This window comes from Madurella fahalii, assembly GCF_045866475.1.
Source record: "Madurella fahalii IFM 68171 DNA, scaffold_2, whole genome shotgun sequence".
Lineage (NCBI taxonomy): Eukaryota > Fungi > Ascomycota > Sordariomycetes > Sordariales > Madurella > Madurella fahalii.
Window position 1 is genome coordinate 1,700,137 of NW_027263972.1, and position 951,896 is coordinate 2,652,032.

The 951,896-nt window shown below is 56.2% G+C and overlaps 284 protein-coding genes and 4 non-coding genes across 288 annotated transcripts; 144 read left to right on the plus strand and 144 right to left on the minus strand.

Moving 5' to 3' along the window:
• Positions 1-765: 765 nt before the first annotated feature.
• RAV1_1 (regulator of (H+)-ATPase in vacuolar membrane) lies at positions 766-3,612 on the plus strand (the record flags this gene model as incomplete). The annotated part of the gene is made up of 3 exons (XM_071058667.1): positions 766-1,552; positions 1,680-2,642; positions 2,753-3,612. The coding sequence occupies 3 exons, from the start codon at positions 766-768 to the stop codon at positions 3,610-3,612; spliced, it is 2,610 nt and encodes an 869-aa protein (XP_070914768.1).
• Positions 3,613-4,400: 788 nt separating this feature from the next.
• On the plus strand, positions 4,401-5,326 carry MFIFM68171_03247 (uncharacterized protein; the record flags this gene model as incomplete). Its single annotated transcript, XM_071058668.1, has 3 exons — positions 4,401-4,520; positions 4,580-5,047; positions 5,150-5,326. 3 exons carry the CDS (start codon positions 4,401-4,403, stop codon positions 5,324-5,326), a joined length of 765 nt encoding a protein of 254 aa, XP_070914769.1.
• A 629-nt stretch (positions 5,327-5,955) lies between these two features.
• On the minus strand, positions 5,956-8,531 carry NdufS1 (ndufs1 NADH-ubiquinone oxidoreductase subunit; the record flags this gene model as incomplete). Its single annotated transcript, XM_071058669.1, has 6 exons — positions 5,956-6,073; positions 6,177-8,081; positions 8,150-8,164; positions 8,225-8,276; positions 8,330-8,353; positions 8,414-8,531. 6 exons carry the CDS (start codon positions 8,529-8,531, stop codon positions 5,956-5,958), a joined length of 2,232 nt encoding a protein of 743 aa, XP_070914770.1.
• Positions 8,532-9,125: 594 nt separating this feature from the next.
• MFIFM68171_03249 (Transcriptional regulatory protein RXT2 N-terminal domain-containing protein) lies at positions 9,126-9,725 on the minus strand (the record flags this gene model as incomplete). Its single annotated transcript, XM_071058670.1, has 1 exon — positions 9,126-9,725. The coding sequence occupies one exon, from the start codon at positions 9,723-9,725 to the stop codon at positions 9,126-9,128; it is 600 nt and encodes a 199-aa protein (XP_070914771.1).
• A 1,720-nt stretch (positions 9,726-11,445) lies between these two features.
• Positions 11,446-12,441, minus strand: MFIFM68171_03250 (Autophagy-related protein 37; the record flags this gene model as incomplete). The annotated part of the gene is made up of 1 exon (XM_071058671.1): positions 11,446-12,441. The coding sequence occupies one exon, from the start codon at positions 12,439-12,441 to the stop codon at positions 11,446-11,448; it is 996 nt and encodes a 331-aa protein (XP_070914772.1).
• A 1,293-nt stretch (positions 12,442-13,734) lies between these two features.
• On the minus strand, positions 13,735-14,706 carry MFIFM68171_03251 (ribonuclease III; the record flags this gene model as incomplete). Its single annotated transcript, XM_071058672.1, has 1 exon — positions 13,735-14,706. One exon carries the CDS (start codon positions 14,704-14,706, stop codon positions 13,735-13,737), a length of 972 nt encoding a protein of 323 aa, XP_070914773.1.
• A 335-nt stretch (positions 14,707-15,041) lies between these two features.
• Positions 15,042-15,516, plus strand: RSM27 (mitochondrial 37S ribosomal protein mS33; the record flags this gene model as incomplete). Its single annotated transcript, XM_071058673.1, has 4 exons — positions 15,042-15,080; positions 15,130-15,338; positions 15,392-15,441; positions 15,500-15,516. The coding sequence occupies 4 exons, from the start codon at positions 15,042-15,044 to the stop codon at positions 15,514-15,516; spliced, it is 315 nt and encodes a 104-aa protein (XP_070914774.1).
• A 1,311-nt stretch (positions 15,517-16,827) lies between these two features.
• MFIFM68171_03253 (Pumilio-family RNA binding repeat protein) lies at positions 16,828-19,504 on the plus strand (the record flags this gene model as incomplete). The annotated part of the gene is made up of 5 exons (XM_071058674.1): positions 16,828-16,947; positions 17,083-17,163; positions 17,211-18,233; positions 18,297-18,926; positions 18,980-19,504. The coding sequence occupies 5 exons, from the start codon at positions 16,828-16,830 to the stop codon at positions 19,502-19,504; spliced, it is 2,379 nt and encodes a 792-aa protein (XP_070914775.1).
• A 916-nt stretch (positions 19,505-20,420) lies between these two features.
• Positions 20,421-22,493, minus strand: MFIFM68171_03254 (Selenoprotein O; the record flags this gene model as incomplete). Its single annotated transcript, XM_071058675.1, has 1 exon — positions 20,421-22,493. The coding sequence occupies one exon, from the start codon at positions 22,491-22,493 to the stop codon at positions 20,421-20,423; it is 2,073 nt and encodes a 690-aa protein (XP_070914776.1).
• Positions 22,494-23,392: 899 nt separating this feature from the next.
• On the plus strand, positions 23,393-24,482 carry MFIFM68171_03255 (Alpha-keto ester reductase; the record flags this gene model as incomplete). Its single annotated transcript, XM_071058676.1, has 3 exons — positions 23,393-23,500; positions 23,558-23,681; positions 23,767-24,482. The coding sequence occupies 3 exons, from the start codon at positions 23,393-23,395 to the stop codon at positions 24,480-24,482; spliced, it is 948 nt and encodes a 315-aa protein (XP_070914777.1).
• Positions 24,483-24,700: 218 nt separating this feature from the next.
• On the minus strand, positions 24,701-25,964 carry MFIFM68171_03256 (Mitotic apparatus protein p62; the record flags this gene model as incomplete). Its single annotated transcript, XM_071058677.1, has 3 exons — positions 24,701-25,486; positions 25,540-25,724; positions 25,823-25,964. The coding sequence occupies 3 exons, from the start codon at positions 25,962-25,964 to the stop codon at positions 24,701-24,703; spliced, it is 1,113 nt and encodes a 370-aa protein (XP_070914778.1).
• A 1,822-nt stretch (positions 25,965-27,786) lies between these two features.
• Positions 27,787-30,836, plus strand: MFIFM68171_03257 (Cytokinesis regulator; the record flags this gene model as incomplete). The annotated part of the gene is made up of 2 exons (XM_071058678.1): positions 27,787-30,214; positions 30,265-30,836. The coding sequence occupies 2 exons, from the start codon at positions 27,787-27,789 to the stop codon at positions 30,834-30,836; spliced, it is 3,000 nt and encodes a 999-aa protein (XP_070914779.1).
• Positions 30,837-31,812: 976 nt separating this feature from the next.
• MFIFM68171_03258 (Cell-cycle control medial ring component) lies at positions 31,813-32,673 on the plus strand (the record flags this gene model as incomplete). The annotated part of the gene is made up of 2 exons (XM_071058679.1): positions 31,813-31,926; positions 32,065-32,673. The coding sequence occupies 2 exons, from the start codon at positions 31,813-31,815 to the stop codon at positions 32,671-32,673; spliced, it is 723 nt and encodes a 240-aa protein (XP_070914780.1).
• Positions 32,674-33,104: 431 nt separating this feature from the next.
• Positions 33,105-34,011, minus strand: COF1 (cofilin; the record flags this gene model as incomplete). Its single annotated transcript, XM_071058680.1, has 6 exons — positions 33,105-33,248; positions 33,315-33,363; positions 33,417-33,490; positions 33,580-33,766; positions 33,922-33,932; positions 34,009-34,011. The coding sequence occupies 6 exons, from the start codon at positions 34,009-34,011 to the stop codon at positions 33,105-33,107; spliced, it is 468 nt and encodes a 155-aa protein (XP_070914781.1).
• Positions 34,012-35,005: 994 nt separating this feature from the next.
• Positions 35,006-36,855, minus strand: HSP60 (chaperonin; the record flags this gene model as incomplete). Its single annotated transcript, XM_071058681.1, has 3 exons — positions 35,006-36,510; positions 36,564-36,705; positions 36,766-36,855. The coding sequence occupies 3 exons, from the start codon at positions 36,853-36,855 to the stop codon at positions 35,006-35,008; spliced, it is 1,737 nt and encodes a 578-aa protein (XP_070914782.1).
• A 3,121-nt stretch (positions 36,856-39,976) lies between these two features.
• On the minus strand, positions 39,977-40,846 carry MFIFM68171_03261 (uncharacterized protein; the record flags this gene model as incomplete). Its single annotated transcript, XM_071058682.1, has 4 exons — positions 39,977-39,999; positions 40,287-40,600; positions 40,664-40,716; positions 40,775-40,846. The coding sequence occupies 4 exons, from the start codon at positions 40,844-40,846 to the stop codon at positions 39,977-39,979; spliced, it is 462 nt and encodes a 153-aa protein (XP_070914783.1).
• Positions 40,847-43,116: 2,270 nt separating this feature from the next.
• MFIFM68171_03262 (uncharacterized protein) lies at positions 43,117-43,891 on the plus strand (the record flags this gene model as incomplete). The annotated part of the gene is made up of 2 exons (XM_071058683.1): positions 43,117-43,309; positions 43,419-43,891. The coding sequence occupies 2 exons, from the start codon at positions 43,117-43,119 to the stop codon at positions 43,889-43,891; spliced, it is 666 nt and encodes a 221-aa protein (XP_070914784.1).
• A 3,665-nt stretch (positions 43,892-47,556) lies between these two features.
• MFIFM68171_03263 (uncharacterized protein) lies at positions 47,557-48,245 on the minus strand (the record flags this gene model as incomplete). Its single annotated transcript, XM_071058684.1, has 3 exons — positions 47,557-47,602; positions 47,678-47,953; positions 48,097-48,245. The coding sequence occupies 3 exons, from the start codon at positions 48,243-48,245 to the stop codon at positions 47,557-47,559; spliced, it is 471 nt and encodes a 156-aa protein (XP_070914785.1).
• A 240-nt stretch (positions 48,246-48,485) lies between these two features.
• Positions 48,486-49,317, minus strand: MFIFM68171_03264 (uncharacterized protein; the record flags this gene model as incomplete). Its single annotated transcript, XM_071058685.1, has 3 exons — positions 48,486-48,666; positions 48,868-49,026; positions 49,178-49,317. 3 exons carry the CDS (start codon positions 49,315-49,317, stop codon positions 48,486-48,488), a joined length of 480 nt encoding a protein of 159 aa, XP_070914786.1.
• Positions 49,318-51,018: 1,701 nt separating this feature from the next.
• MFIFM68171_03265 (Myb-like domain-containing protein) lies at positions 51,019-52,254 on the minus strand (the record flags this gene model as incomplete). Its single annotated transcript, XM_071058686.1, has 3 exons — positions 51,019-51,040; positions 51,107-51,781; positions 52,103-52,254. 3 exons carry the CDS (start codon positions 52,252-52,254, stop codon positions 51,019-51,021), a joined length of 849 nt encoding a protein of 282 aa, XP_070914787.1.
• Positions 52,255-54,156: 1,902 nt separating this feature from the next.
• Positions 54,157-55,419, plus strand: MFIFM68171_03266 (uncharacterized protein; the record flags this gene model as incomplete). Its single annotated transcript, XM_071058687.1, has 2 exons — positions 54,157-54,225; positions 54,283-55,419. 2 exons carry the CDS (start codon positions 54,157-54,159, stop codon positions 55,417-55,419), a joined length of 1,206 nt encoding a protein of 401 aa, XP_070914788.1.
• A 2,090-nt stretch (positions 55,420-57,509) lies between these two features.
• Positions 57,510-58,684, plus strand: MFIFM68171_03267 (uncharacterized protein; the record flags this gene model as incomplete). The annotated part of the gene is made up of 2 exons (XM_071058688.1): positions 57,510-57,677; positions 57,734-58,684. 2 exons carry the CDS (start codon positions 57,510-57,512, stop codon positions 58,682-58,684), a joined length of 1,119 nt encoding a protein of 372 aa, XP_070914789.1.
• Positions 58,685-60,286: 1,602 nt separating this feature from the next.
• On the minus strand, positions 60,287-62,722 carry MFIFM68171_03268 (uncharacterized protein; the record flags this gene model as incomplete). Its single annotated transcript, XM_071058689.1, has 2 exons — positions 60,287-62,174; positions 62,235-62,722. The coding sequence occupies 2 exons, from the start codon at positions 62,720-62,722 to the stop codon at positions 60,287-60,289; spliced, it is 2,376 nt and encodes a 791-aa protein (XP_070914790.1).
• A 1,826-nt stretch (positions 62,723-64,548) lies between these two features.
• On the minus strand, positions 64,549-66,784 carry MFIFM68171_03269 (Paramyosin; the record flags this gene model as incomplete). The annotated part of the gene is made up of 2 exons (XM_071058690.1): positions 64,549-66,446; positions 66,520-66,784. 2 exons carry the CDS (start codon positions 66,782-66,784, stop codon positions 64,549-64,551), a joined length of 2,163 nt encoding a protein of 720 aa, XP_070914791.1.
• A 1,321-nt stretch (positions 66,785-68,105) lies between these two features.
• On the plus strand, positions 68,106-69,585 carry RVB2 (RuvB-like protein 2; the record flags this gene model as incomplete). Its single annotated transcript, XM_071058691.1, has 2 exons — positions 68,106-68,338; positions 68,409-69,585. The coding sequence occupies 2 exons, from the start codon at positions 68,106-68,108 to the stop codon at positions 69,583-69,585; spliced, it is 1,410 nt and encodes a 469-aa protein (XP_070914792.1).
• Positions 69,586-69,787: 202 nt separating this feature from the next.
• MFIFM68171_03271 (GYF domain-containing protein) lies at positions 69,788-71,239 on the minus strand (the record flags this gene model as incomplete). Its single annotated transcript, XM_071058692.1, has 1 exon — positions 69,788-71,239. The coding sequence occupies one exon, from the start codon at positions 71,237-71,239 to the stop codon at positions 69,788-69,790; it is 1,452 nt and encodes a 483-aa protein (XP_070914793.1).
• A 563-nt stretch (positions 71,240-71,802) lies between these two features.
• UFD1 (ubiquitin fusion degradation protein) lies at positions 71,803-73,087 on the plus strand (the record flags this gene model as incomplete). Its single annotated transcript, XM_071058693.1, has 3 exons — positions 71,803-71,805; positions 71,876-72,175; positions 72,239-73,087. 3 exons carry the CDS (start codon positions 71,803-71,805, stop codon positions 73,085-73,087), a joined length of 1,152 nt encoding a protein of 383 aa, XP_070914794.1.
• Positions 73,088-73,874: 787 nt separating this feature from the next.
• MFIFM68171_03273 (F-box protein At-B) lies at positions 73,875-76,196 on the plus strand (the record flags this gene model as incomplete). The annotated part of the gene is made up of 1 exon (XM_071058694.1): positions 73,875-76,196. The coding sequence occupies one exon, from the start codon at positions 73,875-73,877 to the stop codon at positions 76,194-76,196; it is 2,322 nt and encodes a 773-aa protein (XP_070914795.1).
• A 2,999-nt stretch (positions 76,197-79,195) lies between these two features.
• MFIFM68171_03274 (Polycomb protein VEFS-Box domain-containing protein) lies at positions 79,196-81,487 on the plus strand (the record flags this gene model as incomplete). The annotated part of the gene is made up of 3 exons (XM_071058695.1): positions 79,196-80,728; positions 80,791-81,327; positions 81,392-81,487. 3 exons carry the CDS (start codon positions 79,196-79,198, stop codon positions 81,485-81,487), a joined length of 2,166 nt encoding a protein of 721 aa, XP_070914796.1.
• Positions 81,488-82,573: 1,086 nt separating this feature from the next.
• On the minus strand, positions 82,574-84,553 carry MFIFM68171_03275 (Spliceosome associated; the record flags this gene model as incomplete). Its single annotated transcript, XM_071058696.1, has 2 exons — positions 82,574-84,415; positions 84,479-84,553. 2 exons carry the CDS (start codon positions 84,551-84,553, stop codon positions 82,574-82,576), a joined length of 1,917 nt encoding a protein of 638 aa, XP_070914797.1.
• Positions 84,554-85,193: 640 nt separating this feature from the next.
• MFIFM68171_03276 (ER to Golgi transporter) lies at positions 85,194-87,031 on the plus strand (the record flags this gene model as incomplete). Its single annotated transcript, XM_071058697.1, has 2 exons — positions 85,194-85,622; positions 85,688-87,031. 2 exons carry the CDS (start codon positions 85,194-85,196, stop codon positions 87,029-87,031), a joined length of 1,773 nt encoding a protein of 590 aa, XP_070914798.1.
• Positions 87,032-87,402: 371 nt separating this feature from the next.
• Positions 87,403-88,993, minus strand: MFIFM68171_03277 (Origin recognition complex subunit 5; the record flags this gene model as incomplete). The annotated part of the gene is made up of 3 exons (XM_071058698.1): positions 87,403-88,383; positions 88,439-88,828; positions 88,886-88,993. 3 exons carry the CDS (start codon positions 88,991-88,993, stop codon positions 87,403-87,405), a joined length of 1,479 nt encoding a protein of 492 aa, XP_070914799.1.
• Positions 88,994-89,676: 683 nt separating this feature from the next.
• MFIFM68171_03278 (Sterol regulatory element-binding protein ECM22-like protein 2) lies at positions 89,677-91,074 on the plus strand (the record flags this gene model as incomplete). The annotated part of the gene is made up of 1 exon (XM_071058699.1): positions 89,677-91,074. One exon carries the CDS (start codon positions 89,677-89,679, stop codon positions 91,072-91,074), a length of 1,398 nt encoding a protein of 465 aa, XP_070914800.1.
• Positions 91,075-91,310: 236 nt separating this feature from the next.
• MFIFM68171_03279 (Carboxylic ester hydrolase) lies at positions 91,311-92,431 on the minus strand (the record flags this gene model as incomplete). Its single annotated transcript, XM_071058700.1, has 3 exons — positions 91,311-91,605; positions 91,682-92,161; positions 92,310-92,431. The coding sequence occupies 3 exons, from the start codon at positions 92,429-92,431 to the stop codon at positions 91,311-91,313; spliced, it is 897 nt and encodes a 298-aa protein (XP_070914801.1).
• Positions 92,432-93,111: 680 nt separating this feature from the next.
• On the minus strand, positions 93,112-95,211 carry ATP2 (atp2, beta subunit of the F1 sector of mitochondrial F1F0 ATP synthase; the record flags this gene model as incomplete). The annotated part of the gene is made up of 9 exons (XM_071058701.1): positions 93,112-93,806; positions 93,863-94,356; positions 94,430-94,451; positions 94,507-94,545; positions 94,602-94,644; positions 94,704-94,789; positions 94,862-94,876; positions 94,948-95,102; positions 95,201-95,211. 9 exons carry the CDS (start codon positions 95,209-95,211, stop codon positions 93,112-93,114), a joined length of 1,560 nt encoding a protein of 519 aa, XP_070914802.1.
• A 770-nt stretch (positions 95,212-95,981) lies between these two features.
• GLC3 (alpha-1,4-glucan branching enzyme) lies at positions 95,982-98,471 on the minus strand (the record flags this gene model as incomplete). The annotated part of the gene is made up of 8 exons (XM_071058702.1): positions 95,982-96,017; positions 96,069-96,699; positions 96,748-97,083; positions 97,142-97,833; positions 97,887-98,002; positions 98,060-98,159; positions 98,210-98,334; positions 98,387-98,471. 8 exons carry the CDS (start codon positions 98,469-98,471, stop codon positions 95,982-95,984), a joined length of 2,121 nt encoding a protein of 706 aa, XP_070914803.1.
• A 944-nt stretch (positions 98,472-99,415) lies between these two features.
• Positions 99,416-101,280, plus strand: MCX1 (ATP-binding protein; the record flags this gene model as incomplete). The annotated part of the gene is made up of 2 exons (XM_071058703.1): positions 99,416-100,125; positions 100,185-101,280. 2 exons carry the CDS (start codon positions 99,416-99,418, stop codon positions 101,278-101,280), a joined length of 1,806 nt encoding a protein of 601 aa, XP_070914804.1.
• Positions 101,281-102,024: 744 nt separating this feature from the next.
• On the plus strand, positions 102,025-103,401 carry CIA1 (Cytosolic iron-sulfur protein assembly protein; the record flags this gene model as incomplete). Its single annotated transcript, XM_071058704.1, has 1 exon — positions 102,025-103,401. One exon carries the CDS (start codon positions 102,025-102,027, stop codon positions 103,399-103,401), a length of 1,377 nt encoding a protein of 458 aa, XP_070914805.1.
• Positions 103,402-103,585: 184 nt separating this feature from the next.
• Positions 103,586-103,701, plus strand: MP_IFM68171_r7. The gene has a single exon (XR_011606016.1). It is a non-coding gene; the product is annotated as a 5S ribosomal RNA (ribosomal RNA).
• Positions 103,702-104,106: 405 nt separating this feature from the next.
• KGD1 (2-oxoglutarate dehydrogenase E1 component) lies at positions 104,107-107,306 on the minus strand (the record flags this gene model as incomplete). The annotated part of the gene is made up of 2 exons (XM_071058705.1): positions 104,107-104,648; positions 104,723-107,306. 2 exons carry the CDS (start codon positions 107,304-107,306, stop codon positions 104,107-104,109), a joined length of 3,126 nt encoding a protein of 1,041 aa, XP_070914806.1.
• Positions 107,307-108,377: 1,071 nt separating this feature from the next.
• Positions 108,378-110,321, plus strand: TFB1 (RNA polymerase II transcription factor B subunit 1; the record flags this gene model as incomplete). The annotated part of the gene is made up of 1 exon (XM_071058706.1): positions 108,378-110,321. One exon carries the CDS (start codon positions 108,378-108,380, stop codon positions 110,319-110,321), a length of 1,944 nt encoding a protein of 647 aa, XP_070914807.1.
• A 403-nt stretch (positions 110,322-110,724) lies between these two features.
• Positions 110,725-113,823, minus strand: MFIFM68171_03286 (Mus7/MMS22 family protein (ATPase); the record flags this gene model as incomplete). Its single annotated transcript, XM_071058707.1, has 1 exon — positions 110,725-113,823. One exon carries the CDS (start codon positions 113,821-113,823, stop codon positions 110,725-110,727), a length of 3,099 nt encoding a protein of 1,032 aa, XP_070914808.1.
• Positions 113,824-114,342: 519 nt separating this feature from the next.
• Positions 114,343-121,138, minus strand: MFIFM68171_03287 (Mus7/MMS22 family-domain-containing protein; the record flags this gene model as incomplete). The annotated part of the gene is made up of 4 exons (XM_071058708.1): positions 114,343-116,004; positions 116,057-116,224; positions 116,276-116,460; positions 116,509-121,138. 4 exons carry the CDS (start codon positions 121,136-121,138, stop codon positions 114,343-114,345), a joined length of 6,645 nt encoding a protein of 2,214 aa, XP_070914809.1.
• A 1,544-nt stretch (positions 121,139-122,682) lies between these two features.
• cox5 (Cytochrome c oxidase subunit 5B, mitochondrial) lies at positions 122,683-123,506 on the plus strand (the record flags this gene model as incomplete). Its single annotated transcript, XM_071058709.1, has 3 exons — positions 122,683-122,911; positions 123,159-123,352; positions 123,420-123,506. 3 exons carry the CDS (start codon positions 122,683-122,685, stop codon positions 123,504-123,506), a joined length of 510 nt encoding a protein of 169 aa, XP_070914810.1.
• Positions 123,507-125,349: 1,843 nt separating this feature from the next.
• On the plus strand, positions 125,350-127,456 carry GUT2 (mitochondrial glycerol-3-phosphate dehydrogenase; the record flags this gene model as incomplete). The annotated part of the gene is made up of 2 exons (XM_071058710.1): positions 125,350-127,240; positions 127,308-127,456. The coding sequence occupies 2 exons, from the start codon at positions 125,350-125,352 to the stop codon at positions 127,454-127,456; spliced, it is 2,040 nt and encodes a 679-aa protein (XP_070914811.1).
• A 2,895-nt stretch (positions 127,457-130,351) lies between these two features.
• MFIFM68171_03290 (uncharacterized protein) lies at positions 130,352-133,978 on the plus strand (the record flags this gene model as incomplete). Its single annotated transcript, XM_071058711.1, has 1 exon — positions 130,352-133,978. One exon carries the CDS (start codon positions 130,352-130,354, stop codon positions 133,976-133,978), a length of 3,627 nt encoding a protein of 1,208 aa, XP_070914812.1.
• Positions 133,979-143,771: 9,793 nt separating this feature from the next.
• On the plus strand, positions 143,772-144,704 carry MFIFM68171_03291 (uncharacterized protein; the record flags this gene model as incomplete). The annotated part of the gene is made up of 1 exon (XM_071058712.1): positions 143,772-144,704. The coding sequence occupies one exon, from the start codon at positions 143,772-143,774 to the stop codon at positions 144,702-144,704; it is 933 nt and encodes a 310-aa protein (XP_070914813.1).
• Positions 144,705-146,727: 2,023 nt separating this feature from the next.
• On the minus strand, positions 146,728-147,162 carry MFIFM68171_03292 (uncharacterized protein; the record flags this gene model as incomplete). The annotated part of the gene is made up of 2 exons (XM_071058713.1): positions 146,728-146,891; positions 146,949-147,162. 2 exons carry the CDS (start codon positions 147,160-147,162, stop codon positions 146,728-146,730), a joined length of 378 nt encoding a protein of 125 aa, XP_070914814.1.
• A 464-nt stretch (positions 147,163-147,626) lies between these two features.
• MFIFM68171_03293 (uncharacterized protein) lies at positions 147,627-147,857 on the plus strand (the record flags this gene model as incomplete). The annotated part of the gene is made up of 1 exon (XM_071058714.1): positions 147,627-147,857. One exon carries the CDS (start codon positions 147,627-147,629, stop codon positions 147,855-147,857), a length of 231 nt encoding a protein of 76 aa, XP_070914815.1.
• A 3,334-nt stretch (positions 147,858-151,191) lies between these two features.
• PPM2 (tRNA methyltransferase ppm2) lies at positions 151,192-154,683 on the plus strand (the record flags this gene model as incomplete). Its single annotated transcript, XM_071058715.1, has 7 exons — positions 151,192-151,281; positions 151,365-151,591; positions 151,649-152,019; positions 152,071-153,107; positions 153,161-153,820; positions 153,876-154,166; positions 154,231-154,683. The coding sequence occupies 7 exons, from the start codon at positions 151,192-151,194 to the stop codon at positions 154,681-154,683; spliced, it is 3,129 nt and encodes a 1,042-aa protein (XP_070914816.1).
• Positions 154,684-155,468: 785 nt separating this feature from the next.
• MIR1 (mitochondrial phosphate carrier protein) lies at positions 155,469-156,600 on the plus strand (the record flags this gene model as incomplete). Its single annotated transcript, XM_071058716.1, has 3 exons — positions 155,469-155,620; positions 155,732-156,151; positions 156,216-156,600. The coding sequence occupies 3 exons, from the start codon at positions 155,469-155,471 to the stop codon at positions 156,598-156,600; spliced, it is 957 nt and encodes a 318-aa protein (XP_070914817.1).
• A 960-nt stretch (positions 156,601-157,560) lies between these two features.
• On the minus strand, positions 157,561-158,337 carry MFIFM68171_03296 (uncharacterized protein; the record flags this gene model as incomplete). The annotated part of the gene is made up of 1 exon (XM_071058717.1): positions 157,561-158,337. The coding sequence occupies one exon, from the start codon at positions 158,335-158,337 to the stop codon at positions 157,561-157,563; it is 777 nt and encodes a 258-aa protein (XP_070914818.1).
• A 1,282-nt stretch (positions 158,338-159,619) lies between these two features.
• Positions 159,620-160,506, minus strand: MFIFM68171_03297 (uncharacterized protein; the record flags this gene model as incomplete). The annotated part of the gene is made up of 2 exons (XM_071058718.1): positions 159,620-160,300; positions 160,348-160,506. 2 exons carry the CDS (start codon positions 160,504-160,506, stop codon positions 159,620-159,622), a joined length of 840 nt encoding a protein of 279 aa, XP_070914819.1.
• A 2,630-nt stretch (positions 160,507-163,136) lies between these two features.
• On the minus strand, positions 163,137-164,228 carry MFIFM68171_03298 (uncharacterized protein; the record flags this gene model as incomplete). Its single annotated transcript, XM_071058719.1, has 1 exon — positions 163,137-164,228. The coding sequence occupies one exon, from the start codon at positions 164,226-164,228 to the stop codon at positions 163,137-163,139; it is 1,092 nt and encodes a 363-aa protein (XP_070914820.1).
• A 387-nt stretch (positions 164,229-164,615) lies between these two features.
• On the minus strand, positions 164,616-166,490 carry MCH1 (Putative monocarboxylate transporter mch1; the record flags this gene model as incomplete). The annotated part of the gene is made up of 1 exon (XM_071058720.1): positions 164,616-166,490. One exon carries the CDS (start codon positions 166,488-166,490, stop codon positions 164,616-164,618), a length of 1,875 nt encoding a protein of 624 aa, XP_070914821.1.
• Positions 166,491-167,077: 587 nt separating this feature from the next.
• Positions 167,078-168,420, minus strand: MFIFM68171_03300 (uncharacterized protein; the record flags this gene model as incomplete). The annotated part of the gene is made up of 2 exons (XM_071058721.1): positions 167,078-167,951; positions 168,008-168,420. 2 exons carry the CDS (start codon positions 168,418-168,420, stop codon positions 167,078-167,080), a joined length of 1,287 nt encoding a protein of 428 aa, XP_070914822.1.
• A 3,534-nt stretch (positions 168,421-171,954) lies between these two features.
• On the plus strand, positions 171,955-173,526 carry MFIFM68171_03301 (Bypass of stop codon protein 6; the record flags this gene model as incomplete). The annotated part of the gene is made up of 3 exons (XM_071058722.1): positions 171,955-172,206; positions 172,266-172,280; positions 172,342-173,526. 3 exons carry the CDS (start codon positions 171,955-171,957, stop codon positions 173,524-173,526), a joined length of 1,452 nt encoding a protein of 483 aa, XP_070914823.1.
• Positions 173,527-175,907: 2,381 nt separating this feature from the next.
• MFIFM68171_03302 (uncharacterized protein) lies at positions 175,908-177,084 on the plus strand (the record flags this gene model as incomplete). Its single annotated transcript, XM_071058723.1, has 3 exons — positions 175,908-176,173; positions 176,242-176,488; positions 176,545-177,084. The coding sequence occupies 3 exons, from the start codon at positions 175,908-175,910 to the stop codon at positions 177,082-177,084; spliced, it is 1,053 nt and encodes a 350-aa protein (XP_070914824.1).
• A 1,027-nt stretch (positions 177,085-178,111) lies between these two features.
• MFIFM68171_03303 (Sm protein F) lies at positions 178,112-178,587 on the plus strand (the record flags this gene model as incomplete). The annotated part of the gene is made up of 3 exons (XM_071058724.1): positions 178,112-178,219; positions 178,319-178,410; positions 178,518-178,587. The coding sequence occupies 3 exons, from the start codon at positions 178,112-178,114 to the stop codon at positions 178,585-178,587; spliced, it is 270 nt and encodes an 89-aa protein (XP_070914825.1).
• A 295-nt stretch (positions 178,588-178,882) lies between these two features.
• MFIFM68171_03304 (Protein arginine N-methyltransferase) lies at positions 178,883-181,433 on the minus strand (the record flags this gene model as incomplete). Its single annotated transcript, XM_071058725.1, has 4 exons — positions 178,883-179,062; positions 179,119-180,557; positions 180,631-181,246; positions 181,299-181,433. 4 exons carry the CDS (start codon positions 181,431-181,433, stop codon positions 178,883-178,885), a joined length of 2,370 nt encoding a protein of 789 aa, XP_070914826.1.
• Positions 181,434-182,444: 1,011 nt separating this feature from the next.
• PRP43 (DEAH-box ATP-dependent RNA helicase prp43) lies at positions 182,445-184,853 on the plus strand (the record flags this gene model as incomplete). Its single annotated transcript, XM_071058726.1, has 2 exons — positions 182,445-184,616; positions 184,737-184,853. The coding sequence occupies 2 exons, from the start codon at positions 182,445-182,447 to the stop codon at positions 184,851-184,853; spliced, it is 2,289 nt and encodes a 762-aa protein (XP_070914827.1).
• Positions 184,854-189,052: 4,199 nt separating this feature from the next.
• MFIFM68171_03306 (uncharacterized protein) lies at positions 189,053-189,632 on the plus strand (the record flags this gene model as incomplete). Its single annotated transcript, XM_071058727.1, has 2 exons — positions 189,053-189,157; positions 189,273-189,632. 2 exons carry the CDS (start codon positions 189,053-189,055, stop codon positions 189,630-189,632), a joined length of 465 nt encoding a protein of 154 aa, XP_070914828.1.
• A 3,064-nt stretch (positions 189,633-192,696) lies between these two features.
• MFIFM68171_03307 (Zeta toxin domain-containing protein) lies at positions 192,697-193,362 on the minus strand (the record flags this gene model as incomplete). Its single annotated transcript, XM_071058728.1, has 1 exon — positions 192,697-193,362. The coding sequence occupies one exon, from the start codon at positions 193,360-193,362 to the stop codon at positions 192,697-192,699; it is 666 nt and encodes a 221-aa protein (XP_070914829.1).
• A 2,473-nt stretch (positions 193,363-195,835) lies between these two features.
• Positions 195,836-198,667, plus strand: MFIFM68171_03308 (Protein required for cell viability; the record flags this gene model as incomplete). Its single annotated transcript, XM_071058729.1, has 3 exons — positions 195,836-195,978; positions 196,034-196,446; positions 196,497-198,667. 3 exons carry the CDS (start codon positions 195,836-195,838, stop codon positions 198,665-198,667), a joined length of 2,727 nt encoding a protein of 908 aa, XP_070914830.1.
• A 387-nt stretch (positions 198,668-199,054) lies between these two features.
• On the plus strand, positions 199,055-201,088 carry MFIFM68171_03309 (AT hook domain-containing protein; the record flags this gene model as incomplete). Its single annotated transcript, XM_071058730.1, has 2 exons — positions 199,055-200,110; positions 200,162-201,088. 2 exons carry the CDS (start codon positions 199,055-199,057, stop codon positions 201,086-201,088), a joined length of 1,983 nt encoding a protein of 660 aa, XP_070914831.1.
• Positions 201,089-201,530: 442 nt separating this feature from the next.
• On the minus strand, positions 201,531-203,267 carry MFIFM68171_03310 (uncharacterized protein; the record flags this gene model as incomplete). The annotated part of the gene is made up of 1 exon (XM_071058731.1): positions 201,531-203,267. The coding sequence occupies one exon, from the start codon at positions 203,265-203,267 to the stop codon at positions 201,531-201,533; it is 1,737 nt and encodes a 578-aa protein (XP_070914832.1).
• A 1,398-nt stretch (positions 203,268-204,665) lies between these two features.
• On the plus strand, positions 204,666-205,938 carry MFIFM68171_03311 (uncharacterized protein; the record flags this gene model as incomplete). The annotated part of the gene is made up of 2 exons (XM_071058732.1): positions 204,666-204,836; positions 204,889-205,938. The coding sequence occupies 2 exons, from the start codon at positions 204,666-204,668 to the stop codon at positions 205,936-205,938; spliced, it is 1,221 nt and encodes a 406-aa protein (XP_070914833.1).
• Positions 205,939-206,687: 749 nt separating this feature from the next.
• MFIFM68171_03312 (uncharacterized protein) lies at positions 206,688-209,765 on the plus strand (the record flags this gene model as incomplete). The annotated part of the gene is made up of 2 exons (XM_071058733.1): positions 206,688-207,814; positions 207,869-209,765. 2 exons carry the CDS (start codon positions 206,688-206,690, stop codon positions 209,763-209,765), a joined length of 3,024 nt encoding a protein of 1,007 aa, XP_070914834.1.
• An 8,387-nt stretch (positions 209,766-218,152) lies between these two features.
• Positions 218,153-219,501, minus strand: MFIFM68171_03313 (uncharacterized protein; the record flags this gene model as incomplete). Its single annotated transcript, XM_071058734.1, has 2 exons — positions 218,153-218,414; positions 218,477-219,501. The coding sequence occupies 2 exons, from the start codon at positions 219,499-219,501 to the stop codon at positions 218,153-218,155; spliced, it is 1,287 nt and encodes a 428-aa protein (XP_070914835.1).
• A 9,691-nt stretch (positions 219,502-229,192) lies between these two features.
• On the plus strand, positions 229,193-232,136 carry RAD3 (TFIIH/NER complex ATP-dependent 5'-3' DNA helicase subunit; the record flags this gene model as incomplete). The annotated part of the gene is made up of 9 exons (XM_071058735.1): positions 229,193-229,209; positions 229,266-229,310; positions 229,432-229,451; positions 229,521-229,652; positions 229,712-229,965; positions 230,030-230,146; positions 230,205-230,535; positions 230,591-230,688; positions 230,748-232,136. 9 exons carry the CDS (start codon positions 229,193-229,195, stop codon positions 232,134-232,136), a joined length of 2,403 nt encoding a protein of 800 aa, XP_070914836.1.
• Positions 232,137-232,639: 503 nt separating this feature from the next.
• On the minus strand, positions 232,640-234,106 carry prp3 (U4/U5/U6 small nuclear ribonucleoprotein prp3; the record flags this gene model as incomplete). The annotated part of the gene is made up of 1 exon (XM_071058736.1): positions 232,640-234,106. The coding sequence occupies one exon, from the start codon at positions 234,104-234,106 to the stop codon at positions 232,640-232,642; it is 1,467 nt and encodes a 488-aa protein (XP_070914837.1).
• A 544-nt stretch (positions 234,107-234,650) lies between these two features.
• On the plus strand, positions 234,651-240,233 carry MFIFM68171_03316 (uncharacterized protein; the record flags this gene model as incomplete). Its single annotated transcript, XM_071058737.1, has 7 exons — positions 234,651-234,832; positions 234,888-235,899; positions 235,962-236,413; positions 236,519-236,541; positions 236,603-239,852; positions 239,917-239,990; positions 240,070-240,233. The coding sequence occupies 7 exons, from the start codon at positions 234,651-234,653 to the stop codon at positions 240,231-240,233; spliced, it is 5,157 nt and encodes a 1,718-aa protein (XP_070914838.1).
• Positions 240,234-240,864: 631 nt separating this feature from the next.
• MFIFM68171_03317 (uncharacterized protein) lies at positions 240,865-242,153 on the plus strand (the record flags this gene model as incomplete). The annotated part of the gene is made up of 5 exons (XM_071058738.1): positions 240,865-240,939; positions 241,007-241,075; positions 241,146-241,176; positions 241,338-241,613; positions 241,924-242,153. The coding sequence occupies 5 exons, from the start codon at positions 240,865-240,867 to the stop codon at positions 242,151-242,153; spliced, it is 681 nt and encodes a 226-aa protein (XP_070914839.1).
• Positions 242,154-242,656: 503 nt separating this feature from the next.
• HHT1 (histone H3.1) lies at positions 242,657-243,270 on the minus strand (the record flags this gene model as incomplete). Its single annotated transcript, XM_071058739.1, has 3 exons — positions 242,657-242,701; positions 242,768-242,920; positions 243,058-243,270. The coding sequence occupies 3 exons, from the start codon at positions 243,268-243,270 to the stop codon at positions 242,657-242,659; spliced, it is 411 nt and encodes a 136-aa protein (XP_070914840.1).
• A 1,685-nt stretch (positions 243,271-244,955) lies between these two features.
• HHF1_1 (Histone H4) lies at positions 244,956-245,376 on the plus strand (the record flags this gene model as incomplete). Its single annotated transcript, XM_071058740.1, has 3 exons — positions 244,956-244,965; positions 245,025-245,162; positions 245,213-245,376. The coding sequence occupies 3 exons, from the start codon at positions 244,956-244,958 to the stop codon at positions 245,374-245,376; spliced, it is 312 nt and encodes a 103-aa protein (XP_070914841.1).
• A 1,194-nt stretch (positions 245,377-246,570) lies between these two features.
• MFIFM68171_03320 (uncharacterized protein) lies at positions 246,571-247,314 on the minus strand (the record flags this gene model as incomplete). Its single annotated transcript, XM_071058741.1, has 1 exon — positions 246,571-247,314. One exon carries the CDS (start codon positions 247,312-247,314, stop codon positions 246,571-246,573), a length of 744 nt encoding a protein of 247 aa, XP_070914842.1.
• A 3,542-nt stretch (positions 247,315-250,856) lies between these two features.
• Positions 250,857-252,481, minus strand: HXT5_2 (hexose transporter hxt5; the record flags this gene model as incomplete). The annotated part of the gene is made up of 2 exons (XM_071058742.1): positions 250,857-252,324; positions 252,381-252,481. The coding sequence occupies 2 exons, from the start codon at positions 252,479-252,481 to the stop codon at positions 250,857-250,859; spliced, it is 1,569 nt and encodes a 522-aa protein (XP_070914843.1).
• Positions 252,482-256,296: 3,815 nt separating this feature from the next.
• Positions 256,297-258,018, plus strand: LYP1 (lysine permease; the record flags this gene model as incomplete). Its single annotated transcript, XM_071058743.1, has 2 exons — positions 256,297-256,732; positions 256,814-258,018. 2 exons carry the CDS (start codon positions 256,297-256,299, stop codon positions 258,016-258,018), a joined length of 1,641 nt encoding a protein of 546 aa, XP_070914844.1.
• Positions 258,019-258,266: 248 nt separating this feature from the next.
• Positions 258,267-261,175, minus strand: MFIFM68171_03323 (uncharacterized protein; the record flags this gene model as incomplete). The annotated part of the gene is made up of 4 exons (XM_071058744.1): positions 258,267-258,889; positions 258,959-259,698; positions 259,756-260,752; positions 260,812-261,175. The coding sequence occupies 4 exons, from the start codon at positions 261,173-261,175 to the stop codon at positions 258,267-258,269; spliced, it is 2,724 nt and encodes a 907-aa protein (XP_070914845.1).
• A 708-nt stretch (positions 261,176-261,883) lies between these two features.
• MFIFM68171_03324 (uncharacterized protein) lies at positions 261,884-262,811 on the plus strand (the record flags this gene model as incomplete). The annotated part of the gene is made up of 3 exons (XM_071058745.1): positions 261,884-261,972; positions 262,415-262,434; positions 262,657-262,811. The coding sequence occupies 3 exons, from the start codon at positions 261,884-261,886 to the stop codon at positions 262,809-262,811; spliced, it is 264 nt and encodes an 87-aa protein (XP_070914846.1).
• Positions 262,812-264,087: 1,276 nt separating this feature from the next.
• Positions 264,088-268,917, plus strand: ARO1 (3-dehydroquinate dehydratase (3-dehydroquinase); the record flags this gene model as incomplete). The annotated part of the gene is made up of 2 exons (XM_071058746.1): positions 264,088-268,752; positions 268,843-268,917. The coding sequence occupies 2 exons, from the start codon at positions 264,088-264,090 to the stop codon at positions 268,915-268,917; spliced, it is 4,740 nt and encodes a 1,579-aa protein (XP_070914847.1).
• Positions 268,918-271,787: 2,870 nt separating this feature from the next.
• MFIFM68171_03326 (uncharacterized protein) lies at positions 271,788-273,878 on the minus strand (the record flags this gene model as incomplete). Its single annotated transcript, XM_071058747.1, has 1 exon — positions 271,788-273,878. One exon carries the CDS (start codon positions 273,876-273,878, stop codon positions 271,788-271,790), a length of 2,091 nt encoding a protein of 696 aa, XP_070914848.1.
• A 5,808-nt stretch (positions 273,879-279,686) lies between these two features.
• On the minus strand, positions 279,687-287,954 carry IRA2 (Ras GTPase activating protein ira2; the record flags this gene model as incomplete). The annotated part of the gene is made up of 7 exons (XM_071058748.1): positions 279,687-279,701; positions 279,820-280,075; positions 280,157-283,614; positions 283,683-283,972; positions 284,027-286,220; positions 286,298-287,815; positions 287,901-287,954. 7 exons carry the CDS (start codon positions 287,952-287,954, stop codon positions 279,687-279,689), a joined length of 7,785 nt encoding a protein of 2,594 aa, XP_070914849.1.
• Positions 287,955-289,040: 1,086 nt separating this feature from the next.
• RAT1 (5'-3' exoribonuclease 2) lies at positions 289,041-292,222 on the minus strand (the record flags this gene model as incomplete). The annotated part of the gene is made up of 3 exons (XM_071058749.1): positions 289,041-289,653; positions 289,709-291,848; positions 291,913-292,222. 3 exons carry the CDS (start codon positions 292,220-292,222, stop codon positions 289,041-289,043), a joined length of 3,063 nt encoding a protein of 1,020 aa, XP_070914850.1.
• A 1,147-nt stretch (positions 292,223-293,369) lies between these two features.
• Positions 293,370-296,383, plus strand: USO1 (Vesicle-mediated ER to Golgi transport protein; the record flags this gene model as incomplete). The annotated part of the gene is made up of 2 exons (XM_071058750.1): positions 293,370-296,240; positions 296,297-296,383. 2 exons carry the CDS (start codon positions 293,370-293,372, stop codon positions 296,381-296,383), a joined length of 2,958 nt encoding a protein of 985 aa, XP_070914851.1.
• Positions 296,384-296,953: 570 nt separating this feature from the next.
• On the plus strand, positions 296,954-298,775 carry rmt3 (Ribosomal protein arginine N-methyltransferase rmt3; the record flags this gene model as incomplete). Its single annotated transcript, XM_071058751.1, has 3 exons — positions 296,954-297,221; positions 297,285-297,716; positions 297,772-298,775. The coding sequence occupies 3 exons, from the start codon at positions 296,954-296,956 to the stop codon at positions 298,773-298,775; spliced, it is 1,704 nt and encodes a 567-aa protein (XP_070914852.1).
• Positions 298,776-298,972: 197 nt separating this feature from the next.
• OPT8 (OPT super) lies at positions 298,973-301,555 on the minus strand (the record flags this gene model as incomplete). Its single annotated transcript, XM_071058752.1, has 6 exons — positions 298,973-299,047; positions 299,108-299,435; positions 299,520-299,665; positions 299,723-299,731; positions 299,800-300,898; positions 301,026-301,555. 6 exons carry the CDS (start codon positions 301,553-301,555, stop codon positions 298,973-298,975), a joined length of 2,187 nt encoding a protein of 728 aa, XP_070914853.1.
• Positions 301,556-303,598: 2,043 nt separating this feature from the next.
• Positions 303,599-305,801, plus strand: MFIFM68171_03332 (uncharacterized protein; the record flags this gene model as incomplete). Its single annotated transcript, XM_071058753.1, has 7 exons — positions 303,599-303,730; positions 303,797-304,213; positions 304,271-304,382; positions 304,437-304,471; positions 304,535-304,725; positions 304,783-305,462; positions 305,548-305,801. 7 exons carry the CDS (start codon positions 303,599-303,601, stop codon positions 305,799-305,801), a joined length of 1,821 nt encoding a protein of 606 aa, XP_070914854.1.
• An 816-nt stretch (positions 305,802-306,617) lies between these two features.
• Positions 306,618-308,525, plus strand: MFIFM68171_03333 (uncharacterized protein; the record flags this gene model as incomplete). Its single annotated transcript, XM_071058754.1, has 5 exons — positions 306,618-306,822; positions 306,893-307,226; positions 307,393-308,071; positions 308,130-308,267; positions 308,337-308,525. The coding sequence occupies 5 exons, from the start codon at positions 306,618-306,620 to the stop codon at positions 308,523-308,525; spliced, it is 1,545 nt and encodes a 514-aa protein (XP_070914855.1).
• A 759-nt stretch (positions 308,526-309,284) lies between these two features.
• Positions 309,285-313,751, minus strand: RAV1_2 (regulator of (H+)-ATPase in vacuolar membrane; the record flags this gene model as incomplete). Its single annotated transcript, XM_071058755.1, has 7 exons — positions 309,285-309,541; positions 309,596-309,824; positions 309,930-310,180; positions 310,239-310,485; positions 310,547-310,987; positions 311,054-313,603; positions 313,671-313,751. The coding sequence occupies 7 exons, from the start codon at positions 313,749-313,751 to the stop codon at positions 309,285-309,287; spliced, it is 4,056 nt and encodes a 1,351-aa protein (XP_070914856.1).
• A 3,470-nt stretch (positions 313,752-317,221) lies between these two features.
• Positions 317,222-319,086, plus strand: PTC5 ([Pyruvate dehydrogenase [acetyl-transferring]]-phosphatase 1, mitochondrial; the record flags this gene model as incomplete). Its single annotated transcript, XM_071058756.1, has 2 exons — positions 317,222-317,913; positions 317,973-319,086. The coding sequence occupies 2 exons, from the start codon at positions 317,222-317,224 to the stop codon at positions 319,084-319,086; spliced, it is 1,806 nt and encodes a 601-aa protein (XP_070914857.1).
• Positions 319,087-320,041: 955 nt separating this feature from the next.
• On the plus strand, positions 320,042-323,690 carry MFIFM68171_03336 (uncharacterized protein; the record flags this gene model as incomplete). Its single annotated transcript, XM_071058757.1, has 8 exons — positions 320,042-320,165; positions 320,224-320,262; positions 320,340-320,457; positions 320,512-320,608; positions 320,729-321,356; positions 321,414-321,873; positions 321,928-323,172; positions 323,237-323,690. The coding sequence occupies 8 exons, from the start codon at positions 320,042-320,044 to the stop codon at positions 323,688-323,690; spliced, it is 3,165 nt and encodes a 1,054-aa protein (XP_070914858.1).
• Positions 323,691-323,951: 261 nt separating this feature from the next.
• On the plus strand, positions 323,952-324,022 carry MFIFM68171_t34. Its single transcript has one exon. It is a non-coding gene; the product is annotated as a tRNA-Gly (tRNA).
• A 613-nt stretch (positions 324,023-324,635) lies between these two features.
• Positions 324,636-325,624, minus strand: ATP5 (ATP synthase F0 subcomplex subunit OSCP atp5; the record flags this gene model as incomplete). The annotated part of the gene is made up of 4 exons (XM_071058758.1): positions 324,636-324,749; positions 324,810-324,902; positions 324,994-325,305; positions 325,466-325,624. 4 exons carry the CDS (start codon positions 325,622-325,624, stop codon positions 324,636-324,638), a joined length of 678 nt encoding a protein of 225 aa, XP_070914859.1.
• Positions 325,625-326,148: 524 nt separating this feature from the next.
• Positions 326,149-327,163, minus strand: MOB1 (Mitotic exit network component; the record flags this gene model as incomplete). Its single annotated transcript, XM_071058759.1, has 5 exons — positions 326,149-326,390; positions 326,442-326,575; positions 326,625-326,718; positions 326,779-326,948; positions 327,141-327,163. The coding sequence occupies 5 exons, from the start codon at positions 327,161-327,163 to the stop codon at positions 326,149-326,151; spliced, it is 663 nt and encodes a 220-aa protein (XP_070914860.1).
• Positions 327,164-328,423: 1,260 nt separating this feature from the next.
• Positions 328,424-330,581, plus strand: MFIFM68171_03339 (uncharacterized protein; the record flags this gene model as incomplete). The annotated part of the gene is made up of 2 exons (XM_071058760.1): positions 328,424-328,685; positions 328,738-330,581. The coding sequence occupies 2 exons, from the start codon at positions 328,424-328,426 to the stop codon at positions 330,579-330,581; spliced, it is 2,106 nt and encodes a 701-aa protein (XP_070914861.1).
• Positions 330,582-330,871: 290 nt separating this feature from the next.
• Positions 330,872-331,538, minus strand: MFIFM68171_03340 (uncharacterized protein; the record flags this gene model as incomplete). The annotated part of the gene is made up of 3 exons (XM_071058761.1): positions 330,872-331,188; positions 331,250-331,318; positions 331,376-331,538. The coding sequence occupies 3 exons, from the start codon at positions 331,536-331,538 to the stop codon at positions 330,872-330,874; spliced, it is 549 nt and encodes a 182-aa protein (XP_070914862.1).
• A 690-nt stretch (positions 331,539-332,228) lies between these two features.
• Positions 332,229-333,977, plus strand: MFIFM68171_03341 (uncharacterized protein; the record flags this gene model as incomplete). Its single annotated transcript, XM_071058762.1, has 2 exons — positions 332,229-332,642; positions 332,703-333,977. The coding sequence occupies 2 exons, from the start codon at positions 332,229-332,231 to the stop codon at positions 333,975-333,977; spliced, it is 1,689 nt and encodes a 562-aa protein (XP_070914863.1).
• Positions 333,978-334,290: 313 nt separating this feature from the next.
• Positions 334,291-335,344, minus strand: MFIFM68171_03342 (uncharacterized protein; the record flags this gene model as incomplete). Its single annotated transcript, XM_071058763.1, has 2 exons — positions 334,291-334,799; positions 334,996-335,344. The coding sequence occupies 2 exons, from the start codon at positions 335,342-335,344 to the stop codon at positions 334,291-334,293; spliced, it is 858 nt and encodes a 285-aa protein (XP_070914864.1).
• Positions 335,345-336,109: 765 nt separating this feature from the next.
• MFIFM68171_03343 (uncharacterized protein) lies at positions 336,110-340,453 on the plus strand (the record flags this gene model as incomplete). Its single annotated transcript, XM_071058764.1, has 1 exon — positions 336,110-340,453. One exon carries the CDS (start codon positions 336,110-336,112, stop codon positions 340,451-340,453), a length of 4,344 nt encoding a protein of 1,447 aa, XP_070914865.1.
• A 381-nt stretch (positions 340,454-340,834) lies between these two features.
• Positions 340,835-342,221, minus strand: RPN6 (26S proteasome regulatory subunit rpn6; the record flags this gene model as incomplete). The annotated part of the gene is made up of 3 exons (XM_071058765.1): positions 340,835-341,841; positions 341,903-341,985; positions 342,040-342,221. The coding sequence occupies 3 exons, from the start codon at positions 342,219-342,221 to the stop codon at positions 340,835-340,837; spliced, it is 1,272 nt and encodes a 423-aa protein (XP_070914866.1).
• Positions 342,222-342,716: 495 nt separating this feature from the next.
• On the plus strand, positions 342,717-344,630 carry sof1 (the record flags this gene model as incomplete). Its single annotated transcript, XM_071058766.1, has 11 exons — positions 342,717-342,722; positions 342,820-342,932; positions 342,986-343,012; positions 343,063-343,138; positions 343,191-343,291; positions 343,347-343,711; positions 343,775-343,864; positions 343,918-343,927; positions 343,979-344,096; positions 344,145-344,276; positions 344,331-344,630. 11 exons carry the CDS (start codon positions 342,717-342,719, stop codon positions 344,628-344,630), a joined length of 1,338 nt encoding a protein of 445 aa, XP_070914867.1.
• A 2,506-nt stretch (positions 344,631-347,136) lies between these two features.
• Positions 347,137-348,823, plus strand: MFIFM68171_03346 (uncharacterized protein; the record flags this gene model as incomplete). The annotated part of the gene is made up of 3 exons (XM_071058767.1): positions 347,137-347,244; positions 347,303-347,699; positions 347,835-348,823. The coding sequence occupies 3 exons, from the start codon at positions 347,137-347,139 to the stop codon at positions 348,821-348,823; spliced, it is 1,494 nt and encodes a 497-aa protein (XP_070914868.1).
• A 596-nt stretch (positions 348,824-349,419) lies between these two features.
• Positions 349,420-350,149, minus strand: MFIFM68171_03347 (uncharacterized protein; the record flags this gene model as incomplete). Its single annotated transcript, XM_071058768.1, has 4 exons — positions 349,420-349,695; positions 349,750-349,874; positions 349,934-349,957; positions 350,011-350,149. The coding sequence occupies 4 exons, from the start codon at positions 350,147-350,149 to the stop codon at positions 349,420-349,422; spliced, it is 564 nt and encodes a 187-aa protein (XP_070914869.1).
• Positions 350,150-351,813: 1,664 nt separating this feature from the next.
• MFIFM68171_03348 (uncharacterized protein) lies at positions 351,814-353,619 on the minus strand (the record flags this gene model as incomplete). The annotated part of the gene is made up of 1 exon (XM_071058769.1): positions 351,814-353,619. The coding sequence occupies one exon, from the start codon at positions 353,617-353,619 to the stop codon at positions 351,814-351,816; it is 1,806 nt and encodes a 601-aa protein (XP_070914870.1).
• Positions 353,620-355,865: 2,246 nt separating this feature from the next.
• MFIFM68171_03349 (uncharacterized protein) lies at positions 355,866-357,027 on the minus strand (the record flags this gene model as incomplete). The annotated part of the gene is made up of 2 exons (XM_071058770.1): positions 355,866-356,486; positions 356,557-357,027. 2 exons carry the CDS (start codon positions 357,025-357,027, stop codon positions 355,866-355,868), a joined length of 1,092 nt encoding a protein of 363 aa, XP_070914871.1.
• A 638-nt stretch (positions 357,028-357,665) lies between these two features.
• Positions 357,666-359,401, plus strand: MFIFM68171_03350 (Myo-inositol transporter 1; the record flags this gene model as incomplete). Its single annotated transcript, XM_071058771.1, has 3 exons — positions 357,666-357,843; positions 357,930-358,744; positions 358,799-359,401. 3 exons carry the CDS (start codon positions 357,666-357,668, stop codon positions 359,399-359,401), a joined length of 1,596 nt encoding a protein of 531 aa, XP_070914872.1.
• A 1,462-nt stretch (positions 359,402-360,863) lies between these two features.
• Positions 360,864-362,799, plus strand: MFIFM68171_03351 (Fluconazole resistance protein; the record flags this gene model as incomplete). Its single annotated transcript, XM_071058772.1, has 2 exons — positions 360,864-361,261; positions 361,329-362,799. 2 exons carry the CDS (start codon positions 360,864-360,866, stop codon positions 362,797-362,799), a joined length of 1,869 nt encoding a protein of 622 aa, XP_070914873.1.
• Positions 362,800-363,924: 1,125 nt separating this feature from the next.
• Positions 363,925-365,945, minus strand: MFIFM68171_03352 (F-box-like/WD repeat-containing protein TBL1Y; the record flags this gene model as incomplete). The annotated part of the gene is made up of 4 exons (XM_071058773.1): positions 363,925-363,948; positions 364,006-364,434; positions 364,494-365,603; positions 365,763-365,945. 4 exons carry the CDS (start codon positions 365,943-365,945, stop codon positions 363,925-363,927), a joined length of 1,746 nt encoding a protein of 581 aa, XP_070914874.1.
• A 3,087-nt stretch (positions 365,946-369,032) lies between these two features.
• Positions 369,033-370,241, plus strand: MFIFM68171_03353 (Eukaryotic integral membrane protein-domain-containing protein; the record flags this gene model as incomplete). Its single annotated transcript, XM_071058774.1, has 2 exons — positions 369,033-369,409; positions 369,482-370,241. 2 exons carry the CDS (start codon positions 369,033-369,035, stop codon positions 370,239-370,241), a joined length of 1,137 nt encoding a protein of 378 aa, XP_070914875.1.
• A 7,174-nt stretch (positions 370,242-377,415) lies between these two features.
• SSN6 (glucose repression mediator protein) lies at positions 377,416-380,526 on the plus strand (the record flags this gene model as incomplete). The annotated part of the gene is made up of 8 exons (XM_071058775.1): positions 377,416-377,575; positions 377,649-377,852; positions 377,908-377,990; positions 378,044-378,223; positions 378,277-378,369; positions 378,423-378,579; positions 378,652-378,896; positions 378,964-380,526. The coding sequence occupies 8 exons, from the start codon at positions 377,416-377,418 to the stop codon at positions 380,524-380,526; spliced, it is 2,685 nt and encodes an 894-aa protein (XP_070914876.1).
• Positions 380,527-381,512: 986 nt separating this feature from the next.
• On the plus strand, positions 381,513-383,113 carry RPL3 (60S ribosomal protein uL3; the record flags this gene model as incomplete). Its single annotated transcript, XM_071058776.1, has 6 exons — positions 381,513-381,525; positions 381,682-381,760; positions 381,852-382,008; positions 382,067-382,090; positions 382,150-382,799; positions 382,858-383,113. The coding sequence occupies 6 exons, from the start codon at positions 381,513-381,515 to the stop codon at positions 383,111-383,113; spliced, it is 1,179 nt and encodes a 392-aa protein (XP_070914877.1).
• A 385-nt stretch (positions 383,114-383,498) lies between these two features.
• Positions 383,499-384,520, plus strand: MFIFM68171_03356 (uncharacterized protein; the record flags this gene model as incomplete). Its single annotated transcript, XM_071058777.1, has 2 exons — positions 383,499-384,153; positions 384,264-384,520. 2 exons carry the CDS (start codon positions 383,499-383,501, stop codon positions 384,518-384,520), a joined length of 912 nt encoding a protein of 303 aa, XP_070914878.1.
• A 1,074-nt stretch (positions 384,521-385,594) lies between these two features.
• On the plus strand, positions 385,595-386,356 carry MFIFM68171_03357 (uncharacterized protein; the record flags this gene model as incomplete). Its single annotated transcript, XM_071058778.1, has 3 exons — positions 385,595-385,848; positions 385,990-386,092; positions 386,171-386,356. The coding sequence occupies 3 exons, from the start codon at positions 385,595-385,597 to the stop codon at positions 386,354-386,356; spliced, it is 543 nt and encodes a 180-aa protein (XP_070914879.1).
• A 1,073-nt stretch (positions 386,357-387,429) lies between these two features.
• Positions 387,430-389,909, minus strand: MFIFM68171_03358 (ADAM family of metalloprotease-like protein ADM-B; the record flags this gene model as incomplete). Its single annotated transcript, XM_071058779.1, has 2 exons — positions 387,430-389,780; positions 389,843-389,909. The coding sequence occupies 2 exons, from the start codon at positions 389,907-389,909 to the stop codon at positions 387,430-387,432; spliced, it is 2,418 nt and encodes an 805-aa protein (XP_070914880.1).
• Positions 389,910-392,451: 2,542 nt separating this feature from the next.
• Positions 392,452-394,960, minus strand: ACS2 (acetyl-coenzyme A synthetase 2; the record flags this gene model as incomplete). Its single annotated transcript, XM_071058780.1, has 7 exons — positions 392,452-392,514; positions 392,574-392,978; positions 393,038-393,298; positions 393,369-394,531; positions 394,676-394,702; positions 394,793-394,816; positions 394,900-394,960. The coding sequence occupies 7 exons, from the start codon at positions 394,958-394,960 to the stop codon at positions 392,452-392,454; spliced, it is 2,004 nt and encodes a 667-aa protein (XP_070914881.1).
• A 3,722-nt stretch (positions 394,961-398,682) lies between these two features.
• MFIFM68171_03360 (Kinesin motor domain-containing protein) lies at positions 398,683-404,200 on the minus strand (the record flags this gene model as incomplete). Its single annotated transcript, XM_071058781.1, has 4 exons — positions 398,683-399,270; positions 399,325-403,523; positions 403,588-403,911; positions 404,038-404,200. The coding sequence occupies 4 exons, from the start codon at positions 404,198-404,200 to the stop codon at positions 398,683-398,685; spliced, it is 5,274 nt and encodes a 1,757-aa protein (XP_070914882.1).
• Positions 404,201-406,864: 2,664 nt separating this feature from the next.
• MFIFM68171_03361 (ERCC4 domain-containing protein) lies at positions 406,865-409,069 on the plus strand (the record flags this gene model as incomplete). The annotated part of the gene is made up of 1 exon (XM_071058782.1): positions 406,865-409,069. The coding sequence occupies one exon, from the start codon at positions 406,865-406,867 to the stop codon at positions 409,067-409,069; it is 2,205 nt and encodes a 734-aa protein (XP_070914883.1).
• A 336-nt stretch (positions 409,070-409,405) lies between these two features.
• SHE4 (SWI5-dependent HO expression protein 4) lies at positions 409,406-411,588 on the minus strand (the record flags this gene model as incomplete). Its single annotated transcript, XM_071058783.1, has 2 exons — positions 409,406-410,758; positions 410,842-411,588. 2 exons carry the CDS (start codon positions 411,586-411,588, stop codon positions 409,406-409,408), a joined length of 2,100 nt encoding a protein of 699 aa, XP_070914884.1.
• Positions 411,589-412,321: 733 nt separating this feature from the next.
• Positions 412,322-413,596, plus strand: TFB4 (RNA polymerase II transcription factor B subunit 4; the record flags this gene model as incomplete). Its single annotated transcript, XM_071058784.1, has 1 exon — positions 412,322-413,596. One exon carries the CDS (start codon positions 412,322-412,324, stop codon positions 413,594-413,596), a length of 1,275 nt encoding a protein of 424 aa, XP_070914885.1.
• Positions 413,597-414,321: 725 nt separating this feature from the next.
• On the minus strand, positions 414,322-416,087 carry MFIFM68171_03364 (Threonine aspartase; the record flags this gene model as incomplete). The annotated part of the gene is made up of 3 exons (XM_071058785.1): positions 414,322-415,607; positions 415,667-415,866; positions 415,921-416,087. 3 exons carry the CDS (start codon positions 416,085-416,087, stop codon positions 414,322-414,324), a joined length of 1,653 nt encoding a protein of 550 aa, XP_070914886.1.
• Positions 416,088-417,219: 1,132 nt separating this feature from the next.
• ARP3 (Actin-related protein 3) lies at positions 417,220-418,915 on the plus strand (the record flags this gene model as incomplete). Its single annotated transcript, XM_071058786.1, has 7 exons — positions 417,220-417,254; positions 417,342-417,364; positions 417,430-417,657; positions 417,708-417,754; positions 417,814-417,900; positions 417,953-418,786; positions 418,850-418,915. The coding sequence occupies 7 exons, from the start codon at positions 417,220-417,222 to the stop codon at positions 418,913-418,915; spliced, it is 1,320 nt and encodes a 439-aa protein (XP_070914887.1).
• Positions 418,916-420,917: 2,002 nt separating this feature from the next.
• On the plus strand, positions 420,918-422,039 carry ADH1 (Alcohol dehydrogenase; the record flags this gene model as incomplete). The annotated part of the gene is made up of 2 exons (XM_071058787.1): positions 420,918-420,978; positions 421,039-422,039. The coding sequence occupies 2 exons, from the start codon at positions 420,918-420,920 to the stop codon at positions 422,037-422,039; spliced, it is 1,062 nt and encodes a 353-aa protein (XP_070914888.1).
• Positions 422,040-422,351: 312 nt separating this feature from the next.
• On the minus strand, positions 422,352-424,447 carry MFIFM68171_03367 (Glutathione hydrolase; the record flags this gene model as incomplete). Its single annotated transcript, XM_071058788.1, has 6 exons — positions 422,352-422,856; positions 422,967-423,504; positions 423,559-423,614; positions 423,669-423,717; positions 423,780-424,382; positions 424,444-424,447. 6 exons carry the CDS (start codon positions 424,445-424,447, stop codon positions 422,352-422,354), a joined length of 1,755 nt encoding a protein of 584 aa, XP_070914889.1.
• Positions 424,448-427,302: 2,855 nt separating this feature from the next.
• On the plus strand, positions 427,303-428,760 carry MFIFM68171_03368 (Lustrin A; the record flags this gene model as incomplete). The annotated part of the gene is made up of 1 exon (XM_071058789.1): positions 427,303-428,760. The coding sequence occupies one exon, from the start codon at positions 427,303-427,305 to the stop codon at positions 428,758-428,760; it is 1,458 nt and encodes a 485-aa protein (XP_070914890.1).
• A 1,035-nt stretch (positions 428,761-429,795) lies between these two features.
• On the minus strand, positions 429,796-432,152 carry PXA2 (ATP-binding cassette long-chain fatty acid transporter pxa2; the record flags this gene model as incomplete). Its single annotated transcript, XM_071058790.1, has 4 exons — positions 429,796-430,522; positions 430,601-431,274; positions 431,330-431,545; positions 431,610-432,152. 4 exons carry the CDS (start codon positions 432,150-432,152, stop codon positions 429,796-429,798), a joined length of 2,160 nt encoding a protein of 719 aa, XP_070914891.1.
• Positions 432,153-432,813: 661 nt separating this feature from the next.
• MFIFM68171_03370 (GPI transamidase component PIG-T) lies at positions 432,814-433,628 on the plus strand (the record flags this gene model as incomplete). The annotated part of the gene is made up of 2 exons (XM_071058791.1): positions 432,814-433,107; positions 433,203-433,628. The coding sequence occupies 2 exons, from the start codon at positions 432,814-432,816 to the stop codon at positions 433,626-433,628; spliced, it is 720 nt and encodes a 239-aa protein (XP_070914892.1).
• Positions 433,629-435,661: 2,033 nt separating this feature from the next.
• MFIFM68171_03371 (WW domain-containing protein) lies at positions 435,662-437,233 on the minus strand (the record flags this gene model as incomplete). The annotated part of the gene is made up of 3 exons (XM_071058792.1): positions 435,662-436,174; positions 436,231-436,716; positions 436,859-437,233. The coding sequence occupies 3 exons, from the start codon at positions 437,231-437,233 to the stop codon at positions 435,662-435,664; spliced, it is 1,374 nt and encodes a 457-aa protein (XP_070914893.1).
• Positions 437,234-438,570: 1,337 nt separating this feature from the next.
• GDE1 (Glycerophosphocholine phosphodiesterase) lies at positions 438,571-442,393 on the minus strand (the record flags this gene model as incomplete). Its single annotated transcript, XM_071058793.1, has 4 exons — positions 438,571-438,762; positions 438,887-442,095; positions 442,160-442,278; positions 442,377-442,393. 4 exons carry the CDS (start codon positions 442,391-442,393, stop codon positions 438,571-438,573), a joined length of 3,537 nt encoding a protein of 1,178 aa, XP_070914894.1.
• A 1,775-nt stretch (positions 442,394-444,168) lies between these two features.
• Positions 444,169-446,520, minus strand: MFIFM68171_03373 (Pentatricopeptide repeat domain-containing protein; the record flags this gene model as incomplete). Its single annotated transcript, XM_071058794.1, has 1 exon — positions 444,169-446,520. One exon carries the CDS (start codon positions 446,518-446,520, stop codon positions 444,169-444,171), a length of 2,352 nt encoding a protein of 783 aa, XP_070914895.1.
• Positions 446,521-446,944: 424 nt separating this feature from the next.
• On the plus strand, positions 446,945-447,674 carry MFIFM68171_03374 (DUF866-domain-containing protein; the record flags this gene model as incomplete). The annotated part of the gene is made up of 5 exons (XM_071058795.1): positions 446,945-446,979; positions 447,047-447,161; positions 447,218-447,283; positions 447,346-447,468; positions 447,531-447,674. 5 exons carry the CDS (start codon positions 446,945-446,947, stop codon positions 447,672-447,674), a joined length of 483 nt encoding a protein of 160 aa, XP_070914896.1.
• Positions 447,675-448,824: 1,150 nt separating this feature from the next.
• ZPR1 (nucleolar zinc-finger protein) lies at positions 448,825-450,298 on the plus strand (the record flags this gene model as incomplete). Its single annotated transcript, XM_071058796.1, has 2 exons — positions 448,825-448,962; positions 449,033-450,298. 2 exons carry the CDS (start codon positions 448,825-448,827, stop codon positions 450,296-450,298), a joined length of 1,404 nt encoding a protein of 467 aa, XP_070914897.1.
• A 675-nt stretch (positions 450,299-450,973) lies between these two features.
• Positions 450,974-453,982, minus strand: MFIFM68171_03376 (tRNA splicing endonuclease subunit; the record flags this gene model as incomplete). The annotated part of the gene is made up of 2 exons (XM_071058797.1): positions 450,974-452,948; positions 453,873-453,982. 2 exons carry the CDS (start codon positions 453,980-453,982, stop codon positions 450,974-450,976), a joined length of 2,085 nt encoding a protein of 694 aa, XP_070914898.1.
• A 2,703-nt stretch (positions 453,983-456,685) lies between these two features.
• SEN54 (tRNA-splicing endonuclease subunit sen54) lies at positions 456,686-458,209 on the minus strand (the record flags this gene model as incomplete). Its single annotated transcript, XM_071058798.1, has 1 exon — positions 456,686-458,209. One exon carries the CDS (start codon positions 458,207-458,209, stop codon positions 456,686-456,688), a length of 1,524 nt encoding a protein of 507 aa, XP_070914899.1.
• Positions 458,210-458,863: 654 nt separating this feature from the next.
• On the minus strand, positions 458,864-458,958 carry MFIFM68171_t66. The gene is given in 2 exon segments: positions 458,864-458,905; positions 458,922-458,958. It is a non-coding gene; the product is annotated as a tRNA-Leu (tRNA).
• A 1,858-nt stretch (positions 458,959-460,816) lies between these two features.
• Positions 460,817-462,236, minus strand: MFIFM68171_03378 (Arrestin C-terminal-like domain-containing protein; the record flags this gene model as incomplete). The annotated part of the gene is made up of 3 exons (XM_071058799.1): positions 460,817-461,068; positions 461,118-462,002; positions 462,144-462,236. The coding sequence occupies 3 exons, from the start codon at positions 462,234-462,236 to the stop codon at positions 460,817-460,819; spliced, it is 1,230 nt and encodes a 409-aa protein (XP_070914900.1).
• Positions 462,237-464,164: 1,928 nt separating this feature from the next.
• Positions 464,165-464,742, plus strand: CYP10 (Peptidyl-prolyl cis-trans isomerase cyp10; the record flags this gene model as incomplete). The annotated part of the gene is made up of 2 exons (XM_071058800.1): positions 464,165-464,242; positions 464,317-464,742. 2 exons carry the CDS (start codon positions 464,165-464,167, stop codon positions 464,740-464,742), a joined length of 504 nt encoding a protein of 167 aa, XP_070914901.1.
• Positions 464,743-465,775: 1,033 nt separating this feature from the next.
• Positions 465,776-468,199, minus strand: CTA8 (Heat shock transcription factor; the record flags this gene model as incomplete). Its single annotated transcript, XM_071058801.1, has 2 exons — positions 465,776-467,672; positions 467,733-468,199. 2 exons carry the CDS (start codon positions 468,197-468,199, stop codon positions 465,776-465,778), a joined length of 2,364 nt encoding a protein of 787 aa, XP_070914902.1.
• Positions 468,200-470,044: 1,845 nt separating this feature from the next.
• Positions 470,045-471,679, minus strand: CWC27 (Peptidyl-prolyl isomerase cwc27; the record flags this gene model as incomplete). Its single annotated transcript, XM_071058802.1, has 1 exon — positions 470,045-471,679. One exon carries the CDS (start codon positions 471,677-471,679, stop codon positions 470,045-470,047), a length of 1,635 nt encoding a protein of 544 aa, XP_070914903.1.
• A 648-nt stretch (positions 471,680-472,327) lies between these two features.
• VMA2 (Vacuolar ATP synthase subunit B) lies at positions 472,328-474,191 on the plus strand (the record flags this gene model as incomplete). The annotated part of the gene is made up of 7 exons (XM_071058803.1): positions 472,328-472,426; positions 472,483-472,567; positions 472,626-472,645; positions 472,708-472,743; positions 472,797-472,958; positions 473,009-473,334; positions 473,387-474,191. 7 exons carry the CDS (start codon positions 472,328-472,330, stop codon positions 474,189-474,191), a joined length of 1,533 nt encoding a protein of 510 aa, XP_070914904.1.
• A 1,352-nt stretch (positions 474,192-475,543) lies between these two features.
• On the plus strand, positions 475,544-476,819 carry MFIFM68171_03383 (Aldose 1-epimerase; the record flags this gene model as incomplete). The annotated part of the gene is made up of 2 exons (XM_071058804.1): positions 475,544-476,384; positions 476,443-476,819. The coding sequence occupies 2 exons, from the start codon at positions 475,544-475,546 to the stop codon at positions 476,817-476,819; spliced, it is 1,218 nt and encodes a 405-aa protein (XP_070914905.1).
• A 684-nt stretch (positions 476,820-477,503) lies between these two features.
• Positions 477,504-477,998, plus strand: MFIFM68171_03384 (Sister chromatid cohesion protein Ctf8; the record flags this gene model as incomplete). Its single annotated transcript, XM_071058805.1, has 1 exon — positions 477,504-477,998. The coding sequence occupies one exon, from the start codon at positions 477,504-477,506 to the stop codon at positions 477,996-477,998; it is 495 nt and encodes a 164-aa protein (XP_070914906.1).
• A 314-nt stretch (positions 477,999-478,312) lies between these two features.
• On the minus strand, positions 478,313-479,705 carry DPH1 (Diphthamide biosynthesis protein 1; the record flags this gene model as incomplete). Its single annotated transcript, XM_071058806.1, has 2 exons — positions 478,313-479,472; positions 479,528-479,705. 2 exons carry the CDS (start codon positions 479,703-479,705, stop codon positions 478,313-478,315), a joined length of 1,338 nt encoding a protein of 445 aa, XP_070914907.1.
• A 502-nt stretch (positions 479,706-480,207) lies between these two features.
• Positions 480,208-481,327, plus strand: RPS6 (40S ribosomal protein eS6; the record flags this gene model as incomplete). The annotated part of the gene is made up of 6 exons (XM_071058807.1): positions 480,208-480,213; positions 480,322-480,401; positions 480,457-480,463; positions 480,516-480,878; positions 481,009-481,176; positions 481,232-481,327. 6 exons carry the CDS (start codon positions 480,208-480,210, stop codon positions 481,325-481,327), a joined length of 720 nt encoding a protein of 239 aa, XP_070914908.1.
• A 1,834-nt stretch (positions 481,328-483,161) lies between these two features.
• Positions 483,162-495,802, plus strand: TOM1 (E3 ubiquitin-protein ligase tom1; the record flags this gene model as incomplete). Its single annotated transcript, XM_071058808.1, has 8 exons — positions 483,162-483,209; positions 483,266-490,436; positions 490,490-491,044; positions 491,094-491,153; positions 491,209-491,358; positions 491,506-495,237; positions 495,301-495,645; positions 495,708-495,802. 8 exons carry the CDS (start codon positions 483,162-483,164, stop codon positions 495,800-495,802), a joined length of 12,156 nt encoding a protein of 4,051 aa, XP_070914909.1.
• Positions 495,803-496,863: 1,061 nt separating this feature from the next.
• On the plus strand, positions 496,864-497,807 carry RPS8A (40S ribosomal eS8 domain-containing protein; the record flags this gene model as incomplete). The annotated part of the gene is made up of 4 exons (XM_071058809.1): positions 496,864-496,995; positions 497,055-497,091; positions 497,209-497,391; positions 497,446-497,807. 4 exons carry the CDS (start codon positions 496,864-496,866, stop codon positions 497,805-497,807), a joined length of 714 nt encoding a protein of 237 aa, XP_070914910.1.
• Positions 497,808-498,745: 938 nt separating this feature from the next.
• MFIFM68171_03389 (GTPase-activating protein GYP5) lies at positions 498,746-501,615 on the minus strand (the record flags this gene model as incomplete). Its single annotated transcript, XM_071058810.1, has 5 exons — positions 498,746-498,808; positions 498,893-499,834; positions 499,898-501,096; positions 501,151-501,424; positions 501,502-501,615. 5 exons carry the CDS (start codon positions 501,613-501,615, stop codon positions 498,746-498,748), a joined length of 2,592 nt encoding a protein of 863 aa, XP_070914911.1.
• A 2,247-nt stretch (positions 501,616-503,862) lies between these two features.
• MFIFM68171_03390 (uncharacterized protein) lies at positions 503,863-505,638 on the minus strand (the record flags this gene model as incomplete). Its single annotated transcript, XM_071058811.1, has 2 exons — positions 503,863-505,060; positions 505,115-505,638. 2 exons carry the CDS (start codon positions 505,636-505,638, stop codon positions 503,863-503,865), a joined length of 1,722 nt encoding a protein of 573 aa, XP_070914912.1.
• Positions 505,639-507,373: 1,735 nt separating this feature from the next.
• Positions 507,374-509,244, minus strand: MFIFM68171_03391 (uncharacterized protein; the record flags this gene model as incomplete). The annotated part of the gene is made up of 3 exons (XM_071058812.1): positions 507,374-508,479; positions 508,559-508,769; positions 508,843-509,244. The coding sequence occupies 3 exons, from the start codon at positions 509,242-509,244 to the stop codon at positions 507,374-507,376; spliced, it is 1,719 nt and encodes a 572-aa protein (XP_070914913.1).
• A 522-nt stretch (positions 509,245-509,766) lies between these two features.
• MFIFM68171_03392 (AAA+ ATPase domain-containing protein) lies at positions 509,767-512,532 on the plus strand (the record flags this gene model as incomplete). Its single annotated transcript, XM_071058813.1, has 5 exons — positions 509,767-509,799; positions 509,860-511,642; positions 511,722-511,890; positions 511,958-512,037; positions 512,096-512,532. The coding sequence occupies 5 exons, from the start codon at positions 509,767-509,769 to the stop codon at positions 512,530-512,532; spliced, it is 2,502 nt and encodes an 833-aa protein (XP_070914914.1).
• Positions 512,533-513,928: 1,396 nt separating this feature from the next.
• MFIFM68171_03393 (Isotrichodermin C-15 hydroxylase (Cytochrome P-450 monooxygenase CYP65A1)) lies at positions 513,929-515,733 on the minus strand (the record flags this gene model as incomplete). The annotated part of the gene is made up of 3 exons (XM_071058814.1): positions 513,929-514,556; positions 514,628-515,439; positions 515,512-515,733. 3 exons carry the CDS (start codon positions 515,731-515,733, stop codon positions 513,929-513,931), a joined length of 1,662 nt encoding a protein of 553 aa, XP_070914915.1.
• Positions 515,734-516,684: 951 nt separating this feature from the next.
• MFIFM68171_03394 (Sterol uptake control 2) lies at positions 516,685-518,568 on the minus strand (the record flags this gene model as incomplete). The annotated part of the gene is made up of 3 exons (XM_071058815.1): positions 516,685-517,593; positions 517,690-518,451; positions 518,509-518,568. 3 exons carry the CDS (start codon positions 518,566-518,568, stop codon positions 516,685-516,687), a joined length of 1,731 nt encoding a protein of 576 aa, XP_070914916.1.
• Positions 518,569-519,131: 563 nt separating this feature from the next.
• MFIFM68171_03395 (A retinal short-chain dehydrogenase/reductase) lies at positions 519,132-520,220 on the plus strand (the record flags this gene model as incomplete). The annotated part of the gene is made up of 1 exon (XM_071058816.1): positions 519,132-520,220. The coding sequence occupies one exon, from the start codon at positions 519,132-519,134 to the stop codon at positions 520,218-520,220; it is 1,089 nt and encodes a 362-aa protein (XP_070914917.1).
• A 527-nt stretch (positions 520,221-520,747) lies between these two features.
• MFIFM68171_03396 (Moproductrpene epsilon-lactone hydrolase-like protein) lies at positions 520,748-521,929 on the plus strand (the record flags this gene model as incomplete). The annotated part of the gene is made up of 1 exon (XM_071058817.1): positions 520,748-521,929. One exon carries the CDS (start codon positions 520,748-520,750, stop codon positions 521,927-521,929), a length of 1,182 nt encoding a protein of 393 aa, XP_070914918.1.
• A 1,243-nt stretch (positions 521,930-523,172) lies between these two features.
• Positions 523,173-524,651, plus strand: MFIFM68171_03397 (FAD-containing monooxygenase EthA; the record flags this gene model as incomplete). The annotated part of the gene is made up of 1 exon (XM_071058818.1): positions 523,173-524,651. One exon carries the CDS (start codon positions 523,173-523,175, stop codon positions 524,649-524,651), a length of 1,479 nt encoding a protein of 492 aa, XP_070914919.1.
• A 722-nt stretch (positions 524,652-525,373) lies between these two features.
• On the plus strand, positions 525,374-526,637 carry MFIFM68171_03398 (CSR1-phosphatidylinositol transfer; the record flags this gene model as incomplete). The annotated part of the gene is made up of 2 exons (XM_071058819.1): positions 525,374-526,103; positions 526,198-526,637. The coding sequence occupies 2 exons, from the start codon at positions 525,374-525,376 to the stop codon at positions 526,635-526,637; spliced, it is 1,170 nt and encodes a 389-aa protein (XP_070914920.1).
• Positions 526,638-527,529: 892 nt separating this feature from the next.
• On the plus strand, positions 527,530-529,736 carry MFIFM68171_03399 (Aggrecan core protein; the record flags this gene model as incomplete). Its single annotated transcript, XM_071058820.1, has 2 exons — positions 527,530-529,593; positions 529,674-529,736. 2 exons carry the CDS (start codon positions 527,530-527,532, stop codon positions 529,734-529,736), a joined length of 2,127 nt encoding a protein of 708 aa, XP_070914921.1.
• Positions 529,737-530,807: 1,071 nt separating this feature from the next.
• MFIFM68171_03400 (DUF748 domain-containing protein) lies at positions 530,808-532,235 on the plus strand (the record flags this gene model as incomplete). Its single annotated transcript, XM_071058821.1, has 3 exons — positions 530,808-531,034; positions 531,096-532,101; positions 532,152-532,235. 3 exons carry the CDS (start codon positions 530,808-530,810, stop codon positions 532,233-532,235), a joined length of 1,317 nt encoding a protein of 438 aa, XP_070914922.1.
• Positions 532,236-534,918: 2,683 nt separating this feature from the next.
• MFIFM68171_03401 (Heterokaryon incompatibility domain-containing protein) lies at positions 534,919-536,088 on the plus strand (the record flags this gene model as incomplete). The annotated part of the gene is made up of 1 exon (XM_071058822.1): positions 534,919-536,088. The coding sequence occupies one exon, from the start codon at positions 534,919-534,921 to the stop codon at positions 536,086-536,088; it is 1,170 nt and encodes a 389-aa protein (XP_070914923.1).
• Positions 536,089-536,343: 255 nt separating this feature from the next.
• On the plus strand, positions 536,344-538,185 carry MFIFM68171_03402 (NACHT-NTPase sigma domain-containing protein; the record flags this gene model as incomplete). Its single annotated transcript, XM_071058823.1, has 3 exons — positions 536,344-537,235; positions 537,334-538,040; positions 538,156-538,185. 3 exons carry the CDS (start codon positions 536,344-536,346, stop codon positions 538,183-538,185), a joined length of 1,629 nt encoding a protein of 542 aa, XP_070914924.1.
• An 812-nt stretch (positions 538,186-538,997) lies between these two features.
• On the minus strand, positions 538,998-541,679 carry MFIFM68171_03403 (Potassium transport protein; the record flags this gene model as incomplete). The annotated part of the gene is made up of 10 exons (XM_071058824.1): positions 538,998-539,244; positions 539,308-539,351; positions 539,418-540,138; positions 540,197-540,311; positions 540,376-540,690; positions 540,751-540,798; positions 540,856-541,191; positions 541,245-541,381; positions 541,439-541,559; positions 541,643-541,679. The coding sequence occupies 10 exons, from the start codon at positions 541,677-541,679 to the stop codon at positions 538,998-539,000; spliced, it is 2,121 nt and encodes a 706-aa protein (XP_070914925.1).
• Positions 541,680-542,617: 938 nt separating this feature from the next.
• Positions 542,618-544,244, minus strand: MFIFM68171_03404 (uncharacterized protein; the record flags this gene model as incomplete). Its single annotated transcript, XM_071058825.1, has 4 exons — positions 542,618-543,310; positions 543,365-543,420; positions 543,589-544,123; positions 544,185-544,244. The coding sequence occupies 4 exons, from the start codon at positions 544,242-544,244 to the stop codon at positions 542,618-542,620; spliced, it is 1,344 nt and encodes a 447-aa protein (XP_070914926.1).
• A 720-nt stretch (positions 544,245-544,964) lies between these two features.
• On the plus strand, positions 544,965-545,567 carry MFIFM68171_03405 (SGNH hydrolase-type esterase domain-containing protein; the record flags this gene model as incomplete). The annotated part of the gene is made up of 1 exon (XM_071058826.1): positions 544,965-545,567. The coding sequence occupies one exon, from the start codon at positions 544,965-544,967 to the stop codon at positions 545,565-545,567; it is 603 nt and encodes a 200-aa protein (XP_070914927.1).
• A 6,289-nt stretch (positions 545,568-551,856) lies between these two features.
• LSC2 (succinate--CoA ligase beta chain) lies at positions 551,857-553,443 on the minus strand (the record flags this gene model as incomplete). The annotated part of the gene is made up of 4 exons (XM_071058827.1): positions 551,857-551,900; positions 551,988-553,137; positions 553,232-553,321; positions 553,390-553,443. The coding sequence occupies 4 exons, from the start codon at positions 553,441-553,443 to the stop codon at positions 551,857-551,859; spliced, it is 1,338 nt and encodes a 445-aa protein (XP_070914928.1).
• Positions 553,444-554,405: 962 nt separating this feature from the next.
• MFIFM68171_03407 (Prion-inhibition and propagation HeLo domain-containing protein) lies at positions 554,406-556,342 on the minus strand (the record flags this gene model as incomplete). Its single annotated transcript, XM_071058828.1, has 2 exons — positions 554,406-555,213; positions 555,273-556,342. The coding sequence occupies 2 exons, from the start codon at positions 556,340-556,342 to the stop codon at positions 554,406-554,408; spliced, it is 1,878 nt and encodes a 625-aa protein (XP_070914929.1).
• Positions 556,343-556,709: 367 nt separating this feature from the next.
• Positions 556,710-559,964, plus strand: MFIFM68171_03408 (Ankyrin repeat protein; the record flags this gene model as incomplete). Its single annotated transcript, XM_071058829.1, has 4 exons — positions 556,710-556,808; positions 556,866-557,049; positions 557,134-559,800; positions 559,858-559,964. The coding sequence occupies 4 exons, from the start codon at positions 556,710-556,712 to the stop codon at positions 559,962-559,964; spliced, it is 3,057 nt and encodes a 1,018-aa protein (XP_070914930.1).
• A 1,072-nt stretch (positions 559,965-561,036) lies between these two features.
• Positions 561,037-561,157, plus strand: MFIFM68171_t35. The gene is made up of 2 exons: positions 561,037-561,072; positions 561,122-561,157. It is a non-coding gene; the product is annotated as a tRNA-Tyr (tRNA).
• A 2,065-nt stretch (positions 561,158-563,222) lies between these two features.
• Positions 563,223-563,690, minus strand: MFIFM68171_03409 (HET-domain-containing protein (Fragment); the record flags this gene model as incomplete). Its single annotated transcript, XM_071058830.1, has 1 exon — positions 563,223-563,690. One exon carries the CDS (start codon positions 563,688-563,690, stop codon positions 563,223-563,225), a length of 468 nt encoding a protein of 155 aa, XP_070914931.1.
• A 733-nt stretch (positions 563,691-564,423) lies between these two features.
• On the plus strand, positions 564,424-564,930 carry MFIFM68171_03410 (Membrane-associated proteins in eicosanoid and glutathione metabolism; the record flags this gene model as incomplete). The annotated part of the gene is made up of 1 exon (XM_071058831.1): positions 564,424-564,930. The coding sequence occupies one exon, from the start codon at positions 564,424-564,426 to the stop codon at positions 564,928-564,930; it is 507 nt and encodes a 168-aa protein (XP_070914932.1).
• Positions 564,931-565,382: 452 nt separating this feature from the next.
• MFIFM68171_03411 (uncharacterized protein) lies at positions 565,383-565,943 on the plus strand (the record flags this gene model as incomplete). Its single annotated transcript, XM_071058832.1, has 1 exon — positions 565,383-565,943. The coding sequence occupies one exon, from the start codon at positions 565,383-565,385 to the stop codon at positions 565,941-565,943; it is 561 nt and encodes a 186-aa protein (XP_070914933.1).
• A 1,196-nt stretch (positions 565,944-567,139) lies between these two features.
• Positions 567,140-570,466, minus strand: MFIFM68171_03412 (Adenylate-forming reductase stbB; the record flags this gene model as incomplete). Its single annotated transcript, XM_071058833.1, has 4 exons — positions 567,140-569,328; positions 569,390-569,622; positions 569,694-570,025; positions 570,098-570,466. 4 exons carry the CDS (start codon positions 570,464-570,466, stop codon positions 567,140-567,142), a joined length of 3,123 nt encoding a protein of 1,040 aa, XP_070914934.1.
• Positions 570,467-570,831: 365 nt separating this feature from the next.
• Positions 570,832-571,890, plus strand: MFIFM68171_03413 (uncharacterized protein; the record flags this gene model as incomplete). Its single annotated transcript, XM_071058834.1, has 1 exon — positions 570,832-571,890. One exon carries the CDS (start codon positions 570,832-570,834, stop codon positions 571,888-571,890), a length of 1,059 nt encoding a protein of 352 aa, XP_070914935.1.
• A 5,101-nt stretch (positions 571,891-576,991) lies between these two features.
• On the plus strand, positions 576,992-579,124 carry MFIFM68171_03414 (uncharacterized protein; the record flags this gene model as incomplete). The annotated part of the gene is made up of 2 exons (XM_071058835.1): positions 576,992-577,651; positions 577,709-579,124. The coding sequence occupies 2 exons, from the start codon at positions 576,992-576,994 to the stop codon at positions 579,122-579,124; spliced, it is 2,076 nt and encodes a 691-aa protein (XP_070914936.1).
• An 80-nt stretch (positions 579,125-579,204) lies between these two features.
• Positions 579,205-580,497, plus strand: MFIFM68171_03415 (uncharacterized protein; the record flags this gene model as incomplete). Its single annotated transcript, XM_071058836.1, has 1 exon — positions 579,205-580,497. One exon carries the CDS (start codon positions 579,205-579,207, stop codon positions 580,495-580,497), a length of 1,293 nt encoding a protein of 430 aa, XP_070914937.1.
• Positions 580,498-581,130: 633 nt separating this feature from the next.
• Positions 581,131-583,819, plus strand: MFIFM68171_03416 (uncharacterized protein; the record flags this gene model as incomplete). The annotated part of the gene is made up of 5 exons (XM_071058837.1): positions 581,131-581,982; positions 582,252-582,931; positions 582,999-583,084; positions 583,210-583,289; positions 583,367-583,819. 5 exons carry the CDS (start codon positions 581,131-581,133, stop codon positions 583,817-583,819), a joined length of 2,151 nt encoding a protein of 716 aa, XP_070914938.1.
• A 115-nt stretch (positions 583,820-583,934) lies between these two features.
• Positions 583,935-585,792, minus strand: MFIFM68171_03417 (Tryptophan 2-halogenase; the record flags this gene model as incomplete). The annotated part of the gene is made up of 2 exons (XM_071058838.1): positions 583,935-585,591; positions 585,659-585,792. The coding sequence occupies 2 exons, from the start codon at positions 585,790-585,792 to the stop codon at positions 583,935-583,937; spliced, it is 1,791 nt and encodes a 596-aa protein (XP_070914939.1).
• Positions 585,793-588,724: 2,932 nt separating this feature from the next.
• On the minus strand, positions 588,725-589,810 carry MFIFM68171_03418 (F-box domain-containing protein; the record flags this gene model as incomplete). The annotated part of the gene is made up of 1 exon (XM_071058839.1): positions 588,725-589,810. The coding sequence occupies one exon, from the start codon at positions 589,808-589,810 to the stop codon at positions 588,725-588,727; it is 1,086 nt and encodes a 361-aa protein (XP_070914940.1).
• A 200-nt stretch (positions 589,811-590,010) lies between these two features.
• Positions 590,011-591,048, plus strand: MFIFM68171_03419 (uncharacterized protein; the record flags this gene model as incomplete). The annotated part of the gene is made up of 3 exons (XM_071058840.1): positions 590,011-590,013; positions 590,211-590,587; positions 590,655-591,048. The coding sequence occupies 3 exons, from the start codon at positions 590,011-590,013 to the stop codon at positions 591,046-591,048; spliced, it is 774 nt and encodes a 257-aa protein (XP_070914941.1).
• Positions 591,049-591,739: 691 nt separating this feature from the next.
• Positions 591,740-593,559, plus strand: MFIFM68171_03420 (Cytochrome P450 alkane hydroxylase; the record flags this gene model as incomplete). The annotated part of the gene is made up of 5 exons (XM_071058841.1): positions 591,740-591,899; positions 591,956-592,433; positions 592,492-592,560; positions 592,641-593,356; positions 593,417-593,559. The coding sequence occupies 5 exons, from the start codon at positions 591,740-591,742 to the stop codon at positions 593,557-593,559; spliced, it is 1,566 nt and encodes a 521-aa protein (XP_070914942.1).
• A 603-nt stretch (positions 593,560-594,162) lies between these two features.
• Positions 594,163-595,185, plus strand: MFIFM68171_03421 (uncharacterized protein; the record flags this gene model as incomplete). The annotated part of the gene is made up of 1 exon (XM_071058842.1): positions 594,163-595,185. The coding sequence occupies one exon, from the start codon at positions 594,163-594,165 to the stop codon at positions 595,183-595,185; it is 1,023 nt and encodes a 340-aa protein (XP_070914943.1).
• A 1,138-nt stretch (positions 595,186-596,323) lies between these two features.
• Positions 596,324-598,384, minus strand: SFL1 (Flocculation suppression protein; the record flags this gene model as incomplete). Its single annotated transcript, XM_071058843.1, has 5 exons — positions 596,324-597,132; positions 597,204-597,623; positions 597,679-597,746; positions 597,848-597,946; positions 598,002-598,384. The coding sequence occupies 5 exons, from the start codon at positions 598,382-598,384 to the stop codon at positions 596,324-596,326; spliced, it is 1,779 nt and encodes a 592-aa protein (XP_070914944.1).
• Positions 598,385-603,306: 4,922 nt separating this feature from the next.
• Positions 603,307-605,922, minus strand: mcl1 (DNA polymerase alpha accessory factor Mcl1; the record flags this gene model as incomplete). Its single annotated transcript, XM_071058844.1, has 1 exon — positions 603,307-605,922. The coding sequence occupies one exon, from the start codon at positions 605,920-605,922 to the stop codon at positions 603,307-603,309; it is 2,616 nt and encodes an 871-aa protein (XP_070914945.1).
• A 419-nt stretch (positions 605,923-606,341) lies between these two features.
• On the plus strand, positions 606,342-607,647 carry MFIFM68171_03424 (WD repeat-containing; the record flags this gene model as incomplete). The annotated part of the gene is made up of 3 exons (XM_071058845.1): positions 606,342-606,379; positions 606,439-606,607; positions 606,667-607,647. 3 exons carry the CDS (start codon positions 606,342-606,344, stop codon positions 607,645-607,647), a joined length of 1,188 nt encoding a protein of 395 aa, XP_070914946.1.
• A 2,221-nt stretch (positions 607,648-609,868) lies between these two features.
• Positions 609,869-612,887, plus strand: MFIFM68171_03425 (uncharacterized protein; the record flags this gene model as incomplete). The annotated part of the gene is made up of 2 exons (XM_071058846.1): positions 609,869-611,745; positions 611,801-612,887. 2 exons carry the CDS (start codon positions 609,869-609,871, stop codon positions 612,885-612,887), a joined length of 2,964 nt encoding a protein of 987 aa, XP_070914947.1.
• A 1,057-nt stretch (positions 612,888-613,944) lies between these two features.
• ypt1 (ras GTPase) lies at positions 613,945-615,523 on the minus strand (the record flags this gene model as incomplete). The annotated part of the gene is made up of 3 exons (XM_071058847.1): positions 613,945-614,145; positions 615,218-615,233; positions 615,489-615,523. 3 exons carry the CDS (start codon positions 615,521-615,523, stop codon positions 613,945-613,947), a joined length of 252 nt encoding a protein of 83 aa, XP_070914948.1.
• A 447-nt stretch (positions 615,524-615,970) lies between these two features.
• Positions 615,971-617,327, plus strand: MFIFM68171_03427 (uncharacterized protein; the record flags this gene model as incomplete). Its single annotated transcript, XM_071058848.1, has 4 exons — positions 615,971-616,318; positions 616,392-616,494; positions 616,576-616,916; positions 616,992-617,327. 4 exons carry the CDS (start codon positions 615,971-615,973, stop codon positions 617,325-617,327), a joined length of 1,128 nt encoding a protein of 375 aa, XP_070914949.1.
• Positions 617,328-617,657: 330 nt separating this feature from the next.
• MFIFM68171_03428 (Post-SET domain-containing protein) lies at positions 617,658-618,694 on the minus strand (the record flags this gene model as incomplete). The annotated part of the gene is made up of 3 exons (XM_071058849.1): positions 617,658-618,233; positions 618,297-618,365; positions 618,437-618,694. 3 exons carry the CDS (start codon positions 618,692-618,694, stop codon positions 617,658-617,660), a joined length of 903 nt encoding a protein of 300 aa, XP_070914950.1.
• Positions 618,695-624,038: 5,344 nt separating this feature from the next.
• Positions 624,039-624,863, minus strand: MFIFM68171_03429 (2EXR domain-containing protein; the record flags this gene model as incomplete). The annotated part of the gene is made up of 1 exon (XM_071058850.1): positions 624,039-624,863. The coding sequence occupies one exon, from the start codon at positions 624,861-624,863 to the stop codon at positions 624,039-624,041; it is 825 nt and encodes a 274-aa protein (XP_070914951.1).
• A 3,508-nt stretch (positions 624,864-628,371) lies between these two features.
• Positions 628,372-631,246, plus strand: YAT1 (carnitine O-acetyltransferase yat1; the record flags this gene model as incomplete). Its single annotated transcript, XM_071058851.1, has 3 exons — positions 628,372-628,792; positions 628,852-631,020; positions 631,098-631,246. 3 exons carry the CDS (start codon positions 628,372-628,374, stop codon positions 631,244-631,246), a joined length of 2,739 nt encoding a protein of 912 aa, XP_070914952.1.
• A 570-nt stretch (positions 631,247-631,816) lies between these two features.
• Positions 631,817-633,624, minus strand: MFIFM68171_03431 (uncharacterized protein; the record flags this gene model as incomplete). Its single annotated transcript, XM_071058852.1, has 3 exons — positions 631,817-633,092; positions 633,151-633,337; positions 633,393-633,624. 3 exons carry the CDS (start codon positions 633,622-633,624, stop codon positions 631,817-631,819), a joined length of 1,695 nt encoding a protein of 564 aa, XP_070914953.1.
• Positions 633,625-634,449: 825 nt separating this feature from the next.
• Positions 634,450-636,063, plus strand: rhp57 (DNA repair protein rhp57; the record flags this gene model as incomplete). Its single annotated transcript, XM_071058853.1, has 1 exon — positions 634,450-636,063. The coding sequence occupies one exon, from the start codon at positions 634,450-634,452 to the stop codon at positions 636,061-636,063; it is 1,614 nt and encodes a 537-aa protein (XP_070914954.1).
• Positions 636,064-636,569: 506 nt separating this feature from the next.
• On the minus strand, positions 636,570-640,133 carry rpc2 (DNA-directed RNA polymerase III complex subunit Rpc2; the record flags this gene model as incomplete). Its single annotated transcript, XM_071058854.1, has 2 exons — positions 636,570-639,910; positions 639,998-640,133. The coding sequence occupies 2 exons, from the start codon at positions 640,131-640,133 to the stop codon at positions 636,570-636,572; spliced, it is 3,477 nt and encodes a 1,158-aa protein (XP_070914955.1).
• Positions 640,134-644,196: 4,063 nt separating this feature from the next.
• On the plus strand, positions 644,197-648,742 carry MFIFM68171_03434 (Pumilio domain-containing protein; the record flags this gene model as incomplete). The annotated part of the gene is made up of 6 exons (XM_071058855.1): positions 644,197-644,388; positions 644,475-644,495; positions 644,705-645,150; positions 645,847-646,202; positions 646,559-647,377; positions 647,442-648,742. 6 exons carry the CDS (start codon positions 644,197-644,199, stop codon positions 648,740-648,742), a joined length of 3,135 nt encoding a protein of 1,044 aa, XP_070914956.1.
• Positions 648,743-651,491: 2,749 nt separating this feature from the next.
• rpl15 (60S ribosomal protein eL15) lies at positions 651,492-652,351 on the minus strand (the record flags this gene model as incomplete). Its single annotated transcript, XM_071058856.1, has 3 exons — positions 651,492-651,859; positions 651,938-652,094; positions 652,265-652,351. 3 exons carry the CDS (start codon positions 652,349-652,351, stop codon positions 651,492-651,494), a joined length of 612 nt encoding a protein of 203 aa, XP_070914957.1.
• Positions 652,352-652,949: 598 nt separating this feature from the next.
• MFIFM68171_03436 (Ribosome assembly protein 3) lies at positions 652,950-654,063 on the minus strand (the record flags this gene model as incomplete). The annotated part of the gene is made up of 3 exons (XM_071058857.1): positions 652,950-653,505; positions 653,617-653,763; positions 653,843-654,063. 3 exons carry the CDS (start codon positions 654,061-654,063, stop codon positions 652,950-652,952), a joined length of 924 nt encoding a protein of 307 aa, XP_070914958.1.
• Positions 654,064-655,292: 1,229 nt separating this feature from the next.
• On the minus strand, positions 655,293-658,036 carry MFIFM68171_03437 (PSP1 C-terminal domain-containing protein; the record flags this gene model as incomplete). Its single annotated transcript, XM_071058858.1, has 3 exons — positions 655,293-655,857; positions 655,929-656,610; positions 656,662-658,036. The coding sequence occupies 3 exons, from the start codon at positions 658,034-658,036 to the stop codon at positions 655,293-655,295; spliced, it is 2,622 nt and encodes an 873-aa protein (XP_070914959.1).
• Positions 658,037-662,852: 4,816 nt separating this feature from the next.
• On the minus strand, positions 662,853-663,915 carry MFIFM68171_03438 (HIRA-interacting protein 5; the record flags this gene model as incomplete). Its single annotated transcript, XM_071058859.1, has 2 exons — positions 662,853-663,008; positions 663,097-663,915. 2 exons carry the CDS (start codon positions 663,913-663,915, stop codon positions 662,853-662,855), a joined length of 975 nt encoding a protein of 324 aa, XP_070914960.1.
• A 537-nt stretch (positions 663,916-664,452) lies between these two features.
• Positions 664,453-665,283, plus strand: MFIFM68171_03439 (HIT-type domain-containing protein; the record flags this gene model as incomplete). Its single annotated transcript, XM_071058860.1, has 2 exons — positions 664,453-664,697; positions 664,758-665,283. The coding sequence occupies 2 exons, from the start codon at positions 664,453-664,455 to the stop codon at positions 665,281-665,283; spliced, it is 771 nt and encodes a 256-aa protein (XP_070914961.1).
• A 311-nt stretch (positions 665,284-665,594) lies between these two features.
• On the minus strand, positions 665,595-666,815 carry MFIFM68171_03440 (uncharacterized protein; the record flags this gene model as incomplete). Its single annotated transcript, XM_071058861.1, has 1 exon — positions 665,595-666,815. One exon carries the CDS (start codon positions 666,813-666,815, stop codon positions 665,595-665,597), a length of 1,221 nt encoding a protein of 406 aa, XP_070914962.1.
• A 2,956-nt stretch (positions 666,816-669,771) lies between these two features.
• On the plus strand, positions 669,772-673,037 carry MFIFM68171_03441 (Ras guanine nucleotide exchange factor A; the record flags this gene model as incomplete). The annotated part of the gene is made up of 5 exons (XM_071058862.1): positions 669,772-670,206; positions 670,321-670,648; positions 670,710-670,913; positions 671,061-672,856; positions 672,951-673,037. The coding sequence occupies 5 exons, from the start codon at positions 669,772-669,774 to the stop codon at positions 673,035-673,037; spliced, it is 2,850 nt and encodes a 949-aa protein (XP_070914963.1).
• A 727-nt stretch (positions 673,038-673,764) lies between these two features.
• Positions 673,765-675,938, minus strand: MFIFM68171_03442 (Voltage-dependent anion channel-domain-containing protein; the record flags this gene model as incomplete). Its single annotated transcript, XM_071058863.1, has 9 exons — positions 673,765-673,789; positions 673,949-674,088; positions 674,159-674,394; positions 674,496-674,797; positions 674,876-675,025; positions 675,087-675,094; positions 675,159-675,328; positions 675,396-675,429; positions 675,570-675,938. The coding sequence occupies 9 exons, from the start codon at positions 675,936-675,938 to the stop codon at positions 673,765-673,767; spliced, it is 1,434 nt and encodes a 477-aa protein (XP_070914964.1).
• A 1,543-nt stretch (positions 675,939-677,481) lies between these two features.
• PRS5_1 (ribose-phosphate pyrophosphokinase) lies at positions 677,482-679,157 on the minus strand (the record flags this gene model as incomplete). The annotated part of the gene is made up of 4 exons (XM_071058864.1): positions 677,482-677,865; positions 677,917-678,098; positions 678,276-678,305; positions 678,467-679,157. The coding sequence occupies 4 exons, from the start codon at positions 679,155-679,157 to the stop codon at positions 677,482-677,484; spliced, it is 1,287 nt and encodes a 428-aa protein (XP_070914965.1).
• Positions 679,158-680,250: 1,093 nt separating this feature from the next.
• Positions 680,251-680,786, plus strand: MFIFM68171_03444 (DNA-directed RNA polymerase III subunit RPC9; the record flags this gene model as incomplete). Its single annotated transcript, XM_071058865.1, has 2 exons — positions 680,251-680,385; positions 680,445-680,786. 2 exons carry the CDS (start codon positions 680,251-680,253, stop codon positions 680,784-680,786), a joined length of 477 nt encoding a protein of 158 aa, XP_070914966.1.
• Positions 680,787-680,837: 51 nt separating this feature from the next.
• Positions 680,838-681,533, minus strand: MFIFM68171_03445 (GTP-binding protein rho1 like; the record flags this gene model as incomplete). Its single annotated transcript, XM_071058866.1, has 3 exons — positions 680,838-681,119; positions 681,183-681,408; positions 681,466-681,533. 3 exons carry the CDS (start codon positions 681,531-681,533, stop codon positions 680,838-680,840), a joined length of 576 nt encoding a protein of 191 aa, XP_070914967.1.
• A 453-nt stretch (positions 681,534-681,986) lies between these two features.
• Positions 681,987-683,708, plus strand: DEG1 (pseudouridine synthase deg1; the record flags this gene model as incomplete). Its single annotated transcript, XM_071058867.1, has 1 exon — positions 681,987-683,708. One exon carries the CDS (start codon positions 681,987-681,989, stop codon positions 683,706-683,708), a length of 1,722 nt encoding a protein of 573 aa, XP_070914968.1.
• Positions 683,709-683,852: 144 nt separating this feature from the next.
• MFIFM68171_03447 (GPI-GlcNAc transferase complex PIG-H component conserved domain-containing protein) lies at positions 683,853-684,605 on the minus strand (the record flags this gene model as incomplete). The annotated part of the gene is made up of 1 exon (XM_071058868.1): positions 683,853-684,605. One exon carries the CDS (start codon positions 684,603-684,605, stop codon positions 683,853-683,855), a length of 753 nt encoding a protein of 250 aa, XP_070914969.1.
• A 1,795-nt stretch (positions 684,606-686,400) lies between these two features.
• MFIFM68171_03448 (IDC1 protein involved in sexual reproduction encoded by the IDC1 protein) lies at positions 686,401-691,785 on the minus strand (the record flags this gene model as incomplete). Its single annotated transcript, XM_071058869.1, has 5 exons — positions 686,401-689,404; positions 689,479-690,717; positions 690,804-691,115; positions 691,171-691,297; positions 691,356-691,785. The coding sequence occupies 5 exons, from the start codon at positions 691,783-691,785 to the stop codon at positions 686,401-686,403; spliced, it is 5,112 nt and encodes a 1,703-aa protein (XP_070914970.1).
• A 10,144-nt stretch (positions 691,786-701,929) lies between these two features.
• MFIFM68171_03449 (REJ domain-containing protein) lies at positions 701,930-702,433 on the minus strand (the record flags this gene model as incomplete). The annotated part of the gene is made up of 1 exon (XM_071058870.1): positions 701,930-702,433. One exon carries the CDS (start codon positions 702,431-702,433, stop codon positions 701,930-701,932), a length of 504 nt encoding a protein of 167 aa, XP_070914971.1.
• Positions 702,434-710,491: 8,058 nt separating this feature from the next.
• VPS24_1 (Vacuolar protein-sorting-associated protein 24) lies at positions 710,492-711,259 on the minus strand (the record flags this gene model as incomplete). The annotated part of the gene is made up of 2 exons (XM_071058871.1): positions 710,492-711,154; positions 711,212-711,259. The coding sequence occupies 2 exons, from the start codon at positions 711,257-711,259 to the stop codon at positions 710,492-710,494; spliced, it is 711 nt and encodes a 236-aa protein (XP_070914972.1).
• A 1,105-nt stretch (positions 711,260-712,364) lies between these two features.
• wos2 (p23 chaperone protein wos2) lies at positions 712,365-713,501 on the plus strand (the record flags this gene model as incomplete). The annotated part of the gene is made up of 4 exons (XM_071058872.1): positions 712,365-712,392; positions 712,637-713,032; positions 713,153-713,170; positions 713,320-713,501. 4 exons carry the CDS (start codon positions 712,365-712,367, stop codon positions 713,499-713,501), a joined length of 624 nt encoding a protein of 207 aa, XP_070914973.1.
• A 743-nt stretch (positions 713,502-714,244) lies between these two features.
• On the plus strand, positions 714,245-714,499 carry MFIFM68171_03452 (uncharacterized protein; the record flags this gene model as incomplete). Its single annotated transcript, XM_071058873.1, has 1 exon — positions 714,245-714,499. The coding sequence occupies one exon, from the start codon at positions 714,245-714,247 to the stop codon at positions 714,497-714,499; it is 255 nt and encodes an 84-aa protein (XP_070914974.1).
• A 936-nt stretch (positions 714,500-715,435) lies between these two features.
• YRA1 (RNA-binding RNA annealing protein) lies at positions 715,436-717,166 on the minus strand (the record flags this gene model as incomplete). Its single annotated transcript, XM_071058874.1, has 4 exons — positions 715,436-715,759; positions 715,820-715,984; positions 716,843-716,872; positions 716,936-717,166. 4 exons carry the CDS (start codon positions 717,164-717,166, stop codon positions 715,436-715,438), a joined length of 750 nt encoding a protein of 249 aa, XP_070914975.1.
• Positions 717,167-718,468: 1,302 nt separating this feature from the next.
• MFIFM68171_03454 (uncharacterized protein) lies at positions 718,469-718,651 on the minus strand (the record flags this gene model as incomplete). Its single annotated transcript, XM_071058875.1, has 1 exon — positions 718,469-718,651. The coding sequence occupies one exon, from the start codon at positions 718,649-718,651 to the stop codon at positions 718,469-718,471; it is 183 nt and encodes a 60-aa protein (XP_070914976.1).
• A 561-nt stretch (positions 718,652-719,212) lies between these two features.
• TMA46 (Translation machinery-associated protein 46) lies at positions 719,213-720,365 on the plus strand (the record flags this gene model as incomplete). Its single annotated transcript, XM_071058876.1, has 2 exons — positions 719,213-719,841; positions 719,897-720,365. The coding sequence occupies 2 exons, from the start codon at positions 719,213-719,215 to the stop codon at positions 720,363-720,365; spliced, it is 1,098 nt and encodes a 365-aa protein (XP_070914977.1).
• A 375-nt stretch (positions 720,366-720,740) lies between these two features.
• MFIFM68171_03456 (uncharacterized protein) lies at positions 720,741-721,744 on the minus strand (the record flags this gene model as incomplete). Its single annotated transcript, XM_071058877.1, has 4 exons — positions 720,741-720,830; positions 720,935-721,241; positions 721,329-721,410; positions 721,480-721,744. 4 exons carry the CDS (start codon positions 721,742-721,744, stop codon positions 720,741-720,743), a joined length of 744 nt encoding a protein of 247 aa, XP_070914978.1.
• An 873-nt stretch (positions 721,745-722,617) lies between these two features.
• On the plus strand, positions 722,618-723,934 carry MFIFM68171_03457 (uncharacterized protein; the record flags this gene model as incomplete). Its single annotated transcript, XM_071058878.1, has 1 exon — positions 722,618-723,934. The coding sequence occupies one exon, from the start codon at positions 722,618-722,620 to the stop codon at positions 723,932-723,934; it is 1,317 nt and encodes a 438-aa protein (XP_070914979.1).
• Positions 723,935-725,311: 1,377 nt separating this feature from the next.
• On the plus strand, positions 725,312-727,459 carry NRC2 (serine/threonine protein kinase, AGC; the record flags this gene model as incomplete). The annotated part of the gene is made up of 5 exons (XM_071058879.1): positions 725,312-726,101; positions 726,159-726,458; positions 726,522-726,903; positions 726,979-727,216; positions 727,259-727,459. 5 exons carry the CDS (start codon positions 725,312-725,314, stop codon positions 727,457-727,459), a joined length of 1,911 nt encoding a protein of 636 aa, XP_070914980.1.
• A 1,444-nt stretch (positions 727,460-728,903) lies between these two features.
• Positions 728,904-730,703, plus strand: MFIFM68171_03459 (uncharacterized protein; the record flags this gene model as incomplete). Its single annotated transcript, XM_071058880.1, has 1 exon — positions 728,904-730,703. One exon carries the CDS (start codon positions 728,904-728,906, stop codon positions 730,701-730,703), a length of 1,800 nt encoding a protein of 599 aa, XP_070914981.1.
• A 665-nt stretch (positions 730,704-731,368) lies between these two features.
• On the plus strand, positions 731,369-731,794 carry MFIFM68171_03460 (DASH complex subunit DAD3; the record flags this gene model as incomplete). The annotated part of the gene is made up of 2 exons (XM_071058881.1): positions 731,369-731,482; positions 731,579-731,794. The coding sequence occupies 2 exons, from the start codon at positions 731,369-731,371 to the stop codon at positions 731,792-731,794; spliced, it is 330 nt and encodes a 109-aa protein (XP_070914982.1).
• A 336-nt stretch (positions 731,795-732,130) lies between these two features.
• MRPS5 (mitochondrial 37S ribosomal protein uS5m) lies at positions 732,131-733,629 on the minus strand (the record flags this gene model as incomplete). Its single annotated transcript, XM_071058882.1, has 2 exons — positions 732,131-732,351; positions 732,420-733,629. The coding sequence occupies 2 exons, from the start codon at positions 733,627-733,629 to the stop codon at positions 732,131-732,133; spliced, it is 1,431 nt and encodes a 476-aa protein (XP_070914983.1).
• Positions 733,630-734,651: 1,022 nt separating this feature from the next.
• Positions 734,652-734,870, plus strand: MFIFM68171_03462 (uncharacterized protein; the record flags this gene model as incomplete). The annotated part of the gene is made up of 1 exon (XM_071058883.1): positions 734,652-734,870. The coding sequence occupies one exon, from the start codon at positions 734,652-734,654 to the stop codon at positions 734,868-734,870; it is 219 nt and encodes a 72-aa protein (XP_070914984.1).
• Positions 734,871-735,330: 460 nt separating this feature from the next.
• Positions 735,331-737,004, minus strand: MFIFM68171_03463 (uncharacterized protein; the record flags this gene model as incomplete). The annotated part of the gene is made up of 3 exons (XM_071058884.1): positions 735,331-736,065; positions 736,120-736,665; positions 736,717-737,004. The coding sequence occupies 3 exons, from the start codon at positions 737,002-737,004 to the stop codon at positions 735,331-735,333; spliced, it is 1,569 nt and encodes a 522-aa protein (XP_070914985.1).
• A 1,304-nt stretch (positions 737,005-738,308) lies between these two features.
• On the minus strand, positions 738,309-738,973 carry MFIFM68171_03464 (Diphosphoinositol polyphosphate phosphohydrolase aps1; the record flags this gene model as incomplete). The annotated part of the gene is made up of 2 exons (XM_071058885.1): positions 738,309-738,748; positions 738,916-738,973. 2 exons carry the CDS (start codon positions 738,971-738,973, stop codon positions 738,309-738,311), a joined length of 498 nt encoding a protein of 165 aa, XP_070914986.1.
• A 3,102-nt stretch (positions 738,974-742,075) lies between these two features.
• ATE1 (Arginyl-tRNA--protein transferase 1) lies at positions 742,076-744,273 on the plus strand (the record flags this gene model as incomplete). The annotated part of the gene is made up of 3 exons (XM_071058886.1): positions 742,076-742,142; positions 742,611-742,673; positions 742,925-744,273. 3 exons carry the CDS (start codon positions 742,076-742,078, stop codon positions 744,271-744,273), a joined length of 1,479 nt encoding a protein of 492 aa, XP_070914987.1.
• Positions 744,274-746,070: 1,797 nt separating this feature from the next.
• On the minus strand, positions 746,071-747,288 carry MFIFM68171_03466 (Laminin subunit beta-4; the record flags this gene model as incomplete). The annotated part of the gene is made up of 1 exon (XM_071058887.1): positions 746,071-747,288. The coding sequence occupies one exon, from the start codon at positions 747,286-747,288 to the stop codon at positions 746,071-746,073; it is 1,218 nt and encodes a 405-aa protein (XP_070914988.1).
• Positions 747,289-748,478: 1,190 nt separating this feature from the next.
• On the plus strand, positions 748,479-752,249 carry MFIFM68171_03467 (UBC core domain-containing protein; the record flags this gene model as incomplete). The annotated part of the gene is made up of 3 exons (XM_071058888.1): positions 748,479-750,221; positions 750,320-751,512; positions 751,568-752,249. 3 exons carry the CDS (start codon positions 748,479-748,481, stop codon positions 752,247-752,249), a joined length of 3,618 nt encoding a protein of 1,205 aa, XP_070914989.1.
• Positions 752,250-752,915: 666 nt separating this feature from the next.
• On the plus strand, positions 752,916-754,193 carry RRP42 (Exosome complex component rrp42; the record flags this gene model as incomplete). Its single annotated transcript, XM_071058889.1, has 2 exons — positions 752,916-753,419; positions 753,498-754,193. 2 exons carry the CDS (start codon positions 752,916-752,918, stop codon positions 754,191-754,193), a joined length of 1,200 nt encoding a protein of 399 aa, XP_070914990.1.
• A 185-nt stretch (positions 754,194-754,378) lies between these two features.
• Positions 754,379-755,276, minus strand: MFIFM68171_03469 (Major facilitator superfamily protein; the record flags this gene model as incomplete). The annotated part of the gene is made up of 2 exons (XM_071058890.1): positions 754,379-754,840; positions 754,923-755,276. The coding sequence occupies 2 exons, from the start codon at positions 755,274-755,276 to the stop codon at positions 754,379-754,381; spliced, it is 816 nt and encodes a 271-aa protein (XP_070914991.1).
• Positions 755,277-755,973: 697 nt separating this feature from the next.
• CYC1 (iso-1-cytochrome c) lies at positions 755,974-756,746 on the plus strand (the record flags this gene model as incomplete). The annotated part of the gene is made up of 3 exons (XM_071058891.1): positions 755,974-755,989; positions 756,361-756,646; positions 756,722-756,746. The coding sequence occupies 3 exons, from the start codon at positions 755,974-755,976 to the stop codon at positions 756,744-756,746; spliced, it is 327 nt and encodes a 108-aa protein (XP_070914992.1).
• A 621-nt stretch (positions 756,747-757,367) lies between these two features.
• RIX7 (Ribosome bioproteinsis ATPase rix7) lies at positions 757,368-759,767 on the minus strand (the record flags this gene model as incomplete). Its single annotated transcript, XM_071058892.1, has 1 exon — positions 757,368-759,767. The coding sequence occupies one exon, from the start codon at positions 759,765-759,767 to the stop codon at positions 757,368-757,370; it is 2,400 nt and encodes a 799-aa protein (XP_070914993.1).
• A 2,300-nt stretch (positions 759,768-762,067) lies between these two features.
• Positions 762,068-763,731, minus strand: MFIFM68171_03472 (uncharacterized protein; the record flags this gene model as incomplete). The annotated part of the gene is made up of 5 exons (XM_071058893.1): positions 762,068-762,318; positions 762,409-762,561; positions 762,624-762,812; positions 762,913-763,131; positions 763,200-763,731. The coding sequence occupies 5 exons, from the start codon at positions 763,729-763,731 to the stop codon at positions 762,068-762,070; spliced, it is 1,344 nt and encodes a 447-aa protein (XP_070914994.1).
• A 1,598-nt stretch (positions 763,732-765,329) lies between these two features.
• Positions 765,330-765,829, minus strand: MFIFM68171_03473 (uncharacterized protein; the record flags this gene model as incomplete). Its single annotated transcript, XM_071058894.1, has 2 exons — positions 765,330-765,420; positions 765,498-765,829. 2 exons carry the CDS (start codon positions 765,827-765,829, stop codon positions 765,330-765,332), a joined length of 423 nt encoding a protein of 140 aa, XP_070914995.1.
• A 670-nt stretch (positions 765,830-766,499) lies between these two features.
• On the minus strand, positions 766,500-769,271 carry HGT3 (Ribulose bisphosphate carboxylase large chain; the record flags this gene model as incomplete). Its single annotated transcript, XM_071058895.1, has 6 exons — positions 766,500-766,939; positions 767,012-767,724; positions 767,792-768,274; positions 768,331-768,408; positions 768,466-768,993; positions 769,219-769,271. The coding sequence occupies 6 exons, from the start codon at positions 769,269-769,271 to the stop codon at positions 766,500-766,502; spliced, it is 2,295 nt and encodes a 764-aa protein (XP_070914996.1).
• Positions 769,272-772,326: 3,055 nt separating this feature from the next.
• Positions 772,327-773,525, plus strand: MFIFM68171_03475 (uncharacterized protein; the record flags this gene model as incomplete). Its single annotated transcript, XM_071058896.1, has 6 exons — positions 772,327-772,356; positions 772,423-772,458; positions 772,541-772,634; positions 772,688-772,775; positions 772,829-772,922; positions 772,980-773,525. 6 exons carry the CDS (start codon positions 772,327-772,329, stop codon positions 773,523-773,525), a joined length of 888 nt encoding a protein of 295 aa, XP_070914997.1.
• Positions 773,526-774,467: 942 nt separating this feature from the next.
• Positions 774,468-775,286, minus strand: MFIFM68171_03476 (uncharacterized protein; the record flags this gene model as incomplete). Its single annotated transcript, XM_071058897.1, has 2 exons — positions 774,468-775,081; positions 775,151-775,286. 2 exons carry the CDS (start codon positions 775,284-775,286, stop codon positions 774,468-774,470), a joined length of 750 nt encoding a protein of 249 aa, XP_070914998.1.
• Positions 775,287-776,105: 819 nt separating this feature from the next.
• On the plus strand, positions 776,106-777,238 carry DAL2 (Allantoicase; the record flags this gene model as incomplete). The annotated part of the gene is made up of 2 exons (XM_071058898.1): positions 776,106-776,196; positions 776,265-777,238. 2 exons carry the CDS (start codon positions 776,106-776,108, stop codon positions 777,236-777,238), a joined length of 1,065 nt encoding a protein of 354 aa, XP_070914999.1.
• A 673-nt stretch (positions 777,239-777,911) lies between these two features.
• On the plus strand, positions 777,912-780,534 carry MFIFM68171_03478 (uncharacterized protein; the record flags this gene model as incomplete). Its single annotated transcript, XM_071058899.1, has 4 exons — positions 777,912-778,071; positions 778,147-778,523; positions 778,576-778,971; positions 779,023-780,534. 4 exons carry the CDS (start codon positions 777,912-777,914, stop codon positions 780,532-780,534), a joined length of 2,445 nt encoding a protein of 814 aa, XP_070915000.1.
• Positions 780,535-783,542: 3,008 nt separating this feature from the next.
• MFIFM68171_03479 (uncharacterized protein) lies at positions 783,543-786,734 on the plus strand (the record flags this gene model as incomplete). The annotated part of the gene is made up of 3 exons (XM_071058900.1): positions 783,543-784,900; positions 784,978-786,172; positions 786,246-786,734. The coding sequence occupies 3 exons, from the start codon at positions 783,543-783,545 to the stop codon at positions 786,732-786,734; spliced, it is 3,042 nt and encodes a 1,013-aa protein (XP_070915001.1).
• Positions 786,735-794,792: 8,058 nt separating this feature from the next.
• MFIFM68171_03480 (uncharacterized protein) lies at positions 794,793-796,506 on the minus strand (the record flags this gene model as incomplete). Its single annotated transcript, XM_071058901.1, has 2 exons — positions 794,793-795,406; positions 795,471-796,506. 2 exons carry the CDS (start codon positions 796,504-796,506, stop codon positions 794,793-794,795), a joined length of 1,650 nt encoding a protein of 549 aa, XP_070915002.1.
• Positions 796,507-806,492: 9,986 nt separating this feature from the next.
• CHK1 (Chk1 protein kinase) lies at positions 806,493-813,608 on the minus strand (the record flags this gene model as incomplete). Its single annotated transcript, XM_071058902.1, has 1 exon — positions 806,493-813,608. The coding sequence occupies one exon, from the start codon at positions 813,606-813,608 to the stop codon at positions 806,493-806,495; it is 7,116 nt and encodes a 2,371-aa protein (XP_070915003.1).
• Positions 813,609-815,527: 1,919 nt separating this feature from the next.
• On the minus strand, positions 815,528-817,363 carry MFIFM68171_03482 (uncharacterized protein; the record flags this gene model as incomplete). Its single annotated transcript, XM_071058903.1, has 6 exons — positions 815,528-816,139; positions 816,193-816,624; positions 816,668-817,018; positions 817,081-817,161; positions 817,220-817,289; positions 817,353-817,363. 6 exons carry the CDS (start codon positions 817,361-817,363, stop codon positions 815,528-815,530), a joined length of 1,557 nt encoding a protein of 518 aa, XP_070915004.1.
• Positions 817,364-820,848: 3,485 nt separating this feature from the next.
• MFIFM68171_03483 (uncharacterized protein) lies at positions 820,849-822,311 on the plus strand (the record flags this gene model as incomplete). Its single annotated transcript, XM_071058904.1, has 5 exons — positions 820,849-820,985; positions 821,056-821,123; positions 821,183-821,406; positions 821,466-821,873; positions 821,937-822,311. 5 exons carry the CDS (start codon positions 820,849-820,851, stop codon positions 822,309-822,311), a joined length of 1,212 nt encoding a protein of 403 aa, XP_070915005.1.
• A 1,423-nt stretch (positions 822,312-823,734) lies between these two features.
• On the minus strand, positions 823,735-824,442 carry RPL27B (60S ribosomal protein eL27; the record flags this gene model as incomplete). Its single annotated transcript, XM_071058905.1, has 3 exons — positions 823,735-823,742; positions 823,804-824,140; positions 824,380-824,442. The coding sequence occupies 3 exons, from the start codon at positions 824,440-824,442 to the stop codon at positions 823,735-823,737; spliced, it is 408 nt and encodes a 135-aa protein (XP_070915006.1).
• An 848-nt stretch (positions 824,443-825,290) lies between these two features.
• Positions 825,291-826,088, minus strand: MFIFM68171_03485 (uncharacterized protein; the record flags this gene model as incomplete). Its single annotated transcript, XM_071058906.1, has 1 exon — positions 825,291-826,088. One exon carries the CDS (start codon positions 826,086-826,088, stop codon positions 825,291-825,293), a length of 798 nt encoding a protein of 265 aa, XP_070915007.1.
• A 1,001-nt stretch (positions 826,089-827,089) lies between these two features.
• On the plus strand, positions 827,090-828,346 carry MFIFM68171_03486 (uncharacterized protein; the record flags this gene model as incomplete). The annotated part of the gene is made up of 1 exon (XM_071058907.1): positions 827,090-828,346. One exon carries the CDS (start codon positions 827,090-827,092, stop codon positions 828,344-828,346), a length of 1,257 nt encoding a protein of 418 aa, XP_070915008.1.
• A 350-nt stretch (positions 828,347-828,696) lies between these two features.
• Positions 828,697-830,299, minus strand: MFIFM68171_03487 (uncharacterized protein; the record flags this gene model as incomplete). The annotated part of the gene is made up of 2 exons (XM_071058908.1): positions 828,697-829,624; positions 829,689-830,299. The coding sequence occupies 2 exons, from the start codon at positions 830,297-830,299 to the stop codon at positions 828,697-828,699; spliced, it is 1,539 nt and encodes a 512-aa protein (XP_070915009.1).
• Positions 830,300-833,672: 3,373 nt separating this feature from the next.
• On the plus strand, positions 833,673-839,835 carry MFIFM68171_03488 (uncharacterized protein; the record flags this gene model as incomplete). The annotated part of the gene is made up of 2 exons (XM_071058909.1): positions 833,673-839,525; positions 839,617-839,835. The coding sequence occupies 2 exons, from the start codon at positions 833,673-833,675 to the stop codon at positions 839,833-839,835; spliced, it is 6,072 nt and encodes a 2,023-aa protein (XP_070915010.1).
• Positions 839,836-840,994: 1,159 nt separating this feature from the next.
• MFIFM68171_03489 (uncharacterized protein) lies at positions 840,995-842,108 on the minus strand (the record flags this gene model as incomplete). Its single annotated transcript, XM_071058910.1, has 2 exons — positions 840,995-841,890; positions 841,958-842,108. The coding sequence occupies 2 exons, from the start codon at positions 842,106-842,108 to the stop codon at positions 840,995-840,997; spliced, it is 1,047 nt and encodes a 348-aa protein (XP_070915011.1).
• Positions 842,109-842,643: 535 nt separating this feature from the next.
• Positions 842,644-846,517, minus strand: SEC31 (protein transport protein S31; the record flags this gene model as incomplete). Its single annotated transcript, XM_071058911.1, has 3 exons — positions 842,644-842,688; positions 842,745-846,258; positions 846,312-846,517. The coding sequence occupies 3 exons, from the start codon at positions 846,515-846,517 to the stop codon at positions 842,644-842,646; spliced, it is 3,765 nt and encodes a 1,254-aa protein (XP_070915012.1).
• Positions 846,518-847,396: 879 nt separating this feature from the next.
• On the plus strand, positions 847,397-847,911 carry MFIFM68171_03491 (uncharacterized protein; the record flags this gene model as incomplete). Its single annotated transcript, XM_071058912.1, has 2 exons — positions 847,397-847,723; positions 847,780-847,911. 2 exons carry the CDS (start codon positions 847,397-847,399, stop codon positions 847,909-847,911), a joined length of 459 nt encoding a protein of 152 aa, XP_070915013.1.
• Positions 847,912-848,194: 283 nt separating this feature from the next.
• MFIFM68171_03492 (uncharacterized protein) lies at positions 848,195-848,705 on the minus strand (the record flags this gene model as incomplete). The annotated part of the gene is made up of 4 exons (XM_071058913.1): positions 848,195-848,328; positions 848,393-848,455; positions 848,562-848,577; positions 848,643-848,705. The coding sequence occupies 4 exons, from the start codon at positions 848,703-848,705 to the stop codon at positions 848,195-848,197; spliced, it is 276 nt and encodes a 91-aa protein (XP_070915014.1).
• Positions 848,706-849,145: 440 nt separating this feature from the next.
• On the plus strand, positions 849,146-849,812 carry COX12 (Cytochrome c oxidase subunit 6B; the record flags this gene model as incomplete). Its single annotated transcript, XM_071058914.1, has 4 exons — positions 849,146-849,191; positions 849,462-849,574; positions 849,663-849,726; positions 849,781-849,812. The coding sequence occupies 4 exons, from the start codon at positions 849,146-849,148 to the stop codon at positions 849,810-849,812; spliced, it is 255 nt and encodes an 84-aa protein (XP_070915015.1).
• Positions 849,813-850,142: 330 nt separating this feature from the next.
• Positions 850,143-851,195, minus strand: MFIFM68171_03494 (uncharacterized protein; the record flags this gene model as incomplete). Its single annotated transcript, XM_071058915.1, has 1 exon — positions 850,143-851,195. One exon carries the CDS (start codon positions 851,193-851,195, stop codon positions 850,143-850,145), a length of 1,053 nt encoding a protein of 350 aa, XP_070915016.1.
• A 523-nt stretch (positions 851,196-851,718) lies between these two features.
• On the plus strand, positions 851,719-852,574 carry MFIFM68171_03495 (40S ribosomal protein eS10; the record flags this gene model as incomplete). The annotated part of the gene is made up of 4 exons (XM_071058916.1): positions 851,719-851,757; positions 851,871-851,908; positions 852,066-852,431; positions 852,520-852,574. The coding sequence occupies 4 exons, from the start codon at positions 851,719-851,721 to the stop codon at positions 852,572-852,574; spliced, it is 498 nt and encodes a 165-aa protein (XP_070915017.1).
• Positions 852,575-853,401: 827 nt separating this feature from the next.
• MFIFM68171_03496 (uncharacterized protein) lies at positions 853,402-854,900 on the plus strand (the record flags this gene model as incomplete). The annotated part of the gene is made up of 6 exons (XM_071058917.1): positions 853,402-853,439; positions 853,556-853,631; positions 853,792-854,184; positions 854,248-854,513; positions 854,584-854,681; positions 854,749-854,900. The coding sequence occupies 6 exons, from the start codon at positions 853,402-853,404 to the stop codon at positions 854,898-854,900; spliced, it is 1,023 nt and encodes a 340-aa protein (XP_070915018.1).
• An 871-nt stretch (positions 854,901-855,771) lies between these two features.
• On the minus strand, positions 855,772-858,312 carry MFIFM68171_03497 (uncharacterized protein; the record flags this gene model as incomplete). The annotated part of the gene is made up of 3 exons (XM_071058918.1): positions 855,772-856,015; positions 856,096-858,030; positions 858,089-858,312. 3 exons carry the CDS (start codon positions 858,310-858,312, stop codon positions 855,772-855,774), a joined length of 2,403 nt encoding a protein of 800 aa, XP_070915019.1.
• Positions 858,313-860,301: 1,989 nt separating this feature from the next.
• MFIFM68171_03498 (uncharacterized protein) lies at positions 860,302-862,365 on the minus strand (the record flags this gene model as incomplete). The annotated part of the gene is made up of 2 exons (XM_071058919.1): positions 860,302-862,083; positions 862,144-862,365. The coding sequence occupies 2 exons, from the start codon at positions 862,363-862,365 to the stop codon at positions 860,302-860,304; spliced, it is 2,004 nt and encodes a 667-aa protein (XP_070915020.1).
• Positions 862,366-863,214: 849 nt separating this feature from the next.
• MFIFM68171_03499 (uncharacterized protein) lies at positions 863,215-866,189 on the plus strand (the record flags this gene model as incomplete). The annotated part of the gene is made up of 6 exons (XM_071058920.1): positions 863,215-863,430; positions 863,482-863,601; positions 863,657-863,920; positions 864,006-864,944; positions 865,866-865,966; positions 866,021-866,189. 6 exons carry the CDS (start codon positions 863,215-863,217, stop codon positions 866,187-866,189), a joined length of 1,809 nt encoding a protein of 602 aa, XP_070915021.1.
• A 493-nt stretch (positions 866,190-866,682) lies between these two features.
• On the minus strand, positions 866,683-867,489 carry VPS20 (Vacuolar protein sorting-associated protein 20; the record flags this gene model as incomplete). The annotated part of the gene is made up of 3 exons (XM_071058921.1): positions 866,683-866,916; positions 867,007-867,370; positions 867,452-867,489. The coding sequence occupies 3 exons, from the start codon at positions 867,487-867,489 to the stop codon at positions 866,683-866,685; spliced, it is 636 nt and encodes a 211-aa protein (XP_070915022.1).
• A 622-nt stretch (positions 867,490-868,111) lies between these two features.
• CUE5 (ubiquitin-binding protein cue5) lies at positions 868,112-869,580 on the plus strand (the record flags this gene model as incomplete). The annotated part of the gene is made up of 3 exons (XM_071058922.1): positions 868,112-868,132; positions 868,238-869,096; positions 869,165-869,580. The coding sequence occupies 3 exons, from the start codon at positions 868,112-868,114 to the stop codon at positions 869,578-869,580; spliced, it is 1,296 nt and encodes a 431-aa protein (XP_070915023.1).
• A 1,753-nt stretch (positions 869,581-871,333) lies between these two features.
• Positions 871,334-874,893, plus strand: PHO81 (phosphate system positive regulatory protein pho81; the record flags this gene model as incomplete). Its single annotated transcript, XM_071058923.1, has 7 exons — positions 871,334-871,356; positions 871,464-871,551; positions 871,613-871,741; positions 871,791-871,841; positions 871,895-872,699; positions 872,753-874,593; positions 874,690-874,893. 7 exons carry the CDS (start codon positions 871,334-871,336, stop codon positions 874,891-874,893), a joined length of 3,141 nt encoding a protein of 1,046 aa, XP_070915024.1.
• Positions 874,894-875,110: 217 nt separating this feature from the next.
• MFIFM68171_03503 (uncharacterized protein) lies at positions 875,111-875,970 on the minus strand (the record flags this gene model as incomplete). Its single annotated transcript, XM_071058924.1, has 2 exons — positions 875,111-875,736; positions 875,862-875,970. The coding sequence occupies 2 exons, from the start codon at positions 875,968-875,970 to the stop codon at positions 875,111-875,113; spliced, it is 735 nt and encodes a 244-aa protein (XP_070915025.1).
• A 465-nt stretch (positions 875,971-876,435) lies between these two features.
• Positions 876,436-877,224, minus strand: MFIFM68171_03504 (uncharacterized protein; the record flags this gene model as incomplete). The annotated part of the gene is made up of 2 exons (XM_071058925.1): positions 876,436-876,873; positions 876,931-877,224. 2 exons carry the CDS (start codon positions 877,222-877,224, stop codon positions 876,436-876,438), a joined length of 732 nt encoding a protein of 243 aa, XP_070915026.1.
• Positions 877,225-877,960: 736 nt separating this feature from the next.
• Positions 877,961-878,694, plus strand: COA1 (cytochrome oxidase assembly protein 1; the record flags this gene model as incomplete). The annotated part of the gene is made up of 2 exons (XM_071058926.1): positions 877,961-878,165; positions 878,222-878,694. 2 exons carry the CDS (start codon positions 877,961-877,963, stop codon positions 878,692-878,694), a joined length of 678 nt encoding a protein of 225 aa, XP_070915027.1.
• A 116-nt stretch (positions 878,695-878,810) lies between these two features.
• On the minus strand, positions 878,811-879,989 carry MRPL9 (mitochondrial 54S ribosomal protein uL3m; the record flags this gene model as incomplete). The annotated part of the gene is made up of 1 exon (XM_071058927.1): positions 878,811-879,989. The coding sequence occupies one exon, from the start codon at positions 879,987-879,989 to the stop codon at positions 878,811-878,813; it is 1,179 nt and encodes a 392-aa protein (XP_070915028.1).
• Positions 879,990-880,610: 621 nt separating this feature from the next.
• On the plus strand, positions 880,611-881,605 carry CCDC25 (Coiled-coil domain-containing protein 25; the record flags this gene model as incomplete). The annotated part of the gene is made up of 6 exons (XM_071058928.1): positions 880,611-880,683; positions 880,750-880,784; positions 880,901-881,027; positions 881,081-881,184; positions 881,248-881,397; positions 881,459-881,605. The coding sequence occupies 6 exons, from the start codon at positions 880,611-880,613 to the stop codon at positions 881,603-881,605; spliced, it is 636 nt and encodes a 211-aa protein (XP_070915029.1).
• Positions 881,606-881,642: 37 nt separating this feature from the next.
• On the minus strand, positions 881,643-882,467 carry MFIFM68171_03508 (PITH domain-containing protein; the record flags this gene model as incomplete). Its single annotated transcript, XM_071058929.1, has 3 exons — positions 881,643-881,885; positions 881,958-882,138; positions 882,214-882,467. 3 exons carry the CDS (start codon positions 882,465-882,467, stop codon positions 881,643-881,645), a joined length of 678 nt encoding a protein of 225 aa, XP_070915030.1.
• Positions 882,468-882,810: 343 nt separating this feature from the next.
• On the minus strand, positions 882,811-886,244 carry MFIFM68171_03509 (RRN6 beta-propeller domain-containing protein; the record flags this gene model as incomplete). Its single annotated transcript, XM_071058930.1, has 3 exons — positions 882,811-884,017; positions 884,069-886,040; positions 886,094-886,244. 3 exons carry the CDS (start codon positions 886,242-886,244, stop codon positions 882,811-882,813), a joined length of 3,330 nt encoding a protein of 1,109 aa, XP_070915031.1.
• Positions 886,245-886,786: 542 nt separating this feature from the next.
• On the plus strand, positions 886,787-887,617 carry SPC25 (kinetochore-associated Ndc80 complex subunit spc25; the record flags this gene model as incomplete). The annotated part of the gene is made up of 2 exons (XM_071058931.1): positions 886,787-887,003; positions 887,070-887,617. 2 exons carry the CDS (start codon positions 886,787-886,789, stop codon positions 887,615-887,617), a joined length of 765 nt encoding a protein of 254 aa, XP_070915032.1.
• A 355-nt stretch (positions 887,618-887,972) lies between these two features.
• On the plus strand, positions 887,973-888,430 carry MFIFM68171_03511 (Mitotic-spindle organizing protein 1; the record flags this gene model as incomplete). Its single annotated transcript, XM_071058932.1, has 3 exons — positions 887,973-888,053; positions 888,129-888,206; positions 888,335-888,430. 3 exons carry the CDS (start codon positions 887,973-887,975, stop codon positions 888,428-888,430), a joined length of 255 nt encoding a protein of 84 aa, XP_070915033.1.
• Positions 888,431-889,078: 648 nt separating this feature from the next.
• On the minus strand, positions 889,079-891,232 carry MFIFM68171_03512 (RING finger and CHY zinc finger domain-containing protein 1; the record flags this gene model as incomplete). The annotated part of the gene is made up of 2 exons (XM_071058933.1): positions 889,079-889,957; positions 890,087-891,232. The coding sequence occupies 2 exons, from the start codon at positions 891,230-891,232 to the stop codon at positions 889,079-889,081; spliced, it is 2,025 nt and encodes a 674-aa protein (XP_070915034.1).
• Positions 891,233-892,113: 881 nt separating this feature from the next.
• MFIFM68171_03513 (uncharacterized protein) lies at positions 892,114-893,219 on the minus strand (the record flags this gene model as incomplete). Its single annotated transcript, XM_071058934.1, has 2 exons — positions 892,114-892,757; positions 892,838-893,219. The coding sequence occupies 2 exons, from the start codon at positions 893,217-893,219 to the stop codon at positions 892,114-892,116; spliced, it is 1,026 nt and encodes a 341-aa protein (XP_070915035.1).
• A 1,191-nt stretch (positions 893,220-894,410) lies between these two features.
• MFIFM68171_03514 (Trans-enoyl reductase fsdC) lies at positions 894,411-895,502 on the minus strand (the record flags this gene model as incomplete). The annotated part of the gene is made up of 1 exon (XM_071058935.1): positions 894,411-895,502. One exon carries the CDS (start codon positions 895,500-895,502, stop codon positions 894,411-894,413), a length of 1,092 nt encoding a protein of 363 aa, XP_070915036.1.
• Positions 895,503-896,234: 732 nt separating this feature from the next.
• MFIFM68171_03515 (Glucooligosaccharide oxidase) lies at positions 896,235-897,876 on the minus strand (the record flags this gene model as incomplete). Its single annotated transcript, XM_071058936.1, has 3 exons — positions 896,235-896,714; positions 896,791-897,328; positions 897,410-897,876. 3 exons carry the CDS (start codon positions 897,874-897,876, stop codon positions 896,235-896,237), a joined length of 1,485 nt encoding a protein of 494 aa, XP_070915037.1.
• A 1,488-nt stretch (positions 897,877-899,364) lies between these two features.
• Positions 899,365-900,201, minus strand: MFIFM68171_03516 (uncharacterized protein; the record flags this gene model as incomplete). Its single annotated transcript, XM_071058937.1, has 1 exon — positions 899,365-900,201. One exon carries the CDS (start codon positions 900,199-900,201, stop codon positions 899,365-899,367), a length of 837 nt encoding a protein of 278 aa, XP_070915038.1.
• A 2,390-nt stretch (positions 900,202-902,591) lies between these two features.
• MFIFM68171_03517 (uncharacterized protein) lies at positions 902,592-903,080 on the plus strand (the record flags this gene model as incomplete). The annotated part of the gene is made up of 1 exon (XM_071058938.1): positions 902,592-903,080. The coding sequence occupies one exon, from the start codon at positions 902,592-902,594 to the stop codon at positions 903,078-903,080; it is 489 nt and encodes a 162-aa protein (XP_070915039.1).
• Positions 903,081-905,017: 1,937 nt separating this feature from the next.
• Positions 905,018-907,653, plus strand: MFIFM68171_03518 (uncharacterized protein; the record flags this gene model as incomplete). The annotated part of the gene is made up of 5 exons (XM_071058939.1): positions 905,018-905,075; positions 905,137-905,212; positions 905,313-906,094; positions 906,633-907,037; positions 907,094-907,653. 5 exons carry the CDS (start codon positions 905,018-905,020, stop codon positions 907,651-907,653), a joined length of 1,881 nt encoding a protein of 626 aa, XP_070915040.1.
• A 1,324-nt stretch (positions 907,654-908,977) lies between these two features.
• MFIFM68171_03519 (uncharacterized protein) lies at positions 908,978-909,286 on the minus strand (the record flags this gene model as incomplete). Its single annotated transcript, XM_071058940.1, has 1 exon — positions 908,978-909,286. One exon carries the CDS (start codon positions 909,284-909,286, stop codon positions 908,978-908,980), a length of 309 nt encoding a protein of 102 aa, XP_070915041.1.
• Positions 909,287-909,766: 480 nt separating this feature from the next.
• MFIFM68171_03520 (Endo-1,4-beta-xylanase) lies at positions 909,767-910,884 on the minus strand (the record flags this gene model as incomplete). The annotated part of the gene is made up of 6 exons (XM_071058941.1): positions 909,767-909,932; positions 909,986-910,020; positions 910,071-910,127; positions 910,250-910,354; positions 910,426-910,436; positions 910,497-910,884. 6 exons carry the CDS (start codon positions 910,882-910,884, stop codon positions 909,767-909,769), a joined length of 762 nt encoding a protein of 253 aa, XP_070915042.1.
• A 2,054-nt stretch (positions 910,885-912,938) lies between these two features.
• MFIFM68171_03521 (uncharacterized protein) lies at positions 912,939-913,905 on the plus strand (the record flags this gene model as incomplete). Its single annotated transcript, XM_071058942.1, has 3 exons — positions 912,939-912,970; positions 913,060-913,387; positions 913,432-913,905. 3 exons carry the CDS (start codon positions 912,939-912,941, stop codon positions 913,903-913,905), a joined length of 834 nt encoding a protein of 277 aa, XP_070915043.1.
• An 84-nt stretch (positions 913,906-913,989) lies between these two features.
• On the plus strand, positions 913,990-914,268 carry MFIFM68171_03522 (uncharacterized protein; the record flags this gene model as incomplete). The annotated part of the gene is made up of 1 exon (XM_071058943.1): positions 913,990-914,268. The coding sequence occupies one exon, from the start codon at positions 913,990-913,992 to the stop codon at positions 914,266-914,268; it is 279 nt and encodes a 92-aa protein (XP_070915044.1).
• A 35-nt stretch (positions 914,269-914,303) lies between these two features.
• MFIFM68171_03523 (uncharacterized protein) lies at positions 914,304-916,155 on the minus strand (the record flags this gene model as incomplete). The annotated part of the gene is made up of 4 exons (XM_071058944.1): positions 914,304-915,361; positions 915,433-915,533; positions 915,594-916,041; positions 916,083-916,155. 4 exons carry the CDS (start codon positions 916,153-916,155, stop codon positions 914,304-914,306), a joined length of 1,680 nt encoding a protein of 559 aa, XP_070915045.1.
• Positions 916,156-917,182: 1,027 nt separating this feature from the next.
• MFIFM68171_03524 (Methyltransferase) lies at positions 917,183-919,075 on the minus strand (the record flags this gene model as incomplete). The annotated part of the gene is made up of 11 exons (XM_071058945.1): positions 917,183-917,367; positions 917,435-917,697; positions 917,748-917,885; positions 917,958-917,995; positions 918,060-918,082; positions 918,148-918,276; positions 918,353-918,371; positions 918,480-918,502; positions 918,603-918,693; positions 918,897-918,959; positions 919,034-919,075. The coding sequence occupies 11 exons, from the start codon at positions 919,073-919,075 to the stop codon at positions 917,183-917,185; spliced, it is 1,014 nt and encodes a 337-aa protein (XP_070915046.1).
• Positions 919,076-919,862: 787 nt separating this feature from the next.
• Positions 919,863-921,524, plus strand: MFIFM68171_03525 (Pisatin demethylase; the record flags this gene model as incomplete). Its single annotated transcript, XM_071058946.1, has 3 exons — positions 919,863-920,079; positions 920,147-921,312; positions 921,390-921,524. The coding sequence occupies 3 exons, from the start codon at positions 919,863-919,865 to the stop codon at positions 921,522-921,524; spliced, it is 1,518 nt and encodes a 505-aa protein (XP_070915047.1).
• A 10,197-nt stretch (positions 921,525-931,721) lies between these two features.
• Positions 931,722-932,150, minus strand: MFIFM68171_03526 (Life-span regulatory factor domain-containing protein; the record flags this gene model as incomplete). The annotated part of the gene is made up of 1 exon (XM_071058947.1): positions 931,722-932,150. The coding sequence occupies one exon, from the start codon at positions 932,148-932,150 to the stop codon at positions 931,722-931,724; it is 429 nt and encodes a 142-aa protein (XP_070915048.1).
• Positions 932,151-945,103: 12,953 nt separating this feature from the next.
• Positions 945,104-947,027, minus strand: MFIFM68171_03527 (Broad-range acid phosphatase productT1; the record flags this gene model as incomplete). Its single annotated transcript, XM_071058948.1, has 3 exons — positions 945,104-946,371; positions 946,440-946,895; positions 946,973-947,027. 3 exons carry the CDS (start codon positions 947,025-947,027, stop codon positions 945,104-945,106), a joined length of 1,779 nt encoding a protein of 592 aa, XP_070915049.1.
• Positions 947,028-948,479: 1,452 nt separating this feature from the next.
• On the plus strand, positions 948,480-949,217 carry MFIFM68171_03528 (uncharacterized protein; the record flags this gene model as incomplete). The annotated part of the gene is made up of 1 exon (XM_071058949.1): positions 948,480-949,217. The coding sequence occupies one exon, from the start codon at positions 948,480-948,482 to the stop codon at positions 949,215-949,217; it is 738 nt and encodes a 245-aa protein (XP_070915050.1).
• A 244-nt stretch (positions 949,218-949,461) lies between these two features.
• Positions 949,462-951,393, minus strand: CCT3 (T-complex protein 1 subunit gamma; the record flags this gene model as incomplete). Its single annotated transcript, XM_071058950.1, has 6 exons — positions 949,462-949,551; positions 949,620-950,257; positions 950,317-950,907; positions 950,968-951,176; positions 951,242-951,308; positions 951,369-951,393. 6 exons carry the CDS (start codon positions 951,391-951,393, stop codon positions 949,462-949,464), a joined length of 1,620 nt encoding a protein of 539 aa, XP_070915051.1.
• Between the last annotated feature and the right edge of the window lie 503 nt (positions 951,394-951,896).

Sequence of the window (951,896 nt, forward strand, 5' to 3'; positions counted from 1 at the left end):
CACCTTGATGGCTGGGCGAAATGGGCTACTGATACCCCCGGCCCCTTGCACCTAGGATTCTTGGTCAAATGGGTTTCTATGAGAGCTCGAGTTGACCGCAAACCTAGCGGCATACACTCGGGTACAGTAGTTAGCGACTCACCCAGCTACGCTACAGTTCTTGTCCCAGCAGCCCGTTTCCCGTTGATAGCAAGCTGTCTTTCTTTCCAGCGGGCCGCCTGAATCGGAGCGACCCTGTTACTGGGATCTGGCGCTGTAAGCTGATAAATTAGCGATGAATGATTGGTGGGTTCCGACCAAATCTGGGGTTGGCCGCCGTCATCGCAGAGTGTTCCTGGCCCGGACGCCCTGCCAGCAGACGCCTCTTTTCCCAGCCAATGAGCGCCGTCCCCAAGGCGGTAGCCGCCACAGCGGGAGCGTGGCCCTGTTCCAGCCCTGTTGTTTCGGGACGACCAGGGCACTTGAGGTGGGCTGAGGCGGTTGATGAGGCGACATGCTTCCTAACAACCTTACCTTACATCAATCAACCATCGTCATCGCAGCTAACAGGTTTGGGCAGCGCCTTCAACCGCTTCTTTGATTCTTGGCAATCATCTTTGCTCATACCAGCTCTACCATCGTTTTTCAGGAATAACTTCCCGTCCGCAACTCTGGTCATGTCCTAAGCCAAGGACGATTGCATCATCCTGGCTCCGGCTGTGCACTCCAGGGCAGCTAACCCAAATCCCATTTCCATCTCCGACGCCGATTGCGAGAACGCCCAAGATGTCAGAATCGGAGAGATCTCCACTCCTCTCCACGTGTGGCAGTTTCAAAACTGCCGCCGACAACCGTCCAGACGAAGAGCCGCTAGAGTCGACTCCGTTATTATCGAGTTCATCCGCGACACCACGCTATGACGGCGAACAAGATGAGGACCATGGAGCTGATGCCGCTTCCGTTGCTTCGCGTGCTACGGGCACAGCTTCCGTCAAGTCCTCCAAAGCGAAATCAATACGATGGCCGTCCGTCATTGCCATGATTGTCTTGGCGCTCCTTGCGCTCGCCGTCATGATCGTCGCCTTCTTTGTCCCCGCCGCCGTCGAGGAATACGCAAAACAAGCCACTGTCATCGAACCCACCAATTTATCACTCGTGTCTATCACATCCAATGGGGTCCGCGCGCGGATCCAGGCAAATTTCCGGCTAGACGCGCAGCGCGTAGGAAACGAACATGTCAGACGAGTAGGCAAGGCAGCCACCTGGCTAGTCGGGGAGTTAGGGACGGAGGAGACCAAGATCAATGTGTATTTGCCCGAATATGACGACACCTTACTCGGCACTGCCAGTGTGCCTCCCCTGAAAGTCCGTATCGCGGACGGTAGCAACAACGCAGTGGACTTTGTGGCCGACCTGATACCAGGCGATGCTGAGGGCATCCGCGCCATCGCCAATGAGTGGCTGGAAGGGAAGCTGGATATTGTTAGAATTCGGGGCCAAGCCGACATCCAGCTGAGGGCGGGAATCATACCGCTAGGGACGCACTCTGTCGTGGAGTCTCTGACGCTTGAAGGTCAATCTCTCTACCGCTCATTCGCGTCACTGTACTTTGGAGAGAAGTCTCTCTTTTGAGATGCTGACAGCAATATCTATCATCTTGTCTCTATTGATTTTGGGCCGTTTACTGATGAGCTGTGCAGCCAACAAGTTGCCTCGCTTGCCTGAGTACAACATCACGCGACTGAACTTCAAAGAAAAGCCCGTCCCCGGCGGCGAGAGAAAAGCAATGGCGGCCGAAGTCTCGATTACGGTTTTCAACAGCCATCCTGTATCTGCTGATATACCCAAGTTCGGATTCGACATTCTGGTCCCCGGTTGCAGCCCCATCGACCCATCCATTCTCGTCGCCTCGGCCACAACCAGCCCCATAGCCGTGCGACCACATGCAAACGTTGTTGTGGACGCCCATGGCCTCGTAACTGAGATGCCTGAATCTCTTACTAACGTCTGTCCCAACTCGGACTCGTCGCCGCTAGACATGCTCTTCAAAAAGTACCTCGGCGGGGAATCAGCAACCATGCTCGTGCGAGGTCAGAAGGAGCAAGCCGGAGACACGCCGGGCTGGCTTGCACAGATCCTATCCAGCGTCACCGTACCCGTGCCATTCCCAGGACGCTCGTTTGATAACTTGCTTCGCAGCTTCAACCTGACCGATGTACACTTTCAGCTGCCGGACCCTTCGGCAGAACCTGACGACCCTAGCTCCAACCCGAGGGTATCGGGGACCATCCTGGTGCTTGCAGGGCTCCCATCCGAGATGAACTTCTCGCTAAATGTTACCAGCGTCCGCGCAAATGCAGACGTCTTCTACCAGGGCGACAAGCTGGGAGAACTCAACCTGAACGAGTGGCAGAAGGCAAACTCAACTCAGCTTCCAGCGACCGAGGGCCACGAAGCCACGCTGCAGATCCAGTCGCGCATCAACGATGCGCCGTTGAACGTGACTGATGCCGACGTCTTGACGGATGTCATCCAGGCGCTCATCTTTGGTAGCAAGCAAATCGTCTTGGGCATTAAAGCTCTGGTGGACGTCAAGGTGCGAACAGTACTCGGCGAGCTCGTCGTCAAAGGCGTCCCTGCGGCGGGGAAAATACCAGTAAAACGTCTGTCTCTTTTCTGATCGTACCGTTACTCGCCCCGGTCTATGGCTTAGCTGCTCTTACTGGCGACCTCGGATCAGCTTCAATCGGCAAACTAACACCACCTCTCGTAGCTCTTGGAAAGGATGTCGTGGGCTCCGCTCAGCCCAAGGTTGGAAACATCGAAATCACCGACACAACGTCTACTTCAATCTCATTCCAAGCATTAGTAAATATTACCAACCCTACGCCGTACTCAGCACACATCCCATTTATCAGTATACACGTTCAAAGCAACGGAACAACCGTCGGCGAGGCGCGAGCGGAGAACCTGGCTATTATCCCAGGCAACAACACAGGCCTGGCAGTATCGGCAACTTGGAATCCACTAATAGTGGGTGGAGAGAAAGGCGCCCAACACGGCCGCGATCTCTTGTCGCAGTATCTATCCGGGTATAACACCACCGTCACGGTCCGCACCCACCGCGGGACCATCCCGTCGCTTCCGCGCATCGGCGAGGCCCTTTCCAGACTGAACCTCACCCTCTCGGCACCAAGACTCAGACTACCGCCACCCCCCGGAAGAGGTGGCGGCGGCGGCGGCGGCGGCGGCGACGAAGAAGACGAGAGACGCTTTATCCGAGACGCCACGTTCCACATCCTCTCGTCGACGGCCACGTTTACGCTCGTGTCGCCGCTCACTACGAATACCCTGTATATCGATGCCGTGAATGCCACGGCGTTTTATAACCATACGGAGCCGATCGGCAGGATCGAGTATAACCTGCCGTTCGCGGCACCGCCGGGGAGCTCGCAGACGCCGAGGCTGCCAGTGGAGTGGTCGGTGGACTCGGTGGGGTACGGCAAGCTCAGGGAGGCGCTCGGCGGGAGGATGAAGTTGGATGCCAGGGCTGTGGTGTGGGTTCGGTTGGGGAGGTGGACGGAGAGGGTCTGGTATGTGGGGAGGGGGATTGGGGCGGGAGTCAGGTTATGAGTTGGTGTCGTGTGAGATTCTCTTTGTTCGGCTGGTTGGTGTTTCCTCTGGTTCGGAGTTTGGGATGGGAGGGTAAGCGAATGGTACATAGGGCTTTGGATGGCTATGGGTTATCGTATGGTACTGTATAGGACAAGTTTACTAGAGGATACAGACTGCTCAAGGATGCAGGGCAGTTGTTGGGATGGGATCTATAGATGAGTCGCCGGTGTATAAACTTATTCTCATTTTTGTTCCTGCCACCGCCCCGGACCTGTGTGAGATGGCACCAACTGCTTGTTTTGGCTTTGGCCTCGATTCTGCTGTGAGGTAATGCTTTGGTGTCGGGCACTTTTCCTCCTTTTTCTTTCGAATACTCTATGCCTACTACTACCCTGTGTGGAACCTGAACTATACTAATACTGTACTACACGCACATAGACCACACACAGTGCAGACCAATGTTGCATTTACACGGCGACGCGGCCAGGGCGTCTGCAATCAAGCCCCCTTGCCGTTGAGGGTGGAGACGCTTCCCAGGGTTCCCCGGCTTTCACATGCGGCCGGCACTCCTAACCCTCACAAGATGGAAAACACCGGCATTGCAACGGCGATTGAGCGGACCCTCAGCAGCCGGCCAAGTCGTGATCTTCTCATGAAGCGTGTAACACAGTTCACACAGCCGTAGTCAGATATCTTCCTCCCTTTACGCTGTCGATCCTCTCGTCTGTAACCCCCACCACGAGCTGCTCCCACAACCCCCACCTTACCAATCGGCCACCGCATCAAACAGCCCTCTCCTATTTCCAATGGACGCAACCGCCAGCCATGATCAAGGTGTCGTTCCGCCTCAACAATCGATGGGCGGCCCTAATGCCGAATTTAAGAAGTTTGACACCTACCCCTGGGTGCGGGACCGCTCATTTCTTGTAAATATTTCTAGTCCCTTATCTCATTCAACAAGGCATGCGGCTAACACTGCCACTAGCAAGGCCTGATGGCAACCTTGGGACCCTCGCTGGCCAGCAAAAGTGACGGATTCATACGCCAAAAGGCCCTAAACACGACACTCCAAGCCCGCATCTGGTGGTATAAATCCCGCTTCAACGTCGAGATCGACCGTGCAGCCTACGACGACTATACCACCTCCCACCAATCGTCTAACCCGGATTCGGCCATCCTCACCAAGCTCGAGGAGATCCAGCAGCGCATGGGCACTGCGCCGGCCCTGTCATCTGCCGGAGACCAAAACCAAAACCAAGCCATCCCCGCCTGGCAGCTTAATGCCCCCAAGGTGGACCTCAGCAAGAAGGCCGAGGACGCGGGCACTCACACCAACACCAGCTCGGGCGGTACGCCGTACCCGGATAATTTCCAAGCTCTTATCGAGGCTGTGACGATGGGGAAGCCGATCCCGGGTATCAAGGAGATCCCGAACACGGTCGTGAGGCCGCCGGTTAGCCCCCACCCCCCTTTTTCTCTCAAATCCCCTCCCCCTTCCTTTGCCGATACCGCACCCAATCTTGCTTTAGCTAAACCTCCATTCACCGCCATCTAGGGTGTCACCCCCGTCGGCAAGATGAAAGCGCCGCGCAAGCCGTGGGAGAAGGACCTCCCCTCCGATGCCCTGACACAAACTAGCGCGCTGGGGGACGTGATCGACAAGGAGTTTCCGCCGCTGCCGGACGACGGCGCTGCCACAACCGCCACAGAACCCGAGAAGACATCGACATAGCGAGGTAAAGCTTGCTCGGAGAGAAAATCCCTATGTGGAAAGCCAGCTTTCTTCGTTCCGCCCTCATCGCCTCCATTTCATTTTCCGTGAAATGGCAAGCACCATCACCCCCAATGAGAGACGTCTATTTGATACCATAAATCGATTGCAGTTTAGTCGGGGAGAATAGAGCTGCAGAAACATAGCAAGGATCAAGCGCGTTCCAATGCCCTACCTTGGCCCAACCCCCGACCCGCCGAAACTCCGTCCCGTCAAGAACAGACTCCATCGCAGAACGTGGCATAGATATCGACAATATCCTCTCAGATCTCAATCAGGATGCGCCATATCTACAGATCTTGAGGCAACACAAGACGTAAAGTTGATGACTATATACTTATCCCCACTACTACCTAGCCTAATCAACTAACTCATCTCCCGAACCTCTCCTCTCCCCCTGTGACTCCCATGTATGTACAACAATAGAAACGGCCAAACAAAAGAAAACCAGGGAGCTTGTTCGGAAGGTTGCTGCTCACCAAGACTCGCCAGTAGAGCGAGAAGCTATAGACACGTGGTATTCTATTGCCTTCTTACAACAACAACAACATCACATCTCTAGATCTTTTGTTTTTTTTTTTTTTTTTTCTCTACGCCCCATACGCGACTTGGCCCATCGGTCGGTCCTCCTCCATGCCAGGCGCCATGAAGTTGGTCCGCGGGTCGCCCGTTTCCTTAGCCGCCGAGCAGCGTGCCATTGTCGGGGAGCTGTATTGTGAGCATGTCAGCTCAGCTCAGAGATCAGGAATGAGGAACAGAAACAAATTGTAAAAAAGAAAGTTTAATCGGAAACGGAAAGGGGGACACTGACCTTCGCGAGATGACGTCCGTGAAATAAAAGTTGTCAATAACCTTCGTCAGCGGCCTACCAGTCGACTTGGCACCCTTGTTCTGGTCCACCAACTGCACCTTGCTCAGCTGGGGAAGCGCCACCGGCTCGACGACATCGTACGCGGCCAGGGCCGGGCTGATCTCGACCATCCGGTCCCTGAGCTGCGCCACGTCGTCGTAGGGCAGGGGTGCGCCGAGGAACTCGCTCACCGCCCGGATGATCTTCCAATCGGTGCGGGCGGCGCCGGGTAGACCAGTCGCTGCGCGCGTCATCTGGACGCGGCCCTCGGTGTTGATGTACGTGCCAGCCTTCTCAGTGTAGGCAGCGCCGGGCAGGACAATGTCCGCAATCTGCGCGCCCCGGTCGCCGTGGTGGCCCTGGTAGACGATGAAGGCGTCCTTGGGAATGTCGCCCTCGCTGAACTCGTCGGCGCCGAGAAGCCAGACGAACTTGGGCTTGGCCTCGTTGACCTCTTGCGAGGGTGCGACGAAGCCGACCTCGAACGCACCAGCCCGCGAAGCAGCCCGCTGGAGGACGTTGTAGCCGTTCCATTCCTCGGTCAAGAAGTTGGCCGCATTCTTGTCGACGAAACCGCCGACAAGCTCGTAGAAGGCCTTGGCGTCAGCGTGCTCGGTGACACCGGAGCCCACGATGATCATGGGCCGCTTAGCCGCCTGGAGCTTCTTGCCGAACGGGCCAGACAGCGCGTTCTTGAGGGCCGCCAGGTCCGTACCTAGGTGCTCGAACTCAAAGGTAGACTCCCAGGTCTCGCCCACGACGCCAATCTCAAGGTCTGACCGCAGCCACTGCTTCCTGATGCGCGCGTTCAGGACGGCAGCCTCATGCCTCGGGTTGGTGCCGACTAGTAGGATGCAGTCGGCCGACTCGATGCCCCAAATCTTGGAGTTGAAGAGGTAGTTGGACCGCACGTCGATACCGTGAGCCATCGGCTGGCTCCCGTTGGGCATGTCCAGAGTAAGATTCTCCGAACCCAGCTTGTTCGCGAGATCCTTCATGGCGACCAGGGACTCGACCTCGGTCAGCTGGCCGGCGATGACCTTGAACTGGTTGCCCTTGGGCGATAGGGTTTGGTACGCGTGCGAGATCTCGGTGAGAGCCTGCTCCCATGACGCGGGCTCGAACTTTCCTTCCCGGCGCACCAAGGGGATCGTAAGTCTCTGGGTCTTGAGGCCGTCGCAAGCGAACCGCGTCTTGTCGTTGATCCATTCCTCGTTGACGTCGTCATTGAGCCGGGGGAGGATGCGCATGACCTCCAGGCCGCGTGAATCCACGCGGATGTTGGAGCCAAGGCCATCCAGAACATCGATCGATTCGGTGCGCTTTAGCTCCCAGGGCCGGGCGCGGAACGCGTAGGGCTTCGAGGTCAGGGCTCCGACGGGGCAGAGGTCGATGACGTTACCCGAGAGCTCGGAGTCGAGGTTCTTCTCAAGATAGGTGCCGATCTGCAGGTCGTTGCCGCGGCCAGTCGAACCTAGCTCGGGAGCACCGGCGATGTCGTTGGCGAATCGGACACACCTTGTGCAGTGGATACACCTGTTCATGGATGTCTTGATGAGGGGTCCGATGTTCTTGTCTTCAACCGCACGCTTGCCCCCAATCTCGTGGAACCGGCCACGGTCGGCGCCGTACCGCATCGACTGGTCCTGGAGATCGCACTCGCCGCCCTGGTCACAGATGGGGCAGTCTAGCGGGTGGTTCGCCAGGAGGAACTCCATCACGCCTTCGCGCGCCTTGTGTGTCAGCGGAGAGTTGGTCTTGACGACCATTCCGGGTTGTACGGGCCATGCGCACGACGCAACGGGCTTGGGCGACCGCTCGACTTCGACTAGGCACATGCGGCAGTTTCCAGCGATCATGAGCTTCCTGTCGAGGCATTTCGTTAGCGAGGACGCGGGGAGCGGGCAGTATCGATGCGATGGCGAACGACGTACTCATGGTAGCAGTATCTGGCACACAAGGTTAGCACAGGTGCTTAGCAGTAGCTGGGCGTAGGTGGTGGGCCGTACCTCGGGATGGTGACGCCGGCCTTCTCGCAAGCTTGGATCAAGGCGGACCCGGCTACATTCCAAATCAGCGGACAGACATCAATCAGCACCACGGAGTCTCCCTACCCTCAATCGAAACCTTTTTCCCATCTAGCGACAGTCAGCAACGACGCGGCAGGCCAATTGTACAAAGGGGCCCGAGCTGCTCACCAATTGTGAGCTCGACCTCAGCAGGTCTCTGAACTGTTGCCGAAAAGGCTCGGCTGGCCGCACTGGCCGGGTGCTTGCCAGTCCGCCAAGCCGAGCGAGCCAATGTTTGCCTCAACATGGTGCCGTCTCGACGGAGGGTATGGAGGGGAGGACGGGGGTGGAGGGGTTCGTATCTCCAGCGGAGGTGGCCGCAGTCGTGAGCTTTTGTCCAGACAAGCGACGTTTGGCACCGGGCGAGCAAAGTGACGGCCGCCCGGAAGAAGAGCGAGCTCGCCAGTCGCTTAGCCAGCCAATCAAAACCCGCAATTTGTAAGCTCCGCTGCCTTTTTAAACTCCCCACTCTCTCTGCCGCTCTCTTGTTTTTGAACTTTTTCTCCTCCATTGTACTTTTGGGCACTTATTGTAGGAGAATTTTGTTTGCACACGGGCGCGCTTTTGTGCCCAGGTGCTCTACCACCGAGTCCTCCTCTATCCTGTGCTCTAGATTGAGTATTACGGCTCCGATTTTGGATGCATGTGAGAGAACTCGTTTGATCTCGATGAGCAATGGTTCTTACCGCCGGTAGCCACATTTCTTCACGCAACGCTGACGCCGTCTTCGACAAATCCAAGTCTAGATTAGTGTGTTGGGGCTGCCCCGGCAGCTATCTACCTTGCCGACGAAGTGTGCCTTCATTCTGCTGCGAGGCCAATGTCCCGTCCTCATGACTGTCTAAATTCCTTGACCCCGTTCCTCGGGCCGCCTGCCCACCTCGTCGATCCTGGCCAGTTCGCGCTCGAGACAGTCGAGGTAGTACTTCTGGATGTCCGCCATGTGCTTCTTATACCCATTTAGCTGCACCAGTCCGTTCTCGACGATATGGAGCAATTCTACGACGGTCCGATCCCGGAGCGACGCATCGGGCGGGATGGGGAGCCTGAGGTCTAGTTGCGGCATGTCCCGGATATTGTAGTCGACTCCGGGTTGGGCCGGCGCCTCCATGTTGCGGATGATCTCGTCGACTTCGTCCTGGGGTAAGCCTGGCCTGGTCTTGGGCGGGCCCAGTGTCTGCTCCGTCTCGGCCGCCTGCATCATGATACGCTTCTTCTCCCGTTCGAACATGTACATCAGGTTTTCCTTAACTCCCTCGCGCTGGTAGTCGACGGTTTTCAGAATCTTCTTAAGCCGTTCGACGCGGTCCCGTGGTAATTCTGCCTTGAGGATGTCCTCTTGGAGCGGCACGAAGATACTGGGGGCGATGTTCCGCAACGGTGGGATCTTCTCGGAAGCTATTGGCCCTGGGCCTGCTGGCGACTGAGCGGGTTCCGGCATTGTTCCACACCGAATTTCAAGACGCTGCTCGGGAACTAAAGCAAGTTAAATTAACCTGGGAGTCTCGCTGAAATTTGGTGGATGAAGTCAGGTCTGCTGTGAGGATGCTAGGCAGAGGTGTACTTTATTACATGCAATTCGCAGATGCCGGCCAAGACTCGGTCTGCCATATGAGGTTTTCCAAACCCGGGAAGGCGTGGTTTTTCAACAGAGCGCTACGGGAAAAGTGGGCCTCACAATTGGAACAGGCTTACACTCGACGCTAATTTTCATCACTCTATCTTCAAACAGTTCGTCTGATCAGAAACAATTCTTGTCCTATCTTCTAGCGTTAAGCTTCAAACTTAAGTCTTTCCCCCTCGGCACTCTCGGCCTAGCTCAATAATCTAAGCTCTCGGGCCCTGTAACACATCTTTTCCTTCGTGGCTGTTCCTTGTAGTATACTGCGACTGCCGTAGACTCGTAAGATCTAGATGTCTTTAAACTCTAGAGAGTTTCAAGTTAAGCCTCTTCAGGTGCAAGTTCGACTCAACCATTGACCCCCGATCCCGACGCGTGCAGTGGCACCCTATCTTTTACCCGCCCAGCAGAGCTACTAACGATTACACCGTACGATAGCATTGCATAACACAATGCATCAGAGTGATACGGCCGGCCAATACTGTTTCTGGGCTGCCATGGCTGCTAGGAATGCTCTCTTAACAATTTTCCACATCGTCGTTATATTCCCGTCTTTGAAGACTTACCCAACTTCTGCTGTGCGAACCCCCCGGCACTATGGCTACGCATGCTCCTGTAATGGCCCAATCTCACGTTGCGATGCTCCATCTATCACGGTTACGGAAGGGTAGCCCAGGGGCCACGTGAAAGCCATATGCACCAAACTCGGGTACAGCTAGTTATCAATGACAAAGGGAACATTACATTCGGTTGGTCTAAATGAGTTATATAGGCACCTTACTAGGTAAGGTCTCTTTAGCAATCATTGTGCTGCTTCTAACAGGAGCTCGGTCCCAGCGGACCCAGACCGGGCCAGGAGCCTCCAAATACCCTTCAGCGCTTCCAGCTGAGGTCGGAGCTCACGCCGAAGACAAATGCTCAGCGCACGCCCAGTTGGCAGAATACATGTTCGCCTCGGCGTGCCAGTGATAAATGAGCGATTGCCCCCATCATATACAGCCATAGCTTCCCTCTTCTCTGGCCGCTTCTCAGCCAGACGCTTCCTTGAAACGGCAGTATCCTCTCCGACACTTCTATCCCGGACCATTGGCTTCTCGATGTTTCGAGAGTCCGGATCATATGGTTGGATTTCCAACCTAAAAGATGAGGTTGCCGATTCTCGTGGCGGTAAATGACTGCACGTGCACGTAGAGACTTCCCCGGCGGGATGCCATCATTCATCATCGCGCGGTTGGTTGAGGGGATGGTTGGAGTTATAATGGCCCCTAGTCCTCGTGGTCATGTGACAGATGCTTCGCCGACCTCATCTTTCGTGTAAAGCCTGCTAGAATAGGAGGTCGCCCGCGCTGATGTCCAATGTTGCAGTCAAACACACGCTCATCCCCTGTCTGCGTGATCGCAATTTAAACATGGCCCATAATGGATATGGCTACCAGCCTTACGTGGTCTAACGCGTGTCGACGGGGGATAAAGGTGTTGGTATGTTGGCCCTATCGGTGTCACCAGTAGCCTCGGACCGACATTGCGTATGGCGGCGGCTTCACCGAGACGGCAAGATATTTCTGATGTACTCCCGACCGAGCCTCAGGATTCCGCGTACGTGGTCCTCAAACCGTCTGTCTCTCCGCTTTCGCATCCAAAGGAGCAGCAGGAACAGGATGATCATGTCAACCGTGACATGTTTTGTGACGGCCCAAAACGCCCAACCAATCCAGGCGATCACGCTTCGCTCCTTGCGAGACTTCCACTCACGACCGGTAGCGATCTGCTCCCGCAACGCCGCGATTTCGGCCGAGAGCCTGACGATAGCTCGCTCCATCCGCTTCGACCGCTTGTCGTTCCGTCTTGCGTACTCGCCCGGATCGTCCTCTCCTTGCTCTGCCAACTCAGCCAGGCGCCGTTCCGACTCATCCTCCTCGCTCATAGGGCTGAGCACCTTCATCGGCCCGTCGGTGCCGCTCATCGGCGACTGGAAGCGGCGAACCATGCTGCTCGCAATGCTGACGCCGAGGCCGCCACTTCTTTCTGCCCCTCCGGCACCACTCTGCCCTGACGATGACTCGGCTGAGCTAGGGCTGTTGCTCTTGACCTGGTTCCAGACAAACTCAAGCTCGGCAACCAGCTCCAGGGCGTTGGGAGTGTTTGCGTATTTGTGCATGGTCTCGATCAGCGCTTCAACGTAGCGACGTTTTGCTTCGGTGCGGCTCAGGCCCTTCTGCGAGTTCCAAGCGTCCCATTTGTCCTGTTCGCGCACAATGTCTTCACTGCTACTCCCCGCCCCTGTGGCCGATGTCGCAGAGGGTCGCTCCATCACACCGTCCACGTCGCCTTCCATTGCCTGCTTGTAGAGTCCGTAGAGGCGCATTCGATCCGAAGGCGGGGGCCGGGCGGCCCCGGTCTTGGGGATCTTCTTCACTGTGTTGAGCGCATGGACGAAGACTCGATCTGTGTCGACGCAGCACAAGACTGCATTAGCCCGTGCCCATTTGGTACCTTGCATTATCAGAGCAATGTTCCTACCAATTGAATCCGACATTGTCACTTAAACCTTCACCCCGCCTCGGCGCGGAACGGCGAATTCGAACACCAGTATTCCAAAGGCGTTGTGGTTCGCAGGCTCTGTCTTGCTCGAGTCCCCAAGATTGGGCGCATTCAGAGGGGCAGCTGAAGAATGCTTCGAGTTTCTCGGCAGCAGCTTGGAGCGAACAACAAACGACGCCACACGGCCAATCTAAGCTCTAAAAAACAAGAGATTGGTCGCCCTCAAGTATATGGTTTTATTTATGTGTTCATCTCGGCCAAGGGGTATATTCGTCGCGTCATGTATTGCAGGTGATGAATTGGCACCCCACCGCGGTGCAAAATAATGGCTAGGTACAGTACCGAACGGGTTTTGCCTCGGCACGCGCGAGTCCCTGGCGGTCCACCCTCCCTGTCTTCAAACCCTCTGGCGCGCTCGCCCCAGGCCGGGGGAATACGACGCGAGACCCGCTTTTAATTACGGATTGTACTGCACTAAACCGGGCCCCTTCTTTCGACACGTGAAATCGGCTGGGATATGTGGTAGTAGCTGTTTACTATCGTCATTGATCGCAGACGCTTTCATAAACCGAACCCATCCATACCATCTGCTGCACCAGAGGGTGCCCTACTGCCAGAGCTCATCTCAGAGGTCACGCAGCTTTCCACCTGCCGATGGCCTGGTTTAACACAATCAGTTCAATGACTTGCGAGCTTCAATCTTCCAAGTCTCGGGACTGTCGCTGCATGCCAAAAGGGGTTGGGTTAAGCTACTAGGAACGGTCGCAGGACGGAACTACGGATTATGAAATCGGTGGCCTCAATCAAGCAGGCACTTCCATAAGTGCAATATTCATGCGCGAAGCGCCGAGGTACAGGGCGCTGTCCTGCTAGCCACTTGGACATTCAAGACCAACACATGTCAATGCCACCTAACTACGGATATCAGAGAATCCGGGCATCTGCGCCTTGCCAAGAAGCCTCACTTCGAGAAATCCCACCTGAGATGTCTACGTGTAGAGTGATTCGTACTATAAAAACCATCTTTCCTGGGTTGTGGCTCCACACCCAGTTTCCGTGATTTTCATTACCCGTTGCCGCTCACGATCTTCTTTCCCAATTCTTTTTCTGGCTCCCATTCTTCTTCTCTCGCGTTTTCCTCTTCATCATTCCTAACAAGGCTGGGGTTAGGACTCTACGGAGAAGTAGGAAACACTCCAGCTTGAAGTACTCCCCTCGTAACAGTCCGAAATGACGTCTCTCGTTGTATTTAGTGGTGTTCAGCACCTAGCAGCGCCGGCCCGCCTCACTAGGTTTGCGTATCCGCAGGTGCCTGTGCAGCTCGCGCGGCCATAAACGCCTTCTTTTTGTCCACGTACTTTTTTATCAGCTTCTTATTATCCAGCGCCATCTGCGCAGCCTTCTGCCCAGCTTCCTTCTTGCCAAGCGCGTTTCCATAGCCCAGCTGCAACCCCGTCTCGCCCCAACCGTGGAGGAAGCACCCAACAAAATACAGCTGCTGCTTCGTATCGCGGTCCTTCTTCCCATTAGATGGCAGGTCCCTGTACTCTAACTTGACGCCCGGCACGCAAACCATCTGCTCAAGCCGCGTCTTGGCGCTGATCTCCTTGTCCTTGACGTTGCCTGCGTTCCTCTCCTGCTCGAGGATTTGCCTCTCTAGCACCGGGCCCCAGAGGGCCTTTAGCCACTCAGACGCTCGGTTGAAACCGTTTTCCGGGTCAGAACGGACGACGGCGCCCACATATGCCTCAAAAATGTCGCCCAGTGCTTTTGCCCTTTGCTTCTCCGTAGCCTTGGTTCCATTGGGACGCCCTCCGAGGCCAAACTCGGCAGGGAAGTTAGCTCGCTTGTCCAGGCCGTAGTGGATGGAGAATTTCCCAAGCGTAGAGTTTCGGATAAGCATTTCGCGGTACTGTGAGCATCTGCCTTCTTCTAGAGTCGTGAAGGTGTTGAAGATGAGCTCCGAGGCAATGAGCTCGAGATATGCATCCCCTATCCACTCCAGCCGTTCGTAACTTGGGTCCCAAGGATTCTTACGCATGCCCGAGTGCGTCAAGGCCGCTGTTTCCATTGCCGGATCTAGCACTTCTGGCAGTGGTGGGAATGACTCGGCAATTGAGGAAGACGTCCATTTTGAGATCGAGGTGACAGGAGAGAACTGTGGTGGTTTTGGTTCGGCGCTGGTTGCTTCAGCTTTTGGGCGCTTGGGAGCTGGCTCGGCTTCCACCACGGCCGACTGGCTATGGGCGCGTTTTGACATTTTGGATTAGCGAGTTGATTCGACTCGTTTTATTTTTTTGGGCGGGTCGGAGATCTTTGAAGGGAAAGTACGATGTCCCACATCCGACTGCAGTTGCTTCTCATAGATAACCCTAACCCCAGCTTTGCCCGTAAGACTGCTCGGCTTCTCTTTGGGCTTCGAAGCCCAGCAAGATGCGGGTCCGGTTCACTTGCAAGGGATTTAGTGTTGACCCACTCTTCGGGCTAACCCGATTGGAGCCGCAGAAAACCACACCAGAGATGTCCTGAACGTCAAGCATCGCGCGATCCGGAAGTCGCACTCATATACGGCCGTTTATTCCATATAGCGGCAAGATGTCGGTTCCCCGCGCGCGGCTGCTGGATCTGATGAAGGTACTCCAACTGGCCCAAGTTGCTGGATATGTAGCGCTGACGTGTGCAGGCTCGATGTGAGCTCTTCTCGACCACCTTCAACCCGGAGGGCATCCGGACCGGCAACAAGATCCTGCGACAGAAACTCAAGGGTCCTGCCCTTGCATCCTACTATCCCCGAAAACTCATGACGTTCCGTGACTTCCAGAAGGAGTTCGAACCCCTCGGGTTGGAGATTGAGAACGAGCGGGAACTGGACCGGCTCGAGCATATCGCGGGGTGCGTACGCCCTCTTACATTGCCTGCTGCCGCCCATGTCTAACTTGCTACAGTCTCAAATCTCGCGGGAAGGGCGCACCAAAGAAGAAGAAGTCAGCTGCGGGTACGTTTGGAAAACCTGCGTCTGTGTCGGCTGCCTCAGCGATACTAACAGTCAACAGACGCCAGGAAGAGATGAGCGGGAGGGCATACCAGCAATACACTCGACACGACCTGTACTACTACTGTATAGAGGAGAACCAAATATACCCGGCCGCTTCGGATCTCATAGCAAGCTTCCCTACTATCGGGCCTAATCTGATTTAGTCCAATGCTGCAGACTTTTTCCTGAACTTCTGGGTCGAACTCTCGGGGTGATCACAAATCGGGCCGGGCGGAGGAACTGTGTGCTTGCTGATCCATTAACACCAGGTCGGCATCTGGGATGCCACGATTAGAGTCCATGGCAATATATCACGCTCCGCGGCAGCTCAATTCAAAAGCAACCGTATAACACAGCCATAGTCAGGTACCCCATATCCCCTCGAACTTGAACGTGAACGGGTTATCAAAGCCGTCCCCGTAAGTGAACCCAGGCCAAGCCCGAAACATTCCAACAATTGCTTCGTCCAAACGCTGCATGTGACAATCCACCACCCAGTCTGGCAAGTGTATCTCATCATGGTGTAGCGTCATCCACAGGCCTGGGAAAAAGTGATGTGTAGGCCACGGGAGCCAGCAGGTTGTGATTTTGCGAATGCGGGAGAGTGTACCGCCATGGGCTCAACTGATGCAATTCACCAGGCTTAACCCCGAAATTCAGTCTCAGGAAATCCAAACGCGGAAACAGCACCCCATCGCCTACTTGCAAGGCAGGGGAATCAGCCCCGGCTGCCGCATTTCTGCTTCATTGCGGCGATTCCCCGAACCAGCTTACCCTCGTCCTTCCTGGGCGAGTAACTTCCTTCACACCCTTAGTCAAGGCCGAAGCCTGCACAGCACCCCTGACCTTATATTGGATTCCAGCCTGCGACGGAGCACATCTCCTGTTTCTCCTTCTACGTGCCCTGCTCTCTTCATCCCGTGCGCCTCCTTCCCGCCAACTACCCGACGGCTTCCAGTTACCACTCCTCCCTTCTCGACTTACCACCGAGTTCAGAGATTTGACGACACCAGAGCTGGAAGGTAGGGATCCCAGCTGCTTCGTGCCAACGTCACTTCAATAATTTTGCACCTAACCCCGCGGTCCCATCTTCCCCTCGGCGAGACCCGGGCTCCTTCCCTCCTCGTCCCTTCCCTTCCTTCCACTTCTTGCTCGCAACCCGTCCATTTTCACTGCTCTACTCTGTTCGACCATTTTCCGCAAAAGTTTTAGTTCTCGAACTCTAAACACGCCATCTACTTCTTTGCTAAAAAAACATCTGGATCATTTTCTCACCTTGTCAGACAACCATCAACGCAAATCATTTCACTCTTCAGCCCGACCGTTGACCTCACGGCGGGGACGACCATGCCCGTCACCGCAACGCTGATCGGATCGCCCAACGAGGGTCGAGCCACAACCTCAAGGAGTTCCTCGCGGGAAGAAAACCCGAAGCATTCTGATGAGCTCTCCGCCCAGAACTGCAAGGTAAGCTGCTCGATTCAGCCTCGTTGCTGTAGAGGTTGGGGGTTTTCTTCCCCGTCGCAACTGCTGCTCATTTGCAGATCAGATCTTCTCCGCGGCGTCTCCCACATAGTACGTACTGACCGACAGGTTCTGCAGGAAGCCGCTGGGATTCTCTCCCTTAAGAAGACGGTAGGAGCTCTTTCGACCTCGAAGATGGCAAACCAGAGCTGTCCGAAGGTAGTTGTACCCACTGTCTCGAACAAGGTTTGGACTGATCATGACAGAAGTTAAAGACCACGCACGAACCACTCGCGGTCACAGACTCGTACCCCATGGACAAGCTCTATGCCAAACTTTCCGAGCAGCATGCAATTCTGCAGCAGCAGAACGAGGCCAAATCATCGGACGACGAGGTTGGATTTAATCGAGGCCTGGACTGCCATTCGTCCTCCAGCTCCCTGCCCATGACCCCCGCAGTCGATGCCTTTTCTGCACCGACTGCCCCTACCACCCGGTCCGCCAGTGCTACGCCCAACGAGAACCAGGTCAGCAGCGAGGAGATTTTGCGGCTCAAGCTTGAGCTTGCGCAAGCTCAGAACAAGATTTCGCGTCTGGATCAGGAGCTGGCGCAGACGCGTCTGGTCAACCAGGAGAGTGGACGACTAACCCCTCTCCTCTCAGAGTCGGATTTCCCGTCGACCGTGGCTCCCCCGACCTCTCCGGTCGCCTCTAGGGTTCACAGTATCGCGACACTCATCGGCCTCGGCAAAGCGCCCTTCGGCCGTGAGAACAACTGGATGGTTCAGGACGACACTCGTTCCGACGTTAGTGATTCTCTGCCGGCTGGTGGCTTCAATCGTGCTCGGGGCATTTGGAACAACCACAAGTTTCCTTTCGGAAACTACGTGCCTCAGACCCAAGGAATTGGGGACGGTTCGCAGCCTGTGTCCTGGGCCAATAGCCGTTCCACCGATCCCGGCTACGAGCCCAGTCCTCCACCCCCGGGCATGGATGTGTATCGGCAAGACCGAATACCCCCCGAGCAGGAGGTAATTAGACCCTTGGGCCGCCGCGGAAACAGGTACGACACTCGCTTTGGGCCGTCCAACAACTTCAGTGGCGGATTCGGCGTATACAACATGAGTGCTGGCCAGTATGAACCGGGATATGCCGCCGGCCCCCAGGGCGCAATGACGGGCGGCATGGGAATGGGTTTATGTCCTCCTTACCAGCAGCAACTGGTCGGGACCACACTCTCTCCCCATGCCACTGAATTTACATCCACCGGAGCACCATGGAAGACTGAGGTGAGTTAAAAATCTCTTGATCTTCCAAGAAGCATTACTGATATGGGCTTACCCGCACCGAAGTCCCTGGCATCGGAGGGCCAGACCTACGTATCGGCCACCACAGAGCCCCTCAACTACCGTCGTCTCCTTGATCGCAACGTCACCTGCGATTGGAAGTATATCGTGGACAAGATCGTTTGCAACAATGATCAGCAAGCGTCCATCTTCCTGCAGCAGAAGCTCAAGGTTGGGACTCCTGAGCAAAAGTACGATATCGTCGAGGCAATCGTGGCACAGGCCTACCCTCTGATGGTCAATCGTTTCGGAAACTTCCTTGTCCAGCGCTGCTTCGAGCACGGCACTCCCGAGCAAGTCATCAAGATTGCCGAGGCGATTCGTGGCAATACACTCAACCTCTCGATGGACCCATTCGGCTGCCATGTGGTGCAGAAGGCGTTCGACTCGGTCCCTGAGGATTACAAAGCAATTATGGTTCATGAGCTGCTGCGGCGCATTCCCGAGACGGTTATTCACCGCTACGCTTGCCATGTCTGGCAGAAGCTCTTTGAGCTTCGGTGGACTGAGTCACCACCCCAGATCATGAAGTATGTAAACGAAGCCCTGCGTGGCATGTGGCACGAGGTTGCCTTGGGCGAGACTGGCAGCTTGGTTGTGCAGAATATTTTCGAGAACTGTCTGGAAGAGGACAAGGTAAGTTCGTCATCGGCGCTCGGGCTATCGAGGAGCTGACGGGTGAGCCTTAGCGCCCATGCATTGAGGAAGTTCTGGCGAACATCGACATCGTCGCCCATGGTCAATTCGGCAATTGGTGTATTCAACACATCTGCGAGCATGGCGCTCCGGCAGATCGCAGCCGGGCTATTGACCATGTGATCCGCTATGCCGCTGAGTATAGCATGGACCAGTTCGCCTCCAAGGTCGTTGAGAAGTGTTTGAAGATCGGCGGCCCAGAGTTTCTGGGACGGTATCTCGACCGTGTCTGCGAGGGACGAGTAGACCGGCCGCGGATCCCGCTCATCGACATTGCTAGCGACCAATACGGCAACTATCTCATCCAGTACATCCTGACTCATGCCAACCCTCAGCATCGCGAGATCGTTGCCGCCCATATCCGTAAGCACATGGTTTCTCTCCGCGGATCCAAATTTGGCTCCAGAGTCGGCATGCTTTGCACCAATCACGCGGTTGCCACTCGGCCCGGCCCAGGAGTCGGACCGGCGATGGGAGGTCGAATGGGTAGCGCGCGTTATGGCGGCGCCTATCGTTAAGTCGCGATTCACCATATTCGGAAGGGCTATAGTGCTTTCTTCACCGAAAGCGCACGCTGCTGTTAACTTTTTCTTTTCCCATTCACCCTACGATGATTTTCGCTATCGGCTCTCACCACAACCATATGAGACTCGGTTTTACGAACATCTTCGTCAGCAGCTAATTTCAAATCACCCGACATCCTACGCTCGGGAGGCTACTGCCCGTTCGAGTGCTTTGGACACATCATGATTATGGATTTTGCAATATCGACCGGCTGCGGCCCCAGCCTGCTGCGGAGGAGGGCTTAATCTGTCATGTCCAGATCTAATGGGGACAGCGACCAAACCTCCTCCTCCAGGCGGGGTGCCCTGACAATCAATCCATTCCGACCCTAATATAGCTGTGAGGTATCAATTTTGGCGACATCACCGTGGAGAGCTGTCGCTGGGAAGGAGACGGGGCTTATCCAGACTGCCGTTGTTTTTTGTGCTATGCAATGAAAGGGGGGACGGGTTGATGGTGGAGATGCATGGCCTGCAATGGATTACTCGGCCTTGTCCATGTACTCAGATAGTTACGAGCCTATAGTCACTCGTTTAACCACAATAGATTCTTACTTCTGGGCATCTATCTACTGGCCTCCTCCTACCTGTCAGATCAAGAGGTTGATCAAGTCCCAACTAGCAGCGGGTAATCATGCCACAACGAGACTACCAGGGGTGAAATTATCGTCCAGGGTAGCAACGATACTTTCGTTAAACCGTAGGGCTAGGAGGTCTCTAAGTATAAGGAGGATGCGAATTACGCACGAGACAGATGTCTAGACGGGCACGATTCAACGAGAAGGAGAATCGCAACGAGCGGCCAAAGGATTCGAACCACATTTCCCACCCTTCTCCCAACCACCGCTACAGACAACGACCACCGGCGACTTCAAGAACTACAACTACACTGCAGCGCCCGTACCGTCCTGGGAACGTCGCCCGTCCACCGCTCCTCCTCCTCCTTGTCCCCCTCGTACAACACCCCGTCGAACTCGCGCCCCGCCCAGCTGTCCTCGAAGGGGTGCAGGGCGAGGTGCGTCACGCGCTTCAGGACGTCGCGCTCGCCGCCCTTTTCCACGCGGCGGATCACCTCGTCCAGGATCCACCCGCGCGGGACGAAGTTGGGGTTGACCTTCTTCATGGCCGCGACGCGCTGCTCCTCTGCAGCGTCCGAGACGGCGCCGCTGCCGCCGCTGTTGGAGTTGGCGTCGGGGTTAGTGTTGCTGCCCCACTGCTCGAGGGTGCCCCAGTCGTGGACGATGCGCTCGCGCCACACGGCGAGCCAGTCAGCGATGCGCTTGCGCGCCGAGTCCGGGTCTGCGCTAATGGTAGGGGACGCCTCTTCGTAGAAAAAGCGGGAGGCGGCGGCGAGGCGGGCGGGTTCGTCGGTGATGGCGCCCACGCGGAGGGTGGAGAGGCGCCGGAAGAAGAGGTGGAAGTCGAGCTCGAGCGCCTCGAGCGTGTCGAGCAGAGGGGAGAAGAGGGTGTCGAAGTCGGTGGGGGACTGGGTCTTGAGCCCCAGGCGCGCGGTCATAAGGCGTTTGTATTCGGCGAGGAAGACAGATTTGTACTCCTCGCCGGTCTGGTTGATGAGCTTTTCGGCGCGCGCGACGAGGGGTGGGGCGGTTTCCTCTGTGACGCCTTGCGAGATGAAGGTTGGGTCGTCAACGGTTGCGCCTGCCCCTATGAGCTCGCCGAGGGCTTCGCCGAGGCGGACGAGATTCCACCAGATGATTGTGGGCTGATTGCGGTAGCTGTAGCGGAGGAGGAAGTCGTCGTGGTTCGGGGTGTACTTGGGGTCGAAGTTATCCATGAAGGCGAAGGGGCCAAAGTCGATGGAGAGGCCGAAGATGGAGGTGTTGTCCGTGTTGAGCACGCCGTTCATGAAGCCATAAGCTTGCCACTTGGCGACGGTGAGGGCGTTGCGGCGGACGATCTCGCGGTATAGGCGCATGTAGCGGTTCTCTTCGGCACCCGAAGGGCCTTGGACGGTGTCTTTGGGGATGTCGCGGGCTGGGTCGGGTGTCTGAGAGGGATCGTCCGGGTTGGCAAGCCGGCCGGGGAGCTTGTCCCATCCGCCGAAGACGTCTTCGGCGATGTAGTCCGCTAGTCTCCGGATTAGGTCTCGCTCCCCGCGGGCGCGGAGGATGTCAAAGTTGCCGAAACGCAGCCACGACTGGGCGAAACGAACAACGATGGCGCCGGGCTCGATCCGCTCCCGGCGGACCTTGCTGTGGGGTAGCAGGCTAATGGCGAGCGCTCTTGTGCTCGGGATTCCTAGTGCGTTCAGTGCCTCACTGACGACAAACTCGCGGATGCTGCTGCGCAGGACGGCCTTGCCGTCAGCGAACCGGCTGTACGGGGTTAGACCGGCCCCCTTGAGCTGGACTTCGTATCTCACTCCCGTGCGCGGGTTTGTGGATTCGAACAAGCTGATGGCTCGCCCATCTCCTAGCTGACCTGCCCAGTCGCCGAACTGGAATCCGCCATAGCACTGCGCCCAGGGGTAGCCCGGGCCGGACAGCGTCTCCGAGTCCCAGCCCTGGATCATATTCCCGACCACGGTCTGCTTGAACTCCTCTGTCTCGGCCTCGGATAAAGCCAGCCCTAGATCGCGCATTGCTGCCGGCGAGACAGCGAGGAGCTCAGGGTCCTTCTGGATCTCCGGCCGCACCCAGGTAAACAGCGCACCGCGGACCTGGCGCGGGCCAATCTGGTCGCGCGGTGTCTTGTGGCTGTCGGCCGGGGTGGGAAAGAGCGGGTCTGCGGGAAGCGACGAGGTGAAGTGCCATGACTTGGGAAGGGCCGCGAGCGTCACACCTTCATCAGGAGCGGCCTGCGATGAGGAGCTGTTGGCGGCGGCCATGGCGGCGGGGTTTGTGAAAGCCGAGAAGGATCTAGTCAGAGGGTACCGGAGGTGCTGTGCGAGGGCCAGGCAGCGGGCTGCCGGCTGAAAGCGCATGAGGCTGATGATCTAGATGTTATCGCCGCCGTCCCGGTCGCAATGTGGGTGACAGTTCGTGGGGCTCGGCTTGCGGCGGAGGGGTGCTGAACCTGGATTGGCGTTCTGTATCAAGGACGGCAATGTGCGGGTGATAGCAAGCCCTGATACGTTTGATGACAATTTTCAATGATTCGAAGACTATCTGTCTCTCGAATGTCTCTCGGATGCGCTCTGATATAGCGCAATGCCGTCGCCGAAGAAGACGCTCAGGGTGGCGATTCGCGGCGGCAGATGTCGGACGTCACCGGCAGATGTGCAGGGTGGTATTCTCGGCGTAAGCACCAATGCAAAGCCGTGACGGGAGTGATGGGCACCTCAACCGTTGTGTTGGGTGGCAAGGGTCCGGAAGTTTCCCTCCCATGAGAACCGGAGATCTATCCTATGTATGTACGTGTACATTGTCCATTGAACACCCACTCGATGACGGGTAGCCCCCACCGCGGCCGGAAGCCGCAGCTGTATTGTCAAGGGACCTCCAGAGCTTCGCCAGCTACCCCACTGTACACTGTACATACATCGTTGCGGGGACCTAAACTAGCGAGGTTACAGCGCTATCCATGCCTTTGGATCTTGCGTCATCCTGTCCCACCGCGGGGCCGTCCCGATTGCCGGCGCCGAAGGCCGGGGCCACGCCGCCATGCGCAACATCAATCTAGCCAAACTTGAAATCCCACTCATATCGGAGCAATTCGGCTCCTACAGGTTATTCCCGAACTCCGCTGGCAGAAACCGTTGGATAAAACACCCCGCTTAGGAAAGAATTCGGGACGTGCACGCCGTATCAGGAGCACCCTGACCATTTGACAATCTCCAAATCGAGGTGCTACTCGATATCCACCAAGCATTGAGCAGCAACAATGAACTCTGAAACCTCCGGATTCAAGCCCGATGCTTCGGGCACCGCCCCCAAGCAACTCGAGTACATCCCCAACCTCAAGCTGAGCGACGGGAATGAGATTCCTATGGTTTGTCTCGGAAGCATAATCTCGATCTGCCCCAACCCTCCACTAACACCTGAGAAGCTGGGCTACGGCCTTGGAACCGCCAACTTCAAGACCAGAAACAAGGACAAGTTCGACGAAAATGTTGTCAACAACGCCCTCACGGCCATCAAAGCCGGCTACTACCATCTCGACTGCGCCGAATGTACGTTCCTCTCATCCCCCCGGGGACCCCACCCAAAAGACCCTTCTCCCATGATAGCCTCCACACTAACCACCGTCCCAAACAGCCTACGGCAACGAAGCCGAACTGGGCGCCGCCATCGCCCAATGCGGGGTCCCGCGGTCCAAGCTCTTCATCACGACCAAAACCAGCTGCCGCGCCGGCGAGTCCATCGAGACGGCCTTCTCGCGCTCCCTCGACAAGCTCGGAGTCGACTACGTCGACCTGTACCTGATACACTCGCCCTTCTTCGCGAAGCAGCTGCCAGAGGACCTGCAGCAGACGTGGGCCGAGATGGAGGCGCTCAAGGACTCGGGCCGCGCCCGCTCCATCGGCGTCTCCAACTTCCTCCGGGAGCACCTCGAGGCCGTGCTCGCCACCGCCCGCCACCCCCCCGCCGTCAACCAGATCGAGTACCACCCGTACCTGCAGCACACGGGCGGGCTGATCGAGTTCCACCGGGAGAAGGGGATCGCCGTGGCGGCCTACTCGCCGTTGGCCGCCATCGTCAGGGCAGCGCCGGGCCCCGTGGATGGGGTGTACGAGCGGTTGGCGGGGAAGTATGGGGTCGGCAAGGGGGAGGTGGCGCTGAGGTGGTGTCTGGATCAGGGGATTGTGGCGATCACTACGAGTGGGAGTGATGAGAGGCTGAAGAACTACCTGGCCAAGGTGCCGAGGTTCAAGTTGACGCCCAAGGAAGTGGAGGAGATTGCGGAGAGGGGAAGGGAGAAGCATTACAGGGCTTTCTGGAGTGGTAAGTTTGCCCCGGACGATAGGCGTTAGGTGGCCGGGGCTGTTCTCTGTTACGGGGACGGAGTGGGCACAAGTTGACGTTGGGAACAAAATGGTGTCTCCTTATCCGATGCTGGGTGGCCAGCGACATTAGTTGGTTAGATTCACAGTCCGGGTATCTTCAACCAGAATGTGTGCGCGGAGAGCACAGATAGCCCATGACTAAATCTTACTACTCTCTCTCTCTCACAAGAGACAGACGTGCCAGCTTACAACTCGTCGTCTGATTCGGTCTCGCTCCCACCTGCTGGTGGAGGGCTGGCTGGCTTTGGCGTCGTCTTCCTAAGATTCCGCTTCGGTGGGTGTATCGCGACGTCCTTGCCTTTCGCCGTCTGGCTAGCCCGTGTTGCGCGCCCTTTTGGCGCTGGCTCCCGCTGCTGCCGAGATTTGGGCGGTGGCGACGGCGGAAGCGCTTCCTCTTCGTCAGGCTCGCTACCGGTCGCATTATCGTCAGTAGTCTGGCGATCTTCAGACTCGCTGCTTCCCTTGGGTTCTTCCGCAGGCTCTGCCTTTTGATCGATGTCCATCTTGTCGGCAGCTGTCTTCTCGAAACCGTCATCCGAATCGGATGAGGACCCGCCGCCTGATGCGTCCTCGAGGGCCTTGCGCTTTGTACGCCGGGAAGCGGCGGGCTTATGGACCTCCTCCCTCTTCGGTTGTGCGGCCTGAGCGGCCCGAGCCGCGGCTATCCGCGACGGGTCAACCTGGGCGGTGCTGAGCAGGCGCTGCTGCTCGCGGATCTTGACCTTCTTCTCGTTCAAGAGGCCGCAGAACTTCTCCAACATCTCAGACTCTCTCTCCTTCTTAGACCGCGTGAGCTCATCCAGCTGGTTTCTCAGCTCGGCGACGCGGAATTCTAGGTCTGATACTTTGGCCGTTTCCTGAGCTAGGGTCTCCTGGAACTTCTCCCGTTCCAGGGCTGCGGCGCCACACCAATCAAAGAGTTGAATGGCTTCATCGGCCTTGTGATTCAGTGTGAGGGCGCCAAGGCGTTGCTAGGCAGGGATTTAGTTTCGATGTTGCCGTCGACGACAGGCTCGGGGCTTACATTGATGCCGGCGATGCGTCGTCTGATGGTGATGGTGATCGACTTGCCCACATTGGCTTCGGCGCCAGCCTCGATGCCATCAACCGGCTCACCCCGCAATAGGAGAGCCTTCAGGATGCTCTCCCATTCCTCAGGCGAACAGGGGCTACTGCTCGCTCTCAACTCACCAATGCGGTCGTGCCTTACTACGGCGCAGACAAGACGCAGTTAGTCCGACACCTCCGAAACCGTGGAGTTACGGGCCGAAGAAGTTCCGCTAGTTCGGACAGAGGATCTTACTCACACTTGACCACGTATGGTTCCTCGCCCTCGGTCGCCACAAACTTGACGTTGAGCGGCTTCGATCCCGAGGGTGTGACCTCGCCTAATACGTAAGCGCCTTCCTCATCCGTCCGAGGGACGCGAATGATGTGAGAGGATGCCATGAGGGCCGGTAGAACAAGATCCAGAGGGGCGGGCGGGACGGAGATGACCGTTCTGGAATAGAATGTTTGATTGCAAAGCTTCTGGTTTGGTTTGTCCGACTGGACGGGCGCCGCTGAGGTGAAACGAGCCGTGAGATTGAAGGAGTGGTACGTTAAGAGTTGGAGGTAATAAGCCGGCCCTCGCCCGCAACGGCTTTAACTTCCAAGACCAACGGCGCCGGTAGGAAGGGAGGACCTTGACTAAGGGCGGCCCGGCACCAGCAAACCGGCAGGGTGTGGGGAAGCGGGAACTCAGGCAACCCGTCTTGAGGCCAATCCAGGGCTTCTATTTTCGTTCGATCCGTACTTTGGGAGCTGGATGCCTCCCTCTCGTCATCAAAGCGGAGGCGGGCAGCCGGGATCGAAAGGAGATTGCGCAAACTGGATTTTTGCTGGAGGGGTAAGAGTGAGACGGCCTTATAGAAGTTGGACTAAGAAGGCGCAGGCAGCAGCGGGCGCCCAGGTTACATGTAGGCAGCGCTGCTATCAACGTCAAAGAACAGCAATGACAAAACACATCAAGATCCAAAGGCCAGCGGCGACAACCTGAGCCACAGTGCCAAAGGTGCGATGCGAGGAAGTAAAAAGTGATGAGGTCAGATGTTGGCCCTCCTCCACAATGTGGCGCATCTCTATGGTCTCACGATATTATTATTGCGCTCGACAGCCTGCCGGCTACAACTAGGCCGACCGATCTACTTGCGACGCTTGATGCTTAATAGAGCCCTTTGAGCATTAACTTGGCCGTTGGGAGTGCGCCTTGATTTGAAATTGTCGTGGATGGCCGGAAGAAGCACAAGTTAAGACAAGGTGCTGGCTTATTCCAAAGGCGGGGGGAGGCGCGTTTTCGCGTCATGAACGCGACTCGTCGCCCGAATGGGACAAGCAGGCCCGGATGGCTAAACAGACCAGGGAACGCTGTCCTGGCCTGTTCCTCAACGTTCCACGTACATGGGCTTGCCCTTCTCAAGAAAGCTCGTGGTCGATAGGGAAAGGCGGATTGGGGCCAATTCCGACACAGTTACTGAACGAACCAACGCTGCTTGTCAACCTGCCAAGTCGTGGACTCCTGTTGTTTTTGCCGTGTTGAAGAGTGCCAAATGTGCATCCGTGCGAAGATTCAAGAGCCAGGTGGGTCCTGGGGGAGTCGGGTGTTGGGGCCGCCCCGCCAACTGTCCTCGCTGTCTTAGCCCAACCCCGGTCAGGCGTATGCGTCTTGGCCGTCCGCCCTCGTTCTCCCCCAACTTTTCCAGCCACAGCTTTCGATTCGACAGACCCGCCATTTCAATTTCGCTGTATCCGTCGTCGTGGTCATCCTTCCAGAACACACGACAGCAGAGATTTCCTGCATTTCTTCCAATTATCCTACCCGCCACCCCCTGGGCTAAAGTTCGAAGACGTTTAGTCACACTATCCGCCGTCTCCCCCGACTTCGATGCAAACCCTCTGCACGGCACGCCTCACCTCCGCCTGTTCGTGCCATCAAGCCGAAGTCGCGGCATTGGATCAAACTTAACCACCCGCACTGCCTGCTCGGAACCACGTCTCCGGTCCGCATCTCGATCCCGAAAAACCGCTCTGCAATTTGTCGCCCGCTCGAGGAGAATAGATCACGCCGCGTTGCCAGTGATCGGTAGCCCGGAGGCTTGGGTGTTGTCGACTATGAATCCTCAGCACTGACCTGATCGCTGCCGTCGCTACACGTCGCAATTGTTTGCGACCAGACGCAGTCATTCATTACTATTCGACATCTAGACCCGCAACCTTACCCGGAGCCTTAACCATGGAGTCTACCTTGCGTCTGAAGGCCCGCCCACCGGTAGAGGATGAAATCGAGAACTGGGACGATGACGACTTTCTGATTGAAGGCGACGACCTCGCCTTCCAAAGCCATTCCAATCCCGCCAACGTGTCCTCGAATCGCCGTGATTCCCAGTCGTCATTTCGTTCGGATTTCGAGTCTATTCATGGAGAGGAGGAAAAACAAGTGCATTTGCCCGGAAATGACGAGAAGTCGACTCTAGACGCGATTGCTGCTGCGGCAAAGGCTGGCATCCCGCTCCCCAAGAACGTGCCGCCGTCGGCCTTGATGGGAGGCACGATAAAGCGGCTTGGCGGCAGAAAGATTAAAAAGATTATCCAGGAGGATTGGGTTGACGACCTCGAGTTCCCCGATGCTGGCCAGGCGTTGCAGATCAAGACCCAGGACGGTACCCAGTTTCCAGATGTCCTGCGTCAAGTTAGCAACTCGGCACAGCCTAGCCCGTTGAAGCCGCTAAGAGAGTCGTTCATGATCGTCCGGGAGGAACACAAGGAGCCTAAGTCGGCTAGCTCGTCTGGCTTCATCGACTTGGAACGATTCCGCGACGCCGACGACGACGACGACTTTTTCGGAGACGGCGCCGAAACTATCAAGGTTTCCAAGAGACGCAAGGCGCCAAAGCCCCTCTCTCTGATCACGCCCCCGACTCCACAGAAACCTGCTGGCGGCGATGACGACTTTGAGAAAGATTTTGAGCTCCCGGTAGACGGCAAGCTAAAGCTTTCGGCTCGAAGAGACGTGCCAAAGACGCCAACCTTTAGCACGCTGCTAGATGATTTAGACTGGGCCGAAGGCAGTCTTGGTACCAGATTCGGTGGAACTCGACGGGATGTGCAATCGAACCGGAGTTCATCTGTCTCGGCGTTTAGCCCCAGCATCTCAAGCTCGATAACTGCCGAGAGCGAGGATGAGGCATTCGATGGTCTTATCCTACCCAGCGGGCCTCTTGACTTGGGGGAACGCCTTAAGCGTCGACGGCAGAGTCGTTCTCCTGTACGGATCATCAGGGAACGCATCCCGGAAGAACCCATCAAAGAGGAGCCCATCAAGGAAAAAGAGGAGGAGAAGGAGGATTTCCTTGCCGGACTGGACATTGGCGACGGTGATGTTTTCGACTCAAAGAAGTTAACGCTGCACCGCAACATTCAAGTGAAAGAAACGAGACCTATCAGCCCTTCTCGACCCAAAGCTACCGTCGCCCTCAAGTTCACCAATAAACCCGTCACTGCTTCCCGCCTCCCGCGGCCTATGGGGTCGATGGCGAGCCACGAGCGAACGCATACACAATCGTCGCTAGAACCTGTTTCTGAAAGCGGCGACCCAATACCCAAAACGCACACAAGGCGCTCATTGTCGCGTATGGGCGGGCATTCTGCACAATCTTCTGTGACCAGCGTCAGCAGCTTCACGTCTCCTTCAACCCCCTCGTCGACGCAGACCATGACCCCCTCGACGCCGCGTAGAAGAGAGCTTAGCCAAAAGACATCTGCGATGACCCTAAGAGCCGAGCCGACTACCACAAGCGCGCAGCTCCTCCGACTTAAGCGGTCGTTGCCTGCAATGCGGGCGCCGCAGTCGCCGGCGAGGCCCCCGGTTTCCCGAGGATATGAGCGACCTCCATCTCGAACTGAACACTCCAGTCGACCTCAGCCAACAATGCGGCCCAAGACTCCTGTAGAGCGGATGCGGTCTTCGGAGAGTGCTGCAGCTCTGGCCCGCAAGGCGCCCGTGCCGTTCTTGCCCGCCGGCGCTTCGGTGTCGCAATCACACCACATCAACGCCAGGACTCGGACTTTCCGTCGCCACGACTCGGAAACCAGTATTGAATACCGCCCCAATTCACGAGCGGTGTCCCGGTCGACGATACGATCGCCTAGTCCGCGCAGGTCCCGGGCAATAGAGAAGGTCACTCCGGACGGTTGGAGCAAGCTCAGCATGCCGCGACGTGTGCGGAATTTTGGCGACGGCCATGAACTGGATGCCTTCGACGACCTGCCGACGTCGAGCCAGGCGGAAGCGAAGTTCTTGAAGCAGCCCGTCAGCGCCGGTTCCAAATCGCAGGGCAGAAACAGGGGATATCAGAGCATTCTGCCGGACCGGACCGTTACGCCATCCCCTAGCACACCGTACTATTCCCGAGTGGACAATGTACCCAGTTTTGCTCGCGATACTGCTGCAAGCCGCATTGCCCGGGAAACTAGTCTTGCGCAGCGCAACCCATCAGGTCCGCTCGCTCCACTCACCGCCTCGCGCGTCGCGCAACTCTCGGCACGAAACAATCTTAGCTCCCAACCTTCCCTAGCAACAATCAGAGCGAAAAAGTCGCGGAAGACGCCGCAATCCAAGCCGCACCTGATATCCAATCTTAATCCCCCAAGAGACCCAAAAAGTTAGTGTCCCTCTCTGTCCATCCGTTCTCCTCGTCTAACGCACTAGCAGTGGTAAAGGGCATGTGGTACAACCCCGAGACATTCCGATGGGAGGGTAACGACAACGCGCTGAGCGCGTTTGACGTTCCGGCTTCCTCCCCTTCTACCGCATCCGTGCCTCAACACATCATCCGCGACCGAGAGAACGCCACGCCGCGCCCGGCATTGATCACCAATATTGGCGCGACCAAGGGCGTCCAGGTCGTCGGCGGTATGGTCTTTGATCCGCAGAACATGTGCTGGCTCAAGATGGCCCCACAGACGAGCAAAACTGAACAAGACGACCCGCTGGATGGGTTCAACGCCATGGACGACGAAGAGGACGTGTTCAAGGACATTCCTGACCTCGAGGAGCGCACCATGGCGTCGAGCGATGGCGGCAACGGTCGTTCCAGCGACATCAAAGACGACTGGCTGGTGGGCGAAGAATTCGACGTCGGGCCCGAGTTTGTTCGCCGGCAGCGCGAGGAAGAGGAGCGGTGGAGGAAGAAGTGCAGTCTCTGGATCAACAACTACGTGGACCGTGGCGACGCCTGGAAGTGGGCGATCCGCGATATTGTCAACCAGAGCCTGGCTGACTGAACCTGCGGGTTGGCTATCACACAGGCAGGAACGGCTGGTGTTCACATGCATACGTGGGATCGGGCATCTAAAAGTACGACATATATATTTGACCGAAACTGCCTAGCGCACGGCTAGGTCTGGATACGATTTGGGAATGGCGATGCATTGCCTGCTCCCTGAGACGTCACAGGCCCTTGTGGTCTTGTCTCCGGATTACCACAACGGACCGAGTCATGGATGTTGACTTTGTCTGGCAATATCTGATCAGTGGTGCCGGCGATGACGACCAGCAGGAAGCAGGCAAGCCGCCGTAGGAAATGATGATGACTGACGACCATAGACGACGATAGATGAGTTACGACGATACTAGACAGTCAAGCCAGTTGCTTGATACTTTGTTTTTGGCTTGGGAAATACTGGCTTTAATGATATTGCTTTCTAGCCGGTAGTCTTGTATTAGTTTTACGAATAGGGAATTGATTCTTAGTGCTGCAGAACACAACTCTTCAAATTTTCAAGCCAGCAGGTGAAATCTGAGGTATGACTGCGTGGTGCTCTGCGATAAGATAACGTGCCAGATAAATCGACCCCATGCTTCGTGGATATTGTGACGTATCAAGCAGCATGCCACTTAGTTAACGATGGAAAAGAGGAAGTAAAAAAAAGAAGTCATGGTAGACTTATCCTTTTTTAAAGTAGGCAAGCTGTACAGATCAGTCGAGCGAAGTCGATCGAATACTCTGGAGTTGGATACGACCGATCATTTATCTTTATTCCAAGACAACGGACCAGCTTCCCCGACCCCACTCGGCTGCCCCGCGAACGCTCTGACATCGGGAGACAGCTGTTTCGCGACTCAACTTCCACTCTGCTAATCCATCACCAGGCCAAAGTCACGACCCAACTTGAACGCCTTCGCTCCTAAAGAGACAGACAAACAACAGCAACCCGGCACTCAAGGAACCACCGGAACCGTCCCAACTAAAAAAGAACCATGGCGACCGAACTCGCCTTCGCCAAATCCTTCCTCACCCTCCTCGACTCCAAGCTCCCCAAGATCACAGCCGACCACGTCGAGGACCCGCGCAACTACCCGGCGAGCACACCCGTATGTTTTGCTTTTACTTTCCCCCTTCCCCCCTTCCCCCTTCCCACAACCCCTCTCCAGCCCATCTCTGACCCCTAACCCATACCCACTCTCTGCTAACCCCGCGCGAACCTGGTGCGGTTCGCATACGAAATCCAGTACACCCTACCCCGCCACGCGTCGCAGAAGCCCTTCTCCAAACCATCCGCCTCCTCGGCCGGTAGCGCCGGTGGTGGGCGGAATGCAGCGCGGAACCCCGGTGCGGAGCGGGCGGTGACGGTGACGGTGCGGTCGCTGCGGGCGGCGGGCGGGGGCGGGCAGCCGCTGGAGCTGAGGTTCGCGGCGCCGGGGGGCTTGGGCGCGTCGGTGCTGGAGCTCAAGGAGCACGTGGCGCGGGAGACGGGCCTGCCCGTGGACAAGGTCAAGCTGCTGTTTGCCAAGAAGCCGGTCGGGGACAGCAAGATCCTGAAGGAGATTGTTCCTCCTTCTACATCTTCGTCGTCGTCGGGAGAAGAGACGGTGGAGTTCTCTCTCATGGTTTTGGGGGGCGCGGTGCCGACTTTGCGTGCGAAGAATAAAGAGGAGGAGGAGGAGAAGAACGAGGGTTCAGGAGTGGGCGCGGTCGCCCAGGGATTGAGTGGGAAGGCGGTGCTGGAGACGGACGAGTTTTGGGGGGACTTGGGCGGCTTCTTACAGCAGCGGATACGGGACGAGAGGGTCGCCGGGGAGGTGACCGAGGTGTTTAAGGAGGCTTGGAAGGAGAGGTGATGGGGGATAAAAGGACGAGAGAAGCGAGCCTGTTACTGAACGAGCTGCCTCCACGGCATCAATTTATCATGCATCTCCCTTTGCTGCCGCTACCGTGGTCTCTGATGCTTCCCCTACAGAGGCTAAATTCCTTCTTCGTCTTTCCCCCCTTCCCCTCCGACGATACGAGACAAGGTGAAGTAAAAGATCGCTGCACGAAGAGTTCCCGAGGGCCGGGCCGGCACAGCCCAATGCCCAGTTGCTTTTCTTGTTCTTTTTTTTTTTTTTTTTTTTTTTTTTTTTTTGGTAAACCTAGTTTCCATCTCAGAGCAACACGGCTAGATATGCCTTGCCTCTCCCCCCACCAATATCACACGCAAGACCGCGCCACATCTGGAATAACGCTCGCCGACAAAGCCAACAGAACGCAACGACAAACACGTAACCCGCACTTATACAGCGGCGGTGCCCTTGCTGACCGTCTTGACCAACGTCTCGTACTCGATGTCGTCGGAGTCGTTGGCCTGCACCTCGTTGGCAATGCCCGGGAGCGCCCGCTTCAGCGCCTCCTTAGAGGAGGCGTAGACCATCTTAGCCTGGAGGAGTGGTTGTTAGCGCACGCCCACGGCAGAGGCGCAGAGATTGTGTGGGTCAGAGCGCACCATGATGCCAGCGTCATCCGGGGACCAGGCAATGAATGTGATCTTGTTCCTGCTGCCATGTCAGCGGTGCTTCTGGGTTGCGGAGTGCTATCACAACCATACCGGGTGCCCTCGCCAGACGAAAGCTGGTACTCAAAGTCGTAGACGGCGTATCGCGGACCCTTGCCCACAGCACCCTGGAAGCCCGATGATCAGTCACCATTGCCGGACACGGCCCCGCATTTCAAAAAGAAAAAAGCCCGGGCAGAGCTTCGGTCAAACGTACGGTCTTGCTCTTCGACTTGGCGTTCATCAGCTTCTCGCGGAAATCGTCAAACTCGGGACCATCTTCGCTAGTGCTGTCGACCACAATCTCCTTGTTGTCGTCCGACAGCTTGAAGATGACGTATTTGTACTTCTTGTTAAGCTTCAGATCGTTGTAAGCTGTTATGCACTGCTCGTTGACGGTCGCTCTGTTGGGGTGGGGTGTTAGCGCGCCGTGATAGTCCAGCCGCGAGCCCCGCCAACCACTGAAATGCCCCCTTGCTCGCTCGCTCGCTCGCTTGCCCGCGTATCGATCGATCGCGCGAGAGACTCGGTGGGGGTGGTCCAAGAGGAGACTACTAACCCGGATTGAGACTTGCAAAATAATCACACAACGTCAGCAAACCCGCAGCGTGGACAGACTGGATGCGCAGAGTCAAACGCTACTCACCATGGTGTCAGCTGTTTCAGGCTTTAGCCGTTGGATTTTTGGCGAGGCTTAGCAAGACTGGAGAAGCCGGGTGGGATGGGAGTCACGTCGAGGAGGCTACACAAAAACAGAGGCGGTCAGCGAAAAAGTCGGCGGAGGTGTCGCAAGGTAGATAGGCGGGCCTGCGGTTGCGCTAAGAAGGAGGGAGAAAGAGGGGTTTAACAAAATCAGTCCCCAACACATGAGGATACAACTGGGAACTTACAATACGGCGGGGTGGGCTGGTTTATTAACTTTCTTGAGGGAAAAGGCTCAAGGGGAAAAAAAAAAAAAAAAAAAAAAGGTGTACCTCAGTAGGCTGCAATCTACCCGTCGAAATAAGGGGAAGAGGGAGCAAGACAAATGCGAGGTCAACACACTGCGGAGGTGGATTGTTCGATAATGAAACGGGGATGGAGGGGGAGGGGGGCAGGGCAGCCTTGAAAAACAACACCCATCAGCTTGCTTTGGTGGGGTCGTGTTGTCGGCGGTGACGGGGTGTGGCAGCTTACGTTATATTAGCGCGGGGTGTCCCACAATCAAAACCAGCTGCCCCATGCATGGAGGACCCTGCTTCCTCAGTGTTTTTTGTCCCCGCCTCTGCTCAGAACGGGGAGCTTCCCCATGGTTGGGTCTTCAGGGTCGCACAGATCAGGTTGCAACTCAAGCTGCTTGCGCGTGCGACGCCGTCACCCCCTTTATAACCGGCAGGCCACAGAATTTCTGCCTGGTGTTTACGTGTCTTGACCATAAACTACATGTCCATTGATTTGTTTTCCTCTACTCTAACCCAGTGTGATCGTAATATACAATGCCGCCACCGCCGCCTTCAAATATATGCAGCTATGAACACAGAGAGGAAGGGTAGAGAGGAGATTTACATGGCACATTGTACAATCCGATAACACCGAAGCCAAATGCCCCCAACCGAGTCGCCGTAAACCTAAGACCGGATTCATCGCCCAATACACTTTTCTTTTTACATCATGCCACCCATGCCGCCCATGCCGCCCATGCCACCAGGCATGCCGCCGGGGCCCTTCTCCTCCGGCGCCTCAACAATGGCCACCTCGGTCGTGCCCAGGAGCGAGGCGACACCGCTGGCGTCAATGAGGCCAGTCCGCACCACCTTGAGGGGGTCGAGGATACCGGCCGAGATCATGTCGACGTACTCGCCCTTGGCGCTGTTGAAGCCCTTGTTGAAGTCCGAGGCATACTCGTCGCTGAGCTTGCCAATGACGACGGAGCCCTCGAGACCGGCGTTCTCAACAATCGTCCGCGCGGGCCGCGTGATGGCGTTCTTGATGATGCTCACACCAAGCTGCTGATCAAAGTTGGCCGTCTTCAGATCGTTGAGAGCATTGCACGACGCCTTGATGAGGGCGGTGCCGCCGCCAGGGAGAATACCCTCCTCTACGGCCGCGCGGGTGGCGTTGAGCGCATCGACGAAGCGGTCCTTCTTCTCGCCCACCTCAACCTCGGAGGAGCCGCCGACCTTGATGACGGCAACGCCGCCAGAGAGCTTGGCAAGACGCTCCTGGAGCTTCTCCTTCTCGTACTCAGACGTCGTGGGGTCGGCCATGACGCCGCGGATCTGCTCGCACCGCTGAGCGATGGCGTCCTTGCTGCCCTCGCCGTTCAGGATGATGGTGTCCTCCTTGGTGATGGTGATGGAGCCGGTCGAGCCGAGCATGTCGGGAGTCACCTTCTCAAGCTTGACGTCGAGCTCGTTGGTGAAGACGGTGCCGTTGGTCAGGACAGCGAGGTCACCCAGGATGGACTTGCGGTTGTCACCGAAGCCGGGAGCCTTGACGGCAGCAACCTCAAGCTGGCCACGGAGCTTGTTGAGAATGCAAACGGCAAGAGCCTCGCCCTCAAAGTCCTCGGCAATGATGACGAGGGGACGGCGAAGCTTGTTAGAGATCTCAAGGGCGGGGATGATATCCATGGCGGCCGAGATCTTCTGCTCCGAAAGAAGGATCAGGGGCTTTTCAAACTCCACCTTCTGAGCCTTGGTGTCCGTGATGAAGTAGGGCGAGACGAAGCCGCGGTCGAAGCGCATACCCTCGGTAACCTCGAGCTCGTCCTGCATAGTCTTGCCCTCCTTGACGGTGATGACACCCTCCTTGCCGACCTTCTCCATGGCGTTGGCGATCAGCTTGCCAATGTGCTCATCGCCGTTGGCGCTGATGGTGGCGACCTGGGCAATCTCCTCGCTGGTGGTGATGTCCCGCTTGTGCTGCTGGAGATACTCGACGACCGAGTCGACAGCGGCCTGGATACCGCGGCGGAGGTCCATGGGGTTGCAGCCAGCAGCCACGTTCTTGACCGTCTCGGAGAAGATGGCACGAGCGAGCACAGTGGCCGTCGTGGTACCGTCACCGGCAACCTCGTTTGTCTTGGAGGCGACGTCGGCCAGGAGCTTGGCACCGAGGTTCTCGAACTTGTCCTTCAGCGAGATAGCCTTGGCAACCGTGACACCATCTATTCCACGGTTAGCCTCCCCGTATGCGTCGTGTTGCCAGAGCATAACCAACCCTTGGTGATCTTAGGCGAGCCGAAGCTTGACTCGATGAGGACATTGCGACCCTTGGGACCGAGAGTGGTAGCCACTGCCTTGGAGAGCGTCTCGACGCCGGCCAGCAAAGCCGCGCGGCCCTCAACACCGAACTTGAGCTCCTGTGGAAAGGGAAGTGTCAGCAGCAGGTATTAAATTTTACAACATAGCTAATAATGTACCTTGTGAGCGAAGCGGAGCTGCTGTGTGGACCGGATGCGGGAGGCCGCGAGCGGCGACGTGACCGACGCTCTTGTCAATGCGCGCTGCATTGTTCTGGTGGATTAAAAGGATGCCGTAAAAGAGAATATAAGAGAGGATTCGGCAGGGTATCACGGTCGACTTCCTGAGGACGCGTGGCAGAGAGGAGGTTGGAGATGGGAATGGAGGAGGAAGAAGTTCGCTGTCGGCGACGGCGAGCGAGCCGAAAAAAATTCCCCAAGATTCACCAATTCGGTGGCCCGAGCTCCCATATCGCTAGGCGAAATTAGTACTAGCGTTGTCACTTATCACCAAGAGTCGATTCTGGAATCATCCGAGCTCCACATCCTCCAATCCCGTTCTGCGGTAGCGTGTAGAAGACGACAGAGCAGAACGCATTGACGGCCGAGGTTCTTGCAGGCCGCTGCCGATGCAGGTCACAGGTTAGTTGCGGGTTGAGCAGAGCCGAGTCGCTTGAGTTCTGTCTGTCAACGTCAATGGCAATGGCAGCATCGCTTCCATTGTGCGCATTCGGCTCCCCAATCTTGGCGAACGGCAAGTGGGGACGAGAGCCGGCTTGCAGCGGCCCGCAACATGGATGAAGTGCTCGTTTTGACCGCCGAGTCCAAGCAACAACCAAGCCGAGTTTACCTCTCTAGCTTAGTTCGCAGTTACACGGGAATGTCTTCACAACAGGCAGGACGGTGGCTTGGGGGCGGATGTTATCTACGCCCCAAGATACACGAGTAAATCTCGGTGCCCAGCATCTGAATGATTTTATTTTTCATTAGTTAAATGTCAGCCTCGAAATCGGCTTCCTGGTCCAACGCGTTCCAGACCCGACCAATGCCATGGTATTCAGTACATAGAGTTCGTTTTGACAGGATGCTAGTGTTACTGCCGATGACCGTCACGCGCCTCTGGCAGAACAGACCGAGAGGCTTGCCGAAATCGTCGGCTGCCGTGTTGAGATGCTGGAGCGGACTTGTGGACCGTATTCTCCGGCCTGAATCCAATAAACCATGTCGATAGGAGGCCACTGAACCCCAATTCTGAGTATTCTGAGTATTCCGAGAGAGATAATTCGCAACTGCAAAATGACTGCCGCTTAAGCCATGCTAGCTAAGCGTTGTCGAGTAAATTGACGACTGGGGGAAGCCGAGATTAAGGTACCTTGGATTCGCTTTGAGGATGAGGTTGATATTTGCCAATTTTCCATGACTTTCTATTTCAACAACCTGAATGCTATGGTCGTCACCGATCGCGCGACTCAACAACTGTAAAAGTCAGGACAGCAAAGTCCCTGCCCCAGGTTGGGCCTCAGAACCCAAGTCTGGGAGCCAGGAACTTCAATGCTCCCAGCTCATCATGGGGCCATGACCACCAATGGCTGCTTCCCTCGCGCCATCAAGGTTCTCAGCTTTGCAGAGCATCACCGGGCGCACCTTATCCCGCCGCTGCTAACGGGGATATAAGTTACTTTTCCCCGCCATGTTCTCAACACCCCGGCCCCCCCGCCGGCGTGGCCTAACGGTCACGGGGCCGGGGCTAAATCAAAGTCCCTACCACCCATCAGGGCCAGGAGGTTCGAGTTCGACTCCTGACTGATTCGCCAGTTTCCCGCGTGCCACACCGACCGCTCAAAGCAAAACCCCCGGGTGGGGGGGTTTTCGTAGCCACCGACCTCCCTTGCAACAAAGCCGACGGGGGGCTCGGTGGTGAGCTTTTTGCCCTGCTCTCAAACTGAGCGCCGCGAGTGTTTTGATGTAAAATCCATCGTCGTCAGATCCTTTGTCCAACGTTTCTCTCTGTGGGTTCTAATGGGCTGATCAAGGTAATCAAATCAGTTCAGCTGAGTCTGCTAGGCTCCCGGTTCTGTATCGGCAGACACACCCTAATTTCTTCCTGATCCCATGTCATCTTGAACCGGGACTTCCCAACCCCCCCAGATGACAGTTGAATGTCAGTTGGGGCGGGAGTCGCTGGGATTCTTCGACAGAGAACTGCCCTGCTTAAGCTGCTCCCACCTTGGAGCACATCATGCGCAGATCGTTCCTGTCCCATTCGCAATCCAGCCGTCAGGGATCATCATCGACGTGATTCGCCAAATCAGACAACGGAACATTTCTCTCCGGGTGCTCGGGCCCGGCTACTGACTGGATTGACGCTGAATCTCAGAGGCAGGTAAATTAGCCACGACTGAACATATCGCTTTGCAGAGCGCTTGTTACTGTGTTCGGGTCGCCCCCATCTTGCCCTCTCGGCGTCGCGATTTCTACCCCGATTAGTTTGTGGGAGAAGGAGGGAAAGGACTTCCGCCTTTGCGTCGGGGTTTATGGCCGGAAGGTTTGGCTGAAGCCATCATATGCTGGTCAATATCCCATTCTTCCGAATAACCCACTGCTTGAGGGAAACCCACAAATCAAAGAGGCGACGTTAGATGGATCCGTGGACTATTCAGTGATAACTGGCGGGACGGATTGGCGCTAGTGGATGTGGCTTCAATCGGATCAAATTGGCACGACATGAAAAGGCGGTGGCTACTAGTAGCGAGTCTTCAGAGGTCAACGCTGGCAGCAGCAATAGAAAAAGAAACAAGGAGATGTTGATTCCATGTATCGCTAATATGTTGAGGTGATTTTACGACTGGGCAAACTGCTGGTGGCCGCTGCTATGACTGAATGCGTGTCGTGCCCGGGAACGGATGGAGCGAGGTGGGAATACCAGAGACAGAGCGACAAACACGAGTACTTAGATGTCGTGTACTCAAGAAAGGCATAGTGGCCTGCCCGATAGACATTGCGGACAAAGCCACAAACGGGCGTCAGTAGAGAGGAGTGTTAGGAAGCATTGATTGTGATTATCAAGTCTGTTAACCTCTGCCAGCTAGCTCAACCCAACCGACTGAAGCAAAATCTCTCCTCCCAACTCCAAAATTAACCACAACGTGGAAGCAGACACGCCATCATCCGGCCACAGCGAATCCCTCTGTGGTTGTTAAAGCTGCGCTGGCGTTAGCGGTTGAAGGAGTCTGGATGAATGATACCGCTTACCTCTACTGGCGAGCGCTGATGGCCGCCTTGGAAAACCTCTGACGGTGGCGCTGAGCCGTGGGAAATGATGCTCCAACTCCTGGAATCAATGGAAGAATGCCGCGTGGTGGGGGCGCCATCGTTGCTGAGCCCCGAGGAATTACTCCGAGATGTAGTCAACGACTGTTGCGTAAAACCAAAGTTAGCTCCCTGACAGTAAGCAGCGGCATGATGTCCGCGATCCGACGTCGATAGCGCCCCGCGTCCGTGGCCATGTCCGAAAGGAAAAGGTAAGAGGTACGCAGCCGGGACAGACACCGGCCGCTCGCCCACGACGACGCAGAAATCGTCATCGCCATCCCCCGCGGGAACATCGACAGGCTGGTCGCTCCGACTCGGTCGTGGAAAGACCTCGGGTATGGCGTGCAAGTCACAGCGGTGAGGGTCACAAGCATCATGTTTCAACGAACCGTTCGCAGCAGCCGCCTCCTTCTTGACTTTGACGTCGCCCGAGGTGTCTTCCTCCTTCTTGACACTCTTCTCCTTCTTCACGGTGCCTCTCTCTTTCTTGACAGGAGTCTCATCCTCATCCTCGTCGTCCTTGACAGCCGCGGAAGCCTGGCCCCGCTTGCGCTTCTTGCTGGCGGGCGTCTTGACACCCTTTGTCTCGCCATCATTCTCGTTGTCGTGATTGTCTTTTCCAGAGGTAGCGCCCTTGCCGGGCTTGCGCGGCGTGGAAACGGTAATGTCATGCGACTTCAGTAGTCGCTCATAGCGCTTGGCGCTAGGGATTTGTTAATACTCGGAGAGATGATGAGGTTGCGTGGTTGAGAGAAAAGACACTTACGCAGCTGCCTTGGAGATAATGCCCAGCTCACTGGCCACCTCGTTGAAATTGACCTGAGATGGTACATAAGTGAGTGGTCAACTGAGACCGATGGAATGGCGCTGGGGTTACCTTGCCAGCGGTGGAGTGCTTGATGCAGCAAAGCAGAAATTTGAACTGCGCCTCGGTGTCGAGAGTAGGCATTTTGGCGATGTGCACGATGTGCTATTGTGACTGAGGTTTAGATGTCAGTGGGACCCTTGATATGGCAATCTGGAGCTCCGGAAATGCGAAACAACCGAAGGACCAGATGACAGCAACTCGGGAAGTTGGTGTTTGGTGTGCTTGAAGTTCCAGCACCTGGAGAAGCCGGCAAGCGATAAATTCGAAAGCTGGATGAGACAAGAAAGGAAAATATGTGCGTAAGGAAATGTAGAGAGGTTGTAGGCAGTCGAAGTGTGGTAGAATGAAGCGTAGATGGGTGAGGTCGAAGGACGGGAACGTAGAGGTGAAGGGAAGGTAAAAACTACCAACACAGAGACGCGTAGAGCCACCCGAGTCGGCAGGCGATTGCAGAAAAAAAAAATCCAGGTGTCGGCATCGAGGGTACAGGAATGAAAGGACTCAAACAGTGACAAGAGCAGATGGTACTTACCAGGTCTTTGCAATGTGCTCAGTGTGTCGGTATTGCGACGATGATAGGATCACGTCTTGGCTGAGGCTTTGTTAGTAGGAGAGGGAAGAAGATAGTATGATGATGTTCATGGATGGAGGGAATTTGTTTTGCAAGAAGGCGCGTGCAGGTCAAGATTGGCCACTCAAGCCATAAAACGGCCACCCACGACGTGTGACAAGCGCGTTCCCCCCAAACCAAAAACTCGGGTGAATTGCGGATGCCTAGAAGTCAAGGAACAGGAACTTACCGCAGCAGCACGGATGGCCTCTGAGGACTGAACTAATGCGATTGTGGTGTAGTGTGGTTGGTAGAGGAATTGGGGAAAGACGAAGTGGCAGGGAAGAAGAGAGAGGAGGGAGCTGGGGAGGAACGTCAAGTGGTTTTTCTCTTGGGGATTCAACTTGGTCGCTGGGTAGGCAAAACGAACAGTTTTGTCCGACCTTGGACAATGGTTGGGGAAGGAACAGCCTTTTCTTGCCTTCCTATGGCCCGTCTGAGGCTCGAAAGTCACCAAGGCAGTGCAGGCTATTCAGGTCGGGTAGACACAGCAAGTTGTTTGGGCGTGTGGGAGTTTGACGCTCAGAAGGCTTGGTTTCTGGACAGGTTGATATACCAGCAGTGGTGGATGTTCACCCTTTGCTGCTGTCTTTGTGCCTTCTGCATGCGATAATTTACCTTCCCGCTTGATTACTACTTTGTATATCTGGCTTTGCTTGAGATTGGATAATCTAGACATTACATATCCAAAGGTAGAGACATGGTTGTCTCTCTTTCAGGAGGAGGGTTAGGGTCTTCCCCAGCCCCTGAATGACATAAAACAACCTACAACATACCTACTTGCTTTCAATTAAGGAATGATTAGAATCACGGTACCCATCACGTCAAGAACAAGCTACTATACATACAGTATTGTTATGTGTATATTCCTGAGGAATGTTAGCTGTGTCCGGCCTGGCGCGGAGCTTTACCCCTGAGTCAACCCTCGTGAAAGAACCCCCCCTAAGAGTGGCCAAGATGGCTAGCACCAAGAGCTAAAGCCATTGTCTTGCAGCTGGCTTACTTTGAACTCACTGTCTATCAGATAACTGTTATTGTCACAAATGCCGGGGAGGTGCACGCGGGTCCACGGCAGCTTTCGGCCTGTGCCATCCCCGTCATGCGAGGATCTCAACTCTCCGCTTTTCTCGCAGTTATTGTCGCCCTATTTGGCGGCATGTGAGAAGCTTGCCATCTTTTACTGGATTATTCCGGTCTGTTCCTTCCACCTCCATGTTTAAATTCGGGTCTTTCTCCCCCTCTGCCACCTCTTTCTCCTTCCACTTCTTTCAACCACCATCTCGAGCCATCCTCGACCACCACCACGGCTCCGAGGACTCACGATCGCAATTCAAGCCAAGGTAAGCTTCATGTGTTTCTTTTCTTCTGATGATGTTCTTGCCGCTGTCCTGTCATCGCCGACTGAAGTCGTCGGTGTTCTCGATGCCACGATCTTCTCCCCGAGGTCAAGAACACGGTCGAAATGGCAAACGAGGCCATCGAGCGACTTCTTTACTTTCCATAGAAGCAATAAAACTGACGGTTGTTTTCAGTTTCCAATCAACAAGCAAACCATTCTATTTTCTCCAATTCCAGTAAGTACAGATGGATCTTCGCTCGCAGCCCCATCCTCCTTTCTTCTCTCTCATGGGTGCGAGAATTCTCAGTCGCCTTCGAGTTACACCCGTTTTTAGATGGAACCTGCATTTTAATCCCAAGGCCCATACTGACCAGGCCACCGTCCAGAAAGTTGCATCACATCATGGCGCAGACCCCCAAGAAGAATGCTGCTGCCCCGGCTGGCGAGGACTCGGCCGGCGGCCAGGCCACCATCAACGGCCACGTTCCCTCCGCTTTGGAGGCCAATTTCGTTTTTGCCCTCATCGGAAACTTCAAGTCTAAGCCCGAGTTCGATTGGGACAAGATCGCCGCCGCTGCTGGCCTCACCAAGAAGAGTAAGTTGAAGTCTCGTTCGCTGTGTCTAGTCCCAAGCACCCTCGCTCTTTCCTTGACGACGAGGACATCATACAAGCCCAACGCCACTAACACTTATCCACAAAACAGGCGCCCAAGAGCGCTGGCGCCTCTTCCGCATCAAGTACGGCATCACCATGCCCGAGGGTCCCGCAAGCACCCCGGGCCGCAAGAACAAGACCAGCATTATCCCATTCTTGTCTCCGTCTGTCCCGTCCGGTCGGGATGACCAGGACGACAACAAGAAGAATGAGGACGCAGCCGCCGGCCCGTCCACCGTGACCCCCAAGAAGAAGGCCACCCCTGCCCGCAAGACGCCCGTCAAGGGCAAAAAGGCTGCTGCTGCCGCCGCCGCCGCCGCAACTCCGACCAAGAAGCGCGGCGCTACAGAGGCCGTTGCCGGTGGTTCTGACAACGAGAAGGAGGAGCCCGTCAAGAAGAAGGGCAAGGGAAAGGAGGCCGCCAAGCCTGCTGCCGCTGAGGCTGAGGATGAAGATGTCCCCATGGACACCTCTTCGGAGCTGTCCCCCGTCCCTTCCAACTTGAGCGACGAGGAGATGTAGACTCGCGGTGCGGACCTGCCTACCCCAGTTTTAGATTGAGGTTTTCTTATGAGTTTCTGGAGGACATGGAATGGGGGTGGATTCCGGAATGACTACGAGGTGGGATATGAGTTGGGCTCGTTGGGTGAGCAGCGAGGTTCGACATGGGAAGTTCAAATGAATTGAAGTTCCAACCTAGTCTCCCGTCCGCGGTTGCCTCTATGTGCGTGACATGATGTATGGTTCCTCCGTCAACATGAGTTGAGGCTATGGCAGAGGGTTGCCCGTTTGATTTTGTAGCAGAAACAAACATGCCACAGGGACCGGGAAGCCGGGGGGTTTCTGTGAAATTCACCGTACTCTTTGTTGTAGGCGGTGTGGTCCTTGGTATTTGCTGCCCGGCGTTGGTAATAGAAAACATTAGGTTATGGCACCTAGTTTTTATATCTTATTTGGTGCCAGGGGAGGTTGCAATTCCAACGCGGGTCAGAGAGCCATTTCCTCTGTACCTCACCTCCTTACCGGACACGCTATGCGCCTGTTTGCGACTTCGGGCATTGAAAGTGACAGTAGATTGAAGATCCGCCATAGAGTGGTACGACGGTGGTTGTAATTACTACCTCCTGCTTTGTTACGAACGGTAGCTTGCATGCATCCAGACATGTATCCTAGACATACAAGAACTTTCTCTTTTCGAGAGGGGAGCTTGAGAATTCTTCTCATTGTCAAACAAAACACGCGGAATATGCAACGAGTGCACCTTTGCAGAAGAAAGGACGTGGGTTCCGTGCCAAAAATGAGTGGATGAACTAGATTTGAAGGACTCTCCTACGAGTCTTCCCTTGACTCTGAATACTCTCCTGTGGTTCTCTGCTGTCCTTGCCTTTCTTCTTCGGCTATTTCCGTACTTACTCATTCTTCCAGTAAAGTTGAACTTGGAGCGCTAGATATTGGCGGGCTTCTTGCCGAGCTCGATGCGGTTCCTCGGGCTTGGCGGAGGGAGGAAAAGGAGCGACGCGTTGATGTCAGCAATCGGGTCTGTATCGGCGACAGTTGTCGTGTCGCTAACAACTAACACACCGCTGCTTATTTGAGGGCGTCTCCAGGATAGTGGGCGGACCTACGGGTATGAATGCAAAGACGACGCCATTCCCTCCCTCGTACCGCACATCGACACTGGCGAACAGAACGGATCATATTTTCCAGTCTTCCCTCCTTTTCACACCCAACATTATCACTTTCTTGTGACGCATAATACCACCAATTCACGACCCTCCCACGCATTCCGTCCGTAGGATATTATGACCTAGTAGACAAGGGGATGTAGCTAATGTGTCGTTCTCCCGGTTGTTTGCCGACGAGCCATCGACGGCTCTCGTTTGCTGTTGCTGTGGCGAGAAACGTGCCAATGCCGATGACTAAACCAGAAGGCTCGACAATGCCCAACTGAGATTCTCCGTTGAAATTACCACAAAACGCGTAGTTAAAAGAAACAGTCCACAGATCTTGAATGTTTCGACTTCGTGAAGACCCGCAACTGCCGCCGAAGCGTCTGATCCGTGACAGTGACACACCTCCCAACATTGAGGTTGAGTACTCGGCTATCCTAACTCAAATCACTCTTACATCCCCGCTGGCGGCGCTACTCCGTCCGTTCCCGCTATCGTCAACCCGGCCATGGAAAGCGGGCTTTTTACAACGCTCTCTCATACCGTAGGGGCTCCTGCGGCCGGGTCTGCTTTCCTGCTGGTTTTGCCTCGTGTCCGACCGGCTGGACCTGCTCCTAGAATAGCACACGCGTCGCAGGCAAGCCAGACAAATCACGACTTTGAAGTTGCAATTCTACTAGATGCTAAGAAACTCTCGGCCTGACGGAGTCATTGCCGAAATATCTCAGCTAGAAGATTTCATCAGAGTGCTCAACAGCATCAGTGGAAATCTTTCAACTCGTGGTCCGCTGGTTGCTGCAGCTCAGCCGGCATCTGGCTGGACTGTTCAAACAGGCGATATCCTCCGCATTGATATAGGCAGAGCACAAATCCAAAACTTGAACTTCGCTTCTCATTCGTCAGGGCAAATAAGGCCCTGTCGGATTCCCCTACATCGTTATTGGTGGTACTGATACTGACATTGCCTCCTCTTCCCGGAGTCTCAACAAGAGAGCGTCTCTTCAGGCTCAAAACCGGCCTCCGGCGACAATGGCCTGCGCAGTGGTAGATGGCTCGGGTCATTCCGCGCGGATCTCGCAAGGCCCAGGGCAATTGCTACTGGCTGGGCACGTTGCCGAGCAACGAAGGCTTGGCAACCCCTTTTTTCCACAAATTGTAAGGTTGGCGACTACTGAAATCCCTGTATACAAATTAAGATGAACGAAGCTCCCGGTGTTATATTAACAGACGGATTGCCCCTGTTTGCCAACCCTTTAAGGATCCACCCATGAGCTCCGATAACATGATCATTCTTGCTCTGCAGTGTGGTAAGCAAGTACCTGGACAATTAGCAACTGCTAATTGATCAGGACAGCTAGATTAAAATATGTAACGAGCATTCTGTGGGCGATTGGGAGTCGAGGGTATCTATTTTTGCCTCGTGAGAATGATATAGAGGCCGGGGTGGTCTTGAGATACGACGCCTCGAGGGATGTCTTACGTTGAATGCCCTGCTGGTGGATTGGGGCACCGGAATCATCTCATTAGCAGGCATCCGTTCTACAGTGCGGTGGCTGATACTTGACGTTTACTAACTGGGAGAACACAGCATCACCGAGCCTCTGCTCAGCGTAGGCGGCCGGTATCAACCCGCGCCGTTGCTTATCATCGTCAGCTCCGGCCGCCGGTACAGCCACCAGAGAATACTATCCCTCCAAGGTCGACGCAGCCAGCTTAACTTGAGGCCTTGCTACCACCTGTCAAGCAACATATCAACCCCACATATCAAATTCAGTGCAGACCAGGAGCAATGTAATAAAAGACGTCCCATTTATCAGCGGTCAAACTAAGTACCCACCCCCGCAAACCCTAATCTAGAGTCCCAAGAACCGAGTGCCAAACCATCATGACCGTGGCCAAGTAAACCCGAGAAGACGAGGCAAGACCCCCAACGCAATGAACCCTTCCTCCGAAAGCCTAGAACCGATCAAGCCGTTTGACCCCCCTGCCGAAGAAGCAAGAGCCGAACGCTCAACCCAAAATTCCGGTGTGCTCCCGTAGTGGAAAACGCAATCCATTCGCCATGAACGCCCCTCATCGTCCAAGCCACAAGCCAATCCGTGTTCGAGCTCATGATCCTCCAAGAGGGAAGTTTCCGTGCCAGAAGAAGAAATAAAATATAATAAAATGAAGAATCCGCAGTGGTGACGTCAACTCTGCGCAGATGATAGCCCGAAGAGAAGATCCCGGATCTCTCAACACAAAAGATTGCTCAGGCCGAATTGTGTCGCAATATGAAGACGATCGCTACTTTACCAGGCCTCACGAGTCTATCCCAGCGTAAAACGGAGGGCATAAGAAGGCAAAGAAAGGGACCAGAACTCCAAATTCGAAGCCCAGTATCTTGCACCGAATCCCCAAGCCAGGATATTCCATTTTCTGTATCGAAAGTAGAGCAAGAGCACAGAAGTTGTCAATCCCCATGAGGCGGGCAGAGAAGTCGAGTGTTGCGATAGTGGCCGTGAGCGGACTCTTCCTCTAGGCGGCATAGGCAGCGACATCGTTGTCGATGCCGTAGCCAGCACTGCGGTAAGCATCAAGCCCCCGTGTCAGCTAATTGCGAATCCAAGTGAAAACAATCATGAGTTCTACTACTCACGCGTCACTCTCCTCCTTCTTGACGCCCTTCTGCTTCTTGACGCGGGGCTTCACGTCCTCTTCATCATCGTCGTCGATTTGGACAGGGTCGGCAGCAGAAGCGGCAGCGGTGGCCTTGCGCTTGGTGCCGCTACCGGGCTCTTTTTTGACGGCGGGAGCGCGCTTGCGAGGAGTCTTGGGAGTGGTCGCAGCAGAGGCCTGGGTAGAGCTGCCGGCGCCGTCATTGCCGGAGCCAGGGTTGTTGCCCTCCTTGCGGCGGAGCTTCTGGAGATGCTGTCTGTGGCGGGAGAGGAAGAACGTCAGCGACCCGTATTACTCTGGCAAATGCGTCGAATTGAAATGTAATGAAACTGAAATGCATCGAATGGAAAATGAGGAAAGGGAGGGAGGGAGGAGCAATGTAATGGGGAAGATTAGTACGAGACAGCTTTGACGGTGCAGTTGTAGCCCTCCTCGTGCATGTGCCCAGTGATGGCACGGAGAACATCCTGAGACGGCTGCACTTCTTTGATGAAGGCTCTGAGCAGAGCATGGTCTGCTGTGTGATCCCAGGTCATGCGTTCTCCCATCTTGAATGCTTGGGACGAGTGGTGTTCTTTGATGAGAATGGGTCCGGTGCTCGTCTGAAACTCTTGTTCAAAGATGGGACGGTCGTTTGACTGATGGCTGAAATGGAGGGGAAACAGAGGTAGAGGAGCAGAGGGTGAGGGCCTGTGAAGGAAAGGGCAGAAGAAACGGCGCTGCGGGCAGCGGGCAGCGGGAATCCGAAGAGCTGCAGAGTGCAAAGGGAGAAGAAAGTGAAGGGGAAATTACATCGCGGCGCTTGCCGTGTATTTGTAGCCTTTCTGGGCTACCCGGTCCAAGATCTTATCCCACTGCGCGGGAGTTGGAGGTGCCTCGGCCATGGTGGCCTGGAGCAGCGCAAGATGCGCATCGTGATCCCACACAGTAGGCTGTTTATTGGACATGTCGGTGGATGTGGAATAAGGTCTGTTGTTGCTAGGTGTATGTTCAAGGGTGGATGATGGTAGAAATGTAGAACGCCGGGAGGTTTCACCACGAGTTTTGCGGGTTGCGCAGCGCGCAAGGCTGGGAAATGAAGGCAGCGAGGAAGGAATGAGGGAGGGAACAGGGAAAAGCTCGAGACCAAAAAACCAGAGCGAACAGCTGACCAGTGGCCACGAAACGTACGTGAGAGCTCCCTCGCTGAATCCGTAACCCTTTCCTCGCAGAAGAGCCACCACACCGGTCCAGTCGGCACCGGTAGGCTTCATCTGCTCGACCAGGGCCAGCAGCACAGCTTGATGGGTATCCGCATCCCAATGCTGGAGGGTACGTCGTCCCGGCATTCTGTTTTGTAGTTGCGTAGCGGCTGAAGTTTTCTGGAGTATCCAGATGCCTGCAAATGACAAGGCGGGAGGGGATGGAGGGTGAAACGAGAATGACTGGAATAGTCGAGGAAAGCGCAAAGAAAGGTGGAGCAGACGGCAATGAACTGTACCTAATCGCGTTCCAAACCATGTCATGGCCTCGCTCATTCATGATCCGTTCCACTTCGGCTTGCTGATCCTTTGACAGCGGCGGCTGGACCTGGATCACAGCCTCGAACAAGTCGTCCCGGATCTCCTCCCACTTGGGCATTTTTCGTGTTTTTGTGACGTGTCGTGGATAGCCGGTCTTTGAAAACGCAACGAGGGGCAAAAATTCGGTCAGGATTGAGGAGGATGGGTGATGTGATCGTTCGTGGGTCGGTGTTAGGTCGATTGGCAAGGGAGGAGGAAAAACTACAAGCAAAGAACAACACCGGCCAGAATTGGTCTTGCAGCTGCACTTGCAGCTGAGCGCTTGCCAGCGCCACAAGAGCCAAACAACCAAAGGGGGGTCACGTGAACCTCACTTGACCCACGCTCGACCCTCTGCTAAGAAAGAGAAGACATACGCAAAGCATACTGGACCAGGCATACCGGAGGAGATCCCAGCTGACATGATGGCCACGATTAGCCATCTCGGCCACAATCGCTCTCTGGACGTCGGGATCCATCGAGGACTGGAGCACCGAGTAGATGCTGATCATGAGATCAATGTTGGCCTTCTCGTCCCAACGCGCGACAGGCATCTTGGGTGTTGATATGCTGGTAGGGAGGTAAATTGAGGTATTGAAGAGGAAGCAAAAGACGATAAACCCGTCGCCAAGTGTGGCTGGCGTGATGGAAGTGAAAGAGGTTTGGGATCGAAAAGAAGAATTCGACGGAGGGGAAAGGAATCCCGTGGGGATTTCGGACGGGGATTCTCGATACGAGACCCGCATAATATGCGTGTATAAGAGTCGCGGCAAAGGGGCGTTAAGGCAACAAGACCCAACTGTCCACTTACCGAATGGCATCCCACGAATACATGTGACCGCGAGCCTTCATGCCCTTCTCAATTTTCTCGCCGTGAGGGGAGACACCGCCGGCAGCGGCAGCCAAGGCATTAGCAAGGCTGAGGCAGAGAGCTTCATGAGCCTCGTTGGTCCATTTTCCATCCCTTCCCTCGAGATTGGAAGCCATGGTGAGTGGGTGTTTGTCCGGACGCGTCGGACAATTCGTGGTGGTGATTGGTTTAGACGATTGATAATGGCTGGCGGGTGTGGTGTCAGCTTCGCGGAGAGAACTGCGGTTTGTTCTTGGGGTAGAAAAAGAATGAACAAGGCCACTCTCGCAGAACCAGAAAATATGTGCTATTACGGGCCAAGCCAGCCACGTGCCACTCTCGAAATAGTGGACAAAGCTCTATCTGTTGTTTAGGCAGTACAACTTGTATGTAGGACCTAGCTCAGCACGTCTACACACGCCATTGTAGCGTACAAGGTTGGCAGGCCATTACGCGGCGCCGTCCCGGGCGTTAAGCGTTAACAAGAACAACAACAGCCTGCCGCAGGCCTCAGCCGCGAGGGTTCGTCTGTTGCGGCCAGGAAGTTCACGCTGGCTCCATTCAATTGAACGCAGGACGACATCGTCAGTCAAAGGCGGCACAAACACCAGACGAGGAATCTTTCAGCGTTATGGTTCACCGTCGGAAGATCACAGTAGGTATCATTTCCCAGGGGGAAAGCGGGCAGCAATTAACCAGAAGGGAAATGATAGCAAAACTTGACTGGAAGCGATGTCGATTCTCTCTAGTCCCTTGATCTGACTCAAAATGTGTAATTACCTAGATGACAAGAAAAAAAAAAAAAAAAAAAAACCAAGAAACTCCGAATCCGCGCCAGGAAACCGCCATCGTACAATCTACCGTCAAGCTCGATTAGCCGCAACAGGCAGGACTGAACACCAGAGAAGTCTTAGTAGTAAACTTAGAGGACTAAGCATCGCCGTAGGTGTATCTACAATCGCCTTAGTGCCGGGAAATGGCGGGCTAACAGGGCGGATATAGGGTGTCAGATACTCACTCTGTCGTATATTCTCCTGGTGTCGGATTATTGTGGACCGCAAGGGCATTCAATACGGCCTCGTCTTCGATGGAAGAATCCTGGCTCTCGTTTAACCTGGGTCGCTTTGCCGCATGCTCCTCCGGATCTTCCTCTAAGCTAGGGTCAACGGCAAGATCATCCGGGCCGGCCATCTGCGCCTGGGGTGCAACACCGGGATTGGAAGGTTGGACAAGATGAGCAGGAAGAGCAGGATGTGGTGATGGCCGAGGCTGGACTTGACCGGTTGGAAGCACCTGGGTAGAGGGAGCGCTTGGAACGGAAGGAGTACCGGATGCCCCGACGCCAGGAGGGCCAGCAGGGTCAGCAGGTCCAGCAGAAACAGTGGAAACAGGAGGCATGCCGGACATGGGGGGTCCCGCGGGGCCTCCAGGCACGCCGGCAACTGCCGGAGGTGCTCCAGGAACAAGCGGCGGGGCAGCGGGGGCACCAGGAGCCGTACCGGCAGGACCTGCAGAACCTGCAGGACCTGCGGCCGCAGCGGGCTGGGCGGGCTGCTTCCTCGGCCGTCCTCGACCGGGCCCGGGTCTCCGGGTGATGGGATTTAGCGTGGGGTCAATCTTCCTAGGGTTGTCGCCAGGGACACCGTTGGTCTCGGCCTTGTTCTGGGCCCGGCGCAAACCCTGGAAATGCTGGCTAATTGTGGGAGTCAGCGCGAAGTCACGAGGTGGAAGGGTACATTGGACATTGAGTCGAGTTGAGTTGAGTCGCAATATATATTAGGCACATCGGGGCAAAGGTCAACAAGAAGGGGCTTGTGCATCATTCAACAAAGGTCAACAATCCAGCTCAACTTGTGCACACTCGATGCACAATGCCCAGATGCCTCGGTAATCGATAACAGAGAGTGTGATAATAGCTGTGATGATCCGAGCGACACACTCGGGATTTAAATCGGGGCGAGGCCGCGCGAAAGCGCAAGACACGGAGCGGGCAACACGGGGCAACAGCACTTACCGACATCCTTCATTGGTGAAGCCGTAGCCCAGCGACCGCATGTGGTTGCCTATCGTGATCCATTCCGACCCGCTGATGACGCCAATGTTCTTGACCGACAGGATGGTGAAGAAGAGGTCTTTGTCCGCGCGGTCATTCCAGTTCTTATTCATCGTGGGCAAAAGCAAAGCGGCAGCGCGTCTAACCTCGTCTTAGTTGGATGCTGTTTAGGTCTGGTGGATAAGACTCGACAAAATTGCTAAGGTCTGCTAAGGAGAGATGGATTTGCGGCTTGCGGGGACGAGCAGCTCAAACAGAAGGACCACGGCCTGATCATTCAGCCGGCACCGATAAGTTGCAGCGAACACTCGCCTGTGTGCCAATGAGAAGCGCAGAGGTTATGGCCTGCCTGTCGCTGCCTGAGGCTTCTAAAGAATTGCTGCCTGCTCGGACCTTTGGCTAGCCTTCGTCGCCGGTGCGGGTGGGGCTCCTTAAATGAGGTCAGATGATCTGGCGCAAATATCGCGACGGGAGGCACACAGTGCCGATTACGACGCGCTGCCGGCTTGCGTGGTTCTTCGCCGTCCAACCTCTTCTTTTTCAGGCTGGCACAGCGTCCCACCAAGAAAATGCCGCTGCAAACAAGCTAAGCTGTCAATTGTCTAATAAAGATGCCCTTTGTATGTGGACACCTGCGCTTATCTCATGTTGTAGCCCGTACAATGCTCTGCAAAGCGTCGTGTCAGTTTGGCTTTGCCGTCCGCTTGCGGGACATGAAGGGAATGGATCCGCTCGGACCGCTGTCGTTCTCTTCGGCAAGGCAGCCAAAGGCAATAGTAGTAGGGAATGAAAGATCACTCGCACAAGGCGTAGTCGGACTGGCTGGCCTCTTGTTGGTCCTGCGCACTTGTGGCCATCTCGGTCAATGCGACGAAGACTTGCCGTACCGTAAAGGCTCAGGCCGCGGAGCCCTATTCCCGGGCCAGCATCACCAAGGACACGGCGACGAGACCAAACGTGTTCCTTTCAGATCCAACCAACTGCATTCCTCGATTCGGATCGAGTGACTCATCAGCATGGCGGCACCTGCGTGGATTCCAATCCAGGTTCCTCGAGTTGCGTCGCTGTCAAGGGGAAGAGTGCCATTCTCCGACCGACCAATCAGTCGTCCCACCAAGATGTCGGTTCGGTCTTGCAGCTAGCTGGCCCGGTCAATCAGGCAAGAAACTCGCCACTTCCGGCGAATGCTCAGTGCAAATGGCAGGGTGGATAAACTGGAGGTGTCACCTCGACGGCAGGGCTCAGGGATCTGTGTGTCTTGGAAACGAAACCACTTTACGCGGAAGTGCCGCGGAGGCGCGTCACCTTGCCGCTCCAGCCCACCCTCCATCACCGAGTCGGTTCCCTTTTGTTGAGTTTCCCCCACATGCAGCGGTAATGACCAGGCAACCATTACCCTAGCAGCGGCTCAATTGGGGATTAACCAAAAAACAAGAATGAAATGAGAGCGAAAAAAAAAAAAAAGAGGAAATAAAAATGCAAAGAAAAAGGAGGGCATCTCCCTGACGGGTCTTTCGGGCTGCTCATGCAGCCTTCTCCCTTTTTGGACAATGGTGCTCTTTGAACTGATTGATATGAATGGACACCGCTGGTCAGCTAATCGTAATCCCACCTCGCCTTGCTTTCTACGGCCAAGGAGCTGTGCTCAAAAAATGCTGGTTGAGTTTTTCTGCCCGCTTCCGATGCTTGCTTCCCCCCCCTCTCCCCCAAAGCCAGCCCTGGTCCACCACAGCAAGCCCAAGGGCGACCTTTTTTCTGGTGAAACAGACATATAATCCGCCAGCCTCACCACTCAGCAAGTGACTCACTTCTCCACAATCGAGCAGCGGATTTGGGCCACTGTGATCCTTGCCACAGGCCCTCCTCGTAGCGGTCAAGCCAGCGGTTCAGGTTCATATTAAGCCGCTATCTCCCTTCACACCCGTTCCCGCTCTCCCCCCTTCTTTTGGCAGCGTCGGCTGGCTCTCGACCGCTATCTCCCTCCATCCGATCGGGCAAGGCCGTCAACCGCCATCATGTCGAACAACGACAATACCATGGCCCGTTTCCTGTTCGCCATTCTGCAACAAAAATGTCTCAAGGATGTAAGTTTGTTTCGATCTGGGGGGTCCTTGGGGGTCAGCTAAACCCTCGGGAACTAGATCGACTGGAATAAGGTAGCCCGTAATCCGATCCTGTCCCAGGAGATCACCAACGGCCATGCCGCCCGCATGCGTTACTCTCGGTTCCGCGCCGCCATGCTCGGCCTGGAGCCGCAGCGACGAAACCGCACCAACCCGAGCAAGTCACGCGTGTCCAAGAGGAAGAGAGATGATGGGCCCAAGCCCAAAAAAGAAGAAAACGGCGGCAACAGTGATGCCGTCAAGACCGAAGACGCGACCAATTCCACCGCAGCCGTCAAATCCGAACGACGAAGCATCACGCAACAATCGCCGACTTCATCCCAACCTTCAATGATGCCGACGGCGGTGGTGAAGAGTGAGGCCGGACTAACCCATCCCAGCTACACGCGCGGCCATCAGCGCCATCATCCGTCGGTCCTCTCCGTCCCTTCCCCAAAGACCAAGCAGGAAACGATCCCGACAGCTGCTGCAATCATCACCCCCACAACCCCCATGCCAGAGCCCTACCCGTTCGGCATCGCCACCGCCGCCCCGACGACGACATCGACGGCTGCATCGGCACCAGTACCATTCACCGACATCCATTCCAACCATCCCACCCAAATGCGTCTCCTCACCCCTAGCAGCGATTCCGACATCCTGCAAGGCTCCGCGCACAATCACAACCCCAACCACAATCACAGTTTTATCCCTCCCAGCCCCGTCCAGACCGGAACCGACCTGCTCCACCACCACCACTCTCCCGCAGCCTCCGCGCCCTCCCCATACGACTTCACCAGTTACGACGCGGCCGCGTCGCCCTGGCATTCCCAGCACCACCACGCCCACCAGTACCACGGCTACCACAGCCCGGCATCGGTGTACTCAGCCGGCTTTGTCAACGCGTCCGCTGCTGCTACAACTACTGGTGCTGGTGCTGCTGGTGGTGCTTACACTCTTGATACGGGATACGGGGCATTTTGCGGCGAGCATCATCCTCATCACCTTTCTGAAGGGGAGGGGTTGGGATCGGTGCATCCCGGGAGCATCTTCCGGGAGAGAGAGCTGGAGATGGGGATGGGGATTGGGATGGGCATGGATGGCGCTGCTGCGGCTCGGGAGACTGAGGGACAGGGAATGAACCTCAAGCACGAGTGGGAGGCGGGCGAATACTAATTTCACTGGGGAGCAGTCGATGGCTTGCGTGGGGGAGCGGTCTTAATAACCCTTTTGATTGACTGGACATTGTGTAGGTGGTTTTGGATGAATACTTGGAGCCAAAAAGTTGGATTGCTTGATGTATTGGACTAGATTGGATTGGACTTTCATTGCTGTGGCCACTGGCAGAAGGGTTGCGTTTGCTTCTTCCTCCTCCTTCCATGGTTGTGCTGTTTTAGAGTCTGCGGGCATCTCATATCCGGCTCGTGCTCTATGCCGCACTTAGGGAGGAGGATCTCGCGTCGTTGTCGTTGTCGTGGGCGCGGCGCGGCGCGGCACGGCGTTGTAACAATAAATAATGAATACTATTACGATGATGATGACGATGTGCGGATAACGAGTCTAGGCGGTGCCATGTCCTGGCAGAGCAGCAGCTCCAGTCTTCTCGCTGCTGGAGGATAGGGGCATTGTTTGATTCCATAGGCGTGGATGTTGGCCTCTCCTTCTTGTAACATCCCTTTCGGAGGACTAAGACGTGTTTAGCTACGCTGACATGACCCCCCACCGCTCGCAGCACTGGACATTATGTTGACATGCTGTTGCCCAAACTAGATGCCATGGTGTTATTAACATAACATTGGGAAGCTATGGGTGTCAAGTCAGTAACAAACAATTCCTTCTACCGTCGTGTGTGTTGGTATGGAACTGTGAACCGAATAATACTTAGGGTAATTCTCGTGTATTGAAGCAGCCGTTGATGGCTGGGATGCTCACCCGTTTTTAGCTTAGATCATATCTTGATGTCGTGGGGATGTTAGCCGGCAAGCTAAGGAACGGCCGGGGCTGCTTCGAAAATACCTTAGTTAGTTAGATCGATGATCACAATAATTAGCTTTACGGAAAGGAGCGCCTTCTCAGAGAATAGGAGCCGTCTTACCGGAAAGTTGCCTATACAGAGACCGAACTCACCGACCTCGCAGTAGCCTACTAGCTTGGTTCGTTTTCCTTGAAGATAATTTGGACTGCTTGCTTTGCTGGTATCTATTTTGCTGTTATTATCCTACCCAGCTATCAAGGACAGTTACTTTTCGGAGAGACAGTTCCTATAGCCCCGGAAAGATGGCCCCATGAGAGAGGGGTTCAGAGAGGGAAGAGGTGAGTTGACCGGGCACGACCTCAGCTTGCCCAACCTAATGGAAGCGAATTGTTTTTACTTTCTTCTAGGTATGTATGTGGTTTTTGCTCAATGTCGTTCTGAAATCAGCGCCCTCCTTCCCTAGAAATTTCTCGGTGTGTGGTGAGGTCCGGCGCCCTCAGGTTTCCGCATCCTGGTTGCCCTCGAGGCGTGCCCTTCACCTAGCAGCCGGCCCCGTGTTCGAGTGGTTCATGTCTATTCACCATGGTCCTCCGATAAGCTGAGTAGCTCGCATCTAATCCTCCACTTCACCCTGCCACTCACGTGCCGGTCAACCTTTGCTTCCTCACACCCGCCCTTCTTCGATTTCGGCTCTGACCTCAACAAACTCCAGCCACTTTTCTTCTCCCACTTTGCAAATTATTCCACCGCATTGCAATTAAGCTGCCCCCGTTTGCCCTCGAGTTGCGATAGTAGCTTGCGCGTGGAGGTAAGTTGACCGATTTCAAACCCAAGCCGCGTTGGATGAGATTCGTGGTTGCTGGCCTTTTTCCTATCGCCGCCCAAGTAGGCAGGATGTCCTTTCCTCCCTCATCTTCTTCCTCCAATTCCCTCTGCTGCCTACTCTCCCTGGTTCGGCTGCACGCCCTCATCCAGCGCGTCATACGCGGCTTGAGAATACCTCACCTATCATCACTGGAGCCAAACAGATGGAAAGAGCGGTCTCATCAGCCATTGAGTGATGGCATTTGCACAAAAGGCTTCAGTTTCTTCGATCCATACTCCCTTGACGTCACAACTACTTCTCCCATCCGGCCTCTATTCCCTCGGCCAATGTAGCCGACACCGCCATCGGCGAACCACCACGAACATACACTGATGCGATAATCTAATAGACCTTCGTAGAGCAAACAACGCTTCACCTTCACATTCTCTTTGACAGGATAACCTGTTCGCAGCTACGACCGAAAAGATGCCGCCCAAGGCAGCCGCCGGCGCTGATGGGATCGAGCGGAAGCAGCCCACCGCCCAGGAAGCCTATTTGTTCTTCACCATCATCAAGAACATGAAAGGCAAACCCGAGGTTGACTGGAATGCTGTGGCCGCCGACAACGGCTTCAAAAATGCAGAGACTGCGAAGGTATGGTCTTCTTGATTCAATCCAAGGCACATGATGCTGACAACTTCCCTCCGAAGGTCCGTTACGGCCAAATCAAGCGCAAGCTTGGAGTGGACAACTGGGCGGCCAACAATTCCAAAGCGAAGGAGGATGATGCAGGCGGTGATGCAGGACCTGCCATCCCATCCACTCCTACTCCAAGTCGTGGAAAGAAGGCCGCAGCGGGACCATCCACCCCTACTGCCGGCACTGGTGCTGGTGTTAAAAAGCGGACCAGCGCCTCCGCCAAACGTGCCACTAATGGCAGCGGCCGCGGCCGCAAGGCCAAGGTTCAGCTCAAGGAAGAAGAGGATGAGGAAGATGCGAACATGATGGATCATGACAACTCTATCTCCCCAAAGAACGGAAACGAATCGGAAAGCCCCATCAAAATAGAGGCTAACAGCAACACCAACAACCACCTCGCTCCCGAGTTCATCGACTTCCCCGCCCAGCTGGACGCCCGAGTGCTTGAACGCCGGGCTGTGCTCGTAAAGTGCGGCGGCGCATGGATGGTTACGCCGGTCATGCCAGAGATCCACGCTCAGTGGCTAGCCCGCCTGCCGGCTCAGCTCCAGTCGCAATTCTACATTCAAGCTGAATATCACTCCCAGAGCAAGAACAATAGTGGGAAGAGCGATTCCGCTGGCATCCATCAGCAGATCATGCGCGAGAGTTTTGAGGCCGCGGGTCCAGTCAATACCCAGGCTGCGGTTGCTCGTAACGGGGGCGTGCGGCCTATGTCTGGCACTAACATCCACATACCCATGGATACGGCCATCCAGACGGGGTATATGCCCCGTGATGCCGCCGCTGGAAGCAGTGGCAACAACGAGAATAGTGGTAATGGCTATCAGCAGGAACACATCGACTTGAATTCGATTCCCATGCACCCTGCTTATCTCGAGCAGCTGCAGCGGGAGCAAGAGCTGAGGGATCAACAGGAGCTGTTCGGTAACGATGGTTCGGCCTTTGATGCCTGGCATTAAACTACCATTCACTGCCCACTTACGATGCTGCTGCCTCGGCATTGATGCATCGCTGGCGTTCTCTATTTGACTCAGCTTAAGTTTGCTATTGGGACCCACAGCCAGGAGGTGGCCAAGCACAGAGAGAGAGAGAGAGAGAGAGAGAGAGAGAGAGAGAGAGAGAGAGAGAGAGAGAGAGAGAGAGAGAGAGAAGGGCTTGGCCTCGCACATCCGTCCCCCGGATATTCGTTCAACTTCAACTTGCTGGTTCTCCCGATAGGAACACACCCCCGGCTTGATTCTCCTTCCGATTTGTCTTGTCTTTCATTGGGATCTGCGGCTGGATAAGGGGCATAGTGAACGGACTTACCAGAACGGCTTGTCATGACCTGGCGTTGCACAGCATTTGCATAGCATGGGAAGGCAGGGGCATGGGCAGGGCATGTGCATGGCGTTGCGTTAATGGGAGAGACATTCGGGTTCGCTACGGGATATATATTATCCACGTACCATAGCACCACAGCAGCAGATCCGACATCAGGTAGGAGATATGAGTAGCAATGGCACATTTTCACCGTCCCAGCGCCCTCATTGAAGTGTAGTCAATAATTTCCTGACGGCAGGTGGCCGGGGCCACATTGATAAGATTCAGCATCCATTAATTGATCCATAGAGATAATCCGTCTTACAAAATACCCCTGGCGCTCGCGTCTCCCGATCGTGAGACACGGTCTCTTACAGTGTATCCAGAGGCAACCGGATGAACCCAAGGACACATCCCATCACCACCCACCAAGCCATCTGTGCCCCTCTCTTTCCTCGCCTTCCTCCAAGCCTCCATCAAAAGCGAAGCAAAAAAAAAATAAAAATAAAAATAAAAATAAAAAATAAAAAATAAAAATAAAAAAAAAATAACAAGGGTAAAATCCACATTAGGAACCGAAACGGCAGCACCACAGCCCATTCCGTCAGAGCGTTGTACCACGCCATGGGGATATCATTGAACAGAACAGAACAGCGCAAAACAAATCAAACGGGAAGCCAAGATCAAGGACGGAAAAAAGCATACCACAACCTTGTACAATAAACTTTGTACACATTCGTTCAATAGATAGTACGGTACCGCATAAGGTACTGTAAGTAAAGACACGCAGAAAACACAGAAACCGGCTTTCACCAGGCCCAACACCAAAAACCAATCCCATTTCTTTCCTTTTTCTAGGAAGAGAAATAATCCATATAGCCCGGCCCGGCCCCGTTCATCCGTAAACCCCGAATTGCATGAGAAACCCCAATCAACTTCGCTGCTGGCTCCAGGACGGAATAACAAGAAAAGACAAAAACAACTTCGTAGTAGAGGTATCGTCGTTCGTACCACAAAACGCCTGCCTGCGCCATCAAGGTTCCCATAGTCCTTTCCTCATGCCGGAAAACAAAAATGGAGTAAAAGACAACGCTATCATAGTACATGTATGCATGCGTGATGGGGTGTGGTATGGTATGCACCGTAGTGTAATGGAAACCCGTCGCCGGCGGCTGTTGGTGATGGTGATGGTGGGGTTATCGAGAGAAAGGGGGGGGGTAAGGGACGAGGATGTAGTTCGTTGTCGGAACATTGGTTGATCAGGCCCGCCCATTAAGAGGCCGTGCCCTATCCCGGTCCCTATCCCGGTCGCGGTCTTTATCCCTCTCCCGGTAATCCCTATCCCTCTCCCGGTGGTCCCTCTCCTTATCTCTCAGACTAATCTCCGGCACCCACCTCACCCCCTCGCGCTCGGCCCACCTTCTCATGATCCCCAACGCCGCCCCGACGCCCTCCTCGACCGACATCCACGGCCCCACAACAGTCCTCATCCTCGCTTCCTCCACCCTCTCGCACAGCGCCGCCGCCTCGGCCCACATGGCCGCCCGGTTCCGGTTGTGCTTCGCCAGCCGGACGAACAGGTTCGCCCCGGACGCCTCCCCCATCATCATCGAGAACGCGTTGATGATCTGCTCCAGGCACAGCACGTGCATCTGCACCGCGAGCGCCTTGAGCGCCCGGTTGGCCCCAACCCTGGTGCGCAGCTCGGCCAGGTGCGGCAGCAGCGACTCCCACGCCGCCACGTCCGACACCTTCCTCTCGAGCGCCCGCGCCTGGTTGAGCGAGTGGAACGCCACCATGTACGCCAGCACCATCTCAAAGTGCAGCGCCATGGCGCGCCGCTCGTCCTGCGGCGAGAGCGTCGATGCCGTCGCCGTCGTCGTTGACGACGACGAGGCCCGGTGCTGGTCCCGGCAGAGATCGTCGCGCGCGTGCTTGAGCTTGCTGCCTAGACGCTGGTACTCGGCGTGCCGCTCCTTATAAGCCTCGGCCTGGGCGAGCGTCTTAGGGTCGACGGGCTCGGAACGTGTGGGGGGGCGGTCCACGGTGCTCGGCGTAAGGCCCGTCGTGGTGCCCGGGGTGTTACCCTGGCCTTGACCCTGGGATTGGCTCGATGTGACGCGGGACATGGCTGTGGCTGCTGGTTTTAGGGGAGTAGTTGGGCGTGCGGCTGACTTGGCCGATATTATTACGTCTGCTGCCGTCGCCGTTGTAGTAGAAGTTATGGTAGCAGTAGTTGTTGCTGCCCTGGCTCGTTTTGCCGTTGGGGGATCTGGGAGGATCTCATCTGCTGGCCGCGGACGCTTTTTAGGAGCCGGGGGAGGGGTTGCCTCTGCGCTTGTTGAGCGCTCCTTCCTCAGGGTGTCCTTTTCTGCCTTTGACGGCAGGCTCAAGAGCTCTTTAGCCCTCTTCGCAGTTGCTTTCTTTAATTTCAAGGTGACGATCAGCGACGGCCGGTTGGGTTTCTCCTCTTCCAACAAAACGGGCGGCGCAGCCACGATGGTCTTCCTTGCGCTGCTCTGCGAGTCTGAGGCCTGGCTGGATACGGTTTTCGAAGGGGCCTGTTTCCGGTCCCTAAGAGCGAGCGCTTCCTCGACGATCGGGGGCAGGGTTGGCGAGAGCAGTGCAGGTATCTTCGCCTTCTTCGCTTTCTTTGTAGGTGATGGGCCCTCCGACTTCTGCGGCTTCGACATCTTCTCCGCTGGCTTTTTCCTGGGCTTCCCCTGCTTCTCCGGCTCCTTGTTGAATAGCGAGGGGTGGAGTGGTGACAATATTTCTGGGAGGGATGGCTTCACCGTCTCTGGCTTCCGCGGTGTCGAAGTATTGCTGTCTGACCGAACTCTTGACCCGTTCACCTGGATTGTCGATCTGGGAGATGCAGTATTCTCCCGATCCCTCTCCGCCGATGAGGATGCTAGCCCGTTGGTGGCTGGATGTAATATATCGTTCCTTACATCCTTCGGTGGCCTTCCGTTCGCCCCCTCCCGACCTCGTGGTGATTCTAGCTTGCGGGAGCGAGCCTGCTCTGTCTTGGAGGTGGATGGCTCGGCCTTGGTACGTTTCTGTGGCGGCTGGTTTGTGTCCGTGTCCGCGGCCCGCTTACGGCTCTCGGTCTCGGGTTGTGGTTTCGCCTGAGGAGCCTTACTCCTACTGATGTTGTCAGTGCTCTGCGGTGCATATCCCAACCCAGACCTCGCCCCCACATACCTCTCCCCATTTGGCTCCGGCCGTGGTTTCTCTGGCCGCGAATCGGCGGGGCGTGGCGCATGCGTTTTGTCGGCCGTTTTCACATCCACCTTCTTCGCCTCTTCCTTTGGCGGCAGCGGCTTTGCATGCACCGTACCGTTCGCCCGGCTCTCCGCCTTGGCCGAGAGCTCCCTCTCGATGGGCGACGCCGACTTCTTCTTGTTTTGATAATCCATCAGGGAGAGCTTCTTCTTCACCTCGCCCTTGGCGAGAACTTTGGCCGCCATCTGGGGCGGCTCTTCGCAAATGTTGAAGACTGCCCGCGTCAATAGCACGCCGCGCTGCGCGTCAGAAATGTATGTCATGTATTGCAGGGGACCGCTAGCGCCACTAAACCACCAGCCCTCCGGTTTGGGAAATCGTCGGTCGAGAGACAAGGAAAGATGGTGCGGGCGATCCGGGAGTATGCGCTGGGCCACTTTGTCTGCATTTTTCGCCGCTCCATCCATCGTTCCTTTCAATACTGGGACATCGGATTCGTCAAAGAAAATAGAGTCTCGCGTTCACACCGCCGTTATAGATGCACGTCCGTGGCCGGGAAAAAGGGATCGTGAGGCGGAAAGTCGGCGCAAAGTCGGCGCAAAGAACGACCTCGAAAGTTTGAGATGGGTAGCGGCACACCGTCAGAGGCCCCCGACGACGCTAGATGCCCTACTGGAGTCAGTTGCGGTAAGCACACGGCCGGAGGGCACAACAAGTCGAATGCACCGCCGATACTGGCGCCGGGGCGCGCGATTGTCTGTCAAGTCGCGCGGTTAGCATCTCGCCCCGATAATTCCCCCAACTGTCGCTGTCGCGACCCAGCCGTCAAACAAGGCAGCGCCTAGCCACTGTTCTCGGGGCAATTGGATCTGGCCACAAATCACGACCGCAACAAAATAGCCTGGGCCGGCGAGGTGCACGTCACGTACCCGAATCGAGGGCGCCGGCCACAAATATTGTCGTTGGGTCGCAGCGCACAGCCAAAGTGGCTGGGGAGCCCCTTATTGAACCGCCTCGCGATGCTGGAATTCGCCCGTCTCCCGCCTCCTTGCTTATCCCGACCTCCTGGCAGCGACCTTGTCTTCGCGGGAGAGACGCGAGCACATCTCTCGGGCGGAAAGACGAGGGTGGGTGCCCGCATGCGACAGCGATAGTCAATCGGGCAGAGGAAAAAAAGGGTTCGGGTCCCGGGGCCGAGGTGCGATGCTGTCACGAGCCGGCTCGACGCTTTGCTACTGGAACGCGCGGGTTCGGAGGGCGGTGATGTTACAGGCCGGGATGTGGTGTGTGTGCAGGAAGCCGAGGTGGGATTGCCCGGGGGCGCGAACAGTGGAGAGCGAGCAGGGTCGGGTGCAGGTGGTGTGGTCTCCCGGAAGGAGGATTCCCTGCCAGGTGCCTGTGCTCGGTGGGTCTGCGGTGCCGTGGCAGATTTCCTTGGCCGAACCAACCTGGCAGCCGGCTTGATTAGGTGATGTCCCGTTGGAGCTGGCCGACGACTTGGCAACGCCAGTGAACCTTTACTACTGTCGTATGGCACACTTGAGAGATGCCCTGCAACTGCAACTCGATCTCTCGCCGACTGTTTAGCGTCAAGCGATTGCACCCGCGCGGCGTCCAGTCCTATTTAGCGCCAGACCATCGGTACGCCTGTAAGCGAGAGGTACCTGAACTTGCAGCACAGCAGAAACTTTGATGAAAGCACCGGCGCTCAGGCACCTCACATCACGCGCAGCAACCCTGTTCCCTAACAACGCACTTATGTTTTACCCGCTGGCAGCCCTGAGTTGCCCGTCGAGACACTCTGTGATGTTTTTGCCCAAAATATATTCTCGACCCCGCGGATCGCCGCACTCGGATGCGACATTCTCCACGAGTCCACCCCTGGGATCGGATGCAAGATACCTTACCTGCCAAGGGCAGGGTAACCTTGCTACAGCCCAAGGTACGGCACCAGTAATCACATTTGCAGCCCCATGTTTCTCAGCATATCATAGAAACCAACGTCCCCATTAAAAGCTAATGTACTGAACATGACTAAGACGCCTGACCAATTTTATTCTATGGTGGACACAGAACATTAGAAAACATGTACAGGACTCGCGTCATCTTTCTTGACCACTTAGTCCTTTTTCGCACAGCTTGTACCGCAAAGCTTTTCCCCGCCATATATGTAGTGAGGGATGTGCATGCACTCCACTCCAGCCAAATGAGAAAACTCCGCAGAGCCCAACCGGCTAACCCGAACAGTACCAGAAACCATCCCAAAGAGCGCCCGGTCTCTATATCCGACTAGCTAACCAGCCCCGTTAGATATTGGGTGCTCTGGGCCGCTTGGACTCGAGTCTATCCTCCGCCGTTTATTGCTAATCCCATTGCCCGGAAACTCCGCAGTCCTACGGAGGTTCTCTCTGCATCCAGGCAGGGATGTCCCATTCACGCCGCCGAAGCCGTCGAGCTTCCCCTTGTAGTCGCGGAGCTCGTCTTCCAGTTCCTTAACCCGACCGATCAGTCCATCAACTGTTGTTCTCAAGTAGCTAACATCAGCTACCAACTCTCGCGAAGCCGGGTACACGAGTTCCAACTGCCCGATAATGTGCTCCGCAAGCGACTTGGTTGACAGGTTACTGAATTGAGAGTCGAGTACGGTGATGGAGAATCTCAGCATCTCGATCTGGCTGTTCAGATCTTTGTTGTTGCGCGCCATGTCCTGGTTGACTTGGTTGATCTGCGCAGACAAGCCAGCATGGTCTTGAGTGAGTCTGTCCACCACGGCCTTGGTCGAATCAACATCAGTCTTGATTGATGCAACCTCGGCCTTCATCGTGTCGGCCGCGACCTTCGCCGGGTGAACTTCTGGGGTACTCAAGCCATTGCTGCTCCCGGATGCCCCTTCCAGCGCTTTGATGCGCGCACCGTAACCCGCAGTCTCACGCCGTACTTCGTCCACCAATTGCCCGACGAATTCTGCAATCTTCGTCGAGAACTGATGAACCTTTGTCGATAGGTCGTTATGCTTGGTTTCGGCTTCCTGCGCCAGCTTGTCCATGCTTGATTGGAAGTCGTCGAATTTCCGTCGTAGGTTGGGAAATTCAAACGACATGGTCTCGGCTACCCCCTCGAGGGCATCGAAATCAATCTTTGAGAGCTTGGCTTCGTGTTCTTCGACTTTCTGGACTTGGCCGTCTAGCCGTTGATTGTGCGCCGCTACACACTCTCTCAGGTTAGCCGTGTCCAAGGTTTGCTGAGTCAACTGCGCCGTGAGCTCATCCACACGTTTCAGACAGTCATCCATGCTAGTCCGCAGTACCGAGCTTCCCTGTTGTATCAGGGCGGAGACTTGTGCGCTTGAGACATTGTCGGTGCCGTTCCTGTCCTCCCATAATTGCTGCTTGATCAATCTCTTCAGTTCCATCTCCTGTTTTTGAAATCGGGATTGCATGCTGTTTTGCTGCGATTTCTTCTGCTCGAGTTGCCATTGCTCGAATTCTTCGCGCAACGTACCGAGTTGCTTGTCGATGTCCTCGTTGACTTCCTGCTTGGCTCCCCTCATTTCCGCTTTCAGTTCCTTGATCTCCCTCTTCATTTCGTTCTTCATGTCCTCCATTTCCTCCTTCATGCGCTTGAAGTTGTCTTGCTCCTTTGTGTCTCTCTTCATGCCGTTCCTCATTTCCTCAACCTCCTCCTTCATCCGCTTGAACTCTTCCTGCTCCTTGCAACGCTGGGCTTTCATTTGGCATAGCTGCGCCTTTAGATTGTTTATCTCAGCCTGTTGCTTGCTGAGGGTTTCATGGCCCTCTGAAGAGTCTGTCGTAGCCAACGACTGGGTGTCCTGTTGCCTGCTCTGGACCCAGGCGAGACTGGAAATGATGGATGCAAATGCCTCGGTTGTTTTATCTACTTCGTTGAGAGCTCCCTGTAGCTGGCGATCCAACACCTGTACCTGGTCTGCATACTTACGCCTGTGCATGTTCTGCAATTCAGGAACAGAAGGATAATCTGCATGTTTGACCATCGACTTCTCGTATTCCGCCTGTCTCGCCCTCAATACTCTCTCGAGAGGGTCGCGCTCGGCCCTGAGTTTGGCCACTTCGGCAATGGCCTCGGCCTGTTTTTTCCACAGCTTGACGAGTCTTTCGCGCACGTTACTTCTGTCGAGGCCCGGGCTATCGGCTAGAGACTGAGGCGTCGGCACTAAGACATCTAGTTAGCTTCGGGGCGCCTTGGGTAGCGAAATAGATTGCATATGTGGGGCGCTTAAACTCACATGCTCTGGTGCCCAGCTCAGACCTAGTAGGATTAATGGCCGAGTCAGACCTCGTCCGCGTTGGCGGTGGAGGGCCACGCGGCGAATCGGATGAATAGCGGCTGTCTTTCGGAGAGCTGTCTGTGTCTCTACGAAACCGGTCGTCTTTGTAGAGGTCGGATCCTCTCCTCGCGTATGTCTCGCGACGTCGATCACGTGGATCCGAACCACGACGGTCATCCTCGGCGGGACGCCGCGAGTAGGCGTCTGATGATCTCTGGAACATGGCGAACGGTGTCCTGGTTCGAAATAGGAGCTAGGTATCAACTAGGTACGAAGCTCCCGAGCATGTGACGATAGAGCCAAGCCGTCATGGGATAGTCAGCCAACGGCGCCAACGGCCCGTATTAGATGGCTCGTTTGGAAACCAGGAACCGACTATCGATGCAATAGCGCATAAGGCAACCCAGTTATCCGGCCGACTTTGGATAGACGAAAACGTTTAGCTACCCCCGGTCTTGAGAAGGAGGGAAGCGTGTAAAAGCACGGGCAAGCGAAATAGTCCGGTTCAACGTAGCTGTTAGGTTCCACCGCGGTCGAAAAGAGTGGACTGACTTAGGTCGAGGCCGAGGTGAACAGTTCCGATCGTTGAAAGCCAAGAGAACTTGACTTACGCTACTGCAGTGCGGTAGGAAAAACAGGATGAAGAATTGAGCAGAAGGACTCTCCGTTTGCGAGAACTGAGTGGGCAGTTGGCGTGTTTTGCCTGCCCAAACTACCGGGACAAAACAATCCCAAGCTTATCGATTACGCTAGTTGACCGATAAGGGTGGAGTGGGGGCGTTGGGCGCTCGCTTAAGACTGCACTGGCCAATGGGCTCGCGGTGAATTACGTGAAAGCGTGCAACGTTTCTGCAACTTGCCGGGACTTGCTCTGCTCAAGACCAACCTAGAAGCTGCCAAGAGCAGCCACCCCCCTTCTGTTGTAATTTCTCAGAAAAAGTCACTTCCCAATACGGATTGGCATTCATACACGTAGGCTATCGTAGGCTATAAGCCCGAGCTATCAACTGCTGAGGAAGTTTTACACATGCAGCGAGGCGTCCTTATCCCGGAGGTTGAACGAACCATTCTGTATCTCACGTCCAGACTCGAACGGGCAGAGCTGGGGGTTCGCGCCAGATCACGGAAGCGAGTCTCGTTGGCCACTATGTACACGTGCTGCGACGGTTCTGGCGACGTTGTCTCGGTCGTTGAGGTACCAAAAGCAACTCCGGGCCACCCCTTTGCATATCAGCGCCAAGAGTGGTTAGAGCAGATGCAGTGATACCTGACCGGGGACGCTTCCCTGTGGAGCTTGGCGTGCGGGTAGCCGACACCAGCCACAGATGCCCCGTTTCCGGTGTGGCCGTGGAAATCTCGCGACCAGCCACAGAATATCGATAACCTTGTGTCTTGTCAGCCTCGCGAAACTGATCCGCGCTCAACACCACAAAACCACGAATACCCGGCGTGACGGATCCCCGGCAATAGCACGCACAAAATGGCCGCCGTAAGCATTATCCCCCAAGACCATCACGGTCTAGATAAAAGCTGACGCCCCCGCGATGCAGCCCGTTGTAACAGTCTCGGAGAGCAAAGATCTCCGCGGTCTCAATCTCATTGCGGCGCACTCGCACGTCCGTGGGTTGGGCGTGGATGCGGATACGCTGGAGCCCAGGGCTTCATCACAGGGGCTTGTCGGCCAGGAAAAGGCGCGTAAGGCAGCCGCCGTCGTGCTGGAGATGATCAAGCAGGGCAAGATTGCGGGACGCGCTGTACTGATCGCCGGCCCCCCGAGGTTCGTCGCAACGGAAACGCGACCATGTAAACTTGGGAACATCAGGTGCTGACCTCGCCCTGCTCTGCAGTACAGGGAAGACAGCGATTGCGATGGGCATGGCCCAATCCCTCGGCTCAGACGTCCCGTTCACCACGCTTGCCGCCTCTGAGATCTTCTCGCTCGAGATGTCCAAGACGGAGGCCCTGACACAGGCCTTCCGCAAGTCTATCGGCGTGAGAATCAAGGAGGAGAGCGAGATAATGGAGGGCGAGGTGGTCGAGATCCAAATCGACCGGAGCGTCACAGGCGGGGCCAAGCAGGGCAAGCTCACCATCAAGACGACCGACATGGAGGCCATCTACGATATGGGTAGTAAGATGATCGACGCTATGACAAAGGAGCGTGTGATGGCGGGCGACATTATCTCGATCGACAAGTCATCCGGCAAGATTACGAAACTGGGGAGGTCGTACGCTCGGTCACGCGACTACGATGCTATGGGCGTCGACACCAAGTTCTTGCAGTGCCCTGACGGCGAGCTACAGAAGCGGAAGGAGGTCGTACATACAGTGTCCCTGCACGAGATCGATGTCATCAACTCTCGGACCCAGGGCTTCCTGGCGCTATTCTCCGGCGACACCGGCGAGATCCGAAGCGAGATCCGTGACCAGATCAACACCAAGGTCGGGGAGTGGAAGGAGGAAGGCAAGGCGGAGATCGTACCCGGTGTCTTGTTCATTGACGAGGTCCACATGCTCGACATCGAGTGCTTCTCTTACATCAATCGCGCACTAGAGTCGGACCTGGCTCCCATCGTCATCATGGCGAGCAACAGAGGGCATTCCCGTATTCGGGGAACTGATTACAAAAGCCCTCACGGACTGCCCCTCGATTTCCTCGACCGCGTCGCCATCATCAACACCCATGCTTACAACGCAGACGAGCTTCGACAGATTCTCTCCATCCGTGCTCAGGAGGAGGAAGTCGATCTCACCCCGGATGCCCTTGCGCTCCTCACAAAAATCGGCCAGGAGGCGGGGCTTCGCTATGCCAGCAACCTCATCACCACTTCTCAGCTAGTCTGCGCAAAGCGGCGCGCTAAGCAAGTTGGTGTGGAGGACGTTCAGCGGAGCTTCAAGTTGTTTTACGACCCGACCAGAAGTGTTAAATTTGTCGCCGAGTCAGAAAAGCGGCTGATTGGAAACGACGGCGCCGTTGATTTCACAATCAACGGCAGCACCACTGAGACGATGGACACGAGTTAGAGTGTGGGCGGGGACATATAACTGCAGGCGTTGGGGGCTGGTAAAACTGCTTAGCTGAACGGGACTGGCGGGCTTCATATATCCTGTAATAAAATGACTTAGATGCGGAAAGATACTTATGCCTGACGAAGTGGAGCCGGCCTACGCTTTGCTGTGTGCTGCATTTCAGGGTACAGGTGTAGGACTTGGCCATCCGCAGCTGTCATACAAACCCGGCTATCCTGGTCCACCCAGCTTCGTCCCCAGCTGGCCGGAACTCAACGCCCTCGCCAAAGTAACCGGCGTCCTGCCATGCTTTCATAGTCGCGCCGTCAAACGGCCCCTGGGTTTGGCCATCGTCACGCCCATCTATCCATCGAAATTCCCACATCTTAGCCTCTGCTTCGCCGCCACCCGCCTCGTCCTCATCCGGCTCGGGCGGCTCAACCCAGTCCTCACCAGTTTCGTTGCGGTATTCTCTTATGAGACGTTCTCTTTCCGTATCGTAAATATTGGCATAATCCCGCTGCATGAGCTTGTCTGCAGCATCGGCAATAGCATCGATCGCCTCCTTGATCTTGACCTGCTTGGGATCTTCAGGCTCCTTTTTCGTATCAACATCCATCGCATCCCCTCCGCCGTCACCAGTTTTTGTCCGTTTCTGCTTCCACTTAGGAACCTTTTTGGGCTTGGTCTGGCCTCTCCTCAGCCGGGCAAGCGCATCCAGCGCTGTCTCGCCCAGCTCCAGTCGGAGGATGAGGGATTTGAGCAGGTCGGCCGTCAAGATACTGTCGCTCTCCCGCTGCCGCCGGCGCTGCTCGGCGTCGCGTCTCTCGTGTGCCGCGGCCGCCTTCTTCATTTCCTTCTTGCTGACGCCCTCGAGCCAGCGGTCGTGCACGGCGTCAGCGTCGACCGCTTTGCGGATATAGTTGCCCGCCTCGTCGAACGCGCCCTCCTCCTGCTCCTGCCGCATGTTGAACGCGTCAATCTTGGGCGCATGCTTTTTGAGGCCGCCCGCGCCAACCTCCTCGTCTACGGCTTCTTCTGCGATGGCCGCTGCGATGGCCGCCTCATCGTCGTCATCGTCATCGTCATCGTCATCGTCGCTTTCGTTCTTGTCGTCTAGCCGTACCCTGCCGCCGCTTTTACTAGTGCTCTCTTCGCCTTCAATGTCGTCCTTGGCGAGGAATCGGACTTCCTTGTGCTTCTTGCCTGTTTTACCACTGCCCGCAGGTTTACTCTTCTCTGCATCCGAGTCCCCAAACATGTCCACTTCTTCATCATCCCCCCCAACGCCGTCTACAGTGGGCTTAGAGCCGTAGTTATCCATTGCATCCGCAAAGTCGACATCCTCTGCCTCCTTGCCCTTCTTGACCCTTGCCTCGGCCCTCGCATTGAAGTTCTCATTCTCGGAATCTGAGTCGTAGCCGTCGATATTCACCGCGCCACGCTTCGTTGCTCTTCCAGACGTGCCAATGACATCTGCGGCAAGGACGTCGTCGTTTTCATCATCCTCGTCCTGGGCGCTTGGCGCCAGGGCCGATGGATTCCGGACATCGAACTTGACTTTCTTACTGGACGCGGGGCCCTCGTCGTCGCGGTCCTCGCCGTGATGCGCTCGCGCAAACGCCTCCCCAGCCCGCTTGGGGCGCGCTGCTGAATATCTGGAAGCCATGTTGTCGTGACAGTGGTTATAGAAATTGGTCCGTCGCGAGAACGCAGGCGCAGGCTGCGCAGACGAAATCCAAGGTTACCAGAGATTTGGGAAGGAGCTTTGACGTCAACTTAGATAGTGAGGCTGTGGCTGGTGATGGTGAACATAAAAGTCGGCCGCGCTCACGATGCTATGATGGCCGGTCACCAAGGGCCAGACATGCTCAGGATCACCCTCGCTCTAGAGAGAGAATGGACAGGGGGATATGGAACGAGGAAGCCAATGCAATCGACATGCCGTGTTGAGAGCTTTCGGAGCTCGCGCCACAACGCCACCGACCCAGGCCCCGCACTGTACAGTACCGCAATAGCTTATTAGGCGGCAGGCCAGCAACTGAATGCCGTTACGTATGTCATCCAACTGCTGCCTTTGACGGCTTTAAGCCCGCCCAGACACCGAGTTTATCGCCCTGGACGAACTTTCTTCTGTAGCTCTACACTGACTTCACACTCTTCTCGAAGCCGTGCCAACGTTTCCCAAAAAAACACACTTCCGCACCTCCCCAAAACCTACGCACCGCGGAGATGGTGAGCCCCGCGCCCGACAACCTCCTCTTACGACTCTCCCACAACCGACTTGCTAATGTCCCGAGCGCAGTTCAACCCGTGGAATCCTGGCGGCGCCGATTATCGCGGGAGCCTTCGGGCTCCCCGAGCACAGCGTTTCGATGAGTATTATCGCTGCTACCCGTTGATCATGGCGCCCGGCGCGGAGCGGCCGGAGCTCAATTACGGGTCCAAGATTTTCCTACCGCCTTCTGCCTTGGACAAGGTGTCAAGACTGCACGTTCAATGGCCGATAATGTTGGAGCTTATCAACGGAGCAACGGGGAAGCACACCCATGCCGGTGTGCTAGAGTTCGTCGCTGAAGAGGGTAGAGCATACATTCCACAATGGGTAAGTTGGTGTGGATGTTACCATCAAGTCTTGGTTGGCCTCGACAGTACTAACTCGTTGCAGATGATGCAAACGCTGCAGCTAGATGTGGGGGACATGATCCAGGTCAAGACAACATCTCTCGAGCTTGCCAAGCTGGTCAAGCTACAGCCGCAATCAGTCAACTTTCTCGAGATTACCGATCCGCGAGCCGTACTCGAGAAGGCGTTCCGCAACTTTGCAGCCCTGACCAAGGGGGACGTGTTCAATTTTGAGTACAACGACGAGATATACGACATGGCCGTTCTGGATGTCAAGCCCGAGACGGATAAGATGGGTGTGAGCATGATCGAGACGGATGTCAGCGTCGACTTTGCCCCGCCAGTCGGTTACGTCGAGCCCGAGCGGGTACCACGGGGCAGCGGCACCAGCACACCCCGCAGCACACGAGGCGTAGGGGGTCTGCCCCCGGGCGGGCTGTTGTACAATCAGGGTACCATGGCACAGGCAATCAACTACGACGCCATCGCGCCGAGCGCGGCGGCGGCCTCGGCAGGGAACTTCCTAGGAGAGGGGCAGCGGTTGAGCTCCAAGAAGGGCAGCAAAGCACCTACGCCGAAACCCGCAACGCCCGTGGCGGGCACATCAACCAGCGCCAAGGAAGCTGCGCTACCCAGACGGCGGAATAACGGCCCCGCACCGCTGCGCCTGCCGCCAAACAAGTTGTTCCTGGGCTACGAGATTAAGCCAGTCAAAACAGCAGAAGACAAGGAGCGGGAGGCGGCGAACGCAAGGCAACCCCACTTTGCCGGCCAGGGCCAGACATTGAGAGGAACCGTGAAGAGGAAGGGAGAGGGCGACGACAAGGCCTCGGATAAGGACAAGAAACCCGAGGAGAGCAAGGGCAGGAGGCTGGATGGTAGGAAAGTCTAGGCGCTGCAGTCGGTCGGCGTGGTCGATTTCACAAAGTCTGATTGCTTTGGTGCCAGGGGAACGGCTTAGGGAACCATATAGCGCTGCAGTTGATCGGCGTGGTCGATTCCACAAAGTCTGGTTGCTTTGGCGCCAAGGGGAACGGCTTAGGGGACCATATGGAGCCTTTTAGCGACGTTCGTTCTGCGGTGACGAAATCTGGCTAGGTTCTGGCGCTCCGGAGATCAAGCGCCATGACGGGATCTCTCTTACTTGGTCTGTTTACATGGATTAGAACTGCGTAACGGGCTAACAAACCCCGGGGAAAAAAAGACCCCACACTCATGGTATCTAGAGAACTAAGGTAGTGCTCGTTTCCGCAATTCGCTCGGGGCTCTCTAGTGTCTGGTGCTGGCACTAACTTCAGCAATCAAGGTTTGCACAGGCTTCAGGAAAGTTTCTGGTTCTGCAATGCGATAAGAAATTGGGGAGCTATTGGAAGCTTTGCTCAATGGTGATACCCGTGCTTTGTGCGGGTGCAACAATGCAGGAAGGCCGGAGCCTTTTTATGTGGGTCCAACGGCTGAAACTCGGTCACCCATCCTTGTCAAAGTTTGAATAGCGATTATCCATTCCCGCCTCTGGGGTTTTGCTGCGGCTGGTCGACTTCGCCATCACCCTTCATTCCCCCCTCCCCCAAAAGACTTTGCACTTTCTTTGTCACCTCGGTATAAAAAATTCGCCAAAATCCCCTTCTATTTTGGTATTGTGATTGTGGTATTTATGATTCGGCAATCGCATTGGCATGATGGCTCGCAGGGGTGGTGCGACGGGTCCTGTACTCGCTGCATCGCCAGCAACTCGCCGTGTATTGCGGCCGCGCCAAGCGCCGGGGGCTCGGGGGCTTCCGGCAGGTACTACTTTGCCCAGCGCCGCTCCGAGAACTGGCGGCCGGGTCACGAGAAGCTCGGCTGCGCTCACCCAGACCAATCCGAGCAGCAGCAACGACTCGCAGCTGGCAGCCCGCACCTCTAGACAGTCACGGTCGCACAAGCGCTCCCTGTCGCCCGGCGCCACCGTGGCAAGTCCCCGGCGAAAGCGGGCCCGGCGCCGGCCGGGGTCTTACAGAGAAGATAGCGATCCCCAGACATCCGATGTGGAGAACGCAACCAGCCCCCGTCAAAGCAGAGCCCGCAGAACGCCAAAAAAGCAAAGTCCCGCTCGGGCAGCAAAGCGGCGCCGGCTTGGAAGCCTTGCAGCCGAGACATCTGCTCTGTCGTTGGACAGCAAGCCAGTAATCGAGAATACCGTCATTCCGGACTGGGCCAGCCTACCTTGGCACATCCTGGTCCCCATCTTCCAATATGCTGCAGCAGATCTTGAAGACTCGGAGCGCGCCAAGTGGCTGTCGGCGACCAGCCGTGTCTGCCGGGCATTCGCCGAACACGCGCTGACGGCGCTCTACAAGGCGCCGCCATTGCTAAGCAGGGCGGCAGCGCACAATCTGGTGTCGTTGCTGTCCAAGGACCCGTCTTCCACCCTATTCGATTACAAGCAGAAAGTGGAAGCTCTCTACATTGATGTTCAGGAGATTGCCTCCAAGACCTACAAGGGCAAATCACTGGATCTCAAGACGCTGATCTGCAGCCTGCCGCGTCTCAAGGTCATCCAGTTCTCTCATTGGAAAGATGAACCTCCCTATCGTAAGCTGGACGATTCCCTGCGATGGCACTACCCCGCTGCCCTTTTCAAGGCCTTGGGCGGCATGCATGGTCGTCCAGCCGGCGAGGCCAGCGGGACCCATCACCCGAGACTTATCGGATGGCAGTGGAATCGGCGCCTAATGGGTCCAGGTCTCGACCTCGCTGGCATAAGCGCACTCCATCAGACCCCTTCATTTTCCAGTCTGAAAAAGGTCTCCTTCGTCAACTACCAAGTGCCTTCGCTTCGCGCGAAACAATATTCCGACGACGCAGGGCTGGATGCACTGGACCGAGCCTTTGTCCAGGGCATGGCAGATGCAATCAGCGCGCTTCCCAACTTGGAGTTCCTCTCCGTCGAGTCGTCGACTGCAATTAATGATCAGCTTCTTCCGCTTCTCCCGAAGAGACTCACGACTCTTGAGCTAGTCAATTGCTGGGAAGTAAATGCCGATGACTTTGCTAACTACCTGCTCTCCAACGGGCAGAAGCTCCGACATCTGGCTCTCCATCACAACATATCGCTCAGCTTGGCATTCGTCACCGTCCTCGGGACGGCCTGCCCGAACCTACAGTCTCTCAGCATGGATTTCAAAACCTTCAGACACCATGAATTCTGGAACGACTCGGAGCCAAACTATAGCGACCTGCTTACCGCCGGCCAGATTCCAGACTGGCCCGAGAGCCTGGAGATGTTGGAGCTAAAGAACATGAGGAAGTGGACTGCCGAGGCAGCGGAGACGCTCTTCCAGTCGCTAGTCGACAGTGCGCCCAGACTCCTCAAACTCCGTCAGCTCGATCTGAAAGCCATGCTGGACATCCCATACCGCCAGCGCTCCGAGATCCGCGACAAGTGGGAGGCCAAGCTGAAGAAGGTCTTTTTGCGGAAATCGGGCGACCCGCGCCCGTTATTTTCCCTACGGCAGCCACCCGCGGGATTCTCACAGACCGGCAACGGGGCCGCTAAGGGCAGCTCCTCCCGCAAGTCTGCCGAGGCGGCCGCGATGGCGACTAAGAGCCCCTCGCGGCGGAGCAATCGGATCGCGTCGCAGCTGTCGAACCCTTCTTCGCGCGCTAGCAGCGTGGGGAGGGATCTGAGGAACGGGCTCGGACGGCCATCGTATGCGGAGCCGGATACGGACGAGGACGAGGACGAGGACGAGGATGAGGAGGGAGAGGATGAGCTGGATCCGGCGTCTGGCGGGTCCGAGGCGAGCCAGGTCGCGGGTTCTCCGGCGACTGAGATGGCCGAGACGGCACCCTTCCGCCATGGCATGTGTGAGAAGGTTGTGATTCAGCTGGATAATCAGAAGCCGGCTGAGAAGACGTGGAGAATGGAGGATTTTATGGATCATGAGGAGGACGATCATTGGGATGCAGACTGGGACGGGCAGGATGAGGTGTTTGATGATGGTCGGTATGCTTGGTGAGGTTCTTCATTGGGGGAGGATTGCTTACTTAGGCTGGGGAGTTTATTGCCATCCAAATGCTTTGCTCTATTAGGCCTAACATACGGCGCTGAAGCTCGGGTGGCGGGCATTGGTGAGAGGCGTCTGGCTAAAGGTTTGCTTTGCTTGCGATTGCTTCAAGGTGGGTTTGATCCAACGGGTGGCGGGCATCGGGATGGGTCAGCCATGGATTGCACTTCCTCTCGAATGTGACAGCTTTGTTTCTGGGATCGAGCAGTTTGAGGAATTCGAGATCTTCGGGGGCTAGCAGGGCTGGTAGGCGCAGCCCTTTGGGCACCTGGGGTTTTGGAGAGTGAATTGTATCTACCGCGGCGGGTTGGCCCGGCTGTCAAAAGCTATTAGGGCCTGCCTAGCTTGTCCGAAATGGCGCCAGCCGGGCAGCCGCCACACAGTGACATCCCGCTGAGATATAAAGAATAATTAAGTATCGGGACCATTTTTTCGGTCCGTAGGAACTGTTTTAACGTACCGTGGCCTCCTTGCTCTACATATAATTAAAACCTAACCTCCATCAAGAATAATCATATCAAAGATATAGAAGGTAACGGAAGAGAGGGAAGAAGGAAAAACGGAAAGAGAAGGAGGAAAAGAAGAGCCAGAGAAACGGGGAGAAAAAAAAAGGAATAAAAAGTTATATTTCGTGAAAAAGTTGAATTAAGACACTTACGTATTACTGACAGAACATGCGGACGTTCCTGGCGGTCCGAAGAGACGCTCTTCGGAAGCTACCTGCCCTCTATGCCTCGTAGTTTTCCTGGAGTTCATCTGCAACCCGAATGATAATGAAGGTCGATCTAGGCAGCATACGTCGTCCCCCACAGACAACAATTGCTGGTGCTGTGGCGCCGTCCGACACTTACTAGCTGCTGGACGCACCCTTGTTGACGCTCACTTGATAAGAATCAGGGACCGAGTCTCTCGCAACGGAAATTGTTTCGGTGCTGATGTGCTACGTAATCCTTCGTACCCAAGTCTTGTTTGGTAAAAACAATCCGCCAAACTTCAACCACGCCCTATTGAGCCTGCGGTTATCCTAATGTGCCCAAAGCACTGCTTTGATGAACTTGGAACAACGTGCATTACGTGACTCGATCTGATCACTCGATAGCTAAGATATTGACCCGAGGTGGCCAAACCGAAAATCTCTACGACTGAGTCGTACGAGTGGGCCATTGGCATTCTATGCCGCTTTAACAGCGAGACGCTGGCTCCGTATATTCAAGGTCACCTTATAGAGTAGGAAATTTGAAGAATCGGATTTAATATCAGCGGTAAACTCTGCGTTGGAACTACTGGTCCGTCATATAAGAAGAACGGGGAGCACAATCAAATTGTCACCCCGGGGTTCACCATGGATCCCTACGGGACCCTCGGGCGCTCTAGATACCGCATCACATTTAGACCGTGGGTAGCATGTCGCCCTGACTTTTACGAATGGCGCGGACGGAAAAGACGGGATACAGGTCGGAAACCCTTCGTCATATTCGTGGTTGTCTCATGTACTAACTGGGGCGGTACGATTTGAATAAAAACCGGCAACATCTCCGCGGCAAAGTCCTTTCGGTCACTATTTCATGAATCTGTAAATGCAAGAGCTAGATAGTCTAGAAATCCAGCAGGCTTCCTAGCGTCTGTCACGCGATTTGGGTTTGTTTGATGCTTGGTATGGCCGTCACCTTCGGGTCAAACTGGTTGCTGGAGAATTGGAGGCACATTCGGGTGAGACAGAGCAGGCACTCGGGTCCTCCCCGTGTACGCTCTCTGAGTCTCAGCCATCACTGCCTGAGGCGAATTCTCACGAAACAAACCATCACAATGTCTATGTCTTCATGTTCTTCCCACACTCTCTGCCACTTAGGTTGCGACCTGGTTGGTGCATTTAGCTTCCCGAGAACAGGAAATTGTGGTATTCTGTTCGTGGCCCCACACACACACACACACACGCGCCTGAGTCTCAGACTCGGTGAATAAACAGACCCCGCATTATGCTCGCTGGCTACATTCCGGATCGGCAATGCGCTGCTCAATCAACCCTCTGAAGGATGGCTTTGCTTTTGGCTGGATCAGCTCTTGGGTGTCAGCCATGGCCACAGGGGTTGTAATTGGTTGATGACGTTAGGGAGATACCACCCTGATACGCTTATTTTTTGCAGCAAATGATGTGCCGTGCTACCGCGACATGCCGCTAACCGTTCAGAGTTGAAGCAAGGTGTCGAGCCCCACGGCGGCCGGGGGTGGTGAGTGGCACGAAGCAACAGAAATCGCGATACAATCTCTCCGTTGTCGTCTTGGGTACGGTACGCGTCTTTTCCTTCTCCCTTTACCACCCCCCTATGCCGATGCATCTGTAGACGTCACACGCTGTATTCCACCACCAGTCTTGTGTCTGCACTCTATTGATTTTAACAAGCGTCATACCCTTTGCGCTCTGTCTCTAGCTGTCTGCTTTCCGACACCCCGGTTGCGTGGACTCGCGGTCGCGGGAACCCATCTCGCAATCAAACCGCTCCTTGGCTCTATTCACACTTGAGCCGGCATTCCCATCTCACACGACATCGATGAGATCCTGCTGCTGATAGATCTCCCCTGGCAGCCACTGCTTCGGTCTCTCTGGCCCTGCACCTGCCTTGACATCTCTGCGCACTATCTCTCTATCTCTCTAGCTGTGTCACACACACACTCTTCACCTTTTCGTCCTGATTATTCACTGCAGACTTTTTTTATCAATTTCCCAGTTCCTCTCTAGTCATACTGCGCATCTTCACAGCATATCTTTCTTGTCTTTCCGATCCTTCCACAGCCCCACTTGGTCAGCCTCGTCTGTACCAACTTCCCCCTTCACGGTCGGCCTGGACAATGCCGCCTTTTCTTTCTCACACATCACATTGACCTTTGCCCAGCCATTCACGCGTCTTTGTCTCGCGACTATAGGTTCCAGGCGCTGATGTCTTGATCCAGCGATGACGGCTCCTAACCAGCGGAACCGTGGCCTGCCCTTCCTGCATCGGAACTGGCTCAAGGCCACTAACCACTGGAACTCAAGGATGGGCAATAAGGCTTCCTCGCAGTCTCGCGACACCGGCGACGGGTTCGCCGACAATGAGGAGAACGCCCGGCGCCCTGCGAAGCGCCGCCGCGTCGACAGCGAATACGATGGCTTCCCGCTGTTCGAGAATCACGGAACAGCCCAGCGCGCCCTTCGCATCGAGGTCCTCAAGATCAGCCACAAGGACTCACCCCGGGTCAAGAACGGCATCTTGAATGGGCTCGTCGCGCCCAACGTCCGGGATATCGTCCAGATCAAAGCCCGGTGCAAGCTCACCATTTGTGGCCACAAGGGCGGCGAGCAAGTCGTGTTGCACGTTGACAGCCAGGTCTGTGACATACGCGTCTTCAAGAACCCTGCCGGCTCCGCTCCCATGGCACGCTTCTCCTCCATCAGGCCGTTCCACATCCCCGAGGAGAAGATCTTTCTCGAACGAGACGACGACTCCATCTTCGGCTTAGCCAAGTGCTACTCGGTGCTGGTCGAGCTCGAGTCTGCCGGCGACGCAAACTGGCCCCCAGTTGACCTCGTCCCTGTCAACGACGAGGACACGTTCTACAATCGTAGCCTCCCGTCACGCCAGTGGGTGCTCACTGCCAGTATCCCCGACATCTTCAACAGCCGCAACCGCAAATCAGTCCGCCTAAGAGTGAAGAAGCAGCCGCGCAATGATATTGCCACCAACTTCCTCATGGACATGGACGTCCGCTGGATGACAGCCATATCCACGCAGCGGGCTCTGAAGGAGCACACCAAGGATGTTCAGGCCTCCATCATGGTGTTTGACCCAAGCGAGCCCGCCGCGCCGCTAGCCAACGGCGGCGTTAACGGTGTTGACGGGGTCAACGGCATCAACCTGCATCGTCATGAACTCCAACTCAATGGCCATGGAACGAAGGGCGCGAACGGCCAGACGAATGGTGTTGTCGCTGATGGTCTTGACGAGCTGGCCGAGGGTGAGCTTACCCCCGGCCGATCACGGCGGGCCAGGCAGGACATCAACTACAACGTCAAGCAGATGTGGAACAATGCGGTGGGGAAGGAGACGAGAAAGCGGCGGAAGGGTGACGAGCAGAACCAGCTGGACGAGAACGCAATCACCTATCTGCTCCCCGCTGAGCAGGTTCAGACGGACAGATTCGCGTGTTTGCTGTGCGGAGCTGAGAACGAACGGCTCAGCCAGCTGCGTGCCCACTACTTGAGCCACCCGCAGTATGATTTTCACTTTGAATTCAGGCCTAAGGCGGGGTACTGCGTCGCTGTGAAACGAAACGCTAGTAGCCACGGTTCTCCACTGAGACCGAGGGTGTACCAGCTCGGTCTGCCGGTAAAGCCCTTAGACCTGGATAAGTACGTCAACGGAGACGACTCGTGGGTTACTTCACGCCTCGGCCCGGATAATGGCCGTGAACTTTTCCAAGAGAGCGCTCCAGCAGGGGCCCGGACTGTAAGCTCACGTGCCGCAAGCCATATATATAGTACACACCTGATGAAACTAACATCCAGCAGAAGCTCGCCGCTAAGCGCACCCGAAAGAGGGTCCTGGTGCCCAAGACAAAGCAGCCTCTCTTCGACCCGCTGAGCAAAGTGCAGCTCGTGCCCGGCACTCCGGTGCCCCAGCACCCCATAGACGATGGATGGCTGTTACTCAAGCATCGCGACAACCTCCAAGACTTCATCGACCTGAACCCAGAAGAAAAGGAGTACCTGCAAGAGTGGGATGCCTTCATCCTCAGAAAGCACATTTCCTCGGAGCAGTACCTGCCTCGCAACTTCCTCCGCTTTGTGAGGGAGAAGGCGGCCTGGATCGTGGCGAAGCAGTACCGCGCTGAGGAATTCAGCAAACACGTCGCGACGCTGCTGGCGCAGCGCGTCCTCCCTGACTCTGCCATCTTTGAGGCCACGCAGATTCTGAACGATGCGAGGATCCACAAGACGGGTGAGGAGGAGCCGGTCCAGCAGAGCAAGAAGAAGGTCTCTGGCGAGTGCTGCAATGCTTGTGGTGAGCCTGTGCCCGTGCCGGCGATGCTGGTGTGCGCGAACAAGGTATGCTTTTACTGGTTCTCGCTCTTCTTTCTGCAGGTTTGATAGACTGCTAACAGTTGACAAGGAATGCAAGAATCGTCTTTACCATGACACTTGCGTAGAGAATTCGGAAGAGGCGGTGGCAAAAGGGAGGCACTGGAAATGCAAGGCTTGCTCTTAACAGGGACTCGGCCAGCGAGTACGACAGGCAGCATGAAGAGGATAGCATTGGGCGCTGGAAGTAATGGGGATGCGGGGGACGAACCGGAGTGGTTCTTGAGACGCGTTGCAGCTCGTCGTCAGCCGCGTCAATGCTTTTCTATCTTGGGGCTCTAAGCGCCGAGACTAAGGCGGCTGCGAACGATGGCGAGGCAACGCTGTGAACTAATGGTATATATGTAGATTAAATGGCATCGGCCGTCCCGAGACACAAAACAACGATGCTCGGAGGAGGTTAATAGGCATAGAAAACTCCGAGAGGTGGACTGAAGGATGGTGCTTTGTGACTTGGGACCTAACAGAGATTTGACGCTCTCCCTAACATTATCGCTTCTGTACTAGAGCCGTGACCTGAAGCCGATTGAGGAAGCCCAGCAAAAGATGAGGTACTCGCGTACTTCGTTGATACGACCAGGCCAAGTAATCTTGTAAAATGCGTGATGACTGTGTCATGCTCTTGAGATATGTATCTCGTATTTTTGCATTCATATCTGCTCAACAAATTACAAATTGACATGCTCGGATCATACATGCATAAGAAGACACAGCCGTTTCCGAAATCTCATATTACCTGCTCTTTATAGCTGTTCTCTTGCTTATATTGGCTTGTTAGGAGCAAGTCGACTCTTGTATCCGTTTGATACAAGAGTCTACTTTAACTATCAACATCCGTTGGGCAGAGGCAAGAGCAATTGTGCACATGTTGAGATTTCTCATTCGTGACGACACTTCCGCAGGTTGACTGTGTGGTTTTGAATCGTGGGAGAATTTCCGCGTTCATTACCAACCTCGCACGCGAACAACACACCGCCCAAGTCAACGCTACGATGTGGCACGCAAGTAACCTCTTCTATCGCCGGTTAAACAATTTATTTCTACACGCACAAGGCACAGCATGGATGTGATTACAAACCCCATTTCCTCCCTCCCAATCCCAGCACACCCAAACGCCCTGTTCTCACGCTTCTTCAGCTGTCGAAAACTCCATCCCCATCCTCATCCCCGATCCCGATCCTCATCCTCAACTTTACCCTCCTACCGAAATGTCCTACCGATACCTCCCCCCACCCCTCTCCCGCTCGCCGCGCCGCTCCTCCTCCCTCCTCTGCCTCTTCCTGCTCTCCTGCGCAATCATATCGCTGAGGTCCTCCTCGTAGGCGGCGCGGTTCCACTGCGCGCCGACGCCTTCCTCCCTGCGCCCGGCCTCGTACTTCTTCCTCACGTCCTCCTTGCTGATCATGCCGTCGCGCGCCAGCAGCGCGTCCGGGTCGATGGCGATGTCCACGTCGCCGGGCTTCTTGCGCTTGCGCGAGTCCTCCTCCTGGCCCAGGACGGGGACCGGCCCGCCGGGGCCGGCGCCACGCCCCTTGGACAAGTCGTACGTCTTGTCGCTGCCGAAGAAGCCCTCCACGCGCGCCTGCCGCTCGGGGATGACGGTGTATGCTTGCCGCGGGGCGCTGCCGTACGACGATTCCTCCGTCTCGAAGCCGCGCCGCGTCTTGCGCAGGTCGAACTCGCCCGCCATGCTGGTCTCCACGCCCGAGGGGTGGTCGCCCGGATGGACGGTGCTGGCGTAGCCGCCGGGGGTGTCCAGGCCGCTGGTGGTGTCGATGCCGCCGGCGGGGGGCAGGTCGCCTGCTTCGGAGCCCGCCTCGTCTTCTTCGTCTTCCTCTTCCTCCGATTCTTCCTCTTCGGATTCTTCGGCTGGCGGTTGGAGCTCGCCCCACAGGGTGCGCTCGATGGGCTCGCCGACCGGGATGGCGGCCGCGGCTTGGGCTTGGTGGAGCTGGGCTGGTTGCGGTTGCGGTTGGTAGGGGACGCCAGGCTGGCCGGGCTGTTGGCCGGGAGCCATGATGCCGAAGATGTCGCCGCCGTAGAGCGGGCGGTTGTATTCGTCGAGCGGTGGCTTGCCCCATTGGCCCGGCTGGAACCCCCACGCTGCGCCTGGCGGGAGGGGCGCGTTGAGGCCGGGGATCTTGAGGGTAGGGTAAGATGGGGGCGGGCCGACGCGCTGTTGCTGGAGGAGCCAGGGAGGGGGGAAGCCCGGCTGCATGCCCAGGGCCTCACGCAGCGCGTCGCTGATCTCGCCCGGCTTGAAGACCTTGTAGTCTGCCTCCCATTCTTTGCCTTCGTAATAGACGTCGCCGAAGCGGGTGAGATCGGGCTTGGTCTGGTGGCGGAAGAAGGCGTCGTAAAGCTTTTGGTAGTCGATGTCGAGCTTGCCCATCTTGGGCTGGACGCGCTCGCGCTGCTTCTGCTTGAGCGTTTGTTCGGCTTGCTTTTCGAGGACGGCATCGCGCATCTCGGTGATGCCCGTCTCGGCGATGAACTTGGGCAGCTTGAACGGGGGCTTTTCGATACCCCGCTTGCTGGAGAGGTACTCTCGTTTTAACGACCAGTGGCCCGGGACCGGGACGATGTTGCGCTGCGCCTTGATTTGGACCAGCAGGCGAGGGTCTGATGACGAGACATCGTGCCATTCGACGACCTCGGGGTTCCGCACCAGCGCCTTCAGCTCGGCGATGGAGAGCTTGTTTAGCTTCTTGCGCTTCTTCTTGGACAACTTTTGCTGGGACTCCTCGTCCTCGCTGGGGATCTCGTCATCCTGGTCGAAGAATACCTCGCCCTTGTTCCCCGCGTTCGCCTCCCTCGCGATTTCGTCGTCCTCAAGGCTCATGCCGAATCTCTCGAAGATGCTCTTGTACGCCGCAAATGCGGGATCGTCCTCGGGCAGGGGGACATCGACGAGGCCGTCGACTGGCCCGTCGGCATCGATCTTATCGGAGGCATCGGGGTCCTTCTTGACCTCGAGATCGGAGGGTTTGCTCTCGTCGGCTGGGGTCTCTTCCTTAGGAGGCTCATCCTTGGCGTCGGGGGTCTTGGAGCCGTTCTGCGATAACAAAGTCAATGTGCTGGGAGGCGACAGAGACGATGGTGGAAATGTAAAACTAACCTCGACCTGGGCCTTCTTCTGCTCCTTCTTCTTGGCCCGGCGCAGCTGGTTCTTGGTCATCTTTGGTGCCGCCATCTTGGACCGCTATGAGCCGATGGCTCCTGGTCTGGTGCAAAACCCAAGGTTGTAAAGCATTCAGGACAGGCTGTGTTCCAAGGCGGCCCCGGGCTGGAGATACTTGTCAGGCTGCCGCTGGGATGGCGATACTCGGTGGAGTTGCACGCGGGCAAAAGTCGGCTGCGGTTAGCTTATATCGAGGTTGAGCGACGCCATGCGCTGCGCGTGCCGGGTCCCAAAAGTTTTAGGCGACCAAGGTCACAGTGTGGCTGATCCGCCCAAGGAAATGCGGCGGTGGTCAGCCCCGGTTGTGGCCGTGCACATCCACAGCATCTCTCTCCAATCCCTGCAATGCCGAGTAAACGCGTGCTTCGTCTGGCACAACGGATTGGAGGCGCCAAGAGAGCTTATTTCGCCCAGATAAGCCGACCTAAAACATCTGGACAATTCGCTCCCCTCCTGAGACCGGCGGCACCCGGGAAACCGCCAATTGCTCGTAACACTCGCAAGTGTCTTCCCTTTGGTTCTGACGAGACACGGAGGACCGGCCATGATCACGTAGCCAAAGTAGCAGCAGCGCGATTGCCTATCGACTCGCTCGTTTTCCGCCATCATTTCCCGCTGGCCCGACCCCGGCCCATGCGTCTCGAAGCGCGCGATGCCGCATTCCACATCGCACTCGAGCGGTTCCCACATGCGGGCTGCATCTCAAACCCGCCCGTCAACAAGCACTACTAGAACGTTTCCCGAAACCGACGACAGCTCGGCTCACGCCGAGACCGAGAAGTTCCCCGACTTTGACGTTGGACACGCCGCCGTGAATGGGCAGAGCACGAACCAACGCTGGCAGCAAAACGGTTTCGCATACGGCAACGGCAGCGCTAAGCACTCTTCCGACCGTTGGCACGCCCGCCGCGATAGCCGGGTGAGATGGGCCCCTCGAGATCCCCCGTCGTCGGGCTCCGCTGGCCACGCCAGGGGAAATAGTATCGGCAACGCCTTTCACCGGATGCGCTCTGGAAGCATGAGCCAGAATGCCCACGAGATCGCAGATGCGCTTCGTGCGCCAGTATCGTGGAAGCTCATCGTATGTCCGCCTGGATTTCCCCAGACGCCACAATTCAATACTAACCCGTGTCCCTCCCCCCGCAGGCGCTCTGCATCATGTGGTACTCATCGTCCGCCTTGACCAACACTTCCTCCAAGACGATCCTGACAGCATTCGACAAGCCCGCGACCTTGACGCTCGTTCAGTTCGGCTTCGTCTCCTCGTACTGCATGCTGTTCTCGTGGCTGGCGTCTACCTTTCCCTGGCTGAGGACTGCCATCCCAGCGCTCAAGCACCCCATTCGATACCCCTCGCGGGACGTGATCAAGACGACGCTGCCTCTAGCAGCCTTCCAGATAGGGGGCCATTTATTGAGCTCCAACGCCACCTCCAAGATCCCAGTCTCGCTTGTCCACACCATCAAAGGGCTCTCACCCCTCTTTACCGTTCTCGCCTACCGCTTCATCTTTGACATCCGCTACCCTAGGGCGACCTATCTCTCCCTCATCCCCCTTACGGTTGGCGTCTTTCTCGCCTGCTCCGGCAACCGCACCTTTGGTGGGCAATTCCTAGGCATCCTCTATGCTCTCTTCGCCGCCATGATCTTTGTCACCCAAAACATCTTTTCCAAGCGTCTCTTCAACGAGGCCGCGCGCGCCGAGCAGGAAGGGCCGGGCGGGCAGTCACGTAAGCTCGACAAGCTCAACCTGCTATGCTACTCGTCAGGCATGGCGTTCCTGCTCACGGGGCCCATCTGGTTCTGGTCCGAAGGCATCGATATCCTAGGCGACTTTCTCTGGGACGGCAGCGTCGACCTCATCCAGAGCCCCAACTCGCTCGACCACGGGCCCTTGGTGCTGGAATACATTTTCAACGGCACCTTCCATTTCGGCCAAAACATCCTCGCGTTCGTCCTGCTCTCGATGGTCTCACCAGTCACCTACTCGGTCGCAAGCCTCATCAAGCGTGTCTTTGTCATCATCATCGCCATCCTCTGGTTCCGGAGTCCAACCACAAAGGTCCAGGCCGCCGGCATCGGGCTCACTTTCCTGGGCCTCTACCTCTACGACCGCAGCAACGCCAAGAACAAGGCCGACCAGCGTGCGCGGTCCATGACCGAGACACGGAGAGAGCAGATGCTCCTACCGCTGAGCACGAAGCACGGGGCTTCTCTCGCGATTCCTGCAGGGCAGGGCAACAGCGGCCAGAACGGCACAACCATGTTTGAGAGCCCCGTCGCCATGTCCGTGGCCGAGTCGGGGAGCGGACATGTCTACACGCAGTCGTTGTACTCGTCCAATGCGATTATGAACGATCCCAAGAAGTCGGACGATGTAGGCAGGGTCGGCGGGGCTCGCGGTGCGGGCAATGCCGCGTGGCTGCCGCCGGGGACGAGGCAGGAAGATACATGGCGTGCTGGTGACAATAATGCGGTAGCCGCGAGGTGATTGAAGCGCAAAAAAAAATTTCATGGGAAGAGATGTGTTATGAGAGCACGCGTCGGCTGGGTTAATGATGGGGCTCGACTTTGGATGGGATAGGTTGGGATTGGCTGTTTTCCGGGCTCAGCATCACCTTTTTACGTGTATTTGGTATTGCTGTCTAGAGAGATCAGGGTTCATTCACCTATATTGGCGGTGGGCGGCGAGGGGTGGGTTAGAGGGCGTTTACATATTTTTTGTACGGGTTGGTCATTGGGAGAGAGAAAAAAAAAAGACGGGCTGTTGTATGATAACATGCATTGACTAGAGTAACATCTCACCCATTATACCACCACACCTCCATCTCTCTCCCACGCCATCCAAACAACACATTACATCTACTCAATCAACCACTCCTCCACCTCAACCCCCATACTCCTCCCCAACCCTCTCACCACCTCCCACCCCACATTCACCCTCCACTTGCCCCCGCAGTCCATCAGGTCCCCCCCGGTTCCCCCAACCCTCACGAGAAGCCTGAGACTCGCCAGCGTGGCGATCGCCATCCCGATATCCGCGTCCCCGTGCCCCATCCCTTCCTCCTTCTCCTCCCGTACATAGTGGCTCCTGGCCTCCCACTCCTCCCGAACGGCCGCGAAGATGGCGAGCATCCGCTCCAGCACGAACACGTGCGCCCCGAGGAGCTTGCGTGCGATCTTTTTGTGCTTGCTGCGCCCGGCAATGTCGCCGCCACCCCCGCGCCGCCGCCGCCGGCCGTGGTGGTGCGTCGAGAAGAGCACCAGGTCGTGCCGCGTCGCGTTGTGCGAGGCCAGATAGGACGCGAGGAGGAGGAGGCGTGGGGTCGGGGGGAGGAGGGTTGCTAGGTCGGTTTTTGCTGCTGCTACTGCAGCAGTTGCGGTTGCGGTTGCTGTTGCTGTTGCGGCCGTGGCGGGTTTGCCTGGCTGGTGGTGTTGGGGATTCCGGGCGGCTACCACGACGCCCGGGTCGAGCAGCCTCTCGTCTTGGAAGTGCATGCGTGCGGCCACGAGCAGCTTGGAGAACTCGCGGGCGCTGTGGGTGCCCGCGTGGATGGGCGCCGTGAAGCGCGGCCAGAGGGCCGTGCAGGCGTGCTGGAGGGACGGGAGGGTGCGCGAGGCGGCGCGGACGAGGGCATCGTGGACGGCCGAGGCGAAGCGGGACCAGAGGTCGGCGGTTTCTTGTGCGGTCGTGTTGGGCAGCGGAGGAGGGGGGGAGGTGGAGAGGATGGAGATGAACTCAGGCTTGGTGTAGGTTGGGAAGTGTAGGTGGGGGACGAAGGAGGTGCGGAGGAAGTTGGGTGCTGGAGAGGTCACGATGAAAACTGCCGTCAGGGACGGGATCTGTTGGAGGTTGTTAGCGGCTGGTGGACAGAGTTCTTGGGTATGGGTTACGTACAATCTCGGATAGCCGAGCAAGAGCTGGGAGGAGAGTATGGGGGGCGTCTCGCTGGCGATCGATGCCGTCCAAGATGAGCACGAATCGGAAGTTGTCTGGCCGCGGCGTGTACCTGAGCATCTTGGATAGCTCGACCGTCAACTGGGAAGCCGTCTCGCAGCGTGACGGCGCGGCATCCCATTCTAGGGCATCGGCGACCTTGCCGACAACTGTCTCGTAGAGGTGGCGGGCCGTGATGCATTCCACCGAGTTGACAATGGCATATCGGAGACTGGGCCCGCCGTCTCCGGACTGGCCAGCAAGCCGGGGCAGCAGTGCCGCCGTGATGGCGCTCTTCCCTGTGGCTTCAGTGCCGTAGATTACAAGGTTGCGACATGGCGCAGCGATGGGCTGCTTGTGAGTCAGTATTGCAAAGGCCTTCTGGGGTTAAAAGTGGCGTCAACCTACGTAAAGGAGCGTCGCCAGAGACCGAATCTGTGTTTCTCGGCAGGGGAAGCGCTGGGCAAGCGTGGTGATGATTAGCTCGTCCGGGAGCTGGAACAGAGAGGCGCTCATTGTTGAGGGACCATTATCAGCGTGCAATAATATGCGCAGAGTTGGCCGTCCTTGGTTGTGAGACGCTCACTTGATACTGGCCACTGGATGCGGTTGCTCGCATACCTGCACAGAAACAGTTCTGACCTGAGCATCAATTCCGTAAGGTATGTAGATACGGATAACTTACAGCGGGTATGTAATTACAGAACTGAAAGTCGCGGTAGTTACGCAGCGTGTCAGTGCGCGCTCGCTCCAGCCCGCGTCTCCACTCGTTATGCGCTCAGTGGGTAGCACGAGCGCCGCACATTAAAACTATCTCCATACGCCGTACAATAGTACACCACAATTCCGACGGCAGTTCCGCGCTAAACCCGTCTTTGGCATTGGCCTCGAGATGGAAGGATTATTTGATCCGGGGCTCAACAAGCCACAAAAGGGCCAGGTCTCTCGCTTGAGAAAGTGTTTCCGAGCTGGTCTCGTCCTGATTGATGAACTCGTCGACCCATCGGATGGATGATGCAAGTTAAATCGCCGCAGCTACTGAACCCCAACCCCTCCCCCCCCCCCCCCCCAGGCGCAACCCACCTCGTCGGCATCCGTTAGTCCTCTTTCTTGGCCCGGCGGGAGCAGCAGTCGGATGGTAGCCCCACCACCACCATCGCCAGTACCCCTCTGCAGCGGCTCTGGGTGCGAGGTGCCAGATGGACAAGTATAGCCTGGTCGTGACGACGGTCCGGATAGTGGCCGAGAAGCCCTATCATCCCAAACGGCCACACCGCAAGACCAGGACGGGATGTAGCAACTGCAAGGCGCGCAAAGTCAAGTGTGACGAGGTCCGTCCGGCCTGCCGCGCCTGCGTAGCGAGGAACAAGACGTGCATCTACGCGACTCCACTGAAGCGTGTAAAGGAGCAGCCTGCTGCCCTCACCTTGCCCACCAAGCGCGCCATACTGGCCAAGCCGCCGCTTGTGGAAGAGCCTCTGTTCATACCTACGGGACGCGATGACATCGACATGCGACTCCTCTGGTTCTACACGGCCAATACCTGGGTCTCCTACTCGTCTGGAGCGCTGCCATTCCGCAATGTCGACGAAATCCTCACCGTGAATGTCGTCCAGCACGCCTTTGCGAACCACTTCCTGATGAACAGTCTCCTCGCCCTCTCGGCCATGCACCTCAGTCACTGCGGAATCCCCAACATGGGCGTCTCGCGCTCACGAGAATTCTTCTACCGATCAAAGGCCTTCGAGACATACCGGAAGGCCGTTGAAGCTGCCGATCCGCCCACCTTTCCAGCTCTGGTTGCCTGCTCCTTGCTACTCTGCGGGCTCTCAACCGACGGCTTCCGCGGCGAGGACGCAAAGCCGCTCTATATCCTGGACTGGATGGTTCTCTGGCGGGGTATCAACACCATCGTCATGGTTACAGGGCTCCCAACACTATTTCAGGCGGGCGTGGCCGGGCTCATTTACCGGCCAGAAGTTGACTTGAATGCGTCGGCTCATCACGTCCCGCCCCATCTCCTCTCCACGGTTGCGTCGATCGAGCAAGACGACCCTGAATTCCTCTATGTTCAGCACTACCACCTCACCTTGAAATACCTCGGCTCGCTCTACCTTGAGCTCTCAAACGGTCTAAGCCAAATGCTCCTGTTGCGCATAATGACCTTCTTCACCTACTTGCCCAGCGAATTTGTCGATGCTGCCCGCGAACGGCATCCCCGCGCGCTCATCATCCTCGCCCACTACCTCGTCTTTGCAAAGTACAGTCCATCTCACTGTTGGTGGATGCAGGATGTCAGCAACCACGAAATCCCGAGCATCTGCAACTTCCTGGGATCCAAATGGGCACACATGCTCCGCGTTCCCACCTCTGCTGTTCCGCTCACCGACCACGTCGAGATTGCCAGGCTATTGCTGGGCGATCCTCGCTGGGAACCACCCCTAGAGGTGGGCGAGGGCACATTCATGGCTCCGGCCCCAGATCAAGACCTCGTGGTTCGATCTGCGGCAGAGGGCGAAGAAATGAGCGAGGATGTGCGGGCCTACCAGGAACGAAAAGTTCAATATGGGGTAGGCGTTTTCCGGCAGAGCTTATGAACGAGGGCTCGCCTCTACGGCTGTTTAGCTCTTAATAAATATCGGTTTCCGTTCCAGATACGGACGCATTGTTCTCGCTCGGGCCAGAAACGATAGTTCGCTTTTTTTTTTTTTTTTTTTTTATTGACGAGGCTAGACTCGAGAGCATATTGCATATACGCGGATTGTCCGGTCAAGGCATCGTCGATACCTTATCCTCCGCTTCCGTCCTCTTACGGTCCGCTCTTGCTTTCTCTTTACAGCCCAAACCACTCCTCGCTTGCCGTCAGGTTCGACGGCACGCTATGTCCGACACCCGTCGCATAGATGCCCTGCACAAACTCGCCATAGTTATCCGTCTGGTAGTTGCGGGCCGGGTAATTCTTGATGCTGCTCGTCGGCGTCTGGCTGACGCCAAACACATTCGTCCACTGCTTGATCGTCTCCTGGTAGTTCGCCGGTGCGAGCGTGCCGTCGGCGCTCCCATGCCAGATCTGCATCTTGGGCCGTGGCCCGTCGTACCCGGGGTACATGTTGCGCACCACATTACCCCTGTTTCACCTCTCATCAGTCTCCCAAATCCCCGGGAAGCATGGGAACGAGCGACGGAAGAACGCCAAACACGTACCACTGCTCAGCACTCGCCCGGCTCTGCCCGCCGCTGCACGTATTATTCCACTGCGCCACGCCCCCCGAGCTGCTCATGAAGCACCCCGCCGGCACGCCGGAATACAGGCTCACCGCGGCGATCAGCTCGGGGTACGTCGCCGCCAGCACGTTGCTCATCATGCCGCCCGAGCTGCCGCCCGTGACATAGACCCTGCTCCGGTCGGCGCCGTACCGCTCCACCGCGTACAGGATCATGTTCGCAATCGCCTGGCTGTCCCCGCCGCCGTTGTGGCTCAGCGTCCGCCGGCTCGACACGTCCCAGCACGTGCCGCTGTGCGGCGACGACGGCCACACCGTGATGTACCCCTTGCCGTCGGACCCCTGGCGCCACGGGATCTTGGAGTTCTGGAAGTACGACTGGGCCGACGACTGGCACGAGTGGATGACCACGACCAGCGGCGGGTTGGGCGAGATGACGCGGTCGGGGACGTAGACGTACCTTTTTTTTTTTTTTTTTTAATGATTGTTTAGTTTTGTCTTGTTATCTAGTGATAAGGGAGAGAAGGGGTGGGGTGTTGTTAAAGCAAATAAGAAAACGAAAAAAGGAGGAAACAGCATCTAAGAAAACAAAAAGGGGAAAAACAAACATTTGCGGCTTAGAGGTGGCATTGTTGGGGTAATCGACCCGCGTGAGCTGCGCGGCCAGTGAGAGCTGACCCCCGGCAAGGAGGGCCGCTGCTGCGCCGAGAAAGGAGGTGAACGTGACCATCGTGATGCTCGTCTTCTCCCCTTGCCTATCAGCGTTACAGTAAGGGTTACCAAGGAACACTAGCGAAGACCAAGTCGGAGAATAAACCAGAGATAACCTTACTTTTCTAGGTGCACATAAGCCATGTGCCATGCGGCCAAGACCTGGGTATAAATATATATTCCATCCATTATCGTGGCGCCGAGAGATCTCCGCTCGTGATACCACGGCGTCTGCCCTTCCCCCGGATTTCCTGTGTGGTTTGACACTTCCCCGCAACTCAATCATAGCCGCACGATCAACACTTGATAAATTCCACGAGTGAGAATCGTTGATTGCCGCGGTATATACAAGACAAGGGTAGGCGGCTAAAAGACTGAATATCTCGGAGGTTAATCATCTTCTATCATACTCTGCCCCATACATCCAATTGGACATTGGCTACGGATCCCCTGATGCCCGTTGTTAAAACTAGGGACCCGGTCGCCAATTGCAAACACATCTGGTGCCGAGAGATCAACGCACCTAATACTGGGACGCAGGCAGGTCGCATAGGGCGTGCGCAGACATAGACAGAGGAAAAGACTTGATTGATACACAGCTCACAAATGAAAGCTTGACTGAGCTTGGGAACTCGCCGGAAACCGCTTCGCTTCTATACACTGGTCGCCGATTCTTTCCCGATTTTACAGACCCCTAGATTAAGAGCTCTTCTCGAGCTCAGCCAGAATCTTCTCACCCTTCTCCCGCGCCGACGCAAAGTCACCAACCATGTAGAAGGCACCCTCGGGCATGTCGTCACCCTCACCGTTCAGGATGGCCTTGAACGAAGCAATGGTATCCTTAAGGTCGACGAGCTTGCCCTCGATACCAGTGAAGACCTGGGCGACAGTGAAGGGCTGGCTCAGGAAACGCTGGATCTTACGGGCACGCTCGACGGTAAGCTTGTCGGCTTCCGACAGTTCGTCCATACCGAGAATGGCAATGATATCCTGGAGGGACTTGTACTCCTGGAGGATCTGCTGGACACGGGTGGCAGTCTCGTAGTGCTCCTGGCCGACAATGCGGGGGTCGAGCATACGGGACTTGGAGTCGAGAGGGTCGACGGCGGGGTAGATACCCAACTCCGAGATACCACGAGACAAGACAGTGGTGGCGTCCAAGTGAGCGAAGGTGGTGGCCGGGGCGGGGTCCGTCAGATCGTCAGCGGGCACGTAGACAGCCTGGACGGAGGTAATCGAGCCCTTCTTGGTGGTGGTGATACGCTCCTGCATACCACCCATGTCGACGGCGAGAGTGGGTTGGTAACCGACGGCAGAGGGGATACGACCCAGAAGGGCCGACACCTCGGAACCGGCCTGTGTGAAACGGAAGATGTTGTCGATGAAGAGAAGCACTGAGAAACCTGTCAGCATGCGCCGGACATCATCTAGGGGCCGAGCGAACACGCACCGTCCTGGCCTTCCTCGTCACGGAAGTACTCAGCGACAGTCAAACCGGTAAGGGCGACACGGGCACGGGCTCCGGGGGGCTCGTTCATCTGGCCGAAGACAAGTGCGACCTTGGACTCGCCATCAAGCTGAATGACGGAGGTCTCCTGCATTTCGTGGTACAGATCGTTACCCTCACGAGTACGCTCGCCGACACCGGTGAAGACGGAGTAACCACCGTGGGCCTTGGCGATGTTGTTGATGAGCTCCTGAATGAAGACAGTCTTGCCGACACCGGCACCACCGAACAGACCGATCTTGCCACCACGAGCGTAGGGGGCGAGCAGATCCACAACCTTGATACCGGTAACCAGAATCTCAGCAGTCGTCGACTGGTCAGTGAACTCGGGCGCCTCAGCGTGAATGGGAAGCCGCTTGTCAGACTTGATGGGTCCCCGCTCGTCGATCGGGTCGCCGGTGACGTTCATAATACGGCCGAGAGTGGCAGGGCCGACACTAGTTGTGTCACGCGTCAGCCGATGGGCCTTCATCATGCCATGTTTTACTCTCAGGTAGAGCTTGAACTTACGGAATGGTGATGGGAGCACCGGCTGTGCAGACATGTTAGCATCCTGCGGCCAATTGGAAAATGTAGTGGACACTTACTATCGACAGCCTTGGCACCACGCACCAGACCCTCGGTACCTGGACGCTGCTGTCAGAATGACATTTCAATGCCGCCGGATGACGTGGGAACCAACCGTCCATGGCAATACATCTCACGACGTTCTCGCCAAGATGTTGCTGCCGCCGAGTTAGCACGCTGCGGGGGGTCGATATGCGCCGGAGAGGGCTTGGCATACCGCGACCTCGAGCACGAGCTTCTGGCCATTGTTGTTGGTCTCAAGGGCGTTGAGAATGGGAGGGAGCTTGTCGGTATCGAACTTGACTATCGGCTGCGTCAGCTGGTTGACAACAAGAACCGCGGGGCGCGACTTGTTGAGGCCAGAGAGGAACTAACCATCGACGACGGCACCTGTGTTTTTGGACAGTGTGGTTAGCCAAGCGAACAATTTTCCGGAACCCCAACCACCGCGCCCGGCTTACCGATGACCTGGTAGATCTTGCCGTCACCGACACCCGCAGTGCTGGCGAATCTCTTGAAGGCCGGGGTCCTGATGTTCAAGCTGGCCGGGCGAACGGCGCGACGGGTCGCCGCCGCGAAGGAAGGACGGGCTGTCCGGGCGAAGGCGGAAATGCCGCTGCAGCGAGAGCGGAAAAAAAGGTTTGCATCAGTCTCAATTGATCTCAATTGGCGTAATTGGCGGCTCAAAAATTCGGCATTTCGGCGGCAACTCACCTCTTGAACATCTTGACGATGATTAAGGCGGACTTTTGACGGTGGATGGACAATGAGGAGAGATGGCTTGGGAGGAGGAAGAAAACGGGTTCGAAAATCTCTCGACGAGCTTTCGGCTAGAAGCTGCGGAGCTCCATGCTGCCACGTGACTGCCAGTTCAGGAAAAATGTGGGGCTCCACCAGCCATTTTTTGCGAAACTGCGACTTCAATGTGTCCCCTGTGCCGCAGGGGTGGCCTTTCCGTCGCTGTTGCGAACCTTTCGTCATGGTTCTCCAGTGTTCGCGCACTCCCCCTCCTCGCTACACTGTTTCTTGCGAAAATCAGTCACCTATGGTTCATATTCGTTTCTCTTCCTCTCGAAGAGGCCTTGCAGACGCACAATTGCTCCAAAGCTTTTCCGCACCCAGTTCGGTCTTCCGGAGGCCGTAGCACTTGGCCCGTTGCTATTGAGACGGTCCGCCGGGACGACCCGGGATGGGGTCCCTGTGCCAGCTCAGACCTGCAAAACATGGCAGCCCGGGAAGGCGAGAACTTCCGCCGTGGTGAGCTCCGAACAGTCTCCAAACACCACACACTGTAGTAAAGCATTTTACACATAATACGTTGTCCGTAATTTGGCTACTCTATATCACCCCTACAGCCCTTCATGAAGAACGCAAGTTCTGTTCGGAGCCTTTTTTTTCTCTCCTAAAACTTCCTTTTCCTTTTTCCCTCGCCGACCTGATTGGTAAAACTCACGCCAAGGAATCGACAACTCTAGCTCTCGTGGCTACCAAACACTCACTTCTGTGAGATCGACGATTCAAGCGCCAGAACCTACACCAATGTCAGAGCATGCCGATGAAAACGGACGAAGAGCCGACTTACCAAAGCAGTCCTGCACGGAATATAAATATGTGTGCAGTTTTTCCGGCCGTTCCACTCGAGCTTCTCGGTGAAGAAGCGCGTGTTCTGGTCAACGCGGCTGTGGCCGCCGTGCTCCTTGGTGTCCGTGTTGAGAACGATCCGGTATGTCCCAGCAACCTCGATGCCGATCCGGTAATCGGTGAAGCTCTGGCTGGGGTGGAAGTTGAACACAAATACCACACCACCTCGCTCAAAGACAATCACCTTGTCGCCTTCGTGCTTCAGCGAGATGTAAGCCTGCGGGGCATGCAGCCAGCCGTACTTGGCCTCGCAGAGGTTCATGGAGCGGTCAAAGTTGTTGAGGAACTGATACCGCAGGAGATGATCCTCGGTCAGGTTCAGCTGGCGGCGGGCGTACCAAAACGAGTTCTGGTTGCCCTCGCGCGGGAAGTCTAGCCATTCCGGGTGCCCAAACTCGTTGCCCTCAAAGTTGAGCCATCCCTCGCCACCCAGGCCGTGCGTCAGCAGACGGATCATCTTGTGCAGCGCAATGCCGCGGTCGATCACCGGAGTGAGCGGCCCAAGGACCGACATGTTGGTGTAGAGCTCCGCGTCGCAAAGATGCATCATGAGCGTCTTGTCACCGACCAACCTGCATATGATGTCAGCAAGTTCTGAGGCCAACAAAGGAGGAACTTACGCTTGATCGTGGCTCTCAGCATACGCGATGGTCTTCTCCCCGTGGCGGCGGTTGGTCAGGGTCCAGCAGATGTTGCCAATATCCCAGTCTTCGTCTTTCTTCTCCTTCAGAATCTTGATCCACATGTCGGGGATGGCCATGGCAAGCCTGTAGTCAAACCCAACGCCTCCCAGTGAGAGCGGGAGGCAAAGCGCTGGCATTCCCGAGACATCTTCGGCGACCGTGATGACCTCCGGGTACAACTGGTGAAGCAGCTCGTTAGCCAACATGAGGTAGACGACCGCCTCCTCATCGACGCTGGCGCCAAAATACTCATGGTAGCCACCAGAGAAGCCACTGGTAAAGGTTAGTTTGTCGCAAACAACGGGGGGGGGAAGACTAGCATAAAACTCACGTTCCGATGCCGTGATGGAGATAGAGCATGCTTGTCACGCCGTCAAATCGGAACCCGTCAAACTGGTATTCATCCATCCAGAAGCGCAGGTTGCTCAGCAGAAACCGCATGACCTCATGGTGGCCATAGTTGAAGAGCCTGCTGTCCCAGAGCTCATGTCTTCCCCTGCCACCCTCGTGGAAGTACTGATGGTCAGTGCCATCAAAGTGGTTCAGACCGTCGAGCACATTCTTGGAGGCGTGGCTGTGCACAACATCCAGCAGCACGACGAGGCCCAAGCTGTGGGCCACGTCCACCAGTTCCTTCAGGTCCTCCGGCGGACCATACCGGCTACTAGCGGCAAAGAAGTTGTTCACCTGGTAGCCGAAGCTGGCATAATATGCGTGCTCCATGATGGCCATGAGCTGGATGGCGTTGTAACCTAGGCTCTTGATACGCGGGAGCATATCCTTGGTGAACTCCTTGTACGTGGCGACTCTCAGCTCGGGCGAGGAAATGCCGACGTGCGCCTCGTAGATGCGCAGGCTCTCCGGCTTCTTGGGCCGCGCATGCTTAGGAACATAGCGTTCTGCGGCCGGGGGGTTCCAAAACCGGGCCTCGTACGCGGGCGAGATGGAGAGGTCTTGTGTGACATACTTGATCCAGGCTGGGACCCTGTCAACCCATTCTTCTGTTGGCAATTCGAGGGATATCTAAGCAGGTTGTTAGACCGGGTGAGCCCCGGGGATCACTGGCCGTGTCGTACCTTGATTTTGGAATTGTGCGGAATTGCTGGCTTCCCGTCGGCAGTTGGGGGTACGGTGATCTCAAACACACCAAACTCGTTCTTCTTCATAGGGTGCGCGTTCCGGTCCCAGTTGTCTGTGGTCTATGTGAGACGAATACCCCCAGAGTGCATTTGGCTCATGTGAAGCTTACTGAAATCGCCGATGAGGGAAGCCTTGACGGCACCGGGCGCCCACTCTCTGTAGACGATGCTGTTGTCGTCTTTCGCCTGCAGTCCAAAGATCTCGGTTCCCTAAAATGGTCAACGGGTGTATAGAAAGGGCTGGGGACGAGTTGGATTACCCTGCTAAACTTCTCCAAGCCGCCTTCGGTCTCGTCGATCCGCTTGATCCATTCCTGAGCCTTGGCATAGCGCCGCTTCAACGAGTCCGCGAAGGGCGAAAGCCATGGGTCCAGCTTGAGCACTCCTGGTCTTCCGGTCAGTTAGGCACTGGGAATAGATACGTGAAGCAACCGCACCAGTGCCGTCCTTGGGGATATCATCTTCGGCCACCGTCCCTCCATCCACCAACGTGTTTGACGAATTCACAGCGATAGGGTCCATTCTCTCAACAAATTGAGGCTACGACGAGCTCTCAGTTCTCGACGAATGTCGCAAATGCTTGTGACGCTGAATTTTGGTATCCGCCTAGAGGAAGCGCGGCCCGCACAAGCTCGGCAACTTATCTCGACCAAGTCAGCTAGACCCAAACGATGGAAAACAACGGCTGTCTATTGAAAATGGGGGGAATGTGGCAGCTAGAAGCGGGGTGACGGAAATGACGGGTCACACTCGTGCTGCTGTACTTGGGGAGACAGGTTGTGTTATCTGAGAAGCAGGTGGTTCTGAGTTGAGCCTTGGAGGGCATGTAAATCAACGCTGCATTACATCATTGGGAACCTGTTTGCGGTCCAACCCAATTCCATCGAAGGAGCAAAACGGCTCCACGCCGGACTATCGCGGCTACCTGCTCGCATTGCCTCCTGTGCCGCCGCCCGTTGGCTGACCCAACCTCATGCGCCGGACCCTCCTAGGGTCTACTCAAACCGCTGCACCACCTTATCGCATTGCTGTGGATGGAGAACGAGACAGTCGCAAACAGACTCCTCATCTTCTACCTCCGAGTCCGTCTGGTGGGGTCTTGTTCGTCAGACAAACAGGCCCCTTGCTGTTGATTTGTCCAGAGCTAGCTAGGGTGCGCCACAGGGAGGGGAAGCTGCTGTCAGGGAAGGGTAAGCTTGCAGCGGTGGCCGGTGCTGATGCCCCGCACTGCCTCCAGGGGAGGTCTCACCAACCACAGCCAAGTCCATCCCATTGTCCAATGTCTCGCACGACGCACCATGTGGCGTCGCAGCTATCCGCCTCTCGGTTCCCCCAGGATTCCGAGACAAATCCACCAGGGAAGCTTCGCCTCTCATTAAGCCTGCATCCGATAAGGGGCTCTTGAGAGACCCGATCTGATTTCGGACCGCTCCCCTGCTGAGCATGAGTGTCGTCCGAGTGCGACAATGTCGGTCCTAGTGCGCGCTCGAGCGCCAACGCGGGCGGCGACGCAGCGCCTCGCCCGGCTTCGGCACCCCGCCTACTCGACGTCAAGCGTCCTTCTTTCGGCCGCTCGCCGGTCGCAGGATTTTAATTCGGGCTACACCTCGAGCTACGATCCCACCCAGGAGACAGGCCGTGGCCCCATCTTTTCCAAAGCCGCCTTCGGCGTCCCGCAGTTCTATCCGCGGGACCTAAAACGACGGGTAGATGACTACGTTGTGGGCCAGGACCGTGCGAAGAAAACGATATGCTCGGTGATATTCAACCATTACCAGGGGTTACGGCGCCGGCAGCACCACGAGGTCCAGGACCAGCGGCTGCGGGAGAAGCTCCAGAGGCAGAAATACGCACAAGACCGGGACACGTTTGAGCATGCGGGCTACAACAGTAGCCCCGCGCATCCTGTGGAAGGTGGGCGGTGGCCCTCGCGTCGTGCTGCATTTGCTTTCGGAGCTCGGCGGCAGGCTGATGACAATCCCGCTCCTCAAGATGAATTTCCCGGGCATCACGAGTCTGTCCGGGCCACACACCCACTTCCGGAGAGCATGTTTGAGCCGCCGCCAGATGACTTCTATATTCCAGAAGACTTCGCGGCGCCTCAGCACGTGAAGATAGACAAGAGCAATCTGCTTTTGATCGGACCGACCGGTGTTGGCAAGACGTATATTCTCGAGTGAGTCGGCCGGTACCCGAGACACCACGTCGACCGGTCATGCTCACACTGTGATCCAGGACGCTTAGCAAGAAGCTCAACGTGCCATTTACAATAAGCGACTGCAACTCGTTTACACAAGCCGGATATATCGGCCAGGATGTTGAGACCTGCATAGAGCGGCTGCTCATCGAGGCCAACTACGACATCAAGGCCGCCGAACATGGAATCGTCGTGCTGGATGAGTTTGACAAGATTGCAAAGCGCGAGACGGTCAATGGTAGAGACGTGGGAGGCGAGGGTGTCCAGCAGGCCCTCCTGAAGCTTGTGGAGGGAACCAAGGTCACCGTCAATATCAAGGACCACAGATCTTCGCGGACGACAAACAACCCGCCTGGCGGATACGGGCCGTCAAGCCCGCAGTCAACTCCCCCATCGGGCAAAGTAGACCAGTACACGGTCGACACGACAAACATCCTCTTCGTCTTCTGCGGCGCCTTTGTCGGGCTAGACAAAACAGTCCTCAGAAGAGTGTCCAAGCCGTCGATTGGCTTCGGTTCCGAGATTCGCGGAGGACGCGGTTCCTCCATGTCGAGCCTCAAGGACATTCTGCCTCCGGAGATGTACAGCCATCTCCCACACCAGCCGGTCTTTACCGACGGACCGTCGAGCAGCGGGTTCACCCCGCTAGATCTGACCACGCCGGCCGATCTGCAGGCCTTTGGGTTCATCCCCGAGCTGATCGGACGGCTGCATAACATCTGCGCTCTCACGCCGCTCTCGCTCGACGAGCTCTACCGCATCCTGACGGAGCCGCGGAACAGCCTGGTGGCGCAGTACACGGCGCTGTTTGAGACGTACCCCAGCAGGCTGTTCTTCACGCGCCGGGCGCTGTATGCCATCGCGGAGCGGGCGGCTAAGAACGAGACGGGCGCGCGGGGTCTCAAGATGGAGATGGAGCGGGTGCTGGCCGAGCCCATGTTCGATGCCCCAACTCCGTACGTGCTCATCACGGAAGGGTGCGTCAATGGCACGGAGAAGGCGAGTTACTGGGGCAAGGATGGCAGGATGGAGCTGGAAAGGAGGATACGGGAGGAGGATGAGAAGATGGCGGGGCCGGGGGAACCCGATGTTACTTTTGAGCAATTCCGCGAGGCGGGCCTCAGCGGGGCCTGAGGTCTTGGGATTGTGATGACTTAACGCGGGTTGAGAGACCATGATTAGGGCGTTTTTGGTTTGGGTATTGGGTTTCTGGGGCCTGAGTTTGGATCTTCGGGGTGGGAATCTGGCGGCTGGGATTGGTTGCAACCTGAACTACATTCAGACTGGTTGTCTATGGTTTTATACGTGGGTTCAACATGGTGGGTGGCGTCGTCAGATACATATAGCATCCGAGACAGCCAGGACGTTTATTGATTCCTCCAGGCATCTTCAATTCGCTATCTTGATAAACCCGTTATGGCATCTGATGGTACAACGTGTCTAACTAATATTCGACCTGTCAATTCGTGAGAAAGAGTGTAACAAGTGAACCTGATATCTTTGATAACATCCAATTGCTGGTCGAGGTGGGGCAGTGGCGGCATCGGAGCTGCGAGCTTTCGCGGGAAAAAAAAAAAATGAGGGGCACAAAATCTCCAACTGCCCCTCGTTGATGGTAAACTTCACGTGTTGATGAGTTGTGCACTTCACACCTCCTTATCTTTCCGCGGCTCTCACCCTGAATCCGGGCAATCCTGACTAGCAGCAAAGGCCTACGTGCAACAGACCCTGGCGCTGCAACCCATGTCACCCCGCGACGGCGACTAGAAAGCCCTCCTCTTTCCGCTATAGCCCCTCACCTACCCTACCAGTTCATTGATCCAACTACCTAACCTACCGATCTACCTCCCTACGCTGCCTGCCTCGGCACCCGCCAACATGACGGCAGCAGCGCAGAAGCCAGAAACAGCCACTATCTCCCCGCTCCGCCCGTTCCAACCCGACCTCTACCAGCGCGCCTGGTGCTCCGTGCCCCACCCCACCCTCCCGCTCCTGGCGACGACCCACGCCAAGTCGACCACCATCTTCTCGCTCGCGACCTTCACCAAGCACAGCGCGCTCACGGGGGGCCACGCGCGCTCGGTGCGCGCCGCGGCGTGGCAGCCGGCGTCGGGCAGGAACGCCAACAGGCTCCGGCTGGCGACGGGCAGCTTCGATGCCACGGCCGGCATGTGGAGTTATGGGGACGAGCAGCGAGAAGGGGACGAGGGGGGAAGGGGGGAGGGGGGGGTGTTGGAGAGGGAGATCACGATGGGGAGGCGGGGGAGCGGAGGGGGTGATGGGGGTGATGGCGATAGCGATGGCGACGCGGGAGAAGAGAAGGAGTGGGAGTTCAACCTCGTGCTGGAGGGCCACGAGAACGAAGTCAAAGGCCTCGCCTTCTCCCCCGGCGGCCAGTTCCTCGCGACGTGCAGCCGGGACAAGTCGGTCTGGATCTGGGAGGACGTCAGCAACGACGACGACGAGGACGAGTGGGAGACGGTGGCGGTCCTGAGTGAGCATGAGGGCGATGTCAAGGCGATTGCGTGGTGTCCCGACGTGCCCGGGGCGAAGGCCAAGAGACATCATTTTAGCAATTATGTGCTAGCGAGCGCGAGCTACGATGATACGGTGCGGATATGGCGGGAGGATGCGGACGGGGAGTGGGTGTGTGTTGCCGTGCTGGAGGGGCACGGGGGTACTGTCTGGGGCTTGCAGTGGGAGGGGAGGGAGAGAAAGGGGGGTGGGTTCCCGAGGTTGTTGACTTTCTCGGCGGACGGTGAGATACGGATTTGGACCTTAAAGGAGGAACCCGAGGAGGAAGAAGGGGAAGGGAAGGAGGACGAGACAAATCCGTTTAGGTCTGGATTTTCAGGGATCCCGAATACCATGCGCCGCTCGCTCAGGGAGGAGTGGGATTGCACGGCCGTGTTGCCAAAGGTGCACACGAGGGATGTTTACTCGGCGTCGTGGAGCACACAGACGGGGTTAGTGGCTAGTACCGGGAGTGACGGGGTTATTGCGGTTTATGCTGAGAACGATGCTATACCGGGAGATGATGTGGTCATGTCTCAGGCTGCAAACGGTGCTTCCGAGGCGTCGGGCAACTGGCGGGTACTGGGCACTGTCACGAACGCCCATGGCCCTTACGAGGTCAATCACATCACATGGTGTAAGCGATTTGATCGGGGGACGGACCGCAAGGGAGAAGAGGAGATGCTAGTCACCACCGGTGACGATGGTGTTGTCCGGCCGTGGCAGGTCAAGATATCATAGATGTACACTAGGTGTTGAAGCGAATGGTGTACTAAACCCGGTGGCTCCACCGTGGAGCATAATTTGATGCTTGTTTTCATGTAATTTTACGGGACTTGGGAGATGACTAGACGAGCTACCTTCGCTTGTCCTGCCCGCTCCTCATTATGATATTATAACCTCCTTTACCATGTCCTCATGGTACATACGACCATACGCCCTGGAGAATTCGGGATCCCGTCCGCTCTCCCCTAGACAAACCAGCGACGGCCAGACTAGTAGTTGGGTCGGTGACGACCAGCGAATCCCTGGTGTTGTATGTTTTTTTTTTTTTTCCCTTCATTCATCATTTTTAAGGGCTACTTATCTATGTGTTCTTACCGAGAGATTTGCGGCAATATCCCCATCCCCGAACCAGGGGTCCCGACAACCCTGCCCACCACACCTCGACCGATGACTAAGTAATTTCATTCCATGTCATTCAAACAACACACGGCTATGGTTTCTTGTATATACAGACAATACCTCTCCATCCAAATGAGACACCATCGCGTAGCCTAGAGGCAGCTACCTTTGACAGGGCATGAAAGACACCGCATGAATTACAACAAAGAAAAAGACACCCTCAAGTAGTGTCCCCTACCCATGACGTCTATTACTCAAGCATTGATGTAGATAATGATGATACACGAGAAATGACTTGTAACGTCACCCCCATTCAGCTTTTTACTCGCCCTTCAGCTTGTCCTGCTTGACAGTAAACGCCATCTCGAGCAGATCAGCCTCCTCCTTGGTATGTGAGGCCTTCAGGCCCGTCGCCACCGACGCGCTAGGATTGCGGCCAGCGTACATGACGTGCTTGCGGTCGTGGTGCTTGGTCTGGTTGAGGAGCGTCTCGATGCGCGGCTGCGCGTAGCTCCAGGCGCCCGCGTTGAGCGGCTCCTCCTGCGCCCACACGATCGTCTTGGCGTTGGGGTACATGTCGAGGTTCTCGCGCAGCTGCTCCCATGGGAAGGGGTGCAATTGCTCGATGCGCGTGAAGGCGACATTGTCAATCTTGTTCTCGGCGCGGTACTTGTGCAGCGCCGCATACACCTGACCCGAGCACAAGATGACCCGCTCAATCTCCTCGGGCGACTTGATCGCGCCCGACTCGTGCGCCGGGTCGGGGATAATCCACTTGAACTGTGAGTCGCCGATGAACTCCTCAATGTCGGAGCGGGCGAGCGGGTGGCGCAGCAGGGACTTGGAGAAGAAGAGGATGAGAGCTGTATTTGACGTCGGAATTAGCAAAGGATTCCCCATGAAGCACTCGAAGCGGCTTATATAGGGCAAAACTTACGCTTCCGGAATTGCCGGTTCATCTGGCGCCGGAGAATGTGGAACAGGTTCGAGGGAGTGGTCATGTAGGCCACCTGAACGTTGCAGTCCTGGTGCTGGCGCTGAAGCTTGTCGGCCGAGGGGAACTCGCGAGGATCCTCGTTGCAGAGCTGGAGGAAGCGCTCCAGACGACCAGACGAGTGTTCGGGGCCCTGGCCGTCGTAGCCGTGGGGCAGAGACATGACGAGGCCGGTGCGTTGCATCCACTTCTGCTCGCCAGAAGCGATGAACTGATCAATGATGCATTGGGCATTGTTGGCAAAGTCGCCGAATTGGGCCTCCCACATGACAAAACCGTTGGGGTCAGTCAAGGAGTAGCCATACTCGAAACCGAGCGCGCCAAACTCGCTGAGCGACGAGTTGGAGATGACAAACTTGCCCTGGTCCTTGCTGATATTCTGCAGAGGTGTGTAGGTGTCCTCGGTCTCCTGGTCGTGGAAGACGGCGTGACGCTGCGAGAAGGTGCCACGCTCGACATCCTGGCCCGAGACACGGACGTGGCGTCCCTCGGTCACCAGGGAGCCGAAGGCCAACGCCTCGGCCGTCGACCAGTCGATACCCTTACCCTCAAGGACCGACTTGGTCCGGTTGGTGAGGATACGCTTCAGGTTGCGGTGAACGTTGAAGCCCTCGGGCGCGGTGCCAATGACCTCGCCGATGTGCTCCAGGGTCTTTCTATCGACGCCGGTGGGGTTGTGCGGCAGCACCTCGGTGGCCAGCTCCTTGGGCGACTTGAAGCCGTTCCAGGCGCTGGTGGTCCACTCCTTGGAGGTAGGCTGGTAGTCCTTGGACTTGGAGAAACTCTCCTCCAGCATGCCCCACACCCACTGCTTGTGCTCCTCAATGTCCTCCTTGGTGAAGGTGCCCTCCTTCAGGAGCTGGTCCACGTAGATGTCGATCTGAGGGTGCTTCTCCTGGATGCGCTTGTACATCAGGGGTTGGGTGAAGGACGGCTGGTCCGTCTCGTTGTGACCGTGCTTCCGGTAGCAGACCATGTCGATGATGACATCCTGCTTGAACTCGGCGCGCCAGTCAGCAGCCAGCTGGCAAACGAAGTTGACGGCCTCGACATCATCGGCGTTAACGTGGAAGACGGGCGCATCAATGGCCTTGGCAATGTCAGTGCAATAGGCAGTCGACCGGGCGAAGCGGGGGTCCGTCGTGAAGCCGATCTGGTTGTTGACCACCAGGTGGATCGTGCCACCGGTCGAGAAGGCCGGGAGCGAGTGGAAGCCGAGACATTCGTAGACAACACCCTGGGCAGCGAAGGCGGCGTCACCATGGAGCAGGACAGCCATGGCGCTGCGGTGGGTGGCCTCGTCGTTGTTGTAGTGCTGGATGGCGCGGACCTTGCCGAGGACCACGGGGTCCTCGGCCTCGAGATGCGACGGGTTGGCCACCAGGGACAACTGCACGCGCTTTCCGGACGGGGTAGGCCGCTCAAAGTTCATGCCCAAGTGGTACTTGACGTCACCGGAACCCTCGTCCTCAGCACCGGCGGTGCCGGCGAACTCGCTGAAGATGGACTCGTTAGGCTTGCGGACGACGTTGCTCAGCACGTTGAGACGACCACGGTGAGGCATGCCGATAACAATGTCCTTGACACCGTAGTCGACGCTGCGGTCGATGAGGGCCTTCATGCCGGGCACCAGGGTCTCGCAGCCCTCGAGGCCGAATCTCTTGTCGTTGGGGTACTTTGTGGCCAGGAAGGCCTCGAAGCTAGAGCTCCAGATGAGGCGGTCGAGGATCCTGCGCTTCTCGTCGATCGAGTACTTGAAGGGCTGGGGCACCTCGAGGCGCTCGCGCAGCCAATCGCACTTCTCCCTGTCGGGGATGTGGATGAACTCGACGCCGTACGAGCCGCAGTAGATCTTCTCGCAGGCGGCAACGATCTCGCGCAGCGTCATCTTCTCGCGGCCGTCGCGCTTGAAGCGGGGCAGGATACCGGGGCCGAGCGTGTACTCGGTATCCAAGTCCTTCTCGGTGAATTGGTAGTAGTCGAGCTCGAGCTCCTTGGGCTTGATATTGCCGAAGCCCTTGGAGGCATTGCGGATGCCCAGGGGGTCGATCCTCGACTTGTGGTGGCCGCGGGCCTGGTACGCGCGCACGAGCAGCTGGACCTTGAGGTGGTTGTTGATGTCAGCGCCCTCGCCAATGCCGACACCAGCGCCGGCGGCGAGGCCCACGACGGCCTGGGTGCTGGGCACCAGCGACGGCGGCGGCGTGAAGGCCTGCGAGATGGGCATGTCGCCGCTCTCCATGTTCTTGAAGTAGACCTGCCATGACACGTGCACGCTCTTGGGGTCCTGCTTCCACTGCAGATACATCTCGTCGATGTAATTGGCCGTGTTGCCCGAGAGGAAGTTGTCGTTGGCATCCGGCGGGTTGTGGAGGGCGCTCTCGAATCGCTTTTGGGCGGCGACGGCAAGGGGACGGCGGCTGGCGGCGAGCTTGTAGCTGGCGCGCGCCGAGACGGTGGCTGTCGAGAGGCATCGTGACGACGACGATGCGGCGCCTTGTAGCGCCCGGATAGAGGTGCGCAGCATCTCGGCCGGATATTACGGGACTGATGGGAGGGTGCGGGATATGTTGGCCCTGATGACCTCGGTGAGAAAACTCGGCGGGCAGGAAGGGGAACAGGAAGCCCTCGTGTATGCACCCGACGTTATCGTACAGACCCAAAAGGAGCGGCGGAGTAAGTCGTGGGTGGGATGTGACACGAAAAGGAAAAGAGGTCGAGAGATTTATATCGTCAAAGGACGAACAGTCGAAACCGGGGACATTTGTTTGTATCCGTCCAACAAGGCGGAAGAGCAGAAGGCGGTTTGTTTTTTGCCTCGATGCAAAAATGGGCCTGGGCCTGGAAAAAGGACTCATGGACGCTGAACCGTTCGGAGGACGATGACGGCAATTTTCAGAGAGTTAGGCCAAGCAAGGGGGGGAAGAGAGCTGCGGGTAGCCCCTGTCGGTTTCCGATGCAGCCAACCAGAGGCCGCTCTCTTAGCCGTGCCATGATTTGCTAGGCGGCCAAGCCACGGTTAGACGGAAGCAGCCTTGAGTGGTCGCAGCACCCGTATTTTTGGGTCACAGGGCTCCCTCTACACTAACAGCAGAGTACAGTGCATGGCGTCACAGAGAAGTGCCCGGGAGTAGCCGAGCACGCCTTTCTCAATTGGCTTCTTTGTCGATTTGACAATTCAGAAACTTGGCATACCGGTAGCCTATTCCATTCGACGCAGAGAGAAACCGTGATTCCATCCTCCCCCCCGCTACCGCAAGTGCCTCCCGTAAATCACCTGCACTTTGATTAGTGTCTGCATATCATACCCCATCACGAGAATCAGCAAAATCAGCAGAATCAGAGTGAAGCCTCCGCGTGACCTCGCGTTCCATTGGACCCGGTTCTTCCACGCCGGTCCAGCCCCGGAACTAACAAGGACAAGCGGAGCACGGCGCATGGAGTGATTATAATTAGTCTGCTTGGCATTTCACGACTGACATCTATCTGCTTTGGGAGAACGTTGGCGGCTGGGGCAGCACCGCGCCACGCGACAACGCCGCCGCAACCCATCTCAGGTCGTTTGTGAGCCTGCATCGCGGACACCATCAACGCCGAGATGGCGCTCCCGCGCGGCAGGGCCACGTACAAGAAAAAGGATGGCGTCCTTACCCTGACTGATGACCGCAAGGCGCTGATATGGACGCCGCTGCCCGCCACGGGCCCGCCCACCGTGTCCCTGGCGCTGGACAACATCATGAACCTCCAGCAGACGCCCGACACGTCGCCAAAGGTCATCCTGAAGATCATCGAGAAGCCCAAGCCGAACGCCGGCGAGGGCACGGGCCCCCCGCAGTTCCTCTTCCAGTTCACCTCGCCCACCGATGCCCGCGCTGAAGCAAACGCCATCAGGGACCTTCTCTCTCAGATTCTGGCCGCTGCGCGCGAGAATGACCCCAGCGTGCCGAAGCCGGTCGCGGCGGCCCAGCCCGGACCTAACGGGGCCGGTGCATCGGCGGCCATGTCGTTCGCCAGCACCGTGAACGCCAAGGCGCCTTCGGTGCGGTGGTTCGACGACAGCACGCTCAAGGCCGATGTTGATCTGCAAAAGTCCCTCATGAAGAAAGACCTGGACCTGGCCCAGACGTACAACGAGGCCCTCGCCGTGAAGCCCGACTCTCTCCCTATCGCCGCCTTCAACACCCAGTTCTGGTCCACCCGCGTCAGCCTCCTTCGTGCTCACGCCATTGAGCTGAACCAAAAGAAGGGCGCGTACAATGTCCTCTCGACCATCAAGCCGCGCACCGAGGACGGCCAGTTCAAGCTCAGCATCACGTCTGAGCAAATATCCATGATCCTGCAGCAGCATCCCCTCGTCAGGAGGATATACAACGAGAACGTTCCCAAACTCTCTGAGGGCGACTTTTGGTCTCGCTTCTTCCTTAGCAAGCTGTTCAAGAAATTGCGAGGCGAGCGTGTGACGGACAATGATAATGCCGATGTCCTTTTCGACAAGTACCTAGATGCTGACAACTCGTTCGGCTTCGCGAGCAAGATTATGGCGGCCCAGCAGGTCCCGCACATCATCGACTTGGAAGGAAACGAGGAGAACCAGGGCGGCTTCAAGGGCGGAAACCGCAAGGATGTCGAGATGCGGCCCCGCGCCAACGTTCCCATCATCAAGACGCTCAACAGCCTCAGCGAGAAGATCATGGCCAATGTCGCGCCCACAGACCTTGACCCAGCCTCGACAGACGGGCTCGTCGATGACGGGCGTACCTTCAGCGAGCTCAGCTTGCGGGATCTCCGCGGCGATGCCGAGGCCGCCCGCATTGTGCTCAACGTGAAGGAGCAGAACAGTTTCTTCTCCAAGCAAGACGACCAGTCGGAGGAAGCCAAGGTCTACGAAAAACAAGTCCCCTCCGAAGTCATCTTCGAAGTGCAGGCCGACCTAGAGACACTAGACGACGACGGCTCAGGCGGCATAGATCTCCGCAAGGGCATCGGCGTCGACGACGACAGCGACAGCGACGCGGAGACCAAGAGGACGCCACACGTCGGCTCACGGAGTGCGAGGAAGCACGCGCAGGACCAAATCCTCGAAGGGATGCGCAAGAAGCGCGCTGAGACGTACGGCACCTGGGGCGGGGGCGACGACGACTCGTCGCCCATGGGCATCCCGCCGGAGATTGCTGAGCGGTGCTTTCTGACCAACGCCACGACGACCGAGTTCATCAAGCAGTTCTGGAACGCCTTCCTGTCGGGCGACCCGGCGCGGAGGCAGGAGCTCGCCTACCACGCCGAGTCGCTGCGGCGGTCGGCCGAGCGCATCGACGCGCTCGCGGCCGAGGCGGAAGTGATCAGGAAGCAGCTGACTGAGAAGCGGATGCGCGAGATCAAAGAGCACTACGCGCGGACGCGGAAGAAGATCAAGTGGCAGCCACCAAAGGGCGGCAGGGACTCGGTCATGGCGCTATTTGAGGCGACGCTGACGAGTCTCAATGCAGCCCAGGCCATGTATAATTCGGCGTTTGGGGAGGCAAATGGTAGAATAAAGGGATAGATTGGGGGCGCCGGAGGTAAAAAGAAAACAAGCGACAACAGGATAAGGGCCGGATAGCCCCACAAGCTGAACGACAGATATGATACCATGGTCACTTAAGTTGTACTTTGTATAGGCAAAGCGAGAACCCAAAAAGAGAGAATGATAAAATGGAAACCAGTAATTTTTTTCTTTTTGAAACCGACCTGGCCGTCCGTATCTAGCTACCGAGAGCAGGTAAGTACAATACCTATATACAGTACATTGTATACGTACTTGTCGTATGTACGTCTATGACACGCCGTCCAAACCAAACACCCCCTTGACCCCCGGAATACCGTAGAGATACATACTGTTACAACTTTCAAAAACAGCCCCCAAAAAAGTAAAAGAAGAAGAAGAGAAAAAAAGAGGCCCATTCATTTTATGCAACACCAACTTGCCTCACTCTCGCCTCCTCTGTCCCCACCTTCCCGGGGACGACCTCGAACCCCATAGTCCTCTTCCCCCTTCTCCTCCTCCCGGCGTCGCCGTACTGCTCATCAAACTTCCGAATGGCCTTCAAGCTATCCATGTCCTCACTGATGCTGGCGCTGATCTCCCTCAGGCCCTTGTCGAAATGGCGCTTCTGCAGCACCCTCCGCTCGGGGAACTGGTACTCGCCCTCGCCGGCGTACTCGTCCTTCTGCCGCACCTCCTCGCGGACGGCCTCCATGGCGGCGCTCACGCAGAGGTTCTTGAGGTCGGACCCCGAGTACAGCTCCGTCTCGGCCGCGAGGCCGGCCAAGTCCACCTCGGCGGCGAGCGTCTCGTCCTTGAGCATGACGCGCAGGATGGCCTCGCGCTCGGCCCGGAGCGGCAGGTCGACGAGGATCTTGCGGGGCAGGCGGCGCAGGACGGCCTCGTCCAGGTCGAAGGGGCGGTTGGTGGCGACCATGATGAAGGCGCGCATGTCCGAGAGGCCGTCCCACTCGCGCAGGAACTGCGTGATGGTCTCGCGGTGGCCCGAGCGGCCGGGGGCGTTGTGCCGCGCGCCGAGGAGGGCGTCGGCCTCGTCCAAAAAGATGACCATGGGCGCCAGCTTGCGCGCCAGGCTGAAGAGGGCCCGCACGTTCTTCTCCGACTGGCCGAGCCACATGTCGTTTATCGACGCGGCGGATACCTCGAGCATGTTGGCACCCGACTCTTTGGCGACGGCTTTGGCGAGGAGCGTCTTGCCTGTCCCCGGTGGGCCGTAGAGCAGACAGCCAGGAATGCGTTCCGTCTTGAGGACGCCGTAGGAGAAGGCTTCGGGCCGGATGAGCGAGAGCGAGGTGAGCCCGATGAGGGAGTCTTTGGTTTCTTGGGGGACGATGATGTCCGCAAAAGTGGTGTGGATGTCTCGGGCATTGATTAGGCCCGAGAGGAGCTTCTTTTCGTGCTGATCGTATTCTTTGGAGGTGGGAGAGGAGGAGTTGGAGGAAGATGGCGGCATGCCCCATTCGTCTGGGGAGGACGAGGAGAAGATAGATGAGATGGAGCTGGAGCTGCTCCGCGAGGTAAATAAGGGAGAGAAGTAAGGGGGTCGGACGCCGGGGTAGATGGCGGACCAGTGCTTGTCCCGATCCGACATAAAATCGAGCGCGTACTGTAGGTGGCCGAGACCAAAGTTCTGGAAGCGGGGGGTGCGGCTGCCGACCATCAGTGATGCGAGGCGGTATACCCATTGAACGTCGTAGAGGTGGCTGGAGAGCGTCTCGACTAGGTTGTCGTACTTGCCGTCTACGAGAATGCGTCCGTCCTCGAACCGGACCTGTCGGCCAAAGCCGATATCTGCTCGGTTCCCGAGCATGGCTTGGAGCATGTCCTCAATATTGCTGATGTTGTCGCGGAAGTTGTCGTAGTTCTCCATCCACTCGCTTGTTTCGGACGCGTGGAACGGGATGACATGGCAGCCATCTCGGCCGATGTCGATTAGCTGGTCGCGCCACTGCGCTGACCTGCTCATGTCGCCGGACGAGGAGCCGACTAGGACGACCCTTCGTCCGCCCACCCACATGCGGTCGACAATAGCCCGGAGCTTGGTTACAATGGTGCGATGTAGAGTGTTTAACTCCACGTAGTCGTGGACATGGATGATGAGGTTCTGTTCTGGCCCGGCCGGGTTGCCGCGCGTGATGCTGCGTTTGGCATCGGCAGCGGCAATGATCGCCTCCAAGGCCCCGCTGATCTTCAGGTCTTCCCAGCGGCCATCGGATGAGATTCCGGTCAAGTTGTCTCTTGGCGAGAGGAAGGACCGCAACCGCGACGGGATCGTGACGGCAACCATGCCGATCTCGTGCTCCGAATCGGCGTCGGGCCGCGGCGCAAGCCTCCCATTCATTTCGGCGGCGGCATAGCCGAGCATGGAGAGGGAGCCTCGCGCGCAGTACAGATTCTGGCCGAGGTGCTTCCCCACCAGGTTCGCGATGGTGTGAGCGTCCAGGTGTATGACATCAGCTTTCAGGTCGGTAGCCACATCTTTGATGACCGACTCGGCCACGCTCCGCCCCTTGCGGTTGAGCACCGAAAGAACAGCCACAGGACGCCGTGGTTCTTGCCGGACAGGGCTAGTCGTCTCAAGCTGGGATCGCACGGCAGCGAGAAGCTCCATGCAGACGGGGTACTCCGGATCAGGCCTGCTTGCCAGTGGACTGCCGTGTAGCGCTCCGGAACCGGGCACCGAGTCAGACCGGAAGTTGGAAAGCCAGCGCTGGGCGTCTCCCGACAGGTTCTCATCCGACCACCACGACAGCCTCATGATATCGTCCTCCCTATCAGAGTGGTGCTGGCGCAGCCTCTCGATATGCTCTGGGTTCGCCGAAGGGTGATGCACAAGCGCCAGGGCTTGCAGGAAGGCAGCATTGTGCACCGCGCGGAACCGCCTCACGAGCTTCTCGAGTGTCTCGGCGCTCGTCCCTGAGCGGCGCAACCTGTCCTTCCACGCTTCGACGTCTGCCTCAGCCACAGAAGCCCGCTCGAGGTGTGAATCTAGAAGGGCCAGCACATCTTCACGGTCACGCTGGTCCAGCGGAAACATGAGCGTGCGTGGACTGCCGATGGGACGCGACTCGTACAGCGAGACGTGGTCGTTCACAAACCAAGAAGGAAGGTGGATGGCCATCAAGTCATCGCTGCGGTTATTATTCCGGTTGGCACGGGCCCGAGCTGAGCCATAGCCCTGATTTCTCAACTTCTCCTTCTTAGCCTCGCTCGCTGTCGTCTCGGCTGACGGGTCATTTTCTGTGGCGCCATTGTTCTTTGGGTCGGCAGGAGGCTCTTCGGCGTTCGGATCGTCGGCGCGGCTCCGGGCGGGCGAGGACGTGTGGAAGCTCCGGGTGGCTACCGGGGCCTCGCGTGGGCGCCGGGAAGGGGCACGGCGATGCGGCAGCGCACCGAGGACGGCACCAGCATTACTTGCATTCGCGTGGACGGCGGCGACGCGGGGCAGTCGGCACGGAGGCTTTGCCGACAGCAGGGCTCGAGCCCCGGCGGCCGCAGGCATCTGGACGACTCAATTCGGAGGTCAGGGATTGCATGCGACTCGAATTGGCCGTTGGGTGCCCGAATAGATCGAGTGGTGTGTCGCGTGGCTTGTTGCTGTCCTGGTGTCGGAGTTGAGCCGAAGTCAAATAAAGACGGGAATGCTTCTTGGCCTTCGTCAAATTTGGCCGCCGTCATCCGAGATCTTGGCATGTGGCCCGCTAAGAGAGCCCTGCAAGCGCAGTCCCCCACAATTACAGCTGACTGTAGTTAAGGTACAGTCCTGTACTATAGCTCCAGGTGTCCACAGGGCTTACAGTTACGTACGGGGCAGGCCGCTCAGTGGCCGAGAGTCTTCATTAATTCTACCATCAGCCCATTGATTATTCATCCAAGTATCCGATCCAGATCCAAGTACATAGCATACTTCATAAGAAGGAAGGCATTCAATATCCAAAACCAAGCACCCTCTACGGATATCATTATCGGCATCGTAATCTTCGTGTCTCGTAACCTCTATGCTTAACCCCCGAGCAGCCCTCTAGAACAGAAGCTCATCCCCGTCCACCGGGCCCCGTCTGGCCCTCCTCTTCGAGTTCGCTCCCCTAACCACAACATCACCGGGGCCAGCACGCAACGTCCACTTCCCGACCTCAACCCACAACCTTCGCAACACCTCCCCCTTCGTCCACGGCGCATACCTCGTCCCTTGAAGGGCCTGAGAAGACGAAGCAGCAGCCTGCGTACTGGCCAGTGCCGGAATCCCACTTCCACCCGCACCTGTACCGCCTCTCCCAGCCGAGCCTGCCATCCTCACCATGACGCAGTCCACCGAGACCACCCAGTTCCTACGCACATCTAACACGACCGTTTTGGCGAAATCTTGCACGCGTGCGTTTCTCCCAGCCGCCCCAGAACCAGAGCCGATTCCCATAGTAGCGGGTGACCAGCCCCCCAGAAGATCCATCACCCGCACCCCCGCCCCCTCGTCAGAAGGTGGTTCATCCGTACCTAAGCGGCTTATCAACTCCGCCAAGTGAGAACGCATCTCCACAAAGAGCGCGGCCAACCTGTCGATCGCATCGAGTCCGGGAACCGCCGAGTCAGGTTCATTTGACAGATAGCTCGCCAGACTGGGCTGCAGCGCGTGGGCGACTGACGCGAGAAGCGTCATGACATGCAGTTGTTGTAGCGAGACGGCCGATTCTGATCCGCCGCCGCCGAGAGCATCGAACCACGCCAACAGCCCGTTCAACACGCCCGCGGCATGTTCCACATCCTCACCCGCCAGCTCCCTAGGGATGCAAGCCGTATCAAGCAACAAGTCCCCCAGCGCGACGGCGTACACCTCCAACAGTGCCCAGCAATCCACCGTCTGCGCTGACGCCTGCACCACCGCCGGCAACATAAACTGCAGCACAAAGGTCGCTACATGGGCGTTCTCCGCCATCGCCCTGCCCAGAATCCGGCATTCCTGCTCCATCTTGTCGTTGCCGAGCGCAATCTTGAAGTTGTTATAGAGGTAATGAAACAGCTGCGGGACGGCCGTGACGTCTCTCTCGCTCAACCTCACACCGTAGGCAACAATACCCGCGGCATGCAGCTGCGGGTCTTGCATCGGCGGGGAGTAGTCCGGACTCGGCTGGGTGAAGAAGGGGTCGACCACGCAGATGCCGACGCCGTGCGACTTGATCAGCGAGATGACCTGTCGGACAAAGTCCATGTACGACCCGTGCTCGGCGGCGTGCGGCCGCAAGAGGGCCAGGTCCTCCTTCATCTTTTGCATAGTCAGCTGCAGGATCTTGCCAAACTCGTCTCGCTGCTGCTTGGGTTGTGCGGACGATAACCCGCGCTCGCGGAGGGTCCTGCGCATGTAATGGATGGCGCAGGCGAAGAAGTCGATGTTGGAGTTGTAGTCTGGCGGTATGCCGACTGCGACTGTGGCCCTATCTAAGAACGGCAAACGCTCGTGTTGGAGTACCTCGGCCAGATAGTTCTCGTAACCAAGAAACCGAAGGGGTTTTGTAATCGATAGGATCCAGAGTCCCAGAGCGTTGGTGCCGATGTCTTTAAAGTCAAAAACGTGGTTCTTAGCCAGAACCGCAACGAAAAGAGGAAGAAATTTCCTTTCCGAGGTACTGAGGTTCTTTGGAAGGTCAGAAAACAGGCCATATTTGCCGCTCGCGAAGTAGGGTGACAATTGCTACCAAAGGTCAGCGCGCTTTCAAGGTAATGATGATTAGGGGACGACCAACCGTGACCCTATTCTTATAAAATCGAGCGGCAATCTTGGCAGCTAAGGTGACCGTCTTCTCGGCGCAGGCAGTTTGTTGAGCGTGCGGCCCCTGAGACTTCTCCACAGAGATGGCGAGGATCGTGCGGCTCATCCAGAAGAAGTCTTTGGCCAGGTGCTCGTTGACCAGCTGAATCAAACGTTAACTTGACGCTGCCAGTACTGCAAGGTAGGAACATACCAGGACGGCCTCTTCGAGTTGGTGAGGATCATTGTTGTCAGAAAACCCACTCGAGTATTGCTCCTCGGAGGCGTCCTCGATCCGTGCTAGGAAGTGGTCTAGCGTGTCAAGCGCCACACGGAGAACGCTCCAGTCGAACCCCGGCGAGTGGAAGTCGAGGCCAGTAAACACTTTTTGTAGTTGGGCTGCTGAAGGTTAGGATCCCACTCAGACATTAATAGGAGTTGACTCACTTGTGTTGAGCCCCCCAAGAGCGGTCTCCAGTGTCGGGGCACGCTGCAGAACGTCCAGAGATGCCTTAACTGAGAAATGAAGGATATCTAGAGCTGTCGCCTTGTTCTTGGCTATCATCTCATCCCGCATATCCTTACTGATTCCTGGCAATTCGCTCGCCAGAGCGTGGAACTGCTGCTCAATGTCGGAGGCGGCAGAGAGATACTGATCCAAGACCTGATTGAAGACGTTGTTTCTCCAGGCAGAGAAGGGCTTGAACGCGGCAGGGCCCTCACCCTGGGACATCACAAATCGAGCAAGCTGATTCCAGGCTCTAACGTTGATCAGGCATGCTTCCTTGTGCGCGCTGCCGGGAACCACTAGCTTCTCCATCAGATGAACCGCCGGTCGTAGGTCGGGCGGTGAAACCCAGAAAAGGGTGCAGAGAAGGTCGTGGTGGTTCCTCAGAGCCGCCAAATCGTGCTGATGGACGGTGTCTTCCTTGAGATATTGTCGGTTGTGGTTAGGGAGGGTTCTGGCCACCAAATTTTTGATATCGTTATTGCGTCCCGCTTGTTTCAGACGCTGGATTGCCAGGGCAAGCAGCTTGACGAAGATGTGAAAACATCGGTCCTCGGGCTCGATGGATAAGGACGGGCTGCCATCTAGTTCCTCAAGAAATTGAGGCGACTTGTACACCTCCTCGTTCCTTAGATGCGCAAGGTTCTGCGAGCCGAAGAAGTCGAAAATGGTGCCAATAATGCCAGTGCATTTATACCAACCCCATTGCTGGACGAGGTAATGGCAACGAGCTACCAGGGCTCGGCAGTAGTCGTTGAAACCAGGCGGCTGTCGGGGGTTTGATTTGTACAACTCAAAGACAGGCTTCAACAGCTGTTGTGGCAGCGTCCACCCTTCCATGGGATCAGCGTCCCTCAATCCAGGAACAAGGACTCCAGAGTCATCAATCTCGCAAAGAGGCAATAAAGTGAACATATCTTGCCAAAGCCGCTCAAATGTTTGGGCGTCCGAGCCAGAACCGACCCCACGGCTCAGCATGACGGAGTGGGTGACGTCCCAGAAGGAGCCTCGCGGGATGGCAGCACTTCTCAGGGCTCTCATCATGACTACCCAACAGTTTGCGAGGACCCGATCCGAACGTATCCCTCGCTCTCTGAAAGAAGAACGCTGCAAGTCACCGTAGAGCGCCCGCAGTTGGTCGGTACCAGCATCCAGGAGACGCCCTATGGTGATCGAAGCTAATTTCTTGAGCAGCTCCTCCATCTTCATGTTTTGCATGGGATGACCGCCCGATGTAAGACTTAACCGGTGCACTGCCAAGATTGCCACGGTAAATCGAGCAGCGACCTCAAGTTGCGTTCTCTTTCTGCCTTCGGAAGCCGTGGTCCAGTCAAGTGACTCGAATCGGCTGGTGAAGCCCGGGAATACCTCCAAACACCTGGAGAAGAAGGCCTTTTCCTCGAGGTCGTTATGGACACTTAGGGAGCCTAGTATGTATTCAAGGACGAAGTCGGCTGCGTCGATTGCTTTCCGGCTCGTGGTGGCTTCTGTCGTTGCATCCGAGCCGAGCTGCTCGACAACCCAGTCAACGAGTATGCCAAACTCTGAGGACGTGGTATCACCCCAGGCTCCCCATCTCAGCGCCTGCCCGTCGAAAGAAAAGGAAACGGGTGGCCGTTGCTGGCGGATCCGGTCAGACAATCCCCTCTCCATCGCATCACGCACAGCCCCACGACCTATAACGGTGCTCTCGTGGAAAAAAGTGCCCCTGTCAAGTGGAAAGATTTCAAAGTGTTGAGTGTAATGCGTCCCATACGGGCCTAACCCCGCGAGCTTGTCTTGCGAGCGGTGCGCCTGAACATCAATGACAGAGACCTCGGCCGGCAAAGGATCATTTGCGCGAGCGTATTGGGGAGCCTCTAGGTCTAGGTACCGCGGACGAAGCCTCTTGCGAAATCTGGACTTGGTTTCTCCTATTCTGTCTTTCCCCGTAACCAGTGGTTCTTCTGCGTCATTGAACACGTATTGTGAACGGCTTCCCGGTTCTTGTAGAGTGAAGTTCTTGTCGAGGGGTTCCTGCTCCAATACATCATCCGTTGACTGCCCTAGCGCTCTCCGAGTCCGCCTGTAAAAGGCATCCAATGTCCGCTTGCGAGAATTGAGTTGCCGCCGTCTGTCCTCACGTTCGTCCGCTTCCAGCTGTGCTGGCCGCAACGCTGGAATGCGATCTTCTATCGGTTTCTGAAGTCGGGACCCTGGAGTAGAAGGCGGCCGCGGAACCCGGGACTCTTCGTTGTTGTCCACCGTGACGAAACCATCAAGGCTGGTTTGCCTTGTTAACTTCCTAGGGAATGAGGAGGTCGACCTTGATCGAGTCGGCGGGGGGTTCAGTGCCAGGTTTGTGGTTATCTCCCAGAGCGCCGGTCTGCTCTTTGATTTCTCCGTCTGCCGTGGCGGCGGGGCTGCGATTCTAGGTCTAGTCTTCCCAGATTTCCAGTCCCGGAGAGCAGAGAGGGCGTCGACGTTGTCACTTCGGGTAGCAAAGCTAATGAGCTTTTTTGAGGGGCTAGCTTTGCCCAGGTTCGCCTTCCTCTTGACCGCACGTGCCGCGATCTTGACGAATCTCGGTGCGTCGGGCTCCACAACATCCAAGATGCTCAGAAGCGGCGGTGCGGTAGCCCTCTTCCTAGATCTGCGCTTTGCCGAAGAGCCATCGCGTGTCCGGCGTGGATGGTCAGTTGGGTTTCTCTTTGCCGACGTCGAAGCGCCTGCATGCTTTGACCGGCTGAGAACCTGGGTTATCTTGGGTTGACGAGAGAATTGGCCAGAGTTGCCTTTGAAGAAGGACTGGGTCCTGCTCTTCTTTTGCTTTTTCACCCTGCGGGATGTGCTGAGGGAGCCGGACCGCTTCCTCGTAGGAAGCATCCAATCAATAGCATCATCTTCCATCGCGGAATCTCCGTCGTATTCGCCTATGACGGCGGGCGTTGGCGTGGTGCGGACAGGATTCTCTTCTTCATTTTGTCTTCGCCTTGATGTATCGTCCGACTCGTCAGAGTCTTCAAATAACAAGAGCGGGGCTGTAATGGATGGCCTCGGAGATCCTTGCCTTGGTAAAGCCACACCACGCCTGGTACCACGGTTTGGGGACGGCTCTGGACTTCTCCTAACGCTCCGGGCAGCGGGTTTCTCCTTCGTTTGGTCTAACCTAAGCCAGGAAGCCGGCAGCACTCCACGAATCCTGCGGCTGTTTTGACGGATTACATCTGAGTCACTATCAGAGCTGTGGAAAGAAGCAGTCAGGTTTGACTCGCTGAGCTCGCCCTCACTATCCTCATTGATCACAATGGGAGTATCCACTGTCCCATTTCCGAGCGGGTCGGCAGTTGACGTCGGTCTTCGGAAAGATGCGGGTGGCGTATGGGGGCGCTCCTGTACTGGTGACTCGGCCATGTTCCCAAGTTCCTGCGACGGCTCGTACAGTGCCTGCGGTCCTAGCGGCGAAGATGACAAATCCCATACGCTCGGAGGTGGAGCGGAAGTTGGACGGGGGGACGACCCTTGAGATGAACCTGGCACGGACCTGGGTCGTTTCCGTTGCGTCGCAGGCAGTAACTGAGCGCCCTGACGTTTGAGAATCCTCCGCTTCTTCCCAGATACCGGCAAAAGCCTTTCTAGCGGGGGAAGCTCATCATCATCCGAGACGCTTGTGGCATCCGTCTGATTTGCACTAGTCTGCTGGCTGCTAGCCCTCAAATGACCAGGAGAAGATGTTTTGGGCAGCGAAGGGGACAATGCTAGTTCGTCCTCATCGTCATCAAAGGGAATGGGAGCGCTCTCTTCTGTGCTACCCGTCGGGCCCTCTCCATTCGGATCTTGGCTCTCCTCAGCCTGGTACTCTTGTTCCTGCGAATCCTCCTCTTCGGCAGTCTTCCGTGCTGGCTGGGTCTCTGGGATGACTCTGATGGGTTTCACGCCATGTGACTTCATGAAGGTCGTATACTGTGCGTTCTCAAGGAGGTATGGATGCTGTTGGATGGGTTTCCGCGGCCGTAATGAGCGCTCCAGTCGAACAGCCACCTGCCTCGAAATGTCTTCGCTCTCCCCCGGCGTTCCCCATGCCCTCGAGGGGCTAGGGCGGGTTTGCCGATATGGAGATCCCGGAGGTGTAGGGGTCCTCGAGAGAAGACTCGCAGGCGAGGATGCTGCCGAGCCGGATGTAGTAAATCGGCCATAGGCAGTTGGTATTTCATCCTCTAGGATTGGATTCTCAGTGATATCCGGGTGCGTCTTCGAGGGGGTTGCGGGCCCATCATCGACTGCGGTAGCGGGGAGACTCCCCGGGCCATGTTCTTCTCCTACTGATCGTGCAGACGGAGCCGGCTCGCCTGACTTCGGCGTTGTTTGTTTCCGAGCCGTAAGGGGCTCAGGCGAGGCGTGTCTGGGCGAGGAACTAGGGATACTCCATATATCCGTCTTGGCCGGCGTTGTGGGCACAGCCCTGACCTGCGGTTCCCCAACGTCGTTTTCAGAAAATCGGTCGCATTGTCCGTTGTCGTACAATTCCGTATAATCGACGCTTTCGTCGTCCGAATCTGGAACCTCTCCCAATTCCCTCCAAGTCTTCATGGCTCCGTGTTATCATATCCGTGAAATCGTTTGGATCATGGTCTCAGTGTGCCAAAAGGACTATCGCCGGATACCAACATCAAAAGGTGACGAGAACAGCAGGGTACAGAGTACCTCTAATGATACGCATCCAAACGCGTAAATTGAGTGGGACGCGACTTGAAAGCTCTGGTGGGGCTGGCGCGGCGTTCCGCTGCAGCGTTTGCCTACCAGGACGGGAACTGCAGCAACGCCCGGGTTTTACCGGAGGCTCCGTGCCTTGTACCGTATGAATGCCGTTTCTTTTTTTTTTTTTTTGAGCAAACGTCTGCTCCGTTACACAGGCCCTTGGTCAAACTCTCACAAACCGATAGTTGTTGTTCTCCTGACAAATACAAGCAGACGCCTCATTCTGTTAGCATTGCCCCTATCAACCAAAATGAGCACTCAATCCAAGCTTCTAACAGTCGGCTTGATTTTGGCTTTCGGGATTGGTAATGGTATGCAAAATTCCAACTCTGCATGTGGCCAGCCACACGCTGACCTTTCGCGCAGCTTATTACGCCTTCAACCCTAGTTTGAAGGAGTTAAAGGAACAAAGAGAAAGTGCAAATACGAGGTCAGTTAGGTTCTTGCAAAGCAGTGTCGCATGTCGAGACTTATATCCGAGCAGCAGAACACTCCAAAATCAGAAAGCCTCTAGGCCGCGGCAGCAACACGACCAGCAACAAGAGTCAGGATAAAACAGCAACTGCTGGTCTACACAGTGTAATTCTCGCACCACGGCCGTTTCCAGCTTCAGGTCGCATCGTGACCCTGGAATTGTTTGCACCCAAAGTAGGCTGTTATCTAGAAGCGCTCTGGGATATGACACGCAGGAGAGACCGTTGACTCGACCGTTCCATTCACAAAACGAATGCCAGACGAGCAGCGTAGCCCCGCGAGCATTACGTCCACTGATCTGATTGAAAGGAGCATGGACCCTTTTGATATCAGCAGTATGAGATACCAATCGCAATGGTGTTCGGTCTTGGGAAGGTTGATAATGCTGAGGGTGGAAAAACAAGGCTAGAGGTCAAAGAACTTATCCCGGGGAATGCTCTCCAACCACGGTTGTGGGAGGGTACAATGTAACTTTATAGCTCGGCTGTATTGATCTTTTGTATAAGAGCCCTTACTAAATCGTTCGGTAGAAAAGAGGTCTTCAATAGGTATGGCGGATGCCGAATCCAACTTTTAACACAAGGCCCATAAGGCGCGGCGCAACAGAAACGCCCAGGCCACCGTTACACCATGACGCTATGCGGGGCTCTGGAGTCGCTCCGCATTTGCAATTAAGCGGGAAGAACAGGACCAGGATCCCCAATCAGACCACCTCGAATTCCGAGCTGGCCATCTGCCCGAAAAAAAAGCTCGTCTGTGCATGACTTCAACACCTCACACAAAACAACCTCGACGAACGAGCTCGAGGCCGCCAGCCGCGCCGGCAACTCAATTGGACCCATCTCCCTTCTCCATTCCGTGTTGAGCGATACCGAACGACGAGTTCCCAAATATCCGCAACCATGTCGCCCGTACTTCGCAACGCCCTGGTGCGCGCCTCCCGACCGTCGGCAACGGCTGCCCTCGGCTACCGCGCCGCCTCGACGCACGCCATCTCCAACCCGACGCTGGCCAACATTGAGAAGAGGTGGGAGGGCATGCCGATGCAAGAGCAGGCCGAGCTCTGGATGGCCCTGCGTGACCGGATGAAGGAGAGCTGGACTGAGCTTACCCTTCAGGAGAAGAAGGCCGGTAAGTTGTGAATGCCAAGACCTTCCACGGCGATCCGTCAATACCTACCCGATGCAACGGCGTGCAATTCTGAGCTCTGTGCAAGCTCGAGCAATTGCACTTTGATGGATTGCGATGGTTTCGGGAACGCCAATTGATGGAAGGAGAGCTGAAGGAGCTTCCCTGGATGCCGACGTCACCATCCATCCCCCATTGGCCTGGATACAGATATCACCAGCGGATGCTAACCCAACCTCAACCAATGCAGCCTACTGGATCGCCTTTGGTCCCCACGGTCCCCGTGCCCTTCCCCCTCCGGGCGAGAACAAGAAGGTCGCTCTCTATACCGCCATCGGTCTCGGCATCAGCTTCATCGTCTTCGCTGCTCTGCGGTCATTCGCCAAGCCGGCACCGCACACCATGACCAAGGAATGGCAGGAGGCGACAAACGAGTATCTCAAGGTACGTGCATTTCTTTGCTTTGTGATATTTATTCTATCGATGATGGCTAACACGAACACGCTCACAGGGCCAAAACTCGGACCCGTTGACCGGTATCTCGTCAGAAGGTTACAGTGGCAAGGGCCATGTGCAATCTCCTCCGTCAAAGGCATAAATCAGTCGCGCTTTCCTTTGTCAATAGATGCAGCTTTTCATACAGGAAATCGCCTGTATAACACGAGTCTGGAGAGGAACCTCTTGGTGGACGGAGTATTGGGGCTTACAGGGGCTGATATCGGGTGGTGTAAATATTGTACAACCCTGACAATGCGACATCGTTTCCTTGACATTCATTTGCTGTGGGACGGCTAGCCGTCGATCGGTTCTCCTTGTTGCTGCCATCCTTGAGCACCGATGAACGAGAAGAAGCAGGGGTCAATATCAGGGCTTGAAGGCCATGACGACACTCGGCCTGCAAGAAAGTTTCTTCGTTAAGAACTTGACGCCCGAGTATTGTTGCATGTACATGCCCACCGGACAAGAAATCGTGCGTACCGTGTATCATCCTCTCGAGTCCCAGTGGGACAACAGGTAATGTGCACCCACAAACACTGACAAGGCGCATACGTTGTACTGTGTCCCGTTGGGGTTCCAGCAAAACACAGAAGCAATATCTTTTCCAATCTTCGTTACGGTGTACGACGTTTAGTATCACATGTCAGGGAAAGCTCGAGGTCCGGCAATGTCAACTGATAAGGGAAGACAGTAGTGCACAGAATAAGATTCTGCTTAATTTCTGATCGCTATTTTGTAGGCTTCTTGTTTTCAACCATTAACGTAAGACGAAGGAAAATGCAGGACATCATCACTTCAGAGTTGCTCGTCTTAAGTCTATTCCATGCCCAAACAGTGCAAGAGAGGCTCAGTGTTAGCTTGTTGTATAATACGCTTCTGCGGGTATATCCTGTCCTTTGCTTTACTCTTGTTTAAGGTGAATTGCAATCAGCAGTGTCGTACAGAGTCTCAGTCCCCTAGTTCAGTCTAATCTAGCTATTATACTCTGCTAAGTGTTCTCTACATTGGATGTTAATGCCTTTACTGTAGTGGATAGCCCGACTCCGAGCCAGGTACTGTGGATCGCGTCCCTACCTATCGCCGCAAATACCGCAAATTGAGGGGAGCTGCAGGACCGACGGCAAGGCGTCGTCGAGTTGCCGTGCGGCTCGATTACCGGCTGATTAGAGAGCCTTAATAGCTGAAGCTTCCAAGCAGCATTGGCTTGCAGCTCCCCCAGATCATGAAGCTCGGGCTCGCTCTCATTGGCGGAAAATCAATCGGTGTTACGCTGTTCTCAGCGTCCCCGGCTCGACCACAGCGGGGCATCGTGCGTCGATTTTGCCGGCGCATTGGCTGCTGGGAGCCGGGGGATGCGCGGGGGTTGTCCAGGGCCGCGGATCTCTCTCTTTTTTTTTTAAACGTCCGGCCGGTATCCAGCTCTAAGACTCGGCTTCATAAAAAAACATTTTACCATGTCTTCAGCAATCCACGCCATCACTGCTGGTATCTTCCTTTCTTCTGCGAGAAAGCGGAGGAAGGACACCATCCTACACACGCAACGGCGGGTTTCGGACTAGGAAAGCCCTGCGACAAGTTGTTCCGAGCTTGCTCTCAGAGCTGGTGCCCGCTGATCTGCGATCGGGTTACCGTGGGGGTGATCTTATCACCTCAAGCGACTGGATTCGCTTTGTTGCATCGGCGCGAGGAGGGAGCTGCCACGCCCTTCGAAGGTACCCATATTCAGTATTGCTATACCCAGACGTCTCGTCTCCTGGTGAGTTTTAGCTAACCGGCAAGTTTAAGGGTTTGGCGCCGGCAACTTCAAGTGCATAGTTCTAGGTTGCGTCATTGGTGGAGCGCCGACATCCACCGCGAATCCCTCGGGTTTCCTATAGATTCTTCCGCGTCCGCTACGCCCCTCTCCCGAACTTCACCTCTTACTCTTCCTCATATCACCGGCAATGTCGAGGTTCGCACGAGTCAGGCGACTGCTACCCTCTCTCGCCATCGCCGGCGCGGCAGGCGGCGCGCTCTACTACACATACCGTCCCCGAAACATCCCCGGATACGAAGGCCCCGTGGTACCGCCCCCAATCTTTGGTGCCGACGGAACCTTCAAGCTTCCCCGTTTCCCGCGCGTGAAGTCGCGTCTCGAGCAGATCGCCGATCTCAAAAAGAGTAATAGCGGGAGCAAAGAAGACGAGTATGATATCCTAGTTGTTGGTGCTGGAGCGACTGGGGCCGGGGTGGCTCTCGATGCCGCAACGCGCGGGCTCAAGGTCGCTGTGGTCGAGCGCGGTGACTTCAGCTGTGGGACCAGCAGCAAAAGCACCAAGCTCGTCCATGGCGGAGTGCGCTATCTCGAGAAGGCCGTCTGGAACCTGGATTACAGCCAGTATCAGCTCGTGAAGGAGGCGCTGAAAGAGCGCACCTACTTCTTGCAGACTGCCCCACACTTGAGCATGTGGCTACCCATCATGCTGCCCCTCGACAAGTGGTGGAAGGTCCCATACTATTGGGCGGGTACCAAGTTCTACGACTTCCTTGCCGGGAGCGAGGGCATCGAGAGCTCGTACTTCCTGACCAAGAGCAAGGCCATCGATGCGTTCCCCATGCTCAAGCAGGCCGGCCTCGTCGGCGCGCTGGTGTACTACGATGGGGCGCACAACGACTCGAGGATGAATGTTTCGATCGGCATGACCGCAGCCCTGTATGGCGCCACAGTGGTGAATCACATGGAGGTCACCGGCCTTTTGAAAGACGAGAACGGCAAACTCTGCGGAGCCACGGTCAAGGACAGGATCCCTGAGAGGGACGGTAAGAAGACAAACAGTTTCAACGTCAAAGCCAAGTGTGTCATCAATTGTACTGGCCCCTTCACCGACGGCATCAGGAAGATGGACGACCCGAAATGCAAGGAAATAGTGGCGCCGGCATCGGGAGTGCATATCATCCTTCCCGGTTACTACAGCCCGGCCAAGATGGGCCTGATTGATCCTTCGACATCTGACGGGAGAGTCATCTTCTTCTTGCCTTGGCAAGGCAACACGATCGCTGGTACCACGGACGAACCGGCCGCCATCTCCACCAACCCTCTCCCCGACGAGAAGTCGATCCAGTGGATCCTAAACGAAGTCAGCCACTACCTCTCCCCAGACATCAACGTCCGTCGGGGTGACGTCCTGGCAGCTTGGTCGGGCCTCCGTCCTCTCGTCAAGGACCCCAAAGCCAAAAACACCGAGTCCCTCGTCCGGAGCCACCTGATTGACATCTCAGAATCCGGCCTCCTCACGTGCGCGGGCGGCAAGTGGACCACCTACCGGCAAATGGCCGAGGAGTGCGTCGACGCTGCGATAAAAGAGTTCGGTTTGCAGACCCGGCCGGTCACCAACGCGCCCCGCGTGAGCGGCACCGAGGCGGTCGACGACGGCGCCAGCCTCGACGGCTCGTGCCAGACGCACCGTGTGCGTCTCATTGGCGCCCACGGTTTCAGCCGCACCCTGTTCATCCACCTCATCCAACACTTTGGCGTCGAGACCGAGGTCGCCAAACACCTGACGGAGAGCTACGGCGACCGCGCCTGGACGGTGGCGGCCCTGTGCCGCCCGACCGACAAGCGCTTCCCTGCACGGGGCGAGCGTATCTCGCAGCTGTATCCGTTCGTGGACGGCGAAGTGAGGTACGCGGTCAGGCATGAGTACGCCCAGACGGCGGTGGATGTACTTGCGCGGAGGACGAGGCTGGCTTTCCTGAACGCCCAGGCGGCGTTGGAGGCGCTGCCAAAGATTATTGACATCATGGGTGAGGAGCTCGGCTGGGATCGGAAGAGGCAGGATGTTGAGTGGCGGGAGAGTAAGTTCTATTGGCACTGAACAGAGTTGTTGCTTGGAGAGCGTTGTTGCTGACAGAATTGGTCTAGCTGTGTCTTTCCTCGAATCGATGGGCTTGCCCCAGCCTATGCTCTCGGCGACGCGGAAACAAGTCGAGCAGGGCAAGATCGACTTCAAGTCGTCGCTCGAGTATCGCATGTACTCGAGACATGATAAGCCCGTTGAGGAGGAGGCCTAGGGGCCTCGGGTCTCGCCGTGGCCCGACTCGTGCGGTATACATCACGATTGGCATAAGTAAGGGGGAATGGTGTTGGATGGGTTCATGTTACTGCTTGGCATGCAAACTAGGCGGCGTTCTTGTGCTAGACGGATGCATAGTCGGCTGCATTTTGTTTTGGATCAGGATGCTGTTTACTTCCGTTGCTCAGTTTGGTTGACAGAGTATTGGTAGTAGTGTAATTCGCATACTCTTGCATCTTGAAAATGTCCCTCTGCTGTCAGGGAGGTAATCAGCGAGGCAACGCGAGGTAGTGGTTGCAGTGAACTGCCAATTGTGCCGCTAATATAGTATAATACAACTTGAAGAGGAACAAATAACTCGATGCCGGCCATACTGGCTTGAAATGAATGTGTAACTCCAGAGACCCAGTCCTTCGGTACTCGAGATGAAGAAATTCATCTATTGATAATAACACATTTGCCGGGCCGGGCAGAAGCAAAATCTTCCATTAAAAGTTCAATCCTTCAATTTCCAGAACCGATCCGCAAGACTATTGCAGGGCATCAGGAACCAGATCACTCAAAAATGAGACTTAATTACCTGATAGTTAAAACACCTCGTCTCGCTATATAAGGCCTGTACTGACTAGCTTGTTATACTCGTTACTTGCTAGAGATAATGTAATTATAAGAAAGAATGATTTTCTTTTTCCTTTTTTACTTAATTAATTTTTCCCTTCTTTTCCTATTTTCCTCTTTTCTTTTCCTCTTTTCTTCTCTCCTTCGTTTTTTCTTTTTTTCCTTTTTTCTTTCTTTCTTTCTTTCTTTCTTTCTTTCTTTCTTTCTTTCTTTCTTTCTTTCTTTCTTTCTTTCTTTCTTTCTTTCTTTCTTTCTTTTTTTTTTTTTTTTTGGTAAAGAGATAGACATACTAACGGATCCAATATAGTAGGATTGCTATTCTGTAGTTATGAATAGTCTAAATTCTTCCCGCCATCACCAGTCATTCAAATCCATTATACGATCAGATCAATCTAGAGAACAAACCACAATATCGACTGCAGTTTACGTCTCAATACTTCATGAAATGTCCGTTTCCCTCATAAAGGCACCCTCCTATATCGCTACCCGGCGCTATGTTGCTCTACTGTGCAACCGGCACGATAGCTGGTGGGACAACCAGACCCAGGCCAGCTACGCCGAAGAGCTTGCCGGGAAGGGCAAAGGTTAACAAGCCGGCCATACCCGAAACCGGGGGTTATGCCAGGCTGGAAACCAATTGAAGAATGCCGTGTAGCAGGAAGAGCGGGGCATGGAATCTCCGAGGTTCAAGCAGACGACCAGGGGCGTGCCGTGCAACCCTCCACTGCTACTCTATCCCAGAACAGGCCTGAATGACTAACGGTTCCCTCTGCTTCCTAGTGCATCGATGACAGCATTACGTGTTATTGGCGAAGTATATATGCTGAGTGTACTCCAGGAGAGACTCTAGTGCTGTGGTGCGCCAGGTCCTGTTTGAAATGGGGGTCAATGGATGAGTCAGACGAACGGATGTTTCGCGGGACAGAGATCTAGATATGCAGTGGGTAATTGGTGATAGAAAGAGAACAGTCACTTATCCGAGGAGATGCAGTTAGAGATTAGAGATAGAAAACGGACATTCGCCGAGCCGGACAAGCTTCGTGATCGAAAGAGTCCCTAGCTCTTCCGAGACCGCGTGTATCTTTACCCTCTAAAACCTGTCGTGCTCAACAGTGTGGCAAATGCCGTGGGTGGTGGACGGTGTCTGCTTGCAGCTATCCGCGGCGCCATATAAGTGATCGTGCATAGTTCTTGCCTTTCGCTCTCTTTCCCCGTTTCAATAGGCGTTCCTATCTCTTATTTACAGTCACTTAAGTTCCTGGCCCAACCCGGAGCTTACTACGTTCGACTAAGCATTGCGTGGAGACGGCTATTAGCAACGGTTCTATAGGTACTTTAAGATGAACTAGGATCTTGATATATACGTTTGTACCTGCCGAGCACCGACCAAAGGGATCTTGAAACAACCTGCAAGGCGGCTTGGCGAGCAAGACCCTGTCAGCGGCAGCTCCCTAGCTCACCTTACCCAACTCGGCCTATTAAGCGAGGCGGCGCGCCGCAACGTGGGATTGCCCCGAGCTCCAAGCTCTGTCTGCAATGCGCCGGAGCCTCAACACCACGTCAAATGCTGTTCGCGATTGCGGGGCAGCATTGTTTGTGCCTTTCATCCCATCACTGTCGCCATCGAAGCCGGAAGCTTTGGCCATTTGACTCCCGGCCCCGCGCCGGTTGCTGCGATAACGAACGATGCGATCGCGATCGCTAGCTTATGGCTCCACTCACGCACTAGCCACCGCCCACCGCCCGACCGCGACCAGACAGGGTCGATTCTTTCTCGCGATCGAAGCTTGCCCGATCCCGACTCCCGTCCGCACCCCACAGAATATCGCTGTCTGAAGCCGATTCTGGGAGGAACCTCTGAGGCATTGTTGTCTGTTTGGTCTATCGGGTAAAGACCCTTTCGACATTTTCTACTCTTCTTTTTTCTCTCACTCTCTCTCTCTGATCCGTCATCGCGAGCGACTGCGTGGAATCAAGCAACCCGCTCTTTGTGCCCGCCCATGCCGCATTGTCGCTTATTGACAGTGCGCTCTTGCCATTGTGTCCCAACGCGCTCAACAAGGCTGTCGCTCTGAGAATCCTCATGGGCAACTTCCTCGTTCTCGCGCAGCTTCCGTCCTCCCTCCACCTCTCTCTTTTTCTGTTTTCTCTTCTCCTCCTCGGCTGCGTCTTCCTCTGCTGCGACCCCGCCAAAGCAGGGCCGTCGCGGCACGACCGTGGCCTTCTCAGCTCGCAATCCCGCATCCGCATAGGCAGGAAAGCACCACTGACAGCGATGCCGAACCAAGCCTCGACCCCGCGCACTACGCGCAACAGCCGCGGTCTTCGCCAGAGCCCCATCGTCTCGAGTTCTGCCAGAGTCTCAGGAAGCCGAAGGAGTAGCGGCACCCCTTCCCGCGCCCGCATCGTCAATGCCCTTGCGCGTTTCGCCGACGCCCAACCGCAGACACCGACCCCCCATGCCCGGTTCACACAACCAAACCCCCAACCCACCCCGACTCCAGCCCTTCAGACAATACAAGAGGAGCAAGCTCAGCCTGGTACGCCAACCCCAGGCTCCCTTCTCGCAGCCGCTCGACGGTCCATTTTCCCTCCGCCAGTCGCTCTTCCTCCTTTCACCCCGAACCTCTCTGCTCCGCAACCAAGGACACCCTCGCCTCTCGAGCATCCCCGAGTCTCGTCAATCAAGAGGACTCCGAGATCCAGTGCCCGGAAGTCTTTCCCCTGGACTCCGGTTCGATATCCAACCCGGTATCGCATCAGGTACATCGACGCAACTCCCCTGAAAACTCCGCCTCCCGAGTCGCCTGCTCTTGAGACTCGCCGATTCAGACAACGCCGGGTCGAGGAAGGCGACGAAAACTTTGCGCGAGAGCTGTGGCTAGCCATTCGCAACGACCATTACATGAGAGGCTGTTGGTGTGGGCCGCCAAGCATCTATAACTCCAGAGTAGAGGCCGAAGCAGCAGTCGGCCATTTGCGCTTCTACATCGAGGGTCCCGGATCCAAGAACTTGCGCGTCATTCAGAGGAAAGACGACTTTGGCTGGCACTGCTGCTGTGGCAATTCCGAGTACCCCGCAGTGTACAAAGACCTAATTAACTCCAACGGAAAGCGCCCGGCGGAGGACTCAGAAATCGATTTGATTACACAGAACGAAGGCGCAAAAGGCGCTGAGAGTGTTGAACGATTCTTACCTGGGCTCCGTGAACCAACCGCGGACCGACCAGAGGAGGCCCAGACACGGGAACTGGCACCGGTCCAATCCATGTGGGCGCAGGCGCGCGACATCATCAACCGTGCCGTTGCGACGATGGGGGGTTCCGTAGCAATCCTGGTCGGCAAGCTCCGCGAGCAATTCCGTGGAGATGCCTACGAAACAGTCGACACCCGCCGCAAGGATGCCCACCAAGACATCATCGTCGTCAAGAGGCTCAAACGTCAGGCTCGTGTGCCAGCGATGGAAGAATCGTCCTCTGACGACGGCGATGATGGTTTTGAAGACCTCGTATGGGCCGACGATCCCACGAAGCGCATCGGCTTCGAGCACATCCAAAACCTCGCGAACAACTTCGCGAGCCAGCTACAATCCATCAAGACGGGCAATCTTGTCGGCGGCACGTCCATCGCCGACATCCGGATGCAGATCCAACCCGGCCAGGACCTTGGCGCCAGCATCGCGGTCCACAAGTACCAGGAACAAAAATACGGACCAATGCTACCCGAAGAACCTGACCATGAGAAGGCTGACAAGCTCCTCAAGGCCTTGGTATCCTACCAAAAGTGCCTAGTCATGGGAATCAACTTCATGCAGGCGACTTACGATCCCGGGCTGTTTGAGGAGCTCAAAAAGAAGCACAAGACACTGCCGCGCCGCTTGGCGCTGGGGGGCGTCGAATTCAGACAGGGCGCCAAAACGGTGGGCGAGTTCCTCTGCTTTCTCCAGTCGCTGAAAAGTGTGTGCAGCATGGACCCTGATGCGCTGGAGGCCATCTGCAAGATGATTGTGGATGCTAATGCCATCCACAAGAGAGAGATGGTGCCCAGCTTTGTCGAACTAAAGCGCAGTCTGATGGAGGACATGCCTGGATTCTTCCCCGAGGAGCGGGCCTCTATCATGGAGGAGATTCCCGCAGACGAACTCTACATTGAGCCCCTCTACGATTTCAAGTACCCGTCGCCGGAACCCTCCGACTGGGAGGACTCGCAGGGCAAGCCCGGAGAATACAGATTGGTTTCCAAGCCAAAGGGTATCCTGAAGCCGCCAACCGAGTGGGCGGATACTCCAGCCTCACCCAGATACGTCCCAACACCTGAGAAGAAGCGGAGGCTCGCCTTTGAGAGCCCCATATCTAAGTTCACGGCGCCGGCCCACATCCCCGCCAAGGTCATGACTCCAGGGGAAGCGGACCGGCTCCGAAATGCAAAGCTCAAGGCGGAGGTCCTGGGCGACGAACGGTCGATACGGATGTACGAAGCCGCGCGAAAAGTCTCGAGAAAAAACAACAACTCCTATCTTGATTCCGAGGACAAGTGGAGCCGCGAGGCTGTTGACAGGGATGATGAAGAGATGGGCTTAGCATACCATGCCAGGAAATATGGTGGCTTTCTCAACGACCTCCAGAGCGATATGCAAGCGCGGGAGGAGGAGAAACAAAACGAGAGACCCAAGTACAAGCCCAGTCCGCACATCGTACGGATCCCTCTCCCACGCTTGCCGTCGAATTCCACTCTGCGCCGGCGGACCGCCCACATGCTAGAGAGCCCTGGCACCAAGAGCCCCGATACTGAGAGCCCTGCAGCCCCATCTCCAAGACCCAACCCCCTGCTTGCGAAGGCCGCGGAGGAGGAGCCGCCCAAGGTGAAGAAGCCGCAGCCCGTCTATTCAACCCTCGAGGAGTTCTTTGCGGCCGATAAAGATGACCTAGAGATCTCCACAGCCAAGCTTGAGCAGCTTGAAATCGACCGTCAAGTTCGCGGCGAGTTCGAAGACGGCCTACGGCGGCAAGTTGAGGAGAAGCGCCAGCGAGAGATCGAGGAGGAGCGGCGCCGGATTGAAGAAGAGCGGCGACGGAAGGAGGAAGAGCGGCGTCGCGAAGAAGAAGCCCGCAGGCGGAAAGAGGCAGAAGAGTTGGCTGCCCTGACGGGGCTGAGACGTCCCATCCGGCCTCTGATCACTCCAATGTCGGATGAATGGGATCTCAAAGTTATCAATGCCGCAAGAGCGAACCCGGCGACCGAGCTAGTCAAGACTCTAGAGGGCCAACCGCTCACGCGGCGCGACTTCGAGGAGAAGCTCCTACCCCCCACGGCATGGCTGAACGACAATGTCATCATCGGGTCGATCCTGCACATTTCCGACTACGTCAACACATCCAAGGGCGCGACGAACCAGGAACCCAAGTGCGCCGCCTTCACCTCGTACTTTTGGCCGCGCCTCCTTTCCCACGGCGCCAGCAACTGCGGCCGCCTCCTGCGCAGGGCCGGCGTGCGCAAGGCGAACTTCTTCGACATTGACTCGATCCTCATTCCCATCTGCGAGCATTCCCACTGGACCCTGGCTGTGATCCGCCCCGGCAGGCGGACGGTCGCGCACCTCGACTCGATGAAGGCGGGCCGCGGCCACGAGAACGTCAAGGCCAAGCTGCTCGAGCTGGTGCGGTTCGTACTGGAGGACCAGTTCGTCGAGGCCGAGTGGCAAGCCGTGGACTACGAGGCGCCGAGGCAGACGAACGGGTGGGACTGTGGCGTGTTTACCATCACAAACGCCATGTGCGTGGCGCTGGGGCTGGATCCGAAGCAGAGCTATTCCGAGCGGCAGCTGACGCTGCAGCGGAGGAGGGTTGCGGCTGTCTTATTGAATGAAGGATTCAAGGGGGAGTTTTCGCTAGATGGGCTTTGAAAAAGACAAATGATGCTCTCTCTTGGAGTATACGGCCGGATGTTGTCAGGAAGGAAGAGGATACTCCGTCACGAGCATTAATTCGTGTACGTGTGCGTTCGACTTTTCTCTTTTTACAAGGGGTGGTTTTGGTGCTTGGCGCTCTACGGTCTTCCTCTGGTACTGCCACAGCATGGTATGCCCGCAGATATGGTACAACGGCACATACGGGTCCAAAAAGGAAAAGGGGGGGTTAATTGGCTAGCATTTGAGGGAAATGAAAGCCGCTCAGACGGGTTGGAGTTGTTGCATTTTTGGTCTTTTATCTCTTGGTGAGGGGGCTAGTTGTTTTCTCTTGCTTTGCTTCTGTCGGGGTGGATCGGTGGATGAGGGATGATACCTGTGTTGTTTACAGACAAGGAGGGAAGAGGGTGCATCGTCACGGGTTCTTGGAGGGGGAGTTCGTCACCTGGCTTGTGGAGTTGGCGCGTTTTCTTCTCTTTTCTGGGCCGAGCTGGCTGATACCCCCATGGCGAAACCAAGTTTATGCTTTTTGTTTTCTGGTCTAAACATCTCGGATGTAAATTGGGTGGAAGGGCCGGGCTTTACCGAGCTTGTGTCTTGGTAATTGAATACACCCCAACGGCTTGGGTGGTGCCTACGTGCCTCACTCATGGTATGTTTGTCATACGTTTTTGGGTGCTCGGTATCTTCTAGGCCTGGTGATTACGGTTCGTGTGGTGGTGGAGAGTGGATGTCACGGTTAATGCAGCTGCCTGCTGCCGACTGTCGACTGCTGATACCTGCTCTCCAGTCCAGCGAGCGCGCTTGGGTATCCGGAAACGGATGCCTAGTTTTGAGGACGCATATCCGTATTAGCATGCGAGCGAGGGTAAAAAGGGACCACCTCCACTGCTTACATCTCGCTGTTGAGAATCCTGTTTCGGACATGGGGTAAGCGGCTTATCCTGCTGCCTTCTCTGTGAGTGCTTCGCCTTTCAGTCGCCCAACATTCGCCCCGTAATCGACGGAGAGAAGGACTTTCCCAAAGGGCGGCATGGCAACTACGCAACGGTTAGGAGGGAGCCGACCGTTAATGCATGTCGCCCACCTGTGAGTACGACGGGGTGAATTCGTGGCCATCACAAGGCCCCCCTCCCCCTTTCCTTTCTTTCTCATTCGCTCACACGGCCAGACAGCCAGTCACATCCATCTATAACTAGCATGGATACATCCCGCTTACCCAACTATCTACCTACCTACTTACGACTAGCGCCGGCATTCATCTCTCCGGGGGAACTCATGTGGCACGTCATCACGGTATACACTACTGCTCCTAATCCCTCCCCGGCTTCCCCCCCGCAACCCCTCCCTTAAACCGCAAACGACACAGCACGTGGCCGCACTGATGGGGCGGGTAAGATAAGGTTAGAAGAAAGGGATTAGTGACCGACGATCACCGGTTTCATCCATCCGTCTTCGACATGCCGATCCCGCTGAGTGGAGTCACTTTTACAACGCGGGGGTTCCTGGGGGGAGGCGGGGTCAAGTCGTTCGAATGGTTGCCGAGTGAGCGAAGGAACGGAGGAGACAAGCGGGACACACCGGACTGTACCGTATTATATTGTCCAGTGTATGGAGTACTGGGTCGAGAGGTAGGGTCGGAGTGGTGATACCGTGGTACTACTACGACTACTACGACTACTACCACCACCACCACCACCACCACCACCACCACCGCTATTACTACTACCACTTGGGGATATATACGGTTGAAGTGCCCTATGTGAAGGCAGGCAGAGAGTGCCCGGCCGGGTTAGGAGGTTGGCGCTCCAAACCCTTAGTTGGGAACTTGTTTCTTGCACCGTTCAGTTTTTCTTCTCTTCTACCTTCGTCCCGCTCTATCCTATTGCTGCATTCCACCCTTTCTGCCCTCTTGCTTTCCCATTGCTACTTAGTATGCATCTCCCGAATACTTGTTCTGCTTTGTTGTAGGTAGGGTACGCTTGCAAAACCTGCTAGAGACGAGTGATCCAAACATCAGAGCATGGCGAGGGAGATGGACCAGATCCTGACGTACTGCATCGCGTCGCATGCAGCTCTGCAACGACGCAGTGTTATGGACCAACCGAGGTCTGGCAGCCATCTACTACCCTACAACCCTACGTGAGATGTCGATGCTACCGGGCGGGGTATGATGATCCTGACGATGAACACTCAGCATTGGCTGAGGACTGAGGGGTGCCGCTTAGAGCCATACACAAGCCGGAGTGGGGAGGACGGTAGAGAACAGATGCGCGCTCTCGCCGCTACGCCATATTTACCTTCCCTTCAGGGCAGGCGCCTTCATCGCGTGGGAACGAAGGCAACCGCCAGAAGCCTCTACCGAGGCAGCCAATCCCGTCCGGGCCCGTCGCAGTAGGAAAGGATAATCTGATGCTCCGAGGACAGCGAACCCGACGTGGCTGGGGCCCGGTCGGGTGTGTCTGCCTGATTCGGCTCGCCTGGGGGATGAAGCTGCGTAGATAGATCGGCCATTCAACCACTAATTCCACGTTTCCTGAGAAGCTTCGCCGATCACAAAGCCCGATGCACGGAGGAGAGAAACATGCGCAACAAGCAGGGCACCATGTGCATCTCTCACGCCATTGCCAGAATATGGGCATCCCCATCGTCCCCAGGAGGCAAGACTTGTTGAAGGCCGCAGGGCATAGGGAGTAAAAGGAAGTCAGTATCTAGTCTCTTAAGGACTAGAGCATGACCGGAGCGAAACATCATTCTCCTAGAGAGCGTGTTTCTAGAGCATACGCCGGGTAGCTAAGGAGTACTTGCTCCGTTTGCTTCGGAGGGTTTCGATCTAGCCGGCACCGTCAAGAGGCTGAGTCTCAACTTCTCGACGTGGGCATACAGGAGAGACTACATCATCCTGTATTTGAGGAGTTGATGACTGTCTAACGAGAGGCGGACAAGAAAGAACAACCCGAGCAGAGTTGATGCCACAGCCCATGTAAGCCTGCCAGATACTATTTCCTTAAAAAGGAAGTGAAGGGCCCCTGTCTCACTTTCGATTTAAGGTCCGAAAACTGTCCGCTTGTAACCTACATGGCAAGCCGCCACGCATTCCATCACCGACCCATTCGCCGCGTGGCCACGAAGGTGCATGCAGCGGGCATAAACGCATGCAAGCCCACAAGCAATGCCACCACCCCCGTCCGACGCCGATCATGACAGCGCATCCTCTGATCGTTCGAGGCAGTTAATGCGGCACCGGCCGCTTCCAATGTCACCGCCAAGAGCCGCCTGACGGCGAATCATCGGCGTACCACCCGCCGGCGCTCCCGTTCGAAGATCCGGCATAGCCTCCTTCCCAGTTGAGCAGCTTCGAACCAGCGGTCGGCGAGCGGGACTGGGCGGCTGAGTTTCGGGCCGAGGAAGAGATGGCTTATTGTGAGACTATCTTACTTGTCCGGTGCGGTCGAGGAGCCAACAACACATGATGTCATTCAAGTGCTTTCTATCACCAGCATCATAATCATCCGTACGCGACATCCTCGTGGGACAGAGATGGGACTAGACCAGTGGTGGAGTGAGTATGACCTGGTAGGTTGTAAGCGCGCGAACCACGCAACGAAGGGGATTTGAGAAGTCATCTGAGTGGTATTCGTGGCAGCAGTTTGTCAATCTAGTAGTACGACGGCAGGTGGATGACTGCCCAAGGGAGCCACACAGCGTCCGGAGTTGGCCACGGCTGCGTCCGACCGTGACGGCAGAAAGCTAATAGCGATCCCTAGGAAGGTTCCATCAAGATTCTGGTAAAACTACGAGGATGGGCGACACTCTTGTTTAGATGCCCTGCACTGCCTGTTCGGGAAGCTCGTAAACTCATGCGGAGGTTCCTATTGGATGCGACAGACACGCGAATGGAACCCAAACCAGAAAACAACCTTGATCGCGGTCTCATCCGGGGACCGGGACGCAACATTATTCCATATGCAGTGGGGGGGCCGATGAGCCTTGTCGTTTCCTGGAGGGCAACAAGATCGCGGCGGTGTATTTGAGAGTGGTTAGTCGTTGGCTCGTCAAAAGCGCCTCTGAGACAGGAGATACTGTCGGCTCTTTGTTTGTTAATAGAGGACTATTTAGAGGACTATTGAGGGGAAAAGTCATTTCAAGGGGTGCGGTAACTCACGGCCAAAACGCGACCGCCTGCCTTGAATAACCGCATCCGGTCCGGGGAAAAAAAAAATTGGAACACAAGCTAGATCGCCTATTCGGCGATGACGGACAGCGAAAGGAAAAGGCGTTTTGGCTTGCCGAACCTGCAGATAATGCATCCAAGGGGCGGGTCGCGGTGCGACGGTGTTGGCCAACGTGCCGCCGGCTGCAGTCCACGTGTGATGAGGCTCAAGACGTGGCCAAGCTGGAAAAAGAAAATGGAAAAAGGAGAAAAAGGAATGTGGCCAAACAGGGCTGGCAATCGACCGTACCGCAAGATCCGAATCTTCCATCTGCGCCGAAAAGGAGGGGGCGCACACGGGATCTCCGTGAATCTCGGCTTGAACCGAGGGCCCTTGCACCAGCGACCAAAGGAATCCTCCACTCAGGGCCAAGAGCAGCGACAAAAACTTTTCCTGTCACCCACGCTTGGGGCCCAGAACAAACCTTGTCAGTTGCCAAGTCAGCTGTTTCCCTAGCGTACCAACAGCCTTGCTCTTTCGGATGTTGCCTCCTGGGCTCCTGGCAGAAAGTGGATAAATTAAGTCAGCTATTGGTAAGAAAGGTGACATTTCTCCCGGGCTCGTGGGGCGGGCGAGGAGATGGAAGGGCTAGCGGCAAGCGCGCCGAGCTTGGCAGTGGAGTTTGACAGATCATTGAATTTGGGAGCGGAAAAGATTTACGGATGCCGGCAAGCAACGGATCCCACGATGGAGAAGTGTGTGCGCTGGCATCAACAGCGGGCGAGGGTGTCCCGCGGATGCAATCCGCAACGACAGGACGTTATGGAGGGTGAGGATGGGGGTATTGTGTGAAAGGTTGCTGGTGACGGGATGGCGTGGGTCGTGTGTGGCGGCTTCTTTTCCCTGTCTGTCCTTCGGCGCGGCGTCTCCGTCACCGAACCACACCACTACCCACAGCTACACTACAGTACGGAACCTCCCATACACATGCACAGGCACCAAGGTCGTGGCTTGCTGCATTCTGCGGGCTGGGTGACACTGGCTCAACCGGTTGGCTGCAGAACGACACAACGTGTGACTCTTCACTGGCAGGCGCCGCCGAGCATGGAAATATTCTAGAAGGCTTCCATGGCGCGGCTTCTGCCTCCTTCCTTCGCATTGCCACATTAGGATGGTCACACTTCCGCATGACGTGCATGATATGAGGAAGCACAGGAAATCGGAAGGACTGAACATTGCGCATGGTGGATCGACGAACTAAGTGAGACTTGCCTTTCTGGAATCCTTCCGTCGTCCAGCAGCTCCCAGAGAACTCGGGTCTCGCGGCATACGGAACGATAGATTACCTACTACAACCCTCCATCGCAGTCGGGCCATCGCCGGGATCAATGGAATGTTCTCTGCAGATGCCCGATCAGGCTGACGACTTTGTCATCCACCAGTGTTCAACGTGAGATTCCGCTCCGTCCCCGTCCTTACGAGACGGACGTCAACGAAGACCTGAGTCGCTGTCGGACAGGGACCAACTCAGTTTGGCCCTGCCCAGCTGGCCTCGACACCTCGCCGGGTAATCCTTCTGTTTCCACCTTGCTCGACCCTGGGCCGCTGCGGTGATCGCCGCTGTGCCATGCTCACTTCGGGAAGGATCTCTGTCGGCTGACGTCGCACAGCGTTCACTTTCTGAACTTCCACCGAAAAATGTCCCCGCTCCGGCAACGGCCGAGTCACCTCGATCATCAAAGGAGGCTGCCGAGAAATTGATGATGTATGTGCCACCAACTGGGCCTCGGATTGCATCAGTCTTTGTTTCGATCCGTGTCGTTTTTTGCTTGCGCGAAATGACGCGAGACAGTAAACGGCCAGCAATTTCCACGTCGACGGGTTAGGTAGCTTCGTCGTGTCGAGTGCAGGGACGGAGACTGCCTCGGCCTACCACTTCGCGCGGGGCCCGACGTGACGACACACTTCGACAGAACGAGACAGCCGAATACATCCGAATGTGGGTGATAGAATTGAACTCTTCAGCTGAGATTCGGGTGGCAAGAGCGTGCTTTATTAACCTGTCATCAGTGTAGCAGCCTCCCGGACTGTTGGATGGACGGCGAGGCATGACGTTTTCTAAACGCTGCAAGACGCTGTCGGAAAGCAACTAGACCCGTGCTATTCCCGTAGGGACCCTGCAGGCCATGGTCGCCGTGGCGTTATGCGAAACGCCCAAAGAGAGCAAAACGAGGGCCAAAAACGTGATTAGCTTCAACCACCGAAACCTTTCGGGGGGGAAGGCTGGTACAACATCCTGATCATCCAATCCACACTTTACTGAGACCCGTCCGGCCGGAAGTCGGAACACTCGGTGCGCTTCGGTGGGCCTGATCCGGCGCACATCACGCGGGATCGCTTCCTTGCATTGTTCTCGAACCTCGGAACCAACTTCATAGGCTCGTGGTGAGAAGGAAACGCGGGATGGGACGGAATTAGGCGAGGGGCGACGCAGCAGAGCGAGCGAGCGATGGCTTTGTTACACCAGGGCAGGGCGTCTGTGGAAACATCGAACGATGCTCCGTTCCGTTCGGTCGGAAAAGGTGTCTGGCGCAGGTTGGACAGGACCAGTCCGTCTGTTGCCAAGGGTTCTTTTTATTGGGCACCCAAACTCGCAGCCAAAACTACCGAGCTTCACAGTGACATGGGGGGAAAACGAGAGAGCGGTGGCCAATGCGTCGGCGCGAAGGTACACTATGTGTACGCTACTGTCTAGCACAATACAGTACCATGGTCGCCCGGTTCCAGCTCTTCGCCAGTCCCGTCCAACCAATACCGGGCAAACACAACTCTGGGCGAGCTACGACAGCGTGATACAAAGGAGACTTGACGGGAAATCGCTGTCTTAGCTCTTTCTCGCGCTGGGCTTGCTTTTGGGGGTTTTCCACCGCCGGCTGACCGTAGACCTGCGCGACTCATGCGCGAGGGCCACCTTCGGAAAGTTTGACCGCTGGATGTGTGGAGAAGGTGGAGCTGATTCCTGCTGGCTTGGTTCCTGCCAAGGGGTCTGAGCGATCAAGCCATGTGGGCCACGCCATCCGTCAACTGGTGACCAGTTCGGACAAGTAGTGAAGATCGTGTTCGGTTTGTGGGAACCGAGACTTGCGTCGACGGAACGGTGTTGCCCGCTGACCATCTTGAACAATGGCGCAACACGCTAAAGTTATGGGCCAGCACGTGGATGGATGCACACTACAGTGTAATCCGTTTTTGGTCTGTGCAGTCCGTCGCCTGCCCTGGCCGCTCCGGGCTGCCCATAACGGGATGACCAAGCGAGGGATCAAAGACATGGCGGAGGATGGTGGAGCGGATCCGAAAGCCCGTTGACAGGCTGACAGGTCAATGAGAGTTAACCCAGACCGTCGCTTGCCCGGGTGACGCAGCACGGAACACATGCCGTCGGGTGCCTGTGTCATGCCATGTCCACGCCATTTCAACTGGCGTGGGGATTTGGATGCAATATCGTAGAACGAGATCATATTGGGTAAGAATGCATCGAACACGGAGATGGTGAAAAGAGGACATGCTTCAGCAACAAACCGGACTGATCCACGCGTCACATCGCACCGCATAGCTGGGCTGGGCTGGGTTGCGCTGTCGGGCAGCTTGCAGCGACGCCAATCAAACCGCAACAACCTCGGGGGGACCTTGGGAGGGGGGTCTTTTTATTTTTTTTATCTTCCCTGCTGCAACATACTGGGAAGCCTGCGGGAAGGAATGATGGAGGCTACATCGGAATTTGTGATTGGGCACAGGGCACACAGCGCGTTTCGCCCCCCTGAAGAAGCCTTCTAGAAGCATGCCACAGGACGACCCACCCCAAGGTCCCCGTCCTGTGTTCTTCTGCAATCTGCACTGCTTCATTCCATTCCCATGCCTTCGCCGTCAAGAGGACTGGGATATCCGTCGAAGCGGGTTGCTGTGCGGCATGGTCTGCCCCGCGAGGCGCCGGCGGCTGCTGCAGTTCCCAGTCCGCCGTGGCATGACGGGGTCGGGTACAAAATAGAACCTGGCAAGGGCGCCGTCGGCTCTTGTCCCTGGTCCGTTTGTGGAGACGGCAGACTAGGAGTGCCCACCGCCCTCCCCCAGAATGAGAAGCGCCCAGAGCGCCGAGAAGTCTCCGTGCCACCAGCGACGCGGCGACCGACTCTCTCTCTAGGTACCGATTGGGAATGGCGAGGCAATAGGCAGGCCGTAGGCAGCTAGGGCAGCGCCATGCTCGCGCAAGAATGTACCTGCCTCGTCCCGTAGCCTGGCGTTCGGAACGTTGGATTGTGCCGTTTACCTCGTGGCAGGTTTTTTGGGCGTGGTAATAATAACAACCGCCGCTGGGCTTCTACGCAGTAGGGAAGCTACCGGCAGGCTCAGTTTACACTAAGCTGCTTCCTTCCGGTCCCCTGCCCTCCTCACCCCCTCCCCCGGTCCCAATTGCACAGGTCCTTCCCGAAGTCTCATTAAAGGCTGGCTCCTGCAGAAGCCGTCTTTGTCGGCTTTCCCTTTTGATCCCCTTCTCCCGCGCGCCTCAAAACCAACTGCGCTCGCCCTTCCCGCTCCTCGCCTTCGGCCCATACCAAGCAGCCGGGTCCGCACCTCCTTTGAAGGGGACAACCCCGACGGCGCGCCTTTCGCCATCCAGAGCATCATCGGCCCTATTGTTGTTTGTTGCTGGTCTTTGAACATCGTGGCGCGTGGCCCTCCCACTCCGTCACCCTGCCCCGGTGCCAAAGCCCCGGTTCTGCCTCATCGTCCGCCGCCTCGCGCTTCGGCCCAGGGCGTTGTGTGTTTCTTTCCCTTTCTCGTGTGACAGGACATCGAGAAGAGCCTTCTCCTCCCACCACCTCCCACCACCTCCCTCCAACTCTTTACAACTTCGTCAACCAGATATCAGATAGGCTCAACACCTCTTCTTCGATTGCCGCCAACCTATCCGCTGTGTGAGGTCTGCGATTGTTGGCCCCACGAAAATCGATATCCCGGTCTTGGCCTCGTCGAAGCCGCCCCAACCGACCTTTTCTGGAGTTGCGACCTAAAAAAGCGTGCGGCAGACCTGCTGTGCGGCCACACAACTTCACCCTCTGTGTGTCGTCACTAGAGCCTCCCGGCGGCTACTTGCTTGTAGATCTGTCCGTTGAAGCTCGTTCGCGCTCTCCATCGGCGGGCCGCAGGTTGCCTCGAGTGACGCCCACAGCCTGGCACACGATTCCCAACCGCGCGGCGGCTGGATTCCTGGGCGGGATAGCCTGACTCCCCCCCTGCAGTGTCCCGGAAAGAGGCAGCGGTTGCCCGCATTGTACGGCAAACCAGGCGGCAACTCACTTCAAACGGGCTTGGTGGTCATGCGAGAGCGGGAGTGATGAAGAAAAGGAAGATTGGGTCATTTCCGACTGCACGAGATTTCGTTTGCCATCGTGGCAGCTAGGCCGTCTCGTTTTTTTTTTTTATCCCCGTGCGTCACTGGCCGGAGAACTTCCGCGTCAATGATGCCAAGGTCGCGGCAGCGACCGCAATCGCCAACGCTGATAACGCCTCCAACATTCCAGAGGGAACCCTCCTCACGGCCGTCATCAGCTCTTGACGACGGTGACGGTGACTCCATCATGTCAACATCACGGCCATCGAGCCTGGCCCTCATGCCTCCGGCCTCGGCGCCCACGAGCCCAGCGTCACCTCCATCGCTCAGGCAGATTCTTACCAACACGGCACTGCCGCCTTACACACTTGGTGCCTTCATGGCCTTTTTGTCTCAAAACCACTGCCTGGAGACTCTCGAATTCACAATGGACGCTGAGCGCTACAGAACAGCGTATGCCGATTTCGTTGCCCAGCAGACGGCCGGGGCAGGGGACGGCAGCGAGCACGTATGCTCCCTGTGGCAGAAGCTTATGCATGCTTACATATTACCCTGCGGCTCCCGCGAGGTGAACCTCCCAGCACATGTTCGGGACCATTTGTTGTCATTACCGGCTACAGACGTGCCTCCCGACCCGTCCGAGCTGGATGGGGCAACCAGGATAGTATACGAGCTCATGAACGACTCGGTATTAGGCCCCTTCCTCGCGTCAGTGGCACCTCCCGTTGATGAGGCTACCGGCACCGAAGTACCCGACCCCAGGCACGGGCGATCTCGACTCCGGCTCCATAGAGAATCCTCATCCACCTCCGAAGACTCGAGCCGATCTCCGAAATCGGGCTTTTTGCCCATGCTCAATATTGCTTGGGCGGGCGAACCCAAGAGCTCCGCCTCGTCGTCCAGCGACCCTGCTGAGCGTGAAGACGGACTGACGGATGACAACGCGAACACGCCATCTCCGACCGGAGGACACGAGCCGATGACACCGCCCACCACACCACCAACCTCAGATTGGGCGTTCAGCACTTCTCCCGGAAGCTTCCAACGGGCCATCACCGCCCACAACAACAGCTGGAAGAAGATGGGTGCGAAACTGGGCCTAGGCAGGAAGGCCCGCAGCAAAAGTAGTTCCGACGCGTCCACGAGTGACGCTAGCCAGAGTAGAAGCAATCCTTTATAGGGATTGCAGGTCATGCCGATTCCTGAGAACCCCACTACGACTTCGTCAGCAACAGCAGCAGCAGCAGCAGCAGCAGCAAACAGCGAAGGTACCGACGAAGAAGTCGCGCAGTCATCGAGGCCGACTCCGCGTACATCGAGCGAGTGGGAGGAGCCACACCCTGGTCAGCGTTACTCGTACAATGTAGCGGTAAACGCGCGCCCGGGTGCTGTCAACTCCCTTCCCGTCTGCAACGGGGTCAACAGGTTCGGCATGGCCGCAAAAGCGTATACGCAATTCCCCAACCGGGCTTGGCCGCCGGTGGGGAGCCGGCGGTTTTCCCGGCCCAGATTGAGGACATCGTCACTCAGGCCCCCCAAGACCCCGGCCGGCGCCGCACAGCAGGCCGGGACAATAAGGACGGTGTCAATCAACAGCAACACTTCTAGCACGGCACCCACCATTGCACGCCCAACAAGCTCCCACGCACCGGCAACGGAGTGTGCCTCAAATTCCCAGGCCGTCGGTCCCATGTACGGCTACCAGCCGGGTCGCAACCTCTTGCGGCCGCCCGCCGATCCCGCCACCGAGGCGCGGTCGTCGTCGGAGCGCTCTTCGATACGTCTCTCGATGACGGACTTTTCCGGGTTCCTCAGGGCCGATGAAAAAGGGACCGAGAATCCGGGCCTCACCGGTCTCTGCATCATGGCGGATGATTCGGACGGCAGCTCGTACATGTCTCTCGACGCAGACTCGTCGGCGTCGTTCCCGCGCGTCTCGCCTGACGAGGTGGACCCCTACGGGTGGGAGGCGGAGCTGGAGAAGAAGCTCGAGTCTGCCGACAGTTGCTGTCCTGTCGTCACCATTCAGTATCGCAGGACGGGCGCGACGAAGAGGACCCTGCTGCAGAGAGTGCTGAGTTTGGGGCCGAGGGAGGTGGTGCGGAAGGGGGGGTTGTCTTGATATTTAGTCCACCTCCCCTCTCATCTTTTGCTCTTCTCTCCTCTCCTTTGTTCCGTTTTCTTTTCGTTCATACTCTTTTATTCGATTGCCGGAAATACCCACCTTGGTTTGTTGTCGACTTAGATTTGGCGAGAACCTGGCTCGCTGGATGCTCGCGCATGGGACCATGATTCGTTTTTGCTTGTTTCTCTCTTCTATTGCTCATTTTCGCTCTTCAGCAATACGTGGCTAACGTGGCATGAGATGGCGGTTTTGTACTTTTTTCATTTTTCATATCTCTTATGTCTTGGATGTCACAAAAAGAAAAGCAAGCGGGCGTTAATGGTGTGTTGGGGTTCTAAGCCGGGTTGAGAATTTTCTAGCATTACTAAACAGACAGGCATTCATGGATGGCTCATCAACAAGGAAGACATGATACCGGTGATAGGGGTTTTGGAGGGTGGGGTTGAATCCGGCGGGGGCGGTGTGGCGAGGAGTTTTGGCTATAATTAGCATGAGAATATCTAATATGAGTATGAGCAGGGGAAGCTGTATGTGAATGTATTGCTCTTGATCTCGTCCGCAGTTATCTTCTTCGTCTACTGAAGGAACCGCGTAAAAGCAGTGCAAAAATCAAATACAAAGCGAAGTTCTAGGTCTACAGCCCCCGCCTCCTCCCCCTTTTTTTCCCTTTTTTTTTCTCTTTTTTTCTTTCTTTCCCTTCCCTTTCTCTTATTCCCCTTCTTTTTTCTCCTTTTTCCCCCCTCCCTTCTTTTTTCTTCCTCTCAGTAACTTCTTTACTAAGCCATTAGCCGGGATCCCCCGGACTTTAACATCTAGAGCGAACTGTGAAGCGGTAGATAAAGGAGAGGTTTCAGAATGTCAACGAAGACGGGGAATCGATTTAGGTTTAATAAGCCCATAATTTATCTGTGTCTGAGAAAGACCCGTTTAATTAATCTCTCTTCCCATCATGAAACTTTCATTTAACCACGTCCAAAGTATATCAAGTCTCCGATATCCCCTCTGTCGGTGAAGCCTTGTGTTGCGCGGAACCACACATCCCATTCACTGCGCCTCCCAGCGTCTCGAATCCCGCTTCTCAAGCCGTTAGTGTCTCCTGGTCGGCCTTGTCGGCCTTGTCGGCCTCGTCGACTTCGTCGACGAAGTCGAAAACCTGCAAAAGTTGATCGAGATTGTATGTACGCTCCTCAGCCTGTTTGGCAATCCGCTCGCGTCGGCGTCTCTCTCGCGTTTCGGTCGCGGCTTGAGGATGTCAGTCAGTGCAACCAAAATGGAGATAGGAGACAAAGGCGGTCATACCAGCAATCTCAGCTGGATCTTTCAGCTTCAAGAATGGATGGTCGGGGTCTACCGCTCGGACATAGGCCCGAAAATCTTCGTCGAGGCCGTAGACATTCTCGGGCGTGACCTCCTCGTCAAGCGACAGAAGGAACTTCAGCTTGGCGTGCAAGCGACGAGCGGCGCCGGTTGCGCGAGGGGGGTTTATGCCTTGGTCAACGGAATTTCGGTTCATCGGGTTTGAAGAACAGTCAAAGAGCTGTCGTTGACTTCGTTCCTAGCCTCTTCGACGGAAAGACCCTGCCTGCTTCTTCAGGCCTTTGCGGCCCGGTTTGCTTGAAGGAGCGTCCACAGCAGCCATAAGCTGCACCACGCTGTTCCTGAGATTTGCGAGCTCAACATTCGGCCAGTCAACGGGGCCCGACGCCATTTCGACGTGCTTGAATTTATTTTAGAGTAGAATCGTTTGAACGCTGGCTTGGCGACTTGCCGGATAATTTGCGATGTTGTGATGGGATTGGGGGAGAAAGGTGCGAGCTCGGTAGGTTTTTGGGAGGGCGGATGGTGAGAGGCCAGAAAATAATGGAAGCGGAAAGTTAGGTCGGAAATTCAACAGTGCGGGAGCTTGGACGATCGTCTGGAAGTCATTGAAGATGAAAAGATGAAAAGATGAAAGGAGCTGCGCAGGTTCTCTTTCTAATGAGCCTTCCTCTCACTATCCTCCTTCTCAAAATTACCTTTGCCAACGCCTATATTGTCATGCTCCTGTGCGTTGTTGTCCTCCTCGAATCCATCCTCGTCGTCCTCTTCAAGACCATCCTCCTCCTCATCAAGCCCGCTCTCTTCATCCTCGAGATCGCCCTCCTCAAGTTCGCTATCTTCGTCCTCGAGGTCCTATTCGCGAATGTCATTTGGATGGACAGTGTCTAAGCCAGTTTGGTCCTAGAGTTTTGTATTGGATACTTAGAAACAATCTAAGAAGAGAGCAAAGTGCATCTTTCTATACCTTCCACTCTTGCTCTACTCTAGCTTCCTGTGTCAATGTTAGCTATTGCTCATACTTCAATAAAGGATAATTACTTATAAGCCGAAGAAAACGCCTGCTTTGCACGGTTCTCTGTCTTCAAAGAAAACGCCCTGCTAACATGGCTACGCCACATACGTTGATCTTGCCCCGATGGCGGGTCATAGATTCCTTCCGTTTCCTTGGTAGGAAATGTTTCCGGTTTTCCATTACTTTCGGCCTCTTCCGTCATCGGGAATGCCGGGGAAACTGTATTTTGGGATAATCGTAGGGAAGAGAAGAGTTTGTAAGAGAGTAATTATTGAAAAACTGATATCCGGCATAGACGTGTGTGGGGCAGTCCTCACACCGAGGGGCGACGATGGGGGAGGATTGGGAATTGGGGTCCGAGATTTTGCGAAACTGATGGGAAAGGCGGCATCTGTGATGGTTGCATCGCCAGGAAACGATGTATAAGGAAAGGACGATGATAGTTCAAATAACCCAGAATTGCTGGCTTAACCTCAGATTGGAAGCTGCGTTAGACAGGAACAACTCAGCCTGGAAGGAGCGAGGCACTAAACTAGGATGATCCAAAAAGAGTTGTGGACGTCTGAGCATCTGCTGCTTCGATCTTGACTCAATTTCCCTCTGCATACAGATGGTTTGAGGACAATATCGGACGCTGTCGAAACATACCGAGCTTGTCAGCCTCCCATAATTCAAAAACATGTAAGGCTCTGTTTTAATTTCGGATGTATAATAGCCCAAATTTGTCACATTTACTATGTAGGGGAAAGGGGGGTATCTGTCTCGATGCTCTTTTTTTGGGGACTTGCTGGCATATTGAGACATGGTGCTGTCCAGGTAGGCTCCAGCATAGTGCTTGAGTACGCCTTCAACCTACTGTGTCTTGGTGGTATTATGGCAATTTAAACACGAAACTGGGGACCATCTTGCTGTTACGCGCTGCTCAGATTGCCTTGGTGTTTTGAAAAGACATCGACGTATTTGCCACACCCGTTGCTCGCAGTGGTGTGGATGACAGGCGCCTATTTTTAGTCCTTCGTGCATGCCAGACTGTATGTACCATGAAAGTGCCGTCGGTATTCAGCGTAACCTACTGGCGTGTTTGCTCTATGGCGTCGCGGCCATTGCCCGTCATCGCACCGCGTATTCCACCATTAATGGGAGGATATGCCGGCAACTAGAGCGCTCGTCGCTATAACGGCCATTGCCCATCATCGTGTATTATGCGGCGTGATGGCATAATTTTCCGGCTGGCCCGTTGAATCGTGCGTTCCGCCATTGCCAGGGAGATACGCTGGCCGCCTGAAGCTTCAACGCGGCGGGCTAATTTTGCCCGCGGTGTGCCTGCGTCGCCCAGTTCCTTCATGTCCACGGTGCTGTACCGTCTTCTTGGTGCCAAGACTAGCTTAAATGCGCTGACCGCTTTATTCCCAATGACAGTTTGTCGTTGATGGCTAACTTTGTGGTTGTTTTTCGCGATGTTATACCATTGCGATCTGGGTTATCCAACCAAGTCAACAGACTCAACCTAGGGTTCCAACTGTTAGCACACGGCTTCATGTTGTTACTTAGGGTTATACCAGTTATTGCATCGTGCAAGGTTTTTCTAGCTGTCATACCTGATTTTCTTGAAGTTTATTGGTGTAATGTCAATTCACTAAGACTATATCAACGTTATATCCTAATGCGACTGAAAACTCAAGTTGGCTTAGAAGTAGAGCGTGTTTGGAGATGTTGGAGGATGCGTTGATCTGGTGGCAGCGAAAACCTTATGGGGAGTGACCTCACGGATGTTAGGCATGTGGCGAAACTGGGTCCCGTTCGCCAAGCCGCTTTGTTTCAAGATTCCTCCATCATGGCGCGCGGCAGGTACAAAGTTTTATAAACAGAAATACTGCTGCAGCCTCACAATTACGTTTGTATGTCGAATGTACACAGATTGAGCGCCGCACTGTATATAATGACACGTGCCAACACTCCTAATGCGCCAAACCCCCAACCACCGTATATCGTCTATGATCACCATTTATGCACCAGACCAAGGCCATCCCAATGAAGTTATTTGCCAATTTCTACCGAGCCTACGGCCCCAAGTGCCTTCTTTACATCGCCATCCTTCCTACCCAAACCTTCCGAACTTTCACCTTTCCATCCCAATCCCACCATAAACATCGCAAATGGTCCGGCAGGTTGCCAAACCAGCATTCACATGAAATATTAAAAATCCGATCCGACCCTGAAAATTCAGGGTGAAGGAAGTAGTGAATTTGAACGCTGGGCGAAAAGAGAACCGAAGTCAGGATGGAGAAGAATAAGAGAGGCTGATAACGGTGGGGAAGTCGACCAAGCTTCCCGGGAAAAAGAAACTCGGTGCTACTTAGTTGCTAGGAGAAGCGACAGCAATCATGTGAAGTATTCCGAAGTGGCCTTGAAGGTGTGCACCTTTGGGATTTGTAAACCTTGTTGAGATTTCTAGGATCGACAGGAAAGCATGAGACTACTCTTTCAAGGAAGGCGAATCGGGTCCTGGAGTGAGCACAGATTTAAACCAACCTAGGTAATAATGCCGCAGCGGCTACCCCACGCGCATTGAATAGGTAGTAATTGTTTCCGTTTACTTGACGGTATAGAAGGTAAACCTGGTACGGCAAATTGGGCCAGAACTCTCGTTCTATATAGCCACTGAAGTCAAAAAACGCCAGTATTTTTGCCGCCTTAAAATACACAGAGGTAGAAAGGGATCATGGCAACGGCCATGCAGGTAATTCTATGGCATTCGTGATGTTTTCGCTGTTAGATGGTTCATTGAGTCGGCCCGGATAAGATAAGGAAGTCCAACTTGGAGCCCCTCTTTTATCTATGCATCGCATCCCACATGGTTCAAGATTTCAGTATCACTTACGTGAGGTAGGTTACCTAGATTTCGATCTAGAAGCCAGAACCGACAGTGAGACTCGCCGACAGTGCAAACAGCGTATTTGAACTTGCCTGAGGAGAAGGCGTAACGTGCTGGTTTTCTTTGCTGCCTCTCCCAGGCGATCCCCCGCAGAGTGTACTTATTGGGTGTTCGAGCCCTCCGGAAACGGTGGGTCTGGTTTCATTTTCAGGTACTTGCTGTGGAATTCCGGGTGCTGTCGCTTTCACAACCGCGGCCCTCGCAGTTTGGACAGATCACTCGGCAATTTCCACACTCTTGTTCCCCGGGCAGAGTGCCACAGCCCCCGCAGCAAAATGGCTGGAAAACGGAGACTCCCGGGTGACGATACGGCCGCTCCTGCTAAATCGGCCCAGGCCAGAGCCCAAGATGGCCAAGTCATGGCGGTGCGCAACTCCCCGCCCTCAGTCCTCTCTCCCTGTCCGGGTTGAGGATTCGTGAGGAACTCAACTCACACTTCAACATGTAGACGAACAGCAGCAGCATTGTCTCAAAACGCAGTGTGGAAAAGCTCTACTACCCGAACGAACCGCATTTTTTCCGCCATTTTGTCAAAAAATTTCAGCGCCGGGCTCCTCTCATCAACAGGGGTTACTGGCTCCGTCTGCGGGTGATTGATGTGTTGGTGAGGAACTTCTTGAAGGACGTTCGGTCGAGGGGAAAGAAAGGTGTGGTGGTCAATCTGGGGTGTGGGAGGTGAGTTACATTCGGCATGGCACGAGGAACTGGTGTTCGGATTAACAAAATACCTAGTGATGTCCTCCCCTGGCAGTGCCTCACTCGCTACCCGGATGACTGCAGCAATGTCAAGTTTGTAGACGTCGATTTTCCGGACCTGATCGAGAGGAAGAGACAGACTGTGCTGAGCACGCCTGAGCTGTTGAGCGCGTTTACCGGGTTGCGGGAGGCCGAGAAGCTAGTTAAGCCCGTTATCTTCGAGAGTGACCAGTATGTGCAGATTGGATGTGATCTACGGGAGCTGAAGATGCTTCAGCAAGGGCTGGTCAGCACGGTCGGAGACTTTGCAGAGTGCGAGTTCATCTTCGTGGCTGAGGTGTCGATCACGTATATGGAAACCGAGGGAGCTGATGAGGTGATACGATGGGCCGCGACGGTTGGAGACGGTGAGCCCTCTTCCCCCTCTTCTCACTTTACGGAGAAGCTAATATGTGAAGCCGAGTTTGTCCTCTTGGAGCAAATCCTCCCTGATGGAAAGGACCACCCTTTCGCCTCGACTATGCTAAGCCATTTTCGCAGGCTCAATACGCCCCTGAAGTCGGTCCACACTTACCCGACTGTGCTTGATCAACATACACGCTTTTCTTCCAGGGGCTGGGACTCGGTTCAAGTCTGGACGCTCTGGCAAGCGTGGGCCGACAAGACCTTTTTGGACAAGTCGGATCGGAGACTACTGGATGAGATAGAGCCGTTTGACGAGTGGGAAGAGTTTGCTCTCTTTGCCAGTCACTACTGCGTGGTGCACGCAAAGGCTGGAAGCAACTCGGTTTCGACAACAGCTCCATCTTTGCCTGGCAGTCTGGGAATTGCCGCTCAGTCGGCAGCACTGTGTTTCGACGAATGTCCGGGGCAGAGAGGGCAGCGGCGATTTGCAGCAGCGGTGTGTCTCTCCTCGGAGGGAGCAGAGCCGCTAGTGCTGAGCGCGCTGGGTTTGGGGACCAAAAGCCGATTGCAGTCGTGTGACATCTTCAGCCTGGATGTTTCGGGGAATGAAGGTCCAGGGACTTCGCTCTCCTTCCGCGAAGGGGGCCCGGCGACCAGAATGTGCCACTCTCTGACAGACCTTGGAAGCAACGGTGTCCTCCTGGCGGGTGGGCGTGGCTCGCCGTTGGGTCCCCTCAAAGACTGTTGGCTCTTTGACAAGAATCTGAAAGCTTGGAGGCGGGCACAGGATCTCCCTACTCCGTTATACCGACATGCCGTCACTGCATTGGGGGATTCAGGTCTGGCCATACTCTTTGGCGGCAGAGGGGAGACCGCACCGTTTGACCGCAGCCTTTTATACCATCCTAGCGAAGGGTGGATAAACTGCGAGGTTGCCGGTGACAAGCCAACTGGTGTATATGGTGCGGTGCTCTCGTGCGGAAGTGCCTGTAGTCCAGCCAGCTTTAGCGGGATATATGCCGGCGGTCTAGAAGATGGGCTTATTTCCGACCAAATATTATTGTGGGAGGCGGATGTCTCGAATATCAAGGTCAGTCGTTACATGACCCACCTTGAGAAGTGCATGAGTCTGACACACTGAAGAGAGCCAAGATCCGATTTACAAGAATCGGGGAGGGGGACTCACCATCTCACAGGCTATTGGCAAGGTTCGGAGCGAGTTGTCTTCGGCACGGTAGTGAGTTCTTGATATTGGGCGGCGTGGCTGCAGACCATCTTCTAAACCAACAGGACGAGATTCTGCTGTGCTCCATGTCATCAAGCGAGCTCACCATTACTCGCCGTCTGATCGGCAGCAGTCCTCAGGGTGATCAACCGCCACCACGACCCCTTCTTGTTGAGCACTCAGCGGTTTCGATGCCAGACGGCAGCATTGTGGTGGTCGGAGGCGGCGCTACGTGCTTCTCCATGGGAACATTTTGGAATAAAGGGGTGTACTCATTACACATTCCCACGGTCGACGGCCAGGAGTTGTGCATACCGTCTACTTCTCGTTGGGTGCACGAAAAGAGTGTCGACATCATTCCCGGTGAGCCCAGTCCTTCAGCCAACACAAAACCTCAGGATGGCGCTGGGAGTGCCCACATCACACCCATCAGCCGGGTTAGGCTGGAGACCGAAGATGACTTTCTTAATTTGGTGCATGGAGGCCGGCCGGCAGTGCTGGAAGGCCTAAACCTAGGCAGCTGCGTCTCCGCGTGGACAACCAAGTACCTCGTAGAGAAGGTCGGGAGCGATCGCAAGGTAACAGAACCCGCCAGCTCGCACCGTCCCGGTTTGTGTTTGCTGATAATAGTAGGTCGTCATTCACGAGGCCGCAACGCCGACCATGGAATTTACCACGAAGAATTTCCGCTATGTCACGACCGGATTTGGCGAGTTTGCCCGGAGAGTGGAACTGGGGGACATGCTGTACCTGAGGGCGCTGTCACACGAGAAGCCAAGCAAGAAGCCGGCTGTGCTAGCAGAAGACTTTCCGGGACTTGGACCTGACTTTGTGCTTCCCCCACAATTGTCTCTAGTGACGGAAAACCTCTTTAGTTCGGTATTGAGGATGTCCGGGCCAGTGAATATGTGGTTGCACTACGATGTGAGTCGGCTTTAAGAACGGCTCAGAAGGCATCCGGGAGCAAGTGTTGACGATGAGTTCGCAGGTCATGGCGAACGTCTATTGCCAGATTGGCGGGTCGAAACGACTCATCCTCTTTCCTCCATCAGACGTTGAGCACTTGTCCTTTGCCCCAGGAGCGTCCAGTTCCAGCATAGACGTCTTTTCATCCCTCGACTCGCCCGAGTTAGCGCAAACTCACCCTTACGAGGCCGTGCTGATGCCGGGGGAAGTGCTGTTTTTGCCCCCATTGTGGTTGCATACAGCCACCCCAATCTCGGACCAAAGCATCGCGGTCAATGTCTTCTTCCGGGATCTGGATGGTGGTCACTATGCGGCCGGGCGGGACGTGTATGGCAACCGGGATCTGGCGGCGTACGAAAAAGGGAGGCAGGATGTTGCTCGCATTGCCAATAGCTTCCAGAAGTTGCCGGCGGAGGCGAGGGAGTTTTATCTCTTGAGGCTGGCGGATGAGCTACGCCGCAAGGCGCGGTGCTAATGTGGCCGCTCACCAGTGTCGACAGACTCGATCGCGAGGGTGCTGATTCAGCTCAAAAGACTTGATTGAGCCGGCTTACCCAGATTCTCGCATGTGATGGGGCCACCGTCCTACCAGAGGGCGATGCAGGGCTGTTAGCCAAGATGCTCAAGACCCAGATGCCGTGCGCCAATGACGAAGGATGCTTCAGATCGAGTCAGCCAGACACATGCACCAAGGGCCGCCCCCGACAGGTCCGCCAAGCCGCGGCGCCAAGTGGACGGCGTGGCCAACTCAAAACAGCATAAAGCGACAAAGCCATCCTCGCGACCAAGAATAGAAGCAGACGAAGACGAGAGGCTTTCCTGTATTGATTGAACTCGGATTCACGACATGCACCCCTGATGATTGTCTTTGTTGAGCCTTTTGAGGCGGCTTTTGAATTGTGATTTCTGTGCTTCTGTAACTTAGTTTCTGATCGGCGACCAAATCAAGATCGCTGTTATCTCGCGCTTCGGGCCTTGCTCTGCCAAGCGCGCCAAGCAATCGCATCAATTTGTGGCCCGTGCATCGCCCGCACCTCCGTCTATCCGGGATTTACCGGACTAATTTTTTCTTAGGGACCCTTTTTCCGCAAGTCACCCTCCGACCTCACTTTTTCCAAAAAGGCTCATTGCCCAAAACAAACGTCCGGAAACCTCTCGTCAGGTCCCAATTGACTCCTTCTCTTGCCCTCGCGCCCTCGGAGTGCCAAAGACCAAAACTCCACTCACTCTCTTTTTTTGTTTTCCATTCACACAGACACAATGGCTAGCTCGACGACACAAACCAAGGTCGACGCCGTCGTCCAGAAGGCTGCTGCCCCCCAGCTGAGCGGCGCTCAGCTCTACTCCAGATTCGCCATTGCCGGTGCCATCTGCTGCTCTGTCACCCACGGCGCCCTGACGCCCGTTGATGTGTACGTGCCCGTCCTCTGCCACCCGTTTTCTCGCACCATGTTGCCGCGCGCACACATCGACTGGCGGGCATTCCCGAAGCCATTGACTGCTAACAAACGAACTTGGTACAGCGTCAAGACCCGTATCCAGCTCGACCCTGTCACCTACAACAATGGCATGATTGGTGGTTTCCGCAAGGTCATCCAGAACGAGGGCGCCGGCGCGCTGCTCACTGGTGTTGGCCCTACCTTCGCCGGCTATTTCCTGCAGGGCGCCTTCAAGTTCGGTGGCTACGAGTTCTTCAAGCAGCAATTCATCAACTACCTCGGCTACGAGAACGCCTCCAAGTACAGGACAGGCGTTTATCTCGCCTCGTCCGCCGCCGCCGAGTTCTTCGCCGACATTGCCCTATGCCCTCTCGAGGCCACCCGTATCCGTCTCGTCTCTGAGCCGACCTTCGCCAGCGGCCTGGTCAGCGGCTTCGGCAAGATGCTGAAGCAGGAAGGCGTGGGCGCCTTCTACGCCGGTTTCGGCCCTATCCTGTTCAAGCAGTAAGTTCACGAGCCGGGCCTCTCCTTCTCCCCCCTCTGTACGCATACTCACGCACGCCCCTAGGATTCCCTACACCATGGCCAAGTTCGTCGTCTACGAGAAGGTCGCCGAGGCCGTTTACCGCGTCTTCCCGAAGAAGAACATGTCGGACGGCCTGCAGACTACTGTCAACCTTGGTAGCGGTCTGATTGCTGGTTTCGCCGCTGCCATCGTCTCCCAGCCTGCCGACACCATGCTTAGCAAGATCAACAAGACCAAGGGTCTCCCCGGCGAGGGCACCACCACCCGCCTGATCAAGATCGCCAAGGAGCTCGGCTTCAAGGGTTCCTACACCGGTATCGGTGCCCGTCTCTTCATGGTCGGTACTCTTACCGCCTTCCAGTTCGCCATCTATGGCGATGTGAAGAAGGCTTTGGGAGCGCGGGGGGGCGTAGAAATTAGCAAATAAACGTTGAGAAAAAGAAAATGGTGAGTCGGCATGGATGGGAATCAGGGACGAGAGGGAGGGTTGGGGGATGTAATGGCGGGATGGGCCGAATAGACGACAGACTCTGCAGGCTTTTTCTTTTCTGGCTTGCGCATAAAAGCGGGGTTGTCTTGGGGATTCTGCATCTTTGCTCGGGTTTCCCGTCTCGTTCGCATTTATATTTGGCCGCCGGTTGGATGGCCGCCTGGAATGATCCTTTTTCTTATGTTGCGAACTCTGGGTCGGGATCTGGTTCTGTGTCTCAGCTAGATGCTTTTATATAGAGCATAGAGCGCTTAGACAAAAGGCGCGTCCTGCCAGGGATCGACTGTACAATAGTCTAAATTCATCACATTGAGTACCCCTACGATTTGCATGGCTGCATTCCAGGGGTGTTGTGAAACTGCGGTTTTGTTGCGATCTGGAAGGGTTTAGCGCTGCCAAGAGTTAGAGTGCAGTTAGCTGCAGGGGATCTCTTTTGTATATATACCGCTCAAAGTCTCCCACATATTGGGATCAGAACAAGGCACACTTTCTCTTCTTTTCTCCTACCAACGCTCTATTCCTGAGTTGCCTTTTCGCTCCATGCAGTGTCACAGGTTTACAATATATCAACAAGCAAAGCTAGGTCTCCACCCCACCTGATGGTTTTTATCCCGCCGTAGGGCGACCTTTGCGAGGGCTTCATTAAATGAATACTCGACAGCGGCTCATGTACGAAGATTATGACCGCCGTAGTCCTATCCGAACTCTGACTGGCTCCAATTTATGCCTGTTAGGGTATCGATGTGGGTTTTAAGCTTATAGCGGTGGAATCTAACGTCACAGGGGTCATTCGTATGCTAAGGCCGCGATGTCCGTTTCCGGCAATTTACACAAGACCGTCTCCAACATCGGGTATCTTGTCAGAATGAGCCCTGCATTTATATCAGTATCAATTGCTTATCCGACGGTTGGCTTCCTTGCTACCACTACCGCCAAATTAGGATCTTTGAGGAAATCAGCCCAGAAGTCGGGGTCACTCTTGACCACTTCTGTCGCCTCCGGAGGGATCACTTCAAAGTCCACCAGCCCAAGCTCTCTCCGGACATCATCCTCGAGCGTGTATGTCGACCTCATGGACGTACAGCCAAACTCAAAAGGCGGTTGCGTAAGACACCCGCACACATACTTCAGCCCGCCAGGGATCTCCTCCACATCCCGGAACGTAGCCCCGTACTTCCCATCCTTCATATACTCGGCCCCGATGCTCCGCACCCTCACGCCCAGGAACCTCCCCCCAGGCTTCAGATTCGCGACCACGTTCTCCCACATGGCCCGTAGATCCTCCGGCGACGTGGCGTGGTCAAACAGCCAGTTCGCCATGACCACGTCGTAGCCCCCGCCCCCGCCCGCGAGGTCCCGCGGCAGCGCTTTGCGGGAGGCGTCGCCCTCCAGCCACCGGATGCGGCCCTGCCGGCCCAGCCGCGCCTCGATGTCCTGGCCCACCCGGAGCATCTCGCGGGAGATGTCGACCACGTCGACGGTGGCGGCGCCGGCGTCGATGGCGCGCCGCGCGTGCAGGCCGCTGCCGCCGCCCAGGTCGAGCACCGCGGCGCCCGTGCAGTCGCCGAGCGCTGTGCGGATGAGCTCGGCTTCGAGCTTGGCGCAGGGGAGATCTTCAACCGCGGTGTAGTTTGTGGCGACCGTGTCGTATTGTTTCTTGTCGACGGTGGTCATGGTGGTTGGTTGCTGCCTGTACTAATCGTAGATGCTTGGTGGGTTGGGGTTCGACAAGCTGAGATTGCTCCATCACGAGTATGGTGAGATGGAGTTCCCGTTCATGATACCCCGCTCGTGGATAGCGGCTCTTGGAGGGGTAGCAAGCAAGGCAGAAACGAATCGGGGCTAGTCTGGCAGAACAGCGGCGAGTCTCTTGACGCCCCACCAAGATAGTTTTGGTAAAGAGGATGCTTGGGTTTCTCATGAATTGGCCGTTGGCACGCCATCTCATGGCTTTGCAGTCAGTTAGATTCTCAGTAATCAGTTACAAAGATTGCGTGTTTACCTACTTAGACTTTTCCCTTGCCCTATAAGGAGGTCAGTGCTCAGATACCACCAAATCAACGGATGAGGGCCTACCACGGCAATATCAAGTAGCCGGGTGCTAAGTATTGTACCATTCAAGCAGAAACACTGATTAATTTCTCATTGGCAGGATTGCGGAGCAGCTGATGCAAAACGAAATTTTCGTGCTTTCAACACCATTGTACTACTGTTTACTTTAGACGAAGGAAGAGCAGGTTTTCTTCATACCATCCATGAATCTCTTTCGTCAAGGCGCCTGTCTTTTTTTGATTATACTAGCTTCCCGGGTTATAGTCAACATAGAAACCAGTCTATCCGTTTTGCATGAATCTAGGCGAGAGGAGCATTCCGCTAGCTTTACTAAATGATCCTTCTGCCGCTAGGACGAGACTCTGCTGGAAATACTGTGGTGCGACTGGCGCTCTTCATGCCGACGTCCTAACCAGCACGGGGTTGATGAGGCCACTATGTCCGATGGTCCCAAGGAGAGTAAGCAAACATTACCTTTAAGCGGCTGCAAGCCCAACTACTTAACCCGTTCGTAGTTGGCTAGACTCTAACTAAGGATTATAAGCGAGCGGTAACTTGGTGACTCTCTCATTTCCTCATAATACCTAAAGTCACCATTGCATGCTGTGATATACTGTATACATAAAACGCTGCCTAGCGCCTGCTGCGGAAAGCGTTTAAGGTGCGAGCTTACCAAACCATGATGTCACTGGCGAGCTTTGATTGTAAGCGAACCTCTGAAGGGCCACAACATAGGAGCAACAAGTCCCAAGTCGTATCTCGATTCTCGAGGGCAGCAGTCTAACAGAGTAATAGTCTGGAACAAACTTCTATTGCCGATATCGTCTCTATGTCTTGGCGCGTCCATCCTTCCCCATTAGCGATGGCAAATAATCATAGAAAGTGCGTCTATAGCCTACAGCCATCATGCCGCCTCTAAAAGACCTTCCATGCGGAAATATTTCCTTCGGCATCGATACCTCCAGATCAACTCTTCGATATGGTTCTTCGTTAATATATTTTCGTCATCCTCCCGCGGGTCAAAAGATACCCTCTCGAAATCGAGCGCCTTGAGGCGCTTCTTGCCATGCTCTACGACGACCTGGTAGTTCCCAAGCTGTGGGTCATCCTGTTGAACGTTGACGGTCTGCAGCCTCTGGTAAACAGCCTGTAATAGGTCGGCCAGTTCGTCTAAATCGAAAAGCATGTTTTCGACGGATGCGAGCGAGCTGCCGCCGAGATGCTCGAGGAGTAGCGCCCTTTGTCCATTATACTGGACACGGCCGTAGCAGATTGGCACGTCTAGTCCCTGCAGAGGCTTGAGTCTATTGTACGCCTCGACCTCGGTGTCGAACAGGCTGCGTGCGACAAGCTCCTCTATGTCTTCATGTCGCTTCTGAGACTTGAGGATGATACGGTCTGGAAGGAACCACTCAGGAAAGGCAATGCGCGCCGCGGACTGAAGGAAAGAGGGCAGTAACGCGCAAAAAGAACTGACCACGCGCGAGACTGCCGAATGTTGGATGGAGAGTTGAAGAATGTCCGGATGACAGCTGTCAAGAATTGTGCCTTCAGCGACGACGTAGCGGGTGCGGAACCAGAAACTCTGAAGTTGGCCAGTCTCGGCTGGAGTGCGGAAGGAGTAACACTTACGATAGGTATTTGTGCGGTACCTGAGAACGGACGCTCAATGCGAGCGCTTCTTAGGCGATAACGGTCTGGCTCACCCGGGATCCTGAATCTGGGTATTTGTATCGGGAGGCTTCTCGGCGGTGGGATTTTGTCAACCGAGTCATCGGAGTTGCCGTCCATTTTGCTTTGGCGCGATGGCCGCCAAGGTAGAAAATGGGGTTGGCCTGTCGCCCGAGACTAGCTGTCGAAACACGCGACTGCATTCACGTGCCACGTGTTGCCCACGTGACCGCCGTCTCATGCGCCGAGGTACGAGAATGTCGAGGAGCGGCGTGTGACTTGGCCTGCCAAGTCCTGCCCAACAGCACTATGGCCGACTCTCCTCCTCAGTTGGCACCATCATCCATTTCTTCCCCGCATTTCCCGTTCCTTTGCATCAGATAGCCATGGATTCGGCAAGGGACCTGATCTTCCAACACCCGACCAACGAAGTATACAATCCCAACTATGTTTCGTATACAGACAAGACCTGGGCGCAAGCCTATCCCCCCCTCACCAACTTCATCGTCCCACAGCACAGTCGACCACGAAGCTATTTTCCACGCAGAATTCGATTCGGCCTTTCTGCCACTGTATGCTGATGAAGACGAACGCCTCAACGAGCCCGCACGGTCGCCGAACAAGCGGTCGTGGAGGCTAGAGACTGAAGCCGATATAGAACATTGGTGGCATACTGAGGTTTCGGACGTCGTTCTATCCGCGTGGGCCAGGTACCCGGCCATCACCCAAACATGCCACACAAAGCCGCTCAGCCAAGTGAATATCCCTGAGAATGTCGACTCTACCTATGCGATGTATCTTGGTAACATGCGGGTTCCTATTGCAATCGGCGAGATGAAAAGAAACCTTATCGCGATTCGGGATTGGCAGACAGGCGCCCTAAATGAGTCTCAGAAGAAACTGTCTCGTGAACTGCGTGGGTAAGCTAAGCCGTTACCGATATCTGGAGGCGGTAATAGCCAAGTTTATAAGTGGGCTAATGCGCGTTAGGTACGCCGATAAATATCAGTGTCCTCAAATCTTTTGCTGGGATGGCCAGACCCTTCTAGTCCTCCAATTTCGGGCAGGCAGGTTGGAGGATATACATGATGCGAATTGCCCAGTTGATTGTTGGGTCGTCCCGTCCGGGTTAAGCGCCTGCACTCTCCGCTTTGCGCTTTACAGGCTGCTTGTTCAAGGATTTCGAAGGTGCCAGGCCGCAGCTGCAGGGCAAATCGTTGTTGGGAACTATACACAGTACGGTCGTGAGTTCAATACGGGACGGCCTCTGTGGAGGGTCAACGACAGCTGCCAAACTGATCATTCCGAGGGGTATCAGCGAGCAGTGGATGCAGCTACTGGGGCTCTGTATTGGGCGCATGAGCAGGACCAGACTGTCATCTGGGAGACGGGTGCGTTCTGGGAATGAATCGTAGAGAAGCGCGATAAACACGCTTAAAGAGCGATGCTGTTGAGCGTATTATTTCAGACGGTAGAAAGCGTTTTGGTACACCGTCGCCTAGTACTTGCTCCAAATATTGACCCGGAAGTTGATTTCTATGAAGAAAAAGAGAAAGGGAGAAGAAAAAGTGTAACAGAAAAGAAGAAAGAAGAAAGAAGAAGGAGAAAAAGAAAAAAGAAAAAAAGAAAAGAGAAAAGAAAGGAAAAAAGAAGAGAAAAGAAGAGAAAAGAAGGAAAGACGGAAAGACGGAAAAAAAGAAAAGAAAAGAAAAATAAAGGGTTTTAGGAGGGGGAGGGAGGGAAAAGAAAATAGGAAAAAGATAGCAAAAGAGGTTATCAATCCCCTATATATAAATTCCGTTTCCAAGGACTAGACATAGCCATTCTAGAACAAAGGCCTCCAACTCATCGTCCGCATGGTGATCAGCGTACGTTATCCTTATAATCCCTGTCTATAACTATCGACTCGCTAGAGCCGACTGCAGCTAAATAACATTCGATTGTCGTATCCGGGATCCGCTACTATATCTCGCATCTCGCATCCTACCGCTATCGACACAAGGACGATGGCCTTGGTGAAGGGCTTGAACCCTTCGTCTGCTACCACTCTCTCTCCTTTATAACCTCCTAGCTTAGTAAAATCCCATTAGTGTCGTACTAAAACGAGGGAATACGATTGAAACATAATTTATGCGAACGAGCACTTTTTGCCCCGGCCGGAGTAGTGGCAGTTCATATATGCATCGTGGCAATGGTCCTTGGCCAGGGGATGACATTTATGGGCCAGCAACGGGCTACGATCTTTGCTGTATTAGGTGCAGCTCACGCTCTTGTTGCGCTGTTTGGTGAAATGAACACGACGATTGCGAAAGTATACTCGGGTCGATTCTAGTCCTACTCGGCCCCGACCTTCTTGGTCTTCTTGTAATATATGCCGGACTCCTAGAGATTGACGATATTCTATGAATGGATTAGAAAATGATTCTATGCTATTGCGCTCGATCGAGCTATACTCACATTGTTCGTGGCCAGCAGCTCCTGGACATAGTTCTGCGGTATGGCATGGAGCTCGTCGACAATGTTGATGGTGTCATCGAGTGCACGCGTCAAATTCTCCTCGAGTATATACTGGGAGGAGAAGAGAGAGATATGGAAAAAAGGAGACACATGTCAGAATTCTTGGTAGAGGTATGAACTAGGAACTTCACGTATGCTACTGTACGGAACGACGCTCAACAGTCTGAAGAAGTGCCCTGTTTTGACCACAGCTAACATATCATCAAGCGAACCTAGCCCTCAACTACAATCCTTTACACCTCCTTCACCCTGACAACAACCTTGCCAAAGTGCGAACCGCTAAACAGATACTTGATGGCCTCGGCGGCTTCTTCAAAACTAAACACACGATCCACCACGGGGCGAATTTGATGCTCTTCGTAAAACCGACACATCTCCTCGAACCTGTCGCGCGGGCCGTTGATGATGCCCTTGAGCGTGACATTGCGCCGCAGCGCGAGCAGGTTGAAGTTTGGCCGGCTCCCCTCGTCTTCCTTACCGGACACGTAGCCGATGCACGAGATGAGGCCTCCAAAAGCAACACAGTCGAGAGACTTGTAAAGGGTCTGAGCGCCGCCCGTCTCGAGGATCACGTCGGCGCCGGCCTTGTCAGTGAGCTTGAGGACCTCGTCCTGCCACTCAGGGTTGGTACGGTAGTTGATGACGTGATCCGGGGCGAGAGACAGAGACTTGGCCTTTTGCAGCTTCTCGTCCGACGACGACGTGATGATCGCTTTGGCGCCGCTGGCTTTGGCAATCTGGAGCCCGCTGATGCTGACACCGCCCGTTCCCTGCAACAGGACCGTCTCTCCCTTCCCTCCGGGATGGCCAATGGGCCGCATGCCGTTGATCGCCATCCATGCTGTGACGGCCGCAATGGGCAGGCAGCTTGCTTCTTCGTCGGTGAGATATGCCGGTGCCCGAACGAGGCCGTAGCTTGGGAAGACGCGGTACGTCTGCAGGACTCCGGGAAGGGGCTTTCCCATGCCATGCGCCATGTCGGCTTCCTTGATCTGGCCGCTGAGGTGTGTTTGGATAAAGGTCGAGAGGACGCGGTCTCCGACTTCCCAGGGGACCGTGTGTGGTCCATCGCCAACCTCCACGATGGTGCCGCACATGTCAGAGCAGGGGACAAGGGGCTTCTCGGCCTCATGTCCGAGAGTCTTGTGGTGGTTGTAGAGACCCATGACGACCTCGGTATCGCGATAGTTCAGAGACACTGCTTTGATCTCAACCAGAACTTCGTCCTTCCCGGGTTTTGGCATCGGCGCCGAACTCCTTTTCAGGTTGTCCAGGCCATCCTGTTGGGTGAGCCACTGCTGTACCTGCGCCTGCTTTTCGGCCATGGTTGCTGAAAGAATGAACGAGGGTGCGCACTCTGCTTGGAATCACCAACAGTCTAAAAGGGACGACTTTATATCTTCGGCCAAGTACCGGAACCGATGATGTAATCAGATCATCGCAGGCTTCATTCGTAAGCAGAGCGGAACATATATCACGGCCAAGTCCAAATTGCGGGGTACGAGAGGGAAATCCATTGCCCGAGTCCGTTCCCTTCATCTGGTGAGGATTCCCGTCTACACTCTAGTACCAGACGCACGCCACACCCAGCCTCCCAATATTACCAATAACCCTGAAAAAGCAAAAACGAAATACCAGTATAATGTAGTGAAACTACCCAAGGAACGCCGACTATGCAAATTGTATATAAGAATCCGCCCTGAAAAACTCAACTACACCACAATGCCCCGCTGTACCCAGCCATTCTTGCCCTTCCAGGCCCACAAGACAAGCCCACAGGCGACCCATACACTCGCCGCCATCGCCCAAAACGCGGGCGCGTAGCACTCTGCCCCGTAACAGAGGTTGTCCTGGCCTTCACCTCCGCCAGACGAGTCCGACTTGTCCGCGCCCGCCTGGTACACAGCCGAGTACACGAGCCCCCAGAAGGTGGCCCCGAGCGCCGGGAACATGGCCACGATGCCCCAGTTGGTCGCGAAGTTCTCGACTCCCCAGATGACCGTGATGATGATGGGCGTGAGGCTGAACACGGCTCCGTAACCGGCCCCGACCAGACCTGAGACGATCCAGAACCGCTCTCCGTGGGTCTGCATCAAGCCCGACGCCAGGCCCGCCAGGCCCAGGGAGAGCACCACGGCGAAGAAGAGGAGGAACGTAACCCGCGAGATGGAGAACCCTCTGCCCCCGAGAATCTGCCGGGTCGACGCAACCTGAAGATGCCGCGTCTGCGGGCTCGGTGCGAGTAGGTCCGTCAGCGTGCCCGTGAGCAGGCGCACAGCAGTGCTGGTAATGCCAACGATCGAGACGTGGGTGGCTGCCGAGGTGGGAGCGCCTTCGAAGTGCATCGTCGGCGGATACAGCGTTTTGATGACGGTGCCCATGTTATTGATGAATGCCTCGCCCGGTCCAATCATGAAGAAGAATCCCAGTGCAAAGCACCACATGGTATGATCCGTCAGGAACCTCTTCGTCTCGGCATTCAACACCCACTGCTTCTTCAACCTTGCCTCCTCCTCCTCCTCGGGGCGCTTCCCTCCCGCATCCCCGCCGTCAATCTCATTAAAGGGATCCCCCCTCTCCACCACACCGCCATACCCATTCTCGCTCCTCCCCGGCGTAAACATGGCACTCCCATCCAGAATCCCACTTCTCTCCAACTCCTCCACCGCCTCTTCGATCAGATCCCTCTCGTCCACAATCTTCAGCCCAAACATCCCAATCACGCCCACCACGAATAACAGCCCCGCCAGAAACACGAAAAACCTAAACACATCCACCTCCCCCTCCTCATCACCAGCAAACAGCCGACTCCCCACCTGACTCAACCACATCCCGCTCAGCCCAAACGCCGCGATCGGCCCGGCGACCGCGAGACCCCTGAACCTGCCTCTCCCAAAGTTCTTGGCGCAGGTCGCCACAGCCGCCATGTACATGCTGCAGGTGCCGACGCCGATCGCCACGAACGCGGCCACCATGACGGCGTACCACATCCCCCGGGCGCCATCCCCGCCGAGCCCGGCATCAGCCGCAGCAGCCACTGCAGCAGCAGCAGCGCGCACGTACCCCCCGGCAGCAGCCGCATACCCCCCGCCGAACATGACCGCCGCCAGCAGCGAGAGCGGCGCGGGGCCCGTCCGGTCGCACACGTACCCCAGCAGCGGCACGGGCACGTACATGGCGACCGAGGCGGCCGAGGCGAGGCCGTTGACCTGGAACTGGGAGTAGCGCAGGCGCGACTGGAAGATGTGGCCGTAGAGGGAGAAGATGGTGATGGAGCCGGCGCAGAGGGCCGAGGCGAGGGCGGTGAGCAGGGAGGCGGTGCGCGTCGTTGCCTTGGCGGACGGGGTGGAATTGGGAAGGGACAGGATGGAGCTTGACGAGGACGAGGAGGCGGAGGGGCTGCTGTTGCTGTTGCTGCGGCTGCGGCTGCTGCTCCTGGAGATGCTGCCCGGGGGGTCGAGGGGGGACGCGCTATCGGATTGTTCCTCTCCCTGCTGGTCGTCGTATTGTTCGCGTTGTTGGAGCAGCGGAGTGGTCTCTCCCCGCCCAGAGCGAGGAGGGGCGGGACAGGAGGCTACGTAGGCCATTTCTTGTTTCCGATGGCGGCCGTTCGTAGTGATAGTGGTGGGAGGTTCTCGGCCACAAGCAACGGACGGCTGTGGGGACGAGGAGGCAGGTCAAAAGGCGGACGGGCTGGCCCGACAAGGCCGTTTGGGGGATTCAAATCCGCGTCGAAACGGATCGCATCTTTGGATGGACGACCTGAGCTGAGATCGACCCAATATTGGATCAGGTTGAATGAAAACCGAAGCGCGGCAGATCAGCTATCGTTCTGCAAGCCGATTCTGGATGTGGAGAGCAGTCAGAGTCGGGGGCTCGGAGCTGCCTGTGGATGTTGTCAAGCGGCAGATGACCTCAGCGGTTGTCTGTGCGTCCCTGGTGAGAGTGGGTCCCGGATGCAGCTCACACGGTGGCCGTATACTGTGCAACCACTGTGCTTCGTTGTGACAAACGCACACTACGGCAACGTACCCCCTACTGAGCAGCCTGAACATTGGAAACATTTCATGATGTTTAAATCCATGACTGATCAATAGTCTCTACTCAGTAACCAATACTCTACTTTCCATGCGCGATGTCAAACGAATACCTCCCACGAATGGCTGAGCCTACGTCAGCAGAGAGTGAGGATGAGGATGATTGCCACAATGATCACAACTACCGCAGCACCGCCTAACGCCACAGCAACGGCCCCGTCTTTGTCATCGCAAAAGTCAGCGTTGCTCTCGCACTTCCTGCACCACTCCTCGGCGTTGTCGACGCCGAAGCGCTGCACCGTGGAATTGAAGTCCTCGAATCGCATTGTGAACGACCAGCCGCCAAAGGGGCACTCGAGGCTGTGGTAGATGAAGCGCACCCAGAGATCACAGTCGGACAAATACGTGTTGCCGCCGCCGTAGGATGGATCGAGTTTGCAGTTGTCATAGGGCTCATAGGAAAACAGTTCAAAGGTAATTGCCGTGCCTGGTTGAGGGAGGTCGAGGGATACGTGGCCGCCGTCCTGGTGCATGAACTGGCTCTTCGCGACGGCAGAGAAGGCGATAAACGGGTCGTGCGATGTAAAAATGAGGTTGAGCTTGTTCCGCCTACCGCAGGAGACGATGTTCTCTGTGAAAAGGGCGACAGCACCAGATGCCACAGTGAGTCCAGCCACGCCACGGATCATGTCGCCCTCCATCTTCCCGGAGACGGTGAGGTTCGCGTTTCTGATCCACTGCTCCGCTGACGCGTGCTGGTGGAGGCGAGAAAGGTCGTCATCGGTTATGAGGCACTTCGTGTCATCATTGTAGGCCCAGTTGTAAGAGGCGCATTCATACAGGTTGTAGGCATTGGAGAAGTCGGCTTGCTCAAGGGAAAATGAATCTCCGAATGTTCCCTTCGACCAGAGGTCGCGGTAGAACTGACGACTGCTGCTGGAGTAACCCGAGAAGACGTCGTCGGTTGACAGCGACGTGGCATGCTTGTTGCAGTACGAGACGCCATGGACCCTGCGATTGGAAGTTGTCAGCGACGCCGCCCTCACACTATCCCATGACACCCATACATTATGGACTCTGGATCGTGCCCGAGTTGAACGGTCGTGATGTTTGGGTACTGATAGCCATCGGGAGGAGATTCCGCCCACGAGCCGCTGACAGGCCAGTCCGCCTCGGGGCAGTCGGATATCGCTTGTGCCGACGGCGAATAAAGGCCTTGCATGAACACTATAGCGCTGGCCACTGTGTGGTTGTGCGAAAGCGACAGGACGGTGAGGTGAGAGTTGTCAATGGCGTCGGGCTCGATACCGTCGATGGGCGCAGAGCCGTGACAGCCACTTGCAGCATCCCGGCTGTGGCGATATGCAGGCCTCAAGTATCGCCCGCGGAACGCAGCTCCTTGACTGTACATTTGCTGGGCCCCAAGGGGAGTGAGGGTGGCCGGGGCCGACACAGAGGGAGGTGTATGTTCGCCGTGCATGACCTATGATGCTGACGACCACACATGCCAGTTGGAGGGCCCGGCCAAGCTGGCTGGGACCAGTAGTGACAGGACAGTTGCCAGAGCAGCCATGGTTCTTTGCGGGGATAGATCAATGTTGGTGGTGATACAGAAACTGAGAAGATGCGGCCAATGTTGAAATGAAATCAAGCGGGACGGACCACAACTGAATGCTGAGGAGGAGGACGAGGCGTTGGAATCCCGGCCACGCTGCGAAATCAGAAAGGCAATGGAATTCAGCGCTTTGTCCCTGTTGTACTTTCGCAGTTTAATCACGTCCCGGGCGTCGTATTGCGCCTTCCGTTCACAAGAGGAAGGGATGATATAGGCCCAACCGACGTGCCGCGGAAGGAGGGGTAGGGGGTAGGGGGGGGGGGGGGGGGGGGTGGGGGGGGGGGGGGGGTTTTTTGTATCCCGTCGTGTCTGTGGTCCCTTGTCGACTCTAGCATGGGAAGGGGCCTCTCCGAACCGCTCAACACTCTCCGAGACTTCTCGCACAAGCCGTCAAGGCTGAAATTGGCCTTTCCATTTCCTCTGTCGAATGGTCAGTTTGCAGCGCAATGCACCTCCCTGAAATCTCAATGCCGGTGGCCAATCAACTGCAGGACCCAGAGGCCAGCGCTTGCCGAGACAGCGCAAGAGTCCAAAGGTTGCAACATCTGAGGTGACAATTCCCGAACGTGCTAGCCGATTTTTCCAGTTTGTGATACAAGAACCCACCGAACATCCGACGCACATAAGATATGGGGAATGATTACGTACCTTAGCCACCACAGGGACCGCAGTACGGGACAAATGCAAGGCCGGGCTGCAGCTTACATTCGGCAGGTGGCGACTTCGGTCAGCAGCATACACTGATCAGAGGATGCAGCCCTGTCTGACATGATTGGTCCATAGACGCGGGAGCCGGAGGGAAACGAAGCCCAAGGTCAGCACCCCAAGCGTGACCGTAACTGCCCGGAAAAAGAACGGGGCATCCAAAGCTAGAAATAGCACTGAGGGAACCTGACGGTACTGCATAGTATATCCTTGGAAACAGAGATACAACACAACGTGCGTCATGGCTGAGGGACTCCAGCCTCCAATGTCCTCGTCAGCATCTGATACCTTGGCACGCCAGGCGCCTAATAGTGGAATGTGGCCGGCTAGACGCGATATACCGCGCCAAGCAGCGCTTGGTTGCCTTAACCAGCTCTTGACCCCTGGCCCTGGATGTTGTGAATTCTACCATGAGCGATCTCCGGATGCTGTTACATGCGTTGCCAACAGCCCTGCAAACGTTGTATGTACCAAGCCGGTTTGTATAACCATCATTTATCTACAAGGATGCATGCCTGCATGAGAGCTCACCTAGGAAACGCACGAACCTGGCGCTTGTTTAGCAGCTGGCTCGTTGATATATTGGTTAACTTGCCGCGAGGCTGCATCCGGCAACACCTTCGAGATCCGGATGCTCCCGCTGTGCCACTACGCTAAGTAAGCCCGGCCCGTAGAACGGCCTGGGTGGCTCCTCGGCGGGTGATGCCGAGAAGGGTTGAAAGCAGGCATATGTGGTAAGCTGTGTGTGCGTGCGCGCGATCAGATTCTTGCCAAATCACGAATGCCGTGAGGCGTACCTAAGAGCATGAGAATGAGGAAACACCCCGTTGTCCGTCAAGCCTTCTTTGCACCCTGGGGCCAGATGCAACCCTGCCCTCGCTGTACGTGGTTCTTGTTGAGTTGGACCGGCCGCCTTCCACGCAAACACAGGTTGATGATATAAAGTCCCTAAGCTGGCTCCTCAAACTGGCTCGCCTCTTGACGTCGCCATGAACTAGAGCAAACCTGCCGCTAGCCTCCCCTTCCCTAGCCCAAGTTAAACAACACCCAACCATTGCATTCTTTCGTAGCTTCAACCCAAGTTCACTCGCCCCCAATGCCTCAAAGTTGCCAGTGAGTGGACTCCGCGCGCCTTGCGCCACGCCAAGCCCTTCGTATAGGATCATCACTTAACGATGCAGCTCATCATACTCCCACCACCAAGCCGGGGAAGAGCGGGAAGCCCGCGAAGCGCGCTTGAGGGCATACCAGGCTGAGCCGGTTCGTGACGGGAACATCCTCGTGCAAGTGCCATACCAAACACGGAATCCCTCTGCTAGTCGAAGATCGATGGATAGAAAGATGGACCAAATCATGCAGTCCCTTGGCCGGAGGAGATAGGGGTTTCTGGGAGAGTGAGAATAGAGATCAGACTGGAAGGAAATAAGGCCCGGTCTGACATAGAGGGTGAGCGCGGTATGGCGCGGCGGATGGGTAATACAGAGGGGAGATTGTTCTGGATACAATGTCTTAGGGGGGGCGCTGGTGGAAGCCACGTCAGAAAGCAGAACACGATCGACGGAAGGAAATGTAGCTCGCTCACTTGCCCAAGATTTCCTCCTAGGAGGAAAACAACAGATGCCTCGAAAGAATTACGGATAATGGCAAAGAAATTCGTGGCTTCGACAAACCGATGAAGAGTCCAAAGCAGCATCGGCAGTCTATCAAATGGGAGCAGGGGGAACAGCGGAGTTTCCAAACTTAGACGGGAGTCAGACCCAACACCGTGGAGAGCAGGCTCTGATTGACTGTCCCCTCGCACCCTCCAAATGCCGGGTCAGGAAGCTGAGTCAATCCCACACGGCCATGCGGGCCGGAGCTGATGGCTGGGAGTATGCCTTGGAGGCTCGGCTCGTGAGGAGAGTGCAATGTGTGACCCTGAGCTCTTTGGAGATATGTAGCGGCTCGCCAAAACCTCGGCTGAACATCGCGTGTCCCATCCGATCAAGACCAAAAGTTATCAGGGTGTTTGATGGGCTTGCTGTGGGAACTCTGAGGATGACAACGTCATGTGGCATCGGTAAAGCGACGGATGCAAGGGGGAGAGGGGAAGTTGGTGGGGCATTTTTCTCCGAAGCGCCGTTCACGGAGCGGCTCCCCCGGGCCGATGGCTAAACTCCGGCAGACAAGGCGGATCTAGATCAAGCCTTCCCCCTTGCCCCCTGCTTCAGCGGAGCACCCGTTCTCGGCAGCTGGCGTTGCTCCGGGAATAACGACCCACCGTCTCCCGTGAAGAGCGGATGGGGTTGGACGAGCGAGAAGAGAGATGCAGACCGCAGATGTCGTCAAGCTTTGCTCTTGGGAACCCCCACTCCATTCTCGCTTCTTCCTTCGGATTTGCGGATCTGCGCTCTTCCCCGACAGGACAGAGCGTCGTGCGGACATGCCCAGTTTAGCCACCCGGCGGTGCGGTGTGACACCGTGTTGACTAGCAATTGCTTCAACAGATGCATGCCGAGTGGGCACACTATTCCGGCGGGTTGAATCTGGCAGGTGGCTGCATTGCCAGAGTCTGGTCCATGAACTGGCTGGGCTCATTGAGCGAGTCTATAAAGCATCTACCCTCATGAATCCAACGTGACCACTACTTCCCGTCATCGATGGCCAAGACGTTGAAACTTTGGAGCCTAGAATTTGTCAAACTCTCAGCCCGACATGGCTGCCGCTGCCACTGAAATTGCTAGCAAGGGCGAACGTGAAAGCTCAACCAATAACGCCACCGATGGCCGCATAGAAGATCCTGAAAAGACGGAGGCGACCGAGGATGCCACAGACGAAGATGCAGTAACGCCTCCAACCCAGACGCAGGTCCTGCAACGATGGAACGAATCCCCCGTGAACATACTTCGGTTCCTCGGGACCAACTATTCCTTCATCCTGATGGGTATGACGGATGCTGCTGTCGGGGTATGTGTACCAGCATTTCGAAGGGGATTAGCTGTCGGTTGCTAAGTCTCAAATCACAGGCGCTCCTCCCATATGTATGGCCTCCACGATACCGTCCAAACCCAGCGTCTCAGGCTAACAAGACCCCTCTCCAAGATCGAAAGGTACTACTCCATCAACTACACCGTTGTCTCCCTCCTATTCCTCTCCCCTTTCGTAGGCTACATCCTCGCTGCCCTCCTCAACAACCTCATCCACCATCACTTCGGGCAGCTGGGCGTCGCTGTCCTGGGGCCCTTCTCCCGCCTGGTCGGCATGATCCCGCTCGTCTTCCACCCGCCCTACCCGGCGCTGCCCGTCGTGCTGCTCTTCGTGGGCTTCGGCAACGGCATCCAGGACAGCGCCTGGAACGCCTGGATCGGCAACATGCACCGCGCCAACGAGCTCCTCGGCTTCCTGCATGGCGCCTACGGCCTGGGTGCCACCATCGGGCCGCTGATCGCCACCGCCATGGTCACGCGCGGCGGTCTGCAGTGGTACACCTTCTACTTCGTCATGATCGGCCTCGACGGGTTAGCCCTCTTCCTGCTCGCCGGCGCCTTCTGGCGCGCCACCGCAAAGGTCCACCGCGCGCAGCACGCGGCCGCCAACGACGGGAAGCGGACGACCACCCGGACGGTGCTCCGCTCGCCCGTGGTCTGGCTCCTCGCGCTGTTCCTGCTGGGGTACGTCGGCGCCGAGGTGTCGCTGGGCGGGTGGATCGTGACCTTCATGCTGAGGGTGCGAAACGCCGAGCCGTTCATCGCGGGGCTGATCGTCACCTTCTTCTGGCTAGGCTTGACGGTGGGGCGGGTCGTGCTGGGCTTCGTGACGGGCAGGATCGGGGAGAAGCTGGCCATCACTCTGTACCTGCTACTCTCGGTCGCCCTGCAGTTGCTGTATTGGCTGGTGCCCAACTTCGCCGCGTCAGCCGTGTTTGTTACGTTTCTGGGCTTCTTCCTCGGCCCGCTGTTCCCCGCGGCCATCGTGGCGGCGACGAAGCTGCTACCGAGCGATTACCACGTCTCGGCTATCGGGTTTGCCGCGGCGTTCGGCGGTGGCGGCGCCGCGCTGTTTCCGTTCGCTATCGGGGCGATTGCAGAGAGCGAGGGCGTCGAGGTGCTCCAGCCGGTTTGTTTGGCCATTTTGGTCTTCATCTTGCTGATGTGGTTGTTTTTGCCGGGCGGCCTAAGGATGGGGGGCCTAGAGAAGGCGAGAGATAACGGCGAGAAGATCGGAGACGACTTCCGGAAGAGTGCCAGGTGGCTGAAGGGTAGAGCAAGAGCGGTGAGGTTTGCGTGACCTTCACGAACGCCTTTTGAAGCCTAGTTTTTCGGGTATTCTGGGTTTTACGGGATGAGCGCCACGGCTTTGTCATCTAATTGTCAATAAGACAGGTGGCTCGTCGGCCATGGCCAAGTGCTGTCAGAGCGGTCCATATTTTAAACAGGCTAGCATATAAAAACCGTGATGTTCTAGGTGCTCGGAACCGGGCCTACCCTTGAACAACCACGTCGATCGCAGCCCATCTGAGCCCAGTGCCCGCAATAATCCCCGTGCCAGACTTACACGCCGCTGCTCTGCCTTCACCATGTGCCGGTGGGTCCACGAAGTCCATCCGGTTTGCGGCCATGACTTAGTCATGCCAATCTACTTGGACCGTTGCAAGGAAGGGCTTCCCTCAAACAATCACCCCGACGGCTGCGAAAAAGTCCAAGGCAGCCGCATAGACCCAGTTTGTGTCCCAGTCTCGGCGGCCGTCAAGCACCCCTGTGCTAGACCGACATGCTCATTTAACCAGAAGGGTCCCAGGTGGGAGTGCTGCCAGTGCAAGGCGATGAATGACTGGGTGGCCGCCTGTGCGGGGTGTTCGAGCGAAGTTTGCGATAATTGTACGAAGATGGAGGGAGGAGAGAAGGCTCCCGAGTGTCTTGCGTAGCTTGATCAATTTGCGTTCTCAGCTTCCCGAGGATGCAAGAGGTGATACTAAGCGAGCGACTCTGACGATATAAGGTTCGTCGTGAAGGTATGACGGCTACATAAAAAACTGGGTTTGGTTTGGCCAACTCGTAACACCCCTCCCGCCAGTTTGGTTTCGTATCCTCCATCTTCTCTCAATTCGGTTGCCGCCGTTGGTATTCCTTAGTTGAGTGTCATGGCTTACCTTCCAAATTGGGGCCCTTCTCTGGAAGAACTTGAGTACCTAGGGTCTCGGACACTAAACCACCCTATGTAGTCGATGTTGTTGATAGAGTCCGCCTACTTTTGGAACTATATGTAGATACCCCCGATTCATGTTTTGCCGTCGATGTCGTCATCCCGTTCTCCGCAAGAGGAAAGTCGTCAGTTGCAAACATGACAAAACGAGACGAGGGAGCTCCTCAGTGGCCTGCCAAGGTTACCCAGCCGTTTCGAGATGACAGGGGTTGAACATCTGCTTTCTGCTTCGAGCGGACACAGTATGCCATGTGGGATCTATGGCGTGCCGCAACCGATCCTGTTTCTCGTTTTAGATGATTACAAGAGCAACGCCGCTGCTGTAGTGTAGCTCCCCGCCGTGCGTTCGAATTCACGCCCGGGTCTGCAGTGAAATGAGAGCAAAGTTGACATGCTCCATTGCTGGGATCCAATGAAGAGGCCCCACTCGACACGGCGATCGACAGGGCCTCGATCTGTCGGGCCCTTGCAAGGCTGCAAGGGCAGGGCCCTTCGTTTCTTCACATTGGTGGGTCAGACTGCTACCATTCTGGATTTGCAGGACCTGGCCAGCTTCGGTCAGCGTACCTCCACGTACCCGTGCGGGAGCGATTCGACCACGACTCCTGTGTTTCCAAGAAACAACCACAACAGTGGTTCGACTTCAGCCCGAGGCAGGCAAGCGGCAAAGCCGCATCCCTCATGCCTTGCCCCTCTCTGCACATGCTGCAGCTACAACAGTTGGGCTCCCCACGGTTTAGATCCGTCACGTTTTACGTATACTACATGGGGTTTGCAGCACAGCCCGCGTGCCAGCTCCACCCAAGCAGGAACACGCCGGCGGGATCTGAGGTCAGCACATTCAATAAACTGCATGCCTCGCCACGAGGCGTTGCCATTAGCGGCCCCATCCCAAGACGTTGGATGAGCGACGAGATTCCGGAAGGCTCAACTGGTTACGCAAATCTCGCCGCGTCGCCATTGGTGCGATTACCGCTCAAACACCCAAATGCGATCGAAGCGCCAGCGCGAGAGGACAGGCGAAATCGCTGGAGGTCCTTAATCTCGTAACGGACGCAGCAAGCGTGCCCTGGATTTGGAGTCCTCTCCATACTAGACCAAACCACCATGAGTAAGGTACCTAGTTTTCGCGCGCTGTGCTGCAGAACTTTCGAGACGCCGCGTCACCGCCGGCGGACCCCAACCTGAGGTGGAGGGGGTGGTTGCTCCCCGTGCAAGCAACAGCAAGTGAGCGGCGTGAATGTTTCTCTGAGTGGTAGACCCCTGGTGCCCAGCGACCTCGTCCCCTGCGGAAATTGCGCTGCTGGTCAGTGTCTTGCACCCAAAACCTCGCTCTTCCCGGATTTCGTTCCTTCGTCTCGTCCCATACCGAAAGCGCGGTCCCGTATTCCCGTTCAGGTCAATCGCCGTCGGATCGTGATGGTTTGACAACAACGTTAAACACCAATGCGCAGGCCGGCTCAATCATGACGGCCGTCGGTCCTTTGACAACCACATTTCATGCCCCGCCGAGTTGCACACCACAGTTGTACCAAGTCTTTTCCGGAAGCGAGTCGAGCTACATCCAGGGACCTCTCTTCAACTCGGACTCCAACTGCTTCCCTAGTAGCTATGATCCCGCGCCGACGAACTACTATTCGCCCGGCTTTTGTCCGCATGGATACACCGTCGCCTGTTCAAGTCTCGCTTCGGGGAGCACCGACACGGAGACGGCTGTCGCATGTTGCCCGACGTAGGTTGGATCTGATCAACAGCCGAGTAACTATGAGATAAGCCAGCTAAACGTCTACTCTGACACAGTGAAATCAGCTACACTTGCCTAGCGCCAATATCCACTTCGCCGGGCTCATCTCAGCAGCCCCTGTTGGGATGCACGACGACATGGACGTCGGCATTGGCCAATTTGGAAGGCGTGGTCCTCATTGCCGACGGTACAACCGCTGGCACAACGACGACGTATGAGGCGGCAGGTGGGATCACGGCGTACGCCGTCCGAATCCGCTTCAGATCCGGCGATCCGACGCCGGCGCCGCAATTCGGCGGTTCTGTAAGTGAAATATCCCAGTCAATCACAAGGAACTGTCCAATTGACTCACTTCAAAGGATACTATATCCGTCATCCATCGAACATCGGCACCCACAGTATCCATCCCCACTCAACTCCTCATTCCCCAGCCAACATCTCCCCCGTCTGGCGGGGTCAGCACCGCGGCAGCAATTGGCATCGGCGTCGGGTCAGCCGCAGCAGCCCTCCTTGCCGCGGGTATAGTAGGCCTGTGCTTTTACTTGCGCAGGCGGAGGAAAAGGAGAATGGAGTCGTCTTTACCGCCTCCGGTACCGCCCAAGGAATTGGCGGCTACACCTATATCCTACCGCGCCATTCCCCCGCCGTATGAACTCTCCGAGGACGCGTCGCCGCGGCGGCCTTCGATGTCTGCGTCCAAGAGGCATTTGTCGGCGGCGTCGTCTTCGAGAAGGTCTCCGTTGAGAGCAGGACGGGAGAGCGGGGCACTAGGCTACAACCCGGTCGAATTGGACGCCAGCGAGGCGTCATTAAGGGACAGGGCGTCACCCGAGTCGGAGAACAGCGGGTGGACGGACAGGCAGGCTCGCGGGGCCGCCATGCCGATGCCCTGGATTTAAAAGGAGGCGGTTTTTGGATTCAACATGGCCCCTGATAACGGGGCCAGCTCGCTTGTCCACATGACCGACACGTGGTGGCAAGCGTTTCATGCTCCTCCGGGCCGGACCGGTGAGTTGGTTCGCGACCTAGAATACGGCTACGAAGTGTGGAGTATCTACATCTACACCTCGCATTTTATTTATTTATTTTGTTTTATTGGCGGGACGGGGGTTATTGAACAGGCCAGATGAGATGGAATGGCATGGCATGGCATTGGGTAGCGACAGGGCCCGGGTTTGCTTTGGTTTGATACCTTATTTGCATCATATGCGTTTGTGCGTTTGCATAATTACTTATACCAACCGCGGAACCGGTTAATGAGTTGGGAATCGAACATGGCGAGCGAGAGGGATTGTCCTGATATTTCGGGTTGGGGTCCTCTGGACTGTATCTACTCCGTTGGAAATTCTCTTTTGAGAGGCAGACTGATTGGGAAGGAGTTGGCGGCTAACTTGAGGGCTTGATCCCTTCAATTTAAGGGATATGTCTCGTGTAAAGATGTTCCTAGGATATCCTTGTGCTGTACAATATGAGACTTTAAACAAGCAATAAGAAGCCATAAACATCTACTTACGAGTTATTCGGTTATTGAGTCGATTCGAGAAACTTGGGGCTGCCTGAACCCCCAATCACTATCACCTGCCAACAGCTGCGCTCCCAAAGCAGCAAACCGCCCAGCCTTGCCCGCCAGCCCACTCTGCCAAGCCAAAAATTCCCCAGCCTGCCGAACTGCACCTCCCATCCATCACCACGCGTATCACGACTCGACGTTCGCCCGCAGAACCGACCCAAGACGACGGGGCAAACAACCGACCGACGAAAATAATCTATCTTCACGCCGCGGCAATACATTAAGCAGGGGAGGTACCAAAGCGGAATACCACTCCCAACTCGACCGGCCGAAACCTAACCTACACTCCCCGCGTCCTCGCCATCCCATCACATATCCCCAGCTAGCTAGCCCGCTACGGCAAGCGAAGGGGAAAGATGAGCTTCGTCCCCGTCAACCCGCGGCCCTTTCTCCAGGACCTGGTCAACAAGGACGTGATTGTGCGTCTGAAGTGGGGCGAGACCGAGTATAAAGGGAGGCTGGTGGTACGTATTTCTTTCTTTCTTTCTTGCTTTCTTTCTTGTTTCTTCCGTATGCCCGAGAGTTTAGAATACTGATGGAAATGTGTGCGTGTGTGTCTGCAGAGCATCGACAGCTACATGAACATCCAGCTGAGCAACACGGAGGAGTTTATCGATCGCAAGTTTACGGGGGCGCTAGGGCAGGTTTTGATACGGTTCGTTTGCCTTATTCTCGCCTTTTTTTTTTTTTTTTTTTTTTTTTTTTCCCTTTTTTCCCTTGGAATGATATGGTGAGATCGGGCCGCGCTGACGGGGAGCACAGGTGCAATAATGTGCTTTATGTGAGGGCTGCTGAAGGAGAAGGGGATAGGGATACCAAGATGGAAGGGTAGGTCGGCTGGGGTGGTCATGGGGAGGATGGAGAATTCGGGGAAAAAAAAGGACTCCGTGCTTGCAAGGTGTCTCACTCTTGCCGGGGAAAAATGACAATATTGCATGGCATGCACTGGCATCACGCTGCGAACAACAGCCACAGAAGAGAAATGTCAGATGAGAGAAAACGGCGTCATGGGTTACGCTCTGATACGTAGGCGGGGAGAGGGGTTTGCCGTCCCCTTGTTGCCGGCGAGACGTGTAGAACCATCATCACCGGCCCCGTCTGAGTTTGGCCGACCCTTAATTCAGGCCCTACATCAAACAAGCTACCTTGCGGCTGCTGTGGAGGTCCGACGCGCCGACCTTGATACGCGATTTGGGTCCAACCCAGGCATACACTTCCACCAACCACTCGTACCACACCTTTGTGTCGTCTGTTTGCCGCCACATGCTGACCTCGAGCTCCGTGTCCTGGGGGAAGTAGAGCGGTTTCTAGGGATTGTTAGCACCGGCATCCGCGACAGTTGAGGACCGAGAGGAAAGGTTACCTTGAGCGGAAAGAAGATGGGAAACCACGAAATCATATCCTTGCTCTTGCGGTCGATCTGCTCAGGGAGGATGCTAATCTCTACGGGTTCCTTCCCGGCGCCGGTCGGCGATGCATACAGAACGGACTCGAAGAACCCAGCCAGGCCGTGAATGACGCCACGCGTACGGCAGACAAACGTCAAGTGGCAATGCCGGGCGTTGTGCTCGTTGGTGCCGCTCGACCCGGACATGCTGCCTACACCACCGGTGACGTGCCTGGCAGCCTTGCCGTGCTTGGCGGCAAACTCGTCGGCGCGGTTGACCTCGACGGGGTGGACAAATTCCCAAGCCTGCTGGAACCGGGGGTGTCCGGGTGCCTTTTGCGATACGTAGTCGATGGCGAAAAGTCGAACGACCCAGGGCGTCTCAAACGCGTTCGGATCTCCAACCACCCGAGAGCTGATGTCGGCAAAGAGCCGAGGTGTTGAGATCGGGCTGAGATGGGCGGTATAGGAATGAGGGATGGAGATACCGTGGGGACGGGCAATGTGGTGCTGGATCCCATCGAGGCACTCCGGTGAGAGTTCATTGTCGCCAAACGAGCCTAGCAGTTCCGTAACCAGGATGTCCACCTTGGTGATGGTATCCTCCTTGCCGTTGAGCCGCGGGCCCTCCCACCCACGCATGTCAGTCTTGACGAGAGTGACCTTGTTGCCCCACTCGCGCTGATTTTTCCTTAGCAGGTAGACGTAGGCGTCCTGGTTCTTTTCGAGCGCCCACAGCTGTATCGGCGTCCCGGTGTGCTTGGCAGCACGCAAAACCCGTGTCACCAGCGGCCCGCGACCGGCACCTGCGACCGTGACAATCAGCTCGGGGTTTGAGGGATTCTCGTGTGTTGCTGACGATGTGGGCTTTTTGAGTTCCTTCCATTCTGCCATAGCCTCCGTGATGGCCTTCTCGTACTGGTCGTACTTAACCGGGTCTCCCTCAAAAACCTCGTACGTTGCCGACTCGAGGTTATCCGCTAGCGGTTGTAGAGGCGGTTGAAGCCAGTCTTGGAAACTCGTGAGCGCAGGTGTCTCCATTGCCGAGAATGGGGGCTGCTGGCGCTCGAGATACCGCATGTACCCGACATGCGCGTTAATGGGCAGCATATGTGGCTTTCGGTTCTCTTTAAGAGCCTGGTTGGCCTCGGCCAGAGATGGAAACTCGGCGCTCATCTCATCTGGAAGGGCCGCGAGCTCTTCCGGCCGGGGCCCGACGTCGCAGAGGATGAGCCAAGGTACGTTTCTCAACCTCATGTAGCGATTGATCATGTCCTGGTGGTGCCTGCTGAGCGACGGATGTCCAGCACGGTTTAGCTGGAAGACAGCTTGGTCTATCGTCAAGAAATGCAGCGGCTCCGCGAACCACCTCTCCTGCAAGTCCTTTTCAGGGACACGGCGAGGAATTCGAAGAGCTACGGATGTGTCAGTATTCCGATCTAGCTCAGGTTCTCGAGGAAGCAAAAGCGAGGACTGTAATCGACGTACCAACAAATAACCTCATCGAGTAATTGCACACAGATCTGATGGTATTCCAAGAATCCCACGCGCTGAAGAGGTCAATCTCCGTTTTAACGCCTGGTTCCGGTCGATTCTCATGACCAAAGATGTCGGAAAGCGTTTCCGCCTTCTCCTCTAGCCCGGGCTCCCGGTACATGGGCATGTGGATGATGATGTTGGCCCGGTTTGCCACCCGCATGATCTCCCCAATCGCGCGGGCATATTGGGCAATACCGCGGCCGCTCTCGTCTTGCCTGGGTCCAGGAACAACGATGGTTCTGGCGCCGCAGAAGTTTGCGTACGCAGCTTCGAGATTCAGCACCTGGCGTGAGATGTTCGAAATGTGCGGATCAGGCGAGCACAGATCGATCCAGGGGCTGGCGTAAGTAACGAGGGAGCCGATATAGTGGCTGGGGGCAAGTGAGGTGTCCTTGTCAGTCAAGGTCGGGACGACGGGTCCCGGCAGGGACGGGTTGGCGCTCCGGTCGTCTGCGGCCTCCCCTCCTTGGCCCCACAGCTCCCGTTCCTTGAGGTAATCCCTATATAAATCCACAACGCGTTGCAAGAAGTGCTGGTTGGTGATGGGCGCTGTGACAAAGCGGAACTGGTTTCGGTCAGCGACAGGGCCCGACGGTGGCTGTAGTTAGCTGACATACTCCACTGTTAAGAACTTGTGTGTACATCTCCTCGGTCAGCGGCTCGGAACGGGTGGAATCATGTTGGCCGATATAGAAGGTCGGCCGACTCTCAAAGCTATCCGACTCGGGATTGAGCCCCCCGCCTGAGGCCATTGCGACAACTGTCTTCTAAGGATACGTAAGAGAGGAGGTGTATACAGAGTGCTTCACTGAAAAATGACACCAGCTTGCAAGGCGGGGCAGTCTGGTACCGGTTCGTGGGGCTCACAAGGGGAAGCACAAGAAGCACAACAGCGAACCGGAAAGTCGACCAAGCATGGAAAATTGAGTTAAAGAATTTTAAATCGGCCTAAACACATGGTGGATACGCAAAATGAAGGCGTGCTCTCGCTAAACAACCACACATTGGAACCCCAGTGTTTGCTGGTTCTGTCTAGAAACCCAACATCAGGACCAGGACACACAATTTCTTCTCAAGTGGCGGCCCGACTGCAGGTGTCGTTTGGGGAAAATTTGGGGCCACAGGCGCGGCTTGGGCTGTGGAGGGGCGGGGTCCCCGATAATTGAATATATATGCATTGTCTCAAGAGAGAGATGTGCTGCTATATAAGGTATATATGGGTATGGTAGGTATGTGGAAAAGCGCAAAGTAAGCCTATAAAGGGTTCTATTGTCCCTCGGAGGTGTCTCTTATGCCCCAAAAGGTATGAAGCAAGGGAGCAGAGACCCAAACGTTGAGGCCACAGCGACTGTTGGAGACGCCGTATACAAGCATGCCGGCGTATATATGCAACTAAGCGTGGTACTCTCTTCCCAGCAACAGCTGCCACGCTTCACATAAAAGAGGTCTAAGACGAAAAAAAGCATTTAAAAGCCGTCTCGCGACGTGATTCTACCGAGGACACCCATTCTCATGCCCCAATGACTCTGTGGCCCAGCAGAGCGCTTGCACATCGCATAAGTGCCTATCGCTGGACCAACCCCACCATCCCCCCAAAATTCACGGCGATTCGGCGTCTCGGAGCCTTGACGCTTTCGCGGACCCAGAAAAAAAGTTGCAGCCTCGCGGACCGCCAACAGCAAGCAGTGGCCACCGACGAAAACCGGCCAGCAGCCTCTCGTCACCGCAAACGCCGTATCCTCGAAAGCAAACCTCCAGTCGCAATGGCCGACCCGACAAAAGGCGTCAAGCGATCGAGCGTGGAAAGCGACAATCAGGATCCCAAGAGGATCAAGACGAACGGCGACGGGGACACTAAGATGAACCCGTACCTTGCCCATCTCAACGAGGGGTCTCGAAATGGCTTCCAGTCGCCCCTGGACGAACTCGAGCGGCACAAGACAACAGCGCTGCAGGCTGCCAGGGCAGAGGACTCCGATATCAATCCGTGGACGGGCAATCTTCACTCGCAACAATACTTCAAGATCCTCAAGACGCGCCGCGACCTGCCCGTGCACAAGCAGCGGCAAGAGTTCCTCGACGCATACCACAACAACCAGATCCTCGTCTTCGTCGGTGAGACGGGCTCCGGCAAGACGACCCAGATCCCGCAGTACGTCCTCTACGACGAGCTGCCATACCGGACCAGCAAGCTCATTGCTTGCACGCAGCCTCGTAGAGTGGCGGCCATGTCGGTCGCCCAGCGCGTCGCAAACGAGCTCGACGTCGAGCTGGGCGAGGAGGTCGGCTACAGTATCCGTTTCGAGAACAAAACGGGCCCCAAGACGTTGCTCAAGTACATGACGGACGGTCAGCTATTGCGCGAAGCGATGCACGACCACGAAATGTCGCGCTACGGCTGCATCATTCTGGACGAGGCCCACGAGCGCACGCTGGCTACGGATATTCTCATGGCGCTTCTCAAACAGATTTCCGAGCGGAGGAAAGACCTAAAGATCATCGTCATGTCTGCCACTCTCGACGCGCAAAAGTTCCAAAGTTACTTCTTTGACGCTCCCCTGCTCGCGGTGCCCGGCCGGACGCACCCGGTGGAGATCTTTTACACCCCCGAGCCGGAGAGGGACTACGTCGAGGCTGCGGTCAGGACGGTGCTCCAGATTCACGCCAGCGAACCAGAGGGTGATATCCTGCTCTTCCTGACGGGCGAGGAAGAGATCGAAGACGCCTGCCGTCGGATCGGCCTCGAGGTGGACGACATGATTCGGGAGTCCGATGCCGGGCCTATGTCGGTCTATCCGCTCTACGGTACCTTACCACCACACCAGCAGCAGCGCATCTTCGACAAAGCCCCCGAACCCTTCCGCAAGGGTGGTCGGCCGGGCCGGAAATGCATTGTTGCGACCAACATTGCCGAGACCAGTTTGACAATCGACGGCATCGTGTACGTCGTGGACCCGGGCTTTAGCAAGCAAAAGATCTACAACCCTCGCACTAGGGTAGAGTCGCTGCTCGTATCCCCCATCTCCAAGGCCTCTGCGCAACAGCGTGCTGGTCGTGCCGGTCGTACACGGCCAGGCAAATGCTTCCGGCTGTACACGGAAAAGGCCTTCAAGAAGGAGCTCATCGAGCAGACATACCCCGAAATCCTGCGGTCCAATCTGGCCAACACAGTCCTGGAGCTCAAGAAACTCGGCATCCAAGATCTGGTCCACTTCGACTTGATGGACCCCCCGGCACCCGAGACCATGATGCGCGCGCTTGAAGAGCTCAATTACCTCGCCTGCCTCGATGACGACGGCGAGCTGACGCGGCTGGGTAGTTTGGCGTCGGAGTTCCCGCTTGACCCTGCCCTCGCCGTCATGCTCATCTCGTCGCCCGAATTCTACTGCTCCAACGAGATCCTCTCCATCACCTCGCTCCTGTCGGTGCCGCAGATATGGGTCCGCCCCAACAACGCGCGCAAGCGCGCCGACGAGATGAAGGCACAGTTTGCCCACCCGGACGGGGACCACCTCACGCTGCTCAACGCCTACCACGCGTTCAAGAGCGCCGAGCAGGCGGGCGAGGACACGAAGAAGTGGTGCCACGAGCACTTCCTCTCGTACCGGCACCTGTCGAGCGCCGACAACGTGCGCACGCAGCTCAAGCGCATCATGGAGACGCACGAGATCGAGCTCGTCAGCACGCCCTTCCAGGACAAGAACTACTACACCAACATCCGCCGCGCCTTATTGGCCGGCTTCTTCATGCAAGTCGCCATGCGCGAGAGCAGCAACAGCAAGGTGTACAAGACGGTCAAGGACGATCAGCTTGTCATGATCCACCCCAGCACTGTTGTCACGAGCCCCTACGACTGGGTCGTCTATAACGAGTTTGTGCTCACAACCAAGCAATACGTGAGGACCGTGACGAATATCAGGCCCGAGTGGCTTCTTGTGAGTTTTTCCTTTCCTTTCCTTTTCTTTTTTTTTTTTTTTTTTTTTTTCCCTCTCTCCCTACCACCTCCCCATTCGTCACGCACTTCGCTATAGATGTGCTAACAGTCGAAACAACAGGAAATCGCACCTATCTACTACGATCTCGACACGTTTGAAAAGGGCGAGATCAAATCGGCGCTGACGCGCATCACTGAGAAGGTCCGCCGTCGCCAGGCCATGAAGGGTGGGCGTTGAGACTCTGCTTCTTGTCCCTTTGCTCAGCAATCGACGATCGGCGGTAGAAAAAATTGTCAAGAGAAAAGACAGAAGGATTGGCGTTCAAAGAGATATGATATGTTACGTCGCTCGTCCGTTTGTCCAAATGGCAGCCTTGTATTTGCCTATTAGACTCTGTGTTAGCTAGAATGCCGCCGCCTGGTCGTGTGATGCGGTTTGCAATGCAGGTTTTGGCACGACAACGGCAAATTTTGCCGAATCGAGGCCTACTACCGCTAAATTCATCCTACTTAGCTTTCGGTTTGTATCCGCCGGCGAGACGACGTGTCATAGGTTAGGCTAGCTCAGTCAGGTATCGAGGGGTAAAGCATTTCAAAATATTCGTTGGCCCCCCGACGGGAGGAGGGGAACCAAGCCGTATCACACAGAACCAAACGGACTGTTCCCCAGGGTCGTGGGAAATCCGGTACCCACATGGCAGGGGCAATGTACCAAGTGAACGCCTCCCATAGACTTTTGTGGCTTGCCGAAGGCCGGTTGTCGTAGACTCGAGATACCGATTTGTTGTGTCGCCTTGTCCTAGTGAAAGCCGTTGCTACACATCATATCTCGGGATGATGCGGCCAACCAGCCGTCGGGATCGCGGGCGAGAGCTGCGAGTTGGGTCACGGATACTTAATCATGCTCCTGCTCTCTTCTTTGCGGTGTTGTGTTAGGTAACGACGGGTTACACTACTGTACGCTTCAGTTCTGCACGTTTGTGATAACTGCGCGGCGTGTGGCACACATCACACGCCCGAGGCAAGGCTATCATTGGAAGAAGGCTACGGCGCCCGATCATGTACCGTGGTTGGTGCGGGAATATCCGTCCGGAAGCCCAAGGGTGTAGGCGAGACTCGGTGGCTTTTGTCCTAGCGTCCGCTTCGTCCAATGCTGCTGCCCGTCGGGAAGGACCGCCATGTGTGCCAGGTACCGGAGGAGATTTCCGCATTCGGCCACCTAACGCAAACGCACAACTTCGCCTCCGGTTGCGGACCATTCCTGGCGGCCACGATATCCGCCGCGGTATCTATATGTGACCAAGGATCTGGCCGAATAGCTCAAGATATACCTTTACCAGATGCGGCAGCTGCTCCGGCAGCGGGAGTTTTGGGGATGCCCGCCTGGAAGGCCGTAACCCCAATAAACTGCAACCGGCGTCGCATGTAAAGATGGTACGGCATTAGGGACGGGAGGTGTGGGGATCCCCTACGTGCCAGTTGAATTCCGCGAATCCAAGGTAGGGGAAATCCAGGACTTTGCTACACAAGCCACATCGCGAGTGATAACATGATGAGACCACGACCTCTAACCTCGTGATGCTTCGTCGATCCTTAGGGCGTGGCTGAGGAGCTTGGGTGAGTCCAGGAAAAACTCAAGGTAGCCTCCATTCCCGCATGTGATGATCGGTTTGTCATGGTTCCAGCATGTTGTTGGGCGGCGGCAACTTCCTAGGTTCTTGACTGCCTGTGTCGCTGTGATGCTGTAGCCATGGCCGAAAAGGGTGGGGGGATTGTCCAGTAGTATTTTGTTAGAGGGCCGATGTTCCAGTTCCTAGGATCATCCCACCAGCACTCCACAAGTCCTTCGGTTTAAAGCTCCAAGGCATGACAGGGCGTTGGGAGGCACACAGCAAACCTGCCCTGTGTGAAGGCGAGCCAGAATGCGGCTTGGAGCAACATGAGCCAAGTCTCTCTTGCATTGCCCAGATTTGGCAATGTGACAACGGCTCGATCAATCAGCCATCAAGACCAGAAATCAGCGCCATGGAAATCAATAGGTCAAGGATGGAAACGGCACGCGCTAAGATAGCTCGATCAACAAAGCCCCCCCGAGGGCATTAGCGAACGCGCGCGTTATCGGGCTGCGTAAAGCGAAGGCGAATGTAAAGCCAAGTTTGCAGTTCCGGCCGTAGACTGCGTGGAGCAGAAGGTATCGTGTGGATGGCCTGGTACTGTACCATCTACCTGGATTCTGAACAGTGTCGTGCTGTGGAGGAAGGGCTAGGCTTGGCAGTGGCAGCGGCGGCCCGAGACATTGAAACGGGGACCCTGCGTGCGTTGATTGGTTTTTCCGCGCTTGATAAAAAAGCATTCCTAGATCAAAGCTGCACCTATGAGGTCGACAAGACGGTGCTGCTTTGTGAATGGGTGGAGGAGGCTGGAAGCTCATTCGCTCCTGGGTTCCGCAGGAGGGGTCTGGAGCTGCAGGAACACAGACAGAGGATATCCCCAACAAGCTTCACAGACCGGCAGATATGAAAAAGAATCGGAAAGTGGAGTGCCGAAGATTCTGAGACTCAAATTGGCGGACTGTTGATGCCGCTGCAAGTCGGCCCAGGATGGAACGCTGTTAAGCAAAGGAGAGCGAGGAGGAATTAGAGGTTAAAGGAGCGGAGCATTGACACGGAACAAAATGCGCCTGAGCAGATTTCCATACTACAATAACGGCAAAGTAGAACCCGGTTCGTGTTGGTGTAGGTTCAGCAAAACAGGAGACCTCGTCGAACCGCACCGAGAACGATGGGTATTGGTGCGACATCATGCCTACCCTCTGCATTTGGCAATCGGAACTGCGAATGGGATCAAACCCAGGAGTGATACCCGGTTGCTAGCGAAAACAATTCGTCATCAGACGGCCAGGATTGGACGTTTGGTCTTAGAAAACCAGACATGTGAAGTTGAAGTTTTGGAGATGAACAAGGATGAGGACGGATTCTGTTGGATGAGACCGTTGAGGCCCACAGCAGCCCGAAACTGGACCTTTATCTCACAGTGCGGTTTCTGCACGGTAGCGCTCAGCGCTCGCGCCATCAAACGCCCGCTCGTCCGTGGTGGGGCCACTGAACGTACAAGGCCTGTGCGACAACGGTCCAGTCTCACTAGGCAGGCAGCCATCGTGACTGAAACCCGGCGCAAAGGGAGCCGTTGACTGCTACACTAAGGTTTCCTTTGCGAATCAGAAAGCCTTTTTTTTTTTTTCTTTCTTTCAGCCTCAAGCGCCGAATTAGCAACCCTGGACGGCCTGTCAGCAGATTGTACGACGCTCGGCTGCCGACTAGCTTACGCGGGCCGTCTGATGCGCAGCGACCACCTAATAAGTAAGGTGGATGTCCAACGTCGCACAGCGGGAGGGGAGCGGTGCCCGGCCGGCGTCAACAGAGCTATGTAGTAGTTTCTGCAGCGGGGGTGCAGTGGAGAAACACGCCGAGCAACCCTACTCGACGCCCACCGGCCCTTGACGTCGCCGGGAATTGGGACAGCGTGTCGAGGCGTAAGAAAAATTGTCAGACGATATGCCCTACCGCATTGTCAGATATTACTTTACAGGTCTGGTTCGCCGGTCTCCATTCTCCCAGCTCATCCCGGCTTCCCGCCTAGGGTCCGCTGTACCCACGCCAGTGCTGCTGACAAGATGGCGATCCTCCACAATTGCTTCGAGAAGACGGAACGAATCTTGGCATCACTAGTGGTAGTCCTCACTGCCGTTCTCCGGAGAACACATGCCGTACACAGTACATGTACTCACGCACACACTAATAAGTCCGATTCTTCAGCTTTGGCAGGGGGGCCGTTGGTGCTCCCGGTCTCAAAGAGCCCATTGTATAGACAGTCTTTCCACTCGAGAATGACCAATCCTCAGCCGCCGATAGTGGTTCCGTGATGAAGGCATATGCGCTCCAAATACTCCGAAAATATGGCATGCGGCTCGATTGGAAAGAGCAGGCCACTTCGAACCGAATCCTGGCAAGGAGTGCCAACCGGCCACATACCCGGTTTGGCGTTGACAGCCACCCGGCATGTCTCCCATGAGCTTGGCCCTGTCTGGACCGGGGGCTCTCTGCAGTTAGATGTACGCCACACATCCCAAGTCATGGCCCCATGTCATGTATAAAGCACATCTCGCCACTCGACCTAGTTGCGCTTTCTCCCCCGACTTACACGCTCGCGCATACGTGTAATCGTATGAACACCCCCCTACAACAGGTTGGACAAGAAAACGTCCTTTTGATCTGCCAAGCTGTATAAGGGCCGCCCCTTTCCAACAACCTTTCTTCTTCAAGTCGCTTGACTGTCAGCGGGCAGTCGACAACTCACATCTCAACAAACCTTATTCAGACCTCAAGCAACAGTCCTGAACCCCCACACAACCCACACAACCACCATCACACTCTCACCATGTCTGGCAGCGGCGGTTTTTACAAGTACCGCTGCAAGTACTTTTACACGTACAACTGCCCCAACTGGGTCTATGCCAATGGCCACGCATGTCCCATGTGTCTTGTAAGTAGACACTGCGCCAGTCACCATTTTACACCCCCTTTCCTACTCCCTCCTTTCCGCTGCCCCTTGTCCCTCTTACCTATCATGCAGCTACTAACCCTATCAAAACCGACAGGCCGAAGGCCGTGAAGCAGCCGACACCCCGGCAATGGCGGCTTCTTCTTCTTCCGCAACGGCAAACCCCTGGCGCCAGTACCAGCACCACCACCACCATCCGCACCAGCAGACCGAGATCTGCGTGCCCCAGGCGTCGCACGGGACCCTCCGGTATACGGTCATGGAAGTGATCCCCACGGACGAGGGCAGCGGGCGGGCGTACTGGATTCTCCGCCAAAAGGTCATGGAACCCCCGCGGACCGTCATGATCAGCAGCTCCATGACGACGAGCGACACACCCAGGCCGGTCATGGCGCCGGCCACGGGGGTCTCGGGGATGGCCGGGATGGCTGGGATGGGGGTGCAGGTCGCCTACTAATTCTAATCTAAACCGATTTATGCGAGCTGATGGGGATTGTGGGGAGTTACGACCCTGGAATGCAGCGCTGCTTCTCTGTTTTCTGTCTGAGTTACGGTCCGGTACGGCTTTTCCTTTTCCTTTTGCTTTCTTCGCCCTTTTTTCTCCTTTTATTTTTTTATTTTCTAGATATACTCGGAACCACCCCTTCGCGATTTATACGAGATTGTGGGAGGCGCAGACAGGCACGGACAACCCAAAAATTCCGGTGGAAGGAAAAGATTGATACCAAACTTCTTTTGCAGCGCGTACCTGTTTGTTTCCCTTTCATGCGCGTCCTTTCGTGGTGGGGTGGTATTCTGCAATTCTGATGGACATGGGGAATTCTGCGGTTGCATGGGTGGCACGGGTAGGCATTGCAACCTGCTAGCTCGCGGCGCAGCGTGGTTCGCTGAGGAGGATTAGATTATCCTGGCTAGATTGCTATCACTGTCACTCTTGATTTGGTTGAGGTTTATTACGCAGGATCCCCCGAGTTGAGCGGGTATTCCTGGCCCGCCAAGTACTTCCATTGCTAATGCAGAGATGATGTGCGAATACGGTAGTACTGGGGCAGCGCTGACGGGTACGATTGCGAATGAGAATGAGAAGGTTGTTTCAAACATTGTTTGACATGGTCTGCGCCAGCAAGTCCTCTAAGCGAAGAGATGCTCAATACGGGCCACATGGCTCTCACCGGAGCTGACTACAAGTTGATATTGCGGGCTCGATACTGGCTGCTTTTTGGATGGATCGCGGCGCGAAGAGGAATTCATTTCGGCGAAGCAGATGCAGGACGTCTTGTCAAGTGTTTCAACACTCGAAGGCCGGCTATGGTCTTGCCATGGACGTAGGGAAGGCCCGGAACCGGAATCCTTGCCGCCGCGGACCACCTTCGGCATTTTACTCGATGACTCGAAGCACCGTGGTCGATTGGATTTGTAAAGAAAAGAAAAAAAAGGTCCGCGAATCATACAGTGGCCGGCTTCGTTCCACAGCTTCGTTCGCGTAGCTGGGAATTGGTGAGACAACCCCTCTTCAGGCCGATCTGGACGTCGCTCCCACATTTATATAAGACGGTCCCCGCTGGGCTACCCCATGGGTGAGAAAATAGGATCGGAGCTGGCGCGGGATTTATATGAAGTGATGCAATTTGCCCATGAGAAGCTGGTGGGATGGTCTTAGCTGCTGGACGACACACCATCAAGCCGTAATATTTCGCACATCGCACGTTGTCTGCAAGGTTGCTTCCGAGGACCACCTGGGAAACTGCTTAGTTTATCGGACTTTGCGGGCACGGGAAATATTACCTGCGACTTTCGAGAGCGAACATGGAAGCAAGGCACTAAGTCTTTAACCGGATTTAGCTTTCAAGGTCCTTAGGTACCTCGGGGCAAGCGATGGGCCCCCCATCCAGGACTTCTGCTGAAAAGGAGGAACCAGTCGTGGTTAATAAGGGCAAGTATACTATTGCAAACGAAAAATAACGATCCACCCTGAATCCGTCAAACTTGCTCAGGATGCGAGGCGGAGGTGGTGGGTGGGTGGGCAGATGGGGGGAGGGGTCAGAAGCGTATAATGCACAGTCCTCGAATGTTGGTCTCCGCAGGGGCATATTGACTGCCTTCTTTCGCTCATTCTAGCACAGTTAGCCGTGAGAAGCTCCAATGGCATCATGCATCGATCCTCTAATATTACTGGGCCTGCCTGCATGGCGCGATGAAAGGGGCAATGTTTCTGCATCTTGGGGAACTAGTGAGGTGACAACAAGCTCAGGCCATGCTGTTTCCACTTCGGGTACCCACCCGGAGCTGGCAGGGTTCGGCAACACCCGCCCCACACCTGGACTGTTTGAACTCTAACTACGTACTGCGCGCTAAGGCAGCGAACGACAAACGTTAGCCTAACGGCCGGCCGAGACCCGCCCCAGCTCACCTCAGGGCTGACCATAGCCGAGATAAACCTGGCTGATACGAACCCCAGGTCAACACAGACGGCGGCGGTGAATGAGTTTGACAGCCCAGCAAGGAATCGAGAGCCAGGGACATCGTATCCTACTATGGTACCATACGTGCATCCATAGCCTGTTTCTCTCTCGCGACCATTCCGGACAATGATTGAATCCATTCCAATGCAACACAACGACACGACTGCGCAATCCGCGTGGAGTGGGGCCTTCAAAAACAGAAGCCTTCCATGCTCCTTCTTGAATTCGAATGCTACGCTGATCCACGAGGAGGGAAAACAGAACCGACAAACCGAACAGATGCGCATACGTAACTGATGGACAATTGCAAACGAAACGAAACCAAACCAAACCAGTGCTAGCCTGCTGCGGCCCGGGTATGAACACCAGGGGAAAGAAACGCCAAACAGAATACACAAGAAGCCGCAATCGGCTTGCCCGCCGAGACAGCTTGCTTATTGCGCTTCTTTCCGCCTCCGCAGGCTGATCAGTATCCACCAATTCGTCTTGGCTCTCCTCGCTCGGGCCCTTTCATTAGCGAGAAACGGTTTAAACCGTTGCAAGGACATGCCCCCAAAGTAGTCAATTCATGGAACAAAAAACCACGTGGTTTCTCGGCGAACGGTTAATGATACGATCATCGGGGGAGGTGGGGAAGGGCGGGTGAGAGAAACAGACAGGGGGCCTGATGTTTCGGTTCCCACGATGCGCTGCACTGCACTGCACTGCATTGCACGGTTCGATTTCTTATGCACTGTGCGGGAGATCACGAACTGCAGACTCGAGTCGGGACCCCTCGCGCAACCCTACCGGCATGACTCGGTCAGCCGTGCATGCACAGTCCTTATTCATCTCCCCGTTCGGCAGAGGTCCGGGTCCTATGCTACCGGCTAGGTGTTCGCTGCGGGCAAGTGCGCGTTCCGGAGCGACGGAAAGGGAGTCCTGCCACACCCACACTGCCGTGCTGCCATGGTCGAATGATGATGACAGCCTCAAGCTGGAAACGAGATAGGGTAGGTGATCAGGCAATGGCGAGCTCCGAAACTTCAAGCATCTGATCCTGCCTCCCTTGCCAAGCCATCATGGAAATGACGGTGACGAGTTCAGCAAACGCATCCTCTCGAGCACGCAGTCTCTCCGTTCCATGGGGCTTGCCGTCGAGTCCACGGCGACAACATAGACACTGGCTTCCCCATCAGGACGGCAAGGGTTCTCAATCCACCTCCTAAACAACTCTCTCGAATCTTCGCCAGCGCGACTGCCGGCCCCGTCATCTACCACATTTACGTCCACCGGGGCCAGGTCAACGCCCGCACGCTGACTCCTCAGCGGCACTCTGCCGCGAAGCCGTTCGTCCAGCATGACCATGTCACTGACCCTGACCCTGCACTCGATGTACCAGTACTCATGGCCGTACAGCCCGGCGAGCTTGGTTCCCTGGTCTAGGATCTCTTTGAAGTTGCAGGTGCTATCAATGATGACGCTCCAGCCCTGTTTCATCGTGGCCTCAGCGAGCGCCCAGTCGAGACGGTAGGCCGACTTGGCGGCTTGCTCGAATGAGATGCCGCTATCGTCGTCAAGGAGGGTGGATTTGATGATGTCGTGGTCAATGACAACCGCGTGAAGGGCTTGCCCGAGCAGTTCAGCTGTCGTGGATTTTCCGGAGCCGGGGGCTCCTGACATTTGAATGAACAATCTCCTACGCGGTAGATGGGGACCCGACTCCAAGATATTATCGCAGCTCATCGTATCGGCAGAGGTTACGAGGGTTCACTGGGATGATATTGGTTTGGTCTTGGGAGTGAAAGGTGGCGTTTAAGTGCCCAACTTCGGTACACTCGTGGATCGCCCACCGCTTATCTGCAGCAACCAACGAGACGGGTTCTTGCACTAGCATCATGTATGCACTATGCAAATAGAAGGGTACGCTACATCATTAAAGCTCACTTAGCTGCTGTTCCGTCCCGCTACGCCGTTTGTCCTTCCCTCTCATGTTTGCGGGTTAGCATTAGGTACAGTAATCGGATAGGAAGGGGAGCACTTATCCTCGAAAAAGAGGGGCTGCCCTCCCGCCATTTCTGGAGAGAAGGCAACCAGGACCGCCCCCCGAATGGCTCGTCCATGTCCAACAGGTTGGCCTCGAACAGCAAAGCCCTCCGTGGAAACCCCGGAATCCGGACAAACGGGAGAGAGGCCACCCAGCGCCAGACAAGCCCGAAGCTTTGACTCCAACTCGAGATGGGTCCCGACCCTGGGCTCTCCCAACCCGCCGCCCTCAGCAAGGGTAACCATTTCGAAGCATTGGTTCTCAAACAGCCAACCGGATTCCAAACCGGTCAACCCCCGCAAGGTGCCACGGTCCTCTGCAACGGCAAACCCTCCAGTGGAAGCCCACCGTCGTTGATGCAGCCCCCTGTCAAAATCGGCAGCCAGAGGGACAACCTCGGATGTTGATGCGCCAACCCAGCCAGACCTTTCCGTGTGTTCGCACTGCCATCTGGGACTAGTTTTTGTTTCCTCTCCACTGCGAGCATCAAGAGACGTCTGCGCAAGGAGGGCGTTTCCGCACGGACAAAAGACATCCTCAAAAACCGCGCTGTCATCTCCAGCCAGTGCCTTGTTCAGGCCCAGCGGAGGGAGGGTGTGTCACGGAGACACGGGGCTTTTGGCGTCTCGTCGGACGTAGGACATAACCTACGAGGACGAGTTAATGCGCCTGGTCGGATCTCATGGTTTCATGACACGCGGGCATCTTAGGTAGCCACAACGCGGCACTGGGAGTTGGCTGAGTCGTGGGTGGCTCGATACGCATGCTAGAGAGGCGGAGCTCGAGGGTACCGAGAGCGTTTCAACACGGCGTGATAGTTATCATCCTCGACATCTCCGTGCGCGGCCTAGCAGCCCTCGCTCGCCGAGGCGATTCCTGCGAGGCAAGCCGCAGGCAGACGAGTGAAATGTGTCGGATGACCGTATGGGGCCGGAATTGCGCTCTCCCTCTCGCTCCGAAGCTGTTCCTGCATGGAGATAACAGCGGAAGGGAGCATGCAAGCAGGCAAGCTGCTCAGAATGTATCCGCCTAGCCCAGTGGTCGGACCAACATCGCCAGCACAATCCATCTTGACCAGAGTACCAGTTCCAGTGTCTCAATCCTGACGAGCGGCCTCGGGCCAGAGGCTCTTACCGTGTGGACTCATAGGAAGGACGGTCGCCCACCGTGATGGTGACTGGACCTCGTCCCACCGGTCCGCCCTCGCCGTCGCCGGATCAGCCAGTACCACTTTTCAGCGGCCAGCAGAGCTGCTCGTTTGATGACGGGGGCATAGAAAGCGGTCCGAATGACTATGAGCGCAAAACTTGATGAACCAAGGAATACTTAGGGTTAAGTTCCGAGACCAATTCACCCTGTGGGACTGGCTTGTCGAGCCGACAAGAAAATACCACAGCGATCCAAACGCGGCAAGCTTGAGTGGTTCCCGATACGGGATCGAAGCTGCGACGCACTGTGGTTTCCAATCCCAATGGGGCGGTCAGGACGACATTCCTTTCGGAAAATTGGAATCGGAGAACTGTGGGGAAGGCGTCATGCGTGGTGATGCGAAAGAAGCTGGCTAGGAAGACGCGTCGACACCGTGTTTGGGGCTTCAAGCTGTGTATCACGATATGGATTGACAGACGGCGTATCTCGAGCGGGCTTCCTAGGATGAGCGTGTATCGGGCCAAGGCGATTCCTGTCGGACATTACGAGGGCAGATTGGCGATTTGGAAAGTTGGGTAAAGTTGAAGGTGAGAGTAGGGGAAGCAGCGCGTGAGAGAAGTCGAGGACCGCGTCGGTGGCTTCTGTAGCCCGTGCGCACACCCCATTGGACCCACATCCTACCACTTCCGGATGAGAAGCTTCGCGAAGTCACGAGTTCGTCTTTCAACACCTTCTGTTCATTGACCTTTGGAGCACGTTAGTCGCGCTGGATTGGGGCAGGATATTTATTCGGTTAAACTTAGTATTGAAGGCTATTTCTTATACCAGGCTGGCTCACAAACTGATAAGGGCTCGAGGTCTCTCTGACATCACCCGGGCCCAACCCCATTTCTTCGAGCCCCTCTTACCAAATCCAGCCACAGGCAAATCTCGATTCAGCCATTCATCACTCATCACTCATCACTCATCACTCATCACTCATCACTCATCATTGCCGCCCCAGTCCCACAGGACCTCGGGATCATGGAGCAAAAGGCGCACGAAAAGAGCAGCCGCCAAAAGTTGATGGAGTCCATCATCGACCTTGGTGGCAAAGCATTTAGCCCCGAGAGGATCGAGGACTCGAAGCAACAGGCGAAATCTGAATTCGATGGCCTGATCCAGAAGTACGCAAGTTTATCGCACCACTGGCGTGCCATCTAGGTCTGACGGGACTCCCAGGACAAAGACGCTCAATCTTTTGGCAGCTCTCAACATCCTAGTTAGGCCAGGTCACGCCCCGCCATGGCTGCGCACCAAACTCATGGAGACGCTGACGCTTGTCCCTCTCCGCCCAGATGGCGTCAGGGCAACGTTAGAATTTGTCTTTGCGGTTCATCCGTCTAGCACCGTAAGAGTGTCCGAGGCTGCGGTTCCGCAGAAGAGAGGGGCAAATATTACTCACGAGTCCCTTAATGTCGCTAGTAGCCTGCTCTCTGCACCTCCAGCATCTGTGGCGCCCGAGACGTGGTATTCCGGCATCTCGCCACAGCTCCTGGTGCTACTTGATGGGGACGAGGGGCCAGAATTAATGAAAGCAGCCTCTTACATAATTGGATTTGGTATCTTGGGTCGGAAGGCATCAGGAGCTCCGGGTAGGCGGTGTCTTCCTTGCCCTTGGTCGCCGTGCTAACTCGCTCTCAAGGCACAGCCGGTTGGAAGCTCCTGGCAGACCCGATGTTAGACCACGTCAAGCCACACCCTGGGTCCCTGAACGAGGTAGGCACTGAGTCGGACGACGTTGTGGATCTAAGTAGAGACAAGATACTTGTCCATCATGGCGACCTGTCCACAGCGCTTCGTCGGCTACGTTCGCTGATCGTCTCACACCCGAACCCAGGGCTGTGCAAGCGGCTGCTCTCCCCTTTACTACTCCCTCTTTGGGCTCTGTCATCCTGGCATGATGCCCAGCCATCCGTCGCGGAGAACGTCTGCGCACCGGCACTGGAGCTTCTGAAAATCCATCTTAAATTGGTGTCCTCGCCCGAGGTATTCTTACTTCTAGTCAGGAACTTGGGCTACCGCGGGGGCTGTGACAAGCACAATCCTGAATGGGTTTACAAAACGATGGACCAAGGTCAGATTGCGATTGTGGATGCTCGGCAACCCATGAAGAACATTAGCGAGTCTGCGTACAAATTCACATTACAAGACTTCGACGTTAAGATCCCCAAGCTTCTGGACCTTGCCACATCATCTCTTTCTGACGCTGATATCTCGGCTGCCTTTCTGGAACTCCTCAAGAGGTGGATTAAGTCGTCCCGTAATCTCAAGGGACAGGATATTATAGTCAAACAGGATGAAGAAGCAGAAGACCCCCTAGTCCAGCTAGCAGAGATCAAAACCCTCCAAGCCATGATGGAGAAATTCCCGGACAAGCTCGCCGACCAGCCCAAACACATACTCGACCTCGTTAGCCAGATTCTCGCTGGCTTGGGGGATGGCTTTGACGACGAAGAGGTCATCGGGGTGGCTCTTAGCCTCCTAAACATGATCATCACCACCCCTGGCTTCCAAAAAACAAGAGTCGCCGCAGGCACCCTCTCCCTCATCGAGACCTCCTTAGGCCGACTCTCCGAGCAAACCGTCTCCACAGACGTGTCGCAAACGGCCAACAATCTCCGCCTCCTTCTTCTATACCGCGACCAAGTCGAAGACACCACCACGGCTACCAGCTCGCCCACCTCACGCCAGATCGAAGACCGTAAAACCTACAACCTCGCCATATCCTACATCTCCCAACCGGACTCCCCTCCCCCCGTCCGCTCCGAAGGCCTCAACCTCATAGCCACCCTCATCACCTCGCAGTCCCCCATCCTCGACATCCCGGGCATCCTCATCCTCCTCTCGTCCCTAATCATCGACTCGGACGAGTACATCTACCTTCGCATCATCAAGCTCTACACCCTCCTCGCCGACAAGCACCCGCGCGCGGTGACCACGGAGCTGGTCGACCACTTCCTCGACGCGAAGGAGACCTACCCCGTCGACTCGCGCCTCCGGTTCGGGGAGGCCCTGCTGCAGGTGATTCAGCGAATGGGGGAGACGTTCACGGGCACTGTGGCGGAGCATGTCGGGAACGCGCTGCTCTCGGTAGCGGGGAGACGGGGCCGCCGGCCCAAGACGGAGGCGAGGCAGGAGCGGGAGAGGCGTGCGCAGGAGAGGATGAACCGCGAGGCCGACGAGGTCTGGGGCGGTAAGGTGCCCGATTTCAGTGACCCGCTATCTAAAGAGGAGAGGGTGAGGAACGAGGTGCTGGAGAGGATCGTGGAAGGGTGGGAGAGCAAGCGGGGCAGTGAAGATGTGCGGGTTAGGGCGTCGGCACTGTCGGTCTTGGGCGCTGCTGTGGAGAGTCATGTCGCTGGGTTAGGCCAGGGGGTTGTCACGGCCGGGTTGGACTTGTGTGTGGCTGTGTTGCAGCTGGAGAGGGAGGTTGAGAAGGGAATACTAAGGCGCGCGGCGGTGTTGTATGTGATGAGCTTTGTGAGAGCGCTGGAGGGGGCGAGGAGGAGTGGGAGGAGGTTGGGGTTCGGGTTTGGGAGGGAGGCGCAGGAGGATGTGATGCGGACGCTGAGGTATGTGGCCGAGACTGATGAGGATGGCCTGGTGGTGCAGCATGCGAGAGATGTGGTGGAGAGTTTGGAGAATTGGCAGGTTGTGAGGCTGCTACCGGAGGACGGCGAAAGTAGAGCGCACGGCGTGCTGGGTGCTGATGGGGGATTGACGAAACTGGCTGGGCTGCAGGTTGATCCCGGGAGCTCTACTCCTCTTCGAAGTGGTCAAAGACCGAGGCCGAAGATTGAGGAGATCGAGTAGTTGGTTAGCTTCGAACAGGCCACCGGCAAGTTGCTTTGGATGAGACGATCCGGCGCAATCAGTCCATTTTTGGGATTTGCCTTCTTCTGCCATTGTTGACATTCCAGCGGCTTCAAGTTATAGGGGAGACCTAAATATAACATAAGTGGTGTCGGTAGCTGCAGGGACCCTCGATGTCTGCTGCATACTTGGTATTCTGTGGTGCTTCTCAGGGGCCGCCAAGGGGTGATTGACAGGGGTAGGGTACAAGCTTTGATGGTCGTCGCGGTAGGCCCGTGACAGCGCGTTAACTACTTTAATGGCACCTGTCAGAACACGCCTACCCCAACCTCCGCGTCCACCGCGACCTCACCAACCCCTACACCAATTGAGGAAGAGATTGTGACAATGGCTCCTCGGAGGGAGGTACTCGACTCCGACGACGATGGCAGCGACTTTGGCGAGGGCGCCGACTTTGTAGATGCCAACTCAGATCATGCGGACGAATTACCCCGCGACAAGCCCCACGACGCGTCTCTCAACACCAGCACAGACTCGACCGATCCATCCTTCTTCCAGCGCCTCTACGACCAACAGCAAGCCGCTGCCACTATCGACTCTGCTGACGGACAAGAAACTATTCCCGATACGGCACCGCCCGAGGCCACTGCCTCAACATGGACCAACGTATCTTCAGCTCCCCCTGCCGGACAAAAGCCTCCGGCCGAGGATCTCTCGTCGCTCACCTGCGTCACCGATCCGGCCCTGACAAGTCGCAAGTTAAAGAGATCCCATGGAGACCGCCAGTTGGAGGTGATCGACTTGACGGATATCACTACACCGAGGAAAGAAGCCGCAAGCAGGAAGAGCGATGTGTGGGATTTGCCGAGCACGACCAGGTCACAAACAACCACGAGGATGCATGGGAAGCGGAAGAGCACCGGACAGCAGCCTAGTCCGCAACAGGAAGAAACATCTGGTATGCCGCCGACCCAAGACCCGTATGACTTTCCCGATTCGACACCACAAACCAGGAAAAAGGCCAAACGTGGCACCCCACCCACCTCCGAAAGCCCCGTGATGCTCATACCATCGGAGGAGGCAATCAGTTCAGACGGCCGGACGCGGAGAGGTCGAGGGAGGAATGGCGGCTCCAGCCTTGGCTCTAGCATACCGGACACCGCTCCACAACTGTATATCGCCCCGAGCACCTTGACGGCGAGCCAAAAGCAGGAGTACAGGATGGTCAGTCTGTCGTCTGACGCTGTGCCGGAAACTTTTGAGCAGTCATTACCTACCCAGCCATTCACAGCTGGAGAGGTGTACAAGTCCAGTGGGGTTACGACAGTTGCTTATCCCACACCCAGCCGCATTGGTTCGTCGAGGCGGCCACCCGGGTCGATCGATGGTCTATGCGATGATGTTGTCGCTACGGCGCCCACGGGTCAAGACACAGAGCACCAGGTTAGTTTATTCACTAACACTTGGCCGTAAGATTCACTGACGACGTGATAGCAGTCGTCGCCAGACATTTTAACCGATATGTCGACCACCGCCAACGTGAAGGCCAAGAAGGGGAGGACAAAGGTCGTCTCGTCTATAAACCTGGGCTCCTCCGAGATAGACCCTCCCATCTCAACACGCAAGACAAGGAAGCGAAGAATTGTTGATGAAGAGGACGAATTATGGAAGATAGGCCCATTAGGAAGTGAAAAGGGAGATGATACCTCCCCGCCGCAAGCCCCCAATGACGGAAATTCGGCAACATACCCAGAGTCGGCGGCAAACGATCAGACATATACTCTCGACGTCCAGCCAAGCACTCCAGCACCTGCCGCCGCAACCCAGAAGAAAAGAGGCCGCAAGAAGAAAGCCACCCAAACCCAGGAACCTCCCCTTAATCCCCTTGACCCGACACCCCAAGCGGCGGAAGTCTGTTCTGAGCCTGCCCCTGAGCCGGTCCGGCCGCCAGCCAAGCGAAAGCGCGGCCGGCCACGTAAGCCAGAGCCCACCCCCAAAGTAACAGCAGCATCAGCATCTCCCCTAGCACATTCTCCCCAAGAACAACCGTACCCAGAGCCCGAAGCTTCAGGAGAACAACAGCCATTGTCCGAACTTCCCCACAATTCTCAACCGCAGCCAGGATCACAGTCCCTTGACCTCATGAGGGACAACGGCGGTGACGACGACGAGAGCAAAGAGAACACCCCGCCTGCAGCGCCCGAAATGAATATCAAGCACGTTGTCGATAACCAGGACAAGGGGAATGTGAAGGAAGAGAAGGAGGAACAGAAACATGAGGAGCCTATCAGTACCAAACCAGGCGTTGTTGGCACTGCAAAGCAAGATCAGAAAAGGCCTCCTCAGAAGGTCCAATATCGCGTGGGACTAAGCAAACGGTCGCGAATCGCGCCGCTCTTAAAGTCGCTGAAGAAACCATGAGGCAATGGCGGGATGGAATAAGAGATGCGAATTCTGTGCTTCTTTTGGTGTTGACGGACGGATTGAGACTTGCATTGGCTGGCGGGATGGCGGCTGTGGTTGACTTTGCTTTGCTGGTGCGCGGATACCCGGCGTGGCTTGCTTGCTTCACATTGGGTGGCTTTCCTTTTTGATTGCATGGGTGAACATTTATTTCGTCTTGCCAATTGTGAGGTTTCAAGAGTGAGGGGGGAGGGGCCTCGCTTGAGGTAAGGGTTGTGATTTGACTAGGCAACGGAGCATATTATTACGGCAGAGAGCAAGATTTGCTTAGACGACGCAAGCAATGATGCATCACCAATCCTCGTTACCCAGACAAGGTGCCCCTTTATTTTATGTATGGCCGGGACCACTATGTATCTCCGCTGCTTCGGCCTTTCCCGCTTTCGCCATCTACACCCCGTCACCCATCCGGCTCAGTAATCCCCAGCCCAACCAACACAATTGTCGCCACATCCATCACCACCACCAACAGCCAGAGCAACCACGCGATCCCCGCAGTCAGCCAATGGTTCTTCATATCCACCGTACCCGTCGCCGCTCCGTCCTCAGCGGGTACACCCATATACTTCGACCGCCCCGTATAGTAAATCAACGGGAACGTGATCGAAACCAGCGCGATCGCCAGCAGGTAGTTACAGGCCACCAGGGCGCGGGACAAGCCGTCTTTCCCGACCGCGAGCGCGATGACCAGGGCGGGGACGATGGCGACGCACCGCGTGAGCAGGCGGCGCAGGAACGGCGACAGGCGGAGGTCGAGCGCGCCCTCCATGACGATCTGGCCCGCGATGGTCGAGACGACGCCGGCGCTGACGCCCGAGAAGAGCAGCGAGACGGCGAAGAGCACGGCCGCGGCGGGCGCGACGGCCGTGCGGAAGAGGTCGTACAGGTCGTACAGGTCGTCGCTCACTTCCTGCTCCACGCCGCCGCCGCCGCCGTCCGCGTCGTAGAAGGCCGTGCCCGCGATGATGACCAGCGCCGAGTTGACGAAGACGGCCACCACGAAGAGGGTCACGCAGAGCTCGGCGATCGAGTACCCCAGGCAGGAGCGGATGGCGCGCAAGGAGGGGCGGTACGGGCGGAGGCTAGAGGCGGAGCTGGCGGCGGAGTTGTCGTGGGGGTTGGCGGCGGTGGTGTTGCTGCTGGGGGCTAGGATGGCGCTGTGTTTGGCGTCGTAGTCGTAGAGGCGCGAGCGCGGCAGGGCGGTGCCGACGTACAGTGCGTGGGGCATCAGCGTGCCGCCGAGGATGGCGCACATCTCGTAGAGGCCCGTGTCGACGAAGACTTCGCGTGAGGGGACGAAGCCGCGGAAGACTTGGCCGACGGGGGCCGTCACCATGGAGAGGGCTACGCAGAGAGTGATGAAGACGGCTGCGACGAGGATGGAAACGAAGATCTCGAAGGCGCGGATCCGGCGGAGCTCGCCGGTCGGGGTGTAGAAGAGGAGGATGAGGAGCGTGTCGACGACGGATAGCACGCATGCTGCTGGGAGCGGGAGGCCGGGGATGAGAATGTTGAGGGCGATGGCTTGGCCGATGACTTGACCCAGATCGGTGGCTATGATGCTAGCTTCGGCGATCACGTAGATGATCAACTCGAACCATCTGGGAAGATAGTGGTGGTTGAGCTGGGCAAGGTCGAGGCCCGTGACAGTGCCCAGCTTAACACAGAGTGACTGGCAGTTTCTTATTAGCCTCTCCAGGGGTCTGCTGGGACACTGGTAGTACCTGACGTAGATGGCAATGACGTTCGAGACCAGGATCATGAAAAGCAACCTATACTGGAACGAACTGCCAGACGCAATCGCCGTCTGATAGTTGTCTGGGTCAACATAGGCGACGCTGATGATAGCGCCCGGGCCAAGGAATTTGAAGAATGTCCATATCTTGGACCCAACCGAGTCCGCGTCGGCCGGTGGAGGGGGGGAACGGTGCCGGTAGACAGGAGGCCGATGTCCGCTCTCCGGCCCTAGTCCGATCCAACCCCTAAGGTCGGCAACCCACCGTTGCTGGGCGGGTTCGCTGTGGACTGAGGGCGACACCTCTGCGTGCATAACCTCCTTCTTGCCCACGTCAATATCGCGTGCCGCTGATGGGTGAGGCGTAGCCTCCCCGATGACAGGGTACACAGGGCTAGCCATGTCTCTGATCCGACACGCGCCCGTGGTCCGGTTTCTCCGATCTTCATAGGTCGATACTCTCTCGACACTAGACTGACGAGGAGTTCCTGAGCGGTTACAGATGCAAGCCAACACAAAGCACACAATCAGCGGGTTCAGGCCAGTTGCGGGGTATCGGGAACGGCCCGCCAATATATGAAGCAGTGGGAACCGTATGGTCCTGTGCCCATGGGGGGCGGCCGGCAGAGAGAAGATAGCGCATGGTGCTTCCATCCGATAGCCATGGCGGCCACATGTCGCGGGCGGAGGTGACCTCCTAGGAGAGCAATTCCGGCTGCCGCGTCTGGCGCGAGCGATATACCCTTGCGATTACAACCTCTATCACGAACGGGATGCTGCCGGCCCCGCGTCGAGCGGGGAGACGCCGGAGGCGGGGAATACATGGGCGAGCCCCGGGCTAAGGGGTGCCATCTCCGTGATCAGGCCGGGACAGGACTGAAGTACTGCATGCGTAAAGAGTCAGCAAAGGAGAATGGCCGGGGCTGGTAACCAGTCACAAGTAACGAACCTAGCCAAACGTGATCGGAATTATTGAGTGGTCAGCTCAGCACGACTGGCCGCCTGCGAGCTTCGATGCATTGGTCGTAGCTTGCAGATGCATTGACCGACGATGCAACCTTCCTGGGTATGCTGATGGCAGATGGTCTGCAATTCCCTGTCAGAATGCTAATTCCTTAAAATCGAGGGAGATCACAATGTTGCAAGTTTATTTTCCCGGATTTTGGGGGAGCAGAGGACCGAGGATAGGCGGGCTTGCAACTCGAGATAACTTAAAAAGACTTTGAAGCCTCATAAACCTTCCCTGACAGCGCTAATCGACACCCACAAACCCCCACGCGCTAAGCAACGTAGTGAATTCTTTCGGTTGTCCCCGCGTACCACCAGCTGGTACGTACCTTGGTACTGTTACATGCCCGAACTCCGAAAAGGTGTCTATATCTTACAACCCTCGGGCTGAAACTCCTTTCTCGATTCTAGTCCGCCTGTCGAGTTTCTTTATTCAGGTAAAAATGAAAATGGAAAACAAGAAAAGAAAGGAAAATAGTCTGTGCAATCGTGTATTACGGGACCAGGATTCGTACCAACTCTCGGTGCAGCACACCGAACAAGGGGCCTGCAGCTTCCTGATGCTAGTGGCGCCCTTATGCACCACATAAGCGTAAACCGCCTGTCCTGTCAGTTTTGGCGGTCAACTTGACTTTGATACTCGTCATCCGACTTTCCGATCAAAAGCTGAATCCACCGATTGGCAATGCTTGCCAATAGATAGCCCGATCTGAGACAGCCCGAGTCCAGAGTGTGGCGGCCTTGGTTTTACAACCGTGGAGTTGTGGAACAAGACATTCAGAGTCGCCCACCATGCCGAGTGCCGACATCCTTGTGTTTAACATCGCGTCTTTCATTGCTGGTCTGTTTCTCCTCGAATATGGCGCCGACAAGTTCGTGGATCACACAGCCATTGTCGCAAAGCGCCTCAATGTTTCGCCAACGCTCATTGGACTGCTCACTTGCGGTGCTGAGTGGGAGGAGGTATGTGATGTCTACTGCGTTGAACTTCAGATAGGGTCGCTAACTGCGTTAGCTTATCGTGATTATCGTCGCCTTGAGCCAGAAGAACTCGAACCTGGCTCTTGGGAGCCTGGTTGGCTCGTCAATAGCCAACATCCTTTCCTCGTTCTCATTAGGCCTCCTGTTCATCAAAAAAACCGAGTTCGACCGCAGCTCCAAGATTTACAGCAGCGTCCTCCTCGTAGTTACCTCGTTGTACCTGACTCTCCTCGCCACCTTCAAGTCGATTCCGATGTGGGTCGCAGGTTCGCTGCTGGTAGCGGCCTTTGTCATTTACATTGCATCCGTGGCATCCCTCATCTACCGGGGCACTCTCACAGCTCCCGAGAGCGATTCAGATAGCGACAGTGATAGCGGGAGCGAGAGCGAGAGCGAGAGCGATGATTATGACAACGACACCGGCGGTGACAGCGACAGCGATAGGGATATGAGTAACCCTGGCCACTCAGGGACCCGGAACTCTCTAGCGGACGAAGAAAGAGGCCATCAGCTCGGCCTGCTCAAGAAATCCAAGCCCAAGGAGAAGCAAGCCGTCAGAGTCAGAATGTCCAGCAAACCAAAGGTCATGCAACCAAAACGGAGCGTCCGCCTGGCGAAGCCAATGCACCGCCACCTCCTCCACCTGACAGTCGGCGTCATCGCCCTGATACTGTCTAGCTACATTATCGCCCATAGCGCATCCACGATCGGCGCGGAGCTATCGCTGTCCGGGACTGTGGTCGGTACCACCATCGTGTCATTGGCGACTACCATCCCCGAGAAATTTGTTGCCGTCTTAGGAGGTGTCAGGCATCAGCCGGAGATCCTGGTGGCTAATACCGTCGGGTCCAACATCTTTCTGTTTACGCTCTGTGGAGGGATTCTGTTTCTCTGTGGGGATGCCAGCGAGTTGGAACTCGACCTCAGTTTGTTTGAGATGTTGGTGACGTGGCTAGCCGCAGCGGTTATCCTTGGTATCGTTTTAGTAGGGGGGAGGAGGTGGATGGGTGGTGTGATGATTGCTCTTTATCTTGGGTTTTTGGTTACCGAGTTCGTGAACGGTCGTACGGTTGACGAGGACTGAAAGTCCGCATAGGGCACGCAGTCGACACTTAGAAATTTGCGAAGTTACTGCTCTATCATCTTGGAGGAACTCTGCTGTAAGCGATGGCGCGGTTAAGGTTGTCTGCATTAGAAGCTTGGTTTGGGCCATATTATTTACATGATCAGAGAAGATGGGATAACAGATTTATGTGGCATCCTGGAGTGACTGCACAACCTATGCCAAGGCGTGCCGACACCAAAACTCCACCGCCAAACGGCACCTGACCACGGCTGTATTAGCGCGTTTTAGCGCCGAGTCAACCTTAAGAGCAGGGCAACCAATGGAATGACCAAGCGCAGTCACCTAAGGCTGGGGCATTCCGCGGCAGGCATCCGCTGCCGGCTTGGGCTAACCACGTCATCAATCGGCCACGGCAAGGCTTCCCTCGACACATGCATTTGGTTTCCTTCTCGCCATGCCTTGGGCCAAACCTCGATACTCTGTCCTGCTCTTACGCCTCTGTCTGCTGCGGCCTCGGATGGATTTGGCCATCGCCGGCGTTCCCTATGCAGCGCCATAATCAAGCCTTGAGACGAACGGTAAGCAGTTGCCGTGGCCTTTGACGCTAGGCAACAACCGCCCTCCTCAACAAATTCAGCCAACATTTCTCTTCACCATCGCAACCCTTCGTGGACGTTCGGGTGGATCCCACATCTCTCCTTTCATCTCGACCCCTCCGGCCTTCGTCAGTCACACTCTCCATCTCGTCCTGCCAACAACTACCAATCATGACCTCCACCACCCCCCCGTCGTCCCCCGAAGCGCAGCACACATTCACGTCCCCGGCCTGTCGCCTTGCTCCCGTTACGGAACCGCAGCCCATTAAAGGCCTTGAAGGCATCCCCCCGATCCGCGCCCAATTCTTTTACGCCTCCCCGATCCCCATCGACGATCCCCTCGCGGCAGCTACCATAGGTGGCTCGGGCGACTCCAAGACCTCCAAACTCCCCCTCCGGCCCTTCTCCCCCGGAGACAACATTGCCCTGGAGAAGACATGGCTCGGGTTCGCCTCGGAGAGGGACAGGCGGAACCACACACACGCGAGCCGGAACCGGAGTCCCAGCCCGGGGCTGTCAAAGGAAAACGCGGAGAAACTGGGGGCAATTGTGAATTTGTTGGCCGCGAAGCACAGGGAGAAGCATGATCGGGAAGGGGTTTCGCCGGCGGTGTTGGGTACGGCTGCATCGCCCGAGAATGGCGGCGTGCCGGTTTGCTGCGCCGAGCTGGCGATCGATGCGTCTGCGGAGCTGAGGAAGGAGTTTTGTGCGGTAACGAGGAGGAGGCAGCAGAGTTTGGACCATGACCGGGTGTTGGAGGGAGTCATGGCGCAGCTGGCGCGGTTGAGGGTGGAGGCGGAAGGGCCGAGGCCGGGGTCTGCAGCGGGGATAGCGTTGCCGTCGCCCTTGCCGTTGTCGCTGGGGACAAGCCCGGTGCCTGTGACGGGAAGTTTGGGCTCACGGCCGCCGCCAGTGTCTGCTACCGATGGGGGACCAACAGGAGGGCTTGCGTCCAGTCTTCCTGTCGGGGGTTTTATTCCGGCAAGGCCCCCGGTGCTGGATGATGGGATCTCTGGGAAGCCTTTTGTGCGGGTTGAACCGACGCCGAGGTCGAATAGGTCGTCTGGGGTGGCAACGCCGGACGATAAGGGGCCAATGGCCGCGCTGAGGGGGAGGGCTAGAGCTGACAGTCGGGCATCTGCACGAGCGCCTGCCGAACGGCTGGAGGATTCAGTCGAGGTGCCTGTGGGTATCTCGAGGTTGCACATGGTCTCGCTGCCAGTGCTTCAGATGAAGCCCATTTACTGGTCACCAGTGAATGACATCTCGACTGTGTTGAGGGCTACATGGTTTTATAGGTGAGCATCTTTCTGGAACAGACCGAGAAAGCTATGGCTGACAATACTCTGTAGGGATACCATGGTACCTGTGGATCCCCTGATTGCGAACCAGTTGGAGGCAGGCTATCGAGAACTGCGACCATGGACAGAAACTTGGGGTGATGAACTCCGGTCTGCCCTAGATGTGGGGCCGCTTGGGGAGGAGAAGATATCACACCGTCTGTGGCCCGAAGTTACAGACAAGCGGCCCAAACACAAAAACGGGTTACCCCCAGAACCACCAATATCCACAGATCCGTTCTGCGCTGCAAGATGTTTCCGCGGAGAGGCCGCTGCCGAAGGGACACTAGAGCCCGTCCATTCCGAACAAGATACCGCACTGCCCCCGCCCGACTCCAGGACCTATTCCACCTACCACGTCATTTACAAGGATGGTTCCACTGCGTTTCTGCTAAAGCCCAGCCAGAAACCGTCGGCCTACTATGGAAGGAGACCGCTTTCGAAGATTATGAAGGGTATAACGGTGGGAATACCGGTCGTACGCGGATTTGACCGGGCTGCGTGGGAACGGGTGCACGACAAGCGTGCCGCTTCGCGCACCAAAACCCCTGGTATCGGGGTTCAACCAGCAGAGTTGCGTGAGACGGCCGAACGCGGTGGCTGCCCTGGTTGCCAGCTCGACAAGGACCGCGGACAAGTTACCGATCTCATCCTGATTGCCCACGGTATTGGCCAGAAATTTGCCGAGCGCGTCGAGAGCTTCCACTTCACCCACGCAGTTAATGCCTTCCGGAGAGCTGTCAATGTCGAGCTCGAGAGCCCAGTCGTCAAGGCAGTGCTCCGGCCGGATCAAAACGGCATTATGGTTCTGCCCGTGAACTGGCGTCATCTCCTGAGTTTCGAAGACGGAGGCCCTACTAGCGAAGAGAACAATGCTGAAAATGCGCACGAGAGTTTCACTCTGAAGGACATTGAGCCCAGCACAATACCTGCGGTGCGGAGCATGATCTCGGACGTCATGTTTGACATCCCCTTTTACATGTCTCATCACAAACCCAAGATGATAGCCGCCCTAGTCGGCGAAGCTAACCGCGTCTATCGGCTGTGGTGCCGGAACAACCCAGGCTTCGCCGAGAAAGGACGCGTACATCTGATCGGCCACTCTCTCGGCAGCGCTATGGCGATCGAAGTCCTCTCGAAGCAGCCGACGCGCGTCGAGCGTCTGGACCTCTCCAGACCCCTTCCGGGCACAAGCTTCTTCGAGTTTGACACCACCAACCTCTTCCTGCTCGGCAGCCCAGCAGGTTTCTTCCTCCTCCTTGAGCGGGGCAGCCTTATCCCGCGCCGCGGGAGACACAAACCCGACGCGGACCCTGCGGATACGGTGGCGAAGGACATAGTTGGCGAAGTAGGCACGTTTGGCTGTCTCGCCGTCGACAACATCTACAATATCCTTGCCAAAGAGGATCCCATCGCCTACTTGTTGAATGGCACCATCGACCCCGTGTACGCGGCAAGTTTGAAGACGGCTTACGTCCCCAGTATCAGCACCTCCTTTCTTAAATCCGTCGGTGACGCAATGCGAAGTATGGCTGGCGTCGGGCCCGCGCCGGCAAATCCTGCCTCGCTTACCATGGGTCATCATGCAGCGAAGAAACCGTCTGTTATCCGCCTACCATCGCAGCTTGAACTAGAGGTACATGATTTCACAAGGGAAGAGGTGGCGGAGAAGAAGGCGTTCTTGTTGAACGACAATGGGCAGATTGATTATTTCCTCAGGTCCGGGGGCGGTCCGCTAGAGATTCAATATCTGAATATGCTCAGCGCACATTCTAGTTACTGGACAAACCTGGATTTGATTCGGTTCTTGTGTGTCGAGGTGGGGAGAGTCCCCGGCAGACATCATACGCTTGCCTCGATGAGGGCTGTGAAGGCGAAGGGACGATTCGTGGGGCATGTTGGGAGGTAGTGCTCCACATCGGGAGCTTTACACAGGGTTTGGGATGGGGTTTGGATCAGCACGGCGTTTGTTAGGATCTGGGTCTGGCGATGTCTACAAGCATGGTGCTTTTCTACAAGGACTGGCTTTTGAGATCTTACTGCTGCATATGGTGTTGGCATTCTAGATGGTGAGTCTGAGAAAATCATGGACAGATACCCGTTGGGACAGATGGAGCAGCGATTAGGAGCTGGCAGTGCAGCATTATCCTGTGTGGGCTGGCTCGAGCTTAACGCAGCGGCATGGAGAGACAGAGTCTCTCTGTAGGTCGGTCGTTACAGGCCACCGCGCAGCAGCACGCTACAGACAGCCCGCCTACGACCCGGGAAGCCTTGGTGGCAAATTACCGACAGTCGAGTCCGCCTTGTCTCACGCGAGCTGCGACCTCGCTGCTCCTTGGCTCACTCTTCATGAAACATTCTAGGCAGTGTCTGTTCTGATGCGTCCTTCCTTCTTCGGCGAGGATACTTTGGATTGGAGCATGGGTCACAGATTCGAGGTTTGTAGGCAAGCGGAACGTCGACTAGGCACGACAGAGGGGGGAAAGAAGTGGCAAAACAAGGATTGTACGCGTCCCGGCCGGTAACTCTTGAGCAATCCTTCCGGGACTTGGCTGTCTTGTTCACTCGACTCTGTGGCAGACTGAAGTTGCTTGGAGTGCTCCCCTCCAACTTTGTCCCTTGCCCCGTAAACCTGCTGATACAGTGGTGTTTAGATAGGGGTCTAGACACGGCAGGGGCAGGCAGTTCTCCGGGCGATATTGGAAGCACGGTTCATTTGGCTGTCTCCTAGACTGATACCGTGCCGCACACCCATCTCTGTCACGTTTGCGCTTCACACTCTCCGTGCCTGCCTGGATACCGGGAAGCACACCCCTCTCTGCAACCCTTCGGCGTTCTGATCCTCACGGATGCCGAGCACATCGCGTTACTAATCCCACTTCCTCAGCCAAGTAAGCATGACCGCACCCACTCCGCTTGGCTCTGCGTGGGAAGTAGTGCCTGGGGCACACCCAAGCCTTTCCACCTTCCCCCTCCGGCTCGAAACCAAGCCACATATCAGTACCGGCCACTAAGCGCAGCCGCCACAGCGGTGCGCTAGAGGTCAAGGAAAAGGATACTATAGCATGCCAGAAGAATTAATCGACCAAGGAGGCTTCCTTACCAACCAGGAACCCATCCCTGCGGCCGGTAATACGCTGGAGAGACAACCCGAAGCACGATGAAGAAACTGGCACCCTACCTCCACAGAGGGAGTGAAAATAAACAACACGATCATTAGGGAAACAACGTACTGGAACGGTGAGCCGCCCTCCCTCTACCTTGGTGTCTATGGTGGGATGTAGTGTAACAAACTAAATGCTCCTTCCCTTCGCCCCCGTCCATCACCTCCGGCGGCGGACCGGTAACCCCACGGGGAACAGGCGTCGTCGATTCCAGCGTAACATGGCATATCGTAACAGGATGGAATAAGCCGTCCAGCGAATGAGAACCCGGTGCGGAAAGAGCTCATTTACCCCTTGAGAACGGGGCGAGTAAGAGGAGTATAGGTGCTGTACCATGTAATAACTATTACATTCACGACCAGCCCAGCCATTCTCGTACACGTTCACGTGGCCTCGACCGTTCGAACGGGGCACGCCGTCACCATACGCTCAATTAAATACGGATAGCTACCTCAGACGGGAAACGATATGGATAGAAGAAGCAAAGGTTAACGAGACGGAGCGTACTCGTACGTTCTAGAACACGCCGAGGGCAACCTCACCCCGGGCTGGACGGCCAGACACCCGGATTCCAGGCCCGGAGTGGCGGAAGGAATATCCCGTGTGACATCCTGTGCGAGAACCGAGACCAGAGCTTCATCCGCGTCGCGACGTTCAGCGTCGTCTGGCCCGGCGACGAAAGCGATACTCCGGGGAGGATAATCACCGATAGAATGATGCATCAGATAACGAGACTGGAACAGTTGCCAGCGTCGTAGCGACGACGGCACCGTTTGACGCAGAGAACCTTCCGCTCCCGTTCGGCGGGGACGGGGAAAGCGGGATGGATCGCCCTAGAAACACAAAAGACCCCTGGCGAGCAGCCAGTCGCTCTTCCCTGATCATACACGGTACTACCCCGTAAGTCGCCGATACAACACAAACCTGATCCTTCACCGGTAGCCAAGCCTGCCAATCAAAGCCACCTCATGGCGTGCCTGGTCCATCGGCCATGACCTCACGCCCCTTTGCCGCCAACCCTGCCGGATCTGAGACGAGACACATGGGGACTTGGACGGGACCGGGGTTTTGGGGGCGGCATCTGCACCGCGCCGTATCATTCTTGATCCTTCCTTCAACCCAAAGCTGCTGCAACAGTGAGTGGCTAGAAAGTAGTATCTTGTAAGTTCGCCGGCCGACACTAGGCAGCGTCTGTTGTTGATAACAGCAATGAACCGATCAAGGCAATGTCCATCCCCTCCCCCCTTTCCTTCCACTGTGCCGCTTGACTACCGTCGGACAACTCCAAGCGAAATGCCTGTAGTAGACGACACGCGGGGGAAATAGTTTGTACACAGAACGGCACAAGGCGCGGGAAAAGCGGAAAACGCCGTGGAGAAGCAGGAGGCACTGCTCTGGCCTTGCCTGGCCTTCCCAGCCCTGCCTTACTCTACGCTGCCCTGCCCTGCTATATACCCTGTCTCATAGCATCCCGGGCCAACCATCGGAACCCCCGGCCATCACGTACCAAACATACCAATCAACCGCGCTTGTCCTCAAGCTTCTGCCTTGCTACCCGTCTTCCCGGGCTCCGAAACAGTGACAGATGGGCATGACGGGTCGTAGATCCATAACCGGGGGAGAGAGGGGAGGGGAAACCAGAGCAAGTTGAAGAACGCGAGCATTAGAACTACGCATCGTGTATCCAATTCCCCTGCCTGCATGAAATCCTTCCTGCGCATCCTCCAAAGTCACGCCACCACCACCACCACCACCATATCGCGGTTTATACCCACTCAACCCTTGCATTAGCAGTGTCACCTGTCGAAGTACGACGAAAGCCACAACCCTCCAGCCGGGGTGTTTGACAGCCCCCTCCCCCCCCTCCTCCCCCGGTAAATGGAGATGAAGAGGAGGGCATATACTTTTACGGTAATAAGTGGAAACATGGAGTTTACCTGTATCGAAGTCCAGCGTGGCGCGGGTTCTCCGACGACCTCTATTCGTGCAGTGTACGAAGATGGCAAGCACACGGCCCCCAACACGAAGCGTCAGGCCTTGGTTTCTCGAATCCTTCCAAAGGGAGAGCCCCCCCTAGCCACCGACTTGCAGACCCTATGCTATACACTGTACAGCGGGCTAAACGGCAATCTAATAACATGATTTCATCTCTCCGTGCGTCCCAGAATACAAGGGGAACATTCAACATGCAGGTCAGACAGTAAGACGCAAACGACAGGAGAGGACATGACATGACCTGACCTGACCTGACCTGACATGCCGACAGAATCCAACCCCACCGCGCAGAAACGAGTCGAAGTGACTTGCAGAATTCCAATTTCCAAAATTCCAAATTGTGGCGAAAAGGTACATGGTAATGGGGGAGAAGGGGGGGGGGGGGGGAAGGAGAGTGAAGGGGGATGTGAATAAGCTCGCCCATGTCAGCCTGACATTGACGTTTGTTTGCTCAACCCCCGACGTCCCTGCGATCGATGCCGGGCGGAACCCTACAAGCACCCTCGATCCGATAACCTTAGATTAGGACTTCAAAGGGGAGTGGGAAAAAGGAAGCGTACGCAAAAGCCTCCGAGTCAGAGTTGCAGTCGGCGGTCAAAGTTAACCCGGCTGGCACCACCCAACCCTCCGCCGTGACTCGGCGCTCGGCTCCCGTCGCCCGCTGCCCGGCATCCGCGACCAGAGGGTCATTGTTCGTCGGACCAAAAACACACACAGTCGGGCAATGTGTCAAAGATCCTGGGCGCCGGTGGAAGCTGGGGAAAACAAAATTCCCTAGTCTAGCCTTCACAAACAGAAACGGAAAAGCACACTGCATTTTCGCCCTACTTGTAAAACGACGCCATAGGTGGGTGGGTGGGGGCCAGTAAGCAGCCAGTCAGGTAAGTATTGCTTATTGCGGCCCGCCATCCACCACCGGTTTCTATGAGGTGGTGTGCACGGTACATACCTTCTGCACGTAATAGACGCGCAGCAAGAGTATGCATAAGAATCCGGACCAACGAGGGAGTGAATGGACAAAAAAAAAAAAAAAAAAAAAAGAGAAAAAAAGAAACAAAGGGTTAAAGCGCCAAGTTTACATCTCTCACTCCGGAGGTAGGAAGGAGGGTCGGAGACTGTTACGGATACTCTGCCCCCTACCGCAGGCCCCCCTTCCCCCAGCCAGGTATTGTGTGTCAGAACCTTAAAAACAACAAGGAGCCCCTACTTGTAATACAGAAGGGGACGGTATAGCGAGAAGGGAGGGGCTGGCAGGGACGGAGGTTTCTTGCGCGCTGCTTCCAAATCGGAGAAAAGCCAAATCTTGCGCGAAGTGGGAGGACCCTGGCCTGAGACTCGATCCTTGCTTTCGCCATTCATCGTCCAAGCAACGCACTTCTGCGGCGTCTTGCCCAATAGTTAGGGATGATGTAGATGAGCTCCTTCGAATGCATCATCACCATCTTCAACACCAATCATGGTGAGGCTGTCCTGGGAAGCGTCGCAGTGACTGATGCAATTAGCGTAACAAGCTCTTCTGCGGGTCTCGTTTCCTGCCTAGCAATCTGATGGCGCCCTCTTAGGAATCCCGAGTCGCCGACCCGTGATGGACAAGTATTGTATTGTACTCGCCGACCCGCCGTCATCGCGGGCGCGTGCTTTTGCAACGAGGATCTTCGAGGAACACGCGAGAAGGCGGGCGGAAGCAACATGCATTGCCCTTGTGTCGCGTAGATTGCGCTAGCCAACCGGGCGCTGGTCCCCGTCTGGATATCTTGCGCGCGTTGATGGCCGTGCGCTCTGAGTGTGTGGCCGGTCCCGAGCAGTCGGAGCCGGGCCCGGAATGCAGTCGGGTCGCCCAACCTTCCAAAGGTAAAACCCCCACCCGGCGACTTGGTCGATTGCATTGATTCTCGGCTTTGCTAAGCTGGATCTCCTGGAAATCAGAAACGAACCCCAGTAAACGTCTGTCCCGACACATGCGGATTAGTGGCCACTTATCCACGTGTTGCGCGCCAGCGGCACAGCAGGCGGCAAGGTGCGTCCCCCGAGGATCCATACTCGCGGATCCATATATGCCGGCGTTCTCGGCGCTCGAAGGAACCGCCATCCCTGGCGGGTTAGTTGGGAAAAGTAGAGTTGAGATGATTCGGCCGGGTGTCCGTGGTGCGCCGGAGCGGCAATAGAACAGCCTAGGCCCGCCCTTGGCAGGCCTGCCAGAAGTCCAAACAGAGGAGATTGATTGCGAAGATCCCGCTACGCTGCATTGGAATAACTCGCGCTGGCAATCAAAGCGCGGGCGGAATCCTTCGAAAGTCGTTCCCTGTCCAGGGCCTGCAAAATTTGGCCACACCCGGAAGGTGTCCAGGCTAAATCCGGTCGTGAACCATGTCGTCCGCCGGGTCTCTCGGTCATAGCGACCGCCAGGACCAGCACTAAACGCCGAACCGTTCCGGGTCACACCATGGAACAGTGATGTGATGAGCAGACCAGATTGCCCCCGGGAGAGCAGTGATGCGTGTTGGGATGCATTCAGGCGGTCCGGGCCATGACGTTCACACACGCACACGCGGGCGGGCGGGCGCGCGGAAAGAGCTAGCTGGCTACGCGTCCTCTCCCGAATTTGGCGCACATTATCTTGGTTTCTTGGACCCCAGACCCATCATGCTGGTACTGTACTTGGGAATCAAGAGTTTGCCGTGCGGTGTAACGTCAAGAGTGCGAAGCGGCTGTTTGGGCCAATCGTTGATCCCCGTTGCGACGGCGAGCGATGAGATGGGAGATGGTCGGACGACCCTGGTCCTGATATCCCCGGCGAAGAAGAAATGTGCGAGGAGGCGACATTCATCAAAGCTCGCGTGCCTTTGGCTCGAGTGCGAAGAAAATCAAGGTTGGGGGCTGCAGGAATCGCAATAGTGGCCTTCGGCATGGGCTTCGGCTAGCTTGTGTTACGTGGGCAGGCTGTCGGCCGATGCGAGAGGATGCGACGGCAGCATGATGCAAGTTTGCAAAAGTTGCGATGCGGGCCTGTGACTTGCGACTTCTGGGCTGGCAATCTTTCTTCACCGCCGTGGAGTGCATTTTTCGATGACGCTGCCGGCCAGCCTTGTCAGACTTTGAACACTGACACTGCGTGACTAATCTGCTGCCAGAGGCAAGTGGCCCCAGCATCTCCTTCTGAAGATAAGGCACATCTCGAGCGGCCGCTGGGGAGCTCGCGTTTGCCTGCCGCAATGTCGTTGCGCGTCTCCGGGGAGAGAAGGACGAAAGGCTCAATTCAGCTAGGCTGTGTCCGCTGACTCCCTTGGTCGATGACAAGGCGGCTAATCTCACGAACCGGAGAGTTGTGGGAGTCATGATTGGACAGCAAGAGAGGATGTGGGCACTCGCTTGCTGCCGTGTGGTTCCTCCAAACCAGAACCAGGTGATGAGCGACGGAGAGATCCGCTCGTTCTTGCTGCGCACGGCCGAGGATTTTCCTTCTGCAGGATCAATGCGAGCGGCCGTTCTAGTGCAGTGTAGCGTACAGTACTGTACATACTTGGTGCAGGATACGCTTTACGTCGCTCATGCTGTGTAGTCCCCCCCACCAGCCCTGCATAGATTGCGGTGCACACCTGTGGTTGTTTGACTACCGCCATTGGCCCTACGACGGGCTTATTCCTGCTACGCAGGTCTTAGCTGATGCGAGCGACTGGGGGAACTTGGCTTGAAAACGGAGAAATGTACCGCATGGCACACCAGTTCGTCGAGTCGTTTTGACCTCTTGCAGAAGGCGCATCGCATCGTCCGGACCGGTTTCTGGTGTGCGGGCCTGGGCTTGTGCAACGTTGGCCACCCGTAGGGCTTAGGAGGCTGCAGCTGAGTGGCTGTTAAACGCGCGATGGTGGGTGGCCCCGACATGTCGGGCTGGGCGAACCTGGGCCACATCCCCCAATGACCCAATGGTGTGGGCTCTGTGTGGGAGGGAGAATGCTGTGTGGGCCGGGTAAGCCGCATTCCGAGCTGGCGATCCCGCCCCAAAAGCCACAGCTGCCTCGTCGGTCAGCAAATGCCGTCGCTTTCTTCGAGCTCTTGGCGCGTGAGCAAGCAGACGAACAACCGGGACACGGCAGGAGCAAAAAGGCGGACATCAAAAGGGCGAGGAAGGAAATCGAAGTGGGGGGGGCCCAAGGCGGGATGCCATGCAGGGTACCTCGGTCGGGTATGGACTATGAACTCCCCGTGCTCCTTCGTCCCATAGCTGACGAATGAGATGGACGCGACGCAACATGTCGGTCCACGAGGCATCCATCTCAAGCTGTCCGCCCTTAACGGGACGCAAAGTCCTTCCTCGGCACTTGCAACCCGTTCCGGACGGCTGATCTAAGCAATGCATCACGGGGCACTGTGAACTATTAGCGTCGTCGTTTTTGCGAGCTGCAGAGACCGACATGCGTGGGGTTACCCGTGTCGTCCAGAGTGGAGCTTCTTAGCGTGCGCCTACGGGAAAGTCTCCTCGACGCGAGATTGGCGGGCTCGGCTCCCCAGCGAAGAGGCCGCGGCACGGCCATCTGAATCGATCAAAAAATGAGCGAGCTAGGAGACGGCGAGCTGGTAGAAGAACCCACTGAACAAGCTGAAACTATTTCTCTTTGGCCAAGCTGGCTGACGCCCGACCTTCACATGTCTAGCGTACAGTGGGTAACTTTGGCATTTGCAGATCCTTCTGAGCAATGTACACAGCGGGTGATGATGGGGCCTGAGTCGGCTCCTTCCCCCCTTCCCCCTTCCTTCCTCCTCCCGTCCCGGAACATGAGCATAGTAAAAAGGAAATAAATAAAAACCCAACAAAAAAAAAAATCGTTGCAAAGACGGCCGCTCGTTCCTTGCGCAAGCCATGGAAAATAAAACGTACCCAGCACAGAGCTTCCCATTGTCTAGTCAAACACCGCTTTCCCGTTTCCAGAGTTTGCCACATAGTATGAAATACATTATTCGTACAAGGCGTGATTGCACACCACACAAAACAGAGCCAATCCACCCACCCACCCTTCGGGATTCCCTCCTGGCGCCATCGACGCCTCCTTGGTATCTACCCATGATTCTGTGGAATATGTCCAGAAAAAAATAAAGAAAAGAAGAAAAAAAAATAAACTTCTGAAGCTCGTCCGCCTCATCACCTGCCCCAGCCGTGACCTTGCGAGTGATCACCACTGGCAAGCGGCTCCCGGGGTCTCATCGAGGGCGCCATGGAGCCGAGGACGCTGGTGCTGCAGAGCGGCGGGATTGCCATGGGCGGCAGGCTACCCGGCGGTGTGATCATGTGTCCGATAGGCCCAGCCATGGAGCGGGCACTGGGGTGCATGCTGTCGTAGGCCTCGGCCCGGAGGTCCAGAGTGCCAATGTCGAACCTCTTGGAGCAGCCATCTTCCATGTGTCTACGAGTTGCGAGTTAGCCAAGCCACTTCTTAAAAAACGCATGTTCCTGTTGCGAACTCACCTCCTTAGCGTGTCCTTGCGCGCAAACATGCGGCCGCAGTAGTCGCACTTGTGGTTGCGCTCCCTCATGTGCACGCTCTGGTGGTGCCGTTGGAGGTCCGTTTTGCGCACAAACTTCTTGTTGCAGTCGTTGACCGGGCACGGGAAGGGGTACTCGCGCTTCTCATCGTGCGTCTCCATGTGCGCCTTGTAATTGTAGCTGCGGCTGAACAGCTTGCCGCATCCCTTGTGCTCGCATTGAAAATTGGCCTCCTCCTTGGTGGTCAGGCGGCGGGGTGCCCGCCGTGGGCGTGTCACCCGGTACTGCCGTCTGGCGTCGTGGAGAAATGCTGACGGCTGTGGGGGCGGCGGCCCAGGGTAAAACGGCTCGGGCTCTACGGGCTGGAACTCGGGCTTGTGCCATGTTGCGGATCCGTTGTCAGAGAGATAGCCGCCCGAGGTGCTGGTGTAAGGGCCGCTGTCGGAGGCGTACGAGGTGTGCACTGACCGCGGCGAAGGGTAGTGCGACGCCTCGATGTTTTGGCTGTACTCCGAACTCCCCTCCATCTTGACCCGCGGCGTCAGGGAACCGGGGACAGAAGTAGCTGGCGTGTAGGGCATCGACGTCCTGGGAGGCGCGGGCGGAGACCTGGGGGCAGAGCCAGTCGGGGGAGGAGTCGAGGTATGGATCGAGTGGGCCTGGCTTGTCGAGTGCGCATGATAGACGTCGTGGCTATATGGGTAGCTCCCAAAGGAGTCGTATTCTGACGAGAGGATGCTGGGCATACCCGCCGCCGAAGAGACGGGGTGGATCACGGTCGTGCTGTTCCAGTCATGCTGGTTCATCGAATCGAGCGGCGGCAGAGATGTCTCTGACTCCATGGGCGGCGTCACAGTGCAGGACTGATCTCCATAGATCGAAGAGATCTTGTACTGCTGTTCGACCAGGCCGGGCGAGGGGTAGTCAAGTGAGGATCTCTCTGAAGGGCAGTAGGTGTTTGCGGGGGACGATGGCGACCTTGTGAGAGCGGGTGGTGTGAGGTCCATGGTGGATATAAGGCGCCGGGGGGCGTAGACAATTTATTGGGTGGTGGTTGGTGGGCGTGCGCTTTGTGTAAGATAGGGGGACCGAGAAGGATGACGGTGCGCGCAAGTGTTGGTGTTTGTTGGACGGCGGTGGCCAGGGATCTGACCCAGTGAGTCTGTTCTGGGGGGTCCGATTGGTGTCCAGGCGCGTCAAAACTGTGTACAGAACAGGACGAGGGAGGCAGGTCAGATATAGGAGGGGACGGACGAGACCAGGCAGAGGCGTCTTGCTCCTCGAGGCCCTTCAGGCGTGTGCTAAGCACAGAAGCATAAACACGAAGCGGGATTGTCCCAAGTAAAGATCGAGCGCCTCTCGTCTGCTTTGATGAATCTGAAGCAGGCTGTGGGAGGGCAAAAAGAACTGGTGTGGTCGACAAGGCAGACAACCAGGGTTTCTTATAAGATTTGTAGACGAACAAGGTTTCTGCCTGGCTAATAATGGAGTAAGCCCATGTATCGCCTTCGTTATGAAAAAGCTGGGGGCCAGAGAGGTTGCATCTTTGGGGAACTCTGAGCTTGACCGGGGGGGGTGGAGGAAGGGGTGCGCAGCTAACGACGCACGACAGCGACCGGGGGGAGTGGGAGGGAGTGGATTTGCCATGGGGTACGTCTGCGGGTGAGCACTTGTGCTGTGATGGGCAGACAAGGCTGGCGAGCACCAGCCCGATGAGGAAGGATCTGGCAGAACGGGCATCGAAGCGCGGCTAGTGCGAGACGTGTTGGGGGTTCGGGGAGGTGTGGCAGGACACAGAACAGGCCAGGGGTGTGAGGGAGAGGGAGCTCCTCCGCGTTGGAAGAAAAATAGGACTGGGAAAATAGCAGCGCTACACCACGTTGGGGAGCTGTGCATCAATGAGTGCAGGGGGTATCTAAAAGTAGCGGACCGGGGCAGGGGGGAAGAGATACCCTGGTTCGAGCTGTTGGAGCAAAGCCCATTCCACCTGCAGTGGGTCCCCCCTGCTCATCTTGGGCGAAGAATTTCACCCTCGTAAGTCTGCGGGGTCCAGCGACAGGGTGTCTGGCCAGTCAGGCCACGGCTCTCTGCGCCATCCATGCTGTTGGTGCGAGCGCAAAAGGCCATCACTTGTCTGCGTATAACGGCGGGTTTTTGGACCTTGCAGAGTAGTGAATCTCGGCGAAACGGGACGGGGAAAGCGGCAGCCCGCGCCAGAACCCTCGGGGACGCTCAAGCCACGGCGAGCCGCCGCTGCCGGCGCCGCACACAGTTCAAGCAGGGTTGCGGGAGCTCTGTTCTGGGCGAGGTGCTGCACAAATGCATAGGACAACTACAGGTACGCTGGAACCGGCGACCCAAGAGTGAGGTCGGGGGGACGGGAGGCCAGGCCCGGTTGCGGTTGGCTGCACCGAGGGAGTCGACGATGGTCGTGCAAACACATATCAGGTACAGTACCAACCGCATAGCTTCTGGCCGGTCGAAAGTATTGTTTCCGTACCATCATCCGGAATATGGTGTGGGGGAGGCGAGCGCTTGCGCCTGTTGAGGCGCGCCTCTGAATGGCTGGGCCGTAACACTTCGTCTGTGCTGCAGGACGATCAAGGCCATGCCAACGGTTAACGCAGATTCCCTAATCGGGCTGCTTATCACCCTTTTGATTTCAGACCGGCGTATGGAGCCCGGATGTGCCAAGGAAGGGACCTCGTGAAAGACATCGGGAGTCTCATGGCCTGAAGGACATGGTCGATGAGGGGAGAGTGAGAGGGCGAATGTGAGGGTAAGGGTAAGAGAGGGGAGAGAATGCATCGAGCAAACAGAGAGGAGACGACCGCGGAGAAGAACGGAACCTGCTAGGAACTCGGCTATTGCCCGACCACATGCGGGAACTAAGGTCCCTAGCTTGTAGGTGCCCCTGCTCCGATTTTGGCCCCCAAGCCTAGTCTCGCGAGATGGGTGTCGCGGCATCTCAAAGCCCCGGAAGGATTATTGCGCAGTAGGCTCTTAATTGAACTGATACATTGCGATGCCACTTTCTTCAGCATCCCTTTGTCGAAGCGATGCTGTCCGAGATGGTCGTTCCTGACGGATTTTGAGTTGAAGCGGAAATGGAGGAAGCGACGGGCATGACTGCCGGAATCTGGAAGGCGCAGCAACAGATCGGAGGAGATTGAGCGCAGCCCCACAGCCGCAGTCCTGATTTGCCAATGCAAGCCTAGCATGGGCCCACCATTCGCAGGGAGAGGTCCGCTCGTTTCGACATCGGCGAACCATGACCTCGTCCACGGTACCGATGGCGACTTACTCTGCCACCACTATTCAATAGCAAAGTAAAGGACCTAACCGATGCATAGCAGGATAATCAGACCGCGTTCTGGTGCAACATATTTTTGATCATCCAAGTTCCCTACAGGACCCAAGTGTGTCTCGTGCAGGGACACGGATTAGGCCTTGCGAACTGACCGAGGGCTGACCAGGCCCGCTGGCAGTATCCACAGCTGGGGAGGTTAAGGGCCTGCTTCGGTGCCGGCACGTTTGCCTCTGTTCCTGAACCCGACACCCCGCCGTTCGACAGCGGAAGCCAAGGGTGTTCCCGCTGCCGCCATGTCGCGCAGTGGCGTGGGCCACTAACAGAACACGGTGATTTGTTGCTTGGCCGGAAACCCTCGACGGTCGCGCAAGCGTTCCAGCGTGATTCAACTTGAGGTTTCGGCATTTGCAAATGCAGACCGATGGGATTGTCACCGAGCAAGCCGTTGCAAAACTCGACTCGGTGCGGGACTTGTGATGCGATGTGGTAAGCCCCACCACCCTTACAGCCCTGTCGCGATATGCTCCAGGCAACGACTTTTCAAGAGAGCAGCCCGTGCTGTGCGTGTGGTAGCACCAGTCTGCGTCATCTTACGAGCATCCCAATCCGAACCAGAAGCCCAGTGATACCTCAAGCACCTCGTTTGGTCAACGATAACCAAGACCAGGAGTGGTAGTACGAAACGAGCCGGGACGGATCCTCGCAATCTGTCATCGGATCTGCTGCTGCCATCAGCTCCCATCTCAGACCGTGTAGTTTCCGGCCGTTTCTCAACTTGTCTGTCCGTCTCGGGATTTCGGGGCCCAAAACAGTCGCCATTACGCAATTCGTCTCCTCACACCTGACGCCAGCTGCAGCCCTGTGGTTTGCATATTAGGACTCCGCCACGAACATCTTGGACGATGTCGACGTGGGGTAAACCAACAGAGAATAGGATCTACAGCTAGCGAACCTGAAACACAGCAATCTGGATACTATCCGCAGGCGTTGTGCGGCGCTGCATACTTGGACTGGCCGAGAAAGCAAGAGAGATCTTGGGTCGAAGTATGTGGAGTGGGTGCTAGGAGAAAGGCCAGCGATGAATGGCTGCCTTCCTCAGCCAGGAACCAGGCTCGCGTGCCTTCGCAGCGAAGGAATCGGAGGCTTCAGAGTGGGAGGTTGATGGGTTCCAAGCTGGATTCCAAAAATGGCCAATCGTCATGCAAGTCATTCTATCTTGAAACATCCGAGATCCCGCAAGCCTCGCTCGATGACTTGCTTAAGTGAGAGCAAGCCACCCAACTCCCGTTCTCAAAGCCGGTTGTGCCAAGGTCGTAGGTACGCGGGGATGAGCTGAGATGATATCGTGGCTGGGCAGCAACACCCCTTGACCATCTCGAAACATTGCAGAAGGCTGTTGGTTGGATGGGTGGAGCCGGTTTACCGACATTCCCCGTTAGTAATCTAACCCTCTGGGAGGGAGCACTTCTGCAGAGTATCTCGAAAGGACTGGTGCCCAAGCTGTTGAGGGATGTTCTCTTGGCAAGGCCAGCCTGTTGGTGGTCAGTGCTTCAGAGTAGTGAGATTAATTATTGGGGGCTACCATGACTGAAATTGAGCAAACGGCAAACAAGCGAGATTCATGTCCAGATAGACGTGAATAGAACGCATCTATTGTCACGGACACCCCCATACTTGGGAGCTCGCGTTCCCGTGCCGAACTCTCAAATTCACTCCATGGCTTTGGCTTTGCCCGAGCAGCGCAGCCGACCCTTGCGAAGATCCCAAGATCGCACGGCTCCACCTCCGATCACCATGTCCCGTCGCCCCGCTTCCCCGGTTTTGGCGCCAACGAATATGGACAGTGCGCAAATCCACACTCGACGCTAAAGCTATCATCCGTCTCAGCTCGGTCTACATCAAGCGGCCTGGTCTATATATTGTACAGTGCACATATTCGCTGACACCAGATTGCATGTGGATCCTGTGTTTATTTGCCCCGGGGGGGGGGGGCTCTGGAAGGCTAAAAGGCTGAAGCGACGGTTGATGTAGTGAAAACGGCGTGCGCTGACATGATCATTTTCCTCCCTGTCCAATGAATTACTTGTCGCAATATCTCTTTGTGCCTTGCTGCGCCTCAGCACCTTAAATCCCCTGCCTCCTATTGTGTGGTATTCCATCGGATCCGACAGGCAGGGTTTGGTCAGGAACGCATTGGTCTTGATGCGACCCGAACTAGAAGCAAAGTTGGCCAAGCAATACAGGCATACGCGGGATATTATATGCAATTGTTGAAGACCCGCGGTAGTGGACCACAGAAGACGCATGTGAAGGTCGTGGTTTTGCTGAGACCGCGCCCCTGGGAGACAGTAGCAGCGCTGCGACGGTGCGAGTTGCTCGGCATTAAGGACAATCATAAACACGTTCGATTCGGGAATCCACTTCCTCTCTTTTTCATGCAGAGCAACTCTATAACTCTCACATCGGTCCCGAATACACGTGCAACACCTGCAGGTTCGCACCCTGTCAAAAATGACAACACGCAACGCTAAGATGATTAGCGGGTTTTGGCTGTTCTCGGGTTCGAACGAGTTTTATGTTATTTATTTGTTTTATTTTATTCGCTTACTGTGCTTTGTCAATCTTTCCTCGACAAGACGGATTAGGACAAATCAAGAAACAACCTAGCCTAAGTCATCCGAGACGGATTCTTACCACCCTTCTCGCTAAAACACAATCCCAATTGGGCGAAGAAGCCGTTGCGCTGGTAAGGTAGGGTGAGATCAGCACTAGTTCAAGTAGTGTGCCGTGAAAAACTGGCCTAACACAAAGCACGACCTGGTGCTCCCGATGCTGCAACGGCATACCCGGCACGAGACGCTAAAGACAGGGCCGGACATAGCCTCTTACGGAAACGACCAGGGCCATTCAGCAGCGGCATGCTGGCGCCTTTTTTTTTTTTTTTCCTTCCCCTCGCCTTTCACACTTTTGTAGAACGAGACTACTAGATAGACGTAACCCCCACGAAACGAAACATGGCTTCCGTGCGAGCTGCAGACGAAGGATGCGAGATGAAATTACGATGATGGCGCGCCAGGCACACAGCGATGTGATCACAAGCCCGCGCTTTGTTCAACGAGTGACACTGGTCAGAGTTGGCCCAACCCGGCGACCGGAGGGCTGGAATTGATTAATCGGCGAAGATGCTGATGCCCGCTGCGGCTGCGGCTTGTGGATGCGACGTGATATCGGTTACTATGCAGTACTACACTACATGATAGCATCCCACGTTCAGATAGTATGTACCCAGGTATTTTACCCCTCCTCGGATGGGTCGTCAACTTTACCACGGACCAGGACAGAAGCATAGCCACTCCCGAACAGCCGGCTGATCCAGCGCAGGAGGACCAAAACAAGCGAGCGAAGCGCAGAGCAACGTCTCAACAGCGCCGCCAACAACGATGATCATCCGCTAACACTAGCGCAGTGGGTATGCCGCTCGGCTGTTTCAAACATTCTAGCTCCCGATTCTGCACAATCTTGCCCTGCCCTTGTTCTGCCCGGTTGGGTCATGAACGCCTTTCCTCAGTTGGGGGAGGTGCAGTTTGTTATCATCGACGCTAAAACAAACGAAGGAGGGTGGGGCCGCGCCGGGGATTAACGGGAGAGACGAGGTTGGTTCAGGTTCAGGTCTGGGGTTGCATTCTCAGCCAAACCGACTCCACAGTGAGCGAATTTTGCCCAAATATATCTCGTGTGCTGATTGGAGGGCGGCTATTCCATCTGAGTTCGCAGCCAACTGAGCACACCCAAACCTATTTCCGTTTCTGTGCATTACGATGGCACAAAACCCCAGTCATCCTGATGCGATGTCGTAAACGCGAATGTGGCTGATGACTTTGTTTCTGAAACGAAGCCAGCCCCAATGTTGCACAAGAGGAATTAGCTTCTCTTCAGCGCGCAGCAATCTCAAAGATGGCATCATTTTAAGATGTGGACCGTGTGATTCGTTCCGTTCTCTTCGAAGGAGTACCTGAAAAAGGTGGAGAACCTTGTTTTGCGAAAGCCACACTCACTCACTGTACACGTGCATTATCCCATCTTTCTTCCTCCATCCTCATTCTAGATACACACCACTTCCTATCTTGGGTAATTATCTCGAATAATCTCGAGGGGAAAAATAATGCCAGTAACCGGGGTAATTTCTGAAAAATGACCGGCCTCCCGTTCAACGCACAGGGCTTGACGCTACGTCCCGTGTCTAACAACGGGAGCACCCCGGGCATGGCTCAGCTTCCCCAGCTCGTCACTGGCTGCCAGCAACCACCAGCACGAACATGTCGGCGCGGCCATTACTAACGCCCCAACCTTCACATCGTTCTCCCACCAGCTCTTGAGCCTATGGTGGCTTGCCGCGGCTTCAGCCACTGACTCTGGACATTTAATCAGCACCCACTACGGCTCATGCAACCGCTGGTTTGAGGCCGGCACTTTTGGCCCCCAGATGACTGAGCCGTAAGGCCGAGACGGAGATCTTCCCAACGAGAGCATCGCGCAATCACCTCAGTAAGAGACAGCTTCAAGTAGACGGACAATGCTCTGTCTATTTTTGTCTGCACACTTCGTCACACAAGGACTGGCTGGATTCAAGATTCCTATCTTGCCGACCCCAATATCAGCGTGGAACCAGAGCCACTACCGAAGTTCTCCGCATCGGTCTGCGTGTTTCAGATAGCACTGCCCCCTAGAGTAAACTGGCTGCCTGGGCTGTCAAGTAACAAATAGAGGAAAGCATCCTCGAGGGATTTCTGCCAGGAACAGGCCTCTGCCGGCGGCGGAACCGGCATTGAACAGCCTGCTCCGATCTTCGCGTGGCAGAGCGATGCACATCTTCGCTGGGGTGGTTGATGATCCCGCCAATGGGTGGGCGCAATTTCGTCCACCCCTTGGACGGGACAGCGATTCCCCGCACCTGACTTCAAATTCGCCTGCCTGCCTGTTCGTTGATCTACCAAGGCAGCATGCCCTAAACAGCCGCCAACAAGCGCAGCCGGAACGGTCACCTTGTCCGGTCTTATCGTGGCTTGCCCGACCAAGGTGACTGGCGAATAAGAACGGCCTAGTCGGAGGTGTGCATACTGCGAGCTGCAGGAGAAGACAAGACAGACCAACTGCTACTGCAGTCCACCGTCACAGACAAGCAGGGTTTGGGGGCATTCAGCGGGAAGGCTCGGTTCGACGCGGGACCGGGTACACCTGATGCCGCGCAAGATAACCTACTGCCCACGTTTTCAAATCATCGGACCCGAAGACGCGCTAGCAAAGACCGTTGGATCGGCCTGCCCGTTTGAACGTCGTAATAGGAATAGAGACCCTGTCAGGTCCCAACGCGTGATTCCAAAACCCGGGGTGGGGAATGACGAAATATTGATCGCGACAAGGTCCTGTCAGGTTGTCGAGGTCCTTCCCATGGCCTGACGCCGGGGCAACCGGCAAGTGTATTCTTGCGTGGGAGACGGGTGAGGCGGGGCTCACAGGGCCAGCCGGTGTGGGGGGGGGGGGGGGGTGATCCGTGTCTCGTCTCTTTCCAGCCGCACCCCTGCTTTGCCCGTTGCGTTTGGGATATCGTTCTCGAAAGCTTCCATGCATCCTCTGTGCCGCCGACTTGCTGGTAGCATTCACTGAAACCCTTGCCGGCCATGATAACCCCGACCGACATGTCAGACTCCCATTACGAAGCCTTCTGACGCGGGCTGCGAAGAAATGGACACACCACCACGAGGTGGTCTGGCGGGTTAAGGTTGCATGCCAACGCAGCCGATGGTGTGCGAGATTGGAGCGTTGCTATGCAGACGAAGCTAGATGGGAAAGACGGAAGAGGGGTGTGGGATTTCAAGCCTTGCCAGGAACCACGCCCCATCGGGATGTTTTGAAACATCTGATCATTGAAAGAATCCGTCGTTGGTTGCAAGCGCACTGAGGCAACGAATTAAATCTGTGCTAAAAACAGATTCGTATCATGAGAAGAGAAGAACACTCCACTCACATTATCAACCTCCAGCTGAGATGTCGGTTAGCCGTTGCTGCATCCTGTATTGTAGGGTTACAGGAGGAAGAACGACCTCATGTAGGTACATATAGGCTTGGCCGTCAGGGCGGGCTGCCCATGGTGATTACTGCTTTAGGACACGCCAGTCTCAGGGCCCAGCCCGCGGGGTCGTATGCGGGCAGCTAAGGCGGCGTCCAAACCACGTGGAAGCCCACCGGGATCCGGACAAGAGCAGGCGGCGCAACCGGCACAGGCCTCGAAGAAACCAGTCCACTTCACCGACGGGAGCTGAGGCACGACGGGCGTAACAACGCCGGGCCGTTGGCTAGAACTTGGCCGTCACCGGCATCAACGCCGCTCGCCTCACCCATTGCCCCGCCACGATTCCCCAGGTGAACAAGATCGGCCGGCTCGCCTGGGATCGTGTACACAGGCGGGGCGGGACAACCAAAAGGCCGCAGCAGCGGGAACGGCGTTGCGCGGAGAAAGGTACGGAAACTCGAGAAAGGTTCCATGGCAGGAGCAAGACGCCTGCACCAAGTCCTGTCAGTGTCAAGTGCTGTTGCATTGAGCCATTCAGCTGCGGGAGACAAAGTGTCAACCCCGAGAGTCGACCGGGGATTGGTCGGCAGGAAAGCGGGATCGGAAATACCGTTGCTGCCCTTGCGGTTGGCGCGAGCCCGCTTCGCTGCATCTGCCGCCATCACGAAGGGACGGGACAGACAGACGCGAAAGTGTTTCAATTAAACAGCGCTCAACTAAGGCTGGCAGGTCTGCATGAAGGGGGATTTCCCCGTGTTCCGCGTCCCATGGTTTCCGGTGTTCGAAGAGCGACGGCTGAACCATTTGTCGCTGGTATCCGGGGCACGAACCAGCTTTTGCAAGTTTCGGTCGGGCGGGCCGGCTGCCAGCTGCCCAGCTCACCACTCGTAGCGGCACTTGCCGTGTCCGCCTCATCTTCGGTGTAGTTGGCACACCGAAGCACTGACCCGCTTGCGTCTGATACAGCTCGCGTCGCCACCAGGCAGCAAACCACGTGATAAGCGACTTCAACTTTTGATGCTGTTCACAATCTCGTTGCGATTGATCAGGCGGCCAGAGCGGTTGCTGTCGAGGGAGCCAGGCTCGGAGTATTGGGAACAGGCGTCTGAGGTGTTTGCGAGTCGCCACGCGTGGTGGATTTCAAGTTTGCCAAAATTCAAGGTCCTCCAGTTGCAATCGCAGCCACACGGAGGATCGCCGGAACCACGACTTTGGAATTGAACGGCTGGTTGACCCGGGATTTTCCATCCAGATTTTTCAGCAATAGAAGATCGTTTCCGGCACGTTGATGGTCGCCGCGCGCAAGTAAATTGTCACTATGGAGTTCAACATCGAGTAAGCTGGGCAGGTCTCTCACCCGCAACGCCTCGCGGCTGACGTGACGGCAACAGCGATCTGCCCGTTCTCTTCCCCTACCCCCGCATCTATCCAGGCATGTATCTCTCCGGAATGCCCCTTTCTCCCAAGTCGCTAATATGTAGTCAGAGCAATACGCGTACGTCCGTGACCCAGCCATTTTCCCGTGGGCCTTGACTGACGTTAAATGCTGCCCGATAGCTACATGGTCGACTTGAAGAGTGAGCCTCGCCAGGACTGAGAGACGGTATGAACCGATCAACTTGCTGGCCAGTACTAACATACTTCAGGGACTCTCGATGCTGGCGGAAATTGCGTCTTGGAGATGCCTTCGGGCACAGGAAAGACGGTTACCCTACTTTCCCTCATCGTTGCATATCAGCAGTACTACCCAACACACCGCAAGCTCATCTATTGCTCTCGTACGCCATCATGCCTGCGGCCAAAACCCCAGTTCGCCATGGCTAACCGCTCTCTCTAGGGACAATGTCCGAGATCGAAAAGGCCCTAGTCGAGCTGAAGGCCCTCATGAAGTTCCGTGCAGAACGACTCGGATATGAAGAGGAATTTAGAGCTCTCGGGCTAAGTAGCCGAAAGAACCTTTGTTTGCACCCGTCAGTAAAACGGGAGAAGAGCGGAACAATCGTCGATGCACGCTGCCGAAGCCTGACAGCAGGCTTCATCAAGGAGAAAAAGGAGAAAGGCGAGGACGTCGATGTCTGTGTCTACCATGATGTACGTATCTCTGACCACTGGCTTGCCACATGCGATGGCGTATTGTCTGACTTGTTTTCTGGAGAACCTCGACCTCCTCGAGCCCCACAACCTAATACCTAATGGAGTTTGGACATTTGACGGCATTCTGCGTTACGGGGAACAACACAAGCAATGCCCCTATTTCACCGCTCGGCGGATGGCACGTTATCCCCCCACTAAACACCCCCATGTTACTGCCGCTGACTTTCATGGTGCAGATGCAATATTGTAATGTCATCATCTACTCGTACCACTATCTTCTAGACCCCAAGATTGCCGAACGCGTGTCCAAGGATCTAGCGAAGGACAGCATTGTCGTGTTTGACGAAGCCCACAATATCGACAATGTGTGTATCGAGGCTTTAAGTACAGATATCACCGAGGACTCATTGAGAAGGGCGACGAGGGGCGCCCAGAACTTAGAGAACAGAATCAACGAGATGCGGGATTCAGACCAGCAGAAGCTGCAGGATGAGTACGAGAAGCTCGTCAACGGGCTCAGGGGCGCTGACGAAAGCCGCCAGGAAGACGCCTTCATGGCAAACCCAAGTGAGTACATTAGTTGGACCCGCTAGATAGACCCGACTTTTGCTGACTGCTTCAGCTCTTCCCGATGATCTACTCAAGGAAGCCGTGCCGGGCAACATTCGAAGGGCAGAGCATTTCGTCGCATTCCTGAGAAGGTTCATCGAGTACCTCAAGGTTAGTTATCTCAAATACGCGCCATCCGCTCCTAGCTCATCCGCTGACCGTTCGCCTAGACGAGAATGAAGGTGCGGCAGGTGATATCCGAGACACCGCCATCCTTCCTAGCCCACCTGAAAGAATACACCTTCATCGAAAAGAAGCCCCTAAGATTCTGTGCGGAGCGGCTGACCTCTTTGGTGAGGACACTTGAGCTCACCAATATCGAGGATTACCAACCATTGCAAGAGGTTGCGACATTTGCGACCCTTGTAGCAACCTACGAGAAAGGTTTCCTCTTGATCCTCGAGCCTTACGAATCGGACACTGCCGAGGTGCCGAACCCAGTTCTGCACTTTACGTGTTTGGATGCCGCGATTGCCATCAAACCCGTTTTTGACCGGTTTAGTTCGGTCGTCATCACATCGGGGACCATCTCGCCGCTCGAGATGTATCCCAAAATGCTCGACTTCCCAACTGTCGTCCAGGAATCATACAGCATGACCCTGGCGAGAAAGTCTTTCTTGCCCATGATCGTGACGCGAGGAAGCGACCAGGCTTCGATATCCACAAGCTTCCAAGTCCGTAACGAACCTAGCGTTGTCAGAAACTACGGCAACCTTTTGACTGAGTTCGCCAAAGTCACGCCTGACGGCATGGTGGTGTTCTTCCCCTCGTACCTCTACATGGAGTCTATCATCAGCATGTGGCAAGGCATGGGTATCCTCGACGAGGTATGGAAGTACAAGCTCATCCTAGTCGAGACGCCCGACGCGCAGGAGACGTCGCTCGCGCTCGAGACGTACCGAACGGCATGTTGCAACGGGCGCGGCGCCGTGCTCCTATGCGTCGCGCGCGGCAAGGTGTCGGAGGGCATCGACTTTGACCACCAGTACGGGCGCGCGGTGCTCTGCATCGGCGTGCCGTTCCAGTACACCGAGTCCCGCATCCTCAAGGCGCGCCTCGAGTTCCTACGCGAAAAGTACCGCATCCGCGAGAACGACTTCCTCTCGTTCGACGCCATGCGCCACGCCGCCCAGTGCCTGGGCCGCGTGCTCCGTGGCAAGGATGACTACGGCTTGATGGTGCTCGCGGACCGCCGCTTCCAGAAGAAGCGCGCCCAGCTGCCGAAGTGGATCAACCAGGCCCTGCTCGACGTCGACACCAACCTCAGCACAGATATGGCTGTTAGTAGCGCCCGCCGCTTCCTCAGGAACATGGCGAAGCCCTTCAGCGCCAAGGATCAGGAGGGCGTCAGCACCTGGAGCATGGACGATCTGAGACAGCACCAGGAAAAGATGGGCGAGGAGAGGATCAAGGAACTCGAGGCGGCGCGCGACAATGAGCAGCGGAATGCGCAGATGGTTGCTAGGGCTGCGACTGTTGTTGGCCAAAACCGGGAAAGTGACTATGAGATGGATGAGGACGACGAGGCCGAGCTGATGGCGCTGGATAATGCCAGCTGAGCATTTAAGTTACAAGATTGAATACGGAATAGACGCTGGTATCTGGGCTGCAGTGGTGCTTATCAGACTACCTTAGATTTAGGCCAACACATTATCGCCACGTTTCCCTTCGACCTGAATAGAATTGCTGGGCAAATGGATGAACCCCGCATCGTGACGGTTTATGGAACAACATCGGCCTATTCTGTTCCCTAGGCGAGAAAGGCGTATCCAGAATGGTTTCCGTCCACCATCATATTATGTTGTGTGGGCTGGAGCGTGCATGCCATGTCAATGAAGGAGAGTTCCATCCCAAGCCTCTGCCAAACACGGATGACCCAGGTAGCAAAGCCTGGCTAACCATATATTGGGATCTTCAAGTAGATTGGTCGGAAAAGAGTTCTCCTAAGACTATCGAGGTGGACCGAGGCCTGTGAATATCCGCTGTGCTCCGTAACCCTCTAGACTAATACGTGGCCAACAATGAATAGCAAGCCGTTTTGTATGCGTGTCCGAATACATCATCATGGTGTGTTCTTCGCTTGCGTCCAGAAACTATCCATCTTTCTCTGGGCAAGAAACTCCCTCGCCTCTTGGTCCGTCTCACATATCTTGCTCCCCCACTTCTTAAACGCCTGGGCCTTGGTTTCACCCTCAAAGAGCAGCACACACTTGTTCCCGGACAGGTCCTTCAGCTGCCCTTTTTCATCCTCAGCTTTGAGCCACTCCCGCGCCGCGGTGCTCTGGCCCCCAGTAGAGATAGCAGAATCCTTCTCCCGCGACGGCATTGACTCGGTCCAGTTGATGCGGCGGAGCATCAGCTTTTTGTAGTTGTTTATGCTATGCTCACCGCCTTCGACGATGACAAGGTTGAACTTAGGGTGCATGATACAAATGCCGTTGAGGCCGTTCTGGGTCGCGTTGATGCTGATCTTGTAGCGGTGCTGGCCGTTGGCAAGACTGTTGATCTTGAACACGAGAATGTGGATGCCCTTGGCCGCGTCCTTGGCCTGGTTCGCGGCGAGCTTCTCGTTCCGTTGCTCCTTGGTGAGCTTGCGCTCCTCGTTGGCCTGCATATGCTTCTCGAAGCGCGCGGCAATCTCGCGGTTGACGCGGGCCTCGACTGCCGTCGGGTCTTTCACTGCCTCTTCGCCCAGCACACGCATCAGGTTGGATTTCTTGACCTTTGGAGGCGGTGCTGGTTCGAGACCCAATCTAATCTTGGCTTGTTTCTCCTTGAGCTCCATCATGCGCCGCTGTCGCCGAAGTTTTTGTTGTTCTTTAGGCGTCAGGTACATGGGTTTAGGCTCTGGGGCAAGCTTGTCTTGCGGCGGCTCAATGACGACGGGGTGTTGGATGTATTGTGTGACGATGCTGTCTGGGGTGGTCACTTTTAGGGACTGCGGGATGTTGCTGTAATCCTTCCCGTCGATGAGCCCTTCATCCCACCACTCCAGATCCGGCGGCGCCTCGATGATAAATGCCTTCTCAGCGTCTCGATCTTCCTCCAAGCCTGCCTTCCGGGCCTGCTCGGCAATCCGCTTTTTCATCTCCTCCAGAGCAGCCTGTCTCCGCAGCGCGTTGGCCTGCTGGATGTATTTGCCCTTCTGATTGAAGATAAGCTGCCGCGATTCTCTCGCCTTGCCCGTGGACCCATGGCTGGAATCGAGGTACGGATTGGCGCGGGGACCGTCATGCGTCGCCGTCGAGAGGCCGAGCGGTCTCCCTTTAGAAGCTTTGGAGACATCGTGCGTAGACCTCTGACCGGATGATGTCCTGAGAGAGTCCCCCGGCTTAATAGGCGCGCTGAGGTCGGCGAGAGCAGGGTGGAGAGGCATGTTGAGCCCGCCCTTCGCTTTTGCGCTACCAACAGCGGCCGCGACACGGGCCTTGAGCGCTGCCATCCGGTCGGCAGCCGACTCCGTCTTCTGAATCCTTGACGAAGCGTCATGGCGAGGGCCGAGCCCGCCGGGCTGCTGGCTCCGATCCATGGGTTCTAGCTATGCCGGTGCTGTTCCGCTCTATTCGCGTGTGGGCGGTCGTTCGAGGCAAAGGTAGAAGTGATTCTGCCTGTCGGGATGCTACAGGAGCCGCCCGCGTAATATCCGCGTCAGCGCCTGGTTCGAGCGCGATATCGATGCTGATTGCAGCGGTCGACGTGCTGATTTAGCGGGAATGACGCGGTGGCAGCGTTGGTCTCTGGATGCGAGATGGATGATGAGGCGAAGCAGGGCACTTCTCGATCTTGGCTTCTCGGCTTGTCGTGACGAGCTCCAGCGGCGGGCCCAGGTGAATGGGCGCCCCACACCTACCTGTGGGGTTCTGCCCCGTCCGACCGCCAAAAAATATTCTTCCCTTGAGCTCGATCTTCAATCCCCCACCAATCACGCCGTCGAGCGCTGCCATCCTGAGAAGAGAGTGTCCTGTTGTGAACGAGTCGACCTCACAGCCCGTGCGAAAGTTCATAATTCCTTCTCCCAACGGGAGCAGTGCCATGCGGGAACACTAGGCTGACCCTCCGCCCGTTTGCCCAGCATGAATATCGCACAGCCCGTGGGGTCGTCGCTTGAGAGCGTCGAGTTCACGTTTCTCTCCGCCGACGAGATTCGTGCCATTTCCGTCAAGCGCATCGAAAATGACAGCACCTTCGACAGCCTCCTGAATCCAGTCCCCGGCGGTCTGTACGACCCGGCACTGGGTTCCTGGGGCGACTCACTGTAGGCTGTTCCGTCGTCTGAGCAGCAAATGAGTTTCAACTGACCTTGCGTGCAGATGCCGGACATGCAATCTGAACCAGGCGCAATGCCCTGGGCATCCGGGACACATCGAACTCCCCGTGCCCGTGTACCACCCGGTATTCATGGACCAAGCTTACCGTTTGCTTCGAGCCCAGTGTGTGTACTGCCACCGGTTCCGGATGCCGCGTCACGAAATTCACAGGTACACCTGCATGCTCCGTCTGCTACAGGTCGGATTGCTCCACGAGGCGCAGATGATAGATTCCTTTTCTGCGAGCGAGTTCGGGGAGCATGTCAAGAGGCTGAGGTTAAGCGATGTTCCCGATTTGGAGGATGACGAGGCCGAGGAGGAGGGCAACAATCTCCACGAGACAGCTATGCGCACACGGGAAGCATACGTACGCCAGGTCCTGCGAGAACACTGCACAAAGATCAATATTGGAGACATCAGGAAAGGTAAACATGAGGGTGCTTCCGAGATGAGGCGGGCCCTGATCAAGGAGTTCTTTGCCCAGATTGTCAAGGAGAAGAGGTGCAGGACTTGCGACGGCATATCACCTGTGTACCGAAAAGACCGTTGGGTCAAGATCTTCGAGCGCGACCTCAGCGAAAAAGAGAGGGCGACCATGGCGCAGACAGGCAGGAAACGAATCGACGCTCTGGCCCTAAGCCGGAAGGCTAAGAAGCACAGCGATCTCGCTGAAGACGAGGGCATTGCGGACGTCGACTCATCCGAGGAATCAACCGGAGAGCGCGAGAGCGAGGGTGAGGGTGAAGGTGAGGAGCTTGATGAGAACGGCGACGTGATCATGACGGATGCCCCGGCCAAGCCCAAGGCGGCCAAGTCTAAGCAAGCAAGACCCGCACAGCGGTACCTCAGTACTATGGAGGTAAAGAGCCGGCTCGAGTTGCTCTTCCGACAGGAACAGGAGCTGCTCTCACTGCTCTACAGCTCGAAACCCCGGCCCAGGGATTCCAAGGCCCTCACGGCCGAGATGTTCTTCATCTCGACACTTCTCGTCCCACCCAACCGGTATCGCCCAGAGGTACGTGCTTGATTGAGTCCTCGAGAACTACGCTGGGACCCGAACTAATTCCCCCGAATCAGGCCCGTATGGGTGACTCTCAAATTTCCGAGGCGCAGCAGAACAGCCTCTACAAGATGATCCTTAGAAGTGCCGCGTTAGTAGCGCAAATCTCACGAGAAATCAACGGCGAGAGTAAGGAAGCCAGCGAGGGCCGGAGGGCAAGGGATATGAGCTCGCTGTATCAGGCGTGGATGGAACTCCAGGACGCCGTCAACTCCTTGATCGACCGCGACAAAAACCCGGTCCAGGGCGCCGCAGCAAAGCGGAATGAAGAAGGCATCAAGCAGAAGCTCGAGAAAAAGGAGGGTCTGTTCCGAAAGAACATGATGGGCAAGCGTGTCAACTACGCTGCCAGAAGTGTCATTTCCCCGGACCCGAATATCGAGACAAACGAGATTGGCGTTCCTCCTGTCTTTGCTAAGAAGCTCACATACCCCGAGCCGGTGACGAGCCATAACTTCAAGGATCTCCAGTGAGTCGCCCCGATATGTGTCTTTATGTTGCGTTCTACGGCGTGGGGATGGGCTCCGCCGCCAATCCTGGGACCACAGCCATGGCTAACCGAAGTACCAACCAGGCAAGCTGTCATCAACGGTGTTGGTAAGTTTACCCAACTCACTCGTTTGAGCTTGGTATAGAAGATGTTAACCTGTGTGCCCAGACAAGTGGCCCGGTGCCTCGGCCATCGAGAACGAGAATGGCCAAATCGTGAATCTCCGGACCAAGTCTCTCGAGGACCGTGTATCTCTGGCAAACCAACTGCTCGCCCCAACGGGAAATAACTTTAGCGGCCTGCGGAATAAGAAGGTCTATCGGCATCTGACCAACGGCGATGTGGTGCTAATGAATCGGCAACCAACACTCCATAAGCCCTCGATCATGGGCCACCGAGTCAGGGTTCTGCCAGGGGAGAAGACGATCCGTATGCATTACGCGAACTGCAACACCTACAATGCGGACTTTGACGGTGACGAGATGAACATGCATTTTCCGCAAAACGAGATTGCGCGTGCCGAAGCACTTCAGCTGGCCGACACGGACCACCAATACATCTCTGGGACAGCCGGAAACCCACTTCGTGGTCTCATTCAGGACCATTTGTCCGTTTCCGTGGCTCTATGCAACAAGGACGTCTTCTTCGAGCGGGATGACTACCAGCAACTCGTGTACAGCGCTCTCCGGCCAGAGAGCGGGCACATCACGGGCGAGAGGATCGAGCTTGTACCTCCTGCAGTGATCAAACCGGCGTGCCGCTGGACCGGCAAACAGGTGATCACCACAATTCTCAAAAACATCAGGCCAGCAGACTGCGGCGATCTGTGGATGAACGGTTCCTCCAAGATCAAGGGTCGCAGTTGGGGTGAAGACTCGGAGGAGGGTCAGGTAATGTTCCGCGACGGCGAGTTTATCAGCGGCATTCTCGACAAATCACAACTCGGCCCGAGCGACGGAGGCCTGATCCATGCGGTGCACGAAGTCTACGGTCCGTCAATTGCAGGCAAACTCCTCAGCAGCTTGGGCAGACTTTTGACACGGTACCTGTCTATGATCGCCTTCACTTGCGGCATGGACGATCTTCGCATGACACCACAGGGAGAGAAGGACCGCAGGGAGACGATCAAGGCAGCCTCTCGTATCGGTCTCGAAGTGGCCGCCAAGTACGTCTCGCTCGATGAGCAGAAACCGGGCAAGGACGACCCCCTGCTTCTGGAACGTCTGGAAGAGGTGCTTAGAGACGACAAGAAGCAAGAAGGCCTCGAGTTGCTCACAAGTCAAGAGTGCGCCAAACTCTCAACCGAAATCACAAAGTTGTGTCTGCCTGCTGGTCTCGAGAAGCCGTTCCCAAAGAACCACATGCAGTCCATGACCATCTCGGGTGCCAAGGGTAGTCCCGTCAACGCCAACCTCATTTCCTGCAATCTGGGCCAGCAAACTCTCGAAGGCCGTCGCGTCCCGGTCATGGTGAGCGGAAAGACGTTGCCGAGCTTCAGGCCGTTCGACACCGATGTGAGAGCAGGTGGATATATTGTCCAGCGCTTCTTGACGGGCATCCGACCACAGGAGTATTATTTCCACCACATGGCTGGTCGCGAAGGTCTGATCGATACGGCCGTCAAGACGTCCCGTTCTGGTTACCTCCAGAGGTGTCTGATCAAGGGCATGGAAGGTCTGAGGGTCGGCTACGATACGACGGTGAGAGATTCTGACGGCACGATCGTGCAGTTCCTGTTCGGAGAGGACGGTATCGATATCTCGAAGCAGAAATACCTTAATGACTTCGAGTTCGTTCTGCGCAATTTGGATTCGCAGCTGCCGCAGATTCGATACCACGAGCCTGGGACGCAGGCCCTGTTTGAGCACAAGGACGAGATCATGAAGCGGATGAAGAACGCCATCAGGTCTAGCGGCAGCCGCAATGCCCTAGACCCAGTCTCGTCGGAGCTCGACCCAACCGCCTTTGCCTTTGCAACGTCGGAGAAGTTCTACACCAAATTGATGGATTACGTCAAGACCAACAAAGACGGGCTGATCAAGGAGAAGAAGGAGAAGAAGGGGTCAGAGAACCTGGGCGGCCAGATTGCCCGCAAGACTGCCGAGAAAATTTTGGCGGTCAAATATATCCGGTCTCTAGTCGAGCCAGGCGAGGCTGTTGGGATCGTCGCTGGTCAGTCGGTGGGAGAACCGTCAACGCAAATGACACTCAACACGTTCCATTTGGCAGGACACTCGGCAAAGAACGTCACTCTCGGTATTCCGCGACTTCGCGAAATCCTGATGACAGCAAGCACCAATATTTCCACGCCGTCAATGACGCTTGTGCTCAACGAAGAGCTTTCGGAGCAGGACGGGGAGCAATTCGCCAAATCAATTAGCGTCCTCCCGCTTGCCCATGTCACCAAGGAGGCAGTTGTCCAAGAGCGTGTCGGCCGCGGCATCGGGTTCCCCCTGGCCAAGACGTTCGAGATCAGGCTACGCTTCTTCCCAGCAGAAGAGTATACCAAGATGTACGCGATCGGCATCGCTGATGTGCTCGGTACTGTGGAGAGGAAGTTCATCCCATTGCTCAGCCTTTTAACGAGGAAGGAGATCAAGAAGAAGCTCAAGGAGAACAGCGCTGCAACGCCCGACATTGGCGTCAAGGTGGGTGTCGTGGAGATGGCGCCCAGCAGCGGGGAGAGGGCTGGTGGCGGTGGAGACGACGACGACGACGATGACGGAGACGATGATGCGACGAACGCCAAGCAGAGAGCCAACCGGACCGAGGCAGTCTCGTACGGCCCCAATGATGACGACGACGATGCTATTCAGAGGCAACTGCAGCGCGAGACGGATGATGACGAAGAGGGCGAGGAGAGGCTCGACTTTGTCGACGAGGCGTACGGCGGTAGCCCCGAGCCCGAGGATGAGCTGGGTGACAAGATGGACGAGGCACGGTCCCGGTCACGCGAGGCGCGCATCAAGAACAAGAACGAACACGTGGCGCGCTTCCGCTGCGACGAGATCGGCGGCGAGTGGGTGCAGTTCACGCTCGAATTCGACGCATCGATCCCTAAGATCCTCATGCTTAGCTTGGTCCAGGATGCGGTCAAGAAGTCACTGGTCCAACAGATCAACAAGATTGGGAACGCAACGTTCGAGGCGGTGAAAAAGGAAGACCCGGCGACCGGGCAGAAGCGCATCACGGAGATGCTGGTCCACACTGATGGCGCCAACCTCCGGGCCATGCAACAGTATGGCGATTACATCAATCCCAACAGGATATCGACGAACGACATTGCGCAAGTGCTCGAGGTTTACGGTGTCGAGGCCTGCCGGGGCAACATCGTCCGGGAGCTGAGCAACGTATTCGGCTCACACGGCATCGCCGTGGATCCGCGCCATTTGAACCTGATTGCCGACTACATGACGAGGTTAGTAGCGGTCGACTTCCCGGCTCTGACCCACAGCGGCCATGCTAACTCGTGTGTGCTACAGGAACGGCGGCTTTACGCCATTCAACCGGATAGGTCTGACCGGCAACGTCAGTCCCTTCACCAAGATGAGCTACGGTAGGTTCCTGACGCCCAAATCTTATATTCTCTCATCTCTGTGGCCTGGCAATTGCTTACTGACACGCCCCGAAACTAGAAACGACGGTTGGCTTCCTCAAGGATGCCGTCCTCGACGGCGATTGGGACAGCCTCGCGACGCCGTCAAGCAGGCTGGTGGTTGGAAAACTCGGCACGGTTGGCACGGGTTCGTTTGATGTCCTCACTCGCGTGCCGACGGAACACAATGTTGTTGCGTTCTAGTGTGCTGGCGCAGGCGAATACAGCGCCGGGTAACCCGGCTGCGATGATGGTTTTGGCGATAGACAGGCGGGCAGACGAGCTAGAAGAGCTAGCGGTTATGTAAAGTAACAACAACATTCTATTGCTGATGCTGTTGGACATGTACAGCTATGATGGTTGTGGGATTCAGGCCAAAGTGGGACAAGTCAGCCCATGAGTGATGAAGAAGATCCTCGCGGTCAGCTCAGTCGGGTGGTGTGGCGGTCAAAGCACTCCCCCGTCTCGGTCTCGATCACTAATCATGGTACTCGTCGGCAGAGCATTAGCTGTCGGCATCTCCAGTTTCGCGTATGCTGCAGTGGCAGGCGGTCCAGGTCCATTGCCCCACCGTCTGACATGCGGGGTTCGGTGCTGTAGTGTCGGCCGACCCGGGTCCCTCGGCTCGAACTCGGGCGCTAACCGTGATTTCTTGGTGTCACGATGGATACATTATCTATGTTTCTATAAGGGCGCATTTGCCCCCGTTCTCGTTCGCAGTGATTTAGAAACCAAACTTCCATTGCCACTGCGGAGCCGGGCTCGTCAATTGCAGTCTCTCGCCAAAGCCAGCATATTTACGCTACTCGTAGTATTTGCGTAATCTCTCGCGAGTATGGCACGCCCCAAGATCAAGCTCTACGTCGACACGGTCAGCCCTTTCGCCTATGAGGCGTATTACGTTCTGAGGGTGAGTTTAGCACGTTAAAGGTTCCCGGCGTGATTCAACAAGTGCTAACGTGGGGGTTGTAAAACAGCACGATGCTGTGTTTAAGGGGTGCGATGTCACATATGTGCCCATCTTCCTCGGAGGTCTGATGCACAAGGTAATGTGTAACCGTTCACCGTCTCGTTGAGTCCGCCTTGTGAGCGCCGGCCTGATACATGATATGTCAGTGCGGGAACACGGCCCCGATCAAGATCAAGAGTACGTCGAGCATTCAGGTTCAGTTTCTATTATGTGTTGGCCGTCTCCGAGATGCGATACGGCCATCAACCCTCTTCAAATCAGGCTACAACCATCGCCGGCATATTGACTCACCCCACTTATCCCATCGCCACCCAAATTACCATCTAACCATAGCTTAGACAAGGACAAATGGATCGGCGTCGAACGCCTCCGCTGGGCACGCGCCTTCTCGGTGCCCATGACGGAGGCCCTCCCGCCCGACTTCCCGGCTCCGACGCTGCCTATCATGCGCGCCCTCACCGTGATCGCCGCCAACCCGGATCAGAGCAAACTCACCCAGGCGCTCGACACATTCTTCACTAGACACTGGGGCCCCGAAGCCGCGGCAACCCACAAGCCCGAGGTCTTGAAGGAGACGCTGGAGGGCCTGTTTGGCGCCGACGAGGCGGCGAGGAGTACGTTCACACACAATCCCTGCCTAAGCCCCGTTCCGTCTCCCCCCCCCCCCTCCCTCCCTCCCCCTTTCTTTAAGGAATTCGGGTCCATTACTATTCCCCCTTACCATCCGCTTCTTCCACAGACTCACATGATCATCACGCCCGCATCCTCCATCTCCTCCCCTTCCTCCTCTTACACAGCAGATCAGGACAACATCCCCGCCACCTCCAGAATCACATCCCATCGCCAACCACAGAAAACAATAAATCAATTTTAGCAAGGTTTAACTAACACGCGAGAAACTACTACTCTCGAAAATAACAACAGTCCTCGCCGAGTCCCAAACAACAGGCAAACAAGGCCTCCTCGCCAACACAGACAAGGCGTTTGAGGACGGGGCCTTCGGGCTCCCCTGGATGGTGTGCACCAACGCGCGGGGCGAGACCGAAGGGTTCTGGGGCGTCGACCACATGGGACAGATGGCACAGTTCCTCGGGCTCGACCTCACCAAGGCGAGGGGTGATGGAGGGAACCCCGGGTGGAAGTCTCTCTTGTAAATACTCGGCAGTGACATGATGTATAACACTGAATATGACGGTCTCAGCGGCCGTGTCAGCATGTGGAAGCAAGGTTATCCACGTGTTACATTTGTCGGGAAAATCTGAGCTCCCCGTGGACTCCACTGAGGCGTAACTGGGATTCACACAATAACAGCGGGTGGGCCATGTTTTGATTTCGTGTTGTTTTGATCTCGTGTCGCGGTTGGAGACGCGTCACAGTGGCCAGTCAGCGACAAGGCATTAGGCACAATGGAAAGCACACCGAGGCAACATGGGCGAAACGTCGTGATCATAAACCGGCGTTTTAATATTAGCAGCATTCCCCTAATTGCCGCCGTGTAATGTACAAACCACCGAGAGTGAAAACCATCGCATCACACACAAAAACGCCGTTATCCCGTTGTGCCGTGGAATGAGCCCTCCATCAAAGCATCCCAAATGTAGAAAAAGTCATGACCGCCCCAGAACCCCAAGCAAGCAAAGACCCGAAAAGACCATGCTTAGTTGCGCTCACCCCGGAGGCGACGAGCCAGCTGGATGTCCTTCTGCAGAGTTTGTTAGCACGGCCCGCGAGACAGTGGTGGCGACTCGAGAGCGTCGTGGCAACTTACGGATTGGATGGTGACACGCTTGGCGTGGATGGCGCACAGGTTGGTGTCCTCGAAGAGGGAGACGAGGTAAGACTCGACCGACTCCTGGAGGGCGCCGATGGCAGAGCTCTGGAAGCGGAGGTCGGACTTGAAGTCCTGGGCGATCTCACGAACCTGTTTGATTGAGACGCGTTAGCTGGCTGTTGTTTGGTGAGGAGAAAAGTCGCGATTGCTCGGTCGCGTTTCTTGGCGGTCGTGCACGCGAACCGGCCGGCAACGCGAAATGCGAAAATTGAAAATTAAAAACGTACCAGACGCTGGAAGGGGAGCTTGCGGATCAGGAGCTCGGTCGACTTCTGGTAGCGACGAATCTCACGAAGAGCGACGGTACCGGGCTTGTAGCGGTGAGGCTTCTTGACACCGCCGGTCGAAGGCGCCGACTTGCGGGCGGCCTTGGAAGCGAGCTGCTTACGCGGGGCCTTGCCACCGGTGGACTTGCGAGCGGTCTGCTTGGTGCGGGCCATTGCGACTGATGATGGTTAGATGGAAAAAATTGATGGATTTGATGGAAAGCGTCGTAAGTCGCGATGGGCTTGATGGAAATTGATGGTTGCGGGTGTGGAGTTGAGGTGTGTGAGTTGAAAGAGGAAAGGAAGTAGTGGGGGGTGCGAGGTTTAAGTAGGCGGGCGGGGCCCGTCACGTTGCCGGCTGATTTTGGATCAGTCGCCTTTGCCTGATTTGCGCTGCCCTTTTTTTGTTGATGGGCGGGCGTGCAAAACCGGGGTCTGTTGCAAGGGAAAATGGGGTCAGTTCTGCAAGCGAAAACGCGCTTGTTTTTTGGGGGGGTTTTGGCTGTGCAATGCTGACCCTTGGGTTTGCTGAATTTCCATTGGCCCAAAAAAATAGATGCAACTGACGCAAGGGCCATCTGTGTGAATGTGGGGAGGGCCCGGCTTCACGTTTGCCGCAATCTGATCTGCAACCAACCAAAGCCAGGGTACGTACCTTGGTTCGAGATCCGCAATCCCGTAAGGCTGGAATGTGTTGCCGCGCGATATCCGCAACCGACCTGGATTTGGGTATGATGCAATTAGAGAAAAGAAATGGGTGCAGGCCGGAGAATCCCAAGCACGAGACGGCGTCGTCTGGTTAGGCCTGGGATGGGAGGCGTTGTTGCCTTGGGTTGTATGTACCGTCATCCTCCGAGCCACGTCACGGTCTTAGAACTTTCAGCGAGAGAGAGAGTACACTGAAAGAGGGTTTGGCCGTCGCTTTGCTTTGATTCCCACCCCAGGCACTAGGGAAATGTCCAGAGTACAGTTTCGAGCCCTGCAATGACCTCGCCAACGCCTTCCCGCCTTGCGGCACTTGAGCATGGACCCGACGGAACTCGATGGAGATACAGGGCACAGTGTCACGGCAACGCAAACCTTGGAAACTATCTAGGCAGTATAGTGTGAATGAATACATCTCGGCGAGTCGAAGAGACCGATGAGACATCGAAGGCCTCCGTACCGGCGTCGCCTGGCAGTGCAGGCCGAGCACGAAAGCTTGTCTCCCGAGGCAAGGGAACCATCCACAGCTTACGGTACGTACTCCCATGCCAAGTGCATCCAGTACCCGGAGTGTAACTACACCCGCTCGCGATATGGGGAACGAGAATGCTCCGTCCATCAGCTATCACTTGGATGCGGTCTGCATTGGGGGGCGGAACTCTGTGACGAGGCCCGTCATGCGGATGACTCGATGTCTTGGGAGCGGGGTACGTACCAATGCCCTCCTGATTACCGGAGGCCCGACGGGAAAACCGAAAGAGTTTTAGCGCCAAAAATGATCCAGGCAGACGTAGGCCAATTTTCTCATTATTTGGACCTCTCAAAAATCGGCGCGTTGTTGGCAGGAATTGGCACGCGTTGTGTCAAAGTGGGGCCGAACGCTCGCCCGGCCCGCAGGGCGCCCACCCTGTGCCTTGGGTCCCGCGTTCCAAATCAGCCAAGGGTGGGCAGAAAAAAAAATACAGGCCCAGATCAGAGTGATCTGATTGACTGCCGCCGCAGTGCCTGTCGCATCCGCCTTCCCGCATTTAAAGACCGCTCCCTTCCCCACGTTTCCAACCAACCTTCTCCCATCCTCTTACACCAGCCTCAACTCCCAGAAAACTGTCACACGTCTTCAGCCTCACCACAAACCACACTTTTTTCCCATCAACATGACTGGACGTAAGTTTCACATCGCGCATCCATCGTCATATCGTCATCGACTAACTTCATTTCAATAGGCGGCAAGGGCGGCAAGGGCCTCGGCAAGGGCGGCGCCAAGCGCCACAGGAAGATTCTCCGTGACAACATCCAGGGCATCACCAAGCCCGCCATCCGCCGTCTGGCCCGCCGTGGCGGTGTCAAGCGTATCTCTGCCAGTACGTCTCTATGTTCTGAGAACGTGCCCGGTGCTAACAATAAACCCCAGTGATCTACGAGGAGACTCGTGGCGTCCTCAAGTCGTTCCTCGAGGGTGTCATCCGTGACGCCGTCACCTACACCGAGCACGCCAAGCGCAAGACGGTCACGTCGCTCGACGTGGTCTACGCGCTCAAGCGGCAAGGCCGCACCCTCTACGGCTTCGGTGGCTAAATGTGCCTCCTTCATACGACGTCACGATAACAATTTTGGGGCGCGCCGCTCTTCCAATTTTCTTTCCCTCTCGGTTTCTCTTTCACAAACATGGTTGGGCTGCGATGATTTTCATGGGCAAATGGTTCTTTATATCTGGGTGTCTGGGTTCTGTCTGTACCATAGGAGGGGGCGGTCAAATAAGGGTGTTTACATGACATTGGGATGCTGCTACTGCTCGTGGTGAGGCATGACCAAACCAAACCAAACCATAATTGATACCCGCGTTTCCGCCTTGCGGAATGCTGGTGTTCTCGATCAATCTCCGTGTGTCCTGTCCTGGGCGATTCGCCTCGTAAAGTTCCCTACCGTGACGCGTCTAGTTTTGTTTACCTGCGCGTCAAAGGGCCCGGTCCGGTGTCGGGTATCGCGCGCGTGGGTGGTCCCGTGCGTATCTTGACAACCGTCCCACTGAGAGTCGTCCCGTCAGTGCACAGTTGTCTTGACCGTGTGGTTCACGCCAGCTCGATTCCACGGCCGTGGATGGCGCTAGGCATGCGTTGGCGAAGTCCTCCTGTGTTTGTCTCACGCCGCCCATGGCTTGTGACTAGACCCCCATTTTAGCTCCCATCGTAGATGTAGCATTGCTGCGCAAGATCATGTACGGTTGCCGGGATCTGTTTCCGTGCTCAGAAATCCATGAGGCATCTGCCCTACATTAACCCTGCCACCATCTCGCCCTGTGAGCGGCGTATGAGGTAACGCATATCCCAGGACACGACACTGGCCGGCCATGGCATGGAGATGGCTCACTCAGTTGGTGTCATGAGGTTCAGTGTCCAACAGCTTTAGTTAGGTAGGTTGCAAAACATATCTTCAGTCTATTGAAAACTACTCCTATCACTATCCTGACAGCGGCCTACTTGCTCCATTGCCGTACCCTACATCCGGGGTCGACTCAGCTACTGTGCTACGCATGCTTAGCCGCTTGCTTCCCTTCTGCTCAGACGGCCATGCGATATCACGTCCCACTTGTCTGGTATATATGTACTAGAGTGATCGGTAACGTCCTATCTCCGCGAAGGGGCTAGGTAGTGCGCTAGTGTCATGTGGTCTCGTTTCCTTGTCCTTCTCGTATTGCGCGTTCTGTTCCAGCTTTTGCGTTTGCACAACATGCACCTCGGCAACTACCACCAAATCCATCACAACGCCGGATTAGCATCGCCCTTTCCAAATAGTCCAGTATATCTTCTCCACGCCGAAACTGTTCCTCGACATGAGGTTGAACCAGAAGCAGCCAGTTTCCCACGACTCTCGCATCCGGCCCGAGAGACGTGGATGGTCAGGCTGCATCGGCATCGTGGCTTCTACGCGCCCCACCGCGCGAATAAACTGCTCCTTTCGTCGCCCAAAGAGGGCTAGAAACTCGTCCGTTTTGCTATTATCCAGCCATGAGAGTGGGTGCTCGAGCATGAGCCACGAGGGCACGTCCTCACCAAACTGCTTCGGCATAGCATTGGAGAACCCAAGGGTGACCATGCCTGTGATGCGTAGCGTTTCTGGGTCAATCACTATGTTGTCGGGGACCAGGCCGTCGCAGAATGGTCGAGAGGATATCTGGTTGCCGTCATCGATACCGTTATCCATATTACCGGGTATGAGGTCCTTGAAGCAGCGGCGCGCCAAATTCTCCCTGCGGGCTGTAACGGGGTCTCCGCCGGCTACATTCCGTTGATGCCAAAAGTGTGCACAGAAATCCGCCGCGCGGGCATCAAAGAAGTCCGCGGCGTTGTCGAACGGGCCATCCCTCTCAAACATCTCGGCTGGGCAGCCGGCAGTAGCGACGACGTTATTCATATCGTATGTTAAGGGCCGGCGGCTGACTACCCATTGGCCAGAACCGGGGTCCATAGCGATGGCTCCGATTCCTCTGAATCCGTAGGTCCAGAGCTCCAACATGAAACGTGCGACCTGCTCATATATAACATCGAGCACCCAATCGTCAATGTTTGGATTCAGATGCTCCCCGTCTGTTCCGCGAGCGCAGGAATCCACTTAGGCGTATCCCTTCCATGAGTTCTATGACGAGGAACGGCCCCGGAATCGGTTGGTGGTCTTGGCCCAGGTAGCTAAGCCGCACAGGCGGGACAGGAATCGAGGTGTGACAGCGGAGATATTCTGTGACAGCGATCTCGTTCCTGATCGGTTCATAATGCCAGTACGTGTGTACGATGCCTGGTGCGGGAATTAAGACATAAACACGCTCGCTGGCATCTCCGCGATCGAGTACCAGTACATGGTATGGCCTGTCCAACAACATCAGTTACATGCGTCCGCCTCAGACGGCCTCGGGAGGATGCCCGGTTATACATACCACTGCTGCCGGATCCAAACGGCCTCGCCGGCCCTGGCAGGCCACCCTAGCCAGCTATAGAGAAGCAACACAACGCCGTCTGCTGCGCACATGACCTCCTCTTCGAACCGCGCGTCCTCGCTTACTGCGTCCCACCAAGCGAATTCGTCACGAGGTGCCATGATAACAGAGTGGAATGTCAAGGGTGAAATAGCCTTTTAGATGTGGGTATTTTCGCTAATTAGAACTGTTGCGTGAAGAATGTTCGGTGCGATGCAAGCCCAATAAGCAGACGCCGAGTGTAATTATTGAACGTATGGGCTGCAACGCGGCGGGCAATATGAACAAGCCGAATTTGATTCTCTGTCAGGCGTGGCTTGTCGCAGCCCGCCTTCTACGGTGTGTTGGTAACCAGGATAGCCCAAGTAAAATTCAAAAGGAGGCACCCGGGGGCTGGGGAGGGATCTCGAAGGGAAAGAGCATCTGTCATCAACCACCCACATCAACTCACTCGGCCATGGCAGGGCAGGAAACCACGGAGAAGGCAGCCGAGTGCGGTCGGCCCTCTTCCGGTGTTCCTAGTGATCCAGTTTTCAGGCCCGTCTCCATCCAAACCATGCCCCAGTCGGAAAATGTCTCCCACGTGAGCAGTTACATCCGTTTCCAGGGCTGTCTTGCAGAGAGTGACTAGATGATCTACGGTCCCTATCGTCTTGCCGGTGTCTGATGGCGTCCTTCGACTTGTAGAAACTGTGGTTCGGTAGGCTACGCGTTCGGTTTCCCCCCACCAAGGAGGTGAATTGTTTGTTTTCTTTTCTTTGTTCTTTCCCATCTCTCACCGGATGGGATAACCGAGTAGGTGGGTTGCAGTCCCAAATTGAGAGTGTCTCCCGCAGTATGGACACACGCTTTTTCTTGTTCCGTTTCCGACTTCTGGGTTTGGAGGTGTGGTGTACCGAATGGGTCTCATCAGCATTGGTGCTGCTGGCTCTGTTAGCAGCCGTGCAGGTCCCCCATTATAATTTATTTGCTGCCCTTGGCGTCCGTTATGCCAATTCCCACTTGGTCAAAACCAGCGTTACCTTATCCTACGAAGACGGCCTGTAGATCCGAGCGCCGGTGCCGGTCAGCCAATATCAGATTCTCGCAGGCACCGGTACAACCCCAGAGATAACATGGCGCCGCACCATTGTGCGCCTTGGCCAATTTACTATGCATAGCCGGGCAGACCTTTTAGCGTCGTGACAGTTGTAATATGCCTGGATTGGTAGCGCATTCCCCGCGGTTCCGCTCCGGATCAGAAGGTGCTATCTTACCACGACGGAACAACACACGTATAGGTATAACGTACATTATCAGCGAGTGACCCATATCACTGAGTGACCCACCTTAACAATTTTCTACCGAGTTTTAATGTACAGCTCTGATAAAATTGTTAAGGTGGGTCACTCAGTGATATGGGTCACTCGCTGATAATGTACGTTAGTGACTTTAGTAGATAAGGTACACAGATGAAGCGTATTTAAGAACGCAATCAGCTACGCTGGTGAGTCTGTGCAGGTGGAATATCTTATTCTAGGACGCTTCGGGTTTGCTCCATACCTCACAGACTGCGGGCCTGGCCGTAATTATCCACGCTCCATTTCAACCGGCATCGTCTCCGAATAAGCTCTGGAAGCTCTGCCAATGGACGTTGCGGAAGACGCTTGCACAAACCTAACAACTTCCGTATAAAAGCGCAGGTCCTCGACTCAACCCCCCCGGGCCCCAATCCAAGCAGGATGCACCTGGTATCTACCGAGGCTCGTTTCCCCAACAACATCATCTCCCGAGCACGCACCGCCCAGAACAACACATCATAACCTCACCAGCACACACACTGGAACGATGAGATTCTTACGCTCACGCACGCTGACAGTTCTCGCCGTCGCCATGTCCGCAAACCCTCCCGTTTCATTCACCCTGGACCGTTCCGTAGCAAATAACAAACGCTAACCAATCTTGAAAAAAAAAGCCATGAAGCAACAGCCTCCCCGGCCCCAGAGCCCGGCCCAGCTCCCGTACTATCCACTTCCCGACCGGGCCCTTCCACCCTCCCCGAATCCTGTACCTACTATCCGACGGCAACCTGGTTCGCGACAACGGGTTGCGACATACCTTGTCCCACTCAGATAGCCTGCGTTGTAGATCGTTAGTCCGCCCGTCCCAAATCATCCTACTTTCAGCATTTGCAAATCTCTCCTACAAACCCCCCCTTCCCCCCCCAACTTTCGCATCTCACTCATCAACCAACCAACCAACCAAAGGGTGCTCGGCTAATCATTGCAACCCACATCTCTTTGGTTGCCCTCAAAACAGTCGCGATCATTCTCCCCTGCGGCTGCACCCGCGCAGCCGCCAGACCGACCACGACGACGATCTGCCCGACCAGGTCCCCGTGCTACCAATGCCAGAGCGCCTGGGGCATAGCCGTCCTCACCGATCCGGCGTGCGCCTCGTCGTCGCCGCCCACGCCAACTGCGATCGCAACCGCCACTGGTAGTAGCAATGCTGAACCGACCGGGGCGGCTGCTACACCGCGGCCGTTGGCGGTGCGGTATTCAAGGGTTATGTAAACAAGCCAAGGTAGGAGTAACATCGTCTGTTGGGTGGCGGCGGCTTCCGGGGGGAAAACTACGGTTGGGCTTTCACTGTATCAGTCCCGTCGTGGCCGGGGAAGCTCAAATTGAAGTAGCGTGTCATTTGCGAACCGTGGGGAGCGTCTCGTTATACTGTGGCCCTGTCCGCTCCGCTATACAGTACGTTGTAGAAACCTGACCTTGGCCTTGGACGGAACAAGAGCAAGAAGAAGGTGTGGAAGGGGGGGAGAAAGCGGCGTAAGAAAAGGAAATGGGCGAAGGGAAGAACTCCCAGAAAAAAGAAAAAAGAAAAAATGTTAAGCGATCTGGCATGGGGTTGGATGGAGCAGTTCGAACGAACACCTGATTAGAACCACTAGTACCAACGCTGGACGCGAGGCCGTAAGAAAACTACTTTTTCTTTGAATTCAGTACTAAAATTAGTACTAATTACTACGAAACCCGTAACGCATACCCGCAAAGCAATGACTCGGGAGCAATACATATCACCGTCAGGATCCAAAACGCCTTCATGCATACGGACCTCCCACGTGCTCGGCGTCCTTACGCGACTCCCGGCCGCTCGACGTAGCACTATCCGGCTTCACATCCGGCCCCGTATGTCCCGGATTCCACTTACTGCTGGTGATGGGGTTGACCTTGAGCAGATACATGGTGTCGATCTCCTCCAGGCTGCGGTCCTTGCTCTCTATCAAAAAGAAAAATACCACAAGCACCAGCGCGGCGCAGCAGCCCGCAAACACTAGACCGTAGAGATAATCGATGGCATCTGTGATGAAGCGGGTGAAGAAGCTCATCAGGAAGTTCCAGAGCCAGTTGCTTGCCGTCGCGATGGCCATGGCAGGGGCGCGGTACTTGGCGGGGTAGAGCTCGGCAACGACGGCCCAGACGAGGGGACCCCAGGTGGTGGCAAAGGCCACGATGAATAGGCACGAGAAAGCGATCAAGATGTTGCCCGCCGTCGGCGTCCTGGCGGGGTTCGTCTGGTCGAGCTGGAAGCGCCCGACAAAAGAATAAACCAGGAAGCACACCATCATCCAGGCGGCGCCAGCCATGAGAGCGTTTCTCCTTCCCCACTTGCGGACCACATAGAGGCCGCCGAACGTGCAAGCGACGTTGACCGATCCCAAAATAATTTGCGTCACATAACTGTCGCTAATGCCCGTGGCGCGGAATATAGTGGTGCCGTAGTAGAAGAAGAAGTTTGCTCCGGTGAGTTGCTGTCCGGCTTGCAGAGTGATGCCGAGGAGTGTCCGGTAGGCCATGCGGGGACCAGTAAAGATCTCATACCAGGTCGTCTCGGCGCCCGCTCTCTCTTCCTCCAGTTTGTTCTGGATGTCGGCAATTTGCTGGTTCACAGATGGCGCGTTGATGTCGAGGCCTGCGAGCCTGGCGATGCTGTGACGAGCTTCATCCTCGCGGCCCATGCGATATGCATAGCGCGGTGACTCGGGTAGCGCGAGGATGCCGACGCCGAGTATCAGGGACCACAGGAAGGACAGGCCGTTGGGGATGCGCCAGGACCCGGAATTATCCATGTTGTGCGTACCGTAGTTGACCATTTCCGCGGTCCAGATGCCGAGCGTGATGAAGAGCTGATAGGTGGCAATGAGGACGCCTCTGAGAATCGCAGGGCTCGACTCGGACTGATACATGGGTACAGCCACGGAGAGGGCGCCGATACCGAAGCCGGTGACGAGCCGGCCGACAGCAAACTGTACCCATGAGGTCTTAGACGAGATCTCAATGACGTTGCCAACGCAACAGAAGAGGGCCGAACCGGATATGGCCAGTCGACGGCCGACGATGTCAGCGATCTTACCAGAGATCAGCGAGCCGACAAGGCAGCCGGCGGGAAGGAGGCCGACGATTGCGCCCTGGCGGGAAGCGCTGAATTCGTAGGCGCCTGTGGCGGCATCGTACTCCCCAAAGCGCCGGCCGTAGTCCTCCATGTCGAAGAAACCTGATATCTGACCGCTAGAGCCGCCGTCAGCAACGTGCCCCGGGGCACGAGGAGTGGTGTGGCGTCCTACCTCACATAACCAAACATGAAGCCGCCGATACTAGCGACCGCACCGAGGAAGATGGCCAGGGCTGTGACCTTTTGGTCCGCGGCTGCCGGCGACAGTGACATCTTCGAAGGGCCGTGACTCGACCCGGGGCGTTTGCTAAACAACGGCATCCTGCTCACTGCGGGCTGTTCACTGTCGTTACGCAATGCACAGGAAGAGCTGCTATATAGAAAGTGTATGTTTGAAGACGGGTTTCGAGCCCATGCAGCAGCGGGCCAACAACTTTTAATCTGCTCCAGTCGTCAACTACACGCCGCTGACATTTGACAAGCAGAAGGCGCAGGATGAGCTTTCCCCACGAAATTCCCTTCCCATGGAGTCGATGGAACCAAGGTGGAAAGGGCGTCCATCCGACGCTGCCGACGAGTGGAGGGCACAAAATCCCATGTGTGCTCCGTCCCCTGGTGCCTCCGTGCAGCCCGCTTTCCTTGCAGGCGGACCGTAACGGCAAAAGACCCTTCATGTGCTCGTTCCGGCAGTTGCACGTTGCCACACAACGATCCCGTACTACATTGTACCCTGACAGGCGCTGATCCGGAAGGAGTAGCGTGTCGTCATCATCACGGTGCGTCGGATGACGTTGTTTGGGGGACTGTGAACTTCAACGGCGCCTGGTCCCACACGACAGGCATCACCTGTCAAACCTTATCGGGCCGAGCCTCCGCAATGGCGTCAGCATCCCGACCGTCTTCTGGCGCTCATATCACAGCGTGCTCCGGGCTCGAGGACGCGGGCCCGGAGATGCCGGCAAGAGAAAGGAAAACGGCCTTGCGACAGAGCCCGAAACTTGAATCACACCGATCCGTCGCTCCTACCTGCCCGCTAAGCAGGCGGAAACTTGAAATCTCGAAGGGACTACCTTCTCTGGAAAAGAAAGAAAGAAAGAGAAAGGAGAATAAAAACACCAAGAGAAAAAGGGGGAAAAAGAGAACCAAAAACAAGAGGAAAGAGAAAGAAAGAAAGAAAGACCCCCGAGAAATCTGCGGTGGTCTAAATAGACGCTGGGTGACGCGTGCAATCACTCTGAGCAGCGCGCGTCGGTCGCGCCAGCAGGGGACAGTCAGCACCGACGGGGGCTGATTGGCCGATTTCACGAAAGTGTTCCCATTCGGGCAAGCCAAGGCGTCTCTCTGATCTTGCCGCGTTATTCCTGTCCCTCTTCTCACACACACACTCTCTCCTTTTTTTTTTTTTTTTTTTTTTTCTTTCCCTCTTTTCTTCCTCCATCTCGTGCCAGGTGCCAGCGACCACGAATTCGCAAGTTGCTCATGCGCATTTCGGCGACCGAAACCGATGTTCGTGAAGCTTCCCAACACAATCGGTCCTTCTTTTCTCATCACCCACAAGTTTGCTGCTTAGTCACCAAAGCACCCCCAATTCTCCCCGAACCGGTAGTCGCAGCTACCGGTGGTTCCGCCGTGATCGTTCCAGACGTCATCGGCCCGGCCGTATGTTCTCGAAAGGGCGCCAGCAGGCGCCTTCTTGATGATTGGTCACGCCCTGCAGAGGATCCGGCATGGAGCGCCGTGGAAGGGGTTGTCACCAACAGTTCCTGGTGCTCGAGATGCGATCCCGCGTCTTGAATCGCCCTGCGCCGATCTCCCTGTTAGTGACTGGGTCGCTGGAGCCCTGCATCATCCTCCCGTGCCCGAAGGGAAATCTCCAGTGAGATTTCTGTCTCCTACCCGGACGCCGACCGGACTATTTTTTTGGCCTAGTGTTCTCTTTCCCCACTCACATTAAGTGTGAGCATCACGGATCGTTAGGCTATGCCTTGTGAGGGAGCTTTCTCCTAGATGTTCTCTCCTAGGTGCGCGTGGTCACGAATATCTTGCTGAGAACCCCCCAAAGCCCTCCGAAATACGAGCTTGCGTAATTGCTCCTCCATTTATACTTCATCGCTAGGTGCTGCACCTTGCGGTCGCTAGACACTTGTGGCAGCAGCGACGATTTACTTGATATTGGGGGAGTGGGGGCAACAAGCTTATTCTCTGGCGACAAGATTCTTTGTCGGTCATACGAGGTGCGAATCTGACTAGAGGGTGTCAGCTCCGAGTTCCAGACCGGATAGAGGGACAGCTTTTGATCCCGCTGGAAACAAAACATTGCGTTGGTTGCGTGGCCTATTGCAGGCCATGGAGAAGAGGGGGTGCGGTAGGCGCCCGAAAGACACATGGCAACCGGCTGCCATCACTTAGGACATCATATATCGTACCGTTTGTGTGGAGGAGATTGGAGGCTCCGAAGTTTACATGGTGTCTGCTTCGGAAACCTCTTTGTCTGGACTACCCCATCATGAGGAACCGACCGGCATGCGATACCCAGCCTCACACTGATGGTCGTCTGCGTTGGGTGCATGGTGCAGATAACAGATCACTATTACAGTACTGCAGGCGGACGAGGAGATAAGATATGTGAGTTAGTCCCGGGCCGTGCTAGCAGATTTGGCGCTCCCGAAGTCAAGTGCTGGCCTTGACAGGACCTTGGAACTTCGCTCGCCAAGAGAAAATGAAGTCTGGATGGGAAAGGGAAAAAAAAAAAAAAAAAACCATTGCCGACCCGCTGATGTGGTTGGCTGCAATACGCAACTGTGAGAACAGAGGGTGTGAGTTACCTTTATCATCTACGCTCATCCCCCCCTACCAGATTCTAATCAACTGGGCTGGCTTCTCCGAGCCATCTAATCTTATCTTTGCATAGTTATGCGCAATCCCGCCCCGTTTATCACGCCTTCTTGATCGAAGAAAAGTTTTCTCTTGATTGTCGCCACTTTCGCTTGGCAGGTGAGTTTTTCAGGTTATGTTCTGGGCTCCCTCGGAGCCCCCGAGTCCTCGGACGACGAATTCCCCGATCGTCGGTGGGCCCGGCCGCTTTCTATTCGGCCTTAAGACTTTGCCCTCCGAACTGCCTCGTCTGTCTGCCGATTTGTTGCGGCGGCAGTCTCTGTTGTCGGGGTTTTCTCGATAGGTTGCGTTTTCAGTGACTAGCGTGTGCGCTCGTTTCCGTGAAGGTTTCTCTTGTGGGGGCACTGCAGGTTCGACATCTAGGTTGTTGTCGGTTCTGGCCGGTGGGGCGGGACGGAATGTGTGGGTGCTATGTGGTTGTGGTTGAAGCGGTTCGTGCCGGTCAGGGACAGGGGGTCTTTTCCTATGGGGGTGGGATGATAAGATGATGCGGCTTATGTATGATTGATGTTCAAAATTTTGTTTAATGGACAGGATTCTGGGACGGGGATGTTGGAATAAAAGGTGCGCAGCATTTCAACCTGCAGGTGTTCCGCTTTGTTTGGGATCCCACCGGGTCGTTACCCCTGAAAGCCCTCATCCACCACACCTTATCCACCACCTACAAGCTTCTGCTTCCCAGACAGGGTTGAGGGCATACCCACGTTTCCTTCGGGAGCTGCTGGACCCATCGGGGCCCATAGCCATTTCGGATTTTGTTGGCGTTCGACTTTCCCGGTGCCCGTCTGACTCTTGACTCTGCGCAAAATACTCACCTCGCGCAATCGCTCGCCTCGTTCCCTCGAGGTTTTGGCGCCCTGAACGACTCCGAGACCAAGGGAAGGTACCCACTCACGATCTGTGTTTCTTGGGTCGCTCTTGGACCTTTCCTGTGGTATCCCCAGTTCTTGGCTTTCCTCCGGTTCCCCGTCTTTCCCGGTCGACCTGTCGGTTACCGCTGTGTCCGCCGTTTCTGCGCTCATCTCTGTTGCTTGGAATCGCATTCAAAACTCCCTGTGGTCCGCATCTGAATCCGGGTCCGCTTTCCGCCTGCCTCTCCCTTCGTTACGTGGGAATTGGCCGTCCATCGCCTTGCGCATCGGAGCGGCGCTGTGAGAGGGGGACGGACACAAAAGGGGGAAAGAAAAGGCCTAATGAAGGCCAGCGATACCTGGCCACCCTCCCCGGCTGACTCGGCCGGGTCGGTGGTCACAGTAACCGGCGCTGGGGGTGTCTTCACTGAGAAGAAAGCCGATTCGATCAAGGGCAATGGTATCAATAGCAGCGCTGACTCGGCGCGGCAGGGCGAGCTGCAGAGGCAGTTATCGGGCCGCCATCTCAACTTCATTGCCATTGGCGGTACAATTGGAACGGGCTTCTTCTTAAGTACCGGCACAGCGTTAGTCAAGGCGGGCCCCGCGGGATGTCTGATCTCATACGTCTTTGTTGGCACCATGTTGTGGTCTGTCATGGTGTGCTTGGGGGAGATGGCGACGTATATCCCGACTGCCGGGGCGTTCTCGGCTTACGCCACGCGGTTCGTTGACCCGAGCCTGGGCTTCGCCGTGGGGTGGCTGTATTGGTTCGGATGTGAGTCCCTCCTCGGACGGAGCGCGCGCAAGTCGGTTGCGACTATTACTTTGGATGGGCGCTGACGAGACGGCCAAACAGGGGCCATCACATACGCCCTCTCACTCACGGCGTCGGGGCTCATTATCCAGTATTGGAATAGAAGTGTCAACATCGGCATCCTCATCGCAGTCTTCTGGGTCGTTTTCACACTTGTCAACTACCTCCCCGTCGGCATCTACGGGGAGCTGGAGATGTGGCTATCGAGTCTCAAGGTCATCACCATCTTTGGATTCATCATATTTGCCATCTGCGTCGCCGCCGGTGCCGGTGCCGGCCAGGAAGGTGTCCTAGGCTTCAAGTATTGGCACGACCCAGGGCCCTTCAATGAATACCTGGTCAGAGGTGGGACGGGCAAATTCGTCGGGTTCTGGGCCGTGATAATCCAAGCCGCGGTTGCGTACCAGGGCGCAGAGCTAGTAGGTGTCGGCGCTGGCGAGGCGCGCGACCCTCGCAAGACCGTCCCGAACGCCATCAAGGTTACCTTCTGGGGCATCATCGGCCTCTTTGTCATTACCATATGGCTGATGGGCATGGTCGTGCCATCGAACGATCCGAATCTGCTGAGTGGCTCATCGGACGCGTCGGCCTCGCCACTCGTCATTGCCGCGCAACGCGCTGGCGTCAGGATCCTGCCGGATATCATCAACGCCGTGTTGCTGACGGCCGTCTTATCCGCTGCCAACTCGAACGTCTACTCCGGCAGCCGTGTGCTGGTCGCGCTCGCCGAAGAGGGTCAGGCACCGGCGTTTCTGAAGAGGACGAACAGGAGGGGTATCCCAACCGTCGCCGTCGCCGTCACGGCCGCATTCGGATTGCTCGGGTTTCTGAACCTCTCCGCCGAAGGAGGCAAGGTATTCAACTGGCTACTCAACATCAGTGCCGTGGCCGGCCTCACGACCTGGGGTAGCACGTGCTTGTCACACTTGTGTTTCATGCGAGCGCTCAAGGCCCAAGGAATACCGCGGTCTGAGCTGCCGTACATCTCGCGCTTCCAGCCGTACACGGCCATATACGGACTGTTCTTCAACATTCTGGTAGCCCTGACGCAAGGGTTCACGGTGTTCATCGAGTGGGACACAAGCGACTTCTTCGCGGCCTACGTCAGTCTCATTCTGTTTGCGGTGTTGTGGGCTGGGCATAAACTCTGGTACAGACAGCCTGCCGTTCGCCCGGCCGAGGCGGATCTCGTCCGTGGACGCTATGATTCACATGAAGAGCGGGCTGCTGTTGACGGCGGGGTATGACCAAGACTTGAAGACCACCCTCGGTGGTTAAGATAGGATCCCGCAAGACGAAAACGGGATGGACAAGGGGGCCTGTGACATGGCCATGGGAAAGAGCTGGCGAGACGGACCGGCAACGCCCTTAAATTCATCTCCGAACCCGAAGCTAAACGGCGTGTATGATATAATATAATGGCATAGCGTGCATGATAGCGATAATAGCTTATTATAACACCTGGTTGTTTCCAAGACGACATGGCCCTCGGCATTTAGAGGACCATGTTCCAGCTGACCTTCTTGCCCCTCATCATCGCCAGAACACCTACGGGGAGGAACTGCTTGTCGACAAGACTCAGCCCACCGAAATTCTCCAGCAGCTCCTTCGAATAGAGTTGCAGGAACCATTTCTTCTCCGAGTCGAGCCGGACACTGTCGGACAGGAAGTCGACAAGCTCGCCCTCTACTTCCTTGCTCAGTGCGATCTCCTCCGTCTCGGGGACAGAGACGAGTTTTTCGAAAGTACTGAGGAATTTCGGGCTATCCCGTTCACGGAACCGGCTGAACTCTTCGAGCGGGAAGAAAGTATTCCTCTCCGACTCTGGGACGGCCGACACCTCGGACAAGTCCTGATCCGGGTACAAATGGCGTAGCCGGCGGCGTAGAATTTGTTCGTTACACGCTTCAAACCTTTTCTTGGCTGCCAGGTACGACTCTCGCTCGCCTTTAAGGAACTCATTGATAAGGTCCTCGGGCGTCTGAGTAATCTTGTTGCGGACCAGGAACAAGCCTACGAATGGGTTCCGCAACGCCAAACCGCCGAGTTGCTCTGGCAAGAAGATGAAAGAATCGGGGAGGTCCGAAACGCCGAAGCGATCTTGGATCATTTTTTTGACTAGCTCAGGGGCGTGGTCAGTCTGATTTAGTCATCTGGGAGCAGTGCATGAGAAGCGGTGCGGCTTACCGTGTTCGACCACACTTCCCCCCTTCCCGTTTGAGCCAGGGAACAACCTCTGCAACATGTCTCGGTACGTGTTTAGGACCTCTTCGACATGGTCCCGCCCAAAGCAATACGCCGGCTCGCCAAAGGTGTGACTGAAGAACCGGCCGATGCAGCTATTCCATGTCTGGACCCACGACATGACGCTTTTGCACTCGGTTAGCTGCTTCTTCAGCTGATCGACGTGCGCCATGACGAGCTTCTTGTTGACCACCCATTTCCCGGACTGCGAGTCGAGAGAAAGGAAGCCGATGTTGACCGAGCCTGCCGGCAGCATCTCGGCAACCTTTGCGTCTCTCTTGCTGCTCCCTGGAAGGTAGACAGAGCCCGTCTTGCTCTTATTAAACTCGAGACCGAAGATCTTGGCGAAGGACTGCATGCAAGACCATGCCTGGGCGCTCCTCTCGGGCTCGCCCACAAGCCAGATGTCGTCGTGCAGGCGGTACAGCAGGATGCCCGTCTCGCGATTGACCGCGATATCCATGAAGAAAAGCACTAGCTCTCCTGTGAGCTTCTCGGAGGCGTGCGCCATCGGGACGCCCCTTTTGCGGATGCGTGGGCCGAGCTGCGGACGGTCGTCGGATGCGGCGTCCAAGTTGAGCGGAGACTCCAAATACTTCTTGAAGAAGTCGATCCAGTCCTGGCCGAATCCGACATACTGCATGACAGCATAAACGGTACTATGAGAGAGACCTGTTGCGTACCTGGGCCGAAGATCTGGTTAGCTTGAGCTGCTTGCTTGATGGAGCGAAGGTTCTCACCACTGCAAATCCGTCTGGACGAGAGCAACGCCGGCCCCGGGGTCTGACCGATTATCGTGCGTGATATTTCGGAGACGATGGACAATCAGCTCCGAAGTAAGCCGCCGCAACAGCTGTTGCTTGATACCTGACCGCTTCTGCGGAGGTGCATTCACGTCCACAGACCGGCTATCGTCGCTGTCATCATCGTCGTCGTCATAATTGTTGTCGCCGTCGAAGAGCGAGGTTTCAGTGGTAGGAAGCTGGGAGAGGAAGAATGTATCCAAATACTCTGTTTTGCGCCGTTGCTCGAGGTTGTGGCCGTATACGTCGCCGGTGTTGAGATAGTAGCGACGCCTTTGGGATTCGTCCGGCGACGGTGCTTGGTGACCGTCAAGGTCTCTGGCGCAGACGTCCGACATGAAAGACTTCAAGGCCGGCTTGATGATGTTGCACAATCTGATTCCGATATACTGGACAAATATCATCTGCAGGATATCATCGTCGGCCCAGATACGGTATTTGCCATTCAGACCAGCGCGCGGCATGACCCGAATGCCGTCTTTGCCGGCATCCCAATGCCATTGCTTCAAGTCGGAGAAGCGCATGTTCAGAACATCAGCAATTTCGGCCTTTGCCACCTCGCTCTCCAAGAAATCGCGCAGGATAGCTTGCTTTTCGTCGCTGAGGATGTCTTCGGTCAGAAGGCCCTTGATGCAGCTGGTGAGGGACTCCTCATTGAACGGGGCTGTTTCAGACATAAAGTCCGAGCTGGCGTCGGCGATCTTCTCGCGCAGATCCTCAAGGGCCTTTTGACTTTCCTCGTCAGGGAACAAGCGGTCGAGGAAACTTCGGATCTCGCCCTCGTCGGTTTCGAGAGGCTCAAACACGACAGATTCGAACCTATCGACGAGCTCGCTCAACCGCTGGCGCTGGCGCTCAACGAGCTCGAAGGAGTCATTGTCTGCATCGTCGGTCGTGGCGTGTAACGGCTCGGGTTCTGGCTGGTCCATCCATTCTGCGATGGGCACAGTTAGGATGTGCTAGGCACAAACGTGGGGGCATGGAGCAGCATACCAGTCAAAAGACGGGAATACAGATGAGCCATGTCCAACTTCCGGCTCTGGATGTCAAGCTTGGCACGGAGTTGGTGGTTGAAGCTGGCCAGCTGGGACATGGGAATCGACGCATCGTACCGGGACTGTGCCAACCAGCGCTCAAGATTGGTGAGACCCGGGTCTTTGGCAGCTGCTGGGTAGAGTTCCCTGACAGCGTCGACGAGACAGGCAAGACGGTCTCGCTCATCAGCCGCCGCATCGGCCTTGTCAAGGTACTCGCGCTTGCGGTCCTCATAGGACTTGTGGCGGGATTCTAGCTCCCGGATCTTGCTGAGCGTGATGCTCTGCAGCGTCTTGGACAAGACCGACTTAGGTGATGCCATGGTGCGGAAACGAGTCGATGATCTCGGGGGCGGGATCGGGTTAATGGTGAGGAGCTGCGGTGTCTGGACGGACAAGAATAGTCGACAGATGATCGCTGAGCTTCAGAGATCTTATATCCAACTCGTGGAGCTAAGCTAGTCGAGAGTAGCTCTGGGGCAGTCCTCAGCCCCAGGCAGCACGACCGCGCCCAGACTCGAACCCCACGGCAGTATCGCCATCCTAACGCTGCAATATCCTGCCGCATAGGGCAATGATATCTGAGAAGGGGGTCTTGGTGCCTGCAGCTCACGAGCTTTAGTGGTGGTGCCAAGACACACCGAAAGCAACCTCAAGGCAGCAGCTGTGGGGCTGCGAGCTTTGAATACAAGTGATAGGAGTATCGTAGCTTGTTGTGTAAGTTCATGGTTCGCGGAGCTTACCCGAACGGAAATACATGTGTAACCCGAATCCGTGGCAATTCTAGGGCCGTTGGCCATGAACCTGGGATGCAGCAGGCCCGAAGGCTTGCAGAAAGCCTGTGTTGCTGCTTGTGTCGTCCAGATCTCGGCGAGCAAGAAAGTTTGAATTTGGTCCTGATGCACTGTGCTGGCTGACCTGTCCGATTTCAGCGGAAGCACGCTAAGCAATCAGCGGGGGGGCGGCACCCGGTAGCCGAGACAGTGTCCGTATCTCGAGCTCTGACGACTGCAGTATCCCTTCTCATGATCATGTCTCTCTTCGGAAACCGGGATACAGGCATTCATGCGCTGCTAAACCGACCACGGCCTGGGAATCTGGGGGCACTGCTTGCACAACCGTGCATTTTCTTCTCTCACAAGCTTCTATAACGTTACCTGTTGACGTGTTATTCCCGCGCAACCTCTTGTCGACCCCGTTCCCGTCGTGTGTATCTAGTACATGCACAATAACCAGCATCAGCTCCCGAATGGCGATATCCTTATCTATGCCAGCGAACTTACGTAGTCCCGAACCTTGCGGGAACTTCAGGCCACAGTGACATGGCCGCGTTCCCAACCGTACCTCGTCAAGATCGCGGTCGCTGGTAACCATGACCTGCTTCTCAATGCTAGCTGGGGCGATAGTGCTACCGTAAAGGCGGCTTCTGAGCGGGGAAGCGATTGATTTGGGGGCCATCAACTATTCGGAGGATACGGTGACCACCATTACCTACACCAACGGCCGCCAACTACGCGTTTACAGTAGCCCTCACACCCCGCCATGGTAACTGGGCGTTCCAGTATCCCTGTGGCGAGAACGTGTAGGCGGGAGCAACACCACAGGGCATCGATGTGCTGGTGACGCACGGCCCTCCGCCCGCGCATCTCGACTTGCTACGGCTAGGCTGTGTGCACTTGTTGCGGGAACTCTCGCGGGTTCGTCGGAGACTGCATGTCTTTGGGCACCTGCATGAGGGCGCGGGCAACGAGTGGCTGCAGTTTGATGGGTTACAGGGCGTGTATGAAGGCATTCTGATTGCCAGCGGCGGGACTCTGGAATTTGACGAGGACGGTAAAGGAGTTTATGCTGGCCCTCTCGGGTTCGGCTGCCGAGGCGAAATGCTTGCTGATTAACGCGATGATGGTAGGCGGTCTACGGGACGATGAGTGGAGGTGCCCGATCAAGGCATTCCAATGATACTTCGAAAGACCTCCGGCGCATCCCTCCTCGCACAAAAGTACAATCCCCTTAACCAATCTCCTCCACGAGCAGTACACGAGGTTTCCCTACCACAATATCCATATTTCTCCTGATGTCTCTTTCTAGCTCTTGTTGTCCTTGTCCTATAAGGCCACAGTTTGCGTCAGCGCTGGTGCCTTGGCAACATAACTCAGTTCTCCCTTGAATATTTTCCCCGCTTCTTCCGCTTGCTTCTCCTATCGGCCCAGCGATAGTGGCTAGGATGCCGTGGGCAGTTAAGGCTCGACCGAACGATTGAACACCGAGTACACAGCTAGACGACACGGATGGCATAGCGCACCCGGCCGCGGCCCGTAGGATCCGGAATGCGAGGCACGGTGCATGGTGGATGTGAGTAGAGTCTCTTCTAATCATTCTCAGGAAGGCTAGGCACTCGAATGGGCCCATTCGGAGGGCCAATCCTAAGAGTTCGGATAGCTACTTAGTTATATCGAGATACCGCCTTCTTATTTTTTAAATTGTTTTCTTTTTTCTTTTCTTTTTCTTTTTTCTTCTCTCCTCTTTCCTCGTCTTCTTCAGTCTTTTTCCCTTCCATTTATCTTTTTCCGTCTCTTCGTTTATTCTTTCTTTCCCCCCCCCTCCGCTAACCTGGTAATCCACTAAACAAGCTCATCTTAGTGGGGTCAGTTGCGAGCAAGGGGGTTAGTGGGGCATCTCCTTGCGGTGTCCGACTGTCGGACCGCAGCTTGATCGGGCCGCGATGTTTGTCATTGTTGACAGTCGGCGATGCGGTATGTGCGACGCCGGCGGGGCATTAGTGTGCCTCCGAGATGCTGCCGAGATTTGTCGCAAAGCCAACAAGCGATTCTCGACTTGAAGAGGGAAGCCCCGGTCCTCGCTCTAACCGGCAGGGTAAAATGATGACTGCAGGTATTCCGTAAACACTGCCACGACCGTGTAGGAATCTTCAGGCCCAAAGATTACTAAATCAGCACAGCTCCTCAGGCGGACGATTTGGGACCAAACACATACACCATTGGGTACCAAAGTTACACGGGGTGAGTAAGTGGCTGACAGAGAGGGGTCCGCTTAAGTTTTTTTCCCCGCCAACTCCGCGAACGGCGGGAGAGCTTCCCACCACCACGACCAAAAAAAGCCCACTGCACTGATTCCCAAGGGTCGACCCAAACCACAGCTCTGCCTGCTCACCTCGTCGCCGAAACTGCAGGCGTATGCCGGGCCCAATCGAGCCCCCTCGCACAGTCTGAGAACAATGGCAGGCGCCAGCGGCTCTGGTCCCACGCGGATCGCCATCTTGGGCAAAGAGGATATCGTCGTCGATCACGGCATCTGGCTGAGCTTTGTGACTCACGACCTACTCGAGAACATCTCGTCGTCTACCTACGTCCTCATCACCGACACAAACCTCTTCCCCCGCTACGTCCCGCCCTTCCAGGCCGTCTTCGACAAGGCTGCTCCCAGAGATGCCCGTCTCCTCACCTACGCCATCCCGCCCGGCGAGTACTCCAAGGGCCGCGAGACCAAGGCCGAGATTGAGGATTGGATGCTGTCGCAGCAATGCACTCGCGATACTGTCATCATTGCCCTCGGCGGCGGCGTCATTGGTGATATGATCGGATACGTCGCTGCCACCTTTATGCGCGGCGTCCGGTTTGTGCAAGTCCCGACGACGCTGCTCGCCATGGTCGACTCATCCATCGGTGGTAAGACGGCCATCGACACCCCCATGGGCAAGAACCTGATCGGGGCGTTCTGGCAACCGCGCCGCATCTATATCGACCTCGAGTTCCTGGAAACGCTCCCGGTGCGAGAGTTCATCAACGGCATGGCCGAGGTCATCAAGACGGCCGCTATCTGGAATGAGACCGAGTTCACGGCCCTCGAAGAGAATGCCACGGCAATACTCGAGGCTATCCGGTCCAAGTCGACAGGCCCCGCAGGCCGCCTCGCACCCATCCGCCACATACTAAAGCGCATTGTTTTGGGGTCTGCTCGTGTCAAGGCCGAGGTGGTATCGTCGGATGAGCGGGAGGGCGGACTTCGGAATCTGCTCAACTTCGGGCACTCGATCGGCCACGCTTACGAAGCCATCCTGGCCCCCCAAGCCCTCCATGGCGAGTGCGTTGCCATTGGGATGGTCAAGGAGGCTGAGCTGGCCCGTTTCCTTGGCGTCCTCCGGCCCGGTGCTGTTGCCCGTCTGACCAAGTGCATCGCAAGCTATGACTTACCCACTTCTTTGCATGATAAGCGCATTGTCAAGTTGACAGCTGGCAAGGAGTGCCCCGTCGATGTTCTCCTGCAGAAGATGGCAGTTGACAAGAAGAACGAAGGTCGGAAGAAAAAGATTGTACTGCTCTCGGCCATCGGGAAGACCTACGAGCCCAAGGCGAGCGTGGTCGAAGACCGGGCTATCCGGATTATTCTCTCCCCATCCATCCGGGTCACGCCCGGCGTTCCCAAAGGTCTTTCTGTTAGCGTGACCCCCCCCGGTTCCAAGAGCATCTCAAACCGGGCGCTGGTGCTGGCCGCCCTCGGAGAGGGCACGACGCGCATCCACGGGCTCCTGCACTCAGACGACACTCAGTACATGCTGACTGCCATCGCCCAACTCCAGGGCGCAACCTACTCGTGGGAGGACGCCGGAGAAGTGCTCGTTGTCAAGGGCAAGGGTGGCAAGCTGCTGGCTAGCGAGGAACCTCTGTACCTCGGCAATGCAGGCACAGCGTCACGCTTCCTCACATCCGTTGTCGCGCTCTGCTCGCCTACCACGATATCTTCTACCGTCCTAACAGGCAATGCGAGGATGAAGGTGAGGCCCATCGGTGCGCTCGTAGACGCCCTACGATCGAACGGAGTGGGTGTCAAGTACCTTGAAAAGGAAAAGAGCTTGCCGGTGCAGGTGGATGCGGCCGCCGGGTTCGCCGGCGGCGTGATTGAATTGGCCGCCACTGTTTCGTCGCAGTACGTCTCGTCAATCTTGATGGCCGCTCCTTATGCGCACAAGCCCGTCACGCTCCGGCTGGTAGGTGGCAAGCCGATCTCTCAGCCTTACATTGACATGACCATTGCCATGATGGCATCCTTTGGCGTCCAAGTCGAGAGGTCATCCGAGGACCCTAATACTTACCACATTCCTCAAGGCGTCTACAAGAATCCCGCAGACTATGTCATCGAGAGCGACGCTAGCTCAGCGACGTATCCGCTGGCCGTTGCTGCCATAACCGGCACGACTTGCACCATCCCGAACATCGGCTCCAAGTCGCTGCAAGGAGATTCCCGATTCGCTGTTGAAGTCCTCCGACCGATGGGCTGCACTGTGGAGCAGACGGACACGTCGACCACCGTCACCGGGCCCCCCATCGGGACGCTCAAGGCGATCAAGCATGTTGATATGGAGCCCATGACCGACGCCTTCCTGACAGCCTCTGTGCTTGCCGCCGTCGCCTCGGGAACCACCCAAATCACGGGCATCGCCAACCAGAGGGTCAAGGAATGCAACCGGATAGCAGCCATGAAAGACCAGCTGGCCAAGTTTGGGGTACACTGCCATGAGCTCGAGGACGGCATTGAGGTGACGGGCAGACCGTACAAGGAACTCAAAAACCCCACCGAAGGTATCTACTGCTACGACGACCATCGCGTGGCCATGAGCTTTGGCGTCCTGTCTACCGTGTCTCCGCACCCAGTGCTCATTCTCGAACGCGAGTGCACTGCGAAGACATGGCCGGGATGGTGGGACATCATGTCCCAGTCGTTCGGTGTGCACTTGGAAGGAGAAGAGGACCCGCACGCGAAACGCGCTGTCAAGACATCACGCTCGGGCACGGACAGGTCCATTTTCATTGTCGGAATGCGCGGGGCAGGCAAATCTACGGCTGGCCGATGGATGTCCGAACTCCTCAAACGGCCCTTGGTGGATTTGGATGTAGAGCTGGAGAGAAGAGAAGGGATGACGATCCCTGAAATCATCCGCGGCGACCGCGGCTGGGAAGGGTTCAGGAAGGCTGAGCTCGATCTCCTCGAAGATGTGATCAAGAACCAGTCCACGGGCCGCGTCTTCTCCTGCGGTGGCGGCCTCGTCGAGACGGAGGAGGCGCGTAAGCTACTCATCTCGTATCACGAGAATGGTGGTTGTGTACTCCTCGTCCATCGCGATACCGACCAAGTCGTTGAGTATCTAATGAGGGACAAGACGCGCCCGGCCTACTCGGAGAATATCCGGGAGGTTTACTATCGCCGCAAGCCCTGGTTCCAGGAGTGCAGCAACTTCCAGTACCACAGTCCGCATCTGGATGGCTCCAAGGTCCTGCTCGAGCCGCCGGCAGATTTCAGCCAATTCCTCTCCGTTATCTGTGGCCAGTCTTCTGCGCTGGAGGATGTCCTTGCGAAGAAGCATTCCTTCTTTGTCTCATTGACCGTCCCTAATGTCTCTACCGCACTCGACATCATCCCGGAGGTTGTTGTCGGGTCTGACGCCGTCGAGCTACGCGTGGACCTGCTGGAAAGTTATGACCCGGAATTTGTCGCGACTCAGGTTGCACTTCTCAGGTCGGCCGCAAAGATCCCCATCGTCTACACGGTACGCACGGTCAGCCAGGGTGGTAAATTCCCCGACAATGACTATGAGCTCGTTCGTCAGCTATACGAAGTAGGTCTGCGGACAGGAGTGGAGTACCTCGACCTTGAGATGACAATGCCCGAGGACATTCTGCAGGGCGTGACCGACAGGAAGGGCTTCACCCGCATCATTGCGTCGCACCATGACCCCCAACGCAGGTTGTCATGGAAGAATGGGAGCTGGATCCCGTTCTACAACAAGGCATTGCAGTACGGCGATGTGATCAAGCTTATCGGCGTGGCCCGTGACATCGCTGACAACTTCGCTCTCGCCAACTTCAAGGAAAAGATGCTAGCCGCGCACGACACACCCATGATCGCCTTGAACATGGGCACAGAGGGCAAGCTAAGTAGGGTGCTCAACGGCTTCATGACACCGGTGTCGCACCCGGCTCTACCATCCAAGGCCGCACCTGGGCAGCTGTCGGCGACGGAAATCCGACAAGCCTTGGCCCTCATCGGCCAGCTAGACCCGAAGTCGTTCTACCTCTTCGGGAAGCCCATCGGCTCCTCGCGCTCGCCCGCACTGCATAACACGCTGTTCGGTGCGACCGGGCTTCCCCACCGATACTCGCTCTTCGAGACGGACAATGTCTCCGACGTGCGGGACCTTATTCGGTCCCCGGATTTTGGCGGCGCGTCGGTAACTATCCCACTTAAGCTCGATATTATGCCCCTGTTGGATCAGATCTCGGATGCCGCGCGCGCCATCGGCGCAGTCAACACCATCATCCCCGTGACCAACCGGACTAGCAGCGGTAGCAGCGGGGACAAGCCAGCGCTCCTCCTCGGCGACAACACCGACTGGCTAGGAATGGTCTTTTCGCTGCGCGCAGCGGGTATCGTCAAGCGCACGCACACATCTCCCGGCTCCGGCATGGTTGTTGGGTCGGGCGGGACCACGCGTGCCGCGATCTATGCCCTGCACCACCTCGGCTACTCCCCCATCTACGTCGTCGCGCGGACACCGGAGCGGGTCCAAGAGCTGGCCGATGGGTTCCCGGCGGAGTACAAGATCCAGAGGCTAGCTACGCCGGAGCAAGTGGCGGCGGCCGGGGCCGAATCGGCCTTGCCTACCGTTGTCATCAGCACCATCCCCGCGGACAAGCCCATCGACCAGGGCATGCGGGAGGTGCTGGTTGCCGCGCTGAGGGAGAAGGCGGAGAATGTCACCAGCCCGCGCGTGCTGCTGGAGATGGCATACACACCGAGGCACACGCCGCTGATGCAGCTGGCTGAGGATGCTGGGTGGAAGACGATCCCTGGGTTGGAGGTGCTCGCTGCGCAGGGGTGGTATCAGGTATGTTTTTGTCTACATTACATCCAAAACGAGATTTTGAGTTTTATTGCGAAAGCGAGGCGCTCTGCTAACGCGGCTGGTGTGTTCTAGTTCCAGCTCTGGACGGGGATCCACCCGCTCTATGCCGATGCTCGCGCGGCTGCTGTGGGGGATGAGGCTGTGTAAAGGGCCGGCTAGGATGGGGAGACGGGTTAAGGGGGGATTTGCTTGGCTGATCAACTCTGCCGTGTCACATCTAGACGTTACTCCCTGGGGGTGGGAAGGGGTTTTTTTGAAGGGGGAAAGATTGATGACGCTTCGTTTTGAGTTTTGATTTTTCTTCCTGGGTAGAGGAGGGAGGAGAACTAAGTGGTAGGAAGTTCAGTGCCCATCCAAAAACCAAGCTAGGCGAGTCCCGCAAATAGATCGCTTTTTGATGCGGAACTTGAGCGAGTTGCTTGCTTACCTCACAGGGCCTTCCGCATTCGTAGTTGTTTTTTTTTTTTTTTTTTTTCCCCAGTGCCATATTTTCCTCATGAAACAACGTGCTTGGGTTCGGTAAGTACGCTGTCTCGGATCCCGCAAGTCTGTTGTAGGTACCGTACGCTCCACTCTCACTGTATACAATGGCTAATCCATACGGTCGACACTCCGGGCATACCTCATCGACCTTCATTCTCGATATTTGGGTGGTCCATGGAATAGGTCATGTATGTCGCCAACACATACACACACACACACACACACTGGCACAAATACACACCCCTTTCGCTACCGTTGTAACAGCCAGTCAAGTGTTGTTCTTGATTTGTCTGCCCCTCGCTGTGCCGTCAAGATCGGCCCGGTGGTCTTGATCCGGGTGACTCGGATTGGGCAATGGGAGGACGTCGTGACGCCATGGGACATGTCATGTCGTGGAGTTTCTGGGGGTTGTGTGGGTAGGTTAAGGCCAGGGTTGGTGTTCGCGGTCCGGATCGGGATCCGCTCTGTTTGGCAGCGTGGATCAACCAAAGCTCGACGGAGCAACGAATGATCACTTCAACTACCTTAACAACCTTGCGAGCTACCCGTACCCGTCTCTGGAGCATAACGTCAGCACGCGGCGTGTGGGGAAGCCGGGAGGGCGTGTTGAGTGATGGTTTGAGATTGCCGAACAACTCGACAACCTGCCATAAGTTACGTTATGGAGAACTTCTTACCTCACGGCGCGTGCGTTTTTGCATTCTGCATGCGTGCATCCATGCATGCATGCGTACGAAGATGGATAGATCATGTAGGGTATAAGAGACAGAAGCATATGGGATGGTAGAATGATGAGGTAGTTCCAAGGACTTTGTTTTTTTCCTTTCCCATTCGGCGTAGATAATCTCCCCGCCCCCCTCCGTTTACGTCAATGGCTTTCCGTCTTTGGGTTAGTCATATACCCTCCCGTTCTTGTTGAGCACGACGATAGCATCATCGGCATCATCGCTACCACCCTTGTCTCTGTTGGGAACGAGTCCGGTCCCGCGACATGAGATCAGAAGATCTTGGTTCTGTGTGGTGATTTCGTGCGGTGATTTCGTGTGGGGAGTGGGACGACGTCACCCGAGTCCCTGCGTCACTAGATGCCCGAATTGCAGGGCCCTGCCAACAGGCTCGTACCGGTCCGCTTCCCAAACCCGGATTTGCCGGTGAGAAAATCGGTTTACACGATCGTTATTCTTGCTAATGGTTGGCTTCACAGCACATGTCTAGAACGGACGGGATTTGGTAGTTTTGGACTAGGTATTATCGGTCTCAACCAGCTAGCCAGCTAACCGACCCAGGGCTACGCGAATCATACAGCATTAGCATCTAGATACATTAACTTGAGCTACACTTCAATCTCTCTCCATCATCGCCAGTTGTTTTGAACAGACCTCAAAACAGTCCCAGTGCCGGTGATGCATGCTACCCGCTGGTGCCCGATCAAGGCCAGAGTTTTTCCGTTGTTCCAGTTCCCGCTGAAAGCGCTGCTTTTTTTTTCTAAGCCCATTTTGTCTTTTCGTCTTATCCCAACACCAAAAGCTCATCACCATAACTCCCGAGGCAAAGAAACGCACATAGAACAACGATGCCCCGCGGGGAGAAGAAATGGACCAAAAATTGCGAGTTCCTTTCCCATGCCGTTCCATGCCATGCCGTACGTGATACAGTCTATATCTCATGTCTTGCCCTGCCTGCCGAAACCCCCAATATCATAAACGTTCATCATCACATTAAAGAAATTCCCTTTGCAGGGGACGACGGAAAGCGAAAAGAACGTAAGGGAAAAAGAAAAAAAATTACGTAGATAAAGAATAAAGACATTTGAGAAGGTAAATTGCTGTTTGCCGGCGTCGTCGTCACGGAAAAGCGGGGTAAGTCGGAGAACACCTCAGAACACTCTTCGTCGTCCCCAGGAGTCGCAGTGTCCAGCGGTTGGAGACGGAGAACCTGGGGATTCACTCAGCTGGGTGCGCGCGGAAAGCCCGACACTCGGAGCCATCGCATCAGTGACGGACCTGGCCGATCGTGCTTTGCGCCGATGACGTCATTGAATCTCATTGTGTACACATGCCATGATCGGGGCGCAGCGAGCCCTACCACTCAGATCGGCAGGGTCTCATCGGAGTTTTGTTGCGTTGGTGCGAGCGAGGACGGAGGCCCCGCGCTGCGTCGTGGAGGCGCAAGCCCAACAAAGCCCCGAATGAAAATAGCGTGGCCGGGGTACCATGTCCGGTCCCTGCATGGCAATCGCTGGGAAGTGCCAGACCCTGAGCGACGGTCGAGGGGGTGGGGGGGGGGGGGTGGTATGGGAAGGCTTGGGGGCCAATGACACGGCGCAATTGATTTGTCAATGATGCATCGCACCCCTCCCTTGCCCAAGCCATGCTGCGTCCGGCGACGTCATCGCGATGCAATCGACATCACCTTCGCCCAACCACGGCCTGACAAGCTTGGAAATTCGTGTCCATCCAAGCCCGTCTCGAGGCTTGTCCGAAAGGCTGTTGTAGAAGTTTTCGTGACATTTCCATGCCCACCGCTAAATTGCCCTACGAGTGGCTCACGCGCTTGCGGTGCTTGCTCGGAAACTCGACGTCCGGATGGCACACGCGGTAGTGCCGCGTCAGTGCATCCGCTCTGCTAAATGTCTTCTCGTCGGTGCACAGGTCGCAGCGGACCTTTTGCTTGCGCGCGTTGTGAATTGTGTCTTCGTGCCGGGTAAGGTCGTAGGGCCGTGAAAAGACGGTGGCACAAGGCTTGCCGGTGCTCGGGTTGATGCGGTCGCACCTGTGCGGTCCGGCCTGCGTATTCAACAGGCCCGATGTCATACCAGCACCTTCGGTCCGCCGTGGGCCACTGAGGCCGTGGGCTTGCCGATGACCTTCTCTCTTGTGCTTCTGCAGTAGCGCCGGCGTATCGAACCGGAGCGTGCACCCGTGGTAGGTGCAGGTATATGTGCCGCCATCTGCGTTCGTGGAAGCCGGCCGCTGCGGCGTGGCGCCGTGTGCAGACTCTGTCGCCGCCGTGTCTGCCGAGCTGACCCTCGACGTCGCAAGTGATGTGCTGCCTGCCGAAGGCACGGCGCCCTGTTGCTGCTGTTGCGGGACAAACGGGTACCGCTGCGGCACCGGGAGTCCTGCCGGCAACTGCGACGCTAGGAAGTTGAAGTTCGAGTCCATGTGTAGGCCATCGAATGCCGTTTGATTCTGCGAGGCAGCCGCCTTGGTAATGGCGTTGGCGTCGAACTCGTTGGTGTTTTGCTGGGGGAATAGCGGGCAGTTCGCGTCACCTTCGGGCTCGTGGAACTCGAGCATAGCGTCCTTGGGCGAGATTGTCTGCGGAGTAGACGTGTCTGCCGACCGCGCTATTTGATGTCGCAGAGCCTGCGCGTCCTGCATGGCCTTGTTCTGCTCCCGTATCTGCTGCGCCGATCCGAAGCGCACCTGCGAAGACCCCATGGCCGAAGGGAATTCGTGCATCGGGCCCGGGGCTAGCGGCGAACCCTGGCGGAATGGCGACTGGTCTCTTGACACTGCCGACGCTGGGGACTGCCCGGATGCCGCCAGGTGCTGGTTGTTGGCCGCCTGTAGCCGTTGGGTGAACAGATTGTTGCTCGGGGACATGGGCACTTGGCCGGGTGTTGCCGATGTGATGGTAAAGTTGGGGCTGTAGAGCTCGTCGCTGTAGACATCGGTCATGGTTCGGTCGAGCTTGGGGGCTGGGTGCATGGCTGCTTCATCCATGCATGGTAAGTCGGGTGTTTCGGAGAGAAGGTCGAAAAGACCGGAGTCAACCTCACCAATATTGTGTCTTCTGTCCTCCTCGGGATCCCCTGCCGGCGTTGCTGGGGAGTTAGATGCTATCGAACTTGCCACCGACACGGGCTGTGACCTGGCCGACCCAATCGGGTGGTCGGAGTGCGGGAGTAGGCCTCTTTCGGTCCTGCGCTTCGGCGCTGCGGCAAATGATGGATAGGTCGTGATGGCCCCGTTCTCGGCTGGGCCGTAGCTCGGCATTGTCGTATAGAAACTGTCGTGCGACACACCAGGAAACGACTTTGCCGCAATATGGTAGTTGAGGTCGTCGGCGCCAGAGATCCCGTGGAAGTTCTCACCGACCGACTCGCCCACGGCGATTTGGGGATTTGAGATGTTGTGCGAATAAGGCGACATCGGGCCGTTGGATCCCAGCGATGATCGAGAAGACTCGCGATTGTGCGAGAACCGACCGACTGACCTGGGCGTCAGCTGGCCGTTTTGAAGCCACGCGTCTGTTTGCATCAGGTCGGTGTGTGCGAACAGCGACGCGGTGGGATCTGGGAAGGAGTGGACACTTTGTGTCTCAAAGGGAAACAAAGGACCGTCGTAAGCTACCCTCGGCGCAGCAGTGGTCGGGGTTGGGATGCTGTCAAACGTAGACAAAGGCGAGGAGCCGATGCCCGAGTACCGCGAGGGCAGTGACTGCGTCGATGTCGGAGATGAGGATAGGCTGCTGAGGTCGACGTCGAGATCAAGATCGAGCGCGCTCAGTCTTTCGGTGTCAAAGGGCGCTGTCTGTCGCGCGTGTTCGTAAAAGGCGGGTTGATGATGCTGTGTTGGATGTTGGAAGATGTTGTAAGGCCGACTTTGGTGCAGTGTCATGTTGTCGAAAGCTAAGATATTGGAGAAGTCGAGTTTGTTTAGTGGCGAAACGGTGCGAAAGTCGTAGAATGTGGACGAGTCGTTCCTTTATCTTATACGACGCTCCAATACACCCGGGATGGGAAGGGGGGTGTGGATGCGTGACTAGTGGGGTGACTGAAGAGATGACGTATCGTGCAAGGGGAGTCACCCAGAGCGTTCAGTAACCCCGGTTGCAGCGGGGGCGCAGCTTCTGGTACCCGTCTTTTTGGTGGATGTACCCACGGGGCTGCACAGTGTACTGTACTTGGGGCCGGTGATAAGGTGAGGCCAGGGCCTGGGCGGCTTGGCGTGTGATGTTCAACGGAAATCGCGAGGCCTGATGCAACACTTGCGGAATTCTTGAGCGGCAGGAGAGAAGAGCGGATTTTCGGCGCAAAGGGAAAAGAGCAGGATATTTGGGTTCGGTCGAAAAACCGACAATCACCTAACACTTGCAGGCAGGTGATTAATCAGCTTTGAAGGGCATAGAGTTAGCGCCTAGACGCTCGGCAGGTAAACTCCCTTACAAACATACAGTTCGGGGCTACTTGCTTGGTCGAACAGCACTTATAACTAGGATAATAGTCAAACTTAACTTTACAACTAGGCCTTTTTTTTTTTTTTTTTTTTTTTTTTTTCACGTTGTTATTAATAATGCCTGACGACGACAGCAAAGCGCTGAGTCATGGGGCCCCTCATGAGGCCTCAACAACTCACTTGCCAATATCGGCGACCAGTGTCCGATTGACTGTCGGAGATGTCAGGCGGTGATGGTGCCCGGGCTCGCACTTTCGGACGAAGAAAGCTGTAAATGCATTTGGCGGCCGAGCAGTGCCGAGCAGCTCAAGGGTGTTGGCCATCGGGCACTTAGGACCCTCCGGCGGCCGAGGTCAACGTAGTGAAGCCATGGTGAAGGGCCCGACGGCATGGCACTTTCCCTTGGAGTGACGCTCAGAGCGCTGTCGGGTGCTCTCCATCAAGAGTGCAAATCTGAATACGAGATTTCCACCAGAGGTGCTGTAGGGAGAATGCAACCAAAGCTGAATGACTGCGGACCATGCCACCAGAGCGTGGTCTGGATCGAAGGGAAATGTTGGGTCTCGACAGGTTCGACTGGGGTGGAGCACGGACCAGAAAATAACCTGCAGGTGCAAGAGCAAGAACCGTTTACTTCCCTCTGGGCAAGAATGGGACCACTAACAAATTAGTGTACAATCCCTAGTGGAACCGCATGTCCCGCACAGCCACCCCTTAGCACCGATCTGTCAAAGTCGATTACCTCCCGCTATTCCCAAATCCTACCCGGTGGTAAGGACCCAATGCCAGGCCTGCCTGCCGTCCTTTCGCTCGCATAATGGAGCCGATATGCCAGGTACACGTACAACGCGACTGCAATCCGGCCGCCAAGTGGGATGGGCTGCCGCTTGCCCACGGCCTTCCGACGTTCTCGGCCCACCCCTCGCAGCCTGTACCAAGCCACAAGACATGGGAATTGGATGGGCGGATGGCCTCCTTCAGCACACACTGACATGAAAAGACCGCCATCTTGCGCGTTACTATTCATACGCCCCGGAATTGATCTCCGAAAGCGGACATGCTCTGGATCGGAGGGTGTCGAATGTGGTTATTCTTTCGAGGACGCGCGCCGACGCGGCATCCGGAATGCAGCTGGACTACGTACCTAGCCGAAGGTGGGCTCCAAATCAGAGGTGGCGCGTAACGATGCACAGAGCAGCTTGTGTGGCTTGCAAGGTGCAGCTCGCGTCCAGAATCCTGTTTTGCGCTGCGATCCTCAGCGCTCTTGTCCCTAGCCGACTCAAACATTAACCGGGGCATCCTATTGGACAACAGCGTTCGAGTGCGTTCTGCTTGTCATGAGGACACGGCTTTGGTTGGACCCCCTCGTGACATTTGTATCACATGACCATGGCAGCTGATTCTTCTCTACTTGCTCCGCATCCCTTATTCATGATGAGTCAGGACAGAGCGAATAGAACAAATTTTTTCTCACTGTCGACAAGCCACAGTGGCGCTTACCGGCGCGGCGTCGGAGTTTAGCGTAGTTGCGGACCGGACCTGCGGGTGGATGCTGCTCCGCTGTCTATCTGCTTTACGTTCTCGGTGCGATGCAACCATGCATCTCACTCATGACCGATGTCCCCTTTGAGCAGGACCAAGAAAAGGATACCGGTTTCGCCGATGGACCGATCGAACTGTGCCGCGTTGTGCGACTGCTGTTTACTGCGCCTTCCTCCGCACTTAATGCACAAGTCTGGTTTGCAAATCGTCGGCGGCAAACAACGGGGACTAGAATCGGGGTCCCCTGACAATTGACCTTATTGTAAAACGCGGGGATTGCGGCGGGTATAGGATCGACGCCGAGCCGCACCGCGGCTTTCCGGGGCAAAGCAAGGGCCGGGCTTCTTTTAAACGTTCTTTACTAGGTTTGTATTATTAAACTGAGTAGACTGCGCAGCTGATTCACGACGCCTCGGCGAAACGGACGAATGTCCTCAGTTGTAGCATAATTGGAGGGAACTTTTTGTCTTCTCTTAGGTTAGGCAGGTAGTCACCGTGTCTTTCCTTAGCAAAAAAATGCATCTGCCTCTTGAGGTTTGCAAACATGGCATTCTCCGAGTCGGTCCCCAGGCCGGTTTCGGCGAGGGGAGTAATGGTTTGCGAACCGGCGGCCGCAGCGCTCAGCTACCGTCATCCGATAGCTCAGATCTGGCCTGGCCATCTCGCTCAGCGTGGCTTGTCCGGATGTGTTTGATTGATGCGGTAGCACGGCAGACCGGCATCGACTTAGAGAAGCGCCAGGCCATGTGTCGCTGTGCGACTAAGCGGCAGAGATTAGATCTGGCGGGTTAAGCTCCACGTGTTTATGTGCGTCCAGCAGCGGTGCACAATGGCGTTCTGGTCTCTGATTTGTTCACGGTCTGGCATGCGCAAAACCGATTTCAGCTCCGGATGAATGGGTGTGGATGTTCTGGAAGCCTGCCTATGCGCAAGATCGTTGCCAGATCCCGGGCTTCTGGTTGTCCAGATCACCCCCTTACCCAGCAAAGCACCAATCATGGCCGGAACCCGCACCAAGACAAGCTGCCACGCATCTGCCAAGTGGACACCGACTCTTTGTGTTTGGCCAATAATAGGATGGCACAGCCCTCCACGGAAACAGCGCGCGGAGATGCAACATCTTTTCCACACTGTCGGGGCCCCCGTATGATCTCGAGGTCCTCTGAGCGACGGTTGGCTTTGAGACAGCCCAAGACGCTCAACCATTGCGCGGAATTCTGGCCACAACGCGCGGGAGACCGCGCCGTGTCCAGGCCGGCAAATGTGAACCATTGGGTCGATCCATGTATTTTCCAGCTGATGCAGCGGTTTTGTTTCCGCATTGCATTTGTGCTTGCTGACCTGGACCACCAGCTCTCAGCGCGGGGCGAAGACGCGAAGCTGCCAATCAGCTCCCCAGCTGTAAAAGTTTGCACAAATGTATCGTAAACAGGCTGATAAATCTTTACCGTGACATGCTGCCATGGAAAACTCGGGGATGCCTGCTCGTTGCTTCTCGTCTCTTCGCCGTCTCGCGATCTCGCACTTTTCTCGGGAATGCGGCAGGTGCATGTGTAGTACTGGATGTACCCCAAGTACCGTTTGTACCAACAGTCCTGGCAGGCGGCAGGCAGCCCACACCACTGCCGCGCCGAATCTTTTAAGTCCCAGGATCATACATGGCATTTCCCTCTGCAACCGAGGACGGAACGTTGAAGAAAATTCTTCCATTGTGCAGAGACAGTCCCTTGTCGGATATGCAATTGGCATCCAACACCCCCCGGATATCTCGTCGCACGACATGGCCGCTCATGCAGGAAATTTGCCTGTTCTACCCCAAGCGGTGCACTATAAAAAGCAAAGTTGGTGCAGCGTGGCTTGACAAGGGAGGAAAAGGTGTGCTAAGCCCGAATGAGCCAAAAAATACGGATCCTGGAACGGGACAGGCGCACCAGTCGTGGACGGGATCTCGGCAGAGACCGAAGTTGCAGGGGGTTGCGAAAAAGTCTGGAAACCGCCTGTGCAGCCAGCCGGCCGGACTCGGCCTCGGCTCCGATGCAACTCATCTGTCTCGTCCCACAGAACAGAGCCAGGACTCGACAGAATCCTTCGGGATTGCGCAACGTCCGCTGCACCGTTGCTTCTGAGCCATGTGCTAGTATTCCATTTGCCTTGTTTCTTTTCTTCTTTTCAGCTACCGCTACTCAACGGTGTACGGATACTAACGTAACAGAAACTGTTATGTGACAGTACCGAATGTGTTTGGAATCAATCGATTACGAGATAGGACCGAGTCAAGCCCAGTGGTGTCCAGCCATTTCCAAAGTCCTCGATAGATCTAGACTGGGCTTCGTCAGTGATTACGAAACAAAAAGTCGGAAAATTGTTTTTAGGTTGACTACCAAGAAGAGGTAAAAGACGGGGCACCCTCCTAAAAGAGCAACCATTAGCAACTCCCTCGACCATCTACAAGTCCACGATTATTCAGCATGGCTGATCTGTCAGACTCTGTACGAGAGCGCGCCTTTCCGAGAAACTATGCCTAGCTAGTCAGTTGCCCCGCATATTGACTCTCACAACCATTCTCTTCCCGCCGAATTCGTATTATTTTGACGCTGTCGCCAGAGAACGCAAAGCTGCGCCGCAAAATTTTCTCTGAAAAAAAATAAAATAAAACGAAATAAAAAAAAAAAAAAAAAAAAAAAAAAACCTGCACATTTATGGCATGTGACATCGGGCCATCCGACCATGCTCCCGTCCGCGCCATCCAGCCGCGCCTACCCGCACCGACAACCGCGGGTCAGCGGCGCAGTCGGGGGTTAAGGCATGTAACAGTACATCCATCCGTTACCGGCTAGACAGGCAAAATCTTTAACAGCCGAACGAAGCAAGTCATAGGGGGCATGTACCAATGTGTAAAATCTCGTTTACCCACGCGCCCATACTTCCAGGCGATTTTCGAGCCCGGCAGCTCCCACGGATAATGGGTACAGCATCTGTGTAATCAGCCCGGCCGCCGCCGGCGGCCGTGGCCGGTGGGCCCCGGTCATCGGACAATCAATCATATCTACACTGCAAGGTCGGAGATAAGAGAGGGTACGACCCGGCGGCGCGGCCAGGCCGGCCCTGAGTCTCCACACAGCACTTCAGCCCATCCCGCCGAACTGGCAGCCCCGGCGAGGTGTGGATTCTGGGATATCGACACGCCGTTCTGACCGTCGGATAGCCGTGCCATGTTACCAACCAAACGCAGATCATTAAACTAGAAGCCGCCGATCAAGCGTTGCTTTGTTTGCAATATACCGAATAGGACTCAGTATTGTCAAAAGAGAAACTTGCCAAGTTTTTTTTTTTTTCTTTTTCCTTATTTCTTCTTTAGCATTTCTTTTTCTCACTTTTTCTTCACGTCATCTTTCACCCCAAACCTCCCGTAGCATCAATACCATCAGCCACTTGCTTTAGACCCTAGGGACCACTCCTCAGAAGATGCCCGGGCCCCGCCTTCACAAAAAAACTCCATCCATGTTTCTCTCGCTCCAAATGCTTGAATGTGAAAAAGAAATGTGTATGGACATGCGAATGGTAGAAGCCGACGTAGATAGAACGGCGCAAATAGAACGGGTCTGCTACTTGCCTCCCCTCCACGCCCCGGGCCCAGCCGTACACAAACCCCCTTCCCCTCCGTGACCCTACTATGAGGCCGGTAGCCCGCGTCGCAAGCAAGTCGGATCAAATGATGATCAGCTAAAACCACCCAACTTAGCTAATGAAACAAAATTTCTAATCGGACTGAACGTAAAAGGGAAAGAAAAAAAAAAAAAAAAAAAAAAAAAAAAAAAAAGGGCAAAAAGTAAAGACTCACCTCGATCAACTTCTCCGTCAGCCCAAAGCACGTCCGGTCCTGTGGATCCTGGCTCAGATTGAATGAGCAACTCCTCCACAGTCCGCCAAAGCCCATGTCATCTAGTATCTCGTTTAGCATGGCAACCGACTCGCCCGAGTTCTGGAACTTTGGGTTCGAAGTCAACGTCTGCAGTAGCGTGTGCGCCGCCTCGAGCGTGGCCGAGCTCTGGCAGTGGAGGAGGATGTCATCGAGGATCGAGGTGATAGGCCCGCATCTGCAGTATAAGACATTAGCATCCCGATGGCGGTGTGGTATGAGGGTAAAAAGGGGAGAGGAGGAGCGGGAAATAACGTACAAATGCATCACCACGCCGGGCCGAGCCAGCGCGAGTCGATCCAGCCACTGCAGACTCCGATTCTGCACGCCGTCCTCCAGGTACTGAAAGTCTACCAGCTCGATCGCCGTATTCAGCAGCAGGTCCTTGTCCTTCATCTTGCCCAGGTCCTGCGCGGCCCTCAGCGCCCCGGGATCCGCCAGCCCGCCGCCAGGGTTGATCCCCGCCGTCCACAGGTTCTCCCTCAGCTCCTCGACCGACGCCGTCCGCGCCAGGATCAGCGCCATGTACGGCGACTGCGCGAGCTCCCTGAAATCCCTCTCCGCGTTGGCCCTCGCGTTGCTCTCCGGCGCCCAGCTCGTCATCTCCAAAAATGTCGCCAGAACCCTCAGCGCGGTCCCCTTGGTCACATTATCGCTCAGGCCCCTCACCAAGCACGCGCACGCCGCAAAGTGGAAGTTCTCGGCGTTAAAGTGGATGCCGTAGGCCTCGTCAAGCGGCAGCGCGGCCTCCTCGAGCTGGGTGCGGCCCTGCAGGAGATACGGCACCATCTTGTCGGCGCCGCCGCGCATGTCGCCGGACGAGCTGATGTTGCTGAGCACGGCCTCGAGGAACATGGCGGTACAGTTGAACAGGTTGGGCGGGACTAGGCGCAGTAGCGACATGGCGAGCCAGAAGAGCTGCAGGCCGTAGCGCGACGCCGAGGGGAGCTTGGCCATCATCTTGGACAGCGACGTGACGATCGCTACGAGCATTTCGCTGTTGTTGTCCTCGCCGAACCGGCCCACGCTGTTGCGCAGCGCCACCAGGACCTGGTACAAGAGGTCATCGTCGACCTCCTCGCGCGCGAGGCAGCCCATGACGGTGAAGGCCCGCGGCTGGATGGCCGGGTTGTTCTGGAAGGCCGTGCTAGCCACGAGCGACATCCACCGCGAGCGCCAGGCGTTGGCGACGTCGACCGAGGGGGCCGCGATTGTGCACGCGTCGAAGAGGATGGTAGCGAGGTTCTCGGTTGCGGCAAGGGTGGGCCCGGCTTCCTGCGTCGTCGACATGGACGCGCCGTCGCGCATGAAGGTGACCGTGTTGATAAAGATGTCGCTCTTGGGGTCCGACAACGTCTCCAGCGTCGCCCTGAGTTTGTTGAGCCGGACTTCGTCGAGCACAAAGGACGTACACGCCGAGTGGATCGAGTTGATCAGCAGCCGGTGAACCACGGCCCTGACGTCTGGCATGCCCGTGTTTGCAAGCATCGTGACGATGTGGAATATCTCTGGCAGGTACAGCTGCGCCTGTACCCCGCTGTCGAACGACAGGGCGAGGCAGAACTGCAGCAGCACGCAAATCTCGTTCCAGACCGCGTTGTCAGGCAGATACTTGGTTGGCCTGAGCGACGATCGATTCAGCGCCTTCCGCAGACGCGAGATAATCTTGCCTCTCAGAGTGATCGTGCCAATTGCGCTGGCAATCGACGTCAGTGTCTCGGTCTGCATGTCCTCGAATCCGAGCGTTAGCGCAGCCTTGATGATCTCCTCCAAAAAGATGTCCAGCAGCACCTCGTCCTGGTAAATGACGGGCCACACCGACTGCTCGAGCGTGAAGGTCAGTGTCGGGTCCGAAAGCGTGACGTCGATGAGCTTCCTGAACAGAGCCGCAATCTTTTCTCTCCCCTTGTCGCTCTCGATCTCGCTCGCCAGGAGCGACGTCCGCAGCCCCGGGATCCAGGGTGCCATGTACGCCAGACTCAGGGGCTTCTGCTCGTCTGAGAAGCTATCCCACCCAACAAAGAACTCATTCAGGAAGTCGGACGTAAGCTGGGGCTCCGTCTGCGCTAGGCTCTTGCTGATCTTGATGATGAACTGCGACGGGTCCAGCGGCACCATGATATCCCTGGTGCTCATCAGCTGCGATGCTGCCGTGAACTTGAACGCCTTGCAGAGCGCTCCTAGCAGGTTATATGACGAGAGCCTCAGCACAGGATCCGCACTAGCCAGGTTTGTCAGCGCTAGGTTTAGCAGCGTGCCCGGCACGTCCTGCGGACGAATCAGCCGCTCAAACGACTTCATCGCCCTCGTGTCCTTGGCATACTTGGCCTTGGCCGCGCGGATGTGCTGTAGTACCTCGGCTTTCTTGGGGCTGGTGAAGTACATGACAATCTTGCCGTTGTCGGCCCGGAGGCCAAAGGCCGAGTCGTCCTCGGTCTGGATAGATGTGGGTGCCTCGTCCACATCCCCGAGGCGGAAAATGTCATTGACGGTCGTGCTCAAGCGGAAGCCGGGGACCTCTTGCTTCTTGACGGTCGTGACTTGCACAAACTGGCTGCCGACCTTGATCACCACATCGATTTTGCCCTTGGACTTGGACAGCCTAGTGATGGGCTGGAAGACAAAGCGCGTGTCGGTCACCACGCTGATCGTCTCCTTGGGCAGATGCAGCTGACTCAAGTGGAAGTGTGCTTGCAGGTCTTGCAAGCTCCCCATGAGATGGTACTCCACATTGGCAGGGCTAAACACGCTGTTTTCGTTCTTAGTCGAAACCTTTAGGACCCGCCGGAGACACTTCTTGGAAGCGCTGTTCGTGTTGTAAATGTAAATTCGTGTCAGCTGGCGGGCCAGCTCGGTTGGCGTAAGCTGTTCTAGCTTCTGGAACAACTCCTCTTTGGGTTCGCTCTGGCCATTGTAGCAGGTAGCGTCGATGAGCAGACCGAACGGGCGATGCCACAGGCGACTGGCAATCTTGAGGTAGCAGTACATCAAGGTGTCGTAGTCAATCGACTCGCCGTCAATGTTGCGAAGAATGATGCAGATGATGGACAGCCCGTCCTTGCTCTCACCGCCGTCGTACACGGCACGGGCTGTGAGGAACGATTCAGTGGTGCGGAAGGCATTGCGGAGCATGAAGTCCTGGAACCTGGAATACGCCGGCGGGCTGTTTGCTGCGATCTGCGGCCGGTTCCACGTGACAGCCAGAGGAGGCGGTCCAAGGTTCATGACAAGATTCTTCAGAGGCTCCATCACGGGACTCCGACCCCTCGCTGAGTCGGCCGGCGACCGGACAAATTCTCTCCTCTCCTTCGAGACTAGCCGCTGCCGTACATGGTCCCAGTGCTCATACAGAAACTTGTGGAGCGCCACGCAGGAGCCAAAGTCGAACGACTCACCCCCGGCTGTATTCTCTAGCGTCGTCGGCGGGACAGATATCTCCCGCAGAAAGGTGGTAACCTTGTAAATGTTGTTCGTTAAAAAGTCGATCAGCGGGAACATATACGGCTCCTTGGCGCCAAAGAGCACGTTGTTGGCTAGGTTCTGAATGACCTTGGCGATAAGCAGCAGGCCGCGACGCATCTCCTTTGTTGGTGGCGCTGAAACCAGGCCCTCGACTTCAGGAGCCACAATAGCAGGACAGAAGAAGCGGAGGAATATGAAGGCGCCGACAGCCGTATACTTCGCCTCTGGGAACTTTTCGACAACCGCATCCGAGATCTGCGCGCCACTGTCAGCTATGTCACCCCTTACGACGAGAATCCCGCACAGGCAATGGATAAACCTACAATACTGCAAATCTTGCGGAACGAAGACGGGATGCTCGACGACGAGGAGCAGATATTCTCAATGAACACCCGCGCAACGATCTGCAGGTGCTCTGCATTCGTCTGCAGCTCTTCGGGCGAGCTGACCCTGGCCGGGTCTAGCTCTAGGCTCAAGTCCTTGGACGTGAGCATGAGCCGCTCGACCACATTCTGCAGCGTCGCCTTGAGGTATCCGGTGCCCTTCCACTTGGCGTAGATAGATAGCATCTTTGTAGGGACACAAGTCTTGCGGAGCAGCTCCGATTCGTTGTCTGCCGAAGATCGTCAGCGACCGCAACCACCCACGAAAGCAACGACAAACTCACCGGTCTCCTCAATCTCCTGCTTAATCAACGCCTCGAGAAGCACAAAGCTCTTGCCCCTCGCCTCGAAGATATTCAACAACGAAATCGTAAGCTCATCCACCTCATGACTAGGACAGACCGCCGCCATAGCCGCCGCCAAGCTCGGATCGCCAGTCAGCAGATCCAGCAGTTCATCGTACTTCTCATTGACGGCCGCATCGCTCAGGTTATTGAACTCGGTTCCCTGGACGAGGATGTTATACAGCACCCTCACAAACGCGGTCCGAATGTCCACATTCTCATGGTACCCAATACTCAGCGAGTGCTTCAGACCCACATCGATATTCGCGCTCAGCAGGTTCGAGAGGATGGTGATGGCCAGATCCGACGTCGACGCCTCCGACATGGTGCTCGAGCTGCCCCAGTGGGCGTGATGGGCGTCGGCCCCACGTCCCCCCAGATCCGATGCGCCGGGATCCATGTTCAGCAGCGACAGGAAGCGGTTAAAATACTGGTGGAACATCTGCGACTTGAGCTCGCTGGTCCCTGCGTCCGTCTGCCCATCGCCTGGCTGGAGGGGCAGTCGGAAGGTGAGTCCCGCCAGGCAGCGCAAGCACGCCTTGTCGAGATCCCGCTGGACGCGCGTCATCTCGTCCATGCGACCGCCGCCGTAGCCGGAGTTTTCTGGGGGGCGCGGGGAGCGCGGGCGGGCGATCCAGCTGAAGATGTACTCGAGAAGCTGGTTGCGAATGCGCACGTCGTCGCGGAGGTTGAGGTGTTCTTTTCGCTTGGTGACGGAATCGATGAGCTGACAGATTTTGATCTTGACGCGGAGGCTGTTGGGGGTGTCGGTGACGCCGTCGAGGAACTTGGTAAAGTTGAGGCACATGAGGCCGATGTGTAGAGTAGGTGCTGGGCCGAGATCCATGGCGCCGTCTAGCCGCTCAATAAGAGCCTTGAGGAGCGACGCCGACTGCTCGGCAAAGACAATGTCGTTGTCGGCGCCCTTGACACTTGGTTCGAGCGCGCCGGTGAAGAGGACGTCGAGCTCTGCTCCGAGGGCTTTGAATAAGGGATAGTATAGAGATGATGGTACTTCGACTGACAAGACCTCTCTCATCGTCTCGCGGACGCGGAGGTTGGCGCAGGCGAGAAGCTGGATGCTCAGCCTGAGGTAACGCGTCAGGAGCGGTTCCTCGTGGTTCCCAGACGACAGCCGGTCGATCCATCTCAGCCCGCTGATAGCAGGCTCTTCCAAGTTGGAGACCTTGGAAACCTGCTCGGCCGTGCATATACCTCCCAGCGACGCGAGGAACCCTGAATAATTGCGCCACTCGGCAACGATCCTCTCGGCGACGCCCTCTGTGGACGCCTGCGAGAGCTCCTTGGAGAGGTGCAGCCACCTGTCAAAGACAAATTCCCACGAGTCGAGGATGCCGGCGCTCGGGTACTGCATGCGCCTCAACAGCGTCCTAACTCTCTTCTGGAATGCCACGAGCCCGGTGAACCTAAAGTCGCGCGCCGAGATCTCGCCAAAGATGTCGCCATTGCGGAGAAGGGTCAGCGACGACTTTGCAGTCGCCGGAGCTGTGTCGATGAGCCGGCACTCGTCGAGGAAGGTGCCGACGCAGGACGTGACAACCTGGCAGGCGTCCATTTCGGCCGAGCAGAGTGACACCAGAAAGAGCGTCTCGAGTTTGGTGGATGCAGCGGTCCGCTCAGGAATGTCGTCCGAGGTCTGGCCGAGCTCGGGTATCGACGTCAAGAGTAATAATCTGGACTCGAGATAGCCATTAATCGACCTGAGGACTTCGGCCGAGCAGGGCAGTCTCGCCCTGTCGCAGATCGATATCAAAATAAGCGACGTGAGCCGCCAGAACCTGGTCTTGAACGCCTTCGAGCCGAGCCCCTTTGATGCTCGCAGCGTCGACAGCACCTGCTCCTTTGCAAACAAGCGCTTCGCGACGCCCGTAGCCAGCCGTCTGACGGATTCGTTGGATGCAATGATGCATGAGATGAGCGCTTCCAAGTTCTCCTGGTAGAAGACGTCCCGCTCGCCCCGATCCATAGGCGGGCCCTCGAAGAGGGTCATGGGTGAAGCGTCCAAGAAGCCTAGGATGTTGGAGACCATGGTGATCGAAGGGGCGCTCTCGACCGCCTTGCGTTGAGCGCTCTGATCTTCAATGTACCCTTCGGCGAGGAGATTGGACATGGTCTTTGCACAGAGTCAGCCCTGAAACACGCAGAGACGGCAATGGATCGAGAATGAGGATGACGATGATGATGCTTTACCTGCAGCTGCCCCTGAATGAAAGCGCTCACTGCTGTGAACAGAGGCTGATACTTTTCCCTATTGCCCAGTCGCGCAAAGTGCGCACAAGCCTGGATGATGGCAATCTTGAAGCTATGAGGGGCCGAAGGCGCGAGGCACGCCGGGGCGAGCGAATCCACACAGGTCTCAAAGTTGAGGTGCGAGAGCGACACAAACGCGGCCGTCATGATGTCCTGCTCAAACAGCACGTTTTCGGTGCCCGGCGGGAACCGCCTGAACACGGCATCCTTCACCTCGTCCTGCACGTCCATAGCGTAGCTTATGAGCGCCGAGTCGCTCTCGGCGTCGAAATGCCGCGCGGCGCGCAGCAGCAGTACCAGACAGTAGGCGGCCTGCTCGTTGCGGTTCCTCAGCGCCTTCCTCAGTCCGTCCAGAAACTGCACCTTCTTGACCATGCCGACGCCTTTCGCCTCGCGCAGGTTGCTCGCCACCTCGAACACATCCGGCTGGAGAAACAAGAGCGTCATCTGCATCGGGAACAGCAGCGCCTTCCGCCGGCCATTGTCCCCCACCGTCTGGGTCATGTCAAACAAGGTGTCGGGCGCGAGGTCGCGGCGTTTTTGGTTATGTAGCGAGTGCAACTGCACAAACTCGTCCGGGTGGCGGTCCAGCCAGCGTGTGACGATCTGCGGCATGACCACGGCGATTGTGTTCTGGAACGACTTACGGAAGTGCAGGAAGCTCGAGCAGAACTCCTGTATGACGACGCCCAGCTTCTGGCCGTCGACCCAAAAGAACGAGACGAGGCGCAGCATGACGAGCGCGGCACGCTCGTCCTCTGCGACGGTCACATTCGGGATGGGGTTGCCTTGCGGTACACTGACGCGCGACGCGTAAATGATGTTGCGGAAGAAGTCGAAGGCGTCGGACCAGCTCGACGCCGTCACGTACTCGACGATGAGCTTCATGTGCGCCTCGATGGTGGCAGCATGGGTCTGAAGCAGGCTTCTTGTCTCGACCGGCTCATTGGACGAAGTCGAGAGCGGCGTCCTGGTAGGCTCGTCTGAAGGAGGGGTCGTTATGTGCTTGGCCAAAGAGTCGTCCAGTATAGCCTTTGCCGGCAAGGTGTAGCCGTCCGGGATAGGCTCGAACAGGAGCTTGATGACCTCAAATATTCGGGCGAGCTGCACGTCGGTGAGGGCTTCGGGCGGGTAGAAGGCGGCTCGCTGCGACGGAGACAGGGGCCCGTCAGACACGGGGGAAGAGCTGAACTTGTCGGCATTGCCTTTGAGGCGGAACCAATTACTGGCGAGGCAGTCGGCGATGAGCTCAAGGACGTAGAGCTCCGAGAGGAGGACATGGGGAGGATGCGAGAGGACGGATTTGTAGGGGCGGGCTAACTCCTCGTGGAGGCTGAGCAGGGCATCGAGAATGGGGCCGATGGAGGAGGCGCTGAGCTTGACGAGCGTGGCGCGCGTAATGGAGACGATGTCGTCTTGGGAGAGGTCCTGGGTCGGCGTACCGGTGCGATGGGGCAGCTGTTGGGTTCAGAACAGAGATCAGCATCCAAACCCCCCTACAACCAGAGCTGCAATTGACCCCTGCTGCGAAGACGAGACGTACTCTCGTGGTGAGCCTCTCCACCAGGCAGCCTACCAGGCCCGCATCGCCGTTCATTGTGGGTTGACGAGAGCAGGACTCGGCCGGCGCCTTCTCATGATATCGAGCTGGCGGGTTGCTTTCAGTGTCTGCTTTTTTTCTTTTCTCTTGCTGTCTCCCGGTCGAAGGCTGCGTTAGCCGCGCCGCGGGCCTTCTTCGTGGAAAGGGTGGGTGTACGGGAGAGCCGGCCCTGCGGCAGCCGTTGGTCAGATTTTAGGTTACTGTAGTCGAGACACTGCGGGACGGCAAAGCTGAGACGAAATCGAGGTTTTGTGTTCACGACCGGACGCACTGCCGGATTGCGGCAAGACGCTGCGGGGAGGGGCGCGCCATACCGGAGCGGGGACCCCTGCCTGCTGTAACTTTATTCGCTGTGGACCCGGCCGAATCCCTCGAGGCGCGCGAGGGAATGCGCCCCAGCACGAATTCAACCTACTCTCCTGCCCCGGAACGCGACACCACCAACGCCGGCTCACCGCCCGCAGCCTCCGCTTGTCATCCGTGATCCTCGGAGCCCGGGTCCTGACTCGTTGGCGGCGTCATTTTCCTGCCCGAAATGCTTACCGGTACCTGCAAAACTTGTATATTATTTTGCTTTGTTTTTTTTTTTTTTTTTATTCTGAATTTTTAACATAATCGCTTTATCCTCGTGGGAAACAGATACTCGGGGCATCGAAGAATCTGTCTAGCCCCCTCTTTACGCTATCTATATCCTTGAGTCTTGTGGGTCGCATCAGAAGTGCGGATGCAGACAAAGCCCCATGGAATGTCCGGCGCGGCTGGTGCTGGTGCTGCCGTGTTTCCATGCAACTGGATGGACCTGCTTAAGCGGTGCCTGTCTCGAGTCGACTCCCGGCCTTGGTCTAACCACGCCCTTGTCTTGGCTCGCTAGCACAGGCTGGCACCGGGCCAACGAGAAACAGCCCTTTTCAAAAGCTTCTTGGCAACCCAGACAGGTCAACGCTGCTGGTTGGCATTTTCCTCCAATAATCTCTCATCCTTTTCCTCCCTATTATAGATCCTCCTACCCATGAAGAGACTGATAAAACAGAGTAGTGATGCCCTTTTTTACATGTATCGCATTGCAGCCGTCTCCGAGCGCCACTAGCGGTACCCCCGGGGGTCGCGATAGTTCCTGTCGCGGTTGTCCCCGCCGTGCGGTCTATCGTAGCGCCGATCCTGGCCGGGCGGGGGCGGCGGACGGTACTGCTGATAGTCTCCGTAGCCTCCCGGAGTGTACCGGTCAGTTCGATAGTCTTGGCCATACCCTTGGTTGTAGCCACCCGAAAGGTGAGCCGGCGGAGGCGGAGGAGGCACTCCGATCCCGAAGCCGGGGAAGCCGGGAGGAGGCGGTTGCCATCCCGGCGGAGGACCATACTGGTTCTGGCCGCCGCCATATCCGCCGCCATACCCGCCGCCGTATCCATTGCTGTTGCCGTGTCCGCGGCCGTAACCGTTGCCATAGCCACGGCCGGGTTGCTGGTACGGTTCGCGGCCACGACCGCCCTGATTTGGAGGCCCGCCCGGGCCATAATTGATCCGTCCTCCACCATGGTGGTTCTTCAGGGGCACGCCTCCGAAGCTTCTCCCAGACCTCTGGCCTTTGCTCCTCAAGATCTCAATGTCACTTCTGTCTAGAACAGGCGTGGGGAGCTTCGCTCCGCGGAGCAACATCGATTTGTGCGTGTGAGAACTACTCGGCATCTCATAGTGCACACTAGTCCATGTGTTAGCAGACGATGCGGTGAATGCGAAGCCCAGCAGATACATACCTCAAAGACCGGTCGTAGTCGACATCCGGCATTGTGTTCCTCTTTAGGGGGTAGACCAGGGAGCCGTGCGGGACGTATCCCTCAATCTTCTCGACCTTGCCCGAGAGGCCATCGCTTAATTTGGGGTTTAGCTTGTACTTTGTCTCGCCCTGCTTCTTGGAGTAGAAACGCGATGTGATATCGTCATAGAGTTTCGGGTGGGCATCCGAGAGCAAAAGAACATCCTTGCCCGGAGCGTTGCGGACCTGGTCTTCCGGACTGAGAAGGTGCTGTTTTGTTTCCATGGCAGCGAGCAAGCGAGGCATCTCGATGAATGGCAAAAGGGCGATGCCTTGCCACGACATCTTCTTACCATTGAGATCAATCTCGAAATCTTCCGGGTAGAAATCAATGATCGGGCTGTCCTCTTCGGTCATCAGTGGGTGGAACACCTCTGGGATGGCATGGCGGGAAGCTGCCGGCAGCACGCTCATCAGCTGCTCAAACGGCCGTGAAATCCTGCCCTTATCGAAGCTGATCGTCATCTTGCCCAGATCCACAAAGTCAGCCGCAAAGGGGGCGTAGTGGTAAGGATAGAACCACTCCCACGACGGACAGCCCTGGAAGTAGTACATCAAGACCCATGCGAGGCCCTCGACGTAGGCCCGGGCAACCTTGTGCCGGAAGGCGATATCCTTGGCGTCCACTTTGAACTTCTGCTCATAGTAGCGATCCGCGTAGCCCTCTTCCCAGAGCCTAACAGTGTCTGTCGGACCTTCCTCGCTAGAGGCAGCAGTCTCAGCATCGGAGCTCGCGCCGGGGGTACCGTCGCCGTCTTGCTCCATGAGCTCCGCCTTACGTTTCCCGAGAGCCGACGGCGGAGATTTTGTCTCCTTGTCTTCTTCCTTCTTGGACTCGTCGCCATCGGGCTTGGCTGGAGTTTGTGTCATCAGATTCTGGATCTGGCTCTTGAGCACGCTGGCGGCGCTCTTGTTGGCCACATTAGCCTGGTCGAGCGCCCGCCGGTTCACTACCATATCGTGCGTGATGACCGGCTTGGGTATGCTTGACACGGGAAACAAATTCATGCCGGGGGGGGGGCCATTGGCCTCTGGCGCCCCTTTCCGTGCTTTCTTGTTGAGCGGCGAGTCTTGGGCACCGCCTCTGCCATTATTACCTTGCTGGAGCTTGCGTCGCTTGAAGCTGGCCTCCCGTCGATCCTCAACTTCCTTCCTCCTCCTGAAAATTGCATCCTCTTGCTTGGCAAGGCCGGCTAGGATGTACTGGGCACGCTCGAGATCCACATGGCCGTCTTTGGTCATATAGCCACCCATGACGGCGAGGTTGTCCTTCCAAATGGCCATGAGCGTGTCGATACCGTTCTCTCTGATCTCGAGAGCAGGCAAGTGAGGCAGGAAATCATTCCCCACGAAAAAGCACATGAAGACCCAGTCGTCGATGGCTCGCTCAAGATCCCAGCGGAAAGGAAGTCGGGGGACTTCAAGCTCAACGGCAAGGTACTCACGTAGGATCGACACATGAAGCCATATGAATGGTTTCAGAGGATGGGCATTGTCCTTTTCGTCGAATTCGCCGTTCTTCTCCTTTGCCTCACCTTTGCAATTCCTCTCGTCGTGGCCCTTTTGGCCACAGAGTTTGCACATCCGAGCTTTGCTCTCTTGGAAAAAGACGTCCTCACGAAGGACGCGGAAATGCGGTTCGTGGGTGGCAAGACCAAGCATGATGAGATCTGCGTCCAGCCCGTAGATGACGTGGCGTGTGTTGGGATCGTGCTCGGGCGAGTTGCGCTGCGAGCGGACGAACTCCATAATCTTGTGCTCACCCTCGCCGGGGACGGTGGCGTCAGAGATGATGACCTTGATCTCGGCCCAGGCGGGGTCCGTATTGAGTTTGTAAGCGCACCAGTACCGCAGACTTGCAGCGAGAATGTCCATGAAGGGGGTGCCCGGAGTGATCGAGTTGGAATCAAACGCCTTCTTGACGACGGCCTCAACCGGTTCCTCCTTCATGGTATTGCCCTTTTCCTTCTTGAGCATCTTGAGGAGTTCTTGCTTGTCCTCCTCTTTTTCCTTGGCGTCCTGAGCCGCGCGGAATCGCCGGGACCGCTGCTGGTTCATCTTTGCTCTTGGCGCAACGCCATCTGTAGTGAAATTAGCATCAGCGCTTGTCTGGCAGTTGGGGGTTGTTGGAGCGTCAGAACCTACCAACAGCAATCATGAGTAGCTTGCGGGGTCGGACCATGTTGACCACACGGTCGGTGTACTTGAAGACCTCGATCATCATCTCCTCCTCGTCCTTGGGTGCCGGCCTATCCTCGGGGTGGGAACAGGGATGGACGATGCCGTTCATGTCGAGATACAAGTTGTCAAACTCCTCGCCATTTGGGTTGGGTTTTGTTGTGTCGACGGGGATGGTAGTGCCATCTTCCATGACAACTGGCCGCTCCTCGATGACGGGAGAGATGATCTTGGGGTATTTGGTGGAGAGCCACCTAAAAGCAGCCGGAATACCCATTGTCGGAAAGTTGTCGAACTAGACCACGGAACAATGTTTACGTTGACGGTCAAGTGGAAGAAGCGGTTTGAGGCTGGCGCGGCAGTCGAGACTAACCGGGGCTGGCTATTGCAAGGCCAAGGGGTATAGGAAGGTTTGCGACGGGAGGCGGCGCTAGTTTGTCTCCGCACATGGGGTTGTGCGTTGCGGCGTCTTTAGGAAAGCCGAGATGGATTGTCGAGAAGCTTCAGCCTTTCGGTCGCATCGAGTAGCGCCGAGTCGTGTAGGTTGTGGACAAAGGACCGAACAAAGCTTTGGATCCGTATTCGCAGAAATCAAAATGCCGACCCCTTTGTTTCCAGTGTAAAAGAAAAAGTCGCCCGGTAGAGTCGCCCCGCCGTTTGGAGAGATCGAGGCGTGGCTGAGTTGCGCGCTTGTGGTTTGTATCGAGGCGAAGAAAGAAGTGAGCGGGAGGACCTTTTCGGTCATGGTCAGGGTGCATAGAAGTGGGCCGCTGCAGACCCTGGGAGGCCAGGGCCAGGGTTCGGAGAGTTAAGCTTGCACCGCCACAGCTTAAACTCAGCTTTTTGCTCCCGTGGATTGTCGGGAAAGAATGCTATTCTTTCCACTTGGCCAAGCATACTGTAATGTGAGGCGTCTTTGCGTCTTGTTCTAAAGCGAATCGACATTAATGTCTTGATCGTCGGATCAAGAGTCGAACAAATACTCAATCATTGGCAGGAAATGTGGCGCAAAGATCCATCGTTGTTGGCGACCCACTTTATTTTAACAAATGCAACTCAGTTGCGGGCGGCGTCGATCGAGTTGCACACGTCGTTAGCCAACTTAGCTTCCGATATTAGGTACGGAAGTACACCTGTCCCCTTCACCACATCCTCGCACTCTCACGCCAAGTCCACACGAGATGCAATCACCCTGACGGCCAAGGCTAGCCATTGGAAGCCAACGGAGGTTGATTCTGAATTTTGGAGAGCAGAAGAGACACGCACCGTTGAACTTGAGAAACGGAAGTGGACATTCCCGACGAAGCGTCCAACGTCGACCCACCGAGAGCTGCCCACCGCACGGCGAACCGTCCAGACCCTCGATGCCCCTCCATGGCAGGTAATCACACGAGGCTGCCCCCTCGCCGACCTCAACCGACGCCATGTCCATGTTCTCGACCATCACGGCCGCGCCGGCCAAGCAGTCGGTGAGCGAGACCATCCCGGTGCTTAGCGGCCGCCTGAGCACGGCGACCCTCCTCGAGGACCGCCGCGCTGCGATCCTCGGTTTGCGTAGCTTCGCTAAGCAGTACCCCGCTTCCGTCGCATCCGGTGCCCTGCGCAGCTTGATCGGCAGCCTCAGCCGCGACGGTGAGGATGTCGACACGGTCAAGGTCGTCCTCGAGACGCTGTTGATGCTCTTCACCCCGGATCCGGACAGCCCCGAGGCGTCGGAGGAGATTGCCCTGTGGGTGGCCGACGAGTTTACGCAGCGGCATGAGAACATTGCGCTGTTGTTGGATTTTCTGGGGAAGGAGAGGACCGACTTCTACTCGAGGTTGTACTCGCTGCAGCTGCTGTCGGCCATTCTGTCTGCGCGGACCGAGAGGACAGAGGAATGTATTGTGAACACAAACGAGGGCATCCCCCGGATCGTTGCGGTTCTCGAAGACTCGAGGGAGGCCATCCGCGATGAGGCTATTAGCCTGCTCACCGACCTCACCCCGACGTCTGTCGTGATCCAGAACCTAGTCACCCTCGAAAAGGGGTTTGCGCCCGTGTTTGAAATTATCACCCACGAGGGCGGTCTTGGCGGCGGCGCGAGGGTGGTAGAGGACTGTCTAATCCTGCTGGCCAATCTGCTCCGTCTCAATCCCTTAAACCAAACCATGTTCAGGGACATGGGCTTCGTTGCAGAGACTAGCCGCCTCCTGAGGGACGCTTACAAGGGGGGCGACGACGGTGAAACGGTCGCCGAATGGGTAGAGGTTCAGCGCAACAGAAATGTCTACGCTCTGCTCGCGGTAATACGACTGTTTCTTGCGCCGGGCGCGGCAGGAACCCCCATGAACCAGGAGACATTCCTAGGAGACATCGTGTCGGGCGGTCGCGTACGTGTGCGAGGTGGCCCAGTCCTAGAGAATACGCTCCAAATCGCCTTCTCCCACACTGCTGATCTACCGATCAAATCGGAAGCGTTATTGGCTTGCGCCGACATGATCAGGGGGAACGCTAAGGTTCAGGAGAGTTTTGCGGGCTTACAAGTGCCATCGCCGCTCAACGCCCCCGCCGCGAACGGGCAAAGGGCTCAGATGAACGGAGTCGCCAAAGTCTTCGTCATTGACGGTCTGTTGGACCTTATCCTCGCGGTGAACTCGCTACAGGCGTTTGACCTACGGATGGCCGCCTGTACATGTCTTAAGGCCTATTTCTTCAGACACGCCGAAATTCGGATGCATTTTCTCGACCATGCTGTCCGATCCCACAAGATGAAGGCTGACGACCTCACCAATGTTCTTTCCATCCTCCTCCAGCCAACCCCCGAGCCGGTCACGACAGATCCGTACCGGTACTGGTTCGCCGCTGTTCTCATGCTCCATCTCGTGCACGACAACCCCAAAACAAAGGCACTGGCCATGAGTGTCACAGAAGGCGACGAGGAGAGTGGTGAAGAAGTTGTCACCAGCATCCAGACCATCGCTGCGCACCTCCTCAGTAGCGTTGCCAAGTCCGAGGACCCACGCATCAGCATCGGCTATCTGATGCTGCTCCTATGTTGGCTCTTTGAAGATCTCGACGGCGTGAACGACTTTCTAGGCGAGTTTACAAACCTCCAAGGGCTGATCCAAGCGGCGATTGAGAACCCCAACGGGGATGTCATCGTGCAGGGCCTAAGCGCAATGCTGGCCGGTGTCGTGTACGAATTCTCCACCAAAGACTCCCCCGTACCTCGCGCAACGGTCAGGGAGATGATCATGTCGCGCATGGGGCGCGACCGCTACGTTGACAAACTGTCACGGCTACGGTCACACCCCTTGATGAGAGACCACGAAGTCCTCTCCCAGAAATTGGAAGTCGGCCCCGACCAGAAACTCCCCGAAGTCTTCTTCGACGACACCTTTGTTGAGTTCTTCAAGGACAACTACGGCCGCATCCTCCGCGCCATCGACCGCGAGCCCGACGTCGAAACGTCTGTCATCACCAACGGCATACAGAAAGGCGTCTCGCGCAAGCTAGTGGACTCGCTACGCGCCGAAGTGGCGGAAAAAGACCTCGCGCTACAACAAGCCACCTCCCAAACCGCTTCGCTCACAGCCCAGCTGAGCCAAGAACAATCCGCCCACTCCCACACCAAATCCCTCGCCGCCGCCGACCTCGCCCGCGCCAACGACAACCTCAACGCCGTCCGCACCCAGCTCGCAGCCAAAGACAGCGCCATCCAATCCGCCGAAGCGGCCTCGGCAAACCTCACCCGCCTCCTCGCCCAAGAACAGCAGCAGCACCAGCAGACGAAAGCCGAGGCCGCCCGCCTCAAGACGATCAATGACGCCCTGCAGCGCAACCACGCGCAGGAACTCGCCGCGCTGCAGACAGAGCACCGCGCCCAGCAGGACGAGCTCACACGGCAGATGGAACACGTCCGCAAGGCGGCCGAGCAGGAGACGGAGCGCGTGCGGCGCCGGTCCGAGGCAGAAAAGGCCGACTTGAAGGCGACCATTAGCCGGCTTGAGGTGGACATCATGAAGGCGAATAAAGGGAGGCAGGCGGCCGAGGGGAAGGTGGTTGAGTTGGAGGGGGAGGTGAAGAAACTGGGCGAGGTGGAGAGGAGGTTGGAGGCTGCGGAGGAGGGGATGAAGAAGGCTGTTGAGGGGCTGAAGAAGGCGGAGGAGCGGATCGAGGAGAAGGAGGTGGAGATTGGGGAGGCGAGGAAGGGGATGGAGGAAAAAGAGGAGGAGCGGAAGGGGTTGCAGGCGGAGTTGGACGATTTGCTGATTGTGTTTGGGGATTTGGAGGAGAAGGTTTCCAAGTATAAGGTGAGTGGTGATTTCATATTCTGCCGGAGGAGTTGGGCTGACCATGGATATTTTAGGAACGACTCAAGGCGCTTGGGGAGACAGTGTCCGATGGCGAGGAGGGGGATGAAGAAGATGAGGACGAGGAGGATGAGGAGGATTAGTGGGTGTTACGATGGCTCATGCTGAAGGATAGCTGGGGATAAAAAGAGGGGGGAGGGTTGGGGGCAGCGTTCATGATGTGCATTCTTCAGCGAGGACAGGTATCTAAACAAGACGGTTATGCATTGGACAGCGGCTCATTTACTGATTCGAGTTAGAGACACGTTCGATGTACTCAACAAGGTAACGTACGTCATGTCATGTCCGGGACAATGGCCGCCCAAGCGCAGTCAACTTAACCCGGCAGTTTGGGCGCACTACTAGAGAGTCTTGGGGAACCTGGAAGCACACACTTGAGGTTGGGCAGAGGAGCTTGCAGGCGGCTTGCAGGCGGCTCCCCGCACCGAAAGTTTGGTGAAACCAGAATTTTTGATCCACAACCCCGAAATGGATAAAATAAAATCCAGCAAACTTCCTAAAAGAATTGTCGACTGTACAGTGGGCCTTTGGAACCTCACCCCTAGACAGACGAAGCGTCCTCTTTCCTCTCATCATCTCTTCCCTGCGTCGCATCTTTGAGCCAAGAGCAACGACAGCGTTTTACTTTTCTTTAAAAAATAAAACAGCCAAAAATGGCCGAAGCTTACCCCCGAGCTAGCGACTCTGGGTCCGCCTCGTCGTCCGACAACGAAGAGGAATGGCTCAACAACCACCACGACAGCGACGAGGACGATGGCGAGCAAGAGACTGTGTCCGTCGTCTCCCTCCTCGACGATCGTGTCTTTCCCGACGCACAGGCCATGCTGGCCTACTGCAAGGATAAGTTTGGCTTTGACTTCATCGCTATCCGGGATCGCCTGGGTCTGGATTTCCACGGGTGCGTGAAGCTTATCAACTTTGGTGAGTTGGCCTTCCTTTCTGCTAATGGTTGGGTGAGGTCGTGGTGTTAATGGCGGATGTTAGTTCGCCGGAGCATGAAGGAGGGGGTTCAGCTCCCTGACGAGATCACAGCGGGGCACTTGTATGATGAGGCGTTGTTGAAGCCGGTGTTGGAGGATGATGCGCTGATCTTCTGCCTGGATGAACTGCCCAAGCCAGGCAAGAGCGGCGGTGCGGGGGACAAGGGAAAGTCAGTGCAGAACGGCAAGGCTGAGGAAGGGCCCCTCGTGGACGAGCTTCTGCAAAAGAATGCGCAGCTCCAGGCTGAGCTGGAGCAACTCGCAAAGCAGTTCAACAATTACCGGTTGGCTGTCCAACAGACGCTTGATAAGCGCTGGGGGACGGACGAGGAGAATGAGAACGATGAGTCGTCGGCTAAGGCGGCGGGTGCTGCTGCTTCCACGGGTGAGAAGAAGGATGATTCGACGTACTACTTTGAGTCGTATGCTCACAACGGTAAGCTATTCCTCCCACGACACTTACACGGAGGTGATGAAGCTGACAGCACAAGACATCCACGAGACTATGCTCAAGGACACGGTCCGCACCGACGCCTACCGCGACTTCATCTACGGCAACAAGCACCTCTTCGCCGGCAAGGTCGTCCTCGACATCGGCTGCGGCACCGGCATCCTCAGCATGTTCTGCGCCAAGGCCGGCGCGGCCAAAGTCCTCGCCGTCGACAACTCAGCCATCATCGACAAGGCGCGCGAGAACATCTTCACCAATGGTCTCGACAACGTCATCACCTGCCTCAGGGGCCGCATCGAGGACGTCATCCTCCCGGTCGCTAAGGTCGACATCATCGTTTCAGAGTGGATGGGCTACTGCCTGCTGTACGAGGCCATGCTGCCCTCCATCTTTTACGCGCGTGACCGCTACCTCAAGCCCGACGGCCTGCTGGTGCCGAGCCACGCATCCATGTGGATCACGCCCGTGTCCGATTCGGAGTATATGGTCGACCAGGTCCACTTCTGGCGCGACGTGTACGGCTTTGACATGCGGGCGATGCAGAGTGGCATCTATCAGAACGCCCGCCTGCCCGTCATGCCCGAGAGTTCCGTCTGCGGCTCGGCGAGCGCGTTCCGCATGCTTGATCTGCACACGGCCAAGGTGGAGGACCTGGTGTTTGAGGATAAGTGGCGCACGGCCATCTCAGGCAAGGTCGAGAGGCTGGACGATTTGCACGGGTTCCTCGTGTGGTTCGACATCTTCTTTAGTGAGAGCCGTCAGGAAGTTGTCGAAGCCACCGTCACGGCCAAGGAGTGGGCGGCTGCCGGTCGAGAGCGTGTGGCGTTCACCACGGGCCCGTTTGGTCCTGAGACACACTGGAAGCAGGGGTTGTTCCTCATCGACTGGGCAAAGCCTGCGGATATTAAACTCGGCCCAGGCATGGAAATTGCGGGCGAAATCTCGTATACTACTCCCGAGGGGCACGCCCGCGGCCTCAATATCAAAATTACATGGGGGTTGGAAGGTAGCAGCAAACGGGGCCAGACATGGTTGCTGCACTGAGCTACTCGCACTAGGGTATGTATAGAGATGGAATAGCCGGCGGCTACCCATGATTGCTATCAATAGACGAACGAAGAGTGATTGCATGCTGAATCTTCGGGTGTACTCCATAGAAACCCAAATCCTGAAGCAGTCTACCCCAAAACGCCGTTAAATGCAATATCTGTCTCAAACCTCCACGACCGTCTGCTTGTCTATCAAAGATGAGGAACACCGGCGCTCTGCATGATCAAATTCACAATGCTCAAGAACCCTTCGCCAAGAATGAATCCCTGTGCATGCTGTCAGTTCGCAACTCGCCGCGTTAATACTTTCGAATGACAAACACTCACGGATGCAAGCACAATCAGCGGCGTATCTTGCCACCCCATCGCCGATCGCCACCACCAGCTGAGCAGGCCTCCCAGCGCCCTGGCGAGAGTGAACGAGGGTACATTATACATACCCACCGCAACAGCAATTCCGCCAGGTATCAAGGCCTGCCAGCGCTTCCCGGCCGTCACGATGCGAAGCGCGGTTATGGCTGTAAACAGCGCGGCGGATCCGATGGCCCACTCTTTGGCCATGGGCGGGAGCCCCTTGCCTGTGACGAGCCTAGCGGTGAAGATCCAAACATAGCCGGTGGGAACCTGGAACAGGTCGCCCGGTACTTGATACACGCTGAGGCCGGAGGCGTTAGCCATGCTCTAGTGAAGAAATGCGGCATCCGGCTAGTATCAAGGAGAGAAGAACGGATGGCCTTACGATGTGTAAAGCCGGTAAATATACGCGCTGACCACAGCACCGGCTGTCGCACCAATAGCTTGACCCCAGAATTGCGCTTTTGGAGACGCCCCCAGGAGATGGCCGGTCTTGAGATCCTGCATCATATCGCCGGCTTGTAGAGCGCCCTGTATTGCTATGAGTCAGCGGTGCCACCAGGCCGTTCAGGGGTTGTATCAACATACCGCCTCAGACTGCCAAGAGAACTAACGTTAGCGATACTGACAAGTCCGGCCAATATTATACGCGGGGGTACACATACCACAGCGCCAGCCACCAAATTGATCAAAACACTCGACTTGTTAGTCTGGGGGATGATCAGGGCAAAGAACAGTTGCGCGAGTTTGCTGATACCCGAGACAGGATTCAAGTCGGTCTCGCCCAACGCTCTCACGCCCATGATGCTCAACACAAGGGCCATGAAGACGGCCGTGACGGTGGCATACAGCGGGACGAGGTCGCCAAACACGATATGGATACAGACGATGCAGAATAGGATAGAGGCAATCAGCCCGACGACCACGACCCGGTCACTGATCTGCTGGTCGGGGGGAGCATCATCTTCTTCCTTCTCCTCTTCAGGTTCCTCCAGCAACGTGTTACCATCGCAGTCTGAGTAGGGCGACGAAGGGGTGGCGGCCCTGCGGAGAATCGCCTCGTCTTCCTCAGCATCGGCGCTAACAGATGAGTAGCCGGCGTGCGATCGCACAGGCCAGAGCCGGCCAGGGTATCCCATTTGGGGAAGGTATTGCCTCATGGAGCGAAAAGCGAGATAGCCCAAACTGACGACGGCATCGGCAAGCATTATGGCCAGCGAGGTCCACACGATCCATCCCTTGCTCCCATTCTCCCAGTCGTCGACTGGCCCGGGAGCCCACCCTCTGCTCTTGGCGAGCGGGGAGAGAACACCCCAACCGACGACGGCACCAAGCAGCATGTGGAGCGTTGTGGCCGGGCCCATGATGATGCCCTGTCCGACGTATGCCAGACTGGGATTCAGCGTCCAGAGCCAGGTGCTCGCGGCGACGGAGCCAAAGATGGGGATATTCCTCAACACCGGGAGGAAGTATGTGGCAAAGGTGAAGATACCCGAGACGAAGAAGCATACGAGCAGAAGCCGCACGTTGCGTCGCCAAGATTCCGAGTGCTTAGTCGACTCCCCGTCACCACTCGCCGGCTGAATGCTGCTAGTCTCCTCAGGAGGGGCAACGAGGCTGGCGAAGCCTGCGGCGGTTGCCGTCTTGCCATCCGCCGCCGTGCGGGAATTTCCACAGGTCTGACCATGCAGCACGCTGATGAGCACAGCGGTGCTGAACCCACTAGGGAACTTGAGCTGTTCCCTGATAATGACCTGTCGGCGCCTGTTACGAACCGTCAGTCCCAGAACCAACACTGCCCCCCCCCCCCCCCCCCCCCAAACAAAATCACCCCAGCGGAAAGATGGACTCGAGACAGCGCAAAACAAAACAAAAACACAACAAAACTCACAGTGGCACCGCGAAAACAACGCCAAAGTAACACAGCCCAAGCGACCACAGCACCAACTTGCCCATCCCAATCTCAATGGGCCCCTGCTCCTCGGGGCGCAGCAGGTAATTCATGGCCGGCAACACGCCGACGAAGCCACAGCCCAGCGGCATGATGGCCATGCTGCCAGCGACGGTCTGGACCAGGACGTTCTCGACGGGCGAGAAGGGCAGCTCGAGGCGGCGCGCGAGCAGGCGGAAGATGCCGAAGCCCATGAGGCTGGCCGGCATGGACATGGTGCTCACCCACCCGGTCTGCAAGCCAAAGTACATATTGGAGAAGCAGATGACGAGGCCGACGAGCAGGCCGACGGCGACGCCGCGGGCGGTGAAGGGCTTGCCGGGGATGAGTTTGCGCGGCGACGCAGACGGCGGTGGTGCCGGTGGCGCCGCTGCATCTCCGACAAGGAGCGGGCTGCGGCTGTCCACGGCGGTGTCGGCGGCGGTAGCAGCGGACGCTTCATGTTGGCTTGGCGCTGGCCGGCGCGGCATGGTTATTTGAATGGGCGCGCCGCGATAAAAAAGGAAAATAAAATAAAATAAAATAAAATAAAACAAAAAAGTGTCCCGGCGGCGACTACATAGATGATGCCGGATGTGTTGGACGGTGGCACGCACCGGCGGGTGATGTGGCTTAATAGTACTGTAACTCCGGGAGACGCTTCGGCGTTGTGATTCGCGCATCGGGTTCGAGCATGTCTCTTCCGATTCCTCACCGGAGGCTTCGCTTCAAGACGGGCTAGCTGCATGCCGCCGGGCCCGTGCACATATACAGTACAGTACAGCACACGGTGGGTCACATCGCCAATCGCCTTGGGAAATCTTTCAGTTACTGACTTAGGCCGGGTGTGGCGATGGAAAATAACCTGTTGGTTCAGTTGGTTTTCGTTTCTGTATCCAATGCCAATCACCACACATCGGCACCATGCGATGTGGATTTTGTCTGCTCAGCCAGGGCACCTGTACTCTTGCATGTCGACCTATGTACCCCTGATTATGTATATCTCGGGACCTATATTTGGTTTCCGTGTGTCTTGATCCTTTTGCTTTCACTTCGACACATGCCTTACATTTACTTAGGTATGAAGTATAACCGCGCTAACCTAATACTGGTCCCATGTCAATACTGTAACAGCCACAGGCACGGGAACAGAATCATTCTCGAACTTGTCCATATATTTTCAGTTATTGCTCGTTCGCGTAGGCGAACTGGCGAAATACCAGCACTATCAGTTTCCCAAAGCGCACTTCGGCAAATGCGTGCTGCTTGCTCAACATGGCAGATAGTGGCTCTCTCGCACACTTGTAGTTGTGGCCATAGCAAGAATAGCTGCCTATCCGGATTCCCCGGTCGTCGGGAATCACGAGACCGCCCGAATCAAACAACTGGGGCTTGATATCTGGTCTTGGTATCGTCAACAACCGAATAGCCGGATCTGGGGAGGATACCAGACCCGAGGTCGCAGCGTCCATTGGCGTTACCAGTGCCTCTTGGCGTACCGCCGAGACTGTGTGGAAACCCTTAACTATGTCGCAATGTACTAAATGCAATGAATGAGACCTGCTTAAGTATCGACCAAGCCTATGCTCTCTCTCTCTCTCTCTCTCTCTCTCTCTCTCTCTCCCAAGGCACATGGCATTTTATTACTAGGCGCCGTTCTCAATTTTCTCAATCGGGACACGCAAACGAGAGGAACGTTGCACATCCATCATTTCGTGAGAGCTAAAGTTGCAACGGTTGGTAAGCTGCGGCACCCCTTAGATTACGGGTGTGGCCTGCACGAACTGCTACTGCTAGGTGCCTCAGTAATGCAGAACGGAGAGGGGAAGGGCGGGCGCCTATCCCGGGCTTCGTTCGGCCGGTGGACGAGCTGTGCGGTCCGTGATGGCAAGGGGCATTCGCCGTTTCAGTGTGGTGCCCCGCCATTGGGGCTGCACGGTTGCACCAGTCAGTCCTCAGGAGTCAAGCTCTCTGCATTTCTATTCCCCATGTGTCAGCAATGGCCAATCTCACAGAGGAGGCGGTAATATTCCAGCCATTCCGGCAAATACCCGAATCAGAACACAGAAACATAAGTCTTGGTCAGCTGTATGCATCTCAATCAGTTCAGTGTAGACGCCACAAGACGGACAAGTGGAGATGATTAAACACGCTGACGGCGTAGTCTGGAAGATGGGAGAACGCGCTTATTCATCCATCAGAGAGGGTCCATCGTCCTTTCTGCCATCGAAGTGCGGTTGATTATTCAGGGGAATACTACGGTAGCGGGTAAAGGACCTTAAGCCGGATGGTTGCATTCCGCCCGAACCGGAGGATCGTAGGTAGAATTGTCAAGGCTACCTTCCAGAGCTGGCCAGACTCAAACGTGACTGGTGAATAGCCAGTCTGCGTTAGATCCCCGTCGAGAGACAAATGCTTGTTGCAATTACTTATACAAAGGGAATCATGCTGTTCAAAGGACGGACTCAAACCACCCCACAGCACGGCAAGTACTAAAGTCAATCCCACCATCTCTAGCTGGCTACACTGGGATAATGTTGTTCCCATCAGTTCTACTGGGGTTTCTTGCCACCGTCGGACTTGCCGGGCCTACGCCGCTGGCGGACAACACCGTGCTGGAGACACGTGCTGCTTCTGGAGACCGTCTTGTCTTTTGCCATTTCATGGTACGGGACAGCCCCCGTATGTCTATCAGATGGATGCAAACAAGTCGCTAATGCCGTCCCTACCAGATTGGTATTGTTGGTCTACGAGCCAGCGCCGCCGAGTACGATGATGATATGCGCCGTGCAAGGGATGCAGGAATTGATGCCTTCGCCCTCAACATTGGCGTGGATACCTATACCGACCAACAGCTCAACTACGCATACCAGTCGGCTGCTAACAATGGCATGAAGGTTTTCATTTCTTTCGACTTCAACTGGTATAGTCCGGGAGCTGCGGACGCTGTTGGTCGCAAGATCGCCCAGTACGCCAACCACCCCGCCCAGCTACTCGTCGACGGCCGCATCTTTGCGTCTTCTTTTATCGGAGATGGTCTCGATGTCAACGCCATGAGGGCTGCTGCCGGCACGGACGTATATTTCGTCCCGAACTTCCATCCAGGCCAAGCTTCTTCGGCAACCATTGATGGAGCCTTCAACTGGATGGTGGGCCTCAGCATCTAATGTGTTATGAGATCGCCGCGCAGCTGACCGAGTCTGAAGGCATGGCCAAACGATGGAAATAATAAGGCACCCAAACCTGGAAAGTCGGTGAGTGTTGAGGATGGGGACAACGCCTACCTGGACTGGCTGGGCGGCAAGACGTACATGGCTCGTACGAAAACCCCTTTCTACGAAAGTCCCGCATAGTGGTTAACAACCTCTACAGCAATTTCTCCATGGTTTTTTACCCATTTTGGCCCGGTAGGTGGCTCAAGTTCCCGAGCACCAGGGTAGCATGAATCGTCCACTGAAACGCACATGTAGGAGGTTCCCTTCAGCAAGAACTGGGTATTCCCCGGCGGGTCATTGATTTTCGACCGCTGGAACCAAGTACTCCAGAAAGGTCTCCCCATGGTAGAGCTCATTACTTGGAATGATTACGGCGAGTCCCACTACATTGGCCCGTTGAGCTCTCCTCACTACGACGACGGCAATTCAAAATGGACCAATGATATGTAAGCCGGCTCTAACGGGCCCTAGTGGTTTTGCACTTGTTAACCACACATGGACAGGCCGCACAACGGGTGGCTGGACCTATCCAAACCGTTCATCGCCGCGTACAAGAACAAGGATACCTCGGTTGACAAGTATATCAGCGAGGATCAGATCATTTACTGGTACCGGCGGACTTTGAGGACCCTAGACTGTGATGCTACCGACACTACCGCAGGCAGGCCGGCAAACAATGAGAGTGGCAATTATTTCATGGGTCGCCCTAACGGTTGGGAGACAATCGAGGATGAAGTTTATGTCGTCACCCTCCTCACGCAACCCGGCACTATCACGATCACCTCGGGCGGCCAGGCTGTCGAGCAGCAGGTGCCTGCTGGCGCCAACCTCTTGACAGTTCCCGCCAGGATTGGCCAGCAGAAATTCAAATTGTCACGAGATGGCCAAGTCGTGCTCCAAGACACGTCGCTAATGGACATATCCAATGTATGTCCTTGCGGACTGTACAATTTCAATCCATACGTAGGAACGGTCCCCGCTGGCATCGACGACCACCTCAGGCCGGAGGGTCTGGCGTCTCTCACAATCGGACTCCATGTCACCACCTGCTCGGCCACACCGTCACTCGGCACAAACCCTCCAATACCCACTGGGATCACCACCACCACTACAAGCAAGCCGACCACTTCTCCTACAACGACCTCGCAACCGGCTCAACCGACCAGTACTTCAGGGTCCGACCGTAAGTTCCGCGTCCCCCTTATCAAATACACAAAGTGCATGCAGAAGATGAAAAGAAGCACTAAGATTATAATCACCATGGACAGAATCATGCAACGGAGGCACCAACGCCGACGGTGAGACGGGTAACTATATGGGTCTCTGCAACTTTAGCTGCAGTTTCGGCTACTGCCCTCCCGGCCCATGCAAGTGTACCTCTTACGGGATCCCTGACCAGCCGCCACCTACCAATGGCCGTGATGGATGTCCTCTGCCCGGCCTGGGCGATAGTTATAAGGGCTTGTGCAGTTTCGCTTGCAACCATGGCTATTGCCCTGATACCGCATGCCGCTACTGCTAAAGGGCAAAACATGCAGTAATCATTTTGCGGGACTCCGTACTATAGAGCACCAGAGCACGTGGAAAGGCTGAAGGGGTCAATGAGTCCGTAGGCTCTGATATCACAACGAGGGTATTTGGCCGCTCTGGGCGCAAAACGCCAGGTACCTATAACTTAGTAGACGGAACGCGTCTAGAAGACAATGTAGAAGTGAGGCACTCGAGCCTCAGTACGATTCTCGCACAAAATGTGGGAATAAGAGCGGCCAAAGTCACGAGCCGCATATGAGACCGTGGAGTTGTGGCGCTTACTCTTGGTGTCTAGGATGAAGCCCTGGGTTAAATACCATTAGTTGGCACTTGCTAGTCCATGAGCACCAGTCTGACTCTCTCTTCCTGCCGCTAGTACGGGGACGGGGCACTTCATATCGCCACTCTATAACCTGTCATGCCGATCATGCCAGAGCCCGTGGAGTGCTGTCCCAATCGCTAGAAAGTTTCTGAGCTAACACTCAAGGCCCCTGGCCTACAGGGCAGCCCTACGTACGGACCCGCTACTGTCCAACTGCCTGGGGTAGGCTAGGTGATGGCTCCGATGTTTGCGGGGTTGCAAATCTCCCGCATTCTGCTCCAACATCAACCTTTCAAACAAACACACTTGAAGCGGCACATAGATTCGGTAGAAACAATACCTACATAACACCTTCGGTTCAACGTCAGTATATACTTGTATTCTTATAATCGGCTTACGAGTGTGATCCGGAGCGGTTCCTCTCGGAGAAGTGCGAGGAGCCACATTGCCCACAAGACATTCGTTTAAGTCTCTGAGTTCGTCCTAATGCTGCAAGCATTCAGTTCCGTTGCAGCTGTTGGGCTACTCCTAATAGCCGCGGCTCTGGTGGCAGTTGTTTGGAGGGCCTTCTTTGCCAGGCTTTCGTCGGTCCCTGGGCCGTTTGTAGCGCGATTCACAGACCTGTGGTATGCCTGCAGCATCTACCGCGGCGAGTTCGAGAAAGTCAATCGCCAACTCCACCAGAAGTACGGTACGATACATCCCGGCAACAACTCCTTCTTCAGGACCGCATCTCGTGCTGACCCAGAGAGCCGATACAGGTCCAATTGTGCGGTATGGCGTCAACCGATTTAGCATCGCCGACCCCTTAGCAGCCAACATCATCTACGGTCCCCGGAGCAAATTCACCAAGTCATCCTGGTACGAGGCCTGGTCAAGTCCTTCTCCGGATGCCTGGTCCATCTTCAGTGATCGAAACGCAAAGCGCCACACCCTCAACCGCCGTCAGTACCAGAGCACTTATAGCATGTCGACACTGGTTCACTACGAGTCGTTTGTTGACGAGTGTGCCGACCTCCTTTGCCAGAGGTTGTCGGAAATGAGGCCCGGAGGCGGTTGGAGTCGGGCCGTCGATATTGGTCACTGGCTCCAATAGTATGTCGAACTCCGTGCCCATTAGATTTCTTCTAATCCTGTTTCTTTCTCTTTTTTTTTCTTTCCTGTTCCGAGGCACCAAGGCTTTTGAGACAGCGACTTGTGTTACACTGCTCTGTTGATTCCAGTTTCCAGAATAGGAACACTGGACCTGACATTTTGGCAGTTACGCCTTTGATGTCATTGGTTTAATCACCTACTCTAAAAGGATTGGTTTCCTGGACTTTGGCGAGGACGTTGGTGGCATGATGCGGAACCTCGATGATCATCTGGCCTACGCGAGTTTGGTTGGAGTCTACCCCGGGCTGCATCCCATTCTCTTCAAGATTCGGAACCGGTTGGCCGGCACGCGAGGGAAAGGGGGGCGATTCATAATTAACTTCACCCAGGAATGCATGGCTGCCCACCAGGCAAAGCCGAAAGTGGAGATACCGGAAGAGGACGTCGCAAACGACGGGGAGCCGCGAGGGGCTATGGACTTCCTCTCCAAGTTCATGCAGAAGCACTTGGAAAGCCCGTCGGTCTTTACTCCGTACCACGTACAGGCTGGGGCCGTCTCGAATATGGTGGCTGGCTCTGACACAACGTCCATCAGCCTCAGCGCTATAATCTATCATGCTCTGCATAATCCCGAGGTTCTCAGGCGTCTTCGAGAGGAAGTGGATCGGCTCTGCCCCCAGAACAAAGCGTCTCCCCATATCACGTTTACCCAGAGCCAAGAAATGCCGTACCTTCAGGCAGTTATTAAAGAGGCGTTGAGAATGCACCCTGCCACCGGTTTGCCACTCGAGAGAGTGGTCCCGGAAGGAGGCGTCACCATAAACGGACGCTTCTTTCCGGAAGGCGTAAGATGCAGGCCTCCCTTCTCGATCTCAATAGGCAAGCTAATAAGACCCCTCTTAGACCATCGTGGGGATCAATAGCTGGGTTGAGCACAGGAATAAGGCCATCTTCGGCGACGACGCCGGCACGTTCAATCCAGACAGGTGGCTTCAGGAGGACAAGGAGAAAATAAGCGCTATGAATCGGCATTGGATGCCGGTGAGTTTCTACTACTAGCTCTACGCCCGGGCTTACAATCTGGAGGAGTAGCACTAACGCGTTCCACAGTTCGGGCTGGGATCTCGAGCCTGTATTGGGCGCCACATATCGATGCTGGAAATGTGCAAATTGGTGCCGAGGCTGATCCGTGGTTTCGACTTTGAACTGTGCGAGAGAGAGCCTTGGCAGACTCGGAATTATTGGTTCGTGAAGCCAATGAACTTCAACATCCGAGTTCGACCGAGGGTAGTGGTCTAAGGTACCTCAGTTTACAGTAGACAACAAGTAAGTGAATTACTCGCCGGCCACTCAACTGTGAAAGGGGTAGGGTTGGGTGCAGAGAATATATTCTTGATAAGGAATCGGCCAATGTACCACTCTCTCCTAGTAGTGTCCGCGGCAGAGAGAAGCTATTGTCTAGCCGCGAACAAGTCTGATTTTCTCTCGCAACATTCAGTTCTACACATCGTTTGAATAACCTTTTACACTCTCCCAGACCTGGCAAACCATCGGTCCTCACGGTAGCTCTCTCGCCGCCTGACCCGCCTTCACCTCAAGAGTAAGTACCTACTGAGCGAACGGAGCGGCCGGCTTCGGGCTGCATCAAGGAATTGCACATCTCGCGCGTGCCATCGCCACAAACTGTGCTTGGGATGGCTTTCTATCAATGTAGTAATATCGCCACGCTGCTCCAATCATCGCCGGCTTAGACGAGCTCTTGACAGCGCCGCGCTAGGACTTTCATGTCCAACACCCCGAGGAACTACGAGTCGAGCGTCAAGCTCCAAGTGCTGGCCTAAGATCGCTGGGGCATAATCCCAATGTTGAAAGTTCCCACGCAATTCAACTCAGCCCCATGGCAGAAATCAAAGGCTTCATTACGGAACCCCGCAGTCTAATGCTTTGGCTCCCTTCCTCGGGCCCTTGTACCTAGTCATACAGTGATGCACAGGTTATGTTTACAGCCCAAGGCAATTGGTAGTCATATCCCTATATACTCGGCTGCTTTCCCGCTCATCAAAACCCAAAACTATCCAACAGCGAGTTCGCATCCGGCTCCTCAAACACCGTCGGTGGCGCCTGCGGCTTCGGCAAGTGCCCGCCCGACTTCATCTCGGCCGGCACCGGCTGCGACACCGACAAGGGCGATACGGGTAAGTCCGCCACCACAAGCGAGCTCCTCCTCTTGAGCAGCCTAAGCGGGTCGATCTCGCCGCCCAGCCCGGTCGCGATGCCAGCGACGCCGGCCGGTTGGAAGAACTCCCAGTTCCGGACTATCACGGTTAGTTAACCCCCCCTTTCCGATTGTCCGTGGAAGTAGAACATACCCAGATCCAACCCCAGCAAATCACACCCCATCCGCTCGTACAGCCTCGCATTGTGCAGCACAAATTCCCACTCGACCTTTGGCATTACCTTGCTCGCGCCGCGGAGCGTCTGTAAGGTCTGCTGCCGGAGCTGCCGGTACAAGATCACGAGCGCCGGGTCGTCGGTCAAGAACAGCTTCGACTTCAGGTCCGGCGAGGCGGGCGTCTCCAGGAGCGTGTAGACTGGCGTCTTTGCCGCGCAAAACACACATTCGTCCCTCTGATCAGCAAACCAGCCACAACCACGGGGACGCAACACCAGACACTTGTTCTGTATGTAGGTACTGGTACTCACAATCAGAGCGCGGACCGCCATATCCCTTCGATGGAGCATCCAGAACGCCCACGAGGCCAGCCACCGGTTTCCTTCTTGGGCCGCGATCGTCAGCACTTCTTCTTCGAGGAGCCTGCGGAGCACAGGGCCGTGATCTCCTTCGTAGACGCGGGCCACGGCGATGGCGAGCTGTAGGTCCTTGAGTTGGTTGAGGCAGACGTTGACTGCGTCCTGGAGGTGGTCGGCCAGGAGGAAGAAGGCCGCGGCGTATTCTGCAGATCGTGATCAGCTTCATAAAGGGCCATTAAAAGGCGATGCGAAACAACGTACGGAACCGTCTCTTGCTCATCAGCGCGTACGCATTCTTGAGCGCCGCCGTCCGCCACTTCGGATCATCGAAATTGTTCGCCAAGAACCTTTGTGTAGCTTGCTGCTCCTTGTTCCACGATGCCATACGCCACAAACCCTGCAGCACCGTCTTCTTCTTGAGAGCCAGGTAGAAAAGACTACATTCGATCGGGTCTTTCACGTCGCCCTTGGTGTACTCGTTCCGCGCAATCACCTCGAACTGGGCTCTCTGCACCCTCTCGTCAGCCAACTAGATCTCCTGCTAGCCTCTTGCACGACTGTAAACTCACCACAGCGGCGTTATCTGCCAGCCACATAAAGATGCCGCTCTCTCTCGCCCCCTCCCAAACCATCCGGCCCTGACTCTGTCTCGACACGAAATCAACCAGAACGTCCTGGCTAATCGAGTGATACGCCCAGTTGATTTCCCGCCAGCCCAGGTGGATCTCGTTCGTCCTCCCCTTGCGCAATGCATGTTGTTTGAAGAAGAGCACAAACCGCGCGCCATTCTCGTCTAGCGAGCGCCGGTGCTTCTCGACCAGACCGACACACTCGACGATATTCACCAGCTGGATTTGCTCGTGGTTCGAGAGCTGAGCGATGTCGACGCGCGTGAGCCGCTCGTTGATCTCAGCCGCTACTTCCTCCGAGAAAGACTCGTCGCCCTCATCGTACGACATGCGCCGCTCGAGATAGCCGCCGTGGGCCTTCGTCGATGACGTTTTAGCAGACTGTGGCACAAGACCAGGTCAGTAACACATATCCGTGTTCCCCCTCAGAGCAGACAGAGAACGCACATGATCAACCGCATAAAAGTCGTCCATCTCCAAACCCAAATAATCATCCAGCTCGTCCCCCTCAACCCAAAACTTCAGCGTTCTATATAGTGCCATCAAGATCCCATGCACGAGGACAATCTTCCCAGCCAGTATACACTGGCTCAGAAACTGCGGGTGAAATACGGGCAACGGCCCGTTCAGCCTCTGCACCACCTCGAACAAGTCCCATTCCCCTTCCCCTTTCTTCCTCTGCGGCAGCCTCAAGCTCGTCACCAACGAACTGCCCGCATCGAAGCCCCGATCTTGCACAAACAGCTGGTTCCCCGCCCCAATCACAAGATGGCCGTCCCCCAACCAAACCGAGTCCCCAATAGGATGCGGCGTGCACTCGCGGATGCCAATCTCACGTATCGGGGCCCACGCGGGGCCCTGGTTGAGATAATCAAACCGCATCTGCGACAGCAGCAGCACGCGGTGGGGGAACCCGACCGCCAGGATGGACTGCCTGTCGGGCGTAGACGTCCAGTCGAGGTCGCGGATGGTGTGGCTGTTCTCGAACTCCTGCGCGTACTCGAGCCGGGCGCCGCGTATGTCCCAGATGGTCAGGGCCGAGCGCGCGGCGTTGACGAGCGCGGCTTTCTTCCTGGTGCTGCCGCTCACGAGGGCCGGGTTTGCGACGCCCGTCTCCATCGAGCTTGTCGAGAGCCACTCGACACCCTGGCCGTGGTGGCCGACGCGGGCGGTCCAGAACTCTACGCGGCCCGAGTGCGTGTACGAGATGGCAACGTCGCGCGCAAAGACGTCGAGGAATCCCGAGACGCTCAGGGTGGTGCCTGCAGGGTCGACGGGGAGGACGTACGCGAGGTCGCCGGCGTCATCGAGGGTGAACCTGGTGAATTCGCAGATGGAGCCCTGCTGGTGGCGGTGGCCGGAGTCGTGCTTGGTGCCGTTAGTAATAGGGGCGGCGATGGCGCCCTCGCCGCGGGAATAAAACGGAAGCTTAACCTCCCAGACGAGACCCTGTTTCTCGGACGTGATAGTCGCGATATGCGCTGTGGTGTAGTCCTCAACCCTGTGCCGTGGGAGGATCAGTAGACAGAGCGGCTTCCCGGCAATATCGTATCGGTGCTCAACCAGCATCTTAGGTTGTGACTGCCGGCAATCCCACAACGAGATATGCTCGTGCCGTAAGAAGACCACAAAGCGTCCCTTTCTGAGGAGGCACATCCTGTGAATATGACCTTCTTGCGGGATGACCACCTGCCGGGAGAGCGTCGTCCGCTTCGGGTCCAACTCGTGCTTCCAGATGACACTCTGCCCCTGCTCGGTCCGCGAGACGATAGCCCTGCCGCTGAAATTACGCACAATCTTTCGTATCGCCGCGGAATGCCCCGTCCAGACACACCTTAGACTCAGACGTCGCCTCTTGGGGTTCGGGTCGAACAAGGCGGCGACATCGCTGCGGTAGACCTCGACCCTGCCATCAAAAAAGTGTAGCAGAATGTGCAAGTGCCCCCCGGAATTGCAGTAGCTGTATGCCTCGACATGCGGATAGCTCTCTGGCCCCGCGTACCCCTTTAGGAAATCCAGTTCCGAGGTTGTGACGTGGGCCACGTTGAAGACGTTTGACTTTCTCGTCTTGCAGCCAATATTCTCGAGTGCCCAAGCAGACATCCGGCCCCTCCCATCCAAGACCACACAAACCTCCGGGCTCCGATTGGCAACCGTAATAAGGTGTTCCAGCGCAGCAGCATCTTCCGGCGATTGTGACGGCGTGCCATCCTGAACAGCCTTCTCCGTTGCCGCTGACAGGTCCCGGCCATGCATCACAAACGCCCAGCGCAGCCTCTCAGCTGCAGGCCCTGACTTCAGCCCCCGGCCCTGAATCGACGTCCCCAAATCCACCTTTCCCCACAGCTTCAGATGCTGTTGACCGTAGCTATCTGAACCTGCCCACACGCGCAACAAGTTGTCGGCGCAGAATGTATACAGGGCGTTGTCGATGGTCTGATCGATATGGTGTGGTCGGCGCCAATGCATCCCCGTCACGGGCTGCGGATGCCTCAGGTATATAAAGTCGAACCTCACCTCTCCCGAACCGTAGCTCAGCCGGCGCCAGACTTTAACCAGTCGTTCGTGTTCGCCCACTGAGGCAATGTATGCCGAGTCGTACGATAGGCTCGCGATCCGGGCCGGATTGGCGAGGCGCTTGCGCCAGGTGCATTCGGGCATCATTGTAGTTGAGGATGAGGACGTTTGGTACAACTCGAGGCTAGAATGTGCCACCAGGAGCTCTTCCGATGCGCCCCACGAGAGGGACATTGCCGGGCCATTGTTGTCGTCCGCGCGGTCGACGGCAAAGGATGCCTGAAGCGCCCACCGTAGCGCATCCTCGCCCTTTCCAAATGGGCAATATACCCTCACATTCCTCCTTGTGCAAACCGCAATCTTGCCCGAGGCCTCGTCCAGCGCCACCGCTTGCAACGGCTCGGGGTCATCGTCATAGACTGTTTGGAGCAAGGTATCGGGCTCGCCGAGGATGGCGAGGGCGCTGCCGGTGATGTACGCCTAAGAGAGAGAGAGAGCATCAGACAGACCGGTTGCAACGAAATGGTAGAGGCGGAGAAGGACTCACAGTGATGCGCTGCGAATCCCAGCAGCCCGTGGCCAGGGCCTGGAGCCGCGACTCGGGTGTGCCGGGCAGGACAGCTTTCATGCCTACTGCCTACGTACTTGTTCCGCTCTCTATTATCGGTATGGCGTGTCCTGGGCTGACATTTCGCGGGGCGTATTTCCCGGACTGGTCGTTATGTCGCAGCCTATTGGAAAGGTATCAGGTATGTGGATAGCCAGTTTGCGGTTGCGCGGGCTCGGGGTTTAAGGAGCGAGCTGTGCCGTGCCGTGACGTGCCGTCTCGGCTGGCAGGTGCTGTAAGTCGGGCGAATTACCTGGTCTCACAGCACAGATACGGTGCCTAAATTGAGCCTGAGCCCGGCTTTCGTCTGCAGCGATGGTATGGGTGCAGTAGAGCGCGAATCAGGAGTTAACTGACTTGATGTGTCCAAGTTTCCAAGCTGAAGGCGGCACAATCCAATCCCACGTGCCGCCATCTCCTTTAGTGAAGGCAACCCACTGCCTAATCCAGCACGCGTGCGTCGCCGTCTAGCGCGTCAGCCGATTGAAATTGGGACATCTGCTCGCTAGAGGTCCCTATGACGTGAGGGGTGACACCCCCAACACCCCCACTGCGCGTCTTGGCGCTATCCATTGTCTTTCCAATGGTTACACTCGCTGCGTCCTCCTGACTTTTAGAAACATGTCATCTTGACAGGCCGACTTCATACCCATTATCCGTAGCATCTGCGATCCCATACCTCGTTTTGACTTAAATGCTTCTGGTGGCATGCATTGTTCGGTGGTGGGGGTTCTGACACCTTACAATGTTTAACCCGAGCAGTCGAAAGTCTTCGGGTTACCCCCTAATATGGACGAACGCTTGCCAGCTTCAATCAGCAATCGAGCACACCTACAATTATTACAATGTAGTAGCCGTGTTCCGTCCCCGAGACTCAGGGGAGATCATTTAATAGTCGCCTGCATTCATCCATGGAGACGGCGGATTAGGTGAATGGCGGAGTTAGAAGAGGCCCGAAGCGATACATCCCAATTTCCTGCAGGCACCTGCTAGCCAGGAAGCCTGCTCACGTAGAAGCGTAACGAGGAATATGCCTCTCCAAACAGTTTATTCATTAGTGCCGATTGCGAGCGGCATGCAAGACTAAATTTGCTAAGTATAAGACCGCCGACTCGGATATAGGCAAAGACTACCTTGAAGATAACCCCTGTATTTAGAGCTCATGTTTGAGTTAAGAACTCGAGCTGCGGCAGCATATCCAAGACCAGAGTGTAGAGCCTCCCTTAACTATCATAAGTGGGAGAAGTATAAACGAAACCAATTGTTAGTTTCATCCATTTCAGTAGCATACGGGGAAATCAGCTATGCAAGACCAAGATGTTTAATCTTACAGATATCTAGCGCTGCCAGTTGTCTAGACGCAGAAGCCGGTTCGGTCATGGGAAACTGAGCACATCTGGCTGCAGCAATCTGACTAACGGTGGTACAATCACCACCGGGGGAATTCTCTCTTGACTGTCGAGAGGGTATCTGGCCGACATATATACACGTTTGGGTTTGTCTTAAAGCTCTATTCAGTCCAGGGATTCTGTCTCCCTACATCTATTACTACAACGTCTTGTTTATTGGTTTCCGTCTGATTTCCCCGGAAATCCTGCTTGGCGATCAACAGCTCAGATTTACCCTGCCTCTCCGATGGCAAAGCTAGGAGTTGATCCCTCACCATTGTCCAACTATCTACTACTATAGGCAAACGATCGGCTAGGTGAATGCTCAGGCTAAATATTGCTCAGACCCTCCTAGCCAGGCAGCAGTCGGCATTCTCTATACTACATAGGCACTACGAGTTTACGGGGATGTCTCAATATCGTGCTCGGTTATGATGCAGACTCAGCTAGCTTCTCTACATCATACGTCGCACTGGAGGGATGCATCTAAGGAATATCACAACCGACCTGATTCCTTCGAGTGGGGAAATTTAAGATATCGAGTAGTAAGAACATATGTGAAGCAGTTGTCTGCTAATTACGCTACGTATAGTACACTGGACAGTCGGATATACGATATGAGGGGCGTTTTCCGGCGTAATATACCTTAAGCCTGCCGAGCGGTGAAATTCATAGTTGTCATTACGAGTATAAAGACAATCTGTAAAGCAGTGGGGGAAGAAGAAGAAGAAGAAGAAGAAGATTTTTGAAACTGACTGGCGCCTTCAATTGTTATTTTCCTATTGCTTGTTGATGACTTACTACTATGTAGGTTTTTCAGCTGGCCTATATGGTACGGTTTCTCTATCTTCTCTTCTCTATATATCTCTATCTTCTCTTCTCTATATAAGAGACTACAGGACTTGCAAAATTGTCCGGGTAGTGAGATGGCTGATTTGGCTGTAAAACAGGGGTCTTCCTTAACTAATTGTTAGTGTTCTACAGCCAAGAAAGCTGTTAACAGTTATCAAAATTCGTGCACGGAACTGTTATAAATTCTCATTGGGCCAAAAAGTCTTGGCTGCTGATCACTTACGGGGAGATTGAACTACAGTACCCTGGATTGAACTGCAGCACCTGGGATTGAACTGCAGTACCTAGAATTGCACTACAGTACCCGGGTTTGAACTACAGTGGCCTGGATTGAACTACAGTGGCCTGGATTGAACTGCAGTGCTCGGGTTGAACTACAGTGCCCTGGATTGAACTACAGTACCTGGGATTGAACTGCAGTACCTAGGACTGAACTACAGTACCTGGGATTGAACTGCAGTACCTAGGACTGAACTACAGTGCCCTGGATTGAACTACAGTACCCGGGATTGAACTACAGTGCCCTGGATTGAACTACAGTACCTGGGATTGAACTGCAGTACCTAGGATTGAACTACAGTGCCCCGGATTGAACTGCAGTACCTGGGATTGAACTGCAGTGCCCGGGTTGAACTACAGTAGCTGTTGGGGTTAAGTTGCGGATTGCTAGGGAACGTTGGCGTCCCTGGGAGTCTTGGGTTGGCTCGTTCCTATGTATTTTAGCAGTAAAGGGATCGACATAGCCCCCTAGGATGAAGTGGGTTAGGAAGATAATAAATATTGATAATGATAATAAGATAATCTGTACACTCTCAAAGGATGAGTGGCAGATGCTGTGGAATGATGGAGAGTGTATTTTGGAAATTCAAATGTACACAGTCGTGTGCACAGACCAATGTGAATTCACACTCCGGACCGGGACTGCGCACACTGTAGGTAATAAGTCGACCGGCAACTGGACATGTGGTGTCAAGCCCGAAGCTCCCGGTAGCAAATTGCTACATGGACCCCAATTGACACGGAAAAGTTGAGTTGTATTTTGGCAATCCCCCTCTTTTAAGCGTTCTTGGATCTCGAGTTCGAGGGTTGCGATAGAGCGGACTATCGGACTCCTCAACCCTTCGAGATCCGCACACCGTGTAAGCAGTCGCAACACGCACTGCCACACTCGCTTCGATCCAGAACCTGCATCTCGTCCCGACTCCATCGACTCTCAACTTGGGGACGGGGACCCATACTTGCTAACTCGCAATGCGTCGTGCCGCCGCCCAAACGTTCCGCGCCGCCTACCAATGCACCGTCCGAGGACTCCGTGTTAACAGTCGTCGCGGCCCTTCTTCGCTTTTCCTACCGACGACCAAGAGCTCAACTTCGACCCGCCGCTTCCTCTCGACAAGCCTAGCCGCCCGCAGTCTCCGTCCCCGGACGGCCGATAATGCTCCGGCCGCCGGACCGGCCCGCTCATCTATGTATCTCCGTCGCGCTTCGGTAGCGCTCGTCTCTGCGCTGGTAGGATACGGCGCCTGGTACACATACGACAGCAACGGGACCGGCAGCATCATCAAGCGGGCGTACTCTGGCGGGACCGCGACGGCCGGAGGGGACGGTGCGTCACCGACCCGGTCGGTGCTTGTCATTGGCGCCGACGAGCTCCATACGGGCACCTTCGTCGGAGAGGGCCCCATCTCCAAGTCGACGGGCGACGACGGGCGGCGTGTCATCGAGATGCTGACGCCCGACCAGGCGACGCAAAAGCTCCGGAAAACCGAGCAGTCCTACTTTGTCAATCGGGGCCAGGGTGTTGTGCGCTACGATCTTGTGCAGCTGCCGAGCAATGACCCTATTGAGGATGACCATGCCGAGAAGATTGTCGAGATACCCAATAGGAACGAGGGCGCTGAGAGCAGTGATTGGATGTTCTGGGGTGTTTTCGATGGGCATTCGTAGGTCTAACAAGGGTGATTCGAGGCGGCATCGGGCGGCTGACAGTCATGTTTCACAGGGGATGGACAACTTCGGCGAAGCTCCGCCAGGCATTGGTCAGCTTCGTGGCCAGGGAGCTCAACGAGACATACAAGGAGGCCGGGCTGACGCCATCGCAAGAGGCTGTTGACGCCGCCATCAAGAAGGGCTTCCTGAAGCTCGACGACGAGATTGTCCACCAGAGCGTGCAAAAGGTCATGCAAGCCAATAATAAGATTGCCGCGGCTGAGCTGCTGGCCCCAGCCCTGTCGGGATCCTGCGCGCTCCTCTCCTTCTACGACAGCCGGTCCAAGTTACTGAAGGTTGCATGCACGGGCGATTCTCGGGCAGTCCTCGGCCGCCGGTCAGCGTCTGGCAAGTGGACTGCCACCCCGCTGTCGGTCGACCAGACGGGCAGCAACCCTGACGAGGCGGATCGGCTCCGGAAGCTGCACCCGGGTGAGCCCTACGTTGTGCGCAACGGGCGCGTCCTCGGAGGCCTGGAACCGACACGGGCGTTTGGAGACGCGAGCTACAAGTGGACACGGGAAATTTCTGAAAAGCTGAAGCAACATTTCTTCGCGCGCTCCATCTCCCCCATTCTTAAGACACCTCCCTACGTAACTGCGGAACCTATCATCACCACCACAAAGATCGAGCCAGAGAAGGGCGATTTTGTCGTCATGGCGACCGACGGACTTTGGGAGATGTTGACCAACGAGGAGGTTATTGGCCTGGTAGGCAAGTGGATCGAGAGCCAAACCAAGGGCTCGTCAAACTCGCAGTTCGACTCGGTTTGGGCTCGCATCTTTGGGCCGCGCAACCAGGGCACGCTCCCCGTCGAGACCGGCCATGGCGGTGACGGTAGCGGAGGCCAAAAGACACCGTTCCGCGGCATGCGGCAGTGGGGCTCCTCAGACGGCTTCGTTGTGCAGGACGCAAACGTCGCTACCCACCTGGTTCGCAACGCGCTCGGTGGTAAGAACCAAGAGCAGGTGTCGGCGCTGCTGACGCTGCCGGCGCCGTTCTCAAGAAGGTATCGGGACGATTTAACGGTTCAGGTCATCTTCTTCGGCAACGGCGAGAAGACTGGCGAGGTGGTGATAAATACGGACGCGACCGCGCCGCCGAAGCCCATCATGGCTAAACTATAGAAGTCGCTTTGTTTTGGGTTTCTACTGATCTGTAATCTTGTCGTGGTCGTGGCGCGCTGGGTAGGGCGGGTAGGCGCGGGGGTTGATATACCAAGCACCATTGCATTTTGTTACTTTCGCGGGGTATTCTTGTATTGGCTGGTGGATAAGGCCGTTGGCTGGCAGGCGAAGCGTCAGAAATTCCTTACGGCGGACAATGGGATGACCAGAACATGAACGTGATGCTGACTCGGCCACAGCCCACGCCAATGCCCGGTGTTGTCCGAGGGACTTGGGTCCTTTGCTCAGGGGTTCTGCGGCGTAGTGGGGCATCCTAGACGGCATGGTTGGCCTGGCCTCTTCCCAAGGCCCTTGCGCTTAAAATGGAAGCTGACGTTCCAGATCGAAGCTGTCTACCATCAACTTTGGCTGTTGACAACGTTGCTTTTGCGTGTGATAGCGCGACAAATTTCAATTGGCAATGGATCGGCCACCTCATCTTCATCGGTACCTGAGCGTAGATCAGGAACTGCCCAGGCGGCAAGATAACCGTGAGACGTTGCCAAGCAATGCAGTCGGGCCTGTTCTAGGCGAAGGGCGGGGATTGTTTGGCGCCGTATCTTGACGTCACAGGCTTGCTGCCAGCGGCCTGGCCTGCAATTGGGCACCTACAGTACCAACGCAATCCGACCCCTCCACTGCCACACCCACTCCTTTGAGTTGCCGTCCGTACCTTTAGCTCCGCGGCGTGGGTTCCTAAAGTTGGTGGCCAACATTCAGATTCTTCCTTTTTCTGTCTCGATTCCCTATTTCTGCTCTCTGATTTTTCCCTTCTCCCACTGTTGTTGAGCAGCAAGCGCTGGGAATACTCGCTGCTACCTCCTTCTTTTGAAGATTTTCCTCCCTTTCCCACTTCAAGCCTTCCTATCGCTAGAGCGTCCGTCTAAGGAGCCGCATCCGACCCCGTGGTCCCGCCATGGTTGTCTTCGACGGCCACGAATATCTCACCGAGGAGGAGAGGAGGCTCAAGGAGGATCGTAATCGCGTCAAGTATTGGAAAAAATGGGGCTCGTATGTCGCTGAGAGGGAGTGGGCAACTGGCAAGCTTTCCCCTCCGAAACGTGCCCCAAAATACCATGACTAACTGGACAAACGCAGTGCGAGAGGATTATAGCGCCGACGGAGATGCGTGGAGCCGTAAGTTTCATCCCGGCAATACTTACGACTCGAGTCATCCTAGTGCATGGCAACCCGCTTACACCGTTACCCCCCAGATTTCACCCACGATGACGCTAGATCCCGCGCATACCGATGGGGCGAGGACGGCATTGCCGGTGTCTGCGACACCCATGGCTTCCAGAACATTGCTTTCGCGTTCTGGAACGAGAAGGAGTAGGATCAATTGCTCTCCAGGACCGTTCGAAGCAGCTCACTGACTGCCGCAAGCCCCTTTCTTAAAGAGCGGTTGTTCGGGCTGTCTAACCCGCAGGGGAACCACGGTGAGAGTATCAAGGAGGCTCACTTTCACCTCGACAACACACCTGTGAGTCAATAACGTACTATGCACGTGTTCTTTAGTCTCCCGCTAACCATGTCCTCCTCAGACTGTAAGAACCCCCCACACATGCCCACCAGACGCAACATCGAAGCTCATATGTCACAGCACTCGTACATGAAGTTTTTGTATAAGTATCCGCAGAAGGAGTTCCCCTACCAAGACCTCCTGAAAGAGAATGCAAGGCGGGGTAAGGCAGACAAGGAGTACCAGATCCTCGACACCGGCGTTTTCGACGAGGACCGCTACTGGGACATCATCATTGAGACGGCTAAGGAAGATGACGACCCGGATGAGCTGCTCTTCCGTGTCACTGCTTGGAACAGAGGCCCGGAACCTGCCCCGCTCCACATCATCCCTCATGTCTGGTTTCGCAATACGTGGGCCTGGGGCCGCGAGCCTCCCGAGAACAAGCCTTCCATTGGTGTCCATGACGAAAACTTGATCAAATCAAAGCACCACTCGTTGGGGGAACGGTATATCCTCTTATCGCCTTCCCCCGGCGTCGGCCCTAGCGGGGAGGATGTCCAGCCAGAGTTGATCTTTACCGAGAACGACACCAACTATGAGCTGCTTTACGATGGCAAGAACGACACGCCGTACGTCAAAGACGCCTTCCATCGCCACATTGTCAACCGTGAGAAGGGTGTCATAAACCCATCCCAGGTCGGTACGAAAGCTGCAGCGTGGTTCGCGTTCAACGAAGCCGGAGGAGTCAACCCGGGCGAGTGCGCAGGTATTTATTTCTATGCTTATCTCGGTCTGTTGTTGAGCGGTTCTGACGGTCACCTAGTCGTCCGATTCCGATTCTCCAGGAAACCGGAGACGTACCTCGACGAAGAAGAGTTCGACGACATCATTGAGAGAAGGCGAGAAGAAGCCGATGATTTTTACTACCACATAAGCCCCCTGCCAATGGCCGATGATCTGCGTAATATCCAGCGACAGGCGTTTGCGGGCATGATGTGGTGCAAGCAGCACTATCTCTTCATCTGGGAAGAGTGGGCGAACGGTGATCCGGGCCAGCCACCACCGCCCCCTGAGCGAAAGGGCCTTCGCAATTCTGCCTGGAAGCACCTCCATTGCGACGACATCCTTTCCATGCCGGATTCCTGGGAGTACCCGTTCTTTGCCGCATGGGACACTAGCTTCCATTGCATTACCCTGGCTATGATTGATCCAGACTTTGCCAAGAAGCAGCTCGATCTCTTCACCCGCGAGTGGTACTGCCACCCCAATGGCCAACTTCCTGCGTAAGTGTATTATTGCCTAATGACCACGAGGGCCAGGAAACTAACATTTTGCAGGTATGAGTGGAACTTTAGCGACGTTAATCCCCCAGTTCACGCCTGGGCAACCTTCCGAGTCTTCAAGATTGAGCGGAAGCTCTATGGAAAACAGGATCTCGACTTCCTCGAAAGAGTATTCCAGAAGCTGCTGCTCAACTTTACCTGGTGGGTGAACCGAAAAGATGTCGAGGGCAAAAATGTCTTTGAAGGGGGTTTCCTCGGACTGGACAATATCGGTTTGTTCAACCGCTCAGAGCCGTTGCCGACGGGCGGCACACTGGAACAGGCGGATAGCACCGGCTGGATGGCCTTCTACTGTCTCAATATGCTGAACATTGCGCTCGAACTCGCCAAGCATCGGCGCATCTACGAGGATATTGCGACCAAGTTCTTTGAACATTTCATCCTCATCAGCGATGCCATGACTTGGAGGATGGGCCAAAAGGACGAGCAGTCGCTTTGGAACGACCAAGACGGGTTCTACTACGACGCTATCTCGTGGGGCGGTCCGTGGATTCAACAACTGCCGGTCAGGTCCCTGGTCGGGCTGATTCCCCTCTACGCAACTCTGACCCTGGAACCTGAGCTTATCAACAGGCTCCCGACCTTTAAGAAGCGCGTCGAGTGGTTTATGGCCAACCGTTGCGACGTGGCCGAGAGGACAATGCACAGCATCCGCAGGCGTGGCAAGGGCAACAGGATCCTGCTCTCCCTTGTTAATGAAGAGCGTCTGGTCAAGATCCTCGAGCGTATGCTGGACGAAGACGAGTTCCTCAGCCCTCACGGCATTCGCTCCCTGTCCAAGTACCACAAGAAGCATCCTTATTCTATGGACGTGAATGGGCAGACATTCAAGGTGGGGTACGTCCCCGGAGACTCGGATAGCGGTCTCTTTGGTGGCAACAGCAACTGGCGGGGACCCATCTGGTTGTGTGTCAACTTCTTGCTCGTGGAATCGCTCCAGCGCTTCTACCTCTTCTTTGGGCAAGACCTCCGAGTGGAGTGCCCGGTCGGTTCAGGCGATTACATGCATCTTGGCCATGTCTCGGAGGAGATCCAGCACCGGCTGCAGCATCTGTTTGCTCGCGGCGATGACGGCCGGCGGAGCATCAACGGTGGAAACGACACGCTGGACTTTGACCCCAACTGGAGGGACTATCTGTGGTTCTACGAGTTCTTTGACGGTGATACCGGGCGTGGACTCGGTGCGACGCACCAATGCGGCTGGACTGGCCTGATTGCTCGCATGATTCATGACACCGGGTAAGACCATCCTTCTCTTCACTTACGATCTTTATGAGGTCAATACTAACCGGTCACATTACAGTGTCAACTGCCGTCTCCCGCATACGCCGCGCACACCCGGTGCGGGCATGTCTCATTACTTTGACGACATACTCCACCGGCACCTCGGCGGCGCGCATACGCCGCGCTCGCCCATGCTCTCGCCCACCGCGCCACGCCTCCGGCGGAGCTCGACGAGCAGGTCCCTTGCTGCCCGTAGCGACTTTAGCGTGAACAATCTGCTGAATCCTGCCAGCGAGAGCTATGACTCTGTGGCCGCGACGTCGGATATTGGTGTCTACGGAAATGGCGTTGGCAAGGGCCATGATAGACGCGGGTCGGTTGGTACCCAGGCCATGCTGAATCACCCTGATCGGGTCAGGGCGAGACAGGAGGCCGATCAACACCTGCACACGTATATATCGAGGGAGCTGGAGAGGGTTAAGTTGGAGCGGGGCGTAGATGAGGAGCGGGATGAGTTTGAGGTGGAGGGTTGAGGCCTTGCCTGGCCAGGAAGTGGGTTAGATGGGGAGAGTATAAAAGGAGGGTGGATGGACGGACGCATCTGTTTGGCCGGATATATGTTAAGTTTCATGCTTTTGGGATAAATATATGGTACGCCGTTAGAGATAGAGATACGAGACTGGTTATTACGAAGTAGAACAGAATTGGGAGATGTCGGTGTTCTCTGCTGGGAAGGAGGGTGCGGCGGAGATTCCACTCTTATATCCAGTCCTTGGTTACTTTGGGTATCAAGAGCGTCAGTGGTTTAGTGGTAAAATCCATCGTTGCCATCGATGGGCCCCGCGTTCGATTCGCGGCTGACGCAAGATGATATTCTTTTTCGCTTTTCCCTCGTTTGTTTCTTCAGCTATTGGTTCTTTCATATATTTTTAGTTCTTTGGGTGTTTTTAGTTGACCGGACAAGGGAGATGTTGCGTGCGGAGGTAATTCCGTAAAGTTACCTCTCTTATTGTATTCGAAGGGGTTCCAGCCCATTGGCATATCATGCCAGGCTTCGAGAGGGCGATTCAAGCTGGCATGTATCCAGATTGAGCGAGAGAATGAGGATGAGTGTAACGGGACAGGCCGAAAGGGGTCTGTGGCGAGACAAGAAGCGAGTATCTGGCTACGTTAGTCAATGGATGACCTAGATGCGCAAGGGAGAAGCACAATGCCATTCATGATGTGTACATGGAGCTTCTGTGTCCCCACAGCTGCTTATCCCAGTACCGACTGTCAATGCTTAGGTGGGTTAGAGGGCCTCGAACTCACTTGGTGGTGCAAAAATAGGATCGAACTGAACTAGGGAAAACTTGTCTATTCGACTCATATACACAGCGTTCTATAGGACGTACCAGAGCCGTTCTTCGATTGGCCCGGTCCCGATTCTCTCACGCCCAAACTCAACACGCTCCAATTGCTACAAAAAGAAGTGTAATTTACAGGGTGTCGGTGAGGAGCTTATTCATCTTGGCCAACTTGGAGGAAACGCTGAGGTCGATTGTCCTGTCGCCAACCTCCACAATCAGGCCACCGACAATGTCGGGGTTGACCTGAGTAACGTTAGTATTTGAGCGAGTAAGGGTATGTGAGGGGGTTTGGAAGGGACACACCGTATTCTTGACCTTGAGCTTCTGGCCAGCGGCGATGTAGCTGGACTTGGAGACGGCGGTCTCAAGGCGGTTGAGAGTCTTGTTGTCGAGGGGCTGTCGCGTTTCCCACATTCGTCAGCACTGCATCTCCCGGCCATAACACACCCGTCTCCTTGGTCTGTCTCGCCCACGAGAATGGTCGTACCTGAGCGCTGGTAACAATCATCTCAACCTCACCACGAGCGGCGCTCATCAGTTCGCCGAACTTGCTGCACACACCGGGGAGAAGGCCCAAGCGGTTGTTCTCGGCGAGGGTGGAAAGGAAGTTCTTGACTGTCTCGCCGGTAGCACCGGCGTTCTTCTGCAGCTCGGCAACGATGGCACTCTTGTCGGCGGCCGTCAGGGTGGGGGCATCGAGGATGGTGCTGAGCTTCGGATCCTTTTGCAGCAGGTTGCCGAGAGCAGCAACACCCCTGGCGGTGGGCTCGAGGGAGGACGTCTTGACGGCGGCCGTGTACTATATCGGAATAAGGCAAAATGACGCAGGTCAGCCTGTGTTGTTGTAGAGTTTGCCTCTATATGTGAAACCCATTGCGGATGCAAAACTAATCCTCCATCACTGTGTCCTCCACAGGAAGCTCGAGAGCGACCAATTGGGCGAGCTGGGGGGGGCGTACCAGAGCAGTGGCATAGGTGCCGTCGAGGCCGAAGAGGGCGACCGGAGGCTTCACCTTCTCGCTCGAGGCCGGCGCGGCGAAGGTGCGGGTCTGGCACAAAAGGGCGCGCTGGGGAGTTGCCGTCCGCGCGGAGCGCAGCAATGCCTGTCGCGAGAACATGGTGGCGGTGGAATTGAATGCGATGATGGGACCTCAATTGTCGTGGAGCGAGCTTCCATTCAGTTTTCAGAAACGGGGTTTGGGTGCTCGGTAATTTCGTTGGTGCCTCAGGCCGAAAACAGGGCTGCTCCCGGGTGGGACCGGCCAACCGCCAGCTTTTATGTAAAAAGCCGCTGCGTTTTTGGCAACCGACGCGCCTGGTTGATCCATTTGGCAGATCTACCGTGGTACGTTTCGGAATTACAGATTCAGAGCTGCTGGACAAAACTCAGCGTTCATCATACCTCTACCCCCCAAACATCTTTTTCTACAGAGCACAGGAAGCCCGCTTTCCCCGAGACTCCGTGACCACGCATTGCACCCATCAAAACACCGTCCATGACCCTGATACCGCAGTGCTTTGCCATCCAAACCCCGAATCCTAACCACCAAACGAGTCCCGTATCGGCCAAGCACACCCAAACGCCATCATGCAGAGCCCAACAATGAGTTACTAATAGCTCAAAAAGAAGACAACGTGCAGCCTAGTCGCTGCGCAACATGCTGTCGACCAAATCCCCCAAGGGGCCCCAGAAATCCTTGCCGCTGGCGAGGTTGTGCTCGTCGATGAAGAGGACGTACTGCTTGAAGCTGGTGTTAAGGTGTGGCTCCAGGCCGAGCTCCCGTATGACGGGGTAGTGGTGACAGTAAATGTGGGCGTAGACGCGGTACATGCGCTTGAATATCTGGCGCACCAGAGCCGGGAAGGACTTGGGGAAAGGCACACCTGTTGCTGGTCAGTTTCGGTTGATGCGCTTCCGGATGTGGCTGGTCTTACCAATACGGCTTGGGAGAACAGCCTCATTGTCGATATTCCCCTGTACCCAAGTCATCAATTGCTCGATGTACGCCGGCGCGGGCATCTTGGTCGGTCGCTTGTAATTCTCGGAATCCTGCCACAGATATTCGAACCTGTCCGGTCAGCATCCGATGTATGTGCCGGCCTGCCGCGAAAACCTACTCGTCTGTCGCTTTCATCTCTGGGCATGACTGGGGAGAACAGAACTCCGTGATGGCGCCGTATAGGAGGTTGATCTGGTTGTAGAAATCCACCACTGCCGTGGATAGTTAGCGCGCGGATCCTCACAGACTGCTACTTGCAAGTGGCGACTCACTGTTGACAGCCAACCACTCGTTTTCGTCTTCGCCCTCGGGGAGTTTCACCACCTTGCGCAGACTCCCTCCGCCTAGCGTCGCCTCCGCATACTGGCGAAGCTGGTGGCTAGTCGCGCCACCTTTGCCGGGTCCTCGTGGTCGGAACTGGTTCTTCGTCCGCTGGTTACTGCTGCAGGCTCAAAGTCAGCAATGTTGTTCATGCCGTATCCGCTGCACACGAACTCGGACGCCGCTCCGCATGGCGGGTCGGGCCGCGACGAGCAGGCCGAAGAGATGCGCTCGCACGCCAGAGGAAGAGGGGCAAATACAATCGGGATGTCGCCATTCTGTATGCAGCCGCGATAATAGGAATCAAACTCACACGGTTGTAAGAAAGGAACTCATGACGAGAACCAGGGCCTGGACTCTCGAATGTATGTCGCTGAACCAGAGGCCACCAACAAATCCAAGGTTAGCGGGGCATTCTCCTTATGACGCAGCGAATGGAGTCGCTCCACCGAAGCAAGCGGAGTCCAGGGGCTGTGCGCACCGATACAAGTTACAGATACGGATTCTCGGGAAATAATGTGCTTGAGTCAGGTTCTGACGTCTCGGACAGCAAACCTCGGTGCGTGGGAAGATATATGTTCAGTAGAGGGTCGAAAGTCAACAAATGCGCAATGATGCGGGAGAATGTTTACACCAGCGCTCTGGCAACAGCGACTCGCCCTGCCAGATTAATTGCGGCACGGGAAGAGCGCAGGGGGAAGGCCAGCGCCACACTCTGGCGGGGCTGTGGCGCTAATTGATGACAAGGTAGCCGAGGGCTCCAATCACTTTCAGCTGGAATGAAACCAAACGGGAGCCAAGGGAGGTACATCATCAGCGCTTGTTTGCATCCAAGACATGGCTAGACCGCGTGCTGTGGGGTGTCGGCTAGGAGGGACTACTCGCTCCACAAACGGGGTCGACACTCACAACATGTACTCGAACACCTCTCGAATTAGACTCTAGTCCTAGCCGGAGCAGGACCTAGCGTGTCGACAGACCGCAAAGAGTACACTTGAGGCCTGGCATCTTGTTGTTCCTTAATTTTGTCATATTTTCACAGTGATTGATAGAGTTCATTTGCTATTGCGAACCGCCCTCTTCGGTCTCTTGCCTTCGGCAGCGGAATGTCTATGCAATAGATACTCACGGTACTAAGCTATGTGGGAAAACCAGCCTAAAAGCGTACCCAGGTGAGCACGCTATCCTTGCGACCGTGGAATCGCCCCTCATGGAAACTCCGATCCTGGATGTTTTGTTCGCAGTCCAGTTCGCGCTCAGGCTTCGAACCAGCACAGTCGGGACATCGACAGCCGAGCATGTTGGCCCCGGCAAACCCCGCAAGGACGGAAAAGGGAAAAGAAGGATCCTACCCTGCAACGGGTAATGACCATCTTGCCCTGTTCGGGACGACACGAGCCCCTCTCTACCAGGCTAATGGGCCATCAGCATGCAATGTACGGCTGATTGTTGGGGGAACCCAGAGCCCCAACTCACCGGGGCATCGGTCTGGAGGAGCGAGGATGCCATGCAATATAAATTACCCGTCCCTGGGCCGCGTCCCTGGCAGAAAGTTAGCTGCCAGCAACTGCGCGCGAGTGCACGGCAGTAGTGGCGATGCGTGTCCTGAGCATGCTCCTCGTGCTGTCCTCCCTCGCGGAGGCGGTGTCTGTTGGCCAGCGCCGGAGAGTTGTGCAATCGTTCAACATCCGCCGGAGCGAGAGCTCTGACGCTACACCACTGCAAGTGGGCAATGGCAACTTTGCCTTTGGTGCAGATGTGACGGGCTTGCAGACTTTTAAGCCCTATGCCATCATGTCGACCTGGGGATGGCACAATTTCAGTCTCCCTACCACACCCGGCCAGACTTCTGTTGAAGGTACGAGGTTTCTCCAGCTGCCAGGCAAGCCTGCTCACTAACCGCGTTAAAGATTATACGGGCGTGCAATGGTGGACACACGGACGGCTGGTGCCTTACGAGATACCGAACCCTGACAAGAATGAACTTTCGAACTGGCTCCGAGAGAATCCGCATCGGCTCAACTTGGCCAATGTTGGTTTTTCATTTGGGCGTTCTAGCGTCACCGAGGACGACCTGCGGTACAAGAACCAGCAGCTCGATATGTGGTCAGGGAGGCTATCATCGTCCTTCGTATACCGCGGATCACCTGTCAAAGTTGAGACGTGGGCCGATCCGAACTCGGATACCATCGCAGTTAATATCAAGTCGAGGTTGCTAGAAAGAGACCTTGGCCTCTTCTTCGACTTCCCCTACCCCGATAAGGAAAAGTTCAACGCTCCATTTGTCGGCCACTTTAACCTGACATCACAACACGAAACCGCCTTGGAGAGACTGTCTCACAATTTTGCCCGGATAAAACATACTCTGGGCTATACGACATACTATACTCACGTGTCGTGGACCGGCAAGGCGACTATCACTGGCCCCGCAAATGGGACACATCGCTACTCGTTCACAGCACGCCAGAGCGACGTTGAGCTGGTTATTAACTTCTCGCCTACCCCGCAACGGTCGACGACCTCATACCGGCGTATTGTGTCGGCATCTCGGGACTGGTGGAAAACCTACTGGTGCTCAGGGGCATTCATCGATCTCTCAGCGGTCAGAGACCGCAAGGCGCGGGACCTCCAACAGCGGATCATTGTCTCACAGTACCTCACAGCCGTAAACTCGGCCTCATCCTACCCGCCGCAGGAGTCAGGGCTCGTAAACAACGGCTGGCACGGCAAGTTCCATCTCGAGATGAATCTCTGGCACACACTGCCGTTCGCCCGCTGGGGCCACTTCCCCCTCATGTGGCGAAGCTTGCCCACTATGTACCAACAGTTCCTCCCCTCCGCTATGGAGCGCGCGCAGTGGCAAGGGTACGAGGGTGCCCGCTGGGGCAAGATGACGGACCCCTCGGGGCGCAGCGCGCCGGGAGAGATCAACGCGCTCCTGATATGGCAGCAACCGCACCCCATGTACTTCGCCGAGATCGAGTACCGCTCCTTCCCGAACGCCTCCACCCTCGCCCGGTGGGACGAAGTCCTCACGGCCACGGCCGACTTCATGGCCTCGTACGCCTTCTTCAACGAGTCGACGGGCGTGTACGACCTCGGCCCGCCCATCTACCCCGTCTCGGAGAACACCAACCCCAACACGACGCGTAACCCGACATTTGAACTGGCGTACTGGCGCTTCGGGCTGGACGTGGCCGCGCGCTGGAAGACGCGCCAGGGCAAGGACGTGCCCGGCGCCTGGCTCGAGGTGCGGGACAACCTGGCGCCGCTGGCCATGGTTGATGGGACGTACGCCGTCTACGAGGGCATCGAGGGCATGTGGACGGATAACACGACCACCAACGATCACCCCGCCATGGCGGGCATCTACGGCCTGCTCCCGCCACCGGCGAGCGGCAAGCCGCTGGACATGGACGCGCTGAAGAAGACGGCCGTGAAGATCAAGGAGTTGTGGGCGCTGGATTATTCGTATGGGTGGGACTTTGCAATGCTGGCGATGAACTCGTTGAGGTTGGGGGATCCGGATCAGGCGGTCGAGTATCTGCTGCATCCGATTTTCCAGTTTGATGATGCCGGTTATCCGGTTGGCGGGTCGAGGGTACCGACGCCATATTTCCCTAACTCGGCTTCGTTGCTGTTGGCGACAGCTATGATGGCCGGTGGGTGGGACGGCAGCGAGGGAATAAGGGGCCATTGGCCTAAAGGGTGGGAGAAGGACGTCAGGGTGGAGGGGTTTGTGCCGGGATTGTGAAGACAGTTTGGTGATATTCTTAAGAGTGCGATGCGGTAGACAATTTTTGGAATATGCAAAATATTGAATGAACTTGTCGCCATGCTTAAAGCAAGAGGTCATAAAACTGCATCCTGGTCGTTGCTTTGCTTGAGCATCTCGTCTCTATGAGACCCAGCGATCCTGTATCACGATTGTGGCTGGATAGCATTTCACAATATTCTGCTTCCATTCCACTTGGCCCTCCCCTCCGCTGCCCTTCCCATTCAAGGGTTCCGCCTCTCCCACACGAAGTAGCCCGCCCATCACCGTTAGAGAAGGATTTCGCCCAAGTTCTCACCCTCGAAGCCCTCAGTCGCAAGCTTCTTGATCTTCTTCTTCTCCCTCGCTTTATCCTGTTGCTTTCTCTGCTTCGCCAAGGTCTGGACCAGCTCAGCATCGGCCAGGTCGTATCCGGGCGGCGCGGCGTCATCCTTGTTGAGGTCGATCTCCCCCAGGAGCAGCACATTTTCTCCCCGCACGAGGAACAAGCCACGATCGATATCTGCGTAGAGCCCCCGCGGCTGGTTGGGTGTCGTCCCAGGAGGCACAAAGACCCGTTCCTTGGTGGACTGCAACACCAAGTTTGCTGGGCCGAGAATGTTAACTCAGATCTCGCCGCTAACACACTTTGCTCAGCTTGCGCATACCATACTGATCCCAGCTGCGGAGGATGCCGAGAAGCTTTCGTCCATCACGTAACGCGACCATAAGTTTCTCTGTCCAGCGTCAGTCCCGTGATATCCCATGATTTGTATGTGGCCTATTCGTCTCACTGTCGGTGAGGTCTAGCAGCTGCGCAGCAGTGGTGAACATTTGCGCGGGCAGCTGCTGGGGCGGCGGAGGGGGGCGCCCGAGTGTGGGCGGCATCTGTCCCGGGCCGCCATGCTGCTGAAGATGAGGCGGGGGCGGAGGGTCGGAAATCGTGAGATTCTCCATTATGAGCACCGCGTCATGAGTAGGATTGGGCGTGGTGTATCCCAGTCCATGGGCGTTCCGCGTGCTGTGGTGGGCTTCTCAAACGCCCGTGCTGGGTTTGAATTGCCTGGAGTCTGAATGCGCTGCGACTCAGTGACACACAGCGTACGCAGTAGCGCCCGCCTCTCATTCCGGCCTGTTTTGTTCCCAACAGCAGGGCAGCCAGGCCCCCGCCCAGAGCTTATTTCAGCCCCACCTCGCCAACAAGCCCTTCCAAATCCGGCCTCTGCCTGGGCCCCAAGCGCTCGCTGACGGATTAACCAGATGACCGGTCCTGCGACTTCATTGGGGGATCTGTGTGTTCCCACAGACCAGCCATGACGGGTGGGCTCACGCACCGCAGCCGGTTCTCGGCAAGCAGCTTATCTGCCGTGATTTCAGTACCCTTTTGAATTTGGCTATCGTTCCCCGACTCGGTGGACTACGCACAGTCCCTTCTTCTCTTACGGCAACCTGCAGGCAGATGATGTGTAGATATCGTCTCGACGCAAACTATCACCGTCATTCTTCCTAAACCATACATACACCGAAACAGTTGAGCCAAGAGGATCGACCTCAGTTCTGCGATCGGCCCCTCGAGCCCTTCGCATTGGAGCGCTCCCGGAACAGAACACAACGCAACACGCAGCGAGACGAACGTCGCCTTTGACGATGGCTACGACCGAGGCCACCATGGCCGATGCACCAGCTCATCGCCCGGACCGCCGCGCCAACGGCTCACCTCCCCCAACACAATCGAAGCGAGACAAGCGCCGCCAAATGCTGGTCGATCGCCTGGCGACGCTCTCGGAGAAGCTGAACAAGGATCGGGATCAAGCCTTCCGGGAACAGCTTCACAAGATACAAATTGACACAACGCTCGTCATGAGAGTCGACCCTTACGTAGATCGGCCTCTTGACGGTTTCGAGCAAGACCAACAGAGGCTTCAACAACTCAATGGGGACGGCGACGGCCATTCCGGGCCCCAGACCCTCCTTGACAGAGCAGGACCGAGGTTCTCCAAGTGGATGGAGAAAGTCCAAGACCTCATTGAGCAGCGAGATTATATGCTCACCAAGTACAAGGTACACACCCCTTGGTTTCCAGTGTGGCATTTTCCGACCGCTAACCCGCCACGCTTGCAGTTTGATTACGAGAAGAAGACCTCCGAATTCCTAAATACACATGCGTTCAAGACGGAGACCGCGAATCGCGAATACCGAGCCCTGTCACAGACCCTCCGTGATCGCTTGATCAACGGCATCACAACCAAAAAGTCCCGATTGAACAAGGAGAAGGAGGCACTCGAGATCTCGGACGCTTCTGCCCTTCTGCTGCACCCCAACCAGTTCAGCATCACCAATCCCGCGAGCCCCGGAGGCACACACGGGAAGCGAGCTACCCGGCTGCGGCGAGAGATGGAAGATGCGGGTGTGGACGGCCGGAAGAGGAAACGGAACAACAACAATGACGACGACGGCTCGCCGGCACCGCAGCGCCGGGCCCTGGATGCCTCGGGTACAACGCCCCTTTGGCAGACGGATCGCCTAGCCTCCCGCAAGACCACCGGCCCGATATACAGTATTGACAAGCTCTTCACGGACAAAGAGCTTACCATGTCATACAACACAGCCGCTCTCGCCGCGCGCAAATACCTGCTTACACACAAGCCCAAGCTCGATGAGCACGGCCGTCCCATCCCGTCGCCAGATGGTAGCGATTCTGGCACTGGCGACCACGACGAGAATGACGGGTCCGATTCCGTTCCTTCGGCTCCCATGATGGAGCGGAATGTGTCGCATGCGACACGGAGCGGCCGTGGTGGCGCCAACAACCCCAATTTCACCGACGACAAGCTCATGGGCATGGAGATGCTCGCCAACTTTGACTTCCCAGGCAACTTTGACCGTATGCTTGCGGCGGACCCGAAATTGCCCCCGACTTACCCTTCGACATACGTTAAAGGCTATAGCAAGTTAGATTACAACATCCCTAGCACGCTCAGTGCCGACGATGCGCACGCCGACCTCATGGTGATGCAGGCGCTGCGACAATACGACCAGACACACGGCACTGGCGCCAATTTTTCCGTGGAGAACGGGAGTCGCAAGCTGCTTGAGGCCGCATCGCTGCCGGCACGCGATCACCGCTTTGTCGCATATCTTCAGGGAGAACGGCCGTCAGAGAACCAGGTTAGGAAGCAACTGGGACTTCCCATCTTGTCGGACGTCGTCGAACCGGTGTTGTCGAATGAACGGTCCAGCACGCCGAAACCAGGGCTAATGGGCACACCAGGGCCGTCTCCCGCAAAGGGGGCGGCTCTCGGCGGCGTGCCCATGAGCAGGCAATCGAGCGCTAATGGCGCGCCGATGAGCCGGAGCAGTAGCCGGAAGGGCGGCCGGGGCGGCCGGGGTGCATAGAGGAAGGGGATATGCTAACAAGAGGACAAAAGGACGGCGGGACTGACCCAGCGAGGGCTATGGATACTGGGCGCTGGGGTTACGTCAAATCCTTTCAGACGGGCGTTTGGGACATGATGGACACTTGATGGGTGTTTGGTGGGCGGGCAGAACATTGGGGTAACCTGGCTATCACAGCTCTGCTTTATACCCCGAGATCCGAGAGATCTTGAGCTTCATTTCGAAAATCCGTTTCGTTAAATTCTGAATAAAACACGAACCTGCTATGTATGCTATGCCATGCCCCTGATCCTCACCCCGGTCATCTCCTCGTCTACCCAAAAATCAGCGCCCTAACCTCAATACTCTCTCTCCCCTCAGCCCCTTCCCTCGTCCGTGGATCCTCAAATGCGGTATGCGCCACCCGCCCCCCTCGGACCCGCGTTCCGTCCTTCGACGCCTCGCTATCAAAACACTCAAGCAGGATCCTCTCGTCCCCTGTCATCCCGCTCAGATAATACCACTTTTGCCCCTCGTGGTGCTTGATCGCCGCCGTCTGCCCGACGTAGCCGGTGCTCAAGTACCGGTGCTCCACCGGTACGATGTCCTCGTCGCGCAGCGTCGACGACGAGCAGAACGCCAGCGGGAACGACTCCACGGGCCGCGCGTTGAGCGGCCGCCACACATTGATGATCCGGTACCGCCCCGCCAGCAGGCGGTCGGCTTCGGCCGGGTCGAGCACGTGCCGCCGCACGCGCTGGATCGCCGACGCCAGCGTCTGGTCGATGTGCACGCGCTGCACCGGCTGTCGCGGCGACGACGGGTCGGTGCGTCGGATCGTGTCTGTTCCAACATCCCCCTTGTTAGTTCTCTCTCTGTCTCTCTCTCGCTCGGTGGCATGGTTTCGCGATGGAGTCCCCGGAGCGGCTGCTGCTCTATCTCGAGCGCTGTTTCTTTTTCTTTTTTTTTCTTTTTTTTTCCTTCACTTGACTCCCGGAAATAGCAGTAAAGCGTGGGGAACAACTCAGGTATTACGTACGGTCAAAGATGATGATATTGTGCGCGCTTGGAATGACGGACTGGAGGAGGGAGGTGACTTCGGGGTAGTAGTTTTGGATAATGGAGGTGTCGTCTGTGAAGGCCTTCTCGGAGGATGAGGGTTGGGAGAGGAGGATTTGGAAGGCGTCGTGGTCAAGAGTGAACTGCGATGGGTTGGCGCGCGCGTCGTGGATGAGGGTTTGCTGGGGGTCTAGAGAGAAGTTGCGCGGGGTGACGCCCGGGGGAACATCGCCGGCGATGCCATAGGGGGCGGCGCCGTCGGATGGAGGGGAGTAGAAGTTCAGGGTGGCGAGGACATCGCCTCGAGGAGGTTCTGGAGTGGAGGTCATGGTGGTGGTGGTGGTGGTGGTGGTGGTGATGGTGGTGATGGGGGTTACCGAAGGACAATTGATGGGCTCAAGCTCCAAGACAGAACGACCAGATTGCGGCAAACTCAGAGGAAAGGTGCCGGTCTGAAGAGATGAATTTATGATTATATAGTCTTTTTCCTAGCTGCAAGTGAATTGATCGGGTGAATATTGCGCCCATCGATTTCCAAGCATGATGGCGATAGCTCCCACCACTTGTCCAATTAGGGTTTTATCATGTCGTGATCGGCTCGAATGGCTGCCGAAGAGGCCGAAGGGCGCGAAGGGCGTAATTGAAACAGCCAGTACTCTGTGGTTCTAGCAAAGTACGAATCCCTTCCACAACGGTTATTAGTAATAATGCAAGGGCGTATGTGCTGCATCTTCGACTTGTAAGACATTGGGCTCACGAGGACCCCCAATGACGTTGACCGGGACAGGCTTGGTTAGTTTGGCCCTGCAGCCTCGCAGGGCTAACGATTTCCCGAAAACCTGGGGTTTGCAAGCGAGGGACATCCCCTGGTTGATTGGTGGACCGCCCAAAGCCGCTTGGCCTAATAAGGAAGCATGTAAACGGACGCGGCGGCGACTTTCGATTGGAATTTCCACGTCGCACAGGACTCTCTGCAGGCGCATCCGCCGCCGACGCCATCACCATCGATACCGACGCGCCGACACGCGGGCCGCATTGCACTCCCAGCCTTGTCCATGTCGATGTTTTGGCGACAGCAGGCCCGCGATGAGATAATGGATGAGGAGCACACAATAACACTCAATCTCGGGTCTTCGCCCGATCCGTTGATCGACCCGGTTTTAAGCCCGCCCATGATGCCTCCGTCAGCCATCAAGACCCGCAGCCGAGCGTCGCGACGCCTGTCGTCGCTTGCGCCATCGCCACGGAAGCAGACCTTTGAGCTGGACGTCGGCAATGAACTCTCGCCGCAGCGACTCCTCGTTACCGTCGAGGCCGACGAGGCCAACCACAGCACGAACCGGCGCCTCTTCCAATCACCCACTCCGAAGCGAGGCAAAACACCGCAGAGGGGGAAGATAGTCACCACGACGTCTGTACCGCTGCGCGGCTTGACAGACGACGAGTCCGCGACACCGAGACGGAGGGGACGGCCGCGCAAGTCGGGTACGCCAATAGCAACTCGGCGCAAGAGGCCAGGCACGCCAGCGAAAGCGCGGAATAGCGGCGCGTACGCGCCGGACTCACCGCAGAAGGATATTCTCACGTCGGACATTGAGAACATGCAGCCTACCCCGCGCGCCAGTGCCCAACCAAAGAGAGTCGCGAAACGGAAACTCACACCAGCGAAAGAAGACGGCTTGTCAGAATCTCAGCCAAGGAAGAGGGGGCGGCCGCGGAAGCAACCGATCACGTCGGATGATCTGAAGGCGCGCTTGGGTCCGGGGAATAGGGGGGGATCGGAGGCCGGGGACAATCCCTCACTCGCACCCACGCCTGCAAGGGGCCATGCGGGCGATGATATGGAGGAAGATATCTGGCTCGCGACCCTGTCAGACCAACCAACACCGGCCGGCCGGAGACAGCAGAGAAATCACGACCTGGCGCGATCTGCAAGAGACGCGCCGGTACCGGGATCCCCGCAAGCGGAATTACCGCGACCAGAACCCGAATACCAGGAGCAGTACGACTGGCCGGAAATGGGCGGTGGAGGAGATACGTACAGCGAAGCCGAGTCCCAGACAAGCGAGCAACATAATGACCGAGACCGGCAAGACACGATCATGGCGGGCGAGGAGTTTACCATGATCTCCCTCGGCTCCTTGCCATCGATGCAGCCGAACTCGAGTATGATGGCGCCCGAGCCCCAGGAGTTTGGCGAGGCCACAAGCTTGATCATTAACAGGACATTGGAATTCTTGAGGCAGAGCCAGAACAAGGCCGTCGAGGAGCCTGCCCACGAAGAGCCTGCTCCCGTCGTCGCGGGACTCGAGGCTGCCGCCGAAAGGATGGCCGAAGACCAGCCCGTCCAACAGCACGCGAATCCCCCACTCCCACCACCGCCAGCGCAGTCACCACAAGCACGGCGTCAAAGTCCGCGCAGGGCAAAGGCTCAACCTCTTGCAAAACAACTAGCTCAGAAATCCCTCCAACAAGGAGACGGTCCATCGCCGGCACCCGGTCAATCCGCCGTTGGCGAGGCGGAGTCCCAGGACGCGAGCGCGTACGAGGACTCCTTTTCCGAGATACCCGAGGCCGTGCTCGCGGCCGCAACGCCACGGCGGTTTCGCGAACCGCAGCCGCAGGCGGAAGCGGACGAGCCTGGCCAAGAAGACATCCAGCCGTCCATTGAGCGGCCTTCAACAGTGAATCACTCCAACCCCCAATCTGAGACGAATAGGCTGTTAACTCCTGATGAGACACCATCCCCGATCCCATCCGAAACCGACGAGCATAACTCGCATTCCAAGTCCACCAGACCGGTTCTGGAGGCTGACATACCCTCCTCTCCCCCGATCGCAAGCCCTGCCGCCCAACGGCGTTTTGCCGGCTCCGTAGCACACCACACTAGAGCCAACTCCACGGAGACGCCCGCAGACCAATTATCCTCCTTCGCATCGACGACGATGGCAGCTCGCGATGCCGAACCCGTACACCTGCCGCCTCCTGAGCCTCAGCCCCGACCGACGCTCTCCCCAATCGTCCGTGCCGGCCGCGCCTTGCAACTCGTTACGTCTGATCCCCCGTCCCCCCCAGCAAGGGATAGCGTACTGGGCAGCCCGTTTCGCGGTTCCGTGAGCAAGTCTAGCCAGTCACCTGCGCCGTTTGCCGCTGCTGCGGCCACAGCCCGAGCCACTCGGTCGCCGTCATTGCCCCAGGCGAATCAGGCGAATACCGTGGCCGAGCAACCGCAACGGTCGTCCTGGCTTGCACCACTGAGCCAGATCAAGAACTTTGTTGCCCGGACCGCCCAGTCGCTCTCACCTGCACGCATCTCGGTCTCCGGCACGGAAGGTATGGACGACCCGTTTGGGCCCGACCCGGATGAGTCGACCGGGCGGGGTTCTGTACGTAGTACATTGTTCAGCGGGCCCGGTAAGCAGGGGTTTGACCGAGATGCCACTGTTAGTGTTGCTAGCCCGACGGGAGGCAATGCTCTACTCGATGACGACGCCATGAGCTGGCAGAGTGGAGGTAGCCCTGCTCGAGAGTCACCAAGACCGGCATCTCACAGTTCAAGTGCTTTCGCAGCTCACGGTCCCTCCGGCGGAGAAGAGGAGGCGATGCGGCGGGGAGAGCAACCACAGGAGCAAGAGCCTGTAATAGAACCCGAAAACCCCAGGCGGCCACCGGTCCCGCGAGAGCAGGTAGAAGAGGATGAAGAGGAGGAGGAGGATATTTGGGCTATTGAAGCCCAGCGTCCCACCCCTCACGCGGCCAAACCTGCACAACAAAGGCAGGAAACTGTATTCGAGCCTCCTCGACGAGGCAGGATACCAAGTCCTTGGAGACGGAACGGTCGACATTTGGTGTACAGTGACGAGTTACAGCAACCTTCGGACAAAGACGTTCCCTCTGAAAGAACTGAGGATGAAGAATTTAGCATGCTCGCCCAAAACCGCGAGCAGCGGACATCGGCCCGGTCTAACCCACTCCCGACGAAAAAACCGGATCTCTCTGCTTTTTTCTCGTCGCCTGCAACGCTTCCGGACATGCAGGCGGTGCCTGGCTTCGGCTTGCCCAAGACGCTCGACTCGCAGAGGCCCGCGCAGACGAACCGTGTCGCACAGCTAAGCGTGCCGATGGCCCAACAACTGCGGGCATCCGGAAACAGCTTGTTCTCTCAGTATCTTCAGCCGCAAGCCCCGACACAGCTTCCGTCGGTTCCGCAGAAACGACTCGAGATCGGTAACCGTCAGAGGAGTGTCGACTTGTTCTCTCCTGAGCGCAGCAGCCCGGAGCAAAGGAACACTGGCGGAGAGTCCAGCGCGGTCCGGCAGAAGCAGCTCCAAACTGGAAATCACCAGAGGAGTGTTGACTTGTTCTCGCCTGGACGGAGTAGTCCGGAGCAGAGGAGCACTGAGAAAGCGCCCGTTGCTGCTCCGCTTTCTACTTCGCCAGATACTCCAGAAGCCTCCAGGACAACACATATCCCACAGAAGATGAACTTTACGCCCCGCCAGCGGCAGCCCGGCAGCACCAGCACCCTCTTCCAAGCAAAGCCCACCGCACCATCGAGGTCGCTATTTGGCAACAATCAAATCTCAGCCTTCTTCTCCCAATCCCGCCCCCAGACCCAACCACGGGTACGGGAACAAGAGCGGGAGGAACAGGACTTTGAAGAAGAAGAATCGAGCTTCATCGCCCCACCACTGAACCCCCTCCCAGACCGCGCCGCATCCCCGAGTAAATCATGCATACGCTCGCCGCTCAAGCCCAAAACCCCCGGCCGCGTGGTCGAGTTTACGAGCAGCACGCTCTCGCCGCTGGCACAGGCACAAGCCCGGGCCGACCGGCGCGTAGCAAGCATGTCTGTGTCTCCCGACAAGGACAATCGCTCGCAGGGTAGCAGCAGCGACAGGGGCCGACAGGTCATTGCGCAGCAGGACATAGAGGCCAACGACGATCGCTCGTCGTCGGAGCAGGAGGAATCACCCTCGCCCTCGCCCTCGCCCTCGCCTTCACCACAACGACCAGCCCGACGCGCCACAACCACAGCTACTACCACCACAATAGCAAATACTTCCGCTACCCCGTCACTCTCCCCCACAACCTGGACCCGCGCCCACTGGGAGCGCCTCGACGCCCTCCTGCAGGCCCGCAAGAAGGGGCTGCCGGCATTCCAGCGGGTTGCAGCCCCACGACAAGCCCGACAGGGTCATCAGAAGCCGAGCCGGCATCGCTTGCTCGGCAAGGAGGTCGCGTCGCAGGGCGAGTCGATGATCCTGGAGGCGTGGCACCTGGATGTGGTGGACGCGTTCAAGGCTGAAGTCGGCAGCGGCGCGGAGGGGAACGGCAGAGGGTGGGATGAGACGGACCTCGCCAAGAGGGTGTTTGCGCTCCTGGTCGGGGAGGAGAGGAGACGGTTGGGGTTGGTCCCTTCTAGGCGGAGGAGGTGAGGTGAAGGACGACATCTGTTTGGGAAATGGCCGCGGTCGGGGAAGAGCCGGGCTGAATGAGTGATGATGGGTCAGTTAAACTGGGTTGGGTTTTGATTATGAATGATCGTTACGGCTACGGCTGCGTTGTACAAGCCAGCAGAGTGGTCAAAGGGATTGTTTTTTTATTCATGAAACGGCATTACGTGTTTGATATACAGAAGAGGACCTGGGCGTTGGGAGTTCGGCTGTTTGGATCATGGGATCATATACCACTAGGCTCGATGTCCGTTGAGAATGCCATATGTTTCTTCATTCCACCCCAGCTTCTACGCTAGTGTGCGCCTCTCCGTAGTATTACAAACCCGGACCCGAACATCCATCGCAGAACCCTTCACTCCTTTACTCAAGCATTGACGCTTGATTGGTGTAAAGCACGTCCACCACGTTGCTCAGCTTCTCAATCGTCGCCAGCGCCGCGTCGTACGACTCGTCCCGCTGCGTCTCGTCAAAGATGATGAGGCAGCCCGCGCCCTGGTCGAGCACACCGATGATGACCTTGTCGAGGATCATCTGCGACAGCTTGCGCTCCACCTGCTGCGTGTCGAGCCCCACCATCTTGGCGATGTGGTCGATCTCGACCCGGCTGAAGGGCTCGATCACCTTGATCAGGTTCTGCTCGAGCATGGCGTCGTAGAGCCGCCGCAGGTGGTTGCGGATGAAAGCGTCACTGCCGAGCTCGTACTTGTAGGCCGCCAGGGCGCGCTCGTACTCCTCGAGCGAGCGGTTCGAGTGCGCGCGCGCAATAGCCTTCATGGCCTCGAGCGACTGGCCCGCGTACTTGAGCGCCTGCTTGGATGCCATGAGTTGGTTGACGTCGTCAACCAGGTTCAGCATGATCTTGCATAGCAACATGTACTGCAGCGCCGCCTGCGCGCGCGTGGGCTCATCCTGCGTGTGGTAGCCATCTAGCGCCTCGATAAAGTAGCTGAAGGCTGTCTGGAAATCCTTGTCTTCGGCGTGTAGCATGCCCGACTGCATGTCGAGGTTCGCTTGCAGGAGCGGGGGGGTGTAGACCGACGCGGCCGAGGTGCGAGCGCTGGTGAGGGCGGCGCGGGCTTTGGCAATGTTGCCCAGCGCGTGGTACACGCGGGACTCGAGAAGCTGCACTTCGACCAACACCAGCTTGTCGTCCATGCGCTTGAGCTCGCGCAGGAGACCGTTGATGAGCGTCAGCGCATCGTAGTAGGACTGCTTGGCCATGTACAGCGTCACGAGGCGTGTCTCGAGGTTCTGCCGGAGGAAACTCCGCCGCTCTGACGTAGCCCATTCTATGCAGGATTTTGTGACTGAGATCTGAATGTCGAGGGAGTTGGGAATGGCTTCGAACAAGTCGAGTAGCTGGCGGACTGGACGGCGAAGGCTGTGTAAGCGGGGGTTACAAGGTTAGCAAATGAAGGAAAGGCATACCTAGCTTGGCTGTCTTCGCCTTTGCAAACGAAGAGAGCACTGTCCGGCTCTTGGTTACCAAGCCCACCAGCTCGTCCGTGTTCCTGCGCCGAGTCAGCCGGATGGGCAACCCCCCCCACTGGCAGGAGCAGGCTTACTTCTGGTCGCGATAGAGCTCCCCCAAGCTGATGAGGGCGGTCTCGTACTCCCGGATGGCAGCATCGGATGTGACCGACGGCGGCTTCGAGATGATCTCCTTGTACATCTCCTCTGCTCTGCGCGGATCCGACTTGGCGAGCTTCTGCGCCTCGCGCACCCTCTCCGAGTCGCCTTGCGCCATTGTGACGGAAATTATCCTGTTGCGGATCTGTTTTTGTTCTAGGTGCCGGGGGGGGGAGGAAGAAGGACGAGCGATGAGCTGGGATCGTTGTCGGGGCTCTCTCGAGTAAGTGGGCTTTGGAATCTTGATGTTGGGATGCGTTTCTACTGCAGCTCCAAATCCAGCGCCGCCGCACCCAAGTGCCCCCTAACAGCCCAGCTAGGTTGCCGTGAGTGCGACGTAATGGGCCCCGGGCGGCAGCTGGGCTTGGCGTTGCCGCCTGTTGTGGCGGCCTGTGGCTGGATCAAAAGGCGGTGGCCCTTTCTGCCGCCTGACCCCGCCAAAATTTACAGAGCAGCCGTCGTCCAAATTGGCCATGGTTTGGAACTCCCAGCATCACCAGCACGAAGACAATCGAGACTAACATCAGAATCACTCTTAACGGGAGAGCTCGATCCGGTCCCCAAGATACGCGTTTGTGCGTGTGGCAATTGAGGAAGGCAATTAGGAACCATCATGAAGGTACGATTTGGACACAAGCCACCGGGAGAAAGGAGAGGGGAGACACTCAACCCATTGGCAGCACTACGCTCGCAGTTGCTAACATTGGCAATGATAGATCAAAGCGCTCAGCCGGAGCATCTCGGCCCAGCAAGCGCCAGGCTCAGATGCCCAGCGCGCGCCCCGAAACCTCGCACCAGAAATCCATCCTTTCGAACGAGCTCGGGAATAGTACGTGGACACCCCCAAGATACCTAGCCACGGAGTCTGACTTTGCTATATAGCCAAAGAGCTCTCAATGCCGTCAAGCTGTGAGATTGCACTCTCGTCTTTTTGGGGTTTGGGTACTGACCCGAAGAAGGGAACGCATGTTTGCCAAGCCATTCCTATCTCAGCTGGGCAACGGCCACGTCCAGGGTGTTTATAGCATGTGCAAGGTCTGCTTTTCCCTGAATCCAAAATACGTCGAAACCCACTGACTAGTTGTAGGACAAGAACTCTCTGAGCTCAGTAGCATCAGGGTCCGGCGACGGCGTGGTTAAAGTCTGGGACCTTACCACGCGCGACGAGGCGTGGCGGACAGCCGCACAGTGAGCCCGCATCCAGTTTTCTGGCAAGGTCCTAGGATCTAACTTCTATTTACAGCTCAAATATTGTCAAGGGACTGACCTTCACAAACGATAAGAAGCTACTGTCCTGCGGTACGGACGGCATCAAATTGTGGGACCCCTACAACACGTCCAACGATACCACTCCGATTGCGACATGGCAGGAAGGTGGGCCATATACGTCGTTGTCGTACCACAGAACCGGCAATGTCTTTGCTGCTTCTTCCGGTGCCGGGTGCATCCGTGTCTGGGACTTGGAGCACAGCACCGCCGCTCAGACAATACAGTGGCCGAGCTTCACAGATACCATCACCGATGTATGCTTCAACCAAGTCGAGACATCCATCATTGGCTCCGTAGCCACTGACCGGTCCATCATTCTCTTCGATCTGCGAACGAACAGTATGTGCAGCCCTGATCAACCCTGATCAACCTTCGGGACCCATGGCTAACCCCTGACCCCAGTGCCCGTCATCAAAACAGTACTTCACTTTGCGGCAAACCGCATCGTGTTCAACCCAATGGAGGCAATGAATATGGCTGTGGCATCAGAAGGTAAGTTACCAATAACCCCCTAAGTCATTTCGAAGAATGCTAACTGGGTCCAGATCACAACATGTAAGTCCGTCCATGGCTGATGCTATTTCTCTGTCGCTGACTTTTCTGTAGCTATATCTTCGATGCAAGAAACTTCGATAAGGCACAGAATATCCAGAAGGGCCATGTGGCGGCCGTGATGGATGTCGAGTTCTCGCCCACCGGCGAGGAGCTCGTGAGCGGTTCTTATGTAGGTCTCTCGGGTTATGACGATGGCTCGCACTAACTCGCCTTGTAGGACCGCACCATCAGAATCTGGCGTCGCGACCAGGGCCATTCACGCGACATCTATCACACAAAAAGAATGCAGAGGGTATTCCGGACGCTCTGGACCATGGACTCGAAGTATCTCCTCACCGGAAGCGACGACGTATGCGTCCCTGCACGTCTACTCTAGTCGTTACTTACTAATCTGTCATAATAGGGCAATGTCCGCTTGTGGCGCGCCAACGCCTCGGAACGGAGCGGGGTAAAGTCGACCAAGCAGAGGCAGGCGCTCGAGTACAACCAGGCTTTGACGGAGAGGTACAGCCACCTACCCGAGATCCGCCGCATCCGCCGCCACAGGCATCTGCCCAAGGTGGTCAAGAAGGCCGGCGAGATCAAACGAGATGAGCTGGCAGCCATCAAGCGGAGAGAGGAGAACGAGCGGAAGCACTCGGACAAGAAGTTTCAGAAGCGCAAGGGCGAGAGAGAAAAGGCGATCCTGGCCAAGCAGCAGTAGACGCGTTGAGGGACTGTGGGCGAGCGTCCATGACATGTGTGACTGGAGCTATTATGCATTGGGCGGAGTTAGAGGAGTTGCTATGGCGTCGGGCGGTATATCTCGTATGGAGGTTAGATCTGATACCATCCGTGTCTGGCGTTGTCAGCATAAAGGCGAAGCAGCTTGGCAGCGTCATTTTAATCACTGTTATATTCCATCCGTGATGGGGAAGCTGTAAGTCTCCCGGCTGGAAACTTAGATGTAGGCCAAAGCGGGAGGATGGTGTGTCTACGTTGTTCCGTTTTGTTTCCTACGGGGTCGTGCGAGTTTTTTTTTTTTTTTCCAGCATCAAAGCAACTACGGTACCGGCTTAGATGGCGTAGTTAGGATGTTTCAGATTGTTCGGTTCAAGCGAAAAAAATCTGAGATCAAGTTGGGTCTATCTTAATGTTGAGCAGCAATATTATGATCTGCCATATGGCAAGACGATCTGAAACGAGGCTTCGTACCGCACAAGCTCGCCGTCATGTGTGATTCGATAACGTATTACCAAAACGGATCGACCGGATGAGGCATCTGGGGTGGCAATAGTGGTACCCGCAAGACCTCCCAAGGCTTCCTGCCCATTCCTATCAGCATTGGGAAATCGTAACTATTAGAATTATCTGATATAGCACAATGGCTGGTGGCACTGTTTCTGGTGTTTTTTTTTTGTCTTTTTTTTTTGTTGTTGTTGTTGTTGGGGGGGGGGGGGGGGGGGGGGGGTGGGGGTTTTTCTATAAAAAAAAAAAAATGTTGGTGGTGGTGTTACCGCCGCATGCTATTGGCACTTCATCCTCACTTTTCGCCCGGAACAAAGAGATTGTACTGCCTGCCAATGCATCGATAGACGGTCCTCCATCGTTGAAGGCTTAATAAGTTGGCGTTGAATCTAAAACGGAAGCAGTTCTCTCGGCTAGCAAGGGTACCGCCGCGGGGGCGTGGCGCTTCAAGACAAAGCTAGCCGGCTGTGGCTTAGCGCAAGCACAGACCACAGCCAAGAACCACAGCAGCCCCCATAATCGGCCGTCTTATGGCGGTATCTCATAATAAAGAGTGCGAAATGGAAAAAGGAAGAGGGAAAACGAAAAGCAAAAGAAACCAGCCAATCCTGCGTATTCGGCGCCAATTCTTACACGACGTCTTATGAAAGGGGGTTTCACCCTGTCAAGCCTCACTGGACATGTTCGGTCTGGATTGGGGTTAAGGGTGGTCGCGATCGACGGCTCCTTGCGTCGATGATGCAACCCCGCCTCGACCACCAACTGTCACAAGGTAGACAAGCCGTCTTGTCGGAACTTTGCGTGTTTCTTGGTCCATTAGCCAATTTCGGCCATGCTCGCATCGTCTGCCCGTCAACCCGGTACGCAGCGTCGAAGCGGGGCGGCCGCAGGTAAAAGAGCTCCACGATCTCTGCACACCGCGAAGCTTGGTAGATCCAGGAAGAGCGTTATTGGCGGATCGGGCTGTAGACGTACTAACGTACCACAATAATTGCCGAAAGGAGCCTCGGGCGTCACTTCATCCCAACTCTTTCCTCTGCCGCAATCCTTCGGCTCGGAACGTTGTTGCCTGCGGTTCAGCAAACATCAGCAACATCTGTCACGCCTGAGTTTGACACGTCGCGGTTCGCCCGCCTCTGGCATGAATAAACAACTTGTCGTTGAACCTGCCAATTCCCGGAACAGCCATGGGCACTCCTCGCGAGCTGCCGCACGAAATGGAGATCTGAAACACGACACCGACCTTGGATATCGGTCGGTTGGCTCACGGCCTGAGTTGACCAGGAACCGCCCGCAACACGGACAGATGTACCGGACCCTGGGCCCAGCGCTGTCGAAGCTGCTGCAGCGACATCTGGATGGGTTGCAACGGTCGTGTATCAGCCTCATCCAAGCTATGGTTGCATACCCTCCCGTCCCGTTGCCTCTATGCAAGGCACGATCTACCTCAGCGCCCCGGCTGCATGACAAGCCTCCAGCCCTTGTGATCGACCGACCGAAGAAGCTCCAGTTCTCTCGTCTTTCTCGGTTGCGACATCTTGTCACCCGCCCCTTGATCGGCTCGTCACCGAGCCCCGGAGTTGCCAGTGGCGCCCCGCCTCCCCCTTGTGTCTTCACGCCGCAACATTTGGCGCTACAATTTTCCCAGTCCCCGGACCCTGAACCGTTCCGAGCATCGTGAGGCTGGTTCAGCCACACCAAACGGAACTGATTGGTTACCCAGCTCGGTATTTCCTGCTTTGACCCCAACTCCAGACAAGCCGTCTCGAGTTTTATCTGCTGTGTAGCTCGACTAATATCGGTCCCATGTTCGGCCGCACTCAAGCTCTCCTGGTTGCCATCGGATGACTGGGGTTATTTAGTCAAGTGGATGACCACTCGGTCGTAGCAATTCCATATCAAATATGCAAGACAGTTCCCCCAGCTGCTCAGTGACCCGTCCACACACGTCAACCACGGCCAGAAAGTCGTCGGTCCTCGCAATGTCTGACTTTGAGACCGCTAATCAGCTGGGGCAGCCTCCGGTACCCCGGGGGGACATCCCAGAGGAGCTGTGCTTCGAGGAGGTCATCAAGAACCGGACGGCTCCCGTCAGTTATAGGATCCTGCGCGGCGCCGAGTGGTACCGTACTAACGCTTCTTCCCCAGCCCTGCTCTCTGAATGACTTCATGGACTATCTCTTCTACGTGGAACGTAACGCCGAGTCCCTGCAGTTCTTCCTCTGGTACTGCGACTACGTTCAGCGATGGAGCAACTTGCTCCCTCGACAGAAAGCCCTATCCCCGCCATGGGATCCTGAGAAGGCAGCCGAGCCGCCGTCTCGGTTCATCACGTACAGCCACAAGCGAGCGCGGAGCGAGAAAATGAACAAGATCCTGTCCATCCTGGAGATGGAATCCGGGCCCGACAACACAACAGAACCCCAAGACCAACAAGGCAGACGGAGCACCTCGTCATCCAGATCCTCCCGGCCCCGGACGTCGTCTTCAACAGCCTCCGTCCTCCTCAGCCCAACAGAGTCCATCAAACCCGACTGGCAACCATGTAAGTCACTCTTCCCCTCCCTTCCCCTCCCGTCCATCGCCTACTCCACCCTACCCACACGCAATCCAACCCAGAATAGAGACGACAATCATCATTAATGATCATATCACTAATAAAAATATCAATAATAAAAAGTCACGATCCAACCGTTCCGCGACGAAGTGACGCGCATAGCGCGGCACTACCTGGCGGCTTCGTCGCCGCGGCAGCTCGGCGGGCTCCCGGCGGCGGACCGCGAGGCGTGCCTGCGCGCCGCGCAGCGCACCACGCACCCGTCGGCGCTGCTGCCGGCGTTCCTGGTGGCCGAGGCGGCCCTCCGCGGCCGGGCGCACCCGCGCTTCGTGCGCTGGGCCGGCCGCGCCAACGCCAACCCGCCGCGCATCGCCTTCGTCCGCGCCCTCGCCGCCGCCGCCGCCCTCCTGGGCCTCGCCCTCGACGTCGTGCTCATCTTGCTCTCGCCTTCCCCCTCCTCCTCCTCCTCCTCCTCCTCCTCGTCTTCGTCGTCGGCGGTGGTGGTGGTCAGCGCCTACTGGCGCGTCCTGTGTCTTGCCGTGTGGTGGCCCGCGCTGGCGGTCCTGTTCGCGGCCTGCTGGTGGGGGGACAGGAATAGAATGTGCGTGGGGCTGTGGTGGAGGGGAAGGAGGCAGGTGAGGGCGTGGGAGCAGCAGTTTGATGATGATGATGTTGTTGATGTTGTTAATAATAATGATGGAGGTGGTGGTGGTAGTGGTAGTGGTGTTGATGGTGACAGTAATAATAATAGCGATGGTCATGACGACCGGGCTGCCGGACGGGACGGGTATAGGGAGCATCGGAGGAAGGATACCACGAGCAGCAGCGTCACGGCTGTGAGCAGCTCGAGTAGTAGGGTTGACCCCCTGCGCAAAGCGAGCCTGCAGGTCTTTGGGCCGAGGAATGAGTTTGATGGGGAACCGTGGGTGGCCGGGTACAAGCAGAAGAGTTGGCTGAGCAAGGTGTTTGATGAGACGGTGCCGGTGCAGAGTAAAGGGTTATTGATGATGCAAGATCGGGTGGTGTTCTATGCTTTCTTGTGGGCTGGGCTGGTGGCGACGTGCCTAACCGTCGCATCGCTATTTGTGCCAGGGGGAGGAATGTCGCTATAGGCTACGATGAAGGAGCAGGGTGCTTAGTTCTTAATAAAACCCAGAGATGTGTGATTGCCTGTCTGTGAAGTTGGACGGATATATACCGCCAACTCTCTCCCGACTGCCACCATGATGAACTTCCTACCCGGATCTTATGCCTTCAATTTTACTTTGTACTCTAGGCAATACTCTATACTTGTCATGGAGCGTCATCTGCCCACATATCTAAATCCACAGGCCGGCAGCCCGTTCCTCCAATGGAGAGCGCCTAGCTCATTAGCGATTAACTCTCATACCACGGAACTTGCCAAGAACCCATCCGTTGCCACGCCCAATCATCCCAGGGCTCAACTCAGGTATGTGCCGTCCTGTATATACCACGCCACAGCCAGCCGACAAGAATCCCTCTCGCAAGGCATCATTCCATGCCATATCGTATGCATCATCGGAGCAACTCGTCGTCGTCACTCGTCACCGTCATCCAGTCCAGCATCTAATACAAACAAAGCCATCCCACATATGCCTCAAAGAGCCGGACATACCCAAAGCACCCCCAACGCCTTGCAAGCCAATGCCACCCGAGAGAGAAAGGGAAACATCACCGGCAGACCAGTTCAGAAGAACACGGTGAACACCAGCATCACCCCAACTAATGCGGCCCCTGTGCTCGCGATCGCCCTATTCACCGGGGCAGGGTTCTTCGTCTTGCCCTGCTCCTTCTCCTCCCTGGGCGGTGATGATGAAGGGGTGCTCGGGGCCTTGGCGTCCTGGCTTGACACGATCTGCTGAATTTCTAAATCATCATCAAAGCTGGCGGCCGCCACTGAATGCGTGACGGTTAATGTCTCTATTGATGGGGCTTCGTAGCTATGTTGGGTAGCGGTGTAGTTCTAGGCTCATGTCAGTCGTGTGTGGACTTGAGCTGGTTTTGGCGGGGTGCTGACCGGTTGGGGGTAAGTGTGTAGACTGCGAAACGTGACATGATAGACGCAGACGGCATTGGGATTTGGTGAAGACACCGGGGCACCATCTTGACTACATTGTTCGACGCTGACATGCGTGTTCTGGTCTGTGTTTGGCCGGTGTTAGTGGCTGTTAAGGAGTGGAACGCATTTAAATGCGACTGACTATCTTGCAGTATGTGTTGAATACCTGCACTATTGTTAGCCCCATGACTCTTAAATCTAATCCGGACCGTTGCATACTCTTATCGAAGAACCCGTGGCCCTCAGAGGTAAAGCCCTGGTTCCCGGCGGCGGCGGCGGCGACAATTATGTCCGAATCGAGGGCTGACGCAGCCCCGCCGCGGCCGAGTACCGCCGGCAAAAGCCAAGGAACCTTCATCTTCTTTTTTTTTTTTTTTTTTTTTTTTTGCTGGGCTCGTCCCGGATGCGCCAAGCAATGCGTAGAAGGCCGGGGGAAAAAATGCCAATGCTTTCTGACAATGGATATATCCAAAGCTGCGGCGACAAAGCAATGAAATAGATGTATGTCAAAAAGCGGAAGGCTTTTGGCCCGCCGCCCCAGGCAAACAGTTTGAAGGAGGAATGAATTTGTCGCCTGCGTGCGTCGTCTGTGCCGCAGCGATGGGCGTTGTGGCGAGCTCAAACGGGCTGAAAATAGGACAAGGCTGGCCGAGTGACACAGCCTGGGGCTCTGATCCCTCGCCGGCACTTGTCGCTCGAAAACCACGAGACAAAAAGAGAGAAAGATGGGGAGGGTGCAGCGTAATCAACTATGTCCTCAATAGTACTGTATCATCAGATGCGATTGGAACGAGCGGCCGCTATCAGTGGGAATTCGTCATCCGGGAAGGTATCCCGCACCTGCCCAAAACCGAAGCGATAGTCCGCGCCGGGCCCGGTTGTTTCGCTGATACCCCGTGGAGACTCGAGAGTGAGGGAGGGAGGACGGCGTCTCAACACGGCAGCGAACGTTTGGGATGTGAAATATGATAAAAGAAGCCATCCCAAGAGCTGACATGCAGTCGCTGCATATCCACATTGCAGATGATTCCTTGATTTTCTGGGTCCCCGCCGTAGCCTGCCGTCTGCGGCCGTTTCTGCGGATATCTCAGCATTCAATGTGAAGTACCCGGGATCTCTGTGCGACCCTCCCTGGCAACGGGGAGCGACGAAGCAAATGCACGGTGCGTAGCACTGCGCAAGGCTCGGTTCTGAAGCAGGGAAGGAACGCGCAAGCTCTTCGGTTCGCGCAGCCCAAATATTGCAGATCGCACAAGGCACCAGCCGAATCTTTTCGTCCGCCGCGGAACCAATCGAAGAATTCGAGAGGGGGTGGTGGGGGGGGGGGTGTGTGTGGGATGTTGGTCCTCCGCCTCGTGTTACCCGTCCCACCAAAGGCGGGCAGTCTAATGAATCAGGCATGGTGCCATTCCAGGAACGGCATGGGGAGCATCCCGCGCATAAGACCGGGTAGTTCCTGGCCTGCCATTCCCACCAACGGTGGTCAGACTTGCAGGATGGCGACAGGAGAAGGTGGTTTCAGAGCGGCTGATCAGTGAGGAGCAGCGCCAAAAAGATCTTCTCGGCCGGTGCTGCAAGGTCGGCCTGGTTGCTGTGACGGTTCGTTTTCTGCATTCGAAACGACTTCGGTTGGAGGCACGGCCAGCGCCTTCGAGTGGGGCTCCCAGCGGGCCGGCATTGAGCGATTGATGATCTCGACCGAACCATGACGTTTTGTCCGCCAAGCAGGGCGGGAAGCTTGGGCTGCTCGCATCGATGGGGGCCTCGGGTCGAAAGCCCAGTGTTTGCGCGGGGGGGTTTTGGGGGAGGAGGGGTAGGGGTGTTCGAGTTGGTGGGCTCGGCCCTCTCACCCGAACTCACCTACTCCGCCAACCCTAACCCACGTATGGGCCGAGATCCTGCCACCCGATACGCTCGATTCTCAATCTCGTCACCTCGTATTCATGGCCATGGATGCACACTTGGACATTAGGCAAATCAAGTCCATTTATCTGGCTATCCTGCCTGCCTTTAGGCCGAACGCTATCTGTCGAAGAGCACAAAGCCATGGCTCGCATACATTGGCGCTTGCCAGGGCCTTGACTTGTTTCGCGCCAGCACAGCCCGTACGGACTGATATCCGCCGGGGGTATCGTCTGCAGCCCCGGTTCCATCCCGTTCTCTCTCCTCCTCCCCTACAACGCTGCCAGTCCTATGGATGCTGCCGCTGCCGCTGCCGTTGGTGCTTCCACCCCTACTCCTGTTTCGCTTGTGGCCGCTCTGCATGCCACTGTCTTGTCTCCGCTGGATCGATATGGTGTCGTGGCTGCCGGCTCTTGCAAGTGCAGAAAAGCCGAACTTGAGATTTCCACTGTCAAAGCCCCAGCCACCATACTGATGGACGCAATGGGGCTCCGAGATCCCGCAAGACTCAGTGAGGATCCGATACATCCTCGCCTGCACGTCATTGACAGCCGGGCGCTCTGAGGGGTTGTGTGCCAGCATTCGCTCCGCTACGTGCAGCATCTGTGAGATTCCCCTGAACAATGGGTCCTCCTTCGCCGCCTCTCTGGCGAGCCGTGTCATCCAGCTCTCGACTTGGCAAAGGTTCTTGTGGAATGACGAGTCCCGCACAGCACCGCCGCGGCTAGGACTCTTTTGTTTTGCAGCGCGATGCGCAGCGAAAGGTTTCCCATGTTTCTTGAACAGGAAACTGAGGAGATCGAGTATGACACAGGCCAACGAGAAGACGTCAGCGGCCTGCGCGTCGAGGTGTGGCGTCTGGTCGTGGATCTGGCCGTGCTCTGCCACGACGCGGTGAATCGTACTCGTGGACGTCGAAGTCGGCGTGAACCACTGCTCGGGAGCTGCGTAGTCGTACGACTCCTTGTCGAAAGGGCTCTTGTCGGTCTTAGATGAGTCCCCAGGCGCTCTGTACTCCTTGTTCATCAAACCGATAAGTCCCCAGGTGCCTTTACCCCCCAGGGACTCGGTCTGGTAGCTGGCCAAATCGGAGAAGAAGACGCGGTTGGTGTTGGAGAACAAGACGGTCGACGGCTTGATGTTCCCATGCGAGAGTCCGCGGTTGTGGATGAAGCAGAGCGTGTCAACAAGGCAGTGAATCCAGTCCATGACCAGCTTCCGGCGGTCCTTCTTGGTCAGGTCCCTCACACAGCTTGGTGTAGAGGAGAGGAAAGACTTGAGAGTGAAGTCGGCCGCCGGCGTGAATAAGACATAGCCGTATCCCTGGTGGACGTATGACGCCCAGTATGAGACTAGATGCTCGTTCTGCACGTTCTTGAACCCGTCAATTTCGAAGAGGAAGTCCTCGTGGCTGAGATGGCCCGGACCAAGAGGGATCCGACGACGGCAGAACACCATGCCTGGTTGGTTTGGCAGCACGATCTTGTCGACATGTTGGCTCGCTGCATGCTTCTTGTCCAAGACATCGAGCGGGACCACTTCATTCTCCTGGTAGATAGTGTGCTCGCCCTTCTGCAAGGGCCGCAATATGTATCGGAATTGCTGAGAAAAGAATCTTCTCTCGAACTTCTCGTCTTTGGATGCTGTCAATGCCAGGCGCTCTACCTGGTCAAGAGCGATGGGGAGGTCTTGATCGTCCCACGAGTCGTCGATGACTCCAAAGATCTGGTCGGGTACTCCAAGCTCAACGAGAATGAGGAAGATCCTCTTCGCCTTCCCGCTGATCCATTCCCAGTAAGTCCCGTCGGTCAAACCATCCCCAAAACCGAGGGGTTGGTCGAGGCGCTCGATTTCAACAGGGATGAGATGGCCGCAGACAAACTGCCGCGTTACCGTCCGCTCGATTGCGTCGTTATCCCACCACATGTTTAAGCAGTTGTCGAGATTGTTATTATTGCGTTGCAAGATCTTGTGTGATGGAAAGTCGCAATGGGTGTGAAGAAGTAAGCGGTCAGGTACCGGAGTACCTTGCCGCGAATTTCTTCTGGGTGTGTTATAGGTAGGCGGTTGGGCTGCTGTAAGGTTGCTCGCGTCGTGTATTCGAGGTGCTGTAAGTGTTGGAAAAATTAACTCAGGGAGGTGCAGCCCAGCTCAATCCTGGGCAACAAGGTTGATTCTTCATCTCCGCTCAGCCAGACAACTGGAGCCCACCAAGAGGAGTATATGGCAGTTAACAGTGGGATAAAATGTCGCGTGTATTGAATTAAGGCCTCCCTACGCTAGGCGCGTGGCGAAGTGGTCTTGTGTTCCCGGCTGATTCAGTGATACCAGAGAGCTTTCCTCAGGATGGAAGTCGCTTGCAAGAGTTGATGTACAGTCTCATTGGCTGAGAGCCGGAATGGAGATAAGGGACTTGAATCTTGTTGGACTTTATCCCCGTCTAGGGTTGGCGCTCAAGTGCGTCGTACGCTTGGGATGCAGTAGGCATGATAGGGATCTCTGCCGGGGTTTGTATTGATTGAGCCACTGTTTCCCACCTCCGAGGACCTGGATCACATATCCTCTACATATTCACGCCTTGGCAATATTCGACGGAGACCGGCAACGAAAGACATGTCTCCAATTTGGCGGAAGACGGAAGCCTGGGCCGTGGGGGACGTTGAAAACCCCCACACTAAATCCTTTTCAGCCCCTTGCCCGATCCCCTTGATGTTTCCCAACTCCTGCAACATATGGAGTTGGGGTTGAGATGAAGGTCGCAGGATCAACACGCTAATGATGCGTCATTTCTTGGCGCCGGCTGCAATTCACGACGAAGACGAGAAACCTGTGTTTCGTTCTTCCTAGCCCATGTGCGCATTTGACCTGTGTAGCATACCTTACAACCTAATCTTGTGTTGTGGTTTGGGCACGGAATACTCTCGACTCAGCCTAGCAATACCGCCTATGGCGGTGCCGTGTGCATAGGGGATAAGAATCCAGCATCTCCGGCAGAGTGGTCGAAGAGCGTCGGGGCCCAGGTTGTGTCGATCACAGAGTGTGGAGGTTCTGTCACAAACATCACGCGATTCTTGCTGCACCGGACCGCAACGACAAGTCTTGGCGGCACCTGTCAACGCCCTGCAACAGCCATGAGTTTATAACGATGAACACGTTATCCAAGTTATCAGATAGTCGACCATCTCATGTCAATGTTTCCATTTCCGCGTCTCTTCTACCTCCCGTCCCTATCTAATCGGGCGATGCCGCCACTTCGCTGAGGCATTTGTCTCCCGTAGAGCAAGTGTCCAGCGATCAAACTGGGACACCCCGAAGAGTAAAGAGGCTCCTGTAATCCAATTAGGTGCCCCTATGCCGGGTCTGGTAGTATTATACCAAGCGGCCCTCGACACCTTATCCAGAGGTTTGGATATGGCTACCCCGGCTTCTTCCTGCAGAACTCCCTTTTGTCCGCTTACAAGTTCCAAACTGGCGGGTCTCGCTACTGTCAGTAGTACACTAAACGTGGGTTGCGCAGCAGTTGAACGACGTGAACCGTAGATCATGGTGAGTAGTTGTAGAACCCATAGGCTCTGAGACGTTAACTTTGAAACTGGTTTGGAGTCATTCAGACTGGCGCTCACCGTTTATTGAGACAGAAAGATAGTATTAGGATACACGAGCACCTCCAGCATCCGTTGGGCCGTTTCCAGGGCCCTCCTGATCCCTGACCCCTCATCGGATGGCCGACGCGAGAAACCCCCACACAAGGCACGACTCGGGACTGATCTGATCCTGGTTTACTGGTCCTTGCGGTACCTAAAAGTAGTCCCTGCAGCCAGTTCTTCCATGGGATTGGGTGAACGGATGGCCTCATCACGGCAGGCAACTCGTTCTTGTATCACGAATCAAACGGAGTCCAAAGACCGCGGTGTACAGTACCAGCCGTGCCATCTCGACAAAATTGCAGCATACACAAGGACAATACGTAGCGCTGCCACCACATGTGGTGGCAACGCCGGGGGCAGCCCTTGCCGGCGGTGGAGTAAACTCAATCAACACCTGTCATTGCTGATCACAGTATAGAAGTTGCACGAGAGACTCCCACATGCTATGCCCGGATACAAATACATCTTTTTACAACCTCCGGTCAGACACAGCGCCAGCGCTCTTTGACTCTACCTTTCCCCCCATTAAAACCCCTGTATCAAGACACCCTTCTTTCCACCACTCTTCGCCCCCTTCCTCCCCACAAACGTCTTCATGGCCGTGTCAACCCCCGCCAGCCTCCTCACCACAGCCTGAATCCCCAGGGGCAGCACGTTATACCAGTCAATCCACCTCGCGTACATGGGCATCCCGATCGCCGCATTATGGCCATTATCGATCGCGGCAATCACCTCCTTGGCCACGTCGACAGGCTCGACCACGGGTGCCAGGAAAGAATTGGGAGTCTGGACCCCGTAGAAGAGCGGCGTGCTGAGCTGGCCGGGTGTGACGAGCACGGTCCGGATCTGGGGATGCGACTCGCGCAGCTCGGCGGCGAGCGACCGGTGCAGTGCTGAGATGCCGGCCTTGGCCGCGGCGTAATCGGTCAGCTGGGCTGCACCGACGGTGCCGATGACGGAGGAAATGGTGACGATGGTGCCACCCGTCTCGCTGCGCGCCATGGCGGGGATGAAAGTCTTGAGCGTGTAGAAGTGGCTGAGGAGGTTGGTCGAGATAGACTTTTCGATTTCGGGGAAGCTGAGCGAGAGGAGGGGCTTGCCGTGGACGATGGCCGCGTTGTTGATTAGGACTGTAGGGGTGCCGAGCTAGAGGGACGGAGAAAACTATGTTAGTATTCTTTGGCAAACTGAGTCCTGCCGGGAAGGGAGGCCCTACATCTCTCTCAATCTCTGCCGCGACCCGCGCGACCTGCTCCTTGTCCGTCACGTCGCACTTGTAGTAGGTGACGCCCCGCGCCTCGCCATTCTCCATCTCTTCCACGTCCAACACGGCAACCGTGGCACCGCGCATCCCGTACACCTCTGCGATCAACAATCCCAGCCCGCTGGCGCCTCCTGTGATGACGATAACCTCTTCGCTCAGGTCAACCTCGCGCGGCAGACCGAACGCGAGACGATTGTTTATCGCTCCCACCACCCAGCATAGCGTAATGAAGGAGGCCCACGCAATCGACACCAGCATGGGCGGAGCATCCCAGAACATGTTCTGGGCGCGGAAGCATAGCGGGACGATCCATGCTATGAAGGGGTGGAAGAAGGTCTTCTTGAATACCCTGACGATGAGGTCGATCGACAGCGGGGCAAACCAGGAATCGCGCTCAGGCGGTGCCGTGTATGGCGTCGCCATTGTGTCTGCCGTTGTCGAGTGCGATACGAGAGGGAGGTCGGCCCGGAAAGTTTGGGTTGTACTTGGTTGGAGCGGGAGGGGCGTTGAATTGGTAGAACCGACTTGGACCAAAATTTCTTTAGATTAAGGACAGAATTAGCGTAAATGTGAGAAGCGAAAAGGCTCTACGGATTCCAACACTCCCAGCAGAGAAGTAAGGCTGGTGATAGTGCGACAGCGTCGGCAGCTGCTTCGTGTGCCTTTTGATGTCGGCGTGTCGCTTGTGTCACCCACATCCCAAAGCGACAGCCCAGCGGGCTTTGAAACGCCCCTGGTCCGAGCGCTGCGCCCCTAGCACAGCGAAGATGTTTCAATTGGAGCTTTGGCTGGCATCCCCTGCAGATTCGCTTACAGTCGTGCGGCTAGGGCAGATCGCCTTGGCTCCGCCAAGGCGGATCACGGAAGTCGGAAGGCAGCTGACGCCGGGCCTCCGGCCACCGACATCCCTCGCTCCCGATTTCCACTTTATCGTTCCCCCGAACCCCACAGCACCCAAGTCCCGACATCAACGGCTCAGCGGTCCGGCCTGCGGGTTAATGGCGTACGGAAGACAATAGCATGGACACAGCAACGCCAGCGAGAGATCTATAGCAAGAACAATGAGCAGTGTAGAGGAACCTCTTATATCGCCGTCTTCCCCTTCCGGGGTCGAACGGCCAGAACACACCGACTACGACGATGTCGCTACCGCCACAACGCCTTCCGCCCCGACCTCCCCAACGCTTTTCATCTACCTCCTAACCCTCTCAGCCGGCCTCTCAGGCCTGCTTTTCGGCTGTAAGCCACCCTCTTCCCCTTCCCCCCGAACAACCTCTCAAAAGCCCCCGGCCGATGCCTAACCAAAACAAACCCGAACGAACCAGACGACACGGGCGTGATCTCCGCGACGCTCATCTCGCTAGGCACGTCCCTCTCGCAGCGGCCGCTCACGCCGCTCGACAAGTCGGTCATCACGTCGTCGACGTCGCTGCTCGCGCTGCTCGTCTCGCCCTTCTCGTCCGTCCTCGCCGACTCGCCCCGGCTGGGCCGCAAGCGCGTGATCCTCGCCGCCGACGTCCTCTTCGCCGCCGGCGCGGCGGTCCAGGCCGCCAGCGGGACCGTGCCGGCCATGGTCCTCGGCCGCGCCGTCGTCGGCATGGCCGTCGGCGCCGCCAGCTTCGTCACCCCCTTGTACATCGCCGAGCTGGCCCCCGCCCGGTTCCGCGGCAGGCTGGTCACCATGAACGTGGTCTGCATCACCCTCGGCCAGGTGGTGGCCTATCTGGTTGGGTGGGGGCTCGGGGAGTATGGCGACCAACGGACGGCGTGGCGCTGGATGGTGGGGCTGGGCGGAGTGCCGGCGGTTGTGCAGGGTGTTGTCATGGTGTTCATGCCTGAGACGCCGAGGTGGTTGGTCATGGTTGGGAGGGCGGGGGAGGCGAGGAGAGTGGTGGAGCGTGTCTTGGGTGGAACCGGTGGGAAGAGGGAGGTCGATGCTACGGTGAAGGGGATTGAGATTGAGGTGAGGGATGAGAGTGAGTCGAGGCGGTTGAGGATGGGGAGGAGGATAGGAAGGGGGACGGTGGAAGGGAAGGGTGGATGGATGGATTCAGTGGGGGAGTTGCTTGGGGTGAGGAGGAACAGGAGGGCGCTGGCGATTGCTTGTTTACTTCAGGGGCTGCAGCAGCTGTGTGGATTTGTAAGTCTTGGTGAAAAGAGCTTGCTCGAGTGAGACTGCTAACATGTTGCACAGAACTCGCTCATGTACTTCTCGGCTACGATATTTGCGATGCTCGGTTTCCCGGTTCCGACACTCACGTCTCTGGTCGTGGCCGTCACCAACTTTGCTTTCACCCTCGCCGCGCTCTTTCTTATCGACCGAATCGGGAGGAGGCGCATCCTCCTTTGGTCAATCCCGTTCATGGTCGCGGGGCTCATCCTTGCAGCATACGGCTTCTCCTTGATCAACCTTGCCTCGCCTGATACGGCGAGACCTAGCATCAGCCCCGGCCAGAACGCAGCAGTCATTATCCTCATCAGCATCATGGTGTACGTCGCCGGCTATGCCATTGGGCTCGGCAACGTGCCTTGGATGCAGAGCGAGCTTTTTGCACTCAATGTTCGGTCTCTAGGGAGCGGCATTGCCACGGCAACCAACTGGGGCGCAAACTTTGTCATTGGGCTGACTTTCCTGCTCCTGATGGATGCTCTCACTCCGTCGTGGACGTTTGTGCTCTACGCCGGGATATGCACCGCCGGCTATGGACTGATTTGGAAGTTCTACCCGGAGACGGCAGGGCTGAGTCTCGAAGATGCGGCGATGCTTCTCGAGGACGACAACTGGGGAGTGCGCTGAGGCAAGTCGTATACCTCGGTGGGACCCAGAACATTCGTGATGCATCCATGCATTGCGGGCCGCGAAGCTAAGCTTTTTCCCACTAACAGCTCTGCTTGGCCAGGTCCATACCGAGGCACGCTGAGTGGAAACCGAAAACGCGAAGAGTCTCAAGTCGGCTCTTCAAGCAACTTCAGCTCAAGAGCTCCACGAGCGAGGCTATTCACGGCTATCAGCGGTAATTCACGGCTAGCCCGTAACTAATCCTAATCCTTCAAAACAATTCTGGCTCTTGGGCATCTTTGTTGGGCAGCGATGGAAAATCAAATAGGGGGATGGAAAAAAAAAAAAAAAAAAAAAAAAATCAAACTAACAGGGAAGAAAATTTCCATGGGCACCTGGCAGGACACTTAGCAGGAGATCCACTGGGGCAACCATCGGCGAGGGCCGACCGTAAGTTACGGGACCAGTCCGTTCGCGGCAAGTGAACTCTTTTCATGATTGGTGCATGCAAGGCATCGTGAGCACACTGTAAACGTGGTTTGACGTAATTCTGCAGCAACGCCACATACGGGGCCCCGGAGTTAAGACGGGCGTCGCTTCTCGAGGTAGAGCGAGACCCGCGCCGAAGTGTCCTCCGGAGCATGATACTATCGCTTGCATTCTCTAATCCCGAGGGTGGATGAATAATTGTTGCGACCGACCATATCAGCGGCCGGACCAGGCCAGGCGCATCTGCTGGGAACATATTCCTCCTAGTCTGAAGTTGAACTCCACTTTGGGTTGTCGCCCGTGGGTTGCGATGGAGTCGCTGATGGGAACCGGCGGGGCTAGGCGGGGTCGCTTCTGTACCGGCAAGCCATGATCACCAACCATATAACTCACCAGAAATATCGGTTCGAGCCGACCGACGCATCACTCATCTCGGACGGGCCGTTGTCAGTGCGCGAAACCGACGTTTTACGGATTACAGACTGCCGGGTCCATCGATCTCTCGGGATACAAGGGATACCGCGGACGGAGGCGATAGCCCAATTGGTAAGCAACGCTACTCAGTGCCACGAAAGCGCGAGTGCCGAGGCCGCACCGCGGACCCAGAAGGACCACATTCTCCCCCTTATCCTTGTACATCCATGTACATCCATGAATGACTGCAAACGGGCATTCCACTAGTGGGATCCATGATGTGTGCAAATCCATCTTTATTAGGACGGGCTGCCCCCCTCCTCGGGAGGCGAATGTCATCATCGCTAGTTGCTACTGCTTCTAGAACCGCGGTACTGACCAATATCCGCTCGTTCTCTTACTATACTGAATTCTGTTTCTCTCCTGTCGCTTGCCTACATTGCCTGCTTTGCTTGCTTTGCTTGCGTGCTGTACCTGTTGATATTCCTTCCTCGACCGCGTTGGACAGAACAGCGATCATCACCACAGAGTACAGGTACAAACAGCAGATACAAACCAGGGAAAGAAAAGGAACTCAATGATTCACGACAACGTCGACCGCGCCGTCGCGGCGGCCGAGCGTGATGCCGCCTTCCCCGAGCGCGGAAGTGAGGAGATCGAGCGAGTCATCTCGGCATCATCCGTGTCGACGTCGTCCTCCGAGTCGTCCCACAGGGGGGGCTGGATGAGCCGCGTCTCTACCCAAGCAGACCTGGAGAGACACCCCACCGAACTGAGCCGCATCCAGACGCAGCGGAGCCAACACAGTGCAACCGTCGGAAGAGCCTCCCGGAGCAAGGATGAGAAGAGGCCCCTGCCCTCCTTCGGCGCCGGAAAGCCGTACCCGCCGCTGCTACCAAACCAAGAAGACTATGTCGTCGAGTTTGACGGCCCGGACGACCCTTTACATGCCCAGAACTGGCCGCTAAGGAAGAAGTATGTTTGCTTACTATCACTTACATCATCACTATTATCCAAGGGCTAACGTGGGCTGTGATGACAGGATGGCCACGGCCGCGATTCTCGGCTTCACCACCATGACGTCTGCCTTTGGTTCGAGCATCTTCTCGGCTGCAACCCGCGCCGTTGGCGCAGAGTTTGGTGTCTCCTCCGATGTCTCACTCCTCGGCGTCTCCTTCTACGTTCTTGGCTTCGCGACCGGCCCGACCTTCTGGGCCCCACTATCCGAGCTCAAGGGCCGGCGCCTGCCCCTGGTAGCGTCCATGTTTGGCTTCTCCATCTTCAACATCGCATGTGCCGTTGCCAAGGATCTCCAAACGGTCCTCATCGCTCGTTTCTTCGCCGGCTTCTTCGGCGCCTGCCCCTTGGCCGTCGTCGCCGCCGTCTTCTCGGACATGTTCGATAACCGGACGCGAGGCATCGCCATCACCGTTTTCTCCATGACCGTCTTCACCGGCCCCTTGCTGGCGCCCTTTATCGGAGGCTTCATCGTGGACTCGTACCTCGGCTGGCGATGGACCGCCTACATTGTTGCCTTTATGGGCTTCCTTGCCTTTGGACTGGACGTGATCTTCCTACACGAGACGTACCCGCCCGCCATCCTCGTCGGCAAGGCTGTCGAGCTGCGCCGCCGCACCCTCAACTGGGGCATCCACGCTAAGCAGGAGGAGATCGAGATTGATATCAAGGAGCTCATCACCAAGAACTTCTCACGGCCCATGCGGCTGCTGTTCGGCGAGCCCATCGTCACGTTACTCTCCCTCTACATGGCCTTCATCTACGGCCTCCTATACCTCTTCCTCACCGCCTACCCCTTCGTCTTCCAGGGCGTGCACGGCTTCTCGGCCGGTGTGTCCGGGCTCACCTTCTTCGGCATGATCGTGGGCCAGATCATCGCCGGCGTCACCGTCCTGCTCCAGCAGCCCTGGTACCAGCGGAAGCTGGCCGCCAACAACGGCGTGCCCGTGCCCGAGTGGCGTCTGCCCTCGGTCATCGCGGGCGGCGTCTCCTTCGCGGCGGGCCTCTTCTGGTTCGGCTGGTCCGGCTACAATAAGGAGATCCACTGGATCGTGCCCACCCTGTCGGGCCTCCTCAGCGGCTTCGGCCTGGCCTCCATCTTCCTCCAGGCCCTCAACTACCTCGTCGACGCCTACCTCATGTTCGCCGCCTCGGCCATCGCGGGCAACACCTTCCTCCGCTCGCTCGCCGGCGCCGGCTTCCCGCTCTTCTCGCGCTACATGTTCGAGGGCATGGGCATCCAGTGGGCCTCGACGCTGCTCGGCTGCGTGGCTGCCGCCCTGGTCCCCATCCCCATTGTCTTCTACCTGTACGGCCACAAGATACGTGCGCGGAGCTCGTACGCCCCGACCCCGCCGCCCGAGACTCACCCCGCGGCCAGTGCTGGGAGCGACTCGGATGAGTCTGAACCGGCCAATGAGAAAGAGGCCGTGCAGAATTCGGCTATGGCGAGCGTGCCGCGGCTAGATAGAGATCGTATTGGGAATGTTGTCTGAGTGTGATGAAAGCAGAAAAATGGGTTGAAGGCTGCATGCGAGGACGCAGTTGATGCGAAGTGAAGCGGGGTGATTGCGGATGGGTTTGTTTGAGCAACGGCGTTCCGGTTGGATGAAAATAAAAGGGGATGAACGGATGGAGATGCATGACGGGACGGAGCATTCATACCCAAAGCGTACTGATAGATTTTGTCATGTTTTGTAGCGGGGACAACCTAAATCTAGTAACTAATATCATCATTTGAATTTTCGGCGTCTGGTTACCAAGTCTAAAAGATTTCACAAAGATGCTACACGCAAAGAAAGCAACGCTCATCGTCCCACCACCCCCATGATGCACCCGAACCTAACCACGCTTTGCCACACTTAGATGCATAATAAACTCCCCGCAAAAGAACCCCCTCCCATATGCTACAATCCAAACAGCTCTCCTTTTACCATCGGGACCGTTATCTTCCAACCTAGTGTTTGGTCTGATGCTGCTGTTCTGCAACCGTCATCATTCGGCTGGCGGTTGTCTGGCCTCAATATTGACGATGCTGAGCCCCCGCCTTTGGTGCATGTGTCCCGGCTGTTGGCGAAGGCTTTGGTTCTTTCCTCGAACTTAGCTCTGGCGTAGGACTGGTGAGGGCCATTAAGTTTTGCTCTTCTCCTGCGCCTTGCTCTTGCTCTCCAGTTATGCACCGACCACATTTAACTGGGGTGAAATAGAGCGGTACCAGGAATGCGGCGGACGCTCAGATTGTTCTTCACGTTCAACATGGGAACATGTTGGCGCAACTGTCCCTAGAGGCCTTCCCTCGTGATATGGGGGTGGCGTGCGTCCCATACTGAACGTATCTCTTCCTACGCCCCGCCCTACGCTAGAGTGGAGAGTCCCTAGCTCGGATGGGTGTGGTATAACTGAGATATCCCCTTCCACTGCCCGTCGAGCCCCACTCTTGGTTGTGCAAGACGGATGACCGGAGCGGCGTCCGGGGGCATCCATCGGTCCAGACGGACAGTTCTGCTTGTGCTCCCCCAGTCCTGTTACCAGCAAGGTGGACTGGGCTCTGGAGCGGACGGCAAAATGCGTGCCCTGGAGGGACCTCGTCATTGGCGTTCTCGACTGTCAAGTCAAGACACCTATCGGAAAGAGATAACGGCAAGCTAATGGATGTTAGCTGTGATTGGTGTCGGGGGCTTAGGGTTGCCGTCGCCACTTACCCTATTCTCTAGGCCGTAGACCAATCTCTGGCCCTCAGAATCCCATCCCAAGCATGGTATAGCATCTTCCGTATCTGTACCGGAACTGGGGCTCTGCCAGCCTGGCTGTGGCACCCAGCTCGCTTTTGGCATCGCGTGATCACCGATCTTCCAAACCAGTATCCTGTCGTGCGTCGCAACGGCTACGAATGCTCCGCTGGGGCTGACCGCAAGGTTGTTGACTGCGAGCGGCGGCGGCATCGTTATGGAATACTTGGGCTTGGTTTCTGGGCTGCGCACATTCCAAATAAAAACAGCGCCGTCCTCGCCCCCAGATACAAGCAGCCTCTCATCCTCGGCAGGTTCCTCTTGCAAAGGTTGCCAGCGGAGGCTGGTGACACCTCCGTCGTGGGCGCGGATCGAGCGGCGCTTACCAGACTCATCCCAGATCTATACTGTAGTCAGCGCCAATATTCATGGGTTGCACTAATGGGGTTAAGAGAACTCACGTCAATGTAGCCCTTGTCGCTAGCCGTAGCTACCAGCTTAGAGCGCCAATCGAACTCTACGAGGGCGAAGTGTTCATCTTTGCCCGTCTGGAACTCCCTACCACGAACTATACCCTGATCGGTGCACCGGAAGGTTACCAGCAAATCGCCTCCGCAGAGGAGGAATTCTGTCTCGCTGATCCAGGCTGCGTCGAGGCTGTCGGAGCGGAGGTCGTGGTCGAGGGGGTGGGACATCGAGTTCACCATTGAAGGGGACGAGATGTGAAGCAACGTGCCGCTATTTCCGAGACCGTTGCTCAGGTCGGGGCTGATGGCAAGGAGGAAGTTGTTGTTGGGGCTCCAACAGAGGTTGGTGACGGGCGAGTCCAGGCCGTCAAAGCGATGCACGCTACTCCCGTCGACAGACCAGATGCTGACACGCGACTTTGTGCCGAGCTCTGTGCCAAGGGCAATGAGATCGCCGGTTGAGCTCCATGCCATGGCCGAGACGGTCGCGTTCTTGGGCAAGTCCTCCTCGGCGATGCTCATGAAGGGTCGGGTGGAGGCATCCACGTGATCCTGCACGCCGTCCGGGGCGGCCCCACCGGGCAGTGTCCAAATGCGGGCTAGCGCATCGGTGCCGGCAGTCGCCAAGATCGATGGGTCCTTGGGGTTCCACTCGCAGAGGAGCACGATAGGGTTTTCGTTAGCCTCTGACGAGTCGTCGGCGCCCAGTTGCAGAAACACGGTGCCTTGCGTGAGGTCGCGCACCTTGTCGACCTGTGTGCCCCGCGATGGGCCCTCGGTGCGCAGGATCGGTGATCCGACTTGCTCGCCCTCCAGCGGCGACGGGTAGGCGTGATTGTCGATTTCCATTGGCGTGGTGGCGGAATCTGCTCCATTTTCGTAGCCGTTGCTAAGCCTCTGTCTTTTGGCCGGAGAACCATGGGACAATTCGTGGTGCGTCCGTTCTACCGCGCGCTTCCGCGGGTTTTCAAGTTCTTCGGCCTCAACGTCTGGTACCGACTCCTCGTCGTCTTCTTCGTCCTCGTCCACCTCGGGTTGGAATTTCAGCGGCCCAAACACCCCCCACGGGGTCGCCTCGGCCGTTGCCGGCACATCACGGGACACCTGCAGTGCAAAAATGTCAGTACCCCGGCACTGCCGCCCCTGGGCCAAAAGCCAACCAGCCCACCCGCCAATTCCATGCCGGGAGCAGCCCCGACGGGAAGTGACGCCAAAAAATCGAACGGGGAAATGTGGATAATGATAAACCCAAGAATCTCATACCTTTTGTTGCGCCGCAAACTGTCTTTGGTAATCTTCGTAGATGAGGCCCTTATTCAAGAGCGACACCAGCGCATACGGGTTGACATGGGGGGCGAAGTCGAATTGCCTCTGAGGCTGGTGGACCCTCCACTCCTTTTGCAGCTTGGCGGCCGTCTCTCGATAATCTGTGGTGGTCAGTCTCATCTCACCCTCAACGTGCTGAAACTCGACGGTGGCCAGGCGCCAAAAAAAGAAAAGGCCGACCGCGACAGTGCACATACTTGATTCAAGCAAATATCTGAATTTTCACACGGGACACTAAGCGTTAGCAACGGCGGCACCTCACACGGCCGTCCCGACCAAGGACTGAGGTCGGGCGAAAACAACGAACCTCCAAACAAGAAAGTTGACCCTGTCCGTGTCGAGCAGTTCCTTCATTGTCGGTGCACCGTCGACGGCAATGTATGGCGATAGGCGATAGACGATAAGTCAGATCTATCAGTGCTTCGCAGTAGCGATGAGAGGGTGCGCTGCTGGCTTGCCCGGTCGACGAGGGGTTGAACGAAAGGCGGCTTGGGTTTGGGTTCGGTGTTGAAGGATGGAAACAAACCTCGAAAGCGCCAGGTCGAGATTTGTGGAGGTTGCAGCGTTCGGGCCACGGGCCAGTGCGGGATTGCCAGGCCAGTCAGTCAAGGCATGCGTTCCACCGGCCAAGTAGTCCCCTGTCGCTTGTTTTAGGCGAGCGACTAAAACCATGGGCCGGACGCTAAACCCTTCAAAGCAACAACCTCAGCCAGCAGCCAACGGTAACACACCACCAACCCAAAACTGCACTGGCACCAGGGCGGCTGCCGGCCCCGCAGGGTGGTTGTGCGAGTACTGTACACTGTACGTACCTTGCCTGAGCTACCATTTCAGGTGTGTTCCCGGTGCGAGACAAATGCTCATCAACCGGGCATAGAATGCAGGGTCCCATAGGCATCAAGAAGCAGGTCTCACTCCGTAATTGTTGGGAGAGATCCTAGGTAATCTCCAGCCCGGACACAATGGAACCGTTTTGGCGGTCGACCGGGTCCTAGATTGCATGCTTTTTGTGAAGATGCAAGTCTGACCTGGGCCCTGCGCGCCATTGGAATGATGCCGGGGGGTGGCCTCCACAGCCCGACGCGCGGCGAAAGGTTGCAATGCGCTGCGTTCAGCAAGGCTACGTAACTTAGCATCATTTGGGTTGCCCGTCTCTCTTCCACGATTCTAATGAGCGGGGGAGGGTTTCGTCGCCTCACGTTAGGCACATCCGTCGCCCGCCTTTCGGACTTAGTTCCAAGCATTGGTAAGATAATTAGTACCCGGCGGAATGCCGACGTTGGCACCCTGGCAGCTATGTACATATTGCCTGCGGCGTAGTACACCACCATCCCGCTCCTCCTGAGTACCTAATTCACCAGACCACTCTTCATCGCGGCATTGTTAACCAACAAGGACGGTTTGCTTTTGCTGGTATGAATCTCATCCATGCATTGTTCTATCGGGGCAGTGTTATAAGACGGAAGGCCCGAGACAGGCGGGAGCATGGTACGGAGGAAGAACCTAAGCTCGGGACAGAGGTACTGCGATTGCCAATTCCTAAAGTGGATCTTTCTCCACAGACCGGGCAATTCACATCCCGTCATAATCAGCCTCGTCTCATACACGGAGTCCGGGGCAGCATAGCTCTGTATGTCCGTTGCGCTATTGCTCGCATGCCGCAGAGTGCAAAGTGTCCAGTGGGAGCTCTCCTTGAAGCATGCCGCCGGTTGTCTTCGAAAGCAGGGCGAAGGCGCAAGAAAAACCGATCTGTGTGGGTGCTGCAGGCAATCAAGCCAGCGCCCAGGGCTGCCTGTACGTACCTCCCAGGCTTTCCCCGATTAGGTTGGCGTTGCACCAGGTGTGATCTGCTTGCCGATGGACAAAACAAAGACGACCCTTCCTTCAGATCAAATAACCCGGGATGCCGGCCAATCAGGAGTCGCAAATGAGGGAAGCCGGTGCCACCTCAACCGGGGGGCCTTTGATCTCTCTGGGCTGGCGGGGGCGATTTTTGTTTCAGGGGTAGCAAGGCCAATTGTCCCGTGCTATCGTTGATCTGGCCGTCTGATGGTGTTGAGGGCCCAAAAACAAAAGAAACTGCGCTATGCTGATGGCGGCATCCCACACGCAGAGCGGCTCGATGTATAGTTCCTGTGCTGACGAAGAAACTGATATACGTGCCATGAGGTCAGTGGAAAACAAAACGGGTGCGGTCGGTCTCGGGTTGGCGATGCCCGACGACACCCATCAGCTGCGGATCGGGCGGTCCAGAGACTAAATGAAACCTTGCGCTGCGCAGCATCTTGGACATGAGCTTGGCAACCTACCTTGGCTCGAACTGCGGGTGATAAATCACAGAAACCGTGTACTTAAAAGGCTACTCGGGTAAGACAAGTATGACTACCTTGACGCTTCACACCGCAGCCAAGGATCCCGCGTGGGCCCAATGACACTGGTTGCCAGCAACGCAGCGAGCCTCGGAAGCGGACTGCTTTCGTCGCATCGCGGGTATGGGTATGCATTTCACCATAGGCCGCAAAACGCTCTAGCACCGTAGCGCGAGAGTGCGAGTGTGCTTTCACGGCTTCTCGAGCTTCCCAAATCTTTACCCGGGCGCCTTTGGTATGCTGCGCATTTCGCAGGGGTACAGAGGTGAGGGCTGTGGAACCCCGGCCCAGACGGAAGTTCTGGAATTGGGAACCTACTACGTACTGGAGCGCTTCACAAGAGCCCGACACACACATACTAACCGCCGAGCCGGACAAGGCATGTCCCTCCCGCTCGCAGTAACCTCAAAATTTGGATGCATTATGTCGGCCATGCCGGCGGCAGTATAAACATCCAGGTTGACTCACGATTCCAGAGTTGCACCTTAGTCCCAATGGCGCCTTCAGAATTGGACATACTAGTAGAAGGACTCATGACGGGGTGGGCCCGTGCCGTGTTCCCAGCCCTGGGCTAGGGCTGGGGTTGTTGGCGCTGGCGCCCGCACCCCTTCAGTTTGCAAGGGGTGTTGCGGGAAATGTATCTGGCTGCCTCAATTTGTGCCCTAAATATAAGGCCCGAAGCAGCGCAAGTCGGTAAAATCCCGGCTCTTTGGGTCTGCCGGATATCCACCAAAGTCTAAGACACGAAAGGCGCGATAGGAGAAGAAAGCGGCGTCCTGTCCCTAAATAACCTTGAAACTCCAGCTCCCGACCCGACGCCGGAATCCGACCTGCCAGCATGCCGCCCCGAATAAATATCCCACCTGTAACGCGTATAGTGCTCATTGCGCTAGTGTTGCAGTCGGTGCTGAGCGCGGCAATCCGCTATCGACAGTGGACAGCACACTCGGACATTGTCATCCCCTACCTGAACCTTATTCCCCAGCTCTCGCTCGTCTATCCCTGGACCTTCCTCACGACGACACTGGTCGAGAGTAACGTCTTTACCCTATCCATCGCCTGCCTCACCCTCTACCATGGTGGACGCTACCTCGAGCGTGCTTGGTCCTCTCGCGAGTTCGCCAAATTCCTTCTTGTCACAGCTCTGGTGCCAAATGTTCTTTGCTTCGGCACCTCGATCCTCTTCTTTGCCTTGACACGAAACGAGCGATGGACGTATGTGTTCCCTTGTGGCTCGGACATCGATTTGGGGGCGTTGCAAGCTAACCAACTTCTGTCTCGAACTAGGCTGATGAGCATCGCCGGTACCATTCCTTTTCAAATCGCTTTCCTCGTCGCATTCAGCCAACTAGTCCCTGCGCACACCGTGACCCTCTTTAGAGGTCTTCTCTCGCTCCGCGTCCCCCGTTTCCCTTTACTCTATATCGGCCTCGTAACGCTGCTCTGCCTCACCCCGATGCTCACAAGCGCCTCCTTCTTTCTCGCCATCTACGGCTTCCTCGTCAGCTGGACGTATCTCCGCTTCTACAAAGCCGTTTTCCCCGACCTTGACACGTCGCAGCCGAGCTCCCTCCGCGGCGATGCCAGCGACACGTTTGCCATTGCCGAGTTCTTCCCGGGTCCAGCGCGACCCATCGTTGCCGCCATCTCCACCCACGTGTTCAACGTGCTTGTGGCTATGCGGTTGTGTGTCCCCTTCAGCGCAGCCGACATTTCTGCCGCTCGCGGCGACCACCACCACACGTTTCCGCACCGCGGAGCGCCCGGGAGCGCACGCGCCGAGGCTGAAAGGAGGAGAGCACTTGCCCTGAGGGCGCTCGATCAGCGTCTACATGCCGCCACGGCAAACGCCGCCGCCCGCGCGCAGAACGCGCCAGTGCCCCCAGCCGTTGCTCCGCCTATCCCTTCGGCTACGGGGCCGACTGTACAGAGCCAACCGCAAGCCGTCGCGCACAACGCCATGACGGCACAGGCCGATGGCGGGAGCGAATTACTAGGGGAGACCAATTATAATCCGGATGGGGATGCGGATAGAAATAGCCCTTGATCCCGGATATACAAGGCTCCCTGGTTTCCCCGTTCGAGTAATGCTGCGGCATGAACCTTATTTCTCTTGGTCTTTAGGTGACGCAAGGTTGGAAGAGATATGCGGCTTTTGGTAACAATTTACGAAACCTATCTCTAATTCTCTGGTGATTTCGGGCGTCGAGCAGCGTTCTGGAGTTTGAGTTTATACAGGGCGGGGGGGGGGGGGGTTTCTAGCAAGGTCGGCGCTTGCACATTGGGGACGCTCACACGGCCAATACCAGCCCATGGAACGGGCACTGTTATGACTGATGCCGGCCCCACGCAGGGTCAAGGACTCATTTAGAGGTCTAGGGAGAACTACGATATAATCTTGTTGTATACTACATGTGCTGCTATACCCTATAGTAACTGGGACGTCTGTGTTTGGTCCTGTTGGTTCTCTTTTCATTAGGTGGTTGAATGGGTGGCATGATGTTTGTAGCCTTCAAGCTTCTAAGTTCGTGATGTAGCGTGACCAGTATCCCGGGTTATAGGAACGGTGGTTGCAAAAAGTAATGTAAGAAGGCGCATTTGTCCTCGTTTGGACCTCAGGATAAGGACCTCTCTTTCCCGACACCCGCTCATTCCTCAATCAACTTAGTATAGCATAAGTTAGCTCGGAGCCCAAGTAGGTATGGTCTATCAATGGCCTTTTTAGGTTTTCCCGGTGGCAACATGTCGTCGGCTCTGTCAGAGACAACGTGAGCCTCGAAACATTTACAATGCTTCTCTAGACTCTTGTGTAACTTAAGCAAAGGAACCCAGTCGGGGCTTGAGTCCTAAGATCGGAACGACAGCCCGGCAACAACACGATAAATGCCACTGAAAGCCATCCGAACACCGCCGGGTAAGAGGCTACTAGGGATGGAGGCCCCGAACCTGGGCGGAAAGAAAAAGTTGTTCGCTTGCTACCCCACGACAACGAGGGAGAACGGTTGCATTGGTTTGACGACACTTGCATAGGACCAGTTATTTCGTACTGAATTGGCAAGCAAAGTAGGGTCAGACGGTGCCACTTCCTGAGCCCCGTTAGACCTTTGGTGCAAATACTAATGCGTCACCTCTCACTCCCAGCCCCGGGCTGTTTGGCTTGAAGAGAGCAACATACATTGATGGTCATGAAACCGACATATTCTGGGAGAGTGGCGCTCCGAAACAAGCCTATCTCGTCTCTTTGCGTAGCATCGCCAGCGAGTAACTCAGTATGAATCGCGCAATATGTTGGGCACATGTTTCATCCCACTGTCTTGATCGCGTGTGGACTTTCTTCGGGGGGTATTCTGATGACACAGCAAAGCCTAACGTGGGTTACCAATCTCAAAGAGTGGAAGTACCCGTGATTCCGGTCTTGTTCACCGACAGTATATTATATCAGGTAGTGAGCCGCGAATTGTTACACAGAGCGGAGGCCATTTCGGACCCAGTTGTGAGCAAGACGGCAACCGTGCCATATCGTGGACAGCACCAACGGAACGCCAAGTCAAACAATTAGTAGGCTTGTCGATGACTCAAAGTTCAACTAGCTAGCCCAGGCTTACAAGCATCGGCGGAGCGTCCTTGTCTGTGCTGGCCGCGTGGACGATGGCCAAGCCCCACAACCCTAACCCCTGAGATAGGTCTCTAGCTGCCGCCGAAGCGGAATGATATGCAAGTCCGCAATCCAGCAGAAGTGACCAAATTAAAATAGCATATCGCGTTGCACACGCTCTTCGGATGCGCAGGAGGGGAAAACAAGGAGCTGTTTGACAAGAAGGGCCAGTGTAAGACAGCTATATGGTGACAAGCCGAGTGGCGCATGTGTCCTACAAGCACAAGGAATCTCTGTGTGTCGCCTCGCCTGTCTCGATGTATGAGAGTACCTCCTGAAGGCTCTCACCGCGCCTTACCTTAGACCGAAGTGTACCCAGGTGAACTAACCAGGAAGCCGATCCACCCTTAGGCATCTCAAAACGCCTCTTTGCCGCGGACCCTTCCCGGCGGCTGCAAGCACAACACCGCAAATCATCAATCGACCTTGCCGACACTTGCCGTTTGTCTTGGTGAGGCCCACCGGAACCGAATGCAGTCAGCGAAACGACTCTCCTATCAATACCGCCGAGAAATAAGATCGACCTGGTTGCAGAATCATCCGGACTCTGCGACGACGGCCGGGAGGGTTGCGCATGGATAGAGTGGCCAAGGGAGGGGGTAGCCGTTTGCTTGTGGAATCTGAGCGCTGTTTCCCTGTGGTTCTTCCCGGGCCAAGCGGCCCAGGACGTGCCGGTCAAGGTTGATCAAGCCTTCTCGGGGTGTCTTGGCACTGCCAACCGGAATCAGGAGGGTGAAGAGAGCGGGCCGCCATCGAGACCGCTTCACGTGCTGGGCTCGGCATGGGAACCAACGGACAATTAGTAAGCGGGGTGGCGGCGTTTCTTGCTGCGGCTGTCCTTTTGACATAAGCTACCTGCTGTGATCATGGGCGCCAGGAAAGGTTTTGCAGATCTCGGTCGGAACTTCAGGAAAATCCAAAACCGGAGCTGACTCCCAGTGTCCTGCCAGATCTTGGGCCAAAGGGAATAAAAAGAAAGAAAGAAAAAAAAAGAAAAGGCATGACGGGCGTGCCAAGCCCTAGCCGAGGGGTATTGTGAGGATCTTCGCAGAAGAGGAGAACGGCCAACGCATCTGACACATGATGCGGTGCACGTCGATCGAGGACCTTCACAAGGTTTTACATACATAAATATGCAAGGTCTATAAGAAGTAAAGGGAGGGTCGAACATGTCACGTCCCATAGGGGCGGGGAAAAGAAGGGGGACGGGGACCTTTTCCACTCGACGGCGCTTTGGCCATAACCTAGGGTCTGAGCAAAAAATGGTAGGAAAGCTACGCCGAAAAACGCCGCCGCCAAGCACAGCTGCGGCAGCACCCTTTCCGCGAACGCCTCACTACAGGCTCTCGGTTCTTGGGGAGGTGGATCATCGACATCACCGACCAAAGCACCGTTGTTTTTGAATGGAAGCACCATACAAAATGCCGGAATTTGCCAAACCATGAAAGCCTTCGACTGCGCAGCTGCTCGTCCACGTGATCTCCCATAGAGGCAAATGTAAAACATGCGAAGGGGCTGGCCTGTCAGGGATTAAGTTAGCCTCTTGTTCCCGACGACGCAATGAGAGCCACCGAATCGACCACCAAAGCCGGTTTATAATTAGACACCCTCCGTATGCTGGGGTAACGTTAACCCCAGCCAAGGCTTCATCAGCTCAAAAGTGAAAAAGCCCCGGCGGGCGGACCCACCGCGGTTCCAAAGACACTTTTTCCCGTTCATCCCCACCCACACACACAACCACCCCTCCCCCCTCTTCCTACTAATCCACATGCTTCAAGCGAGTTGTGCCAGTGTGTGCCACCAACCGACATGGGGGCTCTCCGTCATCCCTCGCATGAAGAGAGCCCGAGAGAGGCCAGCCGGCCAGGCACCTCGCAGCTGGAAGCGAGGCCAGAGAAGCCCAGCAGCAGCGGCGCGCCTCGGCTCTGCGCGTCCGAGGCGCAGCAAGCAGCAAAGCAGCAAAGCAACCTGAGTAGCAGAGAGTGGCAGCACAGAGAAATCGGGGCCTGCATATAATCACTGCACCCCGTCATCCGGCCACCGAAGGGCAAAAAGGAGAATGATGACACCGCGCGTCCTCTCCTGATGAGCCCTGGAGGACGGGATTCCGGCAAAGCTGGCCTTTACCTTGCCTTAGCCCCATTTTGCCCCCCCCGTCCCTTGGCAGAAGCAGGGTGTCGTGTCAGCAACCAAATGACTGGATTCGATCCTTCTCCTTTTGAACGAGAGGCGAAAGAGAACCCTGGCCTTGGGGCTCACAGGGATATGGTTACCCATCGTTGTTTTGCGGTGAGAGTGTTGGCCATGTCTTCGACTAGCCGAGTTTTGGATCTTTTTTTTTTTTTTTTTTTTTTTTTTTTTTTTGCCCACACCCCAGCTTTGCTTGTGCCCAGCATCGTTTGGACGAATGAGACGTCATGGACGGGCTTTTTCTCGGATACCCTCAGAGTAACCATCGGCAACCGATAGGCTTGCAATGAGCTGCAGCCCCCAGAGGCCACCGCCACGCATGGCGCTACCCGGTTAGGCTGGGCGCGGGATTGGGCTGGCTGGTTCTGTTGCATTTTGGTTATGTTCAAAGGGCAACACCTGACTTTGGTAACTTTTTGGCTATTTGGATGGGCTTGTGTTTTCTCGCTGTTGCTCGTTGGGTCGCGATAATGAGGTGTGTTGATTGCATTTACTTTCCGCTTCAAAACTCGTTGCCGAAGTCGCTGCATGCCAGATACTTTTGGACGAGTAGGTGATGAAGATAATACAAAGTCAGAACTCGGGATCTAGCCAGGTAAAATGGTGCCCTCGTCATATACCATCGTCCCATTGATCTATGTTGCGGGAAAACGAGACTGGTGAAGTCCCATATGGATTAATATGCGGGCTGAGATTGATGCCGGGTGTTGAGATGTCTTGGCGGCGAACCTCCCCTCCTGTGCGCCCGAGATCTGTCTTGTCCCGTGACACGGGCCGGGCTCGCACAACAGGAGCCGGTCAGCGAGCACTTGCGGAGAATATGTCTACGTCGTGCACTCGCGCATGTTTACTAGTATACAGATGGTGGGGACAGAAGAATGGGGCCTGGACTGGCAAGGGCTTTACACCATGACTTTTGCTACAAAGGACAATCTCATCATCCCGATCGAAAACGTCGGATGGCTGACAAACGGCGCCGAGCGGGTGGCACGTTCTCGATCGGCCTTTCAGGGGAACCGGGGGATGTGTGGAGTGCGTCCGCATCCGTCGTCATCATTCCCACCATTGACTGATGTTATCATTCCTGGGCCCAAACTAAACTCTGCATATGCCCGGGTGCTGGGTTGTGTAAGATTGTGAATCAGGCCCTAGCCGCATCAATATGCTACATCAGTTAGCAGATAAGGGAGAGCCGGGCGTGCGGTTCGCGATCAAAGCGGGAGTTCCGTTTTCGATCGAGTCGTCGCTGACGACGATACACTGTCACGTCCGGGGTAACGAATGTTTGAACCAAGAATTAGCGCGAAGTTGGGCGGCTACCTAGAGCTGTTTGCCGCGTCTGCCTCCTGCGACGACTTTGAGGCAGGGCCCGTAGGCATATTTAACGGTGCCTACATAACGTATTACTTTGGTGGTCGTGGAGCCGAGAGGAGTGAGCGTGTAACATTGTTTCGGACTCGCGCCACAAGCGGCTATGCTGGCTCAGGGCGGCCCAGCCTGGTTTGCACTCTTCTGGAAGCGCGGAATGGCCTGGGCCATAAAGTCCCGACATGGCCCCAAGTGATATTGAAAGGGACAAGAACCGTGCCAACCCGTGTTGAAAGACGGCTTTTAAAAGTAAAAAGTACCCTGTGTAGACGGGGCGGCCTCGTCGCAGTTCGCGAAGCGCGCCGCGCAAATCCGGTCGAAGACCGCCGAAAGCTGCACAACCTGCCATGGAGAGTAGTTCATCAACAAATATATGCTTCGGTTCCCAAACCATGCCCGCAACCAAACCCTGGGGGTGTGGGCAGCCCTCATTTGGATGCAATATGGACCGTTGTTGCGACCGTCGATGGACCATGACGGGTGGGAGGGGTCGGCTTACTTATGGTTGGCGAAGGGCATGTTATTTTACCTCCACTGCCGATGTAGACGGAAGCATAACGCTGCAGAAGCGCTGCAAGTGCTGCACTGACTGAGCCTCGCATCTGGATTGCCTAGACCCGTGCTGATTTTTGTCGACTGTAAGGTGTGGGTGTGTCATTTGGGAGGAGTAGGTGCTTGGCTCCCCCTGCCTGTCGGGCGCAGTTATTTTCCGATGACGAGACTGCCCGCACACCGCACTATCGAAACCCCCCAATTACGGGCCTCCACCTCATTCGGGGTGTAGTGTCTGGGGTTCCGTCGCAGTGATGGGTGGACGGGTGGATGTGGAGGCACGGGAGAGCATTGTGGGTCCTGTCGTCTTGGTGCTGAATGTGGGCGGGACGCATGGGACGGGGGACCGCGCTGTGGAACCAGTCGATGGCCACAGACGCCTCGACCCACACGCTAAAACGAAATGGCGTAGCCGCTTGCTCCGGAAACACCCTCCCTGGAAAGAGGCTGGTTCTGCGGCCTGTAACGTACCATTTAGTACCTGTACAGTTGAGCCCTGCCAGCTTGTCAGCCACCCATCACCGCCGGGCTGAGATCCCCGTTTTGACGGCGGGAAGGACACGAATCGTTAGCTGCCAAAGGCCTCCCCCAGAAACCGGCCGCCGACGATACACGCTCGCAAGAAAACCCCCAGTACTTCCTTATCTGATATTAGCTGTGGTGGGGTCGAGTAAAGTAGGCAAGTATCCTCTTTTTTTTTTTTTTTTTTTTTTTTTTTCCGCAGCCGTTGGCCCGTTTTATGAGCGACGGTTCAGATTAATGTGCAACCACCGACAGATACCAGATTTGGCCTAGGGCTGTGCCAATTTAGCGCATGTGCTAGGTAGGTCGGTGCTCGGGATCCTGCTCAGAAGTATAGTGACTTTCCCACGACTTTGTCTCAATTCTTGGCTGCACTGCGAGACATGAACGGGAAGACAATTGCACAGATCCCTGTAAATGATGGTGGGTAAGGTGTTCTATGTGCCTCACACGGCTGGTCTAAATGGACCTAGTCCGACTCGTCCCCATCCCGAGATTTCTCCCCCGGATGTCTTGCTCTCCTTTTTCCTTTTCCGCGTCCTCAACTACCGTCGACCTAGGCAGACGACGCTTGATCAGAACGCAAAGGACCGCAATCAAGCGGCCGGTATCCATATTTCATCCTACCTCGCCTAACGTCTGACCTCGGGGTGTCATCCAACCTTTGCCCCAGCTTGTGTTGCCTGACCGACTTTGGTGAGGACGAGGTGTTGTTGGTGAATCGCGCCCACCACTTGATCCGTGTCAACGCTTTGCTCTTCTGCGCAATCATCACCTGGTACTGCTTTCCATTTCCCTGTTCCTTCCCTCCCCGGAAGCCTAGGCTACAAATCTGCCGCCGTTTTGCGCTGGAAGCTGGGTACCGATAGCACCCGCCGACGTCGGTCTCTTTCTGCAGTCTTGAGACTGGGATGATTGTCTGGTAACACGAACCATGGCGACAATCATGGCGAACCATCACCCATCACCTCCGATGCAGAGGCAAATGCATCATGGGCCTCCGGGTCCGGCGCGACCGCCTGTTCCGCCTCAGTCGCTTGCAGCAGCGCGTCAGACCCTCATGCAAATGAACGAGGCGGTCTGGATCAATATAGGTAAACTGCGCTCTCTCAGACGCCCGCTACCCGCAGGTATGCGCTGTGGTAGACCGTGCTAACCTCGACGCAGGTGCCGTGGCGGAGCTGATGGGTAGTCCTGACGATGCGATGGTCGCCTACGAGCACGCCCTCAGGGCGAACCCCAATTCTATCCCAGCTCTGAATGCCATGAGCTTGGTTCTGAGGAACCGCGAAGATTTCCCCAAGGCGGCCGAGTATTTGAATGCGATTCTTAAGCTGGATGACAGAAACGGAGAGGCGTGGGGCAGTCTCGGTGCGTGTACACGCAGCCACTTGCTGCAGATTTGGATGCTGACGTTGCGGTTTAGGACACTGTTATCTCATGATGGACGACCTGCAAGAAGCATACAATGCATACCAGTCGGCCTTGCTCAACCTCCCGGACCCCAAGGTTGGTTGTCGTTCTCCTGGTCTGTGGCTAAGATTGCTTAACAACAATGACAGGAACCTCGACTCTGGTACGGCATTGGAATCCTTTACGACCGGTACGGCTCTCTAGACCTTGCCGAGGATGCGTTTGCCCAGGTTATGCGAATGCAACCAGACTTCGACAAGGCGCACGAGATATACTTCCGGCTTGGCATTATCTATAAGCAGCAGCAGAAGTATAGCCAATCTCTTGAGGTGCGTCGCCGACTATCATAATCTCTAGTGTAGAAACTTATCCCCCCGTCTAGTGCTTCAAGTACATTGTCAACTCCCCTCCCACTCCGCTCACGGAGGAGGACATTTGGTTCCAAATTGGCCACGTCCACGAGCAACAAAAGGATGTAAGTAAGGTCATGACCTTGTGTTGCCGTCATGATACTTATCTCGGTTACAGTTCGAGAGTGCAAAGGCCGCATACCACCGCGTCCTTGACCGCGACCCCAACCACGCCAAGGTGCTCCAGCAGCTTGGCTGGTTGCATCATACTCAGAATCAGAACTATGCGAGCCAAGAAAGAGCGATCGACTATCTGGAGAAGTCTGTAGCAGCTGGTGCGTCGTAACCATTGGGGAGCCTAGAGCTCCGATATTCTTTGGACAACACAACCTCCTAACGCGTGGCAGACAACTCGGACGCGCAAAGTTGGTACCTGCTGGGGCGCTGCTACATGCAAATGCAGAAGTACCCCAAGGCATACGAAGCATACCAGCAAGCGGTGTACCGCGATGGCCGCAATCCTACCTTCTGGTGCTCGATAGGCGTACTCTACTACCAGATCAACCAGTACCGCGACGCGCTGGATGCGTACTCGCGAGCTATCCGCCTCAATCCGTACATCTCAGAGGTGTGGTATGACCTTGGCACTCTGGTGAGTTCTCCACGCTTAGCTTTGCTCACATTCCAGCGGATCGGACGCTGACTGCAAACCTCCTTAGTATGAGTCATGTAACAACCAGATTGCGGATGCGCTGGACGCATACCAGCGTGCCGCCCAGTTGGACCCCACGAACCCTCACATTAAGACCCGGCTGCAGCTGTTGCGAAATGGACAGGCGAATGGCGCCCCGCCGGGACAGGCGCCGGTGCCAACAGACGTTCACCCTCAAGCGTACCAGGCTGCCGGCGCGGTTGGCCCTCCGGGTCCGCAATGGGCTGGCTCCGGGTCCGCACCGCCGCCGCAGCCGCCGCAGCCGCCGCAAGCGATGCTCAACGGCAGCGCTCCAGGCCCTGGTCCGAGTTCTTGGGGAGGTAGGATCTCCGACATTAACCCCCCTCCGCAACCTCCAAACCCTTATGCCACAGAGCGTGAGCCCTTTCGTGGCCCAGCTCCCCCCGGTCAGCGACAGCCTAGTCCCCAACCGGAACAGCAGATGAGGCCATACCAGGAGGCCAACAGGGTGCCAGAACAACTCCGGCGCGGACCATCTCCCCCGCCTCCTGCGCACTACGCTGCGCCGCCGCCGCCGCCGCCTCCTCAGCAAGCGCAGCAGCCTCCCCAAGTGTCCCAGCCGCCTCCCCGGATCAGGAATCCCAACTACGGAGGTCACACGCCTGCCCCCGTGATGCAGCCAGCCTCGGCCGCCGGTCCGAGTGGAAGTGCTTCGAACCCGCTGATGCCGTACCGCACGAACAGCCCCAGGAACGACGGCAGGCCTCCTATGCACGATAATCGTATGCCGTCGCCTAAGTCGGCCTATCCTCAGCATCAGCCTCCGTATCCCCCCCACCCTGACCCAACTGGTCCGAACGGCGCTGAGGCTGGGGTCCCTCTTCCTCCCCAGCCAGGAATGCCTGCCGACGCCGCGCTCCATCGGGAGCATGACGCGCGTCCGCCCTCCGTCGGCCCAAAGAGGATGCGTGAGTGGGAAGATGAGCGGGATACGAAGAAACCTACAACCGAGGAAACGCGGGCGCGCATGGACGACATCCGACATCGCCGTCCGTCCACGCCTCCCCGCCTCGAGCCTTATCGTCGGAACTCGTCCGAAGCTCGGCGGTTTGATGAACGGCGCATGGAGGATCCGCGACGGGTTGAGGAGCAGCGCCGCGCTGAGGAGATGCGTCGTGCCGACGAGCAGCGCCATGGTAATGAGGGTTATCATCCCTCCGAGGCAGCCCACCACCCGCAGTCGCACTCGGTGCCTGCTCACTTACCGCCAATGCAGCAGGGCCCCTCCCCGATGCAGGGTCTCATGCATGAAGGCCCCGGATCTCAAGCCGGCCCTGTTCCCAAAGAGTACCAGTCGGGGCCGGAGGAGAGACGGATGGAGCATCCTCCCGCCGCCCATCCTGCCATTATCAGCGAGCCTGAGCGGGCTGCCCGGGCAATGGAGGTCGATGAAGACTATGACGACAGCGGCGAAGAAGATAAGAAGGTGGCCATCGTTTCGGGATCGGCATCAGGCCCTGGTTCCGCTGCGACAACCGAGATGAAGAATGGAACACCCACCAGCGCCGGTATTAACGGCATCATGGGCCAAAAGGTGGACAGTAACTAGGCGCTCTTCTTTTAGGCCGCCATTTGAGACGGTGTAATCCATTCCCGTCTTTTTGGGCACTTGCAGTGCTGGCTATCCTTACAACTTTGGCTGATATATCAGCGCCTGCTCACGCAGATCCTTACCTCCGAGCCTCAGCGTCATGTTGCCACTGGGTTCGCTCGTATCCGTTTCTCTCTCTCACTCTCTCTCTCTCTCTCTGTCTCTCTCTCTCTCTTTCTCTCCATCTTTTTGTTTCTGTGTTTGAAGCGAAGCGTGGCGGGGGAGGGATGTTGGTAGCCTGCGCATGTCATCCTGACTTTGCTACCGGGGCGGCAGTGTACATGGGGTGGTCACATAAGTGAGATACCAGATATCGATTGCATGCATGCTCTAGAAAAGTCGCTTGTGTTTGACGTCGGCAAATGGGAGGTTTCTAGGGTCTGAATTACTACTTTACCTTAGGTACATGGCGATCGTGGCTCTGCTATGATAAATCATGAAGCCCAACTGCCTCTTAGGGATCAGATGAAGTTTTGGTTCTCAAGTGACTTGCCGCACCCTTCTGATCTTAGTCTCCTCTTGCTTCCAGTCAATACCTACGCCTGCATATGCCAAGTAGTAACAACACCCCAGCAATCGAATCCATTCGCATCCGAGTAGGACCGTCGTCGCAGGGCGGTTGCGAGAATGCTTTGCTTGGTTGCACCCAGCAATTGATTAATCACGTGACTCAGAGAGCTCAGTGGGCCATTGTTCCATTAGCTAGTAATAAGTATCCTTGCTAACCGCACTCGGGCTGGCAGCATGTCAATTACCCTGACACACTTGGTGGCTCAAAAGCACTGACCACGAAGTAGGGCTCCGCTGCAATTGGTCCGGGCGCTGAGCTCCATCTCACACAAAATTTCAGAAACTCCAAATTCCCTAGAGCTTTTTTCCCTTTGCGACTGGACCTGGGGGACTTTTCCAATACACATCACGCCAATTCGCGGACATCAGTAACTATGTCTCACCGGAGTGAGTAGCTGCCCATTTCTCCCATCTGTCAATTTAATCGAGTTCGACAACTTCAGCGGCACCCGGCTGTGCACGAAAAGCTCGACCGCGATCGGGTTTACGACCTTCGAGCAGGGGCCTGTTTTTTTTGAGCAACTGAATACTGACGGATCGCAGAGTACGAAGCGCCCCGCCATGGCTCTCTGGCGTACCTGCCGCGAAAGCGCGCTGCCCGCCACAGGGGCAAGGTCAAGTCGTAAGTGGTGGCGTTTTTGTTGCCCTCCGTTGTCTAGGTTGTTGGATTGGCATTCAAAAGAGACCGAGCGCTGACTGCAATGTGATGGCAGCTTCCCGAAGGATGACCCCAAGAAGCCCGTTCACCTGACCGCTGCCATGGGTTACAAGGCTGGCATGACCACGATCGTCCGCGACCTCGACCGTCCGGGTGCGAAGGCGAACAAGAAGGAAGTCGTGGAGGCTGTGACAATCATTGATACCCCACCTGTACGCGCAACTCAGCCCGCTTGGCTCTTATTGTGTCAATGGCTAACATCTTTCATAGATGATAGTTGTGGGTCTGGTTGGAGTAAGTCATTGCTGTCCGGCCGAGGATGAAGACGGAGCCAATTTCCTAACACCACACAGTACATCGAGACTCCCCGTGGCCTGCGCTCCCTGACCACCGTCTGGGCGGAGCATTTGAGCGACGAGGTCAAGCGCCGCTTCTACAAGAACTGGTACAAGAGCAAGAAGAAGGCATTTACTAAGTACGCCAAGAAGCACTCGGAGAACAACGGTGCCTCCATCACTCGCGAGCTCGAGCGCATTAAGAAGTACTGCACCGTTGTCCGTGTCCTGGCGCACACCCAGATCCGGAAGACGCCTCTGAAGCAGAAGAAGGCCCATCTCATGGAGATCCAGATCAACGGCGGCTCCGTTGCTGACAAGGTCGCGTTCGGCCACGGCCTCTTCGAGAAGCCCGTCTCGATTGACACCATCTTCGAGAAGGACGAGATGATCGATGTTATCGCCGTCACCAAGGGTCACGGTTACGCCGGCGTCACCGCCAGGTGGGGCACCAAGAAGCTGCCGCGCAAGACTCACAAGGGTCTCCGCAAGGTTGCTTGTATCGGTGCCTGGCATCCGTCACACGTCCAGTGGACTGTTGCCCGTGCTGGTCAAATGGGTTACCACCACCGTACCTCGGTTAACCACAAGATCTACCGCATCGGCAGCGGCGAGGCTGATGACAACGCCGCCACTGAGGTCGACGTCACCAAGAAGAAGATTACTCCGTAAGTTACTGGCGTATGGATTTATTTATCCAGGTCAAGTCAGCTAACCAAATTCCAGCATGGGTGGCTTCGTCCGCTACGGCGAGGTCAACAACGACTTCGTCATGGTCAAGGGCTCCGTTCCCGGTGTCAAGAAGCGGGTCATGACTCTCCGCAAGTCCATGTTCACGCACACTTCGAGGAAGGCTCTGGAGAAGGTCGAGCTCAAATGGATCGACACGTCGTCCGAGTTCGGTCACGGTGCTTTCCAGACCCCGGCGGAGAAGAAGCAGTACCAGGGTACGCTCAAGAAGGATCTGGCCGCCAGCTCATAAGGCGGGGCCAGTTCTTTGCTTTTTTTTCTCGTTGTTTACAATGGCATTGGTGTCACGGTTCTCGTTGCTTTGGGTCGGGACACGGAATTCTACCTAGCATTTTCAGCTTAGTAAAGGCTGCATGAAGAGGAATGGGAAAATGAGCCAATTGCCATTGACTACTGCTACAAATGTGATGTTCTGCGTGCTTGACTTTGCTCCCATGAGTAGCATTGCTGTCGTCGGTTTTCTTGTAGAATTGTGGATACCTCTCGGCTGGTGGATGATGGGACACCGAATGAATGGCTGTTTGCCCCGCCCGAAGCTAGCCGCCGCTCACGGCAGAACAGGCTGGTTACATCATCAAGTTGCCCAACCTGTCCCGCTCCCTTGGGGCTCTTTCACCATGTTTGCGTCCCTCCACGGTGGTTCCTCCCAAGCGTTATTATTCAGACCCTATCGGCACCAGCCAGTCGTGAATTTCCGCCACACATACATCCTCATCCTGAGTGGTCTGATCAGCAGAAGCTCCTCCTACTCAGCCTCAAGTCAGTACAGACGCAACGCGACCCGACGTGCGCATCAACAGCCTCCCTCCCTCGTCGTTCGACAGGGGGTACAATCGCGCCATCAAACCCTACGAATCCCCTACGACAAACAAACAGGTACTGGTGCTCCGGCAACATCAGCACTACAGTCATTGTCCGCCTTGACATCCATACTATCGCCAGCCGCCAGCCGCGCGTTTACCACGTCTTGCCCGCAGGCCACGAGGAGGAGAGACGCAGAAGAAGATATGGCGTCGGACGAGGATTACATGGCCTTCCTGAACAAGGCGAACCAGGACCCTTCGGAGGGGGTCCCCCTCTCGACGACCGCAAAGGGACAGGAGCAGCAGGGGAGGATGGCGCTGAGGGCTACGCAGCCGGGCGTCGAGGTCCCTGCGACGCTGGCCAGGCTGGTCGCGAAGGGCGACGCGTTTTATGTGAGCGATGCGGACGAGCCGTTTGAGGCGGTCGCGCTGGGATGGGATGAGACGGGGAAGGGGCTGCCTGATGAGGGTAGGTTTTTACTTTTTTCTTCTTCTTTTACTCTATTGACCTTTTTTTTTTTTTCCCTCTTACTTTTAAAAAGAAAGGGGTGGTGGCTAACGTTCATGGAATGGGAACAGAGGAGTTTGCTGGGCTGATTCAGCATTGGGATCCGAAGAATGCAGATGTGGGGATTATGGATCCGGTAGATTGGGATCCGAATGGGCAGTACGGGGAGGTTATTGACGCTGTGAGGGAGGCCGGGCAGGGGAATGATGTGAGGGTTTATAGGCTTGCCTTGGGAGGGGTTAGGGCCGAGTATTGGGTTCTCACGACGGAAGGGAAGGGTAAGGAGGCGAAGCTAGTTGGGGTCAGAGCTCTGGCGGTGGAGAGTTGAGAGTCTTGTTGAGGCTTTGCTTCGTACAAGAGGTTCCCTTGGGAGTGCGTTTTGTGAGAGATGGGGGTGTGTTGATTAGGATATTCGTCCTCATTTCTCTGGTCCCCCCCCCCCCCAGCTGTCTGCTCATTCAGACATCTGGGGCAAAACCTGTTAATGGTGTGCTGGGTAGACGCCATCCCCAGGTCCGCATGCAGGATACAAGTCTGGACGACAACCACGTCACATGCAAGAATCCACAGCGCTAGTGGAGAATGAAGGTTCATCACGCACGATATGGAATAGGCTTGTCACATCACAGTAGCCGCACAGGATCCACGTCCGCTGCATGGGTTCCGGAATCCCCTCCTGCAGTAGCTCTCGTGATACACCGAAAAGGACCATAGTGGTCGTTAGCACGGTCTACTCTACCATGTCTCCAATGGTCTAGACACCTTCGTGTAGTGATCGGCAAGTTTCCGATGCGGAGACCCGTCTTATTGTGTACGCCGAAGTAAGCCCCGCTTTGGTATTGAACAAAGAAAGGCAGGGTATTGTGAAATGTCTCAGCCTGGCTGCACAAGGTTGCGATTCGAGTCCTTGGTCGAGAAAGACGCTTGGGCCATGGGAACTCTACATGCTCTAATCAGGTCTACGAGGGCACAGCCCTTTTCTTCTTCTTTTCCTTCTTGGATAGCTTAAAACATTCCGACGGAGCATCTCGTCCAATTGCAGTATTGTTTGCGCCAAAGAACCTAAAGCTGCATGTACGCAGCACTGCACGGCTAGTGTAGCAGCTCTGCAAGTAAGACCCACCCTTTGGCGGTCAGGTTCCAACTGGGAAGGGCAGCACGAAGCCCAAGTGTGACGACCGGAGCTTAACACTCGGATGACCGAGGCAGAGTAACGCTTTCCCAGAACACGAGAAAGTTGACGGGTTACCTCGCCGATTGTCGCTTGTGCCCCCAGACGACGTCATCCTTTCGTGCTTGGAACACGTGTGCAATACCACTGCATTGTTTGGCGGACAAAGACCGAAACAGACGACAGGACTGTCTCAGATCCCCGGGACCTTCCTCCACCGCCGACTCCAGAATGTCGCTGCCTCCGAGCGGACCCCACGGTGGCCCCTTCGGATCGGCGATTGGTTTTACGGCCGGCCGGCACCAGATCTACCAGTCGTTCATGGGCCCGAGCTCGGCAGCCTCGTCATCCGTCATGAGCGAGAACTTCACGACGCAAATGAGGGACCGTCAGGCCCGTGGTAAAGACCCGTACCACTCCGGCGATGGCTCAGACGATGGGGATTTGAGCGACCGGGAGTCCAGGCTGCGGCTGGGCCACAGCCGGTACGTGATGATTCCCTCTTCTCTCTTCCCTCCCCTTCGACATATCTCCCTCCGTCAGATCTTTTGGGGGATATTTCTGCCTTCATTCCCTTAGCCATGTTATCAATCCATGCTAACAGCCGCCTCCCCGCCGGAACCCAGCGTTGAGAAAGAGGACTTTGCCAGAGCCGAACTTCGTCAGAAGGCCATCGCTTTTCTCGACAACCCCGAACTTCTCATGATGTATGCCTTGTCCACAGGAAAAGTGAGTTTTCCTTAGTTCTCCCAGCCAGTTGCCAGCAGACCCATCATACCAACATGCCATCATCATCATCATCAAAAGAGTATCCCAGGCGCTCGTCTCCACTGGACAAAAGTCCTATGCGGCTTCGACGACGACGAGCAGCAAGCGAACGCTAGCAAGCATTCTACTCCGTCCCACCCTCGGCAAGGAGACAACCAGCGCTACCACCGCCTAGCCGACAAGCGGGGAGGCCGAAGCGACGGCCACCGATCCGGAACCAACTAGTCGTTTAGCCATCCGGCGATGGGCATGCCACAGCAGCCCCCCCCCCGTCTACCTACGCCACCTCTGGCTGGGGCCCTTGGAGCTCTGGGTCGGCGTGCCGCATTATCACTTCGAGGTGACCGACGGCCACGTCTCCCCGGGCATGCCGGACCGAATGCTATTCGGGACGCGGAACCCCCTGCCTCCCGGGCGTGGCACGGCTCTTGGCCAAAAAGATGGCAACAGGCGCGGGCGCTCAAAGCCGCCGCCGCCAACTTGGCGCATCAGTCCGTCAACCTCGTCATCAACTACCTTTCTATGTTTTGCCGAGTGCCCGTGGTGTTTTCGGTATGGCATCATCTCCATATCCGCGTTCCCGGCCTTGTACCTTTACATCTTCCTCACGTCCAGAAATCTTCTCCATGTTAAGGTCATGCCGTCGCGCCCAATGGGAAGCGAGCAGGATACTCCCTCGGAAAAAGGGGTGGAGGGCAACGACGGTCATCAGCAGGAGGAGCCAATGGCGACAAGGGGGCCGAGTGAACACGGGCTGCGCGGAGGCTTAACAGCAGAGACGGATGCGTAACGACTGCGGCAAGCAGCGATTGCTAGTATTAATCGACGGGCGTACATGGCTTCACATAGACAGGTGTGAGTCTGCTACTACCAGCGAACACGGACATTGGACAACCACCAGAGCATTCCTGTCCGTGTATCCCACATGCGATTATCTCGACAATTGGTTACCTCGAAACGGACGCTGCCCGCCCAGTGATTCGCTACATGCGTATGTCCTGACCCGCATCTTGCATGCCGTTATATAGCTGCAACAGAAAGAGCTCCAGAAACCCATTTATCCAATCCAAGCAGTCGTCATCCCTCATTCCCAAATACACAAGCAGAGAAGGATACGAAAGAAAACAAGACAGCAAAAATAGACAATGCTCGCTCAAGTTGAGCAAACCTCTTCTTTCCAGAGAAACCCAAACGCCATCCATGCATGCTAGGATCGTGTGGAACCAAACATCCGCCCATCTATACGGTCCCCTTTTACCCACAGACCATCCGAAAGAAGCGGTGTGGGCAGGTATTATTTACGCATACCGGAAACTCGTCGTCCGCATCGGCTCCCACCGAGCATCCTGTGGAGGCAGCGGCGCATAGGACGGGCCGGGGCGTATGGGAGATAGTCCGCCACCGCGGCCGCCGCCGCCGCCACCGCCAGCACCGCGGCCGCCAGCCCCAAAGTACTGACCACCCCATCCGGCGTGGGGCAACGGCTTGGGCGCCGAGCGACGCGCGATGGGGGCGCGCCGCCTCTTGAAGCAGCTCCAGCAGCAGCTGATGAAGCAAATCAGGACGATGACGCCGACGACCGACACGACGGGGATGAAGATCTCCTTGTTGTTGTTGATCCACTCCTGGATCTGCCTGGCGAGCGAGACGCCCTCGCAGTTGCCATTGCGGCACCGGCCGCCGCCTTCGCAAGGGGTGCCGTCGAGGAAGTACTGAACAAGGGTATAACACCTGAGGTCGCCGAATCGGGGAGAAGAGCAAGCCATGACGCAACCCGAATCGGAACACGAGTTTGTGCTCGAGTCGTTGGCTGCCGCGCTCTCCCCGCCCACGTACGTTCTGCACTGCTGGGTCCGCGACGTACACCGGCCCGATGAGCAGGAAAGGCCGTCGCTGGGGTTGCCGCAAGCCTCGCCGTCGGGCGTGCTGCTGTCGGGTGGGCAGCTAGCCGAGGTGCCCGGGCACACTTCCTGCGGGTCGCAGGGCCCGGTGCTGGCGCGGCAGACACTGCCCTGGCTCATGAAGCGGCACTCGCTAGTGCAGCATTCCTCATTGACCGGATCGCACTGGCTGCCGGTCGTGTACCTGCACGTCTGCGGGTCGCAGCAGGGGTTGTTCTGGCACCCTTCATCTCCGCCGCAATCGCAGTCCTCGCCGGTCTCGACAATACCATTACCACACTGGCTTCCCGAGAAGTTGGGCACGCCCCTGTTGTCGTTCAGGCAGGACATGCGGTTCGAGTGGCGGTCCAGGAAGCTGCAGATGTTGCCGACGCTGCAGGCTGAGAATTGGGTGATGCCGTCGCCTGTTGAGGGGTTCATGATAAATTGCGCCCTCGCATTGCAACTGTTGGACGTCAACGGACAGCACTCCTGCCTCGCCACGGTACCGTCGGCGCAGGTTTCTGCGGTACAGTCATGGACTGCGCCAAAAGTGTGGCCTGTCTCATGGGCAAACACCAGCCATTCGGTCGACGTTCGGGCGACGACATTCGCGGATGCGCTCGTCTCGTTGTCGCGTGTCGTTGATCCCTGCTGGCAAACGGCTCCCAGCCACGCCAACCCGACGGCAGGGCCCGAGTTGCATTTTGTCAAGAGGGTCCAATAGGCATTGGTATCGCTCCACTGGCCTCGCCACTGCGAGAACAGGCTCAGGCGGGTCTCGATGTTGGCGCCCGAGGTGCATGGTTGATTCCAGGGGGCGGACGGCGGAGGCGAGTTCGGACACGTAGCCGGGCTGATAGTCAGGTTCTGGATCGCCAGAGATATGTTGAAGGTGCTCTCGTAGAGTTGTGAGGCAGAGTTCACCAGCTGGACGACATTTTCGGTAACGGCCTCGTCGGATCCAAGATCGGCCGTGTAGGTGCAGTCAGTAGCAATGCCGACCAGGGCGACCCTTCTTGTGTTTGGGCAGCCCCGCGTTGACCCAATCGAGCCGGCCAGGTTCACACCGGCACCGTTACCGCCGGCAGGGTTGTCCATCTGCCGTCCGAACAGAAACCTTGGGCTGAGCTCCCAAGCGGTTGTGTCTCGGGGGGCCTCATCATTCCCACGATACACGATGTTGTTCTCATGGCTGTTGTAATTGAGCTGGTCTGAACCGCACGTTGCGGGCTCCCCCAGGCCCCGCCTGAGCTCGTCGTGGCTTGCGGGTCTGATGTCGCTGTCCCGCCAGACAACCATGTCCTCGCTTCCGGAGTCGTCAACGTCCGGATCGCCGCCGACAGAAGTTTGGCGGAATTTCGTCCTCGTCTGAACGTGGTGATTGATCCCGTCAATCGTAAAGACGCCCTCAAAGATGGGCTTGTCCCCGTCGCGCTGCACGTTGATCCGAGCCCAGCCTACATGCTTCCACTCCGACTGCCCTTCGTCCCGGACAAAGCTCTCGCCCTTGAATACCCTATGTCCTCGCCTGTCGATGGGCTGGACCTTGCGTATCGACCCATCAGGTTCGATGTACTGTATCGTCGCATCCCCGCTAAAGATATCATGGTTGGGTTCAAGCGAGAGGCGGACATTTTGGCTCCCGCCGTGCAGGAGGAAGGTGACAGCGAATGGAGTGTGCGCGTGTACCCGGTGCGAAGGCGTGTGGATGACGGCATCTTCGATGCGTGTTATGTACGACAACGGACTCCGTTGCACCGAGTGTGCTTGAGAAGCAGTGTGAGCCAACAGATGTTGAAGATGCAGGGCCACCAGTGCTAGAACATACCTATTGCATCCTGGAGGAAGAGGCCAGCGCCTGTGAGAACGGCCGCGAAGGCCTTGCTAAGAATCATAATTCTGAAAAACCGAAGGCCCCTATGCACACGCCTTGTCCATGAGTTGGGACGAGAAGGCGACAGAGGGGGGCAATCTGTTAATGATGGATGGAAACGGGTGTGAGACAATCGCCGAGTTCTAGTTCGGTTTGAGTCTCGGCAGGAAGATCCGACCTAAAAAAACGGGATTGACGGGAACGAAAGGGAATCACTCGGGAAGAAGGCGACAGAGCAGGATCACTCCGAAAGAAAAGACAAATGGAACGAGGGAAAACGGTGGCAGTGCACTGTTTTCGTCCGTGGGTGTAGCGGCAAGCCCTGCCACTCGTCGAGGGACGGGAGCCCAGACACTGTGCGAGCCCCAGAGTGGTGAGTGGTTGCAGCAGGGTGACGCGGTACTCCAGGGGCGACTGCGGCAGGGCGTCAGGCCAGCCAGCTGCGGGGCATTTTGGAGGAACCGCCACGCTTCGGCGAAATCCCGGTGAGAGGAGGTAAATCAACCATAGCTCTCTCCAGCATTATCGTCAACCTCAGCCATCAGCCTACTTTACTTTCTGTAGATATCTTTCCCTTCTACAGTGCCCTTTTGATTTCTGTTAGCCTTCGCGCTCCCTAGCTGCCGCACAATCTGCGTTGCCAGAGGGATCTCAGATCGCTGGCCGCAGCCGGCCGTATAAGATATCACCGGAAGCGGTTAGATACAGTCCCGCTATCCAGGGACACAGTACAGCTGTTGAGAACCGCAGCCTGGGTTCTTCCCATGTACCTTCGTACGGTTGATCTAAATACCCGAAAATCGGAGGACGCTCTGTTGTCATTGCGGACATAATTGTCATGCCGAAAGATGTCTCTGAAAACGAACTTAGGCGGGCATGTCAGCTCAACACAGTGACATGAGCATCTGCCAGCCCCGGGGTGTGTTTGTCTCGGTTTCAGAAACCGCGCTCAAACAACACCGGCGCCTTGGTTCTTTACCTCTGCTCGACCCTTGCAGGGCGACCGCCTCAAACCCCAGCCGCCGGCGAAAGAATGCTTGGCTTTCTCAATTCCAGCCGTGGCGCTCCACTGACTTGCCCCAGCACTACCCCCAGCGAAACCCGCATCGCGGCCATTCCGCCACCAGCAACTTGGGACGAAGGAAAGCCTAAGCGATAGCCCGATTTGTTGTCGATGCTTTCTCCAATCCGATCTCAAGAGTTCTTTTTCCGGTCAGCGCGACACTGGCAATTTGCAGAACGCCATTACCCCTCCTGCGTAGGTCGATGCAGGTAAAATAGGCATAGAACCAACCAACGCAACCCCATCTCGCATCAACCGCGGGAAGGCGCAGGAGCGCAGGAAGCCGTTCAGCGGCCATTTTGCTTTGCAAATTCACTGCCTTCCTGCAGCAAACTTCCCAGAATCCTTCCGTGACCAACCTCGCACTGTGCCGACCGGGCCCTGGTATGCACTGCGTAAGCCTTGGGTAAGAATAACCATATCACCTAAGGTCGAACAGTTTATTTCCGTCCCCAGCACCTCCAACAGCGAAATACCCCCGACAGGAGGGGGACTGTAGCCCAGCAACTGGCCCTTATGTAGTAATAAACCAGACGAGAATCCTTCCCATGCTAGGGAGCTCAACTTTGTTACTGTCCCCCCAAGTCCCAGCTGCCTACAGAACCCATCAAAGGTAGGTAGCGAGCCCAGCGTCGTCTCACTGCCAAGCACCCGCCGGGCCTCTCAACCAAAGTCTGTCATGGACAGACGGGAAGTGCTCTACATGGGCATACGCGTCCACGCAGCAGCCCAAGAATTTCCAAGACTTCCAAGGGCAAGATTTCCTCTTCGCCTCCCGGAACCATCCCAGGCCTCCGAGCTGGAGGGGGGTTGGTGAGGTCACCAGACTTCGGCCAGACGCCTACTTCAACAATCAAAACCGAGAACATTGAGTTAACTCCGAGACCGGGGGGGGGGGGTTTACAAGTGAACGATTTGTTATAGGCAGCGCTTAACAAAACACACGGTAGTAGCCTACGGCACATCAGCTGGCCCTTCACCACACTGCGCCGCAAGGTCATCGGAGTAGTGAATCTAGGGTTCCCAGGTTCGCTCCAGACTTTCCAAGCGGTGCGAGGCAACGGCACCACCCGCTGCTGACGAGTTCCCTGCAGTGCACCGCCACATCGGCCGCGAAACGAAGGCCAATCGAGGGTAAAGCATCAAATCCGTGAAAACCCTTTCGGATCTTGGTCACCTTTAGCCCCGATCCCTCGTCCGAAGGTGCATGCTTGTGGGGACTAAAATCATCATATCTTCATTTTGCGGTCTTAGGCATCCACCAGACCAAGCGAAGGATCCGTACCCTGTAGGGGAAAACATAAAAAAAAAATAAAAATAAAAAAAGGAAAAGGAATAAAGAAAATAAGGGCTTCCAGGAGCGCTCTCCGGCAACAAAATTGGCTCAAAAAATAGGGGCAGACATGAGCCATCGGAATGGCACCTAGGCTCCTTGCAACAGAGACGGTGGTATAACCCTGATATTACACCCTCAAAAACCCAAACGATAAACGCCCATTCCCTATTTCTTCTTGGCCTCGTGCACAACGGAAATGATCTTGTCGACAACGGCGGGGTCCGAGAGCTAGTCCTCGATTAGCCGACCAGCCCTTAAAAGAGGCGCCGCGCAAAGCATATACTTACCGTGGTGATATCGCCAAGCTGATCCTCTTCACCAGCCAGGATCTTCCTCAGAATGCGCCTCATGATCTTGCCGCTGCGAGTCTTGGGAAGGTCGGGCACGATATACACGGCCTTCGGCGCCGCGAAGGGGCCAATACTCCTGCGGACCTGCAGGATGAACTCTTTCCGAAGCGCATCCGTCGGGTCGTGGCCGTCCTTGATGGCGACAAAGGCATTGACGGCCTGGCCGGTGAGCTCGTCCGCCACACCGACGACGGCCGCCTCGGCGATAGCAGGATGCTCGATCAGGGCAGCCTCGATTTCGGCCGTGGACAGACGGTGGCCGCTAACATTCACGACGTCGTCAACACGGCCGCGGATCCAGTAGAAGCCCTCGTGGTCCCGGCCAGCACCGTCACCGGTGAACTATATCTTTTGGTTAGTTCCGAGTAATCACCCCGTGGTCCGCGTAAACGCCCACTTACATAGTATCCCTTGTAGACGTTGAGGTAGGTGTCCAAGTACCGCTTGTGCGCGCCCCAGACGGTACGAGCCATGCTAGGCCAGGGCTGCTTGAAAGCCAGGACGCCCTCGACATCGTTGCCGTGGACCTCCTCCCCGGACACGGGGTCGATGATGGCCGGCTCGATGCCGAAGAAAGGAAGCGAGGCGGAACCGGGCTTGGTCGGAGTCACACCGGCCAGAGGAGTGATGACGTGGGAGCCGGTTTCGGTTTGCCAGTATGTCTGGATATGCGGTGAGCTCGGTGTCGATGCAAGACGGGAAGAGCAACCATCGAGGCGCAGCAGAACTTACGTCAATAATCTGGCACTCCTCCTTGCCAACAACCTCGAAATACCACTTCCAGACCTCGGCGGCGATGGGCTCACCGACGGTGCCGAGCACTCTGAGATGCTTCATCTCGTTGCGCACGTGCTGGTTGCCAGCCCGCTTGAGCAGCCGCAGGGCGGTGGGGGCAACATAGAACTGCGTGACCTGGTGCTTCTCAATGATGTCCCAGTAGCGGGAGAAGTTGGGGTAGGCCGGGGTGCCCTCGAAGACGACCGTCGACACGCCGAGGAGAAGCGGCGCGTACACGACGTAGGTATGGCCGGTGATCCAGCCGACGTCTCCGCCGCAGAAGAAGCGGTCTCCGTCGTGTATGTCAAAGACGTACTTGCCCGTCGTGGCGGCACCGACGAGGTAGCCACCGGTAGTGTGCATGACGCCCTTGGGCTTGCCGGTCGAGCCCGAAGTGTACAGGAGGAAGAGCGGGTCCTCCGCGTTCATGACCTCCGGGGCGATGTACGAGGGCCACTTGTCGACCTCCTCATGCCACCAATAGTCGCGGCCCGGCGTCATGGGGATGTCGGCGCCGGTACGCTTGTAGACAAGCACGTGCTTCACGTCGGGGCAATTCTTGAGCGCGTCGTCCACAATCTTCTTCGTCCCGATCAACTTTCCGCCGCGCTTGCCCTCGTCAGTCGTGATCACGACCCTGGAGTGAGCATCGATGACGCGGTCGCGCAGCGAGTCTGCCGAGAAGCCGGCAAAGACGACCGAGTGGACGGCGCCGATCCTGGCGCAGGCGAGGAAGGCGATCAGAGCCTCGGGGATCATGGGCAAGTAGATGGCGACCGTGTCGCCCTTGCGCACGCCCATATCCTTGAGGACATGCGCGACCTTGGAGACTTCGCGGAGGAGCTCGCCGTATGTCACGGACCGGCCATCACCAGGCTCGTCGGCCTCGTAGATGATGGCGACCCTGTTGGGGTCCTTGATGGCATGGCGATCGACGCAGTTGTACGAGGCATTGATCTCGCCCTCGAGGAACCAGGCATTGTCACCGCCAGCCAGGGAACCGCTGTGGACAGTCTCGAAATCCTTCTGCCAGGTCAACAGCTCGCGAGCCAGCCTCCCCCAAAACTTCTCGGGCTCTGTGATGGATTCCTTGTACAGCTTTTGGTACTCCTCGAGACCTGCGACAGAGTGTTAGCGCGTGATGTGACGTAGTGGGAGGGCCGTCCGCCGCTTGCGCAAGGGGGTAAAGTGGGGAGAGGGGGGGGGGGGTTTGGTAGAGGGGCTTAAGGGGAGGTTCATTTTGGTGGGTCGGGGTTGCCTACCACTCAAGTGAGGCTTGCTCGGATGCTCTGCCGCAACCTGGTTAGCTCGTCATCTTCCCTTCGTCCAGCGCCCCGCATGCCATGGCAAACTTGGCGCACGACAGGGGTGAGACATACTTGCGAGCATCTTCTGCGGGGGTTCTAGAGGAGGCTTTGGTTAGTCTGCACTGTTCTTGTTCCTTGCGGTAGCTCCAATGACCGCTTAGAAGGCATCTCGGGCTTACGGTAGGTGCCGACTTCGTGAGCCTCGGCCACCACGGGGGCCTTGGCAGCTTCTTCACTCATGATGGAGGGGTTGGAGGGGTTGGAGGGGATGGCGGGGTAATGGCTTTGTCTGGGGACGCAGGCGGCAGTAGCGAGCGCGAGCCGACGTCGACTTCACGATTTCCGATAGACAACTGGAGCAGAGAAGGAGACAGAGACAGAGACGGAGAGGAGGCGGAGTGGCTGCGAGAGTCGAAGTGGCCAGCAATGGGAGCAATGGGATGGAGGGGGGGGAGGGGGGTGCTTTTGTATTATGGCAGAAGTCGAGACGAAGCATACCCGCCTCGGTGGATGGGCAATGCCTGCATGGATGATGGATGTGTGCAGCATGGGTTTGGGACCGATGCTTGTGCATTTTTCCCACTGTCCGACCCGGAGCTACTAGCTTGTCTCTCGGTACAGTACCTGAGGTACCGCTACCGCGAGTACGAGGCCCAAGTGGATTTCCCTCCGTCCGATGAAAGCCCCTCCACCCTAATGTCCATTGTTGGGCCCCGCGCTGCCGTAATAATGGACAAAGCCCGTCTGAGACGGGTCCAGGTGCGCGAATAACGGATGTGTTGACGAGCCTCGCAGCGTAGGGATAGCTCTGAGGCAGCGTGTTGCATGGAGAATTGTGTTATGTCGAACATAACACACCTACACAGAGAGAAGCACCGATTTGCGAACCGGCGCTGCTTGCTGAAAGACCACGAGGCAGGTACTCTCCAAGTGTATGTACTTTGAGGTGTGAACCTCTCCGGGCAGGGCACGGAAAGGCCGCCCAGCCCGGGCTAGGTGGGGTCAATCTTCGGGCGCAGAAGCAACCGCATGCCAGGGTAGTACAGTACCGAAGACATCGGGGAGTGTATACCGCTGCGCAGCGCTCTCCAGTTCAAGTTGCATCGATGGCTCCTCGTCACCCGAAGACGAGATGTGCAAGGTTGCATGCCTACGCTGATGCCGGGTTAGAGGGGTTCCAGCCAGGTGACCCTTTGACGACAGTTCCCACAAATCCAAATTGGAATAAGGGCCCAGCACCCGCTGTCTCCAGGCGGCCCCGTGTTGCCCATGTCCCCCCACCAACAGGCAAGCTTAGCAATAAAAAGCAACATCTCATGACATGCAGGCAAGTGCAATGGCAAGAGCCCAAAGCTGCGACCTCGGGGAAAGCAACTCAGCCAGGGGTCCGCTAACTTTACCAGGGGCCCGCAGCCATCTGACGGATCCATCCAACACAATTTCAGCAGTTCTTTGGCAAAAAGGGATGATGGGAAGGCACCGTAGCAGCTTGCGGGGATGCGAGTGGTCGAATCAAGCTCCAGCCCCGCGCAGAAAGCGTTTATTGGCAACGCGTGTGCGGAGGCCCGGAGTTCGGCCGGTTGGCTAATGTCGGGTCTTGGATACCATTGCACGAACGTGTTGGTGATGCAAGGACGGGACACCAAAAAGGCTTGAGTCAGCCACTTTTGCGCCGGCCATGGTGTGATTACCCGGCGACCACCGTGCAGCTTCAGACTGCAACGAGATGCCTGCGGTGCCTCTGCGAGCGTTGCTCAAACCAGGAACGCGGGAATCCAGCATTGCGGGCCCTGGGCGCCTTGGAGGGGCTCGATCGGTCGTCCAGACACGATACCTCTTCTGGGGAACATGGGTGCAAACGGGCTTCTTTTCTGTTGCCCACGATTAGTTTCCTTTCCTTTCCCCCACATCGCCAGGCTTTTTGGCCCCGATCGAGGCTTGGCCCTGCTACTACCGGATCACGGCAGCTGGTTGAGTGACGAAGGAGGCGCCGGGGAAAGGCGCCCCCGTAACAATGCCCAGGCGCGGCGCTGCACAGAGATTGGCTTTGTCGGTGTTTTCCCCGCACTGATCCTCGACCGTCACCGCAAACTGCCCAAATCCGAACCACGGCACACGCTGGGCCTGAGTCGTTTGTTGGTTTCCTAACCCTGCAACGAGCAGCGGCATGGCGAAACATATCCACCCTGACCACCTGCCGCAATATCCGTTGTCCCGACGATGCCCGTTCGCTATTTGACCAATGCACAACATACCCTACGTAGTCTTACCCCTTCTCTCACGCTGAAGGGCGAATCACGTCTTCCAGGGTAGCACCACCTTCCCCTACCACACGTACAGAAGCCATGGAATTGAAGCGACCCCGCGGCAAGTTTGTCTAGTGGACGGCGAATGACTAGACAAGCCAGCTCACTTCTCCGGCGGTCTGGACCGGGATAGAATCCGAGCCAAAAAGAACCCACCCCCTTTCCCAACGATTCACCCTCGGGTAATGCAACAAAGGGAGAACGGGCTGGCGATCGTTTCTGGGGCTGCTACCCCTTTCCCCCAAAAGACCTGTCGTGGAGCAGTGGAACCCCTCCAAAAAGCACCCACATCTTTTAGGGTGGGGCACTGGAGCTTCGTTTGGAAAGTGACGTCTACCCTGCTCCCGCAGGACCGAACGCGACCTTCCTTCTCACACTACCCGAGATCCCGTGTCAGTTCTCAAGCGGCCTTTCTGAGTACCCAGGGCCTGGTCCGTCCACGTGAACTCTGGACGGTCGACAGGCAGTAAGTGTCCCGACATTCAACTCTATTGTGGTTGAGTGCTCAGGGAAACGGGAGCACGGAGATGCTGAACAACGTCATACGCTATGAACACGGAACAGGCCGCGAGTCTTTATTATCCTCTTCCATTCCCGGTTCTCCCCGTGTTCCCGCCACCGACAGTACCGTAACCGTACCAGCTCGATATTGATGGATACGGCTCTTCCAAAGCGGCGGAAATCGCAGCGGCACGTGTGCAGGTAGTACCCGTCGTAGGGTTATGGGACCTTGTCTCCTGTACCTTGCTCAGAGGTATCGCTGTCATAGTAGTACTGTGGTATTCGAGTCGGAGGAGTGGATACACCTCACCGGGAACTGCTTGCCGGCTAGAAAAATCTAGACAACCCGGGGTACTCCAATCACCTCTCTTCTTCGGTCTCCGGTCTCCGGTCTCGCCGTCTGATCCGCATTACGTGTAGTATCTGATGAGAGGCTCGACCGATAGACGTGCCAATTCCGACGGCTATCCCTCGGGTTTCTGCCACTCTGTAAAACCGGCGAAATGGAACAATGGAAACTCAGCGGGGAATATAAAGGAGAGCAGTTTAGCAACAAAACATTTCGTAACGGGAGCACGCCCGAGAAACCACGCCGAGTATCAAAGGGCAGCCAACCACGTCCATCATGGTATAAGTAAGGCTAAGTAGATACATACATGCACATAACCAACATACACATACGGTTGTGTCCAGAGACAAGACATTAACGACGATGGGCATGTGACTTGTAAAAACGGGGGGAATATATAAAGTTTGACCACACCAACCGACAACCAAAAACCAAAGGGGGAATCAGACAGAAGAGCAAACGACATCAAGCATAAAGCATTGTGGTTTGGGGGAATCAAGGGGAATCAATGGAGAATAAAAATGCATCAAGAAAGAAAGAAGGAAAAAAAGCCCAAAGGAAACAAAAGAAAATCATCAACCAGAACCCCACTTCTTCAACAGAAGCAGAGGATGACCAACAAAGAAAAAGATGCCACCCCGTCGACCTACTTGCTGACCATTCATTCCCAACACATCCAGCACCAGCTTCCACCGACGTCCATCCCAACCCCAAGTCCTCAGAACTTAGACTACTACAACAACAATCACAACCACAATCACCACCGTCACCACAACCGCAACAAAAGCCAAAACCAAACCGCCCTTCTAGAAACAGTTCAGGCTCCCCTTCTTCTTCTTGCTCTTGCTGATCGTCGCCATCCTCTCCTCGAGATGGGCTTTTGCGATCTCGGCGTCGCGGCGCTTCCGCCGCTCCTCCTCGACCTGCTGCAGGCTGAGCCGGTTGTCCTGCGCGGGGCGGTCCTTGAGCTCCTTGAGCTCGGCCTCGAGCTCGCTGGCCCGGCGCCGCCACGCGTCGCAGTCGGCCCGGATCGCGATCTGCTGCCGCTCCAGGTCCGTCAGGGCCTCCTCCAGCGTCGCCGTCAGCTGCTTCTCGGCCTTGAGGTGCTTCTCGATCAGCCGGATGCGGGCTTCCTGGTCCTCCTGGATCTGCGAGATGCTCGCGTTGATGTCCTTGCTCGGCGGGCGTACGCCGGTGGGGGAGACGGTGCCCGGGTTGGACGTGCCTGCGCTGCCATTGGGGAGCGGGGGTAAGGGGATGGCCGGCGGCGGGGACGGGAGGGAGGCCACCGAGTTGCTCTTGCGCACTTGGTGGCCGTGTGAGTTGGTGCGTTGGGGGCTTTCGTTGGGGAGAATGCTGCCGTCGTTGTTGGAGAGGACGCCGTCGTACTTGGCCTGTGGAGGATGGGTTAGCTGGCGAGGTCCGGGGTTGACGCCGCTCAATCGTACCTTGAGAGAGGTATATTCCTCCTTGATGGCGTCGAGCTCCGACTGCAGCCTGAGCTTGGCCGCGTTGGCCTCCTCAACCTGGGCGTTCCGCTCCATTTGCAGCGTAGACAGGCGGTTGCTCGTGATCTGTACCTGGTCGTAGTTGCTCTGTAGTTGGTCCTCGAGCTCCTCGACGAGCCGCGAGTTCTTCTTGTTCTTGGTCTCGAGATCTACCACCTTCTTCTTGACCAAGCTGACCTGCTCCTGGACCGGGTAGGGGCTCTTTGCCTGTTCTCCTTCCGCGGCAAGCACCTCCATCAAGCTCGACCTCACCGTTTCGAGGTCGCGCATGACCGTGTCGTTGATGTTCGATAGTTCTACGACGTGTTGCTCGAGCTCCGCTCTCTTCTCCCGCTCGTGCGTCAGTGACTTCTGGCTCGCAATTAGATCCTCGATGCGTTCCGTTATCTTCTCGACGCTGACGTCCAGGCCGAGCCCAAAGGCGACCTGCGTGGCAACCTTCATGAGATCTTCGCGGGCTTCAGTCAGATCGCCTTCGAGCTGCTCAATACGGCTGGCGTGCTCAGACTTGAGAGCTGCCAGCTGTGATTCGTAATCTTGCTTTGAAGTAGTCATGATGTCTTCTACCTCCTTAGCGTGCTTCGACTGGAGGTCGTGCAGACTCTCCTGGTGGGCCTTGATGGTTTGCTCGTGATCGGCGATCTGAGCCTCCAGCTTGGCAACCAACTCCCTCTGGGCTTCTGCCTCGCTAGAAGCCTGGTCGCGGTCGCTGGTGACGATTTCGAGGAGCCTCTTGGTAGCGGCGTGTTGTTGCTCGGCCTCTGCGACCTTTGATTGGTTGCTGTTGATAATCTCCTTGTACTCGTCGATCTCGCTTCTCAAGAACTCGATCAGGTTCTTCTGCCTGACCTCGGCCTCTCTGATAGCATCTTCTTCCTGCGGCTTCTTCTGCTCGGCCTCGGCGAGCTGTGCAGTCATGGAAGCGACCTGAGCTTCGAGTTCCCCGATCGTCTTCTTCATCTTGTCTTCTGCGTCTTGCATGCTCTGTATCGCAGTGCTGTGTCTTTCCTCCCAGCTGGAAAGTTCGGCTTCCAGGTCCGAAATCTTCTTCTCGCGCAACTCCATTTCAGCTGACGAGCCCTCAACAGCCGTCTTGGCGGACGTAGCGGACTCTTCGGCTGCGAGGTTAGCCTGCTTCAGGGAATCTTGTAACCCGGCTAGCTGAGCTTCCAATTCCTTCTCGCGCGCTGTCTGCGCCTCTTGCAAGTCCCTGATCCGCATCTCGCTCTGCTCCAGCTGTTCCCGGAGATTGGACACGACAGACATATCCATAGGTGAGGCCGCCTTTAAGCTAGACCGCTCGCGGGTTAACCCTGAAATGATGGTCATCTTGGTCTCCATCTCCTTCTTGGCGGTGGCGACGTCTGCTTCGAGTTCCTGGATCCGCTCGGAACGGACATGGAGTTCATGCATGGCCGCGTTCAGGTTGAGTTCGAAGTTTTGCATCACATCTGGCTGGTTCTCGAAATTCTCGGCCGCGATGTTCCGCAGGGATGCAAACGACCGATGGGCACGATCGATAATCATGACGTTTTGGCTAGACTTGCGGCGGATGACCGGAGCGCTACCTTTCGGTGAAGAGCTCTCGTTGTTGGCAGCCTGGGCTTTGGCCACTTCGGTTTTCAGCTCTTCCACGATATCAAGGGTATGCTGGTGCTTTTCCTCGAGCTGAGCGTATCGCTCGGCAAGTTCCCTCTCCGCCAACTCCTTGTCCGCGGCAAGCGACTTGAGTCTTTCGATCTCCGACGCCAGCACATCAGCGGTAGCAGCCTCGGTGGGCGAGGGCACATGGGATTCGGACCTGGGTACCGCCGTCTCGGCGTCTGAGCTTCCCATAGTGGTCGCCGGAGACTCCATAGCGGACGACAGTTCGGACGAGAGCGACCGCGAAGACAGCCGGGTGCCGTCCTTTGTCTCGTTAGTTCTAGCATCCGACAAGAACGACGGCGGCCTCGTCTGCATCGGTGAAACCACGGAGAGCATCGAGTCCCGTTGTCGGTGGGGATGCCGTGCCTCGTCTATCGCATCCTGCAGCTCAGCGAGCGCCCGAAGTGACTCCTCATACTTGGCGTGGAGCAGGTCGTACTCGTTGAGGGTCGATTCGTGCTCGACCCGCAGGTCGAGGAGCTCCTGGGTGACTGTCTCGAGCTTGTCGGCCACAAATTTGGACTGCGCTGGGCTGGCGGAATAATCGACCGCGTCACGGCTCTCTGCTAGCTGAGAGGTGGAGGGCCTAGGCGTTGCCGCTTCCCGTGTCGCTCTCGGTTCGTCCGTCGGTTCCTCGGCCTCCTCGGGAATATCCTCTGGAATATCCTCCTCTCCGCTCTCGGGGATGGTTTCCTCCATGTGGCTGTGACGACTTACGTGGCTTTGGCTTCGGCTCCGCGGGTGGTCGGCGAGGTTGCGGCTGACGGTGCGCCGATGACCCGCGCCGTTGCTTTGCGCCGTCTCGAGGTCGGAAATCGGCGCATCCTGCTGGATATTATCAAGCTCGTGCAAGAGCGAGTCCAATTTTCCGAGGCTACGTTGCCGCTCGACCACCTGCTCCAGCCTGTCTATCTCGCGCTGCATCAGCTCGGCATCCTGATCAGCCTCAGCAAGGCGCTCTTCAAGGGTCGAGATATAATCCTCGGCCGACGCCTCATTCTCGCGCACGCGGGCAATCTCCTTGCGCAGCTCCATGATGATGGCGGCATTCTTCTCCTCGCCAGACGTGTGCCCGTCTAGCTTGGCCTCCAGGTCCTGCAGGTAGTGCTCGGTGCTCGCCTCACGGTCCATCAGTTTCTGCAGCCTAGACTGGAGCTGCCCGTTGATGGTCTCGGTGTAGGCGCACCTGGTCTCCTTCTCGAGCAGCGAGCCTTCGGTGATGGCCAGCGTGGCCCGGGTACTGGCGAGAGAGTGTTCCAGTGACTGGATCGTCTTCTCGTACTCGAGCACAACCTGTTCGACCGCTTGGGCAAAGCTGTTGGAGCGATTAAGGCGTTCTGTGGCGCTGTCGCCCAGGTTGTCCTCGAGCTGCTGGTTCTCCGCCATCTCGTTATCCCGCGCCTTTGCCATCTCGGCAATGAGCTTTGCATGGCGCTGGCTCAGTGCCGTGTAATTTTCCTGGGCGTCCAAGAGCTGATTCTGGAGCTCGAGTTCCCGCTCGTTCTGCCGCTCGGACCTCTCGCCAGGGGCCAGGGTGCGCCGCTCACCCCCACCACGTTCTGCGCTCCGGATTTGCTCCCGCAGGAATGCTACCTCGGCCTTGAGACGATCGATGATGGCCTGTTTGTCGCCTTCCTCCACCTGCTGGATCCGCGGCTTACTCTGGATCGCTCGGGCCCTCTGCGCATATTGCACCGTGTTCAGCGTCTCGCTGAGGTGGAATTCGGCCGGTGTCACGCAAGCAATCATGTACGTGATTGCGTTCCCACCCAGCGAATCCTGGAGAAGCCTGGTGAGCTTCGAGTCCCGGTACGACACATGCGATCCGGCCTGGCGCGACGACAGCTGCGAGATGACTTTGCCCAAGGCTGCGAGACCCGCATTGATTGAGATGCCTTCCTTGGCCCGCTCTCCCTGGGCACCTGTGTTTTTGAGGCGCTCGCTGCCGGCTAAATCGACAAAATGCATTTTGCTGTCGGTGGTTATCAGCGTCTCCGCCCCTGTCAGCGCCTCGATTGGCATCGACAGCCGCTTCTCCGCGCCCTGTGCCGTTTGTAGTTTACTCCTCTTCTGCACCAGGTTTAGACTGAAGACGGCATGTGAGCGTGACGACCTTGCATTGATGGCTGTCGCATCCGTCTGCCGGAGGGTCGACCCTTGATTCAGGACGTTCATCAGATCCTCGACTGAGTTGACCTCGACCTGTCGCAAGCCGGAAAGAATGATATTGCCCTTGGTGTCTTCGCGTATAACAACGGTGCCTCGCTCGTGCGCCGGGACATTGTCGGGTGACAGGAGATCCCTAAGCTGCTCGTTGTAAATCTCAACGTACGACGCGCGCAGCGTCCAATTCTTTTCTCCCCGAGAGAAATTGGCTGGCTGCGTCGAGTATCGTGAAGGCGTACGGAGCTGCGACATGGAACCGCGGTTGGGATTCCCCTTAGGACCATCCAGTCTCTCGAACAAGGCGGTTGCGGCACGCGGGATAACGCCTGATGGTTACGGTCAGTAGCACGCACAGCAAGGGTGCGCTCCAGGGCACGCGAGATCACTCACCCATAACCTCGAGGTCCTGTTGTTCGGCCGGCCCGGATGTGCCCATCGTGTACGACTTGCCGGCGCCGGACTGGCCGTAAGCGAGAACCGAGACATTGTATCCCTGTGTAAAGGCGTTTATGCACTCTTCCAGGTAATCCCATATCCCCGCCTGGTCGACCTCGGGTCCAAAGACCCTGTCGAAGACGAAAAGTTTGCGTCCCTGTTGCGAATCGATCGATAGACTCGTGGGGGACTGCACTTGCACCATGGACCGCTGGAACCGCTGAGGTATGAGCTCGTAGCCCGGGTCGGTCGGCCTTAGGGGCGGGCGGACGCGAACCGCTGTGAGAGGTGGTTAATGTCATGATGCGGCTCTCCGGGGCAGTAGTGGCACGCGCGAGACGGCATATTGCCGAGCAGGGGGGAAAATGGGAAACCAGTGGGACATCCAATGTTGTGCGCACTCACCAACTTTGACGGCGGTCTTTGTATCTTCATCTGAAGCCCTGCTTCCTCCACCTGTCTTGCTCTGCATGCTCATGCGGCTGGCGCTCCGGGGCGCTGGGCGGACCATGGCGCTCATCGGCCGCGGAGGCAGTGTGCCGGGCGAAGCTGGTGGTGAGCTCGCCATTTCGGCGAGACGACGGGAGCGCGGGCGTGGAGCTTTGTTAAGGGGCTTCGGTCGGTCGATTTGAGCCGGCGCCAGTGGGACGCGCCACTCGCTCGCTACTGGCCTTTTTTTTTTTTTTTTTTTTACCTGCCGGCGAACTTATTGGCGCGCAGGGCTGGCCGTGGTGGCACCAGGCTTCAACGGCACAAACCGCAGCCTGTTTGCGCTTGCAGAGAAGCGGAATCCAAACAGCAATAGCCCCGCTAAAGGGTGTATGCTTCCGCTTCCACGGGCGTCATACGCTCCCCAGATATCGAGGATTTTCCTGACTGGTTTGCGGGTATTTTGGAGGGAAAATGCTCGCCGGCTAGGGGTGGTTTGGGGAGGCCCCTTGTTTATTTGATTGCGCCGACCGGGGTGGCGCAAATTACCAACGCGTCCCCTGAAGGAACACCGGGGCGCCCAATTGGATCCCTGGGCCTTGCGTTTTGATAAAGTTATCGTCGGGACCACATGCAGCGCAACCTAGATGGACTGTTGAATGTTGAAAATTGGGGACAATAGGAATAGACTTAGATTTCTCTAGTCAGAAGAATGGAGGAGCAGGAGCCGGCGCGGGATTGGGTCGCCTTGGGTATTTCGATAGTTCGAGGGGAACGGGAAGTCTAAAGCGAAAGAAGCAAACAAAAATCTCGGAAGCGAATCTGTCACGGTTCAGAAACGCTGAGAAGCGCTGGGCGCCCTCACCGAGAGAGGCAGTCTTGGTTGCAAAAGGCGCAACTGCCCGGACCGCGGAGTGGAGGCCGTGATGCGACCTGCATGGGGACATGCAGCCTTGGCTCCGGTTCACTCAAGCGATGGCATGCTAAAATGGGGGTAAGGGGCCAATGCGCATCTTCAGACGAGCACCACTCCTCCCCTTCCTGCCCTCCTCCGTTTTCAAACATCCAATATCCCTTGCCATCCCTAGCCACGGTGCCAAAACGTTGCGGAATACTATGTACTAGTACAGTACACTTCGTACACTAGTAGGGGGTCAAGGCATCCCCGGGCACCTCAGTTACGAATTGCCCGATTCTATACTGGGTTGCCTTAAGAGAGTGCAACTAGGCGGGCGGGCACTGTCAGACTTGTCAATATGTCTCTGCTAAGACGAAGTTTGCACTGCTCTGTCTGCACCCCTATTCACCCCCACCCTGACAAAATAAAAAAGAAAAGAAAAGAAAAGAAAAAAAGAATAAAATAAAAATAAAATCCAGCATTGCCCTTTCTGCTACCAACCTTGGCTGCCCGCTCCCTGGATCCGCTTATGAGGTTGATTCGGAACGACCCGGCCGCACCGCCTACTGCTCCCTACCTCTGATTATACCGTCTCGATGGGATATTTCCCTTGAGCTCAGTCTCGGGCACACAAGCCCGGAGCGCGCTTCATCGAGTGGGGAGATGCGGCGCGGTCAACTCCCGAGTCTCTGAATTGCGGGGGAAACATTGAATCTGGCCCGTTCCTTGTCCTGCCGGTCCGGGGCCCGCCATCGGGGGTGGCGTGATAGGCGGAACCCGAATTCTCAAACTCTGGGCCGCAGCGCATCAAGCAAGCTGTAGCTCTGCCGCTGAACGCTTTGGAGCGGCGCGCCATGACCTTCATGCGATGGCCTCGTCCGCCCTGCACACAATCCATGCCTTGCCTCGTCCCACGCTCCAAGGCGCCATCCCATGAGCGGTTGATCCTGGCAGGCGGATCATTCCGAGGGTGACATTCCAGAAGCAAGGCGGCACATATCCGGACTGCAGCATCCCGACACAGACAACTGATTGGAATATCCAACCGGCCGTGCGGCGTAAAACGGTCACGTCCAATGTCCGGAAGAAGGGCTCTTGCATCACCCCGCCCGAATCAGTCCATCTGAACCTTCCCTAACGAGAAGGCGACGGCCAAGGTTGTGGAAATCCTCCGGCCGTGCGCGCGCTATCCCGTGCTGAGACAAACGGCGACGATCGTGTTAATCCCAAGTCTTCGTCTGAACGGCGGAGGAGGTCAAAGCGGAAGAAATGTTCCATAAGCTGTGCTCCCCACGTGCCCATTTCCCGAGACCCGAGGGATGGGGAAGCTCGGGCACGATCTTCGGTTTGCTGTGATGGACGTCGGTGCCTTTAACTGCGACGGTTTTTTTTTTTTTTTTTTTTTTCTTTGATTCCGATGAAGCGGGAATGTCGCAAATGATCGCATAAACTGTGCAACCCACAGTCCCCCGCTTCGGATTCCCAGCGATTCCAGCATTACGGATGGCGGTGTCCGCCTGTGTGACGCGACAGGACACCTTCCAGACCACTTCCGAGCCTTTGCGAGTTTTAAGTGCGCCATCGAGCCTAAAAGCCGTCTAGTGCACCGTTCTAGATCCATATTTAAGCTTGTGTTTGAAACACTGTCTTATGTAGCCGGCCACTCCGACTCCAATGCCGATCAGGGGCACTTTCCAGGGCTGGTGCGTAGATTGGTCACGTGAACATGTGTTTGATTCGCGTTGCCGCCTCGCGCTTCCCACAGACCCGTTGCCGTGGAGCAGCGTGCAAGGGCAATAACCAGCCCGGGAATGTCAAGAACATTGAAGTCGTCGACATGCTGGATCCTAGTAAACCATTACCCCTGTTATCGCTGTGATTACTCCACACACTCGTCGGCAAAAAATGCCCGTACCAGTCATCTCGCTCCTCTCAAGTTCTGAAGCTGGGTCTCCTCCGCCGACCACACGGCCACCACCTCCGCCCAGCGCTCCGTCAACAGTTCCACCGCGGGGCCTGGACTCAGACGGTTCTGGTCTCTCCGTAATCTCCCTGCCGAACAACAGGAATCCGGACACCACGACGTCGCACAACAAGCCGGGCGCCTCGACGACGAAGGACAATGTTTGGCTTCTTTCTGATGACGAATTCAGCTCTCCTCGACATAGCCGTCGAGCAGGCAATGCGTCTACCGGTGACCCGGTACCAAAGAGACGGCGAATAAACTCGGGTGTCGAAACCATTTGCGTCCAGGACAATGGGTCACCAGGGGTTGCCGGCTCAGCTGCGGGTTCTCGATCCCGACCCATGCAACCAGCCGGCCAGGAGCGTTTGAATTCTGCCCGCGAACCGCCACGGGACTTCTTCGACGACCCCTTCGCTAGCTCTTCTCCAAGGGAGAAGGAAAAGGCGTACCAAGAGGGCACTTCCCGGCGTTCAGGACCACTACTTGACGACCCTGACGATTTTTTTGCCAGCTCTTCTCCGCAAGGAAAGGAAAACATGCCCCAGAAGACGGGTATGGGGGGAGATTTTATCGACGACATCGACCTGTTTGCTTCCAGCTCTCCTGGGCCGGTTATGTCAAAGCCACCTTGGAACGCTGCAGCGTGGGATCCTATCTCGAGTTCTGCTCCTCTTCCGCCCACGGCTGATGATGATCGGGCGGATCCATCACGTTCTCTTCGGAGAATCCAGTCAGAGGTCATCACACTTGATGACTCCGATGACAGCCATTCAGCTAAGCCGGACTCCGACGATGAGTTCCCAGATATTACTGGCTTAGCTGCATCAAGACGCACATACACCTCGTCGACAGAGCTGACACCGGCCGCATCCAAGCCATCAATGAAGCCCAAATCGACGGGGACGAGGTCCATATCAACCGAGCCCAAAAAGACTTCCGAAGAGAAGATGAGGGAACGGGAGGAAAAGGCTGCGGCGCGAGCGGCGGAGAAGGAACGCAAGAAACTGGAGAAAGAGCGGGCTAGGGAAGACAGAGTCCGGCAGAAAGCAACAGCTGCAGCCCTGGCCGAGGTGAACAAGATACGGACAGACAAGAAGGTTTCCACTCCAGAAATGATCGTCGACCTCCCCTCCACGCTAGACGAGACCACCAGATTACAAGCCGAAGCTCTCCTCAAAGACCTCGAAGTACAATTCACCTCCTGGTCTAGCCCGGTAGACAATGTCGTCAAATGGCGCCGCAAGGTCAGCAGCCGGCACAACGACGAGCTGGGGCACTGGGAACCCGTCCCACAGCGGATCGAACGCGAGAATTACGCCATGGTGATTCTCTCAGCATCCCAATTCGTCGACCTCGCCCTCGGCACCGATGCTACCACCAGCCTTGAATCCCACGCCCTCCGCATACGCCGCAACTTCCCCAACGACACCATCATCTACCTCATCGAAGGCCTCGAGCTCTGGCTGCGCAAGAACCGCAACCTCCGAAACCGCCAATTCGTCTCAGCTGTCCGAAGCGGCCTGGAACCGCCGCCGCCGCCGCCGCCGCAGCAGCAGCAGCAGCAGCAGCAGCAGCAGCAGCAAGCAGACGAAACCCCCAGCTCCTCCCAACCCAGCAACCCCCGCCGCCGCAAGATCAACACCTCTGCCCAACAGCAACAACAACAAATTTACATCGACCCCGAACCCATCGACGCCGCCCTCCTCCACCTGCAAGTCCTCCACCCCTCCACCCTCATCCACCACACCACCGTGCCCTTGGAGACCGCCCGCTGGATCGCCATCTTCACCCAGCACATCAGCACCGTCCCCTACCGCCGCCAGCGCGACGCCTCCAACGACGCCAACTTCTGCATCGAGTCGGGCCAGGTCCGCACCGGCGAGACCCCGCGCGAGATCTACCTGCGCATGCTGCAGGAGATTGGGCGGGTCACAGCGCCCATCGCCTACGGGATCGCGGCCGAGTACGCGACCGTCGGCAAGCTGGTGAAAGGGTTGGAGGAAGGAGGGCCGCTGGCGCTGGAGAAGGTGCGGAAGGGCGTCGACCGGAACGGCGGGGTCAGTGATCGCGCCGTCGGGCAGGCGGTGAGCAGGCGGCTGTGGAAGATCTTTACGGGCCGGGACGAAGGGAGTACGGATGTTTAGACGTCTCACTGGGTATGGTTATTGATGGGATGTGTAAAGTGTACCGGCGTAAGAGCAAGGGAGTCTTCAAGAGTTGGAGCTATTTTGGGTGAACTCTATGCTACGGCGGGTACCTCCAGATGATTACACTTCAAAGTTCCGTAGCTATAGCTCACATAGTAGCAATTGTTGTGCTAGCTGCTTTCAGTTGTTCTAGATACTTTCTAGCCGACCCCCCTTAGGGAGTCACCCACTCGCGCCTTTGCCCTCCATAACCGTGCAAGCAAATTAACTCCCGTTCAGAGATGACTGTCTACTTGTCGTCTGCGTCGTCCGTGTCGTAGCCCCGTATACCCCTTACTTCCCTTCGAGAAGCAGCTCCAAAGCCCGCACAACAGCCTGCACAACCTCGGGCACCCTAGTCTTCTTTGCGCACTCCGTCAGCGCATCCACCGCGCCAACTTCGAGCAACTTGGCCTTCGCCAGCCGGCCGGCCTCGCCCTCGGCCGCGAGCATGTTTTGGACGATGACAGCGCCCCGGTGCCGCAAACCTTCGTCGTCATCGCGGCACAAATCGAGAATGATGGCGACGCCGCGAGGCTGGGCCGCGATGGCGCGCACCACGAATTCGTAGCCGGCCAGGCTGGCCAGGGCCCCGCCCGCCGCGCTGCGCGTCTTGACATCCTCGGCGTCGGCCAGCGCTAGCACCACTTTGATCCGCGTCTCTGCCTTGGACGTGCCGTCTCCGAAGAGCGAGAGAACTTCCGCAGGGCTCTGTACAATGTTGCACACGAGCTCAACGGCGGCGGTGGAGATGCGGGTATTAGTGCTAAAGAGCTGCTCCTCTATGTCGTCCCACGCGGTGCGCACAATGCTCCGGCGGATGTCATCGTCGGTTGACGCTAGGTTTGTCAGCGCGAGGAGCGCCTCGAAGGTTGGGAGGAGATCGCGGGTATCGGCGGTGGGGTCGGGAGTAAGAATCGATGTCAGGGGACGGATCGCGGCGTGTTGGGGCGTCTGACGGGTCCCGCCAAAGACGAGCGCCGGATTGGTAGAGATGAGAATGCGAGCGAGCGCTTGGGCTGCGGTGCGGCGAGACCTGTCGTCTTTCTCGGGTAGCGCTGCCCAGGCCCCGATGAGCATCGGGACAGTGCCTTGCTGAGCAAGTTGTCCACGGAGCGTAGGTGTCATGGAGAGGGAATAAATGATTGAAGTGATGAGCGATATAGATGCGACAGAGCCATTCTTGCTATGTGCAACGAGGACCGGGGTGATGCCAGCTTCAAAGACACGCTTGCAGCGCTCTGTGACGTGGGCATGGTCGTTCAAGGGATCAGGCTGCAGTTTCCCGGACGCATTTGCATAAGCCTTTAGCTGCTTGATCCTCTTTTCTTCCTCTGTCTCAAAGGGTTGGTATCTGGTAAGATTGGCGAAGATGCTGAGAGCGCCATACGCCAAGGGCGACCTCGAAGGCGCAGACTCGAGTGTCTTGACAAGGCGCTTTAGCGACTCCTTGTCGCCGGCCAGATCCTCCTTGACTTTTGGCTGCAGGGACGCATATGCTAGTCCCTCTATTGAGGACTGGACATGCTCCGGGCCTTCCAGGAGCATCTTGGTAAACCGCTTGGATAGGTCCTCGATACTGGTTGTCGCAGGCTGTATCCTTGGCTCGGACTCCTTGTGGGACGGGCTTGTTACGGTTTGAACTGCCTTCAAGCTCGATGTCAGCCGGACATCATCAGCGTGAACGTGCAGCAGGGACCATGTTAGGGGGTGTGCATGTGGTGGCTAACCCTTAGCTTCGCCAGGACCACGGCGGCAAGGTTCTGGACCTGCTGCGAGTGCCGCCTCATAGATATAGACCCTTCTTGGTTGTTAACATCAGGGTCGATAATGTGCATGGCTTTGACAGCGTCTTCGGGGTTCTGGTCGACAACCTCCTCCAACCAGTCGGCGCAGTACTTGAGCACGGCTTCTCGGCAGTGCGAGTGCATGCAGGCCGCGTTGAGCATCTCCAAACATGCCGTCTCGACTTTCCTGCTCTTCCATTTCCGTCTCATAAGCGGAGCGAGGCTAGGCAAGAAGCCCTCGGTAAGAAAGAGGTCGGATGTCAGGTCGGGGGCAATAGGGAAGATGGTGGCAGCAACACAAAAGGCAACGATGTAATCGTCGTAGGTGCCTCTCCGAACCCGGTTATGGAAAAAGTCGGCCAGTTTCTTGTTGCCTCCCTCGCCGGCAGCCTTGAGATAAGCTGATGTGCAGAGCGCCGCATGGCCTCGTACAATATCTGGTTGTCTCATGTCGAGGTAGCAGAGGATGGTGTCGACGCAATCGCCGTCAATGACTGAGGTGATGGACGGTTCGCCGGCCTTAACAATCTCGACATCTTCGTTAAGGAGGCGTGTCAGCTTGCCCAAGTCTCCCACCGTTTCCTCGTCCTCCTTGCCACCTTCCATTAACCGTGCAAACAGGAGCAAGGTCTGGTCCTGTCTCCCAAGGGAGGCCGGCCTTGCGGCCGATGGATCGGCAGCGCCAGCCATCACCTCCACTAGCTTCCCCGAAATTCGATGCGTGGAACTGGTTTTGTTTTAGGTGTTTCGCCGTTGCCTGAGGAGTGGGGGTTTCGATCGAGATGCGCCTGGCGATATAGATAGGCGCGGATGATCACAAAGACAAAGCAGATTAGACTTCCAAGCTATGAGTCGGCATTCCCGCAATCATATCAAGGCCCTGGATTCCAGTAGGGATGAGAGGAGAAGAGCTTGTTTCGCGTTAGGAATGAGACCAACAAGCGCTTTGACTCAGTTTTATCGAATCGTGTGATTCGACGGTGGGGACGGTGCCTGGGATGAAGTGAAGCTTTGGGATGCCCCTCCATGAGCTGCTGCCCCACCACAGCACCCCAACGCCGCAGCGGACAACTCAACGCACAGTGCGCCAAGTCCGGACACTTCCCGACCGGGCGAGCCTCACGTGGCGCCGCGACTTTGTGAGCTGACAAAGGGTTTTACTTTGCTCGACAACGCGTTATATCATGCTAAATTGGAGAAAGCGCGACGGCAACCAGACAGCCAGCTACCGATTACGGAATAAACTTGGCCATTGCGAATTGTCACAATTGTCACAGCAACAATCCCGACTTAGATGAGCCTCACTCGCCCCAGAGAGCCAGCCGTGGCTGAGAGCGAGGGTTGAGGGAACGAGCCCCAAAGCTTTATCGCCCGAGGCCTGCTTTGTCCAAAGATCAAACCACAAACAGATCTCGAGTCCAAGATGAGTGTCCAAGATGCTGTCGACGCTTCGGAGCACTACGAGATCTACAATACCGACGACGTGCCCTCGTTGTGCACCATCATCATCGACACCAACCCGCGAGCCTGGGCAGCCCTTGCCGACGTCCTCCCTATCTCGAAGGCGATAGCGAACATACTCATCTTCGTCAACGCCCACCTCGCATTTAGTAATGCGAACCAAGTCGCCCTGATAGCTTCCCACAGCAACCGCGCCGTGTGGCTCTACCCGGCCCCGCCGAAACCGCCGCCTGCATCATCAGAAGATGTCGACATGCAAGATGCCAGCAACAACTCCACTGCCGCCTCTTCGGCCAACAAATACCCTCAATTCTCACAGATCGAATCCTCCCTTCTCACCTCCCTCCGCGCCCTCATCAACGACACCACCGTCTCCGACCTTTCCACCGCAACAACCCAAATATCCGGCGCCCTCACCCTGGCCCTCGCACACATCAACAAGACTTCCCTCGCCTTCACCACCTCGGCTGCCGCCGTCGCCGCACCAACCCACCACCCCATGACCGCCAGCAGCAACGGCACCGGCGGCCCGGCACCCAGCGCGACCACAGCGTCCAGCGGCGGCCTCGCCGGCCTGCACGCCCGCATCCTGATCCTCTCGGTGAGCGACAGCTCGCCCGCCCAGTACATACCCACCATGAACGCCGTGTTCGCGGCGGCGCACGCCCGCATCGCCATCGACACCCTCTCTCTCCGGGGCAGCGCCACCTTCCTGGAGCAAGCCAGCTTCATCACCCGGGGCACCTTCATCCGCGCCGCGGAGCCGCGGGGCCTGCTCCAGTACCTCATGTTCGGCTTCGGCAGCGGGACCGCGCCCTCGAGCAATAGCCCGGCCAGCGGGGCGGGAGGGGCCGGCGCCGCGGCGGCCGCGGCAGCAGCAACATCGGCGTCGGGGAAGGGCCCCGTGAAATCCAAGAGCGCCGCGGCGAAAGGCAAGGCCGCGGGGAAGCTCGGGCTGGGCGCGAGCGTGGCCGAGCTGCTCGTCACGCCCAGCGCCGACGCGGTTGACTTCCGCGCCGCGTGCTTCTGCCACCGGAACGTGGTCGATACGGGGTTCGTGTGCAGCATCTGCCTCAGCATCTTTTGCGAGGTGCCCGAGGGAGCGGAGTGCCTGACGTGCGGGACCAAGTTGGCGCTGGGAAACTACGGCAAGATGCCGGCCCTCCTTGCTTCTGGAGGGTCGCCAAACGCGAAGAGGAAAGAGAAGAAAAAGGCCGAGGTAAATGGCGAGGCTTGATGGGTGGCTGGGCTTGGGCGTGGTATGGCAAGGAGCATGTCTGGGGGGGAAAGGGCGGGGGGAAAAAGGGGGGGGGGGGGAGGGAGAGGAGGAAGTGATACGGCGTGGAGGTGGGCAAGCTGCATTGGGCGATTTCTCCCGGTTCTTTATAGACTACAGGCGTCTCTTGAGGGGAAGGGCAGTGGCATCGGGGTATGGGTGCGGTCTGGAACAGACCTGGCGTTTAGGAGAAGAGAAAAGGGGGATTATGTATATCTCCCTTGGGTTTCTTTTATTTCATGTTACTCTTGCATAGCCTAGGGGTTATACCCGCGTCTTAGTAACGGAACCGACAGAGCGCAAAATTGGAATTAAGAGTTGAATCAGCGAGACGCGCTAGAGTTAGAGTGCCGAGGGGGCCTAGAGCCGGAGTGAAACAACATGTGGTATACCAGCCGGGGTTTGCCCACGGTCCGGGTGTAGGCGGACTTAGAATTCCGATACCATGAGTACAGCAAACAAGATATGTCTATTATTGTTATTTCTTACTCTCGATTTGTATGCTCTGAGAGCCCAGCAAACCGACAGCCCGCGGGTCCGTACCGTAACAATGCAATGTACCTATGTGTAGCACCACGCACACATGAATCTCCCTCCTTTTCCAGACTCAAGCAGCAACAGCACCATACTCCCTCCACCGTGCTATGCCTTCCGATCTATCAAACAACAGGCTGCGAGTGTGAACCCTACTCCAAGCGAATCTTCCGCGCGCCCTGCGCAACTTCCTTAGAGGTGCCTAGGCGGGACATGACACAGAGAGGCTCCCGCTCCGTAGACGACATGGAAGCCAACGCGAACGAGTCCGTGTTGTGCGCAAAGTAAAAGTAGATGCCGCTCCGGTCCTTCTTGACAGCCATGACCCCGATGGCCCCCAAAGAAGATTGGTTTCTGACACCCGGATGGCCCAGAAAGTCATCGAGAATAAACGCCTCCAACAGGGCGTGCTCATCCTCCTCCCGGATATCCTGCCCGCCCGGCCCGCGGCGGGTGCCCTGGAAGAGGCGCTCGGCGCATTTGCCCGATGCGAACGTCGTTGCCATGTGCTCGCCGGTCCCGCTGGTGACGGCTGCGACTGAAGTTGCCAGGTCATCGTCAGGGTCTTCGGGCACAACAGCCGTGCCGACGCCCACGAGCGCTGCCGGCCCAATGCGGCCCCTGTGCTTCATTCCAATACCGCCAGACGATGACCCCGCTGCAATGTACCCCCTCATATCGATGGCAATTGCTCCAACCGTGTCAGTCACCACGTCTGTGTCGTGTACGCTTGCAGCATGTTTTGTGCTGCCGTGGTCTGTCCTAGAGGCTTCCGCGCCGCCCTTGTCGCAGGTAGCGTCAAATCCATAGACCTCGAAGTAGTCGAAATCGTTTGCCGTCTCTTCTCCGTCACCGTCTCCGCCTGCTAGACCATCGTGAATTGGAGTCGGTGGCGAAGAGGCCCTGTTCTGCCTCGTAGGCGCTGTGTTCCCCTGTGTTTGGAACGCGCTTACCGGGGAGCGACTTTCGGTCCTAATTGCATTCGGCATAGCCCTGAATGTTTCAAGGGGAGCGGAGCAAGCCGCGGCGGGAGCGGCTGTGACTGGGGGCAATCCATTGCCGCCAGGACCGGGGGAGCTAGATTGGCCTTCGTTCTGAAGATTGGTGAGAGTGGAATTTACGCGCTCACGAAGCCTGATATTGCCAGTTGGGCTCGCGGCGTTTCCATGGTGGGCGATAATCGCTGTTTGCTGTCCTTTCCAGAGATATGTTTTCGTTTTGGCCTCCGCCCTCCTTAAGTCGTCACTCCAGCGAAGGTAACGTTCCTTCGCGTTCCTCGAGACCAAGTATTCATTGGGAAAGGTGGCTACTCTGTGCTCTTCTGCAAACTCTTTAGCCCCCTGGCCCACAAGGATATTGGGCGGTGTACGCTGGAGCGATAGAGGTTGGCAGCTTGTGTCCAAAATCACCTTGGCTAGGGATATGGGATGTTTGATTCCTACCATAGAGAAGAAGTCAGCCTAAGACTCCTTCTGTAAGGGGGAATGTGATCCATACCCGGAGCGGCACCGCAAGCGCCACTTCTGCCCAGGTGGTCGACAATTGTTGCATCACACTCGACGATGCCATCTATGTTCAGGTTGCTCCCAAAGCCAGCATTCGTCACTTCATTCTCCTCTAGACACCTAATGGCAGCTTCGACAGCTTCTGGGGCCGATGAGCCAGCCCTCAGGAAGCTCATGCCCACACGGGCAGCTCTGTCGGGATATGTCAGCGCAGCTTCCACGAGGCCAGTAGTATCCGGTACTCACTCATTGCATGCTTCAAGATGCTTTCTCTCGTTTTGGACGCTGTGGTAGCCCGCGCCCGCATGGATGAAGATAGCCGCAGTAGGCTTATTAGGCCTCCTTGTCCACACCCTATCAGCGGGACCGTCTCCTTCAGAGGGTATGGGCGATAGTTCGGGGCTACTCGACATGGCCCGCAGCGCCCGCGATTCTGCTCTGACCGTTTTCCAAATGATGGACTTTGCTGCAACTTGGTAGTCAAAAGCGGCTGACGTCGTAAAGGAAGATTAGGTGTCGAGGATCGTTGGGCTGGTCAGGTCGGGTGCATTCAAGTACAAAATCGCACCGGGAGACAAGATCAATTCTGCAGATAGGGTGGGGAGGAATCGATAGGCCTTAGGATCTTAGGGCAGGGATGATAGGGCCGGGGCAGTTGTAGTCCGGACAAAGGTTGAAGGTTACTAAGTTGCCGTCATGAAAATGCGTAAAAGGAGGTGACGCAGTGAGCTTGGCAGGTCAATGGTTCTCTTGAAAGTCGGCGGAGTGAACGTGATCTTTGTGAGAAACCTCAGGGAAGCGGAGACGAGAAAAGAAAAGAATGGACAATCAGAGAGTAATGGCGCAAATAATACTCAGTAAGCGTGCCCCTGTATGTGTCGAGATGCTTCGGGTGCGGGCGGATTGGGCACGCTGACGATGGGGATGGGAGAGAATGTTGGGAGACGGTTGAAATATGAGGATTTTAGCAGGGCCGAGGATGGATGGTAGGGAAGGTCGCCTGCGCCGACCTAGCTTCAATTTGATTTTAGGTCCGATGCTGGCCCAAGGAAACAGTGGCCTAGGCAAGCCTTCTGGTGGTGGATGGTGAGAGCCTCAGGGGATGTCCTTGCCGATGCATTATTTGGCGGAGGAGGGCGTCTCGGTGCAGCCCTATTTCGTTAGGGGGGCGCCACCTTCGATCTTTATGGATGTTCTTCAGCTTCATAACTTTGGCAGTTTAGCCATTCCTTCCAGACACTCCCGGTGAAGTCCCCGACAGTCACTCAGGTTGCAAGTGCCGCCGATAGATGATTTCCGTTCTTTTAGGAACGTTGTCAAGGTGTTTGCATGAATGGAGTAAACGCCTGCCGTAGCTGGCGGGGCACCCTCCTTTCTTGGCACACAGTCGGGGCGTGGAGCCCACACTGGGAGCTTGCGAGACGTAATCTTGGACCTCAACGCTCCGCCGCTTCGACAACGAACACTACACACTCTCTCGTTTGCTTCTTTGGCTGCACATAAACTATAGCAGGAGCTGCGCGCAGCAGCCCCATCTCCGCAACAATGGCCAACCAAACCCCAGCCGTTGTCATGGACAAGTACGTGCAGTGCCGAGACCCCCAAGCCCCGCTCTCCAGGAGACAGCGCCAGCTTCGAGCCCATCATCACTGACTAGACCCTCGCAGCGGTACGGGGTTCTCTAAGTTAGGTTTGTCCCCCCTCTCGACTCCAATGGCACCGCTTTCTCCCTACGTATCTGACCGCTTCCCCCAGGTTTCGCCGGCAACGACTCTCCCTCGTTCGTCTTCCCAACAGCGATCGCCACCAAAGGTCCTGCAGCGGGCAGCGGCGGCTCGGGCTCTGGTCGCCCCGCCGTCGCAAACAAGCCGTCCTTCCTTACTGGTGGTGCCGGTCCTGCCGGTCACTTGTCGGCCAAGCGCGGAACGGAGGATCTTGATTTCTTCATTGGCGATGAGGCCATCAACGCGGCCTCCGGGCCTGGTAAGTCGAGCTCTGTCCAAGGGGGGAGAACACCGGGCTGATGACACCAGGCTATGGGTTACACTATCCGATCAGACACGGGCAGATTGAGAACTGGGTCAGTTGAGCAAGGAATAGGCATCGTTGACGGGCAGAGACTAAATCCGTGGTTGGCAGGATCACATGGAGCGATTCTGGTCCAATTCGATCTTCAAATATCTCAGGGTCGAGCCTGAGGACCATTACTTCCTTCTCACGGAGCCGGTTAGACTGCCTCGGATTATCTCCGCGGTGCCAAGACTAACGCCACTTCCAGCCCCTGAACCCGCCTGAGAACCGAGAAAACACGGCCGAGATCTTCTTCGAGTCCTTCAACTGCGCCGGGCTTTACATTGCCGTCCAAGCCGTGCTGGCGCTGGCGGCGTCCTGGACCTCGTCAAAGGTGACAGACAGGTCGCTAACGGGTACGGTTATCGACTCCGGCGACGGTGTCACTCACGTCATCCCCGTGGCCGAGGGCTACGTGATCGGCTCGTCCATCAAGTCGATCCCGATCGCCGGCCGAGACATCACTTACTTTGTCCAGTCGCTCCTCCGAGACCGCGGCGAGCCCGATTCGTCGCTCAAGACGGCGCAGGAGATCAAGGAGGAGTACTGTTATGTCTGCCCGGACATCGTCAAGGAATTCGGCCGCTTCGACCGTGACCGCAGCAGGTTCCTGAAGCACGTCGTGGCGCAGCCGGGCGGCCGCCAGGTTACCGTCGATGTCGGCTACGAGCGCTTCCTCGCGCCCGAGATCTTCTTCAACCCCGAGATCTACTCGTCTGATTTCCTGACTCCACTGCCCGTCGTCGTCGACGGCGTCATCCAGTCTTCCCCGATCGACGTGCGCCGCGGTCTGTACAAGAACATTGTTCTATCCGGCGGCAGCACCCTCTACAAGGACTTTGGCCGCAGGTTACAGCGCGATATCAAGCAACTCGTGGATGACAGAATCCGTGCGAGCGAGGTACGTAGCGGCGGAGCCAAGAGCGGCGGCCTGGAGGTGCAGGTCATTACGCACAAGAGACAGCGGCACGGGCCGTGGTTTGGAGGAAGCTTGCTTGGTCAGACGCCCGAATTCCGATCGTACTGCCACACAAAGGCAGAGGTATGTTGCCCCTTTGGTGGGTTCATATTTGGCAGGGTAGTGGCTGGCTAACAAACTATGCAGTACCAAGAATACGGCCCGGGTATCGTGCGGAGATTTGCCCTGCTGGGAGGCCCTGGTGGATCTTAGAAGGGTCGGTGGTTTTTATTGTAGAAGGCGAGCGGTGTTTCTGCAGACAGGGCGGCTGCGTTTCTGCGGATGGCGCCAAAAACAGATAGGGAATGATGTTATAAATTTGGTGTTCTGCTCCACTGCATTGTGGTGTTGTTGTCGAGACATTTTAACGGGCGGTAGATGGTGGGTCCAGCCGGTGGCCGCTCCGTTGCCAAGCCGGCGAGTCCGTACACTTCCGGCTCCCGGGTGTGAACCGGGGTAACCGGTGGACTCTCTTGACCAACCTCAATGGCCGTGACGGGATTTTTTTTGCAAACCCTGAGCCGCCTTTACGTTTCCCGGCATTTCGAATGCGCACGCTACTTCCTCCTATATAGGGGTATCCGTACCTCCTATCCAGTTCCATCGGAGATATCATAACTCTAGGTATAGTTAGATACATCGACTCTGTCTCCGAATAGCATAACCGTATCCGGACACAAGGTATTCAACTCCACTGTACTTATCCTTGTAGCTTTGCCTATTAAAAGTATTCTCCTTTTTGCTCCTTGTTTTCGTTTCTCCTGTCTTCTTTTCGTTTCTCTTTCCTTTTCTAGTAAACTTAGTACTGAAATCGGGAAAAACGTTTTATTTCAATGCCGTACCCTACAGGGCTACAATATCCAAGGATACGATCGATCTATCCAGCTCGCTTTGGAGTATTTCAGTATTATGCCGGCAATCACTAGCCGCGGGGCGGGGCCGATCAAGATGGTTATCGCTGGTATACCTTATGCAATGCTACCTTTGTCTTTACCGACTGGGAAAGGAAAAGGGTGAATAACCTTGGTCTGAGGTGCAAGATAAGTTTCACCTCCGCTTGAGTGGATGTTTGAGACTTGAGTCTCGAGAACTTCTGGTAGCCTGACGGTCCAATGTCTGACGGGTCAGTGTGCTTAGCCGCAAGTGTAACGGACACGGGGAATTATGAGAGGTCCGTAGTGAAGCAGAAGTAGCAGACGCGTTTGCAGGCGATGAGAGCGTCGAGGCTATAAAAAATGGGGAAGTTTTCCAACTTTTCCTGTTGATCTCGCTGGCAGGAGCAGGTGCATACAAGATCGCTGACGGTGGACAACGCAGGTGTGACTTCTCCGGAGCTATTCTCTAACCGAGTTAGAGACGGCACTTCACGTTTTCGTGGTATATGCATTGAACTGGAAATCGGTGTTCCTTGAACCAGTGCACCAAAACACAGAATACTTTACCACTCTGGCGGACGGTGGCGCTATATTCTCACCGTCCAGCAGCGAGCGCAGCACCGCCAGCGGGTATGTACAGTACGTACAGTCCAGTACTGCACTGTACATCCAGCACATATCAAGAAATAAGTGGGCCAAAGGTGCCAAAAGACCAACGGGAAGTCTAGGAGTGGAGCGCCATTCATCGTGCTTGTCTTAGGTACAGTACGCAGAACAGGGAGGCCGAGATAAGAACCACGATCAGGTTACGGCGTGAAGGTGTGGAATGCGAAAGGTGATGTCAAGCCAAGTGGCACGCAATGGTGCATCTCGAATAAACGGACCAGGTCTAGGCCCTGCCTTGTAGATAGCAAAAGCGCCGCGGCTGGTGAGATCGGAGGAGGGTTTGTTGCAACTCTATCACCAGAATCATACGTTTTTTTCCTTCGCTGCACAGTACCCCTGCCTAGACCAAGAACATCGACAGAATGTCTTCCCACCTTCCGCAAGCCGCAGATCTCTCTCCGCCGGTCCTACCGCCCCCCCGCCCCGTCTCGTGTTTCCTCAATCCGATCGAACGAGACTGCTCATTCCGCATCACTAGCTGCAGCTTTCGTAACCCTGACCGAGACGATGCCATTGAATATAAAAGGGGCATGCCGGTCGTGCAGGGTTGGCAGCACTTGCTTCCCGCGCAACCTTGGATCCAATTACACGGATATTAGTGATATCAGTGACATCATCGAGTCTTCTCGTCTGTCACCCAAACACAACAGTCAAACACGCAGAACATCGTCAAAATGGCCGAGTTTGAGATTCCAAGCGAGCAATGGGCTCAGGTGGTCGAGAAGTCGGGTGGCCGTAAGCCGCGCCCCTGAAGATGGTTGCTCCTTTGAGGCGGATTCTAACGTAATTCCACAGCTGTCGCCTACAAAAAGATCCCCGTCCAGAAGCCCGGGCCGGATGAGGTCCTCATCAACGTCAAGTACTCGGGCGTGTGCCACACGGACCTCCACGCCATGATGGGTGACTGGCCGATCCCCACCAAGATGCCCCTCGTCGGCGGTCACGAAGGCGCCGGTGTGGTGGTGGCCAAAGGCGAGCTGGTGAAGGACATCGAGCTGGGCGACCACGCCGGCATAAAGTGGCTCAACGGCAGCTGCCTGGCCTGCAGCTTCTGCATGCAGGCCGACGAGCCCCTCTGCCCGCACGCGCTCCTGTCCGGCTACACGGTCGACGGCACGTTCCAGCAGTACGCCATCGCCAAGGCGGCCCACGTCGCCCGCATCCCCAAGAACTGCGATCTCGAGGCCGTGGCGCCCGTCCTGTGCGCCGGCATCACCGTGTACAAGGGCCTGAAGGAGTCGGGCCTGCGCCCGGGCCAGTACGTCGCCATCGTCGGCGCGGGCGGCGGCCTGGGCTGCATGGCGATCCAGTACGCGCGCGCCATGGGCCTCCAGGTCATCGCGATCGACGGCGGCGAGGAGAAGGCCAAGAGCTGCAAGGAGCTCGGCGCCGCCGCCTACGTCGACTTCCTCAGCAGCCCGAACCTCGTCGACGAGGTCAAGAAGGCGACGCCCCACGGGCTCGGCCCGCACTCGGTGCTCCTGCTCGCCGTGCAGGAGAAGCCGTTCCAGCAGGCGACCGAGTACGTCCGCAGCAGGGGCAGCGTCATCTGCATCGGCCTGCCCGCCAAGGCGTACCTCAAGGCCCCCGTGTTCGATACCGTGGTGCGCATGCTCAGCATCAAGGGCAGCTACGTCGGCAACCGCCAGGACACGCAAGAGGCGCTCGATTTCTTCCAGCGGGGTCTGATCAAGGTGCCGTTCAAGACGGTCGGTCTGAGCCAGCTGCAGGATGTGTACCAGATGATGAAGGACGGCCAGATTGTCGGCCGCTATGTTGTGGACACGAGCCGCTAATCATGGCCCTGGTGATGTAATTTGGACCCTGTGAGTGAATAAATGATGGGGTGGGAGTTATGACGATAATGATTTGCAGACTGTATGATGGGCTGAGTGTTATGAAAATCAAAAGTCTTGAATAGTATTATTAAGGATTAGCTGTTCGTTTACTTTATGAAAGATTCCATAACCATCATCTCAGTTTCCCTTCTAACATGAGCTTCTACTTATGTACGAACGAACCCGAAAGCTACACGCCGTTGCCGTTTATATTCTCTGTCCATCATCACACCATAATAGCCCATCATCCCCATCAAATCAATCAGCCATTCAGACCGTAACCCCTCCACTGTTAACCTGCCGCGTCTCCCCGACCGCGTCAAACCTCCCATCCCCGAACCTCATCACCCCATGCACCGCGCTCGCCCCAGGCGCCATCCAATTGACATTATGCCCCTTCTCCTCCAGGCTCGCAACCAGCCTCTCGTCCAGCCCTTCTTCCACATGCAACACGTCGGGCATAAGCTGGTGGTGGAGCCGCAGCGCGGCGATGGCGTTATGCAGCATTGACATGTCCCAGTCGCTGCTGCTCATCCTCCAGCTGCTGCTGTTGAAGAGAAGGTGGAAAGCCACCTGGGTGGTGGCGCTGATGATGCGGGAGCCGCCCGCTGCGCCGGTAGCGAAGTACAAGGTGGAATTGGAGAGGTGCTCGGCGATGAGCGGGGTGCACGAGGAGAGCGGGCGCTTGCGCGGGGAGATGAAATTTGCTGGGGAGGGGGGGAATCCGAAGGAGTTGTTTTGGTTGGGGAGCGAGAAGTCGTTCATTTCATTGTTCCTGTGTGTGAGTGAGCGTGTGTGAGTGAGTGAGTAAATATTAACAGGAGGGGTGGGGTAAGGGGCTGGAAATATACGAAAAGAAAAAGGGGGTAGGGGAGGAAGACGTACAGGATGATGCCTGTGTCGGGAGTCATGATTTTGGCGCCGAAGAAGAGGTTGACGGTGGTTATTGAAGTGACTGTCATGCCTGAGGAATCAGTCGTGACGATGTGGGAGGTTCCCTCGCTGTCGGTTGTGTAGACGGATGCCGGATTGTAGGCTTCAACAGGCTGGGTTTGGTTGTCGAGGATGCGGTTGCGGATTTGCCGGGCTTTCTCGTCAGACAGCATTTCCTTTTGGTATGAACCCATCTGCTTGATAAAATCGGGATCGCCGAGTTCTTGTCGTGCGCCGTAGGCGAATTTCATGGCCTCGACGAAGCGGTGTGTGGTGAGGTTGGCGTCGTTGAGATCCTCCAGGGAGTATTGTTCCATCGTCTTCAGTATGCTCAACATCACGGCGCCGCTGCTTGGAGCTTCGGTGGTGAAGAGCCGGTAGTCGCGGACCGTAATGCTGAGGGGGGGCTTGACCTTGACAGCGTAGTTCTTGAGGTCGTCCAGGGTCATTATACCGTTCATTTGCTGGATGAAGTCGATCATTGACTTGGCTACATAGAGTTAGCGAGTGGTTGTCGGGCTAAGACATGCAGCAGATGTTTTACCAAGCTCTCCCTCATAAAACACATCGGCGCCTTGGTTTGCAATTTTCTCGAGGGTGCTGGGTAGAAGAGTCAGCCGATAAGAAGCCCTTGGTTGGAACGGTCTGACTGACTCTGCGTAGCGCTTCCTTGTGATTGTTTCGCCCAGCTGGACCAGCACGCCTTGATTGTTATCAGTAAAAGCGAAGGGACAACAAAGAGATGCTGGCGCTCATAAGACTTACCATTGGGGGCGAAATCCTCAGCCCAGATTGGGTTGTCGACGAGAAATGTGTCGTTCACACTAGCCAGCTCCATGTACCGGACTAAGTCCTTATTGACTTTGAAACCTTCCCGAGCGAGACGCACAGAAGGCATAACAAGCGTTTTCCAAGGCAAGGCTCCATACTTGCGATGCAAGTAGTCCAACCCCTTCAACTCGCCGGGGACACCGACGGCCAGTCCGCCGATGACGCTCGCTCGATAGTCGTTGTCGTACATGTCCCGACTCGAGGCGGCAGGGGCGGTCTCCCTATAGTCGATGGTCTCGTACCTGCTGTTCTTGTCACGGACAAGCATGAAGCCCCCTCCGCCGATGCCAGAATGGTACATGCTGACAGTACCCACGCACAACGTGGTTGCTACCATGGAGTCGGCGGCAGTGCCGCCTATCCTGATGATATCAGCGCCGATCTGGGAGCATATCGAACTTTCACTGGCGACAGCTCCCCTCTTGCCGTTGGCGTTGGCCGGTACCGATAGGGTGCCTTGATGAATTACTGGGAACGCCAAACCCGGAATGAGCTGGGAGAGGAGCGAGACCTCCAAGATCAACAGTGATACACGGCCTGATTATGGAGTCAGTATCTCGTGGTCTATGGGATCAAACCTTCGGACGGGCGGACTCACGCATGATGAATGGATGCAGCGAGGTCGAGAGGAGACGATAGCAGATCCCCCAAGAGAATAGCCGAAAGACAGAGCGCGGGATTTCGTCTCCGGCAGAGTACCGGCTTCCCGGGTCTTTATATACCTACTTATTCTCGAAGTCCCGCAAGCGCCACCAAGGGGTCAAAGGAACTCAAATACTGCGAATGCAACGCAGGGCCCGACGGGTGTTATTGCAAGCTACTGGGCCACCGACTGACCGCAAGGACAGAGAAACAAGCGAGAGGGACCGCTTCAGTGGAAGCAAACCTATTGAATGCTATCTACAAGCGGAGTTTGTGTGCCCAGTGCTGGTAGTATCAGTCAGGTGAAGCCCATGGATGGGGTAAGCCCGGAGCGGCCGGGTCTCGTCGGTGTTGAGAAGTGGGTCGGCGTGGCTCGTGTTAGCTAACTAGCCACAGCTACTGCGGGTTGCCCCTCGCTCGAGTTGATCATGGCTCCGCTATAACTTCCGATACGCTTTCGATATCGAGATTCTGTTGCCGGTGGATATGTAAATGGAGAGAACCGATTGTGTGAGAACGCTTCCCAGACTCTTGGCTGGTTCAGAAAGGCCCGCAGCCTTGACAACGGCCTACTTGCTTTAGTATCCTCATATTCATTTCACCACGTTTGCCCTCTTTTTTTCATCTTTCTTTTTTCTACTGTCTCCACGTTGCGGTTGAGGTTCGGCAGTGAACGATGAAGGCGGGCAGAGAGTCAGGTGGGGGCAACGGTCAAAAGACCTCTGCCCCTCCCCTCCACGTCATAACAATGCAACGGCACTATATGTTCGCTTCGCGTGATACCAGGCGCGGCGCTTCTGATGCGCCCGCCTTGCATGGACGTGATCTGCCTGCTACTGGCTTTTGGGGACGCAAGCGAAGTTGGGACGAAGGAACTGAAGTACAGAGGCAAATTAGCCTCTGCTCGGCAATTCAGCTCCTAGCAAGAACAGAATACATAGTAAGCAGTCCCTGTCCTCAGCCCGGACATGCGATGCCGGGCTTACCATGCATAAGAGTCTCTCGATCTCAGCTCTCTGCGCAGACGCTGAGGAGCGAGGAACAGCGCAATAATACGCAATTAAAAATAAGCTGCCCTGCCTCTACACAGCCTGGAGTCGATCTTGTCTGTGTGTCGTAGCCGGGATTTCTGTTCACAATGTTTCCTTCAACTAGGAAACCTCTGATGTGTTGCATTGACAACCGCACTGCTGTGGTCGGCTGTGGTGGGTAACCCGGGTTAATTGCTCGAAGCGCGGGCGAATCACAGCAGACACCGACTGCAGGGATCGATTTCAGAGTCAGGCGGGGTCGCCAGGTGAAACCGTTACCCCTTTCCCCTTCGCTTTCCGCATCCTCCTGGAAAATTTCCTGATCTCTGGCCATGCCCGGTGCCCGGTGCGCGCGGGTCGGCCAGGACTGGACAACATGACCGGGCATGTCGCGCTCTGCTTGAAAACCTAGGCCAGAACACCGAAGAGATGAGAGTGTTGGACACCGCTGAGAAGGAAGCTGCGTCAAAGTGGCGCCTAGCAATCAAATGTCCTCGCCGTCAGTTAGGAAATAACAATAATAGTGTAAGCCACTGATTCGGATACAGAGGTCCAGAATCGTTCCGGGCGCCTGCTAAGACGGTTCTGCCGACGCTGCATCCCCACCGTGTCTTATTAGATGCTCTGCTGTTGAGCAACGAAACTAAACGGAGACACCTTGGCTGCTCGGCCTGCTCCGCATGAAGTCCCCAGGCGATCCGCTCGTCTCATGCATTTCCAGGTTCCCGGTCGCCTGGCATTGAGATGATTTACGGCGCCTTGGGGATCACAGCGCCCATCATCGAGAAACATGCGGGCGATGGCGCCATCTCTTATGCATTATGGCAGCACTGACTGTTTGTTCTGTTCGTCCCCACATCTCATCGCGAACCCGCTCAGGTTTCCCCGGCAGCAAAGAAGGAAAAGCCGTCACGGAGAGTTCTTTTTGGAATCTGGTGCTGGCCGGTTCCGCACGTCATCCCGTCACCCCTCCTCCTGCCTCTGACTGGCCGGTCCTTACCCCTCGAGATTCTCCTTTGCCAGATCTGTGTCCTGTTGAAGCCGGCGATTGGCTAAGCAGCCGTCTCAAACGCGGCGTTCCTGCATCTGCACCCCTGCCCAGCTCTGGGCGGATACCCCTGTTCGTATCACTGGAGCCCCCCCATATCCCATGCGGCAACGACTCCTGGATTTCCGGAGCTTCCAGTGACTGCCAGCCCATGGTATGTGAGGCGGCGGCAGCAATGTGCTCACCTTTCTTTCAACGTAACACGGCGCGGCAGCCCCCTACCTGGTGGAGGCCCTGTTGATTAAGGGTCGCTGTCCATGACGCTTGCTCGGGGACGCAATGGGGCGGCTATGCCCATGTTTCCCGTTCCACGGACCCTGCCCATGTCGTGGATATGCCATGGGATGCATTGGATATCGTCGAGGCAGACTGCCACCCTCATAAAGGTCAAGCGACCGAGCCTCACAACTGCCTCGTCCCTCTCTCTTCCCCTTTCCCTTTCCTCTCCTCGCTTTCTCTTCGCTTTGGCGGTCTGTTATCTGCTTTCATCAGTCAAGCACCATTCCTTTTGCTTGTCTGGTCATCAACTTTCGCTTCACTGCTTCCAACTGTATCTACATTCACTTCTTCGCGAGCAGCTGTGTTTGCTCGCCCACTGCGAAGTCGACTTTCGCCCTTTTCTCACTTGGTCCATTTTGCTTCGTCAGGCGCACTTTGACACTTGAACTACTCGGACCCAAGCAAACATCTTAGAGCAACAAACAGTATACGAAAGAGAACCCAACATTTGCCCAACATGAAGACGGCTACTCTCACCCTCGGCCTCTTCGCCGCCCTCACCTCGGCCTACTCACACCCACGGTACCTCCGTTTCATCCGCGACAACACAACTGCTATTGCCTCGAGCAGCTCTTCTGCGGAGGCTTCCTCGTCTGTCCTCCTGTCTACCGGGGCCTCGTCCAGCGAGGCCTCGTCCGTGGCTGCGAGCAGCGCGTCCTCCATCCTCCTGTCTACTGGGGTCTCGTCAGGCACGGCAAGCCTCGTCACCAGCGCCCCCCCGTTCCCGACCAATGGCACAGGTGCCGGCATTACTACCTTGACCGTGTCAACAACGTCGGTCCGCACCATCACCCAGTGCGCGCCTGAGGTCATCGACTGCCCTTCGAGGACCGAGGACTTGTCCGACTTTCCCTCCGAAGCCCTCTCCACCGTGGTCGTCACCGACACTATCGTGCTCACCGAGGTCGTTTGCCCCGTTACTGCTGTCCCCTCTATCTCGTCCAGCGTCCTGGAAGACGCCTCCAAGGGCATCATTACGGGTAGCACGCTGACCCATCCTCCCGCTTCCGCCACTGTTCCGGCTCATGTCAGTGTCTCGACCGCGACCGAGACATCCGTCGAGACCCATACCATCACCAGGGCGGTCACGATTACTCTCGGTGGCGGCGGCGGCAACGGTGGGCCGCACGTGATTACCACGAGCATCGTGTCAACCATCGAGTCTACCGTCGTCCACATTACTACCGTCTCGCACCCTGCTTCGAGACCTGCGGCGGGAGAGGAGGACACGACCACCACCGAAACCGTCACGACGACTGGCACACGGACTGTCACAGTCAAGAGGCCCATTACTACTACCGTGGGTGTTAAGCCGACTGGTGGTGCTGGCAATGGCAACGGAAACGGAAACGGAAATGGAAACGGAAATGGAAACGGCAACAACGGTAATGGCAACGGAAACGGCAACAATGATAATAGCAATGGAAACGGCAACGGCAACGACGACGGTGCCTGCGAGTGCGCTTCGGGCGTTGTCACCGTCACCCAAGAGGCCGTGACCGTGACGGCCCCTGCCTCGACCGTCTTCGTGACGGTCACTGCCGGGCACACTGCCCCCGTTGCTGAGGAGGTCGACCAGACAACGACTGAGACGGCGACCCAGACACGGACCACTACTGAGGTGGTCGCCCCATCTTCCACCGGCGTCAACAACGAGACCGGTGCCGTTGTTGATGACGGGGACGATGAGGACAATGGCGAGGACAACGGCGAGGACAACAACGAGAACGACGACGACGCCTGCCCGCCCGATGAGGTTGTCACTGTCACTGCCACTGCCTCGGAGACGGCGGCCCTGACTTCCACGGCTACCGCCGTGCCGACAGGGCTTTTCCCCATCCCCGGCAACGGGACCGCGACAACCGTCGCGCCGAGTGGAACGGCCCCTGCGCGGTTGCGGAGATTCCAGTACTAAGTGCGGCTTTTGGAGAGGAGGGTAGGACCAGAGCCCCGCGGCTAGCTGAGGATAGAAGGGGAGGTTTCTAAGCCAGGGAGCGGAAAAGAGGAATCGGGTTGGAACGTGTTGTTCAGCGCGAGTTCGCTCTTCGTTTCTTGTAGAGTTATTCTTTTACAATCTTTAGGGAAGTGCGGGCGCATTTGATCATTAAAGGCGGCATGTACCATATTGGCTTCAACTCGGGAGAACAAATGTTGCAAAACCCGTCTTTTCTCCGGCCAGTTGATTGGCTCCTTTCGAGACTCCCAAGGTAGACACTATTGCATGTTTTGGCCTACTAGACTTCGAATGAGACACCGAATGTTTATAATGCTCAGGTGCCGTTGAAACCAATATATGCCATGTGCAGAAGAATCAACTGAGACGCAACCAATGCTTGTGTTGGCCTCCTTTACCAACTCTCGCGGCGCATACAATGGATGCGCGCTACGTCACTCAAAGAGTTCTGTTATTCTCACGGAAGTACTAACGGACGAGCATCATACCTCAACCTTTGACTCGTTTAGTTCTATGTTAAAAAAATCCCCACATTACATCAACAACTAAGCCTGCTTCCCAGGGCCTTACCAAACGCATTACATTACTAGCATTAACGTACATCAACCACCCACCCATCCACGAGCATGTCTAGGTACACGGCCCAGGCTCTCAGTTGCTGTTGACAATGAGGTAGTGATACATAACACGAAATGCCGCCGCCTCACACCCTTCTTCCCCCCGGCCCTCTACCTAATCCCGCATTCTCTAGGCCTCGGCCCTATCCGTTCTCTTCTTTCCTCTAGACAATACATTCATGGACGAACGAAAAGAGAAGGAACAAAACAATCCAAGACAACTCCACCACTCGCCAGACGGAAAAACAGCAACAGCAATCCGGTATCTACCTACCCAGCTAGCGCAATACACATATAGCACTCGTTACGTTTCACATATATACTCTAAGGGTAACCCTTCCGTCGCCACCAACCCGGCCCCTCTGCTCTAGGGGTCCACTTACACAGCACTCAACTCCTCAATCCGCCTCTCAATCTCCGGCACCTGCCTCAGCAGCACCTCCAAATCCTCCTTCTCATCCTCCAACTGTAACCTCTTCTCGGCGTCCAACCGGGTAAACACAAAGTGGCCCTGCCCATCAAACTGCAAGATGTGCGTATGATACTTCCACAGGCTGCGCCGATGGCTCACCGTCATGAGCGTGATCCCCAGCGCCTTGGCGTTGTCGTACATGACCTTTTCCGTGTCGAGCGTCACGCTGCTCGTGCACTCGTCCAGGATCGCGTACCGGGGCCGGTGGTAGAACAGCCGCGCCATGGCCACGCGCTGCTGGAGCCCGCCCGAGAGCACGTCCCGCCACTCGGCCTCGGCGTCCCACCCCTCCGGATACGCGTCGACTAGGTGCTCGAGGCTGAGGATGCGGAGGATCGAGAGGAGGTCGGCGTCCGTGACGCCCTTTGCGCGCATGGTCCGCAGCCCGTCCGGGTAGATGATCTGCTGGCGGAGGGAGCCCCGCGAGAGATAAGGCCGCTGGGGGATGTAAAAGATGTCGGAGAAGGGGGGTTTGTAGACGGTACCGCCGTAGACGGGCCAGAGGCCACCCAGGATGCGGAAGAGTGAGGATTTGCCACAGCCGTTGGGGCCGACGACGAGGAGATGGTCGCCCTGTTTTAGGGAGAAGGAGAGGGCACGGACGAGGACATCACCGTTGGGGGAGATGATGGGGCTGGTGAAAGGTCAATAGCTGTCTAGGGGTGAAGTGCAGAGGTTGGGCCCCTCGGGGGGGGGGTTAAAGGGCACTTACACATCGATAAATTCAATGTTTTTGCTCTCAATCACCTTACCCCTGCCACGGAGCACGGCCTCGTTGTCTTCAGTGCCTGAGCTCGAAACAAGCTTCTTCTCAAAATGGCCCGCTTGGATATCGTCCATTACCTCGAGGAGCGACGATACTCGTGATGTGTAGCCTGCGAGCTCCATGATTTCCCTGTACGAGAACATGATGCGGCCGAAAGCATCCGACGCCGAGAGCAGCATCCTCCGGTTGGTAACGAAGCTCTCCGTCCGGTCGCCCATGTTCATGGCGACCTGGCCCGGCAGCTTCACAAAGACCGGAACACTGCAGAGCAGCAGGCCCAGTGCGCCCCAGAAATATTTGATGACAAAGTCCTCCATGAAGCCGTGGTAGAAGCGCCTTCGGAGGATGTAGTTGACGTGTTTGATCAGCGTAAAGTAGCCCTTGTCTAGGGTGTCCTTTTCGGCCTCGTGGCCCGCGTAGAGGGCTACCTCTTCGCTGTGATCTATTAACCTTGAATGTTGGAAGCGGAACTCGCCCTCCAACCTCGCCTCGTCGGCCACGTATTTCCCGAAAGGCGGTGTTAGCGCCCGCATCACGTTTGCAGAGAGCTGCACGAGAAGCGACATGAACACTACTCCCTCGCCGCCGACGCTCTTTGAGAGGGAAAATGTGTAGATAGTCTGGCCAATGTCAGTCTTACTAATGTCAAAGGGCGCAGAGGAGGCGTATGCTCACCATGTCGAGAAGCGGTTTTGCCAGGTTGCTGTACAGCTCAGCCAGGCTGTTCGAGAACTTGGCCACATCGACCGCAATCAGCTGGTCCGGGTTCTTGATCCTGTCGTCTAGGGCCGAGATGCCATAGAAGGTCAACTGCGACAGGTATTTGTCATGTATGTATTGCGTCAGGCGCGTCCGGTATCTCAACGACAGTTCAGCTTGGTGGTAGGACAGCTAGATGGAGAAACAATCCATCAGCATCATGTCCATGGGAGTGTTAGGCGGGATCCTGGCATACCATCGAGTTGGTAAATGTCGCCGGCACGGCGATCAACATCCACCACACAATTCGCATCAAGAACTCGCGCCCATTCCCCTTAACCAGTGCCTTCACGATGGCACCGTCCATGGCCGCCACCTTCAGGCTGATGAGTGTCCGTACCACCAGGAAGAAGCTGTGGCTGATGAGCAACCGCGTCTCCTTGCTCCGCCATCCCGGCACGACGATACGAAGAAGCCTCAACAACGAGCGGAAGAACTCGCGATTCAGCTCGACCCTCTTCTTCTTGCCCGCGGCGTCGGCGCCCTCAGAGCTCGACGTGGTGCCAACCTTCTCGCGGCGCTTGGCAGCCTCGCGAGCTGAGGCGGCCTTCTGCTCGGCGATGGCATGGCGCACGCGGTTAACGAGGGCCACAAACAGCGTTATATAGACGGCGCGCGAGATTCGGGTGCGGTTGTGCAGGTACATGGACGTCAACTGCGAGATGATGCCGCGGATGGTGCGATCACGCACGGCTGCGCTGCTGCCCGGCGCAACCGGCTTCGATTGTGTCGGCGCCATTGTGGGCTACGGCAACGACGAGAGGCGCAGACAGTGCGGTAGGGGCGGATCACGGTTGCGTGGCGGCAACCATCGGGGATGTCGACGCGAGCGGGTTTAGGTGGGGTGCTCGAGACGAACGGTTGGCAGGCAATTGGCGACGCACTATCTGTGGTCCGTAGCGCAGGTTATGCCGGCGTAGAAACAATTCGACTGGACTCCAGTTTCGCGCCTCGAAGATGTTCGGCGGTCAACTGTCCAGAACCTAGCCACGACTTTGTCACTTTGTCGCTCTGCGGGCTTCTCTGGCTGCTGGCGGGCGGGTTCATTTCCTCGGCCTTTTGCGTCACCCACCTGGGGGTAGGCTTGGTGTTAGCAACTGAACTGCAGCATGTGATTGTCTCCTGCAGCGGGCGTTTCCCACTGGCTGGAGCAGCTGCCGCGCCCCCCACCCCGCACTCCCCAGATCGGTGCTGGGCCTGCACAAAACCCTGGGGGAAAATACTGGGGTAAATCTTTGCATGCGCCAAGTTGCAGTTCTCGTCCCCAACGACCAGTCCACCGATTCCACCCGCCTGGCACCGGCAGCCGGCAGCTAGCATTCGGAATCCGGAGTCGGACCCATATATCTCTGTTTGTCTTAACACGGCGCCGGACTGCCGAAAAGCTCCGGCATTCCAAGATGGCAGTGATTACACCCATCCTATCAATCCTATTCCTCCTGTTTACCCCAATCCTCGCCAACACGGAAAAGACCATCTTCCTTGCTCCTGAATCCATTCCCATCCCCTCCGCCCGCTCGCTTCTCTCCGACCTTCACCTCGACATCCTCAACCCAGCCAACGGGACCCTCCGGACGCGGCTGGCCGCCCAGTTCCCCACCGACGCCCATCCCCTCGGGACAGCAACCTGGTTCATCCTCGACGCCCTCACCCCTAACCAGCGTTATGAAGTTCGCGTCTGCTGGGCAGCAGCAGTAAGCAAAAACCCCTACCCACCTCATCCCTTTCTGGGTGGATGAGTGAGTAAAATCGACTAGATGAGCGACACCATTCTTACTAACTCACCCAGCAACCAACCGAATTCTCACTCGAGACATTCCCGCTCGCCACAGTACGGGACACTCCTGAGCTGATGGCCTCTCTGCACGCGTACTCCACGTCCCGCCGTGACAGGGCACAACGGCAGGCCGTCAAGGACAGCAACACTGCACCGAATGAGCGAGAAGCATCCGTGCTGCTCCTCCGGATCCTCGCCGCAGCAGACTACTTCACCACCGACGCCTCACTCATGAGCAACGTGCCGCCTGTGGACGTGGACATCATCCTGGACCCGTTCCTCTTCAACGTCCTACCTCGCTCGATCGCAGGCACGGCGTGCTACATCGTGGGCGTTGCCATAGCAGCCTACTTCCTCGCGGGCCAGATAGTCACTTGGATTCAGGGGCTGATTGATGCTGATAAAAAGCAGCAAAGGGACGAAAAAAAAAGGCAGTGAAATCCGCTGGCCCTATCACTTGTGGCCTTATGCCTATTCACGCAGTGTAGCTCTCCACGATCCGCGCTGATGCCTACGGCTTCCGCTTTGAACACCCTTCTCCACACCCCATCCCCCCTGTTGATGGACGCTGCGAAATCCGTCCCTCCGCCGACTCGGCTGTATTCAAGCTCCGTTCCGGCTCGCGGCCATGATCCGCACGGGCGTTGCCCGAATATTCACCGCGTCGGATGAATCAACCTTGTCCGGGAATAGTATGACCGTATCTAACTGCATCCCGTGGGCTTCGAAGATGAAAAGATGAAGAAAAAAAGAAAAGAAAGGAAGAAGAAAATTCACCAAGTAAACTTGTATGTGGTAGAATTGGTGGAATATGATTGTGCACGGTAATAGTATCGGATGGCTACGGTTGATGTATATAAATCGGTTTTGAGCATGAATAGAGGCTAGTTCTTTCCATTTTGGCACTGTAGCATACTAACTGGTACCTTTAACTCACCCACACCCCCCCAAAGACTCATCAGCCACCGATCACCTTCATCCTCGATGCGACAACGCCTGTTCGGTCTTGAATGTCTCGGCATTACAACCGTTTCAGGTAAGCCAGGTGGAACGGCGGCTTTGAAACTGCAGTTCCACTGGATGCCAAGAAACACTCGGCTTACTGCACCATCACCGAGAAAGCCTGAAGACTTCGTCGAGGTGTTCAACAATACCAGAGGGAGTCACTTCAGTTCCCGGCCGTCCTGTTGACGCAGCTCGGCCCGCGTCCGGCTGGACTGTACAAATGGGGGTATCTTCCGCATCGATATCTACGCAGTTTATGCTAGCAAGTTGAAGTTAGCTTCTTATATTTAATAGGCTCTAGCTGAGATTGCTGCTATGGTTGGGGGGTGCCGAAGCTCCGGAGCTTTCTCTAGGACGAGTCTGCTTACTTTCTAGAGAGTTAGTTACGGGGCCTGGGTGGTATCGATACAGGAAGGCTTGCTCTTTAACGAATGGGTCGAGGATTGTAGAAGACAACAGGGTTAGCTCAGCAGGACCGACAATAGTAACAGGAGCGAATTCAAACTCCGTCCCGATAAGCGTCTCTATCGTTTATTGCATTGAAGGAAAAAAAAAGGAAAACCTTTTTTTGTACTCATTACCATGTGCTGTAGTCGATTTTGTCCATGAACGGGTATCTCGACTGTGGAAGACATGCATCATACCCAGACTCGAAATAGAACAAACTCGCTTCTTACGCTTCGCCCAAAGGAAACAGTAACGCTACTAATCTTCTATCATGTCAAATGCCAAAACCAAAAAATAATAAGAAAAAAACATGCCAATTTCACTCAAGCAACCGACATTATACTCAATCCCCCCAAATCCCATCACTTACCAGTTCCGAAACCGCTCTCTCTGCCCACCTATCACCGCCTTCTTCGAGCCTTCCTCTTCTTCCCTCGACGTCTCCTTTTCCTCGTTCTACTTCTCCTGTGCTTCTTCCTCATTCTCATCCTCATCTTCCTGCTTCTCCTCTTCCTTCGTTTACTCCTCTTCTTCTTCAATCGCTTGTTTCTCCGCTTCTCCCTCCTTATTAACATCCTCATCATGGTCTTCAGTAGTTGCCTCTCCATCCGTTCCTTCTCGTCCAGTACGGAACGTAGCTTCAACTTCAGCCTGTCATGCTGTAGCGTCCACTGGGAGATCCGCTGCGTCATCCTGTCCCGCTCCTCCGTCGCGTCCTCCGGCAGCTTCTGCAACTCCTCTTGCGCCATCTCCCAGGCCTCCCAAAACTTCTCCAACCATTCCAGCTCCAGCCGCGCCTCCTCCCGCGCCTCCTCCCCCAGCGGCTGAACTGTAGCCAACCACTCGTCAATCGTGGACCACCACACCCGAATGTCCTGGTGATATCTCGAGTCATCCTTTTTGTCCTCGTACGCCAGTAGCCACCGCCACAGCTCCGAAAACGACTGCTCATAATAAGAATATGGGTGCTTGAGACAAATCCGCCATGGCTTATCCTAGTAGTTCCGGTGGCTCGTCTCCTAGCGATACTGGCCTGCCCCATAACCCTGGTGAGGCTGCCCGCCGTACTGCGGCTGCTGCGGTGGATGCGGCGCGTACTGTGGCTGTCCGTACGCGGGGGCGGCGCCGTACTGCGGCTGTCCATAGTGAGGTTGCCCGTGCGGCTGGCCGTATGACGACTGGCCCGGCGGGGGACCGTAGCTCGGTTGCTGCCCTGGCGGCGGGGCGCCGTGGTGGCTTTGCTGGCCGTAGCCTTGTGACTGGCCCGGCGGAGGGGGCGGGTAGCTTTGCGAGTGTGGGGGTTGTTGGCCGCCGTGGGAACTATAGGGAGGCGTGTACGGCTGCCCAGGGGTCGATTGGCCGTAAGGGGGATGCTGAGAATGGCTCTGGGATTGGTAAGATGCGGGGCTGCTCTGGTAGGACTGAACGGTGGTCGGCTGCCCTGGCTGCGAGGGCTGTTGATACGACGGGGGTGGGGCTTGACCACTGTAGCTTGTTTGCCCGGTATTCGAGTACCCATAGTTGTTCTGGCCCTTTCCGAGATATTAGCGCCGCCGTGTTTAGGAGCAGCATGTCTGCTTCGACTTACCGAGCCGTGCGGTTTGCTTCCTCCGAACATGTTGGCAACTCCTCCAACGATACCTCCTAGGCCGGATGATCCCGGGTGCTGGGAGGGCTGGCCGCCGTGATAGCTCTGCGGTTGAGAGCCCGGCTTGCTACCCCCCGAGAACAGATTCGACGCCAGCTGCGAGGCAAGCTTGCCTCCAATGCCGCCGCTACCACCGCCGTGTCCGCTCGAGTGGCCGCCACCGGACGACGTCAGCCCACTGAGCACCGATCCAGCCAGGCCTCCACCACCACCGCCGCTGCCATGGCCGCCTGACGGCTTGGAAAGCCCGCTCAGCACCGATCCAGCGAGGCCTCCGCCGCCGCCGCCGCCGCCGCCATGACTGCCATGACCGCCTGACGGCTTGGAAAGCCCGCTCAGCACCGATCCAGCCAGACCGCCCATGCCACCACCGCCACCGTGCGATTTGCTCCCGCCAAGGCTGCCGAGAGCGCCTCCGATAAAAGACTGTATATCACGTAAGAGTCAGCACAGCCCAACATGACGCTTTGACGACTGACCATGTCCAACAACGAATAAAAAAGAAGGAAGGAAGAAAGGAAGGGGAGAAAAAAAAAAAAAAAAAAAAAAAAAAAAACAAAAGACTTACCCCAAGCCCTCTATCCCCCCCTCCTCCACCACCTCCACCTCCCCCGCCAATGCCCCTCGTCCCGGGCGTCGTGCTCCCATCCTCCCTCGGGTTCACAGGCTCGAGCCGGCCATCGGGGTATCTCGCCGTCTGGGTGCCGTCCGGGTGCACGATGATATCGGCGTTGGGGACGCCGTAGGGGTGGTCGAAGCGCGCGGCGGGCGTCTCGCCGGCGGGCGCCGCCTCGGTCGGCGTCTCCCACTGCGACGCGCCCGTCGACAGCTGCACAAAGTAATACTTCTTGGACGCGGCGTCCCACTGGGCGATCCAGCCCGCGGGCAGGGGCGGCGGGGCAAAGGTCGGCCCTTCGCTGCCGGGCGATGAGGGGCCTGCCATGGTTGGGCGGGTAGGTATATGGACCTGTAGGCGGGTGGGATGTGGGCTTGTTTGCGAGATGGTTGATCGTTCGGGGAGGCGAGGAAATAAAAATTTCGTATGTACCAAGTGTTGGGAGGTGAAAAAGGGACCTAGGAAACGGTTGTTCGCCCGCTGGGGGGCTTTTTGTTTGTCGGGCGTGCCTGGCTCTCTTTCCGTGTCCCGTGCTGCCTGATACAAAAGGGGCCAACTCGGTAAGGCAGGCAAGGTAGAGGGGGGTTCAAATCCTGGGCTGAAAGCAGGCGTAGCGGGGCGCTGCGGGACACGATCGAGGAGGGGGCGGGGCACGTCCCCAGGTGATTCGACGCAGCAGGGCTGGTGGCTTTCTCTGGGCTGTTAATCAGCGCTTGATTTCTCGCTGGCGACGCCGGCCGAGGGGAAGATCAAGTCGAGGCGAAAAGAAACGGCCAATTGGCGACCCCAGTCGTCTTACATCTAGACATGCAGTGCAGCGACACATAAAACGAAATCAGAGAGGCAAAGTACCAACCGTTTTGTCGCAGGATGTAGCCAACGCGCTCTGACAATTCCTTCCCAGGAATCCCGGTTATCTCCCAGCACAGGCAAGCAACCAGCGAAGGCGGCCAAAAGAGAAGGGCCAGAATACACTATACTACACTAATACGTGGTCATCAGACTTGGTCAACAATACAACCCTGCCCTTTCTATATTTGCATCTGATTGCGATTCACGAGTCGGCCGGCTGTTGCCAGTTCAGTTCAGGGGTCCTCAACATCGTTTAAACCCTGCGTATCCTGCCCGTGATTCATGGTTTGTCCGTCTCAAAACAACGCGGATGCGAGCAATCAGCAACACAGCCCCAAGTCCTCCCCTGAAAGATAATAAGGAACCGTCACTTGCCCGATCTGGTGATGATGTGATAACAGCCACAAAGCGCTGGCGCGTCCAGCACACCATTGGCTCGGCGCTAGCGACGACAAGATACGCAGACATACCTTACCTTGCCTAGGTCAGTCCGGAGGCCGCCCGCCCGTTGCTAATATTGACGCCACGACTGCAACATCGCATCATAATAACGAAAGAGAAGCCGCCGGATGAGACTCAACATTGCAAATGTCTAATAAGAACGTGTTCTCTCTATATGCACATTCGCTTCTTCCCCCCCCCAAGGCGCTGTTGAAACCCGCCTTCAAAGCCAATCCGCCCAATCCCCTCATCTACATCTAATTGCGTCGACAGAGATCCTCGCCCATCTCGCCATGCCATGCGCCCGTCTACCGGCAGACAAGACAAAACAGTCCGCTGCAAAATCAATCACTCACAAACACTTGAACCATCTATCCCGACCCCTCATTTCCTCCCCCATTGGCCACCGTCACCGCTGCCCCGCCTCCGTTCGCTTGACCGTGACTCCTGACCGCCACTTCAGCACTGCCTGTCTCCTGGTTCTGGCTGGCCCCTGTCAGGCCCTTCCGGATAGCGAGTACGCTGTCGACAATGACAGCATCAATGCCCTCTTTGACTTGTTTCTGCAGAGAATTAGGTAGATTAGCCTAATGGCCCTAAAGAGAGAGAGAGAGAGAGAAAAGGAAAGAAAAGAAATAATTGAAACAGAAAGGGCGAAAGAAATAAAATAAAATAAAAAACACACACCTGAACCATGGTCGGATCATTATTTTGCGTCCCATAGCTCACGCAGACCAGCCCACTCTGCTTCACCACCCTGACCAGCCGCGGGCTATTCACAAACGGCTCGGCATTGCTCACGATGCCCAGCAGGTTCCACCTGCTCGCGAATCGGATAGCCTCCTGCAGGCTGCTCGCACGTATGTCGCCCACGGGGCACGTGCCCGCGTCCGTGAGGAACAGGATGGGGATGTTGGGCTGCTTGAAGCTCAGACACAGACAAATGTCCGGGTTGAAGGAGCTGAAGATGATGTGCCTGCCCTTGGCCATGTCGTACACCTTTGTCAGGACCGTGTCGCAGAACGAATTGAGCTCGACCGCGTACGTGTCCATCTCGTGCTCCTCGCTCTCGTGCAGCATCGGGTACTTCATCTCGATGTTGAACCCGACCGACTCGGGCAGCTTGCGGAAGAGGTCCTCGAGCGTCGCGAACGGCGCCTGGATGAAGTTGCCACGCGAGTTGCCCTTGAAGCCCTTGGCCTTGAAGTCGCGCGTGTGCTTCATGCGTTCCTCCATCTCCGTCTTGCTCAACTGATGATCGGGCCAGTCCATCGACATGGACCGCTGCCGCGGGCCGGGGCTGTTGCTGCGCGCCTTGTTGAGCTGCTTATGCTGCGCCTTTTGAGGGTGGTGGTTATGCCGTGACGAGTCCGAGTTGATGTGGAGGAACTGCTCCAGTGTCAGGGTATGCACCGGTGCGTCGAAGCCTGTCTCGCTGACGAGGAAATCGTGGTAGATGACTGGGACGTGATCCTTGGTCAGTTGCACGTCGAACTCGACGTACTGGGCGCCAAGGTTGGCCGCGGCGATGAAAGATGGTACCGTGTTTTCGCCCAGTTGTAGAGACTTGTTGGAGGTCAAGTTCTTTCCCAGGCCGCGGTGGCCAATCACCATGGTCGATGTCAGCTTCTTCCAGTACGTGTGCCTCGAAGTCACCTCCATGTTGGGGTGCGAGAAGGGCGTGATGACCAGGAAGTTGAAGTTAACCGTTCCGATAACCTCGAGGTTAGCGCCTACGATTGGAACGCACACATCTCCCTGTAGATTCATCCTCTTGGTCCCAATCGTCGGCCTCACACTGGACAGCAGAGCAACGCCGCGTCCGATCTTATTCTTCTCGTTACCCGCGTAAGTCGGGACGATATCGAAGAGCAACTTGACTTTGCTGGCGTCGGTCGTGGAGAAGACAATCGGCTCTGTCGAGATGTTTTCATGCACCGGCATGTCGATGATGGTCGGTTCGCCCTGCGCACCTTGGGCCGAAACAACGATTGAGAGGGCCGTATCGAGCTGCGTGGTGTGGGCTTCGGTGAGCGGGACGCGGTCCAACGTGACGGCTTCGACGTTCTTGCGCATATCCATCGAACCAAGACTGACGAGTACCAAGCTCTCGTCCTTGAGATATCGATGGCCAAACGTCTTGATAGGCTCCGCATGGCGTGAAGAGCCGTTTGACCGTCTATCCTCCAACGACGCAACTTCACGCGCCACTGATTCTGCGGCCGACTCGTCAGAGCTGCTAGCGGCCGCGTCATCTCCATCCCGGATTCGGGTGTGCGCAGCCAGGAGGCGAGCTATCGGGAGATGTCCTCTCAGTGCCGCGTGCTCCTTTGCTGTCCATCCCGACGAGTCCAACTTGTCCACATCGGCACCAGCATCCACTAGCAGCTGTGCGACGGACAGGTGCCCATCCACGGCTGCAATATGGAGAGGCGTCCAGGCGAACGATTTCTCGGCCAGCTCAATATTCGCCTTTTGCTCGGCCGTCCCCTTTAGCAGCACCCTGGCACACTCGTCATGCCCGAAACGTGCGGCAATATGGAGCGCCGTCTCGCCCGTCTTGTCCTGCCAGTTGATGTCCACGCCGGCCTCCACCAGCATCTGCACGATGGGTTTAGAGTTGGCTTTTGTAGCGATGGCTAAGACGGCGCTCGATTTGGAAATGGCGCGCCTCATCTCGGCCTTGTTGTCGCTCACGCCCTGCCAGTTCTCTCCCTGCAGAAGGGCCTTAGTCGTCAGAGCGTGGCCGCCTAGCACGCTGAGGTGCAGCGGTGCGTTGCCGTCCTTGTCCTGCCATTCGGAGGCATCAATGCCGCTCTCGACATTGAACTGACCCCATTCCTGCATCTTGCTCATCAGAATCTGGCACACCACCACGAAGCCGAACTGGGCGGCATAGTGCAGTGGGATCCTGCCGAAGCTGTCCTTAGCTCTGAGCGCCGCCTTCTGGCCTGGCTGGAGCGCCTCCAATAAGTGAATCAGGAGTTGGACTGCTTCGTCATCCTTGCTGAGGAGGTTCGATTCCTTTAGGCCGCAGACTCTCGGTGCCGGAAGCGGTGATGTCGCCGGGGTGAGATAGTTCTGTGCGTATTGGACAGCCCCGCCTGGGAAAGAATGCGAAGACGAGCTCGAGGAGTCGCCATTCTTCGAAAAGGCAGTCTTGGTTCGGCCGATGTGGATCACAAGCCTGTGGATACAGTTTCGTTCGTTGATATCATCGGGTTCGTCGAGGGATGCGAGATTCTCGAGCAGATACGTGATCGAGTTCTTTGAGCGGGCCGAAATAGATCGCTGCAGTAGGTTGAGAAGCATCCTCTGCGACGCAGATTCCGAGCTCAATAGGTTGCCCTCCACCAAGCCGTCCCTTAGCGTGCTCACATCGTCTGTCCGGATCGCCTGGTCGAGCTTGTCTAGCAGGCCTGCCGGCACGCTGAGCATGGCTTTCGCGGATGCTCGCCCTAGGGACCTCGTCGAGCGCTCCGACTTTGCGTCATCGACGTGGTGCGAGTCGCCCAGCACAGAGAGCCACCTGTTGATCTCGGCCAGCAACCTCGCGATGGTGGTGTCCTTGGCGAACGGCCGGGGGTCGACCTTTGTCGAGATATAACGGTGCTGGGTCGTCGTGTTGGGCACTTTTTTGTCGAGCTTCTTCGTGATCTTGACAAAGCCGCGGCGGTTGATCTCGCCGAACCATTGGAGGTTGCGCAGCTGGCTCCGCAGCTCGAGCAGGGCACCCATGAGCTCCTCGATCTCATCATCATCGAGGTTCGCAACCACGTCCGGAGTCCTGCCATATCTGTCCTGCAGCATCTTCAGCCTCCGGCAAGCGTCGGCAAACTTCTTATTGTAGAATGAATCAACATCCTCCAGATTGCGGTCAAGGGCGAAGAAGAACTCTGCCAGGCCACGGTCAGATGGTGCACGCTTGGCCAGGGATCGCCGGCCTGTGGGACAACCCACCCGCTAAATCGACTTGCTCTCCATCCTGAGCTGCCTTGGCGGCGGCCTTGACGAGCTTCTTGAGGCCCTTGTAGTTGATGTATGAGCCTGCCCACTCGGGGACTTGGTTCCGCGGAAGACTGCCGGCCAGAGTAAGTTATTCTGGGGGAGGATAGGACGGACTAGAAGAGGGCGGGAGACGGTGAGACAGGGGGACAGGAAGACCGGGCAGGCTTACTTTCTGCCAAACTTCATTCTGAATCCTGGGATACGAAAATCGAGTCGTGAAGTAGGGAAAAAGACGGATTGCTGGCAGCGTGAGACGGCCAATAAGGCGACCGTGCGTCCGTGGTCCTTGATGAATATTGGGGAGGGGGCCGAAGTCGACGGAACAAGGAGAATCTAAGCGATGCCGGCAAAGCGGCAAAGTGCGACGACGTATTCTCTGCTTGAGAAGCAAAACCTCTGACGACAAAACCCCAACGTATATGTAAGCAAGACGGTTCCCGTGTTTCGTCTTGCCGACGGGCAGGCGTAGACCTGTGTGCTTGTGACGCAAGCAAGCGAGGATCAAGAGATGAAGGAACTGGCGTTGACTTCTGGTCCACGCCGGGCCCCAAGTTCAGGACAGCGCTGATGCCTCAACGAGCAAGTCTTGGACCTTGGAAGACAAAGACGCCATGGACGAAGGGAATTGGGGGTGACGGACTGATAAGTCGAGACGGAAACGAAGGTGGAGTGAACAGAGATCCCGATCCCGAGATGGTGGGCACTCTTTTGCGCTGGCGAACCGGGTTTAAGCTGGAGTGAGGGGACTTTTAGGTATCCGTATTGCCCCGGCGCTGCCCTGGCTGCTGGAAGAAGCGATGAGTTCACGTCTCGCCCATGTTTGTGGGCGAGAAAGATAACAAGATGCAACAAGGACACACTGCATCTGGATCCGCTCAGAATTCCCCATTGCCTGGCAATGGGCAGCGCGTCCCGCCCGGGAGCCCAATGAAAACTCCCCGTGGCGTCCAGTGCAGCCAAGACTTGACTCTATTGGGCAATGGCTCCCCCCACAGCCAACCCCAGAGCCGTTCCGGCTGCTGCGCTGAACGGAGGTCACTGCCCTGGGCACGCTGCACTGTGCCGGTCACTCCGCTGTTCCTCAGCCCCCGGCAAATCGGAGTGGCAATATTCTGCAAAACGCTGGTGTACACGTTAGAACCTGAGCCCATCGGGGAAACACGATGAACGACGCGTGACAGAATCAGTTGAGCGCTGCATGCAGTTTGTGCGAGGACGATAATAGGATTATTCATTCGCTAGTCACATGCTCGCCAGTCTCCTCTGCCCTTCATAGGAATTCATCCCTTGCTGGCCGCACTCCGCTGCATCACTCACCGCTCCCCTCCCCGGATTCTCACATTCGACAGCTGTAGCTATAGTGCCATTACCGAGGCGAACACTCTTATGAGCAAGACGAGAAGAAGCCCCGTGACTCGCGCGCCAGCAAACCCCTTCAAGCACTAGTCAGGCACACTGCAGAACACCATTTTGGCAGCCGATGCTGGTCTCGTGACGCTTGTTGTCCCTGGTCTCTCCTCCAGGGGGTCACCGGCCAGAACGATCTTTTTGTGGCCCCATGCAAAGTGCTCCCCTGATCCGAGCTTCTGGACTACATACCGAGGAGAACAAAGGGGAGCCTTTTCGAGGAACTTCCTTGAAGGGTGGGTAGCCTTGTCCCGACTTGGACACGGTTGACATAGATGGGTCTGCGCAAAACTACGTGCAACTATCCAGACACTACGTCGCTCTTCCATCCATCTAGCTATTAACAATGCATGCATTCCAATATACAGAATCGGACGAGACACGGCCGCTGAACCCCCATTCTATGAGAATCCCCGTCCAACCCCTGTTTCTATGTAAAACCCCCTCTCCTTCCTAGACGCGTTTGGTATATGCATGTATTGTACATCGGGTATCCCGTAAAATCTATCGTACGCCAAATCTTTTGCCACGCCGCTCCTGTTCCCCGTTCGCCCTCATTGCCTTGATGACACCGCATCCGTATCCGGCGCCCGCCGCCAGAATGTGAGATTCGGCTTTGGCAGCTTCGTCAGCAACCCGGAGAACGCGCCGGCCCACCCGGCCGTCTGCGTCTTGCGCGACCGCATTTTCCGGAGCGCCTTCAAGTATTTGTTAAAGTGGGAATAGAGAATCCTAATGCGCTCCATAGAATCCGCTCTTTGCAGCATGAGCAGCTGTAGCGGTTCCACATGAGAGGGCGGGAGGGCGTCCATCAGCATCGCATTCACTCGGTCATCGATCTCTTGCTTTCTGAAGAAGCACATGGCGCGCCGGTATTGATCGGTTCCTGGTGTGGAATATATCATGATGCGTGCGATCCGTTGCTCAATCGGGACCTCGGGGTTTAAGAGGTGATATTGTCTCAACGGCCTCGGCACTGTCCTGATCAACGTACCAAGGAGGAGGTTTTCTAGCGCCTTGATGTTCTCCATTGTCTTGAGGTATTGCGACTCTAGCCAGGCAACTCTGGCTACGTACCGGACATGCTCGCACTTCCACACAACCTGCTGGTTCTTCCGTTGAATGCGGGCCAGGTCGTCGGCGATGGCCATCCCTACGTAGAGTCCATCCTTGAACTGCCCTGCAGACGCATTTTTAGTAAGCCCCGTCATGGAGATGCGCAGCCTCTTGGCCAGGAAGCCGTTGTGCGGCCAGATGGATCGCATCCATATGGCCGTCACGAGGTGCTTGAGCCTCGTGTTATTGAAGGATCTGGTCGCCAAGACTTGGGGGTCAACATCCGGCCTAGAAATCGACCTGCCAGGGAGCGATGTTGCGTAACAGATGGAGAGAATGTAGCGCAGCTGGACAATCGCGGCTCCAGAGAGAGATTTTGGACCGAAAAGCAAGTTCATTGCTTGGTCATGATTGTCGAGGAGGCTCTGAATGATCACCCTCGCTGCCCCGATATCTAGCGCATCGAGGCATTGCTGGAACAGCCTTGTCAGAAGATCCGAATCGATATCCCACCTTTCCTCGAAACAGATGGCCAGGAGCTTGGCCGCCTCGCGCAGCATGCCGAAGTCTATTAAACCCTCCATCATGGTCTCGATGAGATTCTGGCTGAGCGGCACACGCTTGATAAAGTAGTCGTCTACAGCCGAAACATCGTTTCCCTCAACCCAGCGCTTGAAACGATGGTCCTGCTCTCGGTCTTCGACTGTCCTCCGCCGCAGCCCAACTCCCCGGGGATCGTGGCCAAAGATGCGCCGAAGGATGCGCCAGAAGCCCAGCATGTCGTTGCTCAGCCGGTAGTGTTGCAGCATGCATAGAATGGTTGCCGCGGTCGGCCGCATGCGGCTCCCGAAAAGGAACGAATCCACCACAACTTCGGCCAGGTCATGCTCGCCGAGCTGTGAAAAGGCCAGTATCAGGGTGTTGTAATTCTGGATGCCCGGCGGGACGGTGCAGACCAGCAAGTTGTAGCAGATCTTTGCTACACAGCGTTCCCGGTGAGGGGATACCCAGTCAGCCGAGATTTTCAGGTTGGCCTCGTTCAAGCGGGCCCGCGCCTCGACCGTCGCTGCCGGGTCAAGGTCCGGGTGGTTATAGCGGGGGTAGCCTTCTGATCGTAACAGGCGGATCATGGTCATGACTGAATCTGGACTGGACAGGGAGGGGTGTGAGCCGGGGGCCTCGGCTTCCGTCACCCAGTACGCCTCGGTCAGTAGCGAGTCCACAAGGTTGTTGATCATGTCGGCATGTTTGAGCATCTGTTTCTCCGTCTTCGGTTCACGATACCGGACATTCGGATTGCTCTCCTCCTCGATCAAGGCTTTCTCGCATTGTACTAGAGTCGACGTCCCCACGGTGTCTCTGGCAATCCACCAACTGGCGTTAATATCCTTGCGGTCTCGATTGCGAGCTGCGAGCCTTTCCCGGTACTCTGAGTCGTACTCCATCAGAAACTCTGGCTGTATGTTGCAAATGTATGTCAGGGTGGAGAGCTTGTCTAGCGGGCCGTCGTAGAACGTGGTGTCCGGTCTTAGGGATGCGAGAGCCTGGGCAAGGTCTCTGGCGTGGCCCGATTCTAGCGCCGCCATAAGACTGCGGTTGGTCTCGGGGATCTTGCCGTCGAACTCCGCGAGCCTGTGTGTATCATTCCAACCGGTGTCAATGGTAGAAAGGCCAGGTATGGCGGTCGAGTAGCGGGCCGTGAAGACATGGCTGGCTAGTGGTTTCCGGCGCCGCGGGTAGCTGGCGATGCTGCACTCAGACGACCGGCGGGCGACGTTGCTTGTTGTACGCAGGCAGGCCGGGCAATGGCAGGCCCGCAGCCAGGCTGCCATTAACCAGAGCCCCCGCATTGTAGGCGCATATCGTCCCAGAGGAGTCTACGAGCGTGGTTGCGAGTCTGGGTGCCGTCGAGGAGCTCGAGCTCGGTGGGATGGTCCAAATTCTAGCTTTCCGGGCAATTCTCAATTGGAACCAATCCTTGCGGTGGGTCGAGGCTCTGCCAAGAGCCTGCTGTGAGCTAACCGCGCAGCATACCTGGCAGCTGTTCGATGTGTATAGTATACAGTACACTACAGGTAATTACCCGCGGTGGGAAATGTGGGGTACACGTACATCTATCGAGATGCCCCATCTCCGAGCTTCCAGTGCTGCCCCTCCATTCGCAAAGACGGCTAAGCTTCATCCTAGCGTGTCAAGCTCGAACTGTCTCACTCCAACAACATTTCTTTTAACCCTCCCAGAAGATTCTAAAAGCGCCAGGTGTTTACTGCAGCAATGTACGCGCTCAATCTCACGGCGGAATTGGCCGGGTGAGTGGCTTCTTCCTTGCCATGACCGAGACAGCGGGACTTAAAAGTGGCGTCTCGTGGTTTCCAGCGTTACCAACCTGCGGCCGAACGACACCCAAGACAATCCCTTCTGGTATACCTTCAAAGTGCAGTGCACTTCATGTCGGGAGACCCATCCCAACACCGTTTCGGTGAACCGATTCGTACGTTGTCTGGGAGTTCCGATTCCGGAATACACCGAGTCTCACACTTTAGCTAGGACACGCATGAGATGAGCGGGAGTCGCGGCGAGGCAAACTTTGTGTGGAGGTGCAAGAACTGCAAGGTATTTGAACTCGCCTTACACACGTACTTGAGCCGTCACGATCTAACTGTTACCTCTGGCAGAGGGAGTCCTCGGCATCCATCCAGGCTGCACCGATTTCATACGGGCAAACTGACCCCGGCAAGCCGCAGAAGATACTCGAGTTTGATTGCCGAGGTCTAGAGTTCACAGAATTCATCCCAGAGGTGGGTCACGGGGTTAGAACATCAGTCTCTCGCGATACTGAACCCTAATTCAATGATGCTAGGGAGAGTGGCTCGCCGAGGGCGCCGAGTCAGGCACAAAGTTTGCCGGCATAGAGCTGACCGAGGGAGAGTGGTTCGACTACGATGAGAAAGCCGGAGATGAAGTGAGCATCAAGGAACTCCAATGGGCCATAAGCCGGGCGTGACAAAAGGCGCTAAGGAATGCGCATGTCGATGCCGACGACAAAACCAAATGTTGGTCCCGGCGGGTGCTATGAAGGTGGTACCGTACCGTAACCCGAGCATACATTGTGTAATTACCTTTCCTCCTACACTTAGTGCCCGTACCCTGCGGCCCACACTTCGGCGCGCCAGCTCGCCAACCCTCCAAGTTTTCACGTCCAACATCCCACGATCCTCATCATCGACTTGCACCAAACGCGAAATGGCGTCGAGTGAGGTGACTGCGACTCTTAATTTCTTGACAGATGCAGGACACATCCTGGCTGCCACTTCCCCTGAAACGTCTGCATATCTCCTGAGCCGGCGCAATGGCTTGATGTTTGAGCACGAGATGTCCCTTCCCGACAAACAGAGAGAGCATGTCTGCACCTGTTGTGGTCACATCATGCTCCTCGGCCAGGGGAGCAATTTACAATTTAAGCGGCGGAAGAAAGCGAGGAGGGAGCCGCGTCCGACACGACGATCCAGACGGAAGCCAGTGCAGAGCCCTCCCTCGCAGCCTCGCCCAGGCGTGATCAAGACGATTACCTGCGGACATTGTAGCAGGTCCACAGAGGTCAAGGTGCCAGCGCCAGCCCCTATTTCCAGGCGCAACGTGAAGGTACACAAAACTGCAGCGCCGTCAACGCCGGGAGCGAGCACGTCCTTACCTTCCCAGGAAGCGCCTCTCCAGAAGATGGGCGCAAACGCAAGCAGCAAGAGGCGTGCCAAGTCCAGAAAGGCAGGATTGCAAGCCCTGCTGGATCAATCCGATGCCGCGCGAGGCACGAGGCCGGGGCTCGGTCTGAGTCTGGCCGATTTCATGGAGAAGAAGTGAGCCGATCGGGGAATCTCCAGCTCCTACCCCTGCGCCCGGCCAAGTTTCTGGATTCCTCGCGAACATTCGCGAAGCCTGGAGCATGTGCCGGAACGTACGTTGCGGTACCGTTGGGCTCTTCTACCTCGCAAGCCGTCCATGACATAAGCCTGCCCAACACTGCCAACATACCCCACTGTGGTCTAGAGGGGTCGACCACTACCCCGCCATAAACCGCTTTACAGCAGATTTACCCCTCCAAAAATTTCTCTCGATACCCAGCCGTAAATCCAAAGTACCACGACGAATCAGACAACATGTCCAACCTCTTCAACGCGATCGGCGACAAGGTCGAGAAGGTCGTCCCGACGGCCACTTCGAACAGCGCCAATGGTGACGAAGATGAGAAGGTGGTCGAGGAGATCGAGTCGCTCTGCATGAACTGCGAAGAGAATGTAAGTCTGAAGTGACGCGACGGCTGTCGTGGACCGCCGCAAGAGCGTGTGTTGACACTGGTCTCCTTAGGGCGTAACGCGGTTGCTCCTTACCAAAATCCCCTATTTCCGCGAGATCATCATCATGTCCTTCTCATGCGACAAGTGCGGCTTCTCAAACAACGAGATCCAGCCCGCGGGTACCTTTCAACTCAAAGGTGCGCGCTACGAGCTCCGGTTAACCGCCATGGCCGATTTTGAGCGCCAGGTTATCAAGTCCGACACGGCTACCATCAAGTTCATTGAGTTGGATGTTGAGGTCCCTGCCGGCAAGGGGCAGCTCACAAACGTCGAGGGTCTGCTGACGACCATAATCGACGATCTGGCATACGGCCAGGACAAGCGCAAGGAGGAAACCCCCGAGGTCTACGCCAAGGTTGAACAGATCATTGCCAAGGGGAGGAAGATGCTCGCTGGCGAGGCCTTCCCCTTCCGCGTTGCAGTCGACGACCCGGCGGGCAACTCGTTCATCGCCCCTGACCCGCGCGACGGTGTGGGCAAGTGGGAGAAGCGCGAGTACCTCCGCACCCCCGAGCAGAACGAAGCCCTCGGCCTGGCCGACACGGCCACCACCGGCCTGGATGAACAAGGCAACATCATCCCCGACCAGATCTACCAGTTCCCCGCCTCCTGCCCCGGCTGTTTGCACCCTTGCACCACCAACATGAAGATGGTCGATATCCCCCACTTTCGTCAGGTCGTCATCATGAACACGACATGTGACGACTGCGGCTACAAGTCCAACGACGTCAAGACGGGCGGCGAGATCCCCGAGAAGGGCAAGAAGGTAACCCTCCGCGTCACCAAGCCCGAGGACCTTGCGCGCGACATCCTGAAGAGCGAGAGTTGCGCGCTCGAGTGCCCAGAGCTCAACCTGTCGGTCAACCCCGGCACCCTCGGCGGCCGCTTCACCACGGTCGAGGGCCTACTCACGCAGGTGCGCGACGATCTCCACAACCAGATCTTTGAGGCCGACGCCGAGTCTGGCCCGAGCGCTCGAGTGAACGACTCGCTCAGTTCCACTGAGAAGCAGCGGTGGGAAGAGTTTTTCGACGCGCTGAACGCCGCGCTCAAGGGCGAGAAGGAGTTTACCATTATCCTTACCGACCCGTTGGCTAGCAGTTACGTCCAGAGCATGGCGGATGACCCGAGCCAGCCGGACGACCAGATGACGGTGGAGGAGTACGAGCGGACCGAGGAGGAAGAGGAGGAGCTCGGGTTGAAGGATATGAAGGTTGAAGGGTACGAGGAGGATGCTAAACAGGACGAGACAACGGCCGAGGCAAAGAGCGCATGATTAGGCCGTTTTTTTTTTTTTTTTTTTTTTTTTTTTTTTTTTTTTTTTTTTAATCTTTTCCTATTTTTCAAGGGCAGTCGGGCAGCGATAGGCTAGTTGAGATACCTCGAATTTAGGGCTGGATGGGGATATACCATGCTGTGTGCCGCAAGGACCTTTTGAGCGAGACGCGATTAGACAGTTCATCAATGACTTTCTTTAGAACGCACAAGCAAAGCAAAGCAGACAAAAGCCGTGAACGCGCCGGAAAAGAGAGACATAACCAAAGGTTATTTTGCATTAAGATGAGGAAAAAAATAACATTTGCCAAACCCTAACCAAGTCTCAGTTGGGATAAGAGAATAATAATACTGACGGGGGACATGGAATGTTCTTTGTTCCCATCCTCTGGGCCCTTGCTAGAACCCCCAGACGCCGTGTCTCCTTTCGGAAACCCTAACTCCGCGGCCCCCTAAAAACCACCCTATCTTATACAACATCAGGTAATAATAACTGCTATTGCCCATCGAAGAAAGAAAAGCAATCCGGGTATAACGTCCACTCACTCGGGGTAGTTATCTGGCCACAAATACACCCACACCCAAGAAGACAAAAGAACGAGGCGGTAACGAAAATAAAACGGACGAACCCCCACAAGGGTAAGTGCGCGAAGATGGGGAACCCTCCATCGACATCCTAGAAAAAAGTTGGCTTCGTCAGGACCCGATACTCGACGTAATCCTCCCCGTCAATGCTGATAATCGTGCCCTGGCTCACGAGCTTGCCCTCAAACGGCCCGTTCTGCTTGCGCTCATACTTGACGCCCATGTACACCTTGGCATCCTCGCCGCCCGCCTTGATGCGGTTGGCTTCCTGGGCAGCCCAGACCTTGTTGAGCCTCGAGAGGTTATCCTGGAAGAAGGAGTTGTTGTTGTTGGTGGTGGTGGTGGTGGCTGCCCCGCCGGGTCCCACCGATGCCTCGCGGACGGCGGCAGCAACACGCTGATCGGCACGCGCCTGGGCGGCCTCAAGGCGGGCAATCTCGCGACGGGCTATCGAGTTTGTGCGCTCCAGCACGCCGGGGCCCGGGGCTTGGCGGTTGGCGGCGCGGAATTCAACGTCGGGTAAGCTGTGGCGCGCACGGAGTCCGTTGTTCTCGAGGCGGCGTGACTGGCGCGGCTCATCGGGTTTTGCGGCGAGAGGTGCGGTGCCGGAGCTTGTCGTGGCGGCCGCGTCGTGTCCGTTGCCGTTGGTCATGGGTGAGCCCTTCATTGCGATCGGGGTAAGATCAGTGTCGTCCTTGCGAATGGTGGCGCCGAGTGCGACGCTCTGTGCGACACGTTGCTGGGCCTCGTAGACGGCCTTGGTCTCGTTTGCAACACGGTCTTCGGGAGCCTCGCCAAGGTCTAATTGGCGCTGGCGGAGTCGGCAGTACTCTTTGATTTCCGGCCGGGTGAGGTTTTTGAGGTGAGGGTCAAATTCTACTTCGTCCCAGAGGATCCAGAGCGCGCCGGCGCCGCTGGGGAAGTTACCAACAACAGGCCGTCCGTCACGAGTCTCGCGAGTCAGTTTGACCCGAAACATATCGTTAGCGCCGAGAATGCCGTACACCGCATGCTTGTCCGTAGGATTAGGCTCGCTCGAAAGCTTCCAGTAACCGAGAAGTATCCGAGTGGGGCGGGTGCCGGGAATATTATCGAGATGTTGTTGGGCGGGAACTGGTGAATCGTTAGGTGGCCCGAAGGACCCAGCAAGCCGGCGCTTCTTGTTCTCAGGCCGGTTGGGGAGGATGGCGTTCTCGGGTATCTCGGGTCCGTAGGCAACCAAGGGTGCAGTGGCGGCATCGGGAGGCGGGTTAGTCCTCACACGTTCAGCGGCCAAGTCGGCGGCTTCCTGGTCCAGCCTAGCCGTCTCCTCGGGGGTCTCATCCTTGCGGTGGTTTTCGGCACGAATCTTGACGAACTCTTTGACCACATGGTGATTCTGGCCGACGAGGTGGGCATCGAACGCTACTTTGTCGAAAGTGACCCAGCTACCGCCGGGTCCGGGCGGGATCGGGTACCTTTGGTCCACGGGTCGGCCATCGCGGGTAGTCGGCTGGATGCGGGTACGCAAACGATCCCTGACATCTATGAAGCCAATCACTCCGTGCTTATCCGCGTCGTTTTCGGGTGGCGAATCTCGCCAAAAGCCGAGCAAAACCCCCTTCACACCGCCAGTACCATGGGTCTTGGTAGGGCGAGCTACCCGGCGCGGTTCCTGCTCCTCGGTAGGTGCCGGGCTGTGTTCATTTTCGCCGACAGATTCAGCATAGAGGCCCGAAACCCGCTTGCGCTTCAACTGGTGGCTCTCCGGGGGCTTTTTGTCTTCGGCGTCGTCCATGGTGACATCCTCGGCATCAGGCGTTGCGCGGGGCGAGAGCCTCTTGTTGCTGTTATTGCTACTGCTGTTGTTGTTGTGATTATTGTTGTTAGTTTTAGTGCCAACAACAATCTCATCCTCGAGGGCATTGACCGGGACGCTGGATGCTTGGCTCATTGTATCCTCGACGGGGCTGTCGGGCGGTGGCGTGAGCTCTTCGTTGTTGTCCTCGTTTTCACCGTTGATGTTGTTGTTACTGGGTTCCTCGATGCTGTCGTTGTCGTTCTGGTGATTACCGTTGGTATCGGCGCTACAGCATGGACGAGTTAGTCAATCATTTTGGTTCCAAAGAACGCGGGACGGAAACCGAATGTAGAAACTTACACGTTGGCCGAATCAACTACCGAGGAAGTAGCGTGACCGGCCGAAGGAGATCGTTCCCGGGAACTACTCCGGCTCTGTTTAGAGGCAAAAGTCCTGATAATTTTCTACCAGTCAATCCCAATCCATATTGTGAAGTTGCGCGATGTTAAGGTTGGCCGAAGTGTTTGGCGAGGGGGAAGGGTTGGAAAGTATGGTCCGGTGCTCGGGGTTGTGCCCGGAGCCAAAACTCAAGGCGGTGAATTCTTGTTTATTTCCAAGTTTGTAGCTACGATTGGGTCCCGTGTGAAGTTGGCTATGCCCGGGAGTGGGTGGCGAGTGAAGGGGAAGCGGGTAATTCAAGCACTCACCTCTCAACCGAGTCTTGGTGAATCGGTGTCTGGATGGCTGGGGACTCGGAGATTTCCACGTCACTGAACAACGTTCTGTTAGTTGGTTCGATGTAGTGAAGTACGCAAATTGTTTCTGGTTGAGAATGTAGGGGGGCGGTTCCAATAACGTTTCTTGAGACCAATCATAGGATGCGGAATGAACAGAAAAGCAATAATTCGCCCGGAGAACAGTTCAGGTTAGGAAAGAATTAAGGCGACTCGCCTTATAGGGAGCGATCGCGGAAGCAATGCTCTGAATGTGGTCGTCATGTCAACCCCTGTCCAACCCATTCACTGAGAGTATCGACGAGCCGAAAATCAAAAGTGGGGGGACAGGAAGGAACAAGTGCCGGGAACCGATAAGTTACTTTCACTCTCGATTGGGTATCTGGAAGATGTGGAGAGAGAGTGGAATTGTGATGATGGGATGGAATTTGAGAGGGGCGAGGGAGGGGTGGCACAGCGAGAAAGAGGGAACTTACTCCTCAGCGTGCTCGACCTTAGTCTCAACCATCCCAACCACGTGAGACGGTGAGACTTCAGTTGAGGACGGCTGATCAACCGCCTTGATAGGCTCCGCGGTAGAGCCCATTTCGTCGGTGTGGGTTGCCATCAAAGTCAGAGATGGCAATATTGGGTCTAGTTGTTCGTCGTTGTCAGTGTTGAGCAGTAAGCAAGTCGGTTAACAAATTGTCCCAAAGACGAGTTCAGCCAGGGAGAGTGTGGCCTTGGGTGAGACGACACAGCCCTTGCTCGAGAGTGTGACGAGACGACGCACGTGTGATGGAAGAGGAAACGACGGCAACGGAGTGGAATGGAACGGGATGGGCTTACCTTGAGCAATTGAGCAAATGAACAAGAGCCCAACGTGGCAACGACGTTGGTGGGAAAAGGCAAAAAGGCTTGGCGTGTCGAAGTACTTTTGTGTCGCGAATGTCAAACCGGTAACCGCTTATCTCTTTTTACTATGTAACTCGGGTGGGATCGAATGCGCGCTGGGCGATATGAGGGATCAAGGCTGGAAAGTGTTACGCTGCTATCAAATCGCGGCTGGGTCTGTCTTTGGGCGTTCCCTGTCTCGTAACGAGGACACAGGAACGCGAAAAATAAAATAGATGGAGAAAAAAACCACACGAACACCAGGAGGAGGTGAGCAATTGGTGCGAGTCGTTCTAATTAATGCCGATGTGAAACTCGTGTTAAGCGATTAAGAGCTGCTGCGAAATAGCAGATGCGTCGCTTGTAAAAGCAGAAAACAGAGACGCGATAAAAAGAAAAGGTGTGAGAGAGAAAAGGGAAAAGAAGGAAGCGGGAGGGAAGCTGGAGCGACCCAAGTGGGTAGATAATACGGTAGTTGAAACTAGAAAGGGAGAACATGTCTAGCACGCCCAAGTACCGTAGGATGACTTCAGCCAAATTGCACCAGTTGACAGCTCCTTGGATTGGACTGGGGCCAATAAGCGAGGGTACTCAGAATGCCAAGTTCCTGTCTTGCTATTGGAGACTCGAGCAAACACACTAGATCTGCCCGGAGAATGACACCGTTTCCGACGAACCTCTGCTGGCATCTGCTTCCTTTCATCAATTCACCTGTTGATTTTGGGTTAACTCGTCTCCGCGGATATTCATGCAAGATGGACCGGAAGCTCGAGCCGTCTGAAACATTTCTGTTTGTTGCGTCGACATGATGCAAGGTATCGAGCGACACAAGATAGATACGGCCCAATTTTTCGCGTTCCGAGGTGTCGAACCCCGTCGCACGGTCCGAAACCACAGAGCATTCATACAGGGAACCTAAGATTATTAACGAGGGAAATCTACAGAGTATACGCACATGGCAATAGTTTAGTTGGTTCTCAACAAGCCAAAAAATAAGAAAGAAAAATAGAAAAAAAGCCATCCCGACAGGGCGATTGCAGGGTTTTGGCGTTTCCTTTCCGACCGCTGATCGATGTGCCGCAACAAAATTAATAAATACGCCAGCGGTGGGTAATCATGGTCATCATCAGACTCATGAGACTCGACACTTGTCGCAGCCGAGAGTGGGCATTGCGAGAGAAATGCCCCACATCATGCCATGCGAACAGTCCCATTGGCCAGCCGTCTCGCAACTCAAACGACGAACAAAACCGAGCCTAAAATCGCAACCAACTAAGGCGGTGCAACGCAATGAAGTGACCTTATCGTTGCATTTGGCTTCGGAAGTGGAAGTCCTATTCAACCCGAGCCATGTTTTCACGCATCTTGCTGGCCAGGTATGATAAAAGTCATCGGTTTGGTTCTTCACTCTTACCTTGACAGCTTGTTCAGGTCGAGGGAAAAAAAAAAAAAAAAAAAAAAAAGGAACAATAAATAAAAATACAAATAAACAAGAACAAAAATAAAAATAGAAATAAGGGACAGAAGATATAATAAAAATAAAAATCACTCTCCAATCCGAAGACGGACAAAACGGAGAAAACACACAAATCCCCGTCGGTCAGCATCGCCCCGGCGAGCCTCGGAATAAACGAACCTTCACTGTGAGGAAAAGACGCCACCCTCTCCATCATGTGATCTGCGCCAATCACCAACTAAAGAGAACGCTATTATCAATCGTACATTTCGGGTTTGGGGGCACACCTAGGATCTCATGATTATTGGGGCTCTGGATGGTCAGAGCTTGCGCATCACCAATCAACTCTGCGAATCAAGCATGCGGAATTTGTCATTGGCAAAATCCAACTGACGTCTTTGACGACGCGCAATCCCCCTCTTTTCACAGCCAAAAGGCTCAAGTTGCACATGACACCGTCTCCTTAACTGATACCTGGGGACCGTAATGGGGTTCCGTCAACTGCGGGCGTGATTGCGTCTTCATATTACAACTCGGGAAAAATATACTCGGGCCTTCCCAATCCATAACATTTGTGAAACCCGAGTTTACTACGTGCGACATATGGCAGACAGCACAGCTAGTGCTTGGAGCCAAGGAAGGCGAAGATGACAGCAGCCTTTGCGAGTTGAATACGAGTTGGGAGACCCAGCCAGTCAGCAGGCGGTTGCCTGCAGTCAGTATGAGTAACCCACCATCAGTTAAGCAGAGTGAGCCGTACTTCCCGGACTAGGCAGTTCAAGCAGTGCAGTTGCCATTAGAGGAGACAATAACTCCTCGGTATGTTACCTTGTGAGGCAAAGCAAACTCGCCAGCTCTCGTCTTTGCAATCGGGGGTATCAATCACCGTCAATCCATATCCGGCCTCCCAAGTCTCTATAAAGTCCGAAATCTAACTATCCTCCCATCGTCATCGCAAAACTACCTCCCCCGTCCCCTCCCGCCCCTCCCGCCGCCGCGTCCCCCTCTCCCCCCTCCCTTCTTCCCCTTCGGAGCCCCCCTCGTATCGAACCTCCCATAGAGCCTCTCCTCTCCAAACGCCGCCTCTGCAAAACGCATGTAGTTTATTACTCCATGATCCACCACCGCGATCAGCACGTTCCGGTGTCCGTGCTTCAGCCGGGCATACAGCCTCCCCGGCCCGGTCCACTCAGGCTTGCCCGGCGCCGGGGGCGTGGCGTCTATCAGGGCGGTAATCTCCCCTAGCGTCGGGACAGCAGAGTCCTGCGCGTCGACGACGGAGAGGTGAAAGTCCGGCGGGGGATGGCGGAGTTTGGCCCATTTTTGGGCCGATTTCCAGACGTGGAAGTGGAGCGTGAAGGGGTCGCTTGGCGTGTTCTGACAGCTAGAGGGGGATAGGGAGGGTTTATGTAGAGGGAGCAGCGCCATTTGTTGGTAGATGGAGGCGTAGGAGCGGTAGAGGCCTGGTTGGACAAGCGGGCCGTAAGGTTTGTGCTGTGGTGCGGAGGAGAGGAGGGAGGTGAACCATTGCCACAGGGTCGTCGTCGTTGTTGTAGTAGTAGGGGGGCTCGGCTGTCCGACGATGGGCGGTGCGCGGAGGACGTTGTAACCGCACCGCTTGAGATTCGAGTAGACTTGGAACTTCTGCAAGCTAATCTTGCCCCGCTCGCCGTCGTTGCCGATGAGGAGCGCGTAAGCCGCCTGGAGACTCAGCGGGAAGCCCATCTCGTACTCGTCCGCCTCCTCTGGGCCCTCCCTTTCGGGATCACTCCTCTTGACTGCTCTCTCCGGAGGGAATATCTCCTCCAACTCCTTCGTTGGCCACCACAAATCCAGCGAACCCCTCTCAACCAAATACAGTGCCTCCTCGGGCAACAACCAATCTTTCCCCTTAGCAGGCCTATCCTTCGCCTGTCCCGTCACCGCCCGTCCCAGATTCATGCTCGCCACCGACGACCCCTCCAAAACAACCACCCTCTCCCTGATATACCCAAACGGCCTCTTCTCCCGCTTCTCCCCACCTTCCTTCCCCCGCTCCCCTTGCACTTCCCCGGCCTCCTCCCCTTCCCCTTGCCCTCCGCTATCCCCTTCCTCCTCATACCCCTCCCACCAGCCAGGGAAGTACCAACCCCTCGCCGGGTTCCCCCGCGCGGCCGCGGCGGCCGCGTGCACCCGCGTGTAGCTCAGCACGTCGCGCATGGCCGCGCGGCTCTGCTCGAGCGCGTCCGCCTGCGCCCGCGTGCCGTGCGACTCAAAGTCCTTCTCGCCCTTGCGGATCGTCTGCGCCGACACGTGCGCGTTCTTGCGGAACAGCCGGAAGTCCTGCGACGCGGCGCCCTCGTCCTCGATCAGGTCGTCGGCCGTGAGCGCCTCGCCAGCTGCGTCCGCGGCAAGGGAGGTCGAAGATGAGCCGCCGACGGCGGCGGAGGTGGAGAGGGGGAGGGCCGCTGCGAGGGCCGGGTTGTCATCGTCGTCGAGAGGCATGTTTTTGCCTCCTTTTCTTCTTGTTTTTCTTCTCTTTTCTTTTCTTTTCTTTTCTTTTTTTTTTTTTTTATTATCGCACTAGGGTTTGCTTTGCCAATTTCCTCTAGGGTCACCGGTTCGGCAGCCGATCCTCGGTGTAACTAGGCTGGCTTGTTACTTGTTCTCGGTTTTTGTTGTGTCGATGTTCGTTTGAACTCCTACAAACGAGCAGCTGAAAGCTCGGTTAGGGAAAATGCTGCAAGGCACCCAACACCCAGCAAACGAGACAGGGTGAAGCCGACTGGAGGAAAAGAATCCGGTCAGGCCTGGTGTTGCGAGAGCCGATATCGTCCCTAAACGCAAAGGACTAAAAGTTTCGGAGGTTTTAATAGGTCGCAACCTACCACAGCGCCCACGAAACCCTTGTAAGAAGCACCCATATGTTTGGCCAACTCTGCTGCAATTAAAAGCTCACAGTCACACTTTATGGATAGCATTGGAACCTTAGCGTATCAAATGTTCAACTTCAATAACTGAAATTGCCCTCCAGGACTCTGTCAAGGGACACACACTATCCGGAAGAAGAAACCCACCAAACGCATCACCCAAGTGTGCTGATAACCCTGGATCAGGGCTGGAAGGGTAGGCTTAGAAATCCACCAAAAAAGTGCGAAATGACAAGGACGAGATTCGAACTCGCGCGGTTTCCCATCAGAGAGGAAAGTTTCCTTTACCTAAATCTGACGCCTTAACCACTCGGCCACCTTGCCTGGATGCCTTTTAGTAGCAAAGTCTCACAATGGTATTACGCGATCGTTGTAGGGTAGTGACCACTACCCCGATTGTGGGCTTGAAACCGCGTATATAAACAGAACAATCAATAGTGATGCCTTTCCCAAACGGCTCGTGATCAAATCAGCATTCCCAGCTTTGCATAGATGTGAGAGCTTGCCCAAGATTGCATCCAGGATCGGTTGAGCCGATCAACCGTGATAATGTAGATGCGACCGTATGCTTTGAGCCGACGCAGCAATGGACTCAAGAACAAGCGTTCTAGGTTTACTCAGACTGTAGCAGAGCTGGATCAACCCGCAGTCTTGTCCCAAAGTGAAGGTCAATGTTGTCCGGGCCTCAAGCGGTGCTTAAGGGGATACCGGTTCGTTGCTTCGTGGTCCTTTTATGCACGGCTCACATACGACACGACCAACACTGAGAGCTCAGCTGCGTAGCACGGCACCTACGCTAGCGAACAGTGATGGGACACACCTCGAGGGTGTCGTTGAGGGTGTTGCTTAGGACTGCCCGTTTGCATCGGATAGCCGCAGCCCCAGGAAGTGACACAGCCTTTTCTGCATATAGGGTTCTGTTTGTTGGGGTCGTTGTTTGTATCGTAAAATGGCTCGGTTAGATCCGACCGTCTCCGACCTCAATACTGAAGGTAACCTCTGTTTTCATCGTATCAATGCGGAAAGGCCCCGAGCCCCGATATCTCGCCCGTCAACATTATTCGAGTTGTCTTCCGTGTAATCCTCCCTGCTCAAGCATAGTCGGTATTTCCAACCCTGTCCGTCGGCGCCTTCTGCCCTCACAAGTAGTGAGAAAGATAACCTGATGAGAGAACAAGCAACGGCAACAAGGGACATACTGAGATGATATTGACCGTTCTTCTTATTACAATTGACAACGTAAGATGCGAAACGGCGAGGACGATGGGACCAGAGCGTTATGGCTAGTATCTAAGACAAGGCTTGAGCAACGGAGGCAGTGTTCTAATGAGAAGCATGCTCCTCGGGAATGTGAGAGTGTGCGTGTGCAGCAGTAGACTGTCCGTTCCGTTTGGGGCGCTCCTGTCCACCTGGAGAGCGTGGCCCCTTACGTAGGTCATGAATTGTGACACCATTTGATCTTTTGTAGGGCAAAGGAGAAGGAGGCAAGCCTCTCCCGGAGACGTATATGCTAACAGTGACTTGGATTGAGCCGTTTTGTTTGTGCGTTGGCCAGGTTAGTGGAATTTGTTTTATTAAATTCAACTGCATCGACTAATGCGAACATTGACCGCCCTCTCTTTAAACTACCTCCCCAAGCCATGGCCCGACCCAACACCAGGGAACACCGAGCACAAACGCCAGGCCACACACGTAAACGACTTGAACCGCCGACTCCGGACATCACACATCGGGCCTCGTAAATCGTGCCATTGGCATACACATCTTCACCTGGATTGCTCTTGCTCCATATCTCCAGCCCTTCGTCATAGCCCCATCATGCCCATTTGTTGCATATCACGCGTACTCTCATATTGTCCCTCGCCAAGCACCCTTCATAAACCACGTCGTGGATCCAAAATCGCGTGCGGGGCACTCGGGCGCCTCTGCTCGTCGAGTAGTCCGTCCGATTCGTGAATGATAGGATAGCTAGGAGAACCTGCAAGCAGGCAAGCAGGCGGGCACGGTGCCAGTCGCCTGATGCCTCCAACACTCTGGTCGACGGGCATCCCGGGCTCGGCTTTCATGTTCTGAACGCTGGCGCGGATTCTTAGTCGGCTAAGAACGGTCGAATCGTTGGTTGCGTGTGGTGGTCTCCTTGATCATATTGGTTTTCCCCAACTGCTCTATGGGTAGTCGATCATTATTCGATCAGCATCTTCTTGACACCTCCAACCTCGCAGAGACCAAGATGCCGAATCGCTTCTCTCTCGCTTGCTAGAATAATTCTGCGCTCTTCGGAAGAAGTAGGGTTGTTCGGGTCGACCATCGATGCGTCTTTCGCTGCTTGCTCAATGGCGTCCATTTCTTCCTTGCAAGCCTGCTGGTCCATTGGGCATACTACAATCGCCTGACGTAATGTGATGTCGCGAGCAGAAGTCATATGTGCCTGGATCTGGTGAGAAAGGGCTGTTGAGATGTGAGCCTTGAGCCAAAGAACTTACCTTGATGCTCAGGAAAAACTCGATCTTGTAGAGCGTGGAAGAGGTCGTAAAGCTCGTCACCTCGTACATCAGAAACCCTGGCTTGCCCCGTTTTATTATCCCATCTGGATCCCTGAGGTCGCGCGCGGGGAGCACGAGCCCCAAGTTTGTGATGTATCCAGCATCCGGCATCTTTGTACCCACTGTTTGAGTGTGCTTTGCGAGCTTGTTGATCTTCTTGGTCGGCTCGTCTCCTTCGGGGTTGAACGTGATCTCCTCCTCGATGGTCAGCGTGAGCTTCTGTATCGTCACCCTCCTCGCCTTGTTCAGATAATCCGGGTTTGGCGACAGCTTGACATAGACTGTGATGGGGTCCAACGGCCCATAGCTCCACCTCGGAAGTGAAATGCCCAATGTCACGATATGGTCCGCCGTCGCCGCCTTGGTCTCTGGACGGTTGTACATGCCGAACGTCGAGAGGGTATCGTATCGCTGGAGCGGAATGGGGAAGGTATATCGGTTCTGCATGCTGGAGCCCTGTTGAACAGTGACGACCAATTCGTAATAGGTCTCGGCGATTCGGCTGGGTAGTTGCAAGCTCGCGGGAGGAATGCGACGGTTGGTTTCCTCGCCCCCGCGACCGAAGGGAATAAATATCTGGAACGGCAGGTCCATGGCGATCACGCTCTCCGATTCCTTTCCTGATACACACCGATAGAGCAGTACTTCCTTCCCCACCAGGTCGACCGTCTCCCGTCGCGGGGTTCCGAGATGCCGTTTCGCAACATTTTCGGCCGCGGGATGTATCGTCTCTCGTCGCTGAAGACAGATGCGCACCATCGAAATGTTCACGGGCGCCGAAAAACCTGCGCCTGGCCGGATCTCGACCTTGCCCACAATTCTAGGCTGCAGAGGCCGAGGTCAGCATGTTTGCAAGAGAACGACGCATTGCAGCGGGAAAACTGTCATAGAAGCATCCGTCTCAACAGTCCCCCATCGCATGTTGGCATGCGACAGCGGATAAGGCCAGCAGAGGTCGGAACTCACCAATGTCGCAGAGATGCCTGGGTAGCCCACCAGGAAGCTGCTGTTCGGTGGGCCCGATATCCTCACGGCCGCAGGGGCATTCGGCGCATTCATTCTGGAGTTGGCGCCTAGGTGTCGTTCGCCAGACACTCAATCAGGACAGAGTGGCCTTGTCGTCGTCTTCGTCGTTGGCGTCGTTGAGGCGGGCGCGGCGGCCTTCGCCGGTCACGAAGGACGGCCCACTGGGTTGAGGCCGGCTCGCAGGCGTCAGGGTCAGGGCTGAGGTGAGAGTGTGGCGCCTATCCGGGGTGAGGGGCTCCTGGGCGTTGTATCGATAAGATGATTGAGGCTGCGCGGGCCTGGGCATCACATTGGCATCCGCCGAAGCGAGACACAAGGTGTCGCGATCGATTGGAGCGGTCGACTTCGAGTTGTCTTGTATGATATCGTCGGCTGGGGCTTGGATTTGTTGTGGGATTTGATGAAGCGAAAGCCCGTCTTACGCAGCACGGGATGCCGCAACGATGCAAGCTGCAGGTCAGGCTTAATCCCCGTAGTCGTTGGGTCGCCGGGAAGGTACCCGGGGCCGAATCGAAAGGTCCCTCAAGCCGCCAAGTTCTTTGTCTTGTCGAATTCGGCCGACCTTGGTGCGTTGGTCTGCACCGAGATTGGAGCTTGTCGAGCTGGATTACGCTTCCTTTTCCTTACCGCACCAGTTGGCTTCGCACCCCGCCCCAAATCGGGGCCTTGACAAGTGGTCGGTCGGATCCTGGTCCCAGGAGTTGTATGCGTCTGCACCGCTCGTCACTTGTCACTGCAGCTGCGACATCCTCCGCAAACGAGTCAGTTATCCCAGCTCAAGATGCAGAAAAGTCTCGTAGAAGCGCACAACGGATGCCTAGGCCAATATATTTGAGATGGGGGCTGAGGAAGGGTTTGCGACGAGAAAAGATTAAGTAGGGAAAGATACCTCGGGAAGAATGGCTGAGCTCCAATGTCCCGGTGTGTATGCAATAATTATTACTGGTACTGTACAATACACCAGCTCTGCCGGTGGGTGGGGGAGGACGGGCTGACTGTCACAAGATTGACTAAATCGGCGGAGAAAATGAGAGGGTGGCAGCCTTACGCTGATGAACCTGGTGCCTATGCCGAGAGAACCTAGAAACCTCCTTCATAAACGCCGAATGCAAGGAGCAGGGCACCCTGGCTACATCGAGTGGGCATCCCGCATGCTTCCCACAGAGGAGCAAATGCATTATCTGGGAACCACCAAAGAAACAAGATGTGATGAAGCAATGACTTGAGAAATATAAACAGTACTGCAGGACAGTACAGCAGCAACTTAGCGTGATTTTACCCATGGTTACGATAGTTATGTGCAATGAGTAGTCTTATCTTAACGCCACGCAGTACCTTCGCTGTGCATCTGGCCGGCCATTTTAGGACGAGACGTGCAACGCCCGCTCCTTGCCCCAGGAAGGATCTAGCAGAAACACACGGCCATCCTGCTGCCATGGGAACGTCGGATGAGGGCAAGATGGATACCGCCATTGATAGAGTCTTGCTGCAACCGGAGAATCAGGGCTTTGAAGTAAGACAGGGTATAATAGCTAGAACCGCACCAACGTTTGCTCCAGCCACACTGTGTGCGCGATGCTGACCCGCTATGAAGATTGACTAGGGTTGAGTTTGGTTAGGCTCAAGCAAACAGGATGAAATGAAATGACGATGTACGACACTCGGATTGTGTTCTCTCCCCAGGCAAGGCACCCCTATTGGAATGTGGTAGTGTACAGTGTACGTATAGTCAATTCCGGCTTGGCTTCGATTGCGTGCAGTGTCCAGTTCGTCATACAAATGGTCCAGGCGAAACTAGAGGTGGTCATAGCTTCATGGCTTAGGGGCCAAGCTTTCTCCTGGCGATGTCCAGGGGCCTTGGCCAGAACCCCTGCCATTGCTTTTCCTCACGTCATGGGATGTCGCAGACGAAACGATGAACCACCACCAATAACACGACCAGATACCGAGTCCTCCCGACCATGTCTGTCACGTTGCATACAAACCTCGGGGACCTCAAAATCGAGGTCTTCTGTGAGAGCGTCCCCAAAACAGCCGAAGTAAGAAGCCTCCCCATCCCTCCTCAAACCCCACCATACCTGAGCCACTAATAACACCCCCCCCTCACTTCCAGAACTTCCTCGCGCTCTGCGCATCCTCTTACTACGATGCCTCCCCTTTCCACCGACTAATCCCCTCCTTCATGGTCCAGACAGGTGCGCCGGCGCATCCGAGCCCGCCGGACAACCCCAAGGGCGGCCGGTCCATCTACGGCCCGACCTTCGAGGACGAGATCCGCCCGGGACTGCGACACCACGAGCGCGGGGTAGTCAGCATGGCCAACAAGGGCCCAAACACCAACGGCAGCCAGTTCTTCATCACGTTCGCGGCCGCGCCCCACCTGGACGGGCTGAACACAGTGTTTGGCAAGCTGCTGGGCGATGAGTCCCTCGCGACGCTGGCCAAGATCGAGGCAGTCGAGGTAGACAAGAAGAACAGGCCGAAGGAGGAGATACGGATAGAGAGGGTGACGGTGCACGCAAACCCGCTGGCGAAGTAGAGAGTTCCAGGATAGAGGGGAGATTTTTCTAGAGACGCAACCTTATGCTTGCCAGGCGAACCTGGTCGGGGCAGGGTATAGGAATGCAGGAAGGCACGCAGGCAGAGGGGCTGAGAGTTGGGGATACACCAAGCGTTCCCCATCCAGGTCAGCACGTGTTATCCCTTGCTGGCCACCTCGGTTGTAGAAGCCGATGGGGCCCGCCATAACGTGACAGAGCTGAGTCTGTCTACGTCCTCAAGCGTCGTTGATGATCACTGGGCAGCAGGTGGCTGGCCGACTCAACTGCCGGGTCCAAGGCTCTTCGAAAGAAGGGGTTCATCCTCCGGGTTTAACAGTACTAGACTCCGCCGTCTAAACTACCTAGCAACGCGACTGTAAGCTGCTCAGATCCTCTACTCAGCGACAAGTACAAGCATCTTTACACAGTTGTTCCTCTACAATGCCCCTTAAAAAAAAACTGTTGTTGCTCTGTATGTACGATTGTCATGACGTCGTATCTTCCTTCCCTTACTTTGCGCTTCCTCAGCGGCATAGTTGGAAAAAGCATCCCTCAGGAAATACTCTCGCTCTAGCCTCGAACCATGCCGATCCGTTGCAAAAGAAACCCTTTCCTCCGTTCTGTTCCGTTCCTCTTTCCGAGAAATAAAACACAACCAGGTTCCGCCCACCAAGTTTTCATGTTCTGTGAATAAGAAAAGAAAAGCAGCACCATGCATGCCACAGGGCTGATTTAACCACGACAAGATTAGGAAAAAATGAAAAACAAATGGGCAGAGGGGATATCTAAGAGGTGCAATGCAGCAGTAACCAGCCAGTCCTCAACACGCCCAAACCCCTTAGATCCATGGACCTTTCCTTCAACAAAAGCTCCCAGGCACTGGCACGATACGCCCCACGGTCAAAAAAAAGAGCGGAGAGACACACCCGCACCCGCACCCGCACCCGCACCCACACCGACAGACGGTAGCACACAGCCCTCACCAACGTTAATGCTACGCCCGCGCTGTCAATCGGCCGCCCGCGATGGGCACTAACCCTTCCTGCGGCGCTTAGTGCCCCGATGGTCCGGGCTATTCGTATCAAACAGCTCGCTGGGCGTGACGTCCTCTGTCCCCGCCGTGCTGGGGCTGTTGGCGGCCGACGTCGTCTCGAGCACGCGGCCCGTCTCAAAGCCCGGTGCGACATTGTTGCCGCCGCTGCTGCTGCTGCTGCCGTCGCTGTTGTTAACTCCATTAGCACTGGCGGCAGCTCCGGAAGCACCGCCGGGGATGAAATCAGCCGTCGCCGTCGTTGTCGCCGTGTTACCATCCAGACTAAAGTTGAAATCCCCGGTGGCATCTCCGGCGTTGTGTATCCCGATGCCATCAAAACCGGCGGCGTCGTAGTTCGGGTCCGAGAATGCGTTGGCGTTGATGAACTGGTCGTAGTCGACATTGTCAAAGTAGCTCGTGTTGGGGTTGCCGTGTTCGTCGAGCCCCGGGATGCGGCCAGACGGGCTGAGCGGGCCGAGCAGGCTGGTGAGCTGGTCGATTTGGGTGGCTTGCTCGCTTTGGAGCCGCTGGAGCGCCTCGAGCTGTGCTTGCGTGGCCTGTAGTTCGTGAAGCGGTGGCATTATAGGGATCGTGGACAGGATGGGCGAGAGCGACGGGCCGGAGACCGGGAGGGCTGGCGTGGCGACCGCCGGAAGCGACGTGGCTGGGCTGGTGACGGGGATGGCGTTGGACACCCCGGATCCGGGAAGGGTCGGGGAAGTGGTGCCGCCCGCCATGATGCTGAGCATCTTCGAACGCTGGTCGTCGCTCATGCTCGCCGACGTTTTGGCGGCCATGTCTGTGAGGTCGATCCCTGAGTTGCTGACGGCATTTGTGTCGTGGATGATTTTCATCATACCTTCTTGAGGGTTGCTCTGCAGTTCGTTCTTCATGTAAGCCGGCGATGTGGTGTCGTTGGGAGAGACGTCAAAGAGCTCGGTGACTGTTCCCATCTGAGGCCCTTGGTGGGTTACCTGCGGGACCGGCGGGACCGGCGGTGACGGCGTGGTGGACGGAGACATGAGTGCTGCTTTATTTGCTTGCTGGTGTGGGATTGGGGGCAATAGACGTTGTTGCCGCTTTGGAGTGCCCACTGCCGACGTGATATTCTGCGGCCGCTGGTTGACGAACCCGCCAAGGTCAACCACTCCGCCGCCCGGGGACATTTGGGGTTGGCCATGCCCTTGAGAGTTGGGTATGATGCTCGCTAAGAGGTCTTGCACGCTTTGGACGCCGCCCTGCTCTTCCAGCGATTTCCTAAACACGTTGGCTAGAAAGTTGAGGATAGCATTGATCGAATTCTCGTGACGCTCGTGCATGTTTTGAAACATGACGGCTTGTTGATAGAGTTGGTTCTGGTCTTGCCGCATCTTAGTGAGCATGTTGGAGATGGCGACTTGCTGCTGCTGGAGCCTTTCGATTTGGCTCTTGACCTGTATTAAATCCTTCTTCTGCAGCGGCCCAAGTTCGTTAGACACGGGCCCTCGGCCAACATGAGCCGATGTCAGATTTTGCCCGCTGTAAGCCTCTTCAGCAGCGGCATCCTCGTCACTCTCACCCTCGGCGTCCTCCTTCTTCCCCTTCTTCTTGCTGTTGCCGCTCTTCGGCTTATTGATTAGCCACAGGAGATTTGGGTGGCCGCGGCGGAAATAGGGATTGTAGTATTCGCTTGGGCTCTTGTTCTTCCTCTCACTGGCTTTCATCGAGTTATCGGAGAGACCCACACGCTTGTGGAAGCCATACATGTTAAGCTGACGGACGAATGAGGCATAGTTATTGTGCTTGAAGAGCTCGGGAATCAACGTCTTGGCAAACTCATCTTCGTCGAGGACAATGAAAGAATCCCCCTTGTCGGACCAGCGGATCAGGTCGGTGTTTCTCGACTCGTCCAGAAAGCTGCCTTCTGGTCAGCGCAATGCAACACATAAGCGGGACATGGGATGAAGAGCTACGAACCTGCTAAGTTTCTGGACGAAGGGGGGTATCTGCTTTCTCTTGGCTTGTGCCTCTCTCTTCGCCCGCTGAGCCATCTCCTCTAATCGATCGATATTATCATGCTCATCCATACTCGCATTCGCTGCTTGTAGATAGGCTGGTTCGTCGGTGAACCCGGCCCAGTTATCAGTGCCGTGGTCGAAGGAGGACCTTGCGCCCGAAGGAACCAGGGCTCGACTGTTTTGTCGTCGTGCGAGAGCTGTCGAAGGGGCCGGTGACGGCTGCCCGTACGCACCCGGAGTCGGCATCATCGCAAAGGAGTTCACGGCGGGCGAACCGGGGTCGACAAACCCGTTCCCGTCTACACCACCGTTCCACCTGAACATCTGGTCCGCTTGCACCGGGGTAAAAGGCTGCTGCATCTGGGGTATGGGGACCATTGGAGGGGCACCTGAAGCAGGTCGTTTCCGCGGGTTAGGCGACGACATACCACACGAGAGCGGTGCTTGACCAGCCTGGGCCGATTCGAGACGGCCCACGTCGCCAGCAACGTCTCACGACACGTATCGGGCCGGCTCTCCAGGTAGGAGGCGATTCCGGAGCCGTGCAAGGTCTGCACTGATTCCAGGTGTCGGCGCGGTCTAGCAACGCGCCTAACGGTCGCTTTCTCGGTTTCTGGGTCCGGCAAGGCCGCGCGCGGAAGAATCGACGGTGCGCAGCTAGTGTCGCAGTTTGGCGGAGTGCTAGCGAAGCGGTCCGGGAAACGTGGAGACGGTATACACCCAAGGTAGGTATTTATATCCTCGATTCGGCTGGCGCTACTCAAAGGCAAGGCTCGACCGATAGACGCAGGCACCAAGGCGGCTTCCAGGCGTCGGCTGCGCAGCGGCGCTCCTGCGTTATTGTTCGGCTCGGCAAGAACAAAGGCTCTGCTTTTGTTGTCGCAAAGTGCCAGTACTGCGTGGCGATTGTCTCGCTGATGCGACTGCGCAATGGAGCTTGTTGACACTGGAGCCTCGAAGCTAACAATGCTGGGTCGGTGTCTTAACAGACCGTGTTCCCGCGGGGCCTGGTTCCCTGTCCGTGAATGGTGCGCCAAAGTGCCGTGTTAGCGGGCAAGCGGTGTCAATGGACAAAAGCAGAATGGTGTCGCCCTGGCGCTGCTGGTCACTAATGCGGAATGAAGGGATCGGTCGATCGGGCGGGGGTTGAGAAGACAAATTTGTCACGGTTTAGAACAGATTCTTGGCTAGCAGTTGTAGCTTCAAGTCCTTCGTAACATCACACAATGCAGTGGACACTCAGCGCTGTGGTTGCGACCCATCAGCGGTTTTTCGCTTGGCGATTCAGCCAATCACCTGCCGTAGTGATAACAGCCCCACTGGCGGGGTTTATCCTGATTATCACGGTATTATCATGGACACGTCTTGTTCTTTTGCCCGTTGTCTCAAGATGCCGCCTAGCTAGGATACAAGCTTGTGAGTTCTTCTAGGGTTAACCAGGCCAATCCGAAGCTGCCTTAGTTATATAAAATAGACAAGAAAGACCCGGACCGCAAGCGATGACATCAGGAACCGCATACGGCGTAAAGACCGACGTGGTCTGCGACCGGTTGGATCACGCAATTACAACCAGTTGACATATCAGTGTAACAGCATTCCCTACAACTGGTGCATGCGAGAGAACCTTAGTATTGGTTGACTGCAAGGTCCAACGCATAGCTGACGATTAGAAGCTCTTGAAGCATGAGGAGGATAACGTGGACCGTATCAGTGCGCCCAACTAGCCACTCCTGGGAAGAAGGTCATCTTGGTTCCTGTTACTGATCAGACTGCGGTTAGTTGTGCCTAGGGAGGAAGTTGGATGGCATGGAAAGTAGGAGGGGTGGGGGGAGGAGGAGGAGGAGGATAGTTAAGGATGGAGGAATTGTAAGGCGAGTGATATGATCGACGTATTGCCGAGTCGAACCCGGTATTTCCGTGGACGTCCAAAAGGCCCAATTGCCACTCAATAAAGAACTGGTTTGAGGTCTCTAGGCACCTGTTAAAAGTATATACCGCGGGTAAAGACATCCTGGAAGACCCTCACTAAGGTGCACAGTACGCAAATGTTTCCCAGCGTATCTCAGCCAACTTGCATTAATCTTTTTCAATCGGCCTAAAGCATAAAAATCTGACCGCACATCACGGCGATTCCTAGGGTTCTCGAATAGGCCGATCTGTTGCGAGAACAGAGCGGGGGCTTTCAATGGATATCTGAAGTCCTCGTGGTTTACTGGAGGGCAGCTGCATGCTAATCTCGGCCTTCCCCGGCTCGGAGGAATTGCTCCGCCCTCATCGACCCCTCCTGTCTCTGTCACGGCCCTTGTCCTTATCCCTGTCCCTGTCCCTCTCCCGATCCCAGGTTCTGGAAGAGCCACCAGAGCGCGATTCCCTGGCTATCCTCTTCTCGTCCTTTAGGTTTCTAGCTTTCTCAAGGGGATCAATGACAACCAGCTCCTCTTCGGCCTTCTTTCGGTAGCTGAGGTCCTTGCCGAGCTTATCAGCAGCGAAACTCAGCGTGTGAGACATCCAGCCTTCATCGTCGCTCTCGTCCTTGACCTCCTTATCCCAGGCTCTACAGCTCTGGCAGTTGGCGATGAAGTGAAGGTCGCACACCTCTCCGTCGCCATCTTGTTCGCCGTTGCCATCGCCTTCATCCATAGAAGGCTGGGACACTTTCTTCTCCGGGGGGGCTTGTTCCAATTTTGACCTGAAAGATCTTAGGAGATCCAAGGCTTCTTGCTCCTCCCTCGTGCTGATATTGCTGCCTCCTGGGCGCCGCTTCCTGCCGCGCGTCGATGTCTCCGGTACGAGTAACTCAAGAGCCGACTTCTTCTTCTCTTTGACTGGTTCTGCGTGAATTGTCCGCTTCATGGATGCCTTGACCGCGGCGATCTCCTCATTAGTCCTTTCGAGGAGGGACTTCTTCGGGGGCTGTTCCGGCTCGGGGCTGGATCTTTCGCTGCTATGTGTTCTGGGTGGTGGTGCTTTCCTTACCGGAACTGGTTCCGGTATGCCTGGGCTTCTCCGCGTCTCAGCTGGCCGCTGTTCTGGCGCTCGCGCTTCCTTGACCTCCTTGTCCAGCAGCTTTGTCTCTTTCTTAGCAGGTGCTCTAACCGGCATTGTTTTCTTCACGGGTTCTTCATCCACGTCCATGACAATCCTTGTGTCAAACTTGGCCTTTTTGACGACAGGAAGGTCTTCGCCATCGCCTTCTTCATCTCCGAAGCTCAGCAGCTGCTTGCCGCCCTTTCTCTTCTTTTGCTTCTTCTCTGCTGCAATAGGCCTAGGAACTTCTTGCCGGACTTTCTTTTCCCTCTTCTTCATGTCCTCAAAGGGATTGATAAGGATCTCGATGCGTGTAATCTTGACCGGGTAAAGTGGCCTCTCGCTGCCCTCTTGCACCTCGGTCTCTCCCATTTTGGCTAGGTTATAAATCGTGTCACCGGCTACTCGGCCGAACACGGTGTTTTTGCCCGTCAACTCCTCTGTTTTCCCCAACGTGAAGAAGAATTGGCTCCCGTTACTGTCCGGTGTCCCCTCGTTGGCCATTCCCAGGAGACCACGCCGGTTGAACTTCAACCGCGAGTGAAATTCATCTTTGAAGTTCACCCCCATGGGTCCGGCATTCTGTCCCTTGCGCTGGTCCATTGGCCATGGGTCGAGGTCTCCGCCGAATGCACCGCCGTCGTAGATCGATTCCCCTCCATGTCCCGTGCCGGTCGGATCGCCGCCTTGGATGATAAATCCCGGAACCAGACGGTGGAAAATGGTGTTGTCATAGTACCCGTCCAGACTAAGCTGCAGAAAGTTGCGGCAGGTTAGGGGCGTCTGCTTTGCGAACAGTTCGATCGCGATCTCGCCTTGGGTCGTGTGAATGATTGCCGACGCGGTCGGTTGCGGCTCGAGATTGTAAATGGCCGACATTGTCGCGACTGCTTGGTGGGGATTCTAATGCCGTCAAGGCAATGTGCGAGGCCGGCGGCTCGCCGAGCATTCGATAGCTGTTGTATTGTGTAACGGAATCTTAGCAGCTACGGTCTTGGGGGCAGATTTGATGGCTTGTGTTGCCCGCCGCGGAAAGCCGCCGGGCGCCACACTGGTTCCAGGGAGATGATAGTGCGAGTTTCAACAACGGTGCACGGTGCGCATAGCGATTCTGTAGCGAGGCAGAAAGGTTCGAAGCTATGATAAAGAGATATTACGGTCCAGTTAGGTAAGTTCTCCTGCTTTCTTGGCCAAGAGAGCCGTAATCCATCGGCTTAGCAAAATACTCATCTACTGCCCAAGTTATTTCGGACAGTCGCATCTCACATCCGTGCCTTTCAGTTGGTTCGGGGTGTGGCTGTGCCGCACATGGGATCGATTGCGGGGCCTGGCAAGGAAGCCCAGCATCGATGTCCCAGCTTGGGGAGCTTGCGACTTCAACTCGGCGGAGCTTTGCCTGACGAAAAGGCGACAACCCTTCGTCAACCACCTACCAACCTCAAGCGCCGTCTAGAGTGCCCGCCGACTCAGCATCAAGACCTACACAGATTTTTCAACCTGCACGAGCCTCGCAGATCCGCCCTCACAATGAGCGACCCCCGGGAATCGTCGTCTTACCGAGTGACGCCTAGGATCCGCTACAACACTGTTGGTGGTGTCAACGGACCCCTCGTCATCCTCGACAACGTTAGCCCACCCCACGCCATTTCCGCGAAATGCGCATTCCCTAACCGCTCTCCCAGGTCAAATCCCCAAGATACAATGAGATCGTGACACTCACCCTCCCGGACGGGACGGAGCGCTCCGGTCAGGTTTTGGAGGCTCGAGGTTGGTGCTCCACATCCCGCATTGGTGTGATACATCCTAACCCATATGCGCTGCGCAGGGAACCGAGCGATTGTGCAGGTTAGAACGCACGCCCTATTTAATTTGCCCCGACGACGCAGAACCGCTGATCGATTGAGCAGGTTTTCGAGGGCACTTCGGGTATCGATGTGAAGAAGGTGAGCAAGAAGCCAATATGAAGCGGGCCTTCAGTTAGCTGATTCGGGGCAAGACCCGGGTTGAGTTCACAGGAGAGAGTTTGAAGCTCGGCGTGTCAGAAGACATGCTGGGCCGCATCTTCGATGGCTCAGGGCGTGCAATCGACAAGGGGCCCAAGGTGCTCGCCGAAGAATTCTTGGATATCAACGGCAGCCCTATCAATCCCTACTCAAGAGTATGACGTCCACTGCCATGCACCCTAGGCACGATGTTAAGACAGCATAGGTCTACCCCGAGGAGATGATCTCGACTGGTATCTCGGCGATTGATACCATGAACTCGATCGCGCGTGGGCAAAAGATCCCTATTTTCTCGGCCGCCGGTCTGCCGCACAACGAAATCGCTGCCCAGATTTGCCGGCAGGCCGGCCTGGTCCAGCGCGAAGGTGTGACGAACAAAGGTGTCCATGATGGCCACGAGGAGAATTTCTCGATCGTGTTTGCGGCCATGGGTGTCAACTTGGAGACTGCCCGTTTCTTCACCCGCGACTTTGAGGAGAACGGGAGCTTGGAGCGCACCACGTTGTTCCTCAACCTTGCCAACGACCCAACGTAGGTTCCGGGGACTCAAGGCACGCTAGGGTTCTTGCTAACCACCCGATAGCATCGAACGCATCATTACACCCCGTCTCGCGCTTACAACCGCCGAGTACTACGCGTACCAGCTCGAGAAACACGTGCTGGTTATTCTCACCGATCTTTCGGCCTACTGCGACGCGCTTCGTGAGGTGTCGGCAGCTCGAGAAGAAGTACCAGGCCGTCGCGGTTTTCCCGGTTATATGTACACAGATTTGTCCACCATCTACGAGCGTGCCGGTCGTGTTCAGGGCCGGAACGGATCCATCACGCAGATCCCGATTCTCACCATGCCCAACGACGATATCACGCATCCTATTCCTGACTTGACAGGTTACATTACCGAGGGCCAGATCTTTGTCGACCGTGGCCTGTACAACCGCGGCATTTATCCTCCCATCAACGTACTGCCGTCCTTGTCCCGTCTGATGAAGTCTGCCATTGGTGAGGGTATGACTCGCAAGGACCACGGCGATGTATCGAACCAGCTATATGCAAAGTATGCCATCGGCCGTGACGCGGCGGCGATGAAGGCTGTCGTCGGCGAGGAGGCATTATCTGCCGAAGACAAGCTCTCGCTCGAGTTCCTTGACAAGTTCGAGCGCAGCTTTATCAGCCAGGGCCCGTACGAGTCGCGGACGATTTTTGAGTCTCTGGACCTTGCGTGGAGTTTACTGCGCATTTACCGCAAGGACATGCTCAACCGTATCCCGGCCAAGATTATCAACGAGTTCTACCAGAGAACACCCGCGGACCGGAAGGGCAAGGGCAAGGCGCCGACCAAGGATACCAGAGACACAGCGGCGCCAGAGGAGAATCTGATCGATGCATGATTGGGACGACGGGTGACTATGGCTTTTTCCCTCTTTAGCATGTTCAAACGCGTGTCCTCGGAGGCTTATTATGTGGCGGTAACGCAAGACGTGCGTGTATATGATCGGCTGGGGGATGTGGTTGGTGGGGTTGCAGACTGGAATTCACTAGACTTCTTTGCCATCATCCATCCCGTCTTGAGTCGCCTAAGATACATGTACCGTACAGGGCTGCCATTGGGGCGCCTGTAACCTCTCGGCTGCCCTGCGTCACCCAGCCAAAACTCGGGCCGGAAGTGAAGCGATCAGGCAGTCTCTTATCCACCCTCCCCTCCGTCAAGCTAGCAGGCGAATGCAGAATTGAGTAGGCATAGAGCAATTCGTTCAGAAGTCAACCAGCCTTCTTGCATCATGATACCGACATCAACTTGGCTCACTTACACCTCTCGCAATGCATGGCTGCATCATCCATCAAGCCTTGGCATTGATACAAGCTTTATTAGTGACCAGGGTTGTTGAGTCGCCCCGCACCCGAGAGCGCCTACCAAAAGCCACAGCCGCTCCAATCGCTTAACGTCATTCCAGGGCCCGAAATTTTCCCAAATCCTCATGCTCCCATTGTGAGCCAGCCCGTAACGAGACCTGCCGGCGGTAAGCAGCCGAGATGCAATGGAGATGAGCCGGGACCGGGAGCCAGGAATTCAAGGTCCCGAGTAACGCGGTCCCGTCTGGATTGGAGTTGCAAGAGGCCCAAGCTCGCTTGCAGAGAGTAGCAGTGAGGTCTGCACCCCGCAACCATGTGAGGTTCCCAACTTCCTCTTTAGGAGAATGGAGATGTTGCGATCTGCGTTGGTAGAGGCGCCGGGGGGGGTTCCGGTCTCTCATCCACGAGTCGCATTCCGGGAATTTCTTGAGCTAACTTGCCGCTGTCGTTTCACAGCATAGCACCGTGCTACGGTCTGGCCCGTTTACCGGGTCTTGGTGGATGAAGCCCATATTCGAGCGCGCCTGGAGGGGAAACAACAGGGCCGAATTGTGCAGCGCGCAACCGACCCGGGTTCATCTAAGCTCTTGCAGATTACCAACCGCCTGCCACCAATGCGGAGTTGGTGTTCATCCAAACTCAAAGTTACATTCACCGTGCTCTCCCCCGCCTGCATGTACAGTACCCTGCTATTCACTTTCAATCCAGGCCCCAGCGGGTGTGAGCTCATACTGTGAGCCCTGGACCGGTATTAATCCTCCTTCTCCCATTTCACATTTTACTTCTTCCTTCATGTCCGACCCCCCAACCCTCCCACGCGTCCCATTGCTCGTACTGCGTTGCGCGATTCGAGTCACTGGTGATCCAATCCGGCTCATCGACCGCCACCATGCATATACACATACTCTTCAGCGCAGCATTGCTGCCGCTGCTGAATACAGTCCTGGCTGAGTCTTCGTCTGGATACGAACCGGATGAGAACGGAAAGTACTGGATATATGGCGAGGGCATTGCGGCCGCCTTTGTGCCTTACGGTGCATCCATTTCCGATCTCTTAGTCAACGACCGGTACGGAATTCAGCGTGACGTGGTCATGGGCTTCGACAACGCCAGCTATTACAGCATTGATAGGCAACACCCACATCTTGGCGGCGTTCCCGGCCGCTATGCCAACCGCATCAAGAATAGCACCTTTGAGTTGGACGGAGAGAAATACACGGTCGCAGCAAACGAGCACCCCACCGCCGAGCATCCGGATGGTATCAATACCCTCCACGGTGGCCCGGATGGCTGGGACTGGCGGAATTTCAGTGTCGTCGCCCACACCGAAAACAGCGTCACCTTTTCCATTATCGACCCCGACGGCAAAGAAGGATTCCCGGGCGAGGTCATATCCTACATTACGTACACGGTCGGCAAGATGACTTGGGACGCCAAGATGGTGGCCATCGCCACGACCAAGAAGACGCCCATCATGCTGAGTAGTCACACGTACTGGAACTTGGACGGATTTGCCAATAACGAGACCAACACGGTGCTGAACCACACGTTCTACCTGCCCTACAGCGGCCAGCGGGTCGAGGTCGACAATATCCTGATACCCACCGGCAACATCCTGGCCAATGCCAAGGGCTCAGTCAACGACTTCTGGAGCGAGCCAAAACAAATCGGCTACAGCTTTTCCGACCCCGAGATTCACGGGAACTGCGGGTTCAACTGCACCGGCTATGGTATGTTTGTTCATCCCGAAGAGCTTACTCTTTCCCCATTCTTATGCAAACAAAACAGACAACTGCTACCTCGTCAATCGCCCCGGACCCCAAGACTGGCGTGCCCCCAGCTCTCTTGTCGCTAGCCTGTCCTCGGCCTGGTCCGGCATCAAACTCGATATCTACACGGACCAGGACGCCTTCCAGATGTACTCCTGCGGCGGCCAGAACGGATCATTTGCGCTCAAGAAGACGCAGGGGCTGCATGGAACTGAGGACGGCACTGAGCCTTTGTTCCCACGAACCGTGCCTCAGTACGGTTGTGTTGTGCTCGAGGTGCAGGATTGGATCGATGGGATCAACCACCCCGAGTGGGGCCGCCTGGGCAAGCAGGTGTTTGAACCAGGCGGTGACCCGTATGTACTGCAGGTTAGCCACCGATTTTCGGTGGAGTAAGGAGGTGGTAGTCGAGTTTTCTAGTGGTGCTGGTGGACGGCTCGATATATCCGGTGGCCTGGATTTGGTAGCTCAGGCGTTTGGGGCGGGGAAAGATGTTATTCTTCATGACGTTGCCCGTGTAATACGGTTTGTTTTGGCACCATGGTAGTGGCTATTCAGTTTGCGCCGGCTTTCTGCAGTAAGACCTGTGGATACGCTAGCAGCAGCGCAACGCGCAGTTATTAATACCACAAAGTTGTATGTCTGAGCAACTGCTAAGGTCACACCCATTATGCTTATTCATACGTCATCTGGGGTCCTCCGCTCCTGAGTTGGATCTTCGAAGGTGAAGGTGAACTCGGAGCACAGCTGAGTCTCAATAGCTCCTCGGTATGGCAAAAGTGGGGCAATTTTCTTTAAGTCGGGTCGTTGCAACCGCTTCAGTCGTTTCTTAAACACAATACGATCACCCAAAGTCCCCTCAAAACGCGCAAACCAGCTCTTCACAAACCTAAATATATGCAGACTTTCTAGTATTCCACTCTCAAGCGCCAAGTCATAAATATAAACCGCGTCAATAAAACCACCAAACACCTGCGCGCGTCCAATCGGTCGCAGCAACATCACCGTCACTCCCCTCCAAGCAACCAACTAACTAAACCCCTGAGGACATCCACACCAATCTCAAGGATTTCTAAACCAATGCCACTCTCAACACAATCAATAACCCTCCACCCACGCCCCAAACACCCCATCTCCTCCCCATCGCCACTAATCAACCCGCTCCCAACCCTCCTCCAGACCCCCTCCGGTTTGGCGCTCCTTGAGCTGCAAGGGACGATCAATCTGCCTCCCATACAGCAAAACCAGCCACCCTCGCCTTCCACCTCAAGTCCAGATACAAATCCAATCCCCATCGGCCGCCTCTACTTCCCAGACCACCATCCCGAGAGCAACGAAACGGCCTGGATGAAGCGCGTCTACATGTACGTCGGCGAGCACCAGCGCCTGCAGGGGGAGGTGAAGAAGTTACCGCGGGCCGTGGCGGTTGTGCGGAAGAGGAGGACGGGTATGGACGGGGTTAAGGAGAGGGACGGAGAAGGAGGGGCGAGTGAGGAGGAGTTGGAGGTTGTTGACATTGTCAAATGGAAGGTTGTGTTTTCTGCGAGGCCGGAGCCGGTTGGGAGTGAGGAGTAGACGGTGTTGGGTTGGAGGGAAGATGGGATGGGGGTTACTGGGCTGGGTTGGATATGTCGCATTGGGAACGGGGGGGTATTGTGCGTAGCGTGAGGTGAGGAGTGTCTCCCCGGAGAGTCCGAGTGCGTGACTCCAGGGAATGGTGTACTAAGAAGAGACGCTTGGGCTGGGTGGGCGAGAAGGAAGTTGCCAGACTTTAAAGCGGGCTTTCACATAGCATAGACCTACTAGGAAATGGAGCGTGAGAAAGATCTGTGATTTCACGCTGAGACAAGTCACTAGACACATCTGACTCGACTCGCTGCTATTTAATGCTAGCTGGCTGCTACGGGAGCGGCGGGCTTTGCTCTACCGAGCCCTTCTTTGCCGTAGTAATCCATTGGATATGCCCCCTTACCCCAGTCCTCCTTCTCCTCCAGCGCAACCAGCGCCTCGTACGGGGTAAGCAGCGGACGGGGGAAGGCATATCCCCAGTCGATGCTCAGTCTCGGGCACGCCACCTGCACCCAGCACTCGACGTCGTTCATCAGCGCCAGCTTGCCCGGGAAGATCTCGCTGAGTAGCAGGTTGACAAACGGAATGCCCATTTGCTTGAGCTTGCTCTCGATAAGAGCCATGGTGTGCGGATTCCCTTGCCTTCCCAGTGACCCAAGGATGAGGCCCCATTTCTTGGCCGACTTTGCCGTCCGGATAGCATCCCGTCTGAGGTCCTGCATCTCGCCGTGGCCGTACGTCTCGTGCGTCAGTTTACGCGAGTACGGGTCGTACCGGTAAGCCGGGATCTCCGGATTGTGGATCATGACACTTTCAAGGTGAAAGCGGCCATCCCCAAGGTATAGGATCAGATCCACGGGGCTATCGGTGTACGTAGAAAGATTTGGTGATGTGCAGCCCAGGATCTCGCCTTTCGAGAGAGGCGCAATCTGAGGCACAATCACCTTGAAGCCCGCCTTCTCCAGCGTCGACCGCACCCCATGGATTGTGGCGTTGAACTGGATCGTTCCCACCATGGCAATCGTCTTTCCGGGAGAAAAGTTCCGTTCTAGCGTGGCAACTAGGTGGGACGTGTCGATGCTGATGTCGACAAACACATAGAGCGTCTTGATCTTGGTCACATCCACTGGGATGAGACAGCTGTGAGCGTAGTGCACCAGCAGGTCGCACCCCATGGCCCGCGCGGTGTAGTCATCGATGCAGCACGCCCCGTACGTAACATCACCCATGATCAGCGTCTCGATGCCGGGACAGAACTGCGTGAGAATGTCTGAGATGGTGGTGGCGAACAGCAGAAGACCTTCGGGCATTTGTAACGCTACCCTCTTGGCACCGAGCGTGCGGATACGGTGAATGGTCTTGGGTATCTCAAACGAATAGTTTGGCGGAAGAAGGGCTATCGCCGCTTTCAGTGCCTCATCGTTTAGGATCTCTGGGGGGACTTGGTTAAGCAGTCTCGGTGCCCTCCTTGGCTGCGCGACTGTGACGGCAGATCAGCTTCCATTCCTGCAATTTGCGAATAGAGTCCCCGGTACCTTGAATGGCTCCGCTGTCTTCGATCGACGTATTGCTAGAGGCAGACTTGGACGCCTCGGCTGCAGCCCGTCTGCCGACGAAGCGTTTTTTTGGTTGTTTAACCACATTTTGAGCGGCTTGGCTCTCTTCGATATCGTCAGCAATGCCCAAATTGACAAGAACGCGATCCTCCTCCATGGCAGAGAACAGATTCTAGCACAAAGTTGGAAGTGCTTTGTCACCTCGCGTTTCTGGGTAGGCGGGGGGCAATGGTTTGGCCGGACAGGGACGAGCGAGCAGGAACCAGCCAAAAGCCCCTGTGGAGTGCTATCGGGGCTGCTTCAACACAATAAGCTGTAGTATGCTGTTCGGGAACACAGATTATATCGTCTCGCACCCGCTGTATTTATTGACTTCGGTGCCTTTTCCACCAGGTTGGTTCCTATAGTCTACATATTACTGTATGTTGAGCCTTTAACTGTCCACTCTTCCCCGAGACCCACAAGCGAGCAAGGCTGGGCCAAATGGAGACCCACTTGATTCGGAGAAGTGGGTGCCATCAAATCTTGGCCAATCAGAACCTGCAGCAATTGTGCCCTAAGATCTTTTCCTGGTGGGAGTGCACACAAAACCCTTCGCTTCGATTTCTCCAGTCTCTGTCCGCATCATCAACGACGGCCGTTCAGCAAATACCGGCACCATGAAGGTACGAATTGGAATTTTACCGAAGTGACTCGGTCGGGGAGAGCAACTTGACCGAATTGCACAACGCCGTTTTCTCTAGAAATGCATCGTTGCTGACTTACCAAAATAGCTGAACATTTCGCACCCGGCGAACGGCTCGCAGAAGCTCATCGAGGTGGAAGATGAGCGCAAGCTGAGGCACTTCTATGAGTATGTCTTGGGTTACTTTTCGTCCTGAATGCTGTCAACTGACTTTCTGTTGCAGGAAGCGCGTATGTTCGATACCGATCCACGAATCTTTGGCAGACTTGCTGACTCGACCAGATGGGCGCTGAGGTGCCTGGCGACCCGCTCGGCGATGAGTGGAAGGGCTACATTCTCCGCATCACCGGTGGCAACGACAAGCAGGGTTTCCCGATGAAGCAGGGTGTCATCGCTCCTACCCGTGTCCGCCTCCTCCTCAGCGACGGCCACTCGTGCTACCGCCCCCGCCGCACCGGTGAGCGCAAGCGCAAGTCGGTCCGCGGTTGCATCGTCGGCAACGATCTCTCTGTCCTCGCTCTGTCCATCGTCAAGCAAGGCGAGCAGGACATTCCCGGCCTTACCGACACCGTCCACCCCAAGCGCCTCGGCCCCAAGCGTGCCACCAAGATTCGGCGGTTCTTCGGCCTCAGCAAGGATGACGATGTATGTGCCACGTGCCAACTCATTCCCGTCATCGCCTGCCCTGGAGCTGCGTCGATATCCATCGCGCAGTTCGGGTAGAGTCTGAGATCCACGGTCGGAGGCTAATACGGAATTTTTGCTCGGAAATTAGGTCCGCAAGTACGTCATCCGGCGCGAGGTCCAGCCCAAGGGCGAGGGGAAGAAGGCCTACACCAAGGCTCCTCGCATCCAGCGTCTGGTTACTCCCCAGCGCCTGCAGCACAAGCGCCACCGCATTGCGCTCAAGCGCCGCCAGGCCGAGAAGGTGAAGGACGAGGCGGTACGTCAACAATTCCGCATCAGATCAGGGTTGACTAGTGCTGACCATTACGTAGAACGAGTACGCCCAGATCCTGGCTAAGCGTGTCGCCGAGGCCAAGGCTCAGAAGGCCGATCTCCGCAAGCGGAGAGCCAGCTCGATGCGCAAGTAAAAGTTGGGCGTTTGGTAATGGGTCTCTGGGTGCTTTCGGAACAGGATCATGGCGTACTTGCTTGCCGACTCATCTAGGACGTGTACATGGCATAGAGAGCTTTCACGAAATCTCGAGAATGAGTCGTTGCTTTGAGCGTCATGTCTTGGCGTTGGTTTTTGGCCTCGCCGTAAGGCTGAGCAAAGCCGCGTCAGAGAGCTACGAAGAAATACCCGCATTACATCAGGTTTTATGTGGTCTGAGCGACGATACCAGCTTTGATTTTATCTTTTAACATCCCTCTATATCTGGTGACATTGCCCGTGTGGTAGGTTGGTTGCCAAGCTTATGCAACCCGTTACCCTAACAAAGCCATCCTCAGCCAAGCCAGTAGTCGAAAACTTTTAGGCGATCCATCTCTGACTGGGGGTTATCTTGGATAAGAAGGGTGCGCAGCTGAGACATGTTCCAAGCAGGCGGGTTGGAACCGGGCGTGATTCGTTGGCTGAAATCCAGTAACGACAAGACGTTCTCTAATCAGTGATGGGTGGCTGGTGGGCAAGATGGGCAACGTGGTAACATAAACGGCCGGTGTTCCTTTGCCGCCACAGCTTGCATCATTGCTCTTGGTAATACTGGTATTTTCTGGGCGCTTACTCCGGCTTCTGAATAGATAATCTGTGAGGCTGGCGGTATCTATCTACCTGTTCTAGCCTGTCGAGTTCCGAGACAAGGCTTTGCTGTTCGCATACTCAATGTCGGAGGTGTTCTTATTCATGCCGAGAATATGCAACTAGTTACGCAAGGCTGAATCTGCCCATCTTCCCTTGTCTGGCCTGACCTCCGCTGGGGATCGGTTTCTGGAATTCAGCAACCTCCTTGGCGTCTCGCCGCTGCGCTTCACTGCATGCTGTTAGCTGAGCCCAATTTCCCAGAAATAGGTAAGAGAGCAGCTGGAAGCGTGTTGGCCGTGGCACGATGCCTGCGGGCTCCAGACAGCCGCAACTCCTCAGCCCCCTGGACCCCTCCTTTCGGCTGAAGTGGGGCCACCAGTTTGCCGTCGTGTTGCGCGCGGCGGCATTCGATTTGGGGATCTGTCCTGATCTGACATGCTGAAGACACATGTTTCTTCAGAGACTGGGAAGCTGCATTCACTCGGGGCTACACTGCGAGGTGCACGAAGCTCGGTATTGCACACAGTGTGCGGGCTTCAGTGGGGTGAAGTCCTTCGGTGGGGTAAGTAACGATAAGATTGCTAATCGAAGCTCCTGCCCCACTTTATGACGGCTGCGAACTGTGGCGGCATTTGCCGTGGCCGAACTTTTTTGGTGCTGTTTGTACCTGACCAGCAGCTGCCGTCATTGCCTTCCAACCCTCCATTCCGCCGAAAAAGGGCTGGTGCTTCTCTCATCAGAAACCCAAACTTGCCTCACCATCACCACAACCCGGCCGCGTAACTTTTCGCTGCGATATCAACCGCGACGAGGAAAGTTGGGGTTTTGTTGACGGACCCGTTGAGATCCAGCTTTTTGCGCCGCCTGATTTTCCGAGGCATCTAAAAGACGACCTGCACTCGTCTTCGATCTGTCATCGGACCCCAGGCGAGCTTCCCCATCAGTTGTTGAGCTCATTCGGCAAACCAGCTTCATCGCCAACCCACCTCAAACTTCTGCTGCCGCCTCACCACCCTGCCCCCGGCATCGGGCAGTATTGATTTTAGAAATATCGCCGACTTCCGCAATCTCCGCAAGACTGCGGCTTGCAAGCGAGGCTACCGTCCATTATTTGGACGTGCGGGTTGTGGAGGGGGAGTGTCTACTTTCTTTAGCCCTGGCGGCTTAGCCGCTCCGTCAAGATGGGCAAGATCACCAAGACCATGCAGGCCCGGCACAGGGAAACCTTGGTAAGACATCACGGTCCGTGCGACTCCCGTATTGTGCGCACTAACCGCTCGATTAGTCGCCTTGGCTGAGGGACTACGTCCAGACTGCGTCGTCTCTGCCGCTGCCCCTCATTCCCCGGAAGCTCGATGAATTTCCGACGAGATGGCCGTTCCCGCGTGGCGATCTCCATCACTGGATCCCGCTGCTGAACCGCTTCGACAACATCCTCGAGGCCTTTTGCGCCACCTATAAGCTGCAAGAGGGTTTCCAGACGCGAGACTTCACATGCGACCTCCTTCTGAATAAGGGGGCGCCCGTCGAATACGGCCATGAGGAAGCATGGAGCAAGGAGCGTCTGGTTCAGCTCGGTTACAAGGAAGACGGAGACTGCCAGCTTATCGTGTCCATCTTAGACTTCACTGGGGTGCTCCTGCAGCACTGCGGAAACCGGAGCATATACGCCAGCAGTCACCATCTAAACGATCTGCTGAACACGACATCTCAGAACGTTGTCTTCGCAACGCTTCAAGTTGGCCTGGAGTTGGCACAGCGCTATCAAGCCTCGATCAAGCGTGTGACTCAGCCTAGCCGTCAAGTGAGCAGCGCTTTGCTCGCAAACCATTACAACTTTGATCTCGACCGGGTACAATTCCTTTCCCAGCCCTTCGTGAAGACCCCGGTTGCTCCGATGCCTCGTTTTTCCGATCTCCCGCCCGTGACCCCGGCCTCGGCAACCAAGGGCAAAGACAAGGCGCCGTCTGCCAGTCATAAGAATGTGGCATCGATGTATGCCAACGATCTGACCTCGCTCATCGCACCTGGGCCGACTGACGATGGCCGCTGGGCTGGCTGGGGGGACATCAAAGTCGTGTATTATCCCCAGACAGACACTGCCACTCAAGAACCGCAGACCGGAGACCGTGGCGCGTCGTCGGCGCCGACGACGCCTACTCCTCTCCGGCGAAGCTCCACAAGCGTTTCTCAAACTCCCCGCTCGAATAGGTTCTCTGGCGTGGAAGATAGCCCATCGAACCGTAACCAAGGAGCAAGTGGTGATGACAATGTAGTCTCGGGTCCCAAGTCTATCGAGATCCGCCAGGCTACGGTCCAGTCAACCTCTATCTACGATCTTCTCAAGCTATGCCCGGCCGACATGCCGAAAGCTTCCCGCTACGAATTTCTCAATCGGTTGAGGATATGCAAAGCGCTTCTAGGATCGCCCCAGGATCGACAATTGGCACTGGCCATTCGCCTACTGGCCATCACGAACCTCGCATACATCCATCCGGAAACGACATTTGCAGAGAAGGTTCTGAAGCAGGACAACGACGAGCCGCGGAGGTATCAGCTCGTGTATCAGCTTGCCGAGTTGATTCATCCATCGGTGGACGGAGCTCCTGACACGCCTCTCCGGCTGCAGGCCATAGCCCTCGCGGCGCTCGAGGCCATCAGCGTCGTTCCTACCAAGTACGCTGACGTGTTATCGGCTCTGAACGCCAACGTCAATCACGGCGTCCTCTTGTACGTCATTCGGAAGGCAGTGGCAAGCATGAAGGAGGACCCGGTGGAGTCCGATGAGGGGAAGGTGACGGATGCTGATCACTGGCGGACTGCTCTGTTCGCATTGACTCTCCATATGGCCATGTCCTCCCGCATTGGCCAAGAGATGGCGTCTGCTGGGTTACTTGAGGTCTTGGTCGAGATTCTCAATCTCCGCTCCAAGGTTGCGACGCGGAACTACAGCATGGTGCTCGGTTTTCTCGACACCATTGTCTACAACTACCAAGGCGCCTTTACAGTCTTCAGCAGTGCTTCGGGTCTGGACGCCATCTCCAACCTCATAGTCGACACGGTTGCGGTCTCGAAGGAGCTGGCTGCCGCTGGGCAGGGGACGAAACCCGAATTCCATGCGCAACTGGTTGATTATGAGATCCCCTTCTACCATCAACAGACGCTTAAGTGGCTTCTCAAATTCATCCATCACATTATGAGCAACGCGTTCACCTTCGGAGCCAACACGGATCGCCTTCTGAGAAACTTGGTAGACAACTCTGCCTTGCTGGGCAGCCTTCGCGTCATTACCGAGGAGATGCGTGTCTTTGGGTCTGTGGTCTGGACGAATGCCGCGACACTCCTGGGCGATTTTATCAACAACGATCCAACCAGCTTCGCCGCCATCTCAGAGTCGGGCATGATCAAGAGCTTCCTTGAGACTCTTACCGGGAAAGCGGTTACCCAACCCAAACCGCCAGGAACCCCAAAGCCGGAGACTCATGAGGGAGAGGATGTTGGCTCTCCGGATTATTCCGAGGACTCCGTCACGTTTGAGAGCGATGAGCGGCCGCACCCTCCAACCCAAGAAATGCTTGAGGCGCCTAGAGAGCGGCTCGCGCACGGCATCCTTGCGTCCGCTGATGCCATAAACATCATTCCCTCGGTGTTGAATTCCATCTCGTTGAACAATGCCGGCATGGGGATGATCGTTGCCTCCAATGCTCTGGATAGCTTCTTGGAGATCTTCGAAAGCCCGGATCACGTTCAAGTTATGTTGGCGACCGACCACGACTTGCCGAATAATGTCGGAAGCAGTTTTGATGAGCTTGCTCGTCACCACCCCGCTCTGCGACCCACAATCTCTAACGCCGTGATTGACATGGTAGCGCGGGTTCTGCACATTGCGAAGACTAAGTCTGCCGACGCAGGATGGGGTGCGAAACTGCAGATTCTCGACCCGAACGGTAAGCCTGTTACCGCCGATGACACGTTGATCGCGAGGGCGGAAGCCCCAGTGACATCGTCAAAAGGCAAAGACAAGGCAACGGCGGACGATGCTGATGTGGAGATGGCGGACGCGGGTCCGGTAACTGCGCAACCCCCGACCACCGACAAGGACTCGGACGTTGAGGATCAAAAGGCCGCAGGACCCTTCAATGCAATATCGCCATATATCTGGGCAGCGTCGTCATTCCTTAACACGCTGTTCAGCAACTCCAGTCTAAAGGCCACTTTCATCCGTGACGGCGGTATCGAGTTGCTTCTCGAACTGTCCGAAGCCCCCAGTCTCCCGGAGGATTTCGATAATACGCCCGCATCGCGCGTGCTCTCTCAGGTTTTGGCACAGCTTATCGAAGCTAGCCCGGTGCTTGGGATCCCTTCGCTGCTCAACCGAATTCATGCTGCGGTCGACGATTTGCAACCCCTTGTCGGCAGAGAAGGCGTGCATCCGTTCTTCGCCCCTTTTATTGTGCCCGACCTTTCGCTTATCAATGACAACGGGCAGTGGGACCAGAGTGTGGTGCGCAAAGTTGCTGGCGGAACTCGAGCCGTGAAGGCCTTGGTCAAACTGCAGGCCCTCATCAAGACTCTTTACCAGAGCTTCCCATACTCCACTAGACATGCTGTGGCTACGATGCCAGCAGTGAATGTCTTCGACTATTTCTCCGCCCTGATCAAGCGCCTCGGGCCCCTGCTGCGCGACATTATTACGGAAGAGATGGCAATCGCGGCGCTTGTCCCACAGCATTGGACTGGGAGCAGGCAGCCTTTGCACGATGGCACCGAACTTCCCACTCCTCCTGGGTTTACTGCCGGCGATGGCGACACGCCCGATGATGAGGGGGTCATTTCCTCCTCACGAAACAAAGCATCGGAATCTACGGCGCAGGCTAAGAAGCCCACCCTGGAAGAGCGGTCCTCCATCCGGTTTCAGAACTATAACGTCATTCACCGTCTCTTGCACTCGTTAACACCGAGTGCTCTTCCGTTCTTCCAAACGATTGGAAAGACCTTGCTACCTAGACGGGGGACCGACCTTTTCCTTCGGTCCCACCACATGAGCATCGCTGAGGCATTGGCGGACACCGTTCTAGAGCAGCTAAAGATGTCGCAAGAGAAGCTCACGGCGAAAAATCTGCATTACTGGATCATGATGTTCCACATGCTGCGCGAGATGCTGATTGATCCGACTCGCTCAACCGAGCGCGCGGTCGTCCAGCTAATCTTGCCTGTTCTGGTGGCGTTCAAGGAACGTGGTGGAATGGAAGTGCTGAATGCCATGCTTCAGAAGTTTTCGGACGAGGTCTGCAATGGCGCGACTGAGGGCGAAGAAGCCCATAAGGTGCGGCTGGCCACTGTTGGCATGAAGAAGATACTCGATATCTACCACCTCATCGTGAACGGCAAGAATGTCACCGACTCCCTCACCCCAACTAACCTCGTTACACGGTCTGCGGATCGGAACAGGGATTTCGGACACCAGCTTGTTGTGGAGCTGAGGTTGGCCATCCTGCCGACCGCCCGTAGGCTTTGGGAGTCGGAGCTCGCTGAAAAGGCCCCAACACCGGTGTTGAGCCGACTCATTGATATCCTCAAGACGATCTCAGCCGCTGATCAGGAGTCGAATGCATGGCGCAAGTCAGACAAGACTTCTCCGCCGTCCGTGTTCAAAAACCGCGAGTCTGTTCGGTTCAACTGGGCCTTGCACTCAGATCAAGTTACCAACCTGACTCATCTGGATTACGACGAGGAATTAGCTCGCGAAGCCGTATATCGCGTCAACGGCAAGCTTGATGACGCTGCAGAATATTGCCGGGCTCACTCGAAAGGATTGGCCGGCAAGCGCAATCCTATCCCCGAGGAGGACGCCTACCAGAGCCCGCCATCTCCGAAGCCGCAGCAAACGCAGGACCAATCTCCCACTGTTTCGGCCGCTGACGCTCTGGGATCATCTGCAGGACCTATGGCCTTGGACTCAATGCCCGAAATCAACAACCTCATCCGAGATGCCATGGGCGAAGCCGTGCTCGGGGATCTTGGGGAAAATTCCTCTGACGAGTCCAATGATGCAAGTCACATGAGCTCTAGTCAACACTCTGCCAGCCAAGAAGCAGGCGGCGGATCTTCGGCGCTGGCGCCGCCAGGGGCCACTTCGTCAAGTTCGCCCGGAGAACCTCCAGCGGCCCCGTCGACAGCGAAAGAAGACCTAGACAAAGAGCGTGCGGAACTTCAGAACGATCTCATCGATCGTTGTCTTGACGTTGTCAGGGCACATCCGGATTCTGTTTTTGAAGTGTCCGACCTGATCCATGGCACGATCCTGAAGTCTGATAACGAGGACAAGCGGACTGAAGTCGGTGAGGTCCTTGCAAATGCCCTCATGTCTTTCGCCATGAACGATGAGGATGAGAGGAAATCGAACGGCCGTGGAATCGCTGCTTATGCTCATCTGCTCTCCCTGCTTCTTCAAAACCGGCCCTTCTTCAAATCTACGCTGCCAACCTTGAAGCAGAACATCGGTGACTACCTTGGCTTCCTGAAGGTCTCTCCTGCCAGTTCCAACGAAGAGCTTCCTCCGTGGATGCCATATATCCTCCTGATCTTTGAGATTCTATTGTCGGATGACGAACAACCGGTAGAGGTCCAGTGGAAAGCACCGACCAAGGACGATGATCCGGTCGAGCAGCCAGTCTGGGTGACAAAGGAGCCGGCCATGTCGGGCGAAGATCGAACAGAGCTTCTGGCTGCGATTTTGGATGTCCTTCCGAGAGTCGGCAAGGAAGAGTCCCTCGCTGTCTGCGTTCTGCGGATTCTAGTGATCTTGACCAGGGACCACACCATAGCCAAAACGGTTGGTGAGAAGCGGAATCTGCAGCGCTTATTCGTCATGGCGAAGCAGTCGTGTAGTGGAGGTTCCACCCGCCTGAACCAATCCCACATCTCTGACAACATCATGATCATCCTTCGTCACATCGTAGAGGATGAAGACATTATTCGCCAGATGATGCAAACGGAAATCCAGCAGTGCTTGACGTTGTCTCAGAGAAACACGCGGTCGTTTGATGTCTACAACTACTTGCGGCATCTTTCCCATGTCTCACTTCGAGCGCCGAAGCTCTTCGTCGACGTCACCACGGAGCTGGTCAAGCTAAATCGTTTCTCTTCTTCGTCGATTGACGGCGGGCCCCGCGCTCACAACCTTTCCCTCAAGGAGAAAGCCGCGGAACAAGTGACCCCACCAAAGGATGGCTCCGTAGAACCTGCCGTGCAAGCGACCGAAGACCTAACTATCGAGGATGTGAAGCCCTCGACGGAGGCTGTGGATAAGGAGATGACGGACGCACCAAAGACTCCATTCGAACTCAAGCGGCCGGTTCTCGAACACCCCGACGGTGTCGTTCACTTCTTACTTTGCGAGCTACTCAACTACCGGGAAGTTGACGACAAGGAGCCGTCGAGCCATGCTTCCAAAGAATTGAAAGCGGAAGATGCGACGTCTAGCGCCAATGGGGAAGCCACCCCACCACCGGCGGACCAGCCTGTATCTGAGCAGAAGGACAAAGATAAGAAGTCATCCAAGCCAACTTTCAAGGCGGATGACCACCCCATCTTCGTCTATCGCTGCTTCTTACTTAATTGCTTAGCGGAGCTGCTCCAAAACTACAACCGTTGCAAGGTCGAGTTCATTAACTTCAAGCGGAGCGCGCCCATGCAGACGAACACGCCCATCAAGCCTCGTTCAAGCATCTTGAACTATCTACTCAACGATCTTCTCTGCTTAGTGCCCACCGGCCTGCCCATGGATTCGACGGTGATCAAGAAGAAGGCAGCCACCTCCCATCACGCGCAGGCAGTGCTCGTGGCTCTGGTGGCGCGGACTCCGGAGAAGCCCATTGATCGCAGCCGCGACCAGTTTGAGTATGACGATGACCCAGACTTGTTGTTTGTCCGCCGGTTCGTTCTCGATACCGTTCTCCGTGCATACAAGGAAGCATCTCTTTCAAGTGAGCCGTTCGAGGCACGCTACGCAAAGATGATGTGTACGGCGGAACTGATGAGTCTGATGATTGGCGAGAGGGGCGACAAGGACGGTCAGCCTAAAGATGGCCGGGGGACTGACCCAGCCATCCTCAGGTCTCAGATGCAACTGAAGCGGCTCATGTACGAGAAGGGCTATCTCGCCGCCTTGACAGCATCCATTGCCGACATCGATCTCACCTTCCCTAACGTCAAACGCACCATCAAGTACACCCTCCGCGTTCTCCGGGCTCTGACAAAAACTGCCTGCCAGTTGAGCCAGTCTGATGTCATTCCAGCGACGACAACCGATCAACCAGAGGAGGACTTTGCATCAGCCTCGTCTCTCTCGGATCTAGATGATGACCGCGAGGAGACCCCTGATTTGTACCGCAACTCTACCCTGGGGATGCTGGAGCCACGCGAGGAAGATTACACTGATGAGTCCGAAGACGGTACGCGCCTTCGCTCGATCTTCAAATAGTCCGACTGTTGCTAACATTTGCAGACGACGACGCCATGTACGACGACGAGCCCTACGACGACGAGCTAGATTACGGCGATGAGATGTCTCAAGACGAAGAAGAAAATCCCAGCGATGATGACGAAGAGGAACTAGACGAGATGGGCGAGATCGAAGGGCTCCCGGGTGAGCCGGGCGTTGTGGAAGTTATCATGGGCGAGAACGACGATGAGGACGAAGACATGGATGAAGATGACGAGGACGAACCCAGCGATGAGGAGGAAGACGAGGATGAGATGGACTCGGACGATATGGAGGAGGTTGAGGATCAAATTGAAATCGTCGACGAGGAAGGTAACGCCATTGACGATGACGGCGCCTCGGGCTGGGAGAGCGAGACAGACGAGGATGAAGAAGATCAGGAGGAGCTCGACTATGAGGCGGAGGTGGAAGACATCGTGCGCGGGATTAATGACGGTGGCATGCGGCCCGCCCGGATGCCCGATATTTTACGGGCTGTTGTTGACGGCGATGATCTTGACGGGGAGGATATCCCCGACTTCGAGGAGCACTACATTGACGACGTCGCTGAGGAAGACGGTAAGTTCGAGTCTATTCCCTTTTGTTGAATACTCGCTAAACAAATTAGACGAGGAAGAAGAGGATGAAGGCGACGAGGACGAGGTATACTATGACCAAGGTCATCTTCGTAAGTTCACTCTTCTCCCTCTATCAGCAGTTTATCAGCCTCTAATGTGACCTAGATGATGACCACCAGCCTCCCGCCATGCCATCGGGCCTTGGTTGGGACATTGCGATCGAGCCCGGCAACCGATTCCGCCCTGGAGGAACTAGAAGCCCATTCCCGGCTGCTCCATTTATGATGGGAGGACACCGCGAACCTGGCTGGCCTGGTAGGTCTCCCAACGGCTCCAGACGGCATGACTGGATCTCGGGCATACTAGACCGGTTCTTGGATGAACCCTCTCGTCGCAACCTTGATCGTCTTAACGATGCCTTCATTCTGGATACCGTCGAACGCGCTGCTAATATACCGCCAGACTTTCGAAGCTACATGCGTAGTGGCCACGCCCGGCCGCCCCCCAATGCTACCGATGACGGTGTCAACCCTTTACTGCTTTCCAACAACCGGCCTGGGCAAGATCCTTCTCCGCGCGCCAGTAGTCAGCATTTGATCCGTCTCGGATTCTCTAATGCCCTGATGGGTCCGGGTATAGATGCACCCCTCGCCTTCATCAACGATCTAATGCAGACCCTGCCATTAGCTGCGCGGGGCGGCCCTGCTCTTAGCCTCCAGCTGAGATCTGAGGGTCCCGCGGGGGAGATCCGCCATGTGAACATCCCTCTGGGTATGACAGCACCTGGTCGCGAGACGCGCTGGGAACCTCGACGTGAGACGTACCAGGAGCCTCATCAAGCCGTCGCGTTCACTGCAGAAAGCACTTCCGAGCGATGGCAAGAGGAAGCCAAGATGATCTTTACATTCAACCATAATGACAAGTCAAGGCTTCTGGCTCCCGCAATTCTTGGAATGCTCACCCCGCCCGCCATTCAGCTGGAAAAAGAGGCCAAAGCTCGAGCGGATGAAGAGAAGCGTGTGCGAGAAGAGGAACGCAAGCGACGTGAAGAGGAAGAGCGCAAGGAGAGAGAGGCCAAGGAAGCCGAGGAGAGAGCTGCCAGGGAGAAGAAGGAGGCCGAAGAGCGCGAGCGACAGGAGCGGGAGCGGGCTGAGGCCGAAGCTGCACGCGCGGCGGAGGAGGCGAGCGCCGCGGCTGAGCCGGCTGCCGAAGAATCCCAAGCCATGGAAGGGGTCGAGTCTCACGGCGAGCCTGAAAATGAACAACAGCAGCCGAGCGTTCCGGCACAACGTGTTGTTACCGTCATTCGCGGCGAGACTGTGGATGTCACCGAGCTTGGCATCGACCCCGAATACCTCGAGGCCCTCCCTGAGGAGTTTAGAGAAGAGGTCATCGCGCAGACTATCAGCACTCGCCGCTCTCAAGCCCGCGAGCAAGCCACCAATGAAGGAGAGAATACCGAGGTCTTCCAAGAGTTTCTCGAGGCCCTACCCGACGAATTGCGGATGGAGATTGTGCAGCAGGAACGCCAAGAACGCCGCCGTCGGGAGCGCGATGAGCAACGCAGACAAGCTGCGGCAGCCGGGCAGGATCTGGGCCCGAGCGACATGGACCCGGCAAGCATTCTGTTGACGTTCCCGCCGGCCCTTAGGGAACAGGTTCTGATGGACCAAGGCGAAGATATCATGGAACATTTACCGCCTGAGCTAGCTGCAGAGGCCCGCGCGCTTGCTCAACGCCACAATCTGCACCGCGCACCACCCGCAGTATCTCGTACGCGAGACGCTACGCATCGACCTGAGGTTAGCGGTGTCGCTGATACGAAGGCGCAGCGTCGCACGATCGTGCAGATGTTGGATAAGGCAGGCGTCGCCACTCTTCTCCGGCTAATGTTTGTGACTCAGCAGGGCAGCCTTCGCAACAGCCTGTTCGACGTCTTTACACACGTGTGCGAGAATCGTCAGAACCGGCTGGAAGTCGTCTCAACCCTTCTCCAGATCCTTCAAGATGGTAGCACCGACATGGATGCTGTTGAGCGCAGCTTTAGCCAACTGTCCCTGAAGGCCAAGCAGCCAAAGGACAAGGACCCAAAAACGCCGCAGAGTCTTAAGCGGACATTTACAAACATCAGCACAGCCGACCGGACAACAAGTAACTCGGATGTTTCACCTTTACTAGTCGTTCAGCAGTGCCTCGACCTTCTGCAAGAGCTTGCAACCAAGAATCCTCACATCACATCTCTCTTCTTGACGGAGCATGAGGCCGTGGCCTCGACACTCAAGCGAAGCTCGAGCCGCAAGGGCAAGGGAAAGGATCTCAACACCAAGGCCCAAAAGTATGCCATCAACTCGCTCTTGGCTCTCCTTGATAGGAGCCTCGTCATGGAGAGTTCGGCAGTTATGCAGCTACTAGCGGACTTGCTCAATAAGGTCACATACCCTCTGCAGGCTCTTGAGCGTCGGCGTAAGGAGGCGGAAGAGGAAGCTAAAAAGGCCGCGGAGAAAGCCAAGGAGGAGAAGGCCGAGCCGAACACTGAGACTGCCAATCCCGAGTCAGCCGAAGCCTCGGAAGAGCAGCCTCCTGCGCCGCAGACATCTGAGACGGTGGCAAGCACCGCCGAAGAGCATCCTACGACGCAGGACAGTGCAAAGCCTGAGGCGGAAAGCTCGACAACCAAGGAATCCAAGCCCGAGGAGAAGAAGGTGCGGCAGCTGACTCCACCGACGATCCCTGACCACAATCTGAAATTGGTCATCAACATCTTTGTGGCACGGGAGTGTAGTTCGAAGACGTTCCAGAACACCATTTCGACAATCAAGAACCTGTCGAACATCCCTGGTGCGAAAAAGATCTTTGGTGAGGAGCTCGTCTCGCAGGCCAGGGCTCTGAGCGAGAACATCGTGTCGGATCTTGATGACCTCCTCCCCCACATTCTAAGAGCGGAAACTGGTACTGAGATTCAAGGCATCGCTCTGGCCAAATTCTCACCCGGTGCATCGGAGCAGAACAAGTTGCTCCGTGTTCTGACTGCGCTGGACCACCTGTTCGATAACAAGGGCAAGAAGTCGGGTGGCTCTACAGGAGACAGCGAGGGCAAGGAAGAGACCAAAGAGGACCTGCTGGGCTCGCTGTACTGGAACCCAACGTTCGCTACCATGTGGGACAAGTTGAGTGCCTGCCTCAGCGCGATTCGGCAGCGCGAGAGCATGCTCAACGTGGCAACTATCCTGCTACCGCTTATCGAGTCCCTGATGGTGGTCTGCAAGAACACGGCGTTGAGCGACGCTCCTGGTGCACAACGCGCAGCTGGGAAGGATATGCTCCTGTCTAGCCCGCCACCCGAGAACCGCATTGCAGGCTTGTTCTTCACCTTCACCGAAGAGCATCGGCGTATCCTGAACGAGCTTGTCCGGCAAAACCCGAAGCTCATGTCGGGCACATTCTCGCTCCTCGTCAAGAACCCTAAGGTCCTCGAGTTCGACAACAAACGGAACTACTTCAACCGCAGCGTGCACTCCAAGACCGGCCACCAACAGAGCCGGCCGCAGTACCAGCCGCTGCAGCTTTCCGTGAGACGTGAGCACGTCTTCCACGACTCATTCAAGTCGCTCTACTTCAAGTCAGGGCCGGAGATGAAGTTTGGTCGGCTCAACATTCGCTTCCATGGAGAGGAGGGCGTGGATGCTGGGGGTGTGACGCGCGAGTGGTTCCAAGTGCTTGCGCGGCAGATGTTTGACCCCAACTACGCGCTGTTCATCCCGGTGTCATCAGACCGCACCACCTTCCACCCCAACAAGCTTAGCGGTATCAACGACGAGCATTTGATGTTCTTCAAGTTCATCGGCCGCATCATCGGCAAGGCACTCTACGAGGGCCGACTCCTCGACTGCTACTTCAGTCGCGCCGTGTACAAGCGCATCCTCGGCAAGCCTGTGTCGGTCAAGGACATGGAATCGTTCGATCCAGACTATTACAAGTCTCTTGTCTGGATGCTTGAGAATGACATCACCGACATCATTGTCGAAACCTTCTCGGTCGAGGACGATGAATTTGGTGTGACAAAGGTGGTGGATCTCATCGAGAATGGCCGCAACATTCCGGTTACGGAGGAGAACAAGCACGAATACGTCCGGCTGATCGTCGAGCACAAACTTTTGACGTCAGTCAAGGAGCAGATGGAGAACTTCTTGAAGGGTAAGTTGGGCTTCGTTAGTGGGCCGTCGGTTCATGCGGTGTCGCTAACTTTCATATGTTTAGGTTTCCACGACATCATCCCAGAGGACCTGATTGCCATCTTCAACGAGCAGGAGCTCGAACTACTCATTTCCGGCCTGCCCGACATTGATGTGGACGACTGGAAGAGCAACACCGAGTACCATAACTACACGGCGGCGTCGCAGCAGATCCAGTGGTTCTGGCGCGCGGTGCGCTCTTTTGATAAGGAAGAGCGGGCCAAGCTCCTCCAATTCGTGACGGGCACCTCCAAGGTGCCTCTGAACGGGTTCAAGGAACTGGAAGGCATGAACGGAGTCAGCCGATTCAACATCCATCGCGACTATGGCAACAAGGAGCGGCTTCCCAGCTCCCATACCTGCTTTAACCGTAAGTCTCCTATCTGCTCAGTTTCTGGCGAAGGCAACCAGCATACTAATTCTGGGTATTAGAACTCGATCTGCCGGAATATGAGAGCTACGACACTCTCCGTAGCCAGCTGCTCAAGGCTATCACCGCCGGCAGCGACTACTTCGGTTTCGCGTAGAGGGGGCAGACGCTTCGTGATGATGTGGTGGAGAAGGAGGAAAATGGAGAGTGCAAGGGACCGACAGGGAGGGAGGGCATAAATTGCCCAACCTGTCCGGGCAGCAGTGTTACTTGAGGGTGTATATGGGGATACATGGCATTTTTTGCAGTGGGTTGGAGGTGGGATGCATCGGAGCGGCGATAGCAAGTCGCAGTGCTTTTCTTGAAAGTGTACATTGATGTCATGCATGTCTCTCGTTGCCAGCTGTCTCTGGCATCAATGGCCCTGCGGCGCCGTCGGGAGCGGAGTGCAGGCCGCTCTCCGCTGGCTGCGGCTTGGTCTAGCTGGGATAGTTCGGTAGTAGATAGATAGATTTTCATCTTACGGATGCCCTTTGTGTGCTAAACGCGCATGGCAATGGTTATGGTGTCTCCTACGTTTCCATTGTTTTGTAGGTGCTATTTTGTGAGGCTGGACGTGTGAGCAATGGTACACATCCGCTCGTATTGCCAAGAACATGCGGGTGCTGGATTTCTTATTCTCCGAGCCTTTGCAGTTACTCTACCTACCCTGAGCAGGTTTAACATGTCGTCTTAAGAATACCACTTGCAACAAATAAACAGTTGCGTTCCTTAGCAAATAATCCATAAATTCCCCTGCTGTTAGGAATCTGTGGCTGTTGAAGAGGACTTGGAGCTTTTTTTCTGGTTGGGGGTTCTGCTGACTGTGCTTGGTCTGTGCATTGCCAAGAGTTCATAGGGCTCCTCACCCCGGCAGCGGTCCAACTTCCCGCCGATTGTTTTCCGCCCACATTTTCCAAAATCGATCGCGCACCCGGATCCCAGTTGAACGAACAACCGCTCAGTTAACGACCAGCGAGGTGAGTGATGCCCAGATTCAGTCTCCCGCCCTCGATCGCACGGGAACCTACGTCGATTGCCGTGCCTTCAAGAACGCCAGCTCGCCACCGAGCCCTGCAGCACGAATAATCGTCCGACACCCGCCCGAAATTCATCACCGCCGATTTTTCACCACAAACTTCTGGCTAACCTAAACCTCATCGCATAGAGACCGGCAAGATGGGTATTTCTCGGGATTCGCGGCACAAGCGCGCCCACACGGGTGCCAAGCGAGCGCAAGTTCTCCCCTCGTTTGTTTATTCAACGTCCGAGATGGTGTTTGCTAACTTCCATGGTGTTGCAGTTTCTACCGTATGTCCTAATTCCTCCTCTCAATTCCGCATACACAATACAATGTCCCTCGGCATAAGGGACACTCGAAGGTCCGCTTGGAAGGTTCTTGCGTCGGTTTGTCTGCCACTTTCTCGGAGAAGAGCAGTCAGGCGCCGCAGGAACCGACCCCATGCGTTCTGAGCCTGTGACACGCGTTTGGAAATGAAACAAGATTTCTGACAGCGCGTACAGGGAAGAAGAGAGCCTTCGAGGCAGGCCGCCAGCCTGCGAACACCCGTATCGGTGCCAAGCGCATCCACGTTGTCCGCACCCGCGGCGGCAACCACAAGTACCGTGCGCTCCGTCTCGACTCGGGCAACTTCGCCTGGGCCTCCGAGGGCTGCACTCGCAAGACTCGTGTCATTGTGGTGTCATGTAGGCTGCTTCCAGGTTTCCGAGGCGGCAGAACGTACTGACCTCGACTCCTAGACCACCCTTCCAACAACGAGCTCGTCCGCACAAACACCCTGACCAAGTCGGCCGTCGTCCAGGTCGATGCCGCTCCGTTCCGTCAGTGGTACGAGGCTCACTACGGCCAGCCCCTCGGCCGCCGCCGCCAGCAGAAGAGCGGCCAGGCCCCTGAGGAGGTCAAGAAGAGCAAGTCGGTCGAGAAGAAGCAGGCCGCGCGCTTCGCCGCCTCTGGCAAGGTCGACCCCGCCCTCGAGAAGCAGTTCGAGGCCGGTCGCCTGTACGCCGTCGTCTCCAGCCGCCCTGGCCAGTCCGGCCGCTGCGACGGTTACATCCTGGAGGGTGAGGAGCTCGCCTTCTACCAGCGTAAGCTGCACAAGTAAGCGCTGAGCAGGAGTGGCGGTATGACGATGGCTGGGAAGAAAGAAGGGAGTCTGGGCTCGGGCTCGCATCGGCTATATTAGCCTCGATGTTGATGGGTCTTTTTTCTTGTTGCGTTGCTGCCCCATCTCGTCGATTTTGGTGTGATTTTCGGATATGAAATGGCGTGCCACGGCAACTCCATTTCTAGTTGCTTCGTCACCGGTAACAGGGCATGGCAGGGTTATTAGGGCAATGGAAAAAATGAATACCACCGTGAAAGCAGCGATCCGAGCGGAGTCAATCGAGCCAGACTAGATTTCCCTGTTGCCTGTGTGCTGTGACATTTCGAGATGTGTTGAGGACTGGTTAATTCGCTCTAACCCGGGTTTCCGAGTGCCGTATCCTAGTTCATCCATTGCTTCCTATCCGAGATGGATCTGTGTGTTACGTTTCATTTCCAGCAACGCTTCTAGTAGTCAAAACCTAAATCCACCCAAGGTTTTTTTTTTTTTTTAATTATTTTTTTCACTCTTTCTCTTTTGGGGAGCACTATACAGAGTTAAAACAAAAACATGGTTAGATAAGACAACGCAATGCAAAGCTTTTGTGATAACGATGGTGTTTGAGGCAACATGTGGTGGTTAGTAGTAGCAGTAGTAGTAGTAGCAATGTGTGTACTCCCATCATGATACATCCAATATCCCCGCCCATGTGTGGGTTAACCCGTCTCTGTTTCTCTGCCTGTCCGTCTGTCTATCTGTCTCGCTGTCCGCAGCAGCAAGCAGCCATGCAGCGTTATCCCACCCCTTCCTGTTGCTCCGCATCCCTACAATCAAATTTCCAAGTCCATCTTTCGTGGTTGTGATGATGGTGGTGTCAATACAATACGGCTATGGCATATACCAAGGGAACTGCCCGATCTATGGTCCGTGGGGTTTTTTTTACTGTGAAGGAAGACTCATTGAAACTGTCGCTTCAAGTCGGTCCATTTCCGCGTCAGAGTCTCGTGCTGGGAGTTGATCTGCACAAAAAGTTAGTCGGTCAGTTCGGGTTATCCCAGTGTGAAGGAGAACAAAACAGAGAAAAAAAAAAAAAAAAAACTCACCTCAGCATACTGCATCTTAGTCTGTACCAGCTCCTCCTCCAACTCGGAAAGCTCCTTCTCCAACCTCTGATTCTCTTCGTGCACCTTTCCGTTCCTCTTCATCAAATCGTCCCTCTCCAGCTGCCACGCCGCCTCAATCTCGGCCGGCTGCTTCTCAATCACGATCCGCAGCTCCTTGACCTGGCCCTTGAGGCTCTCGTTCTCGTCCCTCAGCTCCTCGTTCTCGACCTTGGTCCTGACCAGCTCGGTGGCAAGCGCGGCCTGCTCGCGGTCGACGTCCTCGATGCGCTCCTCGAGCTTGCGCACCCGCAGCGCGTAGCTCGCGTTGGACGCCCGCAGGCTCTCGAGCTCGGCCTCGCGCTCGCGCTCGGCGCGCGTCTTCTCCTCCCACTCGACCTGGTACGCCTTGAGCATGTCGGGCGTGATCTTGACCTCGCACGCGTCGCGGACGAGCTGGTCGGCGCGGTAGACCTCCTTGTCGATGCTGCTGGACGAGCTGCCGAAGAAGCCGTTCTCGAGGATCGAGCTGGACGACGGCGACGCGTCGATGTAGACGTCGAAGAGGCGGTCCTTGAGGAACGAGGTCAGCTGGCCCATGTCGGTGAGGGCGAGCAGGGCGGCCGCGTTCTTTTGCATGAGGACGGTGCCGAACTTGAGGATAGCCGACAGGCCCTCCGAGAAGATCAGGTCGTAGATGCGCAGGACGAGCTGTAGCGGGAAGCGGTAGGCGAAGAGGGTCAGGAACCACTGCGTGGCGTAGAGGTGGGGGGAGATGCCGCGCCTGCGGAGGTGGCAGTAGAGGGCCGGTTCGAGGTCCTCGAGGAGGCGCTCGAACTGGTAGAGATGCAGGTGCAGACCCGGCATGTCTTGGATGAAGAGGTCGCGGAGGTGATACTGGTTCATGAGTCGTACTAGGATGCAGAATGCCTCCTCTTCGGGCATCTGGTGAGTTGTCAGCAACAAGCCTGTACAGCAACGATGTGATGAAGAGTAGCGGGGGCATACGTTGAAGAGGAGTGGCATGACGAGAAAGTTCATGCCCTGGGCGTATCCAACGCCTTCGTCAAAGAGCGCATATGCCTTGCACACGCCAAACAGGCCCTCCTGAAGCCCCTGGGCAGCGGCAAACTTGGAATAGCTCGTCCGGGCGCCGAGGTCTCTCCTAATGGTCTTCTCAAGCCTCTGCAACATGGCTAGATCCTCCTTCTCCTTCTTCTTACGCTCGGTGGCGGCAGCGGCCGTCTCTTTTTCGGTCGGAGAGGGCGCACCGTTGGATACCGAGTGCTCCGAATGCACCGAAGACGCAGAGGATCCCGATCCTTTGGAACTGCCGTTGACGGCGCCGCTTATTGTTGTCCCACTGCTCTGTCTGTTCTTTTCCTTCTCGGTGCCCCTAGCCACAAGCTCCCTGTAGACAACTTCCAAGTCTTCATTCTTGCTCTGAGCGAGGACCTGCCAGATGACGCCGCGGATGGCACTTGGAATACCTGTCGCGATCGCCTTGTTCAGCTCCTCCGGGCTCGTCCGAGCCACAGCGGCGGGGCCCTCGTAGACTACTGATTGCCAGAGATCCCAGTCGACCGGAGTATCGTCCATGGCTGATGGGCCAGCCGTGACGCCCGACGCAGTTCCTGGGGCGAGATTCCTGTTCGGGCTCTGCGGAAGCGGCGACGTCAGGGGCTGTCCGGCTAGGCTGATACTGTCCCCGCCATCACTCGTCGCGGTGCCCGGCTTGTCTTCGTCGCCGGGAATGCCCGCCTCTTCCCGCATCCGGAGTAGCTTGAAGCGGTCCTTGAGGCTGTTACGCGACCCATTCTCCCTCCCTACGCCTTCCTTCTCTTCCTCTAGCTTGCTCAGCATCATCTCTGGGTTGCTCGTCAGGGTGGCGACCGAGCTAGCCGTGTTTCTTCTCGGTGAGGGCGTAGGTTGTGTCGCCGGTGGTTCCTTGGAGGAGCTCCGCGAGAGCCAGGAGAATGGGCTGTTGAATTTCCGGCCTGTTGAGGCTGGGGCCGGCGCGGGTGCTGGAGCGGGAGCGGGAGCGGGAGCCGAGGGGGATGGGCCTGCGGGGCTAATAGCCGGCGGACTCTTCGACCGGGAGTCGTTAGCTGGCGGCGACCACGGCATGGGCGGCAGGGCATTTGTTATGCTGCTGAACGACATGGTTTTGGAGGTCTTCTCGGGTGGCGGGGGGCTCTTGTCTATCGCTGAGTTAGTATGCCCAGCGATGTCGATCTTGTGGCATCCGTCGGCCGACTTACCTTGCGGTGCGGGAGCTGTTACTACAGCCGAGTCATCATCGAGGTTCACGTTGTCGAGCGAGCCAGCCGATGCTTGCGAGAGAGGTCGTTGTGGCTTCTTGTCCGTAGCGGCTTGCTGTTGTGGCTCGGGTTTGTCGTTATCTGCCGTGCGCTTCGAAACCTCCTCCTCGTAGTCGGAGTCAATCTGATCCTCGACCGACAGCCGTTTGGCGGGCCGTTGGCGCTTGGTTAACGACCGCACAGAGCCCGTCTCGACGGCATCCTCAAAGGTCTCCTGCGGAGCGACGTTGGGCGGTGAGCAACATGAACACAATGCTGTGATGTTTACGCATTGAAGTGGTAGAAACGTACGGTTGTGTCCTTGTCAGAGCCATCTCTCGACTGCGGCCTCTCCTGCTCGTCTACCTGTGGTGTCTCCCGCGTCTCCTGCCCCTCCTGCTTGGCCGTCTCTTCGGTTGCAGACATGGTTTCTTGCGTTTCCAAGGCTCCGCCCACGCCCTTGGGGTGGTCGGTTCGCCGTGTCAGGTCTGTCGCTAAAGAGGGGAGTTGTCTGCTGGAATGCTCAAGCGCAGAGCCGTGCGGCCATGGAATTTATCCGACTGCAGTGGAGGGTCGAGGTTCGGAGCGTCCGTTGCAAAGCAGACGTTCGATTGGTACGGGAAATAGGCGATTTTGTCGTCCTGTGGCTTGGGAGTCTTCGAGCTGGTCGGGGTCGTGGAATCTCGGCGTGAAGCATACCATGCAATGCCCTGGAGTGGCCTCGTGTCGTTTGTGCCTCCCTTTTCCCATCAAGGTTCCGCTGGAAACAGGGGTCAGCAGTTGGTCCGGGCCAGGTGGAGTGACTAACGACCCCTCGACATGGGCCGCCGCCGCGAACAGGGGAGGGCCCCTGGTTCTTGTGCAGTCCCGACAAGCAGACAACGCCGTGCTGCAACTTACTGTAGCGTACACCCGTAACCATGGCACCATCCGGCCGTTATTATCCCATGAGAATCATTAGAGCCACCGCGCATGGGTACCACGAGGCCAATTCAGCGCGAGATTAAAGACCCCAATTTTCTATTTGCCTGGTTCCTGGGTTCCGGTCAACGCGGCACAAAGATGAAATGGCGAAATACCGCACGCGATACATCAGGTCTCTAATAATTACAGGCCCAGTGCTTGCATAAATCCTGTCCCGGGCCAACTCAAACGATTGATTGATTGCAATGCCAGAGTGGCCCGACTTGGCTGCCTTTGTCCACAAAATCGCCCACCTTCTGTCGCTCTCTTGCGATCTGTCAGTCTGGCAAAAACCCCCCGTTATCAACGTCATTAGTGCAACACGGGTGCGCTGAGTGCTGACGCCTCGCGTTACACAACCGATGAAGCCAACAGGCAGCGAGGGCGCCTGAGCTTCTGAAACGAAACAGCGCCAGGATCGCCGCTCGCCAGGCCAAGACTTGTAAGCGACCTCTCCCTATTCCTTGTCAGGCAGACAGGGCCCATTGCCGTGGCCGCCAACCCAACTCTGCAAGGCACCGTTGAGAGGTCGCTGCTGGTGCCCCGCCACAGCACATGGGGGCCCGGCAGCCAAGCGACACCCAGCGGCTGCGGCTCTGCAGAGGCGTTGTTCTATTGTGTTTCTCTCGCGTCTGCACATCTCGGTTGCCGATCTTTGGTCACCGCTTTTCGTCTGATCTCATCCCTCATCCCTCATTCCTCATTCCTCTTTACTCTTGCTCTTTGCCCTTTGATACCCTGAAACGTGTCTTGTAAGACCAACCGGCTGGATCCCGCCTCTGGGCTTGACGGGCATTTCCTTTTTTCGTCACATCTCTGCCAAAATAGACTGAGCCAGGCACCTGGCCCAGGGGCCGACATGGGACCGGGCGGCCCCCAAGACATCCGAGATTGACATGATCTACGATCTGCCGCGCGCTCTGGGTCCGGGATCTCCCTTCGGCTCGCCGCAAGCGCTCACTTTGTCTCGGGGGTAAATCTGACATTGGCCTGTGCCGCCGCTGGTGTGAATCTTCATCGACGGCGAGCGTATGAGTTCTGCTCAACCCCAATGGTGCAGATTTGGTGTGATGGTATCCAACCGCGACTTTCAAGGATAAGACAGGTTTTAAAGTGGTCCCTAATTTGCCCATCTCGCCCAGTTGCAACAATAATAGTATCACGCACCGGCACGCCGGCCCCAACCCCTGCCCACAATCCCGCTGATGCAGCTCTTCATTCAGGGGTTCCACGGCGCTCATCTCGAGTCAAATAAGGCTTTTAACTCACAACAGCGACAACAACAACAACGCCCCTCAACCATCATCAAAATGGAAATTCCTTTTCTGCATTGGATAATTGCACCGCCGAAGAGAAGCGAAGACTCCCCGTTCCCTCATTTCATTCATCAATCGTTGAATGCTAGTACATCCCCTGAAGCCAGTAGTATGTAGCCCTTAGCAAAAAAGAAATCTTGAGCTCCCTTCCGACCGTCGACCTCTGGAACTTGGGCATATCCCTATGCGCCATACTCTTCCTTTGGGTATCTTTGGGTATCCCAGTAAACCTCGACCAATGCCCATTGCGCCCGCCCATGCAACTGTTTATCCCTGAGCCTTCTTTATGTCCTTCCGGAAACCCCATTGTAAGTTGAGAACCCTCTCCTTCAAGAAAATCAGAAATCAAAAAAGAAATCAAACCCAGAAAAACAAAGCCAATATCTCACACCTCCTACTCCTCCTCCTCAACCAAGTCTTTCACCATGCTCCTCCAGCGCTTCTCTTCCTCCTCAATCTCCTCCTCCTCCCGTTGGTCGAACCCACCACCAACCCCAGCCCAAGCCCGCTGCTGCAGCTGCTGATTCGCCGCTGCCCACCTCTCCGCGAGTCTCCTCTCCTGGTGGAAGTCCCAGCGATCCCCCGCCATCAGCCTCAGCCGCCACGGAATTGTTATCTGCTGCTGCTGCTGCTGTCCAGCAGCGCCACCTTCAACCTCAGCGAGCACCGCAATCTCCTCCGCCGTCAACTCCAGCCTCGGATCCGCCACGTCCCTGAGCCTCGGCACGGGCAGGAACCGGCCCACCGTGATCATCCGCGGGGCCTCCGAGTCCTGCTGCTGCGTCGCGGCGTCCTCGTGCCCCGCCATCACCGCCTCGAACGCCGCCTTGCCCTTTTCCGAGACCGGGTCCAGGCCCATGTCCATCATGTGCAAGTCCAGCTCGGTGTACGGGGACGGTTTCTTGGGCTGCTCCGGGCTGTGGTGCTGGCGCTGGTGCTGGTGCTGTTGGGAAGGGGCAGAGCCGGCGGAACGAAAGGAAGACGAGGACGAGGACGAGGCGGCGGCAGCGGCGGCGGCGGAGGCGGGGTAGACTTCCCACCGCTTGACGCGGTCGTCGCCCTCGGTGTGGAACTCGGCCGGACGCGGCCACTCGCAGTCCGCCGGCGCGGCGAGGTTGAAGGGGTTGGGGAGGGCCAGCACGGTCGAGAGGCCGTCTTCGGCTGCCGGGGGGACAGGGTTGATTCTGGGGGGTGGGGGGACGACAGGGCCCGGTACGGAAAGGTTGGGGTTGGGGTTGTTGGTGGTGGTGGTGTTGCTGCCGGCTTTGTGGAGCCGGTTTTTGCGCGTCATGGCGCGTGCGGCAATCTCCCTGAGGAGCGCGAGGCGGGGGTTGTGCGGGTGCGGGTGCGGCGAGACGGTCAGGCCCCGGTATCGGGGGTCGAAGAAGGCGAGGCCGGCCTTCCTGCCCCAGCTGCCGTCGGCGGGGATGCCGGCGTGCTTGAGCGTCTGCCGCATCGGGCTGCCGTTGAAGTCGGCGGGCGTGGCGGCGCCGCCCATCGCATGCATGGCAAAGGCGTAGTCCAGTGCTGGGCTCTGCGAGTCGTGCAGCTGGAGCAGGAAGTCGACCGTGTCCGCGGTGGAGTGCTCTGCGCTAGCGGGGGAGTTAGATGAGAGTACGGCGCCGGGGAGAGACGGAATAACTTACGCGGTGCGTGCCTCGCTGTTCTCGACAGCGAAGTTCTTCTCTCCGATGTCCACGGCGGCGCGGGGCAGGGTATCGGGGACTTTGGGGGCAGCGGTGGGAGCATGGGCGCTGTGGTAGACCGGGATTGTTTTGGTCTCAACCTTGCCCGAGGAACCGATCACCTGGATCGTTTTCCACTGGCCGCCCTGGCGCCGGTCTTCCAGCGCCGCCTCCTTCGCCACGATCTTTGCCTTCAGTTTTGCGGCCTCGGCTTCCAGGATGTCGGCTTTGAGGCCGGCGTACTCGGCGGCGGTCTTGGGAAAAAAGGGGGACTTAGCGAGGCCCGCTTTCTCGGCGCCAGCGTGGAGGCGGCGGAAGTTGATGCGCACCTTCTCCTGGTTGCTGACCCAGACGTTGTTCCGGGCCCTAGGCAAAGGCTCGCCCTCATGGGCCTCGGCCTCGAGCACGTCGTAAAATTCGTCTTGATACGACACGCATGTCGCCCACGACTCCGCTCGCGACGCTGTCACGGGTGATTTATCCATGCTGGGATGGCGCGCGGAAAATGACGGGAGGCCCTATTTGACAGGGTTAGACGCCCGAACGGATAGAATTCAGCCGGACTTGCGATGGCAGCAACCGGAGGAATCGCTCTGGCCTAGCGGGGAAAGGGTGTATGCCACTGCCTTGTCGTTGTTGCCCGACGTTGACATTGTAAACTTCAGCATTGCTACCATGATACCCAACCAAGGCCGGAATGACAACACAGGGTCAGAACTGCCAGCGCCGGGGGAAAATGACAGAGGTTACCCCTACCCTTGGTAGGTACTTAGTGGCCCAGCTTGGAGCCCAGATCGGTAAGGAAATGCTGAATGGGGAGTGCCTCGGCGTATATACCGTCCCCGGGACCCTCTCATCACTGAGGCCGGTTTGCTATCGGGAGTTGATAGGTGATGGTGCCCGGAGCGGATACCAGTTCTTGATGGGGAAGCCCAAGAAGGTAAGGTTCAAGGTAAGCTGATAAACGACCCGCATCCACAACAACAACGAAAAGGCGACAGCATCAGAAGAGAGGAGATCTTGTTTGGGTAGACGAGCTGTCGATCAAGTTGTTAAAGAATGCTGTACTTACCTGGTTGGAGAGACGAAGTGGCGGCCAACGTCCGTGACAACTCTTGTAGTGGTTACGGCGGTATTCACAGCAGGGTACGCAACCCGGGGCCCGCTTCAGGGACTATGCGTGGATTGAGAACTGACCACAATAACAACCGCTTGTACAATAGGGAACCTTGTGCATTGTTTCGAAGGACGACATGCTTACTACCACCATCTCCGGCTCACGGCAGACTCGCTTCTCCAGCCCTTGCCATGTGACGAGTTGACCAGCTGCTACTAGCCCTCGTTGCTGGCTGCGGTTTCTATACCAGACTTAAAAAAACCCATCGAACCAAACTGTGCCTTATCAGGTCTCTAACTATCTCGCTCCCTAAATCTCGATTGCCCTAAAGACTAAGAATAAGACTCTCTATATATACGGGCCGTGTAGCAGTGCGCGACATGCCTAGGCTAGCCGTGTACAGCTGGCTATACCTGGCCTTCGGAATGAGTCTGCGCACCAGCGAACTGTTGAGCTGCAATTCCCTATCGATGGCGATTACTCCCCTTTAGCGAGTGGCATCCCTTGGTGAGCTGCTTCACCCTGTCGCTTTGAATTCATCTTTGTCGTTTTCCTGATAAACTTTAGTCCTTTCGGAGGTTACGCAGCCATCGGCCATCGAATATATTGTACGACTATTGCGATAGTCGGATCGGTAAAGCTTTGAGGGTGGAAGCTCCTTCGGGACAAGATAACTCAGGTAGTTATCGCTAACACAGCAGGAGAATGAAATGGAAATGGAAAGAAGACAGCGAAACGAACAGCAATTTTGTCTTCACACCCCCAAGTTCCCTTCCTTTACAGTCACCATATCATTGACAGGAGCTGCACCTCCCAGACTAATAGAAAGCAGTGAAAATCTTCATGGTGTTCATCCAATGCGTTTCTGCCCCCCCTTCCCTGTTGTGTCGTACGACATATGAGCGGCCAGAGAAACCGGAGAATATCGCAGCCTTTGACAGAGGCTGTGCGCGGACTAAGTCTAACACCCGCAGCCTTTATCGCCAAGTCATATTTGCCTCCGAGTTACCAGGCCTATCTACAGTGAAACACGGACGCCGAACCTGGCCAGTACCGTATAGAGGTAATTAGGTACGTTTCTTTCCAATTCACTCCATCTCAGTCTAATACACATCCTCGGCTTGGTCCACCTCGAGCACGGCAACGCTCTCGTCGCGCGTAGCGCCTAGTTCGTCCCCCTCGACGCCCAAGTCGACGCGGTTCACCACGGCCAGCACCTTGACCGTGACGCCCGCCGCGGCGTGCTCCACCAGGTGCACCAGGGTCTGAAGCAGCGCGCGGCCGGCGCTTCGATGGTGCTGGCTCCGGCCAGGTGTTCCCGGCGATGGCGAGCCCATGGCGCTTGCTGCGCGGCACTGGTCGACGCGGTCGAGTATAATCCACACCGTCGTCGTCGGCTTCTCAATTTTCTTGCTGCCGAAGAGATCCAGCGCGCGTGATGCCACGTCCTGCAGCTTCTGCTTGAGGTCAGCGGCCGAGGTGTCTGCGCCGTGCTGCTGAGCATGGTGGTATTCTTCGAGCTTAGCGCGCAGCTCGGCGAACTGCGCCCGGTCCGTCCGCAGGGCTTCCTTGCTGAGGGTCAGGAGCTGCAGCACTAGCGACGCGAGGACGTCGAGCGGCGTGTCCTCGACGTCGCGGTGGCCAATGAGGTAGAAGGCGCACGGGTTCGCGTTGTCGTCGGACGATGAAGATGTCCGCGTCAGCTTGGCGATCAGGTCCAGGGCGATGGGCGAGACCCAGCAGTGGATTGCCTCGAGGACGTCGTTGCGGCCGGCCAGCACCAGCAAGCTGGACTGGGGCGAGCGGAGCCAGTCCTGGAAGTCGGGGCCCTGCTCGACCTTGCGCAGACGCTGCTCGAGCCCCGTCGTGCCGTACCAGTTGCTCTGCTGGAACTCGGCGGCGACGTTGCAGCGGTGGCGCTCCAGCTGGGCCAGCTGCGCTTTGTCTGACATGGCCTCGAGACTCAGCAGCTTGCGCACCAACTCCAGGTCGTGGTCGTTCTGCATGTCCGAAATCTGGCTCTTGAGCTCCCTGATCTGCTCTTTGAGCTCCACGTTCTGCTGCCGCACCTGCCGAAGGTCGTTCTTAACCGCGTTGACGTTCTTGCTGAGCAGCTCCTCGCACACGAGCCGCACGTCGATCACGGCTTTCTGCACACGCGACGCCGGCTCGTCGAGGCGGTTGCCCTCCAGCGCCCGAGCCCATCGCCCTTGAGGTTTGTTAGATAAGGTATTTCTGGCGTAATCCATGGGTTCAGGTAGTTGAATTTTTAGGCCAGGGCAACGTACGTAGACTACCGCACGTATAAAAGTCTGATGCGGCAATGCAAAAGTCAATAAAGCTGTCGTAGGCATCTACGATCTTGGTCTGCAGCTGCTGGTCGAGCTCGTCGTCAGCGTTGTAAATGTGCTGGTACATCCTGACACCCGGGAGCCGGTCCTTGATGTCGGCAAGCGTCGATACAACCTGTCCTTCCATTGATGCCCGGTTCTTGGCGATCTTGTCTTAAAGGGTCAGTTATTGATTGCTCTCAACTGTGCTTGAGCCAAGATTGAAGTGCGTAGTTCATTACCGCAAAGACAAAGCAGATCGTTCCCATGGCCATGCCCCCATACGGCGCCCCAAAGTCCTTGATGATGTCCACAATGGGACTGACATTCTGCACGATGTCGTATGCCGCCGCGGCCAGTCGCGTAGCCCCCTGCGCCAGCCGCCCGGCCGCGTCGTCGTGCTCAATGTCGAATGCGTCTTTGGCCTCGAGAGAACCCTCCCAGAACTCCCTGAAGGCCTCCCTGCTGTTGATGCGCAGCGCTGACCGCTCTTGCTCCGTGAACTTGCGCGACTTGCTGGCCCAGCTGCGTAGGCGCGTCTGCTTCTCTTCGCAATTCTTGACTTTTTCGCTGTTCTTCGGACTGAAGGTCTTCTTGCTTTCACCCCTGCCGCCTCGGTCAGTCGTGCTCTCTCCACGAGCCATGGTTAATCGCCGACCATGGAGCAGATGTTGGAGAACTGAACATGCGAGGACAAGGCTGAGGGTGCGGACCACACTCTGCAAATATTGCCTGGCCATGCAGCTTGCTTGCTAAGCATATAAATGATATTATTAGAGCTGCAGGCGTCAGCCTACAGATTCTATGTACGTAATGTATACCATGTACCAGGATAGGTGCAATCAACAGCCCCTTATTTGCTCTTGATAGACACCTACTCAGCTATGATCAACGTTACAGAGAGGCACAGCATTTCTGTGATTGGGTGCACAAACTGCGCCCTGGGGGGGGGGGGGGGGGGGGGGAAGCGTATGAAACGTGGATTTACAATCACACAAGGCTCGATACCACTCTAGGACCTAATTAATCTGTACGCTGTCCCTTGTCGTCTTTATTAAGAGCTTTTGATTCAGCGCGCTTAGGGCTTCGGCGATTCAAACTTACCTTTGATCCATTAGTTAGTACCTCAAAATCTCCCCAGCCGCTCAAACAATAGCGCACCGACCATGGCCGACGCCGTCGATGCTCCTCCCAGGCCTGTAGGTTTAACGCCAAAGGACCTCTGTGACCGTGCCACGCCTTAGTTAACGCGCATACAGTCCCTCTTGGAGAAGCTCGCGGCTATTGAGAAGAGGCTGGCCGAGCTCGAGCAGGCGTGCAAGTGCCACTGCAACAAGGTCATCGAGGTCGCACTGGCCCCTAAGGATGAGGGCGTAAAGAAGGATGAGTTGGCCAAAGCTGACGTGGCTGCAGGCGAGGTCAAGGAGGACAAGGAGCCCGGAGCCAGGATCAAGGTGGTTGTCAGCCGGAAGGATCCTGCCACGGGCGAGGCCATTGAGGAGGACAGCAAGCTAAAGAAAGCCAGCGATGGCGATGCGGACGGCAACCAGTACGCCTTCATCTTGCGCAAGATCGTCTTCGAGGCCGGATTCTCTCCCAACTCGCCGCAGAACAGCTCGGAGATCGACATTACCAACCCCCACCTGTGGAGTCTACTGAAACAGCACCTGAGCTACTATCCGTATCACATCTTCCGTGACGCGCCCGTCGCCCTCGAGTCGCCCTACGAGGCCATCATTTTTCAGTTCGACGAGCTTGAGGCTGCCGCCGCAGCCGAGAAGCCCGGCGAGAGCGACGACGAGAGACAAGCGCGCGGCGACCTCAAGCTGCTTCTCGAAACCATAAGCGGCGGATCCTCGGGTGACGAGAAGCTCGATAAGTACTTCAAGATGCGGCCCAAGTACAAGTCGCAGAAGCCCGAGGCGATCCAGTTCGAGGATCTCTGGACTATCTTCCCGCCGGGCCAGCTCGTCTACGGCCGCCCGTTCCAAGGCGAGCACCAGGTCTTTGTCGTCAAGGACAACAAGGGTACTTGGCCGTGGCTCGACCGGAGCGGGCGTAAGTTTCTGCCCTGGAAGTTGGACGTGTGGTCGTACGACTGGAAGGACGGCTCGTTCGGCCGGACCGACTTCACCCTCAACTTTGACCACTTCGACGGCCACCTGCCGCTCCTCTCACTGCCCTACTACCCGTTTGAGCTACACCCAGAGAATGACGCCGTGCGGGCCGACCTCATCAAGAGGGGCAAGAGGTTCCGCGAGGTCTGCGAAGCTAAACACAGTCAGCGATTGTTTGAGTATAAGGGCAAGGCCATCTCGGAGAAGAAGGGCCTGTCGGGCATGCGGCACGGCGACGACGGTGGCGAAGGCGAGATTGACCTGCGGTCGAGCACCTCGTTGGAGCCGTTCGAATACGCCGGCATGATGATGGGCTTTGGAGGATTTGGAGGAGGTCGAGGCGCGGTCGATGCGGCGGCGGCGGCGGCGGCGGCGGTGCGGTCGTCGGAGGTGCAGAGCAGAGTCATGGTGGATTACGAGTCGTACTTCACGTACGGGCAGGCGGAGAGGCGCAACGGGCCGCTGGCTTCGGCCGGGGTGGGCACGGGGTGCGCGTGTTCTGATTGCATAAATAACGAGGAGTTGGCCCGGCGGTACCGCATTCACTTCGATGATCCCCAGGTGGCCGGCGCCAGGGACTGGGATGACGAGCAGTACCTGCTGTGCCCGCCGCGCGTACTAGGATACATCCTCGACCAGAAGCAGTGGGCGCAGCTACAAGTCACGCTGCTCGACTCGCTGGCCCCCGAGGAGGACAGCATGGACGCCTGGAATTCGCGCCTCAAGCTGGCCGACGATAGTGGTCCAGACAAGCGTAAGACAAAGGGCAAGAAGGCAGAGGCCCAATCCACCAAGGACCTCCTATTCGACCTCGTGCGCAGTCATGTCTCATCGACGGCCGAGATGTCGAATGACAACGAGGATGGCCTGGAAGTGGACGACATCATTCCCGGCAAGGGCAAGGGGCTTGTAATCCTCCTCTACGGTAAGTTGCTAGTCCTGCTGTGGCTAGTCCGGAACTGTCGGGTTTGATAGAGTGAGTTATCTGACACCTAAGTCGTTAGGCCCGCCTGGAGTCGGTAAGACATCGACTGCCGAGACTATCGCCATCGCCACCAAGAAGCCCCTGTTCTCGGTTAGCGTAGCCGACGTCGGCACGCAAGCGAAGCACGTCGAGTCAAATCTCTCAAGGATCTTCGCTCTGGCCACGAGATGGCAGGCAATCCTTCTGATGTTAGTATTATCTCAACTTATTTAGTAACCCCCTTACCGCATTTCGTGACTAACTGAGCGACGACAGTGACGAAGCCGATGTCTTCCTAGAGAGCCGCGGGCGCGGTAGTGCGATTCGGTCTACAGACAAGAACGCCCTAGTCTCGGGTGCGTGGATCTAGCTCCTGCCGAATCAAAGCATGAACATAAACTGACTACTGAACAGTCTTCCTTCGCGTGCTGGAGTACTACCAGGGCATCATGTTCCTGACGACGAACCAGATCGCTGAGTTCGATATTGCGATCCCGTCGCGGATCCACGTGTCGATCCAGTACGAGTCGCTCAAGGACTACCAGATGGAGGCCATTTTCCACGGGTTCTTGGAACCGCTGGACAAGCGCAAGCTGATCGAGGATTATGACGGCATCAAGGAGTGGCTGGAGGAGGTCGTGTACAAGGAGAAGCTCGACGGCCGCCAGATCCGCAACACGGTCACCACGGCACTCGGGCTCGCCCGCGCCGAGGCAAAGTACCGCCACCAAGGCGGCCGCCTGCGCAAGGACCATCTCAAGCGCGCCTTTGGCAACGTCAGCGCCTTCAAGCGTGACTTTAATACACAGTGGGAGCGCTACAAGGAGAGCCAGAAGCAGCTGATCAAGTGAGGGAATGCCTGATTTGGGTCAAGTCTTGGATTTCCACCACGTCTCATCTGACCCAATTACGAAGATTGGCGCTTTTATGATATAGCTTGATAGCAAGGAAGTTATACGAAATAGTTGATTGCCTATAATGTATGCCAAATTCCCAGATACTTGTCCCACCACAATCCGAACTGCCTGCCCTCCTTTTCACCAGCATCCCCAGCCCCTACCCAAACCACTCCGTCACCTCCTCAATACACAAGCTCAACAAGCCTCGCGCCTGCATTATCCCCGGCGATCACGCCGCGCCCCGGCACAACGGCGAGCAGCGCCGGTGCCCCTCTGCCTTGACCTGCCGCGGTGGGCCGTGTCGAGCGCGAGTGTGTGGCTGCTGATGCCATTCCGCCTTGCTGCCGCTGCAGGATTCTTGGCTACGCTGGCACTGGTTTTATTTCGTACTGCTGGTGCTGAGCGTGTGCCTGTGCCATTGAGACAGAAATAAAACAAGAAGTAGCACTATCCGCAGAGGGAAATTACGTAAACTGTTGTATTCACGAGGGAAGAAGTCACGAGCTACTGGCGTCGTAAGTCCCGTAACTAGCTATGTTTTGATAGTACACCTGAGGCAGCGGCAACACACATCATGTGGGATTGGAGATTTCGTAAACTTATTTAATAAGATAACTCCAGAAAATCAGATATTGCACAGATTGCTTTGCCACTGCAATTTTACAGTTTATGAATTGTTCTATAAATGACGAGGATTATTTTTTAATATAACTAGCTTAAATACGATAACATATCTTACAAACGAATGATGTATATCAGCGAATGATGCACGAACCTACAATTAATGCCACAAGAACTGGGTTAATACTGCCGAAACAGCTGGAACCAATTGAAACGACACTAAGAGCCGTTTTCTTCAGACGTCTTCACGACTACTTAACAAGTGCCCGCATTATAGCCGGGCATAGTACCTTTCAGGTAAGTTTATTATATAATTAGTTACGTATTTTTTTTTTTTTTTTTTTTTTTTTGACGACTACCATATGATGACGTTACGAACCTAGCATAACAAGACTTGAATTAAACATTGTTCATGCCTTACCACAATAACTGAGTGGTAATCATACATATACTTATACAGGAACAATTTTATTTTTTAAAACTACTTATTAGTGGTATCCACGTTTCCTTTGAAGTACCTAACTTTAGCTACTAGTAAGTAAGATGGGAACATGCCCCTAAAATCCATAGCGGCCGTGGATTACTAGGATAACCCGAGCTTAGGAAAATCATGGAGGGATCAGGGCAAAAGAGGTGCAGCTCAGCATCGCTTACTTAGGACCACGAATGACAATAGCAATTGCGAGTGCATAGATTCGCTTTATCTACCTACTAGGTAACCATGCTATTATGCAGCGCCACCATGCAGAGGCCTCATCTTCAAGTACATGCCATGCTCCGGCTTGATGGTGATGACCCCTCTCGGGACGATCTTGGACTCATCCATGGCCAGATCCCACGCGAAGGACGTCACCAGGGCGGCGAGCAGACAGCGCATCTCGGCCTTTGCGAATTCCTGGCCGATGCAGCTCCGCGGGCCCTGCAGGAAGGTCAGGAAGTCGTAGTTGCTCTTGGCGCTGCCGTGCCGGTTCGGCTTGCCGTCGTCGGCGTTGATCCACCGCTCTGGGCGGAACTCGGCCGCGTCTGGGCCCCAGATCTCGGGTGAGCGGTTGATCTGCCAGATGGACACCACCATCTCGGTGCCCTTGGGGATGAGCTGCTCGCCGAGGCGCGTGTCCCGGAGCGCCTCGCGCATGGTCAGCGGGACGGTGGGGTACAGGCGCAACGTCTCATGCATGATGCCGTTCAGGTATGGCATCTGCTTCAGCAGGCTGGCGAGGTCCGCTGGCGGGTCGTTCGTCTGGGGATTCTCTCCGAGCGCCTGAGTGACCTCGTCACGAAGCTTCTTTTGGATTTCGGGGTGCTTGGCGAGCAGGTACGCCGACCAGGTGAGTGCTGATGCTGTGGTTTCGTGCCTGAGATATGGATGATCAGTAACGGATGGATGGTAACTAAGTGGCTGCCCGTGGCAGTATTCTCGACATACCCTGCCGCTAAGAAGGTAAGAAGCTGGTCTTTGAGGACCTCGTCGTCAAAGTTGTTAGACTTGATCAGGAGGGACAAGATGTCGAAGTGGTCATCCTCCTTCTGGACGATTGCATGTCGCTTCTCCCTAATCAGATCCCTGCAGATGCTGTCGAGTGAAGTGATTAGGTAGACGAAGAGGTCGTTCATTTTCCACGGGAGCATCTTGATGAGGCGGTTACCAAAAGCCAGGTTGAGCGTCGCGAAAAAGATCTTCTCCCGGTCCGGCTCGAGCAGTTCTTCGTAGAGTTCCTGAAGCGGATCGCTTGCCTTCTCGACGGCGTTTATCTCGCGGCCCATGCCGGCAATCCCGATGATGTCCAGCGTGACCTTGCTCGCCCAACCAGTCAGTTCGAGCACAGCCGAACCCTTCGACTCAGCGCTCGCGCCATTGGAAATTTCGCTTTTCAGTCTACTCGTCAAGACGCCGGCTTTGGTCCATATCATGGGATACAGGTCCGTGATGTGCCTGACGTGGAAGGCAGGTTGTGTAATTTTCCGGAGGAATTTGTGCTTATCCTCCTCCAGGGTGATGAGACCATCGCCCAAGATGAGGCGCAAAAAGGCGGCGATCCTCCTTGGCTTGGCAAAATCGTAGCAGTTGTGTGAAAGCAAGTCGGCCAGCAGGTGCGGTTTGGCGACGAATATTTGGCGCCCGAAAGCATCCAGGGCAACTAGATCTTCATCCGGATAGCGCTTGGCCAGATCAAGAAACAAGTTTCCAGCAGGCCCTTCTTTGACAAGCAGGGCTCGATAAGCAGCGCTGATTACCGCCTACAGAAGGACCTGGTGAGTATGTATGCTCTTTAAGCACTTGAGAAGGAACGACATCAAGCTTTCACTTACTCTTGGACCAGGAATCCGTCGTAGAGGGCTCAGCAAATTTGGGTACAACAACGCCCAAAAGACGATGCCGAAAGCATAGTTGAGCAGAATTGTACCAACGACGGCTGTGAATCGACTATGTGAGCTGAAGTAGTCGGGCAATAGTCTGATAACCAGGAGATACTCCACGGCCCCGGCAATGGTGAGGCCGGGAAGACTGAACAGACGAGAAGCTATGGTCATAACGAGACTCCAGTAGGTAATTAGCCGCGAAGTAGGTAATGCTGGGGAGCCGGGAAGGAGAAGACAACGAAGATGGTAATCCTGTAATTAAACAAACGGAAAAGAATGGAATTCATTGACTCTTTTAAACCCAAGGTAGCTTAATCTGGAGATGGGCCTTGGAAACCTTGAAGTGTGCAAGGCAGCTTAACAGTCCACGCCCACTCGCAAGAAGACCCCGACACCCGCAACGCGCGTTGATTTGAACAGGAGGATAGCTACCTATGAGGCGCTAGAAGTCGCCTCCGCAAAGGGCCAAGCATCATCGCAGTGGAGTGTGTACAAATGGAATCCATGTCGTGATGCCACTGCTTGTGTCGATCGGGGATGCCCATTGTTGACCCGCTTAGAGAGCCCTGCACTTCGGGACTCGAGGCTTCGGATTGCGGCGCTGGCCCCGCTTATGCAGTTCGCAAGGTCTATCCCTATTCAGCTTAGCGTGCGAGCTCCAGGCACCTTCTCCGCGAGACGGGGCCCATGACTCGAATGAGCCACGCGACGACCGTGTTCAACGTATGTTACCTTACATACCATGCGGGACAGAGGACAAGGAGGCGACGGCTCTTCTCGCGGAGCGTTGCCGCAACATGCATGATTCCACTCCCCTGGGAGTGGGAGCCTCTAACGGTCACATGGAGACTTTGCATTTGTGCGCGTTGGCTGCCTCTTCCCATCGATCTGTCGTCAGAGGCACCACTAGCAGATCGTATCCGTGTCCGCAGATTCACGTGCGATAACTGGATTTACAGTCCAGTGCCTGCAGCACATGCTTTGTTTCATACGGTTAGGGCTGCTTTTTTATCCGTCATAGGATATGGTTACACAGAGATCGATATTCTAGGCGACCAGAAAGTTCCTGAACTTGCTATAGTAGGTAAGGTATTACCTACAGTTGAGAGCGGAGCCCCGGGGTCAAGAGCTGATCATGCATCCAAAATCCACCGCCTGGATTCGAGCTTGGCCTTGGCCTACCACTGTACATTGCGGTGAAGTAGCAACCATGGGAGAAACTGGGTCGTCTGCCGAGCTGCTGCTGGGGCTCGATCCCAGGGTCCGGCTCAGTATCCGCGACCGCAGAGCGACCTGCTCCTGCGCCCACCTCGACCTGTTGATGTCCTCCTCCTCCATGCCCACCGCAGCCCGAATCCCGATTCCGGCGTTGAGCCGTGCCAGAACGTCCATCGCCTTCCGGCTCTGCTCTGGCGTCAGATACGCGCACGATGACACCAGCCGAATTGAGTGGACAATGACTATGGCGGCAGCCCCGTCGTGCGCGAGTGACCCAGGGAGTCCGCCGGGACCGACATCGCCGAGCGCGTACGGCACGCTCGCTAGGATGTCGTCTATCACTGCGGCGACATCCAACTCAAGGAACGGGATGTACTCGGCTAACATGGCGCCCATGGCGTCCTGTTGTCCCTGTAGGTAGTGATGTGCGATCTTGCTCATCAGTAATATGAGGCGCGCGGACCGAACCAGGATGATTGTGCAGGCCGTCTCGACGTCGTAATGGGTCGTTCCAGAGGCAACTTCGCCCAGCGCCGTCGGCGTACCGCGCCCCTTGAACATGCTCTGCCAATAGGTTGCGGCCTCGACGTCCCAATGGTGGAATTCGTCGAGTGTTTCGGAGCACCTCTGTATTATGCATGCTTGTTCTTCGGCGTCGAGGTAAGTATGGCCCGACATTAGCCTGTGCCGTAACGTCAGCGTCCTCGACATCATGCCCAGGGCGCGCAGAAGAGGGTCGAAGGCGCCCCAGACCGTAGCGATGGCCCCGGGATCGACGTAAGTGTCGTCGTCATGTAAGAACGAATAGACTTGCTGCCAGAAATGACCGTCAGGATTACCTACTACTATAGTAGTTGACTTGACCAAACAACCGGGGGCGGATAGGGAGGCATGCTATGTATTACTCACCAACCGGATGAGGGACAAGAAAAGGAGTTCCGACCCTCGACTTGTCGCAATCTGCTCCGGCCCGCGTTTCTCGACAAGATAAAAGAGCCCAGGAGCGTGTTCACCTGGGCCGCCGTGCCGTTCGCCGCTAATGTCTTTCAGCACGCATAGTAGCAAGATCGACGTAATCACCTTGTCGTCGGTGGCTTGGTCTTCGGACCCGATGATGCTTTGCAGCATCCGAATGGCGCGACCATAATTCTTGTACGACTGTACGCGGAACTTCTCACCGCCGAATTTGTTGTAAGCCGCCATCTGGGCCACACTTAGGGTCGCCACCTCGAGGAGGCCATGGCCGTGGGAGTCGTACAGGCTGGGGAGGAAGCTCAAGTGGCCTGGAAAGCCATCCTCTGGGTTAGGTGATACGAAGCGATGGATGAAATAGAACAGAGAGACGTGGTCGTAGCAGGGCTCGGGCGCGCGGGCAACAGCATGGCTCCAAGCTACATTCTGCACGGCCTGTTGCTCTTTCTGTTGCTGGTGCTGTACTAGTACTAGTTGTTGTTCTTCGGCCTTCTCCGTCACTTCAAGTTGCTGAGAGCTTCGGCGTCTCGGGCTCTGGCTCCACTGTCCTTCCTTGCATTCCTGTGGTGCCGGTTCTGAACCCGCGGCCGTGACTGAGCTGGAGGTTCGGCGGTGTCTGAATTGGAACTGATCCGTGTAACCCGTGCATGGCTTGCCGTAGATGAAGCAACGGCGACATGACGGTCTGGTTTCGTCGCACTTTCATCCGCTGCGTGTCAGTCTCCAAGTGCCTCAGGGGTTGCATTCAGAACCAACCTTGACTTTGCGCTGGCGACAACGCAAACACCCCCTGCTGAAGTGCCCTGGGAATACCATCGTTACCAGATTAGATAGAGTCGCGTCTTGGCTGTGAACAGGCGATACGGAACTGTAGCCCTGGGGCCGGGCCCCGGTTGTGCCGGAAGGTGGAGGTGAGAAAATAATGGGCCGAGTACAAAACCTGGGGGAGAGCCCCAAGTTGGGCACTGTATTGATTGCCGCCGTCAACGACTGGAGAGCAGGGGAATGCGAGGAGTCGTCACCGCCAAGAGCAATTTACTCCGTGTGGTTTAGCTTGCGATGCCGTGCCGAGGTTGAGCAAGGGTCCAGATGATAGATCCCGGTCCGATGGAACTCTGATGCAGATCTCTCTAACAGGGGGCAGCAGATGGGCTCAACACCGAGACTTTCTCATCAGAGATGCCCCTTCGGATCATGAAGATGGAGATCGTATATCTTGCTGGATTTTGATACGGTCTTCAGTTTGCTTGTTCCCCTTGCGCTTGTTGACTCACTCCCGTCTACAGCCTATTCTGCTGGGTGCACTTGTGGATCTTCTGCCCCAATCAGCTTTAGGGTTAAACACATCTCCTCGTCCTCTCCAGCCTTCTTCACTCGGCATGGCTTCACTCCTCTACTCTCCAGCCATCGATGTGATCGCATCCGTGGGCCGTATGGTCCTCTCGCCTTTCTTTTCAGGCCCGATCCTCCTCTCCGTCACCTATTACCCGGATACCGTCCGCCATATAATCGCATCAACTGCCAAAAACCTCCCGGGGCAGGTTGCGATATGGCTTTCATCTTTCCCAAATCCCCCTGCGATAACAGCGCTGCGGTTTCTCCTTACCCTGAGCCTCCTCCGGACAGTGAACCGGGGGCTGAGCACCATGGCTTCCAATTCTTGGCGCTTCTTCGCGGCTAAGGGCTGGGACTGGCAGAACGAGATTGCCGTGGTCACGGGTGGTTCGAGCGGCATCGGAAGGGGCATTGTCGAGAGACTCGCGGCCCTTGGTGTACGAGTCGCCGTACTCGACATCCAGGACCTGCCCAAGGAGTTGCAGGGGAATGCGCGCATCCGCTTCTTCCATTGCGACGTGACGTCGTCCGAGTCCGTCGCGGCAGCCGCAGATGCTGTTCGCCGTGAGCTCGGACATGCTTCCATCCTCGTCAACAACGCCGGCGTCGCCCGACCCACGCCCATCCTTAAGACCAAAGAGGAGTTCCTGCGCAGGATACTCGGCGTCAATCTCATGTCTATGTGGTTCACGACGCAGCAGTTCCTCCCCCGCATGATCCAGCTCAACAAGGGCCACATCGTGACGGTGGCGAGCATCGCCTCCTTTGTCGCCCTGGCCACGGCCGCCGACTACTCGGCGACCAAGGCCGGAGCCCTGGCGTTCCACGAGTCCCTTACGTCTGAGATCAAGCACCAGTACAAGGCCCCGAACGTCCTGACATCCGTTGTCCACCCCAATTTTGTCAAGACGCCACTCCTTGACGACTTTTCCGGCCGCCTCGAGCGCGCTGGGGTCCGGCTGCTGACAAGCGACCTGATCGCGGATGAGGTGGTTGCTCGGATCAAAAGCAGGAGGGGCGGTCAGCTGGTAATCCCGAGCTCGGCAACGGGCATATCTGGAATCAGGGGGTGGCCGACGTGGCTCCAGGAGCTCGTGCGTGACGCTGTTGCGAGAGGGGCGGTGAAGCCGTAAATACCTACCGTACCTTAAGACAGCACTAATGGGATATCAAATTTGGTACATCTGCCGGTCAGATAGCCAGGAGCAATAATTGAAATAAAATATCTCAAGTGTAAAATGGTTATTCTAAAGTAGTTTGTTCCGTCCTCTGATTTTCTGGGCCGCACTCGTTGCATAGCACTCAATGCCTGAGAGCCGTAAATTGAAAAGACCTATCTGAAAATCTTGGATTAATGGCTGGAGAAAGCTGTATGTCCTATCATTAGCCTAGCTCATTTCATTTGATCTGCGCTTGACGATAACTCGCAGTTAACTTAAAGTGAGGCCAGCCTCACTCATGCAGCGTCCTATCAGGGTGACAAGCACCGCCGCATGGGATATGGGAACGACCCCTGTCAGCGGCTCTTCATGCGCTTTCCCCACCCGGCAACGCCTCTTATACAAAAATGGGACCTCACCCACACAAGAATGAAGTTTCAACGTCTCATCACTGCACCAACCCCCGCTCCGGACATCAGACAACTTCCAACACGAAAGAGATGCTGACTCCGAGCGTGAGCTTCCCGCTGGGTAGCAAAAGTGACAAGACTCGCTTATTGCTCCTCTTTACGTACTGCTACACCCTCCTAACGGCGCCTTTTCTGCTCGCTCGCTTCGCCCTCGACGTATTTTTGTGTTTGTTCCCATGGACGCGGCCGACGAAAGAGTGGTCACTTAACCAAGCGGCCCGTATGCGGGTCGTGAGGCTGGTCCTTCTCTACTGGTCTCGCCTGCGCTGGGGAGACCGACTGACACTCTACCCCCGCGGGGAACGCAACCGGTTCGAAGTGGTGCATCCACGATCGCCGAAGCTCTACAAAGGCGCCCTGTCTGACGCAGTCATCAAACCCGAGGCCATTGGGACAACATGGACACCGGCGCGGCCGCCACCTCCAGCACTGATACGGCCTGAGCTGACCGTGGCGCTGCACTTCCACGGCGGCGGGTTCGCCATCGGCAATGGGCGCGACGAGGACACGGGATATCTCGCGCGGACCCTGATACAGCATATGGGGTGCCGGTTTGTCTGCACGCCGCAATACCGGCTCTCCAGCGGCGGCAGCAACGGGCGATTCCCGGCCCCGGTGCAAGACGCTCTGACGGCCTATCTCTGGCTGCTCCACGAGAAGGGCATCCCGGCCCGTCAAATCGTCCTGTCGGGCGACTCGGCTGGTGGAACCATTGCCCTCGGCCTGTTGCGGTACCTCCACGAGCACGGTGCCGAGCTGGGCATCCCGGCCCCGGGCGCCGTCGCGCTCTGGTCGCCGTGGGTGGACGTGGCTGCGGCCCTCCACCAGGACATGCGCCACTCGCCCAACTACAGAACCGACTACCTCAACAAGGGATTCGGCCAGTGGGGTGCCGCCTCGGTCTCAGGCTACGGGGCGGTCGACCCCTCGGGACCATACCTGTCCCCGCTGCACCACCCGTTCCAGCCGCCGGTGGCCGGCTTGCCCATGTTTGTGCATGGCGGGGACCGAGAGGTGCTCTGGGACGACATCCAATTCGTGGCGCAACGCTACGGGGACACGGGCTGGAAGGTACACCTGGATGGGTCGAGGCACTGCCCCCATGACATCCTCTTGCTGGGTTCTAGGATTGGGTTTGAGAGGGAGGCCGAGGCGGCGGCGAGAGAAGCACGGGAGTTCCTCTTGGCAACGACAGACATGAAGCTCAGGTAGCTTGGTTTCGCGGGCAGGTGGGCGGAGAGGTCCGGGTTGGGTATCCTTGATGTGGAATAGCTTCCGATGTGATACGTGTACGTAATCGGTAGAGTGAGGAAATACGAATGCATTCATTATAAAGAGATCCAATATCGTCCCCGCGAACCTCATATGATAGATACATGACTTGGGGCGGGACGCGCCGAGGTAAGTGTAGCTAGTTTCGTGGAATGGATAACGGCAATGCGACGAGCGGGGGGGGAGGGGGTTCTTGGTTTAGGGGATAAGAAAAATAAATAAAATAATAATAATAAAATTCCCAAGTCGAAGCCGTGAAAAGCCAGGGGGTTTGTTGAAGTCGGTCGTGCGGGGTGCGGAGTGCAGAATGCGGAGAATGCGGAGCATGAGGGACAGGTAATGTGCGATGAACTGTGTTCCCTTTTGGGTTTAGTTTCCGAGCTGCTGTGCCATTGCATGGTTCCAGGACCCCACCTTCTTCCCCCACGCCAGCCAAGACAGTTACTACGTACTACTACTACCTTTGCACAATTCACGGCGGGTACGTGTAGCAATCACCAGCTTCCACAACAGCCATGATGTCAGACTGGCGACCTACGCGGCGGTGACGCGACGCCGACGATGCCCGCTCCTTCGGTGCTTGACGCTGCTCGCGGGTGCCTCCGCCGCCTCGGGATCCACCAGACCACCACAGAAAAGACACCGAATTGTACGGGTATCGTATCATGTATGGAGCACATGTGCCTGCTAAATAGCCCGAACTGTACTGAGTTTGCGACCCAGGACCCATATTGTGGAATCCTGGCGCCACTCAGGCATCCTAACCCCCGGGCAACAACGAGGACCCTGGATCGCTCCCAATCCTCGGGTGCCACCGGTCGCCTGGCATTTGGCGATCGGCTTGCGAGCTGCATCGAGTCCTAACCAGAGGTGCGTGCAAAGAGCCTATACGTACCAATTGTGGGTGGCGACGGTCCGATACAGGTGATGTCCAGGCATGAGGGACCAAGCCTCGGCAATGTTTTTCGTAGTGTTCATTTCGGCCTTCGTTTCCCATTCCGAGACACAGTCATGAGAACACGAAGTCGTGGATGCCTGTCGCTGTACCAATTACCGGCCTTGAGTTCTAGTAGAATAGGTAAGCAAGGTCCAAGTGTCCCTGGGGCGACACACTGGTTTGCTGCTGAGCTCCATCACTTTGTTACACGTCTCCGAGAGCCTTTTCAGATCTCGCTGCACCACCATGGCCAACGGCATCCCCAACGGGCGGCTTGATGACGACGGCCAGTTCTTCGACATCGTCATCATTGGCGCCGGTATCTCAGGCATCAACGCCGCGTACCGCATCCAAACCGAAGGGCCGGCCGACATAAGCTATGCTATTCTAGAGGGCCGGGACTCGCTCGGAGGAACTTGGGACTTGTTTCGTTATCCCGGCATCCGATCAGACTCGGACATCTTCACCTTTGGGTTTCACTGGAGTCCGTGGAAGCACAATGTCTCGCTCGCATCCGCCGACCAGATCAAAACCTACATGACGCAATCTGCCGAGTCCCAGGGCATTGACCAGCACATCCTCTACCGCCACAGCGTAGTGTCGGCAAACTGGAGCTCGGCAGAACAGATCTGGAAGCTTCAGGTTGCTGTGGCCGGACAAGACCAGCCCGTCATGTTCCGGTCACGCTTCCTGCTGCTGGGCACGGGCTACTACGACTACGAGAAGCCTCTCGAGGCGGTGATTCCGGGCATCGAGAACTTTGCCGGCCAGGTAATCCACCCGCAGTTCTGGCCCAAGGACTACGACTACACCGGCAAGGATGTCGTGATCATTGGCAGCGGCGCCACTGCTGTCACCCTTCTCCCATCCATGGCCGAGAAGGCCAAGCACGTCACAATGCTGCAGAGAAGCCCCGGCTATGTGTTTTCCCTGCCGTCAAACAGCATCTTCTCGACACTGCTTTTCGCCATTCTCCCGCTCAGCCTTGCTCACTACCTTAACCGCATCATGTGGCTCTTCAGGAGCCACCTGACCACCGTGCTCTGTCGGACGTGGCCCGGCCTGGCCAAGCTGATCATCAAGCGCCTGACCATCAAGCAGCTGCCGCCCGACATCCCGTGGGACCCCAACTTCAAGCCGCGATACAACCCGTGGGAACAGCGTTTCTGCGCCTGTGTCGATGGCGACTTCTTTGCCGCGCTCCGGTCCGGCAAGGCCGATGTGGTCACGGACACCATCAAGACCACCACCGACGAGACGGTCGAGCTGGACTCGGGCAAGAGCCTCCGCCCGGATGTGATCGTCACTGCCACGGGGCTGAAGCTCCGGTTCGGCGGCGGAATCCGGTTCGCGGTTGACGGCCGGCCGTTCAAGTGGTCCGACAAGTTTGCGTGGCGCGCGGCCATGCTGCAGGACGTGCCCAACCTGCTCTTCCTGACGGGCTACGAGACGGCATCGTGGACGCTGGGCGCCGATGTCAGTGCGCGCTTGTTCGTGCGCATCCTCCGGGAGATGCGGGCGAGGGGGGCTACAGTGGCGGTGCCGCGGCCGTCGCGGCCCATGCCGGAGAATCCCATGATGACGTTGACATCGACTTATCTCAAACCGGCGAGGGATGTGCTGCCCAAGGCCGGGACCGGGGTCTGGGCGGCGAAGACGAACTACTTTGCGGATATGGCTAGGGCGAACTGGGGCAGCCTATCGGCCGATTTGGAGTTCTCGTAGGCACTGTACACTTGATAGCCAATAGGGGTAGTAGATAAAAACAGAGCTCTGATTTCCCTTGATGACACTACGTAAGATAGGTACCACTAGCAAAGGTTGTGTGGTTTTCACCTAATCTACTCCCGGCCTCTGAGGCATGTGAGTCGGTACTATACTTACCTAAATACCCCTGTTAACGCGATGTCTACGTATAGTACTGTACAAGTCGCCCGTGAGCAGCCAATGCCATGCTTGCCTTGTGCTCGTGTCGTTGATCTCGTCGCGAATCACCCCTGTCCCAATCGTTCCCAGCGGGGGTCGTCTGCCACTCTACCCCACTCAGTCTGCAAGAGCTCGAGATCTTTGCCTGAGTGCGGGGTGCAGAAGCGCGCAGCGACCTACATACTTGACATACAGTTCCCACTTATCCGAATTAGGGGTTGCCTTCCGAGCCCTGCCTCCGGATTTGACGGTCCTTGGCACCAGGGACTCTTCGTTGAAACATGAGATATCAGCTCCGCTTAGACGCTCTAACTAATGGCGGGGGAATAGCAGTCAGCAGCAAGCTTTCAGACCCTCACATGGTCAATCCAACTAGTAGGTAGGCTGCTCTCTCGATGGTAAAATATCGATCCCAACATTGATCTTGCACACAGCTGCTTCCAGACGGCCCGTCCTGACGTCACTACCACTAGTACTACTAGCTGACAACCTTACCAACGTCTCTGAAGCTGAACTTCAACATGTCCAAAGACACCGTGATCGTCCCTCCTGGGCATCTCGGCAACCTGACGGCCGAAGAGGAGCGCAAGTTACAGGAGGCATGGATCCATCTCCTCCGGCTTTGCGGCGTCAAAGAGAGCATCCACCATGAGACGCCGGATCGGACACACGAATTCCAGGAGCACCTAAATGACAAGTCGGCCGACGGCTTCCGACAGCGACTGTGGAGCTTCATACTCGCGGACCACCCAGACGTGCTGGTGCTTCGCTTCCTCCGTGCCCGCAAGTGGGACGTGCAAAAGGCCCTGGCCATGCTCGTGTCTGCCGTCAACTGGCGCCACGGGCGGCGGCTCGAGGACGATATTATCCGCAAGGGCGACAGTGTCGGCATGACCAAAGAGCAGACGGCCGACGAGAAAAGCTTCATGGCGCAGTACCACTCGGGCAAGGCATACGTCCGCGGCACTGACAATGAGGGCCGCCCCGTTTTTATCATCAAGGTTCGCCTGCACGACCCGAAGCTGCAGTCGCCCGAGTCCATGGAGATGTTCGTCCTGCACAACATCGAGACCATCAGGAGCATGATCCGGCACCCGAACGAGAAGTCTTGCCTCATCTTCGATCTCACCGGATTCGGGCTCAAGAACATGGACTTCCACGTCGTCAAGTTTCTGGTTCAAGTTTTTGAGGCGAGGTACCCGGAATATCTGGGCGTAGTGCTCGTCCACAACGCGCCGTTCATATTTTGGGGTCAGTCACACAGCTTCTCCCAGCCCAACCCAACCCAACCCAACATACCGTACTTTGGAGAGACTTCTTTAATACTAACCGTGCGAGAATGCAGGAGTCTGGAACATAATTAAACCGTGGCTGGACCCAGTCATCGCATCCAAGATCAACTTCACAAGCGGCAACGCAGGTTTGGCACGCTTCATTGCGCAGGAGAACCTGCAAAAGTGCTACGGCGGCAAGGACAACTGGGAGTACAAGTACATCGAGCCGGTGGAAGGGGAGAACGAGCGGATGCAGTCAGAGAAGAAGGAGGAGGTTCAAGCTGAACGGAGTGAGCTCATTCGCCAGTTTGAGCAGCTGTCACTTGAATGGGTCAAGGCGAAGCCCGGTTCAGATGATGCCAAGCAGAAAGTCACCGAGAGGCGTGAGTTGGCAGAGCGGTTACGCGAGAGCCACTGGAAGCTGGATCCATACGTTCGGGCAAGGACGTACTATCACCGAGCAGGTGTGATTGACGCTCTCGGTGCAGTGGATTTCAAGGCAGCGAAATAGGAGGTACTACTAAGTGACTTCCTGCGAGACCAGGCCCTAGGTTGGGATGTCCAGTTGGTTTGGTCATGTCTGGGTAAACATCTTCTGTCTGCCCTAGTCAATGGATTGGTGTTCCGATACCTGTACTATTAGTTGTTCAGCATGAACCTGACGGATGAGAAACGGAGAACACTAAATAAGGTACCTAGGGTACCTTACTATTGCTTGTAGGAAAAAGCTTGTCACTGTACGATTTGCACAGGCTAGATCGCACCAAATGTTAGCCTCGTTGCCGCAAAGGTTGGAAGCAGGACAGAAACAGTCACCATTGGTAAACCAAACCGATGACCATTTTGCGAGGTGCATAGCCCGCCTCTCAGGTGGTAAGCCGAGCCGGGTCAGGAAGACCTCACGCTAATACCTCAATGCCTTGGAAACGCACATACCGTACAGATACGGAGTCATGCGGGGTAGCATCGATCTGTGGGGTATCCTACACTACTCGGGTCTCCGTACCCCAGATTACATTGCACCCCGATCCCCCGATCCCGGGGGTGGCCGGGGGTGTGGCGGGGGGCCCAAGGGGGAAGATGCTTGGCACCCACCCACTTTGGACTTTGGAGAAAGCAGTTCGTGCCTCGGATGTAAGCCCTAGAGCCAGGACCCGGTGTGGGTGGCAGGTCTGCCATGTTCGTTGGAAGATCCTAAGCCAAATTCGATGAAGCCAATAAGTACTCGGCTTGGAAATAACTTGGCTTCGTCCTTTTTGCTCCCGGGTCGCGACCTAAGCCTCTGAACCCCGTCCATCCTCACTCCGCGGCTCTGGGTGGGGTCTGTCCCAGATAAACCTTCTTCTCAACCTATCTCCTGGGACGCAATATAGGCACGTCAACTTCATCCGCACCACGCCACCATGCGGTTCTCCAAGCTGCTCATTGCGGCCTCGGCCCCCGTCGGCCTCCTCGCGAGCGGTTCCCCTGACCAAATCTCTCCGGGAGAGCTTGTTGCGCTCCTGGACAAGCACAACTTGGCCATCGTTCCCAAGTCGGAACTGACAGACGCACTGACCGAGCTTACCGCCCTCCTCAAAAGCCAGCGGGAGCAGCCACGCCACTTCACCCCCAAATTCGTGAGGCGGAACATCACAACAACAGACTCCGGCTCTAGCTCCGATTCCAGCTCCAGCGATGCGGTGCACACGGAAGAGTTTGTCGCTATGGGCGATTTTGGGGATGCGCTCAGAGGTATCTTCAAGCCGCTTGAGGATTTCATCGAGACCCTGAAAGCCCTGGGAGACCTGCTCACAGCCGAGTTCTTCAACGGCTTCCGCGATGCGATGATCTATCTCGCCCAGACTCTGGAGCCGCCCGCGCCAGCCTTGATACAGAGCCTTTTGCAGAAGGGCGGACCGCTAATCGACCTGCTCGCCGAACTCGATCTCAAGGGCCTCCTGGACCAGATCAAGGATGTCGATCTCGGCGGCCTTCTCGAGGCGGTAGCCCCTCTCCTTGCTCCCGAGTCTATCCAAGGCATTGTAACTTTGTTGGACAACGCCGGGGCCCTGCTCACGGCCGAGTTTGTGGAGCAGATTGGTAGCCTTCTAGGATCTGTTGGTCCCTTGCTCGAGAAGATTACGCCCTTGCTTGACACGCTTGCGGGTCTGGATCTGGAGGGCCTCTTGGATGCTGTCGGACCTCTGCTCGAGAAAGTCACGCCCCTGCTGGACAAGGTTACGTCCTTGCTCGACAAACTCGCGGGTCTAGACCTGGAAGGCCTCTTGGATGCTGTCGGACCTCTGCTTACACCAGAGTCCGTCCAAGGCATCATAACATTACTGAATAATGCCGAGGCTCTACTGACAGCTGAGTTCGTCAACAGCATTGGCGGTCTTCTGGAGTCCGTTGGTCCACTGCTCGAGAAAGTCACGCCCTTGCTCGACAAGCTTGCTACCGTAGACCTCGAGGGGATTCTGGACGCCGTTGCACCTTTACTGACGCCCGAGTCTATCCAAGGAATCGTGGGCTTGCTCAACAACGCGGCGAACCTTCTGGACGCAAGCACAGTCGACAGCCTGAAAGGCTTGCTTACAACGGTCGGCCCGGTCCTTGATAGCCTCAGCGGACTCGACCTGGAATCCCTCCTCGCCCAGGTTGGGCCTCTCTTGGACGAGCTTGGCAAGCTAGATCTCCAGGGTCTGTTGGCCTCCGTCGGCCCGCTGCTCACCCCAGACTCCGTCGCGGGCATTGTCGGGCTCCTAGGCAACGCCGAGAATCTGCTCACGAGCGACTTCGTTGACAATACCAGGACATTGATCGGCGACGCGGTCCCGCTAATCTCAGCGCTCGCGGCCGTCAACCTGGCAGCTCTAATCAAGCAGCTACAGCCCTTGCTTGACGCCCTCGGCCAGATCGATCTCGCAGCATTGCTCGAGCAAGTGTCGCCTCTCCTCGCGCAGCTCTCGCCTCTGCTCGAGGAGCTCGGCAAGATCGACCTGGCTCAGCTCGTCGGCCAACTGCTGCCTCTGCTAGGGATGCTGGGCGAACTCGATCTCCAGGCCATCCTCAGCGCCCTCTCGCCTTTGCTGACGGCCGAGACCATGTCGGGTGTCGTCAACCTGCTCGACAACGCCGGGGCCCTCCTGACGGCCAACTTCGTCAACCAGACACAGACGCTCATCGGCGGCGCGGGGCCTCTCATCAACGCCCTCGACGGGGTCGACATCGGCGGGCTGTTCGAGATCATCCAGCCGCTGCTCAAGGAACTGGACGGCATCGATCTCAGCGGCCTGGTCGATGCCATCAAGCCGGTCCTCGAGGCCGTCAAGCAGATTGATGTCAAGGGCATCATCCACCAGCTGATGCCGCTGCTCACGCCGACCAGCATAAAGGCCATTATCGGACTTCTCAACAATGCAGGCTCGCTCTTGAGTACGACGTTCGTGACGCAAACATCGGAGCTCATCGACGACGCCACACCGGTATGTTAAGTTTCTTTGTTCCTTTGTGTGCCTGGGTGTAATTAATTGGATTTCTTGGCTAATGTCTGACTGTTTTGAAGCTTGTGGCAACAATCGCCGACCTCGTCCATGCGGTCTTGAAAGAGTTTGTAGGCAAGCGGTAAGGTTTGAGCAGGATGGATGGATTCAGCAAAATATGGGAATGGGCAGTTTCATAGATGATACCTAGACCTCATTTGAGTGGATTGGTTTGGCGGCATGGTGTCAGGTATCAAATTTACGTAGTGTCTAATGTCTCTCCGTTATTGCTGCGAGGGACGATGCTTTGAAAACAGAGCAGTGAACCTAAGGTAGGTACTTACCTGGTTTACATGGCGATCCAAGCACCCATTGATGACTGAGATCCAGTCAGGATATTAAGGTACTGCTTTCGTCTTCGACCACAATTGGCGTCCAGCATGTGCGCAGCGAATAATTACCTTATCCAATCCATATCTACCTTACACATTTCGCTCTGCTGCAAGAATTTGCTCAGCCTTCACCAGAACTATCCACGGCAATGGCAACCCGTCGCAAACAGGGCCGAGGCCATGTTCTGGTCTTCCAAAACGGGGTCAATCCGAACCAATTTTACGGGGATTAGCAACACATCGGGGGTTCCAACAAATAGGATGCTTGCCCACAGTTTTCTCCGGAGTTTAGCACCTCCCGGCGAGGACCTCGTCACCTCGGCGGCGGAGTGCGGGGAAGATCGACGCGACGGGAGTCACGCGATCGCTTGGGGTTGGAGAATGCTACCTCATCTCCACATCGGCATATCGCAAGCTAAACCACTTTGAGGTGAACCCATTGAACCGAGAGCGCGTTATCGTGTGTCCCTGTCGGCTGCGGTGAGAGGACCTTGCTCCGGATACATGTGATGCGATGCAAAAGTAGGACAGTTCTCTTGGTAATTGCCATCACGGATAGTATCGCATCGTTACCACACAATTCACTTGTTGGAATCAAGTACCGGACATGGTGATCTCCATCCAGCGCCGTTCAGGTTGTTGACGCCCGGTTATTCCCCTTACGTACCATGCGTCTCAGTCGAGGCTGACAAGGCCACGGACCACGGTGTGTCGGTGCCTCTTTGCCTTGTTGACCAGTCGTGATAACACCAGCATTTACCACCAGCCCCAAACCCTGAGGTTTCTTCGCCCTTGAATTCTCAACGAGTCTCTTGCCTCGAAGCCATGGCCACGCATCCCGGCGGAGGGCCGGAAAGCACCGCTGCGAATGGGGCAGAGCCTCGAGCGGACAATGTCCACGACGCTGCCTCGTCGTTCGATGATGGTGTTCGCTCCAAGGAACAGCCGGGTGCGGTTTCCATCTGGCAAAAAGTAAAGCAACATTTCCGGCGTAGATGGTGGATTTACCTGATTGTTGTTGTCATCTTGCTCGCAATATTATTGCCCATCTTGTAAGCGCGTCTCCGTGGCCGAAAACAGTCGATCTGAGCCTAACCACAGATTTAATTCAAGGTTCAAAGTTATCATACCAACCATCATCAGGAACATCGTCGATGACCAAGAGCTTCCCGTGAAAGGAGGCGCTCTCAACTTTACCGACCCAACGCGTCTGCACATCACTCTCGACACCTCGCTGGACACCCCATTGGCTGTTAGGATCGATCCCTCCCCGCTCAGCTTACTCCGGCCAGCAGCCGACGGCGCTGCCGGGACGCCCTTCCTGAAGCTCCAGATGCCAGAGCAGTACATCAACCACGAAACCGACGTCCTCATTCCTAACCAAGTCGTCGATGTCTTGGATCACACCCAACTCGTCGCATGGTTCAGCGAGTTCTTCGACAAAGAGGCAGTCGAGCTCCGCATCAAGGCCGACAGTCTGAGCGCTCACCTTGGCGCTTTGGACTACCAAGTCGACCTGGACAAGGCCATAAAGGTACAAGGACTCAACTACCTGAAGGGCTTTGGCGTCCGGGATATGCAGTTTACCATCCCGCCGGGGCCGTCCGGACACAACATGAGGGGCACCCTCGATATCCCCAACGCCGGGGTGCTGACGCTGGGGCTGGGCAACGTGACGTTCAACGTGATGGCCGACGACGTCAACCTGGGGATGGTGCGCATCTACAACCTCGACCTGAAGCCGGGTAACAACACGCCGCCCTTCAATGGCGACTTCTACTTTGACCAGCTGGTGCCCAACCTCGCCGCCTTCATAGAAACGCAGCGCGATGCCCTCGCCAACGGCATGATCGAGCTCCACGCCGTGGGCAATTCCACCTTCCACAACGGCCAGCGCATCGGTTACGTCGAGGGCGTGCTCAACCAGAAGCGCATCCCTTTCCGCGTCCCGGCCACGACGCTGCTGCTTGGCGTCCTCAGCGGCGTGCTGGCAGGCGGCACGAATGGTTCGGAGCTCCCTTTGCTGGACACACTCGGCAGTGTGTTGGGGAACACAACCCTGTTTGAGCAATTGCTGGGTCATTTTGAGGCTGGGAGTAGTGTTGGTAGTGGGCCCAAGGTGAGGAGGGGAGCGGCGGTGCGGATGTTACCGAGACCGCCAAGATGAAGAGGACGGTGGCACAAACGCTGGGGAGATCGATGCAGTTGAACGTTTTCAGGCTGGGCTTACGTACGTTGCGATCAAAGTTTTAATGGATAGGGTGGTAGTATGGAGTGAAGCAGCTGAGTGAATACGCCTTAATCAAGAACTATTAATGCTAGTGGTACCTACCAGTTACGTAGCTTGATCTGCACGGAATCCGCTCTTGCTTCGTATCAGCAAACGAGGAATCCCCCCCTCCCCCCAACCCAACCCAACCGTCGGTAAAGTGGTGCAGTTGGTTGCGATTCTGTATGCGCCCACGTCGGCTGCCTGGGTGTTCCGGTCTCCAAACTCACCCACAGCCGCCGGATTCAAGTAGCGGCACCATGGGCGAAGATTGATAGGGTCACGCGTTTAGCGCACCACAACTTACCCTAGACCTTAAGCGCTCACCGATGAACCGGCCTATCACCTTGCCAACCCCTATTCTTTTGTAGAGAGTGCCGTCAGCCGCGCTAGAACCTGTCACGGGAGAAATTATAAGGCAATAATGCGTCCTCTACACGATCGGCATCTCCCGATCCTTAAGGACTCTCCGCATCCTAACAACAACGCAGCTCCATTTCTTCCACCCTTCTGTCCGGGCATTAGCCCCGTCCGAATTGAGAACAAGCTCAAAATCTCCCCGGCCAGAATCGATAGGTTTGCAACTTTAATAGATATGTATCTCAAAGCCGGTGATCGTGGTCATATTGTTGTGTTTGGTCCAATCTACGCGAGGAGGTTCTCAGGGCCCTATAAATAACATACCTTGTTCCGCTGTTTCACGGACACCCTAAATCAAAATACCCTGAATGAGAGGTGTCCCATGTTCAACCATACCCTCCATTAGGTTAGCGCTGCATATACTTTGTTCTATATGCTTCTACACGCCCGGAGTTTCAACACGAAGTCTGCTGCATACGTCCCACGGTATCTTGGTCTTCTATAGCTCGTTTGTCGAGTTAGACCCGACAAAACCTCGCCGGAGGCTACAGTATCCGAGATTTGCCTAACCAGCGAGCGGTTAAGGCAGATCCGCCTAGAACTATAGACGCCATTGGGAGCGGGAGGTATACGTGATACATCCAAAGGCCGTTTTCGGACGCGTCCACTACATGCTAGTCTAAGGTACGGAGCCGATGATATCAATTGCTCTGTTCGCCAGGAGGCTGAGGCTTTTTTTGATCAGGGTGCCACTGATGTAGGGCTCTACGTTGGTAGGCCCCGCGAAAGGCTGCAGCAAGCCACAAGAGGATGGGAGCGGTCATAGACGTAGCACTTACGAAGGAGAACATGGTTTCAGGAGAGGCGCTACCCGGTGCGTTTGGTAGCGCCCCCGGAACCCGTACATATGATACCGTCACCAGGGACTACAATGCTGGGTGTGTGGAAATTGCCCGGCGTTAATCCTTCGCTGCTTCCAGAGACGACACGGCCGATGTCCATAGTCATTGGATTTGCAGTTGCTGTGCCCTTCTCCCCGTTGGAGCACGTCCTCTCGTCAACGGCCCGCCCCAGACCTTGGAGCTTACCCACACTTTGTATAGCTCTTTTTCTGAAGGTTTCCTCGACAGGCATTGGTTCGCTCCCGCCAGGCTTCGTCATTATCCACACCGCTAACTTTTGCGGGAGGGTTTGCTGGATGCACACATCTTAGGCGCCTTCGCCCAGAGGGATGTAGATCCTGAGCCGCGCATCAGGCTCGTCGGCAGTGTCAAGATTACCCTCTTCAAGTTGGTAGCCAACGGCACCATCACCGTCAATGTACGGGTCACCAGCCGCAAGCCCAGCTAGACCGTCTTGGGAGCATTCAACACGCCCCCTAGAAGTAGACCGATCGACTGGGCCCCCTCCAAGTATATGTACCTCGACGCAGGTACAACTGAGGCTTGGGCTTCTACGCGACCGTATCCATTAACGCTATCAAGCAGAACTGGAGCCAATTCAGCTATTCCTCGAGCACCAGGACCTCCAGAAACCGCTGAATCTTGGTACTGGCAGCCTCCAGTCACAATGGGCACCTAGCGCACGACAAACCTCGTAGGCGAGTGAACTGTGCTCTTTGCCAACTCACCACCGGCCACCAGGAGCAGATCATGTCTGCATCGTCTTCACCCTGAAGAAGGCAGCCTTTCACTGTCATTTCTCAGAAATCCAATCCCTCTGTGGCGTTTCGCGGATGGTTGCCAGACATGCGCACTTGGCACCAGCCGGCTAGGCGCCAAAACCGCGTCGAAGCCCAACACGTGGGGTAAATGATCAAGGCCAGAAAGACCAGAGATGCAGAGACAACAGCAACTGACAACTTCAATAACAACAGCTGAAGTACACTGCGGTTTACATCCCTGCCTGTGGGACTCGAATCACCGTTACAGACCAGACCGGCGGCGACTACGGGAATCCGCGAGACCAGCTTCCCTCTTTTTCTCCATCGAGAGCGAAAGGCGGTATCAGCTTTGCGGTGGACCTTTCGTCGCTTGAGCCTGAGTTGGCTGCTCTGCAATCTTCAATCATCAACCCTCCGCAAGCGTTTTACGATAGGTAATTCTGATCTGAATTATCCAATGTTTATTGCTACGACCGTATTCTGAGGCCGATTTTCCTACCGCTGCAGATTTCACGAAATACCACCTATTTGCCTTATAGACCGTGTCCGCCCCGCATCCCTCCCCCTTTTTCCCGCCCAGCACCGACACAGGCCCCCTATCGTCGAAGTAGCTGCCCCTGGGCTAAACACGGTGGTCACGTACAATGCGCCTCCTGAAATACGATACTGCCGACGAGATCCGCTTAACGGCGGACCTCCCTAGCGACAATACTCCCCCGTATGCGATACTTTCACACACATGGGGCGAAGAAGAGGTCCTCTTCGAAGACATTGTGGAGGCTAAGGGCAAAAATAAAGCCGGCCACGCCAAGATCCAGTTCTGCGGAGATCAAGCCAGGCGCGATGGTTTACAGTTTTTTTGGGTCGATACATGTTGTATCGACAAACCCAACAACACCGAGCTTCAGGAGGCTATCAATTCCATGTTTCGTTGGTACCGCGGTGCGGCCAGATGCTATGTCTATCTCGCCGACGTCTCCACAGATCCTTCAGATGCCAGCAACGAATCCAACTGGGAACCAACCTTTCGAGCGAGCAAGTGGTTCACCCGCGGATGGACTCTCCAAGATCTCATTGCCCCGCCGTCTGTTGAATTCTTCTCCCGTGAGGGCGTGCGCTTGGGGGATAGAAATTCTCTGGAACAGCTTATTCACTATGTGACGAGGATCCCCCTGGCAGCCCTCCGAGGCAGCCCTCTTTCTGATTTCAGTGTTTCCGAGCGGATGGCATGGATCGAGAAGCGTAAGACAACACGCGAAGAAGACAAAGCGTACTCGCTGCTAGGCATATTTGATATCTCCATGCCATTGATCTACAGCGAAGGCGAAAAGAACGCATTCAGGCGATTGAAAGAGGAGATAACCCGCAGATCCGGTGGTCGAGAGAGCCGGGCTCGAAAAGAGAAGGAAAAGGAGATTCTGAGACGCCTCTACACATCACCGTACCAAAATCGAAAGGACGTGAATCCAGATCGGGTCGAAGGGACTTGTGACTGGTTTGTGTCTCATCGGCTCTTTCGAGATTGGCAAGAAAGCAAGTCGTCAAGAATGCTTTGGGTCTCGGCCGATCCTGGATGCGGAAAGTCTGTTTTGGCAAAACATCTAGTCGATTCCGTCCTTCAGACCGTCAAGTCCAGGACAGTGTGCTACTTCTTCTTCAAGGACGGTTTTGAGGACCAGACAAGTGTGACGGGTGCTCTCTGTTGCATTCTGCACCAACTCTTCACGCAAAAACGCGCCCTACTCTCGGATGCAGTTCTCGATCAGTTTGACGCTGGCGGGGAAACTTTCACCGGATCATTCAGTGGACTATGACAAATGCTTGTCAACGTCGCAAAGGATGAGGACGCGGGCGAAATCATCTGTCTTCTAGATGCGCTCGATGAATGCCAAGCTCAAGGACAGTCTCAGCTTGCTAAGGCGCTATGCAATCTATATGGGACTGCGACGGACTTCAGTTTGAAGTTTCTCCTTACGAGCCGACCCTACAAGGAAATTCGCCGTAACTTTCAGCGTCTTTACCTCGCAGAGTTACCGGTAATTCACTTGAGTGGGGAAAGCGACGTTGAGATGGAAAAGATCTCTGGGGAGATTAGCGTTTTCATTAAAGCCAGGGTGAAGGATATTGGAACTCAACTAACGCTCACGGAAAAGGAGCAAGGCGCGCTCTTGGAACGACTCATGCGTGTCCCTAACCGAACATACCTATGGGTTCACCTTACGCTGGACATTTTCGAGAACACTGTCCGCGTTGATGGGGATCAAATAGTAAAGATCACCTCCGAGCTCCCGAAAACGGTCGACGATGCATACAACAGGATTCTTTCCAAGAGTGGCGATCCTGAGATGGCCTTGAAGATACTCCACATCATTGTGGCGGCAGCACGGCCACTGACCGTACGAGAGATGAGCTTGGCGTTTGCTCTAAAAGAGAGTCATCGAACCTATAACGACCTCGATCTCGAGCCCGAGAACCGTTTCCGCAGGGTTGTGCGACATATCTGCGGGCTCTTTGTGACGATCAACGACTCCAAGATCTACCTCCTCCACCAAACTGCGAGGGAATTCCTAGTTTGGAATGCCAGGGTAAACTCTCCCCAGAGCGTCCCCGGCACTCTCAAATGGAAACACTCGCTACGGCCGCAGGAATCCTATGGCATTCTCGCCACAATCTGTATCTGGCACTTGCTCCTCAGGGAGTTCGAGTCTTACCCTCTCGGCAAAGATAAATCGCCTTCCAAATACGCCGAAGATTATGTCTTCCTTGACTACTCGGCCAAGAATTGGGCTGCTCACCTTCGTAATTCGCCGGACGAAATGAAGAAGGCCATGACACAATCGATATTGAGCATCTGCGACACGAGTTCGAATCGTTTCCTGATCTGGTTCAAGATCTATTGGACGACGATAAATACCGATTTCCCCCAAGGGTTCACCAGCCTCATGGCTGCATCCTATTTCGGTCTGGAAACAGCCGTGGAGTGTCTGCGGAAGGAAGACGGCAGCGACTTAGATTCCCGGACAATACACACCAGAGATCGGCGTTACCTTGGGCTGCAGGAAACAGCTTCGAGGTCGTTGTCAACCGCCTGATCGAACGCATCGGTTCCGGGCTAGAGAGGGTCAAACAACGTTTCCGCGGGACGGACAGAGTAAACTCGGCGGATAAATACGGCCGGACTCCCTTGACATATGCAGTCTGGAGTGGAAACGTGGCTGTTGTCAAGCTGCTCATCAAAGCGGGGGCCAAAGTGGATTTGAAGGACGAGATTTGGGGGACGCCTTTATCATACGCCATTTGTAGCGGACATAAGGAGGTGGCTGAGCTATTGTTCAGGAAAAAGACGCAGGTTGACTCAGTGGACGACATTATCAAGAAGTTACTGCTTTCCGCTGCAAGTGAGGGCGATGAGGCAGTTGTCGAGCTCCTCCTCGGCACAGACAGGGTCGACGTTGAGGTGAAAGATCGTTCTGGTCAAACCCCACTATCACACGCAGCGGAGAATGGACACACTGCAGTAGTAAACATGCTACTCACGAAGGTTGGCATTAACGCTCGGGATGGTTCTGGAGCGACAGCATTGCACTGGGCTGCGATGGGTGGGCACGTGGGACTGATATCAGTTCTGCTGAAGAACGGGGCGGATGTTGAAGCGGGAGACCGTGGTGGTGGCACACCATTGGCCTGGGCAATCCAAGGTGGCTCCGAAATGAGCCTCCGGATGCTACTCGCTGAAACCTCAAATATCAACTACGTGTATTACTTAGTAAGTATATCGAACCACGAAAGATTAGAGGATTGTTTTGCTGACGTTGGCTTCTCGTGGCTGTTATATAGAGTGAGTCTGGACCTAGTAATATTAATGTGGTTACTAATACTAGGTTCTCGTGGCTGTTATAGATAGTAAGTGAATCTGGACCTAGTAATATTAATGTGGTTACTAATACTAGGTTCTTGTGGCTATTATAGAAGGTAAGTGAGCCTGGACCTAGTAATATTAAGGTAGTTACTAATACTATCTTTTTGCGGCTGTTATAGAGAGTAAGTCATCTCAGTCGTTTCTTCTAAGTGACGTTTATTCAACGATGACTAGACACCGCTTATGCGAGCTGTGGAAAGAGGGGACGAAACTGCTGTTAGGTTGCTACTCGAGAAGGGCGCTGTGCCAACCTTGTGCGTGGACGATCGGTCGCCTCTGTCGGTGGCTAGGGTTTTGGAAAACGGCACTATTATTAAGTTGCTGGAATCTTATGGAAAGCCTTGACAATATCATCATCGGACCCTATCTTGGGATTGGTTTACATTGCATACCAGGGCAGGACTAAGTTGTACATTCTACCTATCGTCGCACTGTCGGAGGAATCATACAAGCAGAATGCCGCTTTATTTACTTGGCGATACATCATAGTACTGTACCTACTGACATATATCAGCATGTAAAACGTGGGCCAATATCAGCCGCCCCCAAAAAGCCTCAAACCGACTATCGCGACTCGCTCAGCGGGGCCCGCGAAGTTAGCTACACAACGCCGGCTACGTAGAGCCTGCAGCGCTCCACAACCAATGGGAACAAGGTTGGAACATGTCCTTCACTACATAACAGTCTCAAGTTCTTCTATAACGCATCCGCCCCAGCAGTTCACTCGTACCAAGCGCACCACCCAACTTATCCTCTTCGTGGGCCTTCCGAGACCGGAACGTCCTGCCGCGTCATACACCAGTGTCAAGCAGTATGAGCATGTTTAAGTTTTAGGACCGCCCTGACGCCTTGGCTCCGGTCACGCTCCTCACTTGATTCACCAGCGACATCCACGTCAGGCAGTATGATAGCCCGGTCAAGAGCGTACGGCATGCCCCGATGTCGGCCACGAATCATCATGGCACAGATGACTAGTTTGCTAAATGTAGTGAACTGGCCGCAGAGAGAGGTTAGGACGGCTGGATGGCCAATGCTAAGCCCAACGTTGCCGCTGTTCGTCAAGTTCAGTAAGTCTGGTTAGGAGACAGGTGGAATGAGTGGGTACATAACATACTAAGCCGACACAACTTCAAAAAATATCGGAAATATGGCGAATGCCTGGCGGGAGAGCTTTAGTTACTGTACGTCTTGGAGACGGGGGGATGGGGAGGCAGAAATACGCACCGGTTCGTTAACGTCAGCGATCCTGTCGGCCTCGGCAACGCAAATGCAAAAGATGCCCAGAAACATGTACCACAAGTCGAATGAGAGCTGATTCTGCATGTGGGCCAAGATGTACGATCTCGCGTTGTGCTCGTTCGCGTTCGCGTCCACATCGCCATAATAGATGCCTAGTGATCTCTCCTCGTATGTGTTTGAAGCACGTATGCTGATGGCGATGGGGTATACCGAGATGTACATCATCACCAGCAAACTGAACTGCACCCCTGGGCTGACTGCTGCGAGATTCAACGTAGATGTACCAGTATGTCTAGATGAGGCAGCCTGGAAGAGTGCGGAGAGTATACGCGGACCCATCGGAAGATCATTGACAGCTGGATTGTCGAGATCGAGGACAACAATAAGGAGAACGTCGACGAAATTCAATGCGAACAGGATTCCGAAAAGAATCCAGGTTGGGCGGCTGGGGAAGAGGAGAGTATAGCAGCGTCGAGGATGATCCAACAAGAATCGAAGCGGCTCTCTGATGGAGGAGCTGCTCGGCACCAATCTGGACATTGTCCAGATGACGAGGCGTAGGAAAATTGGGTAGCAGGTGTTCCCTGCGAACGCCAGGAATGTCATGACGAGCATTGGCCATGTCGCGTCCTTGAAGCGGGCCATGGAGTCTGGCGTAAGAGCGAAACCGAGATTATCGACCATAGTTTGTGCCGAGTAAAACGCCCTGGAGCTTTATGAGACAATGTAGGCTGCAGTGGGCCGCAACGATTATTAATACTTACCACCAGATCTTATTCAGCCCCATCTCGTCAAGATAATCGGTGTACTTGCGATCTGCGTGCTGAATCCATGGAACGAGGCAAATGACACCGAAGAGATGGAGACCGAAGAAGTAACCTGCACAACAGATGAGTCTTGATGCGATATTGTAGCGCAACCTAAATGAAATGAGTGGTCTTGCCGATGACGATCTTCAGGAGCAACTTCAAACTCCGATACTCAATGCCGCCCAACTGTTCACGGTCGCGAGCCGTCAAGTTATGAAAAGCAGAGTTTCGACCAACGGTAGCGTGCTTGGACAAGTAGGGCAGGTCCGCATGTCGAGGAGGTGGGCTTGACTTATCGGCGCTTCGAGTGCGGGACGGCCCGATGATGAACATGGACGTGGCCATGCGGTCAACCGAGGCGGTTACTAACGTGCTTGACTCTCCGAGATGGCTGCGCCGGTGGGTCAACCCAGTCGATGCATCCGCGTCCAATGGCTTGGCAGGTTCGCCTAAGATCATTAAAATACTGAGACTTGAGTTTCCGATTTCGAATGCAAGGGCTGGCTTACCGTCATTGTCATCATTAGAGGCTGTGTCTAGCTCTAGGATAGGATGCCCTGTACGTTTATCAGCGTTTGGATTTTCTACTTTGTGAGATTGGTAGGTAGTCTCACCTGTATCCCGTTCTCGAGGAGATGGTATGTATAGAACCCTAGAATCATTTCGTGGGCCAGGCGGGTCAGGAGCAAAGGAAATGCTGGTAGTCCTAGCCGGGCCAGCATCCGAGCGGTCCCCAGGTTTGGCCGTTGAAGTTGTTCTCACTAGTACTTCATTCCCTGCCAAGACTCCGTGTTGGGATTCGCCCGTGTCATCCGGACTGGAATCACCGGTAGTAGCTGGTGGTGGCGTAGCCTGACGGCGATTGGAATCCTCGTAGTGTCGAACCTTGGGGTCGTTCTCACGGCCAGGTAAATCAATAGTCTCGGGATCCGTACGGGGCGGAGGCGGAGCTTCATGAACGTCAGAACCATAGTTGTCACCAGACGCAACGAGGGCACTGTACTAAGTCGCTTGAGGCGTTTCTCAAACCAATAGATACGGACGACAACAACGATAATGTTGACAAATCCCAGATTGGCAATGATGGGGGTGAAATAAATGTACAGCTGTTGGTACAGCTTCAAGTCCTTAACATCGACACTACACAAATCAATTAGCGGGCAACGAGACTACTGTCTTGGGATGTCGGGCACGAACGTATTGAGTCCCGACTCAGTCGAACTGCTGGCTCCGAAGAAGTAAGCATCTACGGCCGACAGGTTGCCGTATGGATAGAGAATGAGTAAGCCTAAGAGGCTGAGCGTGATTATGTATGCATCTGAAAGGATGATTCGCCGTTAGCCCGATCTGAAAAGTAATAACTAAGGTAAGGCAAGGTAGTCATGGACATTGGTGACACACAGTGCAAGGTGATGAAGTTCAGTCGAGGCTTCCACATTTTCGAGCGTGGTTTGCTCTGGCGGGTAAAACTTTGTGCAGCAACCCGAGAGAAACTGAGAATTGGGCAGTAAGGGAAATGGCAGAACAGCTTGCTGGAATTTCGAGTACTTATTCTGCACGTATATGGGATCGTTTGTTTGTTAGAAGGTGAGGACTAATCAGATGCTCTGCGGGCCCTGCCAAGGTGGGGGGTTGTGGCTGTGTGCGAGGGACAAGGTGCTGATACTGCTGAGGGATTTCTTAGGATACCAACAGTTAAACCCAAGGTGTTGCGTAATAGGAATTGCCGCTCCCGATTAGATAAGGCTCCTGGCCTATCTCTTAAACGTGGCCGCTTAGACAGACCAGACTTACATATCCCCGAATCTTAAAAGGGGCAAGGCAGTCATGGCGCCGGATCAACACTGAGCGTGCTGCAATGAATGAGGGAAGCAAGACCTCGCATCAGTGAAGGTGAGATGGCCCCTGTTAACACATGATCAAAGGAGGCAGCCAACCGAAGATCATGAGCCCTTCTTTCGAAAGGTGGTTGCGTGAGGATAATTACTCTAGCGTTGTAAGGGTATGGCAGCTGAACAACTTCCCTGCAGCACTTTGACCAATCTCTGAGCCTGCCCTCTCGCTATCATGTAGATTCCTGGCCGTTCCACTTGTTGAAGGAGCCCAAGCGGCCACTGGGGTCTTGGGCAGATTATCTTCTGGAAACAGGACGCTAAATTCTCGAATAGGGCCCTAACCCCATAACCCTAACGAACCCCTGGCCGTTCCAGAGCTTGCAGGCCTCGTTTGACGTGCAAGACATCAACTCAGACTTAGTGATGGCACGGCTTTCTCTTGCCTCAATTTAGCTGTAGATGGGAGGTCAGCCGAGCATTTGACATTATGTGGGCTGTTGCAACATTTAGCAATCACTTACTGGTATAAATTTTGACCATTTCACGCCTTGTCGTATTCCGGCGCTGGACCTTGCTGTAGAGCGCTCGCATCAACCAATTCCAACGGCCCAGTATGCAGGCGATGTTTGAGCGTCTTGATGGTATCGAGCAGTGTCTGGCTGTCTGACATTGAGGGCATGACCGTGGTGTACTGCAACGCAATCTCGAGGGGAAGCACCGCGCTCTGTTGTCCGTATAGCCGCGCGCCTGGTTGAAGCAAAATGGTGATTGCCGCGACGAGTTTGCGAGCATGATGCGTTGGATCTGTATGCTCAGGGAAGTCTACTTGCGGCCCAGATGCCATCCGGAGAATGCTGTACAAAACGAGGGAGGCGGTCCAGAACAAGCTCATTCCGTGGACTTGGGCAACGTTTTCGACGACGTCTTTCCAGCTCGGCTCCAAACAGGGATGCTGGTTTGGATTGGCTCCTATCTGGGATAGCAAGCCGAGCCAGGTCAGAAGTTGCCGGTCAAGCTCCCAGCACTTGTGTACGAGCTCAAATCGCAGACCTTCCCGCTTACTCTCCTCAGCGCAGAGTTGCATATTGTCGAAGTCCTCAACGAGCCCAGGGATGTCGACCAGGATATCTACCAGGATATCTTTGAAGTCCTTTGGGATTGTCTGCCAAGGGATGGTTTTCCACTCCGGAGTACCTAGCACAAGCCGCTCCCGTCGCAGCACTGCAGACAGGGCCTAGAGAGCATGAGAATATGACAAAATACCCATGTCTATTTCCGGACAACTCACCATGTCCACTCTCTCATCGGCAAATACGTCATGCGAGTTACCGTCGATATATGCGGCTGGTGTTCTCGCGATAAACAAGGCAAGCTCCCCAGAATGATGGCGTTGCGGGTACTGGGCTTCATTGGCCCTCGGCTCACCTCCCTGCTGAGAGAAGGCCTACGGACGTAGGATGTTAGTAGATGGCTCCTCTAGGGTTGTCGTAGTGGTACATAACTCGAACATACCTAGCAGCTTTATGGTTGCGATTGAGGCATCCCTTCTGGCCCGGTATGATGCCCCCAACGACCTCCTCAGGTCACTCAAAGCTTTTCCATAAGCTTTTGACGCTTCGTGTAGCATCCATACAGCTCCGTGGCGTCTTCCAATCACAACCATGCAGTTGGCCCACAACGCGTATCGGAGGGAGTTGTCCTCCCTATAGAAATTGCGCGCAGTCTCTGTCCAAGCACATGTGAAACTTCTAGAAGCGTCGGTTGGAATAGGCTGGCCGGCCGGAAAGTAGGCCTCCCAGAAGAGATTAATACATCTTCTCTCCTCTTCTGGCCTTGTCAACAGGCGGAGGTTTGTGGTGTCGTTGGATACTCGATCGCGGTTGAGCTGTGGCCACGAACGACTAGTCGTGTGGGACCCGCGGGGCACACTGTATTCTGAATGCCGACTGTTCGGGGTGCTGACAACGAAGACGCGGTGTGCGTTATAGCCTTCACACGTCAAACCGGCCTTTTTACACTGGGAGCACGTAGGTCTTTCAAGATCGCACTAATACGTGTGGTTAGCCATACCGTCTCTAAAGGGGTCAGCTCCATGACCACTCACTCACCCCTTTTCTCCGCTTTCGACATGTTATGCAAGCCTTGGAGCGGCCAGGAACTCCTACCATGGTGGATTGGGCAACCTGAGACAGGAACAGCAGCGCAGGTTCGAGCTTCTTTGGGAACGGCGAGCTTGGCTTCTTCAAACTTGCTCAAAGTTATATCACGTATTTATCTTTTAGGATGGGAATGTCTGGGCGATCTTTTCTGCGGTCCGCCGGCTCATGCTTTCGGTACGGGGAACAATGCTCTATGCTCACGAATGAACCTGTAGCATTATGCGCCACTGTCGATTATCTTAGCCTGAAGCCGGAGGGGGTAACCCCGTGGTTACGTGTTCAATGTTCACAGCAGGAACAAGAAGTTTGGGCGCCTCCCAGGCTGGATGCGCCAAACCGTAAAAGGCTCCATTTTGCGCCCGCCAATCATCGACAGTCTTGCCCGCTTCCTGGGATCCCCCCAGATGGACAGCCGCTCAGACGAAGAATTGTGCGTCGGAAGACATCCTAACGTATCTGCCCCTCCGACCCAGTCACCATCAAGGTCCCTGAGAGGCCGGATCTTGGAATCGGTAGCGGTAGGAATGTTGGCCCCTTGTTTTTTTGCCGAAGGGGTGGCCGAGTGCAACCAAGTTCTGCTGGGCGTCGATGGCCTCTATGGCTTGGTCTGTCTGATCAACGAGTATAAGTAAGGCTGGGCTTGCTGGTAAACGGAGGACTATCGCCCACCTCATTCACACACTACTGCTAACAGCACTCCGGCGGCGCAAACCTCAACAGAGCACAAGTATGCAGTTGACTCTCGCTCCCTTCCTCCTGGGCCTCGGCGCGGCAATGCCCTCGAAGCGCCAGGCCACTGCTCAGCACACAATGGGCTTCATTGGCTGCTCAATGGCCGAGAATGTCGCCCAAGGCTACGTCGCCGTTGGGGGCAAACACATGTGGGGTCCATACGGCACGGGTGGTCTTGTGGTGCAGTCCTGGACCAACACCAATTCGGCAAGCTGGGGCCGGTTTGACCAGCAGGTCGCCCGGTACGGCAAGCCCTCGGAGGTCTGGGTCCAGATTTGCATTTTCCAGAACCCCGGCGCCACCTACGACGAGGTCAAACAGATGATTGCCAACGCCCGCCAACACGCCGCGCCCGGCGCCAAGATTTGGATCACCGGCCAGCCCATCTACCCCGACAACCCCTCCAGCTGCTTCCTCGCCGGTGCCCAGGGCCCCCAGCTCACTGTCGACCTCGCCAAGAGAGCCGGCGCCGATGCCTCGCTGAACGTTACTTACCCCGGCGATTTCAAGTTGATGAAGGGCGAAGTCCAGGATGGTTGTCATGCCAACACTGCCGGGCAGAGTTCTTTGGGCAAGCAAGCTCTCGCGTTCTGGGGTTGAGCAAGTCAGGCTTTTCGAGTCGTCCCACAGCGCAAGGAAAATGATGTGCACGCTATCGAGGATCGGGGATGATTGAATGGCTAACGACTTTTGGGGTTGTTGTTGCTAAAGAGAGAACTGAGGGAGGGAAAGTGCATTTCTCTAGCCACCTCAAACTAGTGCTATCGCACTCAGAGGATAACGGTCTGACACTTGAGAAGATGTATTCTAAGTTACGAATTTTAAGGAACCTGTAAATGTTTTGTGGTTCACAAGCGCTTTCATTAACAGCGAGTATGAAAATTGTTGATGATACCCTTGTACACATCCCCGTGTGTTATCAAGCCCCCTAGCAATGAAGGCTTAAAGAAAAAAAAAAAAAAAATCTCGGCCGTTATGGTAGCGGTGATGGTTGCGGTGGCAATGATGGACTGCCATTGCCACCGCAACCATCACCGCTACCATAACGGCCAATTCAGCCTGAGATTGTCTATTTCAACATGGCATGTTGTATAGCCAGCTGCATAGCCCCTTTGTACAACAACCGCCGTCATGCCCCTGCCCAATCCACAACCTGCGTGTTTCTGAGCAGGAACCTCTCTAAGGGAGGTTACGTAGGACGAGCAGGGCATTCATCTGTCGTAGCAATCAGCCGTGATGAAGCACCCAAAGACAACTGGGACCGAGGTTGCTGGCAGTCTTGGCAAGGGCCATGGCGACTGGTAGTTACGATTAAAATGAGGGATGAGGAGACCTTAGGGTGGGGTGAGAGCAGTGCCCTATTGTGCTTAAGTGTTGTGTAGGTAATTTGTGTTATGTTATGTAGGAGGACACAGCTTGTCCAAGCACTTTACTGTACTCGTTCAATATCTGAATTGACGTACGGATATGAAATGAACCAAAGAAAGCTGTTGGAAGACAAGAGCTCATGAACAATTAGAGAGGGGACAGCGAAACCGTCGAGTGTAAAACTTTAATCATATATACGACCAGAGAAAACGATAGATACTACAGGTCTGCGCCTACTAGTAATTATGCTAAATACAAGCTGCTTCCCTTGGACAAGCTTAATGTGGGGGGGGGTGGTGCCCATTGCTATCTCTACCTGTACAGTACAATGACTACATTAAAGTTCACACAGTGCCGCGCTCAGGGATGGACTTGGCGAGGCTCCCCGGCTCAATGGAGCATACCGGATATCATCACGTGAGCCACTCTCTCTTCGTTTCTTATCGCAGTAGATACCAAGATTCTCCAGACTTGAATTCAACAAAGTGTACTTCGCACAGCCTCTAACCATCTCACTGCGCGCGTGACACACAGCTTATATCATCTAAGACGTCTAGAAAATAAGAGACTGCAAATGCCATTTACCTCCGACTATCTAAGCTATCTGGTTGCGACGTTGGTGAAATGAGTGACAAGAGCAACACATATGCATGGGGCCAAGCCCCGCCCAGTAAGCCTGCATCCTTGCACACACCTCGTCCATTTTCTCACTGCCCAACAGTGCTACACTTGCAGGCGGTAACGTAGGTGAGGCCCTTGGTGTCAAGCTTGTGATACCCGATGAGATGCTGTCGGAGGTGATCACGTCTGGCGAAACCCTTATCGCCGTCATGGTTGTTGCAAAGCGGGCAAGGGATGTTCTTGGGTGCGAGGTGGCGGTTGAGAGCGTCCAGCCTTGCATAAGTGTTACCGCACAGGCACTGGAAAGGCCGATGCCCAGGGCCTGCGAGCCTTGCGTGCGTGAGAAGCTCCGCCCGGGTTGGGAATGGAATTAGGCAGGCAGCACAAGTGTTGGTGTTCGGCCATATATTCGCGTGCCAGGATTGTGGCCTCAAAAGCGGGTCAGTTAAAAAAAAAGGGGGGGGGACCTCACCCGAAAGTATGCGGCTGGTTGTTGCCGGAGTAGTCGAAAGCTGCCACGCCAGAGAGATTGCCCAGAGCTAGCAATCCGTCGGACACTTGGCTTGCATCGCTGTAGTGGTAAATGCCACCGCTCATGCCTGAAGTCATGATGCTAGCAGGGTAGATGTTTCGGGTGGGTGTCTTTGGGGAAGTGTCTGCTCAAGGCGTTGCCGGCGGGAGAGTTAGAGATCGGAAAAGGGCCAAAGTAGACTCGGAATCAGTGAGAGGGGTTTGTCTGGTGGTTGCGACCTATATGTTGTGACGGCTCGGATGCGGGGCTGTGCTGCTGGCCAGCTGAAGGGGGCGGTGAAACAGTGTCTGCCTGGTACCGTGACCTTAGGGTGGCAGTGCCGGATGGAAAGAAAAGGGTGGACACGGGGCGGAAATAGGGTGTACGGCTCTCACCGGTCACCCGCCTATTAGCCTCTCGTCATCCCATTGGTGCTGGGAGGCCGCCAGCCTTACACCCTGTGGATCGCCCAGCCCGGGCGCCTAACTGCGTATTTCATGCATTGCGCGATGTGCTTTGATACTTGAGGCTGGCTTGGAGATTGAGCACCCGTAAGCGGCCCACAACGTCTTTTGCCCACTACACCCGACACCCGAGAACCCATCGAGAAATGGTTGGGCCAGCTACATGCGAATACTGCGGCCTTGCCTGCAAGTCCAGGACGGCACTCGGGTAATTGCTACGTATGTGCCCGAACTGCCTTCTCCGCTAACAAAACGGACAGACAGCACAAGAGGAAGCATATCAAAAAATACCCTTGCCCAGAGAAGAAATGCTGCAAGCGGGTACCTCCTGTAGCGTTCGGCACCAAGCGGGACCTTGAACGACATCAGCGCATACACAATCCAGCGGCAGCTAGGATTCGGTGCTTATATTGTGATGTTAATGTGGGACGTACAGATAACCTTGCAAGGCATATCGCGTCTTCACACAGGGACCAACTCCCCATCGCCGCTGCCAACGGGGACGAAGCCACCATCATCATGCTCCTTGAAGCCGGTGCTGACACAGAAGCCGTGGACACGCAAGGCGAGACACCGCTATCGCTAGCCGCCGCTAATGGGCACGAACACGTCGTACGGTTGCTACTCGATAAAAACGCCAAGGGTTGATGCTAGAGGACTTGCCTCTGGCCGGACGCCACTCCTGTGGGCAGTTAAGAACAGGCATAAGACCGCCGCTAGCCTGCTTCTCGACCGAAATGCAGACGTCAACACCAAAGACTTGTCCCCTGCCGCCCATGAATCCGGCATGACACCACTTTCATGGGCAGCCAGGAACGGGGATGAAGACATAACAGCGCTTCTTCTTGACAAGGGGGCCAACATCGGAGCTGCAGATGATCATCAACATCCACTGTGGGTGGCGATCAAAAGTGGACATGACCCCGTCGTCCGTCGATTGCTTGACTGCGGGGCCTGTACAAACGAGTTTCGGCTGCGATGGATGAAAACGGCACTAACAAGAGCTACAAACATGGCCAATACATCAGTCCTCAAGTGGCTTTTGCGTTTCGAGAAAAGCCTTCCCGTCGACGCACCGAAGGCTGATGTGGACTTGACTCAATTGCTACTCGATACACGTTGTCGTTCTGAAGCGGTAGTGCGGATATTGCTCGACTTTGGTGCTGACCCTAATATTTCTGGGTTCTACGACTCAAAGCCCCCTCTGCATCACGCTGCTGAAGCTGGGAATGCCGCTAGCATCCAGCTTCTGCTTGAGTGTGGCGCCAAGATTGAGAAGAGGTACGGAACCTTGACCCCGCTGCATCGAGCTGTGAAATACGGCCACAAGGACGTGGTAGAGGCTTTGCTTGCTTGGGGCGCCAATGCGTCCGCCACGATGAGATCAGGGTTGACTGCTTTGGATTTGGCTCACAGTGGTGGGAACCAGGAAATCATCCAGCTTCTGGACAAGGCACTGGCAAACTCGAGACCAACGGACATCTAGAGAATCAGTACGTCATTAGGTAGTACATTAGATAGTACCTATTGGAAAGCTAAAGTCAATAACCAAAACGCTTGCAGTCGGTCGACCACTACTAGTTTGGTTTGCTAGGACCGGCACAGAAGTTGCGGTGGACCGCACTCGACCATCAGTGCCCGAGTTTTGACGTGCTCCACGATTTCTTCGGCTACCTTAGACGTTGGTTGCCACTGAATTCAACTACGGTTGTGTTGTGAAACACCGCACTCTGGATGTTGGAATAGTCACCACTCTTAGTGCAGTGCCCTTCTTGCAGCTAAGGTACCCTGACAAGCCACTCCGAAAGACGTTGTTTTCTGTCACGTGCGATGCTTTCTAACATGAATCAAGAAGATGGGACACTAAGCACTTCATCGACCTGCCTTTTGAAGAGAAAACTCACTCTTCTCTGGTGACTTTCAAATCTTCAGAGATTCTATTATTTATTTCTAATAGTCTTAGTGGCATTAGATTGCGGACTGGAGAATAAGCGGAACTAATATTATCCTTGCCCCTGTGAGCATACGGATTAGGGGAGTTGTAAGCCGTGTTGCGAGTGAAGAAGGTATCGGTGAGACATAACCGGATTCGTTAGCGTTAGATGTATGTGTCAAGGAAGCAACATCATGACCAGGACCCTTATTTCCTACTTCGGAATTTGGGCCAACATAATAACCGCTATCCTTTCGGTCCAGACATGCCGCTGTTTGCTCAACACATCCTCGTTTCCGAGACTCCATATCTGTTTGTAGATAAAATCCGTCGATGGTCTAGCCACTACGCCCTGAACCCTTATGTCCAACCCTTACACCCCTGGAAGTACACAACACAACAATCCCTTCTTTATATATCCGTAACCCATCATTTCTTGTACTCACAGACGGCCGCTGGTTGGGCTGCCCCTTTCAACCCCACCAAGTCGGATGCTATGCTCTCAATGCTGCGAGTGCGCCGCAGACGACCAAACAGATCTCCACCTTTATAGTTCTTCTTCCTCAGCTCCGTCGGCTGCTGCTGTTGATGCTGCTGGTTTTCCAGGTCGTTTGATTCCGGAACAACTCGGTGTGTCAAGGCAAAGCACGATGAGCAAGGGCAGACTGATGAGCCGGTCATGATAGATGAGAGAGGCGGAAAGGCTACCTTAGTCAGATGCCCAGACTGTGGGAAGGAGATATTGAGAGGTGTCTGCTTGGCACCTGAAGGGCGGGTTGGTCTTGTGAGAGAGGGGCGGGAGTGACAAACTAGGTGTAAGTGGGTAGACCTCCTTCGCCTTCAATCTGACTTCCTCGTAGGGCAACCGCACCACCTTGGAGTTGAAAGCAAACAAAGAAGTAGACGAAACTAAAAGGATTCCCACGCATCAGACGGACAAGCACTGCGTTATATATCACACCAACTCTAAGCCAGGCCTTACGCCAAGGCGCCGACCATCCACCCCTCTCGTTCAGTTGACCACTTCCAACGCTCGCTTCCCCCAATCCACGCGCAGCAAAACCTCCCTATCGCTTCAGCCAAGGACGCCGCGTGATAACACCCGCCCTGACCACATGGACAGGGCACGCCTCCATGCAAGCCTGCACGTTACACGACACTGAGACCCAAAACCCAAAACCCATAACCCGGAAGACTGGTGCATACATTAACCATCACTTTCCTCCTGCATAAAAAAGACGCAGGGGAGATGAGCCGTCAACCAAGTATGCGCGTCCCGGTCCAGACCCAAACCAAGACAAGCGCGTGTAAGGGTGGAAGGGTGTAAGCGAACGCAATCTGGGTGAATGACACCGAACCGGAATCTGAATCCCCAAAACTTCTCCCAATGATCGTATCTGCGCGCCTCCCCCGCACCGCTAACGTCAAACGGAACCTTGGCTGAGTCTCACGCGTTCTAGACCACGCTTGGCTGCGTGAAGAGAGCTGCACATGTCAGCTCCCAAGAAAATGGCGATAAGGATGCCCAGAAAGAGGTAAGGAAAGATTCGGACATTGCGGCATGCCGTGCCGCTTGTTGGGTTGGCGGTGAAACAGTTTGGGTGGACACACCTTTGCGTATTGAGGCCTCTTAGAAGTCCCGTGCCATGTGCTCTATATGGCAGAATCAACCAGCTTGCCACCATCCGCCGAACCTAACTCAAGAGCAAGTGAGTAACGTAACGCAAAGTATAAGACAAATCGTGAACAAAACAAATCGATGCCATTTTGCCAACGGGGCAAAGTCTAAATTCGCGCTTCTTTCTCCACATACACAGACGCATTACCCGCGAACCACGTGCACAGGATAAATGGATTGAATGTACACAAAGCAGCAGATAAACAAAGGGGAAACCCGGCCACCTCCGCCCTACCACCAGTCTATTATCGTACCATGCTAAGTAAGAGAGAGAGAGAGCGAAAGCGAGCAATTTAAGCAAGCAAAGTGGGGCCTTAAATGCCCAGAGTAAACTCAACGCCAACATCAATGTCACGAGCTGTTACCGACGAAAAGAAGAAAAAAAGGAGAAAAAAAATTAGTCATGTTGTTCCAGAAGGGGGATAAACAAGGGCAGGCCACGCACCCATCTTGACAACCTTGGAGAGCTGGACGGCCTTCTCGGCGGCGCTCTGCAGGTCGTCAATCGAAAAGATCTTCATGCCCGAGTCGTTGATGAGCTGGTGCGCCTGCTCCATGTTGGTGCCCTGCAGGCGGGCAATGATGGGGATCTTGAGGTTGAGCGTCTTGACCGTGTTGATGAGACCATGGGCGATGGCGTCGCAGCGCACGATGCCGCCAAAGATGTTGACAAAGATAGCCGTGACCTTGGGGTCGCTCGTGATGAGCTCAAAGGCCTCCTTGATGGCGGCCGGGGTGGCGCCGCCGCCGACGTCGAGGAAGTTGGCGGGCTGGCCGCCGTTGAGCTTGATGATGTCCATGGTCGCCATGGCGAGGCCGGCGCCGTTGACCAGGCAGCCAATGTCGCCGTCCAGCTTGATGAAGTTGAGGCCGGCCTCGGCGGCGCGCACCTCCTCGGGGTCCTCCTGGGTCGTATCGCGCCACTCAAACACGTCCTTTTGCCGGAACTCGGCGTTGTCGTCGAAGCCGAACTTGGCATCCATGCACATGACCTTGTGGTCCGACGTCTCGGACAGCGGGTTGATCTCGATCTGGGTCGCGTCCTTCTCGAGGAAGATCTTGTACAGCTTCTGGATGGTGTCCTTGGCATCCTCGACGCACTGCTCGCTGAAGCCGAGCTTAGTGGCGATGCCGCGCGCGATCTCGTCCGTGACGCCGACGTTGATGTCGATGTAGGTGGTCGTGATGGCGTCGGGGTTCTCCTTGGCCACGCCCTCAATGTCCATGCCGCCCTGCGACGATGAGACGATGACGGGGCTCTGCGAGGCACGGTCCATGAGCACGGCGAGGTAGAACTCGCGGCGGGCAAACTTGCGCTCGCAGATGTAGACGGCGTTGCAGAGGCGGCCGCCAGCGCCCGTCTGCTTGGTGATGAGCTTGTGGCCGATCATCTGCTCGGCGAACATCTTGGCCTCGGTGGGCGAGTAGATGACGCGCACGCCGCCCTTGAGACCGTTGTCGAAGGTGCCCTTGCCGCGGCCGCCGGCGAGCACCTGCGCCTTGATAACCATATCGTCGGTGCCGATCTGCTTTGCGACCGCCTCGGCCTCGGCGGCCGTTTTCGCGACGGCGCCCTTGGGAACGTCAATGCCATACTATTTGATGGGCGGATCGGCCGGGGGTTAGCGAGGAGGCGTCTGTTTTTGGTTTGCGCGATAAGGAGCGGGCGGAATGCTGCTTCATTCTCACCTTGCGGAGGAGATCGGCCGAGAGGTACTCATGGATGCTCAGTGCTCTCCTTTGTTGAGCGATGCTGGGGAGTCTGACGGAGGGAGAAATCTGCGGGTTGGCGCCAACGTCAGTTTCAGGATAAGCTTTCTTTCCCAGTTGAAGAGGGCAATTCGAACCTTGGGCGCAGCAAGGGCCGAAGCCAATGCGCGATTGCGACCGAGCTTGAACATTGTGAACGGGACTGGTCTCGGGGATCGGGCGCCAAATATATCCCACGGATGGTGGTCAAAAAAAAAAGAGTTGGGACGTTGGCAGAGAAGATGACCCTTGCAGAGCGCTTTTGGGAAATGACGCTGGAGGCCCAGGTGCTCGGTGTCGCGCTTTGCTGCGGTTGGAGCTCTGGCTGCGGGTGCATCCGAGCCAATGGGCTTCTCTCAATCCTGGATTTTGTCACCCGTTCTCTGCTGCCAGAGCTTGTCGGCATTTAAGCTCGGCCTTGATGCGAGTTCCAAGATTGGCCATTACTTTATTCACTCCAGTTTGATGGGTGAGGGCGCCTTTTTATTTTTTATTTTTTCTTTCTCCCTCGTTTTCTTGGGTTACAAAGCAAGTACATCCATCGTCTGAGCAAGCACATGCATTGGTGCTGCGTATAGTGGCACGCCGCATTCTGGAATGGTCCTGGTCTCAAATGTTGCAAGGTTGCGCTGAGGGGCTGCACCGCCACAGATGTTGCAGCCACTGACCACCATTTGGGACGTGGCTGTGCTCATCTGCATATTTCTTCTCGCCCAGCTCAAGGCCGGGCATTTGGAACAATACGAGGAAGATTAGCAGTCCCTGCACCAAGGATGACACACTTTCCACTTTTCAAAGCAATCAATTTTTATTTTTTTTTTATTTTTTTATTTTCTTTATTTTTTTATTTTTTTATTTTTTTTTTATTTTTTTATTTTTTTTATTTTTTATTTGTTTTTTTTATTTTTTATCTATGACTTCCGGTGCTTACCACATACACCATGCTTTTAAAAGCCAAAGTTAGTACTAACTATATGCTAATCACCCTTATGTTACAGAAGACATTTAGGAATTACAGTATAATTACGGATAAAACGAGTCTAGCTTAGGTGTTTAATAAACGACAAGAAGTGCCGGGGATCTTGGACCTCTTGCGCCAACTACAGCGTTCCAGCTATTCGAGGTACTTGTAACACCTCTGAAGCGGCTCGACCACTCTTTCCACCATTAGCTTTCTCCAAGATCTGTCACTGGCAAGCGTCCTGCACCCCGCCAAACACCACTCAACGGCGTCGGTGTAGTCGGCGCCGGCCTCGTCATTCACCTCCTTGAGCCACTCCAGCGCGGCAATCAAGGACAGGCCCGCGCGCACCTGGTCATCGACTACGCCGCTCGGCAACATAAGCCAGCTCGGGTGGTGCTCAATCGCATGTCCGAAACATAATTCCAACAGCAAGATCCCTAGAGACGCGATCCCCGCCACGTCGTGCCCGTGTGTAGCAGGGCTACACGGGGAAGCTTCCTGTCGGAACCGGCTGACAATGAACGGCGACTCTACAACCGGGGTTGAGCTCGGCAAAGAGGTGAAGAGATAGACGTTGCGCTTGTCCCAGGGTGTCTGCTGCCAGGCGGTATCCTTGAGTTGGACGAAAGAAGATGCTAGCGTCAGCGAGAGTCGATAGCGTTGGCGGCGGGTAAGGGTCTGTTTTAATTCGCCGAGAAGGAGCTGTGAGAGGTTGATATGGGGCTGCACAGGAGGGGTGATCGGATGATCGAGGTGGATGGCGAAGCGGATTTCAGATTCCTTTGGGGCGAGGTATCCTAAGGGAATTACAGTCGATTTGGCAGCAGACGGCACGCCTTCTGCGTCCAGAGCCTCGCAGAGATCAGTAAGCAGTGTCTCGTCCGGTGTTGGAATAGTGTTTGGGAGCCGCATTGTCACTGCCGTTGATTCCTTGGTGAGAACCGTGAGGGTTCGGGTCCTATAGCAATTGTTAGTAGTGAAGGGGGACTGCTTAAACATAGAGAGGGCCCCCCGTACATTGTTTGCGCTACAGGGGGGCTCGATGGAGCCGCGATGTGTACTTTTTTCCTCGCCTTGCCGATTCGCGGCAGAGCAGCCTTTCCAGGAGCGTTCATGCGATGCTGAGGAGTGGATATCGATACCGAGGCGCTAAGCTCTGCCTCGTTGATACTACTACCCACCTGCTCAGCAACCGCCGTTTCTTGAGGCAACTGGTCCAGCATCTTCAACGTGACTGAGCACGTCGACCACGCGTTCTTCTTGTCCACCCCCTGGGTCCCCGCTTCGAGACGCAAGTGGAAATCCCTATCCGACGGCGCCCTGTGTTGTAGTATCAGATGAGCGCAGTGATGGTCTCGGCAACCGCAATTCCAGGCCTCAAGTAGAGCCCTGTACAATTTATCAGCGCTGTACCAGAACTTGCTCATTGCCGTGCTTGCCGGTTTTGAAGTGGTTGAGAGCTGTTTCTGCCGCACTTCCTCCAGCTCCGAGACGACGTCGCTTGACGCCATCAGTTTCTCAAGCCGGTCGTTGTATGTTTGAAGCTCTGTGAACAGACGTGTCCGTGTCCGCTCTCCCATGCTGAACTTAACCCGGAAGACCTGGTAGCTCCGGTTTGACTGGTCAAACGGCCGCCGAAACCGCGAAGTTGCGGGGACTCTTGCCCTACGGCTTCCATCCTTGCTGACGTTTGTCTGAACTGCATCGCTGTCGACGGCCAATTCTTTGTTGAGTTCCTGCATGACACGCTGCATCTCGGCTAGAATCTCCAAATACAAGCCATATGAGTCCTGCAACCTGGCTTCCAGTCCTTTCTGGATTTCCGGGTCATTCCACGCCGAACCGCGGGGATCGCTGATGAGACGTTGTAATTGAGCGTCATCGGGAACCAGAGGAAGCAACAGCCGCTTCAGATTCCGGACGAAGCTTAACCGATGGAACTTGAGCTCGTTACTGCTCCGCTGGTACTCAAGTCGGATCTCGTACCAAAAACCCATCATCCTCGCCACGTCGCGATATTGTTCCAGTGCCCAAATGGCGACTGGGAAGGCGCCGAGGACGAGCCCGGCTACCTCGACGCCGGACATCTTTGCAATGTATGGGCGACTCCGACACGGACGCGGGCTGAGAGATTGAGAAAAAGTAAGGTAATGTAGGCTCAGTAAGGTAGCAGAATACTCGGCTTTTCCGCCATAGCCACCCCCTCACTCGATGACCAACCACGGCGTCTCAGGTATTGTACAGGTACCTCACCGTGAAAGGTTTTCACATGATGCAAGGTCGGAGCCTTGTCCCATTTTTGTTCAGGTACATGACAGGGATCGTAAGACGAACCCCTCGCTACTATATGCCGCGCACCGATCATTGCACGTGTATGAATTACCTGCCTACCGTCCGGTAACATATCTGGCGCCCACACGCAGGAGTCGATTTTGGACTCCCCCGTCTCCCGGCATGGATGCGCCGACCGCTATCTCCACCAAAACAGGGGACGTCGAGTGGCGGTTCAGCAAGATCTTGAGAGAGCTGCAGTCAGGCAGCGGAGCGTTTACCGTGAGTCTTGCATCACCACTCGGCGACGAAACAAACGCCACTAACCGGGATTTTTAGACGACGGTTTCAGCCGATGCAGTGGGCGATGTCCGCGACAAATTCCGGCTATGGGCTGGGAATATCGGAGCGCGGAATGCCTCGGCGTCCGCCTTTTCTCTCGAGTCGCGGCTTGTTGCTGCCGGCGAGCTCTTGGACCAATTCGCGGATCTACTAGATGACGTGAAAGATGCGCTGGATGATTGTAAGCAGACAACGTTCGCCTGTCCCTTGCCTAACTAGTATCCGGTGGCCTCGGAGGCTTACACTAGGGTAATGTTGATGGCAGTATTTGAGATTATCATCGGAAACCACGATAACAGGTCAATCAAATCCATTTCAGAATCCTGCGATTCGAGTCCGGGGCAAGCAGAAAAAGATGAGGCCCACGACATCCTTGACGTCGCATCCGAGTGCATACGGAGCCTCCTCCGGATTTCCATCCTCATCCGCAAGGCAACTCCCCGCGACCGGTTCAGCAGAGCCCTTCAGGCAACCAGCAATACAACGAGACCTTTCCTCGACCAGTTCGACATCGGCCACGTGGCAGAGCGGTACCCTAAGCTAAGGAAGGAGGAGTCAAGATGGTTGTGTGAGCGGCTCGGTCGGGCTATCACGAAGCGCCGCCAGTTTCTTCGATACTTGCGTGATCACAGGTCGAGGATTGCCGGTGGTCCCGGATGGAGCGAAGAGGCAGAAGAAGAGGAAGTGACAAACTCCATCTTGGCAAAGAACGCCTTCGTGGTGTCGGGCGACGCGACTGGCAGGTCGACGCACTCTGAGGCAGCCACCAAAACCGGTAGCGCCTCGGAGGGAGCACATACACGTCCCTCCACGAAGGCGTCCACACTAGATATTGCAAAGCTTGCGCTTTTAGAGGCAGGCGAACCAGAAGGAGAGGACGCCACGTCCTATGTTTCGGCCAGTTCGTCATTCCATATGGCTGAAAGCGGCGACGCAACACTCCGCCTCCCCACTCTCGCGGAAGTCAGTAAGGGCGAGGCTATGTTCGAGTGCCCGTTCTGCTTCGGGATACAAACCACGTCCAAAGACTGGGAGTGGCGCAAGCATGCATTTCATGACCTCAGGGCTTACGTCTGCACTTTCAGCGGCGTCGAGTGCGATACGCGCATTTTCGGTGACAGCCGAACATGGTTTAATCATGAAATGCAGTGCCATCGCGGAAAGTGGATGTGCGTCCTCTGTCAAAAGGGTCCGTTCGAGTCATCGCAGCAGATAGAAGCCCACGCTCGGAGGAGACATGCGAATGTCCTGACTCACGACAGCCAGTTGCAGGCCATGTTGAGCGCAAGCAAGCGGTCCCCTGACGCGCTTCCCGTCCAGGACTGCCCTTTCTGCGACGAGTGGGCTAACTCTCTCAAGGCGGCCACCCCCCTTCCGGAAGGGATGGCTGCCTTAGAGGCGGTAATCACTGTTGATCCCACGCAGTTTCGACGCCATGTTGCGTCTCACCAAGAGCAGCTTGCCCTATTCGCCATGCCCAGGATATCAGGAGAAGAATACCACGTACAAGAGCTATACGACAGCTTGAGCAGGAGCCTCTCCGGCCTTAGCCACGGATTGGATTCGGAGGGAGGCAGCGGCGAGCCCGGTAGACCTTGGCTTCCAGACCCACCGCTGCATATTGCAGTGGCTTCAGGAAACCTAGAAGAAGTCGAACGGCTGCTCAAAGAAGGAGCGGATCCTGAGATCAAGGGAGAGACTTGGGGAGATATCTACAGGGCGGCGCTTTCCGTTGAGCCTAGGTCGTATCAATATCTTCGCAAGATCCAAGACCTGGTGCGACACTTTCACTCCGATATTTTGTACGCCCCGGCCGATTATGAGAAACCAGGACCCGAAGCAAGCGTGTCGGATTTAATCAGAACCAGCCCAGGAAAGGAGAGAATTTCCCAACGGGAGGCCGTTGGACGTGGGACCGGCGCATCGAAATTACCTCCTGGGCCTCGCCAGGGCCAACCTCACCCTTACAATTCGGAAGAGGACGACTTTGGTTACAGCTATACGAATCCATCAACCCTAGCGCGCTATGACATCGGCTACCGCAGGCTACGGAGACCAAGCCTCGAGTCCCTCGACCGCGTACGCCGCGTTTCATATCCACCCCGAGAGGACGAAAGCGGCATTGTCGAGCCAAGGGACGATAATGACCTTCCTTTGTCAAGGAACCAGCGCCGAACATTTACGCCTGGCGTGGAGAATGCATACGGACATCGCAGGTCCTCCGCCCTGCTCCTGTCACCCAGCCCGAGAACAGCGTTTATAGACGACAATGTAGAACCTCGAGGCTTTGGCATCCGCATATCCTCCGCAGAGTCTACCTCGGTCAGCAGAACGCGTAGATCAGAGCAAGCAGCCGGACCGAGTCTAGCAAGTGGCCTCGATCATTCGTCCGGGCGTCATCAGATGGCCGAACGGCACACCGACTACATTCAGTCTCGGTGGGATTCTGAAAGCGATAGCGACTCCAGTCTTCGGCTTTCTCAGAAAGAGCGTGTGGTTAGTCCGCCCGGTCGTCGAGACCGCGACATACCGTACTGGGAACGACATCCGCCGGAGAAGGAGTTACCAAAGCTACAACTCGCAGACGGCAGAACGGAGCCGCCCACGGTACGCATCACAGAACCCTCCACGGTGCCCGACCGTGACTGGGAGAAGAAGCCTCTTAAAGGAATTCTCAAACGACCCACACCCAAGTTCCCCGAGGATCCCAACCCCATCCGGGAAGGTGTTGCAACTCAACATAACGACCAGACGAAGCCAAGCGTACCACCAGGGGCTAGGTGGACTAAAATCGCTCGCAAGATGGTTAGTCCCGAAGCTCTGAGGATGGGCAACGAGCGGTTTGAGGCCCGGGATGATTTCGTCATGGTGCTTCGTGTGCTGAACAAGGAGGAGATTCGGGCTTACGCTGAAGCGACTGCGTCACTTAGAGGTGAGTTTTGGCGAGTCTCTGTTTGGTAGGGAGTCTTGGTGCTAACGGGTCCTACAGAGCGCCGGAGAAGGGAGGCGTCAAAGAAAGCCGTGGACGATTGGTCTGTCGTCGGCGAACCACCAGGGACACCACCGTATCCACCGGCATCACCTGTACTGAGGTGATAAATACATAAAGGCTGCTAGAGAACTAATTAAGTATTTTCACAAGAATGGTACGATATAGATCGTACCAAGCTAGACCACCTGACGTTTGCTTGTAAGTTGTTTCTTTGTACTGAGCTCTCCCAGAATGACCGCGTCTAATCAAGATATGCGGCAGATTCGGACCAACTCGTACTATTCTTTCCCGCATAACTTGCTCTGGTTCATTGGACACAGAGCTCGCTGCGCGGAGGAAACGAAGGGGCTACTGGCGGGAGAGAAACTTGAAGCGGATATCCGATGTTCGGGCTCAACGAACGGGAGAATTGGGGACTTGTGCGTACGTAGGCACCTCCCTTGGGGCGGTAAGAGGATGCCTTCAAGCTGCTGCATAGGAGGGCGCAAACCTCGAGTCGGGCTTGCCACAAGAGGTGCGCGGAAAGTGATCCCTCGTTGCTGGCCGCCAACGATATTTACCTCTGTTGCTATCGGCCGGGTTTGGCGGAAATGGACATGGATTGTTGGCCCGATTCCACATCTGCTGAAGATTATGGGAGGCGAGAAAGGGTTCGGGTTAGGCTTCGGCGCTGCAGGCCGAGCCCGATTCTGCAGCCTACAGAGTCATGATGACAGTCGTCACTTCAGTGCATTGGGTTTTCACCGCGTAGGTAATCTGTTGGTACCTTCGTTAGCGTTAACGGAATGTTACAGAGGTGAAAAGGACCGAGGAACCGAAGGAATGAGGAGCGGTTCTAGTAGTGTCGAATTCCTAAAACGTTGGAACCGAAGTCGCGATTGAGCGGCCCTGGAGATCCCGAAGAAGTGGGACTGAGCAATTTCCGTGGCGGAGGCAGGGCAATGGTTCTGAGGCCGGATCGAGCCACACGGCTTTAAAGTCAATGACAGGTGCAACCCGGTGAGCGAATTGAAAATTATTGTGAAAATGAACTACCGCTTGGCGATTTAGGTACCTTAGTCAAGCTGGCTCTGAGGGCTCATACCTGTGGACAAAGAGGTCTGACGGATGTGGGACCGTTTTGCCAGCGATGGACGCGCTAGGTCATAGGGCATGAGACCGGTCCGGAAATTCAACCTCCACGTGGCGCAATGGAAGCGCGTCAGACTGTAAGTAATCTTGACAATCCTCAATGAGAAAAGCCCTAACATCCCCTAGTCTAATCTGAAGGCTGTGGGTTCGACCCCCACCGTGGAGTTCTGTTTTTTTCCCATCTACAGTACTAAAACAAGTCCTTTTTCCTTTTCTTATTAATATTTTTTTCCTATCATGAGCGCTCAAGACACTCGGGCTTCCCGCGATCGGTTGATCAATAATTGGCTGCGCCGGCCTGAGCATTCCGGCTTACAGCGGCTTCTTTGCCACAGGTGATCATGGCCCACTTCAGTACTGTCCCAACTGGGCCCACTTTGTCCACATCCGCATGGACCGCCACCAATCCTGCACAGATCGCAAGGATGGAGGTCACGGTCGAGGGTCAAATACTAGACGTTATAGTAGCAAAATGAGATATTACCGCTCCAAGCCCCAGAGCTGCCAGCTGCATGTAGAAGATAGCGTCTCAGCAGCTAAGCCAGGAGGTGAGAATTATACTGGCTTGAAGTTGCTCTATTCCACATTTGTATGGGAGAGTCAACCCGAGAATAAACCTTGCATGAAATTCCCCCATCGATCAGCCGTCGACCCGGGTAACATTGTGCTGTCGGCAGGGCCAACCTTGACTGCAATATCCAGCACTTGCCTGTCTAAGAACGTCACCGGCTTGATGATCGTCTTCACGGAGAATCGCTGCATCGCCCCGTTTTTAGAACCCAAGTTCTTTCACAACTCCCGTCAGCATGACAGACCAAGTCGGTGGTCATCGTAAGACGCTCGACATCTTCTCCACAACATCGGATCAACATCCTCTCGACTAAAGCGAAGTCAGACATCTCCTTGTCCATACCGCTTGGATGACCGGCTCCAGGTTCCGCTGGTGTCCACGGATACACCGCGGTATACCAGTGTTTCTCCTTTATCCACCAGTCAGCTGCTTCCTCCCATGAGCGGCCCATATTCGTGTTGGGAGTTCTGCGGCTGCCCCAGACAAGCACGACACCCTAACTGTCACCGAGGGTGCCGCGGGACCGAATACCCACAACACCGCATATCACGACCCTATCTCTGCAGAAAGAGGATTTAGGACCACGGCTATTTGAGCCCGTATCAGAAGATCCTGGCTGGGTGTCCGAGTACCCGACGCCCCAAAACCAACCAGAAACTTGCGTGGGTGCTTAATGCTTTGCAACATGGAGATCCAGAGGGTAACAGGGCTCTAGTAACTCGATACGAGAAGGCGGGGCGTTAAACTTGGAAGCCTTCAAGGTTGTCCGATGAGCCGCCTGCAGGAGGATTGTCTCACGTCTGAGCTCCGCAGGGTTAAATTTTAGGCTGCAGGGTGCTATTGTTAGTAACGTTGTGACCATGGTACAGTACACCGCTGCTGGTGGAAAGGGCAGGTTTCACTTGCATTCCCAGCTTCTTCCGGGACCTCTCCTGTATGGCCACTCTTGAACCGGCGGCGATGTCGAACGACAGCCAGTGGGTTGTTTCATTCCAAGTGGTGTCCCACATCCGGATAAACGACCGAATTCCTGCCAAAGGTGGCGACAATTCCCGAAGGATAAGGGCAGGGTTGCTTAGCGCATCGGCTGAGCTGGAGCATCTGAGCACCGCAATCCAGAGTTTGGAAGGGCGTTCGCAAGGTGCGATGTGCAAGTCGAGTTGAATGCCAACATCGGAGATCAATACCATATATGTCCCTGGTGGAAAATGCTCGACTGTCATGGGAGGCAGCAAACTATCCAACCAACTCGGAGACTCGGCGAAGAGATATGGAAGAGGAATCGGTCTTGGGTGGGGTGGGCATTGCTTGGGCTGTGTGAAGGCGAGGATGGATTGATCCGTAGATTTCTGCACGATTTCACGTTGCAGCCGCTGGAAGGCATTACTTCCTTCGCCGTAAAGCAGCGGCATGTTCACCCGAAAATTCCAAGGAGTATGCGATGTCGTCCTGCCTAGTTGTTTTGCGGTAGGCGGCCCATGACATGCGCGTAGCAACACAAAACGAGTCTAGCAGGTCGGCAACTTCCGAGCAGCAAAAGTCGCAAAGGGGACGCGCAATAGCTGACTTTGTGAGCGCTAGACTCGGACACTGATCGCGGGGGTGCCGTCGGAGAACCGGGTCGTCGATGCCCGTAATCTCAGAGAGCCACGCCGCAAGGCTACCCCGATCGCCGAGCCTGGCCTAATACATATTGTAGAATTCGACGGCAACAGGGGGCGATGAGTTCCTGGGGGGTCCATCCCCGCGTGAACCATCTGTTTCTGCTTGACAAGCGCTGGGGATCCTCGGTCTGGAAGTCGGAGATGCAGGCGTAACATACAGCCGCGTCGCGGTACCAGGCGAACATGGAATTGATGGCCTCGGAGAGCTCGGCGCTGCTGGACTTGTCGATGCAGCACGTGTCAATCCAGATGTAGTCGTAGTCGTTGTTCTTGGCCACCTCGGCAGCTTTGAGAACCTTGGCCAGCCCTGGCTTACCACAGGCGAGGAGCTGTGATCGCCCTCTTTGCACGTCTCCAAACAGAATCTCACCGTCACACCAGGTATGGGACAGTATGGCGTATCTGGGGTTGTTTCCACCTACGAACTCACTGAGCTCGAAATCATTGGTATGGAGGAGGCGCATTTGGTACGAAGGTTGGGATGGTACAATCTAGCTGTTTCGACCATATCCATGGAGAATTGGTTGAGGAACGAGAGACTGGAAGTTAGGCGCCGCTGGGCCGTGATCGGTAACAAATCTAGGTCGGGTATTTCTTACAGCGCGATAGATGGGAAAGCGTCTAAAGCTTTTCCATTTACGGTATCTTCCCATTACAGTTAGAGAATCCTACTGTGCCTAAAAAAGAATCCCACTGCTTACTTGTAATGTATATAAACTGTAAGAGGAAAACGTTTACAACGCAAATCTCTACGTTTGATAGAAAAATAAAATAAAATAAAAACCATGAAATTCCTGAATACAAGACAGTTGTTTAACAAGCGCGAGCTAACTGGGGAGCGAGGTTCCGGAGTTGCATCAGATACTGTACCGTACCTGAGGCAGGGCGATTCTTAAATACATAGGTTTTCCGGCCTTTTGCATCGCGAAGGTAATTCACAACGCCGTACTGCTACGGAGATGGTTTGATCGATTAACTTTCTCGCCCACCGAGCTTCCTCGCATTCCAATTGGCGGAGCGCGCGGGAGCGAGACACACGCAACTGTAAGATCATGTGTTCCCGGGAGTCCGGCACGGACAGGGCCACAGGGGGTCGCGTAACCAACTGAAAATATAAATGCGCCGTCGCCCTATTCCTTCGCTCTTGGATCTCACGAGTGCCCACTTCTTTTTCTCAAAACCTGCAATATAATCGTCATGTCGTCCCTCGGCGTCGCCCTCGGCCTCCGGGCAGCTCCTTTCGCCGCAAATGTCCCCAACTACGCACCGGCCTTTCTAGGCTTCCACTTCATATTTGCATACGGCGTTCTCTCGTCGCGAACACTCAAGCAATGGTACGGCATCGACCACAACGAGTCGCCCCGCTATGACCTTGCCAAGTACGGCGACGCGGCCGTCGCATCGGGCAAGATTACGCAAAAGCAACTCGACATGCTCAAGCGCAACGAGTCAGCCCACGCCAATGCCGTCGAGAACTACACCTTCTTTGTCGGGGCCCTCGGCTTTGCCACGCTTGCGGGGGTGGACAGGACGCTTATCAATCGCGCTGGCTTGACGTATACGATCGCGCGTGTCGCATACGGTGCTGTGTATATCCTGATTGACGATCCGCTGTGGAGCCAGATTCGGGGAATTACCTGGTGGATTGGCAATTGCAGCTGCTTATATCTGCTGTATAAAGCGGCAGGCAAGTTGAATGAGTAATTCGACTGGGCGTTGGAAAGACTGGCATTGTATAATCAATTACTTGCGCATCTCAAAACTAAGGTGCCTTGACGCAAGGCAGGAGACTGAACGGAATTGTGGTAGTAGTTGTAATTTGTGTGAAAGAAAGAAAAACTGCGTCATTGATACTTAGTTACTCGCAACTCCAACTACTCGGTCCGGGCCAATAACTTAAACGGTTGTTGCTTCATTGCAGGGTAAACAAACAAAGTGGTGAAATGCCACTTGAGGAGCCGTACAAGCCCACCATGTGTTACCTAGAACCTGGGTCACGTCACCGCCCGAGATACCACCAGCAGCACGAACGTGATCCTATAAAAACATCCCAAGCTTCAGTCCTCGGGACCCTCAACGCACGAAATCCAAGCACGCTCAGCAGCGGTCATTCCGTCTCAACCCATCATCGGTACACCGCGCCGTCTCGCAGCGGAATGTGCAAACTAATCAATTACATCCACAACAACTCCTACTGCAACGAGTACTGCATCGAGGCCGGCGGCGAGCGCCACGTGGTGACATGCGAAGCCGTCAACACGGACGCCTGCCGGCGACAGCAGCAGAACGAGACCATCACGGTCCACCGCGACAACTGCTGGGTGCACTACAACATGCTCTCGATCCAACCTCGGAAGCCCGCCTTTGACGACTTCCTCAAGACGTACGAGGTCGCCCTTCCCGAGGGCGGCACCGGCCCGGCCTTTGACCACCTCGACTTTTACGTCCGCGTCTGCGTGCTCGACTTCTTCAACATCTTGACGATCCATTTCATGAGGCGGCACTGGCGCTGGCTCGAGGAGCGCGTGCACCAAGAGCAGGCCGGGCGGCCCGTGTCGTTTGCGTACGGGGACGTGCAGCGCGAGTGGGAGGAGGAGTTCAAGACAATCTTGGAGGGGGCGAGAAGGGTTTATCGGCAGGTTCGCGTCGGGGCGCACTGGGAAGGCCAGACTGAGGAGTTTGTGAGGTGGTTTCGGGATCATCCTTTTTATCCGTGACGGGACGGGTTGTTCGCACCTACCTGAAAGTTTGAATGTTGTGAGGGTTGACTGAGCTCTTCGGGATGGCGACGGTAAATCCTCGTCAAGAAGTAATAATAAGATAAATTAAAAGGAGAGGTGAACCGGCAATCCCGGAAGATAGTTAGATACAAGTTGAGGTGTTAGATTAGCAGTGTTGCATGTGCATGTTATTTTCACAATGAACACTAACGTTACGTCAAATTGAGCTTGTTTAGTTGATGTCGCGCTGGAAACCGCACTTGTGGAGCTCGGCTCTCACCGCCGAGCTCAGCAGCTCATCACGTGAGCTCGCCCAGACCATTTCCTTTGTGTATTTAAGCCAGTTCTTCAGTCTCCTACTGTAGTAGATAGATCTTCAGAGACTTCAACCTTTCCACGCACTTTCCACGCCCTCTGCTGAGCTCCTGTGCGCGTGACAGTTGATAATACGTATCTACCACGAAGATAACCTGTATGGCTGAGAAGACAGTTTCTGAGGTTGGGATTCAGACAACATACTCTAAACTTAGTAGTCCTGTCTTAGTGTTCAACGACAGAGGTGAGCTAATTGTATCACCTTCTGGCTCTTGATTTTCTACTACTCCACGGTCATTCTCATATATTAAGTTGTATTTCTTCGTCTGGCTGAATTTGAAGAAACTCGCCTGGTTCGGCAGAAAGCAGGAGACAAGATTCCTCTTGCTTGTACCTGAGAGGCCATGACCGGTGGGGAACGTGTGCTGCTTTGGATAGTTATAGGCTCAACAAGCATCAACCAAACTAGTAGAGAACTGAATGACAAACCTGCTTCATAAGCCCATCATTTACATTACTCAATGAGCGGCACCAGCCTCTCGGATCTTTCGAGACCTACAGTACGAGGACGCTGATGTTTTGTCAGTAATATGCACAACCCGTTTCGTCGGCCCCAACAGCGAGGCTTTGACTCCTGTGGGGCTCAAGAGTACCAAACAGTCTGATATGTGCTATACCTCTTGTCTCTTCTAACATAATGTACAAACAGCTCCGCTAACTTTACAATTTCGCCATGCTCGGCTTCGGCCACCGCAAAGTGCATTGGGCTAGCACTTTGGTGCGGAAAGCGGATGTCAGCTTGTAGTTGAGCAAGCTGAACTGAATTTCGGCTCTGTTTTCTGTTGAAGACTAATTAATCGATTCTACTACTTCCAATGTCACTTGCTTAAATATCCGATCTTTCTCCAAAAGCTGACGTAACTACGCACCGTCGTATCATCAACGGCTTTCATATCGCATATCGTGTCCGAGTAGGCCCGCGCAACATCAGTCCCCAGAACGACCTGCCCGCATGCCGCCGCCCGGAACGAATGCTTGAAGAAAGCGTGCAACTTGCTGACAGGGTAGAGTTCATCGTCCTTGCCAGCTCCATCATGCTGAACCAGGTCAAGCCAGTCATCAAACGACAACGACTTGGTAATCCCTAACTCCTCCCCAACTGTCGTGAGCACGCCGTCCCACGGTTGACGCACGGGATTCTCCAGGTGTAAGACTATGGGTAGGCTTTGGCTCGAAGAAGCAATCTCAACCACAACCTTGGCGGCGTCATCGACCGGAATCCAAGGCAGCTCTCCACTCAACCGAGGCAGCACCCCGACACTCTGGGCTGATTTCAGCAGCATAGGAACCTGCTCGTTTGCATTCCACGCTCCGCTGACCTTGGAACCCGTTATCTGCCCGCACCGGATCGAAACAATCTCGAGCTGTCCGGCATACGCCTCAGCCGCCCTCTCAAGCATCTTCTCGCAGACAAGCTTTGCATCAGCGTAGCCAATCCCGCACGCCGCATCCGCAGGCGACACCGGCATCTCGGGGACCGGAGACCCGGGATTGGATAGACCGGTCCGAGAAACAGCTGCAATAGACGAGATAAATACGAAGCGGCTTTTAGCGGGGCCCTTAGCGCCCGCTGCAAATTCGACAAGGCTTCGGAGGAACTTGAACTGGCGTTGGAACGAGCGCAATTTCATGAGGTAGTTCATGGGCCAGGCTGCGTGGATGACGTGGGTGACACGGGCTTGCATGCCGACGTACACCATGGGAATGAGGCCCAGTTTCTCGGCCGTCGGGTCAACCTCCAGCGTGGCCACCTTTGCCCACTCCTGCTCTGAGAGATTGAGGCCACGGGTCTTGAGGATGTGACGATTGAACTGTCCGCCGCCGGGGATGGGAGGAGCATTGGTGCCCTTTTCTTTCCGGACGAGGCAGATGACACGCTGGACTTGGGGGTGTCGAGCAAGATCTGCGAGGATGTGCGACCCTAGGCTGCCGGCACTGCCCGTGAGTAAGACGACGGCGTTGTCCCAGGTTCCAGGCTGCTGCTGTTTCTCCGCAAGAGTCAAACTAGGAGCGCTCAAGCTGTACAAGTCCACCAGCTCCTGCACTTCCTTGGCCGCTGCGTCGAGCGTGTCTTGCCCTCCAGGGTTCGATGACGGATTTTTTATGGCCATAGCCATCTCCCGGACCGAGGGGTTGACGTAGAAGAAATCGGGCGAAAACAGCTTGGCCACATCGCGATCATTGAGGCACTCTGTTTTGGAAGCCGCGGCAATGAGAACCCGACGCAACTGCAGCACTTGCAAAGAGTCAACTCCCAAGTCAAACAGGCTGTCCTCGACGGTCCACTCCGGAAGAGACCCTGGGGCCCTGAGACTCAGCACCCTGCTGAAAAGCTTCTTGAGGTTCTCCTCGAGGTTGTCCATATCCAGCGGCCCCGTGGCATCCGTGGCGGCTTGCTGAAGCTTCTCATACACGGCCTTGATCTCTTTGTGGAAGAGAGCGTACGTCTCCTTGCGGGCAATCGAGCCCTTGTCGGTCCGAGGAATGATGACACCCTTGGGAACGAAGATGATGGCGTCTGGGAAAGGCACTCGTGCAAAAGCGTCCATCTTCTGCCCGGCGGCATTCACGATAGGCCAGACCTTTTCCCGAAAGAAAGCCTCCTGTCCGACCGACAGAGGCTCCAGGGGCTCGATGATGACGCCAAGATGGAACTGGCTCTCTCCGAAAGCGATGGCCGACTTGATCAAGGGGATCTCGCCGAGCATCGTCTCTAGGATCAAAGGGTTGGCCTTTTCGCCGGTGGCGAGGACGATGATGTCGTCAGCACGGCCCACGGCAGCGAAATCTGTGTCGGGGTATTGCTCGTTTCGGATTAGCTCGTCAGCAATCTCGAAGCCCTCAGTGCGGCCAGCGGGATGAGCCCACACGGTGAGGCGGTACCGCTTGCTGCCATCGTCGCCTGTCACGTCGAGCTCATCGACCTTGTACTTGACGTCCGTTCGGAGACGGAAGTATTTCCAGTCATAGTTAGTATCCGTGGGCGCAAACGTAAGAGACAAGGGCCCTGGTCTCGGTCGTGCCGTAAAAGTTGAGCAGCTTCACACCGCCTGCCGCGAGGCGGTCACCCACGTCGGCGCCCAGTGCGGCACCTCCGGTTCCCACAAAGTCCATGCGAGCCAGTAATTTGATGCCTTCGTCATTAGGGAGACTGACCATGTCGTCCAGAAGGAACGGCACCGTCATCATGGACTTGGGGTGGGTCTCCTTGATGAGCTTGACGATAGACAGAGCGTTGGAGATGCCGTCGCCGGTGGGGTAGAGGGTCGTCTTTCCCGCCGACATGGATAGGCCAGGGCGACTAGGCCGAACCCGTGGAACAGCGGCAGCGTGGATAGGTTGAGCCCCTGGGCTTGCTCTTCCGTGTCGAACTTGTGACAGTTGACGGCAAACAGCAGTTGGCGGTGAGTCAAGGGAATTGGCTTGGGCAGTCCTGTGGTCCCAGAGGAATGCAGCAGCAGTATGACATCGTCGACGTCCTCGGGGGGTTCAAAAACAAGAACGGCCGCGGGGTCCGCTCTTTTCTCATAGAAGCTCCCGTAAGGGTTCGCAACACGGGTCACGATGCCCTTAGCGGCGAGCGCGCCCAAAGCCAGCTTTGCCGGCTCGCTGAGGCGCTGAGAGACAATAAAAGAAGTGGCACCTGTCTGCTGAAGAAGGGCACCGATTGCAACGGGCGGCAGTCGTGGGGAGAGCACCAAGGGCTATTGAATCCGATCTGTCAGATTCGACGTCTGTTTACTAGTACGCTGACTCGGATAATGCGAGAAACCCACTGGAACGCCTAGGCTCATGAGGGCAAATTCGTGAACCACCAATCCAAAGTCACTCTCCATGAGCAGAGCCACGGGGGCCATCTTGGTCACTGACTTTGGCATCAGCGCCGGGCCGAGTGGCAGATTCTCCTTCAGCCACGCAGCGCATCTGGAGACTGCCACCTTGAATTCACCATGGGTGATAGTGTCGAATGGAGGGGTCGGCTTGGCCCGGATGCAGAAAGGATGCGCGGCGTTGTTCACAGCGTTGAAGTCAACGAGTTCCGGCAGCGAATGTAAGAAGCCCTCAAGCTTCTCTGGGGAAGCATAGTTGGTTGCCGGCCTGATGAACGGCCTAATATGAGTGCCGTTTGTAGCGGTGGCCTCCATCTCAGCAAGGCCAGTGGTAAGTAGTATGTTGCTTGTCCAGTTACGGGTATCGCAGTCTTTGGTCTCGAGTTTAAACACACTTTTGGCACAAAGGATTCACAATCCGGATGGTTGGAATCGGCGAATTACAGGTGTCCCGTTGAAGCCGTCTCGGCGTATTCCCCCGCGACACTTAACTCGGCGGGTTTTGCTATCGACGTAGGCCTGACTGCTACGCTAAACCGATATCGCTTACATCCCTTGTTTCTAATAGATGGACATTGACTTGTATAACAGGTGCTCGATCGAGGATTGTATAGCACAGATGCACTTCGCCATAGGGCGTGTCCTAAACACTCTCGCCGCTTCCGCTCCGCCAAGTCATCATGGCACCTCAAACACCCCAAGCCTCCAAAAAACCTAAACAGCAAAACGAGCAGAGCCCCCTAGCTGAACCACAGCCAACATACACCCCTCCCACAACCGGCATCCTGTCCCTCCTCCCGACATCATGGGTCCCCTTCGCAGAACTCATCCGCCTGCACCAACCCCACGGCCTGTACATGACCTACTTCCCCAACATCCTCGGCCTGCTGTACGCGAGCTCCGTCTCGCCATCGGGACCCCTCCCCTTCTCCACCCTCTCCCAGCGCGCCGGCGTGCTCGTAGCGTGGACCTTCCTGCTCCGCAGCGCGGTGTGCGCGTGGAACGACGTGGTAGACCAGGACTACGACCGGAAGACGGCGCGGTGCCGCAGCCGGCCGGTGGCGCGACGCGCCGTCTCCACCGCCGCCTGCGTGCTCGTCGCTGCCGCCCTGACCCTTCTCGGCCTGGCCTGCATTGCCTCCGCCGACACCACCCTCCCCACCGCCGCCCCGCCCTTGGCCCTGGCCTTGCTCCTCGTCGCCCTCGCCGCCCTGTACCCCTTCGCCAAGCGCGTCACGCACTTCGCCCAGGCCGTCCTCGGCGCCACCCTCGCCACTGGCGTGCCCCTGGCCGCCTGCTCGGCGGGCGTGCCGGCGCTCGCGCCCGCGCTCGCGCTGCCCACGCTGTTCCTGTCGGCGACCGTCGTCCTGCTCGTCGTGTTCTACGACGTGGTCTACGCGCGGCGCAACACCGCGGACGACCTCGTCTCGGGCGTCAAGGGGATGGCGGTCCGGTTCCGCGGCCACCTGGAGGCGCTCTTCGGGGCCGTCACCGTCAGCATCGTGGGCTTGCTGATCGCGCTGGGCAGGGAGGCGGGCATGGGGCCGTGCTACTTCGTGTTGTCCGTCGGGGGGTTGGCGGTGGGGTTGGTGTTCATGATTGCGCTTGCGCACTGGGGGCTATTGCCCAGCTGGAGTGGGAAGAGCGGCTGGTGCTATGCTTTTGCGATTGGGATGTTGGTGGGTGGGTTTTTATGTGAGGACTTGGGAAGGAGGTTGGCTTTGGGTGGCATCATGTAAGGGAGAGGGGCTGGTGATGAATATTAGACCCTGGCTACTGGAGCGGGAAGTGTCCGAAGAGAAGTTATACGCCATATGTGGAATGACTGTGGCTACTGTATGAGAGGTTATGGGTGCGTGTAATATATTGACTTCCAAAGCAAGCATATCCGTAGAAGACGGTCAGTAGCACCTGCTATTAATCCTTTGTTGAAGATATTGCGTTTTCCGCATCAGTCCTTGCTCGCGTTGCCAAATTTTACTGAATTCTGTCCCAAGGAGTCCATCGCTCTCCGGTTCCTTGCTGCCTAGAAATGATCTCTGCCAACCCAGGCCTTCCTTATATGCGCTGATGTTGAATGCGCTGTTCAGCCGGCTGAGCAGATACGTCACGGTGTGTACGGCCAGCGACGCCTCTAATAAGGGCCCGATTGTACTAAACATGGATTCGTCTTGGTTGTGATTGGTGGCTCTTGGAGTCATGCTCATGGTTTGATCAGAGCAGTGCTGAGTCCAGAGGCTGTTGATAGATATCTCGAGGAGGCGTAAAATTTGGGTGTAACATCCCAACAAGAGGAAAACGACGGCCGAGTCAGGAACCTCTGGCAGGAATTGCGTGCCCGTCTTCTCGGCATTCGCGCGTCCCAGGCAGCAAGCTGAGTTAATTGATACTTCCCCATCGTCACTAGCTGTTGCTACTACGCATGCCGACGCACAGGTAAGTTTTTGAAAAAGGGACTTTGAGGAATGGATGTCAGAAATTGTCAGGCGTGCAATATCAATCAGCTCGCCGCAAAAGCCCACAACGTTCTTGAGCGTTTGAGAGTCTGGATCGGTATTTGAATAAGAGGGCATAATTCTTGCACTCAGCTCGGAGAGCTTCCGGTAACACGCGGTGGTTGAAAGCAGCTTTGCCGGTGATGGAGGGCCCGAGGAGTCGAAGTCGGTTTCAGCTGCTGTCGGATCCGCGAGGGATGGAAGCTGAGCGAGTCGAGGTTCGACCAGACTACTCGCCGGCGACAGTCGATGGGCGTTGCCAGGGCCTTCTAAGGTTCCGTCTAGTACGTCCTTTGGATCTTGGATGTAAAACATCGTGGTTTGAAGCTCCATTCCTGGATCAAAATCCATGAGGAAGGCTTGGTACGGTGTCTAGAATACCTTAGTCAGCCGGTTACTTAAGATGCCAAAGTCCCTCACGTAGGAGAGAAGTAGACATACGTCTACATGCACCACGCCTGCTACGGGTCGGTTGCTTCCTCCGTGGTGTCTTTTTGGACCCAGAGAGGGAAAAAGATCTGGATTCCCCGAGGCGGACCCATCGTCGTATAACAACCCCGTTGGCGATTTCGGTGCGGAACTGGTGCACGAGTCTGCGTCTTCGTGCACCGGGTGCAGCGCTTTGGCGGCATCATGGGCAAGTTGACCCTCATCACCGTGGTTCTGCCCTTCCAACGACTGTCTCAAGTCTAGCTCCATCATTCCCTTCTCCGGCGTTGAAAGCGTTCGGGGCCGCAAGGGTGAATTTGACGGCCGGTTGGTCTTCTTCTTGGCCACTTTGGAGGGACGGCCAGCTTTACCACGTAAACTGATTATTTACGGCAGTCCGGCCTTGCGGTAGCGAGAGCATGGTCCGTTGGGGTTGTTGGTTGCCTTGTCCGAGTCGACGGAGCGAGGACAGCGCAGCTTTTGCGTATGGCAGCGGTCGCATGCGTGCCGCAACAGTTAATCCGTGTCTGTGACTGGTTCGTATCCCGTCATAATCTTGCTTGGGCGGTCGTCCACATGAGTATCGATCGACGATGACAGTCCACGTTCATACTCGTCTCGTGTTTCCTACCTGGAGGCTACGTCCTGCCAGCGTTCTTGAGGCCGGCCAGAACCTTCTGACTTAGTCTTGCGAGATGGGGTCATTTTGCAGGGCAAACATTGGGTGTCTGCCAGGGGTCGGGTTACAACGAAGCGTAAATCCTCTGCAGGCGTCTCTGCCCCTTCCCATCGCGCCACCGTCCGTTCGACTCGTGTCGTACAAACAAAGGATTTCCATTGCGGCGAGGCCATAGCCGCGGAGGATTCTGACCCAAACCATACTGTACTGATGGTAGTGGCTCCAGGACATCAAACCGGATCCTAGAGACAGGGGAACGGACGTCCTACCAATAGGATGCAGCCGATAATAGACGAAGATATTCTACATCGTACGTTGTATTTGAGATCGAACCTGACCGAACTTGAATGTTCCAGAAGTGAACCCCCCCGCCAGGGTTGCACTTTAACGCGATAGGATTTCGCTTCCATTGCAGGGACAAATGCGGGAGAGATCCTACTACTATGGTCGAATATTCCCCGGCGGCGGAGCAGCTTACTCAGGCAACCGGGCGACTGCATGGAGTCAGGCAATCTCCACAGCGTGAATAATGTGTTTGTTGCGCCGCTGTCTGACGTCAAGTCGAGTACTAGTATCAGACAGACGGGGTTACCGCTTGTGCCGCTGGCCGGCAGCCACAAAAGCTTAGATAGAAGCTTCGTGAATCTAGCTGTCTGAAATGCCAACCGTCGACTGATCGGATAGGCGACATCCACCCGCAAGCAGTGGCATCCAAGACTTCAGTAACATATCGGGACCGTATGAGATATCCCACGTCAGGAAGAAACAGCTTGGGGGTAATTACTCTGTTTATATCCGCCCCAAACAGGCAAGTTAAGTGTGCACTACTGGCGAGGTTAGGCCGGCGATGTATGTATGTTGAGTTTGACTTGCGCAGGTGATCCGAATCGAGGTAACTGAGCGGTGTGGAGATGGTGTAGATGGATGGCTGGAACACGATTGGGCCAGTGTCTGTGGAGAAGGGCACCAAGCCACGGCACAACCTGGTCGTCGAGGAGGAAGAGAGGGAACTGCCATGCAGGACGAGTATTGCGCATGCGCGTCTCGCGTGGATGCCAGACGCTGCTGTTCGAACGGGGGCGCGCAGGGAGAGATGTACAGTACCATGGTACCGTGAAACGAAAACAGAGGCAAAGTGGAAGGAGGAGCGGACCTTGCATAGGCTTGACCGACAAGCGGCAGCCGGCAGTAAACTGTGGCAGGGGATAGTATGTACTACACCATCCCTCGGCGGCCAACTTTACACACGAAGGAACGGACTCGAGACTCACTACCACCGCATTCCGGGTTGTACATGTCTCGCGTACCTTCCCAGTAATACATGTAAATACTACCTAATTCAGCCGTTCGTTGTAGTTGACTGCGCCCTGGCGAACCTGTTTTGCATCGTTGAGCCTTGAACTTGTGCACACCCCTACGCCACACATGCATCGCAGAAACCAAGACCAGAAACGAGGCAAACATGAGCTAACCACAACGCAATAGCCCTGGCCCTGGCCCTTGCCCTTACCCGTGCCCTTTTCGTTTTTCGTTAGCTTTGTTCCTCTTAGCAGTTACCACACACACAGTACAGTATCACGGGCTGATTTGTTATTCTAAATTTCATCTGCAGCCTAGTCCAAACCCGGAAGGTATCAATGCGCAACCATTGAGCTTGTGATGCTCTCGTTAATGCGTTGTGATAGGTTGCGGGCGTCGCGAATGCACGGCAACAGCAACAAATGTAGGTACAGAACACCTCACGAAGAGCAACCTCGTGTAGTAGTATGCGCTAAAGTCTGGTGCACACATGATTACCGACGCAAACCGCCGAGCCAGAGGAGATTGGCAAGCGCTAGGCTAAGCCGAGACCTCGCCGATCTGAGATCTCAGAGATCTTACCGGCCAAGTTTCTGTACCTACGTCCTGTACCTACGTACTGTACCCGACGGGATGGAACGCCAAGAATCAATGCACCGGTCCGCACCTTCACGTTCAACAGCGCTCTCCAGCGCTCTCCTCTTCGCATGTCTTTGGCCGTGATGACTGCCATTGATGGCACCTCTGCCGGCGCCGCCTGCGGGTATAAGTTGGACCTCTGTTCCCATCTTGGCTTCCGGATTGTTCAGCAGGCCGTAGTAAACTTACTGAAGGGAAGCGCCATCGAGACGTTCTGGAGTGGCGCTTTTATTTTTTTAATTTTTTTTTTCTCTTCTTTTCGTGTTCAACCGTCTTGCAACTGATGCTTGTACCCTTTTTAGACATCGTCCGTCGAGACAATGCCTCCGCCGTGCCCATAGTTCTCTTCGCTGACACTGCCTTGTTGAGTGTTAATGCGGTCGGCTTGGTCGACGGCATCCGCACGATGCGTAATAGCGCCGAAAGCAGAAGGTGAGGTTCGCATATGCCGATAGCCTGCACATGATGAGGGCTGCGCGTTGTGTGCTAGACGGAGTTGCGCTACTCGTCAATCTTCAGACAAAGCACCATAACCTTGATCAAGCCCGGATACTAACCAGGGCATTGTCGAGGGCAAGAAGGGCGGCACCCGCACCACTGGCAGGGACTTAGTTCCAGCCTCTTCCGAGGAAGAAAGGGTCACATGAAAGTTCCAATGGGGCTGGATCGTGGACTGAGTAAGTATTAAAGGTCCAAAGGAAAGGTAAAAGAAAAGAAATAAAAACAAGAACCTGTCGAAACGGGGAGCTTCGTTTCCTGCTGCTCAGTTGAAATACACGCACTTAGAGTACCAAGCGACCGCCTCACCGACGCCAGGCAGATTCCTTGTTTCATTTTCCCTCTGTTTGTCGCGCTCTCTGCATGGATTAGGCAGCCATGTTTTCTCTTTCATGAAAACATCGAAGCTTGCGCGCAACCATTACCAGTGTTACTTTCATACCGTTACGCCAACAAGGGATAACAAACCGGCCAGTGGCACAATCAACTCGGAAGGTCCTGGATATGCCCATCTCGCCGACGTCGCGGGCGGCGCAAGACTCTTTGTTATTAACCGGAGAAATGGCCGATCCGGGGCTCGCTCGTCCCAGCCACTCCAAGCATCAACATATTATCGTCCGAGAGTGGACCCCCTTGCCAGTTCGGCGGAATTTCTTAACATGGGAATCGATCCCAAGTGTGAATGGCCAACGTAACGCTGCACATTGAAAGAGGACGGATCAGTTTGCAGAATCATAATACCATCAAGCACATGGATGCTCAGCAAAACCTCTTGACACATCAGCGACTAATACTAGGATCATGGTTGAGACAAGACCAAGGATAGTGGCTTCGGCCGCAGTCTTCTCTCCCCAGAGCAGCGCCCCCAAATCAAGCCTCGTTCAAATCCGGTTAAGGCTGCTCCAAAACCCCCTTCTAAAGCCCCTAGCGGACGCAATCACCAACCTTCCCGAGACATGGCGAATCCTCACCTTCCTAACTGAGGATTTGCCTCAGCAAGTCAATCAAAATGGCAGCCACACCGACGCAGGAAGTGACGTAGGAATCGTCCCCGAGATGTTGAATCGCGTCCGGAGCTTCTCAAATTGGATCAAAACGGGAGAGTCCAGCGTTCTCAAGCGAGACATGTCTGGCATTGTTACCCTTCCCCTTCTATTTACAATCCACGTCGTACAGTACCTAGAGTACCTACAACAAACGGGCTTGAGGCACTCAGAAGTCTTGGAGGGAGTCCAGGCAGGAGGTATTCAAGGCTATTGCATAGGGCTGCTTTCGGCCATCGTTCTAGCGTCCTCCCGTGACGAGCAAGAGCTTGTGCAATATGCTGTATCTGGACTCCGCTTGGCACCGGGAATCGGGGCATTTGGCGATAGAGTCGGAGAAGACGTCGGAAAATCGACTCTACAAATTCGACTACGGAAACCTGGCGATGGGGACGAGGTGATCCGGAAATTCCCAGGGGTAAATCCAAATTCAAGATGAACTGAGAGCAGTTGTGACACTAACATGCCCGAACAGGCCTTCCTCTCAGCCATCACGGATGCCACAACAGTGAGCCTCACTGTCCCATGCGATCTGGTAGCCAACCTCATCTCGTATGCCGAGAAAGAGGGCTTCCGGCCCAGAATGATGCATATTCGGAGCAACTTGCATAACCCAAGCAACGAAGTCCTCGCGAGAAAATGCTGTGCCATCTTAGAGCAGATGCAGCCAGGCTTCCCAGCATGGGACCTTCTCCAAGTTCCGGTCCGGTCAAACCGGACAGCAGAGCCGCTCACACTCAAAAATCAGACACGTGCGGCGACAGCAATTCAGGAAGTCGTCATCACGGTCTTGGCATCAGCCTGTAACTGGGCGGCTGTTATGCAACACCTAGCACTCGATTTGCAACGGACAGGACAAAAGCCACCGATCATTGTCGTATTTGGAATTGGTGACCCGGTTCCCTTGGCGCCGTTCCAGAAGCACGGGCTCGAGGTCACCAAGGCACACGTAGACACGCTGCTTCGTACCGCCAACGCCCCGGCGGGGTACAGTACCCTTAACTGTTTCCCGCACGACGCCATCGCCATTGTCGGTGCCGTATGCCGTCTCCCGGGCGCTAGTTCTCTCGACGAGCTCTGGGATCTGGTTTCGCAAGGGCAATCGAGGCTTGAGAAGATCCGAATCGATCGAGTCAACATCAAGCGGTCGTATAGAGCATCACAGGACCCGGATGGCGTAGCCAAGCGGGAATTCTTTGGGAACTTCATTGATCATGTCGACGCCTTCGACCACGCTTTCTTTGGCGTCAGCCCTCGTGAAGCAACATATATGGATCCGCAGCAGCGACTCTTGTTAGAGACTGCCTTTGACGCCCTAGATTCGAGCCGGTATATGCGCAATCACCAGCGCGAGCGCGGCGATGCCGTGGGATGTTTTCTCGGAGCCAGCTACACCGAGTACCTCGAGAACACGAGTGCATATCCCCCATCGGCATTCACAGCCACAAGCGCCATCAGGGCCTTCTTGTCTGGCAAGATCAGTTACCACTTTGGCCGGACGGGGCCATCGGAGGTGATTGACACAGCTTGCTCGGCATCGCTTGCGGCTGTCAATCGAGCCTGCCAAGCCATCAATAGCGGCGAGTGTCATATTGCTCTTGCAGGTGGTGTCAACATCATCACAGGTGTCAACAACTACTTCGATCTGGCCAAGGCGAACTTTCTCAGTCCAACCGGCCAGTGCAAGCCATTTGATGAATCTGCCGACGGCTACTGCCACGCTGACGGTGTCGCCTTGGTTGTATTGAATCTGCTCCGGCAAGCCGTCTCAGACGGAGACCACATCTTGGGTGTTATCCCTGCTGTGGCCACGAACCGGGCAGTATCGGTGCCCCCGGCATCACCGTACCAGACGGCGTCGTTCAAAAGGCGCTTTACAGACGGCTACTAGAAAAATCAGGCATCTATCCAAACGCAGTGGCCTATGTGGAGGCTCATGGAACAGGGACTAAAGTGGGAGACCCGATTGAGATGGACAGCGTTCGAACGGTCTTTGGCAGCCCCAACCGGACAAACCCACTGTACCTGGGTTCCTTGAAAGGCAACATTGGGCACAGTGAAACGGCAGCAGGGGTGGCAAGTCTGCTCAAAGTTCTTGCCATGTTTCAGAACCGTGGCATCCCGCCGCTTCGCGGCTTCCAGCGCCTCAACCACACAATCCCGCCTTTGGAGCCTGACAAGATGATTATCCCTACAACGCTTATCCGATGGGACATTGGGTCCGGGCCGCGAATTTCATGTATCTACAGCTACGGGGCTTCTGGGAGCAACAGTGCTGTCATCTGCTCGGAGTGGGTAGAGAACGGGCTCGTCACGCGTCTCGATACTATCCGGGAGTTCCCGATACTCTTGAGTGCGGCTTCATCCGGGAGTCTACACCGATACATTGACAGCTTGGTCGCCCATGTATCCAAATCAATTGCAACTGTGAGGAGGGACGTAACACTGCAAAATCTGTCGTTTACATTGAGTCAGCGGCGCAAACACCATCGAGTTCGCTGGTCCACCACTGCGTCTACTCTCACTGAACTGCTGGCACAGTTGCGCAACTGCAAACCGCACGAGTTTGTTCAGACTCTAAATCCTAAGGCCGCGAAGAGAACCGTTCTGGTCTTTTCCGGTCAGAGCAGGACTACCATTGGCGTACCCGCGGGCATTCTCGCAGGCCTTCCGCAATTCAGTTACCACATCCAACGTTGTAATGACATACTCAAGAGTCTAGGATGCCCAGATATCCTCCCAGCACTGACTCAGGCGAGCCCCATCGATGATCCCACCATTCTCCAGTGCAGTACCGTGGCGGTCCAGTATGCATGTGCGCAATGCTGGATCGACGGCGGACTTGAGCCGGATGCCATTGTGGGCCACAGCCTTGGGGAACTCACGGCGCTTGCTATCTCGGGGGTGCTCTCTCTTACAGACACGCTGAAAGTCGTCTACACAAGAGCTCAGCTGATCAAGACACAGTGGGGTCCAGATCCTGGCGTCATGATGGCTATTCATGCCGACATACAGACGGTCCGGTCCATCATGGATGAGGTCGAGACAAGAAGCTCCAATCCCGATGATACGTTGGAAATTGCTTGCTACAATAGCCTCACGAGCCACGTTATTGTGGGAAAAGCAATATCTATCGCCGTTGCCGAGGATATCATACAACAGGATCCTAGATACCGCGGTATTCGGCACCAACGCCTCGACGTGAGCCACGGCTTCCATTCTCGGTTCACCGAACCGCTCCTAACACACCTTGCCCTGCTATGAAGCAAGATTGAGTTCAAGGTGCCGATTATCCCGCTCGAGACATGCAGCCAGAGCCAGGTTGTATTTGACGGCAAGACATCGGCGGGGTCGTTGTCCCTGTATTTGGCCAACCATGCCCGAAACCCCGTCCGTTTTGTCGACGCCGTCCGCCGTGTAGAACAACGGCTTGGCGCTTTCATCTAGTTAGAATCAGGCGTTGGCACGCCCATTGTCGCCATGACCAAGCGAGCCGTTGCAAACCCCCAAATCCACACGTTTCAGCCTGTAATATCCCCGGCAACAGCAGCGGCGGAGTTGTGGTGTGAAAGAATCAGCGCTACCTACTGGGGTTTTCTCGACGTAACAGGGAGGTGCGTCGGGAAGCACATCTGGCTTCCCCCGTACAGTTTTGACCGACACAAGCATTGGCTGGAGCATGTGGATCGGGCGGTTGAGGAGCGTACCCGGGCTGCCCAACCGGAGGAAGCGTCAGAGGATACCAGCCCAAGAAATCCACAGCTGCTTGTAAGCTACATGGGCGCTGTCGGATCATCATCACACGAATTCCGTCTTCACACCACCACTGAGCGGTACACCAGGATTGTACAAGGACATGCTGTACGCCAGAAGCCATTGTGCCCAGCTTCCATGTACATGGAAGCAGTCGTTATGGCCATGGACCAGCTTGACGGCGGAATTTCGGCAAGGGGAAAGACCATAACATTCCAGAATGTCGTCTTCCACAGGCCGCTCGGCAGTGATGATAGCAATGTAGTCCAGGTCATCCTCAATCAGCGAATCTTGGCTGCTGAAAATGTGTGGGATTACTCCGTACGATCGAAATCTAGTTCCTCCAGAGCTACTAGTATTCACTTGCATTCCGAGGGCATCTTCAGTGCGACAAACGCAGACAGCGACGACCTCGGAGTCTACGAAATGCTCATTCCAGACAGGATCAATGCGTTGAACAAGGACCCAAATACCGAGCGGTTCAAGACGGCCACAGCATACGCTCTCTTTTCCAGGGTGGTCGAATACGGCAATCTCCTTCGCGGCATCTCGAGTATCACCCTCGGGGGGAAACAAGAAGCACTTGCCCAGATCAAGGTGCCCCAGACTACCTGGACGATGCTAAATGAAAGCACTGTGACCGATTTCTACGATGCCGTCACACTAGATACTTTTATACAGGTACTCGGTCTTCTTATCAACTGCAGGCCGGGTTCGAACTCGGTCAGTGATGAAGTCTATGTTGCCTCGGGCATTGGCAAGATGACTGTCTCGCCCACCGAGTTCCGGAAGTCGCAGACGTGGACCGTGTATGCCAAATACTCGGCGGTCGATACCAAAACTTCGAATGGGGCTGTCTTCGTCTTTTCAGAAAATTGGAAGCTGGCAAGCTTTGCGACTGGGATCCAGTTTGTGAAGATCCAGACCACGAAGCTTGAGCGGGTATTGGAAGCTCAACCAAATGTTCCGTCTCCTGTTCTCGGCGGCAATAACATGGTACCTTTGGAACAGGTTTCACTTCCCCCGAAGAAGAAGCCGTCCAACGTAGAGAACACGCAAGCGGGGAATGTGGATGTTTCAAACTCAAATCGCTGGTCTCGGCTTATACGAACGTTCCGGTCGACGAGATGCAATTTAGTGACAAGTCGGGGAATATGGGTCTGGACTCAATGGCAGCAATGGAGCTCTCCGACGAAATGGAAGCCAAGATAGGCATCAAAGTGCAACCAGACAACCTTCTGTTGGGCACGGTCGGTTCTCTGTAGGAAAAGCACATTCTTGCACCTTCCATCGTCAACGGTGTGGTTGAATCCGTTTTCGACAGCACCCTCTCCGACTCGGAATCGTCGAACTCGACAACGGACTCCAGCACAACCGCGCTCAACAACTCTCACACCTCCAGCTCCATTTCTACCATGGCCGGGGAGCCGGCGACACCACCAGAGGAATCACGCACCGCAGACCACCTCCCCTACCGACTCCAAATCCCGGACGCGATCAACAATGCCTTCTCTCTTACCACGACCCCCAAGGATAAATGGACCCGCCGCGCCGCCGACAGCACGCCTGACCAGCAGCCCAAATTCAAGATCGAAACAGTCACGTACAAAGAAATCTCGGGCCTCCGAATCCCCGCAGACATCTACGTGCCCACCGGCCCGCAGACCTACGGCGTCCTCCTCCTCCCGACACCCACCCCCATGCCCGTGGCGCTCCTGATCCACGGCGGCGGCCACCTGACGCTCTCGCGGCGCGCCGTCCGCCTCGGCCAGGTCCGCTTCCTCCTCGCCCGCGGCGTCCTGCCCGTCAGCATCAACTACCGGCTCTGCCCGCAGGTGAACGTCGTCGACGGGGCCATGGCCGACGTGCGGGATGCGTGCGTGTGGGCCCAGACGGTCCTGCCCCGCCTTATGCGCGACAGGGGCCTGCAGGTGGCCGTGGGCAGGTATGTGGTTGTCGGGTGGAGTACTGGGGGCACGTTGGCTATGACCACTTCGTGGACGGTGCGGGAGGCGGAGGTGGAGGGGGGAGGCGGGGTCGGTTCGCCCGCCGAGGGCGGTGCTCGCGTTTTATTGTCCGGTGGAGTACGATCCGGAACGTAAGTAGTCTTTTGAATCCCCCCGCGGTCAGATGGGTTGGGTCGATGCGAGTAGTAGTATTGCTGGGTGGGGTCTCGGGGAGACTACTACTAGGTGTGCTGACTCTCGTGCGTGGTTACACTAGGACCGATATTGATGGGTGCAGAGCACAACCCTCGGAGCATGTCTCTCGGTGAGATCCGCGAGCGTCTGTCATCCCAACCGGTAAGCACTTCCACGCTGATACTTTTACTTAGGCTTTCCCCATGTCTGACTAGTAGCATTTTGTGGGGGAGATTTAGACAACCAGCCACGCCCCCAACGCCCATGACAGCACAAAGTTAGGCTGGGTTCAGCCCGGCGACCCCCGCTCCGAGCTGGTCCTGGCCCTCGTCAAAGAGCCTCGTGGCATGGCGCTTCTGTTCAATGACCACCCACTTGAGGGTGATGGAAACAGCCTCCCAGAACCCAACGCCTTCCGCGCAGCAGAGTTTAGCCCCCTTGTCCATGTCCGCAACGGGGACTACCACACACCGACCTATGTCATTTTTGGGGACAGGGATGAGATCGCACCATACAGTAAAGCGGTGGAATTTGCAAACGCTCTGGAGGAGAAGGGAGTTGACGGCGGGTTGTTAACTGTCAAGGGACAAGGGCATATCTTTGATGTGGGATTGGCTCCGGGGACGGAAGGATGGGAAGAGGGTATCGGCCCGGGATATGAATTCCTTCTACGGCTACTAGAGAAAGATTAAGATTGCGTAGACGCAGTATCGAGAATATGTTGAATTTCTCCTCTAATGCGAATACGAATCAATCCCGCGCCCCAGTTTATGTACTTACTACTTTTTGAGTACTTTTCCAATCTCCTTATGCCGCATGCCCATTCCCATTCACCACATGTCCATTCCCGTTCATCGCATACCCGTCCCCATTCATCGCATGCCCATTTCCTTTCACCATATGCCCATTTCCATTCATCGCATGCCCATTCCCATTCATCGCATGCCCATTTCCTTTCACCACATGTCCATTCCCATTCATCGCATGCCCATTCCCTTCCACCGCCTGCTTCCTCAGCCCTAAATCGCCCCTCACAAGACGAGGAACATAACCGTCAATGGCGTCCGTGCCAAAGCTGTTCATATTCATGGTGTCCTCGGTGCGCATCATCTTCCTCGCGCGGATGTGCTTCACAGCTCTCAGCTGCTCCGGCGACAGGTCCGGATGGTAATCCGTCCCGTTGTACACGTCCTTGTCCTTCCCGACGACCTCCTGGACCGTCTCTTTCTCCTCGTCTCCAAGGCCGTTGACGGGCTCAAACGCATACGCGCAAAACTCGAGCGTCTTGTTCAGCTCCTCCTGCGACAGCTTGTCGCCGGCCGCGTCCGCCGTGCCCTGGATGATGGGCCGGAAGAACGAGAAGGCGCGGTCGAAGTTGTCTTCGTCGAAGTCGCTCAGCACGGGCTCCTCCTGGTGGCGGATCTGCTTGTAGGCGCTCAGCACGACGAGGAGGAAGCGGGTGTATGCGTCCGACACTTTCTTGCTGTGCCACTCCGCCGCGGCCAGCTCGTCGGCGTCGCCGCGGATGGAGGCGCAGATGGTCGTGGCTGCCGACAGGCCGCCGACGAGAGCGAGGTGCACGCCCGAGGAGAAGTAGGGGTCGATGAAGCACCCCGCGTCGCCGACAATGCGGGCGTGGGGGAAGGCATACGACGAAGCGCTGTAGGAGTAGTCGGATGCCGACTTGACTTTCGTCTCGGCGCAGAACTTGGCACCATCGCCCATGATGGCGAGCAGATTCGGCGCAAGCTTGAGGCTCTCGTGGTAGAATGTCGCTGAGTCCATGCTGCCGCCGGGAGCGCTCTTCTTCTTTTCCGTGGCGAGCTTCTGGTTCATGACCACGCCCACCGAGACGGTGCCGTTATGGAGGGGGATGAGCCATGCCCAACCGCTCTCGTCTTGCAAGGCCTCGAAGAAAGGAGAGTTCTCCCTCGGCGTGCCGGGAGCATACTTCCCACATCCCTCCCAGTAGCCCCAGTTGGCCACGTTCTTGAGACCCTGGTTATATCGGCGGTTCTTCATGTACTTGGTGCTGAGGATGCCGATCCTGCCGCTGGCATCGACGACGTAGTCAAAGGCAATGGTGCCAGTCACGCCAGTGTCTTTAACCGTGTAGGTGGCTGCCACAGGACGGCCGGGATTGGGATTTGGTTCTCCCTCGGGCGCCTGGGTAGGATTCTCAAACTGGATCGACTTGACTTGGACGCCGTCAAAGATCTTGGCGCCGTTCTCACCAGCATGCTGGAACATGAGGTTATCGGCTTCCGAACGAACAACATTCCACGCGTAGTTATTGGGCCCGCCGGCGGCAAGGAAGTCAGTATACCCCTCCCGCTTGTGCCTGTTCAGCTTGAAAGCTGCGCCGGGTTTCTTCGTGAACCCGTAGGCGTCGAACTTGGAGTCCAGCTCAACGAATCTGAGCAGGTGGCGCATCGAGGCTAGCATGCTTTCGCCGATGTGGTATCTGGTCCGTCGGCTTGACTTAGTCATTTCTCTCGGTAGTGGAGGTGGCATCTGGAATTGGCCCGCACCTGGGGAACGTATCTCCCTCGAGAACTACCACATCGATGCCCTCACGAGCCAGAGCACTGGCTGTATAGGACCCTCCGGGGCCGCCGCCAATCACCAGGACGGTGCAATTCTCAGGGATGGTAGAAGTTCTCATGATGGTGTCGTTTTACCAAGAAATTCGGTCTGCGTATAAGTGATCGGATGCTAGGCAGGCAGATGCTCGGTGGGTATGTAGAAAGTTTAGTGCAGTAACCATGGCGGGTTGCTAGGTTATATACTTCGGCGGTTTTGAATTGCAGAGTATCATCTATGCCGTAGGGCTGACGGGTGGGATTCATGGTAGCCGAAGACAGGCAAAACCCACCGATGGTAAATTCGCCGATCGCCTCTTCGGGCCCAGAGTCCACGAGAGAGAAAGAGAGAGAGAGAGAGAGAGAGAGAGAGAGAGAGAGAGAGAGAGAGAGAGAGAGAGAGAGAGAGAGAGAGAGAGAGAGAGAGAGAGAGAGAGCGTGGGAGGGGGAGAGAGAACCGTAGATCCGGATTGGAGATGGCGGCTCTGCAACGGACCAGAGTATAAGAGGCGTTCGTGCAACGCTCCTCCCGTAGTTGATAGCTTGCTCTTCTTGACGTAGTCGCTTTCTAGCAACCTTATCCTTACCAGTTCCATCCAACGCTAAATACTTACGAATGAAATGAGGAATCATCTAGTAAGCAAGTAATGAATACTATACTAGGACAAAGTTCTTTTCCAATACGATACACTACGTCAATATGCACCATGAAACCACTGATTACACGGTGCTCGACTTTGCCCAGCAAGCCACCGCTTGGGCCGCAGGCTCGGCTTCACCCAAACCCTGTTCCGACTGGTGGCTGCAAGCCACATGGGCATTGTGCGATATTCTTATACGGAGTACTGGCACTTGGCAAACTGAACCATGGATATGGAAAAAAATACCTGATGCTCTCTTACAACGTTATACCCTGCGTTGATATATCGCCATGATGTTCTCCGTCGTCTAACTGCTGAGTAGTTCCATCGAGCCGCTCAGGCCGCTGACTCAGCTAAATTCAAGCGCTGTTCCGGCTAGCGGCTCTAAGCTGCACAGACGTTTTTCGTAAATAAACTTAAAGATCTTACCGATAATACGACCCAACCTTAACCTTAAAACTTAACGCTAACCTTCAGGCTGAAAAATGCCACTACACCTATTCTGGGGAGGGTAATCCTAGCGTGGCATGGCCTGTCGTTAGAACCTGTCAGAAACAGTATTGGGCTCCCTAAATAGCCAGCCCTGGCCGCATTAGGGTTAGTGTATCTGCCCCGGAATGGGTGTAGTCTACCGAGGGTGCGGCCCAAGGAAAAAATGAAAAATGAAAAAAAAAAAAAAAAAAAAAAAAAAAAAAAAAAAAAATGGGTTAGGGAACTCTCTAGATAGGCTACGCACTGGCAGGCAGTATTTTTCTTCTTGGCCTCGCTGACCCTAATAAAATGTCGTCGTGACTAGTCTTAGGTGGGTTTAGTGGAAGGGCATGCTGGATTCTAGACGATGTACAGTACTGTACTCGGCTGTCCGCCGGAGGATTAGCAGAGGAGTATGTAATAAAAAAGCTAAATAATACAGATAAGAAAACAGTTCGTCTCTAATACAATACTCTGCGTCAACGTGGCCCTATGAACCTCCATTTCATCTGACTAGACGGTACTCAGGTTTGCTCCATCAAGTGTGACCGTGGTGTTCGGACCCCCGACGGGAACCGGCCGCGTTTGAGCTCCATTCCAACCGGCGGCCGTGATCCATACGGGCGTCATCTCCGGATACGCTTTGAAACGGACAAACTTTGTGAAAGGGACTTTCTACGCAGAACCCTAGTTGAATAAACCGCAATCTTTAATAATTCTCCTACTACCCCACAACCCTATCTTAAGCATATAACTGCTGTAGCTAAGTTCAAAACATCTATTCAAAGGTACAAGAAGACCATCACCGAAGACTTTGGTATTCAATGTCCCCAGGGCGGGTGGTAGTAATATTCACTATGTAGAAGTGGCGAGAAGTGTCCCCGGGGGATCCAGATTCTCTGATCGGAGGGCGGAACTGTCATATAACGCACGATCAATGGGGTTTGGACACCAGTCGATTAGGTGCAGAAGATGTCACGGCCTGACATAGACTGGAATTCTAAGGACCTCGTAAAGGTTCTGACTTCTGATCACTAAGAATCAGTCTTCTGCCACAATAATTAAAGGATATTCTTCATGAGCTTATCGTGTACGAGACGGTATTAATCAGTTTGCCTATTCCCCTCGATGTCCTTGGGAATAACCCCTGATAGGGGCTTACTGCGGCAACGCCCTCGGCAGCCAGATCCTCCCGGGGGGACCGTTTCATTGCACCTTAAGCAAGGCCATAGTGTCAAACAGTTCTGGGGCTACCTCCCTTGCCATCTTGTGTGAATGTGGGAGTGCGTTTCCTGTGCTAGCTCAAGCATTTACTAAATGACTCATCGCTTCTAGTCAAATTCCTTTTAAAATAAGGCAACGAGCTGTCCACCAGTATCGACCCAGTTCAGTGGTAGAATGGAGCGGGAGAAAGCCGTGATACTTCTTGTTCTGCAGTTGACGGGGCTGTTTGCATCGCTATGAAATGAAGGTACTACTATTGTAAGTAGCTTGCATTTGAAGGGGCTCGGACAGAACAAAACTCAGGCAGCTGCCACTGGGACAGGCACTTAGTAGTACCAACCAGGTCTCCGAGCGCTCCGGTCTGGTTCAATCCGGGTTTCCAACTGCTCCATTGTGGTTACTTCCCAGTACACTGATTTTGTGGTGGCATCGGCATTGATTACAGTGACAAGGCCAGCTCGGCTCTTTTTTTACTCCATTAACTTGCCAAGTTGTCATGTCTCCAACCGTGGCATTCATTTCTCGTCATCCTCCTCGCCCCAGGTGACGGCTGTAATTCCTTAACACCCATCGCACCCACGGTCCGCACTCGTCTGCCCAACAAACATTCGGTGATTGCTTGTTGACAGCGCCGTGGCATGTGTCTTAGGGCATCCTCGTACTCCTTAGTCAAACTAATTTAGTAGTCGGTAATTAGCTCACATTCAGTCTCCATTTCCATAAACGCCTTCACCACCTCCTCGTTCTCGTCCTCATCCCACTCATCCAACATGGCATTGCCCGTGGCTTCAGACAGATCTATCACCACCTTCTTCAAGTTTTTCCCATACTGCAACATCAGATCCCTCGCCTGGGCCGGGTCGAACTGCTCATCCCCAACCAGCGGCCCTCCCGCCCCGTACTTGAACGTCTCCAACCCGGGGCACGCCTTCAGCACGGCCTCGAGCGTCTCGGCGTTTATCGAGCTGGTCTCCAACTCGATCTCGGTCACCTTCTCCAGCGTCACTCCCAACATCTCCGCTCCTTCATCGTCTGAATCATCCGTTAGAGAAAAGAACCGCAGCACCCTCAGATTCGGCGCCGCCCGGAGCAGCGGCGCCATGTGTCTCAGACATATCCCGTTCTCAGTGTCCCAATGCGCCAGCTCGATGGTGTGGAGCGAGGGCATGGGCATGGGCGGGTAAGCGGGGAAGATGTATTGCCAACCGATCACGGCCTTGATCGACTCGGCGGCGGGACACAGGCTGATGAGGATCGGAGTGCCGTTCTCGTCTCGGTCCGAGGTGAGGGTGCTGCCCTCAGACGAGCACAACAAATCATTCCGCCGGTGCTCGGGGAGAGAGGCATTGTACGCGTCGACCCGGGTCTTGAAATATGACAGGACGGCGGGTGGGATGACGGATTCGCTCTCCGGGGTGCCGAGTCCTACAGGAATGTAGAGTTCCTTGATATGCCGGGCGAGGTCCGGGCGTGCGAGCATGGTGCCGGCCAAGAGCCACCATTTGTGGGGGTTGGGACGGTGGTAGAGAGGGCGGATGGCGGCGTCTCGAAGGCGGTGCGAGGTAAGACAGAGGGCGCCGAGGGTTCTGCTACCCTCTTGGGTGCGCGACACCGGGCATTCTGAGGGCGTATCGCAGCCGCAGTACGGGCTGTAACCAAGGCATCTAATACTAGTACTGGCAGAGGGCGGATCGGTGCAGTGCAGGCAGAGGCTTTCGGCGATGCGCACGATGAGCTCGAAGGGAAGGTCTTGAAGATATGGCATTTTGGGTCCAGGCCGGAGGAAAGCAGTGTTGTCGTGCAAGAGTCAAAGTAAGTTGAAAATCCACGGTTAGACGTGTTGACCAATCGATTGGATCCGTGATTGGCCTGTTGGTCCGTCTCCTGATAGCGACGCAGGCAGAGAGGTTACATCAGTGCAAGCCAGATATTTTGGCGTGTAATTAGAGCAACGAGGGCAAGGTCATGGTGACTACTTAAGTACTCCTGGAAGAGAACCCCGGTAACTTGCGGCTTGCCTGGTACTAAGGTAGCCAGACGGTTGCCTAGCCGATCTCCACTCATTTTCAATCCCCTTTTGGTTTTAGCCTGCGAACTTCGACGCTGGTTAATCATCAGACCCAAGTCATTACTATTGAAAGTATTCATTCTGAGCGCGCCTTCAGACACCCAACCCCCCGAGCCATCCCCCCGGCCCGTCAGACTCTGACGCAGAATCATGGCAATCCGATGCCCCCAGCACCCCACGCTACTCACCCAGCGAGCTCTCAGCCCTCTTCCTCGGCTTCTACGTCGTCCTCACCAAGCTGCACTTTGACCCAACAAACCTCAAAGTGCCCCCGCCCGGCGGATGGCCCAACCTGACGCGCGAGACCTGCGGCAGCTTCAAGTCGGACCTCGTCCTCGAGGTGCGGTGCTGCCTGCCCTACCTCGCCAGCGATGCGCATGTTGCACTACAAGTCGGAACTGTTGACTATAACGCACTTGGCAGCGGCCCGAGTGAATTCGCATACGGCCCGGACGGCTTGTACCCCGGCGAGTGGTCTGTGGTCGTTGATGGGCCGATCCCCGAATCACATTGTGAGCATCGCCCACGGATATGAGAGTAGTGGTCAGGACCTGCTGCTGGATGTGCGGAAGGGCCAGATCATTGAGGAGCAGATTCGCTGTGGTTTGGTGGTCGAGTTTGACGTTAAGGAGTGGTTTGAGAAGATGAAGGAGTCGTACCGGAGTCCGAAGTTGATCCCTTGTTTGGGCTACGAGACTTTGGAGGTAGGATACGTGAAAGAGCGGCCGGCTAGTGAGGGCGAAATCAGTGAGGAGGAAATACGCGCTCAGGAGGATGACACGACCGACTTGGATGTTCAGTACATCAGGCAGGTCTACCATCGACACGGATGGCCTGAGAATTTCAGGAGAGAAGCAAAGAGATGTATTGATGAGCTGATGGAATTTATGGAGGAGACGGAGGAACGGTGTGGATGGGAAACGGCGTTTCACTAATGGCGACGAAGTAGCCCCTCTTCCGTCTTTCTCTCACTCGGCCTTCCCTTGAGAGTGCGGTTGGCGAGTGAGGGGCGTGGCATTAACCCCCTCGTGTTATATTTTTAACGGGCTTCCTCGTGCTGCATAAGTATTCAGAGGAATCGAATGCTCTGATGATCCCCCACAGTCAAGTGAGGGCTAACAGCTACTTGAAGAGGTGGCCGCCAAACGTAATTCCGAATGCAAGATCCAACATGTGGTAGTAACTGCAACGAATCCTGCTTACCTTGACTTACCAAGTTCAAAAAGCTGCAATTTATTCGATGTAACCCTACTTCCTCGCAAACCCCCTCCGTATCCTCACACTGCATTGTTGGTGCTGGTACCTTGCCAGATCCAGATACCCCAGTTTCTTGTCCTGATCACTCAGAATGATGCGGAGAAGGACCGGGGTCTGCTCCACAGCCGCGGTCCTCTAATTCTCGACAGCTCTGACATGTGGTCCAACCCTCCGAACAACACATCTGGCACCACTCCGTGCAAACCATTAGTCTGGCGACTGGTCTTGGCTTGGTATATCTTCCATTTCGGACTTGCAATATCTTACATGGTTTTCTAATCCTCCCTCTTAACCCCTACCAGACCCATTGAAGTCTGTGTTCTCTATTACACACTCGGTTTGAAGACGTTTGGGTACTACAATCTCAAGATGCTCGAGTTTCTCGTGCCCCTCGGCACGTTGTACACAACGGCCTTCGTCCTTGGCTGCCTGACAGTCGTCTTCATGGCACGCAAAGCCCTTGTCGATCACAAAATCCGCAAGCTGGGGGGCGTCCGGTCTCCTGTTTTAGCAACCAACCCGATTTCAGGTAGCTTGTGTTGACTGCCTACTTCACAAACATAGGTATCCATCTAACGTGGCCAGGGCTTCCCTTCTACATCAAGGCCGGCTACTACCAGACGCGAGACAAGCTCGACCACTTCTACAACTCAATTTTCGACTACGCTACTCCAGAGTGTCCCAACTGTGTTGAGATCTCCTTCTTAGGTCGAGTCCGCTTCTTGATGACGCGGGAGCCAGAGCATGTAAAAACCATACTGACGACCAAGTTTGGCGAATATGGCAAAGGCCCCCGGTTCCATGAGATTTGGAGCCCCTTCCTGGGCGACTCCATCTTCACCACGGACGGACAACTCTGGGCCGACAGCAGATCCCTAATCCGACCCATGTTCATCAAGGACAGGGTCCGGGATATCGAGGTCTTTGACAAGTGGGCCAACACGCTCATCAGCAAGCTCCCTGCTTCTGGTCAGACGGTGGACATGATGGACTTGTTTTACCGCATGACATTGGATGTGACAACCGACTTTCTCCTAGGTGGGAGCGTCAATAGTCTAAACAAGTGAATGATTTCTGCTCTTGGATACTTGCCATCCAGTCAACGTTCTGACGAGTACCAGTCCGAAACATGAGTTTGTCGCGGCATTCCAAGAAGTCCAACGGCTCCAGATGCTCTACACCACCCTCTCGTCGGTTCTTATCTCTCTCTCTCTCTCTCTCTCTCTCTCTCTCTCTGTGCCCTCTGCTTCGGTCAAAAACTAATCACCAGACTCAGCCCCTTCCGCCCCATCCTGCCCACCTACCGCTACAAGCGCGGCATCCGCATCCTCGAGCGCTTCATCTTGCCCTTCATCGAGCGCACCCTCTCGCTGGCGCCGTCGGAGCTCGACAAGCTCTCCAAATCCGACAAGGACTTCACATTCCTGCACAACATTGCGCGCCACACCCGCGACGCAAAGGTCATACGCGACCAGCTCATGGCGGTGCTCATCGCGGGGCGCGACACGACGGCGGCGACGCTCTCGTGGGCCGTCTACGAGCTCGCGCACGCGCCGCGCGCCTACGCCCGGCTCCGCGGCGACGTCCTCGCCGCCGTCGGCCCCGCCCGCCAGCCGACCTACGAGGACCTCAAGGGCATGACCTACCTCATCCACACCCTCAACGAGACGCTGCGCCTCTACCCGGCCGTGCCGTACAACCTGCGCGCGGCCCTGCAGGACACGAGCCTGCCCGGCCGGCCCGGGCAGCCCGACATCGCCGTGCTGGCGGGCGACGTGGTGGTGTACAGCGCGATGGCGATGCAGAGGCGGAGGGATCTGTATCCCGAGGTGGACGGGAAGGGGGAAAAGTTTGCGGACCCGGCCGTTTTCTGCCCTGACCGCTGGGACGGGTGGACGCCCAAGGCGTGGAACTACGTGCCGTTTAACGGGGGCCCGAGGATCTGCGTCGGGCAGAACTTTGCCATGACGGAGATGGCGCTGACTCGTAGGATTCCCCCCACGTTCCTGTTGTATCTGATTTGGTTTGGCTGACTGCGCGTCTCAGTTGTCCGGCTGCTGCAAAAGTACAAGCGGCTCGAGTACCGCGGGGATTGGCATGCCCAATTCCACAAGGCCGAGATCGTGGGCGCGCCGGGCCATGGCGTGCCTGTTGCTTTCTTCGAGGCCGAGGATGGCGACCTTGCTTGAGAGTAAGCAGGATGACTGGCGTTATTAGCAGAACTTCTTTTTTTTTTTCTTCTTCTTGTCAACAGCATGGCAAGGGATGGCCCCGTATGTCATGGTGACAGCGGGTCGTTGGAAGTCTTACGGGCTGTCTCTAAGTATGTGCTGTGTATCTGCGCACGAAATAGATAGGAGTCACGCAGCGGTTTGCGACGTACCTAGATTCCTTCTGTTTAATGGAAGCAGATCATTTAGTTCGTGATCCGAATCAGATGAGGAAAGGGGCAGGGACTGGGCTGTCAAACATTGATGCTGCTGCATGGAGGTAGCTTGGTAAATGCATAAAACCCTGTAGTTGGATGCACTCACTGCACTCATCCAATCAGGCAGCGCTGTCCGATAGGGAATGAAATTTCCGATAGCATCCCGACTTTCACGGCCCTTCTGCTCATCATCCTCTTCACAAGAACCACTCACGCCGATATCACCGACAATCCGCTGCAGCGGTCCAGCGTGTTTCCCACAGGTCGCTAACCCACCGCTCATAATGACCAAATCACGTGAAGAGAGCCACCCGACCGTGAACACGAAAGCCGACCCCGTTCTCTCTCTCACATACAAACCACTATGCCGCCCCAAGCAGAAGACCCCAAACCCAAACTCCCCGTCGCCCCAGATGTCAACCAAATCTTCAACCGGATCGCGCTAGGCATGGCCAAGCACCAGCGCATCTTCGACACCCTCGCCAAGCACCGCAAGCCCACCAGCGCTGCGCCAACAGCAGCAACAGGAGGAGGAGGCGCCGCCGCTGCTGGTGGTGGGGGTGGGGGTGGTTTCTCATCCCTGGCCGCAGGCAAAGCGGCCGCATCCGCCCCCGCCTACGCCGCCCCCACGACGACCAACGACAGCAGCAGCAGCAGCAGAGGTAGCAACGGCACAACCCCGCGCCACACCGATGACGCCGACCTCAACCCGGCCTACGCCCTACCCCCAAATGCAGGGGTCGGTTACGTCCCCGCCAACGCTGCCGCCGCCGCCGCCAACTCCACCGTCACAGCCGCCGATAGGGACCGCGCCCAGCTGCGCAGCAAGGTCCTGGGCCGCAACGCGGCGCGGCAGCTTGAGCTCGCCGAGCGGGCGCGGGCGGCGGGGCACGGCCCGAAGAAGCGCGGGGTTGCGCGCGACGACGGGAGTGAGAGCGAGGAGGAGGTTGGGAGGGGCGCGATGGTTCGGGATCGGGGCAGGGGTGCCCAGAAGAAGACGATGGGGTTATCGACGGCCGCCGGGCGGGTGGCTGCTGCCGGGCCCGGATCGGAGGCTGACAGTGGCGAGGATGAGGTGAAAGGGGGGAGAGGGAGGAAGACGAAAAGAGCTCGGTTGGGGAGTTCTCCTCCGGGGTCAGTAATGGGAGTGGGCAGTGCTGCGTCAGGACAGGAGGAGAAGGCGGGTAGGGATGAGGATGCTGTGATGGACGATGCACGTGTCGAAACTGCAGCGGAAGGGAGTACACCGCTGCCAGAGGGAGATGGCGTGGAGGGGCCGGGGCAGAAACAGCCGGTTGGTGAGAAGAAAAGGAGGAAGAAGAAGAAGAACAAGAAAAAGAAGAGTAATGATAGAAAGGGCGAAGGAGAGGTCGAAGCTGCGGAGTGACGGTTGCTGCGAGTGTATTCCATTGTGTAGAGCAGCTGAGTGCCTGCAATGGTTCGGCCCAAGATCTTCTGATTATTGCAGCATGGCTTGAGCCAAACGTCTAGGCCGTTGGGTTTTATACATACATGTAACACCTGCCCAAGTATATCAGGTTCCAAGCAAAGCCAAATAAAAGCATGCGGTGAGAACCTCAGTACCAAGACAGCCAAGCTCATCTCGCAAGCCTGAGTCTTCCCTCCAAGTCAAGCACAACGGTCTAAAGACCGCAGGCAGCATCCGGTGATACTTGCGAGTTACAGTACAATTAATTCAAACATTAACCTCGAAGAGGCCACTTCCGAGGCTTCATAAGATACATAGATGAGTCCATACAAGACCCATTGTTCCATGGCACATTGGCCGCCTGCCCGCCATGTCCGCCCGTAATCTCTTGGTACCTCCTAACCATGCAAAAGCCTCTCGCCTCTCAACCATAGCCCCGTCCCCGTCGCCCTGCCACATCCGTCCGCCGATCCATCGTACAATAGACGCACGTCAGGAACTCCGTCCTACGGCCCGCCCACTGATATGCAGATACGAAACCAAGAGATGGGGGCGCCGCTCCATGCGTGATGAGAAGCACGCATGGGGCCATATAAGATAGGTAAGTGAGAGCCCCCCCCTATTACGGAAATCAAAGAGAGACAACAAAGTCGATGCAATATCGGGTGTGCCACCATTATACCCCTTCCCAAAAAAGCCCTTTGCTTGCGTCCCGAAAAGCAAGAAATTGAGAGCTAAGCAAAAACAAAAAAGTATTTGACGCAAGAGTAACGGATGCACCCAACTCCCGTGGGATGGCCCGGTGGGTATCATGAGCGTTGCTGCATCGCTTGCGCCGTCTTTCCAAACACTGCCAGGGACAGATGGCAAAGAATACCCAATCCGAGAAGAGTGTTGGCCAATTAAAAATATCCAGTACCCGCGGCTCTGTAGGGTTCGCCTACCTGGTATACGTCGTCAAAACTCCGGTCATTGTGGACACAGTGAAACATTTCGGGTAACTCGTTATGGGTCGTCTCCCCCAAAAGCTGGGACCAGGAGACGGGAAGAACACGATAGAGCGGCGAACGAGTCGAGTAGATAGAAAAACGGTGCGTTATTGCAGCCGCTTGCGCTTGCGGTCATCGTCGCCCCGGGGATCTAGTCCGTCCTCGTCTGGCCGCTCAGCCGTGTCGGTCGGGTTGAGGATGTGGGCCATGCTGCCCCTCCTCGTCGGTGGCGCCGAGCTGTCCTTGACCATGAGGTTCTTGTTCTCGCGGTTAGCAGAGTTCCACGACCAGCTGCCAAACGTATCGGCAGCGGGCGGCGGGCCGCCATTCGTGAAATGGGGCGGTGGCGGGGTCGCTGGCCGTGAGTGGGGCTGCGACGCCGTCTGGAGCGAGTAGTGAGAGAACGAGTCCCGGATCCGCTGGTCGTCCGGGCCCGGTACGCGATTCGGCGACGACGGCCACTGCGACGAGGGAGGGCCAGACGCAAACGGAGGCGGGTTCGGCTGCCAGCCGTGGGCGCGAATGTCAGCCGAGGTATGCCGGCGCGCCAGGCTGCCGGGGGGCAGCTCGACATTCGCCAAGGGATGTGGCCCGGGCGGCGGCGGCGGCGGCGGTTGGACGCGGAGCGATGACGGAGACGACTGGGCGGAATTCCCGCCTATTGATCCATATGGCCGACGCGTGCTGATCGACAGATTGGAGGGAACCGAGGGGCGGTAGTAATTTGGCTGCCGAGCTGGGGGAACCGCGAGATTGGCTCTGCGGGGATCGTCCTGGGGTAATTGCCGCGGCGAGACGGGCGCATTCTCCACGTTTGCAAAGTACGGACGGGTACTGGCGAAGAGTGGCTCGTGGGGTTCCTCGAGGGTGCGGAACATGTCCATTTGCCGCTGTACCTCGCCTTGCAGGTTCGACACTAACAACGGAAAATAATTAGGCTATACTGGTACCAAACAACAAAAACCTCCGCGACGGGCTCGCACTTACCGTCCCGGTGTATCGGGTTGTCCGGGCCCGGCGCGAGGGCCAGAACGGCGCGTGACAGGTCCTGATTAAATTGCAGCAAGCGGGCCACCGTGTCCATGATGGCCTGGTGCTTGATCTGCATGAATTGCGCATTTTCCTCGTGGCGCTGCAGCCGGGTGCTCAGATCGAAGAGATTCTGCTCGATGCTGCCGAGTCTCGGATCCCCGCCTTCATGCATAGACGTCATGGGCTCGGCGGGGGTGCCCGGCTGCGACGGCGGCGGCTTCTGATTGTTGTACTCTCGGTGCACCAGCGCGTGTCGAGAAGCTCGGCGCTTGATCTCCCGCAACCCAACGAGGTCTCCCCGCTTAAAGTTGCCGCCGCCGTGCTTAAACTCCCACATGGTGGACTCGGGCGTTCCGTGAGCAAAGACATCACTCACTGTGAGGTGTCAATAGCTTGCTCTGCAGATATGGTCTGACGAAAGAACAAGTACCTTTGTGGAAACCGTACATGTTAAGCTGGCGCACGAAGGATGAGATATTGGTGTGTTTAAAATATTGCCTGTTCGTCCATCAGCCACCGGTTCGCGGGTAACGACACGCCGCCTTGGGAAAGGGGGGGGGGGGGGGGGAGGGGGGTTGTTCAAGCTGAGGAACACCTACGCCAACACTTTGGAGAACTCGTGAGACGGTTGCATGACGAAACTCTCGGAGTTGGGCGTCCAAGAGATGAGGTGTTGTATCGACTTGTCTTCCAACATGCTGCCATGAGGTTTAGCGTCGTCCATAGCGAGGGTGAATTTGTGAGGCAGCGCACTTGTATAGCTTGTGGATGAAAGCCGTCTGGACTATCTTGGGCTGGTGGACAGCCGGCGCCGCCGCTACTGGGGCCGGCATGATGATGTTTTCGGCTGACGTCTGTTCGTTCTGCTGAGTTGGCTGGGGTCGTTCGCTTCCGCCACCGTTGACGGTCACTTTCACTTCTCTCTCTGGGCTCTTGGTGACCGAGGCCGGGGCGGACGAGTTCGTCGGCGTGGTAATGTCCATGGGCTCGCCCGGAGATGGGGCAGACATCTGGATCGTAGGCGCAATAATTGGGACCGTCCTCACACCCATTGAATCTTTAGGCTCGTCGGCCAAGTGGTTTCTCGGCGCACTTTCAGTGGCAGCGGCCATCTGCCCTGTGAGCAAGGTAAACATGATCAGCAACGCGAACCGCGCATGGGACAAAGGGCAAAACCCCAACGGCTGCGGGAGAGGACCCGCAGGAACCGCCAGCAATCCCGAAGAAGATAGCTAGGAACTCTATCGTCGACGTACTTCATCGCTTCCAATAGAGATTCACTCTTTTGCGCGCCGGCAATTCGCGCTCGTGGGGGACCGTGTTCGGCTTTGTTCGCGACGTGTGTTCATTCCCTGCTGCTTCCCGTAGCTCGTTGTATGGACCCGCTCTTTCCACCGATCCTCTTGAGGAGACAGCTTTCGATCGATTGCCGTCGGCTGCGGCGCTGGCAAAGTCTCAGACAATGGGCTACGCAGCTGGCGATTGCCCGGCGGTGACAGCGCTCGGCAGTCGGCAGGTCGGCAGGACGGAGCGTATCATGCAATGCCAGGTCTTCCCAAACTCACGTAAGGAAAAAAAAATAAATAAATAAAAATGGGAAACCCGGGAAGGAGGGAAAGAATGTGAATGTTGAAGTGGAGCGAGAAGTCTTCTTTTTTGTCTCGTTGCTTTTGGTGGCGCAAGGACTTGGGTTCAAGCAACGGGGACCGTGGACCTGCTGAACTTGGCTGATTGGTAGGACTAGGGACGATCCGGGGGCCGCCTAGGCCAGGGGGTGCTTGGTGGTCCTTCCTTGCTGGTGCCTTCTGGCGCTGATGGATTGACAAGGGACACTCGACAAGATGGATGGGGTTGCGTCTGTGCTGGAGCACTAGGAGGACTGGCGCTGGCAGCCAACAGGTGCTACGGGCACAAGGTAGGTACGGTAGTCGTGCGGGCCTGCACATACATGCGCGCATCCCCCAGAGCACGTTATGTACTGTACCTTGCTCAGTAAGTACCTACCTGCAACAGCACAGCTTGCGTTGTACAGTACAGTACACAAAGAGGGCTGCCGAGAGCAGTGCCAGAGAGCTGCAATGGTGAGGGGTTGCAGGGGTGCGGCGGCCCAGATGAGGTGGATGCGGGTGCGCACGCAGCGCCGCTTGGCGGTCCAAACTTTCCAGTTCCCGCGACCACGGAATGGCCCGAGCGTTTTCTACCCGTTCAGAGATCTGACAGTCTTCCAGAAACCGGCTAGCACTGATCACACCAACACTCGCGTCTGGAGTCTTGACTTGGGATTGCTGCATCCCGTCCCGAAACACGGGTTAGTGCAAGGCGAAAAGAACGGATGAGACGCACGACGGGCAGCCGAAGCAGATTGAGCCCATTTGGGCGGAGACATGGGCGGAGAGACGGGCAGAGGAGTGGGCGAAATGTCGGTGGGCCGGGCATACCGAATCGGGACTGTCCAGTCCTTGGAATCGGCCGTCCAGCCTAGCTGTCCTTCCCATTCCGCGCCGCCACAGAAAAGAAAATGTAAATGGTTCAGGATGTCGCGCAGGACAACTAAACGGGCCAATTGCCATCTGGGAAACCCGAAGGGGGGAGTGAAGCGATCGGCCGGGCCAGGGAGCAATCCACCCTGAACGGACGAAGCGCTCTCACACCGAGCACAAGCAGTAGCCTCCCGCTTGGAGCAATATATTCTGTGGTGAGCACAGACCGGAGAGATCTCAATTTGAACGGGGCTGCGGGAATGTGGGCACCGTCTTGGCTCGCACAGGCATGAATCCTGAAATCGGACAAGAGAGGACGATCGGGATCGAGTCAGTCCCTGACCCAAACCGTGTTGATGTGCGTAACTCAGTTTGGCCTTCCCACAGACGATCTTCAGTTCGCCGTCCCCACGCGCCTTTGCCACAGGCAAGTGGTTGAAACGGCAGGCCGATGCGGCCGAAGCTCTAGAACACCCAAGTAGCCCTTCGTTCTTCCGGCAGCGCCCGGGGAATGGCTGGGTACCCCACTGCGGTTTGTTGCAAACGGGACTCGGTGACCTGCCGATGCGGGCGTCTTCCGGATCAAGCAGCTGGTGGCTGTTTGCACTTCCACGATAAGCCATTGCTGACGGCAAGATACGAGTACGGCGGGAGTTCCGGAAGGACTGCCCAACCACGGTGGTGCCTACAGTACCAGCAATTGCGGTTGAGCCTGACCCGGGTCTTGCGCTGAGAAGGCGCCGGGCTGAAGTCGCATCAGCACAACTTCCATCACATTGGAAAGAGTGAGAAAGGGGTCTACACCGTAGTGTAGGTAGTATGCACCCGAGACCCGTCATCGGACACGGCCCCGGACCGCAGTGGGCAGTTGCAAGTACTGTACTGTACTGTATTGTACTGTGCAATGTAGCACGCCAGACCCAAAGATCTCGCTGGGAACCGAATCGGCACCTGCCGCGAACCATGACCAAGGCTACTAGGGACCCACCCCGCTACCGAGCTTTGATGAACCCCGAGCCTTTCCCGTCTCTGCATCTCCTGTCTGTGCCATCCTCAACCACTTGCCGCACGGCTCGAATCGAGGAGTCCTGAAATTTGACCAATTCAACGATGGCCGTGACATCCCATTACTATAGGTCCGGACGGCACAGCCTGCAGAGAATGTCGTCGGGCGGCCCAGCCTATGGCGGAACATCCCCAACTGCCTGCTTGTAACGAACCCTTCCGCATTTTCAGGAACAGGGCCATGCTTGGGTGCTATTGGACTGGTCAGCACCATGCGCAACGTCGGGAATCGTGCAGCTGGGTGCAGCGCCCCTTTTTCTGGTTACCGGAGAGGCCGTTCACGATGTCGTCATTCGCTGGGAACGTTCACGTCGGGCTGCATTTGGCTAGTCCCAGCCTGCTGAATGAATCGTCGCCGGTTGCATTTTGTGAGACCGGGAGCAACACCCCTTCTGCTCTGACGGCGCCCTACGGATATTGGGTTCTGGAGTCTCGGCTAGGCTACCGCCCTTTTTCCTCCCGAACCCGAGACTTAAACGTTCTCTCAGCCATAGGATCAGGACAGCGGTTCGAACAGGATCGCAGTGCGAGATGTCGAGAGAGCGAGGGTCTGAGCCCGGCAAGGAACTGATCCCACATCGCCGACAACCCCCCTCCCCCCATGTTTCACACTTCTCTTCTCGATAACCCGGGGAGGCCCAAACGCACGATCCCCCTCCTTCCTATTTCCCCACGCGGTGGACCCCTCATTGCACGGTGATACCTTACTACTACGACTTGGGTTCGCTGGTCTTTTTCATGGCTTCGGCGCTTCAGATTCATCGGATCCTCGCTGCGGTCCTGTCACAAACCGGGATGTCCTATTTAGGGCATGCGATCTCGAACGTTCACATGGCCCCTATTGGCCTGGATGCTGCTTCTCTTACCTGCCTGGTCTGGTTGTCGAGGCTTCGATTGTCCTAGTCTGTCACGGTTTGCTTCCATGGATTCCAGGCCCTTTCTCGAACACGGCTCTAACAGGCCGGATCCCACTCTCAATTCCCCGGTGGCTCCCGATTTGGTCTCGACGCGACGGAATAGCGGCTTTTCGACGGCGCCGCCGCTACTCTCGTTCTGCTCCGTCACTTGCATGGAAATGGTCGAGTCGCATCCCCTTTTCCCCCTTAGCATTTAGTAATATTGCGCGAGCCCCGCTCTCCGGACATCAACCCCACCACCACCTGCCTAAACCAGGTCGCCAGTTGGCTCAGAACCTACTCAGCACAACAACCTAGAGCCAACCCATCGCCAATGTCTCCCAAATGGCACAGCGCCACTTGGTGACATATGCGAACCTGAGTATCTTTTTTCCTCCAGAAGGCGTCGGCGGGGATACCATCCCGTTGTGCATCTCTCCGGCCGATCGGGGAACGTCATCGTCGCACATGAAAAAGGTATATCGACCATCAAGAAAGTCTTGTAAGACCCGGCGCCTCTGCTGTGCTTTACCATATCACTAGCAAAGCGTGTGAGCCGGTCCGCCCATCAGCTTCTCTCGTATTCTAGGGAATCCGCGTTCGGCCGGCGCGACGCCGCAGACGTGCGCCTTCCAGCCGTCTTCGTCAGCTCTGGTGGAAGTTCCATGCACCCCAGCTGAGATATTGTCCCGGCTGACCGGCACCGTCAGCCACGAGTGTTCAGCTTCCGCCTTGTCCGCGACAGGAAGTTATCTCGTCGCCGTACATCTATACTTAGTAAAAAAGTATATTGACATGCATGGAGTTCCATGCTCTAGGCGACGTCTGCAGATATCCATAGCTCAAGACCCGGTGCATAGATGGACAGATGGACCCTGCGTGAGTTGCATCATATCAACAAGGGCAATCCATAGATGTTATCTTTATTGCAGGGGGGGGGGGGGGGGTGTTGCGCTAGAACACTTTTCCGAGCAACGACTCCGGCACATTGGGGACTAACATTGGGGTTGGCATGAGCTTTGCGATCCTTCTCACAACATATTAACGATATCCACTACAACCAGCTTGCCGAACGTGATGATACACGCACCGTTTGTGATGTGACGAACCCGGCATAAGCCAGCGAGGAGAAACCGCATAGACGTTAAGCCATCTCCCCCCCGGATACTGGACATGCATTTATGTTCCGGCGATCTACCTCCCAATCCCTGCCTGTCCGATCACCCTCGGAGGATTATAGCAGCCCGAGGCTATTGCCGAGAAAACCAGGTAGGGGAGGCCAGGTAGAAACACGTTCATCCCTTATGCCATTAGAGTCGTGGCCGGTTTCCCAAGCACAAGTTGTGTACATCATCAATGCCATTGTATCATCCGTTGCTGTCCCCAAACGAAACACGAACATTTTGTGCCGTCAAAACCCCAAACCCCAAACCCCCAAAACCAAACAAAACATGGCAATGAATATACACGCCGCACAGCAAAGCACTGTTTACCCCCTCCTCACTAAGTCACACCCCCCTAAATTCCTTACCAACCCCCTTTACCCTATTCCGAACCCTCCAATAGCAGCATCATCTATCGCCCCATCTCCGCTCTCCGCTCTCCCCTGTAATTTAGTCAAAACTCGTCGTCATCCCCAAACGGATCCCCAGAAGCGGCGGCGATCTCCTCGCCGAACTCGCGGATCTTGGCTCCCAGCACTCCCCGCCCGTAGCGCTCCGCCACCTTGCCGGCCGCCTCGACCATCCTCCCGGACCGGTCGCGCATCAGCCGCACCATCTCCAGGGCGCGCATGCCCCGCTCCTCGCCGCCCTCGCGGCACTCGATGGCCAGCATCTGCAGCAGCGTCTTGTCAATGTCCAGCTCGAGGCGGGCCAACAAGGCCCGCTGGGAGGCGGTGGATTTGGTGGCGGCCAGCAGGTCCGAGAGCTGCGAGGTCTGCAGCGACTTGAGCAGGTACGTCTGCGTGAGCTTGAGGGTTTCGTCTTCGGACGTTTCTTCGGTGTCGGAGGGTTGATCGACTTCTTCTTCGTCGAGCATGTCGTGGTCCGAGTCGTTGCCGTTTGGCTGTGGTTGTTTGCGTTTGGACTTGGGTTTCTTGGGTTCAGGGGCTGAGGTCAGAGGGATGGAGAAATCGAACTCGGAGAGGAGCGGGCGCGGGAAGTAAGGGTACTGGTCGCCGCCCTTGAGGATGATGCAGTGGAACTTGTTGTCGGCGACGGCGATGGGGAAGTAGGACTCGTGCTTGCGGCCCGTGGCCAGGCGCGGGAGGAGCTTGGTGTCGAGGAGGGGAATCCACGATGCGCGCGAAGGCTGCCGCCAGTGGAGGAGGGTGAGTAGGGTGCCGGTTGAGTCGTAGATGCAGGGATCGCCGTTGTCCGAGAAGAAGACGCTCTTGACTGTGGCGCCTTCGGGCAGGGCCACCGTGTCCTCGTTCTGGCATATCTCGTCGCGCTTGATGTTCTCGATGGTGTACAGCAATCGGGACATGCCGTCGGCACCGACGGGGCCGTTGCCCATCGTCAAGACGTAATCCCGCCAGCTAGCGCAGGTCACAATGGGAGTGCTCTTGGGCCTGTACACCCGATACGGGATGCCAAATAGAGTGTATATCCTCACATAGTTGCCGGTCGTCGTCACAGTGATGAATGTCTCGCTGAGAGACATGGCCAGGACGGCTTCTCCTTTGGGCAACTGGATGCGCCAATCGCTCCGCTGCGTCCACGTCTCGTGGGGGCGGTAGAAGATGACTGCTGGCGAGTCTTCCTTGGGTGGGCATGAAAAGAGTGTGCCCTTCTCGTTGAGGCACGCCTTGTCGTAGAGGAAGGTGTCGGTGAAGTGGAAGTCCCGGTGAAATTCGTGATCATAAAACTCGACGGTGACGGTGTGGTGTGAGTCCTGATCTACCGTCCACACGAACCCGATCAGGTTCAAACAAAGATATTTGCGGTTTCCCCGCCAGGGGGTTGAACCGGGCTGGAAGGATACGTGATGTTGCGGCTGGACAAAATTCCCGCGCTTGCTGGGGCGCTGCCCGAAGCCGTCATCGTCAGCAGCGCGTTTCCGGCCGGCGTTAGACGTATACCCGGCGCCGTCATCGTCAACGACAAAGCCGTCATCGTCGTCGTCGTCATTGTCATCACCGTAGTGCTCGTCTAATAGATCGTCAAAGATGTCTAGGGATTCCCTCCTGGGGCGGGACGGGATGGCGTTTCCATTTGCTTCCGTTCGTCGGCCGTTGGTTATCTCTACGAGCGGGTCATGGATGAACGGGGCAGGCTGCTTGGGAAGGCTGAGCATGGAGGCAAACTGATCCGAGACAAAGTCGGGGCAGATGAAGACCTCGCCGTCTGAAGTGGTGAAGGAGGCCAAATTCTTGGTGGGGTGCCAGGCTATATCAATGACATTCGGATACTCGTATCTCGCGATGACGCTCTGGTCTTTTGTTGACCAAATGAGCAGCTTCTTGTCCTTGGCCGCCGAAGCGAGGAGTGCCCCGTTCGGAGACCACGCAAGCGCCGTGATGTCACCATCATGCCCTTTGGAGAACACGCGCTGCTTCTCCCAGTCATTCTTGGATACAACCTGGATGTCCCTTGTCGGCGTCGGCACGGCGAATGCTCGGCCGTCGGGATGCCAGGCGGCCCTGCACGATGCTTCGGACTCGGTCTCCATTCTGCCAATGATGCCGTCGATCTTGCGAATGAGCTCCGGGTGCTCTGCGGTCAGGGAATAGACATAGACGACTCCGTCGGTGCACGAGAGCGCAATCATGCTGCCCTTAGGATCGAATGATAGGTGCTTCGTCGGTTTGCCGTGCTCTTTTAACGTGAGCAGCTTGGTGTTGTCCTCGATGCCGACCAGCTTGACGGTCAGCTCGTCGCTCGCCACGGCGCACCACTTGTTGTCGGGCGAGAGAGCAACATCGCGAACGGGAAGCGAGGTGCGCAACAGGAAGCGGTCAAACATGTTGGACTCGAGCGAGTAGTAGCTGACGGTGCCATCCTCGGACCCGGCAACGAAGAAGCCATTGCTCGCGGACACGGCGAGGTTCTGTTCCTGACAGTCGTCAATGTTTGTGGGCTCGCCGTCGAAGCCCGTCTTGTAGAGGCGGATTGTGTTGTTGGAGCCGACCGTCACCAGTTTCGAGCCGTCGGGCGTGTACGCACAGCGTGTCGGTCCCTGTGTGTGTGCGGGCCGTGGCCGTGGCCGCGAGGCGATGAGGGACGCCATCTGTTGTCAACCGGGTCTGGCGGTAATGGCAGGCAAAAAAATTCCAAAACCTAAGCAACTGTGTTTGGTGTTGAAGTTGTCAGGCCTAGGTAAACACTGCGCGGTGTTGCGCTGTGGGGAACCTGCACTTAGATCGGATGTCGTAGTGTTTCCCTGCCGCTGCGAGGAGACGCGCCGACCGCGTTTCCATTTACTTTTCGCGTCTGTCCCACTTGAAAGGCTGCTGACGGTGGCTGCCGGCTGGCGACGCCTGACAGCTTCCGGCCTTCCCATCAGGCACTAGATACCCACCATTCACATTTCGACGCAGCAAGTATAAACGGCGTGGTCTCTAGGCAACTAATATTTTTACCCTTCTGTAAGACCGTTTGGATTCCTCTTCACCAGTTTGTCGAAATTTCGGTCAGATCTGGACAAATATGCAATCTTCAAACGCGGACCACTTTTTTGAGACCGAGTGAGTAACCAACGAGCAAGCCACTGGCGTGATGCAGACCAGTTAATCTCCCCTCACAGTGCCGCCCAGGAAAAGAGGCAACGGCGGGCGGCCAAGGCTGGCAACAAATACGGGAACCCAATTTCTCTGACATCCAAGATCCTTGCCGCCGTGCCGGATCCCAGATCTCCTTCAGACTCGCTCTTGGTTGCCGAGTCAGCTGGAGCAGTGCGCCTGGTCAACCTTGATGTACGCAAGTTTAACGACTAAGAATGCGATAAAATTGATCTAATATTCTTTCCTCCCAGGATCCTGAAAATACCAAGACGGCCTACCGTGGCCCGACCGCCCCGGTCTGCTGCGTTGGCGTCGGCGGGCCCAACTCCGGGACCCTATTCGCCGGATCCTGGGACAAATCCATATGGTCCTGGGATCTAGCATCGAGGACACCTGGGCGCAAATACATAGGCCATACCGACTTTGTCAAGGCCGTTGTTTGCGCCAGGGTCGGCGGCAAGGACGTCCTCATCAGCGGTGGGGCTGACAAGAAGATTATGGTCTGGGACATCGCCTCCGGGGCTCGACTGCACACGCTGCAGGATAGCGTCATAAACATGCTCAGCATACAGGATCTCGCCATTGACCACGCTTCTTCCAGCGAAGACGAGGTTTGTCTGATTAGCGCCAGCAGCGACCCCCACATTCGCCGGTGGAAGATCCGGCCGGATGGGTGGGAGCAGGTTGTTGAGACGTCCCCCGACACACCGGGCACAGAGCGCCGCACCATTCTCGAACACGAGACAACCGTCTACAAGCTCGTTCTCGAGCGTGACGGGGATGAGGTCGACCTGTGGACGTCGAGTGGCGATGGTACCGCCAAGTGCCTCTCGAGGTTAAGGAGTTTTGCCTGCGAGGATAGTTTCCATCACGGAGACCACGTGCGTGCCGTGGCCGTCACGGACCAGTGGGTAGTCACTGCCGGGAGAGACGAGGATATCAAGTTCTGGGACCGCGCTTCCGGGAACCTCTACTGTTCCCTTGTGGGACATTACGACGAGGTCACTGAGCTGGTTGTCCTCAGGGGTGCCAGTGGGTCGAGCGAGCGGCTCTGCAGTCTAAGCATCGACGGTACCATCAGGACTTGGCCGCTGGAGAAGGCTAGGCTTGATGCCACTGTCAAGGAGCAGGAAGAACCGAGCGAACACAAGGAAGAAGAAGAGACTGGCGGCAATGGCTTACTAAGTGCTGAAGAGGAAGCCGAACTAGCTGCGCTCATGGATGAAGATTAATGGTAGAATGTAAAGGCTCTGCAGACCTCGTAACCATTCCCCGGAAGCCGGGCATGTCGAATCTCGACGTCTCGTTGACCCCTGTGCTACGCATGATACATGGACATACTGGGGCCGCTTGATGTTGATTGAGTTTGATTATCAGGACCGAGAACGGGATGCAAGTTCCCGCTCAGTTCGACGGGTTCCTGCACCCGAGACCGGGACTCAAACTAGAGGGGTAGGGAGGGCTTTCGCCGTCAAACTGCACTAGATGTCTTGAGGAAGCGCAGTCAGAGAAGCCTACGTCATATTATTTGTCTCGTGTGTTTGCGTGTGCCCGAATGTCCTGTGAGGTCTGGCTCTTGCGCGCTTTCCGAGGGCGCTTGGAGACGAATCAGGGGAATCGGGCACCTGCAGCCAAAAGCGGGGGCACAAAAGGCCGTCAGGCAAAGCCAGGCAAGACGAGATGATCAGAGCTGCGATGTCGATAAGCCCTGCACGTGGCGAGAAAGAAGCTTACTCCATCATTCCTCGGCCGCAGCCGAGTTCCCACGTGCTTTCTTTCTTTGTCTCCCTCTGCCACCCCCGCGCGTTCAATGGCGGCGCAGAAAGCAGACCTGTCCAAAATAGTCGGTTTGCGCCTCGCCTTGTGCGGCAGTCGATGCGGCACGCCGCACAAGCTGAGAGGCGGAATCTGGGGACGGGAACATGGACGAGGCTGCAATGTAACATCCAGTTCCCGGGCGGTTGTTGCTGTTGTTCTTAGATGTTTGACACACCGAAACAAATGAACACCCAATGATATGACATAACACACAGGGCGTACAATCTGATGCTGATTGGGTGACAGTCACCGGTAGGGTAGCTGGTTGTGTCTCGGGAAGGGAGTGGTCTCACGGTTATGCACTTTCTGGCTCGCAACCGTCCAAGTGAGACTAGTGTAAGTAGGTGGGAAAATGGTGTGTGTGGCACCGAGGTCGGTATTTTTACTTTCCCCGGATCGAGGTTGCCCAGCCGCGCTATCTCGGAGCCAACGGACGCTATGGAAGTCTCCGGTTCAGCCCCAAGGGGCCCCTGCGCATCACCGGCCCTCTCTGGCATAACGCGCTGCAAGCGATTGACCACTCAGAACGGCGCATCCAGAATTCGGGTCTCCCGTTGTTGCTCCCGGCACCACTCCAGCGTCAACCAACTGGCTGCGTCCCAGCCCTACCCGTCTCCTTGCGTCTGACAACGCACGTCAGAGTGTGCGCTGTCCACCCAGCTCCCCCAGGGCTGCCTTATCAATATGGCACATTTCTTCCTCCCCCGGGGAGAGAGGTGGTGTGTTGAACAGCGCTTACACAATCCGCGCACTACACCACTCCACAGCGCGCAGCAAAGTCTGGATCCCTTCTCGCATCGCACAGCATTGTTTCAAGAGGCTAGTGGCCAATCACTCCTGTGTCGGTTCATCATGCTGGTAGCCGGCAAGCGTTCCGGAGAGTTCGGGAATATGCCTCCCTTTCGCTGAGGGAAGCCGCCTCGGCCATCGCCTGCGCCAAACAAGCAGTCAAGTGTCTCTGGATCGACCAATCTGCACGCTCTGAGAGACGTCTGCTTGGTGCAGGGCTGGAATAGCCCAGCTTTTCCCTATTGACTACCCGGTTGGGAAACCAACCGATGGCCCCCTCCCCCCACGCACACGCCAGCCTACTTTGTCCCGTCCAATTTCGTCCCAGCAAAATGCCTATTAAACTACCCATGCTGCCCAAAGGCCGCTGTTTGCTTTGCGCCAGATGGCGGCACATGACAACTACTCCACGATCCCAAGGTTGCGAGTCGCGCCGACTTCGCCTTAACAAGTGACGGCGCCCCAGGCGGGTTGGCTGGCTGCAGTCATCATCCGAAGCATCTCTCCCTCTTTATTCCCCCATAAGCCACCCCCTCATGTTCTTGGTTCCTCGATTTTTCAGCCCGCTCGCCGGTAGATCTTGATTTCATTTCCCGCAAGCCACGGCTTTTCAGCGAGAACGTCGTTGGTTCGTTGGATGCTTAGCTCCGAGCAAGCTTCACCAAACCTCGGCTGGATCGTCGAGCGATCGTCTTGCTTTTTATTTTAGGCTCTCAGCCGTTTTTGCCCGTCTCTTTACCCCAGACTAGAAGTGTCCCGGCGCGCCAGTCCCCGACGATCTCGAAATATTTTCCGCGAAGGGAATGAAACAGAGATCGAGCCCGGAGGATTCTCGCACCTTGCGACATGGCGGCCCCGGTACCCCCGGAGCGGACGGGGCATCTTATCACCTTTGAGGGTCCGCCAGAACTGGTTTCGACCCAGTTACGCCTTCTGCCAACATCTCCGCAGATACGGGTCCTCCCAAGTCTTCGACATTACATGAGAGACGGCAGCCCGGAGCTGCCGTTTGACGCTCGCCAGCTCATCCACAGAATACACACGGCTGCACAAGCGCGCCATGCTGAAGCATTGGAGTTTCTGCGGGCTCCCATGGCTGCTGCAGATGGCAAGCGGCTTGTCTTCATGCACGGCGGAACCATTGGGGCGCACGCGGCGTGTCTGTCTTCCATTATGGAACACCAGACGGGCGGAAACGCTGAAGCAGCAGATCTGACCTTTAGTCAGCTTGTGAGCGATGGTGTCGCGGGACTATTGCTGGGCCGGCCATCAAGTCCCCAATCAGGCCCGACGAGCATGAGAGATGAGGAGGACCCAGAACCGGTAGGGCATGATCGAGTTCAAGAAGGTGAGCAGGATGCATGGGAGCAGCCCAGCGATGGCGGTCCAATCGAGGATCCCACCATGCAAGCCATGAGAGCAGCAGATGAACTCTACAAGCAGACCGAATTCCTGCAGCCAGCTAGCCACGACGTGGACCTAACCGTCAGGTTGATTGACATCCCGCCACGTTCCTGGAGGAGGTTGAGTGCACCAGCCGTTGAGTCTACCGAAGCTCTCCGCTCTTCCGCTTCCAGTGTCTATTCCCAAGACGGGAAACGCCTAGCAGAAGCCGCCTCTCCTCGTTCGATCGACGGAGGCCCAACGGATTCGAAGCCCGCGTCAGCCACCAAACGCAAGCCGCCGTTGAGAATCTACGTCCCGTCGCCGCCCATACCTTGGGCTGGCGATGTTGCGATCTTGGCGAGCCGGCAATTGCCCTCTGAGACCTACCATCCGCATTATACACGACACCTCGAGTCTCCCCATTTAAGGAGACCACGGACTGCGGAGGCGGTCCTGTCATCTGGGAAAAGACAAGCAAAGATTGGCACGATGGAAAGCAAGTATCAAGGCAATAGCAGTGGCGCCAAAAATGATTCGTGCGGCATGCCCGTCGTGGGATCGCTTAGCGAGGCTGAGCCTGGTTTAGGAGAGGGGAAAGACAACAAGCCTACAACCAGCCAGGCGTTGCCCAAGCTCACCGGAACCCGAGGGCAACGCTTTGCAGAAGTCTTGCCACTCCTCGAAGACCTTGTGATCCAGTTGTCGACCGACACGCCTGATGAGGTGTTAGATCTCGTATTCGAACGTTTCAAGGATGGCGACTACCCCGGTCGAGTGCCAGCATCAGGGCCAGTGGCGCCCGAAGAACACGACGTTTTTCAGCAGATAGCCACTGGTCCGCAACATTTTGCCGCCGGGGATGCTCCGAGAGATGAGAGGTCCCTATCCGTGGACGAGGATGCCAGCAGTGGGGGGACGCCACGGATGGAGCATGGCTTACCAACTCCCGGACACTCACCGACGCTATCGGGCACACTATCGGCGGCTACGCTAGAACCAGACAAGACATTCTACAATCTCAACGTCGCAGACGAGACCGCGGTTTCTACTCAGAACTTTCTGCGGATGCTCCTCGCTTCTCGTTACCCTCTGCAGGCTCACGGGTATTCGACGTCGGACTTCTCAGATCTTCCAGAAGCAATCAACCTATGGAAGCCGCTGGAGTGCGACGCCAGAAGGACGACATCGCCCAACTGCAACAGGAGGGTCGACATGATCCTGGCTGTTGGCGCCGAGAGCGGTGTAAAGAAGGATCGAGTGTCAGAGCTGGGCGGCCGAATTGAGAAACTCGGGTCGAGAGACAGCGGCCTGTCCCGGAGCGGGCGGCTGGATGTACGGTGTGTGGTCAAGACATCCTTTTTGTCGAATCTAAATTACTAACTCAGAAGTTAGATACCTCATAGTAAACGCCATGCAGGCATTTACCAGTCAACCACTAGCCAAACAAATCCATAACCCCTTCTCCGACCCCACGCTCCTCGCCGCTCTTATCATCCCGCATCTCGAGACTTATCTCTCCACAAATCCCGACGTCCGATTCCTGCTCATAGAATACCCGGCCGAGCATTTACCGACCATCTTAGCTCTACAGAAACTCATCGGCTCGGAGATGATGAAGATAGTGGGCATCATCAACGGCGAAAGCCATTCTCAGTCAACATCATACCACCCGACAGAAACGGCAGACAGTATTACGAAACCCTCGGTCGCTCCTCAAGCATGCTTCGGCGCTCTCGTCAACCCTCCAGGAGCCATCCTCGGCGGCTCCTCCATCTCTAAAGCAAACTTCCTTCTCGCTACTACCGCTACCGCCTTCGAAACCGCCGCCTGCATTGCCGCCATCCGCGAGAGCCTCATCTCCATTTCCGACTTCTACATTCCCGAACACCCACTCTACAAGCACCCTTGCCCCAAGCGACAACCCAGCGCCCAAAGACCAGCTCCTCAACCCGGACGCGAGGTCAAAATACCCAACGAGACCAAATCAACGCCCAAACCCAAGCCCAAGACGAAACCCACTCCTCCTTCCCCATCCCGGCAACAAGACTCTCGCTCCATCGCCACAACCATCACCCCGCCCTCGTCGCCAGCCGAACCCTTTCCCAGCGGGGGTCTCCGACCCCCTTTCAGACCGTCGCCACGGACCAAACCATACATTTCATTATCATCGTCAGCAGTAGCAGCAGCAAACAGTAACAACAAGAAAAAGACCGTATCATCATCACGAACCGATAGGCATAAAGACCGAGGGGATATCCGCCTCGAGCCAGCCATATACTCGACCTCTTCCTACGGGCAAAACCATGATCATCATTACCACCACCACCACCGCTGCCACCGCCACCGCCACAGCCAAGAACCCATAGCCGACGAAGACGAAGAGGACGAGGACGAAAGACGGCTGATGCCCTTGTACCTGCGCCGGCAAGCGGGCAAGGGCGACGGCAAGAAGGCGCTGAAGTGGCTTGGGCTGGTCTAAAGCCGCTTGGTTAGCTAGACACGAGCATTCCCTATGTAGTTTTGCAATCATCATCAGCAGATTGGATTGGCTGGTGACACTAGCACAGGCACACTTTTCTTTTCCTTCTTCTCAAGACTTGGGTTTTTTTTTATTTTTTTTGGCTTGTTCTTTCTGCTTTGGGAATACAGAGGGTTCTCTCAAGGAAGGTCTTGCGTTCATGATACCAGATTAAGTAAGTTCTAGTCAGTCTTTTCAAACATTTCAACAGTAAGCAATACCATCATGTGACACCTAAGTTAATGACTGGGGTGAAGTTTGGCTCTGTGATGCGAGATCTGCTTTCAGGTGGTGACAAGGTGTCGGTGATGCGGGCAGCTTTCTCTGCAATCTTTCAGATCTGGTGGATGGACGTTTGCTCTCTACCGACTAGCCTAGTGGATGCAAAGAACAAGTCAGTTCTGGATACCAGCTCTGTCACGGGACAAATAACCGCTCTATGACTCTTCTACGTTATCAAGTGCCTACTAAGCAGTGACGACGAAATACCGATATTGGTACCGAGACTGAATATGCAAGAATTGCGAAGTTCAACCAAGCCACAACTAAACAACGGAACAAACACAAGAACCTCAAGTGGACCCTTAGTTATGCCCAAGACGGAAAAAAGAAAATACACCAGACACTGAGCAAATAGTGGTAATAGCAGCACTTAGGGGAAAAAGAAAAAGAGACAAACAACCCCTGTTCTGGTCCGGTCTGTTGTGCTGTGTTCTGTTTCCAGTAATAGTGCCTAGGCCCTCCACTCGCCTCATTACCATGAGAGTCAACCCCTCCCCAAAACCCTGGATAACTTCCTCTCAAGAAAGACTAGGCAAGATTGGTGCAGAAAGGCCGAGCCATCGGAGACCCCGTCATCATGAGCCCAACGCGCATTCCACAGACACCCTTCCCTTCCCTGAACAGACAGACAGACCTCCGCAGATCTAACCACGCCCCGTTTGTCCGAAACCCATCCGATGCAAGAAACCGTAACACCCGAGAGCAACATCAATTGGCGCACATACGACAGGACCGTTCAGCAGCAGCCGCCGGACTGGTTGTTGGAGACGCCGTGTCCGGGCGAGACGTTGACGTTCGCTTTCGTGTTGTTGGTCGCGATGCTGCTGCCCATGCGCTCCTTGATCTGGCGGGCCATCGTCAAGAAGGCTTGCTCGACGTTGCTGGCGTTTTTGGCCGACGTCTCGAGGAACGGGATCCCGAGGCTGTCGGCAAATTCCTGTGCAAGATAAAATTAGCGAACTTTGGCACGGAAAATAAAATGATAATAAAAACCGATAGGCCGCGGCAGAGCATGTGATTATGAGACATGTGTGAGAAGGGGGGAAACCCACCTTGGCAACTGTGTACTCGACCACCTTCTTGTCTGACATATCGCTCTTGTTGCCTACGAGCAGCTTGTTGACGCCTTCGGTGGCATATCTGTCAATCTCCTGCAGCCACTGCTTGACGTTGTTGAAGCTATCCATGTCGGTGACATCGTAGACAACGCAAATGCCGTGGGCACCACGGTAGTAGGATGACGTGATTGTCCGGAACCGTTCTTGGCCGGCGGTATCCCACTGTAAAGGGGGGTCTAGTTAGCAGCTGCTCATTTTCCTTTGGTTTAGGCCGAGGATGTCGGGGTTAGGTCGTACGATTTGTAGCTTCACCGTCTTGCCGTCAAGCTCGATCGTCCGGATTTTCTGCCTACAGTCAGCATGCTTCCGGTTGCACCGCGGGGAGGTCCCTCCGCCAGGCCCACATACGAAATCAACGCCGATGGTGGAGATGTAGGACTCGGTGTAGGTGTCGTCGGCGAACCGCAGGAGCAAGCAAGACTTGCCGACACCGGAGTCACCGATGAGCAGCAGCTTGAAGAGATAGTCGTATCTGGCAGATGGTCAGCGAGGACAACATAGAAGTGGGTGCGAAGCCGGCAAGCGTTGCGAGAAGCGGCCGATGGGTCGGGAGAGAAGACTCTAGAAGAGACACCGTCAGCAAACAAAGGCGGAAAGTAGCGGCAACACGACGGCAGGGGACTGCATACTACTCGGGATTCATCGTGGGCGATGCGCGATGGGTCGGATATGCAGAGAGATCACGGGCGAGTGGCGGTGGTTGATGCGAGAGGAGAAAATGCGGAGCGTTGAAGGGCGTGTCGGGGAGGTTGATGATGAGGGAAGGCAGCAGGTCGTCGGTCGGCGAACTCTTGGAAGGCTGCGTCAGGGCGTCAGAACAATTGGAGAACCGACTTGATTGGCCCGTTTCGGGAGAACGATAACGCAGGGGCCTATCAGGAGGCGTCTCACGTGATGATTGTGCAAGCTGTGGCGGTGACGGAGAGGTGTGGCTTGGCTTTCCCGTTGATTAGTGCACTTTTGCGGTTCTGACGAACAAGACCAGACAACACGTCCGAAGTGGGAAGGGGCCGCGTTTTTAAAGGTCTTGCAGAGCTTGGGCCCAGGTTCTGGCGAACCTTATTCACCCCTGGGAGCTCAGTCTCGTCGGTCCAAGAGCGCCCCTTGCCTTAAGATCGGATACTGGTTGACAGCTGACAACGGTCAGCTTGGTCGCGCATACGACCATGTCTTGGTCACGATGTCCCACTCGAACATCTGCGCAAGCCCGACGTTGCCGGTCTTTAGCAGTCTATTTGCTTCCAATGAGACTGCAAAGCGACAGCCCGTCTTGTCTACTATTCTGTTCGCTGCTAGGGGTTCTTCCAAGATCCTTGTATGCAGGTCTCCAGCTCTCAAACAGCTGGTGCAGGGACATCCCCAGCACACTTTTAACAAGAATTCCGCCTCTGGCACGCCATGTCCATGCAGTTACCTTGTCATCTAGTGACTAGTATTGCGGAGCTCTTTAAGCCGATCGAAGAGATATCTTTGTCAAAGGAGTTGTCAACGACCGCAAACTGTAAATCTGCTCTAAAGTTGAGGTGTCCACTATTCCGTGGCGAATCCGCCCGTCTCGGCTATCGCTGGAGAAGCCCGGACCACATTTGCATACCGGGGCCCTAGTCCCCTAAGGGCTTCTTGAGGAAGCCCATCACTGACATCATGCCTGCACTAGCCGTTGCAGACTCATCACCGAACCAACCACAAGCACAGCAATTACCAGCCAGCCAGCACACCTTCGAACGCAACCTGGTCTCGTCGGTCAGCCGCTCGCGACAGCGCAAAGGCGGGAGGGCGGTACATCGAATCCGTCGGCCAGATGTCCGCAAAACCGAGAATAAGGTTACTGCGCTGTCCTCCTCCGCCATGGAACTCGGCTGGGGCAATCTCCTTGGCCCCGCGATCATGGACAGCCACAACAGGCATCGAGCAGCGGCAACAATGGTCACTGTATTCCTCGTCAACAACGACAGCAGCACCAGTCCAACATCTCTCATCAACCGGCCAACCGTCACGAATCGCTGTCGCAGCCTCTCCCACCCCACCTCTTAGGAAAAGCTTGACATCGCTTCACGAACCCAAGCCGGACAACAATAATAACAACACCAACCTCCCCGAGCTCTGGTTCACCTCAGCTCCGGAACCAAATCGTCCCCCAGACGATAGAAAAGTCAAGCTCGGCAAGAGTACGTCGTTCTCCCTCCCCGCTCCCCCACCCCCTTCGCACTGAACCAAAACCTCTAACCTCTTCCGCCAAATCAAAACAGCCCTCCGCATCCTCCAATCGCACCTACCCACCCTTCTCCAAACCCCGCTCCCCAACCAGGTCCTCTCGCCGCACATCACGCTGCACCTCTTCCCCTCGACCCACCCGCACCTCCCCACGGTGACGGGCCGCGTCGCCTACCGCGCGGCGCTCTGGTCTAGCCCCATCGCCTGGAACCGCGTGCCCATTGTGGGCAACGTCCGCCTCGAGATCCTGTCGGAGCGCATGGTGGACAACCCCGTGTACAGCCACCCCTTCGCGACGCCCGCGAGCCGGCGGGCGGGTAAGGACGAGGACGGAGAGAGGGGGGGAGGCGAGCAGCTGATTGTGCGGTGGCGGACGGTGGGGGGGAAGGGGAATGCCGCTGCGAGTAATAATACCAAGGGGGGTTGGTTGGGGTTTGTGAACGGGGCCAAGAATGGCAAGGGGAGAGGGGATGGGGAAGGGGGTGTGGTGCGAGAAGAGGGAGAGGGGAGGGATGGGGATGCGCGGACCGAGGTGAAGGCGCCCGTGGGCATGGCGCAGGCTGTCGGGGCGAGCGACAAGGAGTTTACGGGGCTGTTTATTTTCGATTTCGATAAGGAGGGGAGGATCTTGAGCCATACCATTGAGCATGTGCAGGAGGGTGGGCAATGGGAAAAAGGGGTTGGTGCGAAGGTGGTGGGCTTGACGGATTGGTTGCTGGGCGGGATGAAGGGGGGTGATGAGCCGTGTCCTGCGTTTGCGAGGGCGAAGATCCGGAAGGCGAGGTGATATCTGGCTTATTATCGCCGGAGGGCAATGTACAATATGAATTCCTTTCTCGGTTTTCTGGGTTAGGGGTTACTCATCCACTCACATTCCAGCATGACGAGAGGCAAGGAAAGAAAGGCAAGGCGTTCTCTGTTGTGGTTTTCAAGGGAGTTACGGGGCACGGGTGGGATGATAAACACGGGCGACAACAACCCTCCTCGGTCATAATCGCAATTGTAGAATAAGGCAAAAATACGGGATACTCTCCATGCTATACGCTAGACCAAGCTGATGATTGCCTACCTTAGGCGGTTAGGTCCTTAACAGCCCCGTCCTGGGCGTACAGCCCGCTTAGACTTGCACTGGCGTATCGCCGCCCATCTCGCCGCTCAGCTCGCGTGACGTCGGACCGCGACGCTGCAGGCCCATAGAAGCCTCGACGGAGGCGGCAGTCGCGGCATCGAAGTGCCCGTTTCCGCTTCCGTTGGCCTGGCCGAACCCGTCCGCCCGCAACGCCCCGACGTACGATACCAGCGCGAAGCGCGCAGCCTCGACCACCTTCTCAGCGTGAGCAAGGGCGTCGCGCAGGGCTTGAACTGTCTGGTCGACCGTCTCGCCGGCGGCGATGTGGTGGTGGCCGTTCTGGCCGGTCTGGGTGCTGCTGACCGTAGCGCCATTCTCAAGCGCTTTGCTCTGAGCGGCGGCATGCCCATTGGTCGTGGCAGTGGCGGGGCCGTTCTGCTTCTGCTTCCGCGTCTTCGCCTCGCGCTCCTCGAGCAGCTCGCGGATGTGCCCGTTCAGCCAGAGCCCGTCGAGCTGCTCGAGCGTCATGTCCTCGGCGCCACTGATGCGTCCGCGGCAGGTGGGCTTGCCGCAGAGGCAGTCGAAAGGCTGCGCCATGTGCCATTCGGTAGAGGGGTAGAAGAACTATTCTGCGGTCAGCGGGATGCAAGCGATACGGTTGGCGATGTGGTGTTCACGGGGACGGACCGTCAATTCTTCGCCGGGTTGGAGCCCTTTCGGGCCGGCAATGACGTTCATGTTGGCCGTGTCGAAGATCTGGGGAGGGACTGGTGTCAACAATCCAGACTGTTTCCGGTCATGTATGGTCTCTGCGAGCTATTACTGACAAGAGACGGCTCGCACGAGTGATTGATGTAGAGCAGATAGCTGTTGAGGTCCAGGTGCTTGTCACGGCCCATCTGGACGGTTGCGTATGTCGGCTTGGCGGCGACGGTGCAGGGAGGGAAGTCCAACTTGGCGAACAAGCCGAACGGAGGGAGAGCAATCTTGGAGATGCTCTTGGTGGTGAACTCGGCCTCATTGATGATGACCTCTTGGATCTCCGGGTGCGACGGGCGTACCCAGTGCGGCTTAATTGGCGCCATTGCAGCTGACGGTTCGTTTCTTTATCTCAAAGAATGGCAACCGGGAGTGATGCTCGGGGCGATATAGTCTGGTTCGCTTTCAATTGGGGTAGAATGCCGCTACTGGTAGCTCGAGAACCGCTCGAAAAGCGAGGGACGGGGGGAATATAGCGCCAGGATCCATACTCAACCCCGTCTCTTTGTTCGGCCTCGCTCGGCTGGGAGGAACCGACAGGCCACGCGTGCTATGGAGCTAGCATATGACAGCGCGCGATTTCATAAGCAAGCAGCGTCTCGCGCATGCCCTAAACGCATGGCTTTCCTCGTCCAGCGTCGGATCTCGGTTCATCCTTGCTCGACTCCATAGCAGCATACACCAACAATCCTCATCATTCGCAGATGCCCCGCGGGGTGAACCCACTTGGATCGAGATGGGAACGGCATGTGTCTGTGGTGCCCACGGCGGATGGCGGGGTTGAGCGGTTTTGTTTCCAACTTGATGGTGAGGGGGGAGGCTCCGGCGCTCCGGAGGGTCGCATCGCCGGACCGGCAAAAAGAAAATCGGCAAGGAACAGCCCGGCCTATAAGAGACTTGCTCATTGCCGAACCAGGCAACAGGACAGCAACACACCCAAATACGTACCGAAGAGTGCGAGTGCTTAGCTCAAAGACACCCGAGTACCGCCCGTTCAATGATTGCGCAACCGCTGATGCCGCAGCGCACAATGGTGCAAGGCTACATGCTAGTTACTAGGAATTGGCAGACGAACGCGCGGCGTATCCAACAGCCCCCATGCTATGTCGGACCAGTTGGTTAGTTGCTCAAGCGCAAAGCACATGATGTTGCCCGGCGTTTAGCAGCTTTGGATGCAGCTAGATGCCTACAATAGAGTAAGGTACCTATCCGAGGTAGTCGCCATGAATTGGGTTGTGGGCAAGTATGAAGAAATAACGGCCGCGACCACGACGCTGTCTCGAGGAGTTCCAAAGACCCGGGTCTGATTCTGCAACGCTAGGATACCACACAGTCCAAAGTCCGTCCATCAGACTCACCGCACACGATGCATCTTTCACGGGCCCTCTTGTGGCAGTCTTTGCACGCAATTGTAAACCTAAGCGCACTGCATTGTGACACGTTACATCCTCCGATAGTTTGATCGTCCATCAAATGACAGCTCCTATAGTAGCAGATGGGTGGGACCGTCTCTAACCACCTTGCTCTGACGATCACCTACCCGTTCGGAATCTCAGTTCCATAGATCCTTATTTCTGCCGGACTTCTCTTGAACAAAGGCCAACAACCTCGACCTACACTCTAACCCCCGGCTCCATGATCGCCTTCCGCCACGTTGCTCCGCCCATGCTCTTGGCACCCTTCATTTACTGTACATACACACGAGAGCAGCAGCAACTCGTGCTTATATTGTAACACACATTCCGGGTCAGTTCCCCCTTTACCTGCCGTGCACCTCTCTGGGGATGTTCCGTATCTGTGAGGCTGAGGTGGGGAGGATGGCAGATGGCGGGGATCTACGTGTAGTAGGTGAATCCTCGCTGAGGAAAACCAATGCTTTCTTTAGGTACGTATTATTGATGAACCGCCTGTTGCCGATGTTGTCTTACCGTGCAAACCCCCCTTCATCTCTTCGGCCACAACGCCGTCATGATGACGCCCTATCCGGTCCAGTGCACGGCTTTGACTAAGGTATTGGTATGTGCCATGATGATCCGCGGATGGCGTCCTGGGTACCTACCGTATACCCTTAAAAGGACCGTCCATTGTGCCAGGTGAGGAGGCGGGGCGTTGGGGATCTGACGGGGGCGGTGAACCTGACAGCCACGGCGGGGGGGATCCGACGAAGAAGAAGACAACACCGGATGCGAATATGACTGGATGGCAGGGAGCTAGTAGTCGTGTCTTGCTAATGAGGTGAAGTAAGGTACGGGGTGCAAGTAGATCGATCAATCATCAACAGTACGAGTACCAAGTAGAGTAGGATAGTAGGAGGGCATGATACTTGCGGCGACGGCTGGTCTTCCTGCAAACCTCCACCATAACCAGAAAAGCGAAAGAAGTTCCGAGTCGTCCCAAGGCAAAGGCAAGGACCATGTATACATCCAGCGGCAGCCACATCTCGGCAACATTTGAGACACGAGGTAGCGGGTATGAGATACACGTGCACACCCCTGCCTCATTTCTCTGTTCCAAAGTTGTGCCTCGGAACGTGCATGGCAAATGTGTAGTGTACAACAAGGGGGACTGGCCCAGTCCATCTTTCTTCTGTTGTTGGACGATAAGAAAACCCCCTTGCTATCAAAGTTCCCCAATCGGTGCAGCAGACCAGCCTGGGCGGTGGGGCAGCTGTTTGGGGAAAGATATGCGCATGGGATGGGAGTGGATCGCCAGGGCCTCTTCTCGATCTTGAGACGAGACGAAGCAACAGAAGAATGTGGAAGGGAGCGAAGCCTTCTAGAAACCCGCCGCCCAGACACTTCTGACAGGCATGTGCGGGGCAGGGCATCAGTTGGGATGGCAGCTGCTGTCCAGTCAGAAGCGGGCGCTGGCCAGCAGCGGCACGAACCCTGTTTCCTTCTGATTGACAGGAATCCCCAGTGGGGACCGATCGAGCGAGGGCTTTGACACCCCCCCTGTACTCAGATCCGCCCAGTATTGGTGCAGACGGTCGAGCAAATCCCAAAAGAGAGGTAGGAGAGGTAGGTGAGAGAGTAAGCAAGCACGAAAAGCGGCAGATAAGGAAATCTGACTTGTCACTTTGTCCAGAAAGGATAAGAGCATGGGGGGCCATCGCTCCTAGCCGGATTCCGATGCCCGAACCGGTCGTTTTCCACGACTCAGAGACGGCGCCCAGTATCAGCCAGCGTCATCTGACCGGCCAAGCAACACTCTAGCGGAAACTCCGACTATCCTCTCATTTACCCTCCTGTCATTCTCCGATTCCACTCTTTTATCCTGGACGAGGATGGTCACACGTGGCTCCCACAGACCGACTATGAAACATTGCCGTTGGGGCCCTTCTGTGGGGGTCAGGGGCAGAGCTCCATTTCTGGTGGTACCGAAGTCTTCGGGGCCACCTGAAAGCACTGGGAGCTGACTGATTTCCTCCGTCCCGAGCCCTCTTCGTCGGCCGCCTTGTGCGACCAGGTCTCTACAGACGAACCAGAACCCGGTCCTACGGCAACGGCTCAGTGATATCAAAGACGACTTGGGCAGAGAAAGGGACGGTGGTATAACGAACCTCGGTGTACGTCGAGGCGTGTATCCCGTGTTCCCGCTCGTCGCAGGCCTTTTCCTTCCCGGCCGAATGAGGGCCAAACTAACTATCAGGGTGTTCGCAGGCATCATGTATGGAGCTCCACCCATGAGCTGCCCCGAGCCTGCCACTGTTGGATCTTGATAGCGGGCCGTCGGATCCCCTTGTCGGTCGGCTCATCCGAGTTTGGGCCAACTGTGGATCGGCCGTCTAGGATCATCATGACGACGACGTCCTCCTCCCGGGTTACAAAAGAACGTCAGCCAGAGGAGACGGATTCGGGCGGAAGGCGGGGCGAGGGACCCCCGAAGGAGACCTACTATGGTAGCAGAGCCGGTGGGCCGTTCGCGTCTTGCGTGGCTTCCGGTTCTCTCGTCTGGATATGCTCGCCACCCCTCCCCGCCTGCCCAGCAATGGGCCCGTTAGAAGGTTACAGGCTGCTGCCGCGGCGGCCGCTCATACATCGGCACAGACCTCGCGTAGACCTTGTCTAGGACTGGGCGTCGTCTGCATCCGTGGAACGCTGCAGAGACGTGCATCGTGACGGCATACTGCCACGCTGGCAAAGCGCCGCAATGGTGCACTGAGGCTTAAAGGTGTCGTCTTAAGACGGGCCTTTAATCTCTGGGAAAACCACCCTAGCACCCACGCTCCCGCAGGTTGTCACCCGAGCAGCGTAACAGGATTAGCCATCCCTGTCTGGTTGCTCAAGGCGTCCAGTCCTGTCCAAGGACGATGACGTTCCGCAATCACGAGATTATAGGTTTATCCGTGTGGTTCCCCGGGCCTCATATTCTGGCCTCCTCATTAAAGACTGGAGGAGTCAGTCGGCCTCCCCAAGTGGTCGTGCACATCCCGTCCGAGGGATTAACCCTCCACCGCACCTGGCCCCAGGACGATCAAACCCGCCCGACAAGTAGCATGCCACGTGCCGCTTTTGGCAGCTTCTTCCACAGAGATGCTGCGTTGTCTCACTATGGAGAACATGTCAGCTAGGGACAGGCCAGCCCCCTGCCCATTCCGGGGAGCGACCTATTTGCTCAGGCCTCCTGCGGAAAGACCAAGAGTGGGGGGGAGGAAAGAGGGGGGAAGGCGGGTGGGACAACCAATTCCTTTAAAGACGTGTTGATGGCCAGACGACTTCGAGTCCAGATCCTCCAAGGTATCCTTCTGCCTTCCAAAGACTAGCCAGCCCCCCCGCCCATCCTGTAGCCAGGTTAGAAACATCGCCTCCTCTTCTACCCTTCTTTGGGGTCAAGAACAAACCTTTGACGGATTTTTCTTTTTGCGTACCCGGCCTCCGAGACCAACCAAATAACAGTCCATACCACTTCAGAGTATGTTGCGTAACGAACCGTGCGGGGGTGCCGTTGGGCTAATATCCAAGTCCCTCAGATATGGCACGCACTTGCCCGCCATCCTTGCTCGGATCGTTGAGAAAGCCGAACCCTAAACCCGTGCCTAGCCCTCCTACTCCTAACCCTCCAGAGCCTCCATATTAGGTCTTGGAAACGCAAGACTCTTATAGAGCCGGGGTCTGGGGGGGGGGGGGGATATTGGGTACAAAGGACCCGGCAACTGTATTGTGACGAGCGGATCGACCGATCCCTGATCGACGACGGCCCGAACCGCGGGTGGCGTCATTTTGGCATATAACGCGACCGCGTGATGGGTGGAGACGAGGACGGGTTCTAGTGTGGTCTTGGGCAACTCGCCGCCGAGAAGGAAGAGGTGGCTCTAAGGGGTAGAATGAGGGTAGACGGGGCAGTGAGTCGGTGCATGCAGGTCGGCTTGTTCAAAGGGAGCGCATCATGCGCAGGCGAAGGTGTTGCCATCAACAGATTGCCGTAGGAGGTGAGGTGGACTAATCATTCGTTTCCGTGTTATCTGTGGGGATTACTGTTGGTATTAATGCTTGTGTAGCCGAAGGAATATACCGGGAGTACACAGGCAAGAAGAGGGACACATCCTTCTCTGTTTCAAGTGCGCCGCGAAGGCCGGTGCGATAAGATGCGTGCAGTGTAAAACAAGTGGGCGATTGGGGCTTCTCCGACCTCAGCCAACCGTGATCCCTTCAGAAACATTGCGTAAGGCTATTTGTGCTCAGTGATAAAGGCTGCCAGGTCGTCCTCCCTGATCATGAGTATCTGCCTCCTTGCCAACGCAGAGGTCACGCAGGTCGTGCCGTTCATGAAAGCACACCACAGCTTCTGGACGACGTTGTCTGCGGTCGGAAGTACCAGGTGGCGCACCTCGGCATCCTGTGGCGTGCTTGTGATTAGGAGTCTTTGGGCGGCTGGGAACATGTCGATGATGTGGAAGAGACAGCCAAAGACCTGGTCCGACTCGTAGAGGCTCAGATGCAACTCCTCAAAGGCACAAGCGATGTGCCGGACACGCCGCGTATCTTCCTTGCGGAGGAAATAGACCATAGGCGCGTTGAAGCCATACTGATCGTAGGGTTCCAGCTCGCCTAGCAGAAGCAGTGCGTCGAGGTCGAAGTTGAACCACACGCGCGCCTCGCTACTGGAGGGCAGCACACCGGTCTCGGGGCCAGCGAGCCGAGGCGGAATCTTCCAGGAAAAGGCGGGCTGATAATGCCGGAGCGCAAGGTTGCGGGATTCGTGGTTTACATGTAGCAGCACTGGCACTGAGCGTTTCTTCGGTCGCCGAGCCAGCTGGGCGCGCTTTTCGTCTTTGAAGCGCGATTCGAAGCAGGCGGCTAGGACGATGCGGGGCTGGATGAGGTTCTCCCAGATCTTGAGCCGGAGCTCAGTTGGAAGCGCGCCGAAGCAGGTAAATGCGCGCGTTGTCGACGATGCCTGAGCGTCGCCATCATTCCCGCCGTCGTGGACAATCTGGAATTCGAGCCAGAACTCGGTCTTTTCGTCCTGCTGGTCGTACCATGATCTTAACATATTTCCTGATGATGCTCGGCTTGTTCTATGTGTCAAAGATGGGCTGAGAAAACCGTTGGGCCCGGCACAAGCGACTTCACCGCCAAATCTCGGGCGGGAGATGAAGGGGAGCGCCACGAAGCTTGACTTGATGACCTGATCCGTTTCATGACGGCTAGCTACACTACCTAACTCTCTTGGGGTACATTATCTCGCTCCTTCTCCACCCCGGCAGTTACGCAACCATCTGGCACAAGAGAGCTTCGGTGCTGTCGTCTGTTGCTTCCCTAACACAGCACCATTTGTCCAATTTGGCAAGCTTGCCTCTCGCGTCTGTCCAAGCCAAGCTGAGGTAAGGCTTGACAGACGAGCCCGGGAGGTCCGAGCCACGCCCGCGAATGCCGGTACTCTGCTTATCTCGGCATGCAGGCCACGGATTATGTATTCACCAGCGTTTCCATTTGCAGCCAGAACACAGCGTGACATTATCGTGCCTTGGATGGCTCTCAATTGCGACGACGGCCCTCCCATGCAAAGTACTGTAGCTGATCGACAGAATATCCCGAAGCAGAGCCTCAACTACCTGTCGTGACTACAGTGCATCTCCACATGGCGCCCTCCGACCTACCCGTCTTTAGAGAACGCTTGTCAATGGCCAGAGCGTCAGCCGCGCGAAATATCCAAGCCTTGCATCACGGCAACGGCTGGCCGCCGAGCTCTCGAAATAAGCCAAGCCGGTTCCCGGCGAGGATGCGGTCGGCATCCTGGTAGAGCCTCAACCTGCCTTGGCGGGAGGTGAAAACTAGGACGTAATCCGATCTCGAGAAGTGGGACCGTTCGGACGGCAGAGGTTGGAATTCGTACACGCAAAAGAGCGCTAGTCAGACCAGAGATTGCGGGCGGACGGAGGCTAAAACAGCGGGAGAGAGGGTACACACCTTGCTTCGGGAGATAGACCATCCCAAGTCCCATTCCCGTCGCCCCGAAGTGAGTCCGGAGTCGGAGGAGCAAACGGCTGGCCTGCCAGGAACCCTGGGAATCAAAACACAATGATCTTCCCTAGGGTTCTGTGTCATGCACCAACCAACTCAGAGCTGTCGTCAGTGGCTTTGCGGGGGATTTCTTGGCAGGTTTGACACTGTTCGGCAGGTTTGGCAGCGCCAATTCATCTACCCCAGGTTTTGGAGCCGGAGCCGCTTTCTGGAGCAACAACCAAGCTGAAATTTGGAAACAGCACAAGGGCCCTTCTGGTGGATACAGTGCTTCTCTCATTATGTGCACTACCCATACACGGCGCATAACCATCCCTCTATTGGCCGGGGTGGAAAACGGCCGTGAGCGAGCCGAGATCTACACTACGCTCCAAAGTCCCCTCTTCTGTCCTTTGATCCGAGCCGCTGTCCTGGGCTCTTGCCGACTCGCGCCGGATGGAGCTTAAGGACCCCAGGGAGCAAGTTGCCTGTAGTCCGCAAAATGGGCGATACCGAGGTCACACAAGTCAATATGTTATCTATTAAAAGTGGTGCTAGATCGAGCCCGGCATGCCGCTTTGGAAAATTGTTTGTGTATATCTTGTGCTTTCCCAGCCCGCGAGCCAACCGATCGTCTCGATGTCGTGGAAGGATTCCGAGTCGACCTTCGCAGTGCTGGCCCCACATATCCGTTCGGCCGGGAGAAATTAGATGCTAGTGGGACGCCATCCTTATCGGCTTGGCCTGCACCTGCCCACTAGTAGTTCCTGAGACATTCACATGCTTCATTCCCCCGCGTCTTCCAGCGCGGGGTGCCGGCGTCTCGCTCGAGTTCATCTCAACTTCAGCTCGGATTCAATAGAATCGCCGTCGCCTCGCGCCTCGATCAGTCATCATTGCGATTCAATTCTGTGTATGTGCTTGCCCACCTCAATTTCTCTCACCTTGTGGTTCGAAGCAACATACGACAATACCCTCCAACAGAACGCAAAGTGCGCAGGGCTGGACATTCTGTACATACACGTACAATACTGTAGGAAGCCGAGCAGAATCCCCAGGTGACCCCACCCTACCTACTGGAATCGTCTGGACGCTGCCGAGTAATCTGCGCAGCGTCATCACGACACTGTATGGGCTTGGCCTCGACCAGGCTTTGAGTTCAGTGTTAGATCCGCGTGCATGCACAGTGTGCAGCGCCGCTTGCCGGTGCCCCTGTCGCATTTTTAGGAGCCAGCATCCGCCGCCCAACCACAGCACATCCTCTTGTCCGAACGAACGACCCAGCCAGACTGGACAAAGAACGCCTCGGCCGACCATACCGTAGCATTTCTCCCTTGCGAGGAATCTGCGGGCCCCAATATCTTTTAGCTTTACGAGGCCTTGCAGGTGGCTGCAGACGGGGAGGCGCGCCGTCTTTGCGCGTTGCCAGCGTCACTTGGGATCAGCAAACCCGGTTGCCGTGGTGGGGTCTCTAACGTCATTTCACCTTGACACGCATCCCGCCGCACAGTCCGCGAACTTGTGACGCATCTACGACCCAAGTCACCCAGCGCTGTCGAGCGTGGCCATAATCCGGGGTAGGTTGATCGAAGGCTGGTATTGGCTCCATCCGTGTCTTGTGCAGGCATAGCCGCCACCGGGCGAGCTGGCCAGATGACCATTGTCGACAGTCGCTAACAGGCACCCGCGGCTGAAATAAGAGTAGCAGTAGACCACGAGAACGGCGAGGCCAGGTATATTCTTAAGAGGCGCTCGCAACAAGCTTTTCCAGCATCCTCACCTCCAATATTCGCGCGCAGCCCCGCGCCTCTGTCCACTCTGTTGACCCTACCTCAAACTGCGTTGCACAAGAGACGCGGCTCTGGTTCGGTACGAAATTGCCGCAGGTAGCAGTTGGCCCTGTCCTCTTTTCCAGTACGTTGCAACTCTGCTCTCTTTTCTCCCGGACAGGATGTGGCTCGGCAGATTAGCACAGCGGCGCATCCATATTGAGCGTTCGGGCTTGCGGAGGAGGTTCACCAAATCCACTACGGCATGCCGTGTCCAATCACCCATGCTTCCCTCCCCCTGCGCCTAAAGCAGCCCACATGCCTTCGGCCTCGCCTCGCCCCGTCTGGTCTCACAGGCCCTCGCACGCTGCGCCGGCGCATGTCCCGGGAGCTCCACATGCACATGGCAGGCATCCACGGGCCCTGGCATCCCAGGCAGCCCGTAGCTCTTCCTCCTCCGTCGGCGTGGGCCTAGATGAGCATGACGGTTCCACCTTGTCATTCCCATCACCCTCCTCTCCCTTCTCGTCCCCGAACTTCCCGCCGCCTTGGCTTATATTCCCGAGTCTATCCCGGCCGAGTACCGGTAGCGCCCTCCTCTCTCCTGATATCCTTCCCTTCACCCTTTTTTTTTTTTTTATACTTCTGGACATAGCATTTCAAGTGGAATGCCACCGTACTGTCTCCAGGACTGCCACTACTTCTACCGCACAGCGCTGCGCGGCCTGAGCATCAGCACCTCCGTCTCGCCTCTATACGCTTGACACGCGTTGAGCCCAGCTGACGAGAATGCCTACACAAGTCCGCATCTTCACCTCGCCCAGGTCCCTTGGTGAGACCCTTGCCAACCCCGTCCAGCCACCCGCCGTCCCCCGCTCCGTGCCCGAATACCCTGAGTACCAAGAGGTCCCAAAGCCAACCATCAGCCCGGCACTCAAGGCTCGTCAGTACGCCATGTCGGCTTCCCAGGACGAAGAACCCAAAGGGGGTGTCACATATGCTCACCAAGATCACCTGCCAAAGCTGCCTATCCCGGATCTTGAACGCACCTGCGAGAGATATCTCACCGCGCTCCGGCCGCTTCAGTCACCCAGGGAACACGCCGAAACGAGACATGCCGTGCAAGAGTTCCTCAGAGGCGAGGGTCCAGAGCTGAATGAGAAGCTGAAGAAGTATGCCGAAGGACGCACTAGCTACATCGAGCAGTTCTGTAGGTCGCCCTTTATACGATCCCACGCGTAGTTTCATCGGGCTTATACCGTTTGATAGGGTACGACTCATACCTCAACTTTGACAACCCGGTTGTCCTCAACTTGAATCCCTTCTTTCTGCTTGAAGATGACCCGACTCCTGCCCGGAACAACCAGGTCACGCGGGCTGCGTCGCTGGCGGTGTCCGCTTTAGAGTTTGTTAGGGCTGTGCGCAAAGAGGAGCTCCCGCCTGACACGGTCAGGGGCACTCCTCTGTGCATGTATCAGTACTCACGCCTCTTCGGAACCGCTCGTGTCCCGACCGATGCTGGATGCCAAATTGAGCAGGACCCAGATTCGAAGCACATCATTGTCATGTGCCATGGGCAGTTCTACTGGTTTGACGTCTTAGACGACAACTCGGACCTGATCATGACGGAGAAGGATATCGCTGTCAATTTGCAGACCATCATTGACGATGCCGCGCAAACCCCGATCCAGGAAGCTGCAAAAGGTGCGCTGGGTGTTCTCAGCACCGAGAATAGGAAGGTCTGGTCCGGACTGAGAGATGTCTTGATGAGAGAGCCGGGCTCAAATAATGCCGATTGCCTGAGCATCGTCGATACCGCCCTCTTCGTGATCTGCCTGGACTACACGGAGCCAGCTACCGCGGCGGCGCTCTGCCAGAATATGCTCTGCGGCACTAGTGAGATCGAAAAGGGTGTCCAGATCGGGACTTGTACGAACCGGTGGTACGACAAGCTGCAGATCATTGTGTGCAAAAACGGGAGCGCCGGTATCAACTTTGAGCACACCGGCGTCGACGGCCATACGGTGCTGCGCTTTGCGAGCGACGTCTACACCGACACCATTCTGAGGTTCGCCAGGACCATCAATGGCAAGGCTCCGACGTTGTGGGCGTCGACCAGCCCAGACCCGTCCAAGCGAGACCCGGAGAGCTTCGGCGACGTGAACACGACCCCACACAAGCTCGAGTGGGATATGATCCCCGAGCTTAGGATCGCTGTACGGTTCGCCGAGACCAGGTTAGCGGATCTGATCGAACAGAACGAGTTTCAATGCCTCGACTTTGGCGCGTACGGCAAGAATTTTATCACGTCGATGGGTTTCTCCCCCGATGCCTTCGTGCAGATGGCATTCCAGGCTGCCTACTACGGCCTGTACGGCCGGGTCGAGTGCACCTACGAGCCGGCCATGACCAAGATGTTCCTGCACGGGCGGACGGACGCGATCCGCACGGTGTCGGAAGAATCGGTCAACTTTGTGCAGACGTTCTGGGCGGATAACCCAGCGGAGCAGAAGATCGAGGCGCTCCGGAAAGCCTGCGAGCGGCACGTCAGCACCACGCGGGACTGCGCCAAGGCCCAGGGGTGCGACAGACACCTCTACGCGCTGTTCTGCCTCTGGCAGCGGACGGTGGACGAGGAGATGGGCTACGGCATGAGCACCGCCACGAGCAGCAACGGCTACTCGAGCCCCGTTGACGCAATGTCTGACCGCGGCGGCGCGGTCTCACCCGTCGTGGGCAGCCCGGAAGAGCCGTCGGCCTATCTCATGGACGGCGAGCGCCGCAGGTCCCCTCCGCCAATCACCACCCGGGAAAGAGGCGACAGCACCACGTCCCGCAGCAGCCGCGGCAGCAGGGGGCTGGACAGCACCCACGGCAACGGAAACGGCCACCACCTCCCGCTCATCTTTGCGGACCCCGGCTGGGACAAGCTCAACACCACGATCCTGTCGACGTCCAACTGCGGAAACCCCTCGCTCCGGCAGTTTGGGTTTGGGCCCGTGTCGGGCGACGGATTCGGCATTGGGTACATCATCAAGGACGACCGCATCTCGATCTGCGTATCGTCGAGGCACAGGCAGACGAGGAGGTTCGTAGACACGCTGGAGAGTTACCTGCTCGAGATCAGGCGGATCCTGAGGATCACGGCGGGGAACAGGCCCACGATTGCCGTGAAGCAGACGAGGGCGAGGGAGATTGACTCGATCCGGGTCGCTGGTGCTGGGAAGAGCGGGGTCAACGGCGTGAATGGGGTCGGTGGTGGTGCGTCGAAGAGCGTGACCAAGTCGAAACTGCGGGGGAGGTTGATCACGGGGGGTCTTGACGGGGTTGGGAGGCAGAAGAGCGGGCTGAGCATGAATGGGGAACGGGGCAGCGTCAGCGTGTCGAGTCCGACGGATGAGAGCTTGGCCATGAGCGAGGATGACGAGTTGGGGGGGTGTAAGTTTTCCCTTTTCTTCCCCACGTTTTGCCGTGACGGTGCGATGGGGGTATACTGACAAGCACAAATACAATAGATGGGTTTTTTGATGCCGGCATGCTGCTGCAGGCGCTCAAGGCCCGGGGCGAGGGGCACGAGAACGGCGAGACGAAGACGTCGGAGAGGGCAGCCGTGCAGGCGAGGAGGAGGGAGGTGGGGAAGAAATTGAGGCTAATTGATTACTGAGTGCCGTGGGGAAGGGGTGAGGTGTGATGTAGGTGTTTTGTTGCTATACCTCGTCGTTTGGCTTCAACGTTTTGGCTTTGCCAGCACACACTTGGATGATATCATGGGGTTGGATCATCGTGATTTGTTTACTTGATAGCGTCTAAGTCGGATGTACTCGACTGTTCATTTTTATGTAGTTCTGAAAGTCGACAGTTTTGAGATAAATCGGCTCGTTGCAGGTCAACCGATCAAATGTCGATCCATTACTGAGTTTCTACTCGGTAGTTGATATCTAAGTAGCTTAAGTATATACAAGAATGATTCGGTATGTAGCAGTGCGATGCTGTAATCGACTCTGTCCTCCGCTCTACGCTATGCTATACACTCGAGGCCGTGCCCCGACCTCCCATTTCGCTCCAAGAAAAACTTTTGTGCCAGAAATGGCTAATACAAAGGAGACCATGCGGGTCTAACTAAAATCGGGTATAATATATAGACAAGAAAGAAAGAGAAAAAAAAAGGGTAAGGAAAGATGCGCAGACGCAGTCCAAGTACAATATGTACTTTCACCATCGACGAGGAGAATAATCAAGGCAACTCAGCCGGCTCGCCCTGCATCTTTTTTGTTGTTGTCGTCGTCGTTGTCGCTGTCGTCATCGTCGGACTACCGCCTTCAAGCTCTTGAGGGGGGTTCTGCTTGGCCGCTTGCACTCCTTCCCCTGCCATCTGCTTCTGTGCTTGCTGCTGTTCCCGCACGGCCGGCGAGTAGGGGATGATGGGCCGCCCGTTCACGATGGATGGCGACGACGTCGACGACAGGGATTCCGTCCGGTACCGCTGCTGCCAGGAACCCATCCCCGGTTGGAGAATCAGCGGCACCACCCCTGCTCCATTGCCGCCGCTGTTGCTTGGGTGGTCGGCGGGCTGCGAGCTGAGTGCCGAGGCCGGCGTGACGGGACTCGCATTGCGTACGGATTGCGGGGTGGATGTGTCGGCTCGGTCGGGGGGAGTTACTATCCAGGGCTGGTCTTGCGATTGTTGTTGATATTGATGTTGCTGTTGCTGTTGTTGTTGTTGGTAGGTGTGGTAGACCGGTGGGATTGGCTGCGGGGAGGGGGTTGACATTGGGGATGGGTGATAGTCCGCATAGTTGCTGGTTAGTGGGCCGCCGAAAGAACTACTAGTTTTGCCTGCTGCGGAACTGGCGACGGCTGCGGCTGCGGCTGCGCCGTAGGTTTGGGCGGCAAACTGATGAGATTGAGCCGGCGATGGCGGGGTTTGTGAAGAATAGGGGGAAGACTGGGCGAAGTGAGCCGCCGGGGGTTGAGGTTGGAAAGGTGGCTCGGACATGGGATGTTGATTCTGCCCGCTTGGAGCATCGGCTTGGAGTGCTTGGAGATGCCTCTGCTGCCGCTGGCGGAGGAAGACGGCGCCAAAAATGATCAGCGTGAGGAGTGCCACGCCCCCTAATACGCCTCCTACGATGGCACCCGCGGGGGTTGCCGGCGCCGGCGCTGGAGCGGCTACGAGATCCGTTGAGGAGGAAGTCGCGGCGTTGGCACGAGCAGAGTCGCTTGTGGTAGACGTGGCCGTGGTGGAGGACGCCGTGTCGGGAGAAACGGTGTCAGACGAAGACGTGGTCGATGTAAGCGAGGATGATGCCTTGGTAGACCTGCGAGAAGTACTCGACCTGGTCGAAGATGAGGCGGTGGGCTTGATGACAGTCGAAACCATAGTCCTGCTTTTCTGACCGCGGTAAGTCGTCTGGGCGCTCTGGACCCTCGCGATCCTGCGCGTAGCGCAGTAGTAGTCGGTAACTCCCAGCGGAAAGGCTACGGTGTTGCAAAACTTTGCTGAACCCGTACTGTTGCGGACGTTAGTATCTTTCATAAGGAGCTGGCCGGGATCTCCTAGAAGCTTACCATTTCAGCGTGAGGCTGTCCGCCTGGCAATCCTTGTCACAGGACTTCTTCATGTCTGCACTGTCGATGCAGGATACCCGGAATGCGCAATCTGTGCCATCACAGCAGCCGGCCGCGCCGGGAACCTTGCGGGAGGATGGGATGAAGGCACATCGCAACTTAGACCCAACACAGGTATATGCCGCACCTTTACACTGTTGTTAGTACTACGCGCTATTTCTCTGGTATGAGGCCTCACGCACTTGATCTCCCGCTCACGAACCCGCAGGTGTTGTCTGGGGCCATGATGTATGTCGCCCCCAGGTTGTTTTGGCGTCGCAAGACCTCGTGAACGTCAGGAGGCGCCGTCGGCATCGGCGTCCAGCCATCTTCTTGGATAGCATAGATGTCGTCCGTCGGGCTTGGGCCGGGAAAGGCGAGGGCCCGGACAGAGGCGCCGAAGAGGACAACCCTAACGAACACACAGAGGCCCATGATCACCAGCAGCCGGAAGATATGCCGAAACCGCGGTTGTTGGTGAAGATTATCGAGATTAACGAGCGTACATTACACAACAGATCTCACAAAGCAGAAAATAAACTAGAAACCTCCCCAAGGGAGAGGACCAAGAGCGGGAGGCCCCGAGAGTAATAGGAAACATTCCATGGGCATCCCGCGCGTAGGTTGCTAAATACGGCCAGGCAGACGGGTCGACAGGACAGGGGTCCTGACACAGTAGGTGCAGGCATCGAGGGTGTAGTCAGTACCTGTTCGGGCCTGGCGCGCGTAGTCATGGACGAGGACGGGGTCAGGAACCAAGGCCCGCAGTCGATCTTGTGCGAAGCGAAGCGCTGCGCTGACCCGAGAAACCCTGCGCGCGGCATAACAGAAGTGCAGGGGCGGAGCAGTGTAAGTGGAAATGACGGACCGGAAGTGTTGGGGTTGTGCCTCTGTTGTGCAGCCAAACATGAGGTTGCTGCCGCTCTCTCGCGTCTTCCGCACCGCCCATGGGCACCCAACTCTGCCGGGATCCCTGCAGTGATCCTTCGATTTAATTTCCCCACAGGAAAAAAAAGGCACGAACCCCTGCCAAGGCTGACCGTCGTTTCTCCCGCGGCGGACAAACGATAGGTCCGTCTTGGAAGGGTACCCTGCGACCGGTTGCAACGGAAGATCGGCACACCAACGGGCAGTCACCGGCGCCTGATCCGTGAAGAGTCCCACATTCGGCGCCGAGGACTTCGGTCGGAAGATCAACTCTGAGGATCTGCACGCAACCGACATCGGGAAAATAAATCCAACCGCGACCGCCGCGTCTCCATGACCGATCTCTTGCGCGTGCTCCCGCACTTTCCCGTCGCGCAGTTTGCAAGACTGATTCCGGTGCTGGAGAAGCACGGGCTGTCCACGAGCGACCTCTTGACGCTTGACGCCGCCGACATCGGGAAGCGCACCCACCTCCCACTGCTAGATGTCAAGCGCTTGTGCGGCGCCGTCCTAGATGCACTGCATGCCGATCTTGGTGTGACGGGTCCGGTTCTCGGAGCACCGCAGCCGGGGCCCGCACCCGGCCCGGCGTTAGGTGACCAGGGCCATGTCATCCGGAAGGGACCGGGGGAAGCAGATGCGGAGCCGGCTTCCGGCGGCAGCAGACTGAAAAACACAGCTGCCTCTCTTTCTGCACAATGGCAAACCATCAGCACGCTCGACCCGGCCGTGGACCGCGCCCTAGGCGGCGGCATTCCCGCCGGCTATGTGACTGAAATCACGGGCGAGTCCGGCGCCGGCAAGACCCAATTCCTCCTCACCCTCCTCCTGTCGGTCCAGTTGCCGCCACCTTACGGCCTAGGCCGCCCAGCACTATACATCAGCACCGAAGCGCCCCTCTCAACCCGGCGCCTCTCGCAGATGCTCTCCGCCAACCCTCTCTTCCAGCGCCTCCCGGCCTCAGACCGGCCTTCCCTCGACAACATCATCAGCACCGTCACCCCCGACCTCGAAAGCCAAGACCACATCCTCTCCTTTCAGGTCCCCGTCGAGATTGAGCGCCGCCGGATAGGCCTGCTAGTCCTCGACTCGGTAGCAGCCAACTACCGAGCCGAGTTTGAGCGCTCTGCGTCCGCCTCCTCGGGCTCCAACATGGGCGCGCGCACCGCCGAGCTGGTCCGTCTGGGGATGCACCTCCGCGACCTGGCGCAGCGGCACAACCTAGTCGTAGTGGTCGCCAACCAAGTAGCGGACCGCTTCAGCAGCAGCAGCAGCAGCAGTGGTGGCTCGGCCGCCGGCGCGGCGTCCAGAACCCCCGCCTCGTCCCTCCACAACCACCACCACCACCACCACCAGCCTCCTCCGCGCCCGACGCAGGAAAGCCCCCTCGCAACCCGCAGCCGTCCGCTCGCGATCGTAGCCCCAGAGCCGCCGACATCCTCGCTGCCCATCCCCTCAAGCGCCGCAGCACCCCCAGCACCCCCACCCCCACCACCACCAAACCCCCTTCTCTCCTCGTCCTCCGCTCGGTTCCACGACGGCTACCCAGCCCTCCTCCTAGACCACCAACAAAACTTCTTCTCGGGCTGGGGCGACGCCGTCGCGCACCAGCACCGCGCGCCCCCGCACCCCCTCAAAACCCCCTCCCTGGGCCTGGTCTGGTCCACGCAGATCGCGGCACGCATCGCGCTCTTCCGGCAGCCCGCTGCTGCCTACCGTCGGAACAGGACCACCGCGGGAGCGGCGGGGCCAGGAGGGATGGGTGGGGGCGGGTGGAGGCGCTGGCTGAAGGTGGTATTTGCGCCGCACACGGGGGAATCCGGGCCCGGGCTGGACGGGGCGGTGGAGTTTGAAGTGTGGATGGGGGGCCTGAGGGCCGTAGGCGAGGATGCTGGCGCGGATGATGATGGCGATGATGGAGTTGGGAAAGGTAGGGGTGAGGACTAATGGACTCAATTTTTTTTTTTTTTTTTTTTTTTTTTTTTTTGGCCTTATGATATTGCGTATACAGTTGGTTTATGGCGCGGCGTGTGGTATTGGTAATATGGTCCAGAGGTGTTGCGAGTATTGCATAGCATGCTGAAGATATACATACAGCCTTAAAAGTTGAGTAGATGAGAGGCTGGCGGGCTGAGACAGTTCAGAGAGGGAGGGCTAACTGCAGGTATGAATGGTGGTGAACGGCATGTGTTGAAATATTGGCGGGCTCAAGCAACTCGACAACACACAATATACCCATCACCAGGCACAACCAACGATAGACTCTAATGATTACGGCTCTACCATAATGCCAACTACCGTTATTGTCTAATCCATTTTGTCTGCGGACGCCTTGCTGCACAATATATACCTAAACCCCAACTCCCAACACCTGCTCCTTCAAATGCCCTCTCCATGCAAAAGTCCAGAATACACAACCCCCTCTCTCCTCAACCAAATACACACACACCAAATTACCTAGGATGTGGAAACTTATCCTCCAGTTCCATGCGCACTCCAACGTTCATGCTGATCAGCTCCTGCACCAGCAGCTTCGCCGCGTACGGCATCGTCATCTGCGTGACGGCGCTCTGCGTCTGGCACGTCTGGCAGAACCCCTTGTATCCCATGAGCCCGCACCGCTCGCAAATGTCCACTTGGGTCCCGTCGGAGCTGATCATCAGCCGCTCCAGCAGCAGCTGGGACGCGCCATAGGCAATCAGGCAGTCGCGCTCCATTTCGCCGAGGCGCAGGCCGCCGTCGCGCGAGCGACCCTCGGTCGGCTGCCGCGTGAGGATGGCCCGCGGGCCCCTCGACCGCGAGTGCATCTTGTCCTGCACCATGTGCTTCAGCCGCTGGTAGTAGATGGGCCCGTTGAAGAGGTACACCTTGTGCGACTCGCCCGAGATGCCCGACGTGAAGTAGTCCTTGCCCTCCCACGAGAAGCCGTGGTCGATGAGGACCTTCCCCATCTCCTCGACCGGGTGCGAGCGGAACGCGTCGCCAAAGCCGTAGTCGCGCCGCCCGGCCACGACTGCGGCCTTGCCCGTCAGGCATTCGAACAGCTTGCCGACGGTCATGCGCGACGGGAAACCGTGAGGGTTCATGATGATGTCCGGCACCACGCCCGAATCCGAAAAGGGCAGGTCTTCTTGGTCCACAATGATGCCGACGACGCCCTTCTGCCCGTGACGCGACGAGAACTTGTCGCCCAACTCCGGCCGGCGCGTCTGTCTCGTCTGGACCTTGACGATGTCGTGGTTCTTCTCGGTCCGCGAGATCATGACCTTGTCAATGTAGGCTGGATCGGGGATGCGGTAGTTGATTGCCGCCGGACGGAAGTCGTCGGATCCGCGGTCGCTCCCGATGCCGGTCGAAGTCTGGTCGAGAGGCGTCTCCTTCATAATCATGGTCTCCCCGGCCTGGACCCGGTAGCCCACGACGGCAAGCCCGTCCTTGTCCAGGCACGCGTGTTTGGCTATGGGACGACCGTCGGCGTCTTTCTGGACGCCTCCCAGCCGGTCCTTCCGCCCGTTCGGGTATTTCTGGAGTTCGGCCGTGTACTTCCGGAACACCTGGCACCTCCCGAAGCCCCTGTCGCACGACGCCTTGTTCAGCACGAGCGCGTCTTCGATATCGTAGCCCGAGAAGGACATGACAACGACCGTTGCGTTCTGTCCGGCCGGGAGCTTATCGTAGTGAATCAGTTGGATCGTCTTGGTGATGACCATGGGCCGCTGGGGGTAGACGAGTGTGTAAAGCAGGGTATCGATGCGGTTGAACTGGTTGTACGCAATGGCTCCGATTGCTTGTTTGCCCATTGCGCACTGGTATGTGTTACGGGGGGACTGGTTGTGGTGAGGGAACGGAATGAGGCCCGCCACTGCACCGAGAATCGTGAATGGTTCAATCTCCATGTGGGTTGTCGACCGATTGATGTCCGCCTCTCCAATTGCGATCAATGCATCGTTCTCCTCATTGACGTCGAGGTATTCTATGACGCCCTGTTTCAGGAAGTCGTCGAACGTTGCCTTGCCAAGCTGCAACAGTCTCAGGTGCTCTGCCTTGAGCTTTGACTTTCCGTCCTTGACTATGATATAAGGCCGGCAGATGCGCCCTTCGTCGGTGGCGATGTGCACCGCTGAGAAGTGGTCGTTGAGATGAATGCCAACGAAAGGGGAGATGTGACCGCGACGACGCATCGTCTTGAACCGTAACGCAAACTGCTTCGGGTTCCGCGTCACGGCAAAGGGCGTACCGTTCAAGTGGATGATGTAAGCCCCATCGCTGTGCAGCTCGGTCCCCGTCTGCTTGAGGATCGGCTGGACGCCGCGGACGAGACCGAAGATGCAGTCCTTCACCGGTTCCTCCTCAGCGTTGGTGGTGATGTGGGTCATGAGTGCCAAGTTCTTCACCAAGCCACAGGCTTCGCCTTCTGGCGTGTCAGATGGACAGAGCATGCCCCATTGTGACGGCTGGAGAGCTCGGGGCCCGCTAACTTTTCTCGTCTTCTCGAACTGACTGCTAATCCGCGTCATCATACCGAGAGCCGAAATGTAGCTAAGACGGCTCAGGACGTGTGTGACTCCAGCCCTGTTCATGTTGAAGCGCTTCACGCTCCAGTTCCCGCTCTGGATGGCCCGGTTCAGGCCTTGTGTGATGTATTGACCTTGGCTGCTGATGGGGCCGACGGGGTCGTAGGCCGAGGTACGGTTCGGCTTCTTGAAGAAGTATTCCATGTTCCCCTTCAGACTGGCAACGAACATCTTGAACAAGTCCTCAAACAGCAGAGAGAGCAGCTGGCCCGCCAATTCCAGTCTCTTGTTGCCGACAAAGTCCCGGTCATCGACGAGCTTCGGGTTGTGCGACGCCATCAGGACACGCCGGACCATCATGGCGATGTAGATGGCCTTCGGGTAGAAGTCCAGGTCCTCGATAGTGACGTGAGCGATGATGAGGTTGGCAAGAGCGTCCAATCCTTCCTCGACTGGGCTCCGCCGGGGGGCGGCTACGGACCGCCCCTTCTTCGGACCCCCCATCTTAACCCTCACGCCAACATACTCGAGCGCTTGCTGCTGGGTATACACGCCAGCTCTTGTCGCCTCGTCAAAATTGATGAGGAAGTCGTCCTGGTACCGGGCATCTCCGCCAGCCACGAGCTCCATAATCTCGTAGTCGGACAGGCCGCCGAGGGCCTTGAGGACGATGACAATCGGGATGGGCTCGACGAGGACATTGTGGTTGAGGACGATGCGATCCTTCTTCAGAATGACATAGGTCTTGGATTTGCGCTCGTGGGTCGAACTCGTGACCGAGGCCGACACGCCGCCCTTCTCGTCCGCCTCAACAATAACGCGGTTCTTACTGAGCTGCTCCTGGATGAGGATGACCTTCTCGGTGCCGTTAATGATAAAGTAGCCGCCGGGATCAAGGGGGCATTCGTTCATGATCTCCATCTGCGCGTTGTTGGCGCCACTGAGGCAGCACTTCGCGCTCTTGAGCATCACCGGTATCCGGCAGAGCTGTATGTTCTTCCGCACAATCTTTGTTCTATCGCGCGCGTAGGTTATGTCGACGACTACTGGGGCGGCATATGTCATGTCGCGGAGGCGACACTCGTTGGGAGTGACATCGTGGACCGACTTGTAGTCGCCATCTTGGTCGTTGCGCGTGGGCGTCCCGACACGGATGTCGGTAAACTCGAGCCAGAAGTCCTTTTCCTGGTCGCTACGGATGGAGCGATTGGTCCTGACGATATCCTTGATCTCTTGCTCGATAAAGAAGTTGTAGGAATCGATGTGCTGCTTCACGAGACCTGGATTGTAAGACGAAAGGAGTGGTTAGCAGCAGGGCATCTCGAAAGGGTCCATGGGCTGTCGCAATGATTCTGGTGCAAGCCCACCTTTGACCTTGAGGAAGGCCGGCAACAACTGGTATTTATCTTCCTTTGTGGATATCGGGTCCGTGAGCTTCTTGCCGTTGTAGAAGGGCTCCAGCAGAGCCTCGAAGCCGTCGTCGATTGCGCCCATTGCACCCATGTTGGCCTGCCGTGCTGTTGAGCCGCGACCGGGGTGCACGAGTGGTGGACGAGAGTCGGCGATTGATTATTTTTTTGCCCCGCGGTTTGGTTGCCGATAAGGAGCGATAAGGTGGGGGACGACGAGGGGCAGGACAGGGTCGGTCTGCACAAGACAGCCGAACAAGGTTTTAGAGAGAGCCTGCGTTATTGTCGCCCCCGCCAAACCCTGCAAACTTTGTTTACACGAAGTCTAGTAACAGTTTTATGCTGGTCCCCCAGCAGGGCGCAGATCGAGAATGGTTGAGAGTACCTTAGTTATTTGAACATTCCATGGCTAAGATAGGTACATGGAATCAGTGAGAGTTAAGCTAAGCAGAACATGAACATGCACACACCCCGCTTTGCGGATTCAGGGTGTACGTCAAGTGAAATCCCAACTTGACTCTTATGATGTCTCGGGCCGAAGGTACCTCTGGTGTCTCACAACTCGCCGGCGTACTTCAACTTGACAAAGTTTTGAGTCACCCGGGAAATGAACGTGACCGGAATCTAAGCGCTGGACCTTGCGCTACAGCATGCATACTGCAAGTGATATGAGATGACCATGCCGCGCCGCAGCTTCCCCTTCCTGTGATTTACCTGGACCGCGGCCAAGGCGTTGCATATCCGGTGCAGTGATGAGTTGGCAACGAATATCACCTCTTTCAGGTTCCTGAAGGAGGAGAGCGCTGAACCCACTGCCCATGAGTGCCGGTGGTTCCGCCCCCAACCTTTGAATTGACCATCTGCTCATCACGTTGAACCCCCTCAGATCGCACACACGTTCCGGAAGACTAGTCGATCTCGTCATTGCCTCTTGTTTCAAAGCGGCCCGGCGCTAAGCCGCACGCGGAGTTGTGTGCATGTCTGTAAGACAAGGGTTCTCATTCACTAGCGAAACTCCACAGAGCGAAACATATAGAGATCGCCAGCCACCGAGTGTCTCGCTCTCGAGACATTGGTTCTGCCTCGAAACTCTTTCGTTTGCTCGTTCCCTGGTCAGCCTCTTGCGCAGGAATACTGATGATGGGTTACAACTGTGAGGCGGGCTCACCGACTTTTAAGACAGCTGCAGCTGCAGCTCAATGTGGGGTTGAGGCTCAGGGACGGATAGAGCCTCTAGACACCAGAGCTTGTAAGGTCGAGGAAAGAGGCAATACCACGGTGATCGGGGTGCAAGACCGACATCCTCACCAACAAATCGCCACCAGCTCAATGAATTCCATTCCAATCACTTCAAGACTCGGAATAAATTTGTTCCAGCCCTCGTGTTGAAGTGGTCGACTCACGTTCGAACATGTGGATTCCGTAAAGCTTTGTCGAATAGCCGCGGAACCAAGCGTCCCTGAGCCGAAGTTCAGGGTCGCACCGAGATCGACGGGGTGCTCTGTGATGCCCTCCATACACTCGTCGGACAAGTTGCCGCCCTGCGGGGGCAGCAGAGAGCTGGCATTGGCAGGATCGTCTGCGGTAGAAAGAAAGGCAATCAAGAGCTTAGCGCGCTAGCCATCCTTCCATGGGGCTGCCAACTTTGGAAAGCTGTCGACATGAAGAATGCCATTTCATATGCAAGCGTCGAGAAAGGGGTTGGTTGGGCTGATGGAGAATGTCGCCATGTGGGTAAGAAACTCCACCGGAAGGGAGCCCTGTTGCAACGATGCAAAGAGGGGTACGGCCCCCTTTTCGCGGGGAAGTGAGATGATGAGTAGAACAGCCTTCTCCAGACTCTCTAGCTGTCCTGGAAATATTTATTGAGCAATGGGCTTAAGAAGGCGTCGTTGCGACCATGACTCGTTTCCGGAGCCACCAAAGGAACACGGAACCGGGGCACACACAAACCCATCCGGAAGTGGTGGTGTGGCCGTGTTTGATGACCAGGTCCCGTCGACGCCGTCTCGCCGTGAATGGCAACCCGGTTAAATGCCATTTCAAGCCCCTTCGCTATCGCATCCCACCGTTCTTGGATCCCCTGGGGCTAGGTGCCGACTTTAGAAGGTCCAGATGCAGACGGCGTCCCACGCATATCGCCAGCCGCCTGTGCGTCGATTCCTGTCTTTGCGGTGAGCGGCTCACCTTGCCGGAGCAACAATGCCGTCTGTGGGATGCAGAGGACACTGTAAGAAAGACTTGAACGGCCGAATCGGACCTTCTTGTGTCCAACCCCTATGTAATAAGCATCTCGACCAAACCAGATGCAGCTCCTATTTCGCACTGGCTTGCCGGTGCTCGCTTGGCAAAGCGTGCTGCAACGCGAATCACTTTCTACGATCTCCTGGTTAGACATTGCCACTGTTCGTCGAGCCGCCTCTGACATGAGACGATTATTTCATAAGCTCTGAACAAGTCACGGCATTTGATAAATGTAAGTGGTGGGATGGCGCTGAGCGGGACAAGCGAATCTTGCCCCTCATCTCGTTCGATGGAAGCTCCAGCCGCCCCCCGTACTGTGCAACCCCCCGCTGTCCGCCGAAACGACGAGGAAGGCAGCCAGTTACAACCCAACCCAAAACCCACATCCGAAGAAGCAGGGCCCGCTGCACGCGCATGGGCCGGGACCGAACCTGGGGAAGACATATCCTGAGTTCATCATCTAAGCTGTTGAGCGGCGAAGCGGTGGGGGTCGTGTCTGCGTCATAGTCGCAGCACCAGTGTTCCTACCGTCCTACCGTCGTCCCGTCCTTCCACTGACGCATGTACACCGCTCTTCCCAAGTCACCTGCTTCCATCGAAGACGTTTATTTCTCCCTTACAAGGCAAGACCTGTAGGGCTAGATTGGGCCCGGGGGTGGGAGTTCTTTGCCCTCTCGACAAGGATTGCCGGGAGAAATAAGAGTTTTGCACAGAAGCGTATAATAATCGGGAGGCCAAGTTGTCGCCTCCCGCGTCTCATGCATGTAGGGAAACGGAAGCTCCTGCTCACTACCTCTCTAGCGTGTTGGGCCTGCATCGACATCCCAATCCAGAGGTTTACTCCCAGCCCTGGGCAGGGTAGCTTTGCTTGGACGGGGAAGGGCTCACACAAAACGACGACTAAAACGATTCGATATCTGGGCAGCGCCGAAAAAAATTGAGAGCCTGTAGTTTCGGGCAGCAACAAAGCAAGCCGCCCTTAAAAGCGCGCCCTATCCGCGGTGCGCCATGTCTCGATCTCATGTCTCTGCCGCGCAGTTCCCCCTCTTTCTCGGCTTCGGGTTCATTTTGTCAGTGAGCCGCTGGAGGCGTCGCAAGGCCCAGGCTCGGGTTGTTTTCTAGTGCGGGATCCCAGGTCTTTTAGCGTAGTGCCCCCTTCCAAGCAGCCCGCAGTTGCAGCAAGGGGGGGTGGGAGGAGCCCCACAGCAGCCCAATCGCAAAGGTGGGGATGTTTTAGCGCACACGAGCTTGGCCCTGGCCGAGCCTTGACTGGCCGGCGACGTCGTCTCCGCCCTGCCAGGGGTTTCGCTGGGCTGCTGTCCATAAACCGCACCTCCACCCAAAAGAGGGCGGTTTCCGCTCGCTTCTTCACCCACGCTCTTTTCGTGTATTGCTTTCGCCCTTTTTGCTGCGGCTCCTGGTTTCCAGGGCGCAACGTGTGCCAACAGATTTTGTTGTTGTTGTTTTTTTCAAGAGGTCAGTGGATACCCGTCTCCTTTGCCGTCTGCCTTGCCGCGCATTGCAGCCTACCGAGCTCGAGTTCGTACGCGACAGCCTGAGGGGGCGGGCGGGCTGGCGCCGCTTGCCGAGAGGAAAACAGGATCGGATCGGTGGCGGCGGCATCGACAAGCGACGAGCGGCGACAAGGATGGGCAGCCCAACGCTCACCAGCCTTTTTGCGCTCACGCTACTATCAATGCATTATCCCATCAGACCCGCGGATAACCCCCTGCCTCGGCACATTTTAGCAGAGCGCGAAACAAGCAATTCGAACCTCCCAACTCCGCAGCCGGCGCTAGATCGCTGACCATAGCTTCCCCCAACAGACTTGATAGAGGAAGACGCCATCGCCCAATTCGCTCCCGCCCGTGTATGAGAATCCCGTGTGTTGTTAGTAACAGAAGGCGGGCGAGATGGACGACTTCTTCCGAAACCAACAGAGCCCTCGGGGTGAAGCCCAAGTGAGCGCGGCGTTTGTGTCGCCTCCTCGGAACGGGCCCCTACTGCCGCGCCGGTTTACCACCGACTCCGGTCGTGTACCAACATTGTCATCCATCACCACCATCCCTCGAGCTCCTGAGCCGCAAGACTTTGCTTCTACTACGGTACGTTCGCGAGGCTCGGAGGGCTACTGCCGCTAGGGCGTCCGCCCCGAGATTTGGCGACGTTAGGCTAACACCGGTCATGGCAGACTCTGCATAAAGTTCAACTGGTGCGTGTTTTTCCCCCAATGCTGCGGCAGCGCCCAAGCCTGGTATCCAGTCGCCGGCGATAGAGTGTGGAGACCGTCGTCAGGACGTAAACCTAACTCTGAGCTTGCCTCGAGCCAATCGGGCTGCCGCGGGCTCTGCTGTTGGAATCGACTTTTCCAAGTACGCAACGGCTGACTTCATGGGCCTCCTCTGGCCGTCTAAATGACAGCTCGAGAAGAAGAGGCTGGACTACGAGCGGCTTCGAGAGCACAAGCGGCGCTTCGAGGCCGAGATCCATAAACTAGACGCCCAGCAGCGACAGGAAGAGAGGGAACTTCAACAGATGCAAGAGGATATAAATGCTAGATACGGCGGACACCAGTCCGAGCCCACAACGCCGCCGGAATATCGCGAGACCTCCGGCTTCCCTTCGATATTTTCCCGGCCGAACCGTTATTCGACATCGAGCCTCGCCTCCCCACCAGGCATCTTCAATCGTCCCGCACGCTCCGGCTCGCTCCTTACCTCTCCCCTCTCTGGGACTCTCCCGTCTCGGTTCGCATTTGATGACCAGCTCCCTTCGCGCTCGGTGCCCGGCTCACGAAGGAACAGTGACGAGGACGAGAAGGAGGAGGCAGTTCGCCAGGACCCCACAAGTCATCGCTCAACCAACGCGTAAGTGATGCATTCTCGTGATTGTTGGTGTTGCACCCGAAGTCGCTCGGGCACAAGCCCTGAGTAACTAAGTTGGTTGGGTTTCCCGCACTTCAGGGTGGCTCATCCTCATCCACCTCGATGCTTTCCCGATCCCATTCGTTTGCCTCCTGGTTGTTGGGGCGCTGTGTTCTCGTTCCGTCCCGAGTCATTCTGAATTGGCTTCGCGGGCACAATAGGGGCGCAAATTCCACCCCATTCATATCAAACGCCCTTTCCTTCTTCCTCCTCTCCCTTATCCACTCTCTATTCAGGAACCCTTCGAGGGAGGACTCGACAATAGCCACGCCGACGGCTTCGTGGTTCCTTCCTTCTTTTGAATAGGGCAAAATCCCTCCCGCCTCAACTTCTTCCCTTTCCTTTACCTTTCTTCGAAGATAAATTCGTCGAAGCCAGTGGCTCTTCATCTTTTGTTCTTCACGCTTACATCCCCAACCTGCGGCCATTTCCCTCACCGCACTCTTCCCTTTCTATTCCCCAAAAGCCAACCCATCGCGAGCTTCCATTGCCCATCACTTTTGATCGCGTGGGCACCTGCATCGTCAACGGCGAGCCTCTTCCGACTTCATCGTCGAGACCTTCCACGCGGCAGTAATATTTTCATTGCGACTCGGCAGTTCCGACCCAGACTCGGCCACTAACAAGCCATCTTTCCAGACTCAACCGATATTCTATGCCAGTAACTCGATCTCGGACCTACTTGAGTGATATCGGACTCGAGGACAGCAACAACACGACCGGCTTCCTGTTCGGAGACGAGGATTCGAGCGCCGGAGAGACCAGAACCACTCCGACCGCTCAGGTTGGCAACAACGACGCCTTCCCATCGTTATTTCGGCAGCAGGCATATTCGAGCATGGTAAGTTTGCACTTTCCTTTCTTCCCTGATGGTTATGTTTACTTGCTGCCAAGCGGGCTGTTTAAAGCCGCGTTCGCAGCTCGTCGACATTTTCCTCATCTGCGAGCTTTGGAAACTTGCGATTCTACACGTTCAGAGGGGTTCCTTTGCCGGGGTATGCGCGCATTGCTCAAAGCACTTCTTGACCTGAAGGCGACCCCATGAGTGCGCAGAAGGCTGGGAACCCTTTTTTACTCATCTCCCTTATCTCGTTCACCTTCATCACTCATCATTTCAATTGCAATTGCAACTGTAACTATTGTTCTCCCAGTATTGCAGGCAATTGTGCTCTTCTCGTTTCAGCCCCCGGAAAAGGAGAAAGAACAAGGAAACGGGGGAAAAAGTTCATGACAGCGTCACCCAAATCTTTCTCATATTGGCCTGTTGACGACCCCTCAAAAACCGCTCCATTTTCTTCTGCACTCGATCTTGTTCCTCTCCTGGCTTTTTGACCCGCGAATCCATCTGCAGACGGCTGGAATAGCGTTAACAAACATCGTCAGCAGCAGAGCATGTCTACCATCGGTTCGACGCAGCTCAACGGAGGGGCCTCTGTCGGTTCGCCCTCGGAGGCCAGCACCATTGGCAGTCGCCCTTCAAACGTCCGCCACTCTATCGACGGCATGAAGTTCTTCCCGGAGACCACGACAGCTGCGTCGGACGCACCGGCATCATCAATTGTTTCGCCGCCCACGACTCATATATTGGCTTCCCCTCCTAAGCTCCAGCAGTCCTACTCTGCCAACGACGTGCCGACCGTCAAGCCCAACGGCACGTCGGGCTTGGGTGCCAACGCCAACAATCATGCTCAGCAGCATTTCCACAACCACAACGCTAGCCTTGGTCGCATCCCCGCGGGTGCCGTGCCGAACCGCCACAGCCGCGAGCTTTCGACCGATGCGTCCTTGGCCAGTGCTCGCGAGCCTGCCGGCTATCCGTCCATCTCATCGACCTTGCAGGCCAGCGCTCCGCCCTTCGGTCCTGCCACTGCTCAGCCGCAGTCTTCCTCCACCTCTGCGCCGGCCCTGACTGCGCAGACTCCGGCCATGCCGTATCCGTTCTACCCGCCGGCCGCCGGCTACAACCCCATGAATGGTGCTCCTGCTGGCTACAACGCTCTTCCCATGCTCATGCAGAACATGTCTGTCTCCAACGGCAACCCCTCAGCCATGTACCCGCAGCAGAACTTCACCGGCTATGGGCCTCTCTATAACCCGACGCCCGCTCCTCGCCAGGCTCAAGACAGCCAGGCTCGTGTGATCCAGAGCCGCCGCCAGATGGACAGCGAAGGTAAGCCAGAGCCGCCTGCGCTCATACAGTCGTGTTGCCTTGGAATGCTAACGAGTTCCGAAAGCCATGGCTCGCTTCAACAATCTGCCCCTCGAGCAGGTCGGCGGAACCATCTACACCCTGTGCAAGGACCAGCACGGCTGTCGTTACCTACAGAAGCAGCTCGAGAATCGCATTCCTGATCAAGTGCACATGATCTGGCTCGAGACCAACCAGCACGTGGTGGAGCTGATGACTGATCCTTTCGGAAACTACCTCTGCCAGAAGCTGCTGGAGTACTGCAGCGACGACGAGCGCACCGTCCTGATCCAGAACGCGTCGGCGGACATAGTGCGCATTGCACTGAACCAGCATGGTACTCGAGCCCTCCAGAAGATGATCGAGCATGTGACCACGCCGGTTCAGGTCAACCTCATCATCGAGGCTCTTCGCCATCAGGTTGTCGAGCTTATCCAGGATCTCAACGGCAACCATGTCATTCAGAAGTGCCTGAACAAGCTGAGCGCGGCGGATGCGACTTTCATCTTTGACGCCGTTGGCAAGAATTGCGTCGAAGTGGGCACCCATCGTCACGGCTGCTGCGTTCTCCAGCGCTGCATCGACCACGCCGACGGCGCTCAGAAGGTGTGGCTCATTGAGTGCATCACTGCACATGCCGTCACCCTCGTGCAAGACCCGTTCGGTAACTACGTCGTCCAGTATATCATCGATCTCAATGAGGAGAGCTTCACCGAGCCGCTCGTGCGCCAGTTTCAGGGCCGCATCATTGCGCTCTCCAAGCACAAGTTCAGCTCCAATGTTGTTGAGAAGTGCCTGCGCTGCGCTTCGGAGCAATCCCGGGACATGATTGTCTCGGAGCTCTTGACGGCCGGTGAGATCGAGCGCCTGCTCCGCGACTCGTTCGCCAACTACGTCGTCCAGACTGCCCTCGACTATGCGACGCCACTCATGAAGCACCGCCTCGTCGAGACGATCCGTCCGTGCCTCCCGAGCATCCGCGCAACGCCCTACGGCCGCCGTATCCAGGCCAAGATCCAGACCTACGACACGCGTACTGGCCCAAACAGCAACGGGCAGGTAACGCCTTCTGACCAGTCCGGCGGCCAGGTCGCTATGCGCTCCAGCCACAACCGCGCCATGTCAAACAACACTTCGATTCTTGCAGCCGGAGCCTACGCCAACGGCGTCAACGGAACGGGTGTGAATGGCGCTCGTGGTGCGGTGGCCGCTTTCCCGAGCAGCGGTATGGTTGCTGTCCCCCCCCCGCAAGCTCAGGCTCCCCCGCAGCCACCACGTGCCCAGCAATTCCCCCCTCAGTTCCCCATGGGCACTGCGGCCGAGAACGGCGAGACTCAGTGGCTCTAAGCCATTCACTTCGCGACACAATAGCGTCGCACGGCGATCTGAGACCCGGGCTTGGTTCGCCGTGTCCGTTCCGTCTTCTTTATCCCCTGCTACACTAGTCAGTCACGAAGGCATCATCACATGCTATGACCGTCACGAATCTTTCCATTTTGCACTGTTACCAATAGCGACGACTCTCACGGCATATCGAGTTTTCTCATGATGCGGCACGGTATCACTGGGCGACGACGAAAACAACCTTCGAGCTTAAGCAGCCCCCTCGAGACTTATGACGGCCCTGTCTCGAGGAGTCCTTGCTTTGTTGTACACTATCCGCTCGATAGGTACGAATCGGTCGCGACGGCATAGAGCGTTCTGGGCGTAATCCTTCATCGATCTATCCCCTGGTCTTCTTCTCCTTTGTCATTTGGGCTTTCGCTTTCCGGTTCTCGGCTTTTTGCACTTCAGAATTCGATCCTCTCGGATATCTCGCTCTCCTTCGACGCCAATCTCAGTCGTATCATCCTGGAACCATCTTTCCGCCAACTGCATGGGAAAAAATCATCTCGACGGACATTAGCAAAATCGTTGGCAAGCAGGTGCGGGAAGCATTAAGATGGGGGCCGATGAGGCTGTATCCAGGGCCCCGCACCCTGTCGTGGCCATGCATGGATCTTCATTTCCCGGTGGCTGGCAACCAGGACGATTTCTTCTTCCCTCTTCATAGTATCCATATCGACTGTTCCTCCCAGCAGTTGAGCGCCGTATTGCACATGGACGGCTGGATCCTGATCCCTGTTCGAGGACTTGCTTAGCGAAGGCCGGCACCCGGATGTCATCTGGGCTCTGGTTCGCAGGTGTATCGGGGGGAATTGGGCACGCGATTGGTCACCACAGCACCTTTTCTTGCTCATCAGCAACAGGACCCCTTTTATTTCCCCTCACATTCTTCCCCGAGCCCTTCATTTCTACACCATCCATCCATGCTGCCTCGCTGCGGACATCAATCTGCAGTGCACTGGAATTTGTCACAATTTTCCCTTTTCCTTCCCTTTCGTCGCTGTCTTTTTTGCTCCTCGCCCTTTTCCCAACTTCTCGCCCTCCTGATACTTGGTATCCGGGGAGTTCTATTTCCGCCCAGCCATCGAGCGCCGCACGGCCACGACCTCGACCGCTGGAAACGGGATGGTGAAGAGGCCGTCATCACTCCTCACCCTTAATGCTTCACCATCGTCCCCGCGGTTCTAGCTTTAGTTGGCTGGTATGCTCTGGCGTTGCCGAGCCTGGTTTGCCTGTATTTAGAAGCTGACACCCAAAATCATTTTTATAATCTTCTTGTGCCGATTAAAGAATGCGGTGATGTGTTTTGATGTATCTTGGGTGCCGGTAATGTGACGTAGATACTCTGATGCCGACACGGTATGGTCAAGAGAACGGTATTGGAGTAGCCTTATTTCCCGCACCGTTTGGCACCGTCTTTCTGTGTTCTGTAGAATCCAGATTGGAACATGGAAATATGCACTAGAATACGGTCAGGCGACAGCGACCGGAAAGAGGCTGCGAGGCCGTGCCCGTATGTTACACCCCACAGAATATTGCTAAGGAAGCAGCTGTATTACAGGGGCGAGCCTCAATGACCCTCGCTCCTACATTTGGAAGTAGGACTTAGTAGATCCGTCACCATTTTCATATTTTGTTATTGTTGTGCTTGCAGGGCATCGGCATTGTCGACGTGTGCGATGACTATTACGACTCGAACAACAGCTCCTCCCGGCACAGCAAACCAATTACAAACTTTCGGAAAGCAGGACATGCCATGGCGTTACCGGCAACCGACTGGCAGTCATTGTTATCCGCCTACTTCGGATGCGTGGACCAGTCTATCGAGATGGGTATCCCGAGAGAACGACAGCGCCAATCGGAGTAGGGAATTGGCCGTGCCTGGCTCAATCGCGGCATACCCGTACGGACCTAAGTAATACAGTTGCCAACGAAACAGGTAAGTCCGGGAGGCGAGGAGCGTCGAGGGGACAGAGCTCAAGCGAGCTGGCCGGGAGAGGTACGCATGCACCACGGCGGGAACATCATCACCACCGACCCCAGGCCCCGCAGAGTAGGATAATGATGCCAAGTACATGTTCCTGGCTAGGCAGCAGGTGACCTAGACATCGAGGAGCATTGCTAATCCAATCCAGGTACATGCTAGCTGTTCCAACTGTCATCCATACTAGCAACCGTGGTTAGGCGGAGAGAGTGGTGGTGGATTAACCCTGCTCATGGTCGACTGGCAGCTGCTAAGATGCCTAATGGAAACTCTACAGCTGCAAAGCGGAACCGCTGGGACGGATTGGTCACATCTACGTTGGCGGCGTGAGAAGCGTAAGCATGGAAAAATGGGCATGCCTGGTCTCCCGATCACAGAGATACACACGGCAAGAGAACAAGCAAAGGCACAGAAGGTAGCGAGATGCAGGAACAAGACAGTTCAACCCCAAACTCCAAAGCCGGGAATCACAATGCAATTCATAAAAAAAAAGTACGTCGCGGGTAGATATCATAGGCACCCCGTAGGGCGCCTGTCCATTCCTTTTTTTGCTCAGCTAAGTCGAATTCCCTGTCCCAGTGCTCCCGAATGTCAGCATGGTGCACGACTTCGCCGTAAACCCCGAGCGAGCTAGCCTGTCCGATATGCCACTCCACTGCACGAAACAGAAGAACCAGAGCCGAAACACCGCCGTCGCCATGCCCATTATGGTCCACGTGTGGCCGTTTACCGGTATCTCCAGAGAGACAGGGTGTTGTGGCGCTTCCAGGTCTTTCTCCGGCCAGCGCGCGTCTTGTTGTAGCGGTGGCCCTTGTTGAGACCGCGCGACTTCTTGCCGGTGGCCGTGAGGCCGCGGGCCTCGCGGTGCTTGTGGACGGGGTTGACGATCCAGTTGATGCGGGGGTCGCGGCGGATCGCCTTGTGCTGGGGGTCGACGAGGATGACCTCGTAGTACTTGTAGGTCGAGTCCTCGTTGATCCAGTACGAGTTCAGGACGCGCAGGTTGGCACAGCGGCGGCCGACACGCTCCTCGGCGGTGGCCTTGAGCGAGCGCTGGTACTTGAGCTGGTTCACACCATGGTTGGTGGGCTTGCCTGAAAGACGAAAACCGGTCAGCTGCGTGCTCGACAAGTCGCTTGCGCCTCAATCGAACGAAGACGGGGGCTCCTCACCATAGGTGGCGCCCTTGGGAGCAGGCCGCTTGCGGCCACCACGGCGGACACGCACGCGGTAGATGACATAGCCCTGCTTGGCCTTGTAGCCGAGGCGGCGGGCCTTGTCGGGGCGGCTGGGCCTCGAGGCGCGGTGGATGACGTTCAACTGGCGGAGCTATATTGATGCACTCTCAGCAAATGTTCAACGAGTGTATAGCAAGAACGGGGCGAGCCGAGGTTCCGAGGACGAGCAATTCCCAGCCCAGGGGAAGGGAAGAAAAATATTGCGTCGACAGAACCGCGCAAGCCGCCGTCCACAAGTCGTCGAGGGTGCGATTAACTAACCTCCCAGCAGCGAACCCGCAGAAGGAAGCGAACGGCATCGCTCTGCTTCTTCTTCGAAAGCTCCTCGAGGTACTTAAGGGCACCCATTTTGCCTGTGCAATCTCGCAAGTCAGCTCCTCGTCTGCCAACAGAATCGGGCAAAGGAAAACTGAGATGGTTTGGAGAGGTGAAATGCAGACAATGCGATTGTGACGAGCGGAACGTACGCACCAACCTCGAATTCCTGTAGTTAGTAAGGGTCGAAGGAATTCGCCGAGTTCGTGATCAGGAGTCGGGAAACAAAATTGGCGGACTTTGCAGTTGTGGAAAAGCGAAAGCCCTAATCCGTGTGCTGAGCCGCTAGCCCTGATTGGGACTAGTGCTACTGGTCCGAGCTCCACTGCTTCAACTCTGGCTGCAAGTCTTGGCGGCACCCCACTGGCGCCAGAGACCCACCTCGATATGTTCAAAGGGACTAAGATGGTATCATACAGGAGACTCGTATCCCTTTGTATTTCGACTCCTCAGAAGCAAGTTATGGCAAACCATTTACATATTCCCAAGCAATGAATCACCCTCACTATCCTCCCTTCAAAGCCAATCCCATTTCCATCTCCCATCTCAACACCCTTAAACCAGCAATAACCCCCTTTAATCCAGCAAACAACCTAGTTAGCCCCTTTCACTAACCCCTTCCCACGTTTTCTCACTCGCTCCCGGAGCCACTAGCAGGATCCAGAGCCCTCACGACCCCCGTCAACGCAACCATCTGCCTCTTGGCCATGACCCCCCAACTCTCTTCCGCTGTCCTCTCCCTCCTATCAAACAACTCCTTCGCCAAGCCATCTACCTCCTCCTTACCATCACCATCACCATCACCATTGCCATCGCTATCAGCTCCCCACTCCCCCTGCTGTTCCCCTGCCCCAGCGGGGCTAATCCACCCCTCGATGGCCTTCTCCCCAACCTCCCTCCCACACACAAGCAGTCTCCTCATCCCCTCCGCGTCCCGCTCCCACAGCGCCCGGGGCGAGCCCAGCCCAGCCGCGGCGACGCATTCACGCACATCCCGTTCCACTCTGCCGTGGCATTGCAAAATCGCCCGGCTGAGGCGCAGGAGCTGCTGGGTCTGCGCAAACAAGGGATTGTCGTCCGTGGTGAGGGTCTGCGCGGCGCTCGCTAGGGTGGCGTAGAGATCGTCCGGGAGGTCATTGTTCTTTTGAGAGGAGGAGGGGGATGGGGAACACGGGGCTGAGAGGAGGCTGAGTGGGGGGCCGGGAGGGTTAAGTTAGTTAGTCGATAACGTTAAATGGGGATGTGGATGTAGATGGATGCATAGGACGGAAGGAAGAAGAGAGGTAGGGATTGCCTACAGGTCTTGCTTGGACTTGGACAGGGTTTCGTGGGCTCTGTCCCGGCCTTTGGTAACTTGCTCTTTGAAGGACTGGATGAAATCTTTGGACTTTCTGCTCTGGTCCATCAGGTGCTGCTCGATGGTTGCTGGTTTTGGGGCTCCGCTCCTAGGGTTTAAAGGTTGGGATTAGTGCTGGGGTAATGGCTTCCAAGATAGGCAGGGGGTGGTTGTTGGCCGGCGCCTACCGTCCAGAGTCTCCGAATTCGTCATCGTGGTCTTCATCGGGTCTACTCGCCGGGAATGGCGGTTTGCGGGCTCTTTTGACTGGCTTGGAAGGGAGAACCTCGCTGTAGTGGTCATTGCCATCTGCGCCAACGGGCGCCTTCGTTGCTCGAGTGGAGCGAGTCCGGGTCGCAGGGAGAGGATAGGGTGATGCAGCACCTTGACTTTTCCGCTTGGGTGGCATGACGTGACCGAGAACAATTGTCGTTGCGGGAATGGGTCGTGGTGCAGGTCAAGAAAGGAACGAAGTGGGCGTCGGACAGAGTACAAGACAAAGAGTCAATGGAGATTGTGCCGGCGATACAGCCAAGATCTTGATGCTGCGGCTGCACAGCGGATTCTCTGGGGTCAACCACGCAGTTATGGAATCGAGCTGCTCCCCCCGGTCTGCAGAATTCTGCAATCTTCTGTGACTTCTCCTATCCTTCGTACCTTCCTTTCCAGAAGAAACACGACAACAAAAGCCACGAGTCATAACAGGCTAAGCTACTTAATGCAGTTCAGTCATGTAACATGTTCGTTCTTTGCTTACATGACTGTGTGTTAGATCTGCGAGTGGTTTTCACTTTCCGGAGGTTGGGTGGGAGAGCGATGGTCATCAGCCCAAAACAAATACTCGAATTCCAGGAGTCCAATCTAACCAGCCTTGTTGAAACCCACCTAAAGCCAGAAGCCATTTAACAAAACATAAACTCGCCAAGAAAAGTAAAATAATAAGAAAAAGAACAACGGAAAGAAGAAGAAAGAAAAAAAAAAAAAAAAAAAAAAGGAACCCAAGTAGTCTTCGTTGTAATGCTGTTTACAGGTATCCCATCCCTAACCAAGCCCAAGTGTCGCTTTTTGTAGCTCAAAATTACAGAATGCTCGTGCCAAGCCCCTTCTGTCGCTGTGTGTCTCTGTCTATGGCAAGGTCTTCATGTTCGTCAACGTAGAAAGGGCAAGTCATTGCCCAGATAGAGAAGCAGAAAAGTAACAAGGAAAAAAAAAAAAAAGGAATGTATCCGTCTTCGCCCACCCCAAAGTCTTGGGAGTATTAATTCCGACGAAACAAATGCCTGTAGGACCCAAGAGAAGAAAAGAGAATTGCAGAGGGTCCTGTCCTAGGACACGATCTGACATCGTCAGGGCCAGAAAGCCACAAAACCCCGGGTCCTTCTATCCAACCCCCCAAGCAAGATGCCGGCCAACGCCCCAAAGGAAGATGGCCGCCTTCGTGCGAACTAGAAAGGTCATCTTGACATGTCCCGTAGCCTCGTAACCGAAGGATTGACCGTCCATAAGTCTTTCGTGCCCGTAGTCTTTCTTTTTTGTATCGCTGGTCGTCCAAATGAGCGAGTCTCGTACGCGTGAAAATCAACATGCAAGAAGAGAATAGGATCATTGACGTTTAGCCCGGGCGCTATCATCCAGATCCTAGCGGGAATTCAGCGACAGGCCCTGGAATGATGCGAACAGATCGGGCTGCGCTCCAAGAGCCGGGACAGCCTGGTCGTGCTGTGTAATCGCCGGAGACTGCGGGCTTGGGAAGCGTCCTCGGCCCGCGTAGTCGCCTCCCTGTTGGAAGCCGCCTGCAAACGAGTCCAGTCCTTGCACCGTCCCCGGTGTGTACGGCATGCCTCCTGCCCGGGCGGCACTGCCAAATGCGCCGTACGGGTTGTAGGGGTAGCTGAGTCCCGGATAGGTTGAGCCCGCCTGGAAAGTAGATTGAGCCCCGCGGCCTGCTTGGCTGGATCCGGAGTAGTTGGACTGCGAGTCCTGTTGCGCCTCCTGGCGCCGCGCTGCGGATCCGCGGTTAACCACCGCCCCAGGGCCGACGCCGCTCGGGGCCTGGAGCCCTAGGGTAGGGCTTGCAAACGAAGCAGGGTTGATCGCTGACATCCAGATCCGTGTCTTGTAGATCTTGAAGAGGTCAGTGACGAGCGAGTTGAAATTGATATACGTGTCGGCAAAATAGTAGAAGGTCAGCTTCTTCCAATCCCTGTTGCGATGGAAAATCAGTATAAGCTCACACCGCGCTAGTCCTCGGTAGACGGCATTCGGGCGACTCACATCTGGAATTCGGCGTCCAGGATCTCCATGTTGAGGCCGTGCTCCTTGACCTTTTGCTGGCAAACCCGCTTCGCCTTGGCTTCATTTCCCTCCTTGTCCCGCAAGGCATGAATCTCATGGCTTTGCGCCAGGCGCTTGATCAGTTTCGGCTTCAGCTCACCCGCGTTCGGCTCCTGCATGTGATGCTGGCTCGGGGGTCCCATACCGCCGACGGCACTGCCTTGAAGCCCGTTGGCGGCTGCCATAAGGCCAGCACCGGAACCCTCCTGTGCTGCGGCCGCGTTCTGGGAATACATCATGAGCCACCTGTATTGCTCCTCGGCATAGTGTTCCTTGAGCTCCTTGGCTGTCTGCCAATCCACATTGTCCCGCGCAACGGTGCCAAGATCGGTACCGCGATCGGCCTCTACGATCACTAGGTCCCCAGGCTTGACGGTCAGGCCGGTACCTTCCTGAATGTAGAAGACATCGGCCCTGGCGCATTTGAAAAGGACTATGTGAAGAGATTGGTTGTGGCGGGGCTGCGACATGCCATACATGTTCCGGTGCGGTGAGGTAGGTCGGTTAGAATAAGTGGTAGGAATCCCAGCGTAAGGGCCCGGATAGTGGTTGGCATATGCCGCCTGTGCGAGGGCCTGCTGGTGGCCGGCAAGGCCGGCACCGCCAGTGAAATAAGGTGCAACTAGCAGCAAAGTTAGAGTGGTTATTAAGTAACCCTTCCGCGCATTCTCACCTTGGTTGGTCATCCCATAATTCGAGTTATCGTGATATGCGGTCGGGTAATCCTGCGGATGAGTAGCCTCCTGAGCGGCCGGCTCATGCGCCTGAACGGCTTCGCCGATGGAGCTGATCGACGCTTGCCGCGTTGGCACGTCAGCGAACGAGTGCCGTCTGCTTTGAGGGATATCCCCAAGTCCGCCAAATCCCAGCGAACTTTGCCAATGTGCTTTCTTCACGTTCTCTAGCTTCCTGTTTTCCACCATGTACGGCGTCTTGAACGGGCCGACACCGTATTCGCTCATTCGGCGCGCAAGACTCCTTCTGGCTGCCAAGTCGGACCCATCATTTGCTTCGTCGTGCTCGTCGATTGCAAAATCCGATTCTTCAGGAACTGCCTCCTGCAGGTAACCACTACCCAACCCAAAAGCCGAGGCTGTAGAGGCCCGAGGCCGAAGTCGTGCGTTGTACTGCTGCTGGCGCAGCATCATGTTCTCCCGCGTGAGCATCTCGATAGTCTTAGCCTGTTCCTGATGCTGGCTTCCTTGGATAGAACCCGTGCTGTCATCATCTTCATCCTCGTTGACTTTTCCCAGCATCATACCATCATTTGACATCTCACTCAGCATACTAGGCCGAGATGGGCGATGCTGGAGGCCAGGGTGAGGGACGGGCCGACCGCGGGCGCCCATAACCGCAGACGAAGTCATCGATGTGGCGGCGGTTTCCGGTTCGAGTTGGCCTACCGAGTAGGACTGTGAGCGGTAAGTCTTTGGTGTCGGGTATAGTGGAATCGCGAACGGGATCTGTGAATTAGGAGGCTCTCTTGGGGCTGGTGACGTCTGTGTCAGCCCGCCCTCGGCGGAAAAGAACGAGCCGCCGGAGCCTCCAGGGGGTACGGCCGAGGTCGGTGAAGGTAGGACCTCGGTCAAGCGTGAGGGCGGCTCCTTTCTCTCGGTATTCCAGATGGCAGTTCCCCAGGGGAATGAGCCGCCACCCGAATGGGCCCGACTGAGGACGGCAGCTGAGGCCGAGTGAGACCCCCAAGCTGCAACCCCCGGCTCTGCAGCAGGAGTGCTCGGATGAGAAGCTGTCGGCGACATCGAGCTGCTCGCAAAAGATCCCTTTCTCTGACGGGGCACTGGCTGTTGGGATGTGTCATTCAGCCAAGACGCTCGGCGCACGGGTCTCGGGGGTTGCGTGGACGGCGGTGGGTTTTCCTGACGGTGAGCGTCCGGTTCGTCATCTGAACTTGCCAAGGCTTCCGAATCAGGCGTTGACCGTCTATTCAGCTTCTCCAGAAGTATCGCCTGGCTGCTTGGCGCACCGACGGGGAAGCTTCCTTGGCCTGGCTTGGACGGTGCGCCAGGCTTGATTCCACCGGAACTCATGGTTGAATCGGTTACCAAACGTAAATTCGAGAAGATATCGAGGGAAAAGAATGAATGTTGATGTGGCCACGGGATCGCCAATTCCAGAGACGAGGACGTGTCAGAAGGACGGAAGTGGCGTATTACGACAAGAATATATTGGCAGTGGTGAAAACAAAAGGAGACGGTTGCGTCAAGGTCGTGACAACACAACTGAGAAACTCAGGTCAGCACAGAAACAGAACGTATCAACATACACCCACACCCACACACACACAGCCCCCTCATGTTGATGACAGCGGTGATCCGGGTGAAGAGCGAAGCGGGACGCCCAGACCAGTATTTAGTCCGACTATAGGGGTGGACAATACAAGACAGGCGGCGAGGTCGGACGACCCGCCTTGAGCCAATGCGATGAAAAAGGGCATCACTTACAGAGCGTAAGCCGGATTATGTCTAAACTGACGGGGTATTTTCTTCCAGAAGTCTATGTTCTTTTTGGAATGCAAATTCGAAACGTTGTGACAGGGTGTGGTCAAAAGAGAAGGCAGTGGCTTGAATCGAGCGTAACCGTGGCTCGCGATGCCCCCGCCGACGCCGCTTACCCAAAGCCGTGAGTATGGGCGCAGGCCTCACTTGGGCCAGAGAGGAGCCGGAGAGGCGATTGTGGGCAGATGGGGCCTAGTGTGGTAGATAGGGTTCGATCTGCAGTCGTTCCGACCGGACGGGGCGCGGCAACCGAGCTGCCCCAAGCCCTATCTCACAAAAACCCGATGTGGGAGGCAGCAGCCAGACGATCGCTGTGCGGGACAATGTGTGACCTGATATGGCGTGCGCCGTGTCTGCGGGAGAATGCGACGGGGCTAATCGCGACCTCCCATTGCAGGCGCGAGCGGCTCAGCAGACGTGGACAGAAGGCGAACCGCGCGTTGCCGACCGGGAGGATTTGTGCGTCCTTGGGATGGAGAGCTTGTACTGTACAGTGCAATGCGCGTCTTCGGCGCCGTCGAGCCACGAAATGGAGAGAAGGAGAAGGGGAGCCAAAGGGAGAGAAGGAGGGAAGGGTAAAAGTGAAGATGCGTCGAGGTTCAAGGATTGATGCGCGAGGTTGCAGGTCAGCGTGCTCTGGGCAGGGTTGAGGTGTGAGCGGGGAAAGTTGGAGGGAGGCACGCTGGTCGTTAGTGGCTGGGATCCTGGTCAGGTCAACCGGGCTAGCCAAAGCCAGGTCAAGTGCCTTCGATATGTTCGACACCGTGGCGAAAAAAAAGGCCAGGGAAAGCATTCAACAGGGCACCCCAGTTCTTCCGTGATGCATTGCCCGGGGCCTTGGGGAGTCGAGAATGACGGAAGATCCGAGAACGAATTAGTTCTTGCGCGAGCCGTCGTCTTTTGTTAGTTTAGTGGTCGACGGTGGGGGCAGGTAGCTCGAGGCTGCAGACAAAGACGCCGTTTTGGCGGGACACTTGCACATCCCGGACGTGCAGAGCGTTCGGGAACGGGGATGCAGGGGGGCAAATGACGAAAAACTGAGGGAGAGGAACCAAAAGGGGTGGGGACGAGGAAGCGCGGCGAAGAACGGGCAATGATCGATGATGGTGTTGTGCTCGCTCCCACGGCAGCAACAGCGGCGCCCTCTTTCGGTGCGGTGTGAAGCATTGCAGGTCTGGTTGTCCACTCAGTGGGCACGCATGGGTCAAGCAATTTGACCTCGATGCTAGAAATGCACGTTAGCGAGATACATCCAACTCGCACAGTACCTCACCCTCGACTCGGGCTCCAGAGATAACCCCAGATGCCATAAAGCCGGCCTACTGTGTAACTAGCCGGTAGCTGAGGATCATCACGATACTACCAGCTACGAACAGGGTAGTCGACGTCTTGGCGACACGAAGTCTAAGTGGTCGTTGACATTCGGCCAGTGGGGTCACTTCCCTAACATGCAAGAAATCAGCGAGTGGAGTGGAGGATCCCGAGTTCCTGCTGAACTGGCGATCCGGGGGCGGCCTTAGGGAGAGCAGAAAGCCCACTCATGGCTCGCTCGGCCATAGCACTGCCGTGTTGTCCGTGCCCATTGTTCGGGCCCGTCCCCGTAATGGGATCACGGAGATCTCCCAAGTCCCCGGCCAGGTATTACGATACGGTCGGGCATGTAACCTCGAATACGCCACACTATCTACATTAGGGGCCAGAGTTCATGTCGATCCGTCTCCCCTGTAACTGGTTTGAGGATATGTAAAACCAGAGAAAGTCATCGCCTGGTTCTCGTTGAACCCTTGTGCACAACGCGGGTTTCTGGAGCCATTCCCATTTCTGTGGAGAGATGTCGGTAATGCATCGCCGGCTTGGCCAAATATCAAGCATTCATTCATACTGTGCAGTCAAAGAGCTTGAAGATAACCCATGAACCTTGCACGCTCTCCGATTGGCATGTTCAGGGGTCCTCGGGCTGGGCCCGCGGGGAAGGAGGGGCGTCGTGAGCTTTTGCCCAATGCGCGACGTCCGGGACGGCATCACTGGGGTCGCTTTTAGGGAACATTTTCTTGTACCCTGGTCCTGTGTGTTATATTTACACGGGGTGGTACGGTGATGAAACGAAACCTAAGGTATCGGCAGCAGTCCGCGAAGCAGGTATTTCGACACAGCTTCAGGAGACTCGGCCGCAGGCCACAGGGCCGGGGACGTTGACAGCTTCCACGAGCGGATGATGGGAGAGCTGCCGTGGTGGACTTCTAACTGCGCAGCGGGTTCTCCTGAAAAATGATGGAGTATCGACTGCTTGGTCCGCCGCCGCCATGCATGGCCTGAGATGTGGTTCGTCTCCACAGACAATTTACAACTCCAGATGCACGGTTTGGACGCGTTCGCTGAGCTGCAGGTGGCCCAAAGCAGCGAGATGCAGCTCGTAGGGAGCCATGCTCACCGAGCTCAGTGGCTCCTTCTACTCACGAGACCTCGACGGGCTCACCGGCTTTCAAGACTCTCGATCTCAGAGATATCTTGTTTCCCGCCTCTGCAAAAGCCCATCCATGATTGGACGCGGCCAAGGAAGAGATGGAGGAATCCCGCGTTCTGCTGTGCGACCGCACCACGCTGCTCTGCATGGAAAAAAACGAGAAGACAGCAGCAAGACCCTGCCGCCCATGGTAAAGTTGCGCCGTCCGAGCGGTCGATGTCGCTAACGAACAAGCGATGCGCGGGCCAGAGGAGTCCACGATGTTGGAGTTGAACGGGATGCCAGAGGTGGAGGTTTGTGGAGGTCGACTGCTGCAACGCATCACGCGGTCCCCGCCATTCATCCATAGGTCCCATCATTCCCGGGTGGCTTGCGCTGCATGGCCTTGTCCGATTCGAGAGACGACCGTTCATCTATGAAGACCAATATATGTGGTGTCGGAGAGTCAGAAGTGAGGCCAGGGTCACGGTGTAGGCATCCCGCTCGGCCCGCCAACGTTTGGTTCATTGCCCAAGGCGAGCGTCATCTCCATATCATCATATCACCATGGTGGAGGCGAACAGCACGCTGGACGACAAACAAGCGATGCCAATGAAAAACCAACTACACTACACTATGCCATGCATGGAGCAGACGCTCTGTCAAAGGGCGCTTCTCATAATAACTAGGGGACAGGACGGCCCACCCATCAGCCTAAATGGGACCGAATGCCCTCTTCAGGATCGAGCACCTCAAGCAAGTGAACAACCCCAGATATAACGTGCAAAGCTATTCCCGCCCATCCTTCGAATACCCCCGACGGCCCCCCCCCCCCCCCCCCCCCCCCTCCCCCCCAAAAGACGGCGGCTGTCAGTTAGCAAAGAACATCTCTTCCCGGCTCCCTGCTTGCGCGCCAACGTAGTTCCGTCTTATCGGCGTTACCCCGCGGAAGCCCTCACACAGATCCGTTGCATTCGGCCAGGATATTTCCGCTTTTCAAGACGGGAGGCCAGAATCGGTTCGCCAGGGGTTTTACCCCGGATTCTCATTCGACTTTCAGTCAGCGGCCCGCACTCTGGGCTTTCTTAGTGGAGAAACATGGGCCTGACAGGCTCGGGCGGGCTCCAGTCTTACTCCGTGGCTGCTCCGGAGAGGGCGCTCTCTTCAACAATCACGGAAGGGCCCGGACCATGCATGCAAGCTGCACGTTTGTTCGCTTCAACACAATTGCACCAGTGAGAAGCACAATGGAAGCGACGAGAAGAGGAAGTCGTCTTGCCACTCTACACGTCGCCACACGAGTCGGCCTGGATATTGCTTGGCGCATGACCTCGACTTTCGGCCATCGGCTCTTAGGTGTGGAGGGACTTCCCACTGATGTTACAGTACCTCTCTGCTTTGGCCGCCAGACCGCTTCTACCAACGCACGCCAGAAAAGGTTGGCTGCGTTGTGAGTGAAACACCCCGTGGTAAGCGACATGATGCGAGATGAGAAGATCCATCCCTTTACAGATCGCCGCAGAATCGTAACGTTGGCCGCTCGGGACATATTCAGCACCTTGCACGGCCGCATCTTTGTGTCACGCTTTGCTCGTCGGGGACATGCGAGAAGCCAACGACCCACATCCTCGCTAGAGATCTAGTACTTACCAGAGCTACAATTGCCAGTTCCATCCAGCATACAGACTTGGAGCCAACTTTGCAGCTGTTACCTCGGTGCTGCGCTTATGTTCTACAACCGGGGCAAAGAAAATATCCGTTTACGGGGGTTCACTGTACTGTACCATCAGCCCAAAATAGTGACATAAAAACACATCCGCCTGCAGATATGGGTACAGAAGAGAGAGCGAAACGCTCCACATGGTAAATACGTATCCTGTAACCATCTAAATCTGACTACCAGCTTTAGCCAGGGACCGAGTCTAGCGACCCCTTACCCACAGTCGTAGGGGGTGCCTCGCCCTTCTGCGCCTTGAGCTTCTCCTCGAACTTGGCAAACTCCTGCATAGCAATCTCCTCCTCCTTATCCATGACTTGATGGACTCCCTGGACCTCCTCAATCTGCCAAGCTTGTCAGCATGCAGTTCGCTTCACAGTTCGCTTCACGGAATCCGGTAATCGGGCTGTGGCCAAGACGGGAGAAACTTACGTAGTGCATCAGCATGCCCTCAATGCCATTCTTCAGTGTCACGGTGCTCGAGTCGCACGTCCGGCACGCGCCGCGTAGCTTCAGCAGCACATAGCCGTTCTCGAAGCCGCGAAATTCAATATCGCCGCCGTCCTCCTGGATAGCCGGGCGGATGCGCGTCTCGAGCAGTTCCTTGATCATGCCAACCACCTCGCTATCATTCTCGTCGTAGCTGAGACTGTCCCGCTCCGCCGCCTCCTGGCCGTCCGCGCCGTCCGCGCCCGCGCCCTCCTTGCCCGCCGACACGTTGACCATGGGCTGCCCGGACGATATGGCCTCGGTGATGAGCGAGAACACCTCGGGCCGGATGTGCGCCCAGTTGGCGTCGGCGGCCTTGGTGACTGTGATGAAATCGGTGCCATAAAAGACTGAGGTGACGCCGTCGATGTTCATGAGCTGCGCGGCGAGCGGGGAGGGGAAGGGCGGGGAGATGGTCGACCGTGGCGAGAGGTACTCGATGAAGGGCGTGGTGATGCCCTCCGGGAGCACTCGGTGGTTCGGCAGGAACTTGAGCGCATCCGGGTTGGGCGTGTTCTCCGTCTGGATGAAGATTGTGCGCCGGGACCCTGTTAGCAGACCCAGGGGGCGATGTGCCGGCTGTAGTCGAGGGCGGAGGCCTGCTGCGCTGGCCGGGGAGCCAGCGGAGGCGGCGCCGGTATGCGCTCGCCTAACAGCGGCGGCGGTTTGCTGGAGCCGAATACATGCAGTTGATGATTTGACCGGTCGAGCCTGTCTTGATACCAGAGGCGCAAGGCCCCGTAATAGCTTGCTAGAAGGCATTGCGAGCTGTAGCCCCAGGCAGGACTAGTTGTTCGCAATGGAATGCAGTTGAAGGAAAAAGAGAAACAAGGCTCGAAAGAAGCAATGATGTTGTGGGGATCCGAATTGCCGCAGCACATCACACAGGTGACGGGATCCGCTGACAAAAGCAATTCCGATCGGCGGACCCTGGCTGCGTCATAGCTCTCGGCACCCTAAATTTTTTGTCGGGCCGCCTTTCATCGCTGAAATTCCATTCCCTTGGCCGCTTTGCGATCTCACTGGACAAGCCATTGTCACGAACAACCATTAGCACGCGCAGTCCATGAATAAAATACTGTGATCACCTGCAGCACGCGGCTTAGGGGACTGCCAAGTCAAAACGAAGAACGGCTGTTGTTACAACTGCGGGCAGCCCGTCAGCTCGGGAACAGCCGAACCGCCAACTGATTGGCCACGGTATTGTGCGACAGTCGACGGGACCTCTCCCCACCCCGCGCACAACCACAAACAACGTCTGTCGCCGAGTGCCTAGTAAATCCAGGCATCGAAAGGCATATGAGCCTTGCCAGTCAAAACGGCGGCAGCGGCAGCGGCGCCGGCAGCGACATTCCCGCCTCGCAACCCACCATGCTCGGCCCCGTTTCGCCCGAGCCGAGCGCAGCGGCTCCCGCAACAGATCCTCCCGCCGACGTAGACACAGAGCCTTCCTTCTCCCCGAGGAAAATGCCCGAGCCCAAGATTTGCGGCGTATGCGGTACTCAACCGGGCAAGTACAAGTGCCCACGGTGCTCCATGCCATAGTAAGTCTGCCTCCCATTCTTTGCCCCCCTGGCCATCCCAACTGACCATCATCCCAAAAGCTGCTCCGTCCCTTGCAACAAACAACACAAAGAAAACCACCCGCCCGACCAACCCAAACCGCAACCGCCTCCCACCGCACAAAAAGCTACCGAACCGAGCAACAACGACCCCTACGCGATCCTCCTCGACCACCGCCAGACCTTCGCCCGCCTCTTTGAGAAATACCCCTCCCTCCCAGCCGAGCTGATTCGCATCCAGCAGACCACCCTCCCGCCCTCCTCAGACAACAATTCCAGTTCCGGATTCCCTATCCCCGGTATAAACAGCAGCAACAACAGCTACAAGAGCAAACAAGTCCCCTGGACACGAGACGTGGGTCTCCGCAAGGGTGCGGCGGCGCTGCGCAAGGCCAGGACAGATCCTAGCGAGACGGGGGACGGGGTGCGCGAGTTCTGCGAATTGGTTCTCTTTTTGCTGTCGAAGCAGAAGGAGGGCGGGGCAGAGGTGGTGGGGAAGGTGCGGGAGGAGGTGGCGGCGGAGGACATGGAGGTTATTGAGCGCTTGTTGAGAGAGGAGGGGGGGTAAAAGGGGCAGGCTTGGGGTGTTGTTGGTTCATTGGGTGTCCGAGGTGTCTGGGCTGAGTTCCCGGCTCAGCCTGGATAAGGGGGGGACGTGCAGGTTGAGTAAGGATAGATGGGGTTGTAAATGCTTTGCAATGGCCGGGCCGGGAAAAGCTCACATAAGGGAGCCAGGCGAGGTGTCTTTACTGGGATCGTTGCTCGGACATCGTCGTCATTATCATTATTACTGTAGGCATTACATCTCTCTTGTTCACCCCCTCTAAACCGACCAGGTAAGAACCACCCTCCGGCATCCCAGCCGCTGCGCATTCGACGCTAACGTTTAAACTTGGCGAAGAACCCACCAACCTTGGGCGACTTTGGCGACCCGTTCTCCTTGTCCTCCCCTTTCTCGTAGCCCGAGGCCCCCGACGACGACGACGACCCCTTGCTCCCTTTACGCCCGCGCAGCGTCCACAGCGAGTCTGCCCTGCGCAGCAAGGGAGTCAGGAGCTGCTTCGGCCGTGCCCGTGACGGCTCGTCGCTCTGCGTCCAGTCGACGCGCCGCTCGTGCGGCGGACAGGCCAACTGTTCCCCTTCCTCCTCCGCCACCGGCACCGGCGGCGCCACGTCCTCAATGATGTCCACTAGCGGCTCTAGCATCATGAACGAACGGCGGTTGTGGTTGCTATCGTCAGCGCGTTGGTCCAGTCCGTCGTTCATGCCGGTGCTACCGGTGCTGCCCCGCCGCCCCGCGTGCATGTTGTTGTACTTGGCGTGGTGGTGTCCCTCGGCCGACATCATCCGCGTCAGCTCGCTCCCAAACGTGTGCTTGCTTGGCGAGTGCAGATGCTGCTGCGCGTCATGATCCACCTGCGCGGCTTCGTCGAGGATGCGGGTGCGCTGGAACTGGTTGCGCTCGAGGATCTTGTCTCGCTGGCTCTGGCTGCGCCGGAGGACCCGCGAGAGCTCGGCTGGCGCGATGGGTGCCTCGGCGCTCCCTCCTCCCGGCCGAGTTGCCCTCCCCCCTTCCATGTGGAATTTGAGGGCCCGCTTGGAGAGCTTGTGGACGAGGTCCGTGTTGCTCCGCATGTTCTCCTGGGTGGTCGTCCTCGTGAACTGCTTGGCGGCTTCCTTGGGCACGTGGCGGTACTCGCCTGCCTGCGCCGCTATCCCGGCCTCTGGAGCTGCTACGGTGGCAATCGCCGTGTGGGACGGCTTGCGTTTGGCAGACTTGGATCTCCTAAGTTCTGTGATGAGGTCGGCGGGCGCTTCCACGGACTCTCGGCGTTCTTTCCGGCCATGCCCCGTGTGGTCCTTATGTCGAGTGCTAGGGGAAGGACCGGCGCCGTCCCTTGGTTTTGGCGGCTCTCCCCGTATCCGCAATTTTCGCTCCGCATATTGTTGTTGCTCGGCCAGGACAATATACAATCGGCGGGTCAGCTCGTCGGGATCGAAGTGCCCCTCGGCTGCCCGGGTTGCGGCTTTGGGTGGTCTCCCGGTCGGCCGAGGGGCGGCACCGGCCGGCTCCCTGGTGTAGCTCATCTTGTATTGCATTGGCCAGGGTTGGTGAACAAGCATGAGTTCGGGAAGAATGCAACTGTTTGTAGGCGGTCGGCAATCGCCCTGGTGAACAAATTTGGCACCCTAGGCGGGGATGCTGGGCGAGGTGTTCGGTGAGGCCTGGACTTCTGCTCCGAATCGTCCGTCCGGCGTCTGCGGGGTTCGGACACCGCCGTTCTGGCTTGGAGGTGTGATTTAACGTAGAAGAGATAATAATACTGGTGCCTTCGACAAGCCGAAGAGCTGGCTTAAAATGACTGGAACATAGTACAACGCAGCACGCTTCCACTCGTGATGTTCGGCGAGTGCCGCTCCTGAAGCGTCTGGGTGGATGGAGGATATATGACACGCAACCAGCTCAACGGAAACACCGAATACCACGGGGCGGTTCCTTGTATGTAGGTGATGTAGCAAGGTAATAGAGCACTCGACCGTTGAAAAATCGGACCTTGGGTCCCCATGAATCCTGGCGCCGGCTGTTGTGTCCAGTGCTAGTGGGAGGAGGGTGGCAGCGGCCAATACGGATGCTTACACATACGCCGGGAGATGCAGCGTTGCAACCGATTCGAACAAACAAGTTGATCAGATGCCGAATACTGACCCTAGCGTGTTGGAAAGGACGGTCGCGCCCCCTCCCCTTGGCTGGCGCCGGTCCGATGCTGCAAGGGGTCCAGATGCACGCTAGGATGGACGGGTCATTTGACTCTGTGCTACGGAGGTCCTGCTTGCTGGAGCACACGCATCGTCCTCACTCACGTCCGCTTGCTCGTTCTCCTCGGCGACCTCTGGTCCTGCTGGCAGGGGCCAGTCAATACTTCTTATCTTGAAGCACTGCTGAACAGATGCCCGGGCAAGAACCCTAGACCCGGTGGCTTTATCCGCCATCATCACGGGCGCCGTCATTTCTGACCTGCGGCCACGCAGAGTGCCACAAATGCAAACCGACATCTCGCTAGCCAAGCTCACAGTAGTAAGTTACGGCAAAATCAGTTGGTGGGGTTGGGGGAAAAACAACGCCTTTGGCTGGACTAACAAGGGTCAGGTAACGAGGTAACACTGTGATTTGGTCGAGAAGAGACGGCCAGCGATCTCGTTACATAACAAATGCGAGTGGGCCAAAACTTGGCTACCCTTGTCGAAAAGATGTTGGGAAAGTGGTCGGGAGACAGCGGTTTTCACTCGGTCATTTCGCCAAGCTTCGAATCTTGAAGCCAAGTGCCCATAATAAGCCGAGCCGGACGCTAACATTACGAGGTTGTTCGAGAAGCTGAACGGTGAGTTCGTACCAGAAAGTCCTGAAATCTCGGCCGCGACGTTCCGATGCAGCATCTGCACATGGCCGGGCTTTCGACGAGCTAAGCGGCCGGCCTACTGCAGAAATTTCAATCCTCACGGAAGGCATACTGTACGAGGTACCACCGAGACGATAGTATTAGTGATAATGGTTCCGTGGAGCAAACTACCGATTTGCGGCCCCACCAAGTGACCCCGTTTTTGTTACCATCCAGGAGGACCCTGAACAGTAAGCTTGTTTTTCTTGACATCTGCAGTCGGCTTCGCAAGGGCATCTTGCCGGCCGCAGGGACTGCCAGCCACACGTTCCCCTGAAGCGGCTGAACGCCGTGGCGTTGGGCCTAACGAAGTGATGCGATGGCTGTTCCTCCATCAAGGAATCACCGAGCACGAGCCAGAGCCAAGACTCCCTGCAAGTCTCTCCCTGGGTCTTCGTTGCACCTCCTGGGCTTGTAGTCGGCAGGTTGAGCGAGGGGCGACGGGACCCCCAGCTGTCCTAGGCGTCAAGCCCTGCTTCGTGTTGCTCTCGGCCTGCTTCCTCACCGACGGTTGTGCATGTCCCAAAGCAGCAAAAGCCTCTTACGCCGGCGTGCATGCTGGGCGCAGACGTGCAGCCCGGTGTTGCACCCAACGGACATGCAGATGGAATGCGGAGAGCGGAGGCGCCTGTTGCTCAAAGGTGGCCCTCGGGTTTGCCGGCGGCTGCAGATGCACTGGGACTCGAGAAGCAAGCAGTAATCGGCCTTGCCTTGTTGTTTGACAAACCCGGGTCCCTTGATATCGAACTTTCATTTGTGACGCTACTGGGGTATATGGGGGCAATTGGGAATTGGGTTGTGGAGGATCCTTCGGCTAAACTTTAACGCACTGGCGCCCCCTGGCTTGACAACTGGCATCGGGGCTGGTGTAACTGGCTCGGCGCTAGGTTCCTTCCCAACACCGCTGCGGAATGGTTCATGGTGCTGCCGTATACTGCCAACACCTCAGCGCGTAGCCAAGTAGCTCTGTACAGTACGGTGCTGCACTTTAGATAGTTACTCTCCTCGATGGTGGTACGCTCGGGACGAAAAGACGCTGCTTATCATCAGACAGGGAGGTGCTGTTAACACCCGATTTCCTGTAAATTTTTAAATTTTTTTTTATTCTCCGCAGTCGATAAAGCACAGACAGGGGTTCGCTAGGGTCGAAGAAGCAATCGGGGTCATTGTCTCATTTATTATCATCGGTCGGTGCAGCGACAGAACCTCAACAGCCAAGACCATCACGAACTCGCAAATTCCCGAGTCGAGCAAGCGTCTCCAAATCTGCACCAACCACAACGGCTCGGGGAGCGGCCGCTTCCTTAGTTCGCTGCGTGCGCTACGGCCGAGCGCCGTCTGAACTGGAAACGGAACCAGGGAGGCACGTTTGTTTGCTCCAGACTCGTCGGCGGGCTACGGACCCTTGCTTGGGCTTGCTGGGGGAAGTTGCTCGGGCCCTGCATTTGCCCTCTCCCAAGAATTCCAAGAGCAAAAGGGCCCTGACCCAGACGGCAGCAACGGGCAAGGTCAAATCCAAATCGAAATCCGTGCTTAAACCTCCCTTCTTCCCGTCTTTTTTTTCTCGCAACAGAGTCTACCGTGGATCGGCTCAGAAGCGGTATGATGTCCTCCTAGCAATGTGGGTACAGACTCACCAAGCCGTGTCAGACCGCCCCGGAGGTGCGCCGCCGCAGTTGTCTGTGCCGCCGGCTACCCCGCTGCGAGGAGCTGCTGGTACTGCTGCGTCTGGTGCTGATGCGACGGCGAGCGCTGGAGACCCAGCCGCCGTTCCGCAGCCTCCCGGACAGCCTCCCTCCGTCCCTGGCTGCTCCGAGGGCACCTTTCTGCTAGTTGACGACCCGCCCGCCGCAAGCGTCCGAGACTCGTTCGCTTCCATCATCGACGATCCGTTTTTCCTTCGTTTCGAAACCCCCGATGCGCCAAGCGTCCTAACTCCAACCCCGACTCCAACGACGGCGACAGCGACGGATGCCGGCTACCGCCATGACGAGCACCAGCCGTGGATCCCACCCCGGAAAGAATCACTGAGCGACGTCAATCCAACGCCCTGGGTAGGAAATCCGTCCCGGTATCTACTCTCTACTCCCCACGCAGGGGGGAAAAGAGGCATCAATGCTGGATTTCTGCAACCGAGGAGGACAAGACGCGGCTGACCATTGGCATAGTTTGAGCATGCTAAAAACGTCATGGAACCCATCAATATCGCAGTCATTGGCGCCGAAGGCGTGGGCAAGTCCACCTTCATCCAGCACTTGCGGCGGGCAACCCGGCCGACGGCCCTGAATATCACAACGTTGCGCCCAGAAGTGGACGGCACTCAGTATCTCGTCACACTTGTCGAGCTGGACCTCGAGGGCATCGAACTAGACCCGAACCAGCCGGTACAATGGCCGCGGCAGATAGGAGGACACATGATGCCCCGCATGGACGGTGCCATGATCCTGTATGACGGCATGAACGAGAAGAGCACTCGGGAAGTTCCCCCCATAATGGGTGAGTGTCTGTCCATGTGTCTGGGGTCTGCACCGCAGTGAAACATATACTAATGGCGTAGCCGCGTTGGCCAATTCCTCCCTGCCGACTCTTCTTGTCGCGACAAAGTGCGACGCGCCGCAAGAGTTACGGCAATCAGATCTGTCGGGCCTCGCATCCGCATTCCCCACGTGTGCTGGCCACTACAGGACTTCGTCCAATGCGCCCGGAAGCGCTCGGGAGTGCTTGCAAGCGATGTTGAGAACTACTCTCAATGTTCGGCGAGGTAAGACCTCCAGTTCCCCGCTACCTCGGATGCCGCAGCATCAAAGTGATTCACGAATTTTGGAGGGCCCCGGGGGCCACGGACACGCCCGTGATGCATATTTGACACTGTAATGCGGGACTAATGGTCGAGTAGGAATTGTACCAGACAAGTCAGAGGGATCGGCGCCTAGGAGACGCGCCGCTTCGACAGCGAATCTCGATGCACCCCTCGACTCGATCAACGGCCGACCAATCAGTCAACACAGCAAACACAGCAGGGCCAGTTCCGACTTCTCACTTCTGCGGGGCTATCCGCCTCCTGCCAACGAGGGCCAGTACAGGGGACAGCCCTCGAGATCGCCGAGGACGGATTATCAAGCTGTCTCTTCTTCGAGTAGCCTGAACCCCGGTATCTCCATTCCCGAGGACGGCCCGCAGCCGACAGTATCGAGCATGCTGCGAACCCCGGGCATCCGGTTGGACAGCGGAAGCGAGTCGTTCCTGGACGTCGACGAATCGGACGGAGAATCCTTCCGCTACTCGGACGACGTACCGATTCTGCAGCGCCACGACGACAGCTTTATGGACCGGCCAGCGAAAGCTGCTGGCGTCAGCTTTGACGACCTCGTCGACAGGCTTCTGGCTCCCAAGATGTCCAAGGCGGACCACAACTTTGCCGACGTCTTTCTCTGTCTGTATCGGAAATTCGCAGCTCCGAGCGAGCTTCTCACGGCGATACGCGCACGGCTGGACCAGTTGCGGACCGACAGGACGACACAAATGTTAATCAGGGCGGAAGCGCAGATGCGCATCGTAGAAGTGGTCGCAAAATGGGTGTCGCTGTACCCGGGTGACTTTGCACGGCCGGCGACGAAGACCAGCCTAGAGGAACTGATCAAGCAGCTGGCGACGGATCCCGCGTTTGTCGCGGCTGCACAGCAGATGCGGGCGCATCTGGAGCACAAGGTTACCGAGGATGATGACACGGGTTGGGAGAAATCCGACCCGCCCGAGGAGGTGGGAGCAATGGGTGCGGCTGCACAGAGGCGGAGCGGTCTGGCAGAGTCCATGAACTCTCTGCAGATGGAAGACGGAGGCGCCCCCAGCCAGCGGCGTCCGTCGCAGAGCTCGGGGCTATCGGGTTTGGAGACGCACGGCGGGCGCGTGCCGGCACGGTTCCAGTTCCACACGGTCGAAGATTACGAGCGCGAGGCGGCCACTCTCGTGCCGACGGCAATGCTGCCGCTAAACAAGCTCCGTTACCACATGTTCATGGAGATCGACGCCGACGACATCGCCGACGAGATCACGCGCATCGACTGGATCATGTTCAGCTCGATCCGCATCCGCGACATGGTGCGCCACGTGAGCCTGTCGCAGGAGCAAAAGGAGCGGTGCCGCAGCCTCAAGAACGTCAACCGCATGGTCTCGCACTTCAACCACGTCGCCCAGTGGGTGGCCAACATGGTCCTGATCCGCGACAAGGCCAAGCACCGCGCGCCCTGCCTCGAGAAGTTCATGGTGATTGCGCAGAAGCTGCGCCAGCTCAACAACTACAACGGGCTGGCTGCCGTGCTGGCGGGCATCAACGGGACGGCCATCCACCGCCTCGCGCAGACGCGGGCGCTCGTGTCTCCCGAGGTGGGCAAGCGCTTCGCGGGCCTGGTGCTGCTGATGGGCACGCAAAAGTCGCACTTTGCGTACCGACTCGCGTGGGAGAACTCGCCGCTGCCGCGCATCCCGTTTATGCCGCTGCACAGGCGGGACCTGGTGTCGGCCGAGGAAGGGAGCAGGACCTTTGTGGGCCCGCACGGGGACCGCATCAACTGGAAGAAGTTTGAGGTGCTGGGCGAGGTGCTGCTGCCCATCATGAAGAGCCAGGGCCAACCTTACCCGAACTTGCATCGCCACGAGCTGAGCAGGGAGTTGATTTTGGACTGTCGGATGCCGACCGATGATGAGGTGGGTTTTTCCCCTCCCCCCCCTCTCTTTTTTTTTTTCCCTTTTCCCTTTTTGGTAGTGGTAATTGGTTCGGCTGCTGACATTCTCATTCCAGGACATCTACCAGCGCAGTGTGCAGGTTGAGCCTACCGGAGCCCCAGGAGAGCCGAGCAAGAAGAAGTTTCCGTGGCTGGCCAAGTAGGGCAGGCAAGTGCGGATGACGATCGATTCTCCGGCTTTTAGCATGGGCGTAGGATCTCGGGGGGCTATCATGATGTGGTAATTCCCCACCAGCCGCGTACTTAGGATGTGGGCAATATCAAAAAGTCATGAACACGGCTTCTTGAACTCGGATACCTCAGCGCATTGTCTTTTTGTTTGGGCTGCATCTGGCTGGTTTGTAATGGAAAGCAAGCGGGGGAAAAAGCAAAAGGGTGGAAGGGCTGGGTCTCCTCCGGCTCCCCCCTCTCTCTCTTGAGCACTAAAGGAAAAATGGAGGAGTCTCTTTCCGTGTTTTATAGACGCTACGGCAACGAGGCAGGATCGCCGAGAATTCGGCTCCTGCTTGCACGATGACCCTGAAATAAAATCTTGGGGTACATCCCAAACCATTGACTTATTGCTCGTTTCTATCCCGGGGTATACATGTACATGCCTGCCCGCTATGCGATGAAGGAAAGCCAACCGAAACAGTCACTCTTGTTTTTAATTTTAACCCCCCTCCCAAAAAAGAGAAAAGAAAGAAGAAAAGGAACCCAAAACGAGTGTATGCCAGAGTTATGAGGATTCCGACAATTGTGCGAAAATATTAAGATCCTGTCGAGTTGTTCCGCGGGGTTAGGTCAGGACATAGCCGCGTGCTTCATCTATACGGAGATGGTCTGGGGACTCTCGCAGTTGACGTCGATTCGCTAGGTCAAGTGAGGCTTCTAGTCCTCTTCCTTGGGCCAGAGTCTGCGGTGTCATGTCAGTTTATAGCACCGCAAGGCGGTGTGTGTTGTTTTGAGGGGGGTAAGGGATGGGTAGGTAAATAGGGGTAACGAGCTTATCCAGGCAGATGACTCCTTTTCTGTTTCCGAGTAACGAGCAGGCGGGCAGGAGAAGGGGACTCACAACTCCTTCCTCCAGAGGCACGTCAGCATCTTCCCCACCACTGTCATCCACACCAGCACCAGAACCCCGGCCAGCACGCAGCCGAATATCTTGAGACCCGGGCTGTCGAAAGCGATGCCGAGTGCCTCCGTAGCCGTTACCTATCAATCACATTTGCGTCAGCATATCTAAACAAATCCCCGCCAAAGCTAAAGTAGGTAGGCAACTCACCAACGCGGTATTGGGAAACACAAACGAGAACCAAGTCATCTGGAACCGCAGCTTCGCCTTGTTCTCAGGCCGGAGGTACTTCCACAGCGAGCCGACCGAAACCAGGAAGAACCAGATACTCAGCCCCCACAACCAGAGCCCGGCCATGTAGGCGAGGAGCCGGAGGATGGAGCCGGCGTGCTCGGCGCCCATGAAGTTGGCGGGAAAGATCTCGTGGCTGAGGCCGCCGAGTTGCACTGGAGAGAGCGCCAGATGGTGATGGTCAGTTCACAGGGCTCTTAGGTCTTGTGAAAGGGGCGGGCTGTGTATGTGTATGTCTATGTTTGTGTGTACATACCTATCCCCGCGGCCGTGAAGCCGCTCGGACCAATCGAAATGAACACACCGGGCCGCTGGTGGTCACGGGGTAGTTTCTGGGTCATCAGGCGGTACAAGAAGGCAGCGCAGACCATGAAGCTAATGAGGAAGCCGGTGCCCTGGATGGTGAGCGCTGCGCTGGTGACGGCAACTGTGTTCATGGAGTCGAGACGGCCAGTGCGGTGGGCCGCTGCAACGAGGTTGCCGCCAAAAGGGGCCGTGAGGAGCAACGGGTAGGCCGGGAACACCCAGACGGGGGTCATTGTGTGGATAGGGAAGACTCTGCAGAAGGGTTTGGGGGTTAAGCCATGAGCGGTGACGGGGCAAGGAATGGAGACGAGCGGTCGGGGGTTCACTCACTGTGTTGACCAGAGAGTCAGGTACAGGCCGGCGCTCACCAGTGTGCTGACGCCAGCGTAAATCCAGAAGCAGGCTTCTACAACGCTTAGTAGCCATTGGCCGACGTTGGGGACGCCATATTGGCAGACGGTGATGAGAATTGTCGCCATGCTATCGTTGGTTGTTCCGGGTTAGACCGAGGGGCGGTAATCAAGCTCGAGGACACACTTACGATACAATCTCAAAGACAAGCGTCAGCAGTAATAGCCTTGGTTACGAGGCTCTCGGGATGCGTTGCACTTACAATTGCCGAAATAAACAACGACTCATACTGGTCTGTAAACGACTCCACAAAGCTCCCTGGACGCCAGTAAAACCGGAGCGAGACCAAGACGCAGTTCATGAGAAAGAGACAGATGTTCAAGAAGAAGAAGGCAAGGCCAATGCCAGTCAGCCATTGCGACTTGTATGGTACTGCATAGCAGGCCGGTCAGTAACCACAGCGGGGGAAAATGGGGGTAAAGTGGCCGAGATTCCATACTTGAATGCAACACATTTGCAATTCCCCCGGTAGCCTTGCCGATGTCAGTAACAAGATCTCGGAGACCCAGCGTATTGTCCATCATCCTTACTGCTAGAAGCAACATAGGAGATCGAATGAACGATTGAAGTAGTAGTTGGTAGGGAGAGAGAATATCGCGAGGGGGAAACGCACCATAGTAATAGTAAACCAAGTCCACTGGAAGCACCCTATCCTCTCCCTCACGCCCACCTTCCTCCTCCCCGCGGCCATATTGCTCGCCCTCATCACGGCCCCATTAAGGCTCCTGACGGGCGCCTCGAAAAAGTCCCTCCTTTGCGCATGCATCGTGCTGGCACTCGCAGTCCCCTTGGAATTCCCCTGCGGCAGACCCGTGTTATTCCCCGCCGGCGCGGACATGGGCGTGGGCGGTCCGCTCTCCAGATCCTCGGGCGACTCGTAACCGGACAGGGATGACGACGCCGCCAGCGCGGACATCACTCGTCGGCCACCGGCGGCAGCACCGGGGCCGGTGAGGCCCGGCCTTCCTGTGGCGAAGGCCATTTCTCTTTTTTTTTTTTTTTTTTTTTTGTAAAAATAGGCGGTCAGAGAACAAGGTGGGGAAAGATACTGAGCTGCTGCATGCGTCTGATCAAAGGCGGTTGGGAACAGGGCGATTCGGGCGAGGTTGGCTGGTCGCAAGCTCAATGCTCGTTCTTCTTCAAGGGTTGGTGGGTCGGAGTAGGTAGGGGTGCGAGTGAGTGTATGTGTTGTGCACGGGGCTTTTCGAATATATAAAGTCAGATACGGGAGCTGTAGTGGTGTAAGTGATTACTGTGCGGTGTCGTAACGTGCAACGTGGTGGGCGTCTGTCTCCGGGGTTATTACTGGCTACTGGGGATGGATGCATTAGCATGTAGGCCCCGCAGCGCCATCACTATGCGAACAAGTGCAAAACGAGGGAAAGTGGTTGGCGTTGGGGAAAACCTTGGTTGAGATGATCACCGAACTGGGCGGAACAAGCAGGGGAGCCTTGGGGGAGCCTTGGGGAATGAATTTTTTATATGTGGTGGCCCCGAGGAATAGAAAAGAAGTGCCAACGGGTTTTGCGATCGTTCCTTCAGTCTCCTGAGGTGCGCTGCGCCTCCGCCGGCGCGGCGAGTTCCCAATCTCAATCCAACGCGAAAGGTTCTGTCTACTGTCAAGTATGAATCAATGAAGTTGATGGGTTCAAAACTAAGAATGTACCTCTTCTTCTCGACGCAATGGCGGCCAAGGCTCGCAAAATCCCGAGACATGATGGGGCACAACGTCGTCATTGTCGGGGCCCTATGCAATACCAAGCCCGGCCACACGGAGCAGCTGACCCCAGGGATCGGCTCCGGGATCTGGACCAAGAACGGATCTCCCAAGCCGGGGTCATCACTACCCTCGTCATCATTGGAAAATGGAAACGTCTAGGCCACTTCCGGATCTTGACTTGTATTTTTCTATTTCTGGTCTTTATCTCTGCTTACCTTCCGTCCCGTCAAAATAACAGCACGTCCATAGCAAAGCCGCGGACGACCTGACAGGACCAGAAGTCCAGTGCGTTCTCTGCTTGGCTAGACAGGATCAAAGCGATGCCCTGGTGGAAGATGCCTTCGCATTTTGTTTATGACAAACGCGAACGACTAGATATTGAGAATGATCATGATTCATTCCTAATGAGCAAAAGAAGATGAAAGGGAAAAGAGAAAAAGGAGGAAAAAAAAAAAAAAAAAAAAAAAAAAAGGCCCACTATCCCAACAATGGAAGGCACATGCACCTTACTCGCATGGCCGAATCTACTGCCTCAAGTATGGCTTGTGGCGATTGTTCTGCACCCCTGCATGTATCTTTCGTGTGAGAAGGAAAGGCGCAATCCCCAAACGCCTATATGAGAATCGCACTCGGGACGAATGGCTGGAGACCCACCATTCCACGATGGCCGCCAATGCAAAGTCTTTTGGTGTATATGGCCCGAGGGGCGAGGTTACCGAAGATGATTTAGAAAAATGCCAGACGCGAGTGCTGTCGAAGATCATTGATGCATGATTATTCGCTCGTAACTCCCAGGTTTATGCAATTAGTCGTGGTTGAAGAGTACGCTGATCGACTCGCCGTGGTGGACGCGCCGGATAGCCTCTGCGAAGATGGGCGTGATGTCCAGAACGTCGAGCTTAGATCCCAGCAACGCCTTGTGCTCGTGCTGGGGCACCGAGTTGGTCACCACCACCTTGTCAATGGCCGAAGCCTGGATGCGGCTGATGGCGTCTCCGCTAAAGACACCGTGGGTCAGGAGAGCGTAGATCTTGGTCGCACCCTCCTTCTTCAGGAGCTTGGCAGCCCGTGTGATCGTGTTGCCCGTGTCTGCAAGGTCATCGATGAGGATGCAGACCCGGTCCGCCACATCTCCGACGAGCATCATGCTTGCGTTCTGCCGGTCCGTGATTTTGGTAGGACGGCGCTCCTGCGGGCAAGTGTCGGTAAGTGATTAAGCGGGGAGAAGACAAGATATTACCTTGTGGATGAGGGCGAATTGGACGCCCATGCTATCCGCAATCGCCGTCGCCCGCTTTGCTCCGCCGGCATCGGGGCTGATGATCACGGCGTCCTTGTAGTTGGGGATATGCTGTTGGATGTACCGTTTGAGAAGGGGTCTTCCGTAGAGATTGTCGACGGGCACGTCGAAGAATCCTTGGACTAAACTTAAGGGTTAACACACTCCGCCCCAAGGCTGACATTCGAGAAGGAGAGGCAGCCAAGAGGAGCCGGCCAAGAAGACGCGGCCAAGAGGTGGCGGCTGAGCCCAGGGAGCAAGAGCCGCCAACCTCGGCATGTGACAGACGATAAGCCCTTTATCGTTGGGGGTTTGCGTACCTTGAGGGTCATGCAAGTCCATTGTGATCACTGCACCCAGGAATGTTAGCAACGTATCATCCGGGGAGAGGAATAGTAATAATAAACGGCACAAAAAAATTTTCCGGCTTCCCGGGCATGGAAATTGCAAAGGAACCCCGGACGAAACTCCCGGGCTCGCAATATCTGAGCCGTCCTCGGGTGTGACATACCGTGATCAGCACCAGCGCACGTCAAAAGGTTGGCCACCAGTGTTCCTGCCTGCGCAACCCACTGCTTATATCCCGGCTTCGCTTGGAAGGCACCAATGTGCGAGAGGTTCTCGTAGTCGTGTGTCGTGTAGCTTGCGGCAGTGCCGTTCACTCCGAAGTACGTCTCGCCGTTGACCTGTTTCACAGGAGACATTGGCCCGGTCCCGTTGGTCAATGAGGTCTTGGCCAGGCGGTTGGTGATGTCGGTGCCATTGACTAATCCGGCGCTCTGTGGAACGCCGGGCGCAGGCGTTGCCGGAACGCTCTCAAAAGTATAGTCCTTCTTGCCGCTCTCAGACCCGGCCTTGAACAGAGGGGCGCCGGCCTTCTTGTACGGGAGATCGGGCTGTCTCGAGTAGGGGAAGAGGGGCAGTACGGCAGTGACCCGCCGCGCCGAGCCCGTCTTGCAAGCCGATATCATGATGCACAGGTCCATGAAGTGGTCGTTGAGCTTGCTGCCATTGCCGCCAAGGCCGGTCTGGATGATGTAGACATCTTTGCCGCGCACCGAGTCCTGGATCTCACAGCGGCTCTCTCCGGACGAAAATTTGGTCAAGACACGATTGCAGGGCGGGAGGCCGAGCGTGTTGCATATACTCTCGACCAAGGCCGGGTGCGAGTTGCCGCCGAGAACCACAATGTTTCGGACCATGGTGATGGCTTGGTTGCTTGATCAAGGTGAATGGCGCAACCGGGAGCGAAAGTTGCGGAGCAAGATCGGAGAGCCGGCAAGCCGGTAGCGGCAGGCAACTCGAGAACTGGGGTTGCAAGATGCGGGACGGGCCAGCCCCAATTGAAGCCAAGAGCTCAAGCGAGAGGCACAGAAACGGCCCCGATCACAGCTCGACCGATGCCGGAAAGTAAGTGAGTCGAGGCTCTGTTGGCGGTGGGCAGAGGTGGCGGATAATGTGCGAAGAGTTCCTAAGCCGGTGCCGGTGTTAACAAAAAAAAATTGCCGAGGGTACCTGGGGCAACGTGAAAGAAGAATCCGGCACGACAGACAAGGCCGAGCGGTGAGGGCTACGAAAGGAACAAGGGAATTAAGAGGGGGAGGGGTGAAGAGAAAAATGACGAGTAATCACAGGGGAATCATCTTGGATACAGAGTGAAGTTGTCCAGTGAGAAATATCATTGGAAGCGGTGCTGGTTTGGGATGTGGGTAAGATGATCCCAGACAGTGGGACGCTGACCGCGGGGCACTCAAGGGCATAAAAACACTTTTTGGAAAATTCTTTCTGGTCGTGATTCAAGGTCTTGCCGCAACATTTTGACGTCGGGACTCGGATGAGGCACTTGCACTAGGTACGTACCCACCTTAGGCCCGGCCTTAGCGTGAAGTTAACTTACCGATGCGAGATTTTTTTTCGTCCGGGCTGCATTGACTTCATCGTGGCGGGGAAGGCCTGCCTGAGCCCATTGGACGGGCGGATGCTTCAATTGGCACATGGGGGCTGCACACAATGGAGGGGCAATTGCGTCTCACCTCATTCACCACCAAAGCTTGACATCCAGGGCCGCCCTCGCCCTCCACCCCTCCAGGTATCTTCTTTGTACGCGAGGCCTACCGCCATCGTAACTCCGAGAACGCTGTGACACCGTCAAACCACAAAGCCGGAAGCAGAGGCATTTTAAAATATTTTGTTGGCCCGCTAGGTAGCATCGAGGGTGGATGCACGACACCTGTAGCCCAATACAGCTCGAGGCTTCGACAACCCACCGCATCCCGACCAATTGACAACGACGCAATGAAGATTCTCGAGTCACAAAACGCCCTTCTCCCCAACTACGAAGTCTACCAGCACATCATCGACCAGCGGCAGCGAAACAAGGCCCAGGGGGGGAGACGACTGCCGAGCAATGCCCACCATGTCATGAAGGAGGTCAGTCTCGGCTAGCCTCGTGACTGCCGCAGGGACCCTGACTGACTGAACACGGCCAGGTGCTCGCCTATCTGCGGCAGAAACCCAGCCCCCTGGAGAAACAGGACGAGACACAAGCCTACAACCCGTCCGTCATTCCGCAACTGTTCGAAAAGATGCGCGAGGCGAACCTGCCCAGCGAGTTGACCAAGGGCGAGATGCTCTCGATTCTCAACCTGCGGCCGACATCTGTAGCGGTACTGAGCACAGCCATCGAGGACATGGAAGAGCGGTTTAGCGAGGAGGAGCAGAACAAGATTGTCGACATCATTGTCGAGGTGCTCGGCCGCGACGACCCCGAGCCTGGCGAGGGGGAGGAGATGGAGGACGATGCCGTGCCGTCGGTCGAGAATGGCTACTGAGGGCAAGCATACGCATGCGTGCGCGGGCGCCGCGTAAAGCTGCCAAGAGGCCTACATGATTGCGCACCCTCCCTCGCTCTGCCCTCCAGCTGGCGTAGTAGTCTTGAGGGCGGTGGTGCAGATGTCGTCAAATACCTCGGTCATCAGCTCCCCCGTCACTGCCGAGCATTCCATATACTTGTCTGCCCGCATCTCCTGCGCCACGCAGTAGGCCTCCTGTGGGTAGATGATACCATTGGGATCATCCTCAGACCGCAGGTCCCGCTTGAGGCCCAGCACCAGCATCGGTAGGGCATCGTTTGATGCGAACGTCGACCGGACCTCCTTGATCCACTACTGAAGGTATCAGAAACCCAACCGTTACCAGAGAGTAGTATGTCGGTGCACGGAACGTACCACGCGCTGCAGGTCGATAAGGCTGAGCCGTTGGCTTATATCATAGCAGATGATGACCATATCCGGCTGGAGCAACCTCCAGCTCTCGAGACTGGAAGTGTCGTAAAACTCGAAACGGTACTGTCCTTTCCGGGTGCGGATTTCAAAGACGAATGGCTGGTCGATATCCTTGAGTAGAGTGAGGGAAGTTCTGCCGTTGAGATTCTGGCGCCCCTGACTGATTCTCCTGCGCCGGGTTGGTCAGCGGGGTCTATGAAGGAAACATTGGATTTAGGATACAGACGATAGGAAAGTAGACTTTCCGCATTTCTCGTCCCCCAACAGCAGGATCGTGATTGTGTGTTCCCCCATTGCCACGACCTCGGTACTACATGATGAAGCAGAGTGACAGTTTTAAAGGTGCGACGACTCTTTATAGCGCAGAGCTTCCAAAGAGAAGGTGGCGGCCATGACCACCTTATCGTCGGTTTGATAATCTTATCGATAATATTAATCCATGCCAAGGTCATCGCAGCGATCAGCGAGAAGCAGCGTGGGGCGCTTCATGTGGGGCCCAATCCACCTCTGTAAAAGTCCGTCGACATTTGCTCTCACCTGTCGACACCTGAAGCGGCGCAAAGGAGACTTAAAGACGGCACACAGGCAGAGGGGCGGCTCCAAATTTCAGATGGCCGTATGGGCGCTATCAACGGTGTGAGGAGGACCCTGATCCAAGCGCAACCGGGTAGACTAGGCGCGCTGTTGTTGGGACCTCAATCTGTGGCTCATCGCTTCATTCACCACTCGGGACCTCTCGCAGCTAGGATGGCCGAACCCAACTACCAGGACTGGTCGAAAGACCGCCTGGTTGATCGCGTGAAGCAGCTGGAAGAACAGCTTCAGAGACAGAAACCGGAAGCAAAACAAGCTTCGACACCGACCGCCAATGTCCCACAGGCAAATGCCACCACAAGACAGGAGGAAAAGAAGAAAAAGAAGAAGGTCAAGAAGATGGACCCCTCCAAGTACTCGACCCGCCTGATTGCTCTGAAGCTTGCTTATCTCGGCAAGCGGTACGGCGGCTTTGAGTACCAGACCGGCGCGACCACGCCGTCCATCGAGGAAGAGCTGTGGAAAGCCCTAGTCAAGAGCTGTCTGATCTGGCCCGAGCAGCCGGACAAGGTTGATTTCACCCCTTGGGAGTACTCCAAGTGCGGGCGCACTGACAGGGGCGTGAGCGCGTTTGGGCAGGTGATCGGGATCAGGGTCAGGAGCAACAGGCCGGTGGAGGGCAAGGAGAAGAAAGAGGCAGCAAGAAAGGGCGATGGTGATACCGAGATGGCCGAGGCTGGAAGGGAATCCCATGTGGATGTGGATGCTGGCAAGCCCGTGTGGGACTCCATCGCAGACGAGATCAACTACCCAAAGATCTTGAACCGGCTGCTGCCGCCGGATATCAGGGTGCTAGCGTGGGCGCCGACGCTGCCGGCCGACTTCTCGGCCCGGTTCTCCTGCTGGGAGAGGCAGTACCGGTATTTCTTTACTCAACCCGCGTTTGCGCCGCTACCGTCGTCGCTCGAGTCTACCAAGAAAACAACCGCGGGGAGAAAAGAAGGCTGGCTCGACATTGACGCCATGCGCGCAGCCGCCAAGCTCTTTGAAGGCGTCCATGACTTTCGCAACTTCTGCAAAGTCGACGGCGGCAAGCAAATCACCAACTTCATGCGGAGAGTATTCGAGGCGGACGTTGTTGAGGTCGAGGACGTGGGCTCGGCGTTGCCCTATCTAAGCCAGCAGGGCTTCAAGCCGGCTGGCATGGCAGACGGCGTGTACCCCAAGGTGTACTATTTCCACGTCCGCGGTTCGGCCTTCCTCTGGCACCAGATCCGGCACATGGTCGCCATCCTGTTCGCCATCGGCCAGGGGCTGGAGAAACCGTCCCTGGTCACGGACCTGCTAGACGTGAGCAAGCAGCCGCGCAAACCGAACTATGTCATGGCCGAAGATGTGCCGCTCGTGCTGTGGGACTGCATCTTCCCCAAGGTGGACGAGAACACGCCCCAGAACCGGGAAGACGTACACGATCCGGACAGGGCAGGTGATCCAAACTTGAAGGATGGCATGGACTGGGTCTGGCTGGGCGAGGACCAGCCCGCCAATTTGCATGGGTCGAGCGGTCTAGTGGATCAACTGTGGGAGTATTGGCGCGAGCGCAAAATGGACGAATTGCTGGCGAACCAGTTGCTGGATTCAGTAGCACGCAAGGCGGATGTGAGCAAAAGAATAGCCGAGTCGGGGCCTGCGACCAAGCCGAACGACACCCAGCGGGTATTTGAAGGCGGGAACTCGGGCAAGTCAGCGGGCGTGTATGTGCCGGTCCTCCAGAAGCAGCTGATGGCCACGCCCGAGGAAGTCAACGACAAGTGGGCGCAAAGCAAGGGATTCGCCAACGCCGAGGAGCTTGCCAGGACCAAAAACTGGCGGAGCGTGATCAAGGCGGCCAAGAACGGAGGCGCAGTGGACGGCAGCAGCAGCGTAGACGAATAATAAACCACCCCCAGCTTGCCTTCTTTGTTTTTCCAATGCCAAACAACAGCCCATTCACCGCCATCCCCCCCCCCCCCCCCCCCCGCGGCACGGGGTGGTCTTCTAATTAAAACCAATCCCATCAAGAAAAACAAACAAACAAAATTACCCTCTCTCCTTCCCTCCCACCCCTTCTGGCCCCTCAAACAAACACCTCCTCACCCCCCTCCAAACCGCCTCCACGATCTTCCGCCTCGGTAACAACCCAGGAAACAAGACCACCACATCCTCCTCCCCTTCCACCACCACCACCAGATAATACCGCACCTCAAACCCGCGAAAGGCCTCGTTGATGAGCACGTCGCGTATCTTTTCGGTGGGGATGAACCGGGTCTGCTGGGGCCAGCCAAACAAGCAGCCGCCGCCACCGCCGCCGCCGCCGCTGCCGCCCGAGCTCGTCTGGATGCCCAGCCCGCGCAGCACCAGCACCGACTCGGTCTTGTGCAGCTGGAAGCAGAGCGACACGTAGGCGGCGCTGAGGGCGCTGAGCCCGACGGCCCACGAGGGGGCCGGGTCGAGGAGGCGCGCGAGGAGCACCCCCGCGGGCGAGAGGTGGGCGGCCTGCAGGAGGCGCCCGAGAAACTGCGGGATGTCGCCTGCGAGCAGCAGCGGGAGGAGGAGCTGCTGCTGGTGGTGATGGTCGGGACTACTCTGGGGTGGCGCGGGGGGGTACGCGCCGGCGAAGAAGCGCGAGTAAAGCGCTAGAATGGCCGTGGCGAGGAGCGTCGCTCGGAGGAGGAGGAGGGTCAGGAGGAGGAGGCGGAGCGGGATGGTCAGCGGCGGGCAGGTGGTGACGGTGAATTCGACGGTTGTGGGGGACGGACGGCGAATGTAGAGGTGTGGTGATGTGGTGAGCATTTTGTTTCGCCTTAGTGTTGCTGTCCCGGTTGTTTCGGCTTGCGTGTTCGGCGGGTTTGAGATCTATCATCGAACGGCGCTTGTCCACGGTTGAGTGGGAGTTGGGATGTGGTTCGGTTTCGCTGTCACGGGTAAATAAACACCGTTCGTGAAGGTTTGAGGAAGTACTGCCATCATCACTGCGCGTTATATCATAACATCCTTTCATAAGTGCCGCGCCCGCATCTTGTTGGAGCGTTGCGGCGACTGTTGTTCCGCGTTCGGGGTGAACTGTCAATCGCGCGAGTCCTCAGAGTTCCCGGCGGGTCTCTAATTATAACTTTACCGATACGCGCTGCACGGACCACTCACCCTATGGAGCCTACCACCCTATATGTATTAGGTCCACCGGGCAAATTCTCGGCTGTAATGGTCAGTTTGGTTTAGAAGGCGCCCGATATTCTCGCTGTCTCTATCCCATTCCCATAAGAACCCCCCAGCGGCGCCCAGCACGAATCTTGCGGTGGCCACCCACTCGCATGGGAAGCCTGCGATCGCTGCGCGTGGCCCTAAGCAATGAAGATGACACTTGAGGCAGGTTTCACTGTGCAGAGGCATCTTCACCGTCAGATGGCGCGCTGGATGACGATCGCTGGGGGCTTGGGATAGAGCGGCGAGATGGGGATGTCGACTCCAATCTTTTGCACTTTTTTTGCTTTCATTTTTCGGCATTGACGTGATTCCCATTGGATCTCTCTTGTAGCCTGTCATGTTCTTTCCGATTGTTGGACTGTGGAAAGAGCGCAAAACACTAAATGTTTTGCGTTAAGTGAGGTGTTTGGTCGGTCGAACGCTTGAGCAGCTGTTGAAGCATCTCTCGAAATCTACCCCGAGCTCGTAATCTCAACCACACCACCGCTCCCAGTCAATCACAACACCTCGAAAGCAGTACTAACAAAAATGAATAGAACAAATGTCAAATTTTTGGCAAAAACCAATTACTCAAAAGCTACCCATGCCACTGACATACAAATCCATACCACCCTCCTCTGGGAAACGAACAGGAAAAAGAAGCCCACATCCAACACAGTGCCGTGAGGCAACAATGTATACCATTCCTCCAACGCTTTTCGTTCGTTCCTCCTTTTGTTTTAGGTGTGTAGTCCCATCCAAAGGTTTATATATCCAATCTGTCTTATTCCTCAACCACTACCACCATCCCACACTTCAAGCCGAACACCAAACCCAACTATCGTCCAACTCATAAGAATTAAAAGAGAGGAAAAAGCTGCAAAAGAAATGGACTCGACATGCACAAACAACAGCAAACAACCAAAATACTGGCAATGCAAGAATAGTCGTGAAGTATACATCCTCCCCTACCCGTGGTACCCATTACTCATCCTTTCCCGCCGTCTTCCAAACCCAATGTGGTATCTCGTCCGCCTCGTCCGATTCCCCATAAAAAGCCCGCGCTGCCAGCGGGTGAAAACAGGGGTATAAGCGGTGGGTATTGTATGCTGAATGTAAAGATGATGAATCGAAATGGCCTTGTATATATCTTCACCTCCTCCTCCTCTTCTTCAACAACAACAGCCCCCTTCCTTTTATGAAAATGGCAGCTCCCTTCTGTCCGGTCCAACCCTCAAGTTTGTGGTATGGTCTCGAAATCAAAACGCCAATCGCGATGCAAAGAATCGAATCGAAATCGAAATCGAAATTTGAAGAGGAGAGAAAAGAAGAGACGGGGAAGAAGAGAAAGTCGACCGTTGACAACGGTCGCCGGAAATCGAAAAGTTCTTCCAACGGGGAGATCTTAAATCATCTCGCTCTGGTGCAGCCCGGTGCGGAACTCATTCTGCGCCTGCTGCTGCGCAACCTGGGCCTGCACCTGCTGAAACACCTGGTTCTGCACGCGGTAGTTCATCGACACGGGCGGGCCCAGCGGCACGCTCTCGTACGGCGCGTGGACGATCATGTCGGGCGACTTGGTGCGAGCGCCAATCTCCCGCTCGCGCGCCGTCCGGCTGCGGCTGGCCGAGCGCATCCGCTCCGTTGCCCGCGAGATGCGCGCCCCGATGCTGTTATCGACGCTGCTCCGACCGCGACTGTGCCCGTTGCGTGGCGCCGGGGGGGAGATGATGGGGACTGTGGTCTCGCTGATGGGAATCGCCGCCGGGACGGACGGCGGAGCAGATCCTTGCTGCTGCTGTTGCTGGGCCTGCTGCGTCTGGTCATCGTCCATGACAATCTCGATCGTACCCGAGCTGCCGCCGTAGACCACGGGCGCAGGGCTAAGTGCTGCCAGGTGGGGCAGAGGAGCAGGCGGCGGGGGCGGGGGTTGGGCAAGGTGCTGCAGCTCCTTGAGCATTGGTGGTGCCGGCGGCGGCGGCGGTGGGGGCGGGATGTTTGCGTCGTGCGATGGTCTCCGGCTGGGGAAAGCGTTCGCATCATGAGACGGCCTTCGGCCCTGAGATGAAATCGAGTGCCCCCTCGTGTGTCCCTGAGGTGGTGCCAAGTCCTGTGGAGGAGCGGACATGGACCGCCCGATCTGGGCTGCTACACGTGAGTTGGCGGGCGGAGGTGGAGTGTAAACGGTCGACGGTAGCAACATGGCGGCGCCACTGTCCTTTCGCTCCTCAGGTTCTTTTTGCACCTTTGTTGGAGAGTGTCTGCCGGGGGAGAGCTTGCCCGGCGAATTCTGGTTCGACTGTGTCGACTTTCCAGGAGATGCCTGTGCAAACGTCGCCGGGATCGGGGGCACCGGCACGTCGTGTTTGCTCGCGTCAGACTCTAAGACCAGGCGCATAGCCCTCGGCGTGGCCGGCAGGCCTATCAGGGGCCCGTTGCGGTTGGCATACATGCTCCTTCCAGCAGTTGGGTCCGCACTCGCGCTACGAGAGGGGAGATCCTCCTTCTTGGGCGGCACATACGTCGTACTCGGGAGTTCCATGATCGTGGGTGGCGTCCGGACGGCCGGGGAGGCAACGATCTGATCGGGATGGATGATCGGAGGAGCCGAAGGCCGCCTTGCTAGCGATTTCCGACGCTCCTCGAGCTCACGGGCAGCTGCCTCCTTCTTCAGTTGCCTCTCGTCCTTCATCACTTTCAGATCCCCCGCGCTGTCTGTCACGAGCTGCATTGGCGCGGGAGTCGTCAACGGAGCACCAATCTTGCGCCGCGCAGAGCCCTCCGACCCGGCGTGCGATGTAGTCCGCTTGATGCCATCCGATTTCTCACGGGTTGTTTCTCGCGACCACGCAGTAGACCGATTCGACGCCGGCGAATTAAGATCCTCTCCACGGCGGTTTCTGCTCGTGCTGCGATTGTTCCTCTGGCGGAACTTCTCGCGAGCCTCCATTGCCTGTCTGTAGTCCTCCTCATCCTCCGAGCCATAGAAATGTTTCTGGTGCATATCCACCGTCATGGGCTGCGGCGAGGAGGGCGATCTGTTTGCCGGCGGCCCACGTGATGTGGAACGGCCGCGGAGATCGAGTGCACGCGGCGCATGTCTATCGGGACTGCGGGTGCGGCTTGAAGTACGGCCGTTCTGGCTGGCAGCTCGGCTCGATCCCCTCACACGAGAGCCGTCTCGGTTGGCATAGCCGACCTTCCTGACTGTACTCGGCTGGCTTGGCGGCTCGAGCTCGTCGTCGTTGGAGATGTCGATCAGCCTCCCCTTGGCGTCCACGTAATGCGTCTGTTCCTCTTCCTCTTTTGGAGTTGCCAAGTTGATCAGGTCCTCTGGAGACATGGGCACAGGCGATTTTGGAGATCGCTTCCCACCCTTGGGCGTATAGGTACGCGCCGCAGCCCGCCCGCGATCCCGTGATTTTTCACGGTCCTCTTTGCGCGTCTGGCTGTGATCACGCCCATTGCTGCGCCCATCACGGCTGCTTGCACGATGGCCGCTGCTCTGAGCAGCATCTAGGCTGTGAATGTAGTCGTCTAGGCCTCTACCCTGCTGGTGCTGATGGCCACGGTGGCCCCTGGCAACACTGGACGCAGCGGAGGTCACGGAACTGGCCACGGACCCTGGGCCCCTTCGTCTAGAGGGCCAGTGGTATCGAACGGACGAATTCCCCGATTGTTCCGGTGAGGTAACGTCCTCTGTCAGCGAGTCCTTGAAAGCGGGCAGAGATAGGTCGAGCCCTTCAGGAATACGAGTGCGGGAGCCGTTCCTCTTTCTTCCGCTCTCCATCAAAGCAGCCACGATGGCCGGGGACGGCGACGGAGGGGGCGGCTGCGCCTTGGTAGAAGAATCCTTGCCCAACCTCGGGCTAGCAGTGCTCGGTCTCGCGAGCTCCAGATTCTTCACGGCTCCCTCGTGCCCTTCCATCTTGTGGAGGGTCGCATATGGATCTACAGCGGCCTTGGATACCGCCGTCAGGAGATCACGGTGGGTCGAATCGGGCGCCTCGCCGATGGAAGGCAACCGCTGGCGACCGAAGCCGTGGCCTGGGCGGGCGGACGCTGGAGTATTGAACTGACTCCGGTTGCCTCGCAGGACCGCAGTGGTCGGATCAATGGGTGAAAGAGCAGACTCCAAGATCGGAGTCGCTGCGGCAGCGATTGGCGTCTTACCGTCATCGCCGTGTCCCGAGAAGAATTTGGCCTTGGCCTGCGAGTCGCCAAAAGACGTAATAAGCTTCAAAGCCGAATTCTTCGCAACACTCCGCTGCGGTCCGTGGTTGGTCATTGGCGGGGAGAGCGGCGGGCTGAGCAGCTCCGGTACCGTCTGCGTGATGCTCCTGAAGTTGAGTTGCTGCGCAGACGGTGACGTCCAAGGCTCGGTAGATTGAACCCCAGTGCAAGCAAAGCTATAAATCATTAGCTGCCTTTCCCCCATCTCTCTCTCTCTCTCTCTCGGTGGCCTGAAATCACTAGCACTTACCATCGGATAGCGAGCTGCTGCTGGCCATGCTGCACCGCCCACTCGCCCCATTTCTTGACAATCTGCTCCTGTCGTTCCCAGGCTGCCGGGAAAAAGAGGCAAGTGAGAATAAGGGCCTCCATGTACTTCTTGTGCGAGATATATATCTCAACGGCATCATTGTGATCTCCGAGACCGATCATGATCGTTGCTGCAGCGTGAAGGTCGCCATGCTCCAGCAGCCGCTGCACATAAGCACGACCCAGCTTATGTTGCGACTCCTGTCCTCCGATGCCGCTGAGTGCTAAAAGCATCCAGTCCGATGAAGTCATGTTCTGGGAACCCATGGCCATAATGTCGGTGTTGATATCACCCAGCCACTTGGCGAGTAGGATACGATTGGTGGAACCCAAGGGATGTCGGGACATTTCATCCCGAATTAGCTCGTCGACTTCCTTGTGCCACCCAAAGATCGTGCTTAGCATCTGGTGGCGAAGATCATCGTTCGTCAAGTGGCTGGTATCAGTCGAGTAAGGAGCCTTGTACGGGACATCGGCGAGGCGGCTTTTTGTGAACTTGAAGAGATCTACCACTCTTGACTCCTCCGGGCTGCGTGGGACCTCGTGGCGTAGTCTTGATGGCTTGTGACCAGAGCGTTGATGGGAGGAAATGGAGCTGCTGGTCGAGAGAGATTCCCTCTCTCTCCTCTCCCGATGGTGAGCACCAGATCGAAGCGATGAACCGGTCGAGATGTACGTGTTTTCCGTCATGCTCCGTGAAACGACCGAGGATTGGTACGCCCGCGGGACCTTTTGTGACGTGGAAGACGAAATCGACACACTCGATTGGGTGACACTCGAACCTGGGCTGCCTGGGCGGTAGAGATCATTGTCCAACTCGTGTCCTCTCTGGATGTATCGCGCCAACGGAGATCTACTATCCTCATCTCCCTCGGACAATTCGGTTGGGTGGAATGCAATCTGGACAGATGATTCTGACTCGGAGGCATTGCCGCCCTGGCTCTTATCCTCGGCCTCGAGAGAGATAGGTGGCGATGGCGGGAGAAGATTCGAAGGGTGCTGTACATTGGCAACCATCATGGCCGGAGCGTTCAGGTCAAATTGCTGAACAGTATTGTTAGCTCCCAGTGTAAAGAGGGTGGCCCCAGGACCGTAGACTGCAAGGCCGCGGATCGTCTCAAGAGTAGGGATCGTGTCAGAGGTAACATGCTTCGTCCGCACATCCCACGATATTGTTTCGCTGCCCGAGTTTCAAGGATCAGCAATCCGTCTTTGAGAGTAGTAGCGAGGCGGTCCCGAAGAAAAAAAGAAGGAGGGAATTCTTACGATTCCGAATATTGGATGATCCGGCCGTTTTTGGACCAGCCCATCCAATTCGGTCCGGTGAGGTAGTTTTCCGTTCTCTTCAGGATGCGCACGACCTTGGCCGGATCATCGCTGTTGTACGCCTTGGACACGCTCCACACCCGGAGATCGCCATCGTTCGTCTGCACCGCCAGCATGTCGGATTTTTGCCGAGAAGATGAGGCGTGCCATGACAGAGTCACAATCGGAGACGGCCCTCTTGAAGTAGTGAGATTGTGTAAAATGGTAAACCTTGGTTGAAGAGTTGCAATCAAGAGCGAACCATTCTGGTAACTGAAGGCGAGGTTAGCCTCGGGCGCATAGGGGATCAAAAAGCCATGGAGCCTACCCAATCGCAAACGTTCGGCAATCAGCTGCGGGCGAGAGGGATGTGATGGCTATTTGATCAATAGTTCGCGCAGAAATGTGCTCTGACGTTGTTGGTTCGAAGAGGATCACATTGCCTTGCGTGTTGCCTTTTCACTAGAGTCAGCCAAGCGCTCACGGCAGTAAGCAGTAGCATGTAGCACTCACCAAACGCAACATTTCCGTTGCGCATCCAGGCAGCACATGTGATATTCTCATAGGATGCAAATCGAGCGACCTCATCTCCTGTCAGGAGATCCCACACAATCGCCGTCTGGCCCGCGTCGTAGCTAACCACCAATCTCCCTGCGCCCATGTCGCTGTGGTTATCAACGGCCAGCAGCTGCACCTCCTCGGAGTGCCGTGCAAACCGCCTCTCTATCGCAAGTGTGTCGTGGTGGCAGCACACAACCGAGGCCCCCTGCGCGTAAAGGAACATGGACGCTGTGGCCGCGCACGGCTCGAAGTAGCGAACAACGGTGTTAGGGCTGGGAGCCATGGCATAGCCCTGCATGTGAGCCATCCGGCCCTTCTCAGAGACCGGCGTGTTCGACCCAGCACGGCTCCGGGAGACATGATGGCCGGTAACAGCGGACATGCCGGGCAACGGGGTAGGGCTAGATATGTACCCGGTTTCTCTAGATCGAAGGCCTGCAAGAGTGCCCCAGTCATATTAGCCGGCTGCCTGCATACAGGGGAGCGTCGACAATGCCGGCTCCTAACCCCAAGAGTCTCTTGGGATGGCGCGATGAAGCATCCGACGGCGCACCGGGAGGCGAGAACAATAACGGATCTTGAACATACCAAGCGGGCGGCGAATTACACCTCCCGTATGTGGAGCGGCGAAACCAGGACGGGCGGCAAGGCTACACAGTCCGACCCCCAACCATTACATGGAACAAGTCCGCTCAACCAGCCGCTGTCCGTTCCCGTGAGCGGTAGGTTCCTCCGCGTTCCGTACACCGACAAATGCCGAGCTTAGAAGCTATCCCAGCATGTATAGGCGAAGGGCAAGCGGGCGGTTACGGTGTCGTGTCGGTGTCGTGTCTCAAAATACCAGTGTTCCTCGACGGCGGCGGTCTGTTGTCGTCGGTGGCGCAAGACCCGCGAGAAAGGTGCAGTTGTGGGCACGGGTGCAGTGCGGGATGGACGGAGAGAGAAGTGGTCAAAAAGAGGGACCGGAGGGTAGGTATTGTTAACCTAAAGCGTTTCTTCTGCGAGAGACACCCTGATGTCGCTGTAGACGCAAGGGGGAAGGGGGGGGGGGGGGGCGGGCAGGCCTGTATGGGGGCGGCAAAGGTATCGAAGTTACCCGCCTCGCCTCGTGGATGAAGTAGCGCTCAACCCTCAGGGGTGGCCCTTCACCAACTCGGCGCTTGTCGTGCGGCGAAGACCTTGAGTATACAGCACCAACCGGCAGCAACAGCGGTAACAGCTCTGTACTATACTGGTTCAGGCGATTCTGGGTCCAAGGTTCGGTTGCCCGTCCCCTGATTGCCGTACCTTTTTTGACGCACTCGATTTGTGTTTTGGGTCTTCTTTCCTCTTTTTTTGGTTCCGGCGCCTGCACACTGTGTGTTGAGGGAAAAGCAGCTGCAGACAGCAGAGAAAATGGAGAAATGGGAGAAAGCACAAGGTGCCACGGAGGATGTGACAGCAAATAAGTCGACATCCAGCCATTGCAGGCGCTTACTCCGGACGGAACTCGAGCCATCACTGGGCAGGGCCGCGAGTACTAATGAAATTAGAACTCGGTTCTCTCCTCGTCTTGCTCTGCTCGGGTCCCTCACTGCCTCATCTTCTCTTCGCTTGGAGCCCATTTGCGCGAATCTGGGAGCAGCGGCGGACCGCCCAGGCCAAGGAGGGGAATTGTATGGTCGCGGGGACTGCATGGAAAGCCGAGATGGCAAGATGCGCATTGACTAGGGCGGCACTAGCAACGGGCAAGGGACCGGGGGCAGCTGTCGAGTAAGAACGCTTGTTCGGCCTGGGCTGGACGGTACCCTGGTCTGCAGGAGCAGAGAGTGACTTTCGTTTGGCCTTGTCACTGGTGGGCAGCGCAGTAACCCCCGACTCGAGCAGTGCTTTGCAGCGGTCCGCATCAACCGTGGTTGGCCTGCAGCATCCGGCGTACATGGTACATCCAATATTTGCCATAATTAGGTGTCTTTCCGGCCTCTCAGTTGCGTGCTCGCGAGTCGCCGAAACCTTGGAATGAGCGTGCGCAATAGGAGAGACGAGATCCACATGACTAGTTCTCAGCCATGGGATGATGCTTCTCGTCCGTCCACTCAGAGTCTTTTTGGCCGCGGCGAAGACCTAGGGGCTTGTCTCGGGGCCGAGAGACAGACTCGGCCCTGTCCCGGGAGTGGCTTCCGTCAGGACAAAGCAGCCACGCATTGGATCCGGAGATGCTGTGTGAATGCAAGACACAGCGTTGCAATATGGGGACAGAGGGCATGGCGTTGCCAGGCCGCCGTGGGCGAGTTTGCCCGTTTGTGTGCTTATGGCTGCCGTCCTGGTCGTAGCGCAGCAGCAGTCCCCGACTGGATTTTTTGGTTGTGCCTGAGAAGAGGTTGCAACGATCTGCAGGCGGGATTGCTCGATGCCAATGCCAGTTTTGCCCCGCAGCAATTGCGCGCACCCCTGTGCCGTCCGTCGATGACAGGAAAGGTAGCCCGTACATACAGTGGTACTGTACAGTAAGATACTACATACAGCACTTACTCAGCGATGCAACAAGATCTATCGCCTCTCTCGCCATCTAACAACGCCTGCCATGTTGCGCTTTCCGCTTGCTGTGCGCCGGTCTCGGACTGGGGATGAGCAAACTCGGTTTCCTCCCGTTCCGTCTCATGCTGGGTTCGCAATCGCTGTTCCTGGGCTCGGGAGGTCCAAGTCTCTTTGGAGGTTGTGGTTGGGCCGTGGGGTGGGAGGAGCGGATTTGGCGGCGGCGGGGAGATGTGGAGAACGCAGGGGACTTAAGCGCCTTCACTGACGATTGGCAGCACCATCCCTGCTCGTGCAAACCAATCACTGCTGCCATCACTCTCGCCGACAAGGGTGCTATCGCCCGTCCCGCTTTCGATCTTTCGATACGCCTGCGGTATTATCCTATTGTTCTTCTTGTTCCTCTTGTTCCTCTTGTTCCTCTTGTTCTTGTCTTTGAGCATTTCCCGTTTGTTAAACAATGCGGCCAGTCATAAGCCAAGCAGGGCTCGACACGCACTTTGTGTGAGCCCCGAGTTCCGGGGTCGAAGCAACCCCGGAGCAGCACTCGGCAGCATGGCGTGGGATTCGGGTCCTGCTCGGGGTTTGCTAATGTCTGCTACCGGGCTGGGTAGCGGCAAACTCGTCACCGTCTCTGCATCCGATCAAGCCATGGGGCTGCACGACCAGGGAACGCTTCCTAGATCGCAAGCCCCGGGCAAGTCCCGCAGTCAGCTACAGTACAGTACAGTACACTACACTACACTACACTACACTACACTACACTACACTACACTACACTACACTACACTACACTACACTACACTACACTACACTACACTACACTACACTACACTACACTACACTACACTACACTACACTACACTACACTACACTACACTACACTACACTACACTACACTATACTACACTACATTGTAATGTACACTTACACTACCTAAGCACTCCAAACTGTCTTTTTCAGAGATTCATGCGGTGAAGCCTGAGCGGCTCAGTCCGGTCTGTACTGCTTGAATACGAATAGGTTCGCGGCTTTTGAAACCCCCAAACGTCGAGTTGGTGTTCACGCCTTGACCCCACCTTCAACCAGCTGCAGGTCCACACTCTACTTGAGAATTCCAGATTAAGTCGCATACCTTAACGGTAAGCCCCTTTCCAGTCAGAAGCTGGAATTCATGGTTCGGTCAGATGGTTGTGAGAGGTCCTATCAATGCACACCATCCATTTCCCAATCATTGACGGGAATGCTGGTCCCAGATGGCTCCCGAGAGCCAGAGTCCTTCCATCACGGCCAACGTCCCTGCAGCTGTGAGCCCCGATTCGCTTCTTGGCCGTCCCCGGGATGGATGCCCGGTTGGGTGTGACTCGCAGGTGTTGCTAAGCCCGTCCGTAACCTTCGGCTCCTCCTCCTCCTTCTCCATGGCTCGATGCGGCGGCCGGCACCCAGCTGTGACCAATGCCCATGGTAAACGGGTAGGAAAGGTCAATCTCAATTGTTCTCCCATTTTGCAACCCCCCATCCGTCGGCTTCTCGAGCGAGCTGACAAAACCATGACCCCCGCGCCGTCCCCAGCCACAACGTTGAGACGTCTGGGAAAGCAAATTTCAACCAGCTGCAGGCATGTTGCGTACGCACACAATGAAACCTCCCCCCGCCCCGCCAAAGCAGCAGCTCCGGGTGGGTTACGCTGAACCCTCGGGGCCTCGAGAGGAACCCCCAACCAGCCAAATTGAACCATCAGTTAAATGGGTCTGCTTTGTGGCTCAATGCCATGCATCTCGAATTGACGTTGTGCCCGCATACCCACCGAATGAGCCCAGATGATGTGATTGCGAGGTCACCTTCTTGACACCGGGAGTGAGGCGGCCACGCTGAGCGGGCCCGTACCCGACTCCTTGGGAGTCGATGGGCCGTAGGGGGGCGAGCAAGCAGGCCGGTACCCGCCTTTCTCCGTACCTGGCATGACCGTATATGCCGTAAGACGTCAGCGTTAAGTGTATGCATCTGCCCTGAGCAGCCAACAGCATCACATGCCGCCTGCCCCGCTCGCGTCACCGTTCGTCTGGAAGACCCGCCGCATCAAACGGGGACGTGGAGAGAAAGGACCCCGGGTTTCGGCATCTTGGTGGTCGTTTGGCGTTGCGCAACGTGGGAGCGGATAGCCCTCCTCGGGCCCTCTGTGCCACATCCCCAAGCCAACCGCATAACATGAACCGGGCCAGAAAGAAATCCAAGATCTGTGTGGGTGAGCGGGATACAGTGCATGATTTGGATAGTATTCAAATTATCTGCGCACGGTTGCCGACTTGGAGTCCCAGATCAAAAGCTGTGCCACTGCACCGAGACAAAAATGTTAGGGTTCATTTAGTCCCCGCGATTGAATGATTTGATCTGCATACTGGACCGGGCCTGGATCGGGGAGACACCGGGAATGGTCGGTGCAGGGCCGAGCTTTGGCCTCTTTTCTCATCTCCATCTCAAAAGCAACAAGGCTGGGCCAGCGGCGGCAGCGGCAGCGGCAGCGTCGCATCCTTCGATCCCATGTCGCGCAGGGGGGGTCTGCCGCCCTGCCCTTGTTGGCACGATCAGCTGCCGCCAACATCAAAAATGCAATGCAAGTTAGCTTGTTGGTTCGAGGCAATATGTCATCATGCCAGGCACGGCCGTTCAGATGCGCCCTGACATGCGTATCGCAATCTTACAACGCACGACAGTACATGGCGGCATTATTACGCGACGGCACACAAGCCACACAACATTTCGATCGGTCGATGTTTTGTCGCGCTCGAGTTCGAAGTTCGACGGAGGGAGCCGAGTCCCCCCCACCCCTCCCCTCTGTTCCTTGTTGTCACTGGCTTCTTCCGGGACTTAGACTACGTGTAAGGAACAGTACCGCAGCCTTGTGTTTCCCAAGTGGCACCTGCCTCCGGCAGATCCAGCCGCGCGTATCATAGAGAAAAGTGCAGCTCTGCCGCGTCGATCACCGATTGAAATCTAGATCCTGGTTTGTCCCCCATCAAATCCGTGTAGTATTCCGTACCTGATTTGAAGCAATTGCATCCGGTGTGGTGAGTCTATCTGAGAAGTTGATATCGGGCAGCTACAGCAGACAGCATCGTTAAACAGCCATATATAGCGGCTGATATGAGCCATGAAACAAAAGCTGGACGTGAACGGTGGAGCAGAGGAACTAGAGACTGCGTAACCAGCCAAGCCATCTGACGCCACGGCGTAACGCCTCGATCTATCACGGCCCCTCAAATGCTTGTCCGTCCGCGCCTCATCGGTCCTGTTTTGGCGCACGCACAGCCTTGCCGTTCGTCTGTTTCACTTCATAACAGGAGCCTAGAAAAAACGTGGTGGCAGACCAACACGCGCGCAGCTCGCCCAGCACCGCCTCGGGGTACGTGACATCCGTCGTTCCTGGAGCCTGCTGCTCGTTTCCGGTGTCGTCAGCCCATGCCGACAACATCTTCTTTTCGAGGAAAGCTGGTTTAGACTAAGCGAGAAGTGGCTCTTATTGGCCTTGTCCCTTGGGCGCATATCAACCGTATGCGGTTGCATCACATCCTCGATAGGGTTTGACGTGATGCCAAGCCCGGCGATATGCCGCCACAAGACTCAAATCACGTTGGGGCATCTGATCACGGGCTTGTGCACCACGTTATCTTGAAAGATCTCCGCTAGTTTTAGTGGGTTTCTCGCGTCCAGACGAATATCACAGGTCGTGGAAGTTCGATGAGCTCCACATCTTCCACATGTTGCGGCTTGCAAGTATTCCGCGTGGCAGAGAAGGCTTGCCCGACGTTGTAAGCCGGGATAATCCTTACGGAAATACGAAGCATAAGACACCAGCCAAAGCGTGCTCAAATCCGGGGAAAAGTGCAAATACAGGGCTGATCATCGGGAGCTTTCCGTTCTTGCCGCCAACGAGCTCGCTGCCTTGCTGCACTGATTGGTATCTCATGCCCAAGGGGCCAGAACACGGGACAAGAACGGTCCTGAGCCCTTCGGTCTAACCCGGAAAGGCGCATCCCATCAAGCCTCCCATCTCGCCTCTAGGCAGGATCGAGCCGCCTCTCATCACACACTAGCTAAAGTTGAGGCTCGAATCACACGGGATGAAAATTCCACGCAATTTAGCTTGCCGTCGTAACGCTGCAGTTTCGGAAGCGGTATCATATGACGTGAGGAAGAGACTACTGGCAGCTTCTTTGTAGGCAACTTATCCAAGATGGCTTTAAAGTCTGAATCTTGCCACATGCCACTGACGTCGGGTTGTCGTGAGCGAGTATTTTACTTTAATACTCATTCACAGTGTGAGCCATGAATACTCGCAACCGGTTCATGTTTGTATGTTCAATCTATTCGAGGCTAGGTTAGTTAGTGGTCAGCATCTCAAGGGAGGATCATGTAAAAACGCTGTCCCTGTTATTCGCCCTCTATCAAGAGTCAAGACCCCCGTGCACGTTAGCTAAGATCTCATCTTTATATCTAGGATAATAAAGCCAGTTATAACTGGCGGTAGTGAAACTCCCAAGAACTGACGGGGTACTTTCCGGGCTCCTGCATCATGGCCCCTTGCCCGGGCGCTGTTGCTACAATCTCATCGACATTCTTGTAATAAGATCCAGCGGGAAAGAAAGAAGAAAAGAAAAGAAAAAAAAACAAAAAAAACAAAAAGACCAATGTTCTAAGAGTATTGGCCGAGACAGCTAGCAATGCGCGTGTTATGAGCTGCCTTGATACGAAGTAACACTGGTTGTAATTCTGTGCTGGTTGTGAAGTACCCCTGCCTATAACACAGTCTGACCTAGGGTCTCATTATACCCGACTGGACATCTTCCAACGAGAAGAGGGAGTTCAAGTAAGGCAGTGAAGAAGATAAGCCCATTAGAACTCTTTGTAGTGCCCCCGAGGCCGACCGCGGCGTACCGTCTCATACTTGCCGCTCGCTCCACAGCCACGCTTGAAGCCGCCTCGGGGAGTTTACGTAGCATTCCACTACTTTTCAGTAGTCCATTTGCACGATTATCGTTCAGGTGTTCCATGGTCTCAACATACCAGGCAGTCTGGCCCGCTCGGTACAATGCGCAGCATCCAATGTTTCTGAACCAAATACTAAAACTTCGTTTGAGGCAAATCTCCTATATGGAGGGAATACTAGTCCTTGTAACCATCATCAGCATACTGTTACCACTGACAAATCAATTTCTCCGTCTTGTCACACCCGAATTAGCATCATATTTCCGACTTGACAATACATACCGGCTCATTAGTACTCGCCGGTACCGGCCGGGGGACCGTCAGGTGTCCCCTCCGGGCTGCAGCATTGTTGTGAGTACCAAATTCCATCCTTACTCGTAGCAATACGAGTAGGGATAGTACCGGAAGTGACTGCAAACGACTGTCAATGGAGGACGTGGCATTAAGTGACTCCTCTTTGAGCGTCCAACCGACTCCATAAATACTTCACAAGCGCAACACCGATCATCCTATAAAGAACTTCTCTCCGTATTGGTTCGCCAACATCACTCTGCGGACCCGCTCAATGGCCCTGGGGCCTACGGTCAAGCGGTAGCACATCGCGAGACAGGCAGACAGGAGACAGGCATGAGCGATGTGGTGTTTCATCGGAGGAGCAACCCCTACTGCCACCAACCCGGTCCACGAGAGATTAATGAGAGCACTTTTGACACAAGGACTGGCTTTCGCGGCGGGTGTGAGACTTTGTTATTTGGAAGCACGGAATTTGCCCACTATTGGGAGGCGGACCGCCCATTCGTTGGTTTTCGGAACGCCAGAGCGTGGGTTGCACGGTGTGTGATAAGAACTCCGGAATGCTGCCAGGCCGCTTACCGGGTTTCTCAGCTACTGGATGCCTGTGTTGTGCCTTACAAGGCATTGAGGTTCAACCAATATGGCTTTCCCTTGGTGACTCTAGATTAGGGAGCCGGAGGTCAGGGACGCAAGACGGACGCTTTGCATGGAGGACGGGCGCCTTGTGAATTCGAGCACCATCACGCACCTGGGGGAACCGGGAAAGTACTTGTCAGGTAAGGGTTTGGGCTGCTATACCCTCGCGTTGAGGGGTGCAGCGATGTAGCAGTCTATTCATAAGCTGAGGTGTCTCGACTGAAGCGCCTGGGGCGTTTCATTAAGGGGAGGTAGAGACCAAAGGAAACTAGTATAGCAACTTGTGTTGACAACAATCGCGGAACAGGCCAAGTTACGAAAAGGGTACCTTCCTTTCCAGCAATGTATGAATGGTTCACGGATCCGCCAGGTCCTCTCTCACTATGGTACACCGGAAAGGAGCGTTTCCGTGCGTTGACAACCTTTGCAGGAGCTCCGTTGTAATGAGACTTTCTAGCTACCTAGCTACCTGGTATAGGCATGGTGGTGGCCCATTACTGCCCTCGTCGCTCTGCAATGTCACGTTACTCCAACGTATCTAGCTATTGGATAGGTACAGGCGTAGCAGTAGCCCAGATTACGAGTGGATTTAAGACGAGAGCAACTCTTGTCATCTCTACCTGACACTCGTGGTCTAGGTTACACGCCATCACGCCGCCACCGGTCAAAACAGTTCACATTGCCATAAGAGACGAACTCATTGATGAAGATGATGATAACTCAAGTTGAGCCTATCTACTACACTACCGAATATGTATTACGCAAGAAATACCGAACAGTACATGAGAGGGACCAAGCCAGACAGGTACAACTCTCCAACCCGAGTATCGCTATGCTCGAGACAAAACAGGGGGGGTATCATGCTTAAGGGGGTATCCAAAACAAAACAACAAGATCCATCCTCAATAATGGTGGCTCAGCTCCGGAGACCACACCACACGAAGCACCAGAAGAAGCTCTGGCAATACCCCACAAAAATTGTTGCAAAAATTGAAAACAGATAAAACGCCAACGATGCCGATGATGTGCGGTGCCAGTGTGTACTGAATAGTGTAGTGCAGCGCAGTGCCGAAACTTTTCCCTTTCCTTCCCGGTGATGCAAATGCAACATGGACAAAACGCCGGCTTTGGTCCCAAGAGAGAATAAACAATCATAAAAGGTAAATGGGAATATGATGCAAGCGGGTGGATTAAGGCGTTGTTGAACCCGAAAGGGCCGCCGGGACCGCCGAGCCGGTGAAGACAGACCTCTCACCGCTTATTAAAAAAAGGTTTGGTATAGCGATGAAAAAAAAGATGTACGCCTTCGGGTCCGGCCAGCGGAATTGGAAATGACGGTAAAAGAAGCGGAGAAGAACCGAAAAAAAAAAAAAAAAAAAAAAAAAAAAAAAGGGCCTGTGCCCTCGGCATTAGCCCATCCGCGGGCCAGGGCTGGTGTAGCGTAGGCGTTGCACAGGCCTTGGACGGGATAGAAGGTCCAGAGTCCAGATGGTGCGAGTCGGGGTTTGCTTCCCATTGGCCCGAGCCGGGCCTCGGACGTAAGGCAGAAGCGTTGGTTGTGGGCGGATGCACCTCGGCAATTCGCCGGAGTGCGAAGGAAGTTACCGGCCCGCGGGCCGTTAACCAGTTTTCCAAGGTTGCGATTCCTGCCCAGAAACTGCGCGTCTGTTCGCTGTGCGTCCGAGCACCGAAGCGGGCTTTTCGGACGACCAAGCAAATTTGTTTTTTTCGCCCAGCCCGAAACTTGGTTGTTGCCCGCTCGTGCTCGACCGTTTTCCTTTCCGCCTCGGCAGAAAAGGACCGAAGGGGAAAAGACGCAAATTCACCTGTCTTGTCCTCTCGCAGGCTTTGCCGGCACAACGTGGCCACCCACTCGTTCCTAGCCTCGGCGGAACTTTCGGGAAGCTGCACGTGTGCCGGAGGCAAGAGGCAATTATGGTCGTGATGGTTGATGAGTCAAAGAGGATCTGTTGACGTGTATTAGCAATCATCCAGGTTTCAATGTGGTGATTGGCTCGGGAACGGGATCCGTCCACTTACCGATAACAGGTTGCAAACTCGCCCGAGGCTCGTGCATGACGCATTGCCGTAGACTCTCACTCAGCCTCGGCGATAGGAGTCATAGCCGTAAGCTTGCTCTTAGCCTTCTTGGACGATGAGCTCGCCCGCCGCTTGGCTTGCTGCCGCCGCCGCTCCTTCTCGGACAGCAGGAGCTTCATGACCTCTCGTTGGTAGGCCGCCCGCTCACGCTGAAGCTCCATGATGTCGACTTCGGTCAGGACTGGAGCGGGTGGTGACTGGATCGGAGAGGGGCTGCCGTGGCTGGATTCGCTGCGGACGTCGTCTTCAAAGTCCTGGGGGAAGAGGTCCTCGTCCGAGATGTATGACGTCGCTCGCTCTTCCGAGGCGTCGTACTCGCAGAGAGAAGACCGCCGCGGCCACGAGGGGAACGCGCAGCTCGCGTCAGGGCCTCGTGTCGAAAACGGGCTCGGTGCGATATCCATGGGCGAGGACCTGCTGCTGTACGAGCTGTAGGATGTGAAGGAGCTGGAGCTGTAGGAGCTGCTCGTCGAGCTGGGTGAGCCGTATGAACTGAACATTGTCGCGGTACTAGTAGCCTTGATCGGGGTCGCCGATGACGTATTGCTGTGACTGGGCAAGGATGACCTGGGACACCGGGTGGGTATGTTTGTTGGGTGCTTCCTGTGGTGGTCTTGGGTTGAGAACCGATGATGTTTGATGATGATACAGTTGACGAGGCAGGTGAGGGTTCACGAGTCGCGAGGGGCAAGACGCTCTTATATCCTCGAAGGGCAGGCGGAACAGGGAGAACAAGGCAAGGGGGTGTTCCCGGGGAATAGGATACAGTGGGGAAGATTGCAAGCAAGGGATCGTGTTGGAACGGACCGGGGGAGGCGGGTTGCGGCGTATTATCAAGGGTCTCGGTGGTACGTACTTTCATACCCCGGTCCAGTCATTCGGACGCCGCGTCGGGATCGTCCCCGTGGGATGTGTATGACTCTAGCCCCATACACCCCAAGGGCATGACAGCCCAACACACCCCAAGTGTGACGGCTCGGATTGGTGCCCGTCCGCCCCCACGAGACTCACCGCACTCGCGCAGCTGCCGTTGTGTGTCTGACCGCCTTCCATGTTCCGCGTTTCTCGCACTTTTCTCACACACCGCTAATAATTTGCATCCCGTTGTTACCTCCAGCTTACACAGCCCATAGACCAATACGCCGTCGGTTTTCCGTGGTGGGTTTCCAAATGGTGATTGCGTAGAACAAAGACGAAGCTCGTAACCTATCGCAACCATGTCGCTCAGTCACCCTGGGCGGGCTCGTAAGTACCCCCCCCGGCTCAGCACCAAATTGCTGGGCCTTCAGCGTTACGAAACGCTGCGCTCCGATCGCCTGGCCGTCAAGGGGCCCCAGACCGTCCTAACTTCGCCGGGTGCTCCCCGAAAACAACCCCCTGCTCACCCCCATTTGCTGGTAACCCCCCCCCCTTCTCCACGCCCAAGGCAGCCACCGAGCGCCTCACCGCCCCCTCGGGCGCCGTAATTGGCGCGGGGGGGGGGGGGCAGTTGCAGTTGGGTTCTGGGGCAGTCGAGACAAACAGCTGGCGCCTGTCGGTGACTCTCCGGAATACTCTGGTGCAAACGGACTGTTGCTTGTTTCTATTGATCGTCGCCTGAATGTTTGCCCCCTTTTTTTTGTTGCTTGCTTGCTCACAAACTGACATATCACCGACAGACGGCTCGTTGCCACACAGAGTTAACAAACGACTGGTCCCAAACGGGAATGAGTTTACTATGTGCCAAAAAAAAAGCCTGCTTTCAGGTTGTTTCCCCTTTCTTGTGACTGCGGCCGACGAAGCGCCGGGCCTCACGAAATCCTGTTCGGGACGGCTAAGTCTAGAGAGACAGGAAAACAAACAGGTGGCCGCCCACTTGCATTCGTGACGCTGACGTTGGTCGGCGGTTTTTTCAAAATAGTTGCATGCTATTTCCTGCCAACAAACTCACCTGGCTTGGGATTGTCCAACTCATACCATGCAAAGCCCCAACACGGTGAACCCAACAGTGCAACGTCACCACGACCCCTCACCGTTGGGCGCGAGTCTCCTCGGGCTTGGTTTTTTGGTCTCTCTTTGACGCTGCAATCTTGATGCGCACATGAGCATTTCATGACGATGCGAGATTCTGCCCAGCCGATGCGTTTTCGTGGCAGTTCCATCGCCCTGCCATTGTTCATCGGCGTGCTCGGCGCAATCCCGTATCAGGCATGTAACAAGAGCGCCTGGTTTGTATCGTTGCATGCAGCAGGGCGCAGCAGCCCTACCGCCGTAAAGGAATACGTCGCGATATAGGGCTGCCTACCTGCCCGTCCCGGGAATAGACACAGCAGCGAGCGAGGACCACGTTTTTAGTACGGCGTGAGTCAGATTGGGGAAACACGGCGGCCTCGGCGGTGTCCATTGTGCGGCTCAGAGATGTAAAGTTCTTTGGCCGGAACATCGCTTACTACAGCTTCATTTCACCTCGAACGGGAATATTTGGGGGAGGACAGACAGAGACCGATAAGCATGTCAGAGGCAGCGCGCAACCCTATTTCGGCCGTACGCTCCGTCCTTTCGGCTGCAAACATGACCAGCACAGCGCCAAAAGAGGCGGAAATGACGGGTTTGACGGTGTGTGTGCTTCCGACGGCTTGCTGCAGCAGTACAGTAACGTACTTTACACGAGATGTGTAATCAATTCCAGCCGAGCGCTGGACAATCGCGTCCGATAGAACCAAACGCCCAAAACTTGATTGCTCTACCTTGGGTAGCTTGACGTGCAGCACTCACCGTCTGTTCTTTTGGCCGGAAATCCTGACGTCGCTGGCACTTTGCAGCGCCGGCTTGAAACAGGTTTGTCCGCCATTCGTCTTTGGCAACCGGGCCGGAATCTCGTGCATCGCTAGCATCGTCGAAGTCTCAGCGAAGATGCGTTGGCGGGTTCTGGGCTGGGCGCCCTGTCCGGCGTTGTGACCGCCTGCCCCCGACCCTCTTCCCCAGTGCAACGGGCTGGTGGAGTCGACCCCAGACCCGATGGACCGCGCCAGATGGCCGGAAGCGGATCCCGCCCACTAGCGTCCAAGCTTATTGCAGGCGGTGGAAGCAGGGCTCCACTCTCCAGATTACCGTCAAGGTGTGCGCTCCCTCCCGCAATGCTCGTCGGTGGGCCCTGAATGAGATCTCGATAATGCCAGAGGTGAGGAACTGCGTATGTGCTGCCCTACGGTCTGTGCGGGTGGATCGGGCGGTGAGAATTTGGAATACACGAGGATCTCGCACAAACAAACCGAGTATCATCCCCGCCTCACTCAGGATTGCCCGTATGTCAGCCAGCCATTTCTCGCAGCGGAGAAACGAGTGGTGACACGGGTCCGAGCTCGGACCCCAAAGGGCGTTAGAAACACGGGGAAGCCGCGGGTAGGCAGCAGGGATGAAACATGTGCTAGAATCCACCAACCAGACTGGTGGGTGCTTTGGCGCCCGGGCTAATTAGCAAAAGAAACCAGCCCCGGCAAGGCATTTTCCGTCCAATTTTTCACATTATTTTTTTTTCGTTTATTTTCTTATTTCCCCCTTTTCGTCGCCAACCGATGTAATGCACAGGGCACTCCGTAACTCCAGTTGAGAACGCAAGGATAGAGGGTTCGAGGCCCGCGATGGCCAAACCGAGGCTGCATCCTGCTTAGCATCCGAAGCTTCTAGCACTGCCAAAATGCTGCGTTTCGACGAAACCTGTCACATCCGCCGCTCCCGGTAGCCATTCCTACGGGGCCCGGAAGTCGAGCCGGCGAGGGTCAGAGCACCTGGGCCTGGATCCAGACCCATGTCAACCACGCTCTGGGTGCTCGCCGGAACACGCTCCGCGGCCGGGTTGGTAATTCCTTCCATGAACGATCTGCGAAGACTCTCCAATGCGCAATTTCTCCCGACCGATCTCGAATCCCGTGACCTAACTCCGGGTCGCGCTATCGGCACTTCCAGCATAAAAAAAATCACCGAGGAGGGATACTATTCCCTGTGTAGTTCTTTTGTCCCTTCTCGAACAAATTTTGACATGGGCCCCTGGCCCCTCATCAAACCAACCTCCCGGGTAACCACTCCCTTCCAGGAAAAAGAAAACACCCCCGAATCTCGGGCACAGGAAAGTGTTCCCCGAGAAGAGCGTCGGTCTCTCTGGGTCGGAACGGCGTGGGGGTGGGGGACAGGCCAACATGGGCAAAACAAGCCAACCGCCGCCCCCGTTATCCCAATCCGAAAGTTGGGGACTTTGTGCGACCCAGAACCCAGAAACCCCCCACAACACATCCTTTCGGCGCGGAGATGGCCTTCCCCCTCGGGTGTTCGGTGTGGTTGCGTTCGCGCTATTCTTGGACGAAGGGTGTTCCGTTTTCGCTCGCTTCAAGCGCCAGAGCTGAGTGTGCCGTCGGCGATATTGCCGCGACATCACTTTTTGCGATATATTTAAACGTGGAGGCGGCCTTTTCCCGCGATGTGATCACCATGGGGGTTGCTATTGCTAACTTGGTCACTCTAGGCCTCACCAGATGCCCACGTGGGGCATGTGACTCGGTATCTGTTCATTTGGTGGCATCAGGTGTTCGGGGATTGTATGGAATCTCGGGCTCCAAGGGCGGCTCGGTGAGACGAGACGACCTCCTATTCATCTACGGGCTCATGCGGACCGAAGGGGGACACGTCAAAAACTTGTTTGCTCAACTGGTTGTCTCAGTGGTCAAACTCCGTGCCGACGTCTTTTGAATTTGAGTGCGAGTGAAAGCCCTCCTTCCTTCCATAGGCGAAAACCAGGCCGTTGTGCTTTCTCCCAATTATCTTATCGTATTGCAACGTTGCAGGATGATTGGGGATGATTGGGGATGGTGCTGGCGAGGGTCGAGCGAATGAGGAAGCTGACGTGCTCTGACGTGCTTCGCCAAGGCCTTCCAGTTTCGCACGCTGCTCCCCGGCAACGACGCAGCAGCCACTCCGGCTTTCGGCAACACAGATTAATAACAGTTCGGGTCATCCGGATCCCAGCCGGACCCCGGGCTTCTCCGGGCCGTCGGCTAGATCCACTTCTTACCGGGCTCTTATCAGGGTCGGTGCAGAAGGACCAGGCGTGGCTTGCCTGCGGCCCGCATCGCTTCATCTTGCTCACGGTTCAGTGTTCACCACTTGAGAATCTCATATTCGAGATTCGGGCTCCTATCATACTCCGGTCCCTGCTGTCCCCGATTTCCGGCACTTCTCGTCGCCGTTTCCGGAGCTTTATCACTGCATAGCACCGTCTAACTGCCGACGCCTATGCTATCAGCCAAAGGCTCCTCCTTCCCCCTATGGCATCGGATACGGGGGGTTGTGTCATCGGGATGGCAGCGCATAATCGTGCTCATTCTGAGGCCGTGAAGCAGGTGCTTAGTGGCGGAGCTACAGCCCGTCTTATTAAAGAAAATAAGATAAAAAAAGACGACGCACACAGCATTCCACTGGTTTTGCTGATGTGACGAGCCAGGGTCCTCTTATGCCCTTCAAAATGATGCATCGCCTTCCAATTCCGCAATGGCGAGGGACATGGTATTCACGCAGTGCCATATCGGCTCAAGCGATTACCTCGGATCATCGACAGATGGGATGGATTGGTAGGTAAGTATAGTCTACATCCGCTGTATTATAACACTCAGGTGCGGGGGTTCAGTGGAGCGAACTCCCCGATGCGGACTGATACGCCCTTGGATCCGACTCCCAGCTCCAATCATGAGCTATTCGAGACCCGGATCTCATCACACTGCTCCTTCAAACCTGCAGTCACGACGGGAAAGATGCAAGTGCTCACAGAAACCCCCTTCACCCGCTACGTTACATGATATTCAAGTTTGAGCGATTGCCCCTCTTTCCACTCCCACTCCCTGCCTCGCGCATCACTAAGCCACAGGTAACGGGCGGTTAACTCACCCTGAAACCACCGCGACCACCCAACACATCACGGTGGAGGTGGCGACCGCCGCCTAAGGAGAGACAGGAGGCAGGCCACATCGCGAAGCTATCACGTTCTGTCACCTCACCTCTCAATCGCGGAAGCAGCGACTTTAAGAGGTCCAGGACAAAGAACAAGGATCTCGGAATAAAGAAAAACGTCCAATATCACACAAGAACACACAGTTTACGAGCGTGATGGGTCACGGGTTTGGGCCAATGAGGAGCGGTTGATGCTCCAGACAATGCGAATCGCTCTGACTGACTTGCCCGTCGCGTCTGCCCACTTACACGGCACATCACACGGTAAAAGCAGGCCGGCGAGCTTGGGGCTTGGCAGGCTTGTGATTGCCGCTGTTCGCGCCGCAGGGCGAAAGAAATCACTCCCCCTCCACCCCGATTCCACCCCACTTTCCCCGACAAGCATCGGAGGGGGTGAAGAAAAAGATTGCCAAGCTAAGGTAGCTTCTTTTTCCTGCAAGGCGCCATCGGGCTCGACCTTCGGGATATTTGTGACTTGAATCTTGCAGGCGTCTCGCTGTGGATTTTTCAGGCGGGCGGCGAGCTGCGGGCGGCGGCCTGCGGGCGGCGGACGCGGCGGCTGCTGTCGTGAGAGCCTAAAGGGTAGTCTGCAGGGCCACATCACTAAACTGGACTGGACAACGCACGGGGGACGCATCGGAGGTTTATTCGTCAATGCCCAACCAAGTGGGCTTTAGGGCGGGTTGTGAGGCTGATGCGGGGGAGAGTCGATCACGCCCCATGTACAGTACCGGCTTCCGACCGCTGGGCGGGTATAATCTGCACACGCGGGTGTTGGCCAACTCGCTGTCCTGCTGATGATCAATATGCGTGATGTGCATTTTGTTATCTCGGGGAATGCATGCCTGCCCTACTTGGCTGGCCGGTCCGTATGGTCGTCGTGGGCGTTGGGGGTCAACGTAGGGCAGCCGGTGGTTCTGCCGTGTGTCAAAAGTATTCTTTCGGGCGGCGCTTGATGGAGCACGATGTATCACGGCCGGAATAGCCGCAGAAGCGGTTCCTTGTAGATCCCGACTCTGGCCTCCGTTATCTGTTCCGTTATGTGATCACGCGAGCTGGAAGTCGGATATAGCATGGATGTGCAAAGAGTGGTTAATGGCTGCGAGACCACGAAAATCAACGGGATATTGTTCTCTTGCTTGGATCTTGGTCAAAGCGGCACATATCGTAGGCATTTTAGGTTAGGTGCCGATCGCTGTGCCAGTACCAACAGTCTTGCTTGGTTGTATAGACCTTTGGCCGGCCTTGATTCCAGGACATGTAGTAAAGCTAAAGCCTCCTATGCAACCACAAAGCATCTAAGCGTGAGAAGCCGATGGCGGGCTAGAAAAGGAGAATCTCCAATGGATACTCTTTATGAGATTATCCGAAGTTACAGTAATGGCGGTTCCAGCATGTGAAGTCCCAACTTGATCATGCTTATATCACAAGACACACACATATATTACAAGTCGTGTTTGGATACTGTCTCCTTCGTCACAGTCAATATGGACAATGTGTGTGGCGCTGAAGTGATTTCGCATGAGGTCAAACAAAGATCTGATTGAATATTTCACGGGCAATCCGGGTCTTTATAGGATTTGTAACAGTACATATTGCTTTGCTGAGTGTTTCAAAATACTTTGGCAGCGCCCTTGATACGGAATAGGAGCAAGAGGCGTCTCAACGCCCTACCACTACCGACTCATATCTAGTGTGCATGGGGAGGAATGAACAAAGTGTCGACATTTAGTTGTAGAACGGGTATACGCTTGCCCAACCATCTGCGGAGTGTTGTTCCGTAAGAAGCAAACGACGAAACTGTATGTGGGAACGAGGCAGAGCTTCCCTTTTCAAACTGTAGGCAACCGTCTCGTAGGACTCTGGCCCTTCGAGACTAGATTTACTACCATGTAGCATTAACCCCGTCCTTGGTTTTCGTAAATAACTACGGTGAAGATAAAGAAGAGAAAGTAAACATAACAATAGACATGGCCATGCCCCACAAGGAGGTTGTTTACAATCTACCAGGGCAAGCTCACACAATAAATCATCTGGATTTTAAGCAAGACAGGAAGGTGTAGGATCCCAACTTCCCATGGCCTTTGCTGGAGACGGGAAATTATACGTGTATAGTGCCCTCTATCTAGCACATTCAGTGACACTTACTCCTGTACGTCATTCACTTTGTTGAGGATTATCAACAATAGTCGATTTCGTTAAACCCCAGATTCGAGACATGTTGAAATGGATGCTTTTGCCGTTTTTCAGTTGTAGTAGACCACTATAAGCAATCATGAGTTTGCCTACGAGGCGCACTGAGGCCCAGAAGAACTGTGGTGGGCCCATCAAATGCCATGCGGCAACTACCATGGACAAGCCCGTCACTTATGAGCATGGGACAGGTGGTGATAACCGAATGCCACAGACCACCCGGTAATATCTAAAAGGTTCTGGAAGATCACCGTACAATGTTCTACTGGCCAAACCCATGTGTGCGCCGTCATCAAGCGTATATGAACACGCAATGCCCGGGTAGCAGTAAACCGAAACGCCGCGAACGCCCCAATTCCCAGTCCGATCCTGACGAAGCATCCCACTCTTCAACTTCTCAGCGCTTCCAGCCTATTCCGCATCTGATCCATCATGGCCTCGGTATCCTCCTCATCCTCCTCCTCCAACTGCTGTTGCTGCTGTGCCGGCACCTGCTGCTGCGGTTGAGGCACGTTCGGCAGCGGACCGGCCTTCTCCATCCTATCCTTGAGGATCTCGCCCAGCACCTTGTCCACCTCACCTTCGGCCTCCTCCTCCTCATCCTCCAGCACATCCGTCTCGGGCAGCATCTCCTGGGTCATCTCCTCGATGATGCCGGCCTTCATCAGCTCCACGCTCAGCTCGCGCATCGTCTGCGCCAGCGCGGGCAGGCGGATCAGCGAGTTCACGTCCTTCATGATGCCCACACTGGCCTTGATGCTCCCCTCGATCTTGCGCATGGCAAACGCCTCGCTGATCTGCATCTGCACGCTGGCCAGCTGGGCCTTGGAGGTCACGAGGCGGGCGCTCGTCTTGCGGTGGCTTATGAGCTCGCGGGCGAAGTCCCGGATCTCCCTCTCGGCTTGCTTCTGGCGTGAAGGGTCGCCGCGCTGAGCGCGCTTGCTGGCGGCCAAGATGATATTCTTGGTCTTGGTCTCGACGGCCTTGACGTTAGCGATGTCGCGGTCGAGCTTGCGCATCTCAGAGCGGAGGAGCGCGTTGCATTTCCGGAACTGGATGGGTTTGGGTTAGACGGCTCTGCTGGTTTAGCGGACGAGTTCGTGACGCACTTGAGCCTGCGGATCTGGCTTCCCGAACATTGCTTTGAGCGTCTCCATGGTTGGCTATTGTGGCCGCTGCGGAAACCAAGGTTGGGCGGCCGATTTTGACAATCAACGCTGGAGTACAACTGTAGGGTATCGTCGTCGGAAAGGCTGCTGCTGTATTGGGTTGTCCTTTGATGCGGACGTTACCTCGCTGGGGACGAATTCAAGGATGGGTTTTGGTTGGCTCTTGGCCAGGACAAGCGATTGATGAGCCTCATCAGTCGTCCCTGGTTGTTCGCCTGGGAAAGCTGAATCAGGGGACTTTGGGTGGCCGAATCAACCCCACCAGACCGCTGAGAGCCCCGCAGCGGCAGCCACTAAACGAACCCCGCTATGGGCCGTGTAAGAGGACTGGACGTAACCTGGGAAGATGACTGCAGAGATGTCTCTCCCTCATTGTATCGTAACGCAAAACTGGTCTTGCCTTTCCTGATATGTTTAGAGATCTGAGATAAACCAACAAAGCAGGCCAGATCACGACGGGAGTCTCAATTCCCTACCCGAGACCGTGATGCTCCAGCCCCTCACGATTCCAGGGGGGTTGGGACACAACCAGGGCCCTTGAAAGGACACTGAAAGTACATACGCAAGGGAACTTGCCTGCCTGAAGGGCATCCAGGAGCTTGCAGAAATGCCTGCCAGGGGATAAACAGCACATGGAACAGATCAAGAAGTTCACGGAACGTCATCCAGCTTCAAGAAAGCTTGACCTTGGCCCCGTTCTCCACATTCCCCAGCTGGAAGGGGTTGGCAGCTCAGCCCTGCAGCGATGGCCCGTGCAAGTTGAATCTTTGGGCTTCTGACGAATTCCACCGTCACCCTGGCGCGGCAAGGCGGTGCAAAGCACTGCAGCCTCACAAACACCCCACTTCGCAATCTTCGTCTTCCTTCACAGGCGCTTCCCAATTGTCAGCTTCTTCTATTCGCAGTAGAAACCTCGGCCACGATCAACCGATCATCAACTCACCCACTTTGCGGAGCTACAATTCTTTGCACCTTCCCCCGCTTCCGACTACTACAACGTTAGTTCTAAGCGCCTCAGGGAGCTACCCCTCCTCCCCCGCCAACACCACATCACGAACAACCAGCTCACCTTCCAGCCATCCAACAGGACACAATGGCCAGCGATATGGTGACACCCGAGGGTAAGTTGTTTGCGAGATCCTTCCCGTCGCCATCTCTGTCTTGTGTCGAAGCTGGTGATAAGTGTACTTGCCGGAACCGCAGCACTGTGACGCCCCAAGGTCCCGGCCCTTGGCCTCCCCCAGCATACCCATCTTTGTCCGCCTTGGGTTTTCCAACTGGGAGGGCGGCAACGGTGACCAACAGTGATCAACACCAATATTTCCTCACACGGAATCACTAACCATTATCCTCTCCAACCCACAGTCCGCTGGGCGCAACGCTCGTCTCAGACCGACCCCGAGAAGAACTTCATCTACCTCACCATCAGCGTACCCGATGTTCCCGCCTCGAACCTCAAGCTGGACCTGAAGCCCACGGGCCTCACATTCACGGGCCACTCGGACACCCTTAAGAAGACGTACCACCTCGAGCTCGAGTTCTACGCCGAGATTGACACGGCCGAGAGCAAGGTGCACCATACGGCGCGCGACGTCGAGATGAAGCTGCGCAAGAAGGAGCTCAACGAGGCCTACTGGCCCCGCCTGCTGAAGGAATCCAAGAAGATGCACTTCCTCAAGACCGACTTTGACAAGTGGGTTGACGAGGACGAGCAGAACGAGGCGGCCGATGATGACTTCTCCAACTTTGGTGGTGGCATGGGTGAGTAGCATCGATTCCCCCACCCCGCAACAGGCCCAAGAAGGAGTGCACCAAGCAGCCTTGTCCTCTTGTATCCTCTATTGATGTCATATCCTCGGCTAAAACATGACGTACCTGTAGAAGGAATGCCGGGCATGGGTACGTACACGACGGCCCGAGATGTAACATCCACGTGAGGCTCTATGAAGGAGTTGGAAGAGCCGCGATCCCATGGGGCATGGCGAACTCCTTGCATTCGCTTGGGACGGGATTTCTAGCGGTATGCAGGTTGCTAACTCATCTCGCAGGCGGCGGCGATTTTGGCGGCATTGACTTCTCCAAGCTGGGCGGTGGCGCCGGCATGCCCACGGGTGACGAGGAAGACGATTCAGACGACGACATGCCACCCCTTGAAGGCGAGGAAGAGGAGGAGAAGAAGACTGAGATAGCCGAGGATGCTAAGGACGCCAAGGAGGTCGTGAGTTCGTGACGGATGCCATCCGCTCTTGAAGCTGCCTGCTAGTATCCATTATCCAATCTCTGGAAACCCAGGCTCCTAAATTTTGGCAGAGGATGGGGAAGCTATGAAGCAATGAATAAAGGTTACTTGAAAAGGATTTGAGCGGCCACGCAAAACTGCGGCTTAGGAGTATGAGTAGTCGGCGGAGCAATTCCAAATTATCCACTTTTGGCAAATGAGGGTATCTCTTTACCTTGGGGTTTTTGTGTTCTTCTCCCTTTGGTTTGGCCCCAAGGACGTATTTGTTGGTGGATTGATTATCAATTACCCGTCCACAATGACTACACTGCTCTCTCGAAGGTGGTTTATCGCTTTGCGGAAACTGGGTTGTTTGCCCCGGTAAGCTCCAATGTGTGGCATGGGGTGGTGGCTGTGTGTTGTAGAACCCATACGGCTGGAACACTAACTCGAAGGAATACGGACGGGTACGCCAAAACCCCTTTCGGTGTGGCGCCCTCCTCTTGAATAAGAAAGAATAGACAACGAGCCACATGACTGCTTACCTCCCTCGGGCTTAGCTGAACGTCAAATATAGCCCCAGCAACAAGCGAGAATGGACTTGGCCTGCTTGCTTCACAATTGCTCCTGGAACTGACCAACACACCTACCTATCTATCGGCCACTTGTGAACCGACGCCCTCGAAAACTCGCAATAGTCCAAACCCGGCTTTCTCGTGCCCAGACAACGTTCACTCGAAACCCTAACTCAAGCCATGCATCTCTCCGAATCCACCGCCCAAGGCATCACTACGATCACCACCACCACCTCCGCCACTAACAGCGCTCCCAACAAACCAACCAGAGCAGTCATCCCACCTCCATACACAGCAGAAGAGGCAGCCTCCTTCGCCCGCCAAGGCGCGAGCATCATCGCCCTCCCGCCCGGCGAAGTCGGCAGCGTTGCCTGGAACGACTTGCTCAAGGAAGTTGGGGAGAAGCGGACCACCGAGGCTGGGGCGGGGACATAGAGGAAGAGGCGAGCTGAAGACAACCAGAGCAGTAGCGGCACTAGCAGCAACAGCAGTGGCGGCGGAGGCGGTGGTGGTGGTAACCCCAGTGACAGCAACACTGTTGATGTCGTTTAGGAGGTGTGAGAGGAGGGAGAGGGATTTGGCTCCCGGAAGAGGTACTCACCCAGTGGCTTACGGCGTCAACACCATCATGACGGTCGCCGACCACAGCTATTCCCAAATAGTATAATCAAGGATGGGGACGGGAATGATAGTTCGGTCGATCGCTGGGGAGGTAGCAGCGTTGGAAGGCAGGGAACGGAAGGGGTAGGGGTCTTGTTTGGTTAATGGATGGAGGCAGTGGTAATAACTCCATGACAATGATCAGGATGGAATGGGGTTAGGCGTTGAGTCCGGGTGTTGTGCCAATCGGGGAGGGACGGTCGGTAGGCTGGGTTAAGATCAAAGGAGAGAGGGTTGTATAGTTAGTTGTTTGTTTGCATGTCTTGTAGCTCATTGTCGCTTACGACCTGAAGATAGAAGTGTGAAGAGAACTACACAGCTTACCGTGCGCAAGACAAGCTTGGAAAGACTTCACCCATGGGGGGGTTTGGCGCTTTAACCACGTTAACACATACGAGAACACTTGCTTCTCTTAAACCCCGAACCGATTCGAGTTGATCTTTTACAGTTGTCCGATTCTACACGCTTCACGAAACTCCAATTTGTATGGGGACAATACCAATATCGCTAAAGCCCCTTGAATTATACAGTTACCCCGACAAGCTACGGAGATGGTGCCAATCTGTGCCTAAGTGATGCAAAGCGCTGCAAAATCAAAGCTGAACCCAAACCCAGACCCCGCCCAAGCCGAACCGAGACTCGTTACATCAACATGCCCGTATGACTAACCCTCAACGCTCCCATGGTTCCTGCCGCTGCACGGTCAGACGTCTAGAGGACATCCTCCTCCATGGGGGCATCGCCGCCACCAGTAGCCGCCGGGGCAGCGGCGTTGGCGTTCTCCGGGTTTCCATTGTCAAAGTAATCGGCCATCTCCGAATCCAGCTCCTCCGCGGTTTTCTTAACCGGGCGGTTGCTGCGGCCGCGCCGGGGCGCCTTCTTGGCGGCCTTACCGGCCGCAGCGCCACCCTTGGTGCCGTTGGCATCCTTCTTCACCGTAGCAGCAGACTTAGGTTGAGCCTTGGGCTGCGCGATCCTTTGAGCCAGCGTCTTGGGTTGGGGGATGAGGTCGGCAGAGGCAACCACAACCTCGACCTAATCAGAGTTTAGTGGCTGAGACGACATGCATAAAGGTACCTGGGGAAAAAAACCCACCTTGACGGGCTTGTTGTCGATGAGTAGACCGTTCAGGGTCGAAAAAGCCTTGCTGGCGCCGTCCGCTTGGTGGAACGTGACATGGGCGATGCCACGGCTGACACCACCCGGTCCATAGGAGATCTCAACTTTCTTGACCTGGCCGACTGACTGTTGGAAATATTCCTATCGAGGGGAGTTGGTGGTTAGCGTCATAAATGATTCCGAGTTTGAGCGTCCGCATCCCGGGCAGTCGGCAGCCAAATCCACGAAAGCAACCGTGTAGTGTAGGTGTCCCGTGGTAAATAACCAAGAAGCAGCGAGCAGAGCAGTGAGCATAGTCCTCCGAGTAGCGCCACCGGCGACTGGCGGGTGAGCCACGTCCAACATGCACTGAAACCGTTCGACCCGAATCCGTGCTCCAAGCACGGAGCCCTGTTGATAGGCGCCAGCGTGTGCAACGTGACCTAACGATGCTGATTCCAATCCAACCCGGACATGGTGCCCCGTTCTCGGGACGCAAAGTGCAAGATACTGTTCGCGCTGAAATACCCAGCGGTGACCGCAACAAGCCTCGCCCCGCTACGACCGCCATAAACTGGGGGAAAGGAGAGCGGCGTCATTTGCTCACTGCTTAGCTCGCTGAGGCGCAAAATCATCAACCTGGTAGCCAGCCAGGCGAGATAGTGCAAGAGCACCCAGCTAGGCGTTCGCTGTCAGATATCTAGCCGTCGCCCGTTTGATGTCTACGCCAGGTCCCCGATCGTGGGCGCTTGCCAGGCGGCCCTTATGGGGGAAATGTGCGGTTAGACGCGGACTTGCTCGACTTCTGGGCACTTAGGAGTGCGAGATAGCGCAATGGGTTGTACCCGACATGCGCACCATGAAGGAGCTTTGGCATCATGACAGTCGCTTCAGACGCTGAGGCACAGGGGTGATCACCCTTATTGTCCACCGAGGACAAGAAGCCGGTAGGATACGCCGCGAAAGAGAGGGTGTCGACGAAAGTCCGAAGGCATGACGGCCTCATCGGTAATAACATACCTTGATCTGGCCTTCGGAAACATCCTTGGGCTGCCACGGCGTTAGTGAACGAACTTGCAACATCCGAAAATAGACGGCGCGGGCGCGACTTACCAGGTTGCTGACCATGATCTTGCTCTCGCCGGTCAGGCCAGCGCCTTTGGCGGGCGTGGGCTTGGCTGCGTTGCGCGCAGGCTTCGTGTTCTTCTGGATGCCGCCGGCCGGAGCAGCGGGAGCAGGGCGGCTGGCGCCGGACGCGCGGCGCTGAGAGCGGCGGCGGCCCTGGTTGTTGCGCCGTTGGCTGGAGAGGATCTCATCAAGAGACTGGTCAAGCTTGCCGGACATGATGGCGACGGAACGTGCGGAAGCGGATTTGTGTGTTGTTTTTGTTGTTGTTTTTTTGCGGGGGATTATGAGTGGCTGGTTGACAGGCGCAGCTGTGTAGTTGCTGAGCAGCGCGATGCGAATGCTTGATGCGGCTTCGCTGTCGGTGGTTGAATGGCTGATGCGAGATGATGATCAGGCAGTCGCCGAATCCGCTGGGCTGTTGCTGCTGCACGTCGCGTCAAGTCGCGGCCGGTGCGTAGAGGCAATAGGGAGAGAGATTGTGGGTATGGCTTTGTTCGAAAAAATCGAGGCGTTCAGGCCCGCGAGAGTTTGATGCAAGCACTGAACCGAAGTGAAGGGAATAGGCGACGGGGCAGATGGATGTTGGTGGATGATGTGGAGGGAGGGAGGAGCGAGATGGAGTCGCGCGAGAATTTGAGGGAGCGAGCTGGGCCAGGCGCTGGGCAGGGGCGTCGGGTGAGAGCAGAGCCAGCGGCAGGGCGGCTGAGAGTGGCGTCCAACATTGCGCTAACCGTTTCTGGTATTAGTCAGACACCCAGCCACACTCCCCAAGACCCTCTCCATTGCTTTGTACTGGTACGTACCTTCGCACAGGTTGTGTCGGCCCACTTGGTTTCCGTCGAGAACAATCCATCCAGACCTTCAGATTTCCAAGGCGGGGCCTTTGAACCTCCGTCATGGGCATTGCGAGCTCTGCGGTGGGCGTACCGGAGCTTCACGCAATTGAGTGCTCGATTGTTAACGGCAATGCATCTGCCAATGGCATGCAGTTGCCGTTAACAAGTGGACGCGAAGGCCCCATGCAGGCGTGTACTGTACTTATCCCTCCCAAAGCCGCAAGTTGCAAGTCGCACCTGCGGCTGCGGTTGCGATCACAGCATATGATTCTTCCCCACGGCGACGAAGCAGAGCTCGACAAAGATAGAATCTTCTAAGAAGGTCTAACGATAGTAAGTTGCTGCTACTTCTCAGGCCACTTGCTCATTGCGGAATTTCCCTTCCTAGCTCCCCAACCCAGATCTCAAAGTCTACAAAGCATCAAACTGCGAGCCGCGGTTGTGCCTCTCTTCTGCCGCGCACTCTATCTGAGCTCGAGTCGGTTTGTTTCTTTGCGCTCCCACTAAGGCCACCCTGATGCCAGTCGACCGCGTTCCCACCGCAATTGTGGCTGGCTTAGGAGAGGATAGTCCCCGCTGTGCCTCTGAATCACTTGTCCATCCCAGTTCTTGTCGATTAATATCTCGAACCAAAAAACGCCGTGACCCCCTTATGGTATCGTACAAGCCGCTCCGTCATGTCTTATTTCGTCTTGGTAGATACTGGCGTCGACTGTGTCCCCGCCTTTGCCGGCGCTTTCTCCTTCATTGCTTCACGCTCGTTTTCGTCGGCGTTAACCTCAAAGAAGTGGTAGAGGATGATGAGAACCATTGCTGCCGAGCCAAGGAAGATGGCAAGGCGGTAGAGCTCCGAGTCGGTGATCATGTTGGAGGGATGCTCGCTGGTGTCGCCCGGCGCAGCGCTTCTGGAATTGGCTGGATTGACAGAGAGCTGATTTGGGAGGATACAATTAGTATACGTGGTGGGTGCGTAGTCACTTGTTGGCGGAAAGAACCGTACCTCACTGGTTTCGATTTTGGTGCGCGAGCCGGCGGAATGAAGATTGCGATGTTGGATCTGGACAGCTTTCCTCTGCCCCGTCCCGGCTGGAAGCTACCCCCTGGTCGTCGATGTATCGGTACGAGCGGTTGAAGTGCATGGGTAAGGCATCCGATCACGTGCCAGGCTCCAGCGCGACTGAGACGTCAGGGCTGACAGTGTGGGGGGGCGCTCTTAAAACCTGGACCATTCAGAAGTCATTAACCAGAACGCTGCGGTCCGGAGATCCCCGCCTCGAAACTGCGAGTTTGCCCTCTGCTAAAACTCGACAGCCACCCACGCTAGAGACGGCTCCCTTAATCACGTCGAGGGTCACGGATTTGACCTATCGTTTGACCGAATTACGACGTCCGTTACCACAAGTTTCTCCTCAAAAGCTCGCCCACCATGCCTCCGAAAAAGAACGAAAAGGGCGGCAAGAAGCCCGATGTCAAGAAGGTTGTCGAGGACAAGACTTTTGGCATGAAGAATAAGAAGGGCTCTGTGGCACAGAAACAGATTGCCGCCATGCAATCTTCCATGAAGGCCAGCGGGAGCGCCGAGCAGAAGCGCAAGGAAGCCGAGAGGGCCCAGCGCGAGCGCGAGAAGAGAGCTGCCGAGGAGGCTAAGCGGGAAGCCGAACTGCTTCTCAACAAGCCCGCCCAGGTCCAAAAGGTTCCCTTCGGTGTCGACCCGAAGACGGTTGTCTGCATCTTCTTCAAAAAAGGCAACTGCGAGAAGGGGAAGAAGTGCAAGTTCTCGCACGACCTCGAGGTCGAGCGCAAGGTCGAGAAGAAGAACCTCTACCAGGACACGCGGCAAGACGAGGATGAAAAGAAGAAGCAGGAAACTTCAGCCGACTGGGACGAGGAAAAGCTGCGGTCCGTCGTCTTGTCCAAGAAGGGCAACCAGCGGACAACAACCGACAAGGTGTGCAAGTACTTCATCCAAGCCATCGAGGATGGCAAATACGGCTGGTTTTGGACGTGTCCAAACAACGGCGACAAGTGCATGTACAAGCATGCTCTTCCACCTGGGTGAGTGCCATACAATTCTCTAATTGCTAACGCCGAGCTAACGTTTTCCACCTAGCTTCGTGCTCAAGACCAAGGAACAGAGGGCGGCGGAGAAGGCCTTGCTAGACAAGTCGCCGCTCAAGACACTGACCATCGAAGAGTTCCTCGAGTCCGAAAGACACAAGCTTACTGGCACTCTTACCCCCGTGACACCCGAGTCGTTCGCCAAGTGGAAGAAGGAGCGTCTAGACAAGAAGGCTGCCGAAGAGCAACTCAGGAAGGCCAGGGAAGCCACCGGTCGTGCCCTGTTTGAGAGTGGCAATTGGAAGGCGGATGAAGATGATACAGATGATGAAGATGACGGCTCTTGGAACCTCGAGAGGCTGCGGCAGGAGACCGAAGCACTCAGGAGGAAGAAGGAAGAGGAGCGTCTGGCCGCCATACACGGCTTGCCACCCCCAAGCAGCGATACCAACGGTGAGCTAAACGGTGTGGGTCCAGACGACGGTAAAGGGGCAGAGCCAGACGGGGTTCCCAGCACCTGAAGGCTGGTTGCATCCTACTCCCACACCACGACGCCGCGCAGCCGGGCGAGAGCAGCGAGCCTACAGAGAGCTCCTCCTTAACCGGCATCCAGCAGTGTCGGGCGCTGCCCAGAGGAGTCTGGCAAGCGTTTGAAATGTTACTCAAAGGAGGTGTGTTTGGATCCTCCACGGTTAGGACAGGATGATGTTCAACGATGCATGAACAAGATAGGGAGTCGCGACCAATATAACTCTCGATTTCGGAGCATAGGATCTTGACGCACCTACTTGCCATCCTCGACCTGTGATATTATTCCCAACGGCCTACGCGAAGGGCCAAGCGCTCAATCTCATACCATGATGCCTAAGTACCCTACAGCCCGGCCCACTTTCCTCTCAGAACTTCTCCACATACGGTCGAAGATCTAGCTCATGCGTGAAGCTCGAACGATGCTGCGTGTGCAAATGCCAATAGCTCTCGGCAATCTATCATATCAAATCACTATCAGCACCACCTCCGCAACCCACAGCAACGACAGAAACCAAAACTTCAAGAAGAAGAAGAAGAGCAGGAGAGAGAAGAAACTCACCGCATCGGCATTGATCTTCCCGTCCTCCACGCCCTCATTCACCGTCCACCCTTTCGTCCGGGGGATATCAATCACCCCGTCGACAATGACATGGGCGACGTGCACGCCCTTGGGGCCAAACTCGCGCGCCAGGCTCTGGCCCAGAGCGCGGACCGCGAACTTGCCGGCCGCAAACGTGGCGAACCGGGCCGACCCGCGCACTGAGGCGGTCGCGCCCGTGATGATGAGAGAGGGCGGGTGAGGAGAGGTCGGGACCGCGTCGAGGAGCGAGGGGAGGGTGGATTGTGCGAAGTTGAAGAGGCCGCGGCTGGTGCGGGTATGATGATAGTGGTTAGGGGAGGGTTTGGCATTAAGGGAAAAGGGGGGGGGATGGAGAAGAGGGAGGGAGACGTACGCGTTGCTACTTAGGCTTGCGTCCAGGTCCGAGGGCGTCAGCTCGAGGAAGGGTTTCACGGCGAAGCCGGGGCCGACGTTATCTTTTCACGGCGTCTCAGTACGGACGTACCCTATTGATTTGGGATGTGTCGACGATGAGGACCACTCACAAATAGCAGCGGCCAGCTTCTTGTCAGGCAGCTGCTTCTTGATAGCCTCAAATGCCGAGGCGACGGACTGCGGGTCCGACGTGTCGGCGCTGATGCCCAGTGCCTCGCCGCCCTGCTGCTTGATCTCGGACACGATCTCGCTGTAACTCTCGGGCTTGCGGGCCAATAGCACTACTGGGTAGGATCGGGCGAAGCGCAGGGCGACGGAGCGGCCTGTCCCGGCGCCCACTCCGGCTATGACGGCGTAGAAGGACTTGGAAGCCATGCTAGTCCTGTTTTCTTCTGGGGTAGATTAGTCAAATTTATTGGACTTGTTTATAAGAGAGCAGATAAAATATGATTTACACAGGGTGGGTGAAGAGTTGGTTTAAAATACAAGCGGACAGCTTCTATGAGGTGCTTGTTGCTTCAATGAGATGATCATCTGGATTACTGATTACTGGCCCCGCTCGCATTCCGGACTCGAGTACTGATTAATAATACACGCTTGTTGCCCGGTTTCAGAAACTAAGGTAATGATGAATGGCCTGCAGTCAATGGCCGTTATTCGGCGAGCTTAAGTACCATTGTGAGGAAAGGAGCCCAGCGCGGAAAAACACCTCGCCAGGGTTTTACTAGTCGGGTTCCTGACAGGAACTGGCAGCGGAGGAGCACACCCAGTTTCCTTAGCTAAGCACTAAGGGATTATCAGAATCAAGAGTTCTAAATGATTGTAGGGAATCTTGCATAAGTGATCTGGTACATTTAACATGCTCTAAATATATTGCTGAGGTACTTTACATAGTAGTATCATCTGGCAGCTACCCACGTAAATGGTCCGTGCATTGCGCTGATATTTATTGTTACCGTATTTATTCACGAACAACACATCTCAGCTTGAAGGCGCGTTGAGCTCGGCAATAACATTAACGATCATAACTCGGCTATTCTGAATCAGAACACCACGCGTATGGTGCCGGATCTTTAAAAACCAGATCATTGATACGAGCTTGGTCGAGAAATATCCTCCAATTCGCTCACCATACTCCCGTCGCCAAAAACTCGAACGCTACGACTAGTGGGATTCACTCCCTCTAGCGTTCTATGGGACCTTTGCTTTATCAATACATAGGCCATAGGGGTATCACGCCACGTGATTATGCCTTACGACCCTGAATGGATATCAGACGAGGACGGGATTGGCTATATGGCTACTCCCGGTGCCGCGGAGGTCTCGGCTGCGGGAGAGAACTCTGGCCAAGCAGAACAGCAGTCTGAGGATGACGAGGAACACAGGATTTTTGACGAAGGAGAGGGCATGGATGTCGACCTTCCCCAACCAGATTTGAGCGCGAACTACAAGGAGCACGCAGCTGCAACACCTAGAAACCGTCCCTTTGGGCCAGTGGCTGCCCTGGGAAAACCATCACAGGTGGCAGTTGTCCTTCATTCAAGCCCAAGGAGGGATGGATTCACACCGGCAGATGAGCTCTCAGACGAAGAGGGCAATGCCAACCTTGTCACCTCAGACATAGCCGCCAAACCTAAGATCAAACGCCCAGAATTGTCGGCAGCCAGGGTCGCCGCCGTTGTTCCAAGCGAGCGGCAAGCTACCGCGGCATCATCTCCATTACCCACAGTGACCCCCCAGCCAAAGAAGCGCGGTCGCCCGTTTGGATGGAGACTCGGGAGTGGTCCATACTCGGCGATGACAGGTGGAGTGCCATCATCTACACCACGGCCGAAGCCTACGAAGCCCGTGGCCAGCGACCAAAAACCCCGCCGCCGTCCGGGGAGAAAGCCGGCCCCCACCGCCCGCCAGGTATATCTCAAGCTCAACCCGCACTTTGTGTCCTTCCGCTGCGAGTGGGAAAACTGCCCCGCCGAGTTGCAGAACCTGGAAACCCTACGCCGGCACCTCCTGGTCGTTCACGGCCGCCCATCGTCACCGCCCCGCCCATCACGCCTACCACCACCAGACCTAACCTGCAGATGGACCTCCTGCACCCACCCGTCTCTCCCGTCCCGTGAATCCTTCGCCGCCCATATCGAAAAGGCTCACCTCTCCCCCTTCCTCTGGCACGTCGGCGACGGGCCGCGCAACACCCCCCCCTGGGCAAAACCGGACACCTCCCCATTGCCAACCTACCTCTTCGACGCCCAGGGCATGCAGGTCACGCCGTCGATCCGCGACCAGCAGTTCGAGAACGACGACGACCGGAAGAAGCGGCAGGTGAGGATCCACCGCATCATCCAGCAACGCGACAGCAACGCGCCCGAGGAGCCGCAGTACACGCAGGAGGAGCTGGCCGAGATGGCAGCCGTCATGGGCGAGAAGCAGGCGCGGCAGAGGATGTTTCGGGAGTACGCGGATCGGGTTTGTGAGAAGACGGACGGGGAGGGGGATGGGGAGGGGAGGAGAGGACGGTATGGTCCTGAGTGGAGGGGGATTATGGCCCAAGTGCACACATACTAGCCTACCTTGCTATACTGGAGACTTGGGGAAGATTGTATGTTGTGTACGGTAGGATGGGGTTAGGGTTATCTGATGCGAGCTGTTGGGATGAGATACGGATACCTGCTTGGGGGGGAAATGGATTTCTAAGCTAACTTTCTTAAATGAGAAATCCGATGAGTTGCCACGCTTCGCTGTCACCTTGATGGTCGAGTTCACCAGAACCAGTTTGCGATATACAGAATCCGGAACAACTCGACTGGACACATAAAAATATCAACGTGCGACGCTGCTGATATGAGACAGCTGCATGACTCGCCGCAGATCCGGGGAGCGTTTGTAATCCGACCACGCTCGTAATCGGGGAATTGGCCACTTTCTGGGTCGGAGGACGGCCGGATGTGGAGGTTGTTCGGCAAGCCCGGCATTGGTGGCCACGAGCTTAGTCCAGGTGCAACTAAACAGGGAGTTTGTTCCCAGCACGCGAAGCAGTGCATCGCGTGGGCAGCGAGGCACGGGAGTGTCTCAAATTGGGCTTTCCGATTTCCCCAAAAGGATGGTGGAAGACCAGGTGTCTGGTTGTAACCGCCGGTCCGGTCGGCCAGTCCCAAGTTGGTAGGTTAAAAGTGTCTAAGTCGACCCCGGCGAATTCTAGACTGGTGTGACCCCAAAAGTCGGTCCCCTAATACCGGGCCCCAAAGTGAGAGGCGCCGTCAACGCAACAGGGGCTGGTCTCTCCTATCCACGCCGCTCGCCTTTATGCGCTGAGTGGACCCAGTGCATTCAATCCGTGAATGTCCACAGTTTCCGGCTTGGTCGCAGGGCGGATGGGAAACCTAGAAGGCGACGGGTCAAACCTTGTAAGAAGATTCACCGCCCGCCGCGTCTTGGCTCGAGCCCGCTGGAACGATGCACGGTGGGTTGTCCAGTCCACCGGGGCGGATCTATGCTAGGCTAATTGAGCGTATCCACGTTAAGGGAGGCAGCAGGGCAATTGACAATCCCGCAGCAGAGCAACCGGAGAAGACCTGCCACCAGGCCAGATGGAATGCAACAGGGGCGGATGCGGTGATTGTGATTTGCCCTGAGTCGGCGGAAAGCCTGCTCTGGACTCTCCCTTAGAGTGCCCTGTAACGCCCGGCGCGTCCCGTGATTCGGCACTAGGCGCTGAATGGATTGGCCTAAGGCCTGGATTCTGGACTGCAGCGAACCACGACAGCGGCCTGCGGGCACCTGCCGCCCCCCCGACCTGGCCATCGGCCACTCCCTCGTCAATCCTCCCACTCCACTCGCTGTCATCGGCCATTCAGTGCCCACCTCGTCCGCAACCAAACACAGCCCGTTCCCATCTTTCCACCATCATGGCCCGGTTCTCATGATCCGTACGACGACCCCACGATGCCGTCAACAAAGAACGCGAACGGCGACAGCCATTTCCCCCAGCGACTGAAGAATTTCTTCCGCATCAGCTCAGGCAGCCGCGATCGCGAAACCACGCACGGCCATGGTCCCCCGCGCTCCGAGACCAAGACGGCATTTCGCCAGACGAGGTTCTTCAGTGTTGGTCGGCTGCGCAGCGCCACCACCGCCAGCGAGGGCAACCCGCTCGACGAGGCACTGAGCCCGACCGCCCATGCCAACCCCTATTTCGCCCACCAGGGCCAGCCGGGCCTGCGACATCACAATGCCGGATCCGTGCCCCCGAGTCCCCCCGATACCCCGATGCTCAAGGTCGTGGGCCCCAATGGCGGTGCCGCCGAGAAGCCGAACGCCAGCACAAAGGAGGAGATTGCGAGGAAGCTGAGGAGAGTTGCCAGCGCCCCGAATGCCCAGGGTTTGTTTTCCAAGGGCGGCGGCGACGGGGAGCGGCCCGCCACGGCCGAGCTGAGCAAGGAGCCGCTGGCAGAAAGTAAAGACTCGAACACGGTCGGCTTTGCCGAGCCCAAATCCAATGGCACCTCGGACGGCGGCCTAGCGGTTCCCGAGTCCGACGCCGTCGGAGCGCTGCCGCCGCCCACCCAATCCCCACTTGCGTTCCGCAGGACGTACAGCTCCAACTCCATCAAGGTCAGGAACGTTGAGGTCGGCCCACAGAGCTTTGACAAAATCAAGTTGATTGGCAAAGGAGACGTGGGCAAGGTGTACCTGGTGAGGGAAAAAAAGAGCAGCCGGTTGTATGCAATGAAAGGTCAGTTCTCTCTCTCACAAGCCGCATTGTCTAGACCGCTGCTGACGAGCATGGTAGTACTGAGTAAGAAGGAGATGATCAAGCGCAACAAGATCAAGAGGGCGCTCGCCGAGCAGGAGATTCTGGCCACGAGCAATCACCCCTTCATCGTGACGCTCTACCACTCGTTCCAGTCCGAGGACTACCTCTACCTCTGCATGGAATATTGCAGCGGAGGCGAGTTCTTCAGGGCGTTACAGACGCGGCCCGGGAAGTGCATATCCGAAGAGGATGCCCGCTTCTACGCGGCCGAGGTTACGGCAGCGCTAGAGTACCTACATCTCATGGGGTTCATCTACCGGGACTTGAAGCCAGAGAGTAGGTTGACAGGGCACTTAAACCCCCCCCAGCACCGGCGCCTAGCTGACCGCGCTTCTCTAGACATCTTGCTCCACCAATCGGGGCACATCATGTTGTCTGACTTTGACCTCTCAAAACAGTCCGACCCGGGCGGCAAGCCCACCATGATCATCGGCAAGAACGGCACCAGCTCGACGTCACTGCCGACGATCGACACAAAATCGTGCATCGCCAACTTCCGGACAAATTCGTTTGTTGGGACGGAAGAGTACATTGCTCCCGAGGTGATCAAAGGGAGCGGTCACACAAGCGCCGTCGATTGGTGGACGCTTGGCATCCTGATTTACGAGATGCTGTACGGCACGACGCCCTTCAAGGGCAAGAACCGCAACGCTACGTTTGCCAACATCCTCAGGGAAGATATTCCCTTCCCGGACCATGCGGGAGCACCGCAAATATCAAAGTTTGTAAAACCCTCCATTACAAAGTATTCTTTCGATCCTTATACTAACAGAATCCGCCTTCCCCTACGAACCAGCCTCTGCAAATCCCTCATCCGCAAGCTCCTCATCAAGGACGAGAACCGCCGGCTAGGCGCCCGCGCAGGCGCGTCGGACATCAAGTCACACCCCTTCTTCCGGACCACGCAGTGGGCCCTGATCAGGCACATGAAGCCGCCCATCATCCCGAACCAGGGGCGCGGGATCGATACGATCAACTTCCGCAACGTCAAGGAGAGCGAGAGCGTGGATATCAGCGGCTCCCGGCCCATGCCCGTGAGTGCTTCTGCTGGGGGCGGTGGCGGTGGCGGGGTGAAGGGGGTGCCGCTGGACAGCGGGCTAGCGACGCCCGGCGCCGAGACGCCCGACCCGTTTGAGGAGTTCAATAGCGTCACGTTGCACCATGACGGCGAGGAGGATTACGGGTCGTCGGTGTCGGTGGATTCGCATCACCATGCTGCTCATACCGTTGCGGCGCAGGAGGGCAAGGGGAGCGGGAAGAATGGGTACGAGTCTTAGGGCGGTTGGTATCCTTATCTGGGTGCCGGTGATGGAGTGGGATGTGAGTGGGATGGGGATGGGAATGGAGGTGCGAGGTTGTGGAGACGGAGAAAGGGAAGGAGGAGAGGCGAGAGGAGGAAGAGGAGAAGGAGGAAGCGGTTGCTTTGTTTGGTTGTTTAGAGGGAGGGGATGTGTAGGGTTGCGGGTGTGCTTGATGTCTTCACTACGGCCCCGGAGCAAGCGAGTAAGCGGACACTGGTGGCGAGACGGAGGCATTAATTTTCTCTCTGCTTGGTTGCTTTGGTTTTTGGCTGGTTTTTGGCAGGTTTGGTTGGGCATTGATCACCGTGGTGTGATTTGGTTCTCTTTCCCTTTGCTATCACAGTCCGCTCCTTTTTTGTTGTTGTTTAGACTGATATGTGATGGATGGGGAAACACAGAGAGAAGGAACTACAGGGGGAGAAAAGCTGAGCAGTCCACATGGCGACTGTTGGGGATTGCTGGGGGGTAGTTTTGTTTAACCCCCCCTTGTTCATCACTCCCCACACCTTACTTCATCTGATGGAGTTTATGGCGGCGGCGTTTCTTCTTCGGTTTTCTTTATTCTTTGGAACAAAGAGCTTTTGTTTGCGGGAGGAGGGTTTGGGCGGGAGTGGTGAAGGACAGGGAGGGATTGAAGGCGGATTGCAATTGAGACAGACAGAACAGAATATAAAGAGATGTCTGCTGGGATTTTGGGTCAAAGTCATGGAAGGGGCTGCTGAGGCTCTGGTAGGATCCAGATGCCGAGAGGATTGGCGCTGATGTGCCGAGGCGGGCTCACCCGCAGCAGGATGGGTGCTGGCGGGCTAATATAATTGGTTGGATGGCCGGCTGACTCTCCGATCTGCATGTCCTCTGCACGACTGTTGAACCGCGGCGATCAGTGTGCTGCCTTGTTTGACTTTCTGATCATTCCCCATGTTTGAGAAGCGGTCATTGGACGAGGGTGCTCGATATGTGGGATTCATGTTGGACAAATCGGAAGGCTTGGAAAGTGCTTGTTCTAGGTCAAACCTGGAAAATGTTTGTTTTGGCTCGGTAAAGCGCGGCTGTCTTCTTTGTAACGTCTGCTGCTGTCACAAATCACAAGGCTGATTGAATCATCGTGAGGGGTCCCCGCTTAGTATGAGTCCGTCTCGCCTCTAAGTACTTTCCATTCTTCTGCCGTACTGTGGTTGATGGAAGTACCTTGGCCACGTAGAAGAGTAAAGAATAACTCTCCTCCTGTTTGCATTCCGTTATACCCGATGTTTGTTTGTATTGCTACTATACCTCTTTTCCAATCCCCCCATAGAATTACACTCCGTCTTCTTTTCCTCTCGTATTCTGCAGGACCGGGACCCTTCGAGGTGGGGAACACGCTTTAGACGAAATTGGAATACACGGATTTGGCGTATTGGCTGCATGGCACAAGGAAACGATGGATTCCAGACCCGAACCAGAACCCCAACATCTGGGGGGACCCTCATCTCCTGAGGACGACGACATCCTCTCCCGGCCAGCGTACCTCATTGAGTGGGAGACATCTGAACCCAAGGAACCGCGGAAAAGCCGAGCACATCGGCGGAGGGCGCCCCTCGCCACTGCGCTCGCTCTTACCACCGCGTTAGAGGCCACCAACGACGATGATCAGCACCGACTTATCGTTTTACATGGACACCGACGCGAGTTTGCCGACGCCATCCTGGCCTTTGATGCGGGTATCGACCCGAGGTTTATCGAGTGTGCTGCTACACGGAGGACGTATCGACCTTTGCGGGGTCTGCGGGATCAGATCCCAGGAACAAATCAAGGGCGGCGTTGGCATGTGTTAGAGTATCCCGAGTTGATGAAGGGATCTGACCCTTCCGTGCCCTGTGACAACCGAGCGGGCGGCAGCCCACCTGTCAAGCGACTCTCAGGAAGAGCTGGGAAGTTGTCGGTTGCTTTTCGTCGTGCCTCGTTGTGGACCCACGCGGCAGGAAAGGACGTGCTCTTTTTGGATGTACCAGCGTGGAACGATGCGAAGGGGGGAAAGGCGAGTACTGGGCAGAGGGTTGATGATGAGACCTCCTATCAGTCTGATATTACGAGCTTAGAAGATGTTCTTTGGGATACCCTGGGGTGTGGTTGGAAGGCGGCTGATCGCTTTGATCAACTTTTGTCCGAGATTGTATACAACCGCTGGCTGGAGCTGTTCGAGCTTCTTGAAGCCGAGTCGCGGGTCATGTCCCAGGAGACAGTGTCCGGCTACTGGCAGATCTTGCGGTCACTGGAATTCAATGAGGATAATGAGGCCGACCAGTGCTGGGCAAAGCTCCTTTCCAGGATAGAGCGCCGCATAGCCTTGTTGCCCGCACCCAGGGACAAGCTATCCAACCTCCCGCCGGAGACTTCGAGATCAACAACAATCAATACCACGTCCGACATTTCGAGAAATAAGACCATCACCCGCACCAGCACTGTCAACCAGACTCAAAACAACTCCTCAAAACAAGGGCAAGACCCAAAAATGTTAGTCGACGAGAACCAGCGCGCCCTTGACCGTATCAGCTACCTCGGCGGAATCCTTATCCCCATTCCCATCGTCGCGGGTGTCCTCTCAATGGGCGAGACCTTTGGCCCTTCCGGTTCTATGTTTTATGTCTTTTGGGCCGCCTCCATCCCACTCTCGATTGTTACGGTCCTGATCATCTATGCCGACACGATTCGCAAGGCGGAGGTCTGGGTAGAAATAGCAGCTGACCGCGTTGAGCCAACTCCCGACAGCGCTGTCGACAGTGACAAGGAGGACGTGGGCCCGGTTGATGTCGAGGTTAAGCACCGTAGGACGGTGACTTGGCGGAAGCGCAAGTCAGAGGAGCACCAGCGGCAGCAACCCCCGTCGCCGGAGGCGGTGGTGTTCTCTCTTGACCACGACGTTGAAGAGCGCATGGTTGGCACGCCGCTGGCGGCGGCGGCGGCGGCCACTGTGCAGCCGTCGGACGGGGACGCGATTGGCGTCATGTTAGACTTGTTACCTGCTTCTGCTAGGTGGAGAACAGGGCTTGCGGCACCACCAGATATGATCTTGGAACAGCCGGTTGACGGTTCAAAACCGAGGGCGTGGAAGAGAAAGGAGTTGGGCTGGTATGGTGCAGCCAAGGCGATTGTTTACAAGAAACCGAGGGCTGGGAGCGATATTCCAGCCGGCGTAGCAGCGTGTGCGAAACCTGGGAAGCAGAAGTCTGGTAGCTGGTGAAGAGTTGCAATTGCTGGGTGTTAAATAGCTTAGCCCTTTTCAATAAGGAGCATATTTCGGGGCATGGAGAGCGTCTCACTATACCGTAGGCCTAGTGATTTACTGCATCTTATTTGGCGGTTGTATCGTGGGACGTTTCCAAAGATCGCGAGACGGTTTATTCTATAAAAGCAACCGAGGCCTCAGTCAGAGTAGGCAGAGGGATCTTAACTCACAAGCTCCTCAAATTCCTCTACCACGGCTCATCAGGAGTATCCAGCCGCCATCGTCCATATCACATAGGTTTGTGCATAGCCAGAGTTACACTGTCAGATTCACCATTCTCGCCACCTACCCTTGATCAAAGCCAGCGTAGTAATCTCATATCTCCACACTAAAGAAACGCAATTCAGTTACTACTCTGACTTATATATCAATAAGTCGCTCCAGGACCCGTATCTGGTAAATTACCGTCACCACTTACACCAGCTCCGTAATTTACCCCACATCAATTCTCTCTCACCCACACTCATTCGCAACCCACTTGAACTGAAATGCAGCGCGTTCGATTGTTGCTCCCATCACTTATCAGAACCCAAGTCCAGAACGTACCCATCCGAAACCCACCGCCGCCTTTTCAGCACCCACCCTCTCAAACCCACCCTCAGCCCTCTCAAGCCGGCACAATGGACGCCCCACCCCGGCCTCAGAGCAGCCTCCTCACGTCCCCACCCGAGCTCACGCCGCTCGAGCAAGAAGTCCTGGACGAGTATGAGCGCCTCGCAGAGAACATGAAGAAGGTACGTGCATATGTGCGCCACAGGGGGGGTGGTTTGGCCTTTTTTCTTCTTCTTTTACACGCACGAAATTAAAAATATAAAACGACAAATCCCCAGCTCGCCTCCCTCCTCGACAACCTCGCCAGCGCACCGGCCACTGAGATCCTCGACGGGCTCCGCGAGCTGGAGCGCAAGACCAGCCTGGTGTTTACGCTGCTCAAGGCGAGTGTGTACAGCATCGTGCTGCAGCAGGAGATTGATTGGGGTGGTGGTGATGGTGGGCAGCAGCAGCAGCAGCAGCAACAGCAGCACCATGCGGAGGAGCAGGGTTGATGGATGATGCTGGGCACGAAGGGGCCCGGGTGAAGCCTTTTTTTTTTTTTATTGAGGAGACGGATGGATGGGGTCTGGCCCGGGTGGATTTGATGCTCGCAAGGGGAGTTATCCTAGACGGGTTCTTGCGTCCTTGCAGGTTGAAGAACCGAAGGAGGTGTCGGGAACAGCGCAGCCGTGATCGGCGCCCATAACCGCACTTCACTCGAGTGAAGACAGACCAGACTAGGCCCATTCCCACGGCATCCATTCCCTCCCACTCATCAGTTTTGATACAAATCTACAAGTGGGTGTCTACTACAGCACAACTATTCTATACAGCAACAGCAACACGGATTAATATACAGCGCCGCCGTAGTACACCTTGCGGACGTCTACCATCTTCTTGCCCCGCCCGATGGCAATTTCCTCGGGGTCGCGCTGATTCATAAGCGCCTGGTACGTGGCCTTGATTGAGTTCATGGGGTTACGCGAGCGTGGCATCCGGGCTGCGAGGTCGTGGATACCCGCACAGCGGCACATTTCGAAGATGCGATGCGAGACACGGAGGCCGAAGCCTAGGACGAATCATGTTAGGATACCAGAAAGAAAGAGGGGGGTGATGAGGCGGGAAAATGCAAAATACCTGGCGGGCGAGCACTCAGCTTCACAATGGTGCCCGAGATCTTGGCCTCGACCTCGCCATAGATGGTCCGCTTCTCGTACCGCCGGATCGGCCGCATGTTCTGGATGGCCTTCAGGCGCGCCTTGGAGGCGGCCACGCTCGGCTCGGTCGACTTGGCCTCGCCGAGCCCCAGCCAGCCGTCGTTGTTCCCGGCCACGTACAAGACGGAAGCGCTCCGGACCTTGCCCAGACGCGTCTGGTTCGCCACCCACCGCGTCAGCAGCCTCTTGGTCGAGATGGACAGGATCTGCTTGACCGTCATGCCCGACCGCTTCTTGAGCTCCTGGTACACGCCCGTGTCGTCTAGCCCGCCGTCCTCCGGGTCGATGGCGTTCTTGTACATGCCCGCCACCCCGGGAACCTTGCTGGGCAGCGCGTGCGCCATGGACGTGTTGGTCGTCAGGTTGTTGTCTGTCATGGCCGACCGCTCCAGGATGTACTGCAGCACGTCGGCGTCGGTCGGCCCACCCGCCGCGTCGTCGCCGTCCTTTTTGGACTTTTGCTTGTGTACCTCAGTCTCGAGGTACAGCTGGAAGTCCTTGTGCGCCTGCTCCCTCACCTCGCCCGGCCATTGAGCCTCGGGCGTCTTCTTGTGCTCCTCGGGCACAAAGTCCGAGAGCGTCTTGAGGGTCCCCGTCACGTCGCCGTTCTGAAACTCGTCGGCCCACTTGATCAGATCCTCGGTGAACTCGTCCATGTTCATGAACCTCGCATTCGGCTCGGGCGGCGCCTTATTTTGCGGCCGCTTGTCGATGATGGGCTGCGACTCGGCAAAGTCGTCGATGTAGGGTAACCGGTACGGGTCAGAGCGCAGACGACCTTGTATCGTCAAGTCACGGGGGTCGATGGCGGCCTCACCGGCCTCGAGGGCGGCGAGCTGCTCGGGCGAGTACTTGGTCGCCAGCTGGTCCATCTCCTCCTTTGTGTACTTGGTGAACTTTTCTTTTGTGAACTTGTCGATCTGCTCCTCGGTCATGAGGCCCATGTCGGCGGCACGCACATTGGCGAACCTCGGACGCCGCCTCGCGGCCAGCTGTGGCGAGCTGTGGAATTGGTGGGCGAATATTTGCTGGCACGGAGCCGTCGACGGAGGAGCAGCAGCGCAAGCACCCGGCACCGCGGCCAGGCGCCCGGAGACGAGCCTCCTGGCGGCTGGACGTGCGACGCTCATAGCTCTCGGGGTCCAATTGACTCTGTCGAAACCCGCGGTAGCTGGAGATCCGGCCCTCGACAAACAACCCTGAACCGTTTTCAATGTATCGGTTATTTCGGCCAGATCAGGAACGAACTCCATGCGGCGACACGATGGGACGGCGCTCGCCAGCAATTTTTTTGGGTCCAAGCTCGCTGTGAGCGGTTTGGTGCCTAGTTTCTGGGGCATACTTGCTTCCAGGGAGATCGACAAGCCGTTGTGGGGCCGACCCTTAGTTTGGGGAGAGTCACATGAATCTTCACGTGACTTGTATTTGATCTTTCTCTCCCCTTTCTCAGGAGCGACCTGTCACCACCTGCGAGACCCGATTTTCTCAAGGAACATTGGGTCGTCTGCCTGACTGGATGAAGAACCTTGGTTTCACAAGTCATTCGTCCATTCCTCCATTCGTCTATTTGCTCGGACGATGCGCGCTCTCTCAACCAATCAATCTTCAGCTTATCTAATCGCGTCGTTCGACTCTGGCGCAGGTCTGAAACGCAAGGCCAGGATGGAAGCCCCTTTTTGCTCGTTTTTGGCTGTTCTCTAGCCGCTGGGCAAAACGTCCGAAGCCCGCCCTGACAGACCTGGCCAACCCAGATTGCATTGGGGGATTCGCGTCTTTAGCTGAAATCGGCTTTCATTGTGACGTCTGCGGTTTCATGACCAGGGCCAAGTGGCCTGCACATTATAGACCTCCGCTAACTGCCCCGTCTCTCGTCTGACCTTTCCATTTCTCCCACTCCCCAAGTTCATCTCCTTCAGCAACTTCTCCGTCATGTATTAATCACTTTTCATTCCCTTCGTCGCAAACAGTCCCGTTGTATAATATTCTCTTCGCGCGGCGCAGGCGACGCCATCAAGTTCATCCTTGAACAATCCCGCTGGGCGGCCATCCCTCTTTCCGCTTACACTCGCTCCTAGCGCCGGCCCAACATATGCCTGCTCTCCCATTACTCTCTCGCCAGTCTCCCGAGATTTCAGAAGGAGGCACCCGCGCAATGGGCCAGTACGATTGGTTCTCCAGCATCGGCGCGACACCCGAGGCCGTTGCCGTACTCAACGATCAACCCATCCTCTTCATCATCCTTATCATTGTGCTCATCGCCATCATTCTGCAGTGCGTGCTGCTATGGTACATCCATTACGCCACTCTGAAGCCGGAGCAAAAGGTCAAAAAGGACAAGAAGGATAAAAAGAAGCCAGCCCCAAAGAAATAACGGAGGTACTTTTCGGGATGATGGGGGTTCCGCGCGCGCTACCCCCCCAACGGGGAGAACCCTCAGTTTAGGCAACCGACGGCATCTGCTTCGATCTATTCGAAATGGTTGACTGGGCTGGCATGATAGCAGCCATGAGCTTCCACCAGAGTATCGAGTTTGGCGGTTTCGATGTTACATCATGGTACGGCAATTGCAGGTTCCGCGCAAAGGCGATGCATGGTTCATGTTTGGCGTTATCGAGAGGGTCGCAATAGAGGAGAAGACGATTTTTGGGCCGCATCTCTATTTGGACAACTGCGCCCGTGTCGGGCACACTCTGCTGGACGAGACTGAAGCGTTTCGGCAGTAGCGCCAGCCTATCCCGCAAGGCGACAGCGTTGGGTCAGGGGGGGTTGGGGAATTGGGAAAACATCCTATTCATGGACTGTGGGCTTCCGACCTAGGGAGCGTTGTCGTCCTAGTGTTGCACTTCGTGGTACATAATATATGTTTCGTTTGCATCTGCATCCCCATAAACTACCATCTCTTGCCTTCCCTCGTCACTGAGACCGTGACTCTCGGGAAAAGGGGGGTCTTGGGGACAGCTGAACGCTTCCGGGTCCGGAACATCTGGCCGTCCGATCCTATAGACATTTCCCTGCCCGTCGGCATAGAAGTAGTCAGCTTCGGAGCTGTCGGTGTAATCCGCCGTCGATTGTTCACTATCTTCCACACCGTAGGGCTCATCAGCGCGCAGACAGCCGTATACGCCGAGGAACTCAGAATCGCAAAGCTCTTGTTGACAGTCAGCATATGGATCGTGCCCTACGATAACCTGGTTATCGCCTTCCATAAGAATGTTGCTGTGGAAACCATCGCCATGCTCCACGGGAGGCCTATGATCCACTTCTGGCCCTACGACGTCCCTTTGAGACGATTGTTTTGCAGCATGACCTCCTGGTTGCTTTCCGGCGGATTGCCGCCTGACCGGCTCCGGCTGGATGCCGGTTTGGCACAGCAACCACAGTCGCTTCTTGATTTCATCTGCGGTGGAAGAAGCTTCTGGGTTGAACTCAGTTTCCTTGTTGTTGCTCTCTGTAATAGCATGAGTAATGATATCTAACTTTTCCCGGAGACTAGCTGACTGTGCATTCTTTAGTCGAGCTAAGCCTGTGGCGATCGTGGGAATGATTTGTGCGTGTGCCGTCATCGTCTGTCTGCTGTTAACAACACCCAGCGAGGAACCGGGATGGGGATGGCATCGTACTTGAAGATACCGGAGATTCCAGACAGCCGGGGCAATATCAATCAACGAGTGTGGTTGTGTGTTCTTGATAGCTCTGCCCTTCGGCGAGGTTCTCTTGTCACCAATGAGCTTCCGAAGCGCGGCATCCAGGAGACAGGCCATTTCCGCAATCACAGCCTCTGGGGCAAACGCCTCAGTGCTCTCTTGCTCGAAGTGTAGAGGGCTGTTTGTCCCTTCGTGCGGGGCAGCCGCCTTCTTGCTCAGCTGAGGATTGCTTCTGAAGCCGTACGTACTTTGTCGACGATCTTCTGGTGCGTGCTGGCTTGAACTTGGTGGCTCGAATGTTGGTTGTGGTGAGGCGTGCGCACCCGCCGGCGATATGCCGAAACAATAATCAACTTCGCATGTCAGGCTTTGGAACTGAGCCAGGCGAACATCTCGCGGTGCGATCATTTCGGACGCAAGGTCGGGGTGGTGAAGAAAATATGACACCTGCGGACGGCACTGATCTAGGCGGTCATGGGAGGCGTAGTTTACCCGGAGTTCGAGCCCTAGGTCTTTCCATACCTGAGATATTAAGGATCCGTAAACGGTCGAGCAAGGGCACTGGTAACTTACTGGGCATTCCGAAGCAAGGCTGATGATGGCGGCTATGACGCTCGGGTCGAGGCTTGCGCCACCACATAGCCCGCTGTTGAGAAGGGTCAAAAACTCAATTCGACAAGACCCTGGTTTGGAAACCCAAAGCTCCCCCGCCAAGAAGGCTTTGCGTAGTTCATCTGCTGTGTAGGATGTCGACCACGAAGGAGGGAGCATGATGGTAAACGAGCTTGAGAGGGTTAGCGACAGATTGTGTTTCTTTCCAGTGACCTTGATGCTTCCTAGGTCTATCGGCACAGCTACCATGGCGGTTGAAGGCAAAATCAGGAGGTTCAATCTTGATTCATGATCTAGAGCGACCGCGTGGTCAAGGGACCCCGAATTGAAAGCTACACGCGCCCAAGTTTATGAAGCCAACCCCTCAAGATCGCAAGAAAGTAGAGACAAAAACGATTTAGCGGGAAAACGACGCCCCCAACGAGAGCGAGGCGTCTAATGTGAGTGCCAATGGTACTTAAGCCGAAGAGCCTTCCGGCCGCCTTCCGCTTCTGAGGCATAGGGGAAGGAGTCGACTTGCTCAGAGAAGGTGCATCCCAGTATAGCATTCAATGTCTACTTTGTCAAAATTCGACAGCCGGGGCTGACAGACAGCTGCACAGTTAATGTACATTGTGTATGGCCGCGTCCGTTGATAACTAAGCAGAAGCCTGTTCGCTCCTGCTCCCTAGATGACATCTGCTGAATGGCTTGCTGCTGGCCAAGCAAGAGCGCTGCTGAGATTCAAGCGGCCCAACCCACGCGTCGCCCTGTTACCCCAAACAAAGATGCAAATGTATTAACGTTGCTTACTTGTGCGATAGTAGGTAGTTCCACCCTTTCCTCTAAACCCAAGCCCAAACCACCCTAGAAGATGCGAATCATGCCGTGTCAATAGTGCCGCCCAGCCTAGTTGCGATTTTGCTCATCATTCATTTTTCAAGCACCCCGAGAAAGACGTGGCCTGCCCGTGAACCCCGATTGTATCTTACGTGGAGAGAAGAAACGCAAAGTGGCGCAAGCAGGACAAAAACAAACAGATCTATCTTGGCCAGCCCCTCACAAACTCCCAGAGACAGATGCAAATTAGCCGCAGCCAATCCTAACCCACCCAGAGACCAGAATGTCTCTCTTTCCCTTTGAAACGAAAATCCAGGAGAAGGAGTATGCCAGCCATTGTTGCCCTGCTGTCGATAGGATGCGAGCCACCCCTGCGGTTCCTCCCCGGCCGGAGGACGCTGCGGCAGTTGCTTCCCAGAGACGAGCAGAGGCAAGGGGAAACAAAACCACGAAAATAAAGTAAATAGCGAGAATTAGACCCAGGTTGCCTCGGAGTTCTTTGGCCATATCAAGAACGACCCTTGGAGCAAGAACAGCACAAGAGTCTCAACGCAATCTCGGAATCCCAAGTCCCACCAAGAAGGCGGCAGAATAAGCACGCTGCGGAGAGGGTTCCCCTTCCCGGGCGCGAGCATGTTCTGCCCGCGCATTCATGCCTGTTACACCACCCTTCCTAGTAGGGACACGTGGGAGGATCCAGAGACCAGCCACATCCTGACATGGCGGCCCCGAGGCTACCTCTTCATGGTGGAGCGTTCCAGCGCCGTCTGCAACTCAGGCCGGTCCTTGAGAAGCTCCTTGGCCTCGACAAAGGTAAACCACTTGCGCTCGCGCTTCTCCCGCTCGGGCCAATCGGGCTCCTCGCTCGTCACCGTAACCTCGTAGAAGCGGTAGAGCGAGCGCGGCTTCTCCTTGGAATCTTTGCTTGGCGAGTGCTTCTTACGCGGGCTCGTCTCCCGGATATCGCCGAGGTCGTAATCGATCTGCACCAGAATTCCCGCCTCCTCCCACGCCTCGCGTGCCGCCGCTTCGTGGCACTCCTCGTCAATCTCCCACCCGCCTTTCGGAAGCACCCAGCCTTTCCGCCGCGTCGACTGGATGAGCATCACGTACGTCTTGTCCTCCGACAGAGGCACCACCCCGGCGACTAACCGATCGCCTTTCGAGTTGTATCCTGCAAGCGGGGGAGGGAAAATGACAAGTCAGTTCGACCTGCGCTGTTCGGAGGGGTTCCAGAGAGGGGTGCATGAAGGGGCATGCACGCCCTTTCTTGATTCCCCTGAGCTCATCGCCTGCCTGGATTTTTGGTTCTCCCTGATGGGGGCCTAGAGAGGAACTCACTCTGATTATTCCGTCCAGTCCGTGATTCCATACTGCGATTGCTACCACTCGCCGCCATGATTCCCCCTCTGGCCGTCTACCGAGTTCCCGGGTTGTGTGCGAGGGAAGGGATTGAGGATGAGACGCTCTGGAAGGGTGAATAGGCTGCAATCACAGGTACTGCGGTCGCGGCAAAAGAATGCGTTCCGTATTTAGGAGGCGGCAGGCAGCATGGTCGAATGAATTGTGGTTCGAGACAGTCGGCCGGAAGTTGGTGTAGACCAGGGCCCGGAGAGCTTCCACGACCCGCCGGAAATTTAGCTGCCAGCTAAAGAGACGGGTCTGTGGATGGCCCAGAACTGGCTTGACTGAGCACTGAAGGATAACGACCGGTGGTGTGAGAATGAAAAATCAAGAACAGAAACGTCCTCGGAAAGGCAGCCGAGGACAGAACGGTCCGGGAGCGGATTTACCGGGGCAGTGGAAGCGAGTGAGCGAGGCCCTTGCCACTGTCCCCTGCAACAAAAGTCTCCCGGTTGCAGAAAATAACACAATCGGCGCCCAAGTCGCAAAGCGAACGTGAGGCTCGACCGTAAGGGCTTTCGCAGGGGCGAAAGAGGGCGGGCGCGGCCTGTATGGTTTGCGGCCGGCTGGATACTCGAAGTTGCGTGACGCTAGCACTGAAGCAGACTTTTTGACTTTACGCGCGCGCGCTTGGCAAACTGGCAACGGCAACGGCAACGGTGACCACGCCCGGGGCAGGCAACGCGCAGCAGAGCCCGGCAGGCTGCCAAAAATGCGTGCAGAGTCAAGGTGGGCAGGTAGGTATCAACGTGGGTGACAGCAAACCTCCAGAAAAGGCTGGCTGGAAAAGGTACGGTCTGCGAACGAGCCGAAAAGGAGGCGAGCACGAAGGGGCGTAGCAGGGCTTGGTTGAGCAGCCTGGAGAAGCTGGGACAGCGGCAGGGAGCGCTGCTGGTGGGCAGGCCGTTGTGCCCCCAGCTCAGAAGATGGAGTGCAGTCCCTGGGGAAATTAGAGTTGGTCTTTATAGTCTATGTAATACAATCCCTGGAAGGTACGTGGGGGGGGGGGGGGGGGGGGGGAAGGAGAGAGAGAAGTCTTGTCAGGCCCGGAGCCATCGAGGCGAAAGAAAGTTACCAAGCCGCTCCCTGCAACCTAAGCCGTACTCGGTGTGCGCCTACTGCGACGGCAGGGGTAGCTGATGGCTAGACACTACTCCCAAATGCTTCCCCACATGGCGGCGAGATCTGACAGCCATGACGGAGCCAGTCGTGAGCAAGGAAGGAAATGGGAAGGCCGAACGGAAAGTGGAAAAGCACAATGAGGGAAAAAGAAGTAAGCTCCAACAATTGGAGCTAAATTTTTTACCACCTCAGCGCTGAAGCGGGCTGCTAACGAAAAATGGGCACCTGCCATCGTACTACGTGGGGTACGTACCCTGGACAGCCGGGGGCAGGGGTCTCATGCCGTGGATTCCGCTTCATAAACTGCTGGGAACTCTATCCAGGATTGGCAGTCACCACTGACGTTGTCGATGAGTCGACTGTCCATGGACGGCTCGGGAATCTTCTTTCTTATGAAGATGGCGGGGCAGTGTTGGGGCGTGGGGCGCCTCATGTCAAGAGAACAGGTTTGGGTCGCCAACTTTGAACCGCCTCTGGAAGCACCACGAAGACAGGCTGTAGGTAACCCGCGGCTTCGAAGGGCGGGCGATGTACTGTGCGTGTATTGGACAATACCAGATCAGAGGCGAGTCAGAAAACATGGAGCGGCATACGCCAACGGCTACCGGTAGCGGTGTTCGGATTCCGTTGATAGACAGTGGGGCCATCTTTTCCTTCAATTTCAAAACATCGGGAATGTCTCATCAACTTGCACAAACACAGTACAACTCATCGCGGTGGAACAGGCGGCAGGGACTTGCAGGAGGATCCTTCTCAGGGTCTTACCTCGGGAACCAGTTGTGCGATTCACCGACTAGATGGTAACCCTCGCACCAGGAGCGGCTGGGCGCAAATTCTTTGACGGCAACCCGAGACATTTCAATGCCTTTCCGGCCTCCAACACAAAGACAGTGGAGACCGCCGGAACCTGCCTTTCAGTTTCTGGATTCCTGGTGCCCCGCACTGTGCGCAGAAGATCACGCATGGGCCAAGGGAACAAGCTAAATGCTAGCGGCGACACCCCTCACCACTTCCCGAAGACTTCTCTCCCCGGACATCAGCGCAGTCTTCTGATCAACCCACGCCGCAGCCGGCATAATTATGTACCTCAAAGCTGGGATTCGCAAACCAACTTCGACCATCTGCAGGAACTGCAAGCATGTCTTCCCACTCTGGCCCGTCGGGCGAATAGCTTCAAAGCCCTCGGTACCGTTGTGCAAGTCTGAGTGTTGCGAAGCGCCTGCGCGGTGATGCGGGGCGCGATTCGTCAAGCAATCGCTATGTCTTCTGAACAGTGGGGGTCACGCGGTGGGTTGGTGCCGAATTTCATCAACGCAGCTGCCTGTTTGCGCTCCCACACCAGCTGTCCTCCCCATCGATTTCTGCCAGACGTCCAACGCTGCCTCGTTTAGTACGCCGGGTACTTGCTGGACGGTACTTCTGTGCCCCCATTCCCGCACTGCACCGTCTGGATCCCGGCTCAAGTTTCGAGAGCGTGGGCATTGGGCGAGCAAGTCTGGGTCTCGTCGGGTCATCTCAACAACCAGGTACAGCGACCACATCTCGGGGCCGGCTCCCAGCTATTGCCCATTGCCCCGCCGTCCTCACCGCTCTGTAGTGGGAAGGCTGGAGGGCTCGACAGCGCCATCGCTTTGAGCCTCCTAGTGCCCGCGGCGCCCAGCTTCCACGTTACACGCGGAGACACTTCTGCAGCCTGAGCTGTGCTCAGGTTGTCCGCCAGTTCTCCTGGGCTGTGGCCGACTCTCATCTGTGCCCCTGGACTCCGAGTCGGCATCCGCTGTGTCCGGGCCGGGCTTGCCTGCTCGCTTGCCGGTGCCTACCAGCTCACAAATCGCTCAACAGGCACGCACGGCGCGAATCTGGCAAAAAGAGCCGCATCACGACCGCCCTCGCTCCATCCGACAGCCTCCAGCTCTCCGGCCGGCCCCCGGAAGTCTGGGCAGCCCTGCCGCCTGGTCCCACCGGTTGGGGCATGATGGAAGGCACAGACATGCAGACCCCTGGTGATGCTACACCACCCTACTCTTACGTCTTCCCAATCGGTGAGTTCGTCGGTTCCAAGCCATCTCACCCAACCATTCGGGCCATGTGCACCAATGGCCCCTTGTCGTTGGCTGTCTCGGCCTTGACGTCCACGCGATCTCCTCCCGCATTCTGCGCCAAGTGGCTTTTTTGTCGCTACGATCTGCTGTCCCCCATCAACGACAACTCTCGCGTTCTGGGTTGCACGACGAGGGACCTTGGATGTTCGGGATAATCCCACGCTCTCAGCCAGCACCGTGTTCTTTTCCGCCTGTCAGAGATTCGTCCGCTTTGAGCTTTGCCAATTTTGATCCCATATTTAAAACATCTATTACGTTTCCCGGGTCGTCGTGGTTTTTCCTTGCATCTCCGTTCCTGTCACGTGTGGTGCTGGTCTCACTGCCGGAGCCTTCCCGCAACATGTCTACCACGTCCTCAAGTACACGAGTTGGCGCGACAGGTCTGCTGACGGCGGTCAAATCTGATAGGATATAGCAACTCATCCGAGTGCGGGTACTGCCGTCGGTCTCGCAGCGGTCAGTCTCAAAAACGTGAATGATCCTCCTTCCCACATAAACAATGCCTGCTCTGGCTGCCCGTCTCGGCTTATCCCTCGTAAATTCTCCGAAGACATGCGCCCCCGCAAAATTAGCTTCCGGAGTTACATATCTGCATTCTGGCCGAGCCGTGCCCCCCACCCCCGCCTCTCCACCCGAGGTCCCGGCCGGGGCCGGGCCAAGCGGAGCCTCCTGACCACTGCCCCTTTCCAAGTCAAGGCCATGTCTAACCCAGTGCTCTGCAGGCTATTCCTATTATGCCATAGCAACATCCTTGACGCCTGCCTTCTATCAGAAGCTAGTCGACCGTTGCTGGAGGCGCTCCGGCACTCTTATGTACAGGCCGAATCAGAAGAATTCTTGCTGTCCGCACTACACGCTCCGGCTAGACTCGAACCAGTTCAGACCCACCAAGGACCAGCGCCAGGCTGTCAACCGTTTCACACGGCATGTCCTCGGAGACACGTATGCTAGGGAAGCGGCCCGTCGCTATCCCCGACCCCGCGCCGAGGTGCGGAGGAGAAACAACGAATTCGACCTAGTCCAGAGGATCCACGAGCCAGAGGCCCAGTTTCTCAAGGCACCGCCATCGCCAGCCCACGAGTTCACCGTCACACTAGAGCCGGATACGTTCACCGAGGAGAAGTACGACGTGTTCGAGAACTACCAGCGCATGGTCCACCACGAGCCTCCCGATAAGATCTCGCGGCACGGCTTCAAGCGGTTCCTGTGCAACTCGCCCCTGAGCCGCGAGACGATCGTGGGACCGGACGGCGTGGAGCGCCAGCTGGGCTCGTTCCACCAGTGCTACCGCATCGATGGCAAGCTCGTCGCCGTGGGCGTGCTCGACCTCTTGCCCGACTGCGTCAGCGCCGTCTACTTCTTGTACCACGAGTCGATTCACTCGCTGAACCCGGGCAAGCTCGGCGCGTTGAGGGAGATTGCCCTGGCCCGCGAGCGCGGCTACCGCTGGTGGTATCCTGGGTACTACGTGCACAACTGCGCCAAGATGAGGTACAAGATTGAGTACAGGCCGCAATACGTCCTGGACCCCGAGAGCCTGGAGTGGTGTCTGCTTGATAAGGAAGCATTGGCGCTCTTTGATAGAGAGCACTATGTCACGTTTTCGGGGCGGGGCAAAGAGGGGGGTAGTAGTGGGGACGGAGGCGCTGTGGCAATAGCTGCCGATCCAACAAACGTGGACGAGACCGGGGCCATGGCTAGCAGTGTTGAGGCAGCTTCGGCTGAGGAAGAGCAGCGCGGCGAAGATAAAGGCCAAGACCAGGACGAAAATGGGGTCAGGGACGGGGAAGAGGATGAGACTGAGGATGAGGACGAGGAAGAGAAGTTCCTCCTCACCAGTAACATGCCCGGCATACCCTCGCTGGAGGAGATGGAGGAGGTGGATATGGACGGCCTGGTGCTCCGCTCAGATTTCTCGGACAATTTCATCGTGGCGTCACACCTGGTGATTTGGGACACTGAGCACGTGTCGCAGTTTGGCACGCTTAAGTCGAGGATTGCCGAGCTGGTGGCGGCGGTCGGGCCCGATCTGATTGGCGAGATTTGTATTGACTTTAGGAAAAGGAGATGAGGACTGGGATACGTAAAGGGGGGTGGTGTGGAGTGCAGGTTGTGGCTGGTTGGCTGGCTGGCTGGCTGGCTGGCGAGCGAGCGGGCAGGCGCGCGGGCGGTTGGGGTATTCTTTTAGGATCTAGATGGTGGTGCCTCACTCAACTGAAGGGGCCGCCGCGGGTCTTTTGCAGATGACTCGGGATCCGATCGGGCAGAAAGAGTCCTCGGTAGACGGATTTGGAAAGGGGCGCATACCAAACGGAAATATTATGCTGGTTGGGGCGTTATCTTTGCATTTTAGGTTCTCTTGCTTCTCAGTGTCGCGTGACATTGCTGTTTTTGATCTTCGGTGAAGGTGCGTGGGGGTGTTTACTTCCTTAGTCATAAAGGGGCTGGGAAGGATGGTTTAGTGGTTTGGGGACCACCCCTGGCTCCTGACCTGGTGGTCAGGTTCTGACTACCGAAACTAAGCGGCCAGTTCTCCGCATCGGCGGGTATGCATGCATGTTCGAGGTTGGGGCGTTGGGCAAGGTGTTCTGTGACTAGCCTGTGCGTTGGCCTCGGCTTGCCTCACGGGGTCCTGCGCTGTACGTCCGTAATCCTGAAGGGCCGGGGGCGGGGGTTTTGATATGTACCGGGGCTGGGCTGAAAGGGGGGTAAGGATATTAGACTGGTTTGTCCCTTGTCTTAATTAGAAGTCATCTAGATGGGGAATCGAAGCCTCCGTCTTGAGTTGTTCCCTGATCGCATGTGATTCATTGAGTTTGCCTCTGCTGGATGGTATCGTTTGCCCGGAGAGAGTGGCCTTAGAATTACCTTCCCGGATTGTGTGCGAGTCACGGATAGATGATGGGTGTGTGGGTTGACATTGCGTACGGCGGGCTGAATAGACCGTAGAATTAGTGTTCTGCAGGGTTAGACTGGTTCACCATGAACTTCGAGGAGTTGAGCTCTTGCAGGTTGAGAGTCCGTGGATATTCGCCATTGGTGGGCTAGACTTTGCAACGTTTCGGGCTAACCTAGGTCTCTGCTCTTTGCTGGTCAACACGCAGTACTGGCATTCGTTCCGTTAGACTTGGAGAAGCATGATAACCTGAAGTCAACTTCAGAGTGCCGAAGTTGTTTAAAGAGACATTAGCTAGCATGGCCACCTCATTTCGTGGCTTGTTCGTATGTTAAAGTACTCTAGTTGTATCCAACGCGTTGTCTAACACCTACCGGGATCTCACCGAAGCAGCCCTTGAATCTATCGATGCGTAGACCGTAATTGCACCACAAAGACCCCAAGGGCCTCACGCCACCTGTAGTTTGCTTCTTTCCACTATAAACGCAAACTCAGCCAGCCGCCTGCCGGCAACTGTACCCGACGGAACGAACCGATCACGCCATATTCTCATGTCTCGGGTCCCCTCAATCCTCCCGTCTATTTAACACCCCCTCTCTCAAACTCCCCACATACCATCTCCCACGTGGACCACCCCTGCTCTATCATCGGCACCATTGCCACACTCGACGCGCAGTGATAGATAAACCCAGCTTCATCGGAAAAACGATATGCGGGATACATGGCGCGAAGCACACAAGGCGCACACTCGATTCAGGGAGGCGATACGCCGGTTGGGTACGCAACGCCCCCACCCCCGAGATTTTGCCGCTGTATAGCGTCTAACATGTGTTCTGCACACGGTACTCAAAGCGGGCTGGCGGTAAAACGTAGGTGGTGATAGACTAGTTTGGGGAGCTAGGCCTTTCCAATGCCATCTCGGGAGTCGGGAGACAGATATGTGGAGTAATAATGGTAATAGTGATATAAAGATTATAGCCCGCTTCGAAGCTTCTGAAGCTGGCTGATAAGACCATAAGCACCATAGCCCTTGTTCTCGGACTGGTTACTATCGGCATCTGCATTGCTTCTTCTCGAGCCCGTTTCGATCTCGGGCTTTGCATTGTCGCGTCGGTTCGACTGCTCGACGTCTCGCAGCAACTCCCTGTGCTTATCCTCAACCATCTTGGCCAGGCTCTCGATAAACTTGGTGCGACCTTTTTCCTCGGCCGTCCCCTTCCACACGGTTGCCAGCTCCTTGAGCTCTTCGATCCGGTGGGCGGCGTCTTCGATGCCCTTGATCGGGTCTGAAGTATTGTTGAGAAGGCGGGATATCTCTTCCCGGAGGGATTGAAGCACCTGCTGCCCCTTCTCCTCGGTGCTGTGGTTCTCGCCGCCGGCATCGGGAGCCGAGACTGAAAGGAACGAGGAGCCGACCGAGACTTCGGAGGGCGGAAACACAAACTCCATTGCGTCGCCAAATGTCTTGATGACAGATTCCAGACGAGAGCGCACCAGTGTTAGGGTGCGCAACTGAGAAATGTAAGGCGGTTCTTCTGGTGGTGCCGTTTCCGCAGCGCCGGGCGGAGCCACTGTGTTTTCGGCGGCGGCGGCGGCGGCTGCAGCTGCTGCAGCTAGCGGCGCTGCAACTGAAAGACGTCTTTGATGCGAAGGAAGGCCATGGCTCTCAGTTGACGTAGAGACTGCAGCCCTTGGACCGGAAATGCTCTCCGTAATGCCCCCCGGTACGAATTTGGCGATTTCGTCGTCCAAGCCCTCGGAAAGAGTCTCGGCCAGGCCGAGTGTCTCGCCCCGCAAGAGTTCTACCTCGTATGCCAAGCGGCCGCCACTCCGGAGAATGTCGTTTGTAAGCTCTGTCAGCGTGTTGGTGAGTCTGGTTGTGTGTGCGTTGAGCTGGGAGAGCACAGTTTGGGCCTGGATCGAGACATTGGCCAGCGGCACAGCTTCTTGCCGACTTGCACCACCATGGCCTGCTCGATCCGCCGTCTGCAACGGTGGCAAGGTAGTGTTGAGATATGCAGCAGCATCAAACGACGGGCTCAGGAAATCGTGCAGAAAGGGATCAGCCACGTGGGCCGACTTGGCCTGGACGGCGAGCTTCGACTGCTGCCTCGCATGCACCGCAGCGCTCCTGGTTCCCGACGCAGCGCTGCTTTGCCCTCGTCGCGAGGGCTTTGAATCCCACGCCATAGCTTATGGTTGGGAGGTCTCCGATGGCGTCAGCTAATTTCCTTTCTGTCTTAATCTTGCAGAGAATGGCCACAGCTTTAGGCCACACCGCGCAGTCCACCGCTCAGTCAAGGGGGTTATTCCGTTGTTTGATGGTGGAGGTTTGGTACAGTACATGGGCTTGGCATTTGGCGGAGAACCTGGGCCAAGGTAGCGTGCCAAGTGGCAACCAAGTGGCAACGCGCCCGCTTTCCGCTTGGCTGCGATGGTAGAGTACCTTGTGCTAGGCTTGAGGAGACAAGACTCCACAAATAACGAGACGACATGGGATCCGGCTGCGTGGAACTGCGAGGATGCTGCCGATGACATGTGAGTGTTGGGTGGGAGTTTCGCATCTGTCGTCTCGATGCTTCCATGTCTTGATGAAAGGGGCTGGCAATGCAGCCCTCAGTGCATAAAGGCAATTGCTGTTCTTTAGGATGCGTGATCATCCCCCGCACTGTGCCTTACATCTGGAAGCTCTTTGGTTATCAAGACGTTTTGTCGCAACGCTCTACAACCTGCCGTATCCAATCCGCGCTGTCAAGCCCCAGTTCGGCCCATGGCTCATGGGCAGAGGCCGCTTGAGGGACTAAACATTCCGTGGCGTTTGCTCGCAAGGTCCCCGGTTTGCGTTTCCCCGCCATTGCTGCCTTGACCAGTGCTCTGCCTGAACGCAGCTACGAGTAATCCACAGCCTTGCACCGAGCCAATCTCGGTGAACCTTGTCTACGGTGACTCCCTCAAATATACTTTACTTTGTGCGGTGCTTGCCAAGCGTTCAAATATCCGGGCATCAAAGATCGGAGCCTAGGGAGGCTTCTCTCGGGCTGCTTGGTTCCTCCGCCGTGGCTCTACCGCCAGTCCAGTGCTTCTGAGGCGCGTTGGCCCCGACGGTACAGAAAGACCAACGGTTATGGGCCAAGCACGCCTCTTTAGAGCCGCCATCGAGTAAGGAATACTCACGGGTCTTCCGACTGACTACCTCTACTTCCTAAGATTTCCCTCTACCGATCTCATTCTTCGCGCAATCCGCACCAAACGCTGCTCGACTTCTCCCCCCGACGGCCACATCCGGCGACAAGCCTGTGGAGATATACCGCCCTAGTCGCGGCTAACTTTGCCTTCCTCTTCTTCTTCGGCTCTGACCTTCCACTCCGCCCACATCGGCTATGAGCTTCAGGAAATTTAAATCCGATGTTGCGACAGCTGCCCAGAAAGTTGCCGGCGGCGCTGTCCCAGGAATCGTATCGGTTGCAAACGGTGACTCTGACGGCGAGGTTGTGATCAAATACCACCATGACAGCCTTCCCGCCGCCGTGAGGATACAGGCGCTCGCTCAACATGTCGCCGAGTATCCTGACGGAAACATATTCATGCTCTGGACTGCCGACGACGATGAGCCGCCCCAGCCTGTGGTGGCCGCCGTTAAGGCCGCACAGGACTACCTCCTCGGCATGTCGGTCTACGAAATGATTACCGAACTGGCAAGCCGTCTCGAGAAGGAGTTTGCTCGTATGAATGGCGAGGACGAGACAGCAACCGACGCCGATGTCGATGTTGACGAAGATGACGACGACTACGATGCAGCCTATGATTCCGACTATCTCTCTAACGGAGAAGAATTCGGACTGTCAGTCTTGGCTGAGCGGCCCGCCCAGGAGAAGCCGGGGCTTTCGGCACAGCAGGAGATGTTGCTCAGTCGCGTCAGGCGAGACCTACGGCAGGTGAAGCAAGCGGGCTATAAGGTCGGCTTTCTCGATTCTTTCGGTCGCACCGCCAACTCGGGGCTTGTATCCATCTCCATCCGGGCCGACAAGTTGGCACTCTCAGACGAGGCCATGGAAGCTTGGGACGTCAAGTTGGACGAGTACATTGTACTGCTTCTCCGCTTCGAGAGAGCCTACGATCCTCTGGAGCGCATCCTCGAACAGGCTGCGGCCCACACCGCGGTCACGTTCCGCATCGGCAAGTGCAACAGATACAAACCGTCAATCACCCAAGCTTTGGGTGCATTTGCCAAGTCTCACCGACCTATACCTGGACCCAATACCGAGTCGGCCGGGACGTACTCTGGTTCTGGCGCCGACACGTTTGAGAAGCTATTCATCTCCAACTCGCTGGACGGGTTCCTGAACGAGAGTTTCCTGTCCCTGTTAAAGCTCCGCGAAACCCGGAGGTTGAGTTGGGAAGAGGCCAATGAGCTTTTTCTGACCAAGATTGGGTTCCTTGCTGAAGAACAGCCCGACACTGACGTCTTGGAAGGGGCCAGTCCCGATAGCGAACCCCCGGTTCCCGGTCTCACCGCCGAACAGCATCAAGTTCTCGGTCCAGACCATCTGCTGGACAGAGGCCCGGCCAGTGAGCGTAGCTTCCCGCTCATCGCGATGCAATTCGCCATGCGGTACTTTGTCAAATGCACTGAATACTGCCTGAGATGCCATCGCCGGCTTGAGAAAGGCTTCGAAGCTCTCCGGCCGTACGTCTGCTCCGACCCTCTGTGCTTATTCCAGTACATGGCCATGGGATTCGGCCCCAGCATCGAGCACGAAATTCTCACCGAACCCTATGTTGTCGACCTCTTGGTTAGCATGTGTTACGCCGCCGTCCAACCATACTATGTCAATCACACGTTAGGGTCGAATTCGGCGGCAACTAAACTCCCCATCCGCACCCTCCCGGTCGGGTTGCGCCTTCAGGTCCCAAATCTATCCGACGTAACATTCACTCCCATCAAGGCAAAAGTAATAGGCAACATGCGTCTTTTGTTTGACGATGAAGGCGCTAGGCACTTGAGTGCGAGTTTGGCCCCTGCGAAATGGGTCGCGTTCCGCAAGCCCCAGCAGGCTCTAACATATCATGCACGCATACTGGAGGTCAGCCAAGCTTCCAAGTCGGCCGTGGTTGAGGTAATGGTATGTACCATCCTGACTTCTGATATTGCGTGTACTGCTGTCCTGGCCTCGACGAGCCCGTCTAGAGAGGGGATGGTGTAACTGACATAGTGGCTCAGGGAGAATCCTCCGTCCGCTGGGGTACCGGGCAGCTTATTTTCACCGCTCCTGCCGCGGTTCAGGCACCGGCTCAGGGGGGGAAAGAAGACTGCGACGTCTTCCCGTACGATACTGACTTCGACTCACTTGAGGACACCGACAAAGGGACTATCATGCGCCATATTCTAGACACACTTCCACCCATCCTCGACATAGAGGAGTGGCTGACCGCACACCCGCACCATAGCTTCCGCTCCATGAATCGCATCTCCCCGGCTGCTGCATCGCTTCTGCAGTGGATCGTGTCTTCGAACCGTTCCTGTATCTTTCAAGTCGACCGGTCACGGATCGTAACACGACATCTCTTCGAAGACGGCAATAACCATAGGCTTGCTTCCCAGTTGGCCGGCAGGGGTAGGAATCGGGAGCACGAACGTATCCCGGGCATGGATGGATGGGTTCAATTTCGCTTCGCTCAAGGCTCGCCGGACAAGGAATTGCGGTTCAACCGGGCGCTCAAAGAGGTGGCTGAAAAGGTATCCCTCGGGGCCCATCCGACAATCTTTGCGTGGCACGGAAGCAACATGGCCAACTGGCATAGTATCGTGCGGACCGGCTTGGACTACCAGGATACCAGGAACGGGCGTGCTTACGGGAACGGCGTCTACTTCAGTCCCCATTTCGACACGAGTACCGGCTACTCCAGCGGCGGCCAATGCTGGCCAAATTCAGACCTCTTGATTTCCACTTGTCTGAGCCTGAACGAGATTATCAATGCACCGGAGCAGTTTGTGTCAAAGAACCCGCACTACGTGGTATCTCAGCTTGACTGGCACCAATGCCGCTATCTGTTTGTCAAGGCGAGCGCCGGATGGGGCCGGCTATCCCTCGATCAGCCGACGAGCGTGGCCACGAATAACCCAGACCAGGAGTGGTATCCGCAAGCGCCAGGGGCCGAGGTCCGTGGGCCGTCCGGCCAGCCATTGCAGATCCCGGTGTCTGCCATTCCACTCCGAACCATTAGTGTGGAGGCGGACAAGGGACCGAGCTCTTCGAAGCGGACGATACAGGGTTTGGAAGACAGCGACAATGACGATGGCGAGGACGTCTCGATCCTATTTACCGATGACGAGTTTAATGTTTCCCGTAGCCCGCCAGTCAAGAAACCGGCATCCCGCGCATCTAGTATAGACGGTGAGATCGCTCGAGAAAAGTATGTGAGCTCTAGCAAAACCCCTACTGCAGCAGAAGCTAACATACAACCGCAGAGGTGCTGCCGGACCGCCCACGCCGGCCAGCATTGACAAGTCGCTAACAGACTTTGAACCGGGAGCTCTGGATCTATCGAGTCTTCCTCGCCTCGAACCGCCGACCTCTTCGACAGGCGTAGCCTCCAAAGCATTGTCTCGCGAGTTCCACAACTTACACAGCATTCAGGCCAAGACGGCGCTCCACGAACTGGGCTGGTACATGGACTTTGGCCAGATTACCAATCTCTTCCAGTGGATTGTCGAGTTCCACAGCTTCGGCCTGTCCCTACCGCTGGCGCAGGACATGAAACGGGCCGGCGTCACGTCAGTCGTCGTCGAGATGCGGTTCCCCGCCGATTTCCCCTTTAACCCCCCGTTCGTGCGTGTCATCCGGCCGCGGTTCCTTCCCTTCGCCATGGGCGGCGGCGGGCACGTTACAGCGGGCGGGGCCATGTGCATGGAGCTCCTGACCAGCTCCGGGTGGAGCCCAGCCAACAGCATGGAGAGCGTATTCCTCCAAGTCCGGATGGCGATGTGCAACCTCGAGCCAATGCCGGCGCGGCTAGATCCGAGCGTCCGCAAAGACGGGCCTCGGATTGACTACGGGATTGGCGAGGCGATTGAAGCATTTACTCGGGCTGCGAGGGCGCATGGCTGGGCGATACCGGCGGATTTGCAGCGCACGGCGAACGGCGTTTAAATGGTGAATGTTATTTGCCGGGCGTTCGGCCCATGGTTTATTTGGCCGAGGAGGAGGATATCTGTCTATGGCGCTAATAAAGGAGCGCATCTCATGCATTCAGTATAGATTGGATGGGAGTAACTGGTTGTCGAGGCCAGGCAAGGCCATCAGGCGAATAAGGAGGAATGTCTACTACCTTTTTATGCTTTGCACAGCATCATATACAGCGCACAAAGAGGAACAATGATTGCACTGAAATCCCTTGAAGCTTGATATGTGGATGGTGTGCTTTCTCAGCGGCAACTGGCGTTTGTGCCCGGTTCGCCTCCCAGCTTCCAGACCCAGGAGACCCAGTATGACGGCTGCCGCAATCAGTTATGTCCCGTAATTACTGTATCCATGAGCTATGCGCACTTGGAGCTACCCCTGTCCCGAGGCGCGGGACAAGCTGTCAGCCTCACCCCGCATCAGCCTTGCCCGCCAATTCCAGCCGGGCCCCTCACCTCCAAAATTTCAGCAGCTGCCCAAAGAAGGCCACTAATAAACCTGTCCAAAGGGAGAGTTGCCGCTTTGTCAAGGGGCTACTTCTTCCCTGCTAAACCGCCTCCCCGCAATTCAATTCTAGACGCTGCTGATAATAATATTTTTCTTTTTTACTCCCCCCCAAAAAGAAGAAAAAGGAAGATGGCATCAACGCAACACGTCCTTCTCTCACCCGCCGAGCTCGCCTACCTGCACGCGTCGCTCAGCCTAACGCCGCCCATCCGACCCGACGGCCGCACACCGACACAGTTCCGGCCCCTGATAGCCGAGACGGGGATTCTCCCCGGCACAAACGGCAGCGCGCGCATCTGCTTTGCGGATGGTACCGAGGCGATTGTGGGAGTCAAAGCCGAGGTGGAGAAGACAAGGTCACGGCACGATGATGAGACCGTGTATGTCGAGGGCGGCAGCAGTGGCGATAACGATGATGGCGATAATGAGGGCGAGGAGGCAAAGAACGATGGCACAAGAAGGACAGGAGAATCCGACTGGGTCGAGATGACTGTCGAGATCCCCGGCCTGCGCGACGACGATTCAGGAACAGCCTTTCTCGCGGCGATGCTAAGCGAGGCATTGCTAGCTGATGGTGGGTTCGCAAAGAGGCTATGGATCAACCGGCGGTTTCATTGGAAGCTCTATCTGGACGTACGTCCTTTCCCCCAAACTCCCCTATACAAGCCGCTCTCCCCAACTGACACATCCATTCTCTTAACATCCCAACAGATAATCCTCATCTCCCCACCCCTCTCGTACCCTCTCCCCCTCCTCTCCCTCACCACCCACCTCGCCCTCCTCTCGACCCGCCTCCCCCGCCTCAAATCCGAGGGCGACGAAGACCCCTTCTTCGACGACGACTGGGCCGCCGCGCCCTATCTCTTTCCCCGGCAGACCAACAACAACAGCAGCAGCAGCAGCAACACCAACACCAACAAACCCCAGAAACACGTCGGAAACCCCACCAGCACCCACCGCCCGCCCATCACCCTCCTGGTCATGGCCGTAGCCAACAACATCATCTTCGACCCGTCCAAGGAAGAGCTCGCCGTGGCCGACGTGGCCTTGGCGGTATCCGTCACGTCGACATCATCATCATCATCAGCAGTAGCAGACGCCGCAGAGTCGAGGGGAGGGAGGGATCTGAGGCTGCTGTCCATCCGGACGATCGACCCGCCCTCGCGGCTCACCCCGCCCGGCGTGGCCAACGCGAGTAACAGTGCGTATGGCGTGGGTAGTAATGGGAACGGGAAGGCGGCGGCGGAGGGGAGGATGGGAGAAGGGGAGGCGGTGGAGGGGGTGTGGAGGGCTCCGCGGGGCGGCGCAAAGCGCGGGGTGATGGGGGCGTTGGTGCAAAAGGTTCTTGAGAAGGGGGGAGTGGTGGACGAGGTGTTGGATGCGTTGGAAGGGGTGGATTTGGGGTAGTGTGCCCCCCTCCCCCCACTGAAAGAAAGGGAACCGGGGGTTGGAGTGAACGTTTTTTACTTCGCCTCATTTTTTTTTTCCCCGCCCTCCCTTCCCGTGTCCATCAAACCCCCCGGAGTGGTAATGTACAATATATCATGCACACAGTCGTTCGGCACGACTAAGCACGCCCACAACAAACAAAATCACCAGATACCCAACCGTTTCTGCTTGACCTTTTCCACCACCGCCTGCCTCTCCTCCTCGGTCAGCCGCCGTCCCTTCTCATCTGACTCTGCCACTGCTTCGACGACCCCCTCCGGTTGTTCCCCGACCGCTTCCCCTTCCGCTTCTACTCCCTCCGCCTGCATCTCCTCATCCGACTTGATCTTGGCCATCGGCTGGTTGAACAAGCCCATCTCGTCGGGGAGGCCGTGCGCCTTGCGGTAGGCGGCGCGCTTGGCCACGTCGTCGACGTTGCGCTTGCGCTTCTCGGTGATCTTGGCGTTCTTGTGCGCCTCGTGCAGGCGCAGCACCTCGATCAGCATGCGCAGCGAGCTAATGGGGTGCCAGAGATAGTCTGACGCCGGGGGGAGCATGTCGGCGAAGGGCGAGGTGTGCTTGAAGTTGAGCGCGAAAGTCCAGATGGCGAGGCCGCTTAGGGTTCCCTGCGGAGATGTGTAAGTTTCGGTTTTATCTATATAGGGCCGTGAAAGGGAGGGATGGCCCGGGGGGGTTGAGATTACGCACCACCGTGATCGCTACGTGGATCCAGCGGCTGTGAAAGAACCAGTGCGCCCACGTCCCCTGGGGGGCCATCATGCCCGGGTAGTCCGTCTGCCTTTGGACTTTGACCTCGTCGTCGCTGAGGTCACCGCCATAGTGACGCGGGGTGGTCTTCCGGGGCAGGCGGGAGCCGTGGGAGGGCGGGTTAAAGCGCTCGGGTTTCTCGAGCACGCGCTGGCCGGCTGGTTTACTGCTGCTGCTGGATAACCGGAGGAAGATGTGGCGTGGAGCGGAGGCGGCAGATGTCGGAACCCGGCGCCATATCAGGCCGGATTGCGGTAGTAGGAACCGCGGGATGGATGCCGTTGCGGAGGCCATGGCTATCTTTGGTGGGTGGGGGCGTTTCGGCGGGGAGGCAGGTCCGGTCCGGATCCGGATCCGGGCGCGTCACAGGATAGGGACTATCTTTTCCCTTCGCCTCAGAAGCAATGCATTGGCACCGGACAGGCGGCGAGTGACACCTGGGCGGTCCGGCGTCGGCAATCGGCGGAGCGGTCGACGTTGGGTTGCGGCTCAATCGGGAGACGGATGAGAGTGGACAGGAAAAAAGACCATGTGCGTCAGTGCTGCAAGGCTCCAGTTGCTGGCTCAATGTGGCTAGCGCCGTTTGTACCTTGCTTTCGTACTTTTTCTGTCAGCACCGCAAGCTCGGACGACGGGAGTGCTGCTGGGCATTTCCGGCTTTGCCCGTCACAATGACTAACGCTTGGGTGCTGATTGGTCGGTGTATAGAAACGGTGGAGACTTTTTCTCGTGCACCGGCCGTGGCGCTCTTGGGATGGATGCAAGCTTGGCAAAGGTCATCGTTTGCAAGCCGCAGCGCAGAAAATTCCGGCAGGCCGCTGGCGCAGGGCCTGTGACCAACAAAATAACACGCCTGACTTTTTTTTTTCTTCGCCTTTTTTTTCTCTCTCACGACCCGGTCAAGTTTCCTTCCTCAGCAACAAATTACTCACCATCCCTCCGCCAACACTCGTTCTTACGAATCTCGATATCATAATACCAAACCGTCAACATGGGCTACAGCGCAGGTGGGTTCTGGCCAGTTCTTGCTCCATTGCGCGTCATCGGTTTCTGCTGGGCTCGTCGTTGCGAGCGATGAAATAGCTCGACTACCCCGAGCCATTGGCACCCCATATGTGGCCAAGGGGTGTTGAGAATTCCTCGTCTCGCAATGGCAGGCTATGTTCCTCGAGAGGCTCGCCTGTTCGTCCGCTATTGCCCGCCAAAGCCATCGCGCCCGCCATCCACGATCACTGCGCCATTTTCCCGGCGCACATCGAACCGCGGAACGGCGAAGAGCAATATGTGGCCGAGGGAGCTGCATAACAGAACGAGCTTGTCGAGGAACACTCCAGGAACACCAGCTTCGCATCCGACGGACCAGCTAACGCAGCAACAGGTGACTCCAAGAAGGGTGCCAACCTCTTCAAGACGCGCTGCGCGCAGTGCCACACCCTCGAGGCCGGCGGCGGCAACAAGATCGGCCCCGCGCTCCACGGCCTGTTCGGCCGCAAGACCGGCTCGGTCGAGGGCTACGCCTACACCGATGCCAACAAGCAGAAGGGCATCGTCTGGGACGAGAACACCCTCTTTGACTACCTCGAGAACCCCAAGAAGTACATCCCCGGCACCAAGATGGCCTTTGGCGGTCTCAAGAAGGACAAGGACAGGAATGACCTGATCACGTACGTTTGGACTCTACTTCCGTACCCTACTTTCGCCGCTCCCGCCCATCTAGATATGCTAACGATACTCTACAGTTTCCTCAAGGAGTCGACAGCATAAACTTCTGTCAAGGCGTAACGGGGGTTGGTGTGTGTCAGTTGTATTACTAGTTTTGAAAACGCGGCGGAGTTGCTCGTGTACTTTTGCATTAGACGGGCCGGCTTGTAGAGCCCAAAGCACACTTTGTACCATAGAAGTTTACTAGACGACGTGCTTGGCGCCGTGATGAAATGGTTCCCTGCTCTTTTTTTTTTTTTTGGTTAATGACCATTGCAATTCCAGGTTTCTAGTCACATTTCCTGTTCGTCCAAAGTCCTTGCTATTCAAGATGCCGAAAGCCGAAAGCCCGAGGCCGAATTTGCATGATCCCATGACCGGCTGCAGGCAACCCCCGCCACAAATAACCCTAACCCGATGTTTAGTACTGACCACAACCAAGACGACGGCGAAGTCGAAGACGAAAACGAGGGGAGAAAGAAGGAGAAGAGGAGAGGAGATAGGCGACAGGATAGGTGATAGTAATATGTGACAAATAACTGTTATGATAGCGGGGCTACGGCCTGACCACAGTTATTCACAGTCCAAAAAGACAGGCAAGAACTCTTATACGAACAGCTAGTAATGCGAGCTAGGTTCCCCAACCCAGAACCAGAACAACCAATATATAACGAGTAGCTCTAGCTAACCAACGAGATCGTACTTCTCGGCGTCCTTGACGCTGGGCTTGACCTCGGTGAGCGCCTTCTCCCAGTCGTCCATGGTGATCACCGGTTCCGCCGTCGCCTTCCCAACCCCCTTCTGCCTCATCAGGTACGCTCTCTCCAAGCAAGCCTGCGCCGCCGCCTGCATGAGATTGCCCAGATCCGCGCCCGAGAAGCCCGTGCAGCGCATGTCGAGCGCAACCCTTTCCAGGTCCGCCTCGCGCGTGCCGACCCCCGAGGCCACGTCGTCCTCCGCCATGTCCACATCCACGTCAACCGTCGCTGCCGCGTCCCTGCTCCGCGCCTGCGTCCGCGCCCGCGCTCGCGTCACCGTGTTCCGGTACAGCGTCTTGAGGATGTCGACGCGGTCCTCGGCCGAGGGCAGGCCGACGTAGATGCTGGTCCCCAACCGGCCCGGGCGGCGGATGGCCTCGTCGATGATGTCGGGCCGGTTGGTGGCGCCGATGACGTAGATGCCGCTGCGGTCGCCGACGCCGTCGAGCTCGGTGAGGAGCGTGTTGACGACGCGGGCGCTGGCGTCCGAGAGCGAGTCGTCGCGCTTGGGCACGAGCGCGTCCATCTCGTCGAAGAAGAGGATGCACGGCGCCGACGACTTGGCCCGCGCGAAGAGCTGCCGCACCGCCCGCTCCGACTCGCCCACGTACTTGTTGAGGAGCTCGGGCCCCTTGATGGAGATGAAGTTGGCCTTGGACTCGTTGGCCACGGCCTTGGCGACGAGCGTCTTGCCGCACCCCGGCGGGCCCCAGAGGAGGATGCCCGCCGCCGGCTTGATGCCGACCTGGGAGAAGAGCTCCGGGTCTTTGATGGGCCCGATGATGGACATCTCGAGCTTCTTGCGCACGTCCTCCAGCGCGCCCACGTCGGACCAGGTCGTGTCCGGGATGGTGCTGAAGCCCTCGCGCTTGGAGGCCGGCTGGACGCGGGAGACGGCGGATTTGAATTGGGACATGGTGATGCGGCTCTCGCCCCAGGAGGCCGTGCGGTGGTCTTCGAGAAGGACCCAATCCCGCTGCTTTTCCGTCACGTTCGGGAGGAAGTCGGGGCCTCGTAGGGAGCGGGCGTGATCGATAAGCCGAGAGAGATTGCCTCCGAAGCTCTCGGAAACGGCGGCCTTGACAACGTACTGAAGGTCGCTGCCAACGTAACCCGGCGTCATCTTGGCCAGTTCTTTGAAGTTGACGTCTTCGTCTAGGTTGAGGTCCCGTGACAGAGAGCGTAGGATCTCTTCGCGCGCCCGCTCGCTGGGCATGCCCATGTCGATCTCGGCCCCGAAGCGGCGGCGGATGGCCGGGTCCAAGAAGTCGGGCCTGTTCGTGGCAGCTAATACGACCACGTTCTTCCCCAGCGGCGTGCTCTGCTTGATCCGGTCCATGCCGTTCATGATCTCGGCCACGATGCGGCTCTCCATACCCTTGTTGGCGCTCTCACGCTTGCCCGCGATCGAGTCGATCTCATCGAAGAAGACGAGGCAGGGCGCGAGCCGGATCGCCTCGTCAAAGACATCGCGGATATTCTTCTCCGACTCGCCTGACGTGCCGCCGACCACAGACGGTGCCGACACGGGGATGAAGGCTACGCCTACACTCCCCGCGACGGCGTGTGCGAGAGTGGTCTTTCCGCAACCCGAAGGTCCGTGGAGCAAGACGCCGTTGTCATAGCGGTAACCCATCTTCTCGCAGGCCTCGCCGGCGCACAGCGGGAACCACACCTCATGCAGTAACCGTTCGAGCGTGTCATCGACGCCCGCGATATCCAGGATGGAGACTTTGGTCGGAGGGCTCCGGTCGACGTCCTTGAGCACTCCTTTCCTCTTTTTGGGCCTCGGCTCGCCATTAGCTTGCCGATCGGATCCGGCAGCCGGTGCACCGCCGCTAGCGGTGGTAGGAGTGCCCACGCCGGCTGGACCCGCCGTAAACATCTCGGGTGGCGGTGGTGCTCCGGGGGTCGTGGCAGGCGTTGCGACTGGCGTTGGCGTAGAACTTGACGCTGCGGCCTTCTCGCTGGCGGTAAACCCCCAGGACTTGGCGATCTGGCGATTCAGCAGGCCGGCATCGCGCTCAGCTCTTGCGGCCTTTTCTTTCTCCCTCTCCTGTGCCTCGAGAAGGTCGTCGGAATCCTCCTGTTCGTCGACCCTGTACTGATCTTTCCGCACTGCAAGCACTCGCTCAATCGAATCCTCTAGCGGCCGCTTTTTCTGACGCGCCAGACTCGAATTGGAGCGCTTGATGCTATCGTAGACGGAGCCCACGGTTAGGCGGGGTTTGCGCCCGTTTTCGTCTTCTCCCTCCTCCTCCAGTTTGAGCACGATCTGGTAGACGTCTCGGTCGAGACCCAGGCGCAAATTTGGACGCCTTGACATGACTGGCGGCTAGCTCTGTCACAATTCGAATTGTGGAATCAAAAGGCTTGAGTCGCCGATCTAGGGTCCGAGGACCCTGCCACCCGAGCGGTACCAGAAGCGCCCGTGTAAGTGGGTTATTTCGCTATTCTTTGCGATGCCGAGTGAAAATCCATCTGAGCATGCATTTGGGCCACTTTCTTGGCGGAGACGGCCTTTGACCAATCGGACCCGCCCACTGCAGGCTTAAAAGGACGTGATAAATCGAGCAGGGTACCGCAGCCGTACTGTGTCTTGATCCGTATCCCGTTCCATGTCTTTTACTCTCTCGTAGGGGACAAGAATTGAGTGAAGAGTCCCGTGCATTAAAAGTATGCAATTTTTTTTTTTTTTCTTTTTCACTCTGCGGCTAAATCGTCTGTACGAATGTTGATTATCTATCGGTCCTCGTCCTAACAAGCCCAACCAGTAAGATTACTCGACCAACATCTGGGCTGCTGATACTGGCTCGGCCGGGCCAGGTCTCGCCATCTCCTGGAGAGGAAAGACTTCCTCATTACTGCCAGCTAACCGGATCGCCTGCACGATACCAGTTTCGCTAGCCTCTGATAACACCCGAGATCTGAATCTGTCAAGTATCAGAGGATGATGACATACAAGGCCCATATATCTGACTTGTGAGACTGCTCGGCCTCATAAACCGCTCAGGTGCTGCAATTATTCCGGGGCATATGACCTCCGAGATGCTGCTTTCGCTTCAGCAAATACCGCAGTTTCCCAGCTTGAGGCAGTACCGACGCCGGTATGCAGCTATCGTGTTTTGTGGTCCCAGGCAGTAAAGGATATTGCAAGGCTTCACGTCCCGGTGTACGTACCCCAAGCAGTCCAGATGGTTTATCGCTTGTGGCATCTCAGAGAGGAGCTGCTTGGCAATAGTAAGTCCGTAACCGTGTTCTACAGGCCTGGCAAGACTTCCTACGTCCCCTTCCATCAGTTCCATGACTATCATGATGGTTGACGAGGGCTAGCCCCTGTTCTTGTACCGAGACACTAACCACTGGAGGGGATCATCGTTAAATAGACAGCGATGCCATCAACGATCAAAACCATGTTCCAGCCACGCCAAGTCGCGAACCATCTAGTCTTGCCTCGCTAGCATTTCTAGGCATCCATCCCCTTGGCGATCGCTGCCAGTCCCAACTACGAAGCAGAACTGCAGCCTCAAGCTCAGACAGCTAAACAAAGCCGTAGCACCGACATGTGTTACATCCCTTCCCTTACGCTATCCCATGCTCTCCCACTGTCTCCAAGACCTCATTTCCCAGGTAACCACCAGTGTCCATGAGACTCAGTCTTGGTTTTGAGAGGGAATCCAAGCTCTCAAGTCCCCAAACTCCGGTGTATTCTACGCCATCCCAGGACGAGACAACGAACCGGAGCCAGTTCACCGGAGGAGCAAGCCAAGCCATCTCTGATCTCCTTCCATACTGCAGAGATTATTAGCAGGGCCCCATCATACTTTTACAACCGAACACCATGTGGTCTTTGCATCGCATCCCCGCCTCTATCGTGATTAGTCCCTCCATCCGTCCTGGGCACCATGTATTGCCACTTTTGGGAACCACACATACCCTTCCCTCGACACACATCACTCCGTTCTGCAATGGACAAACCAGTCAAGTCCGCCGACTCTAACCTGTCACGGACGTTACAATAAGTCATTTGCATCACTTATTGTAAAGTATGATATGATGCTATGCCCGAATAACGACACAAACAACCGCCGCCCGACCGACCGACCGACCGCCTGAATATGAGACACGCCCCCATCTAGATAAATGGATGGGTGATGAAATTGCCTTCATGCCAGCCAAACCCAGCCCTGCGCAGCCCAAAGGAACAGGTCAAACTCCCTCTCGACTCGAGATGGTAAGAAATGAAACAAAAACAAATCACGAACCAACGCCGGGACCCCTTTTGACATGATATGACGGAAAGCCCCTCCCCGAATGGGACAATGAGAAGAACCGTAACAATGACCATAGCAAAACCAAAATGACAGGATGTATGTAGCCACAGCGTCCTTTGTATGCAGCCAGCTAGTCCGATCCAGTGCGGCCCAGCGCAATCCGGCAATCCCACCCCAATCTATACAACCTTGCCTTGTGTCAGCCCCTTCCTTAACTCAAGTAAGAGAAAAAAATAAAAATAAAAATAAATAAACTAATATGTCTTCAGAATTTTGCACAGAGAAAAAGAAACCTCACGTCACAGGAACACAGCAGGTGCACCATCAGCCAGCCAGCCAGCCAGCCAGCCAGTTAGTTCGACTCCCGACGCTGATGATGGTGAGGCTGTTGACCATGTCCATCCATAGCCTTGATGCGCTTCTTCAGAAACTCAAACGACGAGAAAAACACTGCGTTCACGGCACACGACCGGCCCATCGACACGCCCAGGCCGCGGTACATGTTGCGCTGGAAGAAGGCGATCTTGACCGGCTCAACTTTCTGGCCCTTGGAGTACATGAGCGAGTTGCGCTGGTAGATGGATTTTGCCGAGTCGACGGGGTCTAGACGGATTGAGCGGTTGTGGGTCAGTTAAAGCCAACAGGTGAAGAACGAGACGTTGTGGACGGAATTGGAAGGGGTTGAGGACTGACAAATCAAGGCCCATGATACGATACCGCATAGCCCTCCTGCAACTAACACGGCCAATGGATTGGAGTGAGTGCCGTCGCCGCCAAAGGTGGTCAGGAGCTGTTTGCTGCTCTCGTAGGTCATGAAATACGTGCCTGTGCCGAGGGTGTCGCGCACTGCGTAGCACGTTAGTGATGCTCTGCACAGCCACATCCCTGATGAGAAGGAAGGAACTTACGCAGGTGTAACCTAAAACCGGTATACAGCCCACCAAAACCCCTATGCTTGATGATATTCCCCAGCGTCTTGAACGTACCCTTGTTCTGGTAGCTCGCTGCAATCGCGTGGCTTTCCGGCCTCGGACAGTTCTTCTTGTCTGCCAGCAACACAGAAACCTGAGCACTGAGTTTTGTCAACTCGAATGGGCCTGGGGAACCGAAGTCAGTTTTCTCGGCTCCAAGACCCTCAGATGCCCCCTCCCCTTGCCAACATTCACCCGTATGACATGACAACATGCCCCGACTTACAAGCAATGACGGTTATGCATGAGCCCGCCGTCGCACCGGCAGCCCCGAACGTCGCTATCGTCCAAAGATTCGGATACGACCCCCTCGAGCTGACATGGCCCATGACGTCGAAGCCAAAATTGCGCTTGACCCAATCGCAGTAGACGTACTTGGACCGCTGGTATATCGAGAAGGATACGGTCCGCACGAGGGTGATGCTTGCCATAGGCGCCGTCACTCCTATAATTCCGGGCCAAGCCTTGTCAGCCGAGATCCCGTCGTAATCCGCAACAACCATTCAGCCTCACCTCGAAAGAACCCCCTAAACTTCTCGGTCTGATATGTATGCCGCACGCAGTCAAGAAAGCCCGCATACCGATACGTCTGCATGCGCGTCTTGACGCTGTCTAGGGGGAAGGTCGTCAAGGTGGATAACACGCTCGACGCTGAGGCAGCCACCTCGACGCGGTAGCGTTTGACCAACCGCTGGTAACTTGACACGGCATCGCTGCTATCACTACTGCTGGCGGCGCTGGCGGCGCTCTCAGCGGCTGCGGCTGGAGCTGCTATGGCGAGGCGGGGATCGGGACTGATGACGTCGCTCGCGCTGCCATCGCCACTACTGCGGCTCGAGCTCAGGCTGCGCCTTTGCTGTTGTTGCTGTTGCTGGCCGTCCCGCTGCGAAGAGGTTGAGTAATAAGTAGGCATGATCAGAAGTGGAGGGCGACTGGGCTGGTGGGATGGACCATCTTGTTGTAGTAGGATGCTGTTGCGGTGATGGTGATGGTGGTGGCGGCGGTCGTCGTTGTCGTCGGCGGCAGACCGGAGCTCAGCTGGCATAGCTCCCTATTTTCCAGTCCTTTTCTCTTTCTGAGTTGTTCCTTTCCACTTTCGTCTCGTTGTCTCATCAAGTCGCGCGGGCACCTCTCATAAGCAGCCGTCAGCTATTAGACTGATGGTCTTCGGGATCAAATCGAGACCAGAGTCCTCAGCAGCACGGTCGCGAAAGGGCCTGTTGCCAGCGGGTGACGGTCCATAAGAACCCCCCGCCGGACTGGTCCAAGGGACTTTCCCGTTTCCGTTTTCGATCGATGGAAGATTCGGATGCGGCGTTCGACCAAGTTTCTCGAGGGGTAATGGGATGTCGTGCGGATGTTAAGGTTCAAAGGGTCGAGAGGAGGGGTGGCGGATGGGCAGCCGATAAGGACGCCCTAACCCTTCGGGATTGATTGATCGGCAGAGGGGTCTTATCGTCGAGTTGTCGTGCAACACCAGTTATCTGGGCGTTGGATGGTGACGGCGTGGTTGGACGAGTTATGAGCATAGCTTAATTGCGGGGTTGCACCACAAAGAAGCTTCTCATGGCTGCTGGTTGGTTTGTTTGGAGCTCAGCGCCGTCGCTCTCCACCACGAGCTGGACGAGTGATTCGATAAGGCAACCTGGCACACCTGCTTGCTTGAGCTTTTAGCGCGGGACCGACCTCGGCGGGTCCCTTCGGCTCCCACGCACGGCTCTGGGTCACTTGGCAACGAGAAAATTGTGTCACCGGGAGCAGGGCAATGCTGCTGCGAAAGAAGGCCAAGAGCCCGATGATCACGGCTCCCGTTTGCCGCGATGGAACGGGGTGCAGAGCTCTGGCTCCAACGGCACTGCCCCTACGATGGCTTCATTCTGGGCTGAGAGTTGACTCGGCAAACGTCATTGCTGCAGCATCGCTTACCTGATTGAGGGGGAGCTCCTGCAATCCAATTACACGTATGTACTGTACTGTACTGTACCAGAACTGCCCGTAGCCACCCCGGCCTGCTGAATCCTGCCAGGTCTGTCTCACGGGATGTATTCAAGGACAATGACCGGGTGCTCCACAGATTGCAGATTATAACTACGTATGTACGAAGTAGCAAGAGCCGATTTTCCCGTCTCGATGCGCTGATAATGTACAGGACGTCACCGCAGGGTGGGCGCATTTTCCAGGGCCCTTCCGCGGGTTTCGGCATGGTGTGTGCGGCATCCACCACCCCACCATCCTCGGTCCTCCGACCTATTAACATCGGCGTTATACCCGCAAATCTGTAGATCCATGGTAAATGATCGGGCGATGGCAGGACGGGGCGCAGAATGGAGGGGTTTGCCGGTCCCTTGAATGTGTCGGTCGGAGAGTGCATCTCCAGCCAGGGCTGCGGAACACCACAAGCTTGCAGCGGAAACTTCAGCGCAGCATATCGGCGTCATCAAGGGCGTGCAAAATCTATGGACCGGGGTGCAGAGGAGCTCCTGGAGCTCTGGCCCGGGAAAGCGCTTGAAACGAGGGGAAGCTCCCGCTCGTCTAGCGTGGTGTGGTGGGCTCCCGACACCCGGGATCTGGGCCCGGCCCAAGAATCTGTCATCCGGCAGCCAGGTGGCCACACCAGCCAACAAGCAACAGAGATGACGGGCATCACCTCAGACATAAGCCCATGGTGTCATTGAGCATGGCAATCGTTCTGTCGTAGTGCTCATACTGGGTGCCTTTGATAGGATCGAAGGGTCTTGTTCCCGCACCGGTTAGCACAGATCTCTTAAGCTTCAAGCGGAAAAGCGAAAACCAAGTCATGAAACCACCCACTTCTTCTTCTGCTTCTTAGCCAATCTGGCCTGATCTTCATGGTGCTTAATAAGTACCTTCCAAGGCACCTTGGAAACTTCGTGCTGTCGTTCGAATTGCGTGCGACAAAGGTTCTTGAGGATCTTGTGCTCGAGCCCGCGCTCCTGTGCCGCCGCGTTGAGGAACCAGACCGTCCTCCGGACTCTTTCTGGTTCCAGGGTCCCGTTTGGGTCACGGAAACCCTTGCGCAGCTGCTGGACGAAAGTCGTCCGCGAAGGTTGTGAGAATTGCACGGCCCGCAGCCCTGCCCGCAGGAGTTTCCTGTATGCGTGGAGGAGCTCGAGGTGGGACATGGCTTGAGGAAGCGAGAAAGGGAGTTGACGGTTGGCGGGCCATGTGAGACGAGAAGTTTTCGGTTTCAAGAGCAACTCTCGCACGGGCCACCCAGCGACCACATATCCCCAATGAAGACGGGTATCATGGGCACACCGAATTTGGTGAAACCAACCGCTATAATGTATCAATGGAGCTTTCTGCCCAAAGTTGCCACAAAGAGTACCAATACCGTTCAGAAAGTGTCAACACCGAAAACAGCCGTCTCGATTATGTCCAGCGATCCCTAACTGGCTATCCCTTAATGCATCCTACGTACCATCTGTGGTAGTGTACATCTACTGCGTAGTACCCTTACTAACGGCATCTCTAAGCGCTGACAGTCGAAAAGAGAAAAAGAGTTACAGCATACCACAGAAACTCTCTGTGCACCAGTACACAGCAGTCTATGCGACCGAACAGGCAACCACCAGCCTGGACCCTCCCAGGGTACAGAACCAAAAAAAAAACATCGTTCCCAAGCAGCTTGCCACGCAATCGGGCAAGACCACAGGCAACCCTGCGCCATCTATATGCAAAGGAACATAACCGGTGCACCCTAAGCCTTTCCCACAGGCAGACAACGCAGCCAGCCAGCAGCCAGCAAAAGAACCTCTAGCACCCCTCTATAGAGCATAGACCTTCCCCACTCTAATCATCCCTCTGATCAAGCGGTGCGTACTGCGCGCCGCTGCTTGACGACCCACCCGCGCGTCCACGACCCATGATCCTCGAGATCCAGCCGCCAAACCCACCAGCGCCAGCACCAGTACCTTGATGTGCGGAACCAGAGCTTCGAGCCGACGTCCGCGCCTTACGGTCATCGTTACCGCCAACCTCATTAGGTGGTTCAATATTGAGACCAGGGATCGCGCCAGCAGCACCAAACCTCGACGTCGTAGGAGAGCCGCGCTGGTTCCTGATGTCGAGCGGGGGCACGGGCGAGCCGGGCCGGACAAGCGCGTCCGACTCGGCGTGCATAGCCGGGGTCGACGACGAGGCCGGGGTGCCGGCGGCGCCCGTAGCGTCGCCAAAGAGCGCGTCCATGTCCTCGAGACGGACGCCGCATGTTTCGGGGTAGATGAAGTACACTGTAGTAGAAATATGTTAGATTTCCCGTGGTCTGGAAAGGTTGGCGGGGGTAAAAAGGGGATGAGACATACCAACGACAAAACTGACGACACAGAAGAAGGCGTGGATAAGGTACAACCGCCATTCAATCGCCACCTGCAGGATCGGTGTCATCTCGCCCACGAGCCAGTTGCATGCCCAGTTGGTTGCTGTCGACAGACTGGCACCCTTGGAGCGGATCTTCAGCGGCAGAATCTCCGGTGGGTACAGCCAGGGAATCGGTCCCCACGAGTACCCAAACGCCGCGTTATAGATCATCACCATGATGACAACCATTGTGGGCGTGGACGGGATGTCGAGGTACATGTAGTACGAAATCATGGATAACGAAATCGCCATGGCAATGGCACCCGAGAGCAGAATCGGCCGGCGGCCCCATCGATCAACGATATACCATGGCGGGATGGTGGACAAGAAATACGTGATGCCGTTGATTCCAGTCATCAACACCGCGTCGTGGCCTTCCCAGCCGGCGGCTTCGAACACGAGCGGGGCATAGTACGAGATGACGTTGATGCCGTTGAGCTGGGCCAGCGCCTGCGCCGACATGGCGATGAAGACACGAGTGCCGTATCGCTTGAACATATCCCTGTAGGTGCGCTCACCTTCTTGGCGAGCTAGGAGGACGTTCATCTTGATGTCGCGGAACTCGTCCCTCGCGCGGGGGTGGTGGATGTCGCCGCCGCCGTACAAGTTGGCAATAACCACAATGCCTTCCTCATCATGGTCGTTATCCAGGAGCCACCTTGTAAAGCCGTTAGAAACCGTCTGGTGAAGCTGGCAGAGAAAAAAAAAAAGCAAAAAGCACACACCTTGGTGACTCGACGATGATCAGGCTCCCAAGCCCAAGCAACGTGCCCATAACGCACTGCATAAACAGAGGAAGGCGCCAGGAGACGTCACTCTCAATGAAACCACAAAAGTAGTCAACCCAGACCGAGGTGGCATATCCGATGATGTTTCCCGAGAATTCGATGCAGGCGAGCTTGCCCCGGTTATGGGGAGGGGAGATCTCGGATTGGTAAACTGGAACAATGGTCGAGAGCATACCGACACCCAGACCAGCCAGGATTCTGCCTACCATCATCATAGGTATGTTCAGCGCAAACGACTGTAGAGCACCGCCCACAACGAAGATGCAGGACCCGTAGAAGATGGTTTTCCTCCGGCCAATGATGTCGCCAATCCGGCCGACCATGAGAGAAGATATTAGAGCGCCAATCTCGAGAATGGCGACCATGGTCGCAATCTCGAAGTGTGTTGGCTGATGGAAATAGTCTACAAAGTACTTGCCACTGGACGGGCATGTCAGTGGGGTACTGTAACCGGCGAGGAAAGACGCAAGACGTACGTTATAATGCCCGACATGACGCCTTGATCATATCCGAAAAGGAATACACCCAACGATACAAAGACTGAAGTGAAGTAGCTATGGCGTTTGTCAGCACATACTCCCCAGGCACTATAGATAACCAATAAGACGAACAGCAACGGCTTGCCCGTCAGGCCGTGGATAGAACTCGTGCCCCCCGTCATGATGGCGGCTATTAGGCGCTCCCCTTTAGAAACCTTGCGTCGGACGACGTCGGGGATACGGATGGCTTCTTTGTCGATGGAGCCAGCGTGTCGAGATGGCGACCGGCTACTTCTAGACGCGAGCGGCTCTTGATAGCGGACTCGTTTCTTATGCTGCTTTGGGTGGCACTTGAGGACGCCGGCTAGGGCCTCGTCGTCAAGTGCGTCGTTTAGTCGTTCGCGCAGCGGGTCTTCTTCGTCGAGCTGTTCGGCGATGTCGCCCGTGTCGGTCCACGAAGACTCGTCAGATCCGTCCTCAGACTCCGAATAGGCTGGCTCGTCGGCGGCGTGGCCGTGGCCGTGCGAGGTTGAAAGTAGCCACGACGATTGTTGGCGGTCGTGCCGGACGTCTCGCTCGTTGTGGACGGGAAGTGTTCGGAGGGGGATGTTGGAGGGGAGACGAGTCTGATTCGGGCCCGTAATTTTGAAGGAGATGGGGCTGTTTTGCAGCAGCCCTCGTCCGCAGCGGCTTCAGGTGGACGATGGTAGTCTCCGTGCGGGGAATCGGCGGACGTTGTCTGAGGGTGACTGGGTCCGCAGGTGAGGAACTCATCGGACAGCGGTCACGGGGCAGACTACTTTGCAGGTATCGGGTCTCGGATCTCGGGAGGGCGATACGGCGGCGGTGCAGAAGAATTGGTTGGAGTTGGCCAGTTTGACGTACGAGAGCCCGCGTCGGCCGCCTAGCGAGGCGGGAGACCCCCATGGCAGCCCCATGACTGCCAAGCCGCTAGTCATCCAGCCGGGGATCTTCCCTGTCCCCAGCCAACTTCTGCCCACTCCTGCCGCTCCTGCCTGCCTGCGAGGGCGCGCCAAGTAATACGGCGTGGTGCAAATCACTGCAAATCAGTGCGGAACTCGGCAAGACGGCACTGGAAGACCTCGGCCATTACGTGCAATTGTATTTCGATTCTCCATCCATTTAGGGGTCCCTCCCCCTTTCATGCTGCTCACGGGACAGTTCCAGCTATCACGCGGCGCAAACAGCGGGCTCCTCAGCGGAGTGGCGGTGGTCATCGGTGCAAAACACATGCCCAAACCAACAAGTCAAAGATCGGACTGGCGGTAGGGATGAGGGGTGAGACAAGCCAAACGACATGAAACGAACCTTTGCACAAACACACGATCTGGTCTTTGCGGGCAGGGTCCCTGGGGGCCCAGTGATAATGACCCTTGAATCCCCCAACTCACCGCAAGGCTCGCGACACTGACCGCCTACAAAAGATGGCTGTGGCGGTCGCGATTAGATAAATATGATTCGAGCAAACCTAACATTGGTTCGCCTTCCTGTCCGATTAATCGGCCAGGCAAAGGTTCAATTGCCGCTTCTCCAACCTCTCAAGCCTGCTGAGGACTGGGTTGTAAAATCCTCGACTGTTCTCCACATCAAACCGGTAGCCCGTGATCCGCCACTAACTGTGATCGCAATCTTTAATACAGCAAAAGCAAATAGGCGGAGATAGCAGTACTGGATGTGAGCCGGTCTTCGGGAGCGTTTCTGGCGCCGCACCGTTGCGCCGGAAAGTGAGTCCCTGGATGTCTACGCTGGGTATTCTCTTCCCAGCCACGAGCCTAGCCACCCGTGCCACCCTCAGGTTGTTGATGGATCCAACGGCAGCCCATGCCGCCCCTACCCCCAAGACACAGCTCTCCGATCCCATCTGCGGCTGATCTCTAAATTTCCGGTAATACACAAACTACGGCGGATAACGTTTAAGTTACGCAAACAATAGATGACAGACTACGTCTTGAAGCCATTGTTGGTTTGACAAGTACTCAGATCTTGAGGTAGATTGAGGCATCTGCGGTCGGGCGGCAAATTTGCATGGAAAATCCCGGAGAGCCAAGTTTCGAGCATGAATCGCTGGGCTGAGGATCGTGGGGTCGGCCAGATCAGAGTGGATCATGGCGCAAGCCTACCTGCCCTAGCATGTCTCTCATCGCGTGTGACGACCATGGTCCCTCATCGCCTCGAATTTGGATCTTGCAGCATCGAAACCAGAGCGACAAAGATGAACCCGGGTTCAGACGACTTCGGTAGGGAGATCGCGCTGTGGATCTCGGACAAGCACATTATATCACCGAATCAAAGTCGCACAACTCAAAATGCACGTCCCGGGTAGTGACCTTCGTGCTGCCTGCGAGCGGAAAAAAATGCGGTCCCATTGGGTTATAAAGACTAGAGAATCTCGTGCCCGAAGCCTCGAGACGAATGCCCTATATATGTAATTGTTTGTACGAGGCGAGACAATGTGCCTGCACGCCATGGCGGATCGTCTGGGACATCTGAAACCCACAGCGAACGAATCGCCAGATCTGTGTCCTAAGGCACCACGTCGGTTTAGGGTTAGTGCAGATTCAAGATCCGCCTGCTTCTTCTTTTTGACTAAATTTATCAGATGCCGTTATGAGGCCAGCCAAACAGAATTCTGGCGTTTGTTCAGCCCTCGGGACGTTATGCGGCCCCCGTTTGTCCCGTTCTTACGCACATTGCCTCGCATGCAACGCAACCATGGCGCACCCCAGACCTACCAGGCGGCAGCTTAGTCAAAATGTGGCTTTGACAAGGGGTGGGAAGGTGCTGTGTCTTGGAGGGTCACCACTGGCTGGTACCTAGCCTCCGCATCACAACGATGAGCGAGTCTACCTGGCGTCCAGCTCATCATGCATAAACGGCATCAAATTGCATTTTTCGTCACTGCCCGAGTCGTTTGGTATTCGGCCGTTTTCTGTTGCCAGCAGGCTGCGGGGCTTTGCGAGGTCAATTGCTATGCGCTGTGAAAAAAGCGAAAAAATGCGTTTCTGTAACAGTGGCATCTGATGGGCGCCCCGTCGCCGCAGACCCGTCATCCTGTGCCGGCCCCAACTCATCAGCACAGCCATCACCGCATATAGATTGGATGGGACATTCACATACTATGTAGGCACAGACAGCCTCATGGCAGCAAACGCGACCGAGTTCGGCTTCCGAAACCCGCGCATCCTTAATCTTCCACAGCTTCTGGCTAGTGTCGGGAAATGGCCGTTACCGTTGCAGTGACGATGCTAGAAACCGGTTGGCCCTGGGTTCCAGCGTCATTTCGCAAGAGGCTGGGCTTGGTTCCTGGACGGGAAAGTGCCCCAGGGCTTCGTCCAATCGTGCCGCTGGGATCGGGGTGTGGGGCATCCTCCGCGGCACCAAAACGGGGCGCGCCATCTCTGCGTTCCTGCCGCAAAGTGGCTCGAGGTCGCAGGCTGGGGGAACTGCAAGCAAGCATTGAGTTTTATATTGCGGAGACCTGACCGAACCCAGCTTGGGCTGCCGCTTCGCTCGCTCCTCCATCACCACAGCAATCCTGCGCCAAAGCGCTCCCTGCCGCTCCAAAAGCCTGTCGAACGATTCAATCGGCATCCTCGAAACGGTTTGGATACACGCGTATGAGCACAGGGCTTGTTGAAAAGAGAGGATTGCATGACTTAGGAAGAGGCGGAATTCCCGATTTGCGAGAGGCAGGGGCACAGCTGGGGACCGTTGTCGCCGGGCGCAGGACATTCGAGCTCGAATTCTCCACCGCCATCAACCACCGTATCCCCGTTCGACACCGTGCGTAACGTGGATGGTCGCCTAGGAGTCGCGACGACAACAGACGACGGGAAGATTTGAATTTCGAGCTGCGTGCACGAGGCGTCAATTGATTCGATTCTCTTCGGCACCAAAAACACTCAAGTCGCACCACGGCCGCGTCGCTGGACCAGACCGCTCACCCACGCCGGCTGGGGCCCACAAGACAGAATGGGGTCAACAAAATTTGGCAACTTCGATGTGAGTGCCCTCAGGTTAGGATACGGATTGTCGCGACGGATGATGCTGATGGGGGTCTCGGAATAGGAGTTCTGTCGAGACACGACTCTCCCGATTTGCAACGTGAGTGCGCCCGGAAAAATAAAATAAAAAAAAATACCAGTCATCCGACCTCCGTGCAGGTACTGATCAAATGTGACTGCAGCTCCTCTCGCCTACAGATAATCAGTCAGGACCATGGGAAGGCTGCCAGCTGAGGGGAATTGCATTGAGCGAGGGTCGGTTCCTGGGCAATCTGGGTGTGTGGTCTTCTTCGCGGCTTCATTCGATATCGGCTATTAACAGCTCTCAGGATCGATACTGCTTTGTGGAGCAGCAGTCGCCGTCACTACCGTCCTGCTACTCCGTTCTGAGAGGAAACGGGCAGCTGTCGGGCGGAGGTCCGTAATATGCATATCTGCAATGCCTCGATGCCGACTAACCGTCTTCGCAGGGAAATGCAAGCATTTTTGCTTGGATACCTGATAATATCAATATGCGAGATCTTCTCGATAGGGGAGTTCCCGTTGGACCCCAGAGTGCGACTGGTACGTCAGCAATGGACAGGAGGGGTGAAGTTTTGGTTTGCTGACTTGACCCTACAGGCATTCAGCGCGATTCACATTGGCGCTATCTCGGCAACTACATGGATGCTCTTTATCAACGGCATCGTGGGCTACCAACTGATGGATGACGGCACTCCCCTGTCTCTCGGCTTGACCCTCGGCTCCGGGCTCGTATGGCTCATTGGAGTCGGCTACATCGCCCTCGATACCGGATTCGATTGGACCCGATACTGGGCGACTAGCGCCGACCTCCCCAACCGGCATATTGCGCTCTACGTGCTGTATCTGCTGCTTCCGCTCCTGTGGCTCGTCCTGTTCCTCGCGCTGGAGACGGTCCTTGTCCTAAAGGTCCTTGGCGAGACACGACCGATGATATACCTTGCCACGGCTGCAGTAGTCTTTGCTGTGGGGCAGATCTTCAATTTCGTCATCAGCCCCTACATATGCAACGGTACCACGGGTGCGATCGACGGCTCCCTTTTCCAGACACTCTTCACCCTCGTGTCGGTGGTATTGGTCTGGCTCTTCTGGTCGAGTATCACCGAGGACGATTGGCCCATGGACGCGCCGAACCCGTACCCCTAAATACTCTCGAGATACCCGCGCTTAGCGCACTACACGGGAGCAAGGAGCATCGGAGTTCTGCGGCTGGAGTTTTCATGACACTCTTTTTTTTTTCCCCTTTTTTTCTGTTGATACCAAAATTCCTTTTTTTTTCAAGGGCGGTTTATTTTTGTCGGAATGTCGGCGTCCGCTGTGGAACACAAGCTCAACAAGACAGCACATCAAACAAAGCAAAGAAAAAAAAAATAAGATATACCGGAGGACGGAAGCATACGTCTAATACAAAGTGCAAGCGGGCACAATCAGATCCACTTGGATGGACGAGCCGAGGAGTTTGGTCGACAGCTGGGCTTGTCGGATGAGTGGGGCCGGGAAGAAAAATGGAGAGTGCGTGGGGTTTTTGGCGCACGGGGAGAAATCAGAGACGACTACCTAGCGATGTTGTTTAGCGGTGATATGGCACATTTGGATGTCAGATGTGCGTTCTGTCATGTGGCGGCTGTATCGTGGGTTTAGATGTTTGGCTACGAGTATACCCTGAGAGAGTGATGATGCCATAGCAACGTAATGAAGAGCTAGCCTAGTGGGCTTTTAATGCGGTTTGCGAATCTATCATTGTGTTATTTGGTATCAAATACGGCCGGAAGGGAACTTTGGCTAGGTTAAAAGGTGATTTAGTCGTTCAGGGTAGTATCAAGAAAGTCCCCGTCCAATATCAACGCCATTTCGTCCCATCTTCCGTGTAACCATCGCTCCATTAGTACCACGTTGCCCTCAGGCGCGACCTTGGTATGAGACAACATCATAAACAAAGCGCCACAAAGCAAAGCTGTCAGTACTAGGCACAACCATCAACCAAACAATCCCGTCAAAATCGTATATCCGTCTCCACCTTCAAGCCTTAGCCCTCGAGCCCGCCGAACCGGCCCCTTCTTTCTTTAGTTACCTCGTCATCATCTCCCATCATGGCCGCTGGATCCCGAACTTGCTCAACTGCACCCTTGGAAACACCCCGGCCACGATCAGCACCTCGGCCACGAGCACGCTCCACAGCTTGATCCCCAGCACCGCCTTGCTGTAATCCGTCTCGGCCGCGCTGGCCACGGTCGCCAGCAGCAGGACCAGCACGGCGTACCCAAAGTACCGGTGGTACCTCCACAGCTGCTTGGCCTTGTCCAGCCCGCCCCAGACGGCGGGCACCAGCCAGATGCTGACGCCGAAGAGGTACTGCACGAACAGCAGCGTGGCCGTGGTCACCCCGAGGTAGGCGTGCAGCGAGTGGAAGTGCGCCAGCCCGTTGACGTGCTTGTTGGTCTCGATGACGGCGGTGCCCGCGGCGAAGAGGAGGAAGGAGAGGACGTGCAGCGCGAAGTGGCCGCGCTGGCCGCGGACCTTGGTGGTCGGGAAGGTGTGCGTCGTGGGCTGCAGGAGGAGGACGGCTTGGGTCGCGACGAAGAGGCCGAGGGATTGGAGCAGTGGGTGCGGCGAGACGAGCGGGAGGCGGGGGTGCGTGAAGACGGCGACCCAGACTATCGCGAGGAGAGCGACGGCGCCGGCTTGGGCGAGCCAGCCGGTTCCTTTGGGTGGGTTGGCGGTTAGATGGGTCGGGAGGTGATTTTAAGGTGGGTGGGTTATCATGGGCTTACCCAGCCAGAGGTTCTTGACCATGGGTTCGTTGGGTTTCTGAGTTGCGTCGCCTGGTCGTCCGAGGAGCGGCTCGCTCTCGGTCGGGGCCGGGTTGTCGCCCTGGAGGGCGGGCTGCCGCGGTTCTTGGGAAGCCATTCTGCGCTGCTGCTCTGTACTCGTGAATTGATCTCGGCCTTGTGGTTCGGACACGGGCCGCTGGCGGTCTGAAGCGATGGGGATCCGGTGCTCTGCCTGGCCCTTATGGTTCCGCGCGTCCAGGAGCTGAAGGTTCAGGAGCTGAAGGAAGCGTTGCGGGGAAGCCTAAGCACAAGGCTTACACATATAAATAAAACAGGGAGGTAGGACACGGCTTGAGCAGGTCCCTTGCATTGACTCCTTTTTACCTCTACGCACCATCCACATCGGTAGTGTGCATGCAGTCCGAGGCTATCTCCCGTCTTATTGTGACGCTAGCAAGGCAACTTGTTACTGCGGTGTGATGGGCCTCAGCTGCTGACGAATTCAGTTTGCCGTCTGTGCTTGCTCTCGAAGTGGTGATGACGGCACCGAAACGGGCGTCTGGCCAATCGCATTGCCGCGATTTCAATACTGTGGTTTAGTGGGGAAGTTCCCAGCGACAAGGCCGGCATGCAGTGGGCCTAGCTCGCTGCCGCATCCACAGAAGACGCCGGGAGTGGAATCCATCAAGTAAGCCGCACCGTGACTTGCTCCTAAGGCACAGGATGGGCCCGCCGGGTCGTCTCCACTTTGAAGAGGAGTCATTGTAGGGGCCGGCCGATGTCAGTTGTGCTTGCTAGGAGATATGGTGCATCCCGTTGTCCCAACGCAGTAGGGCAACAACGGTTTCCCTAGGTTAGACCAAACTTGTTTAGCTCCTCCGCATCCCTTCGGCATTAGGATACTCGATACTCTAGCTGCGGACTGTCACGTCTACTGTTGCGTATCATCATCACGATGGATCAGATCGAGTACGAGCTGGCGCCTGTGAAGGCCACTCCCGTCTCAGCTGACAGTATCGACAAGACCTTCCGATCCAGCTGTATCGGTTCGTCAACTCTCAGCGCAACCTAGATGTCCTGTAACTCAAGCCCGTCTAACATGTCCAATGAATAGATCTCGTCTCGGCGGCACTCGGTGGCAGGATCTTGGGTTATTCAGACCAATGGTTCGCCGAGGCTTCGAACCTCATAAACCCCGCAGCCCCTATCCGGCAACCGGGCAAGATGGTTTACACGGGTGCCTGGTATGACGGGTGGGAGACAAGAAGGCACAATGCCGAGCCGTTCGACTGGGTTGTGATTCGCCTGGGTGTGGCGTCGGGCACGGTTGAAGGTGTCGAGGTGGATACAAGTTTCTTCTCTGGGAACCATGCCCCCGCTATCTCGGTAGAGGGATGCTTCAGCCAGGACGATGAGCAGGTTCTCTCCTGGAAGGGAGGCCGTGGCGGATGGGAGCCCATCCTCAGCATCCAAGATTGCGGTCCCAGCCAGCGATTCGGATGGAAGCTGGACAACCCCACGCAAAAGCAGTACACACATGTCCGCCTGAACATGTACCCCGACGGGGGCATCGCCAGGTTCCGCCTCTTCGGGCACGCCGTGCCGGTCTTTCCGGAGGACAAGGAGGCCATATTCGACCTTGCTGCTGCTCAGAATGGGGGAGTGGCCGTCTCCTGCAGCGACCAACACTTCGGAACCAAGGACAACTTGATCCTCCCGGGCCGTGGGAAGGACATGGGAGACGGATGGGAGACTGCGCGGTCTCGAACCAAGGGACACGTCGATTGGGCCATCATCAGACTCGGGGCGGCGGGTTACATACAGAACTTCATCGTTGACACAGCCCACTTCCGAGGAAATTATCCCCAGAAGGTGAAGCTTGAGGCGATCGAGTGGAAGCGCGATTCGGAGCCAGGGCCGGATGCTGACGGCTGGGCAGAAGTGGCAGAACCCATCAAGTGCGGCCCTGACCAGGAGCATCCGGTCGAGAGCTTGGTCAAGGACAAGGCGTTTACCCATGTCAAGCTCATCATGGTACCGGATGGCGGGGTAAAGAGACTACGCGTATTTGCGAAGCGGGCCGTCTGACGCAGACCAGGCAGCTGAAACTCGGCAGGAGGCGGCGGGGCTGTTTTGGGGAAACCCAGGCTCAATACAATACCATTGAAGATCAGCTCAAGGGCCGGGTAGCCAGGGCGGAAACAATACTCTGAAGAAACAAGAAAATACGTTGCCAAATCCTATCCATGAAGTAGGATTGCGACTTCAATAGTCGCCAAATAATGAGCTGGAGGTGAATACGCTTGTCTTGGAGTGGGTACGAGACTTTTAAAGATTTAGAACGAGGCAAAAGCAATTGGTGCAGCTAGGTAGAATAATGTCAGGCAGAGGCCCCGGCGGTTCCTGTCGAACGGTACTGTAATCCAAATAACCCAGGAAATGGGAGCTCATTGGCATTTAATCTTATCGGACGCTATCGAGAGCACAGGCCATTCACTGTGGGGTAATAGTCATGGTCGTTTTAACGATGCGACCAGGGCCGACTCTTAACGTACCCAAACACCCCTTAGAGGGGAAACGGCCAGGACAACGTCGTTTCCGAGTCTCTCATCTCCAAGCGCCCCGGAGCTAATTTCTCTATCAATCGGCCCACAAATATACGAGTTCGATTTCTCCGAAGACAGTCCCGATGCGCGCCTCCGTTCCCGCAAGAACCCGCCCATGAGTTGCCATCGCATGCCACGCAACGTCACCCTCGGCCATGGATCTCGGGGATTCTGATGGCGGCTTCGGCGCCGGCCCCGGAGAACTGCCGCAGAAGAAGCGGGCTCTACCGGCAGACCTCCCACGATCTCTGGATGATAGGAGACATGTGCCGACCGAACTGGTGCCCGAGACCGAGTTGTACGATGGATGGCAGGGTTGGTCCCCCTTGCGTCGCTTCACCCCACGCCACGCGGATTCGAAGAGTCCGGCCAAGGCTAACCCTCCTTCAGGGCAATCTCAGTTCTTGACGTCGCCTATACTTGCAAAGCCTCTGGCCTTCAGCAATCTGACCCTAGACGACCCTAATTACGGCGAAGATCTAACTAAGGGCGGCCCCGACAGCGAAACGCGGCTGATGGAAATGCTCGCCGCCCAGGCTTCCCACGCGGCCGGCGCCGCCTTCGAGGATGAAGACGCTGTCGCCGGTGACGAACAGAGGTCTGACGATGAGAAGCGGGATGTGCTACAAAAGGCCTTCATCATGGCCGCTAGCAATGGCAACGTCGACTCGGTCAACAAGATCCTTAGCGGCAATGCGAGGCAATACGTCGACATCAATGCGCCGGACGACGAGGGCACACCAGCCCTCATTTATGCAAGCTGCTTTGTGAGTTGAGTGGTCGCGGGACCGGACGATCCGCCGCTAATGCCGAACTCAGGGCCACGAGTCGGTGGTGCGGGCCCTCATCGACGCTGGTGCCGACGTCGACAAGCAAGACCGCAACCAGTGGAGCGCTCTCATGTGGGCCATGACGAACCGTCACAAGGGCATTGCGAAGCTGCTCTTGGATAACAATGCGTCTCCCGAAACTAAGACGTCGTCGGGTAGGACAGCCTTCGACTTCGTCGCCCCTGACAGCGACATGTCGTTCTATCTCAGCGGCTATGGCATCGGAACTGCCGGGGCAGCTGACGACTTCTACAATCCGGGATTCAGCCAGGACAAGTTTGAAGAAGAGCTGGCCGAGAACGAGATGCGGCGCCGCATGATGATGGAAAGCGCCCGTGACCTGGAAGTAGATCTGGGGAATGTGGGCATAGACGACCAACCCGAGGTCCGTGTGCCAATTCCTAGCTAGTACCGTGCGTTTGCTAACTCTCACCAGTCCCAAGATGAGTTCGAGGAAGAGCAGCAGGAGTTTGATTGGTCAAGATGCCTGCACGACCAGATGTTCGTTTTCCAGGAGAACGAGCTGGAGCGCATTCTAGATATCGTCATAACGAACATGACCCCTCAACGGTCGCCATCACAAAAACCCGTACCCGCGAACATGGTCTTCCTGGGAGCCAGATACGCGCATTACCATTCCAGCGCCGAACTGCTAGCGAAACTCCTCATCACTGCCATGGACAAGATCAACAACGTGGTCGAGAGGCACCAGTGGGACATGACCATCTTGGCTTTCTGGATGTCGAACGCGACACTGTTACTACACTATCTCAAAAAAGACGCCGGGCTCGTTGAAGCCACAACCGAGTTCCAGGCGCAGCTCGCCGAGCTGATAAACGAAATATTTATCCTCATAGTTAGAGATGCCGAAAGGCGCCTTGACAAGGTCCTGGATGTGGCCATGCTGGACCACGAAACCATCCCGGGGTTTGAAGACATCACGTTCCAAAACGAATGGAAGCTCTTCAAGCGGAGGAAGGAGGTCAAGGAGGAGCCCCTAGAAAAACGGTTACGGCCGCCGTCCCCTAAGCAGCGGGCGAAGCCGTCACCCCGCAACGTCACATCGCTCCTCTCATCCACGCTCTTCGTCTTGGACCTCTACGACGTCCACTCCGTCATCACCGCCCAGATCGTCTCACAACTAATATATTGGCTCGGGGCGGAACTTTTCAACCGCATCATGTCAAACCGCAAGTACCTAGCGCGCACCAAAGCCATGCAGATTCGCATGAATATATCTACGCTCGAGGACTGGGCGCGCCAGAACAACCGGCAGCCCGAACACTACGAAAAAGGCGAGATGAAGTCGAGCGGGGAGAACACGGTGGACGCGACCCGCCGCCACCTCGCGCCCGTCATCCAGCTGCTGCAGTGGCTACAGTGCTTCTCGTCGCTTGGCGCCGACGACCTCGAGGCCCTGGTCGGCACGCTCCAGCAGCTCAAGGCGCTCACCCCCCAGCAGCTGATCCATGCCGCCACACACTACCGGCCCGAGGTGGGCGAGAAAGGTTTGCCGAAGAGCGCGATGAAGTACCTCGTCGCCATACAAAAGGAGGTTGCCCTGCGGCGGGAAAGGAACCGCGCGGCGGCGGCGGCCGCAGCGGCTGTTGTCTCGCCGCCTTCGACGCCCGGGGGGAAGTCTACCAAGTCGAACGGCGCGGCTACGCCCGGGACGCCCAAGGTGGATGCCGGGTCTGACGACGAGGACGGCGAGGCGCCGGCGAATCTGCTGCTGGACCCCGCGCTGATGCTGCCGTTTACGCTGCCGAGCGTTACCGACATGCTGGTGAGCTACGGGGCTGGGTTTGGTGGGCTGAATAGGGAGCGGGAGAGGAAGTACATCCCTACGATACCGGCCGAGTTTCTGGAGAAGATTGAGGCGAGCGGGGGGCAGAGGAAGGGGCCGCCGCTGTATGGCGAGAAGGATTGGGAGGATGAGGAGGTTTGAAGGGGGGTTAGACCACCGTAGGGACGTAAAACATTTTGGTTGGTGCAGTGGTGGAGCTGGAGATTGTTGGCGTAGGTACTGTACAGTACCGTGCCGGCCTGGGCTGCTGCTTTGAGTGCAGGGCGACTGTGCATGATTGGCTGGGTGGATGGAATGCCGTTGTCATTTCGTCAGCGGCGTGATAAGACGGAAGGGAAAGCATTTTGGGAGCTTATTCAGGATCAGGATAGAAAATGTCTTTTTCCTTTTCGTTTCTTTTTTTTTTTTTTTTTTTTTTTTTTCGGTTTTTGCTTTTGCAAACGCGTGTCTCCACCTACGGCCTGTTAATTACCAGACAGCGAGAACAAAAATGCGAGGTACAGGGGTTGACTTGGTAGGAATCAATATTTCCTGCCCATTTTTCTTCTTTCTTTCCTTTTTTCTGACCATGGCTTTCGGGCCGTAACCATGACCATGACCATGGCCATGGCCATGGCCATCTGTGTCGTGGTGACGACAGAACGGACTGGTCTCTCGTGGCTCATGCAAGCTGCAAGGGACGAGAACAGCTGGCAGCGCTGGTTGGCTCGTGTCACGACGGGATGCAGCAGACTAGTGCCCAGGATGTGCATGACTTGGCATGGCATACTGTGGGAATCATCGTGATTGCGAGACGGTGAAGGGAGGTTGGCTTTAGAGCCTTAGGCACGCGAGAGATTTTTAGAGGTTTTGGGCTAACTGCGAATGACAGCAGGGTGATGGGGATGACTCCCTTTTAAATGAGGTGAGTGCTGATTTGATGGTTTGAAGGTGCAGGGATGGCGGTTCTGGCGTGGCTGCTCATGGTTCGCTCAACTCTGTCTGGGGGGTCAGATGCAGGTACCGGTGTCGTTGCGCTATTGATTCTGTCGTTGCCCTGCTGGCGTTGTGAGGCACGCATGCTGCGTGGTTACTTGCAGGTAGTTATCGTGAATACTGTGTAAGCAACACGGCTGAGCTGGAGGTGGTTTTGCGGTTGACGTCCAATTCAGGGGTAAGACGCATGCTGTTGGTGATTGCGATTTGTGCAACAGCGGTTGGGCTGGTCTGGTCTGTAGTAAGAGATTACTTTTCTCTTTTTCTCTCTTGGGTGTCAGACGTAGCGGTAAGGAGCTGAGTGGTCGAACTAATGAATAATGAGTGCTAGAGTCGGTCTACTTGAATACGTTAGTATTGTGAATCTAGACGGGTGAGTGTAAACCTGTAAACCAATAAAGTTGCCTTTGCCACACTTCATACTCCTCGGGCCAGAACGCCACAGGAAGGAATCACTGAACCCGAAGAGTCCGAAAAGCCCGATACGGCAGCGCGGAGGAAGACGAGCTCGCCTGCTTGTGCCAGCCCCCAATGCCCAACTGCCATTGCATTGCCTAAAAAAAGGCCGAGATGGGGGACGGATGAGTTGGCTAAATTGCTGCCACGTCGAACGCTCCAATCACCGGCAGCATCGGACCCTGGTTTTCCGTTTGCCGGAGGTCATGCGCAAACCACCACTCGCTGATCGACTGGCATTGATGAACGGTGTCTTGATTTTTGGGCACTAGGCTGCCAGTCATCGCTTCCTTTGTGGGGTATGAGGTAGAATTGGTGAATCGCAAGTGAGCTAGAATCGTGGATGAATATCGAGAGTGGAGGAGCCCCGCGCCGAGCAGGTGTCGCGGGGAAGCGGTGGTGGGGGGTTGTGGGACGTAGTTTATGTGTACACATCTGGTGGGCCCGGAAGAATCTTACTCTGTTCATGTTTGCCTCCGAGGGCTGGGAAACGTCATGGAAAAGAAAGTAATACGGCAAGAAATGGGGATCAAGGACTTTTGCGAAAGACAAAGGGGAAGAAGCTGGGTTTGTGGAAAAAGCAAGACTTACACAGTAGCTCCAGTAGGACGCGCATTACAAGGCCACTTGGCGTGTAAGTGTTAACACCAGAAGAAACCCGGGTGTAATTACGTCGAGACACGCATAGGGCACGGCATTGCCATGGATTCAACAGCGTCGTCGATCTGCTCAGATGGACACAATGCATTTGTGAAGAATATTCTACACCTAATTCTTTTTCGGAGCGATGCTGCAACCCCGTAGTCTGCGATCCAAGTCTGATGGAGACCTTCAGATTACATTAACAGATAATGCGGGTTGCGGGCATATTGAGAAGCAACCCTACGGCTCCAGCTGGAACGAACCGCGACACTCAATGCAGACTCCTCAGCAATGCCGGCCCGCTCTGGGTTTATTACATGCAGCCAGATGGCCACCATTGTGAGTGGTCGGCCTTTGTCCCAAAAGTCGCGTCGAGCAAACGAAGAGGGGGAGGTGGCAGTCTGTGGATGGTCGACGGCTGCGAACACGTCCAGTGGGCTCACCGCACCACTGGGCAATTGGAACTAGCGGAGCAGAACACCTCAAATCCGGGGCCACAGTGGCCAGTCAATTCCAAGAACAAGCCACTAAGAAGCCATTCCCGTTCTTGTCTTTTGGGCTCCGGGATGTAAAAAGCAAGGCCCCAATTCCCCAAGTGCCTGGTCAGCGCATGAGGGTGCGGTAGAGTCTCCCACGAAATCATAATTAAGCCGGCCCTCCTGCCGCTCGACCCTCAGTTTCTGACGGACTTTATGTGCAACTCTGATCACCTCTCCTCTCTCTGCTTGACACAACAGGTACTTATGCTATCTTCGACCCGCATTGGCACAAAGCATCCACATATCCAGAGCACATGTTGGGGCGGATCCCCGGAACACTGCGAGCCCACTTACGGTTGTTTGGGGTGGCGATCGCCACCAACAAAACAGAGGCCCGTCCCTGCTGGATCAAGGCTTCTCCTGCCTTGCTACACATATTTCTCCCCTCTACGCTCTCTTCTCGACATCAGAAAACGTCCTCGTTGACGGCCTTGCAACCCAGCCTCTACCGGCGTGCAAGGGGCAGTTTGCAGCGAGCAGACAGCGACGCTGTGCCGCGGTCGCTACGACGATTCGGGAAAGAACTGCAACTCCAGCATGGCGCCTCAGAAATTTGCAAGTGTGCGCCACAGAGCAAGGCCGGCAGCAGCACGGCTTACCCCTTTCCGAGATGACACTGTCCTGGTTGCACTGCGATATGAGGAGACAAAGCAGGCAGAGCCCCCGATCCCGCTTCCTCCGCCGCGAAACCCACGCCGACTAACTCGCTCCGTGTCGGTCATCACCTCGGGCCCCCCGGTCATCGTCAATCCTCCTCCAATCCCTCCGCCGCCGGAAGAGCACCCGCTCTTCCGCACACAGACGTCGTCGTCGCCGCGCTCGCGAGCCGAGGAGTGGAAGAGAGACTCGGGCGCCCCAACGTCGTCGTCGGCCACGCTCCGTGAAGAGTTTGCCGACGACCCCGTTTATCAGAAGCTCTTGGATGACATTGCCGACGCACCGTCGGTGTATTCGAGCGATGAGCAGATCCCCGACGCGTCTCTAACGAATCACAGCCAGCTCGCCCCTCTTCCCCTGAGGATTTCAATTCCGCGTCGCACCGACGAACCAGAAAACAAGGCCACCTCGCCGCTGCAGCCGGCATCGCCAGTAACGCCAGTAACGCCAGTATCGCACACGCCTCATATTCCTCTCACCAAGAAGCTGAGCAAGAGCTTGAGATCCAGCGGGTCGAAACGGTTGCGGAAGAAGATGCTTGGCAGCGACAAGGCTGCATCGCAAGGGGCGCCTCCCGCGACGGTGCGGGGCTCGCCAAAATCGCCTAAATCGCCCAAGTCGCCCAAGCTGGCCCCACACCCGACAGGGTTCTCGAACGACGACGACAGGGAACAAGACTCGTTCTCCGTTTCGCCTCCCACCGTTGACTCGTTTGCGCCCATAAACACCCCTATCCCCGAAGACCGTCTATGGGATGACCTAAGCAGCCTTTCCTTTTCCAAAAGGGGGAGCATCATGTTCGGCGGGAAGGGCAACCTTTTCAAGACAATCATGTCTTCGACGCCCACGACGCCCGCAGCGCCCGCAGCGCCCGCAACGCCCACAACCCCCGAGGCCGCGCTAACCGCGACCCCTGACGATGCGGCCGCGAGCAGTTCGCCGGCTGCGCCAACCGCGTCAGACGACGCCACGACCCGCGAATCGGATACGGGAAGGACTGGGGAGGCCGCCGCGGCCGCCGCGACCGCCGAGAAACCGCGCGCGGCGACGCATGCCGACTCTCTGTCTGTGCCCAGCATTCGTGTCTCGTCGATAGATGTAGAGAGGGAATCACAAAAGGTGAGATCGCTCTATGAATCCGGCGAAGACCTGAATTGGGAAGATGGGGGGCGTGTCTCGTTCGCCGAACGTCTCGAGCCCACAGAGGAAGTCCCATCAGAAGAGGAAGAGAACGTCGTGTACGGTTTTCCTTTGAAATCTCTCTGAAGCCTGCACTGTCTTGCTCGATACTGACTCGCCCTCCACACGCACTTAGTTCTACTCGTCGGTCCGATCCTCCATCAAATCCCCCGCAAGGCGGCCAGCTCACTGCGCCTACACCCGCTACCATTACGCCACGGTCGGCCAATTCCTTGTCTCGGCGACCAGATAGCCACGTCAGGCGGGGGTACGGATGGGCCGGCGGTATCGAGGATTGGGAGAACCTCGAAGGCGCCAATGTCGACCGCTATGGCTTCATCAGCCATCGCCGGCCCGTGTCCAGGGCCGAGACGGCGGCCGACTCAAAGTCATCGCATTTCTCCCCTAGGAAGAGGAACGTCTTGACCAAGCGGCCCGCAACAGCCTACTCATCTTCGGCGCCAGGCAGTGGTAACTTTATACGGCCACCAAGCAGGAAATTCTCGGCTCGATCTCTCAACACATACACCTCGGAACTGTCAAACGTCTCGCGGCGATCCACACGGTCATCGATACGGTCGGCTACCAATCGCCTCCCGCACCATAAAGACCGCAGATGGATGGATGAAGCCAAAGAAATGCTGTCCCTGCAAGCCGGTCTCACGGGCATCACCGATGACGACAAGATGGGCAAGGCTCTCGAGGCACAAAAACGCAAAGAGGCAGAACGGTCGGAAAAGTGGAGGAAGATGGCCACCGTCGTCAAGGGCGGGAAGGATGGCCAGGGTCAGGCCCAGGCCCAAGGCCAAGGGATGGATTACGAGTTCGACACCAAGAACGCTAAACTGATTGAGCGGACCTGGAAGGGAATCCCCGACTGTTGGCGATCGGCAGCCTGGTATTCGTTCCTCGCGTCCAGCGCCAAGGCGTGGCAGAGCACGGAGACCGACGAGCACTTGATTGCCGAGTTCAAGAGACTGCAGGGTGTCTCGTCCCCAGACGATGTGCAGATTGACCTGGACGTGCCCCGGACTGTCAACGGCCACATCATGTTTCGGAGGAGATACCGCGGCGGCCAGCGTCTGCTGTTCCGGGTGCTGCATGCCATCTCGCTATACTTCCCCGAGACGGGCTACGTGCAAGGGATGGCGTCGCTGGCGGCTACGCTGCTGTGCTATTTCGACGAGGAAAGATGCTTCGTGATGCTTGTTCGACTCTGGAGGTATCGCGGCCTTGAGCGTCTCTACGCACCGGGATTCGCCGGGCTGATGGCGGCGCTGGAGGACTTTGAGAAGCGTTGGCTGGCGGGTAAGGATGTGGCCAGCAAGCTTGTAAGTCCCATCCCGCGGTTTCTTCCGTGACAACCACCCCCAGGCGGCCTAAACTAACACCTGCACCAACCAGAACGAACTCTCTATCGACCCAACAGCCTACGGAACGAGGTGGTATCTCACCCTGTTCAACTTGTCGATCCCCTTCCCGGCACAGCTCCGCGTGTGGGATGTGTTTATGCTCATGGGCGAATGCCCGCCGGAAGTGTTGGACAATTCGACGGCAACCGCCGAGGCGGGAAAGGAAAAAGAGCAAGAAAAGGAAATGGAAAAAGAGAAGGGAAAGGGAAAGGGAAAGGGAAAGGAGCAGCAGGCCCAGGATAACGGCAGCAACACTATAAATGCAAAGTCCCCCAAGGGGCTCGACATCTTGCATGCCACCAGCGCGGCACTGATTCACGCGCTCGAGGACGTCCTGCTCGATTCCGACTTTGAGAATGCCATGAAGGCGCTGACGGCCTGGATACCCGTCAAGGACGAGGACTTGTTGATGAAGGTTGCGCAGGCCGAGTGGCGGCGGCACCAGGAGAAGAGGAGGTTCAGGGGTAAGGAGAAGGTTTGAATTGGTGGCGTTGCATGATGGTAATGAATGAGGGGATGATGATGCGTTGACTGGGATGAGAACACTCCTTTTCAGACTTGACTTTCCTTTGTCCCATTCTTCTTTCGTTTTAATGGTGGTGGTTGAGCCTTGAAACACCCGGACCAAGGGTGATTAGGTTCCCTTCCGTTGTTTTGGGTTGGTGTATTTGGCATGGCAGTTTTGTTGATACCCCCTTTTTGTTATTGGATGGTGGAGATGGTAGAGATAGATGTTTGGGCTGGCGAGCAAGCGTGGTTACTAACCCGAATGACCCTATCTAGTAGTGACAGTTGGGTTCTACGCTTGGAGATGTAGCTTGGTTAGGTACTTTGTTTACTTTACTACTTCCCTTTGTCTTCTGTGTGGGGGAGATACCCCGTGTTGTTGCACGCGATGTAGACATGTGTTTGTTTATATCTTAATACAAGATTTAGTCAATATCAAGTTGGATAGAGGATACGCGAAGTGTTCGTGCAGTGTGTTTGTATGGTGATCTCGGACATGGGAGCATTTAATCAAGTATCCTCTCGTTACCGACTCCTTGATTTATCTGTCATCCATCCTCTCGATGGTCTACCGCAGAGCAGTGGCTCGTCACCGCGTGAATATCCATTGCGCCTCTCCCGTTGTCCAGACATGTGAGCCTGGTCGGGCGAGATTGCCGTTGGGGGTGGAAGGGTCTGTCACGGAGAGGAAACACGGCGTTTCGAGCCTCCGTTGATTAAGTGCCCTTGGTTTGGACGTGATGTCAGGCAATCCTCGTTATGTCTCCCTTCATAGCGCATTAACTCGCTCAGTTTCCCTTTTCTCCCCTCTGTTTCACGGTGTAAGCTCCCCATACCGGTTTAGTGCTATGTACTTCTCGATCTAACCTTAGATTAGCAGTATCGCTACCATTTGTCCCTGCTCACCCAGCACATCCCGTGTTCTTGGGTAGACTTGGTTGACATATGATCTGACGACACTGGCATTGACATAAAGACTTGTGTACAACGCCTTACAAGACAACCTGCAACTGATGCTGTGTTTTCGGAGCCATAGCTGCGACTCCCTGTTGAACACCAACTGCCCAACAACAGCAAAGTTAATCGGCTCAGGGAGTCCTCTTCTCAAGAATCGGAAGCAGCTGAGTCCCAATTGTGCATGCCAAACTCGACTGTAGCGCTTCCGTACATAGGACCAATCATCCAAACCCACCACTTGGCTAGTAAACAACTGAATACTCCCGTGTCCTAAACTCCAGGAGATGTTGCCACGAAACAAGGCTCAAGTAGACCCAATAGGCACACACCCAGGCCTCCGTTGTGAGTCCCGACGAGTTTTCTTTTACTATACAACCCTACCCGTCCTCAGAATACGTATTCGACCTCACCCACAGCACCCCCGTTCAGCTGCATCACAAACCCCCTGACTAGAGCCAACAGCAGCAACAAGGGTGTAACCCCACTTGCCTTGAAGGACGGGCCGCTGAAAAAGAAAAGTATATGCGCCATCCTTACACAGAAATGCCACCAGCCATGTGACCCAGAGCCCTTCCCCTCTCTCTATCTCTCTCTCTCTCTTTTGTCTCTTTTCAACCTCACCTGCGGGCAACACTAAGAATATAAGCACAACTCAAGCCACGTCACACACACCCCGCCCATATTATCAGCCCCAGCCTACTCGCTGCATCGTTTGTCGTGTGACGATGATCAAAAGCAGCTTAGTCTTGCCTCGTCAACCGGGCACCCACGCAGCAAGCAAGCCCAAGGCAAGTCCCCCCTTGCTTCTCAGCTGGGCCTCGCAAAAAAAGGAAGTAGACAAGACGATGCTCACCCATAGAACACCCAACCAGGTACAAACCCCTTACGTATTAGTTGATTGATTGATTCGTTTGTTTATTTATTTATCTTACCGGGCACATACGCAACACAAGATCCGTGCATAGTGTAATCAACGCCCCAAACCAGCCCAAGCCAGCCCGGCCAGTCCAGCCTCCCCATGCCAAAGGTAACCTACATACCTCCTACCTACCTACCTAACCCACCCCACAAGATGACCCAACCGACATCGGGGGTGGAGGGAGGGCCCCGGCCGGGGCGGGGGGGGAGGTGGTTTATCCCCCCCACCTCCCGAACGGTTATGATGGGGGATGGGATGTGTATGACAAGGCTGGCGGGAAGGGTGAATGGGGGTGGCGGAGGGAGTAGACGGCAGATGAAAAGCGCTTTCCGATGCCGTCCAGAAGAAAACTCGCTCGTTACGGTGCCAAAGGCAAAGCAGACAGAGGTGCACAGTCCCTCCCATTTCCCCTTTCAAGCCCCATTCACAACCAACGCGTGTGTAACAACAACAACAAACCTCTTCCCCTTCCCCCCTCCCCCTCCCCCCTCCCGCTCCCCATTCCTTCCCCCGGCAAGCAGGGTTAAACACAGTCAGACGGCCAGACTTTTCCCTGCCTCAGCTCAGCTCAGTCACCTTGTGGCGTTCTGTTGTCTATATTGCTTTTGTTTCATGTCGGTCTCTCTCTGCAGGACCTACCTTTCCCGTACTACGTGAAGACGGACATGCCAAAAGCGGGTATGAGTTACTTGTGTGTGTGTCTGTGTGTCTGTGTGTCCGTGTGTGAGAGAGAGTGAGTGTAGTGTTGCTTTTTTCCTTCCTGTGCCCCTTCCTTGCCTCATGGGTGTCATGCCACAGTGGTAAGTGCTTCCCCACATCCATCCTTGACACGCGCGACGCGCCACACACATACACACACACACACACACACACACACACACACACACACACACACACACACACACACACACACACACATATTCCGGAATGGAGGGAGGGAAGCATCGGTGGCGCGGAGAGGGAGCGGAAGCAAGGGCTGCCTTAGATAGCTAGCAGTGAGCCAGTGTCTACTGCATACGACAACGTATACGTTGCGAGGACAGAATAGCCACGATCAAGTAAGGCTCCCCGAGGGGGAAAAAAGAAACAAAAGAAGATGAAACAAAGTTTTAAAAATAGCCGCGGTTGCTGCACCACCCGACGCAGGTAGGCGCTGATCCAACCGCCTCTGGATGAGCGCGGAAATTCGCGTCTAAGGGACCATTGGACATTTCCATTCAGCCGCGATTCCCACTTCCTCCCCCGTCCGACCGCGCGGGACGTCAAGTCCCGACGACTAGGATTGGTCGGTAGTGGTGTTGTGGGCAGCCGTTGTCCGCTCGGTGGAGGGCATCGGAGATGACTGCTCTTGATAAGGTCTGGACTGAAGGGAAACAACTGATGCGACAAGGGCCGGCAACAAACGAGATGCGATGGCAAAAGCGATTGAGCAGAGCGGAAACCGCGGGGAGCAACGAGACGCAAGAGACGGAGAGACGAAGCCGGAAAGACAGTGCCGCGCTCTTGCGGCTCGTTTCTCGTCCTCGCTCCGGTTCCCGAAGCCGACAAACACCCAATATCGAGCCGTCACACGCCTGCATGTCATCATCTCCCCTGCGCTGCTGATTAAGGCTGTGAGAGGCAATATGTCTCAGCGCTAGAGGAGACAAATAGACAAACCCAACAGTAGCAGACACACTGTGTATCTGTCCGATTCATCCCCCCCTGGCGGCACCTTAATAAGCCGCCGTTCAAAGGGCTTGTGATTACAAGCCTGGAAGCAAAAGCGACATTGGAAGATACCCAGTCCTGCATCCCGTCCGCCCTCGGATCAGTGACGCAGCTGTGGGGCACGACATTAAGCCGACGAACGTGTCGACGGGCTTCTTGATGGGGAGAGTTGGGTTCGAGTGCCGGCCTTCTCGGGCTCCGCGCCTCTCGGGAAATCATGCATGATTACCAAGGTAGCCAGCCACCCTAGGGCACAGCACCAGCCAGGACTTCCAGCATAGCATACGTATAGTACGACGAGTGCCGAGAGCGGGCGAGCCCTGTGCTGTTGTAGCAGAGCGGCCCGTGATCTCCGGCCGGGCCACCCTATGCCTTGCCGGGACAACCGGGCCAAGAGCTTGCAGCTGACGAATATAAACGGCTCGGAACCGAGAAAATCAGCCTTGATCAAAGAACCTACAAACCAGCCTTTAAGGCGCCGGTTCGAGCCTGGATCGGAGACATCAGTGCGCGTACTGCGGCTCGGCGGTATTGGGGAGGATTGCAAAATTGCCGTCGATCCTGAACAAAGCGGCCGCCTCATATCGGGAGGGTAGATCAACAGCGGCCCAGGGGCGGCAGTGACGAGAAAGAACCTCTGAAATACCGTGCCGCATAGCCAGTGTTCGAAGAAAACACGACACCGAATTTTTCCTGCCGAAGCGAGACGGCCACGTTCGAAGAGCACATCCCCACGTGGCGCTATCGGTTCTCGTTCCCAGCCGCGAGGCCGCGTCTGGCTAGCCGGATCTGGGACGATCTTGCTGCTTTAGTCGCCCTCATCATTCTCCCTCTTAAGCGCCGTAGGCTAAACTCTAGCGGGTGTTCAGCACTCCGCATGCCCGGTGATGCCGTACACGCTATCCTAGCAAAACGCGGCAAGCCGGACAACCCCGAACCATTGAGGTACGTCTAGCCGCAAGCGCGACGTCACAGGACGAGCCAGCCCAAACGCCATGACCCATGGCAAGGAGAACGGTTCAGGAGTCCTGCCGGCAGGCGACGCGTCAGCATCTCTCAGACAGTTTTCCGCAGTATAATTTGACGCTCAGACGGGGCAGGCAAGAAGGGTCTCTTTCACGCGGTTCAGGCAGCGCTCGGTTTGGTCAGTTGGTGGAAAACGCCGACACTAGGCTTGCAGTGTAGCATTGGTGATTTTGCCGTAGGCGGCGGCGTCTGGGCGGCGGGATGGACTCTCAGCGTCGTATCCTGTAATCCAGAGCTCGGACAATTCCGCCTTGCCTGTTCTCCGGGTCTTCCAAAAAGACCAGCAAAGGTTTAAACCTGGAGATGCTAGAGGTCAACAGACAAAGAGAGGTCTGTAACAGCATATTACCATTACGGGAGACGAAAGATCGACTTTGACCGCGGCCGCCACCGAAGCAACGGCCTTGCGGCATCCGTCTGACGACGTCCCAACTAAGTCAGCTTTTGCTGGGCCGTGCTTGCGAAGAAGAGCCGCAGGCTGGGGATCACAGCAGTTAGCGTCGGGCAAGCGATAGCGGGCGAAGCGGAGAATGCCCGAGATCATGCTCCGGAGGGGGGGAGGGGGGGGAGAAAGGGTCCCCAGCGCCGGCCGGATTGGGGCCCGAGCAAACACCGCGATCGCAAAGGACTTACGTATATGTGGGCCCGAAACCTCCTCGTGGGCCCTGTTGTGAGCAGCGGTCAACGCTGGGGAGTGGGCATCGAATTCGAGAACTGTCATGCTTGTGATGACCCCGGGGCTTGGTTGGTTGTGCTAGCCGGTTTGCATTGGCGAACCCCGTTGAGCATTGCCGAATGCACGCCTCGCGGGTTGAGTCGCTGCACATGGCGGCATGCCACGGGCGGTAACCGCTGTACGAGCCAAGACCAAACTTGGCAGTGCGCTTGTCCGCGCAAAAAAGGGCTGATTCGAACGCGGCATCTGTGCGGACGGACGCGGATGCAGGGCGTACTGCGTAGGCGCAGGCGAGGGAGGGGTGTCAAGCGTGTGCGTACTGTACTGTGGTATGTGAAGAGGGGGAAAGGGGTTCGCCGGTGGGCAAGGATGGATGGGAAGAAGTTGGAGGGGCCCAGAAAATCTCCCACACCCCCAGACCCCCTCTCCGATGGCGCCAAACCGTTTCTGGGGTCCCTACCCCAGTCAGATTCAACCGCCCCGGTCCTTGTCCGAACAAGGGCTTGTTCTGCGCAGCCCTATATTAAGTAACGTCATACCCCTCTTGTGCGTCGAGTCTCTTCCTCCTCGAGATGCGGCCTGCGCTGCACTAGGCCCGAGACGGCGTCCTGCTGCTACAGCATTGGCATCTGGAAGCTCGACGGGCTGGCGCTAAGAAGCTTGGTTTGGACGAACAAATGGGCTTGGCCCATGTGACGCAGGCTGCGGGTTGGGGCATAGCGAATGAGAAATTGTCCGACGTCCACATCGAGAAGCCCGGGGCGGGGGCTTCATGTGGGGCCGGGCGTGGTTTGGGATGGGCTGGCAGAGTAGTGTACAAACACGTACGGAGTCGCGCTGGGCCGTTTTTGGCTTGAGAGTCCGTCCGTTCTCCATCCCTCGCGCGGCGGCATCCGATGTGGCTTGCGGGGCTTGGTGACTAGCGTAGCCTGTGTCATTTTCTTGCCCTTTGGTTCCTGTGCCAGCTGTACTAGTATACTATCGATACGTCGTACGCGGTAGACATTGTGTTGCATTCGTCTCGGGGATCATCGATCAACAAGCGCCGCCGGAGAGCAGACCGTGGCAAGCGCCATGGTCGTTTTAGCCGTGCGCGGTACAGTTCCGGTGAGCTTGTGGGCAGCCGTACACACCTCCGCGTGAACCGAGCCGCGGAGAGGGTCCGAAACGGCGGCGCGTGTCCTTGGGGAAAAGTACAATATTGGCTATGCCTATCAATTGCCTCTCTCGGGTAGCGGGCAAGATCTGCCCAGCAGACGCGGCGGCGACTTGACAGGCGCTTGCGAAGCGACAATGAAGCATCCCTAGTCCCTGTCCGATCCGATCCACGGCTTGGCTCCTGTTCCGCTGTGGAGACACGACAAATTGGGAAGGGGCCATGGAACGTTTGAGGAAGAGGGGTTTTCGGGCTTTGCTCCGTACTCGACTTTCCCCTCGTGTGATGAGTTATGAAATTTTCTTTTTGGCCCAGCGAGAAATGAGGTGATGGAGGTTGGGGTTAGAACGGCAGCAGGTTCCTTGTTGGGGGAGTCAGCTCTACGGGACTTAGAAAAATAAATAAATAAATATAATAAAAAGGCATCATCTCTTCTAAGAAGCTACACACGACAACTGCACCGTCTGCCTGTACTATGCTGACGAGTTGTGAACCGGGTAAGGTAGAGGAGAACGATGACCGTGCAGCAATAGTCCCATACATTGTTGTGTACTGGTAGCTGAATTTCGAAACGGTTCATTAGCTAGTCTTGTGCGACCCTAGCAAAGCTCGGTGGGTCACTGTCACAAGCGCAGAGAGAACTCCAACTTTGTGCAAAGCTGCCACATTCATCAATTGAGAGTGTGTGTGCGTGCGTGCGTGCGCCCGTCCGCATGTGTGGGTGGGTATTCCCAAGAGCTCCAGTGTTCCGGAGATCCTGTCCCTGTTTCGCTTCTTTACCCTTCTTGTCCATGCAAGGTATCGCTCGTCGAAAAAATGCTAACACCTAACGTCTGTGCTTTTTCCGATCCATTCCTGACACTTCGGGAAGGCGAGCCTCAGTCAGACCAAACTGACGGGGCTTGCGCTCGATGTTCTTGTCCCTGTAAATCGCCCCGCCCCCACCTACCGAATCCCCACTGTTTTGAGACGATATTCACGGTATCGCTTGACATTTTTTTTTTTTTTTTTTTTCCCCCCTTGCCACCTTGTTGTTAACGCAGATCTCCTCCGCCCACCGTTTCCCAGCCTATCCCGTAAACATTAAAACATAATAGTACATGCACGATCCGTTGGTTTAGTACACGGTGAATATACATTGATGAATGCAGAAGCGGAAGAGGGGAAAAGAAAAGAAGAGAGAAAGTAAAACTGCACCCCACCTGTCTTGTCTCTCGGTAGTGAGACGGATCAGGAAAGTTCCTGACACGGCGTGTTTGGAGCGAGATCGGGACCGGAAGACGTGTCGGCGACAATTGTTGCGCGGCGTGGTCCGGCCTCTTGTGGGCTTCACCATGAATCATCAAGACGGGTTCCGCATTCGTCGGGGGTTCTGGACATGGATAGGCAAGGCACCGGGACGTTGGAGGATGGAGAATGTTCCCTTTCCAGGAATGTCTTGCTGGTCCCTTGCGCTCCACTGCTCAACATCCTTGTCACAGTGTTCGGTCGTCGTGTCGTGGGGATTGCCGTAATAGGAAAGGGGGAAGCAGTGCCCAAGCCGCAACGAGTTTGGACCCAGTTCGACGGGGCTGAAACATTGCTGAAATTAAGGTTCAGCGTTATCTCCCGGTCGCGTGGCCGGCGGTCCTGAAACTCCTCCGCTGCGCGCTTTTTCTTCTGACAACCGTGGTGAGCTCAGCCGCTCGCCTTCGCCAAATTGCTGTTGATGGTGCTGCTGGTGCTGCTGGTGGTGGTGATGCTGCTGGTGCTGCTGATGGTGCTGCTGCTGGAGATGCCGGCTTTCCGACGGGGGTTCAGGTGCCGGGAAATGTGCTGCCGGTGGGTTGTCTGACAGCAATGACGAAACCGAGTGCGCCCCGGTTCGCGCAGGCGCCTGTGGAGGCGGAGGTGCAAACGTGGCGGCCTGTTGCCCTTGTTGCTGTGCCGAGGAAGATGGCTCGCCGGCTACCCCGGTAGAGCTCGCCCCTGGAATTGGCGACATTTCTCTACCCGAGCTTGTCTCCCCACGTCCCCGGCCGACGGGTCGATACGATCCGAGATCGCTCCGTTGCCGCGAGTGTCCTCGCCTGCGGCCGGGAGGCGGGTTTGCGAGCCCAGCGCTGTGTGAGAAAGGCGGTGATCGGAGGTGTTGCGCCGTGCTCGGCGGTGGCGCTGGCTGCTGAGACCCTGCCGCTTTTCGCTTCCGTGGCGATCCCCCTACTGCGTGAACGAGCTAGTTAGCCCGCGCGAGAGCCTCACGAGCGCGATTTGGTCTTGGACGAACCTGAGGGCGTGGCTGGCTGGTCCGTACCGCTCCGTCCTCCCGCTTGTGTCGTCGGGGGCTGCCAGTGGTGGAAGTATATTGACGGCGACGGTTGTGGCTCCTGCTGCTGTTGCGACTGGGCGATTCCTGGGTGTTGCACGGCCGCTGAAGCGCTGCCCGGCCCGCCGGGAACGTTCGTGTTCAGGTTGGGTGGGTTTGGCCCACCCGTGAGCGGTCGCCCTCCCATCGTACCCGGCATGCTCTGGCCTCTTGGTCTTGTTGGGGAACCCGGATAGCCAGCCATGTATGCGCTAGGCGGCCCTTGCGCCGAGCCAGGCGTTGAGGGGACACCCCCAGAAGCCGGGTACTGCCCGTATGCTTGAGCCTGCGAATCCCGTCTCTGATGCTCGGGGGAGGAGGGTCCAGGGGGCATTAGCGCGGGCGGGTGCTGCTGCGGATATTGCGACATCATAAACTGCTGTGCCCATTCCAGGGCTGCTGGCGGGAGGACTCCACCCCCCATCCCGGCAAACACCACGGGTACCAGCGGTGGCGGAATCCCTCCTTGCAGAGAAGTTCTCAGGATTTCGTGCTCCATTCTCCGCTGCTCGAGGCGGAGACTCTCCTGTCGCGTCTTCTCCTCTTCCTGCCTCCTCTTGTCTTCCTCTGCCTTGGCAACGAGCCAGCTTCTTATCGCCTCCTCATGCCACGGCGGAGCCGGCGGGAGCTGACCCAACGTCTGACTCTGCGAGGGCAGAGCCGGCGGAGCCGGCGGAGCCGCTTGGCTTCCTGGTAGACTGGGTGGTGGTGGCGGTTGCGAGGGTCCGGACCCGGGAGGCGGCTGAACTGGAGGCAGGGCCGCCGGCGGAGGCAAGCCACGGTGAGGCGCAGACATGAGCTGATCCGACGGACTGCTGCCTCCAGGGTTGTTGAACGGCGCTTTCTGGCCCGGATCCAGATATATCAAGAGGGGAGAAGGTCGGGATGTGCTCGGCGGTGTTGGTAGATCATGGACGGGCCTGTAGCCGTACTGCACTGGCTTGTTGATGGTAAGCATCCTCGTGTAAGTCGACCAGCGGTGTAGACGAACGAGGGAAGGGAGAAGGGGAAGAAATAAGCGATGCGTTGAAGGGAAGGGGGGACCCGATGTTAGTTAAAGGTGGGACTTAAATGCAAGAGGGACCCCCAGGCGACTCGGTGGGAAAGAAATATTATGGGAGTTGCAGGGGGGGGCGGATAGCAGAGGTGGAAATAACCTTTAAGTGGGAAAGCTGGATGTGGCGGCCAGCCCAGTGACGGTAGCAGAGGAAGGTAGCAGGCGGGGCGTGTGGTGATGAAACGTCCAAGTACAGAGTCCACCCTCATTTGGCCATTGGCGCCGCAGAGAAAATATAAGTACTTTGCTAAGGTAGGAAAAAGGCGGGGACGGCTGGTGGATGAGCAGAGCCCAAGCAGGAGGAGAGCAACTACACTACGCTCGAGGCGGAGCTAGTGTCGAGCGGGAGAGGCGAGGGGACCCTGGCTCCGTGCCTCTTTGCCCCGTCTCGATCTCCCTCGCCTTTTGTGGTGGGAAGCCGCGGCCGTTCGGGCGCTATTGCAGTCCAGGTATCCCCCAGAGAGTTTGTTGGGCAGTCCCAGCCAAGATGGTGGTTGGGGTGTCGAGGCGAGATGGGCTGCAGAGTTACACGCGGGAAGGACGACAATTTGTATTTTGTAAACCAGTTTGATGGCCACTGTTTAGGCAAGTAGCCGAGCGGGAAACAATGTGGAGAAAAAAAAAAAAAAAGAAAAAGAAAAAAAGAAAAACAAGAAAAGGAAAAAATAAGAAGGGTGTGTCTTTGAGCTATTTCATTTGAAGCAGCGCGTATCAGAACAGATTGACGCAAGGGTACGAGGAGCCGGAGCATCGAAGGGTCGCCGGAAACTCGAGACGGGCAACCCGGTGAGTAAACAGACAATAGAGACGCTCAGGACCAGTCGATTCGTGACAAGACGAGCAAACGGCAAGGAGTCTCTCGGGAGGAGCGTGGGCCAGCAGGCCGCCCAGATGCAAGACAAGGAGTGCCGGGAAGCCAAGATACCAGGAATCTGGGGAGGGAGCATTGGCAGGGGCCATGGGCAAGAAATATCATGGTATGGGTACGGTCGTTGGACTGGGCCGTCGGTGCTGTCCTGCGCCGTCCTGGCCCGAGGAGGAGACGGTGCTCTGGCCGAATGCCTGTCCTGTCCACACCACCGGAATCCAGGAATGACAAGGCTGGGTCAGCGATGGGGGAGGTGCAGAGGGTGGGTTGACCGTCTGTTTTTAGCACGCTGTCCCAGGCCCTGGTCGCTCTCCCATGCCCGCTTTGTTAGAGAACTGTGGTGGACTTGGACCGTGTGAGAAGCGCGAAGCTTGGAGCAGGGATGTGCTCTGATTGACGCAGAAGAAGATCCCAGCGACGATGCCAAGATGACGGGGCTGATGGGCGAATCAGCATCTCGTCAGAGGGGGTGGAATTAACGAGCCCTGCAACCCGTCCAAGAGGGTAAGATACCGGAGGCAGAACAGACAAAACCCCCGTCACTCGTCGGGGATGCACGAGATGGTTCTCCTAGCACGCTAGTCCAGACGTCTGCCTGCCGTGTTTAGACCCTTCAATTCATCCACAAAATGATGACGACAGATAGCCAGCGAGGGAGGGTCAAAGAGACCGGGCTTATGGGCTGGTTCCAGAAGTACAGGAACGCCGTTCGATAGAGAGGTACATACCGCATTACGATAAAAGTGGTTTCAGCAGCTAGCCAAGCCCGAAAACCCAATGTACCTGATTGGGGCAGGAACGCGGAGATGCCACTGTATCTGGCAGCCGAAGGAAGACCGTTTGGGTCCTGGTGCAGATGCGAGCGAGTTAACCGCGCAATGTGGGCAGGCAGTTGGCTGCAACGCACATCGAAGTAACGGCTAATGAGAGGGCGCGCCGCTCCAGCTGCTGGGGCTCTCGAATCATCGGGTTGCTTATGGCGCGCCTCGAATGCGCATATCGTGTAGGTAAGCAGGGGCCACAGCCGACCGTTGCGCAGCGCTCATTGTGCTTCACCATCGTCGAGGCAAAACGGGGGTAGATCTGTCCCGCCGGCGGCGGCTCCGATGCGGGATCGTTCCCCTTGTACATGCCGGTCAAGACCCCACGGACGGAAGGGAATGGATGTATGTAGGTACCTATCTACCTAGTACAGGAACGCAGCTCGTGGGAGCGCCTGTTGCACGGGTGTGCAACTAGCCGGGTGGGTAAGGTAGGGAAAAGAGAGGATGTGTACTGTACCGGCCCACGATGGCGAGGACGCTCGGTCTCTTGCCGTGAATAGGGAATGGGCGCGTCGAGTGACTCGGAGATGACGCTGGCTTCCACTGCAGCAACTGGGGGGTGCCATGGGAGGAGGGGGGAAGGGGGGCGCTTTGACGAGGCGCGTGATACATTCAACATGTCAGAAGAGCTGGGTTGATGAGTCGCGATGCGAGAGGCCGCTTGAGGAAACGGTCGATCTCGCGCTTGCAGCCGCATGCACATCCGCTGCTCGTGCAGACCGAGATGCGACAGTGCAGGACAGCCCAGCAGAGGTAGATGCTAGTAGTCAGTAGATGACTTCTGCCGGTGATGGCATTGAGAGCCAGTGGGGAGCCAGCCCGCCGCGGCTATGTGTAAACGCACGTCGCTCCATTACGTCCTGCCTCGGCTGAGTGACGAGGCGGAACGCAAGGGACCGACCCGGGCGATGACGAGTAGCGCTAGAAACTGTTCATCCGTCGCGCAAAACAGCAGATCGGAGCAGGCGGGAAAGGGCGGGCTCACGCCCAGAGAAGGAGACGGTTTGGATTTGGAATGATGCCAACAGCATGCCCCTGGCAGGAGGCGCCGGCACTTGGCTATATCATGGCAACTTAAGACATAAAAAAGTCCGGGACGAACACAAGTTCGGATGTGCATTGTACCAGAGTCTGGAATTTGCGGGCGGGAAAGAACGAGACAAGGACTACTTCGGGCCCAGTGCAAATCGCCCACAGGTCACCGATCCATACGGAGGGATCCGGCCAAGGTTCCGAACAACCAGCCAATCAAGCTTAGCGGTCCATTCGCCGCTGGGCATGCAGCCATGAAGGGCCCCTCGGGCACTTCAGGTGGCAGCAGGTGGCCCAATACAGTGGTCCGAGCGCCAAATACCGAACGCAGCGCGCTTCAAGTCGCCTCAAGTCGGTTTCTCCTGCACGGAAGGGACTTTGAACAAGGTGGCAGCAGTTTTACTGCGTAGCACTTTCTGCACCATTTAGCGATGGCTGGCCTCTTGTGGCTGTCCCCGCAAGGGAAGCACAAACCGAAGAATTCCCTCGGGACTCCAGAGAAGATGGAACCAGCCGTGCGATTCTCAGCGCAACCAATCTGTCGGTGCAGCGGGTGCAGTGGGTGCAGCGAGTGCAGCGAGTTTCAGAAACTCGCATCCCTTGGACATTCTGGCGATAAGGTGTGTGGCACCGATCCGGCGGTAGAGAGGTAATGTATGCTACTCTACATTGCCTCACTCTTCTCCGCCTAGACAGGAACACAGCGGCGAGCCACCTGCCTGCCGGAGAAATTGCCATCCAAACATCTGACCCGGACTCCAGGCATGCACCTTCCGTGTGCTACAATGTGCCACAATGTGCCTGCCACGAGGAAACAGGTACCCTTTCCACATTGATCTGCGCGTTTCCAGAGCTCGCGTCGACATCGGCTGCCACTCCACCGAGCGAGCAAGGCACTCAAACTACGTACCCGTAGCAAGGTGGTGTCGAGTGCCAACCCCGGGATTCCCTTGCTGAGCTGAGGATGTAGCAGGCACGATGCATGCCCAATGGCACACTACGGGTCCGAGGTCCTGCAGACCCGACTCGGCCTGCAGATGAGCGCAGCTTCAAGCTTCAGCCTGGAGGCGAGAGGCGACAGGCGACAGGCCAGCGCATTAATACTGCTACCACTCGGCCCAAGATCGCCCGTAATCCGCAGAATCGTTTGTTTAGTCCTTACGACCCTCCATCTGCTTTGGGCCATTGTTTCCGACAGACAACTCCCCGTGTCATATCTGTGGCAAACAACACACCCTCTCTGCGCCGCGAGACCGTGATTGATGGCCGTCGACTCGTTTCATCCAGTTCGTTTTCGGCCTTCCGGCAGCATCGGGCTGGTTGCAAGAGTCTCAACTGCCTGCAAACGCGGGAAGATGCTCGAGTGCTACTCCTGGGATGCTGCAGAGTGCCGACCGGAGCTGGCCCTTGCCAGTGTTTAGCGGCTGGGATTCAGACGACATCTCCAGGACGCTCACGGTAGGTATGTGCTCCTTCAACGGGCCGTCTCCTTGCGTACACAGTACAGGACATACATGCGGTGGCGCATGCTGAAGCACCCAGGACAACTCCCCCATCCAGACGTCTGCCTGTGGCACGGCGAGGAAAGTGCATTCCCCGGCTGCACTCCCACCAGTGAGAACAACCACCAAGCGCTACCAACTGCATGGGATAAAAAAAGACCTATTGGAACCCAATGGCATTTGGTGCGCTTCATTTGAGACTGAAGCAACATCAGGCATCTGCGGGCCGTTTGGCACATCAGTCCGAGACTGGCTTCTAGCTGGACGTCAAACGTACAACAAAGCGCATTTTTGTACAGATTTCTATCGGCATAGAGAGCCGGTCAGAACTGAGGCACGATACCAGGTTTCTCCAATACTCGCACGCCTTCACGACACCAAGGCCAAACCAGGTAGCAGCCGAGAACGATTGCAGACCATTCACAGGCATCAGGTGTCTTCTCAGGCATTACGATCACGCCTGTACAAGTCTGCAATGGCCAGTTGGTTTTACGTTCTCAACATGCGTAGTGCTTAGCGGGGTTGACGGGGGGCCGGACATCGCGGCCTCCTCCTGACCGTCTCAAGCCAGACCCTGGCGTCAGAATTTTCTCAAGAGGTGCTTAATGGATGTTCGCTCCAACAAGCATTTTGGTCCAGATATGCGGCCATACAACTACCTAGTTATTCTTGCGCGAAACTTCGGGCTCTCAAAATACCTTCGGTGGTCTGTACCACCTGAGCTCGTAGCATTCGTGTAGTCCACTCACACTCTCGCATACACTACCAGCCAACGCCTCCAAAGCATCCTGCATCAGCATGCTCTTGCTGGCCAGTTCCTGAAGAGGGTATGCGCTCCTGGGCCACGGCTTGGTGCTAACCCATGTGCACAACGACTAGAGAAGGCCATTATGTGGCGCCTACAAAAACAAGCCTACAATCTACTGACCGTTTGCCCAGGAAGCAGCACGTCTCGGCTGTATACAAGCAGCATACAAGCAGCCCGCCGTAATCTCCCACAGTGATCATGTCCATCTTGCCTGCCGTTTCCGCAGCGCGAGTTGTTTATCATGACGGGAATGAAGAGGCGACCCTAGGAATCTGGTGGCGGCGTATCTTGGGAAGATATGGTGGATGCTGACATCTTCCAGAACCTCGAGCATCAATCTGGCTACCTACCCGTTTCAAGCGCTTTCTATCGACCTCTCCCTGAAAGCTCCCTTGAATTCTGTGTTGGAGTGCGCATGCACATGGGGCGCTTACACGGCGGCCTAGCACCCTTGTTTCTGACCGGGTCCCTTGGCCGAAAGGCAATCTGAAACACCACCAACTCCTCCTCGGTAACTCTTGCGACCGGGCAAGGCAGAAAGACTGACCAAGCGATGTCGCACGACATGCGTGCGATTTCCGGGCCCGGATTTGGCAATCTTGGATGCAGTAGCCCAGAGCCCCGTGCAGGCCGATACTCAAGCTGGTATCCGTTCTCACTTCCGGAAATAGTAAGTCCGGAACAGAGCGCCGGCTCCGCTACCGGTGTCGCAAGCGTCGCCGGCGCCCATATCCGCATCCTTTCCCGAGCAATAACCCCTAGCTCTTTCCCGCCGTCATCTCCCATCGGGTGGGTTTGTGGATCTCTGTGAGGTTCGGAAGCAGTGAAATCTGCCTTGGACGCACCATGGAGCGACTGGCTTCTAACCTGGCTACACACACAAGGCAGCCCTACCCCGAGCCCGCTGGCCAGGGCCACATGGCTCGTCACCCGGCTACCGTGGTATTCCATTGGACTAGCCATGTCGCAGTTGTTACGCGTTCATTGACAGCAGCGCGGGACAGAGCGAGGGTAAGATCGCTCCTCCGCAAATCAGAATACCCGATACGCCAGCTTGACCATTGGATAACCCAAGTCAGTCGCTCCAGTGTACCAGTGTTGATTTAGGATGCCACGCCGGGTCGGCCTGGTTCGATCCTGAGCGTATGGTAACTCCCGCTCCACGTAAATCCGCGGCCGGTCGGAGTAGGAATCGATCATCACTTCAGCTGGCCCAAGATCCGATGAGGCTCACGGAGTACGAGATTGTGGCACGCAACACCGGGCTCCGTGACACGATCCGTACTGGCCTAACGGTTGGATACGCGAGTTTTCCCGTAAGCAGCTCCCGCGAAACGTTGTTTGCGGGCCCTCGCATCAAAAGGTCTTCTCACGATGTGCTCTTGCGGTGTCTATTGGCTACTGCAACCTAACCTAGTCAGAACCCCACCATGCCTGCCGAGCTTCGAGAATCCTCAGGCGGAAGGGGAACGAGGGGCTCACCGGACTTCCGATATACGCAGGCCTGTGCGTGTAGCACAAAGTTAGAGATGCCACGAGACAAGATAAAAGGGTGAACGCCACTGGTCCCAAGAGGCCCGAGAATTGCAGATGGGCTTTGGCAGACCCGCCAAGCTGCTCTGACCGTATTCGCAGGCACCTCGTCTCGTGTTGGTGGCTGCCTGCTTGCGGGATACCGCAGGGAGGATGCAAGAGTCATTTTTGGGAGCTTCAGGATGTCGGACGACGGCTCCTCCTCCTCCACCACGGCTCGAGTCGCGTCTGGCGAATTCCCCCCGGACATTACCAAGGATTGGGTCAATATCGGATGGCGGCTGGCGGCGCCTCCATGTCCATCGTGGAATCCGTGGGCGGTCATCGAGAACAAGTTGAAGCATCGAGGTGCCCCCCTTTTTCCTTTCCTCCCCCGGGATTTTGGTATTTCCCGCCCTTGACCTCAGCCAAACAACCCCTCTTTCCTGATCCCACTACCCCAATTTCCATGTTACATCGGTGGCACGGTCCGCGTCTGGAAGCTCTTGGACTGTCTCTTTCAGGGGCAGGCGTCTGCTCCCGATACCATAGATATGCAAAGTCTGGAACCGATTTCGAGCTGGGATTAAGGCACTGCGAAAGATGACGGGGGCGTTGCAACCTTCATTGGCGGGTGATCCGAGTCAACCTAACATCGAGATCAACGGATCAATCACATGCCAAGACGATATCTTTCGAATTGACGACGATGGCGATGGAGACATCGTACCTTGTTTTAATCGCTTGGCACCTCAGGTGCTCCGTCGGGGCACACTCCAGTATCTGTCGAATGGGATGGAACGGCGGATTGCAGGACGCGCAAAAGGCCGGTGGGGGTGCCCGAAGAGCCGTTGTTGCCGGTCTTTGCAACGCTTCACGCCGTCGAACTCGCGTGTGGCAGAGCATCCCGATCGAACAAAACTTGTCCCGATTTTCGCTGTGCTGACATGTTTCCCTAGTAGCTCCGGGATTATCGGAAACCGTCCGTCATTTGACATGCCTGCCACGCGTCGTGCGCATGAAGAGGGGCGGCAGTCGGGGTGAGAGAATGGCAATCACTGTCGGGATGGCTTGCGTTGTCCTACGCTTCGTGGATCGGGTCCTACGCCTTGATGGAGCACGGTAACAGACACGCATATCGATCTCACCGCATCGTGCCGGCGCCTCTTTCCCTTGCTCACCGTCTCCGCAGAGCCAGAGTGAGGCCTTACCCTGCCCGGGATGACGACTTAAAGAGCGGAAGTAAGTGAAGCTGAGGTTGTACAACACACAGCTTCACAGGATAAGCCGCCCTGCAAGCATATAACGGCGAGGAGCAAGCCGCGAGATCGCCTCCCGAGCGTAAACTGGGTTCACGACAGGACCGGGAGCCGTTTATGTGACTACACCCTGCCACCTACGTCCCGCTGAAACCGTGACTGGTTGAAGGCTTCTTTCAAGAGCACCGAGGGTCCAATCGATGTTCTCTGACATTGCTAAACGGCGATCGTATTAACCAGCAGCTTAGTTCATCTAATGGCCGGCTTGCGGAGCGTGTGTGCCTCTACTGCGGCACGCCGAGGGATGCATATCACGTCAGGTTCTATATGGAAAGGAGGTACACTCGAGCTCCGAGAACCGCAGGCGGACAGAGACGTGGCCGCCCACGCAAAGCTTGGTTGCCTTCCAACAAGTCGACATGCGCGCAACTGTGCAAAGCTAGGATGTAAACACACCCCTTATCGGCATGCGGGACTGAATCTGAGTTGCTAGATGCTTGTGTATCAACCAGGCTAGTAGCACCTACCTCACATGCTTGCACACAGATATCTTCACTTGACGGACCCAGAGCGTGACAGCTACCGGAGTACATACCTAACCTACTCTGGTGGGCCAATCCATACCACTCACTTAGGGGCAACCTAGCAGCTGCTGCTGTTTCACACGTTCTTCTCCCTGTCTTGGCTGTTCTCCTATTCCTGTTTCCCTCGGTTGGGGTTGATGATGCTGCTCGCCCGGCAGCATGGGAATGTGACGAGGCAGCTCACCCGCTGATCCGTGTCACTGGGCGCCTCGCCCATCATCAGCCACCCGTTGACTCACTCCACCGCACGCACACCGAATTCTCCCTGCCTACAATCAACCAATCAGACAAGTGTACATACTAACTACTAGTCTCTGTGTACGTTTCGTATACGGGGGGTATATCATCCTATCATGCACACCTACGCAGCTTTATCAGGGCCCATACTCAACAATAACAATACCGGCAACAGCATCATCATCATCATCAACAACAACAGCAACGCAGCAAACCCAAACCCCAAATAGGGTGACTAGTTCCACCAACTCCTCCAACTCCTTTCACTCTATGCAACCACATGCAAACACTAGCTAGTAGCTTTGCAGCCATGGTAACGGTAGTAGGACGTAGCAGCATGCTAGCAACTTTTCGCACCTGTCTGACTGAGTGCCCGCCTGCCCGCCTGCCCGCCTGCCCGCCTGCCCGCCTGCCCGCCTGCCCGCCTGCCCGCCTGCCCGCCTGCCCGCCTGCCCGCCCGACTGACTGACTGACTGACTGACTTGGCTGTAGATGATATGACTGACGATTTGCCCGTGACAAAAAGACAATGACCATGGCTCATGCCTACGCCACCATTTCGGCCTCCCTACTCGTTTATCAATCCCTAGATCCATGTACGCGCCATGCCACGCCATGCCACTGATGTCATCCCCCGTCAGTCAGGCCAAGGCCAAGGCCAACCGAGGGTCCTGAGAAAGAAGGGAACCGAGGAGAAAGAATAAACAAAAGGAAAACAAAACAAAACAAAAAAAAAAAAAAAAAGAGAGAGAAATAGACGAGAAGAGATGGTATAATCCCAGAATGCCCAATGCATAAAAGGTATCTACGCAAGAACCGGAAACAGTGAAACGTGAAACAGTGTAGACAAGAGAGAAACCAAAGGGGTCTCTTCCTCCGCCCCTCTTATGCTCTTTCATATGAAGAGAGGAAATCCCGGGATCCATCCCCCCTCAATCCACCAGATGTAATGCCCAGAGCCGGCTGTTATCCGTGCCATGCTATGCCATGCCATGCTATGCATGATATAGAAAATTTAGAGTTCCAGGAAAAAAAAAAGAAAAGAAAGAAAAAAGAAGAGAACCCTCCCCCTTCCCTCCAAAAACAGAAGTCCTGATCCCAAGCTTGCCCTCTTTACTCCGCTGTTGGATATCTTCAGGTAGGAGCCAAGCAAAGTAAAGCAAGCAGTGTTGCACGTATACAATTTCTTCCCCAACGTCCCACACCCCATTCCCTCAATCCATCGTCTCCCACGGGAACCCCCCTTAAGAATGTGGCACTTCTACCCGCCCACAACCTGCCCGCCACCGTGGGCCCCTCCCAACACGTAAGCATCCAATTTCTTCTTCAGCACCTCGGACCGGACCGGCTTGGCCAGGTAATCGTTCATGCCGGCGGCGAGGCACTTCTCGCGGTCCCCCTGGATCGCCGATGCCGTCATGGCGATGACGAGCACCTTCCTGACCGACTCGAGCTCGTCGTTCCGCAGGAGCTTGGTCGCTTCGTACCCGTCCAGCACGGGCATCTGCACGTCCATGAGGATGATGTGGTACGGCACGCCCAACCTCGCCTTCTCGCGCAGCCCCTCGACCGCCTTGAGGCCGTTGTCGTACGTATCTACGTTGGGGTAGCCCAGCCGCTGCATGTACTGCATGGCAATCTTTGCGTTGATGGCGTTGTCCTCGGCGATGCAGATGCGGAGCTGGTCTTTCGGGATCTGGGACAGGTCCGAGACTTGGAAAGAGGACGACGAGGCGGTGGACGGGGACGACGACGCTGAGGAGAGTCCCTTGACCGAGTTTTCTCTGGTGGGTTTGTGGGGCGGCGTCTTGGGCTCTGGAAGGGCGGTGACGGGCGCGGTTTGCTCCTGGCCGGCGACGACTTCCGGGCGCGCCTTTTCGAAAGTCACGGTGAACCAGGCTGTGGTGCCGACGTTCACCTGGCTTTCGAGTCGGATGGTTCCTTTCATCATAGTCTCGATCAGAGACTTGCAGATGCTCAGACCCAACCCACTGCCGCCGTACTTGCGGGCTGTGCTCGGGTCGGCTTGGCTGAACGGCTGGAAGAGGTTCTCGAGCTGCTGTGGTGAGATCCCAATGCCCGTGTCCTTGACCCAGAACGTGAGGGTTGCATTGTCTTCAGTTTCCGAGTCGATCCGTGCTCCGATGGTGATGGAGCCGTCCTCCGTAAACTTGAGGCTGTTTCCGATCAGATTGCCGAGCACCTGGTGCAGGCGGATGGGATCTCCGTAGATGAGCATGGGGGGTAAGTTGATATCCTGGATGATCCTGACATTGTTCTTGGACGTCTTCTCTCTGTTGCTGTACGAGACCGCACGGACAACCTCCCGCACCATCTCCTCGGGGTTGAACGCAATGATGTAGAGCTTCATCTTGTCTGCCTCCATCCTCGAGAAGTCTAGGATGTCGTTAATGACTGTCAAGAGCAGATCCGCAGAGACTCTGATCGAGTCGGCCATCTCGAGCTGCTCCTTGTTGAGGTTGCTGTCCCTCAAGAGCTCCGAATTTCCAATCACGCCGTTCAGCGGTGTGCGTAGCTCGTGGGAGACGTTGGCGAGGAAGATGGATTTCGCTTTCGTAGCATCCTCTGCAAGCTTGACGTTGCGGATAGCCTCTGCCTCCGCATTCTTCGCCTTTGTTTCCGCCTCGATGGCCTTTGCCAGTGCGCGCTTCTGGAGCTCAACCATGGAGATGTTCTCGGCGGAGACCTTCTCGACCGCTTTCATGGCGAGCGCGTTGGAGTAGCTGATGCCGATCTGGTTGACGAGGAGCTGCAGGACACTGACGATGCGGTCCGTGAACGACCCGGAGACGCCCTCGAGGTAGAGCACACCGAGTAACGGCTTCGACCCGTGGCAGATGGGGATGGCGATAACGGCCTTGCTGCTCGGGTTCTTCCGCAACCAATTCTCACTCACATTGCCAAATCGCTCGTCGTTGACGAGATCTTGGAGGAAGACGACCTCGCGAAAACGGGTGCAATAGAGTATGACGTTCTCGGCGACAATGTCGGTTCCGCTCAGCGGCAGGCCCGGAATGTGCGCTTCGGCGCCCTTCTCGGGGTCGCCGCTTGCAGCAACGCACCAGTCCGAGGTTCCTTCGTCTTGCACTACGATGGCGGCAAGTGTCGCTGACCCGCTGCAGGTTTGCAGGATCACGTCGCACATGGTCTTCAGGAGCTCATCCACCCTCAGCACCGACGAGATGACCTGTGAAGAGACCAGGATAGCGTGCAGGTCGATCATATCGAGCGCAGGCAACCCGGCCCCGGCCTCGGGCTGCATCGACCCTCTCCACGCCGTCATGCGCTCCCCCTTAAGGGCTGCCACCGCGGCCTGTGCCTGCTGAGACTCGTCGCCTCCGTCGGTGTCAACGGCCCGATACTGGACAGATGTGGTGTCTCCGGCAAAATCAGTCTGCACCCCGACATCAGCGTTCCGAGGATTTCGGATGGCCCCGTGCAGCAGGATGCTGTGCTCGCTCTCGATACGGTCGGCAATGCCAGTCGCGCCAAACTGGCGATAGAGGCCGACGGCATCGCGGAGCGCGGAGCGTGCGGAGCGTCTCGCGACAGTCCTGATGAAGATATTGGCCATCAAGTAGTTCCCAAGCGCCTCCTCAAAGGTGAAGTTGTGCTCCGAGGCATGATCTAGTGCCTCTTCGTATTGCCGGATAGCTGTCCCATGGTTGCCGAGCATTTCCGAGACCTGGGCGTCCAGCAGCTTCGACCAAGTCAGGTAGTTAACATTGTCAACCTGCTGCCAATCCTTGATCTTTTTGTTGAGCTCCTCAACCTGCCGAACCGTCTCGTCCACCTGGCACTTGAGCGCCTCTTCCCCCGGCGACAGCGGGTCTTGTTGCTGACGAAGGACCATGCCGGCTAGAGCCAAGCCGTAAAAGAGCATTGCCAATCTCGTGTTGCGAGCCGACCACAGGAGATGCGCACGTTCCTGGCACGCCTTGCCGACCTCGACGGCGCGCTCGTAGTGACCGTAGAGGAACAATGGTACAATCTCCATCGTCTCGTACAGCAGCAATGACCGGCCGCCGTTGTTGGTGTTGGTCGCAAGCCAGCCCTTGTAGGTAACTGAGTCGTGGTGCTCGTCACTCATGACTTCGAGCGGGTTGGATGTCCGAGTCTTACCCTGGAGGGCGCGGCAAACCTGTCTCACGGCAATCAGGATAGTACCGCCTCGGGTGTCGAGATGCCAGTTCGGGATCTCTTCGCAGCCATACTGGCAAAAGGCTTGTAGATCGGAGCAATTCTCGCTCGCGAAGAATCTGAGCTGCGCCGAGAGCCCAAAACTGAGAATGGTCGATATCCGATCCCCGGCGGCTGCGGCGTAGTCGACGACTCCCTCGAGCTGAATTACCGACGTGTTGATGGGGTCTTGCACGTGTCCGATAAAATTGGCATAGATCATGTAGCCCCTCGCCACGGAGAAAGGATCCCGATACTTGTCTAGGAGCTCAAGGCACATGGTTGCCAGCTCGGCGGCAAACTGGGCCATGTTGAAGCGGGATAGCGCAATGATAGACATGTATAGAAACGCCATACCCGACTGAGGGTACGGCCCTCGGCTGAAGTGCATCTCCATCATCAAAAGGGACAGTTGGTAGAAGGCGGCGCAATCACTCCACCACCCAGCACTCGCCGTTTCCGCCAGCACTGCACCGACAGACGCCAACATCGGGTCCGTTGAGCACGGCGGGTTCAGCACGTCCTCGCGTTCCATGGCCCGGATCTTCACGCACAAACGCTCAAATTGCTCATCGCACTTGTCCATCGTCGGGTGCTCGTCCAGGCCCACGCCCAGGGCTCGCAGACATTGTCTGAGCGACTCCAGCGCCTGCTCCGAATCGCCGCTCTGGGCAAAGATCCTTGACTGCAGCACCCACGCGGGTGCCTTGTCGAGCGCCGTCCTCGCCCGGTCGAAGATTGTCTGGAGGAGGACGCTTGCGGCACTCTGATGCCCCATGTACAAGTAACACTCGGCTGTCTGCAAGTAGAGCTGGAGAGTCTCGTCGTATGAGACATCCTCGGCGTTGTCATCCCAGGGATTCGGCTGCAGCAGGGCCACGGCATTGCTATAATACTTTGCCGCAGTAGGCCGCGCGCCGCTTTCGGTAGCCTCGTGGGCGCGCTCAAAGAGCAGCTTGCGGAAGGGCTGCCGATGTGTCACTCGCTTCTTGATAATGTCGACAGACTCGCAAATATGAGAAGCGGCGCTGTCCTTTAGTACTGAATCATGCGTGTAATTCTTGAGAAGGACCTGCGCAATCACAAAGTGCATTTTCCGGGCGTTACATTCCTTGAGCGCCGACGCGGCTTGGATGTACCTATCGTGGGCGAAGCGGAAGTGGTCATCACGATCGCAAGGGATGATGATGAAGGCCTGGATAGCGGCTTCGAGCCCGGCGATGACATCCTCTTGTGCGGATGCCGATACCGACGGCTGGCGCGGCTTCTCTGGACCATCATCGGCGGAATGTTCTCCATCCATCAACTTGCAGATCAGATCGAAAGAAAACGTCTGCCCCAGCAGAGCGGCCCAGGCAAGGATAGATCTGGAGGCCGGCGGCAGTTCGCTCAGACGGCGAGTGATGAAAGCCGTGTCAAGCACGTCGTAGTTTTGCTCCCCCTTGAACTGGTCAAATAGCCTATCCAAATCGTACCTCCAGTGGCCGGCGATGTAGTCGTACCATATACATTTCTTGCGGTGGCCTGCGCTAAGCATTTCCCGCATGTAGAAAGGATTTCCGGCTGTCTTGGACTGGATAACCAGAGCCAGAGGGTGGACCTCCTCCTTAGGCAACGAGAGCGTTGCGGAAACATACTGGACTATGTCATCCTCGCCAAGCGGCGCGAGAGCAAGCTTGGTGATCGTAGGCCCGCCGGACCTAGAGAGCTCCTCCGACTTGGGCGGGCTTATTATCTTCTGCACTGCCTCGGGAGACATGTCCTCTGGGCGGTATGTTATGACAATGACCATCTTTAGTCTGGAGCCGACAATTTGGGTGATGAGCTCCAGAGACTCGTCGTCGGCGTATTGCAGGTCATCGAGGCAAAAGCAGATAAACTTGTGATGGGTAAACATTCTCAGCACGTCGAGAAACGTGTTCATCAGCCGGTTGGTCTTTGTGGAGGCGCCAGCCCTTAGAAAATCCCGCGAGTTTTGCACAGATGCGCCGGAGGACTGCCGCGACGCAGAGGTACCAGCCATCTCTGGCGAGGACCCTTGTCGCTTCAGGTTCGGCCTAGAAGCCTGGTGATTGGAGGAGGAGCGTGCGAGTTGTGATTCGACGGGTGGGAGGAGAAACTCTGGGAGGCCTAGAACTTTATGCAACATGGGCCACACTGGGCGGACGTATTGCTTCAGCGCTTGGTGGAAGGGCGTCTCCGTGTTTCTCTCCCCCCACACCTGACGGAAGAGAGAGGAAAGGAGCTTCAGGAGCGGGCCAAACGGTGTCCTCCTAGCACGGTCGAACTTGGCCGTTGCACAGTAACCCCGCCTACGCGCATCTGCGAGGACAGACTGGACAAGACAGCTCTTGCCGAGCCCGCCAGCTCCTTCGATCACGACGATCTCGCAATGACCTTGTCTCCTGAACTTGGCCGAACCGAGCTGTCGGGACAAACTTTTCGATGTAGAATCTGACGCCGCGGGGCCGGTGTGTCTTGAGGGCTCAGAATTGGCGCCATCGGCGTTGAGATTGCCTTCATTATGATTCCTGTCCCATTGGCGCTGAGGCCGAAGCCCTCCAGACACGGTCGACTGGCTTGAGGAGACGGTCGACATGGATCCCGTCGAGTCGGCTGCTGCTTGGGCAGGGGGCTGCAGAGCGCTTTTCGGCTTGCTGTCCACGTGTGTGACGGAGCCGCTTTGCCGGTTCGTCCCGCCAGTCGAGCTTCCGCAATCACTCGAGCCATCGCCGCCGTCATAGACCTCGGTCGACAGACTCGACGCGTCGGAATTCCTGCCTGTGCTGCCGTTGGGGATTACAGAGTGGCTCTTTGCAACCCTCTCAATGACCTTGACGAGTTGGGCTCGTTCGTGGTCCCGGCCGATCATGGCCGTCGGTAGCCTGAACGAGGAGGAGACGTCCCTGGAAGCAATGGGCCAGTCTTTCAATGCTGCCGAATCGCCGTTGCTCAGCATCTTCTGGACCGAAACCAGGTCGTAGCGGAGTCCACCTGCCGAGTAGTACCTGTCGCTGACATTTTTTGACGTACACTTTTGTATGATTCGCCCTATGACATCGGGTACGTCCATGCGGAAAGCTGTGACGCTGGGTATCCTCCGTCCTAAAACGCCCTGAACGACATCGAGCGGGGTCTCTCCGGGGAAGACAGGCTGCTGCGTCAAGAGACACCAGAACAGGACACCGAGAGAGTAAATGTCGGTCCTCGTGTCGGGCTCTGCGGGCATGCGCCCCGTTTGCTCGGGGCTGATGTATTGTAGCTTGTGTTTGGCACCGAGCTCCTTGGACAGTGCCGACCAGCCGGTGCTTGTCAGGCCGTGCTCAAATGATCTCAACCCTGAACCGAAGGATACTAACTTGACCTGGTTCGTCTCGAGGTTGTAGTGGAACGAGTCGCCCCGGATCTCACCGTGCACTATGCCCTGCCCGTGGTGGACTATTTCTAAGCACTGCGCCGCGCCAATGGCAAAGTCTAGGAAGTTTTGCAGGCTGATGGGAGGGTCCAGGGCCTGGCTGTCGCTGCGGCAGACCTCCCAGCGGTCGTTGTGCTTTTCGGCAAAGTAGTGTGCGGGCCCCAAATCCAGGACCCTGAACAGGTAATTAGGGCCAGGATCCTCGTATATGGAGACGATGATGGTCCCACGATCGCCCGGGAGGGGTGGGAGCCGGATGAGATCGAGAGGCTTGACTATGCGCTCGCCGTGGGGGTCGACGCTCGAGACCAAGCTCTTGGAGATGTGAAAGGCCCTTTCCTCACGGAGGACGTGGTACGAAACCCTTGCGACGACGCGCTCCTCTACTACGGGGGCATCGATGACTGTCGAGGGAAAGGCGGGCGGCGAGGCGGCGGAGCGGTCGGTGCCGTGCTCGCTCTCCGAGGAGGAAGAGGGCGGCGGGCGGTGGTCTGCGGGGGGCGCTCGGCTAGTCGGCACGAGGTTGGGCAGGACGGGGGGGCTCCCCGTATGATACGGTGCGGGCGACGCAGCCACATGTGCGCTGGGAGTCGAGTAGGGCGAGACAAACCTCGACCCGAAGATCTGCCAGTTATCGTAGGTCGAGCGGAACGGGGCCCGCGACTCGTCCCAGGTGTACCCAGCTATCTGGTGCAGTCTTTCGAAGATGCGGGCGGGGGACTCGAGCAGCTGGTCGTCGAGCGGCCGAGCGGCGGAGTCCATGCTCACGAGGAGGACCTGTTTGGGGGGATCCGGAGACTCAAGGATCGAAGACTCGCGGAATAGTCGTCGTCGAGATAGTCATGTTCTGATCATAGACCGGACCGCGGGTGGACAAACGGGGTTCGGCAAGCGGGGGTAGAGCACCAAGAGCGGGTCCAGCAGAGCCGGGGACTCCAAAATTTTGCGCGGGCGGTGGTTTGGATGGGACGTCCTTTCTGGAGGAACCAACTGCCTGCGGAATTTGCTTTTCTCTTTTTATTTATTTATTATGTACTTGCTCTCTTGCGTGAGGGACGCTGGCGGCGCAAGCGGTGCAGCGGGTGGATGGTTGCGGTGGGACGGTGGGCGTCCGTGTCGTGCGGGCAGGTGCTATTATTGCGCCTAGCGGGATGCGGTGACGGTACGTTTTTGTTGCAGTGGTGAATGACAAGCCCTAGGCAGGGTACTGTGCCTAACCTAGTTGGCGACTACCAAAGAATCGCCAAATCGGTGTGTGGGAAAGCTGGACAAGCCAAACTAGGCGATAGTGCGGTGCGAAGTGTGGTGCGTGGGAATGCGGTCCCGTTTGGATGTGATGGGGCTTGTGGTGGCGGCAGGTGAGATGGTCAGGAGGCGGGAGCTTGCCGAAACGGCCGAGCGGGAATGGAAGGGCTCAGGGCGGAGGCGGCAATGGGTTGAAAGCACTGTAACTCGACGTCTCTCGTGGGCTAGTGGTGGGGTGCGGGGACCCAAGATCCCAGAAGACGCAGCTGGAGCAGAAGCGGCGGCGGCGGCGGCGGCGGCGAGCGGGAGCAGTACCGGCGCGCCAGGGGCCGGGTCGTGCAGCCAGACGAGGGATAAACTTTTTTATTTATGAAGGGCTTGACCAAGAAGCACACGATAGAGGCAACACTCCTAGCGGCAGGTCCCTTGAGGGGCGGTGGTGAAGGTCCAAGAACCGCCCAACCGGTCACCTTGGCGCCAATACCCGCACCCACCCGCTGTTTCCCCGAGTATGACCTGGAGCTGGAACCGCAATTAGGGACGAAAGTGGGTTAAACGGGTGGTCGGATTTCCAAGTTTTCCCATTTCCCACAATTACCTGGCGCGATATTTTTTCGCCCGGTTTGCCGTCATCCCGGCAGCCCCTCCTCAGCGATTCCCACATCACATAAGAATCCGGGCAAGCTGTTCCTGATGCATGTATGTGTAGTGGCAGCCTCGCGCATTCTCCCCCACTTACCTTGTCGCGTCGACTCGGGCTCACGCTTCGAACCCTCCGACAGAAGAGGCTTGCCCGGGACACAGCGAGCGACTTTTTTTGCCGAGACATGGGGTACGTGACGCCCCCAACCGGCCGTTGACGACGGTTGCAGCGCCATTGACGTCACAGCAACCAACCGGCCAATCCGGCCCCTGCTCCCCCGGGCCGGGGTGGCCTTTGCGTGTTCTCTGAGCAGTAACTTACTGCAGCCCGCCACGTATCTCACGTGAACACGCAGCAAGGCGTCGTCGGTTGCTGGGTGCTTACACTGTCGTGAATGTTGATCATCTGCTGTAAACACACACACACACAAAAAAAAAAAAAAAAAAAAAAAAAAGACGTGTCAGAGAATATTTCCCCCTCTCAAGATTGCATTAGATTTCTATCGCCCGACATCAGCTTCTAAACTGAAACGCTGGCAGGGAAAATCTTCCACCCATCTATACTCTCTATCCCGCAGGCAGCAAGCCAGCAGCCTAGTCTTTATAGAGCGCAACGCACTAAGTCCCGTCGAACCCCCTTTTGTGGTTTCTCGAACGCTTGCGAAAACGATGCAGGCCTGGTGAAATAGAAAAGAAAGGAGTACCCGCGGCCAGTTCCCGCCTGCTATGCACGCGAAATTTCCCATATTTTATTTTTCCGTTATGGAGTTACTCGGGCTTGCAACCTCGGCTCTCTAAGCCTTAGGAGCGCCCCTGGTAGGGATGCCATTACCGGCCCCCACCGCATAGAACGGCTGCGCGAGCCGGCGCTCCGTGTTTTGGCGCGTGTTGACAAAGTCGGGGTAGTTGAGCGTCAGTTCGACAGCGCCGCTGACAATGTTGTCAACCGCCTCCACGCCAAGCATGAAGGAGTGGTCCTGATTGCCGACCTCGTATCTCCAGCTGCCGAAGCGACCGCGCGACCAGATGTCCATGGCCTGGAGCTTGGGAAGCAGCTCCTTGAGGACACCCTCTCTCTCGAGCGACGGCGTCGGGTAGCCGTGATCGAACTTGCGGTGGTATGTCGACACGATCTCGTCCTCGGGCTTGATCATCTCCGTGTTGATGAGGCCCTGAATGCAATCCTTCAGCAGGTTCGCCTCATCCACCGGCTTCATGCTCGACTGCGACACTTCGAGCATGATGGACCAGTAAGGTCCCTCCTTGGCCTCACTGCTCTTGGCCTTGCTGCCGTCCGCCAGATACAGCGTCGGGAGCTTGACGCCAGCCTGCGGCTGGTTGTACGGCGAATAGTTAGAGAAGATGGTGGCGCGGTAGAAGGGGCAGTTGTCCTCGGGGAAATAGAGCTGGCCGAAATGTTAGCTGCAATCAGTGTCCGAGATGATTTGCTCTTGCTTACCCAGCACTTGTCGCCAATGCGCTCGGGGCGCGCGCCGCGGATACCGACTCCAATGACGTGGGTCGAGGAGTAGAAGAGGCCCTTCGACAGTTTGACCAGCTCCTGGTTGCCCATCTTCTCAACAAGGTGGTCCACAGCCATGGTGTTGATGAGCTTGCCATATTGGACCGTGGTGCCATCCTTCAGGGTGACGAGCTTCTTCGCGGCATCGACCTTGGTGACCTCACCCTTCTTGCCGTACCGCTTCTTCTCCTTCGGGAGCGTGTCCGATACGGCGATCCAGATACCCCCAGTTCCGTCCCTCGCCGGGAACCTGAAGGTGGCGTTGGGCCCCCAGCTACCGGCAACCTTGTTGAGGATGACGTTTCTGGTGACCAGCTTGACGTCGGGGGCCGCGACGCGCTCGCCAAGCCACTGGCATTGCATCTGAAGCTGTGAGCATGGGGTCCACTAAGCTGAGTAGAAGCCTCCTCACCTTGATAGTAGGCACCGCCCAGACCTTGTAGTTGTAAGGCCGCATGAAGGCGTCGGCAACGCCCTCGCCACATGTCCGCAGAATCCACTCGTCAAAGTCCTTGGGCTTGGTAGTCGCAGTGCGGGAGGCCATGGCAGCATCGATGAGCCCGTCGATACATTTCACCTGGTCCTCCTTGGGCAACATCGAGATGTTGTTCTGGAACGGGTAGGGAACCCATTGCCCCTTGTACCGTACGTACGAAATGCGCTGGTGAGTGTACCAATCGTCCTCTTTGGGCAGAGCCTCGTCGAGGCAGTCGTCGAAGTATTTATAGTGAGAGAAAATGACGTGGCCGCCGACGTCGTAGAGCTGCGAGGGCATCCGTTAGCAACGTCCGGTTCGAAGGCTCTGGGGCCGCGACGCGGACTTACGAAGCCCTCGGGAGTGACATCGGTGGAGGCGAGGCCACCGGCCTTCTCGTTGGCATCTAGAATCAACCAAGACGGCCCGTTCTAACGTCCAAGTCAGTGGATACCCAACGGATGTAGTGATAGGGAGCGGGGTCCGCACAAGGTGGTTGAGGCGTTTGGCCGCGCCCAAACCGGTCGGGCCGGCGCCGATAACGAGAATGTCAACAGTTCTAGGACGGAAATTAGCGACCTCAGTCCCGGGTGCGGTTTGTGGGCATAGGCGGGAAACTCACATGTCCGCCATGGCGACTGAAGTGGCAGGGCTTAGAGGGCTACACGGCACCGAAATCTTTAAAATCGCGGTGAAAGGAGCAGCTGGTTCTGGCTGCAGAGATCCAAGAAACAAACAAACCAGCGACAGCACTGTCGAGGGATGCGATGGTGAGCTTCTTAAGAAAATATACGACGAGAAGACGCTTACCTCCTGCGACGACGGGTGATTATGAAGGCGGTGACCACAACTTCGGGCTTGGGTTGTTGTTAGGGCCAGACCGCTATCGGGCTCCAAAAAAAAAAGGGGGGGAGGGGGGAACGGGGATGAGGGGCCCCTCGATGGAGGGGTTAAGATTATTTCGACCCGTGTATGGTGGGCAGGTGGGTCCTGTAATTCAACACATCTCACGTCAATCTGGACGCTCGGATCAATCACCGCTCGAACATCCCTGCTCCCGTCACCAAGAACCTCGACCATCCCGCATTGCGCTGGATTGCCTCACCTCGCTTGTCGGGGGCACAGAAGGTATCAGTCTTGATTGTCTGCATGCAGGGTACCCAACACACCAAATCCCGGGTCTGACTGCCATGCGGCCAGGGCCCGAAGCATTGATTAATTAAGGTATCACCGAAGAGAGACGCTTCGTCACGGTCCCGGACGGCGGCCAAAACTACTACACCTCAAAGCAAAACAAAGCACGATGTCACGGTGCTCTCCAAATATGATGGCAGGGATTAGAAGAACAAGCCCTTCCTAGGAACTATATAGTAGAACGATGTTCGGATTGTATGGCGATTGCGGCGTCGGACACCTGGAGAGAGACAGGGATGCGTTAAATGGACCCATGTTTCGAAGCCGCGCATCCAACCCCACAGTGCTTGACTGTGCTTGTTTCAACTCTTGCGATCGCCAGGGCAGCACGCTGGGCTTTTCGACGATCTCCAGATAAACAATGCCAGCAAAGCCGGTGATTCGAGCGATCAGCCCTGCGACCTGCCAGTTTCCGCAGATAAAAGGACGCTCGCTAAGAGGAGAAAGCAGATCGCCTGCGAACCGTCATACCGAAACACTTAGACGCTGGGAACTGGTAAATTTCAAGACCAACTGCTGTACTCATACAGTACATCGACACGATATTTTACCCTTACTCATGTACTGTAACAGAACAAGCACGCAACAGCTCCACTCATCCAGGCCAGTTCCACAACCTCGCCAAGCACGGGTCACGATAGGGCGACGAGTGACGTAGCACGAGGCACATAAAAGTACCGATGCGGGCGAGGCAGATGGTGATGCATGGGGCTAGTTGCCCTCGCACTCGACGCCGGGCCTCGAGAAGTGAGGGCGCAGTGTCTCTCGTCTGTCATGCTCTCCCGGCCATCCGACAACTGTTTGAGGATCGTCGGTGACTCGGTGTTAGTCCTGTTCCACAGTGGTCCTGTACGACTCAGGCACCCGGCCAGCCACAGACCGGCCTTGCCTTCCAGGAAGGCCCATTGCTTCGCCAGGTGGCGACTAGCAAAGTCGTTGGTGCTTTTCGGCGGCAAAGCAGAATGTTGCAGAGACGTTGACTGGAGTGAGTGGGTGGCTGACGGGCTCGGACACCCTCGACGTCAGACCTTCACAGATTATAGTGGGCAAGAGCAGTCATTCAGAACTCGGGCAAGTAAACAAGCAGCGGGAGGAACCAGTCTTGTACCACTGTGCACGGTGCCATAGTCCCGGCATAAGCATACCAAGTGGATGGTCGCTCGATCTGGCCTGCACTGCTCGACATACACTGCCTGAGCGGTTGCCCGGGAGGGCGGTCCAGCAACCCTACGAACACATGCTGGTGCATATGTGGGCTGACTGCAGCCATCAAACATTATGCCGGAGTGATCTGTTTCTAACCGAGTTCAAACAATAGGGAAGCGGCGGTTGTCATAGGCCTCAGCCGCTGGAAATGTACACCAACGACATAGCTTGGTCGAGTAGGCAACTAGTTTGTGAGCGCACGGCTTTTCTGCCGGGCCACTATTTGCTCTCGCTCCTGCTCGTTCCGCAGTACATCAGGGGCAACTTAAAGTAGGTTAGGTGGGAAGACAAACGCCCCTGCGCAGTACCTTGGGTTCGGTCATTTTGCTGATCAACAGCTTCCCCTATTTATGTACACAGCAAATCAAATGTTTCCTAGTAACCGGGCTCCAGAATGCACAATAACATCCAGAGAAAAAGCATCACATTGGACGAGGGAAGATTTGGCACTTGCATGGAGACCTCAGAGCTCAAACCAACAAACGAGCGATCTGCTAACATCTTCTGCACTGATGTTCCATATACCAAAACATGTGGCTGACGGGCGGCTGCTGATTTGACGGTTCGCAATTTGCGTTCCACTCTCGTTTCCGCATGAATTCCATGTTAGTGGGCAGAGCCCGTTCTTTTTTGGCACCTTTCCGTCTCACCCCCACCGTTATCCAACTGCAGCCAGTGCGGCCAAACGCCGCTTGCTGATCCTTCAACAAACTCAAAAGCATTGACGTTATCCGGCTCCGTAACACTGGTGATGCCGATCCAGGTAAGCCTTTGACCGCCTCTGATCACTTACCGGTCGCGGGGACAATCAAGGGTTGCCGAGGGGAAGATTTTTTATGAGGGGGTGCCTTGCCCGTTTAGGCTAAGTAGTATGTGGTACTGTATGTGTAATTCTACAACTGCACGTATTTGAAATATGAGCTACTTATGTAGGTAATTTTTCCCCGCCTGCGCTGACGCGTGGCCGGGTAGGCCAGCTCACGCTAGAGGCGGCATGTCAATGTACTGAGGACGCTGAATGCGCTGAGCGTCGGCTCCATTAGCTCAAACCATTCTGGGCGAAGTTGACGAAGGCCCATGCACTTCAGCCACGGACGTTCTAACTACGTTGGTTGTCGATGGTGCTGAACAATAAAGTCTAGGGATTGAGGATTCTTGATCTATTTTTTTTTTTTTTTTTTTTTCTTTATCATGCCTCGTCACTCATCGTCTGTTAATCTTGGCCGTATCCAGTACCAATTTCCCAGATAACGCTTTGATTGGCGGGCCGGCTGTGGACGCAACCCACCCCAGAAATACACAAGAGGCTCTCTTGTTCCCTGGTCGTCTTTTAACTGGGACTAGCATTCCCTTCCAAGAACCTTCCCCTGCACCCAAGAGTCCCCCCTGAAAAAAGTGGAAGTTGAGCATCGCCCCGTCCGGGAACGGCCTTTTCGCACGACTTCTAGCAGAAGACAGCGACACGAATTAATTGCAGCCCTACCCGCGCCTCCTTTCCCCCCTCGCCATCGCCCGTTTCTCTTCAGCAATCAAACCGGTCGCAGCAGGCTTGACCATCCACTCGTTTCCTCGTCTCTTCCGACGTCTCGGCGTGTGCCGCCACCAACTGCAGCGTCGCCTGTATTTATTTTCTCGATACTCGCTTCGTGTGCCGTGCCATTCGAGAACTGCTGCCGGATCCAGCACTGCAATTGAATCCGCACTAGGAGATATCGAAGATGGGAGTCGAGGAGAAGACCCGTACCTCGGGCGAGCAGCCGCAAGAGCAGAATGGCCCGATCCTCCCCACAGTCAACCCCGAAGCCGAGAAGGCGCAACCCCCCAAGCCATCGCTTCATCCCGCTTTCTACGTGAGGTGAGTAGAAAAGCTTCGATGGACGGCTTCGCCGATGACCAGAAGACGATTAACGCGCCGCCGCCCACAGCATCTGGATCGCACTCAGTTCATCCGTCATTCTATTCAACAAATGGATCCTTTCCACGCGCGGCTTCGGTAAGGACACCATAAGGTGGGCGCGATGTACGAGAGAAAGACATGCTGAGACTCTGCAGCCTACCCGGTCATCTTGACCACTTACCATTTGACGTTTGCGACGATCATGACACAGCTCCTCGCCCGGTACACGACTTTGCTCGATGGCCGGAAAACGGTGAAGATGACGGGCCGCGTCTACTTGCGCGCAATCGTCCCCATCGGCTTCTTCTTCAGCTTGAGCTTGATTTGCGGTAACCTCACCTACCTTTACCTCAGCGTCGCCTTCATCCAGATGCTCAAGGTTGGTAGTGCCTGCGATTGTTCAATCTTTGCAAGTCCCTGCGCTGACCGGTAAAATAGGCCACCACACCCGTTGCCGTCCTGTTCTCAAGCTGGGCACTTGGCGTCGCGCAGCCGAACCTCAAGGTCTTCCTCAATGTCTCAGTCATCGTCATTGGCGTCATCATCGCCTCGATCGGTGAGATCAAGTTTGTGTGGATCGGTTTCATCTACCAGATTGCCGGCATCATCTTTGAGGCGCTCCGTCTCACTATGGTCCAGCGGCTCCTGAGCTCAGCCGAGTTCAAGATGGACCCGCTTGTCTCTCTGTACTACTTCGCCCCGGTGTGCGCCGCGATGAACGGTGTGGTTGCCCTCTTTTGGGAGGTGCCCAAGGTCAGCCTGGACGAGATTTACCACGTCGGTCTCTTCACGTTCTTCCTGAACGGCCTGTGCGCCTTCCTGCTCAACGTCTCGGTCGTCTTCCTGGTGAGTGCCACCGCAGTTTCGAGAATCGCCAAACCGGTTGCTAACCCCCCTATCCCGTCACAGATCGGCAAGACATCCTCGCTCGTTCTGACTCTCTGCGGTGTCCTCAAGGACGTCATGCTCGTCGTTGCTTCCATGATCATCTGGGGCACGCAGGTCACGGGCCTGCAATTCTTTGGCTACAGCATTGCCCTGGGCGGCATGGTCTACTACAAGCTTGGATACGAGGCTATCAAGGGCTACGCCGGTGAAGCCGGCCGCCAGTGGGCCGACTTTGGTAACCGCCGCCCCATCCTCCGTCGCATCTCGATCATTCTTCTCGTGGTGATGACCATCTTTGTCCTGCTTGGCGGTCTCGCACCCACCTACGCGCCGGCGATAGACCCCACCGAATATCTGAACGATGCCAAAGCCAAGATAGGCATCACCAGGCCATGAAAGAACAACCGGGTAAAGAAAAGGATGGCATGGCATGGCATAGGGCGGGGAAGTCCCTCGCACACCCCTTCCTAAATTCCCCCCTTTATCCACCAATATGACGTTTAATACGAGTCCAACAAGCTTGGGAGGCCAGCCAGCCAGCAGGCAAAGGTCAATCGCGAAACGTGACGCCCATTCATCAGATTTGGAATTCGCGGAGCTCGGAATTGATGACCAGACGATACAACGTGGTTTTCACAACCTACAATACATAATTGCACCATTTTCGCTTCAGTTTTCGATCCGGCTCTGGTTTGTTTTTTCCTTCCCCTTCCGACCCATTATTGTCTCTGCCCATTTTCGCAAGGCGGCAAAGGATAGGGAATACTGTTTTGAAGAAATCGTTATAGACAAGACGTGGCGGGGCATGAGAAGCTTTGGAAATTGTGTTGCTACACACGGGGGTTCTGATCTAGCTAGATACGGCATGGTCTCAAGTCACATCATGAAGGTGGGGTGTGGTGCCGGAGCGACTAGGGGTGCTTTTTCATGTTTTTGTGTGTACCTGTATCACCGGGGGTGTTTAGGAAAATAGATCTGTAGACATGGCATTTTTGGTTGATTAAGTGGCGTGGGACGGTTTGGACTTTGGGGGGGGGGGGGGGGGGGGCTGAAAGCTTGTTGGTGCTGTTACGTGCACGTACCGTAATCCTCAAATGTATTTGCCGGCCAAAGGAGGTCTTTCGGTTTGCTTGGGCTGCACCATTTTCTCACTGTTTATATGATGTTGATTAGGGAATAACCAAGCTCATGCTTATTCTTCCACGGCCGGTGCTTCGGTAGTTTATCCAGTACCTACTGCCCGGGTAAAGGGGCTTTTCAGAGATGCCGCTCCCGAGAGTTGGAACGATCCGGTCTATCGTCATAAAACATACGAGTATGTTCGAGTGCGAGATGTGATTACGATGAGCATAGCATGATTGGGAATCAAGCGTTAAGGTTGCGTACAAGGTGATTGTTGAACCTGGGTAACTACGGGCCGATACACAAGGGACAAGCCCACTCTCCCTCTCGAGCACAAGTGTCACGGAGAAGCGGACCGCTGATAAAGCTGCCAAGGACTTCGTTGATTGTCCTACCACGGTCGAGATACTCATCATGCCAGGATGTCATCGTGGTCACTGAGGGGCCACACTGCCGCCAGCTCCATTCCCTTTCTCTGCCTTGCGCGCCTCGGGACCCGGCGTCGATTGGCACACACACACACACACACCGGGTATCATGCATCCACCGAGGTAACGACTTGAACGCCAGTCTGTTTGCGTGTCGCCAAACTGCCGTAAAAATTCAGCTAGTAAGCCTCAGATTTTATTCCGTGATGAATGCTGTATACAGCCCGAAAAACCCGTTCGCCCCGCCCAGCCAATTGAGGAAAACCCGATCAAAACCCTGCACACAGTCGTCAGTAAACATGACTTACGCCAATGTTGCGCCGAGAGGGCAAACATACTCAGAGGGGTGAAAAACCACCGGTTCTTGCCGCTTGTGTAGCGCTCCTCCAGCACCTTCTTGACAGTCTTCTTGGCCTCCTCGCGCTGGCTGACCTCCTTGAAGGTGTCGGCCGACACGACGCTCTTGAGGCCCTCGAGCTCGAGCGTGTAGCGGGTGGGCATCAGGTGGTTGTAGTTGATGACCTTGATGAAGGGCTTGACCTTGCTGCGCTTCTCCTGCCTCGACTTGGACATGCGGCGCGTGATCTTGCTCGGGTACCGCTCGATGCCCGCTACCAGGGCGTGGCCGTAGGGGTGTGTCTTGCTGCCGGTGTCGACGGGTTGGATGATGACGACCTGAAAGTTTGACCGAGTCAGTATCCTATCGGTCCCCGGTTTTCCTTGCGCCCAAGAATCTTTGGATGCAGATTTAGAGCTCTCCGCGCCGCTGCCTCCCTTTTCCTCCATGCGCCACTTCACTACCACCAACTCAACCATTCCACCTCAGAAACGTCTGCTCTCCATGCGATTCCAAGCCCAAACATCCAGTATCGGTGTCGACAAAAGAATAGAAGGGCTCATTCGGAACGGCGTACCTTCTTGCCGGCATAGCGACCCCGGGTGACCAGGCAAACTCGCGACGTCTTAAGGAACTTCATCTTGTCGGTTCTGTTTAAAAATAAACGGCGTTAGCAACCTAGAAATCCTGGGAAAGCGTATGCTTCGAAACGGTAAAACGCAATGGGAACACGACATACCTGTTTTGCCTACCTGATGTCGACTGGGCACGGAGAGTGAGGACAGAACCGGTGCTTGAGGTCTTTCCCCAAAATAATTTCCAGTTTGTGGGTTGTCAAAATTCGAGTGGGCAACTGGCAAGCATTGGTCGGGATGGATGACTAATAGTGGTCCGTGCGCTTCTACGGAGAGCATCTGCCAAGGGCTCTGCGAGCTGAGCACGGCTGGGGACTCCCGATTTCCGGCTTCCTCACAGCTGCCCAGGAAAAGAGCCTCGAGGAAACCAACAGCGCAGATTCATCGTGAAATCACGCTACAGATTGTTGCTTGAAAAAGTCCACACGACCGCCATACTCCGTTCCAGACGTGCACCCATAGGCCATTTCAAGCTCACAGCCATGGCAGCTCCAGTCTACATCATCTCGCGCGTTGCGGATCCCATTTTCGCCGTCTTCATCGGCGTCTCAGCAGCCGCAGTGAGAATCAATCGCGAGGAGAAGGAGAAGGGCAGGTCTACTCAGGAGATCATTGACGCAGCCCGTCGGTACGTCATTCGTATATGTACAACCCTCGGGTCGTTTCTGACACAGACCTCGCAGGCGCCTTGGATTCGCGAGTTCGTGATTTGTTTAGGTGCACTACCTGTCCACATACACCCGGGAGCGCATCCCCATACGCTTGACAACCAATCCGGAACGCCGTATATCATAGCTCGAACATACACCTTAGTCATCGCTTCCACTGGTCGTCGCCCTCTCTCCACGCGCCATTACGATGCATAATCTGATCCATATTCCTTCTTCATCGCCTCCCGGACCATCTGTCCGCACAGCTTAGCTGTCGGGTTCGTGCTCACTGCCAGTCCCTTGGCGATCTCATTGCCGTATCTGCCTCCCAACGCGAAATCCTGCGAGGCCCGTTCCTCAAAGTCCAACTTCGACCACCGCGATTCCGGCCTCGCCTCATCCACCGAGACAGCTTTGGAGAGCATCAGCTTGGAGGTCATGAGATATATGGCGGCCCGCTGGGTATGAGCCATCGCCAGCGTTTTGGCGACCTGCGGTGACAGCCTCGAGTACGGAACCGCCGGGGTCAGCAGTGAGATGGCGCGGTCGAGGTCGTCTAGCAGAGTCTTTGCCGTTTCCAATCTCTCCGCATCGTCGACTTCCCGAATTAGTGCTTGCGGCAATCTCGGGGCGTCAGTGACAAGGATCGAGTCTCCGTACAGCCGCCTCAGAGCCTGCGCCCTGTTGTTGCGGGCGCTCGCATACCGTGGGTGGTCGTAGATGAGACGGCTAAGCCTGGAAACACACTCGCGATATCCGCCGACAATGTCGACCTCTTCGGTGTTGCCTGGTTGCGGCCTCGCCTTTTCGATTTCGAGGTTCTGGATGGACAAGATGATGTCGCGCTCTTGCTGGGAGATTTGCTGGTATTCTAAATCCGAAATGTGGGGGTCTTTTGGAAGCGTTGGATCGACTTGGATGGCGAAAGATGGGTCGAACTCTGGGTCCTTGATCTTTTCGAGGACGTTGATGTCGCGCCGGCTCAGCTCGATGTAAGCCATGATGTCACTCTCTGCAAGAGCTCTGTACCGGCCCTATCGCCCAGCGTCTCGTGCCGATGGGATAGTGGACTCGACGGTGCAAATGGGAGAAGGGGGGCTCAAACCGAAGATGCAAATTCAACGACAACAATTCCGATCTGTTTTGTCATGGAGTGTTTGGTGATAGGTGCTCAGTAATGGCGCAAATGTCGATGGGCTATACGGAACATATGCATCCACTTGGCCAATCTGGAACCACCGTTTCCACTTACTAACCACAGCTGCTCAATCAAGGAATGCACAGGTCTCGTGGCTTGCTCGAGGCGATTGGGAACAAGTGACGGCTGCTGACTGTTGCCTCTTCGACTAACACTGAGGGGGCGGCATGGGCTGCGGCGCTCGGCCAGAGTCGGCATTGTACGGCTTTGGCGGGCGATCCACGCTACGGTAGCCATTCCGCTGCCCGTGCTCCACATCGGACGGCCTAAGCCGCCAAACACTGACCGCAACGCACTCCCAAACTCGGCTTTATCGTCATTGTTTGGGGGAGTTGACCTAACAATTCGATCTGGCTGAAGGCCGCAACGGTCCAATTGCCGTATGGGTTCACAGACCTTAGAAGGGGGGAAGGGAAGGGGAAGGAGCCGACTACCCGAGAGACAGCCAACTATGTCCATTGGACTCGCGTCAGACCCGCCCCCTGCTTCTTCTTTCCATCTCTTCGATGAGTGCAGTACCGGGCTTAGGCGTGTGACGTGAATCGGCCGGCTGGACCTGTTCCCCATTTCCGTCGGAAAGTTGGATACGACAGGGGCATCGTTAAGCCGACTTCGTCTTCCATTGCGACGCATATAAGCCGCCATTTCCTTCGGCCTGCCCGTAAGAGTGCCGAATAACAGCCTCCGTGCCACTCTTCAAACTTTAAACTTACTCTCTCTCCCCACTCCAATTTTCCCTGGTATCCTTGAGTAATAAGGTTCCTTTCACAGTAGCTGCACAGCCCAGAAACTAGCTCTGTGAGCATGTCACCGTCTGCCATCTTAGACTCCGTTACGCACTCAAACGGCTACGCTTCCTCGGGAGCATCGGACTACGCTGTCCAAAGCCCTACTCCTAACTTCAACGGCTATGACCACGTAACCTGGTGGGTTGGCAACGCCAAGCAGGCGGCCGGGTACTACAACACCTTCTTCGGGTTCAGGACCATCGCCTACCGGGGGCTCGAGACCGGCAGCCGGTATTTTGCTTCGTACGTGGTCGTCAACAAGGACGTCCGCTTCGTCTTCACATCCCCCATCCGGTCAGAGAAGCACCTGCCGGCGGACGAACCCATTTCTCCCGAGGACCGGCACCTTCTCCGTGAGATCCACGAGCACCTAGAGAAGCACGGCGACGCCGTCAAGGATGTGGCCTTCGAGGTCGACAACGTCGATGGTGTCTACGATAAGGCCGTGGCCGAGGGCGCCGACTCGGTGCAGCCGCCCATGACCACGGGCGACAAGGAGTTCGGCCACGTGCGGACCGCCGTCATCCGCACCTACGGCGACACCACGCACACGCTCATCGCGCGCCAGAACTTCCGGGGTGCCTTCCTCCCCGGCTTCCGCGCTGTTGCGTCGCCCACGCCGCCCGCCCTCGCCGCCCTCCCCGGCGTGCCACTCACGCGCATCGACCACTGCGTCGGCAACCAGGACTGGAACGAGATGGTGTCGGCGTGCGCCTTCTACGAGCAGTGCCTGTCGTTCCACCGCTTCTGGTCCGTCGACGACAGCCAGATCTGCACCGAGTTCTCGGCGCTGAGCAGCATCGTCATGGCGAGCCCCAATAACGTCGTCAAGATGCCCATCAACGAGCCTGCCCCGGGCAAGAAGAAGTCGCAGATCGAGGAGTACGTCCAGTTCAACTCGGGCCCCGGCGTCCAGCACATCGCGCTGCTCACGCCCGACATCATCTCGGCCGTGAGCGCCTTGCGCGCGCGCGGCGTCGAGTTCATCGCGGTGCCCAAGGCGTACTACGACACCATGCGGACGCGCCTCAAGACGGAGCGGCGCAACTGGGAGCTCAAGGAGGACCTTGATGTCATTGAGCGGTTGAATATCCTCATTGATTACGACGAGCAGGGATACCTGCTGCAGCTGTTCACCAAGCCGCTGATGGACCGGCCGACGGTGTTTATCGAGATTATCCAGCGGAATGAGTTTGACGGGTTTGGCGCGGGCAACTTCAAGAGCTTGTTCGAGGCGATTGAGCGGGAGCAGGCGGAGCGGGGGAATCTGTAATTGTTGGTTTGGCACGGGATAGGGTTGTAGTTTATGATACCGGTTCGGTTGATTTGCAACGGCCAGAACATGATAAATCTCTTTTGCAATTACTTCCGAGCTTTTTTTTCTTTATTCTCTTGCGAATCAGCCGCTGTCGTGTATTCTTATCCGGTTGCAAGCAATTGCCTTTCCACCGGAACCCCACGATGTCCCCCAACGCCTAGCAATGACCTCGTTTTCCTCATCCACTTGCCCAATCCAAAAAAAAAAAAAAAAAAAAAAACACTTGCTATGTAAAACCGTCTATTCCGGCGCTTGCCAAAAGACACTCTACTCACTCTCCGGCTGCATCGGCTCGCCAGTTCCACCTATGAATCGACGGCCATCGCCTCTCCGGCGCCATTTCCCTGTCCATTAACCTTCCCATTCTCGGTCCGCTCCGACCCATCGACCAACTCGGTCCCGCGCGTGTCGCTCTGACACCCGGGACAGTTATGAATGATCTCGTGCGCAAACACATCGCAGTCAATACAGAAGTGATTCCCGCACACCTGGCACTTGTACCTGCCGCTCTCGCTCACCCCTTTGACGACCTCGGCCGCCAAGACGCCTCCCTTTTCGCCCCCCCCGGCTAGCTTGTCCGCCCTCGCTGACGCCCCCTTCCCCTTCCCCTTGACAGCCCCAGGGGGGATGTCGGGAAACCTCGTCAGGCACGCAAAGCACCCCATGGCCCCCTTCTCGGCCACCGCCGCCGCCGCCTCGGCCCAGCTCACCTCCACCCACCCCCTGAGCGGGAAGAGATGGTGGTAGGACCGCGCGAGATGGGTGCTCAAGATCAGCGTGAGCCCGCAGCAGGGGCACTCGGCCGGCAGCCGGCAGACCTTTGTCCTGCACCGCGTGCAGGCGTAGCCTTCCCTCGACGGGCGGTTGTGGCAGGCGCAGAGGGAGACATGGTCCTTTGAGGCGAGGGTGCGGGAGGGGAAGCCCATCATGAGCAGCGAGGCGTTGTGCTGCTCGCTGGCGAGGGTTGGGGGAGGGGTCGTGGCGGCGAGGAAGAGTTCGCGGAAATGCTGCTCGTGGAGGGCGACGGAGTAGTTGTCGGGGGAGGTGGTGGACGAGTTGGTGCGGGTGCAGAGCTCGGCACAGATGGCTACTTGTGCAGCGAGCCCGACGACGGAGACGCGGATCCGGTCGGCTATCAGGTTTGATATGGTGTCATGGATGTCGCCTGGATCGAAGGAGACTAGGGCGCCGTAGATGATGAGGACTTCGCGCGTGCCGTGGGACGGGGTGTGGCTAGGGATTAGGAGGGATGAGGTTAGTAAGCCGTGAGGGGGGAAACCCGTGGTAGGTCTCATACAATAACGCGCCGCGGCACATCTCCAGGGCATTCTGGAGGCTCGGGTTGCCCTGTGGTTCTTGTTGTTCTGCATATATCCTCAGCTTCTCGATGTGTTCCGCGGGATTCCCGCTCATGTCGCTGATTCTGACGGCAATGCCGTCGCGCATGCCGACGATGCCCATTTGACTGATGGGGTTCTGCTCGAAATATTCTCGCACAAAATCGACGGCATAGTTGAGTGCTAGGAGGTAACGGTTCGGCAGAAGGTCCTTCTCGGCCATGGCGAAGCTCATGTCGAGCACTAGCATGAGGTGTCGGATGATGCCGCGCTGCAGCGGAGTGGTGTCTCGCATAAGGCGTCGGCGTTTCTCGGCCTCAAGCAGTGCCTCGATAGTAATGCCGCCTTCCTCGGCCTCGACTACTTGCTCCCATGATCGTTGGATGTCTTCCCATGCCGCCTTAGAGCGACCGCCGCCCTTAGCTTTCCGGCCATCGCCCTTATTCCCGGCACTGCGGGCCGTCTTTGACCGTGTGCCATAGGAACTCCCATCAGGGTCCGATGCCACGCGGTGGTCATTGAGATCGTCATCCGAGAGGTCCTCGACGTATTCGCCGTCAGAGTCGGCCATTTTTTTGGGCAGAGATTTGATGCCTATGATCCCTCGTGCAATGTCTGTAGAACCAGCACCAGTCAGTGCCGGAGGCCTAGACGCATGCCATGCAGGGTGAACAAATGAGGGAGGTAGAAAGGCGCATCACACCTGGCAATATCGAGATGCTCGAGCAGATATGTGCTCTGGCAGAGCGGAGAGCAGATGCTGGGGAGCTTTGCTCGGGGCGGGAAGGATTAAAAGATACGGATTATGTGCACACACGTCAAGAATACTGTGCTTAGATTGAGCTTGATTAACGCCGTAGCCGAAAGCGTGGCTGATCTAGCTGTAGGGTATGAATGGGCAGTCGGAAAGTTGTCGCAAGGCTGCCCTTCCACCTCTGTGAGACTTTGGTCGTGCGGCAGCCTCGCAGAGGAGTGGGGCATTGAACAGCCCAGGGCCACTCAGCGCCCGACCGCGATTCGGCAGCCGTTCGAGCTACAATCGTGAATCAGTAAGATAATTGGGCCTTTCTTTGTCCTTTCTTTCCTCCTTTTTCTGTTCAAATTTTATGGTATATTACACTCATTCCCCGCACTATTTTTATATGAATCTGAAGTTGCGCGGATCTCCTGGCGCCAAACTCAGTTCTGTTTGGCACGTTTCTTGAAGCTTTCCTGCTCGCTTGAGACATGCGACGTGGGGTCAGCCTCTCTGGTCAAACTGGGCGATCCACATCTCCGGGTTCCGTCCCAACTTCGCGCTTCCAAGCACCGGGTTCCGTGTCGAAGGCGTCAAGTTCTTACTGTCGAAGGGTTAGTTACTGGCATTCTACTTCTGGCGGCAATGGAACACAGTTTTCTCCCCCAAGTAGGCTGCTCGACTTTTTGATAGCCGCACTCTCGTGCGAGTTAACAACTTTTGTCCGGCAGACAGACAAGACGCGTGGTGCTTCTGCGGGGTTCAAAAGATGTTGCTAACTTCAGTTTCGCATCTGTATCGCCAATGCGGTTGTGTGTTCACAGCTAATTGTCGTAGTACCCGACCATCTTTTGATGGCTGCCGGACTCGAGCTAGGAACGCTCGGCACGATACTCAGAACGCCGCTCTCCTCTTCAGTTTCAGGTTCATTACTGCGTAGTGTAACACAGTGTTAGCCAGTGCGTAATCCCATTCATTCGCCCAGCGGGACACTGTCCAGCGACTTCTCAGTTTCGGCCAATTGAACCGGCATCCCCTCGCAGGCTCCCCCGCCCCCAACCGCTCTCATCGGTTACCCTGGCGCCTCTGACGTAACTGTCCCCATCGATCTGCCACCTCCAATATGCCACGGACCTGCCTCGTTGGTATGTATTCCGTGTCGCATCTTGACTTCCGATGCCTTCTCGCCGTCGCTCGCTGGAATCGACAGCCGCGTAAGCGCCTCATCTAGCCGCTCCTTGCATAGCCCTTCGGATGAATGCCCACTAGATCTCCGTAAAGTTTGGACACCTGTATTTTCCATCTTTGAGGAGCCGTCTGTGGGGAAGTCAGGGTTCAAGTTTCCTCGCAGCGGTCAGCTTCCGAGATCCCGACACCCGAGACATTGCACGGGCAGACGACACTGGCTGAAGGAGCAGGCAAAAACAGGAGTCATCGAGTATTCCAATGGACTAACCGATGTACAAATATGTAGGTATGGAGCCAGCAGCGAATCGCCGCGTTCTGTGCTCCCTAGAGCAATCCGGGCGATATGTGGGGCGCAGGGGTAAATCGGGGACCAATTTCTGCTCTCCGACAAGACGGGACCATGATTTGCCATATCCTGCTCTCTCGGCCTGCCCAGAAATCCCATGCGGGAGCTTGAAAAATCCGACATGCACGAGCAAGCATCGCCGAGCCATCCACCGCCTACCGCCTGCTGCCAGCAATGCCCCTCCGAACCGCGCCGCAGCGAAACTCTGTGGCATCGCCTGCCCCGTGCATCCGACACTAGGCATCACGGATTTTCAAGATATAGAAAGGAAGGCCCTGGTCCAGATTCCACAGACGGGGAATCCATGCCAAGGCAGTATTGCCGCCGGACTCGATCCATGCTTCTCATTTAAAACTAAACAAAGAGTGCCGTTTACGACATCATACCACGATGAGGATCGATCAGGGACCACCCCGCGAGGGCAACATTTCCTCGGACTGCGAAGATCAAATCGACAGCGATCACGTGGTCAGTGAGGTGTAACTCGACTGCGACTAGCGGGAGGGCAGCAGACTTGTCGACAAGGGGAGAGAGCGCGCGACGGGAAATAGGGAAAATCGGGGCGGTACTGTGTGCTGTACGTTCCCAAAAATTCTTCGCTACGCAGGCCCCCCGTTTCGTCGATACCCACAGGCCGCCCCAAGACAAATGGATGATTACGACTCGGTCGTTCTGCGGCACGTAGGACATTGTCCATCTCCCCCGGCCTGACTTGGGGAGGCGGGTTCGATGCGGGCCGCAGGCGCGCGGGGGTTCCATCCCTTGCCCGCTTTCACCTTGGGCGAGGGTAAGGGCAGGTAGCCTCGGCCGCGCGATACTCACCTTTTTTTGCTACCCCAGTCCAACGTATGCCTTGACCGTTTTTTGCATAGCCATGTAAAAGATGTCGGCAATTACCGTAGAATTACCGCTCACAAGCGAGGTGGGTGACTTGTGCGGCGGACGCTTGGCTTTCGCGTCTCACCTTCACCTTGCCGCTCACACGGCGGGCGCATAACGTCATAGTCCCCCTTTTTAGGTCACTGGGGCGTTGCCAACTATCCCTCGAACCTACCAACTTTCTACTCCCACCCTCCCCCACCGCCTGCCCACCGACCGACACGCGCAACTCACGTTATCCACCCGAGCCACTCAAACACACAGAGCCCGAAACCTCTTTCCAAGCCTGCCCTTTCTGCACGGTCTCGACGGACGACAAGTGCTCAATCTCGACAACCCCCCTACGAGACGACCGACGTTGCGCGTGTTCAGTCTAAGTGTCCCGGCGTGTTGGCGGTAGTAATCTTCCGTCCTCGCTCCCTTCTTCGTCTCTAGTCTAGCAGCCCTTTTTTGGGTCGTCTGCTCTTTTTTTTTTTTTTTTTTTTTTCCCTTTTCGTCTTCCCATTTTGCCCCAGCCTTTGTGGTGGATGCGTGCCCGATTTCAGACCCGAGGCTGCGCGGCTGCCTGCAAACGACGTCACGGGGGACGACGGGCTCCGATGAGGAATGCGGATTCGCGGTTGCGAATCATTAACGAATTCCGCCAACAACTGTTCGTCATCAGGCCGGGCCAAAGCAACCGAGACGGAACCGGCAGACGGCGAACCACGCCTTGCCCATCCGCAGTCGAATTGGCCCATTGCTAACGATGTGTTGGCTGTATCCGGGTCACCGTTGCTGACTGCAGAAGAACAAATGACGGGTGGCCTGGCGAGTACGGGGGGGCCACAGCCGTCACATGCCGTCGGCCCAGGTTCCCAAACGCCAGCAAGGAGATCCAACCCGTTCAAGGACGGCCAGGAATCAGACGGCATTCCGGCGACCGCGTCGCCAACCAGGGACTCGAGACACGCACAGGGCGGCGAGACTCTCCGAACCGTGGCTGGGCTTTCATCTCCTGAGGCGAAGGATGGCAGGGGTAGGACCGAGAAGCTTGTCGAACCAGGTTTCAGGGATGCACAGCGGCAGCTGAACGAGTATCGTGAGAACTTGGCGCGCCAGATGGAAAGAAGAGAGATGCCAGTAAGAGGGGGACAACCGGCCATGCCCGGCGGGGCGAGGGTTTCCCCGATCGAGGAAGAAAACTCACCGTCGTCACAGCCACGGTCGTCCGAGTCGGAGCCGACAACGACCTCAGCCGAGTCCGGGTCCGGGTCTGGAAATACCGTCCGAGGGTCAGCCACACCCGGGTTGGCGGCCGGGACGCCTGCGTATCCGTTCCCGCGCATGGCATCTTCCGGTGTCTTGTCCATGGGTACTCACCGTCCGTTCACGACGCTCTCTCCTACTTGCCCGCCCGATGGGACTCGCCCTCCGGTTGAGACATCCAGGGGCCGCGACAGCATCGTGTCAACCCTTTCGACGCCTGCTTCGGTCATGACGTTCTTGCCGCCTGGCTGCTCCCATTCCGTGGAGGACCAGCGTAGTGATTATCCAAGCCCCAACCTCTATGACTTGACACTCATGCTTTCGGCCGAGCCAGGACTTGATGCTTGGTGGCACACCGTCGTTCAGATCATGGTCGAGGTGTACAAGGCCGAGAGAGTCACCCTTTCGATTCCTGCTGACTCGACAGACATCGAGAACGTGCCCTGGGGTCAGAAAGCCACGTACAACGCTCATCGCGAGGACGACTTGAGTCTCGGCTATCTAGCGAGAGGGTCGAGTCTCATCCCGAGCAGCATTGACGACATTTCCGACGGCCTCTCTCATGCTGGAGAGCTACCGAAGCCGTCCCCACTACGTCCCGGGTTGCTTAGTAGGCATTCGTTCACGTCATACGAAGACAAAATGGAGAGACGGACTGCTACAACTGAGCGGACAACACCTTCTCTACGCCGGCCTCATCTTCTGTCCAGGAGTAAATCCAGTCACCCGGCCACTACACTCGATGTCGATGCCGCTAATGAGGACGATTATGACAACGCCACCAGTCTAAATCGACAGGCACTGGAGCAGCACAATGCGCTGGCGGAGCAGCAGGACATTCCAAGCTGGGAGGCTCCGTTCACCGCCCCGAGAGAAGGACATGGAAAGGTGCTGAATGTGCTGCAAGCGCTCGACTACGAAGCTGACCCGCTGATCGACCACAACGGCGTTCTGCGGATATTGGAGCGCGGCCGAGTGGTCGCTCTAACTAGGACTTACCCGTACCTCGGTCAGACATCGGCCCAGAGCAAGTCTTCCGACACGAGGCCGGCCGCCCCCGGGACAAAGTCGCCCGAGGGCGTCCGAAAGCGGTTGAGGAAGCCGCGGTCGGATTCGCTGTCGAAGCTCTCCTCAATACTCGGCAGTGCCTCTTTCACCCCAGCTGCTCATCGAGTTCCCAAGGGCCAAGCACCGGACAAGAAGTCGGCAGCAATCGCATCCCGGATGGACGACGAGACGCCGAAGCCGCGCACCCCTAGATACGAGGAGTACGAGCAGGCGCCCCCGTCGCCTTGGTCACAGTCGCCAGCGCCTTCTCCCGCCGTGCGCGCCGACGCCAACGAGAACCCCTTCTTTACTGATGCCATGGTGGATGAAGAGTCGTTCAATCCGTCATCCGTCCCCCAGGATTACTCGGCCATGAGGCCTCCCGAGGCCATCGGTGTCGATAATTCCTGGACTGTACTGCATATTCCCCTGACGCACGTACTCTTGTCGAAACCTAATCCATTCTTCAAGCTCGATCCGTCTCTTATGGAGCAGAAGATCTCGGCACGGGGCAAGGGTGGCGACACTTTCGCTGCCACGAATCCTTCCCCGGAACGCCCTGGCAAGGAAAAGCACGCACCGATTGCAATCATATCAATCCTCAGCCCCATCATTCCGTATCCCTCCACTCTTCGCCGCTCCTTGGAGCACCTCGCTCCCCATCTCGCCACCTCCTTCTCTCTCTGCCGCCACTACACTAACCTAGAGACCGAGTTGAACGGATTGCAGAAGCGGAGACCGCAGACGGCAGGCTTCGGCGCTCTGGGCCCTGATGGACGGCCATTGGCTGATCCTGCTGCGCTCGCTTCGTTGGCATCCTTACCTACCGAAGGCGTCGCATCCAGAGATTCTCTTGCTGGTAGCATGACCAGCCCCAGCGATATTTCTGGTCCGTCTCGCAGCGCTGTTGGCTCTCCGAGCGGAACACCGGGTTGGGAACCAGCATCACTCGGGTTGGTCATGGACAAGCGGGCAACTACCAGCCCGGCCTTCGTGAGTGGTGACAGCTACTTCAGTTCCGTGCCAAAGGGTGGGCCAGGCAACGGCGGGCAGCGGGCGAGAAGAAACTCGCGGGAGATGCCAGTTACCGAGAAGAGGTCATCTCTGCGCCTGTCAGCGGGGAAGGCACAGCTGCAAGATTCGGCGTCTGCCAGCCCAACTGTCGCCGAGCCCCAAAATAGTATCGACGTCGTCAGTTGGGAATCAGAAGAGCACCCTCCTCTCAGTGGCCAGCAGAGACAGCCTGGTCCGAAAGGACGAAAAGATCAGACAGCTGGCGAGAACGGTGGTGGTGCTTCGGCGAACCTGTCCCTCGAGAGCAAGGAGCTAAGAAAACCAACCAGTTTGTCCGCCTCAGCACAGCACCGCCATACCCAGCTGCACTCGTACGGCGCAGATTTTGCTTCCACGTTTCAGTCTCTTCCACCAAGTTCGATCATTGGCAGAGGAGTTTCTCAGCCTCCGGTGCCTTCGAGAACAGGATCGATTGCCCAGTCCGAGATGACCCCGCCATCCGACAGACTCAAAGGACTCATTCTCGATTCGCTGCCCGCTCACGTCTTCGTCGCTCTGCCTCAAACTGGCGAAATAGTGTGGGTCAACAGCCGATTCCTCACATATCGAGGACAAACCTCGGGGGACCTAGCAGCCGACCCCTGGGGCAGCATCCATGCCGATGACAGAGAAGAGTATCTCCGCGCGTGGAGCCTATCCGTCAGGACGGGCGAGCAGTTCTCGAGGACGGTGCGCATCAGACGGTTCGATGGGGCGTATAGGTGGTTCTATGCACGAGCGGTCGCCTCTAAGGACAAGAGAGGCGTCATCCTACAGTTCCTCGGCTCGTACATGGACATCCATGACCAGCACATCGCAGAGCTCAGGGCGGCACGGCAGGAGGAGATTGAGGCGTCCGAGGCCAAGCATCGCCTGCTCGCCAACTTGATACCGCAGATCATCTTCACGGCTACTGAGGATGAGGGTATCACGTTTGCAAACGAGCAGTGGCTGTCTTACACGGGTCAGAGCTTCAATGGTGCTTTAGGGCTTGGCTTCATGGACTATGTGCACCCAGATGACCTAGCAAAATGTCGGGTCCCTGTTGTTGATCGTCCGCCCAGCCCTAGTCAAGAGGGAGGCCCGGGAGGTCACAGATACTCGCTTTCGGTCGACAACACCGCTGATTCCCAGGCTTCAAGGCCCTCGAGCGTCGTCAATGGCAACATCCGGGGCCCTCAGGGCGTGCTCTCGCGAAATAACAGCTCGAGCTCCAGCAGCGGTAGCGGCAGCGGCAATGGCTCCACGTATGATCTGTCTACTGCGAATCTCACGGAGCTCGCTAGGAAGGGAGTGATAAAGGTCTCGACAGATAGCAGTGGGCGGCTCTCGTACACTACCGAGATACGGCTGCGCTCCAAGAGCGGTGAGTATCGATGGCACCTTGTCCGGTGCGTCGAGATCGACAACGTCGACTTCGGCAATGGCGCGAGTTCGTACTTCGGATCGGCTACCGACATCAACGACCTGAAGCTCCTCGAGACCAAGTTGAAAGAGGCGATGGACTCCAAAGGTCGCTTCCTCAGCAACATGTCGCATGAGATCCGGACGCCGCTCATCGGCATCTCTGGCATGGTTAGCTTCTTGCAGGACACCACGCTTAACGAAGAGCAGCGAGACTACACAAACACGATCCAGACCAGCGCCAACAGCCTGCTCATGATTATCAACGACATTCTCGACCTGTCCAAAGTTGACGCCGGCATGATGAAATTGAGCCATGAGTGGTTCCACACACGCTCTCTCATCGAGGATGTGAATGAGCTCGTATCCACCATGGCTATCGCAAAACGCCTCGAGCTCAACTACATGGTGGAGGAAGACGTCCCAGCGTGGGTCAAGGGAGACAGAGTACGGATCCGCCAGGTCTTGCTCAATGTCATCGGCAACGCCATCAAATTCACGAGCCAGGGCGAGGTGTTCAGCCGATGCAAAGTCATAATTCCCGGAGACGTCGAGCTCAAGCCAAACGAGATCATGCTTGAGTTCTCCATCATCGATACGGGCAGGGGCTTTACCAAGGAGGAAGCCGAGCTAATCTTCAAACCATTCAGCCAAATCGACGGAAGCAGTACCCGACAGCACGGCGGAAGCGGGCTCGGCTTGGTCATCTCGCGCCAGTTGGTCGAGCTCCATGGAGGCAAGATGGAAGGGACCGCCGTCCCGGGCAAAGGGTCGACCTTCACTTTCACGGCCAAATTCGGGCTACCCACCGAGTATGACAGTCCCAGCACATTGGCGGCTCCTCAGCCGACACCAGGGCCGATGCAAACACCGCTTACCGCCCCGGAGTCCCCTTCGGTTACGACGTTACACGCGGCGCCTTCCGAGTCCCCCACGTACGCGGATCATCAGGTGAGCTCACCAGCTGCCGTTTCTAGCGGCAGTTCAGAGTTATCGGCGTCCTCGGGGCGCACACGGCAGACGGACCGATCATCTATGTCGTCTGTCAACGCCGGGCTCGTCCGGTTCAGCCAGGCAGCTCGTGCAAGCGGGCAGGACCTCTCGCAGATGAAGTTGGGAGTGCCGTCCCACAGAGCCTCTCCCGTGACGTCGCCCACCGCAGCAACGATGATGACGACAGCAAACAGCGACGAGTCCCGGCCCCACCTCCACCTGCCAATGTACTCGATCCTTATCATCTGCCCGCAAACCCACAGTCGCGAGGCAACAACGAAGCACATCGAGATGACCATCCCCAAGGACACCCCGCACCAAATCACGGCCGTCGCGTCGGTACAAGAAGCGAATGCCTTCCTCGGCGGCGAGGATTCGGTCCGCTTCACGCACATCGTCGTCAACCTCCCCTCGCCCGAAGAGATCATCAGCCTCATGGACAAGATGATGGGCTCCTCCAGCGGGAGCACGGTCGGCAAGACGACGACGATGCTCATCCTCTCAGATTCGGTCCAGCGCCAGGCGCTCTCGAAGCTGGTGACGGGCACGAAGTACGAGGATATCTTGTCCGAGAACAATGTCACGTACATCTACAAGCCTGTCAAGCCCTCGCGGTTCGCCGTCATCTTCGACCCGGCCAAGGAGCGCGACCTGAGCATCGACCATAACCGATCCACGGCGCAAAGGATGGTCGAGGACCAGCGGCAGTGCTATATCGACATGGAGAGGCGCATGGGCGGCAAGGGGTACAAGGTTTTGTTGGTCGAGGATAACCCGGTCAACCAGAAGGTGCTGCAGAAGTATCTGAAGAGGGTCGGAGTCGCGGTGGAGTTGGCGGCGGATGGTGTCGAATGTACGGATATGGTATTTGAGAGGGGGTGGGGCTATTATTCGCTGATTCTGGTAGGTCTCCTTTCGTCCTTTTGTTTTTCGTCTTGTCTCCTCTCCTCGTCAACGACGGTAAACATGCTAACGGGGAATAATAAAAACAAAGTGTGACCTTCACATGCCGCGCAAGGACGGGTACCAGGCCTGTCGGGAAGTCAGGGCGTGGGAGGCGCAGGGCGGGTTCGGGTCCATGCCGATCATTGCGCTGTCGGCAAATGTCATGTCAGACGTGCAAGAGAAGTGCGTCGAGGCAGGGTTTAATGACTACATCACTAAGCCGGTCGACTTTATCGACCTGAGCAGGGCGCTGTCAAAGTTTTTTTGATGACGACGGCGTGCCATTGGGAGGATTGACACAAAATATATGGATATGATTATAAGTATATACTTGTTTTGCAACACCGCGTTTTGAGGCCGGTAAGCGGTTGGATTACTGGTGGATTGGGGGGAGGGGGGGGGTTCTGTACTCGACTGGTTTGACTGAGCCGAACAGAATGGGTGTGGTATTTGTTTTGGCATGGTTTTCATGAATGAACTTTTTCCTTTCTTTTTTCTTTTTTTTCTTCTGTTTTTAATAAAAAACCCTTCCGTTTCTCTTTTCCTTTCTCTTTTCCTTTCTCTTTTCCCTTCTCTTTCCCTGTTCGTATTGGGGGTAATGGGTTAGTTTGTTTCCCGTTGCCTCGCATTGTAGGCGTCTTTATCGTTTCTGTTTTCATTCTGCTCCGGTTTTGATTCTAGGAAACATCACGACTCTTTCTATTATACTGTGTTGGGAGCATCGGGCATTAAGGGCCAATAGCGTGGTATACCAGAGATGAACTGGAGATGGTTGGGGGAAAGGAGGGGGAAAGGTATGAAGAAAAGGAAGAGTAGGTGGGTTATTTTTCCTTCGTTTTAATCATTAGTGCACGTACCCAGTACACCGGGTGATGATGGATAGATAGAATTAAACAGAGGGTCAGTTGAACGTTGATATTGCATTGGAGTTTGGCGCAGACACGTACACGCGCAGGCGGAGAGGTCTTGATTGTGCTGGTGCTGACGACAAGCTATGTTTAAGAATATAGGCCATCCAGCCGAAATGTTGGCCAGACGGCATCGTATCGCATCAAGGAGTTGATTACTTGCTACACGGGGGGGATTCTCGCACAATGTTCTGCCGTTGAGCCCTCTTTAGAACTGGTATGGTGAAGCAGATGCGGGTGAAATAGAGGGAGATCTGACAACTGGCTAGGTCTTGGTATAAACTTCTTTATATGCACTTTCTCAGGCTCATCCGAGACGAACCTCCAAAGCAATCTTAACCTTCTACAACAGCGGACACACTCTATTACCACTTGCCTTGTTTCCACAACTGTGATCCCCTGCCGCCACCACCAAATCAAGGCACTTTCATCATCACTCATTACGTCCCGCTAAATCCCTGACCAAACCATCATTGACGGAGGCTCTGTTTTTACCAAACTAATCCGCTGAGAACTACATCAACCCCTCCACCAAGCCGCCGCGCCAAGCACAAACACACAAACCAACACGTCCCCCTTGACCGTCCCAAACACCTCCCCGTACCGCATCGCCATTTCCACCTTGCTCTGCACCGCGGGCGGTAAGAAGCCCACCAACATGCCCAGCAGCCCGGGGCCCGCGCTGCCCCCGAGCCGGCTCCGTCCGCGGTCGACAAACCACCGCGTAGTCAGCAAGACCGCTTCGGCGGTGGCGAAGGCCCAGAAGAAGTTACTGGTGGTGTCCTGGCGCGCCGCCAGCGCCTCTCTCTCCTCGGCCGACCCGGCCGCGGCGGCGGCCGCGCGGTCCCGCTCCAGCTTGGTCCCCGCGAACGGGGTGAAGAGGGCAATGTACAGCCCGAGGGAGAGGGCGATGGCCGTGTGGAGGAGGCGCCAGAGCGAGGAGGAGCGGTTGGGGAGGAGCTGTGGGTCTTCTTGCTGTTGTTGTTGTTGTGGATTTTGGGCCCCGCCGGGAGGAGGCGGGAAGGGCATGTTCATGTTCGCGCTCATGTTTATGAAGGGGTTGGCGTTGCCCGCTCCGCCGGGGCCGCCGCCGAGCATCTGCATCATCATGCGCAGCATCGGGTCGTCTTCCATTCCGGGGGGCATGTTCGGCATGCCCGGGGCTGAGGGAGGCTGGTCGAGGCCGAGCATCATCTGCCGGAGCTGCGAGTCGGATATGTTGGGGCCGGCGGTGGTGTCGCTGGCGGGTGGTGGCGGTACCCGCGCCGTCGTCTGCGGCTGGTAGAAGTGCTGCGAGATGTCGACTTCGTCGGGATCGGCGTGTTGGCGCGGCGATGTCGCAGGTGCTGCTGGGGCCGCGTTGGATGGGGCATCTGTCGGCGCTGCCGGTGCTGAGGCAGCTGCTGGCGCGGGGTCTGGTGAACGAGAGGATGGTTAGCTGTCGGTCGGTTGCTCGACATGGTACACGAGGTAAGGACAAACCCCGCTGGACGCCTCCTCCCAGGCCGGTAATCGTCTTCAACCTCGACTCGGCGCCGGCCTTGATCTTGGCCTCGCGGCGAGCCTTGCGCAGACGGGCCTGCTCAGCCGCGCGCGTAGAGGCAGCTTCCTCCTCGGGTGTGAGCGTCGTCATCCTGTGGTTGTCTGTGGCCGATCCGATTTTCTCTGGACGTTTAGTCGAGCTTGAGGTTTCTGGATGACTGGTTTTGGCGCGAGATGGCGATTGCGAGATAAGAAGAGGTGATTGTGACGTACGAGCGCGCTCAGTGGGCGACGTGGTTGATGATGTGGTGTGGAGGCTGATGAGTTGTCTCGCCCAAATTCCTTATCTTATCGGAGCTATAGCCTTGCCCCTGCCCAGGGTCAGGGTACAGTTACGGGCAGTACTGTACCAAAGGAAAAAAAATAAAGGGGTCAAATGCACACTCAACGACAACTCAGCAGCCAAGGACGATGATCGAACAGAATAGCGCCACATAATCCATGGGGCATCGGGAGCTGAAGCTTTACGGCCGGTAACAGCTTCAAACCGCCAAAATGCACACTAAAAATCTACCTCATCGCATTTTCTCTTCTCACTCTGCCTGCATCCTACTGTGCTACCGGAAACTCGATCCAACACACAAACCCCACGTTCCGCACTGTTCCACTATCATGCTCAAACTACATCAAGGGGTCGCCTTGCTCATACTAATCAACCTTTTCACACCGACCTGTAGTATGTTGTTAGCCATGAACCATTTTCGTAGGATATTCTTGCGATACTTACCATCCACTGTCCACACTCCTCCGTCTTATCCCTCTGGATCTCCACCTGCAGCTTCGCCGCGGCCTCGTAATTCCTGCTCGCGACCGCCGCCGCAAGCTGCGATAGCTGCTCCACCGTGTCCGGTTTGACCAGCTCCCCATTGTTGAGGTGGTCAAAAAGCAGGCCCAGCCGCTTTTGCGTGTCCTTGACCTGTGGCGCAAACGACGCCGGCGCCTTGGCAGTCACCCGTTGCATGTCCTGGCTTAGCGTCTCTACCAGCTGCTGCGCATTGGGTGGGATGTGTGAACGGTCGCCTGGAGGATGTCTGGCCTTTTGCGCCGGCGGGGCAGCCGCTCGCGGTGGTGCCTCGGCCGGTGGCGCCCTAGCTGCTGGTGGCAGGCCTCCCGCAGCCGGGGGAGGAGGACCAGATGTTGGTGGGGGTCCTACGGGGGGCCGAGACCCTTGAGGTGGCGGCGCTGCGTACTGGCTGGGGGGCGCTGCTAGAGGCTGGGCGGCCGGGGCCGGGGCATACGGGTTTGCTGGAGGTGGTGCTAGCGGGGTGGCGGAGGGGCCTTGGCCGTATGGCTGTGCTGCTGGCGCTGGCGCGTACCTGCTGGTCGGCGGCGGCCCCGGGGGCGGAGGGTTGTAGGGGGATGCTGTCCGGGGAACAGGCGGAACCATCGGGGGTTGAATGCCAGCCGCCACCGGCGGGGGTGGCGCGTACGGGTTGGTCGAAGCGTTCGACACCACCGAAGGGGTCCTCGCCGGCAGCTGCCCGGTGGGGGGTGGCCCGACAGGTGGAGAAGTCACGCTACGAGGGGGTGCGGATCCCTTGGGGGGTGGTGGTGGCGGCGTAGGTGCGCTCCGTTGATACGGCCCGGCGGGTGGAGGGCTCTGCAAGCCCGTTTGACCTGGGAAGGGCGATGGGACCAGTGGCACGCTCGGCGTAGTCTTACGGACTGGAGGCTTCGTGACCATTGGAACGTCGTTCCAGTTGCCCACATCCTTATTGATCTTTGGTGGGGGACCGGTGCTTCTGGGCGGAGGAGGGCCTTGGTGCCCAGGCTGACCGAAGGTCTGGGGGGGTCCGTAACCCCCGACCGAAGGGGGCGAAGGTACATATCCCGCGGCAGCGTACGGAGGCGGCGCTGGAGGTTGATACTGAGATGTGGTAGTAGGTGCATAGGGGTTCTGCACTGGAGCGGGAGGTTGGGGTTGAACAGCCGGGGCATAGGGGTTCAACGGGCTTGGCCCGACGGGAGGGATCGCGGCGGGTTGCTGATAGCCCACCGGAGCAGCAGCGCGGGAGGCAGATCGAGAGGTAGGGGCAGTCTGGCGTGCTGCGACCTGGGGAGCCGCCTTTCGGTTAGCTAGAGTGACGCGGTTCCTGGCGACTTCAGCGGCGGGGAAGCTGGTCGGGAGAAGGTCCAGATATCTCTGCGCAATGGCCAGCTGACCGTGGGCGGCAGCAATGTCTGCGTATTCGGTGTACTTGTCGTACAGAGACGCAAGCTTCCAACCCTCCGTCAGGTTCTTCTCACCGTCTGTAAACTTGGTGACATGGCGGAAGACCGTGACCTTTTCAATGAAGTGCTGCAGCGACCGAGCATGGACCGAGAAACTGGAGTCGTCGCTGGCATCCTTGAGGCCGGCCTGCTCCGCCTCATGGAGCTCTGCAATCCAGATATCCACCACCTTTTCAAGCTTTGAGCCCACGAGGTAGCAGAAAGAAGCGTCTTTCCTCGAGCCGGATTCAAAGATTCGGTCGCCGAGAGCTTCACAAAGGTCAGGGAACTCGGAAGGTTCAGCGAATGTGCAAAGCGAGACCATCGTCTCCTTCCAGTTGGCAAGGTCTGCGTTGTATACGACGTCCCAAAGGTTCTTGGCGATGACCGAACTGATGAGGCGCAGGTAGCTTGGGGATCCCTTCTTCTGGGCAAGGTACGTGGTCTGCACCTTCTCGACAAGCTCCTTCCCGCCGCAGTTGGCGAGGATAAAAGCATCCGCGATTCTGTCCTCCTTTAGGCAAATACTAACGGCTTTTTCAAAGTTGCCCAAGAGGATGGCCCTCGTGATCTGGTCTTCAAGAGCTGTGTTGCCTTCGCTCAGGAGGTGGAAGGGATTTTCTGTCTTGGCACCCTTAGCAGCGGTAAGGTCAGACAAGAAATCGTCGCCATCGTCGACGTCTGCCCACATGCTTGTAACACGCTTGTGCTTCTTCTTAGCTGCATCATCACCGTTGGCTTGCGGCGGAGCCAGACCGGCCCCCTTCGACTCCTCTTTCGGTTCAGATGTCTCTGTTTCTTCGGCAGCGCTGGAGTCATCCTCGTCTTTTGGGAAGCCCAAATGTTCGATAATCTTGGTACGCCCATCCATTTCACTCAACGTCTTCAGCACCTCCCAGTCGGCCTTCTCTTCTTCGGTCTTGGCACTTGCCAGGTGGGAATCGCAGATGCCGGCAATATCTCCGTTATTGAAAGCTTCCTCGAACTTCTCTGTCGCCAAGCCAATGTCAGAGTCGACGGAGAAGCTGGATAGTTGGATCTTGGAAGACCGGGGTTGGCCAGCTGGCGTATCATTCTTCTTGAAGAAGATAAGCTTGCCACCGTAGCCAAACGAGACGCCGACTGGCCGCTCAAACCATGCAGGTGCCCTAGCAAGAGAGAACGACGCCCCCTGGAGCTGCGTGGGTGCTTTTGAGAAGAAATCGTCATCGTCCATATTAGTTTGTGCGGCGGGAACGGCAGAGGGGTTCGTGTTCTGCAGCGTCTGGATAGTAATTTTGCCGTCAAAGGACGCGACGGCTGACAGGTTCGGGTTGCCGGGGTTGAAGCGCGTCGAGAACACCCAGTTTGTGGATTCTGGGAACTCGCCATATCGCTCGCCCGTCTGCGGGTTCCATACCAGCGTTCGGTTGTCCTTGCCACAAGAGACCAGCAAGCCTGCGTCTTGCTGGCACCACGACAGCGACAGGATACCCTGGTCATGACCTTGGAGGGTCTTCTCGGGCGCCTGCGAGTTCCTTAGATTCCACAAGAGAATGACCGGAGTGTTGTCATCCGAGGTGGCAGTCAGAAGGTTTGTCGAGTTGTTTGGATCCCAGGCAATCGCGCTGACGGGCTTGCGGTTGTTGTTCAGCGTCAAAGATGCCTTCTTCGTCTTGAGATCCCACACGGTAACAAACCCGCCCGCACTGCCGGTCGCCAGAATGTTCGAGACCTTTCGGTTCCAAGCCACGCAGTCGATGTCGTGAGCGGCGGCGGTGCCGAGGCGGAAGGCGGTCGACGTGTCGTTGATGTCCCACACGAACAGCTCACCCTTGGCGCCGGCCGTGGCGAGAACCTGAGGCCTTATGGGGTTGAACTGTAGCGCCTTGATAGGCCCGGTATGCTTGGTAGCACGCGACATGAGAGCCTCTTCGCCAGCGAGGAGCTTCGCGGCGTCCCAGAGCTGGAGCGACCCGTCTTCCATTGCGCCGGCAATGACACCCCGTGGGTGCTCGTCACTTGGAGCTCCCCATGCTATGTCGTAGAATCTAACACCTTATCAGCATCCGGCCTCGGCGCGGCGAAGTGTGGTGCGCATTACCTGGACTCGGTGCTAATGCTGCTCTTGGGCTGCAGCTCTAGGCCCTGGTCAGGGGCGTCGAGGTTGAGGTCCCATAGCTCGAGCTTGGTCTCGTCCGAGAAGTCGGCATCGACAGCACCCGACCTGGTGCCCGTGACAACGAGGGGATCCGGGCCAGGCGACCAAGCAAAGGCCGCAGTCCGCGGGATCTCTCTCAGCCGGACCATAGCGGCGGCGTTGATTAGGGTCGACCGGACAGATGACGGTACCGAGCAAGGATCTGGCGTTGATAAATCGACTCGGGAATGGGACAATTGGGTTGAAGATGGTAAGCAAAGCACCGGAGACCCTACGGCGGGGAGCGGCAAGCCGTAAGGGCAAAAGGGTGATGGTGCGATTCTTGATGGATCGAGGTTGGAAAGAGTCGCTGTGTTGCCAGATTGCACCGACGCCGGGCAACATGCGCCCACCGAGGGATGGGCCCCGAATTTTGGCGCCTTGTCTCACTAACCGTTCTGGGAGCAACAAACCCGCTGAGTGACACACATAACCCTAACCCTTTGGTGCCGCTCAAGGACTCGAGACGCATTTCTGTGCGGGAGGCACACACAGCTTACTGTACTGTGCAACTGCTTTGCCACCGTTAGTTCAAATCTAATATTAGCTGTCATTCAGTAGAGAGCGCTGATATTTATCTCCGGCTCGTGCATTGCTGCGAGAATGACGCACAGTACCAGTGCCAACCAATCTCAGGTGGGGCGGCATTGGCTTCAGCTCTGCAACTCACACTACAGAGCCTCATATACTTGGGTACTCTGCGCCTGGTGCAGCACGTGATTTCCAGCATGACTCTTTACTCAGACGCAACTCACGTTCACGTAGTGATATAAACCAAGTCGCCGTTGGATCAGTCAGTGCTGTAACACGGGATTTTCAGAAAAGCCGTCTCTTCTAAAGCAACGACTGAAATACATAATCGCTGTTGAGAAAATCGGCACTCGTTCCACCCCGACCCCTCTCAAGGTTCACGACGCAAACTCCCAACTCGTCTGCCGACTTGACCAAACAAAAACAGAGGAAAAAAAAAAAAAAAAAAAAAAAAAAAAATGACAGACAATGCTCGTTGGAAATCCACCGTCTACGTTGGCGGTCTAGCACCCGCCGTGACCGTGACGACTCTGCAAGAGGCCTTCGTCCCCTTTGGCGAGATCGCCGACGTGTCGCTCCCCAAAAACGAGAACCCCAACAGCTCTGCGGCCGAACCGCACCGGGGATTTGCCTACGTCGAGTTCGAGGACGTCGAGGACGCCAAGGAAGCCATCGACAACATGGACCAGGCCGAGCTATTCGGCCGCGTGATCAAGGTTTCGGCGGCTAAGGCGCCCAAGAGCGCGAACCAGGGGCTAGGGAGCAAGACAGCTGTTTGGGAGCAGGTTCGTTGTCTGTACAGAGCGTACAAGCGGCTGATACTAACGGTGACGTAATATAGGAAGGATGGCTTGCCGAGCATGCTGTGAGTGAGGAGGATAGGTTGGCGGCGGAGCAGGCTCAGAACGCAAGGCCAGAGGACCCCATGCAGGGACTCGAGGGCCTTGATGTCGCGGGCCCTAAACCGGAATGAGGAACGGTTCATCCAAGGAGAGTAGGCGATACGGTGGAAGAAAAGGGGGCCCTGGATCTGATACCAAAGAAACTATGCATAGTTACGGCGTTTGGACGCAGCTTCTGTTAGTCAAGGAAATGCATGTTTGTTCACAAAGTCTTGGACAAGTACTAAGACACGCCGAGGGTATTTCAGACCCTAATTCCATCCAGCCAACTCGATCTGTCCTCCATATACAGGATTCCCCATCTTCTAGGTCTAATAGTCCGCCTCCCCGCCAACCCAACGATGGATCCCTTATTTAGTGGTGCTCCTCTCCAGAGTGATGAGAGTCCGCTGCGCGGTTTTGCCTCTTGAGACGGATGGTCTTGTCGACGACAAAGTGGCGGCCGCTCGAATAGACGGCGGCGCAGAGGGCAAAGGAAACGACAACACCTGTATTCTATCATGAGCGCAGTGTCGAGAGAGGCCGTAGAAGCCCGTATCGCAATCAGCTTACCGAGAGGAATCAACTCGGGGGGGATCTGCCTCAGGCGTCTCAGACGCTGCGAGACAGTGTGCGCTGTGAATCCATCGAGTTCGCGTCAGCCTTCAGTTGCTCCCAACTTCAACCAATCCGACTCCTCGTCCATCTCGGCATGGTGCTGATGCTCAATTGCTCGACGTACCAGCTTGTTCCTCCTTCTACACATGGCGGGTCAGTCTGACGCAATCGAACAAAACTGGCGCAATGGAAGTTCCCAACTTACCGGCACCGGCCTCATCATGCGGGCCGTGGGACGGAACATGCGCAGAGATCGTGTAGCGAACATGTTGTAAAAGATTTAGTGGGGATATTCCTCAGAGGGACAAGGTATGGTGCGCCGCCCCGTTTGGGTGATTTCTGGAGAGCTTCGGGGAAGGTCGAGGTCATCGATTTAGGTAGGTTGGAGAAACGATAGAGAAGGGAGCTCGGTTCCGTGGAACCCCACAACAGCACGATTTGGCCAGTGAAATCAGCCCACCGGCCCAAGGTCAAGCAGCACATGTGTCTGCCTCAGGCAGCCAACCAATCATGAAAGCACAAAGCTCCGCTGGCCCACATTCCGCATCATTGCTTGGGAGGAGCCCGAACGCAACCGCGCTTCCCGCCCACTGACGAGCAAGCAACGAACTGACCTCCCGAGCTCTGACGACTCTTTTCAACCCGCCAATTGAGCTGTCCAGCAATCTCTCCTCCAAACTCGCCCGTGCCACTCTAGATTCGCCCAACATGTCCGACGACGAGCGCGTTACCAAGCCCTTCAAGTTCGTCACAGGTACGATGAACGCTGCGCCCGCAAATTCCCTCGGCAGAGCAAAAAACATGGCCTGATCTTTGCCTTGCCTTGTCTCCACGGCGTCGTCACTAACGCTCTCGGCAGCTGGTATGCACCAAACGCTTCCATTTTTGCAGATATTCCAACCTTGACTCGAATTGGCCGCTTCGCGAAAGGAATTGGGGAGGAGAGCTCATGAGAGCATGGTCCCGGAAGGGAGGAGCGAGGCGATGGATTCAAGCGCACAGTTCTGACGACATGTCTCCCTAGGTGTCGACGCCCGCTTCCCGAACACCAACCAGACCAAGCACTGCTGGCAGAACTACGTCGACTACCACAAGTGCATCCTTGCCAAGGGCGAGGATTTTGCCCCGTGCCGCCAGGTTAGCCAGCCCCCTTGGGTTGTTGGAGCTCCGAGAAGGGAAGGCGATGTTTCGGGATGCAGATGCTAAATAATGCGATTTATTGCAGTTCTGGCTCGCCTACCGGTCCCTGTGCCCGAGCGGTTGGTATGAGCGGTGGGATGAGCAGAGAGGTATGGACAGATATGTCTCGTGATCTGATGTCGACAGTACTGACGTGCCGGCAGAGGCTGGCAACTTCCCGGCCAAGCTCCAGTAATGCATGGATTGTGGTGAGAAGGAGTAACTGGAGAGGGGATGCACTCAACCAAAAACCTTGTTTCATCAGATTCAGCGCAGGGCAGCACGGGGAATGCACCAGAGAGTTGGGGTTACTCGATCTTGTACACTTACACGGTGATAGCAGGTGAGACCAACAGAAGGGATTGCCGCAAAAGATCGTATCGCATTGCTGAGCGTGACTGATATCATCAATTTCTGTCCACCGGTATCCCAGACCCCTAAACGCCAACCCATAGCTACCGTAACCCAGGAATCCGCGCTGGAAGAATAATACAATCACAATCAGTTCGTCTTCGCTTTTCCCTCGTCACGCCTTCGCACCCTCGCCTTCACTCTCATCATCAGAGCTCATAAACTCATCGTCATCATCGAAACCAGCAAACCTCTTTACCGGCCCTTTCCCATTCCGATTCCCAACCCCCGTCTCTTTTTCCTTCCCTTTCCCCTTGACCCCTACCGCCAATTCCGGCTCCGACGGCGGCGTAGTCGCCTTCGAACCCCCACTCTCCTCTCCCTCCCCATCCATACCCCGATCTTCCATAACCTCATCCACTTCCTCTTCCTCCTCCTCCCCGCCCGAGCTCCCACTACCGCTACCGCTACCGCTACCGCTACCGCTACCACTGTTACCCCCCCCTTGCTCCAACCCGACCAAGTTATCCCGATACCCGCCCTTCCTCATGGCTTCCAAGACGGCCTCCCTAGTCCGCTCGCCGGCCTCCTCCTTATCCTCGACCCACTTCCCGTCCAGGCCGACCTTCTTGCTGCCGTACCTGATCTCGTCCTGGCGGCGCTCCGTCATCTCGACGATCTGCTCCCACCGCCGCCGCCGGCGCTCCTTCTCCTTGCGGTCCATCTCGGGCTTGATGGCGAGGTACTCGGCGAGCGCCTTGGCCTCGGTGACGGTCCGCAGCCGGCGCCCGTCCAGGTTGCGCGACGACCCGTGCTCCTCCTCGGCCGGCGCGTTCTTGCGGTTGCGCTTCGACATGCGCCCGCCCGCCGCGCGCAGCTGCGACCCGAACCCGCCCTTCCCCCCGCGGAGGCGCGGCGTGAGGCGGAGGGTGAGGAAGTCATCCTCGTCGTTATTGTTGGCGGCCGGCGCGGTGCTGGTGCTGGTGCTGGTGCTGGTGCTTGGCAGGAGATGGGAGATGGGGTCGGACGAGTCGAGCGGGACGGCGCGGCTTGAGAGCGTCGTTAAGAAGAGGCCCGAGGATGATGTTGCTGCTGCGGGGAGGCGGGTGTAGAGTTCGTCGCCAAGGGAGGAGATCGGGGTCGTTGAGGGGAGCGCGAGCGCGAGAGTCGGCGGTAGGTCCGTGCCGGCGAAGGTGGTGACGAGGACATTGATCCTCCTGGGCGCCATTTTTGATGCTCGGTAGGAGATGGATTGCGCACAGTCGCTGGTGGTGGTGGCGAGATCGCCTGCTAGCGGCGGCTGCCGAGTAGTTGCTTCGCGAGAATAGGTGTTTAAACGGGCCGTGGGGGTTCGAGATTGGGATATTTCCAGTCGGAGAAAAGCCGGCTAGAATCACACGGCCTTGTTTAGTTTCAAAGTGTCGAAGGTTTAGGTCGGCATCGAGGTTGGCGTTGCCTCAGGTTCTCGTTGCATCTTCTAGTTCCATCCGGGATCCCGCAAATCGCATCGAGGCAGAAAGAAGTGGATCCCACTGGCCACAGCTGAGCCCCAGCCGTGCCAAGATTTTCCAATTGCCTGTGGCGGTGCAGCCCCGCTATTCCCGAGCCCTACTACCAGATTGGAATTTCGGCGCCGCAAAGCCCACAAATCACTTGAGATCTTGAATTTTGAAGAGCTCGACTCCCCCCAACGCCGACACTCACCCAAGACCAACTTCCCCAGTCGTGTCGACAACGATCCAGCCGCGAAAATGCTTATTCCCAAAGCTGATCGCAAGGCGATCCACGAGGTATGGCCAATTTAGGTTTTTTTTCCCCGTCCCCGAGGAACGGACAATGAGGAGTTCTGGAGAGCCTGGTATTGTAGACCGTGAAGGAAGCCTGCAGCTAACGTTTGAGGCAGTACCTCTTCCGGGAGGGTGTTATGGTCGCTGCGAAGAAGTAGGTCTTACCGAGTTCCACCAAAGTCACGTCCGATTTTCTTTGCGAGCGGAAGCGCTGCGTCTCAGCCACGATACGCGACAGCCAGATTACGGCCCGAACCGGAAACACGACGGCGCTTTTTGACCATGTCGGATGCTAATTCGTAATGCTGCAGCTATGAGTCGACCCACGAGACCGGCATTCGCAACCTCTATGTCATCAAGGCCTGCCAGTCCCTGACCTCCCGCGGCTACGTCAAGACTCAGTTCTCGTGGCAATACTACTACTACACCCTGACCCCCGAGGGCCTCGACTACCTCCGGGAGTGGCTTCACCTCCCTGCCGAGATCGTCCCGGCTACCCACATCAAGCAGCAGCGGTCCCATGCCCCGCCCCGTGGCATGATGGGTGAAGAGCGTGGCGAGCGGAGGTTCGGCGGCCGTGGCCGTGGTGACCGCGGTGACCGGGATGGTGGCTACCGGCGCCGGGATGCTGGTGAGGGCAAGGAGGGTGGTGCCCCCAGCGACTTTGCTCCTCAGTTGTAAGTCTGACACGGTTTTGTTTTGGTCGGGGAGGTCACGGGCGGTGCGGTGTCCGGATCTGTTTTGCTAACGCTCCTCCTTCAACAGCCGTGGCGGCTTCGGACGTGGCCGTGGTGGCCGTGGCGACGCCCCCCCTTCGTAAAGGCCGAAGGCGGATAATCTCTCTCTCTCTTGGGTTGCCAGCAACGGCATAACGGCATGGCACGGCATGTACTCTACGTCACAGAGTAAAAGGGTCGACCAGCAATGCACCTACTCGCCAGGACCGTGAGTGGTTTGCGTGAGGAGTTGGTGGTTAGAGATCATTCGGAAAACTTCTGCATTCAGGGTCATCATTTGCGGTCAATACGATTTTTGCTCTCACTCGGTTGCTTCGTGATGCTACAGGCGGTTAGCCGGTCACCGGATGGATGAGTTTACGAACAATGTGAGAAGGGAGTTTTTATCGTTTCCAACTGGAGCACACTCAGAAATGCCGTTGGGAGGCGTGTGAAACCGATCGAGTATTCGTGGTCGAAAGGCATAATGCCTTAGCTGTACAAGACATGAGTGTGACCATGCAAGTTGCGAAGCCCTGGCGGATGACTACACAAGTCTCTTGGGCGAGGCCATAATACGTATATACGGAGCGGGTCGAACCCACATCGCATCGTCCCGGGGTTTGGGGCCGGAGAACGCTTGGCGGGCCTACTTGAAGTTTGAAACGATGGCGTCACGCGGCACTTACTGCTAAGCAGTGTCGACGAGAGTGGGCCAAGGTGTTCGGAACTCTTGGCCGCAGAGGCTCTCCTACTCAAATTCGGGCCCTTGGACGCGGACCGCCAATTCATTTCTGAGACTATTATTCTTATTCTGCTCCTGTTCTATCTCGCAGCTCGAAACCCGCCGAGCTTGTTTAGCTTTCGATTTTGTTCCTTCTCTTCACCGTCACTCTCCACTTCGACAGCCTTGGCACCCCTCAACTCGAGGATGACGGCTTCACTTCCGAAGGAGATGAAGGCGCTGAGGTACACCTGCCCGGGTTAGGCAAACTGTTACACAGTTGCGCGCTACCGGTTGTCCACTGTATGTGCTTCGGACAAGTTACAGTGTGCTGACTAAAGCAATTCAACACCGGCAACAGGTACAACAAGCCGAAAGAGTTCGAAATAGTCGAGGTGCCGCTGCCCGAGCTGCGCGACGACGATGTGCTCGTCAAGGTGAAGGCATGCGGTGTGTGCGGGACAGGCATGTCAACGATCCCTGAATGGCTGACTCAAGTTGCACAATATTAACTGACAGGTTTCATGCAGACTTGGTGTGTACAGGACCGCGCGGGCCACTCTAGGGACACATCAGGGGACTAGCTGACATCTTTAGCACATCCATGAAGGCGAGTTCATTGCTGAATTCCCGCTTATCCCGGGTCATGAAACCGTCGGCGTTGTGGCCGCCGTGGGTCCCGATGTAAAGGACATCAAAGTTGGGGACCGCGTCGCAGCGGACAACTCAGAACTATGTGGGCACTGCTTTTACTGTCGCCGCGGTGAGAGCCTTTTCTGCGAGAACTGGACCGGTCACGGCATCAATCTCAGCGGTGGATTTGCCGAATACTGCGCCTACCCACAGGGCAAGGTCTTCAAGATCCACAACCTCAGCGACACCGAGGCGACGTTAATCGAACCGGCTTCTTGCGCCTGCCACGGGCTGGACAAGATCCGTCCTCGCCTGGGCTCAAGCGTGCTGCTGTTTGGCGCGGGCCCAACCGGACTCGTAATAATCCCCCCACCTTTGGCTACTGCCGCAACTGTTCATCGAACGCTAACACCACCATAGATGCTAGCCCAACTGCTCCGGCACAATGGCTGCTCCCAAGTGACCATCGCGGCTCCTGCCGGCCTGAAGATGGATCTCGCCAAGCAACTCGACGCAGCAGATACCTACATCGAGCTGTCCCGTTCTAACCCGGGCCCGCAGTTCGAGCAGATCAAGAAGGACAATCCGTACGGCTTCGACATCGTCATCGAAGCAACCGGTTCAGTTAGGATCCTAGAGGACGCCATCAACTATTGCCGGAGGGGTGGGACACTGGTTGTTTACGGGTATTTCATATCTCCCCCTCCCTGTATCTTAAGGTAATACAGAGGTCCTAACAGATTCCCAAAACCACAGTGTCTACGCAAAAGCCGCCCGCGTCTTATGGCCGCCTTCCAAGATTTTTGGTGACGAGCTGAGGATCATCGGGTCCTTCTCCGAGGTGCACATGTTTCGTACGGCTCTCCCATATCCGGACGCGTGAATGCCAACTCCGAACTGACACGAAGAAAACATGATCAGCCCAAACAATCGACTACCTCGACTCGGGGAAGATCAAGACCAAGGGTATTGTCAACAAGGTCTTCAAGCTCGAACAGTTTGGCGAGGCGCTCGAGAGCATCAGGAACAAGACAGCCATCAAGGCGGTGATTGTGTTTGATGATGATGATTGAAGCATTTCACCAGTGCTTCCTGATATGCTTAGCTAGTTAGGGGCAATCTCAACTATCTTCCTCTTCGTCCACCAACCACTTCTGCACAAAGTAAGAGATTAAAATCACACCAGAACTACATCTAATTTTGATGCAACTTGATTCCAGCTAAACAAGTCCCTAAGCAAGCAATCCTTCCAAACCACCAATTCTCCAAATCTATAGGTAGTAGTAATAGTACGAACATAGAGCCTTGTAAATGCCCGAATCACAACAGCAAAAGCTCGACAAAAGACGTGTCATGCTTTGCAGCCAGCCAGCCATGATACCTCGGGGACAACCGAGGTATATACATCCATATATACACGGAACGGTATGGCATGTGTGAGGGAGCTCATCATCCAACCAGATTTGTGTGCCTGCCCGGGGATTAGGTCCTCAAATCCCAGATAGAGAAGAGGACCCAAAGCGTAATCTGTCAGTCACCTGCCCGTCTACCCGCTCTTTTCCCAAACAGGAAACAGAGAAATCGAAAATGAGTAACGGTAGAGCGCTGGCCTGTGGGAGTTGATTGAAGAAACTCCAAAAGAGAAAGCGGAAGATACAGTGTATGACACAGCTGACATAGACGCCCGGTACATGCTGCAAGACAGAGTAGACGTGACATGAACGAACACCGAAGACGAATATATCCGTATGGCAACGGCAGGACTGGGAGGGGGGGAAAAAAAAGGGAAACAAAAAAACCATTATGCAAGCGAGAGAGATGTTTATCTATGGTTGAACCACCCAAAAGCCGACCGAAATGATGACAACTAGGGCCAGATTCGTGATTAAATACGAGTAATATACTAGTCTTCAGAGCGAGCGGGCGAAAAGACAATCAGCTCGTTTAATCACGCATGCCCCATTGCGGCTTGAGCGTCGAGTTCAACGCCGCCTGCGTAAACACCTGGTCGCCAGGGAGTTTGCTGACCCGGCCGGCGCCGTTGCGGATGGCGCTGAGCTGCGCCTGCGAGATCCCGCTCCTGTTGCTGCGGATCGAGCCTGCATCACTGCGGGCATCGGAATCAGTGAATTTGCGGGGAGGGGCGAAGTCGAGGGCTGTGAATGTGCTCGACTTGCGGAGGACGTGGCTAGCGTGAGGTATTAGGTTAGCGCAGCTCTCTAAATCCTAGAGGTATCTGTGACTTGTGTCTGGTGGGTGGCGACTTACGGACTGGGCAGCACAGTGAGTTCCTCAAAAGCGTTGATCAAGGGCGAGTGCGCGGGAACGTTCAACTTGTACGGACGGCGCTCCCCAGCAGGACTCTGGGATCGGCCACGGCTGCGCTCCGCGAAACTTTCGGGCGGAGCAAAGTCGATGGCGTTGAGAATGGCGAAAGAGTCGTCCGTGAGCTTAGACGGGGTAGGAAGGGTAGGCAGATCCGCCGGAGGGGGGATCGGTTTACGGGGACCAAGGCGGCTGCCAGACATGGCCGAACCGGCTCGGGGCCGCCCATAAGCGCTCGACATTGATGATCCCGGCCGCGAGTGCGGACCCCTCTGGTTAGAAACCGAGGATCCTGGCCGGGGAGGACCGCGCACGTTGGCCGGCAGTCTCATGCCTGCTTGAGATCCATGGAAAGCGCGCGGGGGACCTCTGGGGCCTGGGAATCTCTGGCCTGACGGCGGCGGCGTCATAGCCCTGCGAGACACGGGCTGCGCGTACGGCATGACGAACGAGTTGGATGCGGGGTCGAAGTACGGAGTATCTTGGGCGTAGTTCGCGTCGTAGTCCTCGTAGTAGTTTGCGCCGCCTTGTTGCTGCTGCCGCTGTTGTGGCGGCGGCGGCGGTCGCTGATTCTGCTGTTGAATTGCTGCCATTGACGGCATTGGCGGGACAGGAGGCATGTTCTCGGGCTTGCTATCTTCGAAATACTCCTTGTAGAAGGATCGAATGCGGTTCGCTCTGTACTCGGGGTCCTCTGATTCCATGATCTCGTCAGGCGGCAGCGGGCGGAACCCGACCGAAAGACGGCGGTTATCCTGCTGCGGGACGCCCAACCCCGTCTGAGGTCCATCGCGTGGTTCATAGAGATGTGACGTTCTTTGCATATTCCGGCCCCTGGGTTCATCCACATCAAGTTGCCCGCCGCGGTTGTCTGGCGAGGGCGAGCGGGGTTGCTCAGACATGTCCACATAGTCATAGTAATCATGTGGTTCTTCGATGATCGGTGCCGTCCCCGGGGCGGGATGCGCATGCTGCGCTGCTGGACTTGCCGGCCCGCTATTATATGACGACGTAGAGCTTCGAACAGAAGATCGGGAAGGCCAAGGCTGAGTCTGACCCATGAGTCCAAGACCAACGGTCGCGGGCTCTGTGGGGGTCTCCACTTCTTGGGCCTCGGGCTTCTCGAACGGGTTGCCGATACTTGCGTCCTCGGCAGGAGTACCGGAATCGGCCGGGCCTGATTGTGAGTGCGAGGGGAATGGCTTCGAAGATGCCCTCTGCGCGACGGCTGGCGGCTCCTGGATCGTTGCAATGGCGGCCACATTTGCATCTTGCAGTCGTGGCGAAGCTGAATCTGTAGACTCGGCAGATGAGGACGCTCTAAAAGGGAAGTTCAGCGGAGCGGGCACCTCCTCCGGCAGGGGCTGCTCAGGTTTCATGTGGCTTGGCTCTGGCGGATAGAGCGGTGACCTCGGAACAGAATTCTGGCGGCCAGGCGGATATGCTCCGGGGGAACCCACAGACGGGACATCCTGGCGGCTGCTTGACCGAGTGTACAAGGAGGCGGCGTCCTGGCCCTTCGGGAACGAACGGATCGAGCCGACTTCGCTCCCAGGGTATTGATTGACAGGCCGGTAGGGGTCCTCGGACTGCTTCAGCGTCCGGGCCAGGGAATTAAGGGATTCCTGGGAGTTGTGCACTTCAGGAGGTAGCAGGTACGGACTGGACAGGTTCATGTCCATCGACATCTGTTGCCGGTTGAACCGTGACTGAGAATCCTTCTCCTTGCCGATCAGGCTCTTTTGCGATGCTTTCCCTCCCTGGTCCAAACCAAAGTCGAGCGACTTGTGAGGGTCGTTGAGGTCCTCCAGCTTCTGCTTCCTGATATTTCTCCGGTGGAGGAAGATCAAAACGCTAATAGCCACTACGAGAGGAATTCTGTGGACCCATGTAAGTTTGACCTGTCAAGTACGTACGGCACACCTGGCGTACTTACCCGACTCCGAGAGCAATGGGGATCGTCATCGAGGATGAACCGACGGGCTTCTCGCAAAGCCTCGCATCGGTGCACTCGCTCGTTTCACCGGCTCGGGCAACCAAAACCGGAGCGGGGACCTTGAACCCTAGTGTCGACGAGGTTGTTCTCATTAGGTTCCGCACCTTGACCGCCGGAACTCGAGGCCCCATGGCATAGACGCGCCCGCCGAATCCGTTCTCCATCTTCAATGCCCTGATATCCCCCCTCCACACGTGTCCTGGACTCGAGATGACAGCTTGGGTTATGTAGGTAAGTCGGATTGGGACAATATGATTGGCGTGGCCGTTTTTGGAAAACCTAAAGCGATGCCGACCTTATCTGGTGCCGGAGAGAAATGCCGTCATAACAGTCGTAGCGCGAGCTGGGGGGGAATTGACGTAGAGACCACCTTTCTAAACAGACGGGACAGAAAAGAGGCGAATGGCTATTTCAGCGTTCCGAGGCCAAGGAGACTCGATGAATTCACGTCGCGACAAGCCAATGGAGCTTGGAGCACAGGGTAGTGGGCGTTTCCGTAAAGGGAGCGGCTGCCTTGAGATCAAACCACCAAGATGTGCCAAAGGTGCGAGCAAAAAAGGAGTGTCTCGACGAGAGAAGTCGTCGTAGCTTGTCGGTCAAGGCGGTCTCGCTTGGAGACGGTTCAAAGACGAAAAAAAGAGCGACACGCCTGCTGGCAGGCAAGACGGGGAAGAAGGAGTGATGATATCACACGTCGCGTGACGATGTGAAGTTGGCAGCCGTCTGGCCTCGTGTGGTCGTGGATCGGTGTTGAGGATGCAAAGGAGTGGAAGGGGTGAAGGGCGGTGATTAGAATTAGAATTTACGATTAACAAGGGACGACGGCCGGATGGGGTTGAGCAGCATCCGTCCGGCTAGGCCCAGGCCCTGAAGCGGCAGCACAACCAAGCCCCCTACTAAGCTGCTCCCAAATCTCCGTGGGAAAGAAGGGATTGCCAGTCCCCGGGGGGCCTGACACCGTCGCCCTCGTCGACCCGGGCCCCAGCGGTGGACAGCAGCGGACGAATAGAGTATGCTAATTTCAGCCTTCATCAAAAGGGGCAGCCGCGCCGGCCCATTGGTGGATCTCTGGACAGGGGCCGGGGCAGCTGTCGGAATTCTGGCGATCCAATCAGGGCCAAGGTGGCCCGGTTTTCTTGCCGGCTGCCCCCTGGCTGTCGCTGCTTTGTGCCTGCACAAGACTTTCCCGCCGTTGCACCGTCTTGCACCGTCCGGGCCACTCGCACGCTGCAGGAGGAGCTCCAGATTTGATGCAGGAACGGACAGACAGATGGCGCTAATTTCGCCTGCGGGACAAGGGGTTGTCAGGATCACCCAGATGCACGACAACCCGGCGCCGCCTTTGTCCTGAGCCCAGGTACCGGGCCTAATAACACTAGGGGCCACGGTACTTTGCCGAGATGAACCGGTCTCGCCTGTGTCATTGATCCCATGGGAACATCACCGGCAGTGCCTGACCCCCCGCTTCTCGAGCTCGACGCGGGGCGAGGGCTGCAGCCTGAGATCGCCATGTCCCTCAATTAGGTTTCTCAAATGTGGGTTGTGCACGTGTAAGTGTACATGTTTGAGCGATCATTCTGTTTTCGGTTCCTCACCGAGATGTTTCTTGATCGTCCGGGGCTCGGGCCGTGCCCGAAACAAGAAACTCGTTCCGTTCGTTTGGTAGTTTTGGTCGAAAACACAAAGCCTCGGGAGACATTTCGCACGGCAGATCGCCCGGCTAGTTTCACTTCTCAACCTCGAGGAACCTAACCATCGTGGGTCTTAATCCCTCGTGCCCTCTTTACACGAGAGATAAATTGCCATGTGCTTGCGCAGATCGTGCTGCCTGATGCTTCAGAGGGGCACGGGCAATGCTATCTTGGCCCGATCGATGACATACATGTATACATTGGAGCTTCTCGGCGGGCGCCACAACCTCGGCGTCTTCGTGTGTCAAACCGCGTAACAGAAGGCAGCAGAGTTCACCGTATCACCGACATAGCGTCACTATACTTCATCGATTCTGCAAGATGCATTTCCGTGTCATGCCGTCCTTCCTGACGGACAGGCTATCGCAGACATACAGCTTCATTCAGCTCCCGTCGGGTTCGTTGTACGCTCGGCCCGATTGCCCAACGCCGCGTTTGTGGACGCGCAGTCCTCCACCATGATCAAGTGGTTTTGTAGAAGTCTGGCGCGTACTCTAGAAGCCATTGCTTTTCAATCTTAGTAATATCCCGGATGAACGTCTTATTGGCCGTCTCCATGACCTCGTGGAAAATGACCCAATCTGCCTTGCGGTTGAACATGACGGAGCTTGGATGGGCATGCAGCACCGTCGTCCCTGAGACGTTCCGGAACGTCCCATCTGCTTGCATCCTAGCGGCGTGGGCAAAGTAGCCTGTCGTCAAACACCGGCGGATCTGCTCTGCTTTGTTGGCCGTCGAGGCGGAGGGTGCTGCGGCCGACTCCTCGACGTTGAGGCCGAACCGTTCGAGGTGCCGCTTCAACTGCGCCCGGATACTGACCGCCTGGCTCATTGCTTTGAAGTTGAGAAGATGATCATGGCAGAATCGGGCTTCCTTCCGACCCTTTGTTATGAAGGTTTGGTAGACGTTGAGCAGAGTGAGGTGGTCTCCTTCGTCAGCCGCAAATTGTCTCTTCGCACTCTCCGTCTTCTTCTTCTCCCCCTCATGCTGGATCCAGATACTCCTGCCCAGACTGGTCATGGCTGCTATTGTCAACATCTCGCTCAGGCAGCCAAAGGACGGGGCTGAGAGAAGCGTCTTGGCCATCATGGGCTCGACCGCCATCTCCGCCATTCTCAGCCCCAGTGGTTTCGTCAGCTTTGCGTACTCATCCAGAGCTCCGAGTGAGTAGAGCAGCTCGAGCCCCCGCGTCATCAGCTCCGCAGGGGGTGGTGTGAGGAAGTCAAACCTCAGGACATTATCTACGCCCAGAGCTTTGAGCTGGAGGATGAATGGCGCCAGATTTGAACGCTGGATCTCGGGGACATTAGCATCGGGGAGAGACTGGTATGCTTCTTCAGTGTAGAGACGAAAGCATTTGCCGGGTTTCGTCCTGCCTGCACGCCCTGCGCGCTGGGCAGCCGACGCCTTCGAGACTGGTGTTGCTGTTAGACTCTCAATTCCAGTTTGTGGGTTGTATGCTCGTAGCTTGACAAAGCCGGAGTCGACCACGTAGACAACGCCGTCTATTGTCACCGACGCCTCCGCGATGTTGGTCGAGAAGATGACTTTTCTGAAGTTCTCGGGCGCGTCTTCGAACACGTACATCTGCTGGTCAGCGGATAAGCCGGCATATAGAGGCAGAGGGAGAATGGACTGAGAGCCGGCGGGGAGTTGCGCCGAGCGTTCCGAGACGGCCTGGACTGCTTGGTCAATCTCCTCTCTTCCGGTCAAAAAAACGAGTATGTCGCCCTTGGGCTCATTAGTGTGTATGTAGAAGACAGTCGAGACTGCCTTCTCGACGTAATCCTCGGCCGGGGTCTCCAAGTAGAGGATGTCTATCGGGTATGTTCTGCCTTCCAGACTGATGATGGATGGAACATATCCACGTTGCTTTTGGTCCGACTTCGTTTCATCATCCGGCTCCGAAAAGAAATTGCGGAAATCCTCAGCCTGGAGCGTTGCGCTGCTGATGATGACTCTCAGATCCGGTCTCTTCCTCCGTATTTTCTTCAGCAGCCCAAGTAGGATATCCGAACTAATGGATCTCTCGTGAGCCTCGTCGACCATGATCACGCAGTAGCGAGACAGAAGAGGGTCCACCAGAGCTTCCCGTATCAGGAGGCCGTCGGTGAGGAACTTGATGCGGGTGGTCGATGACGTGGCATCCTCAAAACGGATCGAATAGCCGACCTCCTTGCCAACCTCACAGCCGAATTCTTCGGCAACTCTCATGGCCACTGTGATGGCAGCGACACGGCGGGGCTAAACCAGATAACGCGTTAGCTTCTGAGGTGACAATGCTAGGTCAGACGAGTCTCGCACCTGAGTGACGCCAATGACCCTGCCATCGCCGCACCAGCCGGCATGCTCCAGGAACTGGGGGATTTGCGTGCTCTTGCCGGACCCGGTCTGGCCCACAACAATTGTGACTGGGCTCGACTCGATGAGGTAGAGGAGGGACTCGCGATGCTTGGCAATCGGTAGGAGAGCAGCCGGTTTGTGGAGGGCTGGAATGAATGTTGCACCCAGGTCAAAGTCGGCCATTTTTTTTTTTTTTTTTTTTTTTTTTTTGGCGAGAGAGCTCGTGCAATGTAAAGTCAAATGTGTGTTGTGATGTGGAACGGTAAGGGCATTATCGCAATACTCGAATCTCCCCAGTAGAGGCGGTCAATAAAACATATACTTCGTGTACAGCTCTAGATATCTTTTCCCACCACACCACACCTCCCCTCAGCACAGTCACAGCGAATGCTCAGTCGGTGACGTCCCGGCACTTCTCACATGGCAGAAGATCAGAGCACGGCAATTGGACCAATTTTGTGGCACGGGCTGTCTCGTGGAGGCCCGGGTTTGTGGCGCAGCTGGTTGATGCCTAAGGTGCCAGCCACACCACGCAGCCCAGTTACGAGACCCGATCTTCTTGCGTTCGGCAGACGGGACTTCAGCACCCGCCCATTTGCGCTTCTTTCCAAAAGCCAACATCACTGCCAAATTGCTTGCCACTCAAGAACTGTGTCCGGTGACAGTGGGAAATCCAGAATCCGCCTGCGGCGCAACGAGGGATTTTACTTGCCTGCGTCTGGCGGCGCGTTCTGGGACTGGGAAATTATTTTCCTGTCTATCGACAGGAACTTTCTCTCCGGCGTTTCCTTACTTCTTTCCACGTTCTCATTCACCTGGCTTGCGATTGCGCATATTTTCTTTTCCTTGCGCGCTTGCACCGAGGGACGGCCTTGTCTGCCTCGGTCAACCCGAGGACGCCGTATCGACGTATCGGTGTGAAGCGACGCGGTGCTGTTGTCTTGCCCGCGGCTGATCCCATTTGATCCCATTCCCTGGTACTTGCGGACTCATGCACATTCCACCATGGTGAACTGATGATTGCCGGCCAAGATGGGAAGAGAGAAAAAGAATGCCCCAGGTGCGGCGGCCGGGGGCCACGCCAAGGAACGGCACAAGAGAGATCGCAAGGGCAATTTGATTGACTGGACAGCACCTTTACCAGCAGGGCTTGTTGCAAGACCTGACAGACCACGAGTCAGCTCCAAGCACAAGTCTTGGTTCGAGTTCATCGAAAACAAGGATAAGAAGAAGAAGCTCGAGTTTGAGGTATAACCGGATACGCGTCGATTAACGGACTGTGACACTGACTCGACACAGTTCACCGAGACGCGAGAACCGCCGCCCGGCTTCGAATTTGTTCCGATTGGGAACCCAGCTCTGACAACGGCATGCAAGGAGCTCTCCCGAGAGCAGGGGGCGATGATATTTATCGTCACGGTTTGTCAACATTATGGGTCGTGAGTGCCCACGGTTCTGACATGTTCCGCTCTAGTCGTCCCAGGGTTATTTTTCCAAGAGCCTCAGTCTTCACCTCAACCGCGCTGGCCACCACATACGGCAGACAATTGTGGAGCAGGCACGCGCATCTCTTGGGGATCATCAGGACGCCGCCGTTGCCAGAGCGCCCGGCCAGCCTGAGCCCATTCCCGAGAGACAAGAGGACATTGACAGGCAGGCAGATGCTGCTATAAGGGACTTGTTTCCCCGCATACCGAACACCGACCGGCAGATGATCATTGAGCATGCATTCAACAAGGTAGGTACTCATCCCAACTCACTCGCGCAGGTCGAGTGAGCCCGAAAGATGGAGACGGTACAAAATCTCACCCCCAAAACCACAGTCGAAACTAAGCAAGGGTGATCCTCCGGTTGGACTCGCTTCACATCTCTCACTCTCACGCCGTGTGCAGCTGGCGGTCCTTGCGCACATCCGCCACAACCACACGAGATACGATCAACTGCTCAAGGAAACGAGCTACGTCAATGCTCGAAAGGCTGTAGAATCCCTCTGTCTTGATTTCCTGGTCAAGTGGCGAGGAGACGAGGAGACGGGTCGGGACCAGCTGGACGAGATTTTATGTGAAGTTATAGTCATTTCCGACTCCGAGAGCGATGACTCAGAGGAAGAGGACGACGAAGACGAATCGTCAGACGCCTCATCATCGGCAGATGAGACCCCGGGGAAGAGCCTGATTACCGAAGGGGGAACAAGCAGAGCAACGCTGCCTCCCCTCGAGCCATCCGCCCCATTAAATACTAACAACTCGCGGGCCACAAGGTCCCACCGAGGAACACATGCGCCGCAAGGGATCAAGAAGGTGTCTCGCAGAGACCGAAGAGATGCTAAATGGGCACAACGCGGTTTCGGCCGTTACCAAGCGGCTCGGGACCAGGCGTGGCACCAGGCCGTGGAGCGGCAGCGACTTGAAACCGACCGGTCGGTGCAGCCCACACGTCCCATGCCCGTGGACCAGTCTGCCAATCATGGACCACAGCAGTGGCAGCCTGGTGAGCCCGACGGGCCGACGACAGTCCGCACTCAGGTCGAACCCCGACCCTATGCCCAGCATGTCTCTTATGGCGTTCCGTTGCCTTCTACAGATGTGCGCTATGAGCACGGGAGCGCTCCGAGCCGTGTGAATAACCTGCAGCAGACCATCCCTCCGGCGGTCTACCGAATGCCTCAGGAAACCCGCGTCCAAGGGGACTCGCCTAGCAACGGGCTCGGACCTATAGTTGGGTCACGACCTCTACCTTACAGCACTCCTGACGTCGAACGGGTAAGCCATCATGGCCAGGATCTCAAGGACCACCTTGTGCCGTCCATTGAGCCTGTCTCTCCCGAGTTGTCTAATTTTCCGCCGCGGTTCCCTTTTTCGCATCGGCCGCATGCCAATTTCGCCGAGACTGCCGTGGGCCCCGCGCGGGCAGTGGTTATACCCCGAAGCCCTCCGGTTCCAAGTAGTGGAGCCACGCTGGCGCAAGACTTTCATACAATCTGTGCCGAAGAGGGCTTCGTGAGGCTCCCTCCACGTTTTAACCCGAGCCGGATGCCTGCGGTACATGATCCTCTTTCGGAGCCTTTTATTTTGGTAAGCTCGCGGCCGCTGAGCACTGCTAGGGTTGATGACCCGCCATCTACTTCTGGTGGGTTCGGTGTACGGCATTTGTCGACACACTACGACCGTGCAACACCTCTTGATGATGGGCCGATCCCTAAGTCGGGATCCCGACCCATTTGGATCGGCGAGGACCTTAGGTCGGAATCTCGCCCGATACTTATCCCGGATCATCCCGGATCATTCAGATCCTCACAGGCAGAGCCGGTACACCGCACTTCACAACACAGTCGTCTCTCTCCCACGAAACGGGACGCCGATGTTCGTCGGGCTGGCCCTCGTTGGATAGAAAATGACAACGATAGGCAATATGTCGATTCGCGGATCGGCAGGCGTATAGATACCCTTCGGGATGACTTTGTGGAAATTGTTCGAGTTTCGAATAAGTTTCCAAGGCAGCATGAACCACACGCGACTCCTGCCGGAACAGGGAGGTATGATTTACGGCCGGCGGCTCGCCACCGAAGCGCATCACGGCAGGTAAACGATGGTGTTCCGCTACGCGAGCTTCGACGTTTCTCTACGGAAGTCCAGCCGTTTGAACGACACCTGGGCAGACCAGAGCAACCCGTGTTTGTACAGCAAAACGCGCCCTTTGTTGCGCGACAGCCCGAGGGACACAGAAGCGATTTCCAGAGACAAGAGCGGGTAGTTGGGATTGAATATATCCCAGCTCGTCCAAGGTGAGTTATTCGTCCATTCTGGTCGCATTTTCTTGATACTTATCAATATCGTAGCCTTGAGCCCCGTCCTTACTCAGAGCTTCGGCCTCCGTATGAGACAGGAGAGTCCATCTACCGGTCTCGCTCGACCTCGACTATACCGGTACCGTACCTAGGGCCAGCATGTTATTCACAGACCGGCCGTCCAGTCCCAAGACGGGATGAAGTGATCACGCTTGATTGAGCGGCAGCGGCTTGGCGGATCCCGGCCGTAGCAGTGTTTTCAGATGTCGACACCAGCTGACTCGCATTATCACCAATGAGAGTTACCACCGTAAATGAGCTCGAGGCCAACCCAGAACTTAGTCGACAACCGATTTAGCAGAAGTGGTGGAAAGACGTGCACCATCATTGTTCGACAAAGGTGTACGGGTATTGGGACTCAAAAGGTGGTTTTTTCTGTCGGCATTGGATACGGCGTCAGCGGGCATTTACATCGTTTCGCGGTGGTTGTATTCACTTACTTGCATTTGTTAGGGGATTCGGGTCGGCCCTCTGATTTGCTGTTCTAGACAAGGAATTGATACCCGCCTGGACAATAAATATTACCCCCGAGTCATGTACTCAACACACACCTCACGTATATAACCACCCTGGCAATCATGAATCCCCACTTTGAACCCCCATTTGCGCCGTCCATGCAATCAACGCCCTGCCAACAGTTAAATCGCACGCTTCTACGAAGCCAGCATGGCCTTCCTCTCCCTCTGTCTCCTGCGTTCCGCCGGTTCGGTTCTAGCCTCCTCCCTAGCCCGTTCTGTGGTAGGTAACTGCGTATCGGGGACACTCGGTAACGGCTGCTGCACATTGACAGCCGTACCGGCGATTTCGGCCTCGAGGACAGCCAGTTCGTCCTCCACTTCCTCCTCGTCCTGGTTCGTCATTCTCCCAGCGAGTATCTCGCTGATTTCCTGTTTCGGGGTATTGTCCTTATCAGCAACCCACCACACATATACGACCAGAGGAAAGGAAAGAGAGAGAAAGGAAGAAAGAAAACAAACCCGCTGATAAGCCATCGCCTCGGCCGTCTCCCCCATCAGCTTCTCCACATTCTCGATGCCGCCCATCTCGTCGTGGATCTCCTTGAGCACCTTGGTGCCCTCCTGCAGGCCGAACAGCACGTCCTTTTGGATCAGCGCGAACTCGACCGACGACGTGAGCTTCTCGAGCTGCTCCAGCTGGGCGTCCGTCTTGGCGAGCAGCGACTCTTGGTACTTCTTCCGACGCAGGGCGAGGAGCGCGCGGGGCTTGTCGCCCTTGGCGAGCATCTGCCGCGCGATCGACGTCTCCTTGTCGGTGAGGAGGGTAATTCGGCGCTGATACTGGTGGAGCTTGTCGCGCTGGAGCTTGAGGTTGTATATTGCTCTAAGGGTAGCCGGGGAGAGAGAGGTCAGGCAAAGGAGGCTGGGGAAAAAGAATATCGGATGGGGGTTATGGGTTACTGACTGGTCCTGTGCCGTTATACGGCTGGAGCTATTGCCCATTGTGGCATTGGCGTGGGTCGGGAGATTGCCGTGTGCTGCTGCTGTCGTTGTCGCGGAGGACGTGAGACGCAGCCCCCTATCAGCATGTCAGTCGGAGACCGAACAGGCCTGGTTGCGATCTGGATCTGGTAGTGGGACGTCACGGACGGGGTGGTTGACAAGGATGGGAAGGGCTACATAATATTATGTCTTCCACAAATGATTTGACACGACAGCGGCGGAATATGCGTCGCATGTCAGCGCCTAGAGCATCATGGAACTTGGGCCAACTACTAGCCGAGCTTAGCAACCCATCGTCCCGAGTCGCATACCGCACAAGGGTTTGCATTACATGGGTGCATCAACCCCTTGGCTACCTGGTGACTGTGTGGGCCATCGCCTCCCTTATCGATAAAGACGTCAGCCGAATGTGGCTTGAGGGGTGGATCGCATGAGGGGCTACGTAATCTAGCATTGCACATGCGACAGCTTCAATGTGACATTCCTCTGCAAACAAAACCTAGCAGGCAACGCTCTCTACTTATAAAGAAGATTGTAAAATTCTCTGGAACGCGCCTGAAAGATCGGTTTTTACTTGACCCCACCTTTTTCAGATTCAACTCAGCCGTGATTGGGAGTCAAAATGTCTACCCCAGCCGACACTGTAAATACCCTGCCGATCCCCTTATGTCTGAGACCTGTGCACTCTGTGAACTTTATGCGCTGCTCGGAATCCGGCTTTCTCCCCAGCTAACAGTCACCGCTACAGAGCAAGGCTCCAGTGCCCGAGTCCCCTACCACCGCAAGACCGCTCGAAATGGACGACGACGATGTTCAGGAGCCAGGAGTGTTGGGCGTCGAGGATGCAGCTTCCAAACCCACTGCCACCAGCACGACAACCACGAATGCGCCCGCCACTGCGTCCGACGATCTTCCTCCGCCGAAGCCGCCGAGGCCCGTGACCGAAGCGCAAAGGAACCAGCAGACGCTGAAGGAGGCCTTCCCGTCTGTCGAACTCTCCGTCATCAAGGCGGTGCTCACCGCTAGTGGCGGGCGCATCGAAGCGGCCTTTAACGCGCTGCTCGAGATGACAGACCCAGAGGCCGCCGAGCGGGACCGTCCTCCTCCGCAGCCCCCAAGGCCCCTGGTGGAGCCGGCGGGACCGACCTCGACAGATCTGTCGCAGCTAGAAGCCGACGAGCGATTTGCGCGTCAGCTGGCTGAGCACTACGAGAATGTGGGTGCCTACGAGGCGAGGACGGCCAACCGAGGTTCCCGCGGCCAACCCACGGCCCGTAGTCGGCAGCAGACGGGCCTGGGGCCGCAGGATGATCCATACGACCGTGAGCACAGTTTCCTCGATGACGATCTGCCCGTCATCAAGGAGAGCCTGCGTAAGGGCTTCCTCGAGACCCAAGACAAGGTCAACACCTGGTTTACGAACTTGAAGAAGAAGCTTGATGAGCAGTTTGAAGATGAGGATGAGCGCCCCAGTCAGGGAAGCAGCTCGTTCATGGGGAGGCCGAGCCGGGACCAGACTCGGAGAAGTGCCGACTACGACCGGTACGACGCGGACCCCGAGCTGCTGAGCGACGATTTTGCGGGCATGAAGTTCCACAGCGATGGCAGTAAGTCGCGGCCCACCCATGTTGCTCGCAAATAAGCGCTTCGCAAGACTGACTGATGGCGCTCACAGCCCCCGTCCAGAACCAGCGACCTTTTAGCGGCAACAACCCCAATTTGTTCAAACCGCCTCCACCGTCAAGGTCGCCGAAGCCGAGCGACGGTAGGAGGGTTGCCTTCCGCGACACGGTCGAGGACATTGATGCCTACAATGCGTCCCCCAAGCTACCGCCCAAGGATGCCACTGCTCCTGGAAGCGCAGTCAAGAGCAGCAAGTGGCAGCCGCTGTCCTCGGTGGATCCGAATCCCATCGTCGAGAATGATCCGTTCAGCCTGGGCGACAGCGACGATGAGAGGGAAGTGAAGGATAGAGCGGGCAGCAAGGAGATCAAGATGGAGGATACTGAGAGGTTGAAGCAGGCCACGGCGGATGCCATGGCCGATAGTTTGGTGGAGGACAAGGCAAAGGTTGGTAACGGTACCAAATAGGGGTGGAGATAGTGACAGCAACACACCGGCTAGCGCATTGTGTTTAAATTGCGGCTCTCGTTCGTTTTGTGTGGTTAGTAGTATACTTAGGGCCTACGCACAATCACGTTGGGATGAGCTTGGCAACTTGGTTCTTGGCTTTGGCTACCTTCACGTATCAATATTAATGGAGACACGTTGAGCACACGATGTTCGGATAACGCTTCTAGTAATGGTGGTGATCTATAAGCCCTCGGCTCTGAGACAGAGAGTAGAGGGCTAGATAGACCTAATACCGCGGACGGATAGACTTCAGACAGAGAGTCTGGCAGTACAACTGGGAAACGATCGGCCCGGGAAAGATACTATGTATAGCCTCCTACTCCATACCGAGAGGATGGTGGGCGAAGCTTGCGAGCTCGGTGTCGACATCCGATGCAACAAATCCATATGCGGGCATCACGAGTGACGACAGTGCAGTAACGGAGCCCGCTACCATAATTTTTAAGAACATACCTGTGGATACTGTTAAACCCGCTGTATCTACCTCATGCACGATGCCCCTCTTCCCATAGTCCCTCATCCGGTTCACCACACAGCATGCCCCGCAATCGCGTCCGCTCTCCACCGTCTTCGCACATCAAATCAACAGAAGCACATGGCTCGATCCGGGCTCCCGATTGGCTCTTTCGGTCTAGCGAAATCCTCGTGAAAGACAAGCCCCGACTCTAGTGACGATCCGTAAAAAGCTTAGCGGAAGTTGGTTGGTTCCCGAGAGACCGGATCTTGCAGTGGTCAAGTACCGCAAGTTGGACGGTTGTGCACTATGCACAGGGCATGACAGAGGGGAAAAACTGGTTTGGGTATTCCGGCCGTCGTTGCTTCTACGTCAATACAATTACGGAAGCCCTGACTTATAAACAGTCTGGCACGGCCCGGATGCAGCTGTGCTGTTGGCACGCCTAATAACGCCTGGCTGGTTTACCTGCAAAGCGTTTGCTAAGGACTGGAAGCTCTGTCGGGGAGAGGATGCCATTTTCCTTTAGCCCGCCCTTTGCTCACTTGGGATATCCAGGGGATTCAAGAGCCTCCCCACCAGCCCACGGTTGTACCTTACAGGCCGGTTGATGAGAGAATTGCCAGTGGACAGGCACTGTACTTATTCCCACGCCACTGGGGATAACCCGCGCTGCTCAAAATCTTGGCGCCATTCGCCTTCGCCCGCCTCAACGATCGCTGGTCCGGGAGGCTGTCCAACCTGGAACGGCAGTCCGCCGTTCACCAGCTCAGCAGCCAGCACACCTGCGTCGGTGTTCGACTTGGCATCCAGAACAGGGAATTCGATATCGACGGGCCCATCCTAGTGCGGCGAAGAAAATCTCGAGGAAAATATCTAGCCTGCGAGATCTGCACACTGTGAGCGGCATTATCCAAGCTCTCTACCTTTTTTTTTTTTTTTTTTTTTCCCTTTTTCTTCTTTTTTGTTGACCCATCAAAGCAGCTGGGGCGGTCTAACCCGATACTCTACTGTACAGCGCCTGGTTGCACATACATTCGCTCTATCAACTGCCGCACGTCAACTACTTTCCCTAATAGGTACTTGCTGCACTATCACCGCGAGGCCAGAGGGTTTTTTGTTTTTGTTTCTTTTTTCTTGCCCCTTCCTACATGGGACGCATCAGTTACAGTTTTGGAGTCACAATTGCCTCGTCCACCGTCACGGCTATCATTGGCTGGCTCCTGTCTCCGCTCGCCAATCACTATCACGACTTACATGTGGCCACGCCTTGAGAAACTGTGACCCAACGCACAGTGGTTGGACCCTAGACCCTCATCATGTGAGTTTATTAACTCCTCAATAATGACGCATTCCCGGTATACTGTACCTATGCTAAAACTCGTAGTAGGAAGTTCGGCAAAACGATCCAGAAGCGGCAGCTCGAAGTGCCCGAGTATGCCGCCTGCTTTGTCAACTACAAGGCGCTCAAAAAGGTTTGTATTGTACCTGTCATGGCCTTGTCATGCTCACCGTCCCGCTAACATTGCGGGGCAGCTCATCAAGAAACTCTCGGCAACCCCAGTCATCCTCTCACAAAACGAGGTAGCCCTGCGTGCTGGCGTAGAACACCTTGACACTCAAGCTGCTCTCCAGGCCAACAAGGCAACCTTCTTCTTCCAGCTGGTAAGGATGCGATTTGCCGTGCGCCTGCAGCTTTACTAACTCTGCTCAGGAAAGAGAGCTCGACAAGGTCAACGCCTTTTACTTGCAGAAGGAGGCCGAGGTGCGCGATGGAATGTTTCCCCTCTTCCGGCAATTCAGCTGACGACGTGGCAGCTCAAAATCCGTCTTAAGACCCTCCTCGACAAGAAGAAGGCCCTGCGATCCCGGAACCATGGTGTTTCTCGGCGGTCTGCCAAGTTCACTACTCTGCAAGAGGGCTTCCAGCAGTTTGCCAATGACTTGAACAAGCTGCAGCAGTTTGTCGAGATCAACGGTACCGCCTTCTCCAAGATTCTAAAGAAATGGGACAAGACATCAAAGTCGAAAACGAAGGAGCTGTACCTGTCCAGAGCGGTGGAGGTTCAGCCCTTCTTCAATGCCACAGTCATCAGCGAGCTCTCGGATCAAGCCACCACGAGCCTTCAGGAACTCGGCGCCTGGGCCGAGGGAGACAACGTCAGCTTTGAGACCCGCCCGGACCACATTGTTAGCAGCCAACACCTGCCAGGCACCGACGAGGGCGACGCTGACACGCTACTTCTCGACACCGTCCTGTCTGGTAACTTGGAGTCCCTGAGGGACTTGTTAGGGCGGATGAGCGCCGCAGCGGATCCGAATAGCTCCGTGGACATATCCTTGATGGAACGCATTACCCGGACATTCCTCGCCTCCATCAGCGAAGGACCCCCTGAGGCGCTGCAGGTGCTGCTTGAAACCGGCTTGGTGGATATCCAGTCCGAAGATGACATCAACGAGCGGAACTGCCTGCACCAAGCAGCCATCTACGGCAATTCGTTTGTGCTCGAATACGGTCTATCGAAGGGCGTTGCTGTCGACCGGACCGACGTGTACGGAAGGGTGCCGCTTCACTATGCCAGCATACACGGCCGGCTCGACATGCTCGATGCTTTGCTATCCGGTATGAATTTCTTCGGCCCACGCTGGGATTACTGCTAACACCCTGAAATGTAGTTGCGCCCCAAACGATTGATCTCATTGACCATGACAACTACACGCCTCTTATACACTGCATCGTCCACAAGCATCTGGAGTGTGTAGGTCGATTGCTAGAGAGGTCCGCTCGGCTCGACCCCGTATCCGACACCGATCATGCACCTCTCAACCTCGCCTGCGAGCATGGGTCGTTGGCTATTGCTGAGCTGCTCCTCAAGCATGGCGCGCGGATCTTACCCGACGCTGAAGGACTTTATCCCCAGCACGCGGTGGCTAGGTCTGGACAGACACCCGAACTCCTCCTCCTTCTGAAAAACTACGGGGCCGATCTCGACCAAGTGGACAAACTCTACGGATGGACCCCGCTGGTGCATGCGGCAAGCGAGGGGAACGTACCCTGTCTCCAAGTGCTTCTCAATATGGGCGCGGACCCCGGTATCCTCGATGAGAAGGAACTCTCGGCCATGTATTACGCTGCCTGGGAGGGCCACCTAGAGTGCATGAAACGTCTTGCACCGCTTAACCAGAAGAAAGCCGGCCCAATGGAGGTGCAGATGGCAGGATCGCTAGGCACCATGGCAACCAGCAGTGCCCCTCTGCCCATGTCGCTGGATCTGGACGCGATCCCGGCACTCGAGCTTCCCCCGCCCATTATCCCGCTACGGCGCTACGGCCACAACTTCCTGGACACCAAGACAGTCGTGCAGATCACGTTCGGAGACAACGGCGAGCAGCCACTAGTCTTCTTCCATGACAGCAAGTATCCCGCCGCCCGCCTGACCATCTCGTCCAAAATCTCGGACGTCATTCCCAAGAACGTTATGCTCCCCTTCCAGGAAGACACGCGACTCGTCTCCTTCCAGATCGATAGCCTCGACTCGTTTACCTTGGACATTGACGTCTTCCCGGCCTACGGTGCCAAGGTGATTGCCAAAACCGTGGCGCTGCCAAACACCTTTCGGGCCGTGCTCAACAGCAACCTGGGCAGTTGCTGTCTGCCATTGTTCGACCCGCGGCTGCGGGCCATCGGGCAAATCAGCTTCCACACGCAGGTCATCAAGCCTTTCCAGGGCAAGCCGCTTGAGATCACCGACTTCGAGACGTACTGGAAGGCGACGAGTCAGCTCGATACGGCCACTACGGCAACAGCCATGAGCAACAGCACCTTTGTCACGGGGTCCAGCCTGACGGGCGATTTCGTCCGCATCTACGTCCAGCACACCAGCGACGGCGTGCCCGTCCTCTGGCCGTGGTGGACAGTCAGCTGCGGCGGCATCGAGATACCCGTGTCGCGCCTGACGCTTTCGCAGTTCCGCACTGCCACCGGCTCGGGCCCGCACTCCCCCCTCCCGCCCGATGATATTGCTGCCGTGCACAGCATCCTTGCCACGTCAGGCGGGACCACCCTCCACGATGCCCTGTCGCTCCTGCCTAGGGGCATGCACGTCAACATCCAGGTCCTGTACCCGGCGATGGGCGGCGACGGGCGGTTGGGAGGGCGGCTGGGCCCCGGACTGGGGAGCGCCGACCTGAACGAGTTTGTCGACGCCATCCTGACGGTCGTATTTGACCACACCCGCATGCAGCGCGCCGCCCAAGGGGGCGCCGGTCCGGGCCAGGTAGGCGCCGACGCGGCAGTGCGGTCCGTCGTATTCAGCTCGTACAACGCGAGCGTGTGCACGGCGCTCAACTGGAAGCAGCCCAACTTTCCCGTCTTTTTGTGTAATGATCTAGGGAAGCAACAACCGCAATTGCATGAGGGCGAAATGGGACAGCAGAGGGCGAGCTCGATCAAGGATGCCGTGAGGACAGCTACGAGCAATAACTTTATGGGTTTAATTTGCTGCGAGAGGCTGTTGGTACGTTTTTTTTTTTTTTTTTTTTTTTTTTTTTTCCCTCTCATCTCTTGCTCCGTCTGTTTCATGGGATGTTGCTGCAGAAACTGATGGTCCCAGGATATGGTGCCTGCGCTCGTGGATGCCATCAAGTCGCACGGTTTGGCGCTGGTTGTGGACAAGTCGGATGAATCCCTCAAGCAAGCAGTAGCAGCACCCGACTTTGGGGCGATGGCAGATCCGTTTCCGCGGCTGCCCAAGGGCGTGGACGGGGTGCTCAAGGGAAATGGCGTGCTAAGGTTTAATGAGTCGATAGACGTGTAGGCGCAGGGATGCGGGAGCTTTATAAAGACAGGTCAGGGTGAGATGGCGCCATTTGAGGTTACAAGAATACAGGACTGAAAGCGGGTTCGACGGGTGATAGAATGCTCATGGAGAAAAGCCATCTTTTCTTTTCTGCGCAACCCGCCCACGCTATGCTATGCCATGCCGTGCTAACCCACCCGTAGAATACCATGCATGTCATGAGCCAAACCCATCACTATGCACCCTTGTACCCATACCGTAGCCCACTCAACTCCCTCTCCGGATCCACCCCGGCCATAACTACCTTGGCGCCCACCACAACGGCATACACAATCCCCGGCAACGCCCCCAGCAATACCGGGTGCACCCCCACGGGCGCTGCCGAACCATCAGCCCTTGCCCGCTCCAACAAGCCCGTTACGAACGCCAGCACCGCCAAGCCGACGTTGAGGTGCGGCAGGTGTCGCTCGAGGGGGGATTTGTCCGCCCCCGACAAACCGCCGCTTAAGATACCTTGCATCTCCCTCCCCCGCCCCCTCCCCATCCCACCACCAGACCGCAGACCCGGACCCGAGCTACTACTAGACTCGGCGGACACCCCGCGCTTACCCCCCTCATCGAGCACCGCAAAGCCCGTCTGGGTCGTGTCCAGCCGGCGGAGGAGCCACCCCGTCCCCGCGAGCGACGACAAGCCCAGCAGGGAGAGGAGGACGGAGGGGCCGGCGGCGGCGGCGGTCCGGGGGATGATGCCCAGGAGGAAGGGGACGGCGGAGAGGAGGGGGAGGACGGCGAGGAGGCGGAGGAAGGAGGCGTTGCGGCTTTCGTTCTCGGCGGCGAGGGTGGTTATGAGGGATTCTTGTTCTATATATATATTTTTTTTATTTGTTTGTTTGATTAGTCTGGGTTTGGATTCTTGGTTGGTTGGTTGGTCGGGGACCGGGGGGCTGAAAGGGAAGGGTGATGGGCTAGGCCAAGGACCTCCTCACCTTGCTCGTCGAGGACTTCTGGAGTGGACGACGAGGCGTCGTCGTCGTTGTCGTCGCTGGGGTAGTGAAATGTCCTGCGGAGGCGGGCGGCGGTTGTGGATTTGGCCATGGTGAGTTAATACAAGGGTTAGATGGTGTTGATGTTGCAAGGCGGCGAAGCTGAAGATTGGGGCCCTTGGAGCTTCAGAGGTTTAAGCACAATGACGTTTGGGTTGGCTTGGCCGGGGTAGGCTTGGCGGGGTGTAGCCTGGTATCTGCATAGCACCTTGTCGTCTTAAGGGATTTAAGGGACATTTATGCGATAATCAAGGCTTTCGTCGGGTTCGGGGTTTGCCGTGTAGGTGAGGTATATGCACTAGGGAAGCATGGTAGTATGGAGTATCCTTGGGATTATTTTCGATCTAACGAGATCATACATCCTGATTCGGCTAGAGACTGATATTTTCCGCCATATTTCTCTGTGATAATGAATGTACTAAGAAAAGTATGTTGAAGACAAACACGCCACAACTGCTCTCTCCGGAAGCAGTGCTTTCCAAACCAACTGCCACCTCAGCTGTCAGCCCGGGAAATTTCAAGGAGAAGTAGCCGCGCGCTTCTGAAGGCCCGGTGAGAACTGCCGCTCCTCGGCAAGCATCTCGTTCGCCTTTTTCGCCTTCCTGAACCTCCACAGTTCCAGTAGAACTAGAACTGCCAGGATGACGCCTAGAATGGACAAGACAATCAGGTTCCAGCGCCAGCCTCGCATGAGCCGCAAATTCTGGACAATAACATCCCTGTCTCCTTGGTTGACTAGGGGCAGCACCAGCACGGCATCATACCAGTTCTCTGGCGTCCAACGGCCGTCGGGATACTTCGCCGACGCTGGGTTCTGCGCCGCCACGGCGGGGTCGATGCTCCCGCGCGTACGCCCGGTCTCGATGAACGTGTAAATGAGTGCTGTGATCGAGAGCAGCGCGCTGAGGACGGTGATGAGCGCCCATAGGTAGAAGAATGGCGATGACTTGGCGTGCTTTATGCAATCTGTCAGCCTCTGTGCAGTTGCCTGGACACGTGGCGGCCGGCTTACCTTCTTCCGGGACCGTCTCTCTAATAATAAACCAACAAGGCCGCCAAACCCAACAAGTACCACGGCGGTCCCGCCAGCGCCATTGGCTGTGTGCCCTTGGTCAGTCACCAGGTTTGCTGGTTCCCCGGCGAGCGGAAACGTCGATCCAGCGTAGGCGACCTCGAACGGGCCGCCGCCGACGCCGTGGAGGAAGGCCACCATAGACGAGACAAGGCCAAGGGATATGGCCCCGTCGATGGTGACCAGGAGGGTCATCAGAGAAATTGGAAGGAGGGGGGAGCGTGAGAAGGCCATCTTAGCTTGCTGGCGCTGCAGAAGGTGTTCTGAGGGTGGTATGCAGCACGTGCAGTATGGATGCTAGGAGATGCGGGTATATACCTTTCTCTCGGACTCAAACGCTGACATCTGAACAAAGCAACGAGGGGTAGAAAGGGCACGAAGGATGGGTTAATCTTCACTTAAGTAGAGTTGACAAAGAAAGACGGCAGGTCGAGCTTCAGCCATTAGATCGGCGGGTTCAGCCCGTGGGATGCGGGCGCTCCATGCTGTGGTAAGATACATTCTTCTCAGGTCTGCTGACGGTGAACTCAACGTGTCTCTCGACGTGGAGAAGCCACGCTATTGACGTAATGGCGATGAATATCTGTGTAGATGATGGGACGAGGATCCGAGTTTTGCGGCAGGATCGTGGGGCGGTGCGTAAGGATAGTCGCAAGGAAAGTAAGGAAATGAAGTATCCTATGCACCGATCCAACGACACATGCCATACCCAAAATAGTGAGAATTAGCAGCTAACTAAAGAGGCTGAGTCGACTTTGGGGAGGAGATAGCCATGTGGGCGTTCTTGGCATCTACAGGGAAACAACCTGAGGATGAAAGAGCACTGGGGCTTGATAGCGCCACAACACAGCCCCCGATTTACGGGTATAGCGGATAATCAAATGTCTGCCAAGCCGTCCCAATCACAAGCTTCGTTTCCCAAATGTGGGCTGAACATCAGTTATCACATCGCACAGCATAACCAGCAACCATGCTTTCGAGGTTAGCCCAGCAAAGGGCGGGCGCCCAAGCGGCCCTGTTGCGGACAAGGATATTATCAGCTGCGAGAGGGACGGGATCGGCATCCACTGCCAGACAACAGCAGCAACAATTCGTCCAAAGACGGACCCTCATTTCGGCGCCCAAGCCCGGCGATGGCCCGCTGATGGAACGCCGACCAGACCGGGAGCTGCCGAGTACGTTTCTATCCTTACTCTTTCTGTGGCTCGGCAATCACTGACGGCAATCGCAGGCATCGAAGCCACCACCTTCCGCTGGTCCCGCACGCTCCCCATCTTCGCCGCCCTGATCGCACTAGCCTCGGTGGCCATATTCAACTACCAGAAGCTCTCCAGCCCCATCGTCAGCGCGACGCTGTACGCGCTGCGCACGTCGGACAAGGGGCGTGCTCACCTGGGCGACGAGATCTATTTTGCTCAGCAGATACCCTGGATTTCGGGGGAGATCAACCAGCTGCGCGGCCGCATCAACATCAGCTTCCGCGTCAAGGGTACCCGCGCCGGCGGTGTCATGCGCTTCGCCAGCTACCGGCCCACGGCGCGGGGCATGTTCGAGACGACCGAGTGGAGCCTGACGACAGACGACGGCAAGGTGATTGACCTGCTGGAGGACGGCGATCCGTTTAGGGGCATCGTGAGCGGCGCGGATCTGGACATGGACGACGAAGAGACCACCACGAGAGGGTTCAGACAGGTCAAGAAGTAAAAGACACATGTGTGTTCCTACACGTACTTGTACATCTAGTGTATATCTTGTATGGTATGATACAACCGCGACGGCCAAAATCAAATAACAGAAACCTACGACACAGCAACTCTCGATCAGAGCACAGCCGGCGCCCTGTCCATGCCAGACTCATCCCTCGCGCTGACGGCGATGATCTCCTCCACCGCATCCGCCTGTTCCTTGCTCAGCGTCATGCCCGTCTTCAAGAGCTCCTCTATCCTCTTCTCCCTCCTCGCCGCCTTAAGCTCCAAGTGGCGTTCCCGTGCCGCCTGCAGGTGGGCCTCGGCATCCGGGAAGCGCTCCTCGAGCAACTTTTTCGTCTTCTCGATGAACTCCTGCGGCGGCGGCGGCTTCTTGCAGGCATCCTGGATCTTGACCACGGCCCCCTTGGGGCCCGCAACGGCCCCCTTGACCACGACGATGCCCAGCTCATTATCCACCATCAACACCGGCAGGTTCTGCACCGTCACCCTCTGGTTCCCCATCCGCCCGGGCATCTTCTTGCCGGGCAGAACCCTGGACCCGCTGCCCTGCGAGCCGCCCGACGAACCAATAGTCCTGTGATTCAACGAGTTGCCGTGGCTCGCCTCCTGGCCTTTGAACCCGTGCCTCTTCATGCCGCCCGCGAATCCCATGCCGCGCGAGTTGCTCCGCACGTCGACGCGCTGGCCGACGTGGAACCAGTCGGGCATGAGCTGGACGCCGACGGGGAGCAGGCCGCTCTCGTCGCGCACGCGGAACTCGGCCAGTGCCTGCTTGGGCGCGATGCCCTTGGCCTCGAAGTAGCCCAGCATCGGCGCGCCCACGTTGCCCGGCAGCCGCTCGCCCATGCCCACCTGCACCGCCCAGTAGCCGTGCTGCTGCCGCGTCTTGTTGAGCACCGTCTGCACGCGGTCCAGCTGGAGCACCGTGCACGGGATCCGCGCCCCCGTCCGCCCCATGAACGCCGTCATGCCCTTCTTGGTGGCCAGCACCCCCGCCCGCACCGGTGTGGTGCGCTCCTTGCGCTTGAGCGCCGCCGCCGGCCCTGTCGTCGGCGCCGGCAGGCCCTGCGTCACTTGGTTGAAGCGCCGGGGCCGGGCCCGCGAGGGGAGAGTGGACCACCCCGATTTGACGGTGCGGAGTTGCGTTGTTGGGAGGAAGTTGTGTTGGAGCGGGGCGACGGGGAGGGCGGCGGTGGCAGACGTTATTGTTGATGTGGTTGGGGAGCTCGTTGGCGATGATCGTAAAACGAGGAGCTGCCGCCAGCAGCGGGCTGGCAGCCGGGGCGCCATCTTTGGGGTTATTAGGTTTGGTCGGGTGCTCTGGTGTTCAATTAGATTTCCCCCTCGCAGCGGTAAGTCTTGTTGAGAGGCTGCCGCATCGATTGGTCGGTGGGGGTCGGATTAGGAGGACGTCGACCGCCGGGCGAAAGGTCGCGCTTCGGAAGTGTGGTCGCTTTGATGGGCACGCGGCAGAAATTTGAGAGCTGCCGGGTCCGATAAAAATGGGGTCCCAGCTCGATAAGGCTGCTGGTAGAAAAGTGGGCCTCGGGATGCCGAACGGCGAAAAGGCTACAAAGATGCTATGGTATTGTTTTTATGGAGTATAATTGCCAATCAGAGAGAAACTAACGAACTGTGAAGATTTAATTACTAGGACTGCATTCTAATCAGATTGGATCCCCCGGAGGCGTAGGAGAGCCCAAGTTAGACGATCTTTACTACCAACCCTAACCCTATGCAAGGCGTCCATTGAATTGGCATTGAGTGCCCCTCTCACCAACCGTCGGGGTTACCACTCACAAAATTAAGCATAAAGCTGACCAAGGTCAACAGAACCATATCCTGATTTGTTTACTGGCGCTTTTCTTCTCGCTTGATGCAAGCAGGTTTTCTGAAATTTTCCTCTTCACAATGGTCTACTACTTCACCTCAAACGTCGTCGACCCCCCAGCGTACATCTATGTGGGCAAAGACAAGTTTGAAAGTGAGTGAGCATAAGCAGATATCTGCTTCTCTTGACATCAACGGGTCTCTAACATCCCCACGCCAGACGAGGACTTGATCAAATTCGGCTGGGAGGAAGACGTCTGGTGAGCACTGCCCGTTCTTCTTAAGCCATCCAGACTCTTACTCCTTGCAGGGTATGTAGTTCCCGGTCTGAATGAGAAATGCACTACGGCGCTCACCCTCATACCCGACAGTTCCACGTCGACAAGCTATCCAGCGCGCACATCTACCTGCGTCTGCGCGAGGGCGAAACATGGGACAACATCCCCGAAGAATTACTCACCGATCTGGCTCAACTGACCAAGGCCAACTCGATTGAGGGTAGCGTCCCTGCATGCCGGCGTGTTTTCCCCGGTCAACTGACTTCGGTACAGGCAATAAAAAGGACAACATCACAATCATCTACACACCATGGTCGAACCTTAGGAAGGATGGCAGCATGGCGGTTGGTCAGGTGAGCTTCAAGGATCACAAAAAGGTAAAACCCAAGACAAGTATCGGCTACATCACATATCACGACAACCAACGACGCTTTACGTAGGTCAAGAAAATACTCGTGCCTCAGCGCGAAAACGCCATCGTCAACCGGCTCAACAAAACCAAGGTCGAAAAGTATCCCGACCTGAAGCAGGAGAAGGACGACCGGCTGCGGGAGCTGCGCAAACGGGACCAAGCCGCGCAGCAAGCGAGGGTTTGTCTCACCTTTCCTCTCACTGGAGCTGAAGCAACGGTGGCTGACGGTGTACTCACAGAAAAAGGAGGAGGCCCGCATCGCAAAGGAACGCCAGGAGAAGAAGTGGCAAAAGGATCATGCGTACGACGACCTATTCTCCGAGGAGAACATGGCGACCACAAGTAACCAGGACCGGGACCCCAACTGGGAAGATGACTTTATGTAGTTTTGTTTCTTCTCTCTCTGCTGAAACATTTGCCCCGCTAAACCCCTGGGCCCCGTCCTCCAATCCCGCTCCCCATCTGATTCACGCTCGTCCCTTTGATCTTGTGGTCCGACGGGTTTGCCGCGGCCTCGTAGAGGATGTTGGCCGGCGCACGGCCAAGCTGCATCCACTCGCCCTTGAACCCGACATAGCTGATGCGCGTGACGTCCTCGTCGCCGTCACCAAAGTTGTCCGGGAAGAAGAGCGTCAGCCGGCGGACGGCATTAAAGCGCGCCCGTCGCTGTAGACAAATCGAATCAATCGGACCATCCCTGATTGTAAAGACGGATCACACCCGCGGAGACAGACTTACCACATTCAACTCCTGCACCTCCGCCGTCCGGCTCAGTTCAAACACCTGGGTCCCGTCCGTCTCCTCGGCCACCCCGAAGTCCACGTCGTCCCGGTTGATGATGACCTTCAGCGTCTTGGGCGCCGAGTCCGAGTCGGACGTGCGCAGCAGGATCGAGTGCAGCTTGACCTGGCCCGTAAACCTGTTCCTGATATTAGCCTTCTCCCTCCTTTTTATCCTCCCCTACAGAACCGATTGCAAAAGTTTACAAACATACGGCACGTTCATCAAAAGCTGCTCATCCACATCGCTCTGTACCTCGGGCTCGGGCGCCAATCGTTCCGCCCACGTCTTCTTCACCACCTCCTTCCCGGACCCGTACCGCGCCTCGTTCAGTGTCGTGATCTCATCAAACTTGATGTGTTGGTACAGCGAGAACTGCAGCGCCGGCGTGATGTCGTCTGAGTGGTCATGCTCTGCCCCGCCGTGATGGGAGTGGTCGTGGTGTTCGTCGTGGCAGTGGTGCGACATCTTATTTTACTGAAAACTTGATCCAACCCGACTGTCGGTACCGGTCTTGTATGAGGGTATTTGATTTGGTTGGTGAATGAGTTTAAGCTGAACTGGAAATGGTTGTTGCATGTGTGATGGTAAATCGGGGAGGTTCTGGGAGCAACCGGGTTTACGTGCTAGTTGCCGCCTAACAGGCACTAACAATTTTCGGGGTCCAGCGCGGCCCCCCTAAAACAGGTCTTCGAAATCAAGGAATATCAGATAGATAGGTGGCCCATATGTCGGTTTATGATTCGAATAAAGTCTGAATAGCACCAAAGACATTCCTATCCCAACTACGGATGTACTCCAATCTAACCCGCTATCTAAACCCACTCAACCTCCTCCCATCACTCAGTTTCTTCCCCTTCTTCAACGGACTTTTCTTGAAAGGCGATAGCCTCCCGCCGTACGCCCCAGGCAAGACCTGGGACTTTGGTTGCGATGGCGTGCCCTGCGACCCGGTCTCCTGAGAATGCGAGCCCACGCCCACGCCCAATCCCGATTCCCTCCGATACTCCCTCCGCAAAGGCGAACCCACAAACACCCTCGGCCTCGGCGACCCAACCTGCTGCGATGAAAATTCCCACGGCGGCTGACGCTGGCTTGGCTGGCTACTCGTCGCCAAAATCGTCGGCACCGGTTGCGACGACGCCAACGACGACCGTCCCAACCCCAACCCCAACCCAGTCTGGGAAAGCGACTGAGATCTCGGCTGAGAAGACGACTCCGCCATGCTCTCCTCCCCAGCACTGACCCCCCAAATCCGCTGCGACAACCTCTCCGCCCTCTTTCTCCTTGCCTCAATCTTCTTCCGCCTCCTGTTGATGGCATCCTCGGCATCAAGATCCTGCCCAGGTCTCCATGTGATATCATCCGGGTTGGTGCCCAGCTCCCAGGGGGTCAGGCCTAACGGCGGCTCGCCATGGGAGGAAAAGGCTGGCGAGGTGTCGATGATGGCGTACTTGCGCAGGCGGAGGGCTACGACGTCTACTTTCTCTGGTTCCTCTGTCTCTTGGCTATCCGTTTGTGCTACTTCGTTGCCTTTACCCTTGGACGAGCTGCTACTAGGAGCAGGGGCTATTTTGCCGGGGTTTGGTATTGCTAACGTGAGCTTTGGGGGAGAGGGTATGACAGGCGGGGAGCTCTGGAATGGTAGCGAGCTTGAAAATGGGGTTTCTATAACCTCGTTTTTGCCAGCTGCCGTTGTTGCTGTGGTGGTCGTCCAGGACTCCGGCAAGGCAGAGACTCCGATGTTGCTAAAGAACAACTCTGCAGCCATGGTTTGAAGAACTTTTTTGCGGCTCTGGCCGGAAGCAGCGTCTTTGCCTTTGCTTGGCTGTGGCTCGGGAAACATATTGCGAAGCCTCTCGACGAGGTCGTCAGGACCGAAATCGGGGAGCGGCCGGCGAGCCTCTGGTACGTAAGTCCACCCATCAGCACGCCGGTGCAACGCTTCCTGCTGGAAATCCCATTCGCGAGCAAGCCGGAGAAGGTCTCCAGGTCGATTGGACGCGATCAAATCCAATCTAGACATTGGTTAGCAAGTGCAGCTCAAGGGTCTCGGCACCGACACTCACAATGAACGTCTCGGCATGTATCCGTCTTCAGTTTCTCGCTCGATAGTCTCGCCAATAAAATGGAAATTATTGCCTTCCGCAGAAGACGTCAACCCGTCCACAGCCCCAGCTGCCAGCCCTCCCATTGCTGACAAGCGTTGGGCAACAAGCGTAAAGTCAGTGCAAGGGTTGATCCCGACTCTCAGGTCCTCCAACGATAGCAACCAAAGCCCCTTCTTCCCAAAAACAGCTCTCTCGTCAAACTCGTCCGGCACGGTAAACGCGCTGGTCAGGGTCTGTAACAACTTGATCCGCCGTTTGCTGCTGTCGTCTAGAGAAGTCCGAATATCAGGAAGCGGCACCGAAATACCGGGCTCATCAGACCAGACGCAGAGCGCACTGTGAACATCTAAATCGTGACCGAGCGTCAGGAGCTGGAAAAATCTCAGTCTCGCCTTTCTCATCGCGCGGCCCGCCGCCGAACTCGGTTCTTCTGTTCCTATTCGGCGTCCAACAGGGAGCATGTCCAAACCAACAAAACTGGATGGAATCTGCAGTGTGATCAAGTCGCGGTGGTATCGCACTGGCGTGCCAGGGTCTGGGTGGATGAACCAAAAGACTGTCATCTCGGTGTCTTTGGTGGACCGAACGCAGACGAAGCAGGCCATCTGGTCGTTGATGTAGGCCCCCGGCGAAACGTCCAACTGAAGCGTTGGATCATTTATGTCTTTTTGGTGAGGGCAGGAGACAAGAACATCCAGGGACACCGTATTGTTTTCCCCCCTTCTTGCTGCTACCCACACTAGACTTGTGCTTGTGAGGATGAATGCCTGGGAATTGTCGATCCGAGAGGGGGCCACGCCCAAGATCCGATGGACGTCGTTGGGCAGTACCATGTGGGTGATCGGCTGCAAGCTTCTGGTGGCGAGATCAAATAAATGTAGCGATTTGGCACTGGACAGCAAGAATAGTCGTTGTCGCGGACGTCGTAGCTCAACCTGGCCCGCCTCACCAGACCCGTGGAAATGCACGGAAGGGCTCCTCGTGCGGCTCGCAGAACGGCTGGACGCTTTGGAGATTTCCTGCTCCAATGACAAGCACAGAATCCTGTGTGGATGTGGTACGGTGACAGGGTTGGACGGCAGCTTTGGGATGGATCCCAAAACGCTGTTCCCGCACATTCTCATGACGGGCACCAGCCTCTTTGGTCGTGCGCTTCGAAGGCCGGTAATATCCCACAGACTCCAGTAGCCGCACTGGTCGATGATGACTAGCTGGGGCATGTCCATTTCGGGATACCGGAAGAAACAAACATCTGATTGCAGCGTCCCTCCGGTACGCTCACAGGGTATCGTAAACAGCGGGTTGGCAAATATTTGACTGACAACAGGACGGCGGGAAGCTTGCACCGAGTTACCGGCTGTTGGCATGGGTATAGCCCTCAACTCAGGCTCATAGAGGGTAGTTGAGCTGCCATTCTGAACTAGAAGCCATCGAATCGGGTCGTGCTTTCGGGGGTCAACAGCAAACTTGATCAACGAAATTGGGACACCGTCTTGGCACCATTCCCCTTCGAGCCGTAGGTTTGGGGAATGGAGCCGAACCTTGATGTCCGCCTCGGTCCAAGCCCATTCCTCGGGGGAGAGGCTGATAAACCGGAGAACATTTCCGGCTACACCAGACGGAACGGCCAACACTGGATATCCCTTGATGGCTGCTTCCACGTCTCTCAGGTCGGATATCTCTCCTACCGAGAACAGGGGTCCCGTGTCTGTGGGTGCTGGCCGCCTTTTCGCCTCGGCGCTGGCGATTTCTTCCAGCAGTAACGACTCAACATCCTCACTGTCGATCGAGGCTTCTGGTAGATGTTCTAGCAGCCAGTACTCTTGCGATCTGGCAACCTGAACCGGGCCCATATCACTTGGCTGAGGACCTGCATCCTTGGCAGGGGTGTGCCAGGGCGTGAAGGGCGTTACTTGCCTAAAGTGAGGCGCTTTGGGCTGTCAGTGCTGGGCTAGAGAGTCGAGCCAGAGGCTGTAGACTCACTCTCCTCTTTAGCACGGTTCCTGCGAAGTTGCCCAATGCCATGGTCGCCTTGCGCCGGGGTGTATGTTAATCGTCCAATGATGCCGTCCGACCGAGCGTGGCGAGCCTGGTTGCGGTCGGCGGGCTGGCCAACCCTCTGCTTGTCATCCATTTGGGCCTATTGTAACGGAAAACCGAAAAGATGGGTCGCTCGGGATCATTCTCCCAGCGGTGAGTGAAAGGCGTTTTTGGCGTTGTTCCAGCGAAAAAGAAATATCGTCGTAAGATTAGCTATTATGACTGGGACGAAGCTCGCAACGTTGAGTGTAAATCAGAAGCAGTCCGACAGTGATAGTGCTTTTGCGCTAGTTTAACTAAGCAAACAGGCTAGAAGAACTTCCAGCCGCTTCCGTTGAATGGTTTAAGAAAGTATTTCAACGTCGAAGTTGAAGGCGCAAGCAAACGGCAGGGGAACATCTTAGTGGGACGGGAAGCATATCCACCAGTGAGCGTTCGGCATGTGGGTCCAACCGCCGCCTCTTGGCGCAAGATTCCCTGGGAAACCCGCCGAAGTAGAAAGTGGATAAACAACACCAAAGCTGGGCCCGCCACTACCATCATCATTCACATTATCGCGAGCGCAACAATTCCCCATTTCAGCTGCAGCATCGAACCCGATACACCGCACGACGAATCGGACGATTGATCACTTAAATGGCTTCGGCATTCGAGCCCTCAATGTCAACCAGTCGACCGCCACTGGGGGCCCCGTCCCTCGCGGACACGCTGCCCAACATCAACTTTGGCTTCGACGAACTGCGCGACCGCATGGCCAAGTTCACAGCCAAATTCGACGCCTTTATTGAGCAAGGGCGCAAGCGCGTCCTGGAGGAGAGGAACCAGTTCCACATGAACGTGGCCGAGTTGCAAGGTAGACCGACCCCCTTTCAGCTGTCGCAATTGAGCCCAGCTTCTGACCAGAGCCTCGAAACCACAGAGGACCAGCGCATGAAGAAAAAGGACATCGAAATCCTCCAACTCAAAACCAACACGTACCAGCAGACGATGGCCAAGGAAGCCGCCGAGACGCGCGAGATGCAGAGCGCCATCGCCTCCCTCACCGCGCAGCGCGACCGGCAGGCGGCGGCGCGGGACGCCCTCAAGGAGCAGATCGCGGCGACGCAAAAGGACATTGACGCACGGCTGGCGGCGCAGCGGGCGCACCAGGCGCAGCTCGAGGCGCAGGCGCGGTTCAACGTGCCCGAGCTCGATTTTTGGGTTACGAACCTGTGCCTACGCATCGAGGGCGCCGGGGTCGAGGACCGCCTCAAGTTTGTCTACACGCACGTCGACGAGAAGAACTGGGAACGCGAGGCCTGGTTCGAGCTGAGCACGGGGAGCCGCGACTACGATGTGCGGCATTGCCGGCCGAAGCTGGAGCGGGAGAAGGTCGAGAAGGTGCTTGAGCGTGTCAATGAGACGCGGGAGCTGGCGACGCTGCTGAAGGGAATGAGGGAGCTGTTTGTCGAGGCTATGCGGTCGTGAGAAGGGTTTCATTTTTGTGGCGTTGGATGGGGAGTTCTGGATTGCATGATACCTGTGATGAGAGGGCGAAATGAGGGTTAAGTTTAGGAGGCTCTAGTGCGACGCTTTCTACGTATGACTTCTAAGATGGACGCCTATGATATGATGTAGAAAAAGAAATATTATTGCCCTGTTTGCCTGTTGATAGAGGGTGACACAGATTCTATTCACTTTGCTTGTGGCGAGCCCTGCCCTGTCCCGCCTTTGCTCAGGCGCGACGTCTCGTGAAGCCCCGCCAATTAAACATGCAACGCGCATCGCGGGGCGACTTCATCCAAGCTACTCAAAGTCTCACTGAAAGCCATCAGTCGCTAAAATGCCGCCCAACGAGCGAACTGAAAAGCAGGCTGCTGCTCAACAGGCAGTGGACATTCTACACGAGATTGCCACCATTCTAGTAAGTAATTGTCGAGAAACCCTCAGCACAGCGCTTAGAGCGGAACGACTGGGATGACTGACTGTCAACACGCAGAACTGCCACCTCGACCGCCGCACCCTGTCCATCTGCATCTCTATGATTGAGAATGGAGTGAATCCTGAGGCGCTAGCGGTAAGCAAACGGACGCTTTCCTGCCTATATTCATGCCCACACATGCCATCGTTCCCGTATATTCTTTTCACATCTCCTTTGCCCGGTCTCTCATTCGCACATACATACTTATCCGCCTTTCCGTCTAGACTGTAATCAAGGAATTGCGCCGCGAAGGCCAAGAAGCCCAGATCGAACGAGCGACGGCCGCAGCAGCCGCCGCATCCTCAACTCGAAGAAGATAAACCTGGCCACCGTGTTATCGCCGCCATCCCTTTATCTGGCGGGTTATGCGAGGGCTACCCACGGCTTGAATTGCCATCCCGAGCTCAGACTCGCAGACGCCTTGCTCTAGTTTGTCAGCCTTCTCGTCATCTGTCTATCTAATCACCGCTCCTCTTCCTCTCGGCCTTGCCTGGCTAATATGGCTATCCGACGCGTGGAGGTGTTATCAGGTTACGATAAGGCAGCCTCGTGAACAGCCTGCCGTCTAGGGCGACGGACATCTATGTTCGCTCAGATAAGACACAGTTCAGTGAATGGGATATAGTGATGGCTCTGCCTCGTCTGCTCTATCACCAAATGCAACCGTGGATGGATTACTCTATCCAACTAACCATGTAAATGCAATCCCAAAGAGTCAAGCAACATCGATGCCACCCCGTCCCATTCCGAGTTCAAACCTCTTACCAAACTCCTGCGATCAGAATGCCAGCCCCATCAGCCCTAGTCATGCAATGGTAATCCCCATCCTATCTGCCGCATCCACCCTTGACGAAAACAGGCGCCGTCCTAGGCTGTAAGCCGATATCCTCCCAAAGGCAACGCGGCCTGTTGAAGATCCAAAAGAACAGTATCCCAAACACCCTTTCTCATCCCATGATTCGATCAGTTCAACGATGGCCCAATAGAACAATCTCATCCTCCTCGTCATCGTCATCTTCTTCACAATCCTCTTCCTCCTCCTCCTCTGAGCTTTCCTCTTCCTCTTCGTCAACCCCGGCAGCACTTTCCGCCGAAGTGACTCCGTTCCCACGATCAAGATGATCCCTGCCCCAAAACAGATCAAGCAGATCGTCTTCATCATCGTCATCATCGTCTTCCTCGTCATCCTCCTCCTCCTCCACCTCGGAACTACGCGAGAAGTCCGCCGCACCGGGACCGGTCTCGAGGAAATCCCTCAAGGGAAGCATCTGCGACGCAAAAGCCGACGGAAACGCCACGCCCCCTTCCCTCAACCCCTCCATCACCCTCTGCCATTCCCTCTCGCTCACCCCCAGACCCCCTTCGCGCATCTCCCTCTGCACCCCTTCCCTGTGGGCTCCCTCTACATCCCCGCCGCCGCCAACACCACCACCACCACCCCGCGGCATACCCACCAGCTGCAACTGGGTGGTATTGTACGACTGGCACACGGAGCACTTGAGGCCGAGCCAGTGGTAGGCGGTCTGGCTCTTGGCGCGGCAGTCGTTGCACGAGATGATGGCGCGGGCGTCGCGGTACTCGGCGGGCATGGGCTGGGTGAGGATGGCGAGGTCGTGGGTGCGGAAGCGGTACTCCATGTTGACGCAGCTCTTGCTGCACAGCGGGCACCGGTACGACGTCTTCATGTGCTCCTGGAAGCAGTGCCGGTGGATGCTGTGCCCGCACGGCATCGCCACGACGGGCCGCGTCGAGTTGAACAGGTAGTCGCCGCAGATGGGGCAGTCGCAGTCGGTCGAACGCTCGACGCACTTGTGCGGCGACAACGTGGAGATGCAGGTCATGCATTTCTAATTTGGGTTGGGTTTTTTTTAGTTTAAAGAAAGGAATGCAGGAGGAAGCGGAGGAGGAAGAGGAGGAGAAGGGGAGGAGGAGAATAAGGAGGAGAAGAGGAGGAAGAAAAGTGTTGTTTTACGCACCTTGCAGTGGAAGAAATCTTTGCCCAACCCCTGGCCTACCCGGCACAACCCGCAGTCCGGGCAGTGGTAGATGGGCTTGTTGGGGTCGTCGTTCCAGAGCTTGCAGATGCCACAGTAGTAGTAGGCGGCCGATTGCCCGCACCTGACGCATGAGTCGGACGCCCGCTGGGCGCACCCGCAGAGCATGCAGAGCATGTGCTTTGTCTGCTTACGCGGGAGGACGTGGTCCTCGGCCGCGTCGTGGCAGAAGCGGCAGGTGTACCACCGCTCGCAGTCGGCGCATTGGAGCTTGACGTTGCGCCGGTAGTGCTCGCAGCCGAGGGCCCGCCGCCCGCCGCTCTCCTCGCTCTCCTCACTCTCCTCCACCCGCACCTCTCCGGCTTGCAATTCCCGCTCGCCGGCGGGGGTCGCGTCCGGGGCGAACGTAGGGGCGATGTCCTCTTCGGTCAGCGGGAGGTCGAGCGGGCCTGACCCATCGCCGAGGGGGTTCCAGAACTTGAGAACATGCAAAGGCCCGGTAGGTTCAGGGTGCTCCAGCGCCTCCGATACACTCCGGCTTGTTGGCGACTCTGGCCTCATGCTGGCCAAGGCTGTCCCCGGGACTTGCTGGGATTTTGTATATTTCTCCATCAAGAGCTGGTGCATCAACTGCGCCTTGAGGTTCTCCCGGACATCCATCGCCTGGATAGCCCGGAGTTTCCGCCGAAGATCCCCCATGCCGTCATCTTCCGGCAACGGAGTCGCCCTGGAGCCCATCGGCCATGTGGCCCGGGCAGCGGGGCTCGCCTGCTCATCCCGGGGGGGATTGTGCAGTTGGCGGTTCGGTTCGGCGGCGGCGGAGGAGGAGGAGCTCGGGCTTGAATCTGCTGGGGTGTCGTTCCCTGGCGCGGACCGTAGACCGTCTCGGCTCGGCGATGGCGGAATGGTAGCTGCAGACCGATCCGACGGCGTTTCTTGGCTCCGGCGGTGCGCTGTAGGTGGATCCGGTATCCTCGCGTCCTCATCCCCTTCCAGAATTGCGGCGCCAGTCGACGCCGTCCTTCGGCGTTGCAATGCGGGAGGCTCTTCGGCGGCGAACCCCGCTGAGAAGCGGCGGGCTTGGCGGAGGACGGGCGTGATGATGAAGTCGGAGACCAACGAAGACATCGCAAAGCATCGGCTACGTCGGGTGGTAATCTTCAGGGGGGGATGCTTTCGTTGGTGTGCGACGGGCGAACCTGGAAGGAGTTAAAGAGCAGACGGCTCAGCCATATGCTTTCTCCAACATCCCGATCGGCACTGTCATTGGCGAGCCCATGTCGTGAAGTCGCCCGATCATAGGTGCCTGGACGCATTAGTTGCGCCAAGCACAGTCCAGGATCCCACAGTGTTTTCACCAGCCCCACTCATCCTTAGTGCGCTTGGCAGGGGCGATTCAGGTGGACTCTGGTCCTTTCTGAGCTGTCTATGTACCTTAGTGAGAGAAGACCCTCACTGTGTTTTGTTAGATATTCGTATATCCCTCCTCTCAGGATGCTGACAGCATTCGCCTCGATTTTATATATTTATTTTCTTCCTAAGAAGGAAAGGAGCATATTTTGTTGACGATGTTGAGAAAGAACCGTGGAACGTCAGAGCATCAGACTCTGTGGGCTCGCCGCCAGACACCGAGATCCTGGCCGTCTATGACAACAGTAGAGGGCGGGAACTTGTATGCAAAAAGCACAGGCAGGTCGTAGTCAAAGGCCAGTAGTGTAGTATAAGATCAAAGAGTGGTTGATTGGGAACCAAGTTGTCGTTAAGTGATGGAACAGATGGTGGGCCCCATGCTGCCCATGGTCGCCATACTACTAGTCCCGACGACACGGAAGCCAAGAACGGGGCAATTCTTGGCCTGCAAGTCCTAACCGTTGGAAAAACTATTGCCTGGGCGGGTCCAGCGACTGTGACACGTTGATTACGCTGATGCAGAGTTGAACAACTCCAGGTCCAGATGTATGCGTATATGCACTCAGGCACCACCCGCTATGGGCGAAGAAACTAAGTAATTAACTCAGCTTGTGCGCCAGTTCTTGTTCCCTACCCTCTCTCGTCGTCGACTCCTCAGCCGCCATAGCCGGCAACTCTATGCGAAAATCCCCTTTGACCCCCAGATGGTCCGTCACCCAGCCTTTTTCAAGGTGCCGCGAACGAATCAGCTCCTCACGATCCGCCTCGCTCTCGACCTCGACGTCCATGCCAAACGTCCCAAAGCCTGATACCGCAAGGCCTCCGCAAAAGAGAATTTTGTCCATCCGGCTCAGCCCGAATCGTTCTCGCTGCGAATGCCCAGCCATCTGACCCCAGGTCATTCCCGACTCGGCGCCCTCCTGTCCTCCGGTCTCGAGATACGCATCCTTGAGACCGTTTTCGGCATGCAGTGTCTGGTCAAACGGCTCGATTGCGTTGAGATCACCGGCGAGAACCCCAGCGTGGGCCTGGCGCAGATATCTGGCCGCCGTGGAGAGCTGAGACGGCCGCTTCGGTGGGTAGGCTTTGAGCGACTCGAGGTGAGTGGCACAGAGGCGGAGCGTCTTATCCTGCGGCAGGACGACATCAACAAAAAGAGCATCGCGTTGCATTGACGTTCTCTCGTAATGAACGCGGAAGACGCGTTTGATTGGCATGGACTTGGGGACCAGCATGCACGTGCCTAGGTATTGAGACCTGGTGAGTCGCCCGAGTTTGTGATGCCGCGGCTGAGTGGTAGGCACGTCGCCGCTGGGGACTCACCATAGCCCTGAAGCTCCCAATTTTCAGCCGAGAGATCGGTCATGTTGTAATGCCGCCTCACCCAGTCCGTCGATCCGATCAGCTCCAGGTCTGAGTCCACCATCTCGTTCAGCATAATGACGCTCTCGCCGGTCCGCCCGGTGACAAGAGAATCAAGATGCTGCAGCGCAGCTTTCATGCGCGCATCTGCCAGCGGCCGCATGAAATCTATGTTCCAGGACAGGACCGAGAATGAGAGAGGCACTCCGGTGGCTGGAGGGTTTGCCAACGCCTGTGTCCCTATTGGATGCCAGGCGTCATTAATGAAGGTGAAATAGGCCTGAGGTGCTGGCTCGCCGCGCTGCCACCCCTGCTGGATGCTTTGGAGGGAGAGCATCATCATGATGTTGCGTCTTTGACTGGACTGTCTGCCGCGTGCGTTAAGAGGGTTGTAGGAGCCTCTTTATCAGCTCTGGCATTACGAGCCCGACTGTCTAATTGCAGGCGGCGAGGTGCTGTTGCGGAGTGCCTGATATGTTGAGATGCTGAGATCAGGCAATGCTTCAGATGTTCCTCCTTTTACATCAGGTGTAGGGCTCCACCTCATGAGCGGGCAATGTGTAAAGTATGTAGTAGTCGGCAACGCGGCACAGATTTGATTGGTTAAGGTGCGAGTGCCGCTTGGGACTAGGCCGTTGTATTCCGCTGTTTACTGCCTGCACCCGCCTCAAATCATATTGAGGTCCATGATTCCATCGACGGAGCGAAATCTACGAGTAAACCGCTGCCATCACTGCATGATCCGTGGACACAGCTAAGATGCTTTTTGCAGACTTTGAATACCCTACAATAGACGAGCGGCTATGCTTGCGATTCCGCAGCCCTATTAGGTAATTACCCATATCTGAAGCTCGGTTCCCTATTAATCAAGTCTGCGTGTGTGACACTGCAGGGAGCGAAAAGGGGGCTCACGAAGAGAGCGTTGATAGGAGGAAAGAAGAGGAATGTATGCCGTGTTCTGATCCTAGTATGTGGGAGACTTTGAGCGGTATATATACAAAAGAGATCCCCTGCAGCAAACTGCGCTCTAACTCTTAGCAGTGCTAAACCCTTTCAGATCGCAATAGCGTGGAATTGGCCATGATCTCTACCCGAATGTGCCGCCAAGTCATATTGGGCTTCTCATAGATGTCTTTTCAATGCTAGCTATGGAACAGTTATGGTGGGAATGAGGAATCCCACTTTTACGCTGCCACGCTTAGGGGCTTCACTCCGTGGAGCGTCATGATTAACCTCTCTAGAATGTCCTTAACACTCCGATGTGTGGTGTAAGTGACTGTACGCTCATCGTAGTGCTCACCGACGCAGGGTATTGGGTATTGCGTTACAAAGAAGAAGAAAGAAAGAAAAGGCTCACTACTTGTTTCCCACCCACAGTGGCCGTAAGAACCCGCCCAATTACTATGGCCAACAGCGGTAAACACCAAAGCCACGGCGGGAAGCGAGAAGGGACTGTCTCCGTTCCGGACATGCCAAAGACTATCAGGGTATGTGGGGATGTGTCAGCCTGGCGGCAAACTGTGTGTTTCCACGTTCACAGAGGATGTTCGATCACAACCTTCTCGAGGCTGTACTTTCCTTCGGCGCTCCGCCTCATCGCGTCTAGCGACTCCCTCGCGCCCTTTACAGCCGTGATATTAGGGGAACCGACATACTTTCCCTTGCCGTAGTTCGCTGTTACCCAAGCCATGACTTTCGCCTGCATCCCATACCAGGCCTCCGGATCTGCCATCCTGACCAATTCCAGCGGACTCTCGTGGTCCCGCGTCGCGAAGCACAGTTTGTACCGTAAGTCCTCCCGCACCGGCAACACACACGCTAGCTTGACATCCTGATCTTTCTTTCCGTCGTTCGATATACTCGCCGCTGTCAACCCGGGGCAGCTCTTCTTAAAGTCGTCGCCTTCGGTGAGGCTCCCGACGCCGGCCGCGTCAAAGGCATGGCGGACCGACTTCCCAGAGCCTCGTATCGCTTCCCTGATCTGCTCAACGACGTCGTCGGCTTTGTAATCGAAGCAGTGGTCCGCGCCTAGGACCTTTAGTATCTCGTGGTGTTTGGCGCTCGCCGTCACAAAGATGGGGCCGTGGCCGGCAGCCTTGGCGAGCTGCACGGCTGCGACGCCGACCGAGGACCCGCCGCCCCAGATCAGCAAGCCCTGCGACTCGGAGCCGCCCCGGACACCGGCTCCCGGGAACGCAAGACCGAGGAGGTTGAAGAGTCCGTCAGCGGCGGTCATGGTCATGACGGGCAGCGAGGCAGCCTCACGTAGGCCGAGACTCCCCGCCGATGGGATTCTGTGCCAGAAGGGGCTGGCCGTCATGGCGTAGTCCTGGTGTGCGCCCATATACAGCGGGCGGTTTGGGCCGGGGCGGTTCAGGCCAAAGATCTTATCACCGGGCTTGAAGGGGGAGCTGGGCCCGGCCTCAAGGACCTCGCCTGACATTTCGTAGCCCGCGACAGAGGAGTGGAAGCCGACCGCGCCATGCTTGATGTCGGCTGGGTTGATGCCCGAGTACTCCACGCGAAGGAGAGACTGGACCCCCGTAGGTCGGTACCGCTCCGCGATGTCTTTTAAGATGGGTCCGTCAAGCGAGAGAAAGATGACTGTTCTTGTCAAATCTGCCATGGCGAGGATAGAGGAGGTGGGGGATCGGATGGAGGATCGTAACCGAATTGCAGTGCCGCCCCGTAACCGTCTATTTGATATCTCGGGAGACTTGACGCTTTGAGATTTGAGAGCAGCCGGCACAAGCCCCCGACGGGGCACACGATAGGTATTCTTCCCGGCAGCCCCGGGAGCACCTGTTTGATATCTTGGGAGACTTTGCGCTCGGAAAGAGTATCCGTCCGCAACAGGCCCGTTACCGGCATCTTTCCCAGCAACCGGCTGACAAATCAAATTATCCGGGGGCTAGGACGATAACAAAAGTGTAACATGCATTGACCTCGCAGCATTGGGGATGTGGAAATACAGCAATTTTCGGACTTTACCAACGGGCAAGTATTCAAGCAGTGTTTGCGCAAGCAAGTCAACCTTCTACCGCAACATCTTGCTCACCAGTTCCCTGATTGGAGTGAATGTAAGTGGCCTATGGCTTTGGTACCTCCCTTGTTGGCTTGCAGTCGGTGGCGGGCCATCGTTGAATGGCACAGATGGACAGATCAGGCGTGCACCCCAAGCTCCAGACACTAGGGATATTCATTATTTACGTCTCTACTACAATATCTACAGTAATGATCTCGAACATACTGTTGCACCTACGCGGGATGGCACGCTTTCCAATCAGCCATAGCGCAACCCCAGACCACCTCCACTCGCCCGGCACATGTACCTAGAAATAGCCATTTTGAAGGTGCTTCATTCTTCGGCGGGTTCGATGGCCTGCGGGTAGTAGAAGAGCTGGGTAGGGTCGAACTGTTTCTTTAGCTGCTTCAGGCGAGGTAGACTCTGCCTGTAGTAGACCTCCTGTGCCTGGGTCTGGTTCATGAGTGGATCGGCATAGTTGATATACATGCCCCACTGAGTCGTATTCAAGCCGTCGGTGAAGATCTTGACCCAGTCATCTAGAAAGGTAAAGCCGTCAGACGGGTAAGACCCCCATGCTCGATCATTGAACTGGTAGAGAAAGAGGCTTTGGTTCGGGTCGCGATATGCGAACGATGTTAGGTCTGCCGAGGCGTTTGTGATGGCTGAATTTGCACCCCCGAACATGTCTATCATGATGTACCAGGAACGTCTGTTTGACCTGGCCTCTTCGACCCAGTAGTCCGCGACCTTCTGCAGAACGCTGGTTGGGAGCGCCGAGGTGACCAAGCTCTTGGAGTAGAATGTCTCGGCCTAGTCATCCGTGTCAGTCTCTCAACACCCAGCCACAGTGGGTTATGCAACACAGGCTGAGGGAGGAACGCAATACCTGCTGGTACGGACCCGTGATGTCGATTTCCTCGCTGTAAGCATAGTGCGCAAACGCTTCCATCCACTCGTACTGCCGGACACCCGAAAGTGTTGAGTTCAGTTTGTCGAGGAGCGGCTGGATAGCGGTCTCTAGAGCCGATGAGTTGCCGTGGTACAATCCTTGCAGTTGGGTCTGCCACCCGTTGCCCAAAACTCGCATATTCAACTCCTTGGGCATGCCGGCCGTGAGCCAGGACTGGAGGTTCTCCCAGCCCGCCACGATCGCTGAAGCGTTCCGCCAAGGTAAGTTTACCTGGAACGCAGTGACTTGAGGCGGTGCGGGAAATGTCTTGAATCTGAAGGATGCCACGATCCCGAAGTTGGATCCGGCACCTCGGAGGGCCCAGAAGAGGTCCCGGTTCTCGGTGTCCGAAGCGTTCACCACGGTGGCGTTGGCGAGCACCACGGTCGCGCCGACTACCCAGTCCAGGGCGAGACCGTACGTGTGCGAACTGAAGCCAAAGCCGCCGTGTAGCACATGGCCGGAAACGCCAACCCTGTGTTAAGGGGTTTGACGTTAGAAGCGAAGCGGAGCGAGGGATGGACAGGGAGGGTTGACTGAAGGTTGTCTAACGTACCCCGGGCAGGTCCCATGGCTGAAAGCCCTCTTTCCCTGTTCGTAGAGGACCGTAGCGACGTGGCCTAGCCGTGCTCCTGGAGAGACTGTCGCAATTTGAGTGGCCGGGTCAAGAGTGACTTCGTTCATGCGATCGAGCTGCACAACAAGATGGCCATCCTCACCACCGAGACCGAAAGATGCATAGCTGTGCCCGCCAGATTTTGGGTTCACCTTTACTCCGGCCTTGGCAGCACAGGAGACAGCGGCCTGTATGTGCTCCACGGTAGTCGGGACCGCAATCGCAACAGGGGTATATGGAAGTCTCTGGTTGAATGGGTTGGCGTCGACCTCCCAATCGGCTGAACCCGGTGTGTCAACCGGGACTTCGGCGGCGTTTAGGCAGTCGTCAATTGCGGCTCTTTTGGCGTGTGGATTGGTAGCGGCAAGGGCCGTGGCCGTGGCGCCAAGCAGGAACGCGATCCTCATTGCAACGGTGTACTAGTATCCTTAGGCAGGCCGAGTATGTACGCCCACGGACCCTTAAGAAGAAGGTTACACATACCCGTTTCCCTGGAGAAGAGAGAGGTGGGTGAGTAAGTTCTATAAGCTCCAAGGAAGCGCCAAGGACATGTTCGCCATAACCAAGCACCTCTGTTGAGATCGCGACATGATACCCTCACCGGCATACGCGGAACACCGTACCGAATTAGCCACGGGGCGATACCGAAGATATCCCAATGCTGGGTAAAATGTAACCTTCGCTAACACTAAGCCGACGGCGATGTCGGCCGGCCCGCCGACGCTCCTGGACGCATGTTTCAAATAGAGATCGATGTCAACATCGAACCGACGAACCTTGGCATTTAGGAAGTTCTGTTACAAGCGAACCAATGAGCGGCCATACTAGACGCAAGACATTCCCGAATTAAGATGGAGAGTACCTCTGTAGACAAATCGCAAAAGTTCTCGGTTGAGGAAATACCGGGCTGCCTAATAGGTACACGAGGTAACTACTGGAAAACAGTATTAGGTAATAAGTAAAATGGTGTAGTGTTTGATCCACTTCGGGACATTTGTGACACCAAAAACAACACCGTATTAACTACCTCACTCTTTTCCCTTGCGGCCTTTCCAGGATCGCTTGTCCAAGCAACAATGAAGTTGTCGTGGGCATTCACATGCCTCTGAACCGCAACTATGGTCATATGCGAGGCTGGGATGGGTCAAATACAAGTGCGATGTTGACAGCTAATTAACTTGTATGGCCGCCATGTCGAAGGCTGAAACGACGGCCACGACAAAAATTGCTCTCCTCTAGTGGCGATGATGACGAATACTAAAAATGGACATCCGAGGAGAAGCTCGCCCTCAGTGAGTGCATCAAGTGCGGGATGACTCGAACCTGAGAAAAGGTGGAGCGGTGGATGTGAAGCATCTCGCCTAAATCGTTTCTAGGCCTTGTGAAAGCGGTGCACGATGCCACACGCGGTTGCGGAGAGATCAAACGCGGCCTGGCGGCTACGGAGGGGGGGGACACTTAGTCGAACGCGCAAGGGGGAGAATATAAGTTGGCCACTACCACCTAGCCCACAAAGACCTACACGGAGGAAGGGGGGGTCCGGGAGCCGGTAACAGGGGAGGTTCGCTTTCCAGCCAAATCCAATGTTAAGTGTTTTGCGGACTAGATCGTCTTCTGCAATAGCTTGACAACTACTTCGTACTTGATACCTGTTCCGCCATAGCCCCTCCCCACCGTGGCGCCCATTCCTGCCAAGTTGCAACATCCGGGTCGATAACGGGGGTATTACGAAGCAGATTGGCGACCGCCTCTTGCCGATTCATTTCCACTACCCGCAGCGGCGTGCATCCATGCCAATCTTCAGCTTTCAGGCTAACCCTGCCCGTATCAAGCAACAGTTTGATAACTTTCTCGTGGCCATTCTTGGCTGCCATATGTAGCGCTGTCGATCCGTTTCAAGACCTAGCTTGCGGTTCAACCTTGCCAATATCAAGAAGCAGCTTAACAACCGCCGCGTGCCCGTTTGACGCCGCCCGCCACAGCGCCACCCGCCCATTCAACGAATGATCCAGATGAACCTTGCCGGTATCAAGAAGTAGCTTGACAACCGCCTCGTGTCCGCCCCGCGCCGCCAAAGATAACGCCGTCAGTCTATCCGATCTTTTCGGATTCATAGCGTTCAGGTCCACCTTGCTGGTTTCCAAGAGCAGCTTCACAACCACTTCATCCCCGTTCTTCGCCGCCAGCCACAGCGCTCTCTGTCCATCCCACCCCGAGTCTGGAACGCCCGGATTGACCCCGTCAGCATCTGCAAACAGTTTAACAACTGCCTCATGGTTGTTCTGTACTGCCAACCATAGTGCCGTCTGTCTCTCCCACCACAAATCCGTAGGGACCGGGTTATTAATGCCAGTGCTGAGAAGTAGCTTCACAACCGCCTTATGCCCGTTTCCTGCTGCCAAGCATAGCAGTGCGCGTCGGCCCTTCTCCTCAATAAGTTGAATTACTGCTTTCAGCTCCTTCGTGTCCTCCTTTCCTGGACGGTTGTAACCTGGGTCAGTCAACTCTGGGTCTTTAAGGTTTTCTAATCCCTTCTCAAGAGCCGCCGTTTCTTTTTGAAGATTGCTCACTGCAGCCCCATATCTTTTCATCTCTTCCAATACCCGTCTCACGTTCCGTAACCTGGTGGCCGTGCGAAGACAATCTCCCAGCCTGGCCTTTGAACACTCTGGCACTCGGTCATCCAGTATGTCATCGGCGACGTCTTCGTCTTGCGGTCTGTGTGGATCCATATCCCAGTCCCAGACAAGGAGAAAGTCATGCGGGAAGGCTGTTGTCGACTGTGAAAATTCTAACCACTTGATATCACTAGTATTGCCGGTCGTAGCTTGTAGATAGTCTGTCGGGGTGGCTGCAATCGTTATAACCCCCCAATGAGCGCTGTATGGCCTGATGATTATAGGAATCGACGCTCCCTGCAGAAGGCAGATGACATCCCCTACCTGGATGGATTTCACTGAGGGCTGGAAAGTCCAGCGAGAGCTCCGTGTTCTGCCCGCGCCGGAACGGCTAGGTAAATCCGTCCAAGTAATGCCGGCGCGCTGTCCGTCTTCCCAGTCAGCACGTTCCTCGACCCAAGACACCTCGCCAAGAATGCGGTCCTTGCCGTGAATGACAGCAACCTCCGTATCATCCCAAGCGTCTACACGCAGCTGTTGGGAGAGAACGAAGTAGATAAGTTTCTCGAAGAGCCGACCCCACGAAATATTGTAGTTGGCCGCTAATACTGCTTCGACGGGATCATCAGAGCTCATACAGAGCAGGGCGTAAACCTTATCACGTGGGATCCGTGGCTTAGCGGGTGTGGTACATCTCTATCAGCTCACGTAGAGGGCGAATGCCAAGAGTGAAGTTGCCCGGCCGGCCCGTCTCGTGTCTGGACCGGAAGGCTGCGCTCCTAATGAGAAAGGACACCGAATTGATTAGGATCGGCAGGTCGGGGTCGGATTTATAGGGCAGCTTCAACGCAGCCAGGCCCGAACAAAACGCGAATCCGTCAATCTCGGCAGAGCCACACTTGATCAGAACATGGCGAGCCGCGGCAACCTCTTGAAGTACCTACGTCAAATCTGTCAACATGGTCTCATTTTCTTTACTCCGATTATTTGTTTCCTTACCCAGATGCGCTTAAACCATTGTCGTCGAAGCAGTGCAAGGATACCATCCTCATTGACTGAGGGTTTTGGGGACGTGTCGCGCGCGGTGCGTATATCTTCGAGCGCTTCATCGCTCCCGTCGGCCGCCTCTCCAAGCCAAACGATTGCGCGGCTTGCTTTGGCATAGATCTTCGCCATGGCCTGGACCTGGTGTCCTTTTTCGTCCGGGTCTTCTTGGTTGATGCAAACGGCATCTATCCACATGGTCCGTTCGATGGAGTCATCTTGAAGACGTAACAGCGCTGCGTAGAGGTTTGATCCGACGGCTAAGCGGCATTTGTTTATGGAGATGGAGAAAGGTTTGTCGCCGGAGCCCCACACGTAGGATAGAGCCTCGTATGGGCGAGTGCCTCCTGAGCCCAACTCGGTGCAGAAGAGTCGGCATCGTATGTGGAAGGGTTTTCCTTTATGCGGCAAAAGCTGAAGCAAGCGAATCTGACCAGGCCGTAAGGGAGAATAGCGATACGTATTCTTCACGGGTGCGATTAGCGTCGTTCTGGGATATCGCGGGAGAGTGGAAAATACTAGGAAGAATGGCGCCTACCCCTCCCGGCTTAAGTTTTGGCCCATGTTCGCAATTCTGCGCCTGTGGCATTTCCTCAACTCGTCTTCGGCCCAATGTTGCGATGCCTCTAACATAAAAAGGAGGAGGATGGTGTGCTAAAGCTAGAAAGAGTGAGTTATCAGGCATTCGTTGCCGATAACGCAAGTGCGAGGAGGAGATCCGTAGAGTCAAACGTTCGATTTCGTGCGAGCGAGTTGGGCAAGCCCATCACGGCGCATCTGCAGCCAATCACAGACCCCAGCTCCCGCTACCCAGAGCACTCATGGCAGACCCTTCCGCAACCTCGTACTGTACAAGTTGATAGCTGCGCCGGCCGACCCGAAGAATCACTCGAGTAGTTTCGTATCAATGAGGTGGTATTTCCGTTAATCGTCCTACTCAAGAGTGCGGTCTACCTTAAAAGACTTTAGATATTACATGTTATGGGACAGTGTTCGGAGGAGTCGGCCGTTTGCAGGAGAGGAGCGAGTCTGCGCGAACTAATTCGGATATATTCGCCGCCCACATGCGATCGCGGGACCCTTTTCCTTCGGGAACAATACCAAGCAACCTTGTTTGAACCTCAATTCTCGCGCCCGCCTGGTCAAAGAGAGGATGGTACGTAGCGCAAATCCATACCACCCATTCTGCTGGCCAATGTGGGGGTGGGGGAAACCCTTGAAACGACCATCCCATCGCCGAAGCGTAGGGCCAATCTGAGCGCGCATCACCCCATTTTGTATTACACAAGGTTCGAGGTTCATCCAAGCAATATGCGGCTGAGCCGCCTGCCCGCGAGGGGAAAGTTGCCCATGACTTTAGCTGTATCGCGGCATTTCCGAACATCGTCATGAGCTACACCCACGATATGAGCTGCGATTTCGAGACGCACACCAGCTCAACTTAACCCTGGGTAGAGACGATGAGGCTACTGAACACGTCTACCTTTCAACTCGAGACCTTCGGCTCCGAAAGGGCGCCCCCCCCCCCCCCCCCCTACGCCATCTCGTCTCACACATGGAGCACCGACGAGATCCTCTTCGAAGACGTCGGCGCTCGATCGGCAGGCCTACTCAGCATCGGTCTGGACATTCTTGCCCGCTCAGGTGACAGCGAAGGCAGTTTGCAGGTTGTGCTGGCCGCTACGAGCGTCGCGACGCGCATGTCCTGGGCCGCGGAGCGGGAGACGACGCGCGAGGAGGACCTCGCGTACTGCTTGCTAGGGCTTTTTGACGTCAACATGCCCCTGATGTATGGGGAGCGGAAGAAAGCCTTCCTTCGACTGCAGGAGCAGATCATAAATAAGTCAGACGATCAGTCGATCCTGGCTTGGGTCGGTGCTGGGCAGCTAGGGGCTTTTGCCTCCAGCCCGAGAGTGAAGTTTTTGTATGAGCTGTCGTGTCCACGATAGCGGGAGGCACTTCTAATTCCTCACGCAAGTATTCGCTTTGTTCATTGAACTCTTATATCCTACTACACAGTTACACCTATGTATTATAGTGATATGCGACTACTTGATATAGTGACCACCCGTCTGTGAGGACTTACTTCTTCGTCTATTCATCCTACCTAACCTAGAATTGATTTTGCCTTGTACTAGGTGTGGAACGTACCTTATTCTCCTGTGCGACTCACACCCACGACCCTGTCTCGCCCCTCCTGATAGACCGAGGTCGTAACAATTTATTAAGGAGTGCTTATTACAAGTGGTGGGTATAGGGAATAGGAAAACGTTTATAAGGTCGACGGATAGGAGGATAAGTTTATTGTTTTCAGATAGAGTAAATACACCAGGGGTAGAGTAAGCCAGTGGGAGGGAAGGAATAAGGGAAAGCTGGGCAGAGGAGTGGCACTGTAAGGGTAGAGGGAGGGCTGGGAGATAGGGTCTGCTTAATAAAGGAATAGGCTTAATTTTTCAACAGCTGGGCGACATTTTAGTGCGACTCGGCTTCCCCAGTAAGTGGAGATCCTAGACGCAGAATCAGTCTTTCTTTCGAGGAGGAACACCAGAGGTCGATACTCCGAGTGGTGAGGATTGCTAGCGGTCCAGGAGTAGTGGCTAGCCTGTCAGCACTCGGTTCAGATAATATTTTATTCAAGACAAATTGAAAGGCGAACTAGGACCGGTGGTTAAAGACTGAGAGGCTGGAGGCGCAGGTGATGGAGACTCGCAAGGCGCGTGGTGAAGCATATTTCGAGGTTAGGGGGCTTGTCTTCGTCGGTCTTTCCTTCAGTGTTAATTCGCATCTTGCATGCCTGAAGATAGGCAATACAACTCAAGTTAGCCCTCCCTCTCCCGTCCAAGGAATTACCAGTAGATGGTAGGTTACAAACATAACACGATGCGCCTTCCTTTCATGTTCGTTTCGCTTGGCCTTCCTCGGGGACATCGTTTCCTCTGACAGACGGCGACGCGGCAGAAGTATAGCTGCATTTGCTGATGCATGGCCGGTGACGGCGGGGAAGCTCCAAGTGGCGTCTAAATTGCGGTTGCCGGAGAGGATAGAGCAGCGCTATCTTCTGTCGGCGAGTTGGACTGGTCGTGTCGGGGTCGTGGACTGTGATGTGATCAGTGTTGTACCTAGTTAGGCTTATTCGGAGATCTGCAAGGAGCCTGGGGTCCGAGGATTGGGTTGAAGGGGTTGCCTGGGCCACTGTGGAGGAGGGGCGTGTCGAGGGGCCACGGTGTTCCGGTGGGAAAGGGTGACACCGGAGGCGCCGGGTAGGTCCGGGAGCTTGAGGTGGTCATCAGGCATCTAGAGAGTCTCATATTCGATGATGCCTCCCATTGTGACCTGTTAGCGCTGGAATGAAAGGTAGTATGTCATTGAAAACAAGGCGTGGCTGCCTTGAGTACAGACCGATCGACAGGCTACCCACCGCTACCGCATGAATTCACAGAGCCTTCCTTCATTGAGCCTCACATTTCCTATTTTTCTCCGTGGAAGGGTTTCTGGGTTGCCCGGCTTGCTCGCCGACCGGCGGTGCGTGGCCGCGGCGCTCTCTCAGACCTTGACTCACCAGACCCTCTCGAACGCCACGCCTCCGGGAAGCAGGGCACCATTCTTTTGGAGATCAGAGTTGGGCGGTATCCAGGCTAATAGGAATCAATTCCCAGGAAATAAGCTATGGTGGCTGTGTTCGGCGAATTTAACCTGTTTCCTCTAATTGCCCAGAGAAATAGGCGTTGAACTGCAGTGGGAGAAGTGCGGCTGAGAGCTTCGCAGTGAAAAATATATTCTTATTCAAATGCTTCTGTTGAGACTTGGTCTCTCTCGGATATGGTTCCAATCCCTCTATGCGCCATTAGCGTGTCGATCCGATTATAAAGCCGTAAAAATTATAAGAATGTTGCAATTAACAGTAGGGTCTGTTGCTGGACTTATTTCCGCCTTATTCTTCATTCGTAAGTGATCCTGAATCCGCATTTCCCGTTATCTGGCGGGGCGCAAAAAATAACTATTTAGTTCGCATCTCGGCACCTACCGTTCTGGTTTTTATTCTTTCTGGGCTTCTCAACAACAGAAATCCCGCTATAACCTGGTAAGCCGGGTTTCAGATCCCGAGTCTTGCATCTATCCTTATGTTTCACGTCAATGGTCTCAATTCCTACCACCTTCTAACGCCGGTAACGACATTTCAGGACCGTCGCTGGCCAAGCCTTCCAAGGATCATATTGGCCATTTCTCCTTCGGAGCGACAGTTTCTATCATCATGGTGTCCACGAACCAGTTCGACTTTTGCTTGTGCTTATGCCTGCCATGTCCACCTTGATCGCCATCGCTGGGATCATCACTCCTATTGGCCTCTACCGGGTTTTGGACCAGCTACCTGCTACGAAAGCCCAGTTCCAGGTTGGGCTCGATTCGTCAGCCTTTGGTTATGGGACTCCTCCGAGGAGCGGCGCGCCATTTTCCCGGCGTTGCGGGGGTGGCACCGGGGTCGTCTTGCCGAGCATCTGCCCAGTTTGGAACGCTAGCTCGACTGAGACCAATAACACTACGGGAGAATCGGTGCGGAATTCTGGCAAGTCTTACATTATCACTATCCCGGAGAGTATCATAAAAGCTTACTCCAGTGGGACCCTGGATTCTCCCACAATCTCTGGTTTTTTTGACATCCAGTACCGACACTATATGACGGCAATGGATCCCCGAATAAGTAATGGCTCTGGTTACCAGATGGGCCTTTTCCGTTTTGTGGAGAGCTTGATACTGGACACTGGCTTTCGCGTCATCGAAGGCCTTGTTGTTGACCTAAACGACGGCGGGGTCGGTTTCAGGAACCACAGCTTACCTCTAGGCTTCCCCAATGGTGTTTCCTGGTCTGAGGATCTGTTATTCATCGAGCCCGAAACTGTCTGTGTCGATACGAACCTAGCGCTGGAATACACCATGGCCACCATGACCATCGATGACCCAATGGGTAAGACGGTTACAGATCACATGGTCACAGACCGAGGAGGGTTTTCGCAGTTGAAGGACCACGAGCCCATGGATGCCGCTTCTGATTTAGCCAATGATGCACAGCAGTCCCCAGGCCTTTACCCACGGGGGTACAGGGCTACATGGCTGCCGAACCTCTACGCCGCGCTATATCTCAATGTTAGCAACCATGGCAGAAACGACTCGACGAGATACTATTACGATTCTCATATGGGAAAGGCATTTCCCCTTCCGGCGTCGACGTTAGATGCAGATATGTATTCCGGAGCGATGCCTGCGGCCCGCATTGACACCATTTATGGACGGTACCTGGGAATCCTCCCGCTCGAGCTTCTGAAAAATTCCAACCTTTTGCCCCCCCCCCCCCCCCCCCCCCCCTCGATATATTCCTGCCTCCGAAAACCCTTTTAACATCACGATGGAAAACTTTTCGAGCATATGTAAGTGCGATCCAGCAACATAGGAATATTGCACAAGGTGCTAATGGCCTTTTATTATTATTATTAACAGTACGTTAGGACCATGCCAAGATACTGGAACAGTGACCAATATCTCAACCATTATGATCTGGTGTGGCTTGATGCACGGAGCACCGCGTCGCCGGGATGGCGGCTCCGACTCCCTGCTTGAGAGCGGAAGCCAGTGGACCCAGCCAATCTATTCGTGCGCGAGCGCCGTGAAGGCCAAAGTTAAGACGGTTTCGTTCACGTACAACAGAACGACCAGCGCCGGCAGTGCCAATAACCCAGACAAGCCCCACTCCCTCGCCGGTCTTTCCGTCACCGAGATCAAGGAAAAGACATACAATGGTCAAGACCCGGCGCCCTTGTGGGGCGTAGAACAGACGTACCATACGAGCCGGGAGGAGTCGACCTCATCTAGGGTCTACTGTCTCTTCACGGCACAAATCATGCGTCGCTCCCGTTAGCTACCTCACACCGGATCTCCATGGTCCAAAAGAGCTCCCTATACCTACCAGTCTCGATCGCCGGAGGCCTACAGTCGCTGTACAACATGGACAACCTGGCGGTCTCTAAGTTCTACGCTGAATGCATGCGGGCCGCCTACGCCGTGAGCAGTGGGCGGATCCAAAACTCGCGCGTCGATTACACCGGGCAGTCCAACATCGCCATGCTCACAAAATGGCAGGGCGTCACGCGGCCAGCTCCCACGGCGGGTAGATTTATTGATCTCATATGGACCGACTATGCCGCTTCTCTCGTCGTGGGCACCAAGGGCTTGCATGATGTGCCGACATCATCTACGAAAATGACGCCCCTTGTCACTCCGATGGTGTTGGCCGTGCAGGATGATTACCTGTACGGCATACCTGCCATGCTAGTCGGCTTAGGATTTCTGCTCCTGGTGCTGGCCGCTCTGGCAATGATGCTGCTGCTCCGCCACAACATTGACAGGCTGCGGCTGCGTATACAGCAGACCTCGTCAGGGCGCATTTTTACAACGCTCCTCAATATATTGAGGGCAGCAGTTTTAATATTAGTGCGAAGATGTGGGCGAAGGAAATGGGAGATGTTGTGATCGAGCCATCTGAAAGGGCGATAAGCTCAAATCGTACAATTGAGTCCCAGAGGGGCGGGACATCACCGTCACCGTCGGGCGCAGGATGCTGAATAAGAGAGGCTGCGTTGCCATCCATTCGGTTATCGGAGGCAGGCGGGATGAACTCCGTTGCAGTACAGCGGCGTTTCCCTCTGCCTGTGCTGGAACAGGCCAGAGATCGTTTAAAAGGACGGCTCGGTGAGCGTACCATCTCCTCTTAGTAGGTATCGTCCGGTGTCACAGTAGTGTTATCGGATTCTGTCACCAGGATGTTTGGATGGACACCCTCTATGATGAAATTAAACTCGAGCGCATTGACAGAGCTTGTATACTCCATCATTGTTGTTAGATTGCACCCTGAAATGTTGGAGAGGAGCGGCATACGGGAGAATATAGTAGCATGTACTTTGGAGTGGCGGGTCAATGTTTTTTTGTATGTCTTTGGTCGATTTTATCATATCCCCACCCTCAGTCTTCTGGGAAGGAACAGGCGCATTTGCGGGTGCGCTACCTTGATGTTGGCCTCCTTGGGTCGTGCGCACCACCACGACGTGCTCCGGCAACATGGTGTTTCGGGATACCAGCGGTAGGTAGCCGACGACCTGGTCCTGCTCGTTCTTGAGTTCAGCCTGCACTCGGTGCAGACGACGGCAGCAGATTGCGCAAAACTCGGGCTGCGGGTGGGCATCGTCGCCATGGGCGGTGTGGGAATCAAAGTTCCCAGCGTCCATCGTAGTTATCGTGACCTAAAAAAACAGTAGGCGTGTTAGTTGGTAACTGGCGCAATTGAAGAGCGTTGGAGATCATACAGGGTATCTGACTTCTCAAGGACTCCGCAGCGGAATTCTCTTGCAGAATTCGTGAGGCTAGGTAAGGTACATGAAATTTAGCACCCCGTTGGGTTAATGATAAGACAGTATGAAAATCAGGTAGTGGGTCCGGATGAAGTGAATCGAATGCCGTTGCCCGCGTTATTCTTGCGCCTCCTCTTTTGCTCTCTTCCCACATGTTGGGTGCCCACTTCCCCGTGTCAGCACTGTCCGGCCTTCCTTTGCTTCCCTCAGGCTATCCGTAGAATCACCAGTCATCGTTTCCATAGATCAGCTATGCGGAAAATCTTTTCCATTTTTTTCTTTAGAGCTTTGCTCTCTCGCCGCCCTGCCGCCATCCTCAGTCGACCCAGAATGGCGATCACCCATCGCTCGTTCCTCCCTGTGGTTCTACCCTGCGCCCAGCTTCGAAGGATGCGCTGCTTTGATCATCATGCGACAAGCCAAGGACGACGACGAGTACGATGACATACTCAGATGTCGTGAAACTCTTGTTCTGCTTTCAGACATGATTGCGAATACTCAAACCTCGGGGGCAGCTCAACAGGTATAACCATAACTCCAGTCGTCTCCTCTCCCTGACGACTCTGGTCCTCAGCCGCCTCAGTATGCGCCTCCAGGGCGGTGTTGTTGCCCTCCGCCTGAGCAGTCAGAGCCACCTCAATAGCGCCCTCAAAAATCTCGTTGGGGTCGCGGAGAAGATACAGGTAGTGAGTGAGTGGCACCTCAACGATGTCTGCTAGTGGTGCCCCATTGATATCGTGCAGGAGAAATAGGTCCATGAGGTCATTGGTTGGTAGCTTATGAGGGCTGAAGACGGAAGGTCGACGATCTGATGTGCAGACGAGATCCTGGCAGCTTTTTATACTCCTGTCCGGTGTGCTGCGTTTTTTAAGTTTTGATGCCCCTACTACATGGTTTCGTGGCTGCGTTCAGCCAATCAAAGATAAGCTTCAATATGGTACAGCAAACCTTAGCAAGTTGACTGCAATGTTGAGTCTGAAGATAAAGGTTTCCTCACAGCCGCAAGGCAAACCCTTGCACTGCTATCGACGATTCCAGGACATGATCCATGATCCACCTATAGTATCAGACATGACAGTGGGAGATGCTTGATGTTGGCTCTCACCGAGGTGGAGCAACGCCATCGATGACTGCGTCCCGGTGAAAGAAAAAAGAAAAAAGAATGGTCCAAGCTTTCCAGGATGGGGCGGCCGAACCAAAACATCCAAAGCCATGATCCCCAATGTTCACGACACCACCTAGTTGTTATCCTTCCTCGAATCGGGCTCGTTGGGATAGGGGGGCTCAGTTGCTCCCTGCTCTACCACTGTGATATGCGAATTGCCAGTTGAGCCGTACCCTTCCGTGGCCATGATCATGTAATCGTGGGTGCCCAGCTTGCCGACATATTGCTCGTAAGCTTTCCTATAGCAGATCTGTCAGTCACAGGAGATTCAGGGACGGGCAGATACACTTACAAGTGGTTGGCAACCGTGATTGTTCCGCCGACTCTCTGGAGATATCGTCAGTTATGTTCACTCAAGATGTTTCAGGCCGACCAACTTGATTTTGCCTTATTGACCAGAACTGTTGGAATGTCTTTCTTCCTTCGATCGAGGGCTGTGTGGGAGATATCGGTCAGTTTATGTTTCTTCCAGTTAAGAACCTGGAAGCTTTCCACCCCACGTCCCGGACCCGGGACATCCCACAAAGCGAGCGACTACAGCACGGGGGCAAAATACCTGATTGGTCCGGGTGCTCTGGAAGAGATTATACGTGCTGCCATCGCTCGTAATGCTGCCCTTGCGCTGGGCGTTGCTGGATGGGTTGTAAGAGCCGAACGATTCCTGGGTGAGGGTTAGGGGTAGCCCCTGAGACAACATCATCATCTTAACAGCAGGACGGTGTAGCAACTGACCACTACGTAGTCTGCCATGATGGAACATTAGTTCGTCATTTTTCTTTGTTCCCGTGAGTATGTTGACTTACACTCAATCAACGGGTTCCGCGTCCACCCGTACAGGGCAAGATACGAGTTCACATTCCTGCCGTTCCAGGTACCGTTGTACACGACGACCCTGGGACCGCCGGGGTTCCATCCCTTGCCGCCGACCCAGTTTTGGACATTCTGCCACGATGCCTTATAGGTTCCGTTCAGTTGGTTGTTGTAGGTCACGGTGCCGCCACCCTGGGTCCAGAACGAGTAGAAGTAGCCGCTGTGGAAGCCGTAACCGTCGCGGTCACTGCCCGGACCGAGACCGCGGCCCGACTGCCGAGTCTCGAGCTGAGAAGGCTCGCCGTGGAATTTCTCGCCCCAGTTGAGGGGGGGAAGGGCCGTCACCGCCGAAGCGGCGAAGAGGAGGGAGGAGAACAACATCGTGAAACCCCCGATGCAGGTGAAAACCTATGGTGGTTGAAGCGAGTGTATTCTCGTTTGGGAGGTGAGGAAATCTTTATCCTTTATTTTTCTTCCCCCTTCCACTTTTGCCAGTTGGAGTGGGTGCAGATGCGATCCGGTCAGCCGACTGCAAACCACTTAGATGAAGAGCTCCGGATAGAATTGGGCTTGGCGGCTTCAATCTGTCAATCCGGGCGGCATCCACTGGTGCGCATAATGCTGAGGGTCGAGCTATATGGGACCAGATCTGTTCGCCGTGGTTAAATTGCCCGAACACCCCCTTTTGGGTCTGTGGCGGCAGCCCGCGGTCCGAATTCGAGCTCATTGATAACCCCATTTGTCCACTCAGCGGACCACAAAACTCACATTTTGGGGCTCTCTGTCGTTGAGTATCCGTGTCTTGGTCAAATGGCGTTAGCCCGACGATGTTGAGTTGAAATTTCATGCCGATATTGGTATTTCTCTTCTCAAAGTGCCAGGGCTTGGTGTACTAAATAAAGTTGTATCAAAGTGGCCCCCATCTATTTACATCTTCCCTTTTTTCCGCTGCGCTGTGTATTACTGCATCCCCACATCTTGGCCACTATCAGAGCTTCGCCCCGACAGGTTAAAAGAGTGCGGGGTCGGGACGAGTACCGGGCCTTTACAAGCTGCGTCTTTCAACGCATATTTCCCGGCTCAGCTTCACTTCACTCAGGTGCGTGCAAGGTCAACAACACCGAGATAACATCACTTTCAAGTCCTGCAGTAGCGCCGATTATGAAAACAACGATGTAGAGTTTTTCTTGATACACATGGAAGCCCTAAATCCACGAACCGCTCCCCACCGCCGCCTCGACAATAGCCCCTGCTACAACCCCGGAATATCCTTGACACCATGGCGGGGTACAAACATGCCATAGCTGCGGCGGGCATCACGCTCCACGTCTGTCCCCAACTTGCAGAGCAGAAAGCGCTGCAAGGGACAGGGCATGTATCCCGGTTTCCAGTGTTGGATGAATAGCGGGGGCGTTGAAAGGAGAGTGCTCAATGGGAATGTCATTGAGCAGGCGGTCCTGCTCGTGCGCGCAACGAAGTGCTTCGGGGTCTGCTCTGCCGATAAACCAGAAAACGTATGGGGCGTTGACAGCTGTCGCTAGACGGGAGAAGTCTTCACACGGATGACTTGGCAGGTCGTGTAGGATGTTCTGGGGGCCAAAGAAGCCGCCAAAGACAGTCTCCAACTGGCCTACCAGCTTCGGGTCGTTATGGTGGCAGGTGCTCGCACTGTTGTCGTGATCTCGGGTGCCTTCGCTGCCCCTCAGCTGGCCACCTCTCGGTCCACAATCTCCTTGATGCTATCCAGCAACTGTAGCCGTATTGCAGAATCGTATGCTTTCACATCTAACACGATGTCGGCATGGGATACCCAATCGGCTCCTGGCTCCCCGGCGTGTATTTCCTTGGTGTTGATAGACACAAAGTGGCCTGCTCTGCTAATCTCTTGAACGACGCCTCGCAGAGCTAATATGACTTTGCTGGCCACAACAACTACATTGATCGAGACCTGCGGATTGGCGGCGTGTCCTTCGGTAGAGAACAGCCGGACGCGCACGGTATCACTGACACCAGAACTAGCCCGGATTTGATGCTGACGGAGCCGGCAGGTATCTGTATCAGATGCTGTGCATATCGTGACCGCAGGCGTGCATGACGGGTTGCCTGCATCCCCAAGAATCGTTCATGGACTTGGCGCTCTGGAACGGGAGGCGAGTCTGCTCCTTGATCGCGAGTGCGTCAAGCTCGGCCCGCAGTAGAACGACTGGACCGGGACTGTTGCGAAGGACGCCGACGACGCCGTGGCCGCCGATCCCACTGATGACGTCGAATCCGATTTCCTGCAGGTGTTCTTCGCGGCCATGCGTTAGGCAGCTGGATAAAGAAAAGAAACTGAATCGAGCGAAACCGAGTTACGCACCTGCAACTAGAGATGCAACACTCAGCTAGCGGATCGTGAAAGGTTCCTCACGACAGTCGCCAGGCTGCTGAACCAGATGGTTGAAGAGCAACAGATTGCTTGCTGCCAGTGCGTGGGGGAGGGGACGGAGACCAACGAGGTCGAGGCCGACGAACTACGCAGTACCGGCCCGCTTTAGCTCGAGACGGCGGCAAAAGGGTGGAGCATCTCACCATTGCCGGCGCTTCAACATACGACGGGCGAAGGTTCTGGGAACAGCCTCGCAATAGCCAGATCAGAGTGCATGCACCTGGCACTAATGTCGTTGTGGCAGTCCCGCCGAGGACGGATCGACCTGCGTACCTCATAGACAGCGGGGCGTCGTTTGCCACGGCATATGTGTCTGGCCTCGTGGCCTACTTCCGGTCGTTACCCGCCGCCTGGACTGCCGGCACGGAAGGGGACGCGCTCAGCGATCCCGCGGACGTGAAGAAATTGATCAGGCGCCTGAGCCGCGCGCTCAATCCGAAAGTCGAAGACGAGAATGTCAAGAGGTACATTGCGGAAACAACGACGGAATGTTGACTGAGGTTGTGCGCATCGTCTGGAAGGGCCAAGACCTGGGCACCAACTGCATGCTCAATCCTGGACGTGTCAATCCGCCGCAACCCGGACCGCCACCAGTGAAAGGGCTACCGCCTCTGCCTCCTCTACCTCCCGGCGCGACGCGCAGGAGGGCTCGCGGCCTTAGATATCGCCATATCGAAATGGACGACAATCTCGCATCTCCCCTGTTGCCCCCGTCGCCAAAGGACTTACCAACAACGCCCGCCTTCGAGGCACTCCCAGAAGACGCACCAAACCCGACATGGCTCAAAACTCCGACACCCAACCCTGGACCCTCCTTGGCCTCGACGCTTCCGAGTTCAGCCAGCGCAACCCCTACCAGCGCAGCCCCCACCACCACGTTTGTCACCACCATAACTCCCACGGCCTGGTCACCTCCGCAGCCTACTAAGGGGTTCTGGTTGGCAGAGTCCCACTACGGAGCAGGCACCACGTGACAGCTGCCCGACCGCGTCGGCGCGATCCCCGACGGCCACATCTCATATGAAGTTCAAAAGCGGGACAGGAACTTCTAAAAGTACATGGCGAAGCAAACCATCGAGGGCGTCTTCGACCGGAACGTCAACATCTCCAGGGGAATCGGCAAGTTCACGCTCGAGAGCGAGGCCGCCTCCGCGCCGAGCGAACCGTATCCCCTCTGTGGCAGCAGTGCGACGCGGGACTTCAAGTTGACGTTTGCGCCTGTGGAGAAGGATGGGAGGAAGTACGACAACTATCCTGAGTTTTCGGGGTGGAAGGAAAGATTTCCGCCGGACGCGCCGCAGGCAGAGGGTACTGCACGTTTGACGCTGGCGATTTGAGCTTTGCGAGCCGGAAGGGCCAGGACAGCCGAGATTCAGGACGTTTTGGCATTGTATGGCGGATGAGAATCCGACATGGTGCGATGCTCGGCCGATCCCGGGAGCGGGGCCGGATGGTCCGATTGTTGATCCGGTGACGGGTCCGGCTCGGCGTGGGATGGGGCGAGGGCGTTTTGGCTAGTCGAAGGGGGCGTGGAATCTGGCTGTGGGAGAGTTGTTTCTGTTAAGTGTTTCCAAAGTATCATGAAGTATCGGCGATCGTATTTTTGGGCCGCGAAGTTGTCATAATCCATGTCCGGAGATCTCTCGTTTGGCTGCTTAGTATCTCTCGCTGTGATTGCAACTTCGGGGGCCGGCTTCGGCTGCTGCCCAGTATTGGTCGACTCCAAATTCCCCTGCGCCAGCTCCGCGGTCTCATTTGTCGCTCGGTTGTCATCTTCGTCGGTAATATGGGTCGGGGCGTCGACAAATTCCTCTTCCAGAGACGAAGCTCCGTCACTCAGAACCACCCGAGACCCTTCTTCTACCGCTTCCTCGACAATAACTTCCCTCGCAGACACTAAGGGCGTTCCCTTCGCCTTTTCCACCTCTTCCACTGCTCCCATCTCAGCCCCCACCCTCCCAGCTTCCTCCCTCCTCCTCACCTCCTTCTCCGCCACAGCCCTCTGCTCCTCCTCCCAAACCCACCTCCTCGGCGCTTCACTCCACCGCATCACATAAACACCCCTCCAATTTGCCACAATCACCAACCCACAAAACACCAACTGAAACACCAAAACCGGAGCCACAATCCGGGGAAACACCGTCTCATTCTGCATCTTGTAGAACCCCGTCGTCACCAGCGGTACAACCGGCTCAGAAACGCACCATGCCCTCCCCCAGCAGAAACAACTGTTGAACGCGCCCATGGCGGAGAGAATGATGACGAGGAGGCTACCAGTGCCGATGAAAAAGTCCTTAGTCAGGATAGCTTGCCAACGACGGTGGTGCGACGGGCCCCATTGCAGGGCGTGTAGGGAGAGGGAGAAGAGGAGGCTAGCGAGTGAGAGGAGCAGAATTAGGAGTAGCCAGATGTGGCGGCAGGAGAAGCCGACTAGGGAGGGTGGGGTGGGTTAGTAATGGGGGAATGGTTGGGGGTGGATGGGGTGGGGGAGGGGGGCTTACTTGGGAGGGCGTAGAGGAGGATAGGGAAGGCGCCGGCGAACCCGGCGAGTACGGGAGAGGAGGACCAGATAGCAGTGAGGATGGTTTTGAGCATGACGCGGCTGTTGTTTAGGTTGGTGGTTTTCAGTTGTCTGGGTCATCTAAGCGGTCTAGGAACTTACCCAGGAGGTGTAGGTGGGTCGCCTCCCACGCGTTGAATAAAAGTGGACGCCACCTGAAACATGTAGATCGCAACAGCTAGCAGGGTCCTGAGGAACTGATCGGTCCTCCCGCCCGCCAGTTGGCCTGCTGCTTTGACCCAGTAGATGTGCCTCTCCTCGTTCCACAGCTCGCTCATAACGGCCCCGTAGAAGCCTTCAGCCGCGGCTTCACCGCCAAGGAGCTCCTCGAATCCGGCGAGAACGGTTGCGATAACTCTAGCCTTCATCTCTCGTCGCATGGGGTCCTTCTCTGTCTTTCTGGCCGCCTTGATTAATTGCGATTCTTCATGCTTCCGGAGGATGATATTCACATTCCATTGCCCACGGAGGGCGTCTGTGATCTTTGTCCCCCGTAGCGTGCGGATGAAATTCGGAATCTTCGTACTCCAGGTTTTTTGGACAAAATTCGCTAATCGAAGTGCGTTGTAGCGGGTCCTCCGTCTTACATACGAAAATGCCGTAGTCTGGTCGACTTTGTTGTGTTCCGACGTAGTCTGGTCGACTCTGTTGTGTTCCAATACATGGGCCCTGGCGAAGTAATAGAGACGATCCCAAGTCTGGATTTTGTGGGTCAAATTCTATATCGACTCGATTGGGTTACCCAAAACTTCAACGAGTGTCGAGTAACGTTATAGAGAAGTGTAGATACTATGCGTACGCGAGCATCGACGAGGTAGGGATTTAGAAACAATAGCAGGAATTCTTTCTTTAATATTGAAGATAAGAGTCTATCACAAACCAACCGCTAGAATTGGAATTGTTGCCTGGGAGCCATCTTTACAGGTTACGCGTCTTTCCATCGGCAGGAAACTTTAGCCGGGGGGACTAAAAACAGGCCTCTGAGGCTGTGCAGCGGTCGCGTATGGGGATCACCCTAGCTAAGGGAAGAACCAGGGAAAGCTCAGGACAAATCAGTCACAGCTCATGCCAACTCAGGATTACGAACGAATAGGAAAGTTCGTATGCCCAGATTCGTCGCAGATTACTAGGCTGTAATATCACAGTACTGACCCAATAATCTGTGGTTATGAACTGGGGCCAGCCTTACCATTCCAGTTTCGTTTGTACATAGCCTACGCAGCGTCGTCAATGCCGACATCTCCTCGCTCTCTCTCTCTCTTTATAGATTGATTATTCTTCTTGGCACAGCCGGTATTACATAGCATACGGTAAGAGGCCTTTGCTAATCAGAGCCTGGGCGTTCTGATTGGCTTTTGTTTGAACCAACCAAATTACCCTCCCTATCATGGAAGCGACTCCTAGATCAGATAAATAGGGTGCCTTGGATCTAGCTGCGGCTGAAGGTGGTATTCTAGTGGTGGTTATAGTCAGACCAGGCCGCTCAGCAAGGCGCCTCTGATGACAGGACAGACCATAGTGTTCCGCCCAGATCAGTATGGTAACGCGTGCTGGCCAATATTGGACCCAATGCTTTCGCCATGTGTCTCTCCCAGAGCCTTCGGTTACAGCGGGGACAGTTTCACCTTGCGTTGCTTTCGGTTCGGACCAGCGCGACAGGACAAGTTACATACGATCTATTCAAATCAATTTTACGGTTTCCGACCATACACTACATAGATGGGCCACCATCCATGGACCGCTCGGTTCTTCATGTCCTTTCTAACGTCCACTAGAAACACCTCAACCTCTTCCATTGTCCACCCGAGGGCACGCGTGAAGAGCGCAAGGCTCAGTCCGGAGGCCCCCTGACCGAGGTCTTCGTAGGTCCACATCCCTGTTCGCGCAAGTGGCCGTCAGAAGCGGGCCCTATTATCGTCGCTGGAAAAGAGCTGTTCACTCACCCATCTCCTTGTACTTGGGATCCCTGGGCCATCCGTTCGTCGGCCACTTGTACACTGTTTCGACGATGTCGACGAACCCAGCGTCAGCGAGCTGCTGCTTGTACCGCTTGCAGCTATCCAGCGGCGCGCCGAACTTGTCGGCAGCTTCGAGCATGTAATTGCCCCACCTGAGCGCCGGCGAGTCAGCAGTGACGGTGTTGTCGTCTGATTGGAGCTCGAGCAGGATGTCTGCTAGCTCCAGCCAGCCACCGGAGTTGAGGTTGCTTTACGTCGGGTTAGCATGTGTATGCATGAAAATGGCTGCATCGCTCACTCATAGCTCTGCTTGATGAACAAAGGCCAATCGCGCAAGGACCCTGTGAGCATGCGGCCGTATATGAAGTCGAACTTGGTGGAGAAGGTCCAGGGGTCTTCGAGGTCGTCGACGTAGAATGAAATATTCGAGGGGACGCTGGAACATAGGTTTGAGCCGGGGTCCTCCTGCGGTGTAATTCGGGGACTAGGACACGGGGCAACAACATACAAACTTGGTTGGATGGCGCTCAGGTCAACGCCGATAACCTAGAGTCGAATGCGTTGGATACAAGGCGTCACGAAAACCAGACGACTGAAGAGTTGAGCTCACTTGTGCCTCAGGGTGCTCATCGGCTTCACCAGGAATGCAAGTCAGCGCCCCTTGCCTCAGTTCTCGGGAAGAAGGTCCGAGACCGTACCAAAATCCACCGCCCAAATGCCGGTTCCAGTGCCGGCATCAAGTACCCGCCGTACGGGTCGGTCCCCGCCAGCAGGACAGGTGAAGAGCTTCCCATCAAAGGTCAAGAGGAAAAGAGTGTGTTGGAGATCTGCAGCGACCACGTCAGATATCATCATATCAGCACGGCTGGGCCCCATGCGATAGGGGTGCGGGGAAGAACCAACCAAGACGCTCGTTCTCGCTCTATGCAAAAGATCAGAGAGAGGAGGAGAGGGGGTTAGCTAGGCGACACAATCACATCCCGGCTGGTGTGAGGACCGGCTGTTTGATTGAATAAGCGGGGCGTCGTACCTCGTCGTTTGGCAAGACATATTCTGGGGGTGGGGGGTAATAGCATCATACCACGTCAGCAGCAAATTGTGGCATGGCAGAAGCACAATGACTTCAGGGTCAATTGCGGGGCATGTTGCTTACTCCCTTCTTTGAAGGCGTGATAGGTCCTGCCATTTTCCTCGCGATGCCTCAGGATGCTGGATGTGAGAGAGTCGGAGGAGCTGGCGAGTGACTAGCAGAGGGATAATTAAGCGAGCGAGCTAGTGAGCGATCCACACCCCGAAATCTTTAAAAGAAGGGAAAAAAATATGAGTCGCCCCGCAACGCGGTTACGACATTAACACACAAACATCGGAGCAGAACGAATGCTATTAAGGGCAGCCGGCAGCCGGCAGCCGGCAAACTCAATCGCGTCACAAGTGGGGTCAGACATACCAAGGCGCGGGTCGAGTCTACGTCGTCGTCGTCGTCGTCGTGGTCGTCGTCGTTGGACCGGAGCTGAGGCCGACATTGTATAATTAGCATGAGTTGCTCATTCAAGGTCTGTTGTTGCTTGGTGGCACTGTACTCACGTCGACCTCGAGGGGGTGCTCGGACTCGGTTGTGCCAGCCATCGGCGGAGGGTATCTAGAGTGGCGTGCCACCAGGTATGCTGTAGGTTGCAAGAGAGTGATGGGTGAGCGCGCACAACGAGATAAAGAGAGACTTTACACCGGCCAGGGAAAAAAATAATGAAGAATGCGAGGAAAAAGACGAAGCGCTGGTCTGACGGCCTTTCACACTGCTGCGCATCCGCAGGATTGAGGATCTTGTGCTGTGTGATGGATAAAACCCAGGGGGGCCAGCCGCTCTGGGAATGGCTCCTCGTGGCAATCCCGGCCGTGGGCATTGGCTTCCAGCCAGCCAACCCCCGGGGCACCGCTTCCCTCCCCGCTTGTTACTGCAGTAATGGAGGGCCGGCCACCTGTCAGCTGCCGGGGTGTGCACCCAAGTACCGATTCCGGACATCGAATTGCCCAGCAGACGGCTCCGTGCTACAGGGTGATGTGACCGGCATGGCCCACATCCTGCAGTAGCAGTTCTGCTAGCCGTGAGCCCATCACCTGCACCTTGCTCGCATCCCTGCATCCCGGTTGCTGAGCAGTGGGGTTTCTGGGAACCATCCCGGCCGTCGTCGTCGAGCAGAAACGCCTCTTTTTTCTTGGGCCCTTGCTCCCCCGGTCCCGTGGAACCGGGAAAGGGCCCGGGGTCTGTGGATCCTGGTGTATATCAACCAAGGCGGTTTGTTGTATCCCCTTTCGACCTTTTCACCTTTTCCGCGATTCTCCCTCCCACACATAGCTAGCCCGCCGCTTGAAGAGCCAGCCAACCGACCAACCGACCAAGCCGGCGAATCAAGCCATGGCAATCTATGATTTCGAATCCCGGTCGCCCGTTATCGCGGGCGCTGCCGTCTTACTCATCACTGCATGGTTTGCCGTGTCGACAATCCGGCAGTATCTGCGGCTGCGCCACATCAAGGGACCCTCGATTGCCGGTTTCACGCAGGCTTGGCTGATCCGCTCGGTTGCCCGCGGTCGCGCGCATCTTGATATGTGGAAGGTGTGCGAGAAGTACGGTACGTTGTTCTACCGACCAAACGTATGAGAATTTGGCTACGCCGGAATGCCAAGCGCTCACGCTAGAGCGGACAGGAGACATTGCACGTGTCGGCCCCAATGAACTCATCACCTCGGACCCGGACCTGATGAGGCGCATGCTACATGTCCGGACCCGGTATAGGCGCTCCTCCTGGTACGATGCCATGCGCCTCGATCCCGCCAAGGACAATGTCCTGTCCCAGCGAGACGAGGAGCTGCACGCGAGCTCGCGCTCCAAGATGGCCGCTGGCTACTCGGGCAAGGAGGTAGACAACCTCGAGTCCCGCATCGACGACAACCTCCTGCGTCTGGTGGACCTGCTTGAGACCAAGTACATCTCGCAGGGCAAGGCTTTTGACTTTGGCCGCAAGGCCCAGTACTTCACGCTCGACGTCATCGCAGATCTGGCCTTCGGCGCGCCGTTTGGCGACCTCGAGACCGACTCGGACGTCTACGGGTACATCCACACCCTTGAAGAGACCATCATCGGCGTCATCCTCGCGTCGGTCATGCCCTGGATTATGAAGGTGCTGCAATTGCCGATGCTCAAGGGCATGCTTCCGTCCGAGAAGGACAAGGCCGGGATCGGACGCGTCATGGCCATCGCCAAGAAGGTCACCGCCGAGCGCTTCGGGCCCGAGCCCAAGGTCCAGCGCGACATGCTCGGCTCGTTCATCGCGCGGGGCATGGGCCAGAGCGAGGCCGAGTCCGAGATCCTCATGCAGATCCTCGCCGGCTCCGACACCACGGCCACGGCCATCCGCGCCACCCTGCTGCACATCATCTCCAACCCCCGCGTCGTCGAGGCCATGCGGCGCGAGATCGACCAGGCGAAGCCCTCATGGCCCGTCATCCGCGACGACGAGGCCCGCGCCATGCCGTACCTCCAGGCCGTCATTAAGGAGGGCCTCCGCGTCCACCCCCCCGTGGTCGGCCTCATGTCTAAGGAAGTCCCGCAGGGAGGCGACACCTTCAAGGGCGTGTACCTGCCCGAGGGCACCAAGATCGGCTACTGTGCCTGGGGCATCTACCGCCGGAAGGACATTTGGGGCGAGGACGCCAACGAGTTCAGGCCGGAGCGCTGGCTCGAGGCTTCCCAGGAGCGGCTACGCCTTATGGAGGGCACGCTTGAGCTGGTCTTTGGACACGGGCGGTGGCAGTGTCTGGGCAAGAATGTTGCGCTGCTGGAGCTGAACAAGGTGTTTGTTGAGGTGAGCCGACCTTCCTGGAAAGCTTAGGATACTGGTATACCCCCAATCCTGCATTTTGCTAACCAAAAAATGCATAGTTGGTCCGTCGTTTCGATCTTGTGGTGGTCAATCCCAGCCGGCCGTGGCATTCCATCAACGCCGGTATTTTCCTCCAGTCCGAGTACTGGGTTCGAGGCTACAAGCGAGCGAATGCTGGGGAACTGAAGGCGTAATGGGCGACGAGGTGGACAATGATACTCTCGGGACTCGGTTCGCATCCATCACGGTATGTTTGGTGGGCTACCGATATTTATTTCAGACATGAACGACACTGTTCGACAGTCCAGGGACGACGCATTATCACAGTACGAAACTTTCATATCGCATTAACGCAGCATTCTCACTCATTCGATTTCGCGCTGTGCTCATACTTCAATCATTCAGCCTGCCGTGGTTCTATGAGTAGCGACAGGCAAAAGCATATAAGGTAGTCAGGTAACTGTGAAGGCTTCCAGCTTAATCCGCTTCCGAACAGCCACTGTCCTGGATGGCCCTAGGACTACGGAACTCCTCCGAGTATTTTACGACGGCGCAGCAATAATTAAGTAGGTCCCGCCGAGGTTCAGGGAGGTTGCCTAGTACTTAAGTCCGGCCCCCGTCTTGGTTTGCGTGACGCATGACGCACGGGCGAGGCAGGAACCTGCTCACCACATCCATGTTGCGAGACTCCACGATAGTGTCGACATCGTACCTCAGGCCGAGTGGGCCGAGAAGCAGTCGGAGTGTGGGACGAAGCAATAGATTGGTTTCACTATCGGCCTATGTGGCATCTGGGGCCGTCTTCGCGGATCAATGCTTTAGCTTCTCTCGCGTATACGTCTACCCGGATCCGTTAGTATTTGTTCCGTGACTAGAGCCGGAAATAGTAGGTATTACTTGAGTAGCGATTTCAAATTCGGGTCCAGGACCCAATGGTTTGAATTTATCTCGGCGGTCGCTCTCTAGAAGCTAAATGACTCTGGACCTAAGCGCAGAAATTTTTGCGCTCACGTTGTCGGTCGGCTTGGAATCCTCCAAGCAGGGCCAGTACCTGGTTCCTTAGGCATTGTCCTTGGTACAAATAACGCACACTGAGTAAGTTAGGCTGGTAAGAGGCTGATGCCTCATCACCGTCTCAACAGAGAACGCGATGGCCTGAACCAAACCGCAGCACAATGGAAGGATCCTTAGCAACTCCCGCCGCTGTCCAAGTCGGGATGCCGACAGAGCCCGAGTCCTCCTTCAGTTATGTCATGACACAATGATCACATGCTCGTTGCGAGACAGGATATGTCGCCGTTCATGCCTATCTAGGTAAATAATAAGATTAATTCGTTACCAGCCGTCCGCCACATGAAGGACTTCCGCTACTTTCCCCGTCTTCCACGAGCTTCTGAAGGTGCCGGTTCGAAACGCGCGGTACCCAACAAGAATACACCCTCTTCGCCGAACGCGCTGATTTCTAGGATGAGATTATAGTGCAGTGGATGTGGGCTTTTACTCCGAAAAGCGAGGAGGCTACGTCGGGAGACTGTTCAGTAGCAACTGCTAGTACAACGGGGTAGATATAGCTCTTCAGTCTCAAATTCCACCGCCACCCCGGCTGATCGAGTGATCTTCTGCTCAGTGTCCAACTACTTCCGTCACTCAGATTCTGGCGAATCAGATGTCCCGATCCTGTTCTTCGCCGAGATCGGTTCGGTGGTGAATCCCAACGACCTACTTACATACGACGCTACAGTGGCAAATTGGTTTTGGATGATCACGAAAGTTTACGATCTGCTCAAGAACAAGTTCGAGTTGGCCGATCAGAAAGGGGCATATTACTATTACAAGGGAAAGATGGCCGGGCTGCATTTTTTGAACCTGAGACTAGCTCGCCTAGCACTATCACTACATTGTTACTACGCTATAAAAATGCTCTGCAGTCGGTAAGGGATAAGGCGGGGGGCGGGGGAGTGATTAAGGCTACGGAATCACTGAGAAAATAAACACTGTTAGGAACTTGAGAGCGCATATCATCGTCAAGTAGTCGTTCCAGTCCTCATACAATCAGCTGTCCTAACATAATTATTCTCTTCTATGTGCACATCGACACTCCATACGAATCAGTAACATATTGGGGATTCATAGGCCTACAAGGTCCGTAAGAGACCGCAGCAGACAGAAACGTTGAAGGCATGGAACGGCAATGAAAAGTGTCTTTGATTTAGAAACTGCTTGTGAGCTTTATGATGTTACCTATTAAACTACTTCAACATGTCTAGCTGGTGAATACGCTCTCGGTCCCAGTATGGTGACTGCTTGACAATCATTGAAGGAACCCACACAGCACCCGTGGTTTTCTTTCACCATCCATTGACTGTTAGACCGACTATCCATTAGATTGCATATCTATTACCTGCTTATGCGAGCCAGCTTACCGGGCAATAGAAGGCCTCCCAGAAACCAGGCCCTGCCATGTGCTATGTGTCCAACGTGTGTGGCCAAAAATACTGTCGTCCAAAAAAGGGCAACCCGCTCACTGTATATGAAGTGCTATTCCGGGTAGCATGCCCGATGCCTCATTCCACCCCCTCTCAAGCTGGCCCGGATCTGTTGCAGGTGCTTTAGTAGTATTCAGTCGCAACACCCCTCTCCTTTCCCAGATCGTCACCCCCAAGCTTTTTAGGGGGCACCGAACGCACACTCCCCTGAAAACAACCCTCATCGCACGGGTTTACCCAGTTCTGCAGCCAATGTCTCGTTCCAAGCGTTAAATACAGGTCAGCACAGTGATTATAACGAGCAGGACGGGTGTTAGAAAGGAAAAGGAGTGCGCTAGCCGACGCCAGAGTCGGCCACAGACATCCAGATCCGCCGGTGGCTTCAAACACCAATCCAAGAGCTCACACCCCGCCATCGAGAGAGGGACGCCTACTCGATTGGCCGGTCACTGGACGAACCAGTCCCCTTTCCGCTCCGGTTAAGTGTTGTCTGTACCTGCTGGTGGGGAAGGACCAAGTCATAGGACAATCAGCACTGCAGCAGCGCATGTCTTGCTGGCAGAGAGGCACATTCCCACTCTACCCCGCGATATGTAAGTCCGAGTCGGCAAAAGCAACGTGGACGTCTGGAGCTCGCTGGCCCCTTTAACCCAGTGTATGTAAGCCGTCTTGGTCAACCCGTCGTATCCGTTGAGACCCTCGCAACATCAAGCCCGGCCCGGTAGCACGGGAGACGTGGCACGCCTCAGGATACGGAATTGGAATTCGGACTGTGTGCAATCGCGGCAGACGCGGCAGCGGAGGATGAAGCCGGCCTATCTCATCGCGGTCCGAGCATAAGGCAGGCAGTCAAAAGGCAAGGGGTGAAGCTTGCTCGGTGGTTGTTTACTTAGGCCCGGAAGTGGAGGCTGGCCTGCCGAATCGTCCGGGCCACCGACGGCGGTAGACTTGGCCATTCGTCTCCGGACTTGATGTGATAGGTCTCAGAGGCTGGACGAGGCAACTGGACATAGGGCGTTAATTTAGCCGTCACAGAATCCACTGAGGTGAAGTGACAGCCCATAGATCGGGTCCCGATCTATGAATGGCAACAACTGGCCCGGGAGCGAGCCGGCCTGCCGGCCGACGTTTAGCACGACACTCACTCAATAGCTTACTGAACCCGGGCTCCAATCACAATCATGCCGGCTGTTGCAAAGGCAGCACACGACATCCAAGCATCTCACAGTCCGGTCGAGCCAGTCGGAACCATCCGGCTCCGCCTCGCAGCATTGCACTGGATATTGGCTTACAGCGCACTTTGTCCGAGACGCCGCTCTGCGCAGTATTCCACATTATTCACGCAGGATCGCGCGACAATTTGGCGCTGTCTCTTCTCCCCCCCGCCGGCGGAAGGAAAGCTGTCCACGCGGCAGCGACCCAAGCCTCTCCAGAGGCGCCTTGTACGCCGTTACGCAGAAACGGCGGGCGGCAGCTAGGCCGAGGTTGTGAGATTAAAGGTCCTATGTTACTGCTCGCCTTACCAGGCAGGCCCCTGAAAACTGCCAGTGCCGGTGCCAGTGCCCTTGCTCCAAACCCAAGTCCGAGGGGATTCGAGGAATGCATGTCCACGTAGACAATAAAAAAGAAGCGCCAAGACAGCCTTGGCTAGAACGATGTGATGAAGAAGAGAATTGGACGGGCAGGGATGACAATGAGAATTGGACGGGCAGGGATGACAATGGTAAAATGCTGTTTCATGCTCAATGGACAGGCATTCGAAGGCTTCTTGACTGGTTCCTGCACTGTTGTCTCGGGCCTTTTGGCTCACGCCCCGAAACTGCATCTTTTCTGCCAACTTGGCAGCTTCCCGATTCGGGGTGTCTGTTCCTGGCGATGCCGAAGGCATCCACGGCGAGACACCACGCAACATTGGCTCGGCCTGAGGCCGTTCATTGGTGAGGCCCGAGATGGCGCGGCAACACCCAAATAGAGGCACGGGGTTGGCGAGACGAGGGCCCACTTTCTGCGTGCCGCCGAGTCCGGGAGCGGGCGGCGGATGGAGTCGGGTGACTTCCGAAAGACTACACTCGGCTAGCTCCTACGACGAATCCTGTCTGTCCGGACACGGCCGGGTACCTGATACGGACGAATCGATGAGCGAGGCGCGTGCAGAGTATTCGCACCCGTTTTCGCCCGACCGGCAGCTCTGCATACCGCGATAGGCCAACCGTCTCGTCTCGTCCGGCACCCATCTCGTCTCGTTGTATGCGTAAAGCAAAGCAGAAGTCCGGAGCGAGACGGACGGAACGGCTGCCGAGAGGAGCAAGCGGGGTGCAGCTGCTACACCAGCCACGCCAGCCCGAGACTGGTGACTGGCCTGCCCAAAAGGAACCTGCCGGGACGGGTGACCAACGAGGTGCGGATGCGTTCGCTGTGAGGAACCGCTCGTGGGGTTCTTCGGGCTTCTCTGCAGCGCGCCTAGTCGCAGCCCGCAGTAGCGAGGCCGAGGGAAATCCACTGTGGTGGTTGGCAGGGCGGTAGAGCGGCTGACACGTTGGCCGGCATGAACTGGAGCTGGCCTTGCCCGGCCAATGCTATGTCGTGAGCAAAGTCTCCGAGTGGAGTAATTCTGAAGCGCAAACATCTCATCATCTCATCATCTCATCAGCAAGGCAAAAAGAGGCGTTGGATGCTGCCCAGCCGGTGGAGTCTTTGGGTCTCATCGGCCGCCACGGTTTTCGATCATGGGTGAATCTTGGATCCATGTCGATCAGGAACACGGAAACAACGAACCGCCTGCGGCGTATGCGGCCCAGTGCCAGGCACAGATTCCAAGGTAGGAATACGCGATGGAGCCTGAATTGCTAGGGTTCGAGGGCGGCGTTGGGAGAGACAGCATGTCATTTTGCGAAGACTTACCGTGAGCGAGTGTTAGGCGTGACGAAACATGAGTAAAAAAAAAAAAAAAATTTTATTCTTCTTTCTCTACTCTCTTCTCGGTCGAACGGCCGGTGTGGCCGTCACTGGGCAAACCAGAAGTAATCCGGATCTGGGCCAACTCTAGTCCCAAACACACAAGACAGCCCGTCCGGCAGGCTTGTGGAATGTGCTGGAAGTAGCGGGTGCAAACAAGAACTATTACTAATTGGTGCAATCTCGGCCAGATTGTGTTAATTGACGATAGTGGGACGGTGGATTCCAGCTACGCGCCACCTGTCGCAGGACCGGGCTGAAGCTGATCTGAGGCCGGAGATCACGCAGAATGCAAATAAATTGTCCGAGAGAGTAACGGCACGGGAAGGACCCCCTTTGCTCAGAAGGCCCAATCAACGACCGGCCTCGGCTTACGTAACGAGCCATCGTCTAGGCATCTCCTAAGCCTTCTCTCCACTTCTATTCACGACAGCCAGAGGTGATGTCCTCATTGGCCCGGGGATAGATGAATCAAACCAGATCCAAGGTGTCTGAAACGGGTTCGGAAAATGACCAAAATGACAAAACACCTTCCCAGCTGGCGGGCAATAGCAAGTGAGCCATTATAGCCGCCATCCTGTTGCCGAGCATGAACCGCCCAATCGCCGGGAACGGGACGATATTGCTTTTCTGCCCCAACAACCAGACTGGGTGAAGCCGCGGGCGGGTGCGGATCATGGAGAATTCCGGACAATGAAAAAGAGATGGGAGTCCCCTCACATCGAAAGGTGATGATGCCATCTGTGGGGCTTTTCGAACGGCAACCGGTGCGGGATCGCCATCAGCCCTGGGCGAGACGCTACCCTACCTCTGCCGGTTTGTGGGTCTTCCCTTGCACCATCTACACCTCCTCCAGGATATTAAAAGTTAGCGTGTCAAGGGGCCTACTGTTTTGATATACTATACTATTCCTAGTAAACACTAACAGAGGATCCCTTGCCACGCTAACTTTTAATATCCTTGAAGAGGTGTAACTTACTGGACTCCGGAAAACTGGCGTTCTGGTGACGGAAGTGAGCAAAATTTCCAAGGATAGATGAGTCAAACGAAGCTCCTTTCGCGTCCTTGCTCTCATGAAAGTATTGGGCAGCCCGTAAAAAGCTTTGGTACCTTGATGACTTGGTTGGTTCACTTCGGGGGTGCATGCACTCCTCCAATTTCGGTGTTTTGTGAAAACCCTCTTTGGGCTCATTTTCTCCGGAGTGATTGAACCTTGACCGACGGCAATGATCTTTGACGAGTTCATAAGGCATGTGCATGCGGAACAGTTCGTGATTTGCACATAGTAAAAAGAGCAATGCTTACTTGGACCCGCCATGCCCAAGTAGCTTTCGACCACTGTGGGGATCTCCTTGACCCGCTGAGCGGACGTCCACTCACGAGACAAGGCTAAAACACGACTTGTCCACAAGACTTTTTTTTAAAAAAAAATAAATAAATAAATAAAATAAATAAATAAAATAAATAAATAAAACACTTCGCTTTTGATGTCATTATCCACTCAACAGTCACAACCACCAGCAAAGAGTTAGTCGCAGTATACCCACTCTGTCTCACCAGCCAGTCATCCGATCTCGGACAGTCTCCTTGAGAAGATGTTGGTTGGTATGGGAAGCACGAAATGGCCCATAACTTAGCAAAGCAGCGATAACAGGGTCCTACAGCGGTGCAGGAACCCCACCACCCTCATTGCTCCACGCCTGCCCAGACAATAATTGAAACCACATGATATGACACAAGGAAGAGGATGTGCATTGGGTGGGGTCTAGGCTGTTAGTTAATATCGACGACTACGGTATGCAGTGCCAGAGCAGAAAAAGCTGCTCATGTTGTGGGCCCCCGCCCCCCCACTATCAAGGTACTCTCGGATGCTTACACAACACATAGTAGGCAGTGGAATAATCCCTCGGCATTATCCCAAGAGACGGCTCGCCTGATAATAATACCAATACTATGGCTCTGCTAATGCGTCTTGCTTTAATTTCTCGTTACATACAGCCCGGTGAGAAAACCTGGATATGGCGTGTTTCAGTGTGAGGGGCGGGCTGAGATGTCATCCATAATAATCCAAAGTATATTACGCCGGCCCTATGTTGTACAGCGTCACCGTGTCCGCCTTCATGTCTCTCCAGTTGTGGCCTGACCGAGGTGCTTTGTCACAGGAGAGCAACAGTACCTCCGGAATAGCTTGGATTTGACAATCCATCGAGTTTAACTGTGTCCGCAAGACGCGGGGCGGTGGGGAGATGGAAATTGAGGAAAGCACAGGCCAAGATGCGATGGGAAAAATGCAAAGTGGCGTGTTTCTCTCTCGACACAAGGCTGGCGGACAAACAAAAAAAAAAAAAATCATTCTTTTTTTGGTAATCGTTTCTCCTCTTCCTTTTCCCTCTCGGCTGAAGCTGTGTGGCATGGAGCCACAGCACTAGTCGGACCACAGCATCCATGGGTATGGATCGAAGTGTTTCGGTGTCGGCTTTTTCCGCGTCTAGGCAGAGAGCAACAACAAGGGAGCGGGCTGAGGCGACCGGCACCGGAGCCGGGACCCGCAACCCGCCCGCGGATGCAAGCCTAGGCGGGAACAAACCGCTCATGAACCCCAGTAAGAACGGAACCGCGTTTGCGGGATGCGAGGCCAAGCGGGCGGACGGCAGCCTAGAAGATCGGTGGAATGCTCGCCTGATGGCACCATCAGCAAGAGGATAACAGGTCATATTTGCGTTTTCTCCCCATTCAACTGACGACGCAATAGCGTGAGGGGAGATTTTGAGAGGCGTAGGCTTCTTTGTCCATTGCCGTCGACGTTACCTCATGGCTGGGTGAGTTTACGTGGGATGGAGGGGAAGGACGACGAGTTTCCTTCCGTCTTTCGCCTCCCGCTGTTCGACACTGTAGTATAACAACGTAAGCTGCTCATGCGACTCGCCGGCAGCGCCGAAGATGAAGATGGGACCCTGTGTTTGGCTCTCGCTGGTTGACGATGGCGAAACTTTCTCCTTTCCCCGGCAGCTCGGGCCCATTTCCCTTTGCTACTCGCCCGGACCGGAAGCTCCTTTGACTTTTGCTAGAGCATTGGGAACAACAAGCCAAAGAAATGGATCCCTAGAACAAAAGGCGGGGTTTGTGGGGAGGCGAGTTGATCGTCGTTTCGTTTCTTTAAGCCACATCGGGTGCCAGTATCAGAGCGTCTCTGGCTCGATGGTCTCGACTTTGCCGCCACCAGAAGGGGAGCTAGTTTGCCCTAATGCGCTTTCTGGCTCCTGTCGAGTTACCCTCCAAACTGCGTTGGATCCGAGCGTTGGGGCTTACATAGCAGGAGAAGCAGCAAGGGAGCCGTCGGCGGCGCGGTCGCACAGCTCCACTTTACTGTTCTGGCACGAAGACGTGTAATTGTGCTCAACATGAGGCTCCGAGTCAATTACGCCAATCCTGATGAACTTGCAATCAACGTAAGAGAAAAAGAAAAAAATTGCAAAGTTGCCACTGTGGCTGTTTGTTAGCGTCTCGTTGGGCTGTGTGTGTGACAAAGCAAATTCGACCTTTAACTCGTCTCTTCTCAATGGGGAAGCGGCCCAACTCTGCCAGACAGAAGCACATCTTCGCCGCTTCGGTTGGCGGTGCAGCAGCCCCGAGAACAGATAGGTGTAACGTGGCGCAGCCCTCTCGCCTGAGTGGATTTTGACTCCAAACCTGGAACATCAGGGTTTCCACTTTCTCGGACGATCTCAGTGGGAGGAATCATCTGTGCCTGAAGCTTTGCCCTTCGCTTGGCGGGGTCCGACCAGTGCTCAACGCCGCTCAGGGAGCGACGTAGCTCCGTCCGGAGAAAAGAAAAAAAGAGGACATGTAAGGGCACACAACAAACAAAAATGACATGCGTACCGTACGATGTAATGTGTAGCGTAGTAGGCAGAGCGGGGTCGTTTAATTCAGCAGACGCGAGACAACTGGCTGTTTCTGCATCATGTTCCTGGACTGCATCCCGGTTGAGAGCTTGGCTGAAGGCCGTCAAACCTACGCGCAAGCGTTCCTTGCAGCCAAATAATGCTCGACAAGGTGGTCCCAATCGATGTCTCCCGCAGTCAAATGGAACTCCGCCCCGTTGCCTCTCTGGCAATCCCACAATGGCTGGGCGGCATGTGGAGGGGGAGACAGCTTGCTGGCTAGCGACTTCGCGAGACACCTGCTGGCCGGCTGAATGGGAGTGTAATTAGGTAAGGCATTGCGACCCCCAAAATGCAAGCAGGTAATGGCACGGTGCGGACGAGGCTGCTGCAGTTGGTGGGCTGGAAACGCTCCAATTTGATGATTGCCAATCTCTTAAGAGTTGTCCCTCCGTTGTGCGGGGTTGGCCTTTGAGCAGAGCCGGTCCTCGAGTGCCCAGCCGGTTCCCCAGTTCCAGTTCAACTCCCATAATACAAAAATTTCCTATCAGACATGATCATCAAGTTCCAATCCAGCTAAAAAGACCTATGGGACGCGCTTGTGCCATGGTCTAACGCCATCCCAGTGTGATCCTTGTGCCACCAAACAATCTGAGCTTGCCTTGCCCAACACCCATGTCCAGGGCGTCCGCCCAAACCGTCCAGATGCGAAGTGGCCCAAGGAAATAAAAGCTTGCCCCCAAAAAACAAGTGTATCGCTGCGTAATACAGGTATCTCTGACCCCGTACCGAAACTGTGATCCCAGCCAATACGCCTCCCCTAGTTCCCAAACATGTAAACAGAAAGCAAAAGTGTAGGGACCCAACCGCCCAAGACCCAAAGACCAGTAGACTTTTTTTATGATGCTGTGCTCCGGTGTATGCAAGGTTTATTTTGTTACAACAAAACCGCAGAAGACAAAGGAAATATCGAAGGCTGAGTCGTGTGATGTTCTAGGAACGGACGTGAAATCGGTTGAAGTGGGGTATAGTCGCAGAGTGAGGAAAGGATGGCTCGAGTGCTCGTCTAATACGATCGTCTGCGCTGGAGCCTGACGGACTCGAATGAGCGGGCGTATGCTCGAAGCTCCCTGGCTGCCTTCTCGGACAGCTGCGCGGCGTCGAGCCCGGCAGACGAGTTGCTCCGCATGGAGCAGAGGCTGGAGTGCGACGTCGACGGCGAGAGGGCCGGGCGGGTCGAGTCTCTCCGCGTGCTCGGCGAGGCAAGACCGAAGTCGTATGCCGGAGACAGGTAGAACTTGGTGCTGGTCGTCGTCGGCTTGGAGAAGGCCCAGTCGTACGGGGCCTCGCTCAATGTTGGGGAGCTTGCCGTTGAGCTCGGCGATGAGGATGTCTTCTCATAGTCGGCTAGACGGCAGGATTCGGAGCAGTAGGTTGCGCCGTCGGTTTGCTTGTCGCAAGACAGGCAGAACTCGTGCGTCCACTCGAGAGACATGGTGACTTGTGTTGGACGGGAAAGACGGGACTGAGGCAAGAGGACTCTCGAACTCGCTGGCAGGATGGTCTCTTCTTAGGAGCTGAAACGAAGCAAACTGCGGTGCAGATGTGTGGGAGAGCTCGTGATGGGTGGTGGTTGTGATGTTGCCAGTGGTCGTTGTTGGAGAGAGGGTCCGAAGCTGTGAGCTGCTTCCCAAGGGAATGGTCGACTATAAGACGGTTTGTTGACTCATAGCATTGGAATGCCAATCCAAGGCAGAGTGATGTGGAGACGAGAAGGAGAGTATGGGAAATCAAAGACGAAGCTATCCTGTTGCCAATGTGGGAATGAAGTCGAGAGGAACTGGGGAGGCCTGTATTATGTATCCCGGACGGCCTGCCCTGGCTTGTTGCGGGTCTTGTGGTGTGTGTGGGAAAGAGCGCCCAGAGTGAGGCAGAGGCCCATGACCACAAAGGACCCACGAAAGACTCAGACATTGGCGCCGTAACGGTACGCATCTTGTAGGGATTGTGGAAGTATCTTAACGCGGTAATCCGCCGCAAGGGGTACGTAGCAAGCTTGTACACTGTTCACTCACTTCTCAAGGCAAGGGCCTGGTGGGGCGGGTCTTGCAGATGGCCAGAGGCTGCAATCTGCGCTATGCTCCCTTCGTCATAGGCTCTGGGACAGGGGTCGATGCTTGCTGGTGTGCGAGAAAATTTCTTCTGACGAGGTGTGAGCATAGCATGGCCTTGTCGTGGCACCACCCTTGAGCAGAAAAGTGGAGCCGTCCTGCTTGACGCCATCCTGGCTGCCCGCAATGGGGGGTGCGACCAGTCATTGGGCCAGTTTGAAGCTGTTCGAGTGGGTGAGGAAGTGTGCTGGGTGCACACGCAATTGCCATCCACCATTGGGACCTCCTGGCGCTCGCCACGGATTTTGATATTATTTTATTTTATTTTATTTTATTTATTTTATCAATTTTCTCTATTAACATTCCTGTCTACCGGAGTGTTAAGGTGGAGTATTCATCCTATGACTGCAAACGGTTGATCAAGCTGGTTCGGGTGGGGGTTCGCCGCCGCTCTCTGCTGTTCTCCTGACCCGGCAGACTTCTCTGCAAGTTCATCGTTCCATACATCTATCGATGCTAAGGAGGGAAGAAAAAAAATTGCAAAGAACAGCCTAGGCCAGGCGCCTATCGCCTTACGTGCTTGCCCGCGTACCACCTGGGGTGTGAAAGTATGACGGCCTCAGGCTTTGCCCGGCCTCAGCGATCAGGCATTTGGTGAAAGTCGTTTCCTCGCCTCTCGCCCACGAACGCAGCAAAATTTTCTTTCTCTACCACCTGTCCAATGGAGGCTTTTTTCAGCAGCGACCACTGGCCTTCGGAACCCACATGCTGAAACTGAGCGGCTGTGTAACCCTGGTGCCACCCAGAAATGTCATGTCCTCATCAAGCGTCGACCTTCATGCCAGTGAGCGCGAGCAAGCGCGCCAGGACCCGGCCCCGTGTCGATGTATCCAAATTTCGCCTGCGTCTCTCTCGCATTGCCGCGGTGGTCAGAAGCGGCCGGAAACGCAGGATAAAACAGCTCAGGCGGACCAGAGCCCTTCGAACGATGGGTCGCCGGCGTGGGGGTCTCAGTCCTCTCCTTCGACCCCCTCAATCTATGTTGCAGCCGTTCCACGCAGCCATTTCCTGAGGCTTGCAAGGCACACAGTGATAGGGAGGCTACATCGCAGCAGGTGGTCCCCCGTCCGCCGACGGCAACTGCTGTCGAGTGGGGAATAGCGACTGTTGAAGTTGCAGGCTGCTGTGCGACCTTATCCTTTGATGCCCCCCCCCCCCCCAAAACTTCGAATTCGATTCAACCCACCCCAAAGACACACTAGAAACCAGACCTCGGCCAGAGTGCATGTTTCATTGGTTGCCTTTGGCCTCTGCACTGGTCAATGGCAATCTTCTCTGCTGGGGCGAACTTGGCCTGGGTGTGTGCTTGTGTGGTCAAGGATGCCAGCCTCCTTGACCTGCATGCAGCAGACCCTCGATTTCCACTTTTCCAATCAGCTGCAGCAGCACAGTCTACTTGATAGCGTTCGGCATGCCGCCGGCAGGCTCTGTGACCTCTGATGACGAGCCCGGAGCCATTGTCCAATGTCACGGGGTGTTGCAATATTCATGGAGGGCCATTTGGTGGGAATGTCCAGGAGCGGTTAATGTGCTCAGAGAGGGGGTTGCTTGTGACTGGCGGGCTGCAAAGACCCGGCCAATCTCTCTGTGTCGCGCTCGACTGCATCGTGGTGACGTTTCTTGAGGCAGATCGCACGGCTGAGCACTCAAATGGTCTTGTCTGTCCTGTGCATTAAGTCCAGAACTCCAGAAAGCGGATCTTGGAGATCTTGCACGTCCCATCCCTAGCCAACCCCTCTGTTGCCCTGCCTCGCCGTATCATCGGTCGTGGGGAGCTGCCTGAGCTAAACCGCTTTCAGTCCCACCTGCAGCATCCACTGCCTGCGCGCGGACGAATCAATGCTGGACTACGTTTTATCGAATTGCAATTGCACCTGCGAGCAAAGGAACGAGCCGGAGCCCGTTTCAAACATAACGAATTGGCCACTGGCATGGCAGTGAAACTAAGCTCGGGGGCCTGCGTGTCAACCTGGCCATCAAAAGGTATTATTTCATCCCTCTCAACGGCCCCTTCTCCGTCCGACACATATCTCCGGCACCCGACGAGGCCCATGTGGAGAGCCGAGTCGGGGCCCCAGATTTTCTCTCCGTTCCCGTCAGGCTCCAAGTCGTGGATGATAAATGTGCACAAGGCACTCGGCACCTCCTCCATGTTATCCGGTGGGCCTGCCCCCGTACAACTTGGCTTGTCCGACACGGTATCACTTGATTTTGCGGTGGCACGACAAGCCCTGGTGAGCACACGGCAGTCTCCTGGCCTAAGAAAACGGCGTGGTTCTTCATCGACATCATGCCAGAATCGAAATGCATGCAGCCAAAGCCCACATTTGATGCAACTTTGGCATTTCTCTCGAGGTGGACACTACGGGAGGAGAGATAGGGGTTCCACCTGGCGGCAAGCCTGGCGATTCGCCGGTGGAGGATGAACCCCATGTCCTTGGCCGGCCGGTCCGCACCCCTTGTCACGATTCCTAATATGCGGGGATGGCACTCGGATCGGCTGCACTGCCGAAAGGTGTCGGCATTCCGTTCATTTTCTTTTGCAGGTTATCTCGATCTGAGAGTGTGGATGCGTAATTATCTGCATTTTTCCCCTGAGGGATTATCACGGATCCTGTTGGGATGGGTTATCCATCCCCCCGCGGATCGGGGTCTTGTCGTGTGGTGACAGCCCGGATCGTCCACGCAGGCCGTCGTCAGTAAGCAGCTCAGGGCTCTGCTTCACTGGAGGCACTCTCAGAGCTGCAGGAAGACCCCGTAGAACAAAGTGAATGACCGTAGGTGTGAGACTTGAATGAATCAGGGTTTGTAAAAGACTACCGGGAAGCCTCGGGTCGGCGTGGAAACGATCCTGATCCTGACAGCGCAACAAAGCCTAGTTCGAGACAAAAACTGTCATCATTACTTGTTTCGAGACGTATTCCGAGCGCACATATTTTGTGGGTTCACGATCCAAGCGTTGGGAATGGCCATGGCGAGGCTAGTCCCGATCCGGTTCCAGTCGCCGCAACAAGCCACAGCTGACGCTGTATCAGGAAAATTGAGGATGGATCAGCGAGTTCACGATGTCTTTCCCGTTTAGCCCGGAGACTGATCACGTATGAGGCTGGCGTTAGATTGCATCAGCTGCCCGGGCGCCACGAGGCATCTCACCGCGTGCTCGTTTCCAGATCGAAATCCGGAAATGTGAGGGAGAACACGAAGGCGCTGCCAACAAACGTAGAATTCCTTCGAGCTGATCTCGAGGAACTTCCAAGGCTTCTTTCGGGCAGTGTCTCACGGCAGACGTAGCCAGTAGTGGCTTTGCTGGGAACTCTGATGGTGTGGTGGGTGAATCAGTTGGGTCACAGGTGAGCAGCCAATCACCTGTTCACGAGACCGGGCAGTTCATTGCGCGAGGGATTCAGGGTGCTGACATTCACCTTGTGTGTTCGGCCATTTACTGCATCCCGATGAACCCGGCAACCCCAGCTGTGAAGTTCTGCACCGAGACTTGCTCAGACAGACTCAAACAAGCAACGCCAGGGACCGGGCCCTGTGGTCGAGTCTGAAAACCCTGGCAAGAACTGGGAATCAAAGTAGCCAAGGACAATGGTGGCATAGCCTTGGACCAAGTGTAAATTCCCCAGTATGCATCATGTACAGAGCATATGATGTTGACTTATTCCTCTTTTAGAGATTCCTGAGCTCCCCGATGGCCACAAAACCGGGTTGTCTTGTGGCTCATAGCCGTCACGGATTAGAGGAACCGCTCCAGCTGCTGTGGTTCGTCTGGGTCCAAGATGAGGCATCGAAATCGGCGATCGCTTTGGTTATTGCGCGCACATGGGCCGTGGCTTCGGCCGAGCGCTGAGAATGTCTCGCCGCCTCGACTGCTGACCAGGGAGAGGAAACTGTCTATTGGCCGCCTAGCGAGCCGCCCAATTCCAGTCCAGGTCTTGATGTCGTCGTGGTGTGAGCCTAGCAAAAGCTAGATTTTCCGCCGACAATCGATCTGGTCTTTTCCCAGTTGAGCATTAAGTCGGCTTGTGGCTGGTCTGAAGAAAAAACGTTTTTTTATTTTATGCATCGAGCCAACACCAAACAGGTCCTTCTGCAAAATCGAGATAACCGAGTCGGTTCTTCTGCCATTGCTTATTAAACGCACGTCAGGCTCTGCAGCATGCGCCCGGCTGAATGCGACAATACCAGAACTGCATCTCAGGCCAGAGCGGCCATGGCCTGCCGTCTGCAACCTCATTGAAACACCCCTGGGAAAATCTCGACCTCATGGACCCCGAGGCAACATGCCTCCTTTCATTCAAGGTACAGGAGAGAGTGATATCCCGGCATAGGGACCCTCGCCTGGATGTAGGGAGCGTTTCGTTGCAGGCGGCTCCTTTTTCTCTGCATGCCTGCTTCGGGCGGTCATCTGTGCCACGACGGTCAACACGAAGGCGCCCAGCCGCGCCCTAAGAAGGGAACAATTTCGTCTACTTGTTTTGTTTTCCTCCTGATGCAGCAACGAAATCTTCATTCCACTATCGCCCCTGGCATGCTCGATGCTTGGCTTCGCGAGGGATGTTACGCTGCCATCGAGGGGAACCAGGTTGAGATCGGAGCCTTGCCAAGTCACAGACGCGCTTGGTCGATCTGGTTGGCTTGAGCTGAAGTCGGCGGAGACTGGACAGCACTCATTGGCTCGAGCGCCGAGCGGCAAAGCCCGCTGTCTTGCCTGGTGCAAGCTAGCGCCGTCCTTTCATGCAGAAAACAACTTTTTCCACTGAACTTAGGGTCGCAGCGTCTTGTTGCCCATGCCTAGCCAAGCCAGGGCACACAGAGGCGAAATATGGAAATATTGAAAATTTACACTACGGGCGTCACGCATCGGCTCGGGAAGACACAAGGACAACCAACAAAACATATGCCCCACCCGATGGCGGGCCGGTCACGTAAAATGGAACACGCAGCCTGTTCCGCTCTGGGAAGGCAGCACTGTTACGTTTACCCAATCCAGCGTGAGGCTGAGAATAAAACCGAAAACGAAAGAAAAAACAGGTAACGACATTGGGGATTCCATGGCCTTGATGCTTTCTTCTTCCTGGTGCCAAGTCTCGACAGCAACGTCTGGCAGCGTTCCCTCCATCCACAGTTTTAGTGGGGTTACCTTTTCTTTATTGCTCAGTGTGGGGCGCGCTAGTGTAGAGTTGGGCTTAGTGTAGTAACCCCATTATGCCAAGGGCCAAATCCAGTGTGGGCCTCCCCGCAATTTGCATATGCAAGGCCAACAGAAAAAGGAATGGTTGTTTTTTCAAGAGAGCGCCACCGGACAAGGGGCCGCCAATCACGAAGACTCGTCGGCAAGTTGACCGAGAAGAGTGTGGAAGGGGAAGAGGACGAGGGAGGCAGAAGGCGCGGCGCGAACACGTTCCGGTAGGTAACCATTGCAGTCTTTCGGTCTGGAGAGCTCGGTGAGGCGACTGGCGCCAGAACGTCCCATGGCACTGGGCACGGGAACCAAAACGCCAGCCCGATCTGGTGCCGCTAAACTGGAAATATGTTTGCACTACGCACGCGCCTGTACGAAATAGGATTCCCACGGATTGATGCCGTCATTGCAAAGGGAGCCCAACAGATGCACGACCAAGCCGGCCCAAGCCCACTGGCCGCGTCAGGGTCTGGCAAGGCAGGGCAACTCCGCCATGGAGAGTTTGGGGATGCTGAAACTGAATCAAGCGAACGCGGGGTAGTGGTCGTCCACGCCCGGCATTCAACCTGTTGCTCCCAAGCATTATTCACTCTTAGCTACTTTCAGACTCGGAGGATGGAGAGAGAACCGAGCCTGGGCAAAATGAAGATTTGCACGACAAGGAACAAGGCTAGTGTAGTGTAGGACGGGCAGCGCCACGCATTTTGGAGGCGTCTTGGCGATCCGGAGATCCAACCCCTCAAAAGAGCCACCCCCTCTTGGGTTCATTCTCGACGTCGCTGGCCGGCAGGCAACTCATCAAGAACCCTTGCCGTGCTCGTACTCGGCTCAACAAAGAGATGTCAAACTACGGGCTTACTGCCAAACCCGAAATATCCCAATGTTTCAACGACGCCCGGCAGCAGGATCAGCCCCACAAAGGAATTCTCACCTCATGTGGCACCGGTCTGGCGGGCGACGCTAATGCGGTCGTCGGTACCAACCAAGGCCACTGACTGGATAAATCGCAAGCTGGGAGCGAGCACGCAGCCAACACACACAGTACGGAAAGGATCAGGTAATCCTGATGGCGCTGTGACTGTGGAAAGAAACTCTGTGCTCCGCACCTCGGGCATGCGAGGTTGATCACGTTGTGAGGCTAACTGAGCGAACAAACGTGAGTGGCAAGCACATCCCGAACCGAGTATAACCACCGGATACCGTGCGAGGGCAGAACCGAGAAGGCTTGCTTCCAATGAAATCTCTCGTCCAGAGCAAGCTTGGAAAGAGGCAGGGTATTGGTATTAGTCAAGATCTTGGGACCCATTAGCTTCCTTGTTGCCCCATGAGACAACCCACGTCCCAAGCGTCACTGAAGAACGGGTGTGAGAGTTGATGGAATACCCCGACCATCCCACATGACACGCGGTTTGTGGCACTACACGACGCTATATTAGCGTATGGTTCCCAAATCATGCAGAGCGACGCACCTTGGAACGGGTCCTCCAGGACGACGAGGATTTGGCACTAACCCCCTCGCTCAGTAAGGAGTCGGGCGTCCCGGCAGGCAAGATCCCCTCTGCATCCCGCCGCGTAGAGAAAGCAAAGCCACCACCAGCAACGAGACGGGGAATTGAAACCAGCCGACCGGGTGAAGATAGCTCGGGTCAATTATGTGATGAATGGTTTGAGAGGAACAACCGTTGAGACAAGCGTCAGTTTACCCCCAGGGTCTCTGCCTGGTACGTGCAGCTGCTCCAGTGTGCAGCGCCCAGGTAATAACACGCCAACATCACCGGCCTCTCTGGGATTTCCAGGATTTGGTCCCAAACAGCATGATACTCACTAGGAATCCCTTTTTTTTTTTTTTTTTTTTTTTTTTTTCCCTCATCTGCAGGGACTCGCACGCAGTGGGCTGTCAATCAATCACGGCCGCTGCCAATCGAGCAAGGCAAAAAGGGTCCTCGTGCCCGCAGCTGCTCTTTGAAGCAGGCACGAGCAAGCACCGGCAGTCGCCCCTTCGTACCTACCCAATTCGGGGAAGACTTGCCCTGATGTTTCTGGTGATTTCCTTGGACTTGGATCATCTTCACCCACTTCATCACAAATGTCCAATTGCCAACAACACCTGCTGCCCAGCCCAATCCAGTCCAGTCCAATCCACTTGCATGCACGCGCGGCAGGGTGGCAGTGGTGTGGGTGGTCGGTGGCATGCAAACGGTGCCGCCGGCTTCCGACACTGCAGCAACAGCCTCGGCGAGCAGGGCGGGTTGCCCGAATGGGGCCCCCCATCACCGCGCAGTAGCGTCTAGCAGGTTATGCAGTGCATCGCATGGCGGGTCAGACTTGGTAAGCTGCACCCTACCATTTTGACACTATCCCCAAGTGCTTCCACCCAGTGCTTCCCCCCCACTGCTTCCCCCCAGTGCTTCCCCCAAGTGCTCTCCCTATGTGCTCTCCCCAAGTGCTTCTCACGCAAGAGGTGCCAACGGCATCGCCATAGGCCGGCCCCGCACATCAAGATCTGCAGTCCTCCACACCCACCCATCCCCTACGGCCTCCCGCTGCTGCGAGCCAGTGGCACCTGGAAACGATAGAGGCCGCCCTCGATGCTCCTCTGGCTGGCTGAGACGAGAACTGCTGCACAGCTTAGCAGCTTTCCTGCCTGTGCCTGCCTCTCCAACGCATACGTCCGGCTGCGAGACTGCTCATCCCGTAACAGAGGGAAAGATGCGGCATGACAGCTGGCAGCTGATCGCTGCCCCCCCCTCCCCCCCCCTCCGCGAAGAGAGAGACATCAGAGCATATCGGGTCATCTTGTATGCGAAAGGGAGCATGTTAACAACACCGTCTTCCTCCCCCGAGAGAAAGAGTCACGCTGAGACAAGAAAAAAAGGGCAGCGAACGGGTATCTCCCAACTCTCCCAACTTTCGGGGTCGCAATGCAAGCATATGGCGTGCATATCCGCGACCTCCATCACACCCACCACCTACCCACCCCTCCCTCCTTTCTCCGGCCGGAAAAATTACCTGGCCCTCACCTCGCCTTGGGCAAAGACTTGATCACCAACCCTCCCATGGCCCTTTGCTGCTACGCTATCAGAGACACGCAGCGGGAGATGGGATGTTCCCGTGGGAACACAAGAAGAGGCCTCTAGAGAGCGAATGGAGAGTGGTCTCCTGATGAAACCCCCGCCCGCGATTGATACAGCGGCAGGTCCGGGAATAACATGAGGACGGCGGACCAGCTGGTAGCTGAACTGGCTGCTGCTAGGTGAATCCATGTGACTGCCTCAGTCCGGAAGATTTTCTCGTATCAGGACCCTCTTCGTAGATCCCTCACCATCGCCCCTGAGACACATTGTAAGCGCCCGGTACGTCATGGCAGGACTGGATGTGTCCCGCACGTTATCGCCTTGGATATTGGAATTTCTTTAATTTTTTTTTTTTTTTAAAAAAAAAAATCTTTTTGGCCTGGCCATGTGATGGCCATGGTGTAAAAGATAACAGGAATGTCCAGGCTCCTTTTTTTTTTTTTTTATTTTCCCCAGGAGGTAGTGGGATGATAGGAGGAAAGGTTGAGGAACCCGCCAGGCGCTGAGTCCGTCCCGTTTTGCTCTTGTGCAGGAACAGGAAGGAGCTGTGTTTGTGCGTGGTGTATTGCTTCCCGTCCCGTTCCCAGATCAACCACTCCGTGCCGTATCTCTACATCCACATCCGGATCTCGCCGTCTTGAAACTTGAGGCCGGTCAGACGATCAAGTTGCTTCAGAGCTGTTGTGAGCGTAATGATCATCCCAGGTGCAGTGCTGTATTGTACTGCACTCTGACATACCCCCTATCTCCTCCTACCCTGAAGCCCCCTTTTTATTTGGCTCGGGTGAGGTCGACTCCGCATTGCAACTGCACTGCATCGCACCACACGGCTCTGTTTGGCTGTTCGCTGTGGGACATGACGAAATCGAGGCATATATGACGCTCTCGTGCTTCTACTTGGGTGTGCTCTACACAGTACGATGATTGTTCCCTTTTGGGGGGGGGGGGGGGGTGGGGGTTGGTGGGTGGTTCTGTTATCGTAACCGGGAACCTTTGGTTGGGTGTCACGGAAGAGCATTATCATGCCTTTCCCTTCCCTTCCGCCGGTGCCCCTCTCGTGCTGCCTGCCAGTGTCATGGCTCATCGCCCCGCGCCGCATCTGGGATCTGGGGTTGTGGTTCGATTCCATGTCTATTGGCAAAAGCAGAGGGCGGGAGGGCTTGGGTTGGTTGCACAACACAACACAGCACAGCACAGCACAGCACAGCACAGCACAGCACAGCAGAGCACAGCACAGCCTTCTCTGGCTCAATCTCGTCATATGTGTGTTTAAGATTCCGTAATGGGCTTTCCGTGCTCTCCCGTGTTATGATGCCGTCAGTGGGGGTCATGATACTGGTTGATGGGGTATTCCGATGGGGCCGGGTATACTGTTGGTGTCGAGGTTCACGGCGCTGGGGTTGCCGTTCACCGCGGCGCTTGTCGGGTATGCCGCGTTGCCGGGGCTTACTGGGTTCTGAGCGAGTAGCGCTACGGTGAGGCAACCGTCGTGCAGCCTTCCGTTCCATTTGGATGGCTCATGTGGATGATGGCGACATCCTGTTGCTATTGCAAAAGCTGTGGATTGTGCAACGGGCCAGACATGTTGCTACCACCGCGACCCGGAGTTTCTGGTACCTTCGAGTCCTCGGTATGGCAGTATACCTCGGCGTTACCACCTCGTGTTGCTATTCGGAGGCCGGTTGGTACCCGTTCCGTGCCTTCATCTTCTTCACCCGGTCCGAGTGACATGATGTGACACACTACGGCAGATTGTCAGGAAGAGAGACTCTGTCTAAGACATGCAGGCCGAGCGAGAGGCCGCCGTACTTGCAAAAGCGCCGAGAACGGAGAAAGCCGGAGACCCGTCTTCTCCTGTTCCGTACTCTGGAACTGCCGCCTGAGCTTGTTGCGTTTTGGCGTCTAGTCAGATGCGGCTGTTGATCCCGCTTCTTTCCTGTCAAACTTCTGATCTCGAGACATGTAAGTCTTAGGTGACATATCCACCTGTCTTGACACTGTTGGGAACGCACTCCATGCCGAACGCCCCCCGCGTTAGGTATCTCCACCCCCCATCGTTCTCGCACAAGACTATATCACGTAGACAGCTAAGCAGGGAAGTGATGACCCTTGGAGGTTGACATGCTTTTGGGTCATCTGAAAGAGGAGGAGCATGCCGCGCCAATGCCGGTGATGTCCAAGGCGTTCTCTTCTCCATGTTGATGCGCGGTTGGACTACGAGGATGCGCCACGCCGCGTGATAGGTGACTCCGGCCGTCTGTCGGCCAAATGCTACGATAGGGGGTCAGAACCCCGTTGGGGATGGAGTGCAGTCGCCACTCACTCTCCATGCACTCCTCCGAGTCAGGGGCATCTGCCACTGCCCGGCTCTCTCTTCTCAGTACCGCTTCCCCCTGACAAGCCTTATCTGACCTCTCTACTTCCAAAGTCTGGAACCCTCACAATTGAGTGACGGGGTCCTTGTACACCTTTTTAGTTCTCTCACCTGATACTGGCTGAATGAACGCTTGCTATCTTCAGGACCCGAGCTTGCGTGTTCGTCATGCCAGCTATGTGGATAACGGAAGAGATCAAGGAGAGTCCTCGGCGCTGGGACGTTGTTTTCGGACGACTCATTTGCAGACCTAGCAGCAACGAATGCCTCTCTGCTGTGGCCGTCAGTCATTTCGGTGACGACGAATATATCCAGTTCCAAGCACGGCTTCTGAGCGGATTGCGACGGAGATGTGGGTTCTTCTTCAACCGCCATAGCCTACCTTCTCGCACGAGATAGGAGAGCACCGTAACTTGACAAACGTAACACATAACTTGATCCCGCACCAGCCGTGGGTCCATTATTGTGGCATCATTTTAGTGTTGTGAGCTCTGAGGATCGATGACGGCGGCCTTTTATTATCCTCATAGCATCAGCTAGCTACGAAGTGCCTAGGCGGGAATCAGCTCTCTCTATCTTCTGGCCGTGGAGATTGCGAGCTACGGTCCATGATTCATTTCACCTAGGATGTTACGTACATCCTTGTAATGGACTTGCGCAGCCAGAACTGAGAAGCATCTAGTGCGGTCAACGCAGGCAAAATGAGACGACACCCCCGTCCGGTATTAGGAACCGCAGAGATACAACGCTCATGAATTACCCTCCAGCGACTCCAGGGAGTGCTATGTGCAGGCCCTCACTGATTGACCCACGGCCAGCCCCGTTCTCAATAAAGGACGTCCATATCTTAGACTACCTCTTCCCCATGGAAGCAGTCGGCTAGCAGGAACTTGACTATCACTCGTTAAGAGATGTTCAGTCCATCTCACGGTTCTAACCTCCAAACTGTCCGGAACCAGTACACTCAACACCTATTCAGTCATCTTTCACACACCACACGAAGCCGCTGAACTGCACTTCCACGCTGACAAGAGCCACTTCAGATGCTCGGCATCGGAGGAACTTCCCCAATGCACCAGCACTTAGTGCATCGCACAAGACCCGTCTCAGCAGACATAAGTGTCTATTACTATCTGTCTCCGAGATAGGCTACCTTCCTTGCAGCATCCTCCACTGCTCCCTTCCGAGGAGAAGAGTCTCTCTAAACGCAGTTTGTACTGCCTAGATCCATGCATCAAACCAACACAAAATGGACAATCTGGGTATGCTACGGTGTAAGTCGAGCAAAGAAATCAGCATGGTATCTCCTCCTCGTCCTCCTGTGCCCTGCACAACACAATGCAAGCCAATGAACTGATAAACCAACAAGAACAAATATCAACACCTGAACAAGTGGCGAGGGGTGGATGAACCGCACACCTCATGATATCGGGGCATCGAACTTTTCCAGGGTTTGCCTCGCCTCCGAAGGAAAGCAACGGAAACAAAGAAAGAAGATGAAAAGGAAAGAAATGAGACATGCAATGCAGAAGTCGTGGCTCATACTCATCAAGCGCCGCCTCACCACGGCGACACAACCCCCGCCACAATGCACCATCAGCGAAACAGATGTAAAAAGGGGAGAAGGGGGAGAAGAAAACGCTAATAAACACTACCCCTAATACTCCGATCCTCTCTCTCCGCCTTCAGGAGAGGATCCTCCCCGTCCCCATTCTCATCACCATTCACCAACACGGATCTAGTCAGCTCGGACCCGCTCTCCACGTCAGCCCCGCCAGGTTCATGCTCCCCGTCAGCGTCGTGCTCCCCATCGCTGCTGTGATAATCGCCCAGCCTGTTGGCCCGCATACCCCTGCCCATGCGGCTCTGCTCGCGCCGGTCGTGGTGTGGTTTGAGGCTCCCGTTGCCGTTGCCGTTGCCGTTGGTGTTGCCGTTGGCGGCGGCAGCAGCAGCAACGTTGTCTCGTGGTCTGAGGGGTAGAGACAGGTTACTCCCCCCTCCGCCGCCGGCGTGATCATCGTCGTCAGAGGATGATTCAGTGTCGTCGCTTGCAGCGCTGCTATGCCCGCTATATGTGCCGCCAAAGTCGCGGCCCACGTGCAACTGCCCGGAATCGAGCGGGCGCGGGGGGAAGTTGGGGCTCTTGAGGCGGGCGCGGAGGCGGTCGTCGACCGAGATGAACGAGGGGGTGCCGTCCGGGCTCGAGACCACCTCGTCGCGGGCTTTGGTGACGTCGATCTGGGGGCCTGTGACGGTAGCGCAGTCGAGCTGTGGCTCGCCGGGTTCGCCAGTGGGTGTCTGCGACTGGAAGCGCTTGGCTGCGGGCCGCCGGCTAACGAGGGTTTGACTGTTGGCTGTACCGTTGAAGGAGGGGTTGACGATGCCATGAGTCGACCCGCCGGCGCCGGCGCCGGCGTGGGTACTCGCGCCGTTGGGCACGGTGGTGCTGTTGCTCCCGCCCGACATGCTGCTACCACCACTCTCGCTCGTAGCCAGGCCGGCGGCACGGTTAGAGATTACACTGTCGCTCTTGACGAGGTCAGCCAGCGTCTGGCGGATCTTGAAGCTCTTGTCGTGGTTGCAGCCGTCTGGACAGCCTCCCCAGCGACGTCGGGTCTCGATGGTGGCGGCGCGCGAGAGCGTGGAGACGTCCTTACTGTTTCCGTTCTCCTTGCCGTCCTTGCCGTCCTTGCCGTCCTCGCCGTTCTCCTTCGCCAGCAGCGCGGCGCGCTCCCGCTTGAGCGCTGACCATGTCCGCAGTTTGTTTTCGAGTATGTATTTCCCCGTCTCGTCGTTGTGCTTCATGATCAGGAACTCGCAGTGGTTGACGTTGCGGAGGTCTTCGAAGTACTCGACGCTGAAGTGGTACCACTTCATGAGAAAGACACGCGACATGAGGCCGTGGGTGACTGCGCGACAACAGCAACATTAGTGTCCATTGCACGTTCCCGCTGGTGTCCTAGCAGAGGGGACGCACCTAGCACGCAGACGCTGGCAAAGTCGTCCTCGCCGAATTGGCGCCACAGACTCTCGTTGAAACCACTAATTCGGTCGTAGGCATCAGCGGCGCTCTCGCCGTTGGGGATGCGGTAGAAGAAGTGGCCGTAGTCGGCACGCTCCTGCCACATGCGCTCCATCTCGGCGCTGCATGGTTGGAAGTTGCCAAAGTCCTGCTCGCGCAGCCGCGGCTCCTCGTACACCTTGATCTTGTCACGCTTAAAGGGGCTCGGCTGCGGCTCGTCGCTGGTCAGGGTAGCCAGGATGCCCTCGGTGGTCTCCCGCGTGCGGCGGTACGGACTTGTGAAGAAGTGCAGCGTATCCTCGGGCCGCAGCATCGCCCGCAGGCGGCGGCCGGCCTCGTATGCTTGCTGCCACCCATCCTGCGTAAGCTTGACGCGGTGGTCGGGAATGGTCTGGTGGATATCGCGATTCTCTGCAGACAGGGGGAGGTAGCACGGCGCCTGGTTAGTTTGTTTGGTTCAGCTGCCGGGTCGTGAGACGGTGACGTACTGTTGCCCTCCGACTGGGCGTGTCTGATAAGTATGATGAGTCTTGGTTTCCCCATGGTGAAGTCACCGCAAGCAGTCTGGTATCGGTGTATGCAGGTACGGTGTGTAGAGTTCTCTCAGTTGGGTCAAGCACTGGGGCAGGTAGCTCGAGTTTCGAAACGAAGGTTGCCGTTAGCGGCGGGGGTAAGGCGCAGTCAGAAAGTGGCAAAACGAACGAGCGGCACTGGAGAGAGACTGATATACTAGAGAGAGAGAAAAAGATGTATTCGCATGTATGACTGGCATCAATCGACTCAGCCCGGTCCCTGGGCCGGTTGCCTTGCAGTTCCTCAGTCGATGCCCGAGATTCAATTACCAAATGCAAGGCCTGGGCCGAGAGAGGGAAAAGAGTTGGGCATTGAGCGTGCCGTGTGCCCCACCACACAGCCCTCTCTTTCTTCTTAAAAGCGCGCTTCCCGGCGTCTGATGGTGGATTTCTCGGTGCGGCCGGGCCAGTCTTTTCGCTCCCAATTCCATTTAGCCTCGTACAGAACAGGCGAGCGCCGTTGTCAAACGCAATGGGCCCATCTCGCACAGCGGGATTCGCGATCACCCCTCCTCGTCTGTGGATGCTCGCGCCACTTCTGGCGCTCCCGCAGCAGCTTTGCTTGGATTTGCCAAGGTCTGATTGGACAAGAGCCACCCCCGGTCCGCTGCCTGATCAGCGCCGAATAAAACGGCCTGCCGAGTCCCAGCTGCGGTACGAGGCTGTTACGCCGGTAGTTCGGCCCCCGGCCGGGGTCTTGTGCGAGCCACAGATCGCTCGAAACAAGCGCCGGGATCTCGGATTGGCCACTTGTCCGTCAGGATTGTTGACGATGGTGGCTGCACCGAGCGCCAGTAAAACAATGCAGCCGCAGCCTGTAAGGTTAGTGTGCTCTGTTGAAGCGTCAGTCAGCATTCCGACTTCTGTCACGCCCTCGAAGTAAACCGCACGAAATAAAACATTCAACTAGATCGAATTTGCTGAAACATTCCCGCACCGCCTTCCCGTGAGATCATCACAAGGCCGAACACGCGATTGCGCTTAAAAATTCCTTTCTGCACCTGAAGCAACCTCAGCCAGCGTCTACGTGTAGCATGCGTTCCCCACGGCCACGTGATGGTAAAAGTGGGCAACTGGAAGCCGCCAAGTTTTGGCTGAACTGCAAGTCCATTGACATATTACATAACACGTCCCACACTACCAAGCGAACCTGCGAGGCTGCGAAGTGCCTGGACAGATGGCCCCACATTAAATTCCCGACCCATTTGGCTCATATCGTCAGTCTGCGCGTCGCGAAGAACCACCACCACTATCAGTCTATCACCAGCGCCTACAACCACCATCTTGCAACCCCCCATCCCCCATCATCAAACGAAAAGAGCTGGGGAGATAATAATAATAATAAAACAAACAAAACAAAACAAAGAGAAAAGAAAAAAAAAAACAAAAAAAAAAAAAAAAAAAAAAAAACAAACAAACAAACATGGCAACCTCCAACCCCACCAAAACCGACCCGCTCACCACCCGGCCGGTGAAGCGGTCGCGGCGGGCGCTGTCGCCGACGTCGTCGCAAGCCGCGTCGCTGTCGACGCTCTTCGCCAACCCGACGCAGGAGATCCGGATCCCCGAGTCGAGCGCGCCGGCGCGCAAGCCGCTGCCCCCGCCGCCCGAGATCGTCACCAACGTGCAGGGCTCGTCGGCGGGCGCCGGGTCGGGCGAGTTCCACGTGTACAAGGCGGCGCGGCGGCGCGAGTACGAGCGCCTGCGGCAGATGGAGGAGGAGAACCGGCGGGAGAAGGAGCGGGACGAGTTTGAGGAGCGCAGGCGGCAGCGCGAGAGGGAGGACGAGGAGCGCACTAGGAAGAGGCGGGAGAAGAGGGAGAAGAAGAAGGGGAAGAAGGGCAAAGGGGGCGGTGGGAACGGAAATGAGAACGGAAATGAGAACGGAAATGGGAATGGAATCAAGGCGGATGGGCAAGGGCAGAGCGGAAATGGAGGAGCGAATGTCAATAGGTCGGAAAGGAATAGGGACGGGAATGGGAATGGGGATGGGGATGGTGCTGTTGCTGCTGGTGAGAAGGATGCAAAGAACAGTCCGCGTGCGGCTGGAGACCGGGATGCACCTGCTGCACCTGCTGCTGCTGCTGCTGCTGCTGCTGCTGCTGCTGCTGCAACGTCGGCGACGGACGGCCCGGGACTGGTTATTCTCGACGAAGACTGAGATTGAAGAGGAGGTTTACACTGACACAACGTCACAATGTCGCGGTGAGTTGGGCCGCGTCATGAGCGAGATGGAACCTTTTAATTCGATCCGGCCAGACGAATCGGGTCCTTATTTTTTGTTTATCTATCATGGCGAGGCATCCTGTGATTTTTCACACTTAACGGGGTATTTTCTACGCCGGCGGACCTCAGCCCACCACTGGCTTCATGGATACCACGCTGCCTAAAGACGGGCAGCCTCTCTAATCGTCTGCCACGGCGCCGGTGCCGACGCCCGGTTGCGCCTTTCTGGCGCTGCAAATATCGTCTACTCTCAACAAGAGACACGCGGCCTATCAAACAGCTAGTTAGCAACCTCCCCCCCCCCGTTCCTCTCAAGTCTAGAGTCGGAAATACATACCTCAATCGCCGTCTTCATGCTCTGCACCTTGATGGCCTCGGGCTCCCACACGCCGTAGTCCTTCATGTCCACCAGTGCGCCCGTATCCCCGTTGACGCCCCACGAGCTCTTGCCCTCCGCGTGCTTGGCCCGCAGGTCCGTCAACACCCTGACGGGACTCTTGCCCGCGTTCTGGATCAGCGTCCGGGGGATCACCTCAAGCGCCTCTGCGACGGCCTTGTACGGCCACTGCTGCACGCCTTCGATGCTCTTGGCCATCTGCGCTAACCTCACCGACACGGCCATCTCGGTGGCGCCGCCCCCGGGCGATAGTCTCGGGTGGAACACGACGTTCCGCGCTACGCCCATGGCGTCCTGCAGGTTCCGCTCGATCTCGTTGAGCACGTCCTTGGACGGGCCCCTGAGGAGCACCGTGCAGGCCTTTGGTGACTTGCACTTTGTGAGGAAGGTGAAGTACTCGTCTCCAATCTTCTCAATCTCGAACAAGCCGCACTGCGTGCCGACGTCCGACTCTTGCAAGTCCTCTACCCGGTTTACAATAGTGGCGCCCGTCGCTCTCGCTATCCGGTTGTTGTCTGTCTTGCGCACGCGCCGCAGGGCCGTCACGTTGGCCTTCATTAGGTAGTGTTGTGCGAGATCTGTTGCCGGTGCGTCAGCCTGAAAGTTCAAGTCTCGTCGACAGGTAATGTTAGCCTACCGGAAACTCCCTTTTCCGTAATGACCAGGTCCGGGTTGAGGGCGAGGATGTGCTCGCACATGGCCTTGACCTGCTCCTCCTCAATCTGAAGAATGCGGTTCCAGTCCTCCTCCTTGGTGATCTCAATGTTCGTCTGCGACTCGCCCTTCTTGTATTCCAGTGGGCAGTCGAGAAGGATGATGCGGGGATTCTCGATCTTGCGGCGCATCTTGGGGTGCGTAATGTCCTTGTTGAGCATGACGCCGTCCAGCACCCGGCTGTCCTCAATTTCGCCGCCGGGCACCTTCTCAACCCGCGCGTACCGCTTGATGTCGACCTCGCGCTTGCCGCTGCCCACTTCCCACGTCACAGTGCGCACCGCCTTGAGTGCGAGGCTGCACATGAGCTCCGACCACCGCGATACAAACTTTGTGCCGATCGACGACGAGATGAGCTGATACATGGCCTTGTCGTCGTTGACGTCGATCGGGAGAGAGATGTCGTCGATGATCTGCAGCGCATCCTTGAGCGCCCGTTTAAAGGCCGAGATGATGACGACCGGGTGGATGTTGCGCTCCAGCTGCGGGAGTGCCTGTGCCAGGATCTCGCCGGCTGCCCCGCACCTGTTAGAAGACTGCCGGCGCCCTCTCTTCTGTTGGGCGGCCCACTCACCTAGGATAATGACGGTCGTCGTTCCATCACCCACCTCCTCGTCCTGCGTCCGGCTCAACTCAATCATGCTCTTGGCCGCGGGGTGCGACACCTCGATCTCACGGAGGATGGCGTGGCCGTCGTTTGTGAGCACGATGCCGCCCATTGGGTCCAGAAGCATCTTCAGCATGGCCTTAGGCCCAAGGCACGACCGGATGATATCGGCGACACTGCGTTTGTCGAGGGCTTCAGCAACGGCGCTCAACGGTATTGGGGGGCGGGGAAGCGGGCATACGTTTTGGCAGCAGCGATGTTGGACAGCTGGGCCTTGCGCCCAGTCTGCCTTTCACCGCTCTGGGTGTCTGAAAAAGGTGTGAGTATCAGTGATGGGCCCTAAACAACCATGAGCGGGGAAGGCATACTCATCACCAAGACAGGGGCCTGCATTTTGCCCGTCGTTGGCTTTCGCCTTGTATCTTGACTGCTTGCTTGCTGTTGTGTTTTGTCTCCCTTTTTGTTCTTCTCCCTTAAGAGTCTGCCGGGAAATCGAAGAACAGGGCAAAAATAGCAAAGTCTTGAAGGTTGAAAGAGGCTGCAAAATTACGGCCTGGAGAGGGGTTGGCAGTTTGCTGTCGTCGACTAGGCAGCTCGACACGCAAGGTTGCAAGGTGGGATGGTCCCGAAAACTTCGGAATCGGACCCACCCGAGCTCTCACTCACCCAGGCCCGAGGTGGGGTTGTCGGATCAACACAACTTCCGCGCTTCGGGGCAGCAACCGCTTACAGGACCGGACGGGACCGTCAGTTACACGGCACTTGATGATTGTTCATTATTTGGGTTGTTGTATTTTGTGCGAATATGTTGCAGACTGCTGATTTTAAATCGTTGACGATGGCATAACCATGGCGCCTGCGTAGTTCACCCAACGACTCCAACCAAGGGCCACCTC